Source organism: Pongo abelii, chromosome X (assembly GCF_028885655.2).
Source record: "Pongo abelii isolate AG06213 chromosome X, NHGRI_mPonAbe1-v2.0_pri, whole genome shotgun sequence".
Lineage (NCBI taxonomy): Eukaryota > Metazoa > Chordata > Mammalia > Primates > Hominidae > Pongo > Pongo abelii.
Genome location: NC_072008.2, coordinates 102301031 through 103454463, shown reverse-complemented (window position 1 = coordinate 103454463; position 1153433 = coordinate 102301031). Strand labels below are relative to the sequence as shown.

At 37.4% G+C, this 1153433-nt stretch overlaps 4 protein-coding genes and 2 pseudogenes across 10 annotated transcripts; 1 reads left to right on the top strand and 5 right to left on the bottom strand.

Annotated features, from left to right (window-relative positions):
* Positions 1–184440: 184440 nt before the first annotated feature.
* On the bottom strand, positions 184441–189073 carry LOC100432124 (NADH dehydrogenase [ubiquinone] iron-sulfur protein 4, mitochondrial-like). Its single transcript, XM_054544187.1, has 2 exons — positions 188999–189073; positions 184441–185102 (listed from the first exon to the last, which is right to left on the bottom strand). The coding sequence occupies exons 1-2, from the start codon at positions 189071–189073 to the stop codon at positions 184572–184574; spliced, it is 606 nt and encodes a 201-aa protein (XP_054400162.1). The 3' UTR covers positions 184441–184571.
* A 48-nt stretch (positions 189074–189121) lies between these two features.
* Positions 189122–204274, top strand: LOC112130803 (early lymphoid activation gene protein-like). The gene is given in 4 exon segments (XM_054544186.1): positions 189122–189173; positions 189921–190070; positions 204091–204122; positions 204125–204274. Coding segments are annotated over 4 exon segments (384 nt in total).
* DIAPH2 (diaphanous related formin 2) lies at positions 202112–1108048 on the bottom strand. Of its 7 annotated transcripts, none has more exons than XM_054544833.2 (28): positions 1107471–1108046; positions 1056755–1056787; positions 1053781–1053957; positions 1034607–1034711; positions 1029754–1029774; positions 911242–911381; positions 876948–877022; positions 876798–876867; positions 872784–872920; positions 870738–870846; positions 858519–858629; positions 852087–852205; positions 850053–850169; positions 847713–847831; positions 844216–844280; positions 840759–840863; positions 831638–831958; positions 824769–824883; positions 716688–716789; positions 714473–714567; positions 688293–688394; positions 673124–673363; positions 646415–646544; positions 544765–544888; positions 444903–445068; positions 410513–410648; positions 364853–364948; positions 202112–207824 (listed from the first exon to the last, which is right to left on the bottom strand). In XM_054544833.2, exons 1-28 carry the CDS (start codon positions 1107600–1107602, stop codon positions 207760–207762), a joined length of 3327 nt encoding a protein of 1108 aa, XP_054400808.1. In that variant the 5' UTR covers positions 1107603–1108046; the 3' UTR covers positions 202112–207759. The 7 variants fall into 7 exon arrangements, with proteins under 7 accessions (XP_054400808.1, XP_054400810.1, XP_054400804.1 ...); XM_054544829.2 differs by lacking the exon at positions 202112–207824 and adding an exon at positions 272144–272313 and having other exon boundaries at positions 1107471–1108047; XM_054544834.2 differs by lacking the exon at positions 202112–207824 and adding an exon at positions 323917–324951 and having other exon boundaries at positions 1107471–1108045.
* LOC112131222 (U2 spliceosomal RNA) lies at positions 597652–597789 on the bottom strand (annotated as a pseudogene).
* Positions 742260–750407, bottom strand: LOC129052992 (uncharacterized; annotated as a pseudogene).
* Positions 905401–911235, bottom strand: RPA4 (replication protein A4). Its single transcript, XM_054544836.1, has one exon. The coding sequence runs from the start codon at positions 908697–908699 to the stop codon at positions 907914–907916; it is 786 nt and encodes a 261-aa protein (XP_054400811.1). The 5' UTR covers positions 908700–911235; the 3' UTR covers positions 905401–907913.
* Positions 1108049–1153433: the final 45385 nt, after the last annotated feature.

Here is a 1153433-nt window from a genome sequence, read left to right as displayed (position 1 = left end):
CACCCGTCAAGCCAATTTAAGGCCAAAGAATGCATCTGGGCAAAGAGCTTTCTTTTATCAATAACTGCATCGATAAAACAGCAAATAGAACACAAGAAAAGCGAGCATATCTATATCATCAGGGCAGCAAGACAATTGGCCCAAAGCATTGAGGAGTCTGGGTGTTGAACTAGTTGCCCTTTAATTTTGACAAAAAAACAAACCGCAAAACAAAGTATAAAAGCAAATACACTGTACAAGGAAATTGAAAACAATACACATTTTACAAGCTTTCTCCTGGAAAAGAAGACAATGTCTGGAAATTCTTCTGCTAAACTTATCATTGCCGCACTCTGCCATATGACATTGCTCTATTGTTCTTTTACATTGTTAGCGCATTGTTTTGTGAGACAGTATACCTTAAGGGTTAAGGAAATGTGCCCTAGAGTCAAACTAAATCCCAGTTCTGTCACTTACCAGTCATGTGGTCTGGAGCAGGTTACTTTTTCCTTTTTAAACCTCAGTTTCCTCATTTGTAAAACTGGGATTAGAGCAAGGCAGAAAGAGTTTTGGCTTTGGAGCCAAAATTATCCCCTCATTAAAATGGGACTGATCATTATCATGACTTTACAGGGTCATTGTGAGAATTTTAGAACATACATAAAGCACCTGGTAAGAGTTCAATAAATATGTATTTAATACCTACCTCAGAAGGTCATTGTGAGGATAAAGTGAGATAATGAATGAAAAGCTTTTAGCTCTGTATAGTAAGTGCTAACTAAGAAGTGCTCAATAAATACTAATAGATGGAAGAAAAAATTTTTCTTCAGCCTGGGGGGCTGTGAATTAAACTAACAAAAGACAAATTAACAGAAGGAGAGGAGTACTATTTTCATTAATATTTATGTACAAGGGAGTTCACAGAAAAGACGTGAAACTCAAACAAGTAGACTCAGGGGCTTATATATAATTTAACAAAGGAAACGGGGGTTGGGCTTTGATATAGTTTGGATATTTGTCTCCACCCAAATCTCATATTGAAATGTAACACCCAATGTTGGAGGTGGGGTCTCCTGAGAGGTGTTTGTGTCATGGGGGTGGATCTCTCATGGCTTGGTGCTGTCCTCGCAGTAGTGAGTGAGTTCTTGGGAGATCCAGTTTTTTTAAAGTGTGTGGCACCTCCCCAATACTTTCTCTCGCTCTTGTTCTCACCATGTAATGTGCCTACTCTCACTTCACATTCCGCCATAAGTAAAAGCTCCCTGAGACCTCCCCAGAAGCTGAGCAGATGCCAGTGCATGCTTGTACAGCCTGCAGAACGGTGAGCCAATTAAATCTCTTTTCTTTATGAATTACCTAGTCTCAGGTATTTCTTTAGCGCAATGCAAGAACAGCCTAATACAGGCCTCAAGGGATGGTAAATCATGAGAAAGTGACTACAAAACAAATGGGAAAGGTTCCAAGATGGTCGAATACGAACAGCTCCAATCTACAGCTCCCAACGTGAGTGACACAGAAGACAGGTGATTTCTGCATTTCCAACTGAGGTACAAGGTTCATCTCACTGGGGCTTGTCAGACAGTGGGTGCAGCCCACGGAGCAGGGCGGGGCATCACCTCACCCGGGAAGGTAAGGGGTTGGGGAATTCCCTTTCCTAGCCAAGGGAAGCAATGACAGATGGTGCCTGGAAAATCGGGACACTCCCACCCTAATACTGCCCTTTTCCGATAGTCTTAGCAAACGGCACACCAGTGGATTATATCCTGCACCTGGCTTCGAGGGTCCCACACCCACGGAGCCTCACTCACTGCTAGCACAGCAGTCTGAGATCGAACTGCAAGCTGGCAGTGAGGCTGGGGGAGGGGCATGCACCATTGCTGAGGCTTGAGTAGGTAAACAAAGTGGCCAGGAAGCTCGAACTGGGTGGAGCCCACCGCAGCTCAAGGAGGCCTGCCTGCCTCTGTAGACTCCATCTCTGGGGGCAGGGCATAGCTGAACAAAAGGCAGCAGAAACTTCTGCAGACTTAAACGTCCCTGTCTGAAAGCTTTGAAGAGAGTAGTGGGTCTCCCAGCACAGAGTTTGAGATCTGAGAACGGATAGACTGCCTCCTCAAGGGGGTCCCTGACCACCAAGTAGCCTAACTGGGAGACACCTCCCAATAGGGGCCGACTGACACCTCATACAGCCGGGTGCCCCTCTGAGACAAAGCTTCCAGAGGAAGGATCAGGCAGCAAAATTTGCCATTCTGCAATATTTGCTCTTCTGCAGCCTCCACTGGTGACACCCAGGCAAACAGGGTCTGGAGTGGACCTCCAGCAAACTCCAACGGACCTGCAGCTGAGGGTCCTGACTGTTAGAAGGAAAACTAACAAACGGAAAGGACATCTACACCAAAACCCCATCTGTACGTCACCATAATCAAAGACCAAAGGTAGATAAAACCACAGAGATGGGGAGAAACCAGAGCAGAAAATGTGAAAATCCTAAAAATCAGAGCTCCTCTTCTCCTCCAAAGGAATGCAGCTCCTCGCCAGCAACAGAACAAAGCTGGACAGAGAAAGACTTTGACAAGGTGAGAGAAGAAGTCTTCAGACGATCGGTAATAACAAACTTCTCCGAACTAAAGGAGGATGTTCGAACCCATCGCAAAGAAGCTAAAAACCGGGGGGGAGGAGCCAAGATGGCTGAATAGGAACAGCTCCGGTCTACAGCTCCCAGCGCGAGCGACGCAGAAGATAGGTTATTTTTGCATTTCCATCTGAGGTACCAGGTTCATCTCACTAGGGAGTGCCAGACAGTGAGCGCAGGACAGTGGGGGCAGCGCACCGTGCACCAACCGAAGCAGGGGCGAGGCATTGCCTCACTCGGGAAGCGCGAGGGGTCAGGAACTTCCCTTTCCTGGTCAAGGAAAGGGGTGACAGACGGCACCTGGAAAATTGGGCCACTCCCACCCGAATACTGTGCTTTTCCGACGGGCTTAGGAAACCGCGCACCATGAGATTATATCCCGCACCTGGCTCAGAGGGTCCTACGCCCACGGAGTCTTGCTGATTGCTACCACAGCAGTCTGAGATCAAACTGCAAGGCGGCAGCGAGGCTGGGGGAGGGGCACGCGCCATTGCCCAGGCTCGCTTAGGTAAACAAAGCAGCCTAGAAGCTCGAACTGGGTGGAGCCCCCCACAGCTCAAGGATGCCTGCCTGCCTCTGTAGGCTCCACCTCTGGGGGCAGGGCACAGACAAACAAAAAGACAGCAGTAACCTCTGCAGACTTAAATGTCCCTGTCTGACAGCTGCGAGGAGAGCAGTGGTTCTCCCAGCACGCAGCTGGAGATCTGAGAATGGGCAGATTGCCTCCTCAAGTGGGTCCCTGACTCCTGACCCCTGAGCAGCCTAACTGGGAGGCACCCCCCAGTAGGGGCAGACTGACACCTCACACGGCCGGGTACTCCTCTGAGACAAAACTTCCAGAGGAACGATCAGACAGCAGCATTCGCAGATCACGAAAATCCGCGGTTCTGCAGACACCCCTGCTGATACCCAGGAAAACAGGGTCTGGAGTGGACCTCTAGCAAACCCCAACAGACCTGCAGCTGACGGTCCTGTCTGTTAGAAGGAAAACTAACAAACAGAAAGGACATCCACACCAAAAACCCATCTGTAAAACACCATCATCAAAGACCAAAAGTAGATAAAACCACAAAGATGGGGAAAAAACAGAGCAGAAAAACTGGAAACTCTAAAAAGCAGAGCGCCTCTCCTCCTGCAAAGGAACGCAGTTCCTCACCAGCAACGGAACAAAGCTGGACGGAGAATGACTTTGACGAGTTGAGAGAAGAAGGCTTCAGACGATCAAACTACTCCGAGCTACAGGAGGAAATTCAAACCAAAGGCAAAGAATTGAAAACTTTGAAAAAACTTTAGGTGAATGTATAACTAGAATAACCAATACAGAGAAGTACTTAAAGGAGCTGATGGAGCTGAAAGCCAAGGCTCAAGAACTACGTGAAGAATGCAGAAGCCTCAGGAGCCGATGCGATCAAATGGAAGAAAGGGTATCAGTGATGGAAGATGAAATGAATGAAATGAAGCGAGAAGGGAAGTTTAGAGAAAAAAGAATAAAAAGAAGCAAACAAAGCCTCCAAGAAATGTGGGACTATGTGAAAAGACCAAATCTACATCTGATTGGTGTACCTGAAAGTGACGGGGAGAATGGAACCAAGTTGGAAAACACTTTGCAGGATAGTATCCAGGAAAGTTTCCCCAATCTAGCAAGGCAGGCCAACATTCAGATTCAGGAAATACAGAGAACACCACAAACATACTCCTCGAGAAGAGCAACTCCAAGACACATAATTGTCAGATTCACCAAAGTTGAAATGAAGGAAAAAATGTTAAGGGCAGCCAGAGACAAAGGTCGGGTTACCCACAAAGGGAAGCCCATCAGACTAACAGCGGATCTCTCGGCAGAAACTCTACAAGCCAGAGGAGAGTGGGGGCCAATATTCAACATTCTTAAAGGAAAGAATTTTTAACCCAGAATTTCATATCCAGCCAAACTAAGCTTCATAAGTGAAGGAGAAATAAAATACTTTACAGACAAGCAAATGCTGAGAGATTTTGTCACCACCAGGCCTGCCTTAACAGAGCTCCTGAAGGAAGCACTAAACATGGAAAGGCACAACCGGTACCAGCCACTGCAAAATCATGCCAAAATGTAAAGACCATCGATGCTAGGAAGAAACTGCATCAACTAACAAGCAAAATAACCAGCTAACATCATAATGACAGGATCAAATTCACACATAACAATATTAACCTTAAATGTAAATGGGTTAAATGCTCCAATTAAAAGATACAGACTGGCAAATTGGATAAAGAGTCAAGACCCATCAGTGTGCTGTATTCAGGAGAACAATCTCACATGCAGAGACACACATAGGCTCAAAATAAAGGGATAGAGGAAGGTCTACCAAGCAAATGGAAAACAAAAAAGGCAGGGGTTGCAATCCTAGTCTCTGATAAAACAGACTTTAAACCAACAAAGATCAAAAGAGACAAAGAAGGCTGTAACATACTGGTAAAGGGATCAATTCAACAAGAAGAGCTAACTATCCTAAATATATATGCACCCAATAAAGGAGGACCCAGATTCATAAAGCAAGCCCTTAGAGACCTGCAAAGAGATTTAGACTCCCACACAATAATAATGGGAGACTTTAACACCCCACTGTCAACATTAGACAGATCAATGAGACAGAAAGATAACAAGGATACCCAGGACTTGAACTAAGCTCTGCACCAAGCAGACCTAATAGACATCTACAGAACTCTCCACCCCAAATCAACAGAATATACATTCTTCTCAGCACCACATCGCACTTATTCCCAAACTGACCACCTAGTTGGAAGTAAAGCACTCCTCAGCAAATGTAAAAGAACAGAAATTATAACAAACTGTCTCTCAGACCACAGTGCCATCAAACTAGAACTCAGGATTAAGAAACTCACTCAAAACTGCTCAACTACATGGAAACTGAACAACCTGCTCCTGAATGACTACTGGGTACATAATGAAATGAAGGCAGAAATAAAGATGTTCTTTGAAACCAATGAGAACAAAGACACAACATACCAGAATCTCTGGGACACATTTAAAGCAGTGTGTAGAGGGAAATTTATAGCACTAAATGACCACAAGAGAAAGCAGGAAAGATCTAAAATTGACACCCTAACATCACAATTAAAAGAACTAGAGAAGCAAGAGCAAACACATTCAAAAGCTAGCAGAAGGCAAGAAATAACTAAGATCAGAGCAGAACTGAAGGAGCAGAGACACAAAAACCCTTCAAAAAATCAATGAATCCAGGAGCTGGTTTTTTGAAAAGATCAACAAAATTGATAGACCACTAGCAAGACTAATAAGAAAAGAGAGAAGAATCAAATAGATGCAATAAAAAATGATAAAGGGAATATTACCACTGATCCCACAGAAATACAAACTCCCATCAGAGAATACTATAAACTCCTCTGCGCAAATAAATTAGAAAATCTAGAAGAAATGGATAAATTCCTGGACACATACACCCTCCCAAGACAAAACCAGGAAGAAGTTGAATCCCTGAATAGACCAATAACAGGCTCTGAGATTGAGGCAATAATTAATAGCCTACCAACCAAAAAAAGTCCAGGACCAGACGGATTCACAGCTGAATACTACCAGAGGTACAAAAAGGAGCTGGTACCATTCCTTCTGAAACTATTCCAATCAATAGAAAAAGAGGGAATCCTCCCTAACTCATTTTATGAGGCCAGCATCATCCTGATACCAAAGCCTGGCAGAGACACAACCAAAAAAGAGAATTTTAGATCAATATCCCTGATGAACACAGATGCAAAAATCCTCAATAAAATACTGGCAAACCAAATCCAGCAGCACATCAAAAAGCTTATCCACCACAATCAAGTTGGCTTCATCCCTGGGATGCAAGGCTGGTTCAACATACGCAAATGAATAAATGTAATCCAGCATATAAACATAACTAAAGACAAAAAACACATGATTATCTTAATAGATGCAGAAAAGGCCTTTGACAAAATTCAGCAGCGCTTCATGCTAAAAACTCAATAAATTAAGTATTGATGGGATGTATCTAAAAATAATAAGAGCTATCTATGACAAACCCACAGCCAATATCATACTAAATGCGCAAAAACTGGAAGCATTCCTTTTGAAAACTGGCACAAGACAGGGATGCCCTCTCTCACCACTCCTATTCAACATAGTGTTGGAACTTCTGGCCAGGGCAATCAGGCAGGAGAAAGAAATAAGGGTATTCAATTAGGAAAAGAGGAAGTCAAATTGTCCCTGTTTGCAGATGACATGATTGTATATTTAGAAAACCCCATCATCTCAGCCCCAAATCTCCTTAAGCTGATAAGCAACTTCAGCAAATTCTCAGGATACAAAATCAACGTGCAAAAATCACAAGCATCCTATGCACCAATAACAGACAAACAGAGAGCCAAATCATGAGTGAACTCCCATTCACAATTGCTTCAAAAAGAATAAAATACCTAGGAATCCAACTTACAAGGGATGTGGAGGACCTCTTGAAGGAGAACTACAAACCACTGCTCAACGAAATAAAAGAGGACACAAACAAATGGAAGAACATTCCATGCTCATGGATAGGAAGAATCAATATCATGAAAATGGTCATACTGCCCAAGGTAATTTATAGATTTAATGCCATCCCCATCAAGCTACCAATGACTTTCTTCACAGAATTGGAAAAAACTACTTTAAAATTCATATGGAACCAAAAAAGAGCCTGCATTGCCAAGACAATCCTAAGCCAAAAGAACAAAGCTGGAGGCATCACACTACCTGACTTCAAACTATACTACAAGGCTACAGTAGCCAAAACAGCTTGGTACTGGTACCAAAACAGAGATGTAGACCAATGGAACAGAACAGAGCCCTCAGAAATAATACCACACATCTACAACCATCTGATCTTTGACAAACCTGACAAAAACAAGAAATGGGGAAAGGATTCCCTATTTAATAAATGGTGCTGGGAAAACTGGCTAGCCATATGTAGAAAGCTGAAACTGGATCCCTTCCTTACACCTTATACAAAAATTAATCCAAGATGGATTAAAGACTTAAATGTTAGACCTAAAACCATAAAAACCCTAGAAGGAAACCTAAGCAATACCATTCAGGACATAGGCATGGGCAAGGACTTCATGACTAAAACACCGAAAGCAATGGTGACAAAAGCCAAAATTGACAAATGGGATCTAATTAAACTAAAGAGCTTCTGCACAGCAAAAGAAACTACCATCAGAGTGAACAGGCAACCTACAGAATGGGAGAACATTTTTACAATCTACCCATCTGACAAAGGGCTAATATCCAGAATCTACAAAGAACTTAAACAAATTTACAAGAAACAATCAAACAACCCCATCAAAAAGTGAGCAAAGGATATGAACAGACACTTCTCAAAAGAAGACATTTATGCAGCCAACAGACATGAAAAAATGCTCATCATCACTCATCATCAGAGAAATGCAAATCAAAACCACAATGAGATACCATCTCACACCAGTTAGAATGGCAATCATTAAAAAGTCAGGAAACAACAGGTGCTGGAGAGAATGTGGAGAAATAGGAACACTTTTACACTGTTGGTGGGACTGTAAACTAGTTCAACCATTGTGGAAGTCAGTGTGGCGATTCCTCAAGGATCTAGAACTAGAAATACCATTTGACCCAGCCATCCCATTACTGGTATATACCCAAAGGATTATAAATCATGCTGCTATAAAGACACATGCACACGTATGTTTATTGTGGCACTATTCCCAATAGAAAAGACTTGGAACCAACCCAAATGTCCATCAACAATAGACTGGATTAAGAAAATGTGGCACATATGCACCATGGAATGCTATGCAGCCATAAAAAACGATGAGTTCATGTCCTTTGTAGGGACATGGATGAAGCTGGAAACCATCATTCTGAGCAAACTATTGCAAGGACAGAAAACCAAACACTGCATGTTCTCACTCATAGGTGGGAATTGAACAATGAGAACACTTGGACACAGGGTGGGGAACGTCACACACGGAGGCCTGTCATGGGGTGGGAGGAGGGGGGAGGGATAGCATTAGGAGATATACCTAATGTAAATGATGAGTTAACAGGTGCAGCACACCAACATGGCACTTGTATACATATGTAACAAACCTGCACGTTGTGCACATGTACCCTAGAACTTAAAGTATAATAAAAAAAAATGGGAATGTAATAAAAGATAAGGATTATTTTAGTAAGGTCTGTTTATACAAACTCATCTTGGTATGGACTCTCCATATCTCCAATGATAAAAGTTACTCTTCTTTCCCTTCTTGGAATAGGGAGAAAACACCATCACAAAGGGAAATTTATGCCCTGCTTTTATGCAGATAAAGGGAGAGCAAAAAATTCTTCCTGCATTTGTTGTTTCAACTGAAGAATGATGAGGTTCACAGATATAGAAATGAGAGCTTTATTTCTCATAAAGGGTTGCAGCCTGCAAGGTGGCTATTTTGACAGGCGGGGAAGCATAGCCTCTGGCCAGAAACAGACACTGAGAGAGGGGCAAAGGGAGCAAGAATTTACACTGAGCAGGGTGGCTAAATATCCATATTTAATAAGCTATAGGAGGAGTCATGAATATTTATGAAAGGAAAAATGTGCACATGCACGATTGAGCCTTATGCCCCTTTATGAGTCCCATATACAAAAAGTGGCAGCATTAGCATGATCTGAGGGTGGAGTATTTGGCCCTCTGACATCAAAAGGTGAAGCAATGATGAAAACTGTCACTGCACATTCTCCACAGACAGGCCAGAACCACTCCACGGACAGTGGTCTCTTATCAGGGAGGAATGCTGGTTGATTGTTGTGGCAAAACCACAAAAGGGCGAGGCAACATAGACAGTTGATTGACATAAGCAGTAGAGCCTTTCAAAGGGTCTGGCTTTGTTTAGCCCTCAGGGAATGGCCATTAGTGAGGGATGGAATATAACAAGGTGTGTCCAACCTCCCATCTCATCATGACTGGGAATAGCTTCCAAGGTTTCTCTGGGGTCTCCTCAGTCAGTTGGGGGGCTTTGGATTTCATTTTTATTCCTCAGTCGATTTTCAATTGCTTTCAGCTCTAAATAAGCCTCATGCAAAAGTGGCATATTTTGGGATGGCGTATTCTAATCCCCTTCATTAGCTTTTGTTATGTGTTTTCCTTTTGACTCTCCAACTAGATTTTAAAGTCCTAGAGGATGGTTCTTACATTTCTTTCTCCATACTACAATGTCTAGCACTGTGTTCTATGCAAATAGGAGTGACTCACAGATAGCCAAAAGAAGAAAGAAAGAAATGAGTCCTCGTTCAATAGTAGAAACTCAAATATCAAAATTGTGAACTCATAGCCATGAAAAGATTGGATTTATTAAAAATTGATAGTGTAAGTCAAACAGCACGAGTGATTTTTGGTGAATTACAAATATTACCAAGAGACAACAATACAACAATTGATCTCCTACTCAAAAATATTGGTAATGACAACAGATAATTCAGCAAAATAAAAAAAAAAAGGTCAAACTAATGGATTTACCTGGGCACAGCTTTGGTTCTCACACTTGAGATTTCTGTGAATCATCTTCCCAAGTTTATTATCTCTCTTTACCACCAAAAAGCTTCCTTCACAATTTTTGCTTTATACACATGCTAATTTTACTATTATTTATTTAATATATTTTTTCTTTAAATTACTTACATTGTTTTTATTTATTTGAAAAGGAGAGTTTACCTCATTACAGTAAATGCAAACCAGTATCATTTGCCATAAATGGAAGGCAAGAGTAAAAGTAAATGCAATGAAAACAAAACAATATTCTTAAAATCTAGCTAAATTTTGCTGCCTGTGGCTTTGAGGTCTGTTTTTCCTTTGTGAAAAGTTTAATTAGAATGTGTCAGGTAAATGTTCAAAACAAACTTGTACTAAAGTGAGAATGGAAACAGAATGTAAAAGGCAAAGCTTTCTCATTATGTAATCCTGTATAATTTAATATCAATAGCATTTGTGGACCACCAGAAATTATTTTGTGCACCACCACCACCTTTGGCAAAGCACTAGCATAGGTGATTAATGGAGAATGGTTTCTGGTTCCTCTAAGGTCTATAGCAGTGTTTCCCAGGGTGTAGCCTCTGGATCACTTGTATCACAATTACCTATGGGTACTTCTTTTAAAACTGGGGAAGTAATTAATGAATTTTTACTTCATCAGGAAACTGGAACAAAATAAATTATATTTTAAAGGAACACTCCCAGGCGATTTTGATGTATAATAAAATTTGAGAAACGGCTGTATTGTAGCAATTATTGAAGAATATGGAATCCACTCCTATAGCAGTTCTGTAGATAAAGAAAAGGTGCTGAAAAGTGGAAGGAGAATTCGACCAAAGCAGGTAATCGCCCAGGACCAATTAACAAGGCTACAGACTGGGAGGTAAAGCATTGCATTTAACTGAAGTGTTTTAATTCCAGAATAAGATTTAAGAAAAAAGAATAAGAAAAGGAAAATGAAAAAGGAAGGAAAGGAGAAAGGAAGGAAGGAGGGAGAGAGGGAGGGAGGGAGGAAGAGAAAAGAGAGAAAGAGAGAAGAGAGAAAGAGAGAAGAAAGAAAGAAAGAAAGAAAAAGAAAGAAAGAAAGAGAGAAAAAAGAAAAGAAAAGAAAGAAAAGAAGGAAGGAAGGGAGGAAGGAAGGAAGGAAAGAGAAAAGAGAAAAGGCTTACCAACAATGAGGGAACAAAAAGATCCATTGAAGAAAGGGGTTGATTTACAATAAAAGATGAAAAGGATTTAAAATGCGGCTTTGCTAAGTGGTCACTAAGCAAGGGTGTGATAACAGTTTACAAATGTTTAAATCGTATGTTAAAAAGAAGAGGAGGAATTTGTTAAGCAGGAACAAGTAGGGATAATTAGACGTTAAGAGAATGTAATTGACCAAATTCTCATTCCTTATAACTCAACCTAAGCATTCCTGCTCTGCATACTGTATCCAACTTCTGTCCTAAGGGATATGCTCTGCTGATCTTCCCCGGAAACAAAACTGGCCTGAGTCTTGCTCTAGGGTCTATCCTTTTGTTGGACCACACTCCCCCTAACTCCCTGGCCAGTGTGGCTGTTTACACCTTTTCCAGAGTTGCAGTCTCTACTCCTATAGGGAAAAGCCTGTAGGTCTAGTAGCCCTAACACATCAGGAGCTTCCTAGAAGAGTCTGTAGTGGAGCTAAAGAGACCTCCTCCACTTGAGCGGCTAAGAAACTGATGGGCAATAGGGCCAGACTCTGGCAAGCTGGCCAGTTTTAAATTTTGCTCTTGACACTCTTTTTGTGCCACCCCCAGCTCCAAGTTCCAAGAGGTCTCTGAATATGTAAGTGTTCCTTCTGCAACATGAAAACAGAATAGAATAGACACCATTTATATACAGAATGACTTAATATGTTACCTCTGGATCGGGGAGAGTGATCACTTTAAAAGAGGACTGTGGAAAAAGAAAGACGCATAAACCAAACACACAAATTCTAAAATTAGAGTTTTCAACACTGAGGCACCTGAGTGCTAAGCTTTTGAGGGGAAGAGGAGCACCATCAATAGCTCTCAGTTGACCACATTAGTGATTCTAAACTGCTACCCCAAAATCCCAAACAGGTCAATGGCACCAGAGAATACCAGATGTAGTAGCAGTGCCTCATACTAGCCTTTTCTGCTCCTTGTCAATTCAGAGACATCATCCTGGCTTACAGAGAGCATTTCCTGAAGGCCTGGCATCATAGCGTAGCAGTACACAACTTTAAATGCTCAAAATTGTATTCAGATTTATATAAGAATCCACATGTACCACTTATACTTTCTCTCCCAGTCCTTTAACGGTTTTTTGAGATCTCACTTTGCTGTGGACTCACATGAGCTTAGAATGATGCTCAATCAGCCCAAAATGTCCTGACTGAGAGGATTATTAAGTTAAGAACTGTGGCATAAGTGGCATAATTTGACACTCTGGCTAGACTGGCCTGAGAAGGAGAAAGGCTTAAAATACACCACTTGATGGATGGCCTGCATCATTGCTGGGTCTCTTCCATCTCTATGTTTTATATAATGAAGTAGCACTGTACTTTCCAAGGAATTTCACATTACTGTAGAAGATTCTCTTTTATTGTGCTTTAATTAGGTTTAATAAAGAACTTATTTGAATGTGTCCTCTTCATCAGCAGAATAGTGTTTCTATCTGTAGTAGATAAAGCAAAGGATTAATTCCAAAGGTTGTAAATTGTTATAGTGGATCTGTGTTGCTTTTGTCTGTCCACAAACTTTACCTCCTTCTCTTGGGAGTAGAACCCTTCTTTCCTATGGGGAAACACAGTTTATATTATTTTAATCTTAGGGTGGTCTTATGAGACAAGGGTGGTCTTATGGCCCAGATCTAGCCAAAGTATCCCTTTTCCTTGTCCCCAGTGATTGGTCCAGGGATGAGCATATGAATAAAGTCAGGCTAGCCACAGTATTTCTGCTGAAATTGCTGCAAAACACCTCTGGAGTGGCTGATGGTCACATTCTCTCACTCCTGTGCCTCTATGGGGAGTGGGGGTGGGGCTCTGTGAGAATGAAAACAAGTAGAAGTGGCAGGTAGAGAAAGAATTGGAGCTTCTAGATCTAGCTGTGTCTACAGCTAATGAAATGCCCCTCTGACTTCAGAGGTACATTCCCCATTACATCCACTTTATTTTGCTTAAGTTAGTTTGCATTTGACTTCTGATACTTGCAACCAAAATATTCCCAAATTACACATTTCCATGTCTGCTTAGGACAAAAGGAATTAAATATAGAAGTATACCTTGTTTTATATAATTGGTGCCTTTTTCAGAAGTTCAGAGTAAATCTATGAATCAAATCATACTATAGCAAAAATAACACATTGCTAAGAGGAGACATGTTGGGGGGTCTTTCATAGTAGAGTTTGTTTGTTTGAAGGAAAGGTGTTACAACCTGGATAGAAAGGTGCAAGTGACTCACAGTGAATCAGGGAGGGCTACTGGGCTGGCTTTCATGATCCACGAAAGATGGTGAAGACTTTAGAAATTTCATTACTTCCTGGGTTTGATTCTCATCCTGGTAGGTTTAGAAATTTGATTTGGTTGGTCCACTAAGATAGGATTTGTCCCTCAGGGAAGGATTCCCATTAAGCAAGCTCACAGAGACTAAAATAGAAAACTAAAATGCCAATTGATTAATGGACAATGAGAAAGACATTCATTGGACCAGAATCCTTGCAACAGCAGGTCATTGCATTCTGTTCTTTAGGACGTGCGTTGCATCCTGATAGTCTGGATTCAATCTGCAGATGCTTTTTGTAAGCCTGTGGTATAGTATATAAGGAGTTTGAAATTAAATAAAGAATCCTAAAACTTCACATAAAAATCTGGATTTCCAACTTCTCTTGAAAAGCCGCAATACCCACCAACACCAATTCTTCTTTCTGTGGCATCAGTTGCAAGGGTCTGAGTAGGATCTGAGTCTTTCTATGGGACACAGACTCTCTAATATATTAGTGTACACGTCAGGCCCATTTTCTTTATTTATATCTTTGTTCTGGCTTATATAGGCATTTGAGTTTGATACATTTAGAAAGGAAAACTACATGTGAAACCGTTAAGCTCATTCCTTCCCCCCACCCATGTAGATTGGTTCAAGGGGTGATGTGAGTGAAGCCAGTGCAATTAGTGAATCTGAGGAGTTTTGCTGGAAATGCTAAGGCAAAAATGCTTACTTTTTTCTGCTGCATATGAAAAAGGAAACATGTATGCTGGGGTGCTGCTGACAGCCATCATGGGGCTATGAGGGAAATAAGTCTTACGATGACAAGTTAATCAAGGAAGACAGAAGAAACATCAAAAGAAATAGTGTCTTCTGGGACTTGATAGAACTGCAGGATCAAGCCTTACCTAAAACTACTTCGGAATTTTCAGCTATATAGGATTATAAATTATCTTCATTATTTAAATTGCTTTGAGTTGGATGAATTGCTACAAAAAGTATTCTGACATAAGAAAGATACTTTTTTCCCCAATAGAATCTCTAGCAAACCATTGTTACTCAAGATAGTGTGGAAAATCCTGAGGCAAAAAGAGGTTGAGAATTGCTATTCTCAGCTACAAGATAATAAAATTAGGGTTCGGTTCACTTGCTGAATCCCAATGTTAGTCCTACCTTCATGAGATTGTACCTAGTTCATCTGGATTAGACTTTCGGATCTTCCCAAACTCTTTAGAACTCATAAACAACTTTTTACTTTGTCCACATACAGCTAGTCAAATACCGTCTTATAAAGATTTGATATTTGAAGTCAATTGTATTTTCCTAATCTCCAAGGTTTGTGTGAGATGATTTATAGCCTTACTCGTGTACTGTGAATAAGAAGAGCATATATGACTGCACTGGCATGTAATCTACTTAACACATAGAATATTTTCAATTTCAGGAATATATTTCTTATCTAAAGAATTATTATTTGGCAACTCAATCCAAAGTATAGATAAAAATCAGGAAGAAACTAAAATATTTTCTATGAAGCCCAATTATGTATAATGAAATTCTTGCAAGAATATACATTGATTTAGTCAGAGGACCTCCCTCCCCCTAGGTCCTTAGAGCTGTTTACTCCTATTTTACATAGAATTCAAACAAACAAAAGTGATGTTCTTATTTCTTAGGTCATAAGAGTTTAGAAGTAGTACACTGGAAGTGTGTGTGAAGGTGGTATTTTTAGAATGAGGCAGTGCTGACCACAAAAGGAAGTTATAGTTGACAGTGGTGGATGACACTAATGAAGGAGAGAGAGAGAGAGAGAGAGAGAGAGAAGAGAAAGGAACTCAGAAACCACAGCATTACCATAGGGCCAGAGAGTCTGAAATACATGAACTGGCTCTGAAAGCAGTGTAATATGTACAAGTTAGCACCATAGTTGATATTCACTTTGATGAGCCTGATTAATCAGAAACCTAAATTATGTTCAGTGGCTTTTATTTAAGAAGACGTCTCTCTGTGCCATATATTTTAGAAGTATTTCTTCCCCCAAAATTAAGCTTGTGGCTTTCAAAGGAATAAACTTCAGTTATAAGAAATAACTCGCTCCTGGCATATGGTAAAAACTATATTTACCAGAAGCTTGCAAATTTATTTTGCCTTCTTGTGGATAACATGCCTACTGATTTGCAATTTGAGAGAGAGAGAGAGTGTGTGTGTGTGTGTGTGTTTGTGTGTGTGTGCTTGTATCTGTTGAACAGATCATTTATGTGGAGCATTATTTACCCACAAAAATGTGGTGTTAAGATATCATATTTTTCAACTATACATTAAGCCATATAGTGTGTTAAAAGATTTTTCTCCAATTCATGATTGTATTTATGTGAAAAGTCTTACAAAAGCGTGAAAATAAAATAATTTCCCTTTATTTTAAAAATAAAATAGGTTAAATTAGAGCTGTTTAAAAATATAGAGAGAAGGGACAGTCACGGTGACCCACGCCTGTAATCCCAGCACTTTGGGAGGCTGAAGCAGGTGGATGACTTGAGGTCAGGAGTTCAAAAGACCAGCCTGGCCAACACGGTGAAACCCCATATCTACTAAAAGTACAAAAATTAGCCGGGTGTGGTAGCATACGCCTGTAATCCCAGCTACTCAGGAGGCTGAGGTAAGAGAATTGCTTGAACCCAGGAGGCAGAGGTTGCAGTGAGCCGAAATCGCACCATTGCACTCCAGCCTGGGTGGCAGAGCGAGACTCTGTCTCAACAACAACAACAACAATAACAACTATATATATATAGAGAGAGAGAGAGAGAGAGTTAATACAGACCTTCACCAACCACAAACTTTCCTTAAGTGAAATTCTACCATGCCAGAATTTACTTTGGCATAATTTCTACAGCCACAAGAATTTGGTTTTAGTTATATGGGTTACTTCTGTTGGAGGTAGTTTAAAAAGAAGGGAATTTGATAAGAGAAAAAAAAGGCAAATGGTTGAGGAAAGATTGGCAAATAGGTGAGGAAGAGTAATGGTTTTACAATACAGCCATAAAAGAAAGAACATGAACCCTGACCTTGGAGTTGCATCCATTAGCAAGAAAAGGACTGAGATACATAAAATGTTTTCTGGAATCATGATGCTATCTGAAAATAAAAAGGCTCTACACTGATATTTAGAGTCTTAAAATCAGAAAAGTACTTTTCAGTATGGAGGGAAACACACACACACATACACACACATCAAATTGTCACTTAGTAGGCATATTATCCACAACAGAGCAAAATGAATTTGCCATCGTCTGATAATTTTGAGAGAAGACCAGGGATGGATCAAATTTTATTGGCCTGAAGTTTGGAAGGCTCTCTTTTAAGAAAAGAACACAAAATTATAAATATAAAACTAGACACAAAATGCACGGTAGCCTGAACCAAATGAGGTTAAATATCCTACTTTTGCAAGTTTTACAAATTTTACAAAAACATATAACCATGTGAACACGTTGTCATGTAAACACTCAAACCTTAGAAGGTGCTCCTGCAAATGAGGGGCCTTGAAGCATAAGCTGCATTAGCTTCATGGTAAATTCACCTCTGAGGAAGGTAATCCTTCGTGTCCAGGAAGTAAGTAATAATAAATATAAGTTAACTGTACAGAACCATTTACTATTAAGTGCGTATACCCAGAGTTAGACAAACCATGAGGTTTGAGGGCCCAAGCCTTCAGACTGCCTATTCTGCCCAAGATTTCTGACACCAACTTCAAGGATTTAGTGTATAACTACAAAGTTAGAGGGCACAGTCCCCAAGACTGTCTTTACTTCTGACATCAGCTGCATGTTCAGGGGTTTCCCAAAACCATCTTTAGGTTTGATAATTCACAATAAGGACTCTTAGAACTCACTGAAAGCTATTATACTCACAGTTACAGTTTTTAAGGGAAAAGAGTACAGACACAAAGGAAGAAACACATAGAGCAGAGTATGAGACAGTCCTAAACACAAAGCTTCCATTGTAGTCAGTAGGCATTACCCTCCTAGTGTAGATGTGTGATAATACACACCAAGTGTTTCCAACCAGGAAAGCTCACCTGAGCATTGGTGTCCAGAGTTTTTTTTTTTTTTCTTTGAGACAGAGTCTTGCTCTTGTTGCCCAGGCTGGAGTGCAGTGGCGTGATTTCAGCTCACTGCAACCTCCGCCTCCCGGGTTCAAGCAATTCTCCTGCCTCAGCCTCCTGAGTAGACGGGATTACAGGCACCTGCTACCACGCCCAGCTAATTTTTGTACTTTTTTGGTAGAGACACAGTTTCACCATGTTGGCCAGGCTGGTCTTGAAATCCTGGTCTCAGGTGATCTGCCCCCGCCTTGGCCTCCCAAAGTGCTGGGATTACAGGCGTGAGCCACCGCACCCAGCCTATTTTGTTTTTTAGAGATGGAGTCTTGCTCTGTCACCCAGGCTGGAGTGCAGTGGCCCTATCTTGGCTCCCTGCAACCTCCCACTCCTGGGTTCAAGCGATTCTGCTGTCTTAGCCTCCCAAGTAGCTGGGATTACAGACATGTGCCACCATGCCTGGCAAATTTTGGTGTCCAGAGTTTTTATTAGGATTTCATTATATAGGCATAATTCATTGGTTGGTTGCCCATGTGGTTGAACTCAATTTCCAGCAACTTCCTGGAGATCAGACTGATACCACATGGTCTAATGGACCCATGATGAGTCACCTCATTTGCATAAACTATCAAGTGTGATCTGAGGGCCCCACCATGAATAACAAACATACTCATATCACTTTAAGGAACTGCAAGGGTTTAAAGGTTACCTCCCCAGGAGACAGGAACAAAGGCCAGACCTCCTCGGGCAAGGGAAAATTCTTTACTACACAGTATAAATTACCACTAATATAGTCATTAGTATGCTGATAAATTTATTTTTATACATTTAAAAATATTCATAATTGCTTTTATAGATCACCATGGTTCCCCAACCCTATTTTTCTTGTAGGCTTATAAATTCCTCATGTATATCATAGCTGCCAGGTTGCGGGAGCAGAGATTATTTTGTCAATACAATTTAGGTCATCTCTACAAAATCTGACAATTTACAACTGTGACAAATGTCAAAAGTCATAGAACTGATTTCATTTTTGTATTAACTATTGAAAATGACAGCAACACCATTAAAAATAAATTTAAGCAAAGAAATAAATTGATTGGCTCAAATAACTAGAGTATCTTGCAAGATGTGTGTTACTTCAAGCATAGCTAGATTCAGGGCTTCAGAAAATATTATCAGAACTCAATTTCCTCTAATGACTCAGATGTGCTTTCACAGTCTACCAGGAGGAAAAAGAATTACTTGTTCCCAACAGCCCCAGCAAAATTTTGGTAGTTATCGCATCCTTGGGTCACAGGCACATGCTGACCTAATTACCTTGACTCTGATTTACCAGGCCCACAGGATCACATTTCCCAAATCTGTAATCTGGAAGATGGAATCTGTCCAATTAAAATGACAAAGATTGAAAGTGTTACTGGAGGGTAGTTACCTAAAGGAAAATGAAGCTGTCGTTATTAAAAGAAGAGCAAAAGGATGTTGGGCACATGAAAACAACTACCCTAATAATATGCTCATTATCAGGTGATCAGATAAAAATAGCTATTTCAATCATACAGTATTTTTTCATTTTTGAGCAATTTTATTGAGATATAATGTGCATATAATAAACTGTACTCATTTTAAGTATTTTTTCATTTTTGAGCAATTTTATTGAGATATAATGTGCATATAATAAACTGTACTCATTTTAAGTGTGCAGTTTTAGGAGGTACTCACAAATATATACACCTGTGCAACCACTATTATGATCAAGATAAAAAAAATTTCTTTGACCCCTAAAAAAAAGTTCCCTCATACTCCCTTGCAATTCATTACCATTTCCACCCCAAACCCAGGCAACCACCCTATATGCTTTCTATCAATAGGGATCAGTTTGTATTTTCCAGAATTTAATATAAATAAAAACATAATATATGCACAGTTTTATGTTTGGCTTCTTTTACTTAGCATGTATTGAAGATTCACCCATATTGTTGCAGGTGTTAATAGCTCATTCTCTCTTGTTGGGCATTATGTATAGCATTGTGTGGATATACCTAAGATTGTTTATCCATTTCCAACTTCAGGTATATCTGGGTTGCTTCTTATTTTTACAATTAATAAAGCTACTATAAACATTCATATAGAAGTCTTAATGTGAATAAACATTTTTGTTTCTTTGAATAAATATCTAGGAATGGACTAGATAGGAGGTATGAAAGGTGAATGCTTAACTTTAAAACAAACTGTCAAACTACCAAATATTTGTACAATTTTATATTCTCACCAGCAGTATATGAGAATTTCAGGTACTCTGGCATTCTCTCCAATATTTAGTATTGCAATTTTATTTTTAGCCTTTTTGCTGGGGATATAGTAATATCTCGTTGTCATTTTAATTTGCATGTTCCTGATAACTAAAGATGTTGGGCATCTCTTTATGTGTTTTGGGCCATTGGTATATATTCTTTTGTGAAGTGTCTATTCAGACATTTTTCTCATTTTATATTAAAATTTCCTCTTATCATTGAGTTATAAGAGTTATTTATATTTTCTGGATGAAAGCCATTTGTCTGACATGTTTTGTGATTATTGTTTTCTACTCTGTAGCTTACCTTTTCATTTCTAAATGATAGCTTTCAAAGAGTAAAGCTTTTGGCAATTTCCAAGGTCTCTGTTTTTGTGTGGTTTAGCTTCTTTTTCTAGGAAAATTTTGCCTACTCTGATGTCTTCTACATTTTCTTCTAGAATATGTATACTTTTAACTCTTACATTTAATTGTATGGTTTGTTTAGATTTTTCAGTATGGTTTTAGGTAGGAGTAAATATTTGGGTTTTTTTCCATACAGATAAGCAGTTGTTTCAGCACAATTTGTTGAAATGACTTTTCTTTCCACCATTGAATTACCTTGCCACCTTTGTTACAAATCAATAAGCTATATATGACTGACTCTATTTCTGGGCTGTTTCTGTTTACTAATCTACATGTCAATCCATTCACAAAAACAATATTATCTTCTTTACTGTAGCTTTGTAAGTTCTGAAATCAGGTGGCATAAGTCACCCAACTTTATTCTTTTTAAGATTGTTTGACCCTTTTAAGCCATTGTATTTTCTTATAAATTTTAGAATTAACTTGTATGAATTTGTATAAAGCGTCTTGCTAAAAGTTAGATTGGAATTGGGTTGAATCTGTACATCAACTTGGGGAAAATTAACATCTTAGTAATATTGAACTCACCCATATTTGAATGTTAAGTCATTTAGGTACTTTTTCATTTCATTTAGGTATTTTTTAATTTCTTTAAAATTGTTTTAAAGTTTTCAGTAGCCATATAATCTTTTGTTAAATTTATCCCAAAGTATTTCATGGTTTTGATGCTGTTTTAAAATAAATTATATTTTTATTTTATTATCCAACCATTTGTTGCAACCATATAGAAACACAATTGAATTTTATATATTAACTTTATATCATGCTGTTGTGAGAGCCCTCAGCTAAATTGGGATTCCAGTACCAGAGCAGCTAGCAGTCCTGTGCTAACAGAAAAGAAAGGGGAGCAGACCATGAGTGTTTACAGTGTGCCTTGCAGAGAATACTTCTTTTTTTTTTTTTTTTGAGATGGAGTCTTGCTCTGTTGTCCAGGCTGGAGTACAGTGGTGCGATCTTGGCTCACTGCAACCTCTGCCTCCTGGGTTCAAGTGATTCTCCTGTCTCAGCCTCCTGAGTAGCTGGGATTACAGGTGCACACCACCATGCCTGGCTAATTTTTGTATTTTTAGTAGAGACGGCGTTTCTCCATGTTGGCCAGGCTGATCTCGAACTTTTGACCTGAGGTAATCCACTGGCTTCGGCCTCCCAAAGTGCTAGGATTACAGGCATGAGCCACTGCACCTGGCCCAAGGATACTTCTTTTACCTGGTGAAAGGCCTAGTGCCTAGATGTCCATCCCAAGATTAGGAGTTCCTCATATAGGAAATTTGTTTATACTGGCAAATGTCCTTGCGGCCTTTGTAGTCTATTAAGTGTGCAATAGCATTATATCTAAAGAAAATTACATATTTTAATTTGAAAGTATTTTATTGTCTGAAAAATGCTAATGATCATCCACGCGTTCAGCAATTCATAATCTTTTTGCTGGTGTAGGGTCTTGCCTTGATGTTGATGGATGCTAACTGATCATGATGGTGGTTGCTGAAGGTTGGGGTGCTGTGACAATTTTTTAAATTAGACAACAATGATGTTTGTGGCATTGACTGACTCTTCCTTTTACAAAAGATTTTTCTGAAGCATGCAATGCCATTTGATAGCATTTTACCCACAGGAGAACTTCTTTCAAAATTGGAGTCAATCCTCTCAATCCCTGACACTACTTTATGAGCTAAGTTTACATAATGTTCTAAATCTTTTTTTTTTTTTTTTTTTTTTTTTAAGACAGAGTCTGGCTCTGTCGCCCAGGCTGGAGTACAGTGGCACCAATTCAGCTCACTGCAAGCTCCGCCTCCCGGGTTCATGCCATTCTCCTGCCTCAGCCTCCCGAGTAGCTGGGACTGCAGGCGCCCGCCACCACAGTTGGCTAATTTTTTGTATTTTCAATAGAGACGGGGTTTCACCATGTTAGCCAGGATGGTCTCAATCTCCTGACCTCGTGATCCGCCTGCCTCGGCCTCCCAAAGTGCTGGGATTACAGGTGTGAGCCACTGTGCCTGGCTTAATATTCTAAATCTTTTATTGTCATTTTAACAATGTTCACAGCATCTCCACTAGAAGTAAATTCCATCTCAAGAAATCGCTTCCTTTGCTCATTCATAAGAAGCAATTCCTCATCTGTTTCAAATTTATCATGAGATTGCAGCAATTCGGTCACATCTTTAGATTCCACTCATTATTCTACTCCTCTTGTTATTTCTATGACATCAGCAGTTATTACCTCTGCCAAAGTCTTGAATCCCTCCAAAGTCATTCATGAAGGTTGGAATCCACATCTTGAATTCCTGTAAATGTTGCTATTTTGACCTCCTCCCCTGAATCACAAGTGCTCTTAATGGCATCTAGAATGGTGAATTCTTTCCAGAAGGTTTTCAATTTACTTGCCCAGATGCATCAGAGGAATCACTATCAATGGCAGCTACAACTTCTTGAAATGTATTTCTTAAATAATAAGACTTGAACATTGAAATCACTTATTGATCAATGGGCTACAGAATGGATATTTAGTTGGCAAGCATGAAAACAGCATTAATCTCCTTGTACATCTCCATCAGAGGCCCTGAGTAACCAGCTATATTGTCAATGAGCAGTAATATTTTGAAAGGAATCTTTTTTTCTGAATGGTAGGTCTCAACAGCGCACTTTCAATATTTGGTAAATCATGCTGTAAACAGATGTGCTGTCATTCAAGCTTTGTTGTTTCATTTCAAGAGCACAGGCAGAGTAGATTTAGCATATTTCTTGAGAGTCCTAGGATTTTCAGAATGGCAAGTGGACATTGGCTTCAACTTAAAGTCACCAGCTACATTAACCCCTAACAAGAGAGTCAGCCTGTCCTTTGAAGCTTTGGAGCCAGGCATTTACTTCTGTCTGGCGATGAAAGTCCTAGATAGCATGTTCTTCCAAAATAAGGCTGTTTTGTCTGTAACGAAAATGTGTTGCTTAGTGTAGTCAACTTCATCAACGATCTTATCTAGATCTTCTGAATAACTTGCTGCAGCTTCTGCACTGACACTTGTTGCTTCATTTTGCAATTTTATGCTGTGAAGAGGGCTTATTTCCTTAAACCTCTGCTAGCTTCAAATTTTCTTCTGCAGCTTCTTTGCCTCTCTCAGCCTTCATGAAATTGAAGAGAGCTACGGCCTTTCTCTGGAATCAGCTTTGGCTTAAGGGTATTGTAGCTGGTTTGATCTTCTATCTAGACCACTAAAACCTTCATATCATCAATAAGATTGTTTTCACTTTCTTATCATACATGTTTCCGCTGGAGTAGCACTTTTAATTTCCTTCAAGAACTTTTCCTTTGCATTCACAACTTGCCTAATTGGTGTAAGAAGCCTAGCTTTTAGTCTTTATGGGCTTTGTGTGCCTTTGTCACTAAGCTTAATCATTTCTAGCTTTTGATTTAAAGTGAGAGATGTGCAACTCGTCCTTTCACTTGCACACTTGGAGGTCATTTTATGGTAATTAGTTGGTCTAATTTCAATATTGTTGTGTCTCAGGGAATAGGAAGGATCAAAGAGAGGAAGAGAGACAGAGAAACAGCTGGTCAGTGGAGCAGAACACCCACATTTATCGATTAAGTTTTTTGTCTTAGATGGGAGCAGTTTGTGGTGCCTCAAAACAATTACCATAGTAACATCAAAGATTACTGGTCACAGATCACCATAACAGATATAATAATAATGAAAAAGTTTGAAATATTTTGAGAATTACCAAAATGTTAGAGACACACACCTTCAATTTGTTAAAAAAAAAAAAGCAATATCTGTAAAGCACAATAAAATGAAATGTAATAAAATAAGATGTGCCTATATTTTATTTTCATTCATTTTAAAATATTTTCTAATTTCCTTTGAGATTTATTCTTTGACCCATTGGTGATTAAGGCATGTGTTTTTTAACTTCACATATTTGTAAATTTTCCAAATTTCCTTTGCTATTGATTTCTAATTTCATTCTATTGTGGGAAAGAACACACTTTGTATAATTTCAATCTCTCAAAATTGATTAAGGCTTTTTTTGTGGCCTATTATGTGGTCTATCCTGGAGACTGTTCCACGTGAGCTGAAAAAGAAGATATATTCCACTGTTACTATACTCCACTCCACAGAGTCTAGTTGGTTTACAGTGTTGTTTAAGTCTCTACTTCATTACTAATCTTTTCTTTAGTTGTTCTATCCATTATGGAAAGTTGAGCATTGAAGTCTCCAATAATTATTGCTCAATTGCCTATGTGTCTCTTCAAGTTAATCTGTTTTTTTTTTTTCTCAAATAATAAGACTTGAATGTTGAAGTCAATGTATTTTCGGGCTCCGTTGTTAGGCACCTGCATTGCAATAATTATGTTGTTTTCTGGATGGATTGACATTTTAGTAACTAAAATCATGAACTAAAATCTTCATGATCTCTAATAACAATTTTGTCTTAAAGTCTATTTTGTCTGATATTAATATACCTGCTCCTGTTTGCTCTTGGTTACTGTTTCCATGATATATATTTTTTTCATCCTTTTGCTTTCAACCTATATATGTCTGAATATGAAGTGTGCCCCCTGTAGACAGAATATAGTTGCATCATTTTTTATCCATTCTGCCTATCTCTGTATATTTTAGTTGGAGTTATTAATCCATTTACATTTAATATGGTTACTGATAAGATAGTATTTACATCTGCTATTTTGCTGTTTGTTTTCTCTATGTCCTGTCATTTTGTTCCTTAATTCCTCCATTATTATCTTCTTTAGTGCTAAGTAAACACTTTACTGTGTATCATTTTTACTCCCTTATTGTTTCTTTTACTATATTTTTTGAGTCATTTTCTTTGTGGTTGCCATAGGTATTACAATTAACTTTTTTTTTTTTTTTTTTTTTTTTGAGATGCAGTTTCACTCTTGTTGCCCAGGCTGGAGTGCAATGGCGTGATCTTGGCTCACTGCAACCTTGCCTCCCGGGTTCAAGCGATTCTCCTGTCTCAGCCTCCTGAGTAGCTGGGATTACAGGCATGTGCCACCACGCCCAGCTAATTTTGTAGTTTCAGTGGACATGGGGTTTCTCCATGTTGGTCAGGCTGGTCTCGAATCCCCAACCTCTGGTGATCCGCCTGCCTCAGCCTCCCAAAGTGCCGGGATTACAGGTGTGAGCCACCACGCCCATCCACAATTAACATCTTAACATACAGCAATCTAGCTCAGATTAATAACAACTTAATTTCAATAGTATACAAAAACCTCTGCTCTTACATAGATCCTATCCTTCCCCCAACCTTTGTGCTGCTATTGTCATAGAAATTATATTTTATTCATTGTATGCCCATTAATACAGATTTCGAATTCCTGCATTATATTGTTTTTATAATCAGAAAGGTGAAAAGAAAGAGTTCCAAGCAAAATATATATTTATACTCTTCAATATTTACCTCTGTATTTATATTTACCAGTCCTCTTCATTTCTTCATGTGAATTCAAGTTACTCTCTAGTTTTATTTTATTTCAGCATGAAGAGTTCTCATTTTAGCTCTTGTAGGGCAAGTTTGCTAGTGATGACTCCTCTCAGTTTTTGCTTATCTAGGACTGTCTTACTTTCTCCTTCATTTTTGAAAGATAGTTTTGCTGAATATAGAGTTCTTGGCTGGCATATTTTTTTTCTGTTAGCACTTTGAATATTTCATCCCAAGGCCTCTGGCCTCCATGGTTTCTGATCTATCAATCTTATTGAAGATACCTTGATTAGTTGCCTTCTCTCTTGCTGCTTTCGTGGGCTCTGTCTTTGGCTTTTGACAGTTTAATTATGATGTGTGGATTGCTTTCAGTTTATCTTAATTGGAATTCATCGAGCTTCTTGCATGTGAGATTAAAGTTTTTCATCAATTACAAAAAAAAAAAATTTAGCCATTATTTATTCAGAAGTTCTTTCTAACTGTTCTCTTTTTCTCCTCTTTTTCTGGGACTTCCATTATGCATCTGTTGTTACATTTGATGTCTCACAGGTCTCTGAGGTTTTGGTCATTTTTCTTCATTTGTTTTTCTTTCTGTTCCTCAGACTGGATAATCTCAGCTGAGCTACCTTAAAGGATTGATGTTATTTATTCCTTACTTGTTTGAGAGAATTCATCCATGTAACCATCTAGGTTTGGAGTTTTCTTTGTAGGAAGACTTTTGCTTGCAAATTCAGTTTTTTCAGTAGATGTGGCTACTTGGATTTACATTTCTTCTTACATCAATTTTGATCATTTGTGCCTTTTAATATGTTTGTCCATATCTCCTAAGTTGTCAAATGTCTTGGCATTAATTTATTATAACATTCTCATATTATTATTTTACAGTCTGAAAGATATATAGTGATGCCCCTTTTCATTCCAAAGAAAAGATACTTTGTATCTTTTCTTTTTTTTCTTTATCAGTCTAACTAGACATGTACCGATTTTTTGGATCTTGTCAACAAACCAAACTTTGGTTTTATTGATTTTTCTCTATTGCTTATCCATTTTCCATTTCATTAAAACATCTACCATCTTTAATATTTGTGCACTTTTATTTACTTTGGTTTTAATTTTTCTTCATATTTTAGCTTTAGAAAGTAGAATAAAATTGTATTGATATTAGGGTTTCCTTATTTTCTAATGCAAACATTTTAAGCTTTCCTCTGAGCACTGTATTAGCTGTATCCCATAAATTTTGCAATGATATGTTTTCATTATTATTCAGCATACAACATTTTCAAATTTCTAATTGATCTGTGGGTAATTTAGAAGTCAATTTTTAGTATCCAAATATTTGAGAATTTGTAAGATGTCATCTTGTTGATTTCTAATTTAATTTTTTCATGGTGGGAAAGACACTATATATGATTTCAATTTTTAAAAATTTGTTAAGACTAATGTATGTCATAGTATATGGCTTAGCTTGGTGAATGTTCCATAGGCACTTTAAAAATATGGGAATTGCACTATTGTCGAGGGAAATGTTCCATGAGTCCTAATTAAGTTAAGGTAATTAAAATTGATACTTAGATCTTCCTTTTATTTACTTATTTTTAGTCCAGTTGTTCTACCAATTATTGAAAGAGGTATGTTGAAACTTCTAAATGTTTGTGCATTTGTTTATTTCTCTTTTTGCCTCTGCCAGTTTTCGTTTACTGTATTTTGAAGCTTTAATACAAGGTGCCTATATGTTTATAATTGTTATATCTTCATGATACAGTAACACTTTTATAATTATGAAGTTTTCTTTTTTGAAGCTAATAATGCATCTTGTCTAGAAATCTACTTGATTAAATTAACCACAGCAGTTTTCTTATATTTACAGTTTGATTTATATATAATTTTCCATCCTTTATCTTTCAACCTACTTATATCCTTATATTTAATGTGTGTCTCCTCTGAACAGTACATAGTTCTTTCTTGTATCCAGTCTCACAATATGTCTGCCTTTTAATAGAAATATTTAGTCCATTTACATTTAAAACAATTACATTAAAATTAATTAAATTAATTTAAATTAATTCTTACTAAATTACTTTTTTTATTTTATTATTATTATACTTTAAGTTTTAGGGTACATGTGCACAATGTGCAGGTTAGTTACATATGTTTACATGTGCCATGCTGGTGTACTGCACCCATTAACTCGTCATTTAGCATTAGGTATATCTCCTAATGCTATCCCTCCTCCCTCCCCCCACCCCACAACAGTCCCCAGAGTGTGATGTTCCCCTTCCTGTGTCCATGTGTTCTCATTGTTTAATTCTCACCTATGAGTGAAAATATGCGGTGTTTGGTTTTTTTGTTCTTCTGATAGTTTACTGAGAATGATGATTTCCAATTTCATCCATGTCCCTACAAAGGACATGAACTCATCATTTTTTATGGCTGCATAGTATTCCATATATATATATTCCACATATAAATATTCCATATATATATTCCACATATAAATATTCCATATATATATATTCCACATATATATATTCCACATATATATATTCCACATATATATATTCCACATATATATTCCACATATATATGTTCCACATATATATTCCACATATATATGTTCCACATATATATTCCACATATATATGTTCCACATATATATTCCACATATATATGTTCCACATATATATTCCACATATATATGTTCCACATATATATTCCACATATATATGTTCCACATATATATATCCCACATATATATATCCCACATATATATATCCCACATATATATATCTCACATATATATATTCCACATATATATATCCCACATATATATATCCCACATATATATATTCCACATATATATATTCCACATGTATATGTGCCACACTTTCTTAATCCAGTCTATCATTGTTGGACATTTGGGTTGGTTCCAAGTCTTTGCTATTGTGAATAGTGCCGCAATAAACATAAAGTATCTCTTCTCTTCTTGATTTTGTCTCAAAAGTCAGAGTCTCCACTTATTTTTCTTCTATGTTTTTCTCTTTCTTCTTTAAGTTGTATAATTTTAATTGATCTATCTTCAAGTTCACTATTATTTTTCTTCATCTCCAACCTGCTCTTGAGCCTATCTGGTGAATTTTCATTTCCAGTATTGTACTTTTGAATTCTTGAATTTTCATTTTTAAAATGGTTTTCATTTCTCTCAGAGATTCTTTCTCTGTTCACCCACTAATTTCATTTCTCTTTTTAACTCTATGCATACATTTATAGTGCCACCTTTGAAACCTTGTCAGCTATACCCAACATTTAGACCCATTCTGATGCATTTGTTTTCTATTGAATAGTTTTTCCCTGAATGTGGGTAAGAGTTTCCTGTTTCTTTGCATATCTATAATTTTGTGCTAAAATTGGACATTATAGATACATTCTGGTGATTCTGGATCATATTGTGTTCTGAAGATGGTTTTTTTGTTGCTCTATAGGTAAATTGTATGAATTCAAATGGCAAACTCTGTCTCTCCTGTGGTGTACTGCAGCTGATATATTTGCTCAGTTCTTACAGTTTCTTGATGCTACTATTTTTACCCTGGCTTCCTGGGAGTTGACCTGCACCTGAATATCTTGTTGGTCAGCCAAGGACTTCGGCATAGCTTACACTCAGATATTGGGGTTCGCCCTCTGTTTAGTTCTCTTGCTTATGGAATTTTTTCCCTAAATTTCTCTGCTGTCCTCTGACACATCAACTCAGTAAAACTTCAGTTTTCAGCCACCTGCATACGTTGGGAAACACACTTGGATTTTTTTTTTTTAAACAGAAAACACAAATCTCACCTAGTGCAGCTGTTTTTCCGGGGTAAATTCCTCTCTGTGCCTTGCCTGTTTTTTCCAACAGATGCCCTGATATCTCCCCTACATATGCATAGTTTAACAATCAGCCAGCTTTAGGGTAGAGTTAGTGCTCAGATTTTGTGTTTCACTCCTTTGCTTCCAAAATTTCCCTCCTTAAATCTATACCTGCATTTCCAGCTTTGGATTTTTTCCTGCTGTCATAATGCTGTGAATTTTTGTTTTTTTTTCTGCTGTAGCCATGGAGGGAGGGGAAATCCTCAGAAAAGAAAGTCACAAATTTGCAATTCTTCCCCCTCTAGTTGCAGCTTTTCAAGAGTAAGCTTTTCTCCTTCTTCTGTTCTGTCTGCTCTTAGATACCTTCCAGTAAATTAAGCTGTTGGGATTTTTTTTCCTAGATTGTATAATTATTCACTGTACAAAGTTTCACACCACCACTTCACTTTGTCGTCATTACTGGAAGTTCTGTATTTGTAAAGAGTCTAAAAGGAACTTATGGGCTCAATGTAGTCACTAGGTAGTTTGATAGCAAATTGACTACTGGACTTTTTTCATGTTCACTTATTGGCACACCATCACAGAACATCAAGTCCATCTTTGATTTTTTTTCTCCAATAGCCACAGAAACAGCCAACTGCTGAAATACTGATTAGATCATCCCAGAGATAATTTCATATGGGCATTTAGAAAGTAGATTACAATATATGATAAAGCATACTGATAAGAAAATGGGGCCGGGCACGGTGGTTCACGCCTGTAATCCCAACACTTTGGGAGGCCGAGGCAGGCAGATCTCCTGAGGTCAGGAGCTCGAGACCAACCTGGCCAACATGGTGAAACCCCGTTTCTACTAAAAAACACACAAAAATTAGCCAGGCGTGATGGTGGGTGTCTGTAATCCCAGCTACTCAGGAGGCTGAGGCAGGAGAATCACTTGAACCCAGGAGGTGGAGGTTGCAGTGAGCTGAGATTACACCACTGCACTCCAGCCTGGGCGACAGAGCAAGGCTCCGTCTCAAAAAACAAAGAAAAAAGAAAAGAAAATGATACTATTCATCAGCATTTTATATTTTCCTGTCTTTCTTGTAAAACTTTGGATTAATTTAAAAGGATAATTGGGTAAAAATTTCGATTTAGGAGAACAAATCTCCTTAATTGCTCCAGATATATCCATCAAAATGAGGAACTCTTAGAACAGACATTAATTTTAATGCTCTTGCTCTTGTCTTTCAAAATATGCACACACACACACACACCCCCACACACACACATCACACAGGGCATCTCTTGATATTCAACAACCTTATTTTTCTTTTCTTTTTTTTTTTTTTTAGACGGAGTCTTGCTCTGTGACCCAGGCTGGAGTGCAGGGACGCGATCTCGGCTCACTGCAAGCTCTCTCTCCCGGGTTCACGCCATTCTCCTGCCTCAGCCTCCCGAGTAGCTGGGACTACAGGCGCCAGCCACCACGCCCGGCTTTTTTGTATTTTTAGTAGAGACGGGGCTTCACTGTGTTAGCCAGGATGGTCTCGATCTCCTGATCTCGTGATCCGCCCGCCTCGGCCTCCCACAGTGCTGGGATTACAGGCGTGAGCCACCGCGCCCGGCCAACAACCTTATTTTTCAAAAGTTATCACTTCCACTTGTGCCCTAAGAGTACCAAGAAATAATGACTTTATAATAGGCAACTTTAAATTAGCATGTACCACCTCTCTAGGTGGGTAGCAATTTGCACAACATATCTTAACATTTCAGAAACATGATGCTGAGCACCTGTTTACAAAGAAATTTCCCCACTAGTGAAATTTGAGTGCAAATCACAAATAGATCAACAGTGAAAAAGTACATAGTTCAGTGGCTTTACTATTAATAAGAAAGGCAGCTGGTATGACAAATTCAACTTTGTGTGACAACCTGAATTGCCACTTGTGAGTAGGCTATGGGCACTCAAAAGATAAGACCATATAAACTTGACCAGATCCTAGTGTTTCCTCAGAACTTCTCCAAGAGGAGCTTTCCCTTTTTGTGCTGATACTTTTCCTTTTCCCGATTTGTATCCACACAGCCAACAAAGTTTGATGTTGAAGCCATGTGAAAAAAAACTTAGAAGGGAAAAAGAAACAGATAACATTTTAAAATAGGAAAATAATCTATATTCTATTTTGCTTTGTTTTTTAATAAAGCTCAGTAAAATACCTTCCCAGGTCTTCTCACAGTTTGTACAGAAATAACAAGGTCATGTCCATATGGCATAATTTTTTAAAGTCAACTCAAATAATAAATCAGAGTTCAATTATATTTTACAAAGTGAACCTACATGTACCTACCACCCATGTAAATAAATAGAACGTTACCAGCACCACAGAAGCCCCCTAATATTCTCTCCGAATTCCCTCTTCCCTAAAGGTAACAACTGTCATGAGTTCTATAACCATAAGTAAGTTTTGCCTGTTTTTCCGCTTTACATAAATGAAGTAATGAAATTTGTGTTCTTTTTATCTGCGCTTGATCAATGTTTTAAGATACATTCATGTTGTTGCATATATAAGTAACACATGTATTGTTATTTTTCTTAGCTTGTTTCCTGTTGCTGTAACAGAATCCTACAGACTGGATAATTTATAAAGAAAATAAATTTATTTCTCACAGTTCTGGAGGTTAGGGCAGTTCATATCAAGATACTGGCATCTGGCAAAGGCCTTTGTGCTGTGTCATCCTATGGCAGAAGGTGGAAGGGCAAATGAGCACATAACATAAAACAGATAAAAGATGGGGGTTGAACTCCATCATTTTACCAAAAGCCCACTCTCTCAATAACTAACCCACTCCTGCCATAATAGTATTAATCCATTTATGAAGGTAGGCACCTTATGGCCTAATTAACTCTTAATAGTCTCACCTTGTAATACTGTCACCATGGAAACTAAATTTCAAACATGAGTTTTGGAGAGGACATCCAAACCATAGTATCATTTCTGCCTAGTGTCATATTTTGTGAATATGTCACAATGTATCAATTTTTCTGTTGATGAGCATTCTGAATGCATCCAGTTTTGTCTTTTATAAGTGGTGTTGTTTTGAACATTCTTGTATTTGTGTCTTGGTGAACATATGTACGAATCTGTAGGGTATATACCCGGGAATGAAACTGATGAGTCATAGAGTAAGCTCATGTTTGTCTTTAGTAGATATTGCCATTTGGGGCAATTTTGAATAGTTCTTGATAAGTTATTAGGCAATAATTTGAATCATTAAATAACATAAAGGTCCTCCAGCAGAGCAGCCACAAGCATTTTTTGAGATTCAAAGAGCATAAATGGAATAATGAATGAGATCCACATTCATTCACTCATTCATTCAGCAAGCTTTTGGTGAGCATTTTTATATACCAAGCATTGTGCTAGGCATTCGCAGTACAGCATTGAGCAAATCAGTCTCTGTTCTCACCAATAACTTTACAATTTCTCTATTAAAATAATTTACATTTAGCAGAAAACATAAAAGAAAATCTTTGACCTGTGTCATGAGTTAAATTGTGACAACCCTTCAATTCATACATTGAAGTCCTAATCCCCAATACCTCAGAATATGACTTTATTTGGAGATAGGGTCTTTAAAGAGCAAATTAAGGTAAAATGATGTCATATGCATGGGGCCTAATCCAATATGACTGGTACCCTTATAAGAAGAGTATGAAGAGAAAATTAGGACTGTGATGGTTAATTGTATGTATCAACTGGACACGGGGTACTCAGATATTTAGCTAAATATTATTTCTGGGTGTGTCTGTGAGGGTGTCTCTGGATGAGATTAGCATTTGAATTGGTGGGCTCAGTAAAGAAGATTACTTTCTTCAATATGGGTAGGCATCATCCAATCTTTTAAAAACAAAAGTTGAAGGAAGGGAGAATTTGCTCCTTCTGCCTATTTAGTTGGAACATCAGTCTTCTTCCACCCTTCAACTGAGACTTACACCATCAGTTTCCCTGGTTTTCAGATCTTCAGACTTGGACTGAACTACACCAATGGCTTTCCAGTTTGCAGACTGCAGGTTGTAGGACTTAGCCTCCATAATTGCATGAGCCAACTCCTCATAATAAATCATATGTCATATATATATATATAAAATACATTATATGTAAATATTTATCCTATTAGTTGTGTTTCTCTAAGAAACACTAACTAATACACAAACACGAAGATGCACTAACAAAAGGAAGACCACGTGGGACACAGTGAGAAGAGAAGCCAAGAAGAGAGAACTGAGGAGAAACCAAACCTGCTGACATCTTGATCTTGGACTTCTAGCCTCCAGACTGTGAGAAAATAAACTTCTGTTGTTTAAGCACCCCTGTCTGTGGTATATAACACCCCTAGCAAACTAATACCCCTTGGGTTAGGCGGACAACTTTTATATATGACAGCAAAAGCCTGATGCTTAAAAGAAACAATTCATAAACTTAATCAAAATTGAAAATGTTTGCTCTACAAAAGACACTGTTAAGAGAATGGAAAAGAAGCCACAGAATGAGAAAAAATATATGCAAATCATATTTCTGACAAAAGAATTTCATTAACAATATATAAAGAATTCTCAAAAATTAACAATCAGAACACCAAAAATCCAATAAAGACATGGGTAAAATATTTGATCAGACATTTCAGAGAAGATATACAGACAGCATAAAAGCATATGAAAAGATGCTCTATGTAATTAGTCATTATAAAAACGCAAATGAAAACCACAATGAAATTATACTACACACACCTAATAGAATGGGTTACATTAAAAATACTGGCCATATCAAATTTTGTTGAGGATGTGGAGGAACTGAAACCCTCATATATTGGTTGTGGGAATGCAAAACAGTACAGCCACTTTGGAAAATAGTTTGGCAGTTTTCTTATAAACATACACTTACCATACAACCCAGTCATCCCACTCCTGGGCTTCTGTCTAAGTGGAATGAAAACCTGTGTTTACAGGAAAATCTGTTTGAAAATGTTCGTAGCAGCTTTATTCATAGTTACCCATAACTGGAAACAACCCAAATGTTCCTTAACAGAGGAATGGATAAACAGAATATGGTACATCCATCCAATGGAACATTTACTCAACAATAAAAAGGAATGAAATACTGACACATGCAACAACAAGGATGAGTCTCCATTATGCTGAATAATACATATATATTGCATCATTCCATTTACATGATATTCTATAAAAGGCAAAATTATAAGGGTACAGAACAGATTGGTGGTTGCCAGGGAATAAAGGCTCGTTTACAAAGGTAACAAACAAGATCATTTTGCGGGAAGAGAGGAGAGTGATGAAACTGGAACTTGATTGTAGTGGTTGTGGTTACATAACTGTGTATATTTGCCAAAACTTATAGAATAGTCACCAAAAGCAGTGAGTTTTGCTGTATGTAAATAAAAGATAAATGACAAGCGATGAATTCAGATATTCTCAGAGTCAAACACTATCCTTCCTCCTGTGGGGGAAGACTCCCTTTGCACAGTTTTCTACATGTGAAGATAAGATCAAAAATGAATAAAAGTAAAAGATAGCATGGTGTGTATGGAGAAATTGAAACAATTTATTGTTGCTGAAGAGTGATGCTGAAGAATTAGACAGGAATAAATTTATGGAGGGTCTTGTGTGCCCTGCAAAGTGATTTTGATCTTGTACTGTAGGGAATAGGAGCTACTGGAAAATGTTGAAACAGAGAGTGATATGGTCAGCTTTACATTTTAGATAAACCAATCTGGCTATGATATGGAGAAAGGATTTCACATGTAGAAAGACTGTAGGCAGGGAGATCGGTAAGAAGATTTTTGCTATAGCCCAGGTGAGATATGAGAAAAGTCTGGGCTCAGGCAACATTTGTAACAGGAATATAGAGTAGCGAAAGGTTTCTGAGCCCTGTGGAATGTAGGTACATAAGCTCAGGGAAGTAATGACCTAGAAAAAGGATCATCTAACTTTGGAAGGCTTCTTCTCACTCTCTTGTTTCAGTCATAAGGGAGAGAATTACTATTTCTTGACCCTATTCTAATTTCCATGATATGAACACATGCGAATCCCAGGCAATTTTGTAAAAACTATGTGGCTTCATGTTTTTCAGATGTTTCAATGAAATCCCATGGCATTTATTCTGTTGGAGCTTAAGAAAAAAAAAACAAAAAAAAAACAGAAATCCAGTGGCAACCAAATGGCAGTGATTAAACGACCCACAGTTAGGATGGCCATACATTCCAGTTTGCTAATTGACAGTCTGTTTATTCCTAATCTACCAGAATAATTATTATAGTATATTAATAACAGCACCTCCTTTCATTCTCAAGAATGTCCTGGTTTGAATGGTAAATTTGTTGGTCATCCTAACTTGTAGTAGCTTCCCCATTTGACTATTATTCGGTGGGAAAAAAAAGCCAACATTAAAATGTCAATAAATTCCTCTTTTGGGTAACAGTCCAGAGAGACTTGTTCATCTACAAAGGCCTATAGAAAAGTAAAACCAAATGAAAAGCTATGTAAAATAAACATAAATCATTTAATAGTATAGAAATATATCCAATTAATGAACTTGATCATCAGTTATTGAGTTTTCCCATTTACCTTTTTTCCCCTTCATACTAACTCTGTAAAATGTAAACCTTTACTGCCGTTTTGTATTTAAAAATTTCAGCACAGCATCCCCAAGGCCTTGCAGGGAATTAGGAGGTTATGACTGGTTGCTAGGTCCCTCACTGTTCTCTTTTCACAGCATTCTCTTTATTCTGTCTTCCTTAATCCTATGAGAAACCAAAGCAAGCTTGCTCAGTAGGGTTCCTCGTGAAATATCAAGAATTCTGCACTAAATAATCACCTCACTCATGCTAGGTCCACATAGGACAGACAGAAGAGAAAGAAGCATAACAACTTTGTTTTCTGGCACACCATTCTGTCACATCAAGATTGGTTTTTGATGTACCCCAAACCCTATTTTCACACTCCGATCATAATGCTAAAATATAATTCTGGCCTGTGTAAGCCAATAGAAAAGTGATAGACAAATAGAGTACTGAGGCAAAGAAGCTTGGAAGCAAAATAAGATAGTATTTTATTATTTTGGCCCATCCTACTTCCATAAAGGGCTTCAGGCAATAAAATAAATAAGCAGTCAGTGGTTGTGATAAATTACATTAATTGTTAGCAATAATCAAATAAGAAGTAGCCATCAAGTCACCATTTCTTCAAACTTTTTTTGCTTGATCTTTAGTTTTAAAAGAATTAGAGTTCCGCAAACTCTTCTCAGGTTCAACATCTTGAATAAGATACTAACTCAAAAGATTAATACTTGGCTTTTTATCTCCATAACAGTCCAATGCCTTCAAGCTTTCTAAAATGAAATTGAATTTGAATAAGGATAGTACTCCTGAGGTCTGCAAATTGTCACTTCTCAAAAGGTTTCTTCTCTGTATTCCATATTCTCTTTCAGAAGCCTATATGACAGATAATTTAGACCCAATTCCAAGATGTAACATGCATGTCAAAAATTTTCTTTTTAAAGAAACTGATATGCTCTTCAATTCCCTTAGATATAAAGAGTATCTACATAAAATGTATTCACAAAAGATGTTTTGACATGGTAAGCATGGGCTTTTGCAAGAAGGTAAAGAAAATAGCCTCTCTTCCACTTCCCTTACCCCCAGCAGGGACCAAAATGGGTACTAAATCAGTTACCTTCACCATCTGTCCCATTATTTATTATGTTGCACTGTAATTTATTTATGTATCTGTCTCTCCCACTAGACTCCATGAATAGGTTGAGGGCAGAGGTTGATTCCCATTCATCTTTATTTCTCTGGCACCTACCATGAAAGAAATTCTGTGACTTGTTGAATGCATAAATAGGGTCTCATTTTAATTTTGTTAGAGGCCAGATGTACAATCTGTAACATATTGCCTCTTACATAGTAAGTGCTCTATAATTGTTAACTGTTATTTACTATAAGGGGTCAGATGGAGCTGTACTGGAGATTCCTACTGGCTATTAAATTTTTAGGAATTTTAGTTAGAAATAAGTGATGGTAGGGGTATTTACACCATGGAAATTGGCAAGCATTTAACTTTAGTAGTAACGTGTTACCATTCCACACCCTCACCCCCGAAAACAGTTGTTAATCATTTACCAGCACACCACTGAGGTCAGATGGCATACTATCCTGGGGCTTGAATACCTCCAATTGGTATTAATGTGTGTATATATGATAAACTGTACATATGATGTGTGTTCAATTCATGAGATTGGAGAGAAGGAGAAAGAAAAGGAAGCATATAGGGAAAGCGAAGTAGTCAGCCAGCAACTAAGTGAAGCTCCAAATCCAATCTCTCGTCACTAGTTACTTCCCTTGGTCAACAACCCACTTATACTACAGAGTCTCCTAGAGTGCTTAAATTTGGCCAAGAAGAAAGAATTGGCTGATAATCTCAAAAGTGGCAATTCAATAGCAACCATTATTAAATTTACAAGAAATTGAATCCATCGTAAAAAACTTCATGGTCGGGCACAGTGGCTCATGCTTGTAATCCCAGCACTTTGGGAGGCCAAGGCAGGCAGATCACCTGAGGTCAGGAGTTTGAGACCAGCCTGGCCAACGTGAGGAAACCCTGTCTCTACTAAAAATATAAAAATTAGCCAGGCGTGGTGGTGCACACTTGTAATTCCAACTACTCGGAAGGCTGAGGCAGGAGAATTGCTTGAACCTGGGAGGCTGAAGTTGCAGTGAGCCGAGATTGCACCATTGCACTCCAGCCTGGGTGACAAGAGCAAAACTCCATCTCAAAACAAACAAACAAACAAAAACTTCGCAAGTTATAATATTGACGACATAAAGATATTCTAACCATTAAAATTCTCCATGATGAACCAGGTTGCCTTGAAGGTTGTGAGTTCTTTGTGTACCTTAACAGTATTCACATTGAAGCTAGCTGAAAATCTTCAGATATATTGCAGAACAAATTCTTACCAGCTGATCCTCTAGCACCTTGATCTTCAAAGTCTCATCTGCAGACTTCTCAGGATCCACTCCAGACCTATTGAATTAGAATCTGCATTTTAATAAGATCCCCAGGTTATCCAGATGAAAGTTAATGTTTGAGAAAGCTTTGCTCTAGATCGCCTCTAAGGTCACAACTACCTCTAGGATTCTTGTGCCTCTATCACTTGGATGAAGACGTACAAGTCACGCATATATTTTTCAGGAAATGTCAAAATAAAATGTCTTTACATTCAACTTCAGATACAAGTTCCAAAATAATCTCAATATACTTACCAATGGGCAAAAATCTGCAAGATGAAAGTCAAAAGCCAAAGTATGAAATCTATGTTTAAACAAATTCCTGAAAAACCAAAAGAATCAGGGCAAATCCACAGGATGAAGGCCTGAAAAAGCATCTAGGTGACTGACATACAGGCAATTCATCCCTTATCTTTCTGTCCCAGATTCTGAGCCCTTTTCATTTGCTTTCATGGGTTTATATTACTTTATGAGTTTTCTGGAATCACTGCAGGAATATACAACAGCTTCTTAATTAGACCATTTAGTAAGATCCTCAGTTATAACAGCATCTGTTTCTTTTAGGCTCTTCCCTTCTTCCTCCTGAGCCTGGAATAGAGTTCTGTACCAAATGAGTGCCCAATCAGTGCTATTGACTGATATGAATTATTACTATCATTTTAGATAGTGCGTTCGTTTCTATACCTTTCCAGTGACTACAAAGTCTGAATAATACAATAAAACAAGTCCATAATGTGAATTATTTATATTGATAAACAGTATATATATTAATTTTATCAAATCAATTAACTGATATACTGCTATAATTTCTAAATAATTGTCTGCAATTAACATTTTTAAACTTTAAATTATAAATGTTTTCCAAAAAGTGATCATATCTATTGACCACCTCTCAGGACCATGGCATCTCTTCCTGATCTGTGTTGGGTAGAACAGGGTTGGAAAACTTTTTCTGTCAAGGGCCAGACAGTAATTATGTTAAGCTTTGTGAGTCATACAACTGCTGTCACAACTACTTAGAAGCAGCTATAAACAACATATAAATGAATGAATGTGGCTGTGTTCCAATGAAACTTTATTTACCAGAACAGGCAGACCCCAGTATGCTGACCCTGGAGGTAGAAGATTCTGTATTATAAGTAGCCAAGGTCTCCTTTTGCACTTATTCCATGTAAAGATTGCTCCAGTTCACACGAATTTGGTCTCTTTTCAACACAGGAACTGATAGGGGTATTCTTTGTCCAATATAAACCAATGATGAGTACAATCCAAACACATGTGTTGACAAACTGTTGAAAGAAAGACACAATTGCATAAAGGTGTCTTTTGTTTCTATTTGTCTTTTTTTTCTTTTTCTTTTTCTTTTTCTTTTTCTGAGACAAAGTCTTGCTCTGTCACTCAGGCTGGAGTGCAATGGCATGATCTCAGCTCACTGCAATTTCTGCCTCCCCGGTTCAAGCAATTCTCCTGCCTCAGCCTCCTGAGTAGCTGGAATTACAGGTGTGTGCCACCACACTGAGTTAATTTTTGTATGTTTAGTGGAGACGGGTTTTCATTAGGTTGGCCAGGTTGGTCTCAAACCCCTGACCTCAGGTGATCCACCAGCCTTGGCCTCCCAAAGTGCTGGGATTATAGGCATGAGCCACCACGTCTGGCGCCATTGGTCTTTTGCTCTTCTGTTGTCATGTAAATGCAAAGCTCTATTCATCTGCTTATCTTTCTCTATCTGATTCCAGAGGAAAATTCACACACCAAAAACTCTTCTTTGACTCTAATAATGGAGATGGGCAGGCACATGAGCCAAGGCTGAGTTAAGCTGCAAAAATAAATCTAGATTGAGAAGTTCAGAGACATTTTTTTCATCCATCAGTCATGTAAAAGGAGTGACCAGTTAGATAAAGCAACCCTGCCTTATCTCAAGAGGACCTAACTAATTCCCCCTAAATCTGTTTAGTTCCAAGTCTGTGGGATTCCTTCTCATGACACTACTTCCCACACTAACTTATTTAACCAACTTGAAGAGGATTAAGGGCTCAGTTGACACTTACGGAATGAAAAACATGTTCTGGCAGCTTTGAGCAGTACCCCTATGAGTTAGAATGTCAGATAAAGGAATCTGGGAGCTGTATCCCATTTCGAATTCAAACAGATATCAGAAAGGCCTTAAAGGTTCTATTTTAATTTGCAAATTGATATATATCAGAAGACAAGAAAGACAAACAGTCCTCATCAAGGCAGCATTTTTGCAAGTTTAATCCACAAGTTCACAGTTTCTTTGACCCTTATGAAATCACCTTTGCAAAATTATGACTGAGACAGTGAAAGAGTTCTAACTGAACTGACTCCATCTTGCTTCTAGCCTCCAAGCTGTCCTTGTTCATTCCTGGGCGTCGTCTGAACTAACTTTGGGAGAAACTTAGTTTATAGTTTATAGTTTAAACAAAGACAGTAACAGCCCTTTCCCAAAGCAGACCTCCTTCCTGCCTGGGACTAGGTTGCCTTTGTAGGACTAACAGTAACCACAAGATTAGAAATTATGGTTTAGAAGTCATGCAGCTGGAGGCTACAAGATTCTGACCCTCCCTAAAATGCTCCTAAGATCAGTGCTTGAGATATTTTGCAGACCCTGCACTTGATGGATCAGCTGGCACCACCCAGATCAATGAACTGGCTCATTTGATCTTGTGTCCCCCACCCAGGAACTGACTCAGAGGCAAGAAGACAGCTCCGACTCCCTATGATTTCATCTCTGACCAATCAGCACTCCTGACTTACTGGCTTTCCCCCACCCACCAAGTTATCCTTAAAAACTCTGCTCCCCCAATACTCAGGGAGACTGATTTGAGTAATAATAAAACTCTGATCTCCCGCACAGCTGGCTCTGCGTGAATTACTCTTTCTTGCCTGCAATTCCCCTGTCTTGATGAATCGGCTCTGTCTAGGCAGCGGGCAAGGTGAACCCCTTGGGTGGTTACACTTATGGTGCTCAAGATTACTTTGCTTCTCCCAGAACACTATGTAATAAAAGGAAACCGATCAATGAAGAGAGACCTACCCTGCATGTGAAAAGATAGCTATGGGGAAATATAAAACAGCTTTATTTCATGGTTGAGTCTATCTAATATTTTTCCAATATTTTAAATTCAGTATTTTTACCCTGCTTAAAACAATACAGGAGAAAAACCCCTGTATTTTAGCTTTGGAAAGTTTACAGGAACACTGATTTTGGCTTTGCTCTAGAAGAGATTTAGGGGTTAATTTATTTATTTGACAAGAGCGACAGTACAGAGTCAGATAATCCAGCTGTTATAATTTTGAAGTAAGCATAAATGTGATTTAGAAGCATATTCATGTTGCTATGCACCTGCTGGTGAAAGATAGTAGTGAAATCCTCAGCAGAGGCACCAATTGCAGTAATCTTAATGAACTGGATCCTGAAAACCATCAAGAAATAGCCACAACATCTGCAGTAAAGAGAGCAAGCAAGAGAGAAAACAATGATAAACAGGAAAAATGTTAATATTGTTTATTCTTTGCAAGACATGCATCAAATACCTCCTTCAGCTGCCCTCCTTAAACATACAAATGAGTATGGGCTACTACCTCTTTCATCTAAAGTGAATGTTGAAGAGAATCTTCAATCTCATTGACTAATTCTGCTGCTCCTTTAAATTGAATTTTTATACATATGGTTACACAAACCAATCTATATGCAGAACAATTCTTTGAACAGCATGCAAATGGTTTGGGATTACGTGCTAGGTATCACACAAGTGAGTTTTCACAATACAAAAGAATGAATTCCTTATTGTGGCACTTGAGATAACAATACTAAAGAATTTCAGCTCAACTTTAAATTGCTCCCTCCAACTGTTGTAGTTCTCTTAGTAGAAGTATTCTTAGTAGAAGTATAACATCCTTCTTAGTTTCTGCTTTCTTTTACCAAGTAATAATTGCTCATCTCTACTAAAGAATGGTACATCCATCCTTTCATTCATTGAGTCAGTCAACAAACATTTATTGAACAACTATTATATCTCTAGCACTATCTTAAACATGGCAAATAGATAAATATGGCCTGGTCCTCTAAAAATTACATTCTTCATAGGTATGATAACTATATATAGATGCTATTCATATCAAAAAAGAGAGAAAGTGAAACACATCTCTAACTTGGGATTGTTTTCTTTCAATCCAACAAATCTCTTTTTTGTCACTGTAATATATTGACCTTGGGTTTTGGTTTATTTAGGTGTGTCTCCGAGAAATTCTTATCAGTCACCTTTCTTGAAAAGATATTATTACTAACCCAGAGCCTACCATTGTATGTAAGGCACTGATTACCAGGGTGGAGCAGGCAGAAATACAGAAGTGGTCTGAAGGAATCCCTTAGCAATGATGCATGAGGATGGAAAAAGTTAAGCCTCAAGGTTTCTAATGACATTTTTATTGGTGCACAATGAAAGTTTCAGCTGCTGACTCTGCCCCAGCTCAGTTGCCCAGGGTTTTGCTGATAAGTGGAACCAATGAGGGAAAGAGGAGACAGGAAAGGAGAGAGACTCTTTAAATATTACAGTATTTTATTACCTGAGCAGGTTTGATGCACAACCAACATGCACTGGTATCTGATTGCTCAATATTTTAATATCACCCTGGGTCTAGGTACCAAATATAAAGTGCATAGAGAATTTGAGTTTTAAAAACTAAGTCACCTCTGAGATTTCATCAGGGAGGAGATGCCTCCTGAGAGGAGTCTTTAAAGGATAAATAGGAGCTAGGCTTGCAAAGAGGGCTGAGGGCATTCCAGACAGAGAGGACATGCTCATAAATAAGAAACATCATGATGAGTGTGGGTGAAGGTACTAGCATCTCAGTGTAAATGAAGCATAGATTTTGAAATAGAGAGAGGTAGGAACTGAGCCCAGAAACAAATGTACACAGGGCAAAAATTACTGCTGATTTTATATGGCATACTGTGGAATTGGGACTTTATCCTAAGAACTATGGGGAGCCATTTAAAGGCTTAAGCAAGGCAATTTGGAGGGGTGGGGGAAGTTCCTGTGGTTAAATTTGCATTTAAAAAAGTTACTCAGCCTTTAATGTAGAGAATAAATGAGACTGGGCAAAGGCAGAGAGTAAAGATAATTTTGTATACCTGAGGGTTGGAGTTATGCTGGACTGGTACAGCAGAAGGGAAAATTACATGATCTTTGAGAAACCAGTAAGGGACAAAAAGTCTAGAAGAATTGGAGCTGTCAAGGTAGTGGATATCTCACTACAATGAAGACTAGCTATAGTGGAATTGAGGAGAGTGAGTTGGAAAACTAGAGGTCGTAACCAGAGAATGGATTCTTGGAGTTTAAGATTTCATAGGTGGTGAGGTTTCAAGACATGAAACTGCCTTTGCAAAAATTATAACAATGAGAAAACTGTTGACAGTAAAAGAGATCTTTTACTGTCTAACCAACTCCATCTTGCCTTTAACCTCCAAACTGCCCTTGGTCACTCCTTGTCATGAGACTAGCTAACTTTAGAAGAAATTGAGTTTATAGTTTAAATGATAGTAGCCCCTCCCAAAGAGATAACCTGCCTTTGTAAAACTAATGAAAGTCCACCAGGTTAGGAGAATGAGAAGGCCCTGAATTCTGATAAGATGTAGGAATGGTTAAACAATTACCAGCCATTATTCCAGAGGTCAGAAGATTTGCAGCTTCCCCAGTTACTCCTGTAAATAACATCACTATTGTAGAACATAAAATTGGCCTTTGGAGATGTCTTTTCAGACTTTTGCATTTCTGATGACTGGATGGTTCCACCCAGAACATTTTCCACCACTATGATTGCATCCCCTATTGATCAGCAACACGCATTCCCTAGCCATCTGCCCACCGAACTATTTTTTAAAAACCCTAGGCTCTGAATATTTGGGGAAACGATTTGAGTAATAATAAAACTTTGGTCTCCCATTTAGCTGGCTCTATATGTATTAAACTCTTTATTGCAATTCCTCTCTCTTGATAAATCGACTCTATCTGAGCAGCTGGAAGGAAGAGCCTGTTGGGCAGCTACGGTAATGAAAATGTCTACCATGTAGCCAGAAAAGTTGAATGCAAAGTTACAGGTTGAGGCAGACAAAGAGCAAGGCTACAAGTGATTCACAGTTCTGACTGTATTAGAATAATCTGTGGGGGTTTTAGACATTCCGGAAACTAAGGCCCCCCACCTTGAGAGATTCTGATGTAGTAGGCAAAACTCAGAAATACACACTTTGAAAAACTTTTACAGATGTTTCCAGTGCACACTGATTTGGAAACCCCTGAGGTTGGAAGGATTATCCGAACAAACCCTGAAGTCTCCAGATGACAGCAGAATTTGGGAAGAATAGAAAGCAAAGTCTTCACTGAAAGTAAGATAGTGAGGAGAAAGTCAATATGTAAGGGAGCTGAAGAGAAACTGATGGTGGCATAACTAGAGGGCAAGAACTTCAAAGGAGCAGGGGTTTTTGCGGGAGTGGAGGGTGAAAGATTTAACTTAGCATCAGCCAGCAAAGGATGAAGGTGTAAACCTCACCTCCCAACACTAACTTTCTTTAAATTGGTTTACACAGCACAAAGTTGTTGGCACATCTCCAGTTCACCACCGGCATTTCCAAATTTTGACTCCACTTTATTCTGTGAAGAAATGGTTTCAGGGATGTTCTCATATTCTGAAGCCCTACTTTCCACTTTTCAGAGCTCATGCCCTTCTTAGATATTTCATTCCCTTTTAGGTGATCACAGCCTTTGCGGGGAATAAAATGAATCTTGTGAACTTGAATCCAGAAATTTTGATATATAGATTATATTCTATAAATGTCAGTAGCTCACTTCACTTGCCCGGTTTTCAAGACATTTGTGTGAATGAGAATCAAGTGCTATTTGATCATGTAAATTAGATCATTTTCAGAAAAATGGAATACAATGGAATACATTATACGGCCTTTGGACAAAAGAAAATTCCAAGTGACTGTCTCTAGTGGTAGTAGGAATATGAATAATGGTGAAGCCAAACAAATAAAAAGCATCAAGTTTGTTCCTCTAGTGCATTTTATTCCTTCTCTTTTAAATTGTTTCAATTATAAAAGTAATGCAAGTTCCATGTAAAAGTATTAAATAATTCAGAGGTATCTAGAGTAAAAGTAAATGTCGTCTTTCTACAGTACCACACCTAACTTCCCTCTCCTCGTGTGCATTTCTTTCCAGAATGTCCCTATGCACTTATAAAATGTATGCATGTATGTATATGTGTGTTATGCATTTTTATACAACTTTTGTTAGCAATATATCACGACACAAATATCCTTCCATGACAATACACATAGATCAACCTCACTCTTCTTAGCATATCTATAGCATTTAATAATGCACAATATTTTTAAACAGATGCCCCCTCTTTTTGGATGCTTGTTTCAAAGGACTTACTGGGACAGAAAGTCCTTCACCAAAGAGACATCTAAGCAATCCTTCAGTGTTCACCACACGTCTGTATGGTTTTGTTTTCTTATATTTAGATTCTTTCATCCTTCTGGAATTTATTTTTATGTATGATATGAGATAGATAGGGGTTCTGATTTTCTTATTCAAATAGATAGCCAATTCTTCCTATTAAAAATAAGTCTTGCATAAACCTTCTCATGCACCTTTTTGTGTGCATGTGTTAATATTTCTGCAGCATATATTCCTAAAAGAAAAATTGCTAGATCAAAGAGCATGCACATTTAAAATGTTGAGAAATTACTGCCCAAGTGCCTTTCAAAATAACATTTACATTTCCACAAATATCTTGAGTACCCGTTTCCCCCATCCTCTTGCCAATTGTGTACCCTATCAACCTTTTTCATTTTACAAGTTAGCTTATTCTCTATGTTGAAAATTCTCTCTTTGATTGCAAGAAAGGCTGAGAACATCTTTCCTATGTTATTGGCAACATTTCTCTTTTTTTTATATTTTTTATTTTTTTGAGAAGGAGTCTCGCTCTGCCACCAGGCTGGAGTGCAGCGGCACGATCTCCGCTCACTGCAACCTCTGCCTCCCGGGTTCAAGCAATTGCCTCAGCCTCCTGAGTAGCTGGGACTACAGGTGTACGCCGCCATGCCCGGCTAATTATTTTATGGGTTTTTTTGTTGTTTTGTTTATTTTTTTGTATTTTAGTAGAGACGGAGTTTCACCATGTTGCCCAGTCTGGTCTCAAACTCCTGAGCTCAGGCAATCTGCCCACCTTGGCCTGCCAAAGTGCTAGGATTACAGGCATGAGCCACTGCGCCCAGCCACAACATCTCTTTTAAAAAATTTCTTGCTCATATATATTATCCTTTTTTGGGCAGGCAGTGGCTTCTTATTTATTTGTAGGAGGTCTTTATATATTGCAGATATGAACTTTGTCTATTATTTATGTTAAAAAATATTTCCTCAAAAAATGCCTTTTAATTTTGCTTAGGACGTCTTTCATAATGCTGAAAGAAGCTTTTACTTTTCATTTTGTCAGATCTTTCCATTTCTTTCTTTATGGATTTTGGCTTTTATATTCTGTTTAAGAACACTTTCCCACACTCAAGATTATTTTAAAGGTAGATATTCTTTACCATTCAGAACATAGACATGCACAAAGATTTCATGACAAAAACATCAAAAGTAATTGCAACAAAAGCAAAAATTGACAAATGGGATATAATTAAATAAAGAGCTTCTTCACAGCAAAAGAAACTATCATCAGAGTGAGCAGACAACCTACAGAATGGGAGAAAATTTTTGCAATCTACCCATCGGACAAAGGTCTAATATCCAGAATCTACAAGAAACTTAAACAAATTTACAAGAAAAAAAAACAAAAACAACCCCATCAAAAAGTGGAAAAAGGACATGAAAAGACACTTCTCAAAAGAAGACAAGTATGTGGCCATCAAACACATGAAAAAAAGCTCAACATCACTGATCATTAGAAATGCAAACCAAAACCACAATGAGATACCATCTCACGCCAGTCAGAATGGCAATTATTAAAAAGTCAAGGAACAACAGATGCTGGTGAGGCTGTGGAGAAATAGGAACGCTTTTACACTGTTGGTGGGAATGTAAATTTGTTCAACCATTGTGGAAGACAGTGTGATGATTCCTCTAGATCTAGAGATCTAGAACCAGAAATAGCATTTGGCCCAGCAATTCCATTACTGGGTATATACCCAAAGGAATATATATCATTCTAATACAAAGATACATGCACACATATGTTCATTGCAGCACTATTCACAATAGCAAAGACATGGAATCAACCCAAGTGTCCATCAGTGATAGACTGAATAAAGAAAATGTGGTACATATACACCATGGAATACTATGCAGCCATAAAAATGAATGAGATTATGTCCTTTGCAGGGACATGGATGGAGCTGGAAGCCATGATCCTCAGCAAATGAACACAGGAACAGAAAACCAAACACTGCTTGTTCTCACTTATAAGTGGGAGCTGAACAATGAGAACACATGGACACAGGGAGGGGAACAACATACACTGGGGCCTGGCAGGGGGTATGGGGGGAGGAAGAGCACCAGGATAAATAGTTAATGTATGTGGGTCTTAATACCTAGGTGATGGGTTGATAGGTGCAGCAAATCACCATGGTACATGTTTACCTATGCAACAAATCTACACATCCTGCACATGTATCCCAGAACTTAAAATTATATTAAATTTTTAAAAAAGATAGGTATTCTTTTACATTTTATTCTGATCTAATATGTTGTCACAGCTTGAGTTCCCCCGTATGCAGAATCTGAGACAAACTTTAGCCTTCTGGATTTTTATCAGTGTTCTTGGCATCACCACCTGTAAATTGGAGGAAAAGGAAACAATTAGTCAGACGGAGAAGTTGAGCTGCCATGCTAAGCCAATGACAACCTCAGCCTACCTCATGGGCAGCTCTTTAATTGAACTGAGATGGCCATGCCTGTGTATTCCTGCATGTGATCAGTCATTGGATGTGGACTGCCCTCATGGGAAGGGGTGTGACCTTGGGAGAGGCAGCTTTCTGCAGCTGAGGCAATCACTGAAGCGGCCGGAATCTTCTGAAGACCATCTACTAACAGCACTCTCAGCAGCTGGGGCAGTAAGTCCTTCATCAAAGAGACATCTTAACAGTTCTTTGGTGTTCACCACATATCTGTATGGTTTTGTAAGAAATATTTAGAATCTTTCAGCCTTCTGGAATTTATTTCTATGTATGATATGAGGTAGGTGGGGGTTCTAATATTCCTATTTAAACAGATACCCAATAAACAGATACCCAATTCTGGTTTTTCATTTTTTTTTTTTTTTTTTTAGACAGAGTCTTGCTCTGTCACCCAGGCTGGGGTGCAGTGGCGCAATCTCAACTCCCTGCAACCTCGGCCTTCCAGGTTTAAGTGATTCTCCTGCCTCAGCCTCCCAAGTAGCTGGGATTACAGGCACGAACCACCCCATCTGGCTAATTTTTTGTATTTTTAGTAGAGATGGGATTTCGCCATGTTGGCCAGGCTGGTCTCCAACTCCTGACCTCAGGTGATCAGCCTGCCTCACCCTCCCAAAGTGCTGGGATTATAGGCATGAGCCACCACACCTGGCCAGATACCCAATTCTTTTAACATTCACTTGGTAGTACATCGTTTCTCATTTCTTTTTAATATTTTCTTTTTGTTCAAAAAACAACCCTGTCAAACTACTCATTAATTTGAAATCTACTGGTTTGGTGTTTGTGATATCTCAGATACAATGTGGATATTTTCTATTAAGTCAACAGGAAAATATTTTTTTAAAAAATGGAAGAATTTATTAAATCAAGAGCTAAAGAAAAAAGTCTCTGTCACTGAAGTTTTTTTTATCATTAGAGTCATAAATAATCAAAATAGGAAGGGAACATAGTACAGATTTTCCAGTCTGCTCATTTTCCCAGATGAGAAAACTAAGACCTAAAGAGTGGTAGGGATAGATTAAGAACCAGAACATAAGGTTCTTGATTTCCACACCAGTGTCATTTTCTCTTTGCTAGGTTGGTTGCTTTTAATGTATCACTTTATAATATAGATTTGTGAAGCCTTTTAATACTTTCATTAAAATATTTACTTCTTTACATTCATTTATAATTCTGAATATGTCCTCTAGTTGAAAATCAGAAAATAACATTTTTTAAATAATAATTTTTAATATAGACTCTTTACAAAGCTAAACTGGCCTCTCCTCTCATCCTCCAATTATTTGGAATTAGTAACAAAAACTTTTGTATTGGCCCCGCTCTCACAGAAACCACAGAGTCGTTAGCAAGTACAAGGCATACAGACGATACTATATTGGCTTGTAAGGATAATTGGAACTTTACTGATAAAAGTCAGTTTTTATTGGCCCACTTACACTCCATAATAAGGCCACTGTGGCACTTCCTGCTCAAGGCACATAAGTGAGAGTTAGTGCGTATTTGATTTTAATAAATACTGTCTGTGGGAAACCCGGACAGGAACAAACAGATGTTGGAACCATATGATAATAGTGTGGCGGTGTAAAAAAAAACCTGTGCATTTATATGGCACACCTGGTGTTTATGATACTTTTGCAACTTTTATAACTACAGCATCTGGCCTTTTGCTGCTGTTCTTTAATTTTCAAATACCCAGGATCTTATGTCTCTTGCAGTGTAGACATGTCCATCAGGAAGAAAAAAAAGGCAGTAAACATGTCATGAATCTTGCAGAGAGAAACCACTGCCTCTCTACAAGGAACTTGCATTAAAGTCATTAGTGAAATTTAAAAATATGAGGAAACGTTTAGATCAGCTTTTCTCAGCACTTCTTAACAGGCAAAAAGGATTTACTCAGGGATTCCTGGATAATCTATCTGCACTACAAATTTTCCCAATATTTTAAATTTGCAATAAATAATTTATGGAGAATACCTGAAATAAATATAGCACCATAGGATCTATGTTATGGCACTTGCATTCTTTTTGATCCAAATGATGTAGGTTGAGGCAAATGGAGATAATGTAATTTGATAACTAAAGTTTAATTAAATTTTGTGATTTTCTCTGAGCTTTAGGATGTGTTCACGTGTTAAAAGATATCAAATGTAAAATAGTTCATCTAAATTTTCAATTGTTCTAATGAGTAAGTCAGATTAATAGAGTAACATACCCAAAAACTGATAAAAATCATTTGACACACACATATGACTTTACAGTAAAGTTCATTTAGTAACTCTGTAACTCTTATGGGGTTTTCTGGACTGAAACTTAGAGGAAGCTTCAGAGTAGGGAATAAGGTCTAAAGTCATACTCTCTGAAGACGACCCCAATTTGGGCAAGACACTTTTTTCAGAAAATACATCCTACTTGGATTTTGTAATGATGAACCTTCCAGAGTTTGTAAGATATCAGACTTATATTAAGACTTTTATAAGTTGGATAGATGTCAGTGGCAAGAAAATCCTTCAGATGACAACCTGAAACCCCTAAATCAGGGGTAGAAAACATTCCGTGGGCCAATTGATCATGGATTATTTCTCACTGATCACCAGAAACCTTCAACACAGGGCCCCAGGAACGCACTGTCAAGCATTCAGAGTTGGTTTATGAGAAAATGTATTTGTTATCCACATCCTTAAGACATCATAAGCATAACCCAACTTCAGTGTTTATAATATTTGAAATGCAATTACTATTACAGTTGAGTACAGTTTAATTCGTTGTTTCAGAGCTAAGTGGGCCTCAGAAGAAAGATGACTTGGATAATTAGAAGCAGTTCCAAAGACACCTTCACCACCAAACATGTTTTTGCCCTCACTTTAAGCTGAATTTTTCCTAAAAAGTGATTGTTAAATCTTAACCATTGTCATATGGGGTCAAAATGCTACCAGAACTTGGCTATCTTGACCCATAGACTTAGCCAGTCGCCTAATTCAGTTATTCCTGATTTAGGTGAAATACCACGGTGACTACGCAAGATGAGAAAGGACACTGATTTTAGAACACTGAGCTTTTTGACACCAGTGCTCTGCCATAAATCTCTATTTTATATCTCCATCCTTGAGCAAAAAGGCAAACTTCAAATGTTAAGTATAGATAAAACTAAATGAATCATAACAAATTTACTTTCTCTTTGAGTAACGTAAAGAAGAGAGATAAATACGCACAGTATTTGGGCCTTCTCCTTATTGACTCTGAATTGCTTTAAGGGTATCTACACCAATTCTTTAGCCTGGGTTCCCCCAGGAACAAAATCTAAAAGAAAAGTTTATATGTGAGTAAGTTTCCTTGGGAAAGTGATACCAAGAGCAGGAATGAGGGACGGGGGCATGAAACAGGGAAGGAGAGAGAACCAATTCAAGTACACATTACCAACTGAGCCACCACTACGGGTGCTCAATCATGTAGGCTTATCTAATTAGCTTCACGAAATGCAACCCAAGACCATCCACCTAAAAGGAAGGGAAAAGCATTTAACCAACAGCTCTGCCCTCCATTGGCTAAAGATTGCCTTACAGGGTACTAATTTACTCTACTCTACTTCCAGGTTGCTTTTGTTTGAATGTCAGATACACTGTTGGAGCATTCCTCACCAAGGAATCAGAGAAGCAAGAGGCATTTGTGGCTGACCATAGACAAGGCACTGTTTGAATCCGCCTTCATCAAAGCTGCTCAAAGCCTGCTCAGTCACACAGGTATGACTCATTGGGAGACAAAACCAGAAGATTCGAAGTGGTGCATAAGAAACTTCCAATATACCCTGTACAAGGCCTGTCAATAAAAATTATTAAACTATTTTATATTGTAGTGACAAACAAAAGAGCAGTGTTTTTTACAACCATTATTTTTAACTCTCTCATGTAATTTAAACCTGAACTGTAAAAGTTTGCTCCCCTTTCAATTAGTATTAATGAAATAATGCTACTGAGATTGGTTACATGATAAGCACCAAGGAACTGATGAAAAATGGATTTTTTTATTAGTATTTTACCATTATTAGCAAGGAAATTCCACAATCATGCCTTTACACATGATTTTGAATAAGCAGCTTCTCATAATTATGAAATATAGAGTTATGGAATCTAATTTAAATAATTCCACTTATTCTCTGAGGCTTTTAATTACATCTATGATTTTGTTCAAGACCAAAGTTGACAGGTTTACCTTTTGTGAAAGAAGACAATTTACTCATCAACAAAATCTTATTGTATCAAAATTGCTAACATGTCTATTTCCCTTTCTGGCATTGATTTGAAATATTTTGAAATAATGAAATTGTTAGAACTTAACTTTGTGGATCTACTTCACAGTACTCCTGCTTAGCCCATTTGCCAAATCTACCCACGCATATATCATGCATATTGAGAATGGGGGGAGGGTTGAGAGTGGAAGTGGAAGAAGTTCATTTTTCAAGGCTGTATTATTAATACCTGCCATTTACTAAACTCTTAAAATGTGTTAATCACTGTGCTACATAAATTTTTTTTCATATATTATGTCATTTAATACTCATCAAATAGGTATCCCCATTTCACAGATAAAGGAAACTGAAGCTCAGAGAGGCTGAGTAATATGTGCATGGTCACGTAGTCATAACTGATATAGCCAGGATTCAACAAGTGTGTTTTACTTCATTATTCAGGCTGTTATTCTGCAGCGTGCTGCCTTTCATTTAGATGCCTGGAATGACCAGAATAGAACCTAAAAACCTCTGTATACTGAATCCATTCGAAATTTGGTCCTTTGGTAAATGTCTGTAGCCAAGTGTCTGGAAGAATCTGTCACTGCTCCCTTCTTCTGCAGCTTAGAGCCATGGACATCCTGTCAAACTCGGCTGCCAGGTACTGGGTTTTTCCTCTCAGTTGCAGTCATGCCACATTGCTTGGCTTTGTTTTGGAATGATCTTAGAGCATTCCAAGCAGCGCATTATTCCCAATAAAATGATGAGTAAAAAACAATCACATCTCTATTTATCAATTTTTCATCAAGCTTACAGATTTTCATCTGTAAGGTTTTTCATGAAATTTCTAAATATTACATTCTCAACTGCACTAACAATTTGAAAGCTTTGATGCCATTTGGGCCTCTTTCACCTGAATAGCCCACATGACCTCCCTATTCACATTAAGACCACCATCATCCCCATCCATATTCTCAAATGCTGAATTGAATAATATTCATTAAATATTAAATCTGTCCATTCTTTTAACATGAGCCAGTAGGTACACAGGAACTTAAGGAAATTATTATCCCTTATTTCTTATCCAGCAAAAATGACCCAGCCTAGGCAAAGTAGGTTAGAGACAATATTCTGCATTCTTGATTTCTAGAGCCATGTGTGGCTTCACTTGGAAGCAACCACATTATCTCTGCCCCAGTCTCAGCAAATGTTTCTCTATAATTGGTAACGCTTGACCAAATTAGCCTGTATGTCATGAACCAAGACTACTGAAAAAGCATGGGCTTAATTAATTGACAGGCAGAATATGCCTTTGTACACATTCTAGTTCTTGTTGGAGCAGTGTGTGTTCAATGGGTCATCACATCAAGACAGAGGTCAAATCTTTCATCTTGTTTTGCTTCAAGTTTCCAGTTGACATATGATACTATTTCATGGTTGTAAGAATGATTAAAGCACTATAAAAAGTATCTATAGCAATACAGATGCTCCTCAACTTACCATGGGGTTACATCCTAATAAACCCATTGTAAGTAGAAAATACCATAATGCATTTAATACAGCTAACCTACCAAACATCATAGCCTCGCCCAGCTTACCTTAAATATGCTCAAAACACTTACATTAGGCAAAATCATCTAACACAAAGCCTATTTTATAATAAAGTGTTGAATATCTCACGTGATTTATTAAATACTGCACTGAAAGTGAAAAACAGAAGGGTTGTCTGGGTACTTGAAGTACAGTTTCTCCTGAATGCATATCACTTTCATGTCAGAAAATCTTAAGTTCAACCATGGTAAGTCAGGGACTGTCTATAATTAGCTAACTATACATCAGAAGAATAAAAGACAATTAGAAAATTTGCTTGCCTAACTAAGAAGCTTTCCTCTGGGATAGGTTAGGGTTCTTTTGCTTTGGCAGGCTGTTAATATCACTTCCTTGATTGAGTAATGGGCATGTGATGGGAAGAGTTGAATTACCTACATGTTGAATGTGGGGCTCAAGATCCTTTGTGACAGCTTGCAAGAGGGAGGGGGAAAAATGCTTTTTGGAGATACCCATGTTGCTGTCTCAAATTCTTACGTTGACCCCTGGGCCACGGGAGGCTATGATCACTTCTAAGTCAAGGCAGTCTAACTATTGTAGCAAAGAACTCCAATATACCAATGCCTAAACAGAATAAAGATTTATTTCTTATTTACCACATAGTCCAAGTAGGTGATTGGTGGGAAGCATTCTACAGTGCCATTCAGGAGTCTAGACTTCTCTCACGATGTGATCTGCCATCCCCAGTGCCTCAGAGACCTCCACTGTAACCTCTGTTTCTGGCTGGGTGACAAGAGAAAAGAGAGAATATGGAAAAGGTTCACCTGTTCTTACCTGCCTCAGACAAGCCGTGACACATCTGGCCTCCTCTCACATTCCAGTGGCAAGAACTAGTCACATGGCCCCACCTAGATGCAAGAAGGCTAGGAAATGTAGGCCAGTGATATGCCCAGAAAGGAAAGGAAATGAGTTTGCACCTGACACAATCAAAATAAGAAACACATTCCAAAATGATGCACTATTGCAGCACCTGTTTTTACTTTGTAACACTATCAGGAAATTCCATGACTTTATTTGTTGGTTAACTTGAGGTTTACTTGTGTTTTTTTCTAATTTTGTGTTTATTTTGTTTATTTGGTCAGTGTCTCAAACAAAAATGTACTGAGTACAATGACTTCTCTGTGTCTTTCACTATTATATTCCCAGAACCTGGCATAGTGTCTGGTACTTCATGGGCATATAATTAAAGAGATGCTAAATGAATGAATGCCAGTGCTATGGTAACAAAGTTGAGGGAACAACTCTAATGGTTCCTTAATTCTGAGATGTACTATAGAATAACAGATTTCAGTAGAGTGGGGGATCACCACCATAATAAATATACATATTGATAAGACAGATCCAGATTTCAAAAATATTACTCTGAAAAGATGTACAAAAAATCATGATGATTCTAGCTGATGGGCTCTGGAACGTTTCACTGAGGATGTGTCATTTGAGCTAATGGCAAGATGACATTGTCAGGTTAAAAAAAGTTGGGAAAAGACATTTTGGACATGGAAAATAGGACGCACAAAGACTGTGCAGCTTCCTCCCTTTGGGAACAGTGAGTAATTTGGCACAGTTAAGTGAGGTGTGCTTAAGGGGAGCAACTGGAGATGAGTCTGGAAAGGCAATTTGGGTGTCATTGACAAGTTCCAAGCAAAGAATTGACATTGTCAGATTTGCGTTTTACAAAGTTTATTCTGGCAGCAGTAAGAAGGGTATATAAATAAGGGGAGTCTGAACTGGAGGAAACTGGTTATGAGGCTATTGGAAATGTAGGAGGTGAACGGAAGGGCAAGTGTTTGTTATATATCCCAGCTCAACAAAATACAGTTAAGCTGTCTCCTCACTTTCCCACAAGACAATATGAAAACCCACAATATACTCTCTTCTTTACAAAGGATAATTAATATAAATGTAAAATGTAGAAAAAGCACTTGTTGTATAGAATTATTTGTTGTAGACAATTTCTCATAACATCAAATTAGCTTGAATATCTTCTGAAAAATAGAAACCACTTTGTTATACAGACCTCTTTTCTTTTTTTTTTTAATTTTATTTTTTTAAACGGAGTCTCACTCTGTCACCCAGGCTGGAGTGCAGTGACATGATCTCGGCTCACTGCGACCTCCACCTCCCAGGTTCAAGCAATTCTCCCACCTCAGCCTCCTGAGTAGCTGGGATTATAGGTGCATGCCAGCACACCTGGCTAATTTTTGTATTTTTAGTAAAGATGGCGTCTCACCATGTTGGCCAAGCTGGTCTCGAATTCCTGACCTCAGATGATCCACCTGCCTTGGGCCTCCCAAAGTGCTGGGATTACAGTCGTGAGCCACCACACCCAACCCTTGCTACCCTCACTCTTGCCTCTCAATCATGTGTCTTTCCAAAGCACAGGATGTGGATGTGGCTGTTTTCTGAAGTTCCTTTATCTATATAGACACCAGAACCACCAAAGAGAAACACAATTGCCTTTGATCTTTTCTTGAAATTATATTAATCAGAGAAGATTAAAATTCATATCACAAAGACAGAGACTGAAAATTAAACACCACACCTAGGGTCCAGCAAACTTTATCCCAAACCATTGCTTGCTTTCCCGTCCCATTCAATTTCCAAAGAGAATCATTCACAAAATGATGTCTGCCCCCGGGTTCATTCATTCTCCCCCAAAAATTATTTACTCCTATACCACCATCTCCCCTTCCCCTAGGAAGAAGGGTACATAAACATCTGGACCTCACTGGGATTCCTCTACGCTACGCACATTAAAATAAATTTGTATGTCTTTTTTCTCCCCTTAATCTACTTTTTGTCAGTTCCTTTTCAGCAAATTTTCAGAAGGTGAAGGGGAAGCTCTCCCTTGGCCCCTACACTCGTCTAAGTGGCATGGCAGGAAATTCAGCCCATTTCACCCAGTCAGTTTTTCAGCATTATCTTTCCCTAGATATTATTTATTTATTTATCTATTTACTTATTTATTGTAGAGATGGGGTCTTGCTATATTTCCCAGGCTGGTCTCGAACGTCTAGGCTCAAGCAGTCTTCCCTCCTTGGCCTCCCAAAGTGCTGGGGTTACAGACCTGAGCCACCTCATCTGGCCAAGGTTTCATCTCTTTAAAGTTTGTTTCGTGGGCCACATGCAGGGGCTGGGGCCTGTAACCCCAGCATTTTGGGAGGCCAAGGCAGGAGGTTTGATTGAGCCCAGGAGTTCCAGACCAGCCTGGGCGACATAGTCAGACCTCATCTCTATTTAGAAAAAAAAAAAATTAGCCAGGCTGGTGGTGCACTCCCATAGTCCCAGCTACTCAGGAGGCTGAGGTGGAAGGATCACTTAAGCCCGGGAGGTTAAGGCTACAGTGGGCTGTGATCACACCAGTGCACTCCAACCTGGGCAACAGAGTGACATCCTGTCTAAAAAAAAAATTAAATTTTTTTCTTTGTCAGCAACGGATTAATTATAAAAAGTAAATGAATAGCAATCATTTCTTAGCTGCTACCTTTACCATACACTTTGCTTTGTATTTTTCTCCCAATTTAGTAGTACCATAATGATATGTCCATATGATCCCCTCTGTAAATACTTTTTTCCTTTGTTTTATGAAAGTTAGAAACAATGGTTCTCTCCAGGAGAAAGTTTCAGTGAAATCTCGATTTTCAAGCATTTCCAATTTAGTGCACACAACTTTATTTTCTTTTTCAGTGCGTGTTAATACTTTGGATTCAATCTTCTTGCCCTGAACTTTTATTGAGGTTTCAGCGTTTTAAAGCCTTTTTTCCACTCCCACACATCTAGTTATTCTTGGCCCATAACCATTTCATTTGGAGTCTGGCTCTGTTAATTTTTTAACCTCTGAATAGCACTACAAACATCCTTGCTTATTCTTTCTACTCAACTGCTTCGGTGCTGTGAACCTGATTGTATTAAAAACAGTGGCTCCCTGCACTTCTGACTTTTTATGCATGTATGTGGTTGCGTTAGAAAATCCTTTAAGAAGTTCTTGCTTATTTTAAGAGACTTTTATTTTGTATTTTGTTTCTTTATTTGACAAGGTAGACAAAGATCACCTTTTCTGTGCAGCTTCTCCTCTATTAAAGCCACTTAAAACATCAGTCTTGAAATTATTTGGAAAGTAAAAATTGCCTCTGTAATTTGAAGCATCTGCATCCTTTGCTAGTAGAGTTGATAAGACCATTACAAAGAGCATGTCCTGCTTCCAATCTTTAGCAAGGGCCACCTCCAAAACCACTGAATTCTACTCAGAAAACACAATACAATCTTCTGTACTCCATCAACATTTCTGCGATATTGCCTTGGACAAGTCTATGGCTTCATCATTTTCAATTGCTAAGCAAGTGGAATAAATGCATCCATAGTAGTCATATCCTGAGATCATGAATTGTTTTGCTTTACATCCTGGAGAAAAAGCAACATGCCAGGCCCCTAATGTAACTGGGCTCAACACATATTTATTGAGTGCCTACTGTGTGCCTCTAACTGCATACACGGGCTCTATCTAATTCCTAGAGGATATTTTAATACTGATGAAGAAGACAGGAGGCTGGGCATCGTGGCTCAAGCCTGTAATCCCAGCACATTGGGAGGCTGAGGCAGATGGATCACTTGAGGTCAGGAGTTCTAGACCAGCCTGGCCAACATGGCAAAACCCCATCTCTACTAAAAATACAAAAATTAGTCAGGCATGGTGGCATGTGCTTGTAATCTCAGCTACTCGGGAGGCTGAGGCATGAGAATCGCTTGTATCTGGGAGGTGGAGGTTGCAGTGAGCTGAGATTGTGCCACTGCACTCCAGCCTGCACTCCAGCCTGGGCAACAGAGCAACACTCAGTCTAAAAAAAAAGAAAAAAAAAAAAGATAGGGAAAAGTCTGGGCTTCATTTTCCTCATCTAGAAAACACAGAAGCTGTTGGAAATTTTCAGATCTTCAAATTTGACTGAAAAGTCAATGTTAATCTTGCTTATGTCTTTCTATTCAACAAAGATAATTTCTAACATTTGGGGAGGGGGCACAGAAAGCCTGGCTCACAAAAGACCTGAGCTACTTTAAACAACAAACCGAAGGTGAAAATGCTGGTATTTCCTGACCACCATCTCCCTGATTAACCTGAGCCATCCTGTTACAGGTAATTAGACAGGCATGAGCAGGGCAGGGCAGGAGAGGGCTCTTCCCCCCTACCCACTAGGAATGTCAGGTGATGGTCCGACAATTATCACATTGCCTCTCTAAAAATGATAATTCAGCAGCCGGTGCCAGGATGCAAGGAAGAGACAAGCTCCTGATGATCCACAGCTGTTAACATTAAATTGTTAATTGAATGCAGGCACCGGGGTAAACTACTTCCTAGGCATGTGCGTAAAGAGATAAAATGGTGAAGTATGACCTTCCAGAGACACTCCACCGGAAAACGGAAGGAAGCCTCAGGTAGGTGGGCATGTGTACAACTTCCTAAACACACTGCGCGTGCTCACTTCCCAAGGATAGGGAGGGCACTGCACACGTGGGCAGCCCACCCTAAGGGAAGAAGCATGGGAAAGAGGCGAGCCTATAAAGCCCTAGGATCACAGTTAAACAGGGCACTTGACCTTCAGGCACTTAACCTTCATGTGCCCGCTTGGGTCTCTTCCAAGCGTACCTTCCTTTCTTTCCTGTTCTAAAGCCGTTTTAAATAAACATCCACACCTGCTCTGAAATTCACCTTGTTCTCTCTCTTTTTCTGCCTTATGACCCTCAGTCGAATTCTTTCTTCTGAAGTGGCAAAAATTAAAGTTGCCGCAGACCCATACAGATTCGCCACTGGTAACTCGGATACTTCCACTGGTAACAATCCAATTGTAGATGAATATGTGGAAGCTGTTCCCCTGCTGTGATGGAGGACCCAGTAATTATCCATCCATTCCAGTCTGCTTATTTGGAATAATCAGGCCATCAAAGAAATGGGTGGTGCCTACTCACTGTCATCTTTACCTCTCCTTCACACTCCATCACATCTTCACCCACACCTACCCATGAATACACATACATTTGTATGCTCACTTTTGCCCAAAATACAGGGAATGGCTTCCAGTCATATGTGCAGGGCTTTTGTTTTGCAATTGGTTAAAGAAAGAAAAAGGTTTGATTGGGAGAGGGGTGCTAGGGAGGACTATAGTGAAAGACCCAAAGAGCTGGAATGAGCTCCATTTACACTAGGTTCTTTGGACTGGCTTTGATGCTCCTATATAGAAAGGAAGCTAGAGGCAGAAGATGAGGAACAACATCTTTGACATAGACAATGGCCTTATCATTATGGTCTATAACAGCAGTGAAGTCCCTAAAGGATAGTTTAAGGGGAGAGGATATAGACAAATGGGAATAGGAGAAGAAAAATATAGAAGACCCCACTCAGTGGGAGTAACCAATAGATTAGTTTATAGGCACATATGAAGCACTCCTCTGGGGACTCTCAGAAATAACTGGGGAACATTTGCAGGTTGCAAGGCTGAGACTCTGCTTCTACGCAGCTGGAAGTTCGTGAGCCAATGAACAACTGGGTTACAGTTGGTAAAGCTTTTCCTCATACTAGCATACAAAGCACAAGGTATAGAGAACTACAACTCAACGTGCTTTGGCCTCAAAAAGAGTTTAGGCTTCTAACTAACCACATGGCCACATGGAATGTTAACTCTCCAGCCATTCCTTCTGGAACCCAAACCCCACCGCACCCTCACCCCAACACATATGTACACATATCTAATCTTGTTTAATATAAAAACAGCTCCCAAGGCTGCATTGTCTTTGTGTGCACCCATACCCCTCCACAACTCTCCCTATGCTCGGATGCCCCCCTCCCATCCAAAATGCACTTGCTCTTTTGAAACATTTGGTTTCTGCTATAAAGTTAGACCTTTTCCTCATAGCCTACAGGAGGAAGAATCTTTCACCATTCAGTTTCTCAGTTTGTTTTAGCACCTTCCAAAGCCTCCTTTTCATCCCTTTCTATCTTCTTTCTACTCTCCACCTTGCTGGGAAGTGCCTAGTAACTTAATTCCTCTAGGAATGACAACTTTTGAGTTTAATCCTTTAGGGGACTTACATTTGAATAAGGGACAGTCCCCCAACCAAAAGAAATTATTTACTCCTGATGGAACTTGGGACTTCAGCAAAAGGTCCTACAGAGTGGGGACTTGCTGCCAAACCTACCACTTGACAGTTTAGGGTTGAGAAGCCTTCTTTATTTGGTAGAGCCTTGGGACTTCAAATTCTCACACCCCACTTTCCCATTACACTTTTTCTTAAATTCCATTTCCTTACATATCTTTCCCATACTTTTCAGGGAAAGAAGCATTTTCCAATGGTCACAATAAAATCTGGATTCTGCTGATGCTGGCTATTGTTTAGGCAAAAGGAGTGAAAACACATCTCACATAAGATGAGAGTCAACTGATTTTCTTCTTGGCTGGAGAATTGTTTTCCTTGTCACTTTCATGTACTCACTAATTTATATCTTCAGTAGCTATACATTCTAGGGTTTCTTTCCTTTGAAGAGTTTGATATGCTCTTATTGCTCTGATTTTTGAAATAATAATTGTCTTTTGGTAATTACTGAAAAACTGTCTTAATATGATCTTGAAATAATGCCAAAATGGCCAGAAAAGGGCCATCATTAGGAAAGAGATTGTTCTGGGTCTAGTTTGCAGTAATGAGGACAGGACCTTAGTGGGTGAGCCTAAATTATGCTGTTTTGTTATTCAGAAGCAGTGAGCTTGAGACTGATCCACAGGAATTGTACATTCGTAAATAGAAGTAGGTTAAAGTAATTAATCCTATGTCTTGCAGCTCCAGCGTTTTCTCCCTTAAGAGAAATTACCCAGGGTCCAAGGCAGCTAACAAGGTGCAGTGATAAAGTGCTTGAGTTCTTTCTGATTTGGGACCTGTTATTTGCTCCAATGTATGTTAGTGTGTTGTATACAAAGCATGTATTTTAAGCCAAAGAGCAAGTATAAATTTCATGTAACCTCATATCCTTCCAAGTCATAGATTTGGAAAATGCTTTTAGAAACAAAAAGACACATTTTTAAAAGCAACTCACTAGAACTATTCAAGAAGCAATTAGATGCCATCCTGGGGGAGGGAAACCTTCAATAAAATGAGCAGGTAATTTCTCTTAGCACTTCTTATATTTCTATTTTCATGCTTAATGAAATGGAAGCATGAGAAGGAAGCTCTGCCCATTACTATTTTTTTCTGGGGTAACTCTGAAGTAGTTTTTGAAAATTGCAACATTATTTAAGGTCCTGCACAAATAACTACATTTGGGAGTTGCATTAGTCCATTCTCATGCTGCTAATAAAGACATATCCAGGACTGGGTTATTTATAAAGGAAAGAAGTTTAATTGACTTGCAGTTCAGCATGGCTGGGAAACTTACAGTTACGGCAGAAGGGGACACAAACACGTTCTTCTTCACATGGCAGCAGCAAGGAGAAGTGCCAAGCAAAAGGGGGAAAGTCCCTTATAAAACCATCAGATCTCATGAGAACTCACTCACTATCATGAGAATAGCATGAAGGTAACTGCTCCCATGATTAAATTGCCTTCCACAGTGTCCCTCCCATGACACGGGGATTATGGGAACTATAATGCAATATGAGATTTGGGTGGGGACGCAGCCAAACCACATCATTCTACCCCTGGCCCCTCCAAAATCTCATGTCCTCATATTTCAAAACACAGTCATGCCCTTCCAACAGTCCCTAAAGTCTTAACTCATTCCAGCATTAACTCAAAAGTCCAAGTCCAAAGGCTAATCTGAGACAAGGCAGGTCCCTTCCACCTATGAGCCTGTAAAATCAAAAGCAAGTTAGTTATGTCCTAGATACAATGAGGTTACAGACATTGGGTAAATACACTCATTCCAAATGAGAGAAATTGGGCAAAACAAAGGGGCTATAGGCCCCATGCAAGTCTGAAATCCAATAGGGCAGTCATTAAAACTTAAAGTTTCAAAATTATGTCCTTTGACTCCATGTCTCACATCCAGGTCATGCTGATGCAAGAGATGGGCTCCCACAGCCTTGGGCAGCTCTGCCCCTGTGGCTTTGCAGGGTACAGCTCCCCTGCTCCCTGGCTGCTTTCATGGGCTGGCATTGTCTGTGGCTTTTCCAGATGCACAGTGCAAGGTGTCAGTGGATCTACCATTCTGGGGTCTGGAGGACGGTGGCCCTCTTCTTACAGCTCCACTATGCAGTGTCCCAGTAGGGACTCTGTGTGGGGGCTCCAACCCCACATTTCCCTTCTGCACTGCCTTAGCAGAGGTTCTCCATGAAGGCTCCACCCCTGCAGCAAACTTTTGGCTGGACATCCAGGCATTTCCACACATCCTCTGAAATCTAGGCAGAGGTTCTCAAACCTCTATTCTTGACTTCTGTGCACCCACAGGCTCAACACCAAATGGAAGCCACCAAGGCTTGGAGCTTGCACCCTCTGAAGCAAATGCCTGAGCTGTACGTTGGCCCCTTTTAGCCACAGCTGGAGCTGAAGCAGCTGGGACACACAGCACCATGCTATGAGGCTGCATACAGCAGGGGGCGCCCTGGGCCCAGCCCAGGAAACCATTTTTCCCTCCTAGTGCTCCAGGCCTATGATAGGAGGGGCTGCTATGAAGGTCTCTGACATCCCCTGGAGATGGTTTGCCCCATTATCTTGGTGAATAACATTTGGCTCCTCATTACTTATGCAAATTTACACAGCAGGCTTGAATTTCTCCCCAGAAAATGAGTATTTCTTTTCTATCACATCATCAGGCTGCAAATTTTCCAAACTTTTATGCTCTGCTTCCTCTTGAACACTTTGCTGCTTAGAAATTTCTTCTGTCAAATGCCCTAAATCATCTCTCTCAAGTTCAAAGTTCCACAGATCTCTAGGGCAGGGGCGAAATGCTGCCAGTCTCTTTGCATAGCAAGAGTGACCTTTACTCCAGTTCCCAACAAGTCCCTCATCTTCATCTGAGATCACCTTAGCCTGGACTTCATTGTCCATATCACTATCAGCATCTTGGTCAAAGCTATTCAACAAGTCTCTAGGAAGTTCCAAACTTTCCTACATTTCCCTGTCTTCTTCTGAGCCCTCCAAATTGTTCCAACCTCTGCCTGTTACCCAATTCCAAAGTCACTTCCACATTTTCCGGTATCCTTTTAGCGGCACCCCACTCTCTGTGGTACCAATTCACTCCATTAGTCTGTTCTCAGGCTTCTATGAAGAAAAGAGGTTTAATTGACTTACATGGCTGGGGAGGCCTCAGGAAACATACAGTCACGGCAGAAGGGGAAGCAAACACGTCCTTCTTCACATGATGGCAACAAGGAGAAGTGCCGAGCAAAAGGGGGAAAAGCCCCTTATAAAACCATCAGATGTCATGCGAACTCACCCACTGTCACAAGAACAGCACGAGGGTAAGCGCCCTCATGATTAAATTACCTCCCACTGGGTCCCTCCCATAGCACCTGGGGGTTATAGGAACTACAATTCAAGATGATATTTGGGTGGGGACACAGCCAAACCACATCAGGAGTCTTACTCTTACCATGTTAATTCTGGAACTAAGTGCTTCATCCATTTGTATGATAGAAAACACCAAAGCAACCTTCATAACTTCATTCACAGAACAAAAGAAAAAACAAAAAAAGATGGATCCACAATCTAATGCTTTGCCAGCACAGTAGTATGCTATTTTTCTAGAGTAAATATAGAGTGCCTTTTTTGTGCCAAGCATGGTGTTAAGTGAACTCATTAAATACTATAAAATCCTCAAACATAGGAACTAAGACATTCCCATTTTAAATATGAGGCAATAAAGGCTCAAACAGGTTAAGCGATTTGCCCCAGTAGAGCTTCTCCAATGCGGTTCCAAAGCATATAGAGTCCCCTGTATTCATCCACTCCCAGTATAAGCTTCCCCTATATATACATGCTTTTAAGGCACATGAGGAAAGACAGAGACCGGTCTACAGACATCAGAATTAAGGCCCCTGGTCTGACGCTGATTAGGAAAAGCCCCAGGCAGGTGTGGAAAAGCAGAGCTGAACTAAACTGTGCCTAGAAAACACAGAGAGATTCACTCACTGGCTCAGCAACAGATTGGAAACCCAGGGGTGGTTAGTTCTCCTTAAAGCCTTGTTTGAGCACAGATGTGACCCTGATCTTACTAGTGAGTCTAGTAATAAGTAACAGTAAGTAAACTCTTTTCCTGGAGTCTATGAACTGCTCTTGCAAATGGAAACTGAAAATGGGGTCATGCAAACCTCTGATTTTTACCAAGTCAGACAGAAGTTGTAGGTAACTTGAAAACTTACTACCTGTCATTGGCTTCTGAAGTTGGGTAAGGGAAGTCTTGTGGGACTGAACCCTTAACCTGTGAGGTCTGCACTGACTCTGGTCAGTGTCAGATTGAATTGTGGGATACCTAGCTAGTGTCAGAGAATGGCTTGCTGTGGGAGAAGCACCCACATATTTGTTCACAGAAGTGTTCTGTGTTGAGTGTTGAAAGTTTAGTAAGAGAAAAAAACTGTGTTTTTTTTTCTGTTCAATGATCTATGCAGAAACATAGACCAAAGACCTAGAAATACTATGCCCCTTTTAGGAAAAAAAAGTAATTTACCAAGTTTTTCCTCTGCTAAAAAATGTCACCTTGATGGATATGGCTAAATAGAACATTGAAGGAATGAAAAGTTCTGTCATTTTTAGGAGTAAACTTTTAGAAGTTCGTTTCCAAATGTAGTCAAAGTAGTGTGGTTTTAATAAATATGAAGCTAATAATATACCATTATTTTGAGCTTATGAATTGTTAAGCTTATTTTTTGTAATGATTAATGATGAATCATTTTATAAAGCTTGGGTGATTCATCAACAGAGCAGCATGCCTTTAAAACAGGTGTTCTGGGAATTTCACAAACTCTGAATTACAAAGCTTTTTTTATTCTCTGTAATTCGGGAATTTCCAAGTCACCTGCAAATAGGAATAGAGACAAAGTAGGAGACATCTAATCTCAGCTCCCCACATTACTTCCATCTTCATGGGATCTTAATAAATTCAGCTATAACAAAATGTAAACTACAAGTAGAGTCCAATTTCAAAAGAGGTCTAGCAGCGTTATCTAAGAGAGATTGTGTAGCTTTTATAGCAGTATGTTTCTTTTAAGTGTTTTGTCCCTGCTGTGTTATCTTAAAGGATTAAAAAAAAAAAAAGACAGTAGTAAAAATGTGTCTGCTGTAGAGCTCAGATGTTTTTTAAAATGTGGACTGCTTCCCTGGAATTATTCTTTAGAAAGAAGGGTATAAACTTTATTTTAGATAGGGAATATAAAGTGATGTGACAAAGATCAAGGAAGGGGAGAGAAGCTGATAATTGCCTGCTGGATCTCACTCCTCTGAACTCATCGAAATGGAAAGATAATGATCATGATCATACTTCAGTCTCATGATAGTTTTAGCTTATTCAAAAAGAAAAGCTAAACATAAATGATCAACAATAAAGAAATGCTTACATTATGGTACACCTATATGATAGAATCTACTGCAGCCATTATAATGAATATTTTAGAAGAATATTTAATAACAGTGAGAATGCTTATGATATAAATGAATAAAAATAGCAGAATACACTGTAAGAAGAGTATGAAGTCAATTTAAAATATACAACCAGAAAAATGAACGGTGATGTTAACAATGTCTGGGCAGCAGTTGTATTTTGTCTTTTACACTTTTCTGTTTGTTTCAAATGTCCTTCAATGAGCATGTATTTGTTTTGCTATTAGAAAACAATAACAAACACTTTTTAAAAGTCTTAAAAACTTCTGCTTATTTTCAGACAAGCAACATAACTGTTGACTTATTTTTATCATTTTCTTTTATTTTTTGAGAGACAAAAGTTACTCTGACATAAAGCCAAAAGTGATATAATCTTACTTTTTATTTTCTCTCTCTCTTTCTTTTTTTCCTCTCTCTCTACGTTTAACAAGGTATATGACCTTTATCCGTAGGAGTTCTCTAAACCCAAGCTTGAGATCCACACATTTCGCCTTATGTTTAGCTTTCCTCTGTAAAAAAAAAAAAAAAAAACTTTATCTTGTTTGTAATTGTCAAATGTTGATGTTTGTATAACCATTTATTTGTTTATTGATTTATTCACCCAACATTCTTTGATTGAGGAATACAGGCATATTAATACCACAGTGGGGGATAATTTGGAGGAAAGAAAAACTAAAGGTGGAAAACCAGTTAAGCAGGGAATCATGCAGACATAAAACAGTGTGGGTAGTTTGAGAATGTGAAGAAAGGAACAGGGTCAAGAGATATCCTGAGAGTAGAAAGAACAGAGTTTGAGGGCTCCTGTAGCTGTGACTAATATGTACCAGATACCATGCTAATATAAGTTGTACAACAGTAAACAAAAGACACCTTCTCCTTATTCTGCAAATCTCCAACACAACCTTACTCCTCCTTGCTCTCAACTCATGGTCTTGCTTCTTATTTTCTGAGAAAACAGAAGCAATCAGAAGAGAACTACATCACAATTTCATCTCCAAGTCTACTAACTTCCCTGCATCCTCTACTATACATTCTGCCTTTCCTCCTGTTAAAATGAAAGACCTGTCTACTGCTTCACATGTGTTCTGAATCCCATCTCATCACCTTATCAAGGACATCACTCTTGTAATCATCCTACTACTCTGCATAATCAAAATTTCTCCCTCTAATGGGCCATTCTAGGCAGCATACAAATATTCTGTCCTTCTCTCATCTTAAGCAAACATTCCCTTGAGCTTAACACTCACTCCAGCCACCATCCCATTTTATCTTGCTAAAAGGTCAAAATCTTTTAAGAAAAAAAAAGAACATCAATGGAGTTATATATGTTTATACCTATACTTCTTCTCTTTCGATTCTTTCCAGTGTTAAAAGAAGATCTTTAGCCAAGTTAAATTTAACAGAGTTTAACTGAGCAAAGAATGGTTCATGAATTGGACAGCCTCCTGAGCCAGAGTAGGCAGACAGAAACTCCAGGGTAGCCACACAGTGGAAGAAGACTTATAGACAGTAAAAGGAAAGTGACATACAGAACAAGGAAGTGTGGTACACAAACAGCCAGATTGGTTATAGCCTGGCATTTGCCTTATTTGAACACAGTTTGAACAGTTACCTCCCTTTGATTGGCCAAATCTCAGTGATTGGCACAAGAGTAGGTTATAATCTATTTACATCTCCATTTAAATTACAGTGTGCTATGTACAATGAAACCTTTAGGCCAAACTTAGAATATGGCAGGAGGCCGATTTAGGCTAAACTTGAATTAACACCAAAAATCAATTAGCCATTTACTCAGATAATTCTACCAAAACTGTTCTTGTAATTGTCATCAGTGGCCCCCAGGTTGTAAGGCCCAAAGGCAGGGCCAGTTTCATGGTGTTCATGTAACCTACACAGTCATATAGGGCCCTATACGTACAAGAGCCTCATGCTTGGTTTAATGCTCTGTTGTTGCCATCCTGAAATTCTTAATAACTTTTGAACAAAGAGTCCCACATTTTCATTTTTTCACTGGACCCAGCAAATTATACAGCTGGTTCTACCCAAAGATCGTTTCTGAATTCTCATTTCACTAGACTTAGCAACCTTTGGCTCACTTGATCAGACACTCTTGAAACTTTTTCTTTACATGGTTTCATAAACACCATGCTCTTGGTTTTCCTTCTATCCTACTGGCTTTTCTTACTTGGTTAATCTTTGTCTTCCTGACCTCTAAAATCTTGAGCATTTCAAAGCTCAGATCTCAGCATTCTTGTCTACTCTACATTCCTTCTCTGGATGATTATATTTAGTTTCATGACATTAAATAGCACTTAAATATTAATGTCCCCCACTCAAATTTGTACCTTCAGGTCAGAACTCTCTCCTGAACTCTAACCTTCTGTAAGCAGTTGCCTACTCGATATCTCTACTTAGATGTTCAATAGGTAGGGTAATTATACATCTCAATTTGTCTGGAATGGTCCCAATTTATAACTATCGTTTATGAAATAGTGCTCTTTTTCACACTCAAAAGTGTAATGGTTTGTACAAGAAATTATATGCTCAACCTACCGGTAGATATCAGAAATTGAACACGTTCAAAAATGAACTCCTGCTGTTCTTTTTTAAGTTTCCTATACTCTTCTTCATCTTAGTAAAGGACATCACTATTCATGTAATTTCTCAGAACCAGAGGTGGACTTACTGTGTAGCTAATAAAGACTTTGTGGCTGCTTATTTTTATGGGCCCTTATAATACTCTAAATGTGGGTCTTATCGATGTATTCACATAGTCGTATGGTTTTGTAGAATTTATTAATTAAGACACAAATTATTCTGATGTTGAAAAGCTGACTTGAAAATATTCTTTGGAAAGTATTTTAGTCAGCGTTCTCCAGAGAATCAGAACCAATAAGATATATATAGATATATATGAGGAGATTTATTATGGAAATGAACTCACACAATTATAGAGATCAATAAGTCCCATGATATGCCCTCTGCAAGTTAGAAAACCAGAAAAGCCAGTGGTGTGTAATGCAGTTTTGAATCCAAAGGCCTGAGAACCAGGGGAGGTGATGGTGTAACTCCCAGTCTGAGGTTGGAGGTGTGTCATCCATATAATTCCTGAAGTCCAAAGATCTAAGAACCAGGAGCTCTGATATGTGAAGGCAGAGAAAAATGAATGTCTAAGCTCAAGAAGAGAGAGAGAAAATTCATCCTTCCACTGTTGCTTTGTTCTATTTAGGCCCTCAATGGATAGGATGATGTCCACCCACATTGGTGAAGGCAGACCTTCTTTACAGAGTCTATTGATCCAAATGCTAATCTCCTCCAGAAACACCCTCACAGACACAGTGAGAAATAATGTTTTAGCAGCTATCTGGGCATCCCATAGCCCAGTCAAGTTGACATGTAAAATTAACCATCACAGAAAGTTTCAGTAAAACAAGTGAAAATTTACAGACTCCTGATTTGGCTGAATATGAAAGGTACTTCTTTTGTCATCTTTAAGTATATTTATTAAAGCACAGAGAAAATTCAGATAAAAAATTAATGAAACATGAAGCAAAAGTGATAAAGATGAGTGATTAAATCAATAAAAATTATTCTGACATTGAGAAATGAAACATTTTTCCAGATTATGCCAAAAGCAGTAATTCATTAAGAAGAGATAAATTTTGAATAGAAGTAATGAATAGGTTCTTCGAGTGTTTAAGAATCTAAATAGTGAAGAGAAGTGAATCATATGAATAAATTGGAAAAAGATTCAAATTTCTTGCTGATTTGACACAATGTACTGTCATTGATGAAGATAATATAAAACTCATAATAATGCCACTACAACAAGCACATTGACTCAAAACTGGTTAATGAGTATCATCTATTCATATAGTATTTAATATTAGTCACTGTACAAAAAAAAATTTGAAGTACTCTGAACTCATGCTTCACATAAATTAAATAAATTTGATAGGTTTCCCAAATTCAACAAAAATGCTGAAACTGTACATGCCATTACCAATAACATGTTGTGAAGCTGAAAAAAAGTGTGAAAACTAACAGTAATAAAAAACTGAGTAACCACGCTAGAAAGAATATTGACTTTTTTTCAAAGAATATGCAGACAAAAACTATAGAAAAAAATAGGATAGTGGTGTACTAGGCAGTTAATTAATAAAAGTACTATGTTATGTTCTTAGATTTGTTTCAGCTTTTTAAAAAATAAATGATTTATTTTGATATCATGTGTCATTCTGTAACAGTTGTCTATCACAAATTACTTTCATGGACCCACCTAAGGTTTCATGTTGTATAACAAATTACCCTAAAATCTAGTGTTTTAACTTAATAAAACAGATATTATTTTATGCTATCTGTGGATCAAGAATTTCAAAGAATCTTAAGTTGGTAGTTTTCATTCAGAGTCTCTCACGAGGCTGCAATTAAGATGTTGGCCGGGGCTGCAGTTATCTGAAGACTTGACTGAAGCTGGAGGATCCACTCCCACAATGACTCATTCACATGACTGGCAAATTATGCTGGTTGTTGGCAGGAGATCTCTATTTCTACCCATGTGGAGGGCTCAATAGGGTTATTTACAGCATGACAGCTGACTTCCCCAAGAGTGAGAGATCCCAAAAATAGCTAGGTAATAGTCACAATGTCTTTTATAATTTAACCTCAGCAGTCACATACTGTCATTTCTGCACTACTGTACTGGTTACACAGACCAGTCCTATTCAGGGTGTGAAGGGACTACACTAGAGCATAAATACCAGGACAGAAGAATCGCTAAAGATCAGTTTGGAGACCTGCTACCACAGTCCTCCCTCTGGCCACCACAGATTTATGCCCCTCCCATATGAAAAACACACTCACTCTCTCCCAAGTCCCAAAAAGTATAATATCATTCCAACATTAGCTCAGAGCCTGGAATCACCTCATCTAACTCATGCCCTGGTGTAGATGAGGCTCCTCTATTACAGTTTCTTAAGTACAGACCCTCGTAAACACTTTTTCTTGCTCCAAAGACCTGTCAGCTAAAGAGAAAACCTACCTGCCGGTATTAGTCCATTTTCACACTGCTATAAAGAATATTACCTGAGACTGGGTAATTATAAAGGAAAGAGGTTTAATTGACTCACAGTTCCACAAGAAGCATGACTAGCAGGCCTCAGGAAACTTACAATCATGGTGGAAGGCAAAAGGCAAGCAAACACCTTCTTCACAAGGCAGGAGAGAGAGAGAGAGCAAGGAGGGGAGATATCAGACACTTATCAAACAACCAGATCTCATGAGAACTCCCTCACTATCACGAGAACAGCATGGGGGAAACCGCCCCCATGACCAATCACCTCCCACCAAGTCCCTCCCTCGACATGTGGGGATTATAATTTGAGATAAGATTTGGGTGGAGACACAGAGCCAAACCATGTAACTGCCCTCCACACATCCAGTGTACAATAGTGGGAGAGGCATAGCTATGATAGCCGCTACAGACACTCTTGCTTAAGATGGAGGAAAACAAGAGGCACACTGGTCCAAAGAAATTCTGAAATGTAGCTGGGCAAATGCTGGAAGTTCCTTTATTAGGCTTTGGTGCTACTCCCGCCCAGAAATTATTTGGCACGGCCCTTGGCTCTGCCTCCTGTGCTCTTGGTTCTGCCCTGAGTCCATGTTTTCAGTTGCACAGTTTTCTCAACCTGCTTCCCTGTCTGTAGAAGTTTTAGGGTCCAGCGGATCATGAGTTCAGGAGATCGAGACAATCCTGGCTAACACGGTGAAACCTCGTCGCTACTAAAAATACAAAAAATTAGCCGGGCGTGGTGGCGGGCGCCTATAGTCCCAGCTACTCGGGAGACTGAGGCAGGAAAATGGCATGAACCCGGGAGGCGGAGCTTGCAGTGAGCCAAGACCGCGCCACTGCACTCCAGCCTGGGCGACACAGCCAGACTCCGTCTCAAAAAAAAAAAGTTTTAGGGTCCAAAGTCCACCTTTCATTTTGCAGCTTTCTGTCCCTTTAAATGCAAGCTAGCAGTGTTTCTTTCAAATAATTATTTTTAAAACTTTGCATATATCCTATGAATATTTTGAGGGGTTCACTCCATGGAACAAAATCTCCTCAAAATAAACCTTTTTCTACCCTGAGCTTCTACTGAGACTGTCGAGGGACAACAATCTTCAACTTCTTGGAAGTCTTATTGTTTAACTAAATGGATCTCTGAGGCACTATTTTGCATTTTTTTAAGGTCTTAACAAAGAATTTTACAGACATTCTGAGCTTTTCCTTTGTACTCTGTTTTTCTGACTGTGACCTGGATTTGATACTTGCCCCAAAGCAATTTCTTAATTTCAATAATGTCTGCCATCTGGAGAGGCTGGAAATTTTCAAAACCAGCAAGCCTGGCTCCATTTTGTTTTACAGTCCTTCCTGAAGCTTACCACTCTTTTCTCATATTTTGTTGTAAACAGCAAGAAGAAACCAGGAGACCCCCTCAACATTCTGCCTGAAAATCTCCATAGCTAGATCATGCAGTTCTTCAGGTACTATATTTTCTACTTTCCACATTACATAGGTGACAGTGTTGCTTAACTTTCAACACTTGTATAACAAGGATCCCCTTTCTTCCAGTTTTCAATAACATTTTCCTACTGTCCTTTAAGACCTCATCTTCAGCTTCCTTAATGTCCATCAAGATTCTGCTAAGTCTCTTTCATGTTCCTTACATTTTTACTAACATCTCCTCAAAATCCTTCCAGCTTCTTCTCACTACTAGTTCCAAAGCTTCTCCATATTTTAAGTTTTCATTATGGTAGCACTCCATTCCTGGCACCAAAAGTTTTTACTGGATATATTTTCTTGCATTAAAAAACATTGCTCCTCCAAAATGTAATGTCTTAAAATATAAACATTTACTATCTCACACAGTTTTGTGGGTCAGGAATTCAGGAATGATTTAGCTAGGTGGTTTTGGCTCAGGATCTCTCATGAGAGAGAATAGTCAAGATCATTAGGGGCCATCTGGAAGGCAGGCCACTACGCATTCAAGAGAAATATTTACTTTCATACTTTATTTGTATATGTAATTTTGTATTCACAACTTGTATAATTTTCAGTTTCCACCACACCTGGATTTCCTCAAACTCAGACCAAAACTCTGGACTTCTCTCCTCATCTCATACTCCACAGTTGATCTGTTAGTACACCCTGCTAGGACTACCTTCAAACTGTAACTCCAATTCAGTCACATGTCACAACCTCCACTGTTAACACATTCCAAATCATAATCCTTTCTCACTGATATTATTATTTTTCTTTTTTTGAGATGGAGTTTTGCTCTTGTTGCCCAGGCTGGAGTGCAATGGCACAATCTCAGCACACTGCAACCTCTGCCTCCCAGGTTCAAGTGATTCTCCTGCCTCAGCCTCCCGAGTGGCTGGGATTACAGGCACCCGCCACCAGGCCCAGCTAATTTTTTGTATTTTTTAGTAGAGACGGGGTTTCACCACGTTGGCTATGCTGGTCTCGAACTCCTGACCTCAGGTGATCCACCTGCCTTGGCCTCCCAAAGTGCTGGGATCACAGGCGTGAGCCACCGCACCCAGCCCTCACTGACATTATTGTGACAGAATTGATCTTTCTGCTTCTACCTTCGTCCTCCTTCAGTCTGTTGGCAACATAGTAGACAAAGTGATTACTTAAAAGTCATGTTTTGTTTACTACTTTGCTCAAATCTTCCAATGACTTTCCATCTCACCCCAAGCAAAATCCGAACTCCTCATATGTTCTATAAAGCCCTACATGATTTGGCCTCAGCTTACCTCTCTGGCCACTGACCTACCTCTCTCCTCCCACTTACTGTGCTCCAGCTACAATGGCTTCCATGTTGTTTCTACCTCAAAAACTTTGTATTTGCAGTTCCTCAGCCCAGACACACTTCTTTTTTAATAACACATCATATATTTTGCTCTTTGATATGATTTGGCTGTGTCCTCAACCAAATCTCATCTTGAATTTTTGCTCCCATAATTCCCACGTGTTGTGGGAGGGACCTGGTAGGAGATAACTGAATCATGGGGGCAGTTTCCCCTATACTGTTCTTGTGGTAGTGAAAAAGTCTCACGAGATCTTATGGCTTTCTAAGAGGAAACCCCTTTCACTTGGCTCTCAATCTCTTTTGTTTGCTGCCATGTAAGACGTGCCTTTTGCCTTCTACCCTGATTGTCAGGCCTCCCCAGCCACGTGAAACTGTGAGTCCATTAAACCTCTTTTTCTTTATAAATTACCCAGTCTCAGGTGTGTATTTATCAGCAGCATGAAAATGGACTAATACACTCTTTTTAACAATTTTTGTTTATTGCCTCTCACCCTCCACTAAAATGTAAGCTCTCTGAGGGCAGAAACTTTGTCTTCTTCATGGTGGTATTCTTAGCACACAGAACAAAGCCCAACACAAGATAAATTTGTAATAAATATTTATTGAATGAATGAGTAGATGAATAAATGAATGAACAAATGAATTTTTGGACGGGTCAAATTAGGGCTGGAATTGTACAATGTTACTGCAGTCAAGGAGAAAAAGAATTTGAAAAACAATGATATTTTCATCTGTGTTAAATGCTCTAGAAAAGTAAAAGACGAGTCCTGAAAAATGATAGGGAAAGAAAGGGTCAAATTTGATGATTAAAAGATTATTTGATAGAGTGATTGTAATGTAGTTGTAGAAGCAAAAATCATTGCCAGAAGGTAATGAGGGAGGTAGGGAAGCATAGAGGCTATGTGTATTCTTTTGAAAAACAGAATAATGAAAGAAAAGGGGGAATGAAGAAGGACATAAGGGAGGGAAGGAGAGAGAGAGGGAGAGAGAGAAAGAAATAGCACATTTATCCCAGTGCAGTGTTTAAGAGCTTAAGAGCTTAGTCTTTGGAGTTAGTTATGGATTCAAATTCCAGCTCCACCACTAAATACTTGCATGATTTTGGGTAAGTTGCTTAAGCTCAGGAGCCTCAGTTTGCTCTGTCAATTGGGAATAATATTACTTACCTCATAAGGTTGATGTGAGGTTAAAATGAAATAACTCATGTAAAGAGTTTGAGTTAGGAACAGTTGCTTGGAACATAGTGAGAGCTCAGTAAGTTCTAGCTTAAGAATAAGCACCTTAAAAGAAGTCACAGAATTAAGAAAGGGAATTTTGGTGTTTTATTGTTTTTTAGCATATGAGAAGACTTGATCATGCTTAAAAGCTAAGCAGAATAAGCTAGTGCGGGGAAGAGATTGAAGATGTAGGAAATGTGGGCGTGAAATGGAAGTAGACAAATTTCCATAGTTCTGGGAAGAGTGGAATTGAATGAGGTGGGCTTCTTTCTTGCATTGAAGTAGGTAAGAAGGACAATGGACTGGGTGACATTGAGAAATTTCAGAGACAAGGGAGAGCTTACTTTCATTTAATAAAACAGAAGGAATCAAGGCATCTGCTGAGAGGATGAAGATGTGGGATTCAAAGTTGTACAATGCACTGCCTCTTTCTTTCAACTTTGCCTTTGCTTCAAAGGCTCAAACATTATTTCTGCTCAAATTTATCCCCTTATTCAGTGTTTTCCACAGTCTCCAGCACAATCAGATACTGTTTTATGCCTGTCTTTTCAAATAAGAAAACGCTGAAAGCGCCTTTTTAAAAGATGATGCTCATAACCTGGTAGATTGGTTTGTTTGTTTGCTTTTAAAAAACTCTCAACAAAATGTGAATTGCTCAGGATGCATCTTAAAAATAATTTTATGGTTTCTGTATCTTTCATACTAGCTTGTTGATAAATATCTCATAAATGGGTAAGTTATAGGGCATTGGACTGTATCAATTAACAGTGATGGTTGTATAGAAAACATTTTCTATTTCTCAGATTGCTAACAGCTAGTCTACCTAGTGTTCTGTTTTTGTTTGTTGTTTGTTTAGGCAAAGGGGTTTCCTCTGGATTGAGATTCGGAGAGGAACAAGATCAGAGATTACAGGGTAGGCTGCTCCAATCTTCTATAGTAGGGTAGTCAGGCCGAAATAATCACATTGAATAGAGCTGGCAATCTACCACTGTGGCAGCGAAGGGTGATTAAAAGAAATGATAACAACGCTTTGTGCTTCCTCGTGATATTACTTCACTCCAAGGTTGACTAGCTCTGTCTGTAGCTTTGAATAAACTGTGGGAGGTAAGAGAGGGTGAAAGGGAGAAATGGTGGGTCAGCCCTTACGCTTGAAAATGTTTTTTGGTCTGATAAATGCAATCATCATCAACAACAAGAAACATTTGTTGAGTACTTAGTACTTTGAGAGTAGTTCTAAGGTCAGAGGAATGATTTTAAATGTCACTGCTTCGTGTTGGGAGATATATCAAGAGAAAAAGAAGACATTAGTTAAAAATTACTTGGACAGCTTTTTAAAAGACAACTGGGTTATCTCAATCATTCCCTTATGTGTCTTCTGAATTCTAAAAAGACATGAAAATGTTATTAATTAAATGTGGAATATGTAATGTATTTTTCACACCTTTGATTGACATAGGATAGTGATGGCTGCATTTTTTGCATGTTAAATACATGTTTTAGAAAATATTTGTAGGACAAAAATATTTATTACATATCATTGCTTAAAGCTATCATTTTTTAACTACTGAATCCTTAGTGCAGTTATTGAACCCAATAATAATTGTTTCTACAAAAAATTTAATTCAGTTTATAATAGTTTTCAGGAACACTGCAGCAAATAATAAGGGTCACATAGATTTTATTTCTATTTTGAAATTTAATCTGTCCTTTAAACACACACGTTAATGTTATTTACCAGCCTGAGTGTCTTGATTGGAATCAGCTGAAGAATGATGTCCTCCCCCACAGGCAAAGTGAAGATTCAAATCCTAGCAAAATACGGACTTGTTAAAGATTCAGGTACTTAAACACTTATTTTGGAAACGTGTTGCAGAGAGAATCTCAGGGAGAGAGGCGTGATGCAGGAAAGGGAAAAAAAGGCTACAAGGGAGGTTATGCCAAAGAAATGTCTCTTTAGAAGGAGGGGCACTTTAGGGTGTTCCAGAATGACTATTAAACCTTGAAGAAGCTGTTGGCCCTTCTGAATTTCAATAGAGTAATGAGAAAGCAAGTAATAATAAATTGGAATCATAGAACTTAGAGTGGCTTAAGAAGCACCGCTGAGCAGGCTCTATAAGGTGAAGTGGGCCCGAGTATGCATGTTACAAGGTAACTTGAAAATACAGTATTCAACTTGTATTTCAGGTTTGCTTCCTTTTTCTTGGCTTTGTATTTAGTAGTGTTTAATTAATTTATTTATTTGGGGGTCATAAAGTGAATAAAAGAAAACCAGCATGACAAATTCACCAAAAGTTTCAGGGAAAAGAAATATTGGTCAGGTGTACAAATTGGTACAATATTTCTGAAGGGAATCTGCCATTGAATTTTCAAGGAGCTTAAAAATGTGTGTAGCCTTTGACTCAGTAATTCCACTTCAAGAAATTCATGTCGAGGAAATAATTGAATGTGCATAAGATTTTATACACAAGATTAGAGAAGACTACCAATTTTCTCCCTCTGTCCCCCGCCTTCCACTCTAGATGATAAAGAACATACCCAAAACCATTATCATTATAGTAAAAATCACCTATAATTTTACCACCCTGAGACGGTCACTCCAGTATCACTCTTCTTGGTGTTATTTTTTTCAAAGTACTTTAGTTTTCTATTTGAGACCATAACAAATTACCACAAATTTAGTAACTTCGAACAACACACATTTATTATCTTACAGTCCTGTAGGTCCAAAGTCTGATGGAGGGCTTACTGGGCTAAAATCAAGGTGTTGGCATAGCTGCATTCCTTTCTGGAAGTTCTAGGAGAAAATTCGTTTCCTTGCCTTTTTAAGCATTCCTTGGCTAATAGTCTCCTTTCTCTATTCTCAAAGGCAGCGAAGCTGCAACTCTCCGTGACTTTCTTCAATAGAAGCATCTCCCTCTGACCACAGCCAGGTAAGATTCTCGACTTGTGAGGACCAATGAATTAGACTGAACCCACAGAAATAAGCCAGGAGAATTTCCTCATCTCAAAGTCCTTAAACATAATAAAATCTGCAAAGTTCCTTTTGCTATGTAAGGTAATATATTCACAGGCTTTGGGAATCAGGGCATGGACATCTTTGGGAAGGGGGGCATTATTCTGCCCACCACACAAATGTTTTCACGTATATTCTATTCAAAAATGTATCTTTTCTAAAATTGATGCCGCATTATAAACAATTTTGTGTCTTGCTTTTATTCTACTTATATTTTAAGAGTTTCTCCTTGTCATTAAGTGTCTTTTGAAAACCCTTTTTAATACTACATAATATTTAACTTTAGGGCTCTACTGTAATTTATTTAACCATTTTTCTACTGTTGGACCTGTAGGTTATTTTCAATATTTTAAAAATCTAATTCAGCACTGTTTGCACAGAATATCTTCTGCATAAATCTTTGTGAATAATTCTAATTAATCTTAGGATAAATTCTTAGAAGTGGAATTATCCAATGAACTGTTTTAGGGGGATATTGCTTGAGATAATCACATCCATTCTTTCAAAAAATATTTGGTGAATGCCTGATAATTTTACTTGTATGTGTTTTCTTTTCATCCTCACTAATACTACCTGAGTTCATGTCACCATCATCTGTGGTCAGAATAATTACAATGTCTCCAAAACAAATTTATCTGTCTCTACTTTGCCCTACTCCACTCTGTCCTCCAGACAACTACTATAGTGATCCTTCTGAAATATAGTATGACCTTGTCACTCTGCCCCCACTCTACCCCCACCATGTTAACTATTAAATGGTTTTCTGTTGCTTACAGGATTAACTCCAAGGTTCTTAGATTGACATAAAACTTTTATACTTTGTTTCCTCCTAGTTATCTGCTTTCATGTCCTACTTTTCCTTCCTTCCTTCCTTTTTTTCTTCCTTCCTTCTTTCCTTCCTCACAATTCATGCTCCTAGCAAACTTGCTGTTTCTTGCATTTATGCCTTGCTCATGCTATCATCTTTGTTTGGCATGTCCTACTTTGCCTAACTCCTTTATGATCTTTTGAGAATTAGTTCAGATATAACTTCCTCCAGAAAGGCTGACCAGTCATTGTTCTTTAACCTTCCCTCATTTCCTGAACCTCTCTAGGCTCCCTTATATTCTCTGCACATCCCTATCATTGTACTTAGTAAATTTTCTCTGGCAATATGTCACTTCATAATAATAAAAGGTTTAATCCACCGGGAAAATATAATAAGTCTAAAACTGTATAGTCCAGTAACATGGAATCAAAATATATAAAGCAAACATTGTCATTTATCATCATGAAGTGGCCCTCTTTATCTTAAGTAATGCTTTCCTGCCTATACTGGCTTTCAGTTGTTTACTATGGCATTATTATATAATAAGTATTTATTTTAAACTGTCAATGTTTATTTATATTTATCCAGGTTTTACTAACATCCTTGCTCTTCATTCCTTTCATCCACTCTGACCTGACATCTAGGATCATCTTCTGCACAAAAGTACACGCTTTAGCATTACCTTTACTGCAGCTCTCTTTGTGACAAACTCACCGAGATTTTCATTTATCTCAGGCTGTTTTTTATATTGCCTTCATTCTTAAAGGATATTTCTTTTTAGCTAGATATAGAATTCTATAATTGACAGTTACATTTTTTATCTCATAAAAGACTTTATTACACAGACTCCTGACTTCCATTGTTGCCTTTGAGTATTCAGACGTCGACATATCTGCTGTTCCTTGAAAGTAACATATCCTTTCTCTGATTAATGACTGGTTTTGGTATTCCACAATTTTATCATGTGTCTAGGCATGGATTTATTTTCATTTATCCCATTTGGGATTTGTTTGGATGCTTCAATCTGTGGTTTGATGTCTTTAGTTAATTATCAACAATTCTCTGTTAAGGTCTCCCCTAATATTCCCTCTGTCCTCCGTTTTTCTCTGTAGACTTCTGGGACTTCAGTTAAACATATAATAGAGTTTCCCACTCTACCCTCTATTTTTTACCTCCCCCCACCGCACCATTTTTGGTCTCTCCATGAAGCTTTACATATAGTTTTCTCTTATCAGTTATAAGATAATGTGTCCATCAAGCTCCTAAGTTCCTAAGTTCCTAAGTTCAGGTATCTTATTTTTCATTTGCATAATTTCTATTTCTTTCTTTCTCAAATCTGTCTCAGATAAACATAGAAGCACAGTCAATCTACTCATAAGTTTTTAATTAACTTTGCATCAAAATATCATATACATACATGAGTGCAGAGATTATAAATGTACAGCTTGACGAATTCTCATAAACTCAACACACTTATGTAATCAGTTTTCAGTCCAAGACACAGAACATAACCAGTATCCCAGAAGCCCTTTTCATGATACTCTCTAGTCATTACCACCAAGGTGATCACTATTCTGACTTCTAGCATCATAGATTAGTTTTGACTGTTTTGTACTTTGTGTAAATGAAATTATACAGAATGTATGAATTTGTGTCCGGTTTCTTTCACACAACATTATATTTATAAGTTTCATCCATATTGTTTTATATAATTGTAGATTGTTCTTTGAATACTACTATATAGTATTCAATTGTGTGAGTATGCCACAATTTATTTATGCATTCTACATTGAGTATTTAGGAAGTTTACATTTGGGGGCTGGTGAGCATATGTCATAGAGGAGGCATATTGGTAGCTTAATCAAATACTGCCAAACCATTCCCTAAAGTGATTGTACCTATTTCACTCCCACCAGCAATGGGTGAGAGTACTATTTGCTTTATGTCTTTGTCGATACTTGTTATTTTCTTGCTCAACATCACTGATCATCAGAGAAATGCAAATCAAAACTACAATGAGATGTCATCTCACCCTAGTTAAAATGGCTTATATCCAAAAGAGAGGCAATAACAAATGCTGGTGAAGATATGGAGAAAGGGGAATCCTCATGAACTTCTCATGGAAATGCAAATTAGGATGGAAAGGTAACTTAGTACAACCAGAATGGAGAGCAGTTTGGAGGTTCCTCAAAAAACTGAAAATAGATGTACGATACAATCCATCAATCCCACTGCTTGGTATATATCCAAAAGAAAGGAAATCAGTATATTAAAAAGATATCTGCACTCCTATATTTGTTGGAGCAGTATTTACAAAAGTGAAGATTTGGAAGCAACCTAAGTGTCCATCAACAGATGAATGGATAAGGAAAATATGGTGCTTCCAAAAGCAATGGCAACAAAAGCCAAAATAGACAAATGGGATCTGATTAAACTAAAGAGCTCCAGCACAGCAAAAGAAACTATCATCAGAGTGAACAGGCAACCTAAAGAATGGGAGAAAATGTTTGCAATCTATCCGTCTGACAAAGGGCTAATATCCAGAATCTACAAAGAACTTAAACACATTTACAAGAGAAAAAAAACCCCGTCAAAAAGTGGGCGAAGGATATGAACAGACATTTCTCAAAAGAAGACATTTATGCAGCCAACAAACATATGAAAAAAAGCTCATCATCACTGGTCATTAGAGAAATGCAAATCAAAACCACAATGAGATACCACCTCACGCCAGTTAGAATGGCTATCATTAAAAGTCAGGAAACAATGGATGCTGGAGATGATGTGGAGAAATAGGAATGCTTTTACACTGTTGGTGGGAGTGTAAATTAGTTCAACCATTGTGGAAGACAGTGTGGCAATTTATCAAGAATCTAGAACTAGGAATACCATTTGACCCAGCAATCCCATTACTGGGTATATACCCAAAGGGTTATAAATCATTCTACTATAAAGACACATGCACACGTATGTTTATTGCAGCACTGTTCACAACAGCAAAGACTTCAAACCAACCCAAATGCTCATCAATGATAGACTGGATAAAGAAAATGTGGCACATATACACCATGGAATACTATGCAGCCATAAAAAAAGGATGAGTTCATGTCCTTTGCAGGGACATGGATGATGCTAGAAACCATCATTCTCAGCAAACTAACACAAGAACAGAAAACCGAACACCGCCATGTTCTCACTCATAAGTGGGAGCTGAACAATGAGAACACATGGACACAGAGAGGGGAACATCACACACGGGGGCCTGTAGAGGCGTGGGGGGCTAGGGGAGGGATAGCATTAGGAGAAATACCTAATGTAGATGATGGGTTGATGGGTGCAGCAAACCACCATGGCACGTGTATACCTATGTAACAAACCTGCGGGTTCTGCACATGTACCCCAGAACGTAAAGTATAATAAAAAAAATTAAAAAAGAAAGTATGGTGCTTATACACAATGGAGTACTATTCAGCCATGAAGAAGGATGAGATCCTGTCATTTGCAACAGCATGGATGGAACTGGAGATCATTATGTTAACTGAATAAGCCAGGAACAGAAAGACAAACATCATATGTTCTCACCTATTTGTGGGATCTAAAAATCAAAACAATTGAACAATTGAATGGAGATAAGAGAGTAGAAGGGTGGTTACCAAAGGCTGAGAAGGGTAGTGCAGGGCTGCAGTGGGAGGTGGGGATGGTTAATGTGTACCAAAAAATAGTTCAAAAAAATGAATAAGACACACTATTTGATCGCACAACAGGGTGACTTTAGTCAACAATGTACATTTATAACTAGAAGAGTGTAATTGGATTGCTTATAACACAAAGGTTAAATGGTTGAGGTAATAGATACCCCATTTATGCTGATATGATTATTATACATTGCATGCTTTATAAAAATATTCCCATATACCCCATAAATATATACACCTACTATATGCCCACAAAAATTAAAAATAATATAAAAATGAGAAAAAAATACTTGTTATTTTGTATTTCATTTTAGATACTCTGGTGAGTGGGCTCATAAGTTTTCATATACACTATCTTAATGGAGTTCTATAGTCACAGCTATAAATTTTCTCACTTGATTAAATAGTTATTTAGAAAGGCATTGGTTATGTCCCTTCCTTTAAATTGTTAAACTTTAGTTTGATCACATTATGATGAAATATTATGATCTTTACAATCCTTGCTTTTTGGAACTTATTTTCTTTTAAGATCTAATATGTAATCAATTTTGAAAATGTAAAGTGGATATTTGAAAGTAATGCACAGTCTCTGTACTGTTTTAAGTTTGTTATGGCACTCTGATTAATATTTAAATCATTTATTGTTTCTTCTATTTAATCTAAGCTAGAAAAGGTGGATTAAAACTTTCCACTTCAGTTGTGTTTCTCTCATTTTCTTCAGGACAGCCACAGGCAGTGGTTCTCAAATTTTACCATGCATAAGAATCAAGTAGAATACTTGTTAAAATGCAAATTTCCAAGCTCTAGAATATATCTGAGGTGATGCCAGGAGTTTGCGTTTTTAGTAAACACCTCAGGTAATTCTGATGTCAGATTAATCTTTCAGATAACACTGGTGTAGTATCTTACAGATTCTTCAGTCAGAAAGGCCCTTGTTCAAATTCCAGTTATGTCCTTAACAGTAAGAACCTTGAGCAAGTTATTTAATCTCTTTCTGTTTAGTTGTTTTATCTGTAATATGAGTATAATAACCACGTCTACCACATAATATTATTCTGAACATTAAATTAAGTAATACGTATGGTGCTACTTAATTACTTAGTAGCATCACCTGGCCACATTGTTCATTATTATATAAAGGCCATGCCTCTTATTTTCATTGACCATATGCAATTTTACCAATATAAAATGATACTGTCTCACTTATTGAATTCTACTTTATTTTTAATGACCACAATTTTTATTGTACCTTGTTATATTTTTGCCTATTTTTAACTTTCACTTATTTTAAACGTCTCTCATAAGTTGCAAATAGTTGTGTCTTTCTTTTGTCAATTAAGTCTGAAACTATTTAATATTTTCTTGCTGTTTGATTTGTTTTATGTATTATATTTTTCTTTGCTTTCTGTTTAGCTACTTGGGAAAAAAATAGCCACGTTTTTAATTTACTCTTGGGTTTAAAAACTTGTACCTTTTTTTGTCTTCTCAAAGTCAAGTATGAAACAGTATTCCTTGGTCTGTCCTCTTCCCCCTACACTGTCCCTAGTGTAAATGGAGTAATGTTCAGTATACCTACATGTTCGCAGAACTTCTTTTTATGCTTTCAATTATAAAAATTTCTCCAGAAAATGTTTGGTCTTACTTGCCTCATTTATTTTGCATTATATTGACCCTGTTCAGCTCAAAGTTTTCTTCTAAACTTTGGTTTCTGCTTTTACTTAATCTGTTCTTCATGTGATTGGAAAGTTTCAGTCTCTTAGATCTTTTCTCCATATCTTATTACATTTTTTTCATTCTGGAATAATTTTTTATAAAGTCTTTTAGGACTTGACTCTGACACCTAAACAGGGAACAACATGAAGCCCTCCAATGTTATTTTCATATCTTTTACTGTATTCAAAAACATTTGCTTGGCCCTAAGGTCTCTGATGTGAAATCGATGTAGATAAAATGGAACTAGTTAAACCACAAGAATAAGCAGTGATAAATATATAGGGCTTAAAGGGACTGAGCTATGGTGTTTATACAAATGAAGTTCTAAGTATCATAAGCGTGCCTTCTCTTTTTATCTTTTGCTGTCTGCCTGTTTGGGAGAAGGACTCTTTCTGTATGGATGCCCTGAAACTAGTGTATGTTGCCAGGAGAAACAAGGCCTACAAGACTTTGCCTCTGCATACCTCTCCAGCCTCACCTTGTTCCGTCAATAGTTTTGTTACATATAGTTATAGATCTCGATAGAATTTCTTTCACCTTATCAAATATGCTATCAGTTAAGATATTTATGACTGTAGGTAACAGGCAAACCTCCCTCAAATTAGTTCAAATGAAAAGGAAATTTATTAACTCAAAACTGAAGGTTCAATAGTATGGCAGGCTCTAGGTATGATAGAAATCAGTTTCCTCCAGCTTTGTGCTAAGCTCTCCACAGTTTGGTTGCATGTTAAAGCTGGTTAGCCTCTATGTAGCAAGATGATTGGCAATGGAAATAAGGGATACAAGCTTTTTTTGATCATATCCAGGAGGACAGAGAGGGGAAAATCTCTTCTCCTTGAAACATGGATTAGGTACTTTCTTCTATGTTTTATTAGGCTAACTTAGGTCAGGTGCCAACTGCTAGACAAATAACAGTCACCAAGGGAATGCTGTACATTAATTAGTCTAAACTATCAGGATTCCCCTTTACATCCAGAGATAGGATTGGATATCTGAATAAAATTGAAATCCCATTAAAAATAACAAAGGGCATATGGATGTTCGGGAGGCAACAATGCCTACCATGGATGCTACCTCCTTTCTCAAATCTTGATCTTTGCACGTACTATTTCCTCTGCCTGGAATACTCTTTGCCTGCCTCTTTACCTCACTTAATTTTGTTTGTCTTTCACCTCTCATCTTAAGCATAATTTCCTGATCTATATAAGTGGCATTAGAAATGTTGCATCTATATAGATTTTGTAGATTCAATGCAATTTTGTGGAAGGGATGAGGATAACTCAACAGTTTTTAAAATCATTTTTCCTAGAACGTACCTCAGGCTTGAAGCAGGACTGTTCTATAGAGCCTCACAGGTTGCATACTGCTATTGAATGATGCCCCACTGACTGGGCCCAGGAATGGAAAAACTATGGCTAATAGGCCAAATCCAGCCAACTACCCCATTTTGTAAATGAGTGAATAAATGCACTCATTCATTTATATATGGCCTAGAAATCTGAAAATATTTACTGTTTCTCTCCATTTAAAAGAAAATGTCATCCTCTGACAAAGACAACACAGAGGCCTTGTCTTGCTGAGAGTTGCTACACTTGGGAAATTGACCTGGAATTTCCTGCCCTTACTCTAAACAATCAGAATGTAATGAGATTCTTTGCCCCACTTACTTGTACTTGGTGAGCATGAAGACAAGTAGCTATAGTCTCTGTAACAGTTGGTGGAAGAGAGAATGAATGGGACAAGAATACATGGAAACCACCCATGAGATTAACAAAGAAGAGTGGCTTACACTTGGCAGACTCCTCATACCATGTGTCATCAGCAGTTGTAAGTCACTATGGAAAACTCTGGGAGACCTGAGAAGTTAATACATCCATTCAGGTTCACGCAGCTTTATCTTCAGCTTTATGCAGTAGTCTCTGAATGGATGGGTTTCTATATTTGTTGTAGTTAAATAAACTGAACATTCTTTAACTCTAAATGCATATCTATCAATCACATTACTGGACCATATTGTAATAACAGCAGATTTTTTAATCTATATTGATGGGTAAGAGTGTTATGTAAATATAAAGTATGAAAGTATTTACTTAGGAAGTTGCACTTGATTTCTTTTCCCAAATAGTGAACTTGTTGAAGACAGGGACCATATCTTATTCTACTTTGCATGCCCCACCCAAAAGAAGACTAAGTGCTCAGCTCCTCAATAAATGCTTGTGAATGTAGAATAAAAGTAACACCGTCTAGCTGGGCAATAGAACAGAACTGAATGTTCTGCTTAATTCTTTAAGGGGGAAAAATCAGAACATTTTCTACTTCTTATAATTTATTTGTCCTCATATATAAAAGATGAAAGTAAAATGATAATAAACCCAAAATAAGTGAAACTAGAACAGCATCTTTGTTGTTAAAAGTACACATCAGGACTATTAAAGTAGACTATATCCTTGATCTGTAATCATAGCCACATTCATAAGAGGCTCAGAGATTTAAGCATGCTTGAGCTGCCCCAGACTAATAAGGCAACTCTGAACTCTATGTCTTGAAAATGAGACTTTAAAAAAACTTAGAGTCTATCAATATCAGAAAGATGCAGCCTTTTCATAAATTCAAAATGCTTACAACAGAAGGTGAATTGTGATTCCAGACTACAAGACTGGTTCATGAAAGGTAGTAAAGCTAGCATGATGTCAAATATATGATTGAATATTGAGCCCTAGCTCTACCTTGATTTTGTAAAAGATGGCTAAAAAATGAATTCAATCATTCTTTCTTCCTACCACACACCAGACATGATTCAAAGCACTAGAAATACAACATTGAATAATATAAGCAAGGTCTCTGCCCTCAAGGAGTTTATATTCTATTAGAGTAAGATATGGAAGTAATCAGATTCATTGCAATTATAATTATCATACAAGTGATGGGCCAGCCAAAGGACTGGAATGCTGTGAGAACACAGACAAAAAATATTTAACCCAGAGTGCCGAATCAAGCAAGGCCTCCTTAAGAAATTATTCTAATACTCATGAGATGGGTGAATTTGACCCAGCAGCAAAGGAGGTGGAGAGGTGGAGAGGTGGTGGGGGTAGTGGTGAAGAACATCCCTAGGAAAGGGAACAAATGCAAAGGCCCTGAGGTAGAAACAAATGTGGAAAAAAATTGAATTTTAGATGGAACGGATGATTTTCTAGGAAAATATGTATTTACCAAAATAATCCAAGAAGTAGAAAGCAAGAATCACATGAGATTATACTGAAGAGGTAGGCAAGGGTGATGTCATGAAGGGCTTTGTTGATTGTGTTAAAGATTTTGAACCATGTTAAGGATTTTGGGGCAATTAGAAGTCACAAAAGGACTTTGAGCAAGATAATACAGGTTGAGCAATCCTAATCTGAAAATCTGAAACCTGAAATGCTCCAAATCTGAAACTTTTTGAGTGCCAATGTGATGTCACAAGTGGAAAATTCCACATATAAATACCTGACACAAACTTTGTTTCATGCACAAAATTATTTCAAATATTTTATAAAATTACCTTCAAGCTATGTACATAAGGTTTATATGAAACATAAATCAATTTCATATTTAGACTTGGGTCCCATCCCCAAGACATTTCATTACACATATGCAAATATTAAAAAAAAAATCTGAAATCTAAAACACTTCTGGTCCCAAGCATTTTAAATAAAGGTTACTCAACCTATATCCTAATCAGATTTATGGTTCCTAAAAACTAACACCAGTTATTGTATAAAAACTCGGGAGAAGAGCAAGAACAAAAGCAGTTTGCCCAGTTGGTGTGCAATTCACAACTTTCCTTCCCTATGATTTCATTTGTAGCAAACACTGTGCAATACAGTAACTACTCCCTATGATAATCGTGTTAGTGATTTACTTGACCCTTTGAATTAGGCAGGAAAGGCCAAATTGCATTGCAGTAACAATAAACCTCCATGGCTTAAAACAACAAAAGTTTGTTTTTTGTGATACACGTTCATCTTGGGTCAACTGGTAGACTTCGCTACATGACATCCTCATTCTAAGATGCAAGCTGACAGAGCAGCTATGATCTGGAGTATTACCCATGGCTGGGGAATTAACTTGGGATCACCTAAATCAAACAGCATGCTAGTTTTCAGAGCTTCCACCTAAAAGTGATGCATGTCCCTACTTCTCTCATGCAGGGGTGATGGAGAAGTGCATGCAGGGGTGATGGAGAAGTGCAGCCCTATAATATAACTGAAAAGAGGAAAATCTAATTATTTATGACAAAAAAAGAGGAAAATCAAATTATTTATGACAAAAGACAACTTATATGAGAGAAAATATTTGCAAATCATATATCTGATAAAGATCTAGTATCTAGAATATGTAAAGAACTCTTAAAACTCAACAACAACAAAAAAAAACAAACAACCCAGCTTAAAAATGGGCAAATGATTTGAATAGATATTACTTTAAAGAGGATATAAAAATGTCCAATAAACATACGAAAAGATGCTCAACATCATTAGTCCTTAGGGAAATGCAAGTCAAAACCACAATGAGATACCACTTCACACCCACTAGGATGACTAGAATTTAATAACAAAAACGAAAATAGAAAATAACAAGTGTTGGTAAGGATGTGGATAAATTGGAACCCTCATATATGTTACTGGTGAGAATGTAAAATGGTTCAGCTACTGAGGTTCCTCAATAAATTAAATATAGAATTACCACATGACCCAACAATTCCACTCCTAGGTTTATACCCCAAATAATTGAAAACAAATACTCACATATGCACACATATTTATAGCAGCATTATTCACAATAGCCAAAAGGTGAAAACAACCCAAGTGTCCATCAACTGAAGAATGGATAAACAAATTCTGATATATACATACAATGGAATATTATTTAGCCATAAAAAGAATAAAGTACTGATACATGCTATGATGTAGTTAAACCCTGAAAATGTACTAAGTAAAAGAAGCCAGACACAAAAGGTCACATATCGTATTACTCAATTCATGTAAAATATCCAGAATAAGTAAATCCATAAGAGATAGAAAACAGACTGGTGTTGTCAGGGGTTGGGGGATGGGGGAATGGGAAAGAACTGCTTAATGAGTATGAGATTTATTTTGGGGAGTGATGAAAATATTTCAGAACTAGATAGAGGTCGTGGTTGCATTGGAATGTACTAAATGACACTGAAATATTCACTTTAAAATGATTAATTTTATGTTACATGAATTTCACCTTAATTAAAAAAAAAATTTATGACAAGACCTAATCACTACCACACCCGTCTAAAAAAAAATCTGTCATGAGAGAGCTTGTAGGATATTCTGACATTTTTAAGGTAAAAATACATTTTAGAATATGACGTGGCCTTTTGAGAACTGTTTTCTTGTAACTATAATCCCCATCATTCCTTGTAGTTCTTTTGCTTCATATGACAATATAAGATACCTTCCTATACATCTGTATCATTTAGATTTCCCTCCAAAAAGGTCATAATCAGCAAGAAATCTTACCAAATATCCATTCCCTGAATATTATTAGGTCTTCCAAGGCAATAAGATCCTTATCCCTTTGTATAGAGATCAGGCATGGTTGCAATCTGAGTATTTAAGAGCCAAAGTTAGTGGAGTATTTGTTCTAATTCTTCAGGAAGAACTAGATTTTAGTAGGGGTTAGAATTATCAGAATCTTTCAGATCTGGCCCAAAGTGCATAAGTACATGTTCTGTTCTGGGTTGTTTTGTTTTTTTTTTTTTGAGACAGAGTCTCGCTCTGTCGCCCAGGCTGGAGTGCAGTGGCACCATCTCGGCTCACTGCAAGCTCCGCCTCCCGGGTTCGCACCATTCTCCTGCCTCAGCCTGCCGAGTAGCTGGGACTACAGGCACCCGCCACTGCGCCCGGCTAATTTTTTGTATTTTTAGTAGAGACGGGGTTTCACCGTGTTAGCCAGGATAGTTTCAATCTCCTGACCTCGTGATCCGCCCGCCTCGGCCTCCCAAATTGCTGGGATTACAGGCGTGAGCCACCGCGCCCGGCCCTGGGTTTTTTTAAGGATATACCAGCCATTCCTGAAAACATGCCATCAATGTAGCTAAGAAATAAAGAAGGTTAGGTATGCCTACTAAAGAAAAGAGACTAGGCACCATTTCAATTTCAGACTGCAGAGTTCATGCTATCCAGACCTTAATATGCCTGCTGATTAGGAGCATATTGAGAAAAGCCTGATCACTTAAGGTCAATCAGGATTGCACTTTCTGCCCAGAGATGATTTGGTGGTGTGGTCAAGTCATGAAATTCAAATCTTTTTATATGCAAAATAAAATGAAAGATATTTAAATTGTTAGAGCGAGTCAAAACAATTTGTCTAATGGTTCCCCAAACAGTCACTGTCCTTTTTAATCTAAGTTGACACTGCTGACAATGGTGTTTTCTACATCAGACTTCTCCATCTCAGCAGGCAATACACAGAATCATTCAAGTGGAGTGGCCTAAACAATACCTGACTTTTCATCTATTACCAGCCCCATGCAAAGCATTATGGGTGTTAGAGAGCAATGGGTCAAAAAGGGTGTAGAGAAAGCCATAGCTGATTCTTTCTTTTTCGTGCAGGATACCAAAGGCATCAGGATAGATGGGAAAAGGCTATGATATGATCTGAAACAAAAAGGAAGTGAAAAGAAACAGAAAGGTTCGTGCTAAAAGATTTTTGAAATTAAAAAAAAAATTTTAATGGGGTACAAATCCTGTTTCCACTAGTTACTAGCTGGGTGATCCTGGACTTTACCTTTCTGTGCCTCATCTATAAAATAGAGATGATAATAGTACCTCACTCTCAAGGTTGTTATGAGGAATAAATGAATTTGATTCATGTGAAATGCTTAGAATAATGGTTCTCAAACTTTCTCACACATCAGATAATCTGGAGGGGCTTGCTAAAACAGACTGCTGGGTCCCACTCCCAGGCTTTCTGGTTCAGCAGGACTGAGGTGGATCTCTAGAATGTGCATTTCTAACAGCTTACCAGATGATGCCAGTGCTACTGGGTGACCACACTTTGAGAATCACTAGGCTCCTATGATGTTTAACATATGCTAAGTTAGGAATTACTATTTTGTAAAAGTAAAATAAATACAATTTATTAAGCATTTACTATATGCCAGGCACTGTTCATATTATTTTATGTGTATTGTCTCACTTAAGCATCCCAACAATTCTCTGAAGAAGGTACTGTGATCAGTACCTAATCACAGATGAAGAAATTAACACCCAAAGGGCTTGGAGAAATTGGCCGAAGCCCCATAGCTTGTAAGTGGCAGACATGCAAATTAACTGTCTGTCTCCAAAGATTATTCAGGTGACTCCTCAAATCTGCTACTGCCTTCCGTCTCTGTAATGCCTTGACCCTCCCCACCAGGTGCCTTTGTGCTGTTCTCTTTGGCACCCAGGAACTCCTCTTTTTGCCAGGCTGCACTAGAACTTTGAAATTTTTATTTTTTTTCTTCCCTATTATCTCCACCCTTATCTTCTCCACTTGCTAACCCAAATGGAAGAACACATATTCAGTGTATTGCCACCTATATCTGGAACGATCCTCTCCCTTCTCTAACACAGTTTTCCATTTTCTATGTTTTCATTAATACCTACCTTAGATATCATCTTTAGAAGCCCTTCCCTGCTCACCTTTCTCTCTCTCTCCCTTTCTCTCAACCCATGAAAGTTAATCACACTTTTCTTCTGAGAATGTAGTATAGTGGCTAAGGGCACAGAACTGAATTTGAATTCTAAACCTACCTCTCCTACTTACTAGATGTATGACCCTGAACAAGTCACTTAACTTTTCTGGGTCTCGGTCTCTTCATCTGTAAAATAATGATAATAATAGTGCCTACCTCAGGATTGCTGTGAGGAGTGGATGGGTTTATCCATGTAAAATACTTAACATACTATTAAGATATATGCTATGATAAAAAGAAAGTACTCAAAATATTAGCTATTTCTTTCATACTATCTTTATAATATCATGAAAGTATGATGGCATGAAAGTCTCTGCCTAAAGTATATACCCAAAGCATCACCTTATTATCACACTGTATTGCAATCATCTGGTCCCCTACCTATGTCTGAGGAACAATTTGCCTCTGCACTCTCTATACCAGAGGTCCTCAAAATGTGATCCCTGCTCATAACTCACTACTTCAGTTCATGATCTAGGTCATGGGCTGGTGTTCATGGCACACTGGGATCCTGTTGCTTTGACTTTGGACCATGTACCTCCATCAGCTCTCTCAGCACAGTGCGATTCTCAAGGTACTCTGTAAATAGTAAGCACTCTTTACGTTTTTTTTTTTTTTAATGAACTACATTAGTGGTTCTCAAAGTGTGGTCTTTGGACCAGCAGCATCAGCGTCACCTGGGAACTTGTTAGATCTGAAACTGTATTAATAATAAGAAAACAAATAACCCAATTAAAAAATGGAAAAGGATTTGAAGAGGTATTTCTCAAAAGAAGTCATACAAATGCCCAACAGGTATATGAAAAAATGTTCAACATCACTAATCATCAGAAAAATGAAAATTTTTTTCAACTTTTATTTTAGATTTAGGGGATACATATACAGGTTTGTTACCTGGGTGTATTGTGTGATGCTAAGATTTAGGGTATGAATGATCCTGTCACCCAGGTACTGAACACAGTACCCAATTGTTTTTCAATCCTTGCCCTCCTGCCTCCTTCCTACTTCTAGTAGTCCCCAGTGTCTATTGTTCTCATCTTTATGTCCATCAGTATCCAATGTTTAGCTCCCACTTATACCACTTATAAGTGAGAACATGCAGTATTTGTTTTTCTGTTCCTGCATTCATTTGCTTAGGATAATGACCTCCAGCTGCATCCATGTTACTGCAAAGAACAGGCTTTTATATTTTTATAGCTGTGTAGTATTCCATGGTGTATATGTACCACATTTTCGTTCTCCAATCCACCATTGATGGACACCTAGGTTGATTCCATGTCTTTGCTATTGTGAATAGTGCTGCAATGAACAGATGAGTGCATGTGTCTTTTCGGTAGAATAATGTATTTTCCTTTGGATATATACCCAGTAATGGGGTTGCTAGGTTGACTGATAGCTCTGTTTTAAGTTCTTTGAGAAATCTCCAAACTGCTTTCCACAGGGGCTGAACTAATTTACATTCCCACCAGCAGTGTACAAGCATTCCCTTTTCTCTGCAGCCTCGCCAGCATCTGTTGTTTTTTAACTTTTTAATAACAGCCATGCTGACTAGTGTGAAATGGTATCTCATTATGGTTTTGATTTGAATTTCTCTGATGAGTAGTGATGTGGAGCATTTCTTCATTAGTTTGTTGGCTGCTTGTATGCCTTCTCTTGAGAAGTATCTGTTCATGTCCTTTGCTCATTTTTTAATAGGTTTATTTGTTTTTTTGCTTTTTGAATTGTTTAAGTTTCTTATAGATTCTAGATATTAGACCCTCGTCAGATGCATAGTTTACAAATATTTTCTCCTATTCTGTAGGTTGTCTATTTACTCTGTTGATAGTTTCTTTTGCTATGTAGAGGATCTTTAGTTTAATTAGGTACCACTTGTCAATTTTTGGTTTTGTTGCAATTACTTTTGAGGACTTAGTCATAAATTCTTTATCAAGTCCAGAGTGGTGTTTCCTAGGTGTTTTTCTAGGATTCTTATAGTTTGAGGTCTTACATTTAAATCTTTAATACATCTTGAGATAATTTTTGTATATGGTGAAAAGTAGGGGTTCAGTTTTATTCTGCATATGGCTAACCAGATATCCCAGCATCATTTATTGAATAAGGAGTCCTTTCCCCATTCCTTTTTTTTTTTTTTTTTTTTCAATTTGTCAAAGAGCAGGTGACTGTAGGTTCATGGCTTTATTTCTGGGTTCTCTATTCTGCTCCATTGGTCTATGTGTCTGTTTTTATACCAGTACCATGCTCTTTTGGTTACTGTAGCCTTATAGTATAGTTTGAGTTGGGTAATGTGATTGATGCCTCCAGCTTTGTTCTTTTTACTTATGATTGCTTTGGCTATTTGGGCCCTTTTTTTGGTTACATGTGAAATCAAAATTTTTTTTTTTTTTGGCCAGGCACAGTGGTTCATGCCTGTAATCTCAGCACTTTGGGAGGCCAAGGTGGGCAGATCACCTGAGGTCAGGAGTTCAAGACCTGACCAATATGGTGAAAACCCTTCTCTAATAAAAAATATAGAAAATTAGCCACGCATGGTGGCGGGCGCCTGTAATCCCAGCTACTTGGGAGACTGAGGCAAGAGAATCGCTTGAACCCAGGAGGCGGAGGTTGCAGTGAGCAGAGATCACGCCACTGCACTCCAGCCTAGGCCCAACAGAGCAAGACTCTGCCAAAAAAAAAAAAAAAAGATTTTTCTACTTCTGTTTAAAATGACAGTAGTTTCATGAGCATGGAATGTTTTTCCATTTGTTTGTGTCATCTATGATTTCTTTTAGCAGTGTTTTGTAGTTCTCGTTGTAAAGATCTTTCACCTCCTTGGTTAGATGTATTTCTAGGTATTTTATTTTGTGTGTGTGTGTGTGGCTATTTGCATTCTTGATTTGGCTCTCAGCTTGAACCTTACTATTGTGTAGAAATGCTACTGATTTTTATACATTGATTTTGTATCTTAAACTTTACTGAAGTCATTTATCAGTTCCAGGAGCCTTTTGGCAGAGTCTTTAGGGTTTTCGAGGGATAGGATCATATCATCTGTGAAGAGACAGAGCTTGACTTCTTCTTTTCCTACTTGGATGCCTTGTATTTCTTAGAGAAATGAAAATTAAAACCACAATGAGATATCATCTCACCTATTCTGTTAAATGACTTTTATCAAAAAGATGAAAGATAAATGCTGGAAAGGATATGAAGCAAAGGAAACCCTTCTACACTGTTGATGGGAATGAAAATTAGTACAGCCATTATGGAGAACAGTATAAAAATTCTGCAAAAAAACTAAAAATAGAACTACTATATGTGATCCAGCAATCCCGCTACTGGGTATAAATCCAAAGGAAATGAAATCAGTATGTCAAAGAGATATCTGCATTCTCATGTTTATTGCAGCACTATTCACAATAGTAAAAATATGAAATCAACCTAAGTGTTTATCAACAGATGGATAAAGAAAATGTGGTATAGATACAAAATGGTGTACCACTCAGCCTTAAAAAAAGAAAGTTCTGTCATTTGCAACAACATGAATGAACCTGGAGGACACTGTGTTAAGTGACATAAGTAAAGCAAAGAAAGACAAATACTGCGTGATCTCACCTATGTGTAGAATCTAAAAAAGTTGAATTCATCAAAGTAGTGGTTACTAGAGCTTTGAGTGGAAGGCTGGGAAGATGTTTGTTAAAGGATACAAAATTTCAGTTAGATTGGAGAAATAGTTCAAGAGATCTTTTGTACAATGTGGTGACTATAGTTAATAACAATGTATAGTATACTTGAAAATTGATCAGAGAGATTTTAAGTGACAAAAAAGTGATAAGTATGTGAAGTAATGCATATGTTAATTAGCTCAATTTAGCCATTCACAATGTATACATATTTCAAAACATGTTGTTCATGATAAATATAAACAATTTTTATTTGTGGATTAAAATGAATAAATAAATGATATTTAAGAAATTTTTTTTAAAAAAAAGAAGCTCTCAGGGAGGGGCCCAGTAACCTGTGTTTGGTTTTTTTGTTCTGTTTTGTTTTTTTCTGGCGATGAAGTCTCACTCTTGTCACCCAGGCTAAAGTGCAATGGCACGATCTCGGCTCACTGCAACCTCCACCTCCCTAGTTCAAGTGGTTCTCCTGCCTCAGCCTCCCAAGTAGCTGGGATTACAGGCGCCTGCCACCACACCCGGCTAATTTTTGTATTTTTAGTAGAGATGGGGTTTCACCATATTGGCCGGGCTGATCTCAAACTCCTGACCTCAGGTGATCTACCTGCCTCGGCCTCCCAAAATGCTGGGATGGCAGATGTGAGTCACCATGCCCGGCCATCTGTGTTTTTACAAGTCCTAGACTTGGGTAAGAGAACCATGCTCTGCCATGCCTGGCTTAATAACTGCCTCATTTTCTAAGGGCCTACTTTCTATTAGCTTTCCTTTTTTTCACAAGGCATATAGTTTTTGAAATTTTTCTAGAGTCATATTTTGGTAACATCACAGTGAACAAGAAATTACTAGACTCAGAACTCATGTCAAGGTTAGGATGAGAAGAAAATGTGGATCTCAATATCATACATAATATTCTTAAACTCTTTGAGTGTTGAGCAAGCTGAAATTTTCTAAGACTATGCTATTCCTATGAGGAAAATATCATTTTTAACCATCCTTATCACAATTAATAAAGCATCAAAAGACTAAAAGAAAACAAGTCTCTCCCGACAACAACAAAAAACGGCCTTCTTTATGCTAAGCTACGACAGCTTCCCATTGATTGCAAGATATCTCTTAATCACATATTTAACTCCTCTATTGAATTGTACTGCCTATTTATGCACACACACAATTACTGACAACTGTAGAGAATTTTAACTCCTTGAGAGAGTTACAGAGGCAAATCCTTAGTGGAAAAACAAAGTGGCGACTTTATCAAAATACTCTAGACTTCATTTCTATCCTAAAATGTGTTTAGTACTCTCTATAATTCCTCAAAACCATTAAAACATGCTTTGTGGGAGGCCGAGGTGGGCGGATCACGAGGTCAGGAGATCGAGACCATCCTGGCTAACACGATAAAACCCCATCTCTACTAAAAATACAAAAAATTAGCTGGATGTGGTGGCACATGCCTGTAGTCCCAGCTACTCGGGAGGCTGAGGCAGGAGAATCACTTGAACCCGGGAGGCAGAGCTTGCAGTGAGCCGAGATCATGCCACTGCATTCCAGCCTGGGCAACAGAGCGAGACTCTGTCTCAAAAAAAAAAAAAAAATTAAAATTAAAAAATTTTTTTTTAAAAGCCATGCTTTGTTTGCATACAATCAAAGCAACAGTTTGGGCTGGTAAGGCTGCAAAACCTTATTTTTAAGGGGACTTCAGATAATATTAAATAAGGAGTTAGGGTAACTGGATTCTAGTGAAGGCCCTTCTGTGTTCTAGCTATGTGACCTTGAGCAAATCACTCTCCTCTTTGCTGCATTTCTCCATCTATAAAATAAAAAGATTTAGACTGGATGATATTTAAAACTCGTGACTTCTCTGAAGTTTCTCGGGTATCCCTAAGGTCAAAATTTAGAGTTAAAGTGATAGTAAAACTTGAGATTACCTTCTTGTAAATGGGGTGATTCTAAACAGGTCTTGGCTAAAGGCTATGTAGCAACCACTGGAGATCAGCACAGACATTATGACTGATGGTAGAGGTGGATATTCCCTGAGTTTAGCCTACTTTCTGAGGGCAGGTTGGATAAACAGTGGGCCTAAGGCCTGTAAGATTCAAGGGCCAAGGCCTCTCTGTTACGTACCATCTAGGAACATGTTGTTTAATGTCTAAATCCATTTCAATAAATTCTGATTATCTCTAGATGTCTAACATTCTTGAACATTTCTTTCCAATGATAGTAATTGCATAATCTGAGATCCTGAAAATAACATGACCTCCTGGGAGCCATCTGGAGCCATGCAGGACTTCCTAAGAAGGCTCTAGGTTTGGCATACCAACTGTCTGCTCACTGTTCATCAGGCCATTCTACCTTAGAACCTGCCTCCATCTCAAAGACCTATGCAGCTTAGGGATTCATCAGTGTCACCTCAGCTATTAAAGCAGGTGCCAAAATGATGAGCTCTTTTTTTCATACTCCTTGGCAAATTGCAAAACATTCTCTAGGGTTTCTTAGTTATCTAAAAGAGATCTGGGCTGGACTCAGTGGCTTATGCCTGAAATCTCAGCACTTTGGAAGGCCAGGGCAGGAGGATTGCTTGAGGCCAGGAGTTTAAGACAAGCCTAGGAAACAAAGCAAGGCCCTGTCTCTACAAAAAATTAGAAAATTAGCTAGGCATGGTGGCACACAGCCTGCAGTCCCCACTACTCAGATGGTTGATGCAGGAGGATCACTGGAACCCAGGAGTTCAAGGTTGCAGTGAGTTACCATAGGATCTTGCTACTGTACTTCAGCCTGGGCAACAGAGCAAGACCCTGTACCAAAAATAAATAAATAAAGAGATTCAGAAAAGATCTTTAAATCCCAAGAGCTTATAGATCATTGAGTACTGAAAGTAAAGATTTTTTTTTTTTTTTTTTTTTTTTTTTGAGATGGAGTCTCACTCTGTCACCAGGCTGGAGTGCAGTGGTATGATCTCAGTTCACTGCAACCTCTGCCTCCCAAGTTCAAGAGATTCGCCTGCCTCTGTCTCCCAAGTAGCTGGGATTACAGGCTCCCGCCACCACGCCTGGCTAATTTTTGTATTTTTAGTGGAGACAGGGTTTCACAGTGTTGGCCAGGATGGTCTCAATCTCTTGACCTTGTGATCCACCTGCCTCGGCCTCCCAAAGTGCTGGGATTACAGCTGTGAGCCACCGCTCCTGGCCAAAAGTAAAGCTTTATACTATAAAGGCATTAATTTATTCATCCTACTCATAACATCCATTCTTAGTAAGTTTTTCCGAAACAATGACCAAAGTAAGGGAGAGCTTCTGATTTACCCCAAGAAAGGAAGTAATGATACATTAACCCATTACCCATAAAACTCAACATTTAAAAGCATAATACTGATATTGCTGATAAAGCTATCCTAGAGATATATCAAAATTACAATTTGTTACCCATGGCAACATTAATTGGCTCATTCTGTAGCATTTTCTATTGCTACCTTAACTTATAAATATTTGTTTTGGTACACAGTTATAAGTTTGATGCTTCCTGCTTTTGCATGCCTGATTTTGGATCATTACCCTTGTTTTACTGCTGGTTTTCATATTTAAATTCCAAGGATTTTTTTAAGCTAGTAAATACTAAAACAGCTTCAAGATGAACATAAGCATCTGACTGCCCCAGGATCTGGCAGTTATACAAACAAATACAGTCTAAGCAGATGCTTTAACAGCCAGGGGAGGCCTTAGGCAGAACAGAGTACTCTGCCTACAGGAGATTCTGGCAGAGCCCAGAGACCATCATTTCCTAGCTTGTAAGCAGCCTAATCCCCCAGCGTTACGCCTCCAGCCTGGAAGGTTTTATTTCAGGCCTCAGAGTAGGTTCCAGTAGTTTTGCCTCACTTCTCCCATATCTCTGCCTGAAATGCCCCATTCCCCAGAGACCTGTGCCAAGAAAACCAACTGGGGAAGCACAAATTCAAAGCAGAAATGAAATCCCCAAAGTCTAAATACACTTCCATGAATTTTAAAATAAGAGTTGACATTTGTAGAGCACTTCTTATTTGCCAGGCACTCTGCCAAGTGCTTTACATGGATTATCCAGTGTAATGCCCACAACAGTCTAGGGGGTAGTCACTCTTATATTTTCCTTCCATATTTTCAACAGGGAAACTCAGGCTGGGGGATGTCAAGTGACTCATTCAAGGTCATTGAGTTAATAAGAGGCAGAATTAGAATTTGAGGTCAAATAGTCTGATACCAGAACCCACATTCCCAACCTGTACATGACATGGCCTGTGTGTAGGGTATGGGGGATGGAGTTGGGGGGCCACTTTTGCGGGCCTGCTAATGCTGAAGACTGTCCCAGCCATACACTGCAGCACTTGAGCTTTGTGCCCTCACTGCCTGTGCATTCCACTCAGGACCAAGCTATGGCCCCTACAGTCTATTGCCCAAATGGCCATGTCACTATCTCTAGTGCATAGCTGTTCTGGGAGAGGTAATTCTGCCAAGCACAACTCAGCAGACAAAAACCAATGCAGCCAAAAATTGGCCTGACAGGACACCAGGTGGCAAGAAATAAGAATTAAGGGGAAAATAGCCAAGGCCTGGATGATTTGAGGTGATCCTGAGGGTCCATGGGAGGCAGAGAATAAATAGCTTCAACACATCATTTGCCAAATACACCTAGGGAAAGTCTCATTAAAAAAAAGAAAAAAAATCCAGCCAACACACCAATGAGCAGGTGAATAAGTGGCAGCTAGCAGGTGCACAGACCCATAAAAAAAAAAAAAAAAAAAAAAATTCCTGCTTTTCCTGCACAGTCCCATCCTTGATAGCTGTTCTTGCTGATTCAATCTTAGCATGCCAACATTGCTTCAGCACCTGCCCATTGAAACATAATTATCCTCCTCAGAGGAGTCCAGAGGCTCTGGGTCAGGGAGAGATCCACAGGTCACCAAGCCATTCTCCCCATGCCAAAGAAGCGGTACAAATAGAAATGCCTTCCAGAGGCTTGAGGAAAATTGACCAGGAGGGAAGAGTGGGGCAAATGAAAGAAAAAAAAAATAGAATGCTCCAGAGAACCCAAGGTGACAGTGGCTCCCCGAGAAGGTGCATGTTTTTTTCTCATGTTCCCTAGGACATATTGAACTTTGTCCCATGTTTACTTTAATCATGAGCACGTATGTTAATAGGCAGTGCCACGTGCAACTGCATTTTTGTCTCCGGGTTCAACCTGCTTTGACCCCTGTAGTATTTCCACAGCAGCACTCTGCCCCACACTCCTCAGTTATTACGTCTTGGAGAACACAGGGAACACAGCCCAATTCTGTCTCCTGGGAAATCTTGTCTTTCTGCCGCATACACTGTGCTTCATTCATTCCCTTGTTGAATGCCAGGCACTGTAGCAAGGCACTACCCAGCCTATAAAGGGTGATTTGACACAGCCCCTGCCCACAAGGAGGAGAGAAAGCCAGAAAGAAAAGTTTCCAATATTCAAATTTTCCCACGTCTCAGATACTACAAGTACATATGAGGTCACTTAATGGCAATGGCCTATATCTCTGCTTCTTGTTCCCACCTGCTTAAGGTAGGAATGTCATGTTCTGTGCCAATATGTTAGAGTTTTTAGTAAAAAGGTGATTTTAGTATTTACTTATATCCTACCCCCTGCTCTCCATGACACTTAGAGAGGAGCTAAATGGGGAGCTGAAGTAGGAGATAAATCCAAGTGGCACACAGTAGATCAAGGACACAGGTCTATTTGAATTCAGGACCTGAACTCTTAACCACTGTACTGTTACTATCCCCACACATTTAGAGTTTTGCTTATTTCCCAATGTGAACTTTCCACTTATTTTATCCTTCCATTTACACATTCTAAACTTGAGTTAGGAGTGTGGACATAGGGGATACTGAAGGGAAAGGTAATGAAAAAAAAAAAGATTAAAATCAATGCCCTATCAAGCCAGGTTTACAATCTCTCTTAGAGATTCAGCTGTGGAAACTTAGAATTTGGCTCTCTGAAAAGCACTTCCCGATTCTGAGGGTAGAGAATTCCCAGAATTTGCAAGCATAGACATTAGACGCTAAAAAGCCAGGCTGGAAGCTACTGAGTACAAAGTACTCTACAGCCTGTTCTCCACTTTTATTTTTTAGAATCTTCTGTATAATAATGGTAGCTGAGGCTGCCTACAATCCCTCCTTGGAATACATTCTGGGCTATTTTTCTCCCCTAAGACTATGGTTTCAAATTCATCTAATTACTTCCCTGTGCAGTGTTAAATCAAGGTGGCTTCAAAATTGAGATGACCCAGTGAGTTTAATTATTCTCTAATGTGCCCTGTTGTGGCAAAAGTGTGTTTACTACATAAATAACTATTCTAGAGGACAGCAAGTGTTTTTGTTTGTTTTTCTTTGGTTTTGTTTTATAAAGGCAGACTATAACATTTATTTGGGTTTTAAACATTGAGTTGCCATCTTTTCTAAGTAGTGGTACACTATAGCAAAATTGTTCACACTAGCACACACAAAATCTTTTTTCCCTGTCTTTTTTTAAAATAAAGAAACTGAGTCAGATTTTTAGGGAAATTGAATCAGCTACTACCCTTATTCTAGCTCACCCTAATGACTCTTGTTTTTCCACAAAAAGTATTGATTTATTGGTAAACATTGGTGCTACTTATTGTGGGGTTAAGCTAAACACAACAATACATGGGTTAATATGAGAACAAGACAAATTGAAGTATAGGAAAAGAAAGCTAGTTGGCCTTTTATCTTTGGCCCATGTCTATTTGAAAAATCAAAATTTTATTTCTTTTGAGTCCTTCTGCTCAATTTCTCATCCTTTTATTTTTTCTGCTAAAGCAGAATACAGTAAAGCTTCAAAAAGAAGATTCCCCAATTCTCTCTAAAACAAAATGGCCAACTCAATTTTCAGGTATTATTTCTACCCAACATGAGAAATGAATTTGAATCCACAGCTGGAAACTTTTTTTTCCCTTCTGTTTTCTCTTAACAATACATAGACTTTCTAGAAGGACTTTGTATATCTGCATCACAAGGAAGTGGACCCAGTTGCTCTGAGATTACTTTGAATCATGAAGTAGCATCAGGGCATTAGGACCCCATATTAGTTGGTCAACCCACTCAGCAGCACACTAGAAAGAGCGTGGTGAAGGACCGGTGGTCTCCAGAAGGAGAGGCCTCATCATTCAAGAGGAATTTTCTCATTTAATTTTTCATTTTTTCAGTCTTTCATACTTGAGAAAATCTATACTCTACTCATACCAAAATGAGTGCCTAGCAAGGGAATTATGTTCAATTGAATCCATTTAAGGTAATGGGGCTCACTGAGACCAAAAAGAGGACTGGAGTTAAGAAGGCACAGCAAGGGGGAAGAAAAGGGTCCCCTAGTTGAGGGTAGTCAGCAGCGTCAATGTGCTTGTACATAGGAGTCTCCCACTGTAGCTGTGTGTTCGAATAAATTATTTTGTAGTGAAAAAAAAAAAAAGAAGGCAGTATTCAGCAGGCTACATTCATTCATGCTGCACTCTCTTCCCCACATATTGCAAGGCCTGACTACCTCTGCCGTTTCACAGCTCTTTCACTAAGATGTCAGAATCCCCCAGCCCTGACAAAAGTAACAAAAGATACTATGAGACTGGGGGTTTCTATGAAGATTAAAAATTCTCACAAGATCCATTATTGCATGGAGCAGCATTGTCCTACTAATTAGAGACCTGCATTCTGGGCCAAGATTTGTTCATCTTTGCCTGGCACAGTGGCTAACACCTGTAATCCCAACACTGGGAGGCCAAGGCGGGTGGATCACCTGAGGTCAGGAGTTCAAGACCAGCCTGGCCAACATGACAAAACCCTGTCTCTACTAAAAATACAAAAATTAGGCAGCTGTGGTGGCACGCACCTATAAGCCCAGTACTTGGGAGGCTGAGGCAGGAGAATTGCTTAAACCCAGAGGTGGAGGTTGCAGTGAGTCAAGATTGTGCCACTGCATTCCAGCCTGGGCAACAGAGCAAGACTCTGTCTCAAAAAAAAAAAAAAAAAAAGATTTGTTCATCTCTAACATAGTAAGTTCTGAGCCTCAGCTTCCTCATCCTTAAAATGAGAAGGCTGGATAAAAGATGATCTCTGGAGTAGCTTTTTAGCTCTAGTGTTCATTTCTCTTCTTTTCTTTCTTTGGTTTGAAACAAACCCACTGAGTCCAGGGGAATGTCTGGTTAGTACCTGTGCCAAAAGGCATCTGGGCCATACGAGGCAGTGGGGCTCTGCACACTTGACCTGCGCGTAAGCATTTCACATCCACTTTTTTTCCCTAGGCCATGAACCCCATCCTAGCCAAAACTCTCTGCAAATATATCTATCCTCCTGAGCCCATGACCATAAGCCATGTAAGGTCATTCTTTCAATCTGCTTTGTGACCTCTTCTACTTTTTTGTTTGTTTTTAGCTTTATATATCCTAGGTAATGGTGGTAGTCACACTTTCCTTTTCCATATGCCTTTAATTCAACAAGTATTAATTAAATACCTGCCATGTTCCCACTACTGCATTGGAGGTCATAGTAGATTAAAGATATATATATATATATATATATATACATATATATACACACACGTACATAAAAGAGAAGATTCCCCAATTATCTGTAAAATGAAATGGCCATCACTTAATTTTCAGGTATTATTTGTACCCAACAGGCAGAAATGAATCCACAGCTGGAAACTTTTAAAAATCTTTTTTTAATCTTTAACATATATATTAGAGAATATATACACACACACACACACACACACACACACACACACACACATATATATAACTTCAAGAAATATAAAGACGGACTCCTTGGGAAGAGATGAGATTTACACAGGAAATAATTGTACATTTACCAACATTTGTAAGTGAACTATATCCAAGACAATTAAATGACTTATTATATAATGGAGGCTATATGTACCATGGGCAATCAACAAGGAAACAGAGGGTTGCAATGACTTAAGGAAGACTTCATAAAGGAAATGAGATTATAATTGACTCTTGAATGATGAGTAAGATCCAAATAGATAAAGTGGGGAGAGCCTTACAAGATAGGGTTGCAACCTGAGAAAAGGTACTGTATTTAATCAAGGTTCTTTTGGTTTCAAGCAACAGAAACCACACAGAGCTTTGCTACTCTGATGTGATCTCTACATCAGTGGAATCAACATTATCTGGGAAATTGTTGGAAATGAAGCATCTTGGGCCCCACCACAGACCTATTGAATGAGAATCTGCATTTTTATAAGATCTTTATGTAAGTCATATGTACATTACAGTTTGTGTATCATTGGGGTAGAGTAACGGTTCTCAGCCTTGAGTGCATATTGGGATCACCTGGGGGACTTAAAAAATACTATGTCTCATTCTCACTCACCTGGAGCTGTCTTAAATAGTGAGCAGTAGAGGGTTGTGCTTGTTGAAATGTTATTAGAATCTTTCTTGAAACTATTGAAAAACCAACTCAAAGAGGTCAGGAACCAAGGTAACTACAAAGAGATCTTGGGCATTTCATGAATCTTCTTTCTAGTCAGTGCTTCTCAATTTTAACACCTACTGCTAAACCAATCAACTATGAGCAGAAGACAGGAATTACTGCTTTATATCCAGGGTCATTTTCAGAGAAAGGAAAATTATGAGCAGGGCAGCTGCACTACAAAGTGTCTACTAAAAGTACCAGGGCAAAAATGAGCATGGAGCATTCAGGGGATACCAAGCAGGCCAATCCAACTAGAAAAGAGAGCAAGAGTTGGTACCTCCTTTCATTTGAAAGCTTCTTGGCTTAGATATCTATCATCATGCTCCTGCTAACAATTAATCTTATTGCTTCTTTGTTGCATTTGTTTCCCTTAAGATATAATGTAAATGGTTACTTTTTTTTTTTTTTTTTTCTTGAGATAGCGTTTTGCTCTTGTTGCCCAGGCTACAGTGCAGTGGCGTGATCTCGGCTCACTGCAACCTCTGCCTCCAGGGTTCAAGCAATTCTCCTGCCTCAGCCTCCCAAGTAGCTGGGATTACAGGCATGCACCACTATGCCTGGCTAATTTTGTATTTTTAGTAGAGGCAGGGTTTCACCATGTTGGCCAGGCTGGTCTTGAACTCTTGACCTCAGGTGACTCACCCGCCTCAGCCTCCCAAAGTGCTGGGATTACAGGCGTGAGCCACCGTGCCCAGCCCCACTTGTCTTTTGCTCTTCTGTTGTCCTGTAAATGCAAAGCCAAGCCCATAAATGGTTAATTTTTAAAAGTCTCTAGCACTACAAATAACTATACAATGAGAAGTAAGTCTGCCTTCTACCTTGGATTATCCACACACCCTACCCCTCATCTTCCCAGGTTCCCTGCACCACAGTTAAATCTCTTCCACTTGCTCCTTTGCGAAGACTAATGTTTCTAGCTCTAAATTTGATGCAATAAACTTAGAGCTAGAAACATTTGGAGAGTTTCCATAACCAGATGATTATGGGAAGACTTTCCAGTAAATAAATTATATGTTAGCCATTGAAATGGAAATTTAAGTTGATCAAATAAACATAATAATACCACCTTACACTTGTATCACAGAACTTTAAATTTTGCAAAGCACTTTCATATGCATCATCTCATTTTATCTTCATGTTGATTATGTTGATTCTGTGAATTTCTACAGGGCAGGTATTTTTTCTCAATTAAGACATTTCTGAGGTTCACAGAGGTTATGATTACTTTCATAGTCATGTTTCTCACCAGAATAAAGGGCCCCTCTAAGGGTGCTTTGCACATGTCACACAGAAAATTGAAGTATAGTCGAATGTTTATTTTCAACACTTCTCCTAGGAGTTGTCTTGCCCTGACTGCAAAATCCTACTTGGGTTACCCACTAGGGAAGTGTATTAAACCCCTTTCCTCAGTTAAAACATTCCCTGGGCTTTCCCAGGCCCAGCTCACTATGATTAACAAACCAAGATCAGGCAATAATGGCAATATCTTGCAGGCTTGGAGGCTAGGAAGTCCAAAATTAAGGTGCCAGCAGATTTAGCATCTGGTAAGGGCTTGCTTTCTGCTTCCAAGATGGTGCCATGTTGCTGCATCCTCTGGAGGGGATGAATGCTGTGTCTTCACATAGCAGAAGTGACAGAATTTTCCAATTTACCAAGAAGCTTTGCATTTAGACAAGTATCAATTCATTCAACAAATATTCTATCCCATTATGTGCCAGACACCGTTCTAGACTTTAGGGTAAACAGCACAGGCTAGCTCCCTGCTCTCATGGAGCTTACATTCTACTGGGGAAGGGGAGGCAAACAAGAAACTAAATGAATATTAATTTTAGATAATGATGAGTGTTAAAAAGAAAATAAGACAAAATGATGAGTGATATGACAGAGAATGACTACTTTAGTTTAGGGGATGCTATGGTTTTAATGTCTGTGTCTTTCTGAAATTCATATTGAAATTTAATTCTCATTGTGGTGGTATTAAGAGGCAGGGCTTTTTGAGAAGTGATTAAATCCTGAGGGTTCCAGCCTCATGAATGGGATTAATGTCCATATAAAAGAGGCTTCAGAGAGCTGTCTGGCCCTTTTTTGTCTTTCTGTCCCTTCTGCCACGTGAAGACACAGCATTTATCCCCTCCGGAGGATGCAGAAACATGGCACCATCTTGGAAGCAGAGAGCAAGCCCTTACCAGACACTAAATCTGCTGGCACCTTAATTTTGGGCTTCCCAGCCTCCAGAACTGTAAGAAATAAATTTCTGTGCTTTATTAATTACCCAGTCTCTGGTATTGCACTATATCAACTCAAATAGACAAAGAGGAGTCAAGAAAAGTCTCTTTGAGATGATAGCCCTTGAGCTAAGAATTGAATTCTAGTCTTGGTGCTGTGCCATTCACTAGTTATGTGAACCTTGAGCAAGTTAGTCAACTTATGCATTTGTTTATTCCTAAGTAAAATGTGGATTATATGTAATAGTATAATAATGATATCTACCTCATGGTGTCATTTTGAGAATTTAAATGAGGTAATGCATGCAGAGAATTATTCACAAAGTTTAATACATAAGTGCTCAGCAAAGAATAGTGTGTGGTTATCTATGATTATACAGTTGACCCTTGAACAACACAGGCTTGAACTGTATGGGTTCATTCATACAGAATTTTGTTTCAATATATATATTGGAAAAATTTTTGAAGATTTGTGACAATTTGAAAAAACTTGCAGACCAAATGCATAGCCCAGAAATATTGAAATGGGAGAGTTCCCTGGCTCCGCTTGCAGGATGTGCGACAGTGGTGTGGTTCTCTTTTCAGGCACCGCAAGCTCAAACCCCTGACGAGATGGGAAGCACACAGATGGGCAGGTACAGGAACCAGGACGAGCACTTTTGGACTGCAGCCCCACAGCAGCATCTAGGGGTGGGTGTCTGCCACTCCTAAAGCCCAAGTGGGTGCATGTTACAGTGCACTCTTTTAGCCTTGCTGCCTGCAGATGGCTTAAGGATTAACTAGTGGACTCTGCCTTTTGCAAGGGCAGGAGGTAAACATGACAGCTTTCTGTATCCCAGGATCTTGTCCATCATCCTGGAAGAATCAGGTCACACACAGACTAGAAGGATAAATGTGGGGGGGTTTATTGAATGGTGGAGGTGGCTCTCAGCAGGATGGATGGGGAGCTAGACAAGGGATGGAGTGGGAAGATGATATTGCCCTGGAGTTTGGCCGTACAGTGGCTGATTCTCTGACCGTCCCCCTCTCGTTCTCTGCCTCACTCGTCTGCCATTTGTCTGCTTGTCTCCTTGTCTCCTCGTCTGCTTCTGGAGCCTGGGGTTCAAAGTTTATATAGGTACAGGATAGGGGGCGTGATGGGTCAAAAGGTAACTTTTTGGGCACGAAAACAGGAATGCCAGTTCTCACTTAGGCCACAGGTATCCAGGCTTGAGGGTAGTGCCTTTCACAGGGAACCACCCTCTTCTATCCAGTATTTCCCTGTCTCCTGTCCATATCAATATCAAAAAAAAGTAAGGAAAACATGCATCACGAATGCATAAAATATAATGTAGATACTCATGTATTTTATCATCTACTACCATAAAATATACACAAATCTATTATAAAAAATAGATTTAAAATATGTTTTAAAATATATGCACACAAACACAGATCATATATGGCATCATTTGCAGTTAAGAGAAATGTAAACACATGTATAGATGCAGTATTAAATCACAACTATTTAACATTAACTCTACATACTGTACTACTGTAATAATTTCTAGCCCCCTCCTGTTGCTGTTGCAATGAGCTCAAGTGTTGCGAGTATCTGCCTAAAAGGCCATGAGATGCTAGTCATCTCTGCGCAAGCAGTTGTCTCTCCAGTAAATTGTGTATCACTGTAAGAAGTGATCTCTCTCAGTTCTTGCGTATTCTTCATCATGTTTAGGGCAATACTATAATCCTTGAATAACAACATGGGACCCATACAAAGTGCTCCCAAGAAGCAGAGAAAAGTCATGCCACTACAAGAAACAGTTGAATTGCTTGATATGTACCATAGATTGAGATCTGCATTTGTGGTTGCCCACCATTTCAGAGGGACAATTCATTTTGTAAACAGGCGATGTAAATTTACGGTATTGATAAGCACAGTTCAGTACTGTACATGTATTTCCTCTTTCTTATGATCTTCTTAATAACGTTTTCTTTTTTCTAGCTTATTTTATTGTAAGAATACAGTATATGATACATATAACATACAAAATACGTGTTAATTAACTGTTTGCATTACCGGTATGACTTCCAGTCAACTATAGGCTATTCGTAGTTAAGTTTTGGGGGAGTCAAAAGTTACTTGTAAATTTTTTGCTGTGCCGGGGTTGGCACTCCAACTCCTGCATTGTTCAAGGGTTAGCTGCACTTTGTCCTTTGTAAACAAGCCATTAAATTGTGCAGGGTGGGGATTATCATGTCTATTTTTTAGTTAAGGAAATTGATGTTTAGAGAGGTGTGGTGATAATGAGTCACCTCATGATCATTAAGTGCTTTGAAACCCAGATTATCTATTTGCAATTAAATAGAGGGTTCTGTTAGCAGTGCTATCCTCGAGACACTTTGGCAGGCTGAAAACCAGGAACATTTGAGGATAGGCAACCATTTCATGCTCTCCAAATCAGAATAGGACTTGCCATCCCATTGTCAGACTTCTAAGAGGTATGAAACAATCATTTTAATGGTCTCTAGAAAGAAAGCATCATTCTAGGGGATCAGTAATACTAAATGCAGTAGATATAAAGCAACTTCTTTAGGTTAGTTGAAAGTATGCACCATCACTTGCTCCTGAATAATAAGCAAATTCGTTCATTAAAACGAATACTCTCCTGTGAAACTCTAACCTATTTTTTGCTTAGCCCAGTTCGTTTTTAATCTAACAGAGTTAGAAAAACTTAATTCACATGTGCTAAAATCATTACGTTTTTATATTCAACAGTGTCTGATATATAGAATCTATAAAACTTGTGTTATTACAAACTGATAGGCTGTGATGGTGCATAATAAAGTTAAACCAGTGTTCATAGGAATTATTCACAGCCATAAGGTAAAAAAAGCAAACTTCTTAGTGAAATGATGTTCCAGAGGGGAAGGCTGAACTTGTCTTCCTGTGCCCACCAAAAAGCCAGTTACAACATTCCTATCAGGTGGCCTAGAATCTGGAATTCCCTTCAAGGAAGAATCTGTGTCTACTTTTATTCAGGTCTTTAGCAAAAAGAACAGGAAGAGGTCTGACACCCAGTCCCAAGTAAGGTCAGGGACCAATGAGCTGCTGGCCTTAAATTAAACTGCATACAGCAAAGATAGTCCCTTTCTGTTGTTCCATTGATGAACATACAGTGTTAACTATGTGCCAGCCTACATTTCAGGCATTTTACATGAATTAACTAATTTAATTCGCACAGCAGTCTTAACAAGGATAAGTGCTGTGTATTAGTTGCTAAGGCTGTCATAAAATACCACAGACTGGGTGGCTTAAACAACAGAAATTTATTTCCTCACAGTTCTGGAGACTGAAAGTCCACGTTCAAGGTATCAGCAGAGATGGTTTCCTCTGATGCTTCAATCCATGGCTTGCAAATGGCCACTCTCTTGCTCCCACTTCACATGCACTTTCCTCTGTGCCATCATACCCTTCCCATCCCCTCTCAAGGTTTCTTCCTCTCATAAGGGCAACAGTCATATTAGACGAGGGCCCCACCCTAATGGCCTAATTTTAATTTAATTATCTCTTTAAAGACTTTATCCCTAAGTAGGTTTACATTCTGAGGTACTAGGTGTTAGAACTTCAACATATTAGTTGGGTTGGGGGGTTACACAGTTCAGCCCATAGTATCTTTGCTTTAGAAAAGAGGAAATGAGCCAGGCGTGGTGGCTCACGTCTGTAATCCCAGCACTTTGGGAGGCAGAGGCGGGCGGATCACTTGAGGTCAGGAGTTTGAAACCAGCCTGACCAACATGGTGAAACTGCGTCTCTACTAAAAATACAAAAAATTAGCCGGGTGTGGCAGCGTGCGCCTGCAATCCCAGCTACTCCGGAGGCTGAGGCAGGAGAATTGCTTGAACCCAGGAGGTGGAGGTTGCAGTGAGCCGAGATTGTGCCACTGCACCCCAGCCTGGGTAACAGAGCGAGACTCCATCTCAAGAAAAAAAAAGAAAAGAAAAAGGGAAATGAAGACACCAGAGGATTAAGTCACTTGTCCCAAGCAACACAATTGTAAGAGCAGAGTAGAGATTTGAACCCAAGAAATTGACTCCTGAGCTAAAACACTTTTACCCACTATACTATAGTGCCTTGTACACCAAGAAGGTGGGGATTCCCAGCCCCGTCCATGAAATGCGCTTAGTAGACTGGTTTCTCTGCACAGTTTCTCATTCTATGTGGGAAGGAGGCAAACCTATGACCGTTATTCCTAACTGAATTTTATTACTTTTTTGAACATGCTATATGAAGAGGATAAGAAGAAAAGGCCAGGTGTGGTGGATCACGCCTGTAATGCCAGCACTTTAGGAGGCTGAGGCAGGTAGATCACCTGACTGAGCTCAGGAGTTCGAGACCATCCTGGCCAACATGGTGAAATCCTGTCTCTCCTAAAAATACAAAAATTAGCTGGGCGTGGTGGCATGCGCCTATAGTCCCAGCTACTCAGGAGGCTCAGGCAGGAGAATCGCTTGAACCCGGGAGGCAGAGGTTGCAATGACCCAATATCATGCCAATGCACTCCAGCCTGGGCAACAGAGCAAGACTCTGTCTCAAAAAAAAAAAAAAAAAAAAGAGGATATGAAGAGAGTATAATCTGTTTACCCAAACAATAGTTTATACTGAGTGAGCATTCCCTGGAAGAGGATAACTCTGAGGGACAACCCCATCTTTCTTGTATCATAATGCCTCCATCTGGAATGTAAGAAATTCAGGCCTCCTAAAGACCTCCAGTGGCTGGCATGTTCAGCACTTATCTCACTTCCTGTTATCATTTAGGGACAAGAAAAAAAGGTGAGAATTATCTTTATCAGAGCAGAGAGTAAAGGTGGCCTGAACCTTTGGAAAACTATACTTCTAGAAGAGATGGATATCATGGAGATCTGTCTGACTTCTGAATAGGTCCCATACTGCTTTGTTCATTCAGACTTACTTGAGCTGATTGTTATCAACTCTGGCTGCCTTCATCCTTCCTAAAGAACTGTTTTAAGTAAAATCTCTTTGCTTTCTTTCTCAAAATAGAAGCTGGAGGTTGAAGAGCAATGTAGTTCCCAGGATGAAATTTGCATGTGTCTTAACTACAAGAAGTTTGTTTTAAGCAGCTGTTTCACCAATGACCAGATGATTTTGAGAAATATTTGTCGGTAGCTTCCAAGGGCTACATACTTCATGTTCAGGGGATAAACTCATGATCGTTAAATGTTTTGAAACGATAAGATCCTGACTTATCATTTGACATATAGATTTCTAAATGTCATACCTGAAAAAATTTCCCAACATAGACTTTTTTTGGAAAAAGACCTCAAGAAATTAAGAAATTACAAATAATAAAATCTAGCTTGTTGTTTAACCTCAGAACTGGCTTTTTCTGGGTTTTGCTGCCCCCTCTGCCATTGATGAAAAATGACCTTGCCAATTTATCTTGAATTTTCAAACTGAAGGAATATTGGCTATTACTCAGCCGAGCTCCTTCATAAAGCTGGACTTTAAATTCACATTCAATGGTGAAGGAAGCATTTAATAAGCTTCAGAGGTATTGGGATGTCTTTCTTGTTCACTGCCGTCTCTTCTGAGCCTAGCACAGTGTTTGGTCTATGGTAGATATTCAATAAGTCGTTTCAAATGAGTAAATGATTAGAGACTCCAGTGGCTGAAAAATATCTTAAAAGGGCCATATGATTAATTTCCCTAACTTTTTCAAAACCATATGAAATCCTGTACAAAATACATATTTATCCTTTTGCCAAAGGCTACCAAGAAGGACATTTTACAACCTCTGTAATAAACTATTCCAGGCACTAATGACCTTCACTGATCAGAAATCTCCCTTTGATAGATCCTCTGTCCTTCATTTGCACTAATCCTAAGCCGATTGTTTCTTTGAAAGCCAGTATTCACTTACCCCTCTGTCATCTTTTTCACTAGCCTGAATAGGCTTTATTGTTTGCACTTTTTAGTCATTTCCTTGTTTCTCCTTTGGGACCTCTAAGTTTTTCTTGTCCCTCTTAAGTATTAAAATTATTCTGAATGTATAGAGGTCAACTATTAAAGTGATTACAGAAATGTAAATGGGTTTTAGATAAAAATCTATTTCAAATGCAAATACACACACCAGAAAATGATAAGGATAAGCCTTTTCTCTTTATTATAACAATGCTTTTGAATGGAACACTGGATTTGGCAAGAAGAGGAGAGTGAAGAGAAGAGTTGTTTTTGATTTTTTTTAATGCTTTCCTCCATTTTCCCACATGAATTTTTTTTTCAGTCTCTCCTGACAATTCTCTAGGAGACTGCTATTTCAAATGCATTGTCGTGCCTGTTAGCTGAACTGCAAATTGTCACCTTTCTCTCTTGGGAGTCCTCCTGCTTAGTAAGACTGAAGAAAAATCCAGAAAATCATTTCTAATTACTACAGTACTGAAGCTGACCAGAAACATCATAAACCCAACCTTATTTCTCACTGGAGTGGCAGAGCCTTAAGGTTGCTATCTGCTTTTTTGATTAGTAACAATAGTTGATTTTTTAAAATATGCTATGGTTTCCCTGAACGGAATTGTAGAGAGTGGGTAAGTTGGAGGAGATAATAAAGGAGGTTTCATACCTTAATGATAACCCATCATGGGGTTTTGTTTATTTATACAGCTTGAATCCTTCAGAAAATTGAATTTTTATTGTTTTTGTACCTTTCATTCCTAAGCCTCAACCCATTCCTACGGGGAAAGAAATACTGCTTAAAGAACAGCTTGCTAGCTAATGCACACACAGAGATGGCAGGGTGGACACATGGTATATCAGTACTGGGGAGTTTCTTGGCATCTTGGTTCTTTTGAAAACATTATTTCTGATATTACTCTTCCTCCAAAGGAAACCACCAAGTGAAAATGAAAATAGGTGTAGCCTTGTGAAGCCACAAGAATATTAAGAAATTGGTTTTTCAATCGTGTGTTTTTTCTTTGTCAAAATTGTACATGCACAAGATTAAGGAGTCAAGTAATAAAACATAGTTCTATAGTAATATAACAATAATTCTAATTTCAAAATAGCTGGAAGATTTAAAATGTTCCCAACGCAAAGAAATGATAAATGTTTGAGGTGATAGATATCCTAAATACCCTGATTTGATCATTACACATTGTAGGCAGTTGGGTACAATAAAAGAGAATAAGTCTTGTTTTCAACAGTGGGATATTGATTGATTATATCTAAAACTAAAAAATAGCAAAGCAACAATGTAATCATATTATTTAGACCTGCATTGCTCAGATCTAAATATATGAAAATATCACATGTACCCCATAAACATGTACAACTATTGTCTCAATAAAAATAATTCTATTATATCATAGAATATGATTCTAAAGTACTATGACAAACAGTGGCCCTTTGACCTCCTCCGTGCCCTATATCTTGATCCCTGAAGTTGACTTTCATCTATTTTAGTGGATCTTTTGATATTTAATGCTGTAATGCTATTAGTCTACATCAGCACTGTCTGCTAGAAACATAATGAGAACCACATATGTGAATTGTAAATGTTCTAGTGGCAACATTTTAAAAGTCAAAACAAAAAGGTAAAAAAAATTTCATTTAACCCGGTATGCCCCAAATATTATCATATCAAGATATATTCAATATGAAAAGTCAATGAGATCTTTTGCATCTTTTTTTCATACTAAGTTTCTGAAATCTGGTATGCAGTTTACATTAACAGCACATCTCAATTTGGATGTAAAATTTTCATCAAAAATGTTTGATCTGTGTGTAGATTCCCTATAATTTGAAAAAAAAAATTCATGCACATAAGTTGTTTCAAACACTAAAAGCTTTCCAATAACTGAATTGAGTATAAGATCTTTAAACTTTAATCAGTTCAAATTAAATAAATTGAAAAACTTATTCTCAATTGCACTAGCCCCATGTCAAGTGTTCCATAGCCACATGTGGCAGTGACTATTGTATTTAGCAATGCAGGTCTAAACAATATGATTACATTGTTACTTTGCTATTTTTTGGCTTTAGAAATAATCAATCACTATTCCACTATTGAAAACAAGACTTATTATCTTATATTGTCCCCAACTGTATACAAATATATACACATATTCCTTTCTTGTCTTCCCATCCTTACCTTATAATTATATTTATATTATTTTGATTAAACCACGTAGATAGTTAACAGTTGTCTTTATTTGTTCCCTTAGCTTTCTATGTACCTATTCTTTCCCATGTAAGAAATCATTCTGGGGATTCCCTTTGTCCCTGTTCTAAGCTGGATCCCATGTGACTTTTATTACAAGCCTTCCGCTTTCTTGGTTTACACCTCTATTTAGGTGGAAGATATGCCCTAGTTATTTTCTGGAAAAGGGTGCTTGGGGAGAGGGGAAAATGTTTTGAAATTTCTCAAATCTGAAAGTTTGTTTATTTTGCCCTCATAATTGATTAATAGTTTGGCTGGGTATAGCATTCTAGGTTGATAATAATTTTCTCTTAAAATTTTGAAAGTTTGTGCCATCGCCTTCTAGCTTCCCATATTGCAATTGAGTTTTATGCCATTCTGAGTCCGGTTCATCCTCCTAAATGTTTGTGGTATCTCTTCTTGGTCCCAGATATCCTGAAATTTCATAGTGATGTGCTTTAGCCCTGGGCCTTTTCAATATGGAGATTTATGCCTTGTAGGGGTAGAAATTTTTCTTGAATTATTTCTTTGATCTTCTTTCCTACATTTTCTCTGTCCTCTTTTTCTGAAACTCCTTAATATTATAATGTTGAGTTTCCTGTAAAAATCCTCTAATTTCCTATTTGTTTCTATCATTCTTTTTGCTCTACTTCCTAATTGCTTTCTAATAACTTTATCTTTAAAACTTTATCTTTTGAGTGTATTTCTGCTATATTTTTAATTTCTAGGATATTTTCCTTATTTCCTGAGTGTTTGTGTATGTGTATAAAACTTGTTATTATTTCATGGATATTTTCTCATATCATATATCTCACTGCATAGTCTGTTCCTACCCAGTTACTTTTGTTTGATTTTTATATATGTGCTTGTTTGTTGTTATGGTCTCTGTCATTCATATTTGAGACTTTCCTCATTTGTCTGGTCATCCTTGGCTGTCTGCTCATATTGAAGAATGAGAAATTGAAAAGCCAATTATAAGCTCTGAGCTTGTATGTTTCCTTGTAGGGTACTCTGGTTGAGTCATTTATTTGGGGAATCACTGATTTCAGTATTTTTAGGTCTTTCCTGTTATGTGAGTTAGATTCACCAAAGAAAACGCTTCAGATTTCTTGCCTAGATAATGGTGTTCTGAAACAGGAGTTGGGAGAGACGGCTGGGGATCTCAATATTCAACTAACATTCCTGTTTTCATTACAGTACCCAGTGTACATTTTGACTTAATACTTCTGTTTTCAGCACAGTACCCAACCCTCAACTGTGACTGGCATTCCCTTCCCAGAACCTCTCTTTTAGCTTCTGCAGAAAATAAATTCACAATCTTCTGTCAAGGTGTAGGAAGGCTGGTTCTCCAATGCATTGAGAAGAAGAGGATATTTGTTAGATCCAATTGTTTGTCAGTTTGTCTGTGTTGAGACAGAGTCTCACTCTGTTGCCCAGACTGGAGTGCAGTGGCACGATCACAGCTCACTGAAGCCTTGACCTCCCAAGCTCAGGTGATCATCCCACCTCAGCCTCCTGAGTAGTTGGAACTACAAGTGTGCACTACCACGTCCAGCTAATTTTTTTTATTATTATTTGTAGAGATGGGGTTTCACCATGTTTCCCAGGCTGTTAATTGTTTCTTAATATAAAATTTGCCAATGTAAATTGTTTCTCTTTTCCCATTGCCAGTTTAGGATTAGGCCTTTTTTAAATTTTATTTTAAAATCAGGTATTACTTGGCCATAAGCTTTCCAGCTCCCAAAATTTTATTAATATTACTTGCTCACCTCTCATATTTACTTTCTATTGGAGGCTTATGCTTTTTAAGGTATCCCTTTATTTTAATTTTTGTAATGTTGTAGGAGAAATCAGAGGCTAATTTTTTCATTAAATCTGCCATCTCGAATTGGCAATCCTACCTGTCATTCTTTTGTGTCTTTTGGAAACATCATTTATTTTTCTTGTGCAAATAGTTTATGAAACCCTTTCTTTCCTGCATGCCTAACCCATTTTCTTCTTTTGTGAAAACTGCCTGTGAATTTTAAGCTGACATGATAGCATCTACCTTCTCATTCTTATAGTGGTGGCGGACAACAAGGAAATAATTCCTGGGTAAGAAAAAGTGTCGAAACCCCCTGTGTACATAAATGATATTATAGAAAACTAAGTGTTTCTCAATTTGCATTCTTTCCCTATATAAAAATAATGTTTTAGATTGGGAGGAGGAAGCAACAACAGATGCTAAAGTTGCTCACTTTCCGGTGGTCTGACTGTCAGAACCCAAAAGACAGAGAACTCCGGCAACAAAGCCTGGACAACACTTGTCATCTTGCTAAATGACTCGTTCTGAAAGTAATGGACATACTTTCATTATCTTCATAGTATCATCTCTTGCAGAAGTACCTTTGAAGAACAGATAAATGTCTTGGTGCCAAAAGACATTGCTTTGGGATAAATTATCTGTGTTCAGAACAATACCAAAACAGAAGTACATCACATCATCATGCTAATTATTTCACTATGGCACAGTGGGAAATGACCTTTGTAACAAATACCACATCAGGTAAATGGGTCATTTTACTTAAATTGCCTATATGAGATAAGACACATAAAATGGCACGATAAAAGTACAGATAAGTCAAGGCTCCAGAAAGATTTGATTCTCCCCAAACAATTTCACATAGCCAAATACAGAGTCCTGAATGTGCTACTATATGTTGCATCAAAGACTGTGACTCTTCTGATTCACTTTTGGGTGATCTTTATAACATCTGCTCTTTCATGGAAAGCTATAGTGAAAATATACTGCATGTGGGTTTGCAGCGTGAAGAAGGTGTTGCCAGAGGGCTTGTGAATAACTGACAGGATATCTTTGGTTGAGTTCTGTTATAACAATAGGCAGCACCTAGCACAGAGCCTGGTGAGTAGTAATTGCTCAAGAAATAGCTGAATGGTGGATGGCAACGATGATGATGATGATGATGATATGATGATATTAGTCTCACATAATCCAAGCATGAGAGTTGGACATATTATGGTATAATCAATACAATTTTTTCTACCAATGTATTTTTAATTCAGAATGTTCTGTTTTAAGCATGGAATATTGGCCTTTTAAAAACTCAGTTTTGGAAAGATCTTTCTGGCCACTCTCTCAACTACGTAGCTAAAAGTGATATGCGAAGTAAATCAGGGACCTTTTTGTGCAAATCAAGGAACTTGTAGTTTTAGTCAAAGCAATTAAATGGTCTATTAGAGAGATTACTGCCTTATTTTATCAATTCTAACTAAAATATATTTTGCACATTTTAAGGCATCTCCAATTGGGATTTTTCATATAATGAATGAGTACATTTCTCCCTTCTTTTCACACCATAAAGAAAGTGTTAGTAAATCCATGGTGTTCCCTTCAATACACTTTATTGATGAAATATGGCAAATAACATTATGGAGAACACAAACTATTGGTCTAAATAGCAAGGTGCTTTTCTTAACTTATTCCTGGTTAGGTTTAGAGAAAAGAAGAAGGGCTTCTGTGAACTGAAAAGTCAAAAAGAACTTATCTCAGACCAGTTAGGCAAGTTGAATTGGCTACCTACAAAAAGACAAAAGAGTAGGCCCCTCACTGAGAGGTAAGTACCCTGGTCATTTTGATATCCAGTGTAAGTTTCAGGAGGTTGAGGCCCAACCTACAGGGTGGCTTTTTGACTACAACGTATAATTCAAAGTGATATCACAAAATTAAAAATTAGTAAAACTGATACCAAATTGTACATAAGCATACATTTCTTTACAAAGACAAAACTGAAACAAAGCAAAATCTTAAAATCTATAAGCAAATTATCTCCTTATACATTTAACCAAAGCTTTTTTGTTGTAATAACTTTTTAAAAATAGAATATGGGAATAGTGTGCTAATCCTCTTTCTAAGACACCTGTTTGTACTGTATGCTAATCGCCTGGACGACATGGCTGTGCCATACTACTACCACCTGGTGGCAGCATACCTAATTTGAGGATGTGCAATTTTTTTTTTCTTTTTCATTTTAACATTGTGAATATTCCCTTGAAGGTCAAAACAGCAAACTAGAAATATGAAGGACAGAAAATATCACAATACTTATTCAGGTACTTAGAGCTCATCTGTGGGCGTTTATTAGTCCACCTCCCTACGGAAATGGACTATCATGATCCCTTTCTGCCATTTACTCTTACATTTATTTTCTTGGTTGCTAATTTGAGATAAATTGGCCTTGGCATGTGTATTCAATCTTTTTTTCCTCAAGTGCTGTACAGATTGCCAAGTGTTAAGAGATGAGCTTGTGGTTTTGTGTGTATGGCTCATGAATGCTTTGATTAACTTGTTAATGAGACAGGTGGAATCTCATTACAGAAAGTTTGTCCTGATGAAAAAATGTTAAGTATATGATAATGAGGTTGCACAAACAGGACTTGTCCTGGGCAAAATTATAAGATATGTGAAGATTCTCTTCCATGCCCTGCCTTCTTTCCCCTTCCCTCATATCTACTTTAGCAGCCTTCTCTCCAAGGACCTGTTCTGGTTCTCTCCTTCCTGTCCAGGATATAGCTTCCCACCCACACCTTTTCCAGAGCCTGCCCAGAGCTTCTCTCACAACATCTCCCTAGTCCCACAACCAAATTGAAATTAATCTGTCCTATACCTTTTCTCAAGCTCTTCGAGGTTCTTAATGCAGGAGTTTTTAAACTTGATTTCCATGGCAATGAATGTTTCTGATGATATTACACCTATGACCCAGCTCCTATAACATGCCAGCATTTATGCAGTGCCTTGTGCACAATCTGTAATTTTTGTCCACTCAAGAAATCATGTTGGCCAGGCATGGTGGCTCATGCCTGTAATCCCAGCACTTTGAGAGGCTGAGGTGGGAGGGTCGTTTGAGGCCAGGAGTTCAAGACCAAGCTAGGCAGTGTAGGGAGACCCCATCTACAAAAAAAAAAAACTAAGCTGGGCATGGTGGTGCATGCCTGTAGTCTCAGCTACTCATGAGGCTGAGGTGGGAGAATCGCCTGAGCCCAGGAGTTGAGGCTGCAGTGAGCTGTGATTGTGCACTCCAGCCTGGCTGTCTCTGGAACAAAAAAGATAAAGCACAGGACTAGAAACTAGAAATGGTGATATTATAGGACTACCCTTGAATCTGCTGTAATTTTATTTTATATTCTCTTTGAAGTAGATCTTTTAAACTTCAGAATGTTTGACTCCATCATATGGCTTGTGATATCGCACAACTGACTGTGACACACCAATATGTCAAGACACTTGAGTCCACTATTCTGGTCATGGTCTGACATATGTAATATGTCAACCAGTGTACCTGAGGATAAACATTTGATTAAAAATAAAATGTTGAGCTGACTTCATTTTATCCTCCAAAATAACTATGGGAACATGAGAAAGAAGAGAGTCACATTTTGATAGATTATTGAGAGAGATGTTTCGGCCTGATAGGGCCTTTAACAAGCTTTTAAAAAGTATCAGGTGGTCAGTTTCTTATTCTATCTATGCACGGCATCAATTCTTTGTATGTTCCCCAATCTTGGTCTAGTAGACACCTATTGGATTAATTCCTCAGCACGCCTTTTCTGAGGCTTGTCCCCTCTTTAGAGCTACACGATTACAGTGAAGCTGTCATAGTCACATACTGCCGCCACTCCAGCCCTTAGCCACATTTGTTGTGAAACCATGGGTCAGCTGAACCCATTTGGATATGGAGATAGCAAAGAAAATAGTTTCTCTCTAGTGGCTATGCAAGTACATGGAATCCTAAGCACTAAATTTCCCGTGTTTTTTATGACGTGGATAAAAGAAGCAGCGAAAGCTGGACTGCAGAGAACAATAAAGAAATCTCAAATGATATCTGAGTTCTCATTCCAGGTTGTTCTCGAGGCCCAGAAACATTTCTGTCCTTGGGCTTTCTGAGATACTCTTCTATTCTTATTATGATCCCTCCTTTTTTTTCCTAAGCTACATTGAGTTACTATTCCATTACTTTCAAACAAAGAATTCCTAAGTGAAGTATCTAGTAACATAAAATGCATTTACAGTCTCTTTCTTAAAGGGAAGGGTCTTTTGGGGTGTTATTTTAAGAATGTAATAAGTTTATTTTATTGCTCTTTCCATTTTATTTGACCAAAAAGGAGAGAATAAAATGTGTATTACTTATCTGTTTACATTCTTTTCATTTGAAGATAATCTCTCAGAGGGAAGAGACCATGATTTTTTTTGTATCAAGCCTGAAGTGTCTGGCACAGCACCATGTACATGACAGAACCTAATAAAAACATAATCATGATGTTGCATTTGATTACAAAAAGGAAAAACCTCAATTGACCAGGAACTTAGAGGAGAGCAAAATAACAGAAAAGCTGTGATCAAAGGAGGTGCGGCAAATTATATTATCCAAAGGTGGTTGCAATAATATCTTCCACCCCACATGCTCTCTAGAAAGTTGCCACTCCCTCTTCAAGATGCAGTTGGCCCCTCCCTCCCAGGCCCGCCTCTCCCCACACCCCTCCCCACCCCACCCCAACCCCCACCCCGCCTTAAATCTGGCTCGGCTTGTGTCTTGCTTGCAATCAGTAATGAGGTAGAAATAATGCAGCAAGATTTCTGAGGCTAGGTCTTAGGTGACAGAGTGTCTGCCTTGTTTGCTGGAATAATCACCCTTGAAGGTTTCAGACAGCCCTGAGTCTGCCACATTCTGAGGAAGTCCAAATTAGCCTGTGTGAAGAGACCACATGGAGAAGTGCCAAAATTGCATGAACAGCGAGAGATGCCTTGCAAGCCCCTTCTGCTCCAGCTCACAACTCTCCAGCCCCAGTCACTGTTTGACTGGGACCGCAGGGGGACTCCAAGCCAGAACCTCCCAGATGAACCCTCCCCAACTTCCTGACCCACAGAAACCATGAGAGGTGATAAAATGACTGCTGGTTTCAACCTTTACATTTTAAAGTGGTTTGTTCCTTGGCAGTGGTAACTAGAATAGGAAAAATAACCTCAACATCTGTAGTAACAGAGTTTTCTTGATGCCATTCTACAAGTCATATCAGAGTTATTGAAAAACACACAAGCGGGCCGGGTGTGGTGGCTCACGCCTGTAATCCCAGCAGTTTGAGAGGCCAAGGCGGGTGGATCATGAGGTCAGGAGATCGAGACCATCCTGGCTAACATGGTGAAACCCCGTCTCTACTAAAAATACAAAAAAAAAAAAAAAAAATTAGCCGGGCGTGATGGCGGGTGCCTGTAGTCCCAGCTACTCAGGAGGCTGAGGCAAGAGAATGGCGTGAACCTGGGAGGCGGAGCTTGCAGTGAGCCCAGATCGGGCCACTGCACTCCAGCCTAGGCAACAAAGCAAGACTCCATCTCTGGAAAAAAAAAAAAAAGAAGAAGAAAAACACTCCAGCAAACAAAAATATTTGAGGATCAAACTTCAAAGCAAAGAGCATGAGAAAATGCATTATTCTCAGCTGTATATTTTTTCTTAAAATAAACCTTTTTATTATTATTATTTTTTTTTTTTTTGAGACAGAGTCTCACTCTGTTGCCCAGGCTGGAGTACAGTGGTGTGATCTCGGCTCACTGAAATCTCCGCTTCCTGGGTTCAAGCAATTCTCATGCCTCAGCCTCCTGAGTAGCTGAGATTACAGGCACACGCCACCACACCTGGCTAATTTTTGTATTTTTAGCAGAGACAGGGTTTTGCCATGTTGCCCAGGCTGGTCTTGAACTCCTGGGTTCAAGTGATCCACCTGCCTCTGCCTCCCAAAGTGCTGGGATTACAGGCGTGAGCCACCATTCCCGGCCAAACCTAGCCTTTCTTTTAAAAAGTAAATGTAACTTTTCTTTAGACTAACACCAGTTTATTTAGTGCTTTCTGTAGCCATTGCTCCCATATGTGAAATGTGGTGGTAATGAGCCAGATGATGGATATGGTGGTGGAATTGTTTTGGTTACTCAATGATTGTCAGTCTGTAGTGATGTATAATTACAAACAATACACTTATAGACAATTGAAGGGAAGGAAAAGGAAGAAGAGAAAAAATCAATTTCGATATAATGGCTTATCCTGCTCATTTACTAACTGATTTAACAGTTACTGTAAGTTCTTCTGGTACTCATATACCCCTTACAAAATGATTGACTTAGATAGCAAATTACCCATGCAGTTAATTGCCATCCCTCTTTCTAGGATACTGGCGTAATGTGCTCTATATAACCAGAGGAAGATGAAGGTCTGGAGAAACATGCACAATGAGATTTGTGAATAAAAAACTGACTTTGCTGTAGGTGATGTTGAACAATATTTAAAATAATTTTCACGCAACCCTCCAGCTTCCTTCCTGATTTTTTATAAATGAAAACATAGTTAAGTACCCAAACCAGAGCACTCAGAGAACATTATTTCATCCACTAATTTCCAGGATGGCAATCTAGTTTTAGATGTTTGTCTCGGCGTATCTAAATAGTACGTGCAAATTTTACTCAATACTTTAATTGATTTTCCTAACTACACGTGAGAAGAACTTTGACAGCCTGGGAAACAATATTAATCTCCTCTAGGGTCCCAGAACATGGAAGCTGAAATTTGCCAAATGGCACCCTGGTGGTTTGTACGTTGATGCAGTTTCTCCACATGTCTAACCTTCCCTTGGGGAGAAGTGGAAGCCCTTGGAGAATTTGGCTCATTAACAATGAAAGATATTTGAGATTCACTCAAGGGCTGTGTAGCAGAAGTAAAATTTGCCTGTTTTGGAGGCAGTTGGGATTTTGCCTCTTTGATGATACCTTTTCATAGCTCCCTGATAGACTGTTGAATCCAGAAAAAAAACACCTTGCAAGTAAAAGTACGTATGGAAAATATTAATGAATACTAACTTATTCCTACACTACATGGAAATTTAAAATGCAATGGTTCTAGTTAAAATTGATTTCTTCCAGAAAATAAGGATTGGTTCCATCCAAAATACTACGTAATGGAAAAAATGCCCTGATTTAACAACTATATGTTTAAGTGATAAGTATACTCATCCATGAAGCCCGATGTTGGTTGTCATTTCATTATAATTGCCATTATTTTACTTAATTAGCATGGTTTTTAGAACAATCTGGCTAGAAAACACGTGTCCTAACTCAGATAATGTACAGTTGCCGTGGTTTAAGCTAGCATGATTTTTTTTCAGCTTCAGCTTCATTCATTTCTTTAAAACATCTTTTGAAACAAGTAACTCAACCTTGAATGACAGAAATAAGGGAAAACATTTTGTTTGCCCTCCCCACCATCCTCTCACCTTCCAGAGAGCTCCAGGTAATTTTATTGAGGTAGAATTCACATGACATAAAACTGACCTTTTTAAAGTGTGAAATTAAGTTGCATTAAGTACATTTATAATGTTAAGCAATCATCACTTCTGTCCAGTTCCAAAACATTTTCATCCCTTGCAAAGGAGACCCCATACGCTTTAGGCAATTATTCCATATTCTCCCTTCCTTTCAGCCCATAGCAACCACTTTGCTTTCTGTCTCTATGAATTTACCTATTCGGGATATTTCATACAAATGGATCATACAACATGTGGTCTTTTGTGTCAGGCTTCTTTAAGCGCTTAATGTTTTCAAGGTTCACACATGCTACAGGATGTAACAGTACTTCATTTTTTTTTTTTTTTTTTTTTTTTTGAGATGGAGTCTCACTCTGTCACCCAGGCTGGAGTGCAGTGGCGCCATCTCGGCTCACTGCAAGCTCTGCCTCCTGGGTTCACGCCATTCTCCTGCCTCAGCCTCCCGAATAGCTGGGACTACAGGCACCCACCACCACGCCTGGCTAATGTTTTGTATTTTTAGTAGGGATGGGGTTTCACCATGTTAGCCAGGATGGTCTCAATCTCCTGACCTCGTGATCTGCCTGCCTCGGCCTCCCAAAGTGCTGGGATTACAGGTGTGAGCCACCACACCTGGCCACTGTACTTCATTTTTTATGGCTGAATAATATTCCATTTGTGTATATACCACAACTTTTTTATCCCTTCATCTGTTGATGAAAATTTGGGTTGTTTCCACCTTTTGGCCATTGAGAACAGTGTTGCTATGAGCATTTGTATACAAGTTTTTGTTTGACCACCTATTTTCAGTTCTTTGAGGTGTATACCTAGGAGTGGAATTGCTGGGTCATATAGTAGTTCTACATTTAACTTTTAGAGCAAGAGCCAAACTGTTTTCCATAGTAGCTGTACCATTTTGTATTCCCACCAGAGAAGCATGATACAATATTACACAGTTTCTCCACATCCTCACTAACACTTGTTATTTTCTGTTTATTTTTTAAAAATTCTAGCCATTCTAGTGGGTGTGAAGTTGTAGCCCGTTGTGGTTTTGATATAAATTTCCCTAATGACTAATGATATTGAGCATCTTTTCGCGTGCTTGTTGGTTGCTTGTATATCTTTGTAGAAATATCTATTCAACTCCCTTTTCCATTTTTTTGAGTTGTTTGTCTTTTTTGCTGTCAAGTTGTAGGAGTTTTGTATATATTCTGGATACTAGATCAGACATATGAGCTCCAGGTAATTTTGAAATGTACTGAACTAGTTGTAATACTACACATTCCTAATGACACATGGATGGGAGTAATAGTCCATGAAAATTCTTGAACTTTCCTAAAAAAAAAAATGAGGTCTATACCAATGGTTTAACCTTATGTACAGAAAGGCTGAAGTGAAAAAGAGGATGTGGCACTTATGTCTCATATACTAATAAACATCTTCAGGGGAAGGCAGGTTGAATTCCATATTTGCCACTTCAGTTGAAAAGCAAATGTCAGACTCTCCTTTTGTCCTGAATATAATAGAGTATGTTTGGGGGCATGAACTGAATCCTTCTTACCGTAGAAGATTAGTGCAGTATAACAAGCTAGAAGAAAGACATTTTCCCACTCATAAGAGGAATAGTTGTAGGAACTAAAAATGCCTAGCCTAGACAACAGAAAACTCAGGGGATATGAGAGCTGTCCACAAATATTTTAAGGGCTGTCATGTGGAAGAGCAACTAGAATTGTTTTATATATCCCCAAGGGGTGAAACCAACACCAATGGGTGGAAAAACTTCAGGGAGACAGATTTTCAATTGTATAAAAGGACAAAACATTCTGATAGTCAAGGTAATGCAAGGTTGGAATGGGCTGCCACAGCAGGAAATGGGTTTCACGTCCCTGAACACAGGAATGCGTAGCTCTTGAGTCAGCCAGACAGTTTAGAATCCCCGTTCTGTCACACATACTAGCTTTGTGAACTGAGGCAACACTTAACCTCTTTAAGCCTCAATTGACACATATATAAATTGGGGCACATAGTGGCTACCTAATAAGAGTACTATAATAATTTAATGTTCAGTCAAGGGCATATACCCATTAAGTGCAAAGGTGAGTAAAATCAACTGCACTGTCTTAGTGGTGTTTCTCTTTGTCTCTCTCTCTCTCTCTTCCCTCTTTCTCTCCTTCTACATCTTTTTCTCCTCCTTTCCTTCTCTTTTCCTCTCCCTCCTCACCTCTTTCTTTCCTCTTCCTCTTTTCTCCTCCTTTCTGGTATAAGTGTTTATAGTTAAATTTGCCTGTGCTAAATACATATATAGTGTGGCTCCTTTACCAGCCTACAGAAAGATGCCAGAATCAAAACAAGATGAGGGGGGCATCCACGCATATGTGTGGCCTAGTAAGGGGTAACAGAGCAAAAATTGGGTGAAGAGGGTGACCTGTGGAGGGACAGCCAAGCAAGAGGTAGCCTAATGAAGGGTGTCAGAACTTGAGCCACATGGTGGGACAGGCTGGTAAGGTCTGTGGGGGCATAAGTGGGATTAGAAGGAATCCACATGGCAGGCAGTGACAACAGCCTGGCACGGAGTTCACAGTCCAAGTAGGGCAAGAAGCATACTTTCCCAGTAAGGGGGTTGAGGCGACAATGAGAAATTACTGCATGCAGGATGATTTATCAAATAAGTAAATACATTAAGAATGATGGGGACCTGGCACAGTGGCTCATACCTGTAATCCCAGCACTTTGGGAGGCCAAGGTGGGAGGATCACTTGAGGCCAGGACTTCAAGACCAGCCTAAGCAACATAGGAAGACACTGTCTCACAAACAGTAAAATAAAAAATAAGCCGGACATGATGGCGCACACCTATAGTCCCAGCTACTCAGGAGGATGAGTCATGAGAATCACTCAAGCCCAGGAGGCCAGGAGGTTGAGGCTTCAGTCAGCCATGATCATGCCACTGCACTCCAGCTTGGGTGACAGAGTGAGACCCTCTGTCAAAAAAAAAAAAAAGAAGCAAGGTTTCTCACTGTCTGAGATAAGTTAAACTATGGAAAAAGAAAAAAACTAGAATGATCCCTGTGGTATTGGGATAGAGTTATTAGTGTAAACTGATGGTTGTCAATATATATAAATATAAACAATATATATAAATAGGAAAAGTATAGATATGAATTTGTGTATATACATATACACATATATAGTATGCATACATATATTCCCTAGTTCTATTCATGGAGAGGCCATGGGAACACCCCAACAGCAATGACCATATCTACCGTTCAAACCTTGGTTTCTCAATATCCTCCTCCAGTAAAAGAAACCATGAGTCTGTAGAGAAAGGGCTGATTCTGGAGCTTGAGCAGGGAGAATACAAAGTCATCATGGAATATCTCATTATGCTAGAAAGCAAGGAGGTACCCAGAATAATGAGGATGTATCTAAGGGACACAGGAGCAAGTTTGAAAGAGTGTCCCACTGGCCAACTCTGGGACAATTTAAGCATCAAAATAAATACTGAATTTGCTAGTAACATGATCCTATATGTAGAAAATGCCAGTAAACCCACACACAAAAAACTACTAGGGCTAACAAAAGAATCAGCAATCATGCAGTGTGCAAGATCAACACACTGAAAACAATTGTGTTTCTATACAAGAGCAATGAACAATCTAAGAAGAAATTTTTCTTAAAAATCCATTTACAATAGTATCCAAAAGAATAAAACATCTAGGAACAAATTTAACCAAAGAGGCACAAGTCTTGTTCACTGAAAACTATACAATGTTGTTGAAAGAAATTAAATAAGATATAAATAAATGAAAAGACATCTTGTGTTCATGAACTGGAAGATTTAAAATTGTTAAGATGGCAATACTCCCCAAAGCAGTCTATAGATTCAATGAATTCCCTATCAAACTTCCAAAGGCCTTTTATTGCAGAAATGGAAAAGCCTATTCTAAAGTTCATATGGAATTGCAAAGGCCCTGAATAGCTAAAAAAAGAAAAAAAAAAAAAAAACCCCAACACAACCTCATAAAAGGAGAACACAGTGAGAAGACTCACACTTCCCAATTTTAAAACACTGCAAACCTACAATAATCAGAACACCGTATGCTGGCATTAAGATAGATATATAGACAAATTGAATAGAATTGACAGTCCAGCAATAAAACCATATATCTATGGGCAATTGATTTTCAACAAGGGGGCCAAGGCCATTCAATGAGGAGAGAATAGTTTCTCTAATAAATGGCACTGGGACAACTGGATATCCACATGCAAAAGAATGAAGTTGGACCTTTGTCTCACACTATATGTAAAAATTAACCCTAAATGGATCGACAAACCTAATAAAAAACTAAAACTACAAAACTCTTAGAAGAATAACACAGGGGTTAATCTTCATGGCCTCATTTTTGATAGTCGATTCCTAGATATGAAAGTAAAAGTACAAAAAACAAACAAAAGGTAAATTGGACTTCATCAAAGTAAAAAGAGTGCATCAAAGAATATTATCCAGAAAGTAAAAAGACAACTTACAGAAAGGGATAAAATATTTGCAAATTATATATTTTCTATTACCCAGAATATATTTTTTAAAAACTCTTACAAAGTTCTCTTATAGAAAATATAAAGAACATCAAAAAGACAAAAAAATTCAATTAAAAAAATGAGCAAAGGATTTGAATAGACATTTCTCTAAAGAAGATATTCAAATAACAAATAGGCATGTGGAAAGATGCTCAACATTATTAATCATTAAAGAAATACAAAACAAAACCCCAGTGAGATACCACATCATACTCACTAGGATGTTTAGAATTAAAAGAAAGAAAAAAAAAAACAGAAAATAAAAAGCGTTAGTGAGGATATGGAGAAATTGGAACTCTCAAACTTTGCTGATGGGAATGTAGCTGCTTAGAAATCAGTTTAGTAGTTGCTCAAAAAGTTAACTGTGGAACTACCATATGACCCAACAATTCTACTCGTGGGTGGAATTCGGGCTTCTCCACAGCACTTGTGAAGTTATTACAAGCTTAGCCCAGCTACATGGGCTGCATCTACAAACACCGACTCTTTAAAATAAAGCTACATTTAAAACACACCCAAAAGAATGGAAAATAGGTGTTCAAACAAATACTCGTACACAAATGTTCATAGCAGCACTGTTCTCAATAGCCAAGATATGGTAACAACCTAAATGTCCATCAAGAGATGAATATATAAGCAAGTTGTAATATATACATATAATGGAATATTACCCAGCTATACAAAGGAGTAAAATACTGATGCATGCAACAACATGGATAAACCTTGAAAACAATATGCTAAATGAAAGAAGCCGGACATAAAATGTCACATATTATTCCATTTATATGAATATCCAGGATAGGTAAGTTCACAGATACAGAAAGCAGATTAGTGGTTGTCAGGAGCTAGGGAAAGAAGGGAATGGGGAGAAACTGTTTAGTGAGTACAGAGTTTTATTTTAGGGTCATAAAAATGCTTTGGAACGAGATAGAGGTAGTAGTGGGACAACATGAATGTACTAAGTGCTGCTGAATTATTCACTTTAAAATGGTTAATTTTATGTTATGTGAATTCCACCTCAATAAAAATAAATAAATAGTTATTTATTGTAATGGTAATTATCTTTTGGAGAAAATCGGAAACCATGGGTTTATGGTGAGATACACTTTTAAATGAATATGTTGAAAGCTTGACGAGGAACGGATTTCTACATGGACTCAATGTACCTTCCCCCAAAATATTAATATGGTAATTGAAGATGCTTACTTTAGGGGAACTGAGTGATGGGTATAAAACACTCTCTGTGCTATATATGTGCTATAAGTAAAATTATTTTAAACTAAAGAATTACAAAATGAGATAAATGGGGAAAGATTAAATTTACATCAGAGATGTCTGGCAGACATGATCTTACTCAAGTTATCAAAGTGGACATCAACAAGAATGAAACAAATAGAAATTACATGCCACGTGATAGAATGCAGTGAGAAGATCCAGCAGCACCTCTGGGACGTTCCTACCAAAGGTCCATAACTGGAACCTAATTAGGATGAAACAGACAACCCAAAATGAGGGACAAGTGACAAAACAACTGGCTCACAATCTCTGAAAGTGTCAAGGTCAAGAAAATCAAAGTTAAATTAAGGAAACATCTTAGACTAAAGGACGGTAAAGAGTCATGAGCCTTTACCCTCAAGTATGACAATCAAGTGTTACACCTGAGTCTGAACTGGATCCTTTTGCTATAGAAAACGTTATCGGAACAACTGGCAAAACCTGAATGGGATTTGAGGGTGAGATAGTAATAATTAATGTCCTGATTTGGGTGGTAGCATTGTGGTTAAGTAGGACAGTGTTCTTGTTTGTAGGAAATATGCACTAAACTAGTATTATGGGGTGATGAGGCATCAACTTACCCTTAAATGGTTAAGGGGAAACATTTCATTTGTACTATACTTGCAACTTTTCTATAAGTTTAAGATTATTAAAAACAAAGAACAAAAAACCTAAAGCCAATTTACTGAAGGTGCTATTCTTCAAGTGTTTAAAATGTCATTCTGCAACACCAGACTTATGAGAATCGGATCGCAGAAACTGTTGTGGCTGTAAAGGCCAGATCTATCATTTATCCTAATGATCTTTCTTTTCTTGGGATAAGTTACCCATGACATAGCTCATTACCAAGATCAGGGTGGGGGTCAAGGGAGAAGTCGGGGAAGCATAATGCTGCCTAAGGGAGGAGCGACGTGGAAGTGGGCAGCTCAACCTCGGCTTTGAAGAGATGTATAATTAGGAACTAGTACTTACCACAGCTACCCTCATTGCCTTCTCCTCCCCCCTCAATCCGCCACCGGTGGCTGGGCAATGGCTCCATATTTTGAGGACAGCTCTGTATAAGGGCATTTAATTAATGTGTTGACTCAACTGACTTCTTGCTATTTTACTGACAAATCCATCCACTTTAAGGGCCCCATGCCTTTCAGAGTAGACTCATTCTTTTTTAGTTGAGAAAGTGAGAGCTTACCTTTATAGTTACACTGTCAGAATCTTTTATTAGGACATGGGGTAGCAGCAGGGGACTTTAACTCTGAAAGGTAAGAGAACCTCATTTCTTAGCATAATGGCCGGGGAGCATAAAACAGTCCAGGAGCCACAACATAAAAGTAATGTCTATCAAGTGTGCAGTTAAGCATTACCTAAATATAATAAACTGCAGGAACAGCATCCACCCAGCAACACATGGTAAGATTACTCCCTTATCCTTTTATATTACAGTATGACAAAACCACTTTCAGAGAGAAATTGGGGCTTCTTCACAGCACTTGCGAAGTTATTACAAGCTTAGCCCAGCTACATGGGCTGCATCTACAAACACCGACTCTTTAAAATAAAACTACATTTAAAACTCTGCCTTTCTACGTGACGAACAATCCATGTAATCAATGGCGACACACATTGGTTGCAGTTTCGATCCTTTTTGGACCCTTATTTTATTTCTCATGCTATATTAAGAGACCTTGGAAAGAGGTACCCTATGAAATGAGTGAGAGAACACAGCACCCACTAAAATATATGTCTCGCTTAAGATCCTGATAGAGGGTTGGCAAGAGGTGGGGAGGGATGGCAATGAATTGTTTCCACAAAAACAGCCCTTTGTCCTTGGATAATTACACCACTTTAGCAATAGGTAGCATAATCACTCACTCTCATTTAAACTGCTCCGATAGGTATAACCTGGTTCTTCAAGCACCCTGCTTATCATATAGCAAAGTATTTACATTCCCTGTTTAGCAGGATGTTCTACATCATAATAGCAAGGTCACTGCAATTCATTAATGATTAAAGACAAGAAGAAATCAGTAAAAACAAAATAATATCGTTTGTTCAGAGAACCTGAAGCCAGTTTGCTAGGAATATGGATGAGTGTTCTATTTACTGATGAGGCCTTTGTCCTAGAACAAGGGTCTGCAAAGTACAGCCCTCAGGCCAAATCCAGCCATCTGTCTGTTTTTATATTGTTATATTGTTTTTGTAATCTTGTATTGGAACATCACCACACCTGTTCTTTTACTTGTTGTCTATGGCAGCTTTTGCACTGCAATCATGTCTGGCCTGCAAAACCTAAAGTATTTACCATCTGGCCCTTTACAGAAGTAGTGTGCCGACTTCTGTCCTAGAAGCCTCTGGCATATAGCATGTCTCTTCTAACATGACTCTGGGTCTCTGGCCACCTGCCTAGTTGAGAGATGTCAGTCATATTTGCCTTGCCTACACAACCTCTTTAGGAAATCTGATCCATCCGCTGGTTGGAACAGGTGGCTCACATGACTCTGCCTACTGATCACAGCTAATACGGTCTGGGTTGGAAACCTGGCCCAATTGCCAATGGAAATGGGCAGGGGAAACAGCGTTTTACCTGGTATCTGTGAAATTGAAGGCAGAGTTACTATTACAGCAAACCAAATTAATGTGCAAGCTTATGTGAAGAAAGAGGAGCTGTAAACTTTGCAGTGAAGCTTCTATCTGCAGAAAAGAAATTAGGAACAGAGACGCACCATGTATGAGAGACCTCATGGCCCCAAAGGGACAGACAGAAACAAATGACCTGCCTCAACACTTCCTAGTATCCGTGTAGTCTGGCTGTATTTCCTGTCACTTGGGGGATCTGCAAAGTTTCCTGTATTCCTGAACCTAAATCCCCCTTTGCCTAACCTAGCTTGAGTGGGTTTATTTGTTTTTAAATAATTGACTCCAGACAAAAATACTACTTCTTACAGGTAGGTACAATATTTATTGTGTTCCTATTATGTGCCAAACATTGTTTCTAGATGTGCAAAATACAGTGTGAAAAACACAAAAATCCCTACACTTGTAGAGTTCGTATTTTAGTTGAATGTGTATTTGTTTACATTGTTTTACCTTTCTTTGTCACATCATTCCCACTTATGAAAAGGAGATGACATAATACCTATCTCATTCGGGTTCATTTAATGATGAAATGAGCTATGTGCATGTGTATGTAAAGTATATTAGAGTCCCTGGCACAAGGCATACATGCAATAAGTGGTGGTGGTTGGTATTGAAAAGAGAAGCTAGAAAAAAATAAAACCAGGTTATAGCCAGAGGGAGGCTTGTGAAGGAGGGCAAATATAGAGAGGTATTGGTGCAAGGACTCCAGAAACATAGACTCCTTTATAACGTTGCCTTTTGTAATCCAGAAAATAACTGTCATTCATTACTTCAGCCTCCCCAGCAACGATCTGCCTTCCCACACTTGAGACTCGTTTATAGGGTCCTGGTTTTTTTTTTGTTTTGTTTTGTTTTTAAGGCAGAGTCTCACTCTGTCACCCAGGCTGGAGTGCAGTGGCATGATCTCAGCTCACTGCAACCTCTACCTCCCAGGTTCAAGCTATTCTCCTGCCTCAGCCTCCTGAGTAGCTGGGATTACAGGCACACGCCACCCCACCTGGCTAATATAATATTTTATTTTATTTTATTTTATTTTATTTTATTTTATTTTATTAGTAGAGACAGGGTTTCAACCATATTGGCCAGGCTGGTCTTGAACTCCTGACCTCAAGTGATCCACCCACTTGGCCTCCCAAAGTGCTGGGATTACAGGCGTGCGCCACTGTGCCCGGCCAGGTACTGCTCTTTTTTACCTTCCCTCCTCCCATAAGCAGAACCACTCTGAGAGATGAAGAAGGAGCTGGGTTTAGTAACCTTACTCAGCCTCTCTCCGACTATGACTGTGGGTAGTCGTTGTGTTACATGGGCCCCAAATAACCTCTTGGTGATTTCTACCTGCCCAATAGGTCAAGCTTTAATTATAGCCAACTTTATAACTATTTACAAAAAGGAATCCCAGTCAGATGGGCCAAAAGTGCTTCTAAACAAAGAAAGCTTATTTTGACCAAATCTAAAAATAGAATCTACTTTAAGAATTTTCTTTAAAATAAAGTATTAATATTTTGCAGAATGGACCAAGGGTGTAGGCAACAACCTAGACCAAAGTAGAATCACGGGGATGGGGAGAGTGTGCATTTTAAAAGATTTCTGGGCTCCACCCTCCCCTATCCATTGACTCAGTCTTTGTTGGTGGGGTCCAGGAATCTGTGATTTTAGCAAGCTTCCCTGGCAACTGTTAAGCTGGCTAAGCTTGAGGACTACTGACCTGAAATGCCACCGTCAGAGATTCTTTGGTTTTACGTTTTGGCCCTTTTAAAAACTGTAAATATTTCTACAACAGAGAATACACTAAGAGGCAAGCTTTTTCTTTTTTAAGATGGAGTCTCACTCTGTGGCCCAGGCTGGAGTGCAGTGGCATGATCTCAGCTCGCTGCAACCTCTGCCTCCCAGATTCAAGCAATTCTCCTGCCTCGGCCTCCCAAGTAGCTGGGATTACAAGCATACACCACCATGCCCAGCTACTTTTTTGTATTTTTAGTAGAGATGGGGTTTCGCCATGTTGGCCAGGCTGGTCTCGAACTCCTCACTTCAAGTGATCCACCCACCTCAGCCTCCCAAAGTGCTGGGATTACAGGCGTGAGCCACCACGCCACACCTAACATGCAAACTTAATGAGTGTGAGTTCACTTGTAACCACCTATCCAACATCACAGCTCACATAAAGCGTGACTGGAATGGAAAGAGAACAATAGGATCTGGAAGGCACTGGCCTCTGTTAGAGATATCACAAGCAGAAGAAGGGGAAGAGGGCACTACTTTACAATTTTCCCACAAGTCTGTTCTGCCTCCAAGTAGTAGATAGGCCCATGTTGAAGCTTTTGGGTGTGCATCATTCCATCAGAAGTTGCATTGAGCTTGACTTCGGTCACGCCTGTCTGAGGATGATCATGGTCTTTGCTGTGTGTATGTGTAGAAGTGGCCTTTCTAGGTAAGGCTAGTCTAGCATACCCTTGACAACGATGCAGCCCTTCTCTCAGCAGAAGGAGGAGATGAATGGGGACCTTTACACTCTCCTTTACAGGTGTTTCCCAGGGGGTGGGGACAGGGATCTGCCATACAGAGCTCAAAGCTGTTCCTTCCTTGGATGGAGTAGTGACCATTAACTGGAGAATCCCTAACCCATTTATTGTTTCTGTCTTTTCCTTTGCTGAATTAAACAAAAATCATTACGTTTGTGGGAAGCAAGCTTCCTTTCTTATTAAATGCTATCAAGCCAAGCCTTGTGGGCAGCTCAGGCTGATTATCAGGATTTTCAAATTGACTCTTTTACTGTGAAGAAGGAACTTAATTCTGTATCTAATTTTAATCTGTATCCCATGGTCAGGAGTATTATGTTAAAGAATTTGTTAACATTTAAAGAGGGGGGAGCTGATTATATTGATCCTTCTTGTGTAAATTGGCCAAGGTGATCAATTTTGGGTTGTAAACTTTTGATGTTTAAATGCATTACCTTAATACCATTTAAGCACAGTCAACTGTCAACCCCATTAACCCATAGCATACAGTCTGAATTTGGATGTAATTCAACATTTCCAGAATGGTGACATGAGGAGGGGAGTTTAGCAATTTGCAAGCAAAGTAAGTCTGCCTTTCTCTTACAGGTTATTTCTAGTGTGTGGTACTGAAACAGGCAATCATAGGGTCTTTGGCATAGTGATAGATTGCATTGCCAAGATTCCACTCTTCCCATCTTGACGGCAATCATTAGAGAATAACCCGGTTTGTATTAAGTTTGCATTCAGACAGTTAATATACAGGTAGAGAAGGATTAATAGTTTTATCTGTTGTTGCAAACCAGCAAGTGGTATGCACAAAGGCAAAATGTTGTCAGTGTGAAGCTACTGACACAAAGAGGCTAAGTGCCGCAGTTATTTCCACAACACGTGATATGTTTCATAAACACAAGACTGCTTTGACCTGGTGGCAATAAAATCACCAAGAAATAATCCCCTTCCGAAGGGCCTTCTCTGCCCTTTGTCCATGCAATAGATTCCCTCTATTAGGAAAGAACTTGATTAAATGCTGTATCAGTTAGGATTAGGTACAGCTGTGAGTGACAGAAACCCCAAATTAACAGTGGCTTAAACACATAAAGCTTAATCCGCCCATAAGAGAAATCTAGAGGTTGACAATATAGGGATGGCTTGGCAGTTCCACGTAGTTACCAGGTACATAGGCTCCATCATCCCTAGAGTGTGTCTCTCATGCTTATGACCCAAGATGATTGCTTTAACTCTGGCTATCATGTCACCTCTCCAGACAGTAGGAATAGAGAGGAAAGCACAGTGCATCAGTTTTCTTTAAGGACACTGCAGAAGTCACATGTGAAATTTTAACTTATACACCAGTGACAGACCTTAGCCACATGACAATACTGAGGCTGGGAAATGTAGTATTAAGCATGTTTTCTGCTAAATTCAGAATTCTATTACAAATGGAGAGAACAGGTATTGTCAACTGGCTGTCTCTGTCCCAGGTACTGTGTATATGTTGGAGGTGGGGAGAAAATAACCAAGTCAAGCTTTTTTTAGTTTCCCCTGCCATCATGTATCAAACACTCCTTGTTTCCCCTTGTCTCAACCCATTTAAAATGTTTCTGGCAACTGAAACGAAATTTAAAAAACACCTAGAAAAAGCCAAGGGAAGGGTAAGGGGGCATATGTAACATCAGAGTTTCTCCCCTAAATGGTTTCAAAGCATTTTTTCATTTGCTTATTTTATATGGTAGAGTCTGGGCATCAGTTCTGTCTCACCCTTACTCTGGTAAACTAAGAATATGATTTTTTTCAATGCATTTGCAACTTTCATTAAAGCACACTACTTGAGCCCCTAACATTTTTAAATAAAGATAACTTACCTGTGATTTTGGATACTCCAGAAGGCACCTACTTACCTGCCTATCCTATCTACCATTCCAGATGCCCCTGGTTGTCAGTGGGGAGGCTCACAGAAACCTGAAGCCTCAAGGTATCCCTAAATCATGTGCCCAGAGTCGAAGCTTCAGTTTGGTAAGCCAGGGTACTAAGTCTTGGAACTTTAATAATAAAGCAATTCATGAAATTGCATGATCTACTTGACCAAAAAGCCATTGATAGTAAATGTATTATGAATGTTATTTGGTTGTTTTTAGTTGTTTTAAATATACCTAATTACTCCAGTTTGTAACTGGGCTGATCAGTTCTACAAAAACAAAATTTCAGTGTAAATAATTAATGCATCAAAGCCTTTAAAAAGAGATCGATCCCTCCCAGGTTAAACATGCCCCTTTGCAATCTTGTTTACACTATTACTTTGCTTAGCTAACCATTCATTCAGAGATAGTGCAATGGTAATTTGAACAGGAACTGGGCAGGAATTTAATCACAAATTGTGAATTACTGGGGCCCAAAATAATGATGCTGTATAGTCATTTCTCGATTATTCACATCAATGAATGTAACACTGATAATTTTTAAATCATTTCTGTTTTACCTTTAATATTATTTGGAGGGAAGTTACCTTCTCAATTACATTTTGCTCAGGCTCCTACTAAACTTAAATTTGTATTCCCTCAGCACACATAGATGGGCAGTCAAAGAAACAGTCAAGAAGCATAAAATAGAGAGTTGTGCAAAGCTGGTCTGGGATGAGTCATTAAACATAGCTAATTCACAGGTTGAGAATCATCTTTATTAGAGATTTCTTCATTTCTAAAGATGTGTTCAACAAACCTCATCAAACAAATGGGAATTCTTAGTTCCTAATAAAGGATTCCTAAGGAAGACTGTCTTCAATCCCAGGGGAGCCCAGTGACCCTAGTACTGTATCTTGGGCCCTGGGCACATGGTTTAGGGATACTTTGGAGCTCCAGGTCTCCATGAGACTCATCTTGGACAACCAGGGGCATCTGGAATGGTAGATAGGATATGCAGGTAAATAGGTGTCTTCTGGAGTATCCAAAATCACAGATAAGTTATCTTTGTTTAAAAATGTTAGGGGCTCAAGTAGTGTGCTTTAATGAAAGTTGCAAATGCGTTGGGGAAAAAAAAATCACATTCTTAATAAAGACGAGACCAAGCTGATGCTCAGACTACCATATGAAATGAACAAATAAAAAGAAAGGCCCACTGGGGAAGCAGTATTTCATTTTGGTTAAGAATACAAGACAACATAGTTCAAACACCAGTTTTTTTACTTGTACCTTAAGGATTCTGTAATTCAGTCTCCTCATTTGTAAAATAAAGAATATTCTTCCTACCTCCAAGAGTAAGGGCTTCGCAAGGTGCCTGGGCAATATTATCATCATTATAGCTGTCATTAATAGTGATAAGATTTGCTGACTTTATGTAGCAATAGAACAAAACTCAACAACTTTTAAAATGACACACAGTCCCATTGGTTGTGAGGTGTTACAAGCTTAGCCAGTGAGGTTCCCCAGTCATTGGCCTTTAACCATTACACAGTATTTAAATCTCAGTTAACCTTTTTATGCATTGACACTACTTGAAAACCCGTTATGAACTGTGTGTGAGTGTAACTGGAAAGGTCACTGTGGGATCAATAGTACCTTCCAAACTAAGCACATGTGAAGTCTGTCTTCTGATTAGTGAGTGTGGCCACTATCCAAATTGCCTGCCACGTAGACTCTCCATATGCCACAACATATTGTATACACGTAAGAAATTCCCAGGCTCAAATAGTGTTTCAATGATTTTAAAGACATACTCATAGATCACAATTGCCAAACAGAAAAGTTAGAAAAACATACAGCAACAGTGGAATAGAACAAAATAACAAAATGGATAAAAATCTGTCTAGAGTCAGTCAACAAAGCACATTCTTTGTTGTCTCTTATGGAAGGGCAAACCTTTCAAAAAGCAGTATTTCTTCCTCCTCAGCATCTTATTCTAAGAACACTGTGTAAACCATTTGCCAGTCTCTCTTTAGAAGTATTTATCATTGCATTGCCTACAGCACCAGACCCAGGGGTATATGAGAAATTGAAAGAATGAGATCACTTCTTATTCAGACTCTAGCCATAAAAATTAAGGTGTAGAATTTGCCAGATGACAGAGTGCAACTAGAAGCTGCACTAGCTGGTATGTATATCTGTAAGTTGTTAGGGATGTCACAAGGAATTTGACGAAAATAATACTTTAAGCACTGGTATTTGGGTATTGTCTTCGTCCACCTTGTGTTGCCATAAAGGAATACCTGAGGCTGGGTAGTTTATAACAAAAAGAGGTTTATTTGGCTCACAGTTCTGCAGGCTGTACAAGAAGCATGGCACCAGCATATGTATCTGGTGAGGGCCTCAGGGCTGTTTCCACTCATGGCAGAAGGCGAAGGAGATCTGGCATATGAAGGGATCACATGTCAAGGGAGAAGGCAAGGAAGAGACAAGAGGGAGGTTCCAGGCTCTTTTTAGCAACCAGCTCTCATGCGAACTAACAGAGCAAGAACTCACTCACCCTTCCTGGAGGGCACCAAGCTATTCATGGGGGACCCGCCCCCATGACCCAAACACCACCCATTACGTCCCACCTCCAACATCAGAGATCATTTCCACATGAGATTTAGAGGGGACAAACATGCAAACTATAGCAGTTATCATTTAATTTTTTGAAAGGGAACATGAAATCAAAGCTATCCTAAGGGCATCACTTTGATTTACTCATATTCCATTAATGCTTTCTTGGGTGGTAGAGAAAGGGGCAGAGTTACACACAGGAAATGGAGTATTTCATATAACTCTGGGCATATTCAAAGATGTGAGATTAGACTTCAACATCCTTCTTCTTGTATGTTGCAACTGGAAAAAGGAAAGCTAACCACTAATTTAGAGTACACTGCAGGGCACCTGCTGCCACCAGGCTTTGCCTTGCTGAGAGCTCCTCATTTCACTCTGCTTTCTCATCCTCCGTCTCATTGCTACCCCTAACTCCTTCGTATCTAGAGACCCCATATCTGGGACTTTTTCTTAGGATGTATTTATTACTAACCAGAGTATTAAAAATACCATTTTTTTTTCATTCCTCTTTTCTGTGGGACCACATGCTTTTGGAATGCTTATGGCCCCACAATGAGATATGTAGATAAATTCACATTTGCCTGACAACTTATATCATGTTGAGGTAAGAAACATTTTGGACAAAAAATCTAAAAATTTGTCTTAGGTAAATGGTGAAGTCCAAGTACAGAAATACAGAGTGACATCTTCACCTATCCCCCAAGGTCACGTTATGGCTGTGTGATAATGAGGAAGTTTGCCTACAGGAGTTTAAATTGCTCCAGGATAGGCTAGGTAATAGTAACCTTCCTCTTTATTGATGATTTCTGGGGCTATTAAATGAATACATTTTAAAAGGGGTTAAATAAATGTTAAGTAGCAGTGTAAGCTAATTTCACTTTAAATAATGCATAATGAAATCTGTGCTTCATTTATCATTTATGGCAATGCAAGTCTATCAGAGGAAGCCAGTCATTTTTTCAGCTTTCATGGCAAATTTGCAATTCAGAAATAATTTTGGGGATTTTTTATGCCTCCCTGCCTCATTAACTGTTGAGATTGGTGCCTGCTTGTTTGTTTCGTGTCCATTCCCCCGCAATCTGTTGAGAACAAATTGTAAATAAAAGAATACTTTGATGAAACAGTGTGGGCCTGAAGTTGAGAAAAAAGGTTGGGGTGGAATAGGTAAAGGAATACATACTATGAATTCAGTCTGGAAATGCAATTAGGAGGCCTACAATGGACACTCCATAGGTCTGAATAAACCCAATTTAATATTTGTCCCACTTTTCACAATACACACTTAGCTATCTACGTATGCCTGTCTAAGGCTCTGGTTTTTCCCTTGGATAGACGATCCAGTCAAGAGGGGTGATGTATTCTCCATCTTTGAATATTATGGCTAGATGGTTGCATTGTAGGATAAGGAAGCACTCTTACATGAAGGAATAGATCAGCCTCACAAATTCCTTTTCAAAATATGTTGGCCCACAGAGTTTGGGTTGGATCTCTCTATATTAACCAATGTTACTTCACATCTTTAAAATATATATACTCAGCCGGGCGTGGTGGCTCACGCCTGTAATCCCAGCGCTTTGGGAGGCTGAGGCAGGTGGATCACGAGGTCAGGAGTTCGAGACCAGCCTGGCCAACATAGTGAAACTCTGTCTCTACTAAAAAAATACAAAAAATTAGGCGGGCGTGGTGGCGGGTGCCTATAATCCTAGCTACTCAGGAGGCTGAGGCAGGAGAATTGCTTGAACCTGGGAGGCGGAGGTTGCAGTGAGCCAAGATCGTGCCATTGCACTCCAGCCCAGGCAACAGTGCAAGACTCCATCTCAAAAATAAATAAATAAATAAATAATATATATATACTCAATATTGAGATACAAAATAATATTTATAAAATGTTAATACACTTATAAAGAATAATGATACAATAAACATATGTCTCTACTACCAACTAATTTTAAATATAACAAATGACCATCAACTTCAATGTCTCCTGAGTACCGTTCTTTGATCCTATTCCTGTCTATCCTCCTGAGAGATAATCACTATTTTGAATCATGTGTTTAGCATTCTCTTGCATTTCTTCATAGTTTTGTCACATAAATTTATAGCTCCATATAACATTTTGTTTAGTTTTGTATGATTTGGAGCATAGTTTTTAAAAAACAAGAACATGTTATTTTTCCACTTGCTTTTTTCATGCAATGTCTTGAGAATCATCTGAGTGGTGGTGTGAAGATGTACTTTGCTAACTTTCACTGCTGCGTAGTATTGAGGATATAACACAATCTATCAATCCATTCCACTATTAATACATCTTTGGTTTGTACCAGTTCAGGGCTGATATTTGGGTACTGTCTTCGTCCATCTTGTGTTGCTGTAAAGGAATACCTGAGGCTGGGTAATTTATAACACAAAGAAGTTTAGGGACGGCAATTCTATAAACATTCTTGTCCATGTCTCCAGCTGTGTGTATTTTGCTCATTTTACTATGAGTTTATCTCTTTTTCTTATTGATTTAAAGGATACATAAAAATATGTGTGTGTGTATGCGTGTGTCTGTGTATACACGTAAAGCCTGGATACTAATCCTCTGTTCATCATATGTGTTGCAAATATCTTTTTCCAAATTATGGTTTGTCATTTATTTTCTTTATGGCTTTTAATAAACAGAAATTCTTGCTTGGTTTTAATGATGTTGAATTGCCATGAATCTGAAGCATGAAATTCAGTGAAAGCTGTCATGGCTTCCTTCATATTATAATTGCAATACATTGATTTGGTTTGGCTTTTGCATTGTTATTATTAGAGAAAGTGAGATTTCTATAGGTCAGGTCTGAAGAATATGCTCACTCCATCTAGGTGGATAGCAAATCACAAATGAATTGTTACTATCTTGCTGACTTTACAAATAGCATTCTGTTAACCAGGTAATATTTTAATGGAGTAGCATTTTTTACAGTGCATATGTTTTCTAATCATCATTGCCAGGTAGATGTGAAGATTTGAGCCTTGGGAAAGAGATGAATAGATGAGAATTTATGGCAATTTTAAAGGGTGGTACTTTATATTATATTTTTTGTTTGTTTTGTGTGTTTGTTTTACTTGGGGACATTTTTATATGTCATAAAAGGAAAACCATTCAATTGCATTCCTCAAGGAAAGTTTTATTAGCAATTACAGTTTTAAAACACAACTCTGGGCCTTCTCCCATGCCTGAGCCTGGGATGAGGTGATACAATATAATAGTCAAGAGCGATCTTTCTGAAGTTACTTCCCAGCTCCACCATTTCCTAGATATAGAAATTTTGCCAAGTCACTTAATCCCCCAAGCTTAGTTACCTCATCTGCAAATGGAGATAAATGAGTATCAAACGAGGTAACCCGTGTGAAGTATAACTGACTAGGATGACTATTTGACCTGTTAGTTAAAAAAAAATTGCACCAATATAGCTATGGCAAACTCCCTGCATCTTTCAATAAGGACTACAAAAGCCCTTCACCTCTCAAAATGAAATGGTCTATTCTTCTATGAATAATGTTCATGAGCAGGAAAAGTTTCAGTTAATCTGACTTTCCTTTCAACCATGACTGTATTCTACCCAAGGGGTTGAACAGCAATGTCTACAGCAGGGCAAGGCAATAGTAATTGAGCCCAATATGTTTAAGATTGTTAGCTGTATTTTTTAGCTGATCAAAAAAGTGTTGACTGAGCTGGCTTCTTCAGTATGCAATTGCACATACAGTTTATTTATTAATGATCACCAATGGCCTCCACAATTTGGATGTAATGGTTAAACAATTACCTATTGCATTTGAACTGAAAAAAAGAAGAAAGAAAGTCATTTAATTGCTAGTAATTTTTTCTCATTATACAAAAGCCCTTCCTTACTGCTTGGTAACATAATAATAACAGCCAGATAAAACAGTGATTTGGCACTCAATAACTCGTTTCCCTCCTTAATAGCCAAACTATAAATCCCAAATGGCCTCGTATAGCATATAAGCCACAGGGCTGAAAGAGTGTATTTTCTTTTTCTTTTATGAAAAAAGCAAAGAGATCCTGGTAAGGGGATAAGGGAGCTCTTTCCTCTCACTCATTGTGTCTGTAATAATGTGATCTACCAGACCAACCCAAAACTATGCTACAACGTAGTCCTCTTCCTCTCATCTTCCACATTTTGTCAACACTTGTACACACATCCACATACATGATCTCCTTGCTGTATTCTTGGAAATGACTTGAAGTAATTACAGATATAGGTGAATAATTCTGTCTTTCTCGATGAAAAAGAAAGAAAAACATGGTATGTTTTCATCTTGTTCTGTGGTTTGATTCCCAGCTGCCCCAAAGTTGCTCATAGAAGACTAACGTGGATCTGATAGAAAAATTGGGAGTACCAGGAAAGTCACCCATTTTCTAGCAGCTTCCTTATAAATTAATCAACATAATTTATTCATGATGGTACCTATTTCAATCACAGAGAGACAGCGTGAAAGAAAATGTAGTCTGAACAGTGATTTGGAAAACAGAATTTCTTGAGCTTTGCTCCCACCTTAATGTCAACTGCCTCTATAGCCTGGGTGCATCGCAGAAGGGTACCCTAAGGATTAATTAGCTCCTTAAATGCTTTGACTGTGAAAATGTGCTAAATAAACATATGACAGTTTGAACTCACCAGATTAAAAAGAGACCTGAATTTGGAAGGGAGGGATGGAGAACGGTTATAGAATGATAAATTATTTCATGTTTGTTCATTCTTACTTTGGAACAATAGAAAGAAAATATCTTTTGGGGGTGTATCACCTTATATATGCTAGAGGAGGGGAAGAAGAAGGTTGAAAAATGATCAGAAGCTAATAGAATACTGTGATCCATAACCAGCGACTAGAGGTGGGAAGCTGAGTGAAGATGAGGATGAACCATATAATAATGTAGTGTAAGGCTCTGTGGCTAGAAAAAAACAAGGCAATCTGTCAAGAAAGGAAATAGGACACCGATCTTAGGAAGCAGAGAGCACTGTGGCACAGAAAGCAGGAGAGAAGACTGGATAATTAGATGGACTCGTCCCAGAGGAAATAAGTCAGGAGGAAGAGAAGGTGGATAATATTAATGTTGTAGGTAGATGGACACTATAATACCAAACCACTGTTACTGAACCAAAACACAGGAGCTGAGACACGATGTAGTCAAAACTATGGGGAATGATTGAAAATGATATAAAAAATTTACAGCTGTAAGATAATAAGCTGGTCATAAAGTGCTGCTTATCAGGTTGAATAAAAGAGAAAGAAATAGTAAAATGCAGAGGAGGTGGACAGTGAGAGAACGTAATGTGGTCCAATATGCAGTTTCAGTTAGGTATTAGAATGTGAAGGAAGAGAGAAATGGAACCTTAACACAAAGAAAGAAAGAGGTACAGAAAATGAGATGATACTGAGGGTGAGGGGCAGGACATTACTGGAAGAGATTTGTGGTGTAATAAGACCGAGTATGGGACTTTGACATGCATGCTGTCTAGGACTCCAATAAAGAAAGAATTCAAAGGCAGGAATAGAGCTATTTTTACATATGGTTTGCTCATTGAATCTAGTATCTCTTCTCCATAATTACCTTGCATGTTCAGTTTGCATTTGCTTCTGCAGAATGAATGCGTACACTCCTGCTCAGATCACTCTGTTATCATATTAGCCTGTCCCCCAAGAAAAATCACAGAGCTTACATTCCCAGTTAACAGGTTTGAATGCCATTATCCCCCATTATTTTCTTTCAAGGTAATTATTTCATTCAGCAGGTTTGCTAGTAGTCACCAGTCCAGACCTTTGGGAAATTCACTTCATTCACCATTTAAGTCTGGAGCTTTCAGGTTTTCATAGAATTTTTAAAGTTCAAAGCTTGTTATGAGCTTTTCTTTGCTTATCTTTATTTTATACAAAGTTGTACCCTAAAATGCTTACAGAGCATTTCTTGAAACCCAGATTACAAAATTATTGGTGATTTAGCTAGTTACCTCTTCTGAATTGGTCAGATAAAAGCTATAACCCTTGATTACATAATAAAGTTTTCTCCTAAATATCAAAATCCCTAAAAGAACAATCATTTGCTGTATCCAGACCAAGACTTTGTGTACAAGATCACCAAGTATTTCACATGGATTTAGGGCACAGACTGTTGCTGCTTCATGGCTGCATTGTCAGCTCATCTTCATTTACTTAATCCCCTGCCTGCCCTGTTTTATGTCACTTGAGCTAATTGATCCGCAAAAGGTAGAGGGGACTTGGTTTAGAAAGAAATTGCCTTTGTATGTGTTGCCTTAAGTGTTCTTGAATTGTTTAATTGTAAGTAAAGACAGTGGCCCCACCCCTAAGTTATCCCAACTAACCACTCAAGATTGGCCCATTTACCTACTGCAACAACTTGCTTGATACATTGATTTTTTTATTATTATTGTTTCTAGTAATTTCTTCAATACAAAAATAAGTGCTCATTACAGAAAATTATATATACCAAACACACACACACACACACACACACACACACACAGAGCCAAATAACTTGAATAGACACTTCTCCATAGAAGATATACAAATAGCCAAAAGCATATGAAAAGATGCTCAGCATCACTAATACTTAGAAATGAAAATCAAAACTACAATGAGATATCACCTCACACGCAGTAGGATAGCCACTAATGGGCCACTAATTTCTCATCCAAAAAACAGAAAATAACAAGTGTTGACAAGAATATGGATAAATTGGAACCCTTGTGTATTGTTGGTGGGAGTGTAAAATGGTGCAGCCACTATAGAAAACAGTATAGAGGTTCCTCAAAAATTTAATAATAAAAATACCATGTAATAAAGCAATCCTACCTCTGGGTATATATCCAAAAGCATTGAAAGCAGGATCTCAAAGGATATTTGCACACCCATATTCATTACATCTTTATTCACAATAGTCAAGAGATGAAAGCAACCCAAACGTCCATAAATGGATGAATAGATTTTAAAAATGTGATATATACATGCAATGGAATATTATTCAGCCTTTAAAATGAAGGAAATTCTATCATATGCCACATGGAATAACTTTGAAGACATTACACTAAGTGAAACAAGCCAATAACAAAAAGACAATTACTTTATGATTCCACTTATATGAGGTATCTAGATGAGTTGAACTCATAGAAATAGATAATAGAGTGATGGTTGTCAGGGATTTGGGGGAGGGATAAAGGGAGATGTTGTTCAATGGGTATAGAGTTTCAGTTCTGCAAGATGACATAGTTCTAGAGATTTGTTACACAACAATGTCAATACAGTTGACACTACTGAACTGGACACTTAAAATGAATATGGTGGTAAAATTTATTTTACGTTTTATTTTTTAAACCACAATTAAAAATTTTTTTAATAGAAGAAAAGGCAGATTGGAAAGAATTTATGCATTGAGGCTTACTGGTGTACTGGGCCTGGAGCATCACCATGGTGTGAATGAGCCCAAGGCAGTCTACTGGAAGATATAAGACCACATCTCTGTAAACAGCTAACCAGCCACCAGTCAACCAGCAGTTAATCATAGACATATGCAAGAGTCATAGCAAAAATCCCAAGCCTGACACAGATCTGCAGCAACACCCAGCTGAACACAGCCCAAATGGTTGACCTACATATTTTTTAGCTAAGTAAATAGTTGTTGTTTGAGGAGGTGGGTGGGAGAAGGAAAACAGAAATCACTCATCACTCAAAATCCTTCCACTCAGAGGAAGCCAATAGTGAATTTATATAAGTTGTGTGTTATATGGGTAAATATGTATTCTGTGGTACGTTTGCACCCTTATTTTTTTTTTGACACAATGTCTTATTGTGAGACATTTAGGTTGTTTTCAGTACTATGATATTGAAAACAGCAGTGAGATGGGCACTTTGTGGATGCATACTGTGCACAACCATTATTATTTTCTTGGGATGATTTCTGAGACATGGGCTGAGAACATTATATAAAATAAATTACTCAGATGTCTTAAAAGTATTAACTAAATCCTCTTTAAAATGGGGGTGGAGAGTGAATTTTCTTTTCATATCCAATCACTAAGTTACACTTTTTAAAATCTAGCATTGTTTCACTGTAAAAATCATTTTATTAACCACCTTGGTGAGCAGACAAAGAAAGAAATCTACTGGCAATGAAAACAGATACTAATGGGTAGATTCTTATTATAGATGAGTGACACACAAATGCAACCTAAAGAGAAAAAAATTTATTACTGCAGTTCCAATGTCTGCCTGGTCTATAAAACGTAACAGATTTTTCAGTGCCCGTGGTGAAATGCAGCACACATTTGGGAGAGAAAACAGGCACTAAGAGCTTCATATGTTAATAATGCTGTAAGAGCCACTCAATTGTGTGTGCATAAAGGCCTCCAAAATATTTAGTTTTATCCACACCCTTGAAGAAATAATATTAAAGTCTACTTATTGTCCATCTTCATCTATTTTAAACGCCAGACAATCTATGAATGGTACATGTCAGCTGGAGGCTATCATGAAAATGGCATAAATCAACATTCGTTTTATTAAGTAAGGTTTCATCATAGCTAAATATTTTGGACTTCAAGCAAAGAAGCCCCTTGGTCTTTTCAACTAAGGAGTAAATAGATGTCTAGTCCCTCTTACTCCTTGCAATGCAAGTATGATCTGGGTCTGCCCGTGGATGGGGAAGAAGAGAAATATTTCCTTAAGGAGACTAAAGCACTTAGCTTATGCCCAACATAATGATTATAGACTAGGCCATTTGGCTAATGTTCAATAACCAGTGACTTACTGGGTGACTAATGTCTTTGGGGCATCTCCTGTAAGCATAGAGAGTTTAGTTAGCATTAATAACATATTTAATGGAGTTTTGACAGCTCTTGGCAATTCTCTATAAAGATTCCTTTGAGAATTAGCAGAACTTTGAATCAGTATGTATGCAACCAATAACTAGCCCCTAGGTTGATCTCTAGGCCTCAGATCTTACAGGGGCTGCTTAAGAAGCAGCTATTTCTATAAAGTTAGAGACGCTTGGCAGAAAACTACACCATCCTTAACACACAAAGCTTCCCTTTTCGCTTCCTGGAGTGTGGACGTGTGCTGGAGGAGATGTCAGTGTGTGCGACTAGCAGAGCATCTGCAATAATATCACAGCCGGGGGAACCAGTCCCACTGAACCTCAAAAAAACTGTCTCTACTGCTGCTTCCTGAACTTCATATACAAAGCAAATGGTGGGAATAAATCTTATAAAGTTCGAACAGTGAAGCCAAGTCCCTGTGAAATTGAGCATTGAGAACAAATTTTAAAAGATGCTGTTACTGTATTTTGATAATTGCTAAAAATAATCTTATTTCTATTGGTAGTGGCCATAGGGATCAGGAACCTGATTTTCCCCACCACCACCACCACCGCCCCTACTCCTTGATGTGCAAAGACTTGTTAATGTAGCACTAGGAGGAATGGTTTGAATGTCGTAATAATAGGAGCATTAATTTTTTTTCTTTCATTTGTAGAACACTGTATGAGTTTTACAGACAACACTGATGAGAGAAATGGGTCAAGTGTCCAGTTGGTCTGGCCCTGACATATGCTTATGTGCACACACACAACACACACAGACACACAGAAACACATACACACACACACACACACACACACACAAACCCACCCTTTTACTGGCAAAGGTTCAAGGAAACATGATTTCTTCCCACATTCTATTTTAGAAAAAGAATTTTCAAGAGACTTCTATGGTTTTAGCATTTATGTCTTAAATATGCTATTTAGCAAGACACAAAAACCTCTCTCTCTCTCTCTCTCTCTCTCTCTCTGTCTGTCTGTCTCTCCCTCTCTCTCTCATCTCCACACCCCCCTCCCCCATCTCTCTCTCTCTCACTTTTTGGAAAGAAGAGAAACTTATGAAGTTTAAGTTTCTCTGGCTTATAACCTAGATGTGGTAGATTTAGGGTATTCTAAATCTAAGATCTATGGTTGATTTCTGTCTCTCTCAGCCCCAAAATATGGATTAAGTATTTTCTTTTTAACCAAAAACTCTCTTTTATCTTTGAATTTCTCACTTGAGGAATATAGGGCCTGGACATCCCTGAGATCTCTTATTTGTAGATACAGAAAATAGAATGAGATTGTGGGCAAGCAAATCTTTTAAGCACATAAATGGAAATGAAAGTAAGACAGCACAGTAATTAACACAGATGAAAATAGTATTCTTCCCCAGAATTCTTGTGGGTGATAAATTGCCTTAGCTGGAAACTTTATTTTCAAGTTGTAAATCTTCATATGACTAACGACTTCCCTGTAACTTGCAATGAAATTAGAGAACAAATATTAAGATATGGTCTTTATTTATCTGTAAAATTATAATACTAGAGCAACAGCATGAACCTGCACATGAAATGAGGGCCACAAGTTATTACTTGATGGCCAGTTTACCCATTAAAGTACATGGATACCAGTAGGTAGACAGAAATACAGGATAACTAAAGTACATAGCTCCGCATCTTGTCAAGTGGTTAAAAGATTTCCATTGAAGGGGCTAATTCATGCTGAAAATATTTATTTTAATTTGAATCTTAAAATTCAGTTGACTGAAAAGGAAGATCACAGCCATCTTGCAAATATCTTTGAAAACTGCATTGGCCACACATAAATGAATATGTTTACTGGAGCATGTTTTTGTAAGTGGATATCTATGGTTTCCCACATGTCACAGGTACTCCAGCCCAGTATTAAACTGGAGAACAGTACGTCAGAAAAATAATGCATCTGTTGCTTTCTCTGGGCATCCAGCGTGAGCTGCTTCCTCAGTGCAGTGATTGCCTGGAGGGATTTAGCTCAGAACTTAGAACAGCCCTCAAACATGGCCATGAATTCCTGGGTACCATTCACATTTCTTTTAAAAAGGGGATGTTCAGTTCTGAGCCAGAGCTGCCTCCATAGTCCAAGGGCAAAAACTAAACCAATTTCAGTAGAGATGGAAGAAAACTGGCTTTGATCCATAGCTCAGCAGTTCCTAAATCTTGAGTCTAATTACATCAGCCACCTCATGATGTGGAAGAAACAGTTTGAATCAAAAGGCATTGATATATTATAGAAAATATAAAAACTGTGACGCTTTTAATTCCTAGAATTTAATCAGAGTCTGAAAGCCCACCCATCAGAGATGCTGTAAAGAGGATTTCTATATTGAGTGTATCCTCCGAGGTCTATACCAGCTTTCTGATTCTATAATTTTGAGGCCGAGTTTTAAAATATGAATATTTGGGGCATAGCCTTATCCTAATGATTTTGGCAGTTTTCTTCCATAGATACAGGTGCAAATTAAAAGATGTTTCCTTGCATGAGGTGACAAAATGTAGCCCCAAACTCTATACTGGAACACCTGGGTGAATAAACTGAGTATAAAGCATTAATTGATTTCCCCATTTTATCACTCCCTTTAAACTAATTTATAGTCTATTTAATTAAAAATGAGTCTGGCAAGTTCTGGAATAGAACAGTGGCTTGCATCTCAAAACTCCCACAGATAACAATTATAAACTCTGGGAAAAATATAAACATAACTGCTACTTGAAAGAACTGGAGAGATAACAAATACCATCAGAAAATAGAAAGTGCCTTGATCCTTGAAAGAAGGAAATCATGCTGGTTGAGGATCACATCTATACACCTTTTTCCCTGACACCAATACCTAGTCTGAGCATCACGGGGGTAGAAGGGAGTTTGCAAGCAGATTTGCAAGCTCCCTCCATCTATGGCTCCCTCTTTTCTAGGATTTCCCCCTCCAAATTGCAGTCACTATAGCAGCCCCAAACACCATTCTCTAACAGAGGAGACAGCAAAGTTTTTGTGTAAAGGGTCACGTAATGAATATTTCAGGTTTTGGAGGCCACATAAATTCTCTACTGTACATTCTTTTTTGTTTTCCTTTTTGTTGGGTTTTATGATCTTTTAAAAATGTAAAAACCATTCTTAGCTTCAGGGCCCTACAAAAACAAGCCAGATTTGGCCTGCAGGCAATAATTTGCCTACCCCTGATCTATACCTCATGCAAATAAGACTGCGCATCTGACATACATGCATTTGGATTCCTAGAAGGAGAGGCGAGAGACAATGAAGCACACAAGCATTTGAAGATATAATGGCAGAAAAATTCTCAAATTTGGTGAAATGCATCAATGTACAGTTCTAAGAATTACACAAACTCCACTATAAATACATAAAACAAACAACAGCAACGACAAAAACAGGCACCTCATAATCAAATTTTTTAAAAATAAAGGTAGATATCCTTGTTTTACAATATTAACTCTCTAAGTAAACTGTAAAATGTTAAGAATGCATATCATAATCCCTAGAGCAAACACTAGCAAATAATACAAAGAAGACAAATTTAAAAGTCATTAGAGATAATTAAATGAAATACTTTAAAAAATTAATTAGGCTGGGCTGGGCACGGTGGCTCGCGCCTGTAATCCCAGCACTTTGGGAGGCCGAGGCAAGTGGATCACCTGAGGTCAGGAGTTTGAGACCAGCCTGGCCAACATGGTGAAACCTCATCTCTACTAAAAATACAAAAAATTATCTGGGCGTGGTGGCAGGCACCTGTAATCCCAGCTACGCAGGAGGCTGAGGCAGGAGAATCACTTGAACCTAGGAGGCGGAGGCAGAGGTTGCAGTGAGCCGAGATCACAGCATTGCACTTCAGCCTGGGCAACAAGAGCAAAACTCCATCTCAAAAACAACAACAAAAAAATTAATTAGACTGGGTATGTTGCCCCACTCGTAATCCTAACACTTTGGGAAGCTGAGGCAGGAGGATCACATGAAGCCTGGAGTTCAAGACCAGCCTGGGCAACATAGCAAGACCCAGTCTTTACAAAACAAAGAGAAAAATTATCCAGGCATGTTGGTGCACAACTACTCCCAGCTATTCAGGAGGTTGAGTCAGGAGGATCACTTGAACCCAGGAGTCCAAGGCTGCAGTGAGCTATAATTGCACCACTGCATTCCAGCCTGGGCAACAGAGTGAATGTATTATATGTCTCTAAAACATAATAATAACAATAATTAATTAAACCAAAAGAAGACAAGAAAAGAGGAGCAGAAGAACAAAATGTCAAATGGAACCAATAGAATATAAATTGAAAAGCAAAATGGCAGACTTAAATCCAAACATGTCAATAATTATTTTACATGGAGTTAGACCAATCTCTCTAATTAAAAGGCAGGGATTTATAGACAGGCTTTAAAAATGATCTTACTCTATGCTACAACAAGCAATGTGTTTTGATACAACAAACAGGTTGAAAATAAAAGCATAGAAAAAGTTATATGCTGCAAACAATAAGCATAAGCAAGCTTGTGTGTCTATTTCATTATTAGACAAAACAAACTTCAAGACAGGGAGTATTATCTGAAATTAAGAGGAACACTTCATATTATTAAATGATTAATATATCAGGAAGCTATAACAATCATATCTGTTTGTTTAGCTAATAAGACTATTTCAGCAAAAACTGATGAAATTAATAGAAGAAATAGACAAATGCACAGTTATAGTTGGATATTTTAATATTGCCTCTGCATAACTGATAAAAACACTAGAGAAAAAATTTGTAAGGGCATAGAATACTTTAAAAATATTATCAACCAAGTTGACTTAATTGATAATTTTAGAACAATACATAAAGAATACATATCATTCTCAAATGCGTGTATAATATGTTCATCAAGATAGGCTGTGTACTGGACCATAGAATGTCAATAAATTTCAAAAATTTTAACTGTGTATTATTTAACCACAATGGAATCAAATTTAAAAACTTGAGGTCATTCACATGCACACGTATGTTTACTGCAGCACTAATCACAATAGCAAAGACTTGGAACCAACCCAAATGTCCATCAATGATAGACTGGATTAAGAAAATGTGGCACATATATACCATGGAATACTATGCAGCAATAAAAAAGGATGAGTTCATGTCCTTTGTAGGGACATGGATGAAGCTGGAACCCATCATCCTGAGCAAACTATCGCAAGGACAGAAAACCAAACACCGCATGTTCTCACTCATAGGTGGGAATTGAACAATGAGAACACTTGGACACAGGGTGGGGAACATCACACACCAGAGTCTGTCGTGGGATCGGAGGGAGGGGAGGGATAGCATTAGGAGATATACCTAATGTAAATGACGAGTTAACGGGTGCAGCACACCAACATGGCATGTGTATACATATGCAACAAACCTGCACATTGTGCACATGTACCCTGGAACTTAAAGTATAATAAAAAATAAGTAAAATAAAATAACCAACCAGAAAAAAAAAGTTGAGGTCATTATGCTAAATGAAATAAGACAAAGAAAGACAAATATTGCATGATCTCATTTGTATGCAAAATCGAAAAAGGTTGAACTCATGAGAAAAAAAAAGTAGAATCAGAATGATGGTTACCAGGCACTATAGGAGGGGAAAGTGGGTAGATCTTGGTCAAAGGGTACAAACTTTCAGTTATAAGATGAATAAGTTATTGAGATGTATACAGCATGGTGACTATAGTTAACAATACTGTATTGTATACTTGACATTTGTTAAGAAAGTGTATCTCAAATGTTTTCACCACAAGTAAATGAACGAAATTATGCAAGGTGATGAATAGGTTAATTCCATGGCGTGTAGTAATCATTTCACAATGTGCACATATACCAAAACATCACATTGTATATGGTAAATATATTCAATTTTTAATTGTCAATTTCACTTCAATACAGCTGTAAATAAAAGAATATGTAATAGGTGCATAAAATATAATTCTAAAAAAATGGAAAAAAATGCTCAAACATTTGGAAGTTTAAAAACATACTCAAGTCTAGGGCATTTAGGTGACGTGTCAAAAAAAGGAAGTTAGAAAATACTTCAAACTGTGTTATAATGAATATACAATCATGTAAACCTTTTCAGGATGAAGCTACGACAATACTTAAAGGGAACTTTAAGGATTCAAAGACTTATATTAGGAAGAGAAGTTTAAAATCCATAATCTAAGCTTCCACTTTAAAAAAACTAGAAAAAGAGGGGCCAAATAAATTCAAAATAAGCAGAAGGAAAAAACCAATAAAGCTAAGAAGGGAAATCAGTGGGCTGCAACAGAAGCAATACAAAATTTGGTTCTCTGTAAAGATTAACACAATTGATAAAGCCCTAGCAATATTGATCAACAGAAAATAAAACACAAATTACCAATATCAAGGATACAAGAGGGGATATCACTACAGAGACTTCACTGGCCATACACAACAAAAAATACAGACTTTACAAAATTAGTCCAGGAAAGTCCCTAACAAACAACTATCACAATAAGCAGTAACAACATTTCCTGGGAAGGAGCAGAATCTAATTTCCATAGTTGCCACATAATTTTCAAAATGTCCAGTTTTCAACAAAAATATTATGAAGCATACAAAGAAACAAGAAAATATGGCCAATACACGGGGGAGGGGGAAGGCAATTAACGGAAACTGTCCCTGAGGAAGGTGAAACATTGTTCTTACTAGACAAAAACTTTAAGTCAGCTATTTTAAATATGCTAATAGAGCTAAAAGAAACTTTGTCCAGAAATCTTAAGAAAACCATGAGAACTATATAAAGACTATCAGTCAAGAGACATAGATTACAAAGAAAAAACAGAGATTCTGGAGTTAAAAAGTATAATAAATAAAATGAAAAATTCAAGTAGAGGCACTCACTAGCAGATTTAACCTGGCACATGAAAGAATCTACTTGAAGATTCTAAGAAATCTACTAAGAATTCTAAGATCTACTAAGAAAACAACTCAAAACCATATAGTAAACTTGAAGATAGATCAATTGAGATTTTCCAGTCTGAGGAACCAAAAGAAAAAAAAAATGAGGAAAAATCAAATGGAAAGAGCCTAAGAGATTTGTGAGACACTGCCCATGATACCAAATACGCATAATGAGAGTCCCAGAAAGAGAGAAAGAAAGGAACAGAAAGAATATTTGAAGAAATAATGGCCGTAAACTTCCCAAATTTTATTTTTAAAAAGTTTAATCTACTGAGCCAAAAACCTAAATGGAGTCCAAGTACAATAAACTCAAAGAGATCCACACCAAGACACATTATAAAATTGTCAAAAGCCAAAGACTAAGAGAAAAATCTTGAAAGCAGCAAGAGTAAAGCAACTGATCATGTACAAGGAATCCTGAATATGCTTAATAGTTCAATTCTCATCTGAAACTATGGAGGCCAGAAACAGTGGGATGCTATTTTGAAGTGCTGAAAGAAATAACAATTGTCAACCAAGTATGCTCATCCAGCAAAACTACTTTTGAAAATTGAAGGAGAAATTAACACATTCCCAGATAAAACCAAAAAAAGTGACAGAATTTGTCACTAGTAGATGTGCCCTAGAAGAAATACCAAAGGGAGTCCTTCAGTGTGAAATAAAAGGACACTAGAGAGTAACTTGAATCCACACAAAGAAATAAAGAACACTGGTAAAGGTAACTACACAGATTAATATTAAAGTCAGTGTTAATGGTATTTTTCCTGTCTAATTTAAAAGACAGTTGTGTAAAATGATAATTATAAATCTATATTGATGGACTCAATGTATAAAGATGTAATTTGTGACAATAACAACATAAAGAGGAAGATAAAACTATATAGGAGCAAAGTTTTTGTATATTATTGAAATTAAGTTGACAATAATTGAAACTAGATTTTTATAGTTAAGATACTAATTGTAATTCCCAGGAAAACTGCTAAGAAAACAACTCAAACCATATAGTAAAAAAAAAAAATGACAAGGGAATTAGAGTGGGTACACTAAAATATCTACTCAACATAAAAGAAGGCAGTAATGGAGAAATTAAGGCAGAAAAAATAAGACATAGAAAACAAATGACAAAATTATAGAAGTAAATCTTCATTATCAGTAATTATTTTAAAAGTAGATGGATTAAAGTATCCAATTAAAAAGCAGAATTTGGCAGATTTTAAAAGAACATAATACAACTATATGTCTCTGCCTACAAGAGACACTCCAGATACAAAGATACAAATAGGTTGAAAGCAAAATGATGAAAAAAGATACCCCATACAACAATAACCAAAAAAAAGCTTAAGTGGCTACAATAATATCAGACAAAATAAACTTTAAGCCAAAAAATGTTACTAGAAACATATGCCAGGCATGATGGCTCATGCCTATAATCCTGGTACTTTGGGAGGCTGAGGTGGGAGGATTGCTTGAGCCCAGGAGTTTGAGACAACATAGTGAGATCCTATCTCTATAAAACAAAGAGGCCTGGCGCAGTGGCTCACGCCTGTAATCCCAGCATTTTGGGAGGCTGAGGCGGGTGGATTACCTGAGGTCAGGAGTTCAAGACCAGCCTGGCCAACATGGTGAAACCCCGTCTCTACTAAAAATACAAAAATTAGCCGGGTGTGGTGGCAGGCGCCTACAATCCCAGCTACTCGGGAGGCTAAGGCAGGAGAATGGCTTGAACCTGGGAGGTGGAGCTTGCAGTGAGTAGAAATCACACCATTGCACTCCAGCCTGGGGGACAAGAGTGAGACTTCATCTCAAAACAACAACAACAACAACAAAAAAGAAAAATTTTTTAAATGTTACTAGAAACAAAGAAAGACAGTATGCAATGCTAAAAGGGTCAATCCATATAGAAGACATAGCAATTTATAAATATATATGCAACTTATAAGAGTGCCCTAAAACACATGAAGCAAAAAATGACAGAATTGAGAACAGAAATAGACAGTTTTACAATAATAGTTGGAGACTTTAATGTCCCATTTTCAATAATGGGTAGAACTAGACATATGAGCATGAAGGAAATAGAAGACTTAACACTATATAAACTGACTAGACCTAACAGACGGCTATAGGACACTTTCTACCTAGCAGCAGCAAAATACACATTATTTTCAAGTGCACATGGAACATTCTCCAGGCTACACTATATGATAGGCCATAATATAAATATCAATAATTTTTAAGATTGAAATAGAAAGTATGTTCTCCAAACACAATGGAACGATATTGAAAATAAAAAGCAAATAAAATTTAGAAAATTCACAAATATGTGGAAATTCAACAACACACTTTAATAACTAATGAGTCGAAGAAGATTAAAAGAGAAATTAGAAAATACTTTGAGATAAATGACTACAAAACACAACATACAGCTGGGCATGGTAGGCCATGCCTATAATCCCAGCACTTTGGGAGGCTGAGGCAGGAGGATCACTGGAGCCTAGGAGTTCAAGCCCAGCCTGGACAACATAGCAAGACCTCATTTTTAACAAAAAGTTAAAAAATTAATTGGGCGTGGTGTCTTATGCCTATAGTCCAAGCTACTTGGGAGGCTGAGGGGGAGGATTGCTTGAGCCCAGGAATTTGAGGTTGCAGTGAGCTATAATTGCACCAATGTACTCCAGCCTGAGCAACAGAGTGAGAACCTCCCTGTCTAAACAACAACAACAACAACAATAACAACAACACCAAAAAACCCCCAAAACTTACAGGATGAAGCAAAGGCAGTTTTCAGAGGGAAATTTATAGCTATAAACATCTACATTGAAAAAAGAAGAAAGATCTCAATCAGTAACCTAACCTTTCACCTTAATAAAGTGGAGATAGAAGAGCAAACTAAACCAAAAGCAAATAGAAAGAAGAAAATATTGAAGATTAGAGTGGATATAAATTAAATAGTGAAAAGAAAAACAGTAGAGAGAATCAAGAATATCAAAAGTGTGTTCTGTCAAAGACATGACTGACAAACCTACAGCTAGACTAACCGAGAAAAAAAAGAGAAGACTCAAATTACTAAAATTAGAAAGAAACATGGGGGTATTACCACAGATCTTACAAAACTACAAAGAATTATAAGAGGCAGATAATGAGCAACAGAGAGTAACAATTGTCTATTTTTTGTTTCTGTTATCTGTGCTTTTGAGGTTTTAGGCATAAACTATAAACAATAGTATGTCAACAAAATAGATAACCTAGATGAAATAGACAAATTTCTAGAAACACATAAAAGAGTAAAAATTACTCAGAAAGAAATAGAAAATCTGAACAAGCCTACACCAACTAAAGAGATTGAACCAGTAATAATGATAATAATAAATTCCATGAAAGAAAATTTCACAACAAGGTGACATCACTGGTGAATTCTATCAAACTTTTAAAGAAGAATTAGCATCAATCCTTCTCAACCTCTTCTAAAAAATAGAAGAGGAGGGAACATTCATTCAATGAAGACAGAATTACACCGAAAAAAATATGTATTTTATATATATTATATATATAATATGTAATATTATATATTATATATAATATATTATATATTATATATAATATGTAATATATATTATATATAATATATATTATATAATATATTATATATAATATATTATTTTATATATTATATATATATATATAAAACAGTGGATTAAAGACTTAAATGTAAAACCTGAAGCTATAAAACTCCTAGAAGAAAACATAGGGGAAAACCCCCATGACACTGGTGTTGGCAATAATGTTTTAAACATGACACCAAAAGCTTAGGAAACAAAAGCAAAAGTTAACAAGTGGGACTATACCAAACAGAAATGTTTCCACATAGCAAAGGAAGCAATAGACGAACAAAAAGCACAACCCACAGAATGGGAGAAAATATTTGCAAACCATGTATCTGATAAGGAGTCAATATCCACAATATATAAGGAACTCATACAACAACAGCAAAAATCCAAATAACCCTATTTAAAAATTGGCAAGGGACGGCCGGGCACAGTGGCTCATGCCTGTAATCCCAGCACTTTGGGAGGCTGAGGCGGGTGGATCACAAGGTCAGGAGTTTGAGACCAGCCTGGCCAGCATAGCGAAACCCTGTCTCTACTAAAAATACGAAAAATTAGCCGGGCATGGTGGTGCGCACCTGTAGTCCTAGCTACTCGGGAGGCTGAGGGAGGAGAATTGCTTGAACCAGGCAGGCAGAGGTTGCAGTGAGCCATGATTGTGCCACTGCACTCCAGACTGGGCGACAGAGCGAGACTCCATCTCAAAAAATAAATAAATAAATAAAATTAAAATTGACAAGGGACATGAATAGACTTTTTTTTCAAAGAAGACATATAAATTGCCAACAGGTATATTAAAAAATTCTCGACATCACTAATCATCAGAGAAATGCAAATCAAAACCATAAGATATCATCTGACACCTGTTAAAATCGCTATTATCAAAAAGTAAAAAGATTACAGGGGCTGGAAAGAATGTGAAGAAATTGGAACCCTTGTACAGTGTTCATGGGAATGTAGACTGGCACTACCATTATGGAAAATAGTATGGAGGTTCATCAAAAAAATTAAAAATAGAACTACCATATGATCCAGCAATCTCACTTCTGGGTATACATCCAAAGGATATAAAATCAGTATCACAAAGATATGTCTGAATTCCTGTGTTCATCGCAGCATTGTTCACCATAGCCAAGATACGGAATCAAGCTAAGTGTCTATCAACAGAGGAATTGATAAAGAAAATGAAATATTATTGACCCTCGTAAAGGAAGGAAGTCCTGCCATATGTAACAGTGTGAATTAACCTGAAAAACATTATGCTAATGAAATAAGCTAGACACAGAAAAACAAATACCACATTACTTCACTTATATGTGGAATCTGAAAAAGTCAAACTCAGAAACAGAGAGCAGAAGGGATCAGGGTGGGGATATAGGGAGAAGTTGGTCAAAGGGTACAAACTTTAAATTATGAGATAAATAAGTTCTGGAGACCCAGAGTATAGTATGGTGACTATAGTTAGTAATACTGTACAGTGTACCTGATATTTGCTAAGAGTAGACCTTAAGCGCTCTCATCAGACACACACACACACACACAAAGGTGGTAACTATGTGAAGTGATGGATATGTAAACTAAGTTGATTGTGGCAATCATTTCACAATGTATACATATATCAAATTATCATGTTGTACACCTTAGATATATACAATTTTTAGTCATCAATTATACCTCAATAAAGCTAGAAGGTAAAGGAGATTGTCTTTTGGGAAAGAAGGTTCCACTGTTAGACCAGAGCTACTTGCAAAGACTCTTCCTTCAATCACTCATTCAACATGCCTTAATTAAGAAACTACTCTTTATTAGGTGCTGGGGATATAGCAGTGATTGAGATATTGCCCTGGCCCTTATAAGCAGATAATCAACAACACAGAGTGACAATTGTCTATTTCTGATTTTCTTACCTGTGCTTTTGAGGTTTTAGTCATTAATTATTTGCCTAGGTGATGTCTAGAAGAGTATTTCCTAGGTTTTCTTCTGGGATTTTTATAGTTTGAGATCTTACATTTAAGTCTTTAATCCATCTTGACTTAATTTTTGTATATGGTGAAAGGTAGGGGTCCAGTTTCGTTCTTCTGCATATGGTTAAGCCAGTTTTCCCAGCATCATTTATTCAGTAGGGATTCTGTTCCCTATTGCTTGTTTTTGTTGACTTTGTCAAAGATCAGTTGGTTATAGGTATGTGGCTTTATTTCTGCATTCTCTATTCTGTTTAATTATTATACATGTCTACTTTTATACCAGTACCATACTGTTTTGGTTATTGTAGCCTTGTAGTATGATTTGAAATCAGGTAATGTGATGCCTCCAGCTTTGTTCTTTTTGTTTAGGATTGCAAGTTAAGTGTTACTCTTGATGAGTTATTCTAATGCTTCAAGACTAAAGTATTAAGGAAATAGGACACTGAGTAGGTACATTCTCATTCGGAAGCAGGGAGCTCTGGAACATGGAATGATGCCCACAGAGGATATGCCATACAAGGGTGTAGTCTAACCTGCTTTAGAATACTGGTGCTTAGTTATGTATTAAAGTTGCAGGAAGTTGGAGGAAGAAGGTTAACAAGAAAATGTGTGGTGATTGTATACAGTCTTTATTTATTTATTTATCAAGTATTGTTGACTGTCTATTATGTACCAGGCACTGTGCTAGGCCCTAGAGGTACAAACACAGTGTCTAATTTTGTGAAGCTTGTATTCTAGTGGGGAGCACAGATGTCATCTATATTATCATAAGGATAACCATATATCAACAAAATGTGGTAACTGATAAAAATGAAAGACATAAAGAATAGCATGTGCAAATGCCCTGTGTTGGGAATAAGCATGAATCTGTATATGCACCCTACGTTATGGCCACAGTTAGCAGGAACTAAAACCTTATATGTGGCTGATGCTCAGAGAGTGAGGAAAATCACAGTTCATGATGGCATTTGGGACACAGGTAGGCAGAGGACAGACCCTGCTGAGCACTGAACGTCATAGTAAGAAGTTTTGTCCTTGAATACTATTGGAACCTTTTAAAGCTTTTAGCACAGCATCTGGAGAGGGAAAGTAGGTTGACATGATCAGATCTGCATTTAGAAAAGATGACTTTGCCTGGAATGTGAATATCAGATTTGGGGAGGGGGCATAAATGCATGTGAAGTGACCAGTTGGGTGGACTGTAGTTGAGGTGAGAGATCATGGCTTACACTAGGGTGATGGTGATGAAGATGGAGAGAACTGGAAGCTGTGGGGTTCCTTAGTGCATGAAACAATTTTGACGCAACCCACTGTAATGGAAACTTTGAGCCTCATAACACATGTACTTCCAAATGTTAACACTCATATGTAAAATAAAATGGATTTTCCTGGTAGTTCAGCTGTTCAAGCTAGGATTAGAGAGCTATGACATGGTGAAAGTCAGATACTAAGTGGCCAAGTTAGGCCTTGAGCAAAAAGACTCTTTTTGCTCAGGTTGTATATATAAGATAATAAGCACTGATTAATTCTGTAAATGGTTAATCAAATGGACCTATATAGTCTTAGCCTCAGTCAGTCAGCATGAGTTATTGACTATGCACTGTGCAGAAAATATAAGTATCCCACAAATAGCCTCTAGTGTACAAAGAAATAAGTACCACCTCAATATGTATGATCCATTCAGTGAATATCTTCTAAATATTGAATAGATACTATTGAGCCTAGCACTTGGCTCTGCAGAATTGTCAAGGGCAATTCACAGTGTGGATATGCTGAGGAGTCTGAGTTTCATAGGGCAATTTCTATCTATTGGAATGGGAATGTGGGGAAAGTCAATTGTCTTAAGTGTAAGTAAAGGGGGCTTAATGATTCTTTCTCCTAAACCAAAAAAAAAAAAAAAAAAGTAAATCTATTGATTTCCCTCATGATTCATCTTCTGCAGTGGGGTTTTTTCTCTCTGCATTAGGACCTATATAGGACCAGCATTAATAAAGGAGCAGTAGCCCTTTAAGGCTAGGCTGGCTGAATGGGAGGATCCAAAAATGTCATCCTATAAGGGCTTTTAGTTTCTGGCGGAAGTATGTGCACAATTTATCTCATGAGCCTCAGTTTACAGTAGCCTTCTGATGGGTCTGGCTGACCCTGCTCTGCCAACTCTCCAGAATCCCTGACACCTTTAATAGGCTAGCTGACTGCCTTCTTGCTTAACTGGCAGATCACCACTTACCTATCTGTTTTCTATCCCTCTCCTTTCCAGAATCTTGCCAGCCTCCCACCCACTGTCTGCCATCTTTACTACTGCCCACTTGTAGGTTCGCATCAAGTTTCTTACCATGGCATATTGTCCTTCATGCTACATCTTTGGAAATCCTGGGACAAATACCCTCAACCAGTGGTTCTCCAGTCTAGTTTTGTTAGAAGCACTTACTGAAACTTCTTACAAATGGACATTCTTTGTCTAATTTTGTGTTAGATCATCTGGAGGCAGGTCCCAGGAATATTTATTTTTAGAAAGCTTCCGGCCAGGCGCAGTGGCTCATGCCTGGTAAGCCCAGCACTTTGGGAAGCCAAGGTGGGTGGATCGCCTGCGGTCAGGAGTTCCAGACCAGCCTGGCCAACATGGTGAAACCCCATCTCTACTAAAAATACAAAAAAAAAAAAAAAAGTTAGATGGGCGTGGTGGCGGGCACCTGTAACCCCAGCTACTTGGGACGCTGAGACAGGAGAATTGCTTAAACCCAGGAGGCAGAGGTTGCAGTGAGCAGAGATCGCACCATTGCACTCCAGCATGGGCAACAGAGCAAGAGTCTGTCTCAAAAAAAAAAAGACAGCTTCCCAGGTGTTTTGAAAACACTCACTTGACCAGTGTTATGGAATCCCTGCAAACTATTTCACTTTGTGTTCCACTTACAGGTTTCAAACTCTCAGTAAAGACAGGTCAGCATGTTGCCCTTTATGCTACTCTCAAAAAAATTTCCTGTTTCCTAGAGCAAGATATTTAATTAGAGTAATACTGCTTACCCCAGTTGATACAGGGGATACATACTTTTCATTCATAATAATAATAATAAAAAAAATCCATTTATTGGGCACTTAGTATGTGTTAGTCTACCGACTGTTTTTCACAATTTTTTAGTTTAATCCTAACAATCCCAGGGTGATTTACATTGATTTATATTAATCAGAAAAGTGACACTTAGAAAGGTTAAGCAGCTTGCCCAAGAGTAAGTGCCCAAGTTAGGATTTGAACCCAGGTCTGGCTAATGACAAAATTCACGCTCTTGGCCACGTGGTCAGCAATTTATAATAAACAGGTGGCAAAGCTGACAGCCAAATAAAGCTCTCCCTCCTCTGCTGTATTCTTTGTAGTTCACTCGAAGGTGCTCCACTGGGTTGGCCAGACATCCCCCTCTAAGATTACTGGGGGAATTAGGGCTCATAAGACCTCTACCAGCTGCCCACAAAGAAAGATCTGAATCTCACTAGTGAGTCTCATGAAAACGGATGTGATAACAAACCTGAGGCAAAATCATAAGTGTTTTGTGCATCCTGGCTGTTTTTAAGTTATTTAAGCCCTACGATTCCAGCTCAAGTCTCAGCCACTTCCTCTCTTTTACCCTCATGCCATTACTTACTGTGAAACCGACAGCCGACCTGAGATTGCCAATACTGCATGTAAATCCGTAGGCAGCAGCAGAGGTCCCTGATGCTATTGTCTCCCGGGCCACTGTAACTCCCTCAGGCTCCTCCCTCTCTGCAAGCAGCACTCTCTGTTCACTAGCACAGCCAGGTGCTTTTGTTCAGGCCCAGAAGGGGTGGAATAAACACAAAAAGATACCCTCTGCTTCACTGCTGTTAAACTACTGTAATCACAGCAAAGTGCTCTGCTACTTACAAGAAGTTGATGGGTCTGTGGCTGAGTTCTAAGAAGTGGACAAGAAACAAAGGGATTTTGTAACAGATGGGATGCCTGTTGAGTTATTAACATTTGTATCACAGATTCTATTTCTACTACATTCACCAGGGACAAATAACACACTAGCTTTGATCCCACTATTCAAAAGGAAGCTATAAGGTGACATAGTACAAAGGCTGCTCATTATAAAAATCCTGTTAGAATGCAATACACTATTAATTGTTCTAAGATTCCCCATTATTAAAATAAAATACTTGCTAATATTCTTTTTTTTTTTTACAAGCAAAGTTGCATTTTAAAAATAACCTGTATATAATGTTTGCACCAAATACAGTAACATTTGTTTTGGATATTTCTTTTCTCATTGTGCATATACTTCGTTTCGTTTTAAATTGTGTTACACAGTATTATAACTCTGATAAAGCACATAATGAATACTCACCAGTAGGTACAAAGGGTTTACCTATTTCTAACTATCTATGGAAATCAAATTATAGTGCAGTGCTGCATGAACGTTCACGTCTTAATGTAAGGGGTAAAGTTACATGTAGACAATGTAGGTTGTTAGGTAGATGAACCATTCAGCTGTAGAATGGACTCAGGCAAAGATTAGAGGCCTCTCTTTTGCTGCCTTCTGAAATGCCTCCTTGGTCCAGTGTGCACAAGTAGTGAGATACTGAAATAATCTGACATTGGCAAAGTGTCTGTCAACTGTCTGAGGTGACAAATAAGGCATAAGTGAGTTTTCTTTGTCACATCTAGAGACACAAAAGTGAAATGGGAAGGGCGACTTTCTAGTTAATCTTTGAGAAGAGTCCAGATGCACAGGCTGATACATTCAAAGCTGTTTTTCTTCACAAGGAGGCAGCAGGGAAAACGTGATTTTCTATGTATTTGCCCCTCTCAAGAAACACGGGTCTCCTTTTGCCCTCTTCCTGCTACCTCAGTGTACAGATGGACTTTATTTTATAAACCAAGTCAAGGTTAAATAAAAAATTCTATAAGGGCTGCACCCAGCAACCTTGCCTTTTATTTATCTGAAAAACAATAGTCTCAAATGAAGTTTTTCTCTTTGTCTTCAGAGTTAACCAAGATTCATCTCATGACCATATCGTGGAAGCTTCTGGAAATGCTACCAACCCTACCAGAAGTTTGTTTGCTTTTGATTTTGCCTTTTTTTTTTTTTTTTTTTTTTTTTTGACTCCCTGAGCTCAATTCAACTGCATACTCACAAGAAAATCGGCACTTGGAATTTAAGTGGAGGGACACACCCACTAACTGCAGGCTAAATCCAAAATTCTGACAATCAATGTTAAGGAAGACAGTAGTTCTCAGCACATTATTTAACTTGAAAAATTCCTATTTTGACACCTTGGGGTTTTTTTGTTTGTTTGGTCATTCAGAGTTATCCCAGGGACCCAGGACTTTAGAGGTAAAAATGATCTCAGTGTAATGACCACAAAATAACTGTTTAAGGCCAGTTTTTATTTCACATAGACGCTATCAACAGTCACGCCAGTCCCCTGGTACAGGGTGAACTATCCGTACCCACACCGGACTGTATTTAAAATAATGTCCTCCTGAAGTGAGTCAGTATTTCCTAGAAACATTTCGCCTAAGTAGCTCTTTTTTTTTTTTTTCCTCCGGGTTCAAGCGATTCTCCTGCCTCACCCTCCCGAGTAGCTGGGATTACAGGCATGCGCCACCACACCCGGCTAATTTTTGTATTTTTTTAGTAGAGACGGGGTTTCACCATGTTGGCCAGGCTGGTCTCGACTACTTAGCTCTTTTAACTTATTTTTCCTGAAGAGAATCCCTGATACTAGTACCAAAATACTTAAGTTTTGTCAGCAAGTATCAGCATAGGTACCATTAGCAGAATTCTATGACAATTAGTTTCTATTGTTGATTGCCCAACAGTTTGGTCAAACACCAATTCCTCCACCATCTGTTTGAAAATTTCTGGCAGGAGAAAATGAATCTGGCAAGGCAAATATGTTCAGCATGTCTTTGGACAGAAGCATACCTCTCAAGGGATTGTTTCCTCCTTGTTTTCTCCCTAGGTTTGCACACACCACAATGCCTGGTTTGGAAGCAGAATCCAGAAAAAAAAAAGAAAAAATCAGTGACTGGGCTGAAGAAACAGTTATTGGGACGCAGCACACACTCAAAAAGAAAGAACATTAATCAAAGCAAAATATTACATTATCAGTGGCAATGAAATTTGCTCACAAAGCTGGACTCAACCATGTTTCCACTCCCAACTATCTCTTTCCTCCTACCTCCCTGTTTTTTTCCCTTCTGCTGGATCCTTCGAGCTGCAGTAAATCATGTTGTAAAATGAGTTTGAATAGCAAAAGCATTAAGATTTCACATTCTGCAGCATAACAATGAACTGCCTTATGTTAGAATTCAAGCTTGTTAGTAAGGTTCCCAAATATTATCATCTCCTATGGTGGCAATTTGCTAGCCATCCAGAAAAGTGGTTTCTACTACCGGAGCCAATATCAGCCATGCCTTGTGAGCTGCAGATGGGGTCTCTTAGCCACAGCTCTGCATTCTGCACTGCACAACAGCTAATTTATACTTGGAAGCAAGTGTGTCAGCATCTGTGATAGATCGTATGGAGGTGTCATGTTAATCTTATGATGGATAAAGTAGCTCAAAAAGGAATTTCTTTTGAAGAGGCAAGGCTGTTCTGAGGAAGAGGGTCAGGGCCCAGGCACAACCCTACAGGGCCTGCCCGGTGTGTCTGGGCACAGAAACGCAATGTCCAGATCAGGGTAGGAGGCAGGCACGAGGCACTTCCAGCTAATCATGAGTCAATTCAATAGCCTGCTTATGCAGTGACCTGGGTAGCTGCTGCTTCTGTCTGTTGTATGCTCTAATTCAGCCCTGGAGTTTGGGGACAGTGGAGTTGGAGTGTGCATGGTAAATGTGGTGGACAGAAAACACTGAGAGGATGATGGAAAATTCATTTTGAGACTCCAAACAAAAGACTGTGCTGTCCTTGAGTGCCATCAATCTCTCTCTCCCTCCCCTCCCCTCCTCTCTCTTCTGTGAGGTGCTTGGAGCCTTTGAAAAAGACAGAGAAGAAACATATCTCACATCCTAACAAAGAGGGAGGAGCAAGACAGTGAAAACTTCCTTAGGGGGTAAACTTTAGGGGATAAACACTCATGCTGGGAGAGAAATGGGAAAAGATTTTTGTTTTTTTGGTTTTTTTTTTTTGAGATGGAGTCTTGCTCTGTCACCCAGGCTGGAGTGCAATGGCACGATCCCAGCTCACCAGAACCCCTGCCTTCCAGGTTCAAGCGATTCTCCTGCCTCAGCCTCCCGAGTAGTTGGAATTACAGGCATGTGCCACCGTGCCCGGCTAATTTTTGTACTTTTAGTAGAGGAGGGTTTTTGCCCTGTTGGCCAGGCTGGTCTCTAACGACTGACCTCAGGTAATCTGCTCACCTCAGCCTCCCACAGTGTTGGGATTACAGGTGTGAACCACCGCACCCAGCGTGTATCTTCTTTTTTAATATTCAAATTTCTATGTCAAAATGGGTTAACAATTTGAGTATATAGAAAAGGTTGACACTAAAAAGGTAGTTATTTTCAATTGATTGTATTAAACTAAATCTCAGAAAGCCTGAAATTTAACACATTTCAAATCTCTATTGAGGGTTAATTGCTATGCCAAGTTAGCAGATAGATGAAGAAAAATGTCTTAAAATTGACATAGACATCAGAGGAGAGATAATATGCTGATGAGAAACACGTTTGCATTTTCCTAACTCAAAAATAGTTTTCTAATTGGGGTTTTAACAGGGAAAGTGAACCTCTACAGGGCTCTGGAAAGGAAATAGATACTTTATTTCTAATCCTCAACTATGACCTGGAATGTATGTTGACTATGAATGCTCTCCCCTGGAAGCATGAAACCTCAGGTCATACAGAAATAGGAGTAAACACGTGTTTTCATCTTCATGGAAAACTTGAACAACTAGCAACAGAAATAATGCTTTTAAATGATTTATCCTCCCAGAAGGAGAAAGAAGATTGCTAGGAATATTTTTTAATAAATAATGCAGCATCCTGTTTGGTGTGTGTGTGTGTGTGTGTGGTGGTGGTGGTGGTTGGGGTGGGGGGAGTCTCATTTATTTACTCACCACAGGGACTCTGAGGTGGCAAGGAATATCACCAAAACTGCTGTATGCATGAGGTTCCTGTGGTCCCATGGGAGAGATGAGGAAAGCGTTTCAGGACTGACTTGCTTCTGGGAAATTCAGGACAAAGACTCTTGTGTTTTAAAACATGCTCAAGTCTCTTTTCTTCCTGTATTACCCTAGGATTCATTCCCCCAAGAGAAGGAATTTGCAGTCAAGATAAATTCCATGTCATCGTCAATGAGTAGATATCAAAATATTCACTTCTACTACAGAGCCAGCCACTCAGTAGTAGCAACAACAAAACCTTTCCCTGCAGTCTATTGCCCTTGATACCATTCTATTTTTCTCCTCATCTCTCAACCAAATTCCCCAAAAGAGTGGTCTGGTCTAGATTCACTGTCTCCATTTGCCTATCTCCCAGCTGCTCCTCAACTACTGCATTTTGTTTTTGCTTCCAACCTCTACGTCTCCCACCCCCTACCCCACTACGACAGCTCAGCTGAGGCTGTCCTAAACATGGTAGCCAGTAGCCTGTGTATAATAAAAGCCAAAGCACTCTTTTGAGTCTTGTTCCATCTTGTTTGACCACCCATTAGCACTTGACATTTGATGTTCCTCCTTGAAATTCTCTGTTCTGTTGGTTTCTGTTACGCTGCCCTCTACTATTAATAGCTTTACTTCTGCTTACCTGACCACTCCTTCTCAGACTTCTCGCAAGCCTCTCTGCTTCTGTCCAGTCCTTAAAGGCAGGTGATCCTAAAAGCCATATCCTAGGTCTTACGCTTTTTAACTATGTGTGCTCCTTTTGAACTAGCTCATAGACTCACATGCCCACAAAAAGTCTAGCTTCATCTCCGATCTCTCTTTTGTGCTTCGATCCTCTGTATCTGACTAATTGGCATCTCCACTTGGATGTCTTAATGATATCTCAAACTCCAAACTCCGATACTGAAATCATCTTCGTCCTCAAACATGCTACTTGTTTTGTATTTCCTATCCTAATAGGTGACATCACCACCGCCCCTGCCAGTAAGTTACACAAGCCAGAAACCAGGTACTCTCTTGATTATTTCTTTTCCCTGTCCTCCCACCTCTAAATTGAGTAAATTCTACCTCTTAAATCTGCCCAGTTTGCCCTATCTCCATGCTACTACCCTAGCTCAGGCCACCACAGCTTGTAGCCTGGCCTACTACAAGAACAACCTCTTCATTGGTTTTCTTTCTCCTCTCCTTATCCTTTTCCAGTTGGTTCTGCTACACTACAGTCAGACTGGGCTTTCCCAAGTGCAATCGTGATCAAGTCACTCCCTTGTGTATACCCTGCACGTGGCTTCCTGCTACCCATGATAAAGTCTAAAGTTTCTAGACTCGATTACAAAGTTCTCCATCATCTAGACTTTTTTTTACCTATCCCATCTCTCTTGCACCACACTCCCCTTTGTACTCTGTATTCCAGCTATGTTTAAATTTTTGTTTTGTTTTGTTTTTTTAGCTTTGCAAAATTGCTAGGTTCTCTCTTTCCCTTAGACTTCTATATATGCTTCTGGGAACAATCTCCACTCCTACCCCACTTCTTTTCCTCCTAGCAAATGCGTTCATATTTCATATTTAGTGTTACTTCCTCAGAAAGGCTGTTGGATTCAACTGCAAATCTGCTTTCATTTGCATAAGACTTATTACACTTTTATGTAATTACTTGCTTCTTGTTCTGCTAAACTGTAATCTCTGTGAGGGTAGGAGCCTTCTATGTCTCATTCACTACTTTATCTCCAGTACTTAGCACAATGCTCAGTAAACATTTGGTGAGTGATTGATTTGTTAATAAAGGATGTGTTATGGGAAGGAAGGTAGAGAAGTACTGGTATATTCCTTATCGTGGCAGAATGGTTAACAGTCAATGAGAAATGCCAAAAGTTACTCAAGTACTTCACGGCCCTCTCTAGAGGAAGCTGTTCTAATATTTAGAGAATCATCAGCCTGAAGGAATAAGTGTACTTTGGATTGGGGATAAAAATAATTGTCACAATTGATATTTTGGGCTACCTAAGGACATTGAAAAATGCTCTGACCACATGGTAGAAAAACTCTCATCCAGAATCAAGAGCAGCAGGACAAGAATATAAGTAGAAGTAGATCATAAGCAAGGGAATAAGGGCACCAGTGAGTGCCCTGTGCCAGGGCAAAGACACCAGCTGTAGCAGTGGCAGAGAAACCGATCATGAGCTCAGTCATCATCAAAAACAAGAATTGCAAATGCTAACGCAATTGCAACAGAAATTGTAAGCCACTAGGAGCATTTGGAAAAGGGCTGTTAAATTTTGGAACTGCTTGCATTCCTCTGGAATGAATAATGTGTTTTTGTAACAGGGAAACAGTAGGAGATTCTTGTAGTTATGATTCTTGTTAGGGCATTCTTAATTCCATTTTCCCATCCACAGATACAGTGACCACTTCCCCTGAGTCAAAGGAGTGAAGAAGATGGGCAGTCTTTCCTTGCTTGCCTATCCTCTTTTGTCCATTGAGCTCTCATGTACATACCAGAGATCACCCAGTCCAGTCACATCCTAGGTTCATGTCCATGGCTAATACAAGCTTTTCAAAGAGAAATCACCTGGTACCCTTCCCCAGATACAGTGATTCCTCATCTGGTGCTTATTTTCTAAACTACAAATGGAAAAGAGAGAGAGAGGAAAAAAAACCCTTCAGGTTACAAAGTAGATGCTGAAAATGCTAAAGATACAGAAGAGAAATCAAACCTGGCACCTACATGTTTCTGACTGAGCAACATACTCTCCCTTTATCTGAAGATATTTGATTTTGGAGCAACAAAGTTCTAGAGAATTCAAAACAGCATATTGAGCATGTGTAATGCCATATTGCCTTCTGTACCTTTACAAAGACATGCTGAGCCATGTTCCTTTGAATGTTCAAGCATGTGGTTATTTGAACGTATGACTCCAAAAAGAAAAAGAAACAGAAGGGAAAAGACCTTGAGGTGATATTAAGCACCGTGAAGCAAAATTGATCTCCCTCTACTGTGTTTCTTCCAGGAAGCTGGTGTGCTCAACAACATCGCCCAGAGGAGAAGCCAAATCACCTACACTTAACGGTTGGGCTCATCAGCTGCAAAGGGCCTTTCCAAAAGTTTCATAGCAACAACAAAATGAATCCGAATAATAAAAAAGGAGGGGGGCGGGGGGAGACACACTGCAGTACTGGAGAATTGCAATGGCAGCTATTAGAAAGTCTACTTTTAGATCGAGTTCAGGAAAAAGGCTGCCTTACTTCTCAATACTGTATTATGATTCTACTCTTATTATTAAATATATTAATGATGTATCCACCTACTTTTAGAACTATAATCAATATTTCCCCTGAAAACAGCCATTTGTAAGCAGCAAATGTCATCAAGAATGAGCAAATGTGGTGTTCATTTCCTATACATTCAGCATGAGCTAGTCTTCTGAGAAAGTGTATGTATATCGGATGTTTTGTTTCATCATGTGTAAACAACAGTGAAAATCCTACAGCAAGGGTGATCGCAATTATTTTTATAATCTGGATTTGTATATCTCTCTGTCCCTTTTCTGCTTTCTCCATCTCCCCAGGATCTTTCTTTGTGAATGCAACGGTGTTTGTATGTGTAATGTGTGTGTGTTTATCTTCTCCTCTTTTTTCTTTCTCTTCTTTCTCCGCCTTATGTCTGCCTATTTTTGCCTCATTATGAAGGTTTCTCTTAGCTTTAGAATATATAACTGTTTGTCTCAGTTTTTCTCTGGCTCTAGTAGTCTCTTGTCTGCTATCCTCTATGTATCTTTCTTTTGGCTGTCTTTCCCCTTGCTGAATTTCTACCCACCTTTAAAGGACTGAAGAACAATACTCACTGTCCCTTAAAGCTTTCCTTGACACTCCCTCCCTACTCCTTCCTGATCCTCTACTCCCTGTACTTGCCTCTCTTGTAGCCCTTTCACATGGGACTGTAATCTGCAGTGAGAAGAGATGGTATAGTTGACCATGTCTGCTCTCAGAGCCAGTCACACATAATGTCTAAGGCAGCTGAAGAGCACAGGAAGGAACCTCTAATTAAAATGAGCTTTACTCGGGTGCTTCAATGCTCATAAATTTATTGTTGGAGCTTTGGCCTATTGCTACTAGGATTGGAAGGAAGGCATGCTTCTCTTTGTCCATGATCTTGAACAATGGGTCTAAACCAATGGTCTCTGCACTGGCATAATAGTTTCTCAGCTAACTTGTTGGGTAGAAGCATACGCTTTTCCCTGAATACACCAATCCCTGGCTCCTTGACATTGCAGACACTGCACTTATATGTCAGAATGATGTGCTTTAAACTTCGCTGTGTGTCAGAATCCCTGGGGAAGCTTGTTAGAAATACAAATGCCTGGATCCTACCCTGGAATCAAACTTGGGGAGGGGAATTCTGGGTGTTTGTATTTCTAACAAGCTCCCCAGGGCATTATGATGCTCGGTCAAGGTTGAAAATCAATCATTAGAGAAGAATTTCTGTGAGTTAAGCATTGATCTCCTCCCGGACCTCATTTAAAGTAAAAATACTTTTAGAAGAGCATCATAGTAAGAATCGAATGCCTCAGTATAAATGAGTTCGTTTACTACAAGGGTTCTTATAGGCATGAAGAAAAGCAATAAATAAGTGTTTAGCACACCCTTTGTGCTAGACACTGTGCTCCCATACTGTGTGGTTGTTAGGAGGACCTTCCATTCCCATGGTCTCATGAGTAACATTCCTTCTGCTATGGTGACACTCTGAAATTCTCTTCCCAACCTTACTCACGTTCATCCCACGCGTAGGGTTGTCAGATAAAATACCGGATGCTCCATTAAACTTGAATTTCAGATAAATAATAGATAATGTTGATAGTAAAAGTACACCCTACACACTACATGGGACATACTTACACTAAAAATTATTTATTGTTTATCTGAAATTCAAATTTAACTGTGTATTCTGTATTTTTATATCTTAAATCTGACAATCCTACCCATGGGAGGAGAAGTGAATTATCTGAACAGGTCCATTGGTCCATGGTTTGCAATTAGGTAGAGCTAAGAGGACATTATGGGTAAGTTCGTCTGCTCTATAGACCCAAATTCCTTCAGAGGAATCATCTTAAAGACTAGAGGAGAAGAGGAGAAAATAACTAAAACCATTTGGCTGCATATCAAAGTTATACCATTGAGTTCAGTGTTATCAGTAATAAGGCTATTTTCATCTTCATTTGCCTTAAGCCTGTATCTTATTTCTCAGTTAGCTTTGAAATCAGATATTATTTCTCCCTCCAACAACCACAATGGTTATCTTATTTACCCTAATTTTCACAGGACCTCTATGAGGTAGCTACTGTAATCCCCATATTACAATTAAAAAAAAAAATGATGGGGCACTGAAGTAGGGAATGGAAGGAGCAAAATTCAAACTTTGCAACACATGATTTGGCCTCAGGCATTTGATGGGGGTAGATATTTTCATTTCATGAAAGTGAAACTGATATCTGAATCTGTGTTTGATTTGGCTATTAGAACATACTGGCCTTAAATCATGAGAAAAGAAAAACTCTTCAGTACTAATGGTGCCTTTATCCAATTTGACAAACAGAAAAGTGAAGTATTGTCCTTTAACTCTCATCCTATGCTTTATGAATGCACAAATAATTTTTTTATAAACAACAAGGCCACTGACTAAGATAAAAGGCAGCCTGCCTAAGGGAAAAATCCCCCTCTTCAAACATCAATTAGAAACGTTTATTAGTGGCATTCGATTGACAGTTCACATTTATTTCCAAGAAAATAGAATGAATCCTCTTTAGGCTAGAATGTTTAAAAGGCTGCAGGTAGGATGTAGTGCTTCAGAGTAATTGCTAAAGACAAGTGACCTTTGGAATCTAGCATTAGTCAGTTGCGGGAAGAAAAAGAGAACACAGGCAAAAGACCTGTTCAAAACTCGTCTTTAGATGTATTCAATGGCCCTTTTTTTAAGCCATGAATATATACAATGCATAAGTATTAGCTTTCTACATAAATTAAGGTAAGGTAGGAATAAGCAGTCACTTGAAAAATGATTGAATATTGACTCTCAAATGTGGATCTGAATATGAGTCTGTATATCTGGGTCTGGATCTTTGAGAATCCTGCTGTGTGTGTTCAGATGTTTCTATACACACCTGCTAAGCTTGACCCTGTAGCTTGTGAGTTTTATCTCTCCTTTTCTATTATGGTACAAATAAAACAAAGACACCTGATGTCAGGCCTGTTCAGCTGGAGACACTAATGTAAGGTGTCTACAGGCTCAGCCCTGCCAAGTGATTAAGCTAGTCCTGACCAGGGCAGAAAATATATTGGAAGTTTCAACCATATTAGTAGATGGGGACTAAAGTTATTGTTGTTTCCTAGACTAGACCCATTATCTTGCATGCTGGGCATGACCCTTGGAGATCTGGGTGCTCCTTCCCTACCCTACCTTCCAGATTACACCTCTCCCCTCTCAATTCCCTTCTGAACCAAGCTCAAGGTCAGCCTGCCTCCCTGGATATTTTACATTGGAGTTTCAAGTCATGTCTTCAGAGGTAAGCCCTGTACCCTCCTCTTGCATTATCATTTATCTCTTCATTGTCTTGTAGCTATTCTTCATTTTCTGTGTATTGAATTTCAAACTAGTTCTCACCAGATCAATGATCATTTCCTAATATCAGGCCTGTTGATGCTCATCACAGAGAATTTTCACCCTCTCTGCCTGTGATTGTGCAAACATTAAAGTACACAGGGTGTTTGCCTCAACTACAAAAAGCTCACTCACAATACCTGTATTAGTCCATTCTCATACTGGTATGAAGAAATATCCGAAACTGGGTATTTTATAAAGAAAAGGAGTTTTAATGGACCCACAGTTCCACACGGCTGGGGAGGCCTCACAATTATGGCCAAAGGCAGAGGAGGAGCAAAGGCACATCTGACATGGCAGCAGGCAAGAGAGCGTGTGGAGGGAAACTGCCCTTTATAAAACCATCAGATCTCATGAGACTTATTCACTATCATGAGAACAGCATGGAAAAAACCTGCCCCCATGATTCAATTACCTCCCACCAGGTCCCTCCCATGACATGTGGGGATTATGGGAGCTACAATTCAAGGTGAGATTTTGTAGGGGACATAGCCAAATCTTATCAATACCTCTGTTGCTCTGGCTATCGCATGAACCCACGTGATAAAAACATTCTGGCTTAAGTAGACCCCAACATGGCATTGGCTGCTGTGGTAAGAGCGCTTCTTTTGGTATGCTGTGGTTTTAAGCAGAAATAAGAATATCTTCTTGGTTGAGGAAGATTTTTCTCCATTCCTCAAATGTCCTTTTGTGGGTTGCTTCTAGCCTTCTCATAGGCTTGGGGGATCTGAGCCAAATTTTTTCTTTACCAGCATGAGTCTCGGGCAAATTGTGAAATATTTTTCTGTGGTGCCATTCACCTTCTTTCCTGGATAATAATAACCATAAAGATAAGTGATGTTTGTCGTGTTTCCCAAATCCAACCACCATGCTAAGTTCTTCACGGGCATTATCTCATGTTAGCCTCAGCAAAATTTTAAATGTAGAATTAAAGTTCAGGACTGCAGAGACCTTATCTGGCCTTGCTATCTGGTATCCCCAGTCCCTAGCACAGTGCCTAGCAAATAGATGGCCCTCAAATTTGTTGAATAAATGAAATTGAGTTCTATTGTTAACCCTCTGTTTTACAGATGAACGAAATGAGGGTCAGAGAAGTTAAGTGACTACTCCGATGTCACATAACTAACTAGTCAATGGTAGACTCAGGACTGAGATTTAAATCCATCTCACTCCAAAACCTGCATTCTTAACCACTGTGCCCCTTTTCAGCAAACGTATTTCCACCCATGGGGTACCCAACAGCCCCTTAACTTCCACTGGAGAATCCCAATTGAGCTATTGACCTGAAGCCTATGATCCCTTTATGACATCAAAGAGATCTGCCTCATAAATGCAATCAGCTCTGTCAGCTAATTTATGCTAAGGAGCTTCTGGATTAACTCCTGTGTGAACTTTAGGGTTTCAATCCAGTCACTTAAAGAGATGGTAAAGGGTAGCAATTCCAGGCAATATGGTGAGCCGCTGAAGAAATGAATTTGGTTCAGGACATTCCAACAGAACCTTTTGAATCACGACACATAGATCACAATACATAGTCCTTGTATTTAGGTACATTATGAGACACACTCACTTTTTCTCTACATTTAGCACATCAGCATAGAAATGCGGTGAAGTAATCTCCTAGTGATATAAAGTAAGAAGTAATGCACTGCAATAAAATATCACATGTGACAGGACACCAAACGGGGTTCTGTTAGGAGGTGGGGAGGAGAGTGGTACAAAGCTGAATCAGGCAAGGTCCCTACCCTTCATAAGCTTACAATTTGGTTGGAGAGTTAAGGCAATTTAAGAGTGAAATCTGGCCGGGTGCGGTGGCTAACGCCTGTAATCCCACCACTTTGGGAGGCCGAGGCGGGGGGATCACGAGGTCAGGAGATCGAGACCATCCTGGCTAACACGGTGAAACCCCGTCTCTACTAAAAATACAAAAAATTAGCCGAGCGTGGTGGCAGGCGCCTGTAGTCCCAGCTACTCGGGAGGCTGAGGCAAGAGAGTGGCGTGAACCCGGGAGGCGGAGCTTGCAGTGAACCGAGATCGCGCCACTGCACTCCAGCCTGGGCGACTGAGCGAGACTCCGTCTCAAAAATAAAAGAGTGAAATCGATTCCATAATACATGAGCTGTCACAAGGCTGCCTGTGATTAACTTCCAAATGAGTAGTCCAGTCAATGAAGGCTGAGCTCAAAGGCATGAGACTTCAGTGTGGACTGGGAAGGCTTCATTGCTTAGTTGACATCTCAGAAAGTTGCTTCCTTGCCTCCTGGTATTAGCCTGTTATTTTCAAAGCATTTACCACTCAAATAGTGCTTTTTTGTTATGTTTTGTTTTGTTTTTGTTTTTGTTTTTGTTTCTTCTGAATGGTCTTTAGAATATTTCTCCTTTCAAAACAGTAACCCGTCTTTAGGATAAAGCAATGGAGTAAACTTCAGCTAATGACTTCCTTGTTTAGCTTCTGTTTCTCTATGTATGAGAAGGAGAATCAAACACAACTGTTCTCAAAATTGCATATCAGATTCATCTATTACAAATACAGATTCCCGGGCCCTATACCAAACCTACCAAATCAGAATTCCAGGAACATTTATTTGAAAAAACAAAAATAAAATATATGTTTGCATTTTGAAATATTTATACATGAGATTTGGATGAGATATAAATGAAATAAGATTAAACATGGGTGGTTAATTGTGTAAGTTGGGTGGTAAGTATCTAAGAGTTCTTCATGACAGGCTGTCATTTTTTGTTTGTTTGAATTTTTTGTAATAAAAGTTTAACAAAACTACAAACGAAAGTCTACATTTGTCAAAAGTCCCCTGGGTAATTCAGATGCAGCTGGTTTGCAGACTGGCATTAAGGATTCTCTAGACAAGATTATGTCTCAAAGCTTTTTCAGCTAAGACATACTGGTTTTCTACAAGGAGGATGAGACCTGAACAGGACAAATTAGGAAGTGCTGTCTTGGTTAAGAATATATGTTGGTTTTTCTGGGGATAAATTTAGATATAACTATCAAAGGTGGAGACAGAAACAGAGAGAACAGACAGGAAAAAAAAATACTGGCTGTTATTCTGCATAGAGCTAATGTCCAGGACTTTAGCTAGTCTGGAGGTCTTTTCAATCAAGATAACCAATAAATAAAGAGCCAAGAAGCTCCTTTGGAACAGTTAGTAATGGCATCACTCAAATAAAAACAAAGAGTGATGATGTTAATACCTTGTAGCATTCTTCTAAATGCATCTCTCTCATTTGATGCTCATACCTTAACCACAAGGTAAAGCAGGGAGGATGGATGAGATCACTTGGGAGAGGCATTTCCAACTCTCATGTTCTAAAATTCAGGAGGGTTATATTGGCATGGCAAGTTTTATCATTCTCATTTTACAGATGTGGCCATGGAGGTTCAAAGAAATAGAGTCAAAGTTTCTTTTAAGCCACTTTGATTCTGTAGATCAGCTGAACCTACCAATATTTGGAAAGTCTTACAAATTAGGTTTCACCAGTCCAGATACCTCATAATACAAAGAAATTTTTCAGAGATGGAGAATTTAAATTTTGAAAAATCAGCACGAGACATTATATTTCTTAGCTTAATTTAGGTAAAGTTTCCTGGCCTTGAAATAATCACTGCTAGAAAGTTGAATCTTGGGGGATACTATCCCAAGAAGTGAGGGAAATGGTGGTGCTGTCCAAAAACTTTAAACAGATCTGGTGTAGAGGCAGATTTACTCAGAAGAGGTACATTTAATCACATCTGAGCATACAAAGCGTACTTAAAGGCTTCTCCTGAAACATTTGACAAAAATTGTTTTCCAACTGAAGAGTTAAGTGTGGTTCTGGGTGCGGGTTTCCCTCACCAGAGCTTTGAGTGACTACGTGTAGCTTTTCTTTAATTCCTAGGAGTGATGTTTTCGTCAATCAAATATTTTACATATAGCACCTGGAAATTTGCCTGTCCTTTCACAGATTGTCATCAAGCTTTCCTATACATAAGATAGCATCATAGTGTTGATGCAGTTGATAGCAGCAAGTCTGAAGAAGTAACAGTATCTCATTGAGGTCTAAAGCTTTTCTGAAAGAAAGTAAAGTTGATCTTGTAAATATCATTAGACTAGGAATGAAGAGACCTGGTTTCTTATCTTTGTTCAGCCTCTATTTGCTCTACATTGACAACTGGACTTCAGAACATTTTTAAAAGTTGATCCATGTGTTAGGCACAGTCAAGTTACACAGAATAGTGACATGCTCAGCACATGTCAGTCAATCAAAGTTTATTTTAAATAAACTACACAAGCCATCTAAAGAACTTCACCATTGTTCATCATACAACAGTAAGCTGTCCTCTCACAAGGAGGTCTGCTATTAGGTTAGCTAGCTATTCTGTTTCTGCTTTTACTTCTATGACTACTGACCAATGGGCTGATATTTTGAGTCTCAAATTGAAAATCCCTTTAAGTGAGGATCTGATTGGTTAGAATTCTTATGCCACTCCACCCCATAGGTCACTGGTCAGCCTATAAATACTGCCTTTGGGTCTAGTGTCTATCCACAGTCCAGTTATCCATGGCAAAGGAGCTGGGTACTGTAGTAACTTATCATCTGATCTCACTGATTACCTCATTTAAAAAAAATCCTCATGCATATTTTAATGGAGATTGGGAAAAGAGTGTAGGCAAGGAATAATTATATCAAATGGACACTTTCCAAACATTTTGTAAATGAATTTTCAGGAAATGAAGAGATTATTTTACATAACAGATGGTCTTATTGAGAAACTTAAAATTATATATTGAACAAAACCTGGGTATCACCAAGGAAATAAATTTTCCAATATGCTTCCTAATCACAGAGACTAATGGACATATGTACAAGTTAACAGAGGATGGGTTGAGATTATCTGAAAAGTATGGCACTTTGGATATTTTCTTTTTGTACTTTCATATTAACTCTACTTTTGTTTGAATTTTATTCCATTTACAAGTTAAAACTAAAAAGGAAAAGTCATAACACATATATACAAGGCATACTCATTTGAAAAAATCATTGTATTAAAAGGGCTTTAGGCCAGGCGTGGTGGCTCACACCTGTAATCCCAGCACTTTGGGAGGCCGAGGCGGGTGAATCACAAGGTCAGGAGATCAAGACCATCCTGGCTAACATGGTGAAACCCCGTCTCTACTAAAAATACAAAAAATTAGCCAGGGGTGGCGGCGAGCACCTGTAGTCCCAGCTGCTGGGGAGGCTGAGGCAGGAGAATGGCGTGAACCCGGGAGGTGGAGCTTGCAGTGAGCCAAGATCGCACCACTGCAGTCCAGCCTAGGTGACAGAGCAAGACTCTGTCTCAAAATAAATAAATAAATAATTAATTAATTAATTAATTAATTAAAATAAAATAAAATGGCTTTGCAAAACCTACTGAAAGCTACTCAAATTACTCAGATCCACAGAGTTTGCCAACAGCATCTCACATGTTGAAGAATATCACTTATTACATCATTGGAAAGGACAGTTAAAATAGTCACAATTGAAAAAAAGTCCAAATAGCAGAATATTTAGACAGTTAGAGTAATTGTGAGGCCAGTTATGCCTATGGTCTTCCTGTGGCATGCCTTTTCTCAGATGAATTATACAGTCAGTATGTGATATAAGAATGTTTGGAAAATTATGACCAATTAGAAAATCATTTGAATTGTCCAGTTGCTCTGTAGTTAAGGTTTTTTGTTTTTGTTTTTGTTTTTGACAGAAACATTAGTATGTTATGCCTCTATCCATCTGGAGTCATAGGATTTATGTGGAGTTTACTTATGCTGGGAGCAAAGGCAACCTGCTGACTCAATCTGAGTTTTTAAAAATTCAGGTATTTGATTGTCCCCTAGTTCAAATACCTTGAATCTTTTTGTGTCTATGATTTTACTGGGTGACTCACAAGCTTAGGGACAAGGAGTCAATATATTTCAATTCTTGAACCTCAGATGTGATTTTAGCTGAAGCTTTCCAGATTGTTGATGTGGCTTTTATGTAAAATGGTGGCACCACTCTTGTGAAATTCTGAATGGCATCTGGGCTAAGAAATGACACATCACACTACACTAGCAACCCATTCATCCCCCCATCACTGTCACCAGCAATATCTTGTTACCATTCCTCCTCGATTTCACTTCAAGAACTATAATTACATGCATATCAGAAGGAGTGAGATGGATAACTTAATCAAAGTAAAATTACTCAGTGTTTAATATAGAGGGCATTTGCTAGTTAAGGTGATAGCTAACAAGATTTGATAATGCTGAACTGCAACTTAATGACTTGAACAAGGATCCCATCTTTACCATGATGCCTGGATGACTTCTAGAAACAAGCTAACTATTCAGTGCAAAGGCCAATGGGCAGGAGCCATCAGCATCAGGCTTGTCTCATCCCCTGGCGGATGGAGCTGGCCAAAAGCTTAAAGATTAAGTGGGTAGGTTTTGAGTCCTATTACCTTGACCGGGGTTTTCCCTCTAGGGGAGTTTGAACTCATGTCACACACACACACTCCTACACAGTCAAGACAGTGTTAGCTTTGGGAGGAAACTAGAGAAGTTTAGATCATTGTGGTCTGCTCTGGGAAGGAACAGAAGGGATTCATCCTGCCCATTTCTTTTTTTTTTTTTTTGGAGTTTAAAGGTCAAATTTATTAGGAGATTAAGAGATGTATTATACATGGACTATAAATACTGCACAGCTGACTTTATTCACAGTCAAGCACAGATATAGTCAGTGACAACCTATTTTGTGGATACTCTTGTTCTTTTCTTCCAAGAAAAGTTTGCACCATAAGACCTGGACTTGAGTTTTGGAACCTTCCTCTCTTCAACGTCATAGCTCCATCCATTTTTTTCTGCAAAGGAAACTGCATCTTCTTTAGTACGGAAGCTTGGAACCATGCTGGATAAGGGATCAGCCGTTGATGCCCAACCCATCAAAGGATTTTCCCATCGCTCCCTGGTATCAAACTCCATCTTCCATTTCTTTGTGTTGTTTACTCCAGACTGCATGTTATTGCGAGCAGGAACAAAGACCCTGACTTTTCTAGTTTTTATATGCTCTTCTGGAACACCAGTTAAAGTAGTGATAGCCAATTTTTCATCAACTGTTATGAGTTGTGTGTCTTGAGTCTGGTCCTGTGCCAATCTCCATGTGGAAGTCCTCAAGGACCTGGTCAGAACCCTGGAAACGGAAAGGGCAGCTACAGCCACTGCCCTTCTCCGCCACAACGTCTGCCTCAGTGCCACTGACGTTGAGAATCCTGCCCATTTCTTAACATACGTTTATTAAGGGCTTGCTGTATGCTGATCATTATGCTAGATGCAGAGGATATAGTGACAAGCAAAAATAGATATGCTTTGGGTCCTCAGGGAGCTTGCCATCTACAAGAGAAGATGGGCATTGATTGAATAATTACAGTAATAATAATGACTGTGTAATCACAAACTGATACAAGTATTCTGAGGAAAAGTAACATGATTCTCTGAAAACATATAGCAATGAAAGCTGACTTAGAGTGGGAAGCCAGGGAGGTATCTCTGTGGAAGAGACATTTGAGCTAAGATTCAAAAGATAAGTAGGGGTTAACTAAGTGTGTGTCTGGGTGGGTACATGGGGTTAGGAGGGGATGCTGAGAAGAACATTCCAAATTGATGAAAGAGCTTATGCACAGGTTCTGCAGCAGAAGGAACTGTTCCTAGTCATGGAACTGAAAGAAAGGGGGCATATAAAACAAGATGAGGCTGGAAAGGTAGTTGGGAGTAGACTATGCAGGGCCTTGTAGATCCTAATCAAGCTTTTGGCCCTTATCCTACGATAAACACCGGTGTGATCTTTAAAAAATAAAATTCTAGTGTATCACTCACCTGAATAAAACCTTTCAATTGTTTTCTGTTGAATGTGGAAAATAGACTATTGGGCAGCATCAGAGGAAGTGGGAAACTGGGTAAGAGACTAGGGCAATAATCCAAGTGAGAGAAATAGTAGATGAGACCTTGAGTGGACTAAACAAAGAATTTTGTCAATGAATAAATCAGCAAAGAATTAATTGGCACCTATCTAAATATGCATGGCTAGCTCTACTTATCATCTTGAAGGGAGATTCATCCTCAGGCTCCCACCTCTCTTTTTGGCAGACTGGCTTCTGTCCAAGTATCAAGACTTACAATTTAATGAAGCTGAATTAATATGGTGTTACTTTATTAAAAGTATTAGCATTTAAGAAAATTCAGAGAAAGAATTGATTCAAGTGATGTTAATTCATGTTTTCTTATAAAACATTTTTTGTCAATCTATGGCCCAAAAAAGTTAATGCCTCAGAGTCCCCTGGCAGTTGGAGGGGTAGACAGAGGGAGGCCTTATTTTAAAAATTAAATTCCTGGGCTTCACCCCAGACCTCGTAAATCAGAATTTGAGGTGAAGCTCAGGAAAGGGCATGCTTAACAGGCTCCCCAGGTGATCGCGATGAACATTAAAGTTTGAGAACTACTGTTTATGGAGGCTATTTTAGAGATTGATTTCGAACAAGGAAAATGACTATAACAGAGATGAAAGAAGAGGGTAATCCAGGTTGATGGTGGTCCTGAGAAAATGTCAAGAAGTGAGAATTAGCTAGTTAAGTATAAGGGAAGAATAGTAAGTAAACTGATTTGCCAGGGTGCAGGAGCCTTGTTGGGAGCAATGAGACATTACTCTGAGTAGGAAAAGGGAGAAGGGACAGCATGCCTTATAGCAATTTCCATAATCCCGGAGTCATGGGTTGAGGGGCCTGTAGGACTGTAAACTTGGAATTTCACTCTCTTATGAAATGAAGGGGACATTAACACCATTTATTAATCATTGCTATGGTCTGAATGTTTATGTGCCCCCGGAATTCATATGTTGAAATCCTAACCCCCAAGGTGATAGTATTAAGGGGCAGAGCCTGTGGGTGGTGATGGGGTCATGAAGTGGAATCCCTTATGATTGGGATTAGTGCCTTCACAAAAGAGACACCCCTTTCACTATGTGAGAACAGAAAAACACCATCTATGAATTAGAAAGTGGACCCTCATTGGACTCCAAATCTGCCAGCGCCTTGATCTTGGACCTCCCAGCCTCCAGAACCATGAGAAGTAAATTTCTGTTGTTTACAAGTCACCCAGTTTATGGTATTGTGTTATAGCAGCCTGAATGAATTAAGGCAGTCATGTGGAGATAATAGCCAACCTTACTGAGTTTGTACTATGTGCCAGACAGTTTGCTAAGTATCTTGAATGCATCATATCATTTATTCCTCACAACATCACTATGAGATAGATACTATAATTATCCCAATTTTATAAATAAAAAAAACTGAAGCACAGAGAGGTTGAATAACTTGCTCAAGGTCTTATAGCTGGTAAGTGGCTAAACCAGAAGTTTAAAACTGAGTCTGTCTCTAGAGATTGCACCTTTAATTACAGCGCTGAATCATTTACATCAATTCTAACTCACACTCACAAGGTGGATAGACCTTTAAAGAAGGGTGCCGGCATTCACCTGGACACAATAACCACTAGGTAAAATGGAGGCTAGGCTCTGGGGATTCAAGGACAGTTCAGGCCTTAATAAGGTTTGGCTAAGGCCTAGATAAGCACACAGTCTCATGCAGCACTCCTCACTTCTTGCTTTACAGACTGATGTAATCCCAGAATCATGGGTTGAGGGGGGTGTGATGAGGTAAGTGTAGCTGTTGAGAGTAAGCATTCAGGAACCTTACAGCAATTTAACAGAGTACTCTGGTGTCTGTTGACTCTAAAAAAGATGGGAGTTTTATTTTGCATGACTTTTTTCCATTATATTTATCTAGTAATTTATTTTTATTATATTTTACAAAAACTTAGATAGATTGAAAATTGAAGTAAAACAAAACGAAATATTTGATTCTTCACTCCAGATGCATGGATCTATTGATTAAAAAGAAATGTAAACAACTAACAATACAAAGGTATCTTCAAGTTCAGGTGCAGCTGGTAGGCTGACCAGTGGAGCTGAGCTGAACCTTTATTTTGACATGGCAACCTCTTCCAAGTTACTGAATCAATCCTCTTGAGGATGATTATGACAGCCAGATTAGAATGCGAAACCAGCCCCTTTTTAGCAGTATTAGATTCTTAGAGGTCATGCATTCAGTTCTGGGCAATTACTGTCAGTTTAAACATTCAAGATGAAAGAAAGAAGTGTATAATTAATCAAGCAGAGGCATATAGAACCTGAGCAGTAAAGATTCTATGGGAAAATAGACAGAATGGGGGAACAGAGAAGGGAACTATTGTCATTTTCATTGACACTATTCACAGTTGGGTGTTAAAATATCTTAGACACTTCCAATTTGTACTTTGGCTAAAAACAGAGCAAGACATGGGGGAAATGATGGAGTGGCATTGTCCTCTTCTGGCACCATTTATTTATTCATTCATTCCTTCGTTCGTTCGTTCAACAATTTATGTACCTGGCACTCTGCTTGGCACTTGCGGATACGAAGATTAACCAGATTATATCCCCATCCTCAAGGAGGTCACAGTTTAGGGGGACAGATGTGGAAACAGTTTTAAATATAATAAAACTTGATAGGTAATAACAGAGCCATGTTTCTCAAGGGGCTATATGTTTCAGAACCAGGGCCAGAGAGGAATAGTTTGAAAGATCCTATCAATATTATGCTACCTTATGTAGCAGAGAAAAAATAGGCATATTGCTTTCTTAAAACAGGAAATAAAGATTCGTAAAAATGTGGCTGCTGGTAGGGATAAGATGAAGGCTATGGAAACCAGGAGCCTGAACTCTCCACTGGGGATGAATGTCCATTCCAGTGTCTTTGCAAGGGGCAGGGGAGGGGGAGAAATGGTAGGCCATGCAAGATGTTGATCAGAAAAGGGCATAGGTTTAAGAAAGTCAAGAAACACTTTTGAATTTAGGTATAAAGAAATACCTATGGGAACTATCCAGGCTAAAATACTACCTGGGGTTGGAGGGAAAGAGACAGCTAAAGAAACTGCATTTAGGGCCACAAACCTTCAATGAGTCAGAGTGTAAGAAATAAAGAGCGAATGAAGCAGGGGAAGAAAAAGGCCCTGGTGCCCCCTCTTTGGAAGCGCACGGCTACCCTGACGTCCTTGGAAGTTAAAGAACAGTGAATGCTACCTACAGCAACAGTGGTGCTGAGAGCCACAGCTCTCGAGGTATTTGGGATGTAGTGCTGGAAGCCCTGGCTTTCAAACATGGTTCTTTCACAAATAAGGTATGATATCTCTGTAGACCTCATGGACTTATGAGGCTCAAACAAGTTGCTAGATGTAAAAGCATCTGTGAGCTCTTAAAGGGTATGTGCTTGTGTGTCGACCCTCCCTGTCCTGCAACCCCACCCAAGATAATCAAAAGCCCTCAAAGATAAGTGAGATAATTGAGTTAGAATGCACCAAGCCCCTCAGAAGTTAGAGTATGGAAATATTAATAAGAATGACCCATATTTGCTTCTTGCTGATAATACTTTTCTTTAAAGGATTGACACCAAGAGAGTCCAACTGTTGTAATGCCCTCAACTGTTGTAAGTGGGCTGCAGTGCCACATTTTTAGCAGCCAAGTACTTTGTTTCCAATTCAAAAGCAATAGTTCATTTTTTTGCAATTTCTTGCCAGAATCTGGAGACAGACACCTACATAAATGTTGCATGAATACAATGATCATCTTCTTCCTATTGTTTGAGGCTGTATACCAGATATCAGCTCATGATGAGCTATTTGTCACATCTGGCCAAAGCCCTTCAGGAAACTTTGAGACTGAAATCACTGGTGGAGCAGAGTTCACGAAGGGCCAAAGATGAAGAATGTAGTTTCTCTAAAAGTGAAATAATGGGACAATAACTGTCAGCTAAATGTCTCGGAGAGCTCACAGTCCCTTTTGATGAAATTCCATGTTTCTTACTTGAAAGGGCTGCACCCATGATTAGGACTTCCTCCTCTTGATCAGTGACTCAGACCTGAGTCACTCAGAAAGCAAAACCAGGCCTGACCCAGCCAGTCCCATCAAGGAGAGAAGTAGACAGCTTCAGGGGAGGCAGGGGTGAGCAGAGCTGCCAAGAGCAAAAAGAAACCATTCATATCACCTTAGATACCACGGCTCTTCCTACTCCAGGTGCTTCCTGGAGAGGTATAGATGCAAAACTATAGGAGGCTTTAGAAGAAGCAGCCAGCCGGACTGTCTTGAAACGCGATCAGAAAGTAAGTAAAGTTGACATCCGGATATCTCAACTACCCTCTCTCCATCCTGGGCCCCTTCCTGGCCTTCCTGGCTGCTCAGATTTCATCTCATTCCTGGCTCTCCTTTATGTCCTCTTGTCCTGTGTCCTGTTCCTAAGTGTATTCCCTAATTAAGTCCTGGTCTGGGCAATTTATTAGAGCTAAGCAATTAATAGCTGCTAATGGCTTTGCTTCTGAACATGGGCTTTCTATCTTAAAAAAGATAGGAGCGAGTACAGTGGCAATTAGACATTGCGGGTGATCTCTCCCCTTCCATCACATGGACACCGTGGGTGACAGGCTGGCACTGTAGGGCAAAATTTCCATTGTGCTTCAGAGGTACAATGTCGAACACAGTGTTATATTTTTCCTTTACCTCAGACCGAGAGAACTCAAAGAGTTAGACACTACAATTCAATATGTCAAGATTAAAGCAATTATTGTAAATTAGCTTAATCATTCCTCTATATGCCTTCAGCAGCAGAGTTTTTTTTTTTTTTTCCTATTGTCACTGCCAAATCAATGGAGGCTTGTAAATACAGATAAACTTAACTTTTAAAGGATTGTCTATTCTCAAAGGTTCCAATGCTTTAATTAAAAATGTTCCCATGATATAAAAGAAAGCATCTGTGTTGTGGCAGTGTGAGATACAGGGAGAGCATGAATGAAATATGGAAAGGAAATCATGGCTAACATGGCTGTCTTTTCATTTCGTCCACATATTTGTTATTCTAATGACAGCAAGATCTACTCTTAGCATGGTCTCTGACTGATTTTGGAGCTCCTTAAGGCCAGAGAACAGGGAACAGCTTAAATGATTCCCTCCCTTTCAAGCCATAGATTTCAGACTTCTGTGTCTGGAACACTCCAGCAAGGAATTACTAAGGGAGTAAGTACTGCAAAAGGTGGAGAGCACTGCTCTCAAGCTTTAATGTGCACACGAATCACCTGAGAATCTGTTAAAATGCAGATTCTAATTCAGTAGTCTGGGGTGATACCTGAGATGCCTCATTTCTAACAAGTTCCCTGGTGATGCTGATGCTGCTGGACTGTGGAGCATATTTCGAACAACAAGGAACACTCTAGATACAGAGTGTAGATAGAGAGGCTTCCCCGGATAGTAGCAGTCAAATGGTGAAGAGGCTTAGTGGAAAAGCAGCACGGTTCTTTTTGAACCAAGTGAAGGGAAGAGCAAACAACAGAGACGCAGAGACGAGGCTGATGACACCTGTGCTCCTGAGGGGTTCAAATATAATAGATTTCAAGCAATATACACCAGAAAGGCATTGACTCTCACAAGCTAAGGGAGAAAATATGCCTAGGGGTTGGAGTATGTGTTCTGGAGCCATATTGCCTGGGTTCAAGTTCCATCTCTATCACTTTCTGACAGACACTTTGATCATGCTACCTTACCTCCCTGAGCCTTAGTTGAGTCATCTGTAAAATATGAATAATAGAGTTTATCTCAGGATGATTGTGGGGATTAAATAAAATGAAGGGTGTAAAGCTTTCGAATAGTATCATCCACATAGTGCTCATTAAGTGGTAGCTATTGTAACGCTTCCCATTTTTGAGCTGATACTGTTATAAGTACTACCGGGCTTTATGCAAGCACTGGAGAGCCATTATGGTGCCATATTGGCTTTTGATGTGAATCTCAAAGCAGCTTCCATTATTTGAGATATAGGAAAAGGCAGTGATTTTGGATTTAAGTAATTGGAATTCAAGACAAAAATGTTAAAATGGGAAGAAAAACTCCCTCTCAGAAAGTACACTTATTATGTGCTTTGACCTTTGTCACTGCCTCTGCCTATAACTTCTCTGGCTGGAGAATCATTTGAATGAGGAAAGAATGATTTAAAAATAAAAATGAACTAGAGAAACAAACTGTATTCTGTCTCTGCCAAAAGGAAATGTAGAATCGGGGTAATTATCATCCAGCCTGGGGCAGGCCAGGCCCAAGGGAAAGGAAAGGAGGGAAGAAATCCTAGAGAAAGATATTTACGAGTCCATCAAGCATGCAGTGAGAATCACGGAGTTGTAGGTACTGTCCTGGGATGAATAAAGGCATTAGACATTGCCTCTGTTTCAGGGGATTATAGTCTAGTTGGGAAGACATTAGAATAAAATATACACACAGAGAGAGAAGTAGATAGGTCCATACATACCAACTGTGGGAAAGTTCCAGTGAGGAGACTTGTTTAAAACAAAGAGTGTGTTTCTGGGGAGTAAAGATTAGTCTAGAAAGGAAAGTCGGGCCTGACTGTGAAGGTGTCAGGAGTTTGAGACCAGCCTGGCCAACATGGCAAAACCCTGTCTCTACTAAAAATACAAAAAAATTAGCCGGGCGTGGTGGCGCGTACCAGTAATTCTAGCTACTCGGGAGGCTGAGGCAGGAGAATTGCTTGAACCCAGGAGGTGGAGGTTGCAGTGAGCTGGGCTGGCACCACTGCACTCCAGCCTGGGTGACAGAGTGAGACTCTGTCTCAAAAAAAAAGAAAGAAAAAAAGTATGCTGTGGGCAATTAGAAGTTAATGTTATTTTCCTGGGGTGAGAGTGTCAGATGCAAAAGAGCATTTTAAGAAGATCATTCTGATTGAGCAATTTAATAAATATTTATTGAGTATTATGTATAGCACCAGAGTCCAAGGTGCAGAGCTTTGCAAGGATACAGAAAAGAAGACAAAATATATACCCTTCAAAAATTAAAAGCCTTGTCAGGGAGACAGACACAAATACAATGATCTTTAATGCGCAGTGGAAAATTCGATGAAACATTTCATGTACTGTACGTTGCATGTGGAATGGTTGCTACGGTAAACTAGTAAATGCAAAAAATGTAAGGTACAGAACAGCACGTTTACTTTGCCGCCATTTGTTGAAAAAGAGATGAGAAGAAATGTGTGTTTACATACATGTGTATATGTATGTAAGATTTATCTGCAAAATTATACAAAAATCAAATGACATTGGTGGCCTCTAAGGAAAGGAATTAGTTTGGCTAGGAAGGGGGACGGGCTGGGAATGTTGTATGCATATCCTTCAGTACCCTCTCTGAGTTTGAAACGAATGTGTTATCTACTCAAAACATTTGAAAATGTATTAATATACTAAAATAATGTGTATGGTGTAGCATGGAAATGGGAAAGATGACTTTCAGTTGAGAGAAGCTGGGAAGACTTCTTGGAGGCTATGAAGCTGGGTCTTTGAAAGGCAGCATTTCCACAGGTGCTAATTTGAGTGGGAGCTTGCCTTGAACCACCAGGCGGGGGATAGATCTCTGCCATCCGATACTGTAGCCCCAGTCACGTGCAGCTATGGAGCACTGGACATGTGGCTAGTGTGTGCAAATTGAGACGCGCTGGAAGTGTAAAATACTTATGGATTTTTGAAGACATAGTATGAACAAATGTAAAATTTTTCATTACTAAGTTTTAGATTGATTATATGTTAAAATGATATTTGGAAAATAGAAACATTAAAATGAATTTCACCTGTTTCTCATTTTAAAAAATGTAGCTGCTACATAATTTAAAATCATATCTGTGGCTTGCATTAGATTTCTCCCGGACGGTGCTATTATTCTAGATCCTGGAGATTTTCAGAGAATGGTGAGTTAGGTCAGTACTGCTGCAGCAGAAGGTGTATATGGGTAAGAGTGAGAAGAAAGGTTGGAAAAAGTGGGCCAGGCCAAATTCTGAAGGATGTCGGCCACTCAGCTGAAGAGTTTGGACTTTATTTTTTTATTTACTGGTGAGCCACTGCAGGATTTTGAGCACGGGAATCAGATAATCAAAAGGCTGCTTTGGCCTGGGGTGAAGTAAAGGGAGTAAGAGTAGTTAGTGTAGTAATCAAGGAGTGAGGTGCTAGGTTCTGGGCTTAGGTGGTAGCTTTGAAATCAGAAAGAGAGAAATGTAAACTATACCGTGGAAGGAGAAGTGATAGAACTGAGTAGGGGTGTGGCTGTGAAGAGATAACTTGAAGTTTTCTGACCTTGGCGATTAGAAGCACATTAGTGCCAGTGACAAACATCAGGAAGTCTGGAGAGGGAACTGAATGGGGACTGCCTGAGAGGGAAAATAAGTTTGATTTTTGATATGGTGAGCTTGAGGTGGCTGGGTGAAACGTGGGATTGAGAGTATGAGAGACAGATTTATTTATTTATTTATTTATATTTTATTTTATTTTTGAGACTGAGTCTTGCTCTGTTGCCCAGGCTGGAGTGCAGTGGCAAGATCTTGGCTCACTGCAACCTCCGCCTGCCGGGTTCAAGTGATTCTCCTGCCTCAGCCTTCCAAGTAGCTGGGATTACAGGCGCCCACCACCGTGCCGGGCTAACTTTTGTATTTTTAGTAGACAGGGTTTCGCCATGTTAGCCAGGCTGGTCTCAAACTCCTGACCTCAGGTGATCCGCCCACCTCAGCCTCCCGAAGTGCTGGGATTACAGGTGTGAGCCACCGTAGCTGGCCGAGAGACAGATTTTTGGATCTTAGTAGAGGTGATCATGGCAGTCAGATAATTATAATAATGATTAGTATGTTTATGCCATTATAATACACAAAATGTACTCATCCTATATATTATTTTACACAATCCTTACAGTAGTCCAAGGCTCACAGAGTTTTAGTAAGTTGCCCAAGATCACATAGCTAGTTAGTGGCCAAGGTAGCATGCAAAAACTCGCCTTCCTTGTATCATTGTAATTGAAAGAAAATGCCGCGGGTAAATTTAGAGAAACCTTAGATTCCAGATTATATATTTTCAGTTCCTCCAAGTTGCTTCTTAAATTGAGGGCTAACTCTAACCCTTGAAAAACCATCTTAGGTTCTCTTCAGTTGTTTTAAACATTATTTGTAGAGGTGAGGAAACTGAGGCCCTGAGAAGTTAGTGAAATGTTTGAAACGTCTATTAGTAAGAGGTATAGGTGGAACTCAGACAAGGGCTGTGGCGGATTGCGTTATTGTTTCTATAGATTCTTTTTTCCTCCTGCCTCCTGCCACGTGCCCTGACGAATTGACATGAGCTTGGTCATAAAACTTGCTTTGGCCAATGGAATGTGAGCCAAAGTGACTTCCACTACATATGATCAGAAGATTGAAAGCTGTGGCAAGGTTCAGCATTGTTTGCTCTTTTCCCTTTGCTGTAAGATTGGCGTGTCCAAAAAAAAGGGCTTCTCCTTCAGCCAGGATCCTAGAATGAAGAAGACACAATGATGCGGTGCCACAGATGACCTGTGGCTGCCACAGCATACCTTTGCTAATTGAGGTTTGGGGGTTGTTTTTAACCATCATACAACGTAGCAAAAGCTGACAAATACACTATCCCATTATATAGACTTTACTTCCTTTACACTGACTACACAATTACTCACTTTTAATCTGGCTGACTCCTAGTCATCCTTTAGGTCTCTAATTAAATATCGCTTCTTCAGAGAGGACTTTCATGACCACCCAATCTAACTTAGGCCCCTTCCCTTTCCACGACACACACACACACACACACACTCACACACACACACACATACACACACACACACCACACCATTATTTTCTCCTACAATATCTGCAGTCTTTCCTTCTAAGGCACTAAACACAACTGTAATCACATATTGATTTGTTTACCATTGGCATGCTCCACTTAACTAAGCTCATGAAGACCTAAAACACATCTACTTTTGCTAGTATATAGTGCCTAGCATAGTGCCTGTCATGCAGTAGATGTTCAATGAATATTTGTGGGATGAATGATGAAGGGATGAATGATCAAGAGATGAATAGCTTGTTTACGAGGTTGTTGGGTCATAAACCAAAAACAAAGGAGGGTGCTTTGATTTAGGGGAAATAAGGCTACTAAAGTACCTCCTGGGTGCAAGGATGAAGTATTACTTTTTTCTTTTTGTCCTTCTCTTTCGAGGAAACTTCGAAAGCAGTGGCACTTTTCAAACCCCTTAAAAACAGATCTACTTGCCAACAGATTTCTATGGCTTGGCAGGTTTTCTGCCTGATACCAGGGAAGCCTGCTAAAGCCTGCAGATAGGCTAGGAATCCTCTATAAGAAAAGAGGACTGTTGCCACAGAATGCTTAGTTATATGGAGGAAGAGATTCACCCACCCTTCCCCTTCTGAGTGGTTGATGCAATTTAGTAAGAAGTGGGAGGAGAAAGAGACTACTGGGAAATGGGAATTATGTGCTGGATATAGTGGATACCTTTCTGGTCCTAACCTGAAAAATCAGGCCCACTTCCCCTCACTTTCACCTGCCAATAGAACACTGAAGAGATGACTCTGAACTGTATCACACCAAGCTGGCCGATCGAATTTGAAGGCTTTGTGCAAAATGACCAGCTTTCCCATGACAGGACCACACACACACATCTGCACGCTCAGATGGTAGGAGGGTGGAGGAAGGAACAATTCTGTGCTTTAAATCATGAAATCTCTGGTATGGAGAAACTCACAAGGTCTCACAACTTGAATTGTTGAAATACACAGTGAAGCCTAATGTAGAGGTATGGTGTCAGTGAGTGGAGTCAATGATTCACGAGGTCCCTTTCTTACTAGGGATGCCCGTTAATCCTGTGACTCTGAATTTTCTGCCTTCTGTGACTCCAGAACACACAGGCACACTAGGTTCCTTAGGTAGGGCAGAATAGGAGAAGCTTATGAGGATATACTGCACTTTTAAAAGGTAAAATAAATGTAATAAAAAGCAGGCAGCATAATTGCCATGACTTATACCCTGTGACATTTGATAATAACAAGGTTGGTACATTACAAATAAGTTCCACATTTACAACTCTGCCTTGATATTTACACTTATTAAATTGTTGAGGGAGGTGGTTCCTGGATGCTGGAGGCCCATATATAAAACATATTAGCATAATTGGAGTACAGCCAAATCCCTCAGTGTACATTGCAGACACTTGTTAAAAGCTTGACCTTGGAGGAAAAAAACTTCCTACTTGTCTTCAATCCGTCCTCACCTCCTGAAAGTACTTCTCTAAAGTCAACTTCCAGCTAAACACAGTTTGGGGAGTTTGTCCTTAATGCTGACCTTAGGCAGGTCCTCAGTTCCCAGGACAGTGAGGAAGGCTATGTTCTCACCTGGATGAGGAAATTAGCTATGATTTTCCATTACCTGTAGCAAACATTCCTTTTCATTTGTTTAATTCCCTGAGAGTTGACACTACACATTAATTCATTGAGCAATTGCTTTGTGTAAAGGCCCAGAGATGAATGAGACCGTCACTGCCATCAAGGAACTTACACTTTAGTCAAGGACACAGACAACTATAGTAGAAGGCAGAATGAAATAAAGGCCAGAATAGAGGTATGAACAAATTGCTGTGGGAGCATAGATAACACAATTTATTTTAATGGGGGAAGAAAAATTAAGAAAGGCTTCAGAAAGGCAGCATTGGTCCTCAAAGGATTGATAGGAGAAAAAGGGTGAGGCTGGGCAGTGAGGCCATAACAGTCAGAGCAAAGTGCATGTGTGTGTAATGGCATGAAGGTATATGCACAGTCAGTGATGTAATCATATGTTTAGTATTGGCATGTTCCAGTGATAAATCCTGTGTGGCATGGCTTAAGGAATGAGGTAGAAGAGGCGTCAAAGTTATGTTTGGGTCTGCTCCTGAGACCTTTGAAGGCTGCACTGGTTTCATTAATTAGGGAGAACAATCAAAGATTTTTGAAGTGGGCCAAGAAAGGCATTTTAGGATGCTCTCTCTAGAGTGCGAAGAATGGGTTGAAGAGGTAAGAGACTGAAACAGGGAGAGCGACTTCTGTGCCTGGCTGGATATTAGGGGAGAGGGAATAATCCAAAATGCTTCCAGAGTTTCTAGCTATAGAAATTGGGAAAAGGCTAGTGCCAACACTGAGACAGGTGACCTGGATGGAAAAATAAGTTTGCTGGAGAAGAACATATTTGGTTGGGAATATACGGAGTTTAGTGTGTGGGCTATCCTTTTCAGTGGGAAGGTGGTTTTGGGGTCCAGGAGAGATCTCAGAGTCATCTCCATGAAAGAAATTCTTGAAGCTGTGGATATGGCTAAGATGACCCTGGAGGGTGAAGAGAACACAAATGAAGGCAACTAACAATAATGCCTATTCATAAGAATGATACAATAGACTTTGAAGATTTGGGGCGAAGGGTCGGGGGAGGGTGAGGAACAAAGGACTACAAATTGGGTACAGTGTACAATGCTCGGGTGATGCGTGCACCAAAATCTCAGAAATCACCACTAAAGAACTTACCCATGTAACCAAACATCACCTGCTCTCCCAAAACCTAGTGAAATAAAATAAAAGAATGCCTATATTTAGGGGTCATTTGAAGACAACCACTGACAAAGGGGAATGAGTTTTCTGAGAGGTAGGGGAAGACAGGGCTAGGTACACTTGGTGGAAGACATGAGAGAAAATAAGTGGGATGAGGATTCAGAAGCGTTCGTAGGATTTGGCAGTTAGGTGGGTCATTGGTAGACTTGAAGAAGAGTCACAGCTTGAAGGCTGTTGTTTAATAGTATGGTGGAACCTTAAAGATGTTTGTAGACTGAGAGGAAATGTGATGCTGGATAATGGATGTCAAAAGTGAAGTCCTTACAATAATACGAAGTACTACACGATGTAAGGTCGTAGCAAGTCAGCTTTGTTATCACAGGTGCTCTGAAGTAAAAAAGTCATTGACATCTGGAAGACGTTTTCATTTTTATCATTATACTGAATTCTGCTAGGGGCCTTAGTACATGACCCCTTTCATTTCCCCTCCCTCTTTCTCTCAAGCACCACCATTAAGTGCTACCAGTTGTTCAGCCAGATAAAGCACTCCATTACTCGATTTTTGTCCAAAAGTCGAGGCCACTGTGCTATTATATGCCGTAGGTTTCCGAGACTTGTTCAAAAAGAAAATTCATAGTACTTAGGTATTTTCAATTTAATTCCCATTGTGATATTTGAATTTTTGTAGGCAAATGGAGGGATGGCAACACAAGGTATTTGGGGTGGAAGGAGATAGAGCAGATTCATAAAACAGGCCTCATTCTGGAATAACACAATATTAGCCAAAATAAAGCCATTCAGTGTCACATGACCCGGCATCTGAATGTCCTAGGAGGGAAGTCTTAGAGTTATTTGAGTAGAAAGACATTTAGCATAAAGGGAATAGACTTGGACACAGTCTGAAAGTCTAAGAGATTACTGGGACCATAGTAAAACAGAGAATCTGCTGTTCTTTTAGAGAGTAATAATTGTTCAAGAACCTCTTAAATGTACAGCTTAAAATATTAACCAGACACTTAAGAAGGCCTAGCTATGAACTAATTGAAGCTTTCCCCCAAAATTATACTTTATTTAAATATCTTTCTTTCCTGACAGTATGAAACCAAAACTGAATCAGTATATTTTAATGTCCACTCGGTCTTTGTCAGTTTTTTGTTTCTTTGAACAGCCATTCAATGTTTTGGCTTTCAGTGTTGTTTTTAAAAAAGGAAGAGAAAGGAAAAGAAAAGAAAAGGGAAGAAAAGGGAAGGGAACTGAAAGGGGGTGGGGAAGGAAAGGAAAAGAAAGCAACCTAGAGATCTTACCCTTGCTCTTATTACCATAATCACTATAATATTACCGAATAAGTTGTGCAGAAATCATGTTCTCCTGTCTGCTTCATGTCTCTATGATTTGATGCTACTTGCTTACAAGGCTTGCATGAGCCATGCAACAGTACAGATAATAGGATCATAGCAGCCGGGCACGGTGGCTCACACCTGTAATCCTAGCACTTTGGGAGGCCGAGGTGGGTGGATTGCCTGAGCTCAGGAGTTCGAGACCAGCCTGGGCAACATGGTGAAACTCCGTCTCTACTAAAATACAAAAAAAAAAAAAAAAAATAGCCAGGTGTGGCGGCATGCACCTGTAGTCCCAGCTATTCGGGAGGCTGAGGCAGGAGAATTGCTTGAACCCGGGAGGTGGAGGTTGCAGTGAGCCGAGATCATGCAACTGCACTCCAGCCTGGCGACAGAGCAAGACGCCGTCTCAAAAAAAAAAAAAAAAAGGATCATAGCAAGCCTCAGAGCTGCAGCTGTGCATATCTGTGGTGCCACTGACAACTGCTACCCCAGTTTGGGGCCTCATTTCTCTTAAGTATTACTGCAATAACCTCCAACAAAGTTGGCCTTCTACCTTTCCTACATAGAGCTTCTAGAGTCATCTTCCTTCAGTGCTCCAAATAATTTCTTTGCTCAAAACCCCTCAATATTTCCCTATCCTGTACAGAATCGAGAAGCCCAAACCACACATCCACTGCTGTGTTTCATGGACCTTGCACTCTAGTCAAACAGAATTGTTCAATATTCTCTGCATATGCACCAAGGTTCCAAGTTTATACCTCGGCTCATGCCTTCCCTCCCTCCCTCTTCAAAAAGATGTCAGTTCCATGAATCTTGAACCACGTCTAGCTGGTTCACTTTCATAGTCTCAGAGCCTAGCATTGTGTGTGGCACACAATAGGTGCTCAGTAAATACTGACTGAATGACAGTGTCACAGATCCAAATCTACTTACCTCTTAAATTTCAGTTTAAATGCCAGCCACTCCACAAAATCTACACAGATAACAGCTTCCCACCCAATAACCACCCCACCTCTCTAAAACTAAATTCTTGCTTTTTTGAACCTCCACGGGCCTTATATCAGTTTCAACATCAATCAGTTTCTTTCCACCTTGGATTACAATTCTGTTTGTACATATCCCATCTCCCACTAGGCTGTGAGATCTTGAAGCCAGGAGCTATGTTTAATTCATAATTGCGTCCTGAAAAAGCAGCTTCCATCAAATGGACACTCAATGATTAGAACAGCCCCACTGGGGAGTGGGGGCGGGGGCAGACTTTAACAAAGTAGAGAAGTTGAGGGGTTTTATATTATTTATTTATTATTATGTCAAATAATTGGATAATAGTGTTTACCCTTTGCTCATAAACATCAAAAGGTGATGGCTGGACCTCAATTAGCCAAGATATAGGTGAAAATATTAGCTGAACTGCTATTATCCAAGATATAAGGTCATCATGGCTAAAGATTGAACTCTGGCTCATCTCCAAGAACTAGGAACAAAGTTACGATTTACATAATTCATATATTTGCAAGTTGTTTTTCCTGAAATGGACACTAACTGTAATAATATTTTATTTGTGGCCACTGGGACTCTAGACAGCTAAATAAATTCAGTCTGTAAATGAGATATTTGGCTATAGCTTTCTTTTTATTATAAATCATCAAAACTATATGGCATGTTACATGCATTGCATGTATATTAATTTCTGGATTTCCATTTTTCCTTTGAGCTCTTGGCCTTAAGCTCAAATTCTCCTAGTTGTGGATACTAACGTTTTCAGACTTCCTATTGAGGAATTTGCCTATTTGGGTCTCATGGGGGAGAAAAAGCTAATGTATTTGATTCCTGATGTAAACCATTCCAAGGGAAACAATGGTCTTTGGTTTGCCTTGGAAACAAATGTTTCTGATTGTATTATTTATAGACCTGGTTATTACATTGTCCAGACCTTCATCTTCAAGTCACCCCACCCATGATGAGATATTCTATTGAAGGCTCTCCAGAAAATAATAATCTACAGTCCTTTTATTACTCATTCTAGATTTTTGCCCTTCTAAGCATTTGAAGCCCACTTGCTTAATTCTATACTCAATACCAAAACAAAACAAACAAACAACAAAACAAAAACAAAACCTTTTCTGTTGAAACAGTTTCTCTGGAGCATGTAAATCACCCTTCTGATGTTTCTAAACAACTTTTCAGCTGTACCATATCTATCTCCACTGGTCTGGCAAGCAGTGCTAAAGAAAACCTTATGATTCCTACAAAAGTATGTTTTTAATATGATCCCATGATCTCTACTGGACCAGACCCATACAAAAGCACTCCTGCACTGCTGTTTGGTTGAAGCTTCTCCCCCTGATAGTTCATGCCTTTTCACTCGTCTTTAATCTTAATTATCATAGGCAGTACAACATTTAATGTATATCTTAACTTTATTGAATAAGTAAGTAGCCATTACATATAGATTGCAAGTCATTCTTGGTCCTGCTTAGAGATAGGTGTTTATTCCAAGGTGAAATGACAGCACAAATCCACAGTTCTACTTCAAGTGAAATACTTCTTCAGGGTGGCTTGGTATGGACACAATCTCCCTCAATACCCGTTCAAAGCAGTCTTTGCTTTCACCTCTCCCTTTAGGTGAGGGATTCACGGTATTTAAAATAAGCTTGTAAAGAACCCTTCTGTATCAGAGGTAGTTTTGTGCCTGCACTGTGAACCATAGAAGGCATTTGGTCAAAGGTGTCATAAAAGGGGCAGAAGAGGTACATCAGAGCACAGAGTTGGGATTGATTATTTTTTTCAAGTTAATTGCCCATAGTGGCAAAAGTATCAACCAAAATTTAGAATAGCCTGCCCATCCATTTAACAACAAAGCATGCAGCAGCCTGTGCAGACAATAGCTTTTAGAGACAAACTTCGATTTGGTTTGAGCACCAAGAATGCATCTTAGAAAGTGAAAAATTCATTTGTGTGCAATAGTATAGTGAGCTGCATGGTGCCCCCTCCCCAAAAAAGATATTCAATATCCTACTCCCCGGAACCTGTGATAGTACCTTATTTGGAAAAAAGGTCCTTTCAGATGATATAATTAAGAATCTTGAAATAAGGGAATTATCATGGGTAATCTGGATGGGCCCTAAGTCCCATCACAAGTGTCCTTATAAGAGAGAAGCAGAGGTAGATTATATATACAGAGGGGAAGTGATGTGAAGACAGAGCAGAGGGAGATGCAGTCACAAACCAAGGAATGATGGCAGCCACAAGAAACTGGAAGACACAGGAAGAGTGTTTCCCCTGGAGTCTCCAGAAGAAGTTCAGCCCTGCCAACCCCTCAATTTTGGACTTTTGGCCTCCAAAACAACAAGATAATAAATTTCTATTGTTTTAAGCCACTGGACTTAAGGGTAATTATTTGTTACAGCAGCCATGGGAATCTAATAACAGATTGTGGAACTGGGACGGATTGGGTACTTCTGTAACAAATGTCTTAAAATGTGAAAATGGCTTTGGAATTGGATAATGGGTAGAAATTCTAGAAGAATTTTGGTGGGTGTGATAGAAAAAGCTAGATTGCCTTAACCATATGGTAGAAGTATGAATGTTAAAGGCATTTCTAGTGATGGTTTAGAAGGAAATGAAGATTTTATTGGAAAATGGAAGAAAGGGAATCCTTGTCATATAGTGGCAAAAAGTTTATCTAAATTGTCTACTACAGTAGTGTGAAAAGTTGAATAAATGATGAACTTGGATGTTTAGCTGAGGAAATTTTCAAGTCTAGTGTTAGAGGTATAGCTTAGTTTCTTCTTACTGCTTATAGTAAAATAAGAAAACAGATACATTGACAAAACAGGCTGGGCATGGTGGCTCACACCTGTAATCCAGCACTTTAGGAGGCCAAGATGGGTGGATTGCTTGAGGCTAGGAGTTCGAGAGCAGCCTGGGCAACATAGCAAGATCAAGTCTCTACAAAAAATGCAAAAAATTAGCCAGGCTTGGTGGCATGCACCTGTAGATCCAGCTACTTGGAAGGCTGATGCAGGAGGATCCCCTGAGCCTGGGAGTTTGAGGTTACAGTGAGCTATGTTTGCACCACTACACTGCAGCCTGGGTGACGACAGAGTGAGACCTCATCACTAATACATGTTAAAAAAATTTTTTTTAAAAGAGAAAAGAACTATATAAGTGGACAAGGAATCAGTACCTGATGACTGGGTAAATTCTCAGCCTGAATTCACAATCTGAATGATTGTTAAAAAAAGACGCTAAAATTAGGAGATTCACTGTTAGAGAAGTGTGCTCTGTAGATAAGCCCAAGGGTGTGTCTCGACAACCTTTGGCTAGTGCTGAAGAGGTTAGGCATTAACTTGTGGATTTATCTGACTGTTTCAACAGAGGCCAAGAATAGAGATGGGGTTATTCAGGAAAAAAATCTGTGAGGACCCTCTTTTCTGAATGTGTGAATCAATGTGACATACATGGAAGACCCACAAGATTTTTGAGAATGTTATACCAGCAGAAACACTTCCAACTGGGCCTAAAAGGGACAGAGACAGAAAAAAATGAAAGAAGATTGTGAGACTGCCAAAATTCTACAGGTAGGAAACCTGTTGCTAAAACTTCTCAGCTGCAAACATGTGCCACCCTTCAAGATAAAGGAAGCACCATCCCGAGAGCAGAGCTGCAGGTACAGAGGCAGAGGCCCAAGTGTGGGAACAGAGGAGGAAGAAGGGCAAGCCATAGGCACAGAGGCAGAGGCCCAATCCATAGTCCAAGAAAGAAGAGCTACAGGCCCAAAGGGTGGAGCCCTGAGAAAGAGGATTACTGCCAGGCCTTGAAATATAACAGAAATTTGTCTGGCTAGATTTTGAAAATGATTGGGACAGGAGACTCCATTCCAATTTCCATTCTCTCCTTTTTGAAACAGAAATGTCTGTAACTGTTATCCTATGCCTGTTCCCACCATTGTAATTTGAAAGCAGATTACCTTTTCTGTTTCACTGGTTCTCAGAGGAAGAGGAATTTGGCCTCAGGAAAGACCATACCCAGAGTTTCACTCATACCTGATTTAGATGATCTAAATGATAAGCTTTGGAACTTTTGAACCGATGATATTTGAATGAGATTTTGGACTTATGATTGATAATGGGTTGAGACTTTTGGGAATGTTAGGATGGGATGAATGTCTTTTACACATGAGACAGACATAAATTTTGGGCCAAAGGGCAGACTCTGGTGGGCTAAGAGTGGCTTCCTAAAAGACATAGCCACATCCTAATCCCCAAAACCCGTGAATTTATCTTATTTGGAAAAGGGGGCTTGCAGATGTAATTAAGTTAAGAATCATGAGGTGAGGAGATGATTATCCTGGAGTAATCTGGGTAGTCCCTAAAAGTCATCATAAGGATCCTTATTAAACAGAGGCAGAGGGAGATTAGGTACACAGAGGAAGGTGATGTGAAGACACAGCAGAAAGAGAAATGTGGCCATAAGCCAAAAAATGCCAATAGCCACCAGAAGGTGGATGTGGCAAGGAAAGATTCTCCTCTAGAGCCTCTGGAGGGAGCATGGCTTTGCTGCCCTCCAGAAATGTAAGCAAATACGTTTCTGTTGTGTTAAGCCATCATATTGCTGGTAATTTGTTACAGCAGCCAAAGGAGATGGATGCAATTAGTTAATATTTTAAGGATTCTGTACCTTTTAAAGATATTCTGAAGAAAATCTGCATAAATGGTGCTTCTCACGTGTGGCAGTAATATGGCCAACAAAAGACCTTAGTGTATTTTGATTTCATACTAAAAATGTCACTATATACTTTTTTAGGTGATACTTTCCAATCTAAAACAAAACTGCAAATGGCTAGAGCAGGACCATTACAAATCTGGGAAACAAACCTTTTAACTCAACTATTGGAACTGCATGAAAGACCCTGAAAGGTTTTTTAATGTTTGTGAAAAGCATGTGGGATTGCTCTAAATAAAAATATATAAGTTATCAATAATAGTACTTCATTCGTTCTTGTTCACAAACTAGAAAATAAGGCAAGTTTGCATCTGGAAAAGGTGATACATATCAGTATTTCTACCTTGACCAGCTTGATAATATAGCAAGGCATATGCTCCCAAGTTTTAGTCAGGGTTAACATTTCAAAATCATTCTCCTACAGACTGATAAGCTGTCAAAAGAATTATAAAAGCCATACCACGAAGATTTCAGAAAAGAAAGACTTTGTAAAGTCAAAAATACACATACTAGGTATTTACATAAATTAGAACCTAAACTTTTGTTGTTGTTAAAAAAACAGTGTTACTGATATGTCCCTTAAATGTGTGTGTGCATGTGTGTGCATTTGTGTATGTGTGTTTTCAGATCGGATAGGACTGTAAAATCTCAGATACCGTTACCCTTTTTGATTTTTCTATTGTAGCAGCTTCAGAGCTTTTTAAAGTATAATACCTAAGTAAGGATGCACTGGAGGCAAAGGCAGCAGTTTGAATCATTATACATTTATATAAAGGAATCTGTGAGCTGCTGGTCACTTGTTTACTTTATCTCAGATGGGGATTTGCCAAGCCAGCCATTTGTTCTTCTCTCTGAATATCTACAATGTGCTTTGAATGAGTAGAAACAGTATTTTCTACATAAGAAATATACATGTAAGAAATTTCTTACAATAATCACAATCATCTGCATGAATTAGACTTAAAACTGCACTCCAGGGAAGTTATACCACATTATTTCAATGCATATTTTAAAATAATAGACAAGTTAAGTATAACTTTTACTCCCTAATCTAATCTATTTAAGAAAAATGTAGAACCTGTTTTCCCTGCTTGACTTGTTTTGGCAGCATCATCTTAATTTGTTAATATAAGGTAAGTAAGTAAGTATGATGATAATTGAGAAGTTCACTTAGTTGGAATTATTGTAGCAAGAGATATAAATATATACACATATTTACACATACATACATAAAATTTCTTTTTCTTCTTCAGACCACCAAAGTGAAATTGGAAAGAGAGTGGAAAAGGAGATAAAACAATTGACCTTTCAGACAGTTTTCTGCTGCCTCCTGTAAAAAGAATTCTTTTTCCTCTCAGGTTTTCTAGAAGTCTATTCCCTGCCTTCAAGGGACTCAAGGGAGAAAGAAGCAATAGAAAAAAGAAATAAACCACAGAGCATAGGAATCAATATTTGCCTTTGAAATCTAAATAAAGGTAATAATAGAATTTTCAGGTTCATCCCTAGCATAAACATTAAAATGTGAGGGTTTTCTCAAAAATAGCCATATAAAGTATTTGTATAAAGTAGATATCTGTGCATAATTAGAAAATACCTCTTTAAATAAAGTTTAAATCACTTTCCCTAACTGATTCGGTTAAACTTTGGTTTATTTTTAGCAATGAGAAGTGCTTGCAATATCATGCTGAAATGCTAGCTAGACTAATGATAAGTTTAATTTCAGCCAAAGCAGATGAATCCATCAGCTTTCACTTGAGATAAGATTCTAAATAACTCAACTGGGGTGGAGCAGTACTTTCGTGAATTTCCAAAATGGCTTCTCTTACAGTGTGCATAATATTAGCCCCTCTCCAAATCAAGATGCATATTTTTCTTGGCCCTTTTCTATTATATATGTACTAGGGATTGGAAGCTGACACTGGATAATTCTTTCTATTTTTTTTCTTCTCTTGTTTTTGGTGGGGGTGACTTACAGATTTAAGATTTTAAATTTTTGACAGACTGAATGTTTTTGAAAGCCTTAGAACTCTTCAATTTCTTACACTTCCATCATCACAGTCAGGTCACACACAATTACAAATGATACACATCTTTACACTAAAATGGAACACATTTTGTAATCCTGATAACTGTGTTCAGATTAGAATAATTGTGCGAGGAGTCTTGCAATAGTATTACAAATGCACACGACTTCATCCAGCTTATCTTGATCTTTGCAGAAATGCACTTATTTCCTTTCCAGCTGCTGAGTGCACACTTTGTTCTTCTCAAAATGCATCATTTTGTTTACTTAAATATTTTCATATTCTTTGGCATCAGGAATCACTTAGATGAGATAGCTCCATTGTGGCGAGAGCGTGACCTTTCCAAAGGTACTCGTCTGTTATCTGTAAGACAAAGAGAGAAAGGACCAAAAGCATGGTAAGCTTTAGATCTTTGCTATTACATGATGTTAGGTTGAGAAAGGTTTTCAAATAGTCCTGAAAAATCACTTCAAATGAAAATGTAAATAAGTAACAAGGAACTCAGATCTGAGGAGTTCATGCGGCAGCTGCCCGGCTGAGTTCAAGAGTTCTGCAATCAGCAATAAATGACTTTTCTTGGTAAGCGAAGTCAGAGTGATAAAAGAAATGGAAGCATTCTCTCAAGCACAGTCCCCTTGGAAATAGCAGGCAACAACAAAATTCTTTGGTAAAGATGTTAAATTGAAAAGATCTATATACAGCGCCTTTTGTTGGAAGGCACTTCAATTCCCCATGAGTTTTCAATCTGTATGTTGGCTACCTCTAGAGGACACCAGCATAGGCAGAGCAGAAAAGAGTTTTTAGTTTTTACAATGATTGCAATATGTGGCAATCACACTAGCTACCAAATTTGCTTGATTGTATGATGTAAAAAAATTCAATATATTATATAGTCATTATGGGAATGAATAATGAATAGGACCTATTCTAGGTCCCATTCCCACCACCCATCACAGGAAGAATAATTATTATAGAGATAACAAAACTTGGAAAACAAAGTTTAAAAGCATTGAAAGTTGCTGAAAATAGTTCTAGCTTTAATAGGGAAAAGGTTTACAGCTCTGCATTGCAATGATCACTACTATGTTATTATCACCTCTGTTTTATGCTCAGCTTAAATGCAATTGATGTGGGTGAAAATCCCTTTCTGACAAAAGCATAATATACTTAGATTCTCTATTTAGAATGAGACTAGGTCCCTAGAAATAATGACAACCACCAGCACTTACATAAATGCTAACACTTTACACTCGTTAATTTACTAATTCACACAACATCCCCGGGAGGTAAGCCCATTTCATTCTATCCTATTATCTCTGCTTTAGTGATGAAGGTTACACAGCAAATCAATGGTATGATGGGGGATTATAATGCAAAGTTAATGCCTAAATGTCAGGCCTGCTTTGTTCAGAGTTGAAGGTTGGGGCCTCCCAAGCTGCTACTCATTTCCTCCTTGAGATGATGACGCCCAACTAACACATCCTGCCTGTTGCATGGGGAGGAAAAACTGAGAACTGCTGAGGTTTTGCCATGGTGCCTTTCTTGTCTGTGCTAGCATCTCTTGACTGATTTCCCGGTAGTCTGTGATCAGCAAACAGAGCAAAGCTAACGGGCCTCCATGACCCCAGCCTCATTAACACCACGGTATGAGTGTCCTGAGCCAACCAGCCATAAACTTAAAGCCTACTGAGTGCTTCATGATGCAATAATATCACTGAGAGGTGAGAAAGAAAGAGGCATTTTCTCTACTCAGAGATATATCTGAGTGATGGATTATTTGGGTATCCTTTTGAAGATACCATTAAAAAAATCCATTATTTAGTTTGAGATATGGATCACAATTCAGCTAAAAATGTGAAGATAACATTCCTGAATAAAGGACTTATTACTTAGATGTCACTGGTTTGCATACAGATTGGTTTTCTACTTCTTAGAAAACATTTAAAAATGAGATTACAATACAATGGTTCCCATTGCATTGCTAGCATGAAAGTATTCGGTGTTAAAGCTACCAGACATGAGAATGACGGTAGCATTCCCAGAGGATCATGCTGACTTGAAAAAAGGCTTGTGCCTTGGTGGTCCTACACACTAAGGTCAACAGGCATCCACACTTCACTTCAGTAATGCTACTGGCACCCCACACCATCACTCACTACCCACTAGGTCCAAGACAAGTACCACATCCAAAAACCCAGCTTTGCAGCAATAAATGATGGGATGTAAGGCTTCACATCAACCTGCAACTTACTGGTGTCATCTGGTGTGAGAAAACAAAGTTTCAGGTCAAAACAAACCGACGAAAAGACATGGAAGCTTTTGCAAGGCAGGATAAACATTGAGCTCAGGGCCTAAATCCAGCTTTTGACATGCACAAAACAGAATTATTCTAGATTTTCTCCCTCCCTTTACACCTTTCTCCTTTCCTTCTTTGCCTCCACCTCCCACACCTCTCTGGATGCCTAATTTGTCCCAATATTAATGAGATAATTATAAGAAGCAATTCTGTAAAAGTTGCCACTTACATTTTCACAAGGTCAACCTACAACATTTACGAAAAAAATATCATTAGAAACAATAGCAGCAATGGCTGATCTGGATCTTTTATTTCCAACTCTCTGTATTTATGTTAAAACTAATTTAGTTAAAAAACCAATATATATACATACATATACTCTTATACTCTGCGTGTTTGTGTGTGTGTGTAAATTTGATTTCATTTATCTTCACATTCTAATGGCTAGCAATCTAATGATGACGACTTCCATGTTTGGAGTCATGTCTTTTAAGCAGAGATTGAAAATCACTCAATTGTTTGAAATACAACTTTTATATTTATAGTATTAAAAACGAATGGGGAAAAAGCAGTGGCCTGGCCCTCATAAGATCAGGACTCATGGTTGGCATCACACTTATGAGGAAAGGACAAATGTTAGATATGATTGCTGCCAGAGGTGATACATTAATTTGGGTGATAGTGGCCATGATTGTATGTCCTCTTTGGAAATAGGTGGAGAAACTGGGTGCTCATGTGATATGATCTGAGAGCTCCATGAGACCCAGCCTGAATCCAATTCACTTTTCTAACTAGTCTCATTCTCCTAATACTAGTATAGTTTAGGCAAAAAAAATACAGGCTTCTCCTTCAAAAAGTCAATAGTTGACAACACATGCATTTACCTGAGATTATATGGAGGGCTTTGTTAACAAGTAGTGGTATCCCTTCCAATCTGCCTGTTATCTTTTTGGAAACCAAAGAGAGAAAAATGGAAGAGGAGGGTCTGTCTGTGTATGTATACTTGTTGGGGACATTGTGCAATGAAATACAGAAAAACACGCTTGATTGGAGGATGGGGTAACATGATTTGTCATATTCTTCATCTGCTTCATTTTTCTTAATTCATAGACTAACACATTATGGTCTAAGAATTCATTAAGGGATTCTAATGTTTGTAAACATGAGGCTTAATGCAGCAATAAGCCTGAGAAATCAATCCCAAAATGGACCTTCCAAATCCACCAGAGCCGGCTATGCTTGCGCTAACAGATTCTTTTCGTTCATCAAAGGCTTTGAAATGTGCCCCATGTGAAGGTGAATAGATTCTGATACTATGAAGAGTGACCTGGTTAAAGCATAAGGTTGAAGACAGGAACATAGTTATATGAAAATGTGCATCCTGGGTCAGGCACGGTGGCTCACGCCTGTAATCCCAGCACTTTGGGTGGCTGAGGCGGGCAGATCACCTGAGGTCGGGAGTTTGAGACCAGCCTGACCAACATGGAGAGACCCCATCTCTACTAAAAATACAAAATTAGCCGGGCATGGTGGCGCATGCCTATAATCCCAGCTACTCAGGAGGCTGAGGCAGGAGAATCACTTAAACCTGGGAGGCAGAGGTTGTGGTGAGCAGAGATTGTGCCATTGCCAGCCTGGGCAACAAGAGTGAAACTCTGTCTCAAAAAAGAAAAAAGAAAAAGAAAGAAAGAAAGAGAAAGAAAGAAAAAAAGAGAAAGAAAGAAAGAAACAAAGAAAGAAAGAAAGAAAGAAAATGTGCATCCTATGGAGAAAGGGTGGCTAAAACAAAAGTAATATTCAAATCTTTCACTAAAAAGGAATATAAAACCATGGCCCAGCTTAAACATGGTTCTGCAGCTTCTGAATATCAGGTTAACCAGCTCAAACAGATGTCAAGGCTTTCCCTGCTGTCATATGAGTAAGAAGCTTTATGCCTTTTCTAAGCATAAATTGATTTGGCATTCATCTCAAAACCTTCCTGAGTTCTGCAGTAAATGGACTAAACCCATTATAGTATTGCTTTAGAATTCATTCATGCAATCATTTATTCAGCAACTATGTACAAAGCACATCATCCACAAAATACCTGAAAGTCACAAAGTTTCAGATCCACACCTAAATCTACATTATTAATTTCCTTCTTACTGAAGACTTTGTCAAGTGAAATAACTGGGGAATAAGCACAGTACAGATAAAGCTTAAACACAATGTGACATGAGATAGACTGGAGGACTCAAGCCTGCGTTAAGTAACCTGGGAGTGTGCAAACAATCCTCTAACACAGTGAGCGAATGCCAAAAGTACAAGGCTGTATCTTGAATATGGCATGAGGAGGTAAACTTGGGATTGAAAACAATCTGTTATAAAAGGGCCACGTCCATTATTCATTCCCCACAAGGTTAGGTGTCCATCTGTTGTTGCCTAGGGGAAGGCTGTTTCTTTCCCTATGGTGCTTCACAGGCATGTAGAGATACCAATGTTGACCTAACATTATATACTAGTCCCTCACAGCAGGATAACATAAACGAAGTCTATGACCCTTATATACATAGTGTTACTAAATATCCCATTTTAATGCCAATTAGTAGGCTAGAAAACAAAGTAAAAGAAACCCTCTGTAATTTACAATGAGCTTTGCTTTCTCCAAAGTCCTTTGAAAGTGACGATGTGGCAGATTTACCATCGGTGGTCAGGCATTGTTTCTAGCAAAGAGAGCAAGTGGAGGTCTGGGTCTATTGCAGCTTAGGCTACGGAAACCAAGAAAACTTTTTATGTTGCTTCCAAAAATGTCCATGGAGTAGCTATTTGCATCCCAAGCACTGATGAGAGAAAGATGATTTATTTTGGACTGTTATACTGAAATCATGTCATATGGACTTACATTTTTTTCCCCTTGTGTCCAAAATGGTTTTATTTATGCTTTTCTCTGTGATTTTAGAAATCCTGACTTGGATATAGTTTTTTACTCACCAGAAATGACTGCAAGGTGGCAGCCAAATTAGGCTTGAGCCTAATCTCCTTGTGGGGGACAGCCAATTGCTCTACTGCTTGACCAGATTTTCTCTTCACTGTGACCAGAATAGTGTCTTTTGTGTATGAGTATGTATATATATATACTGAGCTCAAACTACATATGCAGTTTGGTGTTCTACCTTTTCATTTAATATCGTATTGTAGAAATTTCCCATGTCATTAAACTTCTGGAACATGACAGTTACATCTTTACATATGCCATATGTAGAAGTGGCATTGTTAGGGTATGCAAAAGTAAGTCCAAATGTATTCCAGAATAGTTGTATTAATTTAAATCCAATTGGCAGCATATGAATTTGTGTATCTTATCTCTTTGTTAGGTATTAATCTTTTTAAAATGTGCTAATATAAAAAGTGAAAAAATTACATCTGATTCATTCTTTTTGCATTTATTCAAATACTAATTAGGTGGAACTTTTCATATGTCTTCCTTTCTATACTGATCATGTCTTTTGCCCATTTATCTACTGGGAGCTTAGGTTTCTGCTTTTGTTTTTATTTTAAATGGTACATATTAGGGATACTAAACAATTGAAATCTTTATTAGAAATATTTTCCTTAGTTTGTTGATTGCTTGTTGATTGTTATTTATTTTGTGTTGTAGGTTTTTAGGAATATATGGTTTCATTTTTTGCTGTTTTTATGAAACTAAATGTATCAATCTTTTACACTGTGATTTGTTTCTTTGTTTTTAAGCTTAGAAAGTCCTTCTCTAGCCAGAGACATGTGACAAACATTCAACTATATGAGTTCTTGCTCTTTAAGGTTTCACTTGTTTTTTTTTTTTTTTTTTACATTTAACTATTTAAATTATCTATAATTCATTTTGTTGTACAATGTCAGGTAAGTTTCCACACCAGTTTGTTTCTTTTTTTTTCTTACAAAGAGGAGATGGGCTGTCCCTGCACTATTTGTTGAATAATCATGAATTTCTATAATGATTCATGTTAACTCCTTTATCAAAGATAAATTGCTATACTAGGGTTTCTGTTCCATTGACATTGAGATTATTCCATATTTTTGTGCCAATAGCTCCTGACTTCATTATTTCAGCCTCATGAGATGTTTTAATATCTGGTGGAGTTAAACCTCCATTACTTATATTTTCATTTAAACTATGTATTTTTTAGGACACATTTTAGAACTCTACATGCTATAATCCCAAAACAACTTAAAAATTACACAGCTAGATAAACAAACCCAATGGGTACTTGTCTAGAAGCCAATCGATTACCTCCACTTAACAATTAAATATTTCTAGACCTATTCTAATCTCAATGACATTATAATGTGCAAACTAGAAACAGGTCATGTTGTGTAATCTGTATCCTTCATTACATGCAAATAAATCCGTGCAAAGAAAACGGAAACCTAGATTACTGTGGTAGTTCAGGTTGGTAGAAGAGATGAAAGTTATTTTAACGAGGATGGTAATGGAAAGCAATAATGTTAAAATAGTTCAGAGGCTACTGTGACTATAGACACACGACTCCCATTAACTGTAATTGGAGTTAAGCACATGTAATGATAACAAAATAGACCCTAAATGTCTTTCCAATTGGAAAATAAGCAAATGTCTTCCATGAAACAGAGTGCTTTTGTGTAGAAAATACAGTATTCTAATTGAGATGTACAAATTACTTTCACATTGATATTGTTCATGGTACGATGTTGGTATTTTTCCTATGCATAGGGATGTAGATCTGCTAGAGGTAACTTCTGTGCAAAGAACGCCTTTCCTTTTCTTAATGCTCAGCATTCGTTATGTTATTAAAGGAAAAATCTCAATAGCTGCAATGGATTTATTAATTCAGTAGCTTGTTATCAGCATGAAACTCTGCTGTGCTAGGGGAAAAACAAATTATATTTTACAAAACTGCAGTAGTGAGATTAAATCACTTTTCTATATTTCACTTTCTTCTTATCCTCCCTGCCAGGTAGTAACTCTACTCTCTATCTCTATTATGAACCTCATATTTTGCAAACTATCAAGTCTCGTACTAATATAAAGGTACATTATCAAACAAACTCAATTATAGTAACTTTAGGAAGATTGAAATACCTGATAAAAGTAAAATCACATAGTACAATAATATTACTTCAAGGCATTAAAAACATATCCACATTAAACTACAAATGTAGAAAATATGCAATACTTACTTTTATCCGTCATAAACATGATATTTTTATAACATGTACAGCCAACCTCTTGGGACTCTGAACGACTGGCATTTACATAATTGATAACGTGGGCATTTCAAGAAATCTTAGAAAAGTATGGTTCAGAAAAAATTACATCAGTATATTGTTCAGTATTTCAACTGCCACAGACCTTGCTATTGATTATCTTTGGACTCAATGTCAAAGCTAGTGAATAGATTTTTTAAAATGTCCTTGGTTTTGTACATGAGCCATGCATTATGTTTGCTTCTTTACTAGAGAATGCAATTGGGTCGTAAGACAGATTTTCTCTCTATGATGTTCAAAGTCTGATGAGGATGCCTGCATATCTAGAAAATACAGAAAAAGGTGACAAACAAATATATGAAGAAAGTTAGGCAATAGTTGGTAAAGCTTCCAAGGAAGTTATATATGTGAAACATATTGAAGAGCAAGCTAACAGAAACCACACAAACTACAACAGAGATGCTCAAGGTGTCTATGATAGTGGCTTATACATAGTAGTTTCTAGAAACTTGTCTGTTGATTAAATAATCATCCAATCATTAGCAACAAATCAGAAACTGATCCTTGAATTCACCTTCAGCTCTGCTGCTTTCATAGAGGGAATGTATTTTGACATTAATACAAGGAAAGGAAAGCCTTTCTTCTGTCTGTCTATCCACACATTGTTACTGCATAAGCTATCTGTAGGGTACCTTAACAGGCACCCTTATACATTATTAGGGTAGAAAGGATAAATGTACCAACAACTAGAACATGAAACTAACTATATTGTCTCTTGTAGCATCTATTACATTTTAAGTACAATGGAGGTTCAAAGTGGAGAAAAATCATATCCCTTGAGTACAGGAGCTGGGAGTCAGGGACAACTTCATCCCAGTTAAGCCTTAAAAGATAGGGGGATTTCAACAAGAAGAAGCAGAAAGATAGCTGTTAATTTTTGATTAGTAGAAAAAGGGAATTCTAGTTCTCGAATGTTGCTATTTAATGACTAAATGTTTCCTATTTGCAAGGAGGGAAACAAATAGGAAAAGCAATGAATGTATAAAGGAAGAACCAGAATGTCTATACATATTTAACCTTTATTTTCTAAGAAAAGGAAGAAAATAATGAAATAAAATGTACTGACTGGACTTGTAGTTATTAGAACTAAGACAGTGACAGCTGTTTCAATAAACATGTAATTTTAATTTTAATTCTATTTTTTTAAAAAAACAGTCTTGAAGCATTTACACAGAAAACAGGAGTTCTGCTTGAAAAAGTGAGCAGAAATGGGTTCTCTGAAATCTTCCGAAGAGGTTCTATTGTTGAAGCCTAGACATCCTAGATAGTATCAAGAGTGACAGTAGAAAAGCCGATCAAGGCATAGACTGCAATAACCTGGGCCAGGAGTGTTTGGCAGGGTGAGAGCTCAAGCAGCCATTTGGGTTGGTGGAGAATAAACTAGCTGTTAAATGGCATGGTGGCTACAAGGTCAGTTCATTACTACCACCTGTCATCTCTGTGCCTTTCTACTCCATGTGTGGCATATATTCCTATGACTAAGAATAGTAGGCATCAGCCATTTCTCTAACTTTGAGCACATGATGGACAATCCTCTGTCATTTTCTGAGGCAGTTGTTTGTGATCTGCCTGAACTTTGTTGCTGATATGCTGACTTAGAATACACTTACCTGTCATCTGCCTTTGTTTCTGAATCACTCTAAGACCATGTATCTACTCTTTTTAACATGTGCAACCCATCTCTTGGGTCTGGGCTACGTATTTCTTGCTGATGATGGAAGTTTTAGGGTAGTCAGCCCAACTCCCCAGCTTAAGTAAGCCCAGGTATCCTTGATAAGCAGGCTCGCTAGTTTCAGCAGTAAGGCAGAAATGGCAGTCCTTCATTCACCCTGCATGATGTCTCCATTTCCCAGAGAACCAGATCACAGAAATATACCACTGCCTATGATTTTGATGAAAGATACTTAACCTACAGCTTACAATGCAAGAGTCTATAAACAGGAGCTTCCCATTAGCAATGTTCTCCATGCTAGCCTGTGCTTAATTACTTAACCAGTTGTATGAACAAAGGCAACCTGTATGGTTAATATCACACACACTTTAACAGCTGTTGGTGCCATTGGTTTAAAATATAAATTGTCCCTTAAGGTAGGAGCCAGTCAGCAGTTGTTTTAAATATGAACAATTAGGACACAGTTAAAACACAGCTTCTTGATTCCATATTCATAATTGGCACAAGTTCCTTTATATTTCTAGTGTCTAACACAATCCATGTACAACCTGAGTGCCAGGCTGAGCCTATACATGAATAAAAATGGCTACTAACCTAGCAACTTGCTTCTCATATAAGACGTCTCAAAGAATCATTCCTGACATTTACATCTATTGGGACAAAGCCAGTCCTCACATTATCGGATAAATGTATAAATCTAGATCATCATACACTGATGTTCTTTTCAGCATTGTTTTAATACTAATGAATATAATAAATAACCAATATGTCCATCATGGGATTAGACAAAACAGGGAACCTACAAACATTGGGATACTATGCAGTCAATCTAAATTATTACATAGATCTACATGTACTTGATAAAAAGAGGGCCATACGATAAGGTGAAAAAGGCAAGTTATAAGAGTATGTCATAATCTGATTTTTGAAAAAAATATAATTTATAATATTATAATTTTTAAAGTTTAGAGGGATATATACCAATAAAAATAGTGGCTATCTATGAATGGTGGGATGACTTTTTTTTTTTTTTTTTTTTTTTTTTTGAGATGGAGTCTCGCTCGGCCATGCAGGCTGGAGTGCAGTGGTGCAACCTTGGCTCACTGCAACCACCGTCTCCCGGGTTCAAGCAATTATTCCGTTTCAGCCTCCCGGGTAGCTGGGATTACAGGCACCCGCCATCATGCTCAGCTAATTTTTGTATTTTAGTGGAGATGGGGTTTCACCGTGTTGGCCAGGTTGGTCTTGAACTCTTGACCTCAGGTGAGCCACCCACCTCAGCCTCCCAAAGTGCTAGAATTACAGGCATGAGCCACTGCACCCATCTGATTCTTTTATATATATATGTATTTCTATAATAGCTGAATTTTTGGCATTGAGCATGATTAATTTGTCAAACTAGAGAACAAAATCTAGACAGGATGTTAAATTCTCAGTCTTTAGCTACAAAGTACATACTGTTTTCAATTTTAAGAAAGAGTAGCATAGGATCCAATAATCTCTAAACTAATTCCTTGTTGATTATACCATCACTAAGTACACTATAATGGAAAGAAAAAAAGGATATAAAACAGGTGCCAGTTTTCTGCCCTGTTTCAGTAAGGGCCGTGGAATGTTCCCTGATGGGGAAGTCATGGCTTACAAATTTTAGAACATGAATAAATTTGTGTCCACACAGTTATCATTTATAAAGGTATTTCACGTATCTTAGATTATAAATTCTAAAAGTTAAAGTCTTAAAAAGTCATTCTCTCTAAAAGATTGACTCTCTCCAAACAGATGGGCCAAAATCCAGAAAAAATAGGAGGTATGTCATTACATCACCTGGAGAGAGTTTTACTTCAATGATAAAATCACATGAGATTTCAAAATTGCTTTGCAACATGATATCTACAAATGAAGAATAAAAATAGAAAAAAAAAAAAAAAGTATGTCCTTTGATGGTAAAAGGTACTGACCGATGTTTAGTAAAGCATGCATTCCGGGTTAATTTTCCCTTCATAGTGCAGGCAGTGTGGGGTGGAAAGGGAAGTCTTAGCACTAAGCATTATATTCTTTCTTACCACTTACAACAATGGAGCAAAGTAAAGCTAACTGCTATGTGTAGTCTTTGAACTTATTAATGTAGATTACTAGACTCATTTGTTTCCTAACCAATTAGGCCCACTTTGCATTTATGCATTTGCAAAATGAACCTTTCTAAACAGCAGTTTCCTTATTCGTAAGATGGGGATAATAATGGTACTTACACTGAAGAGTATTAACAGAACTAAATGAGATAATCTAGTACCTGGCCCATATTAATCGTCTGATAGATGTGAAGAGCATGCACACAAATCAATAAACAAGCCTCAAGCAAAAAGCTGTTTCTACTTACAATGGATAGTCACAATTTAGCATGACAGGTCAAAGTTCTCAGTGTATGGCCATACATATGGGTTCACATCTTTGTTCTGCCACTTAAGAGCTATGTTTTTCTCATTTTAATTTCCCCTTGTGAACATAAAAATAATATTAAAGACCCACCTAACAGGGCAGTTACAAAGACTTTAGTAATGAAACAATAATTTAAAATGACCAGAATGGCACCCGATACAGAGAAAAAGCTTAACATTTTAAATATTAAATATTGTGAGAGTCAAATTCTAAAGATTTTAGCATCACGATCATATTACACTTTTCAGTCTAGACAGCCTCATTATGGTACTATGACATTTTTTAGTCACTTTTGGGACAATGAGATTAGATGCAAACAGATGGTTTTATAGAAGTATTTTTCAGATTAGCCTATTAAAACAAAGACTTAAAAAGATCAGCCAGAAGTCAGAATTTATCAAGGTTCTAACTCTATTTCACAAGTCATCATAGGCGAGGGTATTTTTTTATGCCCTTGAGAAGCAATGAAAATCTTTCATAACTATTTATTTATTTTTCTTATCGTCATCCAGTGGGTATAGAAATGTTGCCAGACTGCTTTCTATTACTTCGCTGCTTTAGGATTCCAGTTGTCTGGACAGATTTGTCCCTTAGGGTAGAAAGAGATTATTTCTAGAGATTCCAGCTTGGCTTGAATGATGCATCTAGCAAAACCGGTCACTCATTTTTTTTTTTTTTCTAGGACAGCAGATTTACCAGGCAACCTGCTGAAATTTAATTCGGTTTCCTGAGTAGACTTATGCACTCGAAAGAGGAGGAGCCTTGCTGTCATAAGCAGAGTCTGTTCCAATGTCAGGCATATTTCCCTCTGTCCAAAAACTGGCCTGCAACTTATTTCAACCATCTTTTCTTGAACATTGACTATGTGCCTGGCACAGTGCTAGAGGGATACAGAGATAAATGAGCCAGTCTTTCAAGGCAGGTACTATGTAGTGATCGTGGCATTTTGGTTTAAAAATTAGTCTAATGGAAATGTATTAAGGCTTTCTCTTTACTCTGTTATATAGTTCTCAGTGAGTCAGTTTGAGAACTTAGATTATATTGGATCCCCTGATACCAAAATGAAATGTCTCAGCCCTTTGCCTCATGGTGTTCTCTCTCAAATGGGGTTAGCATACAAAGATAATGAGAAGAGAGTTATAATGAGTGCTATGATGAGGGGTATACTGTTCAGGAGTACAGAAATTAAATCCTCAGCTAAGCCTTAGGGGAAGCATCTTTGGGAAGACTTTCTAGAGAAGGCAATATTGTCGTAGATTCTTAAAGGATATGGATGAATTCATCCTGGAAGAAAAGTATATTCCAGGAAAAGGAGATGCTGTGAGGAAAGGAAGAGAAAATATGAGGTAAAAAAAGTGTGTGTTAAGATGACAAACAAAATCAGTATTGATTAAAAGCAGGGGATGATGGTTAGAACACAGATTGGGCTTATGTGTCATTTTAAGGCTCTTGAACTTCAGATATGCAATAGGGAGTGAAATGGTAAGACAGTTCAATTTGGTGATCATGCAGTAGGGGAACTTAATAAGGACAAGACAAAAATTAGGGATTAATTGGATATGTAGGATAGAAAAGAAGTCCAAGATCACTCTAAAATTTCCAGCCTATATGTTTGGGAGAATGGTGGTTCCATCACCTAAGAATATATAGGAGAAAAAGGTGCATTCCAGGTGATGATGAGTTCAGTTAGGGATTTGTCAATTTGTATGCCTTTAAAACATCTGGGTGGACCTGCCCAGCAGGCCGTTACAAATATTACAAGACCAAGGTTCAGGGGAGAGGCCTGAAAAGAATGAGAGAGATTTGGGTAATAGATGGTAGATGGTAATCAAAGCCATCATTCAGGAATGTACGTAAAGTGAGAAAAGCAGTGGGCTAATGATCAAATCCTGGGAAACAGTGACATTTAAGAGATAAGTATAGGAAGAAGAGTCCATGAAACAAAACAGCAAATATTCAGAGAGGCATAGAAAGAACCATTACAGTACACGTTACGGAATTCAGGGGAGTAGATATTTCGAAAAATGGAATAAGCAATAATATCATATGTTGTAGAAAGATGCAGTAAAATAAAGACAAACTATCAGATTTAGAAATATGGAGGTCATTAGAGACCTTAATGGGAGCAATTTCAGTTTGAAATAAGGGGAGCAGAAGCCAGATTGCAGAAGGTTGAGGAGTAAGTGGAGGCAATGAATATAACTTATACTTGGATTTCCCATGACCCTGAAAGGGGTGGTATTTTCTTAGAGTGCAAACAGTTGCCTCAGGTCATTGCACCCGATGTACCCAACACCACTTCTAGCTGAAACCATCACCCTCAATAGTTTTCTTTTTACTTAGGAAAGCAGTACTAAATAGGCTTTTCCCCCCTCAACAGTGGCCAATGAAGGGACCATTATGGACATCAGTTTCCTTCAGGGGCAGCCAATTCATAGGTAACACATGGCATGATTTGTGATGAAAGGCACTACTCAATAGGGCAATAAGCCAGTTGAAAGATAAATAGAAGAGAATGAACAGACACACAGAAGGAAGTAAAATTCATTTTGTTTCTTAAGGGGTCGGGAGTAAGTTTCTGTTCTAAAAGAGCCCAATGTAACAAAGATACTAATTACATGATGTAATTCCCAATGTTGCGGCCAATTTCATTAAAAAAAAAAAAGTCAGTGGAGCTCACTAGGGCATTATTTCTTAAAACAGGGTATATTTACAGTTTTGTGTTTTCATTTTATGGTACAGTAAAAAGTGTTTATATAAGGATATCCTGCATCGTCACCTTATAAGTAACTAGTGTACTGATCACTGATATACAAAAAGGCTTATATATACATTTGCTTTTATATTACGTAAAAGCCAAGCAGCATTATTGTGCACTGTACTAATGAAGGTTTCATGATAATTTGAAGAGAGAAAATTTTTCAGAGAGTTGAGTCATCACAGGGTGCAATGCTCTTTCACACAACAGTCCAGGCAAGCTGGACATATGAGAACTGTGACATAACAGTACCGTCTTCAGGATGTGATCGGTTGTACTATACGGATGTAATCTTTGTGGACCAACTTGCAATTGTTCATTAGCTATAAATTGAGTGGTAAATATGTACTGAATACTTTTTTGCTTCCTGATTCCAGCAGTAAATGGATTAAATACCCATGTTATATTCCAATCCTAGCCTTCTCTTCATGTGAGCAACACAACTTTACAAGGTTATGGAGCAGACATCCTATTAAAACTGGAATTTGAGAGTTGCTCACAACCAAAATTTTCATTTGATATGGAGTCTGATGGCCCTGAATTCTATCACAAAACATTGACTTATGGTACTAGTACCATTTTGTTCAGCCTACTTATACAACAGGGATGCTCTGCATTTGTAATGATAAGGTCAAAAAAATGTGTAAGTGGATCTGAAGCTCTACTATTAAATCTAGCATCAGTAGGCACATTAAATGAACATTAATTTTAGTTTTATCTGTTTTATTAAAATTCTTAAAGCATATAGAATTTATGCCTATTTTTATATTTAAGCAATAATATATTAAAAGTAAGTCTAAGTCAATTACTGGGGACCCAAAATTATTAGGTTCTCATTAAAATGTATCCACAGATCCCTTTTACTACACCTAAAGTTTGAGAAACAATGCATTGGGTAGACTAATCACTGTACTCAGGCTTTCTTCCCTTCTAGTCAATCTCTAATCCAGCTTTGAAAACAGTCTTTCTCAAGGAGACCTTACTCCCCAGCTCAAAAGGCTGCAGTGGATTTAAAACAAGACTAATCTGGTTCAGTCCTAATTTGAAGTGGTGAAGAAAAGACAAAACAACAATAAAAATGGTAACAAGTTAACTTTCAGAGGACTCAGATTAAAATTCACTGCAAGAGAAGACATATGAAGATAAAAGTGAACAGATTCACACTAAAGGAAGTAGCTTCGGGAGATTAGAATACATGTGTAATAAATTTGGCCCCAAAGTTTGTGGCAGCTAAAAAAATACAGGAGAGATTTATGGAGTACATATTTTCTGGGTTTTAAAAAATTGTTTGTTTTTACACAGATCCCACTCTATCCAATCAGATTTTCTCCCATTCTCTACTATTCCCCCTTGAATCTAGTTAGGTTGGCTTCACCACTGTTCCACAAACACATCTATACATATTCCAGATTTGTGCTTATGTACCCACTCTGCCTTCTCCTTCCCCTCCATTCAAGACTACTTATCCTTCAAAGCCCAACTCAAATCCCACCTTCCTGATCCCTCTAGCCTTCACTGATCTTTCTCTCCTCTCGACTCCAATAGCACAAACTTAGCTTGTTTCACACAATTCAGCTTTCAATTATAGCCAATTTCATACTGCTCACTATCATTTCAGATATTGCCTTTCTAAGAGGAGAGTTCTGGGATGGCAGAGAATGAGCCTCTTCTACCTCTTTATTAGCTTTCTCGATATTAAATAGCCATGTAGTAAATACATGCTGATTCTTTCTCTGAATAAAACTTTTACAAGGATTTATAGACATATAAACATGTCATTTGTTCCCATATATACATATTCGTGCAGGACAATAAATAGTTTACAAACTATCTTTTCAATCTGTTCTTTTACTCTGGGTCTAACTGTGAATCTTTAAAGCTGGTTCTAGAGACAGCTTTCTGTTCTTAGGGGTGTTGAAGGAAAAGGTTAATATGTATGGTTAGATTGTGAAGTAGTACATAAAATGACATTTAGCAGCCCTGAGAGCTCCAGCATTAACCACATAAAAAACAGACAATGACTTGAAGTGAAAGATACTTCCTTAGAAGATTTTCTTCTGACCAACCACATTATAATCTTATTCTGAGATGCCCTATTTTATCCTATTCTGAACATTAGTCGCAAAATATAATAACCATAAATATAAAAATTTCAAGACCAAGGCAGAATTTGAATGTATTGTTTCTAAAAGATTCCCTCTGTCAGGATTATTTAACTACCTTTTGAAAGACAGTAAAATAGGAGATATGACTTTCTTATGGATTAGAAAAACTACATGATCTAGAAAAAATATAATTTCTATAAGTATAAAAATTTTATACTATATAAATAAATTCATTCTTTTCTCTAGTAACAAGTAGAGTGAAATTCTATTGAAAATACAGGGTATGTTCCATGATTACTTTGTTTATGAATTGGCCTATCCTGAACCAATATCACAATCTGCAGTCAGTATTAAGATTTTTTTCTTTCAGTCTTCATTTTCCTTGACCTCTCTGTAGCACATGACACTGCTGACAATTATTCTTTCCATGAAACTCTCTTTTCTTTTAGCTTGTATATTATTATTCTTTCTTCATTCTCAAATTATTTCTTTAATCTTTCTCTCTTTCTATGCTACTATCCTTTTCCTTGAGAATTTGGTAAGTAGCAAAATTTCTTGAGCTTGTCTTGTAGGAGAGCAGAGAACAAAACACTTTGTTACAATTCCCTTAGTTTGCAACAAAACTGGCTTACAGGCTGGGACAAGTTGGAACCCATTAATGTGTCTGACTGCAGTCTGCACAGAATAGACTTGCTTGCCTGGTGAGTGACCTTTTGATGTCAGAGGGCCAAAATCTCCACCCTCAGATCATTTTCTGAACATAAGACCCATGAAGAAGCCTGCATGGTCAATAGCTCATGCCCAAGGGACTTTCCAACCCCCCTTTCCTTACAGTCAATCACTGTCCAGCCCCCAAATCCCAGTCTCAAAATCTCTCCCTTAAATCCATCCATGGCTGCAAGGCTAGTATGGGAGACAGCCTTGAACCTGACTCCTATCGCCTTGCTTGGCTGCCTGGCAATAAAGTTTCTCACTGCAAAAACACAGTGCTTTGGTGTTTGACTTTCCATTGCTTGTGTGCAGACAGACACAGTTTGGTTTGGTCACAACGTGTTAGTAATTTTCAGCACTTTATTCTTTGCCCTTTCCCATATTTTAACTCTATATACTTTCCATGAGCTACTTCCCAGGGGTATGCTCATCCAATTGCCAAACTTCAACTACTCTAACTATTCTATCTCCTGCATGCTAATGGATCTCAATTCTGCATTTCTCAGGCTCTAAGCTACAGCTTCAATCACCTTCTCAATATTTCTCCTGATTGTTCCAAAGCTACCTCACACTGCAGACCCAAATTAAACTGATTTCATTTCCTTTCATCCTATTCCCTCCTTTTTATATATCCTCACTTCGATGATTAGAGCCATCTTATAAGTTGAATTGTGTCCCCCTAAATTCGTATATTGGATCTCTGAAGCTCCAGTACAGCAGAATGAGGTAACATTATTTGGAGATAGGGTCTTTATGGAGGTAACCAAGTTAAAATGAAGTCATTGGGGTGGGCTCTAATCCCTTATGACTAGTGTCCCTAGAAAAAGGAAACATTTGGAGACAAACACACACCAAGAGAGGATGCCATGTGAAAATGAAAGCAGAGATCAACATGATGCTTCTACCAGCCAAAGAATGCCAAAGATTGCCAGAAAACCACCAGGAGCTAGGAGAGAGGCCTGGGCCATATCCTTCCCTGACACCTTCACAGGGAGCATGGCACAGCCAACCCATTCATTGGTCTTGGATTTGTAGCCTCTAGAACTATGAGACAATAAATTTCTATGGCTTAAGCCACTCAGTTTGTGGTGCTTTGTCACAGCAGCCCTAATAAAATTACTACAGCTATCATATAGCAATCATAAAATAAATCAATAAATCACCCGAGAATCCTTCCCCTTTTTATCCTCATATCCAGTTGCTCAATAAGTTCAGTCAATTCTAACCCCTGAGTCATTTTTGGATCTATTTATTCTGCATTATCTCCACTGTCAATGCTCTAGTGCAGGCCTTATGCTTCTGTTGCTTGGGCTCTTATAACAGATCCCTATTGAATTTCTCCTGTCTCTAGCCTCACCCTTACCCTATCAGCCTTCTATATCGTTAGAAGATAATCATTCTACAATGTATATCTAGCCATGCTACCATAAGTCTAAGCCTGAAATGGCTCCTTATCACCCATGTAGTAAAATAATCGAACTAATTATACATGGCCTATCATGACTATTCATCTTTCCAGCCTCTCATACCTATGTTCCAGCAATGTTAACAGTTGGCTCTTCCTTGAATATACTGTGTTCTCCTATTGCCTCCATAAATGCTGTTCCCTTTCTTGGATCATGCTTCTCTTCCTTTTTCTTTTCCTACCCAAGAAACTCCTACTCATCTGTTAAGATTCAGCTTGAGCTTTATACTGTGATTGTCCCTGTGTGATCTATCTTCCCCCATTTTATCGTGAGCTCTGGAAAGGCAGCAACTGCAATTTAAATCTTTTTTTTTTTTTTTTTGGTACCTGTAATATAAGAGACATTTAGTAAATGATTTTTGAATTCCCCACAGGAAATAAAAATATTAGAGCACAATATTCATTTGAATGAATAACTTCATGTGTATTAGAACTATTCTTTTAAGTGAATTCAGCTTTAATTGCCTTTTTTGATAAAGAAAGCTGGTCAGATCTGTATTACATAGTTGTTCAAGGTAAATTGCAAATCGTTTAATTTTCCTGTGTGCTTTGAATCCTCCAATGAGGGAGTTCTATTGGAGATAGGTCAGTTCAATGGTCAGTTTAAGGCAGAATTAAATTCATAGTTCCATTCTTTAGATCTTTAATTTTTTTAGGTTTGTCAACTCTCTTTAGATATCTTACAGGAGAATCAAAGGCAGTCAGTTTGTTGTTACAGTCATATAGTGACATAGGAGAAATGAAACAGTGCATTACTACACAATGCTTAATTGCTACTTTCTACTTCAATAACCAAAATCATGCTTGATGGCTGGGCACGGTGGCTCATGCCTGTAATTCCAGCACTTTGGGAGGCCGAGGTGGGCGGATTACCTGAGGTCAGGAGTTCGAGACCAGCCTGGCCAATATGGTGAAACGCTGTCTCTACTAAAAATACAGAAAGTGGCAGGGTGTGGTGGTGGTCACCTGTAATCCCATCTACTTGGGAGGCTGAGGCTGGAGAATCACTTGAACCCAGGACGCAGAGGTTGCAGTGAGCCAAGATTGCACCATTGCACTCCAGCCTGGGCAACAAGAGTGAAACTCCATCTCAAAAACAAAACAAAACAAAACAAAACAAAAAACCAAAAAAACATGCTTGACACCTTGAAACCATTTTATTTTATGAAGAAAAAGGGTTAAGTGAACTTCATTTCTAGTCGGTTGCATAGATTAACCAAATTCCCCCTCTCCCCAAACTATCCAGTGAGTTTAATCATCTCATATTATTGCTTCCAGGTGGCAAATGCTTGAGAGTATCTTTATTATCCTTAAATGGTAAGAAAAACATTCCTGAAAATACATCTCTCCCTTTTCTTCCTCCCTAGGTAGGGATAGGGCACCAACATACATGCACAGAGCTTAGTTAACACAAAAATATATATATATATATAGCCAAAAAATATTCAGTGCTTTCTTGTGAAAACAGTAACAAGTCCCTTTGGACCACAGCATTGAAACTGTTCCACTAAACCTTTAATGTGAATTTGCTCAATGGGACTGGGCATACAGGTGTAGAACAATTATTAGATTTGATATCTGAATGAGCTCAGGTTCCCATTAGAGCTTGACTGCTTCAATGACCCCATTATTTTGCTTCCACCGCTCCCTGAACTGATCAACTTAATTATTCTGACTAACGAAACATTTAGGACATGAATTTCTGATTTGGTTTAAACCATATGGGACATCTAAAAGTGCTCACTTAAAAAAAAATCACAATACAGAAGAAATGACTATGAAGATATGTTAGAAGCTTAAAAGTAGGGCAGGGCCAAGATCCATGCTGGGCACACAGATACTGTACTTTCCTGGAATGGCACTCCTGTTTGGATGACTCCTTGGTACCTGTTATACCTTAACAATTTTACTCTTTCCCTGGAACACTCAAAACAGAAATAATTAATTTAGTAGACAGAGGAGGGCATAGAAGGGGTTGAAGTAAAATCTTGTGTTCCCTGCCATAATACACTCAGATCTTTAAAATAGTTAATGTTCAGAAGGGCAAATAAAATGCTTTGCAGAGCAAGCCAATTACAGAGATTCTTTGGCAAATAAAGAAAAAGAAAAGTCAGAAAAATGGGACAAACTTTTGAGTTGATGTGTATGAAATATGGCCTTTTATAAGTGGAAAGTTAAGGCCAAATTATATTTCTTATTAAAAAGCATTATCATCTTTAAAATTTTAGATTTTGGCATTAACTGTGGCCGAAGTGGCATAACAGCAAGCTATGTACTGAGTCTATGAAACAGACTATTTTGAAACAGAAATATACTGATCTTGATGTTACAGTTGCTTCATAATTGGTTTCCTTAAAAGCAGCTCCAACATTATGGGTATTTAACACAATTACTCATTATTTCAGTTTATATTAATGATTATTGAAAAGTTATACGTTTATCTACAGGAAAAGAAGGCATTAAAATATCACTTGTCTGTAAAATTTTACAGATGCTGGTTTACTTCTCATCAGTGAATGCATTTGTCTTTAAAAAGAATGAAACTGACATCAAAATGGTCCCCCTTGCCCCTTGCCTCCCTTCACTAATGATATGTAACGGCTGCTGAGCCTGCAATGAACGTGTTTGTGTCCAGTCATATTCCCATCATTTTACAATCCAATCTGATTCCTTAAAAAAAAGAAAAAGAGGAAGTCACAGGAGACTAGCACAAGTTCCTGCTTCAAGGCATTCTCTGACATCAGCCTTCACTTCGTACTTCTGCTCAAAGTACCTGATTTGACAAAGTGCACAGAAAGTCAGAAGACAAGCCTCTTCACCTCCTCTCCAAAACTGTCTGACAGGAGTCAACAATGATTCTTTCACAAAGCTACAATCTAACAGTTTTAGATGAAAGTCCAAGGGGAAACTTTCTAGCTATACCTTACAATATTTTATTAAAGAAGGGTGTAAAAATGCATTTGCCTCAGTGGGGCTATTTTCCTCCTCTGGTTCAACTCAATCCATTTTAACAGTTGGCAGTTTAAATAACAGAAGTTACAGGCTGCCATGCACAGACGCTTTGCATGCCATACGAAAGCAAAGGATTCAGAGATGGAAGCAAAAACGGAAAGATGAAAAAAAAACCAGCCTCTATTCTATAAAAGAATTTCTTTAATAACAGCAGCTAGGTAAAATTTCTTTGAGCTTGTGTCCTTCTCCTACTGTTTTATATAAAGCAGCTACCATACTTGTCTTCCTAGGCTACATCTGACAGACTGTCAAAAGCAAACAACTTTTCCTCTTATATTGCAATAATCATCTACTGTATTTTTAATGTACTCAAAACAAATTTTCTTATTATACAATAACAGTGACAATCCTCCCTGTATTCCCAATGTAAAATGATATATTTTAAAGATGATAATCATAAAAGCAGCCTATCCATAACTACTATTTTTAGGTTAAATAAAATATCAACATTTTTTATTCATGTTTAGGTTAATGTGTGCAATTCAGCTGTTTGCAATATTTACATGGAATTGAATATATTATGAGAAAACTTGAAAAAAGCAAAAGAGCCAAGTTTAAGACTGGTTCTTTCTTGAGTGGCTTTTTATCCTTACTGGCCACCTATTATTACCTTCATCATATAACATTAAAGAGAAAACAGAGACTTGGTGCTAGCTGGAGGATCCCATTATTACCAATGTCTCTGTGCCCACCAACTGTGACTTACTCGGTTTTGAACTTGTACTATATTATCATTTAGAATCAAAGTATGTATATTTTTATAAAATGTGCTGTGGTTACAAGGATTAATAGATACAACATAATTCATAATCTGAATTCTGACACATTCAGATTATAAATTGATTAGTACAGAGGAAGAGGAGGGATTAGGTTCTGTCCTTGCATTTTGATATACATAAGCTAACTAAATATAACCTTGTGCATATAAACTAACTTTGGTAGCAATGGCAATGTCTGTATCATTAAAGGCCAATGATAAGTACATCTTCTGTAGGCCAAATCTAAGGGCTTTCTCTTAGGAGAAATAGCTCAGAAATAATAAATATATAAGAAAATACATAAAGTGCCTTCCTGTTGAACAGTAAGAAACAACTCCACTCCCCCTTGGCTTCCCCCATTTTAGATTCCCTGGCTTTAAAGCACACTAGAGAGGAGATTAACTGATATTTTGCATCAAATGACTACCTTCCCTAAGTATCTCCAGCTTCTACAGCATTTTTAAATGCACTATCACATTATGCATTCTGAGATTTGGTACAGTTTGTTCTCTCTTTGTCTATCATTTACAAGAGAGTGAAAGCTAGTCACAATTTCATCATAAACCTGAAGACTGATTATCCCCACACTTTTTCTTTTCTTGGACTAAATATTTCCAAATTCATTCATCTCTCATCATAGAGTCAAGCAGAAAGGAGTTTAGATACCACAGCAGTTCTCAATTCATGCACATTAATATAGTGTTTTAAAAAATATATAAAACATATTTATACAAAGACCAGAGAAGAACTGAACACTATATATATGTGTGTGTGTGTGTATATATACATATACACATATGGCCTTCTAATCATAAGGCCTTCTAGTGTGTATATATATATATATATCTTCATATATATATATATATATATATATATTAGAAAGCCTTATGAACTTGTATAATAGTTTGAGGATAATCAATGGAACATAGAATTTTAGAGCTGACAGGAAATTTATGAATTATTTAGCTGAAATTCAACACTTCATTTTAATAGATGATGACACTAAGTTCCAGAGAAGAGATTTAACTTGTCATAAATAGTCTACACAACAAAGATATGAAACTGAGAGGCTTCAATCAGAGAATGGGACATAAGGTAATGAACCACATAACCATAATTATTCTATCATTCATTTGTTGGATAATAATATAATTAAGCTTTGATAAATTATATATTTATGAAGAAAGATAGCAATAGCATGATAGACCATGATCATCTGGCGATCTCATATAATAATCACTCTATAGAAGTAATTAGAGAATAGCAGTAAGTTTGAAACTTTTGTAATTTTATAATAATACAACATTCAGGAACTCAGTTATTTGATAAGGAAAAGTTCACTGGATCCTATAATCTGCATTTTGATGGGCCTGAACCATATTTATATCACGCACTATCCACAAAGTCCTTAAGTACACATTTATACAAAGACCAGAGAAGAACTGAACACAATTACGTGGACTAGCACCTTGGAGAGATGAACTTTGGGATGGTTGGATGGATAGCTATGGCTATGCATATACACACATGCATATATATTTACATGTAGGTATAGACATATATATTCGATGTTTGACACCACATCTTTATTAAAAGGTATAAGACATAGTTAAGATTGAAAAGTGAAAATCTCTTCTGATAAATGCAAGTTAGAAAATCCATCTATACTGCCCTCTCTGGTAACTTCATCATGGTCCACATTGTTGATAGAAGAAGCTCAAGAAGCTGCTGGTATCATGTTAATGTTCACTGTCATTGCTTTTGTTGATCTTTGTCCTTACCTTAATTTTATTTATATATGGTATGTGTTTTAGCATTCCAGACACTGTCTGCAGGGTTTTACAGTGAGCTGGGTATTTTAATTTAGGTTGATTGGTAATAAAATATCATTCAAAGCCAACTGTCAGGTGAACAAGTTAAATGAAAGCTCTGTCGCATAAAGTCTCTGTTTCCAATTATTCTCTGGAATTTAAATGAGCAAAACATCATCAACAGAGGTCTTTAGAACTCGACGATAAAGCAATACTTTTTTGCATCTATTCTTTATGCCACCTACTATTAGGGATCTCTTTGCTATAAAATACCGTTCCCTTCACTGATTTCAACTCTATAATTCTTTTGCTGAACAATTATCTCCTCATCTAGCTTTCTTACTCATGCAAGCCACAAACATAGTGTGACTAGAGTAAAAGGAGATAAATGTTTTTGCATACGTGGGTTATAGAAAGAAATCACATTATGGCCACATTTCCCATTTCTAGGAAATTTCCTTTTTCCTCCCAGATGTTCTCCTTTGTTACACAAGACAGTTTTCCAGTTAATCTTTCTAGAGATTCATGCCAGCAGCTATTTTGCCCCCACCTTAAAATATTGCTTATCATGCGGTGCACATTCCCAATATCAATATTTAAGCAGTCATACAGAAGCTAGTATTGCGGTCATCCCAATTCAGTATTCATAATGTTAAGTGATGAGTTAGAAAACTTTCTCAGAGTTAATATCTTATTGTACCAACCACCCCTTGATGCTTCTTCCATTTTACAGTCCTTCTATTTTGTTATTTATGATTTTCCAAAAACTGTCCTTGTTTGTGTTATCTGACATGTCATGATACATTACATTCCCAGTGTTATTGGTTAGCATGCTAATAACATGCTCCCCTTTAAATAAACCCTCAAACAGTTTTATCAGCTCCTAACTTTTATTTAATTGAAATTATTAAAGTAGTAGAAAATCTTGCTTCATGTTTAGATTCTACTCAAATTGTTTGTATAATTTTGAATTGCTTTGTATCAAAATTTCCAACAACTCTTTTTTTTTTTTGAGATAGAGTCTCTCTCTGTCGCCCAGGCTGGCATGCAATGGCGTGATCGCCACTCATTGCAACCTCCGCCTCCCGAGTTCAAGCGATTCTCCTGCCTCAGCCTCCTGAGTAGCTGGGATTACAGGCACGCACCACCATGCCCGGCTAATTTTTGTACTTTTTAGTAGAGATGGGGTTTCACCATGTTGGTCACGCTGGTCTCGAACTCCCAACCTCAGGTGATCTGCCCACCTCGGCCTCCCTCCAACCACTCTTATAAATAAATTTTATAGCAACAATACAGTTTTTTAAATGAGGAAAAAAGCAACACACTTATCTTTTTAAAAAGATCTTTCTTAAAAATATGCTGCTTCCTACAAATTTATTTTATATGTTTAAAACTATACTATTCTCCATAACACACTGAGACTAGCCACTTAAAAGGCACAATGGAACAAGGGAAGGACCACTGTCCTGGGCTCGGAAGAGGACTGCCTGCTGAACTGATGCTTAATTTTGTCACATCAGAATAGGGATAATATTTCAGACTTCAGATGGTTACTACAAAGATCAAGTGAAGTCCCCTTTGTAGAGTACCAGGCAAAGATCTGTGGTACATAGTAGATCTTCAGTTCATTCAGCATATTAGCTGCATATAAATCTGAACCTTAGCTGCCTGGACTTAATAAACACATCTCAATGTACCAACTATTAACTGACAGGTAAAGGTCAAGAAAGAGCTATTGAGTAGCTATTGAAAGGTAGGGAGGCAGAATAAATAAGGCGATCACAGGCTTAAACTTTCTGTATTCATTTAGTGGAGACAAAGAATTCAGGTTGTGCAAGGATTTAAAATGCAGATTGTCAGGATTTATAAGGAAAAGATTTATTCTTTTCTCATTACTATAATAAACAGTGATCAAAAAATGCTTCATCAGACTTACAGTAGATAAAGAAGGGAAATACAACTTCAATTAAGTCCTTGATTTATAGATAATGTTGCAACATCGCAAACAATGAACATCATATTCTACCACAATCTATTTACCAAGATGTGTGCAGTTATTATGTGTTTTAGGGGTGTGATGGGGAGTCATTTTTCATTGTATTCTTTTCAAATTAGTATGCATTTAAATCACTGTTACAGAGAGAAAATTCAAATCAACATTAAACTTACATTCTTTCAAATCCTCTTCCAATAGATGTCAACATACACACATTATTATAGATATAATCAGCGTTTATATACTCTCTTGTGATCTAATTCTTTCACTTAACATTGTTTTATGTATGCATTTCCATGAATTGTCACCTAATGGCACCACCTTGAAATTGTACCTGTTTCTCTACAGCTTCTCCAACACCTCACTTAGTGCTTAGCCATCACAATACATATATGTCGCTACCTGTTACTGTGTTGTTGTATTTCTTTACTTGCCAGTGAAAAAATGTGTTTTTCCATGTGATGATTTACTTTGTAAAATTTTTTACATGTAACATTTCTCTCTTCACCTCTTTCTTTGTCCTATGTGAAACATGTGCAAGCCCTTCAAACACATTCTGCCTGATATAAACATAATTAAATTTGTTGACAAATTTGCTGCCAGTTGTTGAGGACAAGGGCTGCAACTCACAGCTTTCTCTCTGCAAATGCTTTCCACAAAGTATTCAATGCATTGTTCTGGAATTGGATATTCTCTAAGGTCCAAAAATTCCTATAACGGCAGGAACTTCATCTCCTATGTGTTTGGATCATCCCGGCATTTAATACATATATACAATGAATAAAAATAAGGAACTTGCATGATTTTAAAGTCATATAATTGGATAAATATTTCAAGAAAATCTCTATCCCTATCCTCACAAATATAAAGCATACCTTCCCGTTGCTCCCTACAAGTTATCTCGCCGAAAATAAAGGAAGATGTCTTAGATTCAAGTGCTTAATTACAAGGGACATTTTCCAAATTATTCTTAATAATGTACTCTCTGGAAAACACACATTAGTCTGGAACAACTTAAATTAATATGGGTTTTAGATGCTTATGATGTAAATGTACAAAATTGGGGGAGGCAGTTAAGATAATGAAATTTAACACAGACCTATTAATTGTTTACAGGGTATGATGTCATAGTACTAAGTGCTGGAGATCATTGTAAACAAGCCTTTGAAAGATTACTTAAGACTTCCCTGCAGTAAATACCTAACGAAGATCACCAATATACACATGCAAGATGGATGGAAAAGCCAATGGACCTAGTGGTATGCAAATGAGTATTTGTGGCTTGGGGAAAAAGCCTGACATTGATACTCTGATACACAGATTAAAGTGTTGTATCTCTAAAAACTTAGGTGGACATGAATGTAATACGCTCCGGAAAACTGTTAGATGACACAAAAATTAGCTCCAGTGCTTCTAGAAACACCAGTGTCAGAGATACGTGTGAAGAGTTTCAATAGAATTGTTTTACAAAATGAGATAGTGGGGAGGAAAAGCAAAGTATCATACCTGAAGATATTATTCTGCCTCATCTGCAATTTGAATATATCTGTATAACTAAACAAATTAAATATCATAACTGTACATTTCACTGTTTCATTTACATTTCTAAAAGTCTAGCTACACTCAAAATGGTCATAAAACTTTTTTAAAGTTTTATTAGGAAAATGTGGGCTCACCTTATCCACCATATTTATTACAACTTTTTGAATCCAGGGTTGTATACATAGCTCACTTAGCTCACAACAATAGTAAGAGCTGCTGTTTACTTAGCATTTAGTGGATACCATGCACTGTGTTAAGTGACTTGCATATATTGTGTCAATCAATCTTAAAAGGATCCCGTACGATAGGTATTATAAAACCATTTTACAAATGGGAAGAGTAAGCCTCCAAGAAATTAAAAAGCTTGCATAAGATCATGTCGTTAATAAGTGGTGGACATCTGTGGAGTTTCAAAGTCCATAAGCTGACCCCCATACCAGATGGCATCCACAAGCACTAAGCCTGGATTTCTAGGTCCATGACTTTGACAGGAAGGTACTTTGTGTAAATGCAGGTGGAGTCCAAAGTAGGACAAGAACAAGAAGCTTTGCAATGCGTTACCAGTATTACTATCTTCAATACTAATCCTTTTAATACTTTAAAAATATTTTTAAAACTAAAGCCATGAAGAATACCAAATTCATGATCAATTTAGCCTTGTGATTCTATTTTTGGTGGGAGTCACCAAGGGATGCTTTGTAGAAAGGAATGGCTTTTCCTCCTTGGTTTCTCTTACAAAGCAACCATGTGTCTATAGTGCATGAGTTGACCTGAATCACTTTACTTTTTAAACATGCTATTTCTTTAGAACTTCCAGGAGAAGTTGTTCTGTGAGTCATGTATAGTACTTCCCTTTCCCCATTTGTTTCTGCAATGCTTCAAAGATACCCTTTACTATGGTTTGAGTGTTTGTGTTCCTCTAAAATTTATGTTGAAACTTAATTCTTACTGTAGCTGTATTAAGAGGTGGGACCTTTGGAGAAGTGATTAAGTCATAAGGGTTCTACCCTCATGAATGGAATTAATGCCCTTACAAAAGAGGCCTTAGAGAGCTCCCTGGCCCTTCTACTCCTTTTGCTATGCGAGAACACAGTGTTTGTCCATTTCACAATGTTAGGATACAGCAAGAAGTGCCGTCTTGGAAGCAGAGAGCAAACCCTCATCAGACATTAAATCTGACAGCACCTTGATCTTGGACTTCCCAGCCTCTAGAACTGTAAGCAATAAATTTCTGTTGTTTACAAATTACCCAGTCTCAGGTAGAGCAGCCTGAACAGATTAAGGTTTCAACATGCTTGGGTTTGGTAAATAGGTTTGCATTTATCCTATCCAAATGTTTATGATTTCTTGATTTCAAAAACACTGAGCATAGCCTCTGCATCCTTACACTGTAGAATGGATGAACATTGTGTCCTCACATGGCAAAAGGAGTGGCAGCTCTTTGAAGCTTCTCACTCAACTATTATATTTTCCAAGAGAAGAGCACTAATTGTTTTGGTCTTTCATAACAGGGAATTTTCACCCATTTTTACTTCATTACAAAGGGCCTTCTCTAGCCTGATGCAGCAGCCTCTTTTTAAACAGGAGCAGCAATCAGAATTACTTGGCAATAATTCATCCTGTCTGGAGGACCCTAATCTTGTACTAAGGAAGTAGAATGTCTTCTGTTAGGATGCCAATCTCTTTCCTGAGACTGATCCGCAGAGTGTGGACCATTGTGATTACAACACCTTCCTGAGCTAATTTTTTTTTTTTCACAGAATGGTTACCAGTCACTCCTAGATCCCTTTTTCAAGTTTGGAACTGAGAAGTCAAAGCCTGCCAGCCTGTGAATGCAGCCTAGCTTCTTTCACTTTCATTTTTCACTAAATGCATTACCGTATCCACACGAAGCTCATCTGCCACTTCTCGGCCCACTCAGGAGCCTCACGAGAGCTTCCTGCAGTAGATCCCTGGCAGCTTGGCATTTCACTTTCAGTGAACTCAGAACAGCTGAGTGTAAACTGCAAACTCTCCTACTTTAGTTTCCTTAATTTTTTGATTGAGGCCTCAGAGTAATTAAACTGAAAATGTATGGAGCTGAGAGAGAAATATTAAGTGTAAAATTATCTGCCAATTAAAAAAAAGCAAGCTCCATGCTATGAAAGTTTTTTCTTTTTATTAAAAAACTCACCCTTACAGTGATGATGAAAAGTAAATAACATAAGCCTACATTTAGACATGCTACTGACCTCTCATACCTCTGAAGGGATAAAACTGAAGGATTAATCTGCCAAACATCCTAAAATGCATCTACTTTCATTGTCATCATTCCCTCCAATTGGTCTCTCCAGGTTGATTTGTAATTCTATGTGCCTCGTATATATTTAAAGAGCTTAATGTTTATCATTACTTCATTTTTTAAATTTTTATTTCCTACTCTAGGAAACCTTATTAATTTTTATAACACACGCTTTTCAGATTATAAGATAAATAAAATAGATTTCTAGTTTTCTCAGATATGCTTCAATTGTATGAGGGCTTATTATAAATACAGAAAAAAAATCAAGTAGCAGAATCCTAATTTTCCTGTGGACATTTCAACAGAAAACAACAAAGATTGTTAAATTCTGTTGTAGCTATTTTACTACATAAGGGAAATACTATCCTGAGGGCTTTTTATTTTTGCCAAATACAAAGTTAATTTGTGCAAGCCAACCATACATAGATTTGGGGGGTGTCTTTGTTAATTTGTACCACAAAGTGGTGGTGTTGGAGTAGGTAATAACCTTGGCATTCTCCTCATCTATAGCCTAGACAAACACCCACTGAACTGTAGGGCGTTGCCTTAATATCTACCTTAGTTTTAAGTTCTGTCCTGAACACAGTTCACTTTTGTCAATTAAAATTCCCGAATATTTCCAAATCCCATATTATAAGTAGAAGCAGCACGATATAGTGGAGAGAACACCAAATTTGGACTCAGAGAAGCTTTAGGCTCAAATTCTGGCTCAGCCTCATGCAAGCCAGGAAATTAGGAGTAAGTCACATGGCCTTTCTTAATTTTTTTTTTTTGAGAGGGAGTCTCGCTCTGTCACCCAGGCTGGAGTGCAGTGGTGCGATCTTGACTCTGCTGGAGTGCAGTGGCATGATCTCGGTTCACTGCAACCTCTGCCTCCCAGGTTCAAGTGATTCTTCTGCCTCAGCCTCCCGAGTAGCTGGGACTACAGGCACACGCCACCATGCCCAGCTAATTTTTTTTTTTTTTTTTTGTATTTTTAGTAGACATGGGATTTCACCATATTGGCCAGGCTGGTCTTGAACTCCTGACCTCAGGTGATCCGCCTGCCTTGGCCTACCAAAGTGCTGGGATTACAGGCATGAGCCACCGCGCCCAGCCATCACATGTCCTTTCTAATTCTCAGTCTCCTCACCTGCAAAATGAGAAGAGTAACCCTATCTTACTATGTTCACACATTTCTTGTGAGGTTCAAATAAGATATTGTAAAATTAAAGTAGTTTATAAACAGTAGTTTACCAGGTAACTATACGGTTTTATCATAATTGGCTTTCTTAACTGCAAGGTTTATTTACAGATATACCCTCTTTCAAATGGGCTAATTTCATATATTCTACTGTTGGCTCTGTATTTCATACTGTGATCCTTTGAAAAATATTCATGGTTTTATGACTATATCCATAGGAAAAACAAAAATGTTTCCAATGCCGTCTTAACAATCAGCACAGAGGCAATAGCCTTCTTTTCATTTTACATTTTCTTTCCAGTTCTGGTTCTTCAGCACAAGCCATTCTGATGATGTTTAAAACCAAAATATCAAATGACACTGTCATGATCTGGAAATGTCTGCAAGGTCCAATGGGAAGTCTTAGCAAATGTCAGAGTACCTCTAAGGCAAGACAGATCCTCAAGATGGATAATGATTCAGGAGTTTTGTACTAAAGATACAGCAGGGTGCTGGGGAAAGGCCTGTTTGATGCTCAAAGGTTAAGCAGCACAAGTTTAATGCCTAGTAAAGTAAAAAGTCACTTAGCATTGTGATTAGTGATGCCAAATAGGTACAGGGCGATTTAAAAGAGAGACAGTCAACAAACACATTTCAAGAGGTGTCAAAATGGATATTTTCATCCTTTTTCCTTTCTCTCTGACAAGTAACTACTTAGAAAAGCCAACAACTGAAAACACATCACAGGCGGCAGTCACCTGTTTGTCAGTAGACTACTGTTGTTGAGTTGCATTTTTAAATGCATCACAGTGGATGATAATTCACAGATATTAAAGGAAGAGAAATTATCTCTGCATATCCATTAAGAATGGTCCTTCTCGTATGTCTATCACTGGCAATTCAATTGTTGATTTTTCTTTCAAAGCAAAACAAATACATGTATCAAGACAGTACAGAAACCTGGAAGAGGAATTGATCCAAGTCAGTGATACTAAATGAAATGACACACATCATTAAATACGGCAGATGCCTAGTGATAAGCACTAAAAGAAGGGGGTCAAAGCGATACCCAATAACAACAAAATAGTCTCAGAAGCAGAAAACTTGAAGATTCTCTCCCCTTTCCCCCCAGATGCTTCAGATAACTCTAGGAAATGCTGAAATACATGGTAATGTGTGCAAATTAGCCATCTACATTCCATCTACATTCATGATGTGAAGTACATGTAATGGTTAGCATATTAAAATTCTTGTTAATCTAATGGTCCATTCTAGGATATGCCATATAATGGGAGCTGGACTTAAGGATTTCTCATGTGGCATAATCATGGTCTCAAGAAGAAAGTGAAATCTAAAATGACACATTTGGGCTGGGCACAGTGGCTCACGCCTGTAATCCCAGCACTTTGGGAGGCCGAGGCGGGCGGATCACCTGAGGTCAGGAGTTGAAGACCAGCCTGGCCAACATGGCAAAACCTCGTCTCTACTAAAAATACAAAAATTAGCTAGGCCTGGTGGCGGGTGCCTGTAATCCCAGCTACTCAGGAGGCTGAGGCAGGAGAATAGCTTGTGCCCAGGAGGTGGAGGCTGCAGTGAGCCGAGACTGAGCCATTGCACTCCAGCCTGGGTGACAAGAGTGAAACTCCATCTAAAAAAAAAAAAAAAAAAGACACAGTTGGAAAAGAATGTACATATTAATATGTTTTTAAATCTGGCCAGAGCATGAAAGAATTTACAATTTACTCTCACAGCTAACTGGCTGTTGAGGGGTATACGGTAATAGCCATCTGAGGTTTATACATGGTAGACTGCAAGCTACTGGAGGACTTGTATTCTATATCTTTGTATTTCTTAATACCTAACATGGCGCCTGCCACAAAGCTTGTGGCCAAAAAAAGTAGGTTGAATTAAACTTACAGCAACTTTGCTCTCATGGGCCTTAAAGTCTTGTGTACAGATGGGAAATGATCAAATGGTAAATGAGTAAAAACAGATGCTAGAAATGTAGATGAGAGGTGGCAGGGATCTTTTTAATACTTGTATCTCTGGATCTATTGCTGTTCCTGGCATATGGGTCACCTTCAGGAAGTGTTGAGATATCAGTGTGTCACACAGAGACCATGAAATTTGATCTAGGGTTTAAGACGTGGGTAGGATTGGAAGAGGTTTGCTCCCAACCCTTCTTAACAGCAATTTCTAACGGAACTAGAGAGGGACATCACTCCTCTAACCCCATACAAGTTTATATGTGTCTCTTCTTTCTTAAAGCATGATGTCTTTTTCCATGAAGTGATATCTATCCCAATTTCTGGTAGGTCAGGATTATATAAATTGGGGTTGGAAGTCGGACCAGGGGACAAATGCCAGTGAACATCTGCCTTGCTAGAGACTATAGCTACTTTTGACTTTGAATCTTCATGGTTTTATATTAAGTCTGTATTTTTGTGGTTAAATCTTTACTTTGTTTTTGATCATTTTAATTCAACAGATATTTACCATGTCTACTGTGTACATAGAAACAAAAAGTGAACACATAAAATAGACATGTAAGACTACACTATGAATGCTTTTAGCATTTTAAGAAAGTTTTGAATGCCTATATTTACAGTAAAGAATGTGAGTTGTGGTGACTCTTGTTAGGGATTTTTTTCCCACTATCAGACTTTTTTTTTTTTTTTTTTGAGACAGAATCTCACTCAATCGCCAGGCTAGAGTGCAGTGGCATGATCTCAGCTCACTGCAACCTCCGCCTCCTGGATTCAAGCGATTTTTCTGCCTCAGCCTCCCGAGTAGCTGGGTCTACAGGTGCGCACCACCACGCCCAGCTAATTTTTGTGTTTTTAGTAGAGACGGGGTTTCACCATGTTGGCCAGGATGGTCTTGATCTCTTGACCTTGTGATCCGCCTGCCTTGGCCTCCCAAAGTGCTGGGATTACAGGAATGAGCTACCATATCCGGCCCGGACTTTTTTATATTTCTAGATCAATGCAACTGAGGGGTTCCATGACATGACAGGGAGAGTCATTTGAACTGTTATTATTTACAACTTATTACAGAAAATCAGAATTGTCTCAATATAGTACAGTAATAAATACAGATGCTCCTTGACTTACAATGGGGTTACGCCCTGATAAACCCAACAGAAGCTGAAAATATGTAGCTAATTGGGAGCTACGCCTCAATGTTGCTATCCAGCATGATGAGAGATGTACAGTTTCTACTTGAATGCATAGTGCTTTCACACCATTGTAAAGTTGAAAAATAGTTGAACCATCATAATTCCTAACTGTGTACAGATATAATTTTGATACTGAGTCTAATATAACACAGGCGCTCTAGTCTATAACCCCCAATTTGACACTTTTGAGTTTGAAGTAGCCTGTTTTCATTTGCATAATATTTATTTGAATGAAATATCACTCTTATTTTTATCTATCTTGGTTAGATGTAAGATTTTCTTTAGAAAAGTTTTCTCTGCGTTAAGAAAAAGAGAAATGTTTGAAAACCACTGCTCTAATTTCTTCTTCCAAATTGTTCCCAGAGGTCTCTTTCTAAAACCCGATTTCATCATGGCCCTCTTCTGCTTAAATCAGTGGATCCTACATCACATAAAAGTTCTAACTCCTTTGTATGAGACCCCTTACTGGCTGCTGGCCAACCCCCCAGCCTCATCTCCTACCTTGCCTCCTCTCATCCTAACCAAAACTACACGGACTTAATTTTCTGCAGTTCTGGGACTTCGGCTTAACCTTCATTTCTCCTAACTTTTTAAAGCATTGTGCCTGATCCCTTGGATCCTCACTACACTGTCCAGTTTCTTTGTCCTCTAGGAAAACCACTTTTTATCCTTCAAAGTTCACAAGCTAAATATAAAGCCTTCTTCAACAAAGAGCTGGGTCTTCCACTGCATTCACCCAAGCACCCTGTATGCACCACCATTATCTAACTCAACAAACTTTAATGTGTTTCTTTGTTTCCGTCTTGATCTCCCCAACTAGACTGTGAGTTATAAGAGGCCATGGATGTGCCCTTGTCATGTCTTTGAATTCCTGCTACTTAGGACATAATCTGGTTCGTGGATGTTAAGTAATATGTATTTGTTGAATAAATAAAAAGTGACTAATTCAGAATTCATGATAGTTGTCTAGGAACTAGCATTGACATTTACCTTGGTTTAGCAGACTCCTTCCCCATAGATAATAAATAGTATAACTAACGTGAGTAATATTTAAAATGCTTAAGAGAACAAACTTTTCAAATCCCCTCAAGTACTTTATAAGCTTCAATTTACATACAGTTGATATGCCAATTATAATTTAGCTGTATTTGTTTATTAAGACTGGGTCCTTAAGGACACCTACTAGGCAATGGTTTGGATGACTGAATCTTGTTAACTTAGTTTGAGCTCCTATGCATCCTAAAAATAAATTAAAAAGCATTTCCTTAAAATTATTCTATAATTCAAATAATTTTCTCAAAATCAAAATGGCCTTTCCAAATTTGCAAGATGCTTTATTAACTACTGTTTCACTTCGTTTTATAATACTACTTAAATACATTTATTGTTACTTTAAGGATTAAAAAACATCCCCATGAGTCTTGGCAGAGACATTCTATGTTATAAAGCCCCAATTCTTTCACTCTTGTTGCCCAGGCTGGAGTGCAGTGGCACGATCTCTGCTCACTGCAAACTCCGCCTCCCAGGTTCAAGTGATTCTCCTGCCTCAGCCTCCTGAGTAGCTGGGATTACAGGCACCTGCCACCACACCCAGCTAATTGTTGTATTTTTGGTAGAGACGGGGTTTCACCATGTTGGCCAGGCTGGTCTCGAACTCCTGACCTCAGGTGATCTGCCCACTTCGGCCTCCCAAAGTGCTGGGATTACAGGTGTGAGCCACTGTGCCCGGCCTAAAGCCCCAATTCTTTGAGATGAAATTGTAGGTCCTCTGCCACCTACCATCTCCTGTTTATTCTCTTCTATGTATTCTGCTGCTCCCTACAACTAACCCTAGACTCCAGTTACACCAACTCTTTCCCTATCTTGAAAGATACAAAGTCTTTTCATGATACCATGTTTTTATACATATTCTTCCATTCCTCTGCAATGCCCTTTGCATACTCACAACTATGAATTAATCGATGAACTCCAATATCCTTTAACCTATAACTCAAAAGGCAGCTTCACAGTGAAACATTTTGGGTTTCCTGAGACAATGTTAGTTGCCCTGATTTTCTGTGTTCCCAAAGCATTTTGTTGAGACATATAATTTAATATTTATGACACTATAATTGTATATTTATGTCTACCCCTATTTAAATGACATTTTTGAGTTCAGAGACTGCGTGTTATTCATCTTTCTATCCCCAGCATTTAGGATTGTATTTGGTACAAAAAAGGTACCTGTTGTGGGTTGAACTGTGTCCCCCAAAAATACATGTTGAAGTCCTGACCCCTGTTACCTATGAATGTAGCCATATTTGGAAATAAGTTTAATCCAGTGACTGGTGTCATTAGGGGAGAGAGATTTGGAGACACAGAGGGCACACAGAGGTAAGAAGGCCATGTGACAATAGGGGTAGAAATTGGAATGCAAGGAATGCCAAGGTTTGTTGGGAACCAACAGAAGATAGGAGAGAGGAGACAGACATGGAACAGATTCTCCTTCAGCGCCCCCAGAAGAAATCAAGCCTGCTGACAACTTGATTTTAAACTTCTAGCCTCCAGAAATGTGAGAGAATAAATTTCTGTTGTTTTAAGTCACACAGTTTGTGGTAATATATTACAGCAGCTTTAGGAAACTCAAACAGCACCCAATACACTTTTATTGAATGAATAAATAAATGGATGATGAACAACTTAACAGAGGAGATCCTTTTACTCAGTAGAGACTCTATGTTCAGTCCAATGAATTCTTCAAAGGGTCTAACCTAAGTTTCTCAGTCCGCATAAGAGAGAGTCCCTTGATGACCTCCCTGCATGTTTAATTCCATGATGATTCTGGCTGCAGGGAAGGGGACAGTCATAAAATCCACGGGCAATAATTCCCACTGGGAACAGAGGGGAGATCTTGAGGCCACAGCCAAAAGATTTAGGATCATGAATGACTCACTGAAATTGCTTCTCTACCAAAGTTATGGCTGAAGTGTTGTGCCCTAAAATGGGCCATCTAATGCTGGAGTCCTCATGAGAATGTTCCCCGGTCTGTGGTAGAATGGTAGAGTAACTGCGATTGGCGCTATTACTGTTGTTGCCTAAAAGACCTATTTTAGGGTAAGTTTGTAACAAAAATTAAAGCAATAGACACAGTGTACTCATATTTAAAACCTGGTAAGATTTTGCTTCTTAGCCATTTCATTAATGTAGTCTTTGCTAAACAAATATAACCACCATGACAATCATCTATAACCTTATTATTTACAAAAAGCTTTGACATGGAGTTTTATTTAAAATCAATATAAAATCATCTTTTACTCATTCTTTTCATTTAAAAGTTCCTTTTCTACCTTACTGTCTTTTTTCCCATACTGACATTGATTTCCCTGATTTTTATCTGAAATCCTTTTCTTCATCTGTTTCTAATTTTCTTCAAGTTTTCTCCCACTCACCCTATTTACAACTACAGTCCATAATGTTCATTATAATGATGTCTCTGTAAAAATGTTTCAACTCTCACCTTTGCAGCTAGCTCTTTCTTCTTATCTCCTTCACTTAAAAACTGTAGAGTGAAATAAGACACAAAGTTGAAGGTAAAAGAAGACTGCATTTCTTAAAGGCTGCCATATAACATCTTCCCTGAAGAATGCAGACCTAGTTTGCAGCCAGTGGGTATGCAACTATTTCCTTGTGGGCACTAAAGTTATCACCATAAAGAAGCAATAGAACTCAATGAGACCCATATTCTTTCTTTCTTCCAGTGATGGGTTTCAGTCAAAACAGACACAGATGAGTAATGACAGGGTCTAAACCCAGAAAGAGAAATATATTAATGATGCAGACACTAGAAACACAGACTATAAACCACAAAAGAAACACGCATACCAAATGTTCCACCAGCCTGTTTTTTTTTTGCAATCTCTTCAGGAAACCCTTGGCTAAAGCCAATTCATAATACTTGGTCTGCTGGCAAAACCCAACACGAACAGCGAAGACCTACAGCTGCCTTGTTGAGAAATGTCTATTAGGTTTATAGCCGCTCCTCGTCTGGAACACCTGTGTAGAGTAGACTAGTTTGTGGGCCAGTGTTGAGACACCAGGCATTATTTTATTTTATTTATATAGTACACACTTATAGTAAGTGCTATCACTTACTTTGTACCAGGAACTAATCTAAGCACATAACAAATATGAATAAGCTTATTCTTCATAACCTTAGGAAAGAGATAATCTGATTATCATCATTTTATAGATGAGGAAAATGAGGCACAGAGAGGTCAAATAATTTGCCCAAGTTATATAAGTTGCGAAGCCAGGATTCCAATGTAGGTATTCCTGAATCTGTAGTCCATATACTAACCATTATTCTATCTTGCCTTTCAGTGAGTTCCTGAAGCTTCTAGACTAATGTGAGTCCAGAGCAGGTAAGGTCTTTAGCCTTTCTCATTTTATTGGATTATGGGTTCATTTCAGGATTCCATCAGCCTTCACGATTTATTCAGTGTATAAGGTATGGGAAAGCTTATAGCAGATGCTGCTGAAGTTATATATGGAATGTATGTAGCCTTTGTCCTGTGAGAATTTAACAATGAGTTAAGCATAAAGGCCATATGTAGACCAGAGAAAAACTTAAGGATAGTTATGAAGCTTTATATGTATCAAGAGATTGCTCAAGCACCGAAAGGAGAGGTAGGAGGGGATTTGGATTTCTATGCAACAATTCCCCCATAGGTTAGAAGTAGTATCTGTGAGGCAATCACTGGACGTGCTGCTATAGATCATATATATCTGCTTACAGAAAGATGTATCATTTGAGGCTGGTTTCTCTGGCTGACTTTGCTGTTCTAGCCATCATGACAGCAGAACCAGCTGTTAGCTGAACTACACACACTGTAGTAGTGTACGAAACGGAGGCTGGAGAATATGAAAATGAATGTGAATATGTGTACATATTATGTATATGAATACATACATACATATATTAACATATGCACATACATATACAAGGTACATATACATATATACACACGTACTAGTGTACGTCTATCTATGTATATAACTAGAAATTGTTGAGTTTACTCAGGTATGTGCTGAGTGCTTTACATGAATTATTTTATTATCACATCAAGCCTGACAGTGAGTTATTAAGTAGGAAGAGTCAAGATACAAACCCCGGCTGTCTGGCACCATTGCCATAAAATCTACTGCTTATCATTTGAGTTAGGCCTTAAGCTTTCTCATACTTTTTAAAAACTGTTTTGCCTTTATGCCATCCCAGCCATTTTCTCCTTTGTTTGTTTGTTTTTTTTTTTCTTTAACCTACTCACTGCATTAAGTTTTTTAAAGCCAGCCAGAGAACACAATCAATAATTTGGTAAAATGTCAAAAGGTGCAATTTTATCTTTCAGCATTGGGCTACACTGGACTTGAATACTTTTCCCTCTTAGCATTTCTATTTCAGGTTTAAACAACTGCTGCATATACAATATCCCTAGTAAAACATCCGTTGTGTTTGTAATTAAGGGAGTATTAGAAGTTAAAGGCAATAAAATACATCATTTCCATGCCAAAAAAAATTCTTATCAATACAGAGTATGGCAAAATGTCTGGTTTATTGGCTTATCCTTGATATGTGAGCAACATCCAATTCTCTGTTATGTTTAACAAGGAAAAAAATCAAATGCTATAAAAATGTTGTGAATATTTAATTATCTTAATTAGGGTGTATTTTGAAGCAATTCATTTCACATCCTTGGCACAATGTGATAAGCTGATGCAGGTGTAAGGGAAATTGTACAATCAAAGTTAAAAATACAGTCAGCACACAAAACAGTAGAATAATATAAATCCTTCTTCCTTATTATAAAGATACATGCAGTATCATGGGCTGAATTGTGTCTTCCCCAAATACATATGTTGAAGTCCTAACCTGCAGTACCTCAGAATATAACAGTATTTAGAGATAGGGCCTTTAAAGTAGTAATTAAGTTAAATCTGACTGGTGTCCTTAGTACACAGACCATAGAGACAGAGGGATAGTCACGTTAGGGCACAGTGAGAAGGGCCAATGACAGAAGAGGCCTCAGAAGAAACCAAACCTGCTGACTCTTTGATTTTGGACTTCTAGCCTCCAGAATTTTGAGGAAATTAATTTATCTAGCTTAAGCCACCAAGTCTATGGCATTTGTTGTAACTGCCCTAGCAAACTAATACACGTAGTAATAACTAAGTCAACAACTATTTGCAGACCTTCAAAATTCTATGACTTAAAAGTTATTTTTCTTTTGGGTTGTTCATACAGAAACACATATATTGCTTTTCTATATGCAGTTATACTATCATTAAAACAAACAAGCAAACTCCAGCCATCTACCTAGCCATTTATTTTTGGATTATCTTATAGTTAAAAAAAAAGGAAAAAAGAAAAAAAGAGAAAAATGTGTATATTCAAATAGAAAAGAGTAATGAGTGAAGAGTGAAATGAATTAAATGTTGAATTTTGAGGTGATTCCAGAGCATAAAAACCTATTCCTCAGAGTAGGTATTCTCAAATACAATTTAGCCCTGAATGGTATGATTCCATCCATTTGGAAGTCCAGTACTTAATTGAAGCTGTATTACTTACTTATTCAGTTTATTAATTTATCTGTTTTTTCCTATGTTGACTTCCTGACTTTTCATCTGAACTTTCATGTTCCTTTTGCTAAACAACTTAGTAGGGTTAAGATATCTAGCTTTTTCCTTTCTATGGAATATGGTACATAGGTCAATAAGTATTTCATCAAGAAATGAAGGGAACTTTTTTCCCCCTTAAGTGGCTTTGTTAATTCCTATACTCAAAATCATTGAGTTTACAACTTGGGAGATAATGTGAAGATCATCTAGTTCACCAACTTCATTTCATGCAAGGGGAGACTCCTAAGGCTCGCGGAGTCTTAGTGATCAGGTCACGATCACACAGTTACCAACTAGAATGAGTCTTCTGATCTAAGTCTATGCTCTTTCCATGATCCTTAGCTGAGTCAGTGCTACTTTCACAAATCACAAAGTCAGAAATGTTTCACGCACAACTATGGAACAGTTGACTAATTTTCCAGACTTTGAGGTATAATTTGTTGGCTCTCATCTTCACAATGCCAGTCTGGAGAATAAGGAGAAGGCAAAAAGAGATTTCTTAAAAGTCTTATGAATTAAGTTACATGTAAATAGCCAGTATGGGAGACTTCATACTTTGGGAATAATCACAGTGAGATATCTACCTAGATCCTCCTAAAAATAGCATTACAGAGGAAAAAAGGAGAAAACGACCAATTATAACATTCCTGCTTTACTGAATCATAATAGTGCAAATTTTATTTAATTTTAATTTTTAAATTTAATTTTATTTATTTATTTTTTTTTAAACGGAGTCTCGTTCTTGTTGCCCTGGCTGGAGTGCAATGGCGGCACAATCTCGGCTCACTACAACCTCCACCTCCCGGGTTCAAGCAATTCTCCCAACTCAACCTCCCGAGTAGCTGGGATTACAGGTGTGCGCCACCACGCCCAGCTAATTTTTGTATTTTTAGTAGAGATGGGTTTTCACCATGTTGGCCAGGCTGGTCTCGAACTCCTCATCTCAGGTGATCCACCTGTCTCAGCCTCCCAAAGTGCTGGGATTACAGGCATGAGCCACCACGCCCGACCACTGCAAATTTTAGTTTTCAAATTCATGCAGACTACAACCAGGAAGTGTCGGTAATATTGTTTATCATAACCGATAGCTGTGACAAACCTGAAGCCAGGCTTTGGCTGCCTAGTTTGGTGTTACCAGACAAAATTGTAAAGTAGGTGGCCTTCAATCTATTTTTTTATACCCCTCCCCTGCCTCCTTAATGGCTTTTTAAAATCACCTTCTATGTTTACATAAAAATTTAGGCTAACAACGTTTCTCTTTGACTTTCCAAAAAAAAAAAGTCTTTTTAAAAAACATACTTGGGCATTATTTTTAATTGTTCCTCTTTCTTAGAGGAAATTAAAAATGAATGTCCTCTGTGGATATACAGGGCCCTCATGCTACTCCTAATTCCCTAGTGTAGGGGCCCCAACAGGCCCTCTCACCAAAGACCTCTTGCTCTGCATTTCTTCTTTCATTCACCTGGCTCCTCAGTAAAATGTTCCATTCCCTCGCAACCCAGAAAGTAGCCAGAGAAGAGTAGTTAAAATAAAGGTAAGAAATATTGATATCATTAGCTATTCTCATTTCTACTTTACAGAAAGATCTGGTTTAACTTAATGCAGCCTGAGTTGGTAGAGGATATTTGGGAGGTCTTTTGGGCAGAGGAATCTTCCTAATATCCCTTGTTGACTCCTCAGAAGAAAGGTTTTTAAGAACTTCACGTGACATTTAGATCTCTCCTCTAGATTTGGGGCTCAGAGTTAAGTGTCTTTGTCATATGCATGGCAGCGGGAGATGGTCATGAGGCAGAATGTAAGAAACATACCCGACATGTAGCTAAATGTTCTTAGCTTAAGAGCACATGAGAGAAATAGTGCTCAACTCCAGAATGAACAACCAATTGTCTGAAGTCTATATATGAAAGACCAGATTGTCCCTAACTTATCTAATACATATTTTATTTTTATTTATTTATTTGAGACAGAGTTTCGCTCTTGTTGCCCAGGCTGGAGTGCAGTGGCACGATCTCGGCCCACTGTAACCTCTGCCTCCTGGGTTCAAGCGATTCTCCTGCCTCCGCCTCCAGAGTAGCTGGGATTACAGGCGCCCACCACCACACCCAGGTAATTTTTGTATTTTTGGTAGAGACAAGGTTTCATCGTGTTGGCCAGGCTGGTCTCAAACTCCTGACCTCAGGTGATCCACCTGCCTTGGCCTCCCAAAGTGTTGGGATTACAGGTGTGAGTCACTACACCCAGCCCATATTTTATATAATACTGTTTTTTGAAATAGCCATTCTATGTTTAAATGAAACCTTAGGCTAAGAGCATTTCTCTTTGACTCTCAAAAAGAAGCCTTTATTTTAAAACATACTTGGGGATTATTTTGAATTGTTGCTCTTTCTTAGAGAAAATTAAAAATGTAGATATGCATATGTGCTTACTTGGAGATGTACTATAGCTCTAAAAACTATAATATTTTTAAAGAGTACAGGTCAATTATCTTGTAGAATGCGGATTTGCTTGATGTTTCCTCAAGATTAGATTCAGGATATGCATTTTTGGCAGGGGAACTGTTCCAGATTAAAGGAGGTTGAAGAGCCATGATAACTAAATGCAACATGTGGGCTGGGATTTTTTTTCTCTTACTATAGAGAATATTAGTGGGAGAACTGATACAATTTAAATAAAGTCTATAGATTATGTGGTAATTTATCAATGTTGATTTACCAATGTTGATAAATGTACTATTATACAAAAAAATGTTCTTATTTTGAAGAAATACACACTTAAGTGTTCAGGGTTGAAGGGGCATCATGTTGCAATTTATTCTGAAACATCCAGAAAAAAATAATGTGTGTATGTGTTTCTAGAAAAAAGATTAATAAAGGAAATGCAGTAAAACATTAATATTTGGGGAATCTGGGTGAAGGGGGTATCAAAATCTGGACTAACCTTGTAACTTTTCTGTAGGTCGAAAATTATTTCAATATAAATTTTTTTAAAGCTATAAAATAGTTTGAATGTGTTTATGCACATGTTAGATTACTCCCAAATTTACATATATATTTAGGCAAGAAGATCTGAAAGGCAAATTTCAACCTGAAACTTTAATTTCTAAGATCTACTTCACAGTAAATCAAACCCAAATGCTGAAGCTATTTAGCAAGCCTGCCTGTCTACAAATTGGATCACAGTGAGGGGAATGAAAGGAAATAAATTAAATAAAAAGTAAGTTAGTCATAAAATGTTATAAATTAGAAATGTTTTAAAATTAGTTTCTTTTTCTTTTCAAATTTAGATGATAAAATATTTTATCAGCACTTGGGAAAATTACCCAACATTTTATAAATGGGCAGGCTCTTAATATGGGCCTTAATATACAAATAACCGCAAAATTCCAAAATACACTCTCTTTTAAAAGTAACAAATATATTAATTCACTTTATATCAGTTGCAAATAAGTTAGTACTTTGTTAGGACACGTCTCTAGTTCCTACTGTGACAAGAAAAAACTTTCACTGCAATATAATGGTTTAAAGTAATATTGGTCAATTAATTAAATCAGGCCATATTCCAGAAGACGAAGTTATATTAGAATTTTACAGATAATTTTTAAGGTATCACTTTGCACAGAGAATTCAAGTAAAATTATACATGACACATACACAGAACCGTTCATATGAAATGAAAAAAATATTACTTTGCTTTAAAGGCAATGTGAACTTTGCAGAGAAGTGGGGTTGTATTTAATCTCCAGTGCCCACATCATTGTACATTCAATTAAATTAGATTAGAAAACTGGGCCATGTCACTGAGTGCTGATGCCTTTTCATGATTCAGAAAAGCAACATGGCTTGTGGAACCCTCCTGACATGCCATTCTTTCTAGCCAAAGGCCATCCCTGCTCTTTAGAGCATATTCAGAAATGAGGCACAAAATGAAAACTCACAACAAAGAGCCACAGAAGAGTCATTCAGAGTAAGTCATACTGTTTGGGGCAGGCTGTATGGCCATGTAATCAGCAAAGAAGAGGGGAACAAATTCTTTAGATTAAAAATGACCTTAAAATTGTGCATTGACCAAAAAATGTGTGTGCATAGGTGCACAAGAGAGAGAAAGAGAGAGACACACACAAAGTAAGAATGAATGAATGAATAGGGAATTTGACTTTGGATTGCACAAGGTATCCTCAGGTCTGCTCTTTTCTCTAGAAGGGAGTAGTTTCTGTTGTCAGATATTAGAGCATGAACTTGGACCTTTCCCAGGGGTCACCTGAGCATTTCTGTCAGCACTGTTTAGCCCAGACCAGCAAACAGGAATTGATGCTGAACTCATTACAACTTAGTTCCAACAGGCTTGATATTTGTGGAGTGCAAAATATAAATGAGTTTCTTAAATAGGGAAATGATATGGAACAACACAAAGATCAAACAAAGGGTTCAGAATCAGGCAGATCTGGGATCAACTCCTAACTCTATCATTTGCCAGATGTATGGCCTTAGGCAACTAATTGAACTTCTCTGGGCCTTGATTTCTTCATCTACAAAATGGGGATAATCATACTTATTCTGCAAAAATTCTTTGAGGATTAGATGAATTGACAGAGCTTGCCTCACATTGATACAAAAAAGTGTTCGTCATGAGGGAGAAAAGGTTGGAATGCCATAAACTGAAATGAGGCATGTAAAAAAGGAAATGTTACCAACATTCAATCTGAAGGCTGATTTTAGGCTGATTTCTACAGGCTTGCATAGAAATCCAAACAGCACCTATGCAAAGTAAGAGGTATGCTGGTCAGACTTCAACATCTTTTGTTAGGTTTTTGTTATGTCTGTTTGATGTTAGAGAGTTGCTGACACCTCTCAATTATCCACAGGTCAGTATCTAGATTTTGGCCTTGACTTCTTACCACTTCTTGTTATACTCTTCTTATTCTGCTTGTTGACATTTGTACTTCTCTTGCTTTAGCACAGCAAAAGCTGGAAGAGAAACTCTATTCAACTTAACCAGATTAAAACTTTCTGTACCCAAAGCAGGGGTTGAGTTGGACAAGTGATGTGTCTGAGCTAGACAGAAGACAATTTCTTGTAAAGTTTTACCATCAGTCTGAATGGTGGTGCCAATGATCCCTAGCAAGAGTGGGGGAAGCAGGGAGAAAAGATGAGGCATCAATGGGCCTTCGGCTCTTTCTGACTGGGGTCCTCGCAGTTGGATCTCATTCCTTCATGTCAAGTAGAATGATGCTCATCACATGAGCTGCATCCATATTCAAATGCTTACTATAGAACAGAGTTATGAATAAGAATAATTTGGAGTTGTATGTGTTACAACTTCTTCTTAAGTTGCATGATAAAACAGATAGTTAACTTCAAGCAAACTGCTGCCTGGTATTTGAAAATAAGTGCAAGTGAGTGACACACATGAAGTCATATAGTCATACTACACAGAAGGAAATACACTCTTCCACCTTACTGCCTCACTGAGAACATGACTGTAACTTTTTTTTTTTTTTTTTTTTTTTGAGACAGAGCCTCACTCTGTCGCCGAGGCTGGAGTGCAATGGCACGATCTTGGCTCACTGCAACCTCAGCCTCCTGGGTTCGAGTGATTTTCTTACCTCAGCCTCCCGAGTAGCTGGGATTACAGGCATGCGCCACCACGTCCAGCTAATTTTTGTATTTTTACTAGAGACAAGGTTTTGCCATGTTGGCCAGGCTGGTCTCGGACCCCTGACCTCAGGAGATCCACCTGCCTCAGCCTCCCAAAGTGCCAGGATTACAGGCGTGAGCCGCCACGCCCAGCGAAGAACGTGATTGTAATTTTATGCTGCCTAGTGGATGGACAACTTCTATTGGCAGCGTCATGACAGCTAAATGTACTGATGGATGGTACATGATGGTACTGTGTAGCTTAGTTAGAAAAAATGAGTGGAGGGGAAAAAAAATCCACAAGGTTTTATGCCTGTTTATCAGTCTCTCAACCTTTTATAATTTTAAGGGACTTTAAATCTAAGACATGAGTAGCTAAAAAATGATGAAAGATGAAAACTGAAAATTAAGAGCTATATATTATTAGGTTAATGTGAGTTAGCACCTCTCTGGTAATAATAGGACAGTTTGCTTTTAGAGACTGAGTTGTGGTATCAATAATTGTTAGTACCAGTATTTGACAACAAAATTCATTTGGGGAGAGGGAGGAGCAGGATTCTTTGCTTTCAGAAAAACGCAATTTAAATCTCATGCAAATCAATTTTTGTGTTATTGTACTGAATTTTCCTATGATTTCCAAAGGATCACCTTATAGACTTAGTCATATAGATTGTCCATATATTAAGTCTCATTCGAATTTGACAAACTTTTCTAAGTGAATGAAAGTAGATTTTCCCCACTACTGAGAAAGAACTATACCCTTCCATTTTAACTCAGTTAAAAGTGGGGAGGAAATATTAAAAAGTAAAGAACAGCTTCTGAATTCAATTTATTCTTTTTTTCCCATTAAGCCTAAGTTGAAAATTGGATATCCAATTTACCACCGAGAGGGTATTCAAATATTCCTGCTCAATCCCTCATTGCTTCTAAATTCACTCAAAGGCAAGATTATTAATTCCTCCTGACAGAAAATCAAGATTTAATGAGCAGCTGACAGCCCTTAGGAATTACGGGAGAAATTTAATATGATAGTTTTGACTAAATAATGTGCTTTTACATGTATGAGAAACATATTATGCAGAATAATGAACATACAGTAAATGTTAGTTTAGCTGTTAAATCTTGGACAAGTGATTAATTTTTTAAGAATATATATATATATTTGCATCAAACTTAAAAAAGAGCCACTTCTTTTCCAACATTGTTACCTATGCATTTTAGCAGATGGCCACAATATTTCCTCACATTCATTTTTAATTCAACTAAACAGTTATTTTGCCTCTTATTAACTGCAAAGTATGTTAGGAGATAGAACAAAATGATGTCTCTACTTTCAGGTCTTAAAATTTGGTGGATGGTGGAGACAAGATACAGAGACAACTCTAGCCCAAAGAGGAATTAAGGTGCAATGGGAGATAAACAAGGAGAAATAGCTTTGGATTTGAGGTAGCAGTGTGTGTATTCAGGAAAAAAGTCTTCACGAAGAAATCTGTGTTTGAAACGAGCCTTGAAGAGTGGCTAAGGTGAAAGTAATCAACAAAGACATAGAGGTAGGAAAGGTAAGATATAGTCAGAGAAAAGGGCATCATTCACTTAGGATGGAGTATAGGGTAGATGAGAGGAGTAGGGGAAAATATACACAGAAAAGATCTACTGGGGCCCAGCGCGGTGGCTCACACCTGTAATCCCAGCACTTTGGGAGGCTGAGGCCGTGTCTTTGCTATTCTCATAGCTGCCGGGTACACCATGCTTGTGTACATAGTAGGTCTGTAATAAAAACTCAGGGAATTGAATAAATTGTGAAATTATTTTTCAATGGGTTAAAAAAAGTTTACTTTTTCTTAAGCCTTCTTAAACCTCTTTAAAAATATGTTAAATTGCCTTTCTAAGATGAAAACATGAAGAGAATGTTAACCCAATGATTCAGACAACTTATAGAGTGCCACCTGAAAGAATGCCACTGCTGAAGCTCTGGTAGTCTGTACAGCCTGGTGACCCTTGAACCAAAACTGTTAAAGTAGTATCTTGTGGTACATGTTATAGGAAAACTGACTTTTAGTAAGTAAAAATGACCTGGCCTAAGTTACTTCTGTATAGGCTTTTAGCTTTCAGACAGCCTCCATAGGGAAGTAATATCAAGACTAAAATTGATGTGGAAAAATGGAGATGCAGCAACACTGTGTCCGTGCACTGAGATGATTTCTGGCCTCCCCTCTCTTTAGAGGAACACTCTACAACAAACTAAAAAGAGGCTGCTAACAATCCACTTATAAGTTTCATTTTGTTGATGGTGATGACAATTGAATCACTTTGGTTTGAGATACTCTATGTCATGGTTAACACATCACATAAAATAATATGCCTTTAAGTATGTATAATATTGATTTAATATTCTACTAGCTTTCATTTCTTGGAAAGAAGATATGTTTTCTATGCTTGGAATGCAATTTAAATAAGCCTTACCAGTCTTCCCCTTCCCTTCCAGCTACAATTTCATGTGCTATTATTTGTATCTCTAGTGAAGTGCAGGGGTGACAATTGAAGGAGTTTGACAGGGAAGGGCACTTCTTGTGTTTTTGATGAATAAGTATAACGTGAAGTAATTTTTTTTTTCTATTAATGGTCAATAATGCACTTAGGAAGAATGTTTAACAATTATTAAAATAAAGCATCAAACGATCTATTTACATTTAAGGTTTCTGATAGATCTGAGATCGATAGAGAAATCACAGTACTTAATGTTTACTGAATGAATACAATGTAAATATTTCTCATTATTATTAGCTTTTAAGAGAGTCAAAATATGTAGAGACATTTTAAAAATTGTTAAATAGAGGCTGTACCGGGAGCACTATACAATGGTGGACGTTAAAAATAGTTCCTCCTGGGCAGGCACGGTGGCTCACGCCTGTAATTCCAGCACTTTGGGAGGTTGAGGTGGGTGGATCACTTGAGGTCAGGAGTTCGAGACCAGCGTGGCCAACATAGTGAAACCCCATCTCTACCAAAAATATAAAAAATTAGCCAGGTGCGGTGGTGCACACCTGTAATCCCAGCTATTCGAGAGGCTGAGGCAGGAGAATCACTTGAACCCGGGAGGCGGAGGTTGCAGTGAGTCGAGATCGCATCACTGCACTCCAGCCCGGGGTCGACGGAGTGAGACTCTGTCTCAAAAAAGAAAAAAGAAAAACAAAAGTTCTTCCTAAGAATGCACTACATTTGCCATGATTATTTTCACATTCCTGTAAATTCTGTGACATTTTAAATACGGACACATATTATGTGCACCGTCTTCCATGTAGAGGTGGAATCCATTTCATTACCCCTTTAACCTGGGCTGGCCTTGTGACCTCCTTTGACCAACAGAATGCAGTACAAGTAATGATGTGTGACTTCTGACCTAGGCCTCAAGACACTGTGTAGTCTCCATTCTTGACTTCTTGGAACACTACATGCGCCATGTAAGAAGCCTGAGCTCCCTTCTGGAGAAGCCATGGGATTTGAAATGCTGGGCAGACATTCCTAACTAACCACCAAACATATGAATGGGACTACCCTGGACCAATGGGCTGCAGTTTTGTGAGTGACTTCAGATGAGACTAGTGGCAGGAACTGCCAGGCTGAGGCCAGCCCAGATTGCAGAATCGTGAACAATGATTTTAAGCCATTAAGTTTTGGGTAGTTTGTTCTACAACAATAGATAATGGAATATACTTTCTGAGAATAATACCATTTATTGAGCCCCGCATTCTTTCTACTCTTGTCTTGTTGGTTCTTTGCACTTTTCATCTTGGTCTTAGCCTATTTATTGAGTATTTCTTGGGTTTAGAAAACCCGCCCTTGTCGTTTTCCCCACCATATATTGGTTATGTTTTTGCTACTGAGTTTAGCTTATACGTTTAAGATCCATACAAGCAGAGTCTTGCATTCCAGGATACATAATGATATAACCATCACCCACAACTCTGTCAGGGAAGTGAATTGGATTGTCTCCCTTGGCCATGGTGTCACTGATAGGTAGAGTGTGTGAAAGGGCAAAAAGTTAATCCATCAGCTCTGAACCTAAAATACCATCAAGAAAGATATGCTGAGAAGTCCTGTTTCATCACACTTAACAGGTAATAGTGAATTACCTTTTCTGAGCTGGCACTCAAATAACTGCCTTTGCTTAGAGCAAAATCAGGATATGGGATTAAATGATCAAAACTACGTTGATATTTACTTACACAAATACAAATAAGATACCCATAATATACTTGAGTTCTCCAAACAAATACTTTAGTGTGGAATTCTGGGCCTGTAGCATCCAGAATGTAGCATCCAGGAGGGTGTTGTCCCAGGGTCTTACCCATCCCTCAACTTGGAGCCTGAAAAACTTACTGAAGACTTTCTGACTGGGAGGTTGACATAACTTACCACACAACTGTTACAAATTAATAAGGCCATGGAAACAGCTCTAAGATGCCTATCAAGCTGCTTAATCTCATGCCTATCGGATAATGCATTTCAAATCAGCTCTCTGCTGATTCGCTAACGTCAGTAAGGCCTACACAGTGCTTCCAAGTAGGCTTACGTGCAAAAACTACCAGAAAAACTGATCATTAACTTTCTTCTCAACATGCTGTATTAGGAGATTTCAGTGTCTTTCTTTGCATGACTTTTTTACAACCCTCATGCAGTTTACCCCCAAAAAAGTTTTAAAGCCCAACATGATCCTAATTGGTAATTTAAATTACGCATTTTTATTTCTCCTAGGAGGAAACAGAAAAATGCTTCTTTAGAATTACAGAAGGATGTTTATCTTTGTTTTTGTTACCATGTTCCCTGTCCACTATCTTGTCCAGGGCACGTAAGGGAAAAAAGATTCTAGAAAGTAATCAGTGGAGTCAGACTGCTGTGGGGTATGAACATGTGCAGGCTCACCCTCACATGTGTGTGCACATACACACTATGAACACAGGAAGAGAACAATCACTCTGGGTTTGTCCCCCGTTCCCAGCCCAAGTATATTATGGCATAGAAGTGAAGATATATCTCTGCATTTCCTTGGAATATGGCAGAAATGGATAGAGAGTCACAAAGGACATATTTTGGATTGTTATACCTTCCTGTTGAGTACTTCATTAATCTGTCCCCTTTTGCACACCATATGTGATAGGCAATGTGGACTGGAAAGATAACTTGAGAGGATGGAAGTTTGCTTTCCTCTGTGATATGAATTTGCTTTCCCTTCTCCTAGCTTCAGTTATGATATCACAGTACTTCTTTGTGATCTCACAATGATTCCTCTAGTATCTATAAAACTCATTTCATCCCAATTTTAAAAGTGCTAAATGCAAATGCTGCAGTGAGCAAGTGCTGAGTACCCTAGTAAGTATCTAAGTGGATTGGGACCCTTGCTAAATGTAATTAAGTCTCTTCTCTTCTACTTAACCCTTGACTCTATTTTTCTTTAATTTCCTTGGCTTCCGAAACAGAATTCTAGTTTGCCGCTTAATATTTTGGAGGAAATGTCATGTTTAATTGGGAAGTTAGGTTATCCATGAGGTTATCCATGAGGAATGGGTGATTTTTATTATACTTGTAAGATAGTTTATGTTTCTTATCTCCCTGCTTATGCTTGCTAGCACTTCCTCAGATTTTTTTCTCTCTCCTGAGAGCTCAAGAGAGATGCATGTACATGTGAACATACTGCCACTAGTAAGCTCAATGTAGTTGTATAAACAATTACTTTAAAAGTCACAGAATTATTGTAAATATAACATTTTAACTATCTATAACTGATGATTAACAAAGGCACGGAAGGTCATGCATCTTCATTTCTAGAAAATATTTCCAACAAAGCTGCCAAATTACTGTTTTGCTTCTAGTCTATCTTTATAGCTCATTATTATTTGTCAAGCACTTGCCTGTACAGTGTAAACATTCTGCAGCACCTACCATTTTATACATGATTGATTTGTATATTTATTTATATCTTCTAATTGGTTGCATAATGGTCAATTCTGTATTAATAAGTTGGTGATTTTTTTCTTTGCGTTTTAAATTTACAACATGACTTTTAAAACATGCAAAACAATGAAATATGATTTAAACCACTGTGAAGCTAACTATGACTTCACTTAATCTCAGCAAGTTGCTAATTACCAGAAAATTCTACTGCAAAGTTTGCAAATCAATTAAAAACTATTCAAATCTGGTTTGCATGTTTGCACAAGGATAAATGATATAGCATATTTTCTCAGCTCCCGTGAAGGTGTCTGTTTCCATTTGACATTCCCAACTTCCTGGAACTCGTCTTTGTTTAATTAAACGCACATGTGCATGGGGGTGGGAAGGGAAACCAGACAAAGGTAAACAAAACAATAGAAAACTGTGTCCATTCACCTAAGCCTTAAAAAAATGTAAAAAATTTTCACTCAGATCCTATCAGTGACTCACTGCAGTTCATATATTTCTATTCTGTATCCCAAATTGAGCAATTTTGGGCAAATACTTGCTAATGCGAACAGTGTACTGAGTATGACAAGGACAGAAGACAAGCATTGTCTTTAGGGATCTTTCACTGATAGAGCAGATGGATAATCATGGGCCAGTCACTTAAATTAATGCTTCTGGAAAGCAAAACACTTTTTATCCAGTGGCATTTCTTTGCTCATTTCCTTCATTTGTAAATTCAGCATAATCCTAAATAATCTATAATGGGGTAAACATGCAACTCATGTCTTAATGAATGAGTATTATATCCTTATAACACGGTGGGGACAGTATGTGAAGTATAAATTTGTGTATTTTTTTGTGGTTTGTTTTCTTATCTTCCATGGTACCTTCCAGTAGAATAGGGTCTTAAGATAGAATTAATTCAGTTACAAGAAAATAAAGAAAATTACATTTCTTATGCATCTTAGTTTACTGATTTCAGATTCATACCAATTATATATATCAAAAGACTATGATTTCTAAGCTCTTTTAAAATTGAGTGCCAAAATTAAATGAATGAATAAACAAAATAACCTGTCAAAAGAAGTTATACATATCTGTCTACACCAAGGGAGTCTTAATGTGATTGCCAGGTACCTGTTTGTTCGTCTTGTACTATTGCTTTAAAACTAAATTATTCTGCTTTTAGAAAATGACATAGGCTGGTATCTGGCTTAAACCTAATGAAACTCAAGCGAATTCCAATTTTGAACCATCAATTTCTTCTAGAATTTGGCTTTTAAAAACCCCAAAATATTTGGAGGTCGGTATCAAGAAAAGAAAGGAAAGACTATATTGTTTTAAGTCAGAATTTTGTCATTCCTTTTACCCTTTAGAGAACCTTGAGCCTTCTGTAGAGACCTCTCTGGGAGATCTACTCTAATCATAACCGAAAATCTGACTGTATTTTTTTCAAGCTGCAATGCCTCACTGCCATTTTTATAGTTAAGGCACCACAGAGAGTGGGATGGACTGGAATCATTCTGACCACTGACAAATATTTTGTGCATTGAAAGATTTTGTGGGAGGGTAAGCTATATAGAAAGCTATTTAATTCTTTTGATCGGGTTACAAAACCAGTTGTCTTAATGCAGTGAGCAAGGTGGTGTTTTTTTTTTTCTTCTTTCTAAGTATATTTAACATTTAAAAATGAAAGTGGTCTGTGGGTTGTAAATGAAAACAAAATGAAAAACAAAAACTAAAGACAGAATGATTAAATATAGTTCAAATTATTCTCAGTAGTATTAAGATACAGAATCCTAGTGGAGTCTTGAATCTATGTATGGGGCAACTTTCTTTATTCAGTGTTTTAGAGCTGGATCTACTTAGATAGAAATCAACCACAAAGGAAAAGTCAATTTAGTTTATCTTCACTTTTGACTTTATTTGAGAGGGAGTTTCTGGCTAGTACAGCATCCTTTTCAATTTGTTTTGGTATAATGTGCAGCAGATACACTTGATTAATGAACTGATTAGCAACTTCTTTAATTATTTTCCAGTAGTTTTTTCATTATCAAAGCTGCAGTAAATCCATAAAGTTAGTGCTCTTTAACTTTAGTAAAAACTTTATAAACAAGTTTTTTTTTCCTAAAAAGGATGAACAGAAAATATTAAAAACGTTTAATTTCAAAATAGGTTTCTAAGACCTCTCTTACATATAAATCCTGTATCTTTCATTTCTCTAAAAGCTGTAAATGTAAGGGATCACAAAGCTTTCACAATATAATAGTTAAGATTATACTAAGCAATATGGAGAAAATTCTAGATTTTATTTATAATTCAGTAATCTTTAAGCCATATTATGTATAGAAATGATAGAAATAAAATATTCAATAATTTAGTACAAAGATAAACCAGGCTAGATATTGGATTTGACTTCTGTTAATGACGTATTGCTGCCTAATAAATTATGGCAAAATTTAATGGCTTAAAACACTAAACATTTATTACCTCACAGTTTCTATATGTCAAGAATTTAGACTTGGCTGGGCGCGGTGGCTCACACCTGTAATCCCAGCACTTTGGGAGGCCGAGGCGGGCGGATCATGAGGTCAGGAGATCGAGACCATCCTGGCTAACATGGTGAAACCCCGTCTCTACTAAAAATACAAAAAATTAGCTGGGCGCAGTGGTGGGCGCCTGTAGTCCCAGCTACTCTGGAGGCTGAGGCAGGAAAATGGCCTGCACCCGGGAGGCGGAGCTTGCAGTGAGCCGAGATCACACCACTGCACTCCAGCCTGGGTGACATAGCGAGACTGTCTCAAAAAAAAAAAAAAAAAAAAGAATTTAGTCTTAGCTTAAGTAGTGTCTCTGGCACAAGGTCTATTATGAGGTTATAGTCAAGCCACTGACCAAGGCTTCGGTTTCAAATAAGGTTCAACCAGGGCAAGACCTTCTTCTAAGTCCATTCACATGGCTACTGGCAACCAGGTTTTCCTGGACATGTGGCCCACTCTATAAACTGCTTAAGTGTCCTCACAACATGGAAGCTCATGATCCGTGAGACAGAGAGTGAGCACAGAAGATGGAAGGGAACCACATTCTTTTTATAACCTAATCTCAGAAGGGACATCCCATCAATTTCTCCTTCTGTTGTTAGAAGCCAGTCACTAGGCCAAGCCCAAACTCAAAGAACATGAATACCAGGAGGCAGAAATCATTCGGAACTATCTTAGAGGCTGTTTACCACACCTAACTAACCTGTTAAAATTAAGTGAACGTATCTACTTAAATAAACTCAAGCCTTATTATAGCATCACTTAAGTGGTTTCTGTCTCTTCCCGTCTATCATGATTGCCCAATAGACATTCAAATATAAGATAGGATTTTGAAATTCTACTGCTCAAAAACCTCTAATACAGAATGATGTTCAAACTCCCCAGTCATATATTTGGCCTTCCAGGATCTGACTTCTCACTCTAGTTGCACTGGGCTACTTGTAAACATTGCATGCTTTTCCACCTTTATGCCCCCTCTATCTGAAATACCACCCTATCCTCCTAGTCCATTTTTACCTACTGACGTTTCCTGCATTCATTTAGGGCCCAATTCAAATACTTTTTCTGCCCTTAATGCTTCTGAGATATCCCTAGTAAAAGTCAATCCTTCTCTCCTCCATATGTCCATATAATTCAGTTTTACCTCTATTGTGAAATATGAATATATATTGTAATAAAAGTATTAGAATATGTTTGCTTCCTCCAATGAACTGTATGGTCCTTGAAAACAGAGATCATGGTTTATTCAGCTTATTTTCAACCCTTACAGTACCTAGCACAATACTGTGCTTATAATTCAGCAGTAAAGAAATGTATTTTAGACTTAATTGCTTGTGTATAATTTTGTATAATTTTTATATAATCCAGGTCTGTATTGGATCCCACTCAATCTGATGACATGTTCTTTGGTGACAGAGTTTTATGAGGTTTCAGGGTACATGATTTTCAATCCAATATTTAATCATACTTGAAAAAAGTGTAACTGGACTGTTGGATTTACGGGAGAAAGGTGGGAAGCCAAAATGCTATAGAAAGAAGAGGTAAGTGATCCAGTACAGAAATTCTACAAACAGGTATTTCTAGTGTGGAATATTCGAAGACATTGGTAATTTGATATACTCTGATACAAATATGAAATGGTTATGTGTATTTTAATATACTTGTCATACCTGTACAATCGTCTACTTAAAAACAGCTGGTCAAAATGTTGAGGATAAATTTCATGTAGTAATAATGTGTTAAGATCAGAATAATAGAATTTTTAAAAAATTTAAAAGCTGACTCATATGATATTTTCATTCCAATGAGCCAGAAGTACTAGTGTGGCTTCATATGGTCAACACTATATCTGAGTGCTTGGATGACAAGGGCTCTTCATGGAAAATTCTACATTGAGTTTTCAAGGTGAAAAATGGTCTTAAGTTTTCAGTGAGATTTATTTTGTCCTTGTCCATAAGATGCTACATATTATAATAGCTGAGCCTGAGTTAGCACTGATAAGCTTTTAAAATTATATTTCCTTATGATATACTTACCTGCATCATCTTCCTCTAATTCCTCATTTAGTAAACTTCTTGAAATTCTTAGAATCCCTTGATATTAAAAGTGTTCCCTTTGTGTGGTATCTCTATGAAGTATAAAGCAATTATATCATTTACATAGCACTTTCCCTAAGGATGTGTAAAAGGTTGGAATGAAGACTCTAGTCTCTGTCGTTTGTATAAATTGTGTTCACCAATGTTACCACGTACTGGGACCATAGTCTTTTAATCACTTCCTATTCTTATTCTCTATAACATATAGTACTTGAAACAATAATCAGTATATATTTATTTGTATACTTTGTTATTTCAAAAATATAAAGCTAGATGATAGTGACCTTGGGCATGATCTATTCTTTACCAAGTATTTAAAAACCCCATTTGGCCGAGCGCAGTGGCTCACGCCTGTAATCCCAGCACTTTGGGAGGCGGAGGCAGGTGGATCACTTGAGGTCAGGAGTTCAACCAGCCTGGCCAACATGGTGAAACCCTGTCTCTACTAAAAATATAAAAATCAGCTGGGTGTGGTGGCACATGCCTGTAATCCCATCTATTCGGGAGGCTGAGGCAGGAGAATCACTTGAACCCAGGAGGATGAGGTTGCAGTGAGCCGAGATCATGCCACTGCACTCCAACCTGGGCGATAGAGTGAGACTCTGTCTCAAAAAAATTAATAAATACAATTTAAAAAAAAACATTTTATGGTATACTTTCAGGGACTTTCTGATTTTAAGAATCCAACATCACTGTTCATAGAAAATTTAACTTTCCCAATACACATATCTTTTAAAATAAAATTTTATTTTAGAATAATTTTAGGTTTAAAGAAACATTGCAGAGATAGTATAAGAGTGCTCATAAACTCTGTATCCACTTTCCCCTGTTGTAAATATCTTATACTAGCATGCTACATTTGTCAAACAAATAAACCAACATTGATAAGTCATCATTAACTAAAGTCCATACTTTACTTTATGCAAATTTCCTTAGTTTTTACATACTATCCTTTTTCTGTTTCGGTATCTCAGCCAGGATACAGCATCACATGTAGCTATCACATCTCTTTGGGCTCCTCTAGATTGTGACAGTTTCTTAAACTTTCCTTGTTTCTGATGACCTTGATACTTTTGAGGAGTAATGGTCAAGTATTTTGTAGAATGTCCCTCAATTTGGGTTTGTCTGACAATTTCCTCATAATTAGACTGGGGTTATATGTTCTGGGGGAAGACGGAGGTAAAATGCCATTCTCATTGCATGAAGAGAACATATTATCTGCCTGTCTTATCACTATCTCTAATGATGTTGATCTTGATCACCTGGCTGAGGTAGCCAACTGACCTACTTTTCATCATTTTTGTTTATCCAAAAGGCATTAGAGACTTAATGAAGTAACTAGAAAATAGTCACACAAGCTATTTAACCTATTTCACCTTACATATGTATATACTAAGTAGTCAGGATTCATGAGGATGTTAAAATTTTTCTTTCATTGTAACACTACAATAAGCTATTTATGGAGAATGTTAAGTAGAAAAGATTAAAATTTTAAAATTAAGAAATAAAATTAGGGTTATTACACTGAATAGAAGTTGCCTTTTGTGCAGTTCACTAAGTATATAAAATACTGATTTGCAGAACTTACACAAGGATTTTTATAGTATAATATTTATATGTATATAATACAATTTTAATCTTTTTCAATGTGATAACTGAAAACTCTCATCTTCAATTCTTGAACATGACCAAGATATTTAGTAAATAAATGATACACATAATTTATAAGAATGGGGGTGAATGAAAACCACGTAGAAAAATTTAAGTAATCCTAGCCACAAGGATTTAGGCAATGTGGAATGGCAAAAGAATAAAAATATATAAATTATTAAATAGAACATGACTAAATGAATGAGGTGATAATTTGTTAAAGAGATGGAAAAGCAAAGGCTGAAAAGTTTTAAAGTAAACAAATTCCAGAAAAATAAAGTAGTTAAAAACTACAGAATTCTTCCATTAAGTCAATAAAAAAATGCTTTCTTTTTTTTTTTTTAAGCAACACTGAAATTGTGTATATGTATACCCAGAGTACAACTTGTTGCAGAGCATATATACTGACTGTGAACATAAGTATTGATTCTAGAGCAAAAATCATTTGCTTTTAATTTCTGCTCATTTTGGTTGAGTTAGAATGAGTAAACTACTCAGAGGATACAGATCACTACGATTCCATAGAGAGCAATTTCCTTTATTAGAACATTGTCAAAGGAAATCAACAGTATTCTTCAGAAAATTACCATAGTAAATTATTGTTTTTCTTCTCATTCCAAAAGAAATTAATACAAGATGATAACATGCAACTGTTGTGGTAAAAAGATTGGTTCAGGAATGAATCATCAATAGTAGTTAAGGCTAGCGGGGGAGTTTGATGTAGAGCAATATATTTACATGGTCGTAAAGTGTCTTTCCACAGATTGCTTATTAGTTGAAACAGGGAAAATAATACCTATAAAATGTAGATATCAGGCAACACATTGACCAGATGATCGAAGTTAACATTACCAGTGAGGGACAGAGAGACATTATGTGCCTCCAGATGTGAACCATAAGGACATACTTTGCTTATGTAGTAGTTAGGACAGAAGTACATAACCTGAATCTAATCATGAGGTAAATAAATACAAATTGAGGAATCTTCTACAAAATAACTGACCAGTTTTCTTCATATTTAACAGTGTATGCAACGGTATGAGGAACTGTTCCACATTAAAGGAGACTAAGAAGACATAACAACTCAATGCAATGTGTGATTCTGGACTGGATCTTGCATTGGAGGAGAAAATGCTATAAAAGATATCACTGAGACAGTTAACATCATTGGAACATGGATGGTTGATTAGATGGAAGTATTACATTAATGATACATTTCCTGAATTTGGTAACTTTGCTATTGTTACCTACAAGAATAATCTTGCTCTTAGGAAACAGTAATTGAAGTATTAAAAATTTAAGAGGCATAACAAAATGAATGTGGCTAAATGTTTAAAATGGTGAATCTGAGTAAAGGGTATACAGGAATTTCCAAGTACTATTCTTGCAAATTTTATGTTCAAAATTCAAAAATATTCAAAATATTCAAAATTATTGCAAAATGTAAAAAAAAAAAAAATAGAAATAAAGATGAGTTTTGGGAACCCAATTCAGATACCTTATCCACTAAGATTAAACTTGACTAATTACAGATTAAACAGAGCAGGCAAAACCAAATTTTTTGACATCAATTTCCAGTCTCTGGGATTGCCCACTCTAGTGTCAGTCAACTGCCACGTCCTCAGACAGTCTATACAGAGATTCCTTCTGCTGACGAGGAGGAACTAATATCTCAATATGGGTTTTATTTTATGTTAAGTAAGGAGAAGGAATATTTACCAGTTTAAGATTGTTTCCATATTATGCTAGTGAATTTTACTTCAGTTATAATGAATTGAGACATTTCTTCAAACAGGATCACAAGATAAAAATAGTGCAGAGTTAAAGCTGCCTCTACTTTTGGACTTTGGATTTACTTTTTGCATTTTGTTAGCCTATTTCGAACTCTTTCCCATTCTTAATAGTTGCTTGCTGGCAAAGCCGCTTCCTTTGTTTCACATAGGCTGCTTACCTAGCCAGTGCTGGGGAGAAGCCTCCTTCTGGGGATGACACTGGGCCACAATTCAAGATAGAATCAGATTTAGTGACACTTAAGATTTGGCCTAGACTAGAATACAAAATGAAAAGTAGAAGTTTTACAGCTCACCAAACTGCCTCTGCATTCACTCAGAAAAAAATGTTCCAAAGCGTTCAAGCCAGCTTTTCAGAAATATTATAGTTGTAAAATCTGTGACACCAGTAATGGTTGTGCCAAGCATGAGTTTTATTTTAGTAAGTTGTTTACCTATGCCAATATTTAAGTGTACTTCTGTGCAAAAAGATGTGGATAATAGTTCTCTTTATAGAAAAATCAATGTACCCAAATAGTCATAAAATATCACAGTGTGTACATGCACATGCATTATGCAAGTACAAATAGATCTACATTGTACCAGATGTGATCTAATCATCCTGGAAGCTCTTTTTAGGTATATGATATGAAAAAATGCTGAACAGGCTTTTTTCTTAGAGTGAAGCCACACATTCCACGTTACTAATAGCAAATTATACTTGACATGTAATTTTAAAATGAAGTTACTCTAATCTAAAGTAATAGTGCAACAACAGGGATAAGCAATGAAGCCTTTCATAAGACAAAATGGATTTTAAGATTCTAGAGAGGAGTTTCAGTTACAAGTAATTAGAAATGAAATTTAGGACACGTAAAATGTATTTCTTTCAATGGTTAATTACATTCGGCCATCTATTGTTCCAAATGGTGATGGACTAATAAATTGTAATCATCATCTCTCTACATATTGAATTGTAATGTTTTCATAAGCAGTCTATACAACTAGAGAAACCTATTTCTTTCAATCCTAAAAATTTACTTCAGTAAAACACTGTGTTGTTACATACATGGATGCACACAGATATGTGCACATAACAGATAAATATTAGTATGTATATAAGCATATATACATTTAATTTTGGTCTTGTAAAACAGAATGGGCCTCTAAAAGGCATTTTAACTGTGATCTATGCTATGTCTGTAAAAATTAAGTTAGCCAATTTTACTGGAATACATATTCTAAATATCTCAGATTTATGATGGCATGCTTTGAGTCTAACTAGGTCTCTCAATATACAAGCTCTCTCCCCTCAATCTACAAATGTTATTTCTATTTCCTCTATTAGAAAACAAAGAAAGGAAGAAAAGGAAAGAAGAATAAAGAAAAATAATGTAAAATAGTAGTGGAAAAGGAAGTAAAAATGGAAAACGACGGGAAGAAGGAAGGGGAAGGAAGAGAGAGGAAGGAATGGGAAAGGGGGAAGAGGGAAGGAGAACAATACAACCTATCTCTATTATTTCTAATCAAGTCGATGAGTGTTTCTAGAGAAAATTAAAGAGTCATATATAATAGATTTATGACACTACAAATTAATGGACCAAAACTTTAAGCCCATCATACCTTTCATGTTTCCATAGTCACCTTCCCTACTCACCTCAAATCTGACCTTATCACCATCATGGCCTCTTTATCCACCACTCCACTGAACCTGCACTCACCAACGATCTATATATGAAACCCAAAGGACTTCTTAGTACCTGTGCTCCTTGTTACTACATCCAAAGGACCTCACTGTAGCATAAGTCAGTATCAGCTACTCTTTCCTTATTGAAACAATTTTCACTAATTGTCACTCTCCTCCTACCTCTTTTTAAATGGATTCCAGTTCCTTGGAGAGATTCTCAATACTGTCATCTATTTTCTCAAACTTATTAATCATAGTAATTTTAAAAATCATGCTAATTTAAAAGTCTATGAGAATGTCAATAGCTGAATCATTGGTAGGTCTAGTTCTACTGTCTGATTTTTCCCTTGGTTCAGTTTCTTCATAAGCCAATTAATGCATGATTAAATATAGACATTTTGTTTGCAAAAATCTTGGAGCCACTAGATGATATTTTCCTCCAGAGAGGGTTCTCTCTATCATTTATAGGCAGCTGGAGTAGAGGTAGATCACCTTAATCTAATCAAGGAATCAACTAACAAATAGGTGAAGTTGCAGTCTTTCAAAAGTTCAGTCTATATTTAGTTCATACCAATTCCTAACGGGTAGGTTCTTTAAGAGTCCCAAATGAAATGTTAGGGTGTTTCTTGGGGCTGCTCCTCTGTGGAGGGCCCTGAACGTTATTTTCTATTTCTTTTATACTATGAGTGGGAAAGCTCCACTCTGCTTTTCAGTCACTTTCTGCTTGATGAGTTAGGCTTTTTCATCCCATGAACAGCTTAAGGATTTGGCAAATGCCTGGAGGTTAAAACTACTGAGTGCAAATTCATTTCTCTACTCATCCACTCTCTTCAGGATTTTGGCCCCCTTCAGTACTGACTGCCTTGACAGCCCTCAATGTTTTCCTCTCTCTCTAAGCCTATAAGATAGCTGGAACTTCTGGTGACTTCTTTGTATCATGCTGTAAGAATTGGCAAATGCCCCAAAAGGAAATATGCCTCATTTCTCTGTAGTTTTCCTTGCTTGAGATTTAACTTCTCAAGCCCTGGCTGTCTTGGCTACTTCCCAATGCCTTCAAACAGACTTTTTGTCTGTTATCTGGCTTATGTAGATATTCTTGGCAGAGCATTGTTCTGCCACAAGTTACTACACAATTTTCAGAAGTAGAAATCTCTCTTTGGCTATTTTCTTTTCCAGTACTCTCTCTAGGCTTCTTGCCATATGATTGAATCTTAAACATTATTTCTTCTTTTAGGAATATTTGCCTCTTACCTAACTTCTCTTTTCCTGTTTCACTCTGACACATCTTTCTATATCAGTTTAGAATGCTCTAGGATGTGTGCTAATTCCAAAAGTCAGATTTAGGTGATTTTTCTATAAATGCCCTTAATACCCAACAGTACCTCCACATTAGCACTTAACATAATTCATTATAATTCCTTATCTACTTATCTGTACCCTCCCCTTATCTGTAAAACATATGAGGGCAGAAGTAATATCATGTGTACTACTGTATTCCAAGTACTTTCCCACTGCATCTCTAAGCACTTAGCACATTGCCTAGAACACAGCACAGTAAAAATTTGTTGAATAATTGTTGGTTGATCAGCTGGCAAACAGCAAAGAGAATTAACTATGTGGCTCTATATCTGTCTTCTTCTACCTCCTCTATTCTTCCTCTTTAGAGTAATCATACTCTTTTGTCCCCCACTGACAGCTCAATTAATGTGATCTTGGGAAATCTATCACACCTATATAACTTGAATAAAGCCAAGCTGCCTCATAGTTCCCTACCAGTACAGAGTCATATCCAAGTAAAAATGAATGTGAATACAAAACATGACTGAAAAACAATATAAGTAGTTACCAAATCCTTTCCAAGGATATCAAAGGAGGATCCCATTTATAATGTGCAACAGAACTAAAATCTTTTTTTTTTTTAATGATACAGTGTCTTGCTCTTTCGCCCAGGCTGGAGTGCAGTGGCGCCATCTCAGCTCACTGCAACCTCCGCCTCCCGGATTCAAGTGATTATCCTGCCTCAGTCTCCTGAGTAGCTGAGATTACAGACATGCGCCACCATGCCCAGCATATATATATATATTTTTTTGTAGAGATGAGGTTTCACCATGTTGGCCAGGCTGGTCTCCTGACCTTGTGATCTGCCCACCTTGGCCTTTTTTTCTCTATATTTCTCTGACTCAACCTTTGACACTTAGAAGGTAGCACACTTCCAACATATCCTTCCCTCTTCCAAGGTATAGTCCATACAACTTTCCATAGTTTGAATGTTTATCCCCCAAACCTGATGATGAAATTTGATCCCCAATGTTGGAAGTGGGGCCCGATGGGAGGAATTTGGGTCATGGAGGTGGATCCATCATGAATGACTTGATGTCTTCCCTGTGGTAATGAGTGAGTTCTTGCTCTGTTAGTTCCGGAGAAAGCTGGTTGTTTAAAAACAAAAGCAAAAACAAAAACCTGTAAGCTCCCTTCCCTCTCTCTTTCTTGTCATTTGGTCTCTGCACATGCCAGCTCCCCTTCTCCTTCTGCCATAAGTGGAATTAACCTAAAGCCCTCACCAGAAGCAGATGCTGGCACTGTGCTTCCTGTGCAGTCTGCAGAACCGTAAACCAAATAAATCTCTTTTCTTTATAAATTACCCAGCCTCAGGTATTCCTTTATAGCAACACTAAACAGATTAAGACACAACTGAAAACAAAAAACAAATAACAACAACAAAAGCAAATAACTCTCTTCCTACCTCAGCTCATGCAAGCTTTGTGGTTTACATATCATCTTCTTATAGTGTGGCTCAACTTAGCCTCTTTCTTTAACTTCTTGCAACTTTTATCTCTATTTAGGACATTTATATAGGATGGCCTAAGAACTAAGCAAGAAAGAACTCCTTTTCCTTTGGTTGCTGGTGCTTGTGGAATGCTAAAGTATAAAGTTGTTTTTTTAATCCTCATATTTGCATGTAAGCCCCCTCTTCTCAAAATTTTCCTCTGGCACCATATCCTCTTCCTTTATCCGCTTCCCTTGTTTTATTTTCATCACTAGTCAAAAACTGACCAGAATCATAGCACAACAGTTGTACTACAAAACACTTATAACCACAAAAAGGGAAGTAAAAGTTCACAAGTTTCAAAATCAGTTAGACTTGATAAAGAACACGTGTCATTTGAAGTCTTCAAAAATGCTCATGAGCCCTATTTTGAGACTTCACACAGTCTCCATCTACCTTTTCATCCTCTTATAATTAAACCTGTTTTTCCTCAAGCACCACCATTGAAGCCCAAAATATAAAATGATCTTATTCAACGTTATTGCTTTTGTTTAATTAGTAGTATATCATAAATGTGTTCACTACTGTTTCACTGCAAATGTATAGTATTTCAGTAACATTATTGGCTATCCTAGGGGAGCCCAACCACCATTTATAACACTGCCTTGGTAGGAAAATGCTTTCTGGATTCCAAACAACTGACATCTAAAGGAAAGTTTTCCCACTTGAGTAATCAGGATTCAAACAATAATATGCCCTACATCTGTCTACAGCCATTTGTAAGATAGGGACTGCCTGTATTTGAAAAACACATGCTGATATGTTGCTTTTAATCGGGGAAAAAAATGTTAGGATGATGAAGTTCCACGCCTAGATTTCTCTTCCTAGTTTTCAATTACATTCCTCCATTCTATCAGATTAGACTCATGTAAATCCTAAAGAAAATTCTGTCAGTACAATATATGCTCTACTTTTAATCTTAAAAATAATTTTCATGTACGACCCAATTAAGTATTCGGGTTACAGAAACCTCTCAATAATTACAGTAATCACAGTTTTTCAGAACCAAGTAGATGTATTAGGACAGATGTTTTGTTTTCAAAATTCTAACTAATGAATTTAGAATTTTTCTTTCACTTGCAGTGGGCCTGATCAACATGCTACTATTATATGTCGTTGCCTACCAGCATTAATTAGTCTGGGAACAGTAGAGGAGAAAATGGACAATGGCTATTTGCAGGGTTGGGGCTAGGAGCAGCTGGAGAATTGGGTAGAGAATGAATGAGGAGTGCTTTTGAGTACGTACTAACATGTTGGACAGCAGAGTCATAGTTGGGTAGGGACAGAAATGAGATAGCTGGAAAAGTTGAATGGGAAAAAGGCTTGTAGAATACCAAACGGAAAAGCAGAAGCAGAGTGGGTGTGGACTAGGAAAGGTGGAAGGAAGTAGACATGTTCAAATAAGAGAATTTTAGAGTACTTGGAGGTACAACAGTTTCAAGAGATAACGAAATCTAAATTGGTAACCAATGGTTCTAGGGAATCAATGAGAAGCTTGAGTCAAAGTTGACTCAGAGTTTGAACTTAGGTGACTGGGCTTATTACTGTTAGAGATGGAGAAGGTAGAAGGAGTAACACGCTTTAGAGGCAAGACATACTTAGCACTATGCTGGAATGGATACTAAAAACAGTACAGTATTCAATGTCTATTCTTACCTTTTGTTACCAAGTGCTAAATGGATATGGTGACTTTTTTTTTTTTTTTTTTTTTTGGCATTCCTTCTTATATGGCCTGACCACAATTTCTTTCTTCTATTCCCATGGATTCAACAAGAAGAGATACTATTTTAAGACTTCAAGAGCAGTGGCATTTTTGCCCTTCAGTTTGGCAGGTCACTTTAGGATAACCATTCAAAGCAACCTCATGTTCGGTGTCACAATCTTCTGTATAAAGCAACCTTTGCATGCCTGTTTCAAAGACATTTGTGGAGGCTATGATCTGCTCAGGGGAAGAAAAGCTTTCTCAGAGAAAACCACACACTCCTGCTTGAAGTCATTTTTGTTAGGAAACAGGTCTGACAAGACTCCACTGATACTAACTAAACCTGCCATTCCAGGGTAAAGTTGTCTAAAGATGATGATGAACTTCTCTGGATAGTCAAAATTGTGAAGTGGTTGCCAGAGGCCTGGTTTGCTGACATTGATCAAGGTCAAATTTATGTACTAAAAGTAGGAAATAAGAAACACTTTTCATTTATTGCAGTCATGCAAATTAAGTCCACACTCAAGTGGCATACAACAAATAAGCCACAGGCAAAAAGAGTTTCTATCAAAATATTCAACATATAGTTCAGAGCATGAGCAGTTTATCTAGCCCCAGATGCTCCCTGTGTCATCAGTATCAAAAAGGCAAAGTCAGATAAAACTGTACTGGAATATGAGACTACATGTGGGCTGGTAGATTACTGCCCTTTTGTGTTTTTATTTCTCCTAATAAATTATAAGGTTGATATCTAAAGTAAAAGAATATTATATTCTTTGATATACTTATATTGTACCTCAAAGCTACCCTTTGTTTGCTGTTTGTTCTTTTGTTCATTCATCTACTCATTTATTCAAAAATGTCTGAAGGGCCTATTAAGTTCCCAATGACATGCTTAATGCTGGATCTACAAAGATAAATAAGACATGCTCCCGATGAGCTCACTATCTAATAGGAAAGACAGGCAGATAAAGAAACAAAGACAAAGCAGTGTGGGAATTCAGTGGGAACAACATGCTGAAAGCACCATGCAAGAACTGAGAAAGTATATTCATAGCCCCCCTGGTGATGGGGCCGAATTGAGTTTTAAAGGATGAGCAGGAGTTCATCCAATGAAAAGAACAAGGGAGGGCAGTCCAGGCAGAGGGACGCAATGGGCAAAATTATAAAAGAATGGAAGGATTTGAAAGGGGACAAGACTGGAAACTGGAATGCCATTTAGAAGATTGCTGCAGTTGTCTCAGCAACAGTTGGTAAAACATGGGAATAGGACAATGGCAGTTAGGAAGCCACAGGGGTGACACATTCAAGAAATATTTAGGAAGGAAAACGGGCAGGATACAGAGACTGTGAGATGTGGAGATTTATAGAGAAGGAAGAATCAAGGTTCACACCCAGTTCCCTGCTAGAGTGAGCAGCTGGATGGTGGTGCCGCCTACAAAGAATCAAAAACGGAATAGATTTTAGAAGAAAAAGCAGAGTTAAGATTTTGACATGAACTGAAGGTGCCTATTGAACATCTAGGTAGAATTGTCCAGCAGGCATTTCATTATGCGAGCCTTAAGTTCCAGGAAGAACTGTAGGCTATAGCTATGGAGTTAGAAATGATTTGCATATAGACAGTTAAAAATATGAGAGTGGGTGAAATCACACAGAAAGATTCTTGTGTAGAGTGTGAGGGTTGAACCTTGGTGAACAAAAGCATTTAATGTACAAGGAGAAAAAGAAACATCAATGATGAGGATGAATCAAAAGGTATCAGAAAAATCAGCGAAAGTATGTTGTTGTCACAAAAACAACAATAAATTTCAACGTTGTAGAGAAACCCACAACTATGGAGATGACAGATTCTGAATTTTTTCTAGGGTTGTGTTCTAGTAGAGTTACAGTAGAGGTGCAATATCTTATTTATGCCTCTATTTCTGGGCAAGTAAGTGTCTGACTCGTAAGTTTTCGACAAATATTTACTGAATGAATGTATGTCCATGTGAAGAATATATGTTGTTAAGTAAAATATAAAGGCACATGGACATGGAAAGCACTTAAGTCATTTTTATTATGGTACCTGGGGTACTATCTTGTTGGTAATAAAATGCCAAATGAAGATAATGGTAACGATCCAGTCTGGAGGATGATTTCTCAGGCATAGAATATTCATCACAGCACTTGAAATGGGCAAGCCAGATAGCTCATGCAGGCTAATCACTAATACAACAAATATTGAGCAACTACTATAAATATTTGCCAAACACTGTTCTAGGCACTGGAGAGTCTTTGGGTAACTAGAGGAGTTAAAGCAACTTCTCTCATGGAGGTTACATTTCAGTGGGGAGCAGAAGACAAACGATGAACAAATAAATACATGACGGGTGGTGATAAATGCTCAGAAAACAAAGTATGCTAAGGAGCAAAGAGGAGGGCACTATTCCACAGTTTACTCTAAAATCTAGTTAATTCTTGCCACCCACATCTGAAATGCTGATTTTTACTGTACCAGCTTTCTTTTTCTTAAAAGAAATCTAACTCTACAGTGAATAAAAATTACTCAAAATTTCAAAAATATCTAGTTAATTCTTATTTCTGATAGGAAATTTTATAAAACACAGCAGGGAAAATGAAATGAGGAGCCAAATAATTTGGGGAAAATTATGATATTATCGATAGCTTACAACGGTTTTAAGTAGCTTAGAGAACAGAAATGAAATGGATCATAAAAAAATTACAAAATGGAAGCCACTGCTGCTATCTATTTCAAGTACTATTTTTAATGAGCAAATCTGGTTTTGAAACTATTGTAAATTTACTTGAATGATTTCTCCCCCAGCTCTTTTCCCTTTTTCATTTTCAAATATTGCCCAAAAGAGGTGGTGGGTAAGAGGAATTATGTTATCACACAGCTGCCACAAAGTGAACCCTGGTAGTTGTGGAAGCAGAGGAAATAATTTCCCTTGGCATACGGTATTATTAACAGTACTGGCATCCTTTGGCTAATTGGAATTCCAAAGGACAAAGATAACCACTTAAATAAAATAGGATTATGAATTGGAATTGATATGAATGAGATGTTCAGTCCATTTAGTCGTGGTCATTATCTCCATATCTGAGGTTAGTTAGAATTCTTTCAAATCATTTCTACATATATTAGGAAAAGCAAGTACTCTAGATAGGAGTTAGGGACAAAGGAAGCCCCCGTGAGTCTATCTGCTTCTATCTGGTCTCAAAAATACTGGGAGGAAGGGAGGTTTGGAGATGCAAAAGGACAAAAGAGAGGAAAACATTCCAATTTTCCACCAATTTGATTTAAAAATTCACCAGGCAATAAGAACAAAAGTCTCGTAAGAAAAGCCACCCTCTTTGCCTCTAGGCTGAAATGAATTGTCATTGTTCATGAAAGCCCTGTGAGACAGAGGTTTGACTCAGCTAGCTCCCCTTCTTCTGGGATCTCCAAAGGCATGAAAGGAAATAGCAACACCTTGGATAATAAAGTAGGCAAGCCCCACCTGAATCTGTTATGTAAAGTGTTAAAAGTCTTGCATTATTTGCTTGTGATTACCAGCTCCATTTTCTTGTGCCCTTAGTTCAGGACTGCTGCTGCTTAACAGACAGACCACTAGGGAGGTCTGTGAACAAACGGTATCTTATTTCTCCAAATAGGGAAAGAAGTGTTCATGGGCAGGAGGTAAATAAATATACTGTTTGCAGTAATGCAATGATAGTTCTCCTTCTCCATGCAAAAATAAGAACAAACAAAATATTAATAATGACCATAAGGACAAAAAAAATAAGGGTTCCATTTGCCTAAAAGGCATAGTATAACTCAATTATCAGTAAAATGCAGTTCCTAGTTTTGCCTCTCTGAAATACAGAATTCAACTAATTAAAGCACTAATGAAAGCAGTCATGATTTTAACCAGATAAACCTCAAATTATGAACCTCATAGTTCAGAAGTATTTCTTGACTGAATGCATCAACAACTCATTAATCTGCCAGACACTTTCACTATGAAACTTGAAAGTCTGGGCCAGATGTGTGGTGGCTCACGCTTATAATCCCAGCACTGTGGGAGGACCAGGCAGGCAGACTGCTTGAGTCCAGAAGTTTGAGACCAGGCTGGGCAACATAGCAAGACCCCATCTCTTAAAAAAATAAACAAACTGATAGTCTACATACTAATCAAGGATGTAAGTTCTGTATAGAGAGTAACAAGATCACACAAGGCTTGGGTTTATCACATACAGGAATAGAAGGACAGTTTGAATGTATATATAATCCAGCAAATCTATATTATGGTATAGTAGAAAAAGTACTAGAGGACATAAGTTCTGTCATCAATTTTTCTACTAACTAGGTATAAGAACCTATATAAGTCCTTAATGTTTATGTAAAAGGAAGGAGTTAGCGAATGTTCTTTAAAATTCTATGATTCTTGGACCTATGTGCAAATGACTTCTATTGGCAGATAGTTATTAATCACAAACTTCTGTAAAGGCTGTTTGGTAAGAGTTCTAGGGATAACATTTTCTGTACATTTGAAATAATTTATAATTTGAAAAGAGAAAGATGCACAAAGTTGGTGTTCAATAAATGTTTACAAGAAGAATTAAGATTTGTATTAGTCCATTCCTATGCTGCTTTGAAGAAATACCCAAGACTGGGTAATTTATAAAGAAAAGAGGTTTAATTGACGCACAGTTCCCCAAGGCTGGGGAGGCCTCAGGAGACTTACAATTGTGGCTAAGGCACCTCTTCAAAGGGCAGCAGGAGAGAGAATGAGAACAGAGCCAAGGGGGAAGCCTCTTATAAAACCATCAGATCTCGTGAGAACATACTATCCTGAGAATAGCATGGAGGGAACCACCGCCATGATTCAATTACCTCCCACTGGGTCCCTCCCACCACACATGGAGATTATGGGAACTACAAATCAAGATGAGATGTGGGCAGCCAAACCATATCAAGATTTTATACCTTCTTAGAAGTAAATGAAAATTTTCCTGTCCCAGAACTATTGTTGGGGGTGAGGAAAGGCAAGGAGTGTGTATGTAAGGAAAGGGGAATAAGGAGTGGGAAGAGGACTCATTCCAGAATATACATCATTTTGTACAATGTGTTGCAAATTGTATTCCATAAATGCAATTGTCTAGTTCATTTGGAATGTTATAACAAAATACCATAGACTGGGTAACTTGTAAACAACGGAAATTTATTTCTCACAGTTCTGGCAGCTGGGACATCTAATATCATGGTGCCAGCAGTGTCTGGTGAGGGCCTGCTTCCTCATAGACTGCACCTTCTCGCTGTGCCCTCACATGGTGGAAGGGGCAAAGAAGCTCCCTCAGGCCTCTTCTGTAAGGGCACTAATTCCATTCATGAGGGCAGAGCCTTCATGACCTAATCAACTCCCAAAGGCCCCACCTTCTAATACAATCACAATGGAGGGTAGACTTCAACATACGAATTCTGGGGGGACACATTTAGACCAAAACAGCAATATTTAATTGTGTTTCATAAATGAACACAGTCAAAGGCAGTATGAAAGTGGCTCATTGATGAAACAAGTGATCATGATGAACATTCCTGGATCATCTCTAAAACTATTACCAAAGACAATGTTGACTTCGTCTTCCACTTTAAACTGTCTGTGTTTTGTCAGATAATAAGAATTATAAAACATAACATGTTTTCTTTTCTGTATTGGCTTCCAGTAAGCTCAGAGCTAAATTTAATGCTCAATAATAGTAACTAGCCTTAATTTACATATTTGGAATAATTGTGTAAAAGTTTTCCTCTAACTTTTAATTTAACTTTAATGGCCCTTTGTTGTAAACCACCTGAAATCTCTCTGGGAAGTAGATGAAGGATAGATTAGGATGTAATCAACATGTATCTGTGTTCTATCTAAATAGAGAAGGAAAACATTTATGTAAGTGGAAATTATAAGATATTTTAAAATCATGGTATGAAAAATCATTAGAAATAAATCATCTTTGAGTAATTATTTCCATAAAAGCACTGTTATTGTGTGGGAGAAGTTATAACTACTAACTAGATGTGGAACACAAAAAGCAATATAGAATGTAAAATTCAGTGCCTTCAGCCATCACTGAGACTACACAGCAACAGGAAATTTAAAGAAAAATATGATAAAACATTTTTGAAAATGCAACATTTGGAAACGCTTTGAAGTTGCACAATTTTAACAGTTCTTTTAAAAAAACATAGCCTCTATATACATCAAAAATCTTTTTTATTTCAATTGGAAAAGATGAAGAAGAAAAGAAGGTCTAAGAATAGCAAAGATTAAAGTAAAATGAAATAACATTCTTGTTATCCAGATTTGGTAGGTGAATTTTTTAATTCACTTTTAGAATGGAACATTGGGAAAAAGCAGGGGGCTGGGGAATGAATGTATGGAAAGAACAAAAACAGTTTAAGGGGCCAGACGCGGTGGCTCACGCCTGTAATCCCAGCACTTTGGGAGGCCGAGGCGGGTGGATCATGAGGTCAGGAGTTCAAGACCAGCCTGGCCAAGATGGTGAAACCCCGTCTCTACTAAAAGTACAAAAATTACAGCACGCCTGTAACGCCAGCTACTCGGGAGGCTGAGGCAGGAGAATCGCTTGAACCTGGGGGGCGGAGGTGAGCCGAGATTGCGCCACTGCACTCCAGCCTGGGTGACAGAGCGAGACTCCATCTCAAAAAAAAAAAATAAAATAAAATAAAAAATAACAGTTTTTAAGGGACTACAGAAAAATAACAAATAAGCTATTTGACAAAGATTGACAGATGGATATCTGGGCCAGCACTGAAACAGCAACCTCTGTTGAAAATTACAGGCATTCTTATCAATCAGAGTCACAAGTATACTTCATCTTCTTAGGTATACTGAGGGCTATGCATGGACTACTATTCCTTTAAACACTTAAAAACCATTGTAAAGACATCTAAGCATTTTTAAAGAAAAGAGAGAATTGGTGAATATGACACGTGGTAATAACTCTCTTTTAGCCTATTCTTGTAGATCCAGGTGACTTACAATATGAGGAAAATAATAATTTGAGGAAAATAACCCATAAATGTGAATTTTTTTTTTTGAAACAGATGTTTTCAATGCAACTGAGGATATGACTAATAATACAATGAATCCCTTTTAAAAGTAAAAGATCTCTGAGGGGAAAAGAATCACCTTCATTTATCAATCTTGTAAAATATTATTTTCATTTGTTGGGTTGCTTAAATAGGGGCATATCTGAATACCACTGTGAGCAAAAACGAAGCAACCTGGTCAAGCTTGGGCACCTGAAATTGCAGTCATCAAAATACACTATTCAGAATGTTCAATTACTTTTTACAGGTATCAAACAATGTATAGCCAACTCTCAATTATACAGGCTATTAGAGAGAAAGGGTGGTTTGGCTAATTTAAAACAGCAAACAATCCAGAAATTCTTTATGTAGATTTGGAAAACCATTTTAAATCCAAAATTGCCTTTGAGATATGAGTCACCATCCAGGAACATTAGAAACTGAGCTGGAATTGGGAATCCTGAGAGCAGATTAAAGTCTTCTCATGGACTGTCAAGGCTTTATTATTCTTGTTTCTAGAATTGGGGGAGCTAGAAGGTATGCAGCTATTATCCTCAGCTACAGAGAAAAGATTAAGAATAGGAAAGGCCCTGGAGGAGTTTCCTGGAAAATCCCATATTTTCTCATTGAGGAGTTTCCCTGCTCATTCAAGGACTAAAGCTATACTCACTTGCGCTCTAATACACAGAATCTAATCCATAGAGAAGTTCATGGCTTGAGAAGCTTGCTAGATTAAATAGACACTACTGAGAGAAAACTAGATGGAAAAAACTATATATATATATACACACATATGTATATACACACACATATATATACACACATATATATACACACATACACACACACATACATACATATATATGCTATTAGAAGGACATTTTTAAAAATTTTGGAACATGTTTTTCAGTAGGGATTAATAAAATGTCAAGCTCTTCTGGGGATTCTTCTCCATCCTGATTTTTCAACATAATCCTACGCTATTACTTTATCTCCTCTAGTTTTACAGCTGCATGTAAACGAAGCTGCTGACTTTGGATCTATATGAGATATATAAAAATCAAGAACTCACTGTTTATGTAAGTTTATCTCATACTGCCAGCTCTGCTTACCAAAAATAAGAAAGAACAGAACAAAATAAAATGGCCTACTAGGCACTTAAAATCCATGCCATGTTCCATGGCAGTGAGCAGGACTTCTCGTCCATTTAAAGTTTGAGAAGAGCTTGATAGTATTCTGGCCCCAAGCCTTCTGCTCATTTGATTTGCCATACAAGATTGCATTCCCAGTGCCAAGGGCAGCAGGAATTGGCCCAACGCTACAGTGCTATTCATTTTCAGAGCCACCTGATTTTGCAGGTGAGTAGTTATATCTCCATAGAGTTCTACTTCTATGACTAACATCTTGCTCATCCTGTAACAGACACCTATTCTGAGGTCTGATGAACATCAGCATTGGGAGGTTTAACTCAGCGTTTGGCTTTGTATAACATGATTTTGCTGGTTCTGACATCAGCCATATGTCCAACTTTGGAAAAATTACATTTTTGCCTGTAGGGTTTCCTTTAATAAAAGCAGGGCTAGAGGAATGTGAAGATGATGTTTGTAAATAGATTTTTTAAAATCATAAAAGCTATTGGTTTCTGAGAAACTCTAAGAATATGTGTGACTAAAGCCTTAGCTGGTCAATGTTTTAAGCTTCTCAGGTGAGATCAATAGGCTTAAATTTTTATTAGTAATACAAGTTAATAACAATTTATTAAAATGCTATTGTATTGCACCACAAATTCCTTGCATATATTTTTTTAAAAGCTGGGAAAAACTATCATCACTTTATCTAGAAAGATGACTTTTTTCCCTCCCTTTAGGTCCTGTCAATGATTCTCAGCCTTACAGGTGAGAGTAACATAAATTATAGATTATTGCCATGCTTTGTGAAAGTTGTGAGAGGCATAGTTTGAAGCGCTCATCTTTATTATTTCATTGATAAGAAAAATACAGAAATCGAGATAGGCTGTTGAGGTCTGTAAATAATTTTTTTTTCTTAAACCATCACTTGTATAAAAATGACAACAGAATTAGACTTGCTGTCTGACCACAATGAATAAATAAAATTACCCAGTTCAAATGCTCTGTAACAATTTCTTCCATGTTACTGTGAACTACCATAGGGATATGTGTTTGAATGGGGACTCTGGTAGAAGCAGTGTTGAAGCAATGCAAAAATTAACTCAAAAAAAACCTGTGAGGTCCATCACTATGGACTCCATCACTATGTGAGGTGACAGGTTAATTAGCTTGATTGTAGAAATCATTCCACAATGTATATGCATATAAAAATATCATGCTGTACACCTTGAATATACATAATTTGCCAATTATACCTCAATAAAGATAAAAAAAAGACGTGGGATTGCTTCTAATTCTGCATTATTATGAATGAGTAAAAAAGAAGATAAAAGAAAAAAACAGGCCAGATACAGTGGTGCATGCCTGTAGTCCCAGCTACTCATGAGGCTGAGGCAGGAGGATCACTTGAGCCAAGGTTGCAGTGACCCATGACTGCACCATTGCCCTCCAGCCTGGACAGCAGAGCAAGACCTTATCTTAAAAAACAGAAACAAAACCAAAAACCAACTAGTAAGAAATTCAAGGGGAAACAGCCACAGGTGTAGTCAGACAATTATCTGAAAAGAGATGACACAATATCTGTAGGATAAACAAGCTGCCTTGCCTCCTCTGTGAAGACTTTTTGGAGTATCACAAACTATAGGGATCTTGTCCTTCTCTTAGGTCCTATTGCCACAGAGCCTATTTTTTGCACTGAAAATGTAAACATGTGATGTGATGATAATGAATTTAGATTATTTTGAAAATTCTAGGATATATGAAACCTATAGAACATCATTTTGGTACATATTTGTTTTTGCATATAATTCTTTTTTTATAAGTCTTGATTACCCAAGGAAACAGAGCAAGCTTTCTACATTTATATTTCCTGCAGTACTAAGCACATAGTATTTCTTCAGTAAATACCTATTGATGGAGTACATTCATGGCCTTATGGCTTATTTTTTTATTTATTATTTTTTTTGAGATAGTGTCTCGCTCTGTCGCTGAGGCTGGAGTGCAGTGGCGCGATCTCGGCTCACTGCAACCTCCACCTCCTGGGTTCCAGCGATTCTCCTGCCTCAGCCTCCTGAGTAGCTGGGACTACAGTAGGTGTGTGCCACCACGCCCAGCTAATTTTTGTATTTTTAGTAGAGACGGGGTTTCACCGTATTGGCCAAGCTGATCTCGAACTCCTGACCTCGTGATCCGCCCACCTCGGCCTCCCAGTGTGCTAGGATTACACGCATGAGCCACCGTGCCTGGTCTTATGGCTTATTTTATATGTCTATTATTATGAGTATAATCCTTCAGATGTAGAATTCACTCATCTACCAGCTTTTCAGAGTAAGAAGTCCCTTGTTTGTTTTGCTACTGATGGGGTTCAAGACCCGCTACCAACAGTATGTCACCTTGGCATTTGATAAAATAGCAGAAGCAAGGTCACTCTCACCTTCCCCTTGCCCTTCTCTCTTGAAGCAGGCCATAAAACCTTCATTCCAGGGGTACCCCCAAACCCCACATTCAGAGGAAAGGAACATCCTTATCTCTGAAGATACAAGGACACAGAAAAGAATCAGAAAACACAGGCCTTGTTAAGTCCCCCACAGTTTATTATTATTAGATCATATCCCCTTTGTCCAATCATATTTCTCCACTACTCTCCACTTCTTCATCAAACCTAAGCATAAGAATACACAGGTTTTCCTGTTTCTTTGGGTCTTTATTTCCTAATGAAGTTTCCTGTGTCGCATAAAATTTACGTACATTAAATAAATTTGGGCTGGGCGCAGTGGCTTACGCCTGTAATCCCAGCACTTTGGGAGGCCAAGGTGGGTGGATCACCTGAGGTCAGGAGTTCAACACCAGCCTCGTCAACATGGTGAAACTCCATCTCTACTAAAATTACAAAAATTAGCCAGGCATGGTGGTGCACATCTGTAATCCCAGCTACTCAGGAGGCTGAGGCAGGAGAATTGCTTGAACCCGGGAGGCGGAGGTTGCAGTGAGCCAAGATCGCACCACTGCATTCCAGCCTCAGCGACAGAGCGAGACTCCATCTCAAAAAATAATAAATAAATAAATAAATTTGTATGCTTTTCTCTTGGTAATTGGGTAATCTGTTTTGTTGTTGTTGTTGTTGTTGTTGTTAAGGTGCCCTAGCTATGAACCTAAGACGGGAAGAAAAGATATTTCTTTCCCCCTATACTACATAAGAGAAATAGTTAGATTCAAGTTGGTATTACGAAAGACTGCTTTGTAGAGAAAGAAGTCCTGTGCCAAATCAGATTTAACAAATGTTGCTTTTTCATCATTACTCAGCATTCTAGCCTCCTTCAAAGGAAAGCTCTGTAAATTAGAAACTTTGATGGATATGAGTTATCTGCATTCAGAGAACAAAGCCATGGTTTCCTATGTTTGTCACTTCATAATGTAAGTAATGACTTCATATGTACTAACCACAGATATTAGGGAATGAGGGTGGGCTGGTGGTGGGGAGAAATGCAATTAAAAAGACAGCACATGTAGGTTTGCTGGCATAACTCTCCGTTTTACAGAATTCCTAACAATGTAAATTGGGCAGGTCTATTAAAATTTCTATCCATTCTCTATACTAGGTGTGTAATCTCATTAGTCTTGACAAAGGTCAAGAATCTGAAAGTAAATCAGCACATACAGTAGTATGTTTCAATTTCCTTCATTTATAATTAAGATTCTCCATTACTGCATTTTAAACTCTCATTTTGTCAACCCTAAATCTATGCAAGGAATAAGAAATGAGCAGTTCCTTAATAAAGCAACGTATTTAGACTAATAGCAGTGTAGTATCTAAGAGGCAGTGTATAGTCTATGAGGAGTAAGGGCAGCCTAGATTAAAAGACTAGTGGAAATAAATAAAAGGTCATGTCATTTTTTTTTTTAGATCTCATATCTCATTTACTTCTAATTTTGAATATTTAAAAGATAAAGGACAGTACAGGAAATTGCTTGCTGGTAGTGATGGTTTGGTGTGGGGATAGATGGGTGTTAGGACAGATAACTTATTTAGGTGGGGGTAATGGGATGGAGACATGGCACTGAGTGGAGAACTTTGACACTCATGGGTTAGAGAAATGAGTCACGTAATCTTCTTTATCACCAATACCATCTGCTGGCTCTACGAATCCAACTCTTTCCACTTCTGGATTCCTTTCCCTTTGTCCCTTCTTCCCTTCCACTCTCCTCTCAGCACTCTGTGATCCATCCCCAGTATTCTATCATCACTTTCAAAGGGCTGTGGGCTCTGTGGGGGAATTAGGGACATCTATAGCCTGACTTTATGAAAAGCTGCCATAGTTTCAGTCAACTCTGAGTCTAATGCAAGATTGTCTTTTCAAATGTGGAGGAAAATGGTTTTATCTGAATTCAAGCTATAAACATCACAAACTTGTAGAATTCAAGGATAGAAACTCTGAAAAACTAACTCATTGTTTTAACTGTCACGAATACAAAATGATCTCTTATGAAAGAATCACCATTTCAGAAAGCTTTCAGAATCAAATATAATTATGATTACCTCTCATAAGGAGGCTAGATAATCAGGACCTCATCATGAATAAAAGCTACATTAAGATGGGAAATCATTACTAAGTGCCAGAATAAAATGTCTTGACAAGTAAGTAGTGTCTGAGTTTTTGGTCTAAAAATTATCTAGGGAAAAATTCTTCATATAAAGATTTAAAAAATGCAACATTTTATTACATCATATAGAAATATTTGCCAATATTATATAATATTGGATGATGGACTCTATGACTTATTCATTCATTTCGCAAATATTGAGTATGTACTATATGTAAATATTGTGCAAGTAACAAAGACGGATGCCTATTCTGCATAAAATTGTTGTAAAAAAATAGAATTTATGCTCTCTGAAGGTAGGGATTTTTTTTTTTTGGCAGTTTTGTTCACTGGTGTATCCTCAGCATCTGGAAGAAAGGTCAGCAACATTTTCCTTGTAAAGCGCCAGATGGCAAATATTTTAGCCTTTGTGGGCCACATATGGGTGTCTGCTGTATATTCTTCTTTGTTTTCACAACCTTTAAAGATATAAACAACATTTTAGCTCTAGTCCATGGGCTGGATTTGGCCCACTGACCATGGTTGGCAAACCCCTGATCTAGGTCATTGCCAAGCTTTAGTAAGAGCACATTGAACGTTTGTTAAAAATGAATAAACGTATTCAATCTCCACAATGTATAAGCAATGTGAAAACAACAAAGATAGCATAGTTGATGCCCTCCAAGAACTACTGGATAAGAAAAGGAGACAAGTGGACAGAACTATATACTGCACTAATGATAGTCAGAGTTACAAGACTCAGGAGGAAAGCTGGAATGACCAAATAACGTGACATTCGAACTGACTCTTGGACATGACTTTTAATGAAAAACAGTTGAAATGAGTTGTAGGTGGAAGAAGGTTCCAATTACTTGAATTAGAGGGGCAATTTTGGAACTCATGGATAAATACGTAATCATTTCAACACCTTTCAGAAACTATAAGCCAAGAAAGAATTATGGCACCAGCTGAGGTTACAATTTTATTTCCTTTCAGTTTACCATCTGAAAAAAAAAAAAAAAAAAAAAAAAAGGGCTGGGCATGGTGGCTGACGCCTCTAATCCCAGCACTTTTGGAGGCCAAGGTGGGTGGATCACCTGAGGTCAGGAGTTCCAGACCAGCCCGACCAATATGGTGAAACCCCATCTCTACTAAAAAATGCAAAAATTAGCCGGGCTTCATGGCGTGCGCCTGTAGTCTCAGCTATCCTGGAGGCTGAGACACGAGAGTTGCTCAAACCTGGGAGGCAGAGGTTGCAGTGAGCCAAGATGGCGCCATTGCACTCCAGCCTGGGCGACAGAATGAGACTCCATCTCAAAAAAAAAAAAAAAAAAAAAAAAGGCACTAGATAGCCAGAAACATTATGCTGAAAATCAAGGAAGCTACTCTTCTTTGGATGAAAATGATGAACTCAGTGGTTTGGTTTGGGTAACATACAAATGCCACTGTTAAAGCTATGAGGTGGAAAAAGTACTGTAGCTATGACAAATCTTGAATTCTTGCAAGGTTGGTTGTTAACTATAATCAAAGCAGTACAATCCAAAAATAGGAGGGAACTGGAAATATACAGAGCCACATCAACCCAACAATCCTCTTAGAATCTGATACATAGGGAGGGCAGTGACAAAACAGACTGTTAGTGAAACTGCATCTCAGCATTTTTATACAAATTATTTGACATTTTTAATATGTCAGTACAGGTGTGGAGTTGGCTTTGAACTGCTGTTCATTTAGGTTATAACAGATGCAGGAGATTAAAAAAAATCCCTCAACTTACTGAAAAGATAAATTTAAATGTTCTAGGATTGATGAGTTTAAAAAAAAAAAAAGCCCTACCTCATTTGCTGCATTATGCTTCAGTGATCACTATGGCAGAATTGACCTTTCTTTATTAAGTACTGCATATGTTCATTCTTTACATGACATCCAAATGGATTCAAAATGTGATGAGGCTATTGGCTCCATTACTGCAAACTCCAGGTTGCTCATTTGTGCAAAAGAGGTTGTTCAATTCATGTTTTCCCTAAATCTAGTACTAATCTGCACAATCTAAGATGTTTGTAATCCTACTTAAATGCCTCCTTGCTTCCAGCTGTATTTGTTAACATGGCTTCTGAGTCTTTGTTTTTTTTCCCCTACATTACATAATGATGGATGTCCTTTCCCTGGTTACTCCCCGCTGTTGAAAGTAACCATTGTCAGCAGCATGGCCTAACATGACTGGTATCATGCCCCGTAATGATGATGATTCCAAAGCAGAGATGACATAGAAGAGAGAGAGCAGCATCAGTCACAGAAGAAGAGGCCTGCTCTGCAATGTAGGAATCAAAAACTCTTTAATTGCAAAGTATTGAGAATTTTAGAGACATAATTGTCCATTGATGTTTGAACAGATTAGGATGACTATTTTGTACCCCATCCTCTAGATTTCCAATTAGGAAAGACTACATATGAAAATGGTATCCTGGCATTTGGCTGAAAACTGAACCACAATTCTAACCTATGTTTATTACAGCCGTGTGATGCATTTTATACCATGTCAATGTGTCTACTAAGAATTCACTCAGAGATTCATATAAGAATCCAGTTTAGGTTGTGAGAAAGAATGCAGTAGTGTCAAGTTCATCCTTTGGGAACACACTCATCTCTGAAAAACCTGAAATTGGTGCTGTTTTTTCTATTACTAAATCTTTCTGGGTTTAAACAGAAATGCATTAAATTTGGATTTCTCCTATTTACCTGGCATCACTTCTGACACAGAAACTGACCAAGTAACAGTCAATTAGGTTGACTGCTGTCATTGTGCATGTGAAATAAACAGTAAGTACAGGATCTGCTTCACAAAGGCAGCTCCAGTGAGCAATGACTTATTTATCACAGACATTTATATGGATGCTAGAAAACAGATGTAGGATCCTTGCCTGGCAGCTGACTTACATGAAAAGGGCATTTGACAGCCAATGACATTATAATCTTCCCTTGCTGCTGTACAAAAAAAGATTTATAAGGCAGCAGAAGGTAAAATAATCTATTTACATAATATATACTTTTAAAAGCATAATTGGATCGAGATTGGTCAATAATTGGGCAGGGCAGCCAAGCATTATCACAGGCTATATATTTCACATTTTATAAGAAAAAGAGCAAGAAAAATCAGAAATCCCAAAAAGCCTAACAAAGAAAACATCTGGGAAGACAAGTAGGGTAACAATGCAGGATCTTTCTCGTTACAGTAAAGTCTCTACTATACAGCCTATCTAAGATATGAAGTGCTGCGATGAACTTATTTATTTATAGATAATTGCCAGAGATATTATAAACATAGCTCCCATTTCCAAGATTTTGAATATTAAATATAGTTAACAATAAAACTAGGCCGAACATAATAGAAATATTTTTCAATAGCTCAAAAGGTACATTGGGGCATTACACTGTCTTGGGGCCATCATTAGACACATCACTCATCACTACGTTGCAACTATACAAATGTGCTAAATAACAGAGTTCTTCCATTTAATATGAGGCTACTTAACATAGCTGACTACTTAGTTTGAAAAAAAAATTCTGAAGCAGGTTGAATGCATAAAATTAGACCTATGGCATTTTAGCCTGTTTACTCATAAAAAGAATTGTTTTTGGATAATTATTTCAGCCCTTTCTTTACAATTCTCTTATTTTTGCCACTGGGCTTTTCTTAATTTTCTTTCTGGTCTATATGTACTCCCTACATACTTTTAAACATTTTTTCACCTTGTCCTTTAATTTCTTTATTGATCTCATGAGCGTTCTATCCAGGTCCTCTTTTCCCCATTTAGGGAACTTCATTTTCCCATGGACTTCTTGTGCCATTGCTTAAAGTAGAGAATGGGGAAACAAAAAGGTTTGAGGTTATCTCCACTTGAAAGATTGGACTGAGGATCAAGAAATCTGCATTATAGTCCCAACTGTCATTAGTTTGCTACATGACCTGGAGAAAATCCCTTCACCCTCTCTGGGCCTGGTTCTCCTCTTCTGGAAAATGAAGGATTTGGACTATATGACTTCTCAGAGTCCTTTGAGCTCTACCATACCACACCTATACTTTTGTCAGCAGAATAACAATTATGCAGGGCAGTTCAAGTGCATGTAAACCTTGCCTGGAGACCTCAGGATGTGAGCAGATCTATTTAGTCCATAATATGTCAATTCATTGTGATTCCTTCACTGTTGGCCCTTTGGAGTATTTCTACCACTGGTATAATTTCTTGAGGAAAGGGATTATTTCTTATTTATCTCAGTATCCTCAGCACTTAGTAAAATGTCTGGAACTTAGTTCATAAATGCTACTTCTACTTTGTGCTTCCATATCTCACAGCATTTTCTGTCCACAAATATTTGTATTATAGAAGTTTATCACATTTACAACTTAAACTATTCAATATCTATGGGTTCTGCCTACTTAATTACTGATAACACCCAGTTCCTTGGAATACAATATTTTCCTGTAAAATGGTACAGATAATGGGAACAACACTATTTTCAGAAAGAGGCTGGACTAATTCATAAGGGAATCAATGTTCACCTCCTAAATAATTCACTAAAACTTACTGGTAAGACTCAATGTACTGTTGCACTGCTCACGTTACTAGAATCTCAGTGCCTACTTGAAATTGTGACTTGCAGAGGCAAAGGCTTAAAAAGCCATACATTTTGGAAATATTTGAAAAGATAGCTACAGAAATAATAAAAAGTTCTAATAATATGTTTCTGTTGCTCAAATTCCAGAAGTAAGTCTAAAGTGGTATACTAAAAATTACTGTCACAACTTACATTTGCAATTAACAATAAGATTTTGCAAGAAAAATCTATTAAAAGAACTCAGATTCATACACTGATCTTGCAAAAAGAGAAAATAAAATCTGTAGACCTGTTACAGACCTCAAATTAAAATACTGGTATTTGTTTGGGCCACTTTGTTAAAGAAGTATGCTTTCTTTGCCTCTTAAATTTTACATTTCTAACATTTAATGGTGATTAATTGTAAAGGACACATGTAAGACTATAATACAGCTAAATGATGCATTTGTAATTCATGTGAAACAACATAATTGGTTCTCCAAGGGTTCATCAATATATTATTCTACTAAACAGAATACTAGAAAGTCCCGCCTGAGTTTTAAATGCAATATGAAGCCTTTATTTTAAGCATGGCTTCCTCTGTGTAATATTCTCATAATTATTTTCCAGCAACAAGAAATATTAGCTTGATTATTTTTATTCTAGCTGTTAGTCCCTCATGCTGCGAAGAAAGCAAGTTCATGAATTCATTCATTTCAATACAAAACAGACATTATTTGGAGAGCTCTATTTAAAATAAAAAAAATAAGCCTGGACGCGATGGCTCACGCTTGTAATCCCAGCACTTTGGGAGGCCAAGGTGGGTGGATCACCTGAGGTCAGGAGTTTGAGACCAGCCTGGCCAACATGGCGAAACCCTGTCTCTACTAAAGAGACAAAAATTAGTTGGGCTTGGTGGTGGATGCCAGTAATCCCAGCTACCCGGAAGGCTGAGGCAGGAGAATTGCTTGAACCCAGGAGGCGGAAGTTGCAGTGAGCCAAGATCACGATGCTGCACTCCAGCCTGGGCAACAGAGTGAGACTCTGTCTCAAAAATAAAAAATAATAAAATAAAATAAATTAGAAAATATCTTTTCAAAAATTTCATAAGAGGTGAAAAGTTGAATTAAATTATTTTAAAAGCCCGCTTTATTAGGCATGTAATATTTTTATTGCCTCCCTCAAGAGAATTTCTATCACACAACAGTATATAAATAAACAGAAGTCAGTTTTAAGTACAGAATTTGATTCATGGAAATAAATTACGATCTTCTAATATAAAGCAACATTTTAGTATATAGTAAGAAAAAAACAAAAGGCCATATTCTTCACTTTGATACCTGTCACTAAGTAGAAGACAAATTCCTTATCATACTTGTCTTTTAAAAATAATGTCAGTATATGTTTGTTAAACTTTTAGATATAAGTTAACGAAGATCATACAGCTTATACATCTCACAGGGGTTCTGCTTATTCTTGCAACTACTGCCTGCTAATTGTCTCTAGAAACTCTAAAATTTTAAATATATATAGTGCTGTTGAAAAGAGACTAGATGAGGTCATTCTATGCCTTTTTCCTTCCAGACTTTTAGGTAATCTGATTTTCAGCCACTGTTCTCAGTTTATTTACAAAATCTATGACTCAAAGACTAGTATATATCTTCATACAGTGTGGTCTGTCAATGTGACTAGCTTTGTACGTAAAAAGAGAACTCAAATTAGCAAGCATAAAGCCACTGGGGGCCATTCACTTAAATGCTGCCAAAAGGACTGATGAGACTTTTATTCCTGATGCTGAACTTGGGGAGGGGGAATGGTGGGGGAGTGTCTGCTAAATTCATTTTAGACAACAACGGACTACAACATCTCCCATATATTAGCCATCTTTTTAATTAAAGGGTAGAAAATGGAAGGTTGGAATAAAACGCAAAAGGAAGGAATAGAAGCGTGGATTCAACAAGACGAGACAAGACAAGAATGCCATTTCAAAACAATTTGGCATATTTGGAGAACTGGCAAAGGAGGATTTAAGAACACATGTCCCAGTAGCCCTAGAATGCACTTGCAAGGATATATATATATATATATATATATATATATATATATATATATATATATCCTTGAATGGCTGTTGTGAAATCAGAGAGTACTTCTAGACATTGTTACCCATGTCTAGAATATGTATAGCAAGCGGTACTTCAATATTGGTAACAAGGATAAATTAACTGAAATAATAGATAGAAATGTTCTATGCAAAAGCAGAGAAAGCTTTTTATTTTGAAATCTAAGCTCATTCTTAGGCTATGTAAAATTTAGGATAATCAGTCTGGCCCTACAGGTGTACAATAAGGACAATGTTGGAGACTTTAATTCCTTCCCCCAGAGCATGAGTGAAAGTCTAGTTGAGTCTCAGAAACAAAACTAGCCCCCTTTTTAAAATTATTCCTTATGAAGTTTCTAGTGCAGTGACAAAACTAGGCACTTTTCTATCCTCTTGAGCTAGGCTTGCTCTTGTTCAATTTCAAATGAGTTCTCTTGAGTCTAAGCTGAGACCACAGTCATCTTGAAGGACAAAGGAAAAATTACTTATCTTAGGCTTTCGGAGCTCAGAAGGTGAAAGGGCCCCAAGAGACCAACCTGCAAATCATAACAGCTGTGTTGGGCTGTAATAGCAGTGGAACCCATGAGCAGTAAACACCCAAAGATTCAGCCAGAAATCTACATACATTATATAGAGTTATCAGGGCCCTTTAACTTACCCAGCACTTTTACCCAATGCTTTTTACACAAGACATGTAGCAACATCAGAAAAAATAAGTGTTCAGTGGAAACACATTGGGAAATGTGGTTCTAACGAACAGCTAGCCCATATCGCATATCTAACAAACCCAGAGTAAACTGATCTCTGAATGCTGTGAAGATTCATGGGAGTATTCTTAGATAACCACCTATGCCATGTCCAGCCAGTTGGTAAGAAGAGCAAGGGGAATTCAGTGAGGACTTTCTTCTATGCTAATCACATAATGTGGGATTTCTGCTCTATTTACATAGTAGAAATGGAAAGAAAGACATGTTGATTCATAATTATAATTAAAGTTACCTTTTTTATGGCTGCATAGTATTCCATGTTGTACATATACCATATTTTCTCTATCCAATCAACTGTTGATGGATATTTAGGTTGATTCCATGACTTTGCTATTGTGAGTAGTGCTGCAATAAACATATGAGTACAGGTGTCTTCTTCATATAATGATTTCTTTCCCTTTGCGTAGATGCCCAATAGTGGGACTGCAGGGCTGAATGGTAGGTCTATTTTTAGTTCTCTGAGAAATCTCCAAATCTATTAAGTACAATGGTCACTATTTGAGTGACAAGTACACTAGAAGCCCAAATCTCACCATTCAATATACCTACGCAACAAACCTGCACATGTACCCGCTGAATCTAAAAATTTGAAAAAAGCTACATTAACTCTCCCAATAACAAAAAGGGAGTCAACAACCAGAGGTTATTCATGAATGTATCACAACTGTAAGCTTAGCTATCCCTGGCTGTGCTATTTTAGGTGCCTCATGGACAAAATACAGCATTTGGTTTATAAAATGACCCTACATCCAGAGATATAGTTAATGTACAAGTAACAAACAAGGAGATATTCTAGAAGATAAGAGACACAACTGAATTGAACCCAGAACATAAATTAGGAATTAAGAGAAACAGAAATTCCCAATATATTCATGTCATTTAAATCAATACAGGAATAATTCACCTTCTCCTTGGATCTACCTTCTGATATCTGCCAAGTCCCTGAGGCAAACCACACTCTGGACAAGTGACTGGCCTCCTCTCCACTTGCAGACAGATAGCTGGCTATCTAGTCTCTAGACACTACCCTCTGGTCTGTCAGATTAGTAATCCAACCTGTAACCTTTAGCATTTACCCCACTCTAGGAGTCAGTCCTCAGGGAACTTCTCTGGGGGTTCACTATACCTGCTTTGATCCTCAGACAATCTCAGATATGCTACTGACACCACATTACATCTTTTAAAAATGTACTTTTTTCACATTTTAACATCTCTGAGACTGAGATGCATCTAACAGTCATTGGTGTGCTGTGATTTCATTGGCAGCATCTTTTCCTTTCTCAATGGTAAATAAATTAATGTAATATCTTATGATTGATACTATCTTTGATTCAATGATATATAGTAAAAGTAAACATCTACTACCTCAAGTCTCCCGATGTAAGGGCTCAATATGCAGAATATTCTGTAAATAATATCTCTGTTGTACTACTCTCTTCTGAGATACCTTAGAGTCTCCTGCTAAAGAGGTACTTTATATATAGGTCACAATGTTTGGTTTCGTATGACCCCAATCATAAGAGATTAGACAATGAGTACGTACCAAAGAAAACTATCTATAGATTGCCATGAGAGATTTTTCCAGCAGAAAACCTCTGCTCTGAACCAAACAAACCAAATCTTTCTTGGGGGAACTTAATGAGACACATGCAGAAACGGATATGTATGTTAGGCAGAAGCAGAAGCTAAGAGAGAGAGGATGTTAAAAGCCGCATGGCAGTAGAAACCATAAATAAGCAGATACCCTGATACAGAAAGGAGAACAGAGAGTTCATTCATTGTTAAGGAAATAAAAGAAGAATTAGATAGACAGAAAAATAAAAATGGAGTAGCTGAGACACCATAATGGCAAATCATGAGAATAGAAGGATTAGTAAGGTACAACTGGAATCAAGCACAAACCTGCTCCTAAAGGATGACTACCAGCAGGGTGGTCAGTATGTCAGAGGTGCTGTCAGACTTCCAGAGCCACTGATGTAGTCACAACATTCTAGTTTTGATGAGCCATGGCTGGGAGACCACTGTGATATTTCTTCCTCACATTTTCTTAACCCTATATCACCTTTAAAAACTTTAGCATGCCTCTATTCCTTGGAATTGGAAAAAGACTGTTATATGATATATATATACATATATAGAGAGAGACTCACTTATTCATTTTAACCCTTCCCTTACACACTTTGGCCCACAATTTCTTTCTTAGGGGAAAAGACAGAGTAGAGAATGCTTCCAATATACCAGTGGCATGATATTGGCTCACTGCAACCTCCAACTCCCGGGCTCAAGCAATTCTCCTGCCGCAGCCTCCCAAGCAGCTGGGATTACAGCCATGTGCCAATATACCTGGCTAATTTTTGTATTTTTAGTAGAGATGCGGTTTCATCATGTTGGCCAGGCTGGTCTGTAACTCCTAACCTCAAGTAATCTGCCAAACTCAGCCTCTTAAAGCGCTGGGATTACAGACATGAGCCACTGTGCCTGGCCTCCGTTATACAATATTAAGCAACTATAAGAAAGCAAAAGATAGGGTACAAAGAGAATGTGGTAAGAAAAAAAAATGTGATCAGAGCTTACAAATTGGCTGAGCCAGGGAAGAGAGGAGGAGGTTAACAGGGGTGATCTCAAAACTTGGGAGACAGAAGGGAGGCGTGGGGGTGGGGGTAGCACACACAGGCCAGAGATGGAGTGCCAACTCCATTTTATCTCTACTTTTATTTTCTGAAGGGTCATTGACATATAGCACAGGTTTTCTGCAATGATATCTTATTTGGTCCTGGCCAAATCTTAAAATTTGGTTCAAATTCTCCTTCCTTTCAGTAATACTCAGGGGAGGTCATGTTCAGCTTACCACCTTTCCTCAAATCACCTTTGGACTAATCAAACTCAGACTTCCTTCCAGTCAACAAATCTAACAATATTTCCACTTATTTGAATGAATTCAGTTAAGTCAACATTGATTAGGATAGTGTTTTCTTGTCCAACATACCTTATATGGGCCCAAGCTCATCAGATTGACCACTAAAAAAAACTACAACTCAAAGTTGTATTTTTCTATTTATTTTGAAGTTTTTAAATATAAAAATGTATCAGTTTTAAAATTTCATTTATGGAACATAAGATTATTGGAATTATTATCTTCCTTTTCATCAACCAAAATCTAATTCATGGCTGGGTGCAGTGGCTCATGCCTATAATCCCAGCACTCTGGGAGGCTGATGCAGGTGGATCACCTGAGGTCAGGAGTTCGAGACTAGCCTGGCCAACATGGTGAGACATGGTGAGTGCTATGGCACTCCAGCCTTGGTGACAAGCGCAAAACTCCATCTCAAAAAAAAAAAAAAATCTAATTCAGGGCTACAGAGAACTATTTACCCATGGAAGAACCAATCTGTGTGAGATATTAGAAAATAACTACATTCATTCATTCAGTGTGTTACCTAATGTGAAGATGGAAAACTAAAGCATGCTTATGTTTTCTTTTTTTTAACATATGAACAAATTTAAGAATGAAAATGGTACTTGCTGGGCGTGGTGGCTCACGCCTGTAATCCCAGCACTTTGGGAGGCCAAGGTGGGTGGATCACCTGAGGTCAGGAGTTTGAGACCAGTCTGACTAACATGGAGAAACCCTGTCTCTACTAAAAATACAAAATTAGCTGGGCGTGGTGGCGCATGCCTGTAATCCCAGCTACTCAGAAGGCTGAGGCAGGAGAATCGCTTGAGCCCGGGAGACGGAGGTTGCGGTGAGCCAAGATTGCGCCATTGCACTCCAGCCTGGGCAACGAGAGCGAAACTCATTCTCAAAAAAAAAAAAAAAAAAAGGTACCAATTCAAATTCGTTACTCTTGATCTTTATAAAGGTATAATTCTATTACTTTCTTTAGTATTTGAATTCTAGCAGTAACTTTCTGGGATAGTTTCTGCCCCTTAAATTCAATGCTTTTCTTACACTTCTCTTCTTTGGTTTTGAAAAACAATCACAGCTTCTTTCATTTAGGTATCTTTGTAGCTGTTTCTATGTTTTGACAATATGGAATGAGGTATAATTTATTTACATTTTGGGGCTACCTAACAGGTAATGATGTGCTAACATATCAAAGTGAAACTCTCCAGAAATGGTCATCACTATAGATATTACCGTATAGGGGAACGGTTAAAATGAAACAAAACAGTAATGTTGGCTCAGGTATGTATTTGTCAGCAGGATGAGAAAAGTTTAAACTGTATATTTAATATGTAATAGTATTGCTTTGAAAACAAGTTTTCAAAAACTTTTATCACTTCTCTTTCTTACCGACTCATCATCTTAAAAACATTTAATTCACATTCCAAGATCTTATTTTCCATCATATTCATTAATAAAACTTAATAGTCTTGGGAATTTTTTACTGTCATCATTTAGACCAGTGGCCTATAAGGAGTTTTTGGTTTTATATTAGATCTCAAACTGTCTGCAGGGAATCCTGATACCTTGGTACCACTTAAATATATTTTTTTGCTTTAACAGTGATGTGTAGAAAGGGAATTCCAGATGGCCTTTTGTAATGTAGTCACTCAAGGAGAAATCCATAGACAAACTTGCATTAAATTATATTGCTCACCTAAGTAAAGGAAACTTCTCATTTAAATAATAGCTTGCTGATATCATCAAAATGGTGAAATAGAAAGTTCCATCTCTTGTTCTCCCATAGAAACACCAACTTAACAATGTAGACCACAATACCTTTATGAGAAGACCAGAATCCTTTTAAGAGGTTGCAGTACACCAGACAAACACAAAACTGAAAAAACTTCATTGAAATGAGTAAGGAGAAATTTCACTTTACTAGTATTAGCCCCTTCCCCCAAGCCATCACAGCTCAGCATTGAAAAATATCACTTTGGCCCACAGTTTCTTTCTCAGGGGAAAATACAGAGTAGAGAATGCTTCCAATGTACCAGCCTTTTGGTGCACTGCCTGAAGGGCTAATTTCTATCTTACCTCACATGGGACACTGATAGAACAGAAAGAGTTTGGATGTTTCAGGGCAATTAAGAACAAAGGAAAAAGGGCAGGCAGCTTACTGTGGTGAGCATAGCTCTACAAGATTCAGAGAAGGCACAGGGCCTGACGCTTCTTCCACTGTGATAGGAGAGAAATGGAACATGTCCCCCAACAATCTGGCCTCAGTGCACCACCAGGGTCGGGCTGGATTCTGTCCTGCCTCAGAAGACATTAGCATGGCTCTATGAATTGTGCTCGGGGTAAAAAAAGAAAACAAGTAAATCCATCTAATTAGGAATCCTCCCACATAAATCCAGAGAAGACACATTCATAGAAAAGGTTTGAGAGGCTCCTAGAATCTCTAGCCTAGCGAATTGGTTAAGCTCTTTCCATGTCTAAACAAGTCCAGAAAGAATGGGAAGGGTGTCTGCTTCCTCAAATGTGTAGACACCAGTGCAATAGTATGAGAATCAAGAAAAATCAGTGAAACATTACACTAAAGGAACAAATTAAATCATAATACCCAACTCTAAAGAAATGGAGATCTATGAATAGGCTAACAAAGAATTCAAAACAATCATCTTAAGGAAGCTCAGTGAGTTACAAGAGAATATAGACAACTCAACAACATTAAGAAAATAATTCAGCAACAAAATGAGAATATCAACAGAGGTAGAAATTATGTATGTATGTATTTATTTATTTATTGAGACAGAGTCTCGCTCTGTTGCCCACGCTGAAGTGCAGCAGCACGATCTCAGCTCACTGCAACCTCCGCCTCCCTGGTTAAAGAGATTCTTCTGCCTCAGCATCCCAAGTAGCTGGGACTACAGACATGGGACACCATGCCTGGCTAATTTTTCTGTGTGTGTGTGTGTGTATACGTATATACACACAAACACAAATATACACACAAACACAAATATATACATATATATATATATATACACACACAAATATATACATACATATATATAAATATGCTTTTCAAGTAGAGATGGGGTTTCCCTATGTTGGCCAGGCTGGTCTCAAACTCCTGACCTCAAGTGATTCGCGCACCTCAGACTCCCAAAGTGCTGGGATTACAGGTGTGAGCCACCATGCCCAGCTCAGGCTGGTTTTTCTGTTGTTGTTTTGAGTTGCCTTTTTCTTTTTTTTTTTTGAGATGGAGTCCCACTCTGTCACCCAGACTAGAGTGCAGTGGCACAATCTCGGCTCATTGCAATCTTTGCCTCCCAGGCTCAAGAGATTCTCCTGCCTCAGCCTCCCCAGTAGCTGGGATTACAGGTATGTGCAACCACACCTGGCTAATTTTTGTAATTTTTTTTTTAGTAGAGATGGTGTCTCACCATGTTGGCCAGGCTGGTCTCGAACTCCTGACCTCAAGTGATCCACCTGCCTTGGCCTCCCAAAGTGCTAGATTACAGACATGAGCCACCACATCTGGCCCTAACAGAGGTAGAAATTATTTTTAAAAAAATAACCAGGCCGGGTGCGGTGGCTCACGCCTGTAATCCCAGCACTTTGGGAGGCTGAGGCGGGCGATCACCTGAGGTTGGGAGTTCGAGACCAGCCTGACTAACATGGAGAAACCCCATCTCTACTAAAAATAAAAAATTAGCCGGGCATGGTGGCGCATGCCTGTAATCCCAGCTACTCAGGAGGCTGAGGCAGGAGAATAGCTTGAACCCAGGAGGCAGAGGTTACAGTGAGCCGAGATTGTGCCATTGCACTCCAGCCTGGGCAACAAGAGTGAAACTCCATCTCAATAAATAAATAAATAAATAAATAAATAAATAAATAAAATAACCAAACAGAAATTCTGGTTCAGTGACTGAACTGAAAAATCACTACAGTGATTAAACAGCAGACTTGATTAAGCAGAAGGAATCAGTGAAACTGAAGACAAGTCATCCAAATTATGTAGCTAGAGGAGCAAAAAGCAAAGAATGATAAAGAATGAAGAAAACCTAAGCTACTTGCTGAACATCATCAAGCAGACCAATACATTCATTATGGGAATCTCAAAGGAGAAGAGAAATAGGCAGGGGGAAAAGCTTATATAAAGAACTCATGGAGGAAAACATCTCAAATCTGGGGAAGGAAATGGATATCCAGATTCATGAAGCCCAAAGAATGCCAAATTAGAGAAACCCAAAGAAGTCTACACTGAGATACAATATAATCAAATTGCACAAAGTCAAAGAAAAATTTTAAAGGAGCAAGAGAAAAGTGACCCATGATGTAAAGTGAGTCCTCAATAAGACTATCAGTGGATTTCTTAGCAGAAACCTTGCAGACCAGAAGGCAGTGAGCTTATAATATTCAAAGTGTTGAAAGAAAAACAAAATGCCAGTCAAGAATACTATATCTGGCAAAATTGTCCTTCAAAAGTGAAGGAGAGATAAAGACTTTCCCAAACAAAAGGCACGGGAGTTCATCACCACTAAACATGATGCTAATGGGAGTTCTTCAAGTAGAAATAAGCAGATGCTAAAACAGTAACACAAAAGCATATGAAAGAATAAAACACACTGGTATGGGCAAGCATACAGACAAACACAGAATACTATATATATATAAATATATATATATATATATATATATTTTTTTTTTTTTTTTTTGAGACAGGGTTTCATTTCTATTGCCTAGGCTAGACTGCAGTGGCATGATCACAGCTCACTGCAGCCTTGGCTAATTCTCCCACCTCAGCTTCCTGAGAAGCTGGGACTATAATTGTGCACCACCATGCCTGGCTAATTTTTTGCATTTTTAATACAGACAGGGTTTTGCCATGTTGCCCAGGCTGGTCTTGAATTCCTTCACTCAATGAATTTGCCCACTTTGGCCTCCCGAAGTGCTGGGATTAGAAGCCACTGTGCCCAGCCCAGATACTACAATAATGGTGGACTGTAAATAACTTTAAACTCTACTATTAAAGTTAAAAGTCAGACATATTAAGATTATAACTACACATTTGTTAATGGATACACAATATAAAAAGATTTAAACTATGACATCAGTAACAAAGTATGGTGAGGGAGAAGTAAAAGTGGAGGGTTTTTGTATGTGAGTGCAGTTAAGTTGTCAGCAGCTTAATACAGAACTGCTGTAACTGTAAGACAATCTATGCAAGCTTCATGGTAATCATAAAGAAATTAACTATAGAAGATACACAAAAGAAATAGAAGAAGGAACCAAAGCATATCACTACAAAAAATCAACAAATCACAAAAGAAGATAGCAAGAAACGAAAACAGGGGCAAAAAGACTACGAAACAGAAAACAATCAACCAAAGGGCAACAGTAAGTCCTTCCCTATCAATAATTACTTGAAATGTAAATGGAGGCCTGGTGCGGTGGCTCACGCCTGTAATCCCAGCACTTCGGGTGGATCATGAGGTCAGGAGATCGAGACCATCCTGGGCAACATGGTGAAACCCTGTCTCTACTAAAAATACAAAAATTAGCCGGGCGTGGTGATGCACGCCTATAGTCCCAGCTACTTGGGAGGCTGAGACAGGAGAATCACTTGAACCCGGGAGGCGGAGGCTGCAGTGAGCCAAGATCGCGCCACTGCACTCCAGCCTGGGCAACAGAGCAAGACTCTGTCTCAAAAAAAAATAAATAAATAAATAAATGCAAATGGATTAAACTCCCCAAACAGAAGACACAGAGTGGCAGAATAGATAAATAAACAATGTCTAATTATATGCTACCTATAAGAGACTACACTTAGCTTTGAGGACACACATAGCCTGAAAGTAAAGAGACAGAAAAAGATATTCCACACAAATGGTAACCAAAAGAGAGCAGGAGTGGCTATACTTTATGTGAGACAAAATAGACTATAAGTCAAAAACTGAACGTAGAGGCGAGAAAGGTCATTATATAATAATGAAAGCAATTCATCAGGAAGATATAACAATTATAAATCCATATATGCACCAATTAGAGCATCTAAATATACAAAGTAAACACTGACAGATCTGAAGTAGGAAACAGACAGCACTATGGTATTAGTAAGATAATTCATATCCCACTTTTGATAATGAATAGAACATCCAGGCAAAAAAAAAAAAAAAATCAATAAGGAAACAATAGACTTGAACAACACTACAGAGCAAGAAGAACTAAAAGACATACAGAAAACATTTCACCCAACAGTTGCGAAATACACATTCTTCTCATGCACATGTGGAACATTCTCCAGAATATATCACGTGTTAAGTCACAAAAAAAGTCTCAACAAATTTAAGACTGAAATCCTACACAGTATCTTTTCTGACTACAGTGGAATGAAACTAGAAATTAATAGCAGAAGGAAAATTGGATAATTTACGAATATGTGGAAATGAAACAACACACTCTTTAAAAACCAATGGGCCAATGAAGAAATCAAAAGAAAAATTAGAAAATATCTTAAGACATGCAAAAATGAAAATACAACATACCAAAACTTATGAGATAGAGCAAAAGCAATTCTAAGAGGGATATTTACAGTGATAAAATGCCTACATTAAAAAAGTAGAAAGATCTCAAATAAACAATCTAATGTTATACATCGAGCTAGAAAAAGAACAAATTTAGGAGAAGCCCAACATTAGCAGTAGCAAGGAAATAACAAAGATTAGAGCCAAAATAAATGAAATAGAGAATAGAAAAACAGTAGAAAAAAAATCAGTGAAACAGAAAATTGTTTTTTTCAAAATCAGTGAAACAGAAAATTGTTTTTTTCTGAAAATATAAACAAAATGGAAAAATCCTTATACTAAAAAAAAAAATTCAAAATCAGAAATGAAAGATGAGACATTAGAACTGATGCCAGAGAAATAAACAGGATCAGAAGAGACTACTATGAAGAATTATACACCAACAAATTGGATAATCTCGAAGCAATGGTTATATTCACAGAAATATACAACCTACCAAGGGTAAATCATGATGAAATGGAAAATCTAAACAGACCAATAACAAACAAGGAGACTGAATCAGTAATCAAAAACCTCCGCAAAAAGAAAAATCCAGCATTAGATGGTGTCAGTGGTGAATTTTATCAAATATTTAAGGAAGAATTAACCCCAACACTTTTTAAAGACTTTAAGAGAGTACACTTCGAAACTCATTCTATCAAGCCAGTATTACCCTAATACAAAGTCACAGACACTACAAGAAAAGAAAACTACAGACCAGTATCTTCGATGAAAACAGGTGTGAAAATTCCCAAGAAAATATTAGCAAACTGAATTCAACACTAAGTTCTAAAAAATCATACATCATGATCAAATGGGACTTATCCCTAATATGTGAGGATGGCTTGAACATATGCAAATCAATTAATGTGCTATACCACATTAATAGAATGAAGGATAAAAATCACACAATCATCCCAATAGATGCAGAAAAAGCATTTGAAAAAATTCAACACCTTTCCATGATAAACACTATCAATAAATTAGATATACAAGGAATTTACCTCAACACAATTAAGGCCATATATGAAAAGCCCACTGCTAATATCAAACTAACGATAAAACACAAAGTTTTTCTTCTCATATTAGGAAATGGAAAGAGTGCCCACCCTCACCATTTATATTCAAGATAGTACTGGAAGCTCTAGCTGGAGCAACTAGACAAGAAAAAAAATAAATAAATAAAAGACATTAAAATTGGGAGGAAAAAAAAAGAAGTAAAACTATCTATGTTTGCAGACACGTGATCTTATATAGAGAAAACCCTAAATATTCCACAAAAAACTGTTAACACTAATTAAAAAATTCAGCAAAGTTGCACGATACAAAATCAACATACAAAAATCAATTGCATTTCTGTACATTAACAATAAACTACTCAAAACAAAACTGAGAAAGCAATCCCATTTGCATAGTATCACAAAGAATGAAATACTTAGGAATACATTTAACCAAGGCGGTGAAAGACTTGTACAGCGAAAACTACATAACGTTGATGAAACAAATTAAAGACAACATATATAAATGAGAAGATATTCAGTGAAAGACTTAATATTGTTAAAATGTCCATACTACTTAACATAATCTATAGATTCAATGCAATCCCTTTAAATGTCCCAATGGCATTTTTCAGAGAAATAGAAAAACCCATCGTAAAATTCATAACTACAAAAGACCATGAATAGCCAAAGAAATCTTGAGAAAGAAGAACATAGCTGGATTCGCCACACTTCCTTAGTTTAAAATATATTACAAACCTTTAGCAATTTAAACAATATGGGACTGACATAAAAACAGACATGTAGACCAAGGAAACAGAATAGAGAGCCTAGAAATATATCCATGCATATATGGTCAACTGATCTTTGTATGGGGTGCCAAGAACACAGAATGAGAAAAGGAAAGTCTCTTCAACAATTGGTAGTGGGAAAATTGGATATGGACATGCAAAATAACGAAATTGGATCTTCATCCCACATTATATATAAAAATCAACTAAAAATGGGTTAAAGATTTAAACATAAGACCTAAACCTACAAAACTCCTTGAAGAAAACAAAGGGGAAAAGCATCATGGTATTGGTCTGGGCAATGATTTCTTGGATATGACACCAAAAGCATAAGCAGCAAAAGCAAAAACACAGTGAGATTACATAAAACTAAAAAGCTTCTGTACAGCAAGCAATCAAAATGAAAAGGCAATTCACAAAAATGAGAGAAAATATTCGCTAGCTGCATATCTGATAAAGGGCTACTATCCAAAATGTATCAAAATACATAAGGAACTCAAATAACTCAAGATCAAAAAAACAAAACAGCCGGGTATGGTGGCTCATGCCTGCAATTTCAGCACTTTCGGAGGCCGAGGCAGGCAGATCACCTGAGGCTGGGAGTTCAAGACCAGCCTGACCAACATGGAGAAACCCCATCTCTAATAAAAATACAAAATTAGCTAGGCATGGTGGCGCAGGCCTGTAATCCCAGCTACTCGGGAGGCTGAGGCAGAAGAATCACTTGAACCCAGGAGGTGGAGGTTGTGGTGAGCCAAGATTGTGCCATTGCACTCCAGCTTGGGTAACAAGGGCGAAACGCCATCTCAAAAACAAAATGAAACAAAACAAAATAAAAAACAAAAAAACTCCCAAATAGCCAGTTTAAAAAATAAGGCAAGATTTTGAATAGACATTTCTCCAAAGTAGACATACAAATGGCCAACAGGTATGTGAAAAGATGCTCAACATCACTAATCAAGGAAATGCAAATCAAAAAGTACAATGAGATGTCACCTCACCCCAGTTAGGATGTCTACTATTTAACAACAACAACAAAAAATGTAACAGGCATTGTTAAGGATGTGAAGAAATTGGAACCCTTATACAACTGTTAGTGGGATTGTAAAATAATGCAGCCATTATGGAAAACAGTATGAAGCTTCCTCAAAAAATTAAAAACAGACTTACCAGATGATCCAGTAATCCCTCTTCTGGGGGATATGTCCAAAAGAATTGAGGCCGGGCGCGGTGGCTCATGGCTGTAATCCCAACACTTCGGGAGGTCAAGGCAGGCAGATCACGAGGTCAGGAGATCAAGACCAACCTGGCTAACATGGTGAAACCCCATCTCTACTAAAGATACAAAAAATTAGCCGGGCGTGGTGGCACTTGCCTGTAATCCCAGCTACTCAGGAGGCTGAGGCAGGAGAATCGCTTGAACCCAGGAGGTGGAGGTTACAGTGAGCCGAGATCATGCCACTGCACTCCAGCATGGGTGACAGAGCGAGACTCTGTCTCAAAACAAACAAACAAAAAAGAATTGACAGCAGGATCTCAAAGAGATATCTGCACTCCCATGTTCACTGCAGCATTATTCACAACAGCCAAGATAGGGAAATAATCCAAATGTCCATCAGTGAATGAATAGAGTAAATGGAGTAAATGTGGTATGTACGTACAATGGAATATGATTCAGCCTTAAACACAGAAAGAAATCCTGCCATATGTGACAACATGGTTGAACCTGGAGACATATGCTAAGTGAAGTAAGACAGGCACAGAAAGACTCATACTGCGGGATTCCACATTTATGAGCTATTTAAAAGAGTCAAACTCATAGAAACAGAGTAGAATGGTGGTTGCCAGGGTCTGGGGAGAAGGAGGAGTGGGGAGTTGCTGTTCAACAGGTATAAAGTTTCATTTGTGCAAGATGAATAAATTCTAGAGATCTATTGTATGGCGTAGTGCCTATAGTTAACAATATTGTATTGTGCACTTAAAGATTTGATAAGAGGGTAGATCTCTTGTTAAGTTTTCTTCCTACAACCAAAAAACAAATATAGCCAAATTTTTAAAAAGGAAAAATAACAGCTTGCTGTTTCTGAGAGGTAAACAAGTGACTACCTACTTGCACTGGGCTAGTAGGCATATATGTAGTATATGAATAGTCTGGGCTAAATAGTATGTGTAAATATATCACTAGCAATAAAATTAAGGTCTGTGAATAATTTTTAGTCAATGCTTAGAATGGCCACAGGTAGCACACCAGGAAATGGCTAGGAAGTGCTCCCACTGCCTGGGTAATTTTAAAAGTCATTTGTAACATATATACTGTTCAGGTAACAGATAAACCCTAGGTTAGGTTTATCTTTCATTTCTTATAGCTCTTTTTCTCTAGCACGAGAATCCAAAAAGGACTTAGAGAACACTGGTACAAAGAAGGGTGTATCAAAAACAAATGTTACTCTTTTGGTCTAGAGTAACTTTAGAGGATAAGTTTAGGACACTAAAACTATAGGTGTGCTGGAAGTTCCATAATTGACTTTCAAATGCTATCTTCCAGTAGTCAAAACTACTCATTTGCTTAAGTTAAGGAGTATATAACATTGCAATTGAATAATAATTGTGAAAGACATCGCCATTTCCATCAATATTTTTATTTTAAATTACTCCAGGTATCTTGTGTATTTTTTTTAAGAGAAGCCCAAATTAAATGCAGTTTATTTTTCTTGAAAAGAAATGCTGATCTCTATTCATAGCCTGTTAATAGCATTATTTCTTTTTTTTTTCCTTTCGGTACACACAGAGGAAGGGAGGGGAGGGGTGTAAAGGAAGAGAGTGTTATACAGACTTTTTTGTAGAAGTGGGATTTTTTGCACCTTCAATTACCTCATGGCAGGTGCAATGACCACTTTGTGCTCTCTTGAGGACAAAAGTGGCAATCTGTACTTACAAATACATGATCATATCAGTAAAAATGAGGCCATGCTGAAAATTTGCCCCGAGATGTTTAAAGGACACTGAATTTTGACTCAGATTTACACATAAGTCAATGCCAAATGACAAATTTCAAGCTTCACAAGTTCAGACATTGATCAGGGAATTGGAGCTTCAAAGCCATAAAGCTGGAAGCTTTTGGACCAAGGAATATTCAACAAAAGCTGTGTAAAAATGCATCAATGCAGTGTAATCACCTCAAGCAAAAATCAGCAAGGCACAACAATGAAGAATTCAAATTTAATCTATCTTTTGGACTTCCTTGGAAAATGAGAATACAATCACGGTCAAAAGTTGATAACATTTTCAAATGACTTTCAGTCCATTTGAATAGGTATGAAATAATACCATTTGTTTGTATAGCATTTAGTTTACAAACGCTTCCTGGATACATTACCACATTTCTTTTCACTTCAAGGCTGTGAGGTGGGGCAAATATAATTATCCTTATTTTATAGATGGGGGCACTGAGGGTAAGAGGTTTGTCTGAAGTAACAGAGCTAGTAAGTTTTGGGATTAGATTTTTTTAAAAAAATCTAGTGATCTTTTCTCTATTTTAGGCTATGAAGACAAAGAATCTGTCAGTTTAGACGTGGTATTATTTGATGAATTATCTTTGGGTGTGAGACAGGTAGTGCTACTAGTCACACTGTGAATTGCCTTTGGTATTTACAGTATCACATTGACATCCCAGACATTTTTCCCTCTCATTCATCAAATTCAGTACCTAAATGCTCTTTAATTACACATTCACATGTGAATAATGTATATATCTAGTTATCTACATAGAGTTCGTATTAATAAGAATGTTCTGCTCTATGCCAGTAAGCATGTGCTACTACTTTAGTTTAAAATAGTTTTGTTTTCCCACTGGGTAAGATGAAGTGATGGGGATGATATTTAATCTTTTCTTTTTTTTTTTCTTGCTCTGTCGCCAGGCTGGAGTGCAGTGGCGCAATATCACTCACTGCAACCTCCGCCTCCCAGGTTCAAGCGATTCTCCTGCCTCAGCCTCCTGAGTAGCTGGGACTACAGGCACGTGCCACCACGCCTGGCTAATTTTTGTATTTTTAGTAGAGATGGGGTTTCACCGTGTTAGCCAGGATGGTCTCGATCTCCTGACATCGTGATCTGCCCGCCTCGGTATCCCAAAGTGCTGGGATTACAGGCGTGAGCCACCACACCTGGCCTGATGTTTAATCTTATACATCCTTGAGACATGAAAAAGTACCGTCTATGTTAATATAAAATTGAAATAGAAACTATTATTTACAAGAAGGCAATATGAACAACCCATAGAAAAGAACCTATTTCTAAATCATAAAAGATAAACGATATCAATAATATTGACTATGTATTGATATTAGAATCACCAGCTACTGTGCTGTGTTTTATATTCATTATGTTATTTAATTCTCAGAACAACCCTACTAGGTAGGCATTGTTACATACATTTCATGGATGAGGAAATTAAGTTTTAGAAAGGCTAATTTGCGTAAGTTTATACAACTAGTAATGGTAAAAACGGAATTAGATTCCAGTTGATGTAATTAAATATTGCTCTTTAACTATTATGTCTCTGGTATTCAAACTTCAGTAGTATGTAGAAAAATGATCTGGGCACTTGTTAAAATGTAGATTCCTGAGCACTATATACTGTGATTCAAGACCTGGGGCGTGGTCTGATAATCTAAATTTTTAAAAAATTTATGATTGATATATAATAACTATATATATTTATGGGGTACAACGTGATGTTTTGATATAGGTATACATTGTACAATGAATTTTAGTAAGTTTCCCAGGTAATTCTCATGATTTTTTAAAAAGATTTCCAGAAATACTGTCATACATTATACTGACAGCTAACACTGTTTCCTCCATATTAATTTTGTATGAATCTTTAAAAATAAGTCATACATTTGAGGGTTTTGGTTGTTGTTGTTGTTGTTTTAACTCAGAAAGTTTAATGTCTCACTGTAGTTGAGAACCTTACCAGGAAAACAGAAATTGTGATGTGACAGTATTGATATTTGCATAACAGCTGCATATGTATGACACATTCAATGAGGCCAAACAACAGGCTTTCTCTGTAGGTATAAGTAGAGGCAGCTAGCTAGGTACGTAAATGAAGAAAGGAGAAATGAAGATAGAAGGGAGAGGGAAGAAAAGAGAGAAAGGCAGCAAAGTTAAAGGACTGATCTACTTTTGAACACAAGTATATTTCCCTCAAAAGACAAACAGGTTCTGATTAAAATTTGTGTTTCGACAGCTATGTCTTTTATCTGGTTTGTTTAGGTTCTTAAATGGAATGACAGGGCTCACAATCCAATTGGCAGTTGTGATTAAGAGGTCAGGCAGTGAATTCAGTACTTTAAAAAACTCTTTCTCTCTCTCTCTCTTTTGCCCTCTTCAACTGGCACTTTAGTCTCCTAACTTATTCATATCAGCAGGAAGCAATGGCTGAACACCAACCTCTACTCACAAATCTAAGGACAAGCTTCATTATTACCTATTGCTTCAAGGAAATTCAGTGATGTTTAGATAATCCGGGCACATATATAGCTTTTCAGTCTCAATTATTGTTTTCTTTTTCTCCTTCTGAACTATCAATCTAGTATGAAAAGCTTAAAAATTAAAAGGCTTTTTAGAAAAGAAATCACTTTTGTCTCTATATAAAAGAAGAGCAAAAAAGGTACTCCCAAAGGACAGAGTCTGTTAAAAATCAGATTATTTCCACCACACTCCCCTATTATTCACTTGTCAGTAAAATATGTCCTCTCATTGTCTTGGTTTGAATGCCTATTTTTATCTGACTGGAGCTATATGGTCATTTTTGTATTTATTACTAAGTTCTTTAGGTTTCTACTCCCCCCACCCCAGAGCATGTTTTTCTGCTCTTAAAAACTGGGCCACATGCCTCTGAGGAGAAAGTAGTGCATTATTTCATTCCCACCTTTTCTTCTTTTTTGGCATCTCTGAGGCTGCTATGCCCAGAAGTGCTTCCACTCAAGCTGGACCATCAAATCAATTATCACAGCAGTCTGCTTTCTAAATATGAATGGCAATGAATGACAACAGGAAAGGCAAACTTTCAACTTTGATTTGTCATTGGTAATGCAAATCTTTTTTTTTTTCTTTTTGGTCCCCTCCTCTTTTCCTTTTATATCTCTCTCAATTTCTCCCTGTCTCTCCCTCTCAATCTCTGTCCCTCATAGATGTTTGAGAGAGTCCAGCCATTTGGCCAAATTCTCCCCCCTGCTGTTGGCAGCTGCATTGTATCAAATCTTCAAATGAAAGCTTCACCTTTGTGAGTCAAAGTCACAAGAGAAAAATGGTATGGGGAGCCATTATTGCTATAAAATCTCTTTCTGCTAACCTCTGAGCCTGATTATTCCTGCATCTGAAGAAGCACAACAATGTTGCATCCTTATTCATTTGGGCTGTTTAAAATTCTTGCCTGCTCCAGTATTTGAAGCTTCAATTGTTTTGTGCTTAATGTTGCTCATTTCATATCAAGCTCTTGGTTATGTGAAATACTTTAATTTTTAAAATGTTATTATATCCTAGCTGTTTAAAAAGATTGAGAATGCCATAAAGAGAGAGACCGGTTTAAGCAAACCACAACTAGCTTTAATAATGCTGTATGTGGTCATTAATCCATCACTTTTGTGAGGATGTCTGCAATTTCTAGTATACTTAGTGCTTTACGTTTCTTTTCTCAAGCTGACAGCAATTCTTTTCATTGGCCAAAGATGCCACACTTTTCCCAGTTATATTTATAAATATTACTTTAAAAAATGAGTTCAAAGCAGTAACATCACTTGAAAATAGCAGGCAAGAGAATAAATTATGCCAACCACTGTTAACCAGAAATTCTGTGCCAGAGTCTTAGAATATATTGTCTTCATTTAGTCAAATAATGGTGAGTTGTGCAAGGCTGTGCCTAGAGCCAATTTAACTGGTGAATTAAGGTGTCGGCTCTGTCAAAATTGGTCAACCATCACTGAATAATACTCAACTACAAACTACTTTATGACATGCATACACTGTTTTTCATGGGGGTGGGGGCAGTAGGGAGTAGAGATACAAAAGAGTATGAATTATAATTCCTATTCTCTAGAATCTCATTGAGGAGATAACGACAAAGACTCTCTCCTTTGACCAAACTTGAGTCAGATTCTTCTGAGCTCCCTTTTTAACTAGACCCAAACTTAGGCTCTGTCCCTGGCTCATTTAGTCCTGTTTTAGCAGAAATACTACTGGGTTAGTTTAGTGCAGATCCCCCACCCTTGATATCTGATCAAATTCCTTATTCTTCACTCTGGATATCTTATCATCTTGGTCTGACTTCAGCAAGAATCCTGTCAAGTCAGTTTAGCTGGAATGCCCTTAGGCCTGATGTTTCCTCTTAGTAATTTTCCATCAATCGACCCCCACCCTGGTTCATGGCTATAAATGTCCACTTGGTACTTCTTGTGTGTGGAGTTAAGCTTAATCTCACTACTCTACTACAAAATTCCACTGTAGTAGTCCCTCTGAATGAAGTCAGCCTTACCATCTTTAACAAGTGTCAGAATAATTTTTTCTTTAACAATAAAACAAAGAGATGTAAAAACAAAACTATAATATAGGGTACTTTTTGCTAAGTGTCAACAGAACTACATAGAGAGTATAAGTTACGTAATCACAGCAAGCAGATTACTTTCAAATGGGGAATTCAACAAAGCCTTGATGAGGTAGATGGGATCTGAGCTATGCATACTGAAAGCCTGGGTGAAGTTTTCATAGGTAGAAAGTAAGAGGGAGATTATTCCCAATGGGGAAGTAAACAGCTTAAATTGATCTACACATTGTTTATTTGGAAATATTATTTCTGAGCTCAATACTCTTTAGCATCTAACTTTATAAATGGTTAACGAAAAAAGGACAAAAGAAACATGCATAAGGTAGAAGAGGGTAGTCAATAATGGACGACCATTCTAAGAAACAGTCTTTCTGCAGCTTACTTTTAGGCTTGTGGGTATGATATGCTGGGTCAAAGGTGGCTCTCAAGGGATTGGTAATAATTATAACAAATGTGATCCTAATTCAGCTGATCAGGGTTTGTATAAGATTGGTCCTGATCTCGTAAGGAATGGTGAGTTGCTCCAAAGATCTTAATGTTCTATTACTATCTAGATTTATATTTTATAAAATATGAAGACATCTTAGGCTGAAAGTAGATGTCCTACGGTAGTTGCAAGCTATGACTGTTGCAGTCCAGAGCTGTATGTATTCTTTGGGGACTTTTCCTCGGCCAGTGTCCACAACTTCTGTATTAGTTTCCTAGGTCTGCCGTAATAAACTATGACAGACTGGGTGACTTACAATAACAGAAATGTATTCTCTTGCAGCTCTGGACACAAGAATTCTGAAGTTAAGGTACAGGGCAGGGTTGGTTCTTTTGAAGGTTCTGATGGAGAATTTGTTGCACTTCTCTCTCCTAGCTTTTTATGGTAGCCATCAATCCTTGGGATTCCTTGGCAGTCGCATCACTCCAATCTATGCTTCCACAGTTATGTGGCATTCTCCCTGTGTGTCTTTGTGTCCCACATGGCCTACTTAAAAGGTAGTCATTGGATTTAGGGTGCACCCTCATCCAGTATGACCGTATCTTAACTTGATTACATTTTCAAAGCCTCCAATCACAAACAAGGTCCTATTCACAGATACTGGGGATTAGGACTTAAACATACCTTTTTGGGTGACAATTCAACCCATAACTCTTTCATAGCCTATTATTAAAGTACTATTTTCCTAAATGGGATTACTTAATTCCATCCCAATGATTCATTTCCCAGAATTTTTTTTTCCTTTTGAAATAAGCAAGTTCATATAACATCTACCTAATAATCTGACTTTCAACTAAAATGGGATGTCTAATTTCTAATCGAGTTTAGTACATATTAGAGCTGTCTTCAAAATCTACTTCACATAGTGAAAGCAAGGTAGTACAGTCAAAGTTACATTAGGCCCTGTGGGGAGATAAAAAAAAATGATAAAAAAAAAAAACTGGCTCCTACTCTCATATAGTTTACAGCCTTGAGGTTTCACAGCATAGAATGTTCACAATGGAAGGGATCATAAACATCATCTATTCTAAACCATTCATTTTATAGATGAGGCCTTTGAGGCCCAGTGAGGTTAACTAATTTGCCCAGGGCTCACAAAGTTAATTGGGGAAATAGAACATGCAAGGGAAACAAATGAAGGGCACAATTTTAAAGAAATCCAGCTACTCTTCTGCTTTTGTGTATGAGGTACACAGTGAATGCTGATGATGTGCCATAGAGATTAGATCGAAGTCTGGCAGTCAATAGCAATTCTGGAGTAGATGCCAAGGCTCTTCAACTCCTTTGCTCTCATCTCTGTAGCCTCCCAGAAAGCAAAATAACTTCCTGACCTTTATTTTCCTGGGGCATGGGCTTAACTCAAGTTTCAGTTGTCTGGGGAAGCAATACCTTTAGAGTAGAAAGCACAAGGCTGTGCTGCTCTACCTGTTGTAATTCTCTGATGACCATAAACTAACGGTAGAGAAGTAGCCCCCAGGGTGGGTGGGGTCGGGAAGAAAGGATTCAGGAGTTACAGATTTGCTATAGATAACAGAACGGTGATGCACAGTTCACTCTTTCCTGTTTCAAAATGGAAATATGTAGTATAACTGATTTTGAAGGGAAAAAAAGGGTAAATTGCCTACTTCAAAGACAACCAATTGCTGGAAAAGCTTTCAAATCAGTTTGTAAGTCAAAGCTCTTCTTTCCTTTCTCCTTTAACAGAAAATGTTTGATATACCAAAAAATTAACAAACAAAAAAATCAAAAAACTACCATTAATGTAATTAAAAACAACCAATCACTGGAGTAAAAGAACAATGAGGTACCATGGCATTCTATCATTACCTAACTAAAGATTTAACAGAACAACAAAGAAACTGAAAAAAATGATAAGAAATTACAGGAAGAAACCAAGATTTTGCATATCTGTTTATTTTTCAACTGGCATTGAATCATCATTAACTGAGCCTACTTTCTCTGAATTAATGGAACTAACATTTAATCTGACTTGCCTAATATGGGGATAGGCTTACTCCTTATAAAATGTACAAGATTTAAAATTAAAGCAGAAAAGCATCACTTTCCAAGCCTACTGTTTTGGGATGCAGTGAACAATTAACTGTGTTTCTACCAATTTATTCAAAATTTCATTCAAAATATTCTTTACATAATTATATTTCTTAGAGCTGTTTAAGAACTGCAATTTCAAATTAGGTGATTTCAAGTACACCTAGATGTGAATTAACATAAATTTTAGCATCATCAACTTGAAAACAGAGCTTCAAAGAAACCAAGTAACATGTTATAGATTAACATAAACAAATGTACATAATCAGAGATTCAAAGACATAGTAGAATGTCACATTTTCTTTGGAGTTTTGAAAAAAGAATAAAATTTGACAAATAATGCATTATAATGATCACCTCCATGGATGTCTAAGTATGGAATAGAATTTTTGGCTTTACTAGCAAGAAGAATTACAAATTGAATGTGTTAAGTGTATGCATATCATGCTTCCATGGGGATGATGACACAATTGTGACAATAGCAAAAAACCAACTCTCATGAAATGATCCTCCTTATAAGAAACTTACAATGCAAGCTAACTTTGGAAAACTCCACAAATGAATTAGTAACTAGAAGAGTCACTCTTCCACTTATTACTGACTTATGCCTGGAGAGCTGAGATTTTTGTCATTTATAATACAGCTGAGAAGAAGAGCTCTTTAGTGTTTTTTTCATTAGAAACTTCATGAAGATCTGTAATTGGACAAGTACCCATTACCTAGGCATTAAATCTAAATTCTATAGTAGTCCCCACACTTTACTTCATTAGTCAAACACACACACACAAATCAATGCAAGATTTCAATAAGAAATTTATAGGGAAATATAATTTCACATGATAGTTCGTCTTACTGTACTTCAATTTAGTACTGATTTGATTCGCCTTCTGAAAACTGTAGAGCTGATTCACTAGTGTAACTTTTTCTTTCTAATACAATGGATTATTTAAACTAAAAAGGATATGTGTGTATATATATACATGTATACACACACACACACACACACACACACACATATATATATATATATTTTTTTTTTAGACGGAGTCTTGTCCAGGTTGGAGTGCAATGGCACAATCTTGGCTCACTGCAACCTCTGCCTCCCAGGCTCAAGCCATTCTCCTGCCTCAGCCTCCAGAGTAGCTGGGATTACAGGCATTTGCCACTACTCCTGGCTAATTTTTGTATTTTTAGTACAGACAGGTTTCACCATGTTGGTCAGGCTGGTCTCGAACTCCTGACCTCAGGTGATCCACCCACCTTGGCCTCCCAAAGTGCCGGGATTACAGGTGTGAGCCCCAGCACATGTTCTATATATATTTTTTGAGACAGAGTCTCACTCTGTTGCCCAGGCTGGAGTGCAGTTGCATGATCTCTGCTCACTGCAACCTCCACCTCCCAGGTTTAAGCAATTCTCCCTGCCTCAGCCTCCCAAGTAGATGGGATTACAGAGGCCAGTTACCATGCCTGGCCAATTTTTGTATTATTAGTAGAGATGGGGTTTCACCATGTTGGCCAGGCTAGTCTTGAACCCCTGACCTCAGGTGATCTGCCCACCTTGGCCTCCCAAAGTGCTGGGATTACAGGGGTGAGCCACTGCACACGGCCATAAAAAGGATGTGTGTGTGTGTGTGTGTGTGTGTGTGTGTATACTTTTTGTTTTTTTTTTTTTGATACAGAGTTTTGCTCTTGTTGCCCAGGCTGGAGTGCAATGGCGCAATCTCGGCTCACCACAACCTCCACCTCCCTGCTTCAAGCGATTCTCCTGCCTCAGCCTCCTGAGTAGCTGGGATTACAGGCATGTGCCACCACACCTGGCTAATTTTGTATTTTTTTTAAGTAGAGACAGGGTTTCTGCATGTTGGTCAGGCTGGTCTCGAACTCCCTACCTCGGCCTCCCAAAGTGCTGGGATTACAGGCATGAGCCATGGCGCCCGGCCATGTATATTTTTTTAAGCAGTATTACTCATTCAATTGAAAAAATTAATTCTACAGCTCAGGCATTTTTGAAGTCATATTTCATACTACAAGTTCTATACAAAAGCACTGTTTAAGCTCTTAAATATTGGTTACATTTCAGAATTTCAGTCCTCAGACCCAGAAGACATGATTTAATTAAGATTAGGCAAGATGCAGACATGTATTGTATACAATGGTAGCAGAAAGGACCTTTAGCGTGCCTCTACCTTTGCTATTTTGCTAACATAAACCCAAGCTGAACTTCACTCATTTTTTATGCAAATCCTTGGCTGGGGAGTGGCCTAAGTGTAAATTTACACTTTCTACCACTAATGTGTTAAGCCAGGACTTCTCTTAACTCCATGTGGAAGGTACAGCTATACTTTACAACCAAATCAAAACACCATAGTCAATTATGGGTATATATTTCATGACTTTAACTAAAATGTGAACATTACTTGTCCAATCTTTATGTTACTGTGATGTGACTGATCTTTAAATAGACTCAAATTAATGAGAAAATATGGACATTTCGCTTAAAAATGAAAGACTCAGATGATAGGAAATTTGTCTCAAATGTTAATATTAATGTGTTGGGTTCTAACAACACAAAGCTCCAATTAAACGAAATTTTACATATAATGTGATGCACATAGGTAGATTTCTAATGTTTTCCTGATGACTCACGTAGAGTGCTTTATTTTTAAAAAACTGGTTATGTTGTTCACTTCAGGTTTACAATATTAATGCTATTTTGTGATCAATTTGGTAAGCCCTACAATATTTCCCAAAATGACTTATAGATGCAACTTGACAACTCTTTTACTTAGCTAGCATGATAATTAGAACCTAAACTTGCATTTCAGGTTGCCATATCACCTATACAGAACTGACAACAAGCTATTTTCTTCGCAAATACCTGATTGATGGTTCATTCTTAGCATGCTTGGAGAAACACATTAATAAGACAACCCATGTCTTTTTTCACTCTGTAATATCTACAGATGATCTCTATTTCAGATGACTCTAAGTAGCTAAACACGAATAAAAAAGAACACCTTTCTGGCTCATTAAGGCAATTGCTCAAGCTGTCATTAGAATTATCTCTCTGAAAATGCAGTACAGGATGCAGCAGGCCTTGTCTGCTGCAGAAACTAATGGTACAGAGCTACCTTTTGACAGCAGGACTAAATTTACATACTTTCCATATTCAGTGAGTAAAGGAATAATTTACAATAATCAAATATGCTATCTTTGGGGCATTTTCTCCTCATTTGAAATACATCTGTCTACTTTGTAGGCCTAGTCATCGACAACCGCATAAGAAATGAATTAATTGAGCCAAAGCAAAAGGAGGCCTTTTCTACTTATTTAACCCTACCCATTTTCTATAGGGCAATTGTAAATTATGCCTCAGAAGATAAATAGCAAGTCATGCCTGAAAAGATGAGATGCTCTGGTTTTCATCCTCAGACCTGCTAGGCTGACTACCTGTCAGATAAGGCAGCAGCCAGGATTATGCCTTGAAAAGCTGACAAACCAAGATTTTTATCATTAAATCAAACCTGCTGGGTTTAAACTCTGTGAACTTTAATTATCTCATATTTAATTAGAAGAACTAGATTAAACCAAAAGTGGAGGGTGGGGGGAGGTCCTGGCAAAAAAGAATCAAGGAGTTATGGGGGATGCGGAGACTTCATATCCACAAATCAGATTTCTCATTTCTAATAAAGCAAGGTTTACATTTAGAGGAGATTCAAGGAATCACTGGGCTGCACAATACTAGAAGTTATCTAGTCCATCCCAGAACGATAATCATCTACCCTGTTCTTTATTATTATTATTATTAATTTTTTTTTTTTTGAGATGGAGTCATGCTCTGTCTCTCAGGCTGGAGTGCAGTGGCACGATCTCTGCTCACTGCAACCTCTGCCTCCTGGGTTCGAGGGATTCTCCTGTTTCAGCCTCTCGAGTAGCTGGGATTACAGGCACCTGCCACCACGCCCGGCTAATGTTTTGTATTTTTAGTAGAGACAGGGTTTCACCATGTCAGCCAGGCTGGTCTCGAACCCCTCACCTCAGGTGATCCACCCGCCTCAGCCTCCCAAAGTGCTGGGATTACAGGCATGAGCCACCACGCCTGGCCTTACCTTGTTCTTTAAAATCTCTGCAGGAAGAGGTTCTGCATATTTGAAAAGGTTTAAAACTAATAAGGGCACTATAAGTCACTTTACCAGAGAATGAGAAAATGAAAATTTTTATACTTCACCAACTAAAAGATAAAAATAATCTGTTCTCCAGAGGTTGTTTTTATTACTATTTTTCTTTATGTACGGCAAGACAGCATAATTAACAGTACTTTCAGACTATCTTGTTTCATAATAGAATAGAGTCATAAGACAATGAATTATTTAACCAGTAAGTACTCATTGATGATCTACTCCAGCAGTCGGCAAACTTTCTCTGTAAAGGGTCAGATAGTAAATATTTTAGGCTTTGTGGGCCACAGAGTCTCTGTCACAATTGCCCAACTCAACTGCTGTAGCCCAAAAGCAGGCATAAATAATGTGTAAATGAATAAACGTGGCAATGTTGCAAAAAACTTTATTTATGGAAAGTTGAATTTCATATAATTTTCATGTCACAAAATATTGTTTTTCTTGTGGTTTTTGAGACAGTCTCCCTTTGTCGCCTAGGCTAGAGTGCAGTGGCATGATCTCTGCTCACTGCAACCTCTGTCTCCTGGGTTCAAGCGATTCTCCTGCCTCAGCCTCCTGAGTAGCTGGGACTACAGGCACCTGGTACCACGCCTGGCTAATTTTTGTATTTTTAGTACAGACGGGTTTCACCATGTTGGCCAGGCTGGTCTCGAACTCCTGACCTCAAGTGATCCACCTACCTCGGCCTCCCAAAATGCTGGGATTACAGGCGTGAGCCACCACGCCCAGCCCTTGTGATTGTTTTCTTACCATTTAAAATCATAAGAAACATTCTTGCTGGGCATGGTGGCTCACACCTATAATCCCAGCACTTTGGGAGGCGAAGGCGGGCAGATCACGAGGTCAGGAGTTCAAGACCAAGCCTGACCAACACGGTGAAATCCCGTCTCTACTAAAAATGCAAAAACTTAGCCGGGCGTGGTGGCAGGCGCCTGTAATCCCAGCTACTCAGGAGGCTGAGGCAGGAGAATCACTTGAGTCCAGGGGACGGAGGCTGCAGTGAGCAGAGAGTACGCCATTGCACTCCAGCCTGGGCGACACAGCGAGACTCTGTCTCAAAAATAAATTAATTAATTAATTACTTTTTTAAAAAAGAAATATTCTTAGGTTTTGGACTGGATTTGGCTTATAGGCCATAGTTTGTTATCCAATGGTCTCTTCCACACTTAAGTCACTATGAAGGGGAGAAAAAATGATACAACACATGGCTACTTTTCATAATGGTTGGGAAAACAAGACAAAAATATTTTTTAAATTGGCAAATAATATAAAGCTGCACATAATAAAGGGCTAAAGTGTGTGGGGCATCCCATAGGCTAAAAGAGTCAAGGCATGAGGAGGACATGACTCTGTGAGATCTGGAATAGTCAGAACAGGACTCATGTGTCAACTAGTTGTACCAGGAAGAACTAGGTGGACTTATATAAGTGGAGAAAAGAAGGAAAGAGCACTCCAGTTGAGAGAAATAACATAAACCAGGATAGAGAAATGTGAATTAGCAGGTTGCATTTGGGGGAATGTAGCAGAAAGGCCTGTCTAAGCAGAATCAATTGAAGAAATTAATTCAGTCACTCAATAGATAACTATTGATCACTCCTGTGTGTCAAGCATTATGCTAAACACTAGAGATACTGTGATGAGTAAGGCACAATCCTTGTCCTCCAATTGCTCACGGTCTTGTTAGAAGGACAAACAAGCAAGCAATTATAATACAGGATAAGATACTTATACTGAGGTGTAAAGCTCCCTGGAAATAACTGTAGCAATTTAAAAAATTATGTCAATTCTCAACACTCCATTCATTTGCATTTAAGGTACAGATCTGTGATTTAAACTATAAAGGGAATCCAAATGCAAAATAAAAATCCCTGTGTGACCCACACAAGGCCTGATCATTTAAATATTCAAATGTAACTGCCTTTCCTAGAGAAACAGCAAAATCACATAAACTTCCTATAAGTGATTTTTGGAAACCCTTTGAAGATTATAATTTTAAAAAGGATTATTATTTTATTAGCTTGATTCACTGCAACTGGGCATTATGTCATTGGTCCTAACAATGTGCATACACCTATCTGTAAACCTTTTCAGCAATGAGGTAAATTACTATGGAAAAGCCTGAAAGTGTTTTTTCACCAGAGATCTTTAAGAAGAGGATTTATATCTACCTGCATGAGATGGCTCAGGATCAATAATGCCTAGAACACAGCATGAATTTTCAACTCTATGATTTGAAATCTCTTAAAAGCATTCCAGTGACTATTTCTACAAATTATATCACTCATTTTTTAAAAATGTAGTAGTGCTACCAGACTTATTTGAGGTAAGAACTAAAAATTCAGCTACAAGTGTTTAGAGCACTATGACCAAAGAAAATCTGAAGGAAATCATAAATCTTTTGCATGAGCCCCTAAGTGAAAGGGAACATTGTAAGGAAATAGCATGCAGGATAGAATTAGACAAACTGGTGTTCAGATTCTGACTGAGCCATTCACCAGCTGCAACCTTGCCCAAGCTACTTAACTTCTCTAATCTTCCATTCCTTCCCCTGTAAACTTGGGAAAAGAAAACCTAATGCTCAGGAATGTTGTGAAGATGCAATGAGATGCTGTACATATGACACCTAGAACAGTGCCAAGCAAACAATAGGTACTCAAGAAATGTTAAAGTCCTCCATTCTTTCTGTGTTTTTCTTTCCTTTTTTTTTTTTTCTTGAGATGGAGTTTCACTCTCGTTGCCCAGTCTGGAGTGCAATGGCGTGATCTCGGCTCATTGCAACCTCCACGTCCCAGGTTCAAGCAATTCTCCTGCCTCAGCCTCCCGAGTAGTTGGGATTACAGGCACACCACCATGCCTGGCTGATTTTTTGTATTTTTAGTAGAGATGGGGTTTCACCATGTTGGCCAGGCTGGTCTTGAACTCCCGACCTCAGGTGATCCGCCTGCCTTGGCCTCTCAAAGTGTTGGGATTACAGGCGTAAGCCACCATGCCCGGCCCATTCTTTCTTCATTGCCAGTTTCAACTCAATTTTTTTAGGCAATGACCCTGAGCAACAGGCACAAAGATGTCATTTGCGTGGTAAGTGAGCATAAAAGGGAGAACAGGCCTATGTATGTGTAACCTTTCTTCTGTGGTTATTGTGGGTAGCATGTTGTGGGTAGTGTGACTTAACAACCAACTCTGCTATATAGAAGGCACCTGCTGAACCTCCCCTTCCTCCTGAATCCAAATATGCATCTGCATTCTCCACTTTCACTCTTTCCTTTTAATGTTCTCTCGGCCATGGACCTCTCCTCAAAAGCCAGGGTCCTTGGTGAGCGGAATAAATAAATGGTGAGAAAGACCAGAGGAAAATATAATTTTCCTAGTGATACCTCCATTTTCTACAATAGTTAAGAAATATTATTTGCTTTTTCTCAGTTCATTTCCAAACTAATTCTCACACCCTTGGAATGCTGTAATACCAATACTGCCACTTGTGAAGAGTATGTCATTCGGGCTTCTCTATACAGCATTAAAATGAGGCCTCCTCAGTAAATAATATATGTGGAAGCTTCTCTGAGCTAGAACAAGCATACCTCTTTTGTGCATAGCAACTCCCATGACCTAGAAGTGCTTCCTGCAGTTATGTTCTTATTAAGTTGAATATTTCACATGCTTTGGAGCTGAGAACCAAGAGCCGAGTCTCTTGCGTGGTTGTTTTTTTTTTTCTTAACACAGTCTTGAAATCTTCATTATCTCCAAATATTCTATCTATGTTTGCTACTAAATGTACATGTAGTAGTGCTATTGCCCAATATGATTTCTGAATGGATTAATAATAAAATCAATTTTATATTTCCAGGTACACAACTCACAGGATTCTTAAAGTATTTCAGTAGTAGAATACCAACAGGTAAAGAAATCACTGTGCTATGAATCATATCTGAAGGACTGTGATCCCACATAGGAACATGTAAATAATCAAGGGTTTAGGCAAATGATATAAACACATTTGCACAAGGCTGAATGCATAAACTTCATACATGCAAAGATATAAAAATATAAGTATTACATGAGTTATTTGCAATTATGTCTTAAAACACTCAGGGTATTTCTGAGTGTTCAAGTTAATGATGTTCTTGAAAATATGGATTAATTTAAATATACTAAAATTATATATTACATATATGTATGTGTGTGTGTATGTGCGCATGCACATGCTATATATGGCTAATAACTGGCAAAAAAAACATGGCTACCCTAGTGGCTTTTGTCTTTATGTAATAGTCACTCCAATAATGACTAGTATACATTTTAAAAACACATTCATAGGGCAGAGATCATATCTTAGACTGCTTTTGTATCCCGCTTAATGCCTGGCAGAATGTTCTGCACAACACAGTCATCCTGAATGCGAGCTAGAAATATTCATTGTAGACTATATATCTGTTTTCTTCCCAAGTCTATATTTTCTTTCCAGGCATAGATATGGTTAACCATCATGAAATCAGTATTAAGGGGCATATAGCATAAATTTTATCAGAAAGCCTTAGGCAGAAAGAAAAGAGCACCAGACAAAATGAATATCATGTTTCCACTAGAAACTTTTACTACTTGATTATCTTAAAACGTCATGTTGTACCATCACCCAATCCTGTTTAAAACAGCACTCAGGCCGTTTATGTAGCTGATCTTGGATTAGCCCTTGTTGCACAGGGATGATTTACCACTGCAGAAAAGAAGAAATAAAGAGAAAAATTATTTGAAATGTATAAATAAAAAAACATAATGCACCTAGAACACTGAATAAGACAAAACCATAAACAGCTCATTTATAATATTGATTTAGGATTGTGCTACTGTAACTTAAAATGAGAAGTTCAACAAATTAGGCCACAGATAATACACAAATCTCATATTTATTTCATTAGTTATCATGCAGGTCATGATAAACGTGTCACATAATAAAGGAATGAACTGCGTATTGCCAGCACTCCATCCCAAGCTGCATTCTTGCTTGTTTCTTTGGAAAGTTGTAAGTTAATGAATAGATGCTACTTTCTATGATACGGATGTCCTTCACTACTCGAATCTATTGAATTCAGCAATGAATACATATTCATGAATGTGAACTCTTCTCAAAACAGGGATTTAGACAGTCTATTCCATTAAACATAAGTTTATTTTTCTTCCAGGTGTCAGCTAGGAAATCAACATTTTGGTCAGTGGCCTTTTCATAATGTTTGTCCTAATGGATGCCACCTGGAAAGAAAATCAACTGATATTTAATAGAGTATATTTTCTAAATTTCCATTCTAGGAAGAGTATTATCTTAGGAAGAAGTAATTCATTCTAACTATTAGAAATTAACATAGATTCATAAATACAACTGTAGCTGAATCTGGTGCTAATTAAAACAAGAGTTAAACAAAAACTATATAATTCACTTTATTATACATTGACATTCTATTGATGATGATAATAATTAGAGTCTATGCTATCATCAACTTGATGTTTTCATAGCTATACTGTTTATCTTGGTCATCCTACTATGGTTTCTATGTATCTGATGAGGCCAACTGTGTTTTCTGTCAGTCTGTTCCAGTTACCTGTGTTTTGATTTAGTGACTTGCCACATGGATATAATGTTTTACAATCATCTAAATGGTTAATACATATTAACTAATGTTTTAGTGTTAAATGTTCACACAAAACCTAATAAACAGTGCACCTCCAAACCTTCTTGGCTTCCTTTACAAGTAATACGTTTTTGTTTTTTTTTTTTTTTAAAGACGTTTCAAATATCCTAGTCATGCTCAATCAGTAAATACACCAAAATCAAACCTAAATGATAGGTTTTCTAGCTATAAAACAATACACGCTTGACAATATGGAAGAAATACAGGAACTAATTTTGTCAAATTTTGTTAAAGCCAAGAGTGGGAAATGGGGCGGTAAAGGCCATATGTATGCTAGATTCATATAGTGGTTTCTGTTCTTGATGTTGAGATCAATAAACATCTGAGCACCTTTTATGTTTCCATCACAGTGGTAAAATACTGGGGCTAATGAATATGACGCAAGTCCTTAACTCCTTAAAGACTTACGTACTTTGGACAACCATTCTATCCTATTCATCCTAAGTGACCACAATGATTACTAAGAGCAGCAGCCGTGCTCATAGGTGATGGTGGCCAAAGGCTGACATTTGGAACATTACAATGGGCTAATATTCTACTCTCTCACAAGGGCTGTCTCTTGTATGGACGATATGATGGCAGAAGGGATGCAATGTGGAAAAATCCTAAGTAGAAAAATTTTACTTCTGTTTATTTTTTAAAAAAGTATTCCCGTGACAGCTTGGTCTGATTGACAGCTCTTACAGATTGACCTAATGAACCTTCAGCCTGGGAGCCTTCACACATTCCCTGATAAGCAGTGAACTCAAGTTTTACTGTAGGCATCATCTCCTAAGCCCCAGTGATCTGACTAAAGTGGCATGGCCTCCAAATACCACTGCAAACATTTATTGCAGGCCAATCCCAGCAGGAACGTTGTCAAACTGATTTTTCAGCTTTTACAGGCTCTCTGCAAATCAGCCCAAATCACATTGTTCCAGGTTTAGATTAAGCATCTAATTGTGTATCCCCATGGTCTCTGCTAGGATTTTGCAAAGGTGTTAAATTCTGGTATATGAAAACATCACAGAGCCACAAGTGTATATGCAAATTATCTGCTTATTCCCCTGTAGAGTGTGAAAAATATTTTAAAGTTTTTTAAAAAACTACTATTCATCTTATAGCTATTTTAGTTGTCTGTTTCTTCCTTACCCATTAGGGCCAATTTGTAAATGTACAACAGGAAAGATGAGACAAAAGGCTGGGGCAGGAATGATTCAGGATTGTGATTAACACCAAAGAATATGTCCCGTACAAAGGGAATCCACAAGTCACATTTAGAGGATTCTTCTACATTGTTTATCTTCGGTCTTAAAGTATAATTCCTCAGGAAAAATGCAGAAACCAGGATACTAGTCTACTACAAAGAAGGAAGACTTTGTGCATTTATTTCAAATCTTTGAACAACAACAAAAAGGAATTAGTCTAACTATGACTAGTTTTCCAGAAACAACAAGTGACTTACTTTAGAATTAAATGAGCATCACGGGACTGTAATGCATGGAAGCTATAGTTAACATTTTGAGCTTCTAAAACCACTTTTCTGATGGACTTTTCCTATCTCATATTCTCAAATTAAATAAAACATTTGTTGCTCTAAATTTGGGATAAAAGGTTGTGTTCATCAGATTATACTACTTATATAGAATTTGAATTTAGCTTTAAATTGTCTTTCATTCCTCTTAGAAACTAGAATGATGAATCTGGACTAATCTTTTGCAAAAAGTAACCACAGAAATGAAGATATTGTAATCCATAGAAAAAGAAAAAAATATATACAATACTTTTCACTTCTTACGTAAAGCATATTTAATCAAATGTCTTTGAATTTGTCAGCAACACATATAAACATACCTATACACATATATTCTCTCTCACTCTCAGGCTACAAAGCTACCAAAATAAAGATAGCCTCTAAATGCCAACATAAAACCAGGCAAACACAAATGGATTTGGTAAATCTATTTTGCTGAACTTCAACCACCTCCTCTGGGGCTTTGGCCTGTACTTGCAGCATTACTTTTGCATAACTATGGTAAAACAACAGCAAGAGCAACAACAAAAACAAAGATTAATTAACTTGGCTGGTTCAGGGGAGATCTATGGCAAGGTGTTTTTCCTCTAAAAGCTCTAAATTCATCTAGTTTCCAGTGTGTCCTAAGCATTTCAATCCATATTTTTTCCTATGTGAGCATAAGAAGAGAAGTATACTGACATATTTAGATACTGGGTCACAGTAGGTGAAATAGATGTGAGATAGAATTCTGGTTTTTTAATACTTCAGTAAAGAGTCCCACCAAATTGTTTTTTAAGTCTCAAACGCCTAACTATAGATTTAACTGGGTATTTGTATCTTGTATACTTTTTAAAATCTTTGATTCTGTACATAATATGAATGATTTTTTAAACAACCTACATATGTTGGTAAGATCTGTCCTCTTCAAGGTAGTTACTTTAGGAGCTACAGAATTAAGCAATGATTCTATCATTGGCAAAAAACATTTGTGAAGTCCTTCTTCGGGATATCTTTACAGTAGGCCTCACAGCCTTTTAAATAGTTTTGATGACAGCAAGTCTTTGACTTTTAATAGATTTGAGTTTTAGAAAACAAATATTTCAGAGCCAAATCAATAAGTAACCTGGGTAATACTAAAGTTTGGTTAAACACTAGATGTAACTGAAGAAATTATACTGAATTTCTTCTCTAGCTCAAATTCAAGGTACTGCACAACATTCATTTGGATAAATAAATTCTGGTTGGGGCCAAGCGTGGTGGCTCATGCTTGTAATCCCAGCACTTTGGGAGGCCGAGGTGGGTGGATCACCTGAGGTCAGGAGTTTGAGACCAGCCTGACCAACATGGTGAAACCCCATATGTACTAAAAATACAAAATTAGCCAGGTGTGGTGGTGCATGCCGGTAATCCCAACTACTTGGGAGGCTAAGGCAGGAGAATCGTTTGAACCCAGGAGTTGGAGGTTGCAGTGAGCCGAGATTGCGCCATTGCACCCCAGCCTGGGCAACAAGAGCAAAACTTCACCTCAAAACAAACAAACAAACAAACAAACAAAATTCCGGTTGGTTTGGTAACAAAGGCAATATACCATCATCCCTAGGTATCCATGAGGAATTGGTTACAGAACTTCCTTCAGAAACCAGAAAATTAGCAGATGCTCAAGTTCCTTATATAAGATGGCATAGTATTTGCATATCACCTATGTACATCCTCCCGTATACTTAAAAACATCTCTTGACAACTTAAAATACCTAATAAAATGTTAATGCTATGTAAAAGTTGTTATACTGTATTGTTTAGGGGATATGAAAAAAGTCTGTGCATGTTTAGTACAGATGTAATTTTTAAAAATATTTTCGATATGCCTTTCATTGAATCCATGAATGTAGAACCTACGGATATGAAAGGACAATTGTATTCAGTATAATATAGATAAACGCATAAACGTGTGTGTGTGTGTATGTGTGTGTGTTTGAATTCTAAAGCAAGACAGGATAGTTCATTTTACAAATTAGGAAATGGAGGGCCTGAAGCTGGTGTAGTCCTAGTAAAGTCCCTGGTATACAGTGAAGTGCTTAAAAAATATTTATGTAGCCATGGCCGGGCGCGGTGGCTCACGCCTGTAATCCCAGCACTTTGGGAGGCTGAGGAGGGTGGATCACCTGAGGTCAGGAGTTCGAGACCAGCCTGACCAAAATGGAGAAACCCTGTCTCTACTAAAGATACAAAATTAGCTAGGCGTGGTGGCGCGTGCCTGTAATTCCAGCTACTTGGGAGGCTGAGGCAGGAGAATTGCTTGAACCCAGAAGGCAGATGCTGCGGTGAGCCGAGATCGCACCATTGCACTCCAGCCTGGGCAACAAGAGCAAAACTCTGTCTCAAAAACAAAACAAAACAAAACAAAACAACAACCAAAAAAACATATATATATATATATATTTATGTAGCCAAAATGATGATCTATGGAGAAATACACAATATGCTTTAAAACTGTGTTAGAGTGCTAGGATTATGGATGTAGCAAACATCAGTCTATTTGCCAGCCCTTCCCATACCCTTCTCAGAGAATCTGCTCTTTCATCCAGTCCCTGGAAAAGGTGACAGTCCTATCACCATGTGATCTTATCTCTGCTCTGGCTGATTGGCCACAGACTGAACACCTGACTTAAGGGAAACAAATTCACAGGCTAGCTGGATCAGTCAGATTCTGTCACAAGAATCTGAACTTGGAGAGACCCATGTCACATAAAGATAGCCACTTGAAGTAAGCATCATACTGTATCATAGTTGTGGCAGTCATGTTTAGACAAAGGAAACCAATGGCGCGACCTCGGCTCACTGCAAGCTCTGCCTCCTGGGTTCATGCCATTCTCCTGCCTCAGCCTCCTGATTAGCTGGGACTACAGGTGTGTGCCACCACGCCCAGCTAATTTATTTTTATTTTTATTTTTAGTAGAGATGGGGTTTCACCGTGTTAGCCAGGATGGTCTCGATCTCCTGACCTTGTGATCTGCCCACCTCGGCCTCCCAAAGTGCTGGGATTACAGGCGTGAGCCACCACGCCCGGCCTGAGAGCAACTTATATTTCTAACTTTTCCATTTTGGTTCCAGCCTAAGACACTCTGCGGTCTCACTGTTGTTTCCTGTCCTTGGATGTCCACAAGGTTGCTTATCACATCCTTAAATAAATACCCCTTCACTCAAGCTACCTTATGTAGATTTCTGTTCCTTACAACCAAGCAGTGCCTATGACAATGTGGTAGTGGACCTGATTCCTCCCTTTAGTTTGTCAATAAAAAAAATTAGAAAAATAATTTTTAAACTGTTCATGGAATGGCTGAATGCCCAGGGAGATTAAGTGATTCACTTCAAGTCATTCGCACAGTGATGGGTCAAGCATTAGAAACCAGATCTCCTAACTCATCACAGACCCTGGAGTTACATAACTTTGGAAATGTTACTTAACCTCTCCTTGCCTCAGTTTCCCCCACTATAAAAGGGAATATAGTACTAGTACTTAACCTAATAGGATTTTTGTGAGGATTAAATTTGTTATTATATAATACAAATAGTAGAGGCCGGGAGCGTAATCCCAGCATTTGGGAGGCTGAGGTGGGCAGATCACCTGAGGTCAGGAGTTCAAGATCAGCCTGGCCAACATGGTGAAACCCTGTCTCTACTAAAAATACAAAAATTAGCCAGGTGTAGTAGTGTGCGCCCTATAGTCCCAGCTACTTGGGGGGCTGAGGCAGGATAATCGCTTGAACCTGGGAGGCAGAGGTTGCAGTGAGCCGAGATCACCTCACTGCACTCCAGCTTGGTGACAGAGTGAGACTCAGTCTCAAAAAAATAATAATAAAAATAAACAAATAAATAAAATTGTAATAGCTAATTGAATCAGGGAAGGAACCTGACCTACAGGAGAACCATCCTAGGCTTGTCAAAGACTTGGGGCCTGGTGCAAAAAACAAACAAACAAACAAAAACAAACAAACATAGGGGGAAAAAAAAAAAGGATTCAGATAACATTCCTGTCACAGGAACATAGAATTGGGACCCAAGAATCTTTGTCAGGAGGTAGAAGGAGCAGTTAGATGAGGATAAGTAAAGTCTCGTTTCAAGCACTAGATTAAAGGCCCATGAACTCATGATGTGAAGCACCGCAGAGTCACCTTGAAAGGAGAGCAGGGCTCTAGGTCTAGGTGTATAATACATCCTGCCCTGAATTCCCTTGAGCCTCTCTGTATCTGTTCAGTGAACACCCAGTTTAAATAGCTTTTTTGTTCCTTGTAATCAGAAGACACTCAATGAAGTAAAATGCTTATTAACAGTACCTTAACTTTTTGTACAAAAATTAAAAGCAATTACATACACAAACAGCATAGAAGGGAAGTCCCAGATGCTTCTCATTTCAAACTTTTTTTTTTAAGTGTTCTCACACTCTGTTGCAGCATGGTCATCACAATACTCTCATTTCTCTCTTTTTGGGTAAAAAGTGCTTTATCACCATCTTATCACCAGGAACTAAATGGCACAGGTCTTAAGAATGAGTAATTAATCATTCTATATCCATTGAGCATCATTGGATTCATTTTGTGTAACATGATAGATAATAGCTTAAGCCTACATTCTTCCAATTAAAATGTGAAAATGTTCTTTACAAAGGTCTTCTACTCTTACAAAGCTCACCAAACTCTAGAGCATATTCTATAATTAGCACCCTGAAAATATTTTTTAAAGCAGCAAAACAGCAACCTGAGCACAAACCAAGACTACTGCAAATTGTAAACAACTTCAGATGATTTACTGAAAAAGAATTCGACAAAGCTTCCTTAATGTCAGGATATAAACAGTTCTTAGTGCTATTTAGTTAAATGATGATTATAAAACCCATTGAACTGAATGAGAATTTGGATTGTCAGACAAATGTTTGTAAGGGGTTAATTAATTCATATGAACTACACAGCTCAGCTGAAAATGGGCTTATTATTCTAAACCACCAACTTTGTCTACTTCTTGTATTGTCCTCCTTTCTCCATCAGATTTATCCTGTTGCACCCCCACCCACAGTAACGAATGTCAGGAGATAGAAATATTTAAAAGGAAATGTGAGCTACAGGCATTTTGCAAGAGTACATCGGGGTACAAAGATGTCTGCTGGAACACCGAAATGGGAACATCATTTATTAGTGCACCATGGTTCATAACATCCCAAAGGGTTCAATATTTTCATTACGCACATAAACATATCCCCTCCTCCTTTTCAAATGCCTCATTACAGCTAAGCCTGGAGCTTTTTTCTTAAAAAGCTTTCCTCTGAAATTATTAATAATTTGAAGTTCCCTACAGGCCAAGGGTATTATTACAGTCAAAATACATCAATATGTATATATACTTATATACTCTCTTTTATGCTATTTTAAATAACAAAGTATTTAGTGGAAACAAGTAAAGAATCTATAAGCTATATACAGAAAAGCCTAGAGGAAGATGGCAATATCCCAGACTCCAAGGAAACGGCTCTTGAAGCTTATTAGGTGGAAGTAGGAGACTGTAATAGGATTATGAGTTTTGGTTTAGCCTGTCCATCATTTCAAAATCCCCATAACTAAAGGGAATATCTTCATAGGGGTCTGAGTTTAATATTGAAGCTGCTTTATTTAATTCTTCCTATTTTATAATGCTGAGTGCTAATTAGTTCCATCCACTTTCTTCAGGCTTGTCAATAAGGCAACTTGGAAGCCAAGAACCTGCTGAATTATGGATTAACCAGTTCTGTAACAGCGTGTTCAAGCAACCTAGTTAGCTACTCCAAAATGTAATGTTATTATGGGCACAGGAAAGCATAAAATACTCTTTTGTTATGTTCTGCTTAAAAGAAAAAAAATAACTCCCTACAAGTGAACTGTTTATTTCTGATGTGTTAATGAACATTTTAGATATGTAAAACTAAAATAACATTCACTGTTGTGTGTGTCAAACATAGCCTATTAAATTCACAATAGCCATAATAATATTTGCTACAAAAAAAAAAAAAAGACAAGCTAGTCTTAGAATTTTGAGTGCAGAAAAGAAAAATCTTAAAGGCAGAAAGACTGAGAGACTGACACGAGTTCCCTCATCTACCTTCACTTTTATTGAACTTGCATCCCAACCTCCCTGGGCTTTCCCATCACTTTCTTAACTCTTGCCATTTCAATTGACTCCTTTCTGGTGCAGCTAGATGCTAAAATCAGCCCTGTAGGGTCATACATTCTGGAATTAGAAGTAATGTTAGAGATAAACTGATGTAGCTCTCTTATTTCACAAGTGAATTAACTGAGATCCAAAGGTCAAGTGAACTATTCGAGGTCATACAAGCTAGTTGATATAGTAAAGTTAAAAAATGAATCCACGTCTCCTGATTCCTTGTTCAATGCTCCTTCACTTCTACTTACTATCATAACCATCCCATTCAACCATGTCCAAACTCGTTGCTCTCACTAGGCTGCTGAGCTATCCCCTCCACCAGGCGTAATTTTTTTTAGCCACAAGGAATTCAGCCATGATCAAGCACTGACAAAACACAACTTGGCTATGTCTACTGCGTGCTCCGTGGTCTGACTCCCCAAGTGTCCCCAAACCTCCACTGCCTCCGCAGGCTTCCAATTCTACCATCCTTTCTTCATTTCTAAACGATTAGCTTGATTTCTACCTTGTAAAAATGAATCTATCTCCCAGGAGTTTAATCATCTGCCTTCGCCTAGAAACCAATTGTTTTCTATTCTGCTCATCTTTGTGGTAGAGACAACTCTCCTTTTCTCCCCTCCTGAAGATTTATTTATTTATTAAGGCATTTATTGAAATACATGTATTCCCTTCCTTATTGGCAACTTCAGTTTCTCCTTTTTTACTGCTGCTTTTTCTTTAAACTCTAACTAATAGAAATAATAATAGCAGTAATAATAACCAGCTAGTACATACAAAGTATTTATTATTGAGACAGTCAGGTGGGAGGGGGTCCCTGGAGAAACTCCAAACAGCCTGCCCACTGAGGTGGAGCCTCGTTAAGTTTACACTGTGGAGGAGCCCGGCCCCTCCTCTTCCTGTGTGGAAGTTGGGATTCAACATCCTGCTCTAGCAGGATGTTTCCCCCTTTTCTTCCTTTTCACCAAATAAAACCCTGTCTTACTCACCATTCAAATTGTCTGCGGGCCTGAATTTTTGTGGCTGTGGGACAAAGAACTCTGTCTTTAGCTGAACTAAGGAAGAGTTCTGCAACATTTTGTGCTAGGGACCATTTTAGGTGCTTAGAAAGTATTAACTCATTTAATCCTCATAATAACCCATGAGGTAGGTATAACTATTATCCTCATTTTACAGATAAGGAAACTGACACATAGGTTAAATAACTTGCCCAAGATACACAACTAGGAAGTGGTAGTGCCAGGATTTGAACCCGGAGAGCTTAGCTTCAGATTCTGTGCTCTTAACCGTCATGCTGCCTCTTTAATATATGTCATATCTATATCATCACTTATGAGCTCTATTACACTGAGCAAGTTACTTCTCAGAGACTCAGTTTGTTGATATGTAAAATTAAAATAATATTGCTAATTTTGTAGGATTGATATGAGGATTATGTGAACTACAGAATATACATAACCCATCATGCCTGGCATATATAAACATCCAATAAATGACAATGTTATCATGATGAGATTAATAACCACCACATTTGGCTTTTATCAACAAAATGTTCCAAGGAAGTGCTCCCAGAGGGAGATAGCTCTATTATGTATTTAAGAAATCCTTACAAAACCCTGTTCTAAACACAATGTTAACTCATATAGTTCTAAAAACAACAACGAGGAAAATCCTACTATCATTTCCATTTTACATGTGAGAATATTGAGGCAGAAAGGTAATTCACTGCCCCAAGGTCACAAAGCTAGCAAGTGGCAGAGCCAAGATTTAGACCCACACAGTCTAACTCCATAGTGTTTGCTATAACTATAGCACTAAGCGAGACTCTCAACTCTCCTTAACCCAATGGACTAAGACAAGCATCTTTACAACATGGCAGCTGGCTTGAGAGTAAACTTGAGACACCCATGGCCTGGGAGAATAGCATAGATGCATATAGCCACAGTAAGTTTAAAAAGGTGTTTTCTAGTGTAGTGTTCCCCAAACTTGTCAGCTGAAGAGGAGTATCTAGAGATTAAAAGAAAAAAAAAACAGAATCCTTGGCCCCCTCCCATACCTACTAAGTCAGACTCTGGGAATGGAGATTGGTAGAAGTTAATAGAGGACCAAATTAGAATCACATAGGAAGCGTTTTCAAGATCCCCATGACCAGGACCTATCCCTGGAGACTCTGCTTCAGCATACCCATGTTGGTTCCCAGACCTCACTTGTTACCTTTAGAGGATTCTAGAGAGACAACAACTTACTGACAAAGAGAGAGAAGTATTTATCATCTTTCATTATATGAAATGTACCTTCATGTAATCAAATAGTTGATGAGGGGGCATTTTTTTTTAAGAAGTAATCAAATTAATTAAAGGAGGAATAATAGAATAGTACTCTTTTGAACTAATGGACCTAGAGAATCATCAGTGGCTGCTAATATAACAAAAAGAGTAAACTAGCCATCATGTGCTCCAATATAAAACCTCAAAACACCAGCAACAAAAAGGACATCTTGACAAAAAGACAAAACCTGAATCTGATCAAGCCTTAGAGTGGCTTGGTTTATCTAACTATAAATTTATAGAAAATATATGGAGTAGGGGGACAGGCAAAGAAACAGGTAAATAACACAGTGGGATGCAATAAACAAAATATAACCTCAATCAGACAAATGATCTGGTTGCTTCAACAATAACAACTGGGCTGGGCATGGTGGCTCACATTTGTAATCCTAACACTTTGGGAGGTCAAGGTTAGAGAATCGCTTGAGCTCAGGATTTCGGAAAAAAAAAAAAAAGAAAGAAAAAGAAAATGGGAAAAAAAATCCCTGAAAATTACAAGAAAAAAAGAGAGATAGATGAAAAGGTGGAGCAGTCAGCCTCCAAGATGATCCCCCCCAATTATCCCAACCCCTTGGTATTCATACTCTGGTGTAATTCCCTCCCACGTTGTTTCTGGGTTGGTTTGTGTGATTGGCAGAATATGAACAGAAGTATTGTTATATCACTTCCAAGACTAGGATACAGAATGCACTGTGGTTTCCTCTTTGCTCTCTCTTAGATCACTCACTCTTGGGGAAGCCAGATGCCATGTTATAAAGATGCTTGTCTTAGTCCGTTTGGGCTACTATAACAACATACCCAATGGTATTTATTGCTCACAGTTCTGGGGGCTGGGACGTCTAATATCAAGGCACCGGTAAATTTGGTATCTGATAAGGGCTCGTTCCCTGTTTCATAGAGGCACATTCTAGGTGTCCTCACATGGCTAAAGGAGCAAACACGCTCCCTTGAGCCTCTTTTATAAGAGTAATCACTTTCCAAAGGCCTCACCGTTTAATACTATCACATTGGGGATTATGTTTCAACATATGTATTTTGGGGGGACAAAACATTCAGACCATAGCAACAGTCAAGAAGCTCTATAGAGAGGCCCGTATAGTGAAGAACTGATCTTGGAGTAGATCCTCTAGCCTCAGGCCCAGAGACAACCGTAGCCTGGGCCAATATCTTGACTGCAGTCTAATGAGAGACACTGAAACGATCACTCAGCTAAGCTGCTCCCAAATTCCTGACCCACAGAAACTATGAGATAATAAACATTTGTAGTTTTAAGCTTCTACATTTTAAAGGTAAATTGTTATGCAACAATTGATAACTAATTGATAATTAACACAAGGGGGATTCCGTTGTTAAAAAGAGACTTAACAGAACCATAATAATGACTCAACTTTGTTTAGTTTCCAATTCAAACTAACCAAAAAGAGTAGATAATCAGCTGGGCGTGGTGGCTCACACCTGTAATTCCAGCACTTTGGGAGAGGGGTGGATCACTTGAGCTCAGGAGTTGGAGATCAGCCTGGCCAACATGGTGAAACCCCGTCTCTACTAAAAATACAATAATTAGCCAGGCGTGGTGGCGGGTGCCTGTAATCCCAGCTACTCGGGAGGCTTTGGCAGGAGGATTGCTTGAACCCAGGAGGCAGAGGTTGCAGTGAGCCGAGATAGTGCCACTGCACTCCAGCCTGAGTGACAGAGCAAGACTCCATCTCAAAAACAAAAAACAAAAAAACAAAACAAAACAAAAAAACCAAAGCAGATAATCAGGGAAATGTAAACATTAATAGATACTTGTTATTAAGGATTTTTTTTCTTAGTAAGATATGATAATAGTATTTGGTTATGTTAGAAATAGTCTTCATCTTTTGTGGATGCTTACAGAAACATTCACAGATGAAAAACACATAATGTCTGAGATTTGTTTCAAAATATCCAAGAGTAGCAGTATGGAGAAAACAAAATTGATCATGAATTGATCATTGTGGAAACTGGGTTCATGGAGTTTTTTTTATATTATTGTATTTTGTATATACTTGAAAATTTCAAAATAAAGAGCGAATAAGTAAAGAGACAACAAATCATCGACTGACTATTGAGGTTCCACACCAGATGAAGCAATTCCAACCAAGCCACACAATTAGGAGAGGCACAGTCCCAATAGACAAATAGAGCTCATCTATGGGTACTAGTGCCTGCAAATTCATACATGGTACACACATATTGTTATATACATATCTTATCTCTTACTTCTTTGGTGTGTCCATGTCTTTTCTCCCCAGCTAGACATAGGATAGTAACTTAGGGACATACTCTGTTTATTTATTGTTTGGTTTATCATTGAGGATTGTTTTTTTTTTTTTTTTTTTTTTTGAGACGGAGTCTCGCTCTGTCGCTCAGGCTGGAGTGCAGTGGCGCGATCTCAGCTCACTGCAAGCTCCGCCTCCCGGGTTCAAGCCATTCTCCTGCCTCAGCCTCGCGAGTAGCTGGGACTACAGGCGCCCGCCACCACGCCCGGCTAATTTTTTGTATTTTTAGTAGAGACGGGGTTTCACCGTGTTAGCCAGGGTGGTCTCAATCTCCTGACCTCGTGATCTGCCCGTCTCGGCCTCCCAAAGTGCTGGGATTATAGGCGTGAGCCACCGCACCCGGCCTGAGGATTGCTTTTAAGTTCAAGGAGGACGTGAGCATTTCTGTAGAAAGAAGTCAATTTAAAGAAAGACATTAAGAAGGAAAGAAGCATGATTCTGAAGGAGGTAAGAGGAATGAGATTAGGAGCACAAAGTTTGCCTCGGGAAGTGACACTGAGGGAAATGAAGGGAACTTGAAAAAGATGGTCATTTACTAAGACTGTCAGGTTCAAGTTTCAGTTTGAGGGACTACAGAGAATAGAGAAAATCTGGAAGAATAGCTGAGGCCTATGATTCAGTGAACAATGAACAAGGAGACTGCTAAGGAGTGATGAAGATGCAACTAAAGCTACAAACATACTTCAAACATATACAATAAAGGTAATATTTAAGATTCTTCCCCAAGGGCAGTTAATTTATTTTTACTATATTTGGTTTTGTTGTTGTATTATTTGATTATTACATGTAAGAGGAGAGGAATGAGTAACAACAACTGTGCTTCAATTGTAACACTACTAACAGGGGGATATTCTAAATACATTATTCTTTATGGTGTATACGTTTTCACAGGAAACTTCCCCAATAGCTTGAATAATTTATGATTTGATTTTAATATTTTGCAATCGTTTGGAAATATGTAAATATTCTCTTACTTCGTGAAAGTCTGAAAAAAGCAAGGGTCAACGAACAAAGGCAACATCAAACAGTAGAAACGTCACATTTGAGGAAAAAAGATATATTTTAACATACAACTGGGCCATTTACAAAAGAATAATCAGATAAATATTTGTTTCCATGCCCATCTGAGAATAATGCCTCAACAAATAGCTATGGACACTTAGAACAGGAAGCTTAGATATAATAATATTGCATAATTTAATAGGACAAATAGCTGTTGAGTAATTTCATTTTAAAATAGAAAAGCTAAAATAGGATCCAGCTATCCAGAAACCTCACACAATGAGTTGATCTGGATAGCAGAGAGTTTATATGTCCTAAATAGCAACAATTTTTTTCTTAGCCATTTTGTATAGAAATATTTTGAAGATATATTGTACACTTTGCTGCCTCCATAAGGACAATCTATTGAAAATACATTTTTGCTAATTCACATAATTATCATGAACATCAAATACTGTGCTGTGCTGTAACTACAAGGTCTGTAGGGCATATTTGAGGTGTGTCTATTTGTTTCTTCTCTAAATAGACCAAAACTGTTCTATGCTCAAAGATCTTTTTCATTTACAAATCTAATTTTAATTTTTTTTTTTTTTTTTTTTTTTTTGAGACGAAGTCTCACTCTGTCACCAGGCTGGAGTGCAGTGGTGCAATCTTGGCTCACTGCAATCTCCGCCTCTCAGGTTCAAGCAATTCTCCTGCCTCAGCCTCCTGAGTACCTGGGACTACAGGCGTGCACCACCACGCCCAGCTAATTTTTTGTATTTTTAGTAGAGATAGAGTTTCACCATGTTGGCCAGGATAGTCTCGATCTCCTGACCTCATGATCCGCCTGCTTAGGCCTCCCAAAGTGCTGGGATTACAGGCATGAGCCACCGCACCCGGCCTAATTATTATTTTATTTATTCTAATGATATAATCAGCAGAGAGTCACTGAAGAATATTGTAAAAAATGTGAAGGAAGTACAAATCACTCATATACCATGGTATAGCCACAAAGACTATTAATATTTTGGTGTATTTCACTCCAATTTTTTAATAAGCAGCTGCGTATATATATACCTATGTCTTTTTTTTACATAGTTGAGACCAATTATAAACAGTCTGTATTCTGCTTTTTGTTTTTTAAGATATTATCTGCTTTGATAATTAGTTCATCTCTTCCACTATAGTCAAGATATTAACTATCACGTCTTAGTGCTTCCGGTTGAGTCTTAAAGTATCTGTCTACCTCTCAATCCTGGTATGTATGCTGTTTCCCATTTGCTGGAGGGTGAAAAAAATAGAAAATCCAATTTGATAGAACTATGTCTAACATAATAAATAGATTTTGAGTAAGGTACTTGGAAGACTCTCTTTTGATAAAAGTCTACATGCTGCTTTTTAAGGACTTGATCACATTCCTTTTGCCTATTGAGGGATATTTTTGTTTTTGCTTACTTTCAGGTTTACCGCCATATTTTGAAGAGATAGACAGCATTTCCAGGTAGGTACAGTTGCTGGAAGAGTGGAATTTCAGAGAGGTGAAGTGTTCCTGTGCTGCAATGTTACAGAATACCATAAATCTGATGCATGAGCCTGACCTAGCAGCTTTCTAATACACACCTACACAGATATAAAAGTTCCCTCGTTTAAATTTATTTCTGCTGAATAAGCAGCAATAATCTGTGTTATCTCTCTTTGGAAGATCTAATTACTTACTTATCTGTGTTCCCAAGCCACCATGTACTTGCTTCAATATTAACCCTTATCATCCTATATTATTTTAAATTGAATCACATGAAATAAATATTTTCATAGGTCAAACAACAACGTCATATGGCTCAATCTAACAGTTAATTTATTGTGTTTCTCTTTTCATACTAGACAGTACATTCCTTTGGGGTAAGGTCCATCTTTGTACCATCAGGCTTTGGCTATAATAAATATTAAAATATTTGTTCAAAGAATGTAAATATAGTATATTCAAATCAGTGATTACAGATTTTATGCACTGACTTGACCCAAGTTAATCATGGTTTGCATCTGGTAAGTAGTAAAAAATTCTCATTTTATTTACTTTCTGAATCTCTTCTAGGGAAAAGTTGTACACTATATGTAGAAAAATGTTTACAACAGCATTATTTACGGTAGCAAAAAAAAAGAAACAAATTCAATTTCTAATTTAAGGGATGGATGGAGTGAATATCATACATTCTTACGTTGAAATAATATACAACCATTTAAAAGGAGACTTATCAAGATATTCATTAATGTAAAAATACTTATAAATTTAGGTGGAAAAGTAGTATATATAACTATATACAGTATAATATGAACAATATAAAATATGCATAGAAATACAAGATAGAAGAAAAAACAAAATGTAAAGGTGGTTGCTTCTGGATGTTGAGACTATGTATTTTCCTTTGTCTTTATATTTTACATATTCCCACATTTTCTACAATGAACATACATTACCTTTAATAATGGAAAACATTTTAAAAGAGAAAAATATATGATGGCATTACATTTCAAAGAAGTTGGCCAAGAAAAGAAGGAAGACAAGACGGATATGTAATTGATAAAATAGAGCACTTATTTGGAAAAGTTATTTATTCATTCTAGAAATCTTTACTGACGACATATTATGTGCCAGGGACATAAACAATCTTAGCCATGACTTTTCATGTGGGTGACTCAGAACACTTCAGAAGCCTACGTCCATTGTATTTTGTGTTTTAACTTTTAGAAAATGGAACTAAACAAAATCATTTTAGTCAGATGATTCTGGAATACTAGAAAAGGGGCACTGACCAATTTGCAATCCTGTAAGTGTACCTCTTCATGCGGTACAATTCCTTTTCACAGTCATGTTGGTCACCATCAAAATCAAATATAAAAAGAGAACAAGAACCTCTAGCACTTGAGAATAAGAATCTACCCACAGTCATTTCTCAGGATGGTCAAACTCTAGATGACCTCAGCAGGAAGTCCTAGTATCACTTTTTACAGAATGCTAAATTTGTCATTTGAAGATAAACCCTAGACACTGATAGCTTCTGTTCATAAGTTTCATGAAAGCAAATGAAACACTAAAATATTAATGTTATATTTCTGCCTCTAATAGAGCTATGATGGCTGTGGCCCCTCTAATCACAAGACTTAAAAATACATTTGTCTCTAGTAATGAACACTTCAATCAGAAAAACAAGATGAAATCTTTATAGAGATACTATAAGATGTATGCACAAGTTGTATGTCTTAGACACATATTTCACTATATTGGTTTCTCTTTTTAAGAGATATTATTTTTGCAGTCCATTTCTAACTAAAACATCTGAAGCTTCAATCTATCCAAGCAAAATATTGGTGTTATATATTTAAATATTTTTCCTAGATTGAAAAATAATGAGATAAAAAAAACAACTGAACTGCTAGAGTTGCTTGTCCTTGATCCAAAATAATTTTCCTTTCAAAAATTTTACTACAATAGCATAGCTTAGCTAGGAAAATAAAACATTTTCCACATTATAGATGAAGTCTAAAGTTGAACTATGAAGGCCAGGTTACAGGCAATATTTCTATTGCTTTGTAAACTTGTAATAACAGAAGCAGTAGGTTTTCTTATAATTATTTGGAACATGGAGTATCGGGAAAGGCATACTTTAAAATAAGATTTGTTCTAATTGTTCCATTTAGAAAATATCAGACTTATTCTATATTGAAAGTGTCTAATAGGCAATGCAACTGTAAGTTCAATATATTATATTTACTGCTATGAGTTAAGCACCCCATAAATCATTGCTTACATTTTAATTGTTCATTATTTTAATCAATTATATAATAGAAATAAATGAAACCAATAACATTGTAGTTATTTTCATAATAACACCAAAATAATCATCATAGAACTTAAATTTGGCATCATGTCTTCTAATGTCAAAATCCTGCTTAATTTGACCAAAAAGACTCAGTTTGAGAGATGAATACTGGAAGATATCTGCACCAAAACAATGCTTCCCTTTCTAATATAACAGCAGTCTTGTGGTTCAGATGTAATGGATATCACATTTTCTCACAGCATTGGACTGTTGGAGATGAGGCAGGTAATGTACATACATGTCAGATCACACAGAGCCTTTTGAGCTACTGTAAAAAATTTAAATTTCTCTTAGAAGAAATGGGAAGATACTGAAGGGTTTAAGTGGCACTGATTTAATATAGTATTGATAATAATCTTTAAACACTTTAAAGCTCTATTCAAATTTTAAATAAATACACTTTAAAAGTTTCAAAGAAGTTTCACATTCACCATCTCACTTTATCTTCTTGGCCACTGTAGGAAATAAGCAGGGTGTCTTCATTGTGATTAACTTAAGGATTAACTTTTTAAAGTGTGGAAAAGATCCTATCAGTATGAAGATTTCCTGAAGTTTCAACGTCAAAACTTGCTCTGTTTTGGGTGGGTTGGGAGGATTAGCAACGAAATGTTTTCTAGAAGTTTTCACTTCTTAAAAATTACAAATCTTCCCTTCTTCCTTTAAAAAAAAAAAAAAAGTAGCCCATTGTATAGGAGGCTTATCCTGTGACTTAAAGCTGTCATTCAAAATGGACAGTACATCTTAATGAAGGGTGCTAATTGCATTAATATTCTGGGCTACCACAGAAAAGCGTAGCATGTAGGTATGTTAATAAAAGATAAAGGCTATAATTATAGCACTTCAGTACATTGTGGGACATAAGAGCTCCCAGATTCACCTCAGAAATGAAAAGAGAAAGAAAAGAGTCTATGTAATTGAAGGAATCAGGGCAAAAGTTATGAGGAGGTGGGGGCTGCGGAATGAGAAAGTCTCAGACTGAAAACAGCCTGAGCAGACAATGGGAAAAAATACTAGAGTGGCAACTAGTGCTCTTACCAAACACCAAAGGAGCTACATATGTGTACACATAAATAGCTCCTTTTACCATGTCAGATTTTCTAAGAGGCTTTTATAATTAAAATACATTCACCGCCTCCCTATACTTTAAAAGAAACTAACCAAGCTTATGATTCTAAAGCTATTTATTCAAGGATGTTGTAGGTTAAAGATTGTATACGTAGTAATTTATGGTATGTAGAATACCCCTTACATTTGAACCACTGTAAAAACTGAGCTACATAACATGATTTTATAATATCTTCTAGAATTTTTACCTCTTGATACCCATGCCTAACTTCCATTAACATTAAAGTGCAGATTCATATGGGCTCACAGCTGGTGGATATATCTAAATTTTATTAAAATAAAAGGGTCCAATAGCCGCTATTTATTTCCAGGCAATGTAGAATTTGAAGAATCGCATAAAAGTCTTTTTATTTTAAGAGCCTAATGTTTATTTACTACCCTTCATCTAGATGCTACAGCACTCAAGAATCTTGAACTGATATTCACACAATACATAACAATCGCTTCATCCACTTAAAAAAAAAAAGGCAGCTGCTTCTTAGGCTTAACCATGCTATATAATGCAGAGGACAGTAAATGATAAATACCATAGCCAATTGAAATTGCATAAGCAATTTTAGTGAGTAGAATGTAAGACATACAGCATCATTCAATGCTGAGTATTTTCATAAGCAATGGTGAGAAGTGCTAACCCAGGGCACAATGGGACCCACTAAAGGGCACCATGGTGGGACTCATTCAGATACTGGTTGCCCCCACTCTTTGTCCCTTTGGCTGCAGCTCTCACTCCTTGCTTGTCATCTGAGTGGAGATTTAGTCAGATGAAATTCCCTGGGATTATAATAGGAATTGTTTTGTTAAAAGCCCGGGTAACCAATTGAAAATACTACCTTCCTCCACCCCTTCCCAACAATCTTCCCTTTGAATGATCATCGGTGGTTTCACAAAATATAATACATCTACATTGCATAAAGTTGTTTACCTGCTAGTTAACCAGAAAGTATTATTTAGTTTCATTACTTTAATACAAAAATCATAAAACAAAAAGCATTTGTAATAAAAACAGATTATGTAACAAATACCTCTTTTCAAATTGCCTTGGGACTGTTTATGGAGTGATCTGGCCTAAAGCAATTACTAACCCCAGATTTGAATGCTATTATAAATAGGCATAGGCTTTCCTTACATAACCCGTATTTATATTTATCAATAAAAGCTGAGACTTAAAGCTTGTAGTAATAACTTTGTGGGGAAAGCAGGGCAAACTTATTATCTGTGATCCCTTCTTTATCTCTCCCTATTACATCTGGGACAACTCTGTAGTACTTAGGTGATATGACTAAATCTTATTAGTAGAGGGCTTTTCTATTTTAAGCACAAATCTGGCATTAAAAAGTCCCAAAGTAAAAAATTAACATAGCAAATGTCAGGAAATTAAGCAAATTAAAAGATACTGTCAATAGCATGCAGCACTGTCAAAGGACTAATAACTCCAGTTAAATACTATCAGGAATGGGTAGTAGATTTTTGAAAGTAGATACGAAAGCAAGAGAGACATTTAATGTCAAAGCATAAAAGATATTTAGAGCACAATAGCTATTATATTAAGCCATCAGTCCTTTGATTATTATTTTATCATTAGTACAGTTGACATAGACGGGTACAAATAGCAGTAAATATCTGTGAGATTTTCAAATTATCAGCTTGCCCCAGTGCTAATCATGAATTATAACTAGGGCTGGCATTAGTAAGATTCACTTCCAACTTAATGTGTTTATATGTTTTAAAACTAGCTTATTCAGGAAAATATAAACCACAAAAATTGTTAATGATATACAATCTTTTCAAAGTAGGCTTATTTCCTTTTATTTCAAAACTTTATTTCTCTTTCCATAAAGGTGAGGTTACCATGACAGTATTCACAGAGCCCCTGCTTTGGGGTGCTTTTCCAAAAGGAGGGTTTGATTTGTAATTATTCATTTATATTCTTGCTCAGTCTCCATTAATGCTTAAGTGGCAGGTAGTCAGTAATATAAATTACTCATGTGAGTTCTGTTTCAATTAGCTATGAAGAGTCATAAGTGTGGGAAAAAATAATTTTTAATTTCATGTTAGGTTAGAAAGAAAAACATTTATACCATAACAAAATATTAATTCCCTGTTTTCCTGTTACAAAATCTTGACATTATTAAAGGAGTTAGAAGAGTAGAACAATTTGGAATACATATTGAATTTCTGACTTTAATAATGAAGATGTGGTTCTGCATAATCTAAAATTAATTTAAAGCTAGTTAAGTAGAATATTCTACTATGTCTGTTTTGTTCTCTCCACTTGTTCAAATTTAACAAGTGGTAGTAGCTTTTAGGACAACAAGCACAAAAGATTCAAATTAGATGTCAAAATTGAATAAGTTAAATCTGCCTTCTTTTATTATTTGAAAAGGATTTAGCTAATTTTCTCAACTAATATTTTTAGAAAATTATTTTGTCTCAATAAAACTTACAGCTCTGTAAAATGAACTTCAAAAGCAGTGACTATTTCATCAATAGCGTGATATTTAAATTGAAAACAAATAAAATGACAAGTGAAATGGGATAAGAAAGAAGAACCATATAAAAGGCATGCTTTGGAGGGGAAGAAATAAACAAGGGAGGGAGCCTCAACAAAGCCCTGCTATTCTCTGCCCCAAACGCAAGTCAAATTAAAAAACCTTTTCATTTGGCCACATTGTAGTCCTATAACCCAAACTACCCTAAAAAATGTAACAGTGGTTTGTTTTTATTTTAGCCGTGCTTTCAACCTTTTACAGCCTGTGGAGGATTTTCCCTGTTACATACAGAGCTAACGCACCACCCACCATCTCTAGAGGTGAGGTTACCATGACAGTACTCACACAGCCCCCTGCTTTGGGTTGCTTTTCCAATAGGAGGGTTTGATTTATAATTATTCATTTATACTCTTGTCCGGTCTCCATTATTACTATGAGCTGCATAGTGAACCAATGTGAAATAAGTTGACAAAGAAGCAATAGGCTTTTAAAACCCTGACTAAGGCATTCACATCATTGAGAAAAAGAAAATCTCCGAGACCTAGCCCAGGAATAAAAGAACTCAGATCTACCTTAAAGCTGGAACTTCCCTGCTGAGAGAAACAGGAAGAAATGATAGCCTGTAATACCACTGCAGCTGTAATATTTCTGAAGTAGGACACTCAGAAAAGGGCACAAGCTATTAATGTTTCTAGAAACATTCCATTTAATTCCTCAGCGAAAGATTTAGCAGCTTAGTGGAAAGAAGCAGCAGACGGAAGAAAAAAAAAGAAAAAGAAAACCAGAAACCATGAAAGAACAGTCAGCTCTGCAAGGAAATTTGCTTAAACTAATATTAGAAAGAAAATATTTCAGAAATTGTTGCCTCTAGTAATCTTACACCCCAAGGCTAGAAGAAAAGGTCATAGCTAATTGGTGCAAAAGCAGCTTTGGACACAGAGGAAGAGATACTCTGTGATGAATTCCACCTAACCGCTACCCTTTTTACCTTCAATTATGCCAGGACATGTACCACATATTATAGGGCCCAGAAAAGAAGCCATACTTCGAAATTGAGCTTCTTTCATGGTGTTTTTTTTTTTTTTTTTTTTTTTTTTTTTTTGCAACATTTAACTTTTATCACCCGGCCAATTAGGAGAACAAAACCTCTTTAATTGTCAAGAATGGGAGTTAAGTAGTAGTTTGAAGTTATGCATAATTAAAATGATTTGCATGATTTGATTTAAAAAAACACACACACAATCAATCAAATATACTGTTTTCCTGGGGCCATACTTCAGTTTAGGTAAACAGATAAACACATGCACTACAGAGTCCTACTTTTACTGGAGCAAGCCTCCAAGTTTAAAAAACAAAACAAAACAAAAACATGTGGATGAACATAGGTGTATATTTTCAAAATATTAGAGAAAAACATTAACATATCAATTAGGTTATAAGGAAAGTGCTTTCAATTATTTTTTTCTTTGTTTTACATGCCTTAATAATAAAGAACTCTCCTTAAAGTAGAATGTAAGTATGACCTGTTTTAGTAAGAACTATTTTGACTGAATTTGGAGAGACAAAAATAAAAAATGCTAAACCTACCAACCTGTTCTACATATTGAAATACAGAATTTTTTCCTTTTCATTAAACACATTCACACTTGTCAAATGTAAATAAATATGCACTGTGGTTTGAGGAACTTTTATGAAAAGATATTTTTTCCTCTTAAAGTTTTTTTAAGAGTGTAGACTTTTTTTGAGAGCAAAATAATTATGTAGTCATTTTGCAATTGTGTATACTAATTGATGAAATCATTAACACAGAAATGCAAAAGGTTAATTATCTACTTGATGCCTTACTCACTATCACAAACACTTGTAAATTCCAGTGGTGATGAGGTCATAATTCCAAAAAGGCTGGCAACCAAGAATTTCATCCAGGAATTTTTATCTATCCCTTTTAAACGTTTCTTCCCTCACCCCCACCAAGATTAGAACAATTTTACATAAATTAAGAGAGGGTTTATTTGGAGTAGTGTGTATCATCGCTGTTGGTTTTTTTTCCCCCCATAAACCAGACAGAATGCTGAGACTTAAGACAGATAAAATACTTCAAACAATGCTTAGACACCTATATTTTCCTGATTTTTCCCCCCAGTTTTTCTTACCCACAACTAATGTGTAGAATATCAGGCTGGGGCAATGGAGGTGAAAACCAGTGTTGTGAGGGGCTGGGCGTGGTGGCTCACGCCTGTAATCCCAGCACCTTGGGAGGCCGAGGTGGGCAGATCACCTGAGGTCAGGAGTTCAAAACTAGCCTGGCCAACATGGTGAAACCCCATCTCTACTAAAAATACAAACAAGAAAAATTAGCTGGGCATGGTGGTGGGCACCTGTAATCCTAGCTACTCAGGAGACTGTGACACGAGAATCTCTTGAACCCTGGGGACAGAGGTTGCAGTGAGCCGAGATCGCGCCACTGCACTCTGTTGCCTGGGCAACAGAGCGAGACTCCTTCTCAAAAAAGAAAAAGAAAAAGAAAAAAGAAACAGTGTTACGAGGGAGATAAACAGATAAAACAAAATTCTTCCGAATCACGAGAACAAAGTGAGGAAAGTAGTGTGCAAAAAGCCTCAGGACCATAAAGCACGGGAAGCAGGAAAAAAGTGAAAAAGGGATAATCTATAATGCTTACAATCTGTGTGGACAGCATTCAACTTGCCCATAATATTTTCTCAGTGCTTTGCATCTTCCTCTGCCAGGAAGTTTCAGTTCTGAATAAGCCATGCAAACTGATCAATACTGTTTATGGCAACAAAAAAAATTATTTCAATTGCTAGATGTGACATTTTTCTTCCCATTTGTCCTTCCCGACCTGTATCCCATGGAAATTCAACATTTAAAAGATTCTCTAATAATTTCCTAGAAACACATGATGTTGGAACTTCATTTCTAAATTTATTTTCTATCTTGGCCCATTACTCACTAATTTATTATACCCAGTCACTAAGGATAGGCATCATCTGGGTGCTTCCATGTTCTGGGTTTTTAGGACTACTAACTGAGCTTATTTTAATGTTCTTCCAGGTGCAAAAGAGTTTGTTTAAATTTGGACCATAAAGCAAAATCTATGCACTACAAAAGTACTTTTTAAAGTCCTTTTTCTTTTCAATTCATGATTGGTTATGGTTGATATGACAATAGAATTAAATCCACAAATATTATGCACAAAGCGCTGTAATTTCTCATTATCTCTGCCACATAAGGTAGTACTGATATAGACAACTGAGATGATGTCACGAACATAATTAAAATAAACACTGGATTATCCACAGAAAATCACATTGCTTACCCCTCCTGACACAAACATTCCTTCGTAGTTTAGCTCCAAGTATTTGGAGATAATCTATCAGTTTATTATGAAAAAAAGATAAACATGTACACTTTTGATTAATAACTATAAGGCTGCTAAAGCTCTAACAGGTATTATAACTGAAATAAAAATGAAATCCATGCACAATAGCATTAACTTTCCAAAGAACTATATGAAAATCGTATCCTTGTTTTTGTGTTTTTCATTTCTTTGTGTCCAGGATATACACTGACTTTCTGAAACCACTGCAGAGTTGTGAATAATGTATGAAACAAACAAACAAACAAAAAATTCCTGTTCATTGCCCAGAGAGTATTGTATTGCTTGTGGTATACTATATCTATGCTAGACAAACAATAGAACAGACGAGTAAACCTAAAATCTGAAGCTAAAACCTTCCCAAGTGGAAAGGGAAAATACCATCCTGGATTCCAGAAGTCCCTCAAACAAACAGATCAAATCCTTATAATAGTCTTACATACTATTACGTAGAACTGAATAAAACCCTTAAACGAGAAAGATCTATTCTTCTGAGCAAATAAGTATGACAGTTGGAAAAGCAATTATTTACTTGCTGATATTCTAAAGAAATTCACTAACTTCTATTTCCCCATCTCATAGAGCATCACAGTATTTGCAAAGACTGACGAGAACACATGTAAAGCTGAAACAAAAGGGTATTATTGTCACTCTATTCTTATTTTCTCTGGCAGTATTTAGGAATCTGTCCTCTAAGTAGCCATGTGGGAGTGGAACAAACCAAGATTTGAGTTGAGAATGACATAGAGGTAGCAGTCAAATGCAAACACAATGAATGTAAGAATAAGAATAATGGCATACAGTTATATTGTGTTTTTTATATAAAGTCGGCATTTTTCTTTACTTGTCAAGCATAAACATTACTGAGTAGAAAGATCACGTGAAGGTAACATACATAGGACATGCGAGTTTGCTCATAAAAACTCAGCTTTAATGAGATTTCATTTACAGTGATGTAGAATAAAATTTCTATTTCCTCCATCCCTCAAATTTCAAACTTCAGAGACAGCTTTAGGTATAATATATTAAAAAGGCTTTTGTGTAGATTCCATCTTTTTAAAATAATTGTGAAGTATTCAACAAGCAGGTATCAAAAGCATATGCTATGAGTTATGTGCTAGATACTAAAAATAAATCACAATCTTTTAATAGCAGAATATAGTTATAAGCAAAGTATTTTTATACTTTGTATCATCTATCAATATATCTTTAAGAGAGTTGACTTTAAAGCACAACTTTAAAAGGCTTCCTGGAATAGGTGAGGCACTATCTTAGATTCAAGGTATTTTGCAAATGCAAAAGATACCAAGAAATAATAGAAGAACTGGAATCTCAAAAGGGTTCTGTGGGCTGAGTACAGTGGTTCACGCTTGTAATCTTAGCACTCTGAGAGGCCGAGGCAGAGGAAATGCTTGAGCCCAGGAGTTCGAGACCAGCATGGGCAACATAGTGAGACTCTGTCTACAAAAAAATTTAAAATTAGCCAGGCACAGTGCTGTGAGCCTATAGTTCCAGCTACTCAGGAGGCTGGGGGTGGGGTTGAGGGGCAGTGGGGGAGAATCCCTTGAGCCCATGAAGTCAAGGCTGCAAAGAGCCATGATCACGCCATTGTGCTCCAGCCTGGATGACAGAGGGAGACCCTATCTCAAAACAAACAATCACAACAACAACAAAACCCGAAACAAAACAACTGTGGCGCTTAAGATACCCACTGCTTTCTTCCTTCCTTCTTTCAGCTTCCACTCCTCTCATTTTAATGGGCAACAAGAAAAGGAACTACCAGGAGTAAGGTTCAAATTTTGATACACAGAAGAGGTGTATCCAAAGGTTTAATGAAAATTGAAGGGTCAGAAGTACATTCATGTCCAGGTAAATCTGGTTGTTTTGGGATGTCCAATGGGAAAGCAGATGGATTCTGCTGTAAAGCAAGCAGAGCTTAAAATTTCTTATCCCTATTTAGGAAAATACTTAATAATACAGAAATGAGCCTATATGAGAGAAACTTTCCCATAATCAAGGCCACCAATTAGAATAAATGTTTATTTTCCTTTAGTTGTAAAAGCACTTAATTTTCTAGAAATTTTAAGGTACTCATGACAATCTGTTGAGTATCTTTTTGTTTTTTGTAGTTGCAAATGCACAGAGCGTCTGCTCCTGTTAGACTGGCATCATGCACTTGCCATATAAGATCCCAATCATTTATTCCTGAATTGCAGGTTTATAAATAAGCAGGTAGTTGTGTGAGCTTAGCTACCAACATTAGCATGTCTGAATTTTTGACATGAACTTAAAACAACCAAGATAAATTTATTGCTGCATAATTGTTTGTCCTAATTTACCACATATTCCAATAACTAAAGAAAGCCTGCTATAATCATATTCTCATAAAAGTCAACTAGAATTGACCTTATCTCCTACTTTCCTGCAGGGATCACCAATGAGGAAATGTGCAGCAGAGCTGATAATATTGTGTAGGAGAACAGACAAGCAAATGAGTGACTGAAATTTCTATAGAGAACATCATCAATACTTACTTAGAACAATTTTGCATATAAATAGGGGATAAATGGTCCATGTTTAATTTGTTCTCTAATTGTCAAGGAATGATCAAGGATAGACTACATAGCAATCTTCAGTTTCTAGCTTCCTTAATGCAAAGCTAGATCTTATTAGCCAATACATGTGTATGTCTGTCCCCAAAGTAAATTTTATTTATTTATTTTTTTGGAGACGGAGTCTCGCTCTGTCGCCAGGCTGGAGTGCAGTGGCACGATCTCAGCTCACTGCAACCTCTGACTTCCTGGTTCAAGCCATTCTCCTGCCTCAGCCTCCAGTAGTTGGGATTACAGGCACGTGCCACCACGCTCGGCAAATTCTTGTATTTTTAGTAGAGACAGGGTTTCACCATATTGGCCAGGATGATCTCGATCTCCTGACCTCATGATCCGCCTGCCTCAGCCTCCGAAAGTGCTGGGATTACAGGCGTGAGCCACCGTGCCTGGCCCCAAAAGTAAAATTTAATTTTCATTTAAAAATAAAAAGAAAATGGAAACAAACAAAAATTACATAACCAATACAGGTACACACTTCATCAAAAGATTCATATGAAGTGATGAAAAAAAGACACTAAATTAAGTGGTCTTTAATAGCACTTGAGAACTCAATGCAATCTGACTTCTACTCCTTTTTTTTTTTTTTTTTTTTTTTATGACAGAGGTTCAAGCGATTCTCCTGCCTCAGCCTCCCGAGTAGCTGGGATTACAGGCATGCACCACCACGCCCAGCTAATTTTGTATTTTTAGTAGAGACGGGGTTTCTCCATGTTGGTCAGGCTGGTCTCGAACTCCCAACCTCAGGTGATCTGTCGGCCTCAGCCTCCCAAAGTGCTAGGATTATAGGCGTGAGCCACTGCGCCCAGCCTACTTCTACCCCTTTCTTATCGCCTCCCTCCAAACAGATTATCCTGAAACTCTTTCGGCTAAGGTCACCAATGAATTTCTATTAGTGAAATCCAGTGGATCCTTTCCAATCCTTATTTTAGTCATCCTCTCAGGTAAATGTTTATAAATTTGTATAAATTTAAGGGGTACAAGGGCAGTTTTGTTACATGGATATATCCTGTAGTGCTGAAGTCTGAGCTTTTATTGTAACCACCATCCAAATAATGTACATTGTACCCATTAAGTAATTTCTCATCTCTCACCCGACTCCTACCCTTACATCCTATCTGAGTCTCCCATGTCTATTATTCCACACTCTATGTCCATGTAATCTGTGCTATATTTGATGTTATTAAGCCCTTTCCCTTTGAAAAGCTCTACTCCTTTGGCCCCAGTGATACTACAATAGCTTTCTTCTCCCCATATCTCCATAATCAATACCTTCACGCTCTCTCTTTTTTTTTTTTTTTTTTGTGAGACGAAGTCTCACTCTTGTCCCCCAGGCTGGAGTGCAATCTCGGCTCACTGCAACCTCCACCTCCCGGGTTCAAGCGATTCTCCTGCCTCAGCCTTCCGAGTGGCTGGGATTACAGGTGTCTGCCACCACGCTCAGCTAATTTTTGTATTTTTAGTAGAGACAGGGTTTCACCATGTTGGCCAGGCTGGTCTCGAACTCCTGACCTCAGGTGATCCGCCTGCCTCGGCCTCCCAAAGTGCTGGGATTACAGGCGTGAGGAACTGCGCCTGGCCCATGCTGTCTTTCATAGGCTCCAAATTCCGAGCTAGTCCCATAAATTGGTGGTTCTCAACTTTGGAAGCATATTAAAATTGGCTAAATAATTTTTAAACATGCTATCATCCGTGCTCCAATCCTATAGATTTCAATTTGATTGGTTCAGAGAGGAACTGGACATGGGTATTTCTTAGAAGTACCTCAAAGTAATACCAGTGTGTGGCCAGGGCTGAGAATCACTGCCATAAATGTTTCTTTTCTCTAGGGTTCTGTCTTAGGATCACTGCTCTACTCATTCTCCCGAGATTATCTGACCCACCCTCATGTTATTAACTATCACCTGGATGTTTATCACTTCTCCGAGACTCCTGGACTCATGCTGCTGAGAAAACTAAGTGGCTAGCATAAGGATATCTGATTTGCCCCTATTCGACCACCTGCTTCCCTCCCCTCAAGAGAATTACATATGTACTACGACCCACCTGCTCCTGACTTTCACCCTTTGCAAACCAGTTAATTCTGAAGTTCACAAAGATTTTCTTACGGTGGCCCCACCCACCCCCCGCCCCTCTTTTATTTTGAGAGAGTCAGGCTCTGTCACCTGGGCTGGAGTGCAGTGGCACGATCACAGCTCACTGCAGCCTCAACCTCCTGGACTCAAGTGATCTTCCCACCACAGCCTCCTGAGTAGCTCGGACTACAGGTGTGTACCACCACACCTGGCTAATTTTATTTTATTTATTTTATTTTTGAGACGGAGTCTCGCCCTGTCGCCCAGGCTGGAGTGCAATGGTACGATCTCAGCTCACTGCAACCTCTGCCTCCTGGGTTCAAATGATTCTCCTGCCTCAGCCCAAGTAGCTGGGATTACAGGTGTGTGCCACCATGCCCAGCTAATTTTTGTATTTTTAGTAGAGATGTGATTTCACTATGTTGGCCAGGCTGGTCTCGAACTCCTGACCTCGTGATCCCCCTGCCTCGGCCTCCCAAAGTGCTGGGATTACAGGTGTGAACCACCGCACCCCGCCCCTGGCTAATTTTCAAATAAAAATTTTTGTAGAGACAAGGTCTCCCTGTGTTGCCTAGGGTGGTCTTGAACTCCTGGGCTTAAGAGATCCTCCTGCCTTGGCTCTACAAAGTGCTGGGATTAAAGGTGTGAGCCACTGTGTCCAGCTCCTATTCATTTTTGGCACCTTTTCCATCCTACCCTCTTCTATCCCGTTAACTCAAGAATATCTCTCCTCTACCCTCAATCCAATCCCTTTTTGTATGAGCCATAAATGTTCTTCATTTTAACTTATGAGAGTAAAACTCTACATTGGAGGCTATGAATTACATATCACACAACTACAAATCACTACGCATGCTAAAGTAGTTTAGCTGAATCACACAGTATATGCTCAACAAATGCAACTGAATTAAGCGGGGGGCATCACATATTTGAAAGTAAAATTTGGCATAATTATTAGTGATTGACAATTCCATTCAACATCTTTGGTGTGTCTAGCATTTCCTGTCAGAATCTCTAAAAGAAACACAATTTATCTTTTCATTGTCTTCTAACTACTTTTCTGTCCCTCAAATCTCAGCATTCAAGGTATAAAATATATTCTTCATTATTTAATGCATTATATCCTGGCTCTTGGTGTGGCGTGGTAGCTTACGCCTGTAATCCCAGCAATTTGGTAGGCTGAGGCGGGCAGATGGCTTGGGCCCAAAAGTTCAAGACCAGCCCGGGCAGCATGACGAAACCCCATCTCTACAAAAAAAAATAAATAAATAAGTAAAAATAGCTGGGCATGGTGGCATGCACCTGTCATCCCAGTTACACAGAAGGCTGAGGTGGGAGTATCATCTGAGCTTGGGAGTTTGAGGCTGCAGGGAGTGGTGATCGCACCACTGCACTACAGCCTGGGTGACAGAGTCAGACCCTGCCTCAAAAAAAAAAAAAAAAAAAAAAGAACCTGCCTCTTGGCCCTTACAGTTACATTGAAAGTACATGGGAAAAGGTCAGGTGTAATCTGCTAGTTGAAAAACCCATTGGTCAATTATCAGTTGTCATTCTGCCTAGCTTTTCTATAGGATGTGACCATGTTGACTAATTCTCTGTTCTGAAATTCTCTCTACTCTTGGTCTTCCAGGTACTACTTTTTTTTCTTTTTTTTTTTTTAAAGAGAGGGTCTCACTATGTTGCCCAGGCTGGTCTCAAATTCCAGGGCTCAAGCATTCCTCTTACCAGTTGGGATTACAGGCACGTGCCACCATGCCCAGCTCTTAGGTACCACTTTTTACTGCTTCTCTTCTTCCCTTTCTAATTTTTTTTTTCTTTTTCTGAGTATCCTTTGTTGATTTCTCTATTTGCCTGTTAAATATTAGAATTCCCAAATGTACCATCCTCAACCCTCTCATTTGACATGTTCTTTCAGGGTGATCCCAAGGTTTCAATAAACATATATATGTGCAGATGTCCCCAAAATCTATCTCCAGGTTCAACCTCATTAAGTGTATGTGTGTGTGTGTGTGTGTGTGTGTGTGTGTGTAAAATCATGTAATCCTTTACTTTAAACCCCCTGCTGGCTCTTTGCTACAACAAACTAACTTTTCATCATTGCCACTTTACTCTTTCATATCTCCATTACATGTTTTTGTCATTTCCTTTATCTGAAAAGCCTATTCCTCTTGTTTTCCCCCAAACTACTATTCATCCTTCCAAACATAGATCAAAGGCCACTTTTATCATGAAGCCTCTCTTGAATTCTCCAGGCGGTTAGTTGCTCTTTTTAGCACTTTTTGAACACTTATATTATGAAATTTATATCATATGTCTTTCCCATGAGGCTCTGAGTTTTTAAGAGCAAGACCCATATTTGTACTCCAAGGCCCTAGCACTGCTGCCTGGCCCCTAGTATTTGATTAATAAGTATTACTTGGATGAATGTCATGCTTTTATTTATTTCCTTGCATTACTTTCTAAAACCAGATTTTAATTGTATATTACAATATAATGAATGTATTATAGACTAAATGGGGCTTAGTGTGCTAGTAAAAGATTCTGACATTTATAAAACAGAGACTGAGAAAGTTCATGAAGAAGAACTTATCTTCAGGGAGAAAGAAGTAAACAGCTTGGAATGAATGACCAGCAAGACCTAGTAATAATAAAACAAAACAAGCACAAAACCACAACAGACCCTGGTCATCAAGATGATGCTGAGTATTACATGGGATCTGTTATGAGCTTGTCTTTGGCTCTTGTCATCTTGGGTCAAATCCTCTGTGATGGTGGGCGGGGGAGGGTGTCATTTAAAATTGAAAGCTCTTTCTCTAAAATTATCTGTAATAGTCTGAGGCATAAGCAGTACTACTTGGTACACAGGTGGAGTGCCACACTAAAGGAAAAGAGAGAGGCATTTCCCCCCTACTTTGTCAATGACGACTGTCAAACTCTGGCGTTGTGAAGGCATGAGTCCCTGCTGCTACAGAAGACAGCCAGCGTAGAAATGCATGGTATTATAGCAGAGGTGGAGGAACGGTGGTGTGTGCTTGTTTCTGTGAAATGCCCCCTGATAACTCCCAGAAATGCTTCATAGAGCCCTTATAGCAGATGAGGTCCTGAATGTGTATGCAGAGACAAGAGCCAGCAAAATTTGAGTTTTCTTATTTACATGAGGCAGTGAGGCCTGGGGAAATGTGGGTTTTGTTTTGCTGTGAAATTATTCTTCCCTAATACATACGGAGGTTTCTTTTTCTATGTTGTATAACATTGTTTCTTGTCCCCTATCTGTTCTCAAATGGTAAATTATACCTTCTCATTTATACTGTTATCTTGCTGATACATAAAACTAGGATCATGTGTCTCCTGAGTTGCTCCTGATTTTTGAAATTTAGTTTTCTTGGTTGCCCTGTGTGGTTCTAAAACCAAAATACATTTATTGTTTCCTGGTTTCATTTCTTCATAATGCTTCTCTTGTGTGTTTTTTTAATGTCTAGAACTATATATCAAAATCCAGTCATAGCCAAAATGCTAAGTTAGATATCCACCTATTGCTGAGAAGCCCATTTATATTTACTTACAGTGGGCAAAGAATAAAAAAGTCGGGTTGGTTGAAGAAAGAGAAGCAAGCTCTAAGTATCTATAGCTATTTGGCAATAAAACAGATGTGGAGTTGTGTATTTGTATTTTAAGAGTGGTTTTCTGGCCGGGCGCGGTGGCTAACGCCTGTATTCCCAGCACTTTTGGAGGCCAAGGAGGGCGGATCACGAGGTCAGGAGATTGAGACCATCCTGGCTAACATGGTGAAACTCCGCCTCTACTAAAAATGCAAAAATTAGCCGGGCGTGGTGGCAGGCCCTGTAGTCCCAGCTACTTGGGAGGCTGAGGCACGAGAATGGCATGAACCCGGGAGGCGGAGCTTGCAGTGAGCCGAGATCGTGCCACCGCACTCCAGCCTGGGCAACAGAGTGAGATTCCATCTCAAAAAAAAAAAAAAGGAAAAAAAGAAAAAAAAAAAGAGTCGTTTTCACTCTGCAAGGTGTCTCTCTATGTGCTTCTTTTTCCTCCAAAGCTTATCTTTGATCTTACAATTACACAGCCAGGGCAATTCTTTACAAAGTAGATGGTAAACGTATGCAACTTATTATCTTATGTGGTAACAAAGGCTGTAACAACACAGGATCAAGAAATATTTAGCAAAATTCACAGAAGATAAATCCATACTAGGTTGTTAAGGAAAAATAAGATGTACCTTTCACCCACCAAACTGCTAGAAAGAATAGCCCATATTATATAGACACAAAGGAGAGAGGTGGGGGGTTGAGAGTGGTTACTCTAACTCCTATGCTGCACAGGCTTACTGTTCCTATCTATATTACAGCATATAGAAGACCGCATTGTAAATTGATCACATGGTTTATATTCGTGTTTTCCCAAACAGTATGTGAGCTCCTCTAGGCTCCCGTTTGATTTTGTATCCTCAGTACCCAACTCAGTATAATGCACCGAGGAGGCATTCAATAAGACTGCTCAACTGTTGAATGAATATGATCTTTCCCTATAGCCTCACCATCTACTCTGCATAGCTCTGTATTCTTTTCCCAGTTCCATCACAATATTGAAAGGATGCTCTTCAAAAAGTCATTAAAAAGCTCCCAAATAGCAAATCATTGTTTCTTTACCCTTTTTTATTCCACCAGAGCATATGTCATTGTCAAAAATGTTCACCTCTCCTCCCTTCTTAGTACTTCCCTCTTCCTTTGTTTCTAGGACAATAATGTCTGGATTCTCCTCCTACCTGCCCAATTGCTCCTTGTCTATCTTCTTTTAGCCCCTTAGTGTAGGCATTTTCAAGGCTCTGTCTTTGGTTTTCTTTTCTCTTAAAAATCCCTATAACAATCCCTTCCCCTATCCACCCTATATCCAGAACACTCAAGAATTCATTTTGTCATGAAATCTGTAACTATATTTCCAAGAACCTTCTGGACATCTTGACCTCAATGTTCTGCTATCACTTTCAGTTTAACTTATCCAAAACTGAATTTACCTTCTTCTACTATCACCACTCCTTTTCTTGATCTTAATAGTTTAGTAACCTTATGGCTGGGTGTGGTAGCTCACACCTGTAGTCCCAGCACTTTGGGAGGCCAAGGCAGGTGGATCACGAGGTCAGAAGATCGAGACCATCCTGGCCAATATGATGAAACCTCGTCTCTACTAAAAAGTAAAAAAAAATTAGCTGGGTGTAGTGGCACGTGCCTGTAATCCCAGCTACTCAGGAGGCTGAGGCACGAGAATTGCTTGAACCTGGGAGGCGGAGGTTGCAGTGAGCGGAGATCGCACCACTGCACTTCAGCCTGGCGACAGAGCGAGACTCCTCAAAAAAAAAAAAAAAAATAGTTTAGTAAACCAACTGTCTTCTTAGCCAGTCATACTCAAAGCCATAGGTTTATCTTTGCCTCTTGACTACTCCTCTCACTCTAAATTATCTCCAAATAAGAATATGACAATAGACTCCTAATTGATTACTTATACTCCTTTAGATTAAATATTCTAATGCGTAAGTTTGATTGTGTTCCTCCACTGCTTAAAAACCTTCAATAAATCCCCATTGCTTAAAGAATTGTAAGTTAACACCTTAGTCTCTCATTCAAGCACTCCATGATATGGAGCAAACCTAATTTTCCAGAATTACCCCTATAATTCTATACTATATATATCCTATTTTCTTACTATACTGTTTGCCATTGTTGAAAAATGCTTTGAACTTTCTTGCCTCTGTTTTTCTTAATGACATTTCTTTTGACTAAAATGCCCACTATCCCTAACTCCAGCTCTCACTGTTGGAATCTCTACTCATCCTTCAGTCTTTTCCTCCATTATTATTTTTCTGATATATCTGATAATGCATGCAAGTCCCATCCTCTGAAGTCACACAGTATGTTATTAACACCTCTTGTATGATACTTATTATCTTCTGCCTTATTCTGTAGACTTTCTGTGCTTTTTATCGTTCCTATAATACACAGGGTCTTATAACTAAGGATATCTTATCTTAATTATTTCTACATCTTCCCTCATCATGTATAGCATAGTACCTTTTACACAGCAGATGTACAATAAATGAATATTTAGGGGCTCATTTCCTAATCTCTGATTTTGACATCAGCAAAGCTTGTGATCTGGGTTAATATTCAGCTAGTATGCACCAGTACAACCAGAGTCGTTATTTATCACCTGTGTACATTTCGACTATCTGGGGTCTGTGATACACCAGTTAATATTTTCTTTTTTCTTTTTTTGAGTCAGGGTCTGGCTCTGTCATCCAGGATGGAGTGCAGTGGTACGATCTCTACTCATTGCAACGTCTGCCTACCGTGCTCAAACAATCCTCCCACCTCAGCCACCTGAGTAGCTGGGACTACAGGCACATGCCACCATGCTTGGCTAATTTTTTTCTGTATTTTTTTGTAGAGATGGGGTTTTGCTATGTTGCCCAGGCTGTCCTCAAACTCCTGAGCTCAAATGATCCTCTCACCTCAGCCTCCCAAAGTGCTGGGATTATAGGCATGAGCTACCACGCCCAGCCTTTTTGTTTTTCGTTAAAAAAAAATTTTCAATTATCACTACAGATATGATAGTCTACCTTGAAATGCCTTTTGCTACTTAACTGAAACAGCACATTCCGCTGAATGGGCTGGAGGCAATATTTGGAAGCTCCTTCTGAGTTACTAAATATGGTAGGTCTTGGGTAGGGGGCACAGGCTCAGAGTGGGCGATTTATAATTTAGGCAACTAATCATATCATTTATTAACATTTTGATTTTCTAATGAAGAATACAGACTATCACCTCATCTTGTTTACATATAAAATTAAAAACATTACAATTAGTTGGCTGGGCACGGTGGCTCACACCTGTACTCCCAGCAATTTGGGAGGCCCAGGTGGGTAGATCACCTGAGGTCAGGAGTTCGAGACCAGCCTGGGCAACAGGGCGAAACACCGTCTCTACTAAAAATACAATTTGGCCGGGCATGGTGGCTCACGCCTGTAATCCCAGCACTTTGGGAGGCCGAGGTGGGCGGATCACCTGAGGTCAGGAGTTTGAGGCCAGCCTGACCAACCTGGCGCAACACCATCTCTACTAAAAATACAAAAACTAGCTGGACGTGGTGGCGGGCACCTGTAGTCCCAGCTACTTGGAAGGCTGAGTCAGCAGAATCACTTGAACCTGGGAGGTAGAGGCTGCAGTGAGCCGAGATCATGCCACTGTACTGCAGCCTGGGCGACAGAGCGAGACTCTGTCTCAAAATATAAAAACAAAAACAAAAATAAAATAAAAATACAACAATTAGCTGGGCATGGTGGTATGTGCCTGTAATCCCAGATACTGGGGAGGCTGAGGCACGAGAATCTCTTGAACCCAGGAGGTGGAGGTTGCAGTGGGCCGAGATCGCACCACTGTACTCCAGCCTGGGCATCAGGGCAAGACTCCGTCTCAAAAAAATAATAATAAATAAAAAATAAATAGAAAGATTACAATTAGAAACACAATGGTAGAGCTCTGTATTTTACATAACAGTAATTCCCATCTATAAGCGATGGTAATGAAAATGGCAAGCAGAGCAGTGAGTACATCTTTGCTGATTGTGGTTGACTGATTTTAGAGTTGTTTTGGATTTTCTTTTTATTTTACTTTACTTGGGGGAAAATAGCCTTCTTTATAATTAGGCTTTTCTGCTTTTATCTCATCATGCTGAAGTGGAGGTTGTTGGAAAAGATCAAGAATGTCAATGTTGAACAGGGAAAGTATAACAATACCAAGTCAATGGGATCTTGGAAAGGAAACAAATCAGGTGCCTAAGAAAGTAAAAATAACGGGACTAGCAGGAAAACATGATCTAGCTAGGAAGGGCTGAGGCAAGGAGGAAATCTGTAAAAGTCCCCGGTTCTGCTTCTTCCAGAAAGAGGCAGACAGAGTTTTTTGGCAGACTTGTAAACTCTGTGCCTTCTGTCCCCACTCCCTCACTTCCAGCTCTTCTACTGATGACCAAGGTGCTTCCCAACCACTGCCACTGTCTGCATTCGAGTTTCGTTTTACCTCTGGACATTTGCTTTGGCTGCTGCCACTTGGAATGACTGCCACAGCTAAATCGAGTGATATTTTTAACCCTATGTGTTCATGGAGGCACTCCAGCTACAAACCAAAGGAAATCCCAATTTAGATTACTTGGAATCAGTACTATAAAATTATGCAGTTTGTGAATATATTCTTGGTGTTTCACAGTTGACAACACTATATTCCCTTGAGTACCAAACTCACAGAAACCCCATGGAATGATCTCTCTCTCCAAGTACAGTTTTTCTAGAATCAGTATGAGGTGTGAGACTAATCAGACAAGGGCTTTAGCAAATGTGCATTTTTAAAATAAACAGCCTAGAAAAATTATGGCAGTTCCTTTATGGCCCAGAATAACATGTTTTCACTTATCAGCTGCTTAACAGAGAAATGAATTGATACAAAAATTATTTCAGTTCACCTTTCACTGACTACTATTGCTCTGATAGTTCAAGAAAGAGCAGTGAAGGTTTTTATTTTCCTTAAGAGGTGATAGGGGCTTCTGATAGCATGGTAGAACATTCTCATTTACAGACAAAGGCTGCGGATAAGTGGAATGGCTGCCTCATAGTTATAGATGAGTAGTGCTCCTAGTATTCTGCCATGCAGCATTACCTTCAAAATGAATATGTACTTATAAATACAGATTTCCATTCTTTTTTTCCTCCAGTCTTCCACCCTTTTTGTAGGCCATCTACGATGCATTCATATACATAAAAGTAGTCTTATACTCCAACCAAAACACTTGTTTCCTCTCAATCAAATCTTATCTTTAGGTTAATCTCTCAGGGACCATCCATAAATAGCAGAGGCAGAATGTTACCCAATATCCATCAGGATTCACCCAAATGTGAAAAAGATGAATATAACTTATATTGTCTTCTACCATCAAGGTCATCACTGCCAAAAGCTTTCCTGGACAACTATGTTCTGGGCCCCATTTCTCTCACTCGTTTGTTGCAGTACAATGGTTTTGAGAGCTACTAATTTCCATTAAATGACACATGGTAACTTCCAGTCCAAATAGAGAATATTTTTGGAATTGCAGGCTAATTAAGGCAAATCTTATTAATCTAAATGAAGTAGAGTTTACATATTGATTATTAATTTTCCATTTTTCATTTACTTCTCCATATAGCTTTACAGCCCATGAAGAGGAGTCTTAAAATCAACATACCTAATTTCTTTCTCTACTTCAAGAAAGATATGAACTACAAATAGAAAACCTTACTGAGAGGAGGCAGACAGTTCAGCCTACTTGGATTATCCTTAGAGGAGCTATTACATTATTTACTTCTACCATAGGGTATGAACAGAGAAAGTGGACAACTTTCTAGTTCACTTGGGTGAGGGAGGTTGTTTTACTTCTTTTATGATTTTTCTTCCCCTGAGATCTATTTTCATAGTGTGGCTTTAACTGTTACTAATCAAATATAAAAACAAAAACTTTGGGATTTGAGGGGATCTTGGACTATCTGTTCCTCTCCTCCCTTTATTAACATGGATCACAGAGAACAAACTGCACTGCAAAACCAAAATGGTCTCTAGAAACAAACATTGTCTCAGTTTCCTTACCTGTGAATAGCTAATGTGATCTCCTTAGGGCCAATTACTTTTAATGATTTAATTACATTTATGGTTTTAAAATACTTTCCACCTAAACCACATGCTCATAAAATAACAATTAAAATATTTAATATTAAACACAGTGGGAGTCCTTGTTTCCGATTTTTGTTGTAAAGTCTACATTTATTTGAAGATACATTTACCAAGTTGAAACTTGCAATCATGTAGATGCCTGCTGAGATTTCACACATGAGCTGAGATCAAGTGTTAAAAAAAGTCTTCATGAGGAAGTATTTTTATTTTTCCTTTTTTTTTTTTTTTTTTTTTTTTAGTGTTGCTACTTTGCTCTGAACATTCATATTTTACAATACTATGTGAGGTGGAATGTGTTTTACCTGGATTCCTTGGAATCCGCTTTCGACGGTCTCTGAATGCTGCACCTGATTGTAGGGCTTCTAGAAGATTATCCATCACACCAGTCTCATCACCCTCTGGAGAAAGGGAGAAATCAAAATTAATCTTGGAGCAATTAAAGTTCAACTACAGGAAAATAAAGGGAAAAACTCCTGTCAGATTTACATAATACCCCTAAATTGAAGACATATATCTGTTTTAACATAATGGATCCTGTCAGTTTCTGGCACCACAGACTACTTTGCTTATTATGCACCATTAAGCAAAATTCATGCCAATCCCACTGTTCTTTCAACTTAAAGACCTTGTCTTTTGTATTATTGATGACATGCTCAGTATGCAAATAAACAGTAGCTGATCAGCTACTGCTGCCTTCCTGTTAAGATTCTTATAAGATATTCCTAAGCAAGAAACCACTGACCCAGCTTAATGCAATCAATGTGCAGGGCGTGATTTGATGAAGCGGAGTTACACAAGGTTAAATACTGATTGTATTAATACTTTCGGCATTCAACCATCATCTGCGATTATCTTAGAAAACACTATTTGCAAAACACATTTGCATTCAATTCTTACCTAATCCATATCCTTTACCATTTTGAGATGCTGACACTGTATAAAGAAAAGATGACCACATTATCTGAAAGGCCACATTTTAACTTTTAGAGACATCAGCCAGAGTCCCACTTCCTTTTTAGAATGCTGCTGTGTGTCTAAACTTTTCCTATGGGAAAGAACTGTTAAGGAGCCATAAGTGGGATGCTCAGAAGATGTTCGTGGAAATTCCTAACAGAAACAGCATTTAAAACATTTTACCCTCCTCCTATCTTTGACAACTCTAGCCATGAAAAACACTTTAAAGATTTGTTAGAGTGTTTGTCTCAAGGTGTCAATGGCCAGAAAGTCTCTATTACACTGTGCATAATCCCCAGTGAGCTCAGCCTGCTCTTCCTAACCGGCCTAGCTGATGAAAAGGACCCTAAATAGGTGGCTACCTTGAGGGTAGCTAAATGTGTGAGTCTGAGGTAGATGACAATTTGCAGGCAAGAGGGTTAAGAGAAGAAGGAGGGAAGAGGGAAAGGACATTGTTTCTGATGCTATTCCAAAGTTAAATTTAAATCCTACTTTGTTTAAAAAATTAACTATGGGGCATGAGATCACAAATTAAAATACTTTTTTTTTTTTTTTTTTTTTTTTTTTGAGACAGAGTTTCGCTCTTGTTGCCCAAGCTGTAGTGCAATGGCGTGATCTCGGCTCACCACAACTTCTGCCTCCGAGGTTCAAGTGATTCTCCTGTCTCAGCATCCTGAGTAGCTGGGATTACAGGCGTGCGCCACCACGCCTGGCTAGTTTTTGTATTTTTAGTAGAGACGGGTTTCTCCCTGTTGGTCAGGCTGGTCTCGAACTCCTGACTTCAGGTGATCCGCCCACCTCGGCCTCCCAAAGTACTGGGATTATAGGCGTGAGCCACTGCACCCAGCCGAAAATACATTTTCTTATGGGACAAGAGCAAGCTAAAATATTTTTTGATTATGTTCTGCATTTGATTTGAAACTACTTCAATGTTATAATAATTTATTCTTTTAAAATAAACTCTCTAGGATGGGGTATTGAATGAAAAAAAAAATGAAGAGAAACACTGAGGTTCTCAGGTCTAATATTTGGTGAAAACAGGAAAAATGAAGTAGAGCCCACTGAGTAAACATGGAAAGGGGATTGTGTAGCTGTAACATTTATTAAGAGGCCGGGCGTGGTGGCTCATGCCTATAATCCTAGCACTTTGGGAGGCTGAGGCGGGTGGCTCACTTGAGGTCAGGAGTTCAAGACCAGCCTGACCAATATGGTGAAACCCAGACTCCACTAAAAATATAAAAATCAGCCAGGCATGGTGGTGGGCACCTGTAGTCCCAGCTACTCAGGAGGCTGAGGCAGGAGAATCACTTGAACTTGAACCTGGGAGGCAGAGGTTACAGTGAGCTGAGATTGTACCACTGCACCCCAGCCTGGGCAACAGAGTGAGATTCCATCTACAAAAACAAAAACAAAAACAAAACAAACAAAACAACATTCATTAAGGTCACAGACACATCTGAAGTATCACCTGCTGTTTTCAATAGAAAAAAAAAGACCTGAAGGTAGTTTGGAATGGCTAGAATGTACCTGAGAGAATTAAATTATATGCAGTTGACACTTTACAGTTGTTAGATATTTTAGTCCTCACAACATACTGAGATAAGTACTATATGTATTTCAACTGTGGTGGAGAGGCCCAGGTATGAACTCAGATCAGTCTGATACCAAGCCCAGTGCTCTTTGCTCAATAGCTGGCAGAAGTTGAAATGAACTAGGAATTAGTGCCCAGATGATGAAAGATGAAAATTCTATGATATGGGGCTTGAACACTATTTGATAAGCTGACAGTATTCACTAGGTATAAAATGCAGGCCACAAATGTGAACCACATAAATAATGCTAAATATTCTAATAGTAATATTAAAAAATAAAAAAAGGTAAAATTGATTTTTTTTTTTGAGCCAGAGTCTCGCTCTGTTGAACAGGCAGGAGTGCAGCGGCATGATCTCGGCTCACTACAACCTCCGCCTCCTGGGTTCAAGCAATTCTCCTGCCTCAGCCTCCCAAGTAGCTAGGATTACAGGCGCCTGCCACCATGCCCGGCTAATTTTTGTATTTTTAGTAGAGACAGGGTTTCACCATGTTGGCCAGGCTGGTCTCGAACTCCTGACCTCAAGTGATCCGCCTGCCTCGGCCTCCCAAAGTGCTGGGATTTCAGGCATGAGCTACTGCACCTGGCCAAATTGATTTTTAATACATTAAGTAAACATTCAACCAAATGTATTTTCAAAATGATGTATTTTACATTCTTCTTATCAGACTAACTCTTAGAAATCTAGTACATATTTACTTCTGCACACGTCAGTTCAGATTAGCTACATTTTCAGATACTCAATAGCCACATGCAGATGGTGGTTACTGTACTGGGCATATCAGCTATAAACAAAAGGAAGTAACCTGATCAGATTTACTCTTTAGAAAGACTTGTTAGACAGCATTGTGGAGAATGACTCAGAGGATGGCAAGACAAAAGGCAGGGAAATTTTGGCCGGGCACGGTGGCTCACACCTGTAATCCCAGCACTTTGGGAGGCCGAGGTGGGAGGATCACTTGAGGTCAGGAGTTCAAGACCAGCCTGACCAACATGGTGAAACCCCGATTCTACTAAAAATAAAAAAAATTAGCCAGGTGTGATGGCAGGTGCCCGTAATCCCAGCTACTCGGGAGACTGAGACAGGAGAATCGCTTGAACCTGGGAGGTGGAGGTTGTGGTGAGCCAAGATCACGCCACTGCACTCCATCCAGCCTGGGTGACAGAGCAAGACTCCATCTCAAAAAAAAAAACAAAAAAACAAAAAAAACAAAAAAACGGCAGGGAAATTTTTAGGTGCATAGCGTAATTGTCTAAATAACACATATCCTGAACTAAACAGAGAGCAAAGTGAATGGAGAGGATGGATATTTTGAAGGCATTAATACAGTCAATAGGACTTAGCAGGCAAGAGAAGGAGGGTGAGACTAAGGAGAGGAGTTTAGATGACCAGGGATACACAAGTATGAGAAAATGTGATCTATTTGATATATCTAAGAAATATATAAGTAGAAATAATGAAAAAGAAGTTGGAAATGTGGGTCTGAAATGCAAGAGTGAACTCTGGGCTGGAGCTAAAGATTTGGGTGTCATTGGATGGTGGATGAGATTACCTACCCTGAAAAAGTATATCAGGAGAAGGAGAGAATAGAAGATGCAATTCCAGAGAATCTCAACTTTTTAAAAAATATTTAAGAATTTTTAATTGACAAGTAAAAATTATACACACACACACACACACACACACACCCAGTATATGATTTTTTTTTTTTTTTTTTGAGACAGAGTCTCCCTCTGTTGCCGAGGTTGGAGTGCAGTGGTGTGATAGAGGCTCACTGCAACCTCTACCTCCCAAGTTCAAGCAATTCTCCTGCTTCAGCCTCCCAAGTAGCTGGGATTACAAGTGTGTGCCACCATGCGCGGCTAATTTTTTTTTGTATTTTTAGTAGAAACGAGGTTTCACCATGTTGGCCAGGCTGGTCTCAAACTCCTGACCTCAAGTGATCAGCCAACCTTGGCCTCCCAAGGTGCTAGGATTACAGGCATGAGCCACCGCACCCCACCATGATGTTTTAATATATGTAAACATTGTGGAATGACTAAATTGTGGAATGACATATGTTTAACATATGTCACCATTTTTTGGTAGTCAGAACACTTAAAATCTCTGAGCAATTTTTGAATACACAATATATTGTTATTAACTACTGTTACCATGATGTACAATAGATCTCTTGAGCTTATTCCTCTTGTCCAACTGAAATTTTGTGTCTTCTGAATAATGTCTTCCTAATCCCCTCCCCAAAATCAGAGAAACCCAACTTTTAACAGGCAGTCAGGAGAAGCAGAATTGCAAAGACGACAGGGAAGGAATTTTTAGAGATATGTAAGTACAAGAAGGTGAGGACAACAGCACAAGTGAAATTTTATGTATCCTTACAAAAATGATAATTATAAAGACTATGTAGAAAAGTAAATATATGTAAATTACTGAAAAAAATGTATTTATGATTTACCTAAATAATATGCAAACATAAAAATGTATAACATTATATTGTTTTATTAAAATTCTTTAATGCTATTATATTGTAATTAGATAAAAAGATGGAAAAACAAATATGACAAAAAGTTGAGAGGAGTCTGGGTGCAGTGGCTCATGCCTGTAATCCCAGCACTTTGGCAGGCCAAGGTGGGAGGATCACTTCAGCTCAGGAATTTGAGACTGGCCTGGACAACATGGTGAAACCCCACCTTAACAAAAAATACAAAAAAAAAAAAAAAATAGCTGGGTGCGGTGGCATGTGCATGTATAGTCTCAGCTACTCAGGAGGCTGGGGCGGGAGGGTCACTTGAGCCTGGGAGGTTGGGATTGCAGTGAGCCATGAGCATGCCACTGCACTCCAGCCTGAGTGAGACCCTGTCTCAAAATAAATAAAGTCAAGTGGGATTAAAAATAAATACCTTTGCTTAATTTAGTAGTTGCCACCTCACTATACTTGTCGAAATATTATGCTAGAGCAATGTCTCTCAACCTTTTTTCATTATTGTCTTCCTCCCACTGGGAGTCTTTTTAGATATTTTTTTTAATGCCCCCTATTGTTAACATTTAATGCCACAGATATCTTGTACATCTGTTTATGTACCACGATCCTTTGGAAGGCTACAAACCATTGCAATATCTAAGACGTTTTTCCACCCACATTCCCAAGAACCAGTATTCATCCCTTTTGGGGTAATACTGTCCCTTCTGAGAACATATATGCTAAATAGTTCTGCTAAAAAAAAACTTTGTAAATATCACTGATGTATTAAAGGAAAGAAATGTAGGCTTCAGTCCCCCATTACTTTTTCTTTTGCTCCACGATAGCTTTCAAAGAAGCTGAGTATTTTTCATAAAATGTCTAACCTTAATGAATCAAGGTTTTATGAATATAATCATGGGATTGATTATATTTCAGTTAGTCTCCCTAAAACAAAATGGAAGTCAATATGATCCTTTGAAAGAAGTTACTCTTCATTTTGAATGCATTTCAGTGAAATTTTGTATGTGATTTAATTTGAGGTTGACAGTTCACTTAGAATTTCCAAGTTCATAGAACCATTAATTCTTACTTAGACGTAATTAGTAGTGAGTAGGGTTTTTTTTGGTCTACGAGTTCAACCTCAAGAAAAAAAATTGTTTATGTGTTTATTTCATTAAAAAAGACAAAAATTTTATTGAACACGTGCAAAAAATGTGTTTTTTACAACGTACAATACCTATTTAACTGAGTGAAAGAATATCAAGGGAAAATTTTGTAATGCTTTTAGCCACTAAAATAATAACATATGGGCATATCTGAGAGGTAACACTTTAGAAGCAACTTTCTAATCAGCCTGAAAGTCACAGATATTACTAAGGGCTTAGGTGGGCTGCATGCAGTCTGTGGGCTTTGCGTGAGCTACTTATCATCATATCAAATAAAAGGCATGGGATGTACCTTCTTTTTCATGTTTCCCATAGTATTTGTCATTTAGTAGATGCCGAATGCCTGCTGCTTAATTTTCAGTATCAGCATTTACTTGTGTTGTGTTGTCTTAATTTTCACAAAAGGGTTTGGAGATGATACAGATTACAATTAGCACTAAGTAAATTAATTACCTCTGCTATACCTTTGTGCAAGCCTATTCCCTATTGGCTAGCACATACTTACTTACAGACAATTCTCTATGGGTTTCTCACATTTCTGCACATTTTGTGAACAGAGGCACTGATGGCCTTTTTCTGTACTATCTTTTCAAGGATGTTTTTACAGAAAACAACCTTGGAAGATATAGTGTCTTCCTCTAGAGAAGACGACAGGTTCATTTGCTTTGCAGACAGGTTATATCTCCCTCTAGGAAAAATGTCAGGCAGGTTTGTGTTCAGTCCATTATAAAAGATTTGGGTTCCCTAAGCATGGGATTCCTCAGCAATGACACAAACCCACCGTGAGTGCAGCATCCACCTAGGTTTGCCTTCCCAAACGTGGTCTAGGTTTGCTTTCCAACTCTGGGGGTTGGAGGGCAAAGGAAAACAATGTGAACGTGAAGCTCATATTGCTTGCTGTATCATGAATAACAAGAGTTATGTGTCTCTGATCCACGAGTCTTGTGTGTTCTGCTAGCATCGCTGAAACTGCAGCAGGCTAACTTGTTGGCATGCAAGTAGGGCAAAATCTCTGACCCTTCAAAGTTTTTGAAACTACTCTGTGCTCTCCTTGCTTTTTATCAAACATTATTAATTAGAATACCCCTTACTCCTCTAGGAACTTAAGCACCAAGTGCCCTGGACTCTCTCATTCCCTAAGACTGTATTCCAGTTTATCATACCTTGAAAATTACTAAAGTAAAGCCAATACTATAAAAATCATTTCCTAAAATCTTAACAACCCAGGCATAATGGTTTTAATTCACTGTTATAGCCTCCTTGAATTCTAGATTGTATAATTAAAGCTTTCTGCAAAAGTTGAGCTGCTCAAAGTTGAAAAAAGTTGCTATGAACCAATCACTGTTAAATGATCCCATAGAAGCAAAAGGCTTCATACTGAAAGTAGGACCCTTCCATGTGAGATATGAAATCATTGCACATATGAAATCATTTTTAAAAATAAAACTATGCTTTCTGTGGGCTTGAGGAGTTGGGGAAGATTTCATGGAAGAAATGGGACTTAAGCCTCTGAAAACATTACATTTCTAGAGCACTTTATTATAATTTCATGTAAAAGACACAAAAACAGATTTAAAAAAAAAACAGATCACACTGGTTCACAGATAATAAAATCTAAATATCTGAACTCCTAGTGCACATACATGTGCACTCTGTGTGTGTGTGTAAATTTACAAATGTTGAAATGGAAAGATACTAACTGTACAGTTTGAAGAGTCTTGAAAAATGCATACATCCATGTAACTACCACCACAATCATGATATTGAACATTTCCATCTCTCTAGAAAATTCCCTTTTGCCCACTCAGAGGAAACACATGTCTGAATATCTATCATCATATATTAGTTTTGTCTATTTATATCACATAATTTTAAGGGGGTAAAAAGAGTTGAGGCCACTTTGAATCAGCATAGCCACTTGAAATAAAATATGGATGGTATCCATGATAAAGCATGAGGACAGAAATAGAGTTGAAAGATACAGGAGTTACAGTTGGATAGGTAAGATCAGAGCAAAGTTCTAAAGGAGCTTGGATATCATTTTAAGAAACTTGAATGTGCCTCAGTGGACTCTAAAAACCCACTGATTGATCTTCAACAGGACAGTGATGTGACAAAGGTGGCATTTAAGATCAGCCTCACAGTAGCATGCAAAATGGACCAGATTGGGAGAGAAATCAATTATATGACAAATACAATTTAATTTGCAGTGACAAATATTATTCTGCATAGAACTCTAGGCAAAGTCGGATGGTCAATTTGGTCATTATTGATAAAAGAATAAATAGAAATGCAAAATTGTTTTGTAAGCAAGGTCATCAGCAGTAGTAAATGGAAGTTGACAGCATAAGAAGGCGATGACAAGTGGAGTGCAAGAAAAACCAGTGCTAGATTCAATCTTTTTCACAGTATCTATCATGGTCCAGATTAAGAACGTGCTGCAAGATATACAGATTTGTAGATAACACAAAATTGAAGACTGCTCATTTATTAAAGAAGAGGAAAATAAAAATCCCTTCTCTGAGATCTAACAAACATGAAGGCCCATGGCTGACAAATAACTCTTAGAATTTAACATGAACCAATAGGAGATAATAAAGACTAAGTAAAAGGTTACCACAATATGGTGAAAATAACACATTGTTCTGCAAGACTTTAATATCTATCAGTAAGAGTAATAGTAAAACCATAAATAAATCAGAAATAAGAGAAATCAAACCATTAGGCAAAGCACTGTGTCAATAGTCATCAAAAAAGCCTCAGCAACTTATATTTCAGTCCACAAGCACCTAGAAAGCCTTTAGCCGACAAGAGGATTTTGTTAGTTTGTGGTTTAATTGGAAGTGAGTGAAGAATGGAGTTAATGGTGACTTGGAAAATCAACAGATGGTAACTAAGATAATAGTCTATGAAGTTATTTACAACCAGAAAGTGTTTAAGGAAATCAAGATATTCCAAAGAGATGAGAAGAGGGCATAAATAGAAAGTATAAAGTTCTATGGAAAATAATGAAGGCAGATGCTCTTATTCAAAAGAAGAAAACTTTCAAGACGGAAAAGAGGACACAGGAGCTTAGAAGAAATTACCAGAATCCACAGGATGAGCTAGGGTTAGTGTAGTAATTACATGATGTGGTAGTCGAAAGTTTGTAAAACAAAACAGAAAAACATTACATTCCCAGGTTAAGGCCTTGCACAGTGGTATCTACCAAAAAGAAAATTAATCTCAGAGCAATTAAAGTTAAAACCATAGGGGAAAATGTCGGTTAGAGAGTTCATTCATTCTATTATCTCATCTCCTTGCCAAAACAGGTAATTAACAGTTTCCTATAGTGAGGTAAATCATCAAATCCCAGATAAACTTCATAGTGAATACTACTGTTCCTAAATACTTTTAAAATTAATGTTTTAGGTACATTTTGCCATGGAATAAATACTGTATTAGGGGTCATAAGTGGATATTATACCCCAAACTGATAAATGATGAAGGATGGATGAAGTGATTTCTCCCAAAATGTCTACATGGTAGGTGTTACCTAAAAGTTTGTTAGGGGAACTGAATTGGTGAGTTAACTTTCCCTAATGTGTGTATATCTTAAAGAGAAGCTTGTTATTTCTAATGGTAGAGTTTCAGTGAAGAAACATTTCAGCCAAAGGCACCTTTTGACACTTTGCATAAGGTGAGAGAGTTTGATAGCAAATGGTGGTTAAAAAAATGTTTATGCTAATTCATTTTTTCCCAGTTACCTATATGCTAGAAGATTGAGAGATGAAAATTACACATTCAATAAATAAACAAGCACCCAATAAACCTGAATGTTAACGCTTACCAGAAAAACCACTGTTTATGCCTCTGGAAAAAAAAAATCTCACATTCGATATTTTAAATAATTAGGTGTCTTATCAGAATCAATCATTTACTAAGGGCATGGAAGGCTTGGGAAGGGAAAAGTAAGCAAAAAACAAACTTGGAAAAAGAACAAATCTAACTCAATTCAAAATGATGTACCAAAGTAATCTGAGTTTAATCTCTGAAAAGATAAAACAAAGATGTCTTTGGAGGTAGGAATATTAATAATATCTACCATTTATTGAATGCTTACTATATGGCAGGCAGTGTTCGAAGAGATTTATATTGAAATTTCCACACCAACCTATTTTATTGGCCAGGTAAAGAAACTGAGGGTAATTTGGGTGAATTAACTTGTTCAAGGTCACATAGTTGTGAAGTGACTAAACCAGCATTAGGACCCCGAGACGCCTTGAGTAGAGGAAGTCAAACTACATTTCTTGTGATTAAATCCAGCCTACCGGTTGTTTTTTTAACAGCCCGTGTGCTAAGGATGATTTTCACATTTTAAAAAGAATAATATTTTGTGCTACATAACAATTTCACAAAATTCAAATTTTAGTCCCCATGTTTATGGAAACACAGCCAAGATCATTCATTATGTTTAGTTTATAGCTGTGTTAATGCCACAACAGCAGAGTTGAGTTGTTGCAATAAGAGACCTTATGGCCCACAAAGCCTAAAATATTTACTACGTGGCCCTTTACAGAAAATGTTTGCCAAGCCCTGCTCTAGAGCATATACTGTTAACGACAAGCATATGCTAATTGCTGGGTGTGGTGGTGTGCACCCATAGTCTCCACTACTCAGGAGGCCGAAGTGGGAGGATCTCTTGAGCTCAAGAGTTCAAGGCCAGTGTGGGCCAACATAGTGAGATGCTGTGTCTTTAAAAAAAAAAAATAATGCTAGGTACAGATATGTGTGGACCACACAATCTGCTTTTGAGGTGCTGAAGGACCTTGGCAAGGGCCAGCCACATCAGTAAAACAAGGCCTCATCACAGGTGGAAGGCGGGAAAGAACATCAGCATTCAATATAAGTCTACTTGCAATTGAAGAGAGCAATTTTGGAGAGCCAGAGCCAAGAATGACACAAGATAATGAAGTAACAATTACACATTCATTTCTTTCTGAATTTACATTTTAGAGCCCATGAAGTCCAGTTCCAAAAGAACAGTCACAAAAAAAGAGAAGAGAGGTTTTTCAAAAGCCAGGGGGAAATCTGCTTTTCAAGTTTTGCTTTGCTGTCTGAGACTGCCTCTGAATAACACTGAATAAACTCAGCTTCTCTCCAAAAGACCTAGCTCCTTACCTATGGACTTCAACTAGATTGCCATCTCAGAATAAAACACCATAAACTATAGCTAACCATCTTCATAAGACACACAAACACAAGCCTAAACAGGAAGGTGAGAGGGAAAGGAATCATTTTGGCTTCCAGAGCACCATCAGGAGGTCAAATGTGTATCTGTGTCTTCTTCAGTGCCAAGCACAGGCACAAAGCAAGTATGGTATGGAAGCGGCTTTTCAAGAACTGTCCTCATGAGAGTACAGTCAGGTAACCGTAACAAAAGTGACACATGAGAATAGTAATGGCAGCCCACGGAGTAGAAAAATGTGGCAAATGAAGCAACTGGTACTCTTAATTTGCTGATACTTGGAGTGCAGGGAATGAGTTGACAAGTCATCATTTGGTAATCCAACTTTTGAATCCTAATGTTCTTCTTTCTTTCATTATCAAATTAAATAATGAATCAATTCCCCTGCCAACTTCTTGCATAACTGCAGGAAGGCAAAACAGTAGATCCCACCTTATCCAGTTTCAATTTCCATGGCTTCAGTTACCCACAGTCAACTATGGTCTGAAAAGATTCCATGGAAAATTCCAGAAACAAACAATTCATACATTTTAAATTGCATGACTTTCTGAGTAGCATGGTGCCCTTTGTTCAGTGTCTCCATGCTACAGATGCTCCTTGCCCAGGAGTCAGTTAGCCACCATCTCAGTGATCAGTTAATTGTCGTGGTACCCTGGTACTTGTTTACAAGTAACCCCTATTTTGCTGAATTGTTTTATTATTGTGGTTGTTAATCACTTACTGTGCCTAATTTATAAATTAAACTTTATCATAGGTATGTATGTATGGAGAAAAAAAAAACATTGTATGTAGGGTTCAGGCATCCACTGGGGCAGGGGCCGGGGAGCAGGATCTTGGAGTGTATCCTTCTCAGATAAGTGGGGGCTACTGTAACAACTTTATTCTATTTTTTACACCGGAACTTAACTGTTTCTTATTTTTATTAATTTTTTTTTGAGACAGAGTCCTGCTCTGTCACCCAGGCTGGAGTGCAGTGGCGCGATCTCTGCTCACTGTGGCCTGTGCCTCCTGGGTTCAAGCGATTCTCCTGCCTCAGCCTCCCAAGTAGCTAAGATTACAGGCAGGTGACACCACGTCCAGGCTAATTTTTGTATTTTTAGCAGAGATGGGGTTTTGCCATGTTGGTCAAGCTGGTCTCAAACTCCTGACCTCAGGTGATCCGGTGTTCATTATTTTTAAAGTACAATAAATCTCATGTGTTGTGTGTGTGCGTGTGTGTGTGTGTGTGTGTGACCACCTTATTTTTTGAATGCACACTGCTGCAAACTTATGTGTCCTTATTACAACCACCCTTTTCAAATTGAGGAGTGTATCATCCTTTTCTTTTACATGATGATATTATATATTTTTGCTTTTTTAAAAAAGCAAAAGTAGTTTGAAAAAGGGCATGTATAACTATTAATAACAAGTTTATTGAGAAGACTCACCTCAGTGAGGGTATGAACATAAAATTATTTTTTGGTTTTCTTCACCATTGCTCCCAGACATACAATGTCAAATCTTCCTTTCAAGTCTTGTAATAACATCTTGGGAAGATTCCATAACTTTCTGGGTGTAGTTTAATTATTAATCTTACATATGCTTCAAAGTGTTTCCCTCCTCCATTGATGGTTTGTCTTTCGGACCCAGGTACCTGAAGGGGCAAATGGGTGGCACCACTCACTTCCCCTGCCCCTCTTTTTCCTTAGAGAAATTAGATCCACTAATGGCTTGGGGCAGGGAAGAAGGAGAAGGAAAAGAGGGAGTGTCTGTTACTTAATTGGCTACTGCTATAACCCTTTTGATAAACATGTTATATGGCTTGCAAGAAAACAAAGATGAGGGGTTAGTATAAGGATATATGCAGAAGTAAAGAAGAAAAGGAAACAGGTTTCAGCAGCTGCATGGTCAGGCCTCACAAAGAACCCAAGGATCATTCAAGATGTAACCACAACTCTCCCTCCAGCACAATAGTCCTAGTGACTCATTAATGTTACCACTTTAGTATCTTGATGTCCATTCTCCCCTACTCATGAGCCCTACCCATGTACACCTACTCTTAGTATCTGTTTTAATTTTCTCTTCTGCCATTTACCAACTAATTTTCCATCTTTGTGACTTTGAGTCCAAACTCCCTAAGAAAAATAATCGAACTGATTCAACCAACACAGAACAGCCGTTTGGAAGAGGTGTATATTACAGGCTATCTTTTACAAAGTAGAGCAGCCAAAGTAGGCTGTCTTTGGGTCAAGAATCAATCTCTTGTCTAATGTGAAAGTAGTGGAGGATGACATGGTACAAAACATGGTCAGCAATGTATAAAAGCCTGTCTCTTGTCACTAGCTTCAGAAAAACAGCTGAAGGTATATGCTTCTGATATGGATTATCATAACTCAATATTGTAATTTACATTTGATGTAACAAGATGGAAGAGGGAAGGATTTACCTTTAAGCCTTGATCTAAATCCCTCAATAATTTCTTAAGGGCAGTTCAATAATCTGCTCCAGGAAATAGCCAGTCTGATTCTGGATTCTTTCTCAATTAACTAGAATATATTTGTGCTCCTAGCAGTCTTACTGCTGTCTGTTGATAAAACTGAAACAAGCTGCTGAAAGATAATTATTTAGAAAACAGGCCAAGGTGTCACTGGATAGTCTGTGGCCATTGCTTTCTTGGATTCTGGGAAGTTATCTCAGTTTCAAAGCTTCTAGTTCCTGTCCATGGTGGTGATGCCTTAATTCACATCTTCACTATTTTTTTTTTCTTAATTATACTTTAAGTTCTAGGGTACATGTACACAACATACAGGTTTGTTACATAGGTATACATGTGCCATGTTGGTTTGCTGCATCCATTAACTCATCATTTACATTAGGTATTTCTCCTAATGCTATCCCTCCCCCATCCCCCCACCCCACGACACGCCCCCATGTGTGATGTTCCCCACCCTGTGTCCAAGTGATCTCATTGTTAGATTCCCACCTATGAGTGAGAACATGCAGTGTTTGGTTTTCTGTCCCTGTGATACTTGGCTCAGAATGATGGTTTACAGCTTCATCCATGTCCCTACAAAGGACAAGAAGTCATCCTTTTTTATGGCTGCATAGTGATTTCATGGTGAATATGTGCCACATTTTCTTAATCCAGTCTATCGTTGATGGACATTTGGGTTGGTTCCAAGTTTTTGCTATTGTGAATAGTGCTGCAATAAACAAACTTGTGCATGTGTCTTTATAGTAGCATGATTTATAATCCTTTGGTTATATACCCAGTAATGGGATCGCTAGGTCAAATTGTATTTCTAGTTCTAGAGCCTTGAGGAATCGCCACACTGTCTTCCACAATGGTTGGACTAGTTTATACCCTCACCAACAATGTAAAAGCGTTCCTATTTCTCCACATCCTCTCCAGTATCTGTTGTTTCCTGACTTTTTAATGATCACCATTCTAACTGGTGTGAGATGGTATCTCATTGTGGTTTTGATTTGCATTTCTCTGATGGCCAGTGATGATGAGCATTTTTTCATGTGTCTGTTGGCTGCATAAATGTCTTCTTTTGAGAACTGTTTGTTCATATCCTTTGCCCACTTTTTGATGGGGTTGTTTTTCTCTTGTAAATTTGTTTAAGTTCTTTGTAGATTCTGGATGTTAGCCCTTTGTCAGATGGGGAGATTGTGAAAATTTTCTCCCATTCTGTAGCTTGCCTGTTCACTCTGATGGTAGTTTATTTTGCTGTGCAGAAGCTCTTTAGTTTAATTAGATCCCATTTGGCTTTTGTTTTGGCTTTTGTTGCCATTGCTTTTGGTGTTTTAGTCATGAAATCCTTGCCCATGCCTATGTCCTGAATGGTATTGCCTAGGTTTTCTTCTAGGGTTTTTATGGTTTTATGTCTAACATTTAAATCTTTAATCCATCTTGATTAATTTTTGTACAAGGTGTAAGGAAGGGATCCAGTTTCAGCACTTTTTTTTTTTTTTTTTTTGAGACAGAGTCTCGCTCTGTCACCCAGGCTGGAGTGCAGTGGCGCGATCTCCCGCTCACTGCAAGCTCTGCCTCCTGGGTTCACACCATTCTCCTGCCTCAGCCTCCCGAGTAGCTGGGACTACAGGCACCCGCCACCATGCCCGGCTAATTTTTTGTTTTTAGTAGAGACGGGGTTTCACCATGTTAGCCAGGATGGTCTTGATCTCCTGAACTCGTAATCCACCCGCCTCGGCCTCCAAAAGTGCTGGGATTACAGGCGTCAGCCACCAGTTTCAGCTTTCTACATATGGCTGGCCAGTTTTCCCAGCACCATTTATTAAATAGGGAATCCTTTTCCAATTTCTTGTTACTGTAAGGTTTGTCAAAGATCAGATGGTTGTAGATGTGTAGTATTATTTCTGAGGCCTCAGTTCTATTCCATAGGGCTATCTCTCTGTTTTGGTGCCAGTACCATGCTGTTTTGGTTACTGTAGCCTTGTCGTATAGTTTGAAGTCAGGTAGTGTGATGCCTCCAGCTTTGTTCTTTTGGCTTAGGATTGTCTTGACAATGTGGGCTCTTTTTTGGTTCCATGTGAACTGTAAAATAGTTTTTTCCAATTCTGTGGAGGAAGTCATTGGTAGCTTGATGGGGATGGCATTGAATCTATAAATTACCTTGGGCAGTATGGCCATTTTCACAATATTCATCTTCCTATCCATGAGCATGGAATATTCTTCTATTTGTTTGTGTCCTCTTCTATTTCATTGAGTGGTGGTTTGTAGTCCTCCTTGAAGATGTCCTTCACATCCCTTGTAAGTTGGATCCCTAGGTATTTTATTCTCTTTGTAGCAATTGTGAATGGGAGTTCACTCATGATTTGGCTCTCTGTTTGTCTGTTATTGGTGTATAGGAATGCTTGTGATTTTTGCACATTGATTTTCTATCCTGAGACTTTGCTGAAGTTGATTATCAGCTTATGGAGATTTTGGAGTGAGATGACGGGATTTTCTAAATATACAATCATGTCATCTGCAAACAGGGACAATTTGACTTCCTCTTTTCCTAATTGAACAAGCTTTTTTTCTTTCTCTTGTCTGATTGCCCTGGCCAGAGCTTCCAACACTATGTTGAATAGGAGTGGTGAGAGCGGGCATCCCTGTCTTGTGCCAGTTTTCAAAGGGAATGCTTCCAGTTTGCCCATTCAGTATGATGTTGGCTGTGGGTTTGTCATAAATAGCTCTTATTATTTTGAGATACGTTCCATCAATACCTAGTTTATTGAGAATTTTTAGCATGAAGGGCTGTTGAATTCTGTTGAAGGCCTTTTCTGCATCCATTGAGATAATCATGTGGTTTTTGTCATTGGTTCTGTTTATGTCATGGATTATGTTCATTGATTTGCATATATTGAACCAGCCTTGCATCCCAGGGATGAAGCCACCTTGATCATGGTGGATAAGCTTTTCGGTGTGATGCTGGATTCGGTTTCCCACTATTTTATTGAGGATTTTCACACTGATGTTCATCAGGGATATTGGTCTAAAATTCTCTTTTTTTGTGTCTGTGCCAGACTTTGGTATCAGGATGATGCTGGCATCATAAAATGAGTTAGGGAGGATTCCCTCTTTTTCTATTGATTGGAATAGTTTCAGAAGGAATGGTACCAGCTCCTCTTTGTACTTCTGGTAGAATTCGGCTGCGAATCCGTCTGGTCCTGGACTTTTTCTTCGTTGGTAGGCTATTAATTATTGCCTCAATTTCAGAGCCTGTTATTGGTCTATTCAGAGATTCAACTTCTTCCTGGTTTAGTCTTGGGATGGGGTATGTGTCCAGGAATTTATCCATTTCTTCTAGATTTTCTAGTTTATTTGCATAGAGGTGTTTATAGTATTCTCTGATGGTAGTTTGTATTTCTGTGGGATCGGTGGTAATATCCCCTTTATCATTTTTTATTGTGTCCATTTGATTCTTCTCTCTTTTCTTCTTTATTAGTCTTGCTAGTGGTCTATCAATTTTGTTGACAATTTCAAAAAACCAGCTCCTGGATTCATTGATTTTTTTGAAGGGTTTTTTGTGTCTCTATCTCCTTCAGTTCTGCTCTGATCTTAGATATTTCTTGTCTTGTGCTAGCTTTTGATTTTGTTTGCTCTTGCTTCTCTAGTTCTTTTAATTGTGATGTTAGGGTGTTGATTTTAGATCTTTCCTGCTTTCTCTTGTGGGCATTTAGTGCTATAAATTTTCCTCTACATGCTGCTTTAAATGTGTCACAGAGATTCTGGTATGTTGTTCTCACTGGTTTCAAAGAACATCTTTATCTCTGCCTTCATTTCATTATGTACCCAGTAGTCATTCAGGAGCAGGTTGTTCAGTTTCCATGTAGTTGTGTGGTTTTGAGTGAGTTTCTTAATCCTGAGTACTAATTTGATTGCACTATGGTCTGAGAGACAGTTTGTTGTGATTTCTGTTCTTTTACATTTGCTGAGGAGTGCTGTACTTCCAACTATGTGGTCAATTTTGGAATAAGTGTGATGTGGTGCTGAGAAGAATGCATATTCTGTTGATTTCGGGTGGAGAGTACTGTAGATGTCTATTAGGTCTGCTTGGTGCAGAGCTGAGATCAAGTCCTGGATATCTTTGTTAACCTTCTGTCTCATTGATCTGTCTAATATTGACAGTGGGGTGTTAAAGTCTCCCATTATTATTGTGTGGGAGTCTAAGTCTCTTTGTAGGTCTCTAAGGACTTGCTTTATGAATCTGGGTGCTCCTGTATTGGGTGCATATATATTTAGGATAGTTAGCTCTTCTTGTTGAATTGATCCCTTTACCAGTATGTCATGGCCTTCTTTGTCTCTTCTGATCTTTGTTGGTTTAAAGTCTGTTTTATCAGAGACTAGGATTGCAACCCCTGCTTTTTGTTGCTTTCCATTTGTTTGGTAGATCTTCCTCCATCCCTTTATTTTGAGCCTACATGTGTCTCTGCATGTCAGATGTGTCTCCTGAATATAGCACACTGATGGGTCCTGACTCTTTATCCAATTTGCCAGTCTGTGTCTTTTAATTGGAGCATTTAGCCTATTTGCATTTAAGCTTAATATTGTTATGTGTGAATTTGATCCTGTCATTATGATGTTAGCTGGTTATTTTGCCTGTTAGTTGATGCAGTTTCTTCCTAGCCTCGATGGTCTTTACAATTTGGCATGTTTTTGCAGTGGCTGGTACCGGTTGTTCCTTTCCATGCTTAGTGCTTCCTTCAAGAGCTCTTGTAAGGCAGACCTGGTGGTGACAAAATCTCTCAGCATTTGCTTGTCTGTAAAGGATTTTATTTCTCCTTCACTTATGAAGCTTAGTTTGGCTCAATATGAAATTCTGGGTTGAAAATTCTTTTCTTTAAGAATGTTGAATATTGGCCCCCACTCTATTCTGGCTTGTAGTTTCTGCTGAGAGATCTGCTGTTAGTCTGATGGGCTTCCCTTTGTGGGTAACCCGACCTTTCTCTCTGGCTGCCCTTAGCATTTTTTCCTTCATTTCAACCTTGGTGAATCTGACAATTATGTGTCTTGGGGTTGCTCTTCTTGAGGAGTATCTTTGTGGCGGTCTCTGTTTTTCCTGAATTTGGATATTGGCCTGCCTTGCTAGGTTGGGGAGGTTCTCCTGGATAATATCCTGAAGAGTGTTTTCCAACTTGGTTCCATTCTCCCCGTGACTTTCAGGTACACCAATCAAACGTAGATTTCGTCTTTTCAAACAGTCCCATATTTTTTGGAGGCTTTGTTCATTTCTTTTTACTCTTTTTTCTTTAAACTTCTCCTCTCACTTTATTTGATTAGTTTGATCTTCAATCACTGATACCCTTTCTTCCACTTCATTGAATCATCTATTGAAGCTTGTGCATGCGTCACGTAGTTCTCATGCCATGGTTTTCAGCTCCATCAGGTGTCTTCTCTGCACTGTTTACTCTAGTTAGCCATTAGTCTAATCTTCTTCCAACATTTTTAGCTTCCTTGCGATGGGTTTGAACATCCTCCTTTAGCTCAGAGAATTTTGTTATTACCGACCTTCTGAACCCTACTTCTGTCAGCTCATCAACGTCATTCTCCGTACAGCTTTGTTTCGTTGCTGGAGAGGATCTGTAATCCTTTGGAGGAGAAGAGGTGCTCTGGTTTTTAGAATTTTCACCTTTTCTGCTCTGGTTTCTCGCCATCTTTGTGGTTTTCTCTACCTTTGGTCTTTGATGCTGGTGACCTACAGATTCGGTTTTGGTGTGGATGTCCTTTTTATTGATGTTGATGCTATTCCTTTCTGTTTGTTAGTTTTCCTTCTACGAGTCAGGTCCCTCAGCTGCAGCTCTGTTGGAGTTTGCTGGAAGTCCACTTCAGACCCTGTTTGCCTGGGTATCACCAGCAGAGGCTGCAGAACAGCAAATACTGCAGAACAGCAAATATTGCTGCCTGATCCTTCCTCTAGAAGCTTCGTCCCAGAGGGTCACCCGCCTGTATGAGGTGTCAGTAGGCCCAAACTGGGACATGTCTCCCAGTTAGGCTACACGGGGGTCAGGGACCCACTTGAGGAGGCAGTCTGTTCTCCGAGCTCAAACACTGTGCTGGGAGAACCACTGCTCTCTTCAGAGCTGTCAGACAGGGATGTTTAAGTCTGCAGAAGTTTCTGATGCCTTTTGTTCAGCTATGCCCTGCCCCCAGAGTTGGGGGTCTACAGAGGCAGCATGCCTTGCAGAGCTGAGGTGGGCTCCGCCCAGTTTGAGCTTCCCCAGCCACTTTGTTTATCTACTGAAGCCTCAGCAATGGCGGACACCCCACCCCCTGCCAGGCTGCTGCCTTGCAGGTCAATCTCAGACTGCTGTGCTAGCAGTAAGCAAGGCTCTGTGAGCATGGGGCCCGCCGAGCCAGGCACGGGATATAATCTCCTGGTGTGCCATTTGCTAAGACTATTGGAAAAGCTCAGTATTTCAGTGGGAGTATCCCGATTTTCCAGGTACAGTCTGTCATGGCTTCCTTTGGCTAGGAAAGGGAAATCCTCTGACCTCTTGTGCTTCCCAGGTGAGGTGATGCCCTGCCCTGCTTCGGCTCGCACTCCATGGGCTGCACCCACTATCTAACCAGTCCCAATGAGATGAACCAGGTACCTCAGTTGGAAATGCAGAAATCACCATCTTCTGCGTCGATCACGCTAGGAGCTGCAGACTGCAGCTGTTCCTATTCGGCCATCTTGGAATGGAATCCACATCCTCACTATTCATCCTCAGTCCCATTTCAGGTCTAAATTATCAGTTACCCTCAAACAATGTTATTTACAAGATTTCCCGTGATCTCAGATTCAGCATGTCTAAGACTTATTTAATTGTGCACAAATTCCCCACCCAACCATACCCTTAATGACTTCTCATCCCAATTTTTTCATTTCTGATTATTCCCCAGGCTTGGAATCTATGCATGGTCTTTGACATTTTTTTCATCTCCAAATTTAAACCGTGACTCAGCTATACCACTTCTTCACAGGCAAAATATTTCAGAATCAGAGTTTCCTCTCCAACATTATCACTCAACCCTTAACCTGGATTACTACTACATGGATTAACTTGTTGAATTCCCTGTTTCTAGTCTCTCCCATTACTAAACTATAAGTTTAATCACATCATCCTCTTTTCTAAGATTCAATGTGTATCAGATCCAATCCAATCTACAATGGTTTTATAAATTGCTTCCAAAAATTTTTCTTTGGCTTCTTCAACTCCCCCTGTTAGGCTGCTTCTCTTTATCATTTTGTACATACCCTGAGTGTTCACACCTATACATCTTCCCTCATGTGCTTGATTTAGGAAAGAAAAGATACACGTAAATTCTAAAAAATAGCAAAAGAAAAAAACCAAGCCTAGATACTTTACACTTGCCAAGTTTAAATGAATATTGCTTTTAGAAAGACTACCACATAAATATACTTTAGCTCACCAGATCTATTCAAGGAATCAAATGAGGGAATGAGTGCTTTAGAAACTTAAATGTTCTAAATTCAGGTAATTTAGACAATTTTTACAAATACATATTAATAATATTCTGTTCTAATAATTAAAATTCAGGTAGACCTTAATTATATACTTTACTATGTAAAAGAGAAGTTGCTCTCCAATAGAAAAAAATTAACTTCAAAATAAATAGATAAATAACTTCCCAAGGCATATATTCATAGTAAATTTAACATACTGCTACTACCATTTAATTGAATCTAACCATTAAATTAAAAAAGATGGTATACTAAAAGTAATATGATAATTGTATATTGGGTGGTATTGCCTTTTGGTGTTTCAAACCATCAAGGCAACACTTACTAACCTCTTCATTACTTTATAATGCTCATCTGGGAAAATATAGCTTTCCCAATTTCAAATTTTCTAAAATTGACACCCACAGAGCTCCTGAGAACCCAGGGCAATAAAGCATAGGGTGCTTCATTAGAGGAAATCTATAACTACAGATTACTGAGTAAATAATATGGATGCCATTGAATTACATGCCATTGAATTACATGGTATACAACTCTCATGTATACCATTATAAGAAAATGGTATAGAATTACAAAATTCGGCACCAATACCTCAGAGATATAATTATATCAATTTCTGAACATTATGTGGTTCTTTTGAAATGAAGTCATGAATAAAAATTATGCTTAAATAACCTCCCCAAAGCTGGTAAAACCAGAGAAAATAGTGGCATTAAAAGATTGTCATTCCTTAGAGCTTAACTTCATAAGTGCTTTAAGTTGATGTGTCTACTTGACCTTTGCAGTTCTTTGATATTTTTAATTCAAAAACTTCCATGATTTATATCATATGCTATTTTATGAAGTTACTATGTTGCCATCTAGTTACTGTTGTGTCACTACTGTCTGCAAATATCATTATATTTTAGTAAAATGAATAGAGTTATGGTCAGAGCCAGACTTGCAAATAGGCACTTCATTTCTTGCTTGGGATTAACTAGAAAAGATTTACAATTTCAAATTTGTTTTTAACTATGTCTCTTCTTGGAACAGTGGGCTCCAGAGAGGAAAGCGGGGCAAACTTAGATATAGTTCATCATCACTGCTTCAATCATGCTTTCAGCAAATTCTTATGTAGTTTCCAATTAACTCTTTCAAATGATCAATGCATAACCACTGGGCACTTACTCAACAGATAGCACCATGTAAAACAGAGAATTGTAAGGTATCTTCCAAATAGGCAAATTGTGTTTTTTTTTTTTTTTTCCCTCTATGTGGGCTAATTTGGAGATTAAAAGAATTCATGGCCAGTAATAATAATAATAAAGAGAATTAGTTGCTAATAAAGTAAAAATGATATATTCTTTAAAAATCTTTACTTGTTTGATATGTAATATATCTGAAGAACACAGAAAAATACTATAGACTTTTGGTTCTTCAAACAATAATTAATAGAAAAGCCTACTTTTACATTATACTTTAGGCATGGATCAAGTATTTACAGAAGCCAAGTTTCTACTGTTTAGAAAAGCAATTCATTTTAGTATAGTCCAAATGCTGATAAATTATCTCAGATAAATGTCATACAGGGAGAAACTGGAATTGTATTAAAAGATATTCAAGACTATGTTTATTTTGCTTGTTCACGTAACAGTCATAATTTTTAATATTCTTAATTATTTTTACTCTTTTTTATGTAAAAAAAAAATTCAAAACCAAATATCTGTTACTCTCCAAAAAATGGAGTTAAGAAGTGGTATTTGCCAAAATGGTTGAGAGCGAAGAGGTTACTAAAGGTTCCTTGGCAAAGATTTAGGACCAGGCAATATTTTGTTCTTTTTATGAGTTGCTCACCTAAACTAATCAGTGAAATCTTTGCATACTATATCTGATTTCATTCAAGGCTGTTTATTTCCTATTTATAGCCTATATCAACAGGGGGAAATTGCAGTCCACAAAGAAATGATAAGAACCATTTTTCACTCAGCACTTCTACGGCAGCTAGTGATTTTTAGTATAGGGGAAATTTATCCTCATCCTTTAAAAGGAATGCACTACTTATACTCTTACGACGTATGGAATCCTGGGTCTTCAATAGGACTATGATTTCTATTTCAGGAAGAGGAAGTAAAAAAATGTACCATGATTTCTTTAAAGCAATTATCCAGCTATGCGAGGCTTTAAAAATGTCATTATATTTGTTTTAGTAACTAAGCATTCACATTAGCACTGTCTTGAACAAAGAAGGAAAAGCATATTTAGAGAATCTATACATTGCTGACATCTTTATATCCAGTTTAGAGGAAGCTATTTTAAGATACACCCTGAATTGGGTAGTAAAGTGAGGAAGATGTCACTTCCACCTCAGAGTCAAACCGGGGGAAATCAACAAGTGCTGGATGGATTAATCATCCACTTTTAAAAGACTGTTTGAAAACTGGTAGCTGAGAAAAACCTTGTTAACACCCAGCTCTATCCAAGACATCACAGTGACTCTTGATCTAATTAGAATGGCCAGGGCATTTTGTTTCATTGGAACAAAAATAAAGACTGATAAATTAACCAACTATACTGCATTTTTTCCCTAAAGATGTACAATGCAAACAGAAGAGCTATATCCACAGGACACCAGGTTACCGATCAGGTGACTTCATTAAGCCTTGTTTTCCAGGGTGGCCCTGGATGCCCAGGGAGAGGGTTTTCCTATTTAAGAGTTCTCTTTCAATGCCAACAATCTGTGAGAAAATTATCTCACAACCAGTAAATGATCAACTAAGGCAGAATCTGAGTTTCATCCACAACAAAAAGTGATTAAGTAATACCAGGATATGACCTTTCTGTTTGGGAATTATATATTTCTTATTAGATTGAACCATAATACATTGTCATTTTGTAGGCAAAAAACGGTCAAATGGCAACAATTTCATATGGTTTGAACTAATATTTAGAGACATAATTAAGCCATGTGAACTACTACTAACACTCTGAGGAAATACTTCCAAATAGAAAAGAGGTAGGGAAGGAAAAGTGGAAGATTGTACAATGCAGGTTATGACGATGAAAATATGTATTTAAAAATATTTTTCTAAAATGCATTACTTGAAAAGCATGGATTTTCTAATGGTTCCTACATTACACAAATCCAACCTCCATGAGTCATCAGCACAACCATGAGAACAAGATCAAGACAAGCGGAGGCTTGGCACACAGTTGGCCCGCCCTTTTGGCTATTGTCTTCACCATAGAGATGTTGTCAATTTTTCACTGAAGTCAATAATTTGCACTTCTTTCCCTAAAGCTTAGGAACGGTTTTGCAAGATCTCCCAGAACTCTGTCCCTTGCCCCCACTCCAGCATAGGGATGCGAGGGAGCTTATCTTGTCATTTTAATGAAACATCTTTGAGGTATGATTTCACTGGGGAGAGATTTAGAAATCAAAGCTTAAGCAGAGCTTGTGAAAGTAAGTTATGCAGTACTGAGCAAAACACAATCTCTAGAACTCATTTTTTCCCTCAGCAAGCATTAGTGAATGTCAAGCCTTTATAGATTAGTTAATATACTTAGAGATAGAGAATATATGTTTATTTTTCCAAAACCTTGATTCAGCCAGTAACTCACTGAGAATTGAATAAATAACTCCACTCATTATAGTGCTTTTCAGAGGAAAACTCAGCAACATTTGCAAAAAAGTCAAATTTATTTTTTTCTATCGTAAGCACATGAAATAATGACAATTGCTTCAATATTATCTAGAATATCGATATATCTGCCATGTTTGCACTTTCTCATTAATTGGAATTTTATTTCTGTGTATTAGAATTTATCAGGTAGGAGAACAAACCAACCAACTCAGCTCAAACACCTAATTACATTTTTTCATGCTCTTTGTCATTTTAGTGAGTTTCTTGTAAGAGAACATCAGCATGACTTTTATTAATGTCAGAGAATGCATTTTTTTCCTTTTGATAAAAGAAGAAAGGACCTTTCACATTCAAAATTCAATTTTTCCCCTAACATTTCCAATATGACACAAGCATATGGTAAATAAAATTATTCTAGTAAATATTAGAACCAGTGGACAAGTGAGGGAGACTTGGAGTATGCTGTGAATATATTGAATACTCAAGAGCATCTGAAATATAAAAATCATTGAACTTTTAATAAAAATGGAATAATTCAACAGTTTTTCGTTAAAGAAAAAAGAAATGTAAACAATAACAATCATTAACTCAGGTCTGTCTATGTATCAGAGACAGCTGACAAATGTGATGAGAAAGTTTTCAAGAGTTTTACACAGTGGACTATACTGGGCAGAAAAGTCTGCTTTCTATTTTCTCGGCCAAGAATATAAATAAGGTTAGGTTTACAAATAAAACTTTCACTGAAGTAAAGGAATAAGACACATCAAATAATTGCAATTAAAAAAAGAATAATGATTACATTCAAGAATAATGGAACTTGCCAGGAATACAAGTACAGCTGGTATTTCCCTGAACATCCCTCACTATATAGGGATTATCTGAGGCCGGGCGTGGTGGCTCATGCCTGTAATCCCAGCACTTTGTGAGGCCGAGACTGGCAGATCACCTGAGGTCGGGAGTTCGAGACCAGCCTGACCAACATGGAGAAACCCTGTCTCTACTAAAAATACAAAATTAGCTAGGCGTGGTGGTGCATGCCTGTAATCCCAGCTACACGCGAGGTTAAGACAGGAGAATCGCTTGAACCCAGGGAGGCGGAGGTTGTGGTGAGCCAAGATTGAGCCATTGCACTCCAGCCTGGGCAATAAGAGCAAAAGTCTGTCTCAAAAAAAAAGGATTATCTGTACCATTACACTTTTGTTTTCCTGGGACATTTAGAAACTTACTGTTTAACCATTTGTCTTACAGAGTTACATTCGGGTACGCCTAGAGGCGGGGAACTGGACTGGATACTCTAGAGAGCGTCCTAATGTTTTATAAAAACAAAATCACATAAAACAAATTCAAAAGACTGATATTACTCAAAGCGAACTCCACATTAAGTGCAAACAGACCCAAAGATATGCTGCAAAATGAAATGCTATAAGTCCTATTACATTACTTATGGAGAATGTGGTGTAAACTATCCCTAGATAAGATACCTTCAGTCATTAGGGACTAAAAAAGAGAAATGGGAATCTCATTGGCAAAATCTGTGAGAAATTTGAAGCTGTTTGCTTAGAGTATGTAAAGTATTCATCAGAGAAAAAGGTTCAAACCTACTTTAAGAGAGATAAGAACTATTTCTTCACATATCAGAAGAGGGTTGAAGAAGATTGTTTCTTGACAGAAGTTCTCATGGGAAAATCTCCCTTTTTTATTTGTGACAAAGATCATGCTGGAATTGATAGAAAAAGACATTTTGAAATGAATAAAAGAGGTCACTTACAGGAAGAGCCTTTTGTAGAAGTGGCTTTTTGTTAAAAGATTCTCACTTTTATTCAAGTCAAAACATTCATTTTATTCCAGGAACAAAGTGGTGCAAATTTTGCTTCTCTCATTAACTGTCTCAATTAGGTAAACCACAGAGGCTTCATGGGCATGCAACTTGAGCAGTCACATAGGGCCCTGCTCTCAGAAGGGCCTCACACTTGGTTTACTGCTCTGCTGCTGCCATCTTGAAATTCTTAATAATCTTTGAACAAGAGGCCCCACATTTTCATTTTGCAAGGAGCTCCACAAATTATGTAGCCAGTTCTGGTAAAACAAAACTCATCTGTAACATCATAAACTATCTTGGTTGTCCATTTTTCACAAGTTTCTTATCAACATCTGAAAGATTACAGGGTCTTCAAAATTATGCGGTAGTTACTATTCCTGATAATTTCTTAATGCGATTTTACTTTTGTATTTATAAAATCATATAAAGGAAGAATTTCCCCGTGGTTAAGTCACTTCCGTTAGAGGCTGCACTAACTTTTTCTATCCACATTAGCATGATTTAGTAAGAAAATGGTCTCAATGCTCTGATTCCTTATCATCAGAAAGAACTGTTTGGTTGTTAAAAATAAAATTGAAAGCAGAAAAGATTGAAATAGTAGCTTCGGATTTCCTTTCCTCTAAAGTTCAGATCCATGAGGGTTTATAGGGCAAAGATGTCAAACTAAAACAAATGGAAACTCTCAGACATGTTTACTTGTTATCTGAAGAAGACATGAGAACATCCAGCAAGGGTGAACAAAATGTTTTAAAGTACATACAAATAAGGACAATTATTGAATAAGTATACTAATACTATACTAGGAACTAAGAGAAGGTAAATGTGCTCTTCAGTAGATGTGTTCCTGAACAGTTATCCAACTCATTATCTACCTCCTTCACACTTTCAAAGAGTTACAGTTTAATGTACAGGGACATTGCTACTTAAGAAATTCTCTGGTAATTCATTTTACAAACTAAATATTAATACATCTACACACACACACACACACACACATACACGATGCAAATGATCATTCCTTATCACTTGTTGAGTTCATTCTAGCATGTTTTAGTTTTAAGAACACGGCAATATATTATACATCAACCAAAGCCATAATGAACAACACAAAGACTACTGAGTTCCCTGTAAAGAGTCCAATGCCAAGGGTATCCTCCCACTTTGTCACTGAGAACTACTTGATTCTGACTGATACTGTCACTGGCAGAAGGAATGCAAAGCTTAGAGGACAAGCCTCTCATTTGCAAATGTACAGCAATGTCATGACTCAGTTCTAATATTTAACTAAAAACAATGTTCAGCACAAGTAACATAGAGAAGCCTAGTAGACAAGGTGGTGGGCTGAAGTAGGCTACTCCTGGCTCTAATGTTTAGCACTAAACTGGCTTTATGGACCTGGAGCGAGTGCTGTTTGTAACTCAGTTGCCACACTTGTGAAATAAGATGAGTCATTGGGCTCTAGGGTTCTTTAACTTTAGTGTACATCAGAATCACCTAGGGAGGTTGTAAGAAAATGGATTGCTGTCCCCTTACTCCCACCCAGTTTCTTATTCAGTGGGTTTAGAGTGAAGCCAGAAACTTTGCATTTCTAACCAATTCCCAGGTTATGCTGAAGCTGCAGCATGGCAAGAATCTGAAGTACTAAACCCACAGTAGTAGGGTTCCTGAGGCACCTGCCAAGATGCTACAGTATCAACAGAGAACAGCAGTGTTCTTTCAGAAGAAGAAACTCAGGCTGAAAGATGGTAGTACATTGGCCTGCTAATCAACAAGGGGTGGGGTGAGGGGAGTGGGGCTGGATGAGCCTCGAGAAAGCAAGGAGGTTATGACTTGAAACTGAAACTAATCAATCAGACTATGCAAGGCCCTTAATCAGCAAATGAAACCAAGTAAACTAAGGGATGAGAGAGAATCAGCTAAAGTGATGAGTCAGAAGACATGAGGAACACTGTTAGTGAGATGGGACAATAGGAATGAAAGATCATAGGAGGTTAACAAGAAGGGCAAAGGTCCCATGCCTTGGGGGAGGGGTGGGACAAGGCTTGGGTCTGACTTGACTCAGAAAGTTCCTGAAGAAGCTCTGCCCAAATACTTTGCTATCATTGCCCAAAGGAAAGAGTATTTCAGGCAGAAAGAGTTAATTCCAGACGGATGCTCTGAAATGCTAAAAAAGAATGAAGAGTAAAATGTGGAGCTAGGGCAGTGGTATACTCCTGTAATCCTAGCTGGTTGGGAGGCTGAGGCAGGAGGATCACTTGAGCCCAGGAGTTTGTGGCCAGCCTGGGCAACACAGTGAGACTCCATTGTCTAAAAAAAAAAAAAGAATAATATGTGGTTAAGTATAAATGAACATTAACTGAATAAAAATAATGATCCTACTGTCTTGTTCTAAGGTGGGTAATACAAGACCTTGACATCAATACTGTATGCTTGTTTACACAAAAACAAGTACTGCATGATCTCACTTAGATGTGCAATCTAAAAAAGTCAATCTCATAAGAGCAGAAAGAGTGGTGGTTGCCAACAGCTGGGGGAAGGGATGGACAGATGATGGTCAAAGAGTACAAAGTTCCAGTTAGACAGGATGAATAAGTTCTGGAGACTGATGGTACAGCATGGTGGTTATAGTTAATAATACTGTATTGTACCCTAAAAAATTGCTCAGAGAATAGATCTAAAATGTTCTCACCACCAAAAAAGTATATGAGGTGATGAATATGTTAATTAGATTGATTTAATCATTTCACAATGTATACATATGTCAAAACATCACATTGTACACCGTCAATATGTACAATTTATTTGTCAATTATACCTTAGGAGAGCTGAAAAAAAGAAAAAGATACCGTATGGCTTTCTAACCAGCTTTATACTTCAATGGAATTTTGAAAAATGAGCTGCGATAGTAAATTATATTGTTAACAGAAACACATACAAAGTAGTCATGCTGGAATCTAATAATACGTGGATATTCACATATACATTACATATACTGTAACCTTTGCTATTTTTAAAAGGCATCTTTGCTAATGAGTTCAGCTAATAAAACCATATTCATATTCACTTTTGAAGATATTGAGGTGAAGTGATATTGATCTCACATATATTTCCACACCTACCATAGCACACAAAACACCTATGAATATTCAATGTCTACATAGTCAAGGATTAAGGTCCAAATTTCATGTGTGCTTTCCTATCACTCTTCTAAGATAAACACTCCTTTAATATCAGTGAAAATAAAAACATACTGCTGAAAGCATCTGTATTCCTAGGATGCTCCTAAAAATTAGTAGTTGTTAGTTATTGCTAAACTCCACATCTGGGTGTGACCAAAATGTATACAGTATGAGAGGTATATTATAGCATAAGGGGGCATTACATTTCAAAAAGATTTTGAATCAACCTAATGATTTTCAGAAATGGAGTGAAAGAGAAAAACAGGTCCTTCCACAGTGCCTAATAAAACTGTGAAAACACAAAGTAGAGAAAAATGTAAGAAAACAGAAAGAGGCTGCTTAATGCCTTTCAAATAGAAACTGAATTGCTGAGGCAGTTCTCACCACCTTATTTATATATCAGGTTGCTCACAAATCATGATGTCACTCACCAGGAAGCAATGCATCCGGAGGAGCACGACAGTGCAACAAGCCCAAAGAAGGAGGGGAGAGAGGTGCAGCAGAATGATAAAAATGTATCAACTCAAAAAATCCAAATGGTTTTACAGATGAATATTATATGAAAGCATTACATGGAAATAAGAAATTAGTTTCAGAAACTGTCTACAGGCCAAACAAACCAACATAAAAGAGGATGCTTATAACAAAGGACTTACATTTGGTGAACCAAAACTGGGTATTCCTTGAATATCAGAGATTGAAGAGATGGCCAACTTCCACCAAAAGGTTTCCTTTCCCTACCATTATCTGTGAGACAAGCAACTAGTCTCTTATGTCCCGTCTCAAACAACAACAAAAACATGACAACAAACAAAACAAACCAAACCTGGCATATGGTCCTATTTTCCATTTAAATAATACATTTTTTTCTTTAAGACATACTGTCTTAAAGTAAATTTTTGAGATGGCTCCTCAATACAGACTTCTGGTTTTACTTTGGTATGTCAGCATCAATTAGTCTTTAGTTACTTTGTCTTTAAAAAAAAATCACATCTGGCCGGGTGCAATGGCTCACGCCTGTAATACCAGACTTTGGGACGCTGAGGCAGGTGGATCATGTGGTCAGCAGTTCAAGACCAGCCTGGCCGAGACGGTGAAACCCCGTCTCTACTAAAAATACAAAAATTAGCCAGGCGTGGTGGTGGGTGCCTGTAATCCCAGCTACTCAGGAGGCTGAGGCAGAGAATTGGAATTGCTTGAACCCGGGAGGCGGAGGTTGCAGTGAGCTGAGGTCGCACCATTGCACTCCAGCCTGGGAGACAGAGCAAGACTCCATTGCAAAAAAAAAAAAAAAAATCACATTCTTCAGAATAAATGTTAACTACTGAAGTCTAGGGCACTTGATCTCTTTTCCTAAGATTATAATTATCTGTGGTTTTAAAAGAGCTAACTCATACATTTCCTTATAAAGATGTTTACCTTGTTCCTCTAGGGTCTTAAAAAAAGAGAGAGGATGAGGGAGAATAGGCTGAAAACTGCACTGCCAACCCTTGCCCCTACCGCCACTTCCACCCTTGAGGAGGGAGCTATCTTTTGGAGGTTTCATCTACTGTCATGGTTACTCAATTGAAAATAGATACTTTCAACATGCTTTAGCCACAGGAGCTTACAGGATTACTTAAAAGTACAGGCTGCACCTGAATGTACTGTGGGGGAAGGAGTGTGGTTACATTTAAAGGTTAATGTAACCATAGTTCATCTCTATAGCTCCATCTCGATTTCCCCTCAAAATATGATCAGATAGCCCTTAGAACAAAGCTGTATTGACTATTTGAGTGAAGAAAAAAGAGATGCAAAGAACGGTATAACAAGACCTAACAACATAATGGATTCTGGTGATGCTGGATAGAGCTCTGACTCAGAACGAGTTGCCTCAAACAAGTTAAGCATCTTTTTAAAACACTGGGGAAGACACAGGGGAGGTAGTTTCATATACCATGCTGAAGTTCAGTAGAATGAGGTCGGTTAAGCACTCTGTCCTGAGACATACACTTTTCATTTTCAATTGTTTTCAAATAAAAAGAGAGAAATTCCCTTTTCAAGTTGGATTGTTTAAATGCACCTACAGCTACTCCTGTCTAGCAAAGGCTAGGCAAGCTCTCCCTACTGATGCATTTCAAAAAAGGTTCAATTGGCAAAAGAAAGCAAGTGCAAAGGGTTTTTGACAAAAGAGGACTAGAGGGAACACATTTTCCTTTCACAGAAATACTGTTCTAGAAAATCAGACAAGGTAGTGACTCAACCAAGAATGTGTAGATATTGGTGAGATCAACAGGAAATTTGGAAAACTTCTTCAACTTCAAACACTGAACTGCATAAAACTATTAGCTTAAAAATTGGGGTAGGGATTACATTATAAAAATAAGGGACTAAAGAGACAAACAAAACAAGATACTATGATTTACAGCTTACAACACAGCCTAAACCAGCATACTCTGAGAATGTGGTTGTCTTATACCACAGAACCACACTGATGTAAAAGGAACCTCCTGGACCCTGTCCAATCCTCAGCAGGGCTATGCCTGAGTCTTCCTAGACCTATATGTATCCATCCTATTTAATGATGCTCCAAATAATTCCTACGCAACTTTCTCCAGGGCTCAGCAAATAGAAAAGGCTAAATCAAATACAGGAGCTCTGAAATATCTAGTCTGACAAAAAGAATTTTTTTTAAAGTACATTTAAAGTAGATTCCAGTGCTGGTTCAAACAAATAAAAGTATTATGCCATCCATAGTTAATTGCACATTTAAAAGGATAATTATTTTTTGATTTTCAAATGAATCATACCATCATCTTCTAAGCTGTTACGAAATAGCATATGAAACCTACTGTTGACATATATGACAAGCAGGTATTCTAAGTTTAGGTTTTAATGTCTTCCTAATACCATTGTGACAAAGGTATAATTGCTTTCTTAAACGATGTCTTCTTTTCCATTTTATCCCACTAACAAGTTAAGATACCATATACTTTATAGGTTGTTCATGTGTGAGGGGTGTAACAGAGGACTGAGGATTGACTATTTATAAAAAAAGAAATATAGATGATTTTAAGAGATCGTATATAGTATGTGAAAAATATTATATGCTACATACGGTCCTGTGTGAGTGTATACATACACCTATGGGACTACATGAAGCAACAACCATTACTTCTTACAGAACAGACACACATAAGAGAGGGAGAAAGGCTGACAGTTAATAACCCCTGAAATAGGTTAATAGTGCTAAGTTATCAGTCAATCATGCTTTGATTAGGGTATGTCACCACAGATCAGCACACTGTAGGCACTGAATAAATACCTGTGGAATTAAATTAACAATCACTGAAAGGTTTTCGTCCATAATCCTTTTGCATATTTAGTGTAACAATGGAATTTATTTTTTATTTTTTTAATTTTTTTCTTTAGACAGAGTCTCACTCTGTCGCCCAGACTGGAGTACCCGGGTTCAAGCAATTCTCCTGCCTCAGCCTCTCGAGTAGCTGGGATTACAGGCATCCGCCGCCACACCCAGCTAATTTTTGTAGTTTTGGTAGAGACGGGGTTTCACCATGTTGGCCAGGCTGGTCTCGAACTCCTGACCTCAGATGATCTGCCCGTCTCAGCCTCCCAAAGTGCTGGGATTACAGGCGTGAGCCACTGCGCCTGGCCAAGTGTAACAGTAGATTTTGTCCTGATTCTAAAGCAGCCCAGGGGCTCGGGGATTCAATGTGGGTGGAATAAATATAATTTAAAAAAAAAGTCATTAGAGACTCAGTTGAGTTCAGTGCAGTTTGTTGGTTCTGTGAATCTGTTAGGTGTAATTACTGACATGAATCTAAGCGCATTTGACTGAGAACAGAGCAAAATTAATTGCCATGTTGCTGTATAACAGCTGTTATTCATTTGACACTTTTCTGTAATAAGAATTACAATATTAAAATATGGAACAAAGCATGTTTTTAATAAATGATTAGGCCACCTACAATGTGTTTTTGTAATTTCTTATATAGTCAGTTTTATTGTTTTCACTTACCTGCTCTAATATTTTCATAGATTTCTGCCTAGTAAAGTTGCATAAATCATATATAGCAACAAGCATATATTGTAGAGAAAAGCCAAATTTGTAACTGCCAGTGTTACTCATCTTCTACATAGGAATTGATGAAATCTTGTTAAATGTTCAGCACACTGAAGACAGCTCTTACAGTTTTTGCAAATCTGAGTTTCTGCATTTAGAATGGAAGAACTCTTAATGAGATCTAAAGTATATTACCTATCTTGTTTCACATATTTATTTTTGTCTCTCATTTAAAAGAATATTTTTAGTAGATGTAGAAATTTGTTTTACTGCTAAGGCAGATAAAATGAGAATTTAGTACTTATTTCCCATGAACTGAAGCCAGAAATGTAATTATTTTAGTATGGGGTCAGAAAAAAAAAATTACTAGTGATAAGTGGCTCAAATAGGCTACAGGAAAAAATAACTAGAATCTTCAATTAATCTGGAGTGTATTCTGGAAATAGTACAGATAAAGCACATGCTCCAGTGCTAGTGTATACTGATCACTGATGCTCTGGATAATGGCCCAGAGACAATAACGAAATCCTAATGATCTACCAGTAAATGTATATTGTGTGCTGGCTACATGTCCAAAATTATATTTAAGTGCCAGATGCTGCTGCACATTTTCACCTGTGTAACATGTAAAGCCAAAATTTTTTTTGGGCGGGGAGGTGGTTGGGAGAGTGCGAGGAGAGTTGTACAAAGAGTTGAGAAAGATTTCAGATGATAAAGACTGATGCATAAATAGCTTTCTATATAATTATAAAGTCAGATTAATCAAAACTCCACTTCTCTCAGGGTAGTCAATCAAGATCTTATTGTAATGATTACTGCCATTGATAATTTTCCTTGACATGTTCACTAAATAATTATTATTATTAAAGGGATAACATTTAACACTTACTACATGCTAACCATGTGCCAGGCAAGTACTAAGAGATTTACATATATCCTCTCATTTAGTTCTTATGAAAATCCTATGAGGTAGATGCTATTGTTTTCTCTGTCCTTGAGGATCAGAGAGGTTAGATGAGTTGTTCAAGGATACACCGTGTAGGGAGCAGGGCCATGATGTTAACTGGTTTTGTCTGGCTCCAAAGGCAAGAGGGGTAAACTCATTTCAATCACAGGCTAAACCAATGATGGAGAGATCTGACAGATTACATGTCATTGGGCATCAGAAGATTCAACCAGCAGGGTGTGATTTATCATTTGATGATTGCTACAATGGGAGCTCCTCCTCTTTGTATCTCAATATCTTTTATCCCAATGCTTGAACTTAGAAATTCAACAAATGTTGACTGAATGGCAGCAGCATGACATGATATTGCCTTAACATGGACCTAAAGGTATTTCATTAAAATAACAAAGTCACGAATTCATACTAAACATCCTAATGTGTGAGAAGCTCCAAAGACCTGGGTAAATCTTTACTGTACTGAATAATTTTATTTGGGGAAACAAAACCCAAATTTTCACTGAAAAATCAAATCTAGAGAACAAAGAGAAAAAAATTCTGAATTTTATATAAACATAGATTTCTTGAAATCTTTGCTAAGGTTGGAAACTAGGTAACTTAAAGTAAACATAGTATCAGCCAGATATACTTTTTCTCTTCATAGGTAAGGCTTTGCTAGGCCAAAGACTGTTTTCTAGGTCCACCAAGCATACAAACTTGTTTTACTTTGTATTAGCATCTATGAGCTGTTTATTAGCAGTTGTAAAAATATGCCGGAACGATAGTACCGATATTGCCTCATTAATTTATATTATTGGAGGTGATTTACTACTACTTGAATCAATTCCATTATTTGTGAGTTTTCTAATCTATAATTTTGGTGACTATAATCTAATGTCTGGGGTATGACAGTGAGAAACATAAATTGACCTATTCAGATCAAAATAATATAATGTGAAATGAGTTTATTCACTTATAAGATGTAATTATTTTACAACTAGGAAAACAGATAAAAACAAAATTGCTATCAACCACAGAGTTTAAATGTTTAGGTTTATTTGGCAAAAACTGCTAATCAACTCTCTGAAGACTGATTTTTCATCAAATCTAAGGTACCTCATTCTTTATCATGACACTAGAAGCAAACAGGCAATTCTGATTTCCATATAATCTTATATAAGGAGGAGTAAAACTCTTCCTGATTAAATTAATATTTGCATAAGAATCATGCTTATAGTTTGCAATTTCAAAATACCCGTTTTTAACATACTTGTTCCTATTGCTTCCTCTAAGATTTTGCAGTTAATTTGCTGACTTCCATAAACATGAAAAGAAAGAAATTTATTTACAAATATTTGGTAAGCTTTTTCTCTCTACCTACAGAACTAATTAATCTTTTTTTTAGTGGTCCCTAACATAATTATCATCTATACCAATACAAGCAAACATTGGAGAACACAGACCAAGTACTTTACATAGTTTGCATACGGTTGCATGCATTTTAGAGTACATTTGTTGACTTAGCATATTTTTGTTGCATTTAAATTAGCTTTCTCAATTTTACATTTAAATAAGTGGTATATTACTGTGCATGCTCTAATTATAATTATTTGGAAAATGGTGCAATAAACGTTGATTGGATGGATCAAATAGCCTAATGTGCCAAAATATATCAATATATAATCATCCACTGGTAAAACTGTGCTGTTCTTTTAAAAAGATGTCTCTTGCTCATCAGTCAATCTGTTGCTTGCAACTTCCAACTGCCTTTTAAAATCTCCTTTATGAAATTTTTTCCTTCCTGTTACCATCTTCTCAAACTGCTGCAGGTTTAAACTCCTTTGAACAGAGAATCAGGTATGAGCTCACTCCCTTTTCATCACCTTTCACTGTTCTTTTCCAGCTACATCCTCCTTGTAGTCTCCTCTCCTTTCTTGTGCTTCTGGCTTACTTCTTGAAAATCCCTAAATGAATTCCCATAATGACCTTAGCTCTCCTACCTCATCATGCCACAACTCCCCTGCCTGACCTGGAAGGCTCTTTCACAGCCCAGCTCCATCCTACCTTTCAACAGTTTTCCAAATCAAACCCTTCACTAAAATGACACCAACAGAAAATACTGACTGAACATTTAACTATCAGGGACTGGTAATAGGCCAAATGCCATTAACGTATAATCAATAAATAGACTACAGTATAAATAACACCAGTCTCTGGTTTTACAGAAGAAAAAAATTGAGGCACAGAAAGATGAAACACCTTGTCAGAGATTATATGGCTAGTAAACTGTGGTGCTGGGACTTGAACTTAGGACCCATTCTCTTAATCGTTTTGATGTATTTTCCTGTGGGCTATACACATATCCTACATGAAGCATGCTGCCTTATGTGCTGACATGCACTACTGCTGATGTTATTCCCTTTTACTTGGATAGTTTCACCTCTGCTCAGCCAAATGTTACCCATCCTTCAGGGTCTAGCTTGACTGGTATGTTCAGAGGCTGTATTTAGCCTTCTCCATGAAACTTTATGTAATTTTACCAGGCCTCACTGATTTCCCTTTTTAGATAGAGCTAAAGAGCAAATAATCTCTATTATGTATCAGCACACAGTTTAATGTTTGCTAGGTCACCTTTATTTTATTTCTCTGACAAAAATGAAAACTTCTTAAGGGTGGAGACTATTTCTTGAGCTTTTACCAGATTCTTCAAGAAGCATAAAAATGACTCTTTCATCGTATCAGCAGCAGCGAGTATATTCTAGGTCCTGTGTTTTGTACTGTACTTAATTATCTCACTTAATCTTCACTAAAACTATAGAAGGCGAATGTCATTATCCTATGTTACAGGTGAGGTAACTGAGGCATGAAGAGATAAGGCAACAGAACTAGGTCATAAAGCTAGGTAGCAGAGCTAAGACTGATCTTCACTTCTGAACACACAGAATTTAAATTTTTAGTAATACCACTTAATGTTTATAAAATGCCTGTCTCTTTAATATTTAATCATATCTATTTTCTTCTTTAAAATTAAAAAAACTGTTTCTTATCATGGCCTTTGCCTTCTGATCTCCAATTCTCTCAAAATATAGCCTTGGTACATGGTATTTTTTTAAGGATTTAACTTGAAAGATATAATTCTCTGGCTGCTTGGTTTTCATGATATCGTTACTTAATTCTGAGCTCAGTTGATCACATCTAGATTACAGAAATAATCTTTTGTGTTTGCTTTATCCTATTATTTTTCTGAATAATTAAATCCTCAAATATTTCTCCTTGATGAATGTATATAATTTTGCACGCCACATAAATATGCCTTACTTTTGCTAAGTTACATCTACTAAGCAATAGATGTGTAAAAAAAAAAAAAAAAAAGGTTGGGGGAGAAGTGTTTGTCCTTTGCTACACTGATAGGAAATAGAAGCTTTATGGAAAGTGTACACTTTTTTAAAAAGTTATTTGTAATTTCCAATGTGACTTACTTTACCCAAGGAACTCTCTACTTTTGTTATAGGTAAGATCCTATGGTTCCAGTGGTATGTATCTCTGGTCCCATGCATGAAATACCTCTATGTACTAAATATTACATACCTCGCAATGGCAATGAAATGTTCTATATCATCTCTCTTTCGGTGGAAGAGAAGATTACAGTGTTCTAATTGGACATATTTAAAGTTATATAAATCACTTTCTGATGACACTTCACTCACATCTTCCATAGGCTTTCACGCCTCATGGATTCACATATGATGTGTCTCCATCATGATTCCTCCCAGCTCTCAGAAGGCTCACAACTGCCTTCCATCTAGTTGATAAGAGCATCTTTCATAAGACACTCTCTGAGAAACTCAGACAGTGAGCTCCATCTTGACAGACACCCAACTCTATTATTCTTATTCTTTCTTTCCTGCATCTTTTCATTTTCATAATTAAAACTACACACTTGCAATGGAAGGATCTGTTTTTGAAACATATTTATAAGTACCAAGGCACATACAGTCCAAGTATAAAGTAACATTACAATAAATAATAATAATATTTGTAACACATGGGCCATGAGTCAAGAAGGTAACAGTAGTTTACTATTTGATTGATACGTAAATAGAGCTATGGTACTAAAACATAAAAAATAAATCCAATTTTTAAAAATGTATTTTTCATGCTCAAATCACTCAGCTGAGCATATGCATAAAAACTTATTTGGATATTTATCTTATGGTCTCAATGACATTTGAAGAGGTAATTAACTAAATATTAGCAAATGAAAATACATACAGACTATGAAACCATCCCTATAAAAATTTAAAAATTAATCAGGGAAGAAAGGAGAGAAAGAAATGAAAATAGGCCAAGGCCGGGCATGGTGGCTCATGCCTGTAATCCCAGCTACTTGGGAGGCTGAGGCAGGAGAATCACTTGAACCCAGGAGGCAGAGGTTGTAGTGAGCTGAGATTGCATCACTGCACTCCAGCCTTGATAACAGAGCAAGACTCCATCTCAAAAAAAAAAAAAAAGAAAAGAAAAGAAAATAGGCCAGGCACAGTAGCTCACGCCTATAATCCCAGTACTTTGGGAGGCCAAGGCAGATCGCTTGATCTCAGGAGTTCAAGACCAGCCTGGGCAACATGGCGAAACCCCACACCTACAAAAAATACAAAAATTAGCTGGGCATGGTGATGTGTGCCTATAGTCCCAGTTACTGCGAAGGCTGACGTGGGAGGATCGCTTGAGCCCGGGAGGTGGAGACTGTAGCGAGACAAGACTGTGCCACTGCACTCCAGTCTTGGCAACAGAGTGAGACCCTGTCTCAAGAAAAAAAAAAAAAAAAAAAAAAAGAAAGTAGGGAAAAAGATAAACCAAGCTTGTGGCACATTCAGTGATTCAGTGTTAATCATTAAGTCAGCTTGCTCTCCGACCTGCTTGACCTGCTTCCTCATAGTTGTTTGGTACTTATTGCTTCAGAATCACACAGACCCTGTTACAAGATTATAGTTCCCCTTAACTGCTGTGTAGATAACAACTTGAACATTATAAAACATTAAGTTTTCCATTGGAGCTATTCTTTCAGTGCTGCGTACCAATGAAACTACTGATGTCAGCTGGTCTGAAGGATCCCACAAGAAGCTGACTCACCAAAGAATGCAGTTTCCACATCCTGATGATTTCATCCCCCTTGCCCTGGTCAATCAATGACTCCAATTTTCCAGCCCCCTGCTCTCTGAGATCCACTTAAACATCCCAGCCCAGAACTCCTTGAGGAGATGGATTTGAGGGTCTCCTCCCATCTCTTTGCTTGGTGCCCTGCAATCATTAATGTCTTTCTCTGCTGCATCCCAGTTGTCTCAGGGTATTGGTCTGTTACTGTGCAGCAGGCATACAAACTTGTTGGTCCTATAACAACTAGACACAATCAAAATAAGCCCTTCTTTCTTTGTCTGTTATAGACACATTTTTAGGAGAACAGTGAAAGGTTAATAAATACTTGGAGGAGGGTAGGAATTGCTGTAGTGTGGGAGAAAGATTACATTCTCAGAACAAAACTGGATAGGCTCCTTTTTTTTTTTTTTTTTTGAGACGGAGTCTCGCTCTGTAGCCCAGGCTGGAGTGCAGTGCCGTGATCTCGGCTCACTGCAACTTCTGCCCCCCGGGTTCAAGTAATTCTCTGCCTCAGCCTCCCAAGTAGCTGGGATTACAGGCACCGGCCACCACGCCCAGCTAATTTTTGTATTTTTAGTAGAGACGGGGTTTCACCATCTTGGCCAGGCTGGTCTTGAACTCCTGACCTCATGATCCACCCGCCTGGGCCACCCAAAGTGCTGGGATTACAGATGTGAGCCTCTGCACTCGGCCGATAGGCTCCATTTTTAACCACTTACTCTTTTCATTGTTCACTCCAGCAATGCTGGAGTGTGGCGGGGGACTCCTGGAGGCCCCACAAGATCATTTCAGGGATTTGCAAGGTGAAAACTATTTTCATAATAATACTGACACTTTTTTGCCTTTCTATTTCTCATTCTTTCCTGAGTGTATCGTGAAGTTTTCCAGAAGTTACATGAAGAATGATATTGAATCAGATTGAATAGAAAAGTAGGTATGAGAATCAAGCTGTCTTATGAAGTCAGACTGTGAAGAGATTTATGACATTATTCTTTTTCTCTTCTAATTCTTTTTTTGTTTTGGAAAATATAGGTAGTTTTCATTTAAAAGGTTATTTATTTTAACATGAAAAGGTTTACTATTGTTATTTTAATTGAATCAATCAATCGATAATTTTAAAAGTGTCTCAGTTTTAACTCTAAGATGATAAATATCAATATAAACAACTTACATAAACAAAAGGCATTTGGGGTCCTCAATGATTTTTAGTGTAAACGGGTTCTGAGATCAAATAGTTTCAGAACCTCTGATTTATACTTCACCGTGGTGATCCCATTCAAACACACATGCTATAAGTTGAACTATGTAATTAAGAGGTGATTGTTCTAAAATATTTATTTTAGGAAAAAAAAAACAGTAACTAAGAGCAGCTGGGCATGTTAGCATACACCTATATTCCCAGCTACATGGGAGGCTGAGGGAGGAGGATTGCTTCTGCCTAGGAGTTTGAGGCTGCAGTGAGCTATGATCACATCTCTGTATTCCAGCCTGGGTGACAGAGTGAGACTCCATCTCTGAAGAAATAAAATAAAGTAGGGTGGGCCTTTAATTCAATATCACTGGTATTTTTATAAAATAAACACCATGTGAAAAGACAGATATGCACACAGGGAGAATGCCACGTGAAGGTTGAAGTTATGCTGCGACAAAGCAGAAAACTACTAGAATCTAGGAGAGAGGCCTGGCACAGATCCTACCGTAGACTCTTCAAACGGAGCATGACCCTGCTGACACCTTGATCTTGGACTTCTAGCCTCCAGAACTGTCAGACAACATATATCTGTTGTTCTAAGCTACCTAGCTTGTGGCATTTTCTTATGGCAGCCCTGGCAAACTAGTACACTGTAACTTCAATGTTCAAATAAAAACCAATGATCCCCAAGCCGATACGGTTAGTTTAGACTTCTTTCCTGAGTTTCACAATCACATATACAATGGCTTCTTAGACATTTTCCATCTTTACAAGGTGGAACTAAACATGTTTAAAATGATATCAGTCATTGTAACTCTCCTGAGAAAATCTGCTCTATTCCTGAGTTTGCTTTCTCTGTGAAGCATACCACCTTCTTTAACACTTGCCTCCTTTGATTTACACATCCAATCAATCATCAGCACCTGTCAATTCTGTCCTTTAACACCCTCTCATGATGGTTAATTTTATATGTCAACTTGGCTGGGCCACAATGTCCAAATATTTGGTCAAACATTATTTTGGTAGTTTCTATGAGGGTGTTTTTGGATGAGATCAACATTTAAATCAGTGAACTTTGGGTAAAGCGGTTTGTACCTCATGATGTGAGTAGGCCTCATCCAATCAGTTGAGGGCCTGACTAGAACAAAAACACTGACATCCCCCAAGCAAGAGAGAATTCTGCAGCAGATAGTTTTCAGACTTGAACTGTAACATTGGCTTTCCTCTGGGTCTCTAGCCTGTCCTCCTGCCTTGCAGATTTTAAACTTGCCAGCTTCTATAATCACTTGAGCCAATTCCATAAAATAAATCTGTGTGTGTGTATGCATTTGTGTATACACACATCTTACTAGTTCTGTTTCTCAAAAGAACTCTAACTAATATATCTCTTGTTGCTTTTTAAACTCACTGTCACTGTATTAGTTCAGGCCACTATCATCTCTTGTCAGGACTATGACAATATCCTCATAACCTCTATTTTCTTAGGGCTTTCCCCTTCCAATACATTCTTTCTGCTTCTGTCAAAATGACCTTTCTGGCTGGGAGGTTGCAGTGAGCCGAGATCATGGCACTGCACTCCATCATGGGTGACAGAGTGAGAACCTGTCTCAAACAAAAACAAAAAAACAAAACAAAACAAAACAAAAACAAAATAATCTAAGAATCCTGACTATGTACACCATTTTCCAGTTATAAACATTCATGGGCTTCCCACAGCTTTCAGCGTAAGACCCTTGGCATAGCAGAAAAGAAAGAAAGATACCATTAGGAGAAATAGATGATGGGTTGATGGGTGCAGCAAACTACCATGGCATGTGTATACCTATGTAACAAAACTGCACGTTCTACAAGTGTACTCCAGAACTTAAAGTATAATTAAAAAAAAAAAAAAAAAAAAAAAAGAGAGCTCACAATCTGTCCCCTGTCCCCTACTATCTCTTCTGGCCTCTTCTCCAACTACTCCTCCCTGCACATAAAGGAGCTAACTTTCAGAACTTTCCTTTTTTTTTTTATTTTGAGACAGAGTCTCGCTCTGTCATCCAGGCTGGAGTGCAGTGGTGAGATCTCGGCTCACTGCAACTTCCACCTCCTGGGTTCAAGCGATTCTTTTGCCTCAGCCCCGAGTAGCTGGGACTACAGGTGCACACCACCACGCCTGGCTAATTTTTGTATTTTTAGTAGAGACGGGGGTTTCCCCATATTAGCCAGGCTGGTCTCGAACTCTTGACCTCGTGATCCACCCACCTTGGCCTCCCAAAGTGCTGGCATTACAGGCGTGAGCCACCATGCCCAGCCACTTTCAGAACTTTTCTACTGACTTCTTCACCTTTTCAATGATAACTTCCTATAAACACATATTGTCATGCTGTACTCTAGTGCTTACCTCCTAATAGAGTGACCTCAGTCATGACCAGTTTTCCTGATTCTAATTATGAAGTTCGTTTGCTAAATTATGTTGATACTATTCTATTTTAACACAGCTTTTTACATAATAATATTACTTTTTTCTTCTGTTAAAATGTTATATTTATTTCCTGGGTGGAAGATATAAACTATAGTCAATTCCTGAAAATGTTTATATATTTTAAAAGTATGAAGACTAAACTTAATAGTATGGATATTACTTTAGAAGATTAGCCATTAAGAGACATTACTGCAAAATACTTGATAATGATTGTTATAATTAATAATTACACTTAAAAGCACATAATAATAATTAACTCTGGTTACACACTGCCTGGGTTCAAATCTTGGTTCTACCTCTCACTATCCTTGTGACCTTGGGCAAGTTACTTAAGTTCTCTGTGCCTCAGTTTTGTCATTTTAAAATGAGATAGTAGTACTTTCCTAATACGGTTCTATGAGGATTAAATTGGTTCCTAAATGTAAAATTCCTAGAATAGTTCTTGGTAAATAGCAAGTGCTATATGTTAGTTGTTATCATTTTCTCCTGACAGTGGCATAGGTAAATGGAAAGATTCTATAGTGAGACGACTTGGATTCTAATCTTGGTGCTAGTACTTCCTATTTGTGTGACCTTGTCCAAGTTCCTTAATTTCTATGAGCCTCAGTTTTCTATCTGTAAAATGAGATGATAATAGTACCTACCTCATAGAGATGTTGTGAGGATTGACTTAAAATATGTAAAAGTGCCGGGTGCAGTGGCTCACGCTTGTAATCCCAGCACTTTGGGAGGTCGAGGTGGGTGGATCACGAGGTCAGGAGTTCGGGACCAGCCTGGCCAACACAATGAAACCCCGTCTCTACTAAAAATACAAAAATTAGCTGGGCATGGTAGCAGGTACCTGTAATCCCAGCTACTCAGGAGGCTGAGGCAGGAGAATTGCTTGAACCCAGGAGGCAGAGGTTGCAGTGAGCCAAGATCAAGCCACTGCACTCCAGCTTGGGCGACAGAGCTAGACTCTGACTCAAAAATAAATAAATAAATAAATACGTAAATGTCTTACAACCATGCTTGGCATATGGTCAATATTATAGAGTGCTTACAATTTTTACTATTGTTATCTTCAGTAACGCATGGTCCATATTAATCATATTACCTTGTACCTTGTTCAGATTTTGTTTTGTTTTGTTCTTAAATTCTCTAAACCTCAGGTGACAAAGACTATGCATGCTTTTTTTATTCTTAAATTTTCAGTGTGCAGATACCTGATACCAAGCACTTTCTTTTTTTGCCCTCTCTTCTTTAGAAAGTAAACCAACCAAACCAAACAACTCACCAACAATATACAGTCACTCTTGCTAACCAAGAAAACAACTAACTTTATTTATTTATTTATTTATTTACTTATTTATTTATTTTTTGAGATACAGTCTCGCTCTGTTGCCTAGGCTGGAGTGCAGTGGCATGATCTTGGATCACTGTAGCCTCCGCCCCCCAGTTTCAAGCAATTCTCTCACCTCAGCCTCCTGGGCAGCTGGGATTACAGGTGCCTGCCACCATGCCTGGCTAATTTTTGTATTTTTTGTAGACATGGGGTTTCACCATGTTGGGCAGGCTGGTCTTGAACTCCTGACCTCAAGCGACCCTCCCGCCTCAGTCTCCCAAAGTGCATGAGCCACTGTGCCCGGCCTCAAACAACTTACTTTAAACTATATGGACATACCAGCATCTTGTACTTAGGCTTATAGCTGTGTAAGATGCCTTTCCCTATTTTATTCAACTTGTAATAGTGCTGTCAATATTTCTTAGGACTTAAAATGTTCAAGCTTCCAAGGAAGACTGTTAACTGTTACTGCACTGCCAATAGACATGTGCCTACAAAATGAAGTTAAAAGCTAAGACTTATCTCCCCATACCCGTTTTTCACATTTCATCTCACCCTCTTTTTCCCTCCCCACTGCCTCATCCAGAATATAATATACTATGGTAAGAAAAGTAGGGAGAAAAACACTATCTCAACAAAATATCAACTTGCATTGGTTATCAAAAATCCTGAATGCTCAATGTAGGGAGATAGGAAACACACATAGCATCATGAGAGAAATTTAGCACAAGTAACTAATACTATTGTGAATTTTCTATGAAAATTTACTTTATAATCCAAAAATAAATAACTGCAATTATTTTGCACTTTTTGCATTTTTGTAAAAATTGGAAATATTTTCATACCTTTGTTTATATCAATGAGTTGTTTCTTTTTCTTCTGGCGTTCTAACTTTTCTTGTTCAGCTTTCTCTTTTGCAAGTTTTGCCCTCCTGGTCTTCTCTTCCATTTCTCTTCTCTTATTGTTTTCTCTCACTGCTTCCTATACATACAAACAAAGTTAAACGAAAACCTTTCCATTACTTATATAATAGAGAAATTGCACAGTTTTAAATTTTCTCTCACTGCTTCCTATACATATAAACAAAGTTAAACAAAAACCTTTCCATTACTTATATAATGGAGAAATTGCACAGTTTTAAATTTATATAAATATGCAGAGATGGAAAGGTATTACAGCAGCCTAAAGGTGCATACTTTTGAGAGAGACAATTAATTGTAAAATATCTCTTCTTGAAAAAAGATTTAGAAATAACTCAGTCTTCAATTGTCATTATCTAGGGTGCCAGAAAATTAAGGACATCAATATTACAGATTTAACAATAAGTATACTTTATCTATTGTTAAAATATGAACTAGTTTGACACATGAGAAGACTTAGTAAGGAAATATGACTCAGCAAGTATTTTACCCCCTTTATTATGTACTTTTCTGTTATCTGCAAAATTGAGATTAATAAAAAAACTACCTTATAGGAGTTTTGTGAGGAAAAATGATACAAACATAAAGTGCTTAGAATAGATCCTGATATATTATAATCAAGGAATTTTAGTCTATGATGGTGATGATGGTGGTCCTGGTGCTGGTGATAATGATTACATCTAATCATGCAGGGCAGGAAACAATCAACAGTATTATCACAGAAAAGAAATACCTTCAAATATGACAGCTTTTTACTTGTCAAAATATTTAGAAATGCTGAAACATATTTCAAGCTATTGTCTGTTTTATTTTGGATAGATGATTTGTGGAACATAAGTGAATGAGTACATTCCAGTAGTTGGTATTAGACAAAGCTGAATTAATGTGATCAGCTGGAATATCAATTTCCTTTGAGTTCAGATAAATCACAAATGCAGAAACATATCAACTACAAGTTTCCTCCATCAAGTTGCTCTGTTTCTTTTTTCTATTATGATTGATTAAATATACTTCATAGCATGTACAAGCTATTTGAGAAAAACTATTTTGTTACAGAAACCCTAAAGAAAAAGACTCAATAACGAGAATACGTCTACAGGGCTTTGCCTGGAGGGGTTTATATTGAAATAATTTTTTTCTTTATGTTAAAAGACACAGCAGTTTAAAATAGCCTTAAAAACACTTTCAAAATTCTCCTGACATGCAAGAATTGATTTCTTCCTACAAAATCTAAATGATTTTACCTTCACTGGTACCTCCCCTTTCTCCTGTCATTGTTTTTGTGCTCTTAGACTCCACAGCAATAGGCTAGGAGCACAAAGGTACCTGGCTATTGTAGATGAACTCAAAGACTACCACTTAAAAATAAGCTGGCATACTAGAATCATAATTTTAAAGCAGGGTTTCTCAACCTCAGCACGACTGTCACTTTGGGTTAGATTATTCTTTGGTAGGAGCTGTCCTATGCATTGTGGGATGTTTAGCAGCATCCCTGGCCTCTACCTGCCAGATGCCAGTATGATCCCACTCCAGTTGTGACAACTGGGGTTTCACCATGTTGGTTAGGCTGGTCTCGAACTCCTGACCTCAAGTGATAAGCCCGGCTTGGCCTCCCAAAGTGCTGGGATTACAGGCGTGAGTCACTGCACCCAGCCAAACCACTGAATTATATAAACTACAATGGTAAATTTTATGGTATGTAAATTATCTCAATAAAAATTAATCACATTAATAAATAGATGTCTAAGAAAGACAGGATGGAAGTAAAATTGTAACTCAAAAGGGAAAAAACAATGTGAAAAGGCATCACCTATTCAGGCCCTGATACTAATAAGCTATATGATGTTTGGTAAGTAACATGAAAAGAGGCAAGTAGCAGAGGAAAGAAAGAAGGCTAATGCTTATATATATTTTATTAGTGGTCAGATCTCTAATTTGGTAAACAGTCACCAAGATCTGGGTGGACTATTATATTATCAATCTAATGGGTTGTTTACATGCTGAGTGCTCCCATTAGGATTCCTCACATGGTTTGTTAAGATGGAGGGAAAAAAACGACTGGTTACTTGCATTTGTATTTCTTCTTTGTTCTGATAATAACAGCTACTCTTTAAGGGAAATCTATTATGTACCAGGAGTTTTAAACATTATCTAGTCTTAAATACATACTTTGTAATCTTTATAGAAAACCTGCAAAGTAGGTATTATTTGTTCCATTTTATACATGAAATTTAGGTTCAGGTAGGCTAAGTGACATACCCAAAGCTACACAGCTTCTTAAGTAACACAACCACCTAGCATTGTTTGGCATTAGCCTCTATGTTCATTTTCACTATCATGATGCCTTCCAAACAGAGTTACCAGATAAAATACAGGCTTCTCAGTTAAATTTACATTTCAGATAAACTGTGAATACTTTTGTTAGTAGAAGTATGTCTCATATAATATTTGGAACATACTTAAATAGAAAAAAATCATGTAATATTTAGGATATATTGATACTAAAAAATTATTTATTATCTGAAATTCAGCTTTAACTGGGAATCCTATATTTTCATTTCATAAACCTGGCAGTCCGATTCCCAAGACTGTGTTGATTTTTTATAAGCATCCTTTGATCAACTAAGATCATCTAATAAAGACAGTAGAAATGATTACAAAAAGAAACGCCCAAATCAAAACCACATTTTGAAAATAGAAATCTTGATACAGATTATTGATAGGCATTATATTGTATATGAACTTGAATCATGCTATTTCTGTAGCATCCTCCATGTATTTATTATTTCTGGAAAATATGCTAAAACTAAAAAAAAAGTTCATATAAAAATCAAACTGATACAATTTGCGATAGAAGAAAATAAGAGATTAAATTTTTATATGAGAGGGAAGCTTGCAACAGGCACCACTAAAACAACATGAATGTAGATCTACTAAAGGATAAAACAGAACAAGTAATAGCTCTATCAGTTTATATCTGAAATGTTTCAGGAATAGATTTAACTACAAAACAATCACAATTTGTAATGGCATGTGTAATCTTTAAGAGGCCAAAACAGAATTAAAAAAATCATTTCTGTGGTTTGGCATTATTGACAGTAAATGAAAACATCTACAAAGGCATATATTTTTCAAGCAACACAGACTAGAGTAAGATTCCGGTCACTAGTGCTGTTATCATGAAAAGGCCTCATGCTGAAAAGAATAACATATTCCTCTTGGTGTTTTTACTTGGCTCTGGTTTTAGGAAATTAGGGATAGAAGATGCATGCTTAATTCTCTTTCCTTAGGAAATAATTTTAAAAGAGAAAGGGAAATCTTAAAGATAGTTTCATAACAATAATCTTTAGTTTTTAAGACATTGTTTAACCCTTCTAAAAATGTAAAAGCTGGTGAGGAAAAAAATTATTTTGAGGGATGGGATGTATTCTCATCATCCTAATTCTTACAAAATAAAAATCAAATAATCAAAAGAACAAAAGCAGTAGGAGCAAATTTAAGGTCAGGTTAAGAAAATCCCCTAAATAATTGACTGTGATTAACATTACTTTGTACTTGTCAAGCCTCACTAAACACTTTAAAACAGTAACTCATGAGTACTTAAAGATCATTCTCAAGTAAGCATTAATCATTATTTCTCAGGGTTGGAAATGCCAACTGATTAGATTCTGTCATTGTACAGGACAGTGTTCTGTTAAAAGGACGCTAATTGAAAAAGTGTTTTGGTACTAACCTCATACAAGATAAGAAATATGTTTACAGAAAAAAGTTTCAGTTTTACTGGCATATCTGTTAAGGGTCGGTAAAAGGTACAAAATGAGTAAAATATAATGAAAAATCTATCTAGGATTTACTACAAAATATTCACCAACCTAATTTTAAAAATCTCTCACTGAAACCTCTATTGCCTTACTGAAGAAAAGTGTGAATAAATTACAAATCTTATTTCCCTTGCTATGCATAATCACTAAATAAGACCTACAGACTAAAAATGTCATATGCTAAAAAAAAAAAAAAAAGAAAGAAAGAAATTCATGTAAATCCTAAAACCTCTCATTTATTTCAATTAAGCTTTAAGAAATCGATGAAACTGATTCAGAAAATTCCATGGAGCCGAGATGCCAGCCTCATTCAGGTCAGGTCTACACGAAGCAAGCATCTTCCAACCTTGCCTTGTATTTGAAAACATAAACCACCACTACCACCACCACCACCATTACAGCAAACAATTCCTTACTTCCATTGCTTCTAATGGCTTCCTATTCCAGAGATGACTGCTCAAGTACTTTACAAGCACCATGAGATCACTGAAAGCGGAAGGCATATTTCAGGGACAGAGAAATAAAACAATTGGTAGTAAGGATCCTGGAATCAGAAAAATCTGGTTTCAAATCAAAGCTCCAACACTTATCCTAAAAACTGTGTGACCTTGAACAAGTCAGTTCATCTCTTTGAACTTTAGTTTCCACATCTGCAGAATCAAGATACTACTTAAATCACAGGATTGTTAAACAGATTAAGTGAAATAATGCTTATATAAAACACTTAAGATAAAGCCTGGTACAGAGGAAATGCTCATTATATAGTAGCTGTGATTATTATGTATAACAGAATCATTTAAAAGTTTGAACAGCAAGAATTCAGTCATTGACAGACAAATGACCACATCTGTTTTCAATGACTTATTTTGCAAACCCCCTTCCTCATTTTTTGGGGAAGTTATGAGGACATAATCTATGACTGGAAGTATACCAACCTGATACTATCTACCCTCATAACTATACTGAATATGATTTTCAACTGTACCATAATATTGGCATCTAAGGTAATTTTACAATTCCATATATATCACTGTAACTTGGCACTCATGAAAAGAAAAAAAAAAACTAGGAATGTATTCATTTTCTCTTTTGAGTTTTGGATCATTCTGGTTACCCACGTGAACATAGTTGGCAAGACTTTCAGTTCATTACAGTATCAGAAGTTGTATGATAGTAGAGTCACATAACCATAAAATTATGTAAATTAGAAATGTCCTGGTGAACAAATTGGTAACTCTGGTGCCAGAGGAATACTGTGATCACACTGAGGAGTATTTCTTCATTGATCAGGGGTGTTGGAAGGATTTGAAAATGATACTGAGAGAAATGATTTGGCAACAATATAAAGAAACGTGGTATGTATTATATTGAAAATCTTTTTATACACTAAATATGAGTCATTGAGATAGTAGTTTTAATGAAAACTCAACAAAATAGGGGAAATTCCACAATTTTTTTTAGAGTCAGGGTCTCCCTCTGTCACCCAGACTGTAGTGCAGTGGTACAATTTTAGCTTACTGCAACCTCAAATTCCTGGGCTCAAGAGATCCTCCTGCTTCAACCTTTCAAGTAGCTGGGACTACAGGTGTGAGCTGCCATGCCTGGCAAAGTTTCTTTCCTTCCTTTCTTTTTTCTTTCCTTTCCTTTCTTTCCTTCCTTTCTACAGATGGAGCCTAGCTATGTTGCCCAGGCTGGTCTTGAAGTCAAGTGATCCTCCTGCCTCGGCCTCCCAAAGTGCTGAGATTACAGGCTTGCACCATCAAGCCCAGCTAATTTTTCTTTTTTTTTTTGAGACAGAATCTCACTCTGTCGCCCAGGCTGGAGTGCAGTGGCGCGATCTCAGCTCACTGCAAGCTCCGCCTCCTGGGTTCAAGCGATTCTCCCACCTCCGCCTCTTGAGTAGCTGGGATTACAGGCATGTGACACCACACCCGAATAATTTTTATATTTTTTGTAGAGACGGGGTCTCACCATGTTGGCCAGGCTGGTCTCAAACTCCTGACTTCAAGTGATCCACCCACCTCGGCCTCCCAAAGTGCTGGGATTGTAGGTGTGTGCCACTGTGCCCAGCCAAGCCCAGCTAATTTTAAAATATTTTTCACATTTTTAATCTTGAACTCTCTGAGCAACTGATTCTTTCTTAGCTTTAATTCAGACTGTGCTTTTAGATTTTTTTTTAAGTTTTCTGGGTTTTTTTTTTTTTTGCTAGACACTGAAGAATTTTTAAATTGTTTCTTTCAGTCGCCTCTTTTAAAAATAAAACACTTAAAATTTTTATTAAATAACCCCTGACCAGAATACCATCCATTTCCATATTTCCTAGATAAGTATAATTCTAATTTTATGCATCTTGATAAGATTTTTTTTAAATGTCTTACCTGTAATTTTATGGCCAGAGTAAGAATAATAGGAAATTGTCCTTTTTATATGGATCATTTTAAGTTGGAATCCATAATCCAAACTTTCTAAGTAAAATAGCATATCATAATGAACACAGGATGGCCTTGAGGGGCTAGGAGATCTAGTTTAAATCCAAGCTCCTCTAGAGACTATAGTGCTTTATGCCCTTGGGCCATTTACTTAACTGTGCTAACCCTCTTTTCCCGATCTGTGAAATATAGTCATGCATCTCATAATGACATGTAGTACAACAGATGGGACCACATATGAAGGCAGTCCCATAAGATTATAACAGAACTGATCAATTCCTTTCACCTAGTGAGGAAACGGCCATCATAATGTCAGAGCACAACACATTACTCATGTACTTATTATGGTGATGCTGGCATAAACAAACCTACTGCATTACCAGTCCTATAAAAGAATAGTGCATACAATGATATACAATACACAGTACTTGATACTGATAATAAGTGACTATGTTACTGGTTTACGTATTTGCTATACTATACTTTCTACCATTTAGAGTGTACACCTACTTATAACAAGTTAACTGTAAAATGGCCTCGGGCAGGTCCTTCAAGTCCTCCAGAAGAAGGCATTGTTATCACACAAGATGACAACTCCATGTGTGTTATTGCCCCTGAAGATTTCCAGTGGGGTAAGACATGGAGATGGAAGACAGTGATATTGATGATCCTGACCCTGTGTAGTCCTAGGCTAATGTGTGTGCTTGTGTCTGAGGAGAGCAACTTCCAATCTTCTAAGCTGCATTCATGCTAAGTGCCCTAATACAGGTGTACCATTTTTATTTTTAATATAGTATTTTTATTGTTCCTCTTCTGTTTAGATGTTTAGATACACAAATACCAATGTGTTACATACTGTATTCTGTACAGTAACATGCTGTACAGGTTTGTAGTCGAGGAACAACAGGCTTACGTATACTGTATAGTCTAAATGTGTAGTAGGTCACAGCATCTAGGTTTGTATAAGTACACTCTATCATGTTCATACAACAATGAAATCACCTAACAATGCATTTTTCAGACTGTATCCCTGTCATTAAGCAACACATGATTGTACCTGTACTTTACAGTGTTGGTCTGTGATTTAATGAGGAATCACATATAAAGCTATTAATAACAGTGCCTGGCACATAAAACATGTTCAATAAATGGTAGTTATTATTATATTATTCCACATTTGGGCAATACAAAGCTCCCATGCATTTCAGGGTCTGTACTCCATTTCCTCCAATCCAGGAGCATGTCCACATATGTGCGTGCACACTGGGGAGAGAGAAGAATTCTTTTTGATATGAAAATCTTGCAACATCAGGTAAAAATCTGAAGAAACAAAACACCCACACACTCTCTAAGCCACCAACTTTGAACAGATAATAGGACTTGTCTTTCTGTGCCAAGAGAAAAAAGATAGTGGTAGAATAAACAACAGGAGGTTTTGGGGGAAAATTCTTGGTGTTAGGATATCATATTTTACAAATCTAAGAAATAATAAAGATCATAGAATAATTTGCTATTTTGACTAATAAAGAAATTCATGCATCATTTTACTCAAGTTTCAACATGCCTTACAGGACTGTAGCAAAAACTGAGTGATGAAGGTTCCTGGGGAAAGGTAGTAAATTTGGAGGTGAATTACTGTTGTTTTTTTTTTTTTTTTAAACATCTCTAGTTCTATCACCTCACTGAGAAAATAAAGCACACAGTACAATAAAAGTCCAATTGTTTTGGAAAATAGGAGTTTAATTTTATTTCTTTAGGGAACATGTGTCTTAGAATGAGGGATTCACTTAGTCTGCCTCAATGTTTATGGAAGGACCAGGAGAATTAGCCCACACTTGGTTCCCTACCCCAGGCCTTGCTAAGCTTTCTTATACTTTTCCCATCTTTACTGATAGGAGGCTGTTAGCTGTGCTGGAATATCATTACTGAGGGATTTCAAGTAGGAGATAGGATGAAAGGTGGAAACTTTTTGCTTATTGGTGGGGTTCTCATTTCATTCCAGTCATAACAGGAGGCAAAATAGGTAGCAATGGACAGGTTGTCCAGACCAGTGAACTAGGTAAGGTTATAGCAGCAGTTTCCTTTCCCTGTCCCAAAGATGTCCTAAACACGACAATGAAACAGGAAAGGCAATTCTATATGCAATAACTTTTCATCATTTTACCAAAAAGTTTTTTATTTTTAAAAATTCTTCTTCCCTTTTCCTCTACTTCATATAGTTAACGTATTCTGTGCTTGAATTGTTTTGGCTACTACTGACAGTTTTTGTTTTTTTTTTTTTTTTTTGAGATGGAGTTGTGCTCTTGTCGCCCTGGCTGGAGTGCAATGGCACGATCTTGGCTCACTGCAACCTCCGCCTCCCAGGTTCAAGCAATTCTCCTGCCTCAGCCTCCGGAGTAGCTGGGATTACAGGTGCCTACCACGACGCCCAGGTAATTTTTGTATTTTTAGTAGAGACGGGGTTTCACCATGTTGGTCAGGCTGGTCTCAAACTCCTGACCTCAGGTGATCCACCCGCCTCAACCTCTCAAAGTGCTAGGATTACAGGCATGAGCTAACACACCTGGCCTATACTATTGACACTTTTGTTGCACTTGCCTGGAACCAAGGAGAAAAGAGGTGATAGGAAACACAGATCCCAATGTATGGTACCTCTAACTGATTTGTAGCTTGGGCTGAGGTCCTTATTTGTTATTATAGTAAAGGTGGGTGAAAATCTTAAAGAATATCAAAAGTAAATCAGGACTCATATAGTTGTACAGGTCTTTTTCACTCCCATTTGAGAATGATCACATCAGGTTACAAGTAGGAAGATACAGTGTGAGTCAAGATGAGTTTTTCAGCATCTGAACAAGAAACTGAACAACCTGATCATTAGAGAAAAAACCTACATAAGATGGTGGAAATGAGTCTTTAGAATTTTCAGCTGCAACTGAAGACAAATTAAGGCTTTCCATTAAGGAAAGGAAGGAAGCCTACTCCTTAATTAACACCCAACAACATTAGATATTCCTTTTCTATAGTTTCACTGTGTTTAAAGGGCATATTGGATTGAAGGAGTCATGACAAATGCTCAGGGCAAAGAATTTTCAGCTGCAGTAACTAGACTCTGAGAGTCAGTACCTCTGAAGACTTTATCAGCACTATAATACTGCTAAACTTTTTCTTTCCCAGCGATTTCCACTTATTACGGTACAAGTGACCTTTAAAGTTCCTCTTATGAAAGATCTCATAAATACTTCATCAACCAATCAACTACAATTGCAACAGAGAAGTAGAACTTCTTTCTCACTGGGGCAATTGAAACCTCGATTAGCTTGCTCAAGTAGTTAGGTGCCTCAGTAACAGACACTGAACAAATGTATTGATACTGTAGTTAGACAGGGATTAAAGGAATGCTTATTAACCTGTGTAAATATGGTATGAAACACAGAAGTATAACAGACCATAGGTAATCTGCTAAACAAAACAAAATAGAAATTTTCTTCCCTCTTTGATTCCTGCGGTACTATGTTCATTTCTTCCTATAGACAGCATTGCATTCCCTCCATATCCATTCTAGACTATACTTCCCTGTCCCACCCTTTAATTTTCACCTTCCCCTGAAGCCCTGTCCTCATCTCTGTCCTTTCTTTTTTTTCTGGCAGTGAGGCCATCTATTCCTACTCATAGTTGAAAGAAAATGGCGCTTCCAATAGCATATAAAGCCTTATGTGATCTGACCTCCTATTACCTCTCTCTGTCCTCATCTCTTCCTCAGCTATTCTCTTCCAGCCCCACTGGTCTCCCTCGCTCCTCATCTTTACACTTGCGTTCCTTCTGCTCTTAAGCACCTCCCTCAGGCCGGGCGCAGTGGCTCACGCCTGTAATTCTAGCACTTTGGGAGGCCGAGGCAGGCGGATCACCTGAGGTCAGGAGTTCGAAACCTGACCAACAAGGAGAAACCCGTCTCTACTAAAAATACAAAATTAGCCGGGCATGGTGGCGCATGCCTGTAATCCCAGCTGTTCGGGAGGCTGAGGCAGGAGAATCGCTTGAACCTGGGAGGCGGAGGTTGCAGTGAGCCAAGTCGCGCCATTGCACTCCAGCCTGGGCAACAAGAGTGAAACTCCGTCTCAAAAAAAAAAAAAAAAAAAAAAAAGTATCTCCCTCAAGTCACTGCTTGAATGTCTGCCTTATGAGTGAAGTCTTCCCTGAGCACCTTAAAAAATAACCCCCTAACAAACTTCCTCTTTCTTCCTTGTTGTAGTCTTCATAACATAAAAGGTCAAAATCTAGTTAAACTTTAGATACTCTTTCCATTTTCTAAGAATTAGCAGCTGGAGCTAGTTGATTTACATAATAGTTTTCAGCCTGGGAGTTTTCAAAACATTAAATTACCGAGAACGTCTCTACACATAGTTCCCTACGCACCTCATATTTCTTTATTGTAGAAAATCTTAGCAGCCTTGAAGAAAACATTATCCACCTTCGAATGGTAAGTTTCTTTCTAATCATCTATAGGTTATGGTTCACTGACATCTACATTTATTTTCTTAAAAATGCCAGTGCTTAGCGTTTCAGAGGCCCGATATCCATGACATTTGTCACACTGACATAGCTCAATATTCCGCTGAGGAAATTCACTTGTGTAGAGATTAGTGTTTACATAGAGCCTCCAAAGTTAAAAGAAAAGAAGTGTTCTAATTTTGAAAATGAGGCATTTGTTTTGAATGAGATACTTGCAGGATCCACAAACAGTGTTACACGGCTTTTCTTTCTTTCTTTTTTTTTTTTTGAGACGGAGTTTCGCTCTTGTTACCCAGGCTGGAGTGCAATGGCACAATCTCAGCTCACTGCAACCTCTGCCTCCTGGGTTCAAGCGATTCTCCTGCCTCAGCCTCCTGAGTAGCTGGGACTACAGGCGCGCGACACCACGCCCAGCTAATTTTTTTGTATTTTTTTAGTAGAGACAGGGTTTCTCCATGTTGGTCAGACTGGTCTGGAACTCCCCATCTCAGGTGATCCGCCTGCCTTGGCGGGATTACAGGCCTGAGCCACCACGCCCTGCCTTACACAGCTTTTCTAGTAATCTTTTGGTTTCAGACAAAACCTTCTCAGGTTCAGGTGGATGGTTTATACAAAAAGTCCTTGAGTTTATTTGTATAAGTGACTCCCTTTTGGCAGAGGGGAGAATCATAGGAGAAACTGCTGTGCTGCAGGTGAGGGAGCCAGTTGAAGTGAATTCAAGTATGTGTTCACTGAAGTAGCCCTCTTGTATTCAGCAAAACCAGCTTATTGTTCAGCCTCCTTAGGAAACAAATAAAAAATTAATGTAGCTTTCACATGCGCTACATATCTGTAGGTTTGGCAGACAAAACAGATCTCTGCACACCAGCATGGTGGTGAAGAGAATCTCAAAGGTGAATTATTAAAAACAAGAAGAAAGAAAAAAGACTGTTATGTGCAAATCTCCTTGGATATTAAACTTGCAGTTGGTTACAAAGCGGTCATGCACCGATAATGAAGGCTGGCTGTGATCCCCAAGGCCTTTTAAAATTTGCCTTACAACTGCAGAAACATGTGATCTGAAGTTGGGGGAAAAACTGTCTCTCCCGTCACAGTCCATTAGAATGCTGAACTCTGATTAGCTAGAAGTTAATCTGCAATCTGCAGCAAAGAAAAGGTTTTCTAATGCTGCAGGTTTCTGCAGACATATTTTTCTTAGTAGGTATTTGAGAATATTTCTCTCCATCTGGAAGGGATAAACAACTGAGCTCAATATGCCAATGTAGACCTCTGTTGATTAAAATCTGCGAAGTGCTTTACGTGACTATAGGAAATTAATCTATAATTTTTTTTTAACCAAAGGAACAGAATGAAATTCTAAAGTGACTGGTAAAAATATTTTAATGAAAAAACATCTTGGGGAGGTATAGGTGGAGGGAAATGACAAAACAAGTGGTATGTGACAGGTCTGAGATCTGAGTTTACTGCCTTAATACTGTCACCATCTTAGAAGATGGGAGAGGCAGCACAATCAATAAGGTTTTTGATGAGACCAATTTAGGTGGTGGCAAAAGCACCTTAGAGACTTGGATAAGAATATCAAATTACCTTGACAAGTAGAATTATAGACTCACAGAACAGGAAGGGCTCTAGAGAAATGCTTGCTCTAATTTTCTGCCTGTGGATAGGGTTCCATGACCTCCCTCAGGAACCTCTTCTGATACTTAACCTCCTCAAAAAGGAAATATTTCCTTATGCCTCGCTAAAAGCTGTCAGTTTTTTAAGCCCACGTCTTGTCTGTTGGCCTCTGTGAAATAGAAACTTGGTCAATATCTTCCTTAAAACTTTTTCATAGAGGTGTAGCTTGTCCCCAGGAACTGCCATATTGCCTGAGTTCCACAAAGTTGAAACTAAGCCCTAAATGCAACGCAGGTGAATTTCTTAGCTTGTAGAGTACGGGGGGAAGGATGGGATCCAAGAGACCCTTGGGAAAAACTGTTGGGACTTTAAATTAAGCCAATCAATACCATTTTCTGAACAATAACTTTCTCATAGAGACTAATTTGCCTAAATTTAATAATGTTTAGGTTTTCTTCTGGGTGTTCTCTACTTGTTAGATATTATTTGTAAATTATAGGCTTCTCCATCCTCACCTGCCTCCCCAAAAAAGAAGAGGACAAAGCTGGAAACAATACTCTAAGAGATGTGCTATCCAATATCTACCAGTTTTTCATGCTCTAAATCTTCTAAAACATTATAGCATTTGTTTTGTAACATTTTCAAGTGCAACTGTAAAGTTAGAAGATTGGTTCTGATATATCTGCTGAATCCTGTCCTACAAATAGCCACCTTTGGAAGTCCTAAACTTGTGTTGGTGAGGGCTATTACACTGTAATTGAAACTCCTCGTTCCGAATTAACCTCTGAATCAAATGAGATTAATCTCATTATTTTATATTCACAATATTTTTGACCAGATATTTTGTTACTCAGTTTGATCATGTATCTTACTGATAAAACTTGGCTCGATGTAACTTCTGGCTATTTCCAAAAATCAAGCGCACCCTCAGATTACAAATATTTAGTAGTCCTGGAAAGACCTAAAGCACATGCTGCATAACTCTTAGGGAAATCCAAAATAAGGGTTCCCAAAATATTTAGGATAATATCATTATCCTTCAATTAAGATAACAAGAGGCTTAAAATTTCTTTGACTTTACACATTTCTGATTTGTCTTCTTTAAAAAACAGTTACACCTCATATACTCCTAATTCATGGTTAGTACTGTACTGTTCCACTAAAAATCAAGAATCTTTTTCCAGTGAATTTATGTATGTTCTTGTCTACATGCTACCGGCTTAGTGCCCTTTATTTATATCTTACTAATTCCTAACTGAGCTTGATCCTATTTCTGAGGGAACATACACAGCCAATAAAATTCCTTTTTTAATGAAGTGTTAGAAATCTCTCTGGACATACTGCCATTGAAAATTTATCTGTCCTTTGGGTGATGAGAGGGACAGGGAAAGTAAGAAGAGGGCAGGGAAGCAATAAAGGTAAGAAAAAAGTAGGCTGATTAATATCCAGGGACTTATGCCTTCACTGAGAGGCAGGAAACATTCATTCATTCATTATCCAGCATGCACTGTCACATACCGTTCTAGTCCCTGGGGAATCAATAATAAGCATCACAAACAAGCCTCTTTCACTCATGGCTCTTAGGGGTCATCAAAAGAAGCACTAGAGGGTTAGTCTACTTTTGCTCTATCTCCCAGACCCACCTAGAGCACTGTCTTACTATCAGTTAAAATCGTACTCTAAAGTCTAGTTCCTATTATTTTCAATCATTGAGAATGACTGTCACATGGGAGAGAATAAAAATCCCAGTGAACAGAGAGATTTCTTTTGCAGTATGGGGAACAGATTCTTTCAAAGAAGTAGATTAAGATGGTTTTGCTCAATTTGTTTTTCACAAAGCCATCTTGATTGCCAGTCAGAACCTTGTGCTTTTCTAAGTAGAAAGTGATTGTTTGATGATTTGTTGTCCTATCTTCCAAGATATTGACAGCAAGATGTCCTTTCAGTAATTATGGGGTAGCACCTTTCCCTTTATTGATGTTGTCTGAAAACTCAGGGTAATCTTTATATGTAGAGAAATATATATATATAACATCAAAAATGAATGGAAACCGAGCAACACAAATTAAAAAAGGAGCACTGATGAGGTGTGGAAAAGTATGAAAACATAGCACTTAGTGGTCACGGTGGTCCTTAAATTAACCTCACGCCACTAGGTAATATTGCTGGTAAGGGCAATGAAGTTATAGAGCAAGCATACCTTTAAATCTCTCCTCCCCCAGATTAAATTGGAGACTTCAAGGGCTGCTTCACTAACCATCACTACAAGATGCACTCACCCTATTTTATATATGTTAATACATCCATTACATATTTAACATGCATTCAGATATTCATAGATATCCTTTATGCACATTTGCTTTGGTGTTGGCTTAGTTTAACAGCCTCTGAAAGGTAGATTCTGGCTGGTCGCGGTGGCTCACGCTTGTAATCCCAGCACTGTGGGAGGCTGAGGCGGGCAGATCACTTGAGGTCGGGAGTTCGAGACCAGCCTGACCAACATGGAGAAACCTTATCTCTAATAAAAATACAAAAATCAGCCAGGCATGGTTGTGCATGCCTGTAATCCCAGCTGCTCGGGAGGCTGAGGCAGGAGTATTGCTTGAACCCGGGAGGCGGAGGTTACGCGGTGAGCCAAGATCGTACCATTGCAATCCAGTCTGGGCAACAAGAGCGAAACTTCGTCTCAAAAATAAATAAATAAATAAATAAATAAAAAGAAAGGGTAGACTCTGTTGGTTTAGTTTGCTTCAGGTGTGATATTCTATTAAGATAAGCACCCTTAACTATAAGCCTAATATAGCACCTAATACAAAAGAGGCATGCAATAACTATTTCTTACTTAATGAAGACAGTGCTGATTAATTTAGTGTAAATACCAGACCAGCATGCATATGTGATAGCAATATCTTACTTGGGTTTATACTTTTTGACAGTTTGGCCTTTTTTAAAGAGCTGTGGTTAATTTATGGGATGAACGACTCAAAGGGCAGAGACAGATTCACCATAAAGCTAATGAGCAAAAGCATTAGGACTTCTCACTTGCATGGGAGGGGCACTGGCAATGTGCTCACCTGTCCATGTGTTTTGCTAAAATTTAAAAATAAAAAAGATTTCTTTCAAAAAAATATTCCTTTTCTTAAATGGCTGCTCCCAAATTATATAAAATCCAGACTCACAAATCTGGATCCTCCTCTGTTTAAAGAATATGTAAAAACCTGATGTCCGATGAAGAATAAAAGAAGTGCTGAACGTTTGGGAAATGCCAAATCATGAACAAAAGATGGATAATTAAGCTCAGGGAAGATTGAATTAAGGGATATAACTATATCCATGGACATGAAGTAGATATGTATTTAAAGGACAAGTCTTATTAGGTATCTCCCAGAGTTTCCCACGTCAAAATAATAGGACCTGCATTTAAATTTTAAAAAGAGAAACTCTGATAATTAAAAAGAAGTTTACATTAAGGATGGCAAAGCAATGGAACCAAGTCAAGTTATGAAACTATTTTCTCTAGAAAACTATTTGAAAGATTAGTTAGCTGCTGAAGGGTTAGGGAAAACTTGCCAGGAGCCTGAGTTATTAAGATAACTTACCGATAGAGGGCCGGGCACAGTGGCTCACGCCTGTAATCCCAGCACTGTGGGAGGCAAAGGCGGGCAGATCACCTGAGGTCGGGAGTTCGAGACCAGCCTGACCAACATGGAGAAACCTTATCTCTAATAAAAATACAAAAATACAAAAATCAGCCAGGCGTGGTTGTGCATGCCTGTAATCCCAGCTGCTCGGGAGGCTGAGGCAGGAGTATCGCTTGAACCTGGGAGGCGGAAGCGAGGCAGGAGGCCTTTGGGAGGCCAAAGTGAGGTAGGAGGATCACCTGAGGTCAGGAGTTCGAGACCAGCCTGGCCAACATGGCAAAACCCCGTCTCTACTAAAAATACAAAAAAAATTAGCTGGGTGTGGTGGTGGGCACCTGTAATCCCAGCTACTTGGGAGGCTGAGGCAGGAGAATCACTTGAACCTGGGAGGCAGAGGTTGCAGTGAACTGAGATTGTGCCATTGCACTCCAGCCTGGGCAACAAGAGCGAAACTCCATTTCAAAAAAAAAAAAAAAAAAAGAAAAGAAAAAAGATATTTTACCGATAGAGAATTCCTCAGTTTCTATCCTAGGCTATTCTGGCTCTATAGGTATATGTTCCTGAGTCATTAGTTTATAAAACAAACAAACAAATACAATTATACAATTTCATATGTTTCTTTGACACCCTGAATCTTGGGTATGATACAGCAGAGAGTTGGTCTGTAAAAATATCTGAAAACAAAATAGCGTGAATCATGTCAAAATTGGGTTTGAATGGGATAGAGGTCGGAACCAGAGATATTCTGCTTTACAATTCTCTTTTCCAAACTAGAAATAATAAGGACACTGTTATATAGTAGTGATTGCATTCTGGGAAGCAAGCCATTCCATCTGTAGATGAGTATGCCAACTACATTGCACAATGTAAAACATCTCACTTGTGATTATATCCTTGATCATGACCTAGATTTGGCCAAATATCACTGCTTACTTACTGATGGAAATATCCTTTCCTTACCATGCTAATGATCTACTGCCCTTTCCTTTACCTCCCTCCTCCCTGGGTACTATCCCATCATTTATAGAGTTTTCTGGCTTCATCATGAATCTTCTGCTTAAGTTGCCTTATTTATTGGTATAAAGGGATTTTTCTCCATTAGGCTTAACATGTTGGACAAATAACTTATAAGAGGATGTAGGGCATTTACAGACACATTGAATTTTATTTCCTATACAACACTTTGCAATAATAAATGTCATGTGTTAGACTTGACTTCTTTCAATGTAAACTTCTGTATGCCCTTTTGACTCATGGATACTCTAGTACAATGGAATCTGTGTTACTTTTTGCATATTGTGCTTATACTTAAGCATTCATAAAAATAACATATGACACTATAATATACTTAAGAAATTTAAAATGACAAAATTTTATCCCGTGAAACTTAGAATTATTACACTTTCTAAAAGTATAGCAACTCCCCAGAAAAGAGAAGTTGGAATTTTTAATTCTTTCTTCAAAGGATCTTTGAAGATAGTAAGACTTAGAGAAAGTAGAAAGATGTTTGAAGGTATGTTTGAAGAATAGTCCTTCTCTAATGATTTTTATCATAAAGAGAAAAAAAAATCTAGTGACATAAGCAGGTGTCTGCTGGCTATGGATAAATAATGAAGATGTAAATGGTCACGGTCAATCGTAAGTGAACAGTAAATCACAAAGGCTGACAAATGAGAGGTTTGATGCTAGAATGTAGAAATAAAATGGAGAAAACATGAGGTACTTCCTGTGCCTATTATTAGCTCTGCTCAAGAATTATACCAGGAAAATATAGCTCACTTTGGGATTTCACAACTTAGAGTGATGGAGTGAAAGTAGACAAGTTTAAGTACTTGAGTCAAATATTTGCTAAATCAATGTTGACGAAGAGTAAAAGGAGTCATTAAAATAATGAAAGATCTTGAAAAGGTGGCAGAGAGAAAGAGAGAGGCAGAGAGAGAAACAGCTAGAGGGCTTTGAAATATTAATCTAAAAGACCATTTATTATTAGATTTCTAGAACAGTAGGAACATGATTACCAATTACAAACATGGTTACCAATCAATAAATATTTGCTGGTTACTTTTATGTGCCACACACTCTGTTGTGTAATAAAAATTCAAAGATAAGTGAGACACATTTACTGTAAAGGAATTCACAGCACAAAGAAGGCAGGTCTGTACATCACCAATTAGTTGAACATTACAAAAGCCACATTAACAATATGATATGAACACCGGGTGCGGTGGCTCACACCAGCACTTTGGGAGGCCAAGGCGGGTAGTACACTTCAGGCCAGGAGTTTGAGACCAGCCTGGCCAACATGGTAACCCCATCTCTACTAAAAATACAAAAATTAGCTGGGCATGGTGGTGTGCACCTGTAGTCCTAGCTACTTGGGAGGCTGGGGCAGGAGAACTGAACCCAGGAGGTGGAGATTGCAGTGAGCCGAGATCGTACCACTGTACCCCAGCCTGGGCAGCAGAGTGAGACTCCATCACAGAACAAAACAAAACAAACAAACAAAAAACGAAAAAAAAAGAAAGAAAGAAAGAAAAAGAAAAATATGATAAGCATACCAAATAGGGGGTAATTTTCCCTGGAGTTCAGCAGGGGGTATTAGGAAAGACATAACAGAGAAAGTAGCCACTAAATGGAGTTTTGAAGGTTGAAAACAATTTCACCAGGTAGAAGGGAGACTGTGAGTGTGATTGTATTCCAATCAGAGAAAAAGGGTAGTGGCTGGGGAGAGTTAGATTACCAAGGGTTTCCAAATGCTAGTCTAGGCTTTACTGTCACCCATGGAAGGCCACTGAAGGTTTCTGAGAAGGTGAATGTCCCAGTGAGACCTAGGTTTTAGAAAAAAGTATCTGGCAGCAGCATACAGTTTAGAGAGTGCTAAGACTAAGCTCAGGAGAACTAAAAGATTACTGCAGTAGTCCATGGGAAGGAGAGAGGACAAACACTGAAACTTGGGCCGTTAAAGTGAGGATAAAAGTAAGATTTTTTTTTTCTTTGCTGATACTTAATATAGAGCATGCAAACAACAGTGCTTTGGTAAGATTCTGATGGGGAAATCATAAAAAACAGATAGAGTCTCTTGAGTTTTAACTGCATAAGCTGGGTAAGAAATGGAGACTGAACAGATGTAAATAGCGAGGGAAAAGAAGATATCAAGTTGTACCATCAACCAAAGAGAATATGGGAGAAAGCTGAAAAGGATGTAATGAGTTCCATTTTGAATATGCTGAGTTTGAGGTAGTTGTGGCAAATCTAGTTAGAGGCATCCAACAGAAAATAAACTTGGGTCTAGAGCTGAAGAATAAAACCACAACTCAGGAAAGTGTAGAAGCCATTGGAATAGATATCAACTACCCAGGAAAAAAAATATGCAGGACCAAAGGTAAGACCTTTGGAAATGCTTTATTTAAGACTGAAGGAAGGGGATCCAAAAAAACAAAAACCAGGAGATATTTTTACTGAAAATCAAACCAAGAAATCCCACCTTCATTATGACAAAGGATTATTCTAGTGATCAGGCTGTATATGTACCATACCATAAGGTAGAGTAGGGAGGAAATCTGGAGTATAAAACATTTCTTTTGTACCTACTATACTATAAGGCACTAATTGTCTTTTGTCTCCCTGGATGAGTAAGTGAGCTGAGCATGGCTTGGGTTTCACACAGTAAGCTTGGGGTAACCCCCTGTAGACATCCTGCTAAGCCTACAAGGTGAGTGTAGTATTTCTGCCTAAGGGACAATATATAAAAAAGTAAATGTCACCCAGAAAGAAAGGGGAAATCAAAGCTGAGTTGGTACTACATCTCTGCCAATGAAACTCCTGAGTTTCCAGCCTCTCAAAAGACAGTGTGGGCTGGATCGGGGTTTTCGGTTACCTGAATTCTCTGATCTATGTCGAAGGGTAGGTCACTCCCAGGAAGATGCCAATTTGACAAAGCTATATTATGACACCAGAACAGACAGGTTAAATTGTGAAATGTCCTTGGGAGGAGGGTGTGAGGTGGGGGGAGCAATTCTAGACCCAGGAAGATTGTGCAGCTACATATATGATGTTCTTTCAGAGGTACAAGAAAGGCTGTCTTTCCCTCCAATATTTCCTCTATCAGCTAGCCATGTTGCAAGAAGTTCTTGACAGCAGAATTGCTCTGCTGGATTAAGGCATTGTCCTGAATTTAAAGGGCATGTATGTAATACAGAATGAGTGACACATTACTACTGCATTAGTTTATCAGATCAAGTAGCTGACAGTTGGCAGAGAACAAGGACCAGGGGAAAGGAATCCAAGATGAACTAAATGTCTTTGTAAGTTCCTTATAATTTTTCATATTTTTGGCACTAAAAATATGCTTTTACTTCACTACATGCTTTGCTATACACCTCACCTTTTGTCAGAGCTTCCTGTCTAGAAACCGATTTTGGGATGTTAATGTCTATCTTCTTAAATAAGATATCTGAGTTCCCTTGAGGAAGAAGTAGTGACTGAGACTGAATCTGTATTTTTTAGGTTTTTTTTTTTTTTTTTTTGAGGCAGAGTCACGCTCTGTCGCCCAGGCTGGAGTGCAGTGTGCAGTGGCGTGATATCGGCTCACTGCAACCTTCACCTCCCAGGTTCAAGTGATTCTCCTGCCTCAGCCTCTCAAATAGCTGGAATTACAGGTACAAGCCATAATGCCCCGCTAATTTTTTTTTTTTTTTTTTTTTAGTAGAGATGGGGTTTTGCCATGTTGACCAGGCTGGTCTCGAACTCCTGGCCTAAAGTGACCCGCCCACCTCAGCCTCCCAAAGTGCTGGGATTATAGGCGTGAGCCATGGCGCCTGGCCTAGTTAGTATTTTTAATAGCAAAAATACTGTTTTGCTTTGTTTTCTCTTGAACAAGGAAAGGTTTTAACTTGCTTCATTAACAGAGGCAAGAGCCATTGATTTTGAAATGGCATTAGGAAAAGGACAGATTTCTTCTCAGGTGTTTCCTCTTTAATTTTTGAACTTGATCTGTGTCTAAAAGTAGACAATATGCCAGGCTTCTAGGTAAAGTTCTCTATTTGTATATCCTCCATATTCCAGAAGATAATGTTACAATTATTTAACTGAAACAATAAAGCCCTTGGCAAGACTTTTTCTCTAAAGTGGGACAGAATTAATTTTTATTTCTTCTACATCACATAAGGATACACGGCTGATGAAATAGTTAGGGTTTGTATAAAAATCATCTAACTGTACCTAGTGAAGTCTTCTAAATAGGACAACTCAGTGATCCCTGAATTTTAGGAAATATTTACATTGTTAAAATCTAAATCTTAGCTTAAGAAATTGATTGCACAATGCAACTTTATAACTATTGTTGAAACCTTTTAGCCACCATCATGTGGCCATTCCACTGGTATGATTTCTTCTTTCCATAGCACTTAACCATCTAACTTGTAATATAATTTTCCTAATAATTATGTTTATAGTTTATTCATTTTCCACATTTGGCTCCATGATGCCAGAGCTTTAAAATCTGTTTTAGTTTACTGAAATAAATCAAACAATGCCAGTGGCTAGAACAGTGTCCATTGTTTAATAGGCACTCAATAAATAATCCTTGAATGAATGAATGAGAAAAAGAAAGCAAGTAAACTAATAGCTTTTCAAGCAAATTAGAAAAGCAGAATGTCCTTGTGTAAGTATATTCTAGCAAAAGACAGAACACAAACAGTGAAGGATAACTTCAAAATAAATGGGTAATGTTTTCTATTTACATTTCTGTTTTCTAAGATTTTAAAAAACTATTTAATTGAACACAAGTGTATATTTCACAGATAACATCTCATTTATTTTTATTTTGCCAATTTGGAACGTTTGACAATTCAAATAATACTGAGCAACAATTTACTTTTCTGCTATATTGATACTTCTAGTTGCCTGTCCCAATCCATGCAATGCCAGTCTTTTTTTTTTCTTTTTCTTTTTAATTTTCTTGAGATGGACTCTTGCTCTGTCACCCAGACTGGAGGGCAGTGGTACGATCTCGGCTCACTGCAACCTCCGCCTCCTGGGTTCAAGCGATTCTCCTGCTTCAGCCTCTGAAGTAGCTGGGATTACAGATGTCCACCACCACACGTGGCTAATTTTTGTATTTTTAGTAGAGACGGGGTTTCACCATGTTGGCCAGGCTGGTCTCGAACTCCTGACCTCATGATTCACCCGCCTTGGCCTCCCAAAGTGCTGGAATTACAGGCGTGAGCCACCGCGCCCGGCCTGTTTTGTTAATTACTGCTGTTTTATATGTCCCCAGTGTATACGAGACTTTAGTTTTTTATTCCTAGACCAAAGACAATTGAGCACGAACAAATAATACACTATTCTAAACTATAGTGTCTCCAGTATAAAGTTTGGCTCTTTTGTGCCTGATTAATAAAATTTGAAAAAATAAAATAAAATGACTTCAACTACACTGTCATACTGAGTAATCCAGTAGTTTGAATGCAAAATATATAAGATCCCTGAAGAATAACAGAGCATCTTCCATTTCAAAATGTCAAGATTTGAATGGATGATTGGCTTTTCAGGAATACTATGTACTGTCTGGTTTGCCCAATACCCCATGAACAATGTCAGGAAATTCTGAATATTCCAAAACCATATGTTTGCAGAAACAGAAATTAAAATGGATATGAGCAAAAATAGTAGCTGTCTCATTATTAAGATTATAACATGGCCGGGCACAGTGGCTCACGCCTGTATTCCCAACACTTTGGGAGGCTGAGGTGGGTGGATTACGAGGTCTGGAGTTCGAGACCAGCCTGACCAACATGGTGAAACCCTGTCTCTACTAAAAATACAAAAATTAGCCGGGCGTGGTGGCAGGTGCCTGTAGTCCCAGCTACTTGGGAGGCTGAGGCAGGAGAATCGCTCGAGCCTGGGAGGCAGAGGTTGCAGTGAGCTGAGACCGTGCCACTTCACTATAGCCTGGGCAACAGAGCAAGACTCTGTATCATAAAAAAAAAAAAAAAAAAAGAAGAAGATTATCCATGTTTCAGATCTTTAAAAAGGAGTTTAGGAGACTGTATTCCATGACAATGAAATTTGATTCAAGAAGAGGATGGCAGAAACAAAAGAAAAAAATACACACATGCACACACACACACATATACAGGACACTTATTCTCATTTTAAATCGTAACATTGCTTTCGTTAAGAATTTTTGTGATTAGACTACAAATCACTATATTAACAATTTGCAATTATTAAAAAAGAACACCCTAGTTTAGGTAAGTAATGGTTCTTCAAGTGCACAGCAGAGAACAACAGCAAAGTGCTTAAGAAACACTAGTGTGAATAGGCCTAACTAGACAGTCACCAATTACTGATTTAAGGCCCCTTGACACAGGGAAACTTGATGAGGGTATTATGTAGAAAACAAAAAGAGAAATCAAGATTCTACTGATCCCTTTACAGATGGCTTACAGTAGTCATGATTGTTAGCATGGTGCCAAAGACCAGGTGTTTGTAAAAGGGCATCATGAAATGAGCCAATTAACATGTTTAATCACAACTGAAGACATAACCAAAGGCACTATACACTGAATGTGGATGGACATATCCATATAAGCATGATCCACTAGCCTTTTTACAAGAAAATATAAATTTAAAACTTAAATTTTCAGAAGTCTTTTTATTATTATTTTAAGTAAAACAAATTCACAATCCAAATACATATGTATATGCATAGGAAAATGCCTGGAAGGATATGTGCCGAGGTATTAATATTAATTAACTCTGGATAGTGGAATTGCAGTCGACAGTTTTTTTTCTTTTTGGTATTTATATTTTCTAATTTTCCTACAATTTACATGCATGATTTGTAGTTAAAAAATTTTACAAGCCATATAAACTGGGACGTTTCAAAGCTATAGAAAAAATTAGTAACTAACAATACAGTGATTGACATTTGAAATTATTAAAATATTACATCAATATGATAGATATTAACTTATCTAGTACAGATTTTGCTTATTAATTTGGACTATTGCACATTGTTTTCCATTGATTTTTTATAATTTTTTAAAAAAATCTTTTGCAGGTAATCCTGAAACAGGGTTTCTCAATCTCAACATTACTGACATTTTGGGCTGAATATTTATTTGTTGTGGGAGGCTCTCCTGTCCATTGTAGGATGGTTAACAGTGTTCCTGGTTTCAGCCACTTGATGCCAGTTGCAGATCATACTTAGTTGTGATAAACAAAAATGTCTCTAGATCTCACCAAATGTCCTTGGGAGGCAAAATCGCTCCTGGGTGAGAACCACTGGCTTAAATTAACACCAGGCAAGTCAGACTTTAAGCAGTTGCTTTTGCCCTAGATAATCTGCATCAATTGTCCTATTGCTCAGGACAACTGTCAGTCATAAGAAGTAACTGAAGCTTCGTTACTGCTCATCCAAGCATATGGCAGATAACCTTTAGATCATCATAATTAGCTGGTAACTGCTTCTCTGGCAATGAAATAGCTGTTTTTCCACTTTGAACTCAGCAAGGAAAACTAGGAGACAATGTATGTTTACCATTAAAATTAAACACCAAATGAGGTGGGGGAGAACAAAAAGGAAAGTGCTCCTTAAAACATGAAAGGCCATATAGTAGCAAAACAATGATCAGACCCAGTTCACATATCTCTGTGTCTTTGAAGCCGTCTTTAAATCAGACAGAAGAAATGCCTCACTGCTCTGTGCTTACTAGCTCTTTGTACATATGTATTATATTTCATTACTACTATTTGTTCTTTGACTGCCTTTCCCACTAGAATGTGAGCTCTGGAGAGCAAACATTTTGATTTTTTGCTTGATTCACTCATTGTTCTATTAATTCATTAAGCCATTCATACATATCCTTCGAGATCAGCACTGTGTTTGACCCACAGTAGGCTAATTATAGTATTAATCACTGAGGGTATGGAGATGAACATATTACAGGGTAAAATATGTGTGGGCCAAGGGTACCATATATTTTACATATATTTTACAATATATGTAAATACCATATATATTTTACAAGATGAACATATTACAGGGTAAAATGATGGAGGTATGAGAGCACAGAGAAGGGTAATCTACACCAAAATGGAAATTAGGGAGGGCTTCTTAGAGGAAATGACTTGAACAAGTTGGTAGGCAACTGGAAGGACGGGGGAGAAGAGGGGGCAGGCATACCAGACAAAAGGAGCTCAATGGGCACAATTCCGGGGGAGTCCTCCCTTCTACTGCCTTATTCAGGGGCAAGGGCATCTTTTCTGATAGAAGATTAATTAGCAAATGGACAAAGAAAACAGGATGAAGCAGAATGAAGAAAAATTCAGCCAGCTGAGAGGGTGCCACCAGTAGTATTAACCTCAGGGATCTTCATGCTCAGGTTGAAACAGGCATGCTCTGATCACAATCAATACCTCTGGCCAATCTCAAGACTTCTGGAAAAGGTCAGCTTGTATACCATATTGCTTATCTTACACTTTCCCACTTCCTGGTGTTTGGACATAATTCAATAATAACTTATTTATGGGGAACACTTCTGTGAAAAATTCTGTATGAGGCGTTGTTGCTGGAACTAAAGATATTATATTCTGTTTCCTGATTCTAGTTCTTATTAGACTTTAATAGGAAAAGGTGGCATTGAACTGATTTTGTTAATATTTTCATTGTTAATTATTATATTGTTGGATTTTTAAAGGGCAAAATTCAGCTTGTCATAAACAATTCTGACAACTTTTATAAATATTTTTAGAAAAAACTTTTTTTAGTTTTATAATATTAATCTAAAATGTATACATATTTAAAAACCATCCATACTAGTAGCTATTTTTTTTTTTTTTTTATCATGTTAGGGAGTTTGAGTTTTCCTTAAACTATGTCTTCCCTTATTACATATTCCTTTAGTTCCCTATGATATGATATTTAGCTTTTCTATACAAGGAACAATCATATAAGAAAAATAGGACACCCACTTCTGGCCCAAAGTAAACAGTCAAAGAGAATACAACATTTGATAGGTGACATCTCTTTCTAAAGAAGAATTCAATGATATCTGTAAAATACAGTAAAGTCTGCTCTCTGGCACAGCTGGGGAATGAGGTATTCTGCTTAATAGTTACCATATATTTTACATGGATTGCCTATTTTCAAAGAGTTGCAATAGATCAAAATAAACCTAAGGCTATGTACCCAGGGTGGTCCCAGCTGAGCTCAAAGGGAATTATCTGGGTGTATATGATTAACTAGAGAGAGCTGGTGGGCCCTTAGGGCTCTATTTGCATGAAATGATTTATGCTGGCATTTTATTTATTCCCAGCTCCTAGGAAAAGGAAGATACATGCCTAGGCACTTCAACAAAAGGGGGGAAGGAGGGCAATGGAGGGGCTTAAGATTTTAGGATTCCCTTCAGGTCTCTAGGAGTTGAAACAGTTTTTAGTCTCCAAGGAGAAAGGGATCAGAAGAGATGCAAAATGAACTGTTTTTATGAAATGTCCTGTGAAACATGGCTACTTCTGCACTGAACATAATACCACAATGGTACTTCAAGATTGATGACAAAATTGGAGCAGTAGGAAACTGTACCCTTGGCCCACACATAGGCATTTTCATTAAAGGCAACCCCAAGCAGTTTTGCCTGCAAAAAGCATTTAGCAGAATGGAGCTGAAGCTACAGCAAGACAGGACAGGCAGGGGCTTTGTCTGTTTTGTTCATTGCTATATTTTCATCACTCTAGAATATAGGCACTCAGTTGCTGATTGGTGAGCAAATTTCAAATGGTGACTATAGACGACGTTTTCAGCACCCATGAAATGACTCCAGGTGTACTTTTAGGGGTAAAGACTTTGTAAAGAGCTTGAGTCCTGCCAGTGGGGGAAAAGAGGAGATAACTGGGATATTTGGATTACTGTTACTAAGGACACCCCCTCTGAATTCATAAATGAAGAGACCTGGAGACATCTAGTTTACAAAGAAAACTATATCATTAAAGAAGCACATCAGGGTCTTGCAGCTTCTTAAAGTTGTTTTCAGAATATTACCATTTTATTGGTAAAGCAAAGAGGCACCAACTTATGAGGCATCTAATAGAAATTTCTGGATGATGAAATTCCAGATATCAGAATTTACATTACTGATTAAGACACTACTTTGTTAGACAATATATTTGGTTTCTCACATAAGCCTACCATTTTTATAATACTGAAGTTTTTTTTTTTTTAATGTCAAGTTGTCAAAACAACTTAAGTCATTTTGGATCAGGGATTATATACACAATCCTTTTATGTAAAAATTCACCCTCATTTCTTTAAAGGTAAATTACCATTAATCAATGAATAAAATTTTCTGTATATTACCAATTTAGTCTTTCAAGTCTAACTAAATGCAGATATACTCACTGACTTTTTAAATTATAGTTTAGATTTAGACATGATTGAGGCCTTGTAAAAGGGAAGATAGCTTAAGAGAGATGAGAGATTTTCAAAATTAATTATCTCCATAAGCCAACATGGCTACACAGGGAGCTCTCAGACAAGTTTAGGTTTTTAAAGAACAATTACTTAAGATAGAAAGAAGAACATCCCTGAGAATTAACATAAGAGTGAACTCGGTGGTTATAACTCTCCATGTCACACCAGCTATGGGAGCAATAAAGGCATAATGACAATCATACTTTGGCCTTTCAGCCTTTTTTGAGTTTTCATATGGTGCTTCCAAAGTTTCTCTTTGTTCTAAGACACACAGTTCCTCTTAGGAACTTGCTATTATCTTGTTCTACTGCTTCTACTTTTCAGACGTAACATTTCCCAATTTGGGAGAAGAGTTCAATCTAAGTGATTGCGGCCCATTCAGAGCCAACCATAGATGGTCTGGCCTTTAAAGTAACCATAGCTCTTTTGATTTTGTAAACCATTTTAGTTTAAAAAGCTCAGATTTGGTCGGGTGCAGTGGCCCACGCCTATAATCCTAGCACTTTGGGAGGCTGAGGCAGGTGGATCACCTGAGGTCAGGAGTTTGAGACCAGCCTGGCCAACATGGTGAAACCCCATCTCCTACTAAAAATACAAAAATTAGCCAGGCGTGGTGGTGGGTGCCTGTAATCCCAGCTACTCGGGAGGCTGAGACAGGAGAATCACTTGAACCCAGGGGGTGGAGGTTGCAGTGAGCCGAGATCAAGCCACTGCACTCCAGCCTGGGCGACAGAGCAAGACTCTGTCTCAAAAAAAAGCTCAGATTTATCCTGAGGCCACAGGGAAGTTATGAAAGAATCTTAAGTCAGGAAACTAAGGTTATCTTGTTTGGTTTCTTTTGTTTTTAATTTTATTCTGACTAAAATGGGGTGAATGGATTAGGAAATGGAAATGGGTAAGAGAAGAAGACACAGATACCAGTCAGGAGGTCATTATTATAGTCCAGATGAGAGATGGTTGAAGCCAGGAACTCAAATAGTGTCAGTGGGCTTGGAGAGAAATGGATGGATTCAAAAGTTATCTAGGGTCAGGCAAAGTGGCTCATGCATGTAATTCCAGCATTTTGGGAGGTTGAGGCAGGAGGATTGCTTGAGGCCAGGAAAACAAGACAAGCCTGGGCAACATAGAAAGATCTCATCTCTATTAAAAATTAAAAATTTAGCCAGGCATGGTGATGCATGCCTGTAGTCCTAGTTACTCAGGAGGCTGAGGTGGGAAGATCACTTGAGCCCAGGAGTTTGAGGATACAGTGAGCTATGATCACACCACTGCACTCCAGCCTGGGAAATAGAGCAACCCTGTCTCAATCAATCAATCTGGGAAGTAGAAGCAGCAAGCCTGAACAATGGCATGAAACGCTATGATTACTTGATATCATTTAGCATCTTAACATCTAGTTATTTTAATGCTCATCTAGGAGCTGTTCCAAAGTTTATCAAATGAACAGTAGCACATACTGATTTTGTTGAGGGGAAATTGGCTAGCATGATTAATAGCAATGGTAACATTTTCAAGTTATGTCAATGAATCTAATAATTCTGCAAAGCCCTATTCCTATATCTAGTATATGAGGTACAGAATGAGGACACACACACAACAAATATTTATTGAGTGCCTGCGTAACATATTGTTCTTTAAAAAAACAAAACAAAAACACACAGAAGCAGCAGGAATCTGACAGATTTAAGACAGAAAAGAAGTATTTTCTATAATTTATTTGGAGCTGTGAAAGTTATTGAAGTATAATACTTGCCTCGAACACTTTCCCAACAGCTGAAATTAATTTTTATGCCTAAGCAAGATACTGCATGGTGGTGAAACATATACGGTTCACCGATTTTGAATATTCTATTCAAAATATCTCAAAAGAAATAAAGACTATTAGTGCAGTCAACTATTTGAACTAAAAGAATGACTGAAGCATATAAAGGAGAATATGCAAAAAAGATGTTTAGACATTGCATAAATATAGAATTTGATTTATTTGTATACACTTATGAGGTACAAGTGCAATCTTGTTACATGCATGGATTGCACAGTCGTCAAGTCAGAGCTTTTAGGGTATCCATCACCCAAGTAACATACATCATACCATTAACATACACCATACCCATACTCATTATCCACACCCCTCCTACCCCAAAACCCTCCTGAGTCTCCATTGTGTATCATGGAATTTGATTTTCTTCCACAAAATATTCAACTTAAATTTAGGGGCTATTAATTTTATCTATATTGTATGCTGTTCTTTTTTTTGGGGGGGGGGGAGATAGATTCTCGCTCTGTCCCCCAGACTGGAGTGCAGTGGCGTGATCTTGGCTCACTGCAAGCTCTGCCTCCTGGGTTCACACCATTCTCCTGCCTCAGCCTCCCGAGTAGCTGGGACTACAGGCACCCGCCATCATGCCCGGCTAATTTTTTTGTATTTTTAGTAGAGACGAGGTTTCACCGTGTTAGCCAGGATGGTCTCGATCTCCTGACCTTGTGATCTGCCCACCTCAGCCTCCCAAAGTGCTGGGATTACAGGCTTGAGCCACTGAGCCCGGCCTGTATGCTGTTCTTTAAACTCATGAAATCTCTGAGAAACTAACTAGAAAGGGTCTCAATTCTGAATTTAGAAATGTTTCTAATTATATACACCTTGATACCAATATATTGTACATTCATCTGGAATACCTTTAATATCCTCATTAGCTGAGTAATATAGAATAGGAATATTAACTAATAGAAGTATTCCATAGACATTATCCAATTCTGCTTTCATTCATTTGAATTGTTTACTTTGAAAAAGATCTTAATCCATAATGTCAACTTCTTTTATTTGTATTTGCCCCATCTTTTAGAGGATATCTCTATCTGAGGAAGATTTTTTGGTATGTGCATTTTGTTTATGCTACACATGCCAAATAGATCTCCCAAGATGAAACTCTGAGCTCATTTGGAAGTAATTTTTGGTAGCACATGAATCAGAACTCTTATTTTCTTCTCAGCACTACTGGTATTTTATTGCTTCCATCTATAGTCCAATATGCTTTTAGTGCTAAGAACCCTGAGGCCAAACACACAAAGCACTAAGAAAATGGGAACTTCTGGTGATTACAATTTTTGGCAATCTTTCAGGGTTCTTCCCTCCCCTGGGAGAGTGAAACCTCTTCAAGTTCACTATGAAACAGGAACATGGTGAGCACAAATGATTGACTGAAGTTGGTGATGCTGATTTAGGTGTCTTCGACTTAAAGGGCAGGTATAAAAACCTCAAACCTGCTTGTCAAAGTCTGCTTGTCAAATGCCTATGGATTTTTCAAGACCCTGCCCTAATGTCACTTTTTCTTTTTTTTTTTTTTTTTTTTTGTTTTTTTGAGACAGAGTCTCTCTCTGTCACCCAGGCTGGAGTACAGTGGTGTGATCTTGGCTCACTGCAAGCTCCACCTCCCAGGTTCACATTATTCTGCCTCAGCCACCCTAGTAGCTGGGACTACAGGCGCCCGCCACAGCACCCGGCTAATTTTTTGTATTTTTAGTAGAGACGGGGTTTCACCGTGGTCTCGATCTCTTGACCTTGTGATCCACCTGCCTTGGCTTCCCAGAGTGCTGGGATTACAGGCATGAGCCACCGCGCCTGGCCCTAATGTCACTTTTTCTATGAAGGCCTCTCTGGCCAACACAGGCGGAGTTAGGCAGTTCCTCCTTTATGTTATTATCGCACCTTAACATATTTCTATGGCAGCACTTATCAAATTATATTGCATTTGTTTGTCTGTCCCCACTCACGGATAGAGAGAAACCATTCTCTTCCTTTTATCTGTGACCCAGAGCATTACCAAAATCAAGTTGGTTTTCAGTAATTAATGGAAAGGATAGTCAGAGAATGGCTAATAATATTCTACATCTGTATAGCATAGGTTTCAAGGTCTTTTCACATAGTAGTGAGGAAGACATGGCTTAAATTATTTTCCATCTTTTATAGACAAGGAAACAAATGCCCAGAGAGGTTATATGACCCACCCACGTTCAAAACAGTTAATACACTGTACACCTAATTCTCATGGCAGCAAGTTGATAAAGATTTGTAGATAGAAGTGGTAGCAGTACTGTCATATAAGGCAAAGATAGCAATGGCTGGTCAGGAGTGCATTAGGTAAGTGTTTCAGACTGGTTGACACATTTAGGATCTGATTACTTGTTTTGAAAGTCAATCTTAACAGGTTCTCAAGAAATTAACTTAAATGGACATGAAACTGGACAAAAGAATATCAAATTATTTACATTCAGTAATAATACATGAAAAATTCTTACTCTGTACTCAAGCTACATGTGCAGTGAAGTCAGCCGAAAGACATAAAACATATCCTACATATGTATGTAATATATATGACTCTGCCATCTCTGAAATTCCGACCGTGACTCAGACTACTAACAGGGAATAGAATTCTTAGAGATCAATCCTTTAACTCTTTCATTTTACAAAAGACAGACAGAAATAGATAGCTAGAAAGGACAAATGACTTACTCAAAGTCACACAGCTTTTTAGTGGCAGTACCAGGACACAAAATCAGGTCTCCTTAACAATAATATTCTTACATTTTTAAAAAACAAGTTATGATTGAGAAGTGATACAAGTAGAGTTCTTAGCCTTCTAGGCATATGGCTAATATGAGTACACACAGGCTGTAACACTGGAATTATTAGAAGAATGCTGCAACATGGGGGGGAAGTACACCATCTACTACTCTGTGTCTGTGTATTGGGGAGGTAAGGGAACATATAATATGACAGACAGTGTTTTAGGATCTAAATGGAAAGCAATAATATTAATCATATTTATTCTTATATATTTTACATATATAGTCTTTTATTTATTTATTTATTTTGAGACAGAGTCTCACTCTCTCCAGTGGCTCACTGCAACCTTCGCCTCCCAGATTCAAGTGATTCTCCTGCCTCAGCCTCCCAAGTAGCTGGGATTACAGGCGCCCGCCACCACGACCGGCTAATTTTTGTATTATTAGTAGAGACAGGGTTTCACCATGTTGGCCAGGCTGGTCTCAAACTCCTGACCTCAGGTAATCCACCCGCCTTGGCCTCCCAAAGTGCTGGGATTACAGGTGTGAGCCACCACGCCTAGCCACATATATATTCTTATATATCCATTCACCCATAGACATTGTTACAAAAAAAATTATTGGACTTATCATTTCAGTGTGTCAACTAAAGTATATTTTCTGGTCCTCATTCCTTTTTAATGTTCATTGTTTTGTCCTTTTTGAAAATAATCCAAGTAGATATAACCTGTGCGCTTATGTGTTCATAGCATATAATCAGCTTTTAAGTTTTGAAAATGATTTGACCACTTTCTCTTAGCCCTCTTCTCATTGCCAGTAGAACACATTCTACTAGTTACGGGTTAGCTAAAACGTATGTGTCTCTATGAAGGGTCAAAGACAAAAATCAACTAATATTTTCAGCAAAAAAGAAGACATATGATCATAGTTCTGGAAGTTTGTGGATTAACTTCTATGACCAAAGCTGCTTGTTTAACTGTTCGGATATGCTCTGGATTATAGGCCCTGGGTTAGGAGATGAAAGCAATTTGATTTCCACAAGCATATTCATATCTCACAGATGAAGTCACACCAAAATCAAATGATTTCACAGGGCAACAGCATTGACAAAGAAAGTACTGCTTTTGGAATAGAAACATACCTCACACTGGAATGAATTTGTTTGCTAACTGATCTTCCTGCTGGGGATTATTGCTAGAGGTCCTCACACCTGTAATCCCAACATTTTGGTAGGCTGAGGTAGGTGGATCACTTGAGGTCAGGAGTTCGAGAGCAGACTGGCCAACATGGTGAAACCCCATCACTACTAAAAATACAAAAATTAGCTGGGCGTGGTGGCATGTGCCTGTAATCCCAGCTACTCGGGAGGCTGAGGCAGGAGAATCACTTGAACCTGGGAGGTGGAGGTTGCAATGAGCCGAGATCGCACCATTGCACTCCAGCCTGGGCAACAGAGCAAGATTCCATATCAAAAAAAATTAAAATATATATATATATACACACACATATATATATATACACACCTATATATATACACACACATATATATATACACACCTTTACCTGTTTGATATCAACTATTGTGCATATCTTTCTGTTACTATTGCAATCAGAGTCTGTGCTCTTCCTGCTACTCCTTTGTTAGATGCAGATGACGTGTATTTCCATAACATTTATATAGCAAAGCCTTTGATTCCTTTTAGCATCATAACTTGTACCCTAATTGCCACCCCCAATTAATGCTAATATTTACTGTGATCCTCAAGAGTTCCAGTTTAAAACAAGAGCCCACATTGTGAAAGAAACTTTAGGTATTCAATGTTATTTACGCAGTCCAATTCAAAATCAGTTTCTCATTTAGGCTGTGAAAGAAACTTATTTATCAATCACAGCATTTGAATTTATTATGTGAAAAGTTCTAGATATTAATGTTTAAGCTATGTGAAATTATAATATTATGCTATATAAAAATTGGGGTTATTTAAGTACCAATTCATTCATTTCCTATAAAATTTCAGTAAAACATTTCCCATGTATACCTAACATTGAAGAAGATTCATTTAGGTCCACATTATGTTAAGCCAGCCATGACTTATAACTTAATTTTTATCCATGTCACAGGTATAAAATATCTGTCAATTCTTATTAAAAAACTGTCACATGAAATCAATATAGTCAATAGGAACATAAAATGACAATAGAAGGAAGACATTCAGAAATATAAGCAACAGGCCTTGCAATGCTTTAAGATGTATTACTTACCAAAAACAAAGTTCGGAAGTTGTTGAGATCACCAAAGAACTCTTCTATGCTCACTGTCTTTGAGTCAAAAATGAAGTATTCTCCAAGATTCTCATAGAGCTTCATCATGTTGTTGTGCATGGTGGAGAGTTTTTCATACTGTTCTCGGGCAGTCTTTGTAAAGCTGTAGCTTTTTGTTAAGGAACATGACTCAACAGTACCTTTTAAAGGCAATCAATCACTAGATGTTAAGATTGAATTAAATCATCACTTCTATAAATACATTAGTAATGCACAAATACTTGTGTATTAGTTTGTTAGAGCTGCCATGGTAAAATACCACAGATTAGGTGGCTTAAACAACAGAAACTGATTTTCTCACAATTCTGGAGGCTAGAAGTCTGAGATCAGGATCTGGTGGGTTTAGTTTCTTCTGAGGTCTCTCCATAGTCGTTGCTCTGTCTGTATCCTAATCGCTTCTTCTTACACTAGATATATTGGATTAGGGCCCACCCTAATCAGCTCATTTTAACTTAATTACTTCCTTAAAGTCCCTACGTTCAAATACAGTCACATTCTGAGGTACAGGGTGGTTAGGACTTCAACAAATGAATTTTGGGGAAGACACATTTTAGCCCAAAATAACTTGATAGAGTCATTATATTGGTTAGTGAGACCTGAAGATCTTTAAATTAGGCAGAACTATTCAATATGTAACCACACGGAACATTTGTTAGAAAATGTTTGCTAAATGAAAGCATATAGGCATAAATACCAGAAAATGGCCTCACATATTTTTATGAGTAAGGTAGAAAACAATGGCAAAAAACTTAAAGAAAAAACTATATATATATATTTTTTCTCTCTTTTTAATATTTATCTGTATATAAATAGAGATAGAGGTTATAGTGAGGCCAGGTGCAGTGGCTCATGCCTGTAATCCCAGCACTTTGGGAGGCCAAGGCGAGCAGATCACAAGGTCAGGAGTTTGAGACCAGCCTGGCCAACACAGTGAAACCCCGTCTCTACTAAAAGTACAAAAAAATTAGCCGGGCATGGTGACACGCGCCTGTACTCCCAGCTACTTGGGAAGCTGATGCAGGAAAATCGCTTGAACTCGGGAGGTGGAGGTTGCTGAGCCAAGATCGCGCCACTGCACTCCAGCCTGGGTGACAGTGTGAGACTCTGTCTCAAAAAAAAAAAAAAAAAGAGGTTATGGTGAATTCTGTATATGAGTGTTATATATGTGTGTGTATACATATATGCATAACCCACATGAGGAAAGGAAACAGAGAAGGAAGAAGGTGATGGGGTTCAAGACACACTTCCCCAAAATATGGCACCTTGGCATTTGAGAAATCAGAAAAAGCAGGAAGTTCTCTCTGATCTTCTTCTAATCCTTTTCTCCTGAAGCAGGCAAGAAAATAATTCTCTTAACTGCCTCTGAAGTAGGTTATAAGACCCTCATTTCAGAGCTGCTCCTCCTATACCTGAAGGAAAAGAATGTCCTTATCTCTGGAGACATATGGACACAGAGAAGAATCTGAACAAATATGCCTTGCTAAGTTCCCCCAGCTCATTACCATTAGATCATACCCCCTTTGCCCAATTATATTTCCCCACTGTCCACTCTTCATCAAACCTAATCATAAAAATACACAAGTTTCCCTTTCTTTGGGTCTTCATTTCTGAGGGCTCCTGTGTCACATAAAACTTATATTAAATAAATCCATAAGTTTTCCTCTTGTTAATCTGTCTTTTGTTTTAGAGGTCTCAGCCACAAATCCAACAATGGGTGAGAAGAGAAACTACTTTTCCTCTATAAAGGAGAGGAAGTGGCCTGGCAAGAAAGGAGGAAGAGGGAGGAGGGAAGGGGGGAGGGAGAAGAGAGGATGAAGGGGAGAGGGAGAGAGGGACACAGAGGGAGAGGGAGGAGAAGGAGAGAGAGGTAAAGAAAATTTGCTGTAGCTCTAGAGAGAATTTTCTGTAGCTTTAGAACCTTAATTGCCCGAAGGGCTTGTTAAAACACAAATAGCTGTTTGCTGGGGCCCCAGATCAGGGGCCTAAGAATTATCATTTCCAACTAATTTCCAGGTGATGCTGATGTTGCTGGTCCAGGCCCACACTTTGAGTAGTATGTTCTAGCAAATTAAGTAGAAACTATTATCTCCAGAAACTAATTTTACCAGTTTTAAAAAAATTTTGAAGGAATAAATGATCTTAACAACTACCATTACCAAATCATAAAATGAACCAAATATATAAATGTGTCCTACTAAAGATATCTCACTATATATAAATTTATACTTATAGAAAGAAATTATAATACATTTTTTCTGATTATACAAGATATAAATGGCCCTTTTTTACAACTTAGAAATTAAAAACTTAAATCAACTAAAATTTCCCACTCAGAAACAAGTATTGTGAACATTTTGGAGCATTTCCTTCTGGTCTTTCTTCTATGGCTAGTAACTTTTGATTGTTATAGGTAAGAATGTTTTAGAAAAAGGTAAGTGGACTAACCATAAAGAAAAAAAGGAAACAAAATCAACAATTTAAATTATAGTTAAATCCATTAAAAATTAATAATGATCACAGAAGTAAAATTTCTCTAGATGGAAAAGTAATAGACTTGGAATTGTATAGAAAAATAATGGTGCAGTCTGGGGCATACTATTTTAAGATCTGCTATAGTGTGTTAATATTTTGTGGTGCTATTATTTTATCAAGTACTGATAATTGTGCCTTGAAAAACTTGACTTTATAAGATTTTCTGAATTCTTCACTGTGTTTTATTATAACCTGGGGCCAAATTTATTTTCCATGGGAACACAGCTCTAGTTCTATAATGGAAGTCAATGGGGAAATCAGACCATTTCTGGAAAGTTACTTTGCAGCTGACACTTATGGAATACACCATGATTTTAAAAGTGAGATGCCCACTTCCTATGTTCTTTTTTTATGCTATGTAAGTATTAGCATTCACATTAACAACACAACAGCCCCTTTCATGCTGACAAGCGACATTAAATCTTTCAATCCTCAAGCCTATTTTTGTGTCAATAGACCCGAAAGAACAAACACATTTCTGACAGACTCTACTTTCCTTTTTAGCAATGGAAGGGTACACGTAATGCTTCATATAAAAACATTCTGATTTTTACCTTTGAGACTGTCATCATATATATATTGGTTTTTAAGAAAATGTTTATCATCATATTTAAGCATAGCAGAAAGAAGACTCTTCATTTTTTAGCAAAGAATGAAAGTGACATTTCTGTTTTCTAGCCTCTCTTCTCTAAATAAAACAGATTCATTCCAGGGACTTGCTAGGCAGAAGCACTTTGCAAAGGTCACTTACTTGTAATCTATTTGCAATGCAAATTACTAAACTGTTTGCATATTGCAGAAAGCTCAACATCTGTATAACACAGAGAAAAAGCCAAAGATAACAAAAAAGGGAAAATTTGTATGTTCCCCATTTATCATAACACAATTTTTCACCAGCTAAAACGTGTCCATGTAGTGATACCAAATTTCATAAATTTGTTCTTATAGAACAAAAGCTGATTTCAGAAATTGTCTCGTACCCAAGTGAGGAAATCTGAAAAATTCTGAGAATGGTTTATCTTCAAAATAACAAATGGAAAGCAGCCCAATCTCTAAATCCTTCACTTATCTTCAAAGAGATTACTTTGTAAAAGGGATAGATGGCTGGCGAGTCAGCACTGAAATTTTTCACAATTGCAACCATGTCACCAAATCCTATATGGGACTGCAGGTAAGAAGTGGACAACATCACTCCATATCATCCCTGTATTTAATGTGGGAATTTAAAAAACTTATTATTTATTTTAAATTATCTATATCATTTTTTAGAGACAGGATCTTGCTCTGTTACTCAGGCTGGAGTGCAGTGGCACAATCATAGCTCACTGCAGCCTCGAATTCCCAGGCTCAAGCCATCCTCCCACCTTAGCCTTTCAAGTAGCTGGGACTAAAGATGTATGCCACCACACCTGGCTTCATATGGGAAATTTTTATTTTGTTTTTTAAGCAGCCACTAAATACAAGATACTGGGGTGGTATCATGCTAAGCATTGTGGTCGATAGAATGATCATTAAAGCCTTAATCTCTACCCTGAAGAAGTTTATAATCTAATAGTACAAATAATTCTACCACCATCGATTTGCATGTGTCTAAGACTTTATCACTTATTATATACCTTTCCTTCCATTATATCCCATATTCTTTACAACAACCTTTTCAAAAAGGCAGAGCAATATTACCATTCAAATTTTAGAGTTGTGGGAGCTAGATAAAAGGCAGTTATCCATTTAGGGTTAGAACATAGACATTGTAATAGTCCATGGCATGACACCTAGTTCTTTTCATATAGAAGTGTATTGTTTACAATAATAGTGACCTTCATATGGCAAAATCCAATATTCACTCTTTTATTTTTCTTTTTAGGTCTCAGCAGCATATGACACATTTAGCTACTTCTCTTAATTTCTGTGACACAGAAATGAAAAGTTTTCTTTCTCACTTCCTCTCCTCTGGTAACATTTTTTTTTTTTTTTTTTTTTTTTTTTTTTTTTTTTTTTTTGCTTTGCTTTATTTTGTTTTGTTTTTTTTGAGACAGAGTCTCACTCTGTCACCCAGGCTGGAGTGCAGTGGTGTGATCTCAGCTCACTGCAACCTCCACCTCCCGGGTTCAAGCGATTCTCCTGCCTCAGCCTCCCAAGTAGCTGGGATTACAGGCGCGTGCCACCATGCCCAGCTAATTTTTGTATTTTTAGTGGAGATAAGGTTTCACCATGTTGGCCAGGCTGGTCTCGAACTCCTGACCTCAGGTGATCCACCCGCCTGGGCCACCCAATGTGCTGGGATTACAGGCGTGAGCCACCATGCCTGGATTCCTCTGACAACTTCTATAAAATGTTAGAGTAGAGGGCTTGGTCCTGAGCCCTCTATCTACATTCTCTGTCTAGTTGATTTCAGCAATTCACATAGCTTTAAGTAACATCTATATTGATGACGCCCAAATTTATATCTCTCCTATCCCAATCTCTCCCCCGAGACACACACTTTCATAATCAACTATCTACATATCATCTCTACTTGAATTTTTAAAAAAATGATATCTGTTGATATTTCAAATGTAAATTCCTTTCCGAAAACCCTCTAATAACTTTCTACAACACTTGGAAGAAAATCCAAAGTCCCATGATTTACAAGGCTCTATATGATTTGTCCTCTACCCATCCGTGCAATGTAAGCTCATGCTATTCTCCCTTTAAAGTACTATGCCTGGCTACATCAACCTTCTTTCTGTTCCTTGGACATACCAAGGTCACAGACAACTCAGGGCCTTTGCACTTGTTGTTCTCTCTGCCTAGACTGTTTCTTTCCCACCAAGCCATTCAGTCTCAGCTCAAATGCCACTTCCTCATAGAGGCTTTCCCCAACCATCCAATCTAAAATATCCATCCCCATCACTGTTACTCTGGCCTATTTTATTTCATCTGAGAACTTAATCACTATCTGACATTATCTCTTTTGTCTATTTTTCTTATTTCTTATTTCAATCTGTTTATTGCCTACCTTTCCCTACTTAAAAATATGGTCCATGAAAGTAGACCTTCTCTGATCACTGACTCATCAACACCTAGACGTGTGCCTGGCATATAGAAGAAATAGTAGCAGTAACAAAAGAAGTGAAAATCAACAATAACGACAATGTAACTGTACCTAACCTTTTTAAAAAATAAATTGTGTGAGCCGCTGTGGAAGACTTCCCACGGATTAACTCATTTAATCTTCACAACAGCTTTCTGAGATAAAAAAAAAAATTGCATAAGGTCACACAGCTAGTATGTCACAAAAATGGAAATAAACTGAGTGTGCCTCCAGAACCCATGTTCTTAACCAGTAAGCTATACAGTTCTTAAGAAATATTTGTTGAAGGAGTAAAGGCTCATTCTAACACTGCATAGGATGACACCACTGAAGGCTGGGTCACGGGCTGACTTGAGTACTTAAAAACCTGAAATCCCTTTTATGAATCTTAAACCAATTTCACAGCAAAACTCACTTACTGAGAATATTTTTATAGTACTATTTCATTGTATTTGAGAACGCATTTTAATCCCCTTGTTTCGTCAATCTGAACACCTTAAATACATTTTAATAACAAGGTTGGCTTCAATCATATTTATTTTAAAGCTATATATGTAATAGTGAATACGTTTATCAGTAGAATGATGGTCAGCCTAAATTAAGTTTGTGTCTTTAGACCTGAATGTTGCTCTAGTAGATATTTTAGTATATGTAATGGTTAATTTTATGTCAATTTGACTGGGTTAAAGGATGTCCAGATAGCTGGTGAAACATGGTCTCTGGGTGTGCCTGTGAGGGTGTTTCTGGAAGAATTTGCATGTGAATCAGTAGACTGAGTAAAGAAGATCACCCTCCTCAATGTGGGTGGGAAATGATCCAATTTGTTGAGGGCCAACATAAAACACCAAAGTGGAGAAGGGTGAATGCTCTCTCTCTTCTAGAGCCGAGACGTCCATCATCTCTTGCCCTGGGACACTGACACTCCTGGTTTTTGGGCCAAGGGACTGGGACTGGGGCATAAACAATTGGCTCCCCCGGTTCTCAGGCCTGTGGATTTGTATTGGAACTATACCATCAGTTTTCCTGGTTTTTTAGCTTGCAGAAGCTTGGAAGTTAGATGACAAGATGTCTCAGTCTCCATAACTCTCTCTCTATATATATAGATGTATAAAATATTCTTATTTTATATAAAAAATAAATATATATGTATATTCTTTTTCTCTGGAGAACCCTAATACAATAGATAAAATTTAAAACTGGCCATTTTGTTTATCTCCTATATTAGAGAATAGAAATTAAGAATACAGTTTAAAGAAAATAAGTCTTTTTATTTTTTTGTAAGAGACAGAATCTTGTTATGTTGCCAAGGCTGGAGTGTGGTGGCTATTCACAGGTGCAATCCCACTACTGATCAGCATGAGAGTTTTCACCTACTTTGTTTGTGACCTGGGCTAGGTAACCCCTGCTTAAGCAACCTATTGGTCCCCCGTTACTGAAAGGTCACCATATTAATGTGGACTTTAGTGCAGATGCCCAATCAGCCTAGCGCATTATAGCCCAGAACTCCCAGCTCAAGCAATCCTCTCATCTCAGTCTTCTGAGTAGCTGGGCCTACAGGCATCTACCACCATACCCAGTAGAAATAAGACTTAAATGTATGTAGTGGGATGCCTCACACACACACACAAAACTTACTATAAAATGCATTTTATGAAAGGCTAATTGCCAGGGCACAGTGGCTCACGCGTGAAATCCCAGCACTTTGGGAGGCCAAGGCAGGTGGATCACTTAAGGTCAGGAGTTCGAGACCAACCTGGATGCGGTGAAACCCCATCTTTTCTAAAATACAAAAAACAGCAGGGTGTGGTGGAGGGTACCTGTAATCCCAGCTACTCGGGAGGCTAAGGCAGGAGAATGGCTTGAACCCGGGAGGCAGAGGTTGCCGTGAGCCGAGATCATGCCACTGCACTCCAGCCTGAGCGACAGAGCGAGGCTCAATCTCAAAAAAACAAAAAAACAATAAAACAAAAAACCAGCAAGGCTATTTGGTGGCTTACAGGCAGTTTTGATTCTAGAAACAGAATGACATTTTCAAGTCGTAGAGATAAAGGTATCTTTACAGCTACCTGTAGATTTCTATTTATAATATAAAGTGGGTATATCTTTAACAGGACCTTGTCTATGGAGAAGGAGGAGAAAGCTTGTTTCATCAGTAGAGATTCGATCTGGGTTACTGTTACTCCTTACTTGGAGTTAAGATTGAATATAACTGAGACATAAGAAAATGTATTGTAGACCATTATGATTGGTGTGACTGGGCCAGGCAGCCTGCCCTTAGTTGTGTTTTGGCAGCACTGAGGGAGAAGCCTATGGCCATATTTAGGGTGACACAGGAAAGCTGGTTATGGACACACTATATAACTAATACTAGAACCTCTCCTAACACAGTTAGTTCCCTGAGAAACTACTGAAGGCACTGGTAAGATCAGCAGCCAAAGGGCATTTGCTCCTGAATACTCAGATTTCCTGGCATTTGGTCCCACAGGAGAGAGTGACAACAACTATAAAAGCTTCAAAGAACAGGGCACTCTGGGGAGGATGATTAGACTATTCCAGGATCAAAATGTAGAGTGACCTCTTCCCACCTGTTTAAGCAACTTTGGAAGTCCTTGAAATATTTAAAGAGAAGAACTCTGGGAAAACAATGGACCTTCCAAGATGAAGGTAATTCAGAGTAATTTATAACCTAAAATAAATATAACCTTATGGTGGTGAAGTGGGACATATCTAATACATATAAACTTGTCAAGTATGAGAGGAAAATAAGAAATTCAATGCAATTTTCCTTTTACTAGTCCCCTTTCAAATTCCTTGTTCTACAAAGACAAATATTTCTGATTTTTCAAGCATGAAGTTATTTAAGATAACTGTAAGCTAAAATCACATCATCTTCTCCCTAACAGAAGTGTTCTTTGTGGGGTTTATAAACTAAAATGTGTGCAGCATTTTAAAACACTGCAAGGTAAAATGCTAATGTTTTGAAAATGTTATTAATTTGAAATCAGTTTGGTCTCAGTCATGAATCTGGAAAGTTAATTTATAAAACATTTATCATAAGTCCCACAAAGCATTTTTATTTCCTTTTTTTTTTTTCTTTTGAGATAGAGTCTCACTCTATCGCCCATGCTGGAGGGCAGTGGCGTGATCTTGGCTCACTGCAACCTCTGCCTCACAGGTTCAAGTGATTCTCTTGCCTCAGCCTCCCATGTAGCCGGGATTACAGGTGCCCAGCACCATGCCCAGCTAATTTCTTTATTTTTAGTAGAGATGGGGTTTCATCATGTTGGTTAGGTTAGTCTCGAACTCCTTCCTGACCTCAAGTGATTTGCCCACCCAGGCCTCCCAGTGCTGGGATTACAGGAGTGAGCCACTGCACCCAGCCCACAAAGCATTTTTATCTAGGGAATCTCATCCAGGGAAGCAGTGATCAGAATTACTTGGGTATTTATGCACTATATAGAATTCTCTTAAAGCTTTTATCACCTATGTTTTTGTGTGACTATATATGAATTTCTAGATTATATTCCTTAGTAATATACTAACAGTATGGACTTAAAATTCAACCTGAGATAGTTGTAATTCCTCCATAAGCTTATACCAAAATAGAAGGTAAGTTATTTCCCTTATACTTTAATGTACATTTATATTGGTTTTGACTATTTCAGGTAGCTGAAGGCAGGTGTTATACCCCCTTGCCCTCTAACTGATCCTATTGGTAGAGTAGGATCACTTCATCAATGCTATGTGTAGAAAACTGTTTATCATTTTACTTAATTTTGATGGAAGGAGTAATTGTTGCCACAAAAAACATGTTCCATTAGAATTAGAATAAGCATTAGCAGAGCACTGGGGAATGAAGAGTTTATAGAGCTCATAGATACTTGAGTCAAATCAGTTGCTACAATTTTTCATCTTCATAGGTAGTACATTAGTTACTTATAATTTTCATTTTAAAAGCCTGAAATATTAAATATCATTACTGCTGGATTGTTGAAGAACATGGAAAAATCAACTTGAGATCCACTTAACCTTCACACAAGCTTTAGTTAACAACCTGGCATAATTACCCATTTAAATAAAAGGAAGTCACAAATATACAATCTATTAAAATATAGACAGCATTTCCACTTTTTAAAACCTGTCAGAAAAGATTCCTCTTAATGCTAAAAACAAAACATGAATTTTTCCATTTAATTTGGATAATTTTTAGTTAGAAATTAACATTTCAAAGAAATGTACTTTAAAAATAATATTAAAATATGTGAAACTTAAAAACCACACATTATGTGATGAATATGCATTGACAAGTATTTACAAATACGAAGCATTAACAAGAATAATATGGAATGCATGTATTAATTTTCATTTGGGTTCAACATAATACTTTAAAATAGTTCAAGATATAGACTAAAAAGTTCTGTTAAAAATCAGATTATAGGCCAGGTACGGTGGCTCACGCTTATCCCAGCACTTTGGGAGGCCGAGGCAGGAAGATCACCTGAGGTCAGGAGTTTGACACCAGCCTGACCAACATGGCGAAACCCCATTTCTACTAAAAATACAAAATTAGCCAGGCGTGGTGGCGCACACCTGCCATCTCAGCTACTTGTGAGGCTGAGGCACGAGAATTGCTTGAACCCAGGAGATGGAGGTTGCAGTGAGCTGAGATTGCACCATTACACTCCAGCCTGAGCAACCAGCAAAACTCAGTTTCAAAAAAAAAAATCAGATTATAAAACTGAGGCACGGCTATCATTACTGCCACCCATCAGAGCAGTTTGGGCGAGGACTCAGCCAGGACCAGGCCAGGACACAGGTCAGTAGCAACTATTCTGGTGGCAGCCCACCAGGACAGCCTCCCCCAAAACTTTCCAGAGGAGAATCAGTCACCTCACTTTTGTACCTCTTCCGTAACTCTGACACCCAATGTGGGATTACATCCATGTATTAGTCTGTTCTCATGTTGGTATGAAGAAATACCCGAGACTGGGTAATTTATAAAGGAAAGAGGTTTAATTGACTCACAGTCTCACATGGCTGGGGAGGCCTCAGGAAACTTACAATCATGGCGGAAGGCGCCTCTTCACAGGGTGGCAGGGGAGGGAACGAATGCCAGCAGGGGAAATGCCAGACACTGATAAAACCATCAGATCTCATGATAACTCACTATCATGAAAACAGCATGGAGGAAACTGCCCCCATGATCCAATCACTTCCCAATGGGTCCCTCCCATGACACATGGAGATTATGGGGACTACAATTCAAGATGACATTTGGGTGGGGACACAGACAAACCATATCAGTCCATAATCCCTTCTGGGGATCAGAATCACCAGATTCGTACTATCTGAAGTATATCAAGTACCCCTGCTTCTCTTTTTTGCCTCCTGCCCCATTGGAGTAGCCATTTTCTTAGTGCTCTCTCACTACCCAAAGAGTAGATCTTCTGTTAAAATAAAAAAATAAAAAAAAAAAAAGAAATAAAATTGAGGCATAGGACATTTAAATAATATAACAAAGATAGTATAGTCAGTGGTGAGGATTTTGAACCAAAGTCCTCAGTTTTTAACATAGAGGAGGTAATTATGCTACCAGAAAGATAAAAACATTCTGCAATGACCCCACTTTTCCATAAATGGTCTGAGTCAGCTAGGATAAAAAAAATGCTTTTAAATAAGCCTCCTGTTAAAGTCACAAATGTGGTAGTTATTAGAGAGATAAGAAGTACACTCAGCACTCTTAATTTTCTCTACCCACTTTCTTTATTCACTCTCTTGTGTCTTTTATGTGTCTATCTTTTTATCCTTCCTTTGAAGACAGAGTTTAGCTTTGCATCCTTAGTCACCCAGCAGAGTGATTTCTTCACTCATTTATTCAAACATTTTGATTAAATGCCTACTATGTGCCAGGTATCTTCTAGGTGCTGATGACGGAGTAGTGAATATTCAGACAAGGTTACTGCTTTCCAAGGAGATGCCAGGTGAGTGGGGAAAATATACATTAAACAAATACAAAACATTTTTTAAATTGCAATTTGAAAAGTGTGACTGCAGGCCGGGACGGTGGCTCACGCCTGTAATCCCAGCACTTTGGGAGGCCGAGGCGGGCGGATCACGAGGTCAGGAGATGGAGACCATCCTGGCTAACATGGTGAAACCCCATCTCTACTAAAAATATAAAAAATTAGCTGGGCGTGGTGGCGGGTGCCTGTAGTCCCAGCTACTCGGGAGGCTGAGGCAGGAGAATGGCGTGAACCCGGGAGGCGGAGCTTGCAGTGAGCCAAGATCGTGCCACTGCACTCCAGCCTGGGTGACAGAGCGAGACTCCGTCTCAAAAAAAAAAAAAAAAGAAAAGAAAAGTGTGACTGCAAAGCTTAAGTTGTTATAAGAATGTATATTTGGGAGACTTAATAGACTTGTGGGGGACAAGGGTAGGCCATGAGTCTGGAAATGCTTCTTGAAAGATGACGCATTAAAACTCAAACCTGGATGGTAAGAGCCAGAAGGAGTATTGTGGTAGTATGAGGGAAGGCTTGGAAGGATATTAAATATTCTAGGAACACAAAGAAGACGAAAAAGGCCTAGAATACTAGAGACTACGGAGTTAAGTGGGAGTGAGGAAGGAGATGGTTCCTGAGGTGAGCAGGAACCAGATTCTATAGATCTATTAAGCACTTAAAACTCTTTCTTGCCCAAAATGTAAGTCATTGACAAGGTTTAAACAAAGAAGTGGTAGGATCAGATTTCCTTTGCTTAAGGTATAAAAAATGGTGCCTAAATTAAAACACATACATACACACTAACAACCAAAAACCCTCAGACTAATTTAAATGAAGCATAGAATACGATCTAAATGATAGTAAGTCTATTTGCTAGTTCCTACTAATGAGAAGAGTATGCAGTATGTAAATATCCAATTAAAGTACATTTGATAAATTATTGAGAATGTTACACAGAATCAAAGGCAGTTAAAAAATAACAGGTGTTAGGCAATACATAACTATCAAGATTGCCATATAGTTGTGTTTACCGGAATACAGGAGTTATGGTTAAACATTTTTGAGATTGATGTGTATATTTTGGAATGTCAGTATTATTATTTAATATTCATAGTAGGCATACACAGATGTTAATTAGATAAGGTCCTACCCTGAGCCCTACCTCACACTCAGTTCTCAGCATCATTTATCATGCTGTGATAATATATAAGAAACTGCTAGAGATTAAATAGAGAAAAAGAAAGTAAAGTGATAAGACATGGTTCCTAACCCTCACTGAATTTATAAACTAGTGTTAGGAGACGATAAATAACAGCAGAGCCTCAGTAGCAGAAACTAATGTTTACTGAACTCTTACAAGGAAGCAGGCATTGAACTAAATGCTTAACAAGCTTTGTCTTATTTAACCTCCACAATGGCCTATATATGCTATTATTAACTACATTTTACACATGATGAAATTAGCTTCAGGGAGACCAACTAACTTTTTCATCGCCATCTAGATAGTATGTGGTGGATTCAGACAAAACTGTTTTAAACCAGCATGTTTAGCCCATAGATTGCTTCCTCCTTTTTTTTTTTTTTTTGTTTTGTTTTTTGAGATGAAGTCTCGCACTGTCGCCTGGGCTGGAGTGCAGTGGTGCGTTCTTGGCTCACTGCAACCTCTGCCTCCCAGATTCATGCGATTCTCCTACCTCAGTCTCCCGAAGAGCTGGGATTACAGGCGCCTGCCACCACACCCGGCTAATTTTTTGTATTTTTAGTAGAGACGGGGGTTTCACTATGTTGGCCAGGCTGGTCTCAAACTCCTGACCTTGTGATCCACCCGCCTCAGCCTCCCAAAGTGCTGGGATTACAGGCGTGAGCCACCGTACCTGCTCTGTTTTTTTTTTTTTTTTTTTTGACTAGCATGTGGTAAAATAAATTCCACATAGAAAGGCCTGACTTTGGAATCATTAGGAAGTTTCACAAGGAAGTAACTTCCAAATTCCATCTTGAGGTATGGAAAGGATTTTTCTATGCAGAGAGAAGACACTCCAGGCAATGAGAATAGCATGAGCAAAGGTCTCAGTGTATCTAGAATTGTTTTTTTTTTTTTTTTTTGAGATGGAGTCTTGCTCTGTTGCCCAGGCTGGAGTGCAGTGGCGCAATCTCGGCTCACTGCAAGCTCTGCCTCCCGGGTTCACGCCATTCTCCTGCCTCAGCCTCCCGAGTAGCTGGGACTACAGGCGCCCGCCACCATGCCCGGCTAATTTTTTTGTATTTTTAGTAGAGACGAGGTTTCACCAGATTAGCCAGGATGGTCTCGATCTCCTGACCTCGTGATCCGCCTGCCTCGGCCTCCCAAAGTGCCGGGATTACAGGCTTGAGCCACTGCGCCCGGCCTCAATGTATCTAGAATTGTTAAGGAACTGGGACTATTCTGGGATAAGGTAGTTTGCACAAACAGGGAGCTATAGAGGGGATAAGCCTGAAAAGGAATGAAATGCATGTTAATGTTTTCAAGTTTCCTTTGTAGGTGATGAGTTATCAATATTTTTAATCAGAGAAGTAACATGACCTTACCTGTTTTTAGGAATCTAGTTTGGCAACAGGAGAAGGATAATTTGGAGAGATGAGAGATTGGACATAGGGAGAGCATCTGGGAAGCTAACAAAACAGTACTGCAAATGGAAAGCAGGGGACAGATATAAGAAATATGGGTCGGGGGCGGTGGCTCACGCATGTAATCCCAGCACTTTGGGAGGCTGAGGCGGGTGGATCACCTGAGGTCAGGAGTTCGAGACCAGCCTGGCCAACATGGTGAAACCCCGTCTCTACTAAAAATACAAAAATTAATCAGGCATGGTGGTGCATGCCTGTAATCCCAGCTACTCAGGAGGCTGAGGCAGGAGAATCGCTTGAACCTGGGAGGCAGAGGTTACAGTGAGTGGAGATCACGCTACTCCACTCCAGCCTGAGTGACAGAGTGAGACTCCATCTCAAAGAAAAAAAAAAGGAATATGGAGGAAGTAGAATCCATGGAACATGGTGACTGACTAGATATTAGTGGCTAGAGAGAGGGGAATATTGACAATGCCCCTTGAGTTTTACAGCCTGGGTGACTCTTAGTATGTTTTGTGTGAGCTTGTGTTTTATCAGAACTTGAGAAACAAGTAAGGGAGCACTATTTTGGGGGCAGAGAATAATGACTACTTTTAAACAAATTGAGTTTGTGGTATCTGTGAAATACTGGGATAGTGAAATCTAATAGGCAGTTGAAGTATATAGGCTCCTTGATAAAATGGAGATCAGGTTGCGTGGCAGCAGTAAGAAGTACAAAGCCAAAGCAAATGGAGCAAGGACAGGAAGACTTCCTCTTAGCCAATCGGATCGAGATCAGGACAGTACTTTAACAAGGCTTCCTTAACATTCTTGTTGGTTCAGTGGACATTCCTTTAGTCCGAATATGCTTGGCCTTGATATAGTCCCCCCAAATATAGGATATTCTGGAAATATCTAACTACAGAGCAAACTATCAGATCCTGCAGTCTGTGCTAACAGTTTCAATGATTATAAAGGATGATTTTACTACAAATATCAATGAAACAAAAACTGTACTCAGTGTGAATTTTGCCAAAGGGAAGGTCCCTGGGGAATCTAGTTTTATTGAACAGTAACAGAGCTAGGGCAAAAAGGAGTTTAAGAAATATTACTACAGATTCAAGAATAACTGTATACAGTTATGAAATTACTTAGAAATGGTGATGCCAAGTGTCTGAGACGATCTTTCTCATTATATTGTGCAGTCTTTGTGAGTGTGTGTGTATTTTAATTTTTATGGTACCAGGTACTTCTGATATGTCTGTTGCTTTGGAATGAATATGTACATATTTGGGTTTGATTGGACCCTTTAGTATAATTTTCTGAATTCTTTGGACATTTTATTTCCATTTTTCCCATTTTATAAGTATTTTTCCTACACTTATTTTCAAATGTCCCATTTTAGGTTTGAGAATTATACTGAATTATAGATAGTGTCCAATCATGCTTTTTCAATCTAAGTAGTGGTTTCAATTCAGCTGATACTGCTTTTCTACTTCTTGTTTATCTTTGCTTACTTAACTAAAATCACCAATGAGGTAAAGAGTGGCAACAAAAAAGGAAATGTCTTCCAAATCAAGTTTACTAATAAAGATAAGAGCCAATTCTGTGCATTCAAAAGATCTATGAACTGAGGCAAGAGATTTAGCCCTTTTTATATATATACAGGATGATCTGTGGAATTTACATCCCTCACAGCAGATACAAAATAAAGCAATTTGAGTAGAAATTCTGCAAGGTTCCTTCCAGCTGTATAATGCTAGATTCTATAAGTATTCAGGTAAAATGAAAGTACTAACATCTTGATAAAGAGTATTTTGATTTTTTTCTATGAAAACACTTGAATATATTATTTAAGCTGGTTGTTTAGTGTATGAAACTCCCTATTCTAGAATGAATATATTTTGCACACTTTTATGTCTTATGATCTCTAAAACAGGGTTAAGAACCTTGCAAGTACATGGCAACCTCATACTGAATTTAACCTACAGTAAACTATCTCAATGACAGACATGTTACTCTGAAATAAAATAATGACGTTGAAATACTATATATTTTCTAACCCAATTGCTTATTAAAGACTCATTTCTTTTCCATGTGGGCTGTTTGATACCTCTGACATTAGAATTCCAACTTCTAGTTGTCTAGTTTGAAGATCAGAATCCATTCATGCCATTACCTTATATAAATTTTCTCATATGGTCATGTAAACCTAACCTTAACCCTGATATCCTCCTACTTAATGAAACTGTTTGCATGGTTGAAAACAAGTGCATTTCAGGATATAAAGTACTTTAATATAATACTTCAATCATAGCAGTCAAACATTTCAGATTGTTTCCCTGAATTTATTCAATATAGGTAATAGCCCAACTCTGGGCCAGAATTTCCACTAGGAAAATTTTACTTTTGCAACAAAAATTTTTTTGCAGACAATACTACTTTTTTTTTGTACTGTATTTCCTAAGCTGTTCAGCAACTGCTTTTCTCTTTTAAGGTTTCCCTAAAATATATGCATTTCTGTGTACGTGTAGGTATGTATGTGTATATACTTATACAGATATTAAGAATTTACTAATGTTACTAGGTCACTGGTAGATTTTGTGTTTTTTTCCTAGTATCAATTTAATGTATGTCTTAAATATGAAACTGCATTATTTAACTCTGAAAGACATTTTTAGCTTTATGTGGAGGAAGCTATTTGAATACAGTGGCATTACTTCCAAAGAACACATTTCTTTTCTTTCCTTTCCTTTGTTAGAGATAAAAATGTGCCCTGTGAAAATTTTCTGCTTGAGGAAAACAAACAATAACAAAATAGCTTCAGTAGTGTTCAGTTTGTGACATGGATATAAACTAGAACTGTGAATCCATCTTTAATGTGTTTGCTGTCTCTAGGTGTCTCTGACATCTCAAAAAATTACATGATCTTAGGAACCATATATATTTCAATGTCAATGTATTATTCAAAGCCAGCTCTTGGACTGAAAAAAAGGAAAAGGATCTTGAAGAGATAGTTGCACTCCTATATTCAATGCAGCATTATTCACAATAGCCAAGAAGTTGAAAGAATCTACATGTCCTTCAAGGAATAAAGAAAATTCCATATAATGGAATATTATTCAGTCTTTAAAAACAAAGACATCAAAAGGCTGGGTGCAGTGGTTCACGCCTGTAATCCCAGCACTTTGGGAGGCTGAGGTGGGTAGATCACCTGAGGTTAGGAGTTCAAGACCATCCTGATCAACATGGTGAGACCCCATCTCTACTAAAAATACGAAAGTTAGCTGGGCGTGGTGGCGGGCGCCTGTAATCCCAGCTACTTGGGAGGCTGAGGCAGGAAAAGCACTTGAACCTGGGAGGCAGATGTTGCAGTGAGCCAAGATTGCACCACTGCACTCCAGCCTGGGTGACAGAGCAAGACTCCGTCTCAAAAAAAAAAAAAAAAAGAAAGAAAGAAACACATCTTGTCATATGTTACAACATGGATGAGCCTTGAGCACATTATGATCCATGAAATAAGTCAGTCACAGGACAAATACTGTATGATTCCACTTATATGAAGTATCTAAAGTAGTCAAACTCATAGAAACAGAGAGTAGGTGGCTACCAGGGGCTGAGGGGTGAGGGAAGTGGGGAGTTGCTATTGAGTAGGTGTAGAGTTTCAGTTATGCAAGATGAAAATTTTCTAGAGATCTGTGGTACAACATCATGCTTATTATTAACAATGTACTGTACATTCAAAAATTTATTAAGAGGGTAGATTTCACGTTGTGTTTTTACCACAATAAAGGAAAAAATAGGAAACTTCTATTTAGGTCACTAACTCTAAACACACACACACACACACACACACACACACACACACCCCAAATCTAAATTTTTATTTCTGTGTTTAAGTAGTCATATGGCTCTGTGCAAGTTCAGGAGAGAGGGGTCAGTGACTTTCTCCTTCTCCCCTGGGCAATTCATTATACAAAGGCTTTGATTAGAGCCCAGAGAAAGAATGTGGTGTGTGTGTGTGTGTGTCTGTGTCTAAGAATGCAGGGAGGGCAGAAAAAATGCCAGTAGATGCGCCCAGATAGACTATGAGATCCACATTTTAGAGCTACTTTGTGACAATGTCGAGTGAAGGCTTCTAAGTGTTACACAGAGTTACTATGAAAACAGCAATGGAATTAGAGGTATTAACTACAAGAGAAAAGTTCTGTGATTGAGCCAACCATAAGTGGAGAACCTGGCTGGTTCCCTCACATGTGCTCTCCCTTTTGTAATGTCCTGGTGCCTTGGAGGACTACTTTCAGAATATTGAAAGTAGTCATTGGCTGGTCTAAAGACTTTCAGACGTAGAGAAAAGCTCCAACAACTGATAGAACAGGTTATATATACCAGTGTCCAGTTTATAGTGAAAAAGTTCCAAAAAAAATAAAAACCAAGACACTCTAATTGTTCATATATGCTTCTATTGGATATCAATATTTGAATCACTCTGAAATAAGATTTAATGTTTGTTTCTTTTTTAAATGTGGGCTATTTCCTTTTAGCCTCTCAGTGTTTTCTCATTTTAGAGAGGTGGGTGGGGGAAAGTGATTTTCACTCACTTACATGTAAAACAAAAATATATCTCTTTTATCCACAAATGCCCAGACATTGTCAAGACATAAGAGCAAAATGTGCCAAAATGTTAGACTGTTAGTTATTTTGCATAAAACACACATCCAAACACATATTAACTGAACAGCAGATGGCAGAGAAAAGAAAATCAGTTACATTGCAGTGTGGGTGAAACATGCCCAGTAAGTTCTGTAAAGATGGAAACCTGGGCATAAGAGAAACCATAGTGAGTAAGCAAATGGAATGCCTAATCTGATTCTTTCATCTTCACTGTGTTTGATTTACCCTGTCCATAAATACAGTATCATTTTTATCATGATGCTTAAGGCTATTTTTGATGGAAAGGGAGGGGTAAACAGAGTATGTTTACATAGTAACACATTTGGGGAAATCATCTTGGAATAAATACTTTTAATGATGTATAGGGCTTCCTAATATTCATTAGCGGGTGAAAATTAATTTAGATAAAAATACTAATGTACTAGGAAAAAATGATGAATGTGGCTGTATATTAGTCTAGAAATATAAGAAGTATATATATTAGAGCTCATTTTATGAATGAAATTAATAAATTCTTTATATATTTTAACATCATCCAGTTTATAAATTATTTTTTCTAATTAAAAGCAGAAAAATAGGGATAAGTATCTAAAATAACATATGGCAAATAATCTTTAAAATATTTGCACACTTACTACTGATTTAGGAATTTCAGCTTAAAAAATCACATTTATCTAAATCAGATTGAAACAGATGTTTACTGAGATGTAAACAAGAGCAATGATAGATGCTAGGTCAAGAGAAAGCAATGAGATGACTTAGAACTTAAGGAGCTAATAACATAGTTGTTTTTTGTTTGTTTGTTTGTTTTTTGATACAGAGTTTCACTCTGTATCAGGCTGGAGTGCAGTAGTGCAATCTCAGCTCACTGCAACCTCTGCCTCCCCGGATCAAGCAATTCTCCAAACTCAGCCTCCCAAGTAGCTGGGACTACAGGTGTGCACCACCATGCATGGCTAATTGTTGTTTTTTTAGGAGAGATGGGGTTTCACAATGTTTGCCAGGCTGATCTCGAACTCCTGACCTCAAGTGATCCACCTGCCTCAGCCTCCCAAAGTGCTGGGATTACACCTGGCCGTTAAGAAGCTAGTAACATATTTCTATAGCAAAAGAGTGATCTGATTAAACTAGACTCCAAAATAATATTTACCTATATGTTCTGATACTATTACAAAATCAGAAAACACAATCCCTAAACAATACAGAAAAAAACTGGTTGCTTCTGGAGGAACATCTTTGTTTTTAAGTGAATTAAGAAGGGATTCATTAAATGAATTGTGGGGAAGGGTATGCTATTTAAAAAGCCAAAGTATCAGGGAAATGTCAACTTGGAAAAAGGGTTAAACATATAACAGGCTGGGTGTGGTGGCTCATGCCTGTAATCCTAGCACTTTGGGAGGCAGAAGCGGGCAGATCATCTGAGGTCAGGAGTTTGAGACCAGCCTGGCCAACATGGTGAAACCCCGTCTCTACTAAAAATACAAAAATTAGGCCGGGTGCAGTGGCTCACGCCTGTACTCCCAGCACTTTGGGAGGCCAAGGCAGGTGGATCACCTGAGGTCAGGAGTTCGAGCCCAGCCTGGCCAACATGGCGAAACCCTGTCTCTACTAAAAATACAAAAATTAGCCAGTAGCCAGGTGTGCTGGCAGGCACCTGTAATTCCAGCTACTCAGGAGGCTGAGGCATGAGAATTGTTTGAACTGGGGAGGCAGAGGTTGCAATGAGCCAAGACTGTGCCACTGCAATCCAGCCTGGGCGACAGAGCGAGACTGTCTCAAACAAAAATAAAAACAAAACAAAAACAACAACAAATAACAATGAAATTTCCTAGGCCGGGCACGGTGGCTCATGCCTGTAATCCTAGCACTTTGGGAGGCTGAGGCAGGCGGATTGCCTGAGGTCAGTAGTTTGAGACCAGCCTGGCCAACATGGTGAAACCCTGTCTCTACTAAAAATACAAAAATTAGCCGGGTGGGGTGGCAGGCACCTGTAATCCCAGCTACTTTGGAGGCTGAGGCAGGAGAATTGCTTGAACCCAGGAGGCGGAGGCTGCAGTGAGCAGAGATGGCGCCACTGCACTCCAGCCTGGGTGACAGAGTGAGACTCTATCTTCAAAAAAAAAAAAAAAGGAAGAAAGAAATTTCCTAAGCCCACAGATACTTGTCCATAAAAATAAAACCTGTTGAGTACTCTTATTTTAGAATGCAGGGACACAAATTAATTATAACTATTCAGTTTATAAGTGGTAGGGATCTTTTTCAAATAGATTTTTAAACTGCTTGTAGAACAACCTCCTTTTCCTGTATACTTTTAATCTGCTCCTGTTTCCCTCTTCTAGAGATGACCAATTAAAAATACTCCAGAGACTTCTTATGTGAAAACACAAAAGAACTCATACATTGCTCCCTAGGACAGGTGTGCATCAATTACCATGGCAGGCCATGAGTGAATCTTTGCAAACTGCAATGCTGAACTTAATATATGCACATTTGCAAAGCAAAAGGATATTAATCAATCATGCAGAGTCACTGAGTGCAGCTCAGCAGAACTGCAAACCACAAACTTGCTTTCCTTTGATGCTACTTGGCTGAAACCTCAACTCAAGCAGCAGTGTTGTCCTTCTGAAACTAGGTTTGGTGCAGATCTGGATGGGCTGAAAATGGTATTGTCACAGCCCATTATAATTTTCATACCAGCTATCTTGAAGCTCTAAGAATCAAGTCTGTTTTGCATGCATGAAAGCAAGCCCCAAGTCCCGGGCAGGTGGGTAGGTGGTTATTTCTGGCTGCAATTTTGCTAAGTCTCTAAACCAGCCCTGCTTTAATTAGGAGCTTTTCTTCTGAGTTATTTTGATGTTAATAATATATGGCGGTCGCATTCCTTGTACATGTTCCCAAACAGTGATACAAACATTATTAAATCTAATCAGTGTTTATGGAGTATTCCACATGCTACCCACTGTGAATCTTTTGAAATGTCATTTTAGTGGATAATGCATAAAAGAAGGGTTGGTATATACAATGACATGATTTTGTTCCTTCAATGATTTTTATGAAAAATTTTCTACAGATGGTAGTTGCTTTCAATTTGTATTTGACCATATTTTAAAAAGAATATTTTTTGTTAGACTTCTATACAACAAATATTTAAATTCACAGACTTCCTACTCCAAAGAATACAATAATTAATTTTCCTTTTACTAAATTAAAGAACAGAAACAATACTGCAAATGCCTTAGATTAAATAAAGTAGATCAAGTTTAAATGAAACCTCTTAGAATTATGCATTAAGAAATATTTAACAAGAGTTGAAAACTAGGCACCACACCTAAAATACCTAAAATAACATTAGGCCGGGCGCGGTGGCTCACGCCTGTAATCCCAGCACTTTGGGAGGCCGAGACGGGCGGATCACGAGGTCAGGAGATCGAGACCATCCTGGCTAACATAGTGAAACCCCGTCTCTACTAAAAATACAAAAAAATTAGCTGGGCGTGGTGGCGGGCGCCTGTCGTCCCAGCTACTCGGGAGGCTGAGGCAGGAGAATGGTGTGAACCCGGGAGGTGGAGCTTGCAGTGAGCCGAGATCGCACCACTGCACTCCAGCCTGGGCGACAGAGCAAGACTCCATCTCAAAATAAAATAAAATAAAATAAAATAAAATAAAATAAAATAACATTAAGATGAAAAACTAAGAAAGGCAAAACTTGGTCTTGTCTAAGACAGCTGAGTAACTGCCCAGACTGGACAGCTATTGAGCATTATAATGTCCTTCCTACTGTCTGTATTATCGATCAACTACTAATATTCAAGGTAGCCATTAAAAGTAATTATCACCAGATGGTCCTATATTCCTGAAGATATGGATATGTATTTTCTCTCCTTGAGCAATACTATTAGGCAAATTACGGCTCTAAGAAGCAGAGTTGTAGATGCAGACTGCACTCATCAGACATAAGGCCAACCACAGAGCCTCCTCCACACGCAGGCAGTGGACAATGGAGGCTGTTCATTTACCTCTTCATCCACAGCCATGTGCACAAATAACAATGGTCATCACCAGGGTCAATGTTTCTACACTCTAAGATGGATGATACATGTTTAAGAAAAATAATTTACTGGCCGGGTGAGGTGGCTCATGCCTGTAATCCCAGCACTTTGGGAGGCTGAGGTGGGCGGATCACCTGAGATCAGGAGTTTGAGACCAGCCTGGCCAACATGGCAAAACCCCGTCTCTACTAAAAATACAAAAATTAGCTGGGTGTGGTGGCGGGTATCTGTAAGCCAAGCTACTCGAGAGGCTGAGGCAGGAGAATTGCTTGAACCGGGAGGTAGATGTTGCAGTGAGCCAAGATCGTGCCACTGCACTCCAGCCTGGGCGATAGAGCGAGAGAGACTCCATCTCAAAAAAAAAAAAAAGACAAGAAAAATAATTTACTTTGATAACTTTTCAGCAGTCTCATAGAGATAGTTTAGGTTATCATTACCTGACTAGAGAATATACAAAGAGCTGACCTGTGGTGTTTTCCTGTAGGCACTGATATATTTGAGTCTAAGTTGCACAGGCCTTTTATACTCTACTATATGCGGGTTCTTCCAGATCTCTTGAACCTTTGTGTTTGAGTACAGACTATCACAATCTGTTTATTAGCTTAGATAGAAAAAAACACGAACAAAAATTGAGATGCCGTCATTAAAAACAAAAACGCATGGGATGAAAAGCAAAAATTATTTTTGCAAAAGATAGATTTAAAAAATGTACTATTTGACTAGTTCATTGTATCTACTGTGAATGAGAGGCTGTTTTGTCATTTTCCTGATCTTACGATGCTTTCCAAACAGCTGGCAGGCAGGCAATGTTTTTTATAGTTAATGAAAGGAATTTTATATGAAATGACAGTGCAGTTGCCACCTGAAAATATTAAGTGGTACATCAGATTCTTAGCTACAAGAGGTATTTATTTGCTCCTTTTATTATAGCTTTCTATAGGAGTAAGTAAGGCACTCCTCTCATGAGCCCCACATCACCCGCTGTGGAAGCCTTGCCAGAACCAGAGCAAGGGGCTTCTCGAATGGGAATATCATAGAAAATATCACTTGTTATCTATTTAAATATGTTTTATTGAAAGGAGAGTCATCTGTAGGCACCAAAGGGTAGCTGCTTCACTTAAAGTTGGTTATTATCAGAGTCAGATTAGATCTAAATACTGAGTACACAAATAAGAGCCAAATTTTAAAATTAGGTTCAACGAGTTTTTTGATTTAGCCAATAAAGAGCCTCTTTTTCGGAGCTTACTTATTTTATTATTATTTTTTTCTTGAGACAGAGTTTCTCTCCTGTTGTCCAGGCTGGGGTGCAATGGCGTGATCTCAGCTCACTGCAACATCTGCCTCCTGGGTTCAAGAGATTCTCCTGCCTCAGCCTCCCGAGTAGCTGGGATTACAGGCATGTGCCACCACTCCTGGCTAATTTTGTATTTTTAGTAGAGACGGGGTTTCTCCATGTTGGTCAGGCTGATCTCGAACTCCTGACCTCAGGTGATCCGCCCGCCTCGGCCTCCCAAAGTGCTGGGATTATAGGCATGAGCCACCGCACCCGGCCCCTGAGCTTACTTTTTAAGAACTGGCATAGGACGGGCACAGTGGCTCATGCCTGTAATCTCAGCTACTGTGCCCGGTCTATGCCAGTTCTTAAAAAGTAAGCTCAGGGGCCGGGTACGGTGGCTCATGCCTATAATCCCAGCACTTTGGGAGGCCGAGGCGGGCGGATCACCTGAGGTCAGGAGTTTGAGACCAGCCTGGCCAACATGGTGAAACCCCGTCTCTACTAAAATATACAAAAATTAGCCGGGCGCGGTGGCAGGCGACTTAATCCCAGCTATTTGGGAGGCAGAGGCAGGAGAATCATTTGAACCTGGGAAGCGGAGGTTGAAGTGAGCCGAGATTGAGCCATTGCACTCAAACCTGGGGTATAAGAGTGAGACTTATCTCAAAAAAAAAGAACTGGGATAAACTTAAGAATAAATGTTAAAATATTTCTATTTGTATTTGTAGGAATATATAGTTTATAGCAAATACTAGAGTTGCAAAAGATCTTTTGCTATCAACAACCTACTTTTTAGTCAGGAAGGAAATCTCAAAGCACCATCTCTAATCCAACTTAAATTTTGAGTGGTAGGTTTCATGTGAAAGGGTTTTTTTTTTTTTATTTGTTTGTTTCTTCATTCTTTAAAAACTAATCAAAATCAGTAGATTCAGATAGACTCCCAGACCTCTCCAAAACTGTACATATTAAACCAGTGACTAAGAGTCAGCTATGGTTTCTGGTGTTTTCTTTCTGTATGCCTTCAGGCACACACATGTAATTTTTGTGCTTCAGGGAGTTAGTGCTTCATAAAAACAGAGATGAATGGTTATAAAACATATACCAGTGCCCTTTGGAAGTAATTAAAAATATGGCCCTTCCCCATCCTCATTTCCTTTCCTTTTGGCATTGCCCCTTCTATATCCTATGTTCAGCTTTTCTTCTACCTCGCAAAATATATTTGATTTCTTTTTTTACTCTCCCATAAAGAATCATATGCTTAAACTTACAGAAATGTGCCCTAAATACATTTTTAAAATTGCATTAAAAATAAGAATAAACTCAAGAGAACATTGGCTCCAACTCACAAACTATGTAGAATATTTTCTGTCCTAAAAGTATGCCTTTGTTGTCTTCAAAGGGGTCTGCAAAGTGTGAATTATAAACAATATATCTTCATTAAATACTGTGGGACATGTATTTGATGAATACATTAAAATTTAGTTACAATTAAATTTTCAACTCCATTGCTGTGGGCTTTTAGATTTGACATTAACATGTATTAATCCAAATACTTTAATAAAATTACGTCTTTCCAAATTATGCCACATGCAAATATACTTTTAAAGGTATAAATTAGCATGTCATTTGTATATATATGCCTGAAATCAAAACAGTTTCTAAGATGATTCTCAACCAAAATTAGAAGGTGACTTTAAAGATCTGGCAAGTAGCCATTTAAGACACATACATGGCCAGGCGCGGTGGCTCACGCCTGTAATCCCAGCACTTTGGGAGGCCGAGGCGGGTGGATCACGAGGTCAGGAGATTGAGACTATCCTGGCTAACATGGTGAAACCCCATCTCTACTAAAAATACAAAAAATTAGCCGGGCTTGGTGGCGGGCGCCTGTAGTCCCAGCTACTCGGGAGGCTGAGGCAGGAGAATGGCATGAACCCGGGAGGCAGAGTTTGCAGTGAGCGGAGATCGCGCCACTGCACTCCAGCCTGGGGGACAGAGTGAGACTCCATCTCAAAAAACAAACAAACAAAAAACACAAAAACAAAAACACATACATATGTGAATGTATGTGAACATACATGCATATGTATATATGTAAATCTGAATGCAATGATATATAAATTCATTTAATTTATATTACTTATTTTGCAATAATAATTTATTAAAGCAAAGAAATATTAGGGAAAATAACATTACGATAATAATAAACACCTTTTGTTGTGCGTTAAGGGCTATGATAATGCCTATATCATATGCTACCTACATTATTTTGGATTTTTACTGCATAGTAATGCTATATTTCACATTATTTATTTGATCTCTGACACTGAAAATGAGCCATGTTATAAAGTTGTACTGCACACTCTATTCTTAAATTTGTTTCCATACTACTCCAAAAGTAACCCTAAGTCCCTAGTACATAACATGATTCAGAGGTTAATTCTCCATCTAGCACTCTCTCTTCCGTCTCCAGCTATTAAAGAATTGTATAATGGTATTCTAAATGTTTCAGCTTAGAAAATGTGCTCCTATCAGTAATCTTATAAATTATGTCATAAAGGATAACTGACAACCATAGTGGACTCATAAATACTAAATGAATTAGTAATAAAATCTCTACTAATTCCATCAGAAATTAAAGGCATAGCTTTCAATGAAAATATTTTTTATACTTTTCTTTTTACTCCTTCTATGCTGAATATGTTATATATTTCAAGTAAAATAAAATATCTTTCATTTGATTCAGTTTGTAATGTAAATTATCCAAAAATTTTAATGTAAGAAGTTATCCAGAAAGCTTAACCTACATTCAAGGCAGTCTCAACTTGAGAGATTTTTTTTTTTTTTTTTTTCAGACGGAGTCTCGCTCTGTTACCCAGGCTAGAGTGCGGTGGCACCATCTTGGCTCACTGCAACCTCAGTTTCCTGGATTCAAGCGATTCTACTACCTCAGCCTCCCGAGCAGCCGGGACTGCAGGTGCCCGCCACCACGTGTGGGTAATTTTTGTATTTTTAGTATAGACAGGGTTTCACCACATTGGCCAGGCTGGTCTTGAACTCCTGACCTCAGGTGATCCACACGCCTCGGCCTCCCAAAGTGCTGGGATTACAAGCAAGAGCTACCGCGCCCGGCCAAATTGAGAGATAATTTTAAGGGTGATCAGTTTGTTCTAGTTTGCCTGGGATAAGACCCCCTAGTTTTAGTACTAAAATTCCTGTGTTCATGGAAATCCTTCAGTGCCTACAGTTAGTTAATTCAGAGGTAACACTCAAAACATATGGTCCTTTATGCTGTTTAACCATTTATGTTGTGAATGTTTCACAAAAACAAATAAGTATGCTTTTTTGGTTACAAAGTAGTATGTCTAGCAGCAGAAAAACATAGCCTTTCAAGAGTATATTTAATATTATTTATTATTATTTAATATTATCAATTATTAGTATTATTATCAATTATATATATATATATATATTTTTTTTTTTTTTTGAGACAGAGTCTCACTCTGTCGCCCAGGCTGGAGTGCAATGGCGCAATCTCGGCTCACTGCAACCTCTGCCTCCCAGGTTCATGCGATTCTCCTGCCTCAGTCTCCCAAGTAAGTGTGATTACAAGCACACACCACCACACCCAGCTATTTTTTGTATTTTTAGTAGAGATGGGGTTTCACCATGTTGGGCAAGCTGGTCTCAAACCCCTGACCTCAGGTGATCCACCTGCCTCGGCCTCCCAAAGTGCTGGAATTGCAGGCATGAGCCACTGCAACTGGCCAATATTTATTATCAATTATATTTATCATGTCCCATCTATTCCTTCCTACACAGATACCGAATGAGTGCCTACTCAGTACTAGGTGTTATACTAGGCACTAATTCTATTTTGAAATAATATTATAGGAATTTTGGCCAGGCGTGGTGGCTCACACCTGTAATCCCAGCACTTTGGGAGGCCGAGGTGGGTGGATCACGAGGTCAGGAGATGGAGACCATCCTGGCTAACACGGTGAAACTCTGTCTCTACTAAAAATACAAAAAATTAGCCAGGTGCAGTGGTGGGTGCCTGTAGTCCCAGCTACTCGGGAGGCTGAGGCAGGAGAATGACGTGAACCTGGGAGGCAGAGCTTGCAGTGAGCCGAGATAGCGCCACTGCAGTCCGGCCTGGGCGAAAGAGCGAGACTCCGTCTCAAAAAAAAAAAAAAAAAAAAAAAAAAATTATGGGAATTTTATATGAGAAGTACTTTAACATTCTGATTCTCTATAAGAGTTAAAGCCCTACAATTAGAGTAGGAAAAAAGATCTTTTTCCAAATTTGATTTATTACCTTATAACTTCTATATTGCCACGGAAGAGACAAAGAACAAAGATTTGAAACTTTTTATTTGTAGAAGTGAGAAAGGGAGCATCAGCGATAAATGGAAAAAGAACAAATTATCAATTTCTATACAATCTTTTTCTTACTGTATAACTGTTTACTTATCAATTTTAGAAAATTCTCAAAATTATGAATGGAAAATATTCAGAGTCAACTTTCTAGATCTGAAGAATTTATTTTAAAATGTTGTAAGGAGTCTATCAAAATACAGTCCTCCCAATCTAACCTTTGGCTCAGAAGGGAAAAAAATACAGCTACTGGTATTTCTTGAAGATTTTCTGTGTTTGAATCCTTATAAGAAAACATCATTTATTTCTGATTCTATTAATAATATCACTGAGAAGCTTTACCTAAGTTTAATGTCGCTACTGTTTTACCACTATTCTTTCTCCAATTTTGAGTGATGTTTAAAACAGCAAGGATGACATGACATCTTGAAAACTGTAATCAGCCGGGCGTGGTGGCTCATGCCTGTAATCCTATCACTTTGGGAGGCTAAGGTGGGTGGATCACTTGAGGTCAGGGGTTCGAGACCAACCTGGCCAACATGGTGAAACCTTGTCTGTACTAAAAATACAAAAATAGTCAGGCATGGTGGCGGGTGCCTGTAATCCCAGCTACTCGGGAGGCTGAGAATAGCTTGAACCCGGGAGGCAGAGATTGCAGTGAGCTGAGATTATGCCATTGCACTCCAGCCTGGGCAACAAGAGAGAAACTCCATCTCAAAAAAAAAAAAAAAAAAAGGGAAAGAAAAAAAAAGAAAACTGTAATCAAGAATAGACCAGTGGGCGGTGGGGCGTTGTGGCTCAAGCTTGTAATCCCAGCACTTTGAGAGGCCAAGGCTGGTGGATCACGAGGTCAGGAGTTCGAGACCAGCCTGGCCAAGATAGTGAAATTCTGTCTCTACTAAAAATATAAAAATTAGCCGGGTGTGGTGGCGGGTGCCTGTAATCCCAGCTACTCGGGAGGCTGAGGCAGAAGAATCACTTGAACCTGGGAGGCGGAGGTTGCAGTGAGCCAAGATCGCGCCATTGCACTCTAGCCTGTGCAACAGAGCAAGACTCCATCTCCAAAAAAAAAAAAAAAAAAAAAAAAAGGATAGACCAGTGGTTGAGACTGGAGAAGGGAAGAGGAAGGGAAGGATAGAGAAGAGAGGCTGGTCAATAGGTACAAAGTTACAATTAGATAGTAAGAATAAATTTTGGTGTTCTATTGCACAGTAGGGTAACTATGTTTAACAGTAAAATATTGTATCTTATATAATTTCTCACTGCAAAGAAATGATAAATGCACAGGTGATGGATACACTAGCTAAACTGGTTGTATCATAATATAGCTATGTATCAAAACATCAGATTGTACCCCATAAATAAATACAATTACAATGTGTCAATTAAAAAAAATAATTTAAAAAAACTCTAATCAAGTTACGGTGATTACAATCATGGACAAGGTCAGGATACACTGGCTCCTAAAGTAGAAAGGAATGCAGATAATTACTGTTCCCTTCGGTCACATTCATGCATTTGAAGAGTAGTGGCATTATCATGTTCTTTCATGAATGCAAAGCATAATATTCCACAATTCAATTAATTTCTCTCTGGCATGATTAGTCAAAAACACACTCCTGCAAAATGGCTTATATCTCTAAGACCAATTTCAACATGGTTTGGCATTAACACTGATTTCTCTCATCAAATCAATGTATGAGATTTATTATCTCAATGATTTAACTTGAATTATCATCAGGTAATCATAAGCAAAAGAGGAATGTCTGTTTACAATCAACTAAAATACTGAATAATCACTTAAAAGAGAGGAAAATGATGTTTCCTTTCAAGTCTTAATTCTGCCTTCTATTTCCTAGGCAAGAGAAGGCAAGGCATTAAAAAATGTCCTTGCACCGTTAGAATAATGCTTATTTAAAAACATCCTTAAAATGTTATTTGAGTTTCAAACGTTATTTGAGTTTAAGGAAGTTAATCATAAGAACCACAGACAAACAATGGATTTGACTGAAGAACTTACTTTGCAATCAGAAAAGTGGTGATTGGGCTAAAAAACAAATTATGACATTGTAACATTTCCAATGTTCACCTGTTTTAGTTTATTTCTTTACAGATTGAACACAGAATGGACTCAGTAATCCTTCTGGTTCAAGCTCAACATAAAGACATTCTTACTTTTCAGAAAATAATAGAAGCATTACAATAGTCATCATGCAATTCATATTCCAAGCAATTTGCTTTCTCATCTTGCCTAGACACCCTGCACTGGTTTCTATTTCCTTTCTGTTTCAATTCTTGCTGTTCCTATTACGGAAGCTAGTGCACATCTAACTTCTTCATGTGGCATGGACCCCCACACATAAACCCATTTACCCCATCTACATGAGACTGTTGCAGATTTTGCTCAAGGAAAATGGAAACCCAGGAGGAAACTAGTCAACTTGTCAAAACATATTTTTTTCCTTAATATGTAAATAAAGTCTATCTAAACAGGGCTCGAGGTACAGGAAAAAGAAATGGACAGTCTCCCATCATCAAATTGCTTATGCTGCCTGCCCTCTAGTCTACTGATTTCTTTTTTCTTGAGACGGAGTCTCCCTCTATTGCCCGGGATGGAGTGCAGTGCACAATCTCGGCTCACTGCAACCTCTGCCTCCTGGGTTCAAGCAATTCTACTGCCTCAGCCTCCCGAGTATCTGGGACTACTGGTGCGCGCCACCAGGCCCGGCTAGTTTATTTTTTTGTATTTTTAGTAGAGACGGGGTTTCACTATGGCCAGGCTAGTCTCGGACTCCTGACCTCGTGATCCGCCTGCCTCGGCCTCCCAAAGTGTTGGGATTACAGGCGTGAGCCACTGTGCCCGGCTAGTCTACTGATTTCTTTGGCCTTAAACCAGGGGATTTGAAGACAAGAAAGTGAGAAGAGAAAGAACAGAGGAGAAGGAGGAAAACAGAACAGGAAGGATCATCTATGCTTCTCTAAATCAATGTCTTCACGGCATATTTAGGAAATGATATTATTTACATGGCACACTAGGGTAAACGGACAAGGCTGCTCAAGGTTGCTAAGGCAAACCAACCCGCTAGAGGGCACTGGCTACCCCAAGGGCTCAGGAGTTGAACAACTCAACATCGTGAGATCACTATGATGCGATGATCAAGTACAAATATCGATAGATGGCTTAAAGGATCTCAGATATAGTTATTTAGGCCAAATTACATAAAGAAACTTGGGCTAAGTTAAAAAATGTAATCATCAGCTTAATAAATATGTGAACCTGCTTTTCTCAAGGTTTTAAAATAATATCTATGATATAAAAAATAGTTTAATAGAACCCACAGTTTTCCAATCTAACAGGAATCCTTGCTCAGTCACTGCAATAGGCACTGTACACATCTCTCATTTGATCCTCAAAATGAAGATCAAAATTGAGAAATAAGGAAGAGCTTATGGTGATGGATGAGGTAAGCATCATCTAAGAGCAAAACTAAAATTTCAACTCAGATGTTTCTTACTCCAAAGCTCATGCTCTTTCTATTACAGCTGTGGTTTCAAAAAAAAAAAAAAAAAAAATAGGTTAAAAGAACACTTTCAAACCCATCCCAACCCAAAACAAACAAACAAACAAAAAGAACACTTTCTTTTCACAGTGCTACACAAAAACCCAATTTATAAAACAGATAAAAGTGGAGCTGCTCTGTGTGAGCATGTGTGTAGAGGAGTGGGGGTAAAGGGGATACGTTTCCAATCCCATCAGCAACCTCTGATGCATCTTGATGGAAACCCCTTGGGTACCTTGGAGCATACCTTAAAATGCACATCCACTCATTAATCTCCAGTAAAAATGCTTAAAACACAAATGCATCTCTGTTACACCATATTATGCCTTATATTACTTGCTTTATTTGTGTACTTGTTTTGTTTTGTTGTTTCAAGAGCCAGGGTCTCACTTGCCGAGGCTAGGGTGCAGTGGCTACTCACAGGCACCATGATCATTACTGCAGCCCAGATCTCCTGGTCTCAAGCAATCATCATGCCTCAGCCTCCTGAATGGCTGAAACTACAGTTGTGCACCATGGCAACTGACTTGTATACCTGTTTTTCTCTCTTATAGGGTCTTTAAGGGCAGGGAGAAGAAGGCTAAGAGTCTAACAAAAAAGAAGGAGAATGATAAGTAAAACTAAGCAGTCAACGGCTATATATTAAAGGTATGTTTCCATAATAATGGGAAAATATTATTTCTCATCTTCCTTTCCTGTGTTACCATGTTGCCCAGGCTGGTCTGGGGAAGTGAAATGTTAAACATGTGGACCAATTCTTCTTTTACAAATTATTTAACTAAAACATTCCTCAATAACAAAACCAAGCCTGCCTTCCAGTAACCTGGGGCACTACTTATGTTCATACACAACATGGTATCTTGAAAATAGTAGCCTGAACAAACAGCTTTTATTGTTTCTAAATTTAAACAAACTGAGTGTTTCATTTAAGTATTTCTCTAAATTCTCTAATACCTTTTCAGTCCAATTCTATTTCCCTCATAAATTCAAACGCAGAAAAAGAAATCAGCCCCTACAGTATAGAAAGATATATATCAAAGAGACACTAGTCAGGCAAAAAGATAAAGTCACAGCAAAGGGATACACTCTTATCTTTAACTCATTCTAGACAAATACTGTGACCTCTATTAAAAGTACATTATCAGCATTTTTGACAAGTAGTTATCAGTGTTTGCTAATTTCTAAGTTGAATCTAACTCAACACTATAGATTTTCCACAATATTATTTTTTACTGCGATAAACTGGCCTCATACCATTGTTTTTTTTTTTTTTTTTTTTGAGACAGAATCTCACTCTGTCTTCCAGACTGCAGTGCAGTGGCATGATCATAGCACACTGCAGCCTCAACCTTCAGGGCTAAAGTGATCCTCCCTGTCTTAGCCTACCGAGTAGCTGGGACTACAGGCGTGCGCCACCACACCTAGATAATTTTTTTTTTTTTTTTTTTTGTAGTGACAGGGTTTCGTGGCCCAGGCTGGTCTTGAAATCCTGGGCTCAAGTGATCTTCCCACCTCAGCCACTCAAAGTGTCGGGATTACAGGTATGAGCCACCATGCCCAGCCTGGCCTTATATCTTAACACACCTAAATAAAATACACCATCAAATGTTTTACTTTCACGTTTATGGATATATACAATATTCCTGACTAGGCCATTCAAAGTAAGTGAGATAAAATGTTGTTCAACTTGGGCTTGTGTGTATCTACCTTAATTATTCCCTGAAAGCAGTTTTACAAAACAGTAAAGCCAGGCCAGGCATGGTGGCTCATGCCTGTAATCCTAGCACTTTGGGAGGCCGAGGCGGGTGGATCACTTGAGGTCAGGAGTTCGATACCAGCCTGGCCAACATGGTGAAACCTCGTCTCTACTAAAAATACAAACAACTGGGCATGGTGGTGGACGCCTGTAATCCCAGCTACTTGGGAAGCTGAGATGGAAAAATCGCTTGAACCCGGGAGGTGGATGTTGCAGTGAGCTGAGATCACACCATTGCACTCCAGCCGGGATGAGAGAGGGAGACTCTGCCTCAAAAAAAAAACAGTAAAGCCTTACTCTGTTTTGACTCCATGGTTCTATTTTTCACATTTGATCATAGAACATAAAGACAATCTTTTCAAATTGTATGTACCAACAGATATTCTAGCTGAATCTTAACTGATTTAGAGTGAGAGAAGTCATGAAAGAATATAATAAAACAAAGAAAATGAGCTTAGACAATAAAAGTTGAAAGAAGCAGCATGATGACAAAGTTGAAATCACATTTTTCAAACCATGTTATATAAAAGATATAGTTATTCTTCTATGAAGATGACCATATTTCTTATAAGAAGATGACCACACAGATCCAGTATCAATCAGTATAACAGGAAAGCTTGATTATTTTTGCCAGCAATGTGGATGGATCTACAATGAATTGTGCATATTATCCAGTGTTCACTTGTGACCACTGGTATACAGCAACAAAAAAGCTGCCTGAATTTATTATTCTATTTTATTTTATTTTATTTTATTTTATTTTGAGACAGAGTCTCACTCTGTCTCCCAGGCTGGAGTGCAGTGGCGCGATCTCGGGTCACTGCAAACTCCGCCTCCCGGGTTCACGCCATTCTCCTGCCTCAACCTCCCCAGTAGCTGGGACTACAGGCATCTGCCACCATGCCCAGCTAATTTTTTTTTTTTCATATATTTTTAGTAGAGACAGGATTTCACCGTGTTAGACAGGATGGTCTCGATCTCCTGACCTGGTGATCTGCCCACCTCAGCCTCCCAAAGTGCTGGGATTACAGGCGTAAGCCACTGCGCCCGGCCAAAAGCTGCCTGAATTTAGACTTCAGTAAACTAAAGCTGACTAGCTCAGAAGTGTCCAATTAATAGCCATGGGCTCTCCATTGTCTCAGTTAATGACAACCCTATTCTTACCACGTGCTTAGCTCAAAAGCCTTGGGAATTTTCCTTCACTCCTCTCATATCCCACACATCTAGTGTATAATTTTAGTAAACTTCTATCCATTCTACTTTCAAAAAGTTAGAAAGAACCACTAGAAATTATGGATTCTTGCCGGGCGCACTGGTCCATGCCTGTAATCCCAGCGCTTTGGAGGGCTGAGGTGGGCAAATCACCTGAGGTCAGGAGTTCAAGACCAGCCTGGCCAGCATGGCAAAACCCCGTCTCTACTAAAAATATAAAAATTAGCCGGGCGTGGTGGCAGGCACCTGTAATCCCAGCTACTCGGGAGGCTGAGGCAGGAGAATGTCTTGAACTGGGGAGGAGGAGGTTGCAATGAGCTGAGAACATGCCACTGCACTCCAGCCTGAGCAACAGAGCTCCATCTCAAAAAAAAAAAATGGATTCTATTGATCAAAAGTGATCAAATATTGGCAATTTCATATGGTACAAACTGACATTGAAACTAGCATTGCAAAATTGTAACTGAGACAGTGAAAGAGAATCTGACCTAACCAACTTCATCTTGCTTTTAACCTCCAAGCTGTCCTTGTTCATTCCTGGGCGTAGGCTGAACTAACTTTGGGAGGAACTTAGTTTATAGTTTAAAACAAAGATGATAGGCCGGGCACGGTGGCTCACGCCTGTAATCCCAGCACCTTGGGAGGCCTAGGCGGGCGGATCATGAGGTCAGGAGATCCAGACCATCCTGGCTAACACGGTGAAACCCCACCTCTACTAAAAAACACAAAAAACTAGCCAGGCTTGGTGGCGGGCGCCTGTAGTCCCAGCTACTGGGGAGGCTGAGCCAGGAGAATGGCATGAACCTGGGAGGCGGAGCTTGCAGTGAGCTGAGATAGCGCCACTGCACTCCAGCCTAGGCCACAGGCGAGACTCTGTCCCCCCCCCCAAAAAAAGATGATAACAGGCATTTCCCAAGGCAAATTCCCTTCTTTCCTGGAGACTAGACTGCCTTTGTAGGACTAACAAATTAGCCAGGAATTATGGTTTAGGAGTCATGCAGCTGGAGGCTACAAGATTCTGAAACTCCCTAAACTGCTCCTAAGATCAGTGCTTGAGAAACTGTGCAGACCCTGCACTTGATGGATCAGCTGGCACCACCCTGATAGATAAACTGGCTCATCTGATCTTGTGTCCCAGCACCCAGGAACTAACTCAGCACAAGAAGACAGCTTCGACTCCCTATGATTTCATCTCTGACCTAACCAATCAGCACTCCCAGCTCACAGGCTTCCCCCAACCAAGTTGTCCTTAAAAACTCTGATCCCCGAGTGCTCGGGGAGACTGATTTGAGTAATAAAACTCTGGTGTCCTGCACAGCTGGCTCTGCGTGAATTACTCTTTCTTTATTGCAATTGTCCTATCTTGATAAATCAGCTCTGTCTAGGTAGCTGGCAAGGTGAACCCACTGGGCATTTACATCATATCTAGGTATTCGGCTACTTTTTATCACCTCTGCGAATACTAGCCTAGATAACTGCAATAGTCTCCTAGATTATTGCAATTACTTCCTATGGGTCTCCCTGCTTCCCATCTGCCTTGCTTATCAGTCTGTTGTTAACACAGTATTCAGGGTGATTCTGTTTGTACCTAACTGAGTGCATGTCTCTCCTCCACTCAAAACCTTTCAATGGCTTCTCATCTTTAAATAATAGCTCAGGTCCTCATTATGACCCATGAGTTTATTTTTTTAATTTTTTCTTTTTTTATTTTTTGAGATGGAATCTTGCTCTGTCACCCAGGCTGGAGTGCAATGGCGCAATCTCGGCTCACTGCAACCTCCGCCTCCCAGGTTCAAGCAATTCTCTTGCCTCAGCTTCCCGAGTAGCGCGATTACAGGCACCTGCCACCATGCCCGGCTAATTTTTGTATTTTTTGGTAGAGATGGGTTTCACCATGTTGGCCAGGCTGGTCTCAAACTCCTGACCTCAAGTGATCTGCCTGCGTCAGCATCCCAAAGTGCTGAGATTACAGGCGCGAGCCACCCCACCACGCCCGGCAGATCCATAAGTTTCTATATCATTTGGGTGTACAACTCCCTCCACCCCTCACAATTTTTCTTACCTTATCTTCTACGACTCTCCCTCTCATTCATGAGCTTCAGACAACTGGACTCACTACTTTTACTTTTCCTGGAACACATCAGGCATGCTTTTTGCCTCAGGGTCTTTGCATTTGGAATGCTTGGAATGCTTTTTCCCCACATATCTGCATGACTTAACTGTCTTTAGATCCTTATTCAGAAATCACCAAGTCAATAAGGTTTTCCCTCTGTGCTATCTAAAATACCAACATACCACCAAACTCCCTCTTCACTTTTATACCCTATGGCATTTATCGCCTTTGAACATACTTTGCAATGTCTTTATTTCATCTGTTTTTCCTTACTATTACATAATAAGCTCCAGGAAAGCAGAAATGTTTATCTGTGTACTATGGTATTCCCAGAACCTACAACACTTATCTAGCAGATTAGGAGGCACTTAATAAATTTTTGCTGAATGAATGAATGAGTATTGAAAATTAGGGTGATCAGTAATTTAATTCACTTTTTATTCCATTCTTCAAATCCCATTCATGCTGATTCTTTGGTGGAAATTTTGTTGCTTTGCAAATTCAGAGTGAGGAAATCTCATTTGCCTCATGAGTTAATCCAGGAGGGGGCCAGGTAAAGTATAGCAAGGATTTCTTTAAATTTCTCTATGGCATTCTTTAGAAATAGAGGAGCCGCCTAACCTTGTCTTTTCTTTTCCTTCCCCCACACCCCTAAAGGTCATGATTGATTGTCCAGTAACTTTCTTGTTATGTCAAGATTAGAACTGGCAGAGAAGAAACAGGTTGGTGACTTCACCATACCCTGGGCCTTAAAACTGTTTCTAGGTTTTCCCATTCAAATGACTCTATTTCTTAAGGACTGAAACAGATCCTTCACAAAGAAGAGATAAAATTTTAGTAGGAATATCTACTGTTTTGTATAACTTATATTTAATGTTGTCATCAATGAAAATGATTTAGAACTGACCAGTATCTAAACTTAGCACTTTCTTTGTAGATACAGATAAGTTACTGGGAAACATTCTGGCAACTATAAGGAGATTCAGAGAAACATAGTTCTTGAAATGTTATTTATAAAGCATTTTCTATAGCAACACTAGCAAACCAAGCTATTTTAAAAGTGTAACTACAGTTATTTTAGGTTCTTATATGACAAAGTTACCTTACTGCTAAAGCCCATGGAGTATCAGGAAATATTACATATGGGCACCACTTCATTATTATTTAAGTCTTGAGAATGCATCAATGAAAACTGGGTATAAAAAATGTAAACTTGGCCGGGCGCGGTGGCTCATGCCTGTAATCCCAGCACTTTGGGAGGCCGAGGTGGGCGGATCACCTGAGGCCAGGAGTTCGAGAGACCAGCCTGGCCAGTATGGTGAAACCCCGTCTCTACTAAAAATATAAAAAATAGCCAGGTGTGGTGGTTCATGCCTGTAATCCCAGCTACTCAGGAGGCTGAGGCAGGAGTCGCTTGAACCCAGGAAGCAGAGGCTGCAGTAAGCCAAGATCACACCACTGCACTTCAGCCTGGATGACACAGCGAGACTCCGTCTCAAAAAAAAAAAGTAAAATTGAGCAAGCCACTGATAAAATGTTGATCAAAAATCTGCTAGCAGAGGCTGTTTTGTTTTTTTGAGATGGAGTTTCACTCTTGTTCCCCAGGCTGGAGTGCAACGGCACGATCTCAGCTCACTACAACCTCTGCCTCCCAGGTTCGAGCCATCTCCTGCCTCAGCCTCCCAAGTAACTGGGGTTACAGGCATGCACCACCATGCCCGGCTAATTTTGAATTTTTAGTAGAGATGGGGTTTCATACATCCTGGCTAACATGGTGAAACTCCGTCTCTACTAAAAATACAAAAAAATTTGCCGGGCGTGGTGGCAGGCGCCTATAGTCCCAGCTACTTGGAGGCTGAGGCAGGAGAACGGTGTGAACCCGGGAGGCGGAGCTTGCAGTGACCCGAGATCATGCCAGTGCACTCCAACCTGGGTGACAGTGCGAGATTCCATCTCAAAAAAAAAAAAAAAAAGATGGGGTTTCGCCATGTTGGTCAGGCTGGTCTCGAACTCCTGACCTCAGGTGATCCGCCAGCCTTAACCTCCCAAAAATGCTGAGATTACAGATGTGAGCCACCGCGCCTGGCCTTAGCAGAAGCTTTTTAACACATGAGACTTGTAGGCTGTACAGAAGTGAGGGAAAAGGGAGTATAGCAAGCAAAGTAAAGTGATGGGATTTGAAGATTAGAGCAGCTCTGCCACTTCAAATGCCAGAGACCTCAATAAGCACAGTGTGAGAAGACTTCTGACCTGGAAGTGAGTCAAGGTCAATCTGTAAGACAAGAGTAGGTTAAGCAGCAATGAAATACTATTTCATTTAATTAGGAAGATATGTGGTTTATGCCTAGATCATTCTGTTTCTTTCCAACCTTGCCGCAAACAGTATTTTTTTAGTCATTGCTAATATGTATGTGTAACTACTCAGTGTTTAGACAGTAGTGATACTGTTTGGAAATGATTCCTTTCAATATCAAAAACCTACTGAAAATAGATGACAATGTTATCTCTAAGATTCCAAACATAGGGAGAACTTGTAAGATCTGCCTTTCAAGCCACCTGAAGCACAAATACTCCCCAAATGCCAGATCTCCAAATGGCAAACATACTCAGTAGAAACAACTAACCTCTAAAGAAGGTTGAGTCATGCCAATCTAATCTATAGTAATGATTTTTTCTTTTTTTTGTTTTTTTGAGACAGAGTCTTGTTCTTGTTGCCCAGGCTGGAGTGCAATGGCGCAATCTTGTCTCACTGCAACCTCTGCCTCCCAGGTTCAAATGATTCTCCTGCCTCAGCCTCCCGAGTAGCTGAGATTACAGGCATGCGCCACCACGCCCGGCTAATTTTGTATTTTTAGTAGAGATGGGGTTTCTCCATGTTGGTCAGGCTGGTCTTGAACCCCCGACCTCAGGTGATCCACCCGCCTCAGCCTCCCAAAGTGCTGGGATTACAGGAGTGAGCCACCCCGCCCAGCCTATGATTTCTTATATCTAAGTATGTGCTAATGAAATTTGTACAACTAATGTTATTACTATTTTATATTGAGACTGAATCTGAAATCTATAAAACCTTAGTAAATACCATGAAAAAATAGAAAGAATTTTTACATAGCTTCAAAATCTCCTCTGGCAAAATCTATTGCCTATAAATCACATTTAACTGTAGTCTTCCTCCAATCACCTGGTCATTCAATCTCATAACAGAAATGAAAGGGTTTCCATTCAGATGAAGGGCAGGACTGTTTCAGACAAAGGGTACAACTGGTTTGCCAAATGAGACACAAGGATTAAACCTGAAAGGCAGGTGCATGCTCCAAGCTTTTGCATAAATGCTCATTTCATTTTTTCCCATACAGAGTCAGCTATGACTATTTCTACTTTATAGGAATAAACTTTTAGTTTAACAAGGCAAGGGTTTTGTAACTGGCAAGATCATCCTGGTGATTCAACAGTGGCTTTTTATTCAAGTTAGCCAGCAGCCTTTCAGTGGGGTTCTACTCAAAAACCTTATTTATACATATAATAAGAGCTTCTTCCTTAGGTACTCAAGACCCAGAGGGGTCTGGTCTCAATAGACATTTCTGTCTTATTTTAAACTGCCCCATTCACAATTCATTATCTACCCAGTAATCCAATTAAATGTAACAATTCGGTGCTCCTTACCTTTCAGAGTTTCCCACTTCTCAGCCTTTGTTAACTGTCTCTTTAGTGTGGAAAGTCTTTTTTTCTTATCTCTATTCCTACTTCAGATTCAAAGCTTAAAGCTAGTTCCTTTAAGGTAAGAGCACAAAGTTCCAAAGCAAATGTTTATCTGTCACAAGTGCTTCCATAAGGCTAAGTTGGATAAGTAGGAACAAATACTCATGGGGAAATGAATTTGTGACTGTGGCCCTCCAAAAACAGGGCAGTATCATAACCACCCAGATACAAAGAAATTAGAGAGTGTATTGGCATGTGGAGAAGAAGGAAAATGATAAACGGATTGCAAGAAAATGGAAAAAGAGATATTGTTCCAGGATACCTGGCACTGACTCTATTTTCTCCAGTATTGGTAATGCTGAATTTGGTTCAGAGATAAGGAAGGCTCAGAATCTGTAAATATCCCATTAAATGAGAACGTATATAGATTGCAGAAATTCTTCCTGAATGGTAATGATAGGTCTGTATGAAAAAGAGCAGTGATATAGCAAGATTTGAACATTCCAGATCTAGTGATAGCTTACAGAAAGGGGCCAGGAAGGTTATCCCTACATACCACAAACCCTCCCCACAACCTCACCACCACCAATGGCCCTGCCCCCTGAAGCTACTCTGGGGACCAAAGAGAGTTATGCTGAATTCTGCTTAATGTACTTCTGCCCTCACCATCTACAACATAGTATATCCTTGGCTAATTCAAACAGATCCTTTTCTAACCTGAGAAAGAGAGATGGGGGGAGGGAAAAAAGGAGAGAGGAAATGATGGGTTTGGATTTGCTGCCAATCAGGATCTGATCAGAAATGCCTTTAATGACACTTTGCTAGAGGACTGTAAATTAATTAAACCAGGTGTACTGAAGGTTTTTTTTTTCTTTATACTTTCTATTCAATCATGTTCAATTTATTTTACAGGCAAACCTTTTTCTGGGGCCAGACATAAAATTTAAAATGCCATTAGGTATGAGGTTGTTAAATGCAGCTCCAGGTGAGAAAAACACTATTCAGCACAACCAGCTGAACTGCCCTAGTGACAGTTCCCTACCTTCTTGCCTCCCATTCTTTCTTTTTTTTTTTTTTGGAGAAGGAGTCTCGCTCTGTCGCCCAGGCTGGGAGTACAATGGCATGATCCTGGCTCACTGCAACCTCCGCTTCCCAGGTTCAAGCGATTCTCCCTGCCTCAGCCTCCCAAGTAGCTGAGATTACAGGCACGTACCACCACGTATGGCTAATTTTTGTCTTTTTTTTTTTTTAGTAGAGATGAGGTTTCACCATGTTGTCCAGGTTGGTCTCGAACTCCTGACCTCAGGTAATCTGCCTGCCTCGGCCTCCCAAAGTGCTGGGATTACAGGCATGAGTCACTGCGCCCAGCCAATTTTTTTTTTTTTTTTTTTTTTTTTTGAGACGGAGTCTCGCTCTTTTGCCCAGGCCGGAGTGCAGTGGCGCGATCTCGGCTCACTGCAAGCTCCGCCTCCTGGGTTCACGCCATTCTCCTGCCTCAGCCTCCCGAGTAGCTGGGACTACAGGCACCCGCCAACACACCCGGCTAATTTTTTGAATTTTTAGTAGAGACGCGGTTTCACCATGTTAGCCAGGATGGTCTCGATCTCCTGACCTCGTGATCCGCCCGTCTCGGCCTCCCAAAGTGCTGGGATTACAGGCGTGAGCCACTGTGCCCAGCCTCAATTTTGTTGTTATTATTGTTTTTTGTTTGTTTGTTTTTTGAGACGGAGTTTTGCTCTTCTTGCCCAGGCTGGAGCGCAATGGTGCAATCTTGTCTCACTGCAACCTCTGCCTCCCGGGTTCAAGTGATTCTCCTGTCTCAGCCTCCTGAGTAGCTGGGATTACAGGCACCCACCACCATACCCAGCTAATTTTTGTGTATTTAGTAGAGACAGAGTTTCACCACGTTGACCAGGCTGGTCTTCAATTCCTGACCTCAGGTGATCCACCTGCCTCGGCCTCCCAAAGCGATGGGATTTCAGGCATGAGCCACCGCGCCGGACCTGGCCCCTCATTCTTTGGCTATTTTCTTGGTCTGAGATTTCTTAGCTCCTACTCTTGGCTATGGCAGTTAGACACTGCCTCAGCTCAGCTTAGGACAGATGATGCCTCTTGACTTTCAATGGTCTCCTGCCATGACTCTTCAACTATGGTGAATCTGACGTTCTCCTACTTCCTACATAATCATTTTCACCTCTGCCCAATCCTTTATTTGTTCTTCTATCAAGGTGTGCTTCAGCCACATTGTATTGCCTACTGTGCTATCTCTCCTTGAAAGTGTGTATACTACCTAAGAACAAATGCAAAATAAATATAACTATAGGTCCTTTCTTATACTGAAACAACAAAATACACTAATCGATATATTAAACTATATAATCCAACTCTGTTGGTAGCAAAATACTCACTTTACTACATTGCAATGACTATATCAGCATACAGAATGCAATTTCTGAAAAGATAGCTTCATGTCAGTGTTTATATGCAACAGCATCCTTTATTAAAAAGGAAACAGCTATAATAAACACAAATCATAGTGACAGCAGGAATCATGCTATCAACAAACCCATCAAAATGGAATCAAACATCATGAGATGAACACCATCACAGAGATATGTACAAGTACTTTTCCCATATGGGATTCTCTGCTACTTCATTTTGAAACTAAATAACTAGGGCAACTGTTTCCAGCAATATATCTATCTGGGCCTTTTTCAGTGTTGTTCTGTTCTCAGTAATGGTTCACAGAGAGTTTTATGTTGTAACATGAGGTTCTTTCATGATCACAGCTTCACTGCAGTCCCATGGTTTTAATACTGCTGTTATAATTATTCAAGATCGACCACTGTGATTTCTTCTCAGATCAACTACTACTGTTGTTAAACATCTTTTGAATGTTTTAAGTAACTCACAGCAAATGATACGTTTACAAACTGACGATGCTTGGACAGTGTTTATGGTATGTTGTTATAACTGGATGACATGATCTGAAAACCACATCCTTACTAATTAACAATACTCAGGCTTGCACTTATGCATAGCTTCATAATGTTCCGAAGTCCTGGGTTTGATATAATCCATACTGTTTATTTATATATTAGCTAAAATTAGTCTATTTCCCACATTCAACATAAATGGTATTATAGCCAATGCATTTAAAAAATAATCTTATTTGATTTTTTTCTCCCCCTGAATATTTCAATGGGGATTTCCTATAATCAGGAAGCTTTGCCAACAAGGTCTGCAGGCATGTTACAAACAACATTTTAACAATTTTGTCCTGTGTCCATTTTACCCATGCCTTTTGCATAAGAGAACAAATAGCTAGACCACCTTTTCCCAAACTGTGTGCCATACTTGAGATGTTAAAAAGTATTACACACACATACACACACCCCATGGCTAAATAAGTTAGAGAAATGTTTTATAGTATAGCCCCTTATAGATTTACAATAAAAATAGCATATTAAAAGTCATGAGAAGTTCTGCAGAAAATAGATCTGTTTGTCTTTGTTTAACCCAGCACATCCACAACTTATTAGCCACAGATGATCCCCTTGACTACCTCCATACTTTTTCTTTCCCTTTTTTAACATTATTGTAACATCCTGTAGAACAATATTCTGTAGGATACAGTTTGGGAGCACTAAACTCAATAAATAAATAATACCTCCTATGCATAATTTAACATAATTTCAACATCTCAAAACAACAACATATCATAACCTTCTTTCTTGAGAAAGCTAGTTTATCAAGGCTGGTATGAAACATTTACTGAATACTACAGGACTAAGAAACAGAGGAAAACATTGGGAATTTGTAACACTCTCTGTATGTCTTACAATGTACACAAACTATAGTTGGGTGTCACCTGTTTGTAGCAAAAACAAGATGATCTATTGTTCCAGTATCAGGATGGAGTTGAAAAACAAAAACAATCGGGAAACAGACCATAATCCATTGGATGCTAAAACAAATTATTTCTCTTTACTGATCAAAGACACCAAGTAACCCAAATTCAAACCAATAAGGGAATAGACCTTTTATCTATATAAGTAAAAGAAATGAAAGTGGCATGCAAATCCATAATGAAAAAGTTTAGTCAAGCACGAGGAGTGTCAAAAGCACCAAAACAAAATTGAGATCTTAATTAAGCAAGTTTTCCTCACATCATTTGCTTATGCAAGGTATAGGAGATATCTTTTTTTTTGGAGTAAGAGTCTCGCTCTATCCCCTAGGCTGGAGTGCAGTGGCGCAATCTCGGCTCACTGCAACCTCTGTCTCCTGGGTTCCAGCGATTCTCATGCCTCAGCCACCCAAGTAGCTGTGACCATAGGCGCACAAGAGTGCGCCTGGCTAATTTTTGTATTTTTAGTAGAGACGGGGTTTCACCATGTTGGCCAGGCTGGTCTTGAACTCCTGACCTCAGATGATCTGCCTGCCTCAGCCTCCCAAAGTGCTGGGATTACAGACATGAGCCACCGTGCCCAGCCAGAATCATTTTTTAATAGATTGTTTTACAGCAAGCTTATCATCAGAAATCAGAGCTGTACCTAAAGGATATATTAGAGAGTTTTTTCTCACCCAGTTGCACTGCCTCCCCAGAGGATAAGTGTCCAATACTTTTTTTTTTTTTTTGGAGATAGAGTTTGGCTCTTGTTGCCCAGGCTGGAGTGCAATGGCACAGTCTCAGCTCACTGCAACCTCTGCCTCCCGAGTTCAAGCAATTCTCCTGCCTCAGCCTCCTGGGCAGCTGGGATTACAGGCATGCACCACCATGCCTGGCTAACTTTTTTTATTTTTTAGTAGAGACAGGGTTTCACCATATTGGCCAGGTTGGTCTCGAGCTCCTGAACTCAGGTGATCCGCCCACCTCGGCCTCCCAAAGTGCTGGGATTACAGGCGTGAGCCACCGTTCCTGGCCAAGTGTCCAATACTTTTTTTTCTTTTTTTTTTTTTTTTTGAGATGGAGTCTCGCTCTATCATCAGGCTGGAGTGCAGTGGTGCGATCTCAGCTCACTGCAACCTCTGCCTCCCGGGTTCAAGTGATTCTCCTGTTTTAACCTCCTGAGTAGCTGGGACTACAGGCACGCACCACCATGCCTAGCTAATTTTTGTATTTTTAGTAGAGACGGGATTTCACCATGTTGGCCAGGATGTTCTCGATCTCTTGACCTTGTGATCCACCTGCCTCGGCCTCCCAAAGTGCTGGGATTACAAGCGTGAGCCACTGTGTTCAGCCATGTCCAATACTTTTATAAAAGGTTTAATAAGTGTCTAACTTATTGACTGGGGTATATAGTTCTATCGTCCTTTGCTGAGTTCTATTGATCTTAAAAAACCAGATAAGCTAATGCTATGCTACTCAAAAGCCTGATCTACTATGAGATAAGGAGCTGGCGCAAGAATGTAAATCAGCTGTCAATGCATGGGGGCTAGGTAATTCATGGCTGGCACTGGTCATATCAGCTATAGGTAATGAATAATTTTTCAGAAAATACACTGAATCCTTCTCTTTTAATTCATCATTTTGGTCCCACAAATCTCTCGGTTTGAAATTCTGTTTAAGACTTAAAAACATCTCAACAAAAACTTTAAAGTGCCCTTAATTTTGCTAACATCTTTGTGCTTATTCTCTGAAAGCTGACCATGTAAAAGTGAGTCACAGGTGGGAAGTAAATTATCAAGAACAATCTGGCACTCCTTCACATGTCTCAGCACCTTGCTACAAGCCATTTTGAATACTTTGCTTTATTTGTTGTTATAAACAAACAGTTTATAACGTAAGGTATGCTATATAAATTAAGGTACCATAGATAAAAAACATTTGTACTTAATGTATCATATATAACAAATATTCGGTTTAAATGTTTAAACTCATCATAGAGGGCATGACTCATGTCTAACTGTACATATACATCTTAGCTCTCTGAACACCATGAGGACATCAAACGTATACATCCAATTTATACAAAAGCAACTCATCCAATTACTTAAATTTTCTTTTCTTTTTTTTTTTTTTTGAGAAGGAGTCTCGCTCTGTGGCCTAGGCTGGAGTGCAGTGGCGCAATCTCGATCTCCTGACCTTGTGATCCGCCCACATCGGCCTCCCAAAGTGCTGGGATTACAGGCGTGAGCCACTGCGCCCAGCCAATTACTTAAATTTTCACAATTGTTATGAATAACTATGGAGACATTCTTCTTCTTCTTCTTTTTTTTTTTTTAAGACGGAGTCTTGCTCTGTCGCCCAGGCTGGAGTGCAGTGGTGTGATCTGAGCTCACTGCAACCTCCGCCTCCCGGGTTCACGCCATTCTCCTGCCTCAGCCTCCCGAGTAGCTGGGACTACAGGCGTCCACCACCATGCCCGGCTAATTTTTTGTATTTTTAGTAGAGACGGGGTTTCACCGTGTTAGCCAGGATGATCTCGATCTCCTGACCTCGTGGTCCACTCGCCTCGGCCTCCCAAAGTGCTGGGATTACAGGCGTGAGCCACTGCGCCCGGCCGGAGACATTCTTCTTGTTTGTTTGTTTTTTTTTTTTTTTAAATAAGCTTTTTAAAAAAATTACTAGTACAGTTAGAGTTAGTCACTTTGGACTTGGAAAGGTAAAAGTCTTAGGTCCCGATACAGTTGGAAAGCCTCACTGAATTGTTCTCCATCTATATATAACTACAAATAGTTACTATAGGCACGTATTTCACTATCAATCACATGCACTCTCTACCAAAATATGAAAAAGAAAATGTTATTTATTTTTTCTCACTGATAACAACATATATGAGGCATGACATCTTTAATTTATTCTCACAAGAGGTCCAGGGACAGTCAAAGTTTGTAAGGCTTGTAGGATATGATGTCTTATTCACATAGAGTGTTACGTAGTTTAGGAAGAACAATGTACAATGTATTCCATGAATTGCTACAGGAAAAGTCTGTCTTTTTATGTCTTTCATGTTTCAGAAAACCTCCAAAACAAACTCATATGTAAGTTCCTAAGAATAGCAAAATATGATTTCTCTACAAACAGCATAGAATTGCAAATGACCTATTCAACATTAATCCAATGTTTGTCAGTCTTACAACGCACAACTGGGAATAGAATTCTTGTTACATCATTTATATCTATAATCATGCTTTCTTGTTATATTACCAAGCATAGTTCTCAAGCTTCTATTATTCTAAAAGAAAGGGGTGCAATAAACAAATATCAGCTAGGGTTTAGACAAAGAGAAAACTGTCATGGATTTTCACCTGGAGTACAATTTAGTCTTGATATTTGATTTTGAATGCATTTTAAATATATGACATATAGAATAAATTAACTATAAATGGCATTTATTATGCAGATTCTATGAAAGAGCCTTGATTTAAATTTTAAAAGCCTGTTTACTTTAGTCATATACATTTCATCCAATGTATAATCTTCATTTTTTGATTGAAATACAAAAATATTTTGCTCTAGACTGACATTTGGCGCTATTTTTATAATATCCATCCTGATGTCAGGTTGTTAAAATAAAAAGAACACTGGAATAACTTTATATCAGATGTCTGAGGTTCAAGATCTTCTTTGGTCACTAACAAATGGTATGACCTTGGGCAAATCATCTGAATCTCGCAGTATCTCAAAAATGAGGGACATTGCACCCAGTGCTAAAAGTTGAATCTATGATTGAGGTCTTCCCATTTTTCCATTAATGCATTACTACAAGATAAATTTCAAGCTATGTAGTCTGTAACAAAGAATCCTCTGACTTTTCCATCTAGCATTTTCTATCAAGCACTCTCTAAAATGAAACATCTTATCCATAGGGGTTGATGGTAAACTTCACTGGGCAATTCATCATATTTAAATCTGAATTGTTATGTTTTTGGGTATATTTAGTTCAAGCATAATTTAGTTCAAGGCCTTACCAATAACTATTATTATTACTATTTAGAGGACACCATGTGCCTTATACTATGCTGTACTCTTTTTTTTTTTTTTTTGAGACGGAGTTTCACTCTTGTTGCCTAGGCTGGAGTGCAGTGGCACGATCTCGGCTCACCGCAACCTCCGCCTCCCAGGTTCAAGTGATTCTCCTGCCTCAGCCTCCCTAGTAGCTGGGATTATAGGCATGTGCCACCACACCCGGCTAATTTTGTATTTTTAGTAGAGACGGTGTTTCTCCATGTTGGTCAGACTGGTCTCGAACTCCTGACCTCAGGTGATCCGCCCGCCTCGGCCTCCCAAAGTGCTGGGATTACAGGCGTGAGCCACCGCGCCCAGCCTATGCTGTACTCTTTATGTCTTTGTTTCATTTAGTCCTCACAGCTAGTTCCTCTTATTTTCCCTCTTTATAGATCATTCCCTGCTTGTCTTAAAAGTAATGAAATGACTGCTCAATTGGCCTGGAAAGATTTTTTAAAGTTTATTACACTCAATTAAGTTCCTTTCCTTTTCTATTCTGCCTCAAAAATGTGGTAAACAGCTCAAGGGAGGCAGGCCAGCAAATTAACATTCTTCCTAGTTTGTGCAGCACTGATAAACTCACACAGGTAAGAAAAGGACTAAGAGGCTGCACTCCAGCCTGGGTGACAGAGTGAGACTCCGTCTAAAAAAAAAAAAAAAAAAAAGGACTAAGGGTCCCTTAATGGTAAATGTGAAAAAAACACATATATAAAACCTGTAACTGCATAGATGGTTTAGTAACAAATATATGAAGAGCTGCCTAATGATGACTTTCTATACTTCTGACTATTCAAATGAGTTTTGCAAACATGACTTTTTAAATCTTATCATTGAATTCTCATTTTCTTTTCAATTTAAGTAGCATTAGATAAGCTATGTTGCACTTAGAGTAGATTCACTTCCATATTGAAAAAATTAGAAACTACAACACTTCCTTCACCGTTCCTTGATATTACTCAATATATTATCAACAATGTCAGATATCATGTTCAATCCATGTGTCTGTTCTAGCCAGCTCAAAAAAAAAAAAAAAAAAAAACCTGAAAAACTTACACCGTTTTTGCTATTTATTCAAATTTCAGCTACTTACTAAATTCCAAATGCCTAGTATCAGGGTATGAGGAAAAAATTAATTTAGTTAAGGTAGCAATCAGAAATAGCAAAAAAAATACAGCATTAGTTATAAACATGATTGAAGCAACATACCCTAAGCCCTCAAAATCACAATCAGAAGTATATATAGGATGTAACAACTGCTCCAGACCTCTCTGATAACTAAAGCTGTGCAAATGTGTCTTGTCTTATTTTTGTTTGGCTAGAAGACTGACTGGTAAACACATTAATTCTTACATCAATCTTAACACCATGGTATCCCCATATTATGGAGGGGGTAACTGTAGTATATAAACTAAAGGATAGTCCCAAATTCATGAAATTCAGAAGAGAATCAGGAATAGGTCTTAGTTTTCACAGTAAGAACTCTATAAATTCCACTTGGCATTTTGTAAAAGGAGGAAACAAAATAGTCATAATGGTAATGCTTATATTGGGGGGAAAAGTCACACCAGTGGTAATTGTTGGCACCTGTCCCATTTATCCAAACCAGTAGACCCATAGCAATTTTCTCTTAATCTCTGTTTTGCTCCAACCACACTGAAAAAAAAAAAAAATGCACTAAAAATCAACACTAAAATAAACTGGCAGAGGCGTTTGGGGAATTGTGTAGGATACTTTCACTCACTAGCTCATGTTTGCCACCAGTGCTATTTCCATGAATAAAAATCTACAGGAAAATTGACAGAAACATATTACTGACAGGTGGTTAGAGCCCCTGTTCTATATAAATCTACATTATACAAGAAAGAAAACAATATGTCAGGACAACTTCCCTGCTTTCAATTTCTACTGCTATTGTTATATTGTTTTTCACTCTTAAAATGAAGCAACTCTGCGATCAAGAATTTGATATAAGCTGTTAAATGAAGGTCTCCATTTGGATATGCTCTTTTAAGAAAATTATATCCCAAAAGGCCATCTTACAGTTCTGGTTTCTCTTATGAGTTGTGGCTTGTATAATTTCTATATGTCAGACTTGGTTAGCTCATAGTGCTAATGAGGCCAACGTCATGAGTCTGATTCTTGTAAGAGCCAGTTAGTTTTGTTAAAAAAAATAAATAAATAAAAGGCCAGGTGTGGTGGCTTACACCTGTAATCCCAGCACTTTGGGAGGCTGAGGTGGGCAGATCACCTGAGGTCAGGGTTCGAGACCAGCCTGACCAACATGGAGAAACCCTGTCTCTACTAAAAATACAAAATTAGCCAGGCGTGGTGGCGCATGCCTGTAATCCCAGCTACTCGGGAGCCTGAGGCAGGAGAATCGCTTGAACCCGAAAGGCAGACGTTGCGGTGAGCCGCGATCATGCCATTGCACTCCAGCCTGGGCAACAAGAGCAAAATTCCGTCTCAAAAAAAAAAAAAAAAAGTTCTGTAGCCAATACCTGTAACTACAGCTGGCCAGGGTACAAATTCATGTCCCTGGTTAAAATAGGAACCAGAAAAGGTATAGATGGGGCAAATGCCCTAATGGCATAAAGAGTTTCATATTCAAATATAGAGTTCCTATAATGTTTACATAAACATTGGGAAATTATGTTGTAAAATCACAATCATGCCAATTACACATTAAAAACATTTTCAGAATACATCAACAACATATGCTTACATGTGAGAGAATTTAAAGATCTCAGAGGGAAAACAAGCAATACACACATACAATAGCTATATGTCCCAGAGATACATGTACACAGGATAATGTATAATACGGATAATTATAAAATAATATACATAAATAAGAACATAAAGCCGCCAACTTCAGGCATAGATAAATTAATACATAAAGAGAATGGTGTTTCAGGAAGTAATTAAGTTTGCTTAGATCACAAGATAAATGAAGAGTAGTAGGGAAAATTCCTATATTATTCAAGGGCCTAATTAGTTTGGAGCCACTCCATTTTTCTCTAGGCTAGGGACAGCTAAATACACCTAGCCATGCTTGGGAAAGATTTATCTCAGGAAAGTATATGAAATGGACTGGAGGGAGGTAGAGACAGGGGGAACTGGCTAGACTACTACTGCAATAGTTCTGGCAAGAAGTAATGAGAGCTTGTGCTAAGGTAATAATAGAAAGTGACTAGATGGGAACAAATATATTGTAAAAGAAGAAAATATGGCTGGGTATGGTGGCTCAACTCTGTAATCCCAGCACTCTGAGAGGCTGAAGTGGGCGGATCACCTGAAGTTAGGAGTTCGAGACCAGCCTGGCAAACGTGGTGAAGCCCTGTCTCTACTAAAAATACAAAAATTAGCTGGGCGTAGTGGTGCACGTCTGTAATTCCAGCTACTCGGGAGGCTGAGGCAGGAGAATTGCTTGAACCTGGGAGGCGGAGGTTGCAGTGAGCTGAGATTAGGCCATTGCACTCCAGCATAGGTGACAAAAGTGAAACTCCATCTCAAAAAAAAAAAAAAAAAAAGAAGAAAATATAGCACGTATTAATTTAGCAAGCAACTGAATGCAGTGATTAAGAGCCTTAACTATAGAGTCAGATTGTGTAGATTTGAATCTTAACTCTTTCGTTTACTAGTCTTCTGAATTTAGGAAGGTACCTAATTTCTCTGTACCTCAGTTGATCCAACTGTAAAATGGAGACCATAGTAACTCCTAACTCATAGGATAGTTCTGAGGATGAAATGTTAAAGGCCTGGCATATATTTGATTATTTTTATAGAATCACTATGTTTAGATTGTTTTAGGTGTTTATTTCATTGTTGTAATTTAAGCACTTAGACTTAATTACACTCCAGGGAAAAGCAACATTGTTTTAATAGTATTGGTTTCACATTTTCATGATTCTCTTGTCCACCTTTGTTTGTTCCTAATTCATACATGAATAGTGATAAAAGTTCAAAGTGGCTACTGCAAAAGATAATATTTGAATTCCAAAAGCTCATGGTAAGTGCTAAACAAATGGTAAAAATGATAATTATTGAATGGATGTGGGAGGCAAGAGAGAGTGGTATCAAGAAAACCACCAGTGATAAACCTATATAACTAAGGAAAGTGATGGTAACATTAAAATAAATAGATTCCAGAGGAAGATGAATGAGTTTATTAGTACATATAGAGTTTGGGGGTTAAGGATCTATATCTAGGTAGAAACATGGAGTTAATGGTTAGAAGATTAGGTCTGGTGTGTCAAAGAGTGAGCAAAAAAAGGAGACATAAACCTAATAGTCCTGTATGTTAAAGGGCTGATTAAAGTTTTGGGACTGGTGAAGACAGCCAAGGGAAATGAAGAAGGAAGGGAAGATAGAGGAAAATTATAAAAGCAGACGAAGTGTTTCATACACAAAAGCAAGATCAAGTAGTAATGGCGTAAAGAAAACACAAATGTAATGTCACATACCTGGAACTCTGTAAATATTAGTTGAATATTTGCTAAATTATAAAAATTACTCGCAATTTTACAATTCAATTTTATGACCTACATATGTTTAAGAGAAAAAAATATGATGATGATAGTGTATAACAAATAGTTTCAAAGTTCAATAGAGTATGATATATCTAAATTGGTATATTAAGTGCTATTGATTTTTTTCTTGTGGATGCTCTACATTCCTATAATTATCTGTGTGAAACAAAGTAAGAAAGACTAATCTGCCTCCTGTAACTAATATGCACAAATGTAACTTGAATAACTCAAAGAGAAATATAATTTCTTAAAAAAACTAGACAAAGTGCTATAGAAATAATCTGCATGTTTGGATTCCAATATAATGTTACAAAATGTTATTCAATGCAGATGCAAGTCACTTCCTCTTTCTGGGTCTCAGTTTTCTCATCCATAAATTAAGACCAACGAACTAGAATGTTTCTAAATTACTTTCCAGTCCTAATAAATAAGGATGTTATCTTTATAGAGATCTTGCTTAGATAGGCTGGCACTAGGCAGTGAAAGAAAACCAAGGAGGCAAGCCAGTCACCATCAGATAATTTATGGGTGAAAGTCAGGGGCTGTCTATTACTTAAGAGGTGAAGTCCAGGGTGGACAACAAGGGCTGGCATGTGACAAGATAAACTACGAATCTACCCAGGATAAGAAGGCAAGGAATCCATTCAAACATAGGGGTGAATGGTGGAGTAGATATATTCAATCCAGCCAATAAATTCTGCTGAACACCTTCCTTCAAGCCGTTTTTATAAGATCTCCCCTGTATATAGAAGCTTATATTCCACATGGTCTCAAATGCTAAAATTTTACTTCTGATACTCTGAACGTATTAATATCATAAAAGAAATAAGGTAATTTTTGAAATTCAAACATTATCTTTTGCAGTAGCCACTCTGAACTTTAATCACTATTCATGTACAAATTAGGAACAAACAAAGATAGACAAGAGAATCAAGAAAATGTGAAACCAAGACTATTAAAAGAATGTTGTTTTTCCCTGGAGTGTAACTAAGTCTAAGTGCGTAAACTACAACAAAGCAATAAACACCTAAAACAATCTAAACATAGTGAGTCTATAAAAATAATCAACTATTTATAAAATATAAAGTTCCTAAATTTACTTGTTATATCTATTATAAAAGACAAGGCCTTCAAATATCTAAATCCCTAGTCATGACATACACAAAATAATAATAAAGAAATGTCCACAAAGGCCGTGGGCAGTGGCTCACGCCTGTAATCCCAACACTTTGGGAGGCCAAGGTGGGCGGATTACGAGGTCAGGAGACAGAGACCATCCTGGCCAACGTGGTGAAACCCCGTCTCTACTAAAAATACAAAAATTAGCTGGGCATGGTGGTGCATGCCTGTAATCCCAGGTACTCGGGAAGCTGAGGCAGGAGAACGGCCTGAACCTGGGAGGCGGAGGTTGCAGTGAGCCAAGATATTGTGCCACTGCACTCCAGACTGGCGACAAAGCTAGACTCTGTCTCAAAAAAAAAAAAAAAAAAAGAAAGAAATATCAACAAAGACAGGCCTAAAATAAAAATAAGGCCTAAGCATGGAAGACGATAAAAACACGAGAGATATTGAGTAGGACACAGAAGTACCAGAATTTATAGTGACATTAGAAAATCTCTAAGAGTAGATTTGTTGGCCTGAGTTTTTTGTAGGCTCACACATCCTTTTTCACTTTCATGTTATTATTCATTCTCCTCTTTCATTTAATTAGGGAATGCTTATCTGACTTGTCAGTTAATTCTGGCTTTAATAAGCTTGAGTGGGTAAGTCTGTTATATTATTGCTCAGCCATTTAAACACTGCTTTTTTCTTTTGCATAAATTTCCAAATGGTTATTATTTAGTTTATTAAGGATTTATATCCTGACTGCTTCCAAATATATTTGAAGCAACTTATAACATTTAATATAAGAAAGTTAAATATAATGTGAAAATAGCATTATCAACGATAACAATAGTAGACATGCTCTTGAGTGAGTTGAGGAGCTGTATGAGCTAGTTTTAAAAATTGGATATTAAAAATTAGCCAGGCGTGGTGGCACGTGCCTGTAGTCCCAGCTACTTGGGAGGCTGAGGCAGGGGAATCGCTTGAACCCGGGAGGCGGAGGTTGCAGTGAGCTGAGATGGCCCCACTGCACTCCAGCCCGGTGACAGAGTGAGACTCCGTCTCAAAAAAAAAAAAAAAAAATTGGGTATTAAATTGGCACATAGGTTCTCCGGCAGCTAGGCTAAAAGAGTGATACATGTAACATAATTTTTAATGTCTGACTAAAAGAAAACAGACATCTTTCTACATAAAGATCTTTCTGGTAGTACAAATTTCATTATGTGGATTTCTGTAATGAGAGGCTTTGAAAACACAGTAGACAATAACTTCAGTTACAATTTAATAAAATCTACTAAATACTGTACAAATGGATGTTTTGAAAATTGCTTCTATGTTAGGAGGGTGAGACAGGAGGATTGCTTGAGCCCAGGAGTTCTAGACCAGCCTGGGCAACATGGCAAGACCCTGTTTCTACAAAAATAAAGATTAAAAAATTAGCCTGGTGTGGTGTCATGCACCTGTGGTCCCACCTATTCAGGAGGCTGAGGCAGGAGGATCCACTGCACTCCAGCCTGGGTGACAGAGCAAGACGCTGTCTCAAAAAAAAAAAAAAAAAAAAAAAAAATTGCTCCTATAAGTAGCTAATAAAACTAGCAGTATTAATAGAGTAGAAATATCAGTAGTGTAAATGTCAGAAGGGCTGATTCGAATCCTGTATACATCAATCACTAGTCATGTAATTTTTGGCAAGTGACTTAACTGTTTCCTTATCTGTAAACTAAGGATAACAACATATGCCTTGCCTGACACCAGATAGTTGAAGGATCAAATGACAGTATTGTATATGAAAGTGTTTACTTGCTGGGCACGGTGGCTCATGCCTGTAATCCCAGCACTTTGGGAGGCTGAAGTTGGGGGGGGGGGGGGATCACCTGAGGTCATGAATTCAAGACCAGCCTGACCAACATGGTGAAACCCCATCTCTACTAAAATACAAAAACCAAAATTAGCTGGGAGATGTGGCGGGTGTCTGTAATCTCAGCTATTTGGGAGGCTGAGGTGGGAGAATCGCTTGAAACCAGGAGGTAGAGGTTGCAGTGAGCCCAGATCGCGCCACTGCACTCCAGCCTGGCAACAGAGCGAGACTCTGTCTCTCCAAAAAAAAAAAAAAGTGTTTACTTGTTGTATTAGTAGAAGCTATTCCTGGTCCTATCACTAATATTACCATCACAATAGTTAAAATTCACAGAAAAAATATGGAGATAGACACACTAGCTTTTTAAAATTTATTTTTATTTTTTTGAGACAGAGTTTTTGCTCTTGTTGCCCAGGCTGGAATGCAGTGGTGTGATCTCGGCTCACTGCAACCTCTGTCTCCTCCACCTCCCAGGTTCAAGCAATTCTCCTGCCTCAGCCACCAAGTAACTGGGATTATGGGCACGTGCCAACATGCCTGGATAATTTTTTTGTATTTTTTAGTAGAGACGGGGTTTCACCATGTTGGCCAGGCTGGTCTCAAACTCCTGACCTCAGGTGATCTGCCCGCCTTGGCCTCCCAAAGGGCTGGGATTACAGGTGTGAGCCTCAGCACCCGGCTTTTTTTTTTTTTTTTTTTGACAGAGTCTGGCTCTGTCGCCCAGACTAGAGTCAGTGGCATGGTCTCGGCTCACTGCAACCTCTGCCTCCTGGGTTCAAGGGTTCAAGCAATTCTCCTGTCTCAGCCTCTACAGTAGCTGGGATTACAGGCACCTGCCACCACTCCTGGCTAATTTTTTGCTTTTTATGTATTTTTAGTAGAGACAGGGTTTCACCACGTTGGCCAGGCTGGTCTCGAGCTCCCAACCTCAAGTGATACACCTGCCTCGGCCTCCCAAAGTGTTGGGATTACAGGCGTGACCACGCCTGGCCAAGACAGATACACTAGCTTTCCTAAAGCCATTGTAGAACCTTGTTCTCTGGGTCCAACAATCTATTTTCCAACCAAGGTCAGAACAATCTTTATAATGACCTCAAGTCACTGCCTAAATCTTTTAGGTCCCACATCACCTTCAGGCTATAATTAAACCCAGGGCCAGCTTCCTGGGCATAAGTCCTGTGCAGTCACACACAGGCCAATGTTTAGGAGAGCCCTGCGCATGGTTTAATACTCTTATGCTGACATCTTGAAATTCTTAATGATTTTTTAACAAGGGCCCCACATTTTCATATTGTACTGGCTACATACTTTTTGTGGCCACACAAGTTATGTAACCAGCCATGATGAAACCCCTTGAAATGAGATCCAAAGTCCCTCAGAATGTGGATCATGCTTACCTCTCCAGCTTTGCCTCCCCTGTTCCCTTGGAAACTATTCTAAGGCTCAATCATGCTAAACAACTTTTAGCTTCCTAAATGTCTTATGCTCTTTCAATCTCCTTTGTCTTTGCTGATAGTCTCCTTGCTCTGTTTCTTTTTGCATTACAATAAAATGAAAGCAAAGCAAATGGATCTCTTTTATAATTTTCAAATACAATCTTACTTCCAGAATTCTATTGCATTTTGCAATGGCATTTTAGGGTTGGTGGAGAAATACTAAGTTTTGATAACCCATGAATATGATGATATCTAATTATATATATATATATATATATATATATTTTTTTTTAAATTACTGCCAAGGAAAGGAAAATAAGAGTGGAAGGGATGAGGTCAAGCAGTGGATTGCTGGCTGGATGCGGTGGCTCATGCCTGTAATCCCAGCACTTTGGGAGGCCAAGGCAGGCAGATCACTTGAGGCCGGCCTGGCCAACATGGCAAAAAGCTGTCTCTACTAAAAATGCCAAAAATTAGCCATGTGTGCTGGCACATGCATGTAGTCCCAGCTACTCAGGAGGCTGAGGCAGGAGAATCGCTTGAACCCAGGAGGCAGAGGTTGCAGTGAGCAGAGATTGCACCACTGCACTACAGCCTGGGCGACAGAGCAAGACTCTGGGTCAAAAAACAAACAAACAAAAAATCGGATTGTTGTTTTTACTGCTTCAACCTCACCTTAAGCACAGTGTTTGCAGTGGCATTGGTCAAAGGTTAGGAACCCATGGTTCTCAGAGCTACAACTTTCAGATTCTGATTTAATTGATCTGGGATGGTGTCCAGGCATCAGTATTTTTTAAAAGTTCCCCAGGTGATTCTAATGTGTATTGAGGGTTGAGAACCACTGAGATACAAGAACTTTAAAGAGCAGTAAGTTAAATGAGACGTAGCAGCTCAAGGTGTTGAGGTATAAATAAGCCAGCTAATTACCAGAGCAGGACTGCTGGGGAAGCCTATTAAATGGACAATGTAAATGAAGACATAAACACAACACCATTTAAAGCAAATCTAATAGAAAAGATTAGTGGCATTACAGCATGTTTTGTATTTGTGATTTATCTTGAATATTTCTGAATTTCTGAATGGATTAAACAATGTCCATATATGTTGAAAGGCAAGCAGTATGAAACTACCATTTCAACACCTGGGAAGATTATAGACAAATGTTATAATACATTAATTATGGACATGTTATGTTTTAACATCAATTTAGAGAGCAAGATTTCTGTACCCTTGCTGAATGTCAGATTTCTGTCTCAAAAACCCCGTATTTGGTTGATAGAATCCATAACTCATTTGAGCAAAAAGCACCTTCAAAATAACCATAGAAGCAGCAACACCCTGGACAAAAACAAATTGGTGAGTTTAGAAAATACACGGGAAGAATTCATCAATATTAAAACATTAGTTAACTAAGAAAATAAAGTTGTTACAAGAGAAGGAATGTTGCTCACAATAAAAATTAAAATGGGGCACCTGAAATATATGACACGTTAAGTTCATGGAGGAGCTAGGTAATCAAGGAGGACAGATGAGGAGCTTAACCAGTTCTAATTGGCTGGCTTTCCAAGGTTACGAGAAAGTGCTCTTAAGTGAATCAGGTTTTTTTTTTTTTTTTTTTTTTTTGAGACGGAGTCTCGCTCTGTCACCCAGGCTGGAGTGCAATGGTGTGATCTCAGCTCACTGCAACCTGCGCCTCCCAGGTTCAAGCGATTCTCCTGCCTCAGCCTCCCAAGTAGCTGAGACTATAGGCATGTGCCACCACGCCCAGCTAATTTTCGTACTTTTAGTAGAGATGGGGTTCACCATGTTGGCCAGGCTGGTCTCGAACTCCCGACCTCGTGATCCACCCACCTTGGCCTCCCAAAGTGCTAGGATTACAGGTGTGAGCCACTGCGCCCGGCCTGCAGAAGTCTTTTCATTTAAGCCATCTATTAGTTGATTCCTGGCCTCCCCTCCTTCACAATCTAGCATAGCCCCACAGTTCATCATTTAAATTATATAATTACTAGCCCTGTCAATTTCCTTTAACCTTATTGCTTCCATGTCTGCCAAGTAAAGCTCCAACTCTGGACCAGATACTTCAAGTACTATCTCTGCTGTTATACTAGGGTGACTGCAGGATACTGAAGGAAATCACAGAACTATAAAGTAGCAACAATACTAATTTATACTCACCAACCTCAGCCAAGTCCTCAGCATCACCTAGAAGCACTTTTCATTTGTATGTGTTTTGTTTTTCCTCCTTTGCTGCACAGATAATACTCCAAAACCACCATCGTTCTAAAATCCTGTATCTAGACTCTTTCAGTCAAACAGAAAATCCAGATTTGCTTTTAAGTCTTCCTCACCATAAACAACAAGATATTTGTCTTTCTGAAGGCATGATTTTTTTTTTTTTTTTTTTTTTTTTTTTTTTTTTTTGGAGACAGAATCTCACTCTGTTACCCAGGCTGGAGTGCAGTGGTGCGATCTTGGCTCACTGCAACCTCTGCCTCCTGGGTTCAAGTGATTCTCCTGCCTCAGCCTCCCGAGTAGCTGGGATTACAGGTGCATACCAGGCCCAGCCAATTTTGGTATTTTCAGTAGAGACAGGGTTCACCAAGTTGGCCAGGCTGGTTTCTTTCCTTTCTTTACTTTTTTTTTTTTTTAAATAATTGACTTTTAAAACTTCTTTTTACACAGGTCACAACATCAACTTCAAAAGACAAGAGGTTGATTCCATATTCTAATACTGTGTCATCTAAACTCTGTGGTAATATGCTTGTTTGTGCTGACAAATGAAAGCACCCAACACCCATACCTAAAATCACTACAAAGTATAGAAATGCCTTTGACAATTTTATATAGCCTACTGATTTATAAAGGATTTCAGGTATAAAATAAAACAAAAGCATACCTGTGTGTAACTAGATATTAAAATTTGACTCTTTTCGCATTTTGCAGTGATATGGCAATATCAGATAAACAGTAGATAGAAAAACGTGTATCAGCTAAACAGTACATAGAAAGGTGTGTATGAGACAGATTTCCATATGCAGAATTTTCCCCAAAACAAATTTTTTTTTTTTTCCCCACAGAGTTTCACTCTGTTGTCCAGGCTGGAGATTGGTGGCATGATCTTGGCTCACTGCAACCTCTGCCTCCCAGGTTCAAGTGATTTTTATGCCAGAGAATAAATAGCCGGGATTACAGGCATGCACGGCCACACCCAGCTAATTTTTGTCCTTTTAGTAGAGACGAGGTTTCACCATGTTGTCCAGGCTCCAAAAAATTCTTAAAATCATTTTTATAATTCTCATATTCCCTTTGTTGGAAGCTTGCTCATCCATTTCACAAATATGAAAGGGTCAATGTAGTGGAGGAAAAGAGGATTTTGAAAGACATTCTTTGGAAGAAGTTGTTGCCATGATAACACCTGCTCCACCTTGCTCCTTACCCCACTGCCAAGTATGTGGACAGAGATGCTACATTCTTCAAGTTGAGCGAAGTGAAGGGACATTGATCAGGCTATTCAGAAAAGGAATGTGTTCCTTGAAGTTGTGGGACCCAGAAGAGGGGTATCTGGGTCATTCCTGAAGAGGCCAAGGTGCCCCGTGCCAGTGGTATACAGACAGGATTCGATCTCTGTAGTCTCAGAGTTTTTCAGGGCAAAGACCAGCATGAGTGTTTTCCACGGACTAGAAGTGAGCCACGTGGGAGTGAGAGGTGCCCGTATTTCAGTCCTATCCAAGAGGAACATCTGGGAGTTCAGGCGTACTCCACCAGAGAATCCTTGTTAAAATATGTGTGGCATGGAGCTCTGAGAAGACTGAGACAACATGGAAGTGGCAAGCTGAAGGAAATGTATTACCCACATTAAGGGAATTCCAGAGGAGGGTCTCAAAGCAGAAAAGCACCTTGCCCCCTCTAGCATTGCAACAGCCCAGCTTGGAAGCAGAAAACAGTTTACTTTTAACTTAAAACCCGAGAGTTTAGATTGCTACTATTGTTAGCATGCTAGAGGGTAGCATTCTATTAATAGTTTCTGGGCCAGGCGCAGTGGCTCATGCCTGTAATCCCAGCACTTTGGGAGGCTGAGGTGGGCAGATCACAAGGTCAGAAGTTTGAGACCAGCGTGGCCAACATGGTAAAACCCTGTCTCTACTAAAAAAATACAAAAATTAACTGGGCATGGTGGCGTGTGCCTGTAGTCCCAGCTACTCGGGAGGCTGAGGCAGGAGAATTGCTTGAACCTGGGAGGCAGAGGTTGCAATGAGCCGAGATGGCACCACTGCACTCCAGCCTGGGCGACAGAGCCAGACTCCATCTCAAAAAAAAAAAAAAAAAGTTTCTGGGCTGAGATTGTATTAGCAACTCACAGAAACTTTAGAGACCTAAAAGCAAGCAGAAAAATCATGGAAACGGCCTATATTTTCATCTAGGTGTAGGGCAAGGTAATCCCCACAAAATAAATATTAAAGAAGTAACAGGAGGCTGGGCACAGTGGCTCATGCCTGTAATCCCAGCACTTTGGGAGGCCAAGGCAGGCAGATCACTTGAGGTCAGGAGTTTGAGACCAGCCTGGCCAACATGGTAAAACCTCATCTCTACTAAAAATACAAAAATTAGCTGGGCATGGTGGCGCACACCTGTAGTCCCAGCTACTTGGGAGGCCGAGGTGGGAGAATCACTTGAACCTGGGAAGTGGAGGTTGCAGTGAGCCGAGATTCCTGCTGTTGCACTCCAGCCTGGGCAACAGAGTGAGACTCCATTTCCAAAAAAAAAAAAAAAAAAAAGTAACAGGAGACACAATTGTGTATTGATCCTAGTCTACGGGTTATGCTTGTCCTACATATAGGTTAAAAGTTCAAGATTATAGCAATAACCAAGTTTGTAGTATCCATCCTGACATATTGATGTAGTATTGCAAAAAGATGCAACGTAGCATTTGAAGCAATTATATAGACTGCCAGCCTGACCATAACTGAATCTTTTTTTTTTTTTTTTTTTGTATTTTTAGTAGAGACGGGGTTTCACCATGTTGGTCAGGCTGGTCTTGAACTCCTGACCTCATGAGCCACCCGCCTCAGCCTCCCAAAGTGCTGGGATTACAGGCATGAGCCACCGCGCCCGGCCCCATAACTGAATCTTACAGGCATTCTAGAAAGCTGAATTTGAAAGGTTCATGTCATTATGTATAAAATATAAGAAAGGTGGAAGGGGAATAATTCATTTAAATAACTGGGTTTGCTTCCAGGTTTCTTTCATTGCAAATCTGATTGTTATAAACATTTTCCAGTTGGCCTCACACTTGGTGTAATGGTGACACTGTACTGTTTTTCTTTGTTTTATAAAGAAGTAATCTTGCAGCTACGTTAATGACTTCTGCAAGATTAGGAAACTGGTATCTTTAATTTATGTCTCTAGATTACAAATAGAATGGCTTTTCATCAGTGGGGTTGAATGCTTTTATTTATTCAATAACTATTGAGTGCTCTGTGCCAAATACTGTGCTAGGGGACTGGGATAGAAATGAGGTTATAGCCCTTGCCTTCTAGGTATTCATAGCTTAGAAAGGAGATAGATACACAAGTAAGATATGGCACACTAAGCATTCTCTCTCTCTAACTCCAAATATTCACAATTTGAGAACTTCCTGGGAGGCTGGCGAGAGAAAAAAATGTGCCTGATGCATATAGTTTGCCTTTGCACCATGGCTCAAGAACATGTTCATTCACTTATCAGGAATCTTGTAACTGTTTTTTTTTTTTTTGTTTTTGAGACAGAGCTTTAGTCTTGTTGCCCAGGCTGAAGTAAAATGGCGCGATCTCGGCTCACCACAACCTCCGCCTCCCGGGTTCAAGCGATTCTTTTACCTTAGCCTCCCGAGTAGCTGGGATTACAGGCATGCACCACTATGCCCGGCTAATTTTGTAATTTTAGTAGAGACGGGGTTTCTCCATGTTGGTCAGGCTGGTCTCGAACTTCCGACCTCAGGTGATCCACCCACGTCGGCCTCCCAAAGTGCTGGGATTACAGGCATGGGCCACTGTGCCCAGCCCAGGAATCTTGTAACTCTCATGTATTGCATGCATAAACACCAAGAAGAGATGTCCTTATGAACATCACAACAACCACTGTTGTCTTGGCTTGCTGGGCAAGATGCTGTGCTAATATTTAGTCAGATTACATTAGGATAGCTGCATTGGTTATTAAAATACTAAAAAAAATTTTCATACAAGTTGGTAAATAACTTCTGTCCTAGCTGCACTAGCCCCTCATCCCAGAACTCCCCAGACATATTCGTGACCTGTTAGCTAAAAGGTACCTGGCAAAGCAAGGGCCTCTTAGACTCCAGTTCAGCCTATGATTGCATCCATTTTGATTGGTCAATGCTCATGACGTATTAGTTGTTAAATATTTTATTTTGTTTTATTATTATTTTTGAGACGGAGTTTCACTCTTGTAGCCCAGGCTGGAGTGCAATGGTGCGATCTCGGCTCACTGCAACCTCCACCTCCCAGGTTCAAGCAATTCTCCTGCCTCAGCCTTCCGAGTAGCTGGAATTACAGGCATGGGCCACCACATCTGGCTAATTTTGTATTTTTAGTAGAGACAGGGTTTCTCCATGTTGGTCAGGCTGGTCTCGAACTCCCGACCTCAGCTGATCCGCCCGCCTTGGCCTCCCAAAGTGCTGGGATTACAGGCGTGAGCCACCGCGCCTGGCAGTTGTTAAATATTTTAAATATCATCCCGCAAGTACAAAGAAATGCTAAAATTGGCCAACCAATGGCCCTCATATAAGCATAAATGTGTAGAAATGGGAACAGAGTCCCAACATGCTCATGTCTAGGGAGCAGTCCTCTCTTTAAAGATTCATTAGCCGTTGTTAGACGTAAGATATGGCACACTAAGCATTCTCTCTCCCTCTCTCTCTGAAAGTCTGCATTTCAGATGAAACTCAGTAAGATTTCTAGCCCTGCAAACTTGTTACCTATGTGAGCTTGGGCAAATTATTGTACGTTATGCACCTCAGTTTCAAGGGTTAAAGAATAGTGGTTATATCCTAGGCTAACATCATCATCATCATCACCACCACCATCATCAGACAGGTAGGTCCATCCATGAATAGTTTCATGTGTTTGTGACAGCCACAAAATCAAAGGGTAATCATTTACACAAAGCAAGTATATTCTTATCTGTCAATAAGTAGATAGACAGATGATAGACTGATACTCACATACGTGGTGTATCCCTGATTTGGCCACCAACTAGCTATATGACCACATGCAAATTACATAACTGGTTTAGGAATACTCAATACCTCTAAAGTGGATCTGGAAGGTGTCTGTCAGCCTCCATCTACCACCACCCTTGATTTCTCAACCTATGTCTAACATCCAATTATGTTATGACATCCTAATGTCCCAGTGGGTTAAAAAAATGCCAGAAATGTGATGGAACAGCACACACGATCATACATGAAATTCGCTATGTACATCATGATGCAAATCATGATCTTTTTCTTGTGTAATACTGAAAAGAGCATTTTGGTAAGGTAGAAACAAAGCAAAACCATGAGCATAAATTAATCCAGAGAACTACCACTATCATGTTAGAAATTTTAGTTACATCATGCCTCAGGTAGAAATTGTCAAAAAGCAAAAATATAAAGGTCATCTATCAAGAGGTGAATAAATGGAAAGGATTAAAGATGACAATGTGCTTTTCTTAATTCAATTGTCTGTTATTTGGATACATTCTTTAAAAAATGCACTAAAGGCCAGGCATGGTGGCTCATGCCTGTAATCCCAGCACTTTGGGAGGCCGAGGCAGGCGAATCATGAGGTCAGGAGTTCAAGACCAGCCTGGCCAACATGGTAAAACCCCATCTCTATGAAAAATACAAAAAATTAGCTGGGCATGGTGGCAGGTGCCTGTAATCCCAGCTACTCGGGAGGCTGAGGCAGGAGAATCGCTTGAACCCGGGTGGCAGAGGTTGCAGTGAGCCAAGTTCACGCCACTGCACTCCAGCCCGAGCGACAGTGCGAAACTCCGTCTCAAAACAAAACAAAACAAAACAAAGCAAAACAAAAAGCACTAAAAGTGGCTACTGGGAATTACAACTTAGCACTTCTGGGTGAGATTCAGTTGCCGCTGTGAAGCCATAGGCACACAAAGACAAAATATAGGTGCCTTCTGCTAGTTATAAGCCTGGGAGACTTCATCTAGTTTACTGTTGAACTCTGAGGGTATAATTTGACAAATTAGTTTTCCACTCCTCAAACTTCACAACTGAATTCTTAGTAAATAAATTTCATACCCCCATCAATGCTTTTTTTTTTCTTTTTTTCTTGAAAGCAACATGCCAGTGTTGACTTTTAAGCAAGAGACTCTCCTCTTCCTCAGGATTAACATTAGAAAAGCCCAGCCTTTTCAGTAAGTGTACACCCAGTGCCAATATTGTTCACGCTATTTATTATTAACGTAATATCTACATTTTCTCATTATACATCAAGCTAAGGAGCTTTACATTATACAATCTTTCCCCAGACTTTAATGAACTGTGTTGCAAATGTATATACAATTAATTGTGTTTTACCTTAACCTTTTTCGTATGTCTTTTTTTTTTTTTTTTTGAGACGGAGTCTCACTCTGTCGCCCAGGCTGGAGTGCAGTGGTGCGGTCTCGGCTCACTGCAACCTCCGCCTCCTGGGTTCAAGTGATTCTCCTGCCTCAGCCTCCCGAGTAGCTGGGACTACAGGCGGCCGTCGCCACGCCCGTCTAATTTTTTGTATTTTTAGTAGAGACAGGGTTTCACCATGTTAGCCAGGATGGTCTTGATCTCCTGACCTCGTGATCCACCCGCCTCGGCCTCCCAAAGTGCTGGGATTACAGGCGTGAGCCACTGCGCCCGGCCTCCTTCTTTGTATGTGTTCTAAAATATTCTACCATTTCTAGGTAATATATTAAAGAGCGCAGGAGCCTTAAATGATCTACCCATGAATTTCAGTATGTTTCAAGAAATCCTTGAAAAGGAACCACAGAGATCTATTCAATCATTAAGAGCTACAAATATAGTAAATAAGAGAGTTTTAATCTATTAAAATCTAATTCTAAAGACCTTGTTCCAAATGGAGTATGCTCTTCCAATGATATGTTTATATATAAATACACATCACTTTTCAAGAAATACTTTGTCTGCATGTTTTGTCCCATGCCAGTCTCAATAGCACTATTAAATATAAAACAATCCTACAGGGGCGTAAAGAGTTTTACTCTTGAAATTAGGTTTAAAGAAAAGGTATCATGATGCAAAAAGTAGAAAATCTTTCAATTTAAGAGGAACTTAATACAAAGTCAAAACACATTCACATTTCACTTCTTTTGCTTTTTAAACTGCTGAAGGTACACCTGTAAAATAGTCATTACTCAGTTTAAATTAGTGATAGCTAAAAGCTATACAAAAAGATCTGGTGGTTTTAATTTTATTCATCAAATCTCTACCTCAGGGACCCGGGGAAATGCAGAGAAGTGCACTGCATATTTATAAGGCCTTTGAGACCCTAGCAGGCTTCCAAATACCTTGTTTGTTGCAATCTGCTTGTCAAACCATTAAAGAAGTAAAATCCACACTCTATCCCCTATTGTATGTGCAGACTTTCTCTGTTAATTAAATCAAAACTATATGATTCCAAGGAGGAGAAACAGTATAATATCTAGTGTCTCACCAGCTTCTCTAGGCAACCTGAAGACATAATAATTTCAGTACCAGGTTTTCATTTAGAACATTTTTTCATTGACTACCATATTAAACAAATATTTTAACCTTGACTGATTATTAAAAATGTTCACTTTAACCTCAGATTTAGCAAGTCTATTATTTTATTATTATTATTATTTTTTTGAGACGGAGTCTCGCTGTCTCCCAGGCTGGAGTGCAGTGGCGCGATCTTGGCTCACTGCAAGCTCCACCTCCCGGGTTCATTCTCCTGCCTCAGCTTCCCGAGTAGCTGGGACCACAGGCAACCCGCCACCACGGCGGGCTAATTTTTTTTTGTATTTTTAGTAGAGACGAGGTTTCACTGTGTTAGCCAGGATGGTCTCTATCTCCTGACCTCGTGATCCACCCACCTCGGCCTCCCAAAGTGCTAGGATTACAGGCGTGAGCCACCGCGCCCGGCCGCAAGTCTATTATTAAAAATGTCTCCATGCCGGTCCTTAATTATAGCTACTATGATGTAACTTTCATCTGGTGTGGGCTTATTTACCTCTCCTATCTAAAAGGTTAAATACTACAAAGGATTGAGACTAAGAAAACTTGTGATATGTAAGGAAAAAGAAAATTCCAGGATTTTACACTTGTTAAGTACAGGAGGGAGGAAAAAAAAAAATATCCATATATCTATATTTATGTCCCTCTCAATATTTATAATGTAGAAAATGGGAGATTCGGGAATCCACTTTAACTGCAACCAAGCCAAGGGGAAAGCTAACTCTCTCACCTTTCTTCTCACTAGCAACTTACAGTGTTAAAAGTGTTGCAGCCTGCCTGGAAACTGAAGAAACAGCCCGAGATATATATTCTTCCACTTATTTTCACCAGCCACATTCTTCACATGCTATTATAGACATAAATATTCACTATCCTCTTAAATCTGGTGTGGTAAGGGGGAACAACCCCATCAGTGGTGAAAAGTTTTACAAAAATTGTTTGCCTTAAGAACGTTAAAGAATTTCATATTTCAGAAACAGAGACTGGATGGACATTTTCTATGCAGTCAAAGCTCAAATTAAAAAAAAAAAAAGATTCATGTTTTGGGAGGTCAAGGCTGGTGGATCACTTGAGGTCAGGAGTTCAAGACCAGCCTGGCCAACATGGTGAAATCCCATCTCTACCAAAAATACAAAAATTAGCCAGGCATGGTGGTGGGCACCTGTAATCCCAGCTACTCAGGAGGCTGAGGCAGGAGAATCGCCCCACTCTCGGGAGGTGGAGGTTGCAGTGAGCCGAGATTGCGCCACTTCACTCTAGCCTGGGTGACAGAGCAAGACTCAAAAAAAAAAAAAAAGTCTCAAAAGAAAAAGTCTCAAAAAAAAATTTCAGTGACTTTCAATCTATGTTTCTTTTTTTAAAAAATCAATTTAGTTTAATCAGGAGTTCTTAAGAAAAATAAGTTCTTACGTGAAAAATCAGGACATACAGGTTGAAATGATAGAAAAAATGCTAGACCAAATCTAGAGACTAGATTTCTAGTCTAAGTAATGCTAATAATTTGCTATTTCCTCTTATTCAGATCGGTTAATTTCCCCAGGCTTTCTTTTCTCAACTTTTAAACAAGGAGATGAGAGCAGATGATCAAATTTCAGAATTCAGAGAAACTTCAGAACTCATCTAGCACCTCCCTTTGTTTGCAAGATGAAGAAACCAAAGTCTAGAGAGGTGAACTGCTTTGTTAAAGGCACGCAGTAAGCTGCAAACCACAGACATGTCCTTCAGGCCTGAAAGCCTGCCTGTCTTGCATCCTTCTACACACATGCTGTTGGAAGAACCGGTGGTGCAGACCCTGCCTTATCTCAGTGTCTGTGATTCTTATAACAGTGTATTCTACTACACTGATATGCTGCAACCTGTGCCGGGGCAAAGCCAAATAGAAACATGTCTTGGAGCTATTTTCAAAAAAACATGGCTGTTTCTAGGCATCCAGATAACGGAATATTATTAAGCAGTAACAAGCAATGAACCATCAAGCCTCAAAATGACATGGAAGAGCCTTAAATGCATATTGCTAAGTAAAAGAAGGCAATCTTCTTTTACAGAATTCCAACTTGTATGACATTTTGAAGAAGGCAAAATTATGGAGACATCAAAAAGGTCAGTGGTTGTCAGGGGTTGGGGGAGGGAAGGAGGGATTAAAAGGTAGAGCATAGGGGATTTTTAGGACAGTAAACTATTCTGTATGATGCTATAATGGTGGATATATGACATACATTTGTCAAAACCCATGTATGTATAACATATAGAGTGAACCCAAATATAAACTATAGTCTTTTGTTAATATATCAATATTTGTTCATCAACTGCAACTGAAGTACCATACTAATGCAAGATATTAATAATAGGGAAACTGAAAGGTAGAGAAGGGATATAAGAACTCTGTACTATGTGCTCATGTTTTCTGTAAATGTAAAACTTCTCTAAAAATTAAAGTCTATTTGTTTTAAAATCTCTAGTTAAAAAGCTCTTCTTGATTGGGCGTGGTGGCTCACGCCTGTAATCCCAGCACTTTGGGAGGCCGAGGCACGCGGATCACGAGGTCAAGAGATTGAGACCACCCTGGCCAACATGGTGAAACCCCTGTCTCTACTAAAAATACAAAAAATTAGCTGGGCGTGGTGGCGCGTGCCTGTAATCCCAGCTACTCCGGAGGCTTAGGCAGGAAAATCGCTTGAACCAGGGACTCAGAGGTTACAGTGAGCCGAGATCACGCCCCTGCACTCCGGCCTGACAACAGAGCAAGACTCTGTTATCAAAAAAAAAAAAAAAAAAAAAGCTCTTCTTACTTTTCAAGGAGTTAGAATGAGGAATGCTAACAATAGAGAAACATGGCCCTTAATCCATATTTTTGGAAAGGAAATGTTCAACCGGCTACAGTCATTTCTACAAACTATTCCCACTTGGGCTAAGTAATAGCATGGATTATACTGAAGTTCCCTGACAATCAACATTCAGATTGAGGAACAGGGTAAGAATGGGAGGCATAAGGATAGCTCCCAAATCCAGTAGGAAGGGGTGTTGGGAGAGGATTTAGCTGGACTTACCAGGTACTCTTAACTCAGCTAGGTCTTCAGGGAACATACCTTGAGATTCCTTGTCCTGGCTCAAGAGACTCTATACAGCTGGAATGTGGACCCTGTTCTAGTTTCTGCCTACCATCTTACCCATCTTTCAAGGCCTGAAATTAATGCAACCTTCTCTATGAAGCCATACCTAACATTTTCTTCTAGAGGTGAGCTTTCTCTCCTCTGATATATTCCTCTAGCATTTCAGCTAATATTCGAAAGGCACCCCGTTGCAGTGTCTTTTTTTTATTTTTAATTTTTTCTTTTTTTGCAACGGTGTTTCACTCTGTCGCCCAGGCTGGAGTGTAGTGGCGCAATCTCTGCTCACTACCACCTCCGCCTCCTGAGTTCAAGTGATTCTCCTGCCTCAGCCTCCCAAGTAGCTGGAATTAGAGGTCCACGCCACCATGCCTGGCTACTTTTTGAATTTTTAGAAGAGATGGGGTTATCCCCATGTTGGCCAGACTGGTTTCAAACTCCTGACCTCAGGTGATCCACCTACCTCGGCCTCCCAAAGTGCTGGGATTACAGGTGTGAGCCACCGCTCCTGGCCCCACATGCCTCTTTAGTTGTGGCGTTTTTTAAAGAACATTCTCAATTAATCACATGATAAAGTATCTAACATTGACTAGCAGAAACAGTTCTAGATGATCATAGATTGTACCACGTAGGCATTTCTTACAGTTTCATTTCAATCAGTTTTTCTAACTTCAGTACCTTGAAGATCTAGTCATCTTATTCTCTTATTCTATGGAATGCACCTAGCAAAATTTATATATATCAGGTACAATTCTCATATAAAGGCTATCTATCATATTGCAAATAATTTATGTCCAAACTACTTAATGTCCCACTGAGTCATGACTAAAGGCAATTCTCATTCATGATGAGCCATTTAAGTGGTAAACTCTGGAGGAGATAAGTATGTTTCGGCTTGCATTACAACTCAAAGCAATTGATAAAGGCTGCCTACAATGCTGTGTTGAGGAGGATTCTGAGGTCATTTCTGAAAGCATAAATGTTGCTTAGCTATAAAGTCTAGAAATCAGCATTGTTTCCCTCTCTGTGCTTAGCAAAGGAAACTCATTGGGGGGCATTCCATCTCTTAGAAGTACAAAACAAGATGTGGTTGGAACTTTGTGACTAATAAACAGGTATCTTGCTTAGTTATGTAAGGAACTCACTGTGGTGACTTAGCAAAATAAGTCCTGACTTTGTTTACAAATTTACTACCACATATAGTTTTAGGAATGAACACAAATAAAAATTTAAAAAAAGTTATTTTAAAAACTTGTGCTGAAAAATGATGGTAAAAAATATAGTCCTTTATATGTTGACATGATTCTACTGATTCACTGCCAACAAGATATATGACTTTTAGTTATGTTTCTTTTTCTTTTTTTTTTTTTTTTGAGATGGAGTCTTGCTCTGTTGCCCAGGCTGGAGTGCAGTGGGGTGATCTCGGCTCACTGCAACCTCCGCCTCCCAGGTTCAAGCGATTCTCCTGCCTCAGCCTCCTGAGTAGCTGGGATTACAGGCACGTGCCACCATGCCAGGCTGATTTTTGTGTTTTTAGTAGAGACAGGGTTTCACCATGCTGGCCAGGCTGGTCTTGAACTCCTGACCTCGTGATCTGCCTGCCTCGGCCTCCCAAATTGCTGGGATTACAGGCATGAGCCACCGCGCCTAGCTAGTTACGTTTCTTATAACCAAAACAAGTTGTACTTATCCAGAGTCCTTCTGGTTTTCAAAAATGTGTTCCTGATGAACTGATAAACTCAAAGATGTATGTTTAGTATCTTTTTAATTCATGCACTTTAGAGATAGGAAAAACAAAACGGATTCCAGTCTGTCTCTCTCTCTACACACACATACACACACATACACACACATACACACATCACTAGTTTTATTTACTGTTAAAGTTTCAAGGTTGCATTTGGTTTAAGTCATTAGAAGGAAAATGATGATGACCACTTCTACTTCTGCCTGGGAATGATGTCAAGGCCAAGAGTAAATATATAAAATTATTGCCACAATGGATAAAGTTTCCTAAGGCTCAAGTATTCATTAAAATGACCAATGTCAAACAACATGTGTAACTGGGTATTGACTCAGTGGAAACCTAAAATGACTACTATATGAGACCCCAGGTGGCCTAAATAGTCAAACAGACTCCCGGAGCCATTTTACATGTACAAATCCCCCCCAAACTGAAACTTACTGAAAAATATCTGAGTATCACTGATTAGTATATCATTTAGTTGACGGTAAATGTATCCAAACCTATTTTACACACATATGCTCACACATAAAATCATGTAATCGTCCATATCATTATTGGAAGTACCATAGAAAGATCTGGGTTAAAACCCAGCTCTACTACTTAATGGATATGAAATCTTGTTAATTTTCATGTATCTGAACTTATAAAAAGAGACAAGATTAAAGAAAACACTTAATGTATTTATCATGCTTAAATACAGGAACTGGCCAGTAGTTTGCATTCTGTAAGTGTAGGTTCTTTACTAGCCCTGTCATTCAGATGATATAATCATTTTGTTTCTAAGATGCATAAAGCCAAAATATATAAAAATTTATTCATATTTCTTGTATGTATTTCTTGTATTCTTACATTTCTATAAGTAGAAATATATTCAGAGGCCCCACCAGAAACAAAAGTTTTTGCTTCTTGTAGCCATTATATTGTTGACAAGGATATTTATTTATTATTTATTATTACTGTTTTTTTTGGAGATGGAGTTTCGCTCTTGTTACCCAGGCTGGAGTGCAATGGCACGATCTCGGCTCACCACAACCTCCACCTCCCGGGTTTGAGTGATTCTCCTTCCTCAGCCTCCCGAGTAGCTGGGATTACAGGCATGTGCCACCACGCCCAGCTAATTTTGTATTTTTAGTAGAGACTGGGTTTCTCCATGTTGGTCAGGCTGGTCTCGAACTCCCGACCTTAGGTGATCTACCTGCCTCGGCCTCCCAAAGTGCTGGGATTACACACATGAGCCACTGCGCCCAGCCAACAAGGATATTTACTTATTTTACTTGTTTATTTTCTATACCCCAATGTATGCAGTGAATACTGCCTTTTATTTGCTTGAGTAGGGAACTGCATGTGGCCAATGGAATTCCTGTTATTTTCCTGTATCTTATAAATTATCTGGTCTATTTGAATTATTTTCCTGTCTTCACTGGTATTTTCTACACCTATTAATGTTTTACCCATGAACTTAATTAAAGTGCTGTTTACTGGTACTCCTTACAGATTATTAATGAAATGTTAATTAATTAAAGGCCTAGCACTATCAAAATCTCTAACATAATGAATGAACCTCTCCCATTCCATTATATTTTAGTTCTCATCCTAGAGTCATTTCACAGAGGTCCTGGCTAATAAAATAATCAACTGAATCTTAAAATGACTTTTCAAGATTTGATGCTACATTAAAGTTTTCTTTTCTTTTTTTTCTTTTTTTTTTTTTTTTACATTAAAGTTTTCTATCATGGCTAATTATGTTAGGTAGCACAGACAAATGCGTGATGTTAAGGTTATGCCAGATGAGACAGCAGAAAGGTTTCTTGTTCACAAATAGGCACTCAAAAAGTTTTTAACAGGCCGGGCGTGGAGGCTCACACCTGTAATCCCAGCACTTTGGGAGGCCGAGGTGGGTGGACCATGAGGTCAGGAGTTCGAGACCACCCTGGCCAAGATGGTGAAACCCTGTCTCTACTAAAAATACAAAAATTAGCCGGGCGTGGTGGTGCACGCCTGTAATCCCAGCTACTTGGGAGGCTGAGGCAGGAGAATCGCTTGAACCCGGGAGGTGGAGGTTGCGGTGAGCCGAGATCATGCCATTGCACTCCAGCCTGGGCGACAAGAGCGAAACTCCATCTTAAAAAAAAAAAAAAAGTTTTTAACGTGGGCATTATTATTTTATTGTGTATTGTACCTTGCCCCATTCATACAAGTTTTCATAGACTACAGAATGGAAATACGTATTTTCCATAGATATATAAAATACAGTGTGTATACATATACATGTATATATGTCTGTATGCATGTGTGTGTGTGTGTGTGTGTGTGTGTGTATATATATATACATATAGTCATTGCATCCTCCTCAAAAAGCAGAGCAAACAGTAATGTAGTGGGGTTAAAATCTGATCTGAACTTGATTCTTTGACTGTGTGATGCTCTACACCAAGGCCAACTGAACGGTCAGGGTACAGGTTCAATGATACTGTTGCATTTTCCGCTATAATAATAATATTAGAACAATTGGTACCAAAGGAGCACCCCAGGATGGTAACCTAGAAAATGCCTTTACTGGGCTCACATGGTGGCGGAGAGGCTCTCAGTTGATAACAGTGAATCTTTTCAAACAGAGTTGAAGACTGATCAATACTATAAAGCTCTATATTTCCGGCTGTTGAATTACCTTGCTGTCTTTCAAACATTTTACTACGACATTTCTTCTGGGAAAATTTGCTTCTCTAGTGCTATTTAATGTGGCACACAAAACTTGAAGAAATTCAAACAGCAAAGTAAAATTGTATTTGTTATTGTTATGATCACATGTGAACATCATTTACAGCAATTATCTGAAGGACAGCATTAATGAATACAGCATTTCTCTCACTCATTCAAAAATATTTATTGCTCATTTACTCTGCCAAAGAACCTGTGCTAGGTGTGGTAGGAAATACAAGGCTGTATTAGCAGTTTCTGCCCACAGGTTTGTAATCCTGTGGGGTAATTAAGGCATGTATACAGGTGCACCCAGCAAGACACTGCTTATTTAAATCCCGATTTAAATAAGTGCAGGCAATAATTCTATTCATTAGTTTGTATCTTAAATGATAATTGCACATTTTGGGTAGCAGTGGAATAGCTTAGTGCAGAGTACATACTTTGTATATGTGAATCTGGTGCTATTCATTTTCTCTGTGATTGCTAGCACACTGTATAACATTTTGCACACAGTAGGCACCCCATAAATAAATGCCCAATGGAATAATGAAATCTAATTGCTCTCAAATGCCACTTTCTTTTTACATGGGAATGTGGAATTCAAGCAGAAGGCATGGGAGATGTTTTCCAATACTTTTACAGTTATGTGGAAGAAGGTTTAGTCTATGTAGTGTCAGAAAGCAGACATAGGATCAATGGGTGGAAGTTCCAGGAAAAGTAGATCTTGCCTCAAATTCAGAACTCTCTAGTAATTACAGCTGTCCAAAAATGTAGCCAGCTGTTTCAAGAGCTGGTTAGGTCCTTGTCGTTTCTATAGGTACTCAAACAGAGATCAAAAGGACCACTAAGGGATTCCAGTGCTGGATTCCAGCAACAAAGATGTCCACTTCTGTGTTGATGGGTGATGGGAGAAGCAGCATAGCATCCTTGTTAAGGCTGCCACCTCTGGAGCCTGACTTCTTTGGTTCAAACTCCAGCTCTGCCACTTAGTAGCTGTGTGACCTTGGGCAACTTAGTCCCTCGGTACCACAGTTTTCCTATCATGTAAAATGAGGTTAACAGTATCTCCTTCAAGGCCGGGCATGGTGGCTCACGCCTGTAATCCCAGCACTTTGGGAGGCCGAGGCAGGCGGATCACCTGAGGTCAGGAGTTCGAGACCAGCCTGACCAACATGGAGAAACCCCATTTCTACTAAAAATGCAAAATTAGGCCGGGCGCAGTGGCTCACACCTGTAATCTCAGCACTTTGGGAGGCCGAGACGGGCAGATCACCTGAGATTGGGAGTTCAAGACCAGCCTGACCAACATGGAAAAACCCCGTCTCTACTAAAAATACAAATTAGTGGTGCACGGTGGCGGGTGCCTATAATGCCAGCTACTCAGGAGACTGAGGCAGGAGAATTGCTTGAACCCAGGAAGCAGAGGTTGTGGTGAGCCGAGATCACGCCACTGTACTCCAGCCTGGGCAACAAGAGCGGAACTCCGTTTCAAAAAACAAAACAAAACAAAACAAAACAAAATGCAAAATTGTGGTGGCACATGGCTGTAATTCCAGCTACTCGGGAGGCTGAGGCAGGAGAATCGCTTGAACTCGGGAGGCAGAGGTTGCAGTGAGCCAAGATAGCGCCATTGCACCTCAGCCTGCGCAATAAGACTGAAACTCTGTTTAAAAAAAAAAAAAAAAAAAAAGTATCTCCTTCATTGTGTCTTTATTCCTTAGTTTGTTCATTAATTCATTTTTGGTATATACTTTCTTAACCATTTGCCTCACAGACGCGTGGATGTTAACTGACCCAGTATGCTTCCTCCTTACTAGAAGACAAAGGAATCTCTGTATCTAGGATTTCCTTAGTGCTTCTAGAATTCCATTTCGCAGCAAACAGACCTGAATGAACAGGATTAAATGATTTCCTATTGTAAGACATTTAGAACATTGTCTGGCAAATTGTAAATAATACATAAATGCTTGTTAAATAAATGACATTGATAAGATTGTGTCTTAGTATCCACAGAGTGTTTCTGAAGGAATTTCCCACGTTATCTTGTTTTACCCTAATTTTTCACTTAGTTCCCTGTTCCCTGGCCAGAGTTCATTGCTTCCTCTTCCTGTCAGCTATGACACTTTTGCATACCTTACTTGTGCCACTTATCCCATTGGGAATTTTATAATTGTTTGTGTGCTGGGCCTTTTTCACCACAGCACTGTGGATCCTCAAAATAGGAACTCTCTCTTGTCACGTCTCCACCCCTCATTTGTCTGAACAGTGCCTGAGGCCGGGCATGGTGGCTCACGCCTGTAATCCCAGCACCCGAGGCGGGTGGATCATGAGGTCAGGAGATCGAGGCCAGCTTGACCAACATGGTGAAACCCCATCTCTACTAAAAATACAAAAATTAGCCAGGCGTGGTGGTGAGTGCCCGTAATCCCAGCTACTCGGGAGGCTGGGGCAGGAGAATTGCTGAAACCCGGGAGGCGGAGGTTGCAGTGAGCCAAGATTGCACCACTGCACTCCAGCCTGGACGACAGGGCGAGACTCCGTCTCAAAAAAAAAAAAAAAAAGAAAAAAAAAAGAACAGTGCCTGAATACAAGAGCGCTGCTTGATCATTTCAATTCAGCTGACAATTCTTCTTCCTGGTGTTAACTGGAGAAATATGGGAATTCACAGACATTTTATATGCAGTAAGTATTTACTGCATTGATTTCCATAACCTTGAAAGGTTTGGGGAGTAAGCATTAACAACTACATTTAAAACTGAGTAAACTTGAGCAAGATGTGGCAAATGACTTTCCCTAGGTCACATAAATGGTAGAACTAAGCACATAACTGTAAGTTGCATGTTCTTTCCCAATAGACCACACCACAACAAAAGAAGTTATATTAGACTGCAGGCATGATGTTTTGTTAATACAGTCGTTTTTAGGTGGCCAGAGAAATGGCATCATAATCAATATAGCACCATAGCACAGTAAATGTGAAATGATGTGTGATGACACAAGTCGTCTTCAGGACAGGACTTGGAAAAATACTCAGATGATTTGAATTAGAATTAAAATAAGCGAGTACACATTGTTTCGGAAGTAGGTAGAGTATAAATAATACATAAATGAAATGAAATTCTCTGCAAATGAAATAAAATTACTCAAGCATGTGTAACAGCACAATTCAAGGGTCAGTAATTTGTTTCACTTTACAAATTAATAACATAGAGAGAAGTAGAAGAGTGGGCTACTCAAAACAGAGATCTGCCAAGAGCAACACGGGAAAAACACAAATTGGCCAGAAATCAGATCTTGCATATTTTCTGCTCTAGCTCTTTGATTATGGTAAATTGCCAGGCCCAACAGTGCTTAACTTTCTCAGGCCAAGATAGTTCATTCGGTAAATGGCTCTAAATGACACCCAAGTGCCTTTCATTTAGTGGCCTGAGAGCAGTGAGCCAACAGGGAGCAAAGAGCTGACTTTCTTATTAAGGGGTGGAGACCATTTCGAACCAAACCCTCCCAGGTGACAAAACTATTCATGAGGGTCAAAGTCAGTCAGTTTAGTTGTACAGTGAGTCTTATAAGTCACGTGGGTACTATTCCACAAAAGGAAATCAATGAGGTCTGGGTACCCTAAAAGAGTTATGTATGTGAGGCGCCTAATTTATTCCCCAGGGAATATCTCATTCATTAAGCAGAAACTGACATGCTGTGACATGAGTTTTCCATTCCACTTAGTGAAAGCAAGTCCTTAGTTCATTCAATCACTGCTCCTGAGGACAAGTAGTTTCAGAAATAATGTCTCATGTCCAAATTTATTTCTTGTCTGAGAAGTTGAAAAGTTAATGGGACTTCCTACTTGTTAGCATTGCAACTGGGAGCTTGGCATTTCCTATTTCTAAGGATTGTCATTATTCATCTTAATGAGGGGGCACAAAGGCAAAAACAGTTACAAAGTAACTTAAGACATGGAAAGGTCAGTGGTCACTGTTTCTTAAAGGGTTTTCATTGTAACCTAAGTGAGCTAATGTTTTTTAAAAGAAAAGACACATTTTAATGGATTAAAATATTATGCAAAAAGAATATGTGACAGATGGCAAAGCTAAGCAACATTTACAGCAATATCTAACTCGGATCCAGCTGACGCACCCCATTACATTTCATACACAGCTTTCTTATTATTGATAACTTGGAAACTCTTTGCAGATTCTTAATGTGTTCAAAGTCAGATGGAACAATCGATAATTGGTGAGTTAATTTATATTACAAATCAACTCTATGTACAGTCCAAGTGGCAGCATCCTGTGTAAGAAAATCAATTCTTTTCTATGTGCATGTTTCCAGTGAAACAGATCATTTCTTGGTTTGATAGAAGATATTAGAAAGCTTATTCTTGTAGGTTAGCTGTACTTTGCAACCTCAAAATAAGCAGTCTGTTCTATGCCATGGAGTCTTAACCACAGTAAAGGATGTGTCAAAAAATGAGTTCTGCTATTCTTCAGAAAATAAACAAAAATCACATTTCATGTACCCTGTTTTGACTCAAAGAATTATCCTGTCATTTTTGACAGATGCAGCAAAGTGCAGTAGTTTTTCTCTAAAGGTAAAGCCAAAATAGATTAGGAAATTAAAAGCATGTGTTAGTAAAAAAAAAATCCTACCCACAGTAAAAAATAAAAACTATATTTATAATCATATTTTTTGTTTTATACTTTACCAAAACAACTGCAAATTGAAACATGAGATGCTTCACCAGGATAAAGGGTTTGTGCTCTGTGTTTCTTTCTAAATTTTCTTTTTCTCCCACCCCACTTTACAAACCAGATTATGGCAGAGAATTACATAAGTGGAGAAGTTACAGGACATTGAAGCACCAAAGAATCATTTGATTGGAAATAGATAACATAGCTGCTTTATATTAGACATCTTGCCAGATGTCCTGGTGGTATTCTAATAAGGATGATGACAGTCACTGCACTAACTGCATGTAAAGATAATACTGTCCAAACTGAGAGTTAATGAAACTCCTACTTTCAAAGTCCATAAACAAAATAAATGCTGGCAATGAATCCTTATGAAACATAATAATTTGTATGAAATAATAAAGGAGAATAGCCAGTACTTGTTCCTTCAAAGTTGTGGACAAAGCTTTCTTGATCAAAAGAATATATTATTTATACTGTAATCTTTAGGACAAGTACTATGACTTATTTGCCATTAGATCTCTAGCATCTGACACAGTTTCTGGCTCAAGGGTAGTTAAACTATATTATTTGAGAAATGTACAAAGGGTCAATGAGAATAAAAGTATTTTTCAGACATAGTATAGGCAAGTATACACACAGACATATACATATATACACACACATCTTCTGTACTGTCATACTAGAAAAAGAAATGTTCTTTTAAGAACCCCAACTAGGCATGTATGTGATAAATTAGTTTTGTAACAATGCCTTGCAAGAAACTGAGAAAGAGCAGTGAGAATTAACAGTAAACATTTAGTGATGCTGTGAGCATGGGTTATTCCTAAACACTGACTAACTCATTTAGAGAATTGTCTAGTTAAAACTCAACTCAATAGTGATAATAATATTTACTGAACACTTGGATTAGTATAGTTATCTCCAAACTCCTTATCCTGGCCAGCAAGGACCTACATGATTTGTCCCTACCTTTTTCTCAGTTTTCATCTTATACTAATCTCCCCTTTGTTAACCACACAACCAGCCATATTGGCCTTCTTTCTGTTTCTTGAATATGCTAAGTTTATGTCCATTTCCATACAATTTTGAACAAGGTATTCTCTCTGCCTAAAATGCTTTTAACTAGATCTTTACATGTCTGGAATCTTTCTATATTTCAGGCCTCAGCTCAAACGTCACCACGACAAAAAGGCCCTCCTAACCTAAAGTGGCTCCCCAGTCACCATCACATAACCTGGTTTTATTTCCTTCCATAGCACTTAGCACAACATAGCACTGAATCCCAAACCCCATTCCATGCCCAAGTAAATTTTAGCTCCATGAGAGCAGGCACCTCATCCATTTCATTACGCTCTCAGACTGAAGGCCCAGAACACTGAGTGGCACATAGGAAATATTTGACTCTCTTAACTGATTTTCCTGTTTTCAGTCTCTCCCTTTTTTTATTCATTCTGCATGCAATGACTAGATTGGCAGAGCAATCTTACTAAAGTACCACTCCTCTCTGGTCATGCAATGCCCCAGCTTCATAGTGAGAGAGGAGTATATATTGAGTATGTTTCTGTTTTCTATTATTGTCAGCCCTCTCTAGCTTTGAAATTCTTACTCTGTGCTTATTTGACTTGATGAGATATTGGAACAAAAATAATAGTAGACTAACACCTGTAGAAATTAAATGCAATAAAAGGGTTAGCATACACTGACAACAGAGAATAAAGTCTTTTTTTTTTTTTTTTTTGAGACAGAGTCTTCCTCTGTCACCCAGGCTGGAATGCAGTGGCGTGATCTTGGCTCACTGCAACCTCCACCTCCCGGGTTCAAGCAATTTTCTGCCTCAGCCTCACAAGTAGCTGGGATTACAGGTGCCCGCCACCACGCCCGGCTAATTTTTGTATTTTTAGTAGAGACGAGGTTTCACCATCTTGGCCAGGCTGGTATTGAACTCTTGACCTCGTGGTCCACCCATCTCAGCCTCCCAAAGTTCTGGGATTACAGGCGTGAGCCACTGCGCCCAGCCAAATAAAGTAATTTCTAAGGAGAAGATTGACCATCCCTGAATTCCTTGAGGGTGAGAAATTGTGAGGACCAACAGTAATGTAGCCCTTGATGCCACATAACTTTTCTAAAATATATTTGTGCAAAGGCTAATTAACCACTTGGCCAGGTGCCCCAATGGCATCAGAGACATGTGTACATATGTGTGTATGTGTGAGCAAGAAAATGAATAGTCATATTTGCTTCAATATAGTGCCCTGAAATGTATAGCATGTGTGTGTGTGTGTGTGTCTATCTGTGTGTCTATGCATGAGTATTTCTGTGAGACATATATGTACACAGAATGACTGAAAACGATGAGAAAGAGGCATATGTGCATTTATTCACACACAAGGGGCCAAACAGTCATCTGTGCCTACAGAGCACCTATGTGACCTTCTTAAAGCAAAAAATGAAATAAAGTTTCAGAAGGATAGAGAAAAAAAGCCTTCTAGGCATACGATACTGCATTATCAGACAAATATCTCTACAGCAGCTGAGAGGAATTGATGATAATCTAAGATCATTAAGATGTAGTTGAATTACAGTTGGCCAGCCTGGGCAACATGGTGAAACCCCATCTTTACAAAAAATACAAAATTTAGCTGGGCGTGGTAGCAACGTGCCTGTAGTCCCAGCTATTCAGGAGGGTGAGGTGGGATGATCACCTGAGCCCAGGAGGTCGAGGCTGCAGTGAGCTGTGATCATACCATTGCACTCCAGCTGGGGTAACAGAGTGAGTCCCCGTCTCAAATAAATAAATAAATAAATAAATAAATAAATAACAGTTGGAGCTGGGCGCAGTGGCTCACGCCCGTAATCCTAGCACTTTGGGAGGGCTAGGTGGGCGGATTACCTGAGGTCAGGAGTTTGAGACCAGCCTGGCCAACATGGTGAAACCCTGCCTCTACTAAAAATACAAAAATTAGCCGGGCGTGGTGGCACATGCTTGCAATCCCAGCTACTCAGGAGGCTGAGGCAGGAAAATCGCTTTAGCCCGGGAGGCGGAGGTTGCAGTGAGCTGAGATTGTGCCACCGCACTCCAGCCTGGCTGACAGAGCAAGACTCTGTCTCAAAAATAAATAAATAAATAAATAAATAAATAACAGTTGGAACATTCTATTTACAAAGGCCTATAAGCTATAAGAATGTATAGTTATAGTGCCTAATAAAACGCCTAGCACATGGCTGGTGCTCAATATAATAATGTACTTTAGAAGGCTTTTCCTTAAAAAAATATTCTAGCATTCAAATGGTTAATGCTCAAATTTGGGAAATCCTGGTTATCTATAAACAGATATATGCTTACTAGAATTCCAGATAATTGAGATTTCACTGAATAACTGTTCAGAGTGTTTCATAGCGTTTTATTGCACAGGATACTAAAAACATGAAATGAATGGCTTATGGCAATTATCTGTGATGTAACTGACAACTTAATAGGGACATTTTGATTGATCTGGAAATAGAGAGTCAGCTATGATAGAGGAAAAAAAATCTAATGCATGTGCTATCCTAACAAATAGCAAAGTAAAAGAATAGATGCATGATATGAGTGTACATTTTGTCAATAAAATACTTAGAGGGTTCTGAAGTCACTAGCTCCTCTCTGCTGTCTGTGTTCAATGCCTTACATATAATACCTTTTTAATCAATGCACAGAGCCTAGTCAAAAGATCCTTCTTCAAACATTTTTGTCACTTGGCTCTCAGGCCAACAGAATTTTCTGGCTTCCTCCTACCACACAGGCTGTACCTTTTAAGTTCCCCTACATCTATGTTAAAATTCTTCTCATCTTTCAAACTTTTAAACGTTGGAGTACTCCAGACCTGAGTCCCTGGACCTCTCTCTTCTCCATCTGTTCATGTGTTTTAGGTAACCTTAACCAGTCTAATGGCTTTAAACACAATTTCCATGGCGATGGCTCCTACATTTCTGTCTTTAATGTGTACCTTCCCCTTATACTCTAGGCTCACATATCTACATCTCCACTTGGATGCCTAATAGGCGTCTCAAACTTCCCACCTCTCAAACCAAACTCTTATCACCCTGACAACCTCCCTTCTTCCTCATCCAGTCATCCTCACCCCTGTAAGTGTCATTATCTCTTTTCAATTCTCTAATGACTTTCCCTTATACAATGTCTTCCATGATTTCACATCAGAACTATCCTTGCTTCTTCTACGTTCTCCCTCACTTGCTGCAATCCAGCCACTGGTCTTGCTCTTCCTGTTATACCTTAAGCGTGCTTGTACTCATGCTCATTCCTCAGAGCCTCCGCACTAGTTGTTCCTCCTTCATGGAAAGCTCTTCCCTCAGTTACTCACGCAAATCATCTCCTCACTTGATTCAAATAGCTCCCTCAATGTTACTCCCCTGGGGTCCTGCCCTGGCCAACTTTAAAAACAAGTGTCACTATCATTCTTTAATGAATTGTTTTACTCACCTTTATTTTCCTTATCACTTATCATTGTCTGATATTATACTACATATTTATTTTGATGCTCTACAACACTAGAATATATGTGAATATATGCTCAAAGGCCTTTTTTTTTTTTCTTTTTTAGTTTCTCATCACTGAATCTCCACTGAAAAAAACAGGGTTTGGCACATTGTAGGTATCTGATAAATTTTTTTTGATAAATATTTGTTGAATGAATAGATGAATTTGTGACCAGTAGGAATGATGTCACAATATTATAATATCAATACTGGTGTGATGAATCAGAGAAGAAATTAATTCAACATTTAAGCATTTAATGTTTGAGCAGAACAAGGATGAATGTACTACCTAGCTTTGGCAATATAAGAACTTTTTAGAGCTGAAAGTGATGCTCAGGATCACCTAATACAATCCCTTTGTACATAAATGTACTTATTTGCATAACTTGGAATTATTATTTCATTTCTCTGACTTTCTGTGTTCCAGGTTAATTTACTGAAAGTTGAGGCCAGATGTGGTGGCTCACACCTGTAATTCCAGTACTTTGAGAGGCCAAGATGGGAGGACTGCTTGAGGCCAGAAGTTTGAGCAGCCTGGTCAACATAGCGAGACCTCATCTCTAAAAACAAAAATAAAATAAATAAAAAATAAAAAAAGAAAGTTGATATTTTTATTTCCTCTAAAGGAAATGAGTATTAAAATACCTTATTCCCGATAACATTAAGAGTTAAAGCAAAGCAATGACTTACAAAAGAAAAAAATGAAGAATCAGTCATAAGTCGAGAGTTTTGGATAAATATTAGCATTACTAACTTAAGCACATCTTGGCATTTTAAGCAAACATAAACAATGACATATAAAATATGTGCAGAAAAACAAATTGGCAAAATGTCCCCTGTGCAGTGTGATTGAGTTAAAACAATTATGGAATTCTTCCCTTAATTAACAAGCCAATAATGTAAATCTCATGACTCTTGGTGTTTCACACACATGCACACACACGTGCACACACACACGTGTGCACATGTAACTAAAATAAAAGAATTGCCAGGTTTTTATAAACTTATAATTCGAAGATATGCCAGGTTTTTATAAACTAATAATTCAAAGATATGACCTTGCAACCAAAAACTAGGTCTTTTGGTATTTAAAAAGCCATCATTTTAACTTTAAACTGCCTACAGGCAGAAGGACTTCTTCTAAAAGACTAACCCATGGCAGCTGCATTTCATTTTTATTTGAAAAGACTGATCCAGTGTTTTTATAGCTCTCGATTAAGCTGTTTAAATAAAAAAAGTAAATGTTGAAAGAGGAAACCACTGTAGTTAAGCTCTATGTAAACTAGTAATGGGCAAATCTCTGGTGGTTTAAAAGTTCGGTTTGGATAAATACCTAAATGTATTCGAACCTCTTAGCTGAAAAATTCCAGCTCCCACAAGGTTCACAGAGCTTTAGGTTTTCCACAGAATCTGACATAGCTTTTCAAAAATATCCATACTCAATCCCTAGCCAATAGTAAAAAAGCAACTTTTGGGGGAGAAAAGTTAACAGGGGTTTTTAAACATAAAATGTCCTCAGGATTTGGCTCAATTTGAGAGATTTCTAACTCCAACTTTAAAACTCCACTAGGATTGTAAATCCAGTAAAGACCATAAACAAGAAACTAACCAAATCATCGCCAAGGTACCAAACTGTCAAACATTTGAAACACCTGTAGATAAACAGGCTGAGGTAAAGATTCCTCTTCACCTTTTCCCTGAATTAATTCTTATTCATCTTTCAGATCTCAGCTTAAGTATTACTCTCTCTGGAGGGCAGTCCTTGTAACTAGGTTGTTGACTGGCATGGCATTATAAATCTCTTCCTTATCACCTGCCATGGTTGCTTATGTAGTTGTTGAATGTCTATCTCTTTTAGCAAACTAAAATCTCCTTGACAGTAAGCATTGTATCTTTTTTGTTCACCACTGTATTCTAACTATCTGACACAGTGCCTGGCACATAGTGAGTAATCAACCAATAAATATTTGTGAAATGGATGAATCCTCAACAACATCAAGTAGGTGCAAGACTTAATATGTGGCCGGGTGTGGCGGCTCAGGCCTGTAATCCCAGCATTCTGGGAGGCCAAGGCGGGCGGATCACCAGAGGTCAGGAGTTCCAGACCAGCCTGGCCTACATGGTGAAACCCCATCTCTACTAAAAATACAAAAATTAGCTCGGAGTGGTGACGGGCGCCTGTAATCCCAGCTATCTGGGAGACTGAGGCAGGGAGAACTGCTTGAACCAAGGCGGCAGAGGTTGTAGTGAGCCGAGACCACTCCACTGCACTCCAGCCTGGACGACAGAGCAAGACTCCGTCTAAAACAAAACTTAATATGATAATTTTTGCTACAGAACATTTAGGGTTAGACATGAGAAGATAAAAGATCTTTTCAAGCTTTAAAACACTATATAAATGCAAGTTATTATAACTGTATTACAAATTCAACCATAGAACAGTTAAATGCATTATTGAAGACAAAGAAATACCCATTTGCCCCATCAGACACATGAGTCTGGGTGCACACACATACCTTTCTAATACTGGAAACAATTCTGACTTTAGTACTTACTTGGATCAGTAGTTGGCAGGTAGCAAGTATCACTCTCAGGCAAATACCACGTGGTGGTTGGAAGCAGGGAGAAGAGGGAACAAGAATTTCTTGCCTTTCAGCAATTTACAACCCACCAAATACTGTTCAAACTCCTTAGACCAATATTCTTAATTATTTAGAATTTGATTTTTACCCTCCTTCTTAGTAACAGCTCTCACTACTTCCAGCCAAAGAGGTCTACTTGATGTTTTCTCAGAACATTTTTGATCTTTTTTTTGAGATGGAGTCCCATGCTGTCACACAGGCTGGATTGCAGTGGCAGGATCTTGGCTCATTGCAACCTCCACCTCCTGGGTTCAAGTGATTCTCCTGCCTCAGCCTCTTGAGTAGCTGGGACTACAGGCACGTGCCACCATGCCTGGGTAATTTTTGTATTTTTAGTAGAGACGGGTTTTCACCATGTTCACCAGGCTGGTCTCGAACTCCTGACCTCAGGTGATTTGGCTGCCTCAGGCAGATATCAGTAGAGGTTTTCTGTCTGTGTTGAGTGTTCACATACATTGTCTTAGAAGTTCGGAGCAGTGGAAGGAAGATCACTTCTTTTTTTATTTTGTTTTTTTGTTGTTGTTGTTGTTGTTTGAGACGGAGTCTTGCTCTGTTGCCCAGGCTGGAGTGCAGTGACGCCATCTAGGCTCACTGCAAGCTCCGCCTCCCAGGTTCACGCTATTCTCCTGCCTCAGCCTCCCGAGTAGCTGGGACTACAGGCGCCTGCCACCATGCCCGGTTAATTTTTTGTATTTTTAGTAGAGATGGGGTTTCACTGTGTTAGCTAGGATGGGACTGTTCATTTCAAATCTTAAATTCTGATTTCCTCTTTAACCTAATCCTAGAATTTTCCAATTTAGGCAATTTCCTGGAATGCAAAATACTGTTAAATGTTAAGCTAATACAGACATAATTAGTGAGGGGTTTTTGTTTGTTTAAATAAGGACATTAAATGAATTTCAAAGTCAACCAGAATCACATTTTAGATGACCTATGAGAAGACATAACAAAATATTTTGTAACTATGACCTTAAAATTAAATGTCTGTAAATGGCAAATCATGCATTATTTCATTCACCAGACATGTTTGAGCCCTACTAAGTGCCAGGCACTGGGAGTAGAAAAGACAATCACCACAAAACCAACATAGTAAACTTGTGCACACAGTGAGCTTACATTTCATTAGGAGTTGAAAGCCATCTCCTCCATGAAGCTGCACGACACCACAATGTCCCCTGCATTGTTAACTCTTAATGTATTTATAACAGTGCCATATAATTAAATTTTATTAAACATCATCCTTTTAGCCACGGATTTCTCATATGGGTGGACTTAACTAAATGTTAAGCTCCTTTAGAGCCAAGAGAATACTTTGTACTTCATTTTAATGCTTCAGTTCCACGGCACCTAGCATAGTATTAGGAACTGCAGTAGCTGCTTAATTAATATATGCTGGACAGATAAAAACATGGAAATAAACTTATTTGTGAACCTAGAGAAATTGTTGGTACACACAGTTCTTACTTAATTATCCATGTTAAGAGAGACAGTTAATTCAAAATAAAGGATAATATACAAGTTGTTCCCATTTGGCTTCAGAATGCAGTTCCATATTTAACTTTTCACTTGGGTCTCTTGGTTGGATTGAGAATACATTTCCAGCAAAATAATAAAGTTGCAATGTTCATTCCCAATCATGGCCAAAGCCAGAATGCTGTCTCTTTGGCCAAAAAGGTTTTGGAAAGATGGTAAGGAATATCGAAAATGTCTACTGCATTTCTAATCTGCATTACACTCAGCAATTAAATCACATTGTTTATTGCTATCTTCCGTCAGTTTTACCTCTCTGAATACATTCTTCCTTGAAAACAGGAAACATATCTTAATCTTACTATTATTATTATTATTATTATTATTTTTTGAGACGGAGTCTTGCTCTGTTGCCCAGACTGGAGTGCAGTGGTGAGATCTCTGCTCACTACAAGCTCTGCCTCCCGGGTTCATGCCATTCTCCTGCCTACAGCCTCCCGAGTACCTGGGACTACAGGCGCCCGCCACCACGCCCGGCTAAATTTTTGTATTTTTAGTAGAGACGGGGTTTCACTGTGTTAGCCAGGATGGTCTCGATCTCCTGACCTCGTGATCCGCCCGCCTCAGCCTCCCAAAGTGCTGGGATTACAGACGTGAGCCACCGTGCCTGGCTCTCATTATTATTTTTTTTGAGGCGGAGCCTCGCTCTGTCTCCCAGGCTAGAGTGCAGTGGCATGATCTCGGCTCACTGCAACCTCCACCTCCTGGGTTCAGGTGGTTCTCCTGCCTCAGCCTCCCGAGTAGCTGGGACTACAGGCGTGTGCCACCACGCCTGGCTAATTTTTATATTTTTAGTACAGACGGGGTTTCACCATGTTGTCCAGGCTGGTCTCGAACACCTGACTTCAGGTGATCCACCCACCTTGGCCTCCCAAAGCGCTGGGATTACAGGCATGAGCCACTGCGCCTGGCCCCCTTAATCTTTATTTTATAGGTGTCATAGCATATAGAATGTCATCATTCATAAAGTATGCAAGAATTTTCGAACTCCATTGCTCCATCTTCCTCTTTCCTACCAAAGTGAAAAAAGTAAGGAATCAAAGTTTAACACTGAACATCTGGATATTCCTTGAATAATGAGGTGTTAGCATCCTGCTTACTCTACAAGCATTCACTACATTTTGAAAAATGTGCCCTTTATTGGTCTACATACAAAAAGCAAAGTTAGCTAGAACTTAAAAATATTTTTAAAGTTAGATAAAATGAAATTGGAAAAAAGGCAACTTTTTTTTTTTTTTTTTTTTTTAAACAAAGAACATTTTCCTTGGGGGATAGAATTATTTCCTATTTGTGTGGTTTAGGGGAGAATGATACATAAATGACAATTTTACATGGTTATTCTATTTTACAAAGCATTTTCCATTTTGAAAGGCATGTTAAAAGTCACTCTATTATACCTAATTTTAATAAAAATTTATATGAAGTAGGTAAGCCAAGTATTATTTTTTCAATTTTACGACTGGGTAAAGTCTTTCCTAAGACCACAAATACCAAGGCTAGAGCTTAACTCAATGGATACCCAGTCCAAATATCTTTTCATTCACATGGATTAAGTAAAATACTTGGCATCTGAAAGAACATTAAAGTTTGAAGGTACTTTTATATATAGGTTCTGAGTCAGGCCTATGATAAAGGCATCTAGAGATCAGTAATTGAACAGAGTTGCTGTGCACAAATTTGATAATGTCTTAGCAGATATGAAAAGCCACTTACTAGATATTTGCTTTTGATAAGGTAAAGAGGGTTGTTACCGTTACCTCTCAGAACCATTGTCAACTCAGTTTACTCATGCCCTTTGTCTCCTCACATCATCAGTTTGTGACTAGGTCCTATTCTCCTCACTGATGATCTTTGCAAAGCTCGTCTATATGGCCTTTTTAAATTTTTCATTGATTTTTCCATTCTTACCATTAGTGAATCCCTTAGCCTTAAATAAGTAGCTGAGATATGATCCTCTCAAATTGATTATAGTTCTATAAATATATGTCTTACTAGGTATATATACAATCCTATTATTAAAATTCAATTAGATAATTTTCAGTAATGTCATATATTTTTTTCCATTCCTCACTTCATTAATTAATTCAGACAATGTACTACATTATTATCCTATCTTACATTTGCAACATAAAAGAGAGCACGATTACATGATTATTAAACAATGATTTCATATACTTTCTTGTATTTTTTTTTCAGTCTTCATCTTGTAAAGCAATTTAAAACCAGAAGAAAGGCTGGGTGTGGTGGCTCACACCTGTAATCCTAACAGTTTGGGAGGCTGAGGCAGGCAGATCAAAAGGTCAGGAGTTCGAGGCCAGCCTGGCTAATATGGTGAAACCCGTCTCTACTAAAAATACAAAAATTAGCCAGGCATGGTGGCATGCGCCTGTAGTCCCAGCTACTCGGGAGGCTGAGGCAGAAGAATCACTTGAGCCCCGGAGGCGGAGGTTGCAGTGAGCCGAGATGGCGCCACTGCACTGCAGCCTGGGTGACAGAAAGAATCTCCATCTCAAACAAACAAACAAACAAAAAAAAGCAGAAAAGAACAGAGATTATTGAATGAAAAGCCAAGTTTACTTGCCATACTTTTCATAAGCTATATGTCAAACACATCCTAACTAGAAATAAGTAAACACACTTTTATTATACAAAAACATACTGATATATTTTTCTGCATTATGAAAACAGTACATGACTGAGATTTTGCACCACAGTATATTACTTGAGGAATTATACTAACATCACTATTATTACCTGTAAACTATGTATGCTTAACATACCACGTGTGGCCTTCATAATTGAAAAGTTTAACCAAATTTTAAATCAAAGCAAAGAAAACAAATTCACAGATTCATTGGTATGATATCCAATTTATAATCTTATAAATACCAAAATGGCTTTATATCTATGAATAGACATGTGTATATGCTACATGTTCCTTATGTGCGTACACACACAAAAAACCACCTTCATATTGGGTAATTTATTCTTTCAAGCTTCTTTTTTGTATTATTTCTACTCAATATGAATAAATCCCATAGAAAGGTTTTTACATCTCTTAAAACTTAGCTTCTGGTGAGAGCGATTAGAATTTGTCAGGTTGAGGGTTCATTAACTCTTTCAGACAAATTAAGTTCCGTTTTATGTTCTGAAAAAGATGATTTCCCGGATGAGTCTCTTGTGGCCTGAAAGGGTTTATGCATCCTTTAACTGAGCAATATATTCTCTTCTCACCATTAGCATCATGCACCAAATGTCTATCAATTCCCTGAACAAAGTTTGAAAAATGTAGCTCATAGTCTACGTAATTTCAGGCTGAATTTCAAGCAAGCAAAACTCTTCAAAGAGAAAATTTTTGTGCTAACAGACCCTTAAAAATATGCTCCATTCAGACAGGGTCTTAGAATGTGATTTCTATCTTAAAATTTGTTAAGACATAATTTTCAATAGCTGCATTTTAAATCAAGACATGATAAAAGAATAACATTTGAAACATGTTAGACTCCTTTCTTCTGTTAAACTGAGGCCACGCCAGAAAAACAAGCTAATGTTCTGTTTACTGGCCATAATGTTAAGTTTTATATTAATTATTATATAATAAACTCTAACCTATTTAAATAAACATTTATTAAGCACTTGACTTTCTATAAAGCATTGTTACAGGCTTGTTGTAAAGTACTCAAAATATGAATCAGAATCTGTATCTGAAAAGAGTACATAAACCAGGATGCAAAATAGATATGTACATGTACATGAACAGAGTACAGGCAAACCAGCAAGTACAATAATCAAAGTATTAAAATGTTATAAAAATACAGGGAACAGGGAAATTAATTTTGATTGCTATGATTAGGGAAGACTTTCTGGAGGAGATGGTATAAGTGAGCAGCTAATTTTTAAATCAGTTTACAATCCTTTCAAAAAGAACATTTTTTTTCCCATTTGAGAGAGATTGAAAAGGAAGCAAAAAAACAGTTTCACAGGGAACAAATGTAGAACTTATCTCAGATTTTCAAACAGGACTATCCTCAGAGGCAGCACAATACCATGGTTAGAAGCACAAGGTTTAATGTCGGAAAGACCAAAATTGGAATTCTGACCCTCATGAACCACACATATTACCTATGTGATCTCCTGCACATGGTTGAACCTCTATAGCCTCAATTTTATCACATTTAAAATAAAGTTAAGGCTGGGTGCAGTGGCTCACGCCTGTAATCCCAGCACTTTGGGAAGCCGAGGCGGGTGGATCACAAGGTCAGGAGTTCGAGACCAGCCTGGCCAATATGGTGAAACCCCGTCTCTACTAAAAATACAAATACAAAAATTAGTCAGGTGTGGTGGCCAGCACCTGTAGTCCCAGCTACTTGGGCAGCTGAGGCAGGAGAATGGCTTGAACCCGGGACTGTGCCACTGCACTCCAGCCTGGCCAACAGAGCGAGACTCTGTCTCAAAAATTAAATTAAATTAAATTAAATTAAGTAAAGTTAGTAATAGTACCTACTTCATAGTATTTCTTTGGCAGTCACTTAGGAAAATACATAGACAGATATATAGATATAGATATTCCTAGCATAATGGCTGGCATATGACATTCACTAGACAGTGACAAAGACTCTCTCTTGAACCAAATTTTAGTCAGGTTCCTCTGAGTCCTTTTTTTTTTTTTTTTTTTTTTGAGACAGAGTTTTGCTCTTGTTGCCCAGGCTGGAGTGCAATGGTGTGATCTCAGCTCACTGCAACCTTCGCCTCGTGGGTTCATGTGATTGTCCTAGCTCAGCCTCTCAAGTAGCTGGGATTACAGGCGCCGGCCACCACACCCAGCTAATTTTCATATTTTTAGTAGAGATGGGGTTTCAACATGTTGGCTAGACTGGTCTCGAACTTCTGACCTCAGGTGACCTACCCACCTTGGCCTCCCAAAGTGCTGGGATTACAGGTGTGAGCCACTGCGCCCAGCCTTGAGTCCTCTTTTTGACTAGGCCTCATTCTTAGGCTCAGTCCTTGGCCCTGACAGTCCAGTTTTAGCAAGAATCCTATTGGGTCTGTTTAGCAAAAATCCTCCACCCTTCATATATGGTCAAATTCCTCATCCTCCACTCTTCATATCTTATTAGCCTTGCCTGCCTTCAGCAAGAATCCTATCAAGTTGGTTTAGGGGGAATCCCCTTATCTTTGATAACTCCTTCTAGTAATGTTCCCTTGCCTGACTTCCACCCTGCTTCTTGGCTATAAATCCCCACTTGCCTTTGTTGTATCAGAATGCAGCCTCGTTGTATAGTAAGGTCTCTCTCCTATTGCAATAGTTCCTGAATAAAATTTGCCTTTACCACTTTAACTTCTTTCTGGCTTTGATTTTCTTTCATAACAGTTTATTACTATTATTACTATTTTATTATTATTATTTATTTATTTATTTTGAGACAGAGTCTCACTCTGTTGCCCAGGCTGGAGTGCAGTGGCGCAATCTCGGCTCACTGCAACCTCTGGTGCCTGGGTTCAAGTGATTCTTCTGCCTCAGCCTCCTGAGTAGCTGGGATTACAGGCGCACGCCACCACGCCTGGCTAATTTTTTTTGTAGTTTTAGTAGAGACGGGGTTTCGCCATGTTGGCCAGGCTAGTCTCGAACTCCTGACCTAGTCATCCACCCGCCTCGGCCTCCCAAAGTGCTGGAATTACAGGCGTGAGCCACTGTGCCCAGCCTACTACTTTATTATTATTATAAATGATTATATTTTCTATTTAAATTCAACTGAACTAAAAATTCCATTGACCAGTACCATTGTCAAGAGAGTATATTTCAAAGAATGCTAAGAATCTTACTTTTTTAAAAAGCACTCTTTTCCTCTTGCTTTTTTTATTTTTTTTATTTTTACGGAGTCCTGCTCTTTTTGCCACCCAGGCTGGAGTGCAATGATGCAATCTCGGCTCATTGCAACTCCGCCTGCCAGGTTCAAGTGATTCTCCTACCTCAGCCTCCTGAGTAGCTGGGATTGTAGGCTTATGCCACCATGCCCGGCTAATTTTGTATTTTTAGTAGAGACAGGGTTTTACCATGTTGTCCAGGCTGGTCTTGAACTCCTGACCTCAGGTGATACACCCGCCTTGGCCTCCCAAAGTGCTGAGATTACAAGCATGAGCCACTGCACCTGTCCCCCCTTGTGGTTTTCTAAAACAATTTGCTTCTCAATTTATGCATTATCTGTATTACTGACCATGCCCCCTTTTAAATCCTGTACCCTCCTCTCCCTGAACAGTCTCATAAATGTTTGCATTGAACTTCCTAATTTTCTGCATTTGAGAGAAGCAGACAGTGAGGGTAAGGAGAGAGTCAGAGGTGATGAATTGCCCCCCTCCAGCCTAATCTGAAGTTCTCAATTTTTTTTTAGGCACCAGAAAATGACCTAAATTACTATGTTCATTCAAAACAAAACAAAACAAAAAAAACAGCTTTGCTCTTGAGGGTTGTTTTTACTTTCATTTTCATTTTGTCAATTTTATATGATATTTGCTTTACAAAGTGTGGATTATCATCTCCCTAAAACCTGTTACTGGCATGTTCTCAAAGGTGATCAGTGTCACTAGTAGTTCTGTGAGTTTTTTCATCTACTTAAAAATTATTCTCTTAATAAATAAAAGGTGGAATACAATTAATATAATGGCACCGCAGTGAAGACCTCAAATCTGTTTTGAATTATCTGGAAAGGATAATGCGCCTCCTCAGTAACTTGATTTGTAACCACTTCAAATGACTTCCCTCATACTATGAGGAAATCCCAAGTGTTGATAGTTAGTTGACAGGGTGTTAATGTCATTAACATTCTGTCAGCTCTTCTTGTCAATGTGTTAATGGTGCCCCTGCTGCTCAGTCACTCTCTGTCCTCCGGTTAGGGAAATGATTTAGCCAGCAGTCAATCAAAAAGCTAAGCTGATTTTGGGCAACAGAAAGCCCTGCCATTGACAAAATCTCTGCAAGTAAATGTGGTAAGGAATTTGTCAACCGGATATAAGCAGTAAGGTCAACATCGTGGTTGATGTGCTTTTTTAGATAGTTTAAGATGTTAAGAATGGACCACAACACATATTTAAAAGTCTAAGAAGTCCTCTTTTAAGAATGGGTTTCTTTTCTGACAGAAAAAGCAAGGATTGGTAAGTAAAAATGATGCTTTGACTTTTTTAAAAAAGTAAAGTGTTGGGGTTCAGAACACAATATCTGGAAGTATGCTACCTTGGCATGCTGAATACTTTGAGCTGAAGGACACCAGGAGGACCACAGAAGCAAGAAGGTGTCTCTGAACTTATCCCTCCCTCTTTCTTCGTACCTTCCTTTGTCTCCTGAAGCAAGTCAAAGAAACTAGAATTCCTCTCCCTTGAAACAAGCCATAAAACCTAGGAAGATCACTTTCTGAGCTCTGCCCTTCCTCACTAAAGACTTTCACATAGGCCGGGCGCTGTGGCTCATGCCTGTAATCCCAGCACTTTGGGAGGCTGAGGTGGGCTGGTCACCTGAGGTCAGGAGTTCGAGACCAGCCTGGCTAACATGGTGAAACCCCTTCTCTACTAAAAATACAATATTAGCTGGGCGTGGTGGCATGTGCCTGTATTCCCAGCTACTCGGGAGGCTGAGGCAGGATAATCGCTTGAACCCAGGAGGTGGAGGTTGCAGTGAGCCGGGATCGCGCCACTGCACTCCAGCCTGGGTTACAGAGTGAGACTCCGTCTCCAAAAAAAAAAAAAAGACCTTCACATGACAGGTGTCTTTTAGACTGTCATATAGAGATATAGAAAATAATCTGAACCAGCCTTCATGGGTTGCCCCCAGCTTATTACCATTAGATCATATCCTTTTATCCACCAGTCATACTTCTGCACAACTGCCCATAAAATACATGGTTTTTCCCTGTTTCTCTGAGTCTTCATTTATGGAGTTTCCTGTGTCACATAAAACTCACATTAAATAAATTTGTATGCTTTGCTCTTGTTAATATGGTATTATAGGGTGTCAGCCATGAACCTTCGAATGGGTCAAGAACGACTGATTTTTCTCTCCTATACCATCTAATTTTTTCTGAGTCAGAACAAGCAACCTATTTTGGGTAGAGAAAGGAAGAAAGAGGTGATGAGTTTCCTTCTAAAACCATTGGCCCCAGCAGGCTAGAAATAGCCTTGGAAACTCCATTCAAAGGAGAGGTTTTTTTGTTTTTGTTTTTGCTTTTTGTCTATTTTTTTCTGACGTTTACTTTAAAAGCTGTGGATCCTCTCTCTTAAAACTGATTATACATTACAGCATGCTCTATAAAGGTGATTCAATGATACTCACATCTGTGAGAGATATATGAAGAAAATTTTTATAAATATAAGCACAGCCTAACACTGTTTGACAATATTGTTTTGAAGTGCTAAGTAAAGGCAGGGGCTTGAACTAGATTATCTTCACTGTCTCTAGCTATAATACTGTGTGATTCAACACACATTTACGGAGTGCCTACACTGTGCTAGGTGGTAGGCATATAGTAATTAACAAACCATACATAATCTCTGCCATGGGAACAGCAAGACAGAGAACATACAAATGTCAGACTGTCAGCAGCCTGAGGTCAAGTTTTCTATCATCTTGTGTACTGTTCAATTTTCATGCCTGGCAATGTCTAGCATACTTTAAGTGTTCAATCAAAACTGGGAAAGAGTAAGGGTAAATATAGGGTGCTCCAGGACATAGCCTGACTTGAAGATTCAATCTGCATATTCAGTTGCCCCGAAGCCATCACGCCATTGCTGCTAACTAGAGCACTGTTGCTGTTCTGAAGTCCAGAGGCATACGAGTGCTTTTCAGCTTGTGAACTCAGTCCTCATAGAGAGATTACTGTTTAAGTAGCTAAAGTTACTTTCCACGGAAACTACTCCCATACTTGTGACCCTAATTATTCAATTTAAAGGGCCAGTGACTTGAAGCAAAACAATTTATTGGCACTGGATGGAAACATTGGAAAGATCATCTAGTACAAAGGATCCTATACTAGAAATGGAATCATGGTCCTATTTTTTGTTGTTGTTTGTTTGTTTTTTGTTTTTTTTTTTGAGACGAAGTTTCGCTCTTGTTGCCCAGGCTGGAGTGCAATGGCGCGATCTCGGCTCACCGCAACCTCCGCCTCCCAGGTTCAAGCAATTCTCCTGCCTCAGCCTCCTGAGTAGCTGAGATTACAGGCATGCACCACTACGCCCGGCTAATTTTGTATTTTTAGTAGGGACAGGGTTTCTCCATGTTGAGGCTGGTCTCGAACTCCTGACCTCAGGTGATCCGCCCACCTCAGCCTCCCAAAGTGCTGGGATTACAGGCGTGAGCCACCACGCCCGGCTCATGGTTCTATTTTTAAAAAAGGATCAAGTATCCCACAATAAAATACCTTTCTCTTTTAGCATTGCCAGAAGGGTAAAAAATATATATATTAGGTAGGCACCAGAACTCATATACATACATATAATGATTATGCATTTTGTTCGTCTCTTTCTAGAAGATAGAAATTCTCAATGGGTGACCAAGAAGTCTTTCAAAGGAAGAATAACTTGAGCCACAGTTTTATCTTTATAATCTATTAATTCATAGTTTTTAACCAACCCAACTCAATATTCTAATTTTTTTTCTGAAATAAATTGCTGTGTATTTTGTTTCTTTAAAAAATATGATACGCAAAGTAACAGCCCCATACATTTTAATACAGTTTTCAATCCCCTCGTGGACAAATAGTCACACTTTAGTGCCACTTAAATGAAGAATAACCATTCATCTGTAACATACAGATACAGAAGGCTCTGGATTTTCATTTTAAAGTGCTTAATTACCTGCATAAAGAGAGAAATAAAATAAGGAGTCCAGGCCAAGTTCATGAGGGTTTGAAATTACTTTTCTTTTTCTAAATGAGCAACAAAGACTCAATGTTGCAAGCTGTTGTGTGGCTATAAGCCAACAGCAGAAGAAAATGTTCAAAAGAAAAAGGGGATAAGGAATTAAATTCAAATATATGAGGCAAGAACCAAAATCAAAAGGTGAAAAAGGAGGTGGTGTTTCCAGGCACAGGACAATATAACATATTTGAAAAAAAAAAATGTAATCAGCAATAAAGTGAAACCTTCACATTAGGTATCCCAATGTGGCCAGTAATGCAACCCAAGGTTATTTTTGTGGATTCCCTGCCTCCAATCAATCACAAACTTATTTTGCCAATATTTGTATTCATGAAGGTACTCAGAATCACTAAAGGACCATACAAAACACAGTATTCATTAACGAACCAAAACACTGAGAGTTAAAATTTTTTTTAACATAAATCTAAATTGCCATTCTTAAGTAATTCGAGTTCAGCACTGTAACTTCCAAGTTGGCCAAAAAATAAAGCATATCAGAGAAGAAAAAGGCAATAGATTTAACCTTGAAACAAGGTGACTGCCAAATAGTTGTTGAAGGAATTTACTTATTATCAGATAAAGAATTTACAGTATTTATTCCCTCTAGAGATATAAAATGGTGAATCAATCTGCAGTTCAAGATATTTATTTAAACCCAGAGGAGGAGGATATAGCTTTAACTTTTGAAAACTAAAATAGAAAATTATAAAAAAATCAGGTCTAATGTAGTTTATCTTTAGACACCAGATTTAACATTAAACAATTCAAGCTAAATGCCATTTCTCAAGTTTTCCTTTTATATATTTTTATGATTTATATGAGTATACTGCTATAAACTAGAAGTTTCAAAAAATATTTAGCAAGAAATGCTTAATGTTATACAGATATCTACTACAATTTATTTAAATATATAATCTACTGATCAATTCGTCTATCCATCCAACCATGTATCCTTCACAGTCCTTTCAGTCTAGTGATATTAGTTATCCTCTTATTGTCCTTGAAAATGCACACATGCCCTCAGAAAATGTATGCACACACACACAAAATCTCAGACAAAAAAAAAACCTTCTGTTGATCATTTACTTTAAACATTTGGTTATATAAGAATATTCTGTTTTGTCTTGTTTAGGTTTCATCAAATCCCTTAAGGCTTACCTTGCATATCCTGTGGGCTTTCAAATGGAATTCTTCTTTGAGAATAGCCTTTAAAAAAAATCTAATTGTTCCCTTGCCTACTGGTTGAAAACATCATGAAACAAAATTTATGCTACTAATAGAAAAACAGCATGTACATAAATTCATCCAGATGGTGTGAAAAGACTAGTAAATCTAGAACTAACCACACAGTTAGTAAACAGACAGACATAGAGACCAAAAACTAGACAAAATGCTTAAATAAATAAAGGATATGGTCATCTTTTCCACAAACTTATCATGTTGATTTTCTGCTTGGGGGAATTTCTTGATGTCACGTTCCAGATGAACAATTTGTTGTTCCATTGATGCAAGGTTGCTCTTGAGAATTTGAGCTGAAACTAAAGAACAGTGTGCAAAGGATTTAGAATATTTTACCAGGTGTTCCACAAAACATCTAAAAGGAGACATTATCAGTTAAAGTCTTTTTTTTTTAAATGTGGGAAATAGTTCCATGAAGTCAACTCACATTTTTCTGAATTACTGCTCATAAAAATTCTACTCTCCATGAAATAAATGAAAATGTGTAATACAGTATACCAAATCATCATGTTTAATATAGGAATGTCACCATTTTACTCAGCCATTAGTTCAAATGAATCCATTTCAATTTAAATTTATTGATGGAATTCCTAATATTTCATTCTTTAAAATCTAATTTGAAGATTAAAGAAAAACTAAGGTTCAAAGAGATGTTATTAATGCATGTTCATAGCTCTATAAATGATTTAAGGTTGAATTATGTAAAAGGATCAAATATTTTTCTTTTGTTGAAATATCCTGATTTTTATAAACCAATATCTGTGGTAAAAGTTCCCATCTCTAGTACTTTTCAAAGAGATGTGAAAAATAACTGTTGATACAGAAAGATGATTTAGAGTAAACCCCAGCAAACACAAATGAACGTACATACCCACAAAGATTCAGCCTGCCCTCAAACACTATCATTAGTTGCTGTAATTACCCCTAACATTCTCTGCACCTTCCTTTCTCTCTCATTGACAACTAATAATTTTATGTATTGTATTCAAACTGCTCCTAAATACATGCACATTTTTCAGATCTGTCAGGAGACCTTCTTTTTACTGGGTAATTTTTTTTTAACTTTCAACTATTTTATAGATACTCTATTGCTGCATAACTGCCAATTATGTATGAAAACATTTCTATCAATATCAACAGCATTTGGCAAGATTCTAGTTGCAAAGATGAGGTAAGTGTTATAATTTGATAGATAGCCTGTGACATTGGTTTTTAAATCCAGGCCTCTGAAATACTGTTATTTTCATTAAAGGACCATGAAACACGAATAGAATAATACTACGATTCTTTCTTATTTTTAAGCAAAGTTAGTCTTATGCAGAGACATATCAGCTTTACAATGAAAAATTCAAGAGACTGCCAAAATCAACCCCTTGGCAAATTTCAGCCAAACTGTTCAGATACAAATTCATCATGTTGATGGGCACATCTTTATAACTGAATGAGGAGAAATCACCTTAAATATACATGGAAGTTCAAGAGACTAAAAATCAAACACTAACACTAAAGACTATTTTTTTTTCTATTAATCTGTCAGTTTAAATAGCTCTGTCCAATTTAGTTCCATTTGTTTAGATCTGACAAGCTTGGAAATTATTCTTTATTTCAGAAGAGAGTTTTGCCAAAAATTTGCTAATGGTTCACCAATCATTGCTTGCTTTATTTAAAGGATGAGTTTGCTATGGAAGAAATAATTCTCTCTGATTTTAAAACTGAATTTTTTCACTTAGGTTTCTCTGCCGTATTCCAATTATTCAAAAGGTTTCTCCTTCCCCACTTGGTTGATTGAAAAAGTGAAGATAGGCCAAGCGCGGTGGCTCACACCTGTAATCCCAGCACTTTGGGAGGCCGAGGCGGGCGGATTACCTGAGGTCATGAGTTTGAGGCCAGCCTGGCCAACATGGTGAAACCCTGTCTCTACCAAAAAACAAAAAAAAAATACAAAAATTAGCCAGGCCTGGTGGTGGGTGCCTGTAATCCCAGCTACTCGGGAGGCTGAGGCAGGAGAATCGCTCAAACCCAGGAGGCGGAGGTTGCAGTGAGCCAAGATCCCGCCACTGCACTCTAGCCTGGGCAACAAGAATGAAATTCCGTCTCAAAAAAAAAAAAAAAAAAGTGAAGATAAAACATTGACCAGTCACTTATGTTATTTAGGTTACACGGACACGGTGAAGTTCAGGGCACGTTACGCAAAAATATGCTGCCTTGGCATATTGAGTATTTTAAGCCGAAGAACTTTTAGAAATGACACCTGCAGGAAGGACTATCTGATCTTTCCTGAGCACAGGTCTTAAGACCCTCATGTAGGCCCCACATGGGGGCTCACGCCTGTAATCTGAGCACTCGTAGAGGCCAAAGTGGATGGATTGCTTGGACTCAGGAGCTCAAGGCCAGCCTGGACAATATGGCAAAACCCCATCTCTACGAAAAATACAAAAATAAGCTCTGCTGGGCGTGGTGGCTCACACCTGTAATCCCAGCTCTTTAGGAGGCTGAGGCAGGAGGATCACGTGGGCCCAGGAGTTCGAGACCAGCCTAAGCAACATAGCTAGACCTCGTCTCTAAAAAAAAATTTAAAAAAAAAAGAAAATGAGGTGGGAGGATTGCTTGAGCACAGAAAGTTGAGGCTGCAATGAGTTATGATGGCATCACTGTTTTCCTGCCTAGGTGACAGAGTGAGACCCTGCCTCAAATAAATAAATAAATAAATAAATAAATAAATAAATAAGCAAGCTGGGTGCAGTGGTTATGTGCCTAGTCCCAGCTACTCAAGAGGCTGAGTTAGGAGGATCGCTTGAGCCTGGGAGGTCGAGGCCACAGTGAGTCATGATCATGCCACTCTTCTCCAGACTGGGCAACACAGATCGATCCTTTCTCTTAAAGAAAAAAACAAAAACAAACAAACAAACAAAAACTCATGTGGCTTTCTTTTTTTTTTTGAGACGGAGTCTCACTCTGTCGCCCGGCTGGAGTGTAGTGGCATGATATCTCGGCTCACTGCAACCTCCGACTCCCTGGTTCAAGCGATTCTCCTGCCTCAGCATCCCAAGTAGCTGGGACTACAGGCACGTGCCACCACGCCCAGCTATTTTTGTATTTTTAGTAGAGACGGGGTTTCACCATGATGTGAGGATGGTCTCAATCTCCTGACCTCGTGATCCACCCGCTTCGGCCTCCCAAAGTGTTGGGATTACAGGCCTGAGCCACTGTGTCCAGCCTGAGAGCTAACTTTGCTATATGCACCCTGAGGAAACCAACATCCTTATCTCTGAAAACAAAGGGACATAGAAATCTGAACAAATAGGTCTTGCTAAATTTCTCCCAGTTTATTATACTTAGCACATACTTTTTCTTCTCCTTATCATATTTTTCCACACCTCTCCATTTTTCATCAAACATACTATAGAAAACACTCAGGTTTAACTGTTTCTTTGGATCTTCATTTCCTTATGAATGCTCCCCTCTCAAGTTATGTAAAACCTAAATATATTTGCATTATTGTCTTTTGCTAATCTGCCTTTTAGTATAGAGACCGTGGCCAATGAACCTAAAATGAGGAAAAGGAAAAGTTATTTTTCCTCCCTTACATTAGAAATAAACTCATGCTAACTTTCTGTAATAAATAAAATGTGTTAAAAGGCCAGGTTTAGGTCACAATAGTAATGGCACTAGGAAAAAGGGGATGATGATAATAATGACTTCATCTTCCAATCATTCAATACAAAACTAGCCTAATCAAATTGCTATGCACACAGCAGTCTACATATGTCAAGCAATAAGTGAGAATATTTTTTAACCCAGGGAAATTACTTTTACCCTAAAGTTGCATTCTGAATAAATCAATATTTTTCTGAACATCTGTCCTCCCAATTTCACATGTATAATCTTTAGTCCTCTATAAATCTCTCCAGAGCTCTACTCCAAATTCTCTACCATTTCATATGTACTTTTTGTTTGTTTACGTGGTCTTCGACCTATCACCTTCTGCTTTGAATAATAATTGTCTTTTGTCTCATATACATAAACAGCAGTCTCCTTTATAAAACTCTAAGCTGCCTAATGGTAAGATCTATATTTGATTTTTTGCTTTTCCCTCAGTACTTATCACAGTGCTCAGTATTTATCACTCAATAAATATTTATTGATGAATATGTACATTTCAAGAAGTTTTGGTTCACATTTAAATTTATGTCTACTTCCACAACTGAAAGTACAGGGAGAGGTTAGATATAATCATAATGATTTGAAGTTACCATACCAATTATTATATAAGTAGAGAAAGAGAGCAGGGAGTTGAAATCTGCCTAACAATACATAGAGGTGGTTCGGGAGATGCTTAGACAAATGGGAATGTGAGGAAAGGGGATAAAGTAAAGAAAAGTAAAGGGCACCTTTCTTTATTAGGCTCCTCCATTCTTCCCCTCTAATGAATTATTTATATTATGCCTGAACAAAAGAGAATAAAATATTGGAGATGTAATAATCTGAGAATTCTAGCTTATACAGAAATTTACGGCTGCATTAAACAATGCCATTATGTAAAGTGTTTATCTTTCCATTGGGGGAATTATGTTATCTTTGAGGTAAAAGTGACATTAAAGGAGATTTGGACCAGCCTCTTAAATTTGAAAAACTCAGGTTACAGAGTATCACAGTCTAAGTCCCTGCAAAACACAGCCTAAGTTAGAGCTTACTTGTTAAGGCCTTGTTGGGGTGAGCAGGATATAATCCCAGAGAAGCAGGCATGAGGGAAAGGCAGCATATACAAGAGGGTAAGTTCCAGAACTTGTCATAGCTTTACAAAAAAAAAAAAAGCTGGTTGTTTAGTGTCTCAGGTTATCTCCATCAGGGCTGACTTCATGGATATGCAACCTGTGCAGTTGTACAAGACCCCACACTGCAAAGGGCCCTGCATTTTGTTTAATACTTTGTTGTCATTTTGAAATTCTTAATAATTTTTTGGCCAGGCGTGGTGGCTCAAGCCTGTAATCCCAGCACTTTGGGAGGCTGAGGCAGGTGGATCACAAGGTCAGGAGATCGAGACCATCCTGGCCAACATGGTGAAACCCCATCTCTACTAAAAATACAAAAAAATTAGCAGGGTGTGGTGGTGGGCACCTGCAGTCCCAGCTACTCAGGAGGCTGAGGCAGGAGAATCGCTTGAACCCAGGAGGCGGAGGTTGCAGTGAGCTGAGATTGCACCACTGCACTCCAGCATGGCGACAGAGCGAGACTCCGTCTCGGGAAAACAAAACAAAACAAACAAACAAAAAAAGAATTAGTCATTACTTAAATTCTTAAGTAATAACCAACATTTACTGAGTACGTACTACGTGCTAGACATTATTCTAAGTAGTTTTATGTATTAACTCATCTAATACAAAAATTCCATAAAGTATGCACTACTCTTAAAGAGGGGTATAAGTGATGTCATCTCAGGAAATTGTAAATGTAAAGCAGTATTTCTGGAGCCTGGAAGGCCGGCATCGTGAAATAAAATCTGTACTCTTTAACATTCATTGGCACAAGGTCATGTTACTTATATATGCAGCTGTGGCAGAATTGGATGGGGTAGGAATGGTTTTAGGAATCAGACAGACGTAGGTTCTAATCTCAGCCATACATATTTCTAGTTAGGTTATCTTAAGCCAATGACTTAGCTTCTCTAGGCCTTCATTTCCTGATTTGCAAAATGATGATGATAATATCTTCCTTAAAGGGTAGTCATTTAGGTTAAATGATTTGATAAATATAAAGTACTTATTATTATACCTAGTACATAAATATTCATTTTATATTTCACTATCCTCTTTCCTACGCCCTACTTTCCAACATACACATTCCCACTGTATACATGCTACCACGAATTAAACAACAATTTAGATGTAATCTATGGGAAAAAAATGCAGACATTTCCAACCTGCTACCCCTACTATGGCCTAATTTAACGTAATATTGGTCTTTTTTCTTTTTTTTTTTGAGACGGAGTCTCGCTCTGTCGCCCAGGCTGGAATGCAGTGGTGCGATCTCAGCTCACTGCAAGCTCCGCCTCACAGGTTCACGCCATTCTCCTGCCTCAGCCTCCTGAGTAGCTGGGACTACAGGCACCCGCCACCATGCCCGGCTAACATTTTGTGCTTTTAGTAGAGACGGGTTTTCACTGTGTTAGCCAGGATGGTCTCGATCTCCTGACCTCGTGATCCACCCTCCTCGGCCTCCCAAAGTGCTGGGATTACAGGCGCGAGCCACGGCGCCCGGCTGGTCTTTTTTTTTAATAAAGAGAACTAAATTTAGATTGTGTTTTCTGTGTTTAGATTTTACAGGGTACATGGAATTTTAGGTTTGGGAACTAGTGACAATTACACTAACTAACAGCCAATTTATCAGATTTATTAGCAAGTTCCAAATTTAAATAATATTTCTGGAAATTAAAACCCATGCAATAGTCTGTATTTCGTTGGCATTTTAAAAGTTCATTACTTTGGCTTTCTACACTTGTCTAAAAGGTAACCGACAAAAAAAAGTATTAGAAAAGAATTAGTATGTGTTTACCTGCCTCATTAATTGCCTTGAACACATTTGCCTCAATCTTAAGAGTTGGGAATCAATTAATGTTATGATTATTTAAATATTTAACTAGGTCTTTGCCTACACTACTTCTAATATTTCTCAGGTAGGGGGTGCACGTGCATGTGCGTGTGTGTGTGTGAGAAAGAGAGAGAGAGAGAGACAGATTTTTACTAGAGGTTGCACGGTGATGATGGTACCTGTAGTGCCAAGAATATTTAAGTACCAGAGTGGGTTAGAAATGCTTGTCTTTGCACAGCCTCAGCCTCAGGGTATATTTTTGTGCCTGTCATTATATTAGTTCACTAATATAAATTAGGGGGTCTTTAATGACAGTGTAAACATTTTCTATCTGAGTTAATTCCCACTACAGGCATTTTCAATAACTGATTAGTCAGTCGAGTAGCACTTTAATATTTTTTCTCTCATTTCATTTTTTAAATCTGCTACTGAATTACTGAATCTGAATTATAACACTAAAAAATTAAATTATAGCTATCGGGTTCTTTATTATAGCTTTCTTCCTTGTACTCCATAAATAACCTTTTAAGCTTAGTGTACTCTCTTGAGTTATATGTAGGAGAAACTTTCCTCACAAATCTTATTTATCTACTTGCTTCAGTTGAAAAATATACATATACTTTTTCCCTGGCTTCAAGCAAATATATGATAGTGGCCTGATCCTCATTCAAAACATTTTAAATGACAGACTTTCTGTAATACATAATCCTAAGGTAAAGGATAAGATAAATATTTTAAGTAAGAGTTTGAATGGAAAGACTCTTCAATTACGCAGTATATAAGAGAACAGATATGCATGCAAGAAAAAAAAATCACAGTATTCCAGTGACACTGTCTAGACCATATTAAGAATGTGTAATTCTATGTAAATATAAAAGCATTTCCAGGAATTTGTAGATTTTTTTCTGAATTAAATGTTTCTATTAATTGTAACCATTGACAAATTAATGGAGCACTTCTTACATCTTTGCTCTAAGAAAGACCAAGTAAGAATTTAGTCTTGCAAGTCTATATGTGAATAGGCCCAAACATGATTATATAAGTACCCTGTAATTTTCTTTAACTGAATAGATTTAGTTGAAGAATTACTATCAGCGGAGCGGCATACCATTAAAGTGACTCATCCGGAAAGCATATGTAAAAAAGAAAAGGAACATTACAAGCATCCTGAACAATAGACACTGTTGTATTCTTTCTCAAGTGCATTTATAAGGTAGTTTCATTTTATATGAACGCCGTACCTGGAAATGAAGCAAATGTGTTTATACAGTAACAATAACAAAAGCTCATCACTGTGAGCTTCTTTGGCCTTTAAAGAAAATAAATGGTAAATGGCACCCAAATAAAAAATCCCTATAATGAAGAAAAATGTGAGAAAATGACTCATTCTTAGGGGAAAACAAAAACAAAAACAAAAACAAACTGTTAAAAAGTCACCTTCACAGAAAACACAACTAGAATTCTTATTCCATAAAACTTAAAAATGTGCATTCCAAATATGTGTTCATAAGTACCATCATTTACTCCTCTAACGTGCCCTTGGGAATAAAGTGCAGTTTTTCTCAAGTGGATTCATAATGTGGTCTGAACTGATGCTCATAGCAGAGGAAATCCAATAAGAAAACATGAAAGCTGCCTTGTATGATTTAACTCTTAAAACTTCGCTAAGTACACTTCAATGTCTGAGTTCATACATTTGTACAAGTTCTCAGCCTGAAAACCTCAGTCTGACTGCATGTTTGAAAAAATAGAGACTTCTAACAAAAAGAAAACAAGGAGGAAGGGAAAGTTTGAAACTGTCTAAGTAATAATTTGCAATAAGAAAATTCTGAAGCCTGAGCACCAAACCAACAGTAGTGGACAGACAGTCAAGCTGCCCCTTGAAGAATCCCAGTCCCTTCCCCTGCTGTCTCTTCTGCAAGTGTTATTCTGCCTGCAGCAAATACTATGCGTGATTTTTTAAATCAATGGCTAAAAAACAAACTGAAATCTCCTACCTTTCTTGACGGCCTTAGCTCAAGGCCAGGACTAGGAAGTAATAAAGCAATGCTGGATAAAGTCTTGGTGGAATGGTTTGTTCTCGTCATGAAAAATCTTTTTGTGCGGGCCGGGAGCGGTGGCTCACGCCTGTAATCCCAGCACTTTGGGAAGCCGAGGCGGGTGGATCACGAGGTCAGGAGATCGAGACCATCCTGGCTAACAAGGTGAAACCCTGTCTCTACTAAAAATACAAAAAATTAGCCGGGCGTGGTGGCGGGCGCCTGTGGTACCAGCTACTCGGGAGGCTGAGGCAGGAGAACGGCGCAAACCCGGGAGGTGGAGCTTGCAGTGAGCCAAGATGGCGCCACTGCACTGCACTCCAGCCTGGGCGACAGAGCGAGACTCTTGTCTCAAAAAAAAAAAAAAAAGAAAAGAAAAAGAAAAATCTTTTTAAAAACTCATTTGGTTGTTTTGTAATAAAACATGCCCCACCCACCTACAACTCAAACTGGAATAATTTTAATAGGTCAAGTCTTTTCGACTTGATATTGGTCTAACTTGAATTGTCTTCTCCTGGAGATTTTATTTAAATGGCTGGAATGGCATTCTTCTCAATAAAAAAAAAAGCTTGTCAGGAGCTTCAAATGCTGATAAATCCTTTATGACAATCCCATACTAATGTCTTCACTTGTCCAATCTATGTAATGCATTCTTCTTTAACCTTGGAACTAGAACACTAATGATAAAGGTGTAGGTTGTCAAAGGAGGCTACTTAATATAACAATAGAAAGGCTTAAAATAAATTAGTAAAATCATGGAAAAGCAAGAGCTATGAAAAATGTAGACTTGTTGACTAAAACTAGAAAGAACAAAATCCTAGTTTAAGAAATCTGAAATTACTAGTCTGTAAAATTTGGAATTTTGAGTATATGTTTATAGGTGTGTTTAGTTGTGAACTACAATAATTGAGTAAATAGTACTGCAAAAAGATCACAAAGAACAAACAGGTAGAAAACAACTTATGTTCAATACTGTCAAACAATGTTTTGACAAACTAGATGCGATAAATGAGCACTGTTTCACAACAAGACGACTACCTGCTTCTTGAATAAGCATTCACAAATGCTTTTATCTGAGCAATCACTTAACGAAAACTTTACACGCCGGGCGCGGTGGCTCACGCCTGTAATCCCAGCACTTTGGGAGGCCGAGGCGGGTGAATCACGAGGTCAGGAGATTGAAACCATCCTGGCTAACATGGTGAAACCCCATCTCTACTAAAAATACAAAAAATTAGCCGGGCGTGGTGGCGGGCACCTGTAATCCCAGCTACTCCGGAGGCTGAGGCAGGAGAATGGCGTGAACCCGGGAGGCGGAGCTTGCAGTGAGCCGAGATTGTGCCACTGCACTCCAGCCTGGGTGATAGAGCGAGACTCCATCTCAAAAAAAAGAAAACTTTACTAATATACCCTTACTTCTGGTAAATGGTATCTTCAATAAGTTGTGAAAAGATCATACAGATTGATAAACCATTTGAATAGATACTGTCTTCCACATTACTATTTGGCAAGAATTAAGTACACATAAATAGTGTTTCCATAAAGCTATAATGCTGTATTAAAATAATGTTAGCCTTGTTGAGTGCAATTTTTGTGATCATGGGTAAATTTTTCATCAACTTTATTCCTGAACTCTTCAGGGAAATTAATAGGACTATATGTAGATTCTTGCACTTCACAGAGTTTTTGAGGAACAAGTTTAATGCATGAAGTCCACAGGTATGTAACATATACAAAGCCACGAATTTTCACCCAAACTGAATGCAGGTTGTTGAGATCAGTGCTGAGGTCATAGTGGTGAAGCCATTAGAGTCCATTCCACATTAGTGTTGCCTGGATTAGCAATATTTCTCCTGGGTAATAGGGTTATAGGTCAGACAAAAGATGCTTCAAAGGATATAGTAAGCCTATGGTTGTATTTTCCTTATTCATTAACTGTGGATATTAATAGGATTACTATATGCCCTGAAATAAGAAATTGGCAATACAAACTAAAGCAATTAGATAATATAATTGTACTATGTTTTTAAGTTCCTCACTACTGAAAGCAGTCCCTAAATAAAGCAAGTCTTGATTAGTTATCTGGGCATTATCATGTCATAAATTTATTACACTTTATGTAGTTTTGTCTACTAACAAAATAATGGATTTTTAAAAAAAATTTGAGATGAAGTTTGAGAGGTAGGTAGGGTCTTCTAGGACACCGCAAGGAGTTTAGGTTTCACCTTAAGTGTAGTGAGAAAGCGCTGAAAGACTTCAAGCGGGATAAATTGATAATTTTTTTTTTTTTTTTTTTTTTTGACGTAGTCTCGCCCTATCCCACAGGCTGGAGTGCATTGGTGCGATCTTGGCTCACCACAACCTCTGCCTCCCAGGTTCAAGCCATTCTCCTGCCTTAGCCTCCTGAGTAGCTGGGATTACAGGCATGTGCCACCATGCCCGGCTAATTTTTGTATTTTGAGTAGAGATGGGTTTCACCATGTTGGCCAGGATGGTCTCCATCTCCTGACCTCATGATCCACCTACTTGGCCTCCCAAAGTGTTGGGATTACAGGCGTGAGCCACTGTGCCCAGCCACAAAGGTTGTTTTCAAAACGTCTTCTTCTCTGAGACCCAAATAAATATCTGGGCTATGTTTTCCAGAATTCTCCATCTATTTAAATATGTTCCTGAAAAGTCCTTCCACCCCGGCAAAAAGGGAATAAAACACAAAGAAGGGCTAAATACACTTTTGTGTAATTTAAATAGCAACTGGTCTCAAAAGTCATGTTCAAAGAAAGGCTGTTGAAAATTTTAATTCATCTATACAGGTGGTAAAATACATGGCAAAGCAAAGATGAATAAAAGGCCCAGAGACTTTCAAGTGTTCTGGCAAAAATATATACAAGCACAAATACACATGCAATCTGGCTAAAGGCTCTGAAATATTCAAATGCCTAGTGATCATTTATGAAACAAGGGAAAGGAAAGTGAAAATGTTCACTAATACAAGTACTATGAGATAATGTCTTCGATATAGAAGTTCCTCAAATAGACATATGTATACATTGCTTGGCTAGACTAGATAAGGGATTGGTGAACTACTGTCTGTAGGCCATATCTGGCTGGCTGCCTGTTTTCGTATGGCCTGTGAACTAAGAATGCTTTTTACATTTTTAAGTGGCTGAAAAAAAAAATCAAAAGAAGGATAGCATTTTGTGACACATGAAAAGTATATGAAATTTAAATTTCAGTGTCCATAAATAAAGTTTTATTGAAAAACAGCCAGGTCCATCGTTTACATATTGCCTATGGCTGCTTTTGGACTATAAAGGCAGTCCTGAGTCCTTGTGACAGGGACTGTGAGTGGTCCGCAAGCCCTAAAATATTTAATATCTGTCTCTCTGCAGAAAAAGTTTGTTGATCCATGTTCTAGATTAACAAAAATGCCCCCTTGGGGAGGGATATCAGCAATTTCCTAGTCCAGATCTCTCATGAGGATATGGAGACAGAGAGAAAACAAAAATGGATTGCCTAGGTATACACCGCCAGGCCTCTGGATTTCTTTCTTTTTTTGAGATGGAGTTTCGCTCTTGTTGCCCAGGCTGGAGTGCAATGGCGAGATCTCGGCTCAACACAACCTCCGCCTCCCAGGTTCAAATGATTCTCCTGCCTCAGCCTCCCGAGTAGCTGGGATTACAGGCATGCACCACCATGTCTGGCTAATTTTTTTTTTTTTGTATTTTTAGTAGAGACGAGATTTCTCCATGTTGGTCAGGCTGGTCTCGAACTCCCGATCTCATGTGATCTACCCGCCTCAGCCTCCCAAAGTGCCGGGATTACAGGCGTGAGCCACTGGGCCTCTGGATTTCTTGATGCCTCTATAACCATAATGCAACTGAGTCTCCTTGCAACAATTCTTTGCATCCTTCTGAGGGTAAAATGTATATTGTGAATTCCATAATGTGGAATTGATTATATAAGTTTATTCTGCTGAATGTATCAATAGAATGTTAATTTAACAGGACAGAAAAAAAACATTTTAATAGAGTTAGCACAATGCCACGGACAGCTATGATCAAAGCAGGCTGACAAAATTTATTTTGTAAATCCCCAAATTAAATAAATAAAATATAAAAGCAACAGACACATGTAGAAACTCAAAGCCAGGTCCTGTATCCCAGTCAGTATAAAAGGAAAAATCAGCCACTATAAAGCAACATGAAATTCAATCTCAATGGCCAAATTATCACTTCTGAAAATAACACGGAGGAGTCCAAATCAAATTCTCCATTATCCCATCTTATAGCTTCCTTTTATAATTGACCAAAACGCATCCTAAATAACTGATCTCTTTGTCATTACCATGGGCTTTAAAATGATACTCCAGTACATTCCAGGAAGTTGCCAAGTTACAAATCCCAGTGTTGTATAAACAGACACGCAAACACTCACACATGCACATACTCATTTCATCGTATAAAACATATCTTGTTATTATGCCAGTTTTACATATGAAAAACCTGAGACAAAGAGAGATTAAACAATTTCTTCAAAGTCATGTAACTAGTAAGTGGCAGAGACAATATTTGAAGTTATGGAGTCTCATGTGTGTTCTTAACCAACATGCTCTACTGCCTGCTGAGAATAAGGCAAGATTTAGTTCAGCAGTATTTCCAAGTATGGGAAGTACAAGGTGAACCTGGTACCTGAAGTTCTTTTAGGCCCTGAAAGTTAACACAGTTCTGCTAATGGCAGTTCTGCTAATGGCATAGCACTGCAATAGCAAACAACAAGGAAGTGAGGGGAACAAACCACTGTCTTTGCCCCCATGGAGCTTTATTGTAGGGAGGTTAAGACAAGCAAATACAAAGATGTATAAATTGATGGGAGTATCAGTCAGATGATAACACACTGAAGAGTTAGTAGGAAGAAAATAATTTGTAAACAGGAGGAGATGTAATGTCTTCTTTGAGATATGTGGCAGTAAATGAAAAGAATATTTTTCCATCTTCAGTCAAGAATGAGAAGAGATGTTTATCTGGGAATATGGTAGCTGGACTCAGGGATTTGAGGAGAACAAACCTAGTCTGGAATTGCTGTTGTGGGGAAAAAGAGAGAATTAGAGTTAAATGAAAAGCTACCCTAACTCCATTAGGAGGCTAAGGTTAGAAATTATGCAACAACGGATCCCATCAGGTAGACTGTGTGACTTCTGTCATGTATGCAGGAGTTGGGATTGGATCAGAGCAACAGGAATATCAGGGTGTGGATGGCAGAAGGCTAAAGGAGGGGAGCTTGAGGCAAGTATGAGGTTTCTACAGTGCTAGACAGTGTGTAGGTTATATGGCAAATGCAGCTTGAAGGGAGCAAATAGTTTGGGAGAAAAGAAAGAGGGGCTGGGCGCGATGGCTCACACCTGTAATCTCAGTACTTTGGGAAGCCAAGGCAGGCAGATCATCTGAGGTTAGGAGTTCGAGACCAGCCCGGCCAACATGGTGAAACCCCGTCTCTATTAAAAATACAAAAATTAGCCGGGTGTGACGGCACACGCCTGTAATCCCAGCTACTTGCGAGGCTGAGACAGGAGAATCGCTTGAACCCAGGAGAAGGAGGTTGCAGTGAGCTGAGATCACGCCATTACACTCCAGCCTGGGTGACAGAGCAAGAATCTGTCTTAAAAATAAATAAATAAATAAATAAGATAAAGAAGGGTAAGGGTAAGGTCATAATGAGGGCAACAGAAAAACAGGTGCCAGAGGCAAGGGCTATGTGAGGATGGTTGTGGGTACAAGGACGCATTCAGAGCTTGAGATCTTGGTGGTAGCTACATTGTCATATGTGATGACAAAGTCTGATGTTTACATGCTATGGGGGAAGCTGAAATAACTCATGATGACCAAATCAAGGCTAAGGATCTTTGAAGCCAAGTTGTATATTGAGGCATCATTTTCAATGGTGAAGTGATCAACATTCATCTTTTTATTTTTTTTTAACTAAATAAACATTTATTTCTGGCTTTGTGAATTGCTTTTGTATTTTGTAATTTCTTTTTTTCTTGGAGGATGTTTTTGTGTTGTTTCTTGTTTTGATGGAAGGTTATGTTCAGGAGGAAGTAAGAGAAGAGGTCTGTGGAAGAGGGTATGATTAGCATACGGTGAAAATCAGATTTTCACAGAACAATATTTTCTCTCTCTGAGGGAATGCAGATTGATAAAAATTTTGTTTTGGCTCTTTGAATGATGTGCACACAAACATCATGAACAATTTTGTTTCCCATATTTTCAAAGTAGGTAATATTAAAATAATTGGTAATATTTTCAAAATGTGAATGGCGTGTTACTGTAAAAATTATTTTTCAGTTATTTAAATTTCATTGAACTCATAAGTTACATGGATACACCAGGTTATTTTTAACAGTGCTGTAAACTTGAAGAGCTACAGTGAATTATTCTTAATTATATACATAATGTTTACTTACCATATTTATTTTTAAATGGCTGCAGTTTTCAGATATGAATACATAATGGTAAAATAATAGAACAGTACATCCAGATGTTAAGAGATGACTGAACTATTCCTCGAGTTCGATCCACATATGTTTTGTAAGCCAATTAACTCTTCTGAACCTCTAGAGGGTACCAATAAGAACCCTTTCAAGAGTAATTTACTCAAAAAATAAAAAAGCCTGAAAGAATTAATATGCCTCAGAATGTATCGAAAAAAGCCCAGTAAACAATTACTTTAGATCTCTGACCTAACATAAGGACTGTTGACTAGACAGATTTTTACTCAATAAAACAGACAACAAATTTATCATGTACCTTCAGGATTTGCTTTGATGAAATTCTAAAGTTTCCCTCACAGGAATCTTCAGGGAATGTATAACAAATGTGAGACAGCACAGTAACAGCAAAAAGAAAGCTGGTCTTAGAGTCAGAAGACCCAATTCCCACTTCCTTTACATATGCCTTTGGGCAAGACACCTAAACTACTTTGAGTCTCAGTTTTCATACCTGTAGAACAGGAATAATATCACCTGCCTCTCTGATCTGGTGGGGTGGTTATAAAGATACAAATTGGCCGGGCTTGGTGGCTCACACCTGTAATCCCAGCACGTTGGGAGTCCAAGGCGGGTGGATCGCCTGAGGTCAGGAGTTTGAGACCAGCCTGACCAACATGGTGAAACCCTTTCTCTACTAAATACAAAAAATTATCCAGGAGTGGAGGCACGCACCTGTCATCCCAGCTACTTGGGAGGCTGAGAATCTCTAGAACCCGGGAAGCAGAGGTTGCAGTTAGCCGAGACTGCACCATTGCACTCCAGCCTAGGCAACAAGAGCCAAACTCCATTTAAAAAAAAAAAAAAAGATACAAATGGGTCTGTGATTCTTTGTAAAGTATTTTTAATATAAAAATCTTTAGTTGATGGTATTATAAATGCTGCAATAAGAAAATTGTGCTTGGCAGGAGGATGGAGCCAAAAGAGATCTCTGGCTCCTTCCTTTTAAGTTTCTACGTATAAAGGGAATATTTAGAAAGAAAACCCCAGTACATGGAAAATATTTTTCATAGGAAACTTTCCAAAAATGCCTCTAGTCTACAGCAAAGGATATTTGCATTTATTATAATTTTGTCAACTCATAAAAATAATTATGGTTGATTTCAGACCCATAGTATATAAGAATTCTGAGTACATTTATTGTAATATCTGTGAAGATTTCTTATCAATATTTGAAAAGAAATTACTACTTGACACATGGAAAAATTGTTTGAGGCCAATACCACAATACTGCTTTAACTCCAAATAGAGATCTCTTTCATGCTAAATACTTTTATAGAGCAAGATGACAGCTCTTCCTTTGTTTCATTTGCTGCGTTCTATTCTCCTTCCCACCATTCAGATGGAAGCATTCCCCAAGATCCTCTGTTCTTTTCTCTATAAACGCTATCTTAATGCATTGCTCTTACATCAAGGCTTTTGTTATTATATATAAGCTGAAGATCCCCAAATCTCTATACCCAAACCCCAATCTTTTATTTGAGGAATGGTCTTCTAGTCTTACACAAAATTAAACATGTAATTGAGCGTCCCATGTCTTCATAAGCATCATATCCAAACCTGAGCAGACCACCTTCTCCCAGAAACCAGATCTGTTTCTGATTATCCTGTTTTCCCCAGTGGCATCACTACTCTTCCAGCTGTCACTGCTTAAAACCACAGAGTTAGCTTTTACTCTTTATCTTTTGTATTAACCATAACCAGCCAGTCACTAAGTCTCATCAATCATTTTCAAAATGCCTTTGGCATCCATCTTTCTCTGTGCATTGCAATTGCCACTTTTAGGAAGTGCATCTCACCTAAAGGTTGGAACACTGCAACTGTTCTATGTGCATTCAATCCATATCACATAATGCTTCCAGAAAAAAAAAAATTCTTAAGACACTGATGTCACCATATCACTACTTGATTCAATGAGTTAAAATTAAAACCTTCAATTACATTTGAAGTCCCCAAAGCTACCATAGGTTACAGAATGCAATTAGAAACTAATGAATATGACTAACATCCTGAACACGAATCAAGAGGTTTTTAGAACTGAACACATTTAACTAATAAAAATTAGTGGGAAATGGCAGTGCTATCCCAAATATAAAAAATAGTCACAACCTCCATGGTGAACACGAAAAGGAAAAGCTTTTATAAACCCCACATACCAGCCTTACTGTCTCTGGGGAATTAAAAGTGCACCTGTGCCCTTTTGGCACACACATGGACTCAGCTATACATAGATGGACAAGGGTATAACAGCATTACATTACTTCTTTCTCTCTGTGGCATGGGTTATAAGCTATGATTTAAACTGTTTCTTTAAATATGCAAATCACATTTCATGCATAGATCCCACATTGATCTTGCAAAGACCAGCTCTCAGCTACATTTTTAGCATGACATACAGAAAGAAATCTCAATTTTGCTAAGATAATCTTCTTTTATTGCATTTCTACAGTTTCCTCTTTACAAATTGTTACTAGTGTCACCCTTTAATGAGTAGTGAGGTACAGGGATTCTAATTTTATTTGAGATTTTATTCATTTAGGGGAAAAAAGTTCTCTCTATTACTTTTCAGAAATAGAAAAAACTATGTCTTATTTACATAATTGTAAACTGCTCATTTTCTTTTCTCCATTAGAAGAATATTGCTGCCTAATAAAGGGTATGATCTTAGAAAGAAAAAAGTTAGCATACACTAATGAGTAGTATCAGAGCAACAAGCGAAGTTGCAAAACACTTCCTTCGCCTGTCTTACTTACCATACATCAACAGACTTCATTTTCCATATGAATTCTCTCCCCACAAAAATAGTATTTTCAAATTTTCTACCATACACACAGAATCTAGCATATGACCCCAATGATTTTAGGATCCAGGGCCTCATATATTTGCAGCTAAAGTTTAAGTATTAGGAAAACTACCATTTTCCCCGTAAGATTTGCTGTGTGCACCTGCTGAATCTTCTAATACAAAATCAGGGGCAGGATTTAATTATATATATATAGTTTAAGGGCCAGAAACAGTGGCTCATGCCTGTAATACCAACACTTTGGGAGGCTGAGGCGGGGGAATTGCTTGAGCCCACAAATTCGAGACCAGCCTGGCCAATATAGTGAGAGCTCGGCTCTATGAAAAATTTAAAAATTAGCATAGCATAATGGCACATGCGTGTGGTCCCAGCTACTTGGGAGGCTGAGGTGAGATGATCACTTGAGCCTGGGAGGTGGAGGCTGCAGTGAGCTCATATGGCGCCACTGCACTCCAACCTGGGCGACAGAGCAAGATCCTGTCTCAAAAATATTTAAAAAAAATTTTTTTTAATTGTTTAACATTTGCCTACAAATAACTTGGATTTTTAAAAACTGGATCTCAATTTTACAGTCAGTTTTACATAATCATGCCTTACATTAACCAACCTAAATTCAGCAACTGGGTTTTACTTTTTGATTATTACCTTTTCTTATATGATCTAAAAAAATCTTCTTGATTTGCTTCACTATTCACTTTGCAACTTTGACTTTGTAAGACTTATGCAACTTTGACTTTGTAAGACTTATGCAACTTTGACTTCGTAAGACTTGGAATAAACTAATACCTGTTTGAGATAAGTCTTTAAAAGCTTTCCCTTAGTGTCACCCTGATTAAATCTTTTGCAATCATTTTATCAAAAAAGTTATATTTCTGTCACGTCCTTGAAGGTAAGGGGTACATTTTGTACCCCTTGTAAGCATCTGAGTCTCTTATCCTGCTACGTACATCTTATCTGTTAATCTTATCTATTCAATAAGCATGTAAGTTCCTCTACAGCAGCTGTGTCATATTTTTTCTCATAGGACCTACTATGCTTAGGCACCACCAGAAGCCCTCCATATTTATCTCTGATGTTAAAATTAAGATTGCCAACAAAATTATGTTCAGGTCATCATTAGATTCTCTTTTGCAGACAGTCTAAGTACTATTGGTAACATAATATTTGCAACAGAAACAAGACAGATGCTTTCAATTATTTAGGTTTTTTCTTAAAAAATACATTAATTGGGTAAAATGACAATAACTCATGGGAGTTGAGGTCATGTTGAGAAAAAAAAATTTCAATATATAAACACCCAATGGGTCCATTTCTATGCTGTAGAAAGGAGAGAAAATGATGGACTCAGAACATGAAGTTAACATTTCTAGTGGATATGAGTGAGCAGCAGTAAAGTTTTTAATACACTAAGCATGACTAATAAATATAATTAGAAAATCGCACAAGGTCAATTAATCAAAGAGGTCAGTTAAAGTAGGTATCCAGAAGACATGCTATACATGTTAAAATCTTAAATGAAAAAGTATAAATAATATTCATTTGCTAACCTTTTTGATGTAGAGCAGAGGTATCCTATATGAGTTAGGCTCCAATTGGGTATCTGCAGAGCCTTCCTTGCATATAACCCACACACGAAGTGTACCCTCTAAACCAGTTTCTAGATTGATTTCTAGATTTAAGTTTCTAGAATTTAAACATTCATGAAGAAATCTAATTAGAGAAGGCTTTTGGAATCAGTTCCTATCATTTAAGTTTGTTTACGCACATCTAATTAAAGAGTAAATTTAAAATGACTTTAGCAAGTATTTTTCAAGCAGTCAACATCATTTTTGCATAAATGGCAAGGTTTTTTTTTTTAAGCACCATTTCTTGGTTCACATAATATTTAATTAGAGTAAATAACTGCACCAAAAAGTACAACTGCCATATAAGGGAGGTTTGGAGAATAAGCACAATTGATTCATGATAAGCCAAAATCTCAGATGTTGAGAGCAAAAGTACCAGGGTGTACTCAAGGATCCTCTACTAGCTGCAAACAGTCAGAGTGCCTTGGGCCTCAGTCAGCATGTTAAATTCAGTGAAGTGCAAGCATTGATTTCTCAAGGAATGTGGCTACAAGGAGGTGGGTTTAGAGAACTTCTATCATAAAGGTGATAGAATGGCAGACAGCCCAATAAGAGATATATCCCTTATGACCCACTTTACTGAGATCATTTTCGATTCTTAGCACACTTAGATATTTTGAGTTGGGAATTTTATAAGACAGATATCTTTCTACAATGAATGACTCAAATAAGGATTAAGATGGTACTAATAATAAAGCATATCTAATCATAGAAAATCTATTCCTCTGTCAAAAATACGTTGATAAACTAGAAGAGAACATAGCATATTTCCCTTAAGAGACATCTGTTCACCTAGAAATAATTTACTGCATTCATGAACACACACCAAAACTTAAGGAAGTAAAAGCAACATATATGCAAAGCATTTCTGTTTAGCAATCTTTCCCTCAAGAATGAAAGAAGAAAATGAGTTTGTTGTTAGATTAGCACACAGTTAGAGAGAAGTAAGATCATTAGAGGCAGAAAGTGGTTTATTGATGGGCCTCATTGTTCTCAGTCCATAAATGAAACCATTTTGCTCCTAATGACCGTAATCCCCTCCTTAATCTTGACAGTGCTAAATTACAGTTGGATATCTAATGATCTCAATCTTCTCCTTAGTTTATTAAAGCGTAAAAAGATGAAGCAGATACCAAGTGACCTGATAATAGTTAAAGAAAGACCATATCATAATTTTACTGACTAAACTCTGGCAATTAGCAACAACGGCATTTGTTGCCATAGCCTAATTGAAAAACCTTGAAATGTTGAAAACTGATTATTTTCAGAAACTGACAATTAACAATTGGGGTAAGAGCATACCCCAAACAAATTAAATAGCATCATGTGTTATAGTTAATAAGGGTCTAATTTGGTCAGGAAATGGTTGCTTTTTCTGAGTACATGCTACTCCACTTGATATTCAAGACATATCTATCTTTTTCATTTAATTTTAAACTAAAAAAAAAAAGAGTAAACAATAACTTTCTCTACTTTGAACTAGACTCAAACAAAAACAAAAAACTCAGAAATACATAATTGCCGCTTCTTGAATTGCTAATGCAAAGATTCTTCTATTCATTCATAGTTGACCTCAAAACAATTAAACTATGAAAAGTTGAGACATGGTTTAAAGTTGTTTAAACTAATAGGATATTACTAATTTAAATTGGTAGAAATACAAGCTTTACTACACAATAGAGAATGTTTATTAAATATCAATTGCCCTAGAAATTAGAAATATAGAAAATTAGAAAATATATGGCAAAAAATAGAGACAGGAAGTATAAAAGGTATGAAAAATGATATCTTGACTTATATTCAATTATATTTGCAGAAATACGTAATCGAGTAAATGAAAACATATCAGAAACTAAGATAAATTAAAAATGTTTGAATTTAAATGGTATAGAATGATCTACCATTTTCTACCCAAAAACTGGTGGGGGGTTAAAAATAGTCAAAAAACCATAAGCTGATATAAGTCAATTTGAACCATTCCTATTTGAGAAAACATGAAAAACACTACTAGTGGCCTGAAATTTAGGGAGAGTTAGAAGTGAATCTGCAAATAGTGATAGGATACTTAGGTAAACAATCTAGAAATTAGAGTAAAAACTTGAGCCATATATATAACAGTAAAATTTCTTCATTTAAAATAAACATTATGAAAAAAGGAAAATTTGCTTTGGACTCAGATCTAAGGAACACTTAAGGACAAGAGATCCTTTGGTACTTTAAGACAAAACAAGCTGGGCTCAGTGGCTCAAGCCTGTAATACCAACAATTTGGGAGGCTGGGTTGGGAGGATTGCTTGAGCCAAGGAGTTTGAGACCAGCCCAGACAACATAGGGAGACTCCATCTCTACAAATAAATAAATAAAATGTTAGCTTAAGGGCATGGTGGCGCAGGCCTGTGGTCCCAGCTATTGAGGAGACTGAGAGAGGAGGATCCCTTGATCCAATCATGTTGAGGCTACAGTGAGTGGTGATAATCCCACTGCATGCCAGCCTTGGTAACAGTGTGAGATCCCATCCCCAAAACAAATAAAACACAAAACAAAAACCACAAACCAAACTATAATCTCCAGAAAACTATCTCAGAATTGAAGGGTCACATTATACTAGCATTGTGTGTTAGTTTAAGCATGAAAATGAATAAGACGGATTATATGACTTTCAGACCTTCCTTTAATAATTATGTCACATTATATGTTAAAGTGAATTTAGGAGAAATCCAAGAGATGATTCCTATTTAATATGGGGTCTTATCATTAAAAATTGACTTCGATTTCTGTGCATGGGTAAATCTACTTTGGTCAGACACATTTTGTCATTCAGGATCATGTTTTTCTATTCAATAATCTAGACTTGGGCCAGGCATGGTGGCTCACGCCTGTAAACCCAGCACTTTGGGAGGCCAAGGAGGGTGGATCACCTGAGGTCAGGAATTTGAGGCCAGCCTGGCCACCATGGTGAAACCCCGTCTCTACTAAAAATACAAAATTAGCCTGGCATGGTGGCACATGCCTGTAATCCCAGCTACTCGGGAGGCTGAGGCAGGAGAATCGCTTGAACCTGGGAGGCGGAGATTGCAGCGAGCCGAGATCATGCCACTGCACTCCAGCCTGGGCAACAAGAGCAAAACTCCATCTCAATAACTCATCATCATCATCATCATCATCATCATCATCATCATCATCATCTAGACTTTCCTTCATACTTCAAATAATGAAATAAACAAAATGAAGGAACAAGACTAAATGTGGTTGAGATGCTTCTCAAATATGGTATTTGCTTTGGTGTAATACAATGAAGTTTGCTGTAGAAATACAATTAACACTTTGAATACCGTTGGAATAACTATCTAAATATAAATCTTTGGTACAAAGCCCAATTCAATTTTCATCCCTGTTCAAAAAACTAAACACTTGTGGACTAAAGAGACAGACATTTAATACCAATCATTTGTGTACTTTATAGAATCAGTTAATTCCATTCTAAAAACAGTATCGGAAAAAAAAAAAGAAGGAGCAAAATCATTTTTATTAAATTGCGGAAAAAGTGTAATGAAAACTTGAATAAAAAATTTTGGAGGAAATTTTAAGCAAGACATTCCAGTGACTAACATGAATTAATCCCTTTACTTAACAACAACAACAAAAAATTGTTTAGCTACTTCTCTATTGAATCAACTATTTTTATGTACAGCAGAGTTACTTCTGAGTAAATGTATTAGCAAGAGAAACGTGGGTTAATAAATTAAACTAATGCTCTCAGAGCTTCTACAGAGACAAACCTCAACATTTGTGCAAATAGTATTTTTAATTAAGCTGGACTCTCCGAAGATTTGGAAAATTATATATAATCTTTATTTAGCTGCAAGACCAAATATACATATACGCGTTTTATAAGTTATTATTTATTTTTACCCAAATTCAGAATAAGGAATTTAAAAATGTATATATCAGGTTGAACCACAAAAAAATGCTATTTCATATTTTATATTTAGAAAAATGGTGTGGTATCAGCAATTACACATGGTTTGACCTAACACAATACGTTTTTGCTTCAACCATGCCATATGGCCAAAAACTTCAAATCAACTCACTATACATATCCTCTAAGGACACTTTAGACACTAGAAATGGCAGTAACATTTGCAATGGATGCATTTTTAGACAAAAATAAGACTTTAGTCAATGACCTAGTTCAACTTAAATTAGGCCATTTCAGTTTTTTTTTTGTTTAATGGAAAACAAAAATTCATCTAAAGATGAGACAGGCAAATGCTCATATGACTTTTATAAACTGATGTAAAACAACAACAACAACAAAATCCAATGAACTGTTTTTAACAATATTTGCTCCTGTTATACAAATAGATGGTACAGCAAAACTGTTTCATTATTACATATACATTATTATCAGGGTTGTTATATGTAGTAATTATTATTCACCTGGAGACAAAGGACAGTAAATACTTTTTTTATTTTTACATTTCCATAGATTAATTACAACACACACACACACACACACACACACACACACACACACGAATATATTTTAAGCAGCCGTTAGACAATATAACTAAACTAATGCTTTTATAGGAACTGCTTGTCACAGGAGAAGCTCTACACAGCCAATGAGTTTAGTTTGAGGCCACAAGTTACAAAGTAGAGTTTGAAACATTCCAAAATTGGCACAGCATGTTAGGACATCTACTTCTCTGTAACCATGCCAATAGTGTCATGGAGTGCCTCTTTCACCAGCTGCCATCTGCTCCCACATCACCTTCTCTGCTCTCACCTCATCCCCATTGTACCACGACCCCTCTGGCCCCACCCTGGTATCTCATTCCACTGTAATCTGCGATGGGGTGGTGGGGGAGCAGATGGTGGAACAGAAGTGTTTACTAGTAAACCTACATCTTCAAATTGTTGCTCTCTTTGCTCTCCTCAAAACCCAAGTTCAGTTATGACATTAAAGGTCATCTGAGATTTCTTTCTTTTTTTTTTTTTTTTCTAAAACTTGTAAGCACCGATAAAATCATACTGAAAAAGTGGGCTCGTCAGAATGAAATTTATACACATTCAGGAATTTTTAAAACAGAACTTTCACTTCCCTGGGTGGGAAGTTAAAAAAACAAACAAACAAAAAAAACCCCGCAGAATCCTAGGAGTCAGGCCTGAACTGAACTACATGCAACAAAGAATAGTCAAAGAAATAACATTTTGACAGAAGGTGGGGTACATCTAGGGAGGAGGAAAATGCATTATATAACAAATGCAGCTTGGCAATAAATATAGGTGTAATTTTCTGCTCCCAGTGTTTATTCTGCAAAGAATCTCAAAATATAAACCATCCCCCCATTCCTATCACAAAAGGGAAATATCTCTGAGAATTTACTGAATCACTGCTATGATTTTGCATGCCTGTTGAGATGCCTATTTTCAGTTTTAACTTGTCCTTGCCAATCTTCTAAGTGGTCTATAATTCTCAACGATGAGTATTTTGCAGACGCTAAATCTAATCATTCTGACATCTATAAAAGATATGCAATTGGTGAGTAAGATGAAAAATGAAGGTGCAGAAATATGAAAAGTCTATCTTGGGAAAACAATAAAGCTACAACTATGGGTAAGCATATACTTTTGCCAGGGTAGTTTCTCTTCAGCGCTGGACTTCCATCTATTTTATTATTGATAGTCCTGAAGAAAGGAACATGTGAAGCTAGTGTATTTAATCATATTTATTCAATGAATTTTATTATAATTTTACCTGAGAATTCCTAAGAATGAAAATGTGGCTCTAAAATATGATTTTCTGAAAAAAATGACAACATTATAGCACTTATAAAACTTAATGGATATAGGTATAATTTTCCTTTTTCATCTTTACTTTTCAAACTTTCTAAAGTATGAAATAACACCTATTCACTTTCTTTTATTTATGTTTTCCCCGAAACAACAACAAAAATATTCCCCTCACTTCAGAGCCAACAATTTACATTTAATTTTCCCATATTATCCCTATAAGAAAAATACTTAAGTGTTGCTCCATTTTCTCAATCTTGTGAAAAGAAATAAAAAAGCAAAATCATAAGTGTATGTAGGCTTATATCATATAAATCACTAAAATATTAAAATATAGCAGAGTTTTAAATTTTTTCTATTGAAATAATTGTATTCCTTTCTCCATGGCTTGCTTTCAGAGGAACCTGCTAAGCACATAAAACATTTTTCATCCACAACGTAGCCTATGCTGCTCTGCTAATTTCATGCACACAAAACATATTCATGGTACACTCAACAAATTATATGAAGGTTTAATAATTTCTCTAAAGACTCTCTACCAGAGGTCTGTATTTGTAAGGGCCCAAATAACTTATTGTTTTAAGTATGAGTTATAGTATCTCATAGATAAGAAAATTTATTGTTAGAATATCTACAATGGGTTCTTTATCCATGGATTCAAACAACTGCAGATCAAAAATATTTTTGAAAATCAATAAAAATAACAAAACAATAAAAAATAATACATATTTTTAAAACTCAATATAACAACTATTTACATAGCATTTACATTGCATTAGGTATTATAAGTAACCTACAGATGCCAAAAGTATACAGGAGGATATGCTTAGATTGTATGCAAATATTAGGCCATTTTATATCAGGACTTGAGCATCTGCAAATTTTGGTATCTCCAGCAGTTACAGAACCAGTTCCTCCAAGGATGCAAAAGGACAACTGTATTTGGTTTGATTTTTTTTTTCTTGTATTAGCAGGCAGTATTTGATTTTTCCTACTAGAACAAGATGCTAAAATTAATAAAAATCAGTTGAATAAAATGCATATAATTGAGATTTCTCAGTAACAACTAAGATCATTCCAATAACTTGTTACATATGTGTTTATTACATGTGCATTTTATAGTGTTACTTTCCAAAACCAGCTCAAATCTCATCTCACATGAAAAGCATGTCCTGGCTGGGCGCGGTGGCTCATGCCTATAATCCCAGCACTTTGGGAGGCCGAGGCGGGCAGATCACCTGAGGTCAGGAGTTTGGGACCAGTCTGGTCAACATGGTGAAACCCTGTCTCTACTAAAAATACAAATATTAGCTGTGGGTGGTGGCGGGCGCCTGTAATCCCAGCTACCTGGGAGGCTGAGGCAGGAGAATAGCTTGAACCTGGGAGGTGGAGGTTGCAGTGAGACGAGATTGCTCTATTGCACTCCAGCCTGGGTGACAGAGCGAGACTCTGTCTCAAAAAAAAAAATAAAAAAAAAGAAAAGCATGTCCTAAATTTTCACAGGAGAAATTAGGAGTTCTCTTCTTTGTATTCCTAGAGCATGTCTTGGCTTTAAATTTTAAGAAATTCTAAATTTCTTTTTCAAAACATAAGTGTGCATGGTTACTTTTTTTCTTTCTCTTTCTGAGACGGCATCTCGCTCTGTTGCCCAGGCTGGAATGCAGTGGCGCGATCTCGGCTCACTGCAACCGCTGCCTCCTGGGTTCAAGCGATTCTTCTGCCTCAGCCTCCCGAGTAGCTGGGACTACAGGCGCCTGCCGCCATGCCTAGCTAATTTTTGTATTTTTAGTAGAGACGGGGTTTCACCATATTGGTCAGGCTGGTCTTGAACTCTTGACCTCATGATCCACCTGCCTCTGCTTCCCAAAGTTCTGGGATTACAGGCGTGAGCCACCGTGCCCGGCCTTTAAATTTCTAAAATGTATGAATGAATACCTATGTGTAATTGTGAGGAAATATTTGATTATTTGGGGAAAGAATAAAATGATGGGAAAAAAAGTCTCCTTCCCTCAGGGCATGGACAGGATAGTGGCTTTCTGAAACATGGGAGAGTGTGATGGGAGTGATGAAGCTGGCAGATTCAGAGCAGAACATGAGGACTGCCAGCAGAACAGCTTTAGAATGTGATCATGAGGGTGGCAGGTTAAGTATCTACAAAAAACTGCGGAACAGAGGCACAGTTTTTCCTTTCTTACTGCAGCAGGTGAGCTTCCAAAGCAGGGGACCAGTGGAATTAAGTAGGGGTTGGAGTTTGTATGACAGTGAGTTAAACTACCAATCTTTCCCATTCGGCCCAAGGAAACCAGATGAATTTGAAGTGAGATGCAACAGTCCCATAGTTTTAAATGTGGCCTTGACCCTCTGAACTGATAAACACAAGAGTGGCACAGGGAAGGTAATGGTGATGGGCATAATTCCAGCTCTTTTTATTGCAACTTGGAAGACCAGCATCAAATATATTTCTTCTATTTTATTTCTGTCCTTCTTAGCTTCTTTAACTCACACTATAGCATAATTTTTTTCATGTTAAACCAATTAATATTATTAAATTCAATTCCATACATAGTTACTAAGTGTTTACTATGTGACAGAAATACTATGTTAGGTATGGCAGAAGTTTCTGTCCTACATCTCTCCACACTCCTCCTTCCTGAAATTAGACTCTAATACAGTAGTTGAGACAAGGCAAGCAAACACACAGTTCAAGGCGGAAAATTGTTAAGTGCCACAGCAGAATTACAATAGAAGTGTTTGACATTTCAAAAGAAAATACTGTTGCCCCCACTAGGAGTATTGCCAATGAAGGGCCAGCATTTGAGATGGGGCTTAATGGATGGGTATATTTTACCTATATCACGTAATTCTTCTGTCAGGATCATATAAATGTTACATGCTGATTCTTCTTTCCTATATACCCCCTTCTTCTCTTAACAAAAATATACTGCTTTCTTAAAGAAAATATGGCCCAGTGCTGTGGCTCATGCCTGTAATCTCAACACTTTGAGAGGCCAGGAACTCGAGACCAGCCTGGGCAACATAGGGAGACCCAGTTTCTACAAAAAATAAAAATTAAAAAAAAAAATTAGCCAGGCATGGTGGTGCACATCTCTGATCCTAGCTACTCAGGAGGCTAAGGTGGGAGGATCACTTGAGCCCAGGAGGTTGAGGCTACAGTGAGCTGTGATCACAGCACTGTACTCCAGCCTGGGCAACAGACAGAGACACTGTCTCAAAAATAATGAAGAATAAAAACGAAGAAAATGTGTAGTATGAGTTAACAATTTTATGTACAACATATGACACTCCTTTGTATAAGAAATATCTTCAACAGTCACCATCATTTTAAAAGATGTTTCCCACAGAAGACTCATTAATTGAGGTCTCAAAGGCCTCAATAGTATCTGTATTTACATAATAGGATACATAGTTTTTTATAGCTAAGAAACACCATACATAACATTTCTCAAGTAAATCTACCAGTCCTTAGACTGATACATCGGCTGTTAGTTTAAAATTCTTTCGACAGTTGAGGCCAGTGAATAAGTCTCTGACTTTATCAGAAAGGGTTGTTAACGGACACACGAATAAAGGAAATAGAGCAATTTTGATCTCAATATTTGATTGCTGAACATATTGGATCAATTTCACACTTGTATCTTTAGAAACAAAGCATTTTAAAGTATGTGAGCTATAAACTACAATTTTTCCTCACTCTCAACAGTACATGTACGTTCTCTGTAAGTGTATGAACAATATGTTTATATTCATTGGTGTCTATATAGGCAAATGCATTTTTTTTCCACTACTGGAATGTAATCAACTTAGGCAGCAGAGGGTAGCAGCTGTCTTAATGGCACAAACAAGTAGCCAAACTCCCATTATTTCTCTAACAGACTTTAATATAAAGTACGGAGGTTCACACACCACCTTGCAGTCTCATGGCTAAAGGGGCATATGAAGGCCTATTGGATAAATGACAGAAAACTGAGTGGAGGATTTATCTCCTTAGCTTTCATCTTCAATAATGACATGGCTGACGGTGAGCAAAGAACTTAATTCCCATTTCTCTTTTCCACAGACAGTGATATGATTCATTTCACAAAGCTACCGATGGTTAGAACTAGAAATTAACAGTTTTTGAAACAACTGGAACCTATTTCCTTCTTAGTGTACATGAATGATTCATATCACTGTTAATAACAGTTGAATTCTTGCATGACTAGAAAGAAAAATCTCCTCAATGTGGAATGTTGACCCAACTCAGTAAAAAGCCTCTAAAGCAATAAACTGCTGAGATTCAATGAAACAAAACCACCTAATATCCAAGAAAACTATATTAGAAGGATCCTGAGAGGCAGACCAGTAGGCTACTGTCTCTCAGAAGGAGACAGATTTGATGAGATCATTATATTTCCTTTATGCATGTTGTTATTAAAAACCAAACAAAACCTAAACCTAGTCATCTAGATTGCATGCTATATATAAACTGAATACCAGGGGATTTTTTTCTTAAGCAAGATTATAGGAGACTAAACCAACTCCATCATTTTCATTACTGGAATTTCTAAAATTTGACCAAGTTAAGCATTTCTTATCTAAACTGTACCTATTATTGTCAGAAAAAAACTCTAACTCAAGGAAAACAGAAAATCAATACTCAAGTTTATAATCGTCATTTTAAAATTTAGGGTCTTCTTATTTATTTTTTTTTTTAATTTGAGACGGAGTTTTGCTCTTGTTGCCCAGGCTGGAGCACAATGGTACGATCTCAGCTTACCCCAACCTCCGCTTCCTGGGTTCAAGCAATTCTCCTGCCTCAGCCTCCTGAGTAGCTGGGATTACAGGCATGCGCAACCATGCCCGCCTAATTTTGTATTTTTAGTAGAGACAGGGTTTCTCCATGTTGGTCAGGCTGGTCTTGAACTCCTGACCTCAGGTGATCCACCCACTTCGGCCTCCAAAAGTGCTGGGATTACAGGGCATGAGCCACCGTGCTCAGCCAGGACCCATTTTTTTTTTAAAGGACATTTCTAAGAAAATTTTAAATATGAAGACATTACAACTTTTTTTTTTTTTTTTTTTTTTCAATTTTTAGAGATGAGATCCCTTGTCCAGGCTAGAGTACAGTGTCACAACTGTAGCTCACTGTGACCTCAAACTCCTGGGCTCAGGCAGTCTTCCTGCCTTAGCCACCTGAGTAGGTAGGAGTAGAGGTGTGTGCCACCACGACCTGTTGACGTTACAACTTTTAACACTATACACACATGCACACACAGATAAAATAAAGTTTTTGTTCTTACTTTTCATTGAAAACATGTCGTTTTCAAATTATACAACTGTACAATTTCAAATTAGACAATTATATAAGTTTGATCTATGGAATGTCATAACAGAAGATTGGTCTTCAAGTTATCAAGTAGCAGCAATTTGATTTTATGCCCCTATAATTAGCTACTCCCTAGTATATGGATGTTAGGGTCCTTTCATTACTCCAATTTTCTGCACATGCAATTCCCCACCCTTACACTTTCTTTTTTACTGGGCAATTTCCTACTCATCCTCAAAGATCAAGATTAAAACCAGCTGCTCAGTAAAGATTTCCTGGACTTGAACAGGCAGAGGTGGTTCCTATGTCCACTGTACTCCATAGCACTGAGGTTAATATTAATATGAGTGAATATGCTGTATGGTAATTTACTTCTTCAGATTTCTGCTTCCCTTACTACATGTAGGATACTGAATGGCAGGTACTACACAAAATTATCTATACTCTCAAAGTGTCTGATATATAGATGTTTAATAACTGTTTATCTATTGAATCTATAAAAATGAAAATACAACCACTTTAACAAAATTATTCTCTGCAGTAAATCAAGAGTACATCTGTATATTGCTTAAGTACATTCAGCCCTTTACTAATATTTAATACAGTTACGGTTTTGGAAACATTGCTAAGAGATGCAAACCAGTATGCTGCATCTTAGTATCTGATAAAGCAAAGCACAATTCTAAAACATGACATATAATAGTATTTAGTTGGCTTTGGTAACTAATAGCAATTTGACAGGAAATAAAGAACTGGCTTAGTTGTTTGTCTTGATGATATTAACACCAAAATGTGACACACTGCATATTTTAACATTTCAATGAAAACACATTTCTTAATCTTGGAACAAGTGAAAACAGAAGCATTTTTAAGAGGCTATGATGAATAGCATAGAAAGGGAAAAAAACAGGAAAGAAGCACTCTTTCCTCCTCTGGTTTGGAGAAATAAAAATGGGATCTATGTTTTCAACTGAAGTCAGAGTCTGAAATATGTCTATTATTTTAACACATTTTCATCTCATATCTTAGAAATTAGTCTCAGGTTGCCTTGTTAAAGTTCATATGCTCAAACAAGAAAAACAACTGCAGTTCCTTTCCCTATAATGATGTAATTTCTACAGAGAACAGAACATTGATCTATTATCAAATCTTCATGTGAATTCCACATTTTAAAAACAATTCTAAGTTCCACAAACTGAAACCGCATTTTCTACACATATCATCCATTCCTTTAAAGCATATATACAAAATTAAACCATAATAATGATTGTATAATGATAAAAATATCTAAAACTTCAACTATTTAACCAATGACTTCTTACATACAAATTTTAAAAGCTACATAAATGTGATAAATCACATATTCCTGAGTATGCAAAAAGCACGGTTTTTATGCAGATTGCCTCATTTAATTTTAGCAACACCCTAAATAGAACAATTTTGACAATTACAGTTATTTTATGGGAGGAGACTAATGTCTCAAGAAGTTATAAACATGTCTAATATCACATAACTGGTTACTTGCAGAGGAAGAAATAAAAATCACGTCCTTCTATGACTAAATCCCATGGATGACCTGACTCACCCAACACTGCTTTTATCTTTTAGCAACCACAATTTGAAGAAAAAAAAAAAAAAAAACCCTAGGATTCACATTATTTAATACTATACAGTTTTTTAGTGAGAAAGGTAAGAATAGGATCTTGGTTGAGGCTACATTAAAATTAATATAATAAAAAATAAACTAAGCTATTTAAACAAGGTAGAACCAAAATCAGGCATTGCAAATCATGCAGCTTATGATTATACCAAAAACACAAACCGAAAGGTTCTAACGTATCTTTTTCTCAAATAACCCACAAAATGGAGACTCAAAATCATTACTTACTTTTACATGCTCTGAAATAAAGATTGATAAAATAAACTGCAATAATTGTCTCACTGCCCAGTCATTTTCTGACAGTTTTATCTACTCCTATTGCTATTGCACAGTGTTAATTCAAGTGACATTTTAGATGCTGAAGGAATATTTTATTTTCAATGGAAGGCACAATAAAGAAGAGCATACCATATTGTCTCAAATAACATTAATAATTCTGAATGATTTTAGAACTAAAATTTATCATTCCATGGAAAGGTGGAATCTCAAGATATTAGCAAAATACATATTGAAATGGTCTCAGATTTTCTTTTCCTACCCTGTTATCAGACATGGAGGTAGGCTGATAATCCTTTAGGCAAATTGTTTTATTTATAGGTATCTGTTTTGTGATTTTCTTAGTCATTTCTTTTTAATACTAAAATTCTGACATTAACCCTGTACACAAGGGCAATCTTCAAAGTTGCAAATTTGATTAGGTAGCAAACTGGCAGTTAACAAAGTGAGAACCTTCGAACCCAAGACATCTTAGGCAACAGTATAAAATATGCTAGATGACACTACTGATTTTCAGAGTTAGACTGCAGAACAGCTCTTTAATATGCTGTATAAAGACTCAGGAAAGATCAAAGAAGAGCTGGCAAATTCTGGTGTGGAATCAAGGGAAGCATACACAGGGGTGGAACTCATGTTCCAAGTGTGCAGTGTGGCAACGTGGCAGGATGCAGGAGCCACGAGAGAAAAATCATTTGCAAGATGGTGATTCCAAACCTAAGGAAGCCTCAAAAAATTATACTCCAATGCCCAGCATGACCTAGGGTTGGCCAATGTCTAAATTCCTTTTTTGCAAGGAATGTTGTTTTCACTCTGGTCTACTGAAGGAATCACCTCCTTTTCTCCACCTCCCGCCTATACCAATCTATGACTATGCTCCTGATTCTACAATGGAAACTAAAGGGAAAATAGAAATACTATTAGTTTTTTTTTTCTTCTTTTGACACAACCTGTTCCATAAGGTGAGTAACACAACTATTAAGACATACCTCTTACTAAAAATTGACAGAACATTACTCATGCCCTCACTTCATCTTATATATATTCACTTCTTATAACTAAAAAGAAGAAAACGTTTCTTTTCAAATGAGGCTGAGGGAGATCAGTACCTTGTTTAATTACGTAGATGTGTTATGTTTGTCCAAATGGGGCAAAGTGGGTTTAAACAAAATAAAATTATACCAAAGACTGTATAAGTTTGTATATTCACTCTTTATGCTGATCTACTTTATGTGTGATTTTAATCTCCCTACCCCATGGGCCTATTTTAGCAAAACAATATTTCAGTTTGTCAAAGATAAAGTGCACTGTGCATTGATTTCACTGTCATGTCCATTTCCTTTGCCAACAGGGACAGAACAAAATTTTAAGATAAGAGTGCTTCATAACAAGTCCAGCCCAAAGTAGCTCCTGGCCTCATCAAAGTTTAATGAGACATTCAATCTAAGAAATAAATTAAATGACATTTTGGGATCATGCTTAATGAAGCGGGTATCTACAGAAGCTCTAGATTGCAACAGTGTTCTTATAATCTGTGGAGAATAGGGCAAGAGAATGTCATCAATCATTTGGGACAAAATGGCACTCTGTGGAATAGAAACTGTTGAACCTCAGCAGCTCCCGGTCTCAATCATGGCCCAGAACTGGTTTCTTTTTATGTCAGTACCATAAAATATTTTCCATGTGTCTATGTTAATTCCATAAGTCAATGTCTCATCATTGTTATAACCACATAAAAACACACAGTGTTTGTGAAACAGCAGAATGAACAAAGCCAGGGAAAATACAATGCTGGATAAAACAAAATAGAGAATACATTTTTTAAATTGAGAAATTTCTAGCTTCGGGTATGTACTTAAACACAAGACATTTTCCTATAACAGAAATGAAAGTAAAGGTGACATGTCCAAAAGCTATACTAAAAGCTATACTAATTAAGAAGTGATTTCCGTTAAAATCATTAAGAAGAGGATTATAAATGGTCCTAACAATAAAATGCAGTTAGTATAGAGTATCAGTTCTGACAGACTCAATATATATGATTCCAAAACAATTAGTTCACTTAAAAATTAAGTGAGAATAAGTTTAAAGTACCTTATTATTTCAACATACAAACATATCAAGTCATAGTTATAATTCTTGATAATTATAATTAACTGTAATTAAACAGAATAGGAAAACGTTTGCAACAAATATTTGTTATATAAAGAATTCAAGCTACATAAAGTGTTAAACATTTGGTCTTAATCAATAGACAAAGGACATATGAAGTCGATTCACAAATGAAGTGACAAAGTTAATTAAAAAAGGAAAATATTTTTCATTCAGAGTCATAGGAATTTAAGTTATAACAAAAAGTTTACCACTTTATATGTATTGGCACAATTTTTTAAAATGTCTCATTTTTACTTTTACATTTTATTGAATTTGGGCATTTGCTTGTTTTTATGAGCAGTTCTTGCTATCCCTCTTTGGAAGTCAGAGTAACATAAAATACATAAAACTACTGTTTTTGAGGCTGTGATGAAACTCATATGCTTATTTATTCCTCGTGATTGTACACATTGATACAATCTTCCTGGAAAACAATTGTTCTAGAAAACTGAAGAGTAGAAAAATGTTTACAGATGTTGGTACATCTAAAAGGAAATAATCAAAGGGAGGAGATAAAAGATACATAATGACAGAAAATGTAAAGTTATGTTTAATAATGAAAGGTTTGAGGTCTTTGCGCTCTATAGAAGACTGACTGATGATGTTCAGTACATCAATTTGAGTCAGGATTACATAATAATTAGGAGTGATTATGTAGTAAGGGTAGCAACATAGAAAGAGTATCATACTTTTAAAAGTTAAGTGTAATAAATGCAAATGAAGACCTATAAACATTACCTATTGATAAAGACTGGGGAAAAAACCTTAAAATAATGAGAAAAAAAAAAAAACCCTCACCACTGCCTTACATTACTGCGAGAGGGATATCAGAAACATCCTTTTGTTGCCTTAATGTTGTTTAAAAAATAAATGATAAAAATTGATATAATGCAAAGGCTTACATAATAGTCCACTTAATTCTGGGCCAACAGAATGAGCATCCTACTCAAAAGATATTTTTTGTAAGAACATTTGTTAGAATATTTTATTATCTCAAAACACCCAGAAAGTCTATACATTCCTTTCTAAAGATATATTGTCACAGAAAATAGACTATTTTCTACCTTAAATTTATATAGGATTTTGTCAGTCATTCCCTTTTGGCAAAAGTAGCGAACACAGAGAAGCACTCCTTATCTAATAGTAGCTAATGCATTAATTAGATCCAAGTTAATCTGAAAACAGACTGAAACAAATTAAGCAAATTAAATTCTATTTTGAAGTAAAATTTATTCTTACAATCTGAATTGCAGAACTGGTTGACTCCTTCAGAGTTAATCTGCCTTCAGGCAGGTGAATATATAATCAACAAGGATAAATGGGTTTCTATTCTCTTCCTGAGTTCAATTATGTTTTTTGAAAAAGGGACCATGTCTTGTTTACTATTATATTCTTATCACTTATTACAGTATTGGTCATGCAGTGAGTTCCAGATGGATGGATGGATATAAAAAATAATTACAAGAAAAGACACTAGAACGTTTTCATTTCCATGCTGATTCACTTTTCTTTTTTGCAGGGAGGAGACAGAGTCTCACTATGTCACTGAAGCTGGAGTGCAATGGCATGATCTCGGCTCACTGCAACCTCTGCCTCCCAGGTTCAAGTGACTCTCCTGCCTCAGCCTCCTGAGTAGCTGGGATTACAGATGCGCCCCACCATGCCTGGGAAATTTTTCTATTTTTAGTAGAGACAGGGTTTCACCATGTTGGCCAGGCTGGTCTCGAACTCCTGACCTTGTGATCCACCCACCATGGCATTCCAAAGTGCTGGGATTACAGGCACGAGCCGCTGCACCTGGCCCTGATTCACTCTTGTGACAAATTTCTTCATTTGACAAAATAAAAGAAAGAATTTCAGTACGAAAATCAATCATCATTGCACACTCTTTAGAACTCTGCATATATGGATCATGACTGACTAGCAACACTTAATGAAAATATTACTTTTGTGAAGCTCCATAAGGTTTATTAATCAAATACTGGGCAGAAGGTAAGACAAAATCTTACTATCTCAATCAGAGGCATGAAAAAAGCGGGGGTCCAATTTTGGCTCTGACACTTCCTAGTTTTCTAACTTTGGGTGTGTCACTTAACTGCTTAGTACCTCAGTAATTACATCTCTAAAATTGAATGGTTCTTACCTCATAAGGTTCTGGTAAAGATTAAATGAATTAATTCATGTAAAGTCCTTAGAATAGAGTCTGACGTATACTATGAGCTTAATAAATGTGAGCTGCCATCATCATCATCATCGCCATTCTTGTGATTACTGTTGTTACAAACATCCCACAGACGATCTTAAAAGATGTCCATAAAATCCCTAAAATGCTTGCTGAATGAGTACTTTCAATCTAAATTGGGTTTAAAATATTAAAGTGCTTCAATTGAAGGCTGTAAACATTGTTACATGGCATTAAAGCTATATGACTGGTAACATTTTTCACTATATTGGTAAAGTACTTTCTTCATAAGCGATTAGATAAAACATGCAAATACCTAGTTTAGCTATTAATTTAGCCAAAAACAACAACAAAGATACTGTTAGCGTGATAAAGGATTGATTAGAAAGAGCGCCAAAATTCCATAAGATACCAGTAGGTTCAATTCATGGTCCATGACACTGGCAGTAGCAAGTGAGTAGATAACAGGAGGTCACTATGAGATACTGAGATTAGAATATCAGAATCTAAAACTTAAAGCATCTTTTGAAAGCAGAGTCAACGTAATTGGTAATAGAATTATAGAAACAGGGTCACAGGCCATTAAAATAATTCTGCCAAATGATATTATTACTGGAAAGGATGCTTTTAATGTGTCACAAGTATATATGCCTGAGTGTTCCTGACCCACAGTATTTTAAAAGCATTGCCTGCCCCTTGATAGGTACACTCATATTGATTTTTTCTGTCAAACATACTATCTTCAACAATTTAAAAAAAGTATCTTTTAGCATAACCTCAGCAGAGCGTAAGATGTGTCAAATGCTAAATGAATGTTTAATCATTCAGCATTACAATAGATATGACTAAGATATAAGGATATTAAAAATTGATCATCTGATTATATGCATTATGTATGCCTCTATATATGTTTTCATGTATGATCCAAGTCTTTCAATGTAAAAGATCCTATGACATAAGTATCCATTTTCCCTACTAACCTCCATAATGAAAATGAAACAGCATTTTAGGACCTCATGATAACTATATTCACAATCACTCCAATATTTAAATAAATTGGTCTTTTTACAACATGTCATTTTTAGAAGTAGCTTGGAAGAGACAGAGTTAAAGAATGCTGATAAAAAAGGTGTATAGTTTTATTTTTAATTTTTTTTATTTTTGTTTTTACTTTAAGTTCCGGGATACATGTGCAGAATGTGCGGGTTTGTTACATAGGTATACATGTGCCACGGTGGTTTGCTGCACCCATCAACCCATCATCTAGGTTTTATGCCCTTCATGCATTAGGTATTTGTCCTAATGCTCTCCCTCCCCTTGACTCCGACCCCATGACAGGCCCTAGTGTGTGTTGGTTCCCTCCCTGTATCCATGTGTTCTCATTGTTCAGCTCTCACTTATGAGTGAGAATATGTGGTGTTTGGTTTTCTGTTCCTGTGTTAGTTTGCTGAGAATGATGGCTTACAGCTTCATCCATGTCCCTGCAAAGGACATGATCTCATTCTTTTTTATGTCTGTATAGTATTCCGCGGTGGAAATGTGTCACATTTTCCTTATCCAGTCTATCATTGATGGGCATTTGGGTTGGTTCCAGGTCTTCGCTATTGTAAATAGTGCTGCAATAAACATATCTGTGCATGTGTCTTTATAATAGAATGATTTATAATCCTTTGGGTGTATACCCAGTAATGAGATTGCTGGGTCAAATGGTATTTCTGGTTCTGGATCCTTAAGGAATCGCCACACTGTCTTCCACAATGGTTGAACTAATTTACACTCCCACCAATAGTGTAAAATAATTCCTATTTCTCCACAGCCTCACCAGCATCTATTGTTTGCTGACTTTTTAATAATCATCATTCTGACTGGCATGAGATGGTATCTCACTGTGGTTTTGCATTTCTCTAATGACCAGTGATGATGAGCTTTATTTCATATGTCTGTTGGCCACATTTCTTTTGAGAAAGGTCTGTTCATATCCTTTGCCTACTTTTTGAATTTTTTTTCTTGTAAATATGCTTAAGTTCCTTGTAGATTCTGGATATTAGACCTTTGTCAGATGGGTAGAATGCAAAAATATTCTTCCATTCCGTAGGTTTCCTATTCACTCTGATGCTAGTTTCTTTTGCTGTGCAGAAGCTCTTTAGTTTAATTAGATCCCATTTGTCAATTTTGGCTTTTGTTGCCATTGCTTTTGGCAGTTTAGTCAGGAAGTCTTTGCCCATGCCTATGTCCTGAATGGTATTGTTTAGGTTTTCTTCTACAGTTTTTATGGTTTTGGGATTTACATTTAAGTCTTTAATACAGCTTGAGTTAATTTTTGTATAAGGTGTAAGGAAGGGGTCCAGTTTCTGTTTTCTGCATATGGCTAGCCAGTTTTCCAAGCATAATTTATTAAATAGGTAATCATTTCCCCATTGCTTTTTTTGTCAGGTTTGTTGAAGATCAGATGGTTTTAGATGTGTGGTGTTATATTCTAAGGTCTCTGTTCTGTTCCATTGGTCTATATGTCTGTTTTGGTACCAGTACCATGCTGTTTTGGTTACTACAGCCTTGTAGTATAGTTTAATGTCAGGTAGTGTGATGCCTCAAGCTTTGTTCTTTTTGCTCAGGATTGTCTTGGCTATACAGGCTCTTTTTTGGTTCCATATGAAATTTAAAGTAGTTTTTTTTCCAATTCTGTGAAGAAAGTCAATGGTAGCTTGATGGGAATAGCACTGAATCCATACATTACTTTGGGCAGTATGGCCATTTTGACAATATTGATTCTTCCTATCCATGAGCATGGGCTGTTTTCCCATTTGTTTGTGTCTTCTCTTATTTCCTTGAGCAGTGGTTTGTAGTTCTCCTTGAACAGGTCTTTCACATTCCTTGTAAGTTGTATTCCTGGGTATTTTATTATCTTTGTAGCAATTGTGAATGTGAGTTCATTCATGATTTGGCTCTCTGTTTGTCTATTATTGCTGTATAGAAATGCTTGTGATTTTTGCACATTGATTTTGTATCCTGAGACTTTGCTGAAGTTGTTTATCAGCTTAAGGAGTTTTGGGGCTGAGACGATGGGGTTTTCTAAATAGAATCATGTCATCTGCAAACAGAGACAATTTGACTTCCTCTCTTCCTATTTGAATACCTTTATTTCTTTATCCTGCCTGATTGCCCTGGCCAGAACTTCCAATACTATGTTGAATAGGAGTGGTGAGAGACGGCATCCTTGTCTTGTGCAGGTTTTCAAAAAGAATGCTTCCAGCTATTGCCCATTCAGTATGATATTGGCTATGGGTTTGTCATAATTAGCTCTTACTATTTTGTGATATGTTCAATCAATGCCTAGTTTATTGAGAGTTTTTAACATGAAAGGATGTTGAATTTTATTGAAGGCCTTTTCTGCATCTATTGAGATGATCATGTGGTTTTTGTCATTGCTTCTGTTTATGTGATGGATTACGTTTACTGATTTGCATATATTGAACCAGCCTTGCATCCCAGGGATGAAGCCAACTTGATCATGGTAGATAAGCTTTTTCATGTGCTGCTGGATTCAGTTTGCCAATATTTTATTGAGGATTTCTGCATCGATGTTCATTAGGGATATGGCCTGAAGTTTTCTTTTTTTTTTGTTGTTGTGTCTCTGCCACGTTTTGGTATTGGGATCATGCTGGCCTCATAATATGAGTTAGGGAGGAGTCCCTCTTTTTCAGTTGTTTGGAATAGTTTCAGAAGGAATGGTACCAGCTCCTCTTTGTACCTCTGGTAGAATTCAGCTGTGAATCCATCTGGTTTGGGGCTTTTTTGGTTGGTATGCTATTAATTACTGCCTCAATTTCAGAACTTGGTATTGGTCTATTCAGGGATTCGACTTCTTCCTGGTTTAGTCTTGGGAGGGTGTATGTGTCCAGGAACTTATCTATTTCTTCTAGATTTTCTAGTTTATTTGTGTAGAGGTGTTTATAGTATTCTCTGATGGTAGTTTGTATTTCTGTGGGACCAGTGGTGATATTGCCTTTATCATTTTTTTTATTGTCTATTTGATTCTTCTCTCTTTTCTTCTTTATTAGTCTGGCTAGCAGTCCATCTATTTTGTTAATCTTTTCAAAAAACCAGCTCCTGGATTCATTGATTTTTTGAAGGGTTTTTTGTGTCTCTATCTCCTTCATTTCTGCTCTCATCTTAGTTATTTCTTGTCTTCTGCTAGCTTTTCAATTTGTTTGCTCTTGCTTTTCTAGTTCTTTTAATTATGATGCTAGAGTTTCGATTTGGGATCTTCCCATCTTTCTGATGTGGGCACTTAGTGCTATAAATTTCCCTCTTAACACTGCTTTAGCTGTGTCCCAGAGATTCTGGTACATTGTCTCTTTGTTCTCATTGGTTTCAAAGAACTTCTTGATTTCTGCCTTAATTTTGTTATATACCCAGGGGTCATTCAGGAGGAGGTTGTACGATTTCCATGTAGTTGTGTGACTTTGAGTGAGTTTCTTAATCCTGAGTTCTAATTTGATTGCACTGTGGTCTGAGAGAGTTGTTATGATTTCCATTCTTTTGCATTTGCTGAGGAGTGTTTTACTTCCAATTATGTGGTCCATTTTAGAATAAGTGCTGAGAAGAATGTATTTTCTGTTGATTTGGGATCAAGAGTTCTGTAGATGTCTATTAGGTCCACTTGATCCAGAGCTGAGTTTGAGTCCTGAATATCCTTGTTAATTTTCTGTCTTGTTAATCTGTCAAACATTGACAGTGGGGTGTTAAAGTCTCCCACTATCATTGTGTGTGAGTCTAAGTTTCTTTATAGGTCTCTAAGAACTTGTTTGATGAGTCCAGTTGATCCTGTATTGAGTGCATATGTATTTAGGATAGTTAGCTCTTCTTGTTGCACTGATCCCTATACCATTATGTAGTACCCTCCTTTGTCTTTTTTGATATCTTTGTTGGTTTAAAAGTCTGTTTTATCAGAGACTAGGATTGCAATCCCTGCTTTTTTTTTTTTTTTTGCTTTCCATTTGCTTGGTAAATATTCCTCCATCCCTTTATTTTGAGCCTATGTGTGTCTTTGCATGTGAGATGGGTCTCCTGAATATGGCACACCGATGTGTCTTCACTCTTTATCCAATTTGCCAGTCTGTGTCTTTTAATTGGGGCATTTAGCCCATTTACATTTAAGGTTAATACTGTTTTGTGCGAATTTGATCCTGTCATCATGATGCTAGCTGGTTATTTTGCACATTAGTTGATGCAGTTTCTTCATAGTGTCATTGGTCTTTATATTTTGGTACGTTTTTGCAGTGGCTGGTACTGGTTTTCCCTTTCTATATTTAGTGCTTCCTTCAGGAGCTCTTGCAAAGCAGGCCTGGTGGTGACAAAATGCCTCAGCATTTGCTTGTCTGGAAAGGATTTTATTTCTCCTTTGCTTATGAAGTTTAGTTTGGCTGGATATGAAATTCTGGGATGAAAATTCCTTAAGAATGTTGAATATTGGCCCCCACTCTTTTCCGGCTTGTAGGGTTTCTGTAGAGAGATATGCTGTTAGTCTGATGGGCTTCCCTTTGTAGGTGACCTAACCTTTCTCTCTGGCTGTCCTTAACAGTTTTTCTTTCATTTCAACCTTGGAGAATCTGATGATTATTTGTCTTGGGGTTGATCTTCTCACGGAGTATCTTAGTGGTGTTCTCTGAATTTCCTGAATTTGAATGTTGGCCTGTCTTGCTAGGTTGGGGATGTTCTCCTGGATAATATCCTGAAGTGTGTTTCCCAACTTGGTTCCATTCTCTCGGTCACTTTCAGGTATACCAAACAATCGTAGTTGGTCTTTTCACATAATGCCACATTTCTTGAAGGGTTTGTTCATTCCTTTTCATTCTATTTTCTCCAATCTTGTCTGCACACCTAATTTCAGCAAGGTGGTCTTCAATCTCTGATATCCTTTCTTCTGCTTGATCGATTCAGCTATTGATCCTTGTGTATGCTTCATAAAGATTTTGTGCTGTGTTTTTCAGCTCCATCAGGTCATTTATGTTCATCTCTAAACTGGTTATTCTAGTTAGCAGCTCCTGTAACCTTTCATCAAGGTTCTTAGCTTCCTTGCATTGGGTTAGAACATGATCCTTTAGCTCAGAGAAGTTTGTTATTGCCCACCTTCTGCAGTCTACTTCTGTCAATTCGTCAATCTCATCCTCCGTTCAGTTTTGTGCCCTTGCTGGAGAGGTGTTGCGATCATTTGGAGGAGAAGAGGCATTCTGGTGCTTGGAATTTTTAGAGTTTTTGCGCTGGTTTTTCCTCATCTTCATGGATTTATCCACCTTTTATCTTTGAGGCTGATGACCTTTGGATGGGGTTTTTGTGTGGGGGGTCTGTCTTGTTGATGCTGTTGCTGCTTTCTGTTAGTTTTTCTTCTAACAGGCCTCTCTTCGGCAGTTCTGCTGGAGTTTGCTGGAGATCCACTCCAGACCCTGTTCACCTGGGTATCACCAGTGGAGGCTGCAGAACAGCAAAGACTGTTATCTGCTCCTTCCTCTGGAAGTTTCATCCCAGAGGGGCACCGGCCTGATGCCAGCTGGAGCTCTCCTGTATGAGGTATTTGTCAACCCCTGTTGGGAGGTCTCTCCCAGTCAGGAGGCATGGGGGTCATGGACCCACCTGAGGAGGCAGACTGAGCCTTACCAGAGCTGGTGCACTGTGCTGGAAGAATCCCCTTTATCAGGATTAGCTGCTGTCTTCAAAGCCGGCAGGCAGGAAAATTAAGTCCACTGAAGCTGCGCCTGCAGCTGCCCCTCCCCACAGGTGCTCTGTCCCAGGAAGATGAGAGGCCCTGACTGGGGCTGTGGCATTTCCTTCAGAGAGGCCCCGCCCTTGAGTAGGGATCTAGGGAAGCAGTCTGGCCACAGCCGCTTTGCCACGCTGTGATGAGTTCCGCCCAGTCCAAGCCTGTCAGTCTCGGCACTGTCAGGGGAAAACCACCTACTAAAACCTCAGTAATGGCGGATGACCCTCCCTATCACCAAGCTTGATGATCCCAGGTCGACTCCAGACTGCTGTGCTGGCAGCGAAAATGTCAAGCCAGTGGTTCTTAGCTTGCTGAGCTCCGTGGGAATGGGACCTGCTGAGCGAGACCACTTGGCTCCCTGGCTTCAGCCACCTTTCCAGGGGAGTAGATGGTTCTCCTGTTTCTCTGGTGTTCCAGGCACCGCCGGGGTACAAAATCAACTCCCGCAGCTAGCTGGGTGCCTGCCCAAACAGCTGCCCAGTTTTGTGCTTGAGACCCAGGGCCCTGGTAGTGTAGGCATATGAGGGAATCTCCTGATCTGCAGATTGCAAAAATTCGTGGGAAAAGCGTAGTATCTGGGGCGGGTAGCACAGCCCCTCACTGCTTCCCTTGGCTCGGGGAGGGAGGTCCCTGGCTCCTTGGCCTTCCTGGGAGAAGCGACGCCCCATCCTGCTTCTGCTCGCTCTCTTTGGGTTGCACCCACTGTCTAACCAGTCCCAATGAGATCAACTAGGTACCTCCCTTCTGCATTTGTCTCGTTGGGAGCTGCAGACTGAAGCTGTTTCTATTTGGCCATCTTGGCTCCTCCATCCCCAAAATGAAAAGGTCTATACTTTTACTATACTTGGTCTAGCTCTTTTAAAAGTAGGTAACCTTTAAAAAGTACTTAGAAAGGAAATACAACAGACCATATATTCTGATTTCTTCATGGCTGAAAAAGTGTCTGATAATTCAAAGATCAGAGCATGAATGTACAGTCCATCGAAATCTGAGTAGAAGCCGAAGGATTCAGTTGCTATTAATATCAACAAGGTTTCAGGAAGTTTCCCTACCCTACTCCTCCACCAAGCCCTGGTTGAAATCAGAACTGAAAACAGCAGTTGGTATATGGAAAGGTTTCAACTTCAGTGCTGAGAAAACTAATATTTCACAAGAACTAGAACATTGCGGGAGATCAGGAAAGAAGGAAAAATAGAAATTGCTTCAATAAAGAAGCAAGGAACGTGATGTAAAGAAAGAAATATCCCTGGATCAAGCTTTACATAAATGCTTGCTTGAGAGACTGGAGTGTAGAATTATGCCATTGGCAAATATTAATAAAAAGATACAGATAAACACATATACATAGAGATACATGTGTACATGTATATACGCATGTATACACATACTCCATACATATATATGGAATAAAAGCAATTTAAGCTATACAACATGATAAGGCAAGTTATTTTTATAAGAAATGTATTATCAGGTTTTATGTTCAGATACACACATACACACACACACATATATACATACACACACATATACATATGTTAATATAATCCTCAAAAAAACCACCTTATGGGAAGATTACTTAGATTGAGGGTGGCTAACTATTATAAGGGGAGATTATAAAAAATAGGGTAAGAGAAAAACTCAGCACTGCCTTCCTCTGAAACATGCCTTAGCCTATGGCTAGGTGCTTTTCCTCCCATCTACTACCTGCCCTGACCCCACCCTCCCAAAGCACTTACTTCTCTGCTTGTGAATTCTTCTTTCTGCATTCACTTCCCCTCACCTTTAATCAAGTTTGGCCATGGCTCACATGTCAGCCTAATATATTTGAAATATAAAGGATATCTCCTGCTTTCCTTTCTTAACAAAGTATAATGCTGTCAAAGTATGAGGGGATTTGTGAGCTGACAGGGATGAAAATATCAAATGAATGTGCTGGAAAATCACTGTGACTTTATGATAACAGAAGACCACACTGCTTAAACTATGTAGTTGAAGTTCAATATATGTGATTAAACCCATCAGGTACTTACTTGTCTATAGTCAGCACTGTACTAACTGATAAAAAATGCGGTAGCTGGCATGGATCATTAGCTTAAAGAGGTTATAATTTTAATGGAATAAAAGATCAGAAGAAATAATATACTTAAGGCATTGCTGGTGATTCTGTAAATTCATAATATTTTACATAGGAATGAACTTTTATTTATTATAATTGCAAATACATTAAGTACAAATTAAAATACATTCGTGCCTATATATGTATAATATACATATTCAAATTAAATAAGTTCTAGTTCCATCCACTTCATAAGTTTTCATAGAAAAACTTCTGTGACCATGTGTAACAATGGACAAGTTTAGCTTAAAGGGTATATTAAAATCTGATGGTCCTTATATTAATATATATATATACACACATATGTGTATATATATATGTATATACGTGTGTGTGTGTGTGTGTGTGTGTGTGTGTATTTTGTTGTTGTTGTTAGTATACCTCACTGATTTGACCAGGATCGTTTTAGGTAAATAAAACAGAATCCTTAGGTTTCTTATATATCTCTCTAGAGTCGTCTAATGAGTTTTTCTTTTTAACCGTAAGATGAGCTTCTCAACATTCATGAGACATGCACCAGAATCATTCATTCCCCTTGTCTTTTGAAAGAAACAAATAGTTTTCAGCTGACTCTCATGAATTTGACAGTCTCTCTTTCTGAGTCCTATAAAGCTGTCTAAGTGATGCAAACATAACTGGCTTGCTTTAGAATACTGAATAGCATTTTCTATTTATTTTTATTCAACTGGAAATACACAAGGCTGGGGAAATAGAGAAAAGAATTAAAATAACTGGTTTTTAAAGAACAACCTGGTCAAATTAGTAAATATCTTAGCCCTTGACAGCCAACATGGTTGTGGTCAAGGAAAATCATCAAATGACCTGAACACTTCAAACTTAACCTTGGGAAAAGGCTGAAGAGTAGCCATTTGTTAAGCTGAAGCTACCAATTCTGCAAATCAAATATATAAATATCACCCTACCATGGCCCTGGTAAACAAGAGAACTGAGACAAATGTCATCTATAGTAAGCAAGGCGCAGTAAATATACTTTAAAATGCAGATATAGCTGATGAACTACTATAGAATTATCTTCCAATAAAATAGGCTAACTAAATTTCTTACATATGTGATCGATTGTTAGATGTCTGAAGGAAGTTTATAAGAATAACTTACACTCTACCTTATATGAGATGAAGAATCACACAGTGTTTCTCCTTCTCATGGTCCTAAGATATTCGAATTTGAACTATTCTTAAAATGAGGCATATATAGAAAATGTAAGCACATAATTTCTTTAGTATTAGGAAGTTGTTTATGATATGTCTATATGTGTATATACTTATGTACATGAATGTACAGATAACCTTCCATGTGACTCAGAACACATCTCATGGGGAACACAATTAGTCCTCACTATACATTTATGAATTATGTTACCATTTTTCTTTTGGCACATGAGAGGGAATAGAGGTAGTATATGAGTATAGTGAGTACAGCAGCCAGGCAATGGCAGAACAAGAACTGGCCTTCACTTGTATTTACCTTTCATTTAATTTTCTTTTACCAGTTACACATTATTGTTTTTTATGTATTTCCTCAAAACTTCCTAACACCTGTAATCCCAGCATTTTGGGAGGCTGAGGCGGGTGGATCACTTGAGGTCAGGAATTCAAGACCAGTCTGACCAACATGGTGAAATCTCATTTCTACTAAAAATACAAAATTAGTCAGGCGTGGTGGCACATGTCTGTAATCTCAGCTACTTGGGAGGCTGAGGCAGGAGAATCGCTTGAACCCGGCAGGCGGAGGTTGCAGTGAGCCAAAATCACACCACTGCACTCCAGCCTGGGCAACAAAATCAAAACTCCATCTCAAAGAAAAAAAAAAACCAAACTGAAAAAAAAGAAATAAAAATCCTTTTTCATTTACATTTTCCAAATAAAAATCAGATGTGTACCAGCTGCAAATATACACTCTCAATATAGAAATTGCATTTAAAAGAACTATACAGCGATACCTGGCTCATTTCCTATATTTCAATCTAGAAAGAAATTGTTGGTAAAGGTCAGAGTGAACATTTTCCCTTTTTTTCTTTAACAAACTTCCAGTACTAGCTCATAATTGAAGCATTTCATGTTATTTCTTTCCTGGTATCTCTACCATTTCTGTGTTTATTAACATTTGATGACAAATCCCCTGTTATTAGTTTTGTGAATTTTATACCACTAGAACCATATTTTCTATCAACAAATTTCTGTCAGCATCTGATGATGTCCTAATGCCTACAATCTTCTGTTATATCCTGCTTGGCTTCAGAGCAGGTAAGAAGGCAGTAACATGGAACTGAATGAACAAAGATAGGATATAATACCAAAAATCCCTTTTTATTGTTCTTTCTCTATATACTGCAATACAACAAAACTATACACACGTATGTGCATGTGTGTGTGTGTGTATGTATGTGTGTGTGTATGTGTATGACTATAACTCTGATTCTGAGTTCTGGATCCAGTGATAAGCTACCAAGCTTTGCTAGCCTGTGTAATTGTCCCCATGTGTTTCCAATAATTAGTAGCTTCTGAAGATATCATTGACATATTCTTTCATATTTTGTCTCATATTTGAAAATACAGTTATGATTTTAGTCATTTATTGCAATTAAATCTTGCAAAGAATGCTTTTATTTTGAAAAACAATGGCATCATGTCAAATGATTAACTTGTGTTCTCTTTACACACACATTTTTATTTAGTTGCTTCTAAGTTAACTACCCAGCTACTGATAAGCTTTTCTGCTGTATGAACAATCATGTTTACTACTGCCCCATGGATGCTTACTCTTTTTTTTTTTTTAACAACATAATGTTATTTGCTTCCCTTTTATTTTTTACATATTAAAATGTAAAAAATATTTGCTTCCCTTTTATTTTCTACATATTAAAAAAATATATGTAGAACAGAATATTTCAACATTAAAAATTTGTAACATGGTAGGCCAGTGCGGGCTTAGACTTTTTGTATTACTTTCCATTTATTAGCAATCTATCCACTTTTTTTTGTTTTTTGTTTTTTTTGAGACGGAGTCTTGTTCTATCACCCAGGCTGGAGTGCAGTGGTGAGATCTCAGCTCACTGCAACCTCCACCTCCCAGGTTCAAGCGATTTTCCTGCCTCAGCCTCCTGAGTAGGTGAGATTACAGGTGTGCACTACCACGCCCAGCTAATTTTTGTATTTTTAGTAGAGACGGGGTTTCACCATGTTGGCCAGGCTGGTCTTGAACTCCTGACCTCAAGTGATCTACCCGCTTCAGCCTCCCAAAGTGCTGGGATTACAGGCATGAGCCACTGCGCCCGGCCTAATCTATCCACTTTTAATCATTTCTCATTTTACCAGTGAAACTAGTCAATGGCAATTTCCAATTATACTTCAAGGGACAATGCTGAAGTTACACTTTAATATTTAATTAAAAATTCATTATGATGCCCCAAATGTATGATTATACAATATATTTTGATGTTATATATTTCAGCTATCTCCTAGAAGATATCATTTACTTTTTAATTTTGTTTATAACTTTTTTTAAATTACGGAATTGATCAAGTGACACATATCTATCAAAATTTACATGAGGTTTTCTCCTAAACTTTCACGCTCAGTAAGCCCAGCCCTATCCTAAGATTAAACAATAGCCACCTAGGTTTTGTTGTCTTTTATTGATTCATTTTATTAGCTTTTGCTTTTTTAATCATTACAAAATTTATTTTAGAATATGGTAAGGTTGGGACCATACTCCCCAACCAAATGGTTTAACCAATTATTACAGAACTGTTGATTAAGTAATCCATCCTTGAGGAAGGTGGTTATACAGTTTAGGAAACAATTTTGAATGATCTGAAAAATAGGCTTTCCTAATAATGTGGGCTCTTTCTCTTGCTGATATAAATAATATGTGCCTGTATACTGTTAAGCTATAAAATGGTTCATTTAATCACATTTAATTGAGTTTATGATTTTATACTTAATTCTAGCTTAAACTCTATAACAATACTATTTATTTTCTCCCCTCCCCTCTCATCATGATGTTTAAGGTAGGTTATCTGGACAGGTGAAATCACTAAAACAAATTCAACAATTTGAAAATATTTCTAGGGGCCGGGTGCAGTGGCTCACGCCTGTAATCCTAGCACTTTGGGAGGCCAAGGTGGGCGGATCACGAGGTTGGGAGATTAAGACCATCCTGGCTAACACAGTGAAACCCCGTCTCTACTAAAAATACAAAAAGAAATTAGCTGGGCTTGGTGGTGGGTGCCTGTAATCCCAGCTACTCGGGAGGCTGAGGCAGGAGAATGGCTTGAACCCGGGAGGCAGAGCTTGCAGTGAGCCAAGATTACGCCACTGCACTCCAGCCTGGGCAACAGACCAAGACTCCATCAAAAAAAAAAAAAAAAAAATTTCTAGGATATTAAAATGGAAATGGGATGTTTTACTAAGAATCATACCATTATCTGGTAGGAAAGGGAGAAGCCATTTTTAATACTAATATGCAAAGAGAAACATTACCATAGAGCAGAGATATGGAGCAAACGCAAGACTTGTAGTCATATGACCTGAGGTTCTAAATCTGACTCTGCGACTTATTAGCTAGTTCTGCTGCTTCGGGCACATTACTTAAGGCGTCTGAGCTTCAGTCTGTCATCCACAAAATGAGAGTAAGAGCAAATATGTCCTCACAGTGTTTTCAGAAAAAACAAAGCCTGACAATGTATGTAAAAGATACACTGAATACCAAAAAGAAATAAACAAGTGTTTATTATATAAAGTATTATACAAATATATAATATTATGACAAAACTAACTTATTTATAGACCAGAAATTAGAACCCATAATCCACAGATTTAAATTTTCCAATTGGCTTGATTGCCTAATTCCAGCAGAGAAAGCAAAGAGACTAGGTAGTTCCTTGAGTCATATAATATTTTGTGAGGATGCTAAAATCCTGCTAAAGAGCAAAATAAAATAAATGAATATAACATGTAATTAAAAGTATTATACAAGTATACTTTCCATTCAACTTGTCAGCATAAACTTCACCAGAAAATGAAATAGCTTTTCCAGCACCAGGAGGCAACCAAGTAGAATGCAATCAATGTCTTTATTAAATGATACCAACTGGGAGATAACTTAGTCTTAGTACAAGGACAATAAAAGGCCTTAAATTTTTGACAAGACAAATGTACCTTTAATTCACTTTAATAAAATAAGAGAAATCAATAATTAAAATGTGCTTGAGAAACTAAATTAACTACATAACGAAGGTAACCCAATGAAGTACTGGCACATCAAAATATAGGAAGTATAAATCTGGTAAAAGAAGAAAAATTAAATTGACAAAGTTCAAGTTAATTTAAGAATAGAAATGTGGGCTGGGCATGGTGGCTTATGCCTGTAATCACAATACACTGGGAGACTGAGGCAGGAGGATTGCTTGAGCTCAGGAGTTTGAGGCCAGCCTGGCCAACATGGTGAAACCCAATCTCTACAAAAAAATGCAAAAATTAGCCGGGCATGGTGGCAAGCACCTGTGGTCCCAGCTACTAAGGAGGCTGAGATGGGAGAATCGCTTGAGCCCAGGAGGTCAAGGCTGCAGTGGGCCAAGATGGCACCACTGCACTCCAGCCTGGGCAACAAAGAGAGACCCTGTCTCAAAAAAAAAAAAAAAAAAAAAAAAAAAGAAAGAAAGAAAAGAAAAGAAAAAGAAAAAGAGAAAGAAAGAAATAATGTATTATTTAGGAAAAAGAGAGGGAATTTGTTGCTTTATTCAGAGCTGTGGACTAGGAATATGAATGTTAGGTTCTAGTTTTAATTCCATGATTTCTTAGTAGTGAGTCTTAAGTAACTCTCTTAACTTCTCTTAGGCCTTACTTTTCTCAACTATGAAATAAGGAGATTAAACTAGACCAGTTGTTCTCAGGTGTTAGGGTTTCAGAAACTGCAAAAAATCAGGAGGCACTTTCTATACTGCCAAATTAGGCTATTATTTTAAGAGGAAAATTCCTACCATCTATCATCACCATCATCTCATAAAAGTAGGATATTTTATCATGAAAAAATATGTAAAGGAAATAATCTCAGAATAAAGGAGTAGTTCTTTATATTGAATACATTTAGCTTAAATTTCTGTGTGTTTTAAATTATCATTTACAGGCTGATGGAAACTTCACAGGTTAACACTGGTTCACAGAACAGTGTTTTAGCAAATGGAATCTAAGGGCACATCTAGCTCTTATATTCTATGGCTCAACTCCTTTTCGGATTCTCTCTTGCTTTACAAAATAGGTATATGCATGGATTTAAAAAGCAGGTATTAGTGTTAAGGGTATTACTGGGCATTAGGGGTAGAGATAAAGAGAACTTCTACTTTTGAAAAAGTACTTTTCTTTTCTTTTCTTTTTTGAGACGGAGTCTCACTCTCTTGCCCAGGCTGGAGTGCAGTGGCACAATCTTGGCTCACTAAAACCTCCGCCTCACGGGTTCAAGTGATTCTCCTGCCTCAGCCTCCCGAGTAGCTGTGAGCACCCTACAGGTGCGAGCCACCATGCCCAGCTAATTTTTGTATTTTTAGTAGAGAAGGGGTTTCACTATGTTGGCCAGGCTAGTCTCAAACTCCTGACATCGTGATCTGCCCACCTTGGCCTCCCAAAGTGCTGGGATTACAGGCGTGAGCCACTGCACTCAGCAAAAGTACTTATTTTTCATTGTGCTAAGGCAAAGAGTCTTGTCTGGGATAAATTCTTGTTTCAGTGTGGCCATTTTACTATTAGGTTCATGGACATGCTAATGTTCAGTTTTTCACTGCTTCCTTTTGAGATGATTAGAGTAGACTCATACTCATCTTTTCAGCACTTATTTGGAGGGCAGCAAAGCTCATGCTGCTATCCAGTCACTTTTCTTTCTTCTCCCTTGTCTCCCTAAGATTTAACTATAAACTGACGATATTATGGAAATCAAAAATTAAGGGAACTAAAGTATAAAAAGTATCTTGTTTGTGTTATACTTGGGATCATATAAACAGAATGCTAATGAATGAATTGTAGGTTTTTAAGGGTTATTTTCCAAACTTAGCAAGGTAATTAACATATCATGCTAATACAAATATTAATAGAAATATAGATGTACTTTGAGCAGCCTGCAGCCTGCAGCCTACACCCTACTTTCCTAGAGCTGAGAGAAGAGTGAGACTACACTCCTTAAGCCTGCTTCCCAGGGAAGATACAAAATGCTTTCTCAGTATCTATCCCACCAGAGATTTTAAAAGGAAGAACTCTGAAGGAACAAATCCAACAAATGTGTAATTTTTTATTTCTACACTTGATCTTAGCCAAAAGGCCAAGAAGCAATACATTTTTCTTTTCTTTTTTTTTTGAGACAGAGTTTCCCTCTTGTTGCCCAGGCTGGAGTGCAATGGCATGATCTTGGCTCACGGCAACCTCTGCCTCCCAGGTTCAAGAGATTCTCCTGCCTCAACCTCCCAAGTAGCTGGGATTACAGTCATGCGCCACCAAGCCCAGCTAATTTTGTATTTTTAGTAATGACAGGGTTTCACCAGGTTGGTCAGAATGGTCTTGAACTCCTGACCTCAGGTGATCCACCTGCCTGGGCCTCCCAAAGTGCTGGGATTACAGGCGTGAACCACTGCACCCGGCCAATTTACATTGTCTTGCTAACTAAGGAGCAACATGGGACGGCATCCCCAGTGAGGCTGACCCTTATGTCATCCTTCTGAAGTTGCTAAGATACGTACTTTGAAAAGTTTCTAAAAGTTACACAATATGTAGTTTAAACTCTTTTGGTCCTATTAACGGTACATGTTTTTAAATTCCCTCCACTCTGCTGAAACAAAAGGCAGCCCACAGAAAAGCCTTTAAACCTTTGAAATCTTTTCCCAATCTGGACTGGCATAATATCCTAGAATCACAAATCTGTTCATCTACCCTAGTGATGGCCCATGCCACTATAACTAAAAACCTCTATCACTCAAGGAATGCACACTCTGGAGACTAGTGCATTGTACAAACACAAAGAATGGGGCTACAAATGCCATGAATTCACAAAGAATTTGGTTGAAAAACAGAGCACATCATCAGTGGTGAAGCAAGTGACGAGAAACGTAGAAACCAAGAGATTAAATTCTAAATCTGTTTCTGCTACTTTTTCATTATTTAAGACTAATAAAGCCATTTTGATACTGTCTATGTGAAACAGACATTTTCTAATAGCACTAGAGTTTTTCTCCTGAGCCAAAACACTCATGTACATAGGATACAACTTAACAAGCCAAGTAAGAGTGCCCAGAGTTTGAGTAGGCAGCCTTTACTGCCTATGTGTTGACAATCTCTGCCTCTGCTCTTGCCCTAAGGGCACTGCAATCATCATACCTGCCTAGTTAAGCATCTCTCTAGGGCCTTGCCCTTCAGAGGCAGGTAACTCAAACAGCAAGCCAGCTTTAAAGGTTACATTTTCTCACAATAAATCCTACTCACTTTTTCTTTTTCTTTTTGGCTAGGCAAAAAGAGGGATTTTTAAAAAATTGTTTCTTATTTTTTAACCTTTTTCTTCATTTAGTGGAGACATTAATTTTATAATATTGGACATGGGGTTGGCAATTTTTAATAAAGAAAATGGTTTTACACATCAATGGCAATAGATGGGTTAAAATATCATTTGTAATTCACTATCCATATCCTAAGATAAACCCAGGAATATACAGTACTTCTGTAGTGTCCAGCCATTACTTAGCAAGGGAAGAGAGAGGGAGGGAGGGAGGGAGGGAAGACTGATTCTGAGAAAAGTTTCATAGACCAATTCTTTTGTGGCTTGTTTCTCAGACTGTTCTCTCTGGTAAATACGACCTTGGGGGCCACATCTTTCTTCTGTTCTTCTATATATCACTGCTACAAGACCTCTAATCAAGCCCAGTTATTGATTACCCTGGGTTCACATAAGGCTTTTTGGTTAGTCAACCTTTCCTTTAACCTCTGCTCTTCAGACATCAGAATAATGTCTTCATTCATCTCTTGAACTTGCTTACATACCTGAATTATTTTCCCAGCTTTTCTCTTTCTGTATCTAACTACATTCCTGTGCACCTCCCATCCTCCTCATTTTCAGCTAAAATAGCTGTCTTGGCACGGTGAAGAAAAAGTAATCTTGCCAACTTCTCTGGCTGTTATTTACCTTTCTCCTTTTCTTAGCTTTCCACTGGCACTCTGTCCTCACATGCTCATATATATCCATAAAATTCACAATTGGATTACTAGAGAATGTAAATGACGGTAGCACTTTTAAATCAAGAAATGTGAGATTCAAAAGCTACAAACATTTTACACCACTCAACAGAGAGAATATGCTTTCCATGTTGCATGATGTGGCATAAATGTGCTTCTATTACCATAATAAACGATTTAAAAATTATTTTTTAAAAGTCTGCACATATGAATGTAATTAAAATGCTCTGTTGCATTGCAAATCTAAAGTAATTTAGGGAACAACCTTTGTTTCTTTGCTGAAAGACTAACATCCGTCTGTTATTAAAGTTATGCAGAGCAAAGAACTCAAATTCAATCCTAATGGTGGTTAAACTATGTACTCATTATTAAACAGTCTGAAGTTGAAATCAATTTAAACAATATAACAAACTTCTAGTAATTTTTCAACAAATAAGTTTATCTTGTTCTCCTTTTTTATCTACTGAGCTATCAGTTAAATGGGAAGAAGAAACAGTAAAGCTCTTTCCTTACCTTCATGGCTATTTGTATTGGACGGTCCATTGCTTCTGCTTCCTCCACTACTGCTTCTATTAAGTGAGCCCTTCCAATCTACCTTTCCCAGTCTCCTCAACCTCTTCTGTGGAATATCTCCATAACTATGTCACCACCAAACTTAAAGGCCTGATAGCAGCTTATTCTTTTCAATTTCTCTGTGGACGTCCATGGTGTTGTTTTACTCCCTAGTATTCTAAAAATGCTTTCTTCTCTTGGCTCCGAGATAAAGCACTGATTTTGGTTATCTCCCTTTTCTTTCGTAACTCTTTCTTGGCAAGTTCTTTTCAACCTCCATCCTAAATGTAGGCATTATTCTCTAAGATTTTATCTGCAATCTTCGTCTTCTACTCCAAAGACTTTTCTTTGAATTTACCTATTATCTTTTTGGCAACTTCCAAATATCTCTCCAGGTAAAACTTCTAACTACATGCTTAAAATCTTCACCCAGAGTAATCCAGAACTAAATCTAAACCCATCATTTTCACCCTGCTCTCCAACCTCAATAGCTCTAGGAAAGTAGGGTGTAGGCTGCAGGCGGCTCAAAGTATATCTATATTTCTATTAATATTTGCATTAGCATGATATGTTAATTACCTTGCTAAGTTTGGAAAATAATCCTTAAAAACCTACAATTCATTCATTAGCATTCTGTTTATATGATCCCAAGTGTAACACAAACACTTTAGTTCTCTTAATTTTTGATTTCCAAAAACTCTTTACTTATATTGATTATTATATTCCCCAGTCTCTTATATTTTGTCATTTGCCTATTTTTAACCACCGAACTGTCTATAATTCAATCACATTGCTACAAACTAGTTAAGGTACTCATCACATTTCATATGGAAGACAATATAGATACTTAGGCCAGGCATGGTGGCTCACGCCTGTAATCCCAGCACTTTGGGAGGCCGAGGCAGGCAGATCACTTGAGGCCAGGAGTTCAAGACCAGCCTGACAAACATGGTAAAACCTTGTCTCTACTAAAAACACAAAAATTAGCTGGGCATGGTGGTGTACTCCTGTTGTCCCAGCTACTAGGGAGGTTGAGGTTGGAGAATCACTTGAACCCGAGAGACGGAGGTTGCAGTGAGCACCACTGCACTCCAGCCTGGGCAACAGAGAGAGACAGTTGCAAAAAAAAAAAAAAAAAAAAAAAAAAGACTACTTAATTAGTCTTCAATCCCTACTCCTTCCTCTAATACATTCTCATCACTTTCTCCAGAATAAGTGGCAATTTGTGCCCATATTCCCTGTTATTACAGACTGATAATTCCTACTAAATGAATTCCATGATAGTAGGTTTTATTAAGTTACTATACTATTGAATCTGTATGGGAAAAGAACACAAGAGTATGGATAGAGTGGAATCTCGCAAACAATATGAGGTCATTCCTGGTAACAATCAACTTGAGAAAAGGCATTTCTTTCATTCTAGAAACAGGAATTAAGAGAGTGGTCCTTACGTAAACAGGCAAAAGGACATAACTTTTCTTGTACTATATTCAAGAGTCATAAAATCCAGACTGACTATCTTGGATGATGTGTATCAAATGACACTCAAAACATGGAAGCAGACCAAAATAGTGGAAATGAGGAGTCAAGGCAAAGCCCCTCACTTTCCATAGGTCTCTGTGTGGGATGGGCTAGGCCCTGTAGGCTGCATTAGCTAGAGGGAGATTAGAATCCTGTAGTACGCAAGCCAGTTTATTTAGACTTCTTATACCTTCCCTGTTTCTTCCTTAACAAATGTATTGATAAAAATATCAACTTTTCTCAATTGTGTTAAAGAAAATGAAGCATTCCCAACCCTGCCTCATGCTTGGGTATACCCAAAGTCTTCATAAATTTATAAATCATCATGCTAAAAACCAAGAAGTAGCATGGATTATGCAAAATAACTGATGCCAAACTACTGGCAACTGTTTCTTAGAGAAAATCAGTTGGAAGGTAAATGCATAACATATTTTTATTTTGGGTAAATTCTCTGTGGATACCATCGTGGGAAAGGAACAGGCATAAGAACTGGATATTAGTACAAGTGGGTAGATTTTAATTTGGTTTAAAAATTAAATTAAAAGGCTATTAATAATTAGATTGGTGTCAACCAGTAGGAGGTTTATGGTAGTTAGTTGCAGGCATTTCTTGTTCCTTTTTCAAAAATTCAATGACTTAAAAGCAGCTGTTTGAAGGTATACTTGTTAAATTTACAAATGACATAAAACCCAAAGGGACTGCGAATATGCTAGATGATAGAGTCAGGATTCAAAATTTTGTAATGGGTAGCAGTGCTGAACTGAAACCAAACAAAAATTAAATTCATCAGGGATAAATGAAAATCTTACAATGAGTTTTTTAAAAATCAATTATATAGGTCCGGGATTTGGGATAATCTAACTTGACTGCAGTTTGTGTTTATAAAAATAAAAGAAAAAAAGGAATGAGGTTTTTCGTTGACCACAGAGTCAACATGCATTCACAGCAAGATGCAATTACTATAAAAGCTAAAAAACTGTCATCAATAATTTAGGATGGGAACCTATACTTCAAAGATTTGACCTTTGAACCTACAATGTATAAGGCATTGTTCAATTGTATTATGCAAAGGTAAAACTTTATTTGAAGCATTAGGTTAAATAACATATGACATTTTAGAAGGGGCATTGACAAATTATAATAAATAAGAGAGGGAATAACCAACATTCTGGAGGAGTCAAGTAATCAAGAAATGGTTGACAAAGTATGCATAGGTACCCTAGAAAAGTACTTTAGAAAAGTAAACAAAATGGAAAGAGCTTCAAAATTTAAATTACTGTCATGAGGAAGAGATAAGTCTCAGATTCTGTATTGTCCCTCATGGTGGAACTGAGTGAGAGCTGACAGGAGGACAGATCTCAATTAAGTATGAAGAATTGAGATAAATAAATATATATATATATATATATATATATATATATATATATATATATTTTTTTTTTTTTTTTTGAGACAGGGTCTCACTCTGTCTCCCAGAGTGCAGTGGTGCAATTTTGGCTCACTGCAACCTCTGCCTCTTGGGTTCAGGCAATTCTTGTGCCTCAGCCTCATGAGTAGCTGAGATTGGTTACGGGTGCCTGTAATCCTGGGTCATTTTTTCTTTTTTTAAATATTTTTAGTAGAGACAGGGTTTCACCATGTTGGTCAGGCTGGTCTCAAATTCCTGACCTCAAATGATCCACCCGCCTGGGCCTCCCAAAGTGCTGGGATTACATGCATGAGCCACCGCATCCAGCCAAGTACGAAGAATATATTTTTAATGCAGCAGGAGCCCAGACAAAGTAAGGAATTCCATGTCATTGGACATTTACCTCTCAGGGGTATTATACAACGTACTGCTGCATTAGAAAAAGTGATTAAATTAGATGATCCTCTAAGGTTCCTTACAATAAACAAGATTTCATAATTCTATGAAACAAGCATTAGCCTAAATTATTTGAGAATCACAATTTCAAAGTTTTCTACCATATTCCAATCTGCTACTCATTCAGAGTATTAGTTTGCATGTTGTGGAAACAAAATTCCCAACTGCCTTAACATTACTAAGATAGTGTTTTGAGTTCATTTGCCAATCACAATGATTGGTCTCACTGAGCCATATATGCTTTAACTCAATCTCCCCAGGCACCAGAGGCACATTTGCAAAATATCTGGCTGGATTGAGAATTTCAGCTTATGACTGTGGAGTAGGGATTTTCTCATCTGAGCTAAGGGACAAAATCTGCCTCAATAAACCATGAGCAAAACAGGTAAACTTTATGCTTTACAACCTCCTCCCCACTACTGTATGATATGTATGCATGCATGGGGGATGCATATATATCTGAGTGTAAATATATATGCATGTATATGTATCTACACATACATATAAATATAAATACATATAAATGACATGACACAGTAATAGAATAAAAGTTAACAGAAAGAAGAGATAAGTGACCAACATAACCACATGATATAAAACACAGTGTTTGTAACTAAGACAAGCTACTAGCAGGTTTCCAAATTGAGAATTGAGAGGGAGGCCCTTGTTTCTTCAATGATGGGAAAAGGCAAGAAGAGCAGAAGGGGAAAGAGGAAAATAAAAGCTCAAGGCCCTGGTGGCAGACAATTAAATAGAGAAACTATAATAAGAGCTCCATGTAAGTATGATTTACTCCAACAAAACATTTTTTCATAATAATCATCTCATTATTTGGCCACAATTATAAATATTGGTCAAATAAAATCTCAAAAAATGGGAAGTTCACCTGGTGTGGGGTTATAGCACTACAAATCACCAGAAGCCAGTCAGAAGTTAATTGTGCATTGGCAAATTGCTTTTTGCTACTCATTAGTATTTGAAGATTAGTGCATTCAGTTCCATATCAGAGAGCCTGCAAAATACAAATAATGTCCATTTTCTTTCTCATTTTTTTGTTGTTCATGCTGCACATATTTGTCTTAATGAGTACATGGCTTTTTAAATGATAGCTGTAAAACAAAATAGCACTATTTGCATTTCAGAGTAATCAGTAATATCCAGCTTGAATTTTGTCCAGAACAAAAATGGTTCTAAAGAAAATCTGTCTCATGCTGATCAGTTCAAAATCTGAAATAACAGCTTTAAAAATCTGCTACAAAATGATAATGCTTCTTGCATGTGATATTAAAATTTTAGATAGACCTGGTTTAATATTATGAAGACAAAAATAAGCAATGTTAAACTTTTGAAAAGACTGCAATCTATACAAATTTGACTACATTTAATTATCACGTAGGAACTACTTAGCCCCTTACAATATGAACTTTGTCCTTTCCGCTTTATTAAAATTATTCTTGCAGCATCAGCAATATAACCTAGGCCAACAAATCAAATAACCTACTTCTAAATCCTTAATCCACTTGTTAAGTGTCTCCAAAACAAAGGAGAAAATTATCTTCCAAGGAGGAGCCAGCCAGCAGTGAACTTGTGCTGGCAGCTCCATTAAAGAGAAAAAGTTCCAAAAATCATCCCGGGAAGATGAGGGTAGATATTTCCTGGGGACAAGCGCATACCCCAAACTGACATTTTCCAACCCATGTCTTATACCCCAATAAAAACAAATTCGCAAAAGTTTTTTAAAACTTAGATTGCTGATTAACCCTTTCTTTCCTGAAATTTTCTCTTCCATAAGTTTTCTAAACACTGCTTCGGCATAAATGCCCCACCCAGCTTCTCTGATAACTCTTATTTCTATATTTAAATGAGGTATTCGCCGAAGTTCTTTCCTTATCTTTCTTCCTTTCTTATACTCTCTGCCCTAGTGATCTCTTTTAATCCCATCATTTTAATTATTATCTTTGTAGATATAGTTGTAAAAATAGGTAATTACTGATACCCATCCTTCTTCTAATTCTAGTACCATATGTTCATCTCCCTATTAAGCAACTCTAGCTATATACTCAATGTATACTTCAAACCAGAGAAGTTCAAAAATAATTTCTCCCCAAGCCAGGAACCTTTCTCTGAACCTACTGCTCTCCTCCTTTTAAAAAAGGCAAAAAATGCATCCCTATTCAGCAAGTTATTCAGGCTCAGAAATGTCTTTGATCATATCCTGGCCACATAAAAATATAAATTACTGTTGAGTCTTTCTTCCTAATGTCAGTTGCATCTACTCTGGTTTAGGTTCTTCTTTCATGGACTACTGCAGTAACCTAATAATAAGTGGGGTTCACCTTCAATTTTTACTCTATCCATTTTATTCACATCATGATGGTGATGATTCCTATCAATCATCACAAAACAACCTCTTGATAAAATTCCTCTGCTACTCAAAATTCTTCAATCCCCTCCCCTCAGCCTTCTAAATACAATTGAAAATCCTTAACATGGCATTCAAGGCCATTATGATATAGTCTCAAACTTCTTCCACCACAGGATTTCTCTCAGTACTATACACATATCCTATGCTTCAGCCAAGATGGACTACTTATTGCTCCTCAAATTCACTCTGTACTTTACTCTCTACCTTCTTTACCTTATATCTCAGTTTAATTGTTTTTTTCTACCTAGAATTCCAACCTCTTCTCTTCCTCCTATCATGCCTAGCCACCACAAGCCATACTAAGATCTTAATCTACTGGAATCTCATCAAGGGGATTATATCACCTCTCTGAAGCTTTACCTGGATCCCTAACTTGTCCTAACCTTCACTGAACCCCCGAGGTATGTCATAATCTATTTTTATTGTGAAGGATACTGACAAATTACAGCAAATAGTGAGAGGATAAGCAAATGGTTGATGAATCTTGGCCTTAAAAGAGTACTTAAAAACTTTCTATAACTATCCTACAGAATATGATCTATTAACACACCATGATCTTATTATAAAAACTAAATGTATAGCATATTATTGGTTGCAATCTGTAAAGTGCATCAAATGCTAAAATGGTTACCTACTTACAATCTTTATCTTGCAAAATACTACTATTGTCACATTAACTAAACTAGGACTGGAATGAGGATGTGGCAAGGAAGGCCTTTGTTAAAAACACACATTCTAGGCTGGGCGTGGTGGCTCATGCCTGTAATCCCAGCACTTTGGGAGGCCGAGGCAGGTGGATCACCTGAGGTCGGGAGTTCAAGACCAGCCTGACCAACATGGCAAAACCCCATCTCTACTAAAAATACAAAATTAGCTGGGGTGGTGGTGCATGCCTGTAATCCCAGCTACTCCGGAGGCTGAGGCAGGAGAATGGCTTGAACCTGGGAGACAGAGGTTGCGGTGAGCCAAGATCGTACCATTGCACTCCAGCCTGGGCAACAAGAGCAAAACTCCGTCTCAAAAAAACAAAGCAAAACAAAACAAAAACAACAACAACAACAACACATATACTCATGCCATCTTAGATACATATTTAGCACAGTGGTTCATGCCTGTAATCCCAGTACGTTGGGAGGCCGAGGCCAGCAGATCACTTGAGGTCAGGAGTTCGAGACTAAGTAGCCTGGCCAACATGTCAAAAATCCATCTCTACTAAAAATACAAAAATTACCCAGGCATGGTGGCACATGCCTGTAATCCCCACTCGGGAGGCTGAAACAAGAGAATCACTTGAACACAGGAGGCAGAGGATGTGGTGAGCCGAGATCACACCACTGCACTCCAGTCTGAGCAACAGAGCAAGAACCTGTCAAAAAAAAAAAAACAAAAAAAAAAACCAAAAAAAACTACCATTGACATTCTTCACAGAATTAGAAAAAACTACTTTAAATTTCATATGGAAACAAAAAAGAGCCCATATAGCTAAGACAATCCTAAGCAAAAAGAACAAAGCTGGAGGCATCATGCTACCTGACTTCAAACTATACTATAAGGCTACAGTAACCAAAACAGCATGGTACTGGTACCAAAGCAGACATATACACCAATGGAACAGAACACAGACCTCAGAAATAACAACACACATTTACAACGACATGATCTTTGACAAACCTGACAAAAACAAGCAATGGGGAAATGATTCCCTATTTAATAAATGGTGCTGGGAAACCTGGCTAGCCATATGCAGAAAACTAAAATTGGACCCCTTCCTTACACCTTATACAAAAATTAACTCAAGATGGATTAAAGACTTAAATGTGAAACCCAAAACCATAAAAACCCTAGAAGAAAACCTAGGCAATACCATTCAGGACATAGGCATGGGCAAAAATTTCATGACAAAACCACCAAAAGCAATGGCAACAAAAGCCAAAATGAACAAAGGGGATCTAATTAAACTAAAGAGCTTCTGCACAGCAAAAGAAACTAGCATCAGAGTGAACATGTAACCTACAGAACAGGAGAAAATTCTTGCAATCTACCCATTTGACAAAGGTCTAATATCCAGAATCTACAAGGAACTTAAGCACATTTACAAGAAAAAAAACAACCCCATCAAAAAGTAGGCAAAGAATACGAACAGACACTTTCTCAAAAGAAGACATTTATGCGGCCAACAAACATGTGAAAAAAAGCTCAACACCACTGATAATTAGAGAAATGCAAATCAAAACAACAGATGTTGGCGAGGCTATGGAGAAATAGGAATGCTTTTACACTGTTGGTGGGAATGTAAATTAGTTCAACCATTGTAAAAGACAGTGTGCTGATTCCTCAAGGATCTAGAACCAGAAATACCATTTGACCCAGCAATCCCAATACTGGGTGATATGGTTTGGCTCTGTGTCCCCACCTAAATCTCATCTTGAATTCTAGTCCCATAATTCCCATGTATTATGGGAGGGACCTGGTGGGAGATAATTTGAATCATGGGGGTGGTTTCCCCCATACTGTTCTCATGGTAGTGAATAAGTCTCACAAGATCTGTTGGTTTTATCAGGGGTTTTCCACTTTTGTATCTTTCTCATTTTCTCTTGCTGCTGCCATGTAGAAAGTGCCTGCAATGATTCTGAGGCCTCCCCAGCCATGTGGAACTCTAAGTTCAAATAAACCTCTTTTTCTTCCCAGTCTTGGGTATGTCTTTATCAGCAGCATGAAAATGTACTAATACACTAGGCATATACCCAAAGGAATATAAATCATTCTACCATAAAGACACATGCACACATATGTTTACTGAAGCACTATTTACAATAGCAAACAGAAGGAACCAAACCAAATGCCCATCGATGAGAGAATGGATAAAGAAAATGTGGTACATATACATCATGGAACACTATGCAGCCATAAAAAGAAATGAGATCATGACCTTTGCAGGGACATGGATGAAGCTGGAAGCCATCATCCTCAGCAAACTAACACAGGAACAGAAAATCAAACACCGCATGTTCTCATTCATAAGTGGGAGCTGAACAATGAGAACTCATGGACACAGGGAGGGGAACATCACACACGGGCTTGTTGGGGAGGTGAGGGGAGGGAACCTAGATGATGGGTTAATAGGTGCAGCAAACCACCATGGCACATGTATACCTATGTAACAAACCTGCATGTTCTGCACATATATCCCGGAACTTAAAGTAATTAAAAAAAAAAGCACACTCAGAGTACAGGATCACAGCCTCGCATTGAACCAATGAACATGTAACACATGCACATTAGTAATCCCATTACCACCACTAACACCAATTTACAAGTTATATGCTAAATACTGGTTAATCTAAAGCATAGGATGGTTGTCTTAGTATTTTTGTGCTGCTACTACAGTATACCACAGACTGGGTAATTTGTAAACAACAGAAAATCATTTCTCACACTTTTGGAAGCTGGGATGTCAAAGATCAAGGCACCGGCAGACTGTACATCTAGTGAGGGCTACCCTGCTTCCAAGAAATGGTGGCTTACTGCTGTGTGCTATGGAAGGAATGAAATCTGTGTCCTCGCATGGCAGAAGAGTGGAAGAAAATGAACCCACTCCCTCAAACCATTTTATAAGTTCTAATCCCATGCTTAACGGCTCTGCCCTCAGGACCTAATCGCCTCCTAAAGGCCTCACCTCTTAATACTATCACATTGACGATTACATTTCAACACATGAATTTTGGGGAACATTCAGACCATACCAGTTGTAAAATAAGCACGAAAAGAAATATAGACCTGTCCAACCTGTCCAACACGGTGAAACCTCGTCTCTACTAAAAATACAAAAATTAGCCAGGCATGATGGTGGGCGCCTGTAATCCTAGCTACTCAGAAGGCTGAGGCAGGAGAATTGCTTGAACTCGGGAGGTGGAGCTTGCAGTGAGCTGAGATTGTACCACCGCACTCCAGCCTGGGCAACAGAGAGAGACTCTGTCTCAAAAAAAAAAAGAGAAATATAGACTTGTCACAGGTTCAGTATTGCTTCATCATTGTCTTGGAAAGCTAGGAGTATACTAGTCTTTAAAAATTAGTAATAATAACCATCAATATCAAAACAATTATCTTTTTTTCCATATCTTAAAACGCTAATACCGTTTTCTATTTTCTGTGCACCATTCTCTGAGAAAGCCCCAAATGTATCTAGATTTTTTTGGAGATAGGGTCTTGTTCTATCACCCAGGCTGGAGCACAGTGGTGTGATCACAGCTCACTGCAGCCTTGACCTCCAGGGCTCAAGTGATCCTCCTGCATCAGCATTCCCCCCAAGGCTCCCCATCCCCAGCAGCTGGGATTATAGAGATTAAAGGCACACACCACCACAACTGGCTAACTTTTCTTGTATTTTTGTAGAAACAGTGTTTTGTCATGTTGCCCAGGCTCATCTTGAACTCCTGGGATCAAGTGATCCACTCTCCTTGGTCTCCCAAAGTGCTGGGATTACAGAGGCAAACCACTGTGCCTGGCCCATATCTAGATTTTTTAATTAAATCAGGTTGATAACTCTGCAGTACAGATAAATACCACTTTATTGATATTAATAGAAAACTAGAGCACAGAGTGTGTATGTCACTGGTTAAGGTAAGAAAATGCATCAAGGTTTTCTTATTCCCTATCTAGTGCTTTATTCAATAGACCAGGAAGAAAAGCCAATTAGCAGGTATTTCTTTTCTTTTTTTTTTTTTTAAGTAGGCTTTTCAGAGCTATAACAAAAAAGAGACGTAGAAAAAATTAACAAATTTTGAAATAAAACTACAAGGGAAAATTATAGATTCTACATGAATTAAAAAATGCAGTAATGAAGGAAAAAGGAAGACCTTATGGGAGGGAGAGATGAAAGAAGGGAAGGAAAACTGGAAAAGAAAATGGGGTGACACTGAAGACTTTCATACAGGTGTTTTGTTCTGAGTATAATTCAGAAGTCAGGTAAGTCAGTAAGTTTGGTGAGGAAATTGAAATCAGCAAAGTATAAAGAAATTCAAATGTACAAGTCCAAAAAGTGGACAGAACACTGGAAGGTGAAGAAAACTAGGGTCCAATCCTATATAAACCACTTTTTTTGCTATGTGCTATTTGACTAATTATTGAAATTGTAGGACCTCAGTTTCCTCATTGGTAAAATGAGATTAGAAAAGATAGCATCTCAAGCTTATTCCAGAACAGTATATGATATATGATTCTAATAGACAAGGTCACACCCAGCTGGGTGAAGGACAGGAAACTACTCAAAACCTATAGAGATAACTATACAGTAGGCCCTCCACCCTCCATATCCATGGGTTCTACATCTATAAATTCAACCAACCACGAATCAAAAATATTGGGAAAAAAATTGGATGGTTGTGTCTGTACTGAACACATGTACAGGCTATTTTTCTTGTCATTATTCCCTAAACAATAAAGTACAACAACTCTTTACATAGTATTGACATTGTAATAGGTATTATAAGTAGTTTAGAAATGATTTAAAGTATATGGGAGGATGTGCATAGGTTATATGCAAATACTATACCATTTTAAATAAAGAACTTGAGCATCTATGAATTTTGGAATCTGCAGAGGTCTTAAAACCAATCCTTCGGCCAGGCATGGTGGCTCACGCCTGTAATCCCAGCACTTTGGGAGGCTGAGGTGGGCGGATCACGAGGTCAGGAGATCGAGACCATCCTGGCCGACACGGTGAAACCCCAACTCTACTAAAAATACAAAAAATTAGCCGGGCGTGGTGGCAGGCACCTGTAGTCCCAGGCTGAGGCAGGAGAATGGCGTGAACCCGGGAGGCGGAGCTTGCAGTGAGCCGAGATCTCGCCACTGCACTCCAGCCTGGGTGACAAAGCAAGACTCTGTCTCAAAAAACAAAACAAAACAAACAAAAAAACACCAATCCTTCATGGATACTGAGGGACAACTGTATTTGACAGTGCCGGATACGAAGAAATAGATGAAATCTAGAATCAAAGTTTGCTTTTATTCAACTAATCAAATTTATCACATTAATCACTAATAGAAACATTTCTATAGTATAATACATGCTTTTTAAAAAGGGCATAAGAGAAAGAGTAAAGATATAATAATAAAAGAGGGCAAAGAATGAAGAAAGGTGAAAAACCAATAAACTACTCATCATTGTTCAATGTTATCTGTAACTAAGGCATTTGATGGCCATTCCTAAGAACAATGTTTTGAGAGTAAGAGCCTCTTTCTTGATGCTGAATGGTAGAAGTAGCTAAAGAAAAGACTTCTCACTTTTATTTTCATTCTCTAATCCAGAGATTCCCAACTTTACCCTGCAATTCTGTAAGTCTTGGAGCACAGGCAATTCATAGGACAACATAATAACATACAAAAACTTGAACGCACTCCATTTGGTGACATCTTCTGAATATACCTGTGAAGGATAACTCTACCAATTGTTCTATAAAGTAGATAAATGATTTACAAATAAACACTGAGGAAGATATGTTGTCAGTTCATTTACATAGTCATCATATACCTGAAAAGTAACTGACTTTTCACATATCATTCGTCTGTAAAAATATTTTAAGCTCAGTTGGCACTAATCTTTGCAGTCTTGTCAAATGCTTAAAATGAATTTACCAGAGCAAGTAGCATCTGGCTAAACTAATCACAGGCAGTTGTCAGCTATTTTACTGTAAATCGTCAGTAGAAATGACCAAGGGTTGGGGGGAAGTTTAAAAAGGCAGCAATTCCAACACAACCAGTACTTTAATACAAAGATAGTAATTAATCTCCAAACAGGCTGGCATTAATGTTACAAATAATATAATTTGCCATTCAGGCCCCATTCTGCCATTCTCGCAGCTAGCAGAATCAAAAGGCAGCTGAGATATTTTACTAACAGAGAATGGAAAAATGCAGTCCTTTGAGAAATTTTTAGTTGTTCATAAATTTCTTAAAACCAGGGTTCAGAAAACTTTTTACATTTTTTCTTCTTTTTATTCAATTGGTCAAATAACACTTTATATTTTCCTATAATGTAAGGCAGTACAGAACTATGGCACCACCTATCGTGACATTACATAAGTGCTGATATCAGATGACAGCCTATGAGATATTGGAGGAGCAGAATGGAGGATTTAGTGTTCGAGAAAATGTTAATGATTATTTTCTTCGATGGTTCCTTCTGAGACCATAACGCTATAAAAGGTTTTTGCAAAACAGAAGCCTCAAACCTGTTGTAACTATTTTCCTAATCTATTGGAAATAGGTTCATAAGGCAGTGTGCACATGACTGTCTTAGCTAGCAGTACGGGCATTAACAACATTCTTTCATCCAAATGGCCAAAAACTGTGATTATGTTAATTATAATCCACTGGCTAGACATTATCGGAGTATTCAAAACAAATTCCTCTCTCCCTCCATCTCTTCCTTCCTTATAGAAATGCATGCTAGTATCGCAGACATAGCATATCGTTACCAGACGTAACTGATATAGTCCTAAGTTACTATCCTCTAAGGGGAGAACAGCCCTAAGATGATGTCTACAAATGTCAGGTCAAACTGGTTCAGATATTTCTTCCTAATAAATGTTTAAAGAGGTTGTTCTAATTTGGAGCTTAGAAAGCAGGATCAATCAAAAATAATTAAAACAGCACAATGGAATAATGTATATGCAGTTTTACTAATAGCTCTTTTAAACACACACACACCAGTAGAAATCTAACCCCAAGAGTTAAGTTTCCGAAGAACCCCACAGTAGGATAAATCATTATTTACAATTTTAATGTTTCATGGGAAAACAGCTTTAGAGGCATAAAGGAATCAAATTGTTTTATGAAAGCTCTTATAAATCCTTTTCTCCCATTAATATCTACAACAACTAAAGATACATTAATGTAACCCTCTACTATGGTTAGTACTCTTTCACATAATAAAGTCATAAAGCAAACACATCATTTCTTACTCAGCTAGTAGCGTCCTCCTTGTCAACACACGAGAATGTAATCTAAAACCCAAGTATAATTTCTAACATAATTTCTGCATCCTAAGGCTTAATTTCAAAACTTTACATTCTCGCTACGTCTTCTGACTTTTTTCAGCATAGTAAAGTGGTTAAAAGGCTTGGGGTCTTTGACTATATATGAGAACTTAGGCAAGTTACATAATTTCCTCAAGTTCCAGCTTCTTCATTTGTAAAGTAAGAATAGTAATAGTACCTTACCTATCAGGATTTATGTGAAGTACAGAGGAGATAAGTGCATATAAAAATTATTATGTGCATATAAAATTATTATATATTTTATTATATAATTTTATATATTATAATTATATTATATATTATAATATAATATATATTATAAAAATATATAATTATTATATAATTATTTTATATTTATTTTATATAATTTTATATAATAAATTAATAATTTATATTATTAATTTATATTAATTAATAAAATAATAATTTTATACAATAAATTAATACTTTTATAATAATTAATAATTTTATATAATACAAATTATCATATACTAAATCCTTAATAAATGCAACTGTCACTCTACTGCTTAACTGCTATTTTAGATACCATTAGATACTATTCTATTTAACTCCTTTTTTCACTTTTTTTTTTTTTGAGATAGAGTCTCACTCTGTCACTCAGGCTGGAGTGCAGTGGCAATCATGACTCACTGCAGCCTCAGCTTCTCCCAGGGTCAAGTGATCCTCACACCTCAGCCTCCTGAGTAGCTGGGACTATAGGAGCATGCCACCACACACAGCTAATTTTTGTATTTTTTCTGTAGAGATGGCATTTCGCCAGGTTGCCTAGACTGCTCTCAAATTCCTGGGCTGCAGTAATTTGCCTACCTTGGCCTCCCAGAGTGCTGAGATTACAGGTCTGAGCCACCAGGTCCAGCCCTTTTTTCACTTTTTTAAAAGTACTCTTAAGCGGAACACTTATGATCTGTGAATACTCAATGAAAAGGCCAAAAATACATATAAGTATGTATCCACATATGCTAGTGATTTTCACGAGGAAGACTCATATTTAGGAATTGTTTGTTATATATGTCATGCATCATAAGAGTGCAATAGAACAAATCAAAATTAAACATAATCATAAATATTATTATTATTATTATTATTTTGAGACTGGGTCTCTCTGTGTCATCCAGGCTACAGGGCAGTGGTGCCATTTCAGCTCACTGTAACCTCTGCCTCCTGGGCTCAAGCAATCCTCCCACCTCAACCTTCTGAGTTCCGAAGTAGCTGGGACTACCGGCCCACGCCACCACAGCCGGCTAATTTTTTGTCAAGATGGGGTTTTGTCGTGTTGCCCAGGCTGGTCTCAAACTCTTGAACTCAAATGATCCGCCCACCTTGGCCTCCCAAAGGGCTGGGATTATAGGCATAAGCCCCTGTGACTAGCTCATAGTCATAATTATGTTTTAGCACTGTAGTAGAATCCGGGTATATGAAAATAAAATTCAATGGCAGAGATTTTACTTTTAGTTGTGGTATTCCAGGAAGCCTATTTGAAAAGGGTGGCAACTTAAGTGAACCTTAAATCATGGATTAGATTTAGAATTTCAAAGTCGTGGACATAGGAAATCTACATGACGTGAATATCACAGAGACAGAGTTTCTAGAAAACTGTATTCTGGGCATAGTGAACGGAAGGTAATTCAGTTCACCTAGAGTATACAGTCCTTAATGGGAAGTTTTGGGAGATAGTTTGAAAGTAGGGGACTTGATCTTCAGTCTGAAGTATTTAGATTTTGATTGTTAAATAGCAGCATGATTAGTTCTATTTATATGCAATAAAAAGAGTCCCATCAGGTACCTCTGTTAAACTCTTCATTTGAGCCCTCTTTTCATCATCTAAAATGTAAAGAAAATTTAAAGCTTTGTTTTCCCCTTGATTTTTCAAGCAGTGCATTTTAAATGGGAAAAATTCAGAGGCTATGTAAAAGTGTAAAGAACATTTTATCTTACTTATTAATGATCTAGTGAGTATAATATTTGAAAAGGAAGAAGAGAGATAGAGATGTTTCTATAAGCAGTAGTGATATCCAAGTTATCTGGCCTTTTGTAAATCTAAACTGAGAGACTACTCCTGATTGTCAATTCTGATCCCAAGCAACATCAGCATCAGGTAAAATGCCGTCTACATCGACCCTTTTGCTGGAAATCACAACAGAAGCCTCAAGAAAAAGAAAACAAAAAGGTTCGCAATTGATTTATCACATTCCTTAAAATAGTAAGCTAAATGGAAAACTACAGGGTTCAAGTAGTTTATGGTCAAAAAAGAGAAAATGTTTGTCATATTCCTATTGCAGAAAATAGAATTCTAAGTTGATTTAAAAATACTTTTTAATTCTAGAAAAATATTTCAAACTTATATTCAGTAAACTATTAGTATAACATATAAACTAAAGTTCCTCAACTACAACACAGACATGCACATACATATATAAATGAGATTGTGTTTATTTGATTTTAGAATGCATACAATGTTTATATTTGTACCTATGAGATATATGGAAAACCTTCATTATATGACCTACAGTTCAATAAAATATGGAAAGTTCCTTTTTTTTTTTTTTTTTTTTTTTTTGAGACGGAGTCTGGCTCTGTTGCCCGGGCTGGAATGCAGTGGCACGATCTCGGCTCACTGCAAGCTCCGCCTCCCGGGTTCACGCCATTCTCCAGCCTCAGCCTCCCGAGTAGCTGGGACTACAGGCGCCTGCCACAACGCCTGGCTAATTTTTTGTATTTTTAGTAGAGATGGGGTTTCACTGTGTTGGCCAGGATGGTCTCGATCTCCTGACCTTGTGATCTGCCTGCCTCGGCCTCCCAAAGTGCTGGGATTACAGGTGTGAGCCACCGCGCCCAGCCTGGAAAGTTTCTTATTTAAAAAACTGCTGCACATACAAACAACTGCTGCAATTCTATCCATATCTTTTCTATGGATAAGGCCTCTTCTGTCAGAGAACTCCCCTTCCCTATAAGGACTACCTTCTGCTGCTGGGCAGCTTTCCTCTTCCATTGAACCCTTAACAATTTTTGCAACGTGGACAACTATTCCTAAGCCCTCTGTATGTATGACAAGGTTTGCAGACCGACCATCATCAGAGTATTTCTCTTCTGGACATATCCCAGTGGGCTAATTGTCAAAATCTTTAAGAATATGCTAATGAAAGACTATAATTACATATTGAAATGCTCACTGTAATGTTTCTAAATGTTGAAAAGTGCCTAATAATAGGATATTGGCTACATATAAACCATAATACATAATATAATGCTACACTACCATTAAAAATACTAAGGAAAGATAAACATGGTATATTCTTATGTGAGAAAATCATGTAAATAGGCCAGGTACGGTGGCTTACGCCTGTAATCCCAGCACTTTGGGAGGCCGAGGCGGGTGGATTGCCTGAGGTCAGCAGTTCAAGACCAGCTTGGCCAATATGGTGAAACCCGGTCTCCACCAAAAATACAATTAGCTAGGTGTGGTGGTGCGTACCTGTAATTCCAGCTCCTCGTGGGGCTGAGGCAGGAGAATTGCTTGAACCGGGGAGGCGGGGGTTGCAGTGAGCTACGATCGCACTACTGCACTCCAGCTTAAATAACAGAGCGAGACTCCATCTCATAAAATAAATGAATAAATAAATAATTTAAAAAAAAGAAAATCATGTAAATATGTCTCTAATGTATTTTTTGTTTAGAAAATGAATTTATAAAAATGCACAGAAAAAAATGGACTCCAATGCTATAAACCAAAATATCTACAGTGGTTATAGTTAGTTTTTTGGACCATATAAAATATTTTCTTAAGTTTTTCCTAAATTATCTACAATAAACACTATTACTTTTGTAACAGGTAAAAAGCAACGTATTTAAAGAACATGTTGAAAATTTAAGAGCTTTAGAAGAAAATACTTCTTATTACCAATTCCTCCCTTTTCTCTGCAATCTCCTCCAGTCTTGTTCTTTGCCCCAACACTGTATCCAAACAGGACTTGTCAGGCTCATGTTGTCAGATCTCAGTTTAATTATCTTTCTTCATTTCACTTGATTTCATTTTATTTAAGAAGTTTCATCACTCTCTTTACAAAAGACTTTTATCAGATGGCTTGCAGGATATGATTTAAATACCATTTTATTTCCCCGGTCATTGCTTAGTCCCCTCTGTTGGTTCCTTTTCATCTTCTAGAACTCTAAACATTATAGTATGTCATGGATCACACACCAGGCCCCTTCCCTTTTCTATCTATAATCAATCCTTTGGTAATCTCATCCAGTCTAATGGCTTCAAAGACTATATGCAATAATGCCTCACAGATTTACATGTCCAGGTTGGACTTCTCCCCATCAGTCCAGACTCATATATCTAACTGCTTTCTTGGTATCCCTATGTGGTGAACATGGACATAAGAAAAATTACCATGTTCAAAAATAACTTCTTACTCTTGTACCTAAACTTGTTCCACCTACAATTCTTCCTCATCTCTCTAAATGACAACTTTGTCTTTCATGAGTAACTACTCATGTCAAAAAATAACAAAAAACAATAAAAAAAGGAATTACTCGTTTTTGACTCTGTTTTTCTCACAAACCATATTTAATCAATTTGCAAATCTTTGTTTGTTTGTTTTGGGTACTTTTGTCTTATTTTTTTTGAGACAGAGTCTCATTCTGTCACCCAGGCTGAAATGCAGTGGCACGATCACGGCTCACTGCTGCCTCGACCTCCCAGGCTCAGGTGATCCTCCCACTTCAACCTCCCAAGTGGCTGGGACCACAGGCATGTGCCACCACTCCCTGTTCGTTTCTTAAAAAATTATTTGTAAAGAGGAGGTCTTACCATGTTGCTCAGCCTAGTCTCAAACTCCTGAGCTCAAGCAATTTGCCTACCTTGGCTCTCAAAGTGCTGGGATTACAGGTGTGAGCCACTGTGACTGGCCAATTGCAAATAAAAGCTTCAAAATATATCAAGAATTTGGTCATTTTTTCACTACTGCCACCACCTGATGCAAGCCACCATCATTTCTGCCTCAATTACTGAAACAACCTCCTACATGTTCCCCTAGTTTTGTCCCTTGCTTACACATAGACTATCTCAAACCAGGAGATAGAGTGATCTTTTAAAAACCTGCCATTTCTTTTCTCAAAACTTTCCATTGCCTTACCATCTCAAAGTAAAAGCTCAAGTCTTTAAAACAGCCTAGGAGGCCCTAGGTGATCTGGGTGTCTGTTATCAACCAGATCTCCTAATACGCTTCTTCTTGCTCACTCCATTCTAGTTATCTGGACTTCTTCCTTTTCCTCAAACTCTCCAAGTACATTAATTGCCTTGGGAAGTTTGTGCTTTGCTGTTCTGTCCTACAGAACCGCACCTCTGACCACCTGCACTCTCATTGACGTTATTATTCTACATAATATTTATCACTATCCTTCATACAAAATCATGCTGCTATGGACTGAATGTCCTGCCAAAATTCCAATGTTGAAACCCTAGTCCCTAGTGTGATGGTATTTGGGGATAGGGCCTTTCGGAAATAATTAGGTCATAAGGGTGGATTCTAATCAATTTGCGAATTTTTAACTTCACGTTAAGAATCTGGACATTTTTCATTATTGCCAACCACCCGATGCAAGCCTTTTATAAAAAGACATGAAAGCACTTGCTTTCTGTCTGCTCTCTCTGACATGTGAAGACACAGTAAGAAGCGGCCGTCCATAAAACAGGAAGAGGGCCCTCTCCAAAACCAGACCATGCTGGCACCCTGATCTCCAGCTTCCCAACTTCCAGATCTCTGAGAAATAAATTTCTGTTGTTTAAGCCACCCAGTCTATAGTATTCTGTAATAGTAGCCTGAAGAGACTAAGAGATACTTGCATATTTGTTTATTGTTTTCCTCCCCACTTCGAGAATGTAAACTCTAAGAGTCTAGGGTTTTTTTTAAATGTATTTTTTCACTGCCATATCCACACTACCTAAAACTGTGTCTGATAGTAGTAGGTAATCAAAAAGTGTTGTTTTAATGAATTAAAGAAAATATAGAAAAATATCTTCATGAACTGAAGGTAGAAAGGGTTACTTAAAATACAAAAAGTCTAAGTGCTAAAGGAAATGACTGATAAAAATGACTATACAGGCTGGGCGTGGTGGCTTACACCTGTAATCCAGCACTTTGGGAGGCCGAGGCAGGCGGATCATTTGAGGTCAGGAGTTCGAGACCAGCCTGGCCAACATGGTAAAACCCCGTCACTACTAAAAATACAAAAAAATTAGCTGGGAGTGGTGGTGCCCGCCTGTAATCCCAGCTACAGGGGGAGGCCGACGTAGGAGAATCGCTTGAAACCAGGAAGCAGAGGTTGCAGTGAGCCAAGATCATGCCACTATACTCCAACCTGGGCGACAGAGCGAGATTCCATCAAAAAAAAAAAAAAAAAAAAAAGACTATATAATTTTAAAATTCGGTTCATTTGTTCATTAAAAGACACATTTTTAAAAGTAATACTACTACTAGCCACAACTGTTTCTAAATATCTGCAGGACATATAAGTGACAAGGGGTTTGTATCTGTAATATTTCAATAACTAATTAAAAGAATTTTCTTTAAAGAGGATAAACAACCCAAAAGAAAGATCAGAAAAAGACCTAACAGTCTTTTTGAATGGCCAATACAAATTTTGAGGCTCATTAGTGATCACAGAAATGTAACATGAAACCACAGTGAGACACCATCTTAAACCACTAGATTGTCAAAAATGGAAAAGTTTGACAGGACCAAATGTTGGCTAGAATGTGTACCAAAGGAAGTACTTATATATTCTGCTATTGATATTATAAATTGGTACAGTACAACTGCTTTAGAAAAATATTTGATGTTATCTAGTAATTGAAGAGACATAACGACCTAATGATTCTAACCTTAGATTTATATTGGAACAATAGTTCTCAATGTGTGGTCTATGAAAGCTACAGGTCTCTGAGGTCCCTTCAGCAGGTCCATGAGGTCAAAACTACATTCATAATAGTACTAAGAAATCTGCCATTTGTACTCTCATTCTTGCAAGAGTGTACAGTAGTTTCCAGAGTCTCTATCTCAAAACTTTCCAGTGCCATTCATGTTTCAAGTGCCCACTACTGCTTTGATGGTTAATGGAATGTGTGCTTATATATTCTGACGCTTTAACATGATCTGTTTTGATTTCTAATTGAATAAATACTGATACATTTAACAGATGTAAACAAAAGTTCCTGGTATCCTCAATTCTTAGGTGAGTAAAGAGGTTCTAAGATTAAAAAAAGTTTCAGAATAGCGCCCTAGAGGAAACTCTTGCATATGTGCATCAGGAAGCAAAATAAAACATTGTTCTCGTCAGCTTTGTTTATATTAACAAAAGACTTGGTGGAGGGGGCCACCACAAGTACATTGACAGGAGAATGGCTAAGTAAATTGTGGTATAGTCATCCAATGAAATGCTATGTGGCAGAGGAATTGGGTTTAGATACATGCACCAATATTAGTTAATCTCAGAAACACAAGATTTAGTGAAAAATAAAAACTAATAGCAGAATAAGGTATATTTTACAATTCTGTTTATGTAAAGATTCAAAACTGAGGAAAAGTAGACAATAGATTATTTATGTATACATAATATATGGTAAAACTATAAAGAAAAACAAAGGGACAACAGACACAGAGTTCAGGATAGTAGTTCCGTTTGGACCAGGGGGAGGAATACAGGATCTCAGAACAGACAGGGCATTAAAGAGCACTGATAAAGTTGTATTTCTTTAGCTGGGTGCGAAGTTTGTGGGATTTTAAATTATCACTATTCTTTATACCTTACATACTCTCTATTACATGTTCTTCTGTAATCATGAAATACTTTGTAATGATTTTTTTAAAGTCTTTACTAACCAGCACTTAAAAAATATGAAACACAACTGTTTTGCCTAGAAGTTTTTTTCTAGTCTTTCTAGAGGGAAGAGACCTCAGTCAGGTACTATTCAATAGCCCTGGTAGTTCTATGTGTATATGCTTTTATTTTCATTTGCCCATTTATGCATTACATTCTAACCTGCTTTCAAAAAATAGGTATTTGCATCTCCCAGTCTTTTTAAAACATTTATTTCACCATCTTTATGCATCAGAATGGTATCAAAATTGATCATTTTATGGGCATTATTGTATATATCTCACAGAAAGACATTCAAAGTATTAATCAACAGGAGTATATATTACATTAATGCCAAAGGCTTTTCTTTTTCCACAAAACAGCATTCAGCAATGATATCTTACTTTTGTTCCATATTATATAATTACTGAATATATAAAACATAGGACAATAGCCAACTAATAAAAGTTAATGTAAAGACAAATGTATTGAGATTGATAAGGGTAAGATAAATTTTGATAAATGTATTGTTTTTTAAGAAAAAAACAATATTTTACTTAAGATTCAATAAAGAATAATGCTAACATCTATTTGGTTATTCTCAATGAACGCATAGTATTAACATCTCTCTTAAGATGAAGGAAGGGACCAAGCAATATGGAAACATTTAATATTCTGAAAGACGAATATGAGAGAAAGAAAAAAAGAGGAGGAGGAGGAGGACAGAGAGAGAGAGTAGAGAAGACGGGATGGTTTTCAAGCAGCTGCACTTTTAACTATGCAGAATAGCTTCTGCCTTTTGCTTATACTTGCTATACTTGTTTATTCTCAAATTGCATCAGAGGGCCGAGCACGGTGGCTCATGCCTGTAATCTCAGGCCGAGGCGGGAGGATCACTTGAGGTCAGGAGTTTGAGACCAGCCTGGCCAACATAATGAAAATGAGTCTCTACTAACAATCCAAAAAAAAAAAAAAAAATTGCTGGGCGTGGTGGCACGTGCCTGTAGTTCCAGCTACTTGGGAGGCTGAGGCAGGAGAATCCCTTGAGCCCGGGGGACAGAGGTTGCAGTGAGCCAAGATGGCGCCACTGCACTCCAGCCTAGGTGACAGAGCAAGACTCTGTCTCAAAAACAAACAAACAAAACTCCAAAATACAAAATTGCATCAGAGTATGTAGAGTTGTAAAATAAAATGTTTACAAACAAACAAAAAAGTATAATTCACAGGTTAAGATATAAAAACTCTTATTTTGGTAATGCTTCTTTTGAAACTATTTTATGTCTCCCAAGAAACTCTAACCCTGCCAACAGAAAATACTTCAACCTCTTACTCAGCCTTTAGGTCCCCACCTAAATGGCCACTCTTCAGAGAAGCTATCTCTGAACACACTGTCAGAAGGAGCCCTCTCCCTGCACCCACCATATAGTATTATTACCCATTATTGTATCCACTCTGTTTCTTTCCTAGCATATTAAGTCTAGAGCTATATAATTAATTGTCTGTCTCTCCTATGAGACTGTGACAAGGGGTAGTGATCACGTCCACTTTGATCACCACTGTATGACAAGTGCCCTGTTTATAAAATACCTGGCACAAATTCAGCATTCAATCCATAGTTGCTGAAAGAGTGAAATACAATGCACAAAATGTGTCATCTCCCTGCTTTATTATTTACCCGAAAATATTTCTTTCTTGGTCCTCTGTTGCAGTTTTCCATTTTGTTTTTATGATGCCTTGGGGCATCTTGAGAACAGATATTTGACAGAGGACCATACGGCAAACCTTGTGGTGTATATATTCAAGCCAACTTTCATATCATTCATTGTATAAAATCCTAACCCATCGTTCATGTTTCAAAAAGTTGTAAAACACTACTAGGTAAAAGAACAAAGAAGAGAATTTTAATTTATTTCTGAACACCAAAAAAAGTAGCAATAAGGACTTCTAAGAATTAATGGTCAGTGATGTAAACAATTTATTGAGAAAGCTGATAATAGATATACATTATCTGAAAAGTTAAAAGTCACACATGTGAAAATAGTAAAGTCAATGTATAAGAAGACATACATTTCTAAATTTGATGCATTGTTTTGGCTCAGAGTTGACAATTTCAGTTTACCTAAGGCAATTCACAATCTTTTTTTCTTTTCTTTTTTTCTTTTAAATAGTAGTGCTCACTCAGAACCATAAGTCTGCCTCACTTTTGCCGACAGACAGTAAAGATTGGGGGAAAGATAATTTTATATAATTTCTTTGCAGGAAGTAAGAAATAGGTATTTTTGCCTTAGGTATTTATAGGTATAAAGTACAGTTGTATGACCTGTCAGAACAAAGTACTTCAGCCCAGATGATTCTGATCTACAGTTTTATGGATTGGTTGTTTTGCACTGTCACTTAGCTCTTTTCATTGTACTTCATGTATTTATTCCTTGCCTCTAACTAGAGTATAAGTATTTTAAAGGTTGAGACTAGCTTTGAAATGGAACTGACACAGTAGTGACCTTAAAAATGGGTTAAAGTAGGTTCTCAATAAATTCTTGATTTTAGTGACTCTTGCTTATTTGTTTGATATCAGAGATCCTCAAAGACTTATGAATCAATTAATGCATACATTGAGCCAATTTACTCATTAAAGAAATATCTCTCTGGTAGATTTACATTGTTATTCTTGACAATATTCTACCAAACACAATGGTGAATAAGTTAATGTGAAAAGCTACTACTAGTCAAATTATTCTGTATAAAACTTAAAGAAAAAAGCCAGGCTCAAAATTAAGAATGGCAAATTCCTAGGGGCCAGGAACAAAATAGAAATTCAAAGTCAAAACTCTGTTAGGGAGCTAAAGGCAACAGGCTAAGAGGAATAAGGAACTAAATATAAGCATAGAGACTAGAGTTTTAATATCTGCATAGGGAAGAGAATTTATGTCACAAGCTTCTTGTACATGAGGAGCTGGAACTGAGATCCCTGCACAACGCTAAGAGCCTGGAAAGGTGGTCTCATCTGGAAAACTAAGTCTAGAAAAGCTTCAGTCACTTGCTGAAAAGATAGCAGGGAAAAAGTTAGCCACATCAGTCTATGGGTACAAAGGTGAAACTTCAATGCCTTACCAACCTGTGTGGAGACCATGTACTGAAAAATTAGGCCAGGCCTGGTGGTTCACACCTATAATCCTAGCACTTTGGGAGGACAAGGTGGGCAGTTTGCTTGATCCCAGAAGTTCGAGACTAGCCTGGGCAAGATGGCAAAACCCCAGCTCTAAAAAAAATACAAAAATCAGCCGGGCGTGGTGCCATATGCTTGTAGCCCCCACTATGGCGAGGTAGGGGTGGGGGCAGTTGCTGAAGGGTAGAGGATCTCTTGAGCCCAGGGGGGTTCGAGGCTGCAGTGAGCCATGATTGCATCAATGTACTCCAGCCTGGGTGGCAGAGCGAGACCCTGTCTCCAAAAAAAAAAAAAAAAAAAGAAAGAAAAATTAGTGTAAAAACTGGTAAAATTTAGGAAAGACAGAAAAATTGAAACCATCCCATATGGTACCTCTACAACCCAGAGCATCTGAAACTTCCAAAGAAAACTTCTGCTAAAGATGAGCTCTCAGTAAAGAAATTGCGAATCAGATGAACATTAAAAACCACTATGATACAAAGTCAGAAGAAATAACAAAGGGTGAAATTCATACCTTAGAAACAATAAATGTCAGAATAACAATATTTTAAATATGTTCATAAGGATCTAAGAAATGAAGAAAGAAAGGGGCACCATAAAGCAAGAAATAGACGGGGGAAAAAAAGAATGAATAGATCAATAAAAGGAACACGGTGGCTCATGCCTGTAATACCAGCACTTTGGGAGGCTGAGGCGGGTGGATCACCTGAGCCCAGGAGTTTGAGACCAGTTTGGGCAACATGGCGAAACCCTGTCTCTACCAAAAACAAACAAAAAACAAAAATTAGCTAGGTGTGGTAGCACACGCCTGTAGTCTCAGCTACTCAGTAGGCGAAAGCAGGGAGGATCACTTGAGCCTGGGAGGTCAAGGCTGCAATGAGCAGTGACTGCACCACTGCACTCCAGCCTGGGTAACAGAGGGAGATTCTGTGAGAAGAAGAGAGGGGGAGGGGATGAGAGGAAAAATATAGATACTACAATAATAAAACCTCAATAAAAACAAAAAAATTCAAAATTTACTATATGACAGGTACTATTCTAAACTCATTCATCACTCATTTAATACTAAAATAAACCTATGAGGCAGATGCTATTCTTATATCCATTTTGCCAATAAAGAAATTGTGGCACAGAGAGGTTAAGAAACTAGACCAGCATTACCCAGCTAGTAAGTGGCAGAGAAATGACTTGAATCTAGGAAGTCTGGCTTCGAAGTCTTTGCTTTTAACCACCACACTATACTGCTTCTTAATAGATGATTCGAAAAGATTGCTAGACACAGGTAAAGAGATAGTTAGTGGGGAGAAAAAAGAGAATTAGTGCATTGGAAGATAATTCTCAAGAAATTGATAATGTTAAGGTGATGTTAAGAAATACTAAGAAGAGCTATTAAGAAGTCATATAAAAAGGAATAATAAAGAGATACTAAGAGATGCATACAAGAAGGAAAAGTTAAACTTCAGAGGACAGAATGAGAAGGTTCCAAATATCTCTTATAAAAATTACAGAGGAAGAGACTATAATGTTTTAGAACTAAAGAATAACATGAGTCCTGAAGATTAAAAACTGCAACATAATGGTAAAACCTTGGCAGCTTCTTAACTAAAACAGAGGTAATGAGACAGTCTTCTTTCATTGATAATCATGAATTTTAGAGAAAGACAAAAGCAATGTACCCCCATCTACTGCTCGCCTTTTAAAGATATTTTGATATCAGTGCTGGAATAATTTTCCTAGAATAGCGCTTTCATTAAATCACTCTCCTGCTCAGGAGTAGGCAATGGCTTCCTAGCCTTAACGCATGAATCTAAACTCAATTTAACTTTTCCCAGTCCGGGTGGCGAAACCCCCTTCTCCACCAAAAATACAAAAAAATTAGCCAGGTGTGGCATCATGTGCCTGTGGGTCCAGCTACTTGGGAGGGTGAGGTGGGAGTATTGCTTGAGCCCAGGAGGTGGAGGTTGCAGTGAGCCAATATCGTGCCATTGCACTCCAGCCTGGGTGACAGAGTGAGACCTCTCAAGAAAAAAAAACAAAAAACCCACAAAAAACTTTTGAACTCCAGTATAACATAGTTTCATCATTTTTACCTAATTGGAACCAGCTATATGCCAATCAACAAATAAGTAAATTCTTATATAATAATCCATCTAATATTTGTAACACCATTGACCCAAGTATCATCTACATCATAAGGAAGAGAAAAGTAAGGCTCACATAAGTCATGTACCTTCCCTAAAATCACATACATAACTAGAAAGCAGAGTTGAGATTGAAATCCAGGTCTTTTGGATCATGGAACTCTGTATTAAATAATATTCTGTTCCTACAGAGAATCCCCTACTGCATCCTGCCACTATATCCTCCCTAGGGAGGAAAAAAAGAAAAAAAAAACTTAAAGGGAAAAATGTTGTTTGCAAGAAAGTTTTTCCCTTGCTCTTCAAGTTAAAATAATAAGAATTCAAAGGAAATGATCATTCCATATGTTCCAAATTTATTAATTTTTAAATTCTGCTCCATTTACACTACAAGCATCAATATGTAACCATGCCAATGGAATTTAAGTATTTGGTATATGGTATCTCTCTGTGATCAATATATAATAAATTCTATGTGTTTAATCTATTTTTGGAATCAAAATTATAAACTATTAACATTTGGAGGATACAGTAACTAGCATACCTAAAAATGGCTAAAACCAGACTTAAGACCAAGATCCTGAGCAAACTCTAGCTGCTGAAAGGTTTCATCAGATTTTTATTTCAAAGTAACTAAGGTTAAATCATTAACCAGATTTCGAAAACCACGACAGTAGGTGATAAGTTAAACATTTCATACAGTGGAATACTGGGCAGCCGGGGAAAGTATGCCTTAGCAATATATATGTCTGACACTGTTCCCAAGATAATTTAATGAAATTGTTTAAGAAAAATAAAATAAAATAATAAGATAAAATAAAACAAAATCCAACTAGGTTTGCAGCAGCAATCATTAAGCCAGCTTGCCCTTTGGCCCACTTCCTTGTAACTGGTTTCTACTTACCACCCCAGGATAACATAACCTTTGTCACAAGATTCTCTGTTCTCTTCCTGTTCTATAGATAAAATCTCAGACATTATGAGAAGATAAGCCTTTTGTCTGAGATGCTTCTTTAGGAGGTTCTGCATATCAACAAAACTAGGGAATCAAGCTGGTCTGGTGGACCCAGTAAGAAGCTGACTCTTGGAGAAAAGCAGTTACCCATCCTTATGATTTCACCCTCCCTACCCCCACTGATCACAACACCAAATTTTCCAGCCACCCCCTCCCCCCAGTCTTTTATGAATCCCCTTAAACATCCTTGCCCAGAACCCCTCAAGGAAACAAATTCAAGGCTTGAGAATTCCTCCCATTTCCTTGCTTGGCGCCTTGTGATTAAACTCCTCTGCTGCTACCCTGCTGTCAGTGTATTGGTCTGCTGCTGCACAGTGGGCATATGAAGCTGGCAGTCCTGTAGCATATCTGTGTTTATGTATAATATAAAGATCAGAAGGACATTCATCAACATGTAACCAGTTGTTATTACTGGTTTGAGAAATTATAGGTAATTTATTTTATTCTTTACTCTTATGTTTTCTTTAATTCTTCCATTTTTACTAAGTAATCTAAAATAATTTTCATAACTAGGAAAAATAATTAATTTTAAAACCAGAAAAATGAGATTAATTCAAAATAAACTGATTTTCATTTAAAAAAATCTATTACCTACCTGCGTATGTGGCTATGATTGTATGCAAAATCTCAAACTTGTCAGTTTAACTTTTCAATCCTCGTGGCACACACTAATCTTTGGACAGAATTAACCAGTTGTTTGGCAGTAATGTTAGTATATTACTGAGTGCCTTTTACAAGCCATCGCTCATTGGTAGCAGGAAGTGTTTGGCTAATGGCTCCAAGATACGTTCAGAGTTTCTTGGCTACAAGGACTAATTAGATTGAAAAAAAGTTTTCTTCAACTCTGAATCAATTATACTGACAAAAGCTAACATTCCTCAGACAGTTTCTATAATCAGAGAACCATAATATATTATTCAATTAAAATATTTCATAACATAAGAAGTAATATATGTTAATTTAAATGTTTACTACATATTTAACCACACTCATACCCATCATTACCACCACAAGGTTGAAAAGGCATTTGCCAACCTTTAGCCCAGGGTGACTTCTAAAGCTGAGTTATGAACCCCAACTGAAATAGTGGGTTTGTAATGGAAATGCTGACAACCCTAACTATAGCAGCATGAACAACACTGACTATAATAAAATTTTTGTTCAGATATAACTCACATAAAAAGTAAAAGCCAAGGGCTGTAAATAGCTCAGTACATTTAAGCCATTTTTCAACACATTCAAAATCCATATAATTCTATATTCCTTTCAAAGCAATACCTGATGGTTTTTCAAACTTGTGTTTTGTTTTTAAAAATCTGTATATATTAATCTCTCATGACTCCCTGTGAAACATTTTTTCCTTTATCTTCAGCTACTGAAAGTGCTAATGAATGTTTCATGAAATAAATGATATTTCAGTCTGGACTTACTTTGCATTTTCAATATCCCTGGGAATGGACTTGTTCAGTGAATTTGGAGAAATAATAAAGGGCCCAGCAAATTCTGATTTGCAAAGCCAGTTAAAGTGACTCTGCATTAGAATTGTCGGTGTAAAACTAAAGAGGATAATAATGTTCCACAACAGTTTAATTAGCTCTTCCTTTTCCCTTCATCGAATGTCAAAGGAGTGATTTCTTTTTTCTTTCATGCAAACAATAAAAAAATCAGAGGAAACCAAGCACTTGAGTCAGAAAGCTCTACAAAAAGCAACAGTGACAGTCACTATTTATTTTGTAATTAAGGTGTTACAGTACTCATCCACTCTTAGTCATACACACACTGCACATTTCGATAGCTGGCAATAAGCACTGTTGAAGAGAACACTGCCGAGGAGTGATAGAAATGCTGCTCTGTCTGTAGATACTCCCCTCAAGTCCAGTTTGCACAAACAGAATTCAAGAATCTGGACAAGACAATAGAACTGATCAAACATATTAACTGTTTCTAGCAGAATTTGGAAACTACTTATGGGACAACAGAGCTCTTTATGTTTCCTTTGAGCTCAGATATTTGCATATAATTTAAACAATATAACATTTAAATGCAATTATCATCTTAAATATCATCATCCAAATAGCTTCATTAATCACAGTCATTTCCCATTTTTTAAGATCATGGAAGACCAGACTACGGCAATAGAATGAAGATGATTAACTGATTATGGTTCTTAGAGAAGCAAGCAAAAAAGCTGTTTACTTCTTTTGATATATAATAAACTGACTGGGATTTTACTTCAGACAAGACTGTATTTAGAGAGAGGTAATTCTACCTTGATTAATATCTGTAGAAAGGTAAATAGTATTTTACAAAATATTTGAACTCCACAAGCATTTAACATCAGAGTAAGGCTCGGCATATACTTTTCTGCGCTAACTATATCAAATGCCATAATTAGTTTTGAGAACAGAAATATAGACAGAACACAAAATACAAATATGATAATGGTTTGATTCTGCTAGACACTTTGTTTTGAAATCTGGACTGACAGAATAAACATTTTCTTTCTATGTACTTCTGTTCCAGGAAAGGGGTCCCGATGCAGACCCCAAAAGAGGGTTCTTGGATCTTGCGCAAGAAAGAATTCAAGGTAAGTCTGCAGTGCAAAGTAAAAGCAAGTTTATCAAGAAAGTAAAGTGGTGAAAGAACAGCTACTCCACAGACAGAGTAGGACATTCCCAAAAGTAAAAGGAGGAATGCATCTACCCTAGGTACAACGCTTATATATATGGGGAGATGTGCTTTGCTACAAGGGTTTGTGATACAGGATTAACTTTCTTAATTACTATATTTTGCAAGAATTGATATTATTATCTTTAAAGCAAAATTAGGAATGCCTTTGTTCTCCAGATATCAGGACATCTGGACACTCCCAAGTCTGGGTCTGTTTAGTAAATATTATTATTATAATTATTATAATTATTATTATTATTTTGAGATGGAGTTTTGCTCTTGTTGCCCAGGCTGGAGTGCAATGGCACGATCTTGGCTCACCGCAACCTCTGCCTCCTGGGTTCAAGCAGTTCTCCTGCCTCAGCCTCCCGAGTAGCTGGGATTACAGGCATGCGTCACCATGCCCAGCTAATTTTGTATTTTTAGTAGAGACGGGGTTTCTCCATGTTGGACAGGCTGGTCTCGAAGTCTCAACCTCAAGTGATCTGCCCACCTCAGCCTCCCAAAGTGCTGGGATTACAGGCGTGAGCCACCGCGCCCGGCCAGTAAACATTATTAATTTGTTCCCTTAACCATAAATGTCTAGAGGCGAGGGATACCTTCCTTTCTGGGAATGCAGCCCAGCAAGTCTCAGCCTCATTTTCCTAGCCCTCATTCAAAATGGAGTTGCTCTGGTTCAAATACCTCTGACACTTTCTTCCAAATTTAATTGAGATTATTGGTTCTGAAATTACAGCTTATTCTAAAACTTTTACTTTTGAGCGTTCGTAGTATGACACTGCTGATACTAGAAATGAAATCTACTCAGGGAATCATGTGTGGTTAAAAAAAAAGATATAGGTAATTTCAAATTATCACATATATTGTATAGGTGGGATATCTGCATACAAATATTACCCTTGTTTTTGCAATTTTTCTCCCCATCGGTGGTTCCCTCATCCACTACTCATGTCACAATGCACACATATTTAAGTCCGACATTTTCCAGAATCTTTTCTCTCCTTTCTAGTCTCACTGCTATGGCTCCTTAGCCACTGTTAATAAAAGGGAGATTCCAGATCATGGAGGATTTTAATTATAAAATAAGGTTTGACAGTACAATGAAAGAGTTAAAATTGTATCCGTAAATCATTTTTTCAAAAATGTCTTTTAAGGCTAAGCAATATGTGTCTTTCTGGAGGTTAATTCTATGCCAATTATTGATTCATTTATTAAAGTTTATTCATTAAAGATCTGTGAATATGGAGAATTCTATAACCTGCCTTGCTGCTTTTATAAAACAATCATAGAGAAAAATTTAAATATCAGTGATGAATTCTGTATAGTCCCTTCAGATAAACCATACAATACTTCTGGTACTGGACCAACTGTAACTCAAAATTAGTTGGTTATCTACATGCCGATGGAGTTTATAAGGTGCATACTGAAATTTCACTTTTCTAGGCTTTATATTGGTGAATAGCATTTCGCAAGTAAACCAATTAGCTGGACTGGCATTTGGCTCACTTATTTCAGGAAGAACTGCTGTTTAACATCATTGCTAACCGTGCAAAAGTGTCAGAGATATGCTGCCCACCGCCACATGTCAATGGTGTCCGGCCTTGAAAGATGTTACACCAATCATTACCGCAAACCACTTGTTTCCTATCCACTTGATCTGTCCCATGTTTAAACTCTATCCACTTCCTGAAATCACTTGCCTGTTTTAATTCCCTTCAGAATAATTATATTCCAGTGCATGCAGATATAATCAAAATACAGCCATATACATCAGTCTTCCTTCTTTAAAAAAAAGCTGCTAGTTACAAGTAGGTATTTTGAGTGTGTTTTAAAGAGACTTTTATTACCAAAAAGTATGGTGAGACGCACATAGTAGAGTCTCAAAGCTGCAAAAATGGTGTCTGTTTTCCTCAGTGCATTTTTCATAAGGATGCCAATATTCTCAGACTTCTGACTACAAGTTATTGTAGCAAAGATTCACAAGGTAAATAATAAAAATAATAATATACATTCAAAAACACACAAATTTCAAGGTGATAAATCTTTGCATACTTCCAGGTCCTCTAAATCCTGGAACACTGTATAATATTCCACATTTTTTTTTTTCTTTTTTGAGACAGAGTCTTGCTCTGTCGCCCAGACTGGAGTGCAGTGGTGCAATCTCGGCTCAATGCAACCTCTGCCTCCCGGGTTCAAGTGATTCTCCTGCCTCAGCCTCCTGAGTAGCTGGGATTACAGGTGGGTGCCACCACACCCGGCTAATTTTTGTATTTTTCATAGAGACGGGGTTTTACCATGTTGGTCAGGCTGGTCTTGAACTCCTGACCTCGTGATCCACCCGCCTCACCCTCCCAAAGTGCTGGGATTACAGGCGTGAGCCACCGCGCCCGGCCTATTTCATATGTTAATCTCTAAATAGTTATGTATGAGATTTTGTGACAATCAATAATTTATATAGAGAAGCAAATAATTAATACATAAACATCTCACCTATATCACCTGTACTACTGCTGAGGATACAATATAGTTTGATTTTTTTAACCTTTACCAAATTGATAGCTGAAACTTATATTTTATTGTTTCATGTGCACTTCTTCCATTACTGCTGAGGCTAAACACTTTTGGAATGTTTTTCCTACGAAAATGTTCTATCCATGTGCCATTTTCCCATTTAAGAGTTAAGAATCATTTCTACTGAATTTCTGAGTAAGCTGAGATATCAACAATTCATTTTCCTCCGAAGAATATCTATTCAGTGTGTTTTCTAATGGTAAAAGATACATGAATAAGTGCACAGATTAATTTAAAGCATACACTTACTTCCAGAGAATAGATAACTGAAGAAAACTGACACATTTAAACCAAGGGATACAAATGAACAATTTAGCAGCTGCAGTTCCTTATACGAATAGCGTTAAATAAAGATGTGGTTAGTTGAGGACCACACCCCTCAAAAAGGGTGTGCAACAGAGATGATTATTCTTTCTCCTCATCACAGTGTATGTTACTATTCTCTGTGGACACATAGAAGGAAAAACCAATTGAGTAAAACCCTAAATTCTAAAGAGAGCACTTTCATATGTTTAAGAGTTTACTGAAGTTTTAGAACAAAGCAGTATTTATATGATGTGATTAGATATTTCCAATTATAATAATTAACCTTCCCATTAAAATATGGACATTACCAAGGTTTATACTGCTTTATGAGTTTATATTAAATTTATAACTAAAATTTTCATGTTTTATATCCTTTTGAATTATGTTTTTGATATTATTGTCCATGTTATAGTGGAAAGAACAAGAGATACGGAAGTAGAAAAAATATTCGCTCTTATTAATTGTGTGATCTTGTGCACTTTACTTCATTTTTCTGAGCCTCAGTCTCCTTTTCTATAAAACCATGCTTAATATAATGCCTGGCACTTAGCCCTTTATAAATGGTAGTGGTTACTATAATCACTATTAGGTATCAGCAAATGCGTAATTAAGAAACAGTACCGAGCATAAACATTAGCTTCAGATTTTCTGCTACAAATTCAAGCAGAATGTGCTCCTTTAAAATGCACATAAAAGAAATTTTTTTTGAAGACCTGGCTTCCTACTTGTTTATCATTTTTATTAGTTATTATAATAATCTTTTATATTCATACCTTTTTTATTTGCCTCTAAACTTTTACTATCAATTACTTAGACTATTCAGTTAATACTATATGCTTTATCTTTTCTTCCATGTTTATACATGCTAAGGAAAAAGATATCCTAACAAAATAGGATATTGGAAATTTTATGATCAACCTTTAAATGGGGGACAATGATTCTTCCATGACAGCTTAGAGATGTCATTTAAAATAACATGAGCCTTCATGATTATGTTTTTAGTCTTATTTTTAAAAGTGTCCAAAATGGAAAAGAGTAAAAGAATATGTAGAAAAACTAAAATTAATAAAATCATACATTATTTCAGAAAGCTTTATATTTTAACTTGTGAATTCTAACCTTCATTTTTTTGTTTGTTTGTTTTTGTTTTTTTGAGACAGAGTTTCGTTCTTGTTGCCCAGGCTGGAGTGTAGTGGTGCAATCTCGGCTCATTGCAACCTCCACCTCCCGGGTTCAAGTGATTCTCCTGCCTCAGCCTCCCAAGTAACTGGGATTACAGGCGCCTGCCACCTCGCCCAGCTAATTTTTTTGTATTTTTAGTAGAGACAAGGTTTCACCATGTTGGCCAGGCTCGTCTTGAACTCCTGACCTCAGGGAATCCACCCGCCTCGGCCTCCCAAAGTGCTGGGATTACAGGCGTGAGCCACAGTGCCTGGTCTGACCTTCATTTTTTAAACTGGACTGAATAAACAAAATCTAATCAAAATCAACTGGAATTAATATCCTCATACTAGCTTGAATAATAATTATTTATATGTAACACCTTTTTCATATGGCATTTTCATATTGAATATCTAATTTTACTTGCATAACCACCTTGAGGGATAAGTAGCCTAGATATTACCATTGCTATTTTTCAAATTAAGAAAATTTTTGTACAAATGAGGAAATAGGCACTGAGAGGTTATATGGCCAAACTATGTCCAAACAAGTAGCTGGTGACAAAGTTGGAACTCAAATGTGTGTGTCCTGATTCTCATCCCTGGACATATTATTTCTAGTGAACACGTCTTTCAGATATGACTATACCAGAATCTTTTGCCACAGAGCTACTAGTTTCCAGTAGAAGTCAGGGTTTTCTCCTCACTACTTCAATGAATCTTAAACTTAAAATGCCAGTGCTGTTGTTTGAATGTGTCCCCCAAAGTTCATGAGTTGGAAAATTAATCCCTACCGTGGAGGTGTTGAGAAATAGGGTCTTTAAGAGGTGATTATGTCATGAGGGCTCTGCCCTCAAAAATGGATTAATATGGTTATCACAGGAGTGGGTTTGTTATCACAGGATTAGGTTTGTTATAAAAGCGAGTTGTACTCTCTCTTGTTTCTCTCTCATCCATGCTCATTGACCCTTCTACCCCTCCACCCTTCTGCCATGGGATGACAGAGCAAGAAGGCACTTGCTAGGTACTAGCACCTTGATATTGGACTTCCCAGCCTCCAGAACTGTAAGAAATAAATTTCTTTTCTTTAGAAATTACCTAATCTGTGGTATTTTATTATGGCAATGCAAAACTGGCTACGACTGCCACCTCCCCTCTGATCGTTTTACATGAAAATACTGTTAAGGAGTTTGAGTCATATAACCTTGGCACAAGGAAATGTTATATTTGCTAAATTTGTCTCATCAACTTGTAGAATCCAAATTCCAGCAAAAGATGCCAGTTAATTTCAAGAAATCACAACAGCAATGGGACTGCCCATGACTTGGTTGTGTTCAAGTTACACTCAAAACGTGTAAAAAGTGGAAAATGTGTGGTGTTGCTCAGGTAGCTCTGATACTGTTTGGTAACCTCCCCAATCCCTAAGCCCTACATCTCTTAAGCAGGCTCATCCTTATTGATGAATATATCAGAGGGATTGGCGGTGATGAAAACTACAATAATGGTAACCAAGTTGATTCCTGGATTCCACCTATTTCCATAGTGGTACAAGGGAGTCTCCATTCAGGGCATGATCCAGCTTTTCTTATGATTCTGCTGTGGCAGCAGAAAGCTAGTTCTTTCTTCATTTGTTTTTCTTCCCTTACTCTCACAACTCCCCCCTTGACAATACTACTCAGTATCAGTACTTTAACCTCTTGTATCAAGTATGTCCCTGTGTTTTACTTCAGGAGTCAATCAAATTAGAACATTTGATATATGAATATTCACTTTTTAACTAACAAGCTTAAATCCACAATGAGCTAAAGCTGACTAATATTCCCATATATTCTTTTTACTGACATTGAAGCAAAGATAAAATAATAAAAATGACAGCAGCGACAGGTTATTGGTGAATATTTTAGGTCAGTATGTGCCAAGGATTCAATGACATATAAGATAGCGTAATATTGACAAGTATGATATAGATTACCATGATCGTCACGTGGTACATAATGTGGTTGGTGGCTCTTTTTCTTTCTTCTTTTTTTAAAATAAAGTACACCTATCCACTCTTAGACTAAAAAAAAAGGTGTTTGGATAAAATCTTTAGGAGACATACAACTTCCTAACAATAATTATTTAGAATAACATCAGATTAACTCTGACAGCAGCTGCCTATTTACACTTATACAATGCATGTGATCACTGTAACTAAGCATGGGTAAAAGCAAGAGGACCTTCTGAATTAAAATGTAGTACCATCCTTACTATTCATATTACACATATTAAAAATCTGAATGACTGGCTTTTAAAAACCGCTTGGTTGAAGTAAAACATATATTAAGAAAAGTGCATATAAGTGGCCAGCTGAATCAATCTGCAGAAACTAAACACACCCATGTCACTAGCATCAAGATTAAGAAACAGAACACGACCAACACTCCAGAAGCCCTTACGTATTCCATTCCAATCATGAACCTACCTTAACTATTATAATGACTTCTAAAATCACAGACTACTTTTGCCCTAAACAATCACTTTTAAAGAATATGTTTTTGAAGACGTGATTTTCTACTTGTTTAATGTGTAAGAAGTTGAAATTAAGTATCTGCAAATATATTTTAGTCACTCCAAGCACCCAGAAAATTTCACTGTAGGGTTGAATGAAGAAAGGAACAAGGATTAGGTTAATGTTTAATAAGCACTCACTGAGCTGAATTTACTATGCCGACACTGTGTTATAGATTTGTCTGTAACACTGTGACACAGATTTTGTCCTGAAAAAGCAGACTAATGATATCATACATAACTGAGAAAGCATCATGCCAGTATGCAGCCACAAATACAGAAACCTTTATACTGTAGTGCAAGAGAGTACAGGATCAGCTAAAAGGTTCAAAGTATTATGGAGGAAACTGAGACGCCATTGAAAGGTACAATAGTTGGGGAAGCTTTCTATAGAGTGGTGGAATTTAAAGTGGGCCTTTAAAAAGATACATGAGGCTCAAAAGGACAGAGACAAGGAGGAGGCTTTTCAGATTGGAAAAGGCACAGAAGCCTGGGCTCTGAGACAAGGAGGGTAAGACAGATGAGCTATTATACAGTTCCCTAGCAAAAATAGATTTTGAGATGCAAAAGCTAAGGGAACCCTGACAAAAACCTATATATGTCTATAAAATCATTGATTTGTGTTGAAAGAATTCACTCAAATCCAAATGGCCATGATCTCTGCTTCTTTTCACTGCTACCTGAAGATATTAATGTTTTTACTCACTAGTTTCCTCTAGAAATGAAAATGAATTATGAAATGTTTATATGTTATGCATTGAAAACATTGTTTGGTAATGACTAGATTACTGAACAACAAGAAGAAAACATGACTTTCTTTCCTAAGTCCTCTTGACATTTCACATTAAAAATACATTTTCCTGAGCTTATTTATCTTCCTCAACTGACGAATAAGCTCTAGAGATCTGCTGTACAACATTGTAACTACAGTCAATAATAATGTATTATACACTTAAAAATTTAAGAGGGTAGATCTCATGTTAAGTGTTCTTACCAAAAATAAAAATAATAATAAAAAAAATTTCTGTGACTGTTTCAGACCTCTTATTTTTTCTCTTATTTTAAAGACAGTCATTTGTTTAGAAAAATTAGGAGTGACTTGGTGAGAGTGAGGAAGAAAGAAGTCTTACAAACTGGAAAATTTATGTAGATAAATATGTACTTGATTCCCTAACATTTAACAATGTTCCCCTAAATTTTATAACATATTTATGGTGTTGCTATTGATAGAGTACAATTCGTTCAGCAAAAATTGTTTAAGTTACTTGAAATCCTATATGTGAAAAAAATCCAAAGAAAGCTGAACAAACAAGTTAACATTTTAATTAAAATAATGTAGTAATATGTATACTCAGTTTTACTCAGGCTGCTAAGATTTAAGTAAGGTCAATTCTACTAACATTTTGTCACACTGGTATATTATCATTCCACGCTTCTAAAAAGTTAGATTATAACTCAAAGTTTAAATCTGTTAGGAAACCTTAGTTTAATACTTTCTTGCATCTTAGGTCCTATAAGTCACTATAAGTAAAAGTTAAACGCTCTAAAAACAGGATTTTGTTCCACAGATTTTTGTTTAATAGATTATTAAAAAACTCAAAGATTTTTCAATGAAACTAATAGTAGACATATGAAATTTTTTTTCCAGGTATTAAACATAGATGTTTCAGCAGTTAGTTACATTTTACATTGAGACAGTCACTCCCATTAGGTCCTATGACTTGGTCCTTACTGTTCACCATAAACTTTTGTGGTTTGGTGGCGTCCATAAGTTTAGGTCCTTCCCATTATTAACAAATTGTTTCCAATTTCACCATTTCCCTTGAAGAAGCAAAGTGTGGACTAGGAAATATTGTTAAATACCGGTGTCCTCCTTATTCTAATTTACCTTGTTTCTCCTCTCGAATTTACAGTGAACAGTAATTTTCAGACTGTTACTATTTGTCAACTTCCCACAACGTCTTATTTTGAAATATGACTGCTGTACTAAAATGATATGCAATTAACTCAATTTAATAAGCATTTATTGAGCACTTCTATCTCCCTTCCAAGAACTGACCAGGCAGGACCCTGTTTAGCTTCCAATATCAGGTGCATTCAGGTTGGTATGGCCATAGATTGAACCCCTCCGACTGAGGTGCTATGATAGCACCGAGATTGTAAGGACAAAAAGAATACAGTCTTTGTCACTAAGAAACTCAATAGGAGGTACAGATAGAAGCAAATAATTAAATAAAAAGTGCAAATGTGGTATGTGCTCTATTACCAATAACGCTAAACGGCTGCTGTGACACAGAGAAAGGAGTGGTTAATTCTATCAAAATGGAGCTAGAGAGATTATGGACAACTACAGAGAAAGTAGCATTTATACTTCCAGTAAGTTTTTTATTTAGTCAGCATCTACTTTCTATATGTTTTCCAGTATGTTAGCATGAGTCTTTGTTGCATATTTTCGACCACAAAGGAGGTAAAAATGTGGATGAAATATACGTAATAACTCTAAACAAGGTCTCCAAATGTACATGGACTCTACTGCCCAGCTATGTGAATGTGGACAAGTCCTTTACCATTCTGCATCTCAGTTTCTTCAACTGTAAAATAAGTTTGGATGAAATGTCATCTTGGGTCCCTTTTAGCAGGGACTAGATAATCTCTAAAGCTTCAACCAGCTGTGGAGTTTCTGGAATCGTTTTGTCTTTTATGTTTCTTCCCCTCAAACTTTTTAACTTTGCTATTATTTTACTTTTTTCTTTTATATAAAAAAGAAATACTACTATGGAATGAATCCATAGATTTTCCCCTATAACACTGCCTTTAATCAGAACTTTCATTGTTATTAATCCCGTGAAAAAGTCAGAGTGGATAAACAGCTAATTGGTAACTAACATGACATGGAAACATGGCAGATATCAAAAGGTATAGTTGATTGTTAAAATTATAATAATTTATTTAATTCATAAGAAAGTTAGCACTGTTCAGAGGAAACTTAACTAGCTTTTACCTTGTAGGATGGCACCAACTTAACAGAAGTGAAACCCAATTTGGATTTATGCAAACCTCAGGATAAATAATACCTTCAAATACATTAATATAATTTCCCCCTTTTGAATAGAATAGCTTTAATTAAACTTTACTAACCATGTGGTTTAATACCTGGAGTCAACCTATAAAACAGGAGTGGTTTTAAATCAAACAGTAAAAAATCCTTAAAGCTGAAAATTAAAGTGATAGCCACAGGGGGAAAAAAAGACATCAAATATGTCTAGTAAATCAGCAATGTTTTATACGATATATATCTATTAGATATAAGTTTACATATGTACATATACATACATATATATAAACTTTAAAATTAATCATTGGGGAAAAAATAATTGTAGTTCACCAAAAAAAAAAAAAAATTCAATGTTTTAAAGGCATCAAAGTCTCTGTAACAACCATTTTCTTTCTCTAAAGACTAATTGATATGCCAATCTTGAATGAAATGACCCACAGATTTATAATTTAACCAAGAATAAAATGATAAGAGCAATGTTATTTTATTAACTTTACTGGTAATAAAGTTACATTATACAATTTGCTTCTGAACTTCATACGGCCTATGACAATGTTTAAAAGGAAGTGATATACTCTCTTCCCTCACCTTGCGTACTTTCCTCCCTTTTCCCTGCAATAATCACTAACTAACTGAATAACAAACTAAATAAATAAATAAGTAAACTTAACCCAAAACAAAACTGCTCTCTAATTCTTCAGGCAATGCTTCATAAACTTTTCCCACCAAAGTACCCCTAATGGAAGAGAAGACTGAAAATACTCCTGTAGGGATTTGCTACAAGTGGGAAATTTCTTTGATGTCATCCGTTTTATTTTAAAAATTAATGTGGATTTTGAATTCTACTCCATAATACATATCTGTTTTAATGTAAAAATGATGTTTTTTTCCCCACTATCTTTGAGCTATAGAGGTCTAGAAAAATATGCCAAGTTTATACCATAGTTTTGTATCTTCCAAGAGCACACAATTTTAGCAGCTTAGTTTTACAAGGAATAAACGTAATTATGATATAATTTTTTCCATGGAACCCACATACTTCTTTCTTTTTGTTTGCCTTTCACTTCAAGGTGATTTTTTTTCCCCTTTGCCAGTAATGTTGATGTCTGTAATTTTAGTACTGAACTAAAATAAATTTGGTATTTGCTATACCACACAGAAAAGATCTTACTCTATCAAAGTAGGTATGTGTGTTCTAATAACACAAAAATATGGAAAAAGATATTGGTAGTAATCAAGTTGTTCTTTCAATATTAGCTATATAATTCATTAACTGAATTAGTTTTTTCTTCTCTATATCACTCCAGTTTAAAAAAAACAAAGACACTCTTTTGTTTTTGTTTTTGAAGAGAAGGGGATCATTTTACAAGGAGATAGTCCATCATCAAATAAAATGAATTATATAGTGTTGACCTATTTTTGTTTTTTGCTATGTTATACACAGTCCTGAATGTGATAAAATGTGATTCAAACAGGGCTGAAATGCACGTTAATTAAACAAGACAAGTTAGACTGAAATACCAAGGAAAAGTATTTAAATATAAATAAGAGGTAATTGGCTTGACCTTTTACAATGCTTTATTTCTTCCTGCAGACTAATACAAAAAGTATTTTCTCCTAAGGCTTTAGTAAAAAAAAAAAAAAAAAAGACGACGAAGAAAAAGGAAATAGATTCTGAACAGAGATTTGGCAAATGACAGTCAGTTGTCTTACGGTACAGGGCAGGTGAAATTTCCAGGCAGGGGATGCAGCATGAAATCGTACACAGAGACAGGATTATTATAAAGGAATAAAAATGGCTCAGGAGACTATATGTCTGGGTATACTGAAATGAGAACTAGGAGGAAATGAAAGAGGGATGCAAGCAGGCAGAATGTGCTTAAGATCTTTTTGAGTTGAGAATTCTCAGTCTGAATTTCACAGGGAAAGAAAAATAACTAGTCAAAATAATTTGAGAACAGGGATTGCTATGGCCCAAACAGTGATATAGGAAGAGGATTTTTGGCAACAGTCTTTTGAATACACTGGCAGGAAGAATGCACAAAATCAGGAATAATCAAAATAGAGCAGAGAGATTTTGCTCTTGAAATGGATTGGAAAAAGGAAGTTGGTGATATTACAAAAAATAAAAATGAAAAATAAAATAAAGAAAAAAATATATAAAAGGATTTACCGAAAGCCCAGGAATAGGAAACAAACAAATAGAATTGAATATAATACATACTTACTGAGACTGGAGGAACTATAAGATATTTTATGATTGTTCCCTTCTAATAAGACAAAAGAAAGAACTATAATATCCTTAGTGGTATATCAATACTACTACTACTACTACTACTACTACTACTACAGTAGTAGTAGTCCAGCAACAGCTGCATACTTACTATGTGTCAAGCATAACTATAAACTCTACCATTTTACTGGATGCAATGCCTATGTTAACGAATTTAATCTCATTGTTATTATTCTCATGTTACAGATGAGTAAACAAAATCTTAGAAGTTTAAATTATTAGCTCAAGTTATAGAACTAGTAGGTAATAGAGCTAGGATTAGAAAGTTATAGTGTCAGGCCCGGCGTGGTGGCTCACGCCTGTAATCCCAGCACTTTGGGAGGCCGAGGCGGGTGGATCACAAGGTCAGGAGTTTGAGAACAGCCTGGCCAACATGGTGAAACCCCGTCTCTACTAAAAAAGTACAAAAATTAGCTGGGCATGGTGGCGTGTGCCTGCAATCCCAGCTACTTGGGAGGCTGAGGTAGGAGAATTGCTTGAGCCCGGGAGGCGGAGGTTGCAGTGAGCCGAGATTGTGCCACCGCACTCCAGCCTGGGCGAAAAAGCAAGACTTCGTTTCAAAGGAAAAAAAAAAACAAAAAGAAAGAAAGAAATTTATAGTGTCTAACTCAAAAGGCTGGGCTCTACAATCTACTTTTGTCAGTAGCAGTAGTGGCTAAAGTGTACAATATTATTGAATGTCTCACTACATAACTATATGAAATATATATATATACACTACACATATATAAATATATATATTTTTAAGTTTTTTATTGATACATAATATTTGTACATACTTATGGGGTACATGTGATATAGTGCTACATGCATAGAATGTGTAATAACTAAATTGGGGTGTTTAGGGTATCCACCACCTTGAATATTTATCATTTCTTTGTGCTGGGAATATTTCAAATCTTCTCTTCTAGCTATTTTGAAAGATACAATATATCATTCCTACCCACAGTCAATCTATTCTGCTATCAAAGATTAGGACGTATTATTTCTTTCTTTAATTGTTTTTAAGAGACAGGGTCTTGCTCTGTCGCCCAGACTAGAGTGCAGTGGTGTGATCATAGCTCACTGTAGCCTCCTGGGCTCAAGGAATGCTCTTGCCTCAGCCTCTGCAAATAGCATGAAACTGGCTAATTTTTAAAATTTTTTGATGGGGGTGGTCTCACTATGCTGCCCAGGCTGGTCTCAAACTCCTGGCCTCAAGAGTTCCTCCCACCTCAGCCTCCCAACTAGCTGAACTTACAGGTGTGAGCCATTGCACCAGGCCAGAACTTATTCCTTCCACCTAACTGTATGTTCATACACATTAACCAACCACTCTTCAACCCCCTACCCTTCACCTTTCCCAGCCTGTGGTAAGCATCAATCTACTCTCTATCTCTATGAGACCAACCTTCTTAGCTCCTGCATATGAGTAAAAACATGCAATATCTGTCTATCTGTGCCTGGCTTATTTCACTTAATTACCTCCGGTTCCATCCATGTTACTTCAAATGAGAGGATTTATTTCTTTTTTACAGATGAATAGTATTCCATTGTGTATATACACCACATTTTCTTTATCCGTTAATCCATTGATAGACATCTAGGCTGATTTCATATCTTACCTATTGTGAACAGTGTTGCAATAAACATGGGGTACAGGTATCCCTTTGATATGCTGATTTCTTTTTCTTTGGATAAATACCTAGTAGTGGAACTGCTGGATCACATGTAAATACCTATGGTTATATATAACATATATATAACTGTTGATTGAGGTATATATAAATACCTGTTGATTGATATAAGTGTGTGGTATATATTTATTTATGTATAGTAAATATATTACATATAAATATATATATTTTCATGTGTGGCATTGTGTACATACAGATATATTATTGATACACTTCTTTCCAAAATGTTGTAAAAATTGATTATACATGTTGAACAAAGAAAACTTAGAAAAAAAATTCTGGTAGAAGGCAATCAAAAAGTATTAATAGCAACAAAATGAGCTAATTTAATAACTGGTCTTTTTTGTGCTATATATATATATATATTTCAAATTGCATTACAAATGTTTAAAATGTTACTATTTCACATTAGCCACATGTTAGTAAATATGCTTCTAGTCAGAAAGCTGTATTTTTAAATCCAAAGATAAATTCTTTAGAAGAGCTATTACCAGAAAGTTGCCATTACAGTTGTAATTTGTGTAATTTTCCAGCATATTACACAATTTTTGGAAAACAATGAAAGAAAATAAATAATACAATATAATCATAGTTTGTCTTCTTGTGTTAGTTTGCTCCTTGGACCACAAAATGATACAAACTCGGTAAAATTAAAGAAATATGTTGAGGATTTGATTGACAATACCCGACCGGCTGAGATGACCACTGCACAATGTTATTCAAAGAATATTCTGGGTTTTATAGATTCACTATTTTTAACTTAAAAGGAAAGTAACAGGTTTATATGGCTTGTAAGAAACTTGAGAAACATACATGAAGTCCTTACCAAAAGTCCTCAGAGTTACAGAATGAAATTACTTCAGTGCAATTTCAAATATAAGATTTATGGTGTACTTCTCTTATCTAAGAGGGAAAACGCACTTCTTCACGCACATAATCTCACCTTCAGCAAATGTTTCCTTGATCTTCTTTTCTTTCACTTTTCAACCTCTTGCAAAAGTAGATAATACTTACTGACAAAGCTAATTACCCTGAATTAAAATCTCAGAGACATTTTTGTTTCCAGCATCCTGTTCCTCACAGGAGCCATGGCTTGTCTATTCTATCCCTCCAATGGCGCTGTACTGCTTACCACATCAAGACTAGACTCCTTAGCCTGACATTGAAGTCTCAGAGATACCTAGCTTACTGCTCCAGCCTTAGAGTCAACCATTCCCTTCATTTGTCCTAAAACATTCTGCCACTTTGCCTTGCTCATGTTGTTTTCTCTCTGGAAAGCAAACCTCTTTTCCATGTCTGTAAAACCCTAATCTCATATTTCACCTTTGACCTCTTCCATGAAGCCTTCTCTTATCTACCCATTCAAGAGTACTTTCCTCCTCATCTCGACTACAGGACATTATCTTTTCCTGCAGCATTTCTCACATGCATCCTTATTTTATAACACATTTGTGCGTATGTATATATACAGACATTTTTCTCATTTACTATATTTTAACCACACTCAACCAAAAACTCTCACAATCATTGTCATATAACCAAGAGCCCTATAGTATGGTTCCTTTGCAAACAATATCCACTGAAATGTTTATCAAATGAAAGTACAAACATATTATCTGATCAGAGAAATGAAAGCTTTAATAACGTAGCAGTGGTAAAAAAATGATGTAAGACAAAATAGGTTATTAAAATGTAGTATGCTGTCAAATATAAGCTAATGGAAACTACTTTCCTGCTTTTCTTTTATCAGTAAACAAATAAAAAATACTTTTATGAAAAATGTTTACAGATTCTTTAATCGTTCCATCTAAACCACATAGGCAAGAAATAATCTCAAAACTGTTATAAATCAATTACCTTTGCTTGCACTTTCTACGTGTTCCAGTTCTTCAGGAAATTTTAGGATATCTCGATATTTTTCCTCACAAATGTCAGCAATAAAATGCAAAAGGGTTGTTTTTTGATCCGCTGATTTAGTATCTCTGATCTGGAAGAAAACAACAACACATTTTTTAGTAATTTTTTAGTAAATACATACTTTTTTAAACAAGTGAAATGAATGAATTCATTATAACCCATTTAAAATCTTTTTAAAACTTTGGGGTAGGTTCTTAATGTGGTCTAGCAGCAGTGCTCTAGATTTTAAAAGGACCTCCATATTTTAAAAGCAAGTAAGACGACCAATAAAAGTGCCAAATTAAACCTTAATCTGTATTTTCAAAAATGTCTAAATTATTGTGGCAAAATAAACTATTCTTTTCATGAGAGAAGAACATTCATTTAAGTACTGATAATAGCCCAAGTTACTGTGTGCTTATTTTATCATCATTCTGTTCTTTGCTTTATTACAAAAATATGTTCTTAAAAGTTAGATTCATTTGTGAGATTATATTTATTTCTAGCCATTGTTGATGTAAATTAATGTAAAGGAGCAAGCACATTTTATCCTCCTCTACTTGCATGGACCATCAGAAAAGAATTCTCAAGGTTGTGCTTATCCTGAGTTATTAAAAAAAATCTCACCATACAATCCTGATAATATGAAAAGTTTTATTTGCTTACATGTTGTATTTCCTTTTCAGACACACAACAAAAGAGATGCCACAGTTAGAATGGTAAAAATCTTTAAAGCACAGGACACACAAAAAAAGAAAATCTAGTGCTTTAATATAATTCTCATGCTAGACTAAGCTGCAAATAAAATCAAGGATTTACTTAGAAACAAAGCATAAATACAGCATAAAGTATCAAGTTTTCTCATTCTATTGGATGTTGTAATTCTATAATCCTTAGACGATGGGTTTGTCCACTGATGTTCATACTGATTTGGAGTTTTTAGCTTCAAGGATTACTCTGCTTAGAATAAATGAGTATTTTTCACAAACAGGTTTATGAAAAGGCTGTACAGGATATTTAGGTAATTACAGAGTAAATTAATCCTTATTGTTTTAGTGACCAAGAAAGAAAAACACAGCATTTAATAAATCAGGCCCACACTGGATCTGTTTTGTTCTACAGGTTTTTAACAACCATTTACATCTCAATGATGTAAACAACTTAGAAGAAATATTAGTCTCAAGGTTCCGAACAACCAAACAGCCACAGGAGGCATAATGTTGATAGTTCAAGAGGTCACAATGATTTCTTTCAAAATTTCTGGGATTACTTTATCCCACATAGGAAAAATATTTAAAATTTTACATTATCATGCTGATCCACTAAACACTTTTAAGTACTTTAAGGTAGAAATGACACAACTCAAGGACAAGCTGAAAGAACAAAAAGCAACACAAACCTTAAGGGCAATTTTTCTTAAGTAAGGATAGCAGCTGTAGAGGAATCAATGGGAAGCTCACATTCCTAAAGAGAGGTCTTTACCTGGGATTACCGTATGATGTGTTTACACAGTGCATCATTTTTAAGAGTATGCCGGATATTCCAAATAAAAAGGAAATTAACATTTTCTTTTTCCTTAGAAGTTCACTAACTACCTAAATCCTAAAATTCTGAAAACATTAAGTGCTTAGAAAAAATTGCAGGTACATCTTCCCAAAGGAAAGGAAATTCCCATGTATTTTATGGACTCTTTGGAGACAAAAACAATTTTTTTTTTTTTTAAAAAAAGAACACAATTCAAAACAACAAAAACCCACCTAGTTTTTTAGGACATCAAATTGTACAAGTACATTATAGTTTACAATAAAATGCACACGGCTAACACTGGAAAGGAAATATAAAAATAGAAAAATAGCACTGTGCTCATATGTCAATTTTATGGGTGATTTTTTTTCTTTGTCACATGTGTTAGATTGTTTTGTATTAAAAAACATTTCAGTTTTTGGCATAAGTGCTTAATTTTCAAAAATTGTATTTATTAATAAATATTTATTCAGTATCTGGTCCATTAACAATTTAATTTGTTACAAAATTTAGAAGAGTTAATGGTTACATTTTAAAAAGATAAAGCACAACATCAGTTAAATGTATTAGTATCTTTGATGAAATGATAAAGACTTTTAGACAGACTATGCATGTATTTCTTTTAGAATCATAATATTCCCTTCAAAGCATGGGCAAACATGGCCAAATGTCTGTCTTGTCAAGTTGAGAAGTATCTTAGTTGGTCTGGGAGACAAACTGCTTAATGTATTGCAATATTTGTTTTGTTTTTTTAAAAAAACTCACACACAGAGACCATTTTAATGGTTCAAACTGGCAGGAAATCACGACAAATGGGTGGTCTTTTAAACCCTTCTCTATGTGTGAGAGACCTTAGACCAATTATTTAAAATATATATATAATATTAAAATATAATGGAAAATATTTTTTACTTATTGAAGCTTAATTACTTTATATCATGCCTTCAGTCTCTCTTACCAAGTCTATGCCATTCACACATTAGCCATTGTATCTCTCTCAGGCCCTATCGTGTTGTTCAATGTCAGCACAGAAGGCAACTAAGAACATCAATTCTACTGGTTAAAGACATTCATCCAATAATTTGCTCTTCTAAGTGTACTAGTTGGATATATACATCTCTTGGGGTAGAACAAGAGTAATCTAATCTGATTATGTACAAGTCATTTCCAAAGTGTTTGAGTTAGTTTATTAAGAAATAGAACTGATTTCCATTTGATAGCTGTTTAATATGAAATCATGTTAAAATTTTACATTAACATGAAATATCCAATTAATAGTTGCCTAGATTGCCTTAGTGGTGGTTATACTGTATGCATTTCAAGGTTTGCTCTAGCCAGAAGCAAAGTTCCTTTTTGCATCCCTGTATGTGTTTTTCCTCTCTCCAGCCATGACAGGCAGGGAGAGACATATATGACTTATTTTTATAAGATGCAAAAGGATGAACAAAATGGTCACTCTACAATCTTCTTTTATATATCTTCAAACAATAAAAACACAAACAGCAGTTCTAGAAATGGGAAATATTTGAAAAAGCTAAAAAAAGTTTTATATTATTTTAATAAGCTCAGTTACCACCGGATGATAATGAAAATAAGACAGAGTGAGTCACTGTACTAACTGACCAGGTACAATCAGTTAATAAACCATATACAGCAATTTTAATTGTAATCATCTGACCAATAAATGTTACACATAAAGATTAATAACTGAATTTAATTGAATTCTATCTACCTAATCTTTAATAACTTTCTAAAATGGTACATGAATACAAAATACCTTTAATAGGACATGTGTTTCTATAGCTAATTCTGATCATTTCTTTTTCTAAGCAAACACAAATGCTATATTATGAAAGATACTACATATATTTTATATGTTCAAATACATCTCCAAAATTTAGTTAGGTATACAGCAAAATTTCTCAATAACTAATTGACACATAAGAAATTTCTTTATTCCAAATATCCTCATTCAAGCTTGAAAATCTTCAGTATTGCCATGTCTTTGAAATTGGGCTGTTTGAGTACACAGAAACCAGCACACAGCCAGAGAGCCCCAGACAACATTTTAATGACCTACGTCAGTCACATTCAATCTTTCTGTGAAGGACCCCTTCTGTAGGTAATTTTCCCTTCTGATGAGATGTAAGCCTATTTCTTCTTGCTTTGTCCTCAGTGGGAACTGAAAATAACTGGTCACTATGCTGTACATAACAACCTCTCACAGAGTGAAAGTTCCCTTCTCATTCCCGTCCTGTTCTCCAAATAAACAACTGCAGTTAATTTAACCTAACCGCATAGATGTTATTCTTCAAATCTTTAATTTCTCAATGGTAATTAGAGTCCATTCAAAAGATCCATTGCAAAGCCTCCTGTCATCTGCTGGAAAAGAAAAGTTCTTGATTTTGCATACAAGACCCTCCCTTGAGCTGACTCTTGTCTACCTTTCTAACCTGCCTCCTGCTGCTATCTGCCTGATTACAACTGCTTAAACATACCATGCGGTTTCATGCCACTGTGCTTTTGCACCAACAGCTCTCTCTGTGTAGACTCCCTTCCTTTTTGTTCCTTTTTATCCGCCAAGAAAATACCTACTCATATTTCAAGACTACTCAACTCCCATGTCATTTCTGAAGACTTCTCTATCTTAGAAGCAATTAATAACTTTTTTTGGCCATCTTCATTCACTGTAAACATTTCAACACAGTAGTCCCTCACACTCAATATGAGCTCTTACATGGCTAGAGACTTTGCTTTGGTAATATTTTTGAATCCACGGTGCCTAGGAGGATGTTAGAAAATACTAGATAGTCAATAAATGTTTCCGAATGCAGATACTTCTCTACATAAACTCCAACTTTTGTGGGCTATAGAGCAATACTCCTAAATTTAATTCTATACATACATACATATATAAATGTATATATATGTATATATGTATAACTGTGTGTATATATGACCCCACCACACACACACACAGAGGTTGACTACAAAGTCCAGACTTTTCCAGGACACACATTTGCTAGAGTTAGGTGCAAGTGAATGCCAGAATAAAGTTATAATTTGTCACTCAGGAAATGGAGCACTGTACATTTTTTTAGGGGAGGCAGGTTAGGAGCAAAGCAAATATGAATGGAGAAGTACATTCATTAATCCACCGTGAGCTGAGGACTGTGCTGAACACCAGGGATAAGAGATAAATGATGCATGGTACTTTTGAGGCCTTAAGCTTAGAATTTAGTAGAAAATACAAAATGATATAGAACAGAAACGACATAGGAGAATAATTTGGTGGCAAATGTCAAGGACTGATACACTTAAAATGATAACTAGGGTATGTGTAGAAAAGACAAAAAAAGGGCAAATTCAAGAGAGATTGTAAGGAAAAACAGGACTTGGTCAGTGAATATTAAGATGAGGGAAGGGGAAAAATCAAAGACTCCAAAAGTTTTAAGTCCCGATGATTAAAAGAATGTTGTATCATGTCCCGAATAAGGGAAATAACTCTAGAGTGAACTGGCTTTAGGAAAAGGATGGCAGCTCAAGTTTTAAACAGAAGTGTTAGCTATGTGAAGATACACTATGAGAAGATGGTCATAACCATTCCATTCTCTTTGCTTCATTTTATCCTATATGATTTAGCCTAATTATGGTTCTTAAACATATATATGATCATGTCACTCCCTTCCTTAAAAAAAGTAAATGGTTCTTTACAACTCATGTAATAAAGTTCAAATTTCTAATCAGAATAATTATTAAGCATAGATTTTGGATTCAGACAGAACCAGGTCCGAACCTTGGCCCTACCATTTACTACTTGTATGACCTTGGGCAAGTTACATGAATACTCCATGTCTCAGGTTTCTTATCTATAAAATGAGCATTAGATAAGCACCTATGTTCATAGACATGTTTGCAGAATTGAATAAGATAGCATATTATCATGGGCACCATCATCATCCAGATAAGAAGTGATGAGAGCCTACCTTAGCTTCCCATCACTATAAACTAAAAATCCCTCTGGCTCCTACTCTGTTGTGATCTTATCTCTAGCTATTATCCTCTCTCAAGTTCCCACACTCACTTCAGCTATGCTGGACACAAGTACAGAGTTTTCTTGTCTTCTTTGTTCACTTTTATATACTCAGCATCTATAAAAGTGGGTAGCACACAATAGGCACTCTATCTGTATTTGTTGACTGCACAAATGGGTGAAGACTTCTACCCATTTACTTATGTTCCTCCTGACCTCGGCATACTGTTCTTCCTTCATCAGGTGATAATATCCTATTTCTCTTTTAAGGGGTAGGAGAACCAACATTTGTTGCCTATCTATCATGTGCCTATAACTCAGGCACTTTCATAAGTGCTTTTTTTTTTAAATCCTAAAATCAATTCAGTGAGTTAGTTATGAATATGCCATTTTTATAGATAAGATAGAGCTCATAAGTTGTTTGATCTAGTTCCCACACTCAATAGGTGTTGGTGCCAGAACAAAGTACGGCAATTTATGCACACTTGGAATTTAAGATCTACTTACTGGATTGAACTGTCATGGGTGATGAAGATGGTATGCGTGTGGAAAGGAAGGAGAGTTGTAGTTACTAGTAATAAGCCTTTCTCAACTTCCCTGAATAGAATTAATAAATTCTGGGCCAGGTGTGGTGGTTCACGCCTCTAATCCCAGCACTTTGGGAGGTCAAGAGGGGGTGGGGGGGGCGGATCACCTGAGGTCAGGAGTTTGAGACCAGCCTGGCCAACATGATGATATCCCATCTCTACTAAAAAACAAAACAAAACAAAAATTAGCCGGGCATGGTGGCACATGCCTGTAATCCCAGCTACTCAGGAGGCTGGGGCAGGAGAATTGCTTGAACCCAGGAGGTGGAGGTTGCAGTGAGCCGAGATTGCGCCACTGCACTCCAGCCTGGGTGACAGAGCGAGACTCTGTCTCAAAACAAAACAAAACAAAACAAAACAAAGCAAAACTACTAAATTCTGTCTTTGTTCTCCTATAGTGGTTTCTATATACTCTAGTTATAGCACTTATTCCACAATATATAATTTTGTGTACACAACTAGTCTCACCCACCAGATTGTGAACTGCTTAAAAATGAGGACTATATCAATTTTATTCAGTAAATGTTGAATGAATAAATTTTTTAGACAGGCCAAAAATAATTAGGGCTGATTTGCTGTTAATCTTTGGTGACCTTCAAGCACTGTTTGAATACAGTGCAAAGGATTCAAAATTAAAAGGAATGGGTAGTCAGAAAGAAGAGGTAATGTGAACGAATAATTTATTCCAAATATTGACTGTGGATAATAACCAGATAATACAGGAGGCAGCAGAGCTGGCAGCTGTAAAATGGTGAGGTTAGTGACAAAAGTTATTCTAATTATTGTCCCGAATAAGTTCAGCATAATTAGGCTTGAAGGGATCAGGCAACGGAAGAAATAAGAATGAAAAATCAAGAATTCATGAGCATTTGCTACTTCATTGGTTCTCAATCCCTGGTCCCTGGACCAGCAATATCAGTATCACCTGGGAACTTGTTAGAAATGCAAATTTGGGGGCCCATCTCCATATCAACTAAATCAGAAACTCTGAGAGTTTGGTCCAGCAATTTGAGTTTGAACATACTAGGGGAAAAACTTCTGATATCACCTCTAGGTGATTCTGATGCATGCCACTAGGGAGACACTAGACTACTTTCAAATAAATTTCCAGGCGAGAAGATGCTTGGCAATTGTCTACAGCTTGCCTAGGTCCTCTCACAACTGCTTTTACATATAAAAAGTTGAAGTGTCAACGTGTTTTCAATGCTTAGTGTCAATTTAAAATAAGAGAGAAATTATCTAGCAATTTGTGGCATCTGAAGGACAGAATTTCTCTAAGTGTTCTTGATTAATTCACATAAAAATGAGACTGATTTGTATCATAACCTATCAGCTACCTATCCAAAAGTAGATGAGACAAACAGTATGCTCCATGCTGTGAAGATTCCAGATACATTGCTCTTCAGTGTTCTAAACTGTCCTTCAACCTTCACCTAAAACTGTGTTGAAAAAATACTTAAATGCTGCTATAGTATGTCTTGTCTACTACGTATCATCAGAGTGATGGACGAGATAACCTAGCAGATTATTCATGCCTTCCAACTCCTGCTCAAGCAAATCTGCGTTGTTGCTTAGATATTTACTCAGAAAGTTTGAATCAGATTCTGAAATTGTAAGTTGCAGACGTCGGGTTTCAGTGCTTGCCATAAAAGTTCTTGTATCTAAATAACCTAATGCCTTGCTTGACCTCTATGCCAAACAGTTCACATGTATGAAATCAGACTATGGTAGGTGTATGTAAAGAAGACAACCAAGGAAGGAAGCTTCATTCCTGCTCCATGGCCCTGGCATATGCTGATACTGCATTTCATTTGTCATCATACTCATTTCGGGTTGAAGACCAAGAGTGAGAATGGGGCTAGGTTCATGTGTTACCATACATTATATAGGAACAAAGCAGCGGACCTTGGCTCCCTGTCCCAAAACAATCCTGACCTCAATTGCAGAGTGGCACAGAAAACAGTTCTCTTGGCCGGATGTAGTGGCTCACGCCTGTAATCTCAGCAGCTTGGGAGGCCAAGTTGGGTGGATCACTTGAGGTCAGGAGTTTGAGACCAGCCTGACCAACGTGGTGAAACCCCGTCTCTGCTAAAAATACAAAATTAGCTAGGCTTGGTGGCACATGCCTGTAATCCCGGCTACTTGGGAGGCCAAGGCAAGAGAATCACTTGAACCCGGGAGGTGGAGGTTGCAGTGAGCCGAGATCCTGCCACTGGACTCCAGCCTGGGCAACAAGAGCGAAACTCCATCTCAAAGAAAAAAAAAGAAAAAAGAAAAAACAAAACAGTTAGTTCTCTTCTGGAAACATGCAAGAATGTGTGGGAGGAGCACCTGGTTTTCTTGCACGAATTGCTGCAGAGTGTAAACTGCTCTGAGACAAAAACTGATTTTTGCATAAACAGTATAAGAAATGAAGTAGTAAAGGAGCATGGATATCACTAAAGGAAATGTTTCTGCACACATTAAAGGAAGACTATCTTTAAAGCATATTAAAACTTAAATGTGAGATAAAAGTTCAAATCTATAGAGTATCTGAAGGAAGCCCTTTTGGATCTCCCCCCTTTCCTTTTGGATTTACATGAATGGCCACATGAACTTCAGCAAACTTATCAACAGGTGCTGTATTCAGGAAAAAAAAAAAATTGCCTAATCCTTCTGTGTCAAGGAAACATTCCTAACACATAGCAACATCACACAATACACATATATAATTGTCCTTGAAAAGAAATACTGAAACTCAGTGAAGAGATCTGGTTGAGTCAATGGAATAAAACCATCTAACCTACCAGTACAGTCAAATAATTCAACTTTATTTCTTTTAGTGAAAATTTTCCTTAATCATGGCTTCCTTTTTCCCTATTATATTTGTATATTCATGGAACAGTTAATATTTAAGCAATCACGAATGCTCCAGTGCATATATCAAAACAGCTACTACTGCTTGCCAGTCTTGATACAGCACATGAATTCTAATGTTAGCCTCCTTTATTTAAACAAAATTAAGTTCTGTGCCCTCTGCCAAGGGTTGTTTACAAATTATTGCTTTCTTCAATACCACCACACACTGCAGTAACATTGAAAAAGATAATGTATTTTTAAGGATTGCAATTACCATAAAGACATTAGTTCTGTAGCTATGACCAGACAGGTTTAATACATGTTTTCCCAGCTTTATTTCTAAATCTGTCACCAAAAATGCTTTTCTGGGCACTACGTGACTAGGGCTGACGCTAATTCAGCCAAATGTAATTTACAGTAGAAAGAGGTCTTCATCCTTTATGTAGGCCTGATAGTCCCTTTTTTACACCCTTTACTTTGGTATTATAATGATATTTCCAACCAAAAGGAAACAGATAATATCAATTGTATAGTCAAGCAAATTAAAAGTTTTACACTTGTTAGCCTAATTTATGGTAGCAATCTGTGAAAGGAGAGCTTAAACTTGAAACCGTGACAACATTAAATGGAATAAGGATTCATCTCAATTGCCACCTTCCGGACCAGCAGGGCATTTGTGCTGTTAAGTTTCTTAGACAAGACAAATTCTGTTTCCTGCCCTTCCTGCTCCCCTTCTCAGCATTTTCCCTTCTAGCCCCACTTATCCAAGGAGAATGACCTGCATGTGCATTAGCCTGCATTGCCAGGACCAGTGGCAAATTAAGCATCATTTGTACTCACTGGTTTTAGGAAAGGCCGGAATCAATTAATGAAATATATCTATACAAAGAAAAGCTGTTCTGGTACTTTCATATGCTTTTAATCATCCTGTCTATAGTTGGCTTAACAAACAAAAATTCTTCTGAGAATAGTTTTAATAAAAATCAAATTATTTAAATTGGTATAGAAATAGTTTACAAGTATGAATGTTTGTTGGTGTTAGATGGTTTCTTCTCAGACATGGGTTAAGCATGTAACTAAAACTTTTAACTTTCATTGTCATGAGCATTTTACTTAAATTGTTTTATATGTATGAGGTTTGAGAGTAGATGGAATAATTTTTTTTTATGTACATAGCTTCAGATTGTCACTAGTACAAAAAGAGTCCATAGGACTCATTCGCTCTGTCTATACACTGTAAATAAATAATAAATTGCATTTAAAGGTTTTAACCTTTAATAAATGGCATTAAATGGCACTTAACATTAGTGATTTTAGCTATTTATGAAAAACTTTGAAGGTCTAAGACACAGAATATTACAAAAGCGTAATTAGAATTCAGCACTGAAGAGCAGCTGTTTAAGAGTGAGGTATTTAACCATGTTGATGTTTCTAGCTGTATTCATCCATGCTGTATATTAGTTGACCATATAAATATTATAAGTTTTAGGCATATTATCTCATCGAACATTTTCAGTATCTGGTTTCCATTTTTTTTGTGTGAGGGAATCGCTGTTTTGGATATAATTACAGATAATGCTGCTGTGAACACTTTTTTATTTATTTTTTTTTGAGACAGGATTTTACTGTAACCTAGGCTGGAGTGCAGTGGCATGATCACAGCTCACTGCAGCCTCAACCTCCCAGGCTCAGGTAATCCTCGTACCTCAGCCTCCCGAGTAGCTGTGACTACAGGCACCCACGACCATACCGTGCTAATTTTTGTATTTTTCTGTAGAGACGGGGTTTTGCCATGTTGCTCAGGTTGGTCTCAAAATCCTGGGCTCAAGTGATTCGCCCGCCTCGGCCTCTCAAAGTGCTGAGATTACAAGCTATATTATCCGGGCTGCTATCAAACTCCTGGCTTCAAGCAATCCTGCCTCAGTCTCCTAAAGCCCTGGGATTATAGGTGTGGGCTACCATGCTTGCCTTTAACCATTTTTAAGCACACAGTTCAGTGAGGTTAAGTGCATTCACACTGTTGTGCAACCATCACCACTATCCATCTCCAGGACGTTTTAATCATCCTATACTGAAACTGTTACCCATTAAACATTAACTCCCCATCTGCCTTATCCCCCAACCCTTGGTAAACAAAGACTTTTTGTCTCTACAAATTTGACTATTCTAGGTACCTCATATAAGTGGAATATATAGTATTTGTCCTTCTTCATATGGCTTATTTCATGTAGCATAACATCACGGAGATTCATTCATATTATAACATATACCAGAGTTTCATTCCTTTTAAAGGCTGAACAGTATTCCATTGTATATGTGCCACACTTTGTTTATCCATTCATCACTCAATGGACATTTGGGTTGTTTCCATGTTTTGGCTACTATGAATAATGCTGCTATGAATTTGGTATGCAATCATCTGTAGTCCCTGCTTCTGATTCTTTTATGTATATGCCCAGAAGTGGAATTGCTGGATCATATGGTAATTCCATTTAATTTTTGTAGTAACTGCCATGCTATTTCTTACATTGGTTGCACCATTTTACATTCCCACCAGCAATGCATAAGGGTTCAAATTTCTCCACATCCTTGCCAATACTTGCTGCTTTCTGTTTTCTTGATAGTAGCCATCATAGTATGTTTGAAGTGTTATTTCATTGCGGTTTTGATTTGCAATTTCCTAATGATTAGTGGTGTTAAGTATCTTTTCCTATGTTTATTGGCCATCTGTTTATCTTCTCTGCAGAAATATTTATTCAATTCCTTTACCCATTTTTGAACTGAGTTGTTTTGTTGTTGAGTTGTGGGAGTTCCTTATACATTCTGGATATCAATCACTTATCAAATATATTATTTACGAACATATTCCCCCATTCTGTGGGTTGCCTTTTTTTCACTCTGTTGATAGTGTTATTTGATTATGTGATCATTCTTGTATATGTCTCCAGGGTCCTTACCTAAGAGTTTATCTAGCGTATACACTAGAAAGGGCATTTCTGCGTATGGTTTAACATTTCTTGATAGTACCAAATTGTTTTCCAAAATGAATTTAGCAAGTTATACTCTCACCATTAGTTCCCTTTGTCCCTTATTCTTACCTCTACTTTATATTAACAGAATTTAACATTTTTTGCCAGTCTCATAAATACGAGATATCTTTTAATATATATTCATATAGTCCAAATATGAAATCCATCATTGTGGTTTAATTTAATCATAAATATGAATGAAAAATGGTAGATGGCCAGGAGCGGTGGCTCATGCCTGTAATCCCAGCACTCTGGGAGGCCGAGGCGGGTGGATCACATGGTCAGGAGTTCGAGACCACCCTGGCCTATATGGTGAAACCTCATCTCTACTAAAAATACAAAAATTAGCTGGGCGTGGTGGTGTGCGCCTGTAGTCTCAGCTACTCGGGAGGCTGAGGCAGGATAATTGCTTGAACCCAGGAGGCAGAGGTTGCAGTGAGCTGAGATTGCACCACTACACTCTAGCCTGGGTGACAGAGCAAGACAAGAAAGAGAAAAGAAAAGAAAAAAGAAAAGAAGAGAAAAAGAAAAGAAAAGATGGTATAGACACTTTGAAAAACAGCATCTCTTAAAATTAAAACTATACTTTCTGTATGACCCAGGATTCCCACTCCTAGGTATTTACCCAAGATAAATGAATTTATACATAAATGATGATAGCAACAAGTATAATAGAAAATTTAGAAACAACCCAACTGTCCATCAGCTGATGAACAGATGTACAAAATGTGGCACAGCCATACAATGGAATACTACCCCAAAATAACAATGAACTACCAATACATGCCACAACTTTACACTAAGTGAAATAAGTCACTAACAACACAAAGTAACACAAAAGCTCTATTACTGTATGATTCCATTCATATGAAATTCTAGAAGAAGGCGAAACCATGGTGATTTAAAACAAATCAGCAATTGTCTCGAGCTAGGAGTGGGGATCCACTGCGCAGGGGCATGAGGAAACCACGCTGGTTGATTGCAGTGGAGGTTCCAAAGCTGTATACAAACAACAAAGTTCATCTAACTGTATGCCTAAAGTGAGTAAATTTTTTGTTCAGATGGGGTCTTGTCACAGGCATGTGAACCAGAGCAACTCCATCTTAAATAGGAGCTGGGTAAAATTAGGCTGAAACCTACTGGGTTGCAGTCCCAGATGGTTAAGGCATTCGAAATCACAGGTGAGATAGGAGGTGAGCACAAAATACAGGTCATAAGGACCTTGCTGATAAAGCAGGTTGCAGTAAAGGAGCCGGCCAAAACCCACCAAAACCAAAATGGCGATGAGAGTGACTTTTGGTTGTCCTCACTGCTACACTCCCACCAGCGCCATGACAATTTACAAATGCCACGGCAATGTCAGGAAGTTATCCTGTACAGTCTAAAAAGGGGAGGCATGAATAATCCATCCCTTGTTTAGCATATCATCAAGAAATAACCATAAAAATGGGCAACCAGCAGCCCTCAGGGCTGCTCTGTCTATGGAGTAGCCATTTTTCATTCTTTTACTCTCTTAATAAACTTTCTTTCACTTTGCACTGCAGACTCACCCTGAATTCTTTCTTGTGCAAGATCCAAGAACCCTCTCTTGGGGTCTGGATCAGGACCCCTTTCTTATAACAGTCTCACTCTGTCTCTGAGGCAGAGTGTAGTGGCGCAATCTTGGCTCACTGCAACCTCCACCTCCCAAGCTCAAGCAATCCTCCCACCTCAGCCTCCCAAGTAGCTGGGACCACAAGCACGCACCACCCCACTCAGCTAATCTTTTCTATTTTTGGTAGAGATGGGGTTTTGCCATGTTGCCTAGGCCAGTCTCGAACTCCTGAGCTCAAGTGATCTGCCTGACTCAGCCTCCCAAAGTGCTGGGATTATAGGCGTGAGCCACCGCACCTGGCCTAAAATGAGTAAATTTTATAGTATGTCAGTTAAAAACCTCAGTAAAGTTACTACAAGAAATTATAGGTTAGGTTCAAGTCTCTCTTGACCATGAATACATTTTACTTCTAACAAAATAACAATACAACAAACAAAGTCCTAAGAAGATGCTTTAAGAAATCAATGAGTACCCTAGCCTTTCTCGTACACTTTATGAAAGCTGAAATTTGGAAGCATAAATTGATCTGAATGGGCCAGGCTGTGATTGATGAAATATCCTTGGAATCAAGCATGTGCATCTGTCCCCAAGTCTTTGAATATAACTTACAATACTTTTCCACTTCCCTCAGCACAGGTTTCTAAGTAGAGGATTCTGTTTTAATATGTATACCTAGCTAGTTGCTTAAATCTGAATATTGAGATCCTTTCCCTAAATAGCCTCTGAAAAGCTTATATTTCCTCATAGTAGGTTACTTGCATCCTGGAGTGATCCCTCATACTGAACATTAAATAACAAGTTTCTTCATTCTTATTTATCTAGACAATCTCATGATATCCTCTGGCAAAAAAAGAAATTATTTGACTTTTGTGACTAATTAGTGAATTGGGAGGGGTACAGACATACAATAGTTATAAGTAGTACCAGTATACTATTGTTTTTGAACAGGTATTGATTTTATCCAAAAAATTTAAAATACTAATATTTAACTATATGTAGAAAGATGTTAGGAACTTGAGAAGCAGTTTTAAAGATACTCTTATTGTAGCATAAAAGGGAAGAGAGCATTCTGATAATTCAGATTTAAAATTCAAAAAAGAATAAAAGATAAGAAAATAATGAATGGCAAGGCTTTGTGCTTGCCCCCATGACGGAAGGCAGGAAAAGCAAAACTGAAGACATTGTTTGGGGAAGAGAAGAAAAGTACATCTTGGAAATGGGGCTGGAATTGTTTTTTCCTTCCTTTCCAAAGAAGTGGAGCAGCTTTACAGTATAGATATCATCTAACAGAGTATGCACTTTCTTGTCTTGTGGTTAGTTAGCCAGTGTTTATGAGCAACATAATTTATTTTTCATGTGTGCTATTCTATAAAATCCATTTGCCTGTCCCCACACACACTTCTCCCTGTCTCTTGCTTTAGCATTACAATGTTCTATATCTGGCATCTGGCTCATAAGCTCCTCAAGGACTGGAGATGTATGTTTTACTTCTCTTTATCCCCGCAAAGCATCTAGCACAAGGTTCCACAGAGAGTAAAGGCTCAATAAATGTGGCCAACTTGCTGCACAAATACTCACTAAAAAGTCGTTAAATGTATATAAATAATTCTTAGATTCTCTAAAATTATCACAGAGCTTTATTTTAGTATCAACTGCTACTTTATAAACTTCCTTCCATGGACATGAGCTCTCCTTGTTAAGGTTGTGCAATGCCTTCACTAGGAAGGCTTCATTTAACAGGAAAATCAGCTTGTAAGATGACTGGTCAAACTTAGTCATGGTAGCTATGTTTTTGGAACAGTCTCATACAGGGTCAAAATCTCCTTCGAACAGAGCTTTTATAGAATAAAAAAGCCTTTGTTTTCAGACTTTCTAATTATATTCACGAAATGCCATTCATGTTGTCAACTTTCCCCTACTGTGAGAATTACAAAATCAGTCATAAGATTATACTCAGAAAACGACTATAGCAAGTCACAGAACACTAAGCCAGCTGGGTTCATTTAAATCCTCTATGAAAACAGGCTTCATGGTGAACTAAGTAAGACCTACAGTTAGTTCCATAAATCATCATTTTTTGTCTGCTCTAGCACTGAAAATGCTTATTGCTGCTCCTGATACATGGGGTATTCATCAAGAACAAAAAAAAAATGTATTTTTGTAAACTAGAGGAGTATTCATCTCTGCCAGTTATACTATTCAACCGTTAACTGTATCTATTATTGTTTAGTCACAATGACTTCAACAAGTATAGCTGTGACACAGCATTAATTTGATTACTTTTTTTGTATTACTGTATAAGGATAATTTTTTTAAAATGAAAGAAAATATAGAGGCATTAATTTTCTTATTTCCTGAAAATGTATCTGTATTTAATGAGTCAAAAACTAAGCCATAGGTGAGTTCTCTACAGAAAACAAATTATACCCTTCATTACAGTTCTATACACAAATATATATGGTTGACTTTTTAACGCTTATTATTGGTAGAAGATAAGGAATATAATTTGGTAATTCTTAGTTTGCATTCTTCTTTTTTTTTTTTTTTTTTTTTTGAGACGGAGTCATGCTCTGTCACCCAGGCTGGAGTGCCGTGGCATGATCTTGGCTCACTGCAACCTCTGCCTCCCGGGTTCAAGCAATTCTCTGCCTCAGCCTGCCAAGTAGCTGGGATTACAGGTGCCCACCACCACGCCCGGCTAATTTTTGTATTTTTAGTAAAGACGGGATTGCACCATCTTGGCCAGGCTGGTCTTGAACTCCTGACCTCGTGATCCACCCGCCTCGGCCTCCCAAAGTGCTGGGATTACAGGCGTGAGCCACCGCGCCCGGCCGGTTTGCATTTTTCAATGCTCTTTATGAGTCAACTGATGTATACAAAGGAACATTTAACTCAATCCTGTTTCTCTCTGATTATCCAATTATGAAAACCACCCCAACCCTTCTCACTCTTTCATTCTCTTTCTCTCATTCTGTGTTTCAATCTCTCTGTCTCTGTCTATCTCCCTGTCTCTCTTACTCAACACCCATATGCACACACACCCTTTTTGGCTTGGTCTGGCTCTTATTTTATTTTCCTTGGTCCTTCCCCTAATACAAAACTTTCAAAAGTTGAAATCTCTTCCATAACAAAAAGGTCATGTGTTTGCAGAGGGGTGTATAATAACGAGGCATTACTAGTACTCAAGGCAAGTATGTCCTCTCTATATATACATCTATACACCTCACAGCAAGTTATCTAGATATCTAGGAGGCAGACATAACTGTAACATATAAGTTAAAATCAGAGATAGCAGCATAGGCTTCACAATATTAATAATCACAGGTAAAGGGAGGTGTGTGTGTGTGTGTATGTGTGTGTAATAGGCAACAGAAAATTTTAACATACATAAGAATAATAGAAAAAAATCCCATGAGTCTCCAAAGCAGTCAGCATTGACAAGGAATACTAATCAAGTCTGCATCAGACAAATTACGTTTACAAACTATTGTTCTCTAGAGAATTTAATAAACTGAAAATTTTGGAGTATAATCAAGTTTTCACACAACCTATAGTATTGTAAATGTGATGATTTTGTCTAAACAGATGTAATCAAATTCTGAGAAAACAAACAAGTGTTACATTTAAAGTACTAGCTAATTTGCAGCAATGAATGTAAATTAATGAATATTTCAACTTAGAGAAAAAAATCTTTAAATAAGCTCATGGGACCTCTATATTTTAAGAGGCAAGGAGGAGAATAAAGGTGTGAGTTAGTTTCTTTTACTCAGAGCTCAAGTTTTCAAAAAGATATTTTGAGACACATAAGCTTTTAGAACTATAGCAATTTTTAAAAGTACATCTATAAACTTTGTTAATTCCTATGCCTGACATGATCATATATTTTTCCCTCTGCTGTAATTAGCTTACCACAAAGTTAGTGTTTTCTCTCATTTCAATTTCTTAATGTAGGCTACAGAGAACAAGAAAGATATAATGCATCTCCACATTAATATAAATCTAGAAGACGTATGACCATTTGGAAAAATTGAGGCTATCATTTTAGAAGATGGCACCTCATAAGACAGAGACACATATTACCTTCATTAAGTTTTCTTTCTACTTAAGTAGTCAGTCTGTATGTGCACCACTATACTACACAGACAGACAAGAACAGGTAGCTGACATCTTAGAAGTGGGACAAAGCACTGACTTGCTAATTGAAGGACAATCTTCAAAGCACACAGTAGCGTATTCATAGGATTACAAAATCAAGGAGCCATGATAGTCTGTTTCCATCTCTTAGAGGGCTGCATTTTAAAGAAGATAAACTCAAAATAAGTGGCCTGTGTTTGGTTCAGATTTTAAATGGCAATGAAGGGCATTAGAGGTGAGGACTTAGGATTGGATTTCTGAGCTGGTATCCAAGTATCTTGATTTAGTGGAAAAATCAGATGACTGAAGCAATCTTCTACTACTACCATTTGCCTACGTGCACAAGTCCATATGCACACATCAGCGGCATGTGCATTAGAATACATAATGAATAACATACAGCAATTAAAAGACCTTATGGAGAATTCTTTCCTTTAAAAAATTTAGTGTTCTATACATTTAAATACTTCTAGATTTACTAACTTAAGTAGTATTAATGCTTGCCTTTTAAAAATTACATATTTTGGTGTATTAATTTACATGAAAAAGTGTAGGAAACAAAAACCCGTGACACAATTATAGAAACTGAATCCAGAATGTCACCACTGACATAGTATCACAACAGTGTAACATTCATCTTTAAGCTCAAGAAACTATTCAGTGGTTCTCAATGATGAGAGCCCAGTAAGCACAGTACAATGAAACACAATGGACTTAAATAAAGGTCAACCATCACATAAGCTGAACAAAGGAAACTATTTAAAATTAAGAATGATATCCTGTTCTTGTGTCATTCTATGGTGCTTAGTTATTTCAGAGGTCTAAACTATAGCGAATATTCTTGCTTCAACGTAATATAATGAGGCACAGACAGACCCTTAAATTGAAATGTTTGTATCCACTGGTCATGAATTATGAACAAATGGTACAGCATGTCACTGTATTATATGACGACATTTTTAAATGCAAAGTACCATGAATATGTTCCTTTGCATTTGGTGTAGCATAGAATCTTATATCACTGATTAGCAAACAGTGACTAGGAGAGATCACCAAATGAAAACTCTTTCCCGCAAATAGCTCCACAGAAAGGAAAGTTTAAAGGACCCCCAAGGAGAAAAAGAAAAGTTTGGAAATAGGGCCTAACATTTCATCCCCCTCCATAAATGATCAAGAGTCTAATCTTCCCTTTCACAGAATTTTTTTCAAGACAAATTATAACCCACGAAGTCATTTTCTTCTCAGCAAATTATCAACCGTATCTCCCTCAAATTCAGTTAATGCTAACTATTGTCTGATAGGAAAAAGTATATTTCAGTGAAGCAAAAGAGTCAATGAAAATTCTAAAAATAGCATGATCCACTGAAATCATTTGTTTGAGTCCCAGGAAAAGCTGGATCCTAACTCTGCCATCATCACTGAGTGATCTTGGGTAAAGCCATCTCTCTGGAGAGCAGATCCTCATTTGTAAAATATTGAAAACAGCAGTCAACCTTGCCTACACAAAACTAAAATACTCTGACAGTCTATACAACACCAAGGGATAGCTCCATAATTATTCAAATTATTAGATGCTATTTTATTACAAATATATAGGCTCTGCTGCTTGGATACATTAAAATCTATTACAAGATGAGAAACTTCCTATTGATAGGCCTACAGTTACACCAAGCTGAATTAAAATAAAAAAGATAGATTCTAAGTTTCATGCCAGAGAGCCAAGAAAATTCACAAGAGGTTTTCTCCATTTTCAGAATACTGTTTAAGTGCCAGAGTTGGTTCTATAATGCTTCCTTGAAATGAGCCAAGTATAACCAAACATTGTTACAATGCAATAAGAGGCAGGGTGCTACACAATTTTGTAAACAGAAAACCTGTATGTAAGCCCCAACTTGGACCTTTACTAGTTTTTGAATCTTGGACAAATTATATAACCTCACTGGACTTTAGTTTTCTAATTTGCAAAATGGGGTTAATAATACTTAACCTCCCTGAATCACAAGGAAAACACTTTATAAACTATAAAAACACAGGCAAACAAATGCATGGACTGTCGACCAGGATTTATTGATCGTTGCTAGGTTCCCTTTCGGTACATCCTATAGTGATTATTTTCTAAAATATCTTTGGTTTTAAATTAATAGTCTCATGTTAATTTATTTAATAACCCATATTTAATAATGAGTTGCTGATTTGGATTTACAGCAAACAACACATTTTTGTGTCTTTACAAATAAAGCATAAAAAATCTTACAGTTACATATTCAACAGTTTTGCTGGCAAAAATACGCCCTTTATATCTCTGAGGAACAAAATGTTCTCACTTAAAAAACAAGTTAACACATGCTGAGTATTAATAACAAATCCTCTATTTAATCAAATTGTCTGACTTTCAATCTGTAGTAATATATTGAGAGCTTCACATATAATAGACACTGGAGATATAATGCAGAATAAAATATACATCCAAATTTGACAAGTTCTGAGTCTTGTGAAGGACAAAGGGGAAGAAAACAGTAAATTAAATGCCAAGTAAAGACACGGTGAAAAGGTGGCCATATGGTAACCCAAGGAGAGAGACCTCACCAGAAAACAACCCTGCTGGCATCTTGATCTTAGGCTTTCAGTCTCTATAACTGTGAAAAAATAAATTTCTCCTCTTTAAGCCACTCAGCCTATGGTTTCTGTTATGTCAGTCCAAGCTGAACAATACACTGACTAAAGTATTTTGCTTCTACAAGCATCAGTTTTCTCACTTGTGGACTGAAGAGGTTAGACTAGATGTATTCATATGCTGACATTCTGAGTTTATATGGACACAGTCCACATTATTTTAGCTAGAAATGATTAGACACTGAGAAACTTTGTGTGTACTTACATATGACTTTTTTCTAAGGTCTTTTGTAGATTCTTTTGTGTGTGTGGATTACAGATTTCCAAATTTTACTACCATAGACAGCAGTCACTTTTCTTTACAAAGCATATTTTCTGGGGTAATTTTCTATTTCACAATAAAGCTGAACCTATTTTACTTTCCTTCTAACAATTTCTATGGGGGAAATGGATGGAGATGGATGTTTCCTTTGTATAGCTGGTATGATACTTTGTCACTAATACCATGTAATGGCCTCTAGATGAGGCTTTACATGTTATAGATATTCTAGATCATGGGTATCCAATCTTTTGGCTTCCCTGGGCCACATTAGAAAAAGGAGAATTGTCTTGGGCTATATATAGTATATACTATCACTAATGATAGCTGATGAGCTAAAAAAAAAAAAAAAACAGAAAACTCTCATAATGTTTTAAGAAAGTTTATGAATTTGTGGGAGGATCATGGCAGACGGGAAGCAGGACTAGACTGCAGCTCCAACTCGGATGGACAGAGAAGCGTGCGGAGGCTTGCGTTGTGAATTTTAGCTCCAGAACGACTGCAGGGATAAACCAGGAATCCCGAGAGGACCCACAGACCCTCTGAAGGAAGGGGACTGCTGCTGCAGGACCCAAATACTGTGAGTGCCGAAATTGCGAAGTGGGAAAGGGAGATCCTCCACCACCGAACACACACCCCTACTGGGGAAACCAAAGGTCTAGTTTGAGGGAGAAGTTTCCAACCTTACCTGGAGTTGAGTCAATTTAGAGAGCCAAGCAAAATATAGGGGTAGAGGAAGCAGCGGGAAAGGCCCTGGGAGTTCGCTGGGTCCCTAAGCAGGCTATTCCTGCCTGGCATCATAGGGATCCTTCCGGAGGGCAGCCAGAGGCACAAGGGGAAAAGCCACAAGGAGAAGAAAGTCTCCAGCTGATCTTTGTAACAACTTGAAGTGGTCAAGAAGCCTCCTGGCCAGAACTCAGTGGAGGGCATGAATCCGCTGTGTAGACTTTACAGGCAGGGGAAGAATTAAAGCCCTTTTCTTTCACAGCTCGGAGGTGGGTAGCCTGGGGCAAGTTCTCAGCCCTGTTTGCCCATTGCCTGGAAACAGACTCGTTGCTGTTAGTGGGGGCATGGTGGGAGTGGGGCCAGCCCTTTGGATTGCGTGGGAGCTGGGTGAGGCCTGTGACTGCCGGCTTTCCCCCACTTCCCTGACAACCTGCATGACTCAGCAGAGGCAACCATAATCCACGGTAAGTACACAACTCCATTGAGCTGGGAACCTCACGCTCATTCCCTACAGCAGCCGCAACAAGACCCACCCAAGGAGAGTCTGAGGTCAGACACGCCTAGACCTGCCCCACCTGATAGCCCTTCCCTACCCATGCTGGTAGCTGAAGACAAAGGGGACATACTCTTGGGAGTTCTAGGGCCCTGCCCACCGCCGGTTCCTCTCCATACTACCACAGCTGATGCTCTATGGAAATCACCACCTCCTGGCAGGAGGCCAACCAGCACAAAAATAGAACATTAAACCACCAAAGCTAAGAACCATTACAGAGTCCATTTCACCCCCATGCCACCTCCACCAGAACAGGTGCTGGTATCTACAGCTGAGAGGCCCATAGACGGTTCACATCACAGGACTTTGTGCAGATAACCCCCAGTACCAGCCTGGAGCCAGGTAGACTTGTTGGGTGCCTAGACCCCAGAAGAGAGACAACAATCGCTGCAGCTCGGCTCTCAGGAAGCCACATCCATAGGAAAAGGAGGAGAGTACTACATCAAGAGAATACCCCATGGGACAAAAGAATCTGAACAACAGCCTTCAGCCCTAGATTTTCCCTCTGACGGAGCCTACCCAAATGAGAAGGAACCAGAAAACCAACTCTGGTAATACGACAAAACAAGGTTCCTTAACACCCCCCAAAAATCACACTAGCTCACCAGCAAGGGATCCAAACCAAGAAAAAAATCCCTGATTTACCTGAAAAAGAATTCAGGATGTTGGTTATTACACTAATCAGGGAGGCACCAGAGAAAGGTGAAGCCCAATGCAAGGAAATCCAAAAAAAGATACAAGAAGTGAAGGGAGAAATATTCAAGAAATATTCAATCTCAAACTGAGATTTAGAGAAGGTAAGTGACTTAGTCAGGAAAATTTGGCTAGTAATTGGCAAAGTGTAAATTAAAACGTAGGTTCCAAGCCCACAATGTTCTCCCCTTTTGTAAGGTTATAGATTCTTAATCCTACCTCTCCTTAAAGATTCTTCTTTTTCAATTTACCAGCACTGCCCAGTCACCAAAGATTCCCTCCTCCCCTGAACTCCTGCTAATCTCAGTGGCTATTTATTTTTGCCCTCATTGACAGTGTACCTTGTGACATTACATAATATTGTGTATGCATATTTCCTGGCTACTCAACTGTACCACAAGCTTCTTGAGGTTTCTGTGTATCTTCTCTATTGTTGGTAGGCCTCCGATGAATAGATCATCTGTTTTATTTTGTATTTGTTTATAGCTGCCTGATATCCCTTTACCTGCTCCTAACCTTTGGTAGCCCTATCTTTCGTAACAGCACGCTTTAGGGCATAACCAATCTTCCATGGCAGGTAGTTTTGGTAGCACTGTCAATCAAGGTTTTTTGCTCTCCCTTGAACAAGAGGTGTTCTTATAATCCACACCGGGCTCATTAGGCTCTCTTCATAATTTGAATTTGAATCAAACATAGGGAAAGGAGAAGGAAAATGGTTGGAGCTGATATATCCCAAAGGCAACATCCTAAAAAGACTTTTCATTCATTCCTGCTACCTGAATTCTCAAAGCTGTCACAGTTGCTGTTCTTTTAAAGGGCAAGTTCTTTAGTCTTTCCTCAGTTTCTGGCTTAGTTACTTCATATCCTTCCAGCAAGTTTCACTTTTTGCTTGAATCAGGCAGAGTCACGTTCTGATACTTATAAACAAAGATCCTTATTTGATAAACCCAGAAAGCTTAGTATAGAGGGAATGCTAAGTATTTTAAAATGTTTTGTCCTTATGCAGATTATATATGCTATTTCATACTGAAAAAAAAAAAACAACAAACAAATGGCCTTGAAGTGTAGCATTTCTATTGGTTAGAATTTTAATAACCAACAGGCTAAGCTAACATTGGGAGCACATCTTCATTGAAATGATTTTTATTACAGTTCAGCACACTGGTTTGGTGACTCACAAAGTGATAATTCACTGCTGCAAATTAACAAAGCATTTTGTGGTGAGGGTAGTAATTACAATAATGAATACCCTTTAGTGTTGACATTTTGGTTAACCCATCTGTTTTCCTTTTCTTCCCAAATACCATAACAGCCAATTGTGACCATCTGAAATTTTTATATTACCTTACTACAAGATACATCTGATAAGTTTAACCACATGCCTCCTTTTTACCTAGATGAATATTTTAACATACTCTATAGCTTCTTGTTAAAAGCACTGGATTAGTTTTAAAATCACTGAGAAAAGAAATTATCATTAGAAAAATTTAGGAGAGTAAATGGTATCATTTTAAAACCATAATCAGTGTTCTATGAGGGAAATTCCCCTTGCTATTTTCTTTAAGAAGGCAATCACTAAGAAAAATCAACGAAGTAATCTTTCATAATACAACTGAAATTAAACAGCAATTCTAGCTAATCATACATCAGTAGTTAATTCTAATTCAAACAGAATACAGAACTAAGCTAACTATTTCTATGTGCTTCAGAAAATTTCTGTCATTTTAGACATTTACATTTACTCACAATCCTTTGTATTCCAGGAACATCCTTTGAATCCTATACATTGTGGGAATATCATGCATGTGTATGATATTTCTCTTTCTAAATGACAACTGTTTTCCTAGAAAATTTCCCAGAAGATAAAAATCTTACTGAAAAGTGGGGGGTGAGTTGGGGGACAGATTTTAAAACCTTCACTTCTTTCACTTTTGGAACACCTATTGCTACATGATAGTATTTCCCACAAGATTATTTTTTATTTTATTTGAAGTTGGCAAAAATCTTTGTGCTGAATCCTTTGAGCATACCTCTAGTGATAGATGTCAGATCAGCGTTGTGTAGAAGAACTTTTATTTGACAGGTAGATGACAGAAAGAAGCCTCTCTCCAAAATATAAGATGTAACTGTAAAATCCTTCGGTGAGATTAACATAATCTTTTGTTCCTATGTATAAATGACTTATTCATTCTTGCTTCAAAGAAATCAGTTCATGTAATTAATTTGAATAGTGTGAAATTAAGACACTTATAAGGTACATATTTCTTCAAATTAGAATGGTTTAAAATTTTTTATATGAATTAAATGCAAAATAGGCATCTAATACAAATTTCTGATGATATTTTAACTTATAATCTTTTTATAACTGTCAAGCAAGAACACTTTTAGATTCACTCAGTGTGCATATAGCATATACTCTAGGCAAGTAGCACCATGGTAGAGATGACTCTGTTAACATTGGGGATATGGTATGCAATACAATGCTAAAGTCCTAAATACTTTATTTTATCCTATAAATCTGGCAAGATTTAGTACAGTTTATTACAAGCATTGCCTTATTCCCTCTGGCATTATGAAATGATTTTACATGTCCCCAAATATCACAAGAAGATGGGGGTAAAAATGTTTTCTTCACAAAATCCAGCATTTCCAGATAATCTTCCCTATTTTCCTTGTTCTCTTTCCTAACAGCCCTCAAAAATATATCAGGAGTAAACAGATACTCACAATTCTATTGTACATTCTATTATTATCTATAAGTGTTATCTTTATGTCTATTTGGGTTAGAACTACCAAGATCAAATCATTTTTGATACATATCAAAGTGCTAGTCCATGTATATGTAATGAACATCAATTTAACGCATGTATAGAAAAGAAATTCATATCCATTGCTAGATTTGGGATTCTCATTATAATATACTTCAAGAACTAACCAAAGTTCTGCAATATTTTCAGATGTGAGAGAAAAAAAAAGTGAAAGAATGGTGAGTTGTCAAAGACAGATTGCTTGTTTTCAGATTTATTTTCGTCTCTAGCTTTCTTACAGGCCTTCACCTCAGAGTCTTTTTAGGCTTCTATAACAGACAGATCTTTTCTTTGAATAAGGTGGTTTGCTCTAGCCTGAAAATGGACATATACAAGCACTTTTGGGCTTCTCTGTTTCTTTGTTTGCTTTTCATAAGTCTCAAAAATATTATTAAATGATCCAATCAAAACAAGATGATTGTTATTCAATTTTCTTTTTTATCTCTTATTTAATGCACTAGATACCTGACATTGAAGAGTATTATTATCTTAGAGTAGAATAAGCAAACTATATTCAAAAATAAATTTCTGGCTATTTATCTCATTAAATTTAGCTTGTCAGATACTTTTTAGAAAGACATAAGTAATAATGTAAAGGAAATACAACACTGCATCTATTTTATTTTATTTTATTTTATATTTTATTTTTTGAGACAGAGTCTTGCTCTGTTGCCTAGGCTGGAGTACAGTGGCGTGATCTTGGCTCACTCCAACCCCCGCCTTCCCGTGTTCAAGCAATTCTCCTGCCTCAGCCTCCAGAGTAGCTGGGATTACAGGTACCCGTCACCGCGCCCCACTAATTTTTTATTTTTAGTAGAGACGGGGTTTCACCATGTTGGCCAGGCTGGTCTCGAACTCCTAACCTCAGGTTATCCACCCGCCTCAGCCTCTCAAAGTGCTGGGATTACAGGTGTGAGCCATCGCGCCTCGCCAATACTGCATCTACTTTATAAAAGTGGGATTTTTTTGTCTATAAACTTTAGTAAAATGTAATCAGCAAATGTTAAGTACTGCATTCCAAAAGAATTTTCAAGTCTTTTAGATTTTACTAAGATTTAAAAAAATTACTTGTTTGAATTGAGATATAATTCGCATCCCAGAAAATTCACCCTTTTTAAGCATACAATTTTGTGGTTTATGTACGATTGCTATTTGCAGTATCACCTTTCATAGACAAGAAGATTACTGCTGTAAATTAGCATTATAAAATGTCATCTTACCTTACAAAGGAAGTTGATCTTAAATCCCAAAGACTGGGCATTTCTTGAGCCTGAGTTCATGTAGTTTCCAACAAGAAGAACTAACTCTAAAAGTCTGTTAAAGCTTTCACTTTTCTTCAGTTCTTCACAGGCAAGAGTTACTGCTATGATGCTTGGTCTGATGTTGTTTACGTGTTCTTCAAATGTGAGCTTGAACAGGATACTACTGAGACGAGGCTGTAACATTTTCACAGAGCTCATCTGTAAGATAAGAAATACTCTATGAGAATATACATTTAATGCCTCTTATTTTATCTCTTTAGTGGGGATAATTTCACAGACAACACTGTAACATTTCTGCATAAAGTCAGTTTGCTCTGGGATTTTAAAAATCTTTTTTGTTTTAAACATTCCAAAGAAATATTTTATCAAAGTTTAAAAAGCAGTTGGCTATACAGGTTTTTAAAAAATAAATCATCCTTATGGCATTAATAAAATATTATAGAAGGTGAACAGTTGCTATATGTTAATTGCATAATCATTAGCCATCAATAGCATTCAAACTGCCAAAATCTGTCCCTGAGGTGAACTAGGAAAATTTATAAACATGAAATTGAGTTGAGTGAATAGTTGGGCCACAGATAAAAGATGTACCTGATGACAGAAAATATAACTGGAAAATTTCCTAAGAAATTACCTATTACTATGCTGTTTGAAATCAGAAGACTAGCTCTGATTGAGCATTTAATAATTTTTAAACTTATGATTTCTATTCATAAAATATATTATTTATATATACTCTAAAGAATTTCTAAAGAATTTCACCTACTTGACAGATGCTGATGTTAAGTAATTAGATGATAGTAAAATCACATGAACTTACTTTCAAGTACATTATGCAAGAATTCTATATTGGTTTTCTTCAATACAGTTCAACTTTGGTTTTCATTACTTGTTTCATAGCACTGGTGCACATTAAATATTCCACTTGGTATACTTACTATGATAATAATTGTTTTAGTTTTTAATTTCCTATAGCTCCAAGTTACTCAACTAGTTTTCCTTCACAAAATGAATTCTGGAAGGGAGGTGGGGGAGAGGTAGACACACATGAACACACACAGACACATGCACACAGTGAAAATAAATTATTAACATTCCTAATTATATTTGTTTTTGTATGTATAGCCTACTTCCTTAAATACAAATGCCAAGTACAGATTAGACACCAACATATCTGCAGATAACATGAAGAGAATTTGACGACATAAACAAAAGTTTTTAAACCACAAAGTACCTTTCAAAAGCAGCAGATGAGCTGTTGGGCAGACCATATCTACTCTAATACAGAATCAAGACATAGTCCATTATTTTTCTTCTTCGAATTTGCCCGTTAACCATGAACATCTGCCTCTCCAAACATGAACCTCTGCCTTCTACTAATCCTCCTATATGCTTTCATGCTTTTCACAGGCAGATATACAAAAGTATGATGAAATATCTACCTGTTACTGTATTTTTGTAGGTCTCATCACTTATGACTCACTTTTCTTTTTTTATCTGGTCAGGGTATTATTATACAAATTGTCCTGCTATTTCTTCAGTACTCACATGGCAACTATAAAACACGCCACCTATTCACAAAAAGCTTACAATACAGTCTGAAACTCAACATAGAACCTTGAAAACTACTGCTGGTGAAAAAGCCAGCACATGATTTTAGGTAGGTAAAAAGAAATTAAGTTCTGGAGGTGTTCACTGGAAGAAGAAAAAACTTTAAACTCTTATGATTACAGTGTTTAATGAAGGCTTCACAGTAGAGGAAATACACATGAAAAAAATGTATGTATAGGTGTGTGCATTCATGTGTAAATTTAAGCACACATAGAACTGACACTAAAAGGAAAAAGTGGCCGGGCATGGTGGCTGAGGCCTGTAAACCTAGCACTTTGGGAGGCAGAGGCAGGAGGATCACTTGAGGTCAGGAGTTTGAGACCAGCCTGGCCAACATGGCGAAACCTTGTCTCTACTAAAAATACAAAAATTAGCATGGTGGTGGTGGCACGTGCCTGTAATCCCAGCTACCCAGGAGGCTGAGGCAGGAGAATCGCTTGAGCCTGGTAGGCAGAGGTTGCAGTGAGCCGAGATCATGCCACTGCACTCCAGCCTGGGCGACAGAGTGAGACCCTGTCTCAAAAAAAAAAAAAAAAGAAAAAAAGAAAGAAAGAAAGAAAGAAAGGGAAAGAAGAAAGGAAGGAAGGAGTAAAGAAAGAGAATGGTGTGAGAAAAGTAAAGAGAGAATGGTGTGAGAAAAGGTTTATAGGCTAGGTATATATGACATATATACCTAGGGGTAGACTTGGAAACAATGTATCTAAAGAGTCCAGGTAAAGGCCACAGAAGCGGAAGCTAATCACATCAAAGTCTATGTCTCCATGAATTTGCAGGTCTCTTTGTGTATGTTTGTGTGGGAATCACTCTGAGTTTCTCTATATATTTTTCTGCCTTCATTTCTGCCTCTACCTCTGTCTCCAAATCCCTCCCCACTTTATTTTTCCTTTCCTTTTACTGGTAACTGGCCATCACTAGCACTGAAGCACGTTTTCTATCATTTTACGTTTAGGGAGTAGTTTTTTGGTCTCCCTGATGACTAAAAAAGCCATAAAGCTACTTTGAGCAGCTACTAGTGACCATGCACTTGCTCTCCTGGCCATACTTTGCAGAGCTTATAGGGGCCCTGTTCACCAGGGTGCCCTTGGTCCCAGATGGACAAGGAACAAAACCCTTAGGCATATGTGGGCTTTTAGTCTTCTTCGGTCCCAATATCATGTGCCTTCAATCATATTCTTATCCTTTCCATGTTTTGTATTAGCCTACAATGTTTGGCCTACAAACTCAGAGAACATGGATTTGATATTTTTATAAAAATATCAGCTCCAATTGAAATTACATAACCAAAATATGCTTTGATACTGATGGTAACAATGCTAACAGCAATGAACACTTATTAAGTACTTTGTGCCAGACATTTTTCAACATTTGCTTTATATATTAACTGATTTGATTCTCAAAACAATCCTAGGAAAAGGTTATCATTATTTTCATTCCAAAGATGAGAAAAGTGAAACAAATAGTGAGTAACTTGCACAAAATCAAATTGTATGTTGGAAACCTGAAGATTTGAATGCAGGCCTTTGGGCTACAGACCCCAGACTCTCAACCGCTACCCCACACTGCCTCTCGAGTCTTAATAGGAGCAGTAAGTATGATTAGTTGAAGGAGAGATTAATGGCAGGGAGACCATCAGGAAGTTAGCAAAATGGTGTAAGAAACAGGTAAAGAGGTAGCATGTTGACAGTAGGAAGATAAAGAAAACAATGGATATAAAAGATAGAATTAAGGAAGAATAAATGGGACTTAGTAACCGACCAGTTATAGCAGGAGAAAGTCAAAGATGGCTCCAAAGTTTGAAGTCTGCTGTGAGGCAGAACAATGTTGGCAATAATGAAGGTAGAAGGAGGTGCTAATTTGGTACAGTTTGTCACTTGGTTGTTTGCTTGTTTCAGAGAATGAGAGTAGATGGATTTGCTTTCCCTGATCTGCTGCTACTTAAATTCCAGTAAGCCAATCAGGGACTAAGGCAGCAAGGGCAGGTAGGTGTAGCTTAGTAGCAACTAAGTCAAATGAGACTGAATTTAGAAACTGTCATGTGATCTGACTGTGTGAAAACAGTCTGCCTAATTTTCTGGTCTTAGTTTCCCCATCGTAAAGTGGGAGAAATTCCTGTAAAGCGGTCTTGTTTTGATGAAAAGAAGGGAGTCAAAATAAATGATCCATATGTTTACTTTCTTCTTTTTTAGGCTCTGCCTCTACAGCTGTGGGAAGGTAGAGTAAAAAGTGCTAGTTCCATAAAGGAAAAGTATTGCTTGGCTGCTACGAAAAATTTGTATTAGCATTTAAGTAAATTCAGCTTCAGCTGACCATCTGACATCAAATAGGGCATCTTTTTTTTTTTTTTTTTTTTTTTTGAGACAGAGTCTCGTTCTGTCACCCAGGCTAGAGTGCAGTGGCGCGATCTTGGCTCACCGCAACCTCTGCCTCCCGGCTTCACGCCATTCTCCTGCCTCAGCCTCCCGAGTAGCTGGGACTACAGGCACCCGCCACCATGCCCGGCTAATTTTTTATATTTTTAGTAGAGACGGGGTTTTACCGTGTTAGCCAGGATGGTCTTGATCTCCTGACCTTGTGATCCACCCGTCTCGGCCTCCCAAAGTGTTGGGATTACAGGCGTGAGCCACTGCACCTGGCATATAGGGCATCTTCCTTCTAGCAATGATGCTCTTATTTTCCCATTCAAGACCCCAAATCTTGAAGTGATATTCAAGTCACAGTAAACACAATGTTATTTATAATAATACCAATCCTTACCAATATTTTAACCTGCAGAATTTCTGAGAGTTGTCCCTTATTTTCCATGCTCACCATATAGAAACTCATAATTTTATGTACTTCAAGCTTGGATTACTAACATAGACTAAATGTTCTCCTTGATCCCTCACAAATCCTCTAAAAAAAATACTAAAATGATACCTCCATGATAGGGAAATAATAAAATTGCTTTATTGACATGTTGAGTTTTTGTTATTATTATGATAGCTGCTAGGATTTGAAACTATAGTTCTAGGGGTTAGAAGTATTGGAGTTGGCAGATTTGGGAGTTATCTGAATAGATGCTATGGGAGGTAAGGTCATTGATACAGAGACTGCATAGAGAAAAAAAAAGGAGAAAGGAGTCAAAAGCTGCATCTTGTGGAGCACCTAGCACAGAGTCTTGAGTATATCAGTATGTGCTGATTGATTTTTAAAGCACTCCTTAGCTGACTAACCATTTTCCAGATCTTTTCCCCAGTAGGACAATTGTCTATTCAACAAAATTAATAGCTGACAGTAATATTTTACTTCCACAAAATAATGTCTTCAGTTATAATGTCAAACCAGAAATGTTAGGGAATTAACTTTGTTGAACCGCTATTACTAGATATTAATCTATCATGAGTCAGCCTGCTTTTCGGAAGAAGTTGTATACTGTAAGGGGTTCAAAGTTGCCCTTTGATCTGGCAAAAATTCTTCATTGATTCATCTCCTACAACAAGGTTTGATACATGGCATATGATAAAAAGTGATTTTGAAAATAAACCATCGTAAAATGAATGAATGGCTTCATTCATACAAATAGGAAACATAATATTCAGTAAAATGCTGGGTCAAGAAGAGAACATATAGTTTCAAGAGGTATAACAGCAGGCTGATGTGGGGAAAGAGGAAGTACATGTAAGGTCACTCATTAGCTTCCAGGTAGGTCACCCCAACAATACCACCAAGGCCCAATCTTAGCCCAAATTCAGAGCCCCATACAACTTTTTCTTAAAGAATAGGATTTAGGAGAATTTTTTTCTCTAAACCCAGGAAAGAGGGGGAAACAATTATCTGCATTCTCCAGACCCATACTGTAAGCTGCAGTAGGAGAAACAGCGACACTGTAGTTACACAGACATAGGTTTGAGCCACACTTCTGTCACTTTACTTTTTAGAGACAGGGTCTCACTCTGTCGCCCAAGCTGGAGTGCTGTGGGGTGATCACAGGTCACTGCAACCTTGACTTCCCAGGGCTCAGGCGATCTTCCCACCTCAGCCTCCCGTGTAGCCAGGACTACAGGCACATGTCACCATGCCTGGCTAAGTTTTGTATTTTTTTGCAGAGATGGGGTTGTGCCATGTTGCCCAGGCTGGTCTTGAACTCCTGGGGCTCAAGCGATCTGCCCACCTGGGCCTTCCAAAGTGCTGGGATTTCAGATGTAAGCGACCTCACTGGGCCTCACCTTCTAGTTGTATGACCTACTGCAAGTTACCTGGAGTTTCTAAGTATTTCCTCATCATGAAAATGTATTCATTAAATCATCTATACACGATGCATTAGAACTTAAATGTGATACTATGTGTATCACTCCTGTCATAGTAACTGACATGATGTAAACACCCTAAAACAATAGTTATCGTTGTTATTACATTCTTTATTCATCCTCAGAAATCGTCAGTATGAAGAAACCGGGGTCCTTATCTGTTCCCCCAAACCCAACGTAAAGTTTCTCTCATTCAAAATTAAGAAATATATTTCCAGGGCTCAGTGAAGAACAGCTCTCATTATCCACTGTAAATATCATGCTTTATTGAGCTATTTTTAATTCATAATATATATCTACTATTAGAAATGTTATTATTAAAATTGTATTATTACAAAATCAAGAGATGATGGAGGAGGCAAGCTATACATGTGCGTCTCTTAACAAAAGCCACAAACCAGTACATATTGATCATAACCACAGACTTTTTGCAACCATAAGTGTGAATTTTTACGATCAGACCAGTGTACACTGATAGAAACAGTGGCAACTCCATCAGAGGATTTGGATATGGAAGGAAATGTCCTAGATAACTAAGCTTAGAAATAGTAGGAAGCACTGAGCAACATCCCCAGCCACAGATACAATTATTAAAACGCTCATGTCTCATAAAGGCACTTGAGTGCACCTAAGTGATATAAGTAAATAAAATAAAAACTCTGCTGAAATGTGTGTTTGTATTTAGTTGTGGTCCCTTGCAGCATTTTTGTTGACTGGCATCCTTTGTTTTATAATTCATTCCTTGAAGTGCTGTGGGATGCTGACCAGGGTATTGTATTACGTAGGGGATTTATTTGTGTTACGATGTACTTGTCTATCAAATCACATCAAGTGGCTCTCATTTCTTTAGCTGATCTTCACTATATTAAAAAAAAATAAAAGAAGTGCATTGACAGCTTTAGTGAGAGCAACTACAAGTGGGTTATTTCCCCAAAGAGTTAGACACAGTTTTGTTTATATAATTTGAATTTTACACACTTCAGTACCTACGCAGCTCATGAATATTGATCTACTACCCAACTAACCTACGAATCCACCGAGAAAGGAAAAGAGCACAAATGTAAAAATCATGTGTGATGGAAAAGGAGATGGCCACATGGCACTCCTATGGTCAGGTGTGGCCTTTAGAGTTATTTCTATCATCTTTCCTTTTCACTTCTAAGACATATTCCATTAAGGCCTAACATATGGGAGAAAAACTGATCCCCCAGTCTCTTCAAAATATAATGTTAAGAATTCCTTAGAATTAACAGATAAATTTGTAACAAATATATATTTGCCACAAGGTATTTTTTCCAGTTACTCTTTTGATTCATTGCCCATTGAATATACAGAATCCTTTTGTATCTGTGACTATAACAAAAAGAATGATCATGAAACCACATTAAAGGAGAATGGACTTAAGTTTAATAGAAGGCAGAACTGCCTACAGAAATGAGATTGAGTCAATACTGACCAGATTTCTGCCTGGAGTTGTGGAAATAAGGCAGGGGCATTTATGACACCCTATAAAGTAAAGACTGTTATCTTCTTCGAGACAACGACCTCCTCCAGGGCAGAACCTCTCCTACTTATACTCATTCTAATACTTTCTGTAGCAAATCCAGTACCAGGCCTGGACAAAATAATCAATACAAGTGTACCAACTATATGGAGTCAATGCCAAATGTTTGTACATTCGATGTCATGAGAGAAAAGGGCCATACTTAATCTGTGAATTGAAGCCTTGAAAAAATTGAGTGTTGAAAACTGATTCTACATCAGAAAAATAATGATGTAGGCTGGGCGCAGTGGCTCACGCCTGTAATCCCAGCACTTTGGGAGGCCGAGACAGAGCAAGACTCCATCCCAGAAAAAAAAAAAAAAAGAAAAAGAAAAAGAAAAAAGAAAAATAATGATGTACTGGTAGAGAATAGTTCCCCAAAGATAAAAATATGTGGAAACTACCCATCAACAACCATCCACTTGTCTTTACTCTAGAACAGAATACAATAACATTGTGTGCCCCAAAAGGCACTATAAACTCAGAAGAATCACACTAAAAAGTTAGGCAAGAATTTTAAAACACCTTTCTGAAAACATGTTTGAGGCCAAGAACAGCCATCAACATTTCTTTTTTATTGAGATGGAGTCTTGCTCTATCATCCAGGTTGGAGTGCAGTGGTGCAATCTTGGCTCACTGCACCCTCCGCCTCTCGCGTTCAAACGATTCTCCTGCCTCAGCCTCCTGAGTAACTGGAATTACAGGCACCCGGAACCATGCCTGGCTAATTTTTGTATTTTTAGTAGAGACAGGGTTTCACCATGTTGGTAAGGCTGGTCTCGAACTCCTGATCTCGTGATCCACTCGCCTCAGCCTCTCAAAGTGTTGGGATTACAGGCATGAGCCACCATGCCTGGCCACAGCCATAAAAATTTCTATGGTGGTGTTAGGAATTAGTGATGTGTGTGGGGGGGAAAATGAAAGGGTTAACTTTTGATTTTTAAAAAATTTAATGAAAACCAATCAATAGCAAAATTAATTGACATCTACTGACCTAATTTGAATATTCAATTTTCAGGTGGTTTTATTTTACTTTGTTTTATTGCAAAAGCTGATGGAAATAAGAAATTCTGTCACAAAAAAATGATTATTATGAGAAGTTATTAAGAGGGATAAGAATATAAATACATGTATTTGAGAATGAGTCATGGTGAGTTTTCTTTTACCTGATCTCAAAATTATTAAACCAGCTTTTTCCTCAGATAAAATGAATATACATCTAGAAGTAAGAGCTAGCACTAATATTTACAAAAGTAATGAAAATAGAAACAATCAGGGCATTACAAATCAAAACAATACTCCAAATGCAGGCATATAAAATAAAGAAAAATGCAATTTTCACACTGAATATGCAAAAGTGAAAAATGATTTGATATTAATGGAACAGAAGTCTTACAATTTTCTATCCAAACTAATTGCCTTTGATGATATGTGGAAGGAAAAAAAAAGCTTTTAAGAATTTTCTTTTCACCTGGTTAAGCTATCTTTATAGCTCATAAGCTCTTATGAGGCTTTAAAAAAATTAAAAAGCACAGTAAATTTATAGTTGTACTTCCAACTATATGCATAAATCCTCTCCTCCCAACTTCATATATTTGTGTAAAAAAAATTTAAATGTGCTGTCCGCAATATCACATCATCTGTGCTTCCTATTATGAAGATTTCTACGCCCAAGCCTATTTCAACATTTTTTGTTAGATTATAGCTTTAGGATGTTTTTAGTTGAAAAATATGGATAATTTTGAAGTCAGAAAAACAAAGTACCGATTACTAAGAGAATTAATTATTGCCTTCTTTTCCTCAGAAGATGTGTTAGTTTAATAGATACACACAGTATGGGTCTCCATCCCCTGTGCAAGACATGTGGGAACTTCCATAGCTCTGAGGTTTGAGAACAGCTGAGCTGCAAAGACACTCAGAAGAGTCTAAAAGCTCCTGCTGAGGGTTCTTCCAACTGCCAGAGCTTACAAAAATCTGTGCTTTTTTTCCTAGTAAAGGTACAGCACATAATTACAATGATATACCAAATTCAGTTCTGTGGGAGGTAGGTTGGAGGACAAGTCAGTGGGAAGCTATGCAGCCAATCTACCCCCTAAACAAGATTATTGATCACACAATATGTGGGAGCGAGCATGTCCCCCTTACCAGGATCTGTCTCTAGACAGAGGAAAAGTCTCTGGGTTTTTCTATTTCTTTTTTTTTCTCTTTTTTCCAATTGGTTGCACATGATTATAAGCAAACCTAATGATGTGGCTGCTAAAAAAACCCAAAAGGTTAGAGAAAGCTTAGTGTCCCAGTCACTGCCTTAGATAAGTTTCTTTCTTTCACAATTTCCCCCAGTTCTGTCAATTTTATTGTGTTTTTTTGTTGTTGGTTTTTGTTCCTGAGACAGGTTCTGGTTCTGTTGCCCAGGCTGGAGTGCAGTGGTGCAATCTCGGCTCACTGTAACCTCTGCCTCCCGAGCTCAAGTAATTCTGCCACCTCAGCCTCCCAAGTAGCTGGACAAGCACAGCACCATGCTTGGCTAATTTTTGTATTTTTTGTAGAGACGGGGTTTTGCCATGTTGGCCAGGCAGGTCTCAAATTCCTGGGCTCAAGCGATCTGCCTGCATTGGCCTCCCAAAGTGCTGGGATTCGGATGTGAGCCACCTTGACCAGCCAATTTGTTAATTATTCATTATCATTATTTTAATGAATATTGCAAGAGTAATCTAATTTCTGGCACATTTATACCCCTAACTGATGAGATTTTATCATCTAAGAAGTTATATAATCAAGGAAACTCTATAGGGCATTACGCAGGGTTAGAGTATTAAAATCAGGAAATAAGGCCAGGTATGGTGGCATACACCTATAATCCCAGTATTTTGGGAGGCTGAAGCAGGAGGACTGCTAGAGGCCAGGAGTTCAACACCAACCTGGGCAACACAGCGGGACTCCATGTGTACAGAAAAATTTTTTAAAAAATTAGCCGGGCATGGTGGAACTTGCTACTCAGGAGGTTGAGGTGGGAGGATCACTAGAGCCTAGGAGTTCGAGGCTGCAGTGAGGTATGATCTCGCCACTGCACTCCACCCTGGGGGACAGAGAGAGAACCTGCCTCTTAGAGAAAAAAAAAATCAGGAAATACTATTTATTATTTAAGAAGGGGAGGAAAGGTTTCAAAAAGGAGCTTAAATTCTTTTGTGTTATCAAATGCCATATAGATACAGAATAAGATGGGACTGAAAGAGTCCACTTGATTTTCCATTCATGCAAATGCATTCAAGAAATATTTGTTAAGCACACGTGAATAAAATCAACATAGTTCATCCATTTATAGAACTTGCAATATAGTTGGGATTATAGACAGTCAAGAAGTAACCTCATAAATAAACATTTAATTAAAATCCAGGATGATTTCTAGAAAGGAAAAGAAAAAAGGTAATCTGGGAGAGTTTAGCAGGGAGATCTATTTCTGACTGACTGAAAGGCAAATGAAGGTACCACTGGGAAAGCAAAAATTAAGCTATGACTTGAAATATAAACAAGAGAGGGAGGCAGCAAGCGGGAGTAAAGGAGCAGCATGTGCAATGGTTCTGAGCAGGAAAGAACATGGTAAGTTCAAAAATAAAATGTGGCTGAGGCATAATGAGCAAGAGGTCAAATAGCAGGTGATGAAAGTAGGAGAGGTGGGCAGGTGCCAGACCAGATAGTATCTTCTAGGTCATGGTAAGAAGTTAATGCTGTAGCTTTAGTGCTATAGAACAGCACTGGTATTTTAAGCAGATAAAAATTATGATGCAATACAGATACACTCTAGAAACATCCTACTAAGGGTTGTGCCGAGACGGATTTGGAGAAGGGCAAAAGTGGTAGCGGGAAAAACAAGATAAATGTATATTGTAATGGTTAACTGAAACGATGATTCTGGCTTGGGCTAAGGTAGTGGTGATGGAGACAGAGAGAAGTGAGTATATTTGATGTGTATTTTGGATGTGAACAGGATTTAAGGGCCTTTCTTATTTCAATTCCAATGCATTATTTAAGGCAGAATTCTGATCACCATTGGTTGAACAGTGAATGAGAGTTAAGGAAGTAGAGAGAAAAAGGAGACTGATCTTAGAAAAAAACTGACGCTAGGAAATGGAGAGAAGGCAGTAGCAAGCAGAAACCTCAGTCAGGAAGGATTTTTATTCATCCATCCACCCATCTATCCACTCCTTTCCAGGCAGCAAATGACTGAAGATTTTCTTTTTTTCTGAAGAGCAGGGCAGAGTGGAAACTGACAAATTGAGGAAGTAATAAAATAACTAACAGAAGGAAAGCAAGCAAGAGATACTACCACCTAAAGCAGGCAGTGCATAACAATGCCCAAAACTGAAGTGAAAAGATTAGCATGTGGTAGAGCATCACATACACACCCACATACCCACAACCCAGGAGCACAGTGGCTAAAGCACTGGCTACAAATTCAGACTGCTAACATTTGAATTCTGTGACTACTAGTTACTATGTAACCTTGGACAAGTAAACTAGTCTTCCTTGGGCCCAGTTTCCTCATTCTTTTTTTTTTCTTTGAGGCGGAGACTTGCTCTGTGGCCCAGGCTGGAGTGCAGTGGCCGGATGTCAGCTCACTGCAACCTCCGCCTCCCAGGTTCAAGCGATTCTCCTGCCTCAGCCTCCTGTGTAGCTGGGACTACAGGCGTGCGCCACCATGCCCAGCTAATTTTTGTATTTTTAGTAGAGATGGAGTTTCACCATGTTGGCCAGGCTGGTCTTGAACTCCTGACCTCAGGTGATCCTCCCGCCTCGGCCTCCCAAAGTGCTGGAATTACAGGCATGAGCCAAGGCGCCCGGCATCCTCCTCCTTAATATGGAGCCATTAATAGTGCCAAACTCGTAGGGTTGTCATGAGGAATACATAAGTTGGTGGAAGTAAACATGCTTCTCATAGAATCTGACAAATTAAGTCCTCAATATTTATTTTGTTTCTATCCATACTAATAGCAACAACAATAATGTTAATGACGGGTTTGACAGAGAATGAGTAAGTAAAAGATATATAGCTAGAGAAAACTTTGTAGGTAGAAGAGATATTGGAGATTTTGAAGTCAAAGTGCTTTCTTTTTTCTCTGGCAAGTAACAGGTTAGGATGTTCGTGGTAAGTTAAAAGAATGGGGAGGAGACAGAAGACTTGAGGAGAGAAGGAAAGGTATGGTATGGCCACTATGGAAAAATGAAAGGACGCAGAATAGGGAGCGAGTGAAATAGCTGTTAAAACGGCAGTGAGAGTCTGATTGAGGTAAAGGCTAAAATGTCAAAAAGATACCAATTGACTCACTTCACCAAAGGGAGCAGAAAGGAAGAAAGTAAGACAGTCAGAGATACAGTGAGAATGCGAAGGAGCTTCATTCTGTAAATTCAGGGAGACACTGGAGGTTTTCCATATAGAAATCATGCGATAAATACACTAATAATGTTAACAAGAGAAGTGAGCAGAGGCAATGAGCCTTTCCAGTTTGGAGCCTCTCTCATTACTGCAGATGATTCTATTAAACAATTTCCAAAATTGTCCTCACATTAGGCTGTTGATATATGTTTAAGGGTTAAAAAGTGTTTGGATGTATACACACAGAAGTGAATTGAATTTCAGCATACACCTAGAGAAATATGTTTTAGCAAAATTTCTATTGTTACAGATTTAAATCATACTACTTTCTAATTTCAGGCTCGGACTTAGGCTTAATAATTGTCCTGTAATTCAATTCCATAAACATTTATTTACTGTCTATTTTATACATGATATTGTTCTAAACACTGCAAAGTACACGTTTAACAGACTAAAGTATATCATTGTTTAAAAAATATTTCCTTGATGTGAATGCAGCTAAACTTTATTGGGCAAATCCTGATTGATACTATCTTAGGTAATTTACATAGTGTAAACTAGTTTGTAATGTCCTTGACTTTCCGCTCCCCACCCCCAGACATGTAGCTAAGAATGGTGAAAGTAAATAAGGGGACTAGGTTACTTCATGTAAACACAGCCTCAGAATTATTTATGGTTATGTGCATAAACAAGAAATCTCTTCCATTTTCTATTTTGCTTTTAGTTCAGAAGGTATATTGCTTTTTATGTCCCCAAACTTCATTTCCTCAGTGTGGTACCAAGGATACGCCTCTTGAAAGGACCTGCTTGGCAAACTAATACATCTTCCAAGATAAACTGCATTCAGAAAAAAAAAAATGGCTTCAGAGAAATTGTGTAGTATATACCTATTGTAAAACTCATAACCATCATGACACAGCTGAATTCTCAGAGGGTATATAGCCTTGCTTCAATTATAATATGAATCCAAGCAGCTTAGGCTTCAAGTGTGGACTTTGGTCTAAATAACTGTATTACTCAATGTTGTGCTAAATTGCTTTTAGTTAACAAATGATATCTATCGAATTTAGTTGATTAATTCACCTTGTTCAAAAATAAGAGAAATACCTTTCTCAGATACCATTATATGCTCTATCTGATCCCAAACATACATTCCTGATTTTCTTTGCAAGAATTTGACAGACTCCTTCTATATAAGTGTAGTCAATGCCATGTTTCAAAATTAATAAACTCTAAATATGGGTGAGCATTTATTGCACATGTTCAAAAGGAACATGCTCAGTCGCATCTAGCACAGTTTGACTCTAAACAGGATTTTTAAACTGCAAGGTATCAGATTAGATCAATTCTAACATATTATACTATTTAAAAGCTTATAGAATATTTTGGATAAGGCTGAAAATGTTTGACTATTAGGTCCAATGGTAATTTTAAAATTCTTAGTATGCAAATGGAAAATGTTCAGGGAGCCAGGGTAAAGTTGGTGACCATAATGGAACTACTCATTCATACAGCAAACAAACTTGCACTGACCACCTAAGTAAAAAATAGCTTTTTCTCCAAGAAATTAAATAAATCATAATGCCCTCTTTCCTGCCATTTTTTTGTTTTTGTTTTTTGTCAACTATTTGAATAGTCAGTTTGGGGAATACTTAAAATAAAACTATAATCTTGAATTCAAACTTTATACTTATTCATCTTTTGTACCCCTTAATATGAAGGGTGGAATAAGAAAAAATAATTCATTCCAATAATAATTTAACTACATGATGATTTAAAGACATGATGTATAAGATTTTCTTCCCAGCTAAAACAGCACATTTTAAGCTTTAAATCAATTAATGACACTCTATATGAAATCTGAAAATCCTTTTGCTTTTTCTGACACGACATATACCCTAGAAAAAGAGTCTCTAGTACTTTGCTAATTATCTAGTAATTATCCTTTTATTTAACCTAGTTTTTGGGGGCCAAATTCTAACATTAAGATCTAAATGGAAAGAAAAATAGCCCATATAATAATAATGTATACTGTTTGCATATATTAATAGAATTAAAAATTGGCACTGTTATTCAAAAGATCCCCTGAGATATTTTGAAGCATTTTATGAATGCGAATATTTTATTATTTTTCAATGCCATGACAAATAATAATAGGAAAAAAAGGATTTTTTTCTGACAGCCAATATTGCATTAAATTATGTAGCAATACAGTAATGAAAAAATAATTGACAACTGAAATGTTTCTCTTTTCACTGTTTCTGGCAAGTGTTAACCTCCCAGCTGAGTTTGTGGTCCCTCATGTTGGATACATACCACAACTCCAAATTGTTCAGGCTCACAGAGGTCATCATATTCGTTCTTAAGTTCTGCTAATTCGTTGAGTATCTTCTGCTCAGGAAGATGTTTCACAAGGTTCTAAAAAGAAATAAAAGTATAAAAGTTTAGTGTTTTAGTATTAGAATTTTTAAACATGCATTAACAATTATGAAAGTGATTAACTAGGACAGTACATTTCTGGCTGTGGTTCTGTTATGGTACCAGAGTATCCGCCCTTCCCCACCCCTCCAAAATTTGACCTAAAAATGAACTACAATAAATTCTGAATAAAAGATCATATAAGAATAAATCGTATTCCAAAACTGAGTAAACTTCTGGGACTTAAACATATAGAATAATTTTCTTTTTTTTTTTTTGGAGACAAGTCTCACTCTGTCGCCCAGGCTGGAGTGCAGTGGCGCGATGTCGGCTCACTGCAAGCTCCGCCTCCCGCCATTCTCCTGCCTCAGCCTCCCAAGTAGCTGGGATTACAGGCGCCCGCCACCATGCCGGGCTAACTTTTTGTATTCTTAGTAGAGACGGGGTTTCACCGTGTTTAGAATAATTTTTAAGCTTTATTTTCAGTCACAATAATTAGTCAATCTAAACTAAAAACAGAAAAATACTATGTAGAATTTGCTTATGTACAATAATACTAAAAAAGAAAGTATCAACTCTACTATTCATAATTTTTCAAAACCTGGAATAATCTTCAATCTTATAAATTACACCTGGCTTATACAACATCTCCCATTATCTACAATGTCTATATTTAAGTACACAATACATTCCTACTTTTAATGGAGAATCAAGCAAAAGTGATGAAGTCTGATGCATGCTCAAATTTGATGATTCTTATGAATTGAATGTTTGTGTCCCTCCAAAATCCTTATGCTGAAATCTAATCCTCAATGTGATTATCCTTAAAGGCAGTGCCTTTGAGGGGCAATTAGGTCATAAGAGTGGAGCCCTCACGAATATGATTAGTTCCCTCTTAAGAAGAGGCCAGAGGCCGGGCGCAGTGGTTCATGCCTGTAATCCCAGCACTTTGGGAGGCCGAGGCAGGCGGATCACCCGAGGTCAGGAGTTCGAGACCAGCCTGACCAACATGGAGAAACCCCATCTCTACTAAAAATACAAAAATTAGCCAGGCGTGGTGGCACATGCCTGTAATCCCAGCTACTAGTCATAAAGGAATGAAGTTTTGACACGTCATAACATAGATAACAATAAGTGTAAATATTTCACTTAGTAAAACAAAATAGATACAAAAGAACAAATATTGTATGATTCCACTGATATGAAGTATTAACAATAGGCAAATTTTTAGAGACAAAAAGTAGAATTGAGGTTACCGGAAGCTGGGGGTAGACGGGTATGGGGAGTTATTGCTTAATAGGTTTAGAGTTTCTGTTTGGGATGATGACAAACTTCTAGAAATAGTGGTAATGGTTGTACAACAACATAAATGTAATGAATGCTTCTTTATTATACATGTAAAAAGGGTAAAATGGTTAGTTTTATGTTACATATTTTTCCACAATGAAAAGATAACTAGGGTAGGGTACACACAACATAAGTCTCATGGAAAACAACTGTACTATACCCCCACTATAAGTACCCTTTGTTTTCCCCATTTATCTCTTCCCTCCTCCCACTCAATTTTGCCTTTCCATTAAACTCTGGGCCTGCAATGGCACCTATCATCTAATTAATGAGACCCAAGTTTTAAAATATCACACCCTTTGACTAAAATATAAATATGGATATAACTACATATATGAATACTGAAATGAAATCAAGGGAATCCATTATTTTGCTCCATTAGTATTATTTTCTCTTATAGAATAAGAAGGTAAGTAAATACCAAGGTATTATTTCCATTTTTTCAAATATTTTTGATGCATGGAAATTACTCAATTGTTTTTAAAAATTGTTTCTATTGATGTTTTTTTTTTTGTGAAGTATGTATGTTATTAAGAAAAACAAAGACTCAGTTTGGTAACTTGAATAATTTTCACCACAGTGAAACTAAATTAGAAAGATTAAGATAATTAAAATCATTTAAAATCAATTCTGCATATTTAAAAATCTCCACCTCAATTTTAAGCTGTAACTGTGAAAATAAGTACTGTGGAATGAATCAAGCCTAAAATAAAATTTTAGCTTGGAATGTGAAACTTTTGTTATTTTATTTTTCTCCTAGCTATAGGTAACCTGTTATTTTCAGAATGAAGGCGCCACAGTGGGAGGTGACATATCTTTTCTCTATTTAGCTGTATGAAATATTTAACACATTTAGTGGCCTTGGATGTATTCTGACTCTGAATATCATCTTATGAGTTATAAGCTTATATAACTGCCACTGTTTAGTAGGCTGTACTTGCAAATTAGAATAAAACTCACTCTCAAATGTGCGGCAGATGCAGACTACTACGATAGTACATATTGCTCTTATGAGTCACCTACCTGTGGGATCTCATGTTGCAAGTGGTCCTTGTAGTCAATGCCTAAACATATCTGATTTTTTATATATGTACATACTAAACTTTGTAGACAAAGATGTAGTATAAGGTTGGATAGTAGTATTTTTTCATTCCCATAAATTCCTAAATAAAAGAGGAAGGAAGATAATACAGAGGAGAGAGAGATGTAATGGTATTCATTTACCTCCACTTCACCTACTCATCAAAAGCATACCAACAGAGAATATGGAAAAAAGGCAGGGGTTCAAGGCACAGCTTGACACTGATATACAGAGTCCTAGGAATCAGCCTGAAGTCTGTTTGTGTAGTGGACTAAGGGGGCTCCCAGGAAAGAAATTTTCTAAAGGAAGAGAAGTCAAGCAGCAAGCAGACAGGATTAGTCCAGTGAGAAAACCTGCAATTTGGAAAGAGTTAGGGTGATTCTGAGTGCACTGTAGTTGTTTTTTGGATGTGATTCCAGGCCCAGACTATTCATCCCCAACGTGGTCAGATGTCTGAGTACTGTGGAAAGGAGAACTGTGTGAAGAGCACTGCTTTGGTACTCCTCTAATCAAGTACATTTATAAAGGAAAGCAAGGAAAAAAATACATGTTCCCATACTTTGCCAAAGAACACCCCACACCCTTGGCACCTAGAAGACTTCAATACACCACCAGCTGTGCCCTGTGGGAAACTCCTCCCCTCTTCCCACACACAGTTGTCCCCAGGGGAGAGGATCAAAACAAGAACCCACAGTTGCCACATGGAAGCTGGCAAAATTAATTCAAAGAATGTGTAAGCTACTTCCTGAGACCTCTAGAAACATCTAACGTTGAGACTTTTGATAAGAATCAGGGTCCTGCAACAGCAGCTATGAGCAAGAGCAAGAAAAATACAGGTGAAGTGACATAGATCAGGCTAGGCAATAAAATTGTAAAATTCATATTGCCCCAAAACTCTGTACTTAAAAAAAATTAAAATAGCTTTTGAATTTAATGCTTCCCTGATACTACAATTGCTTCTGTTCTCTAAATAAACTGCAAAGGTGAGTTAATAGTCGAAGACTACCCTCTATGCTCGCTATAAGTGAAAAACTGTTCATAGTAGTAAAGTCTAGAAGTGATAAATTTTTAAGTACAACAGATTCTTACAAACTGTGAGTTGATAGGCAAATATCCTGGGAAGTTTCAAGGCACAAGCCCTTCAATTTCTCCGCCACCACCCCCCTCCCCACCCCACCCGCTGCTGCTTACTACTGTGCATATTTTTTTTTCAAATATTTCAGGATTTGTGTTTAAAAGATCAATTCTGGATAAGTATGAAGGTTTCATCCTAGAAAATGTCAATGAACTGAAGTTCACAAAGAAAACAGCAAAAGAGAAAGCAGCAACTATGTCACTGATTGAGCAGAGAGTTTTCTTCATCTTTTACGCATCACAAATTTACATTCTGATGACTGTCAGTGTTAAGTGAAGGAAGTTCTACGAATAGACCACACGCTTTTAACTACTTTTTACATTTCTGCAATTATTCTGTAATACTTCCAAAATTTTATTTCCTTTAAATGTTAATTGAACACTTAAAGGTTAGTTAAGTAAAGGTATTGAACCATAATGCCCTTTCCTTCTTGCCAAAACATAACCTTTCTTTTTTGTCTTCTATCTCATTAAGTCACTTTACTAGTAGAAGAACCGTATTAAGTTCATTTTGATTAAGACTATCATTTTCCACATAAATGGGTTGGGGCCAATATTTCTTTATAAAAAATATATTTATATATATATTATATATATATGTAATGTCTTACTTTAACTTATGTTGACAATTGTGTATTTTTAAAAATCCAGATAAGAAACATTCTCCTTGGCCAGGCGCAGTGGCTCACGCCTTTAATCCCAGCACTTTGGGAGGCCAAGGCGGGTGGATAACGAGGTCAGGAGATCGAGATCATCCTGGCTAACACGGTGAAACCCCGTCTCTAAAAATACAAAAAATTAGCCGGGCACGGTGGCGGGCGCCTGTAGTCCCAGCTAATCGGGAGGCTGAGGCAGGAGAATGGCGTGAACCCTGAAGGCAGAGCTTGCAGTGAGCCAAGATAGCGCCACTGCACTCCAGCCTGGGTGGAAGAGCGAGACTCCATCTCAAAAAAAAAAAAAAAAAAAAAGAAACATTATTTCCCTAAAAGTCCCTTGGCTAAATCTCTATCATCATAACACACCTTTTCCCCATTTTGCTTGGTCAGAAAACACAATTCCTTATCCATGTTTTTCAGAACTTTCTTAAGGTATATGGCTTAAATCACTGTGTATGTGTTTACTGTGCTTAAATCATGTGTTCTTTTACTTGTCTTCAAATTAAATGACAGTTTCATGCCAGTACTTGGTTCTATACTTATTTTCTGTTTTATTCATCCATTCTGCCAATATATACTGGATGTCTACCGTGTGACTACCACCACATTAACCTCTGGAGATTCTGCCCTCATAAAGACGACAGGGCCAAAAGGGCTGTGTATGTTCTTGTTTACACAATGGAACACAATCAACATATGACTGAGTAATTTGTCTTCCATTTGATCCAAAATCTATTTTCTGTCAGGTGGTGATGGTACAATCTTCTCCTTTTGATATAAAATTCCTAACATTTCCAAAACTCTTACATTTGACTCCAAGAATCGACATACATATGCTGATTACCACTAAAGCATTTGGGGGTGGAGCATTTCAATCCCTCAACATGCAGTCACTATTTTCAAAAACACATTAGTTAATAAAATAACACACAAGCATTGAAAATTGATGAGAAAATTCCTGACCTTGAAGTAACAAGTGTGTCTTACAAATAATCGGGGATTTAAAGGTTTCCTATCTAATCTTTAATCTAGCCCAGGCAGAGAAACATATCCTAAAGAAATGATTTGAAACTCTGACATTTAACATTCAGATTATACTCAGTTCCCTAGAAGGCGCATTGACTTTCCCATGATCAATATCACCTCACTGCTGATAATGCCAAATGAACATCTCCAGCCCTGACTACTCTTAGGCATCCTCAAGCTCCATCTTTCTAACCGTCATTCCCACCCAGATGTCCCATCATTTACTCAAATTGAACAAATCCAAAGGAGAACTCATCCTCACTCTGACCCATCCCTACACCTTATCAGCGTCTCCTAATGGCTTCATTCTGCCAACAGAACTGGCATCCTTTTTGTCTTCTGAGCTTTCAAACTGGCAATTACCTTTCAGTCACACTTCTGACAATTTTTCCTAAAAAAAATCTCTTTCAGGTTCAACCCTTCCTTTCCATTCCACAGCCAAAAATCTGGGCTAGGGAAATTACATGGTAGCTAAACATTTCCTAATTTAAATTCAGTCAAATTATTCAAGGGGTTCTAGCCCTGTGCTAAGTAGATCAGTGAAGATCACGGATATATTTCCTACTATAATAGAAAAAATAGTGATTACTTTATATGTAAAAAATTCTACTCCCGGGAGGTTGCAGCGAGCCGAGATCACACCACTGCACTCCAGCCTGAGCACCATTGAGCATTGAGTTAGCGAGACTCCGTCTGCAATCCCAGCACCTCGGGAGGCCGAGGCAAGCAGATCACTCGAGGCCAGGAGCTGGAGACCAGCCCGGTCAACACGGCGAAACCCCGTCTCCACCAAAAATACAAAAACCATTCAGGCGTGGCGGCGCGCGGCTGCAATCCCAGGCACTCGGCAGGCGGAGGCAGGAGAGTCACAGGAGCCCGAGGCAGGGAGGTTGCAGCGAGCCGAGATCATGGCAGTACAGTTCAGCTTCGATAACAGCGGGAGACCGAAAAAAGAAGGAGAGGGAGACCGAAGAAAGGGGAGAGGGAGAGGGAGGGGGAGGGGGAGGGGGAGGGGGAGGGGGAGGGGGAGGGGGAGGGGGAGGGGGAGGGGCCGCCGCCACCCCGTCTAGGAAGTGAGGAGCATCTCTGCCTGGCCGCCCATCGTCTGGGATGTGAGGAGCCCCTCTGCCCGGCCGCCCTATCTGGGAAGTGAGGAGCGCCTCTGCCCGGCCGCCCATCGTCTGGGATGTGAGGAGCGCCTCTGCCCGGCTGCCACCCCGTCTGGGAGGTGAGGAGCGCCTCTGCCCGGCTGCCACCCCGTCTGGGAGGAAGTGAGGAGCGCCTCTGCCCGGCTGCCCCGTCTGGGAGATGAGGAGCGCCTCTGCCCGGCCGCCCCGTCTGGGAGGTGAGGAGCGCCTCTGCCTGGCCGCCACCCCGTCTGGGAGGAAGTGAGGAGCGCCTCTGCCCGGCTGCCCCATCTGGGAAGTGAGGAGCGCCTCTGCCCGGCCGCCACCCCATATGGGAAGTGAGGAGCACCTCTGCCTGGCCACCACCCCGTCTGGGAAGTGAGGAGCGCCTCTGCCCGGCTGCCCCATCTGGGAAGTGAGGAGCGCCTCTGCCTGGCCGCCACCCCGTCTGGGAGGAAGTGAGGAGCACCTCTGCCCGGCCGCCCCGTCTGGGAAGTGAGGAGCGCCTCTGCCTGACCGCCACCCCGTCTGGGAGAAAGTGAGGAGCGCCTCTGCCCGGCTGCCCCATCTGGGAAGTGAGGAGCGCCTCTGCCCGGCTGCCACCCCGTATGGGAAGTGAGGAGCCCCTCTGCCCGGCCGCCCCGTCTGGGAGGTGAGGAGTGCCTCTGCCTGGCCACCCCGTCTGGGAAGTGAGGAGCGCCTCTGCCCGGCCACCCCGTCTGGGAAGTGAGGAGCACCTCTGTCTGGCCGCCACCCCGTCTGGGAGGAAGTGAGGAGCGCCTCTGCCCGGCCGCCACCCCGTATGGGAAGTGAGGAGCGCCTCTGCCCAGCCGCCCCGTCTGGGAGGTGAGGAGTGCCTCTGCCCGGCTGCCACCCCGTCTGGGAGGAAGTGAGGAGCACCTATGCCCGGCTGCCCCGTCTGGGAGATGAGGAGCACCTCTGCCCGGCCGCCCCGTCTGGGAGGTGAGGAGTGCCTCTGCCTGGCCGCCACCCCGTCTGGGAGGAAGTGAGGAGCACCTCTGCCCGGCCGCCCCGTCTGGGAAGTGAGGAGCGCCTCTGCCTGGCCGCCACCCCGTCTGGGAGGAAGTGAGGAGCGCCTCTGCCCGGCTGCCCCATCTGGGAAGTGAGGAGCGCCTCTGCCCGGCTGCCACCCCGTATGGGAAGTGAGGAGCCCCTCTGCCCGGCTGCCCCGTCTGGGAGGTGAGGAGTGCCTCTGCCTGGCCACCCCGTCTGGGAAGTGAGGAGCGCCTCTGCCTCTGCCCGGCTGCCCCATCTGGGAAGTGAGGAGCGCCTCTGCCCGGCTGCCACCCCGTATGGGAAGTGAGGAGCCCCTCTGCCCGGCCGCCCCGTCTGGCAGGTGAGGAGTGCCTCTGCCTGGCCACCCCGTCTGGGAAGTGAGGAGCGCCTCTGCCCGGCCACCCCGTCTGGGAAGTGAGGAACACCTCTGTCTGGCCGCCACCCCGTCTGGGAGGAAGTGAGGAGCGCCTCTGCCCGGCCGCCACCCCGTATGGGAAGTGAGGAGCCCCTCTGCCCAGCCGCCCCGTCTGGGAGGTGAGGAGTGCCTCTGCCCGGCTGCCACCCCGTCTGGGAGGAAGTGAGGAGCACCTACGCCCGGCTGCCCTGTCTGGGAGATGAGGAGCACCTCTGCCCGGCCGCCCCGTCTGGGAGGTGAGGAGTGCCTCTGCCTGGCCGCCACCCCGTCTGGGAGGAAGTGAGGAGCGCCTCTGCCCGGCTGCCCCATCTGGGAAGTGAGGAGCGCCTCTGCCCGGCCGCCACCCCATATGGGAAGTGAGGAGCACCTCTGCCTGGCCACCACCCCGTCTGGGAAGTGAGGAGCGCCTCTGCCCGGCCTCCCTGTCTGGGAGGTGAGGAGCGCCTCTGCCTGGCCGCCACCCCGTCTGGGAGGAAGTGAGGAGCGTCTCTGCCCGGCCGCCCCGTCTGGGAAGTGAGGAGCGCCTCTGCCTGGCCGCCCCGTCTGGGAAGTGAGGAGCGCCTCTGCCCGGCCGCCCCGTCTGGGAGGTGAGGAGCGCCTCTGCCCGGCTGCCACCCGGTCTGGGAGGAAGTGAGGAGCGCCTCTGCCCGGGCGGCCCCGTCTGGGAAGTGAGGAGCGTCTCTGCCCGGGCGGCCCCGTCTGGGAAGCGAGGAGCGCCTCTGCCCGGCCGCCCTGTCTGGGAGGTGAGGAGCGCCTCTGCCCGGCTGCCCTGTCTGGGAGGTGTACCCAACAGCTCCGAAGAGACAGCGACCATCGGGAGCGGGCCATGAGGACGATGGCGGTTTTGTTGAAGAGAAGAGGAGGAAGTGTGGGGAAAGGAAGGAGAGATCAGATTGTTGCTGTGTCTGTGTAGAAAGAGGTGGGCATAGGAGACTCCATTTTGTTCTGACTAGGAGAAATTCTTCTGCCTTGGGATGCTGTTGATCTATGGCCTTTCCCCCAGCCCCGTGCTCTCTGAAACATATGCTGTGTCAACTCAGGGTTAAATGGATTAAGGGCGGTGCAAGATGTGCTTTGTTAAACAGATGCTTGAAGGCAGCATGCTCTTTAAGAGTCATCACCACTCCCTAATCTCAAGTACTCAGGGGCACAAACACTGCAGAAGGCCGCAGGGACCTCTGCCTAGGAAAACCAGAGACCTTTGTTCATGTGTTTATCTCCTGACCTTCTCTCCACTATTATCCTATGACCCTGCCATATCCCCCTCTCCCAGAAACACCCAAGAATCATCAATAAATTCTTCATAAATAAAAAATAATAATAATAAAATAAAATAAAGATGGAGATTTTGAGGATCTTTGAGGTTAAATGATATGGCCAATGCCAAACAGGTGTCAAACTCTTGGTACATATAGTTTACAATAAATATTTGTTGGGCAAATTAATGAATTAATACATTGAAGAAGAATAATGAGAAACTAAAGTGACTCATTTTACTTGTACCTAACTTTACATCTCATTGATTTGTCTGAAATGCCCAAAATAAATGATGATAATGATGGTGACGAAATGTAAAAAAAAAAAAAAAAAAAAAAAAAATTCTACTCCCACTAATGTCATGATCCTATTTTGCTTTCTACATAATTGATGATTTACAGTATAAAGGACAATTATGAAAAGTACTCCTTTGATGCTAATTACCTTTTATTTTGTTTATGTCCTATTTTGTACTCTAAAATAAAAATTATAAACCATATTAAACATAAAAAGTTCTATTAAGCATTAAACAGCAGGACATATAGAATAAATTAATGACTATGAGTATTGAATAGCAGCATCCAAAGTATGTATGCCCATGTCTAAATGTAATGATAGCAACAGGAGGCAGCCAAATGCTTAGGCAGACAGGGATGGGTACCTGGTGAAACCCCAATTCCCCAACTCCAGGCTGAAGACAGTTTAAAGCTTGAAAGCCAAGCTGCAAATTAAATCCTTGGGCAGGATTGAGAACTTGTCTTTCTGTTTGGTGTGCTTTCCTCTGATTGATCCCCATCCTTCACCTATTTTACATATACCTACCCTTTCCTAACTGGTTTACTGGTTTTCTTCTTCCCTCCCTCCCTCCCACTCTCTCTCTCTTCCTTCCTTCCTTCCTTCCTTCCTTTCTTTCTTTCTTTTTCTTTTTTTCACAGTCTCACTCTGTTGCCCAGGCTGGAGTGCAGTAGCACAATCACTACCTACAGCAGTCTCAACCTCCTGGGCTCAAACGATCCTCTCAACTCAGCCTCCCGAGCAGTTGGGACTACAGGCTTATGCCACCAGGCCTGGCTGATTTTTAAAAAACTCTTTACAGAGACAGGGTGTCACTATGTTGCCCAGGCTGGTCTCAAACTCCTGGGCTCAAGCAATTCTCCTGCCTCCACCGCCCAGGGTACTGGGATTATAGGTGTAAGCCACTGTGCCTAGCCTAGAATAGATTTTTAACAGACAAAATAGGTTGACAGATATATGATACCCTATTAATGCTATATTCTGCTTTCATTAGATATCATCTTATCATGGCCATGACAAACTGCCACAAACCAATGCTAGGATTCATTATTATAAAATAGTACATGCGGATGCTTCCAAAGCTGAATTCTATCCTCACATTCAAGACCCCTATCACTACAGCACCAAGGAAATCACTTCAATTAGCTCAAAATATTTATAATAGAAAATGCCATACATGATGATCGGCTATCATTATTTAGTTCTCTGTTTTCATTTAAGTACTAAAGGTGCCTGTATCGAAAACAAAGTATAAGTTATCCATTAGACTAAAGAAATACAAAGTCAAAATGGAGCATCCATAATACCCTGGACATTTTGACACATCTGGCATCTATGTCAAGCTAACACTTTTTTCTTTAAGCAGAAACAACGCTTGTCACCTGTAGAACTTTAAATACACTAACCTGAACATAGTGGCAGATTATCAATATCTAATGTTTCTCTCAACTTCCCAATAAAAGAGTCATAGAGATACTTTAGAATAGACTTCTGCTTCCAGCAATATAGCTGATTAGTCACCCAGAGGGACTGTCAATTTACAGAACACCTAAAATGCTGAATAGACTTCTTTAAAAATATCTTCAGATGAAAAGCTAACTTGGCAAGACATTTTTAAAAAGTTCTCATTACTCACCCCCCAAACTCCCCAATGGGAAAAAAAAAATAAAAAGAAAGCACTAATCCAGACACATAACCAGACACTGAAGTCCAAGACTATCATAGGAACATCTACCAAACTCTACTGGTCTAGAGTTTTACAGAACCCCAAAAGGTAATACCTCCAGAAAAGGGGTTATTTTGGAGAAAAAACAAAGCCCACCTACAGAAGAAAACAGTAAAGAATTGTGTCTGGTTTTGCCTTGACTCTGGGATTGGAGATAAGGGCCTTCTCTGCTGGAAACTTCTAACCACAAGGCAACACCCCTGCCCTCCACCATGCAAGTTTTGGGTTAGAATTTAAACTACCTAGTTGTAAAAATATATGCTGATAATTTATATTTAAAGTGATTATTCTTTGGTAGTACTCCTAGGCAGAATAGAAAGATTACCTCCCAGGGAATGTCAATTTAGACTACAGCTCAGTTAACAACTGAACCCAGAATACGGTGAAATAATCTCTTCATAGTGCTGAGAAAAAATAATTGACAAGCTAGAATTATATACCCAGTGAAAATATATTTTCAGAACAAGGGTGAAAAAAAATAATTAGAGAAACAAAAGCAGTGTTTGCTATGACCAGAATCTCACTAAAAGTCTTTCAGAAAGACTCGTTTCAGTTCCAGCTATTAGGGAGTCTGAGGTAGGGGACTGCTTGAGTCCAGGAGATTGAGACAAGCCTGGGCAACATAGAAATACCCCCATTGTTAAAATAACTTTTAAAAATTTGCTGGTCATGGTAGTAAGCTTGTATTCCCAGCTGCTCGGGAAGCCAAGGTGAGAAGATCTCAGAAGACTGACGCTGCGGTGACCTAGGATTGGACCACTGCACTCCAGGCTAGGCAACTGAGTGAGACCCTGTCTCTAAAAATAATTATAATAAATTAAAATAAAATAAACAGACTTGTTTCGGGGAGAAGTAAAATGATCCTAGAAGGAAGTTTTGTCATATAAGAAGAAAGGTATACAAAAAAGTTAAATATGTGAGTAAATCTAAGTGGGGAACAGGAGGTGGAAAGCAGGGAGTTGTGGGGTTGCTGAGATAGGAGAATCGCTTGAGCCTGGGAGGTCAAGGCTGCAGTGAGCCAAGATTGTGCCACTGCACTCCAGCCCGGGCAACAGAGCGAATATCCTGTCTCAAAACAAAAACAAAGGAAAAAACTAAATAACATATATTTTAGGGGCACATCCATGTATGGCAAAAGAAAGACATGGGGTTGATAAGCCTCAGATTCAGAATAGTGGTTTCTTCTGGGGAGAAGGGTAAACAATGGCTTCACAGTAATGGTAACATGCGTACCCACGGTTACATTTTATTAATACTATGCTTTGAACTGTACACATACAGCCTAAATATTAGAGCCATATCTCAAATGACCCTTTTCTTAATCTTAATTTAACCTTCTGTTCTCAGATAGTCTTTGATTGCTCTGGGAGAGTTTACATTGTTGCCTTAAAATTTTACAATTTGGGACTTAGCCTTCCTTTAATCTGATCCAATTCAATATGGATTTCTTTTGATGAGCCATTCAGGGACATTTTTCAGCTGGTCACCATCATCTAGATACTGACCCTTCACTTTTGTAATGTACAGACACACTCTTGGGTTTGCGGTTTGCTTTGGCTTTTTGGGGACCCTTTCCAAACATCCCATACATTTTCACAAAGAGAATCATCAACTGAGTTTAGAAAGAATGAGATCAGGGGGACAGGGAACTGGAGAGGCGGTGAGCCCCGGGGCACGTGGGCATTAGGCCCGGGCATGGCGGGCAGCGGTGGCCTGGGGGTTTCCTAGGGGAGCCCCCTTCTCCAGCCCACTGCCCCGGAGCTCTTTCTCAAAAAAAAAAAAAAAAAAAAAAAAAGGGATCAGAGACAATCAGAGGATCACGAACAATTCTTACTCTTAGTCATTCATTTGTACCATGAACTGAGGGGAGCTAGTCAAGTAGAAATCAAAGAAATCCCACAACAAATTACAAATCTAGTTTTGTTTGAAATATTTTCCCCTTGAAGCAGTATTCAAATTATCTATACATATAACCTATATAAGTGTATTTGGCCTGGGACACAGTTTCTAACAGATATAAAGCAAATAACAGTCTTCACTCCAATGCTTAAGAATTGATTATTTTCGGGCTGGGCACGGTGGCTCACGCCTGTAATCCCAGCACTTTGGGAGGCCGAAGCGGGAGGATCACAAGGTCAGGAGTTCGAGACCATCCTGCCGAACACGGTGAAACCCCATCTCTACTAAAAATACAAAAAAATTAGCCGGGCATGGTGGCGGGCACCTGTAGTCCCAGCTACTCAGGAGGCTGAGGCAGGAGAATGGCGTGAACCCAGGAGGCAGAGCTTGCACTGAGCCGAGATGGCACCACTGCACTCCAGCCTGGGCAACAGAGCAAGACTCCGTCTCCAAAAAAAAAAATAATAATAATAATTGATTATTTTCCCAACTAGCAATATGTGTTCATGTTTATTTATAAACATTCATCAGGCAAACTCTACCACCACTCTACCATCAAATGAAATGCAACGAGATAGATCATATGGAAAGATGATCCAGAACATATGCCACATTCCATAAAAATAAAATGATTAATTAACATATATGACAATATATGGTGACCCAATACATTTGTTTTCCAATGACTGGCTTTATGTTGGTTGAGCAGAGTTTATCCTGGCTTTATTCAGATGTAGTCCCACTCTAAGCAGTCACTTCTATATGACTGCTTACTGTGCCACCAACTAGTTACTCATCCTCTGAAAGTCCACCCTCTTGATGACATTTAACCTGTTGGCTCTTCTGAGGAGACTTGGCCCTAAGATCAGATAAGACCATGCTTTCAGGATCTAAGGAGGATGCCTAACATTCCCAAGCTCTCCTTTAGGGAAGCTCAACTCTTCTCTAGACCTGTGACACCTCCGGTCCAAAGGGGAAGCGCAACTTCACATGAGAAGCATACTGTTTTAGCATCTGTTATCTTTGTAATACTTCAAATCTTCCTCATGGATTTAGGGCAGCCAAAAACAAAGCTTCCCTATTTACGATGCTACTCATCACTGACAGAAAATCTCTTCATCTGGAAGTAGTCACGCTTTTATTTTTAAAATTATATACAACATGGAACCTACATAAACAGAACCAAGTGGCTGTTCTGTTTGGATCTAGTGTACCGAACACACTGACTGCATGCACTTAGGCTAATGAAGACCATCAGTATTCTCTTGGGTGAACCAAAGCCCCCAAAATAGGCAGCTGAAACCCGGGAAACTGTGTAGATGAGGATAGGTTTCATCTCTCAATGCACAAGAAATTTCAAAGTCATCTATGACAGAAATATTTAGAACTGGTAGAAACACGAAGCATTAATCAAAACCTTATGTAAATATTTATTTGATATTGTATGGAATTTTTATGTTTACTTTCATGAAGACCTTTTATTCAATAAAGGACATTGGGTGGTTCTTATAATTCTCAGAAATCTTTGAGAGATAAAACAGCACTAAATATTCAAGAAAGGGAAATCTGTAAATCTGAAAGTCAGTTTAACATAGAGTGCTCACCCATTCAATATAGCCCTGTAGAGGGGACTAGCCTAACAGGCTCAAAATATCTAATTGAAAATATCACCAAATCACATGATATAACATTATCATATAAAGAAAACTCTGTATCATGCATCTGATTCAAAAACAAGTAAAAAGAATGACCAATACAAAGAATGCTTATGATACAGCTCAGAATGTCTGCATCATATGCAAAGATCTTTTTCAAAAACCACTTCAAAAGACTATGAATAACACAGTAGAAATGAGCAGATGAAGAATGGAGAGAATGTTCAGTCTAGTTTACAGAATAGGGAGTATTTCCAAGAGAAAGTAGGTTTTAAGTCATATTTTAAAAGATAAAAAAGACACCTAAAGGATGGAAGGTACAGGTGCAAAGGCATGGAGAAGAGCAAATGTAAGTAATGCACAGATTATTCAAAATCAAGACTCTGAGAAACTCTCCAATTTCTAGAGATCCATTGCAGCATTTAAAAACAGAAGAAAACAGGTGGCAATCATTGCAATCACTTCTTAAGAACGAAAATGAATTGATGGAGGAAAAAGAACGCCTAGTTGAGTCAAGTAATGTGATGTGCTAGACTGGAGGAAGTCTAGAGACAAAGACCAACCAGAAAACGATAGTAGTCTAGTCCTATGGGCATGGGAGGTGAGAGTAAAAAATCTTCAATCAGTAAGAATGCATGATGAGCTGGGATCAAAGAAGAGAGAGGGGATGAAAAAAACTCCAGGAGATAAGAAATATAGGCCTTCATTTAGGGGAAGGATGAAGACTATGAGTTCTTTTTGGGATACTCTTTCAAGTAATAGTTGAATGTTTAAGTGTTAATTCTCTTTAGATAAATGGCCAGAAAGAGTGACAGGTTACAGCTAAATAAATGTCTAAGATACTCATCTCTACGTGTGTTCAATTTGTGTAGTATTTTATAGTTTGTAAGGGTTTTTAACATATGCTCATATTTAATTTGTATAATAACCAATTTTTATAAGTATACATTTCCCCCCTTCTAAAGGCAAAAAATATATGGCTAAAAGAAGAAAAGTGACTTGCCCAAGGTCATATAGAGAATACAGGACTGAAACCCAAAAGAATTTTTTTTCCACTACACTGAGTGGCATTTTAAGTATAAACCACCGAAGAGTAGAAACTCCAAAGAGACGATGTAGCAATTAGTCATAGCACTCAAGGAAGAAAAGCAGACACCTTCTTTGCTTTTCCCAAGAAGCAACTAATTTTTCAACACTATTCAGCTATATACACTGAAGAAAAATTATGAAATGAAGGCCAAAATATGCACTCTTATTTTTCTCACAAAGCTGAAAGACTTCATTAAATGGTTCTGTCACTCTGAATCCTTCATATGGGATAAAATAAATGATGGTCTTATTAGTAATTGAACTACCCTTTCATTTTACTAAAATGCTGCTTATTAATGCAGAAATGGAATCCAATGCCCCTTATACTCTATTAAGTAAAATTAAGTCTTTATTTTTTGGCACCTAATTATATATTTCACAACACAAACAATAATGAATGTCAACGAAGACATTTATAATGTCATCTAATACTGGAAGAAGATGTTTCAAGGGATAATTTAATTTCTACTCTGACTTCCAATGACAGAGACTGCACTAAGTGTTTTTAATTAGTAAACTTTCTGTTACTACTTTTTATTGCTGTCCAGCAGTAAACTCCCCAACCCGCTCGCCTACCTGCATACCACAGCAAGGAAAAACAGGTCAAACAACGGGCTTTAAAAAAATCAATAAATTGAGCATCTTATGAACCAAGTTGTGATCCCAGATTGACTATGTGATGTAAACCTCTCTGAGCCTTGGTTTCTCCTCCCGTGAAATAAGGGAAATGAATAATTTATAAAGCTTACTTTAGTTTTAATTTTAGTGGCCTCTGATTCTATGATAGAGATACAAAAGCAAATAATTTTTAATTGACAAACAAAAAAAGATATATATTTATGGTGTACAAAATGATGTTTTGATATATGTATACACTGTGGAATGACTAAATCAAGCTAATTAACATATCCATTATTTCACAAACTTAATTTTTTGTGATGAGAACATTTAAAATAGACCTTAGCAATTTTCAAAGCTGCAATACACTGTTATTAACTATCATCACCATGTTCTAAAACAAATTTCCTGAACTATTCCTCCTATCTGAAATTTCATATTCTTTGATCAATATCTCCCAATCCCCACTCCCACCTCTAGTCCCTGGTAACCACCACTCTACTCTGTGCTTCTATGAGTTTGACTTTTTTAGGTTCTATATACTGTATAAATGAGATCACACAGCATATGTCTTTCCATGTCTGCCTTATGTCACTTAGCACAATGTCCTGCAGGTTCAAAGATTTCCTTCTTTTTAAAGGGTGAATAGTGTTCCAACGTGTACATACTATGAATTTGAACACAATGTGTATAAGGCTGAAGGGAATGGTCACACCTTAGTAAGTACTTCATAGATGAAAGGTTCCACAATTTGAAGAGAAGAAAAAAAAAAGATATTTTAAGCATTCCATCAGGTAGAATTCTCCCTATCATATTGGCTTTCACCCATATGCTTTCTAGACATTCCTAGGAGGGAATCCTGCTTATGGTCTTTCCTGTAAAGTGATACCTCTATAGGTTACTCCCATCTAACAACTCTCCCCTTTGCCTGCTGTCATATACTAATCCCTTTCTCCCACTTCTGATCAACTGAAAACACTCTTGAAGCCACATTTTAGCACTGCCATCTAGCTTTGTTAGTCCCCAAGTATTTATTATATTTTGCAATTCTTTATTAGAACAAATACTCAAAGTTGATATTAAATCCTAACTAGTTATTCTGAATGGGTCACACCATTCCTGATTAATTATTTAATATGACAAATTCTTGGCCGGGCGCGGTGGCTCACGCCTGTAATCCCAGCACTTTGGGAGGCCGAGGCATGTGGATCACCTGAGGTCAGGAGTTCGAGACCAGCCTGGCTAACATGGCGAAACCCCATCTCTACTAAAAATACAAAAATTAGCCGGACGGTGGTCTGTAGCCCCAGCTACTCAGGAGGCTGAGGAAGGAGAATCGCTTGAGCCCAGAAGGCAGAGGTTGCAGTGAGCTAAGATTGTGCTGCTGCACTCCAGCGTGGGCAACTAAATGAGGCTCCATCTCAAAAAAACAAACAAACAAACAAACAAAAATTATTCTACTGCCAAACCTTCAGAAAAGGTCATGTTTTTACTTTTTAGGTACTTCGTTTTCTACAAAATGTTTTCTAGCAATACTCAAACTAAACAAACACAATTTCATTCATATTAGATATTGATAATTTTATATAGCTATGATTTCAAATATTCTCATATATTCTAAATGATTCTAAATATAGAATATATGATTCTAATGTCACTCAGTATACTAAAATAAAACAAAATCTAAACAAAAAATATGCAAATACAAAAACACCAGGTTCCTAAAACATTTTCAGATCACTTGCCTTAAGGACCTCAAATTATGATAGCCTCATCTCAGTTTTTAATAATAATACCAACACTGAAAGGTAAATTTTACAACACCAAAGACATGAATAATTTACAGTAATATAAATCCAACAACACATTAAAGCTGTTGGAAACAATTGATGGATAAACTTTTGTTTCATTTATTTAAGTGGAATATTTAAAAATCTATAGAATATGTATAAATATTAAAAGGTTTTGATGGCATTCTGGAGTCCTCATTCTCACCTACTACAGTTCCCCCAAAGCAGCTCTTGCTTTAACATTCCTTTGATTTCTTTATCTAGAGGCCCCTTACTAGTTTATTGTCATTCAATTACATTTGTCTACTCTGAAGACTACGTTTCTCTTGTCAGCATGCAAATGAACTAAAATACAACATAAAGCATGAAAAATAAAGATCAAAGGGGTTAAAGTGAGGTTTCTGAATAGTCCCCTCAAAAGTAGTACACTACTCCTGGACACTTCCTTTGTCCCTATTTGATATCTCTATTTCTGGGATTCAGACAGTACAGAGAAAGGAAGAAGCCCCAGGAGAATTATCACCCTGCTGATAATTCTTTCCATTAACATAGAAAACTGAGGGCTGACTATTCAATTGTAAGTTTTGAAGGAAAATATTTCAAAATACCAATTGTAACTGTACTGTTCCTACTCACTGGAAAAGACATTTTTTGTGTGCCTGTCATGTAACCAGCAATGTGCTAGGGGACTTTTTCATGTGTTATTTAATTTGATCCGTTCAATAAACTTACTAGCTATTTAAAAGATAAAAGAAAACGGACTCAGAGAGGTTAGGTAACTTTCTCCCATTCATACGGCTGGTGAGTGGCAGAGCTGGGATTCAGACCCAGCTCTCTTCACTTCAGAGAAGTCGTTACCATGATATTATTTGATTTATCTAAATGATATATTTAAAAAAAACAAAAATAAATAAGTTTTTAAAAATGGTGTAAAGTGAATTGCTCAGCACTATTAAACTATAAATGTAAATACTATGTGGTAAAGGAAAAAAAAAGCCTATTCACACTGATAATGATTGCCTGTATCCACAGGTGGAAAATAATTATGACCCGTACTTTAAGCAACGCTTGGCTAGTGGTATTTGCAATGTAACGGGAATGCATTCTGTCAGAATCAGAGCTTAACATGAGTACTTTCCATTCCTGGGATATAGAATTTGTAAGTGTATGGTATCATTTTGTTTGGACCTATACTAATTAAATGTCCAAAACCTGTCATGAAGTTTTCAGTAGAGACAGGGTTTCACTGTGTTAGCCAGGATGGTCTCGATCTCCTGACTTCGTGATCCGCTCACCTCAGCCTCCCAAAGTGCTGGGATTACAGGCATGAGCCACCGCGCCTGGCCATTTTTTTTTTTTTTCTTTTTTTGGAGATGGAGTTTCCCTCTTGTTGCCCAGGCTGGAGTGTAATGGCACGATCTTGGCTCACTGCAACCCTCTGCCTCCCGGGTTCAAGCGATTCTCCTGCCTCAGCCTCCTGAGTAGCTGGGATTACAGGCGTGCACCACCATGCCTAGCTAATTTTTGTATTATTAGTAGAGACGGGGTTTCACCATGTTGGCCAGGCTGGTCTCAAACTCCTTGACCTCATGTGATCCACCCGCTTCGGCCTCCCTAAGTGCTGGGATTACAGGCGTGAGCCACCATGCCCGGCCATAGGCTCAATTTTTTATATTTTAAAAACATTTTGCACAATCCAATTAGTACAAGAAAAAATTAATTATTTAAAGCTACCTTTTCTTTCTCTGTGAACAACAACACAGCTGGTGATGGTGACAAATGAAAATACTGGCATTAATCAATAACAGACATAAAGAGAATAAAAATAAGCAGCAATAACATTTGCTTGGAATATGTATAATTAATAGACTGAAAGTAGCAACCAAGGGTCAAAGGAAACTTTAATAAAAGAAAAAAACAAAAATAATTTTTTAATCACCTAACTATTTAAGAGCAAAAGATGCAAAAGAAGAGCAGCTCATAGATGAAAGAATTTTCAGACTGCAAAAGCATGCCATAATTATTCCACTATGATGAGAAATAAGAAAGAAATGTTTTATGATTGTTACTGTCATTGCTACTGTTTCATTTTCCCTAAAGAATTATGAAAATGAACATGGTGAATACAAGTTGTTATTTAAGAGAAAAATGTTTTCGAATTCTACAATACTAATGCCATTATAGCCTTAATTGATATACTTGTAGTCTTCTAAAGTCATCAACCCTCGTAAAGTGCATGCACACATGCAGACTCATAAGCCTGCATAAAATACAGATGGTCGATAGCCACGTAAATAGATCAATGATTACAAAGATGGATTGAGGAGACAAAAACGAGCTCTACTATTACACATGCATGAACTTCCTGACTATAAGAATAATTATACTCTACAACTGGTTAATTGAGGGAAGTTGAAGAATCTTTTTTCCCTGCAGAATCAATAGATATCCATCTATGTTTGATGACTTAGGTGTAGCATTGCCTGGAATCAGGGGAATGGACTGGATGATCTTCGTGTCATTCTGATTATTCTGTCGGTATCCAATAATAAGTTATATAGATCATATAATCTGTTTTGAGATAAAAATCACATTTGGGAAAACATAATCATGTGGCAACCTATAAATACCACACATTGAGTACAGTGCTGGTTACTCAAATGGGCTTCAGAAAAGTAAAACAGCCAATATACGTAGAAATTATTGGTGGGGCGGGGGAGGGGGATTGTGGGGGATAGAAGCAAGCTGGCATATTCCCATGTATGCATTGTAGAGAAACATCTATGGAGGTATTTCTGTAGTTTCCAGGTATGGAGGCATCCAGGAGCTGTATTTCACCTTAGGTATTATTAAGGAAAATTAAGGTCTTTCATCAAAGAAAGAATTTACTTAGGATGGAAGGAAGAAAAGAAGGGAGGGAGGAGAGGAGGAAGGGAGGGAGGGAAGAAGGGAATGAGGGAGGAAGGGAATGAAAGAATGTAAGAGAAAGTAGCAGGAAGAGAGGAAGGAAGGAGGGAGAGAAGGAAGAAAGGAAGGAAGGAAATGTCAAAAACAAAACAAACAAACAAAAAAACAATACAAGTGGAAGAAGAATAATAGATAGGACACCAGACAGTTGCACGCCCAGTAGGAATGCAGATGTCCCTTATAAGGGAGACAGAGACCAAAATACCATGAATAAGCAGAACAGTTGCTTAAGGAATACAGGTGTCTGGTATATAGTGTAGATTGTTTCAAGAAAAAACTATAGAAAAATAACTATTTAAACTAAATAAGTCATTATAATCTGACATATCGAAGGAAATATCTCTTCTCCCAATCTCATTCTCTTATTCATCACTCCTTAAAAGCCTCTTGTGTTGGCTTTGATTATACACTATAGCATCCTGGCCATCTCTCTGATATGCTGACTCCTTTTGCTCTGATTTCTCTAATAGCTCCCATCCCCTTGACATGTATAGTCCCCAGATATGCAGTCCTTAACTTTCCATTTGTTACTTTTTTCATGAGGAAACTTAAGAACTCCATTGGTCCTGATAGTCTAACAATCACTTCTTTGTAAATGACTCCAAAAATCCTTATTTTCAGTCTCAGCCTCATTCTGACCTCCAATACATTTTCCAATGTAATGTTTTTTGTAAAATTTTTCTCCCTTGCCCTGAAAGTATTTTCTCCCCTACCCGATTTGCCTCTTTGTGTCAGGGCTACAACCATTATCTCTACCACCAGGATTTTTCAATTAATCATTTTTTTTAAATTCCTTATTTACCCAAATTCCCTTTTCTCCTACTTCTGAAATATTCAGGGCTTTATTACACCTTATGCTTGAAACTGCAATGATGTCCCTTATGCTTGAAACTGCAATGATCTCCCTATGTCAAGTCTCTTTACATCAAGCTATCTGATATACTGCAGCTAAGAGTACCTTTCCTAAGCACACAATTTGACCACGACCAAACTCAATAGCTCCGCATTCATGTTGTCTACCAGGGATCAAAACTTCTGGTGTATATAGGGGTTAGGAATGAGTCAGAGTAAGTAAAATGCAATAGGGAGTGGTGGCACCTGTGGCAAACTGGAGAGTGTGTGACATTAAAATTCCACTGATTAGGCACTAGAAAGGCCAAATAAAACAGGAGTGAGGGAGAGAAAGTGAGAGGTAGAGAGCGTGAACGCCTGTGAGTCACCAACTTGCTATCTGTGTGCCTCTAAAATATGACCACCACCAAGCTACTAATCTTTTATGTGCTCTTTCTCATTGCTACCCTATATGACGGCTTATCTATACCAGAAAAATAAAGACATTATCCTTTATATACCTCAAGCCTTTGGCCACCATTCTCTTATCCTAGCCCTCTCTAACTGAATCCTACTAGTGTTTCAAAGTCTAGAACACTTCTTCCAGGAAGACTACCTTAACCACAGCCCACCCTAACCTACAGTTCACCTTCTGTGCACCTCTATATCAGGATAAAATAAAATAAATAGGATTATATAAAATACCAATTACATTTAAATAGTTATCAACATATTTACCAAAATAGTGATATAATGATAGAAGTGCTGGATTAAAGCATTAAAAATAATTTCTAGTCACAGCTCTAATAAGTACTGTAATTTTGAAGCATTAATGACTGTAACAGTATTTTAAGATCTCTGCCACAACTATAATGTGATATGAAAATATTTATTATTTCTATTAGTGAAAAACTTAGAGGTACTGTTAATACTACTTTGGTCTGTTGCCTACACTCTTAAATAATATGCTAAATATTAATTAGAAGATAATGAAAATAAACATGTAATATTCTTCACATACAAGTTCAGGACCCCCTGAATTATCTCCATGGGTCCCCAAAGAGGGCTATGAACTCCAGGTTACCAACCTATGCTTTATCATATCTTCACAAATTATTCTGCAGTAATAATATACTATCTTTTATGTTGATCATCTTTTTTTCACATATTCCTTAAGAATATAAGTATAAACTCCCTACCTAGAATCATTTGCATGCACTAAGGATCTCAAATAGAACATACTTTTATTTTTCCCTTCACACATGCATCACTTTTTTCAAACCGCTCGTTTCATTACTCTGTCAATGCTCTATACGTGTGTCTATACATCTGTTTTACCACTGATATACTAAAAAGCACTGACTGATTGGTCTTAGATTTTTCTCTCAATAGATCAAATTCAATTATACTGAAACAAATTTTGAAGGCTAGAATAATGATTCTAAAAGTCACCAAAATTTAGTACACATTATTTGACAGTAACTCATAATTACATATATTAAAAACTCCTCAACAACCTCAGGATATGGTGTACTTTTAAATGTTTCTACGTGCTACTGCAAGTATTTTAGGCCATTTCAATTTTTCCCACATAGAGAACTCATTTTCTAGCTTAAATTTAGTTATTTTGAAGTAAAATGAAAACTGATATTTATTAATAACCTTCAACTTGGAGCTGGATCTTGCTGATTAAATAAAAGTTTTTCTGCTTTTTATTTTTTATTTTATTTTATTTTATTTTTTAAGTAAGACAATTCTCCTGCCAACTAACCAAATTCTATTAGTCGTCTGCCCAGCAAGAGCCTATTGACCCATACTGGAAGAGAAAATACTACTACTGTTAATTCAAGTTCTGGGAAGTGATGTATCCTTAATTGTTGTTTGTTGTTTTTGTTGCTATGAGGAGACAACCATGCTACATGAGCAAAAAACTATAATTATGCATGGATGGAGTTTAGCACTGTAATCAAATAGAACTTAAAACAAAGTTAATCTGATGATACACATTTAATGCCATGCATTATCGATGTGCTACATGGTAATTAGACATAAATGGTAAACAGCTCAAATGAATGGCAAATTGATGTTACTTTTCCATCACTGAAACAAATGTTCTGGAATTGGGGGTAGAAAAAGGTGCTAGTGATTACAGTCTTTTCTCCTGACAGAGGGAAGCCATCTCTCTTGGGGACTAGAAAATCATGTAATTATTTCTACCCAGGAGCATCCATCCTCCTTACCAGAAGATACTCAGACATTTGATTTGTCTAGATAAAAGCAATACTAACCTTAATAACTCAGGTGAGTTACTCACCACTTAGGCCCTACACCCGTACCCAAGTAGCACAATTCCAATTATGTATATTATACTACATGTTAAACTGTTTTCTTCCCACAAGCAAAACTAAGAAAATGGGTTTTGATCAAACAGGGTAAGGATTGAGAAGAAACTTTAGAGTGTCTGGTACTGAGAAGGAAAGCAAGTTGGCTTTAAAAAAGTCCTCAGCAAACAGAAGGCATAAAATTGGTGGGCAAAGTAGGACATGGGTAAAATGTACCGATACATGAAAAAGATAAAGGGATAAAGGCTTAGAAAAGGGAATGGAGGTCTAAAAACAAGGAAGAGATGACATAGGTCATCTTATTAACACCTTAGTCCTCTTTTTAAAAATCATGCCTAGATTTAAGACATATATATGAGGTAAACTTTAATGTAAGCCTACAATCGAAAATAGAGGAGCTTCCACAGAGACATCACTTGCTCAAATTATATATGCAGGTTCTCTGAGATTTAGAGAGTTTGCAGGGAATATGGCAAAACTGTTACTGTTATAGCATAAGCTATTTAACTATTTGATGTTTTTGTTTTGTTTCATTTTTTTGAGACAGAGTCTCGCTCTGTCGCCAGGCTGGAGTGCAGTGGCACGGTCTCGGCTCAGTGCATTCTCCACCTCCCAGGTTCAAGTGATTCTCCTGCCTCAGCCTCCTGAGTAGCTGGGATTACAGATGTGCACCACCACACTCAGCTAATTTTTCTGTATTTTGAGTAGAGACGGGGTTTCACCATGTTGGCCAGGATGGCCTCGATCTCCTGACCTCGTGATCTGCCCACCTCAGCCTCCCACAGTGCTGGGCTTACAGGCATGAGTCACCACGCCCGGCCCTATTTGATGTTTTCTAAAACTCAAAACCAATTCATGGCTCAAAAACAAAAAACAACAAAATAAAGAAAAACAGAAAAAACTATAATGACTACACCCTTCCACAAAAATCTTTACAGTTAATCCTTTCAAAAATTAAACCAGACAGGGCCAGACATACCAAGAATTCAAATAATGTGTTAGAGCTGTATAGTCCTTTATTATACAAAGCACTTTATTTGGTTAAAACCTCACAATGACCCTGTAATTTCAAATGAGAAAATAGAGGTTTAGAAAGATTAAACAGTTTGTTCATGGAAGGCAGAATAATATAACGGCTTTAGAGTCAAGATAGACATTGTTTTGAATCCTAGTTCTGGTACTTTGCCACTTACACCACTTACAAGCTTTGTGAAATTGGGCAATGTCTCTAAACCTCAGTTTCCTTATTTGTAAAATGAGAATAATAGTGCTTATCTCATAGGATTACTGTAGGATTCAATGAAATAAAAAATACAGAAAGTGCTGGACATAATCAGCAATACAGGTTATGTACCCAAACAGAGTTGGGTAAAAGTTAGATACTCAACTTAACAATGGGTATGTTAAATACCCACTAATTTTTGGCAAGCTATTTAACCTCTTGACCCCTCAGCTTTTTCACCCATAAAATGGTAAGAACAATATATGCTTAAGGCAGCCATTTTGGTGACGAAGTACATGTAATTGTATGTACAGTGAATAATGGACAATGATATGTCTATATATGCATATGCTTATACTGAAACAGATATATAGCTTATAAGTGGCAGACAGAATTAGAACCTAGATTTTCTGTACTGAGTCCTCTTACTATCAACACAGCTAGATATTCCTGATTTTATTAAACTACTCAATGTCTTTTTAAAAATCTAATTATAGAAGAGAATTTTCTTACAACTCCACTGAGAAGAAAATAGTCCCAAAAAATCTGTGAAAATGAATTTCAAAAGGAAAATATCCAAGTTACCTGAATTAAAGCCTCACTCAGCATGTCTTCATTAACCTCCAGAATAATGTTTCTTATCTCTTCATATGGCATGCGATATGATCCCAGAAAGATGGCTAAAATAAAATTTGATTTTATTAAAAGCAGAACAGCATCAACATGTTAAAGTCATAATAAATGTCTGATTTTCATTTCATAGACTCAAAATACGAAATTTGTCACTAATACTAATATACAGAATTATGAACAAACAAAAGTTGTTCCATTTGATGGACTACTCACTCTATCCATCTAGACAAAATGGCCTATTTTCTCGGGCTCTAATGTTTATAGCTAGTGCATATTTACACACAAAATAAAATTCCTACTAATAGCACTCATGACTACATGCTTATGCCTTTTAGATTAGGATGATAACACAAAATGACCCATGAAAACTTAAGAGATTTTATTTCAAGTTGACCTTTTTATTCAATGAAGAATTTAGTGTGGAGATTGTCAGATGCATCTAACACAGTATTTCTCAGGAAAGACAATAAAATAACCAAATAAAAAATCATATCCATCTACTCTGCAATTCTCCCACATAAGAAAAAAATTAAAGTGCCTACATCATCAGTGTGCTCTGCATTCCTGCTTATATTCCTGTGGTACATTATTACTTACTTTATATATTGACTCACAATTTCCCCTGCCAACTTTTTCTTAAATGGAAATCTGTCATATCATATTAGAATAATTCAGCAAATTAAACCTAGAATAGCTAACAATTATTCAGAAGGTACTTGCAACATGTTCCATTAAACATATTTTTTAAAGAACACAGATGTGTTCTTATCACCAGAACTTGAACATTTCTTTTTTCTTTTTTTTCTTTTTTTGAGACAGAGTTTCATTCTTGTTGCCCAGCCTGTAGTGCAATGGTGCGATCTCGGCTCACTGCAAACTTTGTCTCCCAGGTTCAAGCGATTCTCGTGCCTCAGCCTCCCAAGTAGCTGGGATTACAGGCATGCGCCACCACGCCCGGCTAATTTTGTATTTTTAGTAGAGGCGGGGTTTCACCATGTTGTCCAGGCTGGTCTTGAATTCCTGACCTCAGGTGATCCACCTGCCTCGGCCTCCCAAAGTGCTGGGATTGTAGGTGTGAGCCACTGCACCCGGCACCCAGAACTTCCAAGAATTTTTTTTTTTTTTTTCATGAAAAGGTCTATATGCCTTCAGCCATACCAAAAGAAAACAAAATCCTCACTCTATAGGCAAATGATTACCTTATACATAAGACCAAATGAGATCTCCACAATCTAAAAGAATAATGTTGACAGAAATCAACCAGCAATTGAGATCCTACTGTGTTTTAAAGAAAAGTACTGAACGTCAACTTTGAAAATGTACTATCAAATAAGCAATGTACGCATTCACAACAGCTACTGGTAAACTGCTTCTCTGACAGCAACTTTCTACTGACATGAGAATGATGTTTTGTTTATTGTAATGATTCCCTATACCACATTCCTTAACAAAATAAACTCCCATGGTATTACTTTGTGCAATTAGAAATGCTTGATGTGTGGAAATTTCTGATGCATAGTGTTTTAGTATCAGCAAAATCTAAACACAGTCTACTGTAGTGACAGAACAAAAATTCTGATTTCAAGACAGAGGGAAGAGTATGTTAAAACTTAAAGGCTTACATAAATGAAGATGGGTTTAACTGTCCATCTGCTTTAGAAAAAGTATACTTAATGGCTGACTGGTTTGTTAAAGGCTTCAAGGTTCACTAACCAGTTTTTAAATGCAGTTAAGGTTAACGATTTAAGTAGCCCACATCACGATTACTTCAGACATAAAGGAATAGCAGTAGAAGGATTTGTCTAATGTAACTAGTGAATACTCTAAAACTATCAATCCCAGCTCTAGACAGAAGGAAAAAAAAAATCACTTTTTGTCAATTCTGCCTTATGTTTCACTATGTCCTCTAACAGTCTTTTATTATCATTACTTTCCAAATCTTTACCATTCCCAAGTTTCATCTGGCCTGACAGAGGCTGAATTAGAATTTTCTCCATACTGGCTAAGTGAGAAAAAGGCAACCAAATCATGTTTACACAGAATTTTGTTTCTAGAAGATGCTAAATATGCCTGTTTAAAAAGGTTACAACTTTCATTAAATACATTAAACAGCTCCCACCCCTCTCACCATTACCTACACCAATCCTACGAAGAAAATATTACATACACAGATTCTGAGCCGTTTTGGGATCCAAAATTCTCAGTTCTTTCACTTTCTTCTTTGTAGGCACAGTCTTCTTTTCTTCTAATGCTTCTGCATTCTTTTGAACTGAAAGAAAAAATGTTGATTCATAAACAATAAGGGTACTAATCCAAGTACATGGAATAACATTAGTAAGGCATATTAACTACATTAATAAAGCACATTCTGAAATTAATAAATGTGTTTATTTCATTAGTTCAAGGAAGAGGATAAACATAAAAATACAGAGTTGTTTAGAGTTTTCACCACAAATTAAATATCAGCACTTAAGCAGAAAAGATAAGCCAAATAGAACCAAAAATCAATTGCTCCTTCTTACCTAATATGCAACATTAATTACTCCTTTACCAGGTACCTACAGCAGTACTGGAATTAAATATGTAGTACAACCTCACTAATCTGAACTAATTGAGGGAAAAGGAAGACATGCATTTCTCTCAAAATATGCTAAAATTTAAACAATTCAGTGAAATTGCTTTAAAGCACCTAAGGTAAGTTTAACTGCTAAACAGGTTGCCATATAAAAATTCCTGCTGAGACTGTTTTGAAGAATAGTTATGAACCATTTGCAATTTGTACAACAGTAGCACCATTTGCATACATGTAATTAAACAGACTCAGCAATGTGATCTTTTGAGTAATTTAGCTTTGTATCCCTCGCTATTTGAAAAATACTATTTGCTTCCTTAGAACAGAAGATTTACTTTGCTTTCTTTAGAAGGTAACAGTAGAATTAAAAACAGTTTAAAGGACTGAAAGGGTAAGGAGTAGCAGTGCCAAGGAGTGGCTTTAGCCTTCCATAACCTCCATCAGCCAACTCCCCAAGTAGGCCAGCCCAAAAAAACAATGTGGCTGTCTGCTATGAAAATAAAGCATTAAGTTAAATCCCCAAACCCCTCTGGTATAGAAATTTTATAGCTACCATTGTATTCAAGTGTTGGCAGTTTACCTTTTCCAATGTCAAAACAGGGTTGTAAGTAATGGGGCCATCAGAAAATAAGAGAAAAGTAAAGCCAGTACTTTTTCAGTCAAGTAGAGTATGTATTAGGTCCTTGCCCCCAAATTCATGCTGCTAAATTACATCACTGGTTCATATATGACCATAATCATGCTGCTGCTTTATCAATGTTAAAAAGATAACTTCATTTTGAGGCAATAATGATATTATTTTAATTCATCTAATCTTTGCTAAAAAGACCACAAATGCATTGTTGATTTTCTTTTTTAGAGAAAAAGCAACATAAAACCACAGTACACTTTTACTTAGGCAATATGTTCATAGATGTTACCATCGTGGAAGCAACATTCTATAGAATTCATCAAAATATTGGAAGTCCGTTAAGACTTCCTTTGTTTTAATGGTACAAAATATAGAAAAATTAAATGAGCATACTACAGAAATACCAGATATTAATAAAATAAATTACCTGGATAACTAAACTCCTAACAGTGCTAAATTTTACCAGACTGGCCAATCTAAAGTTATGTGCAGTCTAAGGAGAATGGATAATTATACTTAAAAATTATGATCTTATGAGACATGGCAAGCAGTTTGCCATGTGGATTCAACACAATAGTCATTGCTACTACTGGAAGAAAAGTGACTTTTAATGTATTTCTCTTAAAATATATTAAAAGAATATATTTTATGTTGATATTTATCTGTATATATTTCTAAATATGTTTTAAAATATATTAAAACATATCTCAAATATTCTTCAAAGGATCTTTCTAAGAGCATAGAGTCTTTCGTATGCAATAATCAACATTTTAATTTATTCTAATTGTCAAGCCAGTTCCAGCTTAAGACAACCGTATACAAGAAAATGACAGTCCAACAGTCATTCCCTTTGTCTATAAAATGTGAAATATCTGAATCATATTGAAATTACTTCTAGAATCATTCACTAATTTGAACCCAGTCAAGGAAATAGTCAAGAAAATTTTCCTAATCTCTCAATATGCCTTAAAATTCACTATGGGAGACTAATTAGCCAAGTACCTATAAGAAAAAACATGTTGTGCCATGAAGGACCTATAAAGATGGTTCTGCAAACTAACAGGATCCTGACTAACCCAGGAATAGATAATGCTCATTTAATGACTTTATATTTTTGCATTTTTTAATTAAAATATGGTCTAGCCTCTCCCCTTTTCAAGTGAACAAATTGTTTAAAATTAAGATTAGATGCCCTAAATATCTATAGTTCATAGTTTTCTTTCTTGAATCTCAACATATTTTCCTTGTGTTATACAACTTGGCTTAAATCCTGGGTTCGAAAAGTGATAAGAATTCCATGAGTGGGCACTGCTTTTCTGAGAATCACTAGAGAAAAACAAGTTTAAAACAGTTCTCTAACTAGACAGGCTTTCAAAACTAATCATATTTTTGCCATGATAAATAATTACAGACCAGTGGCTATTATTGCCTTTGGCCTTCTTGTTTTAAAAGCATTCCTTAGGGATCATGACCACAGGCTTAGATAAATAGAGAATTCAAAGAACAGCAATGAGACATCAAATATCCCTATAGTGTTCAACACATCATATGTTAAAAACTGCCTGCTTTCATAGTGACCTCAAAATGTCACTTATCCTAGGATACTTTTATTCTGTATGTTTCTAATGGTTACAAAACATTAAATAAATAGCAATTCTATAATTATTTGAAGTTACTTGGATGAAACTAAAAAGTTTTTTTAAGTTTCGATACAAAAACTTCATGAATTGATTTTATCATCAATTGCCCTATGGTCCTCAGGTTCATAATGAGGCCTACAGTCAAACGTGACCTTCCCTGTACAAATGAAAAAACATATTGCAAATGGGTTTGAATCCAATATATTGAATTAATTTGAGTGTTTAAATTGGCACTGCTAATAGAATAATAATGAAACATTATAAAATACTGTCTGTAGGAAGATAATCCTAATAATGAAGACATTTATATTATTATTAAAGATATGTTAATATCAAGATACTCATTATCTAAGATAAAATGCCCACTGAGTATTCTTATATTTCCTTTAATACATGGATTTTTACAAGCAATTGTACTATAAATGTATTCCTTTACAACTGAGAAATGCTCATCAGCATAAATAAAGTAAACATGGTTATATTCTTTCCCCAATTTAATATAGGCAATGTTCAGGAATCTCCTATTAATTTCTGATATCCCAGTGGATACACAGAACATGTGACAAGATATTACAATTTGTAGCAAGTATTAAGATATTTTAAATAGGTAACATTGGATGATTTACATAGTGATAACTAACCATGAATCATAGTAAAATTTGTATAACTACTTTATCTTAAAATTTCAGTGAGAAAGACTGATTTCTATAGCCAGAATCACATTCATTAATCTACCAAATATTTCTTGAGCACCTACTATGAATTAGCCTAGCATGAGTATATAATGGTACACAACACATAAATATCTACTCATAGTGCATGGTCATATGTAAACCACTAATTATGGAAGTATCCCCAAAAGGTACCTAACATTTATAATTTTCTTTATCCATAAAAATATAGCTTAGATGAATACATGTATATCACTCAGTAAACTCTCATTTTCTTAGTGCAAGCATAGTTCTATATAGGGAACATCATATCTTTGAATCAGCATCACATTATGTGTTGCATCATATTATAAGAAATACGAGGAGAATTAAAAGGATGTCCCTTCCTATTAAGTACACTACATATAGGCTGGGTGTGGTGGCTCACGCCTGTAATCTCAACATTTTGGGAGGCTGAGGCGGGCAGATCACCTGATGTCAGGAGTTCGAGACCAGCCTGGCCAATATGGTGAAATCCTGTCTCTACTAAAAAATACAAAAATTAGCTGGGCGTGGTGGCGGGCGCCTGTAATCCCAGCTACTCAGGAGGCTGAGGCAGGAGAATCACTTGAACCCGGGAGGCAGAGGTTGCAGTATGCCAAGATTGTGCCACTGCATTCCAGCCCGGACAACAAGAGAGAAGCTCCATCTCAGGAAAACAAACAAACAAAAAAGTACACTATATACAAAGCCAGGGTAAATAAAGCTAATAATAGTAGTGTCAACAAACACACTGAAAATTTATGTAACTTCATGCATACAGATTTGTATATTTATGTAACTTCACGCATACATATTTGTATATTTAACAAGTAAATGCCAACTGTTCTTTTACATATAACATACAAATGTAAGAATTGTGATCCATATATACTTAAATACATATTTTATCCATGTGGATACAATTCCAGAGGTGATTCCAGCTACATGGAAATAATTTTTTAACATATTGGTTAAAATATACAATATTTTAATTTCAATTAATGACTCGATAATATTAAAATGAGTGCAAGAATGGCAATGAAAGGTATGGGAAATCTACTCTGGTTTTTGCGTGTGATAGGTTTAATGATTTTTTTTTTTGTCATTTTCTACTGTATTCTGAATCATCTTTATCTATGCATTTCTGGAAATATCACGTGAACCTGATGGAAAAAAAGGGCAAAGAAGATTAGATCAATAGATAAATACATATGCAATACACAACAGATGAGAGTATTAAAAAACAAAAATAACAGCAGTAGTAGTAGTTTTACTACTGGTAACCACCAATACAATCTTCACAAGCACCACCAAAATCAAATTTTTATTACATATCTGCTCTGTATCTGGCATTAATTTTTATACCACTTTATATGATAGGTATTAACCACTGTCATTTTACAAATGAGGAAATCAAGGACAAACTTAATCATATGACCAAGGTCATATAGCTAGTAATGAAAACATGCTCAACTTCACCAGTGATCAGGGAAATGCAAATGAAAATAACTGAAGAAATACCATTAACAGTCATCAAATTGAAAAATTTTTTAAGTCTCACAATATCAAGTATTGAGGAAGATACGAAGAAGAATTTGATTATGCCAATGGTTGACAGTAAATATTCAGCAATGACTTAAAAAACACATGTATCAACATCTAATATATTTGAAGGTATGCTTGTCATAAACACAGCCCAACATTTCTGCTTGTAGGTCAAGTGGTCAAGGAGACAAAAATGTTCACTTCAACAGTGTTTATAACAGTAGAAAAGTTATAAACAGCCCATGTGCCCAGGGGTTATGAAATGGATAAATTGTGGTATATTAATACAATGTAATATCACACAGCATTTACAGTGATTGTACTACAGCTATATATTTCAACAAGGATTGATGCCAAATACAATGCTGAGTGGAAAAATTAAAGCTATGGAAAATGGTACATGCAGTATAATATTCATCTAAATTAAAAATAAAACAGAGACTAATCTTGTGTATTGTTGATGGATGAGTATATATGTAGCAAAATTATAAAAGCATAGACTAGATATTCACCAGTTAATGACAGTGGTTGCCTAAGAGGAGGAATCTGATGCTGGAATAGGTAGAACCTTGGAAACTTCCATTTTAACTCTAATGTTTTATTTCCTTAAAAGCAAAGATCTGGAGTAAATATGACTAAATGTTAACATCTGTTCATTTTGGGTGGCTGGTAGATGGGCATTTGCTACATTAGCCTTTGTAATTTCCTATTTTTTGACATACAAATAAAAATCATATGAATAAATCACACAAACATTCCTATCCATTTTTATAGTTTACAAACTGTTAACCTTGGAAATCCCAAGGGCCAAGTGTAGACAGGAATTACAAACAATATGGAAAAGAATAATTAAAAATGCTGGTAAAGATGAATCTGTTTGTAAGGTACCACTATTTTGTGTTCAATTGTTATCGAGTCTGTTTTGTGAGGAATAACACATGTGTTTACCAAACCTTAGGAGGGAAAGCTGATGCAATAGGCAGGAAGAGATTCCATTTCTGTCTCCTCGCACATGCTACATATTACAGCTGTGAAGCTTCCCCTCTCCATGTTGCCTACAGCTGCACACTAACCAAGGCATCCCACAGAAAGGTAGATTTCATTCTGACACCTGCATAGTACCTGAAGCAATAGGAATGGCATTACCAAGAATGTTTCTGAAGTTCAGAGCACATTAAACAAGACTAATGGTTCTAATGGTAGGGATAACACACACATACTTTGTAGTGGTTTCCTAATTAAGGAACAAATCTTACTGGTTGTAGTTTATACAAGAACACCCCAAATCAGGAAGCAAATGTTACTGCAAATTAACATCTGCATAACTAATATACTTGCACACCTGTTCATTAAGCCAATTACTGAACACTGCTAAATGTCACCAGAACATTATGTTTAGCAGCGTGCATAGCTAATGTTGTGTATTTTCAAATGGGCCCCAATAGCTCAGCAGGTAATGTATATTTTAGGAAGGACAAATAAAGTTGTCTTAGAGGTTGTAGGGAAGAAGTTCCCTTGTTTGAAGTGGTAACTTAAATACCAAAACTGAAGTATGGTTTTTACCTCAAAGTAGTACACTTACATCTTGTTTAATGATGTGGATACATTCTGAGAAGTTCTTCTTTAGATGATTTTGTCATTATGCGAACATTATAGGGTTCACTTACACAAACCTACATGGTATAGCCTACCTCACAGGTTAGTAGCCTATCGCTCCTAGGCTACAAACCTGTACAGCATGTTACTGTACTGAATATTGTAGGCAACTGTAACAAAATGGTATTTGTATATCTAAACATATTTAAACATAGAAATGGTACAGTGAAATTATGATATAAAAGATAAAAAATGGTTTACCTGCATACAGCACTCAGCATGAAGGTAGCTTACAGAACTGGACAGTGCTCTGGGTGAGTCAGTGAGTAAGTGGTGAATGAATGTGAAGGCCTAAGACATTACTGTACACCACTATAGACATAGGCTGTACACATAGGCCACACCAAATTCACAAAAATGTTCTTTCTTCAATAATAACTTAAACTTAGCTTATAGTAATTATAAACTTTTTGTTTTTTTTAAACTTTTGACTCTTTTGTAATCACACTTAAAATACAAACACATTGCACAGCTGTACAAAAATATTTTCTCTACATCCTTATTCTGTAAGCGTTTTCCTGTTTAAACCTTTTTTAATTTTTTACTTTTTAAACCTTTCTGTTAAAAACTAAGACACAAACACACACATTAGCCTAGGCCTGTACAGGGTCAAGATCATCAATATCACTGTCGTCCACCTCTACATCTTGTCCCACTGGAAGGTCTTCAAGGGGCAATAACACACATGGAGCTGTCACCTCCTATGATAACAATGACTTCTTTTGGAATACCACGTGAAAGACCTGCCTCAGGCTGTTTTACTGTTAACATTTTTTTTTTTTTTAACAAGAGTATACTCTAAAATAACAATGAAAAATATAGTAAATACATAAACCAGTAACATGGTTGTTTATTATTATCAAGTATTATGTACTGTACATAATCGTATGTGCTATACTTATATATTACTGGCAGCACAGTATGTTTGCAACAACATCACCACAAACATGTGAGTAACGCATTGCACTACAATGTTACAACGGCTACATGTCACTAGGCAATTGGGATTTTTCAGCTCCATTATAATCTTATGGAATCATCATCATATAAGCGGTCCACTGTTGACCAAAACATCGTTTTGTGGTACATGACTATATTTGACAAATGAGGTTGTCAAGGTGCTTTCCTGTTAACCTTTAAACTATATGAATTACCTTATTCAAGCTCAAGTCAGTCACTTTACCCACTGGTTGTCTCTGGCTTTGTAAGTATGAACTGACATTTTTCTGGCTATCTCATTTATTCAGAGAACTTCCTGTTATTTTAAATGTCAGAATTCCTGTCATGAATCAGTGAGTCCAGCAATCAACTCCAAGAGCTAAGTGCATCAAACAAAGTACTAAGAAAGGTATATCTGTAGGAATTACGATGCTACAAAAACCAGTATCACTAGGCCAATAGGACAATTCTTGTTGAGAATACAGTCTGGGCATTCATCACACGCGGGCTTTTCTGATTTGATATGGTCCATCTCAGCTTGGTGCAGATCCTACATACAATTCAGTTTAATGCTAAATACATTAACCTTGCTGAGTAAGACTCAACAAAGTAACACCCTGAAATATTTGTAGCCATAATCTCAAATTGACAATGTAGGACTTTTCAGACTAGGAGACTCACAGTTGCCTTCTACGTATTATTACTAAATAATTTGAGATAAAAAATTTCCGTGGAGATGCTGAGCATAACCCGCACTTTAATATTCCTCACAGAGTTCTTCCTTGTGGCCCTAATCAAAGTGTTTTGCTGTGCCTTCCTGAATATTAACTCAAAGCTGTGGTTTCTTTTCATTATACATGGCTTGGTATCCTTATTTGCCTGAAATATAATTCTGAATTTCATGATTGGTGATTGCTGCAGGAGATGCTGGGTGTTATTAATTTTTTATGGTTGCAGGGGAAGATAAAGACTAGAGACTAGAGATGGAACAATGGTGTTGAGGGGGGTGGGGTATGTGTTCCATACTTACCTAGTCCAGCCATATAACTTATGTACAAAGAACTGGAGTGAGAGGGTTGGAGATTATGTCAGGAATCCAAGGGCTCAGAGGAGTTGCCAGATGAAAACAAATGGTTGTGTAGAGTGGAGCTATATGCTCACAGAAGACATAGGCAAGAGGAAGAATCCAAAGCCAAAGAACATTAGCTGATTAGTTTCTGATCATCTCCATTCCCAGAGACTCCCAGTATCAACCAGGAGAGTCTTTGAAAAGCAGTTGAGGCAAATTTTAGATATTATGTAAGTAGGGAGTCAGGACTTTGAAAATGTGGGTATTAAAAATGTATTCATCAGGTTTGAAGTATAGGAAATTTAGATTATTTATACCATGTGCTGATGACACCTGCTTCATAGGAATGTTGTGAGAAAGAAATGGCACATACATGTAAAAGCTCCAGTAACATAAACGTCAGCGAACTTTTTCTATAAGGCTAGATAGTGAATATTTCAGGCTTTGCAAGTTATACCATCTTTGTTGCAACAGCTCAACTCTGCTATTGTATTGTGAAGGCAGCCAGAAACAGTAAGTAAACAAATAAGAATGGAAGTGTTCCAATAATATCTTGTTTACAAAAATAGTTGGTCAGCTAGATTTGGCCTGCAGACCATAGTTTCCAAACCCCTGACATAACAAGATGCTCAATAAATGTCTGATTCCTTATCCCCTTCCTTCTGCAACTGAGGTCAATTTATACTTGCTTCCACTTTTGCAAATATGAGAAAATGTTCAACACTCCCCCTGCAAATTAGGATCTAGAAGCTCCTTGTTATAATTGTTGACATTCTGTTTTTCAAGTAGGATACACATAATCAAACACATTTATACTCCTCATGGTTTTTGAATGTGTCATTCCTACAGGGATCAATTATCTCATCGAAAACTGTAACTGTCCTTTATTTTATTCCCCATATAGTCTCATATAAAAGTTTTCATGTAAAATGACTGAAAACGCAGCTCAACTTTAATAAAATTAAAAAATTAGTTTCTACCATCCCATCCTTATTGGGGTTGAATGAGAGCTCATAAGCAGCTACAGTGTTCGGTCATGTTTCACTTGGAATATACTGGTTTATAATAAAATGAAGAGCAAGTTCTGTAAAAACAAACACACACACATAAATCAGACTTTTGTATTTCATATAATACAGTTCTTATTCTATGCACATAAAAATATTACTGAGTCTTTCAATTTGTTTGTTGCTGGCTGAGCTCAAGGGGAAACATCGAGTTAGACTGTCCCTGTTTTCCCCATTTGGACTCCAACTGGTTTCAATTTTCTTTCAGCAGTAATTTTCTTTAGTTCAGAAACCACATCACTGTATACTGTTGCAGGTGATGAAAACATTAGAATAATTCTGAGAAGAGTAAGATAGGGAGGACCTGAAGATTTCATTTCCTTCCTTTTTTTTTTTTTTTTTTTTTTTTTTGAGACAGAGTTTCCCTCTATTGCCCAGGCTGGAGAGGAGTGGCATGATCTCAGCTCACTGCAACCCCTGCCTCCCAGGTTCAAGCCATTCTCCTGCCTCAGCCTCCCGAGTAGCTGGGATTACAGGTGCCTGCCACCATGCCCAGCTAATTTTTTTTCATTTTTGGTAGAGACTGGGTTTCACCATGTTGGTCAGGCTGGTTTCGAACTCCTGATCTCAAGTGATCCACCCACCTCAGCCTCCCAAAGTGCTGGGATTACAGGCATGAGCCACCATGCCTGGCCCCTTGTTTCTTTTTTTAAGTCAAGTTTAGTCTGTTGGTGACATTCTATTTGAAAGCAGAAAAGTAATATTTGAGACCATTTTGGAAATGTAAAAAGACATATGAGAATAAAATTCAAATAAGCTTTAAGTTCTCTTGTTTCCTGAACAGACTCACTACCCTCTTCCTCCTCAATCTATTATCCTGTTATACTACCAAGCATCTCAGAAGAATGCCTGACACCATCTCCCTGTCCTTCCCTCCTATTCTCTCATTTACTTGTGATCTGAATTCTAACACACTCATACCTACTGAATTAGTATGCTGAAATCTCTGCAGGTAGGGCCTCAGGATCTGTACCTCTTAAGAGCTCCTCAGGTAATTCCAAATATTAGCAAGGTTTAGAAAATCTGCTCTGTAGTACATAACACAACACTCTATAATAGCTCAATAAATACTTCCCAGATAGAAAAGTGCAAATATTGTTAACAGTAACCCCTGAAAGCCCTCTTTATAATATCTTCCAAATCTTGGAATCCAACACTGAAGGCAATACTTGGTCAACCATTGGGCTCATAGGAATGACAAATAATGAGATTTTATGAAAGAACAAAGGATCCTCAAGGTATACTCTGTTAATTTTTAAATCAATTACAAACTAGATATATCATTGAGGGCAAGGATCTTGAATATATTTGTAAAATCTATCACTATGCTAGGGATATATAAGTTCTTAGAATAAGTTAGAATGCATTTTATGCATTAATTAAAACTATTTATGTAAATAATAAATACTAAAATGAATATAAGATACCACTGCCTCTCTCCCCTTTTATAGGTACAGGTGTCACAGGGGTAGAGAAGATGTGAAAAGAAAAAATAATAATAATCTAGTATTGAAAAAGAAATCAGAAGCAGTTAAAAATGAGTGTATCTTTTTTTTTTTTGAGACGGAGTCTCAATCTGTTGCCCAGGCTGGAGTGCAGTGGTGCGATCTCAGCCTACTGCAACCTCTGCCTCCTGGGTTTAAGCAATTCTCTTGTCTCAGCATCCTGAGTAGCTGCGATTACAGGCGTCCGCCACCATGCCCAGCTAATTTTTGTATTTTTTTTTTTTTTTTTTAGTAGAGGTGGGGTTTCACCACGTTGGTCAAGCTGGTCTCGAACTCCTGGCCTCGTGATCCACCCGCCTCAGCCTCCCAAAGTGCTGGGATTACAGGCGTAAGCCACTGTGCCCAGCCCAAAAATGAGTGTATTCTTGCTTGCTATACACACACACCTATTCTGCCAGGTCACTGAAAACAATCAAGGCAGGCAAAGACTTGGAATATGCAAAATAGGAAGAGAAAAAATTTTTTATTCAGTTAAAAACTGGAGTCTTCACAAGAGAGAAAATTCAATCTAATAAAAGTCCAGAACTGAGCTAGATAAAATGCTAAGCAAGCACATCATAGCTTAGTTCCATTGCTTTTGGACACCATGTAGTCATTTTAAAGCTTGTGGGCTTTAGAGCAACAGATCTCAGAAACCATATTCTACTGAAAGTGCACGTTCCTGAGTCTAATACTCTGCTTTACGTCAAGGTCCGTTTCAGTTAGCAAGTAGCATGTTGATACTATCTATGAAAATAAACCTGATTTTAACATGTAACCTATTTATCAAAGTAAACGGAGTCAACTTGTTATGAAACCTATCCAAAAAGTAAACTCAGTTTAATATTGAGTCATTGACAATCACAACTGTTGTATGTGTGTGTGTGTGCGCACGCGCACGTGTGCGTTTGTGTATCATGAAATATACTTAGGTAGCTTCAGTTTAACAATGAATTTCCATGAGGTATTTATTCAACTAAATGCCAGAAACAGTTTGGACTGTAAGCTTTTAAGAACTTAAAAAAAAAATTGTTGGATAACAGCTCAGCTATGACAAACTCTGTCTTCTGTAAGAACTACCGTTTAACACTATATTCAGTGCTGTAGAGCATTCATAACATTAATGCAAACAATATAGAACAAAAACATAAGACTAGTCATTTATAGTAAAACAATGGGTAATTGCCCACTGTGCGCCTCTTATTAATTTTGTAGCCAAGAGTTAGATAATAGAGGGTCCTATACTGTTTATAAAGGCATATATAAGATGAACGCAATGTTTAAGATTAAACATTAAATCTGAAGGCAAAGCAAAACTCAAATGTACGGTGGATCCTCAATATATGGCCCCTAAAATTCTTACTAGTTTTCTGAAATCTGTAGACTGCAGATCGAGCTATTACCATACAAAGTAAAAAAATCTCATAAAGAATAGAATGAAATCTGCCTTATGTTAAAAAAAAATCAGAAATCCTACAAATTGAAGGTTTTACTAGAAACTTATTGAAGATAAAAGAGAAGGTAATAGCCCAGGTAAGAAGCAACTGCTAATAGTCTGCAGACAGCAAATGTATTTGACTGGATCAGGACAGCAACCTGCTGACTCTTTTTCCTAGCAAACTATTTCAAACCCGCTGTGCTCGCCATTAGGCTGGCCTTTACTTCACCCCAGCCACTTCAGTCCTATCACTGTGGGGGATCGTTGTTGCTTCCCTCATGGCTGCCACCAAAGTATGCCTCTGCTTTTAGCCCAGAATGCTTTGAATCTGAACTTAAGAACTGGTTATAACTACAGAGACAGAGCAGGAAGTAAATACATAAAATTTGGAACAGAAGTGTTGTAATAAAATCAAATTAAAAATTCAAACTGGCTTCTAAGATACAATAAATTCCTGTTTCTTACTGGAAAATTTTACTAAAATATCAGTTAAAAAACATAGACTCCAGAGTTGGGTGTGACAATCCATGAAGAAGAATGAAAAAGGGCAGAATACAGCTGACCCTTGAACATCATAGATTTGAACAGCCAAGGGTCCACTTATATAAATTTTCTTCCTCTTCTGCCACCCTAGACAACAAGACCAATCTCTCCTCTTCCCCTTCCTTCTCAGCCTACTCAATATGAAGATGACAAGAATGAAGACTTTTATGGTGATCCACTTCCACTTAATGAACAGTAAATATATTTTCTCTGTCTTAAAATTTTCTTCACAACGTTTTCAACTCTGTCCTACTTTATTGTAAGAATATAGTATGTAACACATGTAAAATACAATATAAAGTACAAAACATGTGTTAATCCACTGTTTATGTTATCCGTAAGGCTCTTGGTCAATAGTAGACTATTAGTAAAGTTTTTTGGGAGTCAAAAGTTATTCTCGAGTTTTCAACTGCATGGCGGGCGGTCGGGACCCCTAATCCCCATGTTACTCAACGGTCAACTATATGTCTAGCTTTCCACTTAGATTTCGTGGAACTGAATCTGATAAGACATTAAAAAAGGCAGAGATTATATCTGATACCAGGTACACTATTTAAAGAAAACTGAAGCACATAAGATGTAATAGGTATAAGTGAGTACAGAAAACAAAATAGTTACTTCTAGGTAGCATCATCCTTGAAGTCCTGCCTCTAAAATATACACATTTTTAACATCTTATGGATATGACATGAGCTATTATGTATACTGTTATTCTGTGTGCCTAATATAGATGGAGAGATTACAGTTTCTAATTTTAAGTGATTTTTGCCTACAGTCTACTAGGACAAGAGTAGCTAAGATAGCAAAAGTATGACAGGACTCCTGAATGACTGTAAAATATTTTCAGTTCATCTCCCTTCACATTTTTGCTGTCAAACCTTTATCTATCCATTAAGACCGAAGTCAAATGTCACTTTCTCTATGAAATCTTCTCTAATTACCACTACATTCTTCATCTACCTTTAGCACTGAAAAGGTATTTTCCACATGCTGCCCTACTTAATTAATTTTCATGTATGCATCTTATTGACTTATCTAAGTTCTAAACTTGTAGGGAAGAGAACATTCACAGTACAACTTTATCTCCCACATCAATCCCTCCTCCCATGGTATGTGGAAAATGATGCTCAGGAAATATTATGAGAATAAAATGTGAAATTTTAGAGTGGAAAAATGAGGGCACAGGAATATAAATGTGAAAGTGATGATCTTCTGTCTTCAAGGTGTAACTAAAGCCTAAGTAGTGAGGATGCCTGAAGTGTTGAGCCCAGAGAAGACAGAACAGCCAATTAAGAGGACAAAAAGAACAATAAAAAGGTATGAGAAACAGGGGAGTTCATTGTCCCAGAAGTGAGAAAGGAAAATGTTTCAATAAGAGAAAGTAATCAACAGTGTCAAAAGTAGCAGGAAGGTCAAGCATAGTCTAAATCCTTAAAAAAAAAAAAAAAAAAAACAGAAGAAAATAGGCCATTTCAGATCATATAGAGCAATTTCAAAAGAGCAATGATAAGAGAAGCCATATTACAAGAAATGAGAAAGGGAATAGAAACATTTGCTGAATAGAGATCACTCACTTGATCAGTTTAGTAGGAAAGATAACTATATAGTGTGAAGGAGACAAAAACAAAGTGACTGGATTCCAGTTTTGTGTAAGTTTGTCTATTACAAGAAGGCACCTGATTGTCAAATTCAAGAATAGTTTTTATGCACAAAATGATTTCAGAATAAACCCAGCAGACAATGATTTACTGGATAAAATCAATAGGAACCGTGCAAAAGAGATTATACTTTTCAACGATCCATGTTGCATCAATACATATAATGGAATGAGACAAGGTGATACAATGGCCCAAAGCTTCCTGGAATTGCTCTTTAATGAAATCAACTAGCAAAATAAAGTCTACATAGACAGTAAGCAAGTACCATACCCTTTTTTTTTTTTTAACTGACAACAAAATAGAATTTCCCAATGTGACAGAAAGAGAAAAGTAGCATGTAGCAGTACCAACAGAGCTAAATTGAAAATTATTGTTTAGAGAACCAAACGTTTATACAAGCACAGCCCACAAGGTTCTGTCAACATTTCCAACAAAGAAACATGACAGCTCCATCTATCTGAGTCAACAAATGAATAAAATGGCATGTTCAAGGGGAAATGCCACAGAAGCAGCAGCCTATGCCATTTTTATTGGCATACAAAAAGTTGCTGCATAACAGACTGCTAATGAGGATTAGAACATTATTCCATTTTGTGATATCAGGGCTAACCTAAAATATGAAGTATTTATCTATAACATTAGCTGATTGAAATAAACTGGCTGTCACCCAATTACCTACAGTGTCATGAGTATGTGAAATCTGACACTGTGCAGGCATAATGGTAGTTATTCAAGCTTCCCTGCACACCAAGTACAGATGGACCAGTTAGGTGGCCTGCCAATACGACAACAGGTGGCTTTTTCAACTTACTAACTGCATTTGTAGTCATATTAAGAGAAAATATTCCAATGAAAGAATGAAACTTGCTGGGTCCTTTTAGTGAAAAAAGCATGCTTCCTCAAACAGCTTCAATGTAATAAAATTAAAGAAACAGTTAAGTTCCTGGTAGGGGGCAAGGTGTTACCCTATGAAGTGAAAGAATTCCAGGAAACAAGTCACTAGCCTTAAGAAACGTATATAATCCAACATAACTGCCAAATTAACATTTCAATTAATTTTTGTTTCAGGTTTTATTTAAAAGGCAATTGCCTGTACATTCCATGTCTCCTTTTGCCACATATGACTCATCATTCAGTAACAGCACTCAAAGCAAAGCAAACGTCTAATTTCCTTTCTAATAGTAATTATCAATGATGTTACTATATATCTTCTATTTAATGAATATCTTAGATTATATCTCTCAACAATTTAATTATCATAATAACTGTTCAAGATAGGATCCCATTTTTACCATACAAAAGCTTCGGCTCAGACCCGTGAAGTGACTTCGTCCACCAAATGACTATTAGATCTGGGATTCAAACCTAGATCAAACCTATGCTTTCAATGCACATTCATTCCACTATGACAAATTCCCTCCCTTAGTATATTTGCCTATCATTTCATTAAGTGAACTATGTTTAAAACAAAGCAGAGTGACTGGCACTTAATAGGCACCTTTGTAAATGCCAATTCCTAGTTAATGGCCCCCTCTACAAACACTGCACTACACGTAGTCTAATAGAGTGAGATATACAAAGAAATGGGGTTCTGTCAAATTACAGGTAAGCATACTAGACACAGAAAATTACATTACTAAAAACGATGAAAGAAAAATTTGGTTTAACAAAAAGAACAGAAATGAATCAATGAGTGTATCTGCTGATATAGTCTATGGTAAATCAAGCACGATGCAATGACTTCACTGTTTCCCAAAGGCAAAGATGATTATTTGCTGGCAGTTTTCTGAGCTAGCCCTTTAATACATATGGTCATTATCAGTTTTAAAATAAAGAATCTCAGTATGAATTTTGCTTAAGTAATTCCAGTAATGTATAATCCACAGTAAAAATGCACACTCAAAGGTTAATATAAAACCTAGCCTACTATACAAAGTGGAATGAAATTTCCCTGGCATAAAATACCTTTGGGAATGAGTTACCTCTTGACAAAATAAAGAGTATCAAAATAATAACAAAAAACCTGTCAAATACAATAAGAGAGAAGATGTTGCATTTTTAGCAGTTATTAAATGCTGGAGTTTACCACCACATAAAGGCTTTTACAGCTACATCCTCAATACTTGGCCACATTAAAACCTTTTAAAGTATGTAATCAATGAAACTGCAATGCATAAACACACATAATGAAAAAAACTACTTCAAGCTGATCACTAGAAAAATAAGAGCACTATTCTCTTAGTTGAGAAATGAATCATGAAGTGTTCTTCCTAGAAATTGTCCTACTGGTTTAAGATCTGAAATTTGATAACAACAGATAGGAGTGACCTTGCTATCATTCAACTCTGTATTAATATAAGTATGTTACATATATACCCATATGTATATATATTGATATAGGAAACTACTGAATTTATTAAATTACTAATACTTTTTTCTTGAAACTTTCTTCTCAATGACTTCAAAGACCAGACTTCTCTGATAAACAATCCTATGCTTCTGACTAGTCTGTTTTCCATATTGTATTCTCTACTACTACCTACTCCTTATATATTAGAGACCCCAAAGTCCCCATGCTCTAGTCTTTTGACTTTATATTTTTGCCCTGTGCAATCCACTACCCTGACTTCAATCATTAATATAAATATAAATAATCTATATTTGTTTCTTGCATCTGTATCTTCAGCCCAGGTTTTTTCTCTGGGTTGCAGACCCATAAATCCAACTCTTATCTCTTCCAGAGAACCTCTAAATAAATATGCTCCAACATTAACTCATTCTCAGTTACTTGAGAAGTGTTGTGTCTGTTCCCTACTCCAGTGAAAGGCATCATAACAAAATATATAGCACAGAAATAAGAAACGTTCAAGCCATTTTTGAATCTTCTCTTCCTAAGCCTGCCCTCCACCTGCAAAATTCTGCCTAAATTTCTACTGCCCTGTTTAGAGCCCTCAATAATTATTGCTTAGATCTTTCATTCATTAATTCACTTATTCTACAGTTATAACATGCATGATCATATACAAGCAATGTAAATGCAAAAATGATTAAATGCCAGGTGTGGTGGCTCACACCTGCAATCCCAGCACTTTTGGGAGGCCGAGGCGGGAGGATCCTTTGAGCCCAGACAACAGAATAAGACCTCATGTTTACAAAAGTGAAAAAAAAAAAAAATTAAACTAGCCAGGTATGGCGGCCTGGGTGACAGAGTAAGACCCTGTCACTAAAATAAACGAACAAATAAATAAATAAATAAATAAAATTAAAAAGAAAGAAAAGATTAAAGTACAGTCTTTGCTTTCAGATGACAAATGAATAGCTATAACAATGTATTAAGGTGTATAGAAGAGCTATGAAATCACAGTAGTCACTCTGATTTTTGTTTTGTTTTGCATTTTTTTCCTCCCCTTTACTCCAATTTCTTCTACACACTCATTACTGGGGTTATCTTTTTAAAATGTTAAGATATTATTACTTATCCTTATTTTTTCTCCCTATGTATATGATAAAGCTTAAGTAATAAGTAGGGAATTTAGTACCTTTTAAAATCTGGCTCCAAATTAACTTAATAGCACCCAGGTGTCCCAATGCTCTACCCAAGCCAGATTACTCACTATTAGACAAAATCAGGACATCCCAAGCCTGTATACCTTTGTGGAATACCTTTGTTGAATGTTTTTTATATTCCATTCCTTTTCAACCTGAACACATTTGGCTGGGCTAAAATGCCATCTCCTTTGAGATGCCTTCCTGAACTCTTCCAAGCAGAATTAATTATTCCCTCCTCTGGGCCTCTACAGAGTTTTCTCCCTATCTTGGATGTAGCACTTAATATACTGGACTATCATTAGTTTAGATACCTGGCTCCTCCATTAAGTGTGAGTCACTGAAAGCCATCAGCAATATCTTGATCATCGTTATATCACTAGAAAGTAGTACCAATTTGATACATAGTAGACAATGAAAATAAAGCTTATTGAATTCAATGAAATCTATATTGCCAAACTGTAAAAATTCTTAAATTATACATGTTAGAAATTAAATTCCATCCTAATCTAACAAAAGCCAGCCTTTCCAGTTATTGACCTTCAACCTCTATATCTATAAACAAAATGCATTTAAGATGCCACAGTCATTCATTGGTGCATATTACACTTAAAAATGGCTAATCTATGATTATGTTTTCAATTTCCATCACTACTATGAAACTAAACAGCTGGCATATGTGTTTCCCTGGTAAAACCCATTACTGGTGGCAGATAAAAACTAAGACAGATTTTCCTATGGCAAAATCCTACAATGTCAAGTCACTCTATATGATAAGCAGAGCCACTGTGGGTGATCCTAGAGCCCGAAGTGACTGCATGCAGGCAGCTTTCATTCAATGCCCTCTAGTCCTGAACTGAAAAATCAAAAATCACATATATCCACACAAAGCACATGTACATTCATTACTAAGGGTCCATTAATAAGATAATGATCTGTGTAGACTGTATTGATTTTTTTCTTAGACTTTTCTCTTTTAAGATATTTCTTTTGTGAATGAAGAAGGGAAGAACTGTGTGAAAGAGGGACTGGAAACTTGAACTATCGACAGAACATAGTTCTTGCCCATGAAATCACCTCCTGAATCACTCTGATTCTTCAATAGGTAGTTATAATAGTGTGTTTCCCTATTCTAAAAATGAGTATTAATAAAAAACTAAGTTACACCAGAAAAGGCCAGGTACCATAATTTCTGTATTCTATTACCAATATCTCATGTTTAGGAAACTATAACATAAGAATAAAGTCATTCTGAGATGTCACATGTCCATATAAGAAGGGGTCACCTTAATTTCTGTTTCTGAAAGTATGATAGAATATGTACCCTGATATCAACTACCTGTGAAAAGAACTAAACATGATGAATATTAAAAAAAATAATTTAAAATGTATAGATAACCTGGCAAGAAAGTAAGGAATACCTGGAGGCCAAAAACTAAGTGAAAGATAAACTTAGAGAGATAAATATCAGTGGAGTCAGCTTTGACCTTGAGTGAATATTCTGAACCCAGATGAACTTGAGCATCAGTTTTCAAGGCCTCAAGTATGGGGGAATAGAAACCAAGCCTAGGGTCTAATCAAATTGGAAAGAGTAATAGGTAATGGTCCTACAAACCCCAGAGGATCACAACTCAGTTAAACAGTAAATTAGAAATAAACTTGCTCATCTCCCATGGGGCCTGAAAAGAAAATTGCCCATATCAAACCTTGGTGCTGGATGGAGAAAGTAAAAATCTTCTCTGATAATTTCCTAGTCCAAAGCCAGCCTTCATGCAGCCTGAATTCATAGCTCCTCAAGAGTCTTTAAAAAAAAGAAAACCTTAAGCCAAAAATATTAACATCAGCCTAGGTTGGTTTTGCAACCCAGCAAAAGCAAACATAAATCTCCTCTGAAGGATATCAACCCTCATGCTAGGCCCTAAAATAGTCCCACAGATAAATGTACAAGAAATAATAAGCATGTTTAATATAAAGTCATATTTAACTCTTCCCTATACCCTATTGCACAACAACAATAAATTCCCTACTCCTAGAGATTCTAACTCAGCATTTGTGCTCTTATTCTTCTCATCTTCATTCCCAAAGGCATTATGCCTATTCAGACTCTCAGGGCCCTCTCATCTTATACTCTTCCATTTGACTTCCTTGAATACAGCTCTGCTCCTGTTTGGCTTCTAAGATCCCTCAATGCTTCCAAATTTCTTAACAATTAAAGTCTGAATTTCTTAGACTAGCAATTAAGGGACCTCATAATCCAGCTCAAACTTGCCTTTTTAACACCATTTTCTGCCATTTCCCCTAAAGGTACCCCTGCTTCCCCCATCTCCAACACGAACCTTGTAGTCTACCCACATGTTATATATCTACTATTGCCTGGGAATATGACATTAGAAGCACCAGGGTTTTCAATATACAATTTATTCTGCTGAAAATATCTTTCCCCGACCCTCAAACATAGTATTAAATGTCCAAATCTACTCAGCTGTAAAGGCACAGCTCAATTACCTCTGCTTTCATGATGACGCCCATGTCTCTCCTTGTCTTCTCTGCCCTCATTCCTTGCAAATTCAGTATCACTTCATCTCTATTTCATTTTTAGGACTTTCATGTTTGGTATAGTTGAACACGTCTTATTCTTGAACATTAAGCTCCTACATGTAAGGGTCCAAGTCTAGCTTAGTCATCTATAGTCCTCAAAAATACTTAGCAAAGTATCTTTTGTATAATAGGTGTTCAATAAATTGTTTGAATTAACAGATAAATTGGCTTTAACAAGCACTTATATTCAGTAAATACTATATTGAAGGCCTATAAACACAATCATGAGCATCCCAAATTCCTGTTGTTTGACAGCTCTTATTTTTGAGCAAAACAACTAATGAGAGAAAAGATTTTCAAAAAATCAGATTGCTCCAAGTTCTTCACATGTTGTCTCATCTCAGACTAAATGAAGAAAGTGATACTTCTTTAGCCCAGGTACGTGCTTCTTACACAGAAATGAGCGGTGGAAATGCAGCTGGCTGCAGTTTTCATTTTCCTTCTTATAGGTAAACTATCAAGCTAATTAAAGAACCCCACATTATCCTTAAAAATACATTCAGCTATTTAATAGGAATAGCCATCTAATTATTAAAGGCTATAGTAAATATATCCTCTGAGCTGTTAAAATTGCTTGAGGTGAGTGGCCAATTAAAAAAAAAAGAAAAAAAAAACCAAAGCAAGACAGTTATATATCACTAAGACATCAAAGAAGTAGTCATCCCCTGACAAATTAAACCAGAGAATAGATATCTGCATCTCTAGATAAAATTAAGAATACCTCAAATTCCAGATTCTGGAAGCATCTGCTAAACACACCCCCCAAACCACCAAGCCAGCAGCTGTGTGATCTATTTAAATATTCCCCAAACCACCTGGAAAAAATGCAAATTATACAGCCTTGTTCATAAAAGAAAATAAATAAATGTCTCTGCTGAATTTCTACCCTCCCTGTATTATAAAAGTTAACAGCCCTGGCAAGGGAGATTGCATAATTAAGAATTAAAATCTTAATGACTTAAATATTTTATTCAGTCTTTGATATCACCATAATGATAGTAGATGTCCAGAAAGGGATAAAACGTGATTTGCTGTAGAAATTTAAAGTCTCTTTGAATCAATAATAACAATGAGAATAAAAACTTATTTACATTCATATTGTTCTAACTATTATATAAGACCAAAAGCTAAATTCTATATGGTATCTAAGGTATTTACAGAAAGTGATACTTTTAACAAAATCATTCTGTAAACCTAGAAATCATGTTACCACCTTCACTCCGTGATTGCAAACTCAAAACACAATATTCCAAATAATTTAAATTCAGCAAGCAATATTACTGAAAGTAATGAACGTATAGATATCCATTGAGAGCGTGTAAAAAATAAAATAGAAATAAATGCCAACTTTTCCAAAGATAAGACAAATCAAAGGAAAAAGGGCTACAAAAAAAAATCATAAATCAGATGGACATATTAAATAGGCTCCTCAGGCAATGATCTAGTTTAATGTAACACTCAAAGAGCATAACAAAGTTCTTCTGTTCCCTTAAGCTAAAGTGAACATCTTTGTATGGTTTCCAAAACTGACACATTTGAATAAAGTCCAAGGATGACTCTAGTTTCAATGTTAGTAGTAAGAGTAGCTTCTTTCCAGAGGAGGAAAAAGAAAAAAACAAAAAAACATGGTTCTATTATTTGTGTGTTGTTGATGTCTCATATAGATTGGGTCAATCTAAAATAAATTCTTTTAATATACTCTCATCATTATGCTACTACTACTTAATGAACCAAGTGAGAATACATGGTTATTCATAAAGCAAAAGGCAACAAAAGGAAAAGATGACTCAAAAAACAGCACTCATTTAAAAAAACTACCCAGTTCAAATATGTCAAGAAAATATTTCACAAAGCAAAGATTTGATCATCACTGTCATGATAAAGGGGGGAAAGGTATACCATCAATTCTAAGATATATTTTAGAGAAAATTTAATGGTTAAAAATATGAAATTTTAGGAAGAATACATTTTGAGACAGAAGATTTAAAAGTATAGTTGTTTCCACCATCAGATACAGCACTGATAATAAACAAAAGAAAAACATCAAATGTCACCATGTTATAAATCTGAAATTCTGACTTTACGCCTTAGCAACCTAATGAGTAATACATCTGACAAGCTGGTCTAATAGTTTGGATATAGGGAATGGACCCTACCACCAGCTTCATTGGAAGCACCAGTAATTTAAGTAACTTTTAAAGAAATAGAGCTGCCTGCACAGTGCTTGCATATATAGTAAGTGCACAATTAACATATCAAGTGCAACAGAAAGCAACTCAGTATGTGAAGCACTTTTCTGTTGCAATGACTCAGTGTATGCTTATTTGTAATAAGATCACTTATAAAGTAATACAAGAAGGAAGGGAAAAATTTAGATGCTTAGGAAGAGAAAGGGAATTAAAATAAACATGAGTGATATCAGAAAATAAAGGAGAACACTGAGTGTATGAGTACTGAATTGAATTTTGAATTATTAAATTCATTGAACATGTAGAAATTAGTTTCTTCAATATTATGTCCCAACTACAATAAAGATAAATTTTTAAAAACATCAAAGAATGACCACACCTTAAGTAAACTCTATGAAACCCCATAATCTGATTTTTAAAGTTGAAAATATAAACAAATATCAAGAATTGTTTTCTCCACCTGTAGTACTCCATAGTAGATGATTGAAGCTACTGTTTAACTAACTTTCTGAGGTAGAAACAGACTCTGTTTTCTCCTTAAAATCTCTTGTCTAATTCTATTTGATATTTTAATTTCTTATTTTATTAAGTGAGTCACTGAGGCAACTCAACTAGAGTATGAATATATGGCCGTTAGATCAATTAATGGTATTTTTCTTATGTTAGGGAAAGTAAGTATTTGCTACTCCTTCACCTCACACATTATTACTTTTAAAAATTAAAATTATTAATTATAACTAGGCTACTATATATGGGCTCAAAATTACCTCTCACCTGCATCAAACCAATGAGACATATGTAAAAGTACAATCCTATGACATGGCTAAAAAGTCATGCCCTAATTACATTTTTAATGTTTGTTGTCTGTTAACTTAAAAGTAACTTGCCTTTCCTTGCATTCCAGTAGCAATGAGCACACACCTAGCATCCAGGTACAATTTCCCACTAAAAAAGAAGACTGTGCGAGAGTAGCTACAAGATGAAACTAAAATGTCTTTGTATGTCAAAAAGTAAGGTAGTGCTAAAAAAAAAAAAAAATGTAGGCATTTCACAGGAACAGCTTGAGGGAGCTCTCACTGGCCAAATCTGGCAAAAATTTAGCACCAAGTAATGCACTGCAGTAATGAACTATAAACCATTGAAAAATGGGAATTTATAAGTTCATACTAATAAAAAATCTATCAATAAGTAAAAATGATAGATGAGAAAGGAGAGGTCTTGCTTACAGTAGAATGCTGAGTGCCAACCACTATATGTGGAAGGAGTACTGTAATTGGCAACGTATCATTTTACAACCATTATGATAAATGTTAGATAACCTATGGGAACATTCTGATGAGGAGCAAGATATTTGCACGGTCTTAAAGTGTCTTCCCACAGACTGCTTATTAATTCCAAGGAAAAAAAGAGTTAATTAGACACTAGAGAAATTACATAATACCTTAATCGAAAATTGACTTCTCCAATGAGAGGTGGACAGATAGTGAGTACCTCCAGGTGTATACCTCATATAGTATCATCTATGCTGAATTCTGGCTAAGAACATATATCCTGAATCTAATCATAAGGAATACTATGTTTCTAAAAAGGAGATTTATATTTTTCAAATTCTTGATGTCATAAAAGACAAAGAATGGCTGTGGAAATGTTCCAGATTAAATGAGGCTGAAGAACAAATAGAGATGGAGATGGAGATTGGAAGGAAAGAAGGCAGGAAAAGAGAGGAAGGAGGGTTAAGGAAGAGGGAAAGAGAGAAGGAGAAAAAGGAGCTTAATAGTAGTTGAGTAGGGTAAAGGATATATATAAGTGTTCTTTGTAGTATTCTTAATCTTGCAATTTCTGTAGGTTTGAAATGATTTACAAATACAAGGTAATGTATAACTGGTCTTTTCTTGGTGTTTCTCAGTGTACTATATTATGCTGTTTTCCTGGTCTTGCTTGAAAGGAAATCATTTGAATACCTATTTAATAACTATTTAAATTATATTACAGAATAAAAGGAAAACCGGAAGTATTAAATCACACCATTACCAATAGTTTAGAATCTTATATCAAGGGGGTAGAGATATATACCATATAATATTATGATGTCAATGATAAAAGCTAAGATACAATTTCCACACAAATATTTCAAATTTCCTTTTGTTAGAATCATAGAACAAAGTCAGAGGATCCCTTAAAAGTACCTAATACAACCATTTGATTTTTTGGTTTATGGAACTGAGGTCACACGGTCACAGAGAACCAAGACTTAAAACACAAGGACTCCTATTGAGCCTTGTCACCTGCCAAAGTATATACTTGGCTAACTTGAGCAAACTGAAATGTTTCAAGTAAATCCTTTATATAGTGTGACTATGAACACAGCAAAAAAAAAAAAAAAAAAAAAAAAGCCTATTTTATCCCTTAAGCTGTTTTAACTTGTATATCTGAAGTGTTTAACACAGATTATAATTATATATATATTTTTATTTTAAAACATGAATTTATAGATAAAGGGTACTATATATGCCTAACTGACTATGCTTCAAAAATTCATTATAATCATGGCTAGCCATCATAAATGTCATTCCACTTAAACTGTTCTCATTAAATGTACTATCTGAACTAGATAAACACAACGGAATCCATTTTCATTGGGCTATCTCTAACAATGCATGAAGTGATTTTCATTCAGTCATCGGTTTATAAAGTAATTGGTTTGCCAATATTTCATTTTCATATGATCCTGTTGACAGAAATAAGTATTAGGTAGCATAATCCAGCTACTCCATCTTTTCCATTTAATCTTCAGATCTCCTAGTCACTCCCCTGTCATTTACTAAAGACTGTAGCAACTGACTCAGTCTTTTTGTTCACTCTAACTTCTGCTGTTTTCAGTGACTTCATCATCTGCATCAGACCTATTCTAGTCTCTCAGTTTAACTTCTCCACCTTTTCCTGAATTCAGCTTCTGCCATTCAATCCTGTGATCATCACACCCTGAACACCAAAAGTAACACAACCTCCCAAATCTCAATTCAATCACCATAACTGATTATCTTTTTTTCTATAGGTCCAGTTTAGTCGATCAAGTAACCCTGCTGAACCAATTATTAAATGTCAATGAAGCCACCAGCCCTTTGACCCACCATCCATCATTCCTCTCCTGTCCTCACTTGCCTCCCTGTCTAGTTTAAATTCCATGGCCCAAGATGTATTCCTTGACATGAGTAATCATTATCTAATGCATTTTCCCCTTAATGCTTCTGTACGTTTTTGCAGGCCTGCATTTGTATGGCATTCTTAGAAAATAGCATAATTGGGAAGAGTAATATCACTCTAAAGTAATAATAATCAATTTCAAGGGAACACTTTCTATTATCCAGCAATGACAGCAACACTATACTGATAATTACTTCACATTTTTTCAAATGATTCACTTCACATCAATCCATCCCACACTGTTGCTGAACTGTTAGGTGATGACACTGCTGCCTAACTAATGAGAAAATAGAAACTATCAAATGCACCTCCCCACCCATAATCATGCTACCAGCAAATAAACTTGCATTTATACCATCTTCATCTTTCCCATTACAAAGGAGAAAAGGATCCTCCTATCAAAGGTAAGTTCTTCCACATGTAGATCTAGGACTCCTCCCTTTTCTTTCTTTCACTTTTTATTTTCTCTCTCTCCTACATCTTCAACTTTTTCTTTCCAACACTATTATTCTCATCAGCATTCAAAGATGCTTCCATATTTCCCATTAAAAAAAAAAACACATAAAATAGGCTGGGCACGGTGGCTCATGCCTGTAATCCCAATACTTTGGGAGGCCAAGGCAGGCAGATCACCTGAGGTCAGGAGTTCAAGACCGCTTGGCCAACATGACAAAACCCTGTCTTTTCCAAAAAATACAAAATTTAGCCAGGAATGGGGGTATGCACCTGTAGTAGTAGTCCCAGCTACTCAGGAGGCTGAGGCACGAGAATTGCTTGAACCCGGGAGGTGGAGGTTGCAGTAAGCCAAGATTGCACCACTGCACTCTATCCAGCCTGGCCTATAGAGACTCTGTCTCAAAAAAAAAAAAAAAAGAGCAAAAATCCTAAAATACCCTGATACCATACCCTTACCACATACCACCTTCTCCATGCTCCTCCAGAACCAAGCTTTTCAAGAATTGTCTAGCCAAACTGCTTATACTCTCTCACCTCCAACTGTATTCTTCAACTCACACCAACATGGCATCTAGTTCAAACTCTCAGTAGCATTTGATTCATTTGATCGTACTCTCTTTCTGAGAACATTTTCTTATTTTGGTTCTATGACTCATACTGTTCTACTTCCTTTGGTCATACTTTCCTCAATTTGCTTTGCTGGATCTTCCTCCTTTCTTAGGCCTGTAATTGACAGAATGCATCAGGGCTTCTATCCTGTACTTTCTTCTCTTCTCCATGTATACTCTTTCACAAAGTGATTTCAACCAGATGTATTATGTGAATATCATCGATGTGCTAATGATCTCAAATTGATACCTCTAGCTATAACTAATCCCTGGAATTCTAGACTCAAACTCTAACTACTTACTACTTACCAAACAACATTTCCAACATGATTTCAGTCTAGAAAAAATATCTTAAATGTAACATGGCCAAGGCATAACTCTCTATTCTTGACCCCTGACCTTGAGACCACCCAAGGTTTTCCTTTCTCAATAAATGGTACCATCAACTAGTTGCATAGGCCAAATAATTAGGAGTCTTTCTTGCTTCCTTTTTGTCTTTTATCGCACAAATCCAGTTCATCAGCAAGTATTATTGGTTCCATGTCCAAAACATATGTGAAAACCAATTAAAGCAGTGAACAAAGCAAATTGAGAAAGAGTGGGCTAGTGAAGGAGGAAACCCAGGAGAGTGTGAAGTCACGAGAACCAATATCATAGTTTCCTCTAAGAAAGAGGGAATGGTCAAATATATAAAATGCTGCTGAGAGGTTAAAATAATAATTGAGCCACAAACATGGAAGGTCACTGGAGTTCTTAAGAAGAGTAGACTCTGGAATGATTAACATGAAAGTTCAATCAGAAGGGATTGAGAGTGAGATGACAATGTAAGACAGTGACTAATGAATAATACAGAAATTTTTCAAGGGGCTTTGCTCTCTGAGAAGCAGAGAGATAGGGAATAGTTGGAGTGAGCTATGAGGTCAAGAGTGGTTCTATCAAGAGAAGAGACACTAGAGCATGTTAGCATGCTGCTGAAAATGATCCAGTTGAGAAGGAGAAAATAAATATGGCATGGAGAAAGGAGCTAAATCACTGAGGAATGGGAACCAGGGCACAAGTGGACAGACTGCTCTTCCATAGGTACAGGGACTCTTTCTGTCCACGGTAACAGGAAATAATATCAATAAAGATACAGGACAATTTGATAGATTTTGCAAGGGAATATGAAGGGGCTCTTGATGGAGTGCTTCTAGATTTGTTAATGAATTATGAGGTAGGTCATCAAACATGTGCATGTTTATGTTTCTCTAAGTGTTTGTGTGGTGTGTACTTTGGGGATTTAGAGGTGAGGCATGAAAGAAGTTGAAGAAGAGAAAACGTGAGAAATAGCTACGTTAAAGAGCAAGAAAAAAAGATACCTGATAGTTTACAATATAGCATTAAATGTCAAATTTGTCACTTACAGGGTTTGACCAAAAAGAAATCACATATATACCAGTTTGGTGGATTTTTCTTTTATTGCAAAATTACAATTTCTTATTATACAGCAATGTATTTTTGGAAGATAAAACAACATTACATATTTTGTTTGTTGTATGCTCAAACAAAAAACCTGTTACAATGGTTCACAAGTAAAATGACACTCTTGTAGATAAGCAAGTTATTCATTTTTCTTTGTACAAGTCTATTTCTGTATAGAGATGTCAAAAATTAATTTGAAGATATAAAAGCATGCAATTAAAGTTACACTATGGTAAAAACTATGCCCATTTCAAGCTTATTTCTATTATTCTGTGGCTTACCAATACATGATCAGAAAGCATGATGTCTTAATGTCAAGAGTATTCATTTAAAATTATATCAAGTAAGCAAGTTGTATTTACAAAACCAGCAGCAGGGGCTGAAATTGTTTGTCTTCCTTTTAGCATTTTAATTTAGAGCTTTCTAAATGCAAATTAGGGAAAGAAAGTCTCTGCTCACTAGATGGTAAGTATATATTTTTTCTTTTTTTAATATCTCAATTGTATTAGTGGTGTTATTTTATTGGTAGTGTATTCATATGCGGCCTTCATGCATGGCCCTCAAAATATTTTATAAATATTAAAATAATGCCTATAATTTCCCTCCAACTAAATCTCTGCAATGTACCATTAAAATTATCCTTCACAAAAGGCAAATCATTACTCTTTTTATATTAAAAAATAAAGTGCTATTTTGGACAACTGACTTCCCCAACAGACAAAAACTGAGCAATATCAGAATGTACATCCCCCCCAGGATATAAATACAAAATAAATCCATGAAACTTAAAAGATCCCAAGCTATAAAACTCCCTCTGCTTTGGCCTTTCAATTCTCAGCTCCATTTTTATTACACGGCAACTAAAACATTACTCAGGTGAAGCAGTAAAAGGGGAGTTTTGAAAAAGTCATCAAATCCTCTCTCTGTCAAGCAAAGATAGCAAAGGAGTTTGAAAGATAAAGCCTTTGTGCAAAATAACTCATCACAGGTTCTCTAAAATTGAACTGCTAAAATTGGTGAAGCTTGTTCACATTCACAGAAAGGTATTCACTCACTTGATAAACTACCAATAGGGAAAACACTTCTAATCCCAGTAACATATACAGTCATAAATTTGTGACCTTTTCAGCCAAAAAACAATGTCTACTTGGTTTTGTATTTTTCACTAGATAATACAAAATAAATCTCATTTTCAAATGGTTAAATAAGTTAATTTTCAACTATCGGTATTCATGTCTACCTATTTTAAGCTATGGATATTGCTAGACAAGTATTCTTTAAAATCTACACTCCAAGGTTGCTGAAAAAATAAAAGTATCTTCAATGGATTTTATACCTACTTAAAATGGATTTTTACATATTTTAACAAACTATAGTGAGTTCTAAATTTTAGCAGGGTTTCACAACATAAACTCACTTAAAATTTGCCTCAATGTCAATTTAAGTAGCAAACAAAATAAACAAGATAAGAAGAAGCAATAGTTTCTCCACTTTAGTGACAATAATTATTTCATTTATTTGATATTTATGGGACTATAAAAGTTGGATTGACTTCACAAAATAGAATTGAGCAGAAATAGTATTTCGGTTTTTCTGACATGCATACACATGTATACACACATGCACACATGGGAAAAGTTGGTATGATAGTAAAACTCAAAAACCAAGCATTCATTATCTTTAAATGTAGCACAGTCAAAGGATTTCTGATCAGATTTTATTTTCAATGAGTGACTCATCTATTTTCTGGATTTTATGACATTAGCAATGGTCTGATATTCACTCAATGAAAACATAAATCAGAAGCCTGAGAGAAAGAAAATAAAGTACTAGCTTCCCAATCTACACAGAAAGAGGATTATAGCTCTACATTTAATATGAAAATTTTCAAAGCATAGCCATTAGCCATGAAAAGAAATCTCTTTCATGTTCAACAAATTCATCTAAGAAACATTAGAAATACATTTATAGATCAAGAAGAACTTCAACTTGGTCTCTTACAATATAATCATTGCAACAAATTCTAGGCAGTGATTAATGGAACTGGTTTTCATGTACATCATTCTATTTAATCATACTAACATCCATGTTAAAAAAGTATTATTATAATGACAGATGAAACTGAGATTTAGAGAGGTTAAGACACCTGCCCCTGGTGGCATGGCAGCCAGGATTTAAACTCAAATAGTCTAGCTTCAAATAATATACTCTCAATTAAACTGTTACAAAAAATAATAATAAATAACCTCTGCAAGAGTAATAGTTGGCAGATTATATAAGAACCTACCAAAAACGTATACTAATGTCTAGCCTGAAGGCATCACTGCTAGCTAGTTAATGTATAATCTTACAACTAAAGAGAAAAGGAATGACAGAACCAGAAAAAAAGATGAATTAACTCAGTTAAGTCTTCTTACTAAGTCTTCCTATTGTTTTCTGTTTATACTCTTCATTTCTACTGGTATTTATTTATTTGGAATGCTTGGTTTAGGTAAAAAGAAATCAACCCTGTTTTCCCCATCAAAGATATGTAAATATTACAAATTTTTTGCACATATCAACAGATTTAATGCCGAAAGTTTATAATGGGAAATTCATTAAGTCAAAATTTCCCATTGGCTTACACTGTCCCAGAAGAGTTAGTTCCAAGGAAAAATACTGCTTTTTTTGAATACCTCTGACAGCTTCTAACAGGGAAGATATAAAGAAATATTCATCACAAACAAAAAATAGGGAAGATATAAAGAAATACCCAGTACAGCCACCAGTTAACATAGCTCCCACACTGCACTTCTCTGCAAATAAATGTCTGAGGCATAATTGGAACATGCTACTCCTGTTTTAACTGAAACACTTCACAAGTAGAAATTTTAAGCCAGTAATCAGTACCATTCTGATTATCGTACCATTCTGTCAGCAAAGGTTATTCCCTTTTAAAGCCTTTTCTCACAAATGACCTCATCATCATCATCGGGTGTGCATAGGTTGGCAATTTCCTTTAGCATCTGTCAGAATGCCTACCACAGGAAGTACTCAATAAATAGTTACAGGAAAAAATATATGAAATGAGGAAATGAATGAATGAACCATATAAGGAATGATTACACTGTCATCAAAGGATAAGTCAAATATCAGTATATAGTAGACAAGACATTTGTTAAAACTCATAGAACTGTGTAACACAAAGGCTGAATCATGATATAAACTATGGACTTTAAGGATAATAATTTATTAATATTGTTTCATCAACAGTAAAAAATGTACTACTCTAATGCAAGATATTAATAATGTGAGAAATTCTGAAGGAGAGGAAAATTATATGGGAACTCTGAGATTTCTGCATAATTTTTCTGTAAGCCTAAAACTGCTCTACAAAATAGTCTATTTAAAAAATGAACAGCACATTTTCAAATTAGGAAATGCTACACCTGGCTAAAAAGCTAAACGTTTATTATTATTATTACTATTATTTTTAAAATAGTAAAAATAAAAATAAAGAAATGTTACTAACACTTCCAATGAAAGTTTATAGTCATCAAAAGACAGAGGAGAAAAACAATGAACACCATATGTATTATTTATTATTTTGATTTCCAAAATGTAGCAGTGCAAAAGCGCCTCCAGCAACATATACAAAAATGTATCAATCTACATATTAAAATAAAAATCCTTCAAAACAACCCAAATACAGACTAACAGAGCAGAGATACACGTGAAATTCAAAGTATATTCAATGCAACACAAGTCTCAAATCACTGGAAAAGCTAAACCACCCACAAGCAGGCTTCCTCAAAGCACTGACATCTGATGATGTTAGCTACAGTTCTGTAAGGTCAGGTGGGAATAATATGTTTCTCTACACCATCCCAAGCTGAGAAATGATGGCTAGGCAAAACTGGTGAGAGATCTAGAAGTTAGGTGGCCCTCAAATAGACCGAGATTTAATAAATGTCTTTCATAATAATGCCTTAGAGAGACTACCACAGATACCATAATCTGGGGAAAAAAAAAAAAAAAAAACCTCAAGGGTAGGTTACTTGCCAAGTCTCAAGCTACAAAGTTTGTGACAAAAAAGAATCACACAATGAATCACACAATAAGAAATCATGCCTGGTTTATTAAATCAGTAAAACATTATATTCCCATATACAGAGTAGGAATTAAATGTGTAAATGAGATCAATAACAACAAAGTTCTCTGCAATATAATGTAGCTGTCAGAGAATCAATCAAGCTTACTACTCTTCAGTGAAGTCTGTGTGCCTGAGAAAGCAAGCAAAAGCAGTGTCTCTGGATTTGACTCATCTACATGGTGAGATTTTTAAATGATGATCTTTAAAGCCACTTTCAGATTTCAAATGATTCAGTTTTGTGACAGAGATATGACCCACTTAAGTCCCAGGAAACTTGAATACCTTCCACGTATTGCTCTACCATTACAAGACATCCAAGCCAATAGATGTACGATGATAGTGAGCTCCTCCCAGAAAGCAGGAGAAGCTGGCTGGGCTCCAACCACAAGTATAAAAGTTAGAAGTAGACTGAAATCCTGCCAAGAGACTGTCACAAATGGAGACTCAGGAAGAGAAATAGGAAAATAACAAATCCAGCTCCATTTGAATGGAAGCCAACGATAATGAATAGCACTACTTGTATAATTTCTCTTGAGTCCCTATCACAATTATTATACTCTTCTGTTTCCCTGAAGTAACTAATGTAAAATTTTTATCTAAAAGGGAAATTCTAGTTTCAATGGTCCCACTAATTTTAACCACCACCACAACCACAAAAAAACTACAGGTTATCTTAAAATACTTTAAAACAAAATTAAAAGACAAATGAAAACTTCAGGAAAAAATTGCAAACTGCAAAAATGGTGATAATAGGTTAATATAAACATATATTTAAAGAATAAGAAACATACTATACCTGTAAAACAAAAATGAGTAAAACTATATGAACAAAAATTAGACAAAAACAAATGGTCAATATGTAATAAAGCTATTTAAACATAATGAGTAAGCAAATAAACATAAATAAAAACAATAAGATACAGTTTTCACCCATCAATTTAACAAATATAATACTTTTTTAAATCATGACACTCAGTATTTGTGAGTGTTCTAAATGATTGCTACTCACATATGGCTGGTAAGAATCTAAATTTGAAAGCCTTTCAGAAACAACTTTGCAATACATAACAAGAGTTCAAAACAACCCATATCCTCCCACCAGTAATTTCAATAAGAAATTTACAAAAGGATTTATATACAAGACTATTCTATGTGGCATAATAATATCAAATAATTTGAAACAATCTAAATATTGAACAACAGGGAAATAAATAATCTTAGTAAATAAATCAGCAAGAAAAAAATGAATGAACCTATTGAAAAGTGGGCAAATCACATGAACAGGCATTTTTTAAAATAAGATACACAAATGGCCAAAAAACATGAAGAAATGCTCAGCAACATTAATCATCAGGAAAATGAAAATTAAAGCGACAATGAGATAACCACCTTATCCCAGTCAGAATGGCCATTATTAAAAAGTCAAAAAACACAGACGTTGCAGTGAGACGAGATCACGCCACTGCACTCCAGCCTGGGTGACTGAGAGAGACTCCGTCTCAAGAAAAAAAAAAAAAAAAAGTCAAGAAATAATAGATGCTGGCATGGATGTGGTACAAAGGGAATACTTTTATACTGCTGATGGGAATGTAAATTAGTAAAATGACTATGGAAAACAGTATGGAGATTTCGTAAAGAACTAAAAGATCTATGATTTGATCCAACAATCCTACTACCGGATATCTACTCAAAGGAAAATTAGTCATATCGAAAAGATACCTGCACTTGTATGATTATCACAGCACAACTCACAATTGCAAAGATATGTAACCAACCTAAGTGCCCATCAACTGATGAGCAGATAAAGAAAATGTGGTGTTTGTGTGTGTATATGGAATACGACTCAGCCACAAAGAAGAACAAGATAACATTTCTTGTAGCAATTTGGATGGAACTAGAGGCCACTATCCTAAGTGAAGTAATTCAGGAAAGGAAAACCAAATACTGCATGTTGTCACTTATAAGTAGGAGCTAAGCTATGGGTACACAGGGGCATGCAGAGTGGGATAATCGACACTGGAGACTCAGAAGGGGGTAGGTTGGGAGAAGGATGAGGGCTGAAAAATTATCTATTGTGTACAACATACACTATCTGTGTGATGTATATACTAACAGCCCAGGCTTTACTACTATATAATTTATCCGTGTAATCCAAAACCAATTTTACCCTAAAGCTATTGAAATTTAAAAAATAATGATAATAAATCATAGTATATTCTTACAAGGGAGTTTTATAGAGCCAATAAAATCATGTATTTGCAGAATATTAGCTTATGTTCCAAGAATAAATATTAGATTCAAAAAGCAGGTTATAGTATATACTACATACCAGAATAAAGTACTTATAAAAATATAAGCATACACACACAGTAAAAAACGAAAAACCGCAGACATAGGGAAACCATCACTGAAAGAATAGCAAAATGAATAAAACGTTAACGTGCATTTTGACTTGTTCAAAGCTGGGACAGAGAGAATGATGGTTACTTCTAAATTGCAATTGCGTCATATAAATTCAAGAGGCCTTTTTAAAATTTCTCATGCTTCCTAAATGGTATAAAATGAACATACATACCATGAATGAACACAAAAGGAAACATGAAAATATCCCCCAAGGCAATGCTTGCAGGAAGGAAAGAGACCCTATTTTGTGGAACCTACAATGTCAGAGGACATACAGGCCAGATTACAGGCATTTGCAAGAGCAAAAAGTGATTTGACAGGCAGCAGGAGATAAATATACATATATGTCTGAGATCTAACCAGCAGAAAGCCTGGTATGATTTTCTCACAGCAGTACTACAGTAAAGTACACAAAAGATGAAATGAGGCCATCTTATTGCCTAGCTAAATAGAAAAACAGATTCAAAAGGAACTTTTGTTACTCTCAATGTTTAAGAATAATATATTACTAAATTAAATGAGGTATACATTCAATTGTATGAATGATTCAGATTTGAATACTGGATCTACCACTTAAAAGTTGTGTAACTTCAAGAAAAATACTTAGCTCCTTAAACCTTTGTTTCTTCAACTATAAATTTGAGATAAAAAAAAATAGTACCTATATCTTACAAGGAATCTGCTAGCATTAAATGAGGAGACAGGTAAACTCATCCAGCACATTATTTAGCACAATTTAAATGCTCAACACTCAGCAAGTGTCTTCTGCTATTTTAATGATTGTCATCTACCTATTGCACCTCCCTAAAGTTTATGTCCCTAAAGTCAAACATGTTTCCATAAAGCAAAGAGTAGTCACACAAAGAATTAGTCTGATTTATGACCCATCTTTTGTCAATCGACTCTCTCTCTCAAAAGGTGCCCTGATAATGAAATGTACAAAATCATGTGCATTTTGACTTGCTCAAAGCTGGGACAGAGAGAATGATGGTCACTTCTAAATTTATTCCCATTCCTATTCTATTCTGATTACCAGCTCCACTAACTCCTTGCTTCACTTACACACATTTTGCACATATAAAGGTGTGAGTTCAGTACCATGGGCAACCATGAGAACACTGAACATAAACACCATACACAGCCTATTTTTCTGCTAGATGGCACATAACCCAATGAACTTACACAGAAATATTCTATTTCTTGCAAATAATCTTTAAGTTTATAAACCACTTAAGCTGTTATTGTTCTAATTTCACGTCTCTGAATTACTGAATTTTCTAAGAATATTGACTTCTGTAGCAGTTTCTAAGATATCCACAAACAGGAAGCACATAAAAATGTATTGAAGTCAGATATGAAATAAAATATTAATATTAATTGTGTATTTTACATAAATATAGCCACATATTTAAGCAATACAATGTTGAACTTTTTTGAAGGGCAGTGGCAAAAATCAGCTTAATTTCTCAAACTTCCAATATTTATCAAAAATCCTTTTAAATTCCAAGTTTTCATATGTTAAATTTCAAACCTCAAATTACAATAAAACTGTTGTTTAAATGGAATAAAGTATCTAATATTCAAATTAATATTACAATCCTGGTCTATTTTCAAATATTATTCTTCTCACTTCTCTGGCTCCTTTTCCCATAAGCCTTAACCAAACTTAAAACAAATGAAATCTTTTTTTTTTTTTTGGAGACAGGGTCTCAGGGGATCCTCCCACCTCTACCTCTCAAGTAGCTGGGACAACAGGAGCATGCCACCATGCTCGGCTAATTTTTTTATTTCTTGTAGAGACAGGGTTTCACCATGTAATCCAGGCTGGCCTCAAACTCCTGGGCTCAAGCAATCCGCCCATCTCAGCCTCCCAAAGTGCTGGGATTACAGGCATGAGGCACCATGTCCAGTCGAAATCCATTCTTTCTCTAAATCCTGCTTCAAGACTGATTTCTTTGGTAAAGATGCTTAGAATACCCAACAAACTGAATCCAGGCCTTTCAACTGTCTGGCTAGAGGTATATATTCTGGAATACACTATGATCACATTCCCTTATTTAAAATATCAAACTGACACTCAATATCTTGTACATATCTAATTCAAGAGATTGAAGTCTAACTATTTGTTGATTAATCAGTTAAATGAAGGATACTCACCTTGTTATATTTTAGACACTGTAGAAAATAGATCCACATTCATTTGCTCACACTATTTCATAATATGCAATTTCTTTTTTGCTCCAGAAATTGAGACTTTGCAGAATCAAAAAGTTAAAATACTATTTTAAAATTCTTTATACAGCATAACTCCTGAATTTCTCTTCATTAACTTCATGCAAAAATCATTCCCAATAATGAAGGCGTCCCATAGATCAAGACTACTTATATGAATGTATTCGTATTTCATGCTAATTAGCCCCTGTACACGTAATCTCTTTCCCTAGTGTGTCCAGTACATGTGTCTCTGTCCTGGATTGCTCATTAAATCCGCTATAGTTCATTTGAGCACTGCATCACTGTGACTGAATTAGACATTTCAGAATCCAAGGCCTATGATTCCTTCCTCTTGTGTATTTCTTACAAAATCTTACAAGCAAAGCTGTGGTAGTGTTGTAGAAATAATGCATACACTAGCCGATATGTTTTGTAAGTGTATAAACAAGGTTATCACAAAGGTAGACTGGTATCCTCAAACCCTCCATTGTGCATGCAGGTAATATGCCCAGTATCTGACAAGGTTTGAGAAGTAGCAACTCTTATTCTTTTTAATGGGGACCTCCGAGACCAACAATGTCTAGAAAAATACCATGCTCACTGTTACACAGAGACTTTCCTAGATTACTGTATCCAATCCACACACACACACTTTTAAAAAAATTAAGTAACAGAGAGTGTTCAGTAGTTACAATGGTAATAAATTCCTCCTCAACTGTAGTGTTCTGAATCTAGTTTTTTTACAGGAGAAAAGAGGAGGTTATGTTAACATAACTCAGTGGTACAGGGGTCTCAAGTATAGATTAATTTTTAAATCGTTACATGATGGTAGTTTGATTTCTCTCTTTCTTCTAGTCCTAATTCATGAAATAACATTGCTGCAGGATGAAGTTTTTGACTTTTTTTTTTTTTTTAGAATGAGTTCTGTACAATCCCGAGGAAAGATATTTTGCAGACTTGACAATTCCACATTGATTTCCACTTTCCTATTTTTTGGAACTTTAGGCAAACAACATTAAAAAAAATCTGTTCTGTATATACCATGTAGATTATTTTAAAGATCATTCTATATCATACATACGTTTCTACTCACAATATGATTGAAACTGTTAATTATCTACATACATAATAATAAAAGTGGACTACAATGTTTGTTGGAACACATATTTTTCATTGACTTTTTAAAATCCTAATTTCCATAAACAAATAATTCTGACCAAATCCTATCAGGCAATATCTGGATCCTTTTGGTTTTCATTTTTAGCAGTAATAAAAGTACTTGCCTTTATTAAGTTTAATTCATAAAACAGTGTCACAGTAAAAAAAAATGCATACACTAACAATGCTCTACAAAAAAAATGATTTCAGAATTTGTATATTTTAAATTCAAAATCTGTTACATTATCAATAACTTAAAAGATAATAAGAAGATGGCTTTAAGACATTCCCAGCTGGCAGGGCAGTTCCTTCATGCTAATTACTAGAAAGACATAGACATGAAATATTAGAAGTCATCATCAAAAGAGCAAGTTAAAATCATGTTGGCCCTTTATACCAGTGTATATTTTCTTTTGAGGATGCTTGTAATTAATATCTACTCATAACTTTATCATCATCAAGATATAGACGGAACATATACAATTTTATTTAGAGTTTGAAAGTTTACACTGCTCCAGCAACTCTTTAAAAAAAAATTACTGATATGTACCACAAAGTAACTTATCCTGAGGGAATTTACCAATCCTTGTGACAGTAACTTTGGTTTTCCAGCTCTTTTCTTTCAAACATCTTTAAAGAAAGTGTTTACTTATGTTGTTATACTATTTAGACATTCTCTATTGCTTTGTTTTGCTTAAATACAGAGACTTTAAATAATTCATAAAATTCTCTATTTAGTTAAAGTAAGCTACGACCATTTTCAAAAGAAGAGAGTGAGAGAAAGGGGGGAAAAAAACCCTACAAGGAGAGCAACAAAAGGACTAATGGAGATAACCTTTCAAAAGGACATTTACTAGCATTCTAATGCAGCTGACTTAGTTTATTAGATCTGGCATCTTTCTGATCTCTGACGCTATTATCTTACTTAGGAAAAAAAGTACACTGTGAATGTGAGGATTTCAAATATTTAAAGTTGGAAACTGGTTTTAATTGTTTGCTAATCTTTCTCATAAAAATCTCACATTTTCATTTCTTGACACGGAATGGATATCTAGTCTAGATGTATCTATGGAAACCTAACTATATCTGAAGATCAAATATTCTCAACAAAATTTTTATAGCATATTAGGAATTGTTTTTCTACCAGAAAAAGAAGCAACCTCTTTGTAGATGGCTGGCAGTGAATTTCAGACTTTCAAAATACAGAATCCAGAACCTTTGGGAAGGATACCACACAATGGTTTACACATGTTCCTTAAGGGCATCATACTATCTTACTTAGAATTATAGTCCTTTGAGTAGACCAGGTCTTTAGTAAATGGTTGTGTGAAGTAAGCAGTTAATGATCCCAATAAAGATACTGAATTATTTGAGGAAAACTGAAAACTTAAAAGAGACAAAGTAGTTAGTCACATAAGTCGGACTCTCTGAAACAAAGCAGTACATCCTTTAGGCAAAGGGTGCAAATAAAATTAAGTTTTCATAATATACTCTTTTAAAAATATTCCAGGAAACTTATGCAAGTTCTTTTGTAATTGAGATAATCTCTTTGAAATACTTCCTTTACACTAAGATTTGTGGACTTGAGTGCTTTTTTAAGCGGAGCACAGCAGTAATAGATGTAAAAAGAGATGAGTGAGGTAACACACTGGCCCCCTAAGAGCTTAAAAATTAGGGAAATTAGAATAGAAAAAAGCCTACAGATAATGGCTATTATTATTAATAGGTACCTAGTGGCATTAAACTGATCAGTTCAAAGATCTGGCACTAAATTGCCTAACCAACACTCAAAATTCCAATCAAAATGACAAGGATAAATTCAAGAAATAGAACCCTAATTTAGTAATTTGAGTAATGTAAAATAATAGCCCTTATCAAGTTCTAAAACTAAATTTTATAGTTTTTCTCTATATAGAATATGTACAAAGCTCTTATTCTCACTACTTTAAGACATGTGCAATGTCTTGCCTCAATTTATATTGCAATAAGCTCCAGACTAGTCTCTGCCTCAAGACCAAATGGCCCCTTCTCCATCCCCAACCAGGTCCCAAACATCTCTCAGACCATAATCACAGTGATCTTTATAAGTATTTAATCTGACAGTGTTACTTCTCTGCTTAACATATTCTCATTCCATGTTAGTTTTAGAATAAAATCTAAACTCCTAAATACTGCAAGCTAGGCCATTAGTGAGTAGGTAACTTCATCCCTTTATGCCCTAATTTCTTACCACTTTCCCTAAGAGTACACTACCTATCACTTACACCAAACAACTTAGAGTTTCTTGAAAACACCACAGTTTCTCAAACCTTAACACATGCCTCAATGTGTACTCTCATTGTGTCTAGAATTCCTTGCTACTGCAATCTTTTTCAACTGGCTAATTCCCATTCTGACTTTGAAATTCAGATCTGGCATCAACATTTACTGGGAATTCTTGCTTACTTCCCTTCATCTGAGTTCAGTGGCCCTCCCTCCTTTGTGGTCCTGCAATATCCTACTCTTCTCTTTTCTGGCATTTACACATGTTATGATAATAATCGATTACCTATCTATCTTCCCCACTATCCTTGCATTCCCTGAGGACACAGTCTTATTTATGTACCCCTAGCATTCAGCACAGTGCCTAGAAAATAAGTTTGCATTTAATAAATGTGAATTGACAAAAGAAAGCAGAAAAACAACTAGCACTTGCAATTAACATACTGTTAACAAGATTAAATACAGTGGGCATTCCCTTGATGGAATGATGCTTGAACCAAAGATGGGAATACATTATACTATAATAAACACCTTTTGTTCATTGAGGTAGGCTGTAAAGTTTATAGAATTATAGATTTTTCCATTATTTTTCCAACTTTCTGTATTGTATTATCACAGTTTAGGGTGTCCCCCCCCCGTAGGTTCCAATGAATGCATAAGGTTATTCCTCAAAATTTTATCATTCTGCATTCTGATGAAAACTAGTTATGGAGACCTCTTGTCGGGCTCCAATAGCCAGTGGCCTCCATACATAAATGGCTCCCCTAAAGTCACCCATGGACATCACTTACAGAAAATACCTAAAATCCCCCTAAGTAGTGTGACTTCAGCTGACACACCAGGGCTGAGAAATGCTGCAAAGGGTGGTTAATCAGTGAGCCCTGAAAAGCCAGAACAAGTATAAAAAGGGTAAAAGAAGTAACAACTAATGAGCTGGACAGATATTGTAAAGTCCTGAGTAAAATAATTTGTTAAACTAAACAGGAAATCAAATCAAGTCTCAAAAATATGACAAGTAAAGGCACAAAGTCTCTAAAGTATAGTTATTGGCTTACAATTATTTTAAGCATATGTTTCTACTCACTACAATTTAAGCCATGACCCAGTTTTGAATAATTAGCTATATCATCATGGTACAGTTTACACTATTGTGTTTTCATAGTGCCATGAAAAACATTTCACTAAAAATCCACAGAGGTTAATGTAATTTTCCACTTAAAAATGAAACTGATGACAGATTATATACGTACAGTACACTATATCCGAATCAGGGATAGCAAAATTGAATAAGGTGATTTGAAACACACATGGGAAACACAAGGGGAAACACTAAAGTCATTCTGAAGATATGAATGTAAAAATATGAGCTCTTTATTCTTGTGATTTGTTATTTCCCCCTGCTGCCAAATATAGCTTATATCCCACAAGAAGGCATGGTACATGTATGCATAATACTGTCATATTAGATTACTAGTAAGTATAACAAAACCATCAAAAATATTTGTATCATGCTTTAGCACTTTCAACTGAAATGATATTTTGTCATACTGTTCTTAAACATAACCATCCAATTACTAGTAGAAAAAAAAGAAAATAGCTGTGATTATAATTTTTGCCAAAATATAGCAAAATGGACTTGTTTTACTGTTCTCTCCAGTACCCAATTATTTCTCTATCAATAATAGTCTTATTAATTATACCTTTTGAGGATTTCTCAAAAATTTCTCTTCTCCATCCCTACTACCTTAGTCTCCTCTATGGTTTTGCTGCAGATTTGAATGATGTTAAGTGGTCAACCCAGGGGTGGTTAAAAACTGTGTTAAGATTTTTGACTTTTTCCTCCATTTCTTATTCCTCATCTAATAAATATGAATTAATGAGACAGGATTTGTGACTGAATATTTTTCTAAGTGAAGAAAATGGGATCATATGAAACCATCAGAGAAGGTAATGGTGGTCGGTGCTTGGTGTGATGGAAACCATTGAAGAATGTTCAAAAGGAACCTGAGTCACAAACTAGTGGGAAGAAAAGCTGATCATCATAAGAAAGCAGAAGACTAAGTAGGTCAGTATGTATCAAAAGAAGAAAAAAGTAGAGGACACACACCTGCCAATTTCAAAACTTACTATAAAGCTATAGTAGTCAAGACATTGAGGTACTGCCATAAAGATAGACATACAGTTCGATGGAATAAAAATAAAAATCCAGAAATAATCTCTTACAGTCAATGAATTTTGGATAAGGGTGACAATTATGAAATAGAATAGACTCAATAAATGGTGCAGGGATGCCGGATAGCCACATGGAAAAAAAATGAAGTTAGGTAAAACAATGAAATTATTAGAGGAAAACAGAGGTATAAATTTTTGTGACCTTAGATTAGGCAACAGTTTTTTAAATATGACACTAAAAGCACAATAAAAAAAAACCAGATCAATTTAGCTTAATAAAAGTTAAAACTTTCGTGTTTCAAAAGACACTAACATGAAAATGAAAACACAACCCAGAGAATGGGAGATATCTGCAACAATTCAATGATAAAACGATGACCCCATTAAAAATGAGTAAAGGGGGAAGCTGAGGCAGGCGGATAGCTTGAGCCCAGGAATTGGAGACCAGCCTGGGCAACATGGTAAAACCCTATCTCTACAAAAAATACAAAAATTAGCCAGGTGTGGTGGCATATGCCTGTAGTTCCAGCTACTCAGGAGGCTGAAATGGAAGGATCACTTGAGCCCGGGAGGTGGAGGTTGCAGTAAGCCAAGGTTGTGCCACTGCACTCCAGCCTGGGTGGCAGAGCAAGACCCTGTCTCATTAAAAAAAAAAAAAAAAAAAGAAAGAAAGAAAAAAGTAAAGGATCTCAATAGCTATTTCTGCAAAGTAGATATACAAATAGGCAATAAATAAATGAAATGCTGCTCAAAATCATTAGCTACTGGGGAAATGCAAATAAAACCATAATACTCTCATACCCATTAGGATGGCTAACATTAAAAGCAGACAATACCAAGTGTTGCAAAGGATATGGAGAAACTGGAACCCTTTTATATTGCTAGTGGGAATGTGAAATGGTACAGCTACTTTGGAAAACTGTTTGACAGTTCCTCAGAATGTTAAACACAGAATCACCATATGACCCAGCAATTCCACTCCTAGATATATACCAATACATGCCCAGTAGAATTCAAAAGAGACATTCAAACAAGTACTTGTACAGGAACACTAATAGCAGCACTATTTGCAATAGCCAAAAGGTGAAAACAACCCAGATGTCCATCAACTGATGAACGGATAAACAATCTGTGGTATATCATACAACGGAATACTACTCAGCCATAAAAAGGAATGAAGTATTGATATATGCTACAACATGGATGAACCTTGAAAGCATAAGCTAAGTGAAAGGAGCCAGACAAAAAGAACACAGATTATGTAATTCCATTTATATGAAATGTCCAGAATAGACAAATACATAGAAACAGAAAATAGATTAGTGATTGACAGGGGTAGGGGTTTGAGGATGGAAGATGAGGAATGACTGCTAATGGGTACAGGTTTCTTGAAAAACAAAAACAAAACCAAGAGAAGATGTATCAGGAAGGTCTTATCAAACATAAAGATGAAGAATGATAATAGCTGAGAGAAAAGGTTAAAAGGTAGGAACTAGAGGCAATAGAGAGAGTAGTTTCAGTAGAGTAACAAACATGGGTACCACACTTCCAGGGGTCAATGAAAGGGCTGGAAAGTAGCAGATGCACTGGATATTGACATCATATTGAAGATGATTAGCCATGAAAATAATAAAATCATTTAAATGTTAGGAAGATAGGCACACTGAAAACAATTCCATGACCATTAAAAAAATATTCTATGAAATATTTTGGCATCCTTATTTCTCTAATGCAATTAATTTTCTAATACTTTAAGAAAATTAAAGCAATAATTATGTAAATGACCAAGCTTATATGTGACATTGCCACTGCATTTTACATAGTACAGCTTTTTAAATTAAAAATTGCAGTTTATAACTTTTCCTGTTATTGCTCTGAATCAATTATTTTTTTCCTAAAAATAAAGACCTGGATGTAATTGCAAGAAAAGTTTAAAAAGAAACATAGGGAGACTCAATGTTTACAAGCGCCTCAGCGTGTTGGAAGCTCTGGTTTCTTTTGGCGTCATTGGAATGCTGCTCTTTATGTAAGTCCATTGTGCAGTAATGAATGAAATGGCTACCGATGCTCTCTAAATAAAAGACTCACTCTCCCTCAACAGAAGCAGGTGCTATCGAACAGCTACTGTTTGCACAGCGACTTTCCAGACAAAAACTTTACACAAAAGGAACATACAAATAATTCCTGGGAGGCCTCCTCTGTGAATCTCCAAGACAATAGCCCAGCTGCAGTAACGCCACATGTGCCATTTTTAAGGTCAGTTTGGTATCTGTGCCTTTTTCATAGCACTACTACAAGTATATTTATAAGGCACATATCACTTAGAATTAGACATTTGAGGTTATGTTTTATTACTTGATGAATGTCTTAGTATAAGGTCTTTATTGCAAACAATCTTTTGGCTGTTGGTGCTTACAGTTGTAACACAATTAAGTATTGCTAAGAAGTATCTTTTTAGCACTTTATCACCCACCATATTTTAGATTTATCTATTATTTTAAAAGGTAGCAGTTGCATGTAACTTACTTTGCAAAAGAATGAGATATTCAGCTTATAAAAATATGAAGTGATATGATTGATAATTTAAGAATCCACACTATAAGCCATGTGATTTATAATTTACTTCGGCACATAATTTATAAAAGTATTTGTATCTCTATACTTCAATGGTATCCAGCAATTTCTTTAAAATAACCATCAGAATGAATAAAAGGACAGATAAGGCTTAGGTTTCCACCTAAAATTGTATCAACAGGTTTTCATATTCATTTTGGGACTTCTAAAATTCCTGTAGTACCAGATGTGTACAAAGTAAATTATGAGATAAAACAGCAATGCTACCCAGAAAATGAGAGGAAGGAAAATGATTAGAATCACCTGGTTTTTGTTCTTTTAAAATAATGCTAGAATACTGCTATGCTATTTTACAAGCATTATCAACAATGCCATCGATACTTAGCAACTCCTCACACAAGACATGCAAAGGCAAATCAGAGCCATTTTAAAGGAAGGCCAAGCAATATATTTTGTTAAACAAACAAACAAAAAAACTCTATCTTCTACATGTGAGAAAAAGCGATGTTGCTTACAATCCAATAATAAGACAATTATCAGTGTTTCAACAGGAAGTCTGATAGTCTGGATGTAACAAGGACAGGAAGAAGGCAGAACAGCAGTCCTTAACCTAAATTCAGAACTGAAAGATCAAGAGAGCCATCTGCAGTTTGAAATCCAGAAATACGAAAATTCCTCTGACCCTCTATTTAAAGGCATTGTTTCTAGGGATGATTCTCCCAGAGCTCCTGATTAATTTGGACTTGGTTAGGAAAGTACATCACAATATAACTCAGATGTACTGCAAAATAATTATATTATGTTTTCAGTTCTATGATCCTTTCCATCTAAGATTTGTGCTTTCTACTTTTTTTTACAATTATATGTTAAAGCATTCAACAAATAATCAAAATATATTCATTGAGCATTTACTACATTGGTTACTTTTTATTTCCTAACCAAATGGCAACAGAACTTGTATTATAAATGGTATTTTACTATCAACTATGCAACAATATGAGTCCCCATAAGAACAATCTTCAACTTTTGGGGGCACTATCAAAATATAAATTATCTTGCTTTTTAAAGTGAAGTTTCTACTTTCAAGTTTGGATTACAATGATTCTAAAATGTTTTATTATCTCTATCCTCAGTTAGGTAACCACAATGTCCTCATGGCCCATATTAAACATACCTTCAAATGAACATATCCAAGTTCATATATAAAGTTTTCAGGCAAGAGCACAGACTATTATGAATCAGGGTCTGTTTGGAGTGTTATAAGGTAATGCCATATTTGGTGTTGATACCTAAGTCTCTGCTGGATCCTAGAGTCCAAGGATATCAACATTTAGACAGGAAGAATAGGTCCTTTCCCATTTTCAGCTTTCACAATGGAGGAGAAACTCTTAACTGAGACTTAGGAGAAAGATGGCTGAAACTGTTTATTACTCTGTTCTACCACTTATAAAAATTAATATTACCACATGATTTCTCAACTATTAAAAAGTAATGATTTATTTTAGAGATTATTGCATTCTCAATTGATCTCTGGGTATGTAACTCTTTTTTTGTGTGTGAGACAGAGTCTTGCTTTGTCACCCAGGCTGGAGTGCAGTGGTGCAATCGCGGCTCACTGCAACCTCTGCCTCCCAGGTTCAAACGATTCTCCTGTCTCAGCCTCACGAGTAGCTGGGACTACAGGTGCATGCCACCATACCCAGCTTATATTTGTATTTTTAGTAGAGACAGGTTTCACCACACTGGCAAGGCTGGTCTCAAACTTCTGACCTCAAGTGATCCGCCCACCTCGGCCTCCCAAAGTGCTGGGATTACAGACATGAGCCATCACACCCAGCCTGGGTAGGTAACTCTTAAGTCTGGAGCTAAATCTATCAACACTTCATAAAACCTAATATGATCAAACATCAAGACTGTTGCTACCACAAGCAAACGTTTCCAATACAGTGATATATCAATTTTCTCAGGAATAACATCACTCCGACCCCCATCCAGGATATCAGAAAAATGAAACAGGGAATGGTGTCTAGTCAACAGAAGCCTATTAGCCTTCTTAAGAAGATGTGGTCAGAATTGATGAGTTGATCTGTTTTTAACAGATCAGGTCATTCTCAACTTAGGAAAGACATCAGTTATTTTGAGATGGAAATCAAGAACAGTCAGATTTTATTCTGGCTTTAATGATATACCTTTCCTATTGGCTAGTTGCTCTGTTTCTTTACCTCTTCTAATCAGATCATACTCAGGAGAAATACATGGAAATATAAGTGAATCTATTCATGTCTGCTACTATAGTATAGCTATAACAAAATTTATGTTTGAACACAAACCCCCAAGCACTAACAGGGTTGAGGGAAAGAGGACAAGCCTTCTTTTGGGTGGAAGAGTGATAAATTACTGACACACACAAAGAGTGTGACTCTTGCCTCCCTAACCTACACAGACTAAAGCATGTCTTTCTCTGATGTGGGAATGATCTGAATCTGTATCTCTTTTAGAGACACTGGCTCTGGAATATGTGTAGATATGAATACGCCGGGTGTTCATTTGAAGGTATTACCGAATGTTTTAGAGACACCAGGGATCTCACAGAATTTCTCCATTTAGAAGAGTTTGGTAACATTAACTGATAACATTAAATGCAATATCATATTTTTAGCAAAATCTACACACAAAATCAAAATATTTTTCCAGGTAAAATACCTTAAATGTAAATTAAAAGTGTAAAGTTTTCTAATTTGCTTTGATTAGCCCATATATCTAAAGAAACAGTATCAATATCTTCTTGCATGAGTTGATATGTAAGAAAACCCCTAGTATCCATCTCATTGTATTGCAGATGGCTAAAATTTCTTCCCAGACTACTACTTACCTATGTATTTTTAGATAGACTACAACTTGCAAGACTGAATTATGTACTTACATATTTTTGAATGCCTGTTGATTATTTATTCCAAATGTAATCTGATTTTCTTTGGTAATACTGAAGCAGGTTTGTCATCTTTAGCTATGTTTTAATAAAATATGTTTTATGTGTAGCGTCACTGCTAAGATAAGGTATTTGAACTATTTATATAGGTAAAAAGTAAATTGCAAAGAAAACACGGAATCTAAAAAATCTCTTATAGCAACACGGTATAATCTTTTCCCTTAATGACTACATTCTTACTTCTATAGGTATGAATGTAAATCTGCTTCCAATATACTGTCCTAAAAAATACTTAGAACAGAAAATGAAATGCCACATTTGGAAATTCTTGTCACTAACGAAATGTCCTGTAAGTCAAGAGGTGCATCATGATGAAAGAGTTGAGTCTGAGCTATGAATCCAGACAGTGTGGGTACGAACTCTAGCTCTCCCACTTACTAGCTGTGTGACCTTGGTTAATTTACTTAAGCTCTTTATGCTTCGATTTTCTCATTTATAAAATGAGGAAAATATTAGTTTTCATTGGGTTACTGTTAGAATTAGTCCATGTGCATTAAACACTTAGAGCAGTGTCTGGTACATAGCAAGCACTAGATATGTGTTTGTAAGTATTATTGGTATACTCTTTAAAATAATCTAAATCAATTCATAGGTATACAGAATGATACCCAAACCATGAAATTTTGAATAAAGTTAAACAGAAAGAAAATACTAGAAACAATGAAAGAATAAGAATAGCAAGTCTAATATCCAAGATAAAGTAATTAAAGTCTGAAAATAAAATCTGCATTATTTCCAATAACAAAACATTATAATAAATAATTTCAAACTACTACTGAGTTAGAAACCCAAATTATCAAATAAATGTCTAGATGTGAATAAAATTTGTAATTGCCAAATACTTAACATATCCCTATAGTACATAAACATGTAGTTTTTTTGTTTGTTTGTTTTTTTAAAGAGACAGGGTTTCACTCTTTCACCCAGGCTGGAGTGCAGTGGTGTGATCATAGCTCACTGAAGCCTTGAACTACTGGCCTCAAGCAATCCTCCCGCCACAGCCTCCCAAGTAGCTAGGACTACAGATGTGCATCACCTGGCTAATTTTTAAAGTTGTTGTAGAGACGGGGTCTCCCTATGTTGCCCAGGCTGGTTTTGAATTCCTAAGCTGAAACAATCCTCCTACCTCGGCCTCCCAAAGCACTGGAATTACAGGTGTGAACCACCATGCCCAGCAACACAGTAACATTTTAAGGAACATAAATCTCTCTGATGAGACGAATTTTGAGAATATTATTTAAAAGTTAAAAATAATTATCTTGGGATGTCAGAATGCCAGATGACAATAATTTTTTGATGTATACAATATTTTTTTCCAAATTTGCCAATGATATTTCCAGATTTTCCACAACAAAGTATTAATTTTATAATGAAATAACTTCACTAAAAATAAAATGCTCATCAATAGTTTTGAAACATTTTCAGAGAAAAAGCTAACAATGTAAATAACTTACATTGTAAATAAAAAGCTTACATTTGTGTATAGATATCTACCTGGAGAATTAATGCAGGTCTTCTTCCCCAAAAATTAACCTTCACAGCTGAACTTTTACTATTCCACCTAACAGAAGAAAAATAGCACCACGCCATCTTCCAAACAAAGGTGGTCAGATTGGACACCACCACACATTGTCAACAGTGAAAGCAGTTTATATGCAAATGCACATAGCATTTTATAGGCTAACCATTTTCACAGTTACTCATTATCCTGAATATAATCCTAAAACTAGATAGACCTAATATTATTATCCTTACTTTACATTGAAGGAAAAAGGTTCAGAGAAGTAAATTGACTTGCTTGATGTCAGGGCTAGAAAGTACAGAGCTGGGATTATAAAGCGGCCTTCTGATTCCCAGTCAAGTAATAGATCCTACTCTCTATCAGTAGTTCACAGCTTCACCTCCAGTAATGCAGACTTAGGTTTTCTTTCCCTGTTATTCCCATTGCTTTGACACTTAGCAAATGCTTCCATTATAACAACTGTTTTATTAGACTGTTTCTTTATAGGCCCGACGATCTATTATACTATAAGATTCCTGATGACAATAATCATATAGTTTCCTCTTTGTAACCCCAGAACAAGGGAAAGTACTCTGCACAAAGGAAGTGCTTAGTCACTGTTTTCTGAATGGGAACTATAGTGTAAATTCATACAGTACATTCCACTCACCAAGCCTCAGAGTATGTTTCTTTATCAAATGTACTCACATATCAACAACCAATGACTTACTTTCCCTAATCATTTCTATTACTATTCCACTTATTAACTATTCCTTATATTTCAAAACATTATACTTTTCATTAATTTATTATTAATTTCATGTATACACCTTAACGTCATTTACATTATATTCTTTGCTCTTTAGGAGAGTCTTTTGTAATATTAAGTCTAAACACATTACTCAAAGCTCTCAACCTCCATTCATACAGCAATAATACGTAAGACTTTGTTGCTGGTGGCTCACGCCTATAATCTCAGCATTTTGGGAAGCCAAGGCGGGTGGATTTCTTGAGGCCAGGAGTTCGAGACCAGCCTGTGTGACATGGTGAAACGCAAATCTATAAAAATTACCAAAAGGAGCAGGGCGTGGTAGCATGCACCTGTAGTCCCAGCTACTCGGGAGACGGAGGTGCGAGGATCACCTGAGCCCAGGAGGTCAAGGCTTGCAGTGAGCTGTAATCGTGCCACTGCACCCCAGCCTGGGTGACAGAGTGTGATCCCATCTCAAAAAGGAAAAAAAAAAGTCTTTCTTTGCGTAAGTCCCTAAGGACACTAAGAGGAATGAAAGATGGTCCCCATCCAGCAAGATCTTACCTTCTGGAGTAAAGACAGACTTTTTACTTCTCAAAGAGTTAAGAACATCTGAAGAAACCAAGAGTAATGCCCATCTTACTTGCAACTTCCTCTTTGATGGCTCAAATAATCTTCCTTATATATAATAACATTTGTCAATAGGTGATAATGAGTACAACTGCAAAATCACCTTGCTACTACAAACACCACATGTCCAAAAGTTAACTATAATAGTCCCTCCTTATCCATGGTTTAATTTTCTACAGTTTCAGTCACCCATGGTCAACTGCAGTCCAAAGATATTAAATGGAAAATTCCAGAAATAAGCAATTCATAAGTTTTAAATTGTGTACCACTCTGAGTAACATGATACAATCTCTCAGTGTCCTGCTCCATCCAGCCTGGAACATAAATCATTCCTTCATCCAGCATATCCACAATGTGTATGCTACTCACCCATTAGTCGCTTAGTAGTTGTCTTGGTTATCAAATCAACGGTAGAGGTAACGTGCTAGTGTTCAAGTAACCCTATTTTATAACGGCCCTAACGCACAAGAGTAGTGATGCTGGCATACTGTTTTTATTGTTCTACTTTATTATTATAGCTGTTAGGTTCTTACTATGGCTAATTTACAAATTAAATTTTGTCGTAAATACATATGTATTTGAAAAAAACATAGTATTTACAGAGTTCGGTACTATCCGCAGTTTCATTGTAGGTTTTATATACCCCTGTGGATAAGGCAGGGCTACCGTATTGCTAATTAGAAGTAGGGGGGACTAATGTATTGTTAATTAGAAGCAAGTTCCATAAGATACACCTACATGCACACACGCATGCACACACACACACAAGTAGCTGCAGAGAGCACTAAGTAAATTAAGAATTGTGTTCCTGAGTCAGCGCAAGCAAGGGCTTATTTATATAGTATGCTTCAGGTTTATTCTCACTAGAAAATGTTACAAACAATGACATTAACCATCCTTTGTTAAAATGTATTGATACTGAAGCCTGTGTTAACTAGATTACCTGAACAGAGAAGTGAATGGGTCAACTGCAGCACCGCACAGCCAAGAGCTTGAATTTTCCTTGTCCTTTAGGATTTCTTTTAATCCAGTTGATGTTTCAGTTGAAATGGCATTATTGCCATTAGCTTTAGGATGCAGGTAGATTTAAAATACAGGAGTCGTGACATTACAATCTGATGTATTCCCCCAAGGATCTGTTTCACATAATGATGCGACAATCCTAGTCTTTGGTGATTTTTATAACTTCACTAACAGCCTTAGTTTTTTAGCAGAAGACTTTCTTTTTATATTGCCAATGAAAAATTTATCATTAATACTAGGAATGGCATCAACATGGATAAAACTAATGTTAGAAAATCCAAGTGAAAATCTATTAATGCCTATTACATATTCAGAGGCAAAATCTTGTTTTAAATTATTTAGATGATTATTCTAGAGAAGTATGTCTTAAATAATCATGGAACTCTTAGAATATATATATTCCATACATATATTAGAATTCCATCCATATATATAGAATATATATATGGAAAATATATAGAATATATATATGGAAACATTATTAAATTTAAAACTAAAATAGCACTGGCCTCAGGTTAGGGTAGGCAAGGAATAGGTAAAGGAGTACACATACTTAAGAAATATGTGATTGTCAAGGATCTAGATTTTGTATTGGGTGGTGAGGTCAGAAGTACTTACTATATTATCATAAATAACTAATTAAATAAAAAGTCACCCTGAAATCAATGATAAGAGTGGGTTAAGAACAAAGGGATTGTGATTAGTTCAATTCTATTAATCTGAAATCAAAAAACAAAACAAAATAAAACTGGAGGGATAGGGATAAAGTAGCACCAGTCATATAAAAATAAACATACTCTTACCATGATTGAGCAATCATACTCCTTAGTATTTATCCAAATGAGTTTAAAACTTATTATATCCACACACATGGGAAAAACCTGAGCACAAACGGTTATGGCAGCTTTATTCATAATTGCTAAAACTTAGAAGCAACCAAGATGTCCTTTGGTAGGTGCTGGTACATCCACACAGTGGAATGTTATTCAACGATAAAAGAAATGAGATTTCAAGCCATTGGAAGACATGGAACAACCTTAAATGCTCAGTGAAAGCAGCAGAAGCTCAGTGAAAGAATCCGGAAAGATTTAGACAAAACCATGAAGACAGAAAAATGACCAGTGGTTGTCAGGGGCTTGGAGGGAGGAAGGAAGGCATGAATAGGTAGGGCACAGAAGATTTTTAGGGCAGTGAAACTCATCTGTAAGATACTAAAACGGTAGATACATGATGTGTCAATACACATAGAACTATACAACACAGAGAGTAAACTCTAAACTACGGACTTTAGTAATGTACCAATATTGGTTCTTCAGTTGTAAAAAATGTACCACACTAATACAAGATAATAATAGGGGAAACTGGAGGGGAGGGAGGAGATGAGCATATACACAGGACTTTCCATGCAATTTTCCAGTAAACCTAAAATGCTCTTTAAAAAGTAGTCTGTTAATTAAAACAATAAAAAATAGAATATAGCACTAGTCATTTGTGAATGGCTAAGCACATGGGTTTTTAATATATCACTAATTTCCTCTATTAAAATCAATGTATCTTAAGCAGGATTTAAAAGCAAAAGTATACGTGGTATATGTTGGTCTACTGGCAATGCTGTCGCAATAGCAGCAAAGCAAATGCAGTACTTCTCATAAAAATAAAAATGAAGAACCAATAATACCTGAATCTTGTTTTACTACCTTATGTGACAATGTCTGAAAAATAATGTTTAAAAATCACCCCAAAATGTTATAAAATAAACATGTAAACTTTTACACTGAATTTTTAAGATGCTAGCCTCTCCTGTTTCACATATGAATAGGCAAATAAAATTAGAGGCTTGTTAACATGATAAGACAGCTGCACTTTATTTAAAATAATTAACCAACTGAATATATATGAGCATATGATGTTGGTGTGAAAGGAAACTTGGGGCATTTAGCCTCCTCCAGAACTGGTCTTGTGTGTAAAATACAGAAACATATTTTAAATGCATAAGTCAGATTAATAAATGCAAATGCTAAAACACGCTAACTAATAACTTCCAACATGTTTTGCAAGCAGCAATTTCCTTGCTCACCTAGGCAACTAAGATCCTGCTATATTTACGTGTTTCTCTCGAGTCCTGGCTCTCCACCATGCCACGCTGGCACAAAGTACTAAGTATAATTAATTTGTGGCAGGTCAGCTCCACTCACATGGCTTTTCCTCCTTCTATTAAGTTTATTTGGATTTCATGAAGATTGTGCCAGTAATCGGGAAAAAAGGGCAGTCAGGTAATTTCTTTTTAAGCCACGCTACTGCAGCTGTCTTTTCTATCACATCATCACTGAAACATTTGAAAGGTGATTCATTGTTGGGAATCACTTGCACCTCCAACTGCCATCGAGCTGCACCATAAGATCACAGGTGGGGTCTAAAAAATTAAATTACATAAAATGGAGACTTGTGTTATCTTGAATTTAATTAAAAACCATGTATTTCAATTTATCTATATCATCTCATAAAAGCATTAAAACAAGGACAGTGGAACTTACATTGAACACATATGACTGTAAAATGAACAAAGAAGGTCCCAAATTCTTGAAAGTCACTTCCTAACTCTTCCTCCCCATTCAATGCATATGTGAATTCATGTTATTACACAGTGCTTTATTGAAGTTTTACAGTATTTATGACCTTTCACTTAATGTACTATTTATAATCTTCCAAAAAGTAGTGTTCTTCTCTCACTACCATCAGACAAAGGAGAAAAAAGATAATTCTAAACAACTAATATATAGTAAATAAAATTCATAGAGAAAAATAAGACTAATGATATTTACGATGTTTTCCTCAAAGGCCTATATTAAAAATATTTAGTGATTATCAAGTTTGTATTGAGAGACACACTTCAGGGTTAATGTTTCCTGGTAATTATGTTGACAAATATTAAAATAAGCACTTTCCAGTAGATGTGCCTAAAACATTCTTGCAATTTTCTTCAGGCAGCTCCAAGGTAGGTGTTAAAAACAGAAGTAGTGCACAACTTCATACCCACCACCATGATGGAGGCCCGTGACACACCCCACAGACTGCCAGTTGTGCCAAGGATTTAAAAAATAGTCACATTTAACATTAACCAGCAAAACTAGACCACCACCACGTTTCTCCATGAAACTGATATATTCTCTTTCTTATCACACAACCATGAAGACTTGCAGCATGAGCTGAGGCAACTACAGACAAAGTAGATGGGCATAGTGATGTAAGCAATGATATACTTTAAGAGATTAAAACAAATTACATTATGGTGGGACAGCTTGGAAACAACAGAAGCCGTGACAACAGTTAAATACATAGCAGCTAAGAATTGGGTAGCTCCTTTTGAGCAATTTTCTTTGTGGCAAGCAACTTGTCAAAAGTATCAATAGCACTCCATTCTGGAAACAGTGGCTATAGTCTCAAACTATTAAGGGGAAAAAAAGGACTTTCCATATCCTGACATGTAAGAATGAACCTGAAGAGAGAAAGCATAAACTCCATCAACATGACCAATGTTTTACACAGACACAGTAAAGATCAGTAGCCTAAAATATATAGTATCTCTCTGGTTATAAAGAAGGCTGATTCTTTCTTCTAATTTTGATTTTTTTCATAACGACACTCTGATGATGCAACCTTGGCATTCCAATATAAAAGATCAACAATGAGTGACTTTCAATACTTCCAAATATGTTTTCACTTTCTGCCAAATTGTATAAACTCATAGGCTAAGTGAGTTGTTCTCTAAAACAAATGGGAACAATTTAGCCTTAAGAAAAGCCCAACATCTATTTTTCACAAATTAGCCACTGATGGGTTTGCATTTCATGAAAACATTAAATGTCGATCTCACACTTGGTGAACTGCCCCACCTACTGATCCAAATGAAAACAGAAGAAATTCATCACCAACATATCGACAGCTTGTGATTTGTTTCAAGACATACCATTTTATCAGTATTCTGAGGATATATTCCTACTATACCAAGTTAATGGCAGGTCCTGACATAATCATTTTACTCACTTCTAACAAAAAGGGTGAGTAGCTTTTTAAGACATTCCTAGCAACAAACTTATTTAAATATAATTTGCTCAAAACCAAAGAAAGCATAGAGGAATTGATCAATATATAGGTTAGTGTATAAATCCACATTTAGAATACTCCAGATACAGCTATTAATTTTGTTTTACACAGATCATCTGCTGTAAACTGCTAGATGAGGCTTTTTTTTTTTTTTCAGATGGCGTCTCGCTCTGTCGCCCAGGCTGGAGTGCAGTGGCGCAATGTCAGCTCACTGCAACCTCCATACATGAGGCTTTTTTAAAAGATATTTTGAGGCAGTATTTGCTTAAATTGAGGAAGATGTGTTACAAAGCCACCCAATTTAGAAAATGCCATGTTAACATGTACACTGAAACATATTTACGCGAGTTATTTTTTAAGCACAGATAATAACATCAAAAAACAGAAAAAGTAACTTTGATGTAAGGTTAGCATATTGGATACTTGCTACTATAAGAAGCTTGGAAGGATTGTCATAAGGCAGGTCCCTTAAAGAATAAATGACAAATGAATACACATAAGAAGACAATGGAAACGATTGACTTGGGTCACTTTTTATTGTGCATCAATGAAAATCAAAACAAGACCTTCCCCAAAATGAAATAGTGGTAGATTTATGGAGGGCAGAGCATTTATTTACCTGATAAGAAATGAAATATCCTCAAGAATGCCTTTTTAATTGGTTCCCATATAACAGTTAGTATTGCAGAATATTTTAAGCTAAATATGGTACATTTTGATGACTGTAACACTATATGTAGCCTAATTTTTTCCTATGTATCTTTCATGTTATTTATATAATTTTTAGATTTAAACAATGCTACTTATCCTCATTCTTTCTGAAATATGTTTTCATGTAATCATTATCCATTCTTTATAGAGACAGAATTAAACATTTTATTTTTAAAATAAAAGCAACTGCTTTAAGGATAACTTTCTCAAATATACTAAAAAATAAAATTAGGTCTAAAAGTTGGATATATTCCTAAGCAATACACGTTTTAACTCTATATACTGATACATCAGAATAACAAGGACACAATAACAATAATAATGGCATCAAACACTCATATAACATTTACCATGGACTAGGCCACTAAATATTTTCATTATTTTTACCAACATGAAAACCCTATGAGGTAGTATTATTGTCCTTCCTATTTAACAGATAAGGAACCTGAGATGTAAGAGGTTAGGTAACTTTCCTAAGGTCATTTAGCTAGTTAGTGGCAGTGCCTGTTTCCAAATCAAGCACACTGACGCCAGTTTTCATTGCCATTAAGCACCACACTAGAGCTTCAGATTCTCCTACCCACTCTGAAAAAAGCTGATGGTCTCTCACAGGTAGTTTCTGACAAACGTCTATAGTTCTCAGAGGAGTAGAAGCTGTAGAATTTACCTGGTTCAAGGTGTTGTAAAGGTGGATGCCAAGATTTATACTGGGATTAGGAAAAACAGATGAAAACATTATGTTTCATGAGGAAGAGTAGAAAACAAGTATGAGGAGAAATAGAGGCAAAGAAAAGTACACAACAGAAGTATTAACTCCAGAAATCTGAAACAAAAAGGCAAATTTTACGAAAATAAAATCTAAGAAACAAAGCCAAGAAACAAATCACATTCCATCCTTAGGATCCAACAACCTGGTTCGCAGATATTCCCACTTTGCCTGTAAATTTCCCCCGAATTCCTTTCCATTATCCATCTTCCTGAACTATTAAACACTGATCACCATCCCTCCTTTTCTACCTCTTCCTCCTTTTGTCATTAACCCCATAGTGCAATATTGTATTTCTGGTTCCTCTCTCCTCACTGACAATCTTAGAAAGCTCATCTTTCCATATTTATATTTCTGTTGCTTAAAACTCATCACTAATTATACATTCCACTGTGTCATGAAAATAAACATGGGAAAGATGGAAATAATACACTGCATCACAAAGAGGCTCTTTCCTATTTTTCTATCATCAGAGCCATTCTCTACTTTGCTAGGCTTATCAGCCAGTCAATCCTTTGACTCCAACATCAATGCTCACTGATTCCGCCTTCCTTCCCTTGTATGTCCACAGCTATTAATAGTTTCTAAGTTTTAGTTATCTTACTTCTTGGTTGCTAAAACAGTCATATAGCTCATGCCCCTGCCCCAAACTTCTCCCACTCCAGTGCCATGTCCAGGTGCCAGATCTGTTTATCTCAAACATCACCCTGCAAGTGCACCAAGATTTCCTAATGTCAGTGAGAGATCTCATCTTCAGAATTTGTTTTTGAAGACCCATTTGACCAGGGAAAGCAATAGAGAAAAAGGAGCCTTTGAACCTGGGAGAATGAATAAGAGTTCACTGCAGAAAAGCAGTCTGCAAGAACAGAATGATGCTGTAAGGAAGCCTCCTTGGGAAACCACCTTGAATTGGTTAACAAAGTTGCAGAGAGCTGAGCATTGCCTTGGTCTGTTGTACAGCCATCTTTATAAGGAAAAAGAAGCAGTCATGGACTAAACACAGAGCAAACTGAAAGGCCTGGAGAAATAACTCTCCCTCCCCCACTTTTTCTTTCTGTGTTCAATGAGCAGAAAATAGTCATGGAGAAAAGGGGGTGGACAGCTGCTCTGCTCTTGCTTGTCAGTTTTCAGTTGGAGAGAAATGCACAGAGAGAATACCAGGAAAGGCTCATGGTCCCAGTCTGCTGTCATTTAATAGTTTTTCTGTCTGCTTTTTATAGGTATTTTGTCTTCTCCCTTGCTGTCAGCTGTCACTTCATGTGGTTGTCAGTGAACACGCCATACCTCAGTAGTTGAGGCCTAAGTGCTGGCATTAAAGAAATCCTAATTACTGCATTAAATACATTTCTAAATTACTGAATTAGTGTAGATGCCTGAACCTTCCAGCATCAACAGGCAAACAAGAGTAACAGCAAGGGAGAGACTTAGCTAAGTTGAGAGAGGCAGCAAGATTGCCTGTGGCTTCCAGTTAGTTTGAGAGGTAGGATATGCAAAGGAAAAGAATATAAAAAGTGGTGTGAAGAAACTGTAGATGTAGATTCTGCTGTGTGAACTTGGACAAATGGTTTATTTGCACTGTTCTTAGCTATAAAATTCTTTAATAATACGTATTTTCCAATGTTGTGATGAAGAACCACCCACTATGGTTCCTTTGCTAGGAGAGACAGTCAATAAATGTTAAATTTTCTATAATCCCACAACCATATAAAGAAACGTGTACAGTTAACTATTCAAAATACCGAAGATCTTGATATTTTAGGTTGTTTACTATTAAATGCACAGAGGTAGTAAGTTTACAAAGATAACATTGGAAAAGAGTGTACAATTTAGTCAGTTTGGATTAGAAAATGTACACTGAAGAATAGTGAGAAATGTACTTAAAGAGGTGGCAAATGGAAGTGAGGATAAAACTGTTCAAATTTTATATAAAATGACAATATGCCATTTAATAAGTTCCATTTTCATGGGATATACATGTGGACAAAGAATCTAGAGTCAAACTGGCCCAGCTCAACACCCAGTTCTGTCATTTCCATGAGAGAGTAGAGGAGTTACTTAACCATCTGGAGCTTCAACATTTTTCCCCTTAACTAGGCTTCAATAATAGTATCTACTTCAGATGGTTGTGAACATTAAATGAGAGAATGCATGTAATGTGTTTAGAACAGTGGCTAGCACAGAGTAACCTTCCAATAAATGTTAGTGGCTATTATTCTTGTGATCATTGAGGTCATTCACCTCAGGAACTACTTTGTTCAGCACTATGATTGTATGTCCTATAAAGCTTTTCCAGTTGAGACAAATTGAGAAATACTATCTCCCTATGTTCCTGTAGAATCTTAACCTACAATATCACTACCCAAAATGAGTGGTGGCTATTTGTTTTCATGTCCATCTCCCAAGTGGCAAGAAGGGTTCCTTCCAAACAGGAACCATCTTACTCAACTGTGTAACATCATTCTCTAACAGTGCCTTACATGCATATATAAATCCCTCTGCTGGAAATACCCTTTACTACCTTCTCTAACTAGCAAATCCCTCCTTTTTTTTTTTTTTTTTTTTTTTTGAGACAGTGTCTTGCTCTGTCAACCAGGCTGGAGTGCAGTGATGCGATCTCGGCTCACTGCAACCCCCACCTCCCAGGGTCCAGCAATTCTCATGCCTCAGCCTCCCAAGTAGCTGGTATTACAGGCATGCGCCAGCACATCCAGCTAATTTTTTTTTGTGTTTAGTAGAGATGGGGTTTCACCACCATGTTGGCCATGCTGGTCTCAAACTCCTGACCTCAAGTGATCCACCCGCCTCGGAATCTCAAAGTGTTGGGATTACAGGCGTGAGCCACTGCAACAGGCCACAAATCCCTCTTCATTCTTGAAAAACAAAATTGCTTCCAATGTGAAACATTCTCAAATGTTGATCTTAGCAGGCAAACTTAAGATTCCCAGGGCAGTTTTCTTGCACCTCAACTATAATACTTACCACACTACAGTATAACTTATAGGTTCATCTGCACACCAGTTTCTCTAATTGGACTGTGAATTCCACTTCAGGAATTTCATTTTATTCATTGTCTTAGCCCAGCCCAAACAGAACATAATGTATGGCAGATCCTCAAAATTTTTTTGGATGAATGGCTGATGAACAAATGAAGCGAGCAAGGACTAAACAATACACAACATGCTTATCAAATGGAATTTAAAGGACTATGAAGTAACTGGGCTTCAGGTTATCATTTATAAATAGTTATGACTACTGTAATTTTTACAGAGAAGAATATTTTGAGTGAAATTCACATATTCATGTGTTTAATTTAAAAGGATAACAGGAACATATACATGTAGGCAGATATGGGAATTACAGCAATTAATTAAGAGTTTGCTTCTTTTCTTGAGTTTCCCTTTTGAAATAAAAGAAAACCATTTGAAAATTTCATCATGATCATGAATAATATTATGTGGGGTAAATTTTTGAAAGATATAAAGATTTAGATTGTTTCCTTCTTCAGTATAGGTTGTAATTTTCTGCTAAGCACACATTTGCGTAGAACAGACCAAAGGAAAAAGAGAAGACAGGGAGAAGCCTGGAAATGGGAAACAAAAGAGAAAGGAAAATGTAGAAACAAAAATAAAGACAGGGAAGAGGTGTGGTTTGCATTGGAAAAGTACAATGGGAAAGATCTGTATGTCATCTTAGATCATACCGTAGTTGTACCTAGGTTTGATCTAAAACTGTTCAGTATGATAATTTTTACAAGTACTAAATTTTCTTCATAACAATAAAAGTAATGTTCAGAGACAGCGACCATCGGGAGCGGGCCACGAGGACGATGGCGGTTTTGTTGAAGAGAAGGGGGGGAAGTGTGGGGAAAGGAAGGAGAGATCAGATTGTTGCTGTGTCTGTGTAGAAAGAGGTGGGCATAGGAGACTCCATTTTGTTCTGACTAGGAGAAATTCTTCTGCCTTGGGATGCTGTTGATCTATGGCCTTGCCCCCAGCCCCGTGCTCTCTGAAACATGTGCTGTGTCAACTCAGGGTTAAATGGATTAAGGGCGGTGCAAGATGTGCTTTGTTAAACAGATGCTTGAAGGCAGCATGCCCTTTAAGAGTCATCACCACTCCCTAATCTCAAGTACCCAGGGGCACAAACACTGCAGAAGGCCGCAGGGACCTCTGCCTAGGAAAACCAGAGACCTTTGTTCATGTGTTTATCTCCTGACCTTCTCCCCACTATCATCCTATGACCCTGCCATATCCCCCTCTCCGAGAAACACCCAAGAATGATCAATAAATACTTCATACATTAAAAAAAAAAAAAATATATATATATATATAAATTCCAGCTGGGTACAGTGGCTCATGCCTGTACTCCCAGTGCTTTGAGAGGCCAAGGTGGGAGGATCACTTGAGCCCAGGACCAGCCTGGGCAACATAGCAAGACTCATGTCACTACCAAAAATAAAAAATATAAAATAAAGTTAAACTTAAAAAAAAAAAGTAATGTTCTGAAACGTCATATAAAATTTTCCTCTAGGAAAGCCACTATCTGCCATTCTTCTCTTCTACTTCTTAATTTCGGGACGAATAAACTGAAACAGAATTACAGGAGGGAAGCATAGCAAGGTGGCCAAATAGAAGTCTACTGTGATCATTCTCCCCACAAGAACACCAAATGAACAACTATCCACACAAAAATCGCCTTCATGAGAACCAAAAATCAGGTAAGCTATCATAGTACCTGGTTTTAAACTCATACCACTAAAAAAGAGGCAGTGCAGAAGGTAGGAAAGACCATTTTGAATCACCAACCCCATCTCCCCCACCCTATCCCCCCACCCCCCACCCCCAACATACACCTCCTGGCAGTGGCAACATGGCACGGAGACAGATTCTGTGCACTTTGGGAGGAGAGAGCACAATGATTGTGGGACTTTGCATTGTAACTCAATGCTGACATGTCACAGCAGAAAGCAATATGGGGTAGAACTCAGCCAGTGCCCACAGAGGGAGCATTTAGATAAGCCCTAAACAAGAGAGGTAGGGCATATGCCAGCAATTTGTACCTGATTCAGTGCAAACCTCGCCACTACAGGCTAAAGTGCTCTGCAGTCCTAAGTCAACTTATAACAGTCTCGGCCACAAGAACTGCCATTCCTGGGCAACTCCTCCTGATGTGGTAGGCACAGAGTCAGCAGACTTGGTTGGGGGCATATAACTTAGTGAGATACCACTAGGGCCAGCCAAGGGAGTGCTTGTGTCAGCCCCCCACCACCACCCAGGCAGTGCAGCCCACAGCTTAGGTAAAAACCCCTTCCTTCCACTTGAGGAGAGGAAAGGGAAGAGTAAAGAGGACTTTGTTTTGCCACTTGGATACCAGCTCAGCCACAGGAGGACAGGGCACCATGAAGAGTCCTAAAGCCCCCATTGCAGACCCTAACTACCAGATGATATTTCCAGACATATCCTGGTCCAGAAGGGAACACATTGCTTTGAAGGGAAAGACAGACTCCTGGCAGGATTCCTCACCTGCTTACTAAAGAGCCCTTGGGCACTGACTAAGCAGTCAGCAGTGGTAGCCAAGAAATACTAGCTGTGGGCCTTGAATGACAGTCAGGGATATGCTGGCTTCAGATGTGACCCAATATATTCACAGCTTTGATGCCTACAGGGAGACACTACTTTTGCTTGAGGAAAGCAGAGGGAAGAGTAAAGGGGAATTTCCTCATAGCTTAGGTATCAGCTCTGCTACAGCAGGGTACAACACCAAGCAGGCTCTTGTGGTCCCTGATTCCAGGCCTTGGCTCCTGGATGACATTTCTGGACCTGCCCTGTGCCAGAGGGGAGCACATTCACCTGAAGGGTGAGTCCCAGGCCAGGAGGCATTCACCACAAGCTGCCTGAAGAGCCCTTGGGCCTTCAATGAACATCAAAGTAGTCAAGCAGTATTTGCTGCAGGCCTGGGGTGGTGATGGCCACAGGGAGAACTTCCTCTGCTTGTGAAAAGGGGAGGGAAGTGTGCGACAGACTTTGTCTTGTGGCTTGGGACCCAGCTCGGCTCTCAGAGAAAAAAGCACTAGGCAGATTCCTAAGGTTCCCAGCTCCAGGCCCTGGGTCCCAGATGGCATCTTTGGATCAGCCCAAGGCCAAAGGATACTCACTGCCCTGAAGGGAAGAGGACAAACCTGGCTGGCTTTGGCACATACTAACTGTAGAACCCTAGGGCCTTGAGCAAACATAGGCAATAGCCTGGCAGTGTTTACCATATGCCTTGTATGAGAACCAGTGTTCTGCTGCCTTCAGGTGTGACCCAGCGCAGTCCCAGTGGTGGTGGCCACAGGAGCATTTATGTCACCCCTTCCCCAGCTCCAGGTAGCTCAGCACACAGAATAGAGACTGTTTAGGAGACAGTAAGGAAAAAGAACAAGAGTCTCTGCCTGGCAATACAGAGAATTCTTCCAGATATTATCCAATACCACCAAGGCAGTTCCTCTACAAGTCTGCAAAAGCCACAGCATTAGTGGGCTTGGGATGCCCAAAATGCTGACCAAAAACTTAGATCACAATAGTCAAGTCCCTTCAAATACCTGAAAAGTCTTCCCAAGAAGGATGGGTACAAACAAGCCCAGAGTGCCAAGACTACAATAAACATTTAATTCATCAATACCCGGACACCAAGGAATATCCATAAGAATCAAGACCATTAAGGAAAACATATCCTCAATAAATGAATTAAGGCATCGGGGACCAAACCTGGAGAGGAAAATATGCATGTGACCTTTCAGATGGAGAATTCAAAATACCCGTTTTGAGGAAATCCAATGAAATTCAAGATAACACAGAGAAGGAATTCGGAATCCCGGCAGAAAAATTTAACAAAGAGACATAAATAATTACAAATAATCAAGCAGAAATTCTGGAGTTAGAAAATGCAATGTCATACTGAAGAATGCATCAGTCTCTTAAGAGCAGAAATGATAAAGCTGAAGAAACAATTAGTAAGTTTAAAAACAGGCTATTTAAAAATACACAAAGGAGACAAAAGAAAAAAGAATAAAATAGAATGACGCATGCCTACTAGATATAGAAAACAGCCTTAAGGCCAGGCGCGGTGGCTCACATCTGTAATCCCAGCACTTTGGGAGGCCAAGGCAGGCGGATCACGAGGTCAGGAAATCGAGACCATCCTGGCTAACATGGTGAAACTCCATCTCTACCAAAAATACAAAAAATTAGCCGGGCGTGGTGACAGGCGCCTGTAGTCCCATACTCAGGAGGCTGAGGCAGGAGAATGGCATGAACCTGGGAGGCGGAGCTTGCAGCGAGCCAAGATCGTGCCACTGCACTCCAGTGTGGGCGACAGAGCAAGACTCCGTCTCAAAAAAAAAAAAAAAAAAAGACAAGAAAAAGAAAAAGAAAACAGCCTTAAAAGGTCAAATAGATAATATCAGAAAACTTTCTAAACCTAGGGAAAGATACCAATATACAAGAAATATAGAACATAAATATAGATTTAACCCAAATAAGATTACCTCAAGACACTTAACAACCAAATTCCCAAAAGTAACAGATAAAGAATAGATCCTAAAATCATCAAGAGAAAGGAGACAAATAACATGCAATGGAGCTCCCATAAATTGGGCAGCACACTTCTCAGTGGAAACCTTACAGGCAGGAGAGAGTGGCATGACATATATACAGTGATGAAGAAAAAGAACTATTTTCTGAGATAGTATATCCAGAGAAAATATCCTTCAAACATGAAGGACAAATAAACACTTTCCCAGATAAACAAAAGTTAAGGGATTTCATCAACAAGAAATGCTAAAGAAAGTTCTTCAATCAGAAAGAAAAGGACATTAATGAGCAAGAAAAAATCATTTGAAGGTGCAAAATTCACCGGTAATAGTAAGTACACAGAAAAAACACAGGATATTGTAACACTGTAATTGTGGTGTGTAAACTACTCATATCTTGAGTAGAAACACTAAAAGATGAACAGATCAAAAATAATAACTACAACAACAATTTTTCAAGACATAGTACAATAAGATATAAAGAGAAAAAACAAAAAGTTAAAAAGCAAGGGGATGAGGCTAAAGTGTAGAGTTTTTATTAGTTTTCTCTTTGCCTGTTTGTTTATGCAACCAGTGTTTAGTTAGCATCATTTTAAAATAATGAGTTATAAGATATTATTTGCATGCCTCATGACAACCTCAAATAAACAACATACAAAGGATACACAGACAATAAAAAACAAGAAATGAAAACATACCACCAGAGACAATCACCTTCTCTAAAAGGAAGACAGGAAGAAAGGAAAGAAGAAAGAGAAGACCACAAAACAACCAGAAAAATATAACAAAATGGTAGGAGTAAGTCCTTACTTAAAAATAATAACATGGAATGTAAGTGCACTAAACTCTCCAATCAAAAGACATAGAGGGGTTAAATGTTTTTTTAAAAAAGCTCTTGCTTTTATAGTTCATTAAAATGCATTGTTGCTTTCAAGAAACACGCTTCACCTATAAAGACACACATAGAAAATAAAGGGACGGAAAAAGATATTCCATGCCAATGGAAAAAGAGCAGGAGTAGACAAAATAGATCTCAAAACTGTAAGAAGAGAGAGACAAGGTCATTATAAAATGTTAAAGGAGTCATTTCAGCAAGAGCATATAACGATTCAAAATATATATGCAGCCAACACTGGAGCACCCAGATATGTGAAACAGACATTATTAGAGCTAAAGACAAAGATAGAATCCAATGCAATAATAGCTAGAGACTTCAACACTCCACTTTCAGTACTGGACAGATCTTCCAGACAGAAAATCAACAAAGAAACATCAGATTTAATCTGCACTATAGACCAAATGGATCTAACAGATATTTACAGAGCATTTCATGCAAGGACTGCAGAATACACATTCTCTTCCTCAGCATATGGATCATTCTCAAGGACATACCACAAAACACGTCTTAAAACATTAAAAAAACTTGAATGTTTGACCATAATGGAATAAAACTAAAAATCAATAACACAGGGAATTTTGGAAACTATACAAAAACATGGAAATTGAACAATATGCTCCTGAATGACCAGTTGGTTAATACAGAGATTAAGAAGAAAATTTAAAAATTTGCTGAAACAAATGAAAATGAAAACACATCATACCAAAACTGATGGGATACAACAAAAGCAGTACTACAAAGAAGTTTAGAGCTATAACCTCCTACATCAAAAGAAAAAAAAAAAAGAAAAGAAAAACTTCAAATAAATAACAAGGCATTTTAATGAACTAAGAAAGCAAGATCAAACCAATAAAATCAGTGATTGGGTGTGGTGTCTCACGCCTGTAATCCCAGCACTTTGGGAGGCTGACGTAGGTGGATCACAAGGTCAGGAGATCGAGACCATCCTTGCTAACACGGTGAAACCCCATCTCTACTAAAAATACAAAAAATTAGCCGGGCAAGGTGGCAGGTGCCTGTAGTCCCAGCTACTCGGGAGGCTGAGGCAGGAGAATGGCATGAACTCGGGAGGCAGAGCTTGCAGTGAGCCGAGATCATGCCACTGCACTCCAGCCTGGGCAACAGAAGCGAGACTCCATCCCCAAAAAAATAAAATAAAATTCCTAGACACATACAACCTACCAAGATTGAATCATGAAGAAATCCAAAACCTGAACAGACCAATAAACAAGTAATGAGACTGAAGCCAAAATAAAAAGTCTCCTAGTAAAGAAACCCAAGAGACGGTTTCACTGATAAATTCTACCAAACATTTAAAGAAGAATTCATACCAATCCTACTCAAAATATTCAAAAAAAAAAAAATAGAGGAGGAGGGAATACTTCCAAATTCATTCTACAAGGCCAATATTACCAAAACTAGACTAGGACACATCAAAAAAGAAAACTACAGGCAATATGTCCGATGAATATTGATGCAAAAATCCTCAGCAAAATAACAGCAAACCGAATTCAACAATACATTAGAAAAATCATTCACCATGACCAAGTGGGATTGCATCCTTGGGGATGCAAGGATGGTTCAACGTGTGCAAATCAATGTGATATATCAACAGAATAAAGGACAAAAACCTTATTATTTCAATTGATGCTGAATAGGCATTTGATAAAATTCAACATCCCTTCATGATAAAAACCCGCAAAAAACTAGAGACAGAAGGAACATACTTCAACACAATAAGAGCTATTATATGACAGACCAACAGCTAGCATCATACTGAAAATGGGGAAAAACTAAGAGCTTTTCCTCTAAGATCTGTAACACAACTAGGATGCCCACTTTCACCACTGTTATTCAACATAATACTGGAAGCCCTAGCTAGAGCAATTAAATAACAGAAAGAAATAAAGGACCTCCAAATTGGAAAGGAAGAAGTCAAATTAGCCTCATTTGCAGTTAATATAAGCTTATATTTGGAAAAACCTAATGACTCAATCAAAAAACTATAAGAGCTGACAAGTTAAGTAAAGTTGCAGGACACAAAATCAACAGACAAAAATCGGAGGCATTTCTATACGCCAATGGCGAAAAATCTGAAAAATAAGTCAAGAAAGTAGTCCCATTTACAATAGTTACAAATAAAATAAAATATCTAGGAATTAACCAATGAACTGAAAGATCTCTACCATGAAAACTCTAAAAGATCGATGACGGAAACTGAAGAGGACACCAAAAAAAATTTAAAATATATTCAATGTTGATGGATTGGAAGATTCAATATTGTTAAAATGCCTGTGCTACCCAAAGCAATCTACAAATTCAGTGTGATCCCTATCAAAATTCCAGTGACATTCTTCACAAATATAGACACATACAACCTACCAAGAAAAAAATCCTACAACTTTTATGGAACCACAAAAGACTGAGAAGAGCCAAAACCATCCTGAGTAAAAAGAACAAAACTGGAAGAATCATATTACCTGACTTCAAATTATACTACATATCTATAGTAACCAAAACACCATGGTACTGGCATAAAAACAGGCACACAGAAAAATGGAACAGAATAGAGAACCCGGAAAGAAATCCATACATCTACAGTGAACTCATTTTTGACAAAGATGCCAAGAACATACACTGGGGGAAAGGACAGTGTCTTCAATAAATGGTATTTGGAAAATTGGATATCTATATGTGGAAGAATGAAACTAGCCCCTATCTCTCACTATATATAAAAATCAAAATAGATTATAAGACCTCAAACTATGAAACTACTACAAGAAAACATTGGGAAAACTGTCTAGGACACTGGACTAGGCAAAGATTTCTTGAGTAATATCCTAAAAGCACAGGCAACTAAGGCAAAAATGGACAAAAAGGATCACATCAAGTTAAAAAGCTTCTGCAAGGCAAATGAAACAATCAGCAAAGCAAAGAGCATCCCACAGGATGGTAGGAAATATCTGAGAAATGCCCATCTGACAAGAGATTAATAACCAGAATATATAAGGAACTCAAACAACTCAATAGGAAAAAATCTAATAATCCAATCAAACAATGGGCAAAAAATCTGGATAGATGTCTCTCAAAAGAAGACATACAAATAGCAAACAGGTATATGAAAAGGTGCTCAATATCATTGATCATCAGAGAAATGCCAATCAAAACTATAATCAGATATTATCATACCCCAGCCAAAATGGCTTTCATCTGAAAGACAGGCAATACCAAATGCTGGCGAGGATGTGGATTAAAAGGAAGCCTTGTATACTGTTGTTGGTGGGAAAGTAAATTAGTACATCCTCTATGGAGAACAGTTTGAAGGTTCCTAAAAAACTAAAAATTGAGCTACCATATGATCCAGCAATCCCACTGCTGGGTATATGCCCAAAAGAAAAGAAATCATGTATATCAAAGAGATATCTGCACTCCTATGTTTGTTGCAGCACTGTTTACAATAGCTAAGATTTGGAACAAACCAAACTGTCCAACAACGGAAAAATAAATAAAGAAAATGTGGTAAATATACATGATGGAGTACTATTCAGCCAGTAAAAAAAAAAAAAAAAAAAAGAATGTGATCCTGTCAATTGCAACAACATGGATGGAACTGGTGATCATTATGTGGAGTGAAATAAGCCAGGCACAGAAAGAGAAACTTCACATATTCTCACTTATTCATGAGAGCCAAAAATTCAAACAACTGAAGTCACAGAGATAGATAGTAGAACGATGGTTAGCAGAGGCTAGGAAAGGTAGGTGTCCAGGGAGAAGGCATAGTTAATGGGTACAAAAGTATAGTTAGATGAAATAAGTAAGATCCAGTATTTGATAGCACAACAGGGTGAGTATAGTCAACAATAATTTATTTTACACTTTAAAATAACTAAAAGATTATAATTAGATTGTGTATAACAAAAAGAATACGTACTTGAGGTGCTGCATATCACACTTACCCTGATGTCATTATTACACATGGTATGCCTGTATCAAAATATTTAATGTACTTTATAAATACTTATACCTACTATGGACCCACAAAAATAAAAATTAAAAAGAATTAGAAATGTTAAGAAAACTTAGAACACAATCATTTTTCTATCTCATAACCAATAATATATTGAGAAGTGGTCAGTCTGATACAGCAAGTAAAAATAATAAGGAAAAGGGAAATATACTTAGATCTTGACCTAAGAATTAACAATTAAAGTCTTCTACGAATCAATATGGTCTTGCTTTAGTAAAATGTGAATTTTATCTGTTGCTTTGCTAACATTAAACATTAGTTTTCACAACAGTAAATGAAATTGAGGCTTTGCACTCAGATAGTTTGATCATACGTGTTCCACTCTGTATAGGGATGGGACACATGACACTGATGCAAACATATATATATATTCATTACAAATTATCACTTCTTTTCATTGCAAAGTAAAGGGATAAAACTTTTAATAATGTACTCAAGCTTAGCTATATAAAAACATGCAATGCTTAAATACACACAGTTAATCCAATGTGCAAATGAGTATTTAAGACTATAGATACATGGATTAGATTTGACCTACTGAGTGACAATAGACTCACAGACTCTCAGCCACTGAGACTCATATACATTTGTGGATTATTGACTTGAATTATCAAGACAGTATTTGTCCATCACCTTTTTTTTAAACAGAAAAGCTAATTATATCTATGTATTACTTCTCTCTCTGATCTTGGGATGCTCATTCTGTTTTCAAGAAAAAAAACTTTCATAAAATATTGTACCATATTTGGAAAAATCAACATTCTTTCAAATGCAGAGGCACTTAAATACATTGCTAAATAGGATTACCTTTGTCAAGCAAAGCGGAAAAAAATCAAGGCTACAGATATAATCTACAATCCTTAAAGTTTCTAGGATCTTCTTCCATTAGAGTTAAAAATAAAAAAATTAAAAAAGACACAGAGAGAATTCAACACTGATACACTACATACTAATAATAAATACACTTGGCTTTGTGTTTTATTGTTGTGTTTTGTTTTTGAGGTGGAGTCTCACATTGTTGCCCGGGCTGGAGTGCAGTGGCGTGATCTAGGCTCGCTGCAACCTCCACCTCCCAGGTTCAAGCGATTCTCCTGCCTCAGCCTCCCGAGCAGCTGGGATTACAGGCGCTCGCTACCATGCTTGGCTAATTTTTTTTGCATTTTTAGTAGAGACAGGGTTTCACTATGTTGGCCAGGCTGGTCTTGAACTCCTGACCTCGTGATCTACCCGCCTTGGCCTCCCAGAGTGCTGGGATTACAGGCGTGAGCCACCGCACCTGGACTGGCTTTGTGTTTTAAAGCAATCATAAATCACCTCAACTCCAGTATTTACCCAGTTTTGTATTATGTAAGTTAATTTAAAATAAATTTGCATACCCTGAACATTTCCCCACTGAGGAAGTCAGTCAGGAAATAGCTTGAACAAAACACCTACTGGTGTTGTGAAGGGAACAAAACAAATAGATGACCTGTTTCTTACCTTCAAAAAGCTAGAAACAGGTTGAGGACACCAAAGAGAACATTTAAGAGTAACTCAAGGGCATTTAAGAAGCAAAATGCTCATGTTAATGGAATGCATATTAAGAAAATGAAAGGCTCCACTCAGGCATAGTTAACTCTCTTCAGTATTCTCAAAGCTGGTATCAGGAATAATTAGAAGAAATAAAGGAGACTGTAAAGGAGGTAAGTTCAGTGATTAGTTGAGTCAAATGTATCAGAAATTTTATTTGGGGAAGTGGTATGTGACAGGCACATGGGCTGACAGTGTGACAGTGTGGATAAGTGAGAAAAAACAAATTGGCCTGGTTGAAGCAAGCGTACAGTTCAAACACACTGAACACTAAATTTGAGAGCAATGGGGCTTGGATGGTGAACGGATGGATAACAATGGCAGATTAATCTTTGGGAAAATACTAATTTTTATTTTCATAATCACTAGTGCTACGTTTTTCATTTAAAGGAAATATAATTTTATAAAACTCAAAATAGATGTACGTGTGTGTGTGTGTGTATTCATTTGTATGTGGGGGTGGCATCTTGCTATGTTGCTCAGGCTGGTTTTGAACTCCGGGGCTCAAGCGATCAACCCATCTCAGCCTCTCGAGTAGCTAGGACTACTGGCACATGGGCAAATATTATAAATGTTTTATAGAAACTCATGTTTATGGAAATCTGAATCACTAAATTAAGAATCAAGAGAGATGAATGAACACTATTTAGATAAAAGCTGCAGGATTAAATGAATCGTGAAAATTTTAGCCATCGCTGTTTACTGAAGATAGAAGAAATTTCAATTCCACAATTGCCAGGCCTTTACTTTGAAAGTGGACAATTGGGAAATATTGTATTCCTATCACTGATTTCTTTTTTAGCCTATGTCTTCTACTCACAGTGGTTAAAGCCAATGCCTGACTCTTTTTCTTTTGTCATTAACCCTATTCTCTTCCATTCTCGAGTGTGACTTTTATCACATTTTAGGTGTATAAATACACAGTTTCATAACAGATATCAATAGAAAGATAATTCCATAAATTGTTGTATCAGTCCATTTTCATGCTGCTATGAAGAAATACCCAAGACTGGCTAATTTATAAAGAAAAAGAGATTTAATGGACTCACAGTTCCACATGGCTGGGGAGGCCTCACAATCATGGTGGAAGGCAAAGGAGGAGCAAAGGCGGAGCAAAGGCATGTCTTACATGGCAGCAAGCAAGAGCGCATGTGCATGGGAACTGCTCTTTATAAAAGCATCAGTTCTTGTGAGACTTACTCACTATCATGAGAACAGCATGGGAAAAAATCACCTCCATGATTCAGTTACCTCCTACCAGGTCCCTCCCACAACACATGGAGATTACGGGAGCTACATTTCAAGATGAGATTTGGGTGGGAACACAGCCAAACTATATCAATTGCATTTCAGTGTTAATTTTATCCCCCTGGAAAAACCAAAACAATGGATACATGTACCAGCATTTTGTACATTTACTTCATGGTTCTTACCCTGAAGGAACTCATTATTCAAAAATGAAAGAAAAATACATAGACACACTTAAGCCATGAAGTACAAGTACTACCACACAAGTCATCAGAAGAGCTATATTCGAAATTAGACTTTTTTTTTTTTTTTTTTTTTTTTTTTGAGACAGAGTCTCACTCTTTCCCCCAGGCTGGAGTGCAGTGGTGCAAATTCAGCTCACTGCAAGCTCTGCCTCCCAGGTTCACGTCATTCTCCTGCCTCAGCCTCCTGAGTAGCTGGACTACTGGCGCCTGCCACTGCGCCAGGCTAATTTTTTGTATTTTTAGTGGAGATGGGGTTTCACCGTGGTCTCGATCTCCTGACCTCATGATATTCCCACCTCGGCTTCCCAAAGTGCTGGGATTACAGGCGTGAGCCACCGTGCCCGGCCAATCGAAATTAGACTCTTAATTACCAGCTTTATAACCATAAGCAAATTCATTACTGGCCCACAGTTTCCTCATCTACCAAATAAGATCAGTGTACTAAAGTGCTAGCCAGCTCACAGACACTATAGGGAAGCTGAGCAGGTAGTAATGCTGTCAAAATTGTCAAAGGTGTAGATCACAGTCCCTGAAGACAGATGACAAAGAACTGACTACATCCCTGGATTCAAAAATATCTGCTGCTATAATAAGTGGACATTATTGACAGTGATAAAAACAATTACAATGAATACCGTCTGTAACATGTGGCAGGTACCATTTTAAACATTTTACAATTATTAACTCAATTGTCAATAATCCTAAAGGGTACATACTATTATTATCCCCGTTTTATAGATGAAGAGACTGAGATATGACGTATCATACCCAAGATCAGACCAGTTACGAAGTGGTTTAAGTGAGTTTTGAACCCAACGAGTCTGGCTCCAGAGCCTGCATCTCTAATCCTGCTTCTCTAACCCAGAGCTATTTGCTAGTGGGTCTTTGGTTCACATTTTATAATGACCTCCTGCAGATCAGCATAAAGAACAAATAAAGCAAGTGAAGTTCACTAATATATATTCTATAGTAAAGGGCTACGTTTGGCAGAGAAATTCAGGTACATCAATCCCTCATTTTGATCAGTAAAGACAATTAAAAAACGTATTTGGCTTTCAATCAACAACATCAAAAAGTTTTAATAATATGAAAAGAATCCAGTTTTTCAAACTAAAAATGATTAATGTGTCCTCCATAAACTGAGCATTATCATTTTTTTCCTTATAGAAAGAAAAATAGAGGGATCATTAAATTGAGTTTGTTCTAATACAACTGTCATTTTTCCCCCCAGTTCAAAAATCTGCTCAGTAAACTATGACAGAAAATATGAAATAGATTTTAGGTATTTTTTCTCCTTATTTTGTGATAAGTGACATGGAGTTTATTAATATATCCTAAAAAATGCCACAGAAGTTAAAGGTAAATATTAATTACTATTTTTATTGAGGTACAATATATACATTTCTTCAGCGCATTACTACTTCTACTGACTGGCAAAATACACGAGTTATATCACAGGATATAGAAGCTAAGGATGTCCTTTAAATAAAAAGCATTTGCTGCCTCTATAAAATTCTGTCAATTAACTACGAATATAGCCTCCCACAATTTAAGCTGATAAAAAGTCAGCATTAGTGGACAATGGCATTTGTAACAAAAGCATGAATTATACAAATGATAGCTGGTTGCCTACCTTACACATTTTAGCACTAAATTCACCACCTCACCTTTAATGTTTATGCTATCCACTGAAATATCTTTTCAAATGAGGAATATTAAAAGTGTGACATTTAATATAATCAAAATGATCGTGATCACAATCATCTGATGAAATGAGAAAATCCAACAAAGTACGCAAGACATTGAAGATTCTTAACAAAATGAAGATGATTATTGAGATGGAGGTATGAATACAGTCCTGTCTAGAGAAAGGGCAATGACGACTTAAGGTCTTCTGTAAGACCTATGAAACTCACAAAATCTCATAAGATGAAGAACAGTTGTATTCAGAGCTTTGAGACTCTGAGACATATCTATAATCATTAGTAACCAGAAGTCTCATGACTCTTGTATGCCATGCAAAGTTTAACAGAATTGAATAATACAATGAAAAATCTTGGCAAAAACCCAAGGAGTCATAGGATATGCATCAATTTGCTAAATGTGATTCAAAAACCTAAGTTAAAAGGTCATTTTTACCACGGAGCACGATGTATGGGGGAATGATGCTGTACATACCATCCAAGCTTATCTTACACACTGAGGCAAAAAAATTCTGAGGGCTAATTTCACCATACTTATACAACTCCTAGATACCACAACGATAGCATCTCTAGGATGCATACATTTAAAAACATTTCTCAATATGCTGTACCAACAGAACATAAATATGTGCACCTCTAAGTATAGATAACAAAAATACACAGAGGAATGTGATCTTTGTATAGACTAACCTAGGAATTTTCCATTCAAGTAATCACTGACATAAATAAAAGAGATAATCCCAAGTTTTTTTTTTACACTATATTCACATGTTTTATTAGGCCTTTAAAACAATTGTGTTTATAACCATCTCCTTAACGAGGTCGGAGGTGAGAAAAGCTATCACCATGAAACAACTGCAACTCTTATTTTAGGTGGCAACAAATCTGACTGTTCGCAGAATATACTGCACTGATTAGGTGATAGGAAAGAGTTATAAATAAGAAAATAAGAATATATCCCAGCTTTTCTTCATTGCCTTTATTTTGTGGCTTTACTAGTTTGGAATGTGATTTCACAGATCAAATTGTGGGTATCTAAGCTCAATACTGAATATCAAAAATACACTGAAATCAACATAATCATCAGTGCTTTTGGAATATCCACACAATTCCATCTCATCCAAATGCATGGCGTATATACACAGTCATTGAGAATAATATAACTATAGCAATTCAAACTAAGTATCTATTAAATAAGGATTGTGACTGTGACCACTAAGTTTTGACACTTAACACACACTCTAATTAAGGCAATATTTAATGAACTAGTGGTAGTTACTAAGAAAAATAATGAGCAAAATCCGGCCTTATCATTAGACAATTTCTTAACAATTGTGACAGTATTGTCAGTGAGAATTCAACTACCTAGTTCATTTCTGTCAACATTTTACTGACAAAAATGCCCTAATAGAATCCTTGACCTTCAATAAAGAGTTTAAATGCATCAAGCACAAATCATTAAGTATTTTTCAAAAGCATACCATGGCAATTCTGACATTTTACAAGGTCATTTTTCAGAAGCACAAATGGATAAAGGTTTTACTCTGTAAAATTACTAACATAACTTTTATGAATTATATGAAATTAAAATTAACTAGGTCAATCATATTCAATGTTTTCTTTGCTAGTATCAAAAACTGTGTGACAAAAATAATTGAAATCAAAAATGGTCATTTCCACATTTCCAACCATTATACTCAATTGTGAATGAAGCAATCTGAGGATGAAACTTACTGGAGAAACTTACTGGAGAATTAACTTTCAAAAGAACTGCTTTGAATTTCAGATTCTCAGCTATTTGTCTGACTGTATTTTATCTCTAGGTGAAGAGTAGAGATAAATAAGCATATAATGTAATGTGGCACTTCATAGAAATCTAGGGTGTAAATACAATGGAAACAATTAAATTCATGATCTGAGTTGTTAGCCCTTTCTTTTTTTCAAGCCTAGTTATTTAAATAGGACTATCTGCTTTGATTAGGTTTGGATTTTATATGAATGTCTGATGTCACTTTTTTTAATATTAACTAGGATCCTAGACTCAGAAAATGTACTCTTCATATATTCTTCTGAGCTACAATCTTCTCCACATGACTACCTATAAGACAGTAGCCTACAGCCACTTAACTGAGAAAAAAAAAAAAAGAAAATATACTCTTCAGGTATTAACTGCCTTAACCAATATTAGAGTGTATTCAAATAATTAATCTTTAGAGAGGGCTAAACTAACACATTTCATTCATTTGTCAACTGTCTCCTTTGTAAACTGTGATGTGTGTACTGCTGTAAGGTATTATATATTAATAAAATTTGCCAATTTTCCATAATAAATTGGACCCAATTTTATTTTGAAATGTGGCTGAGAATACCCAGTGAGGCTTCAACTACTGAATACCTCCAAAATCCTTAGCCTCAGCCCAGATTGGTCTGTGAGTTCCAGATCATATGCTTTGCTAGTTGCTGAACATCTCCAGCTGCTTATCATATTCAACAGGATTTAACAATTCATTCTTTCTTTCTCTTAACAAACGTTATATTCCTCCTGTATTATCTCAATGAGTGACATCACCAGATACCTCCGATGGTCCTAAACTCCAAAGAATTCCAATCTGGCTTCCATCTACACTAAGTGTTAGAAAATAATACATTAAGATCAATAACATTCTTGATACTGCCAAACCTAAAATATATTTGCTGACTTTATCTGACTTAACTCTAAGCAAGAATCTACACGACTAAACTAGTCCCTCCTTTCTTCCTGAAACAGTTTCTTCTCCCGGCATTTATTATATCATATTGTTCTTCATTTTGCCACTTCTTTGTTGGCATTTTCTTTGCTGGCTGCTTTTCCTCCCATTGACCCTTCAAATATTAGCATTCAGCAATTAATCCTGGGCCCTCTTTATTTTTCTCTTTCTACAGTTCTTCTTTAGGTAATTGATATGGTTAGGCTTTGTGTCCTCACCAAAATCTCATCTTGAATTGTAATCCCCATAATCCCCACGTGTCAATGGAGAGACCAAGTAGAGGTAATTGAATCATGGGGGTGGTTTCACCCATGCTGTTCTCATGATAGTGAGTTCTCATGACATCTGAATAGTTTTATAAGGGGCTCTTCCTGCTTCTTTTGGCACTTCTCCTTCCTGCTGCCTTGTGAAGAAGGTGCCTTGCTTCCCCTTCACCTTCTGCCATGATTGTAAGTTTCCTGAGGCCTCCCTAGCCATGCTGAACTGTGAGTCAATTAAACTTCTTTCGTTTATAAATTACCCTGTCTCGTGTATTTCCTTATACCAATGTGAGAATGGACTAATACAGTAATTTTATACATTCTCATGGTTTTAAATTCCATACATACGTGGATGGACTCCCATCCTCTCCCTCAAAGCCATATATTCTTCTGAGCTACAAACTTTCTACACATGACTGCCTACAAGACAGTAGCCTATAGCCACTTAACTATCTTATTTCTCAGATGTATTATGTCTGAAGCTTAACTTTTGTTTTTCCCATTCATCCTCATCGCAGTAAGTAGCACTGTCATCCAACCTGCTGCATGAGCAAGATACGTGGGAATCATATTAGACTTCTGCTTCCCCTTTGTCTCTCACTTCCCTAAGTTTAATATGTCACTAATTAACTGTTAAGTTCACTTTCTAAATATTTAGCTCCCCCTTTACATCTTTACTTCTACTGCTTTAGTTCAAATCATTACAACGTCTAATTGAGACTTGTTTAAAAAACTCCTAATTTTCTCCCATCAATCCTAAACTTTCCTACCAAAAGCAATCATTCTAAAATGCAATTTGATCATACCATCACAAAACCCTGATTAAAAATACATTTAAGGTTATCCATACGTTACAGTAAAAAGGTCCCTTACCAGCTGTCTCCAATGTACCTCCCTCCTGTCCTTCATACCACATTCTCTAACCAAACATTTCATGCCTTACTCCCCCCATCATGTGACACTTTATCATACCCTTGTCCATGTAGTTTCTTCTGCCCTGAAGACCCTTCCATTTTTTGGAAATAAAAATCTACATAGCCCTGAAATCCCAGTTCAAATATAATTTTTCTCTGAAAACATCTCAATTCGTCTTTAATTATTCTTTAATAATATTATTCCTCCATGCCTCTTTATAGCAGTTACCACATTGTAGTATAGCAATTACTTTATATATCTGCCTGATATAGTTAGGCTCTGAGTCCCCACCCAAATCTCATTTTAAATTGTAATCCCCAGTGTTGGGGGAGGGACCTGATGGGAGGTGACTGCATCATGGGGGCAGATTTCCCCCTTGCTATTCTCATGATAGTGAGTTCTCACAAGATCTGGTTGTTTGAAAGTGTGTAGCACTTCCCCCTTCATTCTTTCTCTCCTGCCAGCCATGTCAAGATGTGCTTGCTTCCACTGTGCCTTCTGCCATGATTATAAGTTTCCTGAGGCCTTCCCCAAAGCAGAAGCCTGTACAGCCCACAGAACCATGAGCCGATTAAACCTCTTTTCTTTATAAATGACAGTCTCACATATGTCTTTATAGCAGTGTGAGAATGAACTAATACACTTCCTCTCTTTTGAAAATAAGGACCTCTTCGAGGATGCAAACATATCTTATTCATCTTAGTATCTCTAGCTGCCAAGAATATGAGGGCCCTAAGGTATAAAACTCTCTCCCAAAAAGTCAAGATATTGGTCTATTGGCCTTCTTCACCAATAATCCTATGACAAGAAGTAATTCTTCCTCTGGATTAACATGGAACACTCTCCAGTGGACCACAATCAGAGTGTCTTGTCACACTGGTGTGATATTGATATCATCAGTTTTAAAGTAAGAAACAGAATATTATTTTTGTAAACACTTTGTTGAAATTTTTGATTCAACAACTTTTTAACAAAACAAAGTGGATTCCATGTTTTCTCTAGAATGAAGTCATTGTAACTTGTTTGTATCCCACCAGGTCTTTTGGGAGAGAGAGAACACAACAGAATTGACATTTACACCATCTTTTCAGCTAGAAGCAAGTTTGTAGACTTCTTTACTGATTCCCCACTTAAAGATAGTCTCTTTATTCTGCCCTTTGAACACCTTCTAGAAAAGTCTCTTTTGTTAATTCTACCTGTATGCATTGGTCGTATCATCACCCCATCTTATTCCCTGAGCTGTAATCAGTTGTGATCATCACACATGGATTAACTGGACATACAAAATGCAAAGCAAAGGCACATTGCCTGCTAACACAAACATCGGAATAATACCTTAAATAAAAGGAATAGGAAAACTATTTGGGAAATAGCAGGGAGAGAATGGGCAGGTCATTCCATATCATGCCTGTGGCTTAAAAGAGAAAGAAATATGTTGGTATGAGATATAATACGCTCAGTATTACAAAACATCATCCATTATCTGATTTTTGTCAGGAAAGCTCTGTTCCAGATCTCTTTCCAGAAATACTTTTAATTAGGAGCAAGTACTAAAGTATTAAAGGGACTATGACAAATAACATGGCTTGTGTTAAAAAGACAAAGGGTAAATCTTTTTTTGTTATGTGCTTTCATTATCTTGGTTTTATCACTGCCCTTTGCCCAATCATCTTTTCACAGTTCTATTGAGGTTTAATGCCAACTAACCAGTCAAAATACTACTGTCAATAATCTTCCTAATAGTTCTAAATGGATCCAACTTCTCTAAAATCATCATATTAACATTTCAGGCTAGAGAGAGTGGTCTAGCAGTATGCATATCAAGGATATTCCCCTATACTTGTGAAGTATACATCTATGAACTTTAAGTAACAATTGTGAACCCCAGGGATTATGAAAATTTAGTCAGGGTATGGGTCTCAATGTGTTTGACCACCTAGAGACGCATAATATATTCCAGGGGAAAGAGACAGTGAAGGAAACCCTTTGAAAAGATATTAGAGATCAAGATTTTGATTACTTCATCAATGCATGCTAGATATTTCAGCGTATATGTTCTTTCTAAAGAAATGCTTATGAGTTGAAGCACAGTAACTGCACTTAAAGTACACTGAAGTTTGTTTATACCACCCCACAAGCTTAGAGACAGAGAAAACAAACTGTTAGTTATATATGTGTTCACATATATACAATAACCTGGTTTTTCCAGTCAACTATTATGGAAATGGAGCTTTTATAACGTGCTAACCTCTAAAAGCAATACATTGATTAAACGGCAAACCTCTTAAAGTTATACTGATATGATGCTACTTTATCCTCAATGAATAGCAGGAAAACAAATAAGCAATGATTTACTGTAAAGCTTGATGAAAAGTTAAAGAGAAAATAATATTGAAGCAATTAGCAAATTCATAAATTATAACATAGCAAAAAAAAAAAAAAAAGATCATAAAACAGGATACCTTGGTTTCAATCACTATGTCCCCATTTATTATCTGTGTTATCTTGGGCAAGTTATGTAATTTCTCTTTGCATTATTTTCCTCAGGTATAAAATGGGACTAATAGGCCAGGCACGGTGGCTCATGCCTGTAATTCCAGCACTTTGGGAGGGCGAGGCAGGTGGATCACCTGAGGTCAGGAGTTCGAGACCAGCCTGGCCAACATGGAGAAACCCCTCCTCTACAAAAAATACAAAAAAAATTAGCGAGGCATCTTGGCGTGCATCTGTAATCCCAGCTACTTGGGAGGCTGAGGCAGGAGAATCGCTTGAACCTGGGAGGCAGAGGTTTCAGTGAGCCGAGATCGTGCCATTGCACTCCAGCCTGGGTAACAAGAGCGAAACTTCATCAAAAAAAAAGGCACTAATAATAAGTAACCTCAAAGGATTATTGAGAAGATAAAATGAGTCGATGCATGTAAGACAATTATAACAATGCTTACCACAGAGTAAATGCTATGTATGAGCCATTATCATGATTTATTTTCCACCTTCCATCTGCAAGTTTATTTAAATTGAATTTTTTTTAATGAACAAAATTACATCATTCACTGAGAAGACAGAAAGTACACAAACTACCATTTAAGGTGCTGCATTTTGAAGGAAGGGGTTACTGAGAAAAGAGAGAAAGTACTGAGATATATTCCAGACTCCAGTGATATTGATAATGATAGCAAATATAACTCTTCAAGGTAACATTTACCTTATTCCAACAAAGATAAATAATTAAGCACCCTTAGTGGTATTAGCTTCCTCTCAGCAAAGAAAAGGCTCAGAAGAAAAAGAAAGATCCCAATTACCTTTATTTGATCACTATATACTGTATACAGGTATCAAAGTGTCAGATGTAGCCCCCAAAATATGCATAACTATTACATATCAATAAAAAACAAAACTTTTTCGAAAAAAAAATTTAAAAAACAGGGTAGAGGAGCACAGAGCAGGGAGTATTGCAGAAAACACTTTGAGGGAGCTACGAAGAATAAGAGCCAGGTGCAGTGGCTGTCTATACTATGGCCTGCCTGGGCTGTCTCCAGACTATACAATACTGTTGTGAAAATTGGAAATGTGCACTCTAGTTGGAAATAGGCCTGTGGCTACACAGCTTGACAAGTAGAACCCATGTCAAATTTCAGCCCCTAATCAAACCATCAGCAAGGCACCCTTGTGCAATGAACAACCAGAACAAAAGCCCTGGCTCAATCTTTAGTACTATGCCCTCAGAAAGAGCTTCTTTGAAAGGCAGAAATGGAAAGACTGGGGTCTTCCAAGCCTGGCACAAATAGCTTTCTCTACTGCTTAGCTCTCTACTTTCTCTAGGGTGAGGTTGACAGTTTCCCTTTGCTAAACTCTCAGAATAAGGAAGGAATAACTGAGCAAATCAGAATCCAGTATAGTCTGGGACATGTACAAACAGCTGAGATTTTATGTAGAAATGTAAGTAACTTCCATAAGTTAAAAGATGTGTTTGTATGTGCAACTTAGCATAAAACATTAAAACAATGTTGATTACCCTTAGACATACATATGCATGACTCTCTATATGTTTTAAAATAACTATTATGATGTCACTTCTAGAAGACAAAAAACTCCACTACTAAAATTGTATGATTCATTTTATACTTTACTAATTAAAAATGTGAAGTGATAAACATCATAAACAGAAGGGAAACTAGTGGTCTGAAGGAGTTGGTTTTTAAATTTCTTATATACTTCGCAGGGTCCCTCCAAAATAATTTATTTGGAGTTCACTAATCAAATAAACTAAGCTATCTTAGATGCAGGTTAGCAAATCTCAATTCCAATATACTTCCACATGCACTAATACACCGTTAGAAAACATTATCATACAGATAAGCTACATTATCTTATAGAATGCAATTCTCCAACACTTTCATAAATGAGGTTATAATAATGGTGCTAAAATACCTCTCTGCCAAACTGAAATACAGTAAAATAGTACAGTTGGAATATTCTTCAATGGTCCTGGATAAAGTTGCAAAGCTCAGACAACCCACTGAGAATTCAGGTTTGTTGCTAACTTTTCTGGATTAAAAAGATGAGGAAATCATCAACGATCACAATTACTTTACCAATTCCACTCATTCTGTAGGAGTAAGTTCCTAGAGAAATGGCTGCTTAAGAATGGAGCACGAAGAAATAAGTGAGAGAGACCTTAGTGATCTATCATAAATAACAATAAAGCCACAATAAGAATACTTTGAAATTTATACAAAAGATTTTTTGTAACATATGTATGATCCATTTTGGCAGTTTGTCAATAATTAATAAATGCTAAATTTACTATCAACCACAAGAACAAGATAATGCAAACCTTTTAAAATTTCCTGGATAGAGAATATTATTTCTATGGGGAAGAGGACTTTGTGATGTGATGCTTTAAAGCCATTTAGTAGAAGATCCAAAAGAAATGAAGGTCATTTCTTCTTTTTTTAAAATCAGAACAGGTTTTTATGAGTACACTTTCAGTCCCCCTCGGACACACAAAGAATATAAAGATCTTTCTTAGATCATAGATTTAGTTGGAATGAGAATAAAATTCTCTCTTCACTAGAGCAAAGTTGTTCAATTTGTAATTAATTCACACCTAGTACACAGTATGACCTCAGCCTACAGTAAATCAAAAGAAACACTTAGAGGTGCAATATTCATTTGACTAAATAGTTAAACATAGACAGAAAAGTAAAGATTGTCTCTACAGTCCAATCAAACAAAGCACAAATCCCTAGAGTTGAAGCAAAGGTTAATGATAAAGCAATACAATTTATTTCCATGCACCAACACTAAACTAATTCGAGCTTCACTGTATTTCTTACCTTTGAAAATGTTGGTATAGTACATCCACAGATGGTTTTTCTAGATTATCACATTGTTTTAATCCTCTGACCACTTTTTCTATCAACACTATCCTCTTCAGCCTTTTCTGATTCAGTGGCTACAATAAGATACTTATTGGACAGTACTATGTTTAGCTCAAGCCCCAAATCTAAAAGAGATCTTGATTCTTTGCTTTAAAAAAAAAAAGTACTGCATCCAATCCATCAACAAGTCCTGCTGGATTCTGCTTCTGAAGGTATGTTTTTCAAATTCCCCAACTCACATGCTTTTAAAGTTACTTTCCATAACCATCACACTTAAGCCCCCACCTAAGTACTTTCCCATCATATTACCGTATTTTATCTTCTTTAGAGCACCAATACTATCTGAAACTCACAGTAATATAATTACATGTTTATTATTATATTTTTACTGTTAGACTTTAAGTTCTAAAAGAGTCAAGATCACATCGCCTTAATCACAGCTATATCCCCCAAGGCCTAGACTAGCATCTGGCACAGAGCAGATCCTATATATATATATATATATATATGTATATATATATATATATTTCTAAATATAAGAATGTATAGAATAATGAATTTACTGAACGTTATTAAGGAACCCATACTTTCTGGAAAGACTGTTTGCTACATACTTCTTGAAAATAAAAAATACATTTCCAAGAAAATATAAGCAGTTTTCTCCAACAAAAAATTAATTAGTAATTCTATAAACCAAATGACTACTAAGGTGGCAAGCATATTCCACTACTCTGAACAGTTTTTATCACTATCTTGGTTTTTCTTTTATTGGATACTCAACTGTTGTCTTCTCTATTCCCATTTCTAAACTTCAAGATACAGTGACCCCAAAGTTCACTGGATCTTTTTGATCATATTGATATTTGAGTTTACAAAGCAATGAGAGGACTCAGATAAAAATGGGCTAGAAATAAGACAATAAGCAGAAGGGCTTTGGAAAACATTGTGTATCATAGTACACAATGATTCAGTTAATACACATCAGTTTAAGCATCTCTAAATAACAACAAAACAAAATTTGGATCCTAGGAGATTCCTGAAGGGAGTAGGAAGAAAGAGTTATCTTGAGTCTAAGTAAGCAAGCAGGGCCTAAAATACAGATAGAAAGAGATATTAGCATGGCAAAACAAGATAAACAAAATCCATTTCTACCACAGAGAATTCAGAGTTACTCATTCCATGGGTCATAGGTCTAATGGAGTAATAACCATTCTGTAAAAACTAGTAGTGTATGGCATATGATAGAAATTCAATACATATTTGTTGAATGAGCAAATAAGATGAGGAGGACAGCCTCAATGGCCGCTTGGAAGAATTGCTAGAATAATGCTGTTATCTCATTTCTACAGCAAATTAGTCTCTATGTAGGCCATCATTTCTTATTAACACCTATACACAGAAATGTAGCTCCTAATACCCAAACATCAATTGATATAAGATTTGTGAAACAAAGTAAATTTCTCCCTATGTTGATTATGCAGGTGTCTGGGTCTGGTGAGAGAAGGGAAGTGTGTATTTCTGAGAGAAAAAGGCAAAAGGACTATTTTCTAAAGTTCAATTACATTGAATTTAGGCTTATGATATTACCTGAAAGGCTTATAAAAAAATTTTATCTTTGATTAAAATTTGGTCTCAAAAAATCTTTAATCACTGCTTAGTAAAGGAGATTAGCATTATTAAATATCTCTAGAAAAATGTATTTTCCACAACCAGCAAATTCTGAACATTGGTTAGTGTTAAGTCTATTGAATGGCTTAGTTAACGCATAGCTGGTGCCTTCATTAAAAGTTATTAGTACATCAAAGTATTGTGTATTTTGACTGGCAAAGAGACGTCTAATATTTCATGCGCCCCAATTATCAATCTCTACATGGTAAGGGAAAGGGGTTGCTTTAGTCCTATTAATTTCAGGGTACATGTCCTTAAGAGTCAAGGCATTATTAACACATTTATGCCTTAAATCTTGTATTTCTGTTATGTAAATATGAATAATAAAGCAGGGCATATTTTCATTTCTTCTACAAAGATATCAATGATGAATTTCAATGTGATAAGTAAAATATTGACATTCTATAAACAGTCATGTCACAAACTCTAATGTCCTGGTAACTCTGTTACTTCCTACATGGAAAGTTGGTTGGTCCTAAAGTCAGCTTCCTCAATGGCAGTGGTCAGGCTAAAGTTTGTTCAGAAATATTAAAATCAAACAAATTTTAAGTAACTATTGATAGGTTTAATTACTCATAATGCTCAACAATTAATATACATGCACATTGTTAATATTTCCATGCATCGGTCCATTTATATAACCTCCTTTTTGATTACTCAAATTTAAAATATTTCATGTAATCCCTGACTCTAATTCAAAACTGGAAAGTGCAAAAAATTAGAAAACAAAGCCTATGAACACCAAACGTTTAGTGAACCAGTATGATAGGCATTAAATAAAATGATTCTTATAAATAAGTAGGTGTTTTTCATGCAAAAAATAAAAGTGACATAGTATGATTTCAATTTAATAATGAATTTGACAAAAATTATTATAAAATTAAGCTTTCCACAACTTTTAACTGGTTTATATTTTTTCAAGACCTTTTAAAAGCACTCTGTTTGAAACAGCATTAAAAAAACATATTTTGATAAGCTGACATATCGATTCCTTTCAGTCAAAGAAGCGTGCTGTCATGCCTGCCCCTGCTAACAGTCACCTCTTAGGAAATGTTTGAAAATGACCTTGGAACTCAAAACCCCACACTTCAAAGACTATTAGGAAAGCATTAATATTTACATAACAGGCATGATAATATAATTTAGGTACTTAGGTTACAGCATTTCTAAGAGTCATATGAACTAGAGGCCTCGAGGAAGATATAAAAACATTACTGACAATCTAATCCCATATGGCCCCTCCTTTCAGTAAGGGTAGATGGTAGGGAATAATGATCAATACACATATCAAAAGAAAGACAGTAATATTGGTTTAGAATCCTCGGCCTTTTGCATGATAGTGAAATAAATTTGCAAAACATAGCAATTGCTTATAAAGGAATTCTGAATCATTCCTTATATAACGGTATCTAAGGAATATATCTGTTTATATAGCAGTATCAATAGGAAAGACTGAAAAAATGTTTGTGTTTGGTACAAACACAAAATTGGAGGGGATAAAACAGCAGCAGCAACTTCTGTTAGGGTTTCTCATGTCCTTCCAAAATTGCAAATGTCATCTTCACAACTTGATTCTACAAAAAGAACCCTTAGATGCCAAGAATGAGTAATACTACTCAGACTCAGAAGCAACTCAGAGAGACAGAAATGTGGATAATCTGGAAACTCTACCGGAGCCAGAATATATCGCTGATCCAGACAAATTCTCTTCCCTGCTGTCACACCCATCCTGGTACTCAGATAAACTTTAGACCTGTCAGGGCATGTATAAGGCCAGTGAAATAAGACTACAGTTCTACAATATGGTATATACTTCATACATATATAAAAGGAATCTAGACTGCCAGTTATATAACTGACATCGTGTAAATGAATTGGAAGCTGGCAGTTTGTATACTAATTAAGAGCACTGAATGGGAACTCAGCTTTCTTATCTGTTACCCTTGTAGCCTTTAGCTAAGTCACTTAATCTCCCCATGACCCAGTCATCTCCCCTATATAATTGAAGATAACAACATTGTCTTACAGGTTTTCTTCCATGAGAATTAATTAAATGGGTTAATATATATAAAATATTCAGAAGAATGCACAGTATATAACAAATACCATATGAATCAACTCCTTTCTGTCTATGCTAACTGTGCTCCTGTTTAAATAAACAGCTGAATTTCCAGCTCACATGTATATTTCTGGTTGGCCATTGCCCAACGGCTAAGGAACGTACAGAACCCTCAACAACCAGTCAACAGAATGCCCACAGACCAAAACAAATCTAGCACAGCTTATGAATTAATTCATTTTATATATATTTGTTGCAATTCTAATCATATTAATCCTGAGACATTGGACGCTGACCAGCAATATCATTGTTGCTGCAAGAGACAAATAATGGAGATAATGAATTCAGACAATCAACAAAAAGAGTTTCACAACTTAAAATAACACCCCAAATAGCACAAGTCCCTAGTAATTCTTTTGACCATAAAGGAATTCAATACTAGATAACAGGGTTTTCTTTAACATATGGCCCAGGGGAAACTTACGGCCTAAGAATGGACCTACATAGCAAATTTCCCAAAGGCCTAGATCCCATTTTTTGCTTTGCTGCCAAAAGGTACAGATGATCTTTGAAAAGATCTCTAAACAATCCCTAAATATCTGACCAGAGGTTGATTGTTCTCATTACTCCTTTTGCTTCTTACTCCTAGTCTAGGGGGACATAAATAGATCTGAGCTAAAGATACTAAAATACAAAAATAATATTACCATAAAAACATTTAATTACCTTTCCCTTCCACATATACCTTCAAAGTTCTGTACATTTGTTCCCCTCTATTTAAACAGATGACTGAAAGAAGCTACATATACCACATAAATACGAAATTATAAAAAGAGATTACCCATTTTATAACCATTTGCAAAATTCATAAAAACCAGAACAAACTCTTAAGACCACTACTTTATTAGATTCTAACTAGGGTCCATCCTAATTAATTAAACTTATTTATTGGTAATAATTTTCAGGGAAATATTATGCAATATATAAACATTGAGGCACAAATATAAACTGCCCACCAAGGAAAGTGATAATGGTATTTTCAAAAACATTATTAAATTGGAAAGAGTTGATAACAATAAATAATTGCCTTAATGTCTCTGAGGGTTGGAGGAAATGGAGACTATCACTGGAACAAAATGCAAATGACACCATAATATTGATACAACGCAGAAAAGACTTTGTACAAGTAATTCTCTCTCTCTCTCAATAAACCTTAGTTAAAATATATTTAGTTGTGTCCCTAAAAATAACAAAATCAAGAACTTATTGACTTGCCTTTTGAAAAAAAATATAAGATCAATTATATATTGTTATATTGTGATATAGGTAGGCACTAAATTTAAAAAGCATGTTCAAAAGTCTTCATTATTAAATAATTTAAGAGAGCTATAATATGAAGCTGTCTCAGGCACTGCTATTGCAGAAAGCAAATATTATCAGCTTAAAATGGCTGACAACTTTAGTTATTTTTGTCATCACATATTATTTACCTGTGGCCAATTGTTTAAGTTGGTTAGAGCACCATGCTAATAACACCAAGGTCATGAATTCAATGCTTACTGAGTCAGTCAGCTTTGTTTTGCACCATGGCCAGCCCTTTGTCATCATAAAAAAGTGTCACTAGTTACAGGAAATATTAAGCAAATATGGATGACATGATCAGTTAAAAAAAACATTATTACTGAAAATCAAAACAGTATTATGCTCTACTAATTAGGGGGGTGGCATCATCATTATATAAAGATAATAGACAATATTAGCAGACCAAAAAACTTTCAAGTAGAAAACACTAAAGAAAAGAAATCCCATTGCTTTCATAGAATATAAGTGAACCCGCACTCCCCCCAAAATATGGCTGATTGCAAGTCTTCTCAGGAACTGCTAAAAAACAAGGAATCCCTTAGCTAAATTTTGCCGCAGTCTGAAATATTTAAAAATCGCTTGTGTCCCAAAACTCTGCCTCAAATCTAAGAAATTTCCGATGAGTCTGTGTATGTGTTCAGTTTATGCCCTGAAATGGATTACGAAAACGTTAAAAATGAATGTCTATACAATATATTACAAAGATTTCAGAACCATATGCTGATCTATCACGCGGCTAATTAATATTTGCTAATGCAGTCAATCATTAAAATGCTTAAATTGTCAGCATTCAGAAAACAAAAGCATGTAAAATAGAACCAAAATGCCAATAATTAATAGAGATGTGATCTGATTCTGCAAGAGCAAATAGTAAGTAAAACCTATGAGAGGAGTGATAGCATCTTTATCACTGCTGTTAGCAGAACAAAAGGTACCCAATCACACCAGCTTCTCTTTTCAAAGAAAATTACAAATATCCTAATAGCATCACATGTCACAGAGTAGTTACTTTTTGTTACCTACTATTAAAAGCAATTACATGCTAGGAAACAACACATTCCTAACACATTGCCAGAAGCAAGTTATCAGTTTATTCTTATCACATGAAGCCAGGCACAATCAACTCTCAGTAAGCCATTCTAACGGAGGAACTATTGTTAATTCACAGTAGTTGTACTTGCCATTTGAATGCATCACATATTTTGCTTAGACTCCTACAAAATTAATTTAATTAACAGCCATCCAATGATCCTTAAGCCAGTATCAACAGATGACAAAGAACAAGAGGAAACAGTGCCAGGAAGCAGGGGGAAATCAGAATAGTATTAATATGGGGCCATGGATAAAACAAAGGCAGATCAGGCATACAATGGAAAACTTAATCTAGGGTGGTTAGTAACCTCAATATATTTTCACTCTTTCTAGATTGGTGTTATATTGAGAGACATGTTTCAATATGTTGTAAACCATTTAGTGGGCAAATGGAGTCATTCAGTTCTGTCTTTTGTGGGTACATTTTTACTGGGTCCAATTAATAGAAATGTATTAATACTCTACATAAACTAGGTAGAATTGGGTAGGCAAGAATAAGGTACTTCAGAGTTTACAAATTCATATATTAATATCCTTACCCTTGTCCTGTGGGGCAGATAAAGGGATCTTGAAGTGAGATTTTTGATAGTAGAGCCGTAGGCACAGTTATACTACAGAGTGATCCAGTAGTGTTTAAAAGCACAAGCTGTGGATTCAGGATTGTGCTAATACATCCAATTTCCAAGTCTTTGTTCATGTTGTAAACACAGCAAAGTAATGTAGCATGTAGGCTACGGAATCACCCTGCTTGAGCTTGATTTCAAGCTCCACTTTGCTCATCTGCAAAATGATTTCAATAACAGTACCTACTGCATAGGGTAGAAAACAAAATTGAATGTAATAATCCATGTCAAAACTTCACAAAGTACCTGGCATATAGTGAAGGCACAACAAATATTAACATATAATTACTGAAATTGTCAGTTTGTTTTGAATCTGTGATATATATTTATCTTCATTCTCATAAAATCTTTTGATAGTTATTCTATTGATTATTATTGTATTTCAGTTATTTTTTAAACAGACAATGAGAAATTAAAAATTTTACTTAGAATGAAACAACAAATCAAGAAATGGACATATATTTCAGCCCACTAAAGTTTATTTAAGTGGGCCAACCATACATTTTAAAACTTTATTGACTAAATCAACCACAACCACTTTTGAAACAAAAAAAAAATCTAAGTTTCACATTTGAAAACTTTAAAGAAAATACGTGATTATGTATACAATTTTTTTTTTCCTGAGATAGGGTCCACTCTGTCGTCAAGACTACATTGCAGTGGCATGATCACAGCTCACTGCAGCCTCAACCTCCCTGGGTTCAGATGATCATTCCACCTCAGTCTACCAAGTAGTTGGGACCACAGGTGCATGCCACCATGCCTGGCCTTTTTTTTTTTTTTTTTTTTTTTTTTGGTGGAGATGGGGTTTCACCATGTTGCCCAGGCTGGTCTTGAACTCATGGTCTCATGCGATCCGCCCACCCTGGCCTCCCAAAGTGCTGGGATTACAGGCATGAACCACTGTACCTGGCCTGATGTATACATTTTTTAAAAACACCCAAATGGAGTGAATTACGAAATCATGGGAATATAAGTGTACAAATTAACATTAGCAAACTGCCACAGCCAGACTCAGTTATATAGATCTCTGGTATTTAATGAGTAATGAGAAGGATTTTTCAAGAAGCAGATTCATATTCTATACATATACATACATATATACACACACACACTGAATGAATTACTAAAGATGGTGAGTTCCTACTGATAGGGATAGGAGACAGATAAACTCTAGGCAGAAAAGGGCAGGGTCCCTGGCGAGGGCTCCACCTTCAAGCCTGGAACCATGGCCCACAGTGAAAACTTTTCATTCCCGTTTTCCCACTTGAGTGTTGCTTTTCCCAAAACCAACTCTGACCCACCCTGCCCCCCATCCTGTACTCATAAAAACCCTAGGTTCCACTGGCTGAGAGCAGAGAGGGGGAGATGAGAAGAAGCAGCTGAACGTTGGAGAGAAGCAGCTTGACTTCAGAGGGACGGCTTGCTTGGCAGGACTTTAGAAAAGAGTCCAGCTGGAAACAGCTGGACTTCAGGGGACGAATACCTTCCTGCTCCATCCCCTTCCCAGCTTTCCTTCCGGCTAAGAGCCACTTCCATTGGCAATAACACCCCCTACATTTACTATCCTTAAATTCAATTATGTGAACTGATTTTTCCTGGATGCCAGACAAGAGTTCAGGTTACAGAAGACTGTTACACTGACTCTCTGCCCTCATGAAAAGGAACAGGGTCCACTGAGCTGTTAAACACTTAAGCCATCCGCAGATGGCTATAAGAGCTTTGCCTGTAACACTCCTTCTGGGGCTTCGGGGGTTGTGGGTACTCCCCTCTAGATGCTGCTGCAGGGCCGGCACCAGAGTTTTGCTTCTGCTGACACTCAGAAGCACTCGCCCTGGCTCCTGCACCAACTCAGCTGTGCTCCCCCTCCTGCAAGGGGTGGAGTGCAGCAGATCCAAGCAATTGCAGCCAGCCAAAACAGCTGGCTAGCTCCAGTGCCCTCATTCCAGTTTCTGCCAGTGAAGGAGTCTGGGAAAATTTCCTGTTTCATTACTATGTGACTAAATAATTATGGGTTAGTACTCATACCTTATTATACTTGCCTTAGTGCAATGAAACTAAGTATATATAACTGTAACTCATTTGTGTGTTACATACTTATATTTGCCAGAAGCTGTGGTACATGCGAGAAAACAATAGTAAACAGAAATGCTTCCTCCTTCCTGCAAGCTCAGTGTCTAATGAGGGAGGTGAATGAGTCAAGACGATAGTAAATTGTGAAGGCTGCATTCTGATGGAAGTGTCATCTAAATACAAGCCAAATGAAGAATTGGTTAAATTAAAGTGTATTCAGGGAGAAGTCTCCAAGTCTTTTAAGTGTCTCTGTTCCAGGAACAAAAGAGTTCAGTTTAAGTACAATTTAGTGTGAGTGAAAAGGTAAATAACCTTGAAACCCATGACAAGGAGTTTCAATCTCCTCCTGAAGAGGTAGTCAGTGAAATGTTCCAAACATGGGAATGCCATGATTATCACAAAACAGGAGAGAAGGCAGAAAGACCAATTAGGATTCTGTTGAAGTCATCAAAGAAAGAGATATCATAACATTTGTTAAAATCAAATTGTATATATCCACGTGAGTATGCAGCTTCTTAAATGACTCCTAAATGTTCCCTGCATCCTGGTAGTCATGCCCTTGAGTAATTCCCCTATCAGTGTGTAAGGGTTGAACCTAGTTACATGTTATTAATGATGAAATTAGGCTATAAAAGACTGTGACTTCCTTATGAATGACTTGCTTTCATTCTTTCTCTTCACTCCTTGGCTTTCACTCTGATGAAGCAAATGGACTTTTATGAGCTGCCCTACTGAGAGGTCCATGAGCAAGGAACCAAGGGTGGGTTCTGGACAACAAACATCCAAGAATGAAGGCCCTCAGTCCCATCACTCTGGAGGAACTGAATCCTGCCAATCATATGAATGAGCTTAGGAACAAATCATTCACCAGTCAAGCCTTCACACAGGACCACAACCCTGACAACATCTTGTATGCAGCCTTGTAAGGAACTTTGAAACAGAAGACTGAGCTGAGATCTGCCAAGATTCCTGAATCTGTGAGAAAATAAATGAGTGTTCTATTAATTGCTACATTTTGGGATATTGGGTTATGCAGCTATAGGTAACTAATATTATTCACAACAATAAAATAAAAAGTTAAAGTTCTTTCAACATGATAGTCATACACAAAATGTGAATCTGTTTTCAAGTGCAGCTGTATTCCTAGAAGCATGCATTAAAATAGACGAGATATTTTTCTGTTATAATTTTGAATTTCCTGGGACATCTCCCATTAGGTGTTTGCTGGACACCTAATAACAAAATTTAGCTTGCTCCATCAGCACACCTACTTTACAAGATGATAAGCATTGTTCTAAAAAGAACATTAGTGATTATTGTAATAATGATAATAATAATAATATAAATGGGGCTATCCTTAAATTAGGCAAAACTGAGTAATGAATACAAATTACTGAAATACAGTTTGAAAAGAATGCATTAAATTTATCTCACCAACAAGGATTAATTAACTAAATGGAAGATTACCTGTATATAATGCTTCAGAAAAGCTACCAGATTTGAACCTCTCTAAACTAATTTCTTAAATCTGATAAATCTCTTGTTCTTCTTATATCATGCAAGATATACTCTGGAACTAGTTTAACTGCCATTAATATCCAGTAAGAATAAAGCACACCTCTTTGTAGTTTTATACAGCAATGTTACAATTTCCCACTGGATTTCAATGTAAATAATTTCTATTTGCCAATATAAAACTAATCTACTGGCCAGGCGCAGTGGCTCAACGCTTGTAATCCCAGCACTTTGGGAGGCTGAGGTGGGTGGATTACCTGAGGTCAGGAATTTGAGACCAGCCTGGCCAACATGGCGAAATGCCGTCTCCACTAAAAATACAAAAATTAGCCGGGCATGGTGGTGTGCACCTATAATCCCAGCTAGTTGGGTGGGTGAGGCAGGAGAATCGCTTGAACCCGGGAGGCAGAGGTTGCACTGAGCCGAGATTATGCCACTGCACTCTAGCCTGGGCAACAGAGCAACACTCTGTCTTAAAAAAAACAACAACAACAAAAAAACTAATTTACATAGAATAATGATTCCAAATATGAATGAGAAGCTATATGACTTAGAAATGCTATTAACAGAACACTTGTTATTGTGCTTAATCTATATATTTATCAGCAAAAATCACTGAAATGGGGAAAGGCAGTCTCACTAACTCATAGCTAAAAGTGTCATATTAAAATAACACAAGGTGTCTATAATGTTATGAAGCTAACTTCAAAAGAGTCCAAGTGAAAAATTGATTTCATTACTTTATGAATCTCAACTATATTAATATATCATTACCAAATGCCTAATGGCATGAAGACCACATTCCTTCACTCATTATTAGAAAAGACAGACTTCAAGTCACGGCAACGTTTTACCACTGACAGATTCTACATAGAAAATGCCTAAAAAAATCTAAGTTATAGAAAGAATCTTATTTCTTTCCATGGATAACGTACAGCTTCCTAGTTTTGGTTTGAGCTCTGAAGAACTATCTTTAGTGCCAGGATAATAGGATTACATATTTCACAAGATAATACAATATATGTGGAACTATATGATTAACCATATGAAAAAGGGATCAGTTAACAGTGCAACAAAATGCACAAATTACTAAGGGCATAGAAGCCATTAAAAGTCATTGTTACAGCATACAGAAGTGATTAAGATTAAGAATAAACTTGGGCTCAAATCACCATTTTGCCACTTACTAGATATGTAAACAAAATATTGCTTAATCTCCCATAGTCTCAGTTTCTTAACCGACAAAACAACAATACAAGTACCTAGGGTTGGTATGAGGTTGGTATGATATGAATTTAAAATAATTATCATCGCTCTTGGGATATAATGTTTAATAAATGTGCTATTATTGTTTTAATTATAATTATTACTATTATTGCTGTTACTAGATGTTGTTGAGATGGTATTATATTAATAGAAGTAGTACAATCACCACATATTGTCAATATGTAAAGACGGAGCTATTTTGAAGTCTATTTGCTTAGAAGGCAGAAGATACTCTCTTTCCCTCTACAATTGGTGACTTATAATTAAACAATGCCATGTATCTCTGGCTGAAACATCCCTTGTTCCTCCTTTTACATAAAGGAGGTAATTAATGCTAGAAAATGACAACTGGAAATGAATGTGTGTCATCATAAGTTGAAACACTTAAAATGTCCATAATGAAAAAAAAACACTTTGGTAAAGTGACATACAAAAATAATTATTTATATTTAGAAATCCAAAAAACTTTAGATATAATTAAAATGATGAAATTATGGGCTGGACACAGTGACTTACACCTGTATTCCTAGCACTTTGGGAGGCCGAGGCAGGTGGACTGCTTGAGCCCAGAAGTTTGAGATCACCCTGGGCAACATGGTGAAATCCTATTTCTTTTTTTTTTTTCTTTGAGATGGAGTCTCACTCTGTCGCCCAGGCTGGAGTGCAGTGGCGTGATCTTGGCTCGCTGCAAGCTCCGCCTCCTGGTGAAACCCTATTTCTACAAAAAATACAAAAAATTAGCCAGGTATGATGGTGCACACTTATAGTCCCAGCTACAAGGGAGGCTGAGGTGGGAGGATCACATGACCCTGGGAGGTCAAGGCTGCAGTGAGTTGTAATCATGCCAGTGCACTCCAGCCTGGGTGACAGTGGAAAAGAAGGAAGGAAGGGAGGGAGGGAGGGAGAGAAAGAAAAGAAATTACGTACAGGTATTGCAATGGACTGAAGGTTTATGTCCCCCTTAAATTCATATGTTCCAACCTACACACAAGGTGATGGCACCAGGAGGTGGGGCCTATGAGAGGTGATTATGTCACGAGGGCAGAGCCTTCATGATTGTATTAGTGCCCTTATAACAAAGACTCCAGAAAGACAGCTCACCACTTCCACCATGTGAAGTTACAGAAAGAAGCTACCCTCCATAATCCAGAAAGTAGGCCCTCAAAAGACACCAAATATACCAGTATTTTGATCTTGGATTCTTAGTCTCCAGAAGTGCGAGAAATAAATTTCTGTTGTTTATAAGCTACCCAATTTATGGTATTTTGTGATAGCAGCCCAAACACACTAAGATAGTTAAGTATGGTTTTTAGTTTGCTGCCTGAAAGAATTAAGCCTTCCTGGTTTGTTACCATATACATTAAAGCTTATACTACAGAAGGATGCATGTTGTGTCATTAAGATGACAAATTATTTGTTAGGACACGAACTCTCTCTGGACACGTTAGCACCATCTTACAAGGGCTGTGCATTCTCAGACTGACATCTCATTAATTTCAAGTCAATTGCAAGAATTTCTATATTATGAAGACAAAGATGAATTACACTTTTCTACTCTTTTGTCTTTTCATTAGTTCACTAAATATAGAAGACTGTATTGAGCAACCAAGCAAGGGTGGGTATCTTCAGAAGCAGCCAGTTGATTCTTAGACTAAGAAACACACATTAAAATATGATCCTAAAGAAAAAGTGCTTTTACATACACACAACTTCAATCTCAGTTACACCATAAGGTTGAAGCTACGTCCAATACTTCAAGCACTGCAAAATGACATTTATATGCATTTCAAATATTTATAACACCTCAATTTTCTATTATTAAAGCTAAATTGCACTATAGAAATATATTATTAAAGAAGCTAAATTTTATTAAGCTCTTATGTTTATTTCTTATATTTCCTCCAAGCAACATTAAAAGCAAAGAAATTGCTTACAACTTCTACCCACACTATCTTTGTTCTTCCTGAAGCCTCTAGAGAACCCTAGAAATTCTAATTAGAATTAGCAGTTATAAGCTACATATCTTATTATTATTTCAAATTTAGTTAATATCAACCATCATTACTTTAAATCTTATACGATATCATTATTGTCTATAATTACTATAGTTTTTAAAGGAGAATGACACTACCATTCTAGCCTTGATGATTCTATGCCCCCAAATATCATCAAATTGAATAATAAACAAAACTAGAACATATATACAAATTCCAACACTTACATATATGATAGATATTCAAAGCTACTAACAGGATATTCTCCAGCTGTTTCTAACATATATATTTCATGAATTCAGAGAGTATTTTGAAATATATTTTGTAATATGACATTATTATGGCTTGTGAGTAGAACGTAAATGTCATAAGCATGAAGGTACAAGATTTGGGAACTAGAATAGACCTTAGAGATGCAGATTAAGAATTCATACTAGTCAGGATATCATCATATCTTACCTAGTCTACTGATATTTACTCACAATCAATGATCTATCACCTATCTCTATATTCCCATCACCTATCTGTCCACAAAAAGCCTATTCAAGGGCTAATCACCAAATTACTAAACCACTAATGCTTAAAGAATAAAACCCTAATTCTTCAGTGTGAAGTTTCCTTGCCACCTACGCCACAAAGTCTCTTCATTCCAGAGTCCTGACCCAAGGCTGACTGCCTGTGCCTTCAAGGCAGTATGCGTTTCACCCCTCCTCATTAATAAATTAAATGAACAGCAGATCATTGGCCCAAGACTGTCTTCAAACTTTACGTTCCAACTTAACAAATGGAAACCTAAAGAAAGAGTAAGTCATCCCTTAGTATCAACTGAGGATTGGTTCCAGGAGCCCTTGCAGATACCAAAATATACAAATATTTGGCTGGGTGCGGTGGCACATGCCTGTAATCCCAGCACTTTGGGAGGATGAGGAGGGCGGATCACCTGAGGTCGGGAGTTCGAGACCAGCCTGACCAACATGGAGAAACCCTGTCTCTACTAAAAATACAAAATTAGTCGGGCGTGATGGCGCATGCCTGCAATCCCAGCTACTCAGGAGGCTGAGGCAGGAGAATCACTTGAACCCGTGAGGTGGAGGTTGCGGTGAGCTAAGATCATGCCATTGCACTCCAGCCTGGGCAACAAGAGCGAAACTCCATCTCAAAAAAAAAAAAAAAAAGCAAATATTCAAATGCCTGCTATAAAATGGCATAGTATTCATATAGAAGCTATGCATATCCTCCCATATACTTTAAATCATCTCTAGATTAGTTATAATACCTAAATATTATGTTGATGCAAAAGTAATTGCAGTTTCTGCCATTAATGTAAATACTATGTAAATAGTTGTTATACTGTCTTTTTTACATTTCTTTCTTTTGAGACTCTGCCATCCTGGCTGGAGTGCAGGAGCACGATCACGGCTCACTGCAGCCTCAACTTCCCAGGTTCAAGTGACCCTCCCACTTCAGCTTCTTAAGTAACTGGGACTCCAGGTGCATATCACCACACCCAGTTAATTTTTTTACTTTTTGCAGAGATGGGGTCTCACTATGTTGCCCAGGCTTGTCTCAAAGTCCTGAGTCCAAATGATCCTCGCACCTTGGCCTCCCAAAGTGCTGAGATTATAGGCACGAGTCACGACGCTCAGCGTATTATATTTTTTATTTTTTTCAAATATTTTCTGTCCATGGCTGGTTGAATCCATGGATGCAGAGGCCTACACAGAGATGAGACGCCAACTGTATATTTTAAACAGCTGAGCTTCAGCCAATCACAAATAGCCAAACTTCAGCCAATTGTAGGCAGCCAATGGATGAGTCTATTCCCAGACAAGGCAAATGTCTCATCACACCACGCCCAAATGAGATAAATGACCATCCGTAGACAATTAGATGATTTTTCTACTTTGTTCCCATGTTCATACTATGAAAGGCTGATGCTCACACTGAAACCCTGCTGGTTCTGAATGCTGACCAATTAATGAATGATTCCTTGTTCAAATGAATTCTGTAAAATTTGATTTGTCTCAAGTTTTTCTTTTAACATTTTACTAATGGTATTCTCTAGCTAGAATGCCGTCTTTCCTTCCTTCTTTCCCTATAGAAATTCTATTAAAATTTCAAGTCCCAACTCTAATTATACTACCTCTAGGATCTCCATTGACCCTACTCAAAATTAATTATTTGTTTTTGTACCCCAGTAGCTTTAAAAAAAGTATCTACTCTAACATTTACTACAACTTGACTAAATATACTGGGCATCCTCCTACCTCTCTCAGTAGATTGTGAGTTCCCTGGTGCCTGGACAAGATCTTATTCATTTCTTTCCCTCCCATTTAGTATAGAACCTCGCACATAATAGATACTCTACAAACTTAAACTAAATGAAATAAGATATCCATTCTTTCCCAAAACAGAAATAATCTGTTTTTAAATAAAACATTAAAAATAATTTTCTCTAAAACTAATTTAAATAGGAAGTATAATTTTATGCTACTTTCACATATTAAATATTTAAACATTTAAATATTATAGATATGAGAACTAGTGTATTTTAAAGCTCCTATTTAGCTCTTAAACAACGTCCTGAAAAATAGACTTGTAGTGCTTTACAGTACACTTAGTGAGGACAGAGGCATGAGCTCTCCTATGTTCTTGCAGTAGTGAAAAATAGTCAGAGGTTTTAGAACACTGGTCTAAGAGGTTTTGAAACAGCTATTAGCAAAAACAGGAATGATGTTCCTTCCAGAATGCAGCTGAGTGAGCTGCAATGAACAGCAAAATGGGGGAAAAAGGTGTCCTAGAGAAAAGAAAACCCGGGCGGTGAAGTTTAAGTTTCATGAAAGCAGACCCTCCTGCTGATTTCTTACTAAACCTGCCACCTATTGACCACATTATGAATCAAGGCACTGCGAATGACAAGGAACTTCAGCAATTACAGTAACATCAATCAATAGTTACTGTGTGTTACAAAAGAATGGCAGTTTAGTATCATTAAAATTTGTTTTAGCTATGGTGTGCATGTCTGAAATAGGCTATGATGCATAATTGATCCTGTATATGTTCTTTCAGAAGTAAATTTTAGTAAAAGTAATGGTACTGAAAGGTGATCCTTTCCAGATTTCTACTTAAATATCCACAATTATGGAAGTCGTAGTAGCGTGAAATAGAAAATTCAAAGAATCAAAGTTAAGAGGAATGAAAATAAAGCATTCTCAGCAATACATACAGGAGAGGTTTTATATGAATTTTGTTTGGTTTTGATTTGGTTTGATTAGGTTTTGGCAGCTGCAGTAAGAATTGCTTCAATTCTGACTGATTAGCTCTACCAAGTGCTGAAAAGAAGAGCAGTAAATTTTGCTGAATTAACAGTTGTACTGAAGCATCAATAACTAAGACACACACACACATACACCCACACACACACACACACACACACACATACACACACACACATACACACACACACACACACACAGAGCATCAAGTTAAATGAAAGGGATACCAATGTGCTGAGTGCTTTAAATATATAATCTTGTTTAATTCTCATAATACTACCAGGTAAACATTAGCCTATTCATTTTATGTATGAGAAAATTCAGTCTCCGAGGTTACAAGTATCACAGCTGGAATGCAAGTATGTGTGAATTTATTTCCTCTGGCTTTTCCTACTATACCACACTATCTTTAATGGGTTTTACACTTACCTCATTGTCTCTTACTTCAGTTTCTTCATTGGTAAAACAAAGAGTCTGTGTTTAATAACTTCTAAGATCCAGACTAACTCTAAAATTTTATAAAATCTATGATTCTTGTAGCATTCAATTCAAATAAGTCCATAATCAAAAGCGTAAATGCTCAATAGAAAATATGCAAAGAAATGGAGGGGGAAGTCTACAGAAAAAGAAATTTTATGCCTTTACAGAAATCAAAATTTTTTTGGAATAAATGAAAAGAGACACAACATACCAAAATCTTGGGGATGCAGCAAAAGCAGTATTAAAAGGGAAGTTAATAGCACTAAAGGCCTACCTGAAAAAGTTAGAAAAATCTCAAATTAAAGATCTAGCTTCACACCTAGAGGAAGCAAAAAACAAGAGCAAATCAATGCAAAAGCTAGCATAGCAAATGAATAAAACCAGAGAAGAACAGAATGACATTGATACCCAAAAATCCACACAAAGAATTAACTAAACCAAAAGTTGATTCTTTGAATGCATAAACAAGATAAATGGACCGCTACCTAGATTAAAAAAGAAAAAAAGAGGCCATCCAAATAAGCACAATAAGAAACAACAAAGGTGACATTACAAATGATCCTGCAGAAAAACAAAAGATCCTCAGAGACTGTTATGTATACTTCTGTGCAAACCAACTACAAAATATAGAGGAGACAGATAAATTCCTGGAAACACGCAACCTCCCAAGATTGAATCGGGAAGAAACTGAAACCTGGAACAGACAAATATTGAGTTCCACAATTAAATCAGTAATTTAAATTTTTAAAAAATGACAAAAACAAACAAACAAACAACAACACCCAGAACAGACAGTTTCACAGCTGAAGTCTACCAGACATAGAAAGAAGAGCTGGTACCAATTCTACTGAAACTGTTTCAAAACATTGAAGAGTAGGGACTCCTCCATAAGTCTATGAAGCCAGCATCACCCTGATAGCAAAACCTGGCAAAGAAACAACAGAACATGAAAACTACAGGCCACTATCTCTAATGAACATAGACACAAAAATTCTCAACAAAATACCAGCAAACCAAATCAAGCAAACAGTAGAAAGTTACTCTGGCAAGATCAAGTAGGCTTTATTTCTGGGATTCAATGTTTATCAACATCTATAAATAAGTGTGATTCATCACATAAAAAGAATTAAAAACAAAAACCATATGATCATCTCAATAGACATGGAAAAAGCCATCAATAAGATTCAGCATCCCTTCATGATAAAAATCCACAAGAAACTAGGTACACCTCAAAATAATAAGAGCTATCTATGACAAGCCCACAGCCAACATCATACTGAATGGAGGAAAGCTGGAAGCACTCCCCTTGAGAACTGGAATAAGACGAGGATGCCCACTCTCATCATTCCTATTAAACACAGTACTGGAAGCCCTTGGAAGAGCAATCAGGCAAGAGAAAGAAATAAAAGACATCCGAATAGGAAAAGGTGTCAAACTATCTCTCCTCACAGACGATATGATCCTAAACCTAGAAAACATTAAAGACTCTGCCGAAAGGTTCCTGGAACACATAAAAAATTTCAGCAAAGTTTCAAAATACAAACTCAACGTACAAAAGCTAGTATCATTTCTACATACTAATAACTCTCAAGCTGAGAGCCAAATCAAGAACACAATATCATTTACAATAGGCAAAAAAAATGAAATACCTAGGCATACACATCTAACCAAGAAGGTGAAAGATCTCTACAAGGAGAGCCACAAAACACTACTAAAAGAAATAATGAATGACACAAACAAATGGAAGAACATCTCATGCTCATAAATTGGATGAGTCAATATCATTAAAAAGGTCATACTGCCCAAAGCAAGCAATTTACAGATTCAATACTATTCCTACCAAACTGCCAATGTCATTTTTCACAGGCTTAGAAAAAAACTATTCTAAAATTCACATGGAATCAGAAAAGAGCCCAAATAGCCAAAGCAATCCTAAGCGAAAAGCACGAAGCCAGAGGCATCATATTACCTGACTTCAAACTATATTAAGAGGCTACCATAACCAAAACAGCATGGTACTGGTACAAAAATAGACACATAGACCAATGGAACAGACCAACAGAACCAAGAAATAAAGCTGCACACCTACAGCCATCTGAATTGTGACAAAGTCAAACAAAAATAAACAATGGAGAAAGGCCTACCTATTCAATAAATGGTGGTGTGACAGCTGGCTAGCCATATGCAGAAGAACAAAACTGAAAGCCTGTCTTTTACCATACACAAAAAGTCAAAATGGACTAAAGAATTAAATACAAGACCTCAAACTATGAAAATCCTATAAGAAAACCTAGGAAACACCATTCTGGACATCTGCCTTGGGAAATAACTCATGACTAAGTTCTCAAAAGCAACTGTAACAAAAATTGATGAATCGGACTTAATTAAACTAAAGAGCTTCTGCACAGCAAAATAAACTATTAACAGAATAAACAGACAACCTGCACAATGGAAGAAAATATTCACAAACTATGCATCTGACAAAGGTCTAATACCCAGAATCTATAAGGAACTTAAAGAAATCAACAACCAAAAAAACAAATAACCCCATTAAAAAGTGGGCAAAGAACATGAACAGACACTTCTCAAAAGAAGACATATGGGTCAGGCATGGTGGCTCATGCCTGTAATCCCAGCACTTTGGAAGGCTGAGGCAGGTGGATCACCTGAGGTCGGGAGTTCGAGAGCAGCCTGGCCAACATGGTGAAACCTCGTCTCTACTAAAAATACAAAATTTAGCTGGGCATGGTGGCGGGCACCTGTAATCCCAGCTACTGGGGAGTCTGAGGCAGGAGAATCACTTGAACCCAGGAGGCGGAGATTGCAGTGAGCTGAGATTGCACCATCGCATTCCAGCCTGGGCAACGAGAGCGAAACTCTGTCACAAAATAAATAAATAAATAAAATAAAAATAAAAAGACATACAAGAGGCTGACAAACATATGAAAAAATGCCCATAAAACTAATCATCAGGGAAATGAAAAATTGAAACCACAACAAGATACCATCTCACACGAATCAGCATGGCTATTACTAAAAAGCCAAAAAAACCCCAAACAGATGCTGGCAAGGCTGTGGAGAAAACAGAACACTTATACACTGTTGGTAAGAATGTAAATTAGTTCAGCCACTGTAGAAAGCAGTTCGGAGAGTTCTCAAATAACTTAAAACAGAACTGCCATTCTACTCAGCAATCACATTACTAGGTTTAAATCCAAAAGAAAAGAAATCATTTCCCCCAAAAGACACGTGCGCTTTTATGTGCATCACAGCACTGTTTACAATAGTGAAGACATGGAATCAACCTAGGTGCCCATCAACAGTGGATTGGATAAAGAAAATGTGGTACATATATACCATGGAATACTATGCAGCCACAATTTAAAAAAATCATATCCTGGCCGGGCATGGTGGGTCACGCCTGTAATCCTAGCACTTTGGGAGGTCGAGGCGGGTGGATGACCTGAGGCCAGGAGTTTGAGACTAGCCTGGCCAACAAGGTGAAATCCAGTCTCTACTAAAAATACAAAAATTAGCTAAGGGTGGTGGGTGCCTGTAATCCCAGATACTCGGGAGGCTGAGGTAGGAGAATTGCTTGAACTCGGGAGGCAGAGGTTGCAGTGAGCCAAGATCGCGCCATTGCACTCCAGCCTGGGCAACAAGACCGAAACTCTGTCTCAAAATAAATGAATGAATGAATGAATGAATAAATAAATAAATAAATAAATAGTGATATCCTTTGCAGTAACATGGATGCAGCTGGAGGCCATTATCCTAAGCAAATTAATGCAGGAACAGAAAATTAAATATTGCATGTTCTCACTTATAAGTGGGAGCTAAATACTGGGTATTCTTGGACACAAAGATGGGAATAGACACTGGGGGCTAATAGAGAACAGAGGGAGGGAAGAGGGCAAGGATTAAAAAACTAATGGTCAGGTACTATGCTCATCGCTACCTGGATGATGGGATCATTTGCGTCCCAAACCTTGGAATCATGCAACATACCCATGTAACAATCCTGCACATGTACCCCCTAAATATAAAAAAAGAGTTAAAATTATTTTTTAAAATGAAAGTAAAATAAAATTGCCTGTGAATATAAGAAAATGTGCTCAATCTCACTCCATATTAAAAAAGCAAAAATTATAATAACAATGATTTACCATTTTCACCTCTGAGGTGGGCAAAGATTTTGGGAAAACAGATATTCATATATATTCTTTGTGACACTATAAATTGATACAAACTCATCAGAATGTAATTTCATACTATCTTTAAAATTTGTAAATGTACACAGCATTTTATCCAGGAATTTTACTTGTAGAATTTGTGAAAAACAGCATATATAGAGTCATGTTCACCACAGCATTTCTTAAACAAGCAAAAGACTAGAACTAATCTAAATAGCCATTAACATGGGATTAATTAAATTAAGATAGGCCCATACACAAAATTCTATGCAGTATGTAAAAAGAACACAGTAGATAAACACAAGCACCTACAGAATAATCTTTAGGCACAGTTGGTGAAAACAGCAAGGAATAAAAAACAAAAAATGATAAATGCACATATGTGTTGAGAGGCATAGACTATTTCTAGGAGAAAATGTGAACAATTAGAATTAATGATTTTATCTGGGCAAAATGCTGTAAGTCTAAGATTGAAGGGAGATTTACATTTGTTAAACTACCTTATTTTACTATATGAATAATTTGCTATAAGCATGAACACTTTGCTACAAGCAATTTTTTAACTTTAAAAAGTGATTACAGTAAATGGTAATCACTTGAATCACTGAAGAATTCTTTAAATGTGAGGTCTGCGATACCAAATGAGAAAAAAGAAAGGTAGGCCTAATAGTAGTAACTTTTTTTAAATGTCAAAATTCTTCAGAACAGTCTAATCACCCCAGATTTGTGTGTGCATATGAACTTCAATTTACAAAGAACAACAAATACAGCACAACGATCTCCAGTGTACATAATCTAAAAAAAAGAAACTAATTTTCATACCTCTGTATCTTCCAAAATTTATATTCTCATATTCTAAGGCATAATGTGACAAATCAGACAAATGAACGATAAAGGTGCTAATTCCAAGGGTATGAGAGTATGGATTATTTCCATTTTTCAATTACAAGGACTCATTCAGACAAAAAAGTAATATCCTTAACTAAACTATCACTTCTACAATAATCAGTGAAATAATCATGTTGCAATAAAATACTAAAAATTAATGAACCATAATGATCTATTATGAGATTGAGAAGCTACCTGTATAGTAACAAAATCATGTGTGAAATTCACAAGCAAATAAATAAAGGATCTAATCATAAACAAAGCACTCCATTATCAAATCAGTAAACAATACTTATAAGGTACTGGATTTTGATATTAATAGAAAACATCTAATTATAGCAAAAACTATAACATTTCCTAGGAATCCAAATTGATAAGTAATACAAGCATGACAGGAAAGACTATTTAAGACTATGGGACCAATCTTATTTCAATTTCATGAAAAATTCTAAGACTTTAGTGTTCTCTTACATTATTTTCTCTTACATGTGAATCAACAGATTCACCTCCCCTGCTTCTCAGTAAAAACGACTATTTTGTAATGGAGCAGTGCAACACAAATATTTAACAATAAAAATAAAATCTGCATTTTCAGAAGAATAATAACATTTATGTATAATAAAATTCAAAGGTAAAATAAATTTCCTTCTTTATTTACTAGGTAAAATATAGTTAAATGTCAATCTATTTATGTTTCACCCTGTCCAATGTGGGAAAAGTATACATATACCCATTACTAGAAATTTTTAGCAAAGCACTAAATTAAATTATACCTGAATCAGGAACTTATATTTTATTTTTAAAAATGTACCTTTTATCTGAGTACCAAAATTCAATGCCAATTTGGCAAAGAGATCTGGATTCTCAAACTTGTCTTCTTTGACTTTTAACCAGAAACAGTTTTCAGATAATTCTGTGGGTTCAATCTGAAACAAAAATAACAAAGAAAAGATTCTAAATTATAACCTCATATTTAAATTTTCAAGGAAGTAACTTTCAGCAAGGTTGAATGACAGTTCCTTTATTCCTCTATCCTCTAAGTCAATTTCAGGATGTGTCTAAATAATACTTATAAAGTAAATATTCATTGGGAAATTCAGAATTGTGTGATGAAATGGTGAACAATAGAAATAGACCACATAGCAAATTGCACCTTAAAAACTATTCTACTGGAAGGAGTCTTAAAAATAACTTAGGAAATCCTAACCCCAACTCACATAAATCTTCTTGTTCCTGGGTTTTTTAAAACAGGGAAACTCAGACTTAGAAAAGTGAATTCCTCTTGTTCACTCATTAGGTTTAAGGTAGCAACCATAATGATAGCTGACACACGCCTCCTACGTTGTGTCAGGTACTGCCTTAAGTTATTTGCATATATTAACTAATTTAATCCTCATAATAATTTTTTGACCTGTTATTATCTCTACATTAAAAGATGAGGAAACAGAGCCCAAGAAAGTTTAAGTGGCTGCCCAAATTAGTAAATGGCAGAGCTGGGATTTTAAACCTAGATAAGTGCTCCAGAGGACTGTGGTCTTAACTACTACCCAAGATTAGAACTTTATCTTCCAATACACCATGAAGTTTTGTGATGTATAACTACCATTACACTGTATACTAAATTGTTAAATTAGGAAGCATATAACAACATTAACACAGGAAGATAACTAGGCAACAGCTTTGTAATCTTGTATTTTGATGAACTGTACATAATTTTTTTAAAAGAAAACTACATTCTAAAACCATTTACTCCAAGTTTACTCTTATGAGCAAAGCATAAATGTATGCATAAGATTGAAAAATGATTTAACCATCATTCTGTTTAAACCAACTTACTACATAGATGCTGTCTAATACTGTAAATATGCTATTGGATGACACATTTCCCCAGATGGTTGTCTGGGTAAATGGATTTTCATTAGAAAATTAGTTCCCAGTGAATGAGGACTGTGTCAATCTACGTAACAACCTTTTAAAACAAACATATTATTTGCTAATAATAAAGGCAAACAACATTCAGAAGAAAGTATTTTCATACATCAAAAAATTAAGGTATATCAATATTGAATATTGTCACTTATTCCACACTATTTGAAAGTGTAAAATTAAAGAAAAAAGTCATTCACTAAGAAAAACAAGTAAGATAAAAAGGCTCAATAATAAAAAGGATTTTATTCAAGAAAAATGGGGAAGAGGCTTCAGCTGACTGGAGGTAGGTGGCACTCATAGCCTCCATAAAAAGCCAAAAAAAGAGAGTAGATAATCACAACATGTAAAAACACTGGAATTTGGCAGGGAAGTTACAGAAAACACCTGAGGCATGGAAGGAGAGGGAATCCAGGCAGCAAGCCTGGCTGTGATCAGCTGGGAGCCCAGAGACGCTCCCCAATGTGGGAAAAGGGTAAATAACATATCCCCAGTGGTCCAGATTCCCACTGTGAACTCTGAAGATTCTAGCCATAGGAGAGCCACTCAGCCTCCACAGGCCCTGAAACTAGTCTTTAGTATACAAAGCTACCTGCAGTCTGTGCAATGGCATTGCTCTAGAATGGGCATTCACACTGGATCCCACACATGCCACCAAGACCAAAGCAGCTGCAGTATGGCAACAGATTGAGAGCCCAAACCCAATCAGACTACATCCTGCCCTGGGGCTGAATGATACTCTATCTCCACATCCTTGGAGCCCACTGAAATCTCCCCACATCCACCCAGATGACTGCAGTGGTGTGATACTGGCTAGATCCAGCAATGAGACCAGGTCCCAGCACTCTAGCCCACAAGGTGTCGTACATCCCAGGAACACGTGGTGCAGCATATTGGAGAGGCTACAGGCCAAGAGAGAATGGGACACTATATTTAAAGTGTCAAAAGAAAAAAAAAATAGAAGCCAGTTGTATATACCCAACAAATCTATCCCTCAAAAATGAAGGAGAAATACATAATGTCTTTCCCAAACATGCAAAAACTGAGGGAATTCATCACCACTACAAAAGCCCTGCAAGAAATGCTTAAGGAAGTCCTACATATCTGAAAGAGAATATATCATGAAAGCACATGAAAGTATAAAACTCACATGTAGAGCAGATACACAAATGAGAAAGAGAAAGGACTCAAATGTTAACACTACAGAAAACTACTAAACCACATGGATAAACAATAACAAAGAAAGAAAAAACAAGGGATACACAAAATGAACAGAAAACAATTAACAAAATGACAGGAATAAGTCCTCACCTATCAATAATAAACTTGAATGTAAACCAATTAAATTGCCCACTTAGAAGATATAGACTGGCCGAATGTACTAAAAAATATGACCCAACTATATGCTTCCAACAAGAAACATATTTCACCTGCAAGACACACATAGGCTGAAAATAGAAGATACTAAATTGCAAATGGTAACCAAAAGTGAGGAGTAAATATACATATATCAGATCAAACAGATGTTAAGTCAAAAATAGTAAAAAGAGACAAAGTAGGTCATTATATATATATCGATATATATCTATATATCGATATATAGATATCTATCTATCTATATATCGATATATAGATATCTATCTATATATCGATATATATATATAGATAGATAGATAGATAGATAGATAGATAGATATAGAAAGGCATCAATTTAGCAAGAGGATGTAACATGACAAAATATATATGTACCCAACACTGGAGCACCCAGATATACAAAGAAAATATTATTAGATCTAAAGGGAAAGATACACTCTAATATAGTAATAGTTGGGGACTTCAACACCCTACTCCCAGCATTAGACAGATCATCTAGGCAGAAAATCAACAAACAAACATTGGATTTAAACTGCACTTTAGAACAAACAGGCCTAAAAGACATTTACAGAACATTTTATCCAACAGCTGCAGAATAAACATCCTTCCCATCAGCATAAGAAACATTCTCAAGGATAAAACATATGCTACTATAAAAAACAAGTCTCAACAAATTTTTAAAAATCAAAATCATATCAAGTATCTTCTCAGACCACAATGGGATAAAATTAGACATCAATAATAAGAGAGATTTCAGAAACTACACAAGTACATAGACTTAAAGAACATGCTCCTGAATGACCACTGGGTCAATTAAAAAATTAAGAAAAAAATTAAAAAATGTATTAACATAAGTGAAAATTAAAAAAACAATATATCAAAACCTGTGGAAAGCAATGCTAAGAGGGATGTTTATAGCAATAAACACCTACTTCGAAAAAATGGAAAGATGTCAAATAAACAGTTTAATTTTGCACCTGAAGGAACTAAAAAAGCAAGAACAAACCAAACCCCAAATCAGTAGAAGGAAAAAATAATAAAGATCAGAGCAGAACTGAGCCAGACAGAGATTAAAAATATAATACAAAAGAGCAACAAAACAAAAAGTTAGGTTTTTTTTTTGAAAAGATAAAATTGATAAACCACTAGCTGGATTATCCAAGAAAAAAAAAAAACGGCCTAAATAAACAGAATCAGAAATGGAAGAGGAGACCTTACAACTGATAGCACAGAAATACAAAAGATATCATGGACGACTATACATTAACAAGCTGAAAAGCCAGAGGAAATGGATAAATTACTGGACATATACAATCTACCAAGAAAGTCCCCCCAATAAAGAAAAGCCCCAGGACTAATGACTTGTAAAAAAGAGCTAACACCAATTCTTGTCAAACTATTCCAAAAAAACTAAAGAGCAGGAAATTCTTCCTAACTCATCCTACAAGGCCAGCATTACCCCAATACCAAAACCAAACAAGGACACAACAATTAAAGAATATCCCAGATGAACACAGGCATAAACATCCTCAACAAAATACTAGGAAACTGAATCCAACAGCACATCCAAAAGATAATACATCATAATCAATGGGATATACCCCATGAATGCCAGGATTGTTTAACATATGCCAATCAATAAACGTGATACATCACATCAAAAGAATGAACAATGAAAACTATATAATTATCTCAACAGATGTAGAAAAAGCATTTGATAAAATGTAACATCCCTTCACAATAAAAACTCTCAACAATTAGGCAGAGAGGGAACATACCTCCACATAATAAATGTCATATATGACAAACCCATTGCTAACATCATACTGAATGGACAAAACATGAAAGCCTTTCCTCTAAGAATTGGAACAAGACTAGGATGCTCACTTTCACCATTCCTATTCAACATAGTACTGGAAGTCCTAGCCAGAGCAATCAGTCAAGCAAAGAAATAAAGGACATCCAAATTGGAAAAGAGAACATCAAATTGTCCCTCTTTGCAGACAACATAATCTGACATTTGGAGATACCTAAACACCCCACAAAAAAACTCATATAATTAATAAATTCAGTAAGTTGGAGGATACAAAATCAACACACAAAATTTATTAATGTTTCTACAGCCGAACAATAAACTTGCTGGAAAAAATAAAAAGGCAATCTCATTTACAATAGCTACAAAAAAATAAAAAACCTAGGAATAAATTTAACCAAAGAAGTAAAAGACCTTTACAAGAAAAACTACAAAACACTGATGAAAGAAATTAAAGAGGACACAAACAAATGGAAAGAGAGACAATGCTCATAGAATAAAGGAATTTACACTGTTAAAACGACCATACAACTCAAAGCAATCTACAGATTCAATGCAATCCCTATCAAAATACCATTAACATTTTTTCACAAAAAATAGGAAAAATAATCCCAAAATTCATATGGAACCACACAAGAGCCTGAATAGCCAAAGCAATCCTGAGCAAAAAGATCAAAGCAGGACGTTGACTTCAAAATATACTACAAGGCTATAGTAGTCAAAACAGCATGGTACTAATGTAAAAAGAGATATATACACCAATGGAATAGAATAGAGAACCCAGAAGTAAATCCATATATTTACAGTTAACAGATTTGGCACAAATGTGCCAAGAACATGCAATGGGGAAAGGACACCCTCTTCAAAATGATGATAGGAAAACTGGATATCCATTTGCAAAAGAATTACACCTGACCTATATCTCCCACAATATACAAAAATGGACTCAAAATTGATTAAAGACTTCAGCATAAGACCTGAGACTATAAAACTACTAGAAGAAAACATAAGAGAAATGCTCCAGGACACTAATATAGGCAAAGATTTTGTGGCTATGACCTGAAAAGCACAGGAAACAAAAACAAAAATGGGTGAGATTATATTAAACTAAAATGCTTCCGCACAGAAAAGGGAACAAATAACAGAGTAAAGAGACAATCTGTTGAATGGGAAAAAATATCTGCAAACTATTTATCCAACAATGGACTAACATCCAAAAAATACAAGAAACCCAAACAACAGCAACAAAACAAATAATCACATTAAAGAGTAGACAAATAATTTGAGTAGACATTTCTCAAAAGAAGACATACAAATGGCCAAGATATATGAAAATGTGCTCAACATCACTAATCACCAGGGAAATACAAATCAAGACCACAGTGAGGTATCTTACTGGCATCTTATGCCAATTAGAATAGCTATTATCAAAAAGACAAAATGCTGGCAAAGACGTGGCGAAAAGGGAATTTTCATATACTGTTGTTAGGAATGTAAATAGTACAGCCATTATGGAAAACAATATAAAGATTTCTCAAAAACATAAATAATAGGATTACCATACAATAATGCTCCTAAATAACAGGATTACCATACAATAATGCTGTAATCTGACCACTGAGTATTTATACAAAGGAAAGGAAATCAGTATATCAAAGAGATACCTGCACCCTCATGTTTACTGCAGCACTAGGCACAATGGCAAAGATATGAAATCAAGATAAGTGTCCATCAGTGGATGAATGGATAAAGAAAATATAGTATTGAGACATAATGGAATACTATTCAACTATAAAAAAGACTGAAATCCTGTCATTTGCAGCAATATGTATGGAATTGGAGATCACTATGTTAAGTGAAAAAAGCTGGACACAGAAAAACAAATATCATATATTCTCACTCATATATGGGAGCTTAAAAAGTGAGTATCATGAAGGTAGAGAATAGAATGACAGTTACCAGAGACTGGGAAGGGTGTGTGTGGGAGGTGGGAGGGTGAACAGAGATAGGTTAATGGGTATGAACATATAGTTAGATAAAAGGAATAAGTTCTAGCATTTGATAGCGCAGTAAAGTGACCATTGTTAACAATATGTTGTATATTTCAAAATAACTAGAAGAGAAGATCTGAATGTTCTCAACACAAACAAATGACAAATGTTAAAGGTTATGGGTATCCTAAATACCCTGACTTGATCATTACACATTCTATGCATGTAGCAAAAATCATATGTACCTCATAAATATGTACAAATATTACATATCAATAAAAAATTTTTAAAGAAAAGCTATGTTAAAGGAATCAAAATTGCTTTTCATTTGTTGGTATATTTCAAATATTATTCTCTACATCACTTTGATTTTCCTTTTGCCTACTTCACAATGTCAAACTATCTGGAGAGTTTCCAATTATATAGAGCCTAAATTGAAAGATGGACATAAAATGATGAACCCACAAAGGAACGGAAAGAGTCAGCAGTCATACTCTCAAACATTACACAATGTGTACACATAGCAATGATCAACAAAAGCTAGACAAAGTCAAAAAACTCTAGTTTTAGTATTACCTTTGACCAATTGATTCTCTTCATGGACACTTCAGGTTTATACATTTTTTTCTGCTTCATTCCATAAGGTAGATTAAGTGATATTCCTGGGGGAGGAGGAATTCCTCCAAGGGGTGGTGGTGGAGGAGGTCCCCCAAATAAAAGTGGTGGTGGGGGTGGTGGTGGTATCCCCATCATTCCAGGTAAAGGAGGTGGTGGAGGTGGAGGAGGAGCTCCTCCAGGTAGAGGTGGCGCGGGTGGTGGTGGAGGCGGCCCTACACCTGGCAATGGAGGTGCTGGAGGAGGACCTGGAATTCCTGATGAACTTGAGAGTACTTGTGCCTGAAATATAAATAATCCAAGTTTAAATACTTATAAAATATAATTGAAAAAATTGAAGAAATATATATCAATAGATATTTGTAGTTTATCTATCTTATGTTTTAAGATTATATATACTTTTTTAGATATTACTAAAATATCTAAATATTTAGCAAGATCTAAGGGTTTAACAGTATATGAAAAAGGCTTGTGTAGATTTTTTATAAGCATTATAAATTCTGGACAATAACTACTTCTGTTAACACACAAATGCTAGGAAAGTTGGTATCTGATAGGGTTTGGCTCTGTGTTCCCACCCAAATCGTGATCATGAGCAAGCTCTCACAAGACCTGAAGGTTTTATAAGGGGATTTTCCCTTTTGCTTGGCCCTTCTCCTTGCTACTGCGATGTGAAGAAGGATGTGTTTTGCTTCCCCTTTGGCCATGATTGGAAGTTTCCTGAGGCCTCCCCAACCCTGCAGAACTGAGTAAATTAAACCTCTTTCCTTTATAAATTACCCACTCTCAGCTGGGTGCGGAGGCTCACGCCTGTAATCCTAACACTTTGGGAGACCAAGGCAGGTGAATTACCTGAGGTCAGGAGTTCAAGACCAGCCTGGCCAACATGGCGAAACCCTGTCTCTACTAAAAATACAAAAATTAGCTGGGCATGGTGACATATGCCTGTAATCCCAGCTACTCGAGAGGCTGAGGCAGGAGAATCATTTTAACCCAGGAGGCAGAGGTTGCTGTGAGCTGAGTTCACGCCACTGCACTCCAGCCTTGGTGACAGAGCGAGACTCTGTCTCAAAGAAATAATAAAATAAAATGAAAAGTTACCCAGTCTCAGGTATTTCTTCATAGCTGTGTGAGAACAACAATACAGTAAATTGGCACCAGATAGTGGGGTGCTTCTGTAAAGATATGCAAAAATGTGGAAGCAACCCAAAAATGTGGAAGCAACTTTAGAACTGGGTAACAGGCAGAGGTTGGAATAGTTTGGAGGGCTCAGAAGTAGACAGGAAAATGTGGGAAAGTTTGGAACTTCCTAGAGACTTGTTGAATGGCTTTAACCAAAATGCTGATAATGATATGAACAATAAAGTCCAGGAAGAGGTGGTCTCAGATGGAGATGTGTAACTTGTTGGGAACTGGAATAAAGGTCACTCTTTCAATGCAAAGAGACTGGTGGCATTTTGTCCCTGCCCTAAAGATCTGTGGAACTGTGAACTTGAGAGAGATGATTTAGGGTATCTGGCAGAAAAAATTTCTAAGTGGCAAAGCGTTCAAGAGGAAGCAGAGCATAAAAGTTTAAAAACATTTGCAGACTGACAATGCAGTAGTAAAGAAAAATCCATTTTCTGGGGAGAAATTCAAGCCCTCTGCAGAAATTTGCATAGGTGATGAGGAGCCAAATGCTAATCACCAAGACAATGAGGAAAATGTCTCCAGGGCATGTCAGAGACTTTCATGGCAGCCCCTCCCATCACAGGCCTGGAGGCCTAGGAGAGAAAAATGGTTTCCTGTGCCAGGTCCAGGGCCCTCCCGCTGTGTGCAGTCTCTTGGGTGCCCTGCATCCCAGCCACTTCAGCCATGGATAAAAGGAGTCATGATACATTTCGAGACATAGCTTTAGAGGGTGCAAGCCCCAAGCTTTGCCAACTTCCAAGTGGTGTTGAGCCTGCAGGTACACAGAAGTGAAGAACTGAGGTTTGGGAACCTCTGCCTGGATTTTAGAGGATGTATGAAAACGCCTGGATGTCCAGGCAGAAGTTTGTTGCACAGGTGAAGCCCTTATGGAGAATCTCTGCTAGGGCAGTGCAGAAGGGAAATGTGGGGTTGGAGCCCCCATGCAGAGTCCCCACTGGGGCATTGCCTAGTGGAGCTGTGAGAAGAGCGCCACCATCCTCCAGACCCCAGAATGACAGATCTACTGATGGCTTGCATCATGCGCCTGGAAAAGCCACAAACACTCAACACCAACTTGTGAAAGCAATCAGGAGGGAGGCTGCACCCTGCAAAGCCACAGGGGCAAAGCTGCCCAAGGTTGTGGAAACCCACCTCTTGCATCAGCATGTCTTGGATATGAGACATGGAGTCAAAGGAGATCATTTCGGAACTCTGAGGTTTAATGACTGCCCTATTGGATTTTAGACTTGCATGGGGCCTGTAGTCTCTTTGTTTTGGCCAATTTTTCCCATTTGAAATGGGTGTATTTACCCAATGCCTGTATCCCCATTGTATCTAGGAAGTGACTAGCTTTTGATTTTACAGGCTCATAGGTGGAAGGAACATAACTTGTCTCCGATGAGACTTTGGACTTGGACTTTTGGGTTAATGCTGGAATGAATTAAGACTTTGGGGGACTGTTGGAAGGGCATGATTGTGTTTTGAAATGTGAGGACATGAGATTTGGGAAGGGCTAGGGGTGGAATGATATGGTTTAGCTCTACGTCGCCATCTAAATCTCACCTTGAATTGTAATAATCCCCACATGTCAAGGGTGGGACCAGGGGGAGATAATTGAATAATGAATAATGAATAATTGATAATTCTGAGTTCTCCCAAGATCTGATGGTTTTTTAAGAGGCTTTTCCCCTTTTGCTCGGCACTTCTCCTTGCTGCTGCCATGTGAAGAAGGATGTGGAAGGGCAATTATGAATCTTCCCCTTCCACCATGATTGTAAGTTTCCTGAGGCCTCCCCAGCTCTGCAAAACTGCGAGTCAATTAAACCTCTTCCCTTTATAAATTATCCAGTCTCAGGTATTTCTTCATAGCAGTGTGAGAACAGACTAATACAGTATCCTTCAAGATTTTGTGAAATACTCCTCTAAAATAATGAAAAATTAACTTTCTTTATAAATATATGCAAAAAAGAAGTACAGTACATGGCTTGGGCCAGTTAGATTAGTTGGTTTGAATATGGGATAATAAATACAAGGTTATGGATTAAATTCCCTTGGGGGCTAATTAGCTTCATACAAAGAGTCTGTTTCATGGCTCTAGCAACTTAGCTGGCTTCTAACACCAATAATAAACACTAAATAGCATCCATTTCCATAGTACTATATGCTTATCAACATTTTTACATTTATTATTTCTTTTGATCCTTATTATAACCCTGTAATACAGATAGGGCATTATTATCTCACCTTTGTTTCACTGCTTAAAGATGAGGAAACTGTCAGCTGCAAAAAAAGTTAAATGACTAACCAAAACTTTCAGAGTCTGAACATGATTAGAATTTCAATGTGGGTCTTCTCACATCTAATACCATCCTCATTCCAATATAAAAGACTGTCTCTTCATGAATGGGTGCCATTTACAATGAGGACAATTAATTCAAATAGATAGGATTATGAGGAGGATATAACATTTCTATCAGAAAGTAACTTCAAGCTCATTCTCTAATGACAATGGATAACAGATGAAAGGGAACACTGCATGCCATATCATGTTCTTTTTAGAGATGATTAATCTATATCCATTTCCTTAAACCAGTACTGATCACAATGGCTCACTTTGCTAGATAAATATATATGAAAAGTAGAGCTGTTCATTATAAACATTCTTATGAAACCACTACCAATGAACATACATCTGTTTTAATCAAGATATGACATTAGATTAACTGAATGAAACGTTTAAAACTAATTAAGGCAGCCATGGCAGCCATGAGTTTTTTGCAACAGGCCTCAGTCACTGCAGTGGCAGCTGTCTGGCCAGTGCCTTGACATTCAACTGGGATTCAGGGGCTTCGTCACCCATGGCTTTGTTAAAGCTGTCACTCCCGTTTAACACAGTGGAGATCACAGGAAAAAGACTATTTATCATGAAACCTTCTGGATTCTACAATGGGTGTTTTTTTAATTTATTGAAATTCTACATTTTGTTTATAGGGATTCCAGTGGCAATTGGAGAAACTCTAGTGAATGTATTCATTGGTGAAACTGAACTAGTAGAAATTCCAGAAGGCTATATCCCATAACAATGGGAATATTATAAGCATCCTATATTGAGATGGATTGTCCATACTTTCTATGATGAGCCTGAAAATAATTATGAAAGAACAATGGCTATCCTTCAGATGGAAACTGAAAAGGCTGAACTGCAGATAAAGGAGCTGGAAGTATGAAGATTAATGTGGAAGAGAAGAGATGGACCCTGGTATCAATATGTGACCACTGATAGGGCAATTATGAATCATTCTCCAAAAGCAACTCCCAGTAAATAAACATTTATTTATCTAAATACAAAGCGTATTCTCTTTAGTGGAAAATAAATTGGTAAAAATATTCTGTATTTTTGTTCTCTGTGATGAATAAAAGAGCTTCTTACATTACTCTGTTTCTCAATGTTGGTTCATATTAAGGCTTTTGATTTGGAGGTTTTGGTTTCCTCTTTTATGAAAGTTTAAAATATACTAATGAAAAACTGCAGAAATAGGAATTTGTGAACTCCTAAAGTTGTGGTAACTTAGAGAGGTGTTTTATTTATCTGACAAATGGAAGTTATAGAAGTCTAATTATATTAGGCATCAGTAATTGTAGTAGTTTGTACAAATGTCTGTATTACAGACATCAGTATTATTGAGGGGAAACTCAGGATTTTAAGTTCCATAAAATATTGAACTAACTCTGTAAAACATTAACAACTTAATAAACAAATTTTCAGTAAACAACAAAAAAATCTAATTAAATTTCTCAGGATAGTGTCCTTTTTGTCCTCACTCATTCATTCATTCATTCAGAGACAGTCTCGCTCTTGCACAGGCTGGAGTGCAGTGGCAAAATCATAGTGCATTGCAGCCTTGAACTCTAGGACTCAAGTGATCCTCCCATCTCAGTCTCCTGACTAACTGGGACTACAGGCATGCACCACTACCCCAGGCTAATTTTTTTTTTTTAAGATGGGGTCTCACTATGTGGCCCAGGCCAGTTTCAAATTCCTGGGCTCAAGGAATCCTCCTACCTTGGTCTCCTAAAGTGCTGGTATTAAAGGCAAGAGCCACTGTGCCTAGCCCTCTCACCTTTATTAATATAAATTTTCTACTTGGATTATTTCGTTCTTCTAACTAAATTTATAAATATCTTTTTTATTTATTTTATTTTATTTTATTTTATTTTTGAGACAGAGTTTTGCTCTTGTTACCCAGGCTGGAGTGCAGTGGTGCAATCTCAGCTCACTGCAACCTCTGCTTTCTGGTTTCAAGCTATTCTCCTGCCCCAGCCTCCCGAGTAGCTGGGATTACAGGCGCCTGCCACCACTCCCGGCTAATTTTTTGTATTTTTAGTAGAGATGGGGATTCACCATGTTGGCCAGGCTGGTCTAGAACTCCTGACCTCGTGATCTGCCCGCCTCGGCCTCCCAAAGTGCTGGGATTACAGGCGTGAGCCACCGTGCACGGCCATAAATATCTTTAGAAAGTAAGCTGAAGCAAATTTTTGGAACAACCAGTTGAAAGGACTGACCTATTTACAAAAATATTAAAACTAACACTCATAGGTAGACAAGATCATGGAAAGGTTACCCATGATATTCACTCACACTAGTTTTTTCACATAGATGAATGTTAATGTATGTATATACATACATACAACTAAAGTGTTTCTATACTTAGCAAATAACCATCCTCTCCTGGAATGCAATTTTCTCTCTGAGGTTAGAAAGAAAGACAAGATTAAAATATGTAAAATTATTTTAATTTTACTTTTAAAGTAGCAAAACTATAGAAAACAGTCTGATTTTATAGTCTTAACTGAGATAAAAGTAATTGTGGCAAAATTAAAGGTTCAGAAAATTAGTAATTTATCCTACAAATTTTGTGTATGACATGATATTTTTCATACTTCGAAAGGCAAAATGTGTGTCGTGTCCCATTTTTTAATTAATGGACAACATAATTCAAAGTAATATACATTTGTAAACATCAGTCAATTTTTCACCTCTATTAGATCACATTTATTTTGGGAATTTTATACAACCACAAAATGCTATTATTTAAATAAAATTTTACTCAAGTTAAATATATATTTTACAAATTTAATAAGGAATCTCAAATATTTATATTAAATGCTACCAACCTTTAAAAATCAAATCATATCAGCCTTTCCTTTCCCTCCCATGAACAATTAGGAATTGAATAATTAAATTAGGCTACCACATCGTATTGCAAATTGAATACGGTAAATGAATAATTTAGTATTTGACATTATTTTGGGCACACTAGAAAGTATACAGCCCTGTGCCTGCACCTGTAATCCCAGCTACTCCTCGGGAGGCTAAGGTAGGAGGAATGTTTGAGGCCAGGAGTTGAGAGTGCTTCGTGATTCTGCACTTTTTACAGTTAATTTAACCGTAAGTAAGCAACTACTCACTGTGTGATAAAGGCCTATGCTAGGTACAGTGGAGCCTTTAATAAGAAATACACTGTCCTCAAGGTGTCTATGCTCTAGCAGAAGAAATACAGCAGGCACACAAATATCCCATGAGTGGTCTAGAAAAGTGATATGAAAGTTCAGAGAAATTCGCTAATGGAGTTTTTGGTGAAGCTTTCCAAAGGATGTCTTAATGAGTTTCTCCTTAAAGGATATGTTTCACACACACAGATGAGCAAAGGAGGAAATTTCTTACAGAGAATAATACCTGCCAACATTTCTCAACTAAGCTCTATGAAAACACTATTTCCAGGAGATGTTGAAGGGTGCTCTGAGATAAAGGGTGCCGTGGTCAAATGAGTATGGGAAATCTATATGAAAAAGAGGTAGGCAGGTTTCTTCAATGTAAAATATCTGGGACCTTTAATATGCTAATGAGTATTATGAATCTCTAAGATGAGAATTTCATGTGTACTCAATTTATTGGACTATGGAATGCTTTCATCATGAACAATCTATTGGCATTTCTGTAACTAATCTCTGGGAAATGCTGGCAGAAGGGTTAAGTATGGAGACAGTAATTTCCAAATGTGAAGGGAGGAAAGGTGACTTAGCTGCAACAGAGGCTGTAGTTAGGGGAGCAGTCAGAGCCTAGGCTGCAAAGGGGAGATAAAGGAGGAAAAACTCATGCCAGAGGGTCTTAACATTACTGGTAAGGAGATTTTATTTAATCCTGACTGCAACAGGCAACGAGTGAACATATTAAAGCCTGGAGTAACAATAATCAGGGAATTGTTTCAGGAAGATTAATTTGCCACTGACATAAAGGATGAATTCGAGGAGGGAGAAAAGTTAGGCAACAATTGTAATAGTCCAGGTAAGACATCATAAGAGAGGGAACCTGGAGGTTTCTGGGGTTTGATGCAAAGAGGTGTAGTATGAGTGGAGTTGAAGAAAGAACAGACATAAAACTGACTAGCTTAATTTGTCAGTGCGTGGGGCAGGGAAAAGGGAAAGAAAACTCCAGCTTCACCATCTTTAAAATTGGTAGTAAAATTTAAACAGGAAATGGACAACAAACTGGTTTGAGGAAAGAGAGAAAACCACAAAACTGGGTTTGATTTCAACATGCAACAGGACCGTCCTATGGGGGTAGCTAATCACGAGCTGGAACTAGAAGACAAACTCAAGAGACTTGACCCCTACTAAAAGGGGATATGTGAATGTATGATACTGAATGGAATAGTACAGCAAAAATATACACAAAAAAGAAAAGAGCAGAGGACAGAATATTGTGGAAGGTCACCATTTGAGGATGAAAAAATAAGGAGAAACTAAGTTCTCAAACATGTAGAAAACGAAGTCCAAGAAAAAGAGAGGGAGGGAAACAGAGAAAGAGATTAATTTATTGAAAAAAAATGATCAAATATTAGAGATAAGTAATACAGGCTAAGGGTAGGAAAAGGCCCCCGGATTGGGTATTTTGGAGTTTGTTGGTGACTTTTGAAGCAATCTTTCACTAGACTGGTGGAAACAGACCTAGTCAATCAACAAATATCTACTGAGCACCCACTATGTTAAGACATCATCTTCAACTTCTTTTTTTTTTTTCTTTTTTTGAGACGGAGTCTCGCTCTGTCACCCAGGCTGGAGTGCAGTGGCGTGATCTTGGCTCACTGCAAGCTCCGCCTCCTGGGTTCACACCATTCTCCTGCCTCAGCCCCCCGAGTAGCTGGGACTACAGGAGCCCACCACCACTCCCGGCTAATTTTTTTTTTTTTTTTTTTTTTTTTTTGTATTTTTAGTAGAGGCGGGGTTTCACACTGTTAGTCAGGATGGTCTTGATCTCCTGACCTCGTGATCTGCCCGTTTCAGCCTCCCAAAGTGCTGGGATTACAGGCGTGAGCCACCATGCCTGGTCCATCTTCAATTTCTTAATATTAGTTTAAGACATAAAGTATATTGAGGAGAATACACAATCAGTTTGAAAGTTTAGACACCCTAATTGAAATTTTCAGTATATATGGGAGCTTTTCACCATAGGAAATGTAGGTGGAAATTTACTTGAGATTCAAAGAGACCTCAAGAAGCTTTTGGGATAATTACAATTAATGACTATTTCTACATTCTTTTTGAAAGAAAATAGCATGTACCCAATTTTTCAAATCATCATGAAAATTTCATCTCAAAAACACTTTTGCTTGTGTAATATGTTCTATTAAAAATATTCAGGGCCATTTGAGCAACTAATGCTTTATTTTTTTTCCAAGCATTAAAATAATTTATTGTCCTGGAATATAAAATCTGTATAGTTATTTCAACGAAAATGTAAAACTGCCAAAAAGTCTGCTTCTGGTCACATTTTTCCTTCTATATAACAAGATAATTTTCTACCATCAAACTCATTGTGACATGACACAAACTCTATGTCTTCTTTCATTACCTGGGTTCGAAGTTGCTGGATTTCTGCTTCGAGTTCTTTGATTTTCTCATCTCTTTTTTGAAGTTCTGCTTGAGCTTCCTGTCGAGCTGTGAATTCTTCATCGAACTGCAATGATCACCATCAATGTACATTAATAATATAGTTTTGAGAACGCTTTAAAGAACATTATGTATTAAATAAGTGGAGTGGTTTTTACTTAGTTGAATTCCCAGATCACTCAGAAAATCACAGCTTGTAATTATTTTCATAACAATTAAGTATCCAAGTGGAGGTGGGGTATTGCTTGTGGTGGTAGTAAAGAATAAATATGCCCCCTACCCAAGGTAAGAAAACACATTTTCACTTCTGAAAAAAATACAAAGACAAAAAGGTAGACTGAAAAGTCTCTCTTCACACATAATGGACATTTTTATTGTTTTGTTAATGAAAATTCAATTTTAGAATTAATAATTTTAAAAATATTTCATCCCATACCGTTTGAGACAGAGTTTCACTCTTGTCGCCCAGGCTGGAGTGCAGTGGCATGATCTCAGCTCACTGCAACCTCCACCTCCTAGGTTCAAGCAATTCTCCTGCCTCAGCCTCTCAAGTAGCTAGGATTACAGGTGCGCACCACCACACCTGGCTAATTTTTGTATTTTTAGTAGAGATGGGTTTTACCATGTTGGCCAGGCTGATCTTGAACTCCTGACCTCTGGAGATCCACCTGCCTCGGCCTCCCAAAGTGCTGGGATTACAGGCGTGAGCCACCACGCGCAGCCTCATACCATACTTTTAAGTTTAATGAATTAGAAAATGAAATCTAAAAATAAACCATCAAGCAGTTTCAACTCCTTAACTACATTTAATCTTGAAAAGAAATTGCACTTTTAGAATGCTCAGATGTATGTATATTAATACAAATTGGAATTGTTTCTATTACAATCTTAGTTGTCTAGAATCCATAAAGCAGTACTTCACAAACTCTGACAGTAGAATGCCCTAATAGCAGTCTCATTCAGATGGTTAACCAAAACATTTGTATAGCATGTTATGAGAGGAAAAACTAGAGGTTAAAATATGGGGTGCTAAGCCAAAAAGACTCTAAATGGTTAATATTTATTCACTGTATCCTGCCTTAGCCCTTACCTCAGACAGGACTCTAAGCAGGCACAAACCTGCCTGCATATTTCCAGTGAATACTGCCTGGGTCTGGCTACAGAACATTTTATTTGCCCTTTATTGTCAATGTTGTTTCAAGTCAATTTAGAAGTCTATACATTATTCTAACAATGTTATTTCTGTTTCTAAAAGTGATACATCTACTGCCCAAAACCATCTTAAGAGTTTGTGGAACAATACAAAAGTATTCACTGTTAACAAATATTCATCCTCATAGTAGCTTTGACCTTTGGAAATTATAAAATGCCATTCTGATCTAAGTCTGAAGAGTGGGTGAGCAAACTGGATAATAATACTGTTTGGGTCGAACCTGAAATGCTTTTATTCATCTCTCCTTGAATCCCCGGAAAATGTCCCACAGATCCTGGCCCAAATATTCTCTAATTTCTTTAAATTTCAAACCTACCCCAGATCCTTGGAGTGAAGGATCCATATATCCTTCAGTCAATGACCTTGTTTTCCTACTTCATTAAGGAGATGGATGTCCTCCAATGTGAGCTTGTTTGCCTTTACTACTATCCGTGTTAAGATTTATCTCAATCTGTACTCCCATCCCCACTCCTAAAGTTAGCTTCTCCTATGTGCTTCTAAATCATGGCACCTACACAAGCACACTATACACATTTTTTCCTCTAAAAATGGTTTATTAGTATGTTGGAGGAGAGGCACACAATGTTTCTGCTTTTAATTTAAAATTACCTGCAAACACAGCAAACGGGGATCACAGAAGCCTGAAATATGTGAGCTGGAAGAGGTCTTCTTACACGTCCACTAATTTTATTCTTTCCTTTTAATGATGAAGAAACTAAGATCTAAAGAGAGTAAGTGGCTTACCCAAAGTCACAGCTAATTAGTGGAAAAGCTGAGATCAGATCTCACAACTACTGCCTCTCATTCTAGTACTTGTTAAAAAATGACTTTATACTGCCTCTTAAAATGACTCAGAACAAGGGGATGCATGTAGCTAACCACTGGGAGACCATACATGTTTTCATTCTAAATGTTGGTGATGACACTAAAGCATCAAGCACTGAAATTTCTTTTCTATTACTTTAGGACTCCTTTTTCCATAATATATATGCTCACAAAAAAACTTTACCAGACAGATAATCACAATTTGCTCCAGTCTTGCAGTGTCTAATCACAGTGCCAGCCAAACCTTAAGGAGATTCTAAGGTTTCTCAAAGAGAATTTTAAATGTGCTACTTAAAACAAGAACATTAGAAATATGAAGGTCTATTAATCAAAAAGCATGCATTTTCTTTCACCAATAAAAATGACAGCTCCACACAAACATTTTATGCTCCAGCTCTTAAAATCTATTCTAGTAACTAAAAGAGCAAAGACATTTCTTCAGATGCCCTGAAGTAACTTCTTCAGTAATACTCTATAATTTCTAGAGTGATAGCAAAAGTGATTATCTAATCTCCAAGGTAAGTCATAACTTTGAAGAGACAGCAATATGTAAGCACATTATCTTGCTGTCAGAAGGCTGAAAACTGGAGAGCTTTTAGACGTGTGCTTCAATCCTTCTGCCTGCACACAAAAGGACAGAAATACTATACTAATGCTTAATAGGCTCTAGAACAAAAAAAGAGAAACTTGTGGTAGAAGCTAATAAAATTATAGCTATGCTTCCATGAAACAAGGAAAAGACAAGCTTAGATCTGAATACAATTCGGATATTCACAAAGCTGGCATTTACTCCAAGGCATTTAAGACATTAACACAGAAAGAAAAGGGATCCTCAAATTCTACCAGGCCTACATGAAGTAGCAGGATCACTTACAAAATGATAATTATAAAATTCAAAGAAGCTAAGTCTAAACAGAGAGAGAAAGAGAGTGAGAAAGAGAGAAAACACTGCAACATGTTGGTGCTATCAATAGCACTGACATAAAAGACCACAACAGAAAAGACTAGCTAAACATCTCACAGTTCTCCAAAGAGCTACCTATTGCAAGTGACAGCTGCAGGAAAGCAAAGGGAGAATTTATTTTGGTTGATTGCTTCCAACTATACCCTTTCAGCAATCTAATTTTATTTCATGTATCACTTTAGTATAATGTGGCTAGTGTTTTTCTTCCATAATGGATTAAACATGATGATGAGGGAACGATAGCAACCTTACCTTATAAGGAAATAAATCAATATTCCATGGCTATGTTTGAATCCAAAAATATAAAGTACTACATAAATGAAACATTTAGAAGCCCTCACATTAATAAAGAAGGTAGAATATTACTGTGATTAAATTATTAACCTAACGATTATGGCTAATATTTTATAAGCTTACCTTCTTTGAAAACTCTGCGGCTTTTTGTTCACTTTCTTCAACTTTCGCCTTGTTCACACAAGAATCTATTAAGATCAAACAAAAGTGATTCGAAATTATGGCATGAGATCACTACACAAAAGATGTCTTCTAGCCTATAACTCTGCAATGCAGACTATCATTTTTATGTCAATTGTTATTAAATGGAAATTGACCTATACTATACATAAAACATAAAAATCATATATTCTTTCTTTAGCATACAAACTGAATTCAATGATAGTATTGTGGAGGCACAAAACCAAGCATCCAAAAATATATTTCATTAAATTATTTTTATGGGTATTCAATTATTTTTCAACTACAAAACACTTCAGAATCCTATAGTTTATTATGGGTGGAGAGGTGGCAAAGACTCCATGTGTAACCTTAATAATATTAATAAGATATGAATAGTCTTAGCAAGATTCAAAATTGTCCTACAGAAAAGCTAGAGAGAGACAGAATAACATTCGATAATTCAGGCTTCTTCATGAAAAGATTTTTACTTAGCTTCTGATCTGGGGCAAAATGTATCATGTACATAAGGAAACAAACTTCAAACTTCTCAGGTCAAATCAAACACTTCAGAATATAAATAACTGAAGAACAACTTTTGGGCAATATTGTATCTCTCATTATTTTATGTATATATAAACTCTATTCTGTATCTAGCCATTCCACACTTATTTATCAAAAAGAAATAAAAACATATACCAGTACTCAGAATTTATGTGAATATTCGCAGCAGTTTTATTTATAGTAATCCCAAACTCGAAAGAACCTAAATGGCCATCAACAAGTGTATACATAAACAAACTGTGGTATATCCATATGCTGGCATACTACTCAGCAATATAAAGGAATGAACTATTGATACATGCAATACAACAACATCAATGAATCTCAAAATAATTATGCTGAAGGCAAGAAGACAGGCAAAAAGTATATATGCTGTATGTTTCTATTTTTATAAAATTTTTAAAAATGCAACTAATGAGAGAGACTATAAAATGTAACTAGTAAGAGAGAGATCAGTAATATCCCAGGATGGGAAGATGTGGTAGACATGGAAAGAAAGAACTAAAAGGACAATGCAGAAACTTTAGGGGGTAATAGGATTGTTATCTTGATTTTGATGATGGTTTTAAGTGTCTATATTAATAGCAAAATTTATCAAATTGTATACCTTAAATATGGGTAGTTTTTCTTACATCAAATGTACCTCAATAAAGCTGGTTTGTTTGTTTGTTTAAAGCAACTGAGGAGGAAAGTAGGAAATGATGAAGTCAAAGAACAGCCGTATCTAAGCTGTCCTAGCCATGGTTGGTAATGATTTAGAATTTAAATTTCAATGGAAAGGCATCAGAGAGTTTCAGGCAGAGATCTGATAGATCTGATTTATGAAATATATCAGACTTAAAGAATTGTTAAATTACAGCAGACTATCTCTTCAGGTCCAAGTCGTCTTGAAATACAGATCCATGGGTTTCCTAGAAGTTCTTGAAGCACCTGATAATTTTTTGTGTACATGAACATGTGTGTGTTCTAATCAAAGTTCCAAGTATTTGTCAACTTCTCACAAAGGATTTTGACCATAAAATATTAACAGCCACTCATATATGTGACTTACTCAATTTTAAAGTTGAGGAAACTAAAACCTAGAGAAGTTAAATGATTTGTTCACAGTCGCAGAGATGACATGTGGATAACATCACAATGGGTTTATGACGCTGACTATTCTCTCTCACCTGATCCCTTGTCTCTCCTCACCCAACACTTTTGATTAATGGTAAAGAATCATAAGTACCTGGTACACAGTACACAAAACAAACGTCTGTTGAATACTGAATACTACTTGACTAAATTATTATTTTTTATAGGTAATCAATTATTTTTCAACTATAAAATACTTCAAAAAACTATAGTTTATTATGTGAGAGGTGACAATGACTCCATGTTTAAGATTAATAAGATCAAAATCAACAGTAGTGTATGTGTCCTAACTATGGTCTATAATGGATTATAAGCTAATACACATACCTGAATATAGTCCCTTATGACTCCCTCAACAAAATGCAAAATAAACTTGTTTTTCAAACTCATTGAAAAATACGAAATGAGGCTAGAATTCACAATCACTGCTGGGTAAATTGGCACAAGCTTTCTGAAAAGCATTTGGCTTTTTGAAAGTTCATACCCTCACTTACAGAAATCAATCCTAAGGAAATAATGAGAAAAATCCAAACATTTATATACAAGAATGTTGACAGTACATTCATTTATAACTGTGAAAATCTAAAAACAATTGTGAATGCACAAAAAGAAAGGACTGGTTACAATGATTATGGTATTTCACAAAATGGAATATTATACAGACATTAAAAGTCACATTTTGAAGGTTAATGTGGAAAAACTCTCATAATATAAAGCTCCAAGAAAAATCAGCATACAGAGAGATAGATAGGTCATAGAGAAAGACATATAAGGAAATGTACCAAGCTGAAAAGGGAGCGATCACGAATGTGATTGGTGGTTTGTCACTTACGTAAGTCTCTAGATTGCCTGAAATAAGTATGCAATACATTTAAAACAGAAATAATACATAAATAATAAGTTATCCATCTTTGAATGTTACTGTGTATCTGCCTTGTGCTGTGGAGTCAAAAATAATATGTAATTGGCATATAATAGTTGTTTTCTTTCTTTAAATATAAGACAAATGAGCTCATGCTTGAACCTTAACAATAGTGATTCCAATTAAGCATAAATAAGACTGCTTAGCCATAAGGCGAAATAGCATAGCACATTTCCCAAGGGAAGGTTCAGATCATCCTTCAGAGGTTGTTCTGAAAAGTACTGCTAACTACCAGTCTAGGATGATATAAAGTCATTTCCTCAGCAATCTAAGGAGATGAATATGATCACCTCAAATTCTTTCTAACTCTAAGGTCTATGAAAATATAAATTGATCCATCTGATACCCTTAGAAGGTCTCAAGTTATTGAAATGAGCCTGTATTTCTTTTCTAAAACTTGGGCATTAATAACATAACTATAATGAGACCCCATTGTATACATGATTTCTACAAGACCACTAAGGTACCAGTATAAAATGAAAAGATTTCAGAGTCATATTTCTAAACAGTAATGCATTAATCTAAACAGATGTCATGTTTCTAAACAGTAATGCATTATAATAATATAATGAGTTTTTGTGGGACACTAAGCTTAAACTACCTCCAGGAGTGTTGGAACTTATTAAATAGGTTAATATTTCTAATCATACAGGCAGAACTCTCATGATCATTATAATTAACAATTATAGCAATTGAGTGCCCAGAGACACAATGATTTACCAGATACGAATAGAAGTTCAGTAAGAACTGAAGCTTTAAGTGAACTTCTTCACTTAAAAAGTGCTTATAATATAGAAGGCATAAAACACAATCAGAGGACAATGAGGATTATGATACATACCTATCAGATGAGTGAAATCAATGTCTAATCTTTGCCTGTATTTGAAGTCTGGATCCATACCACTGCAGTGTAGCACTATCTGTGAAACACATTCCTCAATTATTTTATAATATTGTGGCCTGAAAAGGAGAGAAAGTACTCATGAATGCCTTTCTAACCATGCAAATCAATTTTCTTTAGAAAACATTCAACATATTAGAAGAACTAGGTCTTTTTTCTGGAGTTGTTTTAAAAAATCCTGCAGCCACTACACCTCCTTAGGACAAGTATGCCTAAGCTTAAGGATGGTCTGGGTGTTACAGTACCAAACCCATTGTGATGTAATCAACTACATCTAGTGACTTCATAATCTAGTTTGCAGGGATTCATGCTGGTGTTCAAAGATACTTATCAACCTTTTCTATTTACTTATGCTATTGTTTCTAAAGTTAATAAAAACAAATGAGCCATTAGTCCTACATTCATGGATACAGAAATGGTTCTACGCATCCACAGGTTCTCAATTTCAATAAGGGATGAGTTTCTTCACATTACGTGGCAAGCAATGTCTTGAATTTACTACAGCACTTTTAGTCAAGATAGCTGTAACAGCTTACAAAACTGGACAAACCCACTTATATTACAAGACTATCCAAGGATCTATTTATGCAACACATTTTAAAAGACCCATTTTATAAAAGCATACACATTTCATATGCATGGCTATTGCTTCAATTTGTTTAAAGTGTCAGAGGTTTTAAAACATATCCTAATTCTGTAATCTATCAAGGTAATTCTGGCCTTAAAAATGACCACTCACATACTGCAAAATTTTTTAAAAGGCACTTTTGCATTAAAATTTGGGTAAGATTTAGTATTTGTCAAAGGATAATAAATTCAACGGAGAAAAATCAGTAGTAAGAAGTACGACTATAGACAAATTATGATATAAACTTCCCTAAATATAGTGTGCTGATAACTAGCCAACCTACTAAAAGTTTGTAAATGAAGCCAAATAGACTCTAATTGCTCTTCTATGTCTTTGGCAATGGGTCTGGTCCCAAGAATAAGAATAAATAGTAATACATATTACAAATCTGGTTTTTTCAAGTCATCTTCGGGTCTAGAGTAAATAATACTGGATTAGAACCTCAGTCTAGTCAACGGTTAAATAAGGAAAACACAGCTGGGGCCAGGTTAATCATCCCTAAGTGGAATAACATGCTTGTCACACTTCTGCCTCACGTGGATGTTCTTAGGATGAAAAACATGCCATATGAGGATAACTTCTTATTTATTCGTAGTTGCTGAGAAATGGATATTTTCACATAAATTATGTTCCCCAGGTAACTGAGTACCTTTGGGCACAGTACCCCTTTTAAATTTGTTAGAACTTAATTAAAAATACAACAATAATTTTTAACGTATTACCAGCCTTGCTGCTTAAAAAACAGCACAAAATTTAATATTTTAAACATTTTTTATCTCTCTGTAATGTCACGATGCCCATCAAATTACTGTACTGGTCTGAACTATAATAGTTCTCTATGCTGCTTTACAGTTGTAATTTTTGTTGAGACTGTGCTGACCTCATGGTAGCTTTCCTTTTCCATTTAATCAAGCAGGTTTTGAGAAATCAAAGAACCTAGGTTGTCAGAATTTCACGCAAATTAGAGTATGAAGAACAACTAAGAGTCCCTTGAACAGTTAAATATAATATCATGGTCACCAGCCTGTGGATAATTTCAGTCACTCAGAAGCCTTTTCATAACTTTGTGGTTTTCCGATATATTCCCAGTTAACTAGATTCTAAAACTTTTAACTTTAATGGTTATTTTCATACTCATTTATTTTGAAGGATGACACTACTAGACATAAAATTGAAATATTAGCACTATTATTTTCTTAGATGTTAAGATCACATTTATTAGTAAATACTGTAAAAAGAGAAATAACAGTAAAACCTTACTTAATATGCACAAGATAAAACCTTTAAAGTTCTATCCCAGAATCTTCAGTGCTTTTTCTGTGATATCACTATCTAGCAAAGAAAATTCATTGCAGGGCCAGTGCAATCTGTTGGGTTCATTGCTACCAAAGTCCTATCACTGGAGTATCCCATTTTTAAAAGTGTATCTCTCTCTTCTGGCCAAATTTAAAAAATGAACACCTTTTAAAAAATGTTACCTAAAGAGTCAAACTCTTATACCCTCTGTGTGTGTGTGTGTGTGTGTGTGTGTGTGTGTGTGTGTGTGTGTGTATATATATATGCATATATTGCTTAGGCCCCACTACATTGTTCATTTTCCTTTAATATCCAATACAAATTATAAATATAGTACTCTCAGAACTGCCTCTTACCTGATATAATAATCATTTCTGATGAGCAAAAAATGTTGTAGAATAGATAAGAAGTAATTTTCAGCAGCAGTGTCCTTCAGCATATTATATAGAAGATGGTAGACTTCATTCATATCAGTAGAAAGTAAAGGAAAAATATTAAAGATCCTTGATGGAAGTCTCATTCATAACAAAGGAGTTTAACTTTGTAAAACATCGACTTACAATCTTGCTTCCATTACTGCTTTTAAACCTTCAACTCCATGATCCAGTATTTAAACATCTGCATAAAGTAATGATTCTATGGAATCATTTTGATCTTTTAACTAGAGAGACAGACCTCAAGAGCATGTCCAAGACCATTTGACTGTCAAAATCTTAAATGATCCATTATACATATTTTAAAGTCCAGATTATAGCTGGTACCATTGGAACAGCAATGCCATCAGTGAAAACGGTTTCCTTTTGATCTCCCTGTAGTTGTGATAGAGGACCTATATTATTCATGCAAATCACTACTACTCTATTTTCACTGCCACATAAGATAGAAGGCAAATGAGCATGCTGTAAACTGCTAAGAGGTCACAAAATCAGTTTTATTTTATCCAGATGAAATACTTACTAAATCTGAAATTATTATTGTTTGCATTCATTTGTATTTCATTATTTGATAAAAAATGGAAAGTAGAGACAAGATACAGAGTTGCAGAAATTTAGATGCTTTTAGTAAATTAGAAATCAGATTTCACAAATGGATCCATTTTTGTAATAAAAGCGAGGACCTGGAAAACCAAGGTAAAATAAAGATAAAAGACAAGATGTAATTCAATATCCTAAAATAACCTGAAATGTCAACATTTTCTTCAAAGTAGAATTAAGCATACGATGGCTTACTTCTTAGACCCCACATAAGAGTGTTGTGCTAAAGTCTCATGAGGTCCTTAAATGGCTGCACAATGGATCCACAAATAGTTTTACGGTGAAGTTTGATTATAAGAGAAATCTATGTAAAGCAAGATATTAATTGATATGAAAAACATTTGATATTACAGAAGCCACAGTAGACTGGCACCACTAATGATGAATAAAAATTACTAGAAATTATTCCTTATAATAGTAACATTGTTATTCATTGCACACACATTTATCCAATACCTATGTGTAAGACTTTCATAGATGCATTGAAGGAAAAAAGATTAAACATAACATTTCTGCCCTCAATCTCACAGGGGCACAGAAGTGTACATAAATAAAATAGAACAAACAAGGTACTTTGGATATTTCAAGGAGGGGAATACTACTTCCAGCTTTGGGGAGTGGGGGCGAGGAGTAGGAAAGGGAAGAAAACATCATTGAGAAAAAATCCAACTCAAAGGTCACTTTGGTTTTGACATGTTTCCCAGCTTCACCAGAATCCATTAAGTAAGAAACATAACAGGTGTGAAACAAATGGCCAGCAATGCTATGACAACCATCTCTTAGATCTAAAATATTTTATATAAAATTGTTGCCGTCGGAAGGTTATATGCTAGCTGTATTTGACTCAGATGCTTCTACCACATAGCTTTGCTATATTCAGATTCTATTGCATCTAAACATTTTTGTTATTGTTAAGAAACACAAATATTTGAATACAGAATAAGACACTTATTTGAATTGCTTTATATCTCTAAGTCACTGAAGCTTGATTTAATAAACTGAATGAGTATTTCACCTATAGTCACATATGAATGCAGTGAAATTTTCCCCCAAAAAATCCTTACATGTAAGATATATTGCCTTATGCTATTCTTTATTCAAGACCACTGAGCAAAGTATACCTATAATACTGTGAGCCATTGTGCAGATTTCAATACACTCTGTGTAAATCATCAAGACAGCCTGACAATTCCTCAACACGAATCTCAAGGACAGCATCATAGTAAGGTTCTAATATAAATAAATGGATATAAATTGGGCTGGCAGACAAGAACTCTAATAATGGTCCACAAAATCACCCACAAATCCCTTTCTCACAATGCACACAAAATTGTTTTGTGGTTTGTCAAAGGATATTCCATTTCTGCTCGAATGTCATTGAGACGGTGTGATAATTCAGTTAGGTCGTCTTCTTTGTTTTCATCAAATACTTTCAACTGAATATCAAGCTCATCATTCTCTTTTTCTTTTAGATCCTAATATATAAACATAAAATTTAACACATGAATAACAGTTTGACAACAGCATATTTAGGTAATAAAGGGCAGAACACAATTATTCATTTATAAACAGAAGCAATTTCAAATATTTACGCGGGCACTTGGTTTTCTGAAAGTAATTGTAGCTAAATTTTTCTGTTTCAAAATAAAAGGACCTCATTGCATTCACTTCATTTTTTCCATGCCCTACATTTTGATTATTCACATTAAAAAATTAACGATCAGTTCTACAACAGAAAAAAACTAATTGCTAACAACCCAAATTAAATGCTGTCGTTTTGACTAAACACACTAATCAAAGATTGCAAAAGAACTCATGCAGTCAGAACATTCACATATGCCTCTGGCAAAAAATGCAAATACAGATCAATTGTATTAATGAAGAACAAATGCAAGGATATATTCAAGCACAACAGTCCCAAGTATGGCTTGAAAAGATGTATAAACACATTTATTTTAAAAGATATTTTGTGATTTTAAAGCAAAAAGGCATTTGGACTTTTTATTAAGCTGTACATCTAACCTCCTCCCCCACCTTATATTTTTGCTTAGCCAAATCACAAAATACCAACTTGGGCATAAAAGTTGTTTTTGTAATACATTATAAGCACATGCATTACAAACCTCTGATAATTTTCATAATAATAGTATAAAAAATTTAGAAGCATGCCACACTAGAGATTGTTGGGCTCAATATATATCACCTGGAATATCTTTTAATATGTGTCCATTAAGTTGCAGCTTTCAAAACCCAAATCGATAATCACAACTGTGGATGCTCAAGGGTGATACCGAAAGTGGGACTAGGATTTTCAGAGCTGAGCTTGAACTCTAAAAGGAAATGCAAGCATGGTGTACTTCAAATTAGGTCGATAAAACAAAATGGGATACATTTCTTGTTTCTATCTTTATTCAATAGAACTATTATAGAGATGTAATGGCTATTACTGAAGCCAAACAAATTTCAGCAATTTCTAGATGCTTTTTTTTCTAACACTCACATACATAATAACTTATGGAAAATTTACCTGCAGAGCATATGAAAATAATTATTGTTTCTACACAATTTCATATAAAACATAACAAGTAAATGTATTTATATTTGGTTTCATTTTTAGTAATAACTTGCTTTAGCTCTAGTTTTCCAGTTTGAAATGGAATGAAGAAATTTATTAGAATGCAAAATTATCTAACATTGCTGGGTCACATTATCAGGTGATTTCTGAACTCTATTTAGAAAATTACATAAGCCAGACAAACCTAATACACTGGTCACTGCAGAAACAACCTGTCACACATTTTACAGTATGTCTTATTCTTGTCACCATATATTCTCTCTCAGAAATTCATCATAAAACTTAAACACTTTCAAATATTTCAGAAAAACAGAAAAATTTAAGTACTGCCATTTAATTAGCATAGAACGTTACAAAACATGAAAATCAGTCAGCATAATTAAAATATTTTCATTGAAAATAACTGGTTAAATGTGCAATTTAGTTCTTAATTAGGTCCAGACATTATTTATACAATATACATAGTATATGAGCACATATAGCACAATAGAAAATTTAGACATGTGTAAATGCAGTATTTTATAAATATTCTTTATTAATAATGCTCCAGACCTATCAAAGTCAGTCCTCATTTAATGTTCTCAGTAGTTCTTGGAAACTGCAACTTGAAGCAAAATACGTATAGCAAAACCAATTTTCTTTTCTCATCAATGTTATAATGAAAGGACATTATTCAAGGACCTACTGTATATGGTTTTGCTTCAAGGTGCAATTCGCAAGATCCTATCAATGACATTAACTAAGAACTTACTGTAAATATATATTCATATATACATACACATATATATGTTTATATTTATGAAACTTCCTTTCAGCCAAATGTCAAACCTTGAAATATTCATAAATTCTTGATAAAATAATCATTTGCTGAATAAAAATTTCTACATAGTACAAATAATATGGGTATCCTATAAAAGTAAATGGAAATCTATCACTGAAGTTTTATATTTTAAAACGTGAACTATCACAAAGTTACTGAAATACATTGTTATTAATTATGTGAAACATTCTATGCTTGTTATTTTTTAAAAAGACATGCTGTATAGATCTAAAATTATTTTTTGCAGAATTCCTGAAATATGTAATTTTCTATAACATAGTGTACTTCAAAGGAAATCAAAGTCCATTGCCAGTACACTGCTGATTAACAGTCAAACAACCAAAATTGAGTCTTTAAAACAAGAAAGAGTTTCTCAGACTTTTAAAGATATAAAAGTATGCCTACTGCCTACCAACACCATTTCTTACTATGTTTTTCCTTCACTTATCTGATTTAACTAATATTTTCTTAATTTAATTAACTAAATAAAAGGCAAATGGGGAAAATTTCAGAAGAAATCAATGTAAATGAAGTACAGAAAAAATCCTATTTTAAAATTCACTGTAGAGTTTGTAACAACTCATTTATTCTAAATTACTAAAGCAAATTTATCAGATGTGAAATTTCCATATAAATGAAATACAAACTATTTTTCAACATCAAAATTTAACCATAGGGATGAGAGGAACCTTGAAAATAAATTTTTAAATAATATAATTTAAAAATTCATTGTCTTGAAGATTCTGATAATTATTATGAAAAAAAGTTTCACTCTACTGCAATGTTGATCTCAAGGATTATTGAAATACTAAGAACTAGTTTTTCCCAACTCATACTGGTTCTAGATACATATAATTTTTCATACATGTACCAACAATTAATATTAGCCCTAGTCACATCTAATTTGCTGCTTTGAATATACTGTATTCTAGAATATTAGGGAATTCTTGTTAGAACTGGATATAAAAGAAAGAATAAATAGAAAAAACGTAAGGATTTTAAAGACAATCTATGACCATATTATTAAGCTTCACTGCATATGTAAAGGATATGTAATGTTACTATAAATTCCAGTGGTTTAAATTTAAATATTTAGTTCATTAGTAGGTTAATTAGATAGTAGTTGACATGTGAGGTATGTAGTATAGGTTAACCCATGACCATTCTGTCCTGCTCCCAAGTTGTGATGAACTAAAACAATAGTAGTGAAATCTACGGTTCTAAATATATGATCTCTAATCTTCTCAAGGTCTATCTGCCTGAATACTGATTCTACTCTTGTATATGCGATCCCAGCACTTTGGGAGGCTGGGGCGGATCATTTGAGGCCAGGAGTTCAAGACCAACCTGGCCAACATGGCAAAACCGTCTCTATAAAAGATGTAAAAATTAGGCCAGGCACAGTGGCTCACACCTGTAATTCCAGCAGTTTGGGAGGCCGAGGCGGGCAGATCACAAGATCAGGAGATGGAGACCATCCTGGCCAACATGGTGAAACCCCATCTCTACTAAACATGCAAAAAAAAAAAAAATTAGCCGGGCATGATGGCACACACCTGTAGTCCCAGCTACTCAGGAGGTTGAGGCACAAGAATCGCTTGAACCCGGGAGGCGGAGGTTGCAGTGAGCCAAGATCGCACCACTGCACTCCAGCCTGGTGACAGAGCAAGACTCTGTCTCAAAAATAAATATAAAATAAAAAAATATATAAACATATAAAATATATAAATACATATATATACACACACATATATATATATACATATAGATACACACAAAAATTAGCTGGGTGTGGTGGCACACCTGTATTCCCAGCTACTTGAGAGGCTGCAGTGGAAGGATTGCTTGAGCACAGGAGATTGAGGCTGCAGCGAGCTGTGATTGTGCCACTGCACTCTAGCCTGAGTGACAGAGCAAGACCCTGTCTCAAAAAAGAAAGAAAAGAAAAGAAGAAAAAGGAAAAGGAAAAAAAAAAAGGGAAACGGAAAGGAAAAGGAAAAGGAAAAGAAATACCTGGGGAGGATCTTTTTTTCCCCAACCAAATATCTCTGCCCTATCCTCAATACAGTAAGATTTTAGGGGGACACAACCAAACTCTTAGTTGAGAATCAGAGTCATATTTAATCATATTTAGCTCTACTGTCTTAGAGAGGAAAAAAAAATTCTGAGAATCCTTGTAGGTTCTATTCCAAAACTTTCTCTTCCCACTTTTATCTTGCTGAAGAATCACTGAGATCTGAGAAGCAGGGCATACTGAAGAGATGTGATAAAGAAAAGTCTAACTGGAAGTATATATTAGAATACCAGATGTTAGAAAGGGTAGTAGGGTGTGGGGGAAAATAGGGTATGGTTAATGGATACAAAAATACAGTTTGATAGAAGTAATAAGATCTAGTGTTCAGTAGCACAATAGAGTGACTATAGTTCATAATTATTTATATTTCAAAATAACTATATGGGTAGAATTAGAATATGCCCAACACAAAGAAATGATGAATGCTTGAAGTGATGGATATCCCAATTACCCTGATTTGATCATTACACACCATGTTCTTGTATCAAAATATAAATTTTACCACACAAATATGTACAACTATTTTGTATCCATAATTAAAAATTATTTTTAATTTAAAAAAAGAATATATAAATTAAGAAGCACACGGTACCACAAAAAGTTTTATATAGGGCTATATGGCCAATGGAAAAGTGTAGCTTAGAAACACGGACACACAACCTTAGCTGTCTGTGTAACCAAATGAATAACATGAGGCCACTGAGCCCAGCAGAGATTAATATACCCAGACAAAAGTGCAAAAAGTTAAGGACAAGAGCTACAATACCATACTTTTTCTGAAAAATAAGGACTAAAATAAATTAAAATGAGAGTCACAGTTCTCGACTAGCCATTCAGTAGTATAAAGCAGAAAGTGAATGTTCAATTATAAATAGAGGGGAATGAAAGAGAAAAGAGCAACAACTATGGCAGAAAACATGGCATATTAATAAACGAGTAGAGGATGCTACAGAGCCCTTGCAGCCAGCAAGTCTTCAAAGATGCTACTATAAACAGAGAATCAGCCCAGTAAAAACAAGCATGGAAGCCAACAAGAAGGAAATTCAAAAGCAAACTACAATCAAGACTATAAGATTATCTTTAGCTATCCAAGGCTACAGGCTTTGGATGAAAAGAAAATTAGTGAAAAAAAAGAATAATCATATGTCACACTAACTATAACTGGTGAATATGCCTAAGTTAACTGCACAGTGAATCTCTAGATGGGTCACTTAAAATGTTGCTTTGATTCTCTGCATCCAATGCCTTGGTTTTAAATGTCAAGAATGAAAGAACTGCTTCAGGTGGGATTGACATAGAAATTTCCAAAACCAGGTGGACCCAATCATACATCTTATTAAAATGGGTTTAACAGGTCCAATCACACAACTTATTATGATGGGTTTCAACTAGTTTCAGTTAAAAGTATCCCACCATATGTTACAAATTTATGCTACATATTGATTCCTCACCAGGAAATGTCCCCAATTTGGGTATTTCTGGTAGACTAGGTCATACACATGGGCACACACACACATGCACGCACATGCACATTCAATGACATTTGTTGTTGTTTTTTTCTCTCCTCAGTGCTTTTTTCTCACTTCCTTACTTTTAATTCTTGTCTCTCAGGTATATTCTGAGTAGCTTAAAGACACTAGCATAATTTTACTTGTCTTGAACAATGTCATAGTCTTCAATAGTCACTCTTCAGTTAATATACTTAATAAAATATGAAACCACAGTAGTTGTATTTGTATTTATAAAAATAAGTGTGCTCATTTATTTCAGATTCAGCATATAAAATCATTCCAAAAGTGTTTTTAACACTATCATAATTACAGCAAATATTCACATTCAAAACACAAATTGTTTTTGATTTAAAAGTTCCTATAGCCTTGTAACAAGAGTAACATTCTTAAGCAATGTGTCTAGCATATACTAATCAAAACTCTATGCATGCTTATCCTGAATACCAATGAAATTAATCTAAGTTATCAAAGAGGAAAGCAGAAAATTTTAAATGAAAATTGAAACTCCCAAAAAAAAGTCTCATGTTTTCAATATTCAAAATTCAAAGAAAAGAAGTTCCCTTTTGACTTGAGGGAAACAACAAAAAACAAAAACACATCTCTTCTGGGCACATTATTAGCCGAATTCTGAATCATCATTTGTATGTAGAGAATGCTATTACTGGAATACAAAAAAGCTTACAAAATGTCTAATGCTTTACAAAACAAAACAGCAAAGCACATTTATTTACTCTGCTTCAAGTACTTTTGTGGAAGTGAAAAAAATATTAAAATTCATCAGCATAATAAATGTATACATTCAACTTACTGGTAACATTGTTTTTAGTCCTGAACGGAGGAATTCATTCCTTAAATGTATTCGAAAATCAAGCTCATAAGGAGAAGTGACAAGGGCATTTATAAACTGCATGCAGGCCACCTGCAATTAGAAAGCAAATTTTGTCTTAAAAAAACACATTAAATTAATGAAATAATGCATTAAGATAATATATTCACTAAAGGCATACACACATAATGATAAAATAAGAAATGCAAATATTTCTAGAAGTAGAATGATTATGACTTTAATTATAAACAATAAAATTAACGACAAAGTGTATAATGTCCAAAATAATTCTAACAAAGATGTAATGACCAAGTATGTTATGCTTTTAAAAATAATATGAAGAAATATTAAACTCCCTCTGAAAAACCCAAATTGCAAAAGTGGGCAGATAGAGCCCTTTGAAAAGATCACAAAATGTATCTTTCATGTCTAGCAGTCCTCACAGTACACTTGGCCTCAATTCTACGGGGTTATAAACACTTCTAAAATAAATCAAAGTTATAAAAGTACCCTAATATTAAACAGGGAACAGTGATAACTTAGATAAATTATTACATTGATTTAAACTCTCTCCATCCTCTTAATGGGATGATTTGTACAAAATATATAAAGTATTAAAATATATAATTAAGATGAATTAACTTACTAGGTATGAAAAAATAATGGAAGTGAATTAAGATCAATTAGAAGGCACTGGGAGACTAATACTAATGCACATTTCATAATAAAGCATATGTAAGAGCTTGTTTTCAAGTAAAGTATTTGATTAAATATATTGATACTGAAAAATAAGTTTTGCTTTTCTTACCTTCTGATTTTGAGATTCCCTATTATAAAAAGGAACTTATTTGCTGGTAATTTTAATCTAGAAGGGAATCAACAAAATGCTAAGTGCCAGGTATTCCATAAATTATTCCTAAGTAGCATTTTTGGAAAATGCTGCTCAAATCTAAGGTAACTGGCTAATTGTTTAACTGAAAAGATGCCATTTAAATTTATTATTTTTTTATTTTTAAAGAATGCAATGAGTAGAAGAGTGCTCAAAGGGCAAACTACAAGGGGAATCCTCGGAAAAAAAACATATAAAGATGCTAAGTATTTATAGAAGCAGACACAAATAAATTAATAGTTAGCATGGGAAAAATATATTACCAAAAGACAAATATTTCAAATGCATTTTGACTTGACATCTACAGATCTATTATGACAGAGTTATTTTTTCCAAAATAGGGAGAAGAGATTAAAAGGTATGCTTTACTTTTGAATCTGTATCTTATATATTTAAGTTGCTTTTTGGGAGATTAGCCTATCTCTGCCTCACATCTATGTTCAAAAATCAAAAGTTACATGCTTTAAAAGGGCTGATTAAGGTTGTTTCTAACATGACCAGATATCTGAATGATACAACAGTATAGTCTAATTTCTATGAACGTTCAAGTATCAAGATAAAACACTTAGACAACTGACTAAATATTTGCCATACATTTGGCATTACCTTTAAAGACATACCAGATAAGTTAGTATGAAGCTTATGCTTTAATGGATTACTTAACCTTCCTATTTACAATAGGAAATCATGTAAATCTTTATATAGTTTTGATAGGCTAGGCTATAAATCTGCATACTTTACATGTCCACAGCTATATTATCATTGTATTTGCTTGAATGACTCTTTGTTATGTTGCAACTGTGACATGACCAAACAAACCAAAGTGCATGTCCAATCCAAAATTAATAGAGAGAAAAGTTGCCATCTGTTAGGATTGTTTTTGCCAGAAGAAATTCTAGCTTAATGGCTTGTATTAATACCCTACAAGTAAAGAGAACATTTCTGTAAGAAACAAGTTACTGAGTCCTGCAATTGTATCTTTATACAAATAAAAGTATTCAGATCAGGAGACAATAAAGATAATAAAAGTCAATAAAATTAATGAATGTATCAATATAACTTTAATAATGTTTCAATATATTAAATACTTTACATACAATGTACGAACATATAGTTTAATATGAAAACAAAGACGTTCCATCCATTGACTATAGTATATAATAATTAGGAGATAATGTGAAGTCAGTTTTAAAATGGTAAAGGTACTGGCTTAACAATGTACCATTTATTATATATCATATTCTAATAGATATTTAATTAATTACAAATAACAGATGAATAAACATGCTATCATGTCATTTTCCAACATAAGCTAATAAAATAATATTATTTTACAGAAATATGTATATTGTAATACGAATGTGGAAAACAAAAAGGTCATCTAAATTTTTGCTATTCCTTTATGCTGTTACACAAGTGCTGCCCTTTTCAGAGAATAGGAACGATATCTCAAATTCAAAACTGAAATAATTGTCACTATTTACAAATACAAAATTAAATTTAAATTAGCTTAAAGGGAAGAATATATTACTACTTAATTTTAAACATGACAAACCCATTGTATGTATCCTGAATTCATAGCTAAATACAAAATCCCAAACTATTATCATCATTATTATTATTAGTTATTAGACAATGTATTAGGTCCTTTACATAATTCACCATCTAATCTCATCTTCATAAAAACCACACAAGGTTAGTATTACTGTTATCCTTATTTTACAGATGATGAAGTGGAGGCTCAAAGCAGATAGAATAACTTATATAAGGCCACACAGCAAGGAGGAAACTCATGATTATAAATGGTATCATTTTACTACAAATATAATTTCCAGCACATTCCAAAGGTCTCATAAACTCCATTTATAGATTCTCGCAACAAAAGATTTTAAGGATGGGTAAGATGATAAGATTTAACTGGTGCAACATGCTTAATATACTGGGGATATGTAGCTTTAAAACTATAGGTTAATTAGAAAAACATACAATAATACAAACAATATGTTGTCTAGTATACATAGTGACTATCATAATATATAATGTAATGCAAAAAAAAGCAAAAGTAGAAAATGGTTCTTGGAGTGGGTTAAATTCCACTTCATGTACATCCTGAGCAGTTAAGTATAAATGGCATCCCATCATCGAAAATAATGGTCTACCACTCCTCTCCTTTACTTCTGCCACCCCACTCCATACTCAGCATGTATATGCATGTGAACACTTGCATACACACACACACACTCTCTACAGTACTGTGCTATTCAATATGGGAGCCACTTATTTAATTACAATTAAATAAAATTAAAAATTCAGTTGCTCAGTTTCACTAGCCATTGTTCCAGTGCTCAACAGCCACATGTGGCTAGTAGCTACCACATTGGATAGCAAGGACATAGAACATGTAAGAAAGTTTGATTGAATAGCACTACACTGGAGATTTTAAAGAAAAAAAGAGATCTGGCCTAATCTCTGAAACCTTAACTTCAAAGAACTATGAAACTCATTGCTGAATAATGAAAATTTCAAAATTCATATGCTCAACTTCCAAGTATATAAATCTTTAAGAGATGAGTGTACTCTAATGTCCTCTAACAATGCAAAATCAATCTGCTTTCCAAAAAAAAAAAAAATTCAACTTCAGAGACAGAAAATAATCATGAGATTTTAAAGCTAGACAGAACATAAAATACTCTGGTCCAATATGCTATTTAAAAGCAAAGAAACTGAAAACCTAGAAACATTGGATGATTTGCCCAAGATCACATAACTAATAAGCCCCAATGATACAACTAGAACTCAGCTCTCTTGACCTTTAGCCTTGGATTTTTTCTACCACATTATATTGCACAAATCTTGCTTGATATCATTTCTCCTTATCTTAGAAAGAAAACAAATGCCCTTGAATTGAATATCACAAAGTCCATTATCCAGAGTTGCTCTGTTCCTTAGTGTCTTTATAATGGCTATGTTTCAAAATGGTCCGCCATATCTATTGTTACAAATACAGCTTCCATGAGAATCAAAATTTTAAAGTCATATATGTAACTTACCTGCACATTGTGCACATGTGCCATAAAACCTAAAGTATAATGATAATAATAATAATAATAATAATAATAATAATAATAAAAGAAGTAAATTTAAACATAACAAAAAAAAAATTTTTAAGTCACAAAAAATCAGTGAATTTCCTCCATTATTAATACACATGCTAGGGCCACAATTCTGATGTTTAATTAGTAAATACAATCAATTTCCATATTTGCATTTTCATTCAGTGATGTCATAAGATTTCAACATGAGATGCATATATATCCTATTAAATGAATACATAAGCATACATAGTTAAAAACTACCAGTTCTGTGCATGTGATAAAGTATCCAATCATTTATGTCATGTATAATTATATACTACACTGAATCATTATCAGTTTTCTACCACATTAAGATCCTTCCTTTACTATAACAGTTTATTTTATTTCTACAATAATCATCTACATTCTTTAGTCACCAGATGCTGTTGTCTTCATTCTGGGGTGGTATGGTATAAAGGGTGAAATATTACAAAACAGATGATAAATTTTCAAAAGGCAAAGCTCATCTGTATATGCCTAGGGTTTATTTGTAACACTTAACTGTCCCAAATAAAATAATTAAAATATAGTAAGTGAATGACATTTAAAAATTTCCAATTTTATTGGCATAAGACATAGCATTACAAAAAGAAATTTAAGTTTTTTTTGTTGTTGTTGTTGTTTACCTAAGTGACAGAGAAAGGGAAATATTTGAACACAAATATCTCCATAAAATTACTGGAAAAATGCTAGAACCTTTTACTGACTTTAACTTACAGGCTTGAAAACTATACAAACATCTATCTATTTAATCACAATTCATAGAGCTATGGGGTACAATAATTGACAACTCTAGGGCATTCTCAGACAGATTATCCATATTGCCATTATCTGTGACAAATTGTACTTTTAAAATTTTATTGACACTGTTCCACACTTGACCTTATTAAGTACTCTGTTGACATTAACAAGGTCTTACTTTATCCTAGCCCAGCAGGAGTTAGGAACAAAGATGATTTAAGTCAAAGTATGAGAAAAGATGTGAATGTACAGAGCAAGTTAATTGAGAAATGGAGTACTTTCCAAGCCAACGGAAGTCATGTACAAAGGTATGAAGGTAGAGGAATAAAACAGCATAAAATCTATAGGAAACAAAGCACAATATGACTAGACTAAAAACACATGTAGAAGGGTGGTGGAATATGAGGCGAAAGAGAAAGCAACAGCCAGATGAAGTATTTTGTTTGGGCTAGGACTAGACCGTAATTCTGGAGACTGTGGGAAGCCATTGTTGGACTTTAACAGTGAACTACGGCAAGCCAATGTTGGACTTTAAGGCATTCTGAAGTGCATTTCTGAGAAAAGCATTTCAGAAAGACAACATTGGGGAAGATAATTTAAACGGGGCCATAATGAAGAATAGAACACAGGGAAAGGATAAAACAGTGAGATGTAACAATGCTCTGAAATTAAAAAATGGCAGTGAGGGTGGAGAGAGAAGGATACCATGTTGAGGAAGGGAAATATAACATTAAGGATATAGAATTGACAGGATCTGGTGACTAATGGAATGGAAGATGGAGTAAGGGTAGATTCTAAGATGACTAGTATGTTTCTGCTATATGCTAATTGGTGGGTAATACTAAGGTCAACCAGGATTGGGAATACAAGAGAAATGCAGGTCAAGGCTGGAGAGAGGATTAGAGTAGGGAGAAGGATTTTTTTAAAAAGGAAGATAAGTATATTTAAGGACAATATTGAATTTGAAATCTAGTCAGGAGGCAGCTGAACATATGGGGTCTGTGAGTTGGGAGGAAGAGAAGAGATCAGATAAAGATATCACATATGAGTGGTAGTTAATTGAAGCTGTGAGGATAGATGCGATTGCCCAAGGATCATCAATATGAGAAAAGCAAAGTACCAAAGGACTGAGGATCAAGCTCTAGGAATCTGCAAATTTAAGGGTCAAGCATAGAAATAAGAGAATTTAAATGAAACATAGGTAAAGGAAAAACAAGGAGAGCTTATATGGTTTGGATTTGTATCCCCACCCAAATCTCATGTCAAACTGTAATCCTCAGTGTTGGAGGAGGGGCCTGATGGGAGGTGACTGGATCATGGGGGCGGTCTTCCCCCTTGCTATTCTTGTGATACTCACTGAGTTCTCATAAGATCTGGTTGTTTACAAGTGTGCAGCACCTTCCCCTTCTCTCTCTTCCTCCTGCTCCAGGAAGCAGGGTGTGCCTGCTTCCCCTTCGCCTCCCACCACAATTGTAAGTTTCCTGAGGCCTCCCCAGCCATGCTTCCTGTACAGCCTGTGGAACTGTGAGTCAATTAAACCTCTTTTCTTTATAAATTACCCAGTCTTAGGTAGCGCTTTATAGCAATGTGAGAATGGGCTAATACAGTTTAGTATCATGGAAGTCAAGGGAGGAGGGAGCTTTGATAAAGGAGTGATCAATAGGCCAAATAGTGCTGAGGAAGCTAATATAATGACTTCAAAAGCGGCCTGTTCCTTTTTATATCATGGAGGTCACTGGCAACCCTCTATTACTGAAAATGATAGGTTTGACAATTATTCAGTGTTGAAACAGATTTAAAATAAAGGCATCCTTCTTTAAGTCAGAAGTTAGTTTTGTGTCAATACCAAAAATGACTACATTGTACAAATATCTCTAAACAACCTCCCATTATAGTAATCTATTTTCTAAATGACAATAATATAAAACTGTCAATAAATAGAACAAGCTTCCTAAGTAATATCAAGCATTCATTCAACACTTTATAAATGCTAATTTCCACAAATTTTCTCCATATTCATAAGCCTTGATGCCTTGTTTTCTTATAAATGCACTTTCACTGACAAATGATTAATACATTGTCCAAAGCTACTCCCTCATATGTGATGGTCTGAGTACACTAATGGCTAATTTACAAGTATGCTTGCAGTAAAATCTCAACACTCAAGAACCACTGTGGAAAGAATCAAGCCACATAGAATAGGTCCATATATCTGTTTATCTATTTAAGTATCAACATCTTGTTTCACATGGGACACTCTCTGAAATGAATTATATAATTCCCACATTCTTACGCAAAATAAACTAGATATAATTTAACAATTTCCTGTTGAGTCAGGGTCATCACTAAATATGTGAGTTAGTGAGGTGTGGTGTAACTCAGTATCTCGGGAGGTACTGAAGTGTGCAGGGCTACTAGCCTCTGCGCTCTGTGAAGTCTATTGTTATCGTTTGCATTCCAGTTTCAGTCTTTTATTACATTTCTATCTACCCCTCCCCTGCTGCCAGCTTGTCAGTTGTCACTTCTTGATGATTCCAGTGTACGATTCTGGAATAAACCCTCTCCCAACCTTCCAACCTGCACTTCTAGTCTGCTGTGGATGTAAAACAGATAATTGGGTTCGTTAAGATAACATATGAAAAGAGAATAAATAGGCTCTGATTAAAGGCCAAAAAGTCGTTCTCACCATGAGGCTTACTTGATAGATCTGGTGACATTTGTAGGCTGCTCAGATTGTTTTATTTTATTTTTGTTTTATTTTTTAGTTCTCAGTTATATTCCAAAGGACAAAGCTATTAAATAGGTGAGGACTGGATAAGTGAAGCTATCACACATCAGGAAAGGGCATATTTACAGCTCTGTTTTTGTGTACCATATCTAATTACAAAATGTGCAGAGTTCATTATTATTTTCAGCATGTTAGAAAACAGTTTTTAAATGTATTAAATTATGCTACTCCACTTCTTTGTATATATTGAAATACTGTAAAAACATGGCACCTTTCAAACTAACAGCAGCCTGTGAAGACTGGGGCTGTTTTGATAGTACATCATTGTATTTTAACTATACTACTTTCCCGTTCTATAAACCATTATTCATGCTCAGTATATCTTAGGTTTTCCTACCTGGGCTATCTAGAAAGCAGTTTCAACTGGATGCTGGTATTACCTCACTGTTTTTTATGAAGTGACTGCCAGACTATTCTGGCCTCTATTTTACCTCCTGGAAGCCCTTTTCACCTCTCATCCTACCATAGTACTGCTTCTCTATCAGCAAAGATAATTTATGAAAAATGCTTACTTGTCCTTCAAGGCCTAGTTAAAATATCACCTCATTATTGAAGCCTTCCCAGATTTATACAAGACATAGAAGAAACAGATATAGGTGGGGAAAGATAGGTATTTCAGGCAAAGTGTTCCGCATGATAAAATGTTTGAGAGCATTTAAAAGTCTACAGCATATCTGGGAAACACCAAATGTAGTATGGCGTGAACATATGGTACATTTGGGAGAATGACAGGCTCAAAGGCCAGAATATTAAGTTAGGGCCACAATGAAAAAGTTAGCAATGGTTCATGAGCATAGATTTTTAAGAATGATAATATATTAGAATTGGACTCATCTTTTAAGGATAACTGACAATAGTGTAGGGTATTGTCTGGAGAGAAAGAACATGTCAGTATGGGGTACTAATTAGGAAACTGTTGAAATAATATTGGTGGGAGAAGATAAAGGCAGTGGAAGTAGAATGGGTTAAATTCACAGTCAATACTATACTTTGTAATAAGACTTGATGACGAATACAGGGGACAAAAAAGAAAGAAGTATTGAGGAAAATTAAAGATTGGGTAGAAGATGATACCTCTATAACCGAAAATAGGAAACACAGGAAGAAGAGAAGACTTAGGAAAAATCAGGTTAACAGAAAGAGATAATAAGCTAAGTTTTAATATAAAAGGAGTTACAGCTTAGTAGTTAAAGCACGTTATCTATAGCCAGACTCCCTGGTGTATAATCTGTGCTTTCCCTTCTATTCACACTGTGACCCTAGGGAAGTTATTTAACCTCTATGAGCCTCAGTTTAATTATCTATAAAATGGGGATAATACTTCTATCTCTCTCATACAATTGCTGCGAGGTTTAAATGAGATAACATATTAAAGTATTTTAAACACTGCCCAGCATATGGGTTGTAAATGTTATTTTTAATTTCTTAATTTTATGATACCAGTCACTGAGCTGGATATATAAATCTGAAGAATCACTAACACAGTTGGATCGTAAAACTAGATAAGCAATTGAGAACATTCATGGACAAAATTGTTTAAAAAAGTATGTGTCTGTATGTATATACATGTACATGTAGATATGTGTATGTGCATATGAATGTATGTATATAAAATGATACTAAAAGAGGAGAGAATGGTGCCTAGAAAGCCAAGGGAAGTAAAATTTTCAAGGAGGAAGGTGATCAATAGTGCCAAGTGATCAAGATTGGAAAGAGGCCATTGGATTTTGAAATTAGACACTCACTGTAAATCTTTTTGAGAACTGTAATAAAGTTGAGTTGTAAAAGGTAATTTAGAAAACATAGAAAACAAATATGGATTATTCTAGAGGCATGGACTTTAAAATGAAAAAGAGAGACAAGAGGCTAGTTAGAAGGTTAAGTCAGATCAAAAGAAGCTGCTGGTGTATAATCTGTGCTTTACAGAAGAGACCGGAGAATGCTACTAAGCTGAAGGAAAGTCAATGAAGAGAGAGTGTATGAAGATATGCGATTTATCTTCCACCTATTTCTTGAACTCCTGAAGATAATGAAAATTCTATCATAGGTACAAAATTTCACTTTAAAGGTAAGCTAGGAAAAAGAATCTGTGAGAAGTTAATAACCTTTTTTAAAACCCCAAAAAGGGGGGAAAATGTATATAGTTGTTATTTAAAACATAATTAGCCCTGTATTTTAACAAAATTACTTCCCGAGACTGTAATAACATTTTGGGAAGTCTCAGGATACTACAGAAATAGAAAAGTAATTCTGTTAAAATACAACACTAATTATATTTTTTAAACAACAGATTTAAACTTTTGGGTTTTTGTTTCTGTATTCTGAATATATTTTTGAACTTTTAGAGGACATCTTTTCATTCACATTAAATAGTCTAAATAAACAAACTCACTTCACAATTCTTGTGAGAGTACTAGTCTTTGTATATAACAAATTACTAATTTTATAGCTCATTAAAATGTGAAATTTTAAATTGTGGTTTGCATATGTTTGCATCTATAATCAGTATTCAACAATTTCTTGAATACTTAACAAGACATCTATGATTCTTCCATATGTTACTTGTTAACAACTTGTCACTTTATCATTCCATTCTGTCCAGCTTCCTGAAGGCTAGCAAATGTCCTTCCCATCTCATTGTTTGGGGTGAACTACTCATTGGCAGAGGCATCCCTTCCAAGTATAGGCAATGCCGTATTCAAATTCTGGCATCACAAAGACATGGGTTCAAATTACAGCTCTATCCCTTAACAGCTGGGTGATTTTGGAGTGCCTTCCACCAGTTCAATTCCCTGATCAGTAAACCAGAGGTAATAATACATAACTCACAGAGTTGTAGCTAAAAATTTATTTAAAGAAGATTTTAAAAATATATCAATGTAATGAAAACTTTGAATATAAATAAAAGAGTTCATTCCTACTCAACAAACTTTCGAAGAGAAATACAAACATACACATGTATCTGAAAAACCAGTGAAATTTAGTTAGGTAAGCCCAACCACAGGAACATGAACAAAACTTTCAAAGTCATCTAAAAAAGGCAGTTTTCAACCTTTCAGTAGAGGTATAAAATTTTATCAAGATTAAATTTTATAAGAAACGATGTATTATTAAAAAACACTGGGGAAAAATATACTAATCTTTAAAATATGTAATATAATCCCAGCACTTTGGGAGGCCAAAGTGGGCGGATGACCTAAGGTCAGAAATTCAAAACTAGCCTGGCCAACATGGCGAAATCCCATCTCTACTAAAAATAAAAAAATTAGCCGGGCATGGTGGCGCATGCCTGTAATCCCAGCTACTTAGGAGGCTGAGGCAGGGAGAATTGCTTTGGGAGGCAGAGGTTGCCACAAGCTGTGATCACGCCATTGCACTCCAGCCTGAGCAACAGAGTGAGACTCCATCTTAATAAACAAATGAATAAATAATACATTTGACATAAAAGTACACCATAAAAGTTGATCCAAAATTGTCAATATAGTTGGAGTAGAAGTCATGATTAACAAAGATCCTTCAACATTTGGAGAGGTATTACAATCTTGTAACATTATAGATTCTCTTTAGACAAGCCAATTCATCTATCTGATGCCGTTTCAAACTCTGGCAAACAAAAATACAAATACTTCATAATACATAAAAAAGGAGAAAATTGTGTTTGTTTCACATCAAGCAAGAAATTTTAAGAGTTAAACATTCGATGCTAAGTAGCTTGATAAAATTAAATGTGGAAACTACCTTCTCTTTGTTGAACAACAATATGAGAACTAAAAAAGAAAATGCAGAGAATTTTCTATGGTACATTAAATGGTATACATTGTCTAAAAGAGAGATTAGCAGAGACCAAAAACCTGGAATCAAATTCCGACTGTGACACTTAAAAACTGTGTCATGTTAGACCAGTTATTTAATCTCATTCAACTTATTTGTTCCATAAGCAAAACAAAGATACTATAGTAATACCTGCATATCTAGGTTGTTGTGAGAATTAAATCAAATAATATACGCAAATTAAAATGTTTAGTGCAGGACTTCATACCATAAATTCAGCCAATAAATATGCATTCTCATCCCTCAAGAACAGAGCTATTCATAAAATGGATCATTTCCTGAAACCATCTAGGTAAAGATAGTGAGTTTTGTCATTTTCTAAAGAAGGCATTTAGTAAGTTGTGTCTACACAGTGCTATCAAATGAACACTAACCTAAGAATTGCAATTCAATCCCTTCTTTTCTGGTGAGTCACACCTTTGAATGTTGTCTGAATGGCACAAAGAGAGATGTGTTTAATTATCTTAAATTTCTACAAGCCCACCGACTTCACTAACACTTGTTAGGATAATGGCACTGGCTGAACTGCTTGCCCTTTTGCCTTAATTATTGCTAAGGCTTCAATTTCCCTGGTTTATTACATTAATTACAAAATTCTTGTCTAAATATCAATGACAGCCATAACTGCCACATTTACAATAATTCAAGAGTATTTTTCCTAATTTTAAACAAATTGCAATTCTCACAAACTAGCAACAGAAAAAATTTTAGTTTTACATTCCATACTACTCAAATGCCAGCTAAAATGGAGTTGATGTCATACAAAATGAGTACTCTAAATATAACTCTAGAAGCAATTTAAGGCAAAACTAACTCACCTGTAATTGCAAGGCTTCCTGATTTTCTAAACCTTCCACAATTGGTGAAAATCGTTCCCTGTTATTTCTTTCTGCTGCTGTTGTTATAGCCCCTAAAAGTTTATCTAGACTGTAGAGAAAAAAGAAGAAACAGAAACGAGAAATACTTCTCATACACATACTATGAGCATGGGTCCTTTCAGTATTCCCTGTTTTCTTTCTGGTATTTGATGTTTATATATACCATTAGAATTTTTAAAAATTATCATTTGCTTTTTTGATGGAAATTGTATGTTTTCAAATATGTATACATACTGGAATGGCTAAATCAAGCTAATTAACATACATTGCCTCGCATACTTACTTTTTTTGTGGTACGAACAATTAAAGTCTACATACACTCTTAGGAAATTTCAAGTATACAACACACTGTTATTAACCACAGTCACTATCACGTAAAATAGATTTCTTGAACTGATTCCTCCAGTCTAACTGAAAGACCATTACAATATAGGAATTGTGTTCCTGTCCGTATATTTCTTTAAGGCAAATATTGATAGCTCTAAATAATTTTAGGGCATCAAAAGGAAAATTCGATTTTAAAAATCTTAAGGAAAGTAACTTTTCTGGGTGACATTAAAAAAAGAACACTTAAGTGATAAACATTAAAATTTAAATTTTCAGGTTTTCATATTTCATGTGTTAACATTAATATCACTTAAACATAATATGACACCTATAATTATTAACAGTTTATTGGAGCATAAACAGATTGTAATTTTATAATAAAGTTCTGGAAAGAGTGATTATTTTTTAAAGAATTTTTTTTAATCAACATTTTTTGACAATGGAAAAAGAAAAAAGACTCTAAAAAGGAAAGCCCGGGTAATTAAAGAAGAATGTATAATTATCTAGCACAAGAAACTTATTAAACTGACCAAAAATATTGGTAAGTATCTCCATACAATGCCTAAAACAAATTAATCTCTATGTAGTATACTACTCTTATCAAATTATATCTGAAATTATAATTAAATCATAACAGTTATACTGGACTACATTGTATTTTATGAATATTGAAAATCTAAGTGATTAAAAAATATTTCTTACACATGTATAAACTGACTTTTAAAAAATAAAATCTAAGGATCCTTGCTTTTACATATGTTATCTCATTCTCAGTTTGTTATCATTGAGATGAGACTTAATATGATAATATTTTTGTTTAGTGTTTGTCTTTTGGTTTCTGAGGACAGTAGCTAACACTAAACAACATCTCATTTTACTCTAACAGTTATGAGAAAGTCAACATATTGCAACATCCTTAAATCTTTGCATAGTCCTGTTCTGACTCAAATTGACATTATTACTGTCACGCAAAGTGTTCCAAGGAAATATTTTGGTTCGGGTCCTTAGCAGATATTTGATTCTTTGTCACAAGGGTTCATTACAAACTAGCCTTATTAATGTCATCAAATCTGAAAGTTTGCTTCTGATTCAATATTATTTCCATAAGAAGATGTGATCAAATGCATGTTCAGCAACAACTTGCTGCACTTGGTGGCACATATACACTTTGAATAATTATCAACAACCGTTTTTTTCTAACAGGTGGGTTTATTTCACTTTACAAATAATTTTCATTTACCATGGCATATAAAGTAAAATACTATTATAAGATAATGTAAAATAAAGGCATCTATTCAAATTGTGTGATATGCAGCACAGTGTTTGTGTATGTATGTGTGTGTATTTGCCAAAATAACTCTCTGACTTTTGTACACTTTCTAATGATTGCTGTACCTTCAGCAAAACAAAATTCTGCTCAATCACTTTGAATCCAACTTTCAAGAATTTCCCACTAGGATTTTATCTGTTTAAACTTAGTTTCTATAATGTCAACAAAGAAGCCAAAATATAAACAGGCAAGATAAAAATTTCAATTAAAAATTATCTAAAATACTGTTTTCATGAAAGTTATCCAAAGAAAGAGAACAAAAGTAGGACCTATTAATTTCTTAAGTGTCATTTTCCATGCAGCAAATATAATAATATAGTAATACTTACATGTTCTCTTCTCCAACAATGCAAATAGCAGAAAGTATTTTTACTATTTCAGTCATCATGTTGGGTTGTTTGGGGTCAATTGCTCTTGCCAATAGTAAAAGACTTCTTTCATCTCCTAGAATCCTTTGTAATCCAAACTAAAAAAAAAAAAAAAAACCTTCATTCAGAATGTCTATGGAATATATCTTTAATTTAAAAAAGCAACGTACAATGATCTTCCAAAAACCCATACCCCCACAATGAGGTTCTACCTAATTATATGAATATTCTTCAAATGCAGTTATCTGTCTTTGTTTTTTATATGAAATCACTGCATCTTGGAGTTGTTGCTCCTTGATCAGATATGATCTCCATTAGCCTACCCTAAAAATTCCATAAATTTGGAGAAATATGGGAACAATCAGTATTTCTTCAACAAAGAATAACATATAAAGCACATACTGATATGATTTTCTAAAGTAAGATTCTACTTATGTCATTGGGTCTCCCTGGAGATGTCTGGAATTCGTGGTTAAATTGTCCAATATGTTTGTATGAAAAATTAAGGTGAAGAAAAACAGAAATTTTTTTTAAAAGGCTCTTTTGAATACTATATGCCAGTAGAAGCCTCAGTATGGATATTCCCATGCCTTGTCTCTCTTATCCTCCCTGATTCAGACAGCTGTGCTGCACTACAAAAGCTGTGAACCTAAAGAAATGGCACCTGGGTTTTATTAAGTGTCACAAGTCAACTAAGGAGAGAAAACACCATTTTCATTTATTTTCTAAGCATGAATATGTGTGTGCATGTGTGTGCATGCATGAATTTAATAAATAAGTAAAGAAATTCTAATGAAAGTCTAAAACTTGAGTTTTCATTACATTAAGAAAGCAATATATTATTTTATCGTTGTCCCACAAAGTATTTTTCAGATTTCTTATAAAATATTTTTGCTTCATTTTACAGTCTAACGGTGCAATTGGATATTTCATCGGAGCAAAATTTCCATTTCAGCTAAACTTTAGTTAATTACCAGCCATATGAATAGTTCCATCAGCCCTAATTTAATTTCTAAAAGAACTCCGAGTGGCAGATGGGGAACATAGCTAAAGCTCTTAAATGTGAGTTTATCACAGGTCATAATAAATAGGAAAATATATGGAGATAAGACCAAAAAAAAAAAAAAGGAAAATGCAAGAAATAAGTCTGGAAAGAAGCAACAAAAACAAAATAGATAAGTATATATAAAGGTGGCCACTAGATGATTAAAAGTAATGAATATTAGTGAAAAACACATTTGCAAAACTGAGAGACAATGACCATGCAATTACCAAACTTAATAGCTTTATGAGTCATTGAGACTGAGAGTGAAATCATTAGGTTTTAAAAATTTTACTTAATGTTTAAAAGCAGTTTTTAATATATAGAGACACATCAAAAATAAAAAAGAAGACACGAAAAATATATCTGGAAAATCATTAATCCAAACATCAGAGCAATATTATAGTACTGGAAGTTAAGAAACAATGGGTTGTTTTTTATGATCCTATTTTTACATGTATTGGATAAAAGAAAGGAGTTTTTGAAGTAGGTAATCTAAACTCCATGGGGCAAAAAAATTTGATGTGTAAGTCATTTTGGATAAAAGCTTAATTCCTTGATCTGGACCATTTATTCCAACATGAAGTGAAAAGATCACTGCATATTTTCTATTCTGAAGGCATATTTTATGCCTATTGTTTCACATGTCTATAATTCAAAAGATCCATTAATCCATGCTCTGAGCACCTGTGTGCAAGACATTAATGTGGCCTAACTAAAAACATCAATTTCGAATAGTGTAAGTCAAATCATTATGCTTTTCAAAACTGCCAAACTCTTAAGAAACTAAATGTTGACAAATCAAAGTATGTTCTGTTAAAAAAAAAAAAAGGTTCTATAAGAATCTTACTATTATGACTCTCTCTAGTGACTGTCCTGATTAAAATTACTTAGCATCCTGAAAAGCCACGACAATTGACAACATGAGTCAATAAGAATTTAGAACAAAGGGTCCTATAGCTAAATTTACAGATGAGGGGACTGATACTCAGAGAGATCAAGTAATTTTCCAAAGGCCACACAACTTATTAGGAACAAAGTATGAACTATATCTCCTGAATTCTAGAACTGTGTTATCTTTCCATTATGTCATTGTTTCCCTCAATTGAAGAAAGAGATCTATCTTGAGCTGTGAAGAAGCAATGCTCATTATTTCCTTGTTAGGCATCAGATTCTGTTTAACTTTGTAGTCAAAGACTAAGAGCCCAGATTTTGAGAAAATCTGTACTAGTAGTGATGGGAATATTTCTATAAGAAACTTCCAGAAACAGTACAACTAGCATATTATATTCAGGAGTCTCATGTCCACTAGCAAGCATTCATTGCATATGCTGATATAGTAACATTCTTTGCTGATACATGTATGTATAATATATACTTATATGTATTTCCATATGCTTGAGACTGTTTATAGATTAATACATAATCTTATTGCATTGGTTATTAATAGCCATATTTTACATTTGGCAAACTTCTACTTATTGTTGTAATTATTTCTATTATCTATTTTGAGATTATTAAAATACTATGTAAAGGGAATTAGGTAATTAAGTGAATTAGTCAATAATATTTTATCTATAGGTATGAAGAGGTCATTTCTAAGACAGTAAAAAAAATAGTTTACAGAAAAAATACTGTAACTTCATAACCTGAGTAAAGTCTATTTTTAGAAGAAAAATTATTGTCTAAAATTCACAGGGTCCCTTATAATACAACTAGTATTATACATATACATAAAAAGCCCTGCAATTTTTTAAAGATGTCTTATATGTATGTAAACTTGCTGACATTAATAAAACATAAAAGAAAGAGAAATCTCAATCTTACAATGTTCTTAGCAAATAAGTCAACCCATCCCTATAATTTTCCTTTTCAATAGAACAGAAATTCTCTGTGTGGAAACATATTCAACAAATGACATTTAAATTTTCCTACTACCATTAAAGAAAAAGCATTATTACCTAAATTGGGAACAACACTAATTCATTTGCATGATTTCAAAAACCCACCAATAAATATTTTGTGAAGCAAAGTATAACTTTCATGTAAGTATTACTTAAATATTATAAGGATTTACAACATAAAGACCCTTTTGTAAACTGAACAAGCACTCACTATTTTGTTCTTTTTTTTTGTTATGTTTTCTGAACATTTAGTATACTATAAAATCAAAAAGACCTCTGTTCACCTGAAAGAAATTATTGGAGGAATAAACAGAATAAGAATCAGACACAGCATTTCTAAATTACAGACAAGAGTCAAATACAATTTTTCCAATCATTTTTTTTGTTTGTTTCATTGACTAGCTCACCCTCCTGAGGAAATTAGCAGCATTGACAATGGAAAGTACTGTTTTATCTATCTTCCCTATATGAAAGCAATATATTTGAACAGAAGAAACATTGGAATAGGGCTCCATTTTTTAACAGATTTAGATCTACAGAAGTTATATCATCCCTGAAATCCTCTGGATGCTGTGAGGACTTCTTTGGTTAAACTGAAATATCAGCATAGAAATAAAAAAAAAATTGAGAAAACTAACAATAGCTCATATTTTGGAAAATTAAACATCAAATTTATCTTTTATATATGGTTTCAAATGTGTATTTAACCTCACTGTAAAACTTTATAAACACTTATTATTTATAAGCCTGTAATAACTAGTCTACAATTAATTAATACAGCAGAAACATAAGTAAAATATAGGTACGGGGTGGGGAAGAGGATTAGGGAAAAGAGTTAATGCATGCTAGGCTTATTATTTAGGTTGATGGGTCTATTTGTGCATCAAACCACCATGGCACATGTTAACCTATGTACATGTACCCTGGAAATTAAAAAAATAATAAAAAAATTTTTGTTCATTTCATACTTTCATAGTGTTGGGCAAATTCCCACCTTTTGTGACAGGGGCAGAAATAAATACTACTTACCTTATTATTCATAAATGCTTTGAGGCATTGAATAAGTTTATACTGATTCTTCTTGTCAATATTTTCTTGCCTAAATAAAAGAAAAATGTATATTATGTTGTGCTGAAACATTTCCCCTTTGGTGATTTTAATTTTAGTGTTTATTCTTACTGTTTTTTGTCCAGAAGCTTTTCCAGCTCATCCAATAAGAGTCCAAGACCTTCATGGCCAAAGTTGTTAACCCAGCTAAGAAATAAACAAAAAATTAGATGTATAAGTAAGTTAGTAATTTTAAAACATTAAATATCCAAAATAAAATTTTAATTTTCAAATCTGATAATTCTGTCTCAATATTGCTTGTCATTATTTTTTCAATTCCCACTGCTTCAAGTATTGACTCTATGAGGATGACTCAGTGATCTTTACCTCAATCCTAGACTTCTCCACATTTTAGATTGCCCATTACACAGCACTGCCTTGGTTGTTTCACCAGCATGACATACTTAAGCATGAATTCACAAGCTGAATTCATCTTCCTCTGTTTCCATACCCCTAAGTCAACTTATCTTCCACTCTTTGATACTTTATTAATAACATCACTACCCTTTAAATTCTTCAGACTTGAAATACTGGCATAATTATTTGATGACCCATTTCTTTCACCTTTGCATTTATTCTATTTATTCAGTCAACAAATATTTGTCGAGTGTCTACAAAGTTCCAAGCATGTTCTAGGTGAGAGAGATACATAACAAGCAACAAAACTAAGCAACTAGCCTCATGGACTCTAGTGTCTAGAGATAGGGAGACAGTGAACAAATAACTAACTATATAATAAATGTAATAATTGCTTTGATGCAATGAAGAAAAATAAACCTTGGAGAACAGAATGAAAGGAGTGGCAGGTTGCTATTTTTCATTGTGTGATCAGGAAAGATTCTTTGATAAGGTTAGGTATTTCAGCAGAACTCTGAAAGTGAGGACTTTCCAAGTAGAAGGATTAAGGGCAAATTGGGTCATGAGGCATTAGCTAGTGTGTTTAGAATGTTCCAGGAACTGTGAGGAGTTCCATGTGGCAGGAGCTGAGTAAGCAGGTTTAGGAGATTGGCTGGACATAAAGTCTCCTGTGTGGCAGAAGGCTGAAACACTGCTAATGTAGAGCATTATTCACAAATATTCTACTTCTACTTCTACTTCTAGAATGCCTCCTCCAAATGGCCCCTTTCTTCCTTTCCAATGCCTGTGCTAACATTGTAGTTTAGCCCTAGTTATCTTTCCTTTAATAAGCCTGAGGACTCCCAACTGGTGATTCCCCAACTTCATTCTTTTCTTTTAATCATTTTATAAAATGACAGATTAAATTGCCCTTAACCAAAGTTTTCCGTCCAAAAATTTCCCCTGGACTACTTAATACATTTTAAATCATTTGGCTCAACATTATGATGTAGCCTCAATCTACCTTTCCAGCCTCAGGCCTTAATGCACATGTGCCAATAAAATCAGACAAATTATCATTGCTGGAGCCTACCTTGCACTTCCTCATGTTAGCTCATTTATTCTTTCTTCCAAGAAGGTAACCTCAACTCCATCTCTCCCAACTATTTAAAACTAAAATTGGCTGTTTTAAGTCATTAATGTTTTCCCCTGTAATTCCTCCGATCAAATGAGTTCCTTTTCCTCAAAATCTCCATGTAATATTTATCTCTTACTGCTTGACATAATCATAATGATTCTTGCCATGTCTTACCTACCCCTTTGGCATGTAAATTCTCTAAAGATAGTTATATCATTTCATTAATATTTCTACCTTTCATAGTGTTTAGCAAGGTAGCTCATATATAGCCACTAAATATTTATATTAAATAGAGCCAACACTAAATAAGTATTTGCTAATTTAAATTTAATTAAATTTATTGGCTGTATGGTTAATAGAATAAGCAATCTCATACTACCCAAGAACATCATAAACATAAATCAATATATAGACTTCTGTGAAATAATAATATCTATGCTGTATATATTTAAACCATTCCATTCCAGTCTTTATCCATTTCATAGCTACCTAAGGTAAATCTTATCAACAAAGCAGAGACCTAAATTTTTAAGGGAATATCAAAGACATCACATCACTGAAGAAAATATATTTTTAAAATAGCTCATATTCAGAACCAATCGCCATCCACAATATACATAGAAACTCATTTTAAACAAATTCTGCCTGAATTTCCATAACGGAAACAAGAAAAAAATCAATATGGCATTGTAATGATAATTGGCAACAAGCTACTATCCAATTGAGGCATGTAATTATCTAGCGCAACCAGCTATTTTCTCTAAAGCCTCGATAATCAGTGAGGTGGTGGTAGAGGGATAAAGGGACATCAGCTTTAATATACTTAAATAATATGTAATATATAATTTAATTTATCACAGAGAAAAATCAGCAGATATCATTACAGCACACTGTACCCAGCAATAACTTTTACATAATAGGAATTCTGAACAAATTTATATATAGTCCTCAATATCCGCTTTGGTATTTGGGAAGATGAAATAATCCATGATTTCTTTAAATTTACCACAAATTGTTTTTAAAATTCTGAATTTTACTTATATTCTCTTTATGTCTACTGCTATTAAAATTATTACGGTTATTTCTTTCTTGGTCTAGGGAAGCATGATTCACAAGAATATGATTCATATTTGTTGAATTGAAATCAGTCGCCCACACATCCCCTGTTTCAAATGATGCAGTTTACGGTACTTTGGTTTTATTCAGGGAAAATTACTATTTTTCTTAAAAAAAAAAAAAAAAGATACAATCATACAACTTAAGTGTGAGGAGGCAGGACCTATTATTACAAACTAGACAGGGAAAAGTCTTAAATGAGAATATTTTAGGCCAATGGGCAGAGGAGGCCTAGTAAGAGTCTTTAAAACTTTAAAGTAGAGAGAATGAGAACCTGAAATGAGCCCGTTGCTAAGGGGATAAAATAATTACGAACGATGACGATACGCAAGAGGTTAAAAGGAAGGAGGTGTGGCTAGACATAGCTTTGTTTCCTTTTTCTCTTGCCAGCACCACCATTTCTCTGCCTTTCAGACATCAAACACTTTGTGAACTCCAGCCAAGCACTTACTGTTTTACTGCTTCTCTTTCTCTCTCTCTCCTCCACCCTCCTCCCTCACTTTCTCTTTCTCATATACATAGAGTATACTGATTTCAGCCAATACAAAAGTGGTCATGAAATGAGGAGGCAGTTTCAAAACAAACTGTTGGCTCCTGTATGTGAGCATGTAGGCAGAAATTCTGACATTGAAACACTAGAAGTAAGCATAAATCAAGGGTTCTCAAAGTGTGCACTCCAAATCAGCAGCATTGACATCATCTGGGCAACTGTTAGAAATCAAAATGCTTGCGCCCTACCTCAGACCTACTGAATCAGTAGCTGGGAGGAAGATAGAAATGTATGTTTTAACTAATTCTCCTGGTGAATCTGATGCTTTCTCAAGTTTGAGAACCACTGGCATGGAACAATGGATTGCTGAGAAGCAGGGGAAGCCTTTCTCAGGCAAGACTCAGGTTCAGAACTCAAGGCTGCTTTACATGCCCTCCCAACCATACTGTGCCCTCCCAGTGCCACAGGACACAGATCAGGAATCCAGTTGAGGGCCCGGTGCGGTGGCTCACGCCTGTAATCCCAGCACTTTGGGAGGCCAAGGCAGGCGGATCACGAGGTCAGGAGATCGAGACCATCCTGGCTAACACGGTGAAACCCCGTCTCTACTAAAAATACCAAAAATTAGCCGGCATGGTGGCGGGCGCCTGTAGTCCCAGCTACTTGGAGAGGCTGAGGCAGGAGAATGGCATGAACCCAGGAGATGGAGGTTGCAGTGAGCTGAAATTGCGCCACTGCACTCCAGCCTGGGCCACAGAGCGAGACTCGGTCTCTCAAAAAAAAAAAAAAAAAAAAGGAATCCAGTTGAAACAGATATATTTGGTATATTTCATGGAGTATGCAAATTCCAGCTCTGAGTTATTTAGTACTAACTGAAACATCTAGAATGATAAGAATACAGTTGATGACCTGATTTAAAATCTTACTCAGAGATTACAGACAAAGACATAAATTTTTCTGTACTATCTCAGCCCTGAAATAAGAAACTGACATTTCTCATGGACCTTACATTTATGAGGGACATAGAAGACGCAGAGAATAATGAAGAACCAAACAGAAAGAAAAATAGGGGAGGAAAATTACTCTTAATAATTTTCATAACCAACCCAAACATGAGTTATTTTTTCTTTCCTTTTTACTGAGGTATGATTTATATATAGTAAAATTTATCATTTTAACAAATGTATAGTCATGTAACCACCAATACAAATAAGATATAAAACGTTTTCATCACCCTAAAATATTCCCTTATTCCCCTTTGCAGTCAATCCCTTTTCCCTACTCCCAGCATCCTGGCAACTACTTACCTGATTTGGGTCCCTATAGTTTTGTGCATGCCAGAATATCATTATAAACGGAATTGTACAGTTTTCAAATTTTGTGTTTGGCTTCTTTTACTTAGCATAAATACTATGATATTCAACCATTTCGTTGCATGTATTAGTATTCCATTCCTTGTTACTGTATGAATATACCACAATTTGTTTATCTATTAATTACTTGATGAGCATTTCGGTTGTCTCCAGGTTTTGATGATTATGAATAGAGCTGATATAAACATTGACATGTAAGTGATCTGTGTAAGCATGCTTTCATTTCTGTTAAAAAATATCTAGGAGTGGAACAGCTGGGTCTTATGGTAAGTATATGTTTAACTGTTTAAAAACTGCTTTCCAAAGTGTCTATTTCATTTGGCACTCCTTCAGCAAAATATCACAGTTCTAATTGCCCCAAATCCTTGTCAGTCTTTTCAAGTTTAGCCATTCTGAAAATTGTTTCTAGGTAAAGAAACTGAGAAGCAAAGTAGTTAAGTGACTTCCCAAACATCACTCAACAAGTAAGTAGCAGTTCTAGGCCTCAAATCCATATCTGACTTCAAAGCGCATGCGTATTTCAACCACATCCTTAGAAATTACTAAAACAGGACCGGTACACAATTTTCTATAACATCTAGCTAATAGCTCTAATACCTTGCTTAAGAAGAATTAGTGGTGTTACAGAACAGTTTATATCAACATATCTATGCCTAGACAGACAAACATATGTTTCATTATTTAACAGCTTAGTTCATTTATTTAGATAGGATAAGTACTTTTCGATCTGTGTTTTTATTGTTTTTTAAAGTCCTGAGCATCATAGGAAATCTACAAAATACTGTTAAGGACAGATAACTGGAGACTTCAACTAAAATTTTCAGTCAACATTTAGGTAAGGTAGTTTATCAGAAAGAATAGAGCCAAAATGTAGCTTATACTATTTCTTTTTTGATGGGCTATATAAGTCCACGATCTCACTTTTTAAGGTATTAACATATTGGTGATTTTGTGTTATCAAGTTACCTAAGTTAATGAACTGTCTTAACATGCTACACATCCAAGTTGACACTTGTGGTCACATGTCAGGAGACCAAGTGGAACAAATGAACCACCCAAACAAAAACAATAGACCAGTCAGGAAGATTAATGTTTGAGTGAACCAGCAGCCAAGATTATATCTGGAGACTAAAAAGGAAGCCAGGAAGCTTATATTGGGAACAAGAGGTCTGAATCACAGTGACACAGCATCTTCCAACCCTATGTAAAAAAGGTTTGGCTGTATCTACCAGGGAGGCTAATATCTGTTACGCTGCTCAAAAAGCTAAAAATCAAAGACTTTTTTCCAAGTTCACCCAAAAATAAAGAAAATATTCCATCATCCATCAATGGATTATGCTGTGGGGCCACATAGCTGCATGGGTAAATGCATAAGCTTTAGAGGAAAACAGATCTAGGTTCTAATCTCATCTCCACATATTCTAGCTGTGTTACTTTTGATAATATACGTAAATTTTCTAAGCTTGTTTTTTTATTTTAAAAATAGGGATGAGAATACTACCTATACCCCATGAAGTCTTTGTGACTATTAAATGAAATAATGTATATAAAACATCACAATAAAGCCATTAAGAAATTTTTGGAAAATGTTAAAAGCCAAAAATCTGAATGTTGTTTGAATCTTCTAGTCCAAAATGCAGTATGAATTTTAGGCATAAATTAAAGAATCCTTTTCCACAGTATTAACACAACTTTTAATCACTTAATGAAAATTATATTAATTTTTATAAAACATGCAGATGACTAAAATTATACTAAACTTATTCTATTGACTTGCTTAAAAATAAGATTGGGGCACAGTGTCATGCCTGTCATCTCAGCTATTCGGGAGGCTGAAACAGGGGGATCATTTGAGCCCAAGAGTTTGAGGCCAGATGGGGCAACATAGTAGGACCCCGTCTCTAAAAAAAAATTTTTTTGAGACTTTATAATTTAAATATTTGGTACTCATATTACCTTTTTTTTTTTTTTTTTTTTTTTTTGAGACGGAGTCTCGCTGTCTCCCAGGCTGGAGTGCAGTGGCACGATCTCGGCTCACTGCAAGCTCCGCCTCCCGGGTTCACGCCATTCTCCTGCCTCAGCCTCCCGAGTAGCTGGGACTACAGGTGCCTGCCGCCACGCCCGGTTAATTTTTTGTATTTTTAGTGGAGAGGGGGTTTCACCGTGTTAGCCAGGATGGTCTCGATCTCCTGACCTTGTGATTCGCCCGATTCGGATCCCAAAGTGCTGGATTACAGGCGTGAGCCACCATGCCCAGCCAACCTCATGTGTTTTAACTGGTCACTATCCAATTTTGTGTATACTTAATTCTAATTGTATTTAGTACTGGCCAATTCACATCAGAATAGATATGGAAATTATAATGGTGAGGGGGAGAGAATTTTTAGTTCATGTATAATCCTGACAGAATTATATCAAAAATATATTGAAGTTTTAAAACAGAAACCTATCTCAAGCCTTTAGAACTTCTAAGGTCATTATTTTTAAAGGACCCACTTATACTGATCAGCATGATCAAAGGAAAGAAAATCTTACATTTAGTGAAGGTATCAGAAGACTCAATTAACCCTAAATCTAAGAAAAAGCAAGATTCTCCCCTCTCTAGCTCTTCAGGGCAAAGCAAAACAAGGAAAATTTTCTATAAATGTACCTATTGAATGAGGGAATAAGATTGTGCTCCCTCACAGATTCTTGTAAAGGACAACATTTCACAGTTTCCCAAAACCTCAACCTTTCTCCCATAAATTTGAGATTCAGACTCTGAATTATTTAGTTACATTTCACTTAAATATAATGATGTAATGAACAGATTAGTTCAGTATGCTATATACAATGAAGATATAATAGAAAACAGTGACTGCATGTCCATCAATGATTAGATTATCCAAATTAACATCTCTTTCAAAAGAGTTAAAGCCAAAATTAGAAACTTCTATACTGAATCCCATAAGCTGTAAAGGCAATTGGTCTCATGTGAAGGAGTCCAATATTAGTCATGTCATCCCTTTATCACTGTTTGTGCAGTGCTAAAGGCTAGTATAGAGGATTATGTGTTCAGTACAAAGGATTTTATTTCCCTCTAATGGTGTTCTATTCCCATGTGTAATCTCAAACTACAACCTGAATCACTGGAACATCAAATAAAATGAATGATAGTTCAGAGTTTCTTGGGAGAATTCAGAAATTTGGTAAAATTATAACACGTGAAACAACTAATTCAAAGGGTTGAGGAGACTTTAAATATTATCTTGAGTGGTGGGTTTTTGGTTTTTTTTTTTTTTATAGGAAAACATCTCACTTTAACACCAATATTGCTACTGTAATGTTTTTTAATGCAACTAAAACCAAATTTCAGTTGTATATACTTAAGGAAAGAAAGAGTTCCATGTGATTAAAACCAGTATGTAACCCAACATAAACAGTATCATGTATTCAGTCCATGGATCAAATCTGCATAAACAGTAACCAAGAAAACCTTAGTATTTTCCGCATCCTTAAAGGAAAATTTGTTCAGCTAAATAAACATCATAGATAGTTTCACTGTCAATATATATATCCACTAAAAAATACATAAACATGTATAATATATACGTGGATTTGTATACACTACAACTGATGTGGTCTTAGATCCATAAAAACATATATTTCCACTCAGGTTTCTCTACATGAAAGCAAACACAAAAGCTTTGGGCATTTGAATGTCCTTGGAAACTATTCATCATAGTAGATTAATCCATGAGATATCTCTGACCAATTATAAAATATCTATTTGATGTAACACTACCATTTTCAGACATTTGTGCATAAACCTTCGAAGCCTGACAGTCACTGATCATTTATTTTATGTGACTCAGAAAGTCTGAATGCATCAGTTTACCAGTTCTACCTCTGAGTGGTTTTGACTTCAATGTTGTGATAGATTATGATTTCCTTAGAAACACCAAAGAAGACATTCCATCTTTCTCTCTGGCTGCGTTTATTCTATCAGTCTTACTGCAAAAATCCTACTATGTTTCATGCCTCTCATCCATTTTTAGGAGCTCCTTACAAAGTAGGAAATGTGCATTCTTTCTAGCTGTTTATATTACATAAAGACAAATTCCTCTTAGATATTTACAAAATAATTTTAAATGCTCTAGTTACATATAAAAATCTCTTGAGGGCAATAGTTTAAGTAAACACACTCTCTAAAGGATAAAAGTTCTTTATTTATTAACATCAATTTCATAAGCTGTCTAAGTTACTTTGGAGATAGTCTAAGAAATGGCTTATGCCCAAATCTATCTGAATGCCTAACAGGCTAACAATCAAGAATATTTTCCTCCCCACCTTCCTTTAAACATTATTGTTAGAAAAGTATAAGAGAAGGTCTTGCTCCAAAGTAATGATGGGGAAAAATTACCAAAAAATTTGACTGACAATGAAAATACACTCTTCAATCTACGGTCAACAAGGGAAGCGAAGGGAAAGAGTATTCCAAATATTCAAATAAAAGCTACTCACATTTTCTACCTTCTTCAGATGTTTGAAATAGTAGATATAATTATGTTAGGACACTTATTAAAGATGCCTTCTTAGTAACATAACCAGTCAAACTTATAATAAAATGTTAACTTCCACAAGAAAAATGTATTGGTTTATTTTCCTAAGATAAGTAATATAGTTAAAATTCTATCATGCACACCACAGGACGTCCAATTTTGTTTAGTTTTGTGGAATTTTGTTAAAATAAACGTATTCCAAAAAATCACATTCCCAATCTATAAGCCCTGCAAATGAAACAGAGCTCATACCAAGTTTATGTCATGAATAAAGTAAGAAGTTATTTGAATGCAATGAAGAAACATAGAGGCATTAGCATATACCACCCATACATATTCTTTTTTCCTAAACCAATTTGTATGTTATACTATCTGATTCTAGTGGGCAGCAGAGAAATTAAGTGAATTTTTTTTTTTTTTCACAGTAACGGGGTAAGGAGAGTTGAAGGGTAATTGCTATTTGATGAGTGAACAACAGAAATGCAACAGTCCTTCTCACCTACCAGGTGCAGTGCCAAAAACATATAATTAAAGACTCATTACAGAGTGTGATAGCTACGTAGACAAAGATCAAAGAAATTTAATGTTCACAGATATTTTTAGACAAGATAACTGAAATCAAACCTAAAAAGAAAATCATTTTCTTGGGTCCTCAATGTAGATGTCAAAAACATTTTAGCAAGTCCAAATGTTCTTTTTCCTCAGAATGTTATCTGTAATAGGTACTGCTTTAGTCTTTTCTTGTTTTTATATAATATTTTAAAATCCATTCCTCCTAACACTGAGAAAGATACCGTGGAGATTATATGTTCCTCAGTGTGCACAAACATACATTCTTAACCATGGTTAAATATGTGTTTTTTTAAATTTATATTTATTTTTATTGACAAATAAAAACTATATATTTATACTGTACAACATGATGTTTTGACACACGCATACACTGTGAAATGGGTAAATCAAAGTAATTAACATAGGAATTACCTCACATACTTATTTGTTATGAGAACACTTAAAAATCTCCTCTCTCAGGACCAACAAGAAGATACTACAATCCTGCATGTATATGCACCTAACACTGGAGCTCCCAGATTTATAAAACAATTACTACTAGACCTAAGAAATGAAATTGCAACATAGTGAGTGGGAGAGTTCAATATTCCACTGACAGCACGAGACAGACCATCAAGACAGAAAGTCAACAAAGAAACAACAGACATAAACTGTATCCTAGAACAAATGTACTTAACAGAAATCTACAGAACATTCTTCCCAACAACTGCATAATATACATTCTTCGCGTCAGCACATGGAATATTCTCCAAGATAGACCATCTGATAGGCCACAAAACAAGTTTCAATAAATTTAAGAAACTCAAAATCAGATCAAGCATCTTCTCAGAACACAATGGAATAAAACTGGAAATCAACTGCAAAAGGAACCCTCAAAGCTATGCAAATACATGGAAATTAGTCTGGTTTTGAATGATTTTTGGGTTAACAATGAAACCAAGATGGAAATTTAAAACTTATTTGAAAAGAATGGTACTAGTGACACACGTTATCAAAACCTCTGTTACATGGCAAAAGCAGTGCTAAGAGGAAAGTTTACAGTACTAAATGTCTATATCAAAAAGTCTGAAAGAGCACAAATTGACAACCTAATGTCACACCTCAAGTAACTAGAGAAACAAGAACAAACAAAGGCTGGGCGCAGTAGCTCACACCTGTAATCCCAGAACTTTCGGAGGCCAAGGCAGGCAGATCACTTGAGGCCAGGAGTTCGAGACCACCCTGGCCAACATGGTGAAACCCTGTCTCTACTAAAAATACAAAAATTAGTTGGGCATGGTGGCGCATGCCTGTAGTCCCAGCTACTTGGGAGGCTGAGGCACAAGAATCGCTTGAACCTGGGAGGTGGAGGTTGCAGCACTGAGCCGAGATTGAACCACTGTACTCCAGCCTGGGTGAACTTGTCTCAAAAAAAAAAAAAAAAAGAAAAGAACAAACGAAACCCAAAGCTAGAAGAAGAAAAGAAATAGCAAAGATCAGAGCAGAACTAAATGAAATTCAAACAACAAAAAAAGTACAAAAGATAAATAAAACAAAAAGCTGGTTCTTTGAAAAGAAAAAATTGATAGACCGTTAGCGAGATTAATGAAAGAAAGAAGAGAGAAGATCTAAATAACCTCAATTAGAAATGAAACTGGAGACATTATAACTGATACCACAGAAATACAAAAGATCATTCAAGTCTACTATGAAGACCTTTATACACAAAAACTAGAAAATCTAGAGGAAATGGGTAAATTCCTGGAAACATACAGCCCTCCTAGATTAAATCAGGAAGAAACACAAACTCTGAACCGACCAGTAACAAGCAAGGAAATAGAATCAGTAATAAAAAAAAATTGTCAACAAGAAAAAGTCCAGGACCAGATGGACTCACAACTGAATTCTACCAGACATTCAAAGAAAATTTTTTTACCAATCCTTCTGAAACTCCTTCTGAAACTATTCCAAAAGAGAAAGAGGGAATCCTCTCTGAATGTTTCTATGAAGCCAGTATCACCATAATACCAAAACTAGGAAAGGACGTTAACAAAAAAGAAAACTGCAGACCAATATCCCTGGTGAGCATTGATGCAAAAATCCCCAACAAAATACTAGCTAACTGAATCCAACAGCATATCAAAAACATAATATATTGTGATCAAGTGGGTTTCATCCCAGGGATGAAGAGTTTAGCAAGAATAGTTTAGCATAAGCAAGTCAATAGATGTAATACATCACATAAACAGAATTAAAAACAAAAACCATATGATCATCTCAATAGATGCAGAAAGAGCATTTGATAAAATCCACCATCCCTTTATGATAAAAATCCTCAAGAAACTAGGTACAGAAGGGACTTCCCTCAAAGTAATAAAAGCCATATATGACCAACCCAAAGCCAACATCATACTGAATGGGTAAAAGTTGAAAGCATTCCCTCTGATAACTGGAACAAGACAAGGATGCCCACTTTCACCATTTCTATTTAACATAGTACTGGAAGCCCCAGCCAGAGCAATCAGGCAAGAGAAGGAAATAAAGAGCATCCAAATTGGAAAAGAGGAAATCAAACTGTTACTGTTTGCTGATGATATGATTGTATACCAAGAAAACCCTAAAGACTCATCCAAAAAGCTCCTAGATCTGATAAATGAATTCAGTAAAGTCTCAGGTTACAAAATCAATGTACACAAATCAGTGGCACCAAGCAGACAGTCAAATGAAGAACTCGACCCTCTTTACAACAGCTGCAAAATGAAAACAAATAAACAAACAAAAAAGCACTCAGGCATATACTTAACCAAGGAGGCAAAAGATCTCTATAAGGAAAACTACGAAACACTGCTGAAAGAAATCATAGATGACACAAACACATGGAACCACATCCCATGCTCATGGACGGGTAGAACCAATATTGTGAAAATGACCATGCTGCCAAAAGCTATCTATAAACTCACTGCAATTTCCATCAAAACACCATCATTACTCTAAGTAGGTGGGCAGAGGTTGGGAGGTGGGTGAGAGATAAAAGACTACATATTGGGTACAATGAATGTACACTGCTTGGGTGATGTCTGCACTAAAATCTCAGAATTCAACACTATAGAACTCATCCATGTAACCAAAAGCCACCTGTACCCCCAAAACTATTGAAATTTTAAAAATAATCTTTTAAAAATTTCTTCTCTTAGCAATTTTCAAGTATACAACATATTGGTATTAACTACAGTCGCCATGATGTATGATAAATCTCTTGAACTTACACCTTCTGTTTAAATGAAATTTTGTATCCTTTGACCAACATAAATACAACGAATATTCAAAATCCTTAATAATCCCCCACTAAACAAGTTGTTAAGGCTTTTATCCAAGACAAAATAAGCCAAATCTGCTATTATTTTTCTCATATTATAGTGAAATAAACCATCTAAAGCAATAACAACACAATAATAACAAATATATACATGACATACAAACAAAACATTTGTAGGACTAAACGCAGTATGAAGTCCCTAAGAGATATCAGCCTTCTGTTATTGTCAACCTGACTTGTACCTATTTTCAGAAAACTCTAGAAATATAGCTACACCTAAAAGATATGCATTTATACTTGCTAAGTCTTTTCAAACATATAAATGCTTTGTAAAGAAAGCATGTCTTAATTGCTGAAATAACTTTGGCCTTATTTAAAATAACAAAGACTTTCTTTTTAATTGGAACAGTTAAAAGCCAAAACAAACAATTTTAATTAACAACATGGATTTTTCTTCATTTACAAACAAACCTCCATGAAAGAACGCACACCAATAAGAGTAGCTTTTCTGGTTGTGAAATAAAATAAGTTACTCCATTTTGTAGATGAAGAAACTAAAGAAGGTTAGTGACTTGTCTTAGAATACAGAGCTTCCTAATAGTAAAACAATAGAATCCAGCACTTCTCAATTCTTATATACCTCTCATTAAACTATATTATCGACAACATAAAAATCATTAATTAGAGGTTACAAGATTTTATTTTCCTTTCATGAACAAATATTGGATAAAAGTTAAAATATATTAAAAAATCACCAATGGTTATATGTAGAAGTAAAAACAATACCAATGAGGTGGTTTTCATCTTTTTAATTATTAATTTTGGGTTGCATCATCAAGGCACAGGATACTTTAGATAATAAAAACATCAGAGATGTCCAAAAAATATACTTTCTTTCTGTTTCCCATGTACCAATGGATAAAATATTGAGCCCTATCATATTACAATTTATGACTATTGGCTGTAGACACGTCAATGATATATCTGTAAATACCCACTTCAAAAAATGTAGTAACTATTAGTTGATATTTGGTCTGCCACAAAATACTTCACAAATATTAGGAATCAGTTTGAAAAAATAAAGCCACTCACCTTTCATTTGGGAATAACAGTCCTTGGTAACTCTTCCTTGCTTCCATACTCAACATGAAAGACATTGGTCAGCCATTTTGGGGTTGCTTCCTACTAACTTCCTTGACTTCATTATCCCTTTGCACTTTACCTTATTCACTTTGGTTATACTGAATTTTCAATAAACCCAGTAACTATGTTTTGCCAGACCAATCACTTCCTCTATCAATTTTTGTCTCCAAATGGAGTGAGGCCTGAGCTAGAGTATTGCCAATGGAAATGTAAAAGCCATTTAGATATCACAAGTGAAAAAATGAGCAAATGTGACATAGGAGGAGTATCAAAGATGCCAAATCATACACACAAGGATCAGAGCCAAGATCCTGAATGCACGGATGAGTTTTCTAAGACAAAGAATATACTAAGGATTATTCTTTTAAATAGTGGAACATTATTATGTGATTCCAAATCAGCTGTGAGTTCACAGATTAATAAGCCCAATATCATGCTTATATAGACCTCTGCAGTATGTGTCCAGCACAATGCTTATATCTCCACAGTGCTATTTAATAATTCACATTTATCTAATATCCTTTATATCAATGATTCAGAACTTTCCAGTCACGTATTTTAAAAACCAGTCTGGGCCAGGCATAGTGTCTCACGCCTGTAGTCCCAGTACTTTGGGAGGCCGAGGCAAGTGGATTACCTGAGGTTGGGAGTTTGAGAACAGCCTGGCCAACACGGGGAAACCCCATCTCTACGAAAAATAGAAAAAATTAGCCAGGTGTGGTGGCGCATGCCAGTAATCCCATCTACTCGGAAGGCTGAGGCAGGAGAATTGCTTGAACCCAGGAGGCAGAGGTTGCAGTGAGCCGAGATTGCACCACTACACTCCAGCCTGGGCAATAGAGCCAGACTTCATCTCAAAACAAACAAATAAACTAAAAAAAAAAAAAGAAAGAAAAAAAAAGAAAGTAAGAAAAACTAATCTGTATATGCAATTTTTTCCTGCTCCCCAAATGAACTCCTCTATAGCGATTTATTCTTAACTTTTATCATTCCAACTTTCTAAGCACATTTAAAAGAGTTGTGAAATACAATAAGGTGAATACTTGAATCAAACTATGGTCATCAGCAAATTAAGACACATGATTTCAACAGGTAAATCATTATAATTTGTAAACAATACAAAAATGGTAACAGAAACCAAAATTAATGATAAACCCACATAATAACCCATCTCCTTTCCAGGAGAAAGCAACATCATTGCTCATCAAGCACATAAACTGACAGAAAAGTTTTTGAAGATACAAAGTATATCACAAGGTCAGAGAATACCCCCAGCTTGATGTCCCACACCACTTAAAGTATTACACCATCTTAATAAATGCTCATAATGCGAACCTCAAAGGCACTATAAAATTCTTAAGCATTCTCTATATCGAAGAAAAATTCATTAATACTTAATATAGTTTTAGTGCTGGATCCACTTCAAGATATTCTTTGACAGATATTAATTCACATATGGAAATTTATAACTCAATTTTTAAAAATCTGTTTAACTACAGCACTCCAATCTTCAATAGTTTTTGATGAATAAATGTTGGATGTACCAATTTAACATATGATCTCCAGGAAATTCTTTTGGAAGCTGGTATCAAGGGAAGTATGGTACCACATAAAAGAAAAAAAAAAAAAACTGTGGCAGTACTCAGTACTCAGGCAATATCCTCCAAAACAGAATTAGAGTCAATCTGCTATGTTCAATAACACTGGATGCTGCAGAACTGACCTAACAGGAGTAGGTTGATTTCGGGTATATGAAAGGCTTGAAATTCATATTCATATAAGAGGTCACTAAAACTGTCTCATTTGAAGATGTTTTAGTTTTTAGAAGTACTATAACATTATGTTATCTTCTATATTCTGCCTTCATGGATTCCATCTTAACAGAAGATTCCAGGTTTAAACTGCCTGGTGTGAGAGGCTATACACTTACAGCTTTGCTGACCAGGTGGGAAATCTCCCCAAATTAGCTGTCCATTATCTACCATCAGTCGAACAGCTGGGGTCATAGAGCAAATACTGTTATCTAGTGCACATGGATCTTCTTTCAATCAACTATACAGACTACTTGCACTCCAGGTGCTAGCTGGCATCTTAATTGTGAGTTGTCAGCTATCCAACTTCTATCAAAAGTCCAGCTGAGATGATAGATAGTCCAAGGGGAGAGCCTCAGGGGCATTTCTCAAGTAGACCTTGGTAGCAGGTTAGATTACTAGAAAGCTACATTCCAGTACTATTATTCCTGGTCATTGTAGAAATATCATAACCTTGATTTTTTTACTTTTTGGCTAAATGCAGGAAATGGACATTCATAGAAATCTTCTGTACTTTATAGAAAACCATCAAGGACTCATTCTACTGTTGTTGTCCAATATCCCTCATTTAAAGAACCACAAAATAAAATGAGTTCAGAATTAGGAAGAATGACCCTCCTGAAAAACAAACAACAACACAAAAGAGATGCAATGTCATTTATCGGGTAACAGCTATGTCTCTCAATACTTTTTATTGAGAGGCTTTTATTGAGACAGAACTGTTTACCTGATAAACATCCCCCGACCCCTCTCCACTCCACACAAAGAAACTTAGGTCTACGTTATACTCAAATCATTACCTGACATTGTCCTAGGTTTTTGGAAAAGTTCCACCTTCTTTCCTCATTTAATTGGAGCTTGGCATTTTTACCCTTGTCTTACGGAAGCAGAATATCTGCTTCTTTTATTTTAAGCTGCAACTACTTTTACAATATTCTCAAAATAATGAGAGAAGTATTAAAACTCTAGGATGTGCCCAAGACCTTTAGTTGAATTAGTTCATATAACTCGAAATAAATATATTTCAAATGACATATTTATAAGCATTTTCTTCCCAAGACTAATTGTGAATAAGTAGAAAATGCATATAAGTGTTTTAAGAGGGAAGTTAGCCTTCTACTCAGAAATCCATATAATCAGTGTGCCTAGATTCTGCTGCTAGATTATACATACCTTTATATGACCAGTTATATGTTTCTAATTATTTTAGATGATTATTATATAAAAATTGGCTTTCTAGTTTAAAACACATCATTTAAATGAGAAAATGTATTGCCTTGGTGTAGCTTACATAGTAATAAAATAAATCCAACACAAGAACCACTATTTATCCTAATGCCTGTAACATATTCTCCTAATAAAATAATACTTCAAAAACTTGAGTATTTGCTGTGCCTAATTCTTTTTTAAAATAATGTATGACACATAAATCTACTTTGCTTCTATTAAGAGGTAGTATCATTGGATGTGCTGAAGTCAGAATTATGTTTTGAAGCTAATAGTATATGATTAAAATTTCCAGGTCACTTAATATGTATGGTATCAACTTAGTCAAATGAGCTTGAATATACTTGATACGAATTTGAATTGTTGACCAAGATTTTAACAAAAGGCATATAAATTGACAACTGCAATAAGTTTACCATTTTGTATTCTATGTATAAATATACCAGTGCTATTCTAAAATGATTTATGGATTTGAAAGTGAAAGCAAAGAAGTTTCAAATACCAATATTTAAAAATCTGCTTTAGTAATACCGCACATAATGCTGCTTTATGAGATGTGCTCACAATTTTAAGCCATGTTCACATTTCTACATTGTAAAAAGTATCCTTATTATTCCATCTTTCATAGTTAGTCCCCTGCAAAATGTTCTAAGAGTAGTGATCTGTACCTACCTTTATATTAACTTTCTAAGTACTGTTGGCTGCTTTGCCAAGCTTTTAATAAGTTTAATACAGGTTGTTTAAATACTTATTAAGACCTATAATTCAGAAAGTGCTTTCTAGTCCTAATTTGTATTGCTGTCAAGATCCATCTATTTTCATTATGATTATGTTAAAATGCACATTTGTAAATACACTAGAAAAATATGTTTAAATCTAAAGGGAAGATAACATCAAATAAAAACAAATATTCCAGAGGTAATGCAAATAACTGCACATGTATCAACTCGAAAAGATATTTTATGTTTTCACTGGCTTGGAAATATTGGCTAAGGAAGCTATCATCATAGGATGTGAATACAGACACTATGCCATGAGTTTGGCAGATAAGTGGATCCCAACCAAACAGAAAAAACAATTTCCTCATGGGGTAAAATACCCCTAAAGCTGTGAGGCAATTTCAGCAACAACTCTAACAAGAATTCTAGGCAATCACAATTCTGTGATACTATTCTTCAAAGCAATATTTGCTGTTTTTGTCATATGCTGAGAAACCTTAGTGACTGATCTATTGCTACATATTTCTTTGGATCTTCATAAAATGTATTGCCAAATACCTATACATCTTGCAATGAATTGGCTCGGAATAAAATTGTCCAAACTCATTGGTCATTTCTCAGCAGGCACTGCTTCCTTTCATAAACTTTAGTAAAGAGATATGAACAAAAATCTCTAAATAACGGAGTCCTCATTCTAAATCACACATAGACCATGGTATGTGCAAAGTCTAATACAATTTGTGATAGCAGATTGGGATTTACTTTATAGTCAAAGCACATGGATTTTTAGAGTGTTAAATAGAGTTGTAAACATTCAATTTCATTAATTCACCATGCAACTGTAACAAGGCTATTGCATAAAGCATGCTATGCTGTCTGTGGATTGTGAATATGATTCAAACCAAGGTTTCATTCTTATGTGGAAGAAGTTAGCTTCATTCTTTTTCTGATTACAGCTAAAAATGCATGGCCACAAAACAGTGCCAGATTAATGCAAATTCATTCTCACTGGTGGAGAAGCATAGGTTGTTATTGATGGTGGGTCAATAACCACATCAAATCACACATTAGTATATATAAATTACACAGTACCAGCCACCACGAGACAAATAAGAGGGTAAGAGGGTCCCTTCCCCAGAGGAGACTAAAATCTAAATGAGAAAAACAGACATGCATGCATGAAACTATTACAGAGTATAAACAGATACCGGTAAATGTATATAGTAAAAAATAAATGTTGAGGGAAATGTACAGTAACAGAGTGATTTGAGATAGGACCAGTTAATGAGGGCTTATAAAAGAGATTTTTAAGTATTTGCTTTAGCAGAAAATAATATACCAAAATGACTTTCTCAGAGCCTTTATCACCTGAGTGATTAAATACCATGTGAATTTGAAATTCATGACTCTACTTAATATTCCAAAATGACTGCTTTGAGGATGTTTGGTAAAACTGTTAGTATGTATATGTATGTGTGTGTGTGTACACTTATTTATATATATTTTTAAATTTTACGAGGGGCTGAACAAAAAGAAACCAATTAAAACTGTGGTAGGGAGGAGCCATTATCCACGAGAGGACAACGGTGTGGATTCTAATGAACACCAGGTTTCAAAAACAGTTATGCAACAGAGTTTTAGGAACTGCTTTCATCCGTATTTAAAGGAAATTATAAATATCTGTCTGGGAGTGATTAAATACATTTATAAATACAAATAATAATGAAACATTAGGAAATCCTCTAGCCTTATAGAGGAACATTCTTCTCACTCTTCAAAATAACACCTAAACATTAATCTAGTTCCAATAGCAAAGGTAAGAGGATTAAAACTAAGCAAAAGAAAATATAGAACACAGAGGCTTAGAGCTGGAAGGCTCCAATCCCATTTACATATGAAGAAACTGAGGACCAAAGAGGTCCATTGACTGGACCAAGGTCACCACAGACGAGTGATCAAGAACTAGAATGATTTATCATATTGTCACAGGATCCTGGGGTGTCACTTCACCAGCTAGAAACCTCTGCGGCCAGTGGCACCTTCTGCCTGAGTAATGTACAACATGTTCTCCCTGCTTCCACCCAGGGCTATCCTTTAAAAATGTAGGTCATCTCATGCCATTCCATTCCTCAAAACTCTCTAACAGTGTCCCAGCTCACTCAAAGTAAAAGCCAAAGTCCTTTGAATGGTCAATAAGGCTCTACATTATCTGCTTCCAGCATGCTAGCCTCCTTGACATTCCTAGAACATGCCAAGCATGCTCCCATCTTTGGTATTTGCTGTTGCTGTTTTCCGTTTCTAACAACATTACTCCTCCAGTGAACATAGGTCACTGCCATACTTCCTTTAGACCTCTGTGCAAATGTCATTAAAGTCAGGGAGGCTTTCGCTAATCATCTAATATAAAATAGCAACATCTCCTCCTCAGATCATATTACAACCTGCTATTTGATGTACACCTTAAAAAAAAATGTCTGAATTCCTGTACTGGAATGTAAGCTCCATATATATAAGCCCCATATGGACAAGGGGAATTTAGTTTTGTTATTCTTTTGTAGGATTATCCATGTGATATGTAAAAACAAACCACATAATATTAAGTGCTATTTATTGAACTTCTCCAATTTAAGGTATTACCAAAGGAAATTAACCCTTAATGTTAAAAAATTGTTTTTGTAATTTATCACATGATGGCAAATTGGAATAAATATCATAGAGATGGTGTTAGAATTACTAGAAGTATCATCCACAATGGATAGGGCAAAGAAGTCCCAATTTACACACAGCTATGTGATCAGAAAAAAAAAATAGGCTTTTCAATACACTGATATATATTCTTAAGATATTATATTGCAAAAACTACATGCATACATTTAGAGAACATATAGAACTTCAGACGATCTTTTAAACCAATGAAAATATAGGCCCAAATGGTGTTACGATATCATAAAAAAACTCCCAAGTTATTCAACTAAGTTCTCTACAACAGCAAAAGATAACGTTTTGTCTCTTAAGCTGATAGATGAGTACAAAGGTGTTTTTATATTATCTTCTATACATTTGCTGAAAGTTTTCATAGTTTCTTTTTCATTTAAATCAGACAAATATTAATGAAAGAAAGTCAAACTATTTAGTATGTGATGACAGTGAAATAATACTAACAACAGTGAAAGAATACTATTTTAATAGACTTTCCTTATTGTGACGCTGTACAAACTAGTTGTTAAAGCCCTAGGCTCTAGAGATACAAAGCCTGGGTTTAAATCTTAACACTGACACTTGCTGGGCATGCAACTTTAATATGGAGCAAATTACTTAAACTCTCTGAGCCTCAAGTTCATCTACAAAATAGGAACAATACTAATAATGTTATCCTGATTGTGTATGTACATTTAAACGTCTTAAAACATTGTACAGGGGTAGTAAATGCCATATACATACTAATATATACATAGATATATATATCTGTATATACATACTAATATATATACAGATATATATATCTGTATATACATACTAATATATATAGATATATATATCTGTATATACATACTAATATATATAGATATATATATCTGTATATACATACTAATATATATATAGATATATATATCTGTATATACATACTAATATATATATAGATATATATATCTGTATATACATACTAATATATATATAGATATATATATCTGTATATACATACTACTATATATAGATATATATATCTGTATATACATACTAATATATATAGATATATATATGTATATACATACTAATATATATATAGATATATATATCTGTGTATATATATATAAAACACGTATCACACATAATTTTTCATTATTTTTTAATGTATTAAAAATGCCTATACGTCATCCAATAAGACATTTGGAGATGGAGTTTCAATTTCAAAAGAGAGGTCTGGCCAGGTGGGTGGCTCACACTTGTAATTCCAGCACTCTGGGAGGCCGAGGCAGGCGGATCACGAGGTCAGGAGTTTGAGACCAGCCTGGCCAACATGGCGAAACCCCGTCTCTACTAAAAATATAAAAATTAGCGGGAGGAGGAGCCAAGATGGCCAAATAGGAACAGCTCCGGTCTACAGCTCCCAGCGCGAGCGACGCAGAAGACGGGTGATTTCTGCATTTCCATCTGAGGTACCGTGTTCATCTCACTAGGGAGTGCCAGACAGTGGGCGCAGGTCAGTGGGTGAGCGCACCGTGCGCCAGCCAAAGCAGGGGCGAGGCATTGCCTCACTCGGGAAGCGCAAGGGGTCAGGGAGTTCCCCTTCCAGGGGTGACAGACAGCACCTGGAAAATCGGGCCACTCCCACCCGAATACTGTGCTTTTCCGACGGGCTTAGGAAACGGTGCCCCAGGAGAGTATAGCCCGCACCTGGCTCAGAGGGTCCTATGCCCACGGAGTCTCACTGATCGCTAGCACAGCAGTCTGAGATCAAACAGCAAGTCAGCAGCGAGGCTGGGGGAGGGGCGCCCGCCATTGCCCAGGCTCCCTTAGGTAAACAAAGCAGCCTGGAAGCTTGAACTGGGTGGAGCCCACCACAGCTCAAGGAGGCCTGCCTGCCTCTGTAGGCTCCACCTCTGCGGGCAGGGCACAGACAAACAAAAAGACAGCAGTAACCTCTGCAGACTTAAATGTCCCTGTCTGACAGCTGTGAGGAGAGCAGTGGTTCTCCGAGCACGCAGCTGGAGATCTGAGAACGGGCTGACTGCCTCCTCAAGTGGGTCCCTGACCCCTGACCCCCGAGCAGCCTAACTGGGAGGCACCCCCCAGCAGGGGCAGACTGACACCTCACACGGCCGGCCGGGTACTCCAACAGACCTGCAGCTGAGGGTTCTGTCTGTTAGAAGGAAAACTAACAGAAAGGTCATCCACACCAAAAACCCATCTGTACATCACCATCATCAAAGACCAAAAGTAGATAAAACCACAAAGATGGGGAAAAAACAGAGCAGAAAAACTGGAAACTCTAAAAACCAGAGTACCTCTCCTCCTCCAAAGGAACGCAGTTCCTCACCAGCAACGGAACAAAGCTGGACGGAGAATGACTTTGACGAGCTGAGAGAAGAAGGCTTCAGACGATCAAATTACTCCGAGCTATGGGAGGATATTCAAACCAAAGGCAAAGAAGTTGAAAACTTTGAAAAAAATTTAGAAGAATGTATAACTAGAATAACCAATACAGAGAAGTGCTTAAAGGAGCTGATGGAGCTGAAAACCAAGGCTCGAGAACTACGTGAAGAATGCAGAAGCCTCAGGAGCCGATGCGATCAAATGGAAGAAAGGGTATCAGCCCTGGAAGATGAAATGAATGAAATGAAGCGAGAAGGGAAGTTTAGAGAAAAAAGAATAAAAAGAAACGAGCAAAGCCTCCAAGAAATGTGGGACTATGTGAAAAGACCAAATCTACGTCTGATTGGTGTACCTGAAAGTGACGGGGAGAATGCAACCAAGTTGGAAAACACTCTGCAGGATATTATCCAGGAGAACTTCCCCAATCTAGCAAGGCAGGCCAACATTCAGATTCAGGAAATACAGAGAACGCCACAAAGATACTCCTCGAGAAGAGCAACTCCAAGACACATAATTGTCAGATTCACCAAAGTTGAAATGAAGGAAAAAATGTTAAGGGCAGCCAGAGAGAAAGGTCGGGTTACCATCAAAGGGAAGCCCATCAGACTAACAGCGGATCTCTCGGCAGAAACCCTACAAGCCAGAAGAGAGTGGGGGCCAATATTCAACATTCTTAAAGAAAAGAATTTTCAACCCAGAATTTCATATCCTGCCAAACTAAGCTTCATAAGTGAAGGAGAAATAAAATACTTTACAGACAAGCAAATGCTGAGAGATTTTGTCACCACCAGGCCTGCCCTAAAAGAGCTCCTGAAGGAAGCGCTAAACATGGAAAGGCACAACCGGTACCAGCCACTGCAAAATCATACCAAATTGTAAAGACCATCGAGACTAGGAAGAGACTGCATCAACTAACGAGCAAAATATCCAGCTAAGATCATAATGACAGGATCAAATGCACACATAACAATATTAACTTTAAATGTAAATGGACTAAATGCTCCAATTAAAAGACACAGACTGGCAAATTGGATAAAGACTCAAGACCCATCAGTGTGCTATATTCAGGAAACCCATCTCACGTGCAGAGACACACATAGGCTCAAAATAAAAGGATGGAGGAAGATCTACCAAGCAAATGGAAAACAAAAAAAGGCAGGGGTTGCAATCCTAGTCTCTGATAAAACAGACTTTAAACCAACAAAGATCAAAAGAGACAAAGAAGGCCATTACATAATGGTAAAGGGATTAATTCAACAAGAAGAGCTAACTATCCTAAATATATATGCACCCAATACAGGAGCACCCAGATTCATAAAGCAAGTCCTGAGTGACCTACAAAGAGACTTAGACTCCCGAACATTAATAATGGGAGACTTTAACACCCCACTGTCAACATTAGACAGATCAACGAGACAGAAAGTCAACAAGGATACCCAGGAATTGAACTCAGCTCTGCACCAAGCGGACCTAATAGACATCTACAGAACTCTCCACCCCAAATCAACAGAATATACATTTTTTTCACCACCACACCACACCTATTCCAAAATTGACCATATACTTGGAAGTAAAGCTCTCCTCAATAAATGTAAAAGAACAGAAATTATAACAAACTGTCTCTCAGATCACAGTGCAATCAAGCTAGAACTCAGGATTAAGAATCTCACTCAAAACCACTCAACTACGTGGAAACTGAACAACCTGCTCCTGAATGACTACTGGGTACATAATGAAATGAAGGCAGAAATAAAGATGTTCTTTGAAACCAACGAGAACCAAGACACAACATACCAGAATCTCTGGGATGCATTCAAAGCAGTGTGTAGAGGGAAATTTATAGCACTAAATGCCCACAAGAGAAAGCAGGAAAGATCCAAAATTGACACCCTAACATCACAATTAAAAGAACTAGAAAAGCAAGAGCAAACACATTCAAAAGCTAGCAGAAGGCAAGAAATAACTAAAATCAGAGCAGAACTGAAGGAAATAGAGACACAAAAAACTGTTCAAAAAATAAATGAATCCAGGAGCTGGTTTTTTGAAAGGATCAACAAAATTGATAGACCGCTAGCAAGATTAATAAAGAAAAAAAGAGAGAAGAATCAAATAGATGCAATAAAAAATGATAAAGGGGATATCACCACCGATCCCACAGAAATACAAACTACCATCAGAGAATATTACAAACACCTCTATGCAAATAAACTAGAAAATCTAGAAGAAATGGATAAATTCCTCAACACATACACCCTCCCAAGACTAAACCAGGAAGAAGTTGAATCTCTGAATAGACCAATAACAGGAGCTGAAATTGTGGCAATAATCAATAGCTTACCAACCAAAAAAAGTCCAGGACCAGATGGGTTCACAGCCGAATTCTACCAGAGGTACAAGGAGGAGCTGGTACCATTCCTTCTGAAACTATTCCAATCAATAGAAAAAGAGGGAATCCTCCCTAACTCATTTTATGAGGCCAGCATCATCCTGATACCAAAGCCTGGCAGAGACACAACAAAAAAAGAGAATTTTAGACCAATATCCTTGATGAACATTGATGCAAAAATCCTCAATAAAATACTGGCAAACAGAATCCAGCAGCACATCAAAAAGCTTATCCACCATGATCAAGTGGGCTTCATCCCTGGGATGCAAGGCTGGTTCAATATACGCAAATCAATAAATGTAATCCAGCATATAAACAGAACCAAAGACAAAAGCCACATGATTATCTCAATAGATGCAGAAAAGGCCTTTGACAAAATTCAACAACCCTTCATGCTAAAACCTCTCAATAAATTAGGAATTGATGGGACGTATCTCAAAATAATAAGAGCTATTTATGACAAGCCCACAGCCAATATCATACTGAATGGGCAAAAACTGGAAGCATTCCCTTTGAAAACTGGCACAAGACAGGGATGCCCTCTCTCACCACTTCTATTCAACATAGTGTTGGAAGTTCTGGCCAGGGCAATTAGGCAGGAGAAGGAAATCAAGGGTATTCAATTAGGAAAAGAGGAAGTCAAATTGTCCCTGTTTGCAGATGACATGATAGTATATTTAGAAAACCCCATTGTCTCAGCCCAAAATCTCCTTAAGCTGATAAGCAACTTCAGCAAAGTCTCAGGATACAAAATCAATGTGCAAAAATCACAAGCATTCTTATACATCAATAACAGACAAACAGAGAGCCAAATCATGAGTGAACTCCCATTCACACTTGCTTCAAAGAGAATAAAATACCTAGGAATCCAACTTACAAGGGATGTGAAAGACCTCTTCAAGGAGAACTACAAACCACTGCTCAAGGAAATAAAAGAGGATACAAACAAATGGAAGAACATTCCATGCTCATGGATAGGAAGAATCAATATCATGAAAATGGCCATCCTTCCCAAGGTAATTTACAGATTCAATGCCATCCCCATCAAGCTACCAATGACTTTCTTCACAGAATTGGAAAAAACTACTTTAAAGTTCATATGGAACCAAAAAAGAGCCCGCATCGCCAAGTCAATCCTAAGCCAAAAGAACAAAGGTGGAGGCATCACACTACCTGACTTCAAACTATACTAGAAGGCTACAGTAACCAAAACAGCATGGTACTGGTACCAAAACAGAGATATAGATCAATGGAACAGAACAGAGCCGTCAGAAATAATGCCACATATCTACAAGTATCTGATCTTTGACAAACCTGAGAAAAACAAGAAATGGGGAAAGGATTCCCTATTTAATAAATGGTGCTGGGAAAACTGGCTAGCCATATGTAGAAAGCTGAAACTGGATCCCTTCCTTACACCGTATACAAAAATCAATTCAAGATGGATTAAAGACTTAAATGTTAGACCTAAAACAATAAAAACCCTAGAAGAAAACCTAGGCATTACCATTCAGGACATAGGCATGGGCAAGGACTTCATGTCTAAAACACCAAAAGCAATGGCAACAAAAGCCAAAATTGACAAATGGGATCTAATTAAACTCAAGAACTTCTGCACAGCAAAAGAAACTACCATCAGAGTGAACAGGCAACCTACAAAACGGGAGAAAATTTTCGCAACCTACTCATCTGACAAAGGGCTAATATCCAGAATCTACAATGAACTCCAACAAATTTACAAGAAAAAAACAAACAACCCCATCAAAAAGTGGGCGAAGGACATGAACAGACACTTCTCAAAAGAAGACATTTATGCAGCCAAAAGACACATGAAAAAATGCTCACCATCACTGGCCATCAGAGAAATGCAAATCAAAACCACAATGAGATACCATCTCACACCAGTTAGAATGGCAATCATTAACAAGTCAGGAAACAACAGGTGCTGGAGAGGATGTGGAGAAATAGGAACACTTTTACACTGTTGGTGGGACTGTAAACTAGTTCAACCCTTGTGGAAGTCAGTGTGGCGATTCCTCAGGGATCTAGAACTAGAAATTCCATTCGACCCAGCCATCCCATTACTGGGTATATACCCAAAGGACTATAAATCATGCTGCTATAAAGACACATGCACACGTATGTTTATTGCGGCACTATTCACAATAGCAAAGACTTGGAACCAACCCAAATGTCCAACAATGATAGACTGGATTAAGAAAATGTGGCACATATACACCATGGAATACTATGCAGCCATAAAAAATGATGAGTTCATGTCCTTTGTAGGGACATGGATGAAATTGGAAATCATCATTCTCAGTAAACTATCGCAAGAACAAAAAACCAAACACCGCGTATTCTCACTCATAGGTGGGAATTGAACAATGAGAACACATGGACACAGGAAGGGGAACATCACACTTCGGGGACTGTTGTGGGGTGGGGGTAGGGGGGAGGGATAGCATTGGGAGATATACCTAATGCTAGATGACGAGTTGGTGGGTGCAGCGCACCAGCATGGCACATGTATACATATGTAACTTACCTGCACATTGCGCACATGTACCATAAAACCTAAAGTATAATAATAATAATAATAATAAAAGAAAAAAAAAGAAAACAAAACAAACAAACAAAAAAATTAGCTGGGCATGGTGGCAGGCACCTGTAATCCCAGCTACTCAGGAGGCTGAGGCAGGAGAATCGCTTGAACCTGGGAGGCAGAGGTTGCAGTGAGCCGAGACTGTGACATTGCACTCCAGCCTGGGCAACAAGAGCAAGACTCTGTCTCAAAAAAAAAAAAAAAGAGACAGACAGAGAGGTCTGAGCTGAAAATGTAAATCTACGCATCACAGGGATCATACATACACATACACACACACACATACACACACGCACAACACATACACACAACTCCCACTCTTAGAACAGTACTTGGGAGATAATAAATACTAAATAAATGTTAAAATGTTAACTATTATTATCTTTAATAAGCATTTCAGAAGTCAATAAAATTTAAGCTTATCAAAATTAAAGTTAACACTTAAATGCATATAGTAGGAACTCAATAAAGGTTTCATGAACAAATATAATTCTTGCTAGTTATCTTTTTTAAATTGCTGTTATAAAAAGTAAACAGAAATTGAAAAAAAATAAGAATTTATGTTTTTCAGCTTCTACTCCAAATATTACTAAATGTAGTAGGTAAAAGTAACAAAATGATCACTAATAATTATGACCATAATAAGATTATTATATTGGCCTTGAAAACACTTTCAAATATATTTATTCATAGTTAATTTAGAATCAACCTCAATATAAATACATACATTTCATAAGCCTGTGAGCCATAGGAAAAAACCTTGGGTAGATTATAATCATCAATTATGTTTTTCAGGTTCCTCAGGCTTAAATGTCCCTGCCCAAAACAGTCAATAGTATGTCCCCAGGATTTGTATCTTATCCTCAAAAGGTGTGGCTACCTATCAGGGCAGGACCTTGGAGAAAGGGGATATTAGCCAAGTCATTCCCAGTCTAAACAAAATTGAAAAAGTATGCATGCCAGGTGGGTGTTCAAAATGAACTTTAAAAATCTGCTACCTTTAACATGGACTAAATATACATGTATAAAACAATTCAGTGATTTTCTGCCTAAAAATGTTTTATTTCCACTGACATTATATCTAGACCTACTTACTATTTTTCCACTGCTATCTCTTACCTGCAGCGGAATCCACTAAAGCACATGATTCCATTCAGAAGAATAAGTGTTGGGAGGAGTAATTTTAAAAGCCTAAAAGAACCCCAAGGAACACAGATAGAGGACATTTCCCCTCACAGATGGGGGAGAGGTTGGTCTTCTGCCTTAAATTCAGGTGTACATATCTCAGTGTATCAGTTTGCAGAGACAAAAGCAGTTTGGCCTCCCAAACAAACAAAAAAAAAAAAAAGAGTTTTTTCCCCCTCCTTCTGGAGGCATGCTCCTAGTGTAGGAAAAACAAGTGGCTACGCATCCACTGGCCAGCTGGATCAGCTCAAGCAATTATGGGAGTGACCTATAATTATACTCATAAATATCAGATTTTAATGTCACAAAAGAATATTGTATCTGCTAGACTCTTTCTTTCAGCTCCACAATTCCAAGTATATATGCCCCTTGTTGCCTCTCCCCCAGTATGATTTTCCCTAGGACAGGTAACCTTTTTCAACAAAAAGTGGTTCCTAATATTTTAGGTTTATGAAGACCAGAATTTTCAAAATGTCTGATAATTTAAGTAACAGGTTTATAGTATGTTATTCATTTGTCCTTTTCAAGAGTGCCATTTACAATTTCTTTACTTTCAAGGGGAAGAAAAATATGCATCACGAAGCTTAAGCAAGAATTGGTGGTTTTTCTAATGGCCACTGACAGAGGCCATTTTCTGAAAGTTTTCCTGGAAGTACAGAGTACTGGCAATGTTCCATTTAAGAGATTTTTTTTTTTTTGCAGTTTTCATGATTCAATTAGACAAATAATGTTCTTCTCTTCTATTTGTATATTATATATGAATATACATATATAAAATATAACATATATTCATTAAAAAGTATATATTTTTTTCTTTCCTCTAATGTAAAAAAAATTAGCATCTTGAAAGATACCATCTTTAGTGTATAGGTAACTGAGGGCTTTCGTTAATGGTCAATTATTTAAAAGTCTCACATAATTTATATAATCCACACTAAAATGTATTGTTAGAACTAGGCTATAGCATATGTTCTGGGTATTTTATATATAGAAAAGAAAAAATTCTGGATAATTGAAACTATTAATCCTCAAGGATATAAAACAAAAAGGCTTTTTCAAATGTACTTAGGAAAAAAAACCACACAGGAAAGTTAAGATTTTGTAAAACTACTTTAATAAAACATTTGAATGAATTTGTGTTAAACTCAGTAAGTTTCATATTCCTATGACTTGTTTCCCTAACGTCCTAAAAATTACCTTGTTATACATAAAACAGAGCATTTAGTAAAATAAATAATACACCAGCACATCAAACTTACAGAAACTCTGGCATCCATTTACCATACAACTACAATAAATTGTAATTTCATCCAAATACCATATCATATATGAAATAATCATTAAACTTCACCACATTTTAAAAAATTCAAAGATAACCTGGAAAAAATGATTTATTTTTCATATCATAGTATCATAGTATAATCTTATTTTAAGAAAACATAAATTCATAGTAATAAGAGCAAATCACACATAAATGTTTGAACTGAGCATCAGAATTCACAAATTAATATCTTCAGCTCATTTGAATTAATCAAATACTAAATACTATATTAAGCAAGAGATAACAATATCATTATAATAAGCTAAATCCAAACATGGAAAATAAGTCTAACATAAAAACAAGCAAGACTTTTTTTTTTTTTTTTTTTTGTCTTTTCGCTGGCTCCCTGACTGCAACTAGTTTTTCTTTTGGAAAAAGAAGCTCCAACACAATTAAATAATAAATTTCTACATTTTCTGTAGTTTTTCTTCCCCCAAAATCATCATGTTTCCATTAGCTTGCTAGTAAATCCTACAGAGTTGTCAATTTATCCATCACCATCTCTCTCTGAGCTTCAAATATAGAAAATCCAAAAAGTTCAAAGCAGTTAGAAAAGCAGCGAGTTGACAAAGAACGCCACTTGAGATTTTTTTTTTTAGTCCTACTTCCTAAAAAGTCAACAGGTCAAAATTACTCACAGCTGGATGCAAGGGTCTTCGGAAAGTGAAAGGATGTTTTCCCTGCCTCAATCAGCAGACTTAAAATGCTCCCGATCCACAGTGGGATAGATGTGGCCCTCAACGGTCAGATAATCAATCGCTTCCTTGATGGCCTTGACGCTAAGGTCGCAGAGCTGAGCCTGGAGCTCATGGATGCTCTTCCCTTCCTGATGAGGACACTCATGAATCAAACGCAGCACTTCGTCCCGGATGAAACTGCGGTGACTCTCATCGTTATCCCCAGCATCATTCACTTCTGATGGAGACACAGGCACACTTTCTACAGTGGTATCACGACAGGCTTTATCCAGCATCATGTGTGCATTGACCGTTTCCAGAATATGCACGGTGAACTCGTTCATGTCCTCTAGGACATGAATTTTCAATACCTCAAGGCTCTTTGTTCCCGTGGGACATTTGAGGATACCAAACACTTTGACATATACTCCGACTGTCAGTGGAGTCACTTGCTTGACTTTCTCTCTACCAAACCACTGTCGGGCCTCGATTGGTTTCGCGGTCATATCATCAATTTTGTAACAAATGTGATTTGAAGCCTTGTCTGCCCCTCTGATTACCCCCACGATGGAGACCTGGGAAACTATAATTCCCCTAATCTTGAACACAGTGTCAAACACAGTAGAGCTGAGAAGCTGGTTCACATTACACGGTACAACGTCCTGAATTCGGACCTTAGGTCTTTGGGTCTTAATAGCAGGAGCTGCATCTCTCTCACACAGTGGGTCACTGCCTCCACTCGCTCCATCAGCAGCAGAAATGCTGCCATAGCTCCCAAACCCACTCTTACTCATCTTCAAGACAGCTCAGGCTGAGGAGAAGGTGGGCTTTGGCTCGTCTGGGGCTCCACGGACGGCTTTGAGTTCTCCACAGAAGGCTTCGAGCTCTCTACAGAAGGCTTCGAGCTGTCCGAAAGGCTACGATTGAATGCTGGGAGCCTGAGGACGTGACAAGCGTCACGCTACCTGTGGACCAATCAACTACCAGAATGCATCTGCTTCCAGCCAGTCAGGGTCGGCCACCTTCTCACCTGATCACATAATCCTTCCCTGTGTGACAATGGTTGCTACATCCTAAAAGCCCCACACGAGGGGAGCCCTGTTGCTTAGCTGGTCAAAGCGCCTATCTAGTAAAAGTCCCACGTGTAATTTCAAGCAAGCCTTTCCCAACATCTCTATAAAAATGCATTTTTACTCGCCCCCCCCTTTATTTCTTAATGCTACAACTTCTACAATTACTTTTAAAACACTCATTTATTCATTCATTCAAACAACAATGCAACAGAAATTTTAGGAGCACAAAGTGCTTGGCAAAACGGTGGAGTGCTGCACGTTACGTGCAGGGGGGGAAATGCACCACCGTAGTTACTGTTCTCAAGAACTCACGTCCCCTGTTCATTCAAACCATTAAAACTAGGAGCATCAGGCTGGGCGCAGTGGCTCAAGCCTGTAATCCCAGAACTTTGGGAGGCTGGGGCAGGTTGATTACTTGAGGTCAGGAGTTCGAGACTAGCCTGCCAAAGTGGTGAAACCCCGTCTCTACTAAAAATACTACAATTAGCCAGGCGTGGTGGTGCATGCTTGTAATCCCAGCTACTCGGAAGGCTGAGGCAGGAGAATCGCTTGAACCCAGGAGGCAGAGGTTGCAGTGAACCGAGACAGCACCACTGCACTCCAGCCTGGGTGACAAGAACAAAACTCCGTCTCAAAAAAAAAAAAAACAAAAAACAAAAAAAAAACCTAGGAGCATTTTGGAAGAAATGGCAAGACAATCGTCTTTCAACGATTATCATACTCTAAGATAAGTCACATCTTGACACTGGCTTTTTAAAAAATTTTTGTTGTTTTAAAATTGTAATTTTCTGGGTATTTTGCCAAGTGCACTATAAATAAGTAATTAATATATTTCAATTTATACATAAATCCAAACTGAATGACTGAGCTCTAAATTATTTTCAAGGCTCTGTGGACGGGACAGAAAAGTACAAGACAGACCTATTATATATTAGGAAAAACATGGATAAAATCACAGTAAGTTTTTTATATACTCTTATGGAGTAAATTCTGAACTTAAGATTCTAGTAGTTACATAAATAGATCCCGGATTTTTTTTTTTTTTTTTTTTTCTGGAGACAGGGTCTTGCTGTGTCTCCCAGGTTGGAGTGCAGTGGCGGGATATGGGCTCAATGCAACCTCCACCTCCCGGGCTCAGGTGATCCTCCCACCTCAGCCTCGTGAATATCTGGGACCACAGGCGCACACCACCACATCTGGCTGACTTTTTTGTATTTTTGGTAGAGATGGGTTTTCACCATGTTGGCCAGGCTGGTCTCGAACTCCTGGACTCAAGCGATCCACTTGCCTCAGCCCCCTGAAGCGCAGGGATTATAGGTGTGAGCCCCAATGCCCGGCCAAGAATGTTTTGATATTTTATTGAAATTTTATTTTTCTTTGTAAAACATTTTACAAAGAAGGAACCACAGTTACTGGAATCCACCATTGGCAAGTAACCTCCTAACAATCCTTTGTAGTTAGTTAATAGCCTAAATTAGTAGAGTTTTGAGGAGTTTATTAATGCTCTCGCTTCTTTTACTGGTTAAAATAATTCACTTTTTGCTATCTCAAAATTACAGAAATACGTGAAGAGTATATCTAAAACTTATAGAAGAACATGAAGTTATATATACCTTTCAAGTTTTAAAAGAATAAAATCTGCTGGGCGCGGTGGCTCACGCCTGTAATCCCAGCACTTTAGGAGACCGAGGCAGGTGGATCACGAGATCAAGAGTTCGAGACCAGCCTGGCCAATATGGTGAAACCCCTTCCCTACTAAAAATACAAACATCAGCCAGGCATGATGGTGCGCGCCTGTAGTCCCAGCTACTCAGGAGGCTGAGGTAGAAGAATTGCTTAAACCTGGGAGGCAGAGGTTGCAGTGAACCAAGATCGTGCCACTGCACTCCAGCCTGGGCGACAGAACGAGACTCTGTCTCACAAAAAAAAAAGAATAAAATCATGGAGCAAATATACTTAATTTGCTTTATAAATAAATATATAATAATTATCTGAGCCCACAAATAGATTTCCATGTAAATGTGGATATTTAACTTCTGGCTCTATGTTAACATTTGTATTCTTAAAATTGTACATTACTAGAGATCCAACTAAATATATTTTTTAAAGTTTACAACTTCACAATCAGATGCTGCTGTTTTATTAACATCAGATTTTTAGTCAGGAAATCTTGAGGTTTAAATAACAAAACGTATTATATTCCCAAACAATTATATACACTACAAATTGTATGAATCATACCGAAATGATAAGAACAACTTACCTGACCGGATTGCTGGTTAAAGAAACCCTGAGGGATTCTAGGCAATTAAGAAGTTTCTCATCTGATATACCCGATCGTAATTCATGAACATATTCTTGTGAAGACAGGGTGCATTCATGTTTGCTGTTTTTCAGCCCACCCTATAAAATAAACAAAGAGACCATTTTAGACAATGTTTCAAAAAAAATTTTAAGTAAAATAATGCATAGAATATTTGTTATATAAAAATGTGTGCAGAGTGCTACACACTTAAAAATTCTTGATCACAGAATTGATATGGTAAAATTGTGTTGTATATATCTCAACATTTTCCTCAACCTCATTTAAAAAAAAATTACAGTGCTGGTGCTCATGACCTGAATAGAATATGAACTTGAATTACATAAAGTGTCATTGACAGGGGTGCTTAAATTTACAATTCAGGCATTAGAATTAATATTAGCTAGTCCTCCTTAACCCAGAGGATAAGCATTCAAAAATCATCTTATTAATTTTCCTAGTTAAGATATGTATATTCAATTCCACAAAATCCAGCAAATAAAATTTAATATATACTGTTATACATAACCCAAATCTATTGAAAGATATCAGAGTATAAGCCTTTCTAAAAAAAAAAAATAAGTGAAAACAGTTATTAAAATGTAGAACAATACAGTCTCCAATTAGCATGTTAATTAATCAAATCAGTTGAAAGCATTCACCAGTTCCCAATTATTCCTTTCTGGTACTCTCAGGTTGTAGATTAATCTTAAAAAGTCATTAAATACATTTATCTGATAGTGACTAGTTTTTAACTTAATTTTCAATATAGATGGACTTATTTCTAGAACTCATCTCATCACAGCTCCTTAACTTCATCATCTTGCTGTAACTATATAAGCAGTTCAGGGAAAAGGCTGGGAGGAAAACATTGTCAACACATTCACTATACTAACAACTCATAGTTTCACATTCTAGACGTACTTAATCATAATTGCCCCTTTCCTATACTGTAAATGTATATCCCTGAATTAAGACTCGAAGCTTGAGTCCCATTTTACAGGTTCATAAAAATTACACTCAGTTTCTGCTAAGCATCTAAGGATACTTACTATAAAATAACATCATAAGGATATAATGTCATAGGAAATATAATATTATAAGGAGATCATAAGGAAAGGAATTTTTCCCCATTGGGTAGAGGTATTATCATTAGAGGATATGACATTTAAAAAAATGTTAATAATGAGAAATGAGTTCCCTATGGTTTCACACTATTTGGGTTTTTATTGAGAATGCCTCTTCAATGTAGAAAGTGTTAATCATTCTTAATTTCTGAATTTTAAAAATCCCATTAAATGCTACATTTTTAAAGTCTGATAAAGGCTTATAACATATAGGGGAACTCTATTCCCTTAGCGCTGTGGCAATATTATCATTATTACAGCACTTAAAATATTGTGGTAGAGGTCATTATTTGTGTCGGTCTCACTTCTACATTGGGAACTCCATCTATGCCACATAACTAACACAGGTCATGAATTTAGTGAGCCTCAATAAAAGTGTGTTATTATTGAACTTCTCCATAATAACTGCAGAACAAGGAATACGATTTCATACTTTGAGCTCCCATATTTTGTATAATGGCCACTGACTTGGTATTTCTTGTTTCGTTATGAGACACAGTAGATGTTAAAAGTATACTGGATGGGCCGGGGACAGTGGCTCATGCCTGGAATCCCAGCACTTTGGGAGGCTGGGGCGGGTGGAACACTTGAGGTCAGGGGTTCGAAATCAGCCTGGCCAATGTGGTGAAACTCCGTCTCTACTAAAAATACAAAAATTAGCCGGGCATGGAGGCACATGCCTGTAATCCCAGCAACTCAGGGGGCTAAGACACGAGAATAGCTTGAACCCGAGAGGTAGAGGTTGCAGTGAGCTGAAATCCCGCCACAGCACTCCAGCCTGAGCCACAGAGCAAGACTCCGTCTCCTCCACAAATAAAAAAGTATACTGGATGAAACATCATCACCTAAATGGCACAGTCAGTAAAACCATCACTGAGAGATCATGTCCATATTCCTGTAACTTCCTTATCCATCTATTATTTCACAAGGAATAATAGCAAGTAAATATTTAAAGCATAATTTTGCAAATTCAAAATTATAGTTTTATTTTTGCTCGGCAAACTCACTTTCTACAACAATACAAAGTTCATCAGTAACAAGAGATCTATTTACTACATGTGCCAGTCTGAAAACTACTAGTAAAAGGAATTAAAATTTTCAAGTCTGTAGTCACATACCACTTTCATATAATCCTCAAAGTTATTTTTAAATTAATATATAAAAAGGCACCACTAATCCTCCCCTAGAGGATTGTATATGGAATTTAACCCTGTTGCGTGACCTCTGTATTTTGCAGTTTTCTCAGCCTTGAAGACCCTTACCCCAACCTCTCCATTGCTGGCTCCAATCATTTTAATCTCAGCTCCATAGTCTTCTCTCCACCCCACATTCTAGTTATCATCGCAACACCATTTTAAATATCATTTACAGTATTACCTCTATGAAAATTTATTTTTGTAATTTAGTTTACTGTCTTCTGCGCTAAAACATAAGCTCTTATGACACGATTCTTGCCTGCCTTGTTCACCACTATATCCTCAGATCTTAAGACAGTGCTTAAGTAAGCATTCAATACATATTTCCTGAATGAATGAATGGATGGATGGCTGGGTGGATGGATGGAAAGAGAATAAACAAAAGGGTAGATGAGTGATGAGTTTCAACATGCTGAAGATTCTAAGCTTAGTTTTGCTTCAGAATATTATAGTTCTGAGACTTTCAGTTATAATATATTCAGAGATGCTGAATATAGAACAGGTAAACTGAGACACTGTATGGCATGCTGAGGACAGCTCAGAGGTATTTTATATTGGGCATCTCACGGACACAGAATAATCTACTGAGAAAATGTTGGTTCCCTTTTTCTAATTGATTCCCTACAGGATTAGACTAATTGGGATATATGGTCATGGCTGAGGTACTCCTTGTGGACAAGTGAGCCAGCCCATCACTTTGTGGCTCACTCCCCACCCAAGTCTTAGAAACAAGCTTAAATTACAAAATTTAGGATCCTCTCTGGTTATAAGGAATGGAAGCAAACAATCTACTAGAGCATGACAGAGAATATATAACTTTATAGAACAGATGCTTTTTACCAAGCTTAGAAGGACTTTGAGATTTTAACATAAGTTCATATTTGAAAATTATGAAAATATGATAGCAAGCTAAGGCTGGACTGGCCCTTAAAGATCAGTTCTTCTAATATCCTCATTACAAAAATGAGGAATCCAAATAATTGCCTAAGTTCACATAATCAGTAAGAGTATGAGACTAAAACAAATATTCTGGTCCTTGGATAGCTCCTGTCTCTACTCTATACCACTTTTTCTCAATATTGAATAAAACGTTAAAGCAACAAGTATTTAATTCTGAAATCTCTATTACAAAATGTCAAGGTGTCAAAGTACCTTCAGTATAATCAATATGGTGCAAAATAATATTTTAAAAATCACCTAAAAACAAAATAGTGCAATACATTAATTCTCATAATAGTTAATAGGGCTGTAATACAAGAATGGCTTATTAACATCCTGTTCTGATACTGAACAAAGGAAACAACTAGATAATGGATGGGTAATAATGGAAATTTTAATTAGCTGCTCTGTATGAGATTAATGAAAATTACCACTGTGCCCATTTGATCTTTAAAAAATAATACAAAGTTAGCAATTAGCATACATCATGCTATTCCAAACCTAGGTGAACAAAGAGCTTTCCTAATTTGAAGCCATTCCTTAATTTGAAAATCATTAGGATGGCGATACTAGTCAATGTGACTGGGCTTGTATTATTTTAAGACAGTACACAAATAATCAAAAGGTAGTTTGGGCCAGTTTAACAGTCACAGATTCCCCTTGCTCTGATATGAAATGTTAAAATCAACAGCAGAGAAGCAATTATTCTAAGAAAGAACACTTTTAGTTTGCAGTGGAGATAACCACTTCTGAGTTTAGATGGACTTAGTCTGAGCATGGTCTGTCATTTTTTAATGTAAAAAAAGACTTACTTACAATTTGAGAAAAGGCTTTATGGTTCTTAGTTGTAAAGGTATCTTGCTGTAGACACTAGACAGAACTATTGATTGTACACAGGTCTTTTCAGCTACAGCATGCACATAGATATCAATTACTATCAGGGATGTCATCTTCAAATAGAATGGGCAATATTTTCATGAAAACAGTAATTTTATTAGTGTTATTGACCATGATTTACAAACCCGAATGAAGTCCATTTCTTTGGCTATTTTAATCAAATAAGTTTCTTATCTATCATCATGTTCTTTGAAAATATAATGCTATAGATTAACATATTTGGGATTATATCTACAAAGGTTCATACTGTTGTTCTTGGAGAGGCTCCCATAACTTTCAAACGTAAGAAATCAAAATGCCATTTTCATCACCATCAGTTCCTTGAGTTCAAGGAGGAAAGGGAAACACAAAATAAGTGCTCTATCCAAGTGAATCTATTTATTTATTCTGATAGCAGTATACTTGGTTTGAACAGAGAATGCTATATATTGCAGAACCTTTAGATGGCCTCTCTCCATTTATGTAAGAAAGCCATCTCTTACTGGGAGAGTAATAGAGTTATGTAATTTATATATCTAAAAATATAAAATATATATTAAAATCAATTTATATTATAATAAAGCTTAAAATAATTTAATATGCAATTTGCATTGAAAATTTTTTTTATTATTATACTTTAAGTTCTAGGGTACATGTACATAACGTGCAGGTTTGTTATATATGTATACATGTGCCATGTTGGTGTGCTGCACCCATTAACTCATCATTTACATTAGGTATATCTCCTAATGCTATCCCTCCCCCATCCCCAAACCCCACAACAGGCCCCGGTGTGTGATGTCCCCCTTCCTGTGTCCAAGTGTTCTTATTGTTCAATTCCCACCTATGAGTGACAACATGCAGTGTTTGGTTTTTTGTCCTTGCCATAGTTTGCTGAGAATGATGGTTTCCAGCTTCATCCATGGCCCTACAAATGACATGAGCTCATCATTTTTTATGGCTGCGTAGTATTTCATGGTGTATATGTGCCACATTTCCTTAATCCAGTCTATGATTGTTGGACATGTGGATTGGTTCCAGGTCTTTGCTATTGTGAATAGTGCCACAATAAACATACATGTGCATGTGTCTTTATAGCAGCATGATTTATAATCCTTTGGGTATACACCCAGTAATGGGATGGCTGGGTCAAATGGTATTTCTAGTTCTAGATCCCTGAGGAATCACCACACTGTCTTCCACAATGGTTGAACCAGTTTACAGTCCCACCAACAGTGTAAAAGTGTTCCTGTTTCTCCACATCCTCTCCAGCACCTGTTGTTTACTGACTTTTTAATGATCGCCATTCTAACTGGTGTGAGATGGTATCTCATTGTGGTTTTGATTTGCATTTCTCTGATGGCCAGTGATGATGAGCATTTTTTCATGTGTCTGTTGGCTGCATAAATGTCTTCTTTTGAGAAGTATCTGTTCATATCCTTTGCCCACTTGTTGATGGGGTTGTTTTTTACTTGTAAGTTTGTTTGAGTTATTTGTAGATTCTGGATACTAGCCCTTTGTCAGATGAGCAGATTGCAAAAATTTTCTCCCATTCTGTAGGTTGCCTGTTCACTCTGATGGTAGCTTCTTTTGCTGTGCAGAAGCTCTTTAGTTTAATTAGATCCCATTTGTCAATTTTGGCTTTTGTTGCCATTGCTTTTGGTGTTTTAGACATGAAGTCCTTGCCCATGCCTATGTCCTGAATGGTATTGCCTAGGTTTTCTTCTACGGTTTTATGGTTTTAGGTCTAACCTTTAAGTCTTTTTTTAATTTATTTTTTTTAACTGCACAAAAAAATGTAGGGTAAAAGATACTACATATTATCAATTGAAGTCTATAAGAAAAAAACTACACAGAAAATTACTGTCATGAGGTTAACTTCATATTGTGTCATTTCCCATTGCAGGAAACACTGTTTCTAACTAAGGCATTTTCAGAGGATGAAAATAATAGGCAAAACAAGAGAATATACCCCAAATTATAGGGCAGGGGTGATGAAAGCTTTTCTACAGCAATGTATAAGCATCATAATTCTTCAGATTATATGTGCCATTTTTCCCAAAAAAATTTAAATAAGTTTACTAAAATATGATTAGCTAAAATGTTTAATGAAAGAAAAGTATAAGGTTTTATATGATGAAATCATTTATTGTTCCCTTATTGAAGCTTCTGTATCTTAAATATCAATTAAGCATTTCACTCCCAAATTACAGACTCTTAGACCGTCACAGAACAAATATTTAGATCATTTTTTGAGCACTTGTATTACAGATTGAGTATCCCTTATTCAAAATGCTTGGGACCAGAAGTGTTTCAGATTTCTGATTTTCTCCAATTTTGTAATCTTTGCAAATACATAATGAGATATTTTGGGGACAAGACTCAAGTTGAAACATGTTATTTATTTATGTTGCATATGCACCTCATACAAATAGCCTGAAGATAATTTTATACAATGATTTTAATAATTTTGTGCATGAAACAAAGTTTCGGCTACATTTTAGCTGTGACTCAACACATGAGGTCAGGTGTGGAATATTCCATTTGTGGCATCATGTTGGTTCTCAAAAAGTTTTGGATTTTGGAGCATTTTGGATTTTGGATTAGAGATGCTCAGCCTGTATTAGAAATGTCAAGTACACAAACTCTAAACATAGTTTTTAATTCTGTGTCCATATTGTTACTTATTTTATGAAAGACATATTTAACCAATAGAGTATAGAGGAAATATTTCATAATAATTTCAAATAATTACTCAGTTGAATATTCAAAAAATTTTAGATTTTAACATTAGATGAAACAAAAAGGTGATATTTTAAAGTAGAATATTAATCCCAAAACACTAACCTTCGTTTCTTATAAAACAATAGCCTCATTTGATCTAGATACTCTCAGAGATATGGACAATTGAAGGCTAAACCATCATTAACTGATTTCCTAGCGAAAGCAAATTAAAATATTTAATGATAGTCAATATTAGTTAATCTGGATAATAAGCAATCAATTTGACATATTTCTTTTTCATATCAATAATGTGTAGTTTATTCTATACTTAAAATCCACATATACTTCTCTTTTAAAACTAGTGTTAAGCAATTTTGGTAAACAATGGGCATATGGGTGAATAATAGCAAGTAAATCATTAAAACTGTGAAGTGTGTCCACTAGTATTTTCTATGAGCCCCCATCATTATCCATGGTATTTGAGGCAAAACAAATACACATTATGTTCCTCTTCTATTTGACAGAGGCTTTTGAGATATATCAGATAATGAAATGTAAAAAGATATAAAGTCAGGGGTTCTTATCCTGGGGTCTAAATTTAGGGGGTATGTGAATTTGGAAAGGAAAACATATTTTCAGTAACCTCTTACTTAAATCTAGTACTTCTTTCAACTATGAATATAGGAAACAGATTACAGTGGTATTAGCAGCCCCTGCAACTTGGTCACCAAGTCACATATATTTTCCTGTTGTACCACACATAGCGCATTTGTGAAAATACCTTAACTATCATTTATGCTTATCACTTCTTCAAAATTACTTGAGTTATACAACCTGCCACTTTATCTTGTTATTGAACAAATATTGTAAAGAAGTACAATTACTGTGTCTCAATTTTTTAATCAAACTATTTTTAGATATTGGAAATATGCATGCAGTTCTAAGAAATAATGCACAGAGATCCCTTTTCTCCCCATGGTAACATCCTGGTAATCTGTATTACGATATCACAACTGGGATATTGACATTGATAAAACCCATCTATCTTATTCAAATTTCCCTAGTTTTATTTGTACTTATTTGTGTGTATATATATATGTGTGTGTATATATATTTTTATATATGTGTGTGTGTGTGTGTGTATATATATATATATATATATATATGCATTTCTATGCAGTTTTATCATGTGTAGATTCAGGTATACAAACACCATAATCAAGATATGGAACAGTTCCATCACCACAAGGATCCCCCAAGTTGGCCTTTCAATAACCACACCCATCTCCCTCCCACAACCCTCCACCCCAGCAACCACTAACCTATTCTCCATTTCTATCATTTTTTTCAAAAGTATCATTTATAAATGGAATCACATCAAGTTCAAAAGCTTCTGCAAAGCAGTCAACAAACAGACAACAGAATAGGAAAACATATCTGCAAACTATACATACATCTGACAAGAGATTAATAACCAAAATATTTAAGGAGCTCAAGCAACTCAACAGAAAAAAAACTAATAATCTGATTTTTTAAAATGGACAAAAGATCTCAATAGACGTGTCTCAAAAGAAGACATACAAAGGACAAACAGGTATATGAAAAGGTGCTCAACATCATGCACTGTTGAAGAAAAGCAAATCAAAACTACAATGAGATATCATCTCACCCCAGTTAAAATGGCTTGTATCCATCCAAAAGAAAGGCAATGACAAATGCTGGCGAGGTTATGGAGAAAAGGGAACCCTCATAAACTGTTGGTGGGAATGTAAACTAGTATAGCCACTATGGAAAACAGTATGGAGCTTCCTCAAAAAACTAACAATTGAGCTACCATTTGGTCCAGCATTCCCACTGCTGGGTATATGCCAAAAAGAAAGAATCAGTATATCAAAGAGATATCTGCACTCCCATATTTATTGCAGCACTATTCACAATAGCCAAGATTTGGAAGCAACCTAAGTGTCCATCTACAGACAAATGGATAAAGAAAATGTGGCACAGGGGCCAGGCGTGGTGGCTCATGCCTCTAATCCCAGCACTTTGGGAGGCTGAGGCGGGTGGATTGCCTGAGGTCAGGAGCTCAAGACCAGTCTGGCCAACGTGGTTAAATCCTGCCTCTACTAAAAATACAAAAAAATTAGCCGGGCGTGGTGGCGTGCACCTGTAATCCCAGATACTCGGGAGGCTGAGGCAGGGGAATTGCTTGAATCAGGGAGGTGGAGGTTGCAGTGAGCCGAGATCACGCCACTGCACTCCAGCCTGAGTGACAGAGCAAGACTCCGTCTCAAAAAAAGAAAAAGAAAATGTGGCACATATACACATATACACAAAGGCGTACTATTCCGACATAAAAAAGAATGAGATCCTGTCACTTGCAACAACGTGGATGGAACTGAAGGACATTAAGTTAAGCGAAATAAGCCAGGCAAAGAAAGACAAACATCTCATGTTCTCATTTGTGGGAGCAAAAATCTAAAACAATTGAACTCATGGAGATAAGAGAGTAGAATGACACTTGCCAGAGGCTGGGAAGTGGGCGGGGAGGGGAAATGGGGATAGTTAATGGGTACAAAAGTATAGTTTAACAGAATGGGTAAGATCTGGCATTTGATAGCAGAACAGGGTGACTATAGTCAACAATAATTTATTGTACAATTAAAGATTGTACCATTTACCCTGATGTGATTATTATGCATTGTATGCCTGTATCAAAACATCTCATGTACCCCTTAAGTATATACACCTACTATGTACCCATAAAAAAAGGAATGTCATTTATATGAAATCATACTGTATGTAACCTTTTGGCACATGGGCTTCTTCCATTCACCATAATGCCTTGGGAAGGCACACAAGTTATTGTGTATATCAATAGTTTATACCTGTTTATTGCCATACAGTATCCCATAGTATGGATAATACAGTTTATTTAACCACTCACCCGTTAAAGAACATTTAGGCTGTTTCCAGTTTTTATCTACTATGAATAAAACTATGAACATCCATGCACAGGTTTTTGTGTGAACATATGTGTTTATGTCTCTGGAATGTGTCATAATTTTTAAAAACAATTTTATAAGTACATTTTAATATGATTGGTTTCCTTTATAATCCTATGTCTTTTGTGTTTTACATCTAAAAATATGATTCTATAAAGGTTCCCATAAATTCACCAACTTTCAGAGGGGCCCATGGCACAAAAAGTAAGAACGCTTCTAGTAGCCTGTTACCTCTATTTTGGAATTACACTACATTTACTCCACCCACTGTCCTAGGACAGAAGAAAAAGTACACTACCTTTTTTTTTTTTTTTTTTTTGAGACGGAGTCTCGCTCTGTTGCCCAGGCTGGAGTGCAGTGGCGCGATCTCGGCTCACTGCAATCTCCGCCTACCAGGTTCACGCCATTCTCCTGCCTCAGCCTCCCGAGTAACTGGGACTACAGGCACCCGCCACCACGCCCGGCTAATTTTTTTTTGTATTTTTAGTAGAGACGGGGTTTCACTGTGTTAGCCAGGATGGTCTTGATCTCCTGACCTCATGATCCTTCCGCCTCGGCCTCCCAAAGTGCTGGGATTACAGGCATGAGCCACCGCACCCAGCCCACTACCATTTTAAATGAAGAAAGTTCATGTATGTAAATAGTGACTTTAAAAATGGGCAGGATTTGATCAATGATAATGTCCAATAGGATAACCAATATATTTTGCATAGGCAATCTCTTCATTGTACTGTTGAAAGATAGGAACAACAGTAAGACTTACCAACATTTGTTGTGTTGGGGCAAAGATTATGAAGGTATTTAAATAAAATGGTTTCCCTCTCTGCTTTACTATTTTGTAAATCCAATTCCAAGAGTAACTTTAGACAGTGTAACAAAGCAAGTTTAATAATACTTTTGCAGATTATAAATGTTTCCTACAGCCTAGATATAAACTGCATTTTAAGTAGGTAATGAAGCTATAAATTGTAAATGAAATAAAGAAATATTCCTTCCACAAAACAAAAAATTGCCCTATTATTTTCAAAACGCTAGCCTTCTAAACATTTTAGTAAGTGCTATCAGACAAAATGAACACACTGAATTTTATCAGTTCCTTATCTACCTGCTGATGGGAGGTAAGTACCTCAATAGTAAAATGGCCAAAGGATAGGAAAACAAGGAAAAATAAAAAGAAATGTAACTAATTAACATGTCAATAAATGGATGTGTGCCTCCAGCACTGAATGGGATTGCCTGTAATCCCAGCACTTTGGGAGGCCGAGGCAGGCGGAACACAAGGTCAGGAGATCGAGACCATCCTGGCCAACACGGTGAAACCCCATCTCTACTAAAAAAAAAATACAAAAAATTAGCTGGGCGTGGTGACGGGCATCTGTAGTCCCAGCTACTTGGGAGGCTGAGGCAGGAGAATGGAGTGAACCCCGGAGGTGGAGCTTGCAGTGAGCCGAGATCATGCCACTGCACTCCAGCCTGGGCGACAGAGTGAGACTCTGTCTCAAGAAAAAAAAAAAAAAGGATACCTTACACTTCTATAGCAAAAACAGCTTTCACAACTTTTCCTGCATACTATTTCATCTGAATCTAACAACAGGGAAAATATTACTAAAACTATTTTTTCTTCAGCTGTGAAAACTGAGTCACGGAGAAGTCATGTCTTGTCTGAGACTATATCTAACTGTCAGAAGCAAGGCTAGAACCCAGGCTATAGAGTCGCTCTCTGAGGACACTACAAAACCATCTTAAAAAGGGGCATTAATTTGTTCCCAAAGGAGGATTATAACAAAAAGGGAAAAGCAGGCAAAAGTTTCCGAAATGTTCCTTACCTTAATAGCTGTATGAATTTAGTCAAGTGATTACTTGACTTCCTGGGCCTGAGGTTCCTTATCGGCAAAATGGGAACAATAAAGCATCTACCCTCCTCAGGCTTGTCGTAAGGGTGAAATAAGGATCCTGGTCAAACATAAGGTCTGGTATATAATAAGCACTTAACTAATGTTTGGTGCCATTATACATTATTTTATCATTAATTTAGTGAGTACTTTCATTAACAATTGCCTAGTTAACTGCTCATGTTATGAAGTTATTAGTTTCTGTTCACCTAAATTATTCAAGCAAAGACCTGCTACAAGGTCTGAGATGCTGGAAAAGGATTCTTACCTTAGGTAGGAGAAGACCATTATTATTATTATTATTATTATTATTATTATTATGAATTATTATTATTATTATTATTATTATTATATTATTGAGATGGAGTGCAGTGGCAGAATCTCGGCTCACTGCAACCTGCGCCTCCTGGGTTCAAGCGATTCTCCTGCCTCAGCCTCCTGAGCAGCCGGGACTACAGGCGTGCGCCACCACGCCCAGCTAATTTTTGTATTTTTAGTAGAGTCGGGGTTTCACCATATTGGCCAGGCTGGTCTCGAACTCCTGACCTTGTGATCCACCCACCTCGGCCTCCCAAAGTGCTGGGATTACAGGCATGAGCCACCACGTCCGGCCTGAGAAGACTCTTATTTTCAAACTATTCTGGGGGTCCATGGAGTTCCTTGAGGTGTTTTAGGGTGGCCTTGGAGGGTGAGGAGGGAATGTGCAAAAAAGGAAGGCTCCTGGGGAGACTTCCCAAGTCTCTGCTCCCCCAAAAATGAGGGCATTTATACATTTATCTTCTAATTTATTCATATCCCACATATGATTTTTTATGAATAAGCTGCTCTGATGTTAAATAAAATAAGGTTTTAAACCCACTGAGCTAGATGATCCCAAAGGTCCTGTCCTGTTGAATCTATGATTTGGAATATGCCACTATATGCATACTAAAGCAAAAGCTTTTCTTCTTTAAAGTATAAAATTTTAATTGGACACTATATTCTCTGCACACACATTGATTATACAGATTCTCAGTTTCTTCACAAAATAGACTACAGAGACACAAGGCATCTATCTCTTACTGTGCATATGGTATCATTTTTTTATTAGAATATTACCAGTCAACATGAATTGAGTTCCCATGAGGTTCCAGGCACTGAGAGTACAGAGATAAGCAATGATATATCCTCACCATCCCAGCAGAGCTTATTCAGGTATGGTAAGCAACAACATGCAGACCACTGTCAATGTGATATGTGCCTTCAAAATAGATAGGGGATGATAAGGCAGTTTGAAGGTTAAAGGACTTGACTCTATGTGGGGGAAGAAGGTCTGCCCAGCTGTAAAAACTGTTCACCAAAGGTAGATAAGGCTATTTCAGTCAGAAATTACAATAAATATTGAGTCATAATACAACATGCTATGTTTGGGGATTTGTTAGATCAATATACCTGGAGCTCACAGCAATGTTACTCAAACTGGGATCCTTGAACATAGTCTTAATCATCCCTGAGTCTGGTAAGGTAATGTTAAAATTCTGAAGTTTCATTTCTTAATATGATAAAGCTAAGCATAAGCTGGATCATCTAGATAACCACCTTATAACCAAGTCCTGCCAATTGGTCTCAGCATCCATATATTCACACTGTTACCAGGAAGTACAACTTTCATTATCTCTGGCTAATGAGATGGCCTTAGTGTGAAAACACATATGTACCAAAATAAAGACCAAATTACATCGCAGCATGCTATACCAATCAAAATTTAACCATAGATCAGAGAACACTAGTGGCACAGTTGGGTTATCCTATGGCACGGTAGGCACAGAGAACCCAAAAGTGCCCGCACTGTAGTATATTCACATTGTAATTGGCAATTTAGAGTCAGCAAATGATTTATTACTTAAAATAATGTTAATTTAAATTTTATGGGTTTTGTATTTAACATGTATATTTGATAAGTTGTATAAGAGATGCTGCTATAGTGTGTACCCTATGTTGCCACGTAGTTAAACAGTATAATTAAAATATTTAAAGTTAACACTGACATATTTGAAATCAAATAGTATCTTAGTGGGATACTCTTCTGGTTAATATTTAAAAGAGGAATGACTTGTTTATATTAGTATATATAAATTCAAAAAATATATGAAAGCTGATTTTGGGGGATTTCATTTCAATAAACTAATTTTACCTAACAAACTCAAACATATGTGTTTATTTTTTATAGCAGTGATGCATGTATAGGTTATTCAAGCCTTTTGTGATAAATAATTCATCTTTGCTGCATGAACCAATTTTAGTTCTAAGATGGTATACAGTGAATATCACGAAATACCGCTTACCCCAAAGTCCTATCCTAACTTGAAAGAACAATCTGGCCAGGTGCGGTGGCTCACGCCTGTAATCTCAACACTTTGGGAGGCCGAGGCGGGCAGATCACTTGAGGTCAGGAGCTCGAGACCAGCCTGGCCAACATGGTAAAACCCTGTCTCTACCAAAAATACAAAAAATAAGTTGGGCATGGTGGCATGCGCCTGTAAACCCAGCTACTTGGGAGGCTGAGGCAGGAGAATCACTTGAACCTGGGAGGCGGAGGTTGCAGTGAGCCGAGATCACGCCACTACACTCCAGCCTGGGCAACAGAGCAAGACTCCGTCTAAAAAAAAAAAAAAACAAAACAGAACAAAAACCCAACCTGATAAGAATACTGAGCTAGTACTTGAGCGTATAGACTTTGTAGGGTTTTTATAAAAGTACAAACAATGTTCTGGCCCATAAGTGCTGTATATCATGTCATAGTTAGAGGTTATGCCAATAGAAACAGCAGTATAGCATTACCCAATATGATGGCAGTACTTTTATAGATTACCAACCATCTGTTTCTGCTGGTAGCATTCTTACCTCTAAGGACCTAAGTTGTGAATTTGAATATAAGGAAACACACATTTCTGTTTCCTCAAAACAATTATTTTAGAAATAATACTTTTTCATGGTCCACATTATAAAATTTACTATTCTAGCATGTCATTCACTTCTCAGAGAAAAAATTAATATAATCTAACAATTCAACAGACATGCACACACATACCTCCAAAAGGCTTCATTTCTTTCTTCTACACCCAAAGTAGGATATAGATACTAAATATTTTCAATAAGTAATATAATCAGTAATCTCATAAACTTTCTCACAAAATGAATGAGTCTTTCAACTTATCAAATATATTCAGTGAAGATTTTGTACAGCAAAGAATAAAAAGTACAACTCATATGATTTTTAAGTGCATGTTTACTTGATATTAAACATACAATTTATGCTAACCAAATCTGACATCAGTTAGTGGGCTCTGCTGCCAATTCTATATTCCTTTAAACAAGACAAGATAAAATAACAAAAAAAAGTCAGCCATCTGGAGCTCAGTAGGTTAATGCACTATTCTGACACTTCCAACTAGTACAATTAAGGGCAAAACACTCTCAAAGGAAAAGACTGCTATATGAAATATGTCTTTGGGAAAAATAAGAAATCTTGCAAAAACAAAAAACCTGAATATTCCTTAGGTTATTTTAAAAATTGGGGCATGTTGCAGGCAAGTATTAATATGGTTATACAGATCCACTTAGTCAAGGAATATAATAAATTCTAGGAGGAACGAGGCATGATCCTAAGCATTGAGAGGAATATGAACATTCACAAACTTTCTACCTGGCAAGAGCTGTTCACATAAGGTCAAAGACTGGCCTCATCTCTAAAAGCACGTCTAGTCACAAATTGTATTTACATACAAAAGCAACCAACACATTACAATTGATTGACTCCCTCAATATGATACAGGAGTGAGGGATAACTAATTTTGGAGTCATGAAACTTTTATTTGAATTCAGTAGTCTGCTACTTAACACCACTGTTTAACTGTACAAGTAACAATTTTTCCCAGTTTCATTATATCTTATAGAATTGTTTTGAGGATTTAAATATAAATAAATGTAAAGTGTCTGGCCCTATGCCTGACACATAGTTAGGTACACAATGGACATTTATTTCCTGTCCAAACATCATCGACAATATCCAATTCTTGAGTGTACTATGTGCCATTCACTGTACTACTCACTAAATTTATTATCCTAATCCTTAGAAACAATATTGAAAAGCAACAATTACACACATTTTATAAATGGGAACAAAAATTCACAAAAGTTAAAAAACTTTATCTGAGGTCACACAGCTAGTAAGTATGAGAGATCCAAACTATGGACTATTTGGACTCCTTCCAGGGGCCTGCAAGGCCCTGGGTAATTTTTCCCCTACCTCTTTCTACAACTTCATCTGATTCCCTCCCCTGCCCCAAATTACTAACTTCCAAACTGGTCTCTTATCTGGCACTCAAACACTCAAAACCCATTCTCACATTAGGAACTTTGCATGTGTTCTTCTTTTTGCTTAGAGGGCCCCTTTCCTGAATTTGAGCGTGGTTGTCTCCTTCCCATCATTCAAATATCCCCTCTTCGCACAGGCCTTCTCTGGCCAACCAATATGACGTAGCACACAACTAACCCACTTATGCCTACTGTTCCAGTATTGGAACACTAAGCTTGTGGGAGTTATTATATCCTACTGCTCAAGGTCATTGCCAAGGTCTGATTTTTCACATAAAAAATTTGCAGCCTCTGGCATAAATGGGTTAAAATGGCATCTTAACAAAAAAGAACACTCAATGTTTTAGTCTTTTGGAGGCTCATTACTATTTGGTATTTTCTTTGTTTATTCTTCTGTTGACTATCTGTCCCTCTTCACTAAGGGGTTAGGTTCTTAATAAACTGGGGTTTAAAATGCTTGAAAGTATAATAGTTAATTTCTACCATTCAGATTTTGGATAGATTTTAGTATTTGGTTCTGAATATTAGAGCTCTTTTGGAAGAACAAAAAATGTATTAGAAAAAAATATTTCAGTAATCCCTTTAGCATCCCTGTAAGGTGAGACATATTATCCCCGTTTTACAGATTGGGAAAGTTCTTTAATCAAATTTGGCCATGATACACAATGACAAATGGATGTGGGAATAAAGCCTAGGGCATCTGATTTCTAGTTCAGTGTCCTATCCATTCGTCTTTCTCTCTCATGACTTTGGCAGTTCTCATTGTCCTAAAATGCAGTCCAGGATTGCTTATTCTCCAAAGGACTGGCTCAGTTGTCAAGGCCACAAAGATACAGAACTTACAAAAAAATTCACTGCTTTAGTTTGGGGATTTAACACAGTAATGCAATTTCAGAGAATAACAACCCAGCACACACACACAAGAGATTCCAATAGTAAGAAAACACACCATGTACCCACTGCCTTCAGAACAAGGTTCAAATATATATGCCAAATGATATTATTTGTTTAATTAATTTGATAACAGTACACACAGTTATCCATTTTTATCCATTTTTAACAGTATTCTCTTAATATTCTGTTAAAGAAACTATAATACCATTAAAGAAACTAAAAAGCCCTACCCATGTGGTAAGATGGATATTCTTTTACAATGCTGATAGCAATGAGCAGATTTGGCATAACATTTCTGGAAAGCCATGTGGTTTAAAAAAAAAAAACTAAGTGCCTCAAAAAGTATGACTTTATTTTTGACCTGATAATGCTACTTCTAGGAATCTTTCACAGGAAACAATCTGAACTGTAGCTAGGACTTCATGTTCTAAGTTATTCATGACATCATTTTTATAAGAGAGAAACTTGTAAATACATTGAACAGTGCAAATATCAGGAAATAAAGAGGTAAGCTTTATCTATTTAAAATGGAATATTATGCAGCCATTAAAAATTGTTTTGAGACAGGGTCTCACTCTGTCTCCCAGGCTGGAGTGCAATGGCGTGATCACATATCACTGCAGCATTGACCTCCTGGGCTCAAGCGATCCTCCCACCTCCCCATCCTGAGTAGCTAAAACTATAGGTGCACACCAACATGCTCGGCTGATTTTTTGTATTTTTAATAGAGACAGGCTTTCCCCATGTTGCCCAGGCTGATCTCGAACTTCTGGGCTCAAGTAGTCTGCCTGCCTTGGCATCCCAAAGTGCTGGGATTACAGGCATGAGCCACTGTGCCTGGCCTATTAAAGTATTTTAATGATGTGGAAATATATCTTTGACTCAATATTATTTAAAATGAGATACAAAACTCTAGGTACAGAATGATTTCAATTAGGTAAAAATGTTTACCTAATGTTTCAATTAGGTAAAAAATGATTTCAACTAGGTAAAAATTTCAATTAGGTAAAAAAAAAACTCTAGGTACAGAATGATTTCAATTAGGTAAAAAATCTAAATAGTAATTTATGGCAATGTTAATGATAATTATATCTAAGTAACAGGATTTTAGATACATACTCTCTTCTTTAAAATTTCCTTTGTTTTCAGATTTTCTAAATTAAAGATTGTTACTTTTATAATTGAAATACATTAAATATTATTTTAAAAAGAAAGCTGAACCAACTGTTCTGGTCAAATTCACTCAAAAAACATGGATATATGGTTTCAATAAATGAAAAAATAGTGATAATAAAAGAGTTCAGAGGTGAAAGAAAAAAAATAATAAGAAAGGAGCTGTACAAAATAGTACAGGAAAAAAATGTAGAACCAAAAAAAAAAAAAAGGAATAATGAGAACACAAAGAAAGGACTCATAACAAAGCAGGCACAGCCTCTCCTACTTCAACTAAAAAAGATTTGCACCTTTTCAACCTCAACCACTTAGAGGATGTTTATTCAAGTATGTACCACCTCCTACTTGTTAAAGAAAACCCAGGACACATCTTTATAGACAGACATTTATGAGTAAAGCACATTTACAGAGGGAAGTGGAGGTGAAAGAATATGTATTACACAACACCTGAAGTTGTACACTCAAGCAGAAAAGACAAAAAAATTTCCCCATAAAGCGTTTCTCATATATATTTCCTTCAGGTAATTTTTTTCTCAAGTCCTAACACCTTCTTGTTGACTACACAGTGAATGATTAGGACAAGACTTAAACCTTGCCTTAAAAGTTTACAGTCAAGGATTCTTTCAAAGTCCAAGGCAAAAACAATCACAGTAAAACAAATGAACAACCAACAACAAGAAGAGAACTCTGACTGGTTGTAGTGTGATGGCATTGTTTTAATGGTCACTGTATACGTGAATATGAACCAGTCTACGCCTTTAAAAAATATATGTTGACATGACCATGCATACAGGCACACATACATAAATATACAGAGAAATCCAGCTCAAGTTCAAATTCCAGATATGGTCAAGATCACCTAATTAACTCTAGCACTAGTTGGAACTCTGTACGTAGTGGTCAGTCTTGGGAATTGAAGGTAATTATCCAATGAGTGTCTACTACATATAAGACACTATGTTAGGTAAAACAGAGACAAATGAAGTTCCCTTCAGGGAACTTAAAGAAAGGATGAATGCTCATTAACCTCAGTGAGGTGTCACCATTACAATGATCATTCATTCAAATACTTACTGAGTTATTCATTTCCAGTCACTACTGAAAATGTACCGTGTTTGGCATTGTGCTTGTTGTTAATAATATGATGACCAAGAACACAGTGCTCAAATTTGAAGTTAGAAATATAAATCTTAAGTAGTTGACAACACAGGCCCAAACCATACAAATTCATTCAATGAATACTTACCACGCATCTACTATGTGCCAGACACTCTGCTAACTCTATGGATACGGTAGTAAACCAAAGGTACAATGCTACCCAGGTGGTCCTTACTTTTCAGTAATGTAAGTATAAAGGGTATGGAATGGGGTATTAGGGTAGCACATAGGAGGATGCAACCCAGATGTCCAAAAAGCCTTCGTAGGCGAAGGAATGTCTAATATGAAAACTGAAGGATAAGCAAGAACTAGAGATCATAAGAGAAAGCTCAGGCGAGGTTGGACAAGTAACGGAGAGTGTTCCAGGTGGAGGGCATAGCACCGTGGAAGATTCAGTGATGAGAGAGAATGAAACAGAGTCATGGAAATGGAAGTTTGGTATGGCTGTAGGGGTGTACATGTATTTGTGTGTACATTTGCATGTGTGTGACTGAGAGAGATGGGGTGGGGAAAGCAACAAGGAGCAGGAAAGGGAGAATGAATTTATTTGCTGGGGAGCAGATGCTGGTGAAGTAAATATAAGTCATGAAGACCTTGAAAGCCCCATTAAGGGGTTTGGACTTAATCCAGCAAAGTGAAATCACTGAGGATTTTTGTAAGCTGGTGAGTGACATGTTTAGATTTGTGTAGCAAATAGAAGAAAGGGGGTAAGGATGGAAGGAAAGAGACCAGTTAGGAGACTGCTATTGTGATCAAGGTGATGAGGATGGCGGCCTAAACTAGAAAGGTGACAGGGGTAATGGGAAGGAGCAGATGAGTTTCAGAAATATTTTAGCAGTTAGAATAGATAGAATGTGGTCACAGATTGGAAGTAGAGAATGAGGAAGTGCAAGGAATCAAGTATGAAACACAAGTTTCTAGTTTAGACATCTGGAAGTATGGCAATGTCAATTTCCTGAGGTGGAGAAAGCAAAGAAAGGGACACGTATGTTGCTGTTTTGTTTTGTTAGCATTACGATCTGTTTCCTTATAATTTTTACTTTACTGATAATAGATTTTTTTAGCCTCCAATGGAATGAAAAAGGACTATTCAAATTGTTCCATCCTATCACAGCCCTTCTATCATATGGAGACAAGTATATCCTGCCTAAACCTCCTTTTCAGTTTTCAAGCATTTCAGAATGAAAGAATAAATGCAGAACACTTAAAGGGGTTCCTGGTCCATAGAACATGATCAATAAAAGTTATCATTTTTACTTAGCAGAATACTTTAGTACTCATAACATTAAAACCTTAAAAATCTCTGCCATTCTCATTTTCCTTTTACCCAATAAAGTCCGGGGAGAATTTTTTATAAGTCATTAAAAATCCCACCAGACTAGAAGCTTAGTTTTCACATTGTCATCTAACATATGATTACATAATTACATTGTACATAACTGAAAGCATACATCATATGACATGTGTAATTTCTTTTAACCACTGTATCAGAAGAACGTTTTCATTTTCTACACAGCATATCTAAGTCATTCTAGTGTCTACCTGATAATACTCCTGAGTGTATGGCTCACAATTAAGCACTGCCCTCTTGGAATTAAGGTTTCTGCCCACCCCAATTTTCCATTAGTATAAACAATCCTACAAATAAACACTTTTTTCTTCTTTTGGATAATTTCCTTAGGGTAAATTGTCCAAAATACTAAATCACAGGGGTCAATAGATACAAAGATTGGTATATTCTGTCAAATTCTTTTCAAACAGATTTAATGCTACCAGCATAATACAGTAATGTTCAAATTTCATGGTATTAGGCAATGTCATTTTTAAATTTCCAATTGAAAAGATGGAAAATGATACCTCACTTTCAAATTTTGCATTTCTCAATTGGTATGTTAAAGTTTTTCCCATTTTACTAATTTTATTTCCACTTATATATATTGTCTATTTTTTTGCACATTTATCTATCCAAACCTACATGTTTCCATCACATTCTATGCAGTGCATGGATACTAACAATATGAATCCCTTGTGTAATAAATTTGCAGGTATTTTTCTGAGTGTTTTATATTTTACAGCGTTCTATACAGTTTAGCTTTTATTTATTCAAAGTTGTAAATCTGTCCTTTTGTAACTTCAATTAATTCAAAGCTTACAACATTTTCACTTCAATGTTTACTTTTAATCTGTCTGTGATTTTGGTACACAATATGAGTTATGGACCAATTTTTACCCAGATTTACAGGCAGATTATTTAATGAATGGTATTGGAATGTATATTTCCTCCCCATTAGTTTCCATCCTTACAGAAAACATAGTTTATATTTATAATATACATATTCAAAAACATAATCTAGGGCGGGCATGGTGGCTCACACCTGTAATCCCAGCACTTTGGGAGGCCAAGGCGGGCAGATCACAAGGTCAGGAGATCGAGACCGTCCTGCCTAACACGGTGAAACCCCATCTCTACTAAAAATACAAAAAATTAGCCAGGCGTGGTGGTGGGCACCTGTGGTCCCAGCTATGCAGGAGGCTGAGGCAGGAGAATGGCATGAACCCGGGAGGCGGAGCTTGCAGTGAGCCAAGACTGCGCCACTGCACTCCAGCCTGGGCAACAGAGCAAGACTCCCTCTCAAAAAAAATAAAAATAAAAAATAATCTATTATTGAACTTTCTTTTTATTCCCACTTATTTACACGAATGTGTGTGCTATTATAATATCTCTCTTTTTTAAAAATGTGAATGCTTTATCTTATTACAGGATTAGTCCTCCATCACCAAAATATTGCCCATGGTTCTCAAAATGGCATTTTACATTCTTGCCACTTTCCTCTTCCATCTGTATGATAATCTTGCTAAATTCAATAAAGTCAACTAAAATTCCTGTTTTTATTTATAATTATGTTAGATGTATAAATTTACAAGAGAACTTTTATATATTTATGGTCTTTATCCATCTAGAATTGTACTGTCTTCATATTTATTCTAGTCTCTTTCTATAGCTCTCAAAGTGCTGTAGATTTATGTAGGTTACATATGCTCCTGTTAAGCTTATTAAAATCAGCTTATACTTTTTTACTATTATGAATGTGACCTTTTTCATCATGTTCTCAAACTGGTTACTATTGTTATAAGGAAATGGTACTGATAACACTTCACTTTACTAAATATTTAATTTAAAATTTTAATAAATTTAGGTACATAGTCAACCATTGACTTCTTTATCTTCCTCCTAAACTCTTTCAAAATTCAAACCTTCAATTGGAACATGAGACACAAATACATGTGACTCCAGGCTTTTAAAATTCTAATACAGGGATTGTCTTCAGAGGTATCAAAAATAACAAGTTTTTCTTGGTTGTATCAATCAAATTCCCACATCAGTTAAAAGAAGCAGAGAGAAGCGGACATATCTGTCACATTTCAGCTGTGTGTTTCTTAGTATGTTCCTCCAGCCTCACAAATGGCTGCTTCCAGGCAATGACACTTACTGTCTGCAGGCTCAATTATGACAAGGGAACTCAAAATATTTAGGATCCACAGTATTGCCTGTAAGTCATATCTAGATTTATCTTTCCTGTCCTAAGTCTTGAGTCCCATGTACTTAGGGTAAATGTCCCTTGCTGGGCCAGGAACCTGACTTGAACACTAGCTAACTTGGCATTATGCTAACCTTTCCCTCTAGGAATTGAATATAGCATCCTGCATGGTGAATCCCAAAGCTTGGCAAGAATTTTTGCTCCAAATCAGACTGATCTCCTGGAACCACAATTCTGCCAAAGGTCTGCCTGGAAGAACATGTAGCTGCATTCTCATGACCAGAGCAGACTCCTTGGATATTGTCAATAGGCCAGATAAAATGCCATTTCACCACATCTGTTTGAGCCTTCATTTCATCTACGGCCATGCCACATGGAAGGTTCAACCAAGTTCTAAAATTCTGACTTATGGTTGTCAATTTACTTTATTGTCTCCACTGGCCACTACATCAGTGTTCACAGTAGACATCAAGGCTGAAATAGTCCAATATCTAGCATAAACAACCAATGACCACCATGAATGATTTTACCTAGTACCCTGGAATACAAAATTTAAAAAGTGTACTTCAAGGGAATCAAATGAGTTTTGTCAATATATGTAACATATTATTAAATACCCATGTATTCATCAAATATTTTATCATTGTTCTATCAATAAAAAAGAATTGTCACACACATATAGTTTACTCCAAACATTTACTTTGATATAAGAATAAATTATTTTAAGAGGAGAAGAAATTTAGATCTGGTTTTTATAACATGCAAATAGTTGACTCCCTCTACTGGATAAAAAATACTTATAGCTTAGCTTTCATAAAATAGGTGTACCTTACATTATACAACAAGTTATAACTTACAAGCATTTGCACATATATTATGTCATTTGATCCTCGTAACAACCATGTGTGACATGCAGGGCAGATAACAACAAAGAAAACAAGATTCATGCTAGGTGACTGTGCTGTTGAAATTCATGCAGCTATATCGCTGAAAGCATCACAATCCAGGTGTTTGGGCTACTCCTGAGTCAGTGTTTTTTCTCTTTAATGTAACACCCTTTTTAAAGAAAACTCTCGTTATTCCAATGGGAAGAAAATTCCAACTTATAATAAAAGCAACATAACTTTCGAAATGTATGTGAAACACACTTATTAGTTAGCTCAGTACCCCTAAAGGATACTGCATTTTTCTATGGACACTTGATATCAAATGCAGAAAATACTTTAGAAATCTATATTTCAACAGATTGTTTCTCTGAAAATAAACAATATCTCTAGAAATAATATTTCGAAACACTCAGTACTATGATAAACTTTTTATTAAAGTAAAGACTTGTAATTTCTGAACATTTTTGTAAATAAGCAACTATTAGTCCTGAGTGTATTTACTCCCTCTTTCCTGTAAAAATGGAAATAATATACACCTTCGAAAGTGAAAATAAACTTGCAGAAGTTTCAACCAGTGATATAGCATATACATTCAGTGAGCATTCACATTATATTCACATAGAACACAGCAGAAATGAAATACTATAGCAGGTATTTTCCATATCTCCCTAATTTAAAACAAAACAACCCCGAATTCAGAAGGATATTTTACGTTTTCAGCTTCATGTCTTGTGAGAATATGCAGACCTTTCATATCATTAGTAATATCAAAAACTCCTCAAGTGCAAAGACCACTTTCTTTTTTTTTTTTTAAGATGCAGTCTCACTCTGTCTCCCAGCCTGGAGTGTAGTGGATCGATCTCGGCTCACTGTAACCTCCGACTCTCGGGTTCAAGTGATTCTCTTGCCTCAGCCTCCTGAGTAGCTGGGATTACAGGTGCCAGCCACCACGTCCAGCTAATTTTTTTGTATTTTTAGTAGAGACAGGGTTTCACCATGTTGGCCAGGCTGGTTTTGAACTCCTGACCTCAAGTGATCCGCCCACCTCGGCCTCCCCAAGTCCCAAGTGCTGGGATTACAGGGATGAGCCATTGCGCCTGGCCAAGACCCCATTTTTTTTTTGGTTTCCTAAGGATAACCCTTCAACACCACACACCACAGATACTCAATAAACACTTGCTGAAAGAGCAAATGAGTAGGTACAGGCAGTTTTGAATGATCAGTAAGCTTATTGTGTTTACCCTTTATCTCTGAACAACTTTTTTTTAAATATATATATTAGGACAAATAAATATGCAACTCTTTGGAAGTATACAAATGCAACTGATCTAGACCTGTGTCGCTGAAAAACCAACACAAACTTTAAAGATAGTGTAACCACAGTAAGAAAGCACAAAGGGGAAAAAAAAAAAAACAAAAACCTTGAATTCTATTTTTAAAATCTCCTGCTAACTCATTTAGCAGGCATACAACTTATTTAACCTTGTGAGAACTGGGGTGTCTGGAAGCAGCTAATAAAACACCTTTTATCACCCAGAGGGCCCCAGCATACAGTTACCTAGAATAGGCACATTGAAATTTGCTGTTGGATGAAAATTATCTAGTAAACACTTGAATAATGAGTTATTGGGGTCAACAGGTCAGGTACCCAGTCATGGCTAGTCTGCTTATTAAATGGCATGGAGAATTAGATATCATAGTGGCTCCTTATAAACATATCTTTCGTCTTTTGAGCTATTCCTCCCTCCACTCCACACACACTTTAATTGATTAGTTTTTGTTAGGTATTTGTATTTCAACATTCTGTTCTTAATCAAAGTCGCCATTGACATTTGCTGGCTGCCATATTCCTTCTCAATACTCCATTTACAGACAGTTTGAACCAATGTGTGCCACACAGCTTCATTTTAAATAAAATTTAGATTTACCAAGGTTATTTTTCAGCAAGGTTCTAAAACTGCCATATATTGTTATTTCCATGTTGTTATAAAGCTCACAATGTTTAAATAACTTGAATTGTTAGTTCAGAATATCCAATCTCAGATTGTTTATATATTTTTAAAATATTAAGCTCTAATTTGTCCATATTAAAAAAAATTCCTATTCTCTTTGCTTATCTAATCTTTATTCATCTTTAAAGATTCAGTTTAAATATCACTTCCTCAGGGAAGTCTTCCCTGTCCTCCCAAACTAGGTCCCTCTAATCTCCTGGATGTTTTCTTTAAGTACTTAGGATGATTAAAATGAATATTGGTTTTATATCTATAACCTCATCTTCACGAGGATATAGACTAAGCCATAGTTTCTTATTGCTACATCGGTTTGTACAAAATTCAATAAAATTGTAATAATATATATGAATAAATAAATGAATATGCAACAAAACTTTTTTTTAGTACGTATTGTATTTAGGTACTGCATAGCCCTTGCTCTTACATGCTAAATAAACCCAATCCTAATTTGAAGGGCATTACGGTAAAATTAGGATTGTTTGAGTTTTTAATGCTGAAGATAGTCCCTCGGCTCTCAATTGTAATTTGTATAAAATGTGTTCAATCATGAATTTAGTTATACTATAGTTTCTCTAATTAATTAAATGAAGAAAAACCATCACACTGTAACAAGACTTCAGAAAAAAATCTAAGGAGAAGATATAAATTTCTAATTACCTCAGAAAAATATTCCAAGCAATGGAAAGATGGACTGAACATAAAATATAAAATAAAAAATTAAGAAATTAGCAATATAAAATGTAGCACAAATTAGATTCATAATTTTAGAGTTAAGAAGGATGCTTAGATTTAAAGAAAAGATGGTTGCTATAAAATATTCATTCAGTATCTCAATGTTTATTTCAGATACATCTGAGAAATACCTAAAAACCAAAGATTATGTTACAGTAGCCCCCCACTTATCCATAGTTTTGTTTACCCTTCCACAGCTTTAGTTACCTGCAATCACCCATGGTCCAAAAATATTAAATGGAAAATTGCAGAAATAAAAAACTCGTGTATTTTAAATTGTGCACCATTCAGAGTAGCATGACGAAATCTTGCACTGTCCCACACTCTTTTACCTGGCATACAAATCCTCTCTTTGTCCAATGTATCCACACTGTATAGGCTACTTGCTCATTAGTCATTTGGTAGCTGTCTTGGTTATCAGATGGAGATATATACATATATGAGAGAGAAAGTCTTGGTTTTATATATATATATACACTACAGAGAGAGAGAAAGAGAGAGAGAGTATATAAAGGGTTAGGTACTATCCGTGGTTTCAGACATCCACTGGAGGGTCTTCAAACATATTCCCTGTGGATAAGGGGGGACTATTATATATGCCTGCCACTTGGTTAAGAATTTTATTTTTGTTTTTCAACTAATGGATTTCATTTCAAAGTATGTTTATATAAAACCCATAATAGAACAAGCTAGGCTAGGAAAGGAAAATAAGGTTTAGGTGGTTTTCATCTTGCATGTCATTATTTTGCACACTTTATTCCACTGCCTTTAACTGCTTAAAAGATGAATGAGGTCATTTGTATTTTTGTTAGTTTCTCTATATATTTTTGTACAATGTTATTAAAATTTTCCATTGCGATGTAAAATATTTAGTACCAGTAGAAAGACTTAGCTTTGGATTTAAATGAGTAAGAATATAGGGGTAAACAGCATTTTACCAATACTCTAGCATCTCAAATTTTCATACATCACGTAAGATGACACCAGTAATGTATTGGTGCTGGTATACTGTGATACAAACTGAAGCTACCCATAATAATTTTAAAAGCATAATTTTCAATTTCAAAAATAAATCCAGAACTAGTATATAGATCTTCTTTACGTAGTTGTCAAAAGTAAGCACTAAACATTTAAATCTAGCGTATGCACAGTATCATATGTGACTAGTAACTTATCCTCCATTAAACACTACAGAACATAAAGCAGCCTTCAAAAAATAAAATCAATATAATGCTATAGTTTTGAAGTGCAATTAAACCATTTCAGAAGCCATACCTAATAAGAAAAATAGTACATAGCAAGTGTTTTAAGATTAGTTGAGAAATATTATATTCATAATGCTTAAGAAAGTTTTACAGCTGTTTCTGAAAGCTGAAGTCCTAAAATAGAGAATAAAACATAGAGGGTAATCTCTTTAGCAGTACAGTATAGGTATCTTTAAAGTGAATGTGTTTGAAAACATTAATGGAAAATGGAAATTTCTCTTTAATGTGAGAACCAACAGAACCTAGTATGATCCCTTTTTGTTTTAAGATAATTAGCAGTCTAAAACAAGAAATTCTGTGGTCCTGCTAAGTTTGAAAACTTGAAAAGGAGACCCAGAATAGGGATGTGAGCTACAAAAATCAAAATATTAGAACTTCATTATTTTCTAATGCTGTCATGTACAAAAATAATAACTGCTCTAATAATAATTTCTAAATTAATAGTACGTAGTTAATTCATGTCTGTAATAACAGGCTTAAAATTTCTTAAAACAATTTCTTGTGAAATTGATTTCCTAAGTATAGGAAAAGTATACATAAACATGTCATCAAGTGAGCAAACTTCAGTACTCCTTCATCTCCTGTCCCCATCTCTCTAGCCCTCAAAATGTGAAAAATGAAATTATTTAAACAAAGTGAATATCTTCAGAATGGTATAATGGAAATACACTTACTGGCCAGAATGCCTGAGTCAAATCTTGATTCCTCCATTTTCATTATCTTTTAACTGAGGGCAACTCACTTAGCCTCTCTGAATCTTCCAGTATTAAATACAGATATTAATTAGGGATAATAATCCCTGTACTCTTCAATGGGTTATTTTGAAAATCAGACTTAATTAAGGGCACCTTTTTACCTGTAACTTGGTAAAGGTATTATTTATATCTTCCATTTGCTAAGGAATCTCTTTGACAACAGGGACTCTTGATGTAGTCGCAGAAAAGCCTATTTGCCAAATGGTCAATTTACTAAAGGATCAATTAGCAGAATTTACAAGCTATATCAGAAATTTTTTCTCAATTATTTAAAGAATGTCAAAAGAGTCACACTGGATGGATTGGAAGGGCAAAATAAAACTGTAGGGTGTCAGAGCTCTAAGCTTTGGAGACTTCAGACTATACCCCTTCCACCCAATCTCCTCCCTCACTCTAGCCCTAAGACTTCCTGTTCTTTGGGATTAGCAACCCAGGCCAATATGTTAACTCAACTTTCCAAGTTTCTCTCAACAGAGAGTGCTCTCTTGGTAGCACAGCTCCCTCCAGCTGTAATAGTAAGGAGTTGGGTAGAAATAAATATTCATTAAAATGCTACTATGAAGACAACATGAAAACCAGTGAAGTAAAACCTCATAGAAACTGTGAACACCTACAAAAAAGGATTGTGTTCAAACATAATTCTGTAAACTTCACATGAATATATTAAAGAGTATGTCTAAAAACACAGTTTTAGTACATTTGATAAATGTGACCAACTGGCCGCTTGAAAAAGCCTGAAAACACAGGAACCATTTCCTAACAGTCTTTGAAACGTTCAGTGCCTACCACATTGTAAGATTTCAAAAGTTGTTTTTCTGAATTGGAGTGAATCAAAAGAGAAATCTGATGTTATTTTATTTTAACCTGTTAAATTTTAATTGAAATAAATTAACATTTTAAACATTTTTCAGGTTTAAAATATAAAATGGACTAGATAGCTGACAGTCTAACATAAGAGCTTTTCCAGAGAGGTAATATACATTTTGAACTCATTTAGTACTAAATAAAAATCTGAATAAAAAAGTTTTAACTATCATAGCAAAAAAATACGATCATCAATCTGCTCTGTGACTCATCTACAGTGGAATTCTTACAATATATATACAATTACTTCTCTTTCAAAATTCAAATATTGATTAGGAGGAACAACGGTTTGGCATGAATTACAGTATGTTGTAGTTAATTTAATTTTCACTTTAAACTTTTTGTGACTAAACTACCTTTTTTGGTTATTGCTTTTATGTTTAAACTTGTGTCAGTAAAAATGAAGTCAGCCCTCTGCTGCTGTGGGTTCCTCATCCATGGATTCAGCCAGCTGCAGATTAAAAATATTTTTTTAAAAAATTGATGATTGTCTGTACCGAACATATACAGACTCTTTTCCTTGTCATTATTCCCTAGACAATACAGTATAGTTGCTATTCACATAGCACTTACATTGTATTTGGTATTATAAGTAATCTAGAAATAATTCAAAGTATACAAGAAGATGTGCATAGGTTATATGCAAATACTATACCATGTTATATAAGGGATTTGACGGGGGGGGCAGTTCTGGAACCAATTCTCCACAGACACCTAAGGACAACTGTACATCTAAAACACAAGCAACTGGCCAGGCAAGGTGGCTCACGCCTGTAATCCCAGCACTTTGGGAGGCCAAGGCGGGCAGATCACTTGAACTCAGGAGTTCAAGACCAGCCTGGGCAACGTGACGCAACCCCGTCTCTACCAAAAATACAAAAAATTAGCCTGGCATGGTGGCATGCGCCTGTAGTCCCAGCTACTCCAGAAGTTGAGGTGTGAGGATTGTTTAAACCCGGGAGGCAGAGGTTGCAGTGCGCCCAGATGGTACCACTGTACTCCAGCCTGGGTGACAGGGCAAGACCCTGTCTCAAAAAAAAACAAAATCAAACATAAACATAATCATCCACATTCCTGCTTCTATAAGTACATTCTAGGGAACAAAAGATGTTAATGCTCTCCCAGGGTCATCATTATGATAACAATTATCATTGTACCTCACTGTAGAATGGGGGGAAAAGATAAGATCTAGGCAAAATCTTTACTCCATTGCCAAATCTTAGAATTCAGACATCATGCAAACCAAACATTACTCTCTTTACTGAAGTTTGTATTTCAATGGCTATTTAAACGAGCATTTGTAAACGTATAAAATCAGTATGTTTGACAATAATTTCATGTGTTGTATGCCTCAGAGAATGAAGCAATTGCTATGATTAGAAACATATGGCATAATAATAGTTCTTACTGATCTCAGTTTATACAGTGGGAGACACCACGAGATGAAAATCTGGAATAAACAGGTGAAACTCAAGGAGCTTCTAGTTTTTCCCTTCCTATGTTTTCCCTGTGAACAAAGGGCTATGAACGAGAAATAGTGAAGTAGTGAAAAAGGAGAAAGCACTGTAGCATCTCTTAAAGTCTCACACAATGGCTATGAAGCAGTATCACATAATGGTTATGAGAATGGACCCTTGAATCAAATTACCTGGATTACATCCACTTAACTAGCTGTGTAATCTTGGGAAAGTTACTTAAATCCCTGTACCTCAGTTTAGGTCTCTATAAAGTGGAATAAAAACACTACATACTTCATTTGGGATGTTATAACAAGTGAATTAAGACACATAAGACGCTTAGAACAATGTTTGCCACATAGTAAGTGCTCAATAAAGATTAGCTATTATTATTATCATCATCATCTAGCCAGTTAATCTATCTCTAGATTGTATCTATACTAAATATAAAGACAAATGCTTTTTAAGACATAAGACCAATTTAATGTAAACATACCATGTGTGTTACATTATGGCAGCCAATACTATACTATTAGGATTTGGTCCAGTGGGGTTTACTATTTACTGTACCAAGAGGACTTTGTTGAAATAATTGCAGGCTAGACACTAAAGGTGGAAATATCACATGGTGTCTAGGAATAATTATTTCTAGGTTTTTTTACTAGAAGAAGGGAAGTGGAAAAAATGAAAAGATGTCATATATGAATCCCTTTGGTGTCAAATAAAAAAAAGTCTTTTCTGATTATCCTACCATGCTTTCTTAAGGAACTATTATGCATTTTCAGAGGCATTAAAAGTTTACTGAACTATTAAGCAATATGAAGGTTACTACGCTCTTCTGAACCACCGTATTATGTTTGTTCTGAGTGAACAGAAGTAGTTATTGGTTCATTATTTATTCACAAATAGTTTTCACAATATTTTATCATGTAATTATTGTCAGTCCAAAAGTATTCCAAATTTCTGGCAACTTCATCATTCATGAGAAAGGATTTTATCAGTATATTCTACTCCTGACAAATGACAGGAGTCATTTTATACATTTCCAAATGCTCGCTGATTCTTTGAAGCTGTTATGTGAAGCACGAGCACCAGGGTGGGTAACAAAAATAGTATCTTTAATAGCAATCATGAAAAAACAATCATTAAGTATTGGCCCTACACAAACAGTGGGCATCCTAGGAGAAAGAAGCACCTCCAGTTGAGCACACTTTGAAAATAATGCTCGGCCAGGCACATTGCCTCACGCCTGTAATCCCAGCACTTTGGGAAGCCAAGCTGGGTGGATCACCTGAGGTCAAGAGTTCAAGACCAGCCTGGTCAACGTGGCGAAACCCCATCTCTACTAAAAATACAAAAATTATCCGGGCATGGTGGCACATGCCTGTAATCCCAGCTAGTTGGGATTACAATCTCCTGCTAACTCATTTAGCGGGCATACAACTTATTTAACCTTGTGAGAACTGGGGTGTCTGGAAGCAGCTTGGGAGGCTGAGACAGGAGAATTGCTTGAAGCCGGGAGGCGGAGGTTGCAGTGAGCCAAGATCCCGCCATTGCACTCCAGCCTGGGCAACAGAGAGAGACTCTGTCTCTAAATAAATAAATAAATAAAGCTTGTGCTTCACATACCAGCTTCAAAGAATCAAAGCTATTTTAAAAAAATAAATAAAAGGGCTGAGTAGTACATTACATAAAATCAGAAACCCATTATCCCAAAGTTACAGTCATAAATAGATAATATGATCTAGATAATACTTCTGATGGCCAAAAATCAGCAAATGACAGTTTTGTTGTCATTTAATGAAGAAGCTAAGGTTTAGGATATCATTCTCTCTGACTCACCTTGATCCCCAAAACTGTGATGGAAAAAACCATCGCCACTCTTGTCATTATCATTTATCACTTAAGAATATCTCTGCCAACAGGCTTGTGCCCTTTAAGATTCTCTTCAAAAAGGCAGAATAAAGATAAATGCATTTTATCATGATCCTCCTCAATTTCATACTTTTTCCCAAAAAAATCATCAGTAATGCAGACATGAAAATTACTTTAATAGCTTAATGTTCACTGATTTTGAGCAAATGGTCAATTCACTTACAACAGCCTGAAAATGCATCAAATTATGAACAGCTCAACCCCTGTATCCATTTATTCAACAAAAAAAGTGCCATTGCTTGCTATAGAAGACACATATTAATAGGCATTGTAGAACTAACGACTTGGAAAATGCCCACAAGATCTACATGAACTATAGTTCCAAGTCAAATAGCTTAAATTAGTAAGGGAAGAAACAAACAAAAGAGTATTGGTTGGCATAGCAATCAATAATAAAATGATAATTTAAAAATTCCCATATGTCAACTTGCGTTTTCACTTAAAAAGCCTGTGGAAGTCTGGAAAGCAAAGCATCAATCCTATTTTCTCTCCATGAATTACTAACCTTGGCCAGGCACAACAGCTCATGCCTGTAATCCCAGCACTTTGGGAGGCCATGGCGGGAGGACTGCTTGAAGCCAGGAGTTCAAGATCAGCCTGGCAACAAAGTGAGACCCCAACTCTACAAAAAAATTTTTTAAATTGCCTGGTTGTGGTGTTGTGCACGTATTCTCCTGGCTATTCAGAAGGCTGAGACGGCAGGATCCCTCAAGCCCAGGAGGTAGAGGCTGTAGTGAGCTATGATTGCACCATTGCACTCTGACCTGGGCAACAGAGCAATACCTTGTCTCTAAAAAAAATAAATAAATAATTTTTAAAGATAAAAATAAAAATGAATTACTAACCTAGTTAGTATACCAATAACAAGAGAAGGGGATAATGCTCATTACCAGTCAACCATATATCTTTAAAAGTAATATAGAATCATATCAACAAGGTAAACGGGATAATACAAATTATCTTAGTTCACTACCTTGTACCATCTTTCAACATCATTTCTAAAGAGTGGTCTTTGACACAAGGAAGGGAACAACAGACAAGCGGGCCTACTTGAGGGTGGCAGGTAAGAGGAGGGTGAGGATCAAAAAACTACCTATCAGGTACTCTGCTTATTACCTGGGTGGCAAAATAATCTGTATACCAGATCCCTCAACATGAAATTTACCTATATAAAAAACTTGCACATGTACCACTAAACCTAGAGTTTTTTTTTTTTTAAGAGCGACCTTTGATCACTCAAAAAATGAATAAAACAATAATAATAGAGAGACCTATTACATGACAGGCACTGTGCCAAGGGGCTTTACTCACATCATGTCTTAGTTTTTACAACAACCTGCAAGGTAAGCATCATCTCCCAGTTTAGAAATAAAGAAACCAAGGTTCTGTCACTCAGTGACTTGCTCATGGCCACACAGCTATTATTTAAGAAGTAGACCCAAAATTGAAATACAGGTCTGCCTGGTTCCAAGCTCACAGATTCCTTCCATTGCACTTCACTGCCTTAACATTCAACTCAGTATCTCTTAAGGCAGCAGGTCCAAATCGAGGCATCTTGGGTTATCAATTATTTCATGCCTTTATCACAGCAACTTATTCCTTGGTTCTACTTATTCCTTTTGTGCCTTCATCAAGCAAGTCTAATTCTTCTACACAACTCTTTAGATATTAGAAATAACTGTAACTCACCCGCCCCCCACACAGCTCACATACAAGTTTTCCTTATAGTTTGTCTTTCTACTCACAAAGATAGCAACAAAGAATGAAGGCCATGGGGTGGGGATGGGGACAAAGGAGTGGTAGTAATTAGAATGACAATAAGGCAATAAGGGGCAATGCACATATAAGGGATGTATCTAAGCCAAGAAATCCTCTATCAAGAAAGGCTTACATGATTACTGATTCCACTAGACCTGAATATTCCAGCAGTTACAATGACTGTAACACTAAAACAGGTACTATGCAGAACTCAATTTTGGTATACCAAAGACAACTGTGATTTCAGTCAAAATTCACAATGTACTTTGAAACACAGGACCAAAAGATGTGTCAGATTTCTTTAAAAAAAAAAAAAAAACTATCTTGTACATAAAACTTTAGATTTTACAAAATACAACTAAAAAACACTAAATATCTAATTAGAAAGATATTTGCATTATTGATTCATTCAGCCAGAAGATTCTGCAGTTTCAAATGCAAATTATAATACTCAAGACATGCATATTTTATCATTGCTTGCTTTGTTAAATGTGTGAAATGAGAAAGTGGACTAAGTGAATATGAACAGAATTGGACATATTTATACATTTGCTTTATTTGAAAGTTTAACTATGCTTAATATTGCAGGTTTCATAATTATAGGTATTCAAATAAAAATATTTAAAGTATAACACTAGGCCAGGAGCAGTGGCTCATGCCTATAATCCCAGCACTTTGGGAGGCCAAGTGGGGGCGGATCACCTGAGGTCAGGAGTTTGAGACCAGCCTGGCTAACACGGTGAAACCCCATCTCTGCTAAAAATACAAAATTAGCCGGGCGTGGTGGTACATGCCTGTAATCCCAGTTACTCCAGAGGCTGAGGCAGGAGAATTGCTTGAACCCAGGAGGCGGAGGTTGCAGTGAGCCAAGATCACACCATTGCACTCCAGCCTGGGCAACAAGAGTGAAACTCCCTCTCAATATAAAAAAAAAAAAAAAAAGTATAAGGCTAATGCAGAGACACAAAGAAATGTATTGCTTGGCCGGGGGCAGCTGCTCACATCTGTAATCCCAATACTTTGGTTGGGAGGCCGAGACAGGTGGATCACCTGAGGTCAGGAGTTCGAGACCAGCCTCACCAATATAGTAAAACCCTGTCTCTGCTAAAAAATAAAAAAAAATTAAAAATACAAAAATTAACCAGGCGTGGTGGCATGTGCCTGTAATCCCAGCTACTCAGGAGGTTGAGGCAGGTGAATCACTTGAACCCAGGAGTCGGAGGTGGCAGTAAGCCAAGATCATGCCACTGCACTCCAGCCTGAGTAACAGAGCGAGACTGGTTTCAAAAAAAAAAAAAAATTCACACTGAACTATAAATGGTGTTTTTGCTTTCATTTACGCTTTATATCAAATGAAATTAGAAAGATTAAATTACAAAGATTAAACGTAAAATATAAAAATATTCTTGCCATATTCATATCTTTGTCAAGAATGCCATTAAATGAAATTAACCCCAAATAATAATTGTAAATGCAGTTTCCTGCTTCCCTACATAGAGTAATTGTGTGTTAGGATAAACAGAGACAGAAACAAGGAAAAATTATGAATTGTCTCATTCACGAAAAGGTTAAGAGATCCCCGTCTTTTGAACATGGAAATGGTACCTCATCAATAAGACTTTCTAAATACTTAAAGGGAAATAAAGATATAGATGTTCTTCAATTAACTGATAGCTGCTTCTTTTCACTAGCAGTTAGTCTTGGTTTTGGCTAGTTGTCTTAATGTTATTTTAATCAAGTAGTCATCTAGTGTCTATGGCAAAGGTAATCAGTGTATATTTGCATAGAGTTGAGTACCTAAGTATCTCTGAAGATGTACATCATGAACTAGTAAACAATATGCCACTTATAAAGAAGGAAGAATGATGTTAGACAGCTATCATTTCAATATTGCAGAAAAATTGCAGTGCAACCTTAAAATATTTACAGCGTTTTCTAGCTTAAAAATCCAGTAAGAAAAATGAGAAATTTATGACAGGAAGACAAAATCTTTTTATAAGGACAGGTTTTTGCCACTAAAAATGTTTAATGATTAACTGCCTCCAGGATAAGTGAGACCAGCCCATATGTAAAGCCAGATTAATGATAGACTAAGAAGAAATGTATTTTCCTTAACAAAGTGTTTTAAAATAAATCTTAAAATATTATTTTTCATATTTCATAACCATAACTGAATTATAAGGAGAATGTTAAAGCTTTCTAGCTCTTAAGAGCTCTAGCTTGTGTAATGAATGGGGTGTTCAGTGTTTTCGATGAATACGGGGGTTCAGAGAAGTTTAGTGTATTGACGTGAAATAACACTTCCTCTGCAATATGCTAAATATCCCTGAAAACTCTGTGTGTCAATATAAATTTTCTAGACTCATTCAGGTTTACTGTTATCCACAAAAATATATGAAACGGAAGTATCACCATATGCTATGATGGGTTTGGAAATTGGACTGATTAAAACAATTAAGTATTTAGATCCTCAGAATCTATGTATAAATCAATGGAAGTTGTACTATTTCCATTTTTTAAATGGAATTTATTTTTATATTATCTCCTTTTGGCTGAAGCTGAATTAAAAACTTGATCAAAAAATAAAGGAAAAGTAAACTAATGACTTAGTAAAGAATATTAATTTCACTTTAAAGGTATAACAGTGAATATTACCTTTAAATTGTGCTTTTAAGCATGTTTGTTTAATGCAAAAAATAAGCCACTTTACCTACGTAAAGCTTATGCATAACTAAAAAGAAAAAATTGATTGATGGTGGTTTAAATGGTTAAAATGTTTTCATTTAGCATGTATAGTGAAGAATTATGAATGTGGATTTTTGGTGCCTATTGCTAGAGCTATTTTGAAATTCATCTTTGTACTACTTATGAAATATGCTTGTTAATGAAATTAATGGAGTATCAAATATTACAGAGAAAATATTGAAATTACATTTTAGCATATCTGAAAGAGTATGTGCATTGGGGAAGTCAGAAAAATGTATATTTGGATGCTATTCTGCCACTTATTTACTTTGTAATTTAAGTAAATGATTTAACCTCTTAGAGCCTCTATTTACAAATCTCTGGTAACCTACCACATAGGGTGAGGATTTCATAAATTATGCCACTCAATTTATGCTAGTTTTCTACTCCTTTTCAAATGCCCTCAAGTACTTGTGAAGCCCCTTCTTATGGACAAATAATTGATATGCTACTTACTAAAAGCTTTCATACATTCAGTAAAACAGGTTTCCTAAGGTCCTGATAGATGCAGGAAGCAGATAAGGGGGAGGGTCCGCGGATGATCTTCGACCAGCATGCATACTGGGAGAGCAGGGTTGAGCCAAGAAGTTCCTGCCTTTTGCCGCAGGCAGGAGCTGGGCTCTTGAATTCCTGTGTAGTCGGTCGGGAGTAGTTAACAGGCTTCCTAAGTGCACTGATTAAAGTTTTTTTCTTTTTCTTTTTTCGCCCAATAAATTCCATTTGTCTTGCCCTTCCAAGTGTCTGTGAGCCTAACCTTTCCTGGTCATGTGACAAGAACCCAGCTTTTCCTACAACAGTCCTATGCTAGCAATGATGCTGGCCTACTCCCAACCACTCTACTAAGAAAAGGTCCTATAATTCAGACTTTTTACTAACTTAGAAGAGTTTTCCCTTCCACAGTCATGTCTTACTAACTCAAATTTCACATGTGTACGTGTATTAGGTCAGTCTTGCATTGCTATAAAGAAATACCTAAAACTGGGTAATTTATAAGAAAAGATGTTTAATTGGCTCACAGTTCTGCGGGCTGCACTGGAAATAAAGCACTGGCATCTACTTCTGGGAGGCCTCTGGAAGCTTACAATCATGGTGGAAGGCGAACCAGGAGCTTGCATGTCACATGGAGAAAGAGTAAGGCACGGAGAGTGCTACACACTTTTAAACAACCAGCTCTCACAGAACTCAGTATCTCAAGGACAGTACCAGGGCGGTGGTGGTAAACCATTCATGAGAAAAACGCTCCCATGATCCAATCACATCCCACCAGGCCCCACCTCCAACACTGGGAAATACATTTCAACATGAGATGAGCAAGGACACACATCCAAACTGTATCAGTATGTTACCAATAATAACCTTCCCAAAATTTAGTATTCACCAACACAGGTGAATGGAAACATTAAGTAACATGACTAAACTAGTGCACCTTGGGAAAAGGAAGTAAAGGCTATCAGATGGAAATGCCTGCACCTTAATACCCATTATGCATGAATCAATTGATCTAGTTAGCAAAGACTGTTACCTCCTACCCCCACTAAAGTATATTTCTTTACTCTACATCTGTACTTTCAAATCTAAGGAGACACTCTTCAGTCATACCTGGATTCAGATCATAGTTCTGCCATTTACTAGGTGACAGAGTTGGGTAATTAGATCACTTTACTTAGTTTCATTTAATCATCTCTAAAATACGGATACTCCAACTGCAGTGTTATTGACAATACTAAATGAAATAATATTTGTAAAGCACCTAGTAGGTATTTTATACATGGCATTTTCCTCCTCCTATGGAAATGCTAAGTTAGGATTCCTAAAGGAATTCCAATGGATATTAAAAAATGCAAACATATAACTCCACAGATATTTACTGCACATCTACTATAAACTATTCTGATGCTGGAGTTGCAAATATAAAGGAAACATACCTAGCATGATGTCTAGCACCTAGATGTTCAATAAATGCCAGGTATGTTTATTTCCGGCTCAAGGAGTTTACTCTCAAACAAGCAAGAGACATGAAGTTACCACACAAAGTGGAAAACAAGAAACCTGTAAATGAAAACGTGTTAGGAGAATAAAAAGAAAAGAGTAACTCTAATTACTCTTTATGGAGGGACATTACACCAACAGAAATGACACTGGACCTTTAGTGTAGCTTGGGGAAGGAGGGCATTCTGTAAAGGAAGAACATCATGAACAGAGGCAGGAAAGTGCAGGCCCAAGCCTGCATGTATACATCCAGATGGCCTGAAATAACTGAAGAATCACAAAAGTTAAAATGGCCGGTTCCTGCCTTAACTGGTGACATTACCTTGTGAAATTCCTTCTCCTGGCTCATCCTGGCTCAAAAGCTCCCCCACTGAGCACCTTGTGACCCCCACCCCTGCCCACAAGAGAACAACCCCCTTTGTAATTTTCCACTACCTACCCAAATCCTATAAAACTGCCCCACCCCAACTCCCTTTGCTGACTTTCTTTTCGGATTCAGTCCACCTGCACCTAGGTGATTAAAAAGCTTTATTGCTCACACAAAGTCTGTTTGGTGGTCTCTTCACAGGGACACGCATGACAGAAAGTTTACAGTGCATTGGGAAATTATGAATCACAATCAGGCTATAGTGCTGGGTGTTCTGGTTAGTGGGGAATGGGTAGCAGAACAAAAGGAAATGATAGGTAATGCTGGTAGAAAGGTAGGTTTTGGAACCAAGCTTCTTAGAACCCTGGGGATCTTGCCATGCTGGATGACTGCTAGACAAAAAGGAACACATGATTAGATTTATTTTTAGAATGACAACTCTGGATGCACTTTCAAGGCATAAGGAGTGCAATCTGAGAGGCTCTTATAAAAGTTGTGGCCTAAAAATATGGAAGTGGGAAGGGAATGGAGAGGAGAAGGCAATTATTTCAGAAGCTATTTCATTACTTAAGAGGTTGAAATGTGAACAAATTGAACACAGTGAGCCAGCTTCCTTTGATTTCTGAGTTCTTTCTCTATTTTCCCAATTCTAAATTTCTCAATTCCCAAGAAACACTCACATGATGGCTTGGCATTACTTTATTTAATAAGAGGATAACATAAGCATGAAAGTGAAGAGGACTCTATAAACGTTTAGAATATATGTTGAAAAGGAACAAAAACCACATTACTAATCAATAGAGGGGAGGGAGGATGTTTTTCAATCCAGAGAATTCATGGGCAGTTCATATTTAAAATGCAAAGCAATTGGTTCCGATTAGTTGAGCCTTCAACAGTGTGACTTAAATGGTAGAGATTTAAAGAAGATAATGGCAATGAACATTTAATAAGAGAAATAGCATCAACAGAACTATCATTCATGATATCTGATAATCTTCCATTAGATATCCAAAACTAGAAGAGAAAGGAAACTGATTAACATCCCAAAATGGGCCGGGCGCGGTGGCTCACGCCTGTAATCCCAGCACTTTGGGAGGCTGAGGGGGGCAGATCACGAGGTCAGGAGATTGAGACCATCCTGGCTAACACAGCGAAACCCCATCTCTACTAAAAATACAAAAAAAAAAAAAAAAAAAAAATTAGCCGGGCGTGGTGGTGGGTGTCTGTAGTCCCAGCTACTCGGGAGGCTGAGGCAGGAGAATGGCGTGAACCCAGGAGGCAGAGCTTGCAGTGAGCCGAGATCGCGCCACTGCACTCCAGCCTGGGTGACAGAGCCAGACTCCGTCTCAAAAATAATAATAAAAAAAAAAATCCCAAAATGAACAAACAACACAGGAAAAGTCTACTTCAAGAGAGAAAGAAATGTAAGAGGGCCAAGCTTATTGCAGAACATGGACCCTGGAATGAAGGTGGGCCTCATTTCCTCTTGGAGAATATAAAGAGGTCGAATAAGATCAGTGATTCTCAGTGGAGAATGTAAGCTCCCCTATCCCAGGTTATGGGCTGATCAGGATCATATTGAATGCATTTACTCTCCAAAACTACAGAAGACAGCTCCTCTCACCTGGATTTTCCAATAATCCCTTACTAGGGAAGTATGCACCACTTGATAAGCCAATAGCACTATTCACAGTGTGCCATATCATCAGGGATACAGGGATGGGAAATAAATCGAGACTCTAGATCTGCACTGTCCAATATGGAAGTCATTAGTCACACGTGGCCACCGATCACTTGAAATGTGGCTAGTTGGAATTAAAATGCACTATAAATGTAAAATACACATCATATTTTGGAGGGTAAATAAAAAGATATATCTCATTAATTTTATATTGATCACACATTAAAATGATAATGTACTAAATATATTGGATTACATAAAATAAATTATTAAAATGAATTTCACCTGTTTCTTTTTACTTTTTAAATGTGGCTTCTAGAAAATTTTAAATTACATATGTGGTTCACATTATATTTCTTCTAGACAGCTCTGCTCTAGATGAAATTTTTGCATTCCTTCTGGTGTAATAATTCTGTGCTATCAAGACTTCACTGTTAAAAGAAAGTATAACTAGTTCTTGCATCTTTGTAGGAAATAATACAAAAATTGAAATTCCAAACATAAAAGACTGCCATTAAATACCACCAAATACAAAATAACATTATAAGCACCAACATTAATTTTAAGAACATGAAATTTAAGTTTATTACTTAAAAGCATTCACATCTGACAGTAAGGGGGAAAAGTTCATGCCCGAGGTAAAATGTTCTTTAGCTTTAATTAAACTCTTAAATTAATGTTGAATATAATTTAACAAAAATTAGGTATTTAATTGTTTCAGGGATTTAATTGTTTTAGAAGTCACTTAGTAGCATAGGAAAAAATTAAGTGTCTGTAAATTAAAAATGACAACGTACCATTTTTCTAAGAAGTAATTAAGCCATCGTTAGCAATTTAACATAATCAGAGAGATTCTCTATAATATTTTATTTCCAGAATACTGGCAGGACATTTTAGTTATAGGAGGCAAGACCATTAAGCTTTATTATACATTATGACTGAAAAATGCATGCTTTAGAAACAGAATACTGGCAAAGAGAAACATTTAAGCGCAATGGGGGGAATGGTATAGGCATTTAGGGGAGTGGCACTTTCAAAATTTTCTGACCATGAATAAAAGCTTCAGTTTTGGAGTCAGACAGACTTGGTTTAAATCTAGCCCATCTGACTCCAAATCTCACGTTCTTAAGCACTTACATGTTTTTATTTACATTGTTTGGCCCTGCTAACATTTTTTTCTCATAAATCCCTTCCTTACAAGTTATCCTGTAAAATCTGACACTATATATGATATAGATGTATTGTGGAATATAGGGTTTTTTCTCTCTAATTAACAAATGAGAATTATATGCAGCAATGAAGATTCAAATATACATCTAAAAATTTGAGGATAAACATTAGAAGCCAAATTTTCTGGCAAGACAATCACCTACTCTGATAGCATATTTAAATAATGACTTAGGGAAATTCATTATAATTCTGCATAGACCTAGCTCCTATACTAGAAACATGCCTCTAGGCTCATTTGTACAAGAATTTCTTATTCAGCATCTCAGCTGCACAGGTTTCCACACAGAAATGAGCAGGTAAAAATGGTTAGAGCTTCATAATGAGTCAACATTAACATAATTACTTTCCATTTCATCTATTACGGTACACTGTTTGACTCTCTCATTTCTTTTCATTTCAATCATTCCTTTAGAACACCCACAAGGCCCTGTTAAAGAAATGAGACTTTAGAGGCTGCATTATAGAAACTGAGGTGAACTAAACAGTTTTGTAATTTTCCCTTAGAAGTAAAATGATGAAATGTTCCACACAAACATAAATGGTATAGTTTTGTACTAATACAGTATTTCTTTACATTTCTTAAAACAATGTATACAACTAGATAATGACATGAAAGTGATTTACTTTGGCATCATGAAAATGTTACTATAAAATAACTATTCTGTTTTGTTTTGTAACAAACAGAAGTTAATCTTCCTAATGTGTATTGACTATCACAGTTATCTCAGGGGCCACATGCTTACTATAGTTCTGCTGCCACTGCTGAAAACATTGCTGCACATCCTTGTTTTGATTCTGAAGAAATTACCTTCAGGGACAGTTTACCACCCAAATAATAAAACATGTCTCATTGCTTTATATTTTAAGGCCAGAATTTGATCAATTTAGTCACTCATCTTATTCATCAAATTTAAAGGGAGAAAATTTTGGCTATTTTCAAAGATTATTTCCATTCTTAGAAGATAAAGATTTACGACCATCAAGGATATTCAAGAGAAACACCACCTGAGTTCAAATGTAAGCCCAAGAGCTTACTACCAAGCAACTTACTGGGCAGCATTCTTAAATTCTGAGTCACAATCTCCCAATTTGAAAAACGGAGATTAAAATATCTGCTTTCAGACACATACTGAAGATATCTGGTAAATAAGATGACATCTATCAGAGTAGTGGCATGGTGCCTAATAAGTAGGGGATCAACAGATGAATACACTGTATTTACACGATGGGAAATAAGTTCCAAAAGCCACACATGAACAATCTAAATGTAGTAAAATAGTTCTGATGTGCCCACAATAATTCAAAAAGGCCGCCATTTCAATTAAGAATTATTGCATTATGATACAATACATCCATTCCTAAAAGTGGTATAAACGTTTTTATAACCAAAATCCAAGTCCCCCTTTTAGTTACAATGATACAATCAAAACTTTTAAATATCTACTAATTCTAGGCACAGAGGGAGGAATAAAGAAAACATAGTTCCTGCCCCAGTGGAGTTGAATTGCTCAAAGAGTTGCTTCTTTTGATCAAACAAAAGGTTTCACTATCTCATCTTGTAGTTATTTCCTTGGCTATGCTCTCTACTACTACTAGTACTACACGCACACACACAGACACACACACACACACACACACAGAGGGAGGAAGGAAAGGAGGGAGGGAGGGAGGGAGGGAGGCCGACCGAGAGACAGAGAAAGAGAGAGAGAGAGAGAAAGCCGCTTATCAGCGAGTCTATATCTTATTAGATGTAAACTCATTCATACATGAAGCTCTTTATAAGGTTCCTTTGGGAACTGGTCATTACCTAATATGACTTATATTTCAGATTTTTATCCATATTTCACAAAATAAAACACCCTTGCCTAATAATTAAATGATTTTTAAAAACTAATATCTAAAACACCAGTGCATATCTTTCCAGTGACACCACTTTACTTTGAAGCATGCAAGGAAAGGGATATTTTACACGTGAATTTTACTTCACCACTATTTTGGCTAGAATGTCTCTATTCCTTGTATTAAATATATACCTGTACTGCTTTAAAATGAAATTAGTCAAGTCCCTAAGATTGGAAACTGAGAAAAATAGAGCCATCATGCAAAATACTATTTTGCAGCTTTTTTTTTTTTTCTATTCTGTAATGAATATAATGAATCGGGCTAGGTCAGCCTGATTACTTAGCCTATCAGAGGAAGGAAGAATAGTTAGTCATTAATTATATTCATTAAATTATGCAAAATCCAAGACTGTCTAGCTATATAATTATATGGAAATCAATATGCCTTTGAGTACAGTCATTTATCAAGAGAAAATTCATTCCATATCCAAACAGCATTTTATGAGTACCTTAAACTCTAGATAACAAAAGTTCTCTAAATCATTAGATTATATAATCCTATAAGGCAAAGACTTGGCCATAAATTCTTGCCTAGCCTTCAAGGCCCTTACCACCTCTGTGGTTAAGAGACTCAGGGGAAATGGTGGGAGGGGGATGAGGGATAAATGACTAAAAATCACCACTAAAGAACTTACACATGTAACCAAACACCACCTGTTCTCCAAAAACCTATGTAAATTATGAAAAAAAAAATTCCATGCTTGGCCAGGCACAGTGACAGAGGCCAGAGGCAGGCAGATCACTTGAGCCCAGGAGTTTGAGAACAGCCTGGGCAACATGGGGAAACCCTGTCTCTACTAAAAATACAAAAAATTAGCCAGCTGTGGTGGCGTGCACCTATAGTTTCAGCTACTCAGGTGGCTGAGATGGGAGAATCACCTGAGTCTGGGAAGTCGAGGCTGCAGTGAGCCATGATCACATCACTGCACTCCAGCCTGGGCAAGTGGAGCGAGACTCTGCCTCAAAAAACAGAAAAGAAAAAGATTAAAACTAGGCTGGTGGTCAAGTGTGATACTTGGACATCACCCTCCCATGTACAACACAGAGAACTCGTTTTTTGTAGTTAAACAGATAACTGCATTTGTACATAAATAGCATTCTTTGTGATAAAAGCAAATCTCTACTCAATTTTTAAAATCCTTTAAACATAAAATCTAAAACAAAACCTTATAAGAATATATTTCCAAGGCAATAAATGTTTACAATGTATAAAATATAGAAAGCTCCTCCTTCCGATTTGGCATTAGGCCTGACAGGGTAGGGAAAGGTGAAAGCTGATTACAAAATGCCCCTGACTCCTCTTTTGGAAAGATCTTTAAAATCCCAAACAAGGATTTTCCATCCAACCCAAGAATATTTAGGTGCTTTTAACGCCCTCCTGGGGTCAGCCCACGTGGCCATGGAAGAGGGGAGAGATCTCTTTCTCCTCTATTTGGAAGGAGGCACTGTGAGAATTAAATTAGTTCATGAACTAAAGGCACTTCAAAACAGTGTTCAGCAGGTAATAAGTGTTCAATTAATGTGAAGCACCACTGTTATTGTTGTTGTTTTTGTTGTTATTCCCTTATTTCCTGAGGACATACCTGTGTTTGGATTGGGCCAGTTTCGTCACTGCCACTTTTTAAAATTCCATTTTTGTTGGTCTTCTCCCAGGAAGATCCTTTAAAGTCCAATTTGACTATCCAATTAACCTCTCTCAGCAGGTCAAACAGTAAAATTTTAACTGAAATAAAGATATGTTACACTTTCTTTCTGTATTCTCCACACTTAATTGTAGTGTTGAGTAAATAACAAAAACTCAATAAATAACTGTTGATCATCTAGTAGGCTTGTTTTTGTTTCTTTCCAGCATGCTTTATGACAGAGTATGCAATGAAAGTTGAGCACTCATGGCTCAACATTTTAAATTTTAGTTTCCATTAAGAATCATTGTTTTGCAAATACAATCAAAAGGTAAAGGCAATGTTTATAACTCCTTCCTTACAAAATACTCCTGAGCACATTTGCCAATACGTATTTATTTACATTGTTTGGCCCCGCTAACATTTTTTTTTTCTCATAAATCCCTTCCTTACAAGTTATCCTGTAAAATCTGACACTATATATGATATAGATGTACCAAATATGTCCTTTTCTCCTAATGTATCATACTATTAAAATTTAAACAAGGGCTTCCATCTGTATTAAATATATAAAGAATCTGCAACTTTGTATATTAGTTCCTATTTTTCACCATATTGTGTTAGTATCTAATTACCATATCTCGAATTTTCTTAAACTCACTGATTATGCATGAGTAACTATTGAAGTGAAAAGCTTATAATTACTAGAAATTTCAGGAAAGGGAGAATATGACACCTATTTCCAAATACTTCAAAATGTATCTCAAATTGTTTGGCAGGAATACTACCTCACTAGCTGCTGCAGATTACCACCCGAGAGTCCAGTCTGGGTATCCCTATTAGAAATGCTTGGGACCAGAACTGCTTCAGATGTCAGATTTTTTCGGATTTTGGAATATTCGCTTTATACCTACCAGTTGAGCATCACTAACCCAAAATTCCCAAATCAGAAATATTCTAATGAGTATTTCATTTTAGGTTTGGAGTATTGCAAATTTCAGATGTTTGGATTAGGCATAGTCAACCTTTATATGGTGAGTAGCACAGTCTAAACACATCTTATTTCAATAAATAATACTTATGTAGAAACATTCCTTGACATACTAGGTGTCTAGGAATGTTGAACAAATCCTGTTGTCTTAAATATGATCATGCAAGAATGTGAGATACAAAATATAGCGTTCTCATGGTGTATGTATATATGTTAATAAACCCCTGGCCGGGCGTGGTGGTGGCTCACACCTGTAATCCCAGCACTTTGGGAGAGCGAGGCGGGCAGATCACTTGAGATTAAGAGTTCGAGATTAGTGGACAACATGGTGAAGTCCTGTCTCTACTAAAAATACAAAAATTAGCCAGACACGGTAGTGTACACCTGTAGTCCCAGCTACTCGGGAGGCTGAGGCAAGAGAATCACTTGAACCCAGGAGGCAGAGGTTGCCGTGAGCCGAGATTGAGCCACTGCACTCCAGCCTGGGTGACAGAGCGAGACTCAGTCCCAAAAAATAAAACAAAATAAAATGAACCCCTGTGAAAAGTCAGGAGACTGAGTAAGTAAAAAGGCCTGTGAATCTATCTGATTTTTCTTTTTCCTTTTTTTTTTAATTTTTTTTAATCTATCTGATTTTTCTAGACTTGTCTTTATATAATGACATGATTTTTTTAAATACCTGAATTTAATCCTTTAAAAATTTTGACCAGACTTAAAATAGGACTGTTTGCATTCCTATGTAAAATATAAGCATTATGCAACTCATTTTAACAGAAGGCTGAGGAAAGGAATAAAAATACATATTTAAAATACACTAAATCATAATTTCCTACCTTAACTATAGTTTTAAATACACACTAATTAAAAATAAACATTTAATATCAATATTTAAAATATATTACAAAGTGCAATTAGGGATAATAGAAAATTTTGCTTCAAATTCTCTCACAGCATTTTCTGTATACAAATCTCTTACAATATTTTGGAGATGATGCAATAAATGTCTAATTCCAAAATCCTTTCAATTTACCATTCTACATACTTTAGAGCTAAATCTGTGCCTCCATACAGAACTTCCATATTTGTGCCTCCCCCGTAAAATGTAGGCATTTCCAAGGAATTTTTTAAAAAGTAAAAACAAGGGAGCTAATTAGGTGTACATATACCTAATTATGTTGTATGTATGTATGTGTGTGTTGGTGTCACACACACACTGGTGTCACTACAAATAACAAAAATCTAAAACAGAAGTGATTTTTATCTAAAATCAATACTTCTTCCATTGTTCGCAAATCATACACAAATATTCATATATATGTAAAAATAATTTGGCAAGCAGAGTTGGATAAAACATTATCTTATCATTTCCCTTAAAATAATTTTATATCTTACTTTCAAAGTACTCTGAAAACTAAGAATTTCCAAATTGGGAAAAGCCCTGGAATCATTGCCAACAGCAACTTTTATGAAATCATGGAAAAATGGAGTCTTTCAGGGAACTTTCCCAGTCTTCTGCAATAGTTCAGAATCTTCAAATTTATCACTGATATCTATTCAGAAATATATTATCCTTAATATGTTGTTTCTATCCAAATACAAAATGATATAAAAATATTTTTGTGGTCTGCCCCTACTGTCTGGCACTTAACTACCCAGGAAACTTTGTTACTAGAAAGCTTGTAAATTTCTACCATACAATCCTCTCTACTAGATAGTTTATAAAGAACTTTAGTATTGCCACTGGTCTTTTAGGAGCCCCTCTCTGTACTTCTCTACCCAGAAAATAACCTATCTATTTCTGCCCCTTTTCTCTCATTGTGAATCAGTTTCCTTCTCTCAATATAAGCCATCCCATGTTTACTGAGTTGTAATAGTACTTGCAATAGCACTTTGTCAAAGTATATGTGACAGGCAGTTGGGAGACAATTTTTTTTTAGTTATGGAAGTAATATATGTCCACATTGAAAAATAAATCAAACAGTACAAAAGGTACAATGTAAAAAGTAAATATCCCATTTCCCAAAGCAGACCACTATTAGTTTTGTAGATTGTTCCATACATTTTTATAATATAAATCCAAGTACACACACATCTTTGAAAAATAGGCTCTCTTTACACCTACTCTTTTGTACCTTTTTTCTCAATTATTACATTCTCATTAATAATTGCTGTTCATCAACATTTCTGGTTCTCCTCCTTAGAAGGTCACAGTAGGATCGTACTTTCCTACTCCTTGAAGTTAGGTGTGGCTATGTGACTTATTTTGGCCAATGCAATGTGATAAGTGGAGGGTAGTGCTTCCAGATGGAAGCATCTAAGATGCCACTCTGAATATTCTACTTCCTTTTGCCATATGGTGGAGCCCAGGACACTAGAGAGGACAACATGAGACAGACCCTCACTGACACATAATAGATACGTAACACGAGCAAGAAATGAGTCTCTGTTGTTTAAAGACCCAGATTTTGAGGTTACCTTCACAGTCTATTCTCACTTATACTACATTTTGAAGAAAATTCATATCAGCACATACAGATCTACCTCATTCACTGAGATGGTTTCATAATATTCTTTTAAATGAATAAATGATAATTTAATTCAATTGATCTACAAGTATTTTATGAGTATCTACCATGTCCTCAATAGTGCTGTGTTTTAAATGTTAAGTTCATTTTATTATCACAAATCTGTGAGGTAGGTTCTATTCTCAATCACAGTTGCACAGATTTTTTTTTAAAAGTGAAAGCACTAGAGATTAAGTTAGAATTGTCCCCAAGTGCCAACAGACTGTAAATGGCAGAGCCAAAACTTGAATCCAGCTATGGCTACAGAGCCAATGCTTTTAATTACCAAGTTATTCTGCCTTTCCATATTCTAGAGAAACAGATAATACGTAAACATAGAAGACAATATTAAATAGTAATAGCTACTATGATGACAATAAAACAGAGTAATATGATGGGAAATGGGAGCTACTTTGTAGTGGGAAGTTAGGAAAGGCTTCCTTGAGGAAATGATACTTAAGCTGAGACCTGAATGACAAGAAAAAAAAAGTCACATAAAAAACCTAGGGAAAAGGCATTCCAAGAGGAAAGAATAGCTAGCGCAAACGCCTTAAGGTGGAAAAGACTGGGTATTTCCCATAAAGAGATAGAAAGCTACTGTGGTTGGAGCACACTAAGCCAGGGGAAGAGTAACAGCAGATTTTACCAATCTTTCACTGAGGGGCAATATTTCATCTGATATTCTTTTACATGTACCTTCACATATTTGTATAGGATTACGTGTAGGATATGTGCCAAGAACTGGAACTGCTGGGCCCAATTTTGGTAGATATCACGAAATGCCCCTCCAAAAAGATGTCAAAAGAAAAAACCTGTGTCAATAGAAGGAAGAGCTTGCTTTCCATATTCTCTCTTATACCATTATCGAACATTTTAAAACTTTGTTAATTTGTTACTTTTTTTCAAATGTTATGTCATTGCTGATTTCATCTCCAATTATTTAATTCTGTTTGAAGCTAAATCCTTTTTCATGCATTTTAATGCTTATTTGTACTTCTGTAGCTATGAACTACCTTTTCAGGGACTCTGCCATTTTTTTAATTGGGGTTTTCATTTGCTTATTTTTTTATTTTTATTTTTTTTTTTTTGAGAGGGAGTCTCGCTCTGTCACCCAGGCTAGAGTGCAGTGGTGTGATCTCGGCTCACTGCAAGCTCCACCTCCTGGGTTCAAGCCATTCTCCTGCCTCAGCCTCCCAAGTAGCTGGGACTACAGGCACTCGCCACCACGCCCGACTAATTTTTTGTATTTTTAGTAGAGACGGGGTTTCACCGTGTCAGCCAGGATGGTCTCGATCTCCTGACCTCGTGATCCGCCCGCCTTGGCCTCCCAAAGTGCTGGCATTACAGGCGTGAGCCACCACGTCTGGCCCGCTCATATTTATTTTGTAAAAAATCTTTGTATATTAAGATCATGAGCCCTTTGCCATATGTGTTGCAAATATATTTTTTAGCCTGTAATGTAATATTTAACTTTATGAACCTTTTATCAAATTAAATTTTGGATTGAATAACTGATCTTTACTGAATTCAAATGCCTCATCTATCATACAGTAAATTCCTGCATATATTATGGTCTACTATTTGACTCTGTTAGGAACAAGAATATATTTTAATCCTATAACTTTACCCTTTTTTATATATATATTTGGTAGAACTAGTTCCCCTTCAGTGCATTTCCATTCCAGTTTTTTCCTGGCTATTCCCAGACGTTTACTTCCAGATAAAAATACACATCATGTTGTCAATTTCTTAAAAAAAAAAAAAAAAAAAAGAAAGAAAGAAATTCTGTTGAAATTATATTGGTATGTCATTGACTCTCTCTTATTACTATACTAAATAGGACTTTTTATTCCATTATCAATCATTTAGGCCTGGTGCGGTAGCTCCCGCCTATAATCCCAGCAATTTGAGAGGCCAAGGCAGGCTGATGGCCTGAGGTCAGGAGTTCAAGACCAGCCTGGCCAACATGGTGAAACCATGTCTTTACCAAAAATACAAAAAATTAACCGGGCATCTTGGCAGGCGCCTGCAATCCCACTTATTCAGGAGGCTGAGACAGGAGATTCACCTGAACCCAGGAGGTGAAGGTTGCAGTGAACCAAGACAGTGCCATTGTAATCTAGCCTGGGTGACAGAGCGAGACTCCATCTCAAAAAAAAAAAAAAAAAAAAAACCACACACACACACAATCATTTAGCTTGTTTTATATATATATATATATATGTAAATGCTATTGATTTTTACATATTTTATTAGATAGTCACATAATGTGAAAAAATTACATATATATTTCTAAATCTTTTTATTTCCTTCTCTCTCTTATTTAATTGCATTGGCAGATACACACTCCCTCTTCCTCTCTAAAAAAAGGGGAAAAAAGGCTAAAAAATACTAGTGATTGTGAACATCCTAGTCTTGCTCTTCACATGGGAATTCTTCAAGTGTTTTAGCACTAAACAGAACAGTGCCATTTGGTTTGCAATATATAGTTTTATCAGACTAATATAATAGGGAGTGGGAGCTACTTTATGTGGGAAGTTAGGAAAGGTTTCTTTGACAAAGTGATACTTAAGCTGAGACCTGAATAACAAGAAAGAGCCAGTTAAGGAAATAAGTACTTGTCCTATTGTATTAACTTTTATAATCGGAAAGCATGCTAAATTTTATCAAGGACTTTTTGACAATACATATTGAGATAATATGGTTTTTTTTTCTTCTGTCTGTGGCATTTTAAAAGTATAAGTGGAATAATTTCATTTATCTATCCATTTATATTCCAAACAAAAATCTAAACATCATTTAGATACAATTTTCCCTGGCAACAATGTGCTGCCTTTCCATCAAATGATGCATATTTGTATAAATGTATATGGCTTGCTTACTTATTCACAGAAACCACATCGATTTGCCTGGTATTGAAAGGGGAGTAGAAAATTCTACAATGTAAAAATGAAATAAAAATTTTATAACATCCAAGTAACTTTCTAAACTCTTTTATGAGACACTAGTATCTCATGGATGATGATAAATGCTCTGAAATTACCTGAGATTTGGAAACAGTGAGTTCAATAAAGGTAATTAATTTTTCTACCATAGGACATTTCAGATAATTTAATATGCTAATGTGTACTGTGATTCTTCAAAGGGAGGGGGCAGGTGTAGAGCATGCAAAATTTCCCAAATTTATTTGGCCAAGACATCTTCCACATGCATATGTGACAAATAACATCACACTAGGCACTGGCATTGAAACACAGAAATTGTTGTCCAGCCAGTCTGTTTGCTCTCATTGCTGCTGATAACCAAGACTTTGGCCAAATCGAGAAGCCTCTCTCCAATAGGAGAGAATGAGCTGATCCACTAAGAGAAGAGCAGATGAGAAAATGACAAAATTCTAGTAATACAGGCCCATTCTCATCCCTGTCCCAGGCTTCACTCCTGTCCTTACTGGGTCCATATACACTGACCTCCGTGAGAAGAGCAGCAGCTCTCAAAATGTAGTCAAAGGATTCCAGGATATTCCTGGGACCCTGTCAGAGGTGTATGTAAATTCAAAACTATTGTTGTAACAAGACTGAAAGTTACTTGAGGCTGGGCGCGGTGGCTCATGCCTGTAATCCCGGCACTTTAGGAGGCCGAGGTGGGTGGATCACCTGAGGTCAGGAGTTTGATACCAGCCTGGTCAACATGGTGAAACCTCGTGTCTATTAAAAACACAAAAAATTAGCCGGCAAGGTAGTGGGCACCTGTAGTGCCAGCTGCGAGCCGAGATGGCACCATTGCACGCCAACCTGGGCAGCAGAGTGAAACTCTGTCCAAAACAAAAAAAAAGTTATTTGTCTGTTTCACTCCTGTGTTCTCACAAGTGTACATTGGTGTTTACCCGAGGCTGCATGACCTGGAATGGCATCATCACTCTGACGGCAAATAGACTGTTCTTATGTTTTAAAATTTTCTCAGATTTAAATCAAATCAGAAAATAACAATAGATATGAACCAAACAAAAAAGTTCCTCAGGTTCCTCAAAAATTTTAAGAGTGTAAATGGCCCCTAAGACCAAAAAGTTTGAAAGGCATTATAACTTATTGGTCTAAGTAAGGTTTGTCCCTGTAACACAATTGGTTTTGCTATCCCTTGAAAAGTAGCCTTCCAGATCTTTTGGGGTGCTAATGCTATTTTTAATCTAACATGCTCTCTTCACCTGGACTATGGTTTAATAGATATATAATAGACATAATAATTTTTTCTTTGCAATAAACTCCTTAACTCTGCCAATTTGCTACTCAGAGAATCATTTTCCAGCCCTTGGTTTGCTTTTTCTCTTTAGATCTTTAGCTAATATCTTCCCCGTGTTTTGCAATAAGACATTCAGATCATTTCAAAGTGTTAGATAGATAACAGATAATATCAGAAGTATGCTTTAAACCTATGATCTAATCTAGGCTCAACTATTGATATGGAGCAACTGTTACTAAGTTTTCTAAGAATGTTTTGTTTTAATAGATCATTTCCTGCTTTATACCAATAATTAATCAAGAAAATGTGTTCAAGTACAAGAATGTGTTTCAAAAAATATTTTAAACTTAATACAATACATATTTGTCACTTCATTAAAAATAATTGTATTTCAAATGTTTAATAATTCCAACCAAATAATTTAAACATTAAATTTCACATAGTACATTTAAGTAATCTATAACTAGCAATATAGCTATATATCTAGATATATAACCTTGGGTAAGACACTGCCCTTTCCCTCTTTAAAAAAAGAGTGTTGAGCCAGGTGCAATGGCATAAGCCTATAGTCCTAGCTACTTGGGAGGCTGAGATGGGAGGACCACTTGGGCCCAGGGGTTTAAGTCCAGCCTAGGCAACATAGCAAGATACCATCTCTAAAAAATAAAAATAAAATAAATTTTAAAAAAATTTTAAAAGAGGGTTTTGGACTAAATGATCGATTCCAGCTCTAGCCTTCTCTGACTTTACAAATCAGGTGTGGTGTGTTCCTCACCATTTAGAAAGATCAGCCTAGAGCTCCTCCCCAAGGCAAAGTGTACACATATTCAACTTACATGGTGGTATACAGTTTGACTCTCACAGATAATGTAAAAGGGTGGTAATTCATATATTGGTAACTGATAGTAAAGTGCATCTTTCTGTGTTGTCCTAATTGTAATTATTATTTGCTTTATATCATTAAGGGTTTTTTAATGGCTTTAACCATTAAAACCACCTTTTTTTTTTTTTTTTTTTTAAAGACAGAGCCTTGTTCTGTCGCCCAGGCTAGAATGCAGTGGCGTGATCTCAGATCACTACAACCTCTGCCTCCTGGGTTCAAGCAATTCTCCTGCCTCAGCCTCCCAAGTAGCTGGGATTACATGTATGCACCACCGCGCCTGGCTAATTTTTGTATTTTTAGTAGAAATGGGGTTTCACCATTTTGGCCGGGCTGGTCTCGAATTCCTGTCCTCAAGTCATCCGCCCACCTCGGCCTCCCAAACTGCTGGGATTACAGGCGTGAGCCACCACACCCGGCCAAAATAACCATATTGTAAACTCATTTTGTGTTAGGGGGACTTGGATTACAAAAATGCAATGAAAGTATGAGCCAAATAGTGATATAAGAAAAAGGAATTCATGAAGAAATACTCTTTCTAGGAGTGTTTTATTTGGACACTGAACAAAATTAAAAGAATTATATTTTTAAAAAGTGGTAGAGAGGAGACTAAGCTTTATAAAAGTAATTCTGAAGGCATTCTAGGGGATGAGTTCAGAGATAGGATGTAGAGAAGATGAAGGTGAAGATTCAGGAAACTACTCAGGAACTGATAGATAATGAGGAGTGGTTGACCCTGGAGAAGAGAGTGAAGGAATGAGGGACAAGTAACCCAGATTTGTTTAACTGAGTGAATGATGATGTTAACAGTAACAAGGACTACAGAGATAAGGCAGACGAGGAGTGACTAGAGTAGGTAATAACGAAAACTTACAAAGTCCATATTAGATATAAGTATAAAATGCCAGTGGAACATTTAAGTATAACTTAAAATAATCATTATTAAGGGATAGAGAATACAGAATGTTCTCATGTAACAAGGAAAAAAAGATTATTACAGCTATCTAGATTTTTGATAAACTGACTTACACAGCAAGAAATAGCTCTTGTTTCCAGTTTTGTGATTTAGCATAATTTCCTACACATATAAACAGGGCCAATAAAAAAACCTACTTAAAAATCTCCATGAAGATATACATAGTATCAACTTATAACTAACCATATTCTTTAGCAAAATAGTAAAAAAAAAAAAAAAGAAAAAAAAAGAAAACACATGTAGTAATCAAACAATTTACATCAATATTTCAAGTTTTTCAAATTGAAATTTTTACCTGATTAAGAAAGTATTAGAAAAACATTAATACGGCCAGGCACGGTGGCTCATGCCTGTAATCACAGCACTTTGGGAGGCCGAGGCGGGTGGATCACTTGAGGTCAGCAGTTCAAGATCAGCCTGGCCAACATAGCAAAACCCCGTATCTACTAAAAAAAAAAAAAAAAAAATACAAAAATTAGCCAGGTGTGGTGGCACGCGCCTGTAATCCCAGCTACTCGGGAGGCTGAGGCAGGAGAATTGCTTGAACCTGGGAGTCGGAGGTTGCAAAGAGCTGAGATCGCGCCAATGCACTCCAGCCTCAGGGACAGAGTGAGACTCTGTCTCGAAAAAGAAAAAAAAAAAGAAAGAAAAACATTAATACTGGTGAAGGAGGGAAAAGCTTATTTTAGTTACAAATAAACAACCACTTACCAAGGGATTAAATGTCTCACCTTAAGAGATATAGCTAAGCAGAGCAATTGTCTTTGTTAGTATGCATTTGCTAATTTGCAGGATAGGTTTGTGATAGGTGATGTATGCTCACTTTAAGCCCTTACATAAATAATTAGGGGATAAAATCATATGGTTCATAGACCTGATTGTTTACATATGCAAATCAACTGACATTTTCTTAAATAGCTCATGAGATTGGTCTTTTGAGAAAATCAAAAACACTTTGAGGGAAAGCATCCCAATGAACATCTGTAGGTAAATTGAACTAGCATATTTGTCCCTTACAACTATACATGATGTTATCATCTCTTTCTGAATATATTATCTAAAGCTGACATTGTAAAGCATTTATTTGGTTTTTTTTTAAGAGCTTAGTGTCATGAGCTTGGACAGTGGGACTCCTACTTGTAATACGAAGAGCAGATGGGAAGATGTAACCAACTACTAGACTTGTTTTTGTTTTACTCTTCACATCTGTACCAAAGCATTTCATTTCCAGTAAGTTGATAATTTAAGGACATACAATTTCCCCCATGTGTGCTCTTCAACTCTGAATGTCTGGTGCTCAGTTAAATTTCATCTGTTTGCAATTTTTTCCCTTACAAGGCGTTATTTTTAGCTTCCCAGCCTATTAAAAGAGTACAAAACCTGGCTACAAATCTATTTCTAAATGTTAACTCCCATTAAATTAATTATCACTATAGAATCCACAAATAAAAGATCCCTATAGATGTGGTGAAAATAAATTACTAATATGATGTCCTGTCTAAAGTTTAAGACCAGATGTGACTAGAATGATCAGAGTGTGGAGGGAAAGGTGAAGATATTTATATATCTATTTTCTTACTTTCTATGTCTTTCTTTATATATATATATTTCTTTATATATATATACCTTTATATTTCTTTATATATATTTCTTTATATATGTTTTCCTTTAATCAAATCAAGAGTATATAACATACTTGTCCTTTTGAATATCTAAAAGAAATGCTAACTAAAAGAATTGCTGTGGCTTACTTTGCCCCTTCCACCAAGAAAAAACAGAAAATATATTTCCATCTTTTATAAACATAATGGAATACAAATAGTTCCTGTTGCTAAACTCAAAGTTGGTAAACAAGGCAAAAATAGGGCTTATTAATTCTATCATTAACTGCAACACTGAGAGAATAAACATAATATAATTGAACCCTTTCTCCTTTATCATTTTTTCCTTTTGCCTCATTTCACAACTAATACAAGTTCATTGTTAAAAATTTGGAAAAGAGTTAACGCAAGAGAAGAAAATTTAAAAATCACCATAATTTCTCACATAGAGAGACGTACTGTTAATATATTTTATCACTTGGTCTAATCATTTTTCCCATGTGCAATATATTCTTAAAGAAAATTGGGGTCATACTATTGGCTGTACATACATTTTACATTCTGCTTTATCATTTACTATATCATAAACATCTCCCATATAATTATATAGATTATTTAAGTTATCATACAATTATTTTAAAATTCCTTTATTATTGGGCATTTATGCTCTAATTTTTCACAACTGGAAATAATTCTGAAGTGAACACTACAGATATATTTTTTTATACATCTGCTTCATTAGGACAATTTTCTAGAAATGGAATTGCTAGGCATGAATATAAATATTTTCATTGCTTGTGTTTCATTCTGCTAAATTGCCCTCCAGAAAGGTTGTGCTATTCTACAAACCAACCATCACGAAATGAGAGTGCATGCTTCTCTGCACCCTCACATATCAGATCATTATTTTAGATCCTTTTTGTCTATTAAACTGCGGTATTCTTTTAATAGTCATTTCTTCTATTGCTAATTAGTCTGAATATATGCACAGCCATGCACATTCATACAAGCCCACTCATACATACCATATACACCATGCACATCATATATGTAACTTATACTTTATCAATACTATGTTCAATACCTTTGTTCATATTTCTATTAGGATATACATGTTTCATGTTGCTATATAAGAATACTCATAAAGTTATTAATCCATTATCAAAATTGTCTAAAATTGTTATAAAATCGGCATTTGCCCTTTAATAGTATATACTATGTTCTTGATTTATAAAAGTTCTTCATTTGTGTACAGTCAAAAATATATTTTTTATCTTCTACTTTTGTTTTTATTTTCACAAAGCTGCTCTTATTTCAAGTAAATATTACCTATATTCAGGACTAGTTTGTGTATGGTTTTATATTTATAATTCATTGTTCTGAAAATTATTCTGGTAAATGGTATGATATAGGGAATAAATTTATCTTTTCCCCCCCAAATACTTTGTCTACTGTTCTAGTAACACTTTACTGATTTGAAATGTCTCTAATTTTTAAAATTCACCTATCTCTCCAATTAAAAATTTTACAACGTATGCTTAAAGGCATCCAAACCTTTGAATTAATGCAATCACTTTCATTCAAACAATTCCAGGGCACAATGTATTCAAGTGTCTTTTAATTTCATGCACAATCCAACAACAAGCCAGTGGGTACTAGGAAGGGAGGGAAGAAAGGAATACAGTATTCAGGGAACTAAATCCACTATTCCTGTGTTTTACTGTATCATGCCATAATAATTATTTTCATATTTTTATTGAGAGAAATTGATAATACAGAGAAGTAGAGTTTAATGTAAATTTGATGGTTTCTTGTGGCCAGAAGGTCTATAAGATTCTCATCTTTCATAGGACTTAACTGTACTTTATATTCTATATGTAATCTAAGAAAAAATGGTGCAGAAACTTTCAAAAAGTCAAGACAAAAAAAAAAAATCCACAACCTGGCAGGTATGTCTTTAATGTTTTAGAAGCAGCCACAACAATGTATTCAACAGGAAAATCTAAAGCAGACATATGGAATTTTGCCTGTTGTGAGCCTTGTATGTGGGAGCCTTATGCTACTATGTCTTGTGTATAAAAATGGATTATAGAGCTGTAGAAAAAGAGTTCAATGCATCTTTAAAGTGTTTCCAAAGTGAAAATAACTTTTAAAAGAGCTAAAAGTCAGATCCAGTACCGGTATAAGTGACAGAAAACTATCAGTTACATTCACTCTCTTACTTTCAAAGGCCATAAAAGTTATATAATAGAACCAAATAAATACTGTAGTCTTAAAATTATGGGAAGGTGACTGATATGAGATTTAAGACTGAAAAGCTGCATTTCAACCATAAAGTAACTTAAAAGAACAAAAAAATTCATTATCAAAATTATAAGTATTAGTATATTCTTTAGAGATTTCACTTTATTTCCAACTTTTTACATAACTTCAAAAATGTTAAATGGCTGATTCAATCAATCACCAGTGAGACATGGGTGTGATCATCACTGATTGCATATCCATCTAGCAAACTAGAAAGCTCTGGACTCCTGCTTCCCAACCCCTTGGCTGAAGCTCTTTCACAGCTCCTTCCTTTTGTGTGCACAAGTGCAAGGAAGTCAGAGACTGAAATCCAAAGTACAGCAAAAAGTCAATGGGTTCTGCTGCTTCACCAGGAGAAAAAAAGAGTGAAGGAGAATATAAAACAAATAATGAAATGAAATGAAAGAATGGAACATTAGATTGCCTGTGTTTAAGTGAAGCCTAAACTATTGTGATTGACTTTTGGCTTATGAGCAGCTGGAAAGTACTCAGGGCTGGCTACTCAGAAAGCATTTTACTTTAAAGACAAATAGTAGTTTTAGCTCAGTTAACATAAGTAAACAGCTCTACTTGATCTGGCCTCCCCCTCACTCTGTGATGGATTCTCGTATCACTTGGCCCTCATACTACTTCCTACCCAAACTGGCTTTCTTATTGTTTTGCCACCAGACCAAGTTTTTTCCAATATTAAAGGCTTTTAGTTTAACTGTTCCCTCAGCCTAGAAAGGTCTTCCTCCTGATATTCATGTGGCTGGTTTCTTCATATCATTCAGGTTTCAGGTTACAAATCACTATATCAGGAAAGCCTTTTCTAAGTATCACCATAAAGGGGTTAGTCTATCACTATCACATCTTTCCATTTTAATTCTTTCTATAGCACTTTCTCTCCACAGCACTCACTGTCTTGCTTCCTTAGTCAATTACTTGCTCTCATGGTTTCTACTCTTTACTGCAAGCTCCAAGGCAGGGAGTTTTGTTGTTTTGTTCATTGATCTGTCTTCAGCATTCAGAACACTGTCATATACTAAGTGTTCAATAAATTTAGCAAATATATATTTAACTGCTTTGCATTTTTGTTTTGAAAACCAATCAACTATAAATCTTCCTGATTACTTCTAAGAACAGAGTAGATCTCAGAGACTATGTCTTATTTTGACCATAAATCTGCTCTCAAAATATTTGAGGATCAACAAACTGTATTTCTTTTTTTCTTTTTTCTTTTTGAGACAGAGTCTCGCTCTGTCACCCAGGCTGGAGTACAGTGGCACAATCTTGGCTCACTACAACCTCTGCCTCCCAAGCTCAAGCAATCTCCCCAACTCGGCCCCTCAAGTAGCTGGGACTACAGGCGTGCACCACCATGCCTGAATAATTTCTGTATTTTCAGTAGAGATGGGATTTTGCCACATTGGCCAGGCTGGTCTCAAACTCCTGGCCTCAAGTGATCCACCTGCCTCGCCCTCCCAAACTGCTGAGATTACAGGTGTGAGCCACTGCACTCAGCCTACGATCAACAAACTATATTTCTTATCAGCCTTTTCTCACTCATATTCTTGAATTCTTGAATACAATGAAAGTTGGACAAGAGTTCTTCCTCCTGCCTCCCAGTTGGATTTGGCCTATTTATCTCTCTTACTGCCACAGCAAATAAGGCCATGGAAATGAAATAACTTTTGGTGTACGTGGAGAGGAGATGTCAATAAGAGACAATCTTTTCTTTTAATGATCTCAAAAATTAAGAGTTTAATGAATTGGAATTTGAGCTTAATCTCAGTAAAATGTCAGTTCCTTGAGGGAGGGAATTTTTTTGTCTTCTTGTCTTGTTGCTACATCTCCAGCACCCAGAAAAGTGCTCAGTGCATAGCAGGCATTCAACAAATATTTATTGAATGAATGAATAACTGAAAGAGTAAATGAATGAATATACAGTAAGTCCCAAATACTGAATTAGAAACAAAGCTGCTTAGCCTCGTCTACTTCTAAAGCCTTATGGAGAAACACAGACTACAAATAGATTTTCTATTCCTACTTCTCAGGAATTCTGTATCATGTACTATTGATTATAAGACACCTGAGCAAGAAACAGCTTACAGACAATACAGAAAACTTAACCATTGATACTAGAAATGCTTGTAATGGAAAAATGGCTCAACTATCAAATGTCCTGCAAAAATGGACAGCCTAGAATGTTGACCACTTATGATGAATTGTGAAAAAAGACTGCAAATCACTAATGTTCAGTTATACCTGATTTGCTCTTACGGAATTTGAAGTATTTTGCAAAACTATGAAAACAAATATCAATAGAAAACAGGAATAGAAAAAATATAAATCAGAATAGAATGAGATTAAAAAGAATGTTAGGACAAAGATTTAACTGTTTTCTGGTGCCCAAATAAAAGGAAATAAAAATATAATCAGTTACTTTTCAAAGAAGCAAAGGATTTTCTAGGTTTTAGAACAAAACAAAAGGGCTCATAGGAGTTTTCATACAGAAAACACAATAACAGTGCACACTGTCCTCTACAACAAGGGTCCCCAACCCTTGGGCAACAGACCACTACTGCGGCTTGTTAGGAACCATACCTCACAGCAGGAGGTGAGCAGTGGGCCAATGAGCATTACTCCCTGAGCTCCACCTCCTGTCAGACTAGCGTTAGATTCTCATAGGAGCATGAACCCTATTGTGAACTGCACATGCAAAGTATCTAGATTGTGCACTCCTTATGAGAATCTAACTAATGCCTCATAATCTGAGGTGTAACAATTACATCCTGTAACCATCCCCACATCCCCGCACCCCGCCCGTCCCGTGGTAAAATCATCTTCCACAAAATCGGCCACTGGTGCCAAAAAGTTTGGGGACCATTGCTATACGACATTGTTATATTGAAAGTAGCAACAGATTTTTTTAAGACTAGTTTTGTAACATTATTCAGTTAATGTAAAATCACAAAAACAAATAACAGATCAGTAAATTCTTTGGGGGTAGGGATGTTAGGTGACAAAACGGATCCCAATATGTGTCTTTCTTATGGATATGTCCAATAACAATAGTCGCTAGCCACTTGAAGCTACTGAGCACTTCAAATGTGGCTAATGTGACTGACGATCTGAATAATTTTAATCAATTTTAATTAAATTTAAGTAGCCATATGTGACCTGGGGCTACTTTATACTTAAATATACCATTCAGCACTAACCTAACTGTAGGCAGTAGAAAAGTAGTGCCTTGCCTCAGAAGACAAGTGGATACTTAGTGGATACTAGTCCTTCCCCCAACCCCAAAAGAGGTTCCTGGGTAACCCCAAAAGAGGTTGCTGGGTAATGGTTTTGCCATTAACGGAAAAAACCACAATTACTTTTGCATCATCCTAGAGATTTGAGAAATGCTGGGTTTAAAGAAAGTTAAACTGACCAGGCACGGCGGCTCACGCCTGTAATCCCAACACTTTGGGAGGCCGAGGTGGGCCGATCACAAGGTCAGGAGATCGTGACCATCCTGGCCAACACGGTGAAACCCTGTCTCTACTAAAAATACAAAAAAATTAGCCAGGCGTGGTGGCGGGCACCCGCAGTCCCAGCTACTCAGGAGACTGAGGCAGGAGAATGACGTGAACCCGGGAGGCGGAGCTTGCAGTGAGCCGACATCGCACCACTGCACTCCAGCCTGGGTGACAGAGCAAGACTCCGTCTCAAAAAAAAAAAAAAAAAAAAAGAAAGAAAGAAAGAAAGTTAAACCAAAGACTTCTTAGAAGTTTCAATAGCTAACACACTTCACTAATTTTCAGAGGGGAATACAGTATATAGTTTTCCTTTGTTACAAAAATGCTAAATGCCTGTGTGCCCCCAAATCCTCATGATGAAATCCTAACCCTCAATGTGATTGGGCGGGACCTTTGAGAGGTAATGAGGTCACAAGGGTGGAGAGACCTCATGAATAGAATTAGTGCCCCTATTAGGGACCCCAGAGAGTTCTCTCGCCCTCCTTCTGCCATGCGAAAATATAAAGAGAAGTCAGCAGTCTGCAACCCAGAAGAGGACCCTCACCAGAACCCGACCACCTTGGCACTCTGATCTCAGACTTCCAGTCTCCAGAACTGTGAGAAATAAATTTCTTTTGTTAATATGCCACCCAGTCTATGGTGGGTGACATATTAACATAACTTTGTTATAGCAGCCCGAAAGAAGATAGCCCCCAATATATAAAAAGTTAATATAACGTTGTTTGCATTTAAATATGGCATATTTATCTGATGATTTGGAAATGCACAATAATTAAGCCATCTTTTCCCTTCTTTTTTTGATTCTGGAAGTGTGTCTATTTTTTAATTTTTAATTTCTGTGGGTACATAGTAGGTGTATATATTTATGAGGTACATGAGATACGGTGATACAGGCATGCAGTGCATAATAATCACATCATGGTAAATGGGTTAGCTATCCCCTCAAGTATTTATCTTTTGTGTTACAAACAATCCAATTATACACGTTTAGTTAGTTTAGTTATTTAAAAATGTACAATTAAATTATTTTTTACTATAGCCACCCTATTGTGCTAGGAAATACTAGGTCTTATTCATTCTATTTTTTTGTACACATTAACCATCCCCACTTCCCCATCACTACGCTTCCCAGCCACTGATAATCATCATTCTATTCTCTGTATCCTTGAGTCCAAATGCTTTGATTTTTTAGCTCCCACAAATAAGTGAGAACATGGGAAGTTTGTCTATCTGTGCCTGGCTTATTTCATTTAACATAATGTCCTCCAGTTCTAGCCATGTTGTTGCAAATGACATGATTTCATTCTTTTTATGGCTGAATAGTACTCCATTGTGTATATGTACCACATTTTCTTTATGCACTCATCTGTTCATGGACACTTACGTTGCTTCCAAATCTTCACTATTGTAAACAGTGCTGCAACAAACATAGGAGTGCACATATCCCTTCAATATACTGATTTCCTTTCTTTTGGGTATATACCCAGCAGTGGGACTGCTGGATCATATGGTAGCTCAATTTTAAATTTTTGGAGGAACATCCAAACTGTTTTCCATAGTGGTTGTATTGATTTACATTCCCACCAACAGTGCATGAGGGTTCCCTTTTCTCCATATCAACACCAGCATTTGTTATTGCCTGTCTTTTAGACAAAAGCCATTTTAACTTAGGTGAGATGATATCTCACTGTAATTTTAATATGTATTTCTCTGATGATCAATGATGTTGAGCACCTTTTCATATGCATCTCTCTCCTTCAATTAATTTTCTATTACTTCATATACTGATGCAAAAGACAGACAAATAAGGAAATGACAATAGCAAGATGGTGACCCTTTTATTCTTATACCCACTTCTAGGTATTGATCCAAAAGAATTTATGTCAGTATCTCCAAATGATACCTGCACTCCCATGTTCATTGCAGCATTATTCACTGTAGCCAAGAGGAGAAAACAAGCTAAATGTCCATAGATGGATGAGTGGATAAAGAAAACATACATATATACATACAGTGGAATATTATTGAGTCATAAAAAATAAGGAAGCTCTATCATATGCTAAAGCATGAGTGAACATAGCTAACTTTATGGTAATTAAAATAAGCTAGTCACTTAAGGACAAATACTGCATGACTCCATTTATACCTCAAGTAGTCAAACTCATCAAAACAAAACTCAAAGTGGTTGTTGACAGGGGATGGGGTGAGGGAGAAATACAAGAGTTGTTGTTCAGGCCAGGCGCAGTGGCTCACGCCTGTAATCCTAGCACTACTGGAGGCCAAGGTGGGCACATTGCCTGAGCTCAGGAGTTCCAAGACCAGCCTGGGCAACATGGTAAAACCCTGTCTCCACTAAAATACAAAAAAAAATTAGCCGGATGTGGCAACGTGTGCCTGTAGTCCCAGCTACTTGGGAGGCTGAGGCAGGAGAATTGCTTGAACATGGGAGGAGGAGGAGGCAGTGAACCCAGATAGTGCCACTGCACTCCAGCCTGGCGACAGAGCGAGACTCTGTCTCAAAAAAAAGAAAAAAACAGAGAGCTCTCCAAGATGGCCGAATACGAACAGCTCCGGTCTGCAGCTCCCAGCATGATCGACACAGACGACAGTGATTTCTGCATTTCCAACTGAGGTACCTGGTTCACCTCATTGGGACTGGTTGGGCAGTGGGTGCAGCCCACGGAGGGCGAGACAAAGCACAGCGGGACATCACCTCACCTGGGAAATGCAAGGGGTAGGGGGATTTCCAATTCCTAGCCAAGGGAAGCTGTGACAGACTATACCTAAAAAAATCGGGACACTCTGGCCCAAATACTGCACTTTTCCAATGGTCTTAGCAAACAGCACATGAGAAGATTATATCCCGCGCCTGGCTCAGTGGGTCCCACGTCCATGGAGCCTTGCTCACTGCTAGCACAGATCGACCCGTGAGGCAGCAGCCTGGAAGGGGGAGGGGCGTCCACCATTGCTGAGGCTTGAGTAGGTAAACAAAGCGGCTGGTGAAGCTCAAACTGGGCAGAGCAGAGCCCACTGCAGCTCTGCAAGGCCTGCTGCCTCTGTAGACCCCCACCTCAGGGGGCATGGCATAGCTGAACAAAAGGCAGCAGAAACTTCTACAGACTTAAACGTCCCTGTCTGACAGCTCTGAAGAGAGCAGTGGTTCTCCCAGCACGATGGTTTGAGCTCTGAGAACAGACAGACTGCCTCCTGAAGTTGGTCCCTGACCCCTGTGTAGCCTAACTGGAAGACAGCTCCCAGTAGGGGCCAACTGACATCTAATACAGGCGGGTGACCCTCCGGGACAAAGCTTCCAGAGGAAGGATCAGGCAGCAATATTTGCTGTTCTGCAGTCTCCACTGGTGATACCCAGGCAAACAGGGTCTGGAGTGGACCTCCAGCAAACACCAACAGACCTGCATCTGAGGAACCTGACTGTTAGAAGGAAAACTAACAAACAGAAAGGAATAGTATCAACATCAACAAAAAGGATATCCACACCAAAACCCCATCAGTAAGTCACCAGTTTCAAAGACCAAAGGTAGATAAAACCACAAAGATGAGACGAAACCAGAGCAGAAAAGCTGAAAATTCTAAAAACCAGAGCGCCTCTTCTCCTGCAAGGGATCGCAGCTCCTAGACAGCAACGGAACAAAACTGGACAGAGAATGACTTTGATGAGCTGACAGAAGTAGGCTTCAGAAGGTCAGTAATAACAAACTAAAGGAAGATGTTTGAACCCATTGCAAGGAAGCTAAAAACCTAGAAAAAAGATGAGACAAATGGCTGACTAGAATAAACAGTGTAGAGAAGACCTTAAATGACCTGATGGAGCTGAAAACCATGGAACGAGAACTATGTGACGCGTGCACAAGCTTCAACACATGATTCGATCAAGGGGAAGAAAGGGTATCAGTGACTGAAGATCAAATCAATGAAATAAAGCGAGAGGAGAAGTTTAGAGAAAAAAGAGTAAAAAGAAATGAACAAAGCCTCCAAGAAATATGGGACTATGTGAAAAGACCAAATCTACGTTTGATTGGGGTACCTGAAAGTGACAGAGAGACTGGAACCAAGTTGGAAAACACTCTGCATGATATTATCCAGGAGAACTTCCCCAACCTAGCAAGGCAGGACAACATTCAAATTCAGGAAACACAGAGAACACCACAAAGATACTCCTTGAGAAGAGCAACCCCAAGACACATAATTGTCAGATTCACCAAGGTTGAAATGAAGGAAAAAATGCTAAGGGCAGCCAGAGAGAAAGGTTGGGTTACCCACAAAGGGAAGTCCATCAGACTAACAGCGGATCTCTCAGCAGAAATCCTACAAGACAGAAAAGAGAGGGGGCCAATATTCAACATTCTTAAAGAAAAGAATTTTCAACCCAGAATTTCATATCCAGCCAAACTAAGCTTCATAAATGAAAGACAAATAAAATCCTTTACAGACAAGCAAATGCTGAGGGATTTTGTCACCACCAGGTCTGCCTTACAAGAGCTCCGGAAGGAAGCACTAAGCATGGAAAGGAACAACCGGTACCAGCCACTGCAAAAACATGCCAAATTGTAAAGACCATCGAGGCTAGGAAGAAACTGCATCAACTAATGGGCAAAATAACCAGCTAACATCTTAATGACAGGATCAAATTCACACATAACAATAATAACCTTCAATGTAAATGGGCTAAATGCTCCAAAATTAAAAGACACAGACTGGCAAATTGGATAAAGAGTGAAGACTCATCAGTGTGCTGTATTCAGGAAACCCATCTCACATGCAGAGACACACATAGGCTGAAAATAAAGGCATGAAGGAAGACCTACCAAGCAAATGGAAAGCAAAAAAAAAAAAGAGGAGTTGCAATCCTAGTCTCTGATAAAACAGACTTTAAACCAACAAAGATCAAAAGAGACAAAGAAGGCCATTACATACTGGTAAAGGGATCAATTTAACAAGAAGAGCTAACTATCCTAAATATACATGCACCCAATACAGGAGCACGCAGATTCATAAAGCAAGTCCTTAGAGACTTACAAAGAGACTTAGACTCCCACACAATAATAATGGGAGACTTTAACACTCCACTGTCAATATTAGACAGATCAATGAGACAGAAGGTTAACAAGGATATCCAGCACTTGAACTCAGCTCTGCACCAAGTGGACCTAATAGACATCTACAGAACTCTCCACCCCAAATCAACAGAATATACATTCTCAGCACCACATCACACTTATTCCAAAATTGACCACATAGTTGGAAGTAAAGCTCTCCTCAGCAAATGTAAAAGAACAGAAATCACAACAAACTGTCTCTCCGACCACAGTGCAATCAAACTGGAACTCAGGATTAAGAAACTCACTCAAAACCGCACAACTACATGGAAACTGAACAACCTGCTCCTGAATGACTACTGGGTACATAACGAAATGAAGGCAGAGAAAAAGACGTTCTTTGAAACCAATAAGAACAAAGACACAACGTACCAGAATCTCTGGGACACATTTAAAGCAGTGTGTAGAGGGAAATTTATAGCACTAAATGCCCACAAGAGAAAGCAGGAAACATCTAAAACTGACACCCTAATATCACGGTTAAAAGAACTAGAGAAGCAAGAGTAAACTAATTCAAGAGCTAGCAGAGGGCAAGAAATAACTAAGATCAGAACACAACTGAAGGAGATAAAGACACAAAAAACCCTTCAAAAAAATCAATGAATCCAGGAGATGGTTTTTGAAAAGATCAACAAAACTGATAGACTACTAGCAAGACTAATAAAGAAGAAAAGAGAGAAGAATCAAATAGATGCAATAAAAAATGATAAAGGGGATATCACCACCAATCCCACAGAAATACAAACTATAATCAGAGAATACTATAAACACCTCTAAGCAAATAAACTAGAAAATCTAAAAGAAATGGATAAATTCCTCAACACATACACCCTCCCAAGACTAAACCACAAAGAAGTTGAATCCCTGAATAGACCAATAACAGGCTCTGAAATTGAGGCAATAATTAGCAGCCTACCAACCAAAGAAAGTCCAGGATCAGATGGATTCACAGCCGAATTCTACCAGAGGTACAAGGAGGAGTTGGTACCGTTCCTTCTGAAACCATTCCAATCAATAGAAAAAGAGGGAATACTCCCTAACTCATTTTATGAGGCCAGCATCATCCTGATACCAAAGCCTGGCAGAGACACAACAAAAAAAGAGAATTTTAGACCAATATCCCTGATGAACATGGATGCAAAAATCCTCAATAAAATACTGGCAAACCGAATCCAGCAGCACATCAAAAAGCTTATCCACCATGATCAAGTGGGCTTCGTCCCTGGGATGCAAGGCTGGTTCAACACCTGCAAATCAATAAACGTAATCCAGCATATAAACAGAACCAAAGACAAAAACCACATGATTATCTCAATGGATGCAGAAAAGACCTTTGAAAAAATTCAACAGCCCTTCATCCTAAAAACTCTCAATAAATTAGGTACTGATGGGACTTATCTCAAAATCATAAGAGCTATTTCTGAGAAACTCACAGCCAATATCATACTGAATGGACAAAAACTGGAAGCATTCCCTTTGAAAACTGGCACAAGACAGGGATGCCCTCTCTCACCACTCCTATTCAACTTAGTGTTGGAAGTTCTGGCCAGGGCAATGAGGCAGGAGAAAGAAAGAAAGGGTATTCAATTAGGAAAAGAGGAAGTCAAATTGTCCCTGTTTGCAGATGACATGATTGTATATTTAGAAAACCCCATCGTCTCAGCCCAAAATCTCCTTAAGCTGATAAGCAACTTCAGCAAAGTCTCAGGATACAAAATCAATGTGCAAAAATCACAAGCATTCTTATACACCAATAACAGACAAACAGAGAACCAAATCATGGTGAACTCCCATTCACAATTGCTTCAAAGAGAATAAAATACCTAGGAATCCAACTTACAAGGGATGTGAAGGACCTCTTCAAGGAGAACTACAAACCACTGCTCAACGAAATAAAAGAGGACACAAACAAATGGAAGAACATTCCATGCTCATGGGTAGGAAGAATCAATATCATGAAAATGGCCATACTGCCCAAGGTAATTTATAGATTCAATGCCATCCCCATCAAGCTACCAATGACTTTCTTCACAGAATTGGAAAAAACTACTTTAAAGTTCATATGGAAGCAAAAAAGGGCCCGCATTGCCAAGACAATCCTAAGCCAAAAGAACAAAGCTGGAGGCATCACCCTACCTGACTTCAAACTATACTAGAAGGCTACAGTAACCAAAACAGCATGGTACTGGTACCAAAACAGAGACATAGACCAATGGAACAGAACAGAACCCTCAGAAATAATACCACACGTCTACAACCATCGGATCTTTGACAAACCTGACAAAAACACAAAATGGGGAAACGATTCTCTATTTAATAAACGGTGCTGGGAAAACAGGCTAGCCATATGTAGAAAGCTGAAACTGGATCCCTCCCTTACACCTTATACAAAAATTAATTCAAGATGGATTAAAGACTTGAATGTTAGACCTAAAACCATAAAAACCCTAGAAGAAAACCTAGGCAATACCATTCAGGACATAGGCATGGGCAAGGACCTCATAACTAAAACACCAAAAGCAATGGCAACAAAAGCCAAAATTGACAAATGGGATCTAATTAAACTGAAGAGCTTCTGCACAGCAAAAGAAACTACCATCAGAGTGAACAGGCAATCTACAGGATGGGAGAAAATTTTTGTAATCTACCCATCTGACAAAGGGCTAATATCCAGAATCTACAAAGAACTCAAACAAATTTACAAGAAAAAAACAAATAACTCCATCAAAAAGTGGGCAAAAGATATGAACAGACACTTCTCAAAAGAAGACATTTATGTGGCCAACAGACACATGAAAAAATGCTCATCATCACTGGTCATCAGAGAAATGCAAATCAAAACCACAATGAGATACCCTCTCACACCAGTTAGAATGGTGATCATTAAAAAGTCAGGAAACAACAGATGCTAGAGAGGATGTGGAGAAATAGGTACCCTTTTACACTGTTGATGGGAGTGTAAACTAGTTCAAGCGTTGTGGAAGACAGTGTGGCAATTCCTTAAGGATCTAGAACTAGAAATACCATTTGACCCAGCCATCCCATTACTGGGTATATACCCAAAGGATTATAAATCATGCTACTATAAAGACACATGCACACATACGTTTATTGCAGCACTATTCACAATAGCAAAGACTTGGAACCAACCAAAATGTCCATCTGTGATAGAGTGGATTAAGAAAATGTGGCACATACACACCATGGAATACTATGCAGCCATAAAAAAGGATGAGTTCGTGTCCTTTGCAGGGACATAGATGAAGCTGGAAACCATCATTCTCAGCAAATTATCACAAGGACAGAAACCAAACACCACATGTTCTCACTCATAGGTGGGAATTGAACGCTGAGAACACTTGGACACAGGGTGGGGCACATCACACACTGGGGCCTGTCGTGGGGTGGGGGACAGGGGGAGGTATAGCATTAGGAGAAATACCTAATGTAAATGATGAGTTAATGGGTGCAGCAAACCAACATGGCACATGTATATCTATGTAACAAACCTGCACGTTGTGCACATGTACCCCAGAACTTAAAGTATGAGTAAAAAAAAAAAAAAAAAAAAGAAAGAAAGAAAAAAGAGTTGTGGTGCAATGGGTATAAAGTTTCAGTCATGCAAGATGAAAATGTTCTGGAGATTTTTTATACAACATTATACCTGTAGTTAACAATATTGTACTATTCACTTAAAAAATTCTTAAGAGGGTAGATTTCAGGTTATGTTTTTTTTTTTTTTAACCACTTTTTTTTTTAAAGACCGCCATACAATATGAAGCTGGGATCTGCAAACATATTGATTTATTTGTACTTTGAAATAGGGAGATTACATTTTTGGAATAAGAGGAATTCTCTTCCAGCTACTACTGGACTAGGAAGAAGTTTCCAGAAAAGTTGCAATGGAGAGAAGACGGAGAGGAAAAGTGGGTGGAGAGAGAGATATCTTGTTTATATTAATACTTAATAGAGCACTATGCAAAGTTGTCATGCAATATCAAGGAAACAAAATTTGTGGCTGGGTGTTTAAAAAGTTTAATAATTTACTATTTTATTGTATATGTCAATCAGTGAAATATGCATAAGCAATTAATAACATCTTTACCAAGCATGTCTTAAAATACCTTTAAAATACATAAATACATGGTACTATTCAAGGCAGTATAAAAAGCATTTCCGACTGGAGAAAAAGGATACAAATACAATCTCTGCCATCACGTAATTTAAAATAACCATCAATAGAAGAAAATTTAAGAGAAAATGGTAAAAATAGTAAGAGAACTTACAGGTAGTATCCTTAAAAAGTCACAAAATCCAACTCTAAACTAATTTTACAGTCCAACACCAATGACTGTTTTTAGATTTCTGTTAAAGACATTTTTTCTCAATGTGGTTATTTCTATCTAAGTTCCTGACAGAGTACTAGTTGAAAAACAACTACACTATTGCTTACTGTGCAGGCCTCTGGTTGAATAAATGGCTTAATAAAAATGTTTAGAATAGAAAAGCATTCATGTTGAAAATGCGAAATGTCTTCCTTAATGGACAATTGAGCATTACCATGTTTATGTGATGTGCATACATTTTTTAACATAAAATTTTAAGCAACATTTAAACCAGCTTTGCAGATATATTCAAAATATGAGGTGGGATAGAGAAAGAATGCACAAAAATTTTACTTCTGCTTAGTAAAAAATCTTTTGTCACTATAGCTTTAATATAATGATTAATTTTTAGAGTGATATATAATGGGTACTGGTGCATTTGATAGCATTTTGTAAATTTTATCATTAGATTCTTTATTTATTCCACATTTATGCCTCATTTCAGTTCATAATTAATGGTAGGTAGGGTTTTGTCTATTTAGTGAGTATTTGTTAAATCAGCACTATTATGGAGCTCAGAGAGAGTGGGAAGGATGGCAACTGAATTAAAGTACCTAGGAACTACAGTGGTAGAGTGGTAAGTAATACAAAGGGTCATGAAACCAAACAATACATACATTTTACACTGATTCTTTGAGATATAATTACTTTTAATTCATATAAAAGATCAACCTCAAACAGGGCTCAAATCTTTTTTTAAGGATCACAAGGAGATTTTTTTTTTTTTTTTTGCTATTTCTACAATACCAAATCTCACTTGTGGTAGACAGTAGGTGTGGGAGTTCCATCCTCCCCAATAGCCTCATAGACCAGGTGTCCTCTGAGTGTCCTTCCTGCAGTGATCTACTCTTATCAGTAGGAAAGCCCATAATTGTAAAGGCTTTAGCTCCACACCAAGTTTATTGAATTCCTGGCACACTTTTTCCTTTGCCTAGTGTCTCTGACCTCTGTTTAGGACTTTTTTCTTAGCTCAGACCCTCTTCCTCAGTCCCAGATTCTGTTTCCCAGTTTCCTAGTGTTAAAATTACTTAATCAGGAGGCCATAAGACTGAGGGGACCCAGCATCCTGGGATCCTACGTAAGCAAACTGAAACCCAACTCAATGTAACAATCACATTTTAGGAAAATGAAAATTAAGTGTAATCAATTCGAAACTAATCTCTAACTAGGGACTTTTCATTTGAATGATCCAAATAAGGCTACCGCTCCACGTTAGCCAATCAAACTATTCTCTTTGCCTTGCTTCTGTATTCACCTGACAAAAGTCTTCACCTCATGTTTCTTGGGTGGAACTCCTGAGCCACTTATCATCTGGGATTGCTAGATTCAAGAGTTTATTTGCTAAAATAAACTCTTTAACATTTTCATGTACCTCAGTTTATCTGTGAATAATAGACTATTAGTGATTCCTCTTTAACACTGAAACGTGTGTATCAGACCTATGACAGTTAACTATGTTCCTTGCCTTACTTAAATTTGTCCACTAGCCTAGTCAGATTATTAACCTGGATTCTCCTTCAACAATAAGTCCAGAACATCTATGCCTATCTTTCCTTGTTGCAAGGGTAAAAATGTATATAATTGGCTAAGCAAATAAAGAATGAGCTAATGTTAAAGTGGCATATCCAGTTTAACAGAAACCAGGGCCGGGCGCGGTGGCTCACGCCTGTAATCCCTACACTTTGTGAGACCGAGGCGGGTGGATCACCAGGTCAGGAGATCGAGACCACCCTGGCTAACATGGTGAAACCCCGTCTCTACTAAAAAAATACAAAAAGTTAGCTGGGCGTGGTGTCGGGCACCTGTAGTCCCAGCTACTCGGGAGGCTGAGGCAGGAGAATGGCGTGAACCCGGGAGGCGGAGCTTGCAGTAAGCCGAGCTCACGCCACTGCACTCCAGCCTGGACGATCGAGCAAGACTCCATCTCAAAAAAAAAAAAAAAAAAAAAAAAAAACAGAAACCAGAAGCCAGAAAGCAAAAGTACATTGGATCATATATAGACAGGGCAAATGAAATATAATTTCTTTCTTTCTTTCTTTTTTTTTTTTTTTTTTTTTTTTTGAGATGGAGTTTCACTATTGTTGCCCAGGCTGGAGTGCAATGGTACAATCTCAGCTCATTGCAACCTCCGCCTCCCAGGTTTCAGTGATTCTCCTGCCTCAGCCTCCCAAGTAGCTGAGATTACAGGCGTGCGCCATCACTCCCGGCTAATTTTGTATTTTTAGTAGAGACAGGGTTTCTCCATGTTGGTCAGGCTGGTCTCAAACTCCCGACCTCAGGTGATCTGCCCACCTCAGCCTCCCGAAGTGCTGGGATTACAGGCGTGAGCCACCACACCCGACTATGAAATATAATTTCTAATCTTTACATTTTCAAATTACAAGCCCTCAATGTTCTAATTTCAGCATCAGTGGTGAAATGCCATACTAGAAAACTGAGGATTTATCTGTAAAATTACATATAAGTAAAAGGAAAATTCCCAAAACAGATTATAGGATTCTGAATACGGAGGTAGAAATTTGTGACATGGCTATTAGGTTTCTGCACAGAATAATCACCAAACATCCTGTAAAACTACACCTGTATTTATACCAGTGATAGCAGCAACATAACAAACTAAGAGCTCGCTATTCAAATTTCTCTTGCCAAGCTTTCTGGTTTTCCCAATTATAGTGATGGTGAATAATGGGGAAAGTCAAAAACAAGGGCAGCTTCTATATAATTGGAAAAGGTAATTTCCTATACTATGTGATTTGTGGGCTACCCTAAGGTCTTATCTGCCTTCCCCTTTACCTAACCAGAAATAATCAGCCTCATTCCACTCAATAGATAATAACATCAGAAGAAATGTTTCCAAAGAGTCACTGTTACACAACTATACATTACCTAGGATTTTCCAGTGAACCTTCTCATATTCTCTCTTATTTGATTTTTAGATTAGAAAATCTGCACTTAAAAAGAATCAGGCTCAGGGGCTAAAGTGGTGGGATATTTTCAATCTAAGTCAATTTCATAAGGTATGGAAACTCTACAGTGAAAGACTCTACCCCGTGGCAGCATGGTAGGTACCCCAGTGAGAGCTCTGACAGTCAAACAAAAGTTTGACGTAGCACTTCCCCAGAGTGGACTAAGTTCTCCTTAGCATGGTCCCCCTATATTACCAAAGGAATAAAATGTTAATGTATCAAGTTTTTATTTAGTTTTGACCACCTAAATAATGCAGGCACTGAATCCTTTCAGGAGTAAAGTGAGAAACAAGTAAAAAAAAAAAAAAAAACCTACTAAATATAACCATACCAGATATCTTCTTGGCTCACTACCTTGCCTTGTTCCCATCTTTGCTCAAATATCACATTCTCTACAAGGCCCACCCTGATCATCCTACTTAAAATTGCAACACCCACCCCATGGTACTCCTTACTCTGCTCTATTTCTTTTGGGGATAGCACTTACACCTATGATTATATATGTATGTGTACGTGTGTGTGTGTGTGTGTGTTTGTATGTATGCATGAATACATACATTTTTTTTTAATCTGTCCTACTAGAATGTACTGATAATCTGCTAGAATAATGCCTGGAACATCTAGGCATTCTCATTATTTTGCCTATATTAAACTCTAATAAGTTGCCAGGGTTATCACCAGGGAACTTACCTCAGTATTACCCTACTTTTTGTTTGCATGTCGGAGAATATTAAAGAATTTCAGTGGCTCTCCTCATTCCTTATGAGATTAAGGGCTTCCACATTTAAAAATGACACTCTGATAAATTATATGCTTTTCTCAAAAGTTTGAAAATAACTCCATTTAGATTCAGAGGACATTAGTGCCTCACTGGAAAGACATGCTTTTTGTTACTACCCAGAGCAATTACTTTTTCAAGATGATAGTTATCATTTATTTATGCTGAATAAATTATTTTTAAATTTTAGCATATATTTATTACTTTATTTTTGGAACACTAAAAGAACTGAACTATTATCATTGTTCAATTAGAATGATCTAGCTCTACTTTTGCACTATTTTCCAAAATTAACTTGCCTAACTATCCCAAATTATCACTGTAAAATGATTGGTGTTTGGTGAACGAATATTAAAATTAATAATATTTCATATTACTTGGAATACAGCACATTTCTTTCCTAATAAGCATTATATAAAATGTGTCATTCCTTCCCTTATCTTTCACTTAACCAACAATAGAAATTATTCTATCTTTTGCTACTTATCAATGCTTAATAAAACACTTCTTTCTACTATCTTTATTTGCTAAATGGAGAATGGGGAATGTTGGGACTTTAGGGTGGTAGAGAGGATGGCAGAGGCAGAGAGAGAAAATGAATATCAACATTTTGAGTTTCACTTTGGATATTTAAATTTGAGAAAATGAGATAAAAGGTGATACCTTCTAGGTATCTGAAAATATAAGGCCATTAGGCAGGTGAGAAGTCTGGATTGAAGATGTAAATTTAGGAGCATCCAAATAAGGCTGATAATATGAACTCAAGATGCCAGGCAAATTTTAATAGGAGAAGAACAAACAGCCTTGAACAAAAACTCAGGAAATAGACAAAATTATTGCGGTCAGGGAGATGAGATACTAGGACACAGACAACAGAGAAGCAGGGTACAGATAAGTAGAAAGCACAGGAAATTTTTTTTTTTTTTTTGAGACATAGTCTCACTCTGTCACCTAGGCTGGAGTGCAGTGGCGCAATCTCGGCTCACTGCAACCTCCGCCTCCAGGGTTCAAGCGATTCTCCTGCCTCAGCCTCCTGAGTAGCTGGGATTACAGGTGCGTGCCGCCATGCCTGGCTAATTTTTTGTATTTTTAGTAGAGACGGGGTTTCACCATGTTGGTCAGGCTAGTCTCGAACTCCTGACCTTGTGATCTGCCCGCCTCAGCCTCCCAAAGTGCTGGGATTACAGGCATGAGCCACCACACCCAGCCAGCACGGGAATTTTATGAAAGAATGGGTAGTAGGTGGTATTAAATGCCAAAACAAGTTTGAAGATTACATTTGAAAAAAGGACTTTGGATTTGAGTTCTAAGAAAAAGATCGCAGATAATTTTGGAAAGTGCTATTAATAGAGTATGTGAGCAGAAATTGTTATCTAGGGCTTAGGTATTCTTCCTTTGTTCTGCATAGCTACACTAATGTTACTACTAGGCAACTGCTGAGAATGAAAATCAGTTCAGTATATAAATTACATAATATATGCTGTGGAGATCTTTTATCATTTTAAGATTAAAGGCTAGTTAAGATTTAACATATTGGTTAAATTAGGGGCTAACATATCAGATTTTCTGTATGAATTTTTGTGAGCAGGCAAACATAAATTGATATATAGGGTCTCTCATTCTTTAATTTTAAAAATAAAATGATCATTTATTATGTATAATCTAAGTTAGTAAAGAAAACATCTTTTAATAAGATTGACAATAACAAGTGATGATGAGTATAACTACTGGTAGGGGTGTAAATTAATCTACCACTATGATGGTTAATATGGAGTGTCAGCTTGATTGGATTGAAGGATGCAAAGTACTGTTCCTGGATGTGTCTGTGAGGGTGGTGCCAAAGGAGATTAACATTTGAGTCAGTGGACTGGGAGAGGCAGACCCACCCTCAATCTGGGTGGGCACCATCTAATCAGCTGCCAGTGTGGCTAGGATAAAAGCAGGCAGAGGAAGGTGGAATGAGTAGACTGGCGGAGTCGTCCGGCCTTCATCTGTCTCCTGTGCTGGATGCTCCCTGCCCTGGAATGTAAGACTCCAAGCTCTTCAGCTTTTGGACTCTTGGACTTACACCAGTGATTTGCCAGCAGCCCCCAGGCCTTCAGCCATAGACTGAAGGCCGCGCTGTCAGCTTCCAGACTTTAAAGGTTTTGAGACTCCGACTGGCTTCCTTGCTCCTCAGCTTGCAGATGGCCTATTGCGGGACTTCACCTTGTGATCATGTGGGTCAATACTCCTTAATAAACTCCCCTTCATGTATACACCTATCCTATTAGTTCTGTCCCTCTGGAGAACCCTGACTAATACAACCACCTTGGAAAACCATTTGGCAATACTACTTAAGTTTAACCTATATATACCCTATGATGAGGCAATTCCATATACCAAACAGAAATGCATGCATATGTATACAAAACCACATTCCAAGGGCATTCATACCAAAAACACAAATGTCTGCTAATATCTGAATGGCTCAGCTAATTGTGATATATTCATACAATGAAATACTTACAGTATACTAGAGTATTCCATTTATTTATTGCACGTACGGCAAACTACAGTCCATAGGCCAAATCTAGCCTGAAGCCTATTTTTACAAATAAAGTTTTAATGGAGCACAATCACATTCATTTGCATATCATCTATGGCTGTTTTTGTTTTACAAAAGCTGTGTCAGGGACCATATGACCCACAAAGCCTAAAATATTTACGGCTTATTAGAATAAGGTGCCCAACCCCAGCTACAGAAGAACAAAATTTAAAACTATAGTTATACTCAGGCCTGTGAATGATTCTCACAAACATGGGGTTGGGTGAAAGAAGCCAGATATGTAGAAGTAGATACTCTGTGCTTTATTTTATGTAAAGCTCAAAAAATAGGCAGAAATAAACTGTAGTGTTCCAAGTCAAATTACTGGAAGTCTTTAGGGAAGACAAGGACAGTAGGAATTGGGAAGAGACAGTACTGTTCTATTTCTTGAACTGGGTATTGGTTATATGTGTGCATTCACTTTGAGATAACTCACTGAGCTGTAATATTATGGTTTGTGTACTTTTCTGTATATGTATCCCTTCAATAAATGTATTTTAAAAAATATTTAGAAGGATTATATACCAAATTATTAATAGTAGTACCTCTACCATGTAAGGTGGGAAGATTTTATTTCTAATGCATATACTTCAGTATTTTTTAGCTTTTTAAACAAGATTATTATTTTAGAAATATAAAAACAAATAAATAAAATGGTATATATTATCAAGTATAGAAATCTTCATCATGAGATGGTTCTGTATTTTTATTGACATGACATAAATTCTGGGCACTGAAGTGGTAACAGGAGGTCAGAAACTAAATGCTTATATCACTCAACATCTCTAAGTTTTGTGAGACAGTAATACAAAATCCATTTTATACCTGTTAGTCTTTATGTTTTATCTAAAAGTTTCATAATCTTATGAAACCCTCTCTCACATTTTTAAAATACAATCTTAATTATCTTTGTCAGATTAGAGCTGTTAATACATCCCCTATCTTTAGTAATACCGTGTATTAACATGATGGTCTTAACCGTCCCCTTAAGCTAATTCCCCTCCTTCTCAAAGAGATAAAAGACTTCACGAATTGAAAGTGACATTTAAAAAATGGTGCTGGCATCTACCAATTGTTGCTTAAAGTAAAGATTTAAGAAAGAAATATTTCTGCATGATTTAATGATTGCTTGCTGTAGCAAAGTTCTTTTGTCTGGTCTCTAATACAACTCCCTAGAGTGTCTTGTTCAATATGCAACAAAACAATGATGCAGAGGTTTTGACAAAGAGCCCATCTCCCTATTGAGGTAGCATTACAGGATAATAGCTGCCTAAGCTATATAATTCAATGAGATATATTTTAGTATTAAAATATCTGTTAATCAGCTTTTAAAGCTGTGATGTTCAAAACTCAGAACAATATGTAAAACATTCCTTTACCAAAGGGAATGACTAATCTTCTGTACGGCTTTGATAAGTTACAAGAAATAGGTTTATCTCAGAAGACTGGTTATGATTAATATGCAGTTCGTAAAGCTCCTTAGCTCTGTATGGTCTCTCTCTAACTGAATCTAATAAAGATAGGTCACGCATTTTTCATATTCCTTTTTCACCCATGACAGATCTCTAATAGGATTTATATGCATTTGATATTAATTGTATCGGGGATTGCACCAACTGCAATAATCCTTCATTTCTTTGCCTTTTTAAAGCTATACATAAATTACAAAGTTTCCATTTTTGTTTGACTGCAGCTCTCACTGACGATCAACCATGTTAATGATAGAGAGGTAGAGAAAGATTAAGAACCACCTCACCTAGTTCAGCGAAATGCCAAACGATAGGAAAGGCTATAAACCCAGCTTTGAGAGCTGTTTTAGCTATCCTCTCCCTTGTGTCAGAAGAGCTCAAGTATATAACATCAGTGAAAACCTTGCACTCTGAATTGGAGAGGAAAGGACATGCTTTTAATAACCATCTCACAGAGGGGTGCTGGCAGTAACCCATCGTTCTGATGAAGTATGCTTTTCTAACCATCTACAGAGACAACACAGGAAATGTAAAAATGAGATAGTGCTACCTAGAATGAAAAACTGAGTGTCCTGGGGACTCAATCTAAAATAGTCCTTAATTTTAGCTCTGAACTCAAAAGAGGCTTCACTTACATCTGGGGAAAAAAAAAATGTATCTTGTGAGACTATTCGAACTATAATTGCAGTTAAGAGAAGTGGACAATTATATTTTCACATTCTATATTCTCCAGTATAACATAAATAGTGAAAAATTTCATTCTGCAAAAGAGCATAGCAAGGGATTTGAGAAACTAATAAAATGTTGCTTTATACACTATCAAAAGTCATGGCTATTAGTGAATAAAATCAAACGGAAAAAAGTAGGTCACAATTGTAATGGTTTTCTTTTACTTGAAACAGACTACCTACAAATTCAGCACGTAAATGTCTCTCACACATATAAGAATTATTTTGTAAAAACAACAAGGATCACTACATTACTGATTAAACTTATAGGATTAACCCATGGTAATTTATATATTTTATATATAATCTTATATATAATAATATATGTATAATTTTCTAGAATTAAGAAAGGTTTATTTTATTTTATTTTGTTTTATTTTATTTTATTTTTGAGATGGAGTCTCACTCTGTCGCCCAGGCTGGAGTGCAATGGCGCGATCTCAGCTCACTGCAACATCCGCCTCCTGGGTTCAAGTGATTCTCCTGCCTTGGCCTCCCGAGTAGCTGGGTCTACAGGCACGTGCCACGATGCCCAGCTAATTTTTGTATTTTTAATAGAGATGGGGTTTCACCATGTTGGCCAGGCTGGTCTCGAACTTCTAAGCTCGTCATCCGCCTGTCTCGGCCTCCCAAAGTGCTGGGATTACAGGCGTGAGCCACTGCGCCCGGCCAAGAAAGGTTACTTTTAAAATGCAGTGGCCAAGATAAAAATGAATACAAATTCAAGGACCTATTAACTAAAGAAAGACAACCGAACACACCTCATCCATCTATAAAAGCTACATTTAGAGATTTCTGCTTCTGGCCATAAAGAAGTAACTGGTACTAGACTAGACCTCTAACTGTAAACAACTAGAAAATCAGACAAAATATATGAAACAACTGTTTTTAGACATTGGGCAACAGGCTGCAAAGGGCTGTGATCTCTGAGAGAAAGGAAACAAATTAAGTGAGCCCTACAGCCACCCAGCCTTTGTGTGCGGAAGTACACATTACAGTGCAGGGAGGGGACAAACCATGCAGAGTACTGCAGGCTTACAGAGCTGAAAAAAGAGAGATAGGATATCAGGAAGGCAGTGGCAGCTTGGATTTATAGGGCACATTACCAGAGAAGAGGAATCCCCACAGAAAAAAAAAAAACAGTTCCAGATATCTGCAGTGGAGTCTACTTGAGTCTGGCTGAATATCAATCCGTACAAGTTTAGAGGAGACTCCACGAGAATGGGCACAGAACAACTATCAGAAGAATTACCAGAGAAGAATAAATACCTACTGAAGATCACACAGGACTGAGAGACATTTGAGTTCTGATCAGTCAGAGGGGAAAGATTTCATTGAGCATTTGGAAATCAGAAAAAGGACACATGTTAGAAGTAGGACTAAACCATATCCAGAGTAAATGCTACTTTAGATTCATGCAAAGTTTAAAAACAAGTCTTAATATGATCAAGTTGATTTGCATGTAAGTTAACTACCTGCTAGAACAAAGCCTAATACTCTTTTAAGACAACCAAATTCCAACATTCAACAATGTCGCATTCTAATAACTAGCACCCTATCAAAAAATTACTAGGTAATTGAAGAAGCAGAAAAAGATTGCTTACTGGAAATAAATCTAGACATGACAGAGATGATGAGAATAGCAGGTAAGCACTTTAAAACAGATATTAGTATATATACAAGATATAAAGCAAAACATGAACATAAATAAGAGAAATGAAACTACAAAAAAAAGAATCAAATGAGACTCGAGAACTGAAAAAAATACCATATCTGAAACAAAATTTTCACTGTATGGCTTACCAGCAGATTAGACACTTCAATAGAAAAGATGAGTGAAATTAAGATAATGGTAAAAAGAACTACCAATCTGAAGTACAGAGAGGGAAAAAAAGGCTAAAAAAACTATCAGAGCCTCAGTGACATATGGACAATATAAAGTGATCTACTACAGAAAAAATTTCCAAAATGTTGAAGGGATAGATCAAAACAAATAGTTGAAGAAATAATGGCCCACAATTTTCCAGATTTGATGAAAACTACTAACCAACAAATTTAAGAACTGAAACAATCCCAAACGAGATACAGTCAGCTCCCTATATCTGCAGGTTTCACAGCCACAGATTCAACCAACTACAGATCAAAACCCGCAGATATGGAGGGCCAAATGTACCACACCATTTTATGTAAGAGACTTGAGTATCTGCAGGATTTGGTATTTGCAGGGGGTCCTGCACCAATACCCCGCAGATGCAGATACAGAGAGCTGACTATAAACATTTGTAAAAATTAAAAACACCTCAAAAGTACATCATAATCACTTTGTCAAAACCTAGTGATAAAGAAAACAATATTAATAGCAGTCAGAAAGACAGACATGTTACATAGAGGGGAACAGAGTTTAAAATAATTGCTGACTTCTTATCAAAAACAATGCAGCTCCACATTTACCTATGTAACAAACCTGCACATCCTGTACATCTACCCTTTAACTTAAAAATTGAAGAAAAAGAAAAAAGACTGTTGTAAATTTTTTTAAAGTGTGTGGCACGTCCCGCTCTGTCTCTTGCTCCTGCTCCTTCCATATAAGAAGTACCTGCTTCTCCTTTGCCTTCTGCCATGATTGAAAGCTTCCTGGGACCCCCACAGAAACAGAAGTATCTATGCTTCTTATACATTCTGCAGAGCCAATTAAACCTCTTTTTATTTTTTTCTTTTGAGACAGAGTCTTGCTCTGTTGCCCAGGCTGGAATGCAGTGGCATGATCTCTGCTCACTGCAACCTCTGGCTCCCGAGTTCAAGCGATTCTCCTGCCTCAGCCTCCCTAGTAGCTGGGATTACAGGCATGTGCTATCATGCCTTGCTAATTTTTGTATTTTTAGTAGAGACAGGGTTTCACCATATTAGTCAGGCTGGTCTCGAATCCCTGACCTCCGGTGATCCACCTGCCTCGGCCTCCCAAAGTTCTGGGATTACAGGCGTGAGCCACTGCACCTGGCCCAAATGTCTTTTCTTTTATAAATGAAAAAAAAAAAAAATGCAACTCAGAAGACAATGGATGAAATCTTTAAATTTCTGAAAGAAAACAAACCAAAAAAAAAAAAAAAAAAGAAATCTGTCATCTTAGAATTCTGCAACCTGTGAAAATATCTTTCCAAAATGAAGGTGAAATAAATACATTTATAGACAAACATAATCTGAAAATATACAGTGCAAAATCCAATGCAAGAAAACCTGCACTATAAGAAATACTTAAAGAAAATTCTCCAGGCTAAAGAAAATTAATATCAGATAGAAACTGAGAGCTACATAAAGGAATGAAGAGTGCCAGAAATGTGTGTGAAATAGAGTGTCAGCATATATAAGAGATTGTTTATAGTCTATTTTTCCCCAAAATAAATTATTTAAAGAAAAAATTAATACGATGTACGGTCAGACCTATAACATATATACAAGTAAAATGTCTGAGAAGAATAAAAAAGATGGGGGTGCAAACATAAGGATGCTATTGCAAGGTGCTTATAGAAAAAGTATATAATATTATATAAAGCTAGACTGTCATAAGCTAAAGATGCATAATATAAATTCTATAGTAACCACTGAAAACTAAACAAAGAGCCATATCTAATATGCCAATACATGAGATCAAGTGGAATAGTTAAAATGATACACAATCCAAATGGTGGCAAAAAAAGAGTTAAAGGAACAAAGGACAGATAGGATAGAAAACAAATAAGAGGCCAGCATGGTGGCTCACGCCTGTAATCCCAGCACTTTGGGAGGCCCAGGCGGGTGGATCACCTGAGGTCAGGAGTTTGAGACCATTCTGGCCAACATGGTGCAACCTCGTCTCCACTAAAAATACAAAAATTAGCCAGGTGCGGTGGCATGCACCTGTAATCCCAGCTACTCGGGAGACTGAGGCAGGGGAATCACTTGAATCTGGGAGACAGAGGATGCAGTGAGCTGAGATCACGCCACTGCACTCCAGCCTGGGTGATACAATGAGACTCCGTCTCAAAAAAAAAAAAAAAAAAAAAACTAAAAACTAAAAAACAAACAAAAAAAAGGAAATTAGAAATAAATACAGTCATATTAATAATTATACAGTCATCCCTAGGTATCCATGGGGGCTTTGTTCCAGGACCCCTCTTGGATACCAAAATCCACACGTGCTCAAGTCCCTCACGGTCAGCCCTCCATATCCACAGGTTCTGCATCCACTATTTCTGTTGGTTGAGTCTCCAGTTGTGAAAACTGCAGACACAAAGGGCCCACTGTATGAAATGTAAATGGATTAACCATATCAATTAAAAGGCAGACATTTTCACAAAGCATTAAAAAATTACCCAAATATATGCTGTCTACCTGACTCACTTTAATATAAAGATAAAAATGGGTTAAATGTAAAAGGATACAAAATGATATATCACACAAATCGTAATAATAAAAAAGCTAGAGTAGGTAAATAATTACACAACAGAGTCAGGACAACGAATATGACCAAAGATAAAGAAGTACAATCTATGATTATGTAATGATCATTTAATAAAGAAGACATAACCTTCAATGTGTATATAATAATGGTGTTTCAAAATCAAGAAGCAAATTTACTGATAGAACTAAAAATAGATAAATCCATAATTATAATTGGGGATTTCACTGTGCCTCTTCAATAATTGGTAGAATAAGTAGACAGAAAATAATTTTTAAAAAATAGGAGACTTGAACATCACTACCAACTGACTTGATCTAAATGATGTTTACGAAATGCTTTAACCAAATATAGACTATACCTTTTTTTCAAGCATAACTGGAACATTAACCCGGAATATTAACCAGAATAGACTATATGCCAGGCCATAAAACTAGTCTCAAGAAATATATAAGTAATGAAATAAAGCTACTATCACTTTTCCCTCAAATTTTTTATTACTGAAGTTGCAGTGAGATAACCTGTGACCTACAAGGAACTAGAAGACCAAAACAAATGACAGGGAGGTCACAGTTAGTTTCGGTACAGACCACTGCTTTAAATATTTGCTGAAATAGTGGGTTGAATGGTGGCCACCAAAAAAAAATGTCCATATTCAAACTCATGGAAGCTGTGAATGTGACCTTTCTCGGAAAAAGGATCTTTGCAAATATAATTAAGGATCTCAAAATGAGATCAATCCTAGATTATCTGAATGGGCTCTAAATCCAATGACAAATAAACTTATAAAAGACACACAGAGAAGAGTTACACTAGGAAAAGCAGAAGATGATACGAATTTGGAAGAAAAGATTGGAGTTATGCAGCCAGAAGCCAAGGAATCTCCGGATCCACCCAAAGCTAAAAGAGGTAAGGAAGAATTCTTTCTTAGAGCCGTCACAGGGAGGGAAGCTGATACCTTAATTTCAGATTTCTGGGTTCCAGGACTATGAGACAATGAATTTCTATGCTTTTAAGCAACCAAGTTTACGTTAGTTTGTTATGGCAGCCCCAGAAAACTAATACAATCAATCACATAGGTGAGACATTCTCTAGAGTCTGTATATTAAATGAGATTTGTTGTATCACAGGATATAGTTATCTTTAACTTCAGTTAATAATGCCAATTTGCTCTCCAACATGATTTTACCTATTTACAGTCTCATGAGCAGAAAATGAGAGCTGGTATTATCAGACCTTTTTTTTTTTTTTTTTGGCAATTTAATGAGTGTAAAATGGCTTTGTGTTATTTTAATGTTCCTAGCGGAGTTGAAATGGTCTGGGTAACTTGGACTACCTGATCTCTAAGATGCCTGCCAACTCAAAGTATCTATTTCCATGATTTTTCATTCTTCCATTTAGCATACCTTTCTTGAATGCCTACTTTGTTTCAGGCATTGTACTCAGCACTAAGAATACTACTATGGTCTGAATGTTTATGTCTCCCCAAAATTTATTTTGAAACCTAATCCCAATGTAATAGTATTAAGAGTTAGGGCCGCTGGGGAGGCAACTATTTCATGAGGATGGAACCTTCAGGAGTGGAATTAGTGCCACATAATGAGGCCCAAAGGAACTTGTTTATCCCTTCTGTCAAGTAAGAAGGTTGTAAGATGGTGCCAAGTTCCCAGGTGGTCTGGTGGTTAGGAGTCTGCGCGCTCACTGCCACGGCTCAGGTTCGATTCCCGGTCATGTAAGATGGTGCCATCTATGAAGCATAGAGTAAGTCCTCATCATACATCAAATCTGTTAGCCATCTATGAAGCATAGAGTAAGTCCTCACCATACATCAAATCTGTTAGTATCCTGATCTTGGACTTCCCGGCCTCCAGAACTTTGAGCAATAAATTTCTGTTGTGTATAAGCTAATCCATGTATGGTATTTTGTTATAGCAGCCTGAACAGATTAAGCCAGATACATAAATGAACAACACATTGTCTGTCTTCCTACCTTACTAGCTGTCTCACCTCAATAGTTTTTCTCTAGTCTGAACGCTCATGGCACTTATTTACTGTGCACCACACTACTGTTTGATATATGGTCTTTTTATGAAAACACCAATTATGGACTATGTTTATGTCCCCTGCAAAATAAATGTTGAAGTCCAACCTGCAATGTGATTGTATTAGGAGGTGGGATCTTTGGGAAGTAATTAGGTTTAGATGAGATCATGAGGGTGGTAACCCTAGATAGGATTAGCACCCTTATAAGAGGAAGAAACACCAAAGCTTCCTCTTCCTAACATGTGAGGATACAGTGAGAAGGGAACAGTCTGAAAGCCAGGAAAAGGGCCCTCACCAAAAAAGGAATATGCTAGCACATAGACCTTGGACTTCCCAGCCTCCAGATCGAAGGCCTCTACTTAATAAGTTTCATTTCTGTTGTTTAAAAAGTGGAAGGGGGCCGGGCACAGTCGCTTGCACCTGTAATCCTAGCACTGTGGGAGGCTGAAGTAGGCAGATCACCTGTGATCAGGAGTTGGAGACAACGCTGGCCAGCATGGCGATACCCAGTCTCTACTAAAAATACAAAAATTAGCCAGGTGTGGTGGCACATGCCCATAATCCCAGCTACTCAGGAGGCTGAGGCAGGAGAATCGCTTGAACCCGGGAGACAGAGGATACAGTGAGCCGAGGTCACGCCACTGCACTCTAGCCTGGGCGACAGAGTGAGACCCTGTCTCAAAAAATTAAAAATTAAAAAACTTATTGCTCTTGAAATTATTACTCTATATAGTAAGATGATATAGCAAAATCAGTCCTCATAACAGATAATGTCCATGTAACAGCAGCATTATAAAGGGATTCTACTGCCATCCCATTATGTTTATTCCTTGACAAGTATACTTTTTTCAGAGCATCCAAATGCATTACTAGTAATTTAACTAACACCTCCTTGGAGCCTATTTTAAAGTAACTTTAATTTCAAAATATAATGACATTGGAATAAAATACATTACCAGGCCTACACAAACTTATTTTAAAATATCTAAAATTTAAATAAATTAACATCAAAATGAACAAACCAACTCTAAGTCTCCAAAGTTACATTAAATTTACATACTATTGAAATTATGCTTTTATAGCAACTGAAGTGTTAAACTAACTGCAGCATACACAATGTCGTATTTATCACAGGATTCAAATTAATAAGAATATTCAATCTAATCTGATAGAAAAAGTATCCTGAAACCTCTATGTGTTATACAAGCAGTCCCAGTTTATAAGTGGGTTGTATTCTAAAGTCTATTTGTAAATCAGTTGGCAAAAAATAAAAATAAAAAATAAAACCCTCTGGGACATATTTCACAAGAAAAATAAGTTTAAATAAAATGCTTAAGCACTAAAGCTATCCTGAAAAATACTCCCATAATAATAAAAGTACTAAGCTCTGAATCCCCTTGCAACTGCTGGCAGGGAAGGATGGAGGCAAGAGGAAACCCTGAAAATGGAGTTGTTTGTCAGGAGGAGAGGACCACCATTCCAGCTTTGGTAGCACTAGGACACTAAAAACAACAAAGGAGAGCTCCAGCATTATGGTGGCCATGCACTCTTGTTCAGGAGGTTACATAAACCGTCTATAAAAGGAGCAATCAGGGACTGCTTGTAAGAAAGTATCAAAACAATCCAGGAAGTATAACTGTACAAAACCATATAGAGATCTGTAAATATCATAAAACAACGTTCTGTTTCACAGTTTGGAACATAAAAGTAAGGAATGATAGGTCTGTATTTCATTTATTATAGGTAGATTCCCCTACTAGAAACTCTCAGAAGAATAAAGAGCCACTTAGCATTTCTTGTATATTCTTACGTCTACAATCTTCCCTGTTTCCCTGTAGAGACTGGGGCAAACCTACTAAATACCATATCATGAAATTCAAAGAGCACATTTGGGTAGGAAGCAGCACAGTATAGCAATTAAGACATCAGGGTTGAGTATCAGGCACAACTAACCCTGGGTAAGTTAGTTAACTTCTCTGAATTTCAGCCACCTCCTAAACTGGAGATAAAAATGATCTCCCCAAAGGATTACAGTGAGAATTAAATGAGGTCATCCATAAAAAAACATTTATCGCATTGCCTGGCAAGCACAGTAAGTAGTCAGTAAACGTTATTGGAGGCTTGCCTACCAAACATGCTAGGACAGAAATAGACCATTATGTAATAAAACCAGCATCATCCCTCTTCTACTTAATCAAGTACAACTACCAGCTAGCCAAAGAACTGCATTGCAGAAATCTGAAAAATAGGGGTTTTTTCCTCCCCATGGGAGGGCAACAAGGTTCAAGCATCTTTAATCCTTTTTTTTAAGGAGTCTCAAAAAAAAAAAAAAGGAGTCTCACTATCACCCAAGCTGGGGGACAGTGGCATGATCATAGCTCCCTGCAGCCTCCAATTCCTGGGCTCAAGCGATCCTCATGCCTCAGCCTCCCAAGTGGCTGAAGTATCTTTTATCTTATTTCAATGATTAATTGCCTTCCCTTTCTCCACAAAGTGTTAAGACTTCTTTGCCTCAGCAAGAACATGAAACATTTTTTAAAACAATACATTTGGTGACCAATTATTTTCTTTGGAAATTAATCTCAGAAATATTAATGTGGGGAAATGGCGAGCCTGAAAAACATGCTCCAAACTTTACTAAATATTTCTGGAAACTCCGTCTTTCATTTGGTGTAGCTCTCTGTTGTTGTACTCATAACATTGCTAATTACACTAAGTGCTAAATAAGTTATAGATACATATTTTTTCCATGAGTTTTCATAAAGAGAGCAAAATACAATGAGTCCTTTATCAGGCATAATCAGTGATCCATGAATGTGTGCTGTGTACGTCAAAGATATCTCTTAAAGTATAACAACTAAAAGGGGGGAGAAAGCTAACCATTCCTGATGAAAACTTTTTGAAAATATTACACACAGCACTGATGAGGAGTACATTGAATCTCCTCTTGATAATGCCTCATCAAGATCAATTTCTATTCTGTGCAATCATACAGCAATGCCTTCCAAAACCACTGAAGAGCCTGGGCCTGTTTTTCTCTCTGTGAAATAACTGAAGACTACTATATTTTTATAGTTCCTCCTTCTCCTGTTAGCTGTCACATCTCACTGTCAATAGCACCTTTCATTTTTTTTAAATTTTCAAAACGTACGATTAACTGGGTGAGAACCTGAGTTGACACCCACAATTCTCTAAGATACATAGGATTCTTTTTCCCTCTTTATTTGCAAAAATGAAGACAATACTGCAATTATTTGCAAAATAAAGACAATACTGTTTCCGATAAGGGGGCCTCTGTTGAATATAAAACAGCCATAATTGTTCTTCCAAAAGCAACAAGGTAATGACCAATTGATAGAAACCTTCACAATCAGAAAATGTGTTATTACAGAAAAACACATAAAGCAGTAATCAAAGATGATTTTCTAACAATCACCATGGAGATGCTATCAGGATTCATCTAAACAGCTTAGAAATTAAATTTTGAAGCCAGGCGTGGTGGCTCATGCCTGTAATTCCAGCACTTTGGGAGGCCGAGGCGGGCAGATCACCTGAGGTTGGGAGTTTGAGACCAGTCTGACCAACATGGAGAAACCCTGTCTCTACTAAAAATACAAAAAATTAGCCGGACGTGGTGGTACAGGCCTGTAATCCCAGCTACTCAGGAGGCTGAGTCAGGATAATCACTAGAACCCAGGAGGCGGAGGTTGCAGTGAGCCGGGATGGCACCATTGCACTCCAGCCTGGGCAACAACAGCGAAACTCCGTCTCCAAAAAAAAAAACAAAAAACAAAAAAGAAATTAAATTTTGAACATTTTAGGACATGTGATACTATAATAATATACCCAGATTTTCTGGAATTCTCACTTTTTTCTTTGCTTTACTGCTTTCTTAGGTCCTGCACTATGAATACCCCAGCCCACCAACCAAAATAAAGAAAATTGCACAATCTGAATAAAAGCCAACATAATATTATATATTATATATTATATTATATATAATATATATAATTAATATAATAATATATAATAATATAATATAATATTATATTATTATATATTATAATATAATATTATATGGAACATTATATTATATGGAACTCAAACAACTACCTGAAACCAGGAATCAACAGAGATACTGCCTAGATACTGTATTTGCAAGAGGACGTGGAGTTTAAGCACCTGTACTTTGAGCAAGCTTTCAAGCTCTGGTTGGGGGAGTGGGAATCAGGTATGTTTGGTACATTCATAAAGTTCAAAAAAGGAATTCAGCAACGATGCAAGTCGACGAACAGGCACTTAAAACAACCAAGACATTAGAAGCACCTCTAACAAAGAAAAGAAACCTTAATCTCCCTAACAAATTGAGCCTAAGACTAGTTTGAAGTACTGAAAGAAATGCCATACAGTTTCCTTCTCCCACCTAAAGCAGTATTCATACAAAGCCATGCTATGCAGAAAAGTGGACATAGCAAGCCTACTACTGTTATTTATAGAAAGGCTTGCATGTAAAGTTGGCCCTTGGCTGGTATCTGGGAACTTGGATTCTGGGGAGTGTCCCCACTGCTCCTTAGCTGATAAGGATGGTTTACTATGCCTGTTTGTACAAACAATGCAGTCTATACTGAATATCTGCTTTACTTTGGGGAGTCTGAAATCTTGGTACATGCTAAACAGAGTGTGCCTACATAACCGGCCCAAAATAAAAACCTTGGGCACTGACTCTCTAATGGGCTTCCCTGGGCAGGTGCATCACACATATATTGCTGCATTTTCACTGCTGAAGGAAAAGAGCGTTCTGTGTGACCCCTCGTGGGAGGGACACAGCATAAGGCAGCCCACCAATAGATTCCTCCAAACTCCACCTGTATCTTTTCCCCTATGATCTGGCTGTGCATCTCTACTATGTCTCTGTAATAAATCTTCGCCATTAGTGAAATGATATTCTGAGTCCTGTGAGTCCTTCTAACAAATCCCCCAAAGTGGGGATGCTCTTAAAAACCTTCAACACACATGCCTACTACACCTGTGGCACTGTGTTGAGTGTGAAAGAGAGAATTTAAAAATGACAAATACTTGGGTGCTCCCCTCAAATTGCTTGCCATCTAATGGGAGAGTTGGGAGGGTGTGCTGGCAACAACATACACTGATCATACCTTCAAAATTTTAATGAGCCTCTATTGTATTCTTGGCAATGCTAGGTAACAGACATAATGGGAATATAAAAATTAAACACATCCTTTGTATAAAGGGGCTTACAGTACTAATAGAACATGCACACAGTAACAAATTAACCTCTTGGATATGACAATCCCTGAAATAACAGAAACAAAAAGATGTTAACTATTCCACATGGACATTTCGATTTTCTCTGACTTATAATTTGACTTACACAATTTGCATGCTTCCCTAATAATAATAGGGGTGTTAATTTTCCTCAAAACATTTTAGAGAGTCGGCGTGGGGGGTGGGAGGCGGTTGGCCCTAGGTCTTGCCAAACCCTTTAAATGTTTCTTGTAGGAGCCTTCCTAGATTTTATTGGCTAACAACTAAGTATCAAACACTATGTAAGATTTATCTGGCATAGAAATAGAAACCAAGCTCTAACCTTCAAATATCCCACAGTGTCCTAAAAGAGACAAAGAAGTAAACAAATTATTATCATTCCAGGTTACAGGTGTGAGAAGTTTGCACTAGGTGATATGACAATGCAAATAAGGAACATGTAACTCATGATCTCTGCCATTACACATCATTAATGTTAGAAAACAAATGTGTGAGAAGGAGCTAACAATTATAACACCTGAGTGGCAGAGTCTTAAAATTAGCTATAAGGTTATTACTACTACCTATACTTTAACATAGTTATACATTTCCCTTTAAGTTCTAAAATTAGAAAAACATTTTATCAAGATATACTTTTCCTGATGAAAAACTAGTGTAAAATATCCTTTAAAAGTAATGTCTGGGGCCGGGCATGGTGGCTCATGTCTGTAATCCCAACATTTTGGGAGGCCAAGGTGGGCAGATCACCTGAGGTCAGGAGTTCAAGACCAGCCTGGCCAACATGGAGAAACCCATCTCTACTAAAAATAAAAAGAAAAAAAGTAGCTGGGCGTGGTGGCAGGCGCCTGTAATCCCAGCTACTCAGGAGACTGAGGCATGAGAATCGTTTGAACCCGGGAGGCGGAGGTTGCAGTGAGCCAAGATCACACCACTGTACTCCAGCCTGAGGGACGGAGTGAGACTCTGTCTCAAAAAAAAAAAAAAAAAAAAAAAAAAAAGAGAAAAGAGTAATGTCTACCATCCTAATCAACAATGGGATTGGTGAATAAATTACATTAAGCTCTGTGTAGGTCCTCAGAAATATGTCATTTCACATTCCTCCCATTAGAAAAAGTTCTCAACATTGAAAGATATGTTTAGTTCTATTTGGCATTATATTGAAAAGAAGCCAAATTTTTTAACCAATTTCCTTTAAATCAACTAAAAACAATGTTTATAGAGGGAAAATAAATCTTGAAATTACTTTTAATCACTTCATTAAATTTAAACCTCTTTACCTTAAAAAAAATTCACCCATGATTTTCTTCTTTACTCAGAATATTACAATCTCCTATCTTTGAAGACTTCAAAAATATATTAGTTCAAAATCCATTTCTTGGTTCCCACTGAGATTTAAATTACCTGAAACTAATAGCCTCACTGCAAGAGTTCTATTCCATGGCTTGTAAGTTGAATTCACCAGCATGACATCTATGTTTTATATATGTAAATTCCACAGGTTTACTGTAAATTCATGGCATCAACAACACTGGTTGCCTAAAAGATTGGTACTGCTACTGAAACAAATACACAAAATGAGACAGGAAGTAGCCATAATTTTTCTTGCTTGCCTATTTTATTGTGGTAATCATGGAAAAAATGGAGATTGTCTAGAGCACAAAAACTAAGATAGCAGCTGAAAGCAGTATAAACTATAAGAAAAAGAAATATTTGCATATAAATCAAAGCAAGCAATAAGGTTTACATCATGGTACATAATATAAAATTATTTTATTACAGAAGCTACTGCTTGCATACTAGCTTCGATTATTACATTTTCTAAAATTTGGCATAGACAATATTAAAAGAAAATTTACTAGCAATTACCTATATAGTATTGACAAGGGTTCTCCTTTACCTTTTGAATTCTTCCTAATACTATAAGGAGTCTAGTGTGCAAAACAAAACATTAAATTATTGCTGGAGTAAAGTAAAAGGATTAGTGTCATCAGCAGTGAAAGTAAAGCCCAGTGAGAGGTGTTTCAGTTTGGGGTTCTCTCATTTATCTTCTCTATGTATTTGTTTCCTCTGTTACATAGCTATGTAAATAACACAGCTATAACCATTGTGAGTGCTCATCAAATTGGAATCAATAGTTTACATTTTTCTTTACACAAACAGAAGCTGATCTAAATACATCTGTTATCTCTGCTGTAGTAAGAATTACATTTAGAATAACTAAATTATATTTGTTATCAGTTTTTATACTGTTGCAAAATGTGTTTACAATCCCAGCTCTTCACAACAGACATGGATAATTCCAAGTTCTAATTACCTGAAGCCCCTTTCTCCACAGTACCTTCATGACTCCCTGGTAATCAGATGAGCACTTACAGTAGGATAGTAACATCTTCACAGGTTATCAAGGGAGCATTTAGCTCATTTCAGCTGCCAAATTCTTGACTACTACTGCACTAAATAACTTTAATACTACATAATAGTGTAAAGTTTCACTGATGGCGATAGGGGACTTTTAGTACCTTTCTGTGGAAAAGGGCCTGTGGGTATAATCACATTTTGGATTACCTCCCTTGGTTTCTCCAACTCTACCTTCAAACACACACAGGTGTCCTTAACCTTGTGAAAGTTTCTACTTGACCCTACTCATCTACTTGTTCCCTGTAGTCCTCAAGGACATTCTCCTCTGCTCTTCCATTTGCTCCAGGGAGCTCAAAATTTTCTAAGGTTTGGGTTGTGGCTCCTATATGAGGACTGCTACAGTTTGAATGTTAGTCCCCTCCAAAGCTCATGTTGAAATTTGGTTGCCATTGTGGCGGTATTAGGAGGTAGGAACTTTGGGAGGTGATAGGGCTCTGGGGACTATGTCCCAATGGGTAGGCTAATCCCATTATAAAAGGGCAAATTCGGGGCCGGGAGTGGTGGCTTATGCCCGTAATCCCAGCACTTTGGGAGGCCAAGGCGGGTGGATCACCTGAGGTCAGGAGTTCAAGACCAGCCTGGGCAACATGATGAAACCCCATCTCTACTAAAAATACAAAAAAATCTAGCCGGCATGGTGGCAGGCACCTGTAATCCCAGCTACTCAGGAGGCTGAGGCAGGAGAATCGCTTGAACCCAGGAGGCGAGGCACAGATTGCAGTGAGCCGAGATCGTGCCTGGGCAACAAGAGCGAAACTCTGTCTCCAAAAAAAAAAAAAAAAAAAAGGCAAGTTTGGCCACCTTTCGTCTCTTTACCCTTCCCACCTTTCACCATGTTGAGGACATGGCATTGTCCATGGCACCCTCCAGAGGATGTGGCAAGGAGCCCTCACGAAATTCCATCACCTTCATCTTGGACTTCCTAGCCTCCAGAACTGTGAGAAAATACATTTCTGTTCTTTATACATTACCCAGTCTCAGGTATTCTGTGATAGAACCACAAACAAAAACAAGGACTCACAAAATAACAACTCTTACTCTTCCCTTTCACCTAGTATCTGTTCAGACTCTCCAATAGCTTAGCAGATATTTCTGCTTATATTTGATAACTTCTACAAACCAAATCCATTTTTTCTGTCCAAAACCAAAATCCATTTAACTCTCCTCCTAACAACAATAGCAATGACTGACATTTAATCCTCACAACATACCTTGGAAATAAATACTATTTTTGTCATCTCATTTTATAAATGAGAAAACCAAGATTAGACAGCCTGCCAGGGTTCAAACCCGGGCAGACAGACTCCAGAGATTGCCTTCTTAACCACTGCTGCTCATCTTTTCTGAGATGATCTGACTATGATTCAGCCAGCCTTACAGAAATTGCTATTCTCCAACTGTAGTCAAGGTCCAGCCAACATTTCCAAGGTTTCCACTCTGCATTGATGATTTACTACACAATAATTCAGTATCTAGACAGTTAAGACAGAATCCACTGAAGTCCAGCTTTATCATCCAGGCCCTGATGGCCCTCACTGTTCTTCAAACTTTTGGACCATATTCCATCATGTCTTCTTCTAATTAAGCAAGTCCTATACATAGTGCAGGGATAGTAGGAAAGAGACAGACGTTTGTTTTACTATATAATCACCTTCATTTTTTTTCAAACTGCACACTTTTTTAAAGCCCTGATAGTCACACAAATGAGTTTTACTTCACTCATTTAATTGTGTATGCTTATATTTATACTACTGTTTTTACATGGGTTTGAGAAATGTTTTAGTGGACAGAGGAACCTTTTCCTAAAGTACCAAAGCTGAAGGGACTATATTTCAATCAACATTACCAATTCCATATATCTATAACTACAAGAAATCAAAGGCCAGAATGTTTCTTGATTCAAACAAGTAGACAATGAACACATAAGGGTGGTCATAATATGGATCTTAGTATTTTAATAAAAATAAATGGCTAATTCATACAGATGATACACATACTAATCCTGTTACTGTATTATTTTTAGCAAGATGAGATAATTTTATGTCTGTAATTATGTAATCTGTCTTTGTCATTATTTACAAAGAAAATGCATGCATCTATGTGGAATATTAAATCCCAAGCAGCTGGAAAGCAGATTGATAAAGCAAAATACCTCCTTACCTAAAAATCGGAAAAGAATGAGACATTTTAGGAAAATAAAATATTCTGGGGAGATCAGAGTATCCATTCCAATGCACCTATTTTAAGATTTTAGGTTAAAATATGTCTCTGTCTGTCTACAATGTACTATTATACTTCCCAGTGATCTGAACATGTTACAATCTGCTATAGATATGCCTGGGATATTCAGATGCAGATGGATGGTAACTAGGGCCAAATGACCGACCAGTGTGTGTTACAGGTTCTACATTCACACAATATCCTTAGCAGTTATTTTAAGATAACCAGCAGATTTGTTTATACAGTCAGAAAACCCACAGAATAGAGGAGTGATTCCCAAAGGAGGAAGGGAGGGAACTTTTTCAAGTTACAAGTATCTGTCAACAGAATCAAGACTGGGAGGAGGGGGAGTAGGCTTCTCAAACTGGTGACATCACTCATCTGCATGTTGAAAACTCACAGAGGCAATGCCTTGTGACCTTGCCCTTTGGTCCTGGTTACTCCTTGACCTGCTGAAATAAAGAACTCTTCTACATATGTCTTCATTACATTTATCTCCATCCAACTAGCTTGGTCACTACTCCTAAAGTCCATCAGAAAATTGTTACCACCATCTCTAGTTTGCATCTGCCAGTGATGGCTTTAATATCTACAAGCCATTGATGTTAACACTATGAATGATCATGTTCACTCTCTTCCTTCTTGGTCTCTTAGTTTTTTCCTTTGTATCTTCTGTCCAAGAAGCCCTAGGCTTCTGAAGTCAGTTACCAGCTAGAACATGCCTTTTTCTCTTGTCGTTAAACCAATGACTTAACAATTAAAAATGTAATTCCAAAGTCTTCTTTAACTCTGGTTGGCCCTCATGTTCTCCTTTTTTTCTCCCCCTCCCTCTCCACATTTTAGTCACAAATCAGATATTCAGGGCTTTTCTCACCACCACAGTAGATCCCCACACCGTCCTTTATTTGTAAAGTGGTATCTGTTCTGGTTGTTTTACGAGTATCACAAGAGTTATCCTTGGCCTACTAAGATTTCACTGATTGTATGCATTGAATGATTAATACCGAATAATCCCTTGTGGAGAAACAAAATACTTTAAGAGACGTTAACAGAATTGCAATTTTATCAAAGCAAATGCTCCATTTATAAAGGTATATTGAAAACTAGAAAATGTGGCTTCCCCCATCCCCTTACAAAACAAATACATTTATCAATAGTCTACTCTAACACTAACCCAAGTAGACTATATACCCCAGGGGTCTTCTTCTCCCTGCCCCCACCCCAGTACCTACAAAAGTAGCCGGCACGTTCTGTAAGCACTCAGTAAATATTTTAAATAAATAATTAAGAAATATTGGCCAGGAGTAGCGGCTCATGTCTGTAACCTCAGTACTTTGGGAGGCGGAGGAGGGCAGATCGCTTGAGCCCAGGAGTTTGAGACCAGCCTGGGCAACATGGCGAAACCCCGTCTCTACAAAAAACACAAAACAAGGCCGGGCGTGGTGGCTCACGTCTGTAATCCCTGCACTTTGGGAGGCCGAGGCGGGCGGATCACAAGGTCAGGAGATCAAGACCATCCTGGTTAACACGGTGAAACCCCGTTTCTACTAAAAAAATACAAAAAATTAATCGGGTGTGGTGGCGAGCGCCTGTAGTCCCAGCTACTCGGGAGGCTGAGGCAGGAGAATGGCGTGAACCCGAGAGGTGGAGCTTGCAGTGAGCCGAGATCGCGCCACTGCACCCCATCCAGACTGGATGACAGCAAGACTCCGTTTCAAAACAAACAAACAAACAAAAATACAAAACAATTGGCCGGGTGTGGTGGCATGCACCTGTAGTCCCAGCTACTCGGGAGGCTGAGATGAGAGGGCAGTTTTAGCCCAGGAGGTGGAGGTTGCAGTGACCAAGACTGTGCCATTGCACTCCAGCCTGAGTGACATAGTGAGACATTGTCTCTACAATAAAATAAAATAAAATAAAATAAAATATTTAGAATAAACAGTGAGGTTTATATAGTATTAAGTACTAGTATAAAAGTCACAAAAGATTCACACCTTTGAAATGAGGGGAACTTGTGTACTTTTAAAGTCACTATATGATTTCTATACTTCTTTCAACAGTATTAATTTTATTTCTTGAAATTTAAGTCTATTTTATAAATATATGTGTTTCAACACATTTTAGTGTTAATTCAATCTCTCTCACTATTACCACGTAACAGTTATCTGGTGTACTATTTTGCTTAAGCTATTCTCCTTGCATAAGAGAGCTATAAATAAAACCTTAAAGAATTAATTTAATATTAGTTGTTCCATACATAAGGAAATTATCTCATGTTTTACCTTCATCCATAAAATACTTATATATATACATATATAAACTTTTTCTTTTTATTTATGTGATATAATGTTTGTAGAAAAATAGTATGAATGTCGATCCAAGGAATAATTTCGGCAATTAGAAAATGTGACCGAAAAATTATTTTAGACCTAAGAGACAGTAGTTAATGCTTATATAATGAAATTTCAGAAACGCTTTATCCTAATTACTCAAAGTAGACTAATTAGAAGGGCAGAAATCAAGATATGGATATCAAATGGATAGTGAATGTGGTGGAGGTAATAAGGATAACCCTCTATTAAAAGGGAAATGTCTGTGTTGGAAGGGTAATATTCCATGAGTATGGAGGAAACATGAAAGGCTACAAAACTTTTGGTTAAACTTTACCATGATCTTATTGACAATACAAACTCTAACATCAGCTCAGAAATACAGTATTGCCATGATATTGTTGCCCTCCTAAAGGCTGCTTGACCACTTGTCCACTATCTATAGTTTAGTCCCACAGATTTACAGCTTAGTATACCTGCTGCTTCTCATGACCCCTCAATTCAGACCACTAAAATTATTCTTGTTTTTACATAAGAGCAGTAAGAATTCCCAATTTTCACCATTTATCTTATTTTTATAAAGATCAGAGGCCCGGCACGGTGGCTCACTCCTGTAATCCCAGCACTTTGGGAGGCCAGAGGCGGGCAGATCGCCTGAGGTCAGCAGTTTGAGACCAGCTTGACCAACGTGGCAAAACCCTGTCTCTACTAAAAATACAAAAATTAGTCGGGTGTGGTGGTGGGCACCTATAATCCTAGCTACTCGGGACACTGAGGTAGGAGAATTGCTTGATCCCAGGAGGCGGAGGTTGCAGTGAGTGAGATTGAGCCACTGCACTCCAGCCTGGGAGTGCAAAGCGAGACTTCATCGGAAAAAAAAAAAAAAAAGATCAGGGAGAGCTAGTTTTAAAATCCTGACTCAACAGGGCATGGTGGCTCACGCCCATAATCCCAGCACTTTGGGAGGCTGAGGCGGGCGGATCACGAGGTCAGGAGATCGAGACTATCCTGGCTAACATGGTGAAACCTCGTCTCTACTAAAAATACAAAAAATTAGCCAGGCATGGTGGCACGCACTTATAGTCCCAGCTACTTGGGAGGCTGAGGCAGGAGAATCGCTTGAACCCAGAAGGCAGAGGTTGCAGTGAGCTTAGATCGTGCCACTGCACTCCAGCCAGGGCGACAGAGTGAGACTCCATCTCAAAAATAAAAATAAAAAACAAAAAATAAAAAAATAAAACCCTGACTCAATGTCCCATGATAGCAAATACAAATGCATTTAAAAGTGCCATGCACACATACACACACACACACACATATTTTAAATAATGGGTATACTAAATTTACATATTGAAATGGACATTTTCTGTAAGATCAGTAGTTTTAAAGCTTTCTTCCCCAAGACTAAACATTTTTTCAAGCATATTAAAGTAGTGTTCCATTAGTGGGGATTGATTTATAAGTCAATTGAAAAGAACAATGAGACTATTTGAATAAACATTAACATCTAACACCAGGCATTTTATTGAAGAGCTACGGTCCTATTAAACGAAACATCCAGATGACTTACACATTTTGTTTTAGTTGTATCATACAAAGAAAATCCAGATTTTCACAAATGAGTATCTACAAATCTTAACAGTTAAAATAGCATCTCTTGCAGTCTTAGACTACCTCGCCATTAAAAATGCAAAGATAAACTACATTCTGGGTTGTACACAAAAATGAATTAATCTGGTCTTACAAGTTACTAATTTTGAGGTCTTTGAACATGGGTGCTATTTTGCAAATTTTTAAAATAAATAGAGTTCTAAAACAGAATTGGAAAAAAATGTAGAACTTACGAAGTACCGCTGCAAAAGCCTAAGGTGAACAGCTTTTTACAAGAAACATAGGCTGAAAAGCATTGCTCTGGATTATTGAACACTATGGCAACATACATTTCTATATGTAAACACCATAATTTTTTTTTTTTAGAAAACACATTTGTAGGTATTTATAGATTCATGCTTGATAACAGTTAAGGATAAGCCATCATGACTTTTTAAACAATGGAAGCCTGAAAATGAAGATGGCTAACGGCATTCTAATTCAAGTAGCAATCTAAAATAAGATTTGTATCTGATAAGATAGAAAAGTAGATTTTAATGTTTAAGATATTCAGAAGAATTATGCAGCAATGAATATAAGTAAGGCCTAAATATAACAAATGCAGTGAATAAATGTATCACATCAGACATTTCATTACTTCAAATTCCACTGCACCTGTCTAATGTTTTCTTCTGGGGGAAAAGTAGAACTGCTTCTAGATGAGACTTAATGAGTTAGTATGGGTATAGTTACCTCATAAAGTAAAAACCAACAGATGTTAATGGTTTGATTTCTTTATTTTATGTGTTATTTTCAGTAAACAATTGAATGGATTTTATAGAGTTTCTATCAATAAGGTAGGGCAGTTAATTGAATTTAAATAAAGAATCTGTGAGTCCATGCTGATATTTCTTTTAAAAAGTCAAAGAAGGGAAAAGAGGTAAGGGAAAGTTCTACTTTACAGAAGAATACCAGATGATAAATACAGAAGTAACAATGAATTAGAAAAATCACTATTTTGTAGCAATCCTAGTTATAATTCATTCAGGCAAGAATCTCATCAACAGATTTTAAAACCATGTGAAATGTTTCAGAGGAATAGGTTATTTACATGATCTCAAAGTATTATCCTACATATCACTTATAATTACAAAGACAAATAGGGAAGATACCTCTCCAACCAAATGATCACACGTAACATCATCAATAATGGAGCAAACTGATATCCCTGTGCCTCCTGATGTGATGTACTGAGGAAGAACATCACCTGTGTAGCATCCTTGCCCACAATGTTTACCCTGAATCATTGTTTCATGGGGAAACAATGAAACCAACCCACTGAGAAACATTTTGCAAAATAAGTGGCTTGGTCTCTTGAAAATGTTAATGAAATGAAATTTTTTTTAAGTCTAGGACTTGTTCTACAGAAGATTAGGAAGATATGACAAATAAATGTAATGTGCAATCCTTGATTAGATTCTAGAAAAAAAGAAGTTATAAAGGGCATTACTGGGATAGTTGGAGAAATTTGAATACGGGCTCTATATTAGGCAACAACATTATAATAGTGATGAATTTCCTGATTTAATAATTAAACTACGCTTATATAGGAGAAAGTCCCTGTTCGTAAGAGAGACATGCTTAAGTATTTAGGAGTAAAGTGTTACAAATAGGCAACTAAGGCTCAGAAAAGGCAAAAAAGAAAAAAAAATTTAAAAGAGAATGATAAAGCAAATATAACATAATGTTAACAATTTTAAAATATGGGCAAAAGGTCTATGGCTATTCATTGTAATATTCTTACAATGATTCTGTAATTACATTGTAATTACAATGATTCTGAAATTTCTAAAATAAGAAATTAGAGCAAATAAAATTTGGCAGTGAGTTACATATTCAAAAATAAAAGGACAAAATGGAAAATGATGAGTTGATGTCCTTTGTAGGGACATGGATGAAGCTGGAAACCATCATTCTGAGCAAACTATCGCAAGGACAAAAAACCAAACACCACATGTTCTCACTCATAGGTGCGAATTGAACAATGAGAACACATGGACACAGGAAGGGGAACATCACACACCGGGGACTGTTGTGGGGTGGGGGGAGGGGGGAGGGGATTAGCATTAGGAGATATACCTAATACTAAATGACGAGTTAATGGATGCAGCACACCAACCTGGCACATGTATACATATGTAACTAACCTGCACATTGTGCACATGTACCCTAAAACTTAAAGTATGGTAATAATAAAATTTAAAAAAAGGGACAAAATGGGTAACCATTGAAGAATTGATCAATTTCTTTAATAAAGGTATTACTGCCAAAATATCAATCTTGTTTTAACTCATTTCAAATAGTTAATTTGTTATATATAAAAAGCTTAGAAAAAATTCTGGGTGATTTTAATCAACTTCCTAAAATGTGATAACTCAGAAATAAAATTAAAATTATGCACTTGTGTACTCACACACAATCTGATGTGACATTTTATAAATGGACTACATTAAAAACAAAAGCATGAAATTGTTTTAGCAGCCATTTCAGCCCAGTCATCTGTTTAATACAAGTAAATTTTCCAAATGAAGATCTTGCTTCATTTGCAATGGTAATTCAATAGAATCCCCCGTCCCAAAATAATGAAAACAGAGGTTTACAAGATTTCCTGAAACTTATTGATATGTTTCTGGTACTACCTATCCACTCTACACCTCTAGATTTTTTCCAAATTATTCCCATCTCAAAAACAAGAAAAATGTATTATTATAATTACTAATCTGAGAAAACTGAGATTCTGTTGTTTTACATCTTGATTGCAAATTGTGTATAATTTTAATCAGATAAAGGGATAAATCCTAAACATTTTTCATTAGGTTTTTAAAGCTATCCAACAAAACACATAAAAATGGCCTATGACTACTGACATACTCAAACATTACTAAAGATAAAATTATGCCACAACTATTCAAGGCATAAAATGCTTCTAGATACTGAATTTCCAGTAACCAGACTATAATTAAATGAAGTGAGGGTGCCAGGATTTATTAAAATACTACTTTGCTATTAGAAGCTATCATCTACCAAAATTATCTGTATCAGTGTACCTTATAATAAAATAGGAATTCATTTCTGAAAGGGAAGTATAGCTACAAAAAGTGGTAGAATTCTAAAAGTTTAACTACACAGGTGACAAATGATTAAATATAAACGTACCAAATTACTAACAATAGTTTATGTAAAGCTTATAGGCAATTGTTTTGATTCCTTCTCCTTAACTGCATTCTCAAATTTTCTAAAATGTATTGAACTATTCTTATAATGAGAATAGCAAACTTGAAAAATGATTTGCTTTAAATCGCATAGTTGGTTTACATCATATCTTTTAAGGAAATATGGGCTTTTGTATTGAAATATTTAGTAAACTTAGGAGGAAAAAAAAGTCAAATTCTTCACTACCGCAAATCTCAAAGTACTACTTTACCATTTCTGAGTTCATGTGATCTTAGTTTAGAAACAGTCATTAAGTCCCAAATTTATACACTATATATAATAATATTTAATTTAATAATATTTATACAGTATATATAATATACCTGGAGAAAAGAGCTCAAATGAAATAAGAAAAGCAGCCAGGCATGGTGGCTCAGACCTGTAATCCCAGCACGTTGGGAGGCCAAGGCAGGTGGATCACTTGAGGTCAGGAGTTCGAGACCAGCCTGGCTGATATGGTGAAACCCCATCTCTACTAAAAATACCAAAATTAGCCAGGTGTGTGGCGCACACCTGTAGTCCCAGCTACTCAGGAGGCTGACACAAGAGAATCACTTGAACCCAGGAGGCAGAGGCTGCAGTGAGCAGGGATTGTGCCACTGCACTCCAGCCCGGGTGACAGAGTGACACTCTGTCTCAAAAAAACAGAAAGAAAAGAAAAAAGAAAAGAAAAGAAGAAAAGGATACCATGGTTATGCAGCTTAAAATGCAAATATTTTCATATTTAGATGGAAGATTAGGGATAATCTTCACAGTTGCTTGTGGCTTTTCATAAAAAGGGTAACTTTACATGTAGTCTGTAGCCTAGGGGTTATCTTAAAAGACGTCAGCTTTTACAAAGGTTATAACTATAACTGGCTTCTAAACTAACACTGACTAATAAAGGAACGAATGCACTGATGTATGTGTCACTAAAAGGTGGCAGTAGTTGTGGTTCAACACATTCTTCAAAAATATATATATTAGGAATTACCATGAGAATCATTTTCTTAACTGATTACTATAATGATTTAAATGTGTACTGTGTTTTACAGTTTACAAAGTATTTAATAACTCTATTAGGATGACAGAGTAAGTACATATAAAGAGACTTAGGCTCCAGAAAGGCTGAGTGTGTTTTACCCCAAATCACTTAGCCATTAAGAGAGAGAGCCATGACCTAAACCCCAGGTCTTCAAAGCCCAAATATTATGATTTTCACTGTGTTTTAACGTATGCTCTAAGCATCCATTTCATGTGGTGGTTTTTCTATGGGTATGATTAACTTCGTACACCAAGCTGTAAGCGAAAACAACTGGAGAAAAACTCCAGGTGAACACTCAAGATGTTTCTAGTTGGTATGATGAAGAGCTATCTTTGGAGTTTCTTAGATAATGTGAAGAGAACGGGGAGAAAAAACTCTCAATTTTAGTCACATCTGTATACAAAAAAATAACAATCACCATCAATAGAAGAGGCACCACCAAAACTGAGGAACTATACACACACACACACACACACACACACACGTTGAGTAAAATAAGAATGAGCATTTAGATTGGGTGTATTATCAAGTAGCATTTCCACTTCTGAGGCCCCAAACTGTAGACACTCTAAAAGCAATTAAAAAGAAGGCAGTATTATATGGAAAAATTAAAGGAAGTGGGAGAAGCAGCAGCTGAGGGACCACTTAAACCTATGAGTACTCTAAGAGAGATTGCATGGGTGATGATGAACAACGGTCCTCAGCAGAAATAGAAAACTTACCAAGAGGCAAGGGACCTAAATTGCAATAGGAGAAATTTTATTTTATTCTTGAAAATAAAAAAAGATTTTAAGATGCTAGACTGCATTTCCAATGGAAGAGGACTTCTGTTTTGAGAAGCATTATAAAATAACTAGCAGCTTTCTGATTTCAGTTTATACACAGTTCAGTGTCAAAGGAATTGTGAATATGTAGAGATTGAACAAAACGATGTTTAATTATTTTATTGCTGTTATAGCCTAGTGTATTTTAAAATGTCTAAAGTGTATTAAGACATGGTCCTTGCCCTCTGAGAGCATATAAGCATTTTAATTACACAGTATTATTTAAACAAAACTAATGTTTAATTGAAATTAATTATAAAAGGCAAGCGTGCATAAGAAAGGTGAACACACAGATGGAAAAAAAACTCGAAGAGGCACAATGGTTAATCTATTTCAGACACAGGGAAAATGGCTTAGAATTATAGGCCATTGCTAAAAATGGGATTCTTTCTAATATTTATGTATCTTTTTCCTCACATTTAAATTGCTGAGTATATGGTTTATCTGCATTGATGTTACCTGTTCGTGAACATCTGCTATGAAAGCCACAAAGACCATGTAGGCAGAGTCATTTTTGGCCCATTGAGCAACACGTGCACAGAGGTCTTTAATTCTCTGTAATGTAGCAGCTTTTCCATGGGCAAGGTTCTCTCTGTGTGGTAGGTATGACTGTAGGTATTCTCCAGTTGGCAGAAAATAAGAATTGCCTATTAACACATGGTGAAAGACTAAATATTAACAGTGTTAGAGAGGATGAACACCTGTGGTGTCAATTATTATCCACAACTGCCTGAAATCCACCAAATCTTACTTAGTTATTCGTTAAGAGGCCAAGCTCTGAAGTCAGTCTGACTGGATTCAAATCCCAGCTCTCCCACTTACTTACTATGTAACCCCAAACAATGTACCTACTTTTCTAAGCCACACTTTCCTCATCTATAAAATGGGGGTAATAATTCTTATGAGGATTAAATTAGGTTTTACATGAAGCTTGCCTAGCACAGTTCTTGGCACTTAGTGTTCTCTAAAAGTTCACTATTATTCAGTGTTAAGTACAAAAAAATGGCTGTTATATACTGTATTAGTTTGCTAGGGCTGCCATAATAAAATACCACAGACTGGAACACAAACAACAGAAATTTGTTTTCTCCCATTATTTTTTTGTTTTGCTTTGTTTTTTGTTTGTTTGTTTGTTTTTTGAGACAAAGTCTCACTCTGTTGCCCAGGTTGGAGTGCAGAGGCACGATCTCAGCTCACTGCAACCTCTGCCTTGGTTCAAGTGATTCTCATGCCCCAGCCTCCTGAGTAGCTGGAACTACAGGCATGTGCCACCACACCCAGCTAATTTTTATATTATTAGTAGAGATGGGGTTTTGCCATGTTGCCCAGGCTGGTCTCAAACTCCCGACCTCAAGTGATCCGCCCGCCTCAGCCTCCCAAAGTGTTGGTGATTACAGGCGTGAGCCACCTCGCCCAGCCCCTCTCCCCATTCTTGACATTAAAAGTACAAGACCAGAGTGTCAGTAAGTTTGGTTTCTTCTGAGGCCTCCCTCCTTGGCTTAGAGATGGTCATCTTTTCTCTCTGTCTTCAAATGGCCTTTCCTCTGTGTCTGCACACAACCCTGGCACCTCTCTGTGTGTCCAAATGTCCTATTACCAGGACACCAGTCAGACTGGATTAGGGCTCACACTAAAGGCCTCTTTTTTTTTTTTTTAACTTAACACTTTAAAAGCCCTATCTCTAAACACAGTCACATTCTGATATGTTAGGGCTTCCACATACGAATTTGGGGAGGGCGGGGGGAGGAGGGGGACACAATTCAGCCGGTAACACATAGCTTTTCTCATTCCAAGCAAAACCACTACACAAAATAAGAAAATCTGAAATAATTTTGGGGAAGAGCCTGAGTTCTCTAGTAATACTTCTCTGCTTTCTAACACAGAGGCAACCTATTTAAGCTCATTTAACTTTGGGAGGATAGACAGAAAGATGGATAAATAGATACAGAGAGACATATATAAACACATAGAATACATGTTATATCTTGGATACAGACACCAATCACACTTCGTAGAAGAGCTCTTTGAGTGGATAAGCACCCTGCCAAAAAAGCATCATAATCATCAATAAAAAAAATGATTTACCAGAAATATACAAAGCAGTTATGTTCTCCAAGCACAAGAGTTACATTGCACAAGCAGTTATTTTCTCCTTAGATCACAAATTCATTACAGAAAAGAACCATGACAGGTTACTAAAAATTTACAAAGAGATCAGCATAAAAAATGAACCCAAATGCTTTTAATATCTTTGATGCTGTTAAAGTTCACTTTTTTCTATATTGTTTTAATAGGTAATTATGGCTGCAACTATAAAAGCACATGCAATTAATGTAGTAATCATGGTATCCGAATTACGGTGACAACAGTAAAAAAAATTACTCTAAATGTCACTGGTCACATCACCATTATTTAGCGATGCAGACCCAGAAAGCATTTCACACAAGCATATAAACTAGATATTAATACAAGTTATGAATATCATGTATCATTTTTAAATGTTATGAATATCAGTGGACCACTGACAGGAAATACCTTGGTCAGTACAAACTACTCAAAAGACTGTCCATATAGCTATCAGCCAAAAAAATCTCCATGGGACAAGGTCAGACTCTAACTAGCCTCCAAGAATTTGGGGATGGAGGCAATGTCTTCTGAAAAACTGATGCACGAACCTACAGAAATACATATAACACGTAGCTTAAATGAGGAAATACATGAAGGGCTTTAAACACTCTGAAACACTTCATAAATCTAAGGCGGCCTTTTTCTTTTTAAGATTATCCTATTCTACTTATTCAAAGGAACTAATGTTTGTTCAACCAAACAGTCCTTTCCAAACAGATAAACAGACAAAAGAAACTTGATTAACTAAAATGAAAAATGGAATCAAATATATGATAAAAGGGCCCAAAATTTTATATACAGTAGCTAAGCTTTTTTTTTTGAGACAGGGTCTCAACAGTGTCACCCAGGCTTAAAGGCAGTGGCGCCATCTCGGCTCACTGCAGCCTTGACTTCCAGGCTCAAGAGATCCTCCTACCTCAACCTCCCTAGGAGATTGGACTACAGGAGTGTGCCACCACACCCAGCTAATTGTTTTATTTTTTTGTAGAGACAGGGTCTTGCCATGTTGCCCAGGTTGATCTTGAACTCCTGGGCTCAAGTGATCCTCCCATCTCACCCTCCTAAAGTGCTGGGATTACAGGCATGAGCCAACTACATCTAGCCTAAGGTAACTTCTAACCATTGATTGTAATCTGATTGTTTCCTCTTTTTCCCCTGCTGACAAGGCTATCTGGATAGAGGAAACATTGCCTCATAAAAAAATCCCTGTTATGCCACTTTAAGTTTTATAATGGCAACAGCAAATTTTATACAGAGCTTTTAAAGGATATATATTGTAGAGACTATATTACTTAACAACAAAAACACACAAAAAAAGACATCATATAATTACCTCATTCTATATAGATGATCAAAATTTTTTCCATTGTTAGTAAAATAAACCAATCCAGTATAAAAAATAATGGCTATACTAGTCTTAAATGTCTTATATCAAGCATCAGATTTTAAATTGATTCTTTTACTGATTATATACACAGAAAAATATCCTCAATAGAAATATCCAACATGATCACAATCAAAATGCACAGCTAATGAATTTGTGATGCAAAATCATACATGAAATATACATCTTTTCATTTCTAATATCAGGATATATTATAAAACATAATGACCCCTATTCATAAATATTAATATAATCAATTTTCAAAATATATGTCTAAACATAATATTAATATTCATGCTGTCTTTTAGACATTTCCAAATGCCCAAGGTAAGATGACTTGTTAATATTTCAAATCTATATTTCAGCATTCATTGAACAATGAATTTAATCTGGCATGATGAACTAATGCAATTTATGACAATGCACTGGAAGGGAAGGAACTGATAAGATAGTGTTCCAAAAATGAAGGGAAATTCAAATAACAAAACCTTTCAAAACATATACAGATACCCCTATCCAAAATAAGTATAATATACAAGTTAGCTTGCAGTGTTAAAACATTAGGAAATGGGAAAGTAGCTACTCATTGCACATAATGAATGTGAAATTAGAAAAGACTGAAATTGGTACTTTAATAGTGTTTGTGCTATTTTTAAAAGATCACTTATAAAATACCATCATTAAATAGTTTCAGATCTTATTTTCATCTGATCACCAAATGAGTTTTTCTATTTTATATATGCTAGTTTAAAATAATGGCATTATTTTTATTCTGACTGAATTTAGATTTTTAACAAAATTATTACCACCATAAAACTAAACAGTAGCAACTATCCTACAATTTCTAAACCCATTTAAAAAAATCAAATTGGAGCCCAAGAACACAATGTTTTTTCATCACATAGCAGCTACTTCAACCTTCAATAATCAATGTTTTGTCTCCCCCTTCTGGACTACACAATTATAAAAAGGAGAAAAAAGGAAAAATAAGATTTAATCTTTTTTCACAGAACATATTCAAATAATTGGCCTGACAAAAGTATAATACTACATGAGGTAATTATCAAATACTATTCTATAAATAAACTAATAAAACTTCAATTTATTAATGTAGTAGCAGCTTAACAGCCTACAAAGCATGCTGCCACACTTGGTGGTATTTTAGGTATATTACTATTAGGTAGCTTATAGTAAGTAATACATAGATAACACTAAATTTATTATTTTAAGCCTGATCATATGTTTATCCTTTTTTTTTTTGAGACACAGTCTCGCTCTGTCACCCAGGCTGGGGTGCAGTGGCACGATCTCGGCTCACTGCAACCTCTGCCTCCCGGGTTCAAGCAATTCTCCTGCCTCAGCCTCCCTAGTAGCTGGGATTACAGGGGCCTGCCACCAGGCCCAGCTAATTTTTGTAGTTTTAGTAGAGATGGTGTTTTACCATGTTGGCCAGGCTGGTCTTGAACTCCTGACCTCAAGTGATCCACCCACCTCAGCCTCCCAAAGTGCTGGGGTTACAAGCGTGAGCCACGGCGCCCAGCCATGTTTATACTTTTAACAGAAACTTACTCTCAGTATTACCTTCATCATCAGCCTGGAAGAGGGCCGGGTGGGGGGTGGGAGTTCACTTGGCTCTATTTTGAGAAAACTCTTGCAACAGTCATTCAGTTAGTGCTCATGATTCCCATGCTCCATTAGGGCAAAGAAGCATGCATTTGTATCTGACCTTCACTATTATTGGCTTGTTTTTTTGACTGAGATTATTAGTAACATTGCAAAAGGTACAAATATGACCTCTTAATTTTATGTCAGATGGTTTATCTGGTAAACAATACTACAAGCCACCAAAATGATTCACTCTTCTCTATCTTGGTCCACTGAATCATCTACAAGTATACTTGGCCTTCAATACCTAGTAAAGATATTCAGGCTTCAGCTTTTAAGCAGGTAAATGTTATTAGAATGATCAGCAACATATTCAGCAACAATATACAGAGAGTACATTTAAAATGGTAAAAGCAGTAGTTAGAAACAGAGAACCAAATTATAAAATTATACTGCTAATGCTGTAAGAGCTAAATAAATGTTCTTGCATGGTGATACCTTTACTTCTGCTATTGTGATTCTAGTAATTTCTCCCTGATTAACGTATCTAACTGAACTCAATCTTCTTTTACTCCAAACTCGGTCTTGTCCCTGACTACTCTATGAATGCTCAAGTCATTTTGGTCACCCATGCTTGAAATTTCAGTCATTATTGATTCATACATCTCTTCTGCCCTTTTAAAATCATTTGCTGAGGCTGGGATATTTTACTTCCACAGTCTCTGTCTCTCATCTACACCCTCCATTTACTTCCTACTAACCACACTCCAGTTCAGCACCCTTATTACTTAAACTACAGCAACAACCCCCAGCTTGATCTCCTTGCCCTTATATCTAACCTCTCCAATTTCCACTGCTACCTTTATCTTCCCCAAATACACCTTGGATTTTGTCGTTCCCCGGCTCAAACCCTTCCAGGGCTCCTGGCTGGCTATTAAAGTGACAATTCTTCAAAATCTCTCTCCTAAAATGACCGGAACCTACCTTTCCAAATTAACAACCCACTAACTATGCTTAACATATGTTTTTAGTCACCCTAACTCTTGGGATTAAATACCCCCATACTTTCCCTTGTTCACCCAACTCCATGCACAGTGACCTCTGCTATTCCTTCAGATACTCCAAGCACACTCCTGCCTCAAGGCCTTTGCACTTGATGTTCTCTCTTTCCTAGATATTTGCATGGCTCTTCCCATTTTCATTCAGGTCTCCTTTCAAATGTCATTTGCCCAAAGAGCTCGCCTATCTAAAATACCACACCCCAATCACTTTCTGCTTTCTCTAATAGCGCTTACCTGCATTATATTTTATATGTGTCATATTGTCTGTTTCTTCATCTTGAATGTAAGTTCCATGAAGACATTATCTGTATGGTTCATCATTCCAGCACCTAGAATAATGCCTGGCACTAATAAGTACCCAGTAACTTTGTGTTCAAGAAAGGAACGAAACTGAGTCTAGAGAGGTTTACAAGGCCACAGGGAACGAATGAGTAGTGAATCAGGATTCAAACTCAGGCTCTTCTGATGCAGAGACAAATGCTTTCCCAAAAAGCCGTTGCTGCTGCCAACTTATTAAATTACCTCTTATTTAAAATTATAAGGTCTGGTCATTACAATGCTTGCTATTTTCCAACTCTCATATGTAATCATATCAATTCTTACTTTTTGTCACAGAAGAATGCTTATTTTTCTACCTGTGGATAAATTATTCCTGGCTCGCAGTGAAATCAAATCAATCATTTTAGCTGTTTTCTAAATCTGTTTCATGCATTGTTACTAAATAATAAAAACAATTTATTTTGCTTCACAAAATTCTGCAACAGTTATTTAGAACGAGAAGCCATTGAAAAAAGTAATTCAGTTTTATCTCTTCCCTACTCCAAATTCTCTTTGCTATTTCTAGAGATCTACCAGAAAGATATTTTATCATTTCCCATCACAGACAGTATCTATACCAAATCCTCAACTATTTTATTAAATCTTTAAAATAATCTTGTCAATATTAACTTGAGATCATATACGATTTTACTTTTTTCCTCAAAGCCCAGCAATAATCCACACCATATAACAAATAGCTTCCAATAAACAGGCAAAACATTCTCCTTCCAGCATCCAGTTGAATCCTTCCCACCATTCTTGACCCAGAATAAATCCCATTTTTCCCTTTAAATCTTCAAATAGCAAACATCTTGAACACTGAACAACAAAAAAAGGCAGCTCAGTCTTATCTCATTTTACCATGTAGTCTTTATGTTTTATGTCTTTCATATCAAGCATTTTGTAGAATTCAAGACATTTAACAAAAATGTAATTCAGACCTACTATTTGCAAGATTCTTTACATGTTAAATATATTAAACATAAACAATATACTTCAAAAATATCACAAATTTAGTATTATTCTCTTCATTTTATCAATGAAAAGACTGAGATTCAGAGAAGTAAATTATCCAAGGTCACACAGCTAATATGTGACCTTGGATAGCAGAGACAGAATCTGAAACCAGGTCCATTTGCCTCTAAACCCATGATTGCTATTAAAATTTGCCTTCCTTCATAGAGTCTGTATCGTGGATATACAAATACTCATAGTATGTGAGACAGTATTATTCAAGGATATAAATTACTACAGGCATAAAGTAAAATAGGAGTAGCCCTTAAGGAATATATAAAGAAACAGGAACTATAAGATAAAGTTAAGAGTGACTCACTAAGAGTTAAAAATGAAGTGCTATAGAAGTTCAGATATATTACTGTAGGTGGAAATGGGAGAGCGGATCAAGATCAAGATAGGCTTCACGGAAGAGCTGTGGAGGATGGCTAGAATGTTGACAAAGGAAAGAAAACATTCTACACAAAAAAGATCCCTTGAGCAAAGTCAGAAGCAATACTGCCTGAGGCTAAGGGGGTGGTTTTGTTCAGGTAACAGGCAGTTTCCTAGCTTGACTTTTAAAGTACAATTTATATAGAATAGTGAAAAGTAAAGACTGATGGTAGCTCAAGATCAGGAGGGCCTCAAATGCCTCCATTTCTGCTTCTAATCAACATTGGTTAGACAAACGCAAACAGGCCCATGCCGACCTCCTAGTTCATTACATATTCCATCTGTCGGATTTCAATCTAGCTTTCATATCACTCATTTTGGGACCAATGTATGTAATCTCTGGGCAACTGCAATACTTAAAGTGATTATTCTAGAATTTCTTTTTGAAACACCTCTATAAATTTCCTACCTGCCCTTTTTATCAATAAATAAACCTCTCCATCTGTTGAAGATTGAGACCATGATGCAAAAGCCCTTTTGTACCTGGTTTTCACCAGTGATCTTACATATTGTTTTCTTATTCCCTTTAGTTGCAGAAAAAAAAAAACAAACAAAAAACATTTCTTCCTTAAGACAACCGTCCCACCTAAACTCTAGAACAAACCCCTAATCATTTCCTCTAGAAGCTAATTCCTATAGTTTCTTCCCTTTATAGCAGGATTTGCAAACTCAAATGTGAGGAGGTCACAGATAAGACAATGGGTATGAAATAGTTTACATTGTGGATCAAAACATGTAACTCATTATACTGTTTTTCAAAACACTCTAGGAAATATATATGTATGTGTATATATATATATATATATATATATATATATATATATATATATATATACACATATACACACTACATATAGCCTGCTGGCCTGCCATTTTACTATATTGCATCTTCAGGTCCTATCTTTATTCTGTTTACCTGTCTGTCTTCCCCATTAGACCTAGTTTCTAGAACACAGAAGCTGTGTACATTGTGGAAAAAGAACATATAAATGATTTATTATAATAAAATATGTTAAATATAACAATAGAGCTATAAACATGGTGCTATGGGAAGGAAGGAGTTACCTAGGACAGCTTCTTCTAAGACTGACAGGAAGCTTAATCTTGATGGATATTTAGGAGCTTGGTGGACACACTAAAGAAGAAAATGGCACTCCAGCTCCAAAAAATAGAACATGCTTGATTTAAAGGTATTAAAGAATAAGGCATGAAGGAATTGCCAAGTGTTCCTATGCAGATAGAAGACAGGTACCAGTAAGAATGACGCTGGAGATGAAACTAGAGAAGCAAGCAGGGATGAGATCACAAAGGACAACAGGGAGCCATTTGAATGTTTTGAGGAGGGAAATACAGTAGTCTCTCCTTATCCACAGGAGGTATGCCCCAAGACACCCAGTGGATGCCTAAAACTGTGGATAGTTTTGAAACTCTAGATATAGTATGCTTTTTCCTATGCATATAAACCTATAACATTTAATTTATAAATTAGGCACAGTAAGAAATTAACAATAGCTAATAAAATAGAAAAATTATAACAATATACTATAATAGAATTATGTGGACTGGATGTGGTGGCTCAAGCCTGTAATCCCAGCACTTTAAGAGGCCAGGGCAGGCGGATCGCTTGAGCTCAGGACTTTGAGACCAGCCTGGGCAACATGGCAAAACCCCATCTCTACAAAAAAATACAAAAATTAGCTGGGCATGGTGGTGCACACCTGTAGTCCCAGCTATTCTGGAGGCTAAGGTGGGAGGATGGCTTGAGCCCGGGAGATCAAGGATGCAGTGAGCCAAGATCATGCCACTGCACTCCAGCCTGGGCAACAGAGTGAGACCCTTTATCAAAAAAAAAAAAAAAATATGTGAATATGGTCTCTCTCTCTCAAAATGTATTATTGTGCTGCACCTCAGGTAACTGAAACAGAAAATGAAACCACAGATAAGAGGGTACTGCTGGAGCAAGATATCTGGTAACAGTGTAGAATATGCATGGGTGGGTGAGAGACTGAAGACAAGGAGACTGCTTGGTAGGCTACTGCAATCACAGGGGTGTTAATGATGACAGTCTGAACTAAGGAAGTAACAGTGTGGGTAATTAGGGGAGAGAGTTGGTACCAAGACTAGAAATACAGGCTGCTTCCAGCCCTTATTAAAATAAGCTAAAAATCTCTTATCTCCCCAAACTCGTTATTTAACCCCACCTAGCCTCAAAGTGAGGACTTTAATACAAGTCCTCACTGAATCACTCAAAAATCTCCTAGGTAGCTTCCCGAATAAGTCTCTCTATCAGAATCCAGTACTTCTTAAAGTGTGAAGTATACTTCTCAGACTACCTTAACAGAATCTCTGGAGGTGCTAGATAAAAACGCAAATTTCTTGGCCATATCCCAGGCCACCTGAATCACAATCTTCTTGGAGCAGGACAAAATTTGCATTTTCATGTACTTTCCAGTTTGAGAACCATTAGCCTAATCCAGCCTATCCACCTATCGAATTTATTTTTCTTAAACACTGCTTCCATCATGTTACCTCCTTGCTCAAACTAATTTATAATTTGCCGCCTGGACTTCAAGACCATCCTTCAACTTGATTTTTTACTCTTTCCAATATACATTCTTTGTTTCAACAAAGTCAACCTCATCTCTCACTTCCCTCTTCTCTGCCTCCACACACATGGTTTGGTTCTCTTCAGGCCTTTGCATTTAATATTACTTCCAGAATCTGAGAGTTTCTCCACAGTCTCTCCTCCCTAGCCAAACCCCAGCCATCATAACTAATTATTCCCTGAAAGCCCAATTTAAGTGCAGAAATTTACACAGATTTTTCTCTAATTACTCCAACCTTACTTCTCTCTCCTACTTATGAATTCCTATTACATTTATAGTCAGCATGCATAATTTAAGGTTTGATTATTTCAACACATATCAACTAGGTCCTATCTCATTCTTATTTTCCAGTCATCAGTGCACCTAGAATAATTCTTGGCATGTAATAAGCACTAAATAAATATTCGATTTTTAAAATTATCCTGAAAGAATGATGGCTTTTCCCCCAGATGTCTCGTGAATTTTAAAAAAAGAAGAGTAAGATAATGAAAAGAAGGAATCAATTTTTAAAAGCAACACAAACAAATACGTTCACTATTCTAGATACCTCAGTACTCGGTGATGTTAAAGATAACGTTTCCTACCACCCTGTTCTCTAGAGAGTGCTTAGTCATGAAGATAAGGTAATTACAAACAGCTCTCAATCACAGTACAGGCCACTTTGGGCGTGTTATGTAATAGTGTATCATGTAATTATAGCACTGAAATATAGTGCCTTGAATATAAAACCTTTAAATGACAGCCACGGAAAGAACCTTAAAAGATAATTTGAGCTAATCATTTCAATTTATCCATTTAATAATTGAGCCCCAGAGAAATTACATGACTTGCCCAAAGTAGCAAAGCTGATTAGTAGCATCCAACAAAGACAAGCACCCAGGCCTCCCGACTGCATGGAAAGGGTTGTTTTCATTACTCTATGTGCTCAGTGATACTGAAATCAAAGTGACATATTTTAATAAGAATTCCTGTTAGCATAAACCAACATTTTAGGATTCTCCTCCTGATAAATTGAGGTAAAACATACAATTTCATCAGAATCATAAAGACTGACACAGGCATAATTCCAAAAAAAAAAAAAGGTGAAAACTTCTAAGATAAAATATACAAGCATATTCTAGTTCTAAAACATCTCCCAAAAACCACAGAAAAAATACTTGCCCAGGCTAAATTCTAATCACCTGATCATAATATTCATCTCACTGCTTTGGTAAAATATATACCAAAAGAACCAAACATATAAAATACTACAAGCAAAAATCACAATTTACAAAACCACAAATTCATATCTAAGGGTAAAACACATCTTTTGTACTCACCGTAACTTTACTTCCAACTATCTGCATGCAGTGGTCAACGAAGAGTGGTTATGGTGTAAAAAAAAACAAACAGCAACAATATTAGTAGTCAGAAGCTTTTCACAGAGGTTAAGTGTTTAGTAAATTAGTAAATAGCTAACCCTATTTATATTTTTGATACTTTAGATATACAGGCTAAAATAGATACATCAATATTAATTTCTACTATGTTTTAAAAATGTGTAAAGTCTACAGAATAAGGATTCTCAAATAAGTGATAATTACTATTTGAGGATTTTTTAAATGTACTATAATGGGCTTCTCATATAGTATAATCTAAATATCAAGTTATGCAATGTTAAGTGTAATCAGGCATCAGATTTTTTTTACCAGCTCATAGTCCCTGAAAAAATTATCAATAGAAATTTTGTTTTTTCCAATATTGCCTTTTCTTTTCTTTCCTTCTTATGGCAGGTATACTATCAAGGTTGAAATAGTATACCTTCTTATGGCAGGTATACTATTAAGGTATTTTAGTATATAAATGTTACATTTAAAGTCATGCATTAAGTTCAGAAGTAAACTTTAGGTTGAAAACAAATATTTTTTATTGTTATAAATTTAAGATGTATAATACTGTTTTATATTATACTTGAAAATTATAAAAAAGATAGATTACTTATTATTCTAGTTTTCTAGGTAATCCTAGCATTTCTATTATAAGATCAGAATTTTCTACATAATGTGAAGACAAAGATGCATTTCACATCTAAACATGCACATGTTCAGAAGGAGGAAATAGTTCAAAAATTGCAGCTCCAACTGAGCTTTCCTAATGGATAAGTGATAAAAGAATTTCTGAGAGGCAGAATTGTGTTTAAGAAAGCAGGAAGTAAACTCATAGTCCTAAACATAATTTTATGCAAAAATCCAAATATAAATCAAATCACTGTTATCAGATTCCCACACTTGAATATCAAGCAGTGTCCAAAAAACAGCTAAGCCACAATACAAAACCATTAATCCGATAGCAGTTATTATCAAAATGTGTTCTATTTTTCAGCTAGTGCTTTAAAAATAAAAATCAAATTTAACTGAAACCCCAGTAAGAATCCTATGTTGAAAAGGATATCATAAAATACAAAATGATGACAGTTTCCAAGTAAATTATTTCAGAAGAATCCATGAATCTCAGAATAGAGAAGCAGCTTTCTTAAATATTCATTCAGTAGACTATTTACAAGCAGTGATTATTTAGTTGAATAAAAGCCTCTTTGGTGCCATTAACAGTCTTGTGAATTAAAAGATATGCTATTGACCTCAATTATTTCCTCCCACCAAAAAGACAGAGGTCGTATTTGTCCCTTGTTTATTTAGCACAGACATGAGACTAACAAAAGAATGTGAGCCTGCGTTAACAATTAAAGCAGGTCTATACTCAGTGAAACAACCAGAATATGGCCCATTTAATGATTCATTTGCATTGCAAAATAACTGCATTTAGCTAAAGCACAAACAGCAATAGATAAGATTTAGTACCCAACAGAAGCTAAGAGAAAATATTTTGGCCATTTCTGGGTTCAACTGTTTGATCATATCCAGATCATACCTGGAAAAGACCTGAAAGAGTATCTGATAATGACAAAAGCAAAACCATAATACATGTATACACATACACATATAGATATACTGCAACTTTTAACTCCTCATTATACAGGTCAGTCTAACAAATCTGCAGATGTAGCTGGCATCACTATTTTAAATTATTTCCTACTGAGATTAAAAAAAAAAAAAAAACCAATGTTGCCTCTCAATGGTTCACATGTCTTAAAAAATATAACTTTACATATTTTAAAATTTCAAAGATTATGATTTAAATTCAAAATAAACCAATCCCTTAACATTCTAGGAATGACACTGGCATTTGACAAACTAATGTTGGGACTTCGGTGAATAACTTTTCCTCATAAATGTCTATATGTGCTGTTAAGTGCCCGTGAGATCCCCTCTAAATTACCAACATATTGTTTCAGAATTACCAATTGGTGGGACAACTTTTGCAATATTAACAAAGCTTGGTTTTCCATTTTCTGAAAACATATGCTGGTGTTTTGAAAATATAGACTCTTCCAGGTTATTTGTGGTCAAATTATCTACATATTCCTATTACCCTACGTCAGATCCATAACTACGCTTCCTACAATGAACAATGGAGGATAAAATGCAGAAAGAAGGTTCTTCTCCATCCCTCTATTTAAAGTTCATTCATCATGGACAGAGTTATTCAAACTTTTTCCTTTAACATTCACACAATTTAACATTCTCTATTATGGGACTTCAAGAAGAAAAAACTAAGCAATAGTTTGTATTATTATCTTATGGTTTCCTTTATAGTCTCCTTTTCCATGCTAATTTTAGCGAAGTTAATTATACAACAAAAGACTCTTGTTTGCTTTAGAAACAAGTTTTGACCACATATTGGTGTATAGCTTCATTTTACTTTTATGTCCTTACTCAGGAACCCAGGAGCATGATAGACATTTCTATCTAAAATTTGGTTTTAGATCCCATACAAAATGATTAATGCAGGTGTTAAACAGGGAAAATGTACGATTTATGTTTAAATTTAACTACAATTCTCACATGTTTTACATGTGACTATAAAACATTTTTCCACCAGGGACTCTAGCTCTTAACTTTGCTACCTCAAGATGAAAGCTGTGACTAACTAGAAAGCATTTTCATAAAGTAGTGGTAACTATCATGTCTACTCTAAATGCAAGCTTTAGTGTTGTGATAATGAAAAGGTCAAAAGATTAGATTATTGTTTGTCACTGAAGGCCAACCCTCTCACCTTCAAAAGGAAATTACATAACTAATTTTTGTGGTTTTAATGATAGAAAACATAGTACGAATTAATGTCTTTCCAAGATGAGAAAGCTTCAAAAATGCTTGTCAACAGGCTTTCTTCCATCATAGTATCTGGCCCACAAAAAATATTAGCAAAAATATGTATAATCCTGGAAATCTTATCAAAGTGCTGTGCATATTTCAGGTGCTCATATGTACACTGAATGAAACAAATAAGGGCCATTAAGTAGTTCTGATGTTGAGGCTAATGCCTTAAACACAGAATTTTCATGTCTTTTGAGGAACATTGAATTTCCATCTTTTGAATAATGAAATTCAAGTGAGCTCATCTAATATTTATCCAATTTTTTGCATTTTAATCTGAAAAATCAGTATATAACTTGAAGTGTGCATTTCTTTGGTCACTTGAAGAGGAAATAATATGAGAATAAATGAAAACAAGTTCTGCACAGAAATCATGTAATAATCAAAAGGTCAAGGAATAAGAGTTTCATATAATCATCATAGTCAGTCCCACTTACACAAACAACAACAAATGAGCCAGAGACTCTAACAAAATGTTATCGTTAAAACCACCACATGATTATTCATATGTTATTATCTGTACTTTGCACTCTGATTCAGTCATATAGATTTACTAGTGTATCAGCCTTTAGGTATTTGAAAAATAACATTGAATGTACATCCTGCATTTCCTAAAGCATTTTACGGTGAACAATAACTTGAGTGCAAAAATGAGAAGAGATTCATCAGAATTTCAAAGTAAAACCCTATGCATCACCTAATTCTATTGAAAACGACGCTCATGGCAAATTTCACTTATCACTTGAAACATATTTCTGCCCTTGGATACCAGAAGCAAATTAAAAAACATGCTGTTGCTCTGCTATGGTGGAGCTGCAATGTGTCATGTTTAAATAGTTCAGCATTCAGATTTAGCTTGTTTCAAGTGCAATATAGAATCAATACAATCGTAGAATTCACGGCAAAATGCATTAGTAATTGCCACTGGAATTGCTGTACTGAAATAGCATTAATAGGATAGCCAAATAACTTTAGAATATATTTTTTCAATGAAGACTTGTTTTCTGCAATGGTCAACTTGTGAAATTTAAAACACATGACCTAAATAGTGTACGTGTGTGTACACACATATGTATACACACAAGATATCACTGTGTGTGTATACATATATATACACACATATACACATACAGTGATTTTATGAACTCTAGGTATTAAAAGCTTTTTCTTTACAGAAATGTAAAAGATGCATTTTGCTATTTCAAAAATACAATTTTTTCTTACAAAAAAAAAATCAAAGCTTAAAACTATATTTGGAAGTGCATTAGGAAGTGAACAGAGCAAAATACTCCACTAAAACGCGAAGTTTCCTAATAATAAGTCCTTTCAATGAACTTTACTTTCAAGGCTTGGGACTCACAAACAGATTTGATTAAAGCTCCTATTAGGTGACATCCTTTACATTAAATGAAGCTATACAATAGCAATTATGAGGCAGCTTAGTTTGCATCATATAAATTATGAAAAAAGCTAACTGCGAATTAAAAAATACTGCTAAAAGTTTCATGCAAGTAGACACCAGACATGTAGCTTTAATGTAAACTTAAGATGTGACTATACTAAGTTGTACCTTCTTCAAAATCCGAAATTTTCATCTAACAAACCACATTTTGAGCGGAATATCTGCAAAATGCAGTCGATTTTTAGTATGTACACAAAAGCTCAGGACTGGACTGGATTACCTCAGAGCTTTGTATCCTTTGTCTTGCTTGTAATAATGGAAACACCCCATTTCTAATGATGAATAGTTTAAAAATATATATTTAATACTAAATGTGTAACATATACAAATTGTTTTCTGAACAGTCTATATGAGTACAAAGAGGTAATCTGAAGAGCTGAGGTTTGTTTATTTCTAAGTAGAATGATGCTAAGCTCATTGCTCATTCTCTTGGTGCTAGAAAAATCTCCCTACTTACAGATTTGGCAGTGGCAGAAATATACTGGACAACCATCTCACGTTTGGTGGTAAAGTCTTTGTTTCGTAAAGGAGCTTTTTTTTCTTCGTTAAGGTTCATGTCCTCCTGTAAGAAATAACATTTACTGTGAGCATAGATAAATTTCCACTTAAGAGCTTCAAAAGTGATTAATAAACATTAATAATTTCTATGTCTTAAAATACTAATTCATGTGGTGACTAATGTCAAAAATCCTTTTTTGGGATACTTCGCTATTATTTTTCACTCTAGATACCACAGTTTTGTGTAAATTGTACCATGTATTCATGGTTCACATCTCTACCTAGCCAACTACTGAGCAGAAAGAAAAAAGTATTTTTAAAACTATTCCACAGAATAAATTGGCAGTTTATAACATAGATATACATGATACCTATGCTAACAAAGCTCTTTATTTATCTTGATAGCAAACACACACACAAAATGCTGTTTGGCATATGCTCCCTTAGGATCGTTATTACCTGGGAAAGCAAATATAATTTGCAACTTGGCAGGGTCTATATATCTATAATATGTCACTGAAGAAAGTTCACAAGAAGTTGTTGGATTTGGAAAAGAAAAAAAAGCAGAAAGTTAGCTGTATTGCGGTAATAAATGTCACTGATTAGAAGGAAAAGTATTCAGTTACAAGAACACATTGTTTTGAGGTTCAATAAACTTTAATTCAGTTGGAAATCTACCTTTATTTTGTGATATATACACTTATAACACTTTGATTAGACAAATTGTTTTTCTTCATTTTGAAATTCATGGTAATCCTTGTGACATAGGAAGACACCCTTGACAGGGTCACAAAACCAAGTTGGAAATGACTGTGCTTCAAAATGCAACACCAAATGAAAAGTCAATCTACAGAATAGGTGAAAATGGTTACAAATCATATGTCTGATATAGATGTGTACCCAGATATACAAAGAACTTTTACAGCTCAATAATAAAAAGACAAGAGTCCAGTAACAAATGAGCAAAACACTTGAATAGACATTTTTCTAAAGAAGATATACAGGCCAGGCACGGTGGCTCACGCCTGTAATCCCAGCACTTTGGGAGGCCAAGGCGGGTGGATCACGAGGTCAGGAGATCAAGACCATCCTGGCTAACACGGTGAAACCCCATCTCTACTAAAAATACAACAAATTAGCCGGGCGTGGTGGTGGGTGCCTGTAGTCCAGCTACTCGGGAAGCTGAGGCAGGAGAATGGCGTAAACCCAGGAGGCAGAGCTTGCAGTGAGTTGAGATCACACCACTGCACTCCAGCCTGGGTGACAGAGCAAGACTCCATCTCAACAAAAAAAAAAAAAAAAAAAAAAAAAAAAGATATACAAATGGCCAATAAGCACAGGAAAATATATTCAACATCATTCGTCATTAGGGAAATGCAAATCAAAACCACAATGAGATACTACTTCACTTCTACTAAGATAGCTGGAAAAAAAGAAGAAAATAATAAATGTTGGCAATGAATTGAAAAAATTGGAACCCTCACACATTGCTGGTGGGAAAGAGAAATGATACAACCACTTTGGAAAACAGTCTGGCAGTTCCTCCAAAAGTTAAACAGATTTATCTACCATATGACCCAGCTTACATACCTAAGCAAAATGAAAACATATGTCCATACAAAAACTTGCACACGAATGTTCATAGCAGCATTATCGATAATAGCCAAGGAGTAGAAAAAATCCAAACATCCATCAATTGATGAATGGATAAACAAAATGTGGCATATCATACAATGAAATATTATTCAGCTCTAAAAAGGAATGAAGTGCTGATACATGCTATAACCTGGATGAATCTTGAAATCACATTATGCTAAGTGAAAGAAGCATTATAAAAGACCATATATTCTATGATTCTATTCATATTAAATGTCCCAAATAGGCAAATTTATAGGGACAAAAAATAAATTAGAGGTTGCCAGGGCCAGGGGAGAAGAGGAGGGAGTTTGGATTCTGACTGATTATGGATATGGTGTTTCTTTATGGGGTGATACAACTGTTCTCAAAGTTGTTGTGCTAGTTTCACACTCTTTGAATATACCAAAAAAAAAACTATGAATTTGGCAATGCACAGTGGCTCACGCCTATAATCCTAGCACTTTGGGAGGCCCAAGAAGGAAGATCACTTGAGCCCAGGTGAGACCAGCCTGGGCAACATGGCAAGACCTCGCTTCTACAAAAACTTTAAAAAAATTAGCTGGACGTGGTGGTGTGCACCTGCAGTCCCAGCTACTTGGGAGGCTGAGGCAGGAGGGTCGCTTGAGACCAGGAGGTGGAGGTTGTAGTGAGCTGTGTTCCTGGCACTGCACTCCAGCCTGGAAATCTGAGCAAGACCCTGTCTCCAAAAAAAAAAAAAAAAAAGAAAGAAGAAAAAAAGAAAGGAAGAAAGAAAGAAAGAAAAAGAAAAAAAAGAGCACATTGTAAAGGGGTTAACTTTATGGTATGTGAATCATATCTAAAAAAAAAAAAAAATCAATATTTTTGTCCCTTTACTCTTACAGAAATTCTGAGCATTCTATTTTTTTTTTTTTGATAAAGTAAACTAATTGGCAAAGAACAGTATCAATGTCCAATGTTATTTTATTTTATTTTTTGAGACGGAGTTTCCCTCTGTCGCCCAGGCTGGAGTGCAGTGGCACGATCTCGGCTCACTGCAAGCTCCGCCTCCCAGGTTCAAGTGATTCTCCTGCCTCAGCCTCCCGAGTAGCTGGGACTACAGGCGCCCGCCACCATGCCCGGCTAATTTTTTGTATTTTTAGTAGAGATGGGGTTTCACTGCATTAGCCAGGATGATCTCGATCTCCTGATCTCATGATCCGCCCACCTCAACCTCCCAAAGTGCCGGGATTACAGGCGTGAACCACCACGCCTGGCATCAAAGTTATTTTAAAGATGCATATGTGAGAATGTGGAAGACAATCCTCAAAAGTAGACAAATTGCATCTATCTATTGAATAGTGACTTTGTTGACAGCAAAAATCTATATTTGCAACCACCGCAGCAACTCCTATGATGACTCATTCATAGTCAATACCTATAAATTTTGTGTATATATACATGACCTCTCTTCCTAATTACCTGGATCACTGTCTCTATCCCCACTTTTCTATCTAATGTTATTTCTCATTTGGATATTTTACTTGTTAATGACTTACTAGAAGGCAGAAGACATCTTTTTCCTCTCTCTCTCATAGGCTCTGGCATTGTTGAATCAAAGTAGAATCACAGAAACTAGGTTGGATAGCACTTATAATGTGGTCCACAGATGCTCATCTATGTTCTGTATCTATTTCCTTTTTTTTTTTTTTTTTTTGAGGTGGAGACTTGCTCTGTTGCCCAGGGTGGAGTGCAGTGGCCTGATCTCGGCTCACTGCAACCTCCGCTTCCCAAGTTCAAGCGATTCTCCTGCCTCAGCCTCCCAAGTAGCTGGGATTACAGGCACGCACCACCACACCCAGCTAATTTTTTTGTATTTTTAGAGATAGGGTTTCGCCATGTTGGCCGGGGTGGTCTCAAGCTCCTGGCCTCAAGTGATCCACCCGCCTCAGCCTCCTAAAGTGCTGGGATTACAAGCATGGGCCACCACACCCAGCGCATGTATCTATTTCAACTGACAGTGTACTCCCTACCTCCTCAGACAGCCCCACTCATCTTAGGGTAGTTTAATTTTTGCCAAATTTTTCCTTCAATGACTGGACATGAAATATGGACAACAAAATAATGTGTGTTAAGGTGGGTGGCATGACCTTTTTTCTTCTCTACTTTTAAAATTCTGAATCACTTATTTACTGAACACATACTACACACCAGAAACTATGCTAGGCTATCTAATCTGGTAGACTGTTTTTATACTCAAATTAAATATTATTTATAAAGCACTTAGAACAGTGCCTGATACTTAGTAAATGCTATATATGTTTGTTGAATAAATAATTTATGGTCTAGTAGTAAATAATTCTAACTGAGGCATGTATCAGATTCTTTGGAAACACAGGGCAGATGGAAAGGTCAGAGAAGTCTTCACCAGGTTGTGGGTCTCAAAGGATGAAAAAAATCTGACTGGAAGGAAGGAGACTGGTCAGGAAACTCTAGTGGTCATGTGTCATTTTTTGCTGCTCAACATCACTTGAACATACCCTCTACAATTTAATACATCCTCACATTGTCAGTCCCACCTGACAAAGGTAGAATCCATAAAAACTACATTTGTCAGTCTCCCCTTTAACTAGAGTGCAGGCATGTGGCTTAGTCTCCACCAATAATATGCAAGTATAGGAGGTATAGATTTAGAAGTGAACTATGTGAGGAAGCAGGCCACAAATAGGCCATCCATTCTGCTGATGTAGGTGGCAACAGAGGTGATGTTGTTACAGAACTGATGGCATTAACTGTGTCTTTTTCATTAAGACATTTTGATCAAATGGTTCTGGGATAAGAGCTCCTTAATTGGAACTGTATTTCAGTTGTGTGGTTCTGGAAGTTAGTCCTATAATGTTATCTAGAGCCTGTTTCTGCAACTCTGTTAATTCAAGAACTACCTAATATCCTCTAAAATTATATTCTATTTAAACCTGCCAGAGTGGATTTTTCTTACGTTCAATAATTTGGGCTGAAGTAATTTAAGTGACTAGAGATAAGAGTCAAACTAAGAAGAAATGTCAGATTGGCCAGAAAGAAATTAATTCAAGAGCCACATAAATGTTATTTGAAGACCACATTCCTTCTTTCAGGCTAAAGTACTCAACTTATCTTCATGTAACATGGGTTGGTGTCCACATCTCTCTCTCTCTCAAATACTCTGTGGTTTAACAAATGCAAGGAAGGAAAGAATGTCCACCTTCCTCACCTTGAAATACTTATACCTCTATTAATTCACCCTCTTGATTTTATTATCTTGCTGGCCAAGTACATCATTCTGCTGACTCATATTGTTTTTGTTTTCATCAAAATCCCTATGTTCTGCTCACATATGCTGGGCTATGTCTCTATTGCCTAAAAAAAATCTGGTTAAATTTCAGTCTCCTGTAAATGTGGTTATCATCAATCCACAACCTCCAAGTAGAATCAACTCTGGAACGCTGACAAGATTAAGTGTCTGTATTTGTATACTTCACAGCCTGGCCTAAGAGTGTGGTAGCATCACTTATGGCAGTCTCTAGGTAGAGAGTTTCTCTGCTTCCAGTGACATTTCTACATTACCGTGTACCCATTCAGCACACACTGCTGATATCATGCCATCACAGAATTATTTTGTAGGGAGGCAGGCAGGACAATAAGAGCAATGTAAGATTATACACCTCAGAGGAATGTTGTCAAGACTGGGTGTGATCATGCATGACAAGCCTGGTGTATATTAACTAGCTTTCAAAGAATGCTAGCTATTAGCGTTATCACCTCCCAACCTCAGCCTTTTAACCGCTTTTCATCTTACCCCTTATGTTTTAATAATGTTACGTTGCTTGTAGTTTTGCTACATAAACTGTGTTGTTACACACTCATTATTTTGCTCATGATGCTGTTCTCCCTGCCTGAAATGTGGTCATCTTTACCATCCTCTCCATCTGTTAATGCCCATCCTTGCCCCCTCCAAATTCACATCTGGCTATTATACTTCAAGACTATGCTCAACCACTAATTTTTCAGGAAGACTTCTCCTAAAGCACCTGATTTGAAAATAATTACCCTTATCCTATTCTTCCATATTAATTCTTTATGTGTCACTTACATTGAAATTATGTGATAAATCTATCTCTTCTAAACTTGAAGCTGAGAATAGGAACTTACTTATCTTTGTACTCCTAGCAAAGAGCATAATTCCTGGAATGCAGTAAACATTTAATAAATATTTGTTGAACCAATGTGATATTTAAGATCTTTTCTTTAAATATATTAACTAGCTTTAGAATCAGCAACAGTTTTTTATACTTATAAATTTGCTGCATAGGTTGATTGGAAATGAGTATCATTCATGTGAAGAGACCATAATGACTCATTTTGTTCTATAGAAATAAGATACATTCTACCAATTAGGCAGCTAACACTTCCAAATCATTAACTCCAGATCCATAATACCATAATAAAGCTAAATAGAGCAATATTCATATTCAATATTAACTCTAAACAGCGTAATTGAATATGAGACTATTTCTAAACATACTGATTTCTTATGGTATTCAAAACAAAAGCAAGCTTTTAGCATGTTTAACATTTGATGTATCTATAATACATGAGAAAAAATATAGTATTTTGTGGTTTTAAAAAACACTGTTTGAAGTCTAGTTGACCATTTATAATGTTATTTTTATTATTTTTTATTATTATTTTTTTTGAAACAGAGTCTCACTCTTTCACCCGGGCTGGAGTACAGTGGCGAGATCTAGGCTCACTGCAAGCTCCGCCTCCCAGGTTCACACCATTCTCCTGCCTCAGCCTCCCGAGTAGCTGGGACTACAGGCGCCCGCCACCACGCTCGGCTAATTTTTTGTATTTTTAGTAGAGACTGGGTTTCACCGTGTTAGCCAGGATGGTCTCGATCTCCTGACCTCGTGATCTGCCTGCCTTGGCCTCCCAAAGTGCTGGAATTACAGGCTTGAGCCACTGCGCCCAGCCTATAATGTTTTTAAAGCCACATTTGTAAATACTAAGCCATTTTTTTTATGCTTCTCATATGCCATGATACAATTTCCTATTATAGACAAATTCCTTCACTTCAGCAAACATTATATTGTTAAAGTTATTACTGAGAAGCCATATAAGAATAGGATCAAATGAGAAGGTCAAAAGTTGAACCAGTTGCCTATTCATTCATTTGTATTCTCATTCATTCATTCTTCAATTCTCAGTCATTCGTCATTTTTCTCCGCAATAATTAGAATGTTATACTCAAATCCAGTACCTTAGCAATACTTTGTAAACTTAATGATATGTGTTTAGAAGCTTCTCGTGAATTTTCTTTAATAACAACTGACAAAAGGTACCATGGCATTAGAGAAACACTTGGTAAAAGCAGCTGAAACAATCCATGCAAAACAACATGGCAGGAAGCTGAAGTACATTTCTTTGTCAGCAAATACTGACGTATCAGAAGACACATATAGATCATTACTGAAAATTTGCTAAAGCAAGTATTTAAGCAATTAGTGTAGGAGGTTTACTATACAGTTGGATAAAAATATAGCCTTTTTAAAAACATCTCACCTTATAGTATCTCCTAGATTGTTTCTATAATGACATATATAAACTACTTTTCTTTGAGTCACCAATAGAACAATTTAACAGAGAAAACACATAACCAAAATAAATGATTTATTTAATAAAAAGAGGTTTTGTAGAAAAACTATGAGGGAAGGATTCCTGAGTCAGGTAAACCCACACGTAAAATTCAAGGCCAATGCAAGAAGTTGAAACTGAAGTATACAGAATACCACATAGAGTCAAGAAGATTGTTCTTCTTTAAATAAAAGCAAGATATTTCAAATACAATAAAATATTTACAATATTTTGAAATGAAATAGGAAGTTAACATGAAAACCAGAGATATTTCTGGTTATTTCAAGATAAAGTATTTTAAAACTGTCGAAATTAGCCAGGCACAGTGTCATGCCTGTAATCCCAGCACTTTGGGAGGCCAAGGCGGGCGGATCACCTGAGGTCAGGAGTTCGAGACCAGCCTGGCCGACATGGCAAAACCCCATCTCTACTAAAAATACAAAAATTAGCCAGGAGTGGTGGTGGGCACCTGTAATCCCAGCTACTCAGAAGGCTGAGGCAAGAGAATCACTTGAACCCAGGAGGCAAAGGATGCAGTGAGCAGAGATCGCGCAGCTGCACTCCAGCCTGGGTGACAGAGTGAGTTTCCATCTCAAAAAAAAAAAAAAACTTGAAATATAGCATGAGTTAGGCATTTTTCATTTATAAAAAGAAAAGAAATTCCTTGACATTTTAACAATTAGTAAGAAAGTAACTCCTTTTCAAACCTACTTTACTGGAAAAGCCACACAGACAGACCCAGCTTCTAAGTCAGTCCCAACAGACTCAACTTCCAAGTCAGTCCCCTTCACCCTTGCTTGAATTACTTCCTCTTTCTTCCTGGTGTTAGATGTACTGTCTGGAACAGGCATGAGTACACAAACATGAGCATGAGGGTCTACACATTAATAATGTAGAAGAAAAAATGGAAAGAGCCCATCTTCCCAATGGCACTTGTTGAAGACCCATTTATTAAAGTCCAATTTAAACCCATTTATTTAGAAATATAAAAATGCAACACTCCAGATTAGTTGCAAGAATAACTGGCTGTCATCAAGTAAGACAGGAATTTATTAGTCACGGTTCAGCAGGAAATCTTTGCTTGATTCATGGATTGGTCTGATAAAAGTTAATACTACAATTTAGTAAGTTGCTAATGGTGCACTTGTTCCATTTGGACCTACAAATCTTTGTCAGATTTATGTTTCAATTATGAGAGAAATTAAACCAAATATCAAAATAAAATGAACTTGGAGCTAAACTTTCTAATTACTGCCTATTTTTAAGCAAGACATAAAAAAATGACATAGTGACACTGTTCTCACTAAAAAGTTATTAATCATGACAGCAAAGACTTGTATGATTAAGAAATAAACTAATTTTAAATCATTTTAAAATCTTGTTCATGTTTTTCTCATTTTTACTGTGTATATTTTATAATGTACATATTAATATCAGTACATACATGCATGTATATAATGTTTAAAATATATTAGGGCTACTTACTCAAACATATATATATATATATTTTTTTTTTTTTTTTTTTTTTTCTGATGGGGTAGGAAATAAAAGGTTTAGAGACTCTTGGACTAGTCCAGAGGTTGGCAAACTTTTTCTGTAAATTGCCAGACAGTAAATATTTTAGGTTTTCCAGACCATATAATCTTTATCTCAACTACTCAACTCTACTGTAGCACAAAGGAGCTATAGACAACACATAAACAAATGGGCATGGATACATTCAACAAAACTTTATTTGTGGACACTGAAATTTATATAACTTTCATGTGCCCTGAAACAGCCTTTTTTGGGTAACAATTTAAAAATACAAAACCATTCTTAGTTAGCAGGATATACAAAAAAAAACCTTGTGGCAGGGTTAGTACCTTTGACATCTTTATGTCTGCTGTACCTAACAAAGTATCTGCCATTCAGTAGAGAGTTGTCAAATAAACTTCACCATGACACAGAAATCTGTCTTTTCTTTTTCTTTTATAACTCCAGCTTATGCTCCAGTATATCACCCTTGCCAGAACATAAGCTCCTTGATGGTAGGGATTTTCTTTAAGTTGTTCACTGCTCTCTTCTCAGACCTTAAAACAGTATTGGGCATATGGAAGGCATGGGACTTTGACGAACTAAACTGTTCAAATTTTGAGAACATTTATGCCAAAAAATAAAGACGGATAATTCAGAAGCAACACTGGGTTTCACAGTGTATTTAGGTGGTGTTCTCTGCTTCCATCCTGAGCCCCTGCACAGGGCTAAGTTCCCACAGTAGCCTATTCACAGCTATCCTAGTGCTATGGAAATAATTTATGTACTTTTCTCCCCGAGTAAACGCTGAGCTCTCGGAGGGTAAGGGAGGTGTTGCATTCATCTTTACACTTCCAACATATAGCATCCTACCTGGCACATTGCACATATCAATAAATAGTTGCTTAAATACACTCATGCAAATAAATACTAGTAGAATCCTTCAAAACAGAAGAAATATTTTTGAAAGCATTTCTCTGTACAAACCAAGAACAGAGCCAAGTTTTTAAAAAATCATGCTCGGCAATAAAATTAAAAATTGACCCAGATTTAGTTACCTTTTAGATCTGTTTACTGGGTAAGTTTTGCTCCTCTTCTATAAGCTCGTCATAGGAGTTTTATAAGAAAATAAAAAATGTTGTCTAGAAAAGCTTCTGGCATTATCTCCGTCTAATGATATGGAGTAAGGATATTGAAAATGTAAATATAACCTATGGATATTATGCTGTCTAGACAATTTCTGAGATTCTAATCATTTCTGACAACTATTTCCATGGCCTATTATAGATTTTAAGACCTAGTTTACCAATAATTTATTTTGTGCTACCTTAAACTATTAATTAAAATTACTTATTCTGAGGGCACAAAAAGATTCATCCAAGCTAACTAACTTCTAAAAGACTAGGGTTGGGTGAGAAAGAAACCCATAATAGCAGTCAGTGGAGAACAAGGATGCTTGGGTTAATGTACAACACCTGGTGTTCAAACACAACTATTCTCTCTAAATTAATGAAAGGGAAAAGTGAGAGAACAAAAATTAAAAGGTTTGGGATTACTTATGAGAGTTCTAGCAGATGGAATAATTTAGTATTTATTGCATATAACTACTATCATTAAATTATGACAAAAATGCAAAGTATATTAATATAAATTGCTGAACAGAAAAGAGTGTAAAACATCAAATTTGCACGTATAATCATATATTAAACATTACCTTTAACAAATTAGGTTGAAATGAAATATGGCTAGAGGTTAATCATAAATCATTACTAGCCTCATCTTTTGTATAAGACAAACTATTTAATTACCTATATTAGAACACAGTCCTTATTGACGTATCTATATGTTGCCAATGCAACCTGAACCTCCACTTGGGAGTTCCTTGTGCTGCTAATAGAAATCAAATCCAACTTGAACTCCCAAGAAATTTCTATGGGTTCACTTTTTTAATCTTAAAATGAAAATCTCCCCTCTCCCAACACCCCTCTCCCCAAAAAGAACTCTAATTGCATAATTCAGTCTAGATGAAAACACTATTAAGCATTTAACAGTCCCTAAGCAGTATACTCAACGTACAAAAACCAGCTCAGTTATTCTCAGTAAGCTCAAAGGTTATGACAACTTAAAATGTTGAAGAGTTACTCAATTACAGCATTATTAATTTCCTTACATTTAAAGTGGAATTGAGGAGATATTTCATCCAATCCTAATTAGAGGCAATACAAAATGCTTCTGATCAATATGAGAAGAGTTACGAATATGAACCGCTTTAGTTCAGTCATCTTTAAAAGTCACTAAATATAGGCTGGGTACAGTGTAACCCCCAGCACTTTGAGAGGCCAAGTCAGGAGGACTGCTTGAGCCCAGGAGTTCGAGATCAGCCTGGGCAAAATAGCAAGACCCACATCTCTACAAAACAATTAAGCAGGCATGGTGGCACATGCATACAGTCTCAGCTACTCAGGATGCTGAGGTGGGAGGACTGTGTGATCCCAGAAGGTCAAGGCCACAGTGAGCCATGATCACACCACTGCACTACAGCCTAATGGACACAGCGAGACTCCATCTCGAAAAAACAAAAAAAGAAAAAAAAGTTACCAATAATAATAACATGGAAGGAATATTGTTTTCATCCTACTACCTTTACCCACTTGTGGAAGATTTGAAAACATGACTCTGGGTATGGGAGGGAGACAAGAATCTTAAAGAGCAAGTGTGATTTACCCCATGCAGGTAATTTTAACAATCTTATAAAAGCAGTGGTTTTAATTCTTGAAAATTTTAGTAAAAGAACCACTTCTCAATTTTCAATTAGTAGTTGGTAACCATACTCTAAATACAAAATTCACTTTTACAAACTATGAAAGACACTCTCTTAATAAAGAGCTTATATTCTATAAAATGAACCATCATCAAGAAATTTCAAAGCCAGGTGCCGTGGCTCATGCCTATAATCCCAGCACTTTGGAGGCCAAGGCAGGAGGATGTCTTGAGCCTAGGAGTTCGAGACCAGCTTGGGCAACATGGCAAAACCTCATCTCCACAAAAAATAAACAAAAAAATCGCATTTATTTGGCACATGCCTGTAGTCCCAGATACTTGGGAGGCAGAAGTTGGAGGAGGGCTTGAGCCAAGGAGTTTGACGCTGCTGTGACCCGTGATACAACCTGGGCAACAGAGCAAGGTCCTGTCTCTAAACAAAAAAATAAATAAATATTTATTTCAAATTTGGAACTTCAAACTTGCCAGCAATAGCCATTGATACCGTTACTTAGAAAGTCCCTTAAAAATTGCATCATTGAATAAGCACAACATGAAAAGTGATGCACCAATGCACAGAATAGATGCCAGAGTCAATGAGACATTAGTAGTCTACTGATACACTAGTAAAACCAGACTACTCAGATCTTTCAGTTAACTGGACTCATTTCACAATTTTTCCTAGCTATGAAGAATCAAGTGATTTGTGAAATGATCTATTAGTAATTAAGTAAAAAGAGCTACCTTTTTTTAGAAAAAACATATCCTGCAGTAATTTTAGATTTAGCTCAATTATCTATATCTATAAGCCTATCCAATGAGAACTGCTGTTGATAGATATGATCCTCAGGTATAACAAGAGTTTCAATTTTCAGAGTAAGAAAGGATTATATTTGAATATTATCTTTTGTGAAGTTTTTAACCAAAAGTTTCACCAATACATCATTACCCAGAAATTCTAAATAGTAAATTATAAGGTAATTTATTTCTTGTCAAGCGTCTCATATATTATTACTGTGCATAATGTCGTGCTATTTGCTGCAATTATTTAAAACGTTTTGGCCGGGCGCGGTGGCTCACGCCTGTAATCCCAGCACTTTGGGAGGCTGAGGCGGGCAGATCACCTGAGGTCAGGAGTTCAAGATCAGCCTGACCAACATGGAGAAACCCCGTCTCTAATAAAAATCCAAAATTAGCCAGGCATGGTGGTGCGTGCCTGTAATCCCACCTACTCAGGAGGCTGAGACAGGAGAATCGCTTGAACCCAGGAGGTGGAGGTTGCAATGAACCAAGATCGCGCCATTGCACTCCAGCCTGGGCAACAAGAGCAAAACTCCATCTCAAAAAAAAAAAAAAAAGCTTTACACCTCAAAGTATGTTATCCTAAAATACATATGTAGTATTGAAACCAAATGGTCTAAACCTTTGTAGTTCTCTAAAGTCTAGAAAAGCCAATCAAGAGAAACAGCACAATAAAGGTACCATCAAAAGACCCAGAAGAAGGAAGATTGTCATAAGAGCCATCAAATACGACGAGAACACCTTTTACATTATTTGTACAAGGAAAGACACCCACAAAGAGTGAAATTAAAAAACGGAAATTTCATATCTGGAAGTCTACTTCCGTGTCTTAGAAACAGAATGACTTAAGTGCTTTCTCCCAATCAACTGTGATAATGACATTTTTAACAGTTTTCCATTGCTAGATTTTTGGACTCATTCTTCTCAATTGATGCTCTGTAAAAAGCAATTACAGACAATGTTCCATTATCAGTAGGAACTAATCCATCCCAGGCTGGCTTTACCCACCACTCTAACGTACCTCTGATTTGCCTTCTACTTCTCCTCACTATGTGTGCAAGGAAAATGTACTAATTTTATATTTAGCTTAAATGAAGCATTATTAAAGGCAGATGTTACAAAAATGTCAATGTTTTAGATTTTTATGTACCTAAATTTAAGTTTCAGCTCGGCTACTTACTAGCTTAGTCAAGTTAATGAACCAATTTTCTTGCCTCTCTCTAAGCTTCACTTTCCTCATCTGAAAATGGGGTATAACAACCTTACCTACTTTGTGGCACTGTCATAAGGATCAATTGAAATAATACATTTAAATCTTTTAGTTTCATGCCTTAGGCATAAGTATACAGTAGATGAAAACTATAGTTATTCATAAAATAATTTGTTCACTGTAAGGTTATTACCGCCAAACTAATATAGAAAATACGTAATATTCAGGGTATAAGTAGACTTCTCTCAAAGTAGAGATATAATCTTTAAAGTTTTCAGTTTAACTTTTGGTTGTTACTTTTAATCAAACTATATTTCTCTGATATCCTATTATATTATACTGTTATTTAAAAATAATATATGTCCATTTATAAATAAGTTTTTTTAATTGACAGATAAAATTGTATGCATTTAGCATGTACAGCACGATGTTTTGAAGTATATACTCATTGTGGAATGACTAAATCTAGCTAATTAATATGTGCATTACCTCACATGGTTGTGATTTTTGTGGTGAGAACACTTTACATCTACTCTTAGCATTTTTCAAAAATACAATAGTCACCATGTTGTATAATAGATCTCTTGAAGTAACTGAAATTTTGTATCCTTTGACTACTATCTCCTCAACCTACCCCTCTCCCCACTGCCCAATTACCCTAGCCCCTGGTAACCACCATTCTACTCTCGACTTCTATGAAATCAACATTTTTAGATTTCACATAGGAATGAGATCATGTGCTATTTGTCTTTCTATGCCTAGCCTATTTCACTTAACATAATGCAAATTAAGACACCAATGAGATATGACTTCACATCTTTTAGAATGGCTATTACTGAAGACAAAAGATAACAACTGTTGACCAGGACGTGGAGAAAAGGGGACTTGTATACACTGTTGGTAAAAATGTAAATTAGTACAGCCACTATGATAAATAGTATGAAGGTTCCTTTAAAAATTAAAAATAGAACTACCATATGATCCAGCAATCCCACTACTAGATATAAACAGGATTTTAATATCTGCATATACAAGTCTATAATGATTATGTGGGTCACATAACAAAAGAGATCCATCAGATAAAATTATAACACAATATGATAGTACCTGAAAAACATATTTTCTTCATATCCTATTTCAAAATTCCCATGGAAGAAAAAATTCCCATTTGAGAAAATGTGGCACAAAGTTGTACAGTTCTTTAAATCACATTTATGAATCCAACAAGCAAATCATTTTTTTTAAATCATATTTAAAGAGGAAATAGTAATTTTCTGATGAAACATTATGATATTCAAACCACAAAATAGAAATGTACAAAGTTTAAAAACACTGTAAATCTTGTACATAAATTTAAAAATTAAAAACTAACAGGAATCGGCTGGGCACAGTTGCTCATGCCTGTAATCCCAACACTTTGGGAGGCCAAGGCAGGCGGATCACCAGAGGTCAGGAGTTCAAGACCAGCTTGGCCATGGTGAAACCCCGTCTCTACTAAAAATACAAACATAAGCCAGGCGTGGTGGCATGCACCTGTAATCCCAGCTACTTGGGAAGCTGAGGCACAAGAATCGTTTGAACCTGGGAGGCAGAGGTTGCAGTGAGCCAAGATCACGCCACTACACTCCAGCCTGGATGACAGAGTGAGACTCCATCTCAAAAAAAAAAAAAGGAAAGAAAAACTAACAGGAATCATTGTTCCTTAGAGCTACAATAAAATAAAAGGCATGAGTGCAACTGAAGCTGTGAGCTAGCGGAAAGAGAATAGTAGAGGAAGATATCAAAAAGGTAAGGTGTGGTGGGTGTCAAAACATATAGGATCTTATAAGCTACTGCAAGTACATCGGCTTTTATTCAGTGAGTGACATGAGAACCATGGTAGAGATTTGAGGAGCCAAGTAACATGATGTTCATATTTTAAATGAATAATCTTTCTGTGCTAAGAATAGAGGCTCATGAGTGAAAGCAGGAAGATCAATTAGGGGTTGTGGTAATCCTAATAATCCTACCATTATTATAGTATTCCAGCTGAGACTTCAACTAGTGTGGTATCAGTGGAGGTGGGTAAGAAATGGTCAGCTGTTGAAAGTGCCTTACTTTGAAGGAAAAGCTAATGAGATTTTCTAATGGTTTGACTGTAAAATGTGAGAAAAGGGTAGTGAAGGACAAATCCAAAGTTTTTGGCCTAGGTGGATGGATGGAGATACCGTCAACTGAGAAAGGGAAGACTTTTGTAGGAGCAGGTTTGGAGGGGAATATTAGCCGTTCAGTTTTGGTTGTGTTATTTTGAGAGATCTATTGTGCATCCAAGGAAAGATGTTGGTTATGAAGTTTAATATATGAGTCTGGAGTTCAAATGTGAGGACTAAGTTGAATGTAAATTTGATTTAGAGGTTCAGGACATAAAGAAGAATGAGCAAAGAAGACTGAAAAGGAGTGGCCTAAGAGGTAGGAGGAAAACAAGATGAATGTTGAGGAGACAAAAAAAAAAGTGTTTCAAGTTGGAGAGAATAATCAACTGCACAGAATGCTTCTGATAGGTCAATTAAGATGAGAGACTGGGCATGGTGGCTCGTGGCTCATGCCTGTAATCCCAGCACTTTGGGAGGCCAAGGCAGGCAGATCACATGAGCTCAGGAGTCCAAGACCAGCCTGGACAATGTGGCAAGACCTTGTCTCTACCAAAAAATACAAAATGATTAGCTGGGTATGGTGGTGCACTGCATGCCTGTGGTCCCAGTTACTTGGGAGGCTAGGGTGGGAGGATCACCTGAGCCCAGGAGACTGAGGCTGCAGTGAGCCATAATCATACCACTGCACTCCAGCCTGGGGGAAAGAGTGAGTTCCTGTCTCAAAAAAAAAAAAAATTAAGATGAGAACTGAGAATTGACCATGGGATTTGGCAGCATGAAGATATCTGGTGACATTGATAAGACCAGTTTTGATAGAATGGTGGGATGGAAACCTGGTTGGAGTGAGTTTAGAAGAGAAAGTGAGAGGATTAAAACTGGAAGCAGTGCATATGAATAAAATTATATTGTGAGATGCTTTGCTTCCAAGGAGAGTAAATAAATGGAGTGATAGCTAGCAATAGAGAAATGGTCAAAAGAAGGTTTTTGAAAAATGGGACCACATGTTTATATGCTGCTCAGAATGGTAGGAGAGAGAAGAAAAAATTATTGGAGCAATATCTGTGAGTAGGTGAAAGGAATGAAAATTTATACACAAGTAGAAGAATGCGGACATGAAAATTTCATCTATGGTGATAGGTAGGAAGACATACATGAATGCAGATACTAAAAGGTAAATGTGGTGGGGGGAACCTGTGGAAGTTCTCTTTTGAATGCTTCAATTTACTCGTAAATTAAGCAGCAAGGTCATCAGCAGAGAATAAAGATGGGGAAGAGCTCTGAGGTTGGAGCAGAAAAGTAAAGGTGTGAAAGGCATCTAGGGGCATAGTTGAGGGAACGGAGTAGGGACATATAAACTGATTCTCTGAAAACATAAAGGCCCACCTGGGGCTTCAGAAAAGAACTCTGTCCAAATCATAGGGCAATACTGGATTGGAATAGGCAAAACCTGGAGGATGGGAGGAAAACCAGTTGGGAGGCTATTTTAATAGCCACGAGAAACAACTACAGAAGGTTATCATCTAAAGTAGGGCAAGAACGGCTGGAGGACACCTGAGGACACAAATGTAACAGTTATTACAAAAGCAAAACCAATGGGATTTGGCAAGAAATTAGAAGTGAATGAGATAATCAATGAAGGGAAGATAGCCCTGTAATGCTGAGTGTAGAAAAACTGAATACAGCAATGCCACTGATGAACTCGGAGAACTATTTCAATACTGCAAAAGGTAGTAACCAAATTGTCAGCAGCTTAAAGCAATGAGTATAATTTTTATCTAAAGAGAAGAAAGATTTAAAAAGATAAAAAGTGTTAATAGTATCAAGGAATGTTTCTGTGCTTGTTGCTGTCATCATTGTTTTCAGTGATTAAGGACACCAGGGTGATAAACTGAGGGGTATCTAGGTAATCAGAAAATACTAGCAATTAAAGACACAACAGAGCTTATTTGATAAAGGAAAGAAATGCTACAAACATTCTGAATGACCCCAAAGTCCAAGTTTTTAACCACTACACAATACATGCTCTATAAAATTAAGGGTCTTGGAAAGGTAGAGTAAATTGTTTAGCTTCTAAGGAAAATTTTAGAGTTAAAGCTCTTAGAGGTGGAATTATTCTAAAGGATGACACAGTCCAAGGTATAGTCATACCTATAATTAGGTAAATATATAAATGCAAAAGTCAGAGTTTAGAAAACAAGGAACTAAGAGCAAAAAATGTATTGAAGGCTATTAGCGTAATAGTTGAAATCACCAAAATGAGTAGCAAGGGTAAAGGACAAAAGTATAGCCAGGTGCTATCATCAAGGAAGGTCAGCAATAACAGACTTCAAAAGAGAAAAGGTTGTTGAAAGATGGTTTAAAGAAGATAGCATGAAAGGAGCAGCAGGAAAAAGGGTGCACCACAGAAGCAGGAAGAAGAGTGAAAAAGGGTAAAAGTATCAGGACTTGTTTCAGGGGAATACCCAAAATGCCAGTTGTGGCTAGATGGAAGGAATAGTCAAGGAAAATTTTAAAGGGAAATTTTGTTTGGATTCATTCAACAGCTACCAACTAATATTTATTAAAGGCCTACTAACTCTTCTAGGTGCAGGAGAGAAATAATCTTGAGGGTAGCAGGAGAGGTGATGACAAGATGTTCCACAGTGGGCACAGTAGGGTCTAGATTTCATTGATTCTTAACCTTTTATTTTGGTGTAAGGCGACCTTTGAAACTCCTGTGGACAACTACAGATAAATAGACAACCAAAAAAAAAGTACAGTAATATGTAGGATATAATTTTGAATGAATGAATCACCAATCAAGATCTCTAGTTCTTCTCTGGTCAAATTAACAATGTAATATGGTTTAATTCCTCATCTCTCCCCTCTCCTGCTATAAACTTCTGAATACTCAAAATATGGTATTCATTATCTAATATAGGCAATGATTTAGGCCACAAGCTATAAAACACAGGAAACATGCTAGAAAATGTAGGTTGTGTGAATGTTGCTAATAGAACAAAGTTGGATGAATTAATTTCTCTGTCCCTTCTACTATTACTCTCTACCCTCCTGAGTCTATTTCATATATCCAACAAGAGACCTTGTGCTGTTTTCAGCAGAGGACCTAGGCCTCTTTTGCTTTGTAGAAACAGACACACAAATCAGTTAATTGAAAAATTGACTCTATGTCCTAGAGACTACTAAATAGTAGAAAACAAAGATAAATAAAACTGCCTCTACTTTTCGGAGCTCACAGTGGAAGAGATAGACAGGTAAGGACATTTTTTACCAAGAAAAAAGAAAAAAAAAGGATACTTTTGCAAATAGTTTTGTTATATCAAGTTTCTGGTCTCTTCTTTATGTGATATATAAACACTGCCCATACAAACACACCTCCTTAAAACTCAGTGCTATTCTAGGCACACACATTTTAAAATTACATCAAAATTAGGGGTATAACTTACCATCATTTTTTCAAAGAGATCCAATACTTCCTTTTCTGACAAATTCAAAGATCGTTCATCATATAATGGCTGAGCTGCAGGAAACTCACTCATCGCGACTTGAGAATCAATAGGATGTTGAATAAGAGGTTTTTCTTTTTTGACAGTAGATTTTCTAAAACTTGTAATTCGGTCACGCTGCAAACAAAAATAAATAAATAAAAAGCCCTGAGAAAAAGATCAAGAACTACTAACATGAAGAATTGAAACATCAAAACGGCACTTAGTATAATACATATCATTATTGTCTTTTGACAAAATACTATTTTAAGCAGCAAGCTCCAGTTAGAGATTGTACTATTTTGAAACCTTGAAGTAGCTCTTCAGCCTCAGAATTCTGGGGGTGAAAAGTATTCTTCAAAAGTAAAACTTAGTCCCTTTTCATTTCTGTTTTGCACAGTAAATAAGTGAAAAAAAAAGTCTCGGATCAAAGTCCTGTTGGTTGTTTCTGGGAGAATGTGTCTTTGGTGGCAACTTTAGAACTATGAAAAAAGAGAAAGAAACTAAAAAAGAGCTACTGATATCCAATTCTAAGAGAAAATTATGGTAATGTTTTTCTCCTTCAAAGTTGCAAAAATTGTGACAAGTATATATGAATAATTTGTCAGTGTAGCAGGAGAATGGTTAAGAACATGGACTCAAGACAGATTACTTGGGTTTCAGTCCAAGCTCTGCCATTTACTAGCTGAGTAACCTTGTGCAAGTTACTTGGTCTCTCTCTGTTTCCTCATCTCTGAAATAGGGATAATGATATTACTTACACCATAGGGTTATTGTGAAATTTAAATAAGTTAATATGTTTATTGCACTTAGCTGCTATTTATTATTGTTGTTACTATTATTATTTTCCCCCAGCGTTTTCTTCCCTAAAATGTTAGACCAATGAGGAAACAAAACAAAGATAAAAACATCAGCTTTTCCATTTACTGGAAATGTAACAAACAGAAATTTCTTATTCATACAAATATTATTAAGAAAAACTTACTATTTTATGGATATTGACTTCAAACCATTGATTCCATGTAAAATCTCTAATAATTAGCTTGCTATTTCACATAAAGTGAGTTAATGACTTCAGTTGCATGTAAATAGGATATTCTATTTTAAACCACAAAACATGGGACCTCAAAAGTTAGTAATGTGCATAAAACTGAATGCAACTCAGTTTTATTATGGTTTCTGTTAGGAAGCACATGCATACCATCAAGCTCACATTAAACAAGCAGATATGTTAAATATCAGGACAGTGTATCTTCACCGCCATGTAACCAGAATCTTTATATAATTACTTCAACAATACAAAGAGCATCACAGAAGTTATTACCATAGCTTATGTAAAATTATGTGAACTCCTCATTAATGAGCATAACTTTTATTTTAAATTCAAAGAACACTTTTTTAAAACCAAAAAGTACACTTTGAAAGAAATATGAGCAGTTTTAAGCAGCTTATTTAGGATTACAAAAGTAATTTGAGTACATGGTTGCTGACAAAGACATTATATAAATCATAGTATTTTAGAGCTGAGAAGAAACTTGAAAAATAATCTAAACCAATCCCCTCATTTCACAGAGAAGGTGACTTTCCTAAATCCACCAGCCCCTGGTTCCTATCCCAGTCTTCACATTAACTTAAGATTCATTTCTTCTAATCATCTTGAACTATATTTTCACATTCTCTTTTAACATTTTGAGGGAAATTAAGTTGGTTTAGTTATATAGTATATCTTCAAACAACTCAAGAAAAAAGTTAAGTAATCCAAAATAAGCTGAGGATATATCCAATAGTCAAATTTCACTAAAAATATGGTGGACATGAAAGCATTTAAATATGCAACTGACCATTAAATCAACATATCTCTTCTCCTTTCCCTTCATATCACTTAATATTTACTTTTCCAGTACTAGCCTTTTTACTGAGTAGCATTAGTAACATATATATTTGATCTTCCACTGTGTCTTTCAGTTTATCTAGAAAATTAGCTTTTGATTTCAGCTATACCTTGGTAAGAAAATGTAGTTGGCTGGGTGTGGTGGCTCACGCCTGTAATCCCAGCACTTTGGGAAGCTGAGGTGGGTGGATCACCAGGAAAAGTTTGAGACCAGTCTGGCTAAGACGGTGAAACCCCGTCTCTACTAAAAATACAAAATTTGGCCGGGCACGGTGGTGGGCACCTATAATCCCAGCTACTTGGGAGGGTGAGGCAGGGGAATTGCTTGAACCAGGGAAGTGGAGGTTGCAGTGAGCCGAGGTTGCAGTGAGCCGAGATTGCGCCACTGCACTCCAGCCTGGGCGACAGGGCGAGACTCTGTCTCAAAAAGAAAATGTAGTTAAGCCACATACCTTCATCTCCTTTGAGCACTATCACTACTTTAAATTATTTGTAAATAGGTAATTTCACATAGGAAAAAAAAACTGACAATGCTTAAAATACCATTTTTTATAGTTTAGCTATAAAAGGGTATATTTAAATTTTGAGCCCATAACTTTTAAAAAGATATACTATGACAAATTCAGCTTTAAAATACTGGTTTTTAAATTTAGTAGCACACATCTGACTAGCAGTGAACTTAATTTCCTTTCTAATGGAAATTAATTTCCTCCAATATTAATGTTTAATATATTCACAATTTATTTGGCCATCAAAAAAGGAAGCATCTGTGTTTTCCAGAGTCTAGATTCACAAGGAGATTTTAAAAAACATTTGGTTAAGGTAAATATCAGGATGATATGAAAATTCTGTTGGGATCTCATATAATTGTTTATGTTAATATTCGAAAAGGAAGTCACTGAATTGACAATTATTCCATTCTACTATACTTTGTAAATATCCAGACATTTTGTATCTTACATATATCAATGCTTTTATGTCCACCCATTTTAATAAAAAGGCAACATGCATAAGTAATGTAATAACATGCTAAGACCACCTTACCACATCATCTGCCAAAGTTTTTATTTGAATGTTCTATTAAAACCAAAAAGAAACAAACAAAAAAAACCAATCAGATAAGAGAAACTCATAGATCAAACAATAAAATAATTTAATAATTTTCATTTTTATTAACTGTAAACAGTCAAAAAGAATCACAAAGTTCAAACATATAAACAATACAATCTTTAGAGAAAAAAATCTTTTTAATGATTAAAAATGAAGGTTTGGCAAAGGTGTATATATTTGTTTTTAAATATGGATCCCAAGGTCCCAAATCAGATCTACATCAGACGTCACTACCACAGTGCTGAAATGTGAGAAAAGATACAACAAAATCATAAGCCCTGGCATGTTATATATAAGTTTGGAAATGAATCCTCAAGTTAAGATACCTAAATTTAAAAAACAACACCACGTACAATAGGAAAAATGTCACATTTAACAAGAATGAAATATAATGAAACAGCTTGGCCTAAGAACTGTGTTACTCCTGATGGATATTTAAAGGACACTTTTATAAATATGCTAAATAAAATTGAACTTATTTTTTAAAAACTATCCTTATAAATAAATTAGAAATATTTTTAAAATATTCTAAATAAAATTGAACTTATTTGAACATAAAATTGAACATATATGAGCAACATTATTTGAAGAATTTGAGTACAGCAATACTAAAACAATACCCAATAATGTAGTTATGTTCCATGATTCACGGGATAGTTCAAGACCTTACAATAATGTATGATGAGCATGAAATATAGTTTTTATTATAAATACATTGAAGTGCCAATTAGGGGTGTGATCAGGAAAGAACCAGATTTTTTAAAATTGTCTGTTAGAAATTGAATTTAATGTTCTGCCAGATCCTAAACATTTATTTCTTACAACAGAAGCTGAATAATGTATATCAACTTGGTCATGCACACTAAAAAAAATAGGGTCTTCTCACAGTGGGGAGGATTCCATTATGAGTTTTAAGTAAATGAAAATTGCTTGGATCTCAGAAAATTGTCTTCAAATACCACCAATCCAATGCTGTTAAAGACCATCCTCCCCAGATCAGCTGGGGCAAATATACTATTCTACGTATAACTCTTTTTTTTTCTACTTTTAATCCACTGATTCCCTCAGGGATCTAAACTTCTAATCTCTATACCATGTCTTCATCACATCCTGCTGATACAAACCCCAATCAATCTTTACTGCCTAGGAAAAAAGTGGGAATTATTTATATCAGAACTGAAACCACTTTAAGAAGGATGAATTCACCCTGCAACTCTCTCTACCAGGTATTTTCTCCTTAATTTTTCTAGTGGGTTATAGAAAACTGTTTTAAATACAATGGCCAATTTCATGATTTCCTGCAATACCAAATCAGAGGGAAAATGATAAAGTATCAAAAGTACCTGAACTAACTCTGCTACCATCCCTATGTGTGCTTGTCCACATGGGTTTTTGAGACAGATTATACAGTTCTTCATGCAATTACTGCTTTCCTTCTCTTCCTATCTTTTGGGGTTATAAACTCCAGGCTGGAAACCCATCTATATCTCCAAAGCAAGAATGTAAATGAAAGGAAAATACTTTTTGCTTTAGTCAAATTATCTAAATTAAGGTACACATATGTCTAAAATGTTTCAAATCTGTATCTCAATTGAATACATGTTGACAGTTTAATCATGGGAGACAGACACAAGAAAAAAAGCATTGCTAGCAATATTTTCACTTGGTCCTATGGGATGAGACTGAAGTCTTCTCTTCCCCTTAGTACTCTTCTTTGGAATTAACATACTTTTTGTCTATAGTAAACCACAGAGTATAGAGGTAGAAACTATTCGAGTTAGATAGAATTCAAGATAATCTAGTCAAAGCCTCTCATTTTACAAACAAGAGGGTAACATTTGTTAGTGGCTCCGCCTGCATTCCACTTGTCTAGGTTTAAGATTTCCAAATCATGTTCTCCTTCCTCTCCTTCATTTCCAATAGCCAAGCAGCTATCCAGTCCCATGATAATCATTCTGCCATCTGCAAAGATGTGGTTCAAGCCACCATCAGCTCTTAACTACATTTCTGTAATGACTTCCTAATCTATCTCCTTGCTTCCACCTTTGCTCTCCTACAGTTAATTTTGAACACAGCTGACAAAGTGATACTGTGAAAACTGAAGTCACATCATGTCACTCCTTGGCTCAACACTTTCCAAGGGCTATTTTGCCTCCTAGTGCAAGTCAAAGTCATTACAATGACCTACAAGGCCCTACTGATCTATACACTCTCCATATCCCTCTGACCTCATCTCCTACTGTTCTCCCTTCATTCCCCCAGCTCCAGTCACACTGACCACCTCACGGCTCCCCAATGAGGCAATAAGCCACATGCACTGGCTCTTCTCTCTGCCTGGAATGCTCTTTTTCCATGGTCCATATGGCTTACTCCCTCATCCTGCTTTCAAGGTTTTGCTCAGTGAGGCCTACCCTGGCCATCCTATTTCAAATGGAAACATCTGCCTCCCTCCACACATTCCTGGCACTCCTGAACAAGATTTAGCACGTTCTAACATAGTCTATAATTTACTTAATTATCATTATCTTGGTCTGTTTTTCCAACAAAAAATATAAGCTCCACAAGGACAGGGATTTTTGCCCATCTGGTTTAGGGATGTAACCCTAATGCCTAAAGCAGTGTTTGGCACATTGAGGCTCAATAAAGAGTATGAATGACTATCATACTCCCTCCTGTTCATAAATATTCAATGCCTCCTGATGACCTATAGAATAAAGATGAATAACCGTAATATGGAATTCAAAGCCCTGTATGATTCAGCCCTAGGCTATCTTCTACTTCTTCTCTTATGACCCCTATTCTACAGAAAACAAAAATTAAAATCCTCTTCCCAATGCATACTCCCATGATGTCCAGTTTGTGCCCCTACTGTTCCCTTTGATTTGGAATGTCCATTTTGCTATATACATTTCTAATTCTAGAGCTGCCCTTGAATTCAAAGTTTAGTTGTTAATAAACCAAATGTGGACCCCTGGTCAAAAATAATACTGGAGAAGGACTGTGTTTTGTTTTATTCTTAAAGAATTTTTTTTTTTCCTAACAGGCATCTACAAGAATGATAGAGTACCCCAAGGCACATAGGAAATTATACTTATGTAAAAAAAATTATCCTAATTACCTGTGATAGAGAAACATAAAGAAAAACACCCCACTCCTGATTTATTGAGTTGTAAATTTCATTCAACTAGAGTGGATATCCTGTATAATCACATACATTTAATATGAATATTTTCTCAGATTTCCCTCATGTAAAAATCTGCTTTCATAAATATAATAATACTATTTAAAGCTCTTTGTTATAACTGTTCAGAAAAAAGAACAAATATGGTCTATCGAAAAGGAAAATCTTTAAGCAGATATGAAGAGGCTGAATTTCAGAAGGGGTAATTTTTAGCCACTGTACATTAAACATGCATTGAAATCATTGTATAAGTTACAATTAAATGATCTGCAAACAAAATTAAATCATTTCTGCTACACAACTATCTTTCTATATTAGTCAAAAAAGAAAGGTATAAAAGGACTTGAGAATAACAACAGAAACACCAAAAAAATATTTTTCATTTATAATGATGGTCTTCTGGGACAAGCTCTCAAAATTCATGTATGTGGATGGGTGCATCTGTCTCACACCACATGCAAGTAAACATGGATTTCATTCCTGTGTACAAACTACAGAGCTACTATGGAGTTAAAAAAAAATCAGAAACAAAAATGACCCCCCCAAAAATCTTTATTAGAGTCATACCCCTGAATTAAAAGCACTGATTAAAGTCATTTTTGTAAGTTTTTATTATGCAAATCTAATGATCATGCTCATTACAATGAGGGCATATTGTACCAATAAATATAGTGACCATATATTTTCATTAAAATCAACTCTGGAAAAGCAATAACACTGTGCATTAGTCAAGCAATCAGAGTTTATTAAACTTCATTCATGATCAGCTATATTAAATATAACTTAGCACAGTATTATATGAATATTGTATAACTATAAAAGTATCACTCCAGAGTCTCAACCCCTTAAGACTAAGAGAAATGACTGACTTACTTATAAACTCTAATGCTGAAGTTGTGATTGCAATGCAAGAGTCATTATTGTAAGAAAATTAAGTTTTAATTTTCTCAATCAGGCAGAAATTAACAAAAACAGCAAGATGTAAAGATTCAACTCTCTTATGGCTAATGTTACATGGTAATACAATGTTTTATAAACATCGTGCAATTACTCTACTACCACAGAAACTGGACAACTAAATTGCATATAATACAAAAGTCTCACCACCAACTCAAAAACGTATTCGCACTATTTGACTATTTTCTTCTCTCTTAAAGAAAATGAATTAAGTTGGCCATTACAATAGAGATGAAGGGTCAACTCTTTACCTTCCTTAAGTTTCTTGCATTCCAAGAATGACAGGTACAATAGGACACAAAAAACAACCTTCACTTCAGCTGAACAAATATTTAAGCATCTACTATGCACCTGTTTGTCAGGCCTCTGGGCCCAAGCTAAGCCATAGCATCCCCTGTGACCTGCACGTATACACCCAGATGGCCTGAAGTAACTGAAGAATCACAAAAGAAGTGAAAATGGCCTGTTCCTGCCTTAACTGATGACATTCCACCACAAAAGAAGTGAAAATGGCCAGTCCTTGCCTTAACTGATGACATTACCTTGTGAAATTCCTTCTCCTGGCTCATCCTGGCTCAAAAAGTTCCCCCACTGAGCACCTTGTGACCGCCACTCCTGCCCGCCAGAGAACCCCCTTTGACTGTAGTTTTCCTTTACCTACCCAAATCCTATAAAACGGCCCCACCCCTATCTCCCCTCACTGACTCTTTTCGGACTCAGCCTGCCTGTGCCCAGGTGAAATAAACAGCCTTGTTGCTCACACAAAGCCTGTTTGGTGGTCTCTTCACATGGACACGAGTGACGTAAGTGAAACTGTTCAGTACTGGGCACTGGGAATACAGTGGTAAACAAGGTAAGCATGCTGTCTTCCTTTAAGGAGGTTACACTCTAGTTGAAGATCAGAAGAATGAAAGAACAATCACAATATAAAGCTTCTGAGAGCTCTGATATGGTAATACTCTATTATAATCTCCATATATTTTCCAAGTCAGAAAGGACCTTGAGAAAGGTAATCAACATCAACCAATGATTCAGGGTTTGATTTCTCTGGATGACATCCCTGCCCAATCCCTATTCAGATAAGCAGCAGTCACAGAGGGAAGTAGTTACTATTCAAAGGCCTGCCTTCCAACTTTTCAGACCCTATACTCACTCCTGAACTTTAAAAACCAGTAAGACCAATCCAAACAACTCACGGCCAATCACCTGGTAACCAAGCTGAACATTCTGTTCAGGCATTCAAATGCTTTATTATAAAGATATTTTGTGTTAGTTGAGTACCTCTCAGTTCTGTTTAATTTCACCAAGAAAGCAATGTCTAATTTTATTTTTAGAACTAAGCTCAATGTACAGGTTTGAGTCTAAGATGACCTTTTAGAAAACAAATTTTTTGCTTTTGCAATCACTGAACTACTTACTGTGTGTACTTAAAATTACTCCCATTCTTTCATCTCTTTTCTAAAAGTAAGAGTCATTTTCAGCCACCTACACTTCATCTTAGGCACTGTAGTCCTCTATCACCATTAGCACTTAAGAATAGATGCTAGATCAAGTGGTGGTGTGTGAGGCACTGGGGATTTAGAGAGATATGGTCCTGCCCTCAAAGCTCAAAAGCCTAGTAGTTGAGAAGATGAAGTTACAGATATGAAGTTCCAGTTCTCCATCTTACTTTGCCATTGTTAACATCTTGAACTGTCCATTTCATCATTTTAGTAGAGCAATACTTTTGTATTTTTGTGACCATAAGCACACCATCTCAGAAGTACTGTCAATTCAAAAGCCTCAAATTTTAACCCACCAGAGTTCTTTGCTATTACAAATCAAAATTCATTCCACCATTTTTATGACAAGAAAAAAATCCTTTTGAGATTCTCTTCTCAAGATGCTCTTTCAATTTATAAAGAACAAAATATTTATCTATAAGAGAACAAATATGACATCACAGTATAGGGTTTCAGTTTTCTTCACAAAGCAGAAGCCTATGTGACTTCACTGGATAATTTTGATAAATCCGTCATAACAAGTTATGCTCAATCTTAAATGAATTGTCTTGCCATAAAGCTCAATCTTGAACTGCCAGGAGGGGTGACTATGACATGGGAATCCAGCAGTCTGTGTGTGACAAACCTGATCAGCTTCAGGACTAAGGGTAAATGGTTCAGGAAATACGTCTGCCACGTAGGTCTTTAAGAATGTTCACACTAATGAATTGGAGGAAGTCACTTAGTGCCTGAATTAAGCAGAAACAATTGCAGGAATAATCCAGCTTTTAGATTAGTAGCATCCTCTGCAGGTATAGAAAGAATGTTTGCTTGCTTTATACTGTGAAAGGAAAATATCTTGGGCCTCTTCAAACTGGGAACCACCTCTCATTCTATTCAAAGTCATCCCTCTGCTCACAGAGACAAATGCATATTCTGATTGCCTCTTTTGAAAAGACTTACCAGAAACTCAAAAGAATGCAACCATCTGACTCACCTACCTGTGACCTGGAAGCCCCCAGTAGGGGGGCCTTACTTTGAGTTGTCTCCACATTTCTGGATGGAACTAATGTACTTCTTACATACTGATTGATGTTTCATGTCTCCCTAACATGTATAAAAGCAAGCTGTGCACTGACCACCTTGGGCACATGTCATCAGGACTTCCTGAGGCTGTGTCACAAGCGCATCGTCAACCTTGGCAAAATAAACTTTCTAAACTGAGACCTGTCTCAAATTTTTGGGGTTCACAGTATTAAACCATTTCAAACGGGAAAAAAAGTTGTGTAGACATGAAAGTTCTTCTTTCTTAGACTATGAATAAAAAGCAATACAAACGAAAAAGCTAGCTTTAGCCAAATACAAAAATTTCAAAACCAACACAGTACTTTGTACATAATAGATACTCTTAGATCAATGATTTAGCCAAGTAGTGCTCTATATTTAATAAATAGATTTTTACCTTCTCTGTCAAAAAAGGGCAAATTTCTCAACCAAACCTTAATCAAGCACCCATTTTATACCCAACACCTTATGGCACATAGAAGTTTAAGGGTTCTTCCCTTAAGGCATTTACAGTCTAACCAGGGAGTAAAAACTAACCATATATATAGGCTGGGCTTGGTGACTTACACCTGTACTACCAGCACTTTGGGAGGCCAAGGCGGGTGGGTCACCTGAGGTCAGGAATTCAAGACCAGCCTGACCAACATGGTGAAACCCCCGTCTCTACTAAAAATACAAAAATTAGCTGGGTGTAGTGGTGGGCCCCTGTAATCCCAGCTACCTGGGAGACTGAGGCAGGAGAATTGCTTGAATCTGGAAGGCAGAGGTTGCAGTGAACCGAGATCACACCATTACACTACAGCCTGGGCGAGAGAGTGGGACTCCGTCAAACCAAAAAAAAAAAAAAAAAAAAAAAAACTAACCATATAAAAACAAAAATAACTAAATGCGAAACTATGAGTTTCTCAGGTATGTAGCTTCTCCCAAGGCACTATCCTCCTGTCTTATCTTGACAGCATTAACTGTTATCTGAAATGATATTGTCCACTTATTTAACTTGTTTGTGTTCTACTTTTTTTTTTTTTTTTTTTTTTTTTTTGAGACGGAGTCTCCCTCTGTCACCCAGGCTGGAGTGCAGTGGCGCGATCTCGGCTCACTGCAACGTCCACCTCCCGGATTCAAGCAATTCCCTGCCTCAGCCTCCCGAGTAGCTTGGATACAGGTGCCCGCCATCACGCCCAGCTAATTTTTGTATTTTTAGTAGAGATCAGGGTTCATCATCTTGGCCAGGCTGGTCTCGAACTTCTGACCTCGTGATCCATCCACCTCGGCCTCCCAAAGTGCTGGGATTACAGGTTGTCTTCTACTTTCTAGAAAACAAGTTCCCTAACAGTAGAGACCTTAACTGTCTTATTCACTTTCAGATCTCTGACACTTAGAACAGTAGCTGGCACATAATAGCTGCTCAAATATTGGTAAATAAATTCATTTAAGTACAATAAGAATTCAGAGAAGAAATAGATAAATATAGCTTCATTGAGAAACTACAAAGAATTGTGGCCTAATTGTTGGGTAGGATCTGAAGAGCCACAAAGAGAGAAAGACAGGGAAGTCAGACAAAAGGAGCAGCATTAATATTTTACTTCAGGGAAGTTGAGGAGAACAGACTTATGAAACAAATGGTTCAAGTACAAGGGTATTAAATTTTGAATATGTAGGGTGGATTAGAGGCAGTCTTGAAAACCACAAGGAACAGTCAAAACTAAACTGGAAAACCACTAGGCATTCTTATGATTTTCTGATTTGAAGACAGACATGGAGAAAATGGTATTTTAGAAAGCTGACCTTGGGTGGCACACGTGTACAATCTTTTATTTGAAACCTTTCAAGCCAAACACATCTTGGAACTCAGCATGTTTCACGTTTTAGAAAGGAATATGCTAGGTGTATCATATCTTACAAAACACACTAAGCAGGATCTGGGGTAACACATTACCTCAAATGTATTCAAGTTTAAAAGGAAAACATGGATATTCCACAAAACAGGATAAATAAAGAGTACCTATACAGCCTTGAGAAGGTTGGGGCTTGTGGCCAAATGATAAGAGTCTGTTTTCAGAGCATTCATATTTTAGAATTTCAGAAAAGGGTTATGGACCTGTAATATTTAGAATAAACTAAAGAAGGAATCAAAGGCTAAAAAGGCAGCTTGCAGAGATCAGGAAGTTTGGTCTATTCTACCTAACTAATAGCTACCATTTACTGAGCATTTATAGGCACTATGCTAAGGGCTTTACATGCATTGCCTTGTTTAAATCCTCACAATAATCCTATGTACAAGAAGGTACTGTACTGTTTTACTCATCAGGAAATCAAGGTTTACAGTCATTAAGTCATTTGCCTAAATCACAAAGATAATAAATTACACAGTCCAGATTAGCATTTAGGTCTGACTAGAACACACACTCTAGAACATCTATCTATATTCTGAAATCTGTGTGCAACAGTCTTCAACAGTATAACAATACTGGTTAGAGCTCCAGCTCTTTTTCAGTCTCGCCTTTCCTTGTGCTCTTTGCTCTGCTTAGAGCACCCGCTCCATCCCACCTCACCTCTTTCTTAATCATCTAGCCATCTTCTACTCAACTGTTCTGCTCTCAGCTAAGGATACAGTTGATCCTATTATAGTCTCCCATGGTTCCTTCTGCAACACATTCCAAGTATCAAATCCTAATTACCTATCAATATCAGTCTTCTGTGCAATACTATAAACTCAATGTAGTAAGGACCAGGGTTTTCTCGATTCCCACTGTGTCCTCAGGTTTTTGCACTATTTCTAGCACATAGTAAGTACTCAAACCTGTGATGATTGACAGAATTGGGGCTGGGGGAGGAGAGAGACGGGGGAGGAGAGAGACAGAGGAAGAGAGCGACAGAGAGAGAATGTGATCCAGTTGCAAGATGATAAAAGCTTAGTCTAGGATGGGAGCAATATAAATAGATAAGGCAGTTAGTATATATAATTTTGTTTAAAATTATGCTTGTTATTGAAGCAATGTACCCAGACTTATGATTGCTGTTTGTATTAAATAGAGTAATTTAAATATCTGTTGTTATGATTACTATCTTTATAATGCAAAAATAACCTCTAAATGGCTATGATTATCACTCTGGAGATACTTCACCTCACAATGACTTGCCATCTATCTACTTCAAGCAGCTTTTACAAATAACCACATCATTTAGTTTTCTGATGTAGCTGCAAAATTAATCTGACAAAACAAAATGATTCACTGCTTTAAAAATTCAAGAGTATAAATTGCCAAAAACTGAAAATTATACCTGAGTTGTGAATAAGGTATTATTATAACATATTTTTTGTAGGAAAAAATACATAAAAGTCATACAGTGATTTAAGTTAACTTCACTATTAGTACTTTTAACTGATAGTCTTGAATTTGCAAACAATCCCCAATTCAGGAATGGGTCATGTCTCAAAGTTCACTTGTACAGCAGTTGTTTAGCTCTTGGAACACATGTATCCAAAGGCGTAACCCATAAGAAATCATTTCCAGAGTGAAAGCAGACAAACTTCTCCACATGGAAAACAAAAACAGCTCATTTACTCACACAGGAAGAACTTTAAAAATCACTAAATATTATATCAAATATTTAAAACGTAAAAGCTTAAACAGAATGTGATTTATATGGTGAACAAAAAATAATTTTCAGAAAATATAAAAAGTGTTTTTGGAAAAATTTAGTATTATAAATTATTCAATTTTATAAACTTCATTTTTCCCCCAATGGGCTTCAGATTCTATGCTGAGTAGTGATAACTCAGAAAAAACCTTGTGTCTCATAATGTACCTTAAATAGTTTTTTACTTAGTTTTAATTTGGATAAGAGATTCTTTCTCAAGATAGTGACAGAAATTGTCAAAATAATAAATAGCACATTGCAGGAAAATATCATTTATGTCACTGTGTTTTACAAATAATATCATAATGAATTAACAGGTAGTTTTAATTTTTTTACTTTTTATGATTTGGGGCAAAGCAACACTTTATCTGTTTATGCTGATAGATCTCAAATTTCTTCTACTCTGTTGTGTTTTTCATGATGGACTCTTCACTGTATTTAAATAATTGAAGTGGAGTAAGAGCTGCAAATAAATCAGCAACTATACTTAGCCCCTGAAGCCTCTTAAGTATTAATCACTGATCAGTTGCAATATAAAAAAGATGAGCTGTATGTCCCTTTGCCTGAAAACTCACAAGCAACCCAAGCACTAACCCTTATAATGACCCTTATACATATACAGGTCAAAGCAAATTATTCAGATTTTTCTTTTCTCTTTTAATTAATATTATGAATCACAGAGATTTTTAAGTCTAAAGATTTTGATGTAGAAAACATTTTTTTCCTTTTCATCTAGATGTTAAGACAACAGTGATGTATTTTATATAATCAATATATAGATCACGGTTTGCATAAACCCGTTAAATATGAAGTGGCTGTTAACCTTGCCTACAACTCTTTGACTTTGCTGATGCTAACAAAGGCTTCAAACCAGCAAAATCAAGCCATTTCTTAGGGGCTCCTGAAAACCACTGACAGATACATATTATATTTCTGCACATAAGACTCCAGCCATGTCAAATCTGCCAATAACACTCAGTGTGTATGAGAGGTCTTCTTTGAAAACAGAGAAAGTCTGAATTATGAGGATAAATTTGAGACAGTCTAAACTTATTTTAATAGCATTCATTCAAGTTTCTATTTTCCTCACTGCTGTGTAATCTGGTTTTATAACAGTTTGGCCAATTAGGGACTGGGTAGGTTGAAATTAAATGTTACTATGAAGCTGACAGAATGATTTATAGTCAGTAGATCACTGAAAAACAAATATAGATACGCTTAAAAATTTATAGAATTAGCCAAGCATGGTGGCTCACGCCTGTAATCCCAGCACTTTGGAAGGCGGAGGCGGGCGGATCACTTGAGGTCAGGAGTTCAAGACCAGCCTGACCAACATAGTGAAACCCTGTCTCTACTAAAAATACAAAAAAATTAGCCGTGCGTGGTGGCGGGCGCCTGTAATCCAAGCTACTCGGGAGGCTGAGGCAGGAAAATCACTTAAACCCAGGAGGCAGTGGTTGCAGTGAGCCGAGATCGCACCACTGCACTCTAGCCTGGGCAACAGAATGAGACTCAGTCTCAAAAAAAAAAAAAAAAAAAAAAAAAAATTATAGAATTACTCTTATGGAGTTACCATAAGTTCTGGCCCCACATTACTGTGTCAGTACCATAATCATAGCCAAGTTTTTTACAAAATTCCTAAATTAACTTCTCTTCAATTACCATTCTATTTGCTAATAATGTTAAACTTATTATCAACAAAATGACCTATTTAGTAGCCGTAATCAATACTACTGAAGTTTTCTACATACATGGACCCTTTATAGCCCTGATGAAACATATGGAGTTAGTTCTGCGACTACATTTTCTTACAGAAACAAAGTTCTCAATGATGGTTGAATTCGCAAATCAGCTTTAAAAACCTTATTAAAATCCTATAAAAATCTATAATACACCTTCAGAGTCACACTGGTAGTAAGTAGTATTCCAACTCCATTCTCCTTTGAAACAGTTTCTGTAGAAAATACCCATTCTAACACGAGGTGTAAAAAACTTGGTTTTTCCTTTCTATAGGCAGGACTGGCTATACCAGTGATGGTACATAAAGGGACAGAAGAAAGACAGCCACTTATTTCAACATAAGACTTCAGAGAGTAACCACGGAAGACATGATTACAGATCAAGCTTCTTAGGTGTCTTAATTGGGAAACAAGGGGCAATTTATTCCTTCTATTTAAAAAAAATTGTCCTGGCATCTAAACTCCCTCATAAACACTGCCTCTAGAGTACTTACAGTGAATTTGTTCAAGAACTTAAGTCAAACTTGACCCACCAGGTTAAAAAGGTCTCTTCATTTTCAGGTATTCACTCAGCTCTGAGTATCTCAAATTTCATGAACTATACACAAGCACCCACCTACTTGAGCTTTAAACAGTGATCACTTTTTTTAGGAAGGCACTAGAATGACTTCTCCCCCTCTCCATTAATAGCATAAGAGAATATGCTAAGACTGGCATTTTCTTTCACATGAAATGCAGAAATGAGACTGTATGTAGACTCAAAGCTACAAACATAACTGAATATGAACACATAACCCACAGATATTGAAAGGCTGACACAGCTTTAAAACTTAAAAGTTATGATGCAATGTCAGTCGCCAGCAGCCAACAATGTAGAGTGCTTCCTGAGCTACAATATGCTTGAAAAACCTGGAAACACCACAAAAGTGGAATTTTTTATTACTCCCAAGGTCTTAGTTCAAACCTTGATTTTAGCATTTATCATAGTGCGATAATTTCTCACCAGAATGTATGAATTTCCTAAGGCAGGAGGTGGGTCTTATATAGTTTTGTATATACTACATAAATGGGTTAAAGATGGCCTCTGTATATTGGCCTTAGGTTGTTTACTTCTTCACAGCAGGATAAGACCCATTAGCTCAAAGCCCACCTCAAATTGCTACATATCCAATTATTTTAAATGTAGCCCAAACAAACCAATTTTTAGCCATTAGAGCCTGCCTGGTTTGCCTACACTGCTGCAGCTAGACAGCAACAAGTCAAGGAAATAGAGTAGAGGAAGGGAAGGAAACAGGGACAAGGGAAGAGAGAAAGAGAAGGAGGGAACGAATGAATGAATGAGAGTCTCTCTTTTTTTTTTTTTTTCCTAAGACGGAGTCTCGCTCTGCTGCCCAGGCTGGAGTGCAGTGGTGCAATCTCGACTCACTGCAACCTCCACCTCCCAGGTTCAAGCAATTCTCCTGCCTCAGCCTCCCAAAGTAGCTGAGATCACAGGCGCCCACCACCACGCCCGGCTAATTTTTTGTACTTTTAGTAGAGACGGGGTTTCACCATGTTGGCCAGACTGGTCTCAAACTCCTGACCCCAGGTGATCAGCCCTCCTTGGCCTTCCAAAGTGCTGGGATTACAGGCATGAGCCACTGTGCCCGGCCGAGAGTCTCTTTAAATGCCAAACTGTAGACATGAATACCTAAAAGGAAATTGTTAATTTATAATTTGTATATTAAAAAGAAAAAAGAAAAGCTAGACCTAAAGAGAGAGCATCACTACTATTAGTACTACTATTTATGATTCACTGAGCACCTTCTATGTGCCAGGCATTGTTTTTAGTTCTCTGATTTAATTAATTCCTAAAACAAACCTGTAATGTAGCTATTATTATTATTCCTGTTTTTCTGATTAGGAAACCAAGGCATACTGAGGTAAAAACAGAACCATATAATATAATGCCCTCTGTCCTGTATGCAGCATCATGGTTCCAGCAGCAAATACATCTTCACGAAGTAAACAGCAAACAGAGTACTATGGTATGGTGTATGACCCATCATAGTAGAGATGGAAGCACCTCAACATATTCAATAGTTCCCTTGGTTGAAAACCACTGAAACTGTTTGACCTGACATCTTAGATCATTTACATAGTTTACTTTCAGAATTTGAGCAAGGGCTATGGAGCACAAAGGTCATGTGTCTCCTAGATCACTTTACATACACTTAGCTTGTGTATAAAGCTGTTAAATTTATTTTCAAACACAGACTTTGTGTTCATTAGTCAGCACTTGACTAGCCAACTGTAAAATATAAAACAGTCAGTAAGCAACAAATGCACTCTCATGAGCATATACCAGAAGATTTTCCCATGGTATTTGCATTTTAAAACTATAGAAGGAAAATGACATGAAATAAATGCTAATGATCTCTGCAAAGTGAATTTTCAGTTTGGATTTGCATTAAAAATATTGATCCTATTTATTTAAATTACATGACAAGAAGATTAGGTACACCCATAATACATAATAAATCTTTAAACAAACATAAAAACTTCCTAGTTTCTGCTTTCTTCTACCTAATTTTAGTTCCAGCAACATGCAAAATGAGTATATTAACTTAATCCCTCAGGTACTTGATGATTTCAAGATAAACTCTGGAGACAGCCAACAACAAAAAAATTCATTTTCTTTGACCTAGCTTGGTCAAACAGAAGCTTCCCTCCAGTTCCAGTAAGAAGGTAGAACCATAGGCCTAAGAGTCCTACTGAATGGAATCAGGACAAGGAAAACCAGTATAGAATGAGGTCACATGTATAATATGTTACTAAAAAGTTTCCTAGTCTCTACATCTCATATGTTTTAATTAGATCATTCTAGGGTACAGTTTTATTGGGGAGGGACTAGAACTGAAAACAAATCAGAAAGGATTACTTCAGAAATACCCATTTATAACTGAGTGGTTTGTTGCAAGCTCTCTGGAAGTATGTTTATCACAAGAAAAATCCATCAAATTGACAGGACGTTTTCTGCCAAAATCCATGTTGATGGGACCATCCAGCCCAAATGTTAACATTTGTTCTTACTGAACAGTGACTTGAATTTTCTTCTGGCTTCTCTTTTCCCTGCCAGCATGACCAATGAGAATGTTCTAGCTTAAAGAACATACAAAGTTATGCTAATAAAATAATCCCCAAACTATATTATATAAAGTATTCTAATAAGGTTTTGCTGAATTTTTCCAATAATCAAGGGTGAAAATACCTTAAGCATCATGTGACAAGGCAAAACCTAGATGCTGCTTACTGAAGAGAGACTGAGAAGTATGCTCTCAATCTCTTCAAGTGTAAGTAATAAACTGTATTGTTCTTGTTAGTACCAAAATTCTGTATCTATGCTATATTTTTAATAAAAATACAATATGTGCCTGAGCTGGAGCCTGTGGTATGTGAGCCCACAAGGATACAATTCTGACCAAGGCTGGGGAGATTTTTGTAATAAACAACAGGCAAGGAAAAGATACATCACATGACCAGAGAAACAATAATTAGAAGGAAAAATGTTTGGAAACTGAAAGAAGCTATACGTACACAGTTTTAAAGGACTAATGAAGTTCAGTAAAGGAAAGAATTGCCAAATAACTATTAAGCAAAATAAAAGGAGACTGTCAGATTGAGGTTAAGATAATTATTGAGTAAACAATTTTGACCTGAATCCAAGAGGTTATACCTGGAGTCTAAGCAAGAAACTTGGAAGGGGTTGGTTAACGTTCAGCCATGATTAACCAGATGCTCAGGTAGAAGGGTAGAAAAGTGAAAGAGAATTGTAAAAATCCTGATCACTTTAATTAACCATGTCAAACTGGTTTTTGTGTTTTCATTTTTTACTTTTGTTTTTGTTTTTGATGCATCCCTATCAAAATACCAATGACATTCTTCACAGAAATTTTTTTTAAATGGTAACTGTTACACAGAACCACAAAAGATACAGAATAGCCAAAGCTATGCTGAGAAAAAAAGAACAAAACCGAAAGAATCAGATTACCTGACTTCGAATTATACTATAGAGCTATAGTAACCAAAACAGCATGGTACTGGCATAAAAACAGACACAGAGACCAATGGAATGGAATAGAGAACACAGAAATAAATCCATAAATCTACAGTGAACTCATTTTCAACAAAGGTGCCAAGAACATACATCGGGTAAAGGACAGTTTCTTCAATAAATGTAATGAGAAAACTGGATCTCCACATGCAGAAGAAAGAAACTAGACCCCTGTGTCTCTCCATATACAAAAATGAAATCAAAGTGGATTCAAGACTTAAATCTAAGACCTCGAATTATGAAACTGCTACAAGAAAACATTGGGTAAGGTCCTCTAGGACACTGGACTGGGCAAAGATTACTTGCATAATATTCCACAAGCACAGGCAACCAAACCAAAAATGGACACATGAGATCACATCAAATTAAAAAATCTTCTGCACAGCAAAGGAAACAATCAACAAAGTGAAGAGACAACCCACAGTATAGGAGAAAATATTTGCAAACTACCCATCTGACAAGGGATTAATAACCAGAATATATAAGTAGCTCAAACAACTCTATATAGAGAAAAAATCTAATAATCCAATTTTAAAATGGACAAAAGATCTGAATAGACATTTCTCAAAAGAAGACATACAAATGGCAAACAGGTATATGAAAAGGTGCTTAACATCATTGATCAGGAAAATGCAAATCAAAATTACAGAGATATCATGTTACCCCCAGTTAAAATTGCTTTTATCCAAAAGACAGGCAATAACAAATGCTGGCAAGGATGTGGAAAAGAGGGATTCCTCGTACACTGTCGGTGGGAATGTAAATTAGTACAACCGCTATGGAGAATAATTTAGCAGTTTCTCAAGAAACTAAAAATAGAAGTACCATATGATCCAGCAATGCCACAGTTGAGTATATACCCAAAAGAAAGAAAATCAGTATATTAAAAGAGATATCTACTCTCTCATGTTTATTGTGGCACTATTCATAACAGCCAAGATTTGGAAGCAACCTAAGTATCCATCAACAGATGAATGGATAAAGAAAATGCGGTGGCCAGGCACAGTGGTGGCTCACGCCTGTAATTCCAGCATTTTGGGAGGCCGAGGCGGGTGGATTACCTGAGGTCAGGAGTTCAAGACCAGCCTGGCCAACATGGTAAAACCCCATCTTTACTAAAAATACAAAAATTAGCTGAGTATGGTGGCACGCGCCTATAGTCCCAGCTACTTGGGAGGCTGAGGCAGGAGAATTGCTTCAACGTGGGAGGCAGAGGTTGCAGTGAGCTGAGATCATGCCACTGCACTCCAGCTTAGGCAACAGAATGAGACTCCATCAAAAAAAAAAAAAAAAAGCAAAGAAAATGTGGTACATATACACAATGGAGTACTATCCAGCCATAAAAAAGAACAAGATCTTGTCATTTATAACAGCACAGATGGAACTGAAGGACATGTTAAGTGAAAAAAAAGCCAGGCACAGAAAGGCAAACATTGCATGTTCTCACTTATTTGTGGGATCTAAAAAAATTATAACAATTGAACTCATGGAGATAGACAGTAGAATGATGTTTACCAGAGGCTGGGAAGTTGGAGAGTGAGGTGTGGGGATGGTTAATTGGTACAAAAATAAAGTTAGATTGAATAATTAAGATCTAGTATTTGATAGCACAATCAAGTGACTACAGTCAACAAGTTTATTGTATATTTTTTAAAAATTAAAAGAGTATAATTGGATTGTTTGTACCAAAGGATGTTTGAGGTGATGGTTAGCTCATTTCCCCCAATGTGATTATTATACATTGTATGCCTGTATCAAAATATCTCATGTGAATATATATATATACATACTATATACCCACAAAAATTAAAAAACATATAAACCAGTGATTCCCAAAAGCCCAAAAGAACCCCAGCACAAGAAATATGAAGAAAAGTACACCAAGGCACATCTTAAGTTACTGAAAGCCAGTGTGATAAAGAGAAAATATTAAAAGCAGCCAGAGGGGGTGGGGGAAAGACATGTTATATAAAAGGATAAAAGATAAACCATGCTAACACTAGTCAAAAGAAGGTTAGAGTGGCTATATTAATATCAGGCAAAGTGGATTTCACAGCAAAAAAAAAAAATCACCTGGTATAGAAAGGGTCATTTCATAATGATAAAGGGGTCAATTATCAGGAGGATATACAATCCTAAACAGTTATGCCTGTAATAACAGAGCTTCAAAATACACGAAGCAGAAACAGAAAACTACAAGGAGAAACAGACAAATCCACAGTAACAGTCAGACTTCAATGCTCTTCTCTCAATAATTGATAGAACAAGCAGACAGAAAATCAGCAGGGATATGGAGGACCTGAACAAGACTCGACCCAACAACAGTAGACTACATATTTTTTGTCAAGTGCACATGGAACATTTACCATAAAACAAAGTCTCAATAAATGTAAAAGTATTCAAGTCATACAAAGTATATTTTCTGACCACAGCAGTCTTTAGAAATCAAAACCGAAAGATTTCTACAAAATCCCCAAATAATTGGAAAATAAACAATACACTTCTAAGTAAACGATGGGTAGAAGAAGAAATCAGAAGAGAAATTAGAAAATATTTAAACTAAGTAAAATTAAAATCACAAAATATAAGGATTTGTGGGACACCAAAAAGCAGTAATTGGGGAGAAATTTCTAACAATGAATGCCTATATTATAAAATAAGAACTTAAGTTCTCAAATCAATGACCTTCACTGTCACCTTAGGCAAATAGACAAAGAAAAGCAAATGAAACTCAAAGTAAGCAAGCTAAAAGAAATAATGGGAAAAATTTAAATCATGAAATATCAAAATATAGAAAAATAAAACCAAAAGTTGCTTCTTTGAAGATCCATAAAACTGATAAACAATGAGAGAAGACCCAACACTATGGCTTTACTGGGGTGTACTAGTAAACATCAATTCTACGGCCACTCTTCCAGAAAACTGACACAAATGCAAACTAATTCTCAGTTTGGGGATGGAAGAGAGGGATGGGAGGTAACCAAGAGGTATAACCCCTTTGAGGGTGATGATATGTTCACTGTCTTGATTGATAGGGTGGTTTTCACATACGCAAAGTTTAGCAAACTGTACACATTAAGTATGTGCAGCTTATTGTATGTCAATTATATTTAAATAATAAAGCTGCTGAAATAAACAATACATAAGAGACTATACATCAGTAACTAACTTATCTCCATTATAAGGTATGAAAATAATATAAGGATTGAATTCATTCTTTAATACACTAGAATGTACATACTCAAATCACTTGCTCCTTTTCAAAAACAATAAACCCTGATTACTATTGCAGGCTCTCAAGTATATGCTAGACTCAAAACTAATGTGACCATAAGAATAGCTTTCTCATGTTTCTTACAAAATTAATTCTGAATACAGTTCCCAAACAATCCTAAAGGCATTTTTTAAAATGGTAGCAGCATCAGAACAAAATCAAAACCAAACCCCTGTTGAAGGGACAATGATTAAATGTATCTGCAAAATGTTGTGCACTTATTATATTAAAGGCTCAGTTTATCCGTTGTCATCTGAGATGTGTTAACACTAAGGCAAAATATGTTTTCTATCCTAACCAGATGACTGAAAGAGTTGTATGCTTGACCTGGTCCAGAGGAGAGGTACTCAAAGTACAATAAAAGTGTTAGGTTATGCCTTTTGTTTTGGAAGGATACTGCAAGACAAGAAGAAAAAAAAAAAAAAAAGATTAAACCAAAAGCAAAGAAGACAACAAATGCATCTTATTCTCATGCTATTACGTCTATGAAAATATTTCTATGATAAGACTGCTACTTTTGGCTATGTTTAAATACATACTGGGTAGCACTCACTCCCTCAAACCCTAATCGTTTCTCATCATTAAACAAACATGAAAAGACTCACTCTTAATCACAGATAAAATTTCTTGTAAAATACTCTAGTCTAGGTCATTGAAGCTTAAAATAGAAATAAAGATGAGGCAAAGCACCACATTACATCTTGCATGTGCCCCACTTCCTCTTCACTAGGACTACGTAACTCCAATGGTGAAAGAGAATCAGTCTTCACCGTGTAATCAATACTGCCACGGGAAAGCATATATAATCCAGCCATAAAGAGTGAAGAATTGCAACAAGTGTCCCTAGAGTGTGACTTTCAAAGACATTTGACTCCATTAATAGCTTGCATATTCGTATAGTCAATATTCATAAGGTGAATATTCATATTGTTAATAATTATTGCCCTGAATTGAAAACCTGTATTCTAAAATTCACTGTCAACTACAAGACTATTTTGTTGCACAAAAATGAATGATGTGAGTAAATGCCTTGCTACCTAGATTTTTTTTTATTTGGACTGAGGAGTAATCAAATGATTATCAGAAATAAGCTGCATGCAAGTCTTCACTAAGATTTAAATCATACATGTGATTTTGTGTGCAATATACATTTATCCTATAAGAATGTAAGCAAAGTTTTAGTGTAGTAATTTTTTAAAAGATACAGAACTCTCTAATTCACTATTTAATCATTCATGGCATTTAAGAGAAGTCAAGAAATGTCCCTTGCCTAATAATAACAATTTTTAAAAAGCTACCTAATATTTTCCTGGCTAGGTCAATAGCTATCACAAATTAATTCACTTGAAAACACACCATTTTTAATACTTAAACATACACAATCATATGTACACACACAGACACATATATACAAAAAATGGGGTTTGAAAAACTTTTGTGTCTAGTCTCTTCTGATATGAAGTTTCAAATGATTTTGTCCAGCTTTTCTGCTATCTTATAGGTAAAATTCTCCAAGCAAAATAAACTTGCCAAATCAAAACATAGTTATCAATCACTATGGAAAAAAAGAACATTGATACAATTTATTGATTTATTTATTTACTCATTCATTCACTCATTTAACATATATTTAATAAATACTTGCTAAAATGCCAGACACCGTGCTAGGTGCTAGAGGTAAAATGCTGAGCAACAAATGAAACATGATCCATGCTTTCATAGGGCTTACAAACTAATGAGGAAGCTAGACATTAAAATATTACACACAAGCCAGGCGCAATGGCCCATGCCTGTAATCCTAGCACTTTGGGAGGCCGAGGCGGACAGATGACCTGAGGTCGGGAGATTGAGACCAACCTGACCAACATGGAGAAACCCAGTCTCTACTAAAAATACAAAATTAGCCGGGTGTGGTGGCACATGCCTGTAATCCCAGCTACTCAGGAGGCTGAGGCAGAAGAATGGCTTGAACCTGGGAGGTGTAGGTTGCCGTGAGCCGAGGTCGCACCACTGCACTCCAACCTGGGCAACGAGCGAAACTCCATCTCAAAAAAAAAAAAAAAAAATCACACACACAAACTTATGATACGTGCTATAAAGGAGCAATACAAGTGCCATGAATGCATATAATGGCAGGAAGTTACTAAATCATTGAGGTAATGAGAGATTGCTGAGCTGAGAGGTCTTAAGGAAGAGTACAGGCTAATTAGAAAAAAAAGTGGAGGCTGTAGGAACAACCTATGCAAAAATCCTTGATATATCCACTTTGGAACACAGTTTGGCAGTGTCTTAGAAAACTAAACATACTCTTACCAAAGGATCCAGCAATAGCACTCATTTACCCAAATGAGTTAAAACTTATGTCTACATAAAAACCTGCACTTGGATGTTTATAGCAGCTTTATTCAAATTGCTGTAATTTAGAAACAACCAAAATGTCCTTCAGTAGGTGAACGGATAAACAGTGGTACATTCAGACAATGGAATATCATACAGTGCTAAAAAGAAATGAGCTATCCAGCCATGAAAAAACATGGTGGAACCTTAGATGCATATTACTAAGTGAAAGAAGCCAGTCTGAAAAGGCTACACACTCTATCATTCCAACTATATGTCATTCTGGAAAAGGCAAAACTATAGAGACAGTAAAAAGATCAGCGGTTGCCAGGAGTTAAAGGGAGGGAAGAATAAACAGGTGGTGAATAGAGGATTTTTATGGCAGTGGAATTACTCTGTATGTTCTACTATAATGGTGAATCCATGCCATTATATATTTGCCTAAAATCACACGAGGCACACCAAGAGTGAACCTGAACTATGGACTCTGGGTGAATGATGTGTCAATATAAGTTCCTTGACTGCAACAAATGTATCACTGTGGTGTAGGATGTCAATAGCAGGTAACCTGTGGATGTGTGGGAGTACAGGGAATATGAGAACTCTGCTTTCTGCTTGATTTTGCTGTGCACCTAAAACTGCTGTAAAAAATAGAGTTCATCTTAAAAAAAATAAAACACACTAACACACACACAATCCTTGAGGCAGGAGGGTAGGTTGACACTGCTACAAAGATCACTGATTGCAAAACCTTGGGAAGACATTCTCAAGGTAAAGAAAATTTTTTAAAAATTAGGAATGAAGGTACACAAGGAAACAAGCTCAAGTTCAGGCTGTGAGTTAAACCAGGTCCCCTTTATCATCTCTTTTACATGCATGAGTTTGGAAATATGTACTAGTACGTGCCTTGTGTACATAAGTGTGTATGTGCTCATCTGTGCACATACACCATACCACTCTTCATAGTAGATAGCCAGACCAATTCCAAGAAAAATCATGAGTGGGATCGAATAGCATAAGAAAATAGGGAACCACTAAAAATTGAGACTTCTGCTCTCTCTTCTGCTTGGTAAATTCAAAAGCAGAGAGTATCAAGAGGGATAGTTAAAATGTTTACAAAACTTTAAGTTCCCGGAGAACTTTCGCCAGTGTGGAAAAAAATAAGTAGAACTTAATTTTTCAAATCAATGATCAGAAAGTGACCAGAGGATCTATGCATAAAATTTGCAACAAACAAATCTAGATGGACTACAGGTATTATTCTTCATAGATTATGTAAAAAAGATCAAAGAAGGTTTACTTTAGATGAGAGAAACAAAATCATAACTGTATTGTGATGATAAGGACAGGTTGATGAAGACTGATGTGAGATTAATCCTCTTCTATCATAGCAGGCAGGCAATAGATAATATCTAAAATAGATAAGGTAATACATAACATTATAAGCATATTATTTAGAGATAAGGAGAAAACTACCAGACAAAACAATTAAAAGAGTTAACAGGGTTGCCACAGGGTGAGCAACATTAGGAATAGGAAAGGGTGGGGCATCAGTTGTTACTTTTTATGGCAAGCCCTCTGTATGCCTAACTTTAATTATGTACATATGGTACTTTGATAAAAATAAAGATCTTTTTAAGAAAAATTATAAAAGGGGAAGTAAAAGCCAAGCTGGTAGAGCTCTAGAAAAAAAAGGATGAAAAAAATTATATAAAAAATCCACAAAAGAAGGAGCAACAATGTTTTTCAGAGAATAAAACATCTGAAAAATAACATTAGGGACCTGGTTGGTAGGCGTGATGAAGTCAAAGGAAACACAACTGGGGAGAACAATATATGATGATGACAAAGAAGATGACAGATACAAACACAAAGAAGAGCCAGCATAGTGATGTAGCCAAAGCCACAGAGGAGTTAAGATTAGAACCTAACTCTACCTTTACAACCTCTTTGTAATAAATCTGCTTATTTAGTACAGTTCAATATTCTAAAAATTCAATATCTAGCCATGTGATTACTTTAGTTTGTCAAGGATATCACCCATTTAGAAGTTCAGGGATTTTTAAATTAATTTTTTACCACAGACCTATTGTCTACAGAAAGTCCACCCTGATTATGTGCAAGAACAGGAAATTCTAACAAATATTATGACATTTGAATAGACTGTTACATCTAAAAACTAATCTAGATAAACACAGCAACAGCAGAGCTAAAAGAAAAAGCAAGTTATTTCTGAAAATGAAAAAAAGTAAAGACAACGTTTTTTTTTTTTTTTTAAAGTTGTCTTTACCTCATATACTATCTCTAATAGTTTACCCATTTGATTCACTATACAGCCAGGATAACACATAGGCATTCAATCATTTTGTACCAGCAATCTATATACACAAATTCTAAAACTATTACTCTAACCAGTTGTTAATTTTCCTCCCATGCATCTGACAAAGGACATCCAGCATCTACAAGGAACTCAAATCAGCAAGAAAAAAACAAATAATCCCATCAAGAAGTGGGCAAAGGACATAGACAATTCTCAAAAGAAGATATGCAAATGGCCAACAAACATGAAAAAATGCTCAACATCACTAATTATCAAGGAAGTGCAAATTAAACCCACAATGAGATACCACCTTACTCCTGCAAGAATGGCCATAATCTAAAAATCAAAAAATAATAGATGTTGGCATGGATGTGGTGAAAAGGGAACACTTTTACATACTGCTGGTGGGAATGTAAACTAGTACAACCACTATGGAAAACAGTATGGAGATTCCTTAAAGAACTAAAAGTAGATCTACCATTTAATCCAGCAATCCCACTACCCAAAGGAAAAGAAGTCATATATGAAAAGGACACTTGCACATGCACGTTTATAGCAGAACAATTAGCAACTGCAAAAATATGAAACCAGCCTAAATGCCCATCAGCCAGCAAGTGGATAAAGCAAATGTGTTATGTATACAACATGGAATACTACTCAGCCATAAAAAGGAATGAAACAATGGCATTTGCAGCAACCTGAGTGGAGTGCTGGAGACAATTATTCTAAGTGAAGTAACTGAGCAATGTAAAACCAAACATCATTTGTTCTCACTCATAAGTGGGAGCTAAGCTATGAGGATGCAAAGGTATGAGAATGATGCAACGAATTTCCAGGAGGGAGGGTGAGGGATAAAAGACTACATATTGGGTACAGTGTAAACTGCTCGGGTGACAAGTGCACCAAAATCTCAGAAATCACCACTAAAGAACTTATCCATGTAACCAAAAACCCCCCATTCCCCCAAAACTACTGAAATAAAAATAAAATATTTAGAAAAAATTTTCCCTCCTCATCATATGGTGGGAGTGAAGGGGGGTGCTATTATGGAGGAGTATTACATATGTGATCCAAAGATTGACTAGCATTAGGCATTCAAATCTAGAGCATTAATCCACACAAAGTAAAAAGAGAAAAATGTAAATTTCTTTATTATCCATGAAAAGCAATCAACACAAATATAGAATCACAAGAAAGAATGTGGCAGACAGGAGAGTAAAGCAGCAATTTACAATGAAAATTGTGATATGGTATATCCTTCTGCATATAAATTCTAACCATTTGACTACTATACATACAATCATTAAAAAGACATAAATGGTCAGTGGCTAAGTACATTATTTTTTCGATACAGCCTAGACAAAAAGTCAATCCAGCAAATATATTGCTTTATTCATCCTACCCTGAAGGCTGAGCCTAGGTAGTCTCACTGAATGACAGTTTATCTGCATTTGAAAAGAACTATTGTAGTAGGAGAAAGGTTTTAGAATCCCCTTATCAGATTTCACTTGTAAATAATACTTAGCAACCTCCCAAACAAAAATCCTACTAAAAACAGCAGGAGTACTAAGATAATGTCAAGGTACAAATATATAGAATTCCTCAAGATTATCTAAGAGGAACCACAAATGTTCCAGAAAGTATGTCCCTGGATAAGTACTGTACTTGAAAAAATCTTTAATGGCAAGGACTCAGTCACTATATACTGAAATCATTCCCTACTTTATCATGTTCACAAAATAAAATTACCATATTCAATAAATGCCTTTATCTGTCATGGAAAGAATGTTATAACAAAGCAACAATTTGTGATTAGTAAATTCTAAATAATTAGAATAAAATCTGTTTGACTACCAAGATCATTCAACGAACTTTGATTCGAAGGTATGCTGGTCCTTCACTACACCTAGAAATGGCAAAGGGAAATGTTAACTAGAACATCATTTCATAGCATGGAAAACGAGCTTTTACTTTAAAGTATTATGCAGACATGATAAGGTCCAGTACGTGGTTAATTTTTTTAAAGTTGGTTAAATGGAGGAATCCTTAAAAGCAAAAATTACCTTCAACATTGTATTTTATGACATCAAAATACACATTTATCAATATTTTGATGTAGAGCTACATCAGAGCATCTTGCTTTCATAAACCATACCCTTAATGCATTCTCTACTATATGTAGTTTCATTTTCTTTAGAAGACAGAAATTGGAGACACCTGCAAAGCCATATGAATCCTTTTGGACTTGTTATTTTTTTCCTAGGCTTTCAGTTACTTCACCTATGCTTAATTCAGTAGCAATCCTTTTAGCGCCTTTTCAATTTATGCAAAAGACTTCTCAATTTTCATAGAAAGATTTCTTTTGTCTCACATATTTCATCAAATTGCATGTTTAATTAAATAATATAGTTACAATATTAATTACCGCTGGCATATATAGGTTTGGGAACAAATGCAAGTGACTGGTAGACAGATTTGGTAAGCAAATTAACAAACAGAAACGAAGTAGTTTATAAATTATTAGGAACCAATGCTTTTAATGATATTCATCATTTACCTCAGTGATCAAATTGTTTAAGCTTACAAATTACATGTTACCATTTATGGGAAGAAATATGAAATTTTTTTCATTTGTTAATTACTGCTTAAAATAAGCCATTACGGAATATTCCCTTCATTCAAAAGGCCATATGGGCAGTCCCAGACTTACGGAAGTCCCATCCCATATAGCCACTCTTCTTGCCCTATTTGCCTACCCTCAACTCCGGAAGCCTCTCTGCTGCTCTCATAGAGGCAGTCATGAAAAAAGAGAACTTCTGAAAAATAGGTTTATATGTGAATGAAGGCAAGACTTGAAAAGTAGAAACAATTATCCCTAGGGGAGAACCTTAAAGCAAGACTGCTTATATGATTACCTACCTCCCCAGAACATTCTACTGCACTGCCAGGCTTTATTCACTTTATTGTGCTACTTGACAGATATTTTGCCAAGCAATTAATGGATGTTAATAATCATTTTTTAAATCACAATAAAGTACATTCAAAAATAATTGCATAACTTAGTTCATTCTAATACTCAGCAGAGATATGACAGAAATCAAAAGTTTGGGAAGAGGTAGGTACACTGAGGAATGGGAAAGATGTCGCAGAGGGCGGGGGACGCGCACGGTGGCTCACGCCTCTAATCCCAGCACTTTGGGAGACTGAGGCGGGTGGATCACAAGGTCAGGAGTTCAAGACCAGCCTGGCCAAGATGGTGAAACCCTATCTCTACTAAAAATACAAAAATTAGCCAGGCGCGGTGGTAGGCGCCTGTAATCCCAGCTACTCGGGAGGCTGAGGCAGAGAATTGCTTGAACCCAGGAGGCGGAGGTTGCAGTGAGCCAAGATCACGCCACTGCACTCCAGCCTGGTGACAGAGCAGACTCCATCTCAAAAAAAAAAAAAAGATCTGGGTGGGGGGTGGGGAAGAGTCACAGGAGGATGGATGTCACCCGAGGGGAGGGGTACAATTATATGGAAAAGAGGTACAGAAAGGGATTCGGAGCATCCCAAAGATAAAATTTACCAGTTTCCAAATTTAGCCTATGGTCAGAAAAGAGGAAGAGACTTTCTTCAATGTTTCTATACCACATGGCACATGTCTGCTCCCAGAGCTCAGACACATGCTATTAATAGAACAGCTCATCTGCAATGTAGATTAAGTGGGATTTGAAAAAGATGAGCTACCCTGGGAACCTAACCTCCATTCATAACATGTTCCCAAAGAAACACTTTCTTGGAGATATAAAAAAAGAAAAATGCCTTGCAAACACTTTTTAGAATACAGCATGCTCCTAGCATCCGCAGAACTAAAGAATACTCACAGAGCAAAATTTAAAATGCAGAAGAGATAAAGGGAGAAAGAAACCAAAATTACCACTTGCAATAAAGAAGTGGTTGTCATTAAATCATTGTGTCTTGGTGATACCCTACAGCAATGTGCCAAGCATTTTTTTTTTTTTTAGACGAGTACATATGTATTCTTTTACTTATTTATTTTTTTGAGACAGAGTATCACTCTGTCTACCAGGCTGGAGTGCAATGGCTTGATCTCGGCTCACTGCAACCTCCGCCTCCCAGGTTCAAGTGATTCTCCTGCCTCAACCTCCAGAGTAGCTGGGATTACAGGCGCATGCCACCATACCAGGTTAATTTTTGTACTAAAAATTAAAATTACTAAGGCCAGGCACGGTGGCTCACACCTATAATCCCAGCACTTTGGGAGGCCGAGGCAGGTAGATCACCTGAGACCAGGAGTTCAAGACCGGCCTGGCCAACATGGTGAAACCCCGTCTCTACTAAAAATACAAAAACGTTAGCTGGGCATGGTGGCGGACACCTGTAATCCCAGCTACTCGGGAGACTGAGGCACGAGAATCGCTTGAGCCCCGGAGGCAGAAGTTGCAGTGAGCCGAGATCACGCCACTGCACTCCAGCCTGGGCAACTGAGCGAGACTCTGTCTCTAAATCAATCAATCCATCAGTCAATCAATCCATCAATCAATCAATCAAAAAGTAGAGACAGGGTTTCATCATGTTGGCCAGGCTGGTCTCAAACCCCTGACCTCAAGTGATCTGCCTGCCTCAGCCTCCCAAAGTGCTAGGATTACAGGCTTGAGTCACCATGCCCACCTGCAATGTGTCAACCTTTAATATCTTTGACAATTTGGATAAGAATCTCCTGTCCTCCAGAGATTTGGATATACCTCCACCCAAAGATTCTGTGTGTGTTTCTACTCTAGTTAAAGTTGAGGATATACTATTTATGCTAGCCACAATTTTGTAGCTCTCTACATTCACTGATATGTAATATTCATACATGGTTATAGGGTACATATAGATCTCTACTTTTTTTCAGCTTGCATTAGGAAAAGATGGTAGGCTTTTGAATATGCTTTCTCAATCTACACACACACCCAGGAGTCTGTCATATGCTCCATCCAGGAGTCATCCTCTCCAACACTGTAGAGTCTCTGCTCCATAGCAAGCTATACTTCAGTACGTCGCAATGATGTCCCACGATCACCTAAAGTGACTGCATCCAGAAACAAATTCATCTTCCCACCTACTTTCATCTCTCCCAACTCCACCATACTCGTTCTTCCTTCTCCCATCCAGATCCCCAACCCAACTCAATTAGTAGCTTCTAAATCCTAATCTTTCTCCTCTTCTCCATCCCTAGTACCACTGCCGCAGTTCCATGGTTCATTTCTTATCTCCACTATTATAATCTCTCTGGTCTCCCGGCTTCCAGTCTCACTTCTTTCCCATAGTTTCTGTGTAGTTCTTAACCTCTAGATCCAGAGTCAAAAACTCAAATGTATATGGATTCTAAGCAGGGGATATAATTGAGTGATGCAGGCCAGCTATAGAAAAATAAATGTCAATTAACACTGGATCCCAGGTGAAATGCAGGAGGGTGGTCTGTGGCAAATCCAAGAGCACGTGGCCTATTCAAATAAGACAGATCTTATTCAGACACAGTGGATTGCTGCCAGCCATGTGAGAACATGAGCCTAGTACTGTAAAAATTACTCTGTTTCAAGAGAAGCCAGGAATTTAGATTTATGTGTACAAACTCCCAATTCGTAAGAGTTAGCAAACAAATCAAATTTTAAAAACCACATTGCTAATACTGAAAGCCAAACCAAACAAATCTATGGGCCAGGTATGACTTGCAGGGCTGCCATTTTGCAAACTGTGCACAAGTTTAGTGGTTCTCCAACTTTAGAATACAAAATCATGCAGGCAGCTTATTAATGCAGGTTCCCAGGGCCTGCACTCAAAGGATTCTGTTTCAATAGGTCCATTGGGACTCCTGTATCTACATTTTTTGCAAGCTTTCCCAGTGGCCTTGAGGCAAGTGATTCTAATGCTACTTTAATCTGTGAGAAAGGGAATCTACAGGATTAAGGGGAATGAGAAGCTCGGGAAAATGGAAACTATGTTTCTAATGCATTGAAAATACTTTTACGTTTTTCAATGTGCTGCACATTTCAGTTCAATAGTGTGGAGATGGTTATAATTAGCATTAAAATATACAGTGGTCTAAAAAAAAATCATAAACATTTTGTTTATTTAAAAAAATTATTTTAAAAGTACTATTTATTTTTGGCATGTAAAACATTTTAAAAGAAGAAAGGAGTTGGCTGCGGTAACCCTGTATTAACTCTTGTAAAAGCAATCATTGCCCATTAATTGTCTGCTTCCTTAATTCAAATTTCCTGCTGATATATTTTCTTAAAACAAGAAATACCTATGCCACAAACTTCTTTTTTCTTTTAATTTTTATTTTTTTAGAGTTGAGATCTCACTATGTAGCCCAGGCTGGAATGCAGTGGCATGATCATAGCTCACTGCAGCCTCAAAACTCGGTTTTGTCCAGGCACAGTGGCTCACGCCTGTAATCCCAGCACTTTGGGAGGCTGAGGCGGGCGGATCACGAGGTCAGTTCAAGACCAGCCTGACCAACATGGTGAAACCCTGTCTCGACTAAAAATACAAAAATTAGCCAGGCATAGTGGCATGTGCCTGTAATCCCAGCTACTCAAGAGGCTGAGGCAGGAGAATTGCTTGTACCTGGGAGGCGGAGGTTGTAGTGAACCAAGATCGCACCACTGCACTCCAGCCTGGGCAACAGAGCAAGACTCCACCTCAAAAAAAAAACAAAACAAAAAAACAAAACAAAACAAAAAAACCTCTGTTTTGAACTCTGAATGCATTCTTCCCTTGGAGTAAGTACGTGGAGGGGGAGGAAGAGAAGTTCCCAGTGACTCAGTTCCTAGTCTATTTTAATCCAAATTATTCATCTTTCCTGTCCCTAAATCTGAATCATTCATATGGAACTTACCAAATACTGAGGTAATATACAGCTGTTTTCCTTATAATATTGTAAATTCCTTGATAACAAGTACCTGTATCTCATGACCTATATCTTTTAGCACTAAACATATTAGGAAACTGAACTATACTACAATACATATCAAATACAGGAATAATGTTCATGGGAAAATGTGCTCCACACTACTAAGCAAAAATGGAGGACAGACCAGTAGCAGAGTAAAAGCTCCTATCAGCCCCAACCTTTTTGGCAAAAAAATCATATGGTAGGGCAAGTAAGAGAGATGCTTCAGAAGTAGATTGTTCCCAGCACCATCACATTTATGAGGGTCACTGAGAAAGAAATAAATAAAGAGTACTCTGATGTGACTGGGTCTCAAATTCCCAAGGCAACATCAGTAGCAAGGGGGAGAAAAAGGCCAGGCAGTATTTTGGCTCAACATACCAGGGGAGCCCCTGCCCAAGGGCCTTTCATATGGCCAGGTATTTATAACTCAGGAAGTTCCTGTCTTCTTCATTTGTAGTTATTGCTCTTCATGTTTCAAAGGCTCAAAAGGGATTTTACCAGGATCACAAATCCCTCATGAGAAAGTAGTCTACCAAAAGATGATTCACGTCCTAAAGACCTATATCCTTTTTAAAATAATTTTGTAACCCTACAAGGAACCTGAAAATTTTCCCAGCCTATACCTTGTGAAATAATGTCCTCTTTCTACAGCTACAAACCTCTGCATAAAAAAAGCCAGGCATGGTGACATATGCCTGTAGTCCTAGCTACTCAGGAGGCTAAGGTGGGGGGATCCCTTGAGCCCAACAGTCCGAGGCAGCAGTAAGCCATGATCACAACATTGCATTCCAGCCTGATGACAGAGCAAGACCCTGTCTCAAAACAGAAAAGAAAAGAAAAGGAAGGAGGGAGTCTCTTAACAAAAATCCCACTTATTTAAGTAAATTATCTTAAGTAGGGGACTTGAGTTCAAATCATAGCCCTAAGACTACTTTGCCACAGTTGTAAGCAATGTATCTCTTCTCATTTTGTCATAGGGGATTGATATATGCAAACGGAAAAAAAAATTCATGATAACACTTGATTGAGGACAACTTTATCTAGTGAGGATAACTTTACCTAGTTTTGTATGTCATAAATCTTGCAGCTTCTCTTGGAATATTCCAGGGACTATAAGACTGTAATTCAGCCTAGACACAACACATTCAGTTTGACAGCAGCAGCCTTGTAATCTAAGCTACCTGACCTTTAGAGTAGGATCTATTTGTGGAGGAAAAAAACAACAACAACAAGATCTTTAGAATTAGAGGCACAGATCTACAGAATAGTAGGCTGGGAGCAAGGGCCAATTAAGTTGCTGTAAAACAGTAAGTTATCAAAGTGCACACTATTTACAGTACATGTTTAATTCTGCAAGTTCAAAGCTGTAAAATTAAAGCATGCCAAAAGGTATCAGAATTAATAAATATCTTTATATTTATACCACAAACAGGCCAATTACCAGAAAGTTTGGACATAAGATTTTAGACTTCATATTTCCAACTGTAAAATGTCTAAAGTAAGATATGATTGTAAGCTTTGATCACATCAATCTCCTGCTCAAATACTCTACATGGGTTATAGAATGAACTCCAAATTGTTTATGGTGAGCACTGAATGCTTATATAATCAAGCTGCAGTCTCTCCATCCAGACTGACCTCCACCACTCTCATACATACATCTGGGCCTCACTAGACTAACTCATATTTTTCCTCAAACATGCCCTAACTTCCTAGCCCCCTTGCAGTTATGCGTTGTCATGGACTGAATGTCTGTTTCCCCCTAAAATGTATACCTTGAAACTGAACCCCCACCCCATGTGATGGTAGTAGGAGGTGAGGTCTCTGGGAGGTAATAAGGATTAGATGAGGACATGAAGGTAGAACCTTCATGAATGGGATCAGTGACTCTGTGAAAGTCACAAGAGAGCTTGCTTTCACTCTCCATTCTCCACCATGTGAGGATACCACAAGAAGTCAGCAGTTTGCAACCCAGAAGAGGGCCCTTACCAGAACTCCATCAAGCTGGTACCCGGATCTTGGACTTCCAGTCTCCACAACTGTGTGTAATAAATTTCTGTTGTTCATATGCCACCTAGTCTATGGGACTTTGCTATAGCAGCCTGTGCTGACTGAGATATGCATATTTTTCTCACTACAGACAATGCCCTTTCTCCGTTCTATCACAATAACTGTTTTTAAAAAAAAATCTCTGCACTTTAAGACTCTCTTCTATTGCCTATCTTTCCATGAAGTCATCCCTAATACTTCATTTGGAATTAACACGATTTGTGCTCCCATAGCACTTTTTCCTTCTACAGTAGCACTTATCACATTCCACCCAGCACCACAGGTTTGTATACATCAGATTCTCCAACTCTATGTTTCTAGTGGGTAGGAGTTCTTTATTTTAACCCTGATAATGCTTACCGCAGCACTGAGGTGAGCTTCTCCAAAACATTTATTAAATTAGATTAAGTATTGAACATGAAGAATTTCAGAGGTAGAATATTACCAACTGAGGAGCTTGCCCAAATCATCAGTAATAAAACTAACCATATATAGATACAAATTAGATGTTTGTGGACAATTCCCAGCCAATTTCTCAAGCTCTATTATTTCTCAACTAATGTAATCCAACAAAAAGGAAATGTGTTAAAATACATTTATTAGACTCCTAATAGGATCTGCGATAGGAGAAAAATAAAACATATTTATGTAAAAAATAGAAAATTACAGCTCATTTCTAGATTTTAAATATAGCCTGTTACTTCTAAGACGAAGACAGAATGCTATCATAAAATATCATGTATTTTGGAATCAGAATCAATTAACCTCTCTGAGACTCATTTCCCATATTTGTTAAATGTGCGAAATAACTATGCCTACCATACATGTTTATAATAAAAAATTAAGATGGTGATGTAAAGCTCCTAGAACAACACCTGAAATACTGTAGGTGCTCACTAAACGTTAGTTCCCTCTTTCTATCCCATTTCTGAGTTGGTGAAAAATATTTCCTAGGATTACCTACATTCAGTCATAAAACAAGTTCACTCACAACCTTCTCTCTAAGATCTTAATATTTTAAAATCAATGACACTTAAAACAAATATGTGCCTTTACATAACTCTAAACTTGCATACATGATAATCCCACTATTAAGAATGACTTGCCTTGGCTGGTCTGAAGGTAGTAAGTTATCTCGAATGATTGTTCACAGTCAGTTACAGATCCAACTCCTTGTTCTACTCTTTCCGCTCTTCTCACTACTGCACTCAACTAGTCTTTAGAAAAAAAACAAAACAAAAAACAAACAAAAAAAAACTTGCCTTTTAATCTTACAAAGCTGTTCTTCATTCCTAAGACCCAAATCAAATGTTACCTCTGTGAAGTCTTTCCTCTCCCTACCAAGCACAGTATGCGGCATTCCCAAGAGCGTTCTCCTCATGCCTATTTATTACAGAATTTACTACTTTATATGTATCTGTCCTTTTCTCATTAGGCCATGAGCTCCTCAAGAGTAAGACCTGTATATAGTTATGTTTATACCCTCAGCATGATGCCCCCATACATAACAAGGATTTGATGTGTCTGGAATGAACACTATAACATACATTTATAATAAGGACAACTGTTAATATGGCCATGCATGCTGCAGAAATGAACTGGCTCTCTATGGGAAATTGAAGGAGAATGAAATGATCATGTCACCTTCAAGCAGGCAATAAAGGGTTTAAGAGTTATATAAAGAACTAGAAAGAAAGTACTTAGGATTCACTGAGAGCAGAAAAAAGAAGAGGTTATTTCAGGCATATGAGACAATACACCTAACGGCTTCAACTTGTAAAAGGGGAGCAAATTAAAAAAGGAAGAAGATACAATTAGGTGCCTAATAGTAGCCCTAAATGTAAAAATACAGTGGGACCTGATGAGTTGAATGAGAAGGAGTCACTGACTTTCACTGGTCAAATAGGGAAGTTAACCTTCATTCAACTGGACCAGAAATCATAAAGGTCAGCCAGTGACTAACAATAGAATAATACAGTCTGGTGATAAGTGAAGCAAGTAAACCTTAGCTTGAAAAGGTAAACCTGATAAATAGTGTGTGTGTGTCCATGTGTGTCTGTGTAAGTGTATGTATGTGTGTTGAGAGCATCAAGTTAATTTTTATTTTTCCTGTAAAAAGGAAAAATATTAAAAACACCACTATAAAGTATTTGAGATGTTATGCAGTTTTTAGTAGAACTGCAACACAGTCAGGAGATGCCTCTCAGCAAACAATGACAAAGTATCAAACTTAGATGTCAAAGTAGATAGAAAAGTTTGGCATCATCTGCATCTGCATCCAGGTGGTATTTGAAGAGGCATATGATTGCCTGCAATTGTATGTGGAGAAGAACAGATAACAGTGAGCAGTTTTGAGATGGAAGGCAAACAAAGCTGGCACTTTAGCAGTCAGCAAATCAAGAGGCAGAAGTTGTCAGAGAAGACTGTACCATAGAATCTAAAATTCAGGCCAGGTGCATGGCTCAGGCCTGTAATCACTTTGGGAGGCTGAGACAGGTGGATCGCTTGAACCCAGGGGTTCAAGACCAGCCTGGGCAACATGGCAAAACCCCATCTCTATGAAAAATACAAAAATTAGCTGAGCATGATGGCATGTGCCTGTAGTCCCAGCTACTCGGGAGGCTGAGGTGGGAGGATCGCTTGAGCCAGGGAGGTCGAGGCTGCAGTGAACCGTGATTGCGCCACTGTACTCTAGCCTGGGCAGTAGAGGGAGACCCTGTCTCAAAATGATATATAAATAAATAAAATTCATATAGATGATGAGTTAAAAGTCACCAGCATCAAAAGTTGTTGAAGTATCAAAGAATCCACAGATGGAAAAATAGCCTTTTAAACTCACTAGGATGAAAATGAATATTTTCCTTAGATGTCAGAAATGAGGTAAGTGATAAAAGGTATAGTTGACAACTAAAAAGTTCACAACAGTGCAGTCCACCAGATTTCCAGTAGCAGAAAAGAAGAAAATGCAAATAAAATTGGCGGGAGTCAATGAAACAAACCATGCTTCCATGAAGACAGGGATTAGCTGACCCTGTCTGAATAGAGAGGAAAGGAGAGAATGGAAAGTAAAGAACAGCTGAGGAGCCACAGAAATTTTTCACACTAAATATACAAAAAGTTTTTCACACTAAATATACAAAATGTTATAGGGTCTAAAGCAGAGTTTCTTAACCTTGACATTTTAGACTGAATAATTCTTTGTGCTGGAGAGAATGTCCTATGATTGTAGGATAGAGAACAGCAACCCAGGCCTCTATTCACTAGATGCCAGTGTAGCACCCTCCCCCAGTTGTGAGAACCAAAAATGTCTCCAGACATTACCAAATGTTCCCTGGGAGGTAAAATTAGCCCCCACTGAAAATCACTGGTCTAAAGAAAAAGAACAACACACTTTTTGGGACACGGGAATGCTATATCTTTCCTTACATATTTATCCGTAACACAAAGCCCTTTGGGTTAGATGGAGTGAAAAACAAAAGAACATCAACAACCAGGACTATATTTGGAGAAAATATGATTTGTAAAAATTGATAAAAAGTATTTGAAAACCAGAAATTTACGAAGATTCTTAGTCTGCTTAATTATCAGCTTTCCCAGTTATGTCTCTATCATTATGAGAGCTTAAGATATCCTTCACTTTCTAGTTTCATGCTGTATTGTACACAGTTGTATGAACAGAACCAATATGGAAATATTAGCTCATTAACATTGGTAATCAAGCCAGGTGCAGTGGATCATTCCTATAATCCAAGTGAGAGGCTGAGTTGAGGCAGGAGGATCACTTGAGGCCAGGAGTTCCAGACCAGCCTGAGCAACACAGCAAAATGCTGTCTCTACCAAAAAAAAAAAATAAATAAAAAATTAGTGGGGCATGGTGGCACATGCCTGTAGTACCAGCTACTTGGGATGCTAAGGGAGGAGGATAACCTGAACTCAGGAGTTTGAGTTTGCAGTGAGCTATGATCATGCCACTGCATTCCAGTCTGGGCAACAGAGCAAGACCTCATCTCTTAAAAGAAAAAAAGTTTAAGATTAGTAATTATAAGAAATAGGCCAATTTCAGGCTCCAGACACATACTGGTATATTCGTAATCTATTTTACCCGTCACATTTTTAAAAATTAAGGGCTTTTTCTTTGGGGAAGGATGATAGATCAAACTAAGGGGACTAGAACTCAAACTACATTATGCACTTCCATATTGTTTGGCACTTAACGCCCATAGTTTAGGGCTCTATTACTCGTCACAAGTCAACACAAAAATAGTTTGTCACAACACTTTCTGCAAACTAATTAAAAAGACAGCACTTGGCTGAATATACCACACTTTTATAGCAGCCAATCTTTAGGCAAAGCACACACAGGAAGCAGCAGGAGAGGGTAGGTGGTTCTTGGCACTCCCCTAAACAAGAAACAATGCATATCGTGTACTTGTGTAACAGGAGATAGCATTAATTTTTCCAAAGCACTTTTACTTCATGCAAAAGATCACAAACAGAAAGGAAGTGGGCAATAGAGGAGAGAGAGAAGCTAAAAGATGAAGTAGGCAGTATAACTTGCAATGTAACCTCTTCAGAAGCTAGTCTCTGCAAGGCTGACATACAAACAACAAGAAAATCATATGCAATATGCAACAGTAGTAAAGTACACAGGCCTTCTGCTGGCCATGCAATTAGTTAATAAAGGCCAGACTGCTAGACAGGTATTTTTTTTTTCCCCCAGTGGTGGGCTATCACAGGCTGCTATTTTTAAGAACTGTGTTCAAGTAGACTTAAAATCCACAGCCATATCACTTTTGTCCTCATGGCTTTTTCTTAGTGGTCACATTTCTGATCCGTTACTTCATGGCAGTGATTCAAAGAATTTTTTTTTTTTGACAATGGCACCAAAATAAATGGCCCCTGAACTCTGTCTTCTAAATTATACATAAGCAGAGTGCAAATCTAGGCTAGGTCCCACCATCACCAGTCTAGAGAACCACTAGGTCTTCAGTTCAATTTAGAGCTACCTTGAGGTTCTCAGGCAGTATAGAAAATCGTGGTGTAAAACATACATTTTACAGTCACATTGGTCTTGAATTCTATTTTATTTTTTAAAATATTTTATTTTATTTTTTTGAGACAGAGTCTCGCTCTGTTGCCCAGGCTGAGGTGCAGTGGTGGATCTCGGCTCACTGCAACCTCTGCCTCCCAGGATCAAGCAATTCTTCTGCCTCGGCCTCCCAAGTAGCTGGGATTACAGGTGCATGCCACCATGCCTGGCTAATTTTTGTATTTTCAGTAGAGGCAGGGTTCCACCATATTGGCCAGGCTGGTCTTGAACTCCTGACCTCTGGTGATCCACCCGCCTCGGCCTCCCAAAGTGCTGGGATTACAGGAGTGAGCCACCACACCCCGCCCCACATTGCTCTTCAATTCTAAATTCACCTTTGCATATCCTCGGGCCAGTTACTCATCTGCTTGGAGACGTTTTCTTCACCTATAAAATGATTGCTGTGAGGATGAAATTAGTTAAAACTGATCAAGGAGGCAATCTGCCATGAATCCCTGAGCATCCCCTGCCCATTCTTGCTGGCTATGCCAAGACTAAAAGGCACTGACAGCATTTTACTGGGGCCATTTCCCATGGCTGTGTTTGTAGCAAACAACCTTGAGGATAAGGCGATATCTCCCCACCCCAAAGATCAAGCTGACTTCTTAATGCTATAAAAGTAGCAAACCCCCAAGCTCAGAGTTCCTCTCCTGCAATGCCACTGACTCTGTTTCTGGCCATCACACTGGTCTACCCACGATGGGACTTATGGTCATAGTGAACCAGCATGTCATGCTGACATTCTGGCTACTGCTTTTGCAATGAATAATAAACTGTCTTTTGTCCTTTGGATCTTCTGCCATCACCCATGAAACAGTAACAGGTAGGTAAGTAGGGGAAAATCCCAGACCTTGCACAGTTCTTAACAAATACATGCAAAGCACTTAGAACAAAAACTGGTACCTATGATATTGTGTACTATTGAGAATCACCTCTGGGAAGGCTTGCATACTGTACTTGGTCACTGAACCAAAGCAACCTCCCAAGAATCAGGATGACGCAGAGGAAGCCAGCACTCCCTAGGGCTCAGACCATTACCTTCTGTACAATTCATAGTTAAAAAGAAATGTTGATGTGGCCTTCACTAGACTAGGCTAACCTAGACTCCAGAAACAGGACAATAAAGTTAACTGGGATATTCACTCTTTAGCATTCAGCCTAATTCCAACTTTTTGTCCAACTGGAATCCAGAGGTCTTGTATTTATGTTAGGGTAGACGTATTGCAGCTTTCAATAAACTTTGACTCCCAGTATGCCAGAGCTAAATGGAACTTTGTAGATCATCTATTTCGATTTCCTTATTTTACAGAATACACTGACACCCAGAGAGAAGAAAAATAAAAGACTTGTCCAGAGTCACATTTTTAAAAAGTAGTCGGCTTATCTCTGTATGACCTTTTTTTAAAATTTTTATTTTCTTTTAGAACCAGGGTCTCACTCTGTCACCCAGGCTGGAATGCAGTGGTACGATCACAGCTCACTGCAGCCTCAACTTCCTGGGCTCAAGCAATCCTCCTGCCTTGGCCTCCCAAAGTGCTAGGATTATAGGCATCAACCACTGCACCCAGCCCAACCTTTTTAAATAACCAGAAACAAACTCCTAAAAAACATTTAATAGGATCAAATATCCTATTTAGCTTATTTCAACTCTGTATAGCATATTAAATATGTTTAGATTCCATAAAATACAATGTAAGCATCTTGAAAAACATGAAGTGGTGGTGCTAAGATCAAAATGAAGTTTTGACTAGTTCATAACTACATGGTGATGAATGAGGATAGGAAATGCTTTAAAATAAATCTCTGTCGCGTTCAGTAATTGATTTAACATCCAATGGCCATCCTTCTGCCTGTTATCTCCGTGGTCAGACAATAGGATACACCATTGATAATAGTCACAGAAATCAGTAAAAACAACAAAAAATAAGATGCCCTTCAGAGTTATAAACATTCAAGTAGTAACATTATTTAAGGAGGAGAGAGGAGGTTGAAAGTAGGGATTTGTAACATATCTTGATCTACAATTAGCTATAACAGAACCCATAGGAAGAATGTGAAAAATTGGGCCCAGAGCCCTACACAATTCCTACTGTAAAGTGCAACTAATACCTCAGTTCCATTTTATACAGAGATAATGGCCATTTAAAATCTAGTATTTTGTCCCAGACCAACTCAGCTTATATTAAAATGTAGGATTTTGCTCTCATGGGAACTTACAAGACCATCTGAATGCAGTTTGATGAAGCAAGTATAGGCTGTAATGAAGAAGCCTAAGAATTTGAGATAAGAGAATACAGGGAAGCCCTACTTTCGTAAAACAAACACGTGAAAATCTAAACTGCCAGCATGGATAAAATCCAGGCCATTTTTGAATCATAAACTTATTCTTCCCTGTAACAGCTTGTTTAAAGACCATTAGTGCCAGGTGTTGTGGCTCATACCTGTAACTCCAGCACTTTGGGAGGCCGAGGCAGGCATATCACTTAAGGCCAGGAGTTTGGGACCAGCCTGGCCAAAATGGCAAAACCCTGTCTCTACTAAAAACACACAAAAAGTTAGCCGGGTGGGGTGACGTACACCTGTGATCCCAGCTACTCAGGAGGCTGAGGCAGGAGAATCTTTTGAACCCAAGAAGCGGAGGTTGCAGTGAGCCGAAATCATGCCACTGCGCTTCAGCCTGGGCGACAGAGCGAGACTCTGTCTCAACAAAAAAAAAAAAAAAAAAGACCATTAGCTAGTCAACCAAAGTGGGGGTGGGGAGGTAGAGAATGTAAATTAATGCAATGTCAATGAAAAACAAACTGAGGGCACCCTAAGAAGTTTATTTTCACTCACAAATACTTTATGTACACACTGACTCTTGTGAAAAACGTTGATTTTGTAATGTGAGGTACTAGACTGCAGAGCATATTATCAGAGGAAATGCTTCTGCCAAATTTGTTTTAACCCATCTTAACTTTCTATATGTTCTGCCCTGTATCGTGAGCAATGAAAGTAGAAATAAGCATGGTACAAACTTCAAAAAACAATGCAGCCAGGCGCGGTAGCTCATGCCTGTAATCCCAGCACTTTGGGAGGCCCAGGATGGCGGATCACTTGAGGTCAGGAGTTTGAGACTAGCCTGGGAAACATTGTGAAACCCCATCTCTACTAAAAATACAAAAATTAGCTAGGCGTGGTGGTGCATGCTTGTAATCCCAGGTACTCTGGAGGCTGAGGCAGGAGAATCGCTTGAACCCGGGAGGTGGCGGTTGCAGCGAGCAGAGATCAGGCCACTGCACTCCAGCCTGGGTGACAGAGTGAGACTCCATCTAAAAAAAAAAAAAAAAAAAAATGCAGCCTAGATAATGCGTAACCATATGAAACTCTGTGAAACAATTATGTCAAGAAAATTGCTGAAAGGAGTGCAGAAAGGGAGGAGCCTTAAGTTGGGGAAGATAATGAACATACTGAACTATAACCTAGGCCCTCAAGGGCACAGCCATCTACATTTGAAGATTTCAATAATTCAAAAGCAAAAGTAATCAGGTGTAGGATATTACATAGATATACATCTTACATTCTTTTCTCAGAACCAATGACAAATAAGAAATCCCTACTCGAAATGAAGTTTCACTCTTGTTGCCCATGCTAGAGTGCAATGGTGCAATCTTGGCTCACTGCAACCTCTGCCTTCTGGGTTCAAGCGATTCTTCTGCCTCAGCCTCCCGAGTAGCTGGGATTACAGGCGTCTCCCACCATGCACGGCTAATTTTTGTATTTTTAGTAGAGATGGGGTTTCACCATGTTGGCCAGGCTGGTCTCAAATTTATGACCTCAGGTGATCCACCCACCTCAGCCTCCCAAAGTCCTGGGACTACAGGCGTGAGCCACCATGCCCGGACTCCTTGCTGAATTTCTTATCAGGTATGAGACTAAAATCCATCTGGCTTTAAATGTATTAGCTAGCCCATATGGTGCCTCTGTGTGAATCAGAAAATGCAGCCCCAGGAAGACATAGTCTCGTAACTGGCACATGATTTGGTAAGTGGTGTGACCTCTGTGGTGTCACACCCTTGGTCAGGGCCCACCCATACATACTGACCTGGTCTCTGTTATACATATACATTATTAAAGCTCACAATGCAAGTGTACAGCCTATACAAGGTCTTGCTATCTACATATAGAATCTTTGTAAACAGTTTTGGCCAGCACAATAGACTACTAAGCATTTAAGACTTTATCAGTGATTGATTTCAGAGCACATAAAACACCACCTCCATAGTTTTCCCTCCCCTGGACCAAACAAAAGAAGAAAATGCCAGTTGTCTGGCTCCAACAATTATCACTCATCTATCTGTTTTGAGGAAAACTACCCAACTGACTGGGTTGGTAATGGTCAGTCTAGAAGTTGCAGAGTGGAGACAGATTACTAGCCTAAATCTACTTGAGTCTACAGCTAGTGAAATTATTTGCCTATTGCCTCTCAGCACAATAACAGCACTAAACTGCTGTCTGGAAAGTAGTAGTTACACAATTTCTTTAGTAAATCTGTGTGGAGTCTAGGCCATTTGCCCAAGTTGATTTCTCATATTTACCCACTCCACCCATCCCCAGCTCCATCACCTCATTAGTGTAGTCTGGTTTTCAATTGTAAGCCCACAAACATCTCAATAAGGATAACTTCTTTGTAAAGGTTTACTCACCCAATTATCCAGATTCAGCAACCTAGACTATATCAAAGGGGTTGAAAAACAAAGATAGACCAAACCGGCATTTGTTTTGAAATAAAACTAGAGCCAGTAACATAAACTTAGTTGTTGTGGTGGGGTGTGAATGTCAAAGAGTCATATGAACCCTTTATCTAGAGAAATGAAGAATAATTTTCCTTTGCCTAACTATCTACAGCATTTCTCTGAAAGGAAAATTCTTACACATAAACCCCACCCCACTTCACAAATTGCAAAATGAAGAATTAGTGATTGCCCAACCAGTGAGTAAAGCCAAAACTAATTTGTTCTATTTTTGATGGTACATAATAGCTGTTCCAAGGAGTCTACCCACCCTTGTATAGTCAACCTTTCCAGATACTTCTACAAAACTAAAGACAGAAGTGAACTTAATTTGTGCTGAGGCTTTATGAGAGCACTTTATGTGGAGTAACTCTGAATAAGATTTTACCAGTAATTTAAAGCTGTATTTGTTTAAGGAGTTCAGTGACATGTACATTAATTAGGTACACATTATATCAAAAATCTAATTCTTTTAGGCAATTGGTAATATTTGATTATGGAATGAATGCTGGATGATACCAAAGAATATGTTAATTTTAATTTTTAAAGACGTGACAGTACGTAGGAGTAAAATGACAAGATATCTGAGATTTGCACTAAAATACTTTAGCAAGGGAAAAATAAAGGATGGATCAAGCAAATGTTGCAAAATGTAGATAACTTATATCTGGGCAATGGATAGATGGTGGTGGTTCATTGTACTATTCTACTTTTTAGCACGTTTGAAAATTTGTTTAAGTTTTGTAAAAAAGTCTCATTAACTGGCTCATATTATGAAGTTTAAAAGTTTATTTGTTTTACTTTTAATAAGAGACCAACAAATTAAGGTAGGTTAAAATTCCTCTTAATTTTGAGCAGATCTTTCTTTTTAAAACCTGGATGTCTATGATATCACAGAACAACAAATAGATTATTTGTTGTTAAATAGATTTTTTAAAAAGCATTGTACCCAAAATCTCTTCTCCCTTGGGTGAGTGCCAGAACTGCCAGGTGATTGAGTCAACAGCCATTTCGGAATAATTCCTTCCTAATGAAGTGTTGGATTCCTACCTAGGCCTGCCTTAATAGCCACCTAGAAGCTTCCACTCATTCACAGACCACACTGTATACAGCTGGTGGCCAATATGCTGGTGTGTATTTGTAGCAATGTAGCTTACTCTCCTTAAAGCAATACAGTAAAATCTTCAGTAAACCAAAGACTGTGTAAATGGTGATAAGTAAGAATTTTGTTTTCTACATTCTTTCATGAGAAAGGAACCAATACTTTTCCCTGCCAGGTAACCTGACACAAAGCCAGTTAAATACCGGAATTCCGTTGTCTGTTTAAGCTACAGCCAGAGTATATTATTTGGAAACAGACTCAGCCTGATGAGGAAAATAAGTTTTAAATCAGTATGAGTTAATTTCTTTCCATTACTGACATTCACAATAAATAGCTATGCGAAAATATATCTTAATCTTTCTTTAAATGCATCAGTTTTGAGCTGTATCCCACAATGCGTGTCTTCAACAACATGCCCACTTGGATATCAAGCTAATAACTATATTTTAAGTTACCTGGACATCATCATAGTTTTTCCTGTCTTGAGGGGAAAAAAAATGTATCAAACACCCCAAATGCAGCAGAAGGAACTGGTCTCTTCTGCATGGTAGACTGGAGTTGGGTCTTCAACAATAACCCCTGTGGTGCTAGTGGTACCAAGTAACATTTAACCAGATGTGCTGATTTATATAAATTAGCATATATTATGTATGCTGTTATTTACAGTGTTCTTTGAGAGCAGGTTGGAAAAGAATATGCTTTCACTTCAGTAACATGTTGCTACTGCCAGAGCTTAATAATATCTAGGTGGATTACAATTAGAATTGTTCCAAAAAGGAACAAAAGAAGAAAAATTGAATAACTTTTTCACCTTCAGAGTCCCTGAAGCACAATGACTCAGTGCTATGGATAATTTCTACAATAGAGGAGGTAGCTTTTAAACTTATCTCTAAAGCAGTCCTCTTAACATTTCAGTGACTCAGTTTCTTTATTTGTACAAAGGCAGTAAGCTGCCTGACAAGGCATAATGTCACAGATATCAAATGGAAGTTTTGTTTAAAAAAATTTTAATGCCTCAAATTGACACAATGAAAGAAAAGGGTAGACTACTTCTCCAAAAAATTATCATGGAAAAAAATTAGACTCACATCTTATACTCATTCAACAGAATGAAATCTTAGTAAAAGGATAGAATGCATATTCCTCCAAAGGGACAAATGGTATTGGGGAGAGAATAAGGAATCTTTCAACATATAACCATATTATGGTACTTTATACAATAATAACATTAGCGCTGTCAAAATGCAAGAAAGACATTAAACCATCCAACCATAATCATATTTGATTCAAGTAATATAAGGGGTTAATAAAAATGCTCTATATTTGTATAACAATATAGAATTTCCTAATGCTTTCTCATTCATTACTGTATTTTATCTAAAACACCTTGTGAAGCAAATCAGGCAGGCAGCATTATCTCCAACTGGCAGACATTAATCAAAGAGCTCAAACTTCTGGTGCTAAATGGCTCATCAGAAATCACAAGCAAATGAAAGATAGATGGGACACTGGAACCCAGGTCTTTTGGCTCTCCATTCCATATTCTTTTGCCAATAATATGAAGTCTCCTGCTAATAAGAGTAAAATGTTACTTGGCTCATCATTGTTGGTACTGTTTCCGTGCTTGGAAGTTTAGGCTCTGACATCACAAGAATTCAAACAAGCTGGGGGTAGAAGAGTTCTCACAGCCCTGAAGAAGTTTACTGAGTTTCAAAATTGGAGAAAAGACAAAGAGGAATGTATGGATAGGTTCATCTGATGGAGTACATATACTTAAAAAAAAAAAGGCACATACAAATAAACATTTTTTTAAAAAGCCTCTTTTCACCAATTTACACTCTCAAACTATCTGGTATACAGGGGAAAACAATCCCCAGCTAATAATTATTTACTGAATAGTTTTGCACCCAAGCACCGGCCTGCCAGGTTTTCAAGAATAGACATAAAATGGGACTCATTCCCAGAGGCAGTTTAAAATATTTGCAGAGACAAGATCAGCATGTAACATTCAGACTCATGACAGTTATGAGTCCAAAAGAAGGAAAGCCCTCACTAAACTGAAGTAATCGGTGAAGATTTAATGGAAGAGCGAGAGAATACTGAGACATGAGCTGGGCTGTGAAAGGGGGTGAAAGTTATAAAAGAGAAAGGGGTGGACATTTCAGATTTGGTGGGGATGTTCAGGATGGGTGGTACTAAGGAGAGGCAATGGAGGTGGCAGAAGTAAACTGAGGTGCAGAGAAAAACACCTAGTAAATGGATGAGCTGGTAAATGAATGAATGGATAAGCTGCAACTGGAATCCAGGTCTCTAAATATCAAAAACTCTATTATGCTACTCTGCTCCTTCTAAATGGTCTTCCTGCCTCCATTCTAGCATGCTTTTCCAAGAAATTCTCCAAAGTACTTTTTTTTCTGAAACGCCAATCCGATCAGGTCATTCTCCACCTTAATCTCTTCAATGGGTTACCCCTACTTTCAGAAAGAAGTTGAAACTCTAACATGGCATACAAGATCCATCATGATCTGGACCCCGTCTCTTTTCTAGCAAGTCCACCATGTGTACCCTTTGTTTCAGCCATATTCATCTAAATGAACTTTCTTTATTGGATATGCTCCCTTATCTGTTTACCTTTGTATATGTTGTTTTTTCAACCTAGAATGCCTTTCCCTCACCTATTTTCTTCAGCCTTCAGCTGCAAATGTCACCTACTGCGATAAGCCTTTTCTTACTCAAGCATGCAATTCTACGTAGATGCCTCTCCATGACCACCCCCCACCATGCATATTCCTATAGCAACTTATCACACTGCTTTTTTTTTTTCCTTAAAGAGATGGGTTCTCTGTCACCAAGGCTGTAATACAGTGGTATAGTCATAGCTCACCGCAGCTTCAAACTCCTGAGCTCAAGCAATCCTCCTGCCTTAGCAGCCTGTGTAGCTGGGATTATAGGCACAAGCTACCACATCTGGCTCACACTGCATTTTAAGCATTAATTAACTTCCCTGTCTGTCTCAGTAGACTACAAGTATCTTTGTATCACCAACCCTTAGAATTATGCCTAGCACACAGTAGGTATTCAGTAAACCTGTATTGCATAAATGAAATCATTGTTGCTCATACCTTATCATTAAAAATCAAGACTGGGTGCAGTGGCTCAAGCCTGTAATCCTAGCACTTTGGGAGGTGGAGGGGGGCGGATCACTTGAGGTCAGGAATTCGAGACCAGCCTGGCCAATATGGTGAAACCCCGTCTCTACAAAAATACAAAAAAGATTAGATGGGCATGGTGGTGCACACCTGTAATCCCAGCTGCTAGGGAGGCTGAGGCAGGAGAATCACTTGCACCCAGGAGGCAGAGGTTGCAGTGGGCCAAGATCACACCACTGCACTCCAGCCTGGACAACAGAGCGAGACTCCGTCTCAAAATAAATAAATAAATAAAACATAATTTATCCAGTTGTAAACAAATAACCAAATACTCAGGAAGTTACATAATAACCAGAAAAATTAACTAATTTGACTTCACTGTTTGAAGAACCAAAGGCTTCAGAAATTATGCAGAAACACAAAGTCAAAAATGCAAAAACATCAAATACTGTTAGGTCACTCTACACTACCGTGTGGTGTGTGGGGTGCAATGTTCTGCATCAACATTGGCCTCTCTTAATGGTTAAGTCACTGCCTTAAATAAGTGGGATTCAAGATGTAGTTCCTTCACAACACTTACAGAGCTTTCTCTTCTACTCAATTTAACAAAATGCATTCCATGGTTGACATCAAATTACAAATTAATCTAAGATTCATGCTGTTTGATGACATGTTGCAATCTGGGCCTAACCAAAATAGTTACATAAAATCCAAAACTCTACTACTAATGCATTATTCAAAATGTGATGAGTCCAAGACAGGAATGCCTTATTTTAAAAGAATCAAAACGAAAGGGTCATTATGAGGATGCTTATACGAAAAAAACTGAAGTGAATTTCATTAAATTTTTAAGTAATCTTAAATAGAAATCATTATAGTGTTGAAATGCCACTCTGAAAAATTTCTCACTAATACTCATTAAAAAGTTGAGGATATAAATGAAAGCAGTTGCTCTCTATAGAAAATATGCTTTCCAGGCTGACCAACATGGTGAAATCCCATCTCTACTAAAAATACAAAAATTAGCCGGGTGTGGTGGCATGTGCCTGTAATCCCAGCTACTCAGGAGGCTGAGGCAGGAGAATCACTTGAACCCGGGAGGCAGAGGTTGCAGTGAGCCAAGATCGCGTCACTGGACTCCAGCCATGGCAACAGAGCGAGACTTCGTCTCAAAAAAAAAAAAAAAAAAAAAAAAGAAAAGAAAATGTGCGTTCCATTTCTGTTTTTCCAGAATTCTGAGGAACTAAATGAAAACAACCAAACTACACAAGCCTTATACCTTATGAATCCACTATACTAGAGCGACTGAATTAATTTTCCTCTAGCGGAAATTTTAATCTATGTAGACACTGAGTAGTTAACTTCTTTTTTTACCACCAGAAGAATTCGTTTCAATATCAATCACCTGTGTGGTCAATGCCATTTCCCCTTCTTCCCTACCCAGTAACTTAGAGTGGATGGAATCAACTATCCTTTCCTTTACTTTCTGTCTTTTGTAATGCCATAGTTCTTACTCTTCTATAGGTAATAGATGCCTTTGAAAAACTGATGAAAGCTGTGGGGCCCAGAAAAATAAATGTACCTATATACACTCAAATATTTTCATACAATTTCAGGAGTTTAAGAACCCCTATCCCCCAAGATCACCTACACAAATAATTTCTATCACCATATGGCTCTCTTTTATAATCCCATACCACAACTCCTTTACACTCATATACACACACAAATTAAGAACTAGTTCAGAGATTATTAACATAATACTCAAAATAAAAAAATTTCATCTAAGTAAAGTTTTATCTTACTAGCAAACTTCTAAGAATCCCAGATGAATTCTTTCCTGAAAAGCTTACTAAATCTTACTGTTTGGTCAACTTGCTTGCCTTAAAATGTGCCACAATGTCTTCCTAAATTTGTTTTTGTTAACTCTGACACATCTGCTTGTAAAATCACGTAAGGCTCAAAAGTTATGTTTGAGCAAAAAAAGAAAATTCGTGTTAATATTAACAAACTCTTGGATTCAAATACTTGTTCTACCGTATCAAGCTATGTTCAACACGGAACAGTGAAGTTAGCTAGGAACCGGAACAGTGAAGTTAGCTAGGAACTGAAAATGATACGATCTCATAACTATCTAGTTACCTTGTCAAAGCAAGTAAAACATAAAAGATGAAACAGGACAAATGGCTAAAGGGAAGAGAAGAATATAATCAAGGTGTTACTACTAACAGAGATAAGTGGTTTTTTTTTTCTCGAAAGCATACTTCTCAAAAGTGGCAGATTCTTGCTAGATGTACCAAACCATTTGTGGAAACTATCAGTTAACTTTTTACTTAAATTTTTAATCACTGATTAAACCACAGTTTTGTACTGGATCCAAACCAAATGGCCAGATGCCATAAGAAACGGCTTTATTTATATGTCACCCTCTCCTTGTCTATTATAATCAAGTTGGTAGTTAAAGCTGAAATCTATACATTCAACATGTGGCTTGTGCTTCAGATCTGGACTAAGAATACAGCTATAAGGAGTATCTGCTGAATTTGTACAGGAAAACCCTTTCCCCTCACACCACCCAAATTAGAAAGTTTACAAAAAGCGGAACCCTTCTGATGAGTTGAGGAAACTCCAGTATTTCCCAATGCAATACCAGGCCTCATCGATTTCATTCCTCTGCACATTCAGTGGCAGGAAATGGACTGCTACCATCGGTTCACACTATCAGCACGGTGAGATTTGCACAGTTTGTACCTACTGCTTTTGAGCGTTCTTAATCAACTAAGTGGAAGTACTGTATGACTATGCCTATTACACACACTCGACAGTTGGTGGTACCTCACCCAGCCTCAAACTCCCACGCGCCCCCACCCTTCCAAAGAAACGTTTCTTGGGAGAGCACATGGAGAGAGGCGAGGAGGAGGAAAAAGGCACGTAGGCGCCTCTTCCTGAGATTTCTGGTAAAGTAGAAAGACTGGGAGCATAAATAGTGTTCTTGATTTGCGAAGCTGTAGGTGGGCTCCCAAGGACTTGGAATAAAAAGGAGGGAGGTTCCCCTGCCCCGGACCCTACGCGTTAGGAGGCAAAACAGCAACTGACAAGAGGTGGGAGGAGAATGGAATCGCGCAAAGGTTTGCGCCCACAAGTTAGACAAACAACAGCCCTACCCAGTACTCGGGGTGTCCCCAAGTTGGGGCTGGGCCTTTCTCCTTCCCGCACCGCCTCCCGGGCTGACAAGAGTGAGAAAGGGGTTAAGTAGAGAAGGGGGTGCTCTTCCGCCCCCACGCCGTCTCCGCGCCTCGGCGTGGCCACTCCTTTAGCGGCTCCCCGAGTTGCACAGCGAGGTCGCGGTCATCCTTGGGAGGGGGCCCCGGGTGCCCCCGTGTTCAATGGCAGGAGGATCCCGGGGCTCTCCCTGTCTCTAAGGGCCGGCGGGGGCTGCGGGAGCACTCACCAATTTGGGTTTGTTTTTCGTTTCCTCTTCATTGGCGGCCCGGTTCCCCGCGCTCCGCTTGTTGCTCCGGCCCCCACCGGGTTCCTCGCTGCCGCCTCCCGCTCCCGACGCCGCCGCCCCGGGCTGCTCCATCTTTCTCCGGCCCTGTCACCTGTGCCCTGTAACCCCACCTCTTCTCAACTGAGAAAGCACCTCGGGGCGCTCACACTGCCCCGCGCTGACTCGGCGGCACCTCTTCCTGAGGGAGAGTGTCTGCCCGGGAAGCTGCCGATTTCAGGCCCCCGGGACTCCAGGCTCCCAGGCACCCCCGACGCAACCACGCCGTTGCCACTACTCGGCGCTGGGGCAAGCCCTGCCCCTGAGCAGTTGCAATTACCACGGTCGCCGCCGCCCTCAGGGCGGTGTTTAGGGTGGAGGGAAAAGTAGGTGCCTATCTCTTTAAGAGGGCCTCAACACACGTGATTCTTCAAAGTGCCCGCATCGGCCGCCCGGGCGCGCAAAGCTGCTTCCTACTCCCGCAGCCGAGCCGGCCCCAGCTACTGAGCATGCCCGGCGCGGTGACTGGATCCTAACAGAGGACTTTCAGCTGCGGTTAGGCACTGATTTCACTTCCTAGTGGCCCAGCGAGAACAGGGAGGGAACTAGTCAAGAGAAAGGAAGGGTAGCCCATTTTAGAGATAGGGAAACTGAGGCCCGGGAAGATCCGCCTGTAAGTTTCACTGTCGGGTCAACCTGAGTATCAGCTTTCACTTCTGTGGGCCACAGCACCTTCCCTCCCTGAGGCCTCTCCGGGGGTGTGGTCCTGCTACAGTCTGTGGAAAGACTTGATTGGCAAGGGAACTGGCATCCTATAGGAAAACCACCCGGAGTGCTGATTAATTGCCTCGACAGACTGTGTGTGGGTCAGAGTGGAAAGAGTGAGTGCTTTCTGTTGCCGTGATTACGTTGTGACCGAAGAAATACAGTTGTTCCTTTATTCCCATGCTGCAGCAGGCGCCCACCGCTTAATTGAAGCAGCAGGCGCCCACCGCTTAATCCCTAGGGGATTGTTAGGTTCTTTAACCAAAACAGTTACATACAGCTAGCAATTGAATTGAGTGCTATTTTCAGGTTCCCGAACTAGTTTAGAGTTGTTGTGGGGAGTGAATAAGATCATGTGTGTCAAAGCTTTGTTGTAAATGAAAATCCCTAGACAAATGCTAGGTGTTTTTGTGCAGCAGCAGGGCACTGTTGGGACGATAGTCTTAAGTCCTTGCGTCATACCTAGCATTTTGTCCTCAGGACAAATTATAGTACCGACACTGTATTTCTTCCATCCTCTTTAAATGATGCACTTTAAAAGTAAACGTACACACTGAGAACATTAGAGGGGGTGGGTAGGATTTGAATGAACCACCATCATAGAATAGGAGCACATATGCTAGGAAAGCTACCTATAAAGTAAATTTAAATATGAAATCTATGAACATGCCATACACCTATTACTGAAGGTATCTCCAGGCTATGACTCCTTTTGACCTTCTCCCCTTCAGCCTAAATTTAATATGCTGAATGGAATTTGTATCTGAACATATTTATTGAGAGTGCATTAGGATGCATTTGACCATGCTATAGGTGCGAGGAGACAGCTAACTTGAGCAGTAGAATGAAAAGAACACCAGATATCTGAAAACAGCTTTAATTCTAGCTTTGTCATTGTCATTAACTTTCTTTTTTTTTTTTAATTCTGAGACAGAGTTTCCCTCTTGTTGCCCAGGCTGGAGTGCAATGGTGCAACCTCGGCTCACCGCAACCTCCACCTCCCGGGTTCAAGCGATTCTCCTGCCTCAGCCTCCCAAGTAGGTGGGATTACAGGGACCCGCCACCACGCCCAGCTAATTCTGCATTTTTACTAGAGATGGGGTTTCTCCGTGTTGGTCAGGCTGGTCTCAAACTCCTGAGCTCAGGTGATCCGCCTGCCTTGGCCTCCCAAAGAGCTGGGATTACAGGCGTGAGCCACGGTGCCCGGCTGACTTTCTTTTTAATCATGGAGGTGTGACTTCTCTACTCCTAAGGTGGCAAGCTACCAAAGGACAGCAGAGAAGAGGGAATACATGCTCCCAAACAGGGTGGTCAAGGAGCCCCATGGTAACTTTGCTTTGTTGAAGTTCCCATTTTACTTAAAGTTTAGTGTATATTTTGAATTCAACTCACTACATACACACACACACACAAACACAATTTATATAAATGTCTCCTCTCCTGAAAAATTGAGTCAAGATGGATGCTTCAGAAAGATGTGACCTGTTTAGCCAATGCGTAATTCCTGTTTGTGCCATAGGTGTGGTCCATAGCTGAGGGCCCTCCAAGCGCAAACATGGTTCAATAATCTGCCCAGTAAACATTTCTTCAGCTTCTTTGAGTATACTAGGTGATACAGAGTGTCATGAGTAAGAAGGATGAAGATGACACAGTTTCCGCCTTTTAGAACTTCAGAGCCTACTGGGAGAGACAGACCATTAAAGAACTGCACTGCACTATAACAGATATGAACAGGAAGCCTTTGAAGCACATGAAAGAGGTAACTATCGGAGTGTCAGAGGCTCAGGGACACCTCCCCAAAGAAGATGATGTTTGAGCTGAGTCTTAAGGGTCTGATTCAAGTTAACATTTGTTGGCAGCCTACTAAGTGTGAGGTACTGTGCAAGGCATCATGAGTACAGTGGTGAACAAGACAGACATGGTTTGGTCTTAGGGAGCTTTCGTGCTATTGGGAAAGATATATATAGTTTCGCTCTTATTGCCCAGGCTAGAGTGCAGTGGCGCGATCTCAGCTCATGGCAACCTCCACCTCCCAGGTTCAAGCGATTCTCCTGCCTCAGCCTCCCGAGTAGCTGGGATTACAGGCATGTGCCACCACGCCCGGCTAATTTTGTATTTTTAGTAGAGATTGGGTTTCTCCATATTGGTCAGGCTGGTCTCGAACTCCCGACCTCAGGTGATCCGACTGCCTTGGCCTCCCAAAGTGCTGGGATTACAGGCATGAGCCACTGCGCCCAGCCTCAGGAAAGATATTAAAAATGTATTAAGCAATTACAAGGTGAATAAGGACAGTGAAGGGCATTCAGGCAAAGGAAATGACAATAGCATGTGCAGAAGCCCTGTGGTTAAGAAATTGGCGGGGAGCTGGGGAGACTGTTGGCAGGATAAGCAGCAGAACAGATAAGGAGTTTCCAGATTGAAGCCCCCTACTTAATAAGTTTCATTACTGTTGTTTAAAAAGTGGAAGGGGATTAGGCACGGTGGCTCACGCCTGTAATCCCAGCACTTTGGGAGGCTGAGGTGGGCGGATCACCTGAGGTCGGGAGTTCCAGACCAGCCTGGCCAACATGGAGAAACCCAGTCTCTACTAAAAATACAAAAATTAGCAGGGCATGGTGGCGGGTGCCTGTATACTCAGGAGGCTGAGGCAGGAGAATGGCTTGAACCCGGGAGGCAGAGGTTGCAGTGAGCCGAGATCGTACCACTGCACTCCAGCCTGGGTGACAGAGCGAGACTCTGTCTCCATAAAAATAAAAACTAAAAAGTGGAAGAGCAGAATAAGGAGGCCATTGTAATATGAATTACTTCTGTTTAGAATGTATAAATAGACTTGAAAATGTATTGATATTATTTTGAATGTAAGGTTGGGTTTCATCATCCTCAGGCCAGGTTAATCTGCATGTCGTATCCAGTTAGAAATACATGTAAAAGATCGATAATCTTTTCTGCAAAAAATGAAAGTTTGTCCCTGATATGTCTTACATTTGACTTTATTGTGGTTATTTTGGCCCGTCTTAATTCTTGATGTTTTTTTCAGCATTTTGCTCTAGTTAATGTAAACAGTGGTTTAAAACAAGCAAAAACCTTTCCTTCAGGCTTCAGGGTCATTGGCCTGGCAGAAACTAACACAGGAAAGGAGCCACTGCTCTCGGTAAGGACTCTTTGTCCACTGATTATGAACCAAGCACCTCACCAACTGTGGTCCTACAGCAGATCTCTCTGCATCTGTAATCCTTTATTTTTACCCTCCTGGGTCACACAAATAGGTTGGTGGATGGAACATCTCTTCTCTGATGCTGAAGAAAGAAGGAGGCTACCACCATCAATTGGGATATCAGAAATTAAATGTATGTTAGAACCACTGACCTTGTGGTCTCTCCCTCTGGACTCTCATGAATGTGGCACCCAATCAGCATTTAAAAGCCAGCCCTGGGGGAGACCAATAAAAGGCTACTGGGTTCTGTCTTCAAACTGACCTTAGAGCCATCTATTACCCCTGAGGATTTCTGACCATCCTGTCCTGATAGTACCCCTCTGAGTTTCTATGTCTCCCTTCTGTGGTGTATTCTCATCTAAACAGTCTGTGTCATTCATAGATGAAACACGGATTTGAAAAAAATGAGAACCACCTCCAAGGTCACACCAAAATGTTTATGCATTAAAAGATTCCTAAGAATAAGCAGGTGTTTATCAACTATATACTACATGGTTAACACCAAACTAGATGTCCTGCAGATGTTTCTAAAAAATGCCAGACATTCTACTATAATGTCATATTGTCTTTACTGAAGAATCTCCTGTTTTGCAGAATTGCACACCTAAGATAGCAGGGCTTACTGGGAAAATATGGTTAGGGAAGACCACTTAAATCCAATGCAACTTTATAGTCAGAGCACTAATGAAAACAACCATCCTAATAAAAACCACAGATAAATCTCCACTGGCCTTTGCCCCCAGCATCACAGTCATCAATGCTTGGTAGACTTTATGCTTCCCCCTTCCTGATGTGGATCCTCAAGGGCATTCACTTTTAATACATGCCATTTTCATCAGAATTAAAAATCTAATTGAGGAGTAGTCAGCTTTTTAAAAACACATGGTGAAAGGTCGTCATAGCTTCATTAGCAAGGGACTCACAGCTTCATCAGATAGTTTAATGTTGTTGAAAACTTAGAGGTTGTAGCCACTAAACCAGTCACTACTTATACTGAAGGCAGAGCTTTGTGCAGGATTCTTTACTTTTTCTTAAAAGTCTTCATATATTGCTAAGACTTCTTATTTGTGAGGAAGTTTGCTTCTGATCACTTCAAAACAAAGTGCTGGCTAGGCACAGTGGCTCATGCCTGTAATCCCAACACTTTGGGAAGCCAAGACAGGAGGATCACTTGAGCTCAGGTTCGAAACCAGCCTGGGCAACATAGTGAGACCTTGTCTCTACTAAAAATAAAAATTAAAAAATTAGCCAGGCCTGGTGGTGCACACCTGTAGTCCCAGCTACTCAGGAGGCTGAGGTGGGAGGATGGCTTGAGCCCAGAAGATTGAGGCTGCAGTGAACTATGATCATACCACTGCACTCCAGCCTGGGTGACAGAGTGAGACCCTGTCTGAAAAAAAGAAAGTGCTATGAAAATTCACACACATGTATCAACTGGACTGCCACATTATTTTGACATTATTCTATTTGCCAATTGCTAATATGCTGTTTGTGGTACACAAACACTTGTAATGAAACAGACTGTAAAATGTTAAATCCCTGCCATCATTAGGCCTAAAATCTTGAGAAAATAAGCAAGAGAACTAAGGTGTGAAACAGTAAGAGAAAATTAGCTGCCTAGCTTGGAGATACTGACTCTAAATTCAATATAATATGGTGAAGGAGTGAGATCGGTGGGACCTAGAATAGATAAAGTTTTCAAGGAGGAGGTAGGACTTGAGCTGCTAAGCTATGAAGCAGAAATCAGACTTGAATAGACAAAGCAAAGAAAGGAAGTAAGGAAAAGACAACATATGGAATGGTGTGGAAACAATACTGACCAATAATGTTGAGAGGCCAGTGGCACTTGAGTAGAATGGTGAGAACATAGATGTTGAATAATTGTAGGAAACATGCGTATCCCCATAGTGTGTTCCCAGTTTGTAAACACATTTGAATGCAAGACATAGTGACCGATACAGATCTTTAGCAGGGAAGTTATAAAACAAAAGATGTTTCAGGGAGCTGCTTTGGCAATGATATGCAGAATAACTGTGAACACTGATTTTCAAACTTATTTTTCCTTTAGTACAGGATTTTTTTGTTTGTTTGTTTGTTTTGAGATGGAGTCTTGCTCTGTCGCCCAGGCTGGAGTCCAGTGTTGCAATCTCGGTTCACTGCAACCTCTGCCTCCTGGGTTCAAGCGATTCTCCTGCCTCAGTCTCCTGAGTAGCTGGGATTACAGGCATGTGCCACCACGCTTGGCTAATTTTTGTATCTTTAGTGGGGACGGGGTTTCACCATGTTGGCCAGGCTGGTCTTGAACTCCTGACCTCAGATGACCTGCCCACCTCAGCCTCCCAAAATGCTGGGATTACAGGCGTGAGCCGCCGTGCCCGGCCGAGTACAGGATTTTTGTCTAAATAAAACTCTTCATAGAACCCCAACAGATACAAATGTAGATGACCTGTTTGAAATCAGTGAGAGAGTGGAGAACTGCTCATGTCCACTTGGCTTCCCCTCTCATCCTCTGAGGCAACCCTTTGAGGCACCACTACTGAATCCCAGCTTAAACTAGATAAAGTTGTGAGGATTGGAACTGGAGTGGCCCCAGAGGAAATGAATTGCAACAGTTGAATCCAAGAGCTGTTTAAAAGGAATAAACTGTTCCTCCTCACAGATTATATACAGGAAACAAAGGAAAAGAGAGAGTAAACAAGAATTACCAAAATGTTGGCCCAAGGAAATAAAAAACTAGTGGTAAACAAGGAGCTATTATGTCAGCAGGTGCCTGTTATTGACAGGCAAAGCCAGATCAAGGAGCCTGGTACCTAGAAACTAAAAAAACCTAATTAGGGCAGGACAGGAAAGCTAAGAAGGTTCCTCTAGTCACCAGCAAGAAGAGTCTGGTCAAGCTGGTAAAGCATGGAGTAGAGGGGTGGGGACGTAACAGTAGGCATAAGCAGGCAAACTGCTGGACTCTGAAAGTCCAGCAATGGATGTCTTTTCAGGTGGACAAAACAGAATCCAGAAAATCTGGTAGCAGCCAATAGTCAGAGGTTGATTCAAAGAGTATGGAGCAGCAATCCAGTCATGGGGATTGGGATTCAAAAACAAATGATTAATCCCTTAAGAGGTCCGTCAAGAGAGTGCCAAACAAGGCAGAGCACTGGTCCTAAAGGAACCAGCACATCAGATGAAGTCTGTGAAAGGAGGCAGACACAGACAAATAAAACTGTACCCAAGATACTCAGTTTCTTCAACTGGTCTGTGAGAGCAAAATAGGACCATCAGGGATAGGTCCGCTTGATGCCAAGCCACCAAACTACTGAAATACTGCTCCTTAAATCCTCCCTGAATAGAAGCAGGATTGGTTCCAATAGAGGAAAAGAAGACAACAAGAAAAAACCTGTAAACGATAATAACCAGTAATGGTCACTTACCTGGAGGTAAAGGTTACTGGGCTCAGGTATGATGATTATAGGGCTGGGGGCAAGAAGCCAGGCAGCTAAAGCACAGCCCCAGAAAATCTGTCCAAGAGACACCAGTGCCAGTTTCTCCTTTTGGGGAAAATGTCAAGCCTAATAGAGACTTTGAGAATCCTCAAACGTATTACGCCTCCTGTAGTTTTATATAGTATGCTGAAAACCAACTCTTTGAATGTTATCTGGAAAATCTGCTTCTAACAAAGAACAACAGACTTTTCTTTCTTACATTCACCAAGGCCCCGAAGTGATTTTCAAGAATGGCTTAACAGATCATGAATGGTAATTATCCAACCTGTAAGTTACTAAGACATAGGTATAGTAATGAGTACTCAGAGAACAGAGTTCTCATAGAGTTCAAAAGCAAGACTAAAATTATGCTATGAAAATCTAGTGTCTCTTATTTTGTGGTTTGTGTTTATTATGACCTTTTCAAAATATTATTAATTACATGAAAATTGAGAAACACATGTTTGACATCTGTAAATAACATGTTTTCATATCTGGGCATCGCTAGTCAGATAAGCCTAAAAACAGCCTTATTTATGTTTTATATATTCTCCCACATCAATTTTAATAGCTTTATTCAGATATAATTCATATATCATAAAATCTACCATTTTAAAGTGTACAATTCAATGGTTTTTAGTATATTCACAGAGTTGTATGACCATCACCACCCCATTTACCCCTTAGCTGTCACTCCTCGCTCAGTCATCCCAAACCACCCCCTGCAACACATGCACTGCCCAAGGCAACTGCTAATCTATGTCTGTAGATTTGCCTGTTCTGGACGTCTCATGTAAATGGAATCATACAGTGGTAGTCTTTTGGAATTGGCTTCTTTCACTGAGAATAATGTTTTTAAGATTCATCCAGCCCACATCAATTTTGGTTTGCTCATTATTATCTGTTTCTTGGACACAGATACAAATCAGTTGTTTAAGCCCCTCCCCTGCCATGCACACAGTGACCAAAATGTGCCTATGTACAACTCCAAAGAGTTTTGATATTCTCATGTGAACACACGTAATCTTGCCCCCTGTCTCCTGGCAAAGGCCAGAGATTTTGGAGTTTGATTTCCCATACAATTGTATAATAGAGGAAGTTCCTCCTGATCCGTGGCCTGATGTCTGACATTTTATAGAAATGACCACAAATACCATATTTAGTCAGGTATACATTATGTACCAGAACAGCTCCTAGGAGTTGATTAAACAGAACAATTCAGAAACCAATTATATTAAATTATATTTTACCTGGTATAGTACCAGGGAATACATAGGCCTTAACTTACTTATTTCTTAAGTCTCCTATTCTAACATATTATAAGCTAAAATGTACACCTACATTGACATTAGATTCATTTGGAAGGCCTTCTTTCAAGAAATTTGCACATGAATTTTTAAGAAAATTTTTGAGAAAGACTTCAGTCACTGGATGATTTCCTGAAAAACAGATGCCAGAATATATATTTTGCTGCTGCTTTCATTTTACTTATTTTTTCAAATACCCCTGTAACATTGGCCTTCTGCTGCCTTCAAAACAGGCTAACTTGAGCAGCCATCTCGTCAACATTAGCAGCTTCGCCTCCCACCTGATATAAGGGCAGACCTGCCTCTAAACCCTACGAACCAACCCTGATTTGCATCAACATTTTAATTCTTTTTTTTTCTTTGAGAGAGGGTCTCGCTCTGTCACCCAGACTGGAATGCAGTAGTGTGATCATAGCTCATTGTATCCTCAGACTCTCAGGCTCAACCATCCTCCTGCCTCATCCTTCTGAGTGGCTGGGACTACAGACATCCGCCACCATACCCAGCTAATTTTTAGTTTTTTTGGCAGAGATGGAGTCTTGCTTTGTTGCCCAGGTTGGTCTCAAACTCTTGGGCTCAATTGATCCTCCCACCTGGGCCCCGGCCTGCATCAAAATTTCCCTCCTTTAATCCCTCACCATGTTGTTGCTTCACGCCATCAAAATGTCTCCAAACTTTGATTAAAATGGTGGCCAAATCCAAAGGCACACAAGGGTGAGCTTGATTCCAAATCCATAGAATAATGCTTTTCTATCATAGCCACAGCCCTGTATGTGGCCCTACAATAATATAGAACTATTAGAAGATTGTTTTTTTCTATTCTAAGCTATTTTTGATGACTATGATGTAGGATTGTAAAGCAGATTAGATTTTATCTAGCATGTTAGAACTTATATATCTAATTTTAATTAAATAATAATTAACAAATATTTAGCAGTAACTATGTCCAGGGCATTGTGCTAAGTAAAGATAAGTGAAAGATATACTATTCATGGTTTCAACAGGCTTAGTATCTAGTCATGGCAACTGACAAGTATGCAACTAACTGCAAAAGAGTTACAGAAACATACAGGAGAAAGAAAACAGGGAAGGTTTCATAGAAAATCTGAGCCTTTAATTGTAAGTAGGATCCCAAATGTTGGAAGTGAGAGAAAAGGGCATTCAGGTAGATGGGACAGTATAACCCAGCAGCATAGAGAAAGGAAAATGTGGGCTGAATTTGATTAGTGGTCTAAATGGAGCTGAAGAGTAGGGGTTGTGATTGTATAGTGGGAGTTAAAGCTGAAAAAGCAGAGTGGCATCACATCAGAAATATTTCGAATGCCATAATGAATTCCAAATTTATTCTATAGACTGCAGAGAGTCACCAGAAAAAAATGAAAAGGATAAACACATGATCAGACCTATGTTTTAGGAAAAATGCTCTGGCATTGGTATGTAGAATGGTTTGTAAATTGAGAAACTGGAGGTGGGGAGATGAATTAGGACAGCCCTTTCAAAAGCCGTTCTCCTATTGGGGAATATATGTTAGTTCAGCCTGGGTGCCAGTTACAGGAGCCTGACCTAGGGTAGATATCCAGGGAAGTCCGGAGAGGGAGGATCTGGAAGGGTGAGCTGAGACAAAATCTGCTAAGAATAACCAAGAGTCAAAAAATGAAAACAAAAATAAACAGAGTGCAAAAGGTTAAAGTCTCCATTAGACTTGGTTTGTGGACCCAAGAGTTGACAAATTGGAGCCAGGATCAAAGTGAGAAGGTGTTTTAAGGAAGGAAAGAGAATGAATGGTAAACAGCCTAGAGGCATCCAGACCTTATGTTGGTGGATATGAGACGCATATGTACGTTGGTATGGTTTAAGGGACCAGGGGTAGTTAGATATTTCAATGACAGACATACAATAATGAGACTAGGATCTGGGGCAGTAGGAAAGAGAATGGAAAGATGAGAAGAGATTTTATAGGTAAAGTTGTCAGGATTTGGTGACCTAATATAGGAAATGGGAGAATGAGAAGAGTGGAAGAGGATTCTGAGATTTAAACACTGAGTAGGAGGAGTGATTATATTACATTCAGATTGGAAATCTAGGAAGAGAAATACATTTATAAAAATGTGATGAGATAGAGAGAGAGAGAGAGAGAGAGATGAAGCAACACTTCAGGTGCCTGCAAGATACACAAATGTAGATGTTTTTAGAAATTAGGTTTGGCATTACTGAGAAAGTTTGGAGATGGAGATGAAGAATTATTAGCTTGGTGCAAAAGCAATTGCGGTTTTTGCCATTATGGCAAATTTTTTCTGTAGAGATGGAGTCTTGCTTTGTTGCCTAGGTTGGTCTCAAACTCCTGGGCTCAATTGATCCTCCCACCTGGGCCCGGCCTGCATCGGAATTTTCCTCCTTTAATCCCTCACCATGTTATTGTTTCACACCATCAAAATGTCTCCAAACTTTGATTAAAATAGAGGCACCATTCAAAGGCACACAGGGGTGAGTTTGATTCCAAATCCATAGAATAATGCTTAATCCGTCACCATGTTGTTGCTTCACATCATCACCACCATTATGGCAAAAACTGCCATTACTTTTGCAGCAACCTAATACATAACAGTATTAGTTGAAGATGTGAGAGTAGGTGAGATCGTCAAAGGAGAGTGTAGAGTTTATGGGAATCAAAGAAAGAAGTCTGTGGGAACTCATTTGAAGTGTGGACAAGGAAAATAAACCATCAAGGAAAGAGCCTACTGGAGTTTATTACTCATGGTAGATTCTGAGATTTCAGTACTGAGTGACAGGGAGAGTGGTGATACCATGATATGTAAGGCAGATAAATAATCTAGAAGGAGAAACATTTTTGATATTGGATGGCTGGCTGCTGAGAGAAAAATTCACACAGCTCGGATGGGATTCATGTGCAAGAACACAAAAGCCATGGATTAACTTTAAAGACATGGTAGCCAGAAAAGTCAGAAAGAATGAGATCTTTGGTGACTTTAAAGATGGAAATCAGGAAACTGAAGAGCAGATTTCTTCTTGGAAACAATGTACCCCTAGAAGACCATACCCACATTAAAATCAAGCTAACATTCCTCAGAGCTCCACTTTTGAAATTCCTTTCAGAGACAGTTCACCAGCTAAATAAAACGTCAGAGGGTTCCCACTGTTGACTTTCACCTGTGTCTGGTGGTTTCTTTCTCTCTTATACTCCTCCCACTTTTCTCTTCCCTACTCTCTCTCACATTTACTCAGCTTAGTTCATTATTCTCCCCTTTCTGCCAGATACAGTAGTTCTAACCCTACCCCTCTGTTTCCATGAAAGTTTCTGCTGTGTTGACCTCTGACCACACACAGGGTAGAGGAACTATATAGGGTAGAGGCTAGTCCAAGGAGCCAAATTGAAGCCAGGAGCCAAGGAAAGCAGTAATTGCAATGTATCAGAAAGTAGACTGGCTGCCATAATTGTATTTGTGTGCTGAAAGTCTGCTTTAAGGGCTGGAGGCTTATAATATACAAATTACAGTAAGTTAAGAATTTCCTAGATATATGCTTATATATGAAAGGTCATATACAAAGCACACAGATAGACACACATGAAGATAACCCTTAATTTATCACATTAATATGTACACATACAAACATGTCTATTTTAATAATGACCTAGAGAGAGAATATGAATATGAGAGACTACATTTATTTTGGTTATTTGAGAGTAGATTGCATTTCACTTTCTAAATTTATTTTTCCTCTCTGTTACTTCTAGAAAGCAGAACTAGCTTTATTTGGGCAGTGAGCTGCACTTTGGAAATACGTTTCAAGAGCTTTAGCATACAAATCCTACATCTTGATTCTGAGCTTCTTACCTCTAGGCAGCTGATATTGTTTGGCTGTGTCCCCACCCAAATCTCATCTTCAATTCCCACGTGTTGTGGGAGGGACCTGGTGGGAGGTAATTGAATCATGGTGGCAGGTCTTTCCTGTGCTGTTCTCGTGATAGCGAATAAGTCTCATGAGATCTGATGGTTTTAAAAAGGGGAGTTTCCCTGCATAAGCTCTCTTCTCTTGTCTGCCGCCATATGAAACATGCCTTTCACCTTCCGCCATGATTGTGAGGCCTCCCTAGCCCCTTGGAACTGTAAGTCCATTAAACCTCTTTCTTTTGTAAGTTACCCAGTCTTGGGTATGTCTTTATCAGCAGCGTGAATATAAACTAATACAGCAGCACATTAAATTTATAACTTTAGAGTGACCCATGATCATTGATTCTAATTTAGAGACTTGCCTCTGGGTGATTATGGCATATCCAGAGGGTTCACCATGTGGCCATCAGAGGTGAGAATTCTTAGCTACATTAGCTAGTTCTATACATCAAGGCAATTCACAGGAAAGGGTCTAGAGGACAAGCCATGGAAATAAACAGGTCGTCAATATGAACAGTGTTGAACTAGAACAGTGGTTCTCTAACTATGGTCCCCAGACCAACAACATCAGCATTACCTGAAAACCTGATAGAAATAAAAATTCTTGAGCACCAACCCAGATCTACTAGATCAAAAACTCTGTGGTGAAATCCAGCAACCTGTGTCTTAACAAGCCCACCAGCTGATTCTGATGCCCACTAAAACTTGAAAATGACTGAAATAGAAGAAAACGTGTCATGAGCAGGAGGGTTATAGGACAGAGAAGAGAAAAACATGATACCAGAAGTGGAGATAGAATTGAATTAAGGAGGGGAATACTGAAGGAGTAGTTTACCAAATAGTATCGTTCTGACTGCTTTCTCAAGAACAGTTCTTCCATGCGGATGTTTTAAAATGGCTAAACTGCACATTTAAAATGCAGCAATAAATGGAGTGGAATGGGAGACCAAATGTTGAGTCAAAGGTAGAAACAGAGTCAGGGGTGGATGGTGTAAGAGATGGATCTAATTCAAACCAGCAGGAGCCATCAAGAGTAGAACAAAGCACAACAGTGGTAGATAAGTAAAAGGAGGTGAATCAGTTGCTTCTGATAGTTTAGGGAAGCTCTGACACTCCTGACACTACCAGAGAGAAGAACAAGCCGCTCCAAGGGTAGGAATGAGGTCAAGGGGAAGGGATATATATATTGGTATTGATATTCCAAAATTATCTGAGGGGGTGCTTGAAAAAAACAAGACATTCAGAATAAGCCAGGCCTTTGATATTTCAGCAGAGGGGCGTGGTCTATGAAACCACATTATTTCACATTCACAGCCTTCAAATGGGCATGGAATTTCTAATACTAACATAAATCAATGGATCTATAAGAAAGTAGATACATTTAAATCTGACTAAGATGGTTTTGATGGTTGTAAACTAGCCTTTGTCATAATTTGAATATACTTGCCAGTAGAATTTATGGTTATCAGCAGCACAAAGTCTGTGAGAGGAAACTATCTAGGATTGGTAGAGATCCAGGTATTTAAGATCAAGGACCTGGCACCAGGCGCGGTGGCTCACGCTTGTAATCCCAGCACTTTGGGAGGCTGAGGCAGGCAGATCACTTGAGGTCAGGAGTTCAAGACCAGCCTGGCCAACATGGTGAAACTCTGTCTCTACTAAAAATACAAAAATTAACTGGGCGTGGTGGTGGATGCCTGTAATTCCAGCTACTCGGGAGGCTGAGGCAGGAGAATCGCTTGAACCCGGGAGGCGGAGGTTGCAGGGAGCCAAGATCATGCCACTGCACTCCAGCCTAGGCAACAGAGCAAGACTCAGTCTCAAAACAAAACAAAATTAAATTAAATTAATAAATAAGGACCTGGGAACCAACTCATCTATACAGTTTGGCTTGAGGTGGTGGTGGAAGAGCAAGAAGGTGGTCATTTAGGTAGAAAGGCTTAGCAGGCTCCGCTGTTGTATAGGCTGTAGCTGGTGCCTAAGTATCCAGTCAGGCAGGTGGGTCAAGGCACAGAGGGATCCAGGCAATAAATATCTGATGAACCTTGAAAATATTATGCTAAGCAAAAGAATCCAGTCACAAAAAGCCACATATTGTATGATTTCATTTACATGAAATGTCCAGAACAGGCACATCCACAGAGACAAAAATAGATTAGTGATTCCTAGGGAGTTAGAGAAGGGGTAATAGGAAATAACTACCATGGGTATGAGGTTTTTTTCTCAGGTAATAGAAAATGCTTGGAATTATAGCATTAAGGAGTGGTGATGGTTGCACAACTTTGTGAATACACTCAAAACTACTGAATTGTACACTTTGAAAGTGTTATGTGAATTATATCTCAATTTTTAAAGAATATATTGTGAGCAGGCATGAGAAACAGAGATAGTTTCCTTCCAGAGCTTACTGCCTATTATAAATGATAAATTCAGGATTCCTCTATTATAATGTACCCTACTACATATGCAGGTATCTTCTGCCCTTCTTTGCATCACACTGTGGGAAGTGGAGCTCAGGGAACTGGTACAAATGCTGACACTCTGGCTACTGCCATTGCTCGTATTAGTAAACTATTCTTCATCTCTGACCCTAGAGTCTTGTGTATTCTGCCAGCATCTATATGGCTGACTAACTTATTAACTTGTACATAGTATAAAATCTCAGACCCTTCAAAGTTCCTGACAAGGACCGTAAAAATAATTTAGTTCAAATTTCTCATTTAAAAAATGTTAAAGCTAAATCACAGTTGTGTATTTAATTTCATGGAAGCTGAGAAAGAAGAAATCTATACGAAGCAAAAGCTGGCTACTTTATAAAATAGATTTTGGAAGCATTTGTCATGCCATATTTCTCTTTATTTGTTATACACATATTAGAGTACCATTTTGAATACACAACTCCAAAGAGGAGTCTCTGACTTTTTCTTGGTGATATCTGCTGACTTTTATGTTTCTAATAGCATCTTTGAAAGACTAAAGAAAAGAGATCTAAAATGAAGAGTCACTGGTGTATGTAGGGACTGGTGATCAATTTATTCTTGGTTATCAGGAAAAATGGTGGTATTATGAAAAATAATTTTAGAATGAACTGGATGCTTCTTGAAGTGTATCATAATTTCAGAATAACTTTTATAAGATAGATATCTGCTATCTAAGTGATACAGTACTTCATTATAAATTGGGTTATCTCACCACTTTTTTACTCTGGTTCTTATGTATTATTAGGGATTGTTCTAGAACTTTGCAAACAATTCTGTATAGTTGAACTGCTCTATAAAGCATTGTTGTTAATGATTACTTAGTTTATAGTATCCTATCAAGACTGATTTTTAATTTGAATAACGTAGTCTGCAAGGTCATGACCATTTTATAATGAGAAAATTCAAATATTTCTACTGAATTTTTTGACAAATATAAACAACATTTTATAAAGAATTTTTAAAGATATCTACATCAACTGGGTTTAAGACTTCAGGCAAACAACTAAACGAATGGTCATGACCATTTTATAATGACAAAATTCATGTATTTCTACCGAATTTTTTGACAAATATAAACAACATTTTATAAAATGTTTTTAAAGATATCTACATCAACTGGGTTTTAAGACTTCAGGCAAAACTAAACAAATGAGCACATTAAGTCTTAAAAATAATAAGTTCCAATACTTATGCAGTAGTGTTAATTAAGCAATATTCTGGGGCTTAATATATTCCTTTATTACCTTGCTTGCATCACCATGGGTCTAGCTGAATTTGTTCCTTCAGCATTGTATTTCTTCTTTAATAATACTTAGCACATTTTATTGTATTTGTTGTTTATAGTATTTCTCCTCTAGAGTGCAAACTTCTCAAGGGCAGGAAATGTATTTCTTTGTCTTTCCAGCCTGAGCACCTACACTAGTACCTGGAACAGAGTAGATATTAAGCAAGTAGATGTTGATTCTCCAGGTAGATAAGACATTTAGAAAAGTAACTCATAGTTACTGATTTTTAATGTTGATATGGTTTGGCTCTGTATCCCCACCCAAATCTCATGTTGAATTATAATTCCCAATGTTGGGGGAGGGGCCTGATGAGAGGTGATTGGATCATGGGGATGAATTTCCCCCTAGCTGTACTCGTGAGTTATCACGAGATCTTGTCATTTAAAAGTGTGTGGCACTCTCTCTCCTTCCACCATATTAAGACATGCTTGCTTCCCCTTTGCCCTTCCACCATGATTGTAAGTTTCCTGAGGCCTCCCCAGCCATGCTTCCTGTACAGCCTGCAGAACTGTGAGCCAATTAAACCTCTTTTCTTCATAAATTAGCCAGTCTCAGGTAGTTCTTTATAACAGTGTGAGAATGGAGTAATACAAATGTATATTAGATGATATATACTTACGGGAAATGTTCTTTGTATTCATGTATTTGGAAACCCGAAATAATCACTGTTTTGGGCTGAACTGTGCCCCCCAAAATGGATATGTTGAAGTCCTAACCCCCATATCTCAGAATATGACTGTATTTGGAGATAAGGTAAAGAGGTAATTAAGTTAAAATGAGGTCATTAAGTTAAAATGGGCCCTAATCCAATATGACTGTTGTTCTTATAAGAGGCAGTTAGGACACAGACACACAAAGGAAAACCAAGTGAAGACACAGGAAGGAGACAGCCATCTGCAAGCCAATGAGAAAGGCCTCAAAAGAAACCAACCCTGCTGATGCCTGGACTTCAGACTGACTTCTAGCCTCCAGAATTGTGAGAAAATTAATTTATGTTGCTTAAGCCACAGTCTGTGGTACTTTGTTATAACAGTCTTAGCAACTAATACAATAGCTAGCGAACTAATAAAATCACTAAAAGATTGTTTTGGTAAGTGTAGGATTGAAAAAAATTCTCATGCTCCTATGGGAATATTTATGTATACTATATTAGAGTCTCTTCCTCTGTACAGAAAATATAACACTATAGTGACCCAGTGTCTTTCTTTTCTTCAGTGTCTTTCCTTAAGACAAATTTGTGCACATACTGACAGTTCCTTATTCACAGAGTCTCACTCTGTCTCCCCGGCAGGAGTACAGTGGTGCCATCACAGCACACTACGACCTTGATCTTCCAGGCTCCAGCCCACCTCAGCCTCCCAAATAGCTGGGGCTATAGGTGCACACCACCAGGTCCAGCTAATTTTTTAAAATTTTCTATAGAGATGGGAGTCTCACTATGTTGCCAGGGCTGGACTAGGCTCAAGTGATCCTCCTACCTCAGCCTCCCAAAGTGCTAGGATTATAGGTATGAGCCACCACACTGCCCCCACACCCCTTTTAACATCATAATCCCTCAGCTCTTGAGTAGAATCACAGTAAAAATGACAGTTTATTTCCCCATCATATCTCTAATACTTTTTTTTTTTTTTGAGATGGAGTCTCTCTCTGTCGCCAGGCTGGAGTGCAATGGTGTGGTCTAGGCTCACTGCAACCTCCGCTTCCTGGGTTCAAGCAATTCTCCTGCCTCAGCCTCCCGAGTAGCTGGGACTACAGGCGCGTGCGACCACACCCAGCTAATTTTTGTATTTTTAGTAGAGACAGGATTTCACTATGTTGGCCAGGCTGTTCTCGAACTCCTGACCTTGTGATCTGTCCGCCTCGGCCTCCCAAAGTGCTAGGATTACAGGTGTGAGCCATCGCTCCCAGTCACCTCTAATACTTTCTAAAGCATCTTCTAATTTCTCTTTAACTAGGGACTATCATTTGCTTCTTCAGCATTATTAATTTACTAGCACAATATGTGGGACAGGAACCTTATCTTAAAAAACTATGAATGATAAGGCCAGGTGTGGTGGCTCATGCCTGTAATCCCAGCACTTTGGGAGGCCGAGGCGGGTGGATCACAAGGTCAGGTGTTCGAGACCATCCTGGCCAACACAGTGAAACCCTGTCTCTACTAAAAACACAAAAAATTAGCCGGGTGTGGTGGCGGGTACTTCTAATCCCAGCTACTCAGGAGGCTGAGGCAGGAGAATGGCGTGAATCCAGGAAGCAGAGGTTGCAGTGAGCCGAGATCGCACCACTGCACTCCAGCCCAGGCGACAGTGAGAGACTCTGTCTCAAACAAACAAAAAACTATGAATGATCAACAGAATTAATTAATACACAAAAAGAAGAGCTCGTTCTTTTAAGAAATCTTATTATTCTTCATATTTAATTTTGATATTAGAATTGACTTAATTTTATCACAAGAAGGGCCTGGTATCATATTCTTTTCAAAGGAGGCTATTGTTTTTTATGGTTTTTTTTTCTGGAAAAGTTACAAGGAATGACTAGGAATATTAACAGTTTTTCTGAAAACAAAGTAATATGTTACAATCTTTTGAAGTCCGATAGCTTATTCCTAATAAGATATATCCAACTCTAGAGAGCCATGTAAATAGCTCCTTTAACATAATAATGAAATATATTAGCAGATTTATCAGAAGAACATTTCTAGCCATAGCAGAATATTCATAAGCCATCAAATTTAGTTTGAGAGTACAGGCCTGGGATTCCATAAAGACATGGCGAATTAATTCCCAAGAGAAATCTAGTTTGGGATGTACTTCAAATGGTGTATTTCCAAACTTATAGTTATCTCTCTTTTTTATGAGGACATAGAAACGTTTTCTGACTTAAGAGTAGACAGTAACTTGACTCGAGGTTTCCTCTTTTTAGGGTAAAAATTATGAGAAACATGGACAATGTTTATCAATTAATTATTGATCAAATAAAAGACTATAAGCATTCAGTGACTTCAGGTACCATCAGTTGATTAGGAAGGGCTGAGTGTAAAGTGCCAGATAGCCAGCTGAAAAGTGAAAACAAAATCAGGGTAATTCATGGGTGCATTGTTGTTTTTGGCGTTTTTTTAATGACCACATCCAGTCAATCAAATCATTTATTTCTTTTTCATCAAGGTGACTATTTGTGCTGTCTGGTTGACTTGGGACCAGCTCAGGAGAAAACTACTTCACTTTTAGTCTTATCTGGTTCATTTTTCCTTTTTAATGAGGGAAAAAAGATTTAGTCAATTATCCTCTTGCAAAACCTCCTTGTCCCCCCAGTTTTCCCACTATGCCTTCTTGCTAAAACTGGCAACTTGAAGGTCACAATTCTTTGACCTCATCAACTCCAAAGCCTTTTATCTCTGCTCCACTTTGGCTGCACATTCCATGGTCACACTGTAAATTAGTTTGTGCAACATTTAGTACATGATATTCATTTTGGTAAAGCCCTTATGTGATTCTCACGGAAGGAAATTGTGCACCACACTTAAAGGAACACTGTTCTGGATTTGAGTGTGTGGGATGGGGGATGGTTGAGAGAGCCTTATGAGACAGGTAAGTTTGTGTTTTTTTCTGCTCCTCATCCCATTGGCCACACTCTTATACATCCTTAAATATACATACCAAGGCCGGGTGTGGTGGCTCACGCCTGTAATCCCAGCACTTTGGGTGGCTGAGATGGGCAGATCGCTTGAGGTCAGGAGTTCGAGACAAGCCTGGTCAACATGGTGAAACCCTGTCTCTACTAAAAATACAAAAATTAGCCAGGCGTGGTGGCGCATGCCTGTAGTCCCAGCTACTTGGGAGGCTGAGGCAGGAGAATCGCTTGAACAGGAGGCAGAGGTTGCAGTGAGCCTAGACTGCGCCATTGCATTCCAGCCTCGGTGGCAGAGTGAGACTCTGTCTCAAAAAAAAAAAAGTATATATATGTGTATATATAAAATGTATATATTTTATCAATATGTATATATGTATATATAAAAGTATATATATATATACACACACATGTACACACACACACACACACACACACACACACACCCCAAAGTAAAACTTTTTTTTTTTTTAAGAGAGTCGTGTTACGTTGCCAGGCTGGTCTCCACTCCTGGACTCAAGCAGTCCTACACACACACACACACACACACACACACACACACACACACACACACACACACACAAACACACACCAAAGTAAAACTTTTTTTTTTTTTAGGAGACAGAGTCTTGTTACATTGCCCAGGCTGGTCTGCACTCCTGGGCTCAAGCAATCCTTCTGCCTAGGCCTCCCAAATTGCTGAGATTACAGGCATAAGCCACCACACCTGGCTCAAAGTGAAACTTTTTGTGATAACTTCTCCCCACCAAACTGATCAATTTCATTTAGCGTTGCTAGGGTATTGCATTCATGTATTTATCCCAGATCATCTCATACACTATAATAATTTATTGCTTCTGTCTCCTTAAATCATAGTCTTCCTCAAGGTTTTGTTGTCTTCCTCTTTCTTCATTCTTCCCATATTCCCTGTGCAATATCATCCATGCCTGTGACTTCAACTAAAACACATACAACTGATGATTATCAGATCTATACCTCTAGACCACATATTGTTCCTGAACTCCAGATTCATACTTCCAGTGGTCTACTGGACATTTCCACTTGATTGTTTATAGGTATTCCATGTGTCAATGTCCAAAACTGAACTTATTTACTTCCTGTGCTCCCAGCCCTTACCCCAAATCTGCTCCTCTTCTATTCTCTATCTAGGTGAATGGTACTACTAGGTACTGTTGTTGAAGCCAGAAACAAAGCAGTCATTCTACAGTCCTCTCTTCCTTCATTTATTTAATGCTGTCAGTTATTCTTCTGAGATATTTCTAAAATCTCTGCTCTCTACTCTCACCCTGCTATTGCCTTCAATAAAAGGTAGTTTATTGTATATGGTAGTTTATGGTACAGCCAAGACTAAATAATGATATTACTGGATAAAAGGCAAATTAATTACAGCAAGTCATTCAATAAGGTCATTTTATTCAATGTCGTCTTGTTTTTTCGACGGAGTCTCACTGTTGCCCAGGCTGGAGTGCAGTGGCATGATCTCGTCTCACTGCAGCCTCCACCTCCCGGGTTCAAGCCATTCTCCTGCCTCAGCCTCCTGAGTAGCTGGGATTATAGGCGCATACCACCACGCCTGGCTAATTTTTGTATTTTTAGTAGAGACGGGGTTTCACCATGTTGGTCAGGCCAGTCTCAAACTCCTGACCCCATGATCCGCCTGCCTCGGCCTCCCAAAGTGCTGGGATTACAGGCGTGAGCCACCATGCCCCGCCTCAATGTTGTCTTGTTATAACATTGATAAGAAAAAAAAAAAATTGCTTCCTTGCTGGGGCCACTGTCTGTTTGGGCTTTGCATGTCCTCCCCATGTCTGTGTGGGCTTTCTCAGGGTATTCTGGTTTCCTAATACATCGCAAAGATATGCATGTTAGATTAACTGGTGTGTCTCAATTGTACCAGTGTGTGTGAGTGGAGATGTGAGTGTGAGTGTGCCCTGCAATGGGATGGTGACCTATCTGGGTCCACTTCCCACTTTGCACCCTGAGCTGCTGGGAGAAGCTCTGGCCACCAGAAACATTGAACTGAAATAAGTGGGTTGCAAAATGAATTAATGAATACAAATGATTGTAAAATAAAAATGTATAAGTTATACAATATAATCATACAAATACACGACAATAAATGATGCAGTATGAAAGTGCTCAGTGAGCCTACTGTATTTCTTATTCTTTGTTTTGAACTGTGTGGTAGTAGCAAGTGCTTCTGACAATTTTTGCCTTTTTTTTTGAGACAGAGTCTCACTCTGTAGCACAGGCTGGAGTGCAGTGGTGCAATCACAGCTCACTGCAGCCTTGACCTCCCAGGCTCAAGTGATCCTCCCTCCTCAGCTTCCCAAATAACTGAGACTACAGATGTGCACCCCAAATTTCGCTTTGTAATCATTATTCCTTGATTAACCCACTACTATAACCATTGTCACTCACTGATTCAACAAAAATTGGGTAATTATCTTGTTTTCATTATTCTTTTTTAAATGTGTATATAGCTCACATTTATTTCAACGTTTAATATAAGAAGTATTTTGGGTCTTTATTTAGAAGTTTGGTAATTTTTTTAACTTCTATTTTAAGTTCAGGGGTACATGTGCAGGTTTGTTACATAGGTAAACTTGTGTCACGGGGTTTGTTGTACAGATTATTTCATCACCCAGATACTAAGCCTAGTACCCATTAGTTATTTTTCCTGCTCCTCTCCCTCCTTTCACCACCTACCCTTTGATAGACTCCAGTGTGTTTTGTTCCCTTCTATGTGTCCATAAGCTCTCATCATTTAGCTCCCGCTTATAAATGATAACATGTGGTATTTGGTTTTCTGTTCTTGTGTTAGTTTGCTAAGGATAATGGCCTCCAGCTCCATTCATGTTCCTGCAAAGGACATGGTCTCATTCTTTTTTATGGCTGCATGGTATTACACGGCATATATGTACGACATTTTCTTTATCCAGTCTATCATTGATGAGCATTTGGGTTGATTCCATATCTTGCTATTTTGAATAGTGCTGCAATGAAAATACATGCACATGTGTTTTTTAATAGAATGCTTTATATTCCTTTGGATATATACCCAGTAACGGGATTGCTGGGTCAGATGGTATTTCTGTCCTTAGGTCCTTCGCCACACTGTCTTCCACAATGGTTGAATTAATTTACACTCCCACCAACAGTGTATAAGCATTCTGTTTTTGTCCAGCATCTTTTTTTTTTTTTGACTTTTTAATAATAGTCATTCTGGCTGGTGTGACATAGTATCACATTGTGGTTTTGATTTGCATTTCTCTAAAGATCAGTTATATTGAGCATTTTTCATATGATTGTTGGCTGCATGTATGTCTTCTTTTGAAAAGTGTCTATTCAGCTGGGCATGGTGGTTCACACCTGTAATCCCAGCACTTTGGGAGGCCGAGGTGGGCAGATCACGAGGTCAGAAGTTCGAAACCAGCCTGACCAACATGGTGAAATCCCGTCTCTACTAAAAATACAAAAATGAGCTGGGCATGTTGGTGCGCACCTGTAATCCCAACTACTCAGTAGGCTGAGGCAAAAGAATCAGTTGAACCTGGGAGGCAGAGGTTGCAATGAGCCGAGATTCTGCCACTGCACTCCAGCCTGGGTAACAGAGCAAGACTTCGTCTCAAAAAAAAGAAAAAGTGTCTATTCATGTCCTTTGTCCACTTTTTAATGGGCTTGTTTGTTTTTTCTTGTAAATTTGCTTAAGTTCCTTATGGGTGCTGGATATTAAACCTTTGTCAGTTGCATAGTTTGCAAAAATTTTCTCCGATTCTGTAGTTTGTCTCTTTACTCTGTTGATAGTTTCTTTTGCTATGCAGAAGCTCTTTAGTTTAAATAGATTCTGTTTGTCAATTTTTGCTTTTGTTGCAATTGCTTTTGGTGTCTTTGTCGTGAAATCTTTGCCCGTGCCCATGTCCTGAATGGTATTGCCTAGGTTGTTTTCCAGGGCTTTTATAGTTTTGGGTTTTACGTTTAAGTCTTTAATCCATCTTGAGTTAACTTTTGTGTATGGTTTAAGGAAGGGTTCCAGTTTCAATCTTTTGCACATGGCTAGCCAGTTCTCTCAGCACCATTTATTAAATAAGGAATTCTTTCCCCATTGCTTGTTTTTGTCAAGTTTGTCAAAGATCAGATAGCTGTAGTTGTGTGGCCTTATTTCTGTGTTCTCTATTCTGTTCCATTGGTTTATGTGTCTGTTTTTGTACCAGTACCATGCTGTTTTGGTTACTGTAGCCCTGTTGTATAGTTTGAAGTCAGGTAGCATGATGCTTCCAGCTTTGCTCTTTTTGCTTGGATTGCCTTGGCTATTTGGGCTCTTTTTGGGTTCCTTATGAATTTTATTTTGTTTTATTTTTTATTTTTTTGAGACAGACCCACGATCTTTGGTCACCGCAACCTCCGCCTCCCCAGTTCAAGCGATTCTCCTGCCTCAGCCTCCCGAGTAGCTGGGATTGCAGGCACATGTCACCATGCCCAGCTAATTTTTGTATTTTTAGTAGAGACAGGGTCTCATTATGTTGGCCAGGCTGGTCTCGAACTCCTGACCTCAGGTGATCTGCCCGCCTTGGCCTCCCAAAGTGCTGGAATTACAGGCGTGAGCCACTGCGCCCAGCCCCATATGAATTTTAAAATATAATTTTTGAGTTCTACAAATAATTTCGATGGTACTTTAATAGGAATAGCACTGAATCTATAAATTGCTTTGGGCAGTAGGGCCATTTTAACGATATTGATTCTTCCTATCCACGAGCTTGGAATACTTTTCCATTTGCTTGTGTCCTCTCTGGTTTCTTTGAGCAGTGGTTTCTAGGGTTTGTAGTTCTCCTTGTAGAGATCTTTCACCTCTCTAGTTAGCTGTATTCCTAAATATTTTATTTTTGTGGCAATTGTGAATGGTATTACATTCTTGATTTGGCTCTCGGCTTGACTATTGTTGATGTACAGGAATGCTAGCGATTTTTGCACATTGATTTTTGTATCCTGAGATTTTGCTGAAATTGCTCATCAGCTTAAGAAGGATTTGGGTTGTTACTATGGGGTTTTCTAGATATAGGACCATGTTATCTACAAATGGGGATAGTTTGACTTTCTCTCTTCCTATATGGATGCCCTTTATTTCTTTCTCTTGCCTGATTGCCCTGGCCAGGACTTTCATACTGTGTTGAATAGGAGCAGTGAGAGAGGGCATCCTTGTCTTGTGCCAGTTGTCAAGAAAATGCTTTCAGCTTTTGCCCATTCAGTATGACGCTGGTTGTGGGTTTGTTATACATGGCTCTTATTATTTTGAAGTATGTTCCTTCAGTGCCTAGTGCATGGAGACTTTTTAACATAAAGGGATGTTGAATTTTATTGAAAGCCTTTTTTGCATCTATTGAGATAATCATGTGGTTTTTGACTTCAGTTGTGTTCATGTGATGAATCACATATATTAATTTGCATATGTTGAACCAACCATCCCAGTGATAAAGCCCAGCTGATCATGGTGGATAAACTTTTTGATATGCTGTGGGATTTGGTTTGCCAGTATTTTGTTGAGGATTTTTGGCATCGATGTTCATCATGGATATTGGCCTGAAGTTTTCTCTCCCTTTCTTTTTTTTTTTCTTTTTCTTGTATCTTCACCAGGTTTTGGCATCAGGATGATGCTGGCTTCATAGAATGAGTTAAGGAGAAGTCCCTTCTTCTCAATTTTTGGAATAGTTTCAGTAGGAATGGTACCAGCTATTCTTTGTACATCTGGTAGACTTCAGCTGTGAATCCTTCTGGTCCTGGGCTTTGGTTGGATGGTAGGTTATTTATTACTGCCTCAGTTACAGAACTCATTATAGGTCTGTTCAGGGATTCAATTTCTTCCTGGTTCAGTCTTAGGAGGGTGTATGCATCCAGGAATTTATCCATTTCTTTTAGATTTTCTAGTTTATGTGCATAGAGGTGTTCATAATATTCTCTGATGTTTGTTTGTATTTCTGTGGGATCAGTGGTAATATCCCCTTGTCATCTCTGATTGTGTTTAATCTTCCTTCTTTTCTTCTTTATTAGTCTAGCTAGTGGTCTATCTATTTCATTAAATTTTTCAAAAAGCCAGATCCTGAATTTTTGGTCTTTGAATGTTTTTTCTTGTCTCAGTCTCCTTCAGTTCAGCTCTGATTTTGGTTATTTCTTGTCTTCTGCTAGCTTTGGGATTTGTTTGCTCTTGGTTCTCTAGTTCTTTTAGTTGTGATGTCAGATTGTTAATTGATCTTTCTTACTTTTAGATGTAGGCCTGTAATGATATAAATTTCCCTATTAACACTGTCTTAGCTGTGTCCCACAGATTCTGGTACATTGTATCTTTGTTCACATTAGTTTCAAAGAACTTCTTGATTTCTGCCTTAATTTCATTATTTACCCAAAAGTCATTCAGGAGCAAGTTACTCAATTTCCATGTAATTATATGATTTTGAGTGAATTTCTTAGTCTTGATTTCTAATTTAATTGTGCTGTGGTCCAAGAGATTGTTTGTTATGATTTCAGTTCTTTTGCATTTGCTGAGGAGTGTTTTACTTCCAATTATGTGATTAATTTTAGTGTATGTGCCATGTGGCAATGAGAAGAATGTATATTCTGTCGTTTTGGGTGGAGAGTTCTGTAGATATCTATCAGGTCAATTTGCTCTAGTGCTGATTTCAGATCCTGAATATCTTAGTTAATTTTCTGTCTCGATGATCTGTCTAACATTGTCAGTGTGGTGTTAACATCTCCCACTATTATTGTGTTGGCGTCTAAGTCTCTTTGAAGGTCTCTCATAACTTGCTTTATCAATGTGGGTGCTCCTGTGTTGGGTGTATATATATTTAGGATAGTTAGATCTTCATGTGGAATTGAACCCTTTACCATTATGTAGTACCCTTCTTTGTCTTTTTTTATCTTCCTTGGATTAAAGTCTGTTTTGTCAGAAACCAGGATTGCAACTCCTGCTTTTTTCTTTTTTCCATTTGCTTGGTTGATTTTTCTTTATCCATTTATTTTGAGCCTATGTGTGTCATTGCATGAGAGATAGGTGTTTTGAAGACAGCATGCCAATGGGTCTTGGTTCTTTATTCACCTTGCCACTCTGTGTGTTTTAATTGGGGCATTTAGCCCATTTACATTTAAGGTTAGTATTGCTATGTGTGAATTTGATCTGTCATCATGATGCTAGCTGGTTATTTTTCAGACTTGTTTATGTGGTTGCTTTATAGTGTCACTGGTCTGTGTACTTCAGTGTGTTTTTGTATTGGCTGATAATGGTCTTTTCTTTCCATATTCTGTGCTTCCTTCAAAAACTCTTGTAAAACATGTCTGATGGAAACAAATTCTCTCAGCATTTGCTTCTCTGAAAAGGATTTTATTTCTCCTTTGCTTATGAAGCTTACTTTGGCTGCACATGAAATTCTTGGTTGGAATTTCTTTTTTTTAAGAATGTTGAATATTGGCCCCCAATCTCTTCTGTATTGTAGGGTTTCAGCTGAGATGTCCTCTGTTAGTCTGTTGGGCTTCCCTTTGTAAGTGACCTGACCTTTCTCTCTAGCTGCCTTTAACATTTTGTTTTTTCATTTTAACCTTGGAGAATCTGATGATTATGTGTCTTAGGGATGATCTTCTTGTGAAGTATCTTATTAGGGTTCTCTGCATTTTCAGAATTTTAATGTTGGCCTCTCTAGTCAGGTTGGGGAAGCTCTCATGGATAATATCCTGAAATATGTTTTCCAAATTGGTTCCATTCTCCCCATCTCTTTCAGGAACACCATCAGTCATAGATTCAGTCTCTTTACATAATCCCATATTTCTTGGAGGTTTTGTTCATTCCTTTTCATTTCTTTTTTCTCTATTCTTTTCTGCCTGTCTTATTTCAGAAAGTCAGTCTTCAAGCTCTGAGATTCTTTCCTCTGCTTGGTCTATTCTTCTATTAATACTCATGATTGTATTATGAAATTCTTGTAGTATGCTTTTCAGATCTATCAGGTCAGGTTTTTTTGTTTTGTTTTGTTTTTTTCTATACTGGCTATTTTATCTGTCAGCTCCTGCATTGTTTTATCATGATTCTTAGCTTCCTTGCATTGGGTTTCAATGCACTCCTGTAGCTCAATGATCATTTCATATCCATATTCTGAATTCTATTTCTGTCATTTCAGCTGTCTCAGCCCAGTTCTGAACCCTTGCTGTAGAGGAGATGCAGTCTTTTGGAGGAAAGAAGGTACCCTGGCTTTCTGAGTTTTCAGTGTTCTTGCGCTGATTCTTTCTCATCTTTGTGGGCTTATCTACTTTCAATCTTTGAGCTTGCTGACCTTTGAATGGGTTTTTTTTTTTTCTTTTATCCTATGTGATGACCTTGTGGGTTTGATTGTGGTATAAGGCGGATTCAGCAGACTGACTTCGTTTCTGGGAGATTTTAGGGGTCCAGTGCTTAGCTCCCAACTCCTGGACTGTGTGCTCTAACTCTGGAGGACTTGTACTGGGCTCTGACTTTGTTCTCTGGCTCTTTGAGGTTTGGAGTCCAGTGCGCTGGGTAGGGCCGAGGTGCGGCAGCTGCAGCTGAGTGCTGCTGGATACAGGGGTGTCTGCCTCCCTGCAGGCATTCACCACAGTGGCGGTGGCAAAACAGCTGGTGAGAGGTTGGGGTGAGGCCCTTCTGGAGACTGTATGTGGGGTTGCACTGGAGGTGGTGTTGGCTTGGGGGCAGAGTACTGGCCATCACAGATCTGGGTGCCTTCTCTGTGCCCAGCAAGCAGGAGTGATAGCTCAGGGTGCGGGAGGATCCACTGTTCTCTGCACAGTGTTAGTGCAAGGGTGAGGCGCTGGCCGGCGCAGGGCTTGTTGGCTCGGTGCCTGTCAAGGGTCCGTCTGCAATGGCAGTCAGTGGCGGGAGTGAGGGGGCAGAATGCACTCCTGCGTGCTGCTGGGGCAAGTAAAGCAAAACCTGACTGTGCAGCCAGAAAAGTGGTGTGGGGAGTTGCTGTGGGCCTGGGGAAAGCTGCAATATGGGGAGGGAGTGTGTGGTCTGGTGTGTGGCTATAGGGGCCACCTCGCTGGAGCTCTCCACCAGTCAGACACGTCCTCCCGCAGCGCAGAAGCTATGTTGTGAGCCCCCAAGGCACCCGAGACTGCCCTGCAAGCAGGTGTGCCAGGTTGGGGCCCCAGTAGAGGCCAGCAGACCAAAGGGTATTCAAGTCAGACCAGGCCTATCTGCTGTGCAAGACTGCCCTGCAGAGATCCCGTCAGGCCATTCCCCTAGAGCTAAAGTCTCTTATGGGGGCAAATTAAACCTAGGGTGATGGCTGTCCTTGGCCGTGCTCCACTGTAGACACTCCTGCCCCAAATCCTCTGGGCTCCACATTAGCTGGCTTGCTGCCCCACCACTTCTCTAAGCAGCATTCCCTGCCACGTCAAGTGTCTGCCGTGGTCGAGGAGTTCCCTCCTGTGATGGTCCCAGAGGCCCATGGAAGGAGTCGGTTGCTCCTTGCCAGTTCAACTCACCTGTTCCCGGGAGCTGCTGTGGTTCAAAAATGAGTCCCGGTGTACCATAGCCGGTGCAGGGTTCCCAGCTTTCTCCTCCTTCAGCCCACCTTCTGTGTCTTCCCTCCATCCACTCTAGGTGTCTTTTCTCTGAAGAGCTGTTGCCAGCTGTCTCAGTCCCTCTGTGAGAGCTATTCCATTTGTCTGCACCTGTTCTGCCATCTTGCCCTCTTTTTGAAATCCTGATGCTGTTTTTGTGACCAGAAATATGACATAGGAAGTTAACTCTTGTTTATGTAAGTTACCTTATGGCAAAATTGGTTTTGTTATATGTCATCTCCCTTAGAGTCAAAAGTTCCAAGAACCTATCAATCAACCACATGAAGTGAGATCTTACTTGTATACATATTGAGTCTTCAAAAATCTTTTATTTTTATTCAACTTCTGAAGATATTGGAGGGATAATTATTGAGAGGGAAGTAAAGAGTAGTCTGTTAGCCAGATCCTCATCTTCCACAGCACAGCGTAAATATATAATATCAAAAATCAATAGATTAAAAAAAAAAGCATTACTGAAAATTCAGAGTATAGAAACATGTTGAAAACACCACAAAGATAAAATTAGCCAAATCTAGAATGTGGGAAATTTCATGGCACAAAAGATCTAGTTAATTTTTTTAAATGACATGGGAATATGGGGGAAGGGCACTGTTATAGATTAGAGATTTAAGAAACAAATAAACAGAATGCAATATGGTGATTTTGTTTGCATCCTAATTCAAAGAAAGAAAAGATAATTTGTGAGCAGTTGGGGAAATTCGAACACAGGTTGGGTACTGAATACTAGTAAATAATTATGAAAAAGGTATTAGAATGATGTTTTCAAAATGCTTCTCATGTGCTTGAGACATATACTGAAGATTTCAGTGAAAAGATATGGTGTCAGAGATTTGCTTTAAAATACTCCAAGTCAAACCATATACAAAATTTTACTCATAAAGTACCACAGACCTAAATGTAAAAACCTAAAACTATGGCCAGGTGCAGTGGCTCATGCCTGTAATCCCAGCACTTTGGGAGGCTGAGGTGGGCGGATCACTTGAGGTCAAGAGTTCGAGACCAGCCTGGCCAACATAGTGAAACCCTGTCTCTACCAGAAATACAAAACTTAGCCAGGCATGGTGGTGCATGCCTGTAATCCCAGCTACTCAGGAGGCTGAGGCAGGAGAATCGCTTGAACCCGGGAGGCTGAGGTTGCAGTGAGCCGAGATTGCACCACTGCACTCCAGCCTGGGCAACAGAGTGAGACTCTGCCTCAAAGAAAAAAAAAAACCTAAAAGGATTTGGCAAAAAAATATTAGATATGATTACCAAAAGCACAATGCATAAAAGAAAAAAATAAATTGGACTTCATCGGAATTTTTAAATCTTCTGTTATACGAAAGACACTTAAGAATATAAAAGGACAAATCAAGGACTGGAGAATATCCTTGGAAATCATACAGTCCTTAAGGATTGTATCCAGAATATATAAAGAACTCCTGAAACTCAATAATAAGTAAACACACAGTCTAATAATACAATGAGTGTGAGAAAAGAGTTAACGAGACCCAGTTGGTCTCATTGCTCACTTCTCACACACATCCAAGAGAACTTGGAGCTGTTATTGATCACTGGACATCCTCTGGGAATGTGGTATTTGGCTGATTCTTCATGTTAACGATTGAGGATTTTATTGTATGCACCTAGAGCAATGTACTATATTATACCATCTTGCTTTGTACTAAATCAAGATTGATGATGTGAACCTGATTTCATGTTGGGGTCTTGAGTTTTGACTGCCACAGCTGGCTGCAGAGCAGAATGTGCTGTGTGACCACCTTTCCACAGAAACTTCAGATCCTGAGACTTAAATGGCCTTCCTCATATAGAGTCTTCACATATGTTTGTCCCATACAGTTCATAGCAGAGATAAAGTATATCCTCTGAGACCCCATGTGGGAAAGTGTTGGTAACCTGTGCCTGACCACTCTGGACTCCACCCAACAGATATTTTGTTACCCTTGTCCTTGCACTGTAAACTTTTTCTTTAACAAATGTTAGTCGTGAATAAAACCTGCTATTGAGTTTTGTGAGTCCTTCTAGTGAGTTATCAAACTTGAGAGTGGTCTTAAGACCACTGAGACAATAGAAAAAGTATTTGAACAAACACTTTACCAAAGAAGATAAAAGGATGACTAGGATGACTAGTAAGCACATGAAAAACTGCTTAATAAGATTAGTCGTCTGGGCAATAAAAAAATAAACTACAATGAGATACTATTACATGCCTGTTAGGATGACTAAAATTAAAAAGATTGATCATACCAAGTGTGGCAAGGTATGGAGAAATTGAAACTCTTATGCACGGCTGACATTAACATAAAATGGTACAACCTTAGGAGGCTGAGGTGGGCGGATCACCTGAGGTCGGGAGTTTGAGACCAGCTTGACCAACATGGAGAAACCTTGTCTCTACTAAAAATACAAAAATTAGCTGGGTGTGATGGCGCATGCCTGTAATCCCAGCTACTTGGGAGGCTGAGGGAGGAGAATCGCCTGAACCTGGGAGGCAAAGGTTGCCATGCCTGAGCCGAGATCACACCATTGCACTCCAGCCTGGGCAACAAGAGCAAAACTCTGTCTCAAAAAAAAAAAAAAAAAAAAGATAAAAAGATAAAAAAAGGTACAACCACGTCAGAAAAACAGTTTGGTAGTTTCTTCAAAAGTTATGCATACACCTACCATACAATCCAGCCATTCCATCTCTATGTGTTTACCCAAGAGAAAAGAAAGCATTTGTTCATACAAAAACTTGTATATGAATGTCCATAACAGATTTATTTGTAATAGACAAAACTGAAAACAACTCAAATATACATAAAGAAGTGAATGGATAAACACACTGTTGTAGATCCATTCAGTGGACAACTACTCAGAAACCAAAATGAAAGAACTATGGATCCACACAACAATATGAATGATTCTCAAAATAATTATGAGTGAAAGAATCCAGACTAAAAGAGTACTTATTGCCTGATTCCATTTATTTAAAACTGTAGAAAATGCGAATTAATCTATAGTGTCAGAAAGAAGATCAGTGGTTTCCAGATTGGGGACAGGGTACGGGGAGAGGCAGGATGACAATGAGAAAACATTTTGCAGTAATGAATGTGTTCATTACTTCAATTGTGGTGGTTTCACAGGTGTATATTTATTTTAAAATTTTCAAAATGTACAGTTTAAATGTGTGCAGTTCATTGTATGTCAATCGTACCAAAAACATAAAACTAATCTATGCTGTTTATGAGAAAACGTAGCTTAATGTTATAGACTCTACTTTCTCTACTATGTTCCCAGCAATCGAAATTGTTGCCTCTGCAAACAACAGAGGAAGGTAGAGTTTCTAGACAGTGAGCAAGGAAAAAGGGGCTGGACAGTACAGCTAGAAGTTATACTTGGCCTCTGCTCCAAAGACTGGTTAGAAGGGAGAAAAAAAACAGAAACATAAAGGAGCTTCAGGAAAAAATGGGAGGGTGGTGTGTCTAGATGAAGCATGATTGACAAAATGTTCATAATTTGTGTAGTTGGATGATAGGTATATGGGTTTTGTTATAGAAAAAGTGATATTAGCTTAACATGTGAGTTAATAGAAGAACTAAACCCAAAATATTTGAAAGTGATTCTATCCTGGGAATGAAAATGTGGGAAAGAGAGGCAGCCATTCTTTACTGATTGAATTTATAATGGTTAAATTTGTATGTTGATTTTGTAAAAGCAATTTTGCAGAAGAAGGATTGATTAGTCAACATCAGGCATGTGTTAAAAAATGTTCACCTTCCCTTGTGAAGTTACTAAGTTGTATAAATCAATTAATGATTAATGCAGTAGTTTAGCAATTTTGATAATTACTTGTTTTTTGACAGCTGAAGTTTTTTCAAAATTCTGATTTATCTTTATTTGTACAGTGTGGGTAGAGGAAAAGAATTCTTAATTTGGAAATTATAGGTACTCAGACATTTGAAAGCTCTTAGGCTTTTATTTAAGAATATATAATTTTGGTAGAGCTTTATGAGCTGAAAAGAATTGTTAACATAATATATAATACACATATATGTATATATATACATATATATGTATATATATGTGTATATATACATGTATGTATGTATGTCCTGGGCTCAATATATGTATATATTGCCATGGGCTGGGTCTGGTGGCTCATGCCTGTAATATTTTATATATACACACATATGTATATATACATATATACACACATATGTATATATACATATATACACACATATGTATATATACATATATACACACATATGTATATATACATATATACACACATATATGCATGTATACATATATACACATATATATATATAAAACCTTTGGCTGGGTCTGGTGGCTTACGCCTGTAATCCCATTGCTTTGGGATTCAGAAGTGGGAGGTTCCTTGAGCCCATGATTTTGAGATCAGCCTGGCAACGTGGCAAAACCCCGTATCTACAAAAAATAAAAAGAAAATTAGCTTGACATGGTGGAGTGTGTCTGTTTTTCTAACTGCTCAGGAGGCTGAGGCAGGGTGATCCCTTAAGCCCAGGAAGCCAAGGCTGTAGTGAACAGTGATGGTGTCACTCCACTTCAACTTGGGCAACAGAGCGAGATCCTGTCTCAAACAAAGAAACAAAACCAAAACAAATACCTTGTACTTCCAGGTGAGAGGCATTTTTATCATATTCCACATCACTATGATCTCTCTTTGCATAATAGGGAGAAAAATTTCAGAAATGAGAAAATTCAAGAAAGGAAAAGAATGTCTTCATATTCTTCTTGTTTCATCACTCTACTTCGGGTGAACCTTTGATTAAAGGAATATATATATATATATATTTATACACATACATATATACATACACATATATATATACATACACATATATAATCTTAACATCTATAAATTTGGGAGATTTTGGGTTCTGAGGATTCAGAAAAGGGTTCTGAATTCATTGTGAATTCAAAATAGGTGATCCAAATGGTACCCTCACTTACTAAAGAAATTGGTTGCTAATAAACCAAAGAAGATAAAAACACAAGAAATGCTATACTGGATCATATCAGCATCTCTTTAGAAGTGATACTAAAATAAATCTTTATGGGAGAACCCTGTGCTTCTGTTCAAAGTAATTAACCTTAAAATATTTTTCAAAACACCCTCAATATCCCAAAACATCCTTTCATATCTCATTAGGAATCTATAATCACTGAATTTACCCAAATCTTTCTTTGACCTATTTGAAGTGGAGGGTGTGCAGCAAAGTGTTAAGGGCACAAACTGCAGTCTGTTAAATTAAGTTTAGCCTAAAGCTTCCTCCTTTTAAGTTCAGCCTAAAGGTTTCTCCATACATAGTGAACTGTAACCTAACTGGATGTGTGACCTATTCTTGTACCAATCTCCAAGGTTCAGCCAATCAAAGGCGGCCAACTGTTCAAACTGTGTGCAGTGTAATAAGACACTCTAACCAATACAGCTGTTTCTGTATCTCACTTTCATTTTCTGTGCATCACTTGACTTCTTTTGTCCATAAATTACCCCCAACCATGTGGCAGTGCACTAGAGTCTCTCTGAACCTATTCCGGTTGCAGGGAAGGGGGCAAGGGGTGGGGAGAGTGACTGCCTGATTCATGAATCATTATTTGCTCAATTAAATTGTTAAATTTAATGTATTCAAGTTTCTCTCTTAATACGTCAAACAAACCTGGGTCGGACTCTTAGATCTTGGACAAGGAATTTCTCTGAACCTCAGTCTTATCATTTGTAAAATACAGATCATTAAAATAACTACTTCACAAGTATGTTGTGATATTCAAGGAGAAGATTCATGCAAAACACTTAGTATAGGGTCTGACAGTCAATACTTTATATGTAAGTCATTGTCATTTTGTATTTTTAGCATGTATGTTTTCTTGGTGTTTACCATTATTAGTACCAGATCTATTCTATTCATTAAAAGAAAAATTCTTTTTATAATAAAGGCTGAGCTTTAAAAGGATGAAATAGTCAATCATCTACATAGTACGATTTCTAAGAGTATCAGGAAAATACCAACCCCTTCGTTCCCCTAGTCCCCACATGAACACAGCGTACTCTTCTATTCACTTCCATTCCACCAATAAAGTGCTATCTCTTTGCTGACTTGGTTGAAATTCAGTTCAAAATTCAAATGTTCCCATTGTACATTGAAACTATAGATTAAACAAAGAATCTAAGGCTGATTTTGATTCTCTGGAAAGGAGAGGCTAGCAAAGGACTGAATGGAAGAAGCTGGGTCAAGTAATGCTAGTAACTACCAGGAAAATCTAACTCTTCCCTCCTTTACATTGTGGTTAAGGAAGCTATTTAGTGCACTTGTTCTCAAATAGTTCTGACAAATAGAATCACTTGGGTCATTTGTTCAACACTGGACTCCCAGATCTTTCCCCTGGGATTTTGTAGGTTTAGGATAGGGCTCAGGATTCTGAAGGTTTAATGAGCATTCAAAGGATTCCTAAGAGCTGACAAGTTTGAGAAGTGCTGGAGTGATTAGGGGCCCAGGGTTTGGAATCAGACTACACCTGAATTCAAATCCTAGCTCCCCTTCTTGGAGATGGCTGACCATGGAATTAATTAGCCACCCTCAACCTCAGTTTTCCTCCCTGCAAAATGTTGCATTGGGATTAAATAAGTTAATATATGTAAGACACTTGTCTCACAGTGAGCACCGAAAAAACTGTTGGCATTATTATTGTGTTTAGTTTCAATTCATTTATACTTATATATGAATCCTTAGAGTCTCCTGGGCAAGGTGCCAAAGTGGTCAATGGGTTTCAAGAATTTTTTGTTTGCTCTCTAACACGTCCTTATCTTTGAAGCCAGAGTTAGAGAAATTAGCATTGTTATTTTGATTAGCTGTTGTGGGTCACCTTTTATATCTTTATGCCTTATCATGTAAATTAAGCATTCATAGTGTCTGAACATTCCAATTCATACCCTCTACCATAGGCACTGGACATCACCTGTCCCTGGAATGTTGATTTTCAAGCCTCCTTTTTGAGTTCCAACTTGAAAAGACCCAAGAACACTCTCTTATCAGTTTCAGTTTAAGCAGGGCTTTGAAAGAGCTTCAGAGTTTGACCTCCATGTTAGAAGAGGTAAGTGTCAGAGAAACAAGAAACAGAAATGGACAGACAGTAGAAGAGAAAGCAGGGATAAAGTTAAAGGCATACCTACAGCAACAAGGAAAAGACTGAAAAAGACACTAAAAGACAGATTGACAGTGCCAGATAGAAGAGGGAAGGAGGTGAGAAGACAAAGACAATGATAGAGAAAACAGACAGAGGCATGGAGAGAGCTAGACATAGGGATTTACATAGGAATAGAGATAGGCACGAGCACAGAGAAAGAAACCAAGGTATGTGCTAGGATGAAAGCTTCTCTTGTTACTAATACAAGAGGTTTCATGTAGGGAATTTCCCTGGCAATTGAGGAAAGGGGAAATTCATTCGTTCCACACAATTTTAAAGTAATTGCTATAGGAAAGGCACTGCTAGGTACCATGTGGAAATATAAGCCTTCCATCCCCTAGGTGGGGGAAGTAAAAGTGTGATAAGGCAGAATGCAATAAGCAGCTTTAAAATGTGAGGCCCTTTTTAGTCCTGAGAAGGAAAGAATACATTCAGTTGAAGGATGAAGGAGGTGTTACAGCATTGGTGCTGAACCCAGAGGGATGAGTATAGATTTAACAGATGGTGGGGGAAGGAATTTTCAAACAATAGGAAGAGCATTAGTAAAAACTTTGAGCAAGGAAAACAAGGGGCATGTTCAGGAAAGAAGGAATGGTATAATTTGGCTACAGTTTAGGTTATAAGTAGGGAAACAGTGGGAAAAACTAAAAAGTCATTTTGTGTGCAAGAGGAGGAGCTGAAGGTAAGATTGAGGAGAAAGCAAAGGTTTTGGACAGGAGAGTAACAAGCCTGTGGAAGAATTAGGAGGAGGAGGCCTGGAAGGTATAAGTGGAGACATGAAGGAGACTGTTGCTATTGTATGTTCTGGAAGGTAAATCCTGTCAAATGTCTCCTGATCATTCCTCCTACCCATTCTTTACTTTCTTTTCCCCAGTGTCTTAGTCATTATTTGGTTGGATCAGTAATGGTTTAAAGTGTTTTTGTTGTTGTTGTTGTTTTTGTTTTTTTTTTGAGATGGCATCTCGCTCTGTTGCCCAGGCCGGAGTGCAGTGGCACGATCTCAGCTCACTGAAGCCTCTGCCTCCCAGGTTCAAGTGATTCTCCCACTTCCACCTCCAAAATAGCTGGGATTACAGGTACGTGCCACCACACCTGGCTATTTTTCTTATCTTTAGTACACATGGGGTTTCGCCATGTTGGCCAGGCTGGTCTTGAACTCCTGACCTCACGTGATCCACCTGCCTTGGCCTCCCAAAGTGCTGGGATTACAGGCATGAGCCACTGTGCCCAGCCAGTAGTGGTTTAAAGTCTTAATTGGAGGTAGAGGATGAGGTCAAGGAAGGAATTGAAGATAGCCTGTAGGTTTCTAGCCTGAGTAATTGGGAAGATGGTAATATCATTAACAAATTAGTTTGGAGGAGATAGATTTAGTTTTTGATATGTAGTGTTAGAGATGCAAGTGAATCATTTAGATTGTGTCCAGGAGGTGGCTGGATTGTGGATGTGGACATTTGGAGAGAGTTTGGTGCTATTAATATAAAGCCTAGAGGTGGATTATGATGTGTTCCAGGAGAATGACTGAAATAGGCTCTTTGGGAAGAGTTCTCATATACTTTCCTTTAGCCAGGAGGTCCTTTTTTGTTATACTCTGGAACCATGTGTTAAGATATCATGACTCTCAGTAGTAGATTCAAATTAGTTTCACTCTTCTACTTGATTGTCACCTCTATGGCTAAGGCACCCTTCCGGACCCAGAGGGAAAAGAGAGAGGGAATTAATAGATAGTCATAGACTATAGACAGTAGGATGGCATGAAAGGTGTTCTCTTTTTCCAGGAGAGCATGGTACCTGCTTGCTTAGATGTGTTACTGTGACTAATGAGCACAGAGTAATAGCAGATAGCGTGAGAACATATGCGGCAATGTGACGTGACTATGTATCTATCTAGGCTGTCCTACTTTGCTCCAGGAGCTAGTGAAGTGGTATTCTGCTGATTTGTACAGAACCAATAGGACTAGTAAAAATGGCTAAGACAAAACCCTACTGTCTCCACATAGGTACTTGCTTCTTCTTGAAGGATTCTTTTTTTTTTTTTTTGAGATGGAGTCTCGCTCTGTCACCCAGGCTGGAGTACAGTGGTGTGATCTCGGCTCACTGCAGCCTCCACCTCCAGGGTTCAAGCAATTCTCCTGCCTCAGCCTCCCAAGTTGCTGGGATTACAGGCGTGCACCACCACGCCTGGCTAATTTTTGTATTTTTAGTAGAGACAGGGTTTCACCATGTTTGCCAGGCTGGTCTTGAACTCCTGACCTCATGTGATCTGCCCGCCTCAGCCTCGCAAATTGCTGAGATTACAGGTGTGAGCCACCACGCCAGCCCTTGAAGCACTCTTTAACCACCTTCAGCCCTTCAAGATGGGGTGGGAGGATTGGCGGGCTGGGACGGGTTGCTATAAATATAGAGGGAGTGAGGCCATAAACATTTGGCTATCTCAGGACCTGTTATCACCTACTTCCCACCATAGTATCTTTTGCTTCCTTCCATCTCCAAAGCCTGCAGGGTGTTTACTCCAACCACATTCAATGTAAGGTATCCCTTAAGCACCGCAAAAATGTATGTATCTTTGTCATTTAAAATAGGTACACTCCAAGAATGGGGAATAGGTTCCTGGGTCTTCAGCAAGTTACCTCTTTTACTCTGCCAGTTGCTGGATACCTTGAAGTAATTGATCTGGTACAAAGGATCTCAACTGTTAAAATGTATCAGAACGACCTGAGTCGTTTTAAACATACAGATGCTCAGGCCCTCCTTATGATTATGATTCCTTTAGTTTGGGGTTAGGACCCAGGAATGTGTATATTTAACAAGCTTCCTAAGTAATTCTATTCACATTGTTACCAGCAAATTGAATTATTTCCATCTTGACCTTTTGAGATATTAAGTTGGGTCCTATAGGCCTTAGGTCTCATTCCCTAATTGTATTTGCACCATCAATCAATGAGTCTCAAGGAAAATCACGAAGTGTAACCTTTGAAAATGCATATCCTCAGGACTCATCCCATATCTACTCTATCAGAATCTCTAAGAATAGCGCCCTGGAATCTGCATTCTTATAAACACCACAGTTATGTGCAGGACACTTGTCTGGAATCCACACTTTGACAAACACCGATCTACATGTGGGAAGTTAAACTTGGCCTCCATTATCAGGGGTGATGAGGTTTGCGGCACAGTGGAAAGAGGAGGTAGATCTGATTGGCTGTTGAGTCACTCTGGCTCGGTGGACCAAAAAGTTCATGGTTTGAATCTCAGCTTCAGTAATGTACTGAGCTGTGGTTAGGGTCTAGGCAAATAAGGCCAGATGACAGCTGGAGAAGATTGCTAATTAATTAAACCTGGTCTAAGGTCAGGCCACCAACTGGCAGGAACAAGATCTTTTTCAGTGGGAGAATATGGATGAGAAGAATAGGAAAGATCTGAAATGTAAGAACTTTTTTTGACTTCTCAAACACCTCTTGTTGTTTATTTGTCTTAGAGCTTAAGCAGTTCCCCTATAACAGTATCAGAATTGACTCTTGAATTATTATTCATTGTTAAATTATGTTAGGAATGCATTTGAAATTCAAGAACAAGGTACACAAAGTAGACACTATTTGAAAAGGCATTTAGACTTTTTTAAAAGTGAGGAAAAAATATTTTTTCGGTGATATTTGAAGAATGGAGGAAATGTTTGTATTTTTCATGGTGTGTATTTTGTGAAACCATCCCATTATTTTATGGTAACATTTCTTCAACTGTGAAAAGCCATGGAAGGTAGGGCTGGTTTGCTTTTCTATTAATGGGGGCACCAGAGAGCATAGCTCCTAGTGGCACTTAAACGGAATTTGAGATTTTATATATACAGTGGTTTTCTGTTGTTATTGAAACATTTGCCTGTTAATTATGACTGAGAGTACTGTCTCCTCTTCCAGTCAATTAGATGGTTAACTTCCTGAGGGCAGGTACCTTGTCTCTTTTTTTTTTTTTTTTTTTTTTGAGTCAGAGTTTCACTCTTTCGCCCAGGCTGGAGTGAAGTGGTGCAATCTCGGTTCACTGCAACCTCTGCCCCCTGGGTTCAAGTGATCCTCCTGCCTCAGCCTTCCGAGTAGCTGGGATTATCGGTGCATGCCACCATGCCGGGCTTATTTTTGTATTTTTAGTAGAGATGGGGTTTTGCCATGTTCGCCAGGCTGGTCTCAATCTCCTGATCTCAGGTGATCCACCCACCTCGGCCTCCCAGTCTCATTTTTTATATTCCTCCATCTAGCACAGGATTGTGCACCTAGCAGGCTCTCAATAAAGATTTAACTCACAGGAGAGTAATGAGATAGGAATGGAAGAATTGCACATGTCCACTCCACTTGCACTTAGTTGTAGTCCTAAGACACAGAGCAGCATGGGGTAAGGGATGGCATACTTTGGCACATCTATCCCAGCACTAGCTATTATGTATCCTTAAGCTGTCTTCTTACTGACACTTCCACTTAATTAGCAACTGCCACCAGAGAAAATAAGGCAATACTGAGTGTTGTAAAAAATACTAAATTTACACTTTTCTGCAGCTACACTCATAAGTCAGTAATAGTAAGGTTAATAGTAGCCACCATTTGTATGAAAAAGAAAAATAGAGTTGTTGGCTTCCTAAGATAGAAAGCATTATGCAAATTAGTCCAGACAATCATATATTTAATAAGAATTTGGTTTCATTCAACTATCTGAATATTTCCCACAATTCTTATCAAATGTCTGCTTCCCTCTTTGACACACCAGTTATTCTCTGAAAAAGTGCTCCTTAGGTAAACCCAGCCCCACCCACACATGCCAGAACCAGGCTTTGTTCTCACTGATAGAATGGGCCAAAGAGGGAGAAGTTTGGGCTGAGAATCTCAACAGTCTTACAGGTAGCAGGCAGCAGGGAGTCGGGAAGTCTAGACATTGCAATAGCAAGCATTAGAAGGAGGTACAGATAGTTAAACAGAGCCCAGATGCTATGTTAAGTCCAGCAGGGCCAATGTTTGGTATAAAAGAGGTATTACATGAGATGGCAAGGAACAAGTCATGAGGATAAGGTTAAAAGCAGACAGACTAGGCTGGGCGCGGTGGCTCACGCCTGTAATCCCAGCACTTTGGGAGGCCGAGGCGGGCGGATCACGAGGTCAGGAGATCGAGACCATCCTGGCTAACACAGTGAAACCCCGTCTCTACTAAAAATACAAAAAATTAGCCGGGCGTGGTAGAGAGTGCCTGTAGTCCCAGCTACTCAGGAGGCTGAGGCAGGAGAGTGGCGTGAACCCGGGAGGCGGAGCTTGCAGTGAGCCGAGATCACGCCACTGCACTCCAGCGTGGGTGACAGGGCGAGACTCCATCCCCCCCCCCCAAAAAAAAAGCAGACAGACTCAAATCATAAAGAAAGAGAAATTTTAAACATGGATTCCAACTTACGCATGAAGCTAAGATGGGTTATAATAAGGCAATGACACAGCCAAGTAAAAACGGCTCCCCGCAGAACCTCCGCCTGGCCTGCGCACTGGGAGGATGGGGTGGGGCCTTGGGAAGTTCTTGCCATTTGCAAGGGGGAGGAGCCTGGCCTCTCCTGCTCCTGGGTGGTAACCTGGGATTCAATCAGTGAGATGGGGCCTGTTAACAGGAACCCCTCTAGCTTTGCTGAGTTTTTTTCCTTTTTTGTTCTCACCCTTCTATGTGTCCATGAGCCTAATCTTTCCTGGTTGTGTGACAAGAACCCAGTTTTTAACTGAACTGAGGAGAAGGTTCTGCAACAGAAAGAGGTCAGAATGAAACCTAAAATAAAGGTAGGTAGTACTGATCTTTGAGATTATGGTTTCAGAAAAGTTGGGGACAGAGTTTGACCCATAAGCAGAAATTCAATGACTTTAGCTATTGGGATTCTTTAGCTCTTAGGGTTCTAAGCTAGACACTGAGATTAATGTATTCCTGTGCTACCTCTATTCAGATAGATCTGTGCTACTATTCCCCAACACAGCATGAATTTGATCTTTGTGTCTCTAAATATTTTCACTTGCTTATAAAATATCATTTTAAAATGTGTTCAATCACATATTCATTCAACAAACATTTACTAAATGATTACCGTATTTCAGATACTGTGGAATACTGAGGTAAATAAAGCACAGCTTTGGCCTTAGAAAACTTCCAGGTTTGTGAAGGAGTCAGCATCTAAACTGGTGATTCCAGAATAGTGTGCTGAAAGAACAAAGAAGAGAGGGGACTTTCATTCTCATCCGGTTAACCAAATGTATTGAGTGCCTTCTGTTTTCCATGCACTAATCTGGGAAAACAAAGGGTGACCCCGAACCTGGACTTGTGATGTCATGAAAAACTTCCAAGAGAAAGTGAAGCTTGATCTGAATCTTGTTAAGAGATAACCAGGTAAAAGGATGTGGCAGACAATATCTATTCTTCCCTTCTTACATACAAACAGAATTCTGAATTTTTTATAAAATCTGCTTACCCCTTTATACAGCATTCTAGGCCTAGTGACCATATAAGAAAAAATCTACTGAGTGGGGCTTTGTTGAAAGTCATTTTTTTTCCGGATAAAAATAAACTCAACTGACAGGTTCTTTGCTCTTCTCTTTCTTTGTTGTTGGAATGCAGATATGGAACCTAGAGATGGAACCATCATCTTGAAGCCTCATTATAATAATGTAAAATAAAAGAGATAGTAGGAGTCTCAGACTCTGATTATATCATGCAACTTCTACTTCCTTTGGATTTGTGTTTAAGCTACTGTTGTCACTTTTCTGTTGTGCCTATTATGTGTCATTAAACACAATTCTAAATAATAAAGAAGAATACTGGGGACTGGGGCATGGTGGCTCACGCCTGTAATACCAACACTTTGTGAGTCTGAGGCGGGCAGATCACTTGAGCCCAGGAGTTCAAGACCAGCCTGGGTAACATGGCGAAACCCCATCTCTAGTAAAAATACAAAAAATTAGCCAGGCATGGTGGCATGCTTCTGTAGTCCCAGCTACTCTTGGGCTGAAGCAGGAGGATCACCTAAACCTGGGAGGTCAGGTCTGCGGTTAGCTATGATTGTACCATTGCACTCCAGCCTGAGTGATAGAATGAGACCCTGTCTCAAAAAAACAAAACAAAACAAAACTGATATTTGGTAGAAGAGAGTTGAAGAAAAGCATACCTGGTATGGGAAACAATACCATGTGCAAAGGCATGGAGTTAATGGAGTTAGACGCCTTCAAGGCGAAGAAACTGTAAGTAGACCAAATTGGTTGGGGTTATGAAGGGAAAGTGGCTAGAGATGAAGTTGGAGAGGTAAGTAAAGACCAGTTCCTTGTAACCCATGTTAGGGAGTATGAGATTTATCGTAAAGGTTGGGGAGCATCACTTATAATTTTTTATTTATTTATTTATTTTTTGAGACAGAGTCTCGGTCTGTCACCCAGGCTGGAGTGCAGTGGTGCAATCTCGGCTCACTGCAATCTCCGCCTCCCAAGTTCAAGCGATTCTTGTGCCTCAGCCGCCTGAGTAGCTGGGATTACAGGTGCCCACCACCACGCCCAGCTAGTTTTTTTGTATTTTTAGTAGAGACAGGGTTTCATCATGTTGGCCAGGCTGGTCTCGAACTTCTGATTTCAAGTGATCCACCTGCCTCGGCCTCCCAAAATGCTGGGGTTACAGGTGTGAGCCACTGTGCCTGGCCGATACATTTTTAATGACCTAATATTTGCATTTTAGAAAGATCCTTTTGTTAGAATATTTAGGACCATTTTGGGGAGGAGAGGCTGATGGTGGCAGGTGGACTAGACAGAACACTTAAATAATCCAGATGATTAAACCAAAACTAAGATAGTAGAAATGAGAATATGGAAAAGATTGAAATTACTAATTACAGGTCCTTAGAAAAAATTCAAAATATATCAAAGAGGTAGAATCAACATAGATTGGATGTGTGAATCTAAAGAGATAGCTCTCTCAAAAAGGAGTCTTAGGTTTCTGTCTAGGGTGACCAGATGATTCACCAAGATAGGAAATACAGAAGGAGACAATGGTTACGTGATTATCCAAGCTCTGATATCTCTGATAACCGAAGCAAGTTTAAGTGTTTTGCCAATTGTAGAAGTATCTATCAGAAGTAGTAATTATACAGCCTGTATTAGTTCATTTTCATGCTGCTATAAAGACATACCTGAAACTGGGCAATTTACAAAAGAAAGAGGCTTATTGGACTTGTGGCTGGGGAGGCCTCACAATCATAGCAGAAGGTGAAAGGCAGGAGCAAGTCACATCTTACATGGATGGCAGCAGGCAGAGAGAGCTTGTGCAGAGAAACTTCCATTTTTAAAACCATCAGATCTTGTGAGACCCATTCACTATCATGAGAACAGGAAGGGAAACACCCGCCCCTATGATTCAGTCATCTCCCACCAAGTCCTTCTCACAACACATGGTAATTACGGGAGCTACAAGATGAGGTTTGGGTAGGGACATAGAGCCAGACCATATCATTCTGTCCCAGCCCCTCTCAAATCTCGTATCTTCATATTTCAAAACCAATCATGCCTTCCCAACAGTCCCCCAAAGTCTCAACTCATTTTGACATTAACTCAAAAGCCTACAGTCCAAAGTCTCATCTGAGAGAAGGCAAGTCTCTTTCATGTATGAGCCTGTAAAATCAAAAGCAAGTTAGTTACTTCCTAGATACAATGGGGGTACAGGAATTGGGTAAATACAGCCATTGCAAATGGGAGAAATTGGCAAAAACAAAGGGGCTACAGGTCCCATGCAAGTTTGAAATCCAGCGGGGGAGTCAAATATTAAAGCTTCAAAATAATCTCCTTTGACTCCATGTCTCATATCCAGGTCACACTGATGCAAGAGGTAGGTTCCCATGGTGTTGGGCAGCTTTGCCCCTGTGGCTTTGCAAGGTACAGCCTCCCTCCTGGCTGCCTTCATGGGCTTGCGTTGAGTGTCTGCGGCTTTTCCAGGCGCACAGTGCAAGCTGCCAGTGGATCTACCATTCTGGGGCCCAGAGAACGTTGGCCCTCTT

What these genes read in the sequence shown, in the direction of transcription:
- LOC100432124 (XM_054544187.1), bottom strand. Translation starts at nt 189,073, where the DNA reads ATGTTTGAAAGCCAGGGCTTCCAGCACTACATCCCAAATACCTCGAGA. An exon ending in CTCTCAGCACCACTGTTGCT is followed by an intron (nt 185,103 to 188,998) that starts GTAGGTAGCATT and finishes ACGTATGTTAAG; the next exon opens with AAATGGGCAGGATTCTCAAC.
- DIAPH2 (XM_054544829.2), bottom strand. Translation starts at nt 1,107,602, where the DNA reads ATGGAGCAGCCCGGGGCGGCGGCGTCGGGAGCGGGAGGCGGCAGCGAG. An exon ending in AAACTTTGGCAGATGATGTG is followed by an intron (nt 1,053,958 to 1,056,754) that starts GTAAGGTGGTCT and finishes TTTTGTTTGCAG; the next exon opens with CGTGACCGAATTACAAGTTT. An exon ending in TCCAGCAACTTCGAACCCAG is followed by an intron (nt 831,959 to 840,758) that starts GTAATGAAAGAA and finishes TTTATATTTCAG; the next exon opens with GCACAAGTACTCTCAAGTTC.
- RPA4 (XM_054544836.1), bottom strand. Translation starts at nt 908,699, where the DNA reads ATGAGTAAGAGTGGGTTTGGGAGCTATGGCAGCATTTCTGCTGCTGAT.